The sequence below is a fragment of the Lichenostomus cassidix genome, chromosome 12 (assembly GCF_008360975.1).
Source record: "Lichenostomus cassidix isolate B80296 chromosome 12, HeHo_3.0, whole genome shotgun sequence".
Classification (NCBI taxonomy): Eukaryota; Metazoa; Chordata; class Aves; order Passeriformes; family Meliphagidae; genus Lichenostomus; species Lichenostomus cassidix.
The window spans coordinates 8,113,894-9,068,297 of record NC_139493.1 but is presented as its reverse complement, the minus strand read 5'-3'; the positions used below and the strand labels follow the sequence as shown (position 1 = coordinate 9,068,297).

General features: G+C 46.9%; 49 protein-coding genes and 7 long non-coding RNA genes across 123 annotated transcripts; 34 read left to right on the top strand and 22 right to left on the bottom strand.

Annotated features, from left to right (window-relative positions):
• Positions 1–2,315: 2,315 nt before the first annotated feature.
• On the bottom strand, positions 2,316–5,711 carry LOC146431655 (uncharacterized). Its single transcript, XR_014854716.1, has 4 exons — positions 5,572–5,711; positions 5,440–5,495; positions 3,564–3,651; positions 2,316–2,490 (listed from the first exon to the last, which is right to left on the bottom strand). It is a non-coding gene; the product is annotated as an uncharacterized LOC146431655 (long non-coding RNA).
• Positions 5,653–9,800, top strand: CCDC51 (coiled-coil domain containing 51). 4 transcript variants are annotated; one of them, XM_085072547.1, is made up of 6 exons: positions 5,711–5,728; positions 6,623–6,711; positions 7,024–7,253; positions 7,376–7,722; positions 8,038–8,202; positions 8,943–9,800. In XM_085072547.1, exons 4-6 carry the CDS (start codon positions 7,405–7,407, stop codon positions 9,717–9,719), a joined length of 1,260 nt encoding a protein of 419 aa, XP_084928673.1. In that variant the 5' UTR covers positions 5,711–5,728; positions 6,623–6,711; positions 7,024–7,253; positions 7,376–7,404; the 3' UTR covers positions 9,720–9,800. The 4 variants fall into 4 exon arrangements, with proteins under 4 accessions (XP_084928674.1, XP_084928673.1, XP_084928671.1 ...); XM_085072545.1 differs by lacking the exon at positions 5,711–5,728 and adding an exon at positions 5,748–5,943; XM_085072548.1 differs by lacking the exons at positions 5,711–5,728; positions 6,623–6,711 and adding an exon at positions 5,653–5,684.
• A 7,477-nt stretch (positions 9,801–17,277) lies between these two features.
• Positions 17,278–95,004, top strand: PLXNB1 (plexin B1). 2 transcript variants are annotated; one of them, XM_085072533.1, is made up of 38 exons: positions 17,278–17,356; positions 38,889–39,160; positions 55,435–56,578; positions 61,040–61,222; positions 61,642–61,770; positions 63,557–63,657; positions 64,313–64,445; positions 65,147–65,303; positions 68,124–68,232; positions 68,328–68,436; positions 69,022–69,885; positions 70,006–70,131; positions 71,226–71,348; positions 72,297–72,390; positions 72,642–72,808; positions 73,829–73,980; positions 75,849–75,954; positions 77,396–77,532; positions 78,146–78,322; positions 78,509–78,677; positions 79,786–80,028; positions 81,280–81,456; positions 81,793–81,941; positions 82,324–82,424; positions 83,192–83,409; positions 83,590–83,768; positions 84,222–84,288; positions 84,849–84,995; positions 85,465–85,642; positions 86,496–86,599; positions 87,256–87,340; positions 88,045–88,211; positions 88,554–88,714; positions 88,956–89,103; positions 89,809–89,873; positions 89,956–90,031; positions 90,392–90,466; positions 91,003–95,004. In XM_085072533.1, the coding sequence occupies exons 3-38, from the start codon at positions 55,445–55,447 to the stop codon at positions 91,105–91,107; spliced, it is 6,615 nt and encodes a 2,204-aa protein (XP_084928659.1). In that variant the 5' UTR covers positions 17,278–17,356; positions 38,889–39,160; positions 55,435–55,444; the 3' UTR covers positions 91,108–95,004. The 2 variants fall into 2 exon arrangements, with proteins under 2 accessions (XP_084928659.1, XP_084928660.1); XM_085072534.1 differs by having other exon boundaries at positions 17,283–17,356; positions 38,889–38,950.
• LOC146431652 (uncharacterized) lies at positions 93,897–103,338 on the bottom strand. Its single transcript, XR_014854715.1, has 2 exons — positions 103,222–103,338; positions 93,897–100,056 (listed from the first exon to the last, which is right to left on the bottom strand). It is a non-coding gene; the product is annotated as an uncharacterized LOC146431652 (long non-coding RNA).
• On the top strand, positions 99,326–108,290 carry LOC146431651 (serine/threonine-protein kinase SRPK-like). Of its 2 annotated transcripts, XM_085072542.1 has the most exons (9): positions 99,326–99,373; positions 99,861–99,948; positions 101,041–101,477; positions 103,337–103,499; positions 104,682–104,767; positions 105,214–105,321; positions 105,765–105,834; positions 105,918–106,010; positions 107,224–107,411. In XM_085072542.1, the coding sequence occupies exons 3-9, from the start codon at positions 101,418–101,420 to the stop codon at positions 107,409–107,411; spliced, it is 768 nt and encodes a 255-aa protein (XP_084928668.1). In that variant the 5' UTR covers positions 99,326–99,373; positions 99,861–99,948; positions 101,041–101,417. The 2 variants fall into 2 exon arrangements, with proteins under 2 accessions (XP_084928668.1, XP_084928667.1); XM_085072541.1 differs by lacking the exons at positions 99,326–99,373; positions 99,861–99,948; positions 101,041–101,477; ... (1 more) ...; positions 104,682–104,767; positions 105,214–105,321 and having other exon boundaries at positions 105,761–105,834; positions 107,224–108,290.
• On the top strand, positions 108,258–173,412 carry SETD5 (SET domain containing 5). 2 transcript variants are annotated; one of them, XM_085072536.1, is made up of 24 exons: positions 108,432–108,571; positions 134,261–134,435; positions 138,240–138,345; positions 139,225–139,436; positions 139,757–139,815; positions 140,218–140,405; positions 141,443–141,481; positions 143,007–143,249; positions 147,575–147,723; positions 148,036–148,153; positions 148,582–148,691; positions 148,978–149,224; positions 149,415–149,495; positions 151,843–152,106; positions 152,944–153,264; positions 153,769–154,011; positions 157,337–157,466; positions 158,670–158,923; positions 161,274–161,330; positions 162,756–163,223; positions 164,917–165,203; positions 167,896–168,029; positions 170,851–170,924; positions 171,110–173,412. In XM_085072536.1, the coding sequence occupies exons 2-24, from the start codon at positions 134,365–134,367 to the stop codon at positions 171,707–171,709; spliced, it is 4,455 nt and encodes a 1,484-aa protein (XP_084928662.1). In that variant the 5' UTR covers positions 108,432–108,571; positions 134,261–134,364; the 3' UTR covers positions 171,710–173,412. The 2 variants fall into 2 exon arrangements, with proteins under 2 accessions (XP_084928661.1, XP_084928662.1); XM_085072535.1 differs by lacking the exons at positions 134,261–134,435; positions 167,896–168,029; positions 170,851–170,924; positions 171,110–173,412 and having other exon boundaries at positions 108,258–108,571; positions 162,756–164,996.
• A 1,176-nt stretch (positions 173,413–174,588) lies between these two features.
• On the bottom strand, positions 174,589–186,932 carry LHFPL4 (LHFPL tetraspan subfamily member 4). Its single transcript, XM_085072543.1, is given in 6 exon segments — positions 174,589–176,008; positions 176,011–176,153; positions 176,188–176,247; positions 176,668–176,688; positions 176,873–177,109; positions 186,357–186,932. Coding segments are annotated over 6 exon segments (1,035 nt in total). The 5' UTR covers positions 186,763–186,932; the 3' UTR covers positions 174,589–175,840.
• A 1,313-nt stretch (positions 186,933–188,245) lies between these two features.
• On the top strand, positions 188,246–219,796 carry MTMR14 (myotubularin related protein 14). Of its 3 annotated transcripts, XM_085072537.1 has the most exons (20): positions 188,246–188,482; positions 188,574–188,719; positions 192,981–193,089; positions 194,102–194,177; positions 194,902–194,962; positions 195,491–195,613; positions 196,148–196,221; positions 198,978–199,048; positions 199,630–199,704; positions 202,071–202,137; positions 203,162–203,247; positions 203,480–203,556; positions 203,800–203,836; positions 205,291–205,361; positions 205,994–206,043; positions 206,259–206,397; positions 209,120–209,296; positions 216,042–216,197; positions 218,716–218,810; positions 219,432–219,796. In XM_085072537.1, exons 1-20 carry the CDS (start codon positions 188,261–188,263, stop codon positions 219,515–219,517), a joined length of 1,998 nt encoding a protein of 665 aa, XP_084928663.1. In that variant the 5' UTR covers positions 188,246–188,260; the 3' UTR covers positions 219,518–219,796. The 3 variants fall into 3 exon arrangements, with proteins under 3 accessions (XP_084928663.1, XP_084928665.1, XP_084928666.1); XM_085072539.1 differs by lacking the exon at positions 218,716–218,810; XM_085072540.1 differs by lacking the exons at positions 216,042–216,197; positions 218,716–218,810.
• On the bottom strand, positions 199,698–205,317 carry LOC146431648 (uncharacterized). The gene is made up of 3 exons (XR_014854714.1): positions 204,959–205,317; positions 200,018–200,155; positions 199,698–199,935 (listed from the first exon to the last, which is right to left on the bottom strand). It is a non-coding gene; the product is annotated as an uncharacterized LOC146431648 (long non-coding RNA).
• Positions 219,797–219,928: 132 nt separating the features above from the next.
• On the top strand, positions 219,929–227,118 carry CPNE9 (copine family member 9). Of its 5 annotated transcripts, none has more exons than XR_014854712.1 (20): positions 219,929–220,295; positions 221,824–221,864; positions 221,949–221,995; positions 222,198–222,301; positions 222,486–222,525; positions 223,150–223,226; positions 223,441–223,504; positions 223,618–223,721; positions 223,802–223,906; positions 224,270–224,311; positions 224,421–224,496; positions 224,567–224,620; positions 224,734–224,795; positions 225,065–225,111; positions 225,191–225,372; positions 225,566–225,693; positions 225,809–225,911; positions 225,988–226,045; positions 226,181–226,267; positions 226,384–226,514. XR_014854712.1 is itself a non-coding variant. In XM_085072518.1 (20 exons), the coding sequence occupies exons 1-20, from the start codon at positions 220,219–220,221 to the stop codon at positions 226,430–226,432; spliced, it is 1,599 nt and encodes a 532-aa protein (XP_084928644.1). In that variant the 5' UTR covers positions 219,929–220,218; the 3' UTR covers positions 226,433–227,118. The 5 variants fall into 5 exon arrangements, 4 of the variants coding, with proteins under 4 accessions (XP_084928644.1, XP_084928645.1, XP_084928643.1 ...); XM_085072518.1 differs by having other exon boundaries at positions 226,129–226,267; positions 226,384–227,118; XM_085072517.1 differs by having other exon boundaries at positions 219,935–220,295; positions 226,194–226,267; positions 226,384–227,118.
• Positions 227,119–227,614: 496 nt separating this feature from the next.
• BRPF1 (bromodomain and PHD finger containing 1) lies at positions 227,615–239,717 on the top strand. Of its 7 annotated transcripts, none has more exons than XM_085072497.1 (13): positions 227,615–228,427; positions 229,314–230,273; positions 232,533–232,689; positions 233,790–233,921; positions 234,262–234,408; positions 235,368–235,680; positions 236,154–236,465; positions 237,418–237,705; positions 237,795–237,942; positions 238,490–238,626; positions 238,718–238,836; positions 238,934–239,088; positions 239,153–239,717. In XM_085072497.1, exons 1-13 carry the CDS (start codon positions 227,832–227,834, stop codon positions 239,355–239,357), a joined length of 3,669 nt encoding a protein of 1,222 aa, XP_084928623.1. In that variant the 5' UTR covers positions 227,615–227,831; the 3' UTR covers positions 239,358–239,717. The 7 variants fall into 7 exon arrangements, with proteins under 7 accessions (XP_084928623.1, XP_084928627.1, XP_084928624.1 ...); XM_085072501.1 differs by having other exon boundaries at positions 227,616–228,427; positions 234,262–234,390; XM_085072498.1 differs by having other exon boundaries at positions 227,616–228,427; positions 234,262–234,390; positions 236,151–236,465.
• A 158-nt stretch (positions 239,718–239,875) lies between these two features.
• Positions 239,876–241,854, top strand: OGG1 (8-oxoguanine DNA glycosylase). 2 transcript variants are annotated; one of them, XM_085072525.1, is made up of 7 exons: positions 239,881–240,195; positions 240,277–240,560; positions 240,636–240,815; positions 240,900–241,078; positions 241,151–241,292; positions 241,377–241,426; positions 241,501–241,854. In XM_085072525.1, the coding sequence occupies exons 1-7, from the start codon at positions 240,086–240,088 to the stop codon at positions 241,549–241,551; spliced, it is 996 nt and encodes a 331-aa protein (XP_084928651.1). In that variant the 5' UTR covers positions 239,881–240,085; the 3' UTR covers positions 241,552–241,854. The 2 variants fall into 2 exon arrangements, with proteins under 2 accessions (XP_084928653.1, XP_084928651.1); XM_085072527.1 differs by having other exon boundaries at positions 239,876–240,195; positions 241,377–241,854.
• CAMK1 (calcium/calmodulin dependent protein kinase I) lies at positions 241,801–245,476 on the bottom strand. The gene is made up of 12 exons (XM_085072524.1): positions 245,378–245,476; positions 244,840–244,953; positions 243,977–244,108; positions 243,679–243,753; positions 243,472–243,610; positions 243,251–243,377; positions 243,081–243,156; positions 242,874–242,986; positions 242,686–242,764; positions 242,501–242,588; positions 242,287–242,413; positions 241,801–242,209 (listed from the first exon to the last, which is right to left on the bottom strand). Exons 2-12 carry the CDS (start codon positions 244,923–244,925, stop codon positions 242,154–242,156), a joined length of 1,098 nt encoding a protein of 365 aa, XP_084928650.1. The 5' UTR covers positions 244,926–244,953; positions 245,378–245,476; the 3' UTR covers positions 241,801–242,153.
• Positions 245,477–245,815: 339 nt separating this feature from the next.
• Positions 245,816–248,987, bottom strand: TADA3 (transcriptional adaptor 3). Its single transcript, XM_085072521.1, has 8 exons — positions 248,360–248,987; positions 247,984–248,234; positions 247,720–247,825; positions 247,374–247,515; positions 247,119–247,222; positions 246,908–247,017; positions 246,589–246,774; positions 245,816–246,513 (listed from the first exon to the last, which is right to left on the bottom strand). The coding sequence occupies exons 1-8, from the start codon at positions 248,564–248,566 to the stop codon at positions 246,321–246,323; spliced, it is 1,299 nt and encodes a 432-aa protein (XP_084928647.1). The 5' UTR covers positions 248,567–248,987; the 3' UTR covers positions 245,816–246,320.
• A 141-nt stretch (positions 248,988–249,128) lies between these two features.
• Positions 249,129–251,155, top strand: ARPC4 (actin related protein 2/3 complex subunit 4). Its single transcript, XM_085072532.1, has 6 exons — positions 249,129–249,289; positions 249,476–249,594; positions 249,927–250,038; positions 250,112–250,207; positions 250,347–250,517; positions 250,941–251,155. Exons 1-6 carry the CDS (start codon positions 249,287–249,289, stop codon positions 250,944–250,946), a joined length of 507 nt encoding a protein of 168 aa, XP_084928658.1. The 5' UTR covers positions 249,129–249,286; the 3' UTR covers positions 250,947–251,155.
• A 148-nt stretch (positions 251,156–251,303) lies between these two features.
• TTLL3 (tubulin tyrosine ligase like 3) lies at positions 251,304–255,728 on the top strand. Its single transcript, XM_085072507.1, has 11 exons — positions 251,304–251,936; positions 252,020–252,123; positions 252,249–252,566; positions 252,700–252,828; positions 252,900–253,014; positions 253,112–253,219; positions 253,481–253,649; positions 253,725–253,873; positions 253,949–254,195; positions 254,274–254,709; positions 254,784–255,728. The coding sequence occupies exons 1-11, from the start codon at positions 251,708–251,710 to the stop codon at positions 255,720–255,722; spliced, it is 2,943 nt and encodes a 980-aa protein (XP_084928633.1). The 5' UTR covers positions 251,304–251,707; the 3' UTR covers positions 255,723–255,728.
• A 291-nt stretch (positions 255,729–256,019) lies between these two features.
• RPUSD3 (RNA pseudouridine synthase D3) lies at positions 256,020–258,388 on the bottom strand. 3 transcript variants are annotated; one of them, XM_085072528.1, is made up of 9 exons: positions 258,291–258,388; positions 257,885–258,090; positions 257,302–257,346; positions 257,120–257,216; positions 256,923–257,030; positions 256,770–256,854; positions 256,574–256,700; positions 256,350–256,489; positions 256,020–256,268 (listed from the first exon to the last, which is right to left on the bottom strand). In XM_085072528.1, exons 1-9 carry the CDS (start codon positions 258,299–258,301, stop codon positions 256,098–256,100), a joined length of 990 nt encoding a protein of 329 aa, XP_084928654.1. In that variant the 5' UTR covers positions 258,302–258,388; the 3' UTR covers positions 256,020–256,097. The 3 variants fall into 3 exon arrangements, with proteins under 3 accessions (XP_084928654.1, XP_084928655.1, XP_084928656.1); XM_085072529.1 differs by lacking the exon at positions 258,291–258,388 and adding an exon at positions 257,423–257,490 and having other exon boundaries at positions 257,885–257,988; XM_085072530.1 differs by lacking the exon at positions 258,291–258,388 and adding an exon at positions 257,423–257,490 and having other exon boundaries at positions 257,915–257,988.
• Positions 258,046–259,182, top strand: JAGN1 (jagunal vesicle mediated transporter 1). Its single transcript, XM_085072531.1, has 3 exons — positions 258,046–258,090; positions 258,291–258,388; positions 258,472–259,182. Exons 2-3 carry the CDS (start codon positions 258,300–258,302, stop codon positions 258,932–258,934), a joined length of 552 nt encoding a protein of 183 aa, XP_084928657.1. The 5' UTR covers positions 258,046–258,090; positions 258,291–258,299; the 3' UTR covers positions 258,935–259,182.
• A 103-nt stretch (positions 259,183–259,285) lies between these two features.
• On the top strand, positions 259,286–263,717 carry IL17RE (interleukin 17 receptor E). The gene is made up of 16 exons (XM_085072510.1): positions 259,286–259,406; positions 259,487–259,502; positions 259,968–260,123; positions 260,209–260,315; positions 260,390–260,513; positions 260,585–260,724; positions 260,806–260,874; positions 260,975–261,041; positions 261,123–261,310; positions 261,476–261,523; positions 261,627–261,672; positions 261,790–261,938; positions 262,010–262,078; positions 262,156–262,207; positions 262,283–262,384; positions 262,591–263,717. Exons 1-16 carry the CDS (start codon positions 259,305–259,307, stop codon positions 263,196–263,198), a joined length of 2,043 nt encoding a protein of 680 aa, XP_084928636.1. The 5' UTR covers positions 259,286–259,304; the 3' UTR covers positions 263,199–263,717.
• On the top strand, positions 263,225–268,483 carry IL17RC (interleukin 17 receptor C). 2 transcript variants are annotated; one of them, XM_085072508.1, is made up of 17 exons: positions 263,225–264,252; positions 264,326–264,347; positions 264,431–264,807; positions 264,989–265,100; positions 265,168–265,212; positions 265,371–265,510; positions 265,703–265,765; positions 265,914–265,968; positions 266,067–266,251; positions 266,341–266,391; positions 266,475–266,520; positions 266,638–266,750; positions 266,830–266,898; positions 266,980–267,037; positions 267,170–267,265; positions 267,346–267,384; positions 267,853–268,483. In XM_085072508.1, exons 1-17 carry the CDS (start codon positions 263,578–263,580, stop codon positions 268,458–268,460), a joined length of 2,754 nt encoding a protein of 917 aa, XP_084928634.1. In that variant the 5' UTR covers positions 263,225–263,577; the 3' UTR covers positions 268,461–268,483. The 2 variants fall into 2 exon arrangements, with proteins under 2 accessions (XP_084928634.1, XP_084928635.1); XM_085072509.1 differs by having other exon boundaries at positions 263,227–264,252; positions 265,706–265,765.
• A 690-nt stretch (positions 268,484–269,173) lies between these two features.
• CRELD1 (CRELD disulfide isomerase 1) lies at positions 269,174–272,371 on the top strand. Of its 2 annotated transcripts, none has more exons than XM_085072523.1 (10): positions 269,174–269,391; positions 269,828–269,910; positions 269,989–270,099; positions 270,179–270,270; positions 270,374–270,550; positions 270,640–270,735; positions 270,825–270,908; positions 271,022–271,117; positions 271,200–271,343; positions 271,841–272,371. In XM_085072523.1, the coding sequence occupies exons 1-10, from the start codon at positions 269,203–269,205 to the stop codon at positions 271,843–271,845; spliced, it is 1,077 nt and encodes a 358-aa protein (XP_084928649.1). In that variant the 5' UTR covers positions 269,174–269,202; the 3' UTR covers positions 271,846–272,371. The 2 variants fall into 2 exon arrangements, with proteins under 2 accessions (XP_084928649.1, XP_084928648.1); XM_085072522.1 differs by having other exon boundaries at positions 271,454–272,371.
• A 79-nt stretch (positions 272,372–272,450) lies between these two features.
• PRRT3 (proline rich transmembrane protein 3) lies at positions 272,451–277,054 on the bottom strand. 2 transcript variants are annotated; one of them, XM_085072506.1, is made up of 4 exons: positions 276,978–277,054; positions 275,047–276,158; positions 274,820–274,960; positions 272,451–274,381 (listed from the first exon to the last, which is right to left on the bottom strand). In XM_085072506.1, exons 2-4 carry the CDS (start codon positions 276,137–276,139, stop codon positions 272,601–272,603), a joined length of 3,015 nt encoding a protein of 1,004 aa, XP_084928632.1. In that variant the 5' UTR covers positions 276,140–276,158; positions 276,978–277,054; the 3' UTR covers positions 272,451–272,600. The 2 variants fall into 2 exon arrangements, with proteins under 2 accessions (XP_084928632.1, XP_084928631.1); XM_085072505.1 differs by lacking the exon at positions 276,978–277,054 and having other exon boundaries at positions 275,047–276,689.
• An 87-nt stretch (positions 277,055–277,141) lies between these two features.
• On the top strand, positions 277,142–283,048 carry LOC146431633 (uncharacterized). Its single transcript, XR_014854713.1, has 2 exons — positions 277,142–278,831; positions 282,475–283,048. It is a non-coding gene; the product is annotated as an uncharacterized LOC146431633 (long non-coding RNA).
• Positions 279,760–302,706, bottom strand: IHO1 (interactor of HORMAD1 1). 5 transcript variants are annotated; one of them, XM_085072515.1, is made up of 8 exons: positions 302,610–302,706; positions 301,934–302,093; positions 294,374–294,533; positions 292,861–293,018; positions 290,987–291,035; positions 290,249–290,336; positions 282,866–282,969; positions 279,760–282,095 (listed from the first exon to the last, which is right to left on the bottom strand). In XM_085072515.1, the coding sequence occupies exons 2-8, from the start codon at positions 301,987–301,989 to the stop codon at positions 280,776–280,778; spliced, it is 1,935 nt and encodes a 644-aa protein (XP_084928641.1). In that variant the 5' UTR covers positions 301,990–302,093; positions 302,610–302,706; the 3' UTR covers positions 279,760–280,775. The 5 variants fall into 5 exon arrangements, with proteins under 5 accessions (XP_084928641.1, XP_084928642.1, XP_084928637.1 ...); XM_085072516.1 differs by having other exon boundaries at positions 302,666–302,698; XM_085072511.1 differs by having other exon boundaries at positions 302,507–302,644.
• A 3,992-nt stretch (positions 302,707–306,698) lies between these two features.
• KLHDC8B (kelch domain containing 8B) lies at positions 306,699–311,288 on the bottom strand. Of its 3 annotated transcripts, none has more exons than XM_085072494.1 (6): positions 311,154–311,288; positions 309,344–309,813; positions 308,615–308,779; positions 308,195–308,419; positions 307,834–307,947; positions 306,699–307,043 (listed from the first exon to the last, which is right to left on the bottom strand). In XM_085072494.1, exons 2-6 carry the CDS (start codon positions 309,714–309,716, stop codon positions 306,847–306,849), a joined length of 1,074 nt encoding a protein of 357 aa, XP_084928620.1. In that variant the 5' UTR covers positions 309,717–309,813; positions 311,154–311,288; the 3' UTR covers positions 306,699–306,846. The 3 variants fall into 3 exon arrangements, with proteins under 3 accessions (XP_084928620.1, XP_084928619.1, XP_084928621.1); XM_085072493.1 differs by lacking the exon at positions 311,154–311,288 and adding an exon at positions 310,541–310,935; XM_085072495.1 differs by lacking the exon at positions 311,154–311,288 and adding an exon at positions 310,541–310,935 and having other exon boundaries at positions 307,846–307,947.
• Positions 311,077–315,260, bottom strand: LOC146431630 (uncharacterized). Its single transcript, XM_085072491.1, has 5 exons — positions 315,009–315,260; positions 314,549–314,934; positions 313,781–313,941; positions 313,245–313,377; positions 311,077–311,785 (listed from the first exon to the last, which is right to left on the bottom strand). The coding sequence occupies exons 1-5, from the start codon at positions 315,160–315,162 to the stop codon at positions 311,579–311,581; spliced, it is 1,041 nt and encodes a 346-aa protein (XP_084928617.1). The 5' UTR covers positions 315,163–315,260; the 3' UTR covers positions 311,077–311,578.
• A 76-nt stretch (positions 315,261–315,336) lies between these two features.
• On the top strand, positions 315,337–325,561 carry CCDC71 (coiled-coil domain containing 71). The gene is made up of 2 exons (XM_085072492.1): positions 315,337–315,463; positions 317,868–325,561. The coding sequence occupies exon 2, from the start codon at positions 317,929–317,931 to the stop codon at positions 319,114–319,116; it is 1,188 nt and encodes a 395-aa protein (XP_084928618.1). The 5' UTR covers positions 315,337–315,463; positions 317,868–317,928; the 3' UTR covers positions 319,117–325,561.
• A 2,124-nt stretch (positions 325,562–327,685) lies between these two features.
• LOC146431628 (laminin subunit beta-2-like) lies at positions 327,686–341,903 on the top strand. Of its 4 annotated transcripts, none has more exons than XM_085072473.1 (36): positions 327,686–327,815; positions 328,215–329,223; positions 329,983–330,032; positions 330,509–330,684; positions 330,789–330,912; positions 331,015–331,088; positions 331,230–331,418; positions 331,497–331,560; positions 331,635–331,840; positions 331,929–332,049; positions 332,245–332,433; positions 332,558–332,737; positions 333,135–333,247; positions 333,368–333,447; positions 333,692–333,848; positions 334,044–334,196; positions 334,297–334,455; positions 334,532–334,653; positions 334,769–334,889; positions 335,367–335,553; positions 335,714–335,857; positions 336,290–336,521; positions 336,944–337,107; positions 337,195–337,419; positions 337,811–338,025; positions 338,111–338,207; positions 338,664–339,042; positions 339,125–339,309; positions 339,381–339,610; positions 339,693–339,896; positions 340,199–340,343; positions 340,429–340,640; positions 340,729–340,866; positions 341,078–341,254; positions 341,343–341,499; positions 341,644–341,903. In XM_085072473.1, the coding sequence occupies exons 3-36, from the start codon at positions 330,002–330,004 to the stop codon at positions 341,775–341,777; spliced, it is 5,484 nt and encodes a 1,827-aa protein (XP_084928599.1). In that variant the 5' UTR covers positions 327,686–327,815; positions 328,215–329,223; positions 329,983–330,001; the 3' UTR covers positions 341,778–341,903. The 4 variants fall into 4 exon arrangements, with proteins under 4 accessions (XP_084928599.1, XP_084928598.1, XP_084928597.1 ...); XM_085072472.1 differs by having other exon boundaries at positions 340,184–340,343; positions 340,429–340,636; positions 340,725–340,866; XM_085072471.1 differs by having other exon boundaries at positions 340,184–340,343.
• A 105-nt stretch (positions 341,904–342,008) lies between these two features.
• LAMB2 (laminin subunit beta 2) lies at positions 342,009–352,331 on the top strand. The gene is made up of 33 exons (XM_085072470.1): positions 342,009–342,281; positions 342,452–342,615; positions 342,707–342,842; positions 343,033–343,106; positions 343,184–343,372; positions 343,448–343,511; positions 344,396–344,598; positions 344,688–344,808; positions 345,111–345,299; positions 345,369–345,548; positions 345,625–345,737; positions 345,825–345,904; positions 345,982–346,117; positions 346,287–346,442; positions 346,550–346,677; positions 346,759–346,876; positions 346,991–347,183; positions 347,258–347,401; positions 347,508–347,739; positions 347,815–347,978; positions 348,059–348,280; positions 348,837–349,051; positions 349,141–349,237; positions 349,306–349,678; positions 349,750–349,934; positions 350,009–350,250; positions 350,318–350,521; positions 350,614–350,758; positions 351,057–351,264; positions 351,344–351,485; positions 351,575–351,751; positions 351,828–351,987; positions 352,069–352,331. The coding sequence occupies exons 1-33, from the start codon at positions 342,224–342,226 to the stop codon at positions 352,203–352,205; spliced, it is 5,349 nt and encodes a 1,782-aa protein (XP_084928596.1). The 5' UTR covers positions 342,009–342,223; the 3' UTR covers positions 352,206–352,331.
• A 357-nt stretch (positions 352,332–352,688) lies between these two features.
• On the top strand, positions 352,689–374,173 carry USP19 (ubiquitin specific peptidase 19). 10 transcript variants are annotated; one of them, XM_085072482.1, is made up of 28 exons: positions 352,689–352,801; positions 356,793–356,892; positions 357,048–357,292; positions 359,071–359,127; positions 360,217–360,345; positions 360,895–361,028; positions 361,341–361,748; positions 362,067–362,334; positions 362,464–362,620; positions 362,722–362,793; positions 363,303–363,418; positions 363,777–363,955; positions 364,242–364,443; positions 364,529–364,662; positions 364,844–365,002; positions 365,083–365,193; positions 365,350–365,460; positions 365,616–365,717; positions 365,931–366,071; positions 366,253–366,371; positions 366,597–366,734; positions 366,824–367,188; positions 367,858–367,968; positions 368,514–368,730; positions 369,050–369,202; positions 369,339–369,502; positions 369,583–369,761; positions 371,623–372,748. In XM_085072482.1, the coding sequence occupies exons 3-28, from the start codon at positions 357,184–357,186 to the stop codon at positions 371,854–371,856; spliced, it is 4,269 nt and encodes a 1,422-aa protein (XP_084928608.1). In that variant the 5' UTR covers positions 352,689–352,801; positions 356,793–356,892; positions 357,048–357,183; the 3' UTR covers positions 371,857–372,748. The 10 variants fall into 10 exon arrangements, with proteins under 10 accessions (XP_084928608.1, XP_084928606.1, XP_084928607.1 ...); XM_085072480.1 differs by having other exon boundaries at positions 363,747–363,955; XM_085072481.1 differs by having other exon boundaries at positions 363,741–363,955; positions 371,641–372,748.
• A 777-nt stretch (positions 374,174–374,950) lies between these two features.
• Positions 374,951–380,616, top strand: SLC6A8 (solute carrier family 6 member 8). Of its 3 annotated transcripts, none has more exons than XM_085072487.1 (14): positions 374,952–375,255; positions 375,525–375,743; positions 376,095–376,226; positions 376,766–377,039; positions 377,116–377,248; positions 377,494–377,628; positions 377,716–377,819; positions 377,902–378,026; positions 378,112–378,224; positions 378,304–378,441; positions 378,737–378,839; positions 378,914–379,014; positions 379,228–379,398; positions 380,106–380,616. In XM_085072487.1, the coding sequence occupies exons 1-14, from the start codon at positions 375,153–375,155 to the stop codon at positions 380,235–380,237; spliced, it is 1,983 nt and encodes a 660-aa protein (XP_084928613.1). In that variant the 5' UTR covers positions 374,952–375,152; the 3' UTR covers positions 380,238–380,616. The 3 variants fall into 3 exon arrangements, with proteins under 3 accessions (XP_084928615.1, XP_084928613.1, XP_084928614.1); XM_085072488.1 differs by having other exon boundaries at positions 374,953–375,255; positions 375,621–375,743; XM_085072489.1 differs by lacking the exon at positions 378,304–378,441 and having other exon boundaries at positions 374,951–375,255.
• A 149-nt stretch (positions 380,617–380,765) lies between these two features.
• On the top strand, positions 380,766–383,348 carry LOC146431624 (epidermal differentiation-specific protein-like). The gene is made up of 2 exons (XM_085072490.1): positions 380,766–381,910; positions 382,079–383,348. Exons 1-2 carry the CDS (start codon positions 381,598–381,600, stop codon positions 383,155–383,157), a joined length of 1,392 nt encoding a protein of 463 aa, XP_084928616.1. The 5' UTR covers positions 380,766–381,597; the 3' UTR covers positions 383,158–383,348.
• Positions 383,349–384,212: 864 nt separating this feature from the next.
• Positions 384,213–390,487, top strand: QARS1 (glutaminyl-tRNA synthetase 1). The gene is made up of 24 exons (XM_085072469.1): positions 384,213–384,382; positions 384,774–384,921; positions 385,006–385,115; positions 385,221–385,296; positions 385,560–385,624; positions 385,839–385,892; positions 386,080–386,137; positions 386,243–386,314; positions 386,484–386,569; positions 386,786–386,872; positions 386,975–387,074; positions 387,194–387,272; positions 387,394–387,502; positions 387,584–387,714; positions 387,841–387,933; positions 388,069–388,206; positions 388,281–388,368; positions 388,448–388,591; positions 388,663–388,767; positions 389,148–389,240; positions 389,514–389,641; positions 389,833–389,899; positions 390,074–390,199; positions 390,296–390,487. Exons 1-24 carry the CDS (start codon positions 384,236–384,238, stop codon positions 390,344–390,346), a joined length of 2,355 nt encoding a protein of 784 aa, XP_084928595.1. The 5' UTR covers positions 384,213–384,235; the 3' UTR covers positions 390,347–390,487.
• Positions 390,488–391,555: 1,068 nt separating this feature from the next.
• Positions 391,556–414,352, top strand: QRICH1 (glutamine rich 1). 4 transcript variants are annotated; one of them, XM_085072452.1, is made up of 11 exons: positions 391,586–391,701; positions 392,665–392,725; positions 396,207–396,536; positions 404,827–405,843; positions 408,130–408,307; positions 408,898–409,052; positions 409,824–409,938; positions 411,266–411,374; positions 411,721–411,872; positions 412,563–412,653; positions 413,425–414,352. In XM_085072452.1, exons 3-11 carry the CDS (start codon positions 396,228–396,230, stop codon positions 413,615–413,617), a joined length of 2,319 nt encoding a protein of 772 aa, XP_084928578.1. In that variant the 5' UTR covers positions 391,586–391,701; positions 392,665–392,725; positions 396,207–396,227; the 3' UTR covers positions 413,618–414,352. The 4 variants fall into 4 exon arrangements, 3 of the variants coding, with proteins under 3 accessions (XP_084928580.1, XP_084928578.1, XP_084928579.1); XM_085072453.1 differs by having other exon boundaries at positions 391,610–391,630; XM_085072454.1 differs by lacking the exon at positions 392,665–392,725 and having other exon boundaries at positions 391,556–391,701.
• LOC146431621 (uncharacterized) lies at positions 413,716–419,955 on the bottom strand. The gene is made up of 2 exons (XR_014854710.1): positions 419,486–419,955; positions 413,716–418,667 (listed from the first exon to the last, which is right to left on the bottom strand). It is a non-coding gene; the product is annotated as an uncharacterized LOC146431621 (long non-coding RNA).
• A 2-nt stretch (positions 419,956–419,957) lies between these two features.
• Positions 419,958–431,510, top strand: IMPDH2 (inosine monophosphate dehydrogenase 2). Of its 2 annotated transcripts, XM_085072460.1 has the most exons (15): positions 419,958–420,118; positions 420,213–420,261; positions 420,368–420,469; positions 420,694–420,768; positions 421,225–421,431; positions 423,491–423,578; positions 424,147–424,346; positions 425,418–425,508; positions 426,188–426,283; positions 427,596–427,667; positions 429,847–429,990; positions 430,168–430,312; positions 430,398–430,541; positions 430,915–430,998; positions 431,251–431,510. In XM_085072460.1, exons 1-15 carry the CDS (start codon positions 420,021–420,023, stop codon positions 431,270–431,272), a joined length of 1,617 nt encoding a protein of 538 aa, XP_084928586.1. In that variant the 5' UTR covers positions 419,958–420,020; the 3' UTR covers positions 431,273–431,510. The 2 variants fall into 2 exon arrangements, with proteins under 2 accessions (XP_084928586.1, XP_084928587.1); XM_085072461.1 differs by lacking the exon at positions 427,596–427,667.
• Positions 431,511–432,597: 1,087 nt separating this feature from the next.
• On the bottom strand, positions 432,598–434,136 carry NDUFAF3 (NADH:ubiquinone oxidoreductase complex assembly factor 3). The gene is made up of 5 exons (XM_085072466.1): positions 433,916–434,136; positions 433,604–433,796; positions 433,451–433,517; positions 433,215–433,315; positions 432,598–433,084 (listed from the first exon to the last, which is right to left on the bottom strand). The coding sequence occupies exons 1-5, from the start codon at positions 433,972–433,974 to the stop codon at positions 432,992–432,994; spliced, it is 513 nt and encodes a 170-aa protein (XP_084928592.1). The 5' UTR covers positions 433,975–434,136; the 3' UTR covers positions 432,598–432,991.
• A 230-nt stretch (positions 434,137–434,366) lies between these two features.
• Positions 434,367–441,360, top strand: DALRD3 (DALR anticodon binding domain containing 3). Of its 4 annotated transcripts, XM_085072458.1 has the most exons (13): positions 435,389–437,684; positions 437,772–438,061; positions 438,147–438,418; positions 438,658–438,716; positions 438,814–438,936; positions 439,058–439,128; positions 439,232–439,290; positions 439,620–439,702; positions 439,804–439,927; positions 440,016–440,074; positions 440,181–440,294; positions 440,514–440,582; positions 440,782–441,360. In XM_085072458.1, exons 1-13 carry the CDS (start codon positions 437,514–437,516, stop codon positions 440,899–440,901), a joined length of 1,614 nt encoding a protein of 537 aa, XP_084928584.1. In that variant the 5' UTR covers positions 435,389–437,513; the 3' UTR covers positions 440,902–441,360. The 4 variants fall into 4 exon arrangements, with proteins under 4 accessions (XP_084928582.1, XP_084928583.1, XP_084928585.1 ...); XM_085072456.1 differs by lacking the exon at positions 435,389–437,684 and adding an exon at positions 434,367–435,189 and having other exon boundaries at positions 437,772–438,418; XM_085072457.1 differs by lacking the exons at positions 435,389–437,684; positions 439,620–439,702; positions 439,804–439,927; ... (2 more) ...; positions 440,514–440,582; positions 440,782–441,360 and adding exons at positions 434,367–435,189; positions 439,405–439,613 and having other exon boundaries at positions 437,772–438,418.
• Positions 441,231–446,206, bottom strand: WDR6 (WD repeat domain 6). 2 transcript variants are annotated; one of them, XM_085072451.1, is made up of 6 exons: positions 446,094–446,206; positions 443,593–446,020; positions 443,220–443,315; positions 442,909–443,025; positions 442,604–442,722; positions 441,231–442,522 (listed from the first exon to the last, which is right to left on the bottom strand). In XM_085072451.1, exons 1-6 carry the CDS (start codon positions 446,158–446,160, stop codon positions 442,032–442,034), a joined length of 3,318 nt encoding a protein of 1,105 aa, XP_084928577.1. In that variant the 5' UTR covers positions 446,161–446,206; the 3' UTR covers positions 441,231–442,031. The 2 variants fall into 2 exon arrangements, with proteins under 2 accessions (XP_084928577.1, XP_084928576.1); XM_085072450.1 differs by having other exon boundaries at positions 441,231–442,722.
• A 78-nt stretch (positions 446,207–446,284) lies between these two features.
• P4HTM (prolyl 4-hydroxylase, transmembrane) lies at positions 446,285–463,598 on the bottom strand. The gene is made up of 9 exons (XM_085072464.1): positions 463,320–463,598; positions 463,161–463,242; positions 454,085–454,275; positions 452,959–453,055; positions 450,753–450,915; positions 448,954–449,139; positions 448,495–448,585; positions 447,914–448,037; positions 446,285–446,628 (listed from the first exon to the last, which is right to left on the bottom strand). Exons 1-9 carry the CDS (start codon positions 463,566–463,568, stop codon positions 446,399–446,401), a joined length of 1,413 nt encoding a protein of 470 aa, XP_084928590.1. The 5' UTR covers positions 463,569–463,598; the 3' UTR covers positions 446,285–446,398.
• LOC146431616 (secreted frizzled-related protein 5-like) lies at positions 455,167–461,259 on the top strand. The gene is made up of 4 exons (XM_085072468.1): positions 455,167–456,764; positions 457,549–457,721; positions 458,639–458,725; positions 459,362–461,259. The coding sequence occupies exons 1-4, from the start codon at positions 456,439–456,441 to the stop codon at positions 459,694–459,696; spliced, it is 921 nt and encodes a 306-aa protein (XP_084928594.1). The 5' UTR covers positions 455,167–456,438; the 3' UTR covers positions 459,697–461,259.
• A 3,415-nt stretch (positions 463,599–467,013) lies between the features above and the next one.
• ARIH2 (ariadne RBR E3 ubiquitin protein ligase 2) lies at positions 467,014–499,944 on the bottom strand. Of its 2 annotated transcripts, none has more exons than XM_085072462.1 (15): positions 499,809–499,944; positions 495,776–496,123; positions 483,101–483,168; positions 481,380–481,443; positions 476,527–476,674; positions 475,900–476,021; positions 474,914–475,023; positions 473,970–474,087; positions 472,425–472,475; positions 472,302–472,323; positions 470,584–470,735; positions 469,370–469,513; positions 468,955–469,023; positions 467,970–468,053; positions 467,014–467,499 (listed from the first exon to the last, which is right to left on the bottom strand). In XM_085072462.1, the coding sequence occupies exons 2-15, from the start codon at positions 496,022–496,024 to the stop codon at positions 467,428–467,430; spliced, it is 1,473 nt and encodes a 490-aa protein (XP_084928588.1). In that variant the 5' UTR covers positions 496,025–496,123; positions 499,809–499,944; the 3' UTR covers positions 467,014–467,427. The 2 variants fall into 2 exon arrangements, with proteins under 2 accessions (XP_084928588.1, XP_084928589.1); XM_085072463.1 differs by lacking the exon at positions 499,809–499,944 and adding an exon at positions 499,426–499,444.
• Positions 499,945–500,207: 263 nt separating this feature from the next.
• Positions 500,208–510,512, top strand: SLC25A20 (solute carrier family 25 member 20). Its single transcript, XM_085072465.1, has 9 exons — positions 500,208–500,332; positions 500,979–501,071; positions 503,016–503,143; positions 505,316–505,406; positions 506,346–506,463; positions 507,630–507,702; positions 508,329–508,438; positions 509,741–509,865; positions 510,372–510,512. Exons 1-9 carry the CDS (start codon positions 500,228–500,230, stop codon positions 510,432–510,434), a joined length of 906 nt encoding a protein of 301 aa, XP_084928591.1. The 5' UTR covers positions 500,208–500,227; the 3' UTR covers positions 510,435–510,512.
• A 23,336-nt stretch (positions 510,513–533,848) lies between these two features.
• Positions 533,849–594,428, top strand: PRKAR2A (protein kinase cAMP-dependent type II regulatory subunit alpha). Its single transcript, XM_085072446.1, has 11 exons — positions 533,849–534,293; positions 557,896–557,931; positions 574,279–574,331; positions 575,923–576,006; positions 577,120–577,226; positions 581,158–581,311; positions 584,507–584,608; positions 586,418–586,492; positions 588,917–588,982; positions 589,649–589,787; positions 590,319–594,428. Exons 1-11 carry the CDS (start codon positions 534,044–534,046, stop codon positions 590,450–590,452), a joined length of 1,200 nt encoding a protein of 399 aa, XP_084928572.1. The 5' UTR covers positions 533,849–534,043; the 3' UTR covers positions 590,453–594,428.
• Positions 594,429–595,846: 1,418 nt separating this feature from the next.
• RPP14 (ribonuclease P/MRP subunit p14) lies at positions 595,847–598,461 on the top strand. The gene is made up of 5 exons (XM_085072449.1): positions 595,847–595,977; positions 596,067–596,151; positions 596,959–597,035; positions 597,636–597,714; positions 598,327–598,461. Exons 1-5 carry the CDS (start codon positions 595,907–595,909, stop codon positions 598,381–598,383), a joined length of 369 nt encoding a protein of 122 aa, XP_084928575.1. The 5' UTR covers positions 595,847–595,906; the 3' UTR covers positions 598,384–598,461.
• HTD2 (hydroxyacyl-thioester dehydratase type 2) lies at positions 598,406–599,116 on the top strand. The gene has a single exon (XM_085072448.1). The coding sequence runs from the start codon at positions 598,406–598,408 to the stop codon at positions 598,928–598,930; it is 525 nt and encodes a 174-aa protein (XP_084928574.1). The 3' UTR covers positions 598,931–599,116.
• Positions 599,117–601,326: 2,210 nt separating this feature from the next.
• On the top strand, positions 601,327–634,820 carry PXK (PX domain containing serine/threonine kinase like). Of its 9 annotated transcripts, none has more exons than XR_014854708.1 (20): positions 601,328–601,562; positions 609,881–609,931; positions 610,593–610,640; positions 614,793–614,979; positions 616,856–616,933; positions 617,103–617,176; positions 618,024–618,098; positions 618,919–619,023; positions 619,182–619,283; positions 619,951–620,112; positions 621,385–621,502; positions 621,952–622,030; positions 624,162–624,210; positions 624,966–625,043; positions 625,454–625,540; positions 626,130–626,199; positions 627,087–627,146; positions 630,456–630,490; positions 630,761–630,842; positions 633,767–633,805. XR_014854708.1 is itself a non-coding variant. In XM_085072441.1 (19 exons), exons 1-18 carry the CDS (start codon positions 601,461–601,463, stop codon positions 630,814–630,816), a joined length of 1,581 nt encoding a protein of 526 aa, XP_084928567.1. In that variant the 5' UTR covers positions 601,327–601,460; the 3' UTR covers positions 630,817–630,842; positions 633,767–633,904. The 9 variants fall into 9 exon arrangements, 7 of the variants coding, with proteins under 7 accessions (XP_084928567.1, XP_084928570.1, XP_084928569.1 ...); XR_014854707.1 differs by having other exon boundaries at positions 627,084–627,146; XM_085072441.1 differs by lacking the exon at positions 630,456–630,490 and having other exon boundaries at positions 601,327–601,562; positions 633,767–633,904.
• Positions 634,625–639,464, bottom strand: PDHB (pyruvate dehydrogenase E1 subunit beta). Its single transcript, XM_085072447.1, has 9 exons — positions 639,281–639,464; positions 639,008–639,115; positions 638,874–638,936; positions 638,754–638,789; positions 638,377–638,662; positions 637,563–637,673; positions 636,855–636,946; positions 636,412–636,553; positions 634,625–636,099 (listed from the first exon to the last, which is right to left on the bottom strand). The coding sequence occupies exons 1-9, from the start codon at positions 639,416–639,418 to the stop codon at positions 635,954–635,956; spliced, it is 1,122 nt and encodes a 373-aa protein (XP_084928573.1). The 5' UTR covers positions 639,419–639,464; the 3' UTR covers positions 634,625–635,953.
• Positions 639,465–639,942: 478 nt separating this feature from the next.
• On the top strand, positions 639,943–647,478 carry KCTD6 (potassium channel tetramerization domain containing 6). 2 transcript variants are annotated; one of them, XM_085072437.1, is made up of 3 exons: positions 639,943–639,961; positions 644,778–644,886; positions 646,078–647,478. In XM_085072437.1, the coding sequence occupies exons 2-3, from the start codon at positions 644,860–644,862 to the stop codon at positions 646,762–646,764; spliced, it is 714 nt and encodes a 237-aa protein (XP_084928563.1). In that variant the 5' UTR covers positions 639,943–639,961; positions 644,778–644,859; the 3' UTR covers positions 646,765–647,478. The 2 variants fall into 2 exon arrangements, with proteins under 2 accessions (XP_084928563.1, XP_084928562.1); XM_085072436.1 differs by lacking the exon at positions 639,943–639,961 and adding an exon at positions 640,201–644,205.
• A 948-nt stretch (positions 647,479–648,426) lies between these two features.
• On the bottom strand, positions 648,427–665,675 carry ACOX2 (acyl-CoA oxidase 2). 2 transcript variants are annotated; one of them, XM_085072435.1, is made up of 15 exons: positions 665,503–665,675; positions 664,560–664,844; positions 663,234–663,396; positions 660,438–660,589; positions 660,069–660,176; positions 659,234–659,353; positions 658,642–658,757; positions 658,072–658,244; positions 657,338–657,500; positions 656,496–656,686; positions 655,178–655,339; positions 654,112–654,217; positions 651,934–652,151; positions 650,049–650,178; positions 648,427–649,164 (listed from the first exon to the last, which is right to left on the bottom strand). In XM_085072435.1, the coding sequence occupies exons 2-15, from the start codon at positions 664,717–664,719 to the stop codon at positions 649,102–649,104; spliced, it is 2,025 nt and encodes a 674-aa protein (XP_084928561.1). In that variant the 5' UTR covers positions 664,720–664,844; positions 665,503–665,675; the 3' UTR covers positions 648,427–649,101. The 2 variants fall into 2 exon arrangements, with proteins under 2 accessions (XP_084928561.1, XP_084928560.1); XM_085072434.1 differs by having other exon boundaries at positions 664,560–664,785; positions 665,503–665,621.
• Positions 665,676–668,483: 2,808 nt separating this feature from the next.
• Positions 668,484–697,151, bottom strand: FAM107A (family with sequence similarity 107 member A). Of its 2 annotated transcripts, XM_085072431.1 has the most exons (5): positions 696,851–697,151; positions 685,865–685,928; positions 676,297–676,471; positions 673,021–673,177; positions 668,484–671,834 (listed from the first exon to the last, which is right to left on the bottom strand). In XM_085072431.1, the coding sequence occupies exons 1-5, from the start codon at positions 696,872–696,874 to the stop codon at positions 671,727–671,729; spliced, it is 528 nt and encodes a 175-aa protein (XP_084928557.1). In that variant the 5' UTR covers positions 696,875–697,151; the 3' UTR covers positions 668,484–671,726. The 2 variants fall into 2 exon arrangements, with proteins under 2 accessions (XP_084928557.1, XP_084928558.1); XM_085072432.1 differs by lacking the exons at positions 685,865–685,928; positions 696,851–697,151 and adding an exon at positions 684,492–685,050.
• Positions 671,831–716,058, top strand: LOC146431603 (uncharacterized). The gene is made up of 3 exons (XR_014854706.1): positions 671,831–672,204; positions 706,591–706,673; positions 715,728–716,058. It is a non-coding gene; the product is annotated as an uncharacterized LOC146431603 (long non-coding RNA).
• FAM3D (FAM3 metabolism regulating signaling molecule D) lies at positions 699,701–708,178 on the bottom strand. Of its 4 annotated transcripts, XM_085072429.1 has the most exons (11): positions 708,050–708,178; positions 704,986–705,042; positions 704,192–704,255; positions 703,341–703,448; positions 703,006–703,026; positions 702,397–702,520; positions 702,092–702,150; positions 701,668–701,718; positions 700,592–700,676; positions 700,323–700,449; positions 699,701–700,123 (listed from the first exon to the last, which is right to left on the bottom strand). In XM_085072429.1, exons 3-11 carry the CDS (start codon positions 704,202–704,204, stop codon positions 700,034–700,036), a joined length of 678 nt encoding a protein of 225 aa, XP_084928555.1. In that variant the 5' UTR covers positions 704,205–704,255; positions 704,986–705,042; positions 708,050–708,178; the 3' UTR covers positions 699,701–700,033. The 4 variants fall into 4 exon arrangements, with proteins under 4 accessions (XP_084928555.1, XP_084928554.1, XP_084928556.1 ...); XM_085072428.1 differs by lacking the exon at positions 704,986–705,042 and having other exon boundaries at positions 708,050–708,165; XM_085072430.1 differs by lacking the exons at positions 703,006–703,026; positions 704,986–705,042 and having other exon boundaries at positions 708,050–708,165.
• A 10,256-nt stretch (positions 716,059–726,314) lies between the features above and the next one.
• CFAP20DC (CFAP20 domain containing) lies at positions 726,315–789,522 on the bottom strand. Its single transcript, XM_085072426.1, has 19 exons — positions 789,186–789,522; positions 788,576–788,792; positions 785,236–785,323; positions 783,386–783,475; positions 782,799–782,892; positions 780,811–780,883; positions 771,260–771,374; positions 769,240–769,396; positions 766,008–766,136; positions 760,479–760,615; positions 759,167–759,341; positions 758,509–758,655; positions 754,855–755,186; positions 752,700–753,110; positions 748,386–748,592; positions 743,013–743,074; positions 732,020–732,102; positions 728,149–728,163; positions 726,315–726,684 (listed from the first exon to the last, which is right to left on the bottom strand). Exons 3-19 carry the CDS (start codon positions 785,254–785,256, stop codon positions 726,578–726,580), a joined length of 2,355 nt encoding a protein of 784 aa, XP_084928552.1. The 5' UTR covers positions 785,257–785,323; positions 788,576–788,792; positions 789,186–789,522; the 3' UTR covers positions 726,315–726,577.
• A 1,708-nt stretch (positions 789,523–791,230) lies between these two features.
• Positions 791,231–954,197, top strand: LOC146431600 (uncharacterized). The gene is made up of 6 exons (XM_085072424.1): positions 791,231–791,269; positions 822,218–822,291; positions 856,400–856,473; positions 930,151–930,308; positions 952,746–952,843; positions 953,992–954,197. The coding sequence occupies exons 2-6, from the start codon at positions 822,226–822,228 to the stop codon at positions 954,076–954,078; spliced, it is 483 nt and encodes a 160-aa protein (XP_084928550.1). The 5' UTR covers positions 791,231–791,269; positions 822,218–822,225; the 3' UTR covers positions 954,079–954,197.
• LOC146431601 (uncharacterized) lies at positions 819,656–821,637 on the bottom strand. The gene is made up of 3 exons (XR_014854629.1): positions 821,220–821,637; positions 820,589–820,661; positions 819,656–819,743 (listed from the first exon to the last, which is right to left on the bottom strand). It is a non-coding gene; the product is annotated as an uncharacterized LOC146431601 (long non-coding RNA).
• Positions 954,198–954,404: the final 207 nt, after the last annotated feature.

Here is a 954,404-nt window from a genome sequence, read left to right as displayed (position 1 = left end):
TCAGTGGATTTACCTTCAAAGAATATTTGTGTCTATTTTGCTGCTATTTTAATTGACATCCCTTTCCTACTGCCTTTTGGACTTTGTTATTTCTGTACACTTCAGACTGTGACACTTTTATGTATATCTGTGATTTAGGAGTTATATTGTCTTTGCATTAGTTTAACATTGAGCTGGAGCTGCAGTAAGGAATGAAATGCCATTTATTACATAGTGTTATGTAAAAAGATACAGTCAAAGTGTTCCTTTGTTCAGCTTCATTTCCACAGCCTAATATTAAACAGGAGGACTCTTGGCCAGGAGGCCAGTTCAGTGCCTACATTAAAGTTAAGCCTATTGAGAACAGCTTTCCCACTGCAGTGATCTGTCACTTTGCCATTTGGTCTCCTTCCCTCTTGTCTTGCTTGTTGGCTGAAATGCTTTTTGCATATTGTCTCATGCTGTGGAGCACACATCTCTGTTCACTGTCCTCCCCTCAGACCACCTCAAGTCAGCTTGGCTGGGATCAGCAACCTCATTCATTTCATTCAGTAATTCCTTGGGCAAACAATTCCTTATTGATACACTGCCAAAGTTTTACTTCTCTCATATTTTGGAGCCTGTTGTCTCCCTGTTCCTCTTCCTCCTCATTTAAACCATGCTCCCAGGTTACCTACTTGGACACCAGTGGAAATGAGGATGGAGATGGGCGATGTGAGTAAGGATGTTCCACCATCAGTGTGTGACTGAGGAAAGTGAAGTAAAGCCAGCTTGTGATCTCACTCGGAGCACACTCTAGTTGTGCTTCGTGTGTTGGAAATCTGCCCCAAGAGGTACCAGTGGTCGCTTGTGTTGCTTTCACTGTTCCCAGATCCAGTCCCTGTTCCGTATCCATGGCGGCTTTGTCCTACACCTCTGTGTGAATTGTCTCAATGTCACCAACGGTTGATTCATGGAGAGCAGCAGGGGTGTGATCAGCTGTGAGCTGAGGCTGCTACTCGGGGTACAAGCTCCGTGGCTGGTGCTGTGTCAGCTCAGGGCCGCTGGCCCACGGCTCGGCTCCTCGGGGCTCAGCCGCAGGCGGAGTGCCAATGCAATCCCGGCGCTCGGGCTGCGGCGCGGCGGGAACCGGCCGGCGGGAGACCTGCGCATGCGCAGAGCGGCAGCACCGGGCCCTGCCCCGCCATTCCCGCGGCCGCCGCACGGGGGCGGCAGAGCCCGGGGCAGGGCGGGACTCCGTGTGCGCCACGCCCCATCCCCGCCCCGTACCGGTCCCGGTCCCGCTCTCGCCCCGCGGCAGGGGCGCCGCCGGCGGCCCTCGGCACCTCGGCACGGGCTGACGGCACGGAAAGGCCTGCCCCGCCCGCTCCCAGGCGTCCAGGGCACCTGCCCTTCCCGCCCTGCTGAAACGGAGCCTTGCGTTTCAGGAGGAAGGAGGTAACGCCCCTAGCCCTCTAAAAATGTCTCTTTTTAACAAGCGCACCCTCCTAGTAGCACGCTGTGCACTGACAGCCAACACCTGCGGTCTCTTCCTTAGGAGCCCAGGCTGTACGAGACCAGATCTCCCGTGTTTCCCCCTCTCCACCCCTCCTGCCCACTGCAGCCCAAGTGCCTCACTGTGCACAGAATCCATTCCCTCCCTGTAGCCATCAGCTGCCCTCCTTGACAGCAGGAGCAGAGTCTATTACTCTGCAGCAATAAACCCTTTGCATAAATGCTTTTCCCTGTAACTCCTACCTTGGGAACACCATATTCCTACCCTCAAGTCTCCATAATCAGTGTGCAATCACTCCCATTCATTTCAAGAATTAAGTTACAGTCTAAAAACGACTGTTCCCCTCTCCTCTCCACCCCAAAGGCATTCCATGAGTGTGTAGGAGCTGTGATGTCAATATGTAGTTCAGGAAAACGTGTAGTGAATTTGTATGTTCAGGAAGTGGGACTATAGGGCACAGCAATGTTCTTAAATAGGAACACAGAAAGGGATGTTGTTTTGGAGAGTGGCTGACCCCAAGGCACTGGTGATGGAAATATAATTCAACTTCTCTTTAGCAAAAAACTTGCAGCTCTTAGGAGAGCACACATTGCTATAGCCACATCTCAGAAAACTGCAGCTAAACCTAAGGCTCCAGATTAAAATTCTGCAGATTTTAACACTCAGGCCCTGACTCCATTGTCAAAAGGGAGCAGAAGCTGAAATTTATTCTCACAAATGGCCATCAAACCAGCAAATGCACTCCAGCTGCACAAGGGCACACATGGTCTTCAGTAAAGTTTCATTTCCAGTATAAAACAATAAAACCATTTTTAAACAAAACCTACAGGTAAAGAGAAAATCACATCTTAACAAAAAGGATTTATTCTGACTAAACAAAATGTACAATGTTTCCCAAATGACAGAGTGTTTTCAAGACTCTCTGAAGTCTGCAGGTCCATTGAGTAGCTTGGTCACTTCTTACCCTGCAGTTTGATCAAGTTACTTTTTGCCAGACTTCTTTATTCCACCACTGGCTGCCAGAAGAAACAACAGAGCTGGTTAGATGACTGTGACAGAGCTCAGCTACAAATTCAGGTCCTCCTAAAGCTGAATCCCCCCACTAGACAGTCTGTACAGCCCAGGTCCCTACTGGTGAATTGTTTCTGCGTGTGTGACTGCATGACATGGTTTTGCTCTCACATACTTTACTCTGAACAGTGACTTATTGAAGTTTAGAAACTAAATTTCTCCTGGAACCAAATATACGCTCTATGAATCTAATACAGAACTAAATATTCCAACAGTTACTTTGTTCCTCCACTGTTAATTTCTCATACAGCAGGAGTACAGTCCAGTCAAATAAAGTGTGAAGTTTAACAGTCTTCACAGAATGGAAAAGTGGTTAGTAACATTAATGGGCCACAGGGTCAGAAACACCTGATGGGAGCAGGCAGGGTACACCCCTGAACATTGCCAGCTGGATCATGGCAAATGCTGGAGGAGCAGAAGGTGAGTGCAGACTCACATCAACACTCTCCAGCTGTCACTGAGACAGAGACTGGGCTCCATGGGCCACCAAGACACACCCTCTCAACTCACTTCAGTGACATCACGTGTTTTACAGTCACTCAGGCAAAGGGTTTCACATCACACTGGTTTCCAGTCACTTTGGTTTTTTTTCCCTTGCCAAGAATCTCCTGCTCTTGAACAAATTCATCCTCTCAGAGACAAGCAGTGGATTTGTTAAACTTGGAGCACTGTGGCAAAGCCTGCATGTAATACAACTGGAAAGAAAAGACTGGTGTGCTAAAAAAAGAGTAGAAATGTCCCTGCACATCCCACGGGAATAGGTCAGCTAGCCAGACACAGTGTTTTGCCTGTTGAACCAGAATCTCCATAATTTGGGGATAAAATTGCACAGAAAAGAAAGAAAAAAGGAAAAAAATAGCCTCTATTTGTTCCATATCATCTGTACTTGCCATCAACTCACTCATCTTTGTCAAATAACCCAGAGGCACCTGCGTTTTTATGTTTGTCAAGCAAAAACATTAAATTTTTGAAGCCTGCAAGACCTCCATTTTTCCTTTCAGAATGACACTTCACTTACCCAGGGGCCCTTTTCCAGCAGCTTTTGCTTTCATCTCCTCAAGTTTCTTTTGCTCCTCCTTCTGTTTTTGTTTGAACGCCAGATCCGTCTAAAGGAACGAACAGCAGCATTTGTTAACATCTCTTCGACAGAAAAATTCAAAAACAACTGAGAAGCAACGAGAAACAAATGTAATGTTCCAGCAGCAACAACCACTAGACTGGACTGAGGCAGGATGGCTGAATAATGCTAAATATGAAAACCATTGCAAAACTCTCACCAAGGTTTTTGCTGTACCACAGCGTAGTGACTAATTTCACACCTCTATGTTTGGTCTTTCTGGAATTATTTCCCATGTTGTAATCCCATTTTGAGATTATGATTTCTCTGACTGAGAGATGTTTGCACTAACACCATTCACTAACTAACACACCAGCAGTGACACATGGAGCCCAGCACACAGGCACTAAAAAAGTGTTTAGATTATAAAGAATGTAAATAAAATAAGATTGCTTTTACCTATAAAAAAACGTTAATTTAAAAAAAATTCTCCCATGTATATGTAATCTTTCTGGGTTTAATAAATATGTATTAATTCCAAGAAATCTAATGAGACTGCTGGCAAATTGCAGAGGCAATGCAGCTACTGAGCATCCCTTCTGGGACAGCCTCTGGAATCCAGGGCAGGTCAGACATACTCTGTCCCTTAGATAAACATTCTTCACAGACTGAAGGCTGAAAAGGACCACAGATTTTTAACTTGGCACTCAGGACTTTGGGGTAACTGAACTGAGGACCGTGACAACTGAGATTCTACAGATTCTCCACCAATCCAGCCCTTGGCTCATCTTTTTAACTGCAAAGCTTTCCTCTTGTTTCAGTTAAAGCTTCCCTTGGTACAGTGTAACCATATTACTTCCTCTACCTCTCCCTCACAGAAGAGAATATTCTGTTTTTCTCCCCAGGCTTTCCTGTAGGCTAATGAGTCTGCCCTAGTAAATCAACCCCTCCCACTTATCCACTTCTGTGGGGTTTTTTTTTGCAATGCGTTGCCCCCAAGTATTCATAGTATTGCAGGGCTGAGAGGAAAAGAAATACTACATGATTGGACATACAAATGTTTATAACTTGGATTCTTGTGAGCACTTATCAGTTCTACCATTTCTCTAACAATAAAACTTATTTAGAAAGCTGGTTTGGGGTTTTTTTTCATTTTTCAAAGAGACATTTGCCCTTTTCCAAAAAGTGGCACCTCATCCATCATCCACTATTCTCAGAAACAGCAGCTGACACCCACACTTAAATGCAAGGGTTCAGAATATCTCTAACGTGCAATTCACTAGTGCTTAATTTATCCAAACTACACGATAACCCCGGGGTTTGTGCCTGTCCCAGGCTCCTGGCACCCACTAATTGATCGACCTCAGATGGCAGCCTGATGCTTTGGCAAGGGCGCTCCAAGCCTCTCAGTCAGCCAGCACCGCTGCATCCACCAGGAACATGGGCGGGATGTCAGCATGGAACCAGAGAACGGTTTGTGCTGGAAGGGAGCTTGAAGATCACTTCATTCTAAACCCCTGCAATGGGCAGGGACACGTTGCTAGACCTGCTAGCTCCAAGTCCCGTCCAGCCTGGCCTTGGACGCTCCCAGGGATGGGGCATGCAGAGCTTCCCCAGGCAGCCTGTGCCAGGGCCTCACCACCTCCGCAAGCAAGAATTTCTTCTTAATACCCAATCTAAACCGCCTCTCTTTGACCTTGAGCCCATTCCCCCCTGTCCTGCCGCTGACTGCTCCTGTAAATGCCAGCAGGATCCCCGCGGGCATTAGCCAGCCCCGCCGGCAGCCTCCCGGCCCGGCCCGAGCCCCGCCGCCCCCCGGGCTCTCCCGCCGCCCCACCTCATCCAGGTCCTTCGTCTGCTTCTTCGGCTGCTTCAGCGGCTTCTTCTTGCCGCCTGCAAAGACAGAGGGGACAGTGAGTGCCGGGCGGGGCCGGGCGGGCAGCCCCAGCGGCCCCGGGCCCGGCCTTACCCTCCCGGCCCGACATGGCTCCGCTCGCTCCGCCCGCCGCTCCCGCCGCTTCCGCCGCCGCTTCCGCCGCCCGCGCTTCCGCCGCCGGGCCGGGGCAGGGCAGGGCAGGGCAGGTACGGGGCGCGGCGGGGCCGGGGGGGAGCGGCGGCTCGGCCGGGTGGGTGGAAGGGCGCTCCGGGCAGGGAAAGGGTCGTTGGTGTGGAAGGGGATGCGGTGCGCGGTGCTCGCGTTTGGCCGCGGCCGGAGCTGCGCCAGGCGGGACCGGGGCAAGGAGCGCTACTCGCCGCCGGCTGCGTGTGCTTTGGGAGTGTGTTTGGCGGTGACTGCGGGCACAGGAAACGTTTCTGGCCAGGGAAGCAAGAGAGGAACCAGGCACGTCATCTCAGATTAAGCTTTCACAACTTTCTTGTGTCCTCTGAGCTCAGACTGAGATCACGTTCTTCACAGTCAGTGACTGTCTGCATAGAAAAGCTTCTTAAAACCTCAACGTTCTCTCTTTTTTTCTGTACTCCTGTAGCCCGAATATTTGGTTGAACTCTTCAGGTAGTAATGCAGTTAAGAGAGGGGAATTTTGCAGTCTGGAACAGGTAAAACTGAGCTGCTGTTGATGTGGCCTGCAATGAGGAGTAGGAATTCAATACTGTTAACAGTAGATGTGAGAGTGATGATGGAAGCAGAGAGAACTTCCTTCATTTCCATGTTCTTGTGGGTTTGATCTTCCATATTATGCATACAAAACAGCTGCTAAGATTTTCATAATGCCACTTATTATTATTTGTTATTATTATGTGTTATTATTAGTTGTTAGAAATAGCGTACAGGGAATGAACCTGTGGTGTTCAGAATTTTTTCAGCTGGTGCAATCTTTTTTTTGCCTGTATTAGCCACCTAAAATTAACAAGGAAAGCTCTTTTAAAATAATTAAAAATACTATGCAGCATCTATCAGGTTTTCTCAATAATTCATGTTTCCATATTGTATTTGTCAGAACCTAATATAGTCATACTCAAATTTCATATAAAACCTTTCTGAAAAGTTTTCCCGTTTCCAGTTTTTAGAGGAACGTGCCTCAGTAGAACATTAAGATCATATTTAACATCACTAGACAATAAACCATAACTAGTAGCCTGCTTCTGCAGGGTAAGCAAGAATCTTAAGCTCATTTTAAAATGCAGCCGTGTGTGTTAGAACGCTGTGCATTCACTGCCTGAGAATTTTCTATTCTTGTGTCTCTTCCTGATTTATTTGTATTGTAGGCAGTCTCATGGGAATACTTGTGTTCAGTTCAGCACTTCTGGGTTTTCCCTCTGTCCTTTGTGGTTTTGTCTTTGCATCCTTCAATACTTTCTGTATCTGTGCAGTGTAAGATAAAGGGAATGATCAAGCCACATTTCTTTTCTTATCAAGGTTTTGTCCCCTCTGTGCCTTCTCTCCTTTTCTGTTCTTTTGCAGAATTGTGAGTACCTGTGACACAAACCACACTGAGCAGTCACTGCTGTGCTGAAGCACTAAATTTCTCTGAAGTTACTGCTGCTGTCACTGGATCTGCACATGATCGCTGTTCACGCCGTGGGTGAATTAGTAATCAAGAAGCATGAAGCATGGTGGGAGTACTTCCTAACAGAAAATCAGGAATCTGTGGCACAACTGCACTTTGCTGAAAATTGTGGAAAGTTCTCTGGGTAAGCAGTGGTGTAAAACTAGCAATGGTTTAGCCACTGTTGAACTGATTGATTTTGGCACACATGTAGTTGAAGAGCTATGAATTAGCCATACTTCAATAACTTCTTCTTCTTCCTTGTAGCACTTTTATTTAGTGATTACATTCAAGACATGGGGCCTATGAAATATAAATCAAGTGTGTCCTCCGTGTCCTGTGGTCTGCAGTATCACCATTCACTGATGAAGTGGAGTCCAAAAGTGAATTTACACGTGGTGAGGACTTACTGCCCATCAGGGCCCAAGAGGCCCGAAGCCAAGTCTGCCCTGGAAATGGCCATGGGTCTCCTTCATAGGATCACGGAATCAGGGACTGCTATGGGGAAAAACTCCCTCCAAAAAGTGTCTGCAACATGCAGGAATTGGTGGGACAGATACGAAGAATTTGTTGGAATTAATGAAGTTCGAGAAGCTCAGGGAAAAGTTACAGAGGTAAACATGGAGATAATGTGGAATTTTAAAAATCATGTGTTAAGCTGTATGAAGCATGAGCACTGGCTGTGAGGCAGAAAAGATTCTCCAAGGAGAATTAGGTCTTTTTTTTGCTTTGGCTGTCTGTGCAGGTACTGTGAATGTGTTCTGGGCTATGCATGTAGTAAATAGAGCTTATCACTTGGATTGAAACAGAGTGTGGTTTGTTTTGTTGGGTTTTTTTTCCTTCCCCTCCACCAAAAAAAAAAAATGTATCATTCGTAATTTATGTCTGTATGGTAATAAGTCTCTAAAATAAATGCTCTTTCTTCTCAGGCAGAAAATGTCTTTATGATAGCTCGAGGGATAGTGCGAGAGGCTCGTGAAAATGTAGAAGCCCAACAGATTAAGCTGAAGGAAATTCGGGATCGCTTAGACAGGGTCTCTCGGGATGACACCCAGTATTTAGAACTGGCTACTCTGGAACACAGGTTGCTGCAGGTAATTTGTTGGTACTTAAGCATTGGCAAATACATTGCAAATGTATGTCTTTTGTTTCCTTCACTGGTGATTGTGTTTGTAGATGCAGTTCAGTTCTGAAGTAAGTGATCAGACTTAATTTCTTAGGATAGTTGTTTTAGTTAGTTATTACCAATGGTTTGATCTCCAGTGCAAATTGTGTATGTTAATGCTAAAGTAGGGTAGTAAATTTGGAGAATAAAACTGAAGATAATAAGCCCGGAAAATTAATTGTTCTAGTGGTGATCTGTATGTGAATAGTCAAGAAAAAGCTGCCATTCCATGAATTAATCCTCCATGGGATGAGAGAAACTCTGCTCTGGTTAATCCATGGAAATTCTCTCAGCTCCCTTCTGCTGGTGTCTGGAGAAGTAAGCAGGACTGAAACAGTGAACATTATGGGGAGTGAAAGACCTTGCTCACTCATACCCGTTTTCTGTCATCTCGTGGAAGATTCTCATGGACAGGATCTTCAGCTGTGATTCCTGACAACCTTCTCCATTTCCCAGTTTTGACTTAAACTGATGTCTCATTGACTTAAGTAGGTTTAATAAAGAAAATCCCACATTCAAGGGAATTTCTGAAACAGAGCTAGTAGATGTTCCCAATTTCCATTCCTTCATCGGCACTAGGGTTTTGGGGTTTGGAGGATTTTTTTCCTTTAGTATAGATTGTATAGCTTCATATAATACCTTCTCCTTTCATCACTGTATTTCTTGCAGGAAGAGAAGAGGTACCGAGCTGCATATTTAAATGCAGAAGAATCTGAGAGAGAAAAATTCTCTCTTTTCTCTGCAGCTGTCAGGGAAAGCCACGAGAAAGAGCGCACAAGAGCTGAAAAAACGAAGAACTGGTCTATTATTGGCTCTGTGCTGGGAGCCATTATAGGTGTTCTTGGTTCCACCTATGTCAATCGAGTAAGGCTGCAAGAATTGAAAGTCTTGGTGCTTGAAGCACAGAAGGGCCCAATAAATTTACAAGAAGCCATCAAAGAGCAGGCCTCCAACCATTACTCGCAGCAGAAAGATCTCAGTGATGTCATAGAAGACCTAAAAAAAGTGCTGCAAACAACAGCATCACGGGGAGTGAAAGAAGGGGCTTTGTTACCTAGAGAAACCAGGAATGACTCCATAAAAATAGATTCTCTTTTAATGCCTTTAAATGAACAGCTAAACTACATTAAACAAGTCAGCTCATGTCTAGGGAGTTTACAACAGCAGTTTAACAGTCTGCAGGAAAGTATCACACAGGTGCTGTCTGAGCTGCAGAGTGTCAAACTCGCCATCCACTCCAGACCTTCTGAAAGAGTCATGCCAAGGCCTTCAGGGGAGGGCAAAGGCCAGGCTGCTGCTGTGAGAGATGTGATTTTGGAATTGTGTGATACTGAGCGGAGACTGGAAACGCAAATCAAGAGAAGTTCTATTTACAGCACTGCATTGACGTGTGCTATGTTTGCCATTACTCTGCCTGTACTCTATATCATACTGAAAGGGAACTGATCCCTAATTAATTGCCACAGCTCACTAGATTAATAAAGGTAAACTTGCACTCTTAGTACCTGGAGTACAAGTCGACATAAAGCTGCCTTAGTGTTTCTCATTATGCCTTCTCCTGTATATTTGGAAAACTTGCAAAGCCTTAGTCCATTAATGCTGTAGGCTCCATGTCAAATTTCTGTCACACTGTGCTTTTTAGCAAGCAAAGGACTTGCCAGTTTGATCTGTTTCACTCTTAATGTCTTGTATATCGAGACAAGCACCCAAAATGCCCTCTTGGCCCCAAATCCATGAGGCCCAAAATGGCCCCCAGCAGACCCCAAGTTGTACTCCGGGTTGCTCCCAGTGCCCCACATCACCCCACAGTGGTCCCAGTTGTCCCCATCAGGCTCTAACCCACCCCACTGCACCCCAATTCACATCCCCAGTGGCCCTAGTAGCCCAGGACAGGCCTGGTAGTGTAATCAAATACATCCCCTGGGTACCCTGACCCACAGATCCCCTTAGCCACCCCCAAGCCACTCCCTGCAGCCCCCAGCCACCTCCCAGACCCTACAAGGTTCTGGGGTTCAGACACATTCATTGCTGGGACAGAGATGATCTGGGGCCTGATCCATGGAATGATGATGTCCCTCCAATTACACTGTTCCCCTCTCCCCCAAGTGCAGGTACAAGAAGGAGTCTTCTTCCAGTTGCACAGTGCCAGAACTGAGCTGAGGTGACCCCCCCAAGTCCTGTGTGTACCCCTCCAGAGCCATCAGTGTCCCCTCATTGCTTCCTTTTGCTTCCTTGCTCCCTGCCAGGACACCATGTCATTCTATTACACCTTCACTGCCCTGCACTATGGCCACTGCTGGACTGAGTGACAGTTCCTCAGGATGGACATGGTATGCCAGACATGATATACAGTGATTTTCACTCTGGAGCTGGATTTGTGATTTCCTGTTCAAATTATTCCTTTGCTCTGTCATTGATCTAATTGCTTCATGTAGAATCTTCTGTTTGTTCATGCACAAAACATTAGGCGTCATTTTACGAAACAGGCCAGATGAGGAATTCAAAATACATTGAAGGTGCACATGGTAACCTCTTCGAGGATGGTTTGTCATGAAGTATCCAAAAGCATTTCTGAAACTTCAGGTCTTTGCTGCTGTTAGCTCCCTGTCCTTCAAGGCTTACAGGCAGGGAAAGAGAAAAGAGGTTCAGATACAGAGCTGTATGAAGTATGATGATGTTTATTCTGACAACATAAGCCAATTATGCTTTCTCTGCAGACTCCTTAACCTGTCATTCTTGAGGTATTTTGTGGTTTTAGTAATCATCTATGGAGCAATCACTTTCTTATCCTTACTAGTATCTCATTGGAACTTTCTCCAGGTTTGGGGGTTTTTTTTCTAATTTTGTCTTGTCTAGAAATTGAAATGCTGCCCTACAGCAGGTGCTTTTAAGCCAGTACATTAGCAGTAATAAACACAAACTACTCCAAACTAATATTTGGAAAGAAGTGAAAGGTCCAGCTGCCTGTTTTCCCTGGAAGGATGAAAATTGGCTGATTGAGGCAAAACGCTTGTCTGAACAGCTAAACACCAGTATCTGTGTGGCCTCACACAAGGTTTCTGGTATGGCTCAGATAAGAAACTGTTTTCTCCCTGTGATGGCAGCAGATATGCAAATCCAATGTGGAGCTCCTGCTTCACAAGAAGTTCTGTGGGACCTTTGCAGACAAAAGGTGCTCACTTCATGCTGTAATGCCTTTGTGTAAGCAACTTGGAATGAATCCTGTCTGGTACACACTCTGCTGTGGTGGGACTTTTTCCTGTTTTAAGAGAGTTTGAGATTTTGATCATAAGCTCCTAAGACTGCAAGATCTTTGGGACAGGGCACCCACTTGGTTTGTTATCACTGGGTGCTAATGACAGAATAAGCAGTGTTAGGAATGATCTTTGGTGATTCACTACCTGTAAAAGAGATGAAGGGTGCCAAAGGTGGCTTTGAGAAGTGCACTGCTGATTTATACATTGATTATTTGCAGTGTGAAGTGAGTAACAAGCATTTGTCAGGGAAGCAATTTGATCTGCTGGCTTGAGAACTGAGATAAAAATTCCCATACACTTAGCTGTGTCAAGAAGTGGGCATACAGATCAATAGGATTTTTAAAATCTATAGTATTTCATTTTACCATTTCACAAATATTTTTACAAGTTGTATTTCTTGCAGGAGATTGATGAAAATCAGAGATAAATGTGTAGTTAAAGGGAAAGTACTAATACAATGGTTTTGTTTGTAATTTGCCACACTAGTCACTGAGAATTTTATTCTGGCTTGGGGTTTGGGTTTTCTTCTCTTCAATTTAACTATATAAAGTTGGCCTCCCTTACAATGTAACTGGCTGAATTTGTTATTTGATATCACTGAACATATGGATTATATATAGATCAGCATGGTTTTTAAATGCTGAAGGTTAGGCAGCTAATCTTGAAAGTCGGGGCAGCACTTACTGAATTGTGCTTTGTGGCATCAAAAATGAGTAGAGGTCTGAGGTTAAACTTGTATGTAATAAATGAGAATATGAAACCAATGGCTGTTTATTGCTCTAAAGAGATCTGCTTTTTACCCATTTAAAGAGAGTATTATGATAGTCTGTAGTTTTGACTCTATGTAGAGTTACAGGAGGAAAACATCAGTCAAGGACTGTATGAGCAGTCAATGAATAGTAGCAAACAAATCTGTGATAAATGATTGTTTGAAATACACAACCTGACATTTGAGAAGATATGGAAGGTGTGAAATGTATCAAGATGAAAATAACTGACCTCATCCTTTGTAGGGAGTTTTGAAGACTTGGGAACAGATTCTGTGTGCAGCTGGCACAGCTCCGTGTTAGAAGTGATTACCATGGCTTGCTTAGTTCTGCTCTTCCTTGCTAAATCCTCCTATGTGAAGTGACAGCAGAATAATTTCAATTAGGAAAAAACCCTTGTAATTAACTGTGACTATATAATAATTAGGAGAGAAGATTTGTGTATTCCCTCAATCCTGGATTAATCATCTCTCCATTGTGGCAGCAATCTAAATGTGTCGTTTGGCACTGCACTGTATGTGCAGCCCAAAGCCAGAAGGTGTGGCTGCAGCAGTGGTAGCTGTACCTGAGCTGGCTGAAGGCAATGTCCAGGAAGATGCTATAACATGGACTTCATGTATAATCTGTTTAGTACTTTGTGCTAAACCTTTGTCATGGTAACACAGGCAGCAAATACACGAGTTTAAACAAAACCGGCACAGCCGTACAGGGGTGTTTACCTGGACACTCACCTCAGTTCAGGTACATTTGCAGCAGTGATTTACACAAGCACATGACACCCCAGCGCATGTTTCCTGATGATTCAGACAGGTCTAAGTGAATACTTTGTTGCCTGTGCTCTTCAGGTCTATTCTAGTTTTAAAAAGACAGGCATTCTGGTGTTCTATTGCATACCTTTGGGTTATTAAAAGGATTTATAATAGATGGTTGAGTTTCACTTTTGGAATGAGGTGTCTCAGCAGATGCTTTTTTCAGTGAGTGAGTTCTGCTTGTTAAGGCCTTTTGAGACTTGAATCCTTGCTCTTTCTGTGAGCAAAGACCCCTCTGGGCAGTATGGCTCAGCCAGCCTGGTGTCCCTAGTGTCTGTGCAAGCAGGATGGTGGTTGCAATATCATGTACAGGTCTAGTGAGGCCAGGGACTGGCCTGGGTACTGTGTATAGGTCAGAGGAAGCCAGTGCTCCTTCAGATTAATTCCTCTGTCTGACCAGACACAGAAGCTGAGTTAGAAAGAGAATCTGGTAAGAGCAACAGGAAACCCTTTGATAGACATTAAGCATAGAAAAATGGGTGGCAGTGGCCTGAGCTTGGCCCATGCTAAGCTATTTTGAGTTCTTGCTGCTCCTTGAGAAACCACCAGTAACTCAAAAGCAAACAGCTTGTGGCTATGGAAATAACTTTGAATGAGGTCACTGCAGACTTCTAACAGTAGGTGCATTCTGAAGAGAAAAGTTGCCATTCCTTCCACTCATGAGAGAACTAGAAAACGTTGCTTAAGAAGACAGTACAAAAGCAGTCAGATGTAGTGTCACAGGATGTATATTTATTTATGCTTGAGTTTTGAATGTTCCAACATTCTAGGATCCTGGTTGAAAGTTGCAGGTGCTTCTTTGTGTTTGCTTGTTTGGAAAATACAGTTCCTTTCACATCATACCTTCTAAAAACAAATACATCCCTCTTTGTGAGCACAGAAGTGGTAGACATGTCCTGTTTACCTCAGAAACAGGGCTGAGATCTGCAGTAGAAGTGAGGTTTGTGAGGTAGGAAAAGAGAGACAATGCTGGATTTGTCCATAATATATTTAGAGCCATACTTTATTGCCAGATTTTTGCAAATCTGTGTGACCTTCCACATAAAACACAGAGAAGTGAGATTTCTGGTGCTTGACAATTGGATAATATTAGAAGGTCTGAGCTTAAATACAGCAGCAAAGCTCCAAGATAAAGGGATTGCCACAAGCATCCCAAGCTTGTTTTGCTGTGTTCTGCAGGGAGAAAAGCAAACCTATGCAAATAGGTGTGTGCTCAGAGCCTCTTGCTCTACCCCTGCAGGTTCTGGGGTGCTGGGTACTTTTTGCATTCAAACTTAGATCCTCAAACATCAACAGACTGCTACCAGCAGAGCTGTAGGTGCCCAAATGGACACAACAAAGACCTTAATGCTGTTTATAAAAGTACTGACAAACTAAAAGCTTGAAAGGAATGGAATCAGATATGAAGTAGGGTAGATGTAGTTAAACTTCTGTTGGTCCCTGAATTACTGCTCTAAATACACTTTATTCCCAGAAGCTATAGACAGTACTCACATATCCCTCGTGACTTTCTTAACCCGTCTCATCCCTGGCTTGGGGGAGAGGAAGAGTAAGAAGGAAATCAAAAGGAGCATAAGCAGCTGCTAGCCTTGTGATTATCATAATAGTTACATAAGAAACTTAGCTAACCTGCTTAGAACCAGACATTAACAAGGGTTTTTACAGAAAAGGATCCTTAAGGGATTTAAATATACTAAAAACAGCACAAGAAACCAAACCTTATGAACAAATGGAAATCAAAAATTGTTTAAATTTGTCACTCAATATGTTTTTTCTTAGTGTGACACCATTTTCAGCAGCGTAATATTTGAGAATTAGCTTTTTCTCTAGGGTTTGATTGGTTTGAGTTTTTCCTAAGAACTGCAAAATTTTTTTGCAGACTGATAAAACTCCCTCCCAGAAAGGGAAATGGTTGATCCCACAGTGGTTTTATAATACCCTTGTCATTCAGGAGGGCTGTAAGAGGGGTGGGAGTGGGGCACTATAACATCTCTTAAGTGCATAGAAGCACTTCTTGCCCTGCTCCCAAGGCAGGCCCTGCAGCCTGTTCCCTGCACCAACCCTGCCATAGGACAGAAGGAAAAGCTTCTCTTTTCAAACATGCTCTCATGGGGTTTTTTGCTGTTTTTTAAGTGAAGCTTGCAGATGTTTTTTACCAGACAGAAGGGGCTGCAGGTTGGGACTGGCTCTGGAGGAAAGGCTCAAAGGAGATTAGTGTTTTGAGTCAGGAATGGGCTGGAGCAAAGAAAAGTTAGGATTTTTTTTTTTAATGCTCTTAGTCACCAGAACTGGATTTTGGTGGATGCAGTTTGAGTGCAGTTAAAATGCCTCTGATTAGAGAGATGATAATTCATTGAGCTCTAAGCTGAAGAGCGATTCAGTGGGTGGGGTGTGGTAACAGAATGGCTTTTTCTCTGTGGGGAGAAGAACAAGTGAGGCATCTCCTCATGGGCTCTGCATACAGCAGGCCCCAAGGACTCTTCAGCAAAATGAAGGGCCAAGGAGCAAAGGTCCAGAGAGGCACCCAGTAGCTGCCTCTGAAATAATCCTTCCTTTGGGAGACTGTGGTCATGCTGCCAGACCCTGGGGACTGTTCAGCATCTCTAAACTTTCAGACATATTTTTTCCTTCATAAAATTTTGGGGCTGGGGGTGGGAGTATGAGAGACTGATGTATTGTAACAAAGACAGTAAATGTTTAATGACACTTCTGGACATGGGATTTGTACCAACTATGTCCCTCTGAAATGTCAGAAATGCACGTGGGAGGAAAGCCTGATTCAGACTTTCAGAGCAGCTTTATGTCTTCAGTGGAGATCTTCATTTGAAGCCAAAAAGGCAAAGTGATGGGCACCCCTGGCATAAGGCAAATTCTGTACTTTGCACAAGCCAGGCCAGTGCACTCTTCCTCAGAGTTTGCTTTTACCTACACTCCTGCATCACTTCTTCATGTCCTCAGAGATGTTTTCTTTTCTCCACATAGAATTTGTGGCTGGATGCTTAAGGCATAACTCCATCTTTTTTTCTGGGATTGCCAAACATCTGGCAGTCAGCTCAGCAGGCGAACGACCAGTACTTACAGTCAGTCACTGCATGTATAGCGAGTCAGTTGTTAGACTAACTGTATATTCACTGATCAACAACACAGCAGAACACAGCACATCTGGAGAACACAGAAGTTACAGTGTGAGCAAGAAAAAAGGGAGCATTAATTCTGTCCCTCTGTAGAGCTGTTACTGACAGAACTTACCCCTATTTCAGAGAGAGAATTTTATGCAGTCAGCTCCCAGTGGCAAGAAATGCCTTTGTCTCTTACACAGAGCACCAGCCTCAGCTCTGCTCATAACTGGAGCTTCCAGCTTCACAGGAACAAAAATCACAAAACCAGCAGTCAGTTTATATTACACATATCACTTCAGGCACTTCTGCTTTATGGTGCTTTTGTCTCCACCGACTTTCAGCCGGAATGGTATGTTCTTCGCTGTTTTGCAACTGCAGATAACTCTGCTTTTGTCACATTCTCCAATCTCGCTGGTGTGCTGTTCCCACACGGGCTGCAAAGGGAGCTGGGCTGTGCCTCAGCCTCCGGAGCTGGGAGTGTGCAGGAGACGAGCTGGGCTTGCTGACAGGTTCCGTCCCCTGTGCCCTGCAGCTCCCACTCATTCGCGCCCCTTGGCTGAGTACAAAGGCTTGTCGAGCCTGACTGCAAAGTTACATCGCTACAAACGCGGAGACAAGAGAAATGCTGCGATTTCTTCCAAAGCACACAGCTTTAAGCCCAGCTCTCACCAGCGGCGCCGCGGGCACCTCTGGCGCAGCGCTGTGCCCTCGGGCCGGCCGGCAGCGGCCACTGGTTTTGGCGGCAAGGTGCAGAACAGCCGCTCTGGCCGGGCCTGGCCCGGTAAAGGCCGAGGCTCGTTGTCCCGGGCGACAGACGCCCCTGGCCCGCTGCCGCCCCTCAGGGCTGCGATCCCGGGCACGGCCCGGGCGGGGGGGAGCTGGCCACGCCTCTTGCCTGCGCCAGCCAATGGGGTCTCGCCGCCGGCAGCGCGCCTGGGGGGGTGCAGCCGGATCCTGCGGGGCGGGGCTGCCTTGGGGGCGGGGCCTCGGGGGAGCGAATGGCTGCTATTGGATGAGGGCGGCCGGGGGGCGGGGCGGCCGGCGGGGAGCGGGGCGGGGCGGGCGCTCCGCGGCTCGGTACGGGCAGCGCTCGGCGGCGGCGGGAGCGGAGCGGGGCGGCTGCCGCGGCAGGTGAGGGGCGGCGAGCACCGGGGCCGCGGGGAGCAGTGCGGGGGCTGCTGCCGCCGCCGCGCCCAGCCCGGGGCGGGGGAGCGCTGCCGGGGGTCAGCGGCCGGCGGCAGGTGCCGCCCGGGGGCCGCGCTTTGTCTCCGCGTGGGGGGATGGGCGCGGCCCCTCCGGAGCGGCGGCGCCTCCCGGGCGGGACGAGGGGGCTCCGGTGGGCTGGGAAACCCCCCGCCCCTAGCCGGCCCCGCGGCGGGCTCTGCGGGAAGGAGGGCGGGGGTCGCCGCGGCTCCGCGCCCCGGAGGAGCGGGAGGAGCGGGCGGCGGGGCCGGCGAGGAGCTCCGCCGGCGGTGGTATTGCCGAGCTGCGGAGGGTGGTGGGACCGGGCGAGCCCCCCGCGACCTGGGCAGGGCTCCGTGGGAGGTGGCACCGGGCTGAGGGTCGGGCAGCCCGTGCGGCCGCGCTGGGAGGGCTGCCCGGCCCTCGCCCCGCGCCTCGGAGCGCACTGCCTGGGTAATTGCTGTTAGTCTGCAGACCTCCTTTTCCACCTTGAACACGTTCCTTTTGAAAGAGTTTGCGGCAAGTGTTTGGACCCCTCTGAGCAGGTGTGTCTTCTGTTCCAGGAGTTGCAATTTGAGATCTTTCTTTTCTTAAATCTAAACTTTCTGTGACTGCTGCTTTATCTCAGGGCAGCAGTCTGGAACAGGAGCAGTCCTGGGAGAGTATCTGGAGTGCTGCTGTAATTACAAAGAGGAAGGGGCAACAACCCTGAGTGTTGTAAAACAGCGGGGTCAGTATTTTACTTAAACAAGTGCTCTATTCTGTGCGAGGCTGAATGTGAGCTGCTCATTTGTGACCTTACTTTTTGAACGGGGATCACAGAAGTGTTCTGCCCTGTGTATGAAAAGCAGAAATCGATGACTTATATTAATGATGTGTTTGTGTGACGTCAGGGAGCTAAGCCAGTGATGGAAGCATTCACCCCAATTCAGGGGGAAGCTGATGCACTGAGCTGTTGTGCTACGTGGTTTTGCATTCTAATAGGGAAATTGGTGTTTCCCCTTGTTACAAATGGGGCGTGGAATTTCGCAGATTTTAACAGGGTCACTTTGAGAAGCCAGGAATGCCTAGAAGAATCACAGGAGAAGAAAGCAAACAAATTATGAACAGAGCAGACTCTGGCGGGGAAGATGACTTGTCAGGAGTCTGGTGCTGAGCGGACTGTTTCCATGCTCATCCATACCTGTGTGCAGCTGAACTGGAATCTGCAAGCCAGGGACTTGCCCTGAATTGAGATTTGGCTAGAAAGCATTTGCCATAGCATGGTCATATATGGAATTTTCTCTTTAAATTTCTTCCAACATGTGAAAAGAGTTAGGTCAGTAATACGATTAACAATATTTAATAAGATTAAAATCACCAGCATAACTCTCTTGAGAAAGGTGGGTGCAGACTGTCAGCAGTTGACACTTTTAATCTCTACTTTCTCCCATATGAGTGCTGTAAAGAGTTCAGGCTCCAAGACTCTGCTTGCTTTTCAGAACAGAAAAATTCTGCCCTCGCCTGCTGACAGCTCAGGTATTGCCTTACCTTTCATGTCCACCAGCAGCATCATATTCCCAGTGGGGCCACGGGATGTTCCCATATAAGGGCAGAGGGAATAGCTGACAGAGGGCTGTAATGAGTGTGTGGAGCCATTCCCTTCAGTGCCAGTCTTTGTGTGAAGCGGGGCTGTTGCTGGAGTGTTGCTGCTGTTGGCACGCTTGGGCTTTCCTGGCAATGCCAGCAGAGCCTGCAAGGACTGAACGAGTCTGAAAAGTATCTGTTGCTGCCCAAGGTGGCCCCGTGAGCCTGGAGGGAGGCTGCCTGCCAAATTAAGCGGTGCCAGTTGTATGTTGGGTGTGCTCTGAAGGAAAAAGCACCCACCCAGGTTGCCTGTGTGGGGTGTGTGCTATCCAGCACTGTCTGAAAGAAGACAAAAGTAATTGCATTTGCTGTCTTTCACTATTGCTGTTTGCTTTCTGGAGCGTTCCTTTAGCCAGCAGTGATGGGTACAGGGAAGCTTGGTATCTTTTTCAGCAGAAGTTTTAGTGTTAGCTGGAGAGGGAGAATAACAGACAAGAAGTTCAGAAGAAGATGAAGCAGCCACTCTTCAGAAATGCTTGAGATTTTTTTCTGGTAAAAGCTTTATTGCTGGATTGGGTAGATTGACATTATTTCTCTTCTGTCATCTTCTCTGTCTCAGTCCTCCTTGCTGCCTGTCAAAGCAAACTCACAAGGACTTCAGTTTCTTCTCCTCACTGACAGCCTCTCCATCTGTTCTGTTTTTGTTTGTAGCTGTTTTTTTTTTCCCTGAAACTTCAAATTGTCTGTTGTAGCCAAGTTCTGAGCTGAACCCTCCCAATCTTGCATAAGGGCATCTTGGAGGAAGATGATAGGACTTTGATTCCTCCCAGCTTACAGGCTGTGCAGGATGGTAGCAGTCAGAGGAGGCATGAGCCTGCCTGCTTTCTTGTAAGAATTAGCCCTCTAGATACAAGCTAGTTTCAGGAAGCAGGGCTTGGACTGGTGCCCTTTTTGCTCACCTGGATCTTCAGTGAAACATCTTTGTGCTCTGCATGCTGGGATCTGGTGTGTTCTACTGACTCTCCTTTGCATTCCCTATAATCTGTTAAAGCCCTGGATTTGATTTGCATTTATTTGTGGTCCTTCTGAGTATCTGATTGCAGGATTACTGTATCTGAAAGGATTCATCTTCTGCTGTTCATCAAAACCACAGGAGGGCTGCTTTTGCCTTTATGGGAATGTGCCAGCTGGTCTTTCATTGTGCTGGTATCATTTTCCCAGTCCTATTATTGGAGGCGTCTTTGATGACCTGATGGTTGTGATGATGTCTTTAGAGAAGATTCATATTGATCGTTATTTGAGCTTTGTCTGGTTTCGTCTCAGTGCCGGAAGACAATTCCTATAAATTCTTGCATGTGTTTTTCAGAAACAAGTGTCTGAGGCAGCAGGAGCATGTGCACAGTCTCGTGACATGATACCACTGCTCCAGAAGGCAGAGTAGATCTTAATTTAACTGGGAAACGGTAAACTCACGTGTTGCACAGTCTTTACTCCAGCACAGTGGGGAAAGCCAAAGGACCTTTCCCAGTGGCACATATTGAGTCTAGAGGACTCTCTAAAAACAGTGTGGAGGGGGTTTTGCTACCTGCATATTTCTCTGGAACCATGAAGAATCAGCCTGCGTGCTGTGGTTTGCTCCAGTGGTAACTGAGATGCTCCCCTGTTTAATAAGCTGGCCAGGGTTGTAGTTGCTGGAGCTCAGACTTGCTAAGCTGCAAAGGTGCAAAAACACGAAGGAGGATGTTCCGACCTGTACCGACATGCAGCCCTGACTAATGGAAGAACCACAGTGCTTTGGTGTGAGCTCTTTAAGGCTCTGCCTCTGCTCCCCAACTGCTTAAGTAATAAATGCGGAGGACTTGTTTTCACTACTAATAATTTTTTTCCAGCCAAGTAGTAACTAAGACATCTGAGCTATTTTGAGGTTCCAGGAAACAATGTAGGTCTTCTTTTTGTTAACTAGAAGTAAGTACTGCCTCCCAATGCTTGTGAGGGAAAGAAAAAAGAAGAAACAAATGGTTTCAGTTTAGGTGGGTTTTTTTTGTTGTTGTTTTGGTTTGTTTTTTGTTTTGTTATTGAATCAATTTTTAAATGGTTTCTAATATCTTGAATTTCATTTTAGAATTTCACTTTCAAAGTCTGCCTGCCAATCTCAAGAAGGGAAAGAAAGGGAAAGTGAAGTAAAAAAGAACTTTGTGTTAGCATGATCTGATTTTAGATGTTGATCAAAATGTGAAGGGAATCTTCAAATGAAACATATCCTAAGGAAATGTCCAGATGCCAGACTTTCATTTCATGTGAACTTCAGTGATTTGCTTGCAGTATAAAAACTGCAAGTACTGTGAGGATTACTCCTGTCCCTGATAAACGTGTGAGAATTTGCTTTGCTTTTGGCCTTGAAGTTTAACTGTGGAACAGCCTGGAACTGTAGTTTCCCCAGCCACTGCTCTGCACCAGTGCTGCTGCTCTCAAAATTCTTGCAACTTCATAGCTACTCCCTTTAGGAAATGATAATTTGTTTCCTTTCTTGAAGTATCTGAACTCTGTAATTTTATCTTGCTACTTGTATCTATTCCTGGTCTATCTCCTGTGGGAAGTCTCTCGTCCCTCTGTCACAGGCTGCAAGCGGGTTGATCTTTGCTCCCGGTGGTGGTTTAGCTAGGCTGGTTCTGTGTTGGGGACTGGAGCTTAGGAATTGTCACCACTTGCTCCAGATACCCACACAGAATCTGTGGTGAGCCATTGGGATACACAGCTGTAAGGTATTGACTGAATGGATTGCTGCTGCTTTGTATCTGCAGGTGCAGACAATTTCAAGTCATCACCATTCTCCTTCTCTTTGCACTTTTCCTTAATTCTGAAATTAAAGGCAGTGCTTCTGGGTTTCATTGAAAAAAATTGTGTGTCAGCTTATCTCGGCATAATGTGGTATTGAGCTGCAATGATGGGGTTCATCCTGCTGCAGAAGTTATTCAGAGGAGAATGCAGTCCTTCTTGTGTCCTACCCTTCCCTGCAGCTCTGCTGTGGCAGGAGAGTAGTTGTGCCTGGAACTGTGCAGGTGGAGGAAGCTGATTGTGTTCAAGTATTTATCTATGCTGATGAAACTTGTTTTCTGACTAAATTGCATGTCATTCTATAAATAGAATGGATATGTTTGACATCTTACCCTGTTATAATAATTCTGAAAATTACTACATAGAAGTAGTGCTTTCAGCTGAGGGTTTCTGCCCATGTATGTTATTTCAAAGTGATTTTTGTTTCAATCTCTGCTCTTTTAGCTTTCTCTGCTTTTTTACTGCACCATTTCACAATTTGTTTGAGTGGCTTCCCTGCTTTTTGTGCGGAGTTACATGAAGAACTGGAGTGCCACCTGTCTCCCCACTCTGACCCTGACTCCTGAAGATGGTGTGCTCTTGAAATCCCTCCTTGCCTACAAGTGCCCTTGCGTTCATCCTCCTGTGTGAGATGCTGCAGAATTTTTGGGTTCTCTAGTCTACATAAAGAAATGCCAACCTCTGTGAACAACTGGCCAAGCAAATGGTTGAGAAAATGCTCCTGGCACTGCCTGTTGAGTGCTCTGCTCAGCTGGAGGTCCTTCAGACAACAAAAATTTAAAGCAGAGGAACCATGGCTTCAGAGATGGTCCTGCCAGAGCAGGCTTTGTCAGAAATAATGTCCTCACTGAAGCTGGTGTAGGGTTTTGGACAGCTTGGAGTTAGTTAATGGCCCCAAAGCAACTCTCTCTTTGACATTTTCAGCTTTGATCCCAAGATATTTTTGCATCAAACCTTCTTAAAATGCTGGAGAGAGTAGTTGTGTTAGTGAATTACAAAATTATCATATGTGAGAGCATTTTGGTAACACATGTGATGAGCATTTTGATCATCTGTTTGCTGTCTTCCAGTCATAAGCAAGCTCTTCTCACCTGTCTTCTACTGTCTCCTGCCTTTAGTGTAGCCAAAACGTGTATATGCTGGAGATCTCTAGTGCAAAAGCAGTTCCTGGACTTTTGAGTCCCACTGACATCAGTATTTTGATCTTTATTTGCTTCCTGCTTGACTTCTTCTGTACAGATTGCAGTCCATTACTGAGTGATTCTACCCAAGAGAATGGTAAAGCTGGTGTGCAACTGAATTAATTGCATGAGCTCTCTGTGTGCCACTGTGGGAAATGGAGAAGTACTACCAGGGGCTCTGTTTATTTGCCAGATCTTTTTAGCATTTTGATAGAAATTGACAAAATGAGGCTGCAGAAAGGTTGAAATACCTAGGGAGACTAAAGCATTTGTGAATATATATTCTGATCCTTAGGTGAAACATATTTTGAATTGCACTTCATATCAATCTGAAACTTGAGAGAGATTTAAGACAAAGATTGCAAGGGCTATTTGCTATTTGTCCAGCGTGGCAGTGCAGCTTTCTTATGGCTATGATGGAGAGGTATGGTTCCCTTGTGTGACTGTGACTTCTGGGGCACTGCTGTGGCTGTAATGGGTAACACTGACTTGTACTGTTTATTTCCTCCTTTGATCTAAACTTTTTTCCATTCTTTTTGGGATTTGTAACCAGAAACTGTTCTCCAGATGTGCGACAGCCAACAGAGGTGCATGTGCAATTACAGAATGGCTCTGGGTGATTGCTACCAGCTTGTCCTCTTGGCAGCATAGGCAAAATTTGAATTGGCAGGAAGGCAGAGCAGCCCCTGAGGCACTGCCATCCCTGAGTGATTCGATGGGCTGAGCTCCTTGGCCACAGTAACAGGCAGTTGGAGTGTCTGACAGAGAGCTGGAGTGTCTGCTTGTGCTCTGTGCTCAGCACTGCTGACATGATGGAGAGCTAAAGGAAAAGGAGTGGTGGTGTACAGCAGCTGCCATACAAATGTTGCTCTTGCTCTCTGTACTGCCCAGAGGGCAGGTACCTGTGAGGTTACCTCCCCTAGCAGCACAGATGGGCAGTAGGGACTGTGTGTGCTGGCAGTGTGGCCATATGAGCAGCTGCACAGGACCAGATGAAAGAGCCATTTAGCCTGTTTTGCTTTCTCTGGGCTTGGGACAGTCAAGTCTCTGTCCTCACAGTGCCCAAGTCACCATGGCCCCTTCCTTCTCCACACTGAATTGGTCTGCAGGGGAGGTGAAAGCCTGTGTCAGTAGCCTCAGTAACAAGCTCAGCAGAGTACCACAGATCTAAAGGCTTCTGACGATCATGCTTTCTTGCTAATTATATTTTGAAGTTATTCCTGTATGTTGCAGTGGCAGTACTGTTCTGGTTACTTGAACTTTGTAAATGCATTTTCTGTGCATAGAGCACAGGCAGCCCCCTGCCATCAATGGTCTTGCAAGTAGTTGCTCTCTTTCATTGTGGGTCTGATGCCTGTCTGTACAGGGTGGTGGCATCATGAACCTTTCCTTAATGACCTATGTTGATAATGGCCACTGTTCACAATGCTTAACTAGGCTTCACCACTGTGTAGAGCTATCTCTCTTGAACTCCATGAATAAAGGTTGTGAAGAGCAGAAAGAGTAAGCAAGCTAGTGGATATAGCACAGACCAGTGTTATTTTGGAACTGACCATCCAAATACATCTACAGCCTGCCACCATCACAGACCTGCTGTAGCAGAGCTCTTGCCATGGATCTGTGAATGCCAAACTTGTTCACTACAGACAAATAACATCTGAAGAGTGTTTACCCTCCAGTGGATGACAGGGATGGTATCCTGCTGGGAGGAACTTGTATGCTGGTGCTGCTCACACAGTCCCAAGAAATGTGAGCATTACTGGTCAAGTACTTTCGCAGTTCAATGTTCTTTTGCTGATCAAAGGTTTGTGTCTGTGCCGAGTGCAGGTGTTGAGCATCCACGTGCAAGCCCCAGGATGCTGCTGCACTGACCAAAGCTGTTACAGGAGAATGACCTGCACTCACAGTTCCGAGGTTTCATCCTTTTCCTGAATGTTTGAAAGCCATTGGGCTATGCATCTGTTTCCCTTCCTCCCAGTGCTGCCAGCACAGTGTGATCCTAACGGGTGCTACAGTGACAATTACAGTCTCTGTGTTCTCTGCAGGCTGCCAGAGCCTGTTGAGTCATCAAAACACAAATGACACCTGGCTGTTCAGCTCTAGGATTGTAATCTGCATCCCCAAGTACACCATGTAGGAAGTACCAGAAGGCACGAGGTCCCAATGATGGAACTTTGCCCAAAACACAATGTGTTTATTTTAAGCAGGTAGAAATTATATGTATGCAGTGATTCACAAGGCAAATGGTCTCAACCAATATAAACACATGGGGCATCCTTGTTATTCCACTCAGTAATGAAAAATACAACTCAAAAACCTCTTTTCTTTATAGAGAAAGAATAAAACTTTTTGTGCTTATGAAACTTACCTCTGCTGTGAACTGTCTTCTGTGTTGCTGCTTCACAGACTGAAATAGAACTGTTAGTTGACAAAATAGCACTGATGTCTGTGCCACTCAGTGACCTGTAGGAAGGCTTGTGTTTGTCTTCAGGCTGCTTTTCTGTGAATGCTCTGAGACATCTTGTCGCTTTGGCATGTTTTGGACAGAAAGGTGAACAGCTCAAGTGGAGGAAGGAGAGTTGATCTTTTGAGAGCTGCAAGAAAAGGTATTGCAGGACTTTTCTTCTAAGGGAGCAAAACACTCCCTTTTAAATGAAGACTCTGTTTATATGTGATAATTCTCTTTGGTTTTTTTGTGGGATGAAAAGGTCACTTTGTGTCTATCTAAGCTATGAAAAAAAAAATCAATGGTGTAATCAATTTCTAAAGTAGATTTAGTCAAAATGACTACTGTGGTGTGGCTTGGGCTATGATGTGTGAAGGTGTCCCAAAAAGCTGCTAGAAAAGTCAATCCAGGGCATTGCTGGAAATAAACATACAGAAATTGTAGGGGAATTTTCTGTCCCATTCACTATGTCCACAGGGTGTTTTTTTTCCCCTTGCCCAGTCCCAGCATGGCTTCCTCCTGGTGTTCCTACTGAAAGAATGGATCGCTGCGAGCAGATCAACAAAAGCAGTCATGCAGTTCACTTGAGCGGTCATGCATAAATATGAGCAGACTTTCTGCTGTTAAAACTGATGGGTAGCCTTCCTGACAGTAGTTTTCCATAGGCTACTTGTTCCTGCTACTTAGAGCTGTCTTGGTGATCTTGTCCCTGACAGACAGCCAGGTATTGGTGTTCCTGGGTAGCTGGGCTGGGGGGTTCACAATGGGAAGTCAACTTCTTGCTTTGAAAATGCCAAGGTAAGGATTGGTAAAAGCCACATGCAGAGCCCTTCCAGCTGTCACACTGACCTGCACCCAAACCTGGCCTGTGCTCCTGCCTGCACAGAAAGCATAAACTCTCTGCCTTGTGCTCTTTGCAAATTTAGATGTGCATTTAAGGAATAACACAAAATGAGAAGTGCCACGCAATGGAAATCTGGCTGGAGATGGAGGTTCAGTGGGCCTCCTGCTAGAACAGAAGTAGAGGAAGGTCCTTGAGATATGGAGTGCCTGGTTAACATCTACAAGGTATTAATGCTTTTCATGCAGTCATGTTGAATAAGTCAGGTCTTTGGGGAGGTTTGAGATGGGTAGTTATAGCTTTTGATGTATACTTCGGAGGATATACACCTCTGAAGAGTTGGGTTTTGTTAATAGTAAGAAAGTGCTGCTGGAAAGAAACACTGCAGCAGGTGACTGTTCATGTAATGTGTTTCTTGGATGTTTGACTTGGAGTCATACAATGGTATGAATAATTGATCTGTGCCAACATCAACAGCATACCTCATAATTATTTAATTAAAAAAAAAGGCTGATGCTTCTGAAATCATGGGTTATTGGGTACATTTCAGAAAGTGATATTCCTAGCTGGTGACTTCAGCAAGCATCAGTAGTGAACTCTGCTGTTCAGTAGTTCATCAGTATTCTGAAAATAAGTCTAAAGCCACTGCTAATGTTGATTCAGTAGAGCCTTGCTGAGGACAAACTCAAAACCACGGCTGGAAATGAGAGGAATGTTGGGATTTTCTTGCTTAAATATCCTGAATAGTATGTAAGTCTTTGGCAGAATGGGGGAGGTAATGAAGTTTTCCTTAGAGCTCTTGGAGAAAAGATTATATGGTGATTAAGAAAGATGCAAGCTCCTTACACTCAGTACCATCAGATAATTGACTGTTAGTGAACTGATATGATCTTTGCAGCCTGATTTCTGTAGCTCCTCCGTTGTGCTGTAAAACGGGTCCAGTGAAATGACACCATCTGATATAGGTAAGTTTGGACTTCTGTGTGCCAGAGATGCTGCTTTTCACTGAATGTGCCTCACCAAAGCAGTGACTCTGAAGAAGGTGGAAGGGGGAGAGGACAATCAAATTTATATTTAAAAAAAGTTATACGCTCTTCAAGGACTCAAGAAAGGATGCCTTGTACTGAGACACTGACACTGGCAATCTGTTGATTGCCAAAAAAGCTATTGAGAGGTGACTTGGTTAAAACATGTGCATAATTGACTCTGAGGAGCTCCTCTTTAATCCAGCAGAGAAGGAATTAGTGGCTCAAGGCAGAAGGCAAACAAATAAGAAATTAGTCTGGCCTTGCTGCCAGAAAGAATGATGGAGCCATTGTAGCAAACTACTAGCAGAGTAGTGAACTTATGTTTTGACCTCCAAAGGCCTTTAGTCTAGATGCCATAAACCACTACATTTCACAGAACCACTTAATGGGCTTTGTGGAGGTGTGAGTGGATAAAATGGAACAGTGCCTGTGTGTTAGGCAGGAAATCAGAGCGGCTATACCTTAAATTATGTGACTCTGACTAGTCCTGGTGCAATTGATTTCTGGTTTTCTGTGCTTTGGAAATAACCCCAAGACCAATTCAGTCATGTTCTTCATTCCCATTTGTTCTTTTCCTTCCAAACTTTGTTTATGTCTAGATGTTTTATGCACCATAAGTGGTACATCCGGGATATAAAGAATCTTGCTCATGACAGGAGTGTCAGCTTGAGGTTTGTACTTCAAATATCTCCTGAAAATGAAATCTTCTTTATATTTCTTTTTTATATTTCTTACAAATATCAGTGTAATGGTGAAATAAATATTGTATCTCACCTGTCTTGCAGTACTTATTTTATTGATTAGACTTTCCAGGAGAGTAGGCTTTTATTAAACATTTAGTTTGTAAACCCAAGTACGCTAAAAGAATTGTGTTAAATTCCAATTGCATTTAAGTAATTCAGTTTCGTAATCTTCTCTTGCATTCAATGTGAAAATTCTATACAAGAAGTAAATCTGATGAATGTTTTAATTTAGACTATGATTGTTTCAGAATAACTTGTGACTGTTTACAGGCTGAAAACTAAAGAGTTTAAGGCTGGGAAATCATTGAGCTCATTTAGTCTGATGCTGTGTAAAGCAAGGCAGTGGCCTTTCCTGAATTTAAGATAAACATTCAAGTTGAGACTGAATGTTAACAAAGAGAAGAGTTGCCAGTGATGGAGAGCTTGCCCTGCTAAATACATTTTAAAACACCTTTGAGAAAAGAAGCTTGAAAAACAGACCTTGGTCTGCTCTGGCCAGAAATACGCAATTAGCAAATTATTAACCTTGTTGTGAATGGTTTAAGTAACGTGGTACTTGTTCTGTTTCACTTCTGATTGACTATATAATAGCCACCATCAGCAGTCTCTGCTGTGTGCTGGATTGCAAAATCTGCTAATTAACACATTAGTTTCATATTGCTGCTGCCAATGTTTGCATTGAAGAGCCTTGCTTTTTTTGGCCATATGGATGGGTGGGAATATCAAGATCGTGTTATGGCTCTGTGCTCATTCATGTGTGATGCTTTGTGCTCTGTTTTTCCCAAGACATCTAATCAGGATTGGGGCTGAGCAGTGCCTTTTTGGAGAATCTTTAACTGAAAGGTCAAAATAAGCACAAGGCCCAGAGACAAGTCTTGCTGTCACTCTTCCCAGCTGCCCCCCCGCCCTCCTTTGTGTGTGTCTCTCTCCATGTATACATATGTAGGAGTCCTTCACCCAGCACATTCATCTGTGATTTCTTTCTTGAGACCCAGGGCTTTTAAGTGCCACTCAGGGTCTTTCCAAACAGAACACAGCTCTGCCAGCTGGATCTCCCTCAGGCTGGGGGGATGATTTGTGGTTTGGGAGCTCCAGGCACTCACCTGCTGGTGGGTCTGCTGGCTTTGCACCATTGCTGTGCACTGTCAGCTGCCTGGCATCTTTGTGTCTCAATTAACCACGTGTAGGTAGACCAGGATTTACCCTAAAGGCAGAATTCACTTGTGGACTGGGATCTGGTGGCTCTTCAAGGGAGCGGGAAGGAAAATGTGCCTTACAGTGGTCTCAAAGTGAGGGTCTCAAATGATGCCATGGAAGCTGAAGACTTGGATTTGCAGTTCACATCTGGTCTGACATAGGTAAATTTGTTCACACTTACCCTGTGCTACCTCCTATCCATGCACCGAAAGCGTTACCAGGAAACTCCCTGTGGGAGATCATAACCATCAGGAGGGGGAGATGGTAAAATCTGAGTATTTATTCCAGCTCTCAGAGTGCATCTGAGGAAGATGCTTTTGTTTTAGTGAATGAGAGATTTTTATAGTATTGATGGGCTTGTGCCTTATTAAGAGCATTTGAGGCAGTCAGCTCTTTTGCTTTTACTGTCACTGTTTCAACCCTGCTTCATTTCTCCTTTCCCTTACTCCCCAAGTGCAGCTGAAAATGAGGTACTGAAGCAGCCCATCTAGTTTTTTGCATGCAATCTAGCAAATGTTAGTGCTGGAAACTGGGCCCTTGCTGCTGTTTGTCTGGTAACATTACCCTCTGTTGTTTCCTTGTGCTGCTTTTGAAAAATGCTGGTTTGATTTCTGTGAGAGATGTGGTTGGCCCATAAATGGCCCCAACCCACCTAATAATTCTTCTCTAAAATCTTTCATCAGTTCTTTTCTGTTATATAGTTTAAAAAGAAAAAAAATCCAAATGCCTTCCTTTAACCCTGGAAACAGCAGTTGTCTTGTTCTGCTGAGCTGAGTGCTGCTCATAATGATCGCTGCTGTTCCCTTTGTCTTCGTTTATTTTAGAGTTAAGTTATAAGCTGTTTAAGACTGGGCTTTTTTTGTTCTGTATTTTTGCAGGATCTTTTACACAGATCTTCTAAACACTAAAATAAATGCTCTTAAAGGCAAAAGTACCATCTGTATCAGGGCAAGATGGTCATTGCTCTAAAAATGAAGTTTAGTGATTTTATCCTGATAAAACATTTTGGCAAACAGATGCTTGCACAGAGGAATGCCTAGATCAGGGCTGGACTTATGGCCATCTTCTGTCTTTATGTTGGATTGCCCTTTGTCAGCTAGATGCCTTATGATCCCACCTTCTCCCTCAGTCCCTCTTTTGACAGTAGCTGTTCTGCTCAGCAGGGGCTCCCTGGCTGTGTTTGCTTTAGCTAGGGAGGTGTTTGCCTTCACTGCAGAATTCCAGTTTCCAGCTGCCGGGAAACCTGGTGTGCTCGTGTTGATTTATTAGGGCACAGTGCACCTCAGGAATGCCTTTGCTAAGGAGCTGGGAGTGATGGAGGGGATCCTGCCCAATGTGGTGCGAAGCCTTCTTGTTTCTCTTTACAGAAATACCAAGCAGGAATTCCCCAAAGCAAGGTAGGGAAAATAGCTCACTCGGCTGACTACTTCGCAGAGTGTCAAAGTAAAACTCAGTTCGGTTTCCCTGGCATAGAATTAAGGGGTGAATGATAGCTGCAATTTTAAGTGAGTTTTTGTGGGAGATGATACTGTGAATTGCCCTAGAGGATTTGTATGGGTTTGGTTGGTGTTAAGAGCTGGCATTCCTGAGACACTGACTATGGCTTTTTTCTGGGACTTGGCTTTGGGCTATCTAAATATTTTGCACTTGGAAGAAGCAAGTTTCAACCTCTTTGGATTTGCAAACTTCTAAACGTTTTATGATACAGATATGACAATGGATTTGGTTTCTTAATTACTTTTGGAGGCAGCAAAATCTATGGACTACAAGTTTAAAAACCACTGATGTGAGTGTGTGTTCCTGTAGCGAGTGCAGCAGAACACCTTCACCCCTCTATTGTGTTGCAGCCATCTGATGTGCACCCCTTTTCTTTTGTCTTGCATGCACACACAAATACATGTTTCAGGACTTTTCCTTTCGCTTGAGATTTTGGAGGCTGTTGCCCTAGGCAATCTGAAACAAACACTGAGGAAAATGTTTGATGTTTGTACAGGGTAGGGTGGTCAGCTGGTCAGTTTGTGTTGATCAAGTATTTGGTAGTTGCAGAGTAGGGTGTGTTTATGGGGCATTAGTGCTGAGAAGGAATTTCCTTTCCTGGCTGAGGTAGAAAGACTGTCCACGTACAGCTTTATTCCTTTGCTTTAGCATTCCTTGAGGTTGTTTCCCTATTTTACAAATGCATCTTTTGAGAACTGCCAGGAAAATGTCTCTCTCAAATGGAAATGGAAATTTCTGAGCTCACAGGAATGAAAACCTTTGGGTCTGTGCTCACTGAGTGAAAAGAGGATTACCAACCAGCCATTCTCCAGTGTGCAAAGCAGTGGAGCAAAGTCTGCAGAGGCTCTCTGAAAGTTATTGGCTTTCCCAAGGAAGGGTGCTTGTGAATAGAATTGAATAAGGTTGCTTGCGTCCTTTTTGGCTTTCCTGCTGCAACTACAGAAAGCAGTGAAACTTGGAACTCAGTAGATGCTTGAATAAAATGGGATTTTTTTTTTTTTTTTTTTTAAAGCAGATGCCTTGTGAACAGGTCTAGAGCCAGCGTTCCTGCATTACTGTAAGAGAATTAATGAGTTTCTGACTTTATTTAAGCCTGTAAAAAGGAGGCAATGCTGATTTTTCCAGAACTGGTTGAAGGGTTCAGAAATGAGGATGGTGTGCTGGAGCAGATGCAGATGGCTTATTTTCACTGGGGACTATTAAACCTGCCAAAGTGTAAACTGCATCTTAACAGGAGGATGTGAGACAAGGCCTGCACATCTCTTCCTCCTAATTACTACAGCTCAGCTGCTGCTGTCTCTTATGCTTACACATCTGAAAGGTGACAATGACAATGTCTTGAATGGTGAAAGCAATAGCAAGAAGGGTCCTTTTTTTTTTTTTTTTTCCAGCTGTAGTCAGGAACAAAGACGATATTCAACCAATAGTCAAAAATATCCCTATGAAAAATCTTTCTCCCAGAAACTGCATCTAGTATTCCAGAAGACAATCAGAATTTTGGTAGATCTTGATGGCTTTTTTCCTAAGTGACTACAGGTAAAGCAGCAGCCAACTTTCTCCTCTTTCCCATGCTGAGAGCCTCAGGATTGTTCACCACAGCAGTGGGACGTCCATTTTTGCTGTCCCTGCAGTTCTGCACTGGGTTGCAGCTGTACACATAATCTTTTCCAAGAAGTTGGAAAGTTCTTCTCACCTGTTCTGGCAAAAATCTCCTGTCACATTTTCACAGCAGTTACTTTAGATGCCAAAACCCAGACTGTCAGATCCTCATCACTCGTGGCACGTGAAAGATGAGGTTTGTATGACTTCCTCTTAGAGGAGCAGGTACTTCAGTGGGAAAGGATGGTGCTGTGGTTGTGATTGCATTGCAGTGGCACAGCAAGAGTGGAGGCAGTGGCAGCTCCCAATTGGACTGCAGATGATAGTTTTGGATTTGGTGTTTCTCTCTGAAAATCTGTTTTAGGTCATGGCAGTCTTGCTGGTTAGCTATAAATGTGTTCAATCTCCCCTCACCCATCTGTTTCACTGTATCACTGTAAATCTGGTTTAAGAAACTACTTTGTGGATGTTTCTCGTCCTGCCTCCCCACCTGTTCTGCTCAGCTGAGGAGAACATGCTGCTGGGGCAGGATGGGCTCTGATCAGACACTGCATGGGCTGATGGGGCTTCTCTCCTCTGGGGAGCAACAACACAGTAGAAAAAAAGGCAAAGCAGTGCTAAAAACCAGAGATTTCTTTTAGCTGAGAGGAGAATGTCCTTCTTCAGAGCCAGTTCACAAATAGGGAATAAAAGTTGAAGCAAGGGGATGCCTGTCCATTTGTATCAGCCTGGGAAATGGTGGATTTCTCTCCTGAGGCCTTTGCCTCAGGCATCTTGCCAAAAGGCATCTAGTCTCTATTCACTTCAAACACATACAGTTCCTAAGCCAAAAATGTGCAGAAAGCTCATGAACTGTGATCAGCTGAAGGCCAGACAACATGACCTGATGCCTTGTAAAAATCAATGAATTGAAGAGCTGTGACTTCTGGATGCTTTGGAAGTATGAGAAACACCTGCTGTGCAATGTGAACCTAAAGAGCATCACAGGATAATCAGCTCAAACATGGATCTAACCTGTATTTATGGTAGGAAAGTATCCTGGAATCTGTGTCGAAAGAATTAGAATTTGCATAAGTGAAGTGTTTTGGCAAACGCAAGCAATTACTTTCTTCATGGACCCTGTGTATGTGCTTTCTTTCTTCAGAGCACAAGGAATTCAAGACAAATTTTACTTTGGAGCTAAAAGGCATGTTTTTAGCAAAGGCAGTGCAAGCAGAGTTGGGACAGACTCCAGGTCTTTGGTGTTCCTGAAGAAACACAAACAACTGCAGAGAAGGGTATAGCTCAGATCCTTTTGCCAGCGTGCTTAGCAGGCAGCCCTGTACCAGATCTGTTCAGGCTTCGACAAGTGACCTCTGTCACTGAACGGGAACATAAAGAGCCTCAGTGAGCTTTGGCTGAACTAGGCTTTTGCCTGTCTGCTCCAGAGAGAGAGGAACCTCAGTGTTCCCTTCCCTCCCTCCCTCAGTGTGTCTGTGAAAATACTAACTTGATTTAGCTGCCAAAAAAAGACATTTGAAAAGTATACATTGCTCTCCTGTGTCCCAACTTCTGTAAAATATGGGTTATGGTTGGTTCCTGTATATGGCGCTCAGTAATTTTACAGAAGAGAAAACGGCACCGCTGCAACTATCCACACAACACTTAATACAGTGAGGTCTTAGTCAGTGCTAGGACTCCAGAGTGCTATTCTGGGCATTATGAACCCGATTATGTTACACATAGAGCTCAGATGGCTCAGAGCCACGCTCAGGATATTAACTGTTTCTATTAAGCTTTGCATTTAGAGATCCTTCTGGCAGAGGAGGACAATGCTGGATGAGCTGGCATTCCCACAGCGGAACAGTGTGATTGAGTATGGTTAGGGAGTGTTTTGTATTTCATTTGCACAAGGGGTAGCCCGAGTTCCAGAGCTTGCTAACTTGTGGATGCTCAGTGTAATAATCTCGTCAATGTACTAGTTTTGTAGCTGCAGGTGCTGTGGAGGAGGCACTTACTGATGTAGATGTACAGGAGTGCACTTACAGTGCTAGTGTAAGGAGAAACCTTACAGTGCTATAAATGTATCATAAGGGGAAATCCGTATGTGGTGTGTCATCTGGCCAGAGAATATGATAAAGTGGCATTGACTGTGATTACTTGTGATTCTTGACAGCCTGTGTCCCTGAAAGAGTGTTTTTATGTCTTGGTTTAGTTTGTGATGAAGGTGGCTTTAGAAATAGTGAAGGTCCTTCCGTTTCTCCTAAAAAAAAAAAAAAAAGGTTCTTTTTCTCTTCATGATCCTGTTTTGTGCTGTTCCAGATTTTGTAAAAACAAACACCCTGAAAGCCCAAATAACAACAATAAAAGAAACCCTTTGTGGATTGCCTCGGTGACCCAAACAAAGTTGATGGGTTTCTCACTGTTTGAATACACATTGTCTGCCAGGTGGGAACTGTGTAGCTCTTCCTTCCCTCATCACCCTGCAAGTGCAGGAAGAGATAAGAAGAATTTCTTTAATCCTGCCCTCACACTGTCTGAATTTGAAACACACTATGGGCAGACAGGTGTGCTGAAATTGGAGCCTAAATGGCTGCCTTGGGAGGGAAAGGGGGGCAGAGAGTATGGCTGTTAGAGATACGAGGCACTGGGATAGTGTTAGTGGGAGATGAGGAGTGCTGGGCATGGTAGCTCATGCTGTTGGGAAAGCAACCTCTCATCCTGCCCTTAAGGTAGTGAGACTTTGCCTTTACTGGGCTTAGGGTTAAACCTCTTCCCAGTAAAACTGCAGTTTGCAGCTCCTTCCTCTGTACTGGAAGAGATGCAACTATTCAGCAGGAACACTACTACTGTAGCTACTGTGCAGTGAACTTACTCTTTACAGGAGAAAAATGAGTGGATGGAGGTATCCCATGTGCCACTGTTCAGTTCATGCTTAGGCTGGTGGACAGGGGTTGAGTTTGTGTGTGTTTTACTGATAACTATCCCCTTCCTCAGAAAGCAAACAGATAACATCTTGACCTTGCAAAGGCCTGGACATCTTTACCTTTCAAAGGCATTGCTCTCCAAATGTGGGTCTGTAGTGCAGGAAACGCACGTGATGACCTTGGTGTTCCTGTGCCTTCTCAGCAACATTTTTTGTCTTGGATGTCAGTGACCCTGAGATCTGGACATTTCCCTCTGTCGTTTTGTGTTAAAAATGAGGAACAAACTGTACTGTGTGGAAGCAGTTTGTATGATGGAACCCATCAAAATAAACTTGAGGGGATGGTGTTGGTGGTGGTTGAAAGAGCTTGGCTGAGACCTGGTAATTGGACTGGATATAGTGAGAAGGAGAGCCAGGAAGGGACTGAATGGAAATCAGTCCCCAAAATAAATATTGCATGAGTGGGGCATGAAGAGATAAAGACTCTCCTTCAAATCAGATTCTGTGCCTGAGCCTTCCTCCAGAATTTCCTGCAATTTAGACAAATGACCAACTTCAGATTTTAAGTGGTGTTTGTGCTGAACACTTGCAGGCATGCGTTCCCATCCAGCTGCTGAGCAGAAATGCTTGTTCTTCAGTCTTCCTGGGAGCTGCTTTGCGCTTTTTTGTGGCAGCAGCTTTTGCATTAGGAGCCCCACCGCCCCCCAGGATGGCTTTTTCTGTGAAAGAAGCCAGCGCAGCCAGGCAGACATTATCCCCTTGCCGGAAGGAGGGACCCGGGCTCCCTGGGGAGGAGGGACGGGCAGCGAGTGATTCATTGCAGCTGGCTGCAGTTTGGCCTCCTCTCTCTCTTTGCCCTGGGTGCCAGGGAGTGACAGCTTGTGGGCAGCAGGCCAAGCTCTGAAAAGAGGAGTGTGTGAGGCCTTTAGCTTTCTCATGCTTTATCAAGCTGCAAAGAATAGCTCGATATTCAGCCAGCATTGGTGCAGGTCAGGGGAATGGAAATGCGAACTTAACTCCTGACATGCTGGCTGATGGCTGACTGCAGGCTCTGCGCCCAGGAGGGAGGCTTTGTACCGCAGCACGCAGGGCAAAAGGGAGGAAAAGTGCCTTGGTGCTGTTGTAAAGATAACTTTTTGTTCAGTGGGCAGCCTCTGGGACTTGCTGGGGAGTGGAAAGATGAAAAGAGGGCTTTCCTCTTGCGGCTTGCTTTCTGTGTGCTGGTGGAGGATGGAAACACTGGAAGGTAGAGCTGCCGGAGCGACGAGCGTCCTGGGAAAGTGAGAGGGACTGTGGTGGACGAGTGGCAGGTCTGTCCCTTCGGTGCTGGCACAGCACTGGGGGCTGTGCTGCCGTCCCCGTCAGTGCAGGGAGCAGCGTGGGGCCATTCCCGGGATGTCCCCCTGTGCTGAGGGCTGCCAGCCTGTGCTGAGGGCTGCCCGCCGGCGCGCAGGGAGTTAAGCGCCTCATCGCCCGGGGGTGAGCCTACTTCGGGGTGTTGAGCTCCATTCCCACGGCTTTTCCTTTCTGAGGGCTGGGGGAGGGATCGCCTGGAACAAGCAAAATGCCTGGAGGCTGGAAAACAGCACCCCGGCCCCTCTGGCCTTGTGTTGGTCTGGGAGGGATCTGCGCTTCACGGCAGGCTGGGCAGGGGCTGCCAGCCAAGGCCGGGGTCTGTCGCTGCCGAGCAAGAGCCTGGGTTATTTCTCTTCTTTAGGCAAAGAGAGGTGGCTTTGCAGGCAGTAGAATGCCTGCCTAGAGGCTGAAATAACTGAATTCTCAGCTGGAAGCTCATAAAGTAGAAATGAAGCTGTAGAAGTCCCATGGGCAGATCACAGCACAGGTTAACACACAGGCTTTGTGGCTGAGGGAGAGCAGCAGCGTTGGGTTCCCTACAGGACACGCAAGTTTCTCAAAGGCATAAGGGAGCAGAGTCCTTCCTTCCCGGTGCTGACTATATTCTCCTCCTGTATCCCTTTGAGCTGCTGAGTTGAGGTGTTTGAAGCCCTGAGGAGAAAAAGGGCAGGTGAAAGTCTGAGGGGTCGGGTAAGGGAGTTAGCGGGTGCTTGGAGCACAGCCTGCAGCTGCCTGCGAGCCTAAGTCCCACTCTCTCTCCATCAGCAGTGCAGGGGCCTGGGAGAGCAAGAGAGCTCTGCAACATCCCAGTTTGCTATGGCGCTGAGTGTATCTCTGTGTGAGGTACTAATCCCAGCCAGCACCAATCTCCCACCAGAGGGAGAAGGGAGTTTGTGTACCTGTTCAGCCCCTAGAAAGACTAAAGTCCCCTCTGAGGTCTAAGGTGAGCAGTCTGTATTCTCAACAGCTTCTGAATTCAAGGCAAGGTGAACTGATGTGAGCGAATGGAACCCAGTAGCAGCATAAAGGAGAGATGATCCATGGGCTCGGAGTGCAGTTACACTTTGATTCTGTTGGGCTCTATTTGCCCTGTACTGAGCAGGTTATGCCAAAAGCATGGCAAAGGTGTGGTTAGAGATTGGATTTTTGTTTGTGCATTGGGTGTCTGTCCTTGCATCTGCCCCAGATCATCTTTGCAAAGAGTGAAGTACTGTGATCCTCCCACTTGCTGTGCTGGCTGCTGTGGCAGGAGGATCTGGAGCAGAGAGGGTTTGGGAAGCAGTATTGCCTGTGTGGGCAGCAGCTCTTTGTAGCCTGGGTTAGCACCCAGATACAAACCTGAGTGATGAAACATCAGTGTGCAGATATTCTGCAAATATCAGACTCATGGTGGATCTTGTTGATCATTAAATGCCAAAATCCTAATAAAGACTGATAGGCAGGAGCCCTTGTTTGCTTTTCTGCACCCAGGAACCGAATGGTTGCCGAGCTCTGCTGTCCAGTGTTCTGCAGCTCTTAGCTCTATCTATTTACTCACCCAGCACTGGGAAAAATGGCTGGAGTGGGAGCTGGGGTCCCAGGCTGATCTGAGCCCTGTGCAAGGCAGACCTGCAGTGGATGCACAAAGAGAAACTCTCACTGGCTGCAAGGTAGCTTGGGACCCAGATGCAGTGAAGGCACCAGCGAGAGCTGGCTCCTCTTCAGGGACAGGGGGTGTGTTCCCATTGTGCCTGTTCTGGTTTGCTCCTGTCAAGCCTCTTCTCATTATTCTCGCCTTGAGCTGTCTCAGGCCCGAAGGCAAAGTGCTGCAGGAAGCTCTGTGGGCTTTCCCTTGAGAGACATGGGGTCCTTGGAGAGTGGCTGTTCAAGGGAAGCTCTGCAGTGCTGAATTGAGGCTGTTTCAGGCTGCACAGCTCTGAGCTAATCTCTCAGAGGCAGAGACATTACTCACCAATCAGGAATGTGTCTGTATTTTTCCTAATGAGAACAAAACATTTTATCCCTGTTCATTAGCAGAGGGTTAGCGTGTACAGTTGCTATGCCAACAGACTCCTCTCCTCTGCAGACACACTGGGGGTGTCCTCCATGCCATGGTTAGCAGGGTGAACAGGAAGGCTGGTTCTGGCAAGAAAAAGATCCCATTGTTTTCCCAGGGCTGCCTGGACTTTGTGCAGCTGGCCAGACCATGCCTTCTCTGGGGAAAGGAACCACAGCGGGAGTCAAGTGCAACAGATTTAATTTATTGGAAAAATAGTCTTTGCATTTCATGCTCTGTTGTTTTTTCCAGCTTGAGGCACACTCTTCAATAAGAGAAATGAAGGTGTCTCAACGTTCCCAAGAGTCCAGATGGTAAGCAAAATGTGCCAGGAGTCAGCACTGGGATGCCCATGGACTGCTGCTGCCCGCTGGGCTCCTCCGTGTTCCTGATCATCTCCGTGTGTGTGGCCACTGTCATGCTGGGCAGCCTCTGGATGCTGCTGCGTGACGAACCCACCTGACCAACTGTACCACCTGTGATTAGTTGGACGAGTTCTCCGGGCACGTGGTCTGCTGGAAAGAGTGAGTGGCTGTATGTGGAATGTTCGCTTGTTCCCTTTGCAAAGGGAACACTCCTTTTATGCAGGGAAATCCTATGAAAGATGAAGGACATCTATTCAACAGAAGCTCTGTTCTGTAGAGTTCTGCTAATCTACTCCAAAGGTTGCCTATTTGCTTGTCATTTTTGTCTTTGTCACCCCAACTTTCTTGAGGGAGAGATTGGAATTGTGGGTTGCAGTGCTACCAAAATCAGGCCACTGTACACCTTTTGTGAGAGTCTTCTTGGCACCTCTGGTGCTGCAGTTGAAATACAAAAGCTAACATTTAAACTTTGAATTTTCTGTAGAAGGGAATTAGTATAACCTACAGACAGAAACAAACAAAAAAACGCAAAACAAAACTGTGAGTTTCTCATGGTGATCTATAAGTAGGAATGGGCCAGTGAGTGTTGCCAAATCTGAAGACAGACTCCTGGAGCAGGAGTGACGTTCATCTCTGTCTGTCAATCACCATGGAGTGTGATGAGCTGCTTTGTGCTGGCTGAGCTCTGTTGTGTTGACAGCTATAGACCCTTGAAGAAATGTCTCCCTGAAACTGAGTTCTTTCAGGCTGCTTCCTGTTAAACAGGATAGTTACAACTCCTCTGTAAGTTTACCTGGCGAAGCACTCTGTAGGTGAATACATGGAATTTGAATATGGGAATTTGAATATCAAATGTAGGGTGGTACACCTGAGATCCTAGACTGAATGAGCTGCTGGAGATCTTCTGGCTGGGTAGTGAAACCCTGGCACCTGGATACTAGGAGTTGATGTAGATGAGTCACTGACTTTTGTGCTGGAGAGATGAGTATCTTATTAGAGCACTGGGAGTACAGGAGCCCTTCATCAGAAGGATGTCTGCTTGTTGGACTTGCAGCTCTAGCAGCAAGAGTGATCAGCAGAAATAAAAACAATTAACAAAACCAGACAGCAACCCCCAACCCCCCAGACTTCTCTGGGTATGCAGTCTGTGTGGTTTCAGTTTGGTAGTAGACCTGGATTGAACTCTTAGATAATAAAGAGTAAGTTTTCAGAAAACATCTTTCAATCTGGAGCATCCAAGAATAAATCCTGAATACATATAACAAATGTACAAAGATTGGTGGGTCTAGTTGCCTCAGTTGTGCATTCCTCTGGGTGGCTCCAGTAAAACCACTAAATCAAAGCTGTTTGAAATAGGGAATGAGAAAGTACTTAAGATGACTTGAATTCAGGCCAGTCTCTACTGGATCCTTGCTTTCAGGGTACATAAAAAATAAAAGATCGTAAGGAGGCCAGAGTGCTGTATGTTGTATTCTTTGAAACATTGAGCTGATTCTGTCCAGATCCTATTGGAAAAGTGCTCCAGTAGAAGTGCACTAGAGGACATACTTTTTAGTACCTTTAAGTGTGAAAGATCATGTCTGAACAAACTAACTTCTGAAATGTGAGTTACGGTTATTATCTCAGTCGCGCTTGACTTCATTCCTGTGCAGCCGGAGTAGCAACTTGGTGTTACCTAGGAGAGTGTTACTTGTTCTGTCCTCTTCCCTCCCCTCCTTTTTAAGCATTTCAGGGGCTGTTTTTCTGCCCTGATTTCTGTGCACCACCACTTTTTAAGAGTAAAGAGAAACACACAACTGCAATGCTGTGTGCAAGGCAATCCTTCAGGAGAAACGTTCACCTTTGCCTCTGAAAGCACCTCAGGTGCCCATAGAACCTTGGGAGAGGGGTTCTTCCTTTTTATCAGGACCAGTTATGGGCTATTTGTGGGGTGAGGTGTTCCTTCTAACCCTTGAAGTATGGTTCAAAACCTTAAATTTTGGGGTAGGTTTATATTTTTAAGAAGCTGTTAGCACTGAGTATTGTAACATTAGGTAATATATTGTTCTGTTGGGTTTTAATGACCGTCCTTCTCTTTTTAAATTCCTGTTATGCTTCTACATCTCTGCATCTTTAAAAAACTCTTATTTGACTCTTAATAGTAAAACTGGCAAAGGACAGAGTAAAGCCAGGAAAGTTATTTCAGCCTGACAGGAAAGTTTAGGTTGCTTAGTCAGCTAAGCGTGTATTATTAACAGAGTCCTACATCTCATAAAGAATGTGGGAAGCAATTAGGATTACTGCATTTGTGGAAGAAATCACTCAGGATTTTCAGGGAGTCATGATACAAACAGTCTCCAAACCCAGATATTCTTATATGACTCTGTAGGGGAACAATATTGTTCTGTGTAGCATCAGGAAATCTCTAAATACTGTGCTCATACTTGAGGAAAAAACTGATGGATTGACGTGTTCATAGAGAACATATGACAGAATAAAGCTCTGGCACACCATCTTGTGAGGGATCTACCCTTCATCAGGGCAGGCTAATTCAAATATAAGATAATTTGTATTTTCAAAGAACTAACAGGGAGAGAAAGTTTTTTTTTAAAATACACCCTGCTCTGGAGGAAGAAGGGTGCAGCTGAATGCTGTGGCTTGAAAGTAAACTTGCTTTTGAGCAAATTCAGTTTAAGGAGTTAGGCTGAATATTTTGACAGAGAACTGCCTGACTGGCAATTCACTATAAAAGTAGGGAATCCCTGCTGTATTTGATAACCATCACACTAGTTCATCCAGCTCTTATGGAAATTGAGTTTTCTACAGCTTTAGGAAAACCACTGCTATCTTAAGAGAGGTGTCTTCAGTTTTTAGAAATGGAACAGCAGCAACAGTGAACAGAAGTGAGTGTTCCCTTCCATAAAAAGAGCAACCAAATAAACTGGGATTCTTTTACCTGAAAAGCAATAAATGACAGTTGTCTTCAACTCCTGAATAGCATGGAAAGTTTAGAGGAGGAGCAACCTTTTTTTTCCTTTTCCATTACAAGTATGAATAGGTATTGCATGGAGCCAACATGTAGTAAGCTTAAAACCAAATAACAGCTTAGTCCTTGATGTGTGCAGTTAACCTGGGAAGATTCTTGCCACAGGATATTGTGAATGCCAAACATCTGTGTGTATGTGAGGACACGAGGCATGTCTATAGAAGAAGGAGTTATTGAAGGTTACTAAATTAATAAAAACCACCTCTATCCCAAGAAGTCCCTGAGCTGCTCATTGCTGAAGCCTGGTAGAGTATTCAGGGAGGTAAAGTGCTACTATGTGCTTGCTTCAGTCTTATGTTTCAGGCCAGAGCTAGACAAGTGCAGCGTGGTTTGTCAGTGTGGGGCAGGAGGGGGGATGCAAATAAAACTGGTAAAAAAAAGAGACTGGCACAGCTGGTGTTCTAGGTTGGTTCTGTGCTGCTTGTGATGTACAGCATGCACCTCTTGCTTGCTGAAGGCACTGCCTGTGGGCTGCTGGAGTCTGCAGAGTGTTCACTTGAATTTGATGAGAGGCGGACAGTGTATTTCTGGAAACTACACAGGTAGGAAGGGTGTTGTGAGGATGAATATTGTAAGCAAAGAAGCTGACTTTCCCCTTTTCTCTGTGGCAAATGCTGTTCCTGCTATTATGGGATGGTAGGTTTTACTGAGATACAGAGACTGCCTTACTGCTGATAGCCTAAATCTATCCGTGTTCATTTCCCTCCTTCAAAAGAGTGTTTCTTGCTTCATAATGGATTGTAACCTAATTTGAGCTAAAATGGGTGATAAGCCGATGCATGAACAGTACAACCTCTGTTCCAAAGCCTTTTCAAACTAAAAATGTCATGGCCTACGTGAGGTTCATACTCTTCAGAAGTACTCAAAACACTGGTCCTATTTTAGGTCCTGTCTAAACATTTAAAAATAACTCAAAAACAGGGCTCGCTTCTAGATGCTTCACCCTTGAAAATCTGTTCTTGCACTTGGTTTTAGATGCTTGCCCAAACGTGCAGAGGGCATAGTACAGAATGGTCCTAGTTGTTCCTTTGAACTTTTAATTTTAGAAGGAAGAGATGTCAGGCTATCTGTTGTTTTGTCCCTAGAGACATGGTCTCTGCTCTTAGGCAGTATCCTTTTGAGTTTTGGGGGTTTTTTAAAACTTTTTGTTGACTAACTTTGCTGCTGTGGTCCCTGGGGAGCAGCTCTGCAAAGCTGACCTGTAGCAGAACTATGGTGATGTGTATTCTTGGAGGCAGGCTCTTATGACTGAAAACTGAGTTGGTGTATTTTGGGAAACTGTAGCTCCTCTCCAAGGATACAGAGACAGTCTTGTCTGCCTATCATGTTCTGTAGTGAAAGTTACTTTCGTGGAGTGGCTGAGAAGTCACGTGCTGAGATTACAGCTGTGGGGAGTACAGACAGGCCTGGGGCTGAGGGACAATCCAGGTGGAGTATTTACAGGATTAGGACAGGGGTCACCTCGGGGGAGATTGGCACCAGGTGGAGAGGACTGAAGTTCCCTTCCTGTTGTTCGTTTCCCTGTCATCTTGATGTGTTGCACCTATTTAGTCAACTCTTTGATGCAGGAAGAAGCTTCTATCCCAAACTAGGTCTCATCATTGCAGAGTAGCAATGGGCTTAGTTGCTACCCCTTTTACAGAGTATCTTTCCTGTTTTGTTCTCAGTTTCTCAGTTATTTTCATCAGTAGCTTGGCTCAAGCAATGACTCTCTCTCAGCTTGTTCCTGTGCATGCTGGACTTCTCTGCCATTCTCCAGATAGTCTGTTCAGATTAGATTTAGTTTGAACCCATCTTTAGCTGGTATGATCTTTTCTATTCCTAGCTGATCCATGATTTTAACTAGTGTATTTCCCACTAAGCCCTGAGAAGATTTAAATTAAAACTTTTTCATGAGGCTAAATTTGTGTCAGCCCCACCGTGACCTCCTGGGTTGACATTAGGTGGCTGATTGCTCAGTTTGGTCTATGTATAAGTCTTAAAAGTGCTGTCTGAGCCACACTTTTGTGGGGTTTTGATTAGTTATCTATGTGTGGCAGAGTAAACAGTTTTCTTTTCCAGAAGAAGGCACAGTCCCTGCCATGTGTATGGAGTGCACAGCTGAAAATGACAGAGGAAGGGTGCCTGGAACTGGGATAGTCTGCAAACAGAGCTGTGCTGACCACAGGCTGTGGTTTATCCTTCCAGCACAGATGTGCATATTTTCCCCTTGTTTCCTTACCAGCCCCTCTGTTCTGTGTAGCTGTTCCTTCCTTCAGAGGAGCAGCCACTCAGCTGTAGAACTCAATGCTATTCCTAACAAACTACTGTAAATCTGGTTTTCCTGTCTCCTGGGCACTTTTTTGCCCAGGGGTGACCAAGGCAAGGTAGCATTCTCTTGAAATGCTGACAGCCAGTTATACTGGCTGAAATTCCTGCTCATAGCAGTTTGCATTTCAGATTGGCACTGCAGACCTGTTTAGTGCATCTCTGCAGCCCTAGGGTGAAGGTCTGGGCTTCCCTGAAAGGGGAAGGGATGAGCCAGTCAGTCCTGCTTAGCCAGTGGCTGTCAGACTGTGCAGGTGGGAGGGTAGCAAACTAGATGAGTAGCAGTCTCAACCAAAAAATCTTTAAAATCATGGCTCTCATGAGCAGGGAGCTGGTTCTGAACTTTGGTGCTTCTAGGACAGTTCTAAAGAAGCTTTCTCAGCCCTGAACCAGGAGCTCAAATATTTTGCCAGAAAAAGTTAGGATCTCAATAACCTGAGTGAACAGAAACTTGTGTTTGTAAAGCCACTTGAAGATATAAAACTTCTTATTGCAAATTGTCTTTTTGTAGAAGTCCTTGTTCTGGATAAGACATGACTAGATGTCTGCCTGTTAACAAAGTAACTGGAGAACTCTTGCTCCACATTATTTGTTTCTCCAAATCTCGAAGTGGCCCAGCTTCTGCTTCCTTTGCCCTTAATTTTCCCGTTGCTTGTTTTCACTCCTCTAGGCTGTGGACCCACTGTGGTATGAATGGAGAGCATTGCCTGGTGGCCTGTGCACAGCAATAGTTCTCTCACCCCTATCTATATGCAATCTGGTGCTCTGAATTTTATCCTTGAAACAAGAACTTCCAAGTGTGGATAATGTCTGGCATGGAGGGCTGTGATTGTAGGATAGAAGAATAAGGCTGTATGGCTGCTACCAGCCTGTGGCTCCTCAGTCATGTGCACCTTGAATGCCTTTCATGGATGGTTCCTGGGCCACCTTTCCATATTGGGCTCCTTCTGAAAGCACTGCATATCCAGCCTACATGGGACATTCCTTGTTCAGAGCTGTCAAAACTGGTGTGAAGTTGATCCTGGCTCTCAGGTCTGCACCCAGCCTGTTCAGGCTTCTGCAGTAGCTCAGTGGGAGCTGTTGTGTTTTAAATGTGTTATGTAGGTGCAAGGCTTCCCAAGCTTGGGAAGGTCCCCAGGCTTTTTGAACAGCATGGTGTGTTATCTGTTACTGGCTTTATGAAAGCCTTGGCATTGGCTTCCTGAGGTGGAAGAAAATGTCTGGTCACCTCAATTTGGATCATTATCTAACAGAGCTGTGTAACCTAATTGCCAAACTATTGAGCCTAGTAGTTCACAGCTGATGACTGAGAACCTTCCAGGCTGAGACACTAATTCATGGAAGATTAATTGATGAAAGCGTCATTTCTGATAATGCTTTAACATGACTTGAGTAATACAAGGTAGAATACACCTCATCTTGGTTTGAAGGCAAACCACAAGCAGATTGTGGTAGTGATGTGGAGTTCTGTTGATTCTGCTGTCTCTTCTGGGTGGGAGGGGATAGGTGCTACTCATGTGGCTGCATTGCATTAAATGTATTTGCATGTTACTGCCTGTGTTCATGGCTATAGCCAGAACTGCTGACTCTTTTGGAGTGAGAGGGGAAGACTGTCAAACTGCTGTCAGGCTGTATGGCTCTCCAGAACATTACTGGAGAGGGCAGAAAAGTGAATTTTATTTGAAATGAAGGAAAACTCCAAGAATAATTCCCTCCTGTCCATACAAGGCATATTAGTTCTTTATAGATCTATTGTGGTACTAATTCTAAGGGGTGTCAAGGAAATTTCTTTAATAGAAGAGACTACCCTGCCCTGCTCAGTGTCTGCAGAGCAAAAGGATTTATTCAAGGCAGGCTACAGTGTTTAACATTCCTTATTTGCATCTTGACAACTGGATGGTGGAGCTCGGGATGTGGTCCTTGTGTGTCTGCCTGTGGTCTGCACCACTGCTGGCATGAACTTCTGTGGCTGGGCTCTGTTCTCCCTTCCACTGTGCAAACCTGCAGGGCTGATGCCGGCGTGGCAACCATGGAGTTTCCTCTTGGAGTGGAAGTATAGGACTGGTGCTTTTTTACAGGAGTTTCATAGGACGTTTGAAGCTTTTCTCTTCTCTTGTTGGGTTACTCCAAGGCCAGACTGGATGCAAAAGAACTTGCCTTGGGGGTATGGCCTTTGCCTCTGGGACATGAGAGCTTGGTTAGGGGTCACAGTGCTGTCCTCTGGGAAGCATGTGCTTGTTGCAGAGGTCTCCTCTCTCTCCCTTCTGCAGGGCATCCTGCCAAGGAAAATAGACTCTAAGGCAGAAGCTGTTGTGTGCTGTCCTGGCTGTTTCTGGATGAAGCAGTTGGGCATTCTGCTTTATTGAAATTGGCATAAAACAGCTATGGCAGAGCAGGATTCTGGCTTTTGTAGCCTGTGGAGCCAAAGCTGAGAACAGGAGGATCCTGGCTGAGGCTGGGAGAGGTGCCCCTAATGACAGGGAGGGCAGTGCGGTTGGGAAGGTGTGCCTTGTTTGAGGTGGAGGCCGGTAAAATATGAATCACATCTGTTTGAAGTAGTGATGAAATCCCAGATGAAGGTTTTCTGTAATACCTGGCCAAACAGTCTGGCGTGCTCCAACTTTCCTTTCTCCCTGGTTAGAACTGATGGTCCTGACCTACTTTTAGCAGTCGTGGTTCTGCTGAGCGCTGCCCAAGGCTTGGCTGTTCCAACGGCACACACGGATCTGCTGTGTTCACTCTGAGTGAGGCGTTTCCATCAAATGCTTGGCAGACAGGGATGAGCTGTTCCTGAAAGAGGGACTGTGGGTGCACTAAACTCAGATCTGCCACTTCTGTGTTCTGTGGCTCTGGCCCTGGGTTTGCTTTCCCATGGTGTGCATTAACTTTTGTGTTGCGCTGTCAGGATTCAGTTAGATGGTATCTAAATGTTAACATGAGAGATGCTGCCTTTAGAAACAGCCAGGGAGGTTAGGCTTCCAGCCTTCTAAATATGTGATTAGGCAGGGCTGGAGTTACATTCTTAATATTTAAAAATAAATAAAGTCTATAAATGTACCATAAAATACACGTTTAAATAGAATATCATCCTGGGGCAAATTGCAAAGCTCTGTGTAGCTCAGTGTCCTGCCTTTGACAAGATCCAGAAGCAGATGCTTAATGAGGACTGTAAGAAACAGGGCATGTATAATGTGGTGGGTTTGTTTTGGGTTTTTTTTCATTCTCCCCCCCACCCCATTTGCCTCCCAGCTTATGGACATCATCACTTTAGGGCCCTGCTTGGCCAGGACTCGTGTCTCATCATCCCATCTTGACTATATCTATTCTCCGTTAATTTATATAATCCCTCTTCTAACTTGTTTATGTTTCTAGTCTCCATGGCATCCTACAGCAGTGAGCTCTACAACTTAATTATGCATTTTAAATGTTATTTGAAATATTTTTCATCCAGTGACAATATCCCTGAGCTGACTTAGGGAAGTTGTCTGTAACTTTGATGAGTGCTTTCTTTCTGCATTGTAAAATATGGTAGTCGATAACTCCTTGTTTTTCATCTTGACACTGTCATGTTTCATATCTCTTGACCTTTCCATATCTCTCTCCTGGTTTTTTTCTTTGTCCATCCAAAGTCCTACTCTGCTCAATCTCTCCTTATATGGAAGCTGCTCCATGCTCTTGGTCATCTTTATTGTCTCCTTTTGTCATTGTCTCCTTTTTCAGATGTGGGAATCAGAACTGCCTTCAGCATTCAACAACATAATGGCGATATGTGTTTTCTTTCCCATTTTCTCCAAAGGCTGTATTTGGCTTTTTGCTTGATACTCAATACTGAACTAACCTATGAAGTTTTCAAAGTTTTTCTGAGTGATAACAGCTAGCTTTGATCCTCTTATGTTTATGTACTTAAAATATTTTTTGTTTGGTTTGGTATTTAATGACATCTAAGATGTTGTGTAGTTACATTAAAGTGCATTTGTTTTTTCACTTTTTACAGTCTTCTCTGAATTTGACTCTGATTAATAATGTTTTTTTTATAATAAAATTTGCCACGTCTAGACGTACTCATCTTCTTAGATCTTATGAGAATGTATTGAACAGTGCAGATTGCAGAATAAATTCTTGGCAGATCTCACTGATAACCCTCATCTGACAGGGAAACACTTGATTGCCTGTCTTTTAACTACTTATTAAATCATGATAGGGACTGTGACTTTAATTCCACAATAGCTTAACTTTTTTTCAAGAGCCTTAGCTGACAGTTCTTTTAAAATCAGTTTAGTCAATATTAACCAGATTTAAAACTGTCTTGGATCTCAGTTAAACAGAAATGGGAAATCTGCACTTGGAATTTCCTGGGTACTGCAGGGGTTTCTCTCTGCTCCAAGTATTCATCTATATTTTGGGCAGCAATTGCATTCTAGAACTCATGCAAGCAAATTTGTTTTTATGTGGAGTGATGGGCTTAGATTTATGTAGATTATCATAGAAACAGAGAATTTGCTCAGCAGAGCCAGTTGGATAGGGAACTTCAGTGAGCCCTGCTTTCCTAGCAGGGTTTTATTACAGCTGTAAACCTGTCTAGGCTCTTTGGATATACTCTGAGAGAATGGGATATTATTTTCCTAACTATTTTTTTTTCTCCTAACTGAAAGAATATTTAAGTCACTGATGTTATTTGTCCACATGCAAACATAACGTGATGTGGCAGCTGGAAGATCAAGTGGTTCTTGGGTGGATAAATGGAGGGCTGGTGAGTTGGGGAAAATAACATTTGCTCTGAGTGCAGTGTCAGAAAGCTAAAGGAGTGGCCTGTCCAGGTCAGGTGCTGTCAAAAGGGAATGCTTATCCAGGTCAGGTAGCTAAAAAAAGTAAGATGTTGGCAAATTAGGATGAGCTCAGAGAGCTATTAGAAAAATTAAGTATTTCTGACTGAAGAAGCTCAGACCACTTAATGTATCCATCCAAAGGATTACATGTGCCTGCAACCTGTGATTTGGGAAAGCTCAAAGCTGGCAGGATGTGTAAGGGAAGGATTGCATTATGCTTCTCTGCCCTTCGTCTACTTCTTAGGCATCTATTATTGTCTGCTGGAGCTAGGGTTTCTGTGTAGGTGGACCTCTGTCAGAGTTAGAATAGCTGTCTTTATCTTCCTGCCCAAGGAGGATTAAGAAGGAGGATTAGTTTTCAAACTGTTCATGCAAAAAGTGACTAGAAGCTTCTTTGACTTGGAAGATTTTGTGACAAGCAAAGTTAGACAATATGACAAGGCATTTTACTTGGAGTAAAGAACATGCAGGCATCAGCTGGTTGGGTTGAGGTGGTAGTTTCTGTAATTTAGGAGCCCTAGGAAAAAATTCTGATTTCACTAGGCAACTTTAGTCAGGAGTTTGTGGGCTAGAAGGGATGGTTAGTGATGTTCTGTGGTTTGATTACACAGGAAGTTGGAACAGATCCTAAAGGACTCTAATCTTCAAATGTGTAACACTGGCAGAATGTTATCTTTTGGTTGTGTTAAGATGCTGAGAAACTAACAGCTGGCTTGATTTCCCCCTTTAAAAATGCACATGCAACATGGTCTTGAGTTCACACTCTTGGTCTTGAGTTAGTGTTTGAGAGGATGGTAAAGCGAGGATGGTAAAGTGAAAAAGTCAACCCTTAATTTGCAATGACAGTATATATGCAGAAAGCTTCTTCAACAGTCAGCATCTTGTGGTTACTTTATATTCCTTGTAAATGTTTGTGTAGTTGGTCTTGGTTTGTAAAAAGTTTGCTATTTAACATTTTATTTATCATTAACACTTCATTAACCTGTAGTACTGGAAGCTTAGTGTTTATAACACATTTACATCAGTGCAAGGGTAAAGTTTGGTTGTGCTAGAGCTGTTTAGAGGAAGTACCTGTCTCCTACCATCAGTTAATTCTGGGATGGCTGAGACTAATATTTAGGTAGAGATGTAGAAGCACTTTCTGCAGTTTTTCCAAAGAGCAATATGCAAGCGTTATTGAAGTATCACAAAGCTGACAATATTTTGTGCAACATTCTTTTAGTATAATTTAACCCCCATCCAGAAAAGTACCTTGTAATGTTCAGCAATAACTATCAAGGGTTTAGAAAACATAATTTTCCCAAGTGTTTATCTAAGAATGCTGTTAATTCTGTAGTACAGAATTTCTGCCACCTTCCCTTGCCATTTCAGATTGATATTTTGTCTTTAAAGGTTTGGTGTTGGAGTTTAAGTTATTTTGACCTCAGCTTTGGTGTTATTCACATCTGGTATAACAGAGCTTCCTTGTCTGTGGCAGTCCTGCTCTGACAGGATGGCTTGGACTTGAGATTCTCTTTGGGGTCAATTTTACTTGGAAAACAGAGGGTTGTGTTCATCTCCGCCAGAACTGCTTGCTGCAAGTGTTCTTAAACAACGGAGCAGGGATCTGGCCTGGTAGTAGTAAATAAGACTCAAAAAAAGCTTTATTTATTTAATGGGATTGTCATCTTTCACAGCAGAAAACAGCAAGTCTCTGTTGAGCATATGAAGCTTAGAAGGGGGCTATAATTCACGGCTTTTGTGCAGAAAACATAGCAGTGGTCGTCTTCCTGCTGCTGAGCCATTTGAATGTGCTGGAGCACAAGGGTCGTCGTGCAGCTGGAAGAATGGTGCTTTTAATTTTTAAATCTTTTAGTGCTCACACTGCGGGTTGGCTCTGCAAATGATACAGTGGAAATCGCAGGTGCAAATTTCAGGAGCCTAATTTTTTTTCCAAGGCTAATTCTGCCTGGTTTGGTGGTGAGTATGAAATCTAACCTAGAATTTGGAACATTAACTGACCTCTCTATGTTTGGAGGCTAGAATGTGGTATTAGGGAAATAATCTGTGAGGATTGGAATAATCTCTATGTGTTGATACACTGCTAAAATGTGCCCAAATGAGTTCTGGGTTTGTTTCTTTAATAAATAAGTAAAGTCGCTCACAGTGATACATGAGGTCAGAGAGGTAAAAATAGTGCTACAGAAAACACCGTCTTACTTCAAATTTCAAGTAACAAAATAGTGCCATTGCTTCAGTGGTACTGGTTGTTGTTATGTGGATGTGATATAAATATTCTGTGGCAGAATTGACTAATCCTCTAGCCCTTCTGTTGTGATCCAGATTAAATAAATGAAACTCAGCAGTGTCATTTGGATATTAATATTTTACAGTGAGTTAGAGGCAATGTTCAGCGTATTGTCTGGAGCATTTTCCTATTTAATGGGAATTCATAAAAAAAATGGAATATTTTAAAAGAATCTTTAAACCTTGGCAATTGCATTCAGAATTAATTAAAGGCTACACACTTTTAGTGCAATCTGTCTGCAACAGCTGTGTTATACACTAGCAATGAGCACAGGAAGCAGAACGGTTCAGTAAATCCATAAAGAGCTCCGTAGTGTAGCCTGTCATGAAACCATCAGATTTAAATGTAGGTTATCCTCCTCCTTCCTGTCCTCCCGGAGAGGTTGTGATGGGCTTAACTGAAAGGCAAGCACAAAAAAAGGCAGTGATGCCTGTGCTAGAGAAACAACTTGGAAAATGGAATCAAAAGACACTGCTGGCTTTTATTCCCCTCTATTTTCATGTAGGGTGCAAAGCCTTCTAGCTACTGATAGCTACACAGTCCTGCTCATTTTTAATGTATGTTTGCTCACCTAACAATAAATTCAAGTTCATTTGTTAATGGGTCTTTAGCAAAGAGCAACAAAGAACACTATATTCAATGTTTATCCATTGTGTTGGGTGATTAGAACCAGCTTGTAGAACATGCTGTACTACCGTTTTGTTTTGTTTTCTCTGTTCTCACAGAGTCATGAGGACCAGACAGTAGTTTTTTACCTGGATCACCTCTAAGGACTAGCCCATAACAAAGTGACTTCCAGGGGGAAGAAAGAAAAGTGGCTACATGTCAGAGCGTTGACCCCACAGCAAAATCTGGTTTTGATTATGGTCTGCTGGAATGAAGGACTAGTTGATTTTCCAACCTCTTTTCAGTACAGGTGCTCCAATAGGTAAAATGCTTTCAGTGAAACATTAGGGGTAGTTTCAAAGACAGATCTATGAGCTTGTAACAAGATCCATGCTGCTGGAGTAGTGTCATTTGCTGGGCTTTGAGTTGAAATACTGGTTAGTTCTGCCCTGGTGGTTGCCAGTGGGGCTCTGTGGGGAACAGAGCAGAGTCATGCAGCTTGTAGGCACAACCTCTAGCCAGAAAGCCACTGTTTCAGAATCCATAAATCCTGGAGACACATGCTGATTTTACTGTGTGAGTGCTGGCAGAGGAAGGTTACATTAGCTCAAAAGAAGATTACAGATTCCTCAGAGTGGTGTAGTGTAATGACGTCTTGTGATCCTCAGCTGCTTCCAGATCAAAGATTCTCTTCTCCGTGTCATTGTGACTGTTCACAACATAGTCAAGTTCCTGCTGTTGGATGGCCATGAGCCTATTGTTTTGTTTGCAGACATTTGAAGCTTTGAAACTGAGGAGTCTCCAGACAGTTGCACAACAAGCCATCGTGACATCTGCACGATGGCAGTGTGGAGGTATAGAGACAGTTGTGTGGTTAAGGAGTTCCTTAAATCAAGTTCTCTCCAGTAGAAATGGTGAGAATGCATTAAAATAACTCACGTGTTGGAGTTGGAGCAAGATCATTTCTGCTGACGTGAACCTGAGGGGATAGAGTCAAGTTAGATCTCCTTCCTTCAGTCTGTATCTGCTTGCTGGCTTTTCCAAGGTAACATCTCACACATGATGAGGGTTTCTCTCAGGTGCCACAACGCACTCCCTCACCACCCTGGAAAAGAAACTCCTAGGGTAGTTCAGGGCTGTTTGCCAGTCTGGGTGAAGCAGAGTGTGTTCATAGCTTTGAAGCAGAAAGCACTAAGTGTCCATTATCAGGGCAAACAAAAGCCCCAGAGTGCACGTAGCCTAAACACAGCTCTGGTCCGGTGTGAATCAGCGGCTGTGTGCTCTGGGGGAAAGCTGCCAGCCCAGAGCCAGCATTCCTGCGCCTGGGTATATCCTGACAGTGCTGCCTACTTACCTACAAGAGCCGTGTGAAGTGGAGCTTTTCCAGAGCTTCACAAAGCCTATATTTAATAAAGTGTTGTTTTTATAATACCTTCCATCCGCTGGATTTCACAAGTAAACTAATCCTCTCAACTGGTCTTTTGGTAGGGCAAAGATGCTGGTTTTACTGACAAAGGAGCCAGAAAACAGACTTCTGTGGAGTTTTTTTTGCAATAGCAGGGGAGTGGAAGATGGATCTAGAGTCCTACAGCTATTGGTCTCAGCATTGCTACAGTGTTTTCTGCACATTGTGTGCTGGGTGTTGTATAGAATGAGTCTAAGACACAGTTTGTGGGTTGAGAAGTTTGTGACCTAAATTGGTTAAGTCCTGCAGTTAATGCTGGAGTAGTTTACTCTTGAAATGCTGCAGATCTTTTTTTACCTCTATGTTTTAAGCACCTCTGAGCTAAAAGGAGTTCAAGCCTACCAGGAAGACCCAAGAGGGCTGATGCCCTAGGAGGGAAGTGATGATAGTTTTCTTAACTTTAACTTACAAAATTAATATCACCCCTGAGGAGCTGACTTGCCTAAATGAGCACAGCAGATTACAGGCCAGTTCTGGAGGAGATATTGTACTCATCAGCTCTTTGGAGCCTCTGACCCAGCTTGGCAGCTGTGTATCTCTATGCAGCTTTGATACCCTGTCTGCAAGAGGGAGGGAGGGAGGGGAGGAAGGAAATAGATTCACAGCTGCATCACCACCTACTTCTCAATTTAAATGAGGTGGTACTCATAGTAAATTATTGAGTACTTGCATCTGCTTCCCTTTCTCCATGGGGAAAGTATTAATCTAAACATTGCAGGTACTTATTACCACATTTCCACCATGCTGTGGGGTTCCCCATGTTGTCCAGAGCAGTTGTTCTCATCCATGGCATGGCTTGGGTGGATCACAGTAGATTTCAAAAGGAGTTGATCTAAATATCCCCTGGAGAGGAGCTGAACAGGTCTGATTGTTCCCTGGGTCTACCCAACATTCACCCCACCTGGACTTGCACTTTGAGACATGGAACAGAGAAGGAATGGAGCATTGTCCACAATCAGGCATGTTTAAATCACCTTTCACAGTAATGGGAGAGGTGCTGTGGAGAGATGAGTGCCAGGAAGAGACTACTACCCCAGAGAGTGTAGTAACAGGTGAGCAGGTAAAGGTGGTCTCCCCTTCCCCTGGACATGCTGTGTAACTGCCCAGGGAGATGGAGGCCACAGGGACTGGCTTAGCAGGGCTGGAGGCAGATTGGTAGCCCCAGGAGGTAGGCTGTGAGCTGCTGTGACTGATGGTCAAAAGGCTTTATCCTGGCACCCAGTTTCTGCTTGGGTGAGTGATGCTCAGTGGCAGAGATAGCATGGGAAGGTTTTTTCTGAAGTGTGAGTGGAACAGCCTTAGACCCACTGTTGAGGCTGTTGATAGCCGTAAGTGCTAACAAAGAGAGGGTTTAATTACGATATCTAGATCAAATACAGAGCTAAGGGCTTATTAGTTTGCTCTGAATTGGATCTCAGCTACAGTTTATTTAAACAATGGTCCTGTAGGTTGTGTTTGTCTTGGACAGTGGTTTGTTTTACTGTGGTGTTGCTCATTAATAGTGTATGCAGTGTGCTGGCTCCTATGGAAATGTGGTCCTGTCCTGGAGAACTTCCAATATAGCATCAAAGCTCAGTTGTGCAGGAGTCAAGTTAAATGAGCATCTTTCTGATGTTGTAAGAGTAGTGACCAGCTTCCATGTTGCATTACTTGCAGTGTTGCAGCTTCTCCTGAGGATGCTGTGCTGGTCATTTTTGTGTGGAGATGACTGAGTTAAATCTCTGATACTCCTGTAGACCTCTTACTATGGGTGTTTCTGCAAATGCCCTGGGCTGGCTCTTCATATTTAGCTGTTTTCTATCGTTATTCATGGGGTTTTTTGCCCACCTCTCATAATGAGAGTGGTATTGAAGAATTTTGAATGTTAATATTTACTCCTGATTCCAAGGAGTTATAACAGCCTTTCCTCTCTTGCAGAGTGTTTACCATGCCTCTGGGAACGTTCTTCCTTCCTGTTCTCTGTTTCTTGGGAGCAGCAATTCCACGGGGACTGCAGTATGTCACATTCTCACACAACGCTACAAAATTCCTCCACCTGTCCATGGACTTGGAATCTGGGACCATTTACTTGGGGGCCACCAACTTTCTCTTTCAGCTGACATCTGACCTGCTGTTGGAAAACATGGTTCAGACTGGACCAGTTCTGGACAGTAAGGATTGCCTCCCCCCAGTCTCAAAGCTGGAGTGCCCTCAGGCACACCACACTGACAATCACAACAAGCTGCTGCTGGTGAATGCTGTGCAGAAGGAGCTCATCGTGTGTGGCAGCGTCCACCAGGGAATCTGTGAGAAGAGGAGCCTGGCATCCATTGACCATGTCCTCTTCCGGCCAGAGAGCCCTGGTGACACTCAGTACGTTGCTGCCAATGATCCCAATATCACCACTGTGGGACTCATTGCCTACTCAAAGGATGAGGTGCCCTTGCTATTTGTGGGACGAGGGTACACTAGCCGAGGAGTGGGAGGAGGGATTCCTCCCATCACGACCCGAAATCTCAGGGCCCACGGAGGGGATGTTCAAGCAACAGACTCTCACTCCATTTTCTCTTATGAAGAAACAGCAAAACTGGCTGTGGGCCGGCTGTCAGAGTACAACCACCACTTCATTAAATCCTTCACTTACCGCTCCAGTGTCTATTTCCTCTTCTACCGGCGGGACCTCAAATCCCAATCGCGTGAGTACAAGACCTACATCTCGCGCATCTGCCTGGATGACTCCCACTATTACTCGTATGTGGAGCTACCTCTGCTCTGCCAGAGCAAGACCAACACATACAGCCTCCTGCAAGCAGCCTATGTCACCCAGCCGGGAAAGGAACTGGCCCAGGGGCAGCTGGACACCGAGGGGGAAGTGCTGTTTGCAGCCTTCTCTGCCTGGCAGACTTCTTCTGGGAAATTGAGCGAGGAGTCTGCACTCTGTGTCTATGCAATGGAGGAGGTGGATCGCCTGACCAACTGGACTAGGGATGTTTGCTACATGAGAGATGGGAAGTCGGAAGAAGGGACAGAAGTGGCGTATATTGAATATGATGTCAGTTCCAACTGTGTCCAGCTGCCAGCGGTAAGTGGCTTTGCACTTTTGAGCAGTCTGCAGTGTGTTCTTGTGTTGCTCTGTATTCCTGAAGTTATCCTGCTTACACAGATGGTTGTTGAAATATGGGTTAAAAGCCTTTTGGGCTCAGTCTGTTGTGTCCCACATGGGCAGGATTCCTTGCAGAGGGAGAGGAACTGTGTGGCAGTGGGAAGAGCATCTGGTGTGACCTAGCCCTGAGGCCTGTCTTGTGGCAATACAAGGCAAGAGTACTGGAGCTGCAGTTCAATCATTCTTTATCTGTGTCATCTCCTGGTCTGCATGTGTACATGCATCTGTGTGTTGGGAAAGGAATTAAGGGTGTGCTGGGTCCCTGTTGCTTATGGTGCATCTCAAAACAGCTTCCTGCAAGGGCACCCCGGAACAAAAAGGAACATTAGGAAAACCAATTGTCAACAGAGAGATCTTCAAAACCCACCTGGATGTGTTCCTGTGTAACAGGATTTAAGTGACCCTGCCTTGGCAGAGGGGTTGAACTAAATGATCTCCAGAGGTCCCTTCCAACCTTTAAAATTTTGTGAGAATTCTAATTTCCTATAGACTGCTTTAGGCCTGCAGAATTTTGGGCACGAGAAGGACCTTTTCCTGAGCCAGCTCTTTTTCTCCAGAGCTGTAAGAGGTGATAATCCTTTGAGTTCAGTGACAAAGGCATGATGGGATGTTGCAGGATAAAAATGTGACCTAAAGTGGCTGTGACCCTGAATGCTCACCGTCTGGCAGCCACACTGGCTGCAAAATCAGGGACAGTGATACAAATGCAGGGCAGCAGTCTCTCCTGGATGCAGTGTCCTGGCATGAGGCTCAGTGGCTGTAAGCAGCCTGTTTGCACCAAGGGCATTGCTGGCCCTTAGCAGAGCAGCATCTTATCTTGTGTCCCCTCTACAGAACAGGCTGTCCAGATAATTTCCTCTTCTCAGCCTGGTGCTGCAAAGAGCAAAGTGGTACCACAGAGCTTTGGAAGTTTCTGGGGTTGGGTGTGTGGTTCAAAACCAGTCTTAAATGTATGGTTTTCCTTTCAACAGCTAAAGCTGACTGTAGACAAAGGAAGGGTAAAGAGTGGACTTGGAGCAGAATGAATGTAAGGTCAGGAGGAGTATGTAGGAGTTGGGAAGCAAGAGACTGCCCAGCTTGATGTCCTGCTTTCACTGTATTTCTTAGCCATGCCCCATGTGTCCTTTGCAAGGCCGCATGGAAGGACTTGTCACAAGTGATTTTTATGGCAGCTTAAGGGAGTTAAATATCAAATAGGTATGAACAGGTTAGAAAAATCCTTCATTCAAAAATATGTAAAGTATCCTTGTACCATTTGATCCAATGGAGAAGTGGGTGCAGAGGATGGGAGAAAAAGGCAGTCTTTGCCCTGTGATTCCTAGGTGATTCCTGGTACATGATCCCAGGGCCCCAGCTGGATGGTTTGGCTTGAGTGGGCTGACCAAAGTATGGCATCTTATTAACGTGTGTCCAATGATATGTAAATGTCCTAACAAATCTGATCCTTGACCATTCAGCACGTGGTAGCGGTTGTCATTCAAATTGTATCTAACATCCTGTAAGGGTCTGTGCCAATTCCAGCTTGCTCCAGTCAGGGCTGTGTGGAAGCAGCTGTCAATGGAAATTTTATGCAGGAACAGTTTTAACTTGTTTCCAATGGTGGCAGCTTGTGCTGGATGTAAGGATAATGCTAATTAATTTTACATTTTTCTGCCTCCAAACCAACTAGTGCGTAAGGTATGCCCTTTTCTTTAGTTAGCTCTGCCCCCGGGTTTCAGCCAGTCAAGGGAGGCTAAGACTGAGTTTTACAGTTCAATACAATCTCTTCAGCTGGGGGTAAAAAACCCACCTTGTTTTTATAAAAATTAAAGACCCAGTTCATTTGTTTAGTTTGCTGGAGATTCATTAGTCATGAGACGCTGTTTAGTGGCTTGACAAATTGGAAGTGTGAAACATGTTTCTGCAAGGTTTGGGAAGGCTGCATGTCCTCTGTGGGTGTAGTTTTCATGTCCTTTTGTTTTTAGTCCTCTTCATGCATAGATATAGCTTGTCCTGTTATTGTTTCCTACCTGTACAGGTAGGACACACACACACACCAGAATTCACATCAGCAGCTGCTGCATTTCATTAAGACACTGGATGATCCCTCGAGTGCATTTTCTGCAACACTGCCAAGATGTTATTCAATGCAAGCAATTCAAACAGCTTCTATGTAAATTTATATAAGTACTTTATACAGACAGCCCCTGTGAGGCCACGGCTGGGCTGTGCCAGTGCTGGGAGAGCTTGCATAGTGCCGTTGGTTATAAATGTGGTGTGGGAAATGACTTGCCCTTGGCATCACAACTAGGCAACAGCAGTACTGAGCACAATTGTGGTACAAATATTTCTGACTTGTATGTGGACTTTCTTTAAGTAGTCTTTGAAAAAACAGCCAGTAGTGAGGTTGTTAGGCTCCAAAATTTGTATGAATGTATACGAAGGTTGCAAAACATAGCTAGAATCCCATTCAGAATAAGCACTTTGGAGCATGGAAATTTGGCAGTGGCCTGCTTCCTAATAAATCTTATAGGATCTGAACAACTGGAGAAATAGAAATCTTTAAGTTACAAGAGGATGACTGGAAGAAGCTTAAAAATCAAATGTAAGAAAAACAAATGTGTCACTAAAAATTAATGATAGCTTAGAGTATGGTAAAAACTATCAATCATTAAAAGCTATAACCTCCTCAGACTTTAAGTCAGAGTCTTACACCAAATGTGCAGAAAAATCATTTAATTAGTATTTGAAAGGAAAACAATAAAGCGTTAGACTGAAAGCAGTGCTAGTCTAACTGGCATGGTTTGTTACATAGAACTGCTGTGTCAGACCTTGCTTCCCTGCCAAGATAACAATGCATTTGAGAAGGGAACAGAGCTGAACAGGTTAAAGATATTTTACTGTGGGATTTTCATAAACCTTATCAAAAGCTGCTGATTGCTTCTAGTTTCTCCAGGAAGCAGTCAAGTATTTAACAACCAAGCAAAACCACCACTACCACCACAAACACAAAAAAAACCACCCAAACAGAGAAATGGGAGGAGAGAGGAGAAAGGGCCAGGTTTTCCACGGGATCAGTGAGAGGAGATAAGCAGATGCCTCAGGAATGCCACGTTGTGCTGTTATCACAGATCTCTGACGGGGGCAGCTCCGTTGCCTGGTGCCGGATGGTACCACACAGTCTGTGCTGCCAAATGCAAAGCCACGGACATCAGACAGAAGGAATACGTAACCCAGCTCACAAGGAGTCAAAATTGAACCATGTTGCCTGAGGCAAGAGAGGGAGCCAGAGTCAGTATGAACTGCATGGTTAATTCACTGCTCCACACACAGCTTTGTCGAAGTAATTAGTAAGCGGCTGCAGAGGAGAGTGAAAACATTATCCATAAGGGATTTCATGAGAAAAATCTTGAATTTAAACAAGCCACCTTGTTTGAAGACAAGTCACTGATTCATTAAAAAATGGTGTTTTATATAATAATTGTAGTGTGAACAATTCTGCATTCAGTCTCCAAAAGGGTACTGTAAAATTGAAATGGACATGGAACAAGGCATCAAGAAAGAGATAAAGCAACAGAGAAACTATCCTAGACAAGAGTGAGTTTGTTACTTAGGAAAAAGATGAATCATAATGGGATATCTTTTCTTTACACATAACAAATAGTAAATAAGTTGGCACATTGCATTGTCCCTCTTTAGGAGGCAGTAAGTGAAGGATTGGTAAGACTGGGAGGGAACTAACTGGAACAGAAGGATGACTGTTTCTGCACAGTGCAGTGGAGTTAATGTTCAGAAGTCTCACAAGACTCGGAAGGACTGATGCAGTGTGCAACGATGACTCTTGTATGTGCTCTTTGATTCTGTAGTTAATAAGCTCTTTGGAGCAGGTTGTGTCCCAGCCCGTGTTTATGTATGTCCTGATTCTTTGGGATTCTGTTTCAGGCTTAGAATTTAACTTGTAGGTGGTATAGCAAAACCATGCAAATTGCTTGAGGTGGTTGTTACCAGGTGGCTTTTCACTAGAAACAGAAATTCTCATCTTTTTGTTTTGCTCAGAAAAATACAATAAATCTTCCCCAAAGCAGTATCATGGCAGTGTGTAACCATGAATGTTTTTTGGAGAATTTGAGAGAGTTTCAATGCATTTCATTACTGCTGCTGAATGGACTGGCTGAAATATCTGTAGGATTCTGTGAGGGTACAAACAGCCAACCTACCTAAACTAATTATTAAAATATGGGTAGTTTTGCTCTCAGTAATAAAAGCTTAGAGGGGTTAAAGCTGAATTCACTACTGGTGAATTTAGGTAGAAGGGGATGGTGGGAAGTGTTAAATGTGCTAATGTTCCTTGTATCCATTTTTTTGGTACTGATTTCCCTCTTCCTTCCACCTTGCAAAAAGGACACCCTGTATGCCTACCCCTGCGGCTCTGACCACACTCCCAGCCCTATGGCCAGCCGGGTACCCTTGGAAGCAGCCCCACTCCTGGAGAAAACCGAGGCCCGTCTGACAGCTGTGGCAGTGAATGTGGAAGATGGCCACACCATTGCCTTTCTGGGAGACAGCAGAGGGAGGCTGCACAAGGTATGATCTGCATGCAGCAAAGAGGGTAGAACTAACCAGGGATGCTCAAGTAGAAGGGGTGGGGGAAAGGCAGTTTCTCTTTCTCCTTGGGAATTTGGGTTCCTACTAAAGATCGTTACTATTAGTTGATCTCTTCTCACACTGTACTGACTGTGGAGAATGTGGATGCCGCAAACATGGTCACATTGCCTTTGGTTACATCTGCACTGAGCCAGCAGCAGACCTGGTGCATCCTCTGTGGCTTCCACAGGTATTTCTGGGCACGTGCTTCATGTGGCTGAAGTCACTGCATGGAGGTTCTGGTGAGAGGTTAAAATCCTTGCACACAGCAGTGGTTCTAGCTTGTTCCTGTTGCAGGACAGGTGCCCCCAGCTCCTGTGGTGGTGCTTTGCCTGCTCACAACTGTGACTTTCTTGCAGGTGTACTTGGGAGCCCAGGGAGATGCACACACCTATGCTTCAGTATCTATCCAGGCAAACAGCATGGTGAGCAGAGACCTGCTGTTCGACCAGTTACAGGAGCATCTCTTTGTCATGACCCAGTCAATGGTAAGAGCAATACAATCCCTTCCACAGAGGAGCTGGAAGCACCAGAGGTCCAGAAAAACTGCTGATGGGAGCAGGGGAGGCAGGGAAACTGCACCTGGCTAAGCCTGTGCTGGGCAGCAGCTGCCTGCCAGTCTGCTTACAGGAATGGGGACTGGCCTTCTCCAAAAGCTGGAGGAAGGGTGGAGAAAGCCTTGTTATCCTAATCCATGGCTTGTTTGCGTGTGCATTTTCTGAAGTCTGTCAGGCTGTATCAGCAGTGATGGAGGAATGTGAACTGCAGGCTGTAAAGGGCTGCTCTCTGGCATGAAGACAAGGGACCACAAATTCCTGGGTTCCGCTGTGTTGAGCAGGAGCTGTTTGGACAACAGTTTGCATCTCCATTTGAGCAGAAGAAAGCCTCTGGGTTCACATGTGACCCATCTTGGTTTTGCAGGAGATTAAAAAGAGAAAAGGGAGAGTTTGTGTAATTAAAGCGTAGCACTTCTGGTTTTAATCAGTTAAAAGATCAAGCTGTTCTGTAACCTACAAAAAGCAGAAATGTGTGGGAAATGTCTTCAGATAGCAGAGGTGTTCTCTGACCAGGGATATAACAGTCTTGCAGATGAAATCAAGCTATTGAAGGAGCCATATAAAGCACCTTTCTTCTCCTGATTTTTGCAATTCTGTTTGTGCCTAGAGACAGTTGGAGGAGAGGAGTCATAGCAATGCCTCAGGCTTTTGGGGTATTGGTGTCTGCTGAATAGGAAATCCAGCTATGGATACTTTATTTGAGAGGATTTGTATACCACCACTCATATCAGCTCCTTGAGCTGGAAAGAAAACGATCCTCCTAGCAAAGGAAAAACAGACCTTGAGTTACTCTGAAGGAAAGAGCAAACAAAAAATGAGAGCATGCTGGAAAGCTACTGCTTCCCTTCACTCCCCCAGTGCACTTTGAGATACTTGCAAAATTTGTAACACTTCAAAGTAGAGTTCAAATCTGTGAGTGGAAGAAGATTAGGGAAATCTGAAATATATCCTAACCAGTAATGGTTCTGTCAATTAAAAGATGCAAATTGCATCATGTACTTAGCAAAAGTAATAGGTCTGGGATTAGAAGTTGGTATTTCAAAGTAGCTGACAGTAGTAGCTGAAGTGTAGTAGCGGATTAAAGAGGGCAAGAGGCTGAAATCAGCAAGGATGGTAAGTTAAAGCAGAAGAATTTTGCAAGTAAAATTTACCCGTAGATGGCAGAAAGTTTTTGTTCATCACTGATCAAAGCTTCCTGGTCTACTTTCAGTCAAAATTATAGTTTTGCCAGGTAGAGCTGGGCAATAGTGCAGATGGATTCAGAGGCCTCAGCTATAGTTGCTGTCTCCAGCTTCAGTCACCTGCATGACAGGAAAGATGATTTCACATGATAGAGTCCAGAAAAGCAAAAGAGTGGATGATATTCAGTATGCTATTCTGTAATTCACTTTGTTAAAATGCAATTTTATGACTAAATTAAGTCTCCTTGAAAAATATGTCACAGAATAACCAAATAGGAATACAGTTTGCTTGCCTCATTGCCTCTGTACAGCCTGATCTTTAGATGTCCTTCACTAATATGTGAAATGGCCATTCAGATGGGCTCTGGAAACTTGTTTCTTTTTCCCTTTGTTTTTATGGGAAGATAAATTGAGGATCAAGAAGTTTTGATGAGCATGCAGATGATGGGACTTGCTAGTTAGGCATAAGAAGCCAATGACCTGGGAGCTATGTTGTGTGTGCTGTGTCTTCCACTTTTCATTTCTTTCTCTGACAGGTGGTAAAGGTTCCCTTAATGGAATGTTCCCTGTACATGGACTGTGAGTCCTGTCTGGCACTGAAGGATCCCTACTGTGGCTGGTGTGTCCTTCAGGGAAGGTAAGATAGATCCCTGTTCACCTGTAAGGATTTTGGAGAGAGAGCCTAGGAATTGTCTCTGCTTACTGTCTTCCTTATATCTGTGTCTGGACTTAGTTTATTTTAAGTTCCTTTATGCCATATTTGCTCTAACTTACCATTCCTCTATCTGTCTCCCTAAAACACTGCCAGCAATAGCAATTGCACACAGGGACATCTTTCCATTGCTTTTTGGGTCTTTGTCACCACTCATGATTCTCCTGTCCAGTGGACTTCAGCCTGGTTTTAGGCTGGCTTCAGCTCAAACTACCTCATTTCAAGTGCAGAGAAACTGCTTTGTCTCATCTTCTGGTGTATTATTTAGCACCCTTTCACTTCTTGCTTCCGTGCTGATGTTGCTTAACGATACATGGTTGACTCCAGTGTGTGTTTGCCTGCTGGCTCTGCTTCCCTGTAGAAAGTCACAGGACCCTTGAAGCTCAAGAAGTGGCTACCATCTATAATTTCGCAACAGTTCATCCTATTATTGAAGGTGGTGGGAGGCTGGGACTTCAGTGGCTTGTGTAGCAGCTTCCCCAGGACTCTGGCAAGGCTTGAGACAGCCAGTGTCTGCTTGGAATCCAAACACACAGTGCTGCACAGATCTCTGACAGGGCTTCTTGCTGTCTCCCTGCAGGTGCAGCCGTCGCTCTGAGTGCTTGCGGTCCAGGTTGAGTGAGCAGTGGCTCTGGAGCTTTAACTCCACACAACAGTGTCTGTCTGTCCAGTCACTAACTCCAGCCAATATCAGCAGAGAGGAAAAGAGAAATGTGAGTGGTGGTGATCCTCTGATGGTGCTCAAGCTTGTAGAAAGCCCTCTGCAAACTGAGGAGTCATAAGTCTTTCTGTTGCTTTCAGTGGGGTGTTGAAACACCGAACCTTCAGGCACATTTTTTGCGTCACATGAGGGACTTATCTCCGGGTACAACCAAGCTGTTAATTCAATTGTTTGGTTGTTTCTTTGTTTTCCCTAAAACTAAATCTCCTTGTCTGCTGAGGGTTATTGCGTATTCTGGAGTATGTGATGACTGCTTGGATGGAGACCATCCTTATTTTAGTATCTGTGAGATGCCCATGTCTGTGCTTTCAGTGTTTCTGTCACTTGCTGTCAGGAAGACCTGAAAGGAAAGGAGTTGCCCAAAATTACAGCTCCCTGTCTGGCATGTGAGAGCTGGCAGAAAAGCTAAGAAGGTGCTAGAGTGATTTGAAGTCTGTCATTGTGTCAGGAAGTGGCAGGAACCTGTCTTTTGCTGGAGGCTTGGGCAAAGGGGGAAGTTGTCAGTTGCTGGAGGGATGCCAAGTTCAGTTCAGGAATGGCAAGAGATGATTAATGTCAGTCCTAGGAGACATTATAGGAAAATGAGTGTTCATGTAGATAACTACTTTATGGGGTTCTTCCTTTGAAAAAAACAGAACCAAAAATTCGATTAAATGAGGGCAAATTATTTACTGGATATTATCGAACTGGCAGATATTCTTGGCCATCTCGGACTTACCTTCTCTGCGCGAGGAAGAATTTTACTCGTGTTATTTTGAAGATTACGAAAGCCCAGCAGTTCTGACAGAGTCAGGAATCATGTGTCCTTCTCCAGATCCCAGCCAAGCACCAGCTTTGCCAACAGGAACAGGTTAGTGAAATGCTTTAAATGGAGCATGATAGCTCTGATAACATTGCTGGAAGAAAGTGTGTTGTAGGTCGTTGTATTGCCAGGATTAACAGCCATGAATGTATGTGGACTGTCAGCAGGTGTTCATTTCATTCCTCCTAATATCTGTTTGCTTTCTACTTGTGTCACACACATCCTGTGCTATTTTGGGCTGTTGCCAAATTCCAGTGCCAAATTCTGATAGTTGGAAAGGAGATCCTGTTTGAAGGGTTGTATGCAAATCTGAATGTGATCTGAAATGCAATCTAGAGGGGTGGCTGGTTTGGCAGCTTTGTCATAAATCTGGAGAGAGAATTCTCTTTAATATTGCTTTATTATTAAAACCAAACAAAATGCAAACCTTCTCAAAATTCACGTAGTGGAGGAGGAAGAACAGGTAAGGAAAGGCAAGAAGAGATCCATGGTCCTTAAAGATAGAAATAAATCTGAAATGTGGCATAACCTCAAAAAATACACAGTCAGCCTGTGAACAATAGCTGGCTGAGTATTGCTGATTAGACACTCTAAAGAACCTGGAAAGTTCTTGATTTATTTTCTTTGCATTGGATTTTACCCAGCCTGTCAGTGTGAGCTCTGATGAGCTGATCTCTTCAAAGAGCTTGTTCATCTGCAGCAAAAAGCAGGTGCCAGTTGGAACACATTCCACACGATTCACCTAAATGGTTGAACAGATTTTTCTGTATATGTATGCAGCTGGCTAATATGACTGAAGCAATCTCCATGGACATAACATGACACCAGAACCCAGCTATCAATCTCAAACTCCTTCATTTTCAATATTATTTGCAGTATTGTAATATCTGGCTTTCACACTGCTTTAGTCTGGAACAAACCCACCAGGCCTCCATTCAGTGTGGTCAGGCAAAGAGAGAAAAGGGCTTCATGCACTGCTACTGCAAGCAGAGTGGGCAGGATTGGCTTCTCTGTTTAGTTGTGTGGGCCTGAATTTAAGCACAGCTGTGAAAAATCAGTATAAATAAAGCCACAGTGTAGTTCTCATTATTCCAAGCTTCAGATATTCTTATCAACTCCTTTGTAAGTTAGCCTTTCTTTTATTCCAAGATGCCTTACCTGCATTCCTTTCATATTGTCTCTGAGGCTTATCATGTGGCTCCTGTTCTGTAGCCTACACTTGCTCATGGTTTCTGTCTGTTTGATCTATTTGTGTTGTCCTTCCGCTTCCGCAGTGCTTCTCCCACTCAATGAATTATGGCCACGCATTCCTAGAACAGAGATTTTCTGTGTTAACTGTGCCAACTTTTTCTTCATGTTCTCTTGCTCCTCAGACTTCCTCTCTCCTTCACTCTATTGCTATTCTTTCTCTGTGTGGCTTCTGTACTCTAAGATGAATTTGAAGCTGGTATCATATATTGTTTTCCAAATGAGATCTCATTAGGGCCTTAGATACCAGCACTTTCCTATCCCTACTTTCAATACTTTTCCCAGCTCACTGCAATATTTGCCTTTTTCCAGCTTTGTTCTAAAGGTTGCATACTAGCTCATCCATCACATGTAGCTCTTGAGCTCCAAATTGGTAGCACCAACCCTTGCTCTCAATTTGCCATGGCTCGACCTCATCTTCTGTACTGTCAAACAGCATCATTGGCAGTCATGGGAAATAATGGCCTTTTTGGAGAAAGGAGTATTTATAAATATGGTGTCATAACCCTGAAATCCTGGGAGGTGTTAGCCCTTCCACCACTGCCAAATGCAATAACCTCTATGACAGTGATAGGAGTTGGCAGTGCTGCAGTGACTCCAGCCTCCAGTTGCATAGAATATACCCTTATTTTGCACTCATCCTGGGTTTCACTACACCCCCCATCTCTGTTTTGTTAGCATACTGCTTCCCTTGCCATCCTATCAGGAACCCAGCTTAGGCCTGACTGATTCTTCACATCTTAATTGTTTTGTTGTGGCTAGAGATTGCTTGCAACAGGAGCTCTGAAATCTCTTTCTGAGAGGAACAGTGCACGAGGTTCTTGTTACTTATTTTTATAGCAAACTATCTTAGAGAAATAGCAGCTCCTGGGGTTGAGCAGAGAATGCAGTATGTTCCCATTATTTGGAAAACTAATAACCAACTCTAAGGCTGGAGACATTTGTCTGGGCCAAGATTAATTATCTGATACAGTACTGTCATATGCAAAATATCTCCTTCAGGCTGATGCTATCAGCTCCAGTAAGTTTTGACCATCTCTGCAGCTATTTGGTCTGCAGAAAACAGTGAGAGTCTCTTCCCAAAGAGAACAGGGCTATCCTGAGGCTTGTAGTTGGCATGAGACCTGGATCTTAAAGCAGATAAACCTTCAGTCGTTGCAAGTGAGATTACAAGTCTTAAAAACCTCTTCCCTGACTCACTTCTTAGTCTGGTCATAGAACAAATCTCTCAAGGTGAAGGCAGTATGTGATGGGCATGTCAGTTCTGAAGGTTTCATTTTCCTTTGAATGACAAAAGAAGACAATCAGCTTGGAGCCTCAATGTTACATCTTCCTCTAATACAGAGATGGCAGTGGAATTACAGAGATAAAGATGGACAGATCTTCAGACTAGGCTTCTTTCCCATGGGTTGGCAAGAGCTGTCACAAACTACTCCTGACAAACTTGTCCAACCTGTTTTGAGTGTCCATAGGATAATCCAGTGATTGAGGTGCTAAAAGCATGGAAGGGAAGCTGTCTCAGTGTTTGACAGTGTCTATCCTAAAGCATGCTGTGTCTCCTAACAGTATGGCAAACTTGTAGGGGCTCCATTTCTAAGAAATTTTTATTTTCATTTTCAGATCATGTCACCATAAAGCTCGTAGTGCGTTTCCATGACATCTTCATTGCTTCTGTGGACTTCTCTTTCTATGACTGTGCTGCAGTGGCCCTGCTGTGGAAATCGGCACCGTGAGCACCTGCTTTTTCTCTTCTGTAGTTTTAGGGAGGGTGGCTGTCCCTTTCTGGGTTGTCCTGTCTTAGCAGCTGCTTTTCTGTCCTTCCAGGTGCCAGAAGTGTGTGAGCAGTCTCTGGGGATGTAACTGGTGCATCCAACAGCACCTCTGCACCCACAAAGCAGCCTGTGAGGAAGGAACCATTATCTACAATGAAAGGGTGAGTCTCTTGCTCAGACCTAGTCCTGTGTGCTCCAACAGCCTCAGTGAGTCAGATGTCTTCTCAGGTAAAATAGCAGCTGTCAGTCACATCAAGCAAGGAGGGGAGCTGTTGGAGCAAAGAAGAGCTCACCTTAGAGCAACATGATGCTCTGCATCCCTGATACTACAGATTTCTGGGAAAGTGGTGTCAGATAAAGCAGATCACCCTTGCCCTGGGGCTATGCAGCCAGTGTTGTCAAAGTGAGGGACTACAGCAAGCTGGCAGGGAGGTGGAACAGATGCCCAGTTTTTGGCTGCCACAGGTGGCCCTGCATTTTTGTGGAGTATGAACACTAGCAGACCTCCCTCTGAGAGGAGGCCAGTGCAGGCATCCGTGGGAAGAGGGAGTGTTGCTGGATCTTCTGCACTGTGAACATTCCCCAATCCCATCCCAAAAGATGGCATAAGATGTAGCTCTCATTAAAATCCAGAGGGTGAAACAGCCTCTTGTCTATGGGAAGTGATATGGAGTGTTTTTCTGCTTGGGTTTTACTCTGTTTCATTTCTTTCCCTCTTCTCACCCCACCATGTTGTTTTTCTCTAGGCCCAGATCCCAACCTCAAGTGTGTATCCCTCTTCAGCTGCTCCCCTCACCAAGTCCTCCACCACAGCCCCCACCATGGCCACAAAACCTGTCACCACCCCTGTGCACGTGGGCCCGAGCACTGTGCCCCACACGGAGCCCATCCACGTCACGCCCTCCGCAGCCTTGGAGACGACGACGGAGCCCACGCAGACCCTCAGCTACACCTACCTGACCCTCTCCACCGAAGCTGCCTCTCTCCAGGCTGCCACAGAGTCCCCGCTGCCACCACCAGCAGACAAACCTGCTGTCACTGTGCCAGAGACAACTTCTCCCGCTGCATCTGTCCTCTCCAGCACGTCTAAAAACACGGATCACGCAGCCTTGCCCACTGAAGGGCCAGCCACAGCCCAGGAGCCCCAGCACACAGAGCCACCCACCACCCTCGGGGGTAGCCCTCTGCACACATCTGCAGTGGCAGCAGTAACACCTTCCCCTCATGTCACCAGTTTCAAGTGGTCTCCAAGTCCCTTTCCTACCACAGAGGCACTGACATCAGCCATCCCATCTCCCCAGACCCCCAGCCAGGTGCCAGAGAGCCCTGTTGCCTCTGATGACTCTCCTGGATTGCCAGGAACTGAACTCTCTGTTTCAGAGCTCCCAACATCAGCTCCCCCGCAGTGGCTGCTGGAGGAAGGCACAGAGCTCCAGGACACAGAGGACTGGATGGATTTGCTGCAGGCCGAGAATGACACATCTCTTTTCTCTGCTTCTACTCTTCTGTCGGGTGATGGCGATTCTTCAGAGAGGGATGTCCCTGACTTTCCCAGAATCCTTCACCCTGACCTCGATTATCAGTATGATGCCCCTGAGTTTTGGGAGGAGGTAAGTTACTGGGCTTTGGAATTCACAGTCTAAGGCTGTAACTCTTTGAAGTTTTCTTACAGATTGCCTGTTTAGTATTTCAGCACACAGGAGAGATTGTGTCCTGTGCGTTTTTTTCAGAGTGAAGAGCCTAGCTGGGGTCCAAATGCATGTCCCTGTGTGCAGGGAATCCAAGGATCTTCGCTGTTTCCAGTCAACGTGGCGAGGAAGATAACCCTGCTGGGAAAGAACTTCCACCTCTATCAGGTAGTCAGCTCAATGCCATCACCATCAAGAAATTGCATTAGTGCAGGACACTGTTTAGGCAACCTGGCCACTGGACTGCTAAAAATATGTGTAAGATACAGTTGTGACTCTGCCTAGGTTTCTCCTAGAGGAATAACCTATGTTATTAACTTACGCATAAAGAATTCCATAACTGGATTTATCAGTGTGTAGGAGGTCACCCAGAGAAAGGGAGAGTACAGATGTGTACCAACCTGCTGGAGAAGATCTGCATGTATTTGGATTAAATTGCACCTGTGCTGCACTGCAGATGGTAGTTCTTGGAATAACTTTCTGCTGAATCCATCCGGTTTGTTTGTGTCTCCATAAACTAAAGACAAGTCATCTGTTCCCTTTCCTTTCTTGCATGTTTGTGTTAATGTGGCTATTCCTGCCATACCTGAAACTTCTACAGAGGGGAAAACCACCCTTGCCAGCTGTTTCTTGGGTGTGCCTCTGATAAAAATTCTCTTTGCTTCTCAAGCCAGAAGATGATTTAGTAACCTTTTACAAAAAAACAACTCGGAACATGTACCCACAGTCTAATTGCTACTTTATACATTAAACCTGACATACTGCACTGCTCAGAGGAGCAGAGCTGGTTCCAGAGAGATGCATATCTAGCTTTTTTACAGGAAGTATCTAAGCAATTCAGTGGAAGGTTTACAGGAAAAAGACAGGGAGGAGAAATACGCACTTACTGTTTTTGACATGCTCTACCCTAATCTGTTTGCTCTATTCTTCATCTTCAAGCTAGTGTTCCACAGGGATGTACAGGTATAACTTCACAGTCCCACTGTTTTTTTAAAATTTTTCCTTCTATGCTAAATTCTCCCCATAGTGACACACATGCTCCCTTCTAGGTGTTCTGTTTTGTGTTGGTTTGCCTTTCATACATGGAGATAGTCACAGTATAGAGAGCCCTTGAATATTGCATAGAGTTGGCATAATGAGGGGAATGAGAGGAGCACACTGCTGTCTTGGTGAAAGGTACTGAACTGTAGAGGCAGGAGGATACCTGTGCAGCCAGGAGCTCTGTGTCACTGAGAAATGGTGCCATGTGTCTCCTCATGCAGGACCAGCAGTGGGACTATGAGTGTGTCCTGAATTTGGAGGGTAGGACAGTGGTGATGGAAGCTTATGTGGAAGGAGAAGAAACAAACAAGTCCCTCTGTTATATCACCTGCCAGATGAACCAGGTGAGTGCTGGGATTACTGTGCCATTTCACAGTTCACACAGGTGCTGGTTTTACTCAGCAAAAGAGTAAGATGGAAGGCAAGTTCTGGGGAAAAGAGCATATTTTGCAAAAGTACTTGTAGAATATTTAGTACTCTGGGCTCCTCAGCTGTGATACTGCTGCCTGCCAGTACTGGTACCTTCAGCTTAGGAAGATTGTGCAGTCTCAGCCATATGACCTGTTGCTGCACTGGCTGTTGCAGGGGATGGTGCTGTCTCTGAACTGGCCACCACTCCTGCTTTAGCTTGAGGCACTGTTGTTTGTCATTCTCTGCATCATGACTTCTGATGGTTGTTCTTTTATGGGAAGAAAAATGCTGTTAGTACTGATTTTGTTCTTCGTGATAGAAGCAAGCTGTGGATTGTAAGATTAACAGGGAAAATTAAAACAGACATATACAGTTCTGGATGATGTGTGAATTTTACTTAAGGCAAGATTTGCAAGCAGAAATGTTATTTTTAGTTCACAATTTCATAGTTAAGAGAGAAGAACAACAAGAGGCTCTTGTGCACATGAGCCCTGCATACCAATTGTGATCCTACATCTTCAGCTCTACTGAAATTACATAAATGCCAGCTTGAGCAGCTTTCTGAGCAGGTGGCTTGTAGACAGGAATTGGCCACTTAGGAATGCAGTTAGGAGGTTAGACAAATATTGTTGTGAGCACATACTTGGTTTTCAGTGTTCATCTTAGTGAACCAAAACCTGCTACTGTTTCCAGAGCAGAATTGTGAGGACAAGCCTGTGCTGCCACTGCCCCAGCTAACATTGCCTTGTCTGCATGCGTGGAAGCTCCATGTAGGCTCTATGTACCATGTACTATGCAGGATGGATGCTGATGCTTTTTGCCTATTCAGCTGGTTTGGTTTTGCCTCTGTTAAGTCCTCTTGATGATCTTTGTCTTTGCAGTACAGTTACACAGCACCTCAACTCGAATTCAACGCTGTGGTGTTTGTGCAGAGGCGACGACACCTTCGAGTGGACAGTGCTGCAGATCTTCATGGTAGGAGTGCAACACCTTCCCAGCAAAAACACAGCAGATGAGGTGGAGAGGAATTGAGAAATCCTTAAATCAAGCTTTTTGTACCTGTGGTAGTTCTTTTACAAGAAAGCTAAGGAAAACAGAGCTTCACTTCTGTTGCTTGTCATGGGGGCAGGAGGAGGAGTGGGGTCTGTAAAAGATGCCAGGTTGCTGGGTAATGCTGTGCCATATGGGAATGTTTGCAGATGGCTCTGAACGTTTCTCCTTTGCAGTGACTTTTTACAACTGCTCTGTGGGACACACTGATTGTAGCCGCTGCCAAACAGCTGACTCAAAGTACAACTGTGTGTGGTGTGGAGGTGACAATCCCAGCTGTATCTTCAGGGGCTCTTGCAAGGAAGAAATTGAAGACCTGTGTCCAGCACCTCTCATTCACTCTGTGAGTAATTTGCTCACTGGTGTGCTGCACCCGGGGCAAGGAGGGCTCCGTTCTGCAGTGGAAATCAAAGGGCTGTGAACTCAGAGTGCAAACAGTGCAGCTCAATTTATTGACCTTCTGAAGAGGAAGTTCAATTGCAGTTCCTCAGTGTTGTGAGGATTCTAGACTTGTGCTGGGCTTTCACTCTGCTGATAAAGAACAGTGGGGAACAATTAATTTGTATCTCAGCTGAAACTGGCACAACAGAATCATTCAGGAGCTGGGAAAGGGTCCACAGGAAGGATCCTCCAACTGTCTCGAGCCAGACCCTGAAACAGGTTGTCCCAACTAAGCCTGGGGCACAAGAGGGCAAAACCTAATGATAACAGCACATCAACAATGGGAAAGGCATGACAGGTTACTGGAATTAATTAATTTTGTCTGTTTATTTTAAATGTTTCTTGCTAACTGCCACATGACAAGTGTCTGTAGCCATGTGTCCCTTTTGCTGTCAGCTTGTCCTCCCTCCAGTGGCACACAACATCCATGTGCTGCATCTTGTCTTAGTTTACCTTGGATGCTGCTCAGGGACAGAGCTTTGACGTTTGTGCAGCATGCAATTCATTGTTGTCCTGATGCTGAGGGGGGAATGGTGCTTGCTGCTTCAATACTAGTAACATGTATTGGCTTGTGCATTCCCACTCCTCAGCAGAAATGCCCTGTGGAGTGGTCAGCATGTTGATGGGAAGGCAAAGCAGGGCAGTCTTTGCCTTCTGAGTGGATTGTCACCTCTGGGTGGGGACTGCTGGCAGCAGCCAGGTACAGGAAAGAAGGCTCCAACTGTGATGTTATTTATGGCCTTTCTTGTGATGAGGCTGCAACATGGGACTAGTCCAAGCCAGTAAAAGGAGTAAATAGCAGTGACCTGAGCAGGCAGAGTTTGCACCAGGGCAGTTGAAGGGCCCTGTGCTGTAGATCAGTCACCAGACTGTGGAGGTCTGAGATACTGTGACATTTACACATGCGCGGATGTCTTTGCAGGTGTATCCCCTGTCTGGACCAGTGGAAGGTGGCACTAGAATCACCATCACTGGCTCAAACCTCGGGCAGAAACATCAAGACATTGCAGAAACTGTCACTGTTGCAGGAATTCCCTGTGCCGTAGATGCTCAAGAGTATGAGATCTCTAGCAGGTAGAGTATCTGTGAAACCTCCTCCCAGAGGCAGGCGCTGGCTTTTCCCTTGGCTGCTGACCCAGCCTGAGATGTCTTTGCCTTTGCTGTAGCAGGTGTGGAGCCCTGCCCATTCCCCAGGGAGTGCCCTGAGTAAGGTCACTGTGTGAGTAGTTGCTCAGGCAGTGACCCTAGAGAGAGATAAGGTTGTGTACAAGGCAACAGCCAAACAGTGATGCTGTATTCCAACCACGCTGCCCAGACAGAGCCCACAGCCAGGTCAGGGAGTTGTGGGCTCAGAACCCTGCAGTTTCACAGGCGTCTCTCTCAGCCACAGGGTGATTTCAATAAAGCAAAAGACATGGCTTGTGCGAGTGTCACTGATAGGGAAATAGCCTGACCATGTTAACACAAGGTGAGGATGGGAACGTGTGGTTGGAGGCACACCTCTAGACTGTCAGTCTTCACTTGCTAGCAAGACTTCCATCCCAGGAACAAACTTAAAGAAAAGACCCTCTCAACCAGGGACAGATGAGGGAGTCCTGATGGGCCCAAAGCCACTCTTCTGGTGGCCGGGAGTGCCTGAGAGGTCACAAAATGCTTGTAAAAGTAGTGGCAAGGAGAAGGATGAGAAGTAGAAAGACCTGTCTTGCTGAATCCAGCTCATATAGAGTGAGTGATAGAGAACTGTGCAGCTGGTGTGTCTGGCCAGGGCAGAACAAACTAACAAAGCAGTAGTTAGATGTGAAGAGGTATGAATGGGGTATTTGCTAGGAAGCAAAGAGAAAGGGATATTTGTGTAGTTGGCCTGTGGCAGGGCAGGTAGGTGGGAGCTTTGGACAAGGGAGGTAGAGGAGCCAAGCAACCAGCAGGAGAAGAGGACAGCAATTGTGAGTAACCTCTTATCAGAGCTATCACAAATGTGTTTTTCCATTCCATGGTAGAAGTAGTTGTAGCACCCTTCCCTCTGGGAGCCAGGTAAGATCCTGCTGGGAATGGCTTGCTGTGTTGAGCAGTGTTGTCCTGTCTGTGCAATTTGTTTGTCTGGATCCATCTGCTTTCTGTTTTCATCCTAGAATTAGAGCATAATCTTTCTGGGGTTAGGACAGTCTGTGTTCTATATCTGTAAATCACCTGGCATCACAGGGTCTTGGCTTGGACTGCACTGCCTGAGCTCAAATTCCTGAGCCTCTTTAGTTGAGGGGATATAGCTGTGAACCTGGAACCCGCTCCTGAGCAAGGCCCAGACAACATTAATCTCCTGCTGTGCAGGAAGGCTGGGAAGTCTCCTGCAGAGTAGCTTTTCTTTTCGCAAATCAGTGCTGTAATATGGGATTGCTTGCTCTGTTTTAAGAACTATTTGACTTTTCAGCTTGTCAGCATCTCCCATATCAAATTATGTCTGGAAAAAGGGCTGGGAAAAATGATTGGTGCAGATCAGGGGATCTGGCTGGTTGCAAAGCCCACTGGCTGAAGACCAGTGACAGCTAAACCCACGGTCTTGAGTCTTCTCCTTCATCAGACTCAGCACTAATGTGTGGATTGACCACTGCTGGCTTGAGGTCCCTCCAGATGTGACTGATTTTGATCAGCTCTGGACAACAGAAGAGTTCTTGGACTCTGTGCATCTGTGACACAGTGGGCTTCATCCTGTCTGTCCTGGAAAGAATAATCTTAGGATGGGCCTGTTTGGAACTGGTCCCTGCTTTTTTCTGCTGCACCTAACCCAGCTTTTAGAAGCGTTTCTCGATGTTTGGTTGTATATTCCAAGCATGAGATAAGTCTGGAAGAAGGGAGCTCTGGTTGCTAGATGTTTTTAGGACATGCTGTGATGGATGCAGCTCTCCTGCTCTCCTCTGGTGTGACTCTGCTCTTGGATTGTCCTACAGCATCGTGTGCGTCACTGGTGGGAGCTGGACAGAGAGGTTTGGGCATATCGTGGTGGAAGTGCCTGGAGGAGGCCGTGGAGTTTCTGGGCATGTTTTCACCTATCAGGTAACATAACTTTAATATCTCCCCTGTTTTCCCCATACCTCTGCTAAATAGTTGTTTATTGCATGAACTTACAGGACTCTGCCAGGCACTTGCTGCTGGTATTTTTATGTTATTTTTCTGCTGTTTGTGTTGTGTGGTGTGGTGGGATTTTTTTTGTTTGGTTTTGTTTTGTTCCACCCTCATCCCTCTTTAGATTATAAGAACAGTTGTACTGGGTGATACTAAAGATCCTGTAGTCTAGGGATTTTATTTCTTTTTTTGATAATGGTAATTGCTAAATATTTAAAGATAACCTGTATTTTTCCTGTATGTTTCCAATTTGAAGATTTTTTTTGTTGATGGCTTAGCATCCTACTAAGACTTCTGACTTTCCTTTTGTTAATATGCAAATTGCTGTTTGAACACACTTTTAGCTTCTGACCTTCAGCAGCTGGTGGCAGTAAGTCCAAAATTCCTGTGCATTGTGTGGAGAAATGTTTCCTATCATTTTTAAACATGTTTCTGATAACTTTTTGATATCTTAAACCCAGCAACTAGGAAATAATATTTAAGTAATTTTTAAATGCAATTGCTACTTTTTCTTCCTTTCTGTGCAATTTAAAAGTTATGTATCTAGATGCATGTCTCCCTCTCCCATGGCAAGGGAAAAGAGATCCTGGAAAGTCTTAAGCTTTTCCATTTTTGGCTCTGTAGAACCATTTTATATACTAGACTATGCTTGTTGCTCCTCTATTGGTTATCACCAGGATACTATTTAGAGACTAACAACTGTGTGCATGTTGTTTGCTTTTTTTCCTATAGTCTCCCTCCTTCTTCACACTTCCTGAATCTTGCTTTTTGTTGTCAGCAGTGACTTACTTGTGTCACTCTGCCTAGTTTCTCTAAATTTTGCTGCAACTCCTCAGTGGTACTAAGGCTTTTTGTTAATCTGGATAATGTATCAAATTTCATTTCCCCTTTCCAGGTCATCTACAAGTACATTTAACAGCACAGGTCTCAACACAAATTCTTAGGGCTCCCTGCTGGTAATCTCCTCATCTGCTAGTCAAACAGGCAATTTACTTGCTACCTTGTTTTTCCTAACCTGATTTATTAATCCAATTACTGCTCTGAACAATCCCTTTGAACTGTTAATCCTAGGGTTTGTGTGTGAGGCTCACAGGTTTGCTGTTTGCAGCATCCATCTGCCTTTAGCAGTCTGTGGAAAGGTCCTCAATTCCTGGCTCTCACTGGTGTGATTGATCCCTCCTCTGCTCCCTAAGGTAGCTGCTACAGCATAGCTGAGGCCTGCCTGTGCTTTGGATCTGTAGCTTCTATTTGCAGAGCACTGGAGGTCACTGAACATATTCTGCTGTTTTCTTTCCTTGTCTTGTCTTTTGAGGTCCTTATCACTCACTTCCCTTCTTTCTCTCTTTTTTTTTTTTTTAACTCACTCTTCTAGAACCCAGAGCTGAAATCCATTGTTCCAACTCAAGGCCCCAAAGCAGGAGGAACCTGCCTTACCCTTCTGGGCTCGAAGCTACTGACTGGGCATCCCAATGAGATCAGTGTCCTACTTGGAGACCTCCCTTGTCAAATGTAAGATCAAAACCTGCCAATGTACTGGCTGTGCACTGCCCTGAGTCCTGCACAGAGCCTCCCAGGGTGTGATGCTGCCTGGAGCAGCTGGTGCTCTGCTCTCCTCTGTGTTCCAGACCATCCTCCCCTTGAGGGTCATGGCAACAACCTCAACCATCTTAAATTTCTGCCCAGCTTCCCTGGATGTGAGCAGTGCTGCACACCTCTGTTCTGCTTGTCTCTTGACAGGGCTGTAACCTATCCTGACACTTTGCTGTTGCTAATGGGGAGCTGCAGTTGGCTCCTGCAGCCTAATCCCAAGAGCTGCTTGTTCTCTTGCACTCTGGGACATGTACACCTGCCTCACCTCACTGCTGGTGAGAAGGTGCACATGTAGCATGTGTCCAGTCCCTTCAGTCTGGACACTGACTGCACCTGCTTTTTGTCCATGTGCTGCTCCTGACAACTGCCCAGCAATTATTGCTTGCACAGATAAGGCACAAGAGCTTTCAGCACGAAATTTAGGAAAATAGCAGAAGAGGTTTGCAGACTCTGCAAAGAGAAAGGCACAGTACTATAAAATCTGTCTCTGCAGTAGCTGTGTTAATCCCTTGTTCTCTCTTGTCTCTCCAAGCCTCTCTGAGATGACAGAGGATCAGTTGGCATGCCAGACAAGTCCCAGCAATGTGTCCACAGAACTCCCAGTCACCATCAAATATGGGGACCAAGAGCGGAGATTGGAAGGATCCTTCTTCAGATATACTTTGGATCCCAACATCACTTTTGCAGAGCCACCTAAAAGCTTCCTCAGGTAGAAAGAATGAGTGTCCCTTCCCCAGGGCTATGTGCTGGGGCTGCAACACCAATGGCATCTCTGAGTGGCACTTTGGGGTAAAGCCAGTCTTGTAGGAACCAGCATAAACAGAAGTGTGGGAGCATGGGCAAAATGGACCTAATGAATTACAGGTGGGTCAGATCAGCTACTTTTGTCTTTCAGTGGCGGGAGAGTGCTCAGAGTTCATGGGTACAACTTGGATGTCGTACAGAAACCAAAGATCCGAGTTACAGTTTCTCCATCTGAACGCCGGCGCCGAGGAGTGGGGCGATGGCGCAGGATCATCCCAGACTCTGAGTGTCCTGAGGATTCTCTGTGCAGCATCCAGCAGGTAGCACAGCACTCAGTGGGGATGTGAGTGCACAAGGGTGGATGTTCCACCTCTGAAGAGGTGGACTTTCTGTCCCTAGGGCTTTTTTCCTCCCACCACTTGCTGTTATCTGCTTGGAATGTACCAACCGTCTCAGTCCGTGAAAATATTCTCTGCCAGACTGAGTGGTTAATTACTTCCACGAACATTTCCATGGGCTGGGTCTGCCTCTGCCTAGAGGTGTGCAGGACTGTGATGTGGGACAGAAATAGTAAGGCAGCAGTGTGGAGATAAAGGAAGCTACATCTGAGCTAGAGAGCTTGTGTGGCTCTGCGTGTCTGTGCTTCAGATTCTTCCTTTTGCCTAGTTCAGTCCATCCCCATAGTCCCTGGGATCTCTCTGACTCTGAGATACGAATCTAGGCAGTAAAATTACCAGTGCCACAACCATTTTCTGCTCTCCTGCTGCCAGTCTGCTGAGATGGGTCATTACATAGGTATTGATGTGGTCACCAAGGTCACAGAGCATGCAGCAGAATTTGCAGAGGTAGAGAGTGGTTTGGCAGCCCAAGTACAAGAAGGATTTCTTGCATTATTAGTACAAATGGTGAAGAGCTTCCTGTACATAAATGTGCTCCTGATGCGCATGCATCAACAATAGCTGGTTTTATCAATGTTCTTAGGAAAGATTTGTGGCTGTAGGGCAGAAAAAAAATACTGTAGTACTTTCAGCAAATGTATAAAACATATCCAACCAGGCATGGGAGCACTTTGACAGAAGCATTCAGACTGGGAAAACAGCCTTGCATTGAAGGGCCTTGGTATTATTCTCTCAGAGCAGGGAAATCTAAAGCTGGTCTCTCTCCAGAATTTGCTGCCAGGGGAATGTCAGAGCTGATTCCCACTGCTGAGACCTTCCAACAAAACCAGTGCTATGAAAGCTTTCCTTTAGAAGAACACGGGGAATTCCTCAGATCTTGGATTTTTCCCCTCTACAGTTAAGCAAAGTTCTTCTGGCATTTCTCCAGAGGAGAAGAATGCAGACTGGCCCCAGATTGCCCGGGATGGGAAGCTGCAAGAGAAGCACTGGTGTTTCACTACTGACACTTTTTCTGGCCTTTTCCTCTTAGTTTGAAGAACCATGTCTTGTTAACTCCTCCTACCTGATCCTGTGCAAAACTCCAGCCATTAACCTGCTGTTGAGGAGTGTCCGTATCAAACTGGAATTTATTCTGGATAATCTGAGCTTTGATTTCAACTCACTGCATCCCATGCCCTTCTCTTACGAAGTTAACCCCATCCTAAAACCATTGAATGCTGAGGACCCTGCCAAACCATATCGTCACAAGCCAGGAAGCGTCATCTCTGTGGAGGTGAGACAAAAACCAGCTGGAATTAATGTACCTTGTATGAAATTATCAGTTGGTGATATGCAATATCCAAGGTTTTTAAAGCATTTGACAGGTTACAACCTGCCACAGCACATCTGCTTTGGCCTGTGAGAAATGGTACATAAGAGGAGAGAAAAGAGTGCATCAAAAAAGCCTCTTGAGTCCATCAATCATTGTTAAGGGCTTCATAGGGCTTGTGGAAACTTCTGTGGTTTGGTTTCTGGTTTTGTTTTTAATCCTAATAAACTATTTGTATATGAGATATTAGTACTAAATTATCCCCACATCCTATTCTCAGCTGCTGGCTCTTGAATAACTACTTCAGTTTCCTCTAGAAGTAACTTAGGAGTAAAAGAATCCTGCCAGTAGGGAAGACCTGTTACAAAGTGAAGACAGGAAAATCACTTAAAGATTATACAGGAGAGCACAGTGGCTGATAATTTCACTGTACATGCAAGAAAAAGAATCTCTGAACTATTTATTTTGTATGGAAAGATACTTTTCAGTCCAGTACTCCTAAAGAAAATAATGACTGCAACTGTAGGTGCAGATTCTCCACATGCTCTCTTTTTGCATATAAGTAAAAACTGTGAAGATGTAAGAGCCTAGAAATGTCTAGAACACTGCCACTGGGGTTGAATGCATCTTGAAGAAGTAGGGCAGTTTGAGAAGATTGGAAGAGAACTTTAAAAGACAAGGAGGTTGATCTGCCAGCCTGTCGGGATACCCTGACAGAGCTCTGGGCTTAGAAAGCATTAAAGCATAAAAATGTAATTAACATCAGTCAGCATGGTTTTATTAAAAAAAGAAAAAGTCTTAATCCCCCAAAATTAGAGCAGGTAAGAGAAACAGCACAGATATGTTACACCTTTGAAAGGCATTGATTGACTCACCTGAGTGCGCAGGTTAACTGACATGAGACTACCTTTTTAAATATACCGAGTGAAGAGCTGAGCTTAACTGTGCTGTGGCTGGAGAGCCTTAAGAGGACAGGCTATTTATAGCTGTACTTATGCAGTGTGCTACAGGTCCTAAAGCTAAATCTAAATCATATGCAACTGAATTTTTTAGCTTACAAAATTAACTCCTGCAGCCAATTCAGATGTGAGCTGAATCAGAGAAGAAAAAAGGCTGCTTTCATCCCATGGTATTGGTCTCGTCCATCTTCTCTGAAGCCACGGTAATACACAGTTGTTTTTCCCTGATCTCTTGTGCTCTCCAAATCTATTTCAGGGGGAAAATCTAGATCTGGCTATTTCCAAGGATGAAGTTATGGCTATGATTGGAGAAGGAATCTGTGTGGTGAAGACACTAACAAGGAATCACCTGTACTGCGAGCCCCCCTCAGAGCAGCCGGCTCCGCGGCACCGCACCAAGCGGGAGGGCACAGACCTGCTCCCAGAGTTCACGGTAGGCAATTGGCAGCACTGCCAGAAATCCTGTCATTTCTTGAAGCACAAGCAAGAAGTGGGAGTGGGATGTGAAGTGAGGAAAGGTAGAAGCCCTGCTGAGGGATGACAGAAGTAACAGGGGTGGTGAGGAGCTGCTCTTTTTCACAACTCTATTCTTAAAGGCTAAAGTTGCCTGAAAGTATAGCCTACGTATAGCTGGGTTCATTGTGCTGTGGGACAGCTCTGCTGGGGAGCTGTGTGCCCCCTGTGCCCATTCTGGAGAAGCTCTGTGGCTTTGTATTTCATTCTTGCACAAAGGAATGGAATCATTGTGGCAAATGCTTTCTTCTTACAGGTACAGATGGGAAACCTGAACTTCCTCCTGGGCCGAGTGCAGTATGACACTGAAAGCCAGCTCACCTTCCCGCTGGAGGCACAGATTGGTTTGGGTGTTGGTGCATCTTTTGTGGCACTGATAGTTCTGGTCATCGTCTTCATATACAGGTAAACAGCTCCAGCATTGTGTGAGGCCTTTAAGTTTCTCACAATGTTTTTCAGTGGATGTGACCAAGCCTGTACCTCTTGGGCCTAAACAAGGTCACAGTTTTCTTTATTTTGTGCCAAGTCCTGAGTCCCTGGTGATGTTGGATGTGGGAGACATGTTGCATTGCTAGTCACAGCCTGCACTGTAATTCATTCAGAACCTAATGGGTGCTCCAAGACACACATCTAGTTTATGGAACACTGTTTGCTATCCTGCAAAGATGATGCTTTGTAGAAATTGCCTCAACACCAACCGTCCTGGAGTCTTTGGCAGCAACACAACAGTTGGCAAGGACAGTCCCTGGGTTAGTGCCACCAGGAACAATTCTGCTTCTTATTGCAGGAGGAAGAGCAAACAGGCTCTGAGGGATTACAAGAAAGTTCAAATCCAGCTGGAAAATCTGGAAACAAGTGTTCGGGACAGATGCAAAAAGGAATTCACAGGTCAGTCACTGAGCTCCTGTGTCCTTGCAGCTTCAGAGAAGCTTGGAGAACCACCCTCATTCCTACCTCTCTTCCCTTTCCTGTGTAGTTGTCTGCATAGCTTAGAGCAGGCAATAATTTATCCTGTGCCAGTTCATAGAAACATAGAGCCAAATTGTTCCTTTTTAAATTCTTAAATTCAGAGCACAGTGATCTATACAGACCTCCCTCATTCTCCACTTCATCCTCCAGACTCCGATGAAGAACTAAAGTCAAGACAGCACACTTGGAGAGATCTTAAGGACAACTATAGCCCAGTCTTTGTGTAGGGCAAGTTGAATTGCAGACCATGTTCTGGGCTTGCAAACCTTGTACTTAAGCTCTTTACACCTGTGGGAGAGCTGGGGCTCTGAAACTTTGCAGGTGACTGCAACTGTAATCTCCAACCAATATGTGAAGGAGTGAGGAGCAGGAGGTCTCTAGTACTCTATCTTTGCTGTAGGTAATACCTTTAACCACAGATGTGTGCTGAACAGTGGCTTCCTCTTTATAAAATTGGAAACCAGCTCCTGATTGGAACTTTCCTGATGATGTTTCTCCTGCTGCCTAGTCTAGTTTTAAATGTTCTAGTAATGAGACCCCAATATGCCTCCTCCTGACAGGAAACATCCTTCTTCTTTCTCCGTCCCATCTCTCTGGCCCTGGTTCCTGCACTCACCTCATGCTTTATACCATCAGTTGAGATCATGTCAATTGTGTCATCCTCATGGCCATTTTCCTTTCCTCAGACCTGATGACTGAGATGATGGACCTCACAAGTGACCTTGTGGGCACAGGGATCCCCTTCCTGGACTACAAGTCCTACGCAGAACGCATTTTCTTCCCGGGCCACCGTGAGTCACCACTGCAAAGAGACCTGGACATCCCTGAGTGCCGAAGGCAAACAGTGGAGCAGGGCTTGGTCCAGCTCTCCAACCTGCTCAACAGCAAGCTATTCCTCACCAAGGTAATGTCTCTCTCTCTGCTAGCAGCCTGCTGTGGGGCCAGAGTCATGACATTGGCAGCAGGAAGTGGACAGGTTCATTCTTCAACAGCTCCCTGCAGCACCACTTCTTCCAAGAGCCAGCAGCTGTGAGTGCCTTGTTTTCAGCAGATTCACACACTGCCTTATCTCTCTCCCCACTAGTTCATCCATACTCTGGAGATCCAGCGCACTTTTTCTCCAAGAGACCGGGCCTATGTGGCATCACTGCTCACAGTGTCACTGCATGGGAAGCTGGAGTACTTCACTGACATCCTCAAAACACTCCTGAATGACCTTGTGGAGCAGTATGTGGCCAAGAACCCCAAGCTGATGCTGCGGAGGTGAGTGAGCCAGCCATGGTCCTACTAGCAGTTACGTGAGGGGACAAAGCCTTTCTGTCCCACTGGCAAGCTCTGAAAGGCTCTGCCACGGCTTCTAATCCCACTTTGCTGTTTAGAAGCCCCTGGGTTCATAGTCATGCCATGTTTGGAAGCTAAACTGAGATATGTTTAGATCCCCAATAGCCTCCTATCTGGTCCATCCTTCTGATCTGAACAAATTTCCCTTGTTTGAGACCTACCAGAGGCTTTCCACTGTTCCCTGCTTCTTGTCTCTCCACTTCTGTAATTTGGTGCCTCCTTCAGGCTGACAAGTGCTTGCTGGTTTTGAAAGGATTTTTTTTTCCTCTCTCTTCATTCTGTATCATGGTTTAGTGTGCTTTTTGTGACCTTTACTTCCAAATCTCCCCCTGTTCTGCACCACAGTCCTGTGACCAACCTGATGCTCTCTTTCAGGACAGAAACAGTGGTAGAGAAGCTGTTAACCAACTGGATGTCCATCTGCCTGTATGCGTTCGTGCGGGTGAGCTCTTTTTCCCATTATGGCATAGAGGGACCAAAAGGGGAGACAAGCACAGCTTTGCTTTGTGCCTCACTCACAGCTGAAATAGTGCCAGGGTCTGTATTTCAGGGTGAGGAATGAGAGCTGAGCTGCTTACTGGGAACAGGGATGCTTAAATCAGCATTAATACGACTTGTTGTGTCCAGGATGTGTCAATGGGTCATGGAGGGTTCAGTATAGCTCCTTTATCTTAAAACACACTTGGCCACAGGCTGGTTTGTGCATGGGAGGACAGATGCTGCTCTAATTCCTTTTCTGGAGAGCTGGGGGGGCAAGGAGTGTCTCAGATTAGTGACACAGAGGCAGAGTAATGCCTTGGTCATGTGCATCTCTCTGGTAGATGGACAGTGCACTTTTCCTGTGCATGGAGCAGGAGCTGTTGGCACAGGCTGTCTTTGCCTACTGTGTCTGAGCTGCTGTATCCTCAGTCCTACTCCCCCTCTACTTGCTGTCCATGTTTCCAAGCCTGGGGCTCTGCTGGGAGGAGCAAGCTGAATTTCTCTCCTTCCTTTCCATGCCAGGATTCTGTCGGGGAGCCCCTTTACATGCTGTTTCGAGGAATCAAGCACCAGGTGGACAAAGGGCCAGTTGACTGGGTGACAGGGAAAGCCAAATACACCCTGAATGACAACCGCCTTCTGAGAGAGGACCTGGAGTACCGCACTCTGGTAAGCACCAAATCTTCTTTCCTCTCTGGTATGACAGGGCTGAATCTCTGCTCCCATTACCAAGGCAGAAGTGCAGCATCCTGCCACTGTCTCCTGGGAGCCAGGTTTGTTCCAGCAGCAGAAGTCCGTAAATGATGAAGAGCTCTGCTAAATCAGGCGCTTTTGCCCCAGGCTGATAGGAGCCTTCACCACAGTCATCTGGTGTACGTGCTGTGCTGTGTCTAGAAAAAGGAGATGATGTTGCTGATGGCACATGGAAGCTCCTCCCTAATGCTGTTGAACTGGCTTCCAGCTCTTGACACAAGGCTAAGAACACAACACTGAGGTGTTTAACATCTGTGATGTTTTCTTTTCTGAATCTCCCAGTGAAAGGACTAGCTGTTAATTTGCCTGAATGCCAACCATAAAAGGTGTAAATGTGTCAGATGTAATCTTATCAGCTGAGTAGCTGTGACCTTTTCTTCCCCAGACCTTAAATGCTTTGACACAAGCAGGAGTTGGTGCAGGAGGGGCAGAAGACTCACAAGGGATTTCTGCGAAAGTGCTGGACTGTGACACCATAACGCAGGTGAAGGAGAAAATCCTAGATCAGATCTATAAAGGGACACCCTACTGTCACCGGCCAGACCCAGACACCCTGGACCTCGGTGAGCAGAACTCTTTGGTGACAAAACTCAGTGAGGAAGTGAAGGAATGGTGGTTTGCTATCTGTGCACAACACCCTGGCATATGTGATGTTTGTCATTCTCTGCTGAGTGTGCAGAATCACTGGCCAAGGATCTCGTACTCTGGCTGGACACAACAGGGAAGAGGCTGTAACAGAAAGAGGCAGGGGTGGGAAAGAAGTGGTTGGGTTCAGCCCCTTTCATTTAATGGTGTTCTTTGCCAGACTCAGCAATGGCTTGGGCAAGGGGATACAGAAAAAAATACAGAAAATGTGTAGGATGGGAGGAGGATTTGAGTGCAAAGATCCTGTGGACATAGACTGGCTTGTTTGGGCAGTGCTGTCCATGGCAACCTCTCAGTAATACGTGTCAGGGAGGATTTTGCCCATGGTGGTTAATGAATGGTAGAACTTACATTGGGAGAGAAAACACTCAGTTTTCCATCTTCTTAATTCGTTGGCTGTTGATGAATAGTGGTGACATTTAGAGAAGAGAAGGTACTGAATGAAGAAATTGTACCTGATAAGAACTATGGTTGCATATTTGTGGTTTGAACTATTGGCTTGAAAAGTCAGTCTGAGAGAATTTGTAGTAACATGACAGGTGGAACCTGGGAGGCCATGAGACCAGCTGTCCCTGTGCTCAGGGGGGTCTGTCCTGTGACTGCAGGACTCAGCATCACACAGGCCCTTGCTCAGGTTATGCTGTCTGTGAAATAGCACAGGTAAAGGTTGACAAGGACCAGAGGGTGTGTAATGAGATCAGCCAGGTTGAAGGCGATGATACCTCAAATTAACAGTTAATCCTTTCATTTTCTGTGTTTCAATGGCTGTAGAGTGGAGATCAGGGCTGGCAGGTCATCTGATACTGTCTGATGAGGATGTGACGTCTGTTGTTCAAGGAACTTGGAAACGTCTGAACACTCTTCAGCATTACAAGGTCAGAACTCAGTCTGCCATTGCCTTGTCTCACCTCTCATCCTTCTACACACTGTCATGCTGTTTGTGGCTCTGGCTCCTGGTGGATCACTGTCAAAAGGTTGGACCTTTCTTGCAGCAGCATATTCAAATGAAGTCAGTGCTGTGGCTGCAGTCTGACTTCAGCAAGCACAGCCCTGTCCTTATCCCATACCTGAGATGGGGACACATCTAGGGCTTGGGAGGACAGGCACAAGTTCATACTGCAGTGAAGGTGATGTGCTGCATCTGTTCCTGTTCCAGGCCAGATCAGTTAGCAGATGATGACGCACTGGGCTGCCAAGTACCTTCTAAGAATGGAAAGGGGATTTTTTTAATTACGTTGCACCACTGTGTCATATCTTGCACCAATATGTCAGTACCTTGCTGCAACATGTTCTAGATGTGAATTACCTCAGTCCCTGAGTATTATCTTCACTGCACTTTGTACATCAGTCTTTTAATTGGTACAGATAAGATTTTCTCACCCTCAGCAAAGACAGTGATGGTGCCCAAAAAATCCCTGTTTCTGTCTGTATTTCTAGTGATGGTACAACCTGTTTTGGTCTACAAGCACTTGCCTGTTGTGCTGATGAGAAACATGCCATTTGTTTTGAATGTTGTTTTGCTTGTGTGCAGGTGCCTGATGGAGCAACAGTAGCACTGGTCCCACGCCTGACCAAGCACATCCCTAGGGAGAATCAGGATTACATCCCAGGAGAAAGTGAGTTTGAACTCTTGCTCTCATAAAATTACTTTAGAGCACTTGCCAGTTAGTGGGACAAGTCTCCTGCCATAGCCCCAGCTTTTTGCTGATACAGAAGGCTGACACATGCTTTGGACCCTCATAGGATTGTCAGGAAATGTGAAAGCTTGGTCAGGTGAGGTCAGAGAAAAGCAAGAGTGTGAGAGGAGAGGAAAGCTGGGCTGGGTGTGAAAATGCAGAACAAGAACGGTTGTCTGACTCTAGGGCCAAGTGCCATCTGCAGCTTGCAGAAATGTTAATACCCTCAGGTGCTGAGCATGGCCTGAAGGGGATGATGGAATGCCAGGCAGTTTCCTTACTGCCTGATAGAGTGAACAGCTCCATGGATACTTCTGCAGCATGAGGGACAATAGCCACAGGCTGCAGCTCAAGAGATTCTAATTGGATATGGGAAAAAAACCTCTTCAACAAAAGAGTGGCACAACCCTGAAACAGACCACTGGGGTGGTGGGGAATCTCTGTCTGGGGAAGTTTCCAAGACTTTAAAAGTTTTGGGTGGACAAAGGCTGTACTGCTGGCAAGGGTTGTACTGTGCAGAAGGTTGGATAGAGGCCTCCAGAGATTCCTTCCCATACTGGGAAATCTTGCTTCCTTGGGGTTTTCATGGCCAAGGTCTACTGTGGGAGAGCTGACACTCATCTGTAAACAACTGTTTGGTTTAGAAACACCAATGCTGGAGGATGCAGATGAAGGTGGGATCAAACTTTGGCACCTGGTAAAACCAACAGAAGAGCCAGAGCTTCCCAAGCATCGGCGTGGGAGCTTAAGAGATCGGGAGCGAGCCAAGGCAATCCCGGAGATCTATCTGACACGTCTGCTCTCAATGAAGGTGAGAAGAAGCACAGATTGTGTTGTGTTTGGGATCTTGCCTTCTTTCATATCCCCTGGCAGATTGCAGGGGTGTGTGTGAAGAGGAAGCCCTTTATCTGCAATGGCTTTGAGTACATTTGAGTCTCCTCTGTATTTTGCTTTGTTCATGACCTTCTCCCTGGCCTCTTCCACAAACCACATGGGCCTCCTTTCTCCTTTGCTGCTATTCCCTTCAGTGGGAGTGAAGTACCCTTGGACGGGTGAGGGGCTGTCACTGAGCAGAAGAGAGTGACCTCTCATCTGTGAGGCTGAGGCTCTCTCCTCTGCCTATGCTGACTCTGTCCTGCTTGATTTTCCACAGGGCACTCTGCAGAAGTTTGTGGATGACTTGTTCCAGGTGATCCTCAGTACCAACCGCCCTGTCCCTCTGGCAGTCAAATACTTCTTTGACCTGTTGGATGAACAGGCCCTACACTATGGGATTGCAGACCCCGAGACCATCCATATCTGGAAGACAAACAGGTAGGGTGTTCCTGAGGGCCCTGGAGGAGGCACTGCTGACTTGCTTAGAGCTTGCTAAGTGACAGCCACCTCTGCCTACTGAGGAGGAGCAAAATGCAAGTGCAGGGCAGCAGAGTGTGGGGTGAAGAGCTGGTTTTGCTGGGAGGGCAAAGCAGAGAGATGCAGTAACATGTAGCATATCTTCTGGTGCTGTAGCTTCTACCTTTGCTGATGCCCTGTTGCACTTCTGTCCTCCCTACAGCCTCCCCCTGCGGTTCTGGATCAACATCATCAAGAACCCCCAGTTTGTTTTTGATGTGCAGACGTCAGATAACGTGGACGCTGTGCTGCTGGTCATTGCACAGACCTTCATGGACTCCTGTACAATAGCTGACCACAAGTTAGGGCGGGTGAGTACAGAGGGAGAAGGGAGAATGGCTGGCAGAGAGTTGAGCAGTGCTGCCCCAGAAAGGCAATAATGTTTACACAGTACCATGGGGACAGCAGGCCAGGCTCACCCTTGCTTCCATATGCCACTGGAGACTAATGGGGACTCCTGGATCTAGAGAAGGGAGAATCTGGTTTTGTTTAGCAACAAGACGTTGTTGAGGAATGCTCTTTATTTATAGCTTGCAGCTGCTTGGGAGACAGAGCTAAACTCTAGCTGGCTGTGGGAGACAGTGGGAGTCACAGGATGCAGCTTGGGATGTTCAGGCTCGCCATTAAAAAGACTTTCCATCACCACTAGTTGCCCTGTGCTGAGGGTGGAACAGTCCTGCACAGGTCACCAGAGGTGGGATGGGTGGATCTCTGGAGCACGTCAGGCATCAGCTGTGCAAAGCCATAGCCAATGTCATCTCATACTGGTGATCAGCTCCAAGGGGAAGGCTGGACTAGGGATCCCAGGGATCTCTTCATCAACACATCTCAGGGTGCTTCAGATGGCATTACTAGACAAGAGCCTGCTGTTTGAAGTGCCTCTCCAGGCAGAGGACAAAAAATTCCTGATCCTGAATAAATGACAGAAAATAGCAGTGATGGTGTTACCTGCTGAGGTTAAGCTACAGCATGATGAAAGAGCTTTTCATAACCAATTCTGGTTTTGGATGTTCAAGGACTCTCCAATCAATAAGCTGCTTTATGCCCGGGACATTCCTCGCTACAAGCAGATGGTGGAAAGGTAAGTGATGGATGTGAGGAGTTGTAGTTTCAGCAGTGAGGAGGAGGGACCATGCACTAATTGCCTGTGTATCCCTGTCTAGGTACTACGCAGACATTCGTCAGACCATCTCTGCCAGTGACCAGGAGATGAACTCTGCCCTGGCTGAGCTATCACGGGTAAGTAAAAGTATTTCAGAAGTCACCTGGCCACTCCCCTGTGTATCCAGGAGAGAGTTATTAATGCAAAGATGAGATATTCCAGCTGAGTGTGCAGTTCTGCTCAGACACTGAGTGTGCCCAGTGGTTGCCCTGCACCAAAGGCAGGGTGAGGGTCTCCCCAGCCAGCACAGAAGAGAAGAGAGCAGTGAAAGATTCAGGGCAAAGAATATTTTTTCCTTTGCTAGGAACTGCTAGTGAATTCCCCTTCCTGTTGCTTCGTGTAATGGGCACATTTCCTAATGAGTTGAGAGGACACAGAATTTGGCACAAATTGTTAGGTGTCTCATGGTTTTGTCTAATTTTCTCTCTTATAAACAGAATTACTCAGGTGACCTCAATTCCCTGGTGGCTCTACATGAATTGTACAAATACATCAATAAGTACTATGACCAGGTGAGTGTGTGTTTCCAGCAGGTATGAATATGCCTTCCTCCTTCTATCAACCAAACAAAAAAACTACAGAAATTAACAATTAAGAGCAGCCAGACTATTCCAACACTGTGTATTGTTTCATTGGCATGCATAACTCATGTCATGAGTTTGCTTTATTCTTACCAAAGAACAAGGGCGGAAATCAGCAAAAAGAACTTATCTCTAACTTGGAGGCTGTTGGGATTTCATGTACACTTCTTTTTTACTCCAATATCCAAATACTCAAAAAAGAAATGCAGTTAGTTCAGATTAATTTGCTTAAAGACTTAATCTTCAGGTGAGAAGTTTAACATTCTTTTTGCCCTATGAGGTCTGTAAGTTACTACAATGAATCTAGAATACTTCTTTTGTGATTAATTTGAGATTAATTACTACATACCCACTCTAGACTAGAGCATGCTGAATTCCAGCTTGATGTTCTGCATGGGGCATGGAGTTGAACTGGTTGGGAGTTGTGTGCTGGAGAGAGGCTGCCAGTGAGCTCTGTCTTGTTGCAGATCATTACTGCCTTGGAAGAAGACCCAACGGCACAGAAGATGCAGCTTGGATATAGACTGCAACAGATTGCAGCAGCTGTGGAGAATAAAGTCACAGATTTGTGACAGGCACAGACAGACTGCTCTCCCCTGGCTGAATGGGGACAGTGCTCATCCTAGTTGATAAACAGGGTGTCCTGCTGCCGTTGGAACCAGACTCCCCAAGGAACCTGCAGGTGACATGAGCAAGGGGATGGCCAAGGCAGTAAAAAGTACAAGCGTCCTTGCATCTCAGAGAATATTTTTTTACAGGTTTTTTTCTTTCTAAAAGCAAAATCAAACAAACAAAAAAAAAGAAAAAGGACAGACGTTGGTTTTTCCCTGGCAGACTGCTGAGGGGCCACACAGGTCCTTCCTACAGATGTTATGTGAATGTGCCAAGTTTCCAAGCCACGTTGTTGAAGAGCCAGGTGACAACACTGAACACTGCGTCTGTGGAGTCTTCAGCCTTGCACAGATGCCCTTGCCAGTGCTGGGACACTTCCTGCTGCAGCCACTCACTTCCTTGGTGATCAGGAAGCTTTTCCTGGTTTGACTGCTGGGGTAACTTCTGTCCCCAGCTAGCAAGCACCCCTGAGAAACTCCTTGCAGCAACATCCCTGCTGGTTCCAGATGCTGGATGTAGAAAGGAGAGTGTCTGATGGTGGAGGTCTCTTGCTCCCCAGTGCTCTGGTCTCTGACAGCTCTGCGTGGCACCTGCTTGGCTGGAATGTGCTCACCAGCACGGGTGCTTGCCCAGAGGCCCACTGTAAATGAACAGCACCCCCTCACCCTTTCCCTCAGGACAAATTCAGTGTGTGAGAGTCACTGCCTGGCTCGCCTCAGTCTCCACTGACACAGTTCGGATCTGTCTTCCTGGTTCCTTGTGGTCAGAGGTTGCCCTGCTCTTTGGAAAAGCACAACAAATGCCTTGTGCCACTTCCCCTTCCTCCAGTGTCCAGCTGTTCTGCTGCTCTGAACTGGACTTGTAAATACCCTCAGAAAGTTAATGTATTTAAATGCTAAAGGAGAATGTTTAACTTTGTGGCTTTGAGACAAAGCTTTTCTTGGAGAAGTATCTCTGTGCACTTCTACTGACAAACGTCTGTCAGCACTGGAGCAGTTTTCTCCACTGCTTTGTCTGCAGGGATAACTCGTAGGTGTCTCTGTTGTCGTACCAGCAGCTCGCCTTTCCCCGCGGCTCAGTCCCAGGCTCTGTGTGCTCTTCTCTTAGGCTTGCCTTACACCTAACCCTCAGCTCCACTGCTCACACTCTCCTGCTGTGGCACATAGAAGGGTTATTTGGTGAGCTGTGAACTCAGAGGAGCTGTGAAGCACAACCGTGATGTTCCCAAGGAGGGTCAGGTGTCCTGCAAAGAGGAATGATTTGTACATGGAGGAGAGGCTGGAGTAGGCACAAGCACAGTTAGTTGGCAGCTGTCACAGGGCAGCTCCTCACTGCTTCCTCCTTAGTTCCTCCACGTTGTGAACAGTCCTGTGCTCTTCTAGGAGCCAATTCCTATTTATAAGGGTGCCCTACTTGTTCTCTTCCCCCCCGCTGCTAATACCACACTGATGTCCTGTGTGCCTGGGGCAGGTGGACAGGCCTGACTCCTCTTTCACTGCTTTGAGGAGGTGATTGTGTGGGCCAGGAGGTAGCAGAGCTAGAACAGGGCAGGATCACATCCCTACCTCTCTTTACGTTGCATATAGCAGTAATTCTAGGCCTGCTCCATCAGCCCCGTGGCTTTGTGCAAGTGCTGTGCAGTTGCAAAATTGTTCTTGGAGCAATGTAACAACAGGCTAATGCTAGCCTTTTTTCCTACAAAGCCAGGAACCTGTGACCCTTTCTCAGCAGTATTCCCAGGTACATGGTGTGCCCAGAGTATGAGCAACATCCCTGTGCCACCTTCTGCTCCTGTCCTGCTGTATGGAGCAGCAGGGTGGCTGGCTGGCTGCTGCCAGGCAAAAATGGGGCTGCAGAGTTTGCCTCTTTCCCCAGCTGAGGACCAGTTAGGGTCTCACTCCTGCCTGACCACCCATTTCCACAAAACTTATGGGAACTTAGCATCTCTGAAACCTCTGTATTGACTAAATCTGATTAAACTGGTTCCCCCAAAAAGCTGGGTGGAAGAAAGGACTGCTGGATGGGAAAAAGCCAGTACAATGCATAGTAAGGCCCATTCCTTTAGGGGCTGCAGGAGGATATTTCTTGATTTGAGGCAGGTGCAGGTGTAGTGGTGGAGTAGTGCTGTCCCCTTGTATGTTGGTGGATGAACTTTCTGCCCTGGGAAATAAGGCCTAGTTTGTAGCCTCCCCAACTTGCTGACTGTCTGCCAGAAGCCACAGGCTCTCTGCTGGATTTCTGGCTCTGAAGACTGGCAATGTCTGCCCCTATTTTTGCAGAATTGGCTCTGCACTTTCCCAAAACAGGGTGGCTTGAGGCTTAATTCTCCTTCCACCTCACACTGGTATCTGCACCCTCCTTGCTTCTCAGTAGTGTTCCTGGATGTTGGAAATTATCTGCTTTCTCCGAGTGTATCTGTGAAAGTCTGCTTTTATTAGAGCAATAATCAAGACTTAAAAATAGAGCTAAACATAGGTGATTGACATATTTAACATCTTCAGCTTGTCCTTGCGTGGCTGGACAGGACACACTGCCTAGTGCAGGTGCAGTAAGAATGGTAATCTGGTAGTGCCCAGCTCCTCCCATCTGCCTGTCCTTGGTGTTCTAGATACCAGCATCCTTCTCCCTGTGGACACTCACTGAAGGCCCTCGCTGGGATCAACTTGGATGTTCAGGCATGGCCCCTCTTCTGTCCGTCCATGCCCCTCTCCTGTGGCAAAATCCGTTACTACGACAGGGTTCTGTTGCATTTAAATTTGCACAAAACAGGTTTTATTATGAAATTCCCTACTGCAGGGAAAACTTATTTATTTATTCCTCGCAATCCTTCCAAGTTTTTTCCAGTCTCTGCCTGATTCCACGACCAGCTGGACATTCCTTCTGAAGGACTGAGAATGCTGTCTGGATGTTCCTGTTTGCTTTCAGGTAGCAAGTTCTGTGGGCACCAGCAGAGAGAGCCCTGCCACCGCGGCCAGTCCCCTCCTGCGGGACACAGGCACAGCGAGGGGATGGCGCTGCTCCAGTGGGACTCCCAGCACCGTGGTGTTCCTGAGTGGCAGCACCCAGCTTTATTTAGTGCTGCGGTCAGAGGGAGGGATTTGCTTCTGCCGTGGTCTGGGTGAAAGGCTGAGAACTGATCAGTATTAAGATAAATCTCCGTTAGTGTGTTTGAATGTCTCTCCCGATGGCACAAGGAAGCACAGCTGGTGCCCATGTGATGTAGATGTGAGAGCTCTTGCTTTCATCTGTCTGGTGGCAAATTTAGGCTGTACCTGAAAGCTTTTTTTTTTTTTCCCCATAAAAAGGATGGCTAAATTTTTTTATGAAAATAGAGGGTTCTTGGATGCTGCTGCCTCGGTGGAATGCCGTTTCTTTTTCAGGGTGTGCTCTGGTTGCAGCAAGATGCTGCTGCTTTTTTTTTTTTTTTTTTTTGTGTGTGCCTTTCTTGTGGGGATGATTATTTTGGTTTCCAGAACACCCAGGGCATTTGCTCTTGTAGTCTTTTTCCTGGTCCTCTGTCCTGGTGACTCTGCCCTCTCCCAGCCTTGTGACTTGGTGTCTGTGTGTCTGTTATGGTATGGCCTGACCTGCATTTATGCCCTGCCACACCTTAGGTTCTGCTCAGAGCACCCGAGGTACTGTCTTTCTCAAATTGGAATTAATAATTAATATAAAAAGCTTGAAAAAAAAATCTGAATTTTGTTACATAGTGTAATAACTGTTTGTAGATACTGTTCTGAGATGTAGGAATCTATTGGTGATATAAGAGGTTTTGTCTGTAAATAATCAGTTTAGAGTCCAAATGATTTTAATAAAGAGAATTCTTACACAATAATTCAATAAATTTTAATATACAACCTCTGTGTCATGCTTGTATTGCAGGATGATGCAATTACCCAGAATGTATTTGCCTCTTTTTCCTCCTAAATGGAAACTGTGTACTCTTAAGCACCAGGACCTGTAAGCTGTGTGAGGAGTGTGAAGCTTTTCCCTCCTCCCTAGGCTGTGTTTCTTCACAATAACCCTATGCCACCTACCACCTGCATCCCTCTGTTGTTTCCAGAGCTCAAATACCATCCCTGACCACGGGAGGAGGCAGTCTCCCTCCACAGACACTCATGTTGGGCTGGCACTGCATGGCAGTTCTAGTTGTGGTTTCTCACTGTGAGTAAGGGCTGCTGAAGGTACAGTTTATGTTGGTCACTGTTAGTCCACCAGTGTGCGGCAGAAGCCAGTGTTCCTAAATTATCAAAACAGCTTAATTCTTACATGAATTGTACAGTTCTTCCCAGACAGCTGGCTCCTGGCCCATCTATCCTCTTTTCTTCCCTCCCCTTCCTTTACTAGTAGAGTTTTGTATCGTCTGCTTCTCCCCCTCTTTTAGTCCCTCCTCTCTGTACTCTGTGTGTTCTTGTTGCCCTTTTAGGGGTCACAAACCGCTTGTTCCCCCCGTGCTGCCCTGCAGGGCTCAGCACCCAGCCTGGCGCAGCCTCTGCCCCCTCCCTCGGTATTTTTAGTGCAGGGAAGGCAGGTGAGAGCAGAGGGGCACAGGCAGGGGGAGAACCGCTCTGGGAGGCCCTGGCCTGGGTTTGGCAGCCTGGAGCTGCAGCAGAGCTACTGCAGGCAGGGTTAACCCTTCACTGCAGGGCTGGGGCTCTGTCTCTGCAGCCTCAGCCAGGAAATCCGAGCTGTGCGAGCCCAGGGCCCCAGCGAGGGGGAGGCCAGGCCATGCCCAGCTCCGGTGCAAGGCTGCAGCATGTGGCAGTGGGGGAAAAAAAATGTGATTCTTACTGTGTGTGGCCTTTTCTCTCCCCAGTGTTGCATGGTGCTGGGATGCTTGGGTCCCCCCAGGGCTGTGGGGAGGATGCTGCTGTGCTTGTTCTCCAAGAGAAAGGAACAGGGGAAGCATGGGCTCTGTGGCCACCAGGACCATGCTGTGATGGTGTTCAATTGTGTGCAGGCACTGCTGAAGAGGCTGAGGTGCCTCAGGTCCAGCAGTGTGACACATGGGTGGGTCTGGGGATGGGGATGGCTCTGCCACGCAGAAGATGGTGCTTCCCCTGGGAGCAGGGGGAAGAGTCAGGCAGCCCCATGGTTTCTGGGTCTGGGGATGGCAGAGCAGAGGGGGAGGACTTTTCTGTTTCCATCTCAGTAGAGCTGTGAATTTCCCGCTATAAATAGTTGCTGTGGAGACTGTGAATCTACTGCAGGCTGACAGGCCTCCTGCCAGGGAGGCAGGGAGAGGCCAGCAGTAAAGTGAATCCACCGCAGCTGTCTGAGGTCTCCTGCTCTCCCAAAGCCAAGGTTGTTCCCAGAAGTGGTGCTGTGATCTGATACCCTGCCCCGCTCCTCACCACGTCCATGCAGCGATGCAGAAGTTTGGTGGGCTGAAGGAACACCCCTCCTGGGGCAGTGCAGACTAAAAGCAGAGCAGGACCAGCTGGTATCTCACTTTGGGGAGCTCCAGGGCAAGCCAGATGACAAAGGGAGTGGTGTGTCCTGCCTGTGAGCTGCTGCATGGTGAGTCTGAGCAGGGCCCTGGGATCAGAGCCCCACTGGGGCTGCTTGTATGCTGCATGCTGTGACTTGCAGGGATGCTGTGCTCAGCAAGGGCTTGTAGGTCTGTGGTGGTGCAGATTCTGAAAGTGTGTATTGCTCTGGTGAATTCTGCCACTCCAAAGGTCCAGGTGTCATAAGGCATGACTGGTGTTGGGCAGCTCCATGCACTGTTCCATGCAGGTTGGGTGGAGGAGTCCAGGTCAGATGTGAAGCATCACTCCTTGTCTGAGGCTCTCACAAACCAGGCAGGAGCAGTTCTTGGGCTGAAGTTCTCTGAGCTAGTCCAGACCTGCAGCAATTCGGTGGGTTCTGCACAAAATAGTTGGAATGACAAAAGCAAAATAAGTTGTATTTAATGTAAAGGTGTCAAGCAATGAAGGATTAAAAGCACCAATTGTCCTTTATTGCAAAGCTCAGAAAAGTACATTTCACTTTCCTGTACCAAGTTGCATAGCAACACTCTTCATCTTTTGCCAGTGCTCCCATCCAGAGAGAGTGGATGGAGGTAAATCTCTCATGCCTAAGGATGGACTTGTCTTGCATCTGCAGCAACAAGGCCACCAGGGCCCAGTGAAGTGCCCAAAATCTCCATCTAGGGCTAGGACAAGTCTTACACTCTGGGTCTGCATCTGGGTCTTATTTTCTCACTGAAGTCTCTACTCATCAGAACACTCCACCAAGGGAAGATGCTGTTGAACTCCCATCTCCACACAGTCATGAGTTTTCCTTTGGCAGGTGAGTGGTGAGCCACATCATTAAATCTTTCTTGCTTCTGTCCAGCTCTCAGCTTAGCCCCTGCTGTCTTCATGATGTGAGTGAAGAAGGCTCAGGCAGATGCTTGTGATGCAGGAGTGTGTAAGGGTACTGATAAGCCCAGTCTGTGCACAAATAAGGAAAATTTTGATTTCAGCTCTGTTTCGTAGGTAAGATGTCAGCGAATATTTGCTGTAAAGAGTGGCCATGCAGACATGCAGCATCCTGGAGGTTTATACTTAAAAGAGACTGATTCTGAACAGTGTAAATGAAAGAGTTAGAGGTGTAGAAATGTGAGGAGAGGGAGGCTTTTTGGGCTCTTTTCAGACTTCTGTGCAGGCTTGGGTGAACAGAGTAACGTCAGCTCTGGCACTTTGGGTTTTCCCTGACAAAAGGTAAGTCTTGAGCCCAGTCTGACCCTTAACTAGAACAGTGCTGGGAGCTCACTGGATGCCCAAAAGCAGGCTGTGCCTCTGGCTGCTGCACTGGAAGAGGAGTATCAGCACTTGGAAAGAAACTTTAATGTTTTGAGGAAGTCAGTCCTCTGTCTCAGCACCTGAAGATGCTACTGTTCTAGATGGTACTGTCACATGGCTCCCATTGCGACCAGCACCGCCAGCCCTCTGTAATTATTTCTGAATATCTTCTAGTTCAGATGAGTTCTTAGCTTTAGTGACCTGATTTGGAGGATTTAAAGGTCAATATTTCTATCTGTGCTAATGGTCTATGGGCATTACTACCACCTGTTTTGAGTTCTGACAGTGTGTGTTAGCCTGAAGCTTCAGCCATACAGCAAGTGACATTTCCAAATTATGAAAGGTTGGGTTGGGAATGCCCAGATATGGTGGCTTGAATCTGTATTTCATTAGCAACAAGGGCTCTGGGCTGCTATTTCAGGTGACCAGTACTGAAGCCAGTCCTACATCAGTGCTGCAGCACGGGAGGGCAGCAGTTGGATCAGTCTGTCTGTGCTGTCTTGGTGTTTGTACCTTGGGCTGTCATGGTAACAAACCCCAGGAGCAGCCCCTTGCCAGGATGTCCTGTGGCCTTGCTGGGATGTCACAGGACAGTCAGTGATAAACCCGTGCTTCTGCCCCAGGGCTGGGCTCTGGGCAGAGGAGCAGCATTGCAGTGTTTAGAATGCAAGGTCTGCTTCACACCCCTCTGGAACAGGAGCCTCCTTCTGCCAGCCAAAGCCCAAATTCCCTCCTCAGCCAGGATAGGGATAGGGAGGGGTGCTTTCCCTGGTTGTGGGAGGGGATCCCAGAGACCCTGCTAAGCCCATGAAAATACACACTAGGACACCTGAGACCCCCACCTGGCCCTGGCCTGGGACCAGCCTGCCAGCTTTCCTCTTCTGAAATCTTAAAATAATCCCTGTCTCCTTGAAGTGCCAAAAGTGTTTGTAGCAGCCTGACTGCAGTGGCTGCTGAAAAAAACGGGAAGGAAGGGGGTGAGGGCACAGCAGAGGTATGGCCACCCTGAAGCTCTCCAGCTCTCTTTAAAGGGGTAAAGTGCTGAAGATCACACCGCCCGTGTCCCACACCTTGGTGTCCCACTGCCTCCATCCCCTCGTGCCAGGATTTGCCGTGCTGCAGGGCCATGGAGGAGCAGATGCAGCAGGAGATGCTGTCAGCCCAGCACACAGGTCAGTCCTTGGGCGTGAGGCTCCACAGATGAGATCATGCCAGGCTCTTCCCAGGCTAGAGGAGACCACTGGGACCCATCAGGCTGTCCTCAGCTGCTCCTTCAGTCTAAGAGCATTTAGAGATGCCACTAATATCTCTTGGTGATGGTCCCCACAGGAGGCCACCACCCCATGCAGGAGGGAGAGGTGTTCAACACGCGATACCAAGTGCTGCATGAGCTGGGCTGCGGTGCCTTTGCCACTGTCTGGCTGTGCCAGGACATGAGGTGAGGGGCTGAGTGCCATTCAGGGAGGTGGGAAGGGGTGGCTGATGTCCTGGGCACAGCTGGCCCCTCTCACAGAAGCAGCAGAGCACAGCCTGGGAGCATGTCAGGCATCCCTGAGCACAGGGAAAACCTGGCTGTGAGATCAGTGGAGTGCTACGAGCAGAACTGGTCCCCAGAAATCAAAGAACGTAAACAAGGTGGGATCAGATCTTGCTCTGCATTTTCTTTTCCCATTTAGACCCTGCAGTATCCATGCTCTGCCTTTTTTTTCTCCAGTCCCTTGCTGGTCCCTGGGGCAGCTGTGCTGCCAGATGCCAGTGGGAGGGATGCCCATAGGCCTGGCGTGCTGCAGGGTGAGGCCAAGGCTGCCTGCAGAAGGGCAGCACCCTCCCTGGGGAGCCCAGGACTGGCTGGCTGGAAGAAGGGGAATTGCTGCTGGTCAGGGTCACTGACATTTCTTGGCTGACAGCTGTGGTTCATTTCCCAGAAGGAAGAAACAGGTAGCTGTGAAGGTCCTGAAAAGCAAGGAAGGCTTTGCTGAGACTGCCCAGGATGAGGTTGCTTTCCTCCACTGTGTAAGTATATTTTGTGAGTCTATGCTTTGCTCCAAGGGATGGCCACTGAGTTCAGGTTTGAGTATCAGCCTCATCATCCCCTCTCCCTCCAGGTCTCAGTCCAAGGAGCTAGGTGGGGAACAGGAAAAAAACCACAGGTTAGGGAATTCATAGAAATCACCCTGTCTCAGCACTGACCTCTGAAACAGACACCTTCTCCTTCCTCCATCATACTGGGACATGTCAGCTGTGTCCCACTAGCCCTGCCAGCCTATTTCTTTTAGCTGAGACTGAAATCCAGCAAATAGAAGGAACCTGCAGAATGGGAAGGTGGATAATCAACAGAAGAAGGTGGTAATATTCTCAAGCAGGGAGCATGTCTGCAGTACCTGCTTCATTCACAGAGGAATGAAGCAGGTTGTGATAGAGCAATGTCAGAGGACATTGCTCTACCACAACACTGATACAAAAGCAAAAGGAAATACCTGCAATAGAAAAAAATAGGATGTAGCAAAAATACAATAAACACCTGAAGTCACAAAGCTTCTTCCTCCCTCTGCTAATGGAGGTGGTAATTAGGTGCCTGTATCTGGGTCGCACCAAGTTGCCTTTGAAGGTAGCTTGAACTGCTAGTTCTAGAAAGCTCGTGGTCACAATTCTTCAAGTTTGCTCAAATACAAAGTTACATCAGCTTCAGATGAGTAAAAGCCATTAAATTTTGCATTTTAAATTACTCTGTGGCCTTTCTCCAACATGTTTGAGAAATAGTTAGTTCACACCTATAAATCTGCAGGCCCTGTCTAAAGGGACATGAGCCAGATGCAGTGATGCAAGAGGAAGTACCAAGTGGCACTAATTTTATGTAATCAGAGGGCTGCTTTTCTGCACATCAGCACAACCCTGTGTACAGACTGAGCCTTACCCCTGATTTATTATTAATTCTCTCTGAGAGACACGCCTGCCCATTCAGCAGTATACAGCTGGTTCCCAGGGCTGTCACAAAGTGCCAACCCCCGGAAGAGAAAGTCTGTCAGACAGGATAAAACAGGTGCAAGGTGTTCTTGTCCATATATATGTCTCTAATGGCAGCTTTCTTGGAATCCTCTCCCTCAGGTGAGCTGCATGAAGAAGAAGGACCAGGCAGGAGAAAACATTGTCTGCTTGTTAGATGATTTCAGAATGATTGGAGACAACGGTTTCCATATCCTTCTGTGGAGAGTGCTTTTCTGGGCCTGCAAAGCTTGCCTTGGAGAGCCACAGGATGGTGTAAAGCTGAGTGCTGTGCTGCCATGAGGAGGGTGAGCAGGGCTGTAGCTGGGCCAGGGCACATGCAGGTGGCTGGAGGGAGAGGCCAGATTAGGAGGTATTTGGTTGCTCTGGTGAAAAGCAAAGGGTTGGTGGTAATACCCTTTCCATGTTAGTGAATTCCTGACTCTTTCCCACATGTGTGCCTCGTATTTGAGGCGCTGGGTCCTTCCCTGCGATGTCTGATGGCAAACTACACAGCCCAAGGACTGCCTCTGCCTTTTGTGAAAAAGTCTTTGCAGCAGGTGAGAACTTAGCTGGAACTGGGCAAGGGCACCAAAGGGCTGTTGGCTGGGGGACATGCCACAGTCTTCCTTGGGTGTTACTGCCTAAGCCTACAGCCTTCTCAGGTTTGGGAAGGAGTCAGGGCCATGAAGTGCCAACAGCCTGCAGAGAAGTGCCAACAGCCTGCAGATGTATACCAGCAAGTCAGGGCTGGCATTTCTGTTCCCATCATCTCAGCAATCATTGAGTTCTCCAGCAGCTCTGCTGCTTGTAGGAGTTGGAGGGGACAAACAGCCTGCTATAGTTCTGCTTCTTGTGGGCAAACCGCGTTATCTCTGCCCTCATACTGCCCTGAGAAGTCCCCTCTGGCAGCAATGCCAGACTGCTGGCATTTGCCTTGGCATCCAGCTGTGGGTAGCCCTGTCAGCTCCAGCAGCTTTCTGCATGGTACCAGTAAAGGCTGCTTAAGGTCTCCCTCCCATCTTTACAGGAATTTCTAAATTGCTTATTTGGTCAGCTGGTTCTCTTCCCATGTTGAGGTTTTTCTATGCAGAGCCCACTTTTCCTTCACCCCCTGTAAGGATGTGGTGTGCCAATTGAAAAGATAGTGAAAACTGAGTTTCTAAAGTGCTGGCTGTGCTTAAGGAATAGGAAACCTGAATGAGACCTCAGAATAGTTAAAACTACTTTTTGCCTCTTGTGCTAACATTAATCAGGAGTCTGTAAACTTGCCAAGATGAAGATTTGCTACCCTGATTCCTGTGCCCTTCTAGGGACACTAAGAAAATTGCTTCCTCCTTCATCCTATTTTCTGTAATAGCCTCTCCTTTCTCTAAAGAAGTTCCACTAACACCTGAGTAAATTGCACAAAAATGTAGTGGCATTATCTCTGCGCCCCACTTCACACTCAGGCTTTTGCTTGATCCATTATCTCCTTTAATTGTAAAATCTCAGACCTGTGTTCCCCCTTCAGATCAGCACTGGGGCAGTATTTACTTCTGATTCATTCCAGTTCAGTTATTTAAATCTTTCCCCGCGTTTCACAGTTACCATTTAAGGTTGATATTTCCCTGGGGCTGGTGTTCATCCCAGAATAGAATTTGATAATACAGAGAATATTTACCAATCCTTTATGACTGATCAGAGTGTTTAAAAAACAAGCCTTACTCTCCCCATAGCCTTTTCTGTTATTGATTTCTGATAGTGACTGTTCATCTCTGGTAGGTGTTGTTTATCTCTCCCCTGTGACAGGCCAGGCTCCCCCTGCTGCACCACAAGCTGTTCTTTCCCTACATGGCTCTCCTGCAGGGCCCTGAAATCCTCTCTGTGCACTCACTCATGGTCTCTCCTCCCTCCTGTCCGGGTTATGCTGTGTCTTCCTTCCTTGTATGATGGGACACCCTCCCATACCATGTCACTGTCATTCAAATGGAAGTTATAATCAGTGGGAAGGCGCAGTTGTCCCAAGACACAACAGCCATACAAAAAAGAATGTTTTTTCAGGAGAAAGTTCAGCTTTGTAATTGTAATGCCTTCTCATAGCCCCATCCTCTTCCCACCTCCCTGGCCTTGCCTGTCTGTGCTGACAATCTGTGGATTGTCATGCTGCCTTTTGCTGTGTGTCACCCCAAACAGCCCTTTCCTCACTGGGCTCTCTAGGCCCCCACTCACTCCTGGGGCTCTGCTGCCCAGTGGGGTGATGGAACCCTTCGTGCTGCTCCCACAGGCCACTCCAACAGGAAACCATTTATTGCTGATAGTTACCATCAGTGCCCAGAATGTCCATGACTTGTGCCTGGCCACTCTGGCAGCTGCTGGGGCAGGGGAGGTGGTGGGGACCGTCTCAGGGCTGCTGTGACAGTGCTGCCTCCTTGCCCAGGTGCTGGCAGGGCTGCACTTCCTGCACCAGCGCTGCCGCATCATCCACGCGGACATCAAACCAGAGAACATCCTGCTGTATGGACACAGCAAAAGGCTCCAAAGGCTTATCATGGATACACTCAACTGCAACCAGGGAACAGAAGGGAGGCTAAAGGGAGCAGGTGAGCACTCCAGGGCTTTTTTAACAAGAAAACTGACTTAGGTGTTTATTGGCAGGAGGGAAAAAACAGAGGCAGCAGGTACGGATACCTTAGGAAAGGTTCACATCTCCTGAAATAGCCAGTATAGAACATTACAGCCAGCTGATGCTGCTGAAAGACATCCTTTCTCTGCTTAACACAACTGCCATGCTGGGCTCAAGGCACCTACTGAAATGTGGTCCGGCAGGTGGGTTTGTATGAAGGATAACTATAAGTCACAGATATCTGTTAACAGCCCCATCATGACCTCAAAGCTCACTCTCAAGGCTTTATGTCGAGAACAGTTGCCTGTGTCTAGTGTTTTCAGTTACTGAAAGGTTTACCTACAAAATTACTTGATCAGAAAGCTGTACAACACTCCTGCTCTTTATTTCTCGTGTTTCTGAGGTTTGTGGGAGACTTGTATGTACTGCTAATCTTCAAGGCCTTTTGAGACATAATTTATTTACACAGAATGGTGTGAATATTGAATAAGATGTAGGGCTGGAGAGTTTCTCAAGAGATTAGCTCATCTCCCAGCAATGAGACCTTTCATATTATCCTTGCACTGTGTTCTCCTGTGAGCATTTCTCCCATGACACTGCTGTTTTGTCTCTCAAACTCTGGAGCAATCAGGGAATGCTAAATTAGTGACCAAGCCTTTTGCTCAGAGCAGAAAACCACAATATTAAGCATAGGCTGACAGGTCACTGTAAAGCACCAAACCAGGAATTACCCTTTTCTGGGATCACATGAAAGTGTAACCTTCACGTTGCTTGCCAAGCAGGCTGTGTCCAAGGTCTGTGACTGGCAAGGTTGCTGAAGAGGAATTACAGATGTTTTGGTTCTGACTGCTGCTCTCCTCTGGGCCCACAATAATTTAACCTTGGTACTAGAGGAACCTTGCAGCAGGACAGGAGCACATGGTCACACCATTCCACTCTGAGTTACTGTTCTCCCAAACATTCTCTTAGTTTTTACTGGATACCAGATCTTCTTTTGTGTTCCTTCAAAAAACAGGTGGCATTTGATTCACGATAAAAAGTATTTAGGACCTTTTAGACTGAGAAGCATTAAAGGAAGGCAGATATCCCTCTGCTGTGGCAAGCAGGCTATACCTGCTTGTTTAGAAAGATCTGATTTCTCTTTGTCCTTTCCATCTAGGAGGTGATCTTGGAAATCAATTGGAAGAATCGGATTTAATGAGCATAGAAGTGAAAATTGCAGATCTAGGAAGCGCTTGCTGGACAGTGAGTCTGCTCCAAGTCTCAATCCCATGACAATGTGGGATGCTGTGTGCTTCTTTTCATCCCACGCCGTGTGTCTGTCCCTTTACAGCTGAACAGCTATTGCATTGTGCTGAAGGGATGCCAATATTGGGGGGTGTTATGTTCAGCACTCTCAGCTCCGAGCTGTGCACTGTCTTCCTGAGACACTGTCAGCTTTGGACATTTCTCCAGCTTGCAGTTAGTCCCTACAATTAGAAACTCAAAACCATGTTCAGTGTGAAATGGTGGGAGGCAGATTCCCCCTGGTGCCAGTGGGGCCAGGAAGGCACTCGCCGTGCCCTGCGCAGAGCTGAGAACAGACAGTGTCGTGTCCCCAACGTCCCCTTGCTCCATGAGTAGCTTGAGACCACCAGTGTTGCTGTGATGGTTTAGGGACACCAGCCACAGGAAGCTTGTTTCTGTTCCAGTACAAGCCTTTTTCTAAGGAGATCCAGACCCAGCCATATCGTGCCCTGGAAGTGCTTCTCGGATTGGACTACAGCACTCCTGCAGATATCTGGAGTACAGCCTGCCTGGTAGGACTGGGGACAATGCTGTGTGTGCAGGGCAGGTGACAGACCTGCCTGGCCAGGGCAGCAAGTCCTCAGCATACACCTATCCATGTAAAGAAAGCTTCCTTGCTGAGAAGGTGAGAGGGGCTGTCGGCATTTGTTCATTTTAGGGCAAAACTCTGCTAAATTAGGAGTGGTAAAGTCCATTCCTAATTTAGTTTAAGCTCTAAGGCAATTCACACTCCATGTAGGTTAGCTCACAGGCTTGCCTGAATCAGACACATGCTGCTTTTCATCCTGATGGAGCTAAAGGTGCTGTTTCACTGCAGTACAGATCAAGCCAATGTGCATAGTTCCACATTTTAGGATCAGTTCTGTGTGACAGCAAGGGAAATTGGTACTATCAGTTACTGGAGAAGAAAAACTCCATGACAATCAGTGAATTAACAGTGCTATTCCATTTCTAGGCATTTGAAATGGCAACTGGGGAGTGTCTGTTTGATCCTAAACCTGGGAAATACTTTTCCAGAGATGATGGTAGGACTCTACCAGTTTTATTCATCTCACTGACAGAAGTGTCTCAGTCTGTATCTAAATTTGTCTTCCCTCCCTCCATCTAGATCATGTTGCTTGTATTATTGAACTCCTGGGAAGAATTCCTCCTCAAATTGTTTTCTCATGGAACAAGTCAACAAAATTTTTCAGCAGGCCAGGTAAGAACTGACATAAGGAAGTTTATTTTAAAAATCACTGCAGATCCCTGAGACACTCCTACTCAGCTCATGCTGAACTCCCCCAAAAGTTACATTACACAATGCAGGCTACAAGCAGGGATGAACACAAATGGAAATTTTATAAAGAGCAGTAACACTCCCTGCCCTGCCTATCTTTGCAATCCATGAACATTCCAGGGATGAATGCAAAATCCTGAAAAACAGTCATACAAACACCCAACAGAAAAACCATTTCCATTCTTTCTCCTTTGGATTTGGAGAGAATGGAAATACAGACAGGAAACAGCTCCATGCCAGGAAGGCTGAAGAGTGTGTAACAGGCTGGATTTCACCCTTTCACTGGCAGAGAACAATGATGACCAGGAATGGGACACTCATATCCTTCCAATGTGGCTCCACACAATCTTCTGACCCAACTGTAATATCTCTTCTATTCTGCCCAGTTCCTTTCCCTTTGACTCATGAGTCCTAAAACCCTTGTCTTTGACCACAAGGCATCACATGACTCCATCCTTCTGTAATTTGGCCTATCATCCTTCTCTGCTCTCATGCTCACCAGCCTACCCCACAGCAAAATCAGTGCTCACTGGTCCCATGCTGGAATTCAGCAAGCACCTCCCTGCACATCCACATGCTTTACTCACTTATTTCTTCTACGGTGCTCAAAAGAAACGAGTCAAAACTAGTTCTGCATTCACTCTCCCTACGAACCAACCCGGCCTGACCACACATGCCTAACTTGAATCACTGCATTTACACCATGCGCTCCCAGGATGAGGGCTGCACTCCTGCTGGGCCCCACGGAGCTGGCTGGCACAAAACAAACTCAACCTGAGCGTCTTGCGAGCTCTGACACCGAAATAGCACGATGCATCCAGGTGCCTGTGGGCAGGCACAGGGAACAAGCAGCAATGGCTGTGGCATGGTTATTCTGGGAACACTGTGCACTCTTGGCACGTTCTCAGCTAAGAAAAGTACTCATGAACAGAAAGACTTAAAACACTAGCTTGGAAATGTAGTTCCTGAGAAACACCCAAACCTGCAAGGGGCAGCACGGGTGGAGCTCACAGACATAATTCCAAGGCAAAAGCAGGGATCTCTCAGGATGCTCTGGGTTAATTCTGAGGCAAGGCGCGGCAGTCTCAGCCGCGCAGGTGTGACTGAGGCGCTGTGCCCATGCTGTCTCTGCCAGGCGCGCTCCTGCGGCTCTCCCGCCTCTCCCCCCGCACCCTCCCCGGCATCCTGGCGGACCGACACGGCTGGACCCCGCGGCAGGCGGCCGCCTTCGCCGCCTTCCTGCTGCCCGCGCTGCACTACGCGCCCGAGCGCCGCGCCAGCGCCGCGCAGAGCTTGCGGCACGCCTGGATCGCCGCGCCGTGACCGGAGCCCGCTGTCCCCGCGCCGCGGGACCGCCGCAGCGGCCGCACCGCCCTCCCGCGGGGGCGGCAGGGCCGGGCCGGCTGCCCGCCGCAACTCCCGGTGCGCCGCCTCTGCAGTGCTCGCCGTGATCCCGCGGCTCCCTCCGCGCCCGGGCTCCACTCCCTTCCTCCCGCGTCCCTGCGGCGCTGCGGCCCGCACGCATCGCTCACTGCGAGCAGCCCCAGACGCGGTACGCGGGCACCGGAACCGGGAGGAGCCGTTCGGCCGAGCGCGGGCACCGACCGCCGCGGGGCCCCTCCTGCCCGGCTCGGCCGTCCCTCCGCCTCGCTGCCCCACGGCCTTTGTTCGGGGCTGCAGGCACGGGCCCGGCCCGCTGTGGGCGCGGTGCCCCGCCGGCCCGGCCCGAGGAGGGGCGCTCTCAGCGCCGGGCGCCGCCGCGGGACCCCGGCCCAGCCCCCTCCCCCCAACCCCGCGCGCGCGGACGTGCCGCGCGGCAGGCTCCGCGCGCGCGCCGCCGCGCATGCGCCCTCCGCTGCCCTCCGCCCAGGCCTCCCGGCCGCCCTCCGCACCGCCCCTTCGTTCTGCCACGTGTCCCGACGCGGGAGTCGCCCCGCGCCGAGCGATCGCGCCCCGCCGGCCCCGCCCCTCGGCACGTAGCGCGGCTCGCCCGGCGGGCGCTGCCGCAGCCCGCCCGCCCAGCACCGCGTCGACGCTGCCGGCGGCCGCCCTCCTCCGCCCCGCGCCGACTGACGGCGCCGGCCGCCAATGGGGCGCCGCGACCGTGGGGCGCGCGGCGGGGCGGGCGCGTGACGCCCAATGAGGCGGCAGAAGGGGCGGGGCCGCGGGGCGAGGTCGCCAATGGCGAGGGCGGGAGGGCGGGGCGGTGGCGGCGGCGGGCGCCCCGGCGGGGCGGGACGCGGCGCCGTGGCAGCCAACGGGGAGCGGGGTGGGCGTGCCCGGGGCGCCCCTGGCGCCGGCGCCGGGGATCCCCGTGCACCCAGTGCCGTTTCCGCCCGGCCCGGGGAGAAGCCGCCGCCGCCGCCGGGGGAGGGGCCGCCGCTGCCGCGGCCGAGCGCTCGCTCTCGCCGGCTGCCCGGGACACGCCGTGGCGCCGAGCCGGGCCTGGTGCCGCGCAGGGGCCCGGGGAACGGGCCGGCCAGGTATGCGCGGGCGGGCGGGAACCTGTCGTACCGGGCGGCGGGAGGGAACGCTGGGGCGGGCGGCGGGGCGGGCGGCCGGGGGGGGCTCCAGGCGCGGCCCGCGGCCCGACGCTGTGCTCTGCGCTGCCTCGGGAGCCCGGTCGGCAGTGCCCCGCCGTGCCCCCGGAGGCCCGGCCCGAGCTGACCCGGCCCGGCGCGGTGCGCGGGCATCATGGCGGGCCCGGCGGTGCGCGGGCTCGGGACGCTGGCGGCCGGTGCGGGGCCGGGGTTAGGGCTAGAGTGGCCGTAGGGCTTTGTCGGTGAAGGGAAGCGCCGGGGAAGCCCCGCTGCAGCCCGGCCTTCTGCGCGCCCCCGTGTCCCCGCATTGTCCCGAGGGGCCTCGGGGGTCGTTGTCCGGTTCAGGGCAGCCTCCGGGCCGCGGCAGCCCGCCCCGAACCGCCGGCCCCTCCAGGCCTCGGGGGAGGCGGTGTTTGACCTGCATTTTCTGCTTTCTCATGGTGCCCGTGCGGCGCCTTCCCCCGTAACCCCCGCTCCCGGCGCCGGCGGCTGCAGCGCCGATCCTCCCGCATTTCCTCGCCCGTCACCGCGGCCACCGCCGCCACGGGGTGGGGGGGTTCCCCGCCGCCCCGCCTGCGCCCCGGCCCCGCTCCGACCCCCGACGGCACCGGCAAGGTCACTGTCGCCCGGCGGCTCGTCCTTGGGTGCCGGTGACCGGAGTTCACCGCCGGGCCCGGTGGGGAAGCGGCGCCGGGCAGTGTCTCGTCGTCCCGCGGAGAGGGAGAGAGGCGAGGCCGCGTGTGGCCCTGTGGAAGCGGGGAAATGGGTGTAGCAGCGCGGGGGGGTTCGCAGCCCCTTCCCGGCCGTGTCCTCGTGTTCCTCTGATCCCAGCTGAGATCCTGGGTGTGCTTTTGCGGGGGAAGGGGGTGTCCTGCCGGGCTGGAGAGGACACGGGGTGCTGCAGGGCTCCTGTGGCTGCTGCGGGCTCGGGCCATGATGTAATGAGAGCGTTGGGGGTACGGTGGGGGCGAATCCCTCTCCTTGGGTGAGGGAAGAACTTGATGTTGGTATCTGATGTTGTGCTGGTACATTATGGATTTCAGGCGGTTGCCCCCACCCTGACTGGGTGTTGCTGCCAGAATCTAAATCCAAAAAAGGAATTTATTATTTTTTCAATAATCAGAGATTCCTCTTTCCACTTGTATAGGAAATACTAGGATTTCTTTTTTTTCTGCTTCTTGTGGTTGACCCAGGAAGTCATCTTGTTGCCAGCCTTCTGGGGTTTTTTTGCTGTAGAGGTGCAGGGAGGAGGGTGTTGCTGTGCTCTGGATCCTGTGGGTAAGCGTTGAAGGCAGTGACAGCAGCTGCTGTTGGCTCTGGAGCTCTGGTTGCTATGAGAGAAGCTTCACTAGACTTGGCTGCTATCTCCAGGGAAGGACAGCAGAGCAGCCTCCATTAGTGTGGTGGTGGAGGGATGGCTGGCTCACGTTCAGCAAAGGGCTTTACTTTCCAGGCTGTTTCCACAGGCCTAAAGCAGGAGCAGGGGTATGTTTCGGTCCTGTGGGACAAAAACGTTCAAGGTGGGTTTCATGACTGTTCTCGAGTTAATGGAATTGCATTAAAGTGTGGGCTAGAAACCCTGAGTTACCCTTTCCTCATATTTTAGTTTGTGTGAAAAGTAGGGCAGCGAGAATTGATATGATCTTCCTGTGAAGTGAAGGCTGCAGTTGTGTCTCTTTTGAACTCCAGTCTCCTTCCCAGCCAGTAACAGAGCCAGATGCTTTTCTTATTGTTTGTATGTCTCCTTCCTCCCCTTCCAGCGCCTGGGCCCCACTTGCCTTATTGACTGGAATTTCTGCTGTGTGCAGTGGGTGTGTGCAGCAGACACCAGCCTGCTAGTGCTGAGGAGGGATTTTCCATTCACAGACCAGGGAACAGTCAAAATAAAGGCCCGGCTCAACTTTGGGACTGGAAACAGAAAGTGGGGAGAGGACTTTCCCTCTGCTGCAGAGTGCAGTTTATTCTCTGAGCTTCTTACGTGCTTGTATGTCAAAATGTATAGGAAATGTTGCTCTGCTGTGGAATAGGGAGGTGAAACTCCTGTGAATAATGGGAAAGATTTCTCCCTTTCGGTTGACTCAGATGCTTAAAGGAACAGTTTGCAGGAGGCCATTTTTGACATGACTCTGTATTGTGGAATCTGCCAGCTCCCATCCACACTCTGTCTGCCTGACTGCAATAGCTTCCTTTTTTTTTTTTTTTCTTTTAAAGGAAGAATGAGTGCCTTTCTTATCTGCTTAACTAACCATTTGGCACTGGCCGCTGTCTGTATGATATTGTGTTGTCGAGTTGGAGCTATCAGCATATTCCAGTTCGTTTGTTAGAGATGAAACTGTTAGTTGAGGTATGCAGCCTGGGAATACATTAGCATTAGAAAACACTGCCATCTTTGTAAACTAACACCTATCATGGGGAGCCCCTTGCCCTGGCCTGGGTTACCCAACTCAGCATTACTATGAGCTCGAAGCAAAAAATTCCAGGACCAGAATAATGTGAGAGAGATTAAAATATGCCCTTAAATCCGCTTGACTGGCAGCAATCACGTGGTAGATGCCAAACTCTGAGTAGCTTTTATATATGAGGATCTGTAGCACCCAAACTGCCTCACAAGGTGGGGTAAGCAACTTTTAGCCCCCCTAACACACATCAGTCTCTGGGACTAGAGGTGTCATCTGCTGCCTAACCTGGAGTGATATGACACCAGTACTGAACTCTGGATTTTGTGAGTATGAAAACTAGCTCCTTGGTTTAATGAAATACAGAAAGTGATTTTCATGGCCCCTTAGTCTTTGTTTACAGTCTCTCTGTAGGTTGTTTACAGTCTCTCTGTATGTTATAATGGGGAATTGGTCCATTGCCTCACATTCTGTTGGATAACTGGCAGTGCTTTGACAAGGCCCTGGCTCTTCGTTTTACTGTCATATCCCAAGTGACCTGAAAGTAATATTCCTTAGCTAATGTTGTGTGAGATTTCCCCACTGCAAGGTGGGGTGATGAAATCCCATGTACATTTAAATCACTTTTTAGAAAGTGTCTCAGTTACAGTGAGAACTTATTTTAAAACTATTAGGTCAAAGTTGAAAAAACATAGGGAGGAGATGGTGTTGAACTGGAATCTCAGAGCATGCAAAAATTTATGCTCTTTTTTTCTGGGTGAAAAAAGAAACCCAACCAGCAATCATTGATTTAAATTTTCCAAATGTTCCTTGAAGTAAAAAAAAACATTTTTAATTCAAACTTCCAGGTGCAAAGTGTGCAAGGGAGAGCTAAATGTGTGATGTCCCAGCCATGTAATTTATTCGTCTGTCCAGACTATGCTTTTTTCCATTTTGGATGATCAGACTTTTACAAACTTGTGTTGAATGATGTGATGAGATAAAAATGTTTCTATCTATTCTGGCAATACTAAAACAAACATAATGACTGTTCAGAGGTTTGAAAATTCAAAAATCATTGTTCTCATGACATTATTGCTGTATTACAAAAGCACATTTGTGTTTTTACTCTGGTGCTGCTTGTGTGTGTAACTCTGAAATTCTGCCAATGAAATGCTGTGTTGTGTGCAGTGTATGAGAAAGATTGCAATAGGCAAAGTGTTCTTTATGTGTACAAGATGTAGTAGCAGTGCTTGAGTTGAAAGCGTTAAATATGTGCTTAAATGTATAGCATGTGAGCTGTTAAGTCTCAGTTGCCCCAATGAAACTTAAGCTTCTGTTTGATTTTAAAATAAAGATTTTGTTGTGTTTTACTTGTCTATTTAGTTTTTTTTTCCCTTCATCCAAATTAAAAGAAAAATAGCTATGGATATTACAGCTGTTACAGATTCTACAAGCAGTCTTTGGCTCCCATGACTGACTTGTGGCAAGAGTTAGTGCACAGTAAGTTTGCACTTGCATTGTTAGGGACGGGTTTGTACAAATCTGGCTTAACCTAAACCTTTTGCTTATTTTGATCATGGAAAAAGCCCCAGACCATAATGCAGCAAGAGTTCAGCATTTTGAAACTGTGGGAGCTGAGATTTTTTTTTCCACTTTTTCCTTTTAATTCCTTATTGAAGTTGCTGGGGGGTTCTTGGGATTTTTTTTTTTCCTCCACAGGATTTGCTATTTTGGTGGCAATTTTCCAGTATTCCTGTAGCAAATCAGCCGAGCTGTGGCCCCTGTCCCTGCTGAGCAGGGAGAATGTGCAGTGCTCCAGGCCTCCCCGCTGAGCTCACGCAGGGGTGGGACTTGCTAAGCTGCTGAAATCGCAGCTAATGCCCACTGAGCATGCTGAGAAACAGTTTTTAAACTGCTCCTAGTTTAAATTTTTTTTCTTCTATAATTAGCAAAGATGCTCTTTGTCTCGAAGGATGATCTGTGGGACAAATCAGGAGGTTCTGGTTCATCGTCCCCCTTCCCCCCCGCCCGAGCCAGTGGTGAAGTAGTATTTTCCTGTAACAAAAATAGCTAAAGGGATTTTTCCCTCACTTCAACCGATGAGTCTGAACTTGAAAAGCTGTAGCCCAAAAAAAGAAATCTTCAGTGAATAATAGCCTTAACGTTGGTTTTTGTTGCCACAAGTCCTATAGGAGCACCAGTATGGTTGTTTAAATTATAAATCTGCATCATTCTGATCCTTAAATCCAATTTAAATGCTGAAACAAGTAGAACAAACAAGTTATATTTTAAATAATATATTTGAGAAAGAAAATCTTTCTTGGTGAGTTTTATTTTCTTCCTGCCAAACATGCACAAACCCCAATTATTTTAATGAGCAACATGGGAAATATTCAGCAAAGTGTACTGATGTGCTCAGACTCAAAGGTGGAAAAATGTGGGAGGATTTGTCAGCAGTTTGAGTGGCAAGCTTTTAGTGAGAGGGAGAAGTAATTTCTTTTGTGGTCAGGAATCTAATAGTCCCACGTTCACAAAACACGAAGAAAAAAGGGGGAATGAAGAGAGAGGAACGTAGAACAGTGGCATTGAGAAATTGTCAGGAATTTGACTTTTAGAGTGAAGTTCAGAAATGATCTGCTGTTTATGCTAAAGTGTAATCCTTATAAACTTGATAACGTAGACAGGTCTTGCATTCCTCCCTGAGGGTCACAGAAGGGCTAAGTTTAGCAAAGGGGAGGTATCCCAAACACTCAGATCTGTCTAGTTTTTAAGGCAGCAAACTTTTCTGGTTTTCATCCTGTTGTAAACAAACCTAGTTTGGTTTTTTTCACTCACAAGCAGCCTTTTGAGGCAGAATGTGAGTTAGTTTTAAAACCAAAATGCTCTAAAATATTTCAAAGTAATTTCATAGTAGAAAGGTCACAGTGCTTTTGATGTGTTCACATTTAGAGCATGATTACAATTGCAATCATACACATTGACAAGAAGATATTGTCTGGATTTGGTAGCTGCTCATTTAGTGACTCAGGCCTATTCCTGTTGTCCTCACAGAACTCATACCAGGGTTTTCTTCTCCAGCCTTGTTGATTTACAGGACAAAATGTTTTCAGTGACTGTGCCAGAAACCCAGAAAACAGTTTGAAGTTCTGATACTGAAAAGAATCCTCTTGACTTTAAAGCAAGCGGTTTTGCAAGTTGTTGATAGGGAAGGTGTGTGAGACTCTGCCACCAAACTTTTTAACAGAGCACATGCCTGCTGCTACTGATTCAGCAAAGGAAAAAAAAGTCAGGATGCAGCTTGGAGTTTTAGTTCATTGGCATCAGATAATGTGGTCTCTTGGTTTTGCATGACTTTGAATCATGGAAAAGTGGCAGAGAATTTTTGAGGATTGTGCTGATGGTCATATTTGGATAAGGAAGCCCATGTAAGACAGTGTTGCTCAGACTGTAGGACAGAAAGTTGCTTCTTGCTTACAGGAGCTGGTGGAAGGATCCCAGGAAGACCGAAATTTCTCATCACAGCTTCAGGTAGTGCAGAGAATAGGAACAGAGGCATATTTTGCAGTGTGGTCAGGTTTCCCAGTGCTGCCTCTGCCCAAATTACGTCTTTCTGGGAATGCTTTAAGTCAGACTCTAGGACTGGAACCCCTGCAGGATGCTGGTGTGGAAACTGCTGCCAAGGAGCAGCTCTCAGATGTTTTTATGGGAGAGAGTGAGGAGGTGAGAACATATCCTTGCTTGTAGGCAGGAAGGAATACACTGGGAAAAGTTTGAGAACCAGTGATTTGGGAAACTGAAGTGCCCTGGGGGTTCAACATGGAGCCCTTAAAATAGCATGTCTCAACCTGAGCTGCACTATCAATTTATAGATACTTGGAAGAGTACACAAGCCTTTTGCATTTGTGTGGCCTTTAACTAAAGATACTAAAATTATTTCCTGTGTTTCAGTGTCATTGAATTGGAATAACTTAAAATGCTACAAGAATGCTTTCAGTAATGTGGCTGTAGATTAACTTCGCCACAGCAAAGATCTGGAAGCTTCCTGTATAAATACAGCTAAAGTGAACCTTTGAAGAACAGACTGCTTGATCAAGTTAAGTAGGCTCTGCTTGACTGTAGAGGAGACTGACTTGCTGGTTCAAAGTTCTCTTGCAGTTTCATGAACTTCAAGGATGTTGGGGTTCAAGATGGCCTGGAAGTTAAGAGGAACAAGGATACTTGTAGGGTGAAAGTCAGGTTCTGAGTTTGCCACAAGCTCGCTTTGTTGTGCAGTTCTTCTAATTTCCACCTCAGGGTTTGCTCGTATATGGAAATCTGTGTGTTAAACTGGAATGGGTGTTGTGACGCACTGTATCTTCCTTGTACAGCTTGGTGCAGGTTTTTGGTGAACAAAGGCAGTTCAAGCAGACAGCCCTCTTCTTCCCAACATCACTTTTGCCTCTGTTCTGGCCCATGCTTGTCCCAGTAGTGAACGATTCAGGAAGACTACCATTCGGAAAACAAGTGCATTTCGTTTTTGAACAGAAGAGTTTTCTGCTGGCTTCTGCCTGAACTGCTCGACTGTGGGGTCAGGTTAGCACCAGTGCAGGGAGGGATGGGGAGGCTGCACTGAAGCTGTGCCAGCTGAAGTCAGCTTGAAACTATTGCAGAACTGCACCCTGCGAGCGAGGTTACTCCGGGTGAAGTTACACGAGACAGCTGAGCATATCCAACTGCTCTGCTGCTGAATGGGGGAAGTTTTGTTCCCCTTTGCTCTTTCACCCAACGGGGAGTTCTGCCTTTTCTGTTTGCCAGCTCTGGTTCCTGCCGGATTCCTTTTCTGAACTCCTTCAGCTTGCTAACCCAGCAGAAAGCTATGTTTGGGTTATTTTATGTTTTGGGTTTTGCTGGATTATTTTTTTGCCAAGATAGTGAACTGAATTGGCTCACTGAGAGATTTGTCAGGCATCCAGAACCCTCACAAAATAAATAGGGGAGAGCATATGGGTGGAAGTGCAGAGGATGTGGTGGGGACCGGAGAAGGGGAACAGAGTCTCTGCCTTTCAGTGCCGCACCCAGCGTGGCCAGCTCTGGCTGTCCCCTGGAACTTCACACTCTTCTGAAAGGAGAGTGAGCCACCGTCCAGTGTGTGCTGACAAATCTGTGCCATTCTGTGAGTTTGTGCCTTTACTCACTGTGTGCAGAGTGAGTGCTTTCTTTAGACAAACCTTTAGTTCCCCGCTTGAAAATTGATGGTATAGTCTTGCCTTCATCTGCTCTCGTTTGTTTGAGAAGCTGGTCAAATGTGAGTTTTAATGTAGGCTTGATCTGTCACGGTGGAGAGGTGTTACAGCCTTAGCATGGTGCTTAACTGTTTCGAAACAGCAAATTCTTGTAGGTGTACTTCCTCAGAAAGTCAATATAGCTAGAAAGCTGGAGTGATGGCTCATTTTGGAAGATGGCAAAAAGTTAGTATAGAAATATTACTAATCTGTGTAAGTAAATGCACTACACAATGCTTCTTATCCTTTTTTTTTTAAACCTAGCAATGAGAAAGTCTTTGCTTTGCATTTACTTGTCAGTTATGGCTTATTAAATACCAAGGTGGCAGAAAATTATGAACTGTCAAATGTATTAAAAAAAAATCATGGCATGAATTCCATGTAACTGCACTGAAAATATATATAGTATGACTGGAACAACACAAAAATGTAATTCAGCCAAGGCCAGTTGCAGCAGAAACTTCAATCCTATTTCTTCAATATGGAAAACTTGGTTATAGCAAATTTGAAATAAAGCAATAGTCTGTGCACTGCAGATCCTGCTGTGTGCTATTCTGTCTGCTCACTGCAAGCTGAGGCTTTGTTTCATACCTAGCAAGACTACTTGGTCTAATAGAACTTGAGACAGCATTTTGGCTATTTGTGTTTGAATAAAGGTATTTAAATGTTAACATGTCATGGCATCTCCAAACACGTATTGCTGTGCAAAAAAAAATCATGATGGGTGTGAGCAGTAAGTATGTCTCATAAGCAAGAAATCTCATGTGTTATTTAATGAAAACCTTTGCAAATAGCCCTAAATCAATCACTTTGCCATAAGGGCACTAAGCGAAGTGTATGTGCTGTCCTATCCTCCTAGCCGGCAGTGGTTGTTCTGACTTTGCAGTGTGGCAGCTGAAAGCCCAGGTGAGCACTGGGGTGACGTGTAGGGAGAGTTCTGGGGACTCCATCTGAACACTTGTGTCTACTACCCGCCTGTGCCCCAGGATAAGGACTCAGGGTTGGAGCACATCCTTTATCTGTGGCAGTGGCTGGGCAGGAGGTTGGAAAGTTTTGCTAAGATGATGCGTTTTGGAGTATGCCATCCCAAATCTGTCTCTTTAGATACGTGACTTATCAGTAGGAAGATCTCTGCTGAGGTTAAAACTGTGACTTGTGAGATATGCAGAGGAAACACCTTAATGCTGCCATGCAGTGGTCCTGTTTGAAGGGGCTGTTCTTGCATGCTCAGCCTGAGGTGGGAGGCACTTGGATGCTCAAGTCCTGGGCTGTTGCCATTCCTTCACACCTATGGAAATCACCATTTGTGCTGCTAAAAGAGTGGTGCCTGTAACCTTTCCAGTTTAGCTCCTGAAACACTTGGAGCATGGTGTGGGTCAGTCCAAGTCAAGAAGCTGAGCACAAAAATGTTTGCATCTGACAACACAGGTTTGATCTGTGGTGGATTCTCTCTGGCCACTGCAGGTTCAAAGTATCCTTTATGAAATGTTCAGGTACAGAATTTGCAAGAAGATGAAAAATTCACAAACTGGGAGAAGACTTGCCCCACAAGCTGCCAGGGAACAACATAAGAGTTGAAATTGATGTGTCACAGTTCCTGTTTCCTGCTCCTGCATTTCTAAGTCTTACATATATGCACACAGCAGCAATAAATTAATAAAGAATAAAGCACTAGCATGTTCTAGAAGTGAGACTATGCATTGAAAGCTGCAGTCATTAGTCAGGCCTCTCTTGGGTGCAGCTTGGGACTGTCAGCTTGAAACTGGTCAGCAGAAATTCACTGAATCACACATGGAAAGAGGATCTCAGGGAGAATGAAATGGGATGTCCAAATGTTGATGTAAGTTCTGAGTTTTTTTGCAAAACTGTATGAAAGTGTAACCAGGATCCTCTTAGTGAAAACCCTTGCTTGAAAAATCTTTTTTTTTTTTTTAACAGTGTCACACAGCAGAGATGGATGGGGAGCAGGCTGTTCTTGTAAGCAAAGTTTGTAGCTTTCTGTTGCTCTTTCAGTGTCAGAGTTTAAGCGTCATTCCTTTTTCTGAGTAATAGTGAAGCAGTCTGTTCCCATGAGAGTCATTGTGCTGGGGCAATACTTGCAACGAATTCTAAAATTTTCAGTTTTACATGAAGAGAAGGTTGTGAAGGAGGAAATAAGTGGCCTTGGCACATATTTTAAAAATTCCGGAAACTTTTTTCTGAAGGGGTTGAAGAGAGATGGTTGTTACTGAAATGGTACATGAGTATAAAATGTAAAAAATTCTCTCAAACAATGGGACTTTCTATGGAATTCTGTTAGTACTACAGAGATATAATTTAGCTTAGGTTAAAATCTCTCCAGTTAAAGTGGTCATTGCTGATTTTTGGAGTCTGCCACTTCTCACCCAGGGGGGTCCTTAGCCTTTACTGACCAGGAATGAAACATGTCAAATGGCTACAGTGACTCAGTTTTTTTTCAGGTGCTTTTTATCCCCTGAAAGTTCAAGATTAAATGCTGTCAAGACAATGTGTCCCCACTCCTGTTCAGCATAGAGCTAGATTTAGCCCTGGTTTTCATGTCTAGAAAACACTGTATGTGACATCTCAGGAGTGGTATTCTGATTTTACTGATAAAAAAATAAGGCACAAAAAAGGAATTGGCTCACATAGGACATCTTACAGGCAGTGTGGAGGTACAATATGTTTGGTTTGGGGGCTTTTTGGCTTCTGGTCTAGTGGTACAAATTGCAGTTTTAGGTAGCTCTCTCACCCACGCCAGTCCTCACCTCTGCCCACATGTCCATATTCTGTAGTGTTGTGTTCCTCCTCTATATATCTTCAGTTTCTCTCAATAAAGCTGTCAGTGGTTTTAATATTGCTGTTAGTAGGTGTGGTGGGAAGTGCATTATGTAGTGGATACAGGTGAAAACATCTGTATGAGTTGATGATGGGGAAACATGGTTGTATGAGTTGATGATGGGGAAACATGGTAGTATGAGCCAGGGTGTTTTTCCTGCCTGTTTTCACTAGCTTTGTAATCCTGCAAGGTAGTTTGGGTTATGAACAATGCTGCTGCTGATTTGTAGCCATCAAGACTGATAGGCTATGTAAAGGGGCCTTCAGAGTACTTTGGCAAACTGTGTTTGGATGTCTAGTGCCCACAAAATCTATCTGCATTATTCAGGAAGATAATTCCTGTCTGTGCTGTTTTCCTCCTGTGTTGAGATCATTCTCCTATCCAACTGTTACCCAGCTGAGGTCTCGATAATTCTCAGTTTTTCCATAATGACAAAATCAAATTAGCCCTATGATGAGTGGTGCATGTGAAATTCCTTTCGGTTAAAACAGATTGCCCTGAATATTTTCTGGCTGTTTTTTTTTCTTGTGAGAATTCAGCATTTTGTGTTTGAAAGAGAAAGGAGAAAAGATGCAGATGAGGAAATGTTGTTGTTTAAGGTACAGGGAGGAACACGTAGCTTGTTTCTAGAACATAATCTGTCCAGCTGTGACTTAGTCATCTTCAGTCTTATATAAAACGCGTCCAATCTAAATAGTTGAGCATCTCCCTCCTGAATGCGGCAAACCTTTTATGCTTATGTGAAGATGTGAAGCTGTAACAGGCACAAGCCATCATCTTAGGAGTACCTTCATACTTGTGAACCTGCAGCATCCATCATACTGTCAAGCCTCATTTACTCATGTGATGGGATTTTTTTTTTTATTTTATTCTGTTCCACATTTTTTTCAAGCTTAAAGAGATTCCTTGCTGTTGGCAGGGAATACAGCACTAATAATTCCAGACAGGAGAGCAGAGAACGTAACGTGAGAACAAGGGTGACTCTTGAATCAGACTGAAGGTTTTGTTCATCTCCGACAGGGCCAAAAATTGATGTTTGAGGAAGAATGTAAGGTGAAGAGATCACAGGATCTTGGCTAACATCTCTAATTTCAGTGCAGTAGTTCATGCTGTTACATTACATGCAGCCCTGCTCTTAGTCACTTGGATTTCACATAGCTCTTCTTCAAGGAAAGGGGGATAACTTGACTATTATGACATGCTTTTATATGGATAAATGTATTTCCACATAAGTCCTTTGTTTATATAATTATGGAGGTTTTGGAGGGGTGGGGGAGATTTTTGTAAGTGACAAGCAGAAACTTGTAAGCTTTGTAGGAGCTGGCATGTGTGAGTTTAGATATAGTCTGTGCTACTTACGAGATGATGGACAGGCTTGTTTAGGTAGTCAAGGAAACTGATGCTGTGAGTGTGTTGTTAAATAAATGTATTAGTAAAGAGAAGTGCTGATAAATCTTACCACTGTGGACATGGAAAATAATATTTAAAATTCTATCAATACATTTGCCACTAATACACATTTCATGAAACTGGAGAAGCTGGCACTTCCAGTCACATATATATGCAGGGGAAGAAAGTCTCCTTAGGAGAGGTACTTAGAGCTGAGCTTCACTTGGGTAGTTGGAAACATTCTTCAAAGGATTCTGAGAAAGTGTTTGATGTAGTTTTAGTTCTCAAAAAAAAGTTTTACACTTTTTTTCATAAGAACTACAAATACACTGTGCTCACTGTGAAGACTTAATGGCTTGGATTGTTGCTGCTTGGGGACCTCTAGGCTGCAATGCATTGCATGATTTTTGTGGCAAATCCATATACTGTTTTTCAGGCTGTGCTTGACAAACATGGCCTAGCTTGCTTGTAAGTTGCAATTCCAAGTGTAAAAATGACTAGGTGAGATTTTCCAGTCTTTGTTAGGTGGAAAGCCAGATCACAGAAGGTTATTTTTGGCCTTAAATTACATAGTTACGCAAAGACTTAGTGGCCGTGGAGAAGAAGTGAGCAATGCCCTGAGCAACTGATCCAAGTTGGCCTCTGCTCTGGGGGGAGGAAATCCAGTGTTTCAGTAGTTTAACCTTCAGTGGTCCCTTCAAATCTGGATTATTCAGTGGTTGAATGCAAGTTAGATTAGATGTAGGAGGTGTGGGGGAACATGCCTGTTTTAGGTGGAGAGGGCAGGTGATAGGAGAAGGAAGGCTGTGCTCTGATACTGGAAATGTTGTACTGGACAAATTGCGTTAACAATGGAGATGTGAAATATCAGACTGTATCTTGGCAAGGACACACCTAGCTTTATAGACAGTTGTGAGATTAAATCACATTTTAATTTACTGCTCTTTAGATTCTTTTTATCTGGATAGCATAAAATATATGATGATTCTTCATCAGAGAGATGCTAGTGGGATGATAAAGTATGTTTGGGGGTCTCTGAATTGTTTTGCCACATTTCAACAAAAGATGTGAATCCATCCAGTTGCAAGGTGATGCATTTGTTAGCACAACTGCAAACCCACGTATAAATTGTAAAACAGCATTTTGGAAAGCAGTAGCTCACAGGGCTTTAAGGTCTTTACAGCTTGTTGCCTTTACATTGTACTTGGGCTGTTACTTTATTTTAAAGGGTTAATGTAATTCTTGGGCATATTGAGGAGGAGAAAAAAAAAGTGGGGGAAAGGAATGTGAAGCAAAATAAGTAATCTTATAAACACAGCAATGTTGAGACTGATACTGGAATTGAATTTTGGTTTCCATGCTTCAAGAAGAATGCCAGTGTATTTGGAGAGAATTCAAAGGACAGCTGCAGAAATGATCCAGGGACTGGAAAGTAAGCCTCATGATGTGAGGTTTAAAGGAGCTCAACTTACTCAGCTTATTGAAAAGACAATTGAGAGAGGACTTGATCTTTCTCTAAAAGTACTTGTGAGATTCGCTGACAAAGGCATAGTAATACCAACTGAGGTTAGACAAATTCAATTTTGAAGTACAGTTTCGTAGTGATGATAGTAATTAAACATTGGAATTGTTTACAGGCAAGGGGAAAAGAACAAACATTCATCTTAGTATTTTATGATAGTCCCAACTTATTTCTTTCTGGAGAAAATGTATTGTGATTTTTTAATTTTTCTAATATGATGATAATACTCCTTTCCTCACACTGAAGTTTAAGAATCTTTGAAGATTTTTGTGCCATGATCAGTTGGTACATGAACTTGCAGTCACAGCCAAGATCATGAAATGAAGATGAATTTAGACGAGAAACAGTTAAGCTGATGCTAGAATACTGCCTTGCATAACACACATAAGATGTGAAGGGAACTCTGAAATTTAATGCTTTGTGGCTTGCATCATTGGAACGCAGCTCTTTCCCATACTGTGTTGCTTCAGATGTTTAAGATATGGTTAAGTCTTTCTGAAAGCCCCTACAGAGAAGCCCTGATGTAACTGTGTACACTCACTGTATTCAGATGAGCGTTCCTGAATTCCGGTTGACCACAGCAGAAGTATGTAAATCTTTTTCATAGTTTTTTAGAAACAGCATGAAAAAAATTGCATAACAATATGATTACCATTCCTCTGACAGTAAGCACAAGCTCTCCTGGTAGGTTTCATTCTTAAATGAATGTAGGATATTCTCCATCTCTCAAGTTAACTGGACTTACTCAGGAAGTTTATTTGTATTTGAAACAATATTAAATAATTGTCAGAAGTGGTGTTTTGATGGCAGTTGTTTGCTGGTTTTCATGCCATCCAAGTGAGAGTACTTTAGCAATTTTACTTGTCCTTCACTCTGTAAATTCACCTGGGGAATTGAGTGACTCAGTTTGTTAATGGCCCCAGATCATGCTTCTACTTTTTATTTGCAGTTGTGCATTCCACCACTCCCTTGATGGCTGCCAAGTTTCTATATTTCCATAGATTACCTCGTTCCAGATGCCTTTGCAGACATGCAGAGCTCTTAAATTCCCTTCTGGTAGCTCTCAAAATCTGCTGCTTTGTGCAGGTGGAGCTCTCCTGGTCGGTCCTGCCTGAGTGCATGCTTGTCCTTGTGTGTGCAGAGGAGGACGTGGAGCTTACCTGAGCTGCTCTTTTCTCCTGCGTGGCTGCATTCCTGCTTCTCCTCTCCTCCTCCTCCTCCAGGTCCAGTCAGGGAGGAGCCCCATTGCTGTCACCTCTGCAGCTGTGCAGTAAGAAAGTGCTTCTATGTCCTATGGAAGAAAAGGCAGATGAACATTCTCTATCAGTTCGTCACATAAATTGCGCTGTTTCTGAGGTGGGAAAGAGGTTGTTTGGCAGCTGCAAGTTTCCTTGCTTAGGGCTAGAGGGATAGCAAACTGCAGGAACGTGTTGGGGCACTACACAGTGCAAAGCAAAGACCTCCAGCTTCGAGATCGAGTGCAGCAACCCCTGCTACTCACCTTGTCCAGACAGCCCTGTCTGCCTTAACCTGCAGGAGCAGCTCACAGGAAGTGCTGCACACAAAAGAGGTTGTGAAGGCTTAGTTTAGGAGTAGAGAAATCTCCCTCTTCCTTGCCTTCCCTCTTGGCTATGTCATTGTCTCCCTCTCCACAGCATCACGAGGCTGTTGGAGACAACCTGCTGGAGGAGGGCTGTCAGTCTGCTCAGCGTGAGCAACTTCTTGCATTTCAGCCTCTTTGTTTCATCATGTGGTTGTACATACATGTGCTTAGTTGCATTTATGATAATCACGAAAAATGTCCTGAATGTATATTACTCTGCTCATAATTCAACATTCAAAAAAGATGGAGGTAGCAGATAGCATTACACAGATGTGTTACAGAACCACTCACTCAGCATCGCTTTCGTGTGAGCTCTACATGAGCACTCTTGGCCAACTGTTTGATGTCAATGCTTCTGTGTTACCACCCACAGGCAGTTAAGGTGGTTGATGATGTGCTGTGCACTTCTCAAAGGAAGAAATTACTAATTTATGTGCAAGTCATCAGAAATAAATCAGGTTTAAGTGATTTTTGTCTTTTTTCAGTCACTGGTTGCAGGTGTTTTACTGACAATTTCTGGTCATCTGAATTTACTTTGAAAATGTGTTCAACGGAATTAACTTATTTTTATATTGTTAATAAAAAAATGGGCTATTCAAAAAAGTGATCGTGGCTTTCAGCACTGCCTTGCCAAGCTTTGCATTTCTTGCCAGCAGTTAGGAAGTAGATATTTGGGAGTTTCCTGAATAGGCATTACACCTTCCTCTCTGTGATTGTAAGAGCAAGTCTGTGATTATATTGTTTTACAAAAAACTCACCGAAATAACTTATAAAAATTTATGTTCTTTACAGCTTATTGGGCCAATATATTTTTGGCTGCTGTCTTATTCTGTAAATCTTACTACTGGGTGAAAATCCACTGTACATGGAAGATCCAACCTGCAGGGCTGGGGCATGCCATGGTGCCATGTCAGTAACACCTGCATTTTGGGATCAGTGCATATCTTACCAGTGCCAAAATACCGCATAATGTGAGATGCAACTAATCCAGAAAAGTGAAACACAATAAAGAACATCTCTTGGACATTGTTTAACATTATGGAGTGGCTGGAAACCCCAGAAGGGGAGCTAGGGCTTTTTGGCTGATGCTGCCTTTGAGCCTCATGATTGCTCCCCACCACTGCCCTACTGATTCAGTGGATCTAACAGGTTTTATGCTAGGAAAGCCCATCTGCCAGAAACGTGTGAATTCTCTAGGGATCCCAGGACCATCTTAGATGACCAAGAGTGCAGCTGGGCACCGGTGCCTGGGCAAGTGCTACTGTTGATGATGTCTCCTAGAAAGATGTCCCTGAGAAGGGGATGTGGTGGGACAGTACAGCAGGCTGAGCTTTGAAACCTGTCACAACGCTGGAATATTGCCAAAATCCTGGAAAATTCAGTGGATTTTAATGCATAGCATTGATAATGTAGCTCAGTAATGGATCCAGCTCTCGCCATGCGCAGTGCAGGTTGCAGGTGTTTTTGTCACCTGGCTTCTCACTCGAGGCACATCGGTGTTTGTGGAACATGGCGCCAAGAGCGTTACACAAGCCTGGAGTAACTTCCTTACAATGCTGAGAAAAATGTATTTGCATGATCTCGAACCCAGGTGCGAGGCTGCAAAACTTGCCACTCACAAACCACAGAGGCCAGGCTGGAGCTGGGAGGGCACTGGTGATGTTTTGGGCAGGGGGGAAAGGGTCACAACGAGTCCTGTAATGGAAAGCAGGGCTGAACCTCCGCGTGGGAGCTGCGGTTCCATAATTGCCACACTGTGTGATGTTGCCATGGCTGCCCGGGCAGTCCCTGCGTGGTTTCCTGATGTGTGAGAGCAGGCCGAGGCTGCCGGCGAGCACAGAGCTGCCCTACGTGTTTGGGGAGCTCAGGCGTGCGCTGGCAAGCCGCGGCGAGGGGAGGATCCCTGTGTGGGAGACTGCAGCCTTTGAGCTCAGTCTCTTCCCCATTTCTTCCCTCCCAAAAGATCAGAGGACGAGCTGTGATTTTTGCAGGACTTTAAAACACCGGTTTTTTTACTTCTTCCTCTCCATTGTCAAGTCCTTCCTTGTGCCTTAGGCCGGGGTCTTGCTAGGAGCGAGGCTGCAGTGTGAAATGGAGGATCCTGGGGGCACCAAGGAAGGCCTGGGGGGGCTTGCCGGGCCCGGGGGAGTCTGGCATGTTTTGATCCGAGAGCCTTTGGCTGCGTTGCCATCTGCATAGCCTGTGAATAGTTTTCTCTGGCACAGACCTTGTTCCTCAGTGTTGCATCATCTCTGGGAGAAAGGCCAGGTCCGGAGCCCCAGCACAAAGGCTTTCTGAAGCCGATGAAGCTTGTTCTGTGTGCGGAGCATCTCTCTCCTTCCTGTCGTCCTTTCCATGGGATTCCTGAAGCGGCCTCCGTCCGAGAGCCCCTTCGTCAACAGCTGCTCCATCTCCGTCGCTTCCTGCACACCTGGCTGATGCAACGTCTGCCTTGGAAGCGCTGCTGGAGCTCCTCTGGAGCTGGGTTGTTTGCCCTGGCGGGGAGTGGCCGGGCAGGCAGCCTTTGTCACGTGGAAACCTTAAATAGATGCATAAAGGACGTACAGCGAGACCTGGAGGCACAGGCAGAGAGTATTTAGTGGGATTATGCAGAAATCTTTTTTCCGATACTAGGACTGGAGGTTGCGGTCCTGCTGCTGGCAACTTGTTAGTGGTTAGCCTTCCACTAGTTGTAAGTTCGGGATGCTCCTCTGTGCCAGTAAATTCTGCTGATTCCCCTTCTATATTCAGCGACTTCCCGTGACTCTGGACTGTCTGAATTCTCATGGGAACTGTAATTCTCTGGCTTTGGATTTGATCCTAGTTATTGCCCTTTATTGCTGAGTTTCCCTCTGACCTTGCATGTGGTACAGGCTTTTCTCTCTGAAATACCTTTAAAATGCAATTTCAAGGTCTAAAGGTTTTTGGTTTTTTTTCTTTTTGTGGGGGGTTGTCTGACAAGCTTTTAAATTTAAAGTTTGTCTACTTAGGGAAGTTTAATAGTTGCACAGATAAAACCATTCATGTGAATAGTATTACATCCACAGGCAACAAAGTATAGAACAGGGAAGCACTTTGGTCTGCTAAGATTAAACCAATGTTATTTACATTATTTAAATTAATCTTGAGTCTTACTTTATCCATAGCCATTTTCTGGTGTAGGCAGGTCTCTTGAATCTGAAAACACAGGTTATATATGGACCAGATGTGGCGGACTGAGCAGTAGTGTTTCCAATATTGCTTTTCCTAGTTGTTAGCCCCATTGTAGAAATGTACTGCCCCTAGAACAGTGTCTAAAAGGGAATATGTATTTTACCTGTTTCGGCTTTTAGTCCAGTGTTCTTGGCATCAGCTGCAATTGATGAGACATGGCAACGTTTCCTTCCTGCCACCTGTTTTGGCAAAGACTTAGAGGAGACAGTCGCAGCAGTAACATCAGCTGCCACAGCTGGATTCACTGGAGGTTGGTTGTCAAGCTCTTAATCTCAGAGTATCTGTTCTGAACCTTTTTGTTTGCATTTTTGTGACATACAGACATTTGACTGTTCTCCTTCACCTCATGGGAAAAGAGAGCAGCAACCTCACAGTATAGGACTAGCATAGCAATTAGGATGTGTTCCCTGTGCTGCAGAATAGTTTTGCCCCATGACTGTCACAAAATCAAAAGTTTGTGGAACTGAAAGAGAAAAGGGATGTTTTTCCTCTTTCCTGTTTCGTGTACTTTAGTAATTTTTGTATCTTCAACTGTGGTGCCTTATGTGTAATCCTTTTTTTCTCTTGTATTGCTATATATTTTTCAGAAAATAGTACAAAACAGTATTTGCAAAAATAAAATATAATAAATATAATAAAATATAACCAAAAAGTACAATTTTAAATGCTTCAGTGTTTGAAGAATTTGTCACCTTCACCACCAACTTGTAATGCTGTGAGATTGAGCCACTGTAAAGCAACGTTTTTAGTGTAGAAAGAGGTTCTTTTTGAGTCTGTGAGATTTTTCTTATTTTCTCTACTGTTTCTATTATTCTTTAAATTTTATTTGATGATTTCAAATTTTCATACTGATGTGAGGTTTTCTTGAAGACTTCCTCTGTTTATGACCCTTAAAGTTATGAGGACTTTATTATTAAATTCTTGGCTGGGACATCCTTTTCCCATTACATTGTTATTCCTTTAAAACATCGTCTGTGTCACCTGCTCAGCAGACTGTGTGTGCAGACCATGCAAATGCTGCCAGGTCCCTTCTCATCAGCATGGGGTGCAGGCAAAATTCCCTGGTGTGTGCCTGCCACCTCTACATAAACATACCTCAGAATAATTTGGTCTGCCATAGATCACTGCTAGTCTGTAATTTGCTTCTGCTTTCTAACATGGCATGTTTGTGGAATTATCTTTATGTATGACTCTTCAACCAATTTAAAATCAATGGAAATTAAACTTTCCAGTAAGGTTCTGTGATGCAGATTGAATGTTTTAAGAAAAAGTCCAAACCCTTGTCTGATATCTCCCCCTATGGAGTGTATTGGACTGTCAAGAATGTGGTTGAATTGTCCAGGAGAAGGTATTTCCGGAGGCAAAGTCTTACCTGCCCTTTTTTATCTCTTATTAAATTTCTCTTCTATTTATTAGCATTGTATCTGAAATCTTTAGTGATTTCAAAAGAAAAAGCACAGGATTTTGGTTTGTTCTGCATAATGTCTTGACTGTTGAAGCAGCAGCAAAGTTTTGAGGTTATTCTTTTTGCTTTTCAAAGTAATTTCTGCAGTCTTGGGTCGGTTGCTGAGATTACTTGACTATGCATTTTGTGATTTCTCTGCTAGATAGTTTAATTTCTCTCATTTGCTCCCTGTCATCGTTTGTAGTTCCTTAGGGTGTAGTTCACAGATGAGTTTAACTAAAATACATGTTTTCTTCATCAGATAAAATGATGGAATCCTGTGGATGGACGTGGTGAAAATTGCCTTAAAATGGCTAAAACCTAGTTTAATTTTTTTCTTAAATTTATTTCGTTTTATCTGTTTCCGAATTTTATCAAAATCAGTTTAACTTGTACCTCAGTTTTAAACATGGCTTACATAGCCTTCACTGAACAGCTTTATCGTGCTGATTTTAGCTAAGCAGGTATATTCATAAACACGTTGAGGTAGTTTGTAGTGCTTTCATAGAGCACTTCAAGAATAATGGGAATTGCTAATATGGTTTCATATCTTGTATGGAACAACATGCCTGATACATAGGCCCGTGGATACCGAAAGTGTTTGAAATCACCCATATCCTAAAAGCAGCAGTCTTGCCATTCCCTGATCCTTGACTCCAGCTCTTGTGAGTCTGGTGAGCAGGAACAGGTCTCACTGGGTTGTCGCTTTTTGACATTTTACAATTTTAAAATGCTGTCGTTCTTGTCAGTGCTTTGTCAAGGTTCTCTAGATCTCAGAGAGTAAAATGAACTCTGAACCAAAGGTGTACGTATAAGCTCTTTTGTTTGCATATAGTTGCCTACGTATAAACCAGGGGGCAGTTTTAAGAATGGCCTAAGATAAATCTTTAACCATTGCACTATACTTGTCAATAATTTGGTTATCATGGTGTGCATAGCTAGTAACAAATACCAGTGTTGCCTGTTACTTTGATCCTTTCCATTGTAGGCTAGGACTGAGTTCTCCCAGACCCCATGGCATAGATGGATTGCTGTCTCGCTTTGTCAGCCCTCTGGCAGATGATATATGGATCAAATGATAATAGTGAATACTTATGTCAATATTTCATTCTTTAAAACGGGCACAGTTGTTTCCTTGCTTCTTAGTGAACCCAGCTTGTTTTCAGATCAGAGCTAAGCATTTATATTGGTAGACTGAGGCACAGTTCAAGTACTTTTAGCAATCTGTTTCAGAATAAGTATGGAGCTAAATGATTTAAGAATTTCTCTGTTCTGCCCCTGTGTCTGTGTGGATGTCCTCATAGAACACGTCTGAAATTCAGGGAATTTGATGCATTTTTTTGAGCTAATTGTTAAACACAAAAAACCTTGATCTAGTTTTGTTTGCACTAAAGGTGCTTTCCTTTCTGTGAGGAACTGACCTTGACATGAGGTTTGTGGGTGTACAGGCAGTGCTTGATTGGACTCAGGTGGACTGTGCTCATATTTGAGTAGCAGTGGCTGATGAGAGGACTTTTTCTGCATGGTAATGGAAGCTCTACATGTTTATGTTAGATGTCCCATAGATTTTGGTTATTCTGAAATTTCCAGGGGGAAAGATGAATGAAGAAGATCTGAGATGCTAAGATGCTCCACATGCCAAGTGGTTTGCCACTGGTGCAGATGACAATGTAAGTATGAACTCATCGGACCTTGCTGTCTGTGTTCCAGGTGAGGCTGGTGGAGAGGATGCCAAGAAAAGCTGCATGGCAGAGCTGCTATTACCAGTTTTCCACCAGCTCTGGACTGGCCTGTGGCAGTATGAGGTGCAGGAGAAAAAAGTGCTTTGAATTTGATATGACTGGTGATGGCGTGGGAGCTTAAAGAGGTGCAACTCTTTAATACAGGGAGCTCATCCTATGTAGGTGACTTAGAGGCTCATTGCTGAGCATCGAGAAGATGATGGTGGTTGTTGTTTAGACACTCGTAATCATGGGTTATCAAAAGTCTGGAATCTGTTTCCACTTGGGGACTTCAGTAACTGGAGTTGGGAAAGGTAGGGGAAGTGTTTGTCTGTCCTTTGCTATCTGCAAATGAGAAGTGGTCACCATCAGTATACATGGAGGTCATTTCCCCATTCTCTTTGCTCTGGCTCACACATTGAAGTTTTGTATAATCATAAAAAGCTTTTGTCAGTTTGTTCATGATATGTTTGTACCAGTGTTACCTTTTTATCTTTCTTGGCAATTCATTAGACACTGGATGCACAGTGGTAAAGTATTTCAGGCTCTCTGTGGACAGACTCAGAGCTGTGCACTGACCCTGCAGAGGAACAGGATGAATCTCAGTCCTCCCTCTGTTTGGTAACTGCTTTGCCCTTGAGTCTGTGACCATGAGAGGGTGCAGGGGATCTGTTCTGTCCCCTCTTGAGATTGTACAGCATCGCCTGAGCAGCACCAAATGGTGATGGAGTCTCAATTTAGGTAGCACATGCAGTCTGTGAGGCTGTGCCCAGGGTTTTTTGTCTGGGGGTGAATTTTTCATGATGCTCACAAATACTTTGTAGTGTGTCACCAAGTGTTGCATACCATGGGTGCCTGGGGGTGTCTGTATGACTGAGACACGAGTGAAAACAGGAACAACCACATCTTGAAGGAGGAAGCTCTAGTGAGCTCTTTGACTCACTACGCTTGATTGTCCCTGTTAGTACAGATTTTTAACACCACAAGTAATAAAGAGAGTATCCAGCAGTAAATTTTCTGCATCTGCTTTATTTGTATGTGGATGGCAGTGGCTGTGGAAGTGAACCAATGCAGCGCTGCAGCCATTGCCTCCTAAAGAGAGTTCCAAAAATTAAATTCACTGTTACAGCAGAAGGTGTTGCTTAACCTTCACTTGGCCACCTTAGATTTATTACAGTCCTTTCTGTCAATACAGGATGTTACCTGAAATAACTGAAGAGAATATATTCACAGTTTAGCTAAGGCAGCTGCTTACAGTGGGTTAGTCCCTTTGCGTGTGACCTGCGCTGAGTGAGAGCAGAGGATCCCAGCTGCAGTGGCTGTGTGGGTGGTTGCTCCTCTGGGCTGTTCTGATGATGTTGGGGAAGACCAGGTATCTTTATACTGGTATGACTGGTTAAGGAGGCAGGTGTGTAGGCGCCAAATGTGGGGGGAAAAATATCTTTAATGCTGCATTTTCAAAACCAGCTAAGTATTATCTATCTGTTAGGCCATCAAAATTCCCATTTCCATTTGATTTCAAGAATTGGGTTGTAAGGGAGATGGGTTTGTGCTGTGGTCTAAAGCTCATCAGACTTGAATTAAGACTTTGGATTTTATAAAACTTATTCCAGTGGCAGCAGACAGAACTGGGTGTGACTTTTTTTTTTTTCTTTTTTTTTTTTTTCTTTTTTTTCCTGTACAGCTGTATTTTCGGGAGGAGAGGTAGGAAGGATCGTGGGGAATTAATATACAAGAAATTGGCCGGTTTGATAGATTAATATTTAGATCTCAACCCCAGCATTTTCTGTCAGGCTGATGTTTTGCATGTTAGCAGGCCAAGTTTCATGAAGACCAGACTGTAATGTAGCCTGAAGGTGATGAGGTCTTGGACAGCACTTGAAGTTGGTCTCAGCAATTCATTTTGAATTGTCACATTGTCACAGTTGAAAGTACACATAAAATAGCAGTACCAAACAGTAAAATCTGAGCATGAGGGATGGTTGGGCAAGTATTGCTGGGTCAACACAAAAGTGGCTGAACTGGAATTTGCCTTGTTTAACCTTTCAGTTTGGTATTTCATGTTTCCCCAGTAATCTCCTTCCCAAAAATGGGAATTATCAGACCCTTTCAGTGCAGCAGCATTTGTACGGTGTTGATAGAAAGAGGGTTTCCCACGAGAAGTGACTGAAAACTTGTCCCAGTTACTGCTGAACTGACCAGGTATCCTGTGACTCTATAGTCTAGAAGCTGCACCTGAAATCCTCCAGTTCTGCTGAGTCACAGGCAGGCGGGAGGCTGGAATTTGTCCTGATGAAATGCCGGTCTGCTGCCAGCTGGGTATGGTCATGGCAAAGGCAAGAGATAGATAGAGGGAAAAACATCTAAACAAGTGTTTAGAAAGATTACTGGGTGTGGGGGGAGGAAGAGTCCGTGTCCATTAAAAGGAAAGGGTACTTCAGACACTGAGAAACTTTATTTTAACCTTGTGCTAGAGTTTTACATGACTCGGTGAAGCAGGGATTGATGTCTGTAGCTTTTAGCTGTACTTTAGCAGCAGTTTGTCTCATCTCGTGTCAGTGTAGAAATCTCAACTCTTGTCACAAGCATGTGAAAGGGTAAATAAGACACTTCCAAAAGGTCCTTTTATTTTTCTTTTGATTTTTTTTTTTCCAGAAAACACACTCAAGGACACAGGCTGTCTTGGGTTAGTACTGCTTGTGAGCTTAGTCCTGCCTGTTTCCTTTTTCATCTCCCACCTCCCTGTGAGACCATTGCTTTCGGGCATAACAGGGAATTGCCACAGACCACTTAAAAATCTTCATGTGCTACTTTTGTAATTCACTGTATACCTGTCATACTGTCAGAAAGATTTCTCACAGGGATGTATGCTGAAGAAGGAGAGTATTTCCTTGTGCCGAGAGAAGTGGCCTGCCTTTTAAGACAGGAAAAGCTAATATAGCATGTAGCATTTAAACTGACTTTCACTGGTCTTCATCTGCCCTTACAGTGAGTGTGTGTTTTTGTGTTTCTGGGGGCTTTGTGTGTTAAACAATGGCTGGACTGTGGTGTCCAAAGGCAGTTCCCTGTGAGAAATTCACTACCCACAGGAAAACTTGGCTCACAGCCTCTCTGTAGCCCAGGAGGGTTTGCTGGCAGAGCCCCGAGATGCCGGGGAGCATGTGACAGCAGGCTGGCTTGTCTGCGCTGCCGGAGCCAGGGAAAGGCTGTGGAAAGTATTCAAGGCTGCCCTTAAAGTTTAATGTGCAGAGAGGGTGGTGAAGTTGTCACCATTTTTCTTTGGTTTTGGAGCTACCTTTGCTGCGTGCAGAAATGCAGCCTCTCTGTCTGTTTTGACGGGGAGGGGGATGTTTTCTCGAGCTGCGTAGAATAATAGCTCCTTTATACTCATCTGTGTTATTGAGGTTATTTACATAACGAGGAGCTGATCCCGTTTCACCTCCGGCCGCCATCCGACCCTTGGAAGTCTGCGTTTCTGGGCGATTTCTCTCACGGCCGTAGCAGAGCGCTGTGGTCAGCAGGGAAGGTGGAGCCCGGGCTTCCCCAGCCCGGCCGGCGGCTGCGCCCCGGTGCCGCCGTGACTCACCCTGCTCCCGCACACAGCCCATGCTCCCGCCGTGTTCCCAGCGCCCGGACGTGGCTCTGCCCTGGGGAGGTGTCAGGGCTTGCTGAGCCATCAGTGCAGAGTCCAGGATGAGCCTCGTTGCCGAGGCGAGCCATCAGAGGTGTGAGAGCAGCTGCTCTGCTGGTCACACTCACCTGTGCTGTGGGCCCAGCGAATGCACATACAGACTGATCTCCAGGGAGAGGTCTTAGCTCGGTCCACCCTGGCTTTGTCTTGTTGTCCTCACAGATGGGGTTTTGCCTGCAGGGTGTTTGGGGAAAGAGTTAGGAAATGCTGGTGGAGGGCTGTGGGTGATAGGTGACAGCTGCTGCTTATATGCAGAAGGAGCTAATAGATTACTTATCTGATAATTAGCCCTCAGTTTACTTGGGGGAGGGGGGAGCTATCATTATCAGCTTTAAGGCAAAGCAGCTCATTGCATGTCAGTCCAACACTGTAAAAAAACTCCAAGGCCCCCCACCAAACTACTACCATCTACCTCTTCCCTGCCCCCACGTATGAAGACAAAGTAAAAATGATGTGGCATGTCACTGATGGAAATCTATTTCTGCTTTTCTTTGCTGTGAAAGCCTTCTTTAGGGGCATACAGGGAGACCTCATCCCATAACAGAGATGCAATGCTTTGTTTCTACCCTGGTAGGTTTCCCCATGTCCGTGACGTGTTGGCCGAGGCTCTGCGGCTCCTCTCCGCCCTCGGAGCGGCCAGTCGCTGCCCTCTGGACTCCGTGATCCCCGACGGGCGTCATGAGCATTGCAATCCCTCTGGGAGTCACCACACCAGATACGTCCTACTCCGACATGGCTGCAGGATCGGAGTGAGTGTTACCCCACGGATGAGGAGAAAGGAGAACGGGAGGGTGCCAGAGGGCTGACCTGGAGTGGGGCTGTAGGATTGGTGCCGATGCTTTCTCCACTCGGGAGAAAAGGGCTGCTGGTCTGCTGGCTGTGCGAGAGATGGGTGTTAACAAATGCAGTGTTATGGAAATTGGTAAGTGTGACAGAGAATATGGAGAAAAGGAGAATTCCAACAGTATGAGGCACTCAACCATGGGTTTTATATCCGCTTGACTAGTAAGTCTATGCTCAAGTACAGGCAGTCGTGTGTTTGCTGTACCCAGGCTTGACGTTGGCAAGGTACAAGCCAGCTCCTTTTCCAACAGCTGTAATGTGAGGGATCAGTGTGCTGAACCTTCCTTTCAGTAGAGCCTACTAGCTCAGACTTGGTACCAGTCTCGTATGACTGATTTGTGGACACCTTTGGAGCGTGACAGAGATGTGAGACAGCATCAGCCTGTGTAGGCACCTTTATTTTGTTCCTGCCCCTGAGCAGGCTCCAAGGAGCGTACCTCAGAGAGCATCCTTCAGAGTCCCCACCACAGGACCATGTGCAGAGCTCTCACTGCTGCTGTATCTCTGAGGCCTGTTGGAGGGGACTCACCATTTCTTTTGAAAGACTCTGCTTCTGCAGAGTCAGGACCATTTCAAAATTGGGAAATACTGCATTGTGATCTCTTCTTAAAACCCTTGTTAGAATGATGTCAGCTCAGATGAGACTATGTTTTTATTGGGGACGAGAGTGAGGGCTGAAGTTATTTCTCTGTGCTTCTACCTCCTGCTTGCCTGCATCCGTCTTTGAAACATGGGCTGTAGTATCTCTTTACAAAAATTTACAAATGACATTTTGGAGATAGATTTCTCCCATGTATTATTTAAAGGTACCTACTGTGCAAATATCTGTATGTCAGATGGATCAGTGTAAAACAGAAATTGCTCCAGACTCCATTAATTTTGAACTGTAAGAGCAGTGGGCTAAGGTATGAATCATTGTTTTTCCCTTCCATCTCACCCTGATTTGACTATGCATAGAGTTTGACTACACAGTCGCACTCTCTGCAAGACTGCTAATGCTCTTTTTTGTCTGTCTTGGCACTGGCCCCATTCTAGGCATTCTTCTTTGTGATGCTTCATTCCATCCTAAAGCCCACATTTTTACATGTTGTTTTTAAATGGGGAATCAGAATCTACTAAGTCACTCATCTGCAGTGGTTACATGATCCTTCACTTTTCAAGATCTAGCATTCAGTATTGCTTGTCACCCTGCTTCTCCCACAGCAGCACTTTGAAGACTCAACATGCAGGAATTTTAAACTGTTTATGACAGGAGGAAGAGTGCTAAATAGTTTGCTCATGTACTTTGCTTTCAGAGCTGAGCATGGTAGGGACAAGAGCCAGATGTATCTGCGCATGTGTCCCTTGTAGTGTTTAAATATCAAAAAGACTGACTGTAAACCTTCTGCAAAGCATTTTCTTTCTCCCTTGTAAGAAATTTGTAGGTCCAACTTGAGGCTAGGCTGGAGTGCTTTGAAAAAAGGCTTTTGAAGACTTCTGAATTGGTTTCTCTGCCTGTTTTCTAAAAATTGTCAATGCCAGGACTTTATTCTCCAGACTTTGCATCGATGCACTGTTACTGCTGAAGTGTCCTTCGTGGGTCTGTTCAAAGTTAAGGCTATCCTTCACTTTGCCTTTGAAACTCTCTGGTTTGATGCATGAAGTCTGGGGTACCTGAGCTTTGTACCTCTTATAAGGGATTGATTTCCAAGATGTGCATCACAAAGGCAGTGGGGAAGGTAAAAGGAAAACTACCTGATCCTCTTTACAGGCTGAGCTTTAGCATCTTCCCCGGCCCCTGGTGCAGAGAGGGGGTGAAAATGGTGTAGGGTGTTGCTGTTCATCTGAGAGTGACAGGGAGGCTGCAGAGTAGTTCTGCTGTGTTAGTCTGACTGCATATTGGAGGTAGTGGAGTATCCTTGGCGTGCTGCTGCTGAGGAAGCATGGGCCCCAGCGTTGTTGCCCCTGGACACCGTTGCACCAACAATCCTGAAGTTTTATTGCTAATGCTTGCGGCAGTATTGCTGGTATTCCAGACTGACTGTGGTTAGGAATGTGGGTGACTTGGACAGAGGACATATCTGCTGCTTAGACTGTTTAGGCTCTTTACTTTCCAATACTGTTTTTGAAAATATGATTGAACCTGAGTGGATTTAACACTGTACCAATATGGAAGTCCTAAAGGAATGTTGCAAAGGCTGGATTATGTGGCACGCTCTACATGGTACCTTTTATTAAGAAATATATCCTTTGAGAGAAATCACTACCTATATTTCCTGCTTCTGACAGTTTAGCTGGCTGTAGTCACATTGAAAACCAGCAGAATTTATCATGTCATGCACCTAAATCCTGAGCTACAGAAGTGTTGTTTGCATAAGTGTAAGGTCTTCTACTTTCTGCAGTTCTTTGTACAATAAATTATTGCTCCTTTATGTTGCAAAGACAGATCCACCTTACTCCAGAATAAGCCAGAAGCTCAGAGCTTGGTGCCTTGGAGAACAGATGAGGTTGAGTGGCAGGGTGGAGCAAACTTCAGTGCAGCAGAGATTTCAAGAGCTAATAGGAAGTCCAAAGGGCAAGGGGTTACTGTTCTTGGGTGGTGCCTAAGCATGCCCCACGCGTGATTGCTGGCCATTGTTTGATGGTGCCTGATTCATGCTGACCATGTAGGACCCACTGAGAATCTTGTGAGATCTCACCAGAGCAGCAAAGCTCCAAGGTAAAGTTTTCCTTTTCTGTATTTTTCTTCCCTGCTTGCTCAGCTCCATGCTATGATTTTGATGAAGATTTCATCTGCAGACGTGATTCAGTAATATTCCGCTGTATCCTGATGCAGGCCCTACTTCTGACCTGTGAAGAGGTTATCTGACTTGTATCTTCTGCTTGTAACAGAAGACAGCGTGTTTCCTTGCTGATGTTCTGTCTGTAGCCTCATTATCTAATATCCCCTGCATTGAATTGCAGCTGTCCCTTCTCTGAGTAGGATTTCTGCAGCTTTCTGCTGAGGATACACCTTTGATTTTTAGCTGTTTTTTTTCACCACCCTGTGGTGGAAGAGTGCATTGTACCTCAGTAGCAGATTTCCTGTTCTGCTCATTGCAGGTTGCTGTATAGAAAGCACAGGGTGAATCTGATCTGTCTGTGGCCACTGTCTGTCCAGGTCATGGATTTTGTTGCCTCTTTGTAACAGGAATATCCAATTCCTGGTAGTAGTTGCTGTCGGGATAGCTGCAGGTTTCATGCAGGCTTTATCACAGGACGTTGGACTCAGTAACAATTGGTATCTGAGGGAGAGAGAAACAAGCGCAGGTGCAGGAAAGCTGCTTAGCTGCAGTTGAAATAAGCTGTTGCAGAGATAAAATGGCAGTACTGTTCAGTGGCTTTGAGATTAGGCTAGCTGGGTTCAAATGCGAATGCTGAACTAGACCCAATTTCCTCAACAATAAGGAAACTGAGCTTCTTACATGCTAATTATCTTTTTAACTTCTCAGATTGAGACCCAGTTCAATGAGTTATATAGGGTGGCCCTTACTCAGTTCCTTCCTTCTGAAAGCAGGTTCATCCTGTACAGCTTCTGCACACATGATGCTTGGTGAAACACATAACACCACCTCGATTTAATGAAATTTCTTTGTTTTGAGCTCATGTGTTCAATAGGAAAGAGCAGTGAAATACTGGCATTAAAAAAATGATGTTGTATTGATGGGTTTTACTTCTGGCCCTTTCTGCAGCCCAGAGTCTGTGGAAGCTAGTCCAGCTGTCAGTGAGAAGAATGTGTACTCCAGCCACGGCTATGGGGCCACCCAGAAACACAGCTATCGCGGGCTGCCTTACGCAGTGAGTACTCTCTCTGCAGTGAATCAGCTCTTTACTGTCTACTTTTACTCTTTTCTCCTTGTTCCATAGTTCTTTGCCTGTTAAGTCTTAGGAGTTTTGGCTTATTTATTAGGGAACACTAAGTCAGAGCTGAGTTCTGCCATACATTTTTCATTTCTGTGTTTATTGTTTGTGAAGTCTTGCATACTCTACAGCAAGCTTTATTAGCGTTCTAGGTGATAGATTTTTAACTGAATGAAGTATATGAATGAAGTGTGACTATATATGAATATATAATATTTTCCTGGTGGTAATTTTATGCCCCATTTGGTTTATTGTGCACTATTTATACTTGTTTCAGCAGCTCAGATTTTCATAGTGGTAACTTAAAACAACGAGAATCAAGGAGCGGTCAGGAAGAGTGGGAGCATAGCTTGAAGCTGTGGGATGAACAGGGTGTCATGAAATCACTGAGGTTGGAAGGGGCCTCTTGAAATCACTTAATCCAACCTCCCTGTTCAAACTGGCTCTGCTTGAGCAGGTTGCCCAAGACCATGTCCAGTTGAGTTTTGAATATCTCAACAGACAGAAACTCCACAACATCTCAGGGCAGGTGGTTCCACTGTTTAAACACTGATGTCATCTCAGATTATTAGCAGTACAACAGCTAATGTTGAAAGAGCCTGGTTGTTTTCATAGGTTTTGAGTTTAATTCACTGGTGCTGAAGGAAATAATTTACATGTTTCAGAGCTATTACTGTACCTTCTTGGTAGGCTGAGGAATTCAGGCTATTGTTTTACACCAGTTAAATATTAACCTGGGAACTGTGGATTTGGGACTTCAGTTTCTAGGCATCGTATCTTCATGTTAAAAGTAGTACTGCAAATACTCGTTTTCAGGATCATAACTATGGAGCCCCTCCTCCTCCAACGCCGCCAGCCTCTCCTCCTGTCCAGACCATTATACCTCGTGCAGAACTGAATGGCCTGCACTCGCCTGATGAGGAGAACTCCGGGGATAGTGAGAGCTCCTCAGAAGGAGAATCAATTCCCACTTGGTGCCACTGCAGTGTCTCCCAAGATGGTTTCCTCCTCAAGTGTGAAAAGTGCAGGTAAGCTTTGGTGCAGTGCAGATCAGGGCTGCTGCTTGTGTTGACTGCTCATACTGAACCATGTCACCTTTGGGCTGTGGGAAAGACTTCCTTTTGCTAACTGGAGCATTCTTTCCAGTGCTTTACCCACTATTGACCCTCCTCCTTTGCGTTGTCAGCCTGACAAGTGTTGGTGGCACCAGGAGTGGAGATGAGGATGTTAAATCGATGTTCTTATCATCCTGGGCCCCACTGAGGGCACGCATCTTGTGACATCCTGTTGAATTTCAAGTGACTTTACTCCTACAAACCAGCTTCAATTGTGCATTCTCCTTTGGCAGAGGAATGAGCAGGGGGAAGGTGATCAGACTCCGCCGCCGGAAGCAGGACAACGTGTCAGGTGAGTTTCAGGTTGTAATTCTGATAATGGTGACTTTTGTTTTCTTTCTTCAAGACCTTTGTCTTTTGGATTCTGTAATCATCTAACTGTGATCACTGCCTGCTAATGTTCTTTGCCTCCCAACCACTGGGATTTTCTCCTCTCCTTGTGCTTCACCTCAGTTAGCTCTTGGGAAAATCAGATTATCTTGTGAACAGAAAAGGAAAATTTTCATCAGTGCCATTCTATGACATATCAGAAGTTTGGGACACCTGTTCCCAGTTCGGGTGGGAAAACAAAGGTGGTATAGTTCTGTCAAGGAAGGGTTATGCAGGGGCAGCAAGTTGTCTTGATGAAAATGAAAGTGTAAGCTGTGTTCTCAGGGATGAGAAGCTGTTGCTAATGAAGCACTTGTCTCCCTAGGCGGGGACAGCAGTGCCACTGAGAGCTGGGATGAAGAACTCTCTCCCTCCACAGTGCTGTACACGGCCACGCAGCACACGCCGACCAGCATCACGCTGACCGTCAACCGCGTCCGCAGGAGCAAACCCAAGAAGAGGAAGAGGAGCACAGAAAAGGCTCGCACTGCTCCAAAGGCCAAAAAGATCAAGGTATGTGGAGTGAGACAGGGCTGCTGCAGTTCCTACCAAATGCTGTGCAGTGTTGTTACGAGCAGGTTGACAATCTGGCAGTAGACAAGAAACTTTTGTCCTGTCAGGAATTGCTCTTTCTGGTGTAATAATGGGACGCCTTGTATTTGTGACCTGCTCGAGTACGTGGCTGTTGGTTTAAAAATTACCTTGCTAGAACTCCACCCTTATTTCCCAATGCTGTCCATTCATGCTCAGAGCTTGGACTCAATTACGTATTTTTTCCTTTTGCTGTATTAGGATTTGGGAAAATAGCTTTTGGAGTCTGTCTCTTTGTGGCAAAGGGTCAGTCTGTGAATGGAATGAAAAATGAAGGGAGCATGGTATTTTTTAGCAGGCTTTGTTGAGGAATTTGGGCTGCAGAGCTCCTTGGCACTGTTCTTCGGGGACAGAGATAGTGCCTGTGTGGAAAACTATGTAGGTAGTGATGAACATTTGTTGAGGGATGACTTTACTGTCTTGTTTGTGAGGGTTTGGGGACTGAAATAATTTTGAATTGCTTATACTGGAATGCAAGTGTGTGAGCAGCTGGTTCTTTCCCATCATTTGCCAGCTTTACCATGATTTTCCACAGGTTAGGTTTCCCTTGAAGTTCTTCTGGTAGGTACTAATTAAATAAAACACTGTGGGCAGGAGCTGTGTGAGGTCTGGAGGGGTTTTTTGTTGTGAACCAGCTTGATTCTGTTGCTGGACCTTCCTTGTATCAAAGCAAGTGGGGTTAGTCAGGATGGTTTTGGTTTTGATCTTGACATTTTTCCTAAGTGTCAGGCAGGCTTTTTTAGTTCAGAAATCCTGGCCATCAAGTTTTTCAGCAGTTTCCACTGGATTTGCATTGCAGTGTCTCTTTTTGTTCAGGTCCATTATTTCTTGTGTAGGTTTTCCTGTAATTCTTGCTATCTTTTATTAAGGATTGGAGTAAGATTTAGTGTTGTTCTGGGATTCTAATTCTGTGGAAATTTACAATACTTTGTTTTTTTCTCTCCTTGTTTGGGGGACAGGCATTTCGAGAGGGCTCACGAAAGTCTCTGAGGATGAAGGTGAGTAGAAGTGACAACTTTCTTATGATAATGGTGGGGGTTTTTTCCCTTTATTTTGTCTCTTTTTGTTTGCCTGGGGAATTTCTGATCGTGGGACCAGCCTTGTAATAAATTCAAACCTTACAGTGTACTACAAGGAGGCCTATTCAAAAGGGTATCACAGGAATTGCCCCTTGAACCTTCCATTTGCTTCTGATAGCTTCCATTAAGATAATGCAATCCAGTTCCGAGAGGTGATTGATTCATGGCACTTGGGAGTGAGGTGTTTGATGTAAGGGATGTAGAACTGGTTGTGGCTGCTCTTCTATGAGGGCAGTTATTGTCTGATTGCATCAAAGCTATTTCAATCTTGGACATCAAAGTAGTTCACAAGTTTAATGTTGGGAGTCCCTAGTAGCTCTGCTGTGTTTCTCTCCACATCCTCATACTAAGGACAATATATTTATCTCTGACTTCCTGTAATAGTGGTAGGTGTTGCCTTTGAATAGGAAGGTGATTTGACAAAAAAGTAGACTTGAACTGTGAGCTAAATGTCTTTCTAGAAACACAAGGGGTGCCTTAAGGTTTGCTCAGTTCCACCTGATCCACGTCCTGTAGCTAGCAGTGGCTTCTATCACATGGGTGAGAGGAGAGAGGACAATCCTGTGGTGTGTCTATGCACCATCTCCATAGTATGCAAGTGCCTTGAGAGGGTAAAAATGCATGAAAACTCTTACTGTTTTTGATATATATGATTAAAATAATGATTGCTCTTCACTTGGCCTTGTCACTAAGACCTCAGTGTCATATGTGTCTCAGTGCTTTCTGAAGCTGGTTGACTTACTGAGCTCTGTAATGTTTGTTGAACTACTTCAACTGCTGTCAAGTAAAGAATGAAGCTTAAGTATTTTTCTTTCTACCAGCTTCTGTTTTCCCCTCCTTTACAAGACAGTCTAAACGGATTACCTGATTTTGCCCTCTCTTCTTTACTCTGCTTAGGACTTGCAGTTTAACCCTCTGAGTATTAGCTTACGCTCTACATTCAGTTTCTTGAAACTCTGGTGACCATTTAGCTAGAAAGTTCAGGACTATTTTTGGATCAGTCACTGCAAAGATTGAGGAAGCAGTCAGCATCATCTAGCATTATGTTGGATGTGAGTGGGTTGACTGTAGGACAAGCCTACATGAGATTTATTTGCCTCTGTGTGTTCTGTGCCTTTGCTTTTTTAATGTACGTAATTCTTTTTCCAAAGTGGTTTACATTTTTTTTCTGGCCATGTACTAGCCTAATTTTTTTTATGTAGCAGTGCCAAGTATCAGCTTTCTAGAGGTCCTAGTTCTGCACAGAAATCTCAGTAGATTCTTAAGGACACTGTTGTACAATGTTCAGGAGGATGCAGATGCTGAAAAATGTGTCCTTACAACCAGCACTTACAGAGCTTGTAACAGATTTGCTCTTTTTTTGTAGCATATTCATGTGCTTGGAGCACTGTGGATAGGTTTTCCTGCTGTGTACTATCCATTCACTCTTTGCTGTTTGGTGCAGAATTCCCCTTCTGAAGCACATGCCTTGGATGAAAACACAGCTGAAGGGTGGGAGAATCGGATACGCCTCTGGACAGACCAGTACGAGGAAGCCTTCACAAACCAGTACAGTGCTGATGTGCAGAACTTGCTGGAACGTCATCTAAACTCTAATAAAGACTATGTGGGCAAAACTGCTATGCTGGACACAATCAACAAAACAGAGCTGGCCTGCAATAATACTGTTATTGGGTCCCAGATGCAGGTAAGAACAAGCAAGACTGAGGTGGAGTAGGTAAGGGCATGGGTGAACAGTATCGTAGCTCAGACCAGCAGGTACAGGTTTGATACACACTGAATCAGAAATGATGCCTGTACAGAGAGAGATTCACAAATACTTGCATTAGACCAAATGCTAAGATGGGGATGTTTTGCACAGTTCTGTGATGTGGTTAGCAAGTATTTTACCATAAATACTTTGGTCACTGAACAACTTGAGGCAGAACCAGATCTGTCACTTGCTGGAGATAGGAAATGTCTTGCTTTCCACCTGAGTTTTCCAGTCCCCTTCATTTATTTATTTTTTTATTTCTTGACTCGTGGAAGGCTATTTTAAAGAACCTTTCAACATTATTTCAGCGTCTTGGATTATTTGGACTCTGGTAACTTTCAAATACTGCACAGCTACAACTGATTTTAGGAAACTGATCTCTCCCTAACTTTCCAGTGATGTGCAGTGGTTGGTGTCTTGCCGTCTTTATGGAATGCATGTAAACAAGGAGAAACAAGAAACCAGTGTGTTTGTGTGGTTTATGTCCTCCCCACGCTTAGCTGTTGTTTCATCTGATCTGTGCTTTATTGAACAGAGCACAGCATTCCTACACAGTTTAGGCTTTCCTGGGGCTTCCTTGTCCAGAAGAATGGAGATAGGTGCATCTGAAAGGGGGGGCTCTGAAAGAGAAGTGGAGCACCTCTTCTGTAGGAAGGGAGCAAAGTCAGAAACCTGAATATCACGTATATGTTTGTGCTTGAATCATTCTTGTTTATATCAACTGACTCGGTGAAGTTCACATGCTCCCTCCCACCTTTCCCTCTGCTTTCATGCAGGTGAAGCACTTCAGGCAGAGCACAGATATTGCCAGTAAGGGAGAGTGCAGAAAGAGGACTTTGGACCAAACTTTCTTCCATTCTTGCCTCTGGTTCTGCAATAAATAAGATTTCTTTGAGGGGGTTGGGAAGAAACTCTTCTTGATGGTTATGTGAGTAGCCTTTCTAAAGAGAGCAGCTGAGGAAATACAGAGAAGAAAAAGTTCTACTTCTCTAGAAATCTTAATATTTTTTGAGACTAAATGTAACCAATTCTGTCTGCCTCACATGGGTTTTAGTAAAAGTCCTGAAATAAGTAAAAAAACACATGCTGTTTCTGGATATGTGTATAGCAGGACACAAGACTGTAAAAGATATCATATATAAATGTGCTTGTTCTTGTCATGCTCTCTCAGCCTCTCCCTTCCCAGTACAGACATAGGTTTTCCCATAGGAAAATGTGGCCAGCATTTCAAATCAGAAAACTCCAAATGTTACACATCCCAAAGAAGCAAAAAGGTAGAAATTTGCAAAACTTCATTGTGAGCTGCAGTTACTCTGAACAAGCTGTTGGTAGGTACTTTACATTGCACATGCTGGGAAGGTATCAGGGGACTTCATGGTTACATAGTTCCTCTTGGACATGGAGGAGAGACCAGGTGGCTCTGCTGCGTTGCTGCTTGTCAGCTCCTATGTCCTGTAGTCTCTGCTCAGGAGGTGGCTGTGGAGTGTTGTGAGGAGAGCACCTGCACAGGTGTGGAGCACGTGCTGTCACGTGCTGCATTCTATTTTTGTTTCACTCATTTGTCTCATTTTGCTGAGTTCTCAGGCAAACTGAGAAGGCTTGTTGGTTTGCATCAGTTGTCTTTTAACTAGGTATCATTATTGAACATAAAAATAGCTTTTCTGTGAGATAAGGGAAAATAGGTACTTTGAGCTAGAAAAGAATCAGGAGGCTGTGTCAATATGCAGTTGGCAGCTGTGTATAGAAGTATTGTCACTGCTCTCTTTGACCATGAAGATTCTGGAGAGAGGAGAAAGGAATAAAAATAATGTTTTATATGCCCTGCATACTCTTAACAACTGAGAGAGTTGTTGGACTTAGGTCAACAATGGTGCAAGTATATACTTTAAAAAAAAAAAGAAAAAAAGATTGACATGTGACCTAAAAGCATTCTCAAACCAGGGAGAGTAGGGAAAGATGGGTTAAGAGTTATACGTGGAGAATGTGGGATTTTGGTCATTGGAATATTTTGGATAAGACAAGAGGAAGTGGTCTCAAGTTGCACCAGGGCAGGTTTACAATACATTTTAGTAATTTTTCTTTTACCAGAAGGGTTATCAAACTGGCTGCCCAGGGAAATGGTGCAGTTACCATTCCTGGAAGTATTTTAAAGACTTTTGGATGTGGCACTGAGAGATATGGGTTAGTGATGGACTAGACAGTGGTGGGTTAACCGTTGAACTCGATCTTAGAGGGCTTTTCGTACCTAAATGATGCTGTGATTTTATGATAAATGAGTTCTCAGCTGTCCTACCAATGCAAAGGGAGAGTTGTGAAAATATGAAGCTGTTTAGTGTTATGAATAAAATCATCTTAGTCCTGGCTACTGCCAGTTGCTTGACAAACTGAAAGCTGTGAATCACTTTCCTGATTGTTGTTGCCAAACCAAACCCAGGGTTAGTATTTGCCCTTTGTTGCCTCTGATAATTGCTGACTTGAGCTCAAACCCCTGATTGATTTCACATTTTGAAGTGAAGAGCGAAAGGGCCTTTATAAAATAAAGCCACTGAGTATTATGCAGATGTTGCTCTGCAAACATATCAGAACAGTTTTGGCTGATTAGCAGTCAGCAGTCCCTAGCCTATGACATGAATAAAATCATTTGTTCTTTTCACACATGAAAGCATGGCAGCTAATCCTCTTCGTATTTCTAAATTCAGAGAATGAAGACAAGCTGAGCTATGTCTTACCAGAAGAGCTATGAGATCATTCCTGTTTCACCAAACTCAGATAAATAAGTTTTACAGATGCAGAGCTTCTCTTTTCTGTATGGACTTTCTCCTCCTCTCACCACCTCACCTTATCCCACCTATGTTCCCCAAGCTGTTTTCTGGCATGAGGTGAAGAGTAATACAAGTCAGTCATGGGGCAAAGGTGAGAGTGAAGGCTGCCAGACATTAACTTGCATCTCTGAAAGATACGATCTCATTGATACTCTTAGTATTGATAGAGTAGTAGAACAGTGTAGTTTGGGAGGAACCACTGAAGGTCATCTAGTCCAGTCCTTGTGCATAGGGCCAGCTTAGGTGAGAAAGTATAACAAATGAGCCTGGGTTCCCAGTTCTGACTGCTGCTGTAAGACATTAACTTTATTTTCATTAGGTTAAAACGTTGTGTGTTCTGTCATTGTCTAGGCTGAGCCCCTTCTTAAACTTATTTTTATCCATTTCAGCTGAGTGCTCAGTAGCTGTTTCTAATGAGAGTCTTCTCAGGAAAAGTTGGGAACTTGCTTTTAGTAAAATTTTGGGGTTTACTCCTACTTTAGATCCATGATTGTCATTATTAAGTCAGAACACTTTTGCCTCAGTTCACTTTGGAAAACTGTCAAAAGTGGGTCTTTATAAGCAGTGAATAGAATGCTTAGGATGGAACAGGCACAGCAGCACTGGTGGTGAGGCAGCCAGTCATCTTCACATAATCTTTACTTGCAGAGAGGTTCAATTTGTTAAGGAGGAAAAGTACTTTTTTTAAAATTGAATAAGTCTTTCCTATGCCCTAGTGCTTTTAATATCCCTTCCATTATTCCATAAAATATGTCATATTTGGATGTCTGTGCTTAAAGAATGTTGTGGTTTCATACTGTCGAGACACATTGTTGTGAAAATCCATTGTAATAGAGCTGTAGATTTTAACATGAAGATGTTTCCACAAGCTGTCACTACTTTGTTAAAAATTTATTTCCTCATGTTAGAAAAGAAACTAGAAATCAACAGCACTGGCTGAGCAGAGAGATGTAGAGAAGTTTCTGGATGGAGATGGAAATTGCCAGCTTAAGCCTTTGGCCTGTTAGCTAGAACTTACCATCCTCTGCAGAAGGAAAAGCTTGCATTTTTTCCTCTGAATGTGTGACAACCCACAATTTAGGGAAGATCTGAATTATTCTGGCTGTGAAAATGGCCATAATTGCAGAGCAACTCCCAGTTACTAGCAAGTGACAGGTCTGGTTATGCGTCCTAGCTGCTAGACTGAAATACTCAGTCTGATAGATTTGTCAGGCTATTGTTGAAGGAAAGGAATAAATACTGTTTGCTTTTGATAAATATTATTAAGGTTACTGGCCATTACTAAATTGTTACAGAATGAACAATCTATTCACCTGGCAGAGTTTCTGTGTGTTACTATTAGATTATTTTTTTTTCTTTTTAGGTAGGTAAAATATTCTTCATGAGTTAGAGGCCTTTGGTTCAAATTCTCTTCTTTTGCTCTGGTTTTTGTTACAGCTGCAGCTGGGAAGGGTGACTCGGGTTCAGAAGCACCGGAAGATCCTGAGGGCAGCAAGAGACTTGGCACTAGATACCCTTATAATTGAGTATCGAGGGAAGGTTATGTTACGACAGCAATTCGAGGTCAATGGGCATTTCTTCAAAAAGTAAGAGTACTATGAAATGATTGCTGTGAGAGCATCGTGGCACAGAGACTGGTGTCTCTGTAGGATAATGCTCACTTACAGGGCCCTGTCAGCTGTGCCGCCCATAGAAATATGAAATCAGATATATCACCTCAGCTTGATGCTCTGCTGATGGACCAAACCCTCTGAAATAGAACTCTTAAATTGATGGAAGTGCATAAGCCCCCAGAGCAATAGTGCTGATGGAAGTGCTGCTTCCAGTGAAGTGAGGGATACCTGTTAACAACAGTGCTGTGGGTATTTTGAGATTGAGATGTTCTGTTGCTTCTCCAGGCCATATCCCTTTGTGCTGTTCTACTCCAAGTTCAATGGTGTTGAGATGTGTGTCGATGCCCGCACCTTTGGTAATGATGCCAGGTTCATCAGGCGCTCTTGCACTCCAAATGCAGAGGTAAATGCTGTCTTCGTCATCACTGTAATTGCAAATGCATGTTTTACATAGGCTTAGTGCTCTTCCTGACTTAAAATGCACTAAATGGGGTAAATTCTCTGTGTCGCTTGCTTGTTTGATGGTTTATACTTGGAATATGAGAAAGTTTGGGAACATGAGGGGTTCTTTTTTGAAAGAGAAATTTTTTTTTTATATATATGTCTTTCCTCTGGCTGCATAATGATACTTAGGGTAAACAGGTAGTAGTAGATGTAAGTGGAAAAGCACCGGATGAGAAAAGAGCAGTGAAGCAGGCTTTTCCCTGTGGAGAATTTGGGATAATTATTCATGGAGTAGATAAGAGCTACTTCGCAGAAGAAGGCTTCCCTTTTGAAAGCAGGAAATGCAACCTGTGGTGACATCAGTTTCTTTCTACTTTGTTTAACAAGGTTCGTCATGTGATTGCTGATGGGATGATCCACCTGTGCATCTATGCTGTTGCCACCATTGCCAAGGACACAGAGGTTACCATCGCCTTTGACTATGAGTACAACATCTGGTGAGTCCTTCACCTCGCCCAGGAGCTCTCCACTGCCCTCCTGGACTGGACATCTTCCTCCAGCCCTTTCCTCGCATTCTACATATTGCTCCGTTTTCTACTGAATTGCATTTCCCGGCTATTCTGTCCAGTTCTGCTGGCATGTTCTACAATAGAGGCCATAAGGTAGCCTGCTGTCCCTTGCTTTGGCACGTGGTGAGATGTTTAGTAGGAGATGCATTGAATGTCTCTGTGCAAGGGTTGAGAAATGAAGAGTGACATGAATTATGTTTGTGTTTTGGAGCAGCAATTATAAAGTGGACTGTGCGTGTCACAAGGGGAACCGGAATTGCCCTGTGCAGAAACGTAGCCCAAATGCTGCAGAACACCTACCTCCACCTGTTTTAGGCACACTGATTGGGGCAGAAACACGCCGGCGAAAGGCCCGTCGAAAGGAGCTAGAAATGGAACAGCAGAGCATTGCATCCGATGAGAACAGCGGTCAGCAAACTGAGGAAGTTCCTGAGGGACCTGCAGCAGTCAGCGACAATGAGGTAAAACCTTTGGCCCCTTGGTACATATGTTACAATTCAGTGCTGCAGGAGTCTGATCCAATAGCATTGGAATGTGAAGAGCAGAAACAGTGGGAAGCCTTTTTTTGAACCTTTAGCACCTTAAATTACCATAGAAATCTTGATAACTTTACAACAGTACTGGGTTACTAAATCTGGGTTTCTCTCTCAGGTGCCAGAGAAGGAGGAGAAACAAGAAGGGGAGAAAGAGGAGCCTGTAGATGAACAGGGAGCCTTGGTCCACAGCCGACGGGCAAGTACCTCTCTCTGTCTGGGTATCATCTCCCTTAGGATTTGCTTCAGTCAGTGACCAACAGGTCCAGTTGGTCATTTCACTTGTTTGAACACAAATACCAACATACAGTGATCTACAGTAATTTGATTAACAGCAGCACAAAAAAAAGAGTAAAAAATCACCCAGGCTGACTCCACATCACACGATTTATATTAGGGTGCTGCAGATTAGGAGATACACGATAGATTTGTTTCCTTATTGAAAGGTTTAACTGTTACTTTCAGGGCTGTTCTATAGTCTAAAACACACCATTAACAAAACTGTCCGCACCGGATTCCAAAAAGGTAATTGCACCTTTGTTCCTGCTGCCCTTCCTTATTGCCAGTACAAGAATTTATTGCACTATATAGAACTATAGCATAGTTTGAGTTGGAAGGGACTTTCAAAGGTCACCTAGTCCTACCCCCCTTGCAATGTGCAGAGATATCTTCAACTCAATCATACCATGAACCAGAACCTGATTTTTCTTAAAACTTGATCATTTTTGCTGGGTTAGATTTGTCAACAGGTGTTTGTTCTGTGTATGGTTTCATAAACATGTTACCATGTGGGGAAAAGGGTAGGATCAAGTTGCAAAATTTAGTAAGAGAAGTAGACCACCAACAGTACTATTGGCACATATTTAGGAAATCTTTGTGCTCCCAAATGACTGTTGTCTTAAACAGTCTTCTTGATCAGAATATATCTTAGAGCTCTGGGATCTTGGATAACACAGTCCTTTTTCAGCCTTCATCTGTACTCAGTAGAGCTGGTGTTTTTTTTCTTGTGCTGTTTATGGCTCTTGGGATTGCTGCCTGGATTAGAATGTTCTATGCATGTGAATGGAGCTGTTCTGGCTCTTAATTCATTAATTTAAATAAACAAGAAAAAAATCCAAACAAAAATGCAAATACACAATTAAAACAATCAACCGACCAGAAACCCAAGGAAGAAACCCAGAAAAATTGCTCTTATCCTTTTACCAGCCAACAAATGTATTGGAGATAGGAATTCCCTGTTCTTCTTTGCTCACCAATATCATAATAACCTGTCTTCTAATCAGAGACATGAATCTTCCAAGTGTAAATTTCCTGAGAATGCTTTAAATGTTAAGATAGTGCAGTAACTTGCAGAGCCAAGGGCCATCCAGTGGAGAGGTCCTTGGATTATCTCATGGATTTTTTTAGAATAGATCAGATAGAGCAGTCAGTTTCCATTGAAATTTGAATGAGAGCAGTCATCCATCAGATTGGCCTTAAAGCTTGGAGGGAAGATTTTATTTTAATGCAGGAAGGCCGATCTCTTTTTGGGACAGAATAGCTCAGTAAGTCTGAGTGAAGTGTTAGTTTCCCATGAGCCTGTAAGCCCTTTTCCTGTAGGTTGCACCAGTTAATCTGCTTTAATGCGATTCAGTTTTCTATACTTGGCACCAGGTAAATACCCATATCTTTAGTTTTCCCAGTCTCTCTTTGTGTGTGTGTGTGTGTGTGTGTAGTAGTTTTTACAAGAAAACTTTGAAGGCCAGGCTGTGTGCTACAAAACACTTTCTCTTCCATGACAAGTCTCAGAAGACACTTGACCCCACTTCTTAAAACCCACTTGATTCTTGCCAGTCACTGCAACATTATTGTACTGGGCTTTTTACATACATAATTACCAATTAGTTTTGACACAGCCAGGTGATAAGATTTCCTGTCCTTTCTGTTTACCTAATAAATGAACTTGTTTTGGCTCTCTGTTCTCTCATGTTCTGTTTTCTTATCCACTCTGTAAGCTGCTTAGACCAAAGCTTTTATTTTTGAGCTGGGTCATCTCCTGACATTCTTCCTGGGAAAGGAATGAATCTGGAACATTTTAATCAGTTTGTGTGGTGTATTACACTTGCTGCAAATTACTGAATCACTTTTGTTGCCCCTGGCTTCTGTTTGGTTCTAACATTTGGTCATTAGCAAGTAGCTCTGTTTGTTTCCAAGTCATCTCTTCACTCTGCTTATGCTTTCTTACAGTTTTTAATTCTTCAAAATTATGCATTTCCTTGGGGCTGTTTTATAAATATAACTCAGTAGTATCTAAGTGGTCCTATTTAAGAACAAAGTTGAGTTCTTCTACTTGTGCTACAAACACATGATTATGTTGTTGTTATTCTGGGAAATTTGCCATGTTGAAAAATGCAAATAACTGATAAGAACTGCTTCTCTCTGTCCTCTGTCTGGCTTTTGTCATTGCTGTTTGGCAGTTGCTCTCCTTGTGCTGCTTCCCATATCTGTTCTTGCCTTCTTTATGTGCACAATCCACCATGCTTACTTCATTTACCTTTGTGTTGCAGTCCCGGGAAGACAGGAAGGTAGAAGCCATCATGCACATGTTTGAGAACTTGGAAAAGAGAAAGAGGAGACGAGAGCAACCATCAGACCGAAACAGCACTGATGCTGAAGTCAGCGTCAATTCTGAAGCTCCTGAACTGGAAGAAGTAAAAACAGAGACTCCTGAAACTGAAGATGGAAGTTCAGCACTAAGTGCTCCTCCTCCTGCTGTTTCTAACAGTACCAGCACTACTGGGGTGAACACACGACGGTCTTCACAAGTAGCGGTAAGACGAAGATAGAACTGTTTGTTGCCTTGTATGAAGCTCAGGTGCAGCCATATCTATCATAAGATCGTTGAGGTGGGGAGGAGTTTCGTGGGCTCTCTAGTCCATTCTGAGTCAGGTAGGGACAGCTTTGAAGCTAGACCAGGTTGGCCAGGGTTTTACCCAGTCTTGTCTTGAAAACCTCCAGGGATGGAAATTGCACCTCTTACAATTCACGACTGTTAGGCTGAAAAAAGTTTGTCGTATATCCAGTCTGAACTTCTCATTTCAGTGTATGTCCACTGATGCACCACTGCATCTTCTTAGTGGCTTCAGGCTGTTTGTAGGAAGAGTACTGTTACATCCCACTCAGTCCTCTCTGGACTGAACAAGCCCAGCTCCTTATCCAGGTGAACACCTTTGGTACTGATGTGAACTTAAGTTGGATGCATAATTGCAGTGATGGAAAGTTCTTTTCTTTTTGTTTGGGTTTTTTTTTGACCCAGTCTACTTTGGATGCATGTGTTCCCATTTTATGGCAGGGCCCAGACACTTGCCTGGAATGCTCCATGTCAGCTCAGGTCAGGAAAAAGAGCAGTTACCTTGAGACAAGCAGCAAGTTTCCTATTGCTGCTTTCTACCTAAAGACCCATGTTCTGTCCTTTAAGAACGCAGAAGACAAAACGATAATGTGCCAGTGTTGAAGGGTCCCCAAGGCCATCTTATGAACCAACACAGAGTCCAACAAGATTTTGAGAGTCAGGTAGTGTCAATAAATACATCTCAATTCTTGATCCTGTATGCAGAGAAAAGGAATACTCTTAGAGGTGCTTGGACTGATGACATTTTATTTTGTAGGATGCTGTCCCCGAAAAAACAGTGACTAAGCCAGCTCCAGCAAAACCCTCCAGGCCGCGACCAAAAAGTCGCTTCTCTCGATACCGGACCAGTTCAGCACAAAGACTGAGAAGGCAGAAACAAGCCAGTTCCCAGCAAGCTGAACTTGCACAGGCTGTCCCAGAGGAAGGAAGCACTGCCAGCTTGGTAACCACAACAGATGCCAGCAATGTGGAAGGGCCAGGAGAAGGCAAACAGTCGACAGGATCTGACCCGACTGCTGTCCTGGCTACAGGATCCCAGTCTAATCGAGCTGCAGTAAAGTACCCCAAAACAAAAAAGGTAAATATGATCAAGTGCTGAAAGTTGGGATGGCAGGCTGGGGGTATTCATTTAGGATGCAGCAAACAGGTTAACTCTCAGCTTAGAACTGAAGACCAAGAAGGAGTGTGACTGCAACTGTCATGTCCAAGCTTGGATAAACTTGGAGTAAAAGGAGGAAGGAGGAAAAATTGTAGAAGCTAGCAGGCAGCTGCCACATACTGGACATAAATTAGCTATTAATACATTTAGTTCTGTGTCTAGAAACTAGTTATGAACAAGGTGATCAAGTTTTTGGAGAACCTTCTAATAAGGTGAATGGAGCATAAAATCGAGCTACTTCTGTAACACTGGGCTGTGTCTCCGACAGGTGAGAATTGTGTTTGACACAGGAAGTCCTTCCTCTTGAGAAGGAGGGAGGTTTTGTGGCTGACCTTAGCACTGCTTCCCCATACACCATTGTGCCATATGGCCTTTCTTCATCAGCTGTGCTGGTTGCACTGATGTGTGTGTTTCCTCCTTTAGTACCTTGTTACCGAATGGCTGAACGACAAGGCAGAAAAGCAGGAGTGTCCTATTGAGTGTCCTCTGCGCATTACCACAGACCCAACAGTTTTGGCAACTACCCTAAATATGTTGCCAGGTCTTGTGCACTCCCCGCTGATTTGTACCACACCTAAACACTACATTCGCTTTGGTTCACCTTTCAACCCTGAGAGGCGTCGAAGGCCCTTTCTGTTGGATGGCATTTACAGCTCCTGTAAGAAGGTATGTTTGTTTATGTCTTAACTTCACACCAGGTGTACTCATCTTACTGGCCCTCTTGTAAAGTTGTTGTGTCCTTTTGGAGTTTATTTCCATGTATTCCTGCTGAGCTAGTGTGTTGATGCAGGGTCCAGGCTATGACTGCTGACCTCTTTGCCAGAGTTCAGTTTCCATCCTTGCCTTTTGCCACGGTAGAACAACTGTTCTGTGACTGCTCTTTTAGAAGCACGTACTTTCAGATCAGCAGTGGCTGTTTCATTATCCAGCATACACAATTCTCAAAGAGTGTTGAGTGCTTCCCTTAGAAAGTTTTATGTTACTACTACACAATCAGAAGATGGTTGTGGGGTTGTGGGCATTGTGGGGATAGGACAGTGTTGCAGAGGACCTCAAGAATCCAGTGCCTCAGTTAAGATCCGTTGTCTTTGGAGAGCCTTTGTGGTTTAAAAGCTTTTGAGTTTGCCTGTTCACAAGAACAAGTCCACAGCTCTTTGTTTGGGATCACAAACTGCCTATCTACAACAGATACATGCAGAAAGCCTGAACCAGGCCCAGCTAAGGATTTAGTTCCTTCACAGATGACCAGTAAATGCCAGTATTTACCCATCTGCAGGGAAACAGCAGCCAGGGTAGTTTGCTCAGTCAGATTTGTATCAGAATCTATCTTCCCTGTTGCCTGTTGGTTTTGCTCAGAGACTTTTCCAGTTCCTATGTGATTACCTGAGAACAATTATATAGAAATCCTTTCTGCTCTCCCTGTCTTGGTGGCTTTCAGGTACCATGTGTGGTTTCTTTGCCTTCCTTTGTTTGAGGGTGTTTTTCCAGAGAGAATCTTTGGACTTCACTGTTTCCACCTTCCACCAATTTGTTGTCATGTCCTAACAGTCTCTTGAGTATTTCCTTCATAGGTAAAGCTCTCCATGGTTCATATATAGATGTATGACAAAACCTTGTCTGTTTCTGTGTGCCTGGGCAACCTCCTCATGCATCTGTAAACTGAGAACTGCAAGGTTTGAGCTTCTTTTGAACCTTAAGAGCAGCTTTGAGCCTCAAGGTAGAGAGAAGCATCCAGAGTGGAGCTGGCAGAGTTATTTGGAGTTCTGTGCTCAGTGCAGTTGCCATACAACTGGCTAGCAAGTTCACAGTGGAGATAAAACTATTGTCGTGGAACAAGTCTTCCAATCTGTTACAACACTTAACTCTTCTCTAGTCAGATGATAATTCTCACTGCTGCAGAGGGAGTGGACCAGTCTCACTATGGATGGCTTCCATTTAGTCCACACCTTCCTTGAAGCTGTGTCCAAAACTGGATGTTGTGTTGCAGTTGGGACATTTTCAAGACAGAAAAGTTGCTCTGTGTCTTCTAACCTGTACCCATTTGTGCATCCCAGTATGACTGAGTTTTCTTTGACAGGTTGATTTAAACTCATGATTTAGCATGTTTGTTGGAACAACCCATTAGTTTTCTAGCCTGTAATTGTAGAAGTGATTGTTTCTAGCTTTTTATGGTACTTTGTTCTAGCCTGTGCTAAGCTGTGTCCTGGTATTCCCTATCCATTTCCCAATTCTTGTTTCTTAATCTGAAAACTTAAATACACTGCCTATTCTATTAAATAGTTTAAAAAGTACTAAAAGTTTCTGTGTCCAGAACAGATGTTACAGAAATAATTTGTTAGATTTCTACTTTTTGAATGTAAATAATTGCTAACTGTTCTAGAGAGAGGTTTCATCCATTTCACAAGAGATCCCTGGCTTTTTCTTGGAAAATGCTTTTTAGCATTTGGTGGCTTTATGACTTAACAGTCTGGAGATGTAAAAGTTTGCTTCTCATGTTCAGGAATGTTTAGAAAACTCACAGGGAATGCCTCCTTTTCAGCCAGCCGAGGTCTAGAAGTGGTCCAGAACTTGATGATATGCTCTCTCAAGACCTGATCAGTGTCTTGTCTACTTTTGACTACTCAGCCAAGGAGGTTGATTTATAAAGGCTGTTGAAATAGATCACATATTTTCTTGGATTGTCAGCAGGCCTCATCCTTAAACTACTGAGAACTGTGCCAAAAAACTCAGCTGATGATGTCAGTTTGCATCCAAAGCAGTGTCTGAAGCTCGCAAGGAAACTGAACTGTAACCTGCTCTCACGTTAATCACACACTGTGCAGTGACTTGGCTGTCAGATCAGATGCCACGTTTGAGGTAGAGGTGCTCCAGACTGGCTGGCACTTCTCACTTTTCCTGGCGGCCACAGTGGAATCCCTTGAGTTACATTTGAACAGAGAAGAAGCATCTGCTGTACAGTAGTGAAGGCCATCAAAATAGATCCTGTCACCTGCTCTTCATCCTCGCATTGAAGTTTGCACTTTGAGGATTGTGGCCACTGAGTTTGTGATGTGCTTTCACAGTAGCTTTGAGGAATCATAAGACACACGTGTGTATCCATAATAGGATACACATTGTTGGCATGCAGATGAACTGTGGATTGCTGAAAGGTAAAAGTACAATTTTGAACCTCTCTAGGACAAGAAGAGTCTGGTAAAGTGAGTCCCCTGGGTATACTACACAGATGAAAATTACTGTTTGCTTTTTTTCAGCAGTTTGCTGTCATCCCACTGGATCACCTGAGTGGTTTCCCTTATATTGTGGCAGTTATTTTTATAGTAAATTAAGCAAAGGTTCCTGCCTGCCATTAGGAGTCAGTTTGTATCAAGATACAGCACTAGCACACCCACTGCAGCAGCTGATTTGCTGAGGCTTCAGTTCATTTTGCTCCTGTGAGATGTGAAACATTCTTAATTGTCCATGTTCGGAAGACCACTGTGACTTACCTTTTCTGTTAGTAGCTGAAGAAAAGATTTGCCTTTATTATTCTTTTCTTGGTTTACCCTTCTTGAAAACTGCTGCTTGCATTTTAATCAGATTTTTTTTTTTGCTCATATTTGCTCTCTTGGGCAGGAAACAGCTTTTTTGCAAAAATCAGTGTTGTGGATAGTTCATCATATTTGTGTCCCTTTTCTATTAAATTGTGATTGCGTTTAACAGTTTTAGGTGCCACTGTTCTGCATTTTTATAATTTGCTCTTTGCTTATTATGTCTGTGTTACTGCTGAGGACTGCTGCTCCCAGAGCCCATGTCAGGAAGGGCACAGCCCCAGCACAGTAGGTGGTGTGCTCAGTGCTGACAGCCGTGTTCTAACGTGCTCCGAGCGAGGTAACTCTGGGCTTCTGAGCAGCCTCCCTGCTCCACACAAGTGTAGGAGTTGGAGTGCATCCTGCAGGATGGCAGAGAAAGTACCTGAGGAGTTTCACATTTATGTAGTCTCGTTTGTTTTCAGCGCTGGATCAAACAAGCCTTGGAAGAGGGGATGACTCAGACCTCACCAGCTCCGCAAGAGAACAGAGCCCAGTGTCTATACCAAAGCAATGAGAACAGCAGCTCCTCCAGCATCTGCAAAGATGACACAGGTGAGTGTTAAGCACCATCAGGGCAGCATGGGCACTGCAGTCAAGACTGGGGAAGGTGCTGAGTAGCAAAGGCACAGCTGCACAAGTGACATGTCCATGTGTCCTGCTTGCCTGATGGCACAGCTTTAGGGTAGGTGAGAATGTTGATTTGCTGTTCATTCAGATTTCTGCAGACCTATTCTAGCTTGAGCATCTGTAAAATTTCTCAGTATTTTCATGTGAAAAGATAATCACTTAACATTGCATCATCAGCCTCAGAGCTCTGGGATCTCTTGTACAATGGAAGGGAGGGGGGGAGAGGGAGGAGAGCCCAGTATCATCTCTTTTCAGCAAGATGCTGTTAGAAGGACAGCTAAATACCTGATGACTGTAGGAAGATGTAGCAAAGTCTTACAGGCACATGTGTAAGACTAACAAACAGATGACTAAGTCTCAAGAATGGAGAAGCTAAAATCTGAGTAAAGCAGCAGAATGGTTAAATATTTTGTCTGAATTTACAGAGAAAGAGAGTGAAGATCAGCCCAGTCAGGGATGAGTTTTCCCAGGATGACAGACAGGAAGCCAGACATCACACAGATAATACAAATTCAATTATTGAAAAGTTAGATGAATAGCAAAAGAAACAGAATGCCAGAACCAATAAATGTAAGTCTCAAGCAAGACCTGACCTGTAGAATTTACTGGTGGGTTGTTTTGTTTTTCTACACTAAGCATTGAAAAAGGGTATTATTTTGAAGAGAGGTAGGCCTGAGGGAAAGGCTTTAATCCTTTGTGGAAGTGGAAATGTGCTTTGGCTGTATTGATGTAGTTTATAGGGAACTATTACGTTCAGGTAATGATAACTGAGCTGTCTCTGGTTTGTTTGTAAGAATAACAGTGACATGTCCTTTGACCTCTCTCCTCTGCTCTCCTCTTTTTAACCTTTCTTCCTTTCCCATGGCTCCCTCTTGTGCTTGCTTCTAGTGAAATATTTGTTTTCCTTGTTCACTGCATATTCCTGATTATGTCTTGTTCTGTTACCAGTATCTAGACGTTGATATAGAAGTAATTCAGAGGTACTTCATTTTTAGGAGTCTTTTGTAGTTGCATTGAAGACTCCTGGACTTCATTTGGGCTGGGAGTAGGGGGAAGGACATAACCCATGGTTTGCTCATGGTTACTGTTAATGGTTGAGCCATGTCCTCAGTTCAGTTTGTGTTTCAGACTTGCTGAGTCCCCTGAAGAAATGGAAGTCTCGCTACTTGATGGAGCAGAACGTTAAGAAGTTGCTGCGGCCGCTGTCCCCTGTCACCCCCCCACCTGCCGTCCCTTCGGTCCCTGGCTCAGCGAGCCCACAGCTGGCCACGCCCTGCTCATCGCTGCCCGGGGAGGAGGAGACTCGCAATGGTTATGGCATCATGTTCTCACCCATCCCCTCTCTGGCTGCCAGTCGCTGCAATACTCCACTACAGTTCGAGGTAAATCTGCCCGGGACTGGAGTGCTAAAAAGAAAGGAACGGGAATATTTGCAGCAGAGGTGGCACTAGGGACACCTTCCTTTTTGAGTATGTATTCCTGAGCAGCATCACAGTCTCAGCCTCAAGAGCACTGCTGTCTTTCTCTTCTACATCACTTCTGGCCAAATCTCTTGCTTTGTGAAATGTCAAACCTTGCTACAGCCCAACCTCCCCTCACTTTGTGGCTACCAGTAGCATTAGTTTTATCTTTTTTTTTGCTTCTGCAGAGTAGCTCCTAAATTCTCAGGTTTTTTAGTGATCTTTAACCATCTTCTCCATTTCACATCTCTGTGCCAATGTGATTTCCAATCCCTGCCTCTTCAAAAGAATACAAGTGTTCCACTTCTCAGAGGCTGTAAGACATCCTTGGCTCCTCTTTCCCCAAACAACTTTCAGTAACTCCAAGTATGGTAACAATAGTTCACATCATCTTCGACTATATTCTTTGGTTTTCTTTACATGGACTGGGTAGAAGGAAATTGCCTTAATACCTTTGATTTCTTGATAGCTTCCTTCTGCAAAATTTGGCAGAATTGATGAGCAGGCTGTGTAGGTGTTTTCCATTGCTCTAAACTCTGTGGGATAGTTACCAGCATTCATCCAGTCAGGACCTTCCACTCTGTGCCTTTTAATAGGGATCATGCTGTTCGCAGGTTTGGTTTTATTTTCTAGTGTAGCATTTTTTCATTAAAAAAACCTCATGAAAGTCTTCAGTCTAGCTGCTCATACTCTGCTAGTTAGAACCATTAAATAAAATGGTGCAGTGGTGGACTGCTCCACACAAGGACTATTTTGTAGGAATCCCACATCTGTTCAGCAACAGGGCCAACATTCCTTTGTGGTGTTTTTAGCTTAATGTGCTTTGATTAGTTTGTTTGGGAGCCCTTTCTTGTAAGCTGTTTGAGAGGCAGCTCTGTAGAGGTTAGCAGGGAAGATTGTGGAGCATTGAGAGAGATGAAAGACTGTTTCAGACAGAAAGAGCCTAACTGGAAACAATCCTTACCCTTGCAGTGGTTGAACTGGCAGATAAGGGCTGTGTTGCCATGAACCTCCAGAGTCTAACCATTCCTTTCCTGTCCCACCTGAGTGTTAATTAGCCTTGATTTCACTGGGTATCTATAACTGGTTTTTTTACCTTTTTTTCTCTCCTGAAAAGAATCTTAACTCAATGGACCACAGTTTTAACAAGTGAATGCATGCCCCCAAGTATAAAACTGTGGCATTCTGGGGAGAGCAACAGAAAAATTCTTCAATCAGTTCACAAGCTTCCTCAAGCAAGTGGAAGTTGTGACTTGCCATCTTGTTTTGCTGGGAAATACATTTTTGGAAGGCTTTTAAGAAACTTCCTTCTTGAATGATTTCCTAGCTGCTCTCTATAAAACTTGTATCACAAGCTTCTGAAGCTCTGGTTGTCAGGTTTTTGCACACTGAGGTTTTTCAGACTCAGTTTTGTGATCTTTTTAGAGTGGAAATAAATTAGAGGATGCTTGGCTCCTCCATATTCATGAGAGTGACCAGAAACATGACATGCCTCTGTTTTTCCTGTGGAGTTTGTCAGAACTTTTTGTTAAGAAATTTCTGATATTCCTCAGTTTTCTGAGGTTTTCTGCTTTGCAGAAAACAGTGACTCCTGCTATATTTCTCTGGTAGCAACATAGCTCTGGGAATCCTGCCTCTCTGATTCTGTTTTAGGCTTGCTCAGTAGCATGGAAAGGGGAGTGCTTGGGAAGAGCCCTTAACCATGCTGTCACACACATACACTGCCTTCACTGATAGGTGCTCAGATGGTACAACATTTCATAAAGCTGGCTGCTCACACCTTTTCTCTTGGCTTGAGCTGGAAAGGTGGCCCACAGTGGATTGGAGGAGACATGTTTGTTTGTTTTATAGTACGTGTCTGTGAGAGGTCATCTTAGTGTTTGGGGGATCTTAGGTTACTTCCTGGGCTAAACCAAGCTTTTCTTTCTCTCCTATGTTTTCAGACTAAATCCGTAATTGTCCTTCTCTATATTTCATGGTGCAAAGTCTGTCTGACAGCATCAGAAATATAAAGAGTTAGCTGCTGCTTTTCTTAACATTCACATGCTCTGTTTTGGGTACTAAGTTGCATCATGAGATGCAGTAACTCAGTCCTATCTCTGCTTCCAGGAAGCTTTAGAATCCACCAACCATGTTGCTGTCTAGGCTGGGGCCAGTTCCTGAGACAGTTGTTTAGAACAGCCATTGCTAACCTGTTTGCTATTTTGTACATTGTAATTTCCCTCTTGACTTTTGAAGTAGACGAATAACTAGATGCTTTTCCCTCCTCTAGAACGTATCCTCCCCCGAGAGCTCCCCTGCGCATAGACCCGAGTCCATGTCACCTGAGGTAGTTATGGCACCTGAGCTGGGAGTGTGTGTGCTGTGTGTGTGCTGGGAGGGGAGGGAGCAGTGTGCAGGCACTAAGGGGAATAAGGGTGGAGCTTTAGTCACAGTAAGGCTGAGGAGAGTTTTCAGGGTTATCACAACAAAGCAAACCAGTTGAACGCTGGAATTTATGATTCGCTTGTTGACCCTAGTGGGAAGCAGGCAAGTGCAAAGGCTTGGTATGTCTCAGCTGCTGAGGTGCAGGCAAGAGATTTGAGGACCATGGAAATAATATCACCAATATCAGATCCAGCCCAGCAGATGAGTGGTCTGTGAAATTTACTTGATAGTGACCAAATGACTGCTGGGGAAGGGAAAGCATTCAACACTAGTTTTGACTTATGAGCACACAGTGGTACACCTGACTTGCTCTCTTCAGCCTTGACTTACCACCTGCTCACTTGCAGACTGAAAATGTTGAGGAGATGCCAAAAAGTAGTATTTTGCTTACCCACTGACCTGTTGTAAAAGATGAGATGAACTGCCTTGCTCAGTGACTGTTTCGTAGTAGAAAATACTTGGATTATTTGAAGCCATAATACAGTACGAGAAATGTTCTCAGAGACAGCAGGAGGGCAGAGCTGGTGCCTGGTGCTGCTGTGTTTTTCCTTCTGCACTGTAGTCCTGCAAAGAGGATGAAATCTTGTCAGTTATACTCATTGTCTGAGATCCTGACATATTAATGTGGTGAAGGAGATGATTATTCTGCTGCCCTTGAGGGTTTTTGGCACTTCAAGTAGATAAATGAATATACTGTTGTATCACTGCCTAGTGCTCCAGAAACTCTGACAAGCACAAAGATGATGCCATTGTGGTTTTGTTGGAAATTGTAAAATGTAGAAATACAGTAAAAATTAAATGAATGTACTATTGTTAGAGATTTCCAATGCTCACAATAAGTGAAAACAAATGGCTTAGAGGTCCTGGGTATTTTATTGTTAGGAAGTTAGTAGTGGCTGACTTGGGACAGGCAAGAACTTGGCTAATAAAACAGTGAAAGGACAGCAGATCTTTTCTGTTCTCTCCTGGCTACTGCTGTGTGTTAGCATCAACTTGGGGACGTATGAGGCAATTGAAAATGCTGGGTTTAATTCATTAACTGCCTGGGGATAGTACTGAGCCTTATCCTCTTGCTGCAGAAAGACTGCTGAAGGGGAGAGAGGGCATCCCATGTTGGGCAGCTGAACTGATCATTGTTTAGTCTCAGTCATTCCCCTGTGGAATGAACAGAACAGGAAAAAACCAAAGGGGTAATCAGAAGGGAACAGGGAAGCAGGAAAGCTAGCATTGTACAGAGGATTTTCTGACTTAAATTTCTCTCCCTACCCTTGCCTGACTCTTTTCCTGACTTCCCACCCCCCTCCTATATCCTTCTTGGATTTTCCAGGTCTGCCTCCGATCCGACCCAGATTTGAAGGGTGGGTACCTGGATTCCAGTGCAAATACCTGCCAGGAACGGCCATCGCTGCTCAGTTTTGGATCCTCTGATGTGGCTCCACAATCCTCCATAAACTCTACTTCAGAGATGAACTTCCCAGGGAAAAGTGGGGAAGCACAGATGCTGCTACGAAGCTCTGATCAGGCTTTTCGGACAGAGTTTAATTTAATGTATGCCTTCTCCCCATTGAACGCTATGCCACGCGTGGATGGGTTGTTACGGGGATCTCCTCCTTTGGGAGAGAGGAAGCCAATGAATTCAGAAGCAGGATGCTGCAGTTCTCCTGCCGAAGGGTATTTCAGCAGACATGAGTCAGGGCTGCTCAAAGAGACAGTGCATGGATCCATGTCTCCCTGCGGCGAGAGGGCTTGTGAAGGCCCCAGAGCTGCTCCCCAGAATCCGCCACAAAGGAAGAAGGCAAGTATTCCTGTAAAAAAACTGTTGGATTGTCATGATGTTTACAGTTTCCATTCAGGTTCCTGCAAAGACTTAGAGGGAGAATGAAGAGAGTCTGGGTGAGTTATCCAGGCATCCAACACCTGGGTGAAAACAGTTGTTGAAAGAGAGAGCTACCCTTTAGATTTTGATGTGAGAAGTGGAAGAAAAACACCACAGTGAAAATACCTCTTCTGGGATCACAGAAGAGAGACCAGGATGCTGGCAGCTTTCATCAATGATTGGTAAACTGAGACAAGACCCAGAGCAATAACATAGTGCAGCTGTACAGCTGGTGGAGGTGTTACATATCAGGATGAAAAGGGTCCTTACTAGGAAAGAGAGTCTAATGTTTCAAAAGAAAACATAGGCTGTTTATTAGAACATATTAGAACATTTCCATAATATTGCAGGGAAAGTAAGATGAAGGTTATTTAAATTTTGGCTATTTGAAACTGAAAACGCAGGAATAACAAAAGCAAATACATATTGGATTCTTACAGCAGGCAGTGACCCTCATGGGACTAAAACTGAGGGAGAATGTTACATCATGGTCATGATGTGATAAAACTGGTACTCGTGGGACAAATATCCGTGCCTTTTCCTGTGCTTGGATTTCTTTTTTATGGCAAGTGTAGTAACTCAGATCACTTGTATATGGGTCCAGCTGGATGGAGTATCTTATTTCCATTTCTGGGGTCTCTTGATTTTTTTTCTTTTGGTTTTTCTTTTAAAATTGCACTTATCTTAAAACCTTCATATGTTGAGTTACTTTTGGAAATACCCTGTTCAATATTTTAAAAATTGAAAAGCCTTCTGTATGGGCATTGAGTCATAGCTGATAAATACTTCAGTAGAGCTGCCTTCTGTGAGTCCTTTATGGCTCCGTGCCTCTTAATAACTCTGAGGGAAGGCACACTGAAAGGTAAATGCTCAGCTGGAAATATTTGTGTCTTTTCAGTTCTGCTGACCTTGTATTACGAGGCTGCTTTATTTTTGGTTGGTGTCTTTGACAAATCTGAGGCTGCTTTGCCCAAAACACATTCTGCCTTTGCTATAAGGAGTTTGTTTTAGTGGTAGTGCTGGAGGTTTGCAATAGCAAAATAAATTTAAAAAATAGTTTCTGTAGCAGGAATCTGCTCTAAGCAAGTTAAAATTCTGTGCAAGGTTTCACCAAGCTTTTAGTATTAATGTGGCTGAACTAGTATAGATGAAGTGGGCGCTGAAGACACCAGTTCTGTGAAGAAGACTCTTATTACCTGTTTTAGGGATGTACTGATACTGAAAAAAAATTACTTAATGTCATGATCCAGAGAGAGTGTTTGGAGGGTTTTGAGAGGAGGGAGGAGGGTATAGAGGCTTGATGCTTGAATATGCAAGCATGTCCTGAAGTAATGTGAAAATCCAGGTGGTTAGAGAAGCAAATGAGCTGGATGTTTCTGCTGTAGTATTGGTCATAAAAAGTAAAAGGTGGGTGATCATAGCAGTTTGAATTTGCACCGCTTTAGCTCTTTTCTGGAGTTCCTGCAGATCCAGAAAGAGTTGATAACCCAAATATGCCTTTTCAAGTTTTACCTGCAGACCCAGAAGATTCTTTAGATGGTGCATGAGCCTGTTCCTCCCCCTGTCCTAGTGCTCTGTGTTCCCTGACTCAGGGCTGTATTTTCTCCCCCAGGTCTCGCTCCTGGAGTACCGCAAGCGGAAACAGGAGGCCAAGGAGGGCGGCGATTCCGGGCGCGGCGCAGGGACCCCAACCCGGCAGGGCAGCGGCGGCTCCGGGACTGACGCCGACGGGAACAGCCTGTCGGGCTCTGCAGCACGAACTCCGTCCTCCCCACAAAGTGGCTTCTCCCCTTCTCATCCCTCCCTGCCTCACGTAGAGGACATCAGCCCACCAGACTCTAGGGGCTGTAGTTCCTCATCATCGCTCAGTAAATCCCAGGAGAGCATCAGCAGTAGGTGGTGAGTGTTATCCTTCCAAGCAAGCCTGAGAGTGCTCCACAGGGAAGGACCAAACTCCCCAGGGGGCATTTCCATAACAATATGTGCAGTGAGATGAATTCATTTGGGTCTCTTGGTATTGTTCTCTTTTATAATTGCTAAACAACTGTGAAGGATACCAGCACTCTTCTCAGACTGTCTTTTATTCTTGATCTAGATATCAAAAATTTGTTTTGAAAGATACAAAATTAAGCAGTTGTTTTTCTACCAGTTCCCTTTTGAGGTTGTAAGGTCTTGCTCAGGCAATGAAAATCTAATCCAGGTCTTTTTTTGCTGAACCTTCATTCTTTTTGGACATGAGCGATACTAAGTCCACTCCTGTTCTGAAGGAAAGTTGACGACCCTCTGGAATTTTGCATTTGAGAAGCAACAGCTCCAGCTTTGCTAATGTTCCAGACTGTGGTCAGTGGCTTGCCTATGGCATGGACAAACAACCTTTATCATTGTTACCGTGAGAAAGTTTGATAAGGGGAAGGGCTAGTCTTCAAAAACATTTGAACCTGGTCCAAAACATGAAGTAGTGCACTGGATTGCAGTGTGGGGCATTATAGTGCCAGTGATGGCTGGGAGGTTCTGCTGGCTGGAGCTGTGTAGGGTACTGGCTCTGCTGCTCTTCAGTCAGGTTCTGGTCATGCACACCACCAGCACAGAGGCACACACAGACACACACCCCCCTTTCCTGATGCTGATCTCCACATACATGGTTGGGTGACTGCTTGGGTAATGGCAGGGGGGTGACATGGGGAGAGATGCAAAGCAGGGCCAAGGGCAGTGAGAAGTATGAAATTTGTGCTGAAAGCACTTGGGTGAATTTGGAGGAGTAATCAGATCTGTTTCCTTCTTTTTTCCATCACTTTTCAAGCAGAGTTTAATATAAACAGTTTGTCTTTTACCTCTCTGACAGTTTTCTGTCTACCAGATGACCTTCTGCCAGATACTGGGACTGGCCACAGCTGAGGCAGTCTGCTAATGATTAGTTTAGCATCATTATTTTATTTTCAGATATTCTATAAAAGTGGTAATAGCCCATGTCGTTGTCCTCCTGTGCTACTTCCTTTTGCCTGTAAAAGAGAAAGAAAAAAAAACACCAGGTGAATGAACTAAAACTAGTTCAGGGTGAGGTGTCAGTGTGGCATCCTTGCTTTAGTACAACGTTTTATGTTCTCTGAGCTTCATCTGCTGCTCCCTCAGCAGGTGCTGCTCTGGCTTTAGTTTCCCACATGGTTTCAGGAGTAAGTATTGTGTGGGAATAAAGATCCTATTGTTATGGGACACTGGATATAAAGTTGAAACCATGCTGGTACATTTTGAAATGCGATCAAGCAGATTTGCTGCCTTTAAAATTCTTGGGTTTCTGTGTTTTAATGGGCAAGGCTGACAAACATACAGTCACCTTCTACTTTTAAAAAATGTATTAGAACCTGAATGTTACTGAGCTAAAGTGACCCAGTTTCATCTTTAACTCTGTGTGCTTACATGTCAGATACACTTCCAGACATCCACAATAATATTAGGAGGAGAAGAAATTGGTGGGAACTAAAATTCTGTGCTGTAATTTGTAGAGTTTTCCAAATTCTTGCTGAATTCTGCAATAATTGACAGTAGCTTTTGTTTAAAAAAAAAGGGTCTATTTCAGTTGCCAAGATAAAGCCATCACAATGTAAATAGATGTGCTGCAGCCCAGTAAACCCAGCCTTGCAGAAAACAAGTCTCCAAGCAAACAAAACAGTGAAAAAAATGTAATGTAAAGCAGAGTTTTCCATATATTGTAAAAAATTAAATGCAGAAATCAGTTAATATGCTGTTAAGCTGCGTGCTTGCACAGTATGCAGTGCATTTAACATAATCAAAATTCAGGCATTTTAAAGGCACAAATTCTTCAGTGTCCATGGTAAAGGCATTGTAAATCCCTGGTCATGGTGATGCTTAAACATGGTGTAGGTTAAAACACATATTTCCAAAGAGATTTGGATGGTCCTGTGCATGGTAGACTGAATGTTGACCCAGGGGTCTGGAGTTTGTCTGTGGACCTGTTTTTCTTCTACAGTTTGGCATTAGGAGAGCCACTTCATCTCTTTTTCACCCTTAGACACAACATTTATAAATGGAACAATATCTAGCACTAATCTTGAATTGAGAGTTTTCACACTACAAAATAAACAGGACAAAGTGGCATTAGTGGGCAAAATGGCCCAGCTAGCTCTGCTCAGGAATGTTGCAGTATCCAACTGTATTGTCTTGGCACTGTATTATCATGAAGGTATTGAGTTTGCTTCTGCTTAGTTTGAAACTGAATTAGTTTGAATGAAAGTAATTATGCAAAATAAGTGCAACTAATCTTAAGCCAATACCAGGATTTTCAAAATGCTGTTGACTCTCAAAACAGTTTTTCTGTAACCAGGTGATTTGCTGAACTGAATGCTTATACCATGTTTTTGATTAAAGATTTGGTGTTCTGGGGGCAGCGGTGCCATGATAGCCAGAGAGCAGCAGTCTGAAATCACACTGGAGGTTTTTTACATGGCAAAAGCAGTTCAGAAGTTTATTCCTCATCTGTCTAAAGAGCTGGTGGTCTCTGACTCCCTGTGCATTGGTCACATTGCTCTCAGCTGTGTCCCAGCAATCCTCAGCTGTTCCTGGGGTTTTGTTGCAGGATGGTCCCCACGTCAGTGGAGAGGCTCCGGGAGGGCCGGGGGATGCTGGAGAAGGTGCTGCGGAGCGGTGCAAAGGTGTCCCAGAGACACGAATCCTCCCCTACCCGGGACAGTGCTCTCGAGAGAGATGCAGGTAGGATCATAAAACTTGGAGACATTTGGTTGGTGGGAAATGATGTGCTCGGATAACTTTGCCAGCTTGTCTGGGAAGTTGGTTAGTTGTACCTTCATCTTTAGCATTATCAAACCTGCCTTCTGCAAACCATACTTTATTGTTATTCAGATACTGCTTGAGCCTGTATCCCTCTTCCATAAGAGCTGGAAGACCTCTAGATTTTTCCAAGGATTGAATTCAAGACTTCCTGCACCTTGACTCTGCTTCTTTATCCTAGGACAGATGGGTTAGCACCTCCTAGTCTCTGAAAGTGCTGTCATTTAATGCTCATTGGCTGAACATTCAGACAAGTTTATTACCTTGTTTCTGAGCATTTTAGGACAAGTATGTATTTCCTTCATTCCAAATCAGACTTTTCCCCAATTGCAGTAAGGTGTGTTTGAGACCAGCTTTGGATATTGACTTCTCATTCGGAGTTCTCCTGGTTTTGTACACCTAAGCACATTTTTTCAGTGCTTTTTCTTCATCTAGTCTTGAGAGGGATCATCTTCCCTATCAAATATGTCACAGTTTTATGATACCCCAGTGGGAGTCTTTTCCATGTCTTTTCCATACCAGTGGAAGTGGCTTTCTTGGTTATTTTTTAGAAGGGTAAGCAAAATCCAGGCTCTTGGAACAGGTCTTTGCCCACTGTAACCTGTAGAGTTCTGAAGAGCTCTGGCTCTTCAGTTTCACCCAAGAATTAGGATGGAGTTAAACTTTCATCTGCAGCGATAAATTGTTTCTTGTTACATAAACCCCATCCCATTCTGAGTTGTGAAAACCTAATGCTGCAGCTGACAAAAGTCATCTTGTCTCCTTCATCCTAGCACAGCAAAGTACGTTTTTTCTTCTTTTGCTTGCTCTGGCAATTTCAGCAGCTTGTTTAGATTCTTGTTTAGATTCTTTGAGCCACCTCCCCTCCCCCAGTTGCTGCTCTGCTTCTTAGTGAAACAAATGGGTGGCTGAGTCCCTGCTGTTCCTGGTAGCACCTGGAGGAGTTGTGAAGATGCACATGTTCACTTGATGCTGTAACAGATAATATTAACAGGAACTAAAAAATCCCAAAGTTGGAGGGTTTGCTGATGAGGCATATAGCAATGAAGTGGAATTTGTGTGCATTGCACGCTTCTGAGAACTGCAGCTGCTCTCAGCAAAACCTGTCACTTCATATATGCTTGAGGTTAACACAGGCCAGTACAGCCAAGAGAAGCAGTTATTCATGTCCTTCCCTTGTGCAGGTATTGAGAATGGGAGAGGGAAATGTTGGCTCTAGCTTTTAAGTTTACATAAAGCAAATTCAGGAAGGTCATAGTTTATTTACCCTTTGTAATTTAGTCTTTCAGTAGTCTTTAACTTGTCAAGGTTTTTTTCTGAGAACAGGCACTGCCAGTAAACTGTGCAGCCCTACTGGTGTGCTCAGCCTTTTAAGAGACAGTTTTCTTCCAGTATGTTTAAATTTCTTCTCATTCTCATACTCGACTTGTGTTAATCACAACAATCTCTTGGATTGTACAGTCTCTTCTGTGTGTGACTGTTTAACAAAACATGCCCCGAACTTGTGAATTTTGCCATTCTGCAGTACTTGGAATGTCACCAAACAGCCACTTGCTGCATCGATCTCATTTCAGAAATTGAAGGTGGCACAGGACATGTGCTGGAATCTTCACATCCCAGTGTCTGTGCAGGCCTGTGCCCTGAGGGAATTTCTGAGCCTCAAGAGCAGACAAGAGCTCCTGTGCCCTGAGGGAATTTTTGAGCCTCAAAAGCAGACAAGAGCTCCATCCAGATCGCTGTTAGCTAAGCTAGCACTGTGGTGTAGCACAGAGAGGACAATGGCAGCAGAACCATGGGCACTGCTGGCACTGATGCTTGTGCCAGTGGAGCTGGGGCAAAGCCAGACTTGTCTGGCAGAAGTACAGAGCAGACTGAGGCAGCGTGTCCTGTTTCATGACTGAGACACATCTGTCATATAAATTTGATACTAATACCAACACTGTTTCACCAAGGCATTTCAAATGTGGCTGCTGAGAATCCCTGAGATGCTGCAGATAAACAGCTCTGTCTCATTCGTCTGCAGCAGAACTCTGATGTGAAATCTCCTAGTCCCAGCTCCCTCCTGAAGAAAGCAAGATCACCAGCCATGGTTGTAGGGGTAGCAGCTGAAACACACAATTGGCACAGTGGCTGGGTCACTGCAGTAAGTACTTCTTGCCTGCCCCAGGTCAGGTTCAGTGATATGGTAGGACAAGAAGCTCTCCCACCTTTGAAGTGCTAGAAAGGCTTACTCTGTCAGGAAGCATTTTATATTTCTTGGTCTCTCACTTATCTGAGGTGGATCAGTATGTGCTGTGCTGCCAGTGCCCTTCAAACCTCAAAGCATTTTCATCATCTTGTCCTGTTAAAAAAAACAGGCATTTCTGAGGTCTAAGAGTATCTCTGTAGCAACTCAAGTTGTCTTGTAAACCGTAGTCCCCAAAATGGCAGCACGGGATGTCTGTCTTTGGAAGCATCTGGATCTGCCTATGAGAAAAACTGGCCAGAGATAAACCAGACCACACTGGTGTGAGGGGAGCAGTCATTCTTACATGTGTGTCTATTTACATATGTTAAGGTTTCCCAGTTCTCTTTTGCTGGGTTTCTTCAGCTTCTGAAATGCTGATGGCTGGGGATGCTGCTCTGGTCTCAGCTGGCGCTGGATGCAGAACACAAGGACTGGACTGCACGGTGTCATTTGAGAGGGAGCTGCTGTGGCCTCGGTCTGGGGGGTAAAGTTTAACAACTTGCCTGTACATTGCAGATGCAGCAGAAGGAGACACTCCAGAAGCCCACAAAGGACCGGCAGTTTACAGTCCTTCTCGATACAGCTACCAGGTAAATGCTTTCATATCTTACTGCTCATTCTGAAATAAAGCTTTTATAAGGAGATAAGGGGGGAAACAGGGCTTGGCTGCCATTGTTCCCAGTGCTGCACTAAGCACCTTGGGATGAGAAGGAGGCAGGAAACAGAGAAGTCAGCCTGACATGCCTTTTCCTTTTTTTCCCCATGCCTTGTTCAGCTGCTGCAGTCTGACAGTCCCCAGGCAGAATCACAGACCCTGCTCCAGCAGAGCTCCTCCCCGTACAGAGGGCATCTCGCGCCGTCTCCTGGATACAGCTACCGAGCAGCAGCACAGAGGACAGGACACAGCCTCTCCCATGGTTCCTCGGAAACATCCCTCTCCTCCACCTCATATTCCAGCCCTGCCCACTCGGTCTCCACAGACTCCTCTGCCCTGTTTGCAGGGAATTCGGGGTATTTCAGCAGCCAGCAGCACTCTGGCAGTGTCAGCAGCAGCCTCCTGAGGAAGAGCTGCCCAGCGGCTGCCAGCCCAGCACAGCAGACAGCTGTGGACTCTCTCTCGTCCGAGTCAAGCTCGCAGCCCTGCACAGGCGTGTCAGGCTCTTCCTCTGCTCCCCAAAGTGCTCGGTCACTACAGTCAGACTTGCGGACTATCAGCCTGCCGAACTCTGGGCAGTCTGTTCTCTACCAGAGCTCCCGGGGCGCAGTGATTTCCAATGCACAACACTATCCACACCGTGGGGGAAGCAATGTCCATCAGTACAGACTGCAGCAGCTTCAAGGTTCTGGAGTAAAGACTCAAACAGGACTTTCCTAGGGCTGCCTGGACTTCAGGAAGACAAAACTGCCCATAGCTCCTTCCAGTCACCTCTGGAAGTGGCTCCTGGGCCAGTGTTGGGAGCTTGCACCTGATGCTGGGGTGCCAGGGGTCAGAGGCTAAGGTCTGAAATGCACGGGTGAGATTTGTGAGCAGTATTGGCCTCTGGCCTGGTAGGAGAACACAGATTTCTCTGAGGCAGAGACTGTAGCAAAGCAGTTCCCTGACGTGTGGGTACATTGCAAAAACAAAAACAAACAAAAAAGGAAAAAAAAAAAGGGAAAAAAAAAAGCAAATGGTTCAAGTGCAATGACTGTGGCGCAGCCTCTGTCTCTGGTCCGTGCCCATGGCTACAGTCACTCATGCAGCACGGACACAGTTCTGAATTCAAAAGCAGTTTAAAGGAAACGTTGGGGGAAGTTAACTCCAATCTCTTTATAGGTCAGGTTCTCAGTGCGTTCTGGGGAGGGCTTTAATCCGTTACGATCATTCCAGTCACAAGCAGACGAGCGCACAGGGCTGCCTTTGGGCCTGGGTCACCACTGCTGCCGCCGGAGCTTTTTCCAGGACAACAGTCTCCGCAAATGCAAACAGCACGGGAGGGGGTTGGGGCGTGTGCCTGTGGCTGCAGAGAATCCGGGGTGCGCTGTCGTGTGCTGCTTCATTGCAGGTCTGTCGCGAATGAGTGTTTTAAGGTCGCCTAAGGAATCTGTGAACAGGAGCACGGCTGGGGCCGTGCTGCCACGTGCTGCCGTGCCGGGGGCTCTCTGGCTGCTGGTGCGCAACGCACAGGGGATGGCTGGGGGCCTGATCAGTCAAGTGATGCTGTGGCACACGGGGGGCTGCAGGCAGAGGAGTGGGGGGGCTGCGAGGGGCTGTGGTGGATGGGCACCCCGGTCTGTGCCGAGCCAGAGGCTCTCCAGGCAGTGCCATGTGGGGTGTTCCCCAGCCGCCGTTACCCGCCGAGCGTGGCAGGAGAGCCAGCCCAGACACAGTGCTCTGTCTGTTCAATTCCATACGATTGCCAGCTTCTTTCTCACTTGTTTACTGTAATATCGGGCGTGTTTTTATTTATCTAATTTTATATTCAGTTATAACCATAGTAGGTTAGCTAATATATGACAGGTGTCATCCCTGGTGCTGCAGTGGAACTTCTCCTTTCTCTTGGATAACATAATGCTGTGAGTCTGTCTCCCCTCTCCTTGCAGATGCACAGTCTTCTTCCTCTTTTTTTAGGACTGTTACAGATTTCTCTAATTCACAATTGAAATCAGGTGTTTGTTCAGCCTAGGGGAGACTTTTAAAATATTGAAACAAAGAGTAACTTTCTCACACTGTCTGGCTGTGAGCTTGTTGGGATGGAACTTGTCACCCCGCAGTTGGGTGTCTGTATACTGTATAAATTAGGTGTAAACTTCACTTGGCTTAGCCCTGGAGGTGCAGCCTCCCCTTTCGTGCTCTGAGCAGCACGGGGCAGGCGGGCTCTGCCCTGCCAGGTGGCGGGAGGGGCCAGGGGGGCCCTGCCCAGAGGCTCCAGCACCTTCGGGCGCAGCAGGGGGGCAGGAGGGAGGGACCCTGGAAAGCTCTAGGAAAGGTGGGGGCTGTAGCTTCTTACTCTAGTGGAGTTTTTACACCATGCTGTAACATTTGAACTTTCACAAGAGATGTAATAATTTTGATAATAAAAATACTTAACTTGAAAACTGGTATTGGTGGATTTCTTAACCACCTTGAGCGCTGGTGCGCAGGACATGGGACAAGGGGGTGGCGGCATGTCTGTCTCTCTTCCCTGTCCCCTGCAGGGTAAGCAAGTCCTTGCAGGAGCAGCCGTGCAGACCTCCCTTCTGCCTTCTGCCAGGTGAAGCCAGGGGCTATTGTTCCTGAGGAAATTCCCCAAGCCTCTGGCTGGAGTTCTGAGGTTTTTGGCTGTGTCCCTGCTGCTCTTCTTGCTCAAGCTGATTTGGGGAGGAGATGGATGTAGAGAATGTCCCCTGCACTATTGCACCTCCTTTAAAACTTGGTTTCTGGTGTGCTGGTATCCAGGGTTTTCATATTGCTTGCCTTTTCCCTAGTAAGCTTGAGATGGGCTGAGCCTGGAGTGGAGCCTGCCAGACGTGCCTGCAAGTGCTGGTCTGGTGCAAGTCTGGTGCCCGTGGCTTCTGGTGTTGGACTGCCCTCACCGTGAGAATGTTCCCCCTGACACTTTGTGGCACAGCGTCTGTTATGCTCATTCTGTCCTTTTGTGTCTCCCAAAAGAGTGGCTCCATCTCCACTACTCCTTCCCTGAAAACAACTGTGGGTAGCACCAATCCCACCGTTCTGAGCCTCTTCTGCCTGTGTGGGGCTCACCGGCGCTGTGAGCATGTCTATCCCGCACTGGGGGAGCCAGAGCTGCCCGTGCTGCCCTCGTACAGCCTGGAATGCTCTCCCCACTCCTCCACCAGAGCATGCTGCTAGACTGACCGGCCATTAAGTTGTTTTTTTCCATCAAGACACTGGAATTTGATGAATTTCAGAAGGCTTCTGTCGGCCTGTGTTAGTGAGCTGACAGACCACTGTCGTTGTGCACTGTGCACAGGCAGAAGGGATGGGCTCAAAACCTGCTAGGGGCGGATGGGATCCCTGCCCCACCCCCTGCCTTGCCATGAAGTGGGACAGACCCTTTCCCTGTGGACTTGCTCTGGCCAGAGCCCATCTTTGTGTGCCAGCCCATGCGGGTGGAGGCTCAGCCCCAGAGGCTGTAGGGTGGGCTCCTCGCCCTCCCTTCCCCACCAGCTCAGACACCCACAGGGGGTTCTTTGGCCTCCTTGCAGACCACCTCCTCTGGCAACGGCCAGGAAAAACCCATCCCAACCCTCCCCACACCACAGTGCTCCGAGTTCATCTGGTTTGAATTATATTTTTCAATAAGGTTTTGTGAAACACTGTATCAAACTTTGTACTAAAATACAGATATATTACAGCTACTGTATTCCTTTCTCCACTGATTTTCTTGGTTTGTTTTTCCAATTCAGCTGGCAATAGCACTCGCGAGCTGGCAAGACCCGGGCGCTGCCAAGCGTAGTGGGTTCCTGTTGACCTCATTCTAGGGGCAGCTGTCGGAGGGATCGGGGCACCGCTGGGCTCGTGGCTGGCAGAGGGCACTGGCAGGAGGGCTGGCACCCACTCCATCCCGGGTGACTTTGGCTCCCAGATGGCGTTTCGGCACAGCTCCATCCCCCACCGCCACCCCGCAGGGCCTCAGGGCACCACTTACCTGCTCCAGCTAGCCCCTGGTGCCCAGTGAGGCACTGGTTCCTGCAGAGCCCTTCACTGCCATTCCCCAGCAGCCTCCACGCTCCTTGGCCCCCATCCCGGTCCCACTCTGCTCCCTGCTCCCACTTGCCCAGCTCCCTGGCCTTGCCCAGTGCCTGGGTCCAGCCCTACCAGGGCTCCCACAAGCCCCTGGGGACCCTGCCCTGGGCCCTGCGAGGAGCCCCAGCTGCTCGCACTGAGACACGGCCAGTGCTCAGGACGTTATTGCATTGCAAGGGCTGTGGTAGCCCAAGCCCCCAGGGCCGGGGGAAGCCCACACACACACGCTGGTCTGGCCAGCAGAGCCACAGCCGGGCTGCAGCCGCCCATGCCAGGGTGTTGGCTCTCGGGCACTGTGTGTGGGCCTTGGAGGCTGCCGGACTCAGCACTGCCCCGGGCAGCTGCCACCGGCTCCCTGCACGCCATGACCGCGGGCCAGCGAGGTACAGCCAGGAGGCCGGGTGGGTACAGAAGTGCTCAGGTACCCCCACCATGCCGTGTGGCAGGGAAAGCCTTGCTGTCACCAGTGGAGATAAAGCACCGTATGGGGATGGGGAGGGAAGGCTTTTGGCAACAGCCCGCGGCCGGCTCGGGGAGGGGTCTGGCGGGAGGGGTTCCTCCTGTGCCCGCCTGGGCGTTTTGCATGTGCAGCTGCTCCCACTTACCAGGGCTTACATTCAGCGGCGGCGCGAGTCGGGTGTCCTACGGCCAGCAGCAGCGAGGCCCCTGCGGTCCCCGTGCCGGGGGGACCGAGCAGCAGCCTGCGGCCCGGGCCATGCACCAGGAAACACCATGTCCTGGGCTGGACTACCGGGGCGGGGGGCGAGGGGGCGCGAGTCACTTTACCCTGTTTAGAGAATATGAATTTACATGTAAAAGTAGGGGTTGGGCCCCATCCTGGCCACCGGGTCCCCTGGCCGTGGAGACAGGATCACGGAGCTGTACAAAATGGGAGTGGGGAGGAGTCCGGGACCCGGAGCAGCCGGCACGGGGCGTCACTGGGTACGCGTTCGGGTGGGAGGCAGCAGGTCAGGAGTTCTGGGGATGTAGAAATCTGTTAAAAACTCCAAGACTGTTTTTTCCTTGAAACAAAACCGCAGCTGGATGCTGTTCTTGAACGAAGCGGGTTTGAGGCATCCTCCCCCGGCGGCGGCCCGCGGGCAGCGGTGGGTACGGAGCTGGCAGGGTGCGTGGGATGGTGGTGCCGGCGTGGACATGGAGGTGGCCGTGGATGCGGTGGGCGGCTGGCGCATCCCTGGCATGGGCGCTGGGGCCCGGAGGGCGGCGTGGGACGCTGCATGACCGCTGGCAGCAGATGAAGGGCAGGACAGGGAGGGAGCGCCCAGGCTGCCGGCCATGGGAAGAGGGTCCTGCTGCGTATGGTCGGCCTTATATCCTCTGCGGGGAAAGCACAGCAGGTTGGGGATGGTCTTGGGCAGGTCTTACTGTGCCATCGTGCCACTAGCATGTGCCGGGCACATGCCTGTCCCCATTCCTGCCACCCCTCTGTCTCTGCTGCCTCCCTTCCCTGTTGCCCCCAGCCCTGCTGCCTGCACAGCCAGGGTCCCTCCATCCCACCCCATCCCGTGCCACACAGACACCCAGCACAGTCACATCTAGAGACACCATAGAGGGACAGGGGACAGGATAGTGACACTCAAGACTTACCGCAGTGCCAACAAAATCTGTGGAAACAGAAGAGAGAGAGATCAGCCAGGGCAGAGGCTCAGCAGCTCCTTCCCACCCTGCCCAGCCTGCCTTGCTCTGTAGGTGGCAGTTAAGCCCATGGTACCTTTGCCAGGCTGCCAGAGGGGCCAAGCCCCTCAGCAGCCCCCCACGCAAGATCCCCCCCAGTAGCATGGCACTCACCTTTGCTCTCTGTCTTGAGCTCCTCGTGCAGCAGGTCATTCTGCCGGTTGCCAAGAACAAAGGCCAGGAAGGAAAGGATGAGGGCGTTGAGGATACCGATGATGGCAAGAATATAAGCCCAGCGTACGGAGCAGTCGCCCAGGGAGTACTTCCCTGTCTTCTCCCCGCACATGTCCCGTATGGTCTCTGCATCCCAGCCATCAGGAAAGATCATGCAGCCCAGCACCAGGCAGAGCGCTGCAAGGGGGAGAGGAGGGGGAAGCATCAGAGGAGACATGGAGTGGCAGTGCTGGGTGCTGAGCCCCCCAGTCAGTACATGAGTGCAGCCTATGCCTGGCAGGGAGCCCGCTTTTGGCCTCAAGACAGCTGGGCAACATGGCAGGTGACAGCCACCACTGCCTCAGTAGCCCCAGGGACTGCATGTCTGGCTGCCTCAAACCTGGCCCACGCACAAATAGGGACTTCAGGCTCTTGGTTTCTAGCAGCATCAGCCACAGGATCGATGGTTGTGCATGGGCTTTCCTCATCACCGCAAGCTCCCTGCATGTGGGCAGGAGCTACCAGTGCACTGTGGGCAGGGATGCTGTCTGTGGAGAGGACTGCCATCCCCACGAGTCCCCACACCCGACCACCACACAGCCTGCAAGCACCACTCCCAGAGGGGTCACCTTCCCAGCACACCTCCACCCAGCACACTCCGTGCTGAGCAAAGAGACATCAGGGAACACAGGGACGGAAAAGCCAAGACAGAGCCTGTGACTGTCAAGGTAAGGAGGTGACTTTTTTCTGACTACAGCAAGTACAAAAGCTCCTCACCCCACATCAGCTGGAAAGGCTAAAAATAGTAATGATGTTGGCTGCGGTGCCCTGCAGGTACTTTTGCACCGAGTTAAGGAAGAACCAAGGGGCTTGTGCCCACACCATAAGAAGTTACCTCCCCATCCCTTACAGCAAACACCCTGCAGGCAGGCAGATGGCGGTTTGGCATGAGCTTTCTGGGTGCTGGCATGTGTTTTGAACTGCTCTCGGTGAGGAAGGGAAATCCCAGGAGGGAGGGAAATGCCTGCGGAGCATCATACCAGGAATTGGTACAGCCCTTGCATCCCAAAGAGCTGTGCCCAGGAAAGGACAGGGACACCAAGGGACACTGGCACATGTCACCCACCAGTTGCTGCCTGGTCTCTCTCCTCCACCTGCACTGAAAACCTCCTGGGTAAAACTGTCTTTGTCGACAGTGGCAAGCCCTGCATGCTGCTTTACTCTCATGCACAGCCCTGGTGCCATCCCAGCATCGCATGGCTGCACAGAGCCAAGCTGGCATCTCCAGCACATCATCACCAGGGACTCCCAGCCAAGCACAGCATGTCTGGGGGAGCTCCCTGCCCACTGGGACTGGGCCAACCCAAAACCATCCCTTTGCAAGGAAACACAATCAGTACCAATGCCATGCACTGCATGGTAAATGCTGAGGAGCAGCCTGGCCTGCTGCTGACCTGGGCACTGTGGAACAGGATGGCATTAATTCAGCTCAGGGCCTGAATTAAAGGGGAGCAGGTGCAGCAGACCTGTGCCAGGCACTGTGCCTGTGAAAGCAGAGATGCTAAGAGGATTTTAGGATCCACTGAGCTCCCAGTGCAGTGCAGCTGTGAAACAAGCTAAGGTGCTCTGTGGCAATCCCCAGCAAGGGGGTGCATTTACCCCCACAGCACTGGAATGACCCAGCCTGGAAATGGGCACAACTGTAAGGGATCTGCTGAAATCACAGAGGAGAAGAAAAGAACCACAGGTGTGCAGTGAGGCTGGGGGGAAGCACAGCAAGCAGCAGCTCCAGCTGCCTGGGAGGGCATCAGAGCTCAGCAACAGCCGCTCTGGGCCCAAAGGAGAACAGGGCTGTGCCCAGGGTGGTAGCAGGCAAATATGACTTAAAAAAACAGGCACTGATTTTACCTGCACCAGCAAGGGCTTGGGCAGGCTCCCAGCTTTTGTGCATAGCCCTCGGTCAGTCATTCACAGGAGCAGAACAGCAACCCCTGTTCTGTCCTTGGATTCTGCAGGCATTGGCATGTCCTCTGCATTTCTGAGCTATTATTTGGGGTCCAGGTGGGTCCAGCTGCCCAGGTAAAGCAGGAGTCTGCCAAGAGCTCACCACTCTGAAAACACCACAGGTGTGAGGGTCTCCCAGGACATCTGCAGCTCCCAAACATGAGAGGACAGGCAGTGATGCATGAAGCAGTGGATTAACGTGCTGGAGAGCCACGGCACTCATGGAGGACAGGAGAGACAGGGTTTAAGGCAAAAGCAGAGCGGCTCAAAAAGGTACAGGAGCCACTGGTGCAGTGGGCCGTCACAGCACAGTCACAGGCGAGAGGCAGTGATGGCCACTGCCAGGACGCTGCCTGGCCCCAGCCCGTATCTGCTTGCCCTGATCCCTCTAGTCACCTTGTGCCTGCTCTGTACTGCACCAGGGCAAAGGGAGTCTGTGCCCTGACCCCCTGAGCAGCTGCAGGATCTCTGCCCAAGCCCTCACAGCCCATTTGATAGAATTAAACAACAAATTTACAACTGGGCAGAGGCACGTGCCAAAGTCACCACATGTACCCAAATGCCTCTGCCCGAGGGTGACTGGCTCCCTCCCAAAAGCCCCTCATTTCTCCACAACTCCCTAGGAAGTGGCTGAGATGGTGCTGTGCTATTAAGGCAGGTTCTCCCCTGGTGAAGAGCAGCTCAGCACTCTCCTCTTCCCATCTGTCCTACGTGTTCCCAGCAGCAAGCTGAGTCCTCTGCTCTGTCACAAGCAATTCCCTTTCCTGCACATCCCCAGGCCGCCCGATGTCCTGGAAACACCTTCCCGTGCCTGCAGCAAGGAGTGACTTTGAAAAGCAGTGCAAGAACAAGGAGGGGATCCCCACACAGTCCACAGGCCTCAGCACTGCCCTCTCCAAAAGGGCTGAGGGATGTGGGGTCGGGGTTCTGCCTGCTCATCCCTCTGCCCACAGCACCGTTCCACCAGCACTTGCCTCCAAATGCCCCAAGACCCCTTGCAGACCTGCAGGAAAACCTTGGGTTTTGTTTAAAGCAAAATGCCTTGCAACCACAAGAAAAACACCAGGTGATGACTCCTATGAAGAGCCACTATTAAAGAGGAAAAAATAGCCCAACTCCCATCCATTTTGCTTTTAATTCCCGTTCTTCTGAGAGGGTGGTGCCAGTCCTCACTGTCAGTGGCACCAAGGATGGCTGGCTGGTCCGTCACATCCCACAGCTGCCATCCTTCTCCTAGGCCCTGGGCTCCAACTCCCTCTTCTAGAGTTTTTCCAGTTGTAAAGACAGCTTTGAAAGCAAGCATTTCAGTGATCACCAGGACAGGATGTAAGCAGAGGGAGGATGATCCTGCTGGGGCTGGAGCTGTGGCCCCAGGAAAGCTGGCATTTCTTGGCTTGGTTTTACAGCTGGTTCATGGCTTCCCACTCCTCAGTGCTCCCTTGTCAAGGTCCTTTAGAAACAACATGGGCATCTCAAGGGCTTTTGATATCCTCACAAAAGAAATTAATCAAAGGGAATGCAATGTTATGACTCAGGCTGCAACACTGGAGCGAGATTTTAGTAAAAAGAGAAGAGGAAGCTCTTCCTGGCAGGATAACATCTCCTGGTACAAGGTGCATTTAGCTAATTTGGGTTGTCTCAGTAACCCCCATGTTTGCTGAGTACCACTGCCACTGTCCCATGCAGTTGTGCCTGCAGGATTAAAATCTGATTTTTTTAATCATTGTTTCTGTCTAGTTTAGTCTGCAGGTGTGGGTGAAGACTGGCTGTTACTGCTTCTGCCTGCCATGGATGGAAGGAGCTCAGGACATGCCCTGCAGCTGAGACGTGGCCCCCTCCAGAGCATCACACCACCACAGAACACACAAACAGGAAGATGTGGGGTAATGTAGGGAAAACCAGCAACCACTGGGTCCCAAAGGGGCTTGTTACACCTGACATGGGGACAGCGTGCCCAAAAACCCCAGGAAACAGGGGCTGGTCTGTGATACTAGGGTCTGGAGTGGCTGCTTCTCACTAGAAAACCTCCTGAGAGCTGAGCACCGAAAGGAAAGGGGAAAAACACACACAAAAAAAAAACCAAAAAAAAAACGCTAAAAGCTGAAATCCCTAAAAAAAGCTGAAATCCCTCAAAAATAAATGAACACTAAGGGCAGTGTGCTCAGGACGGTGAGCACTGGCCATTTACACAGACACGAGCTCCCTTACGGCATTTTGCTCCACAGGCTGTTCCTGTGCCAAAAAACCAGCAGGATTCAGAATAGAGTTATGAGTTTGTATGAATCAGAACTGACAGTTACTTTATCTGGAACAACAGTTAAGGGATGTAAGCTCCAGGACACGAGCGGCTCCGAGACGCCCGGCTCAGCCCCTCCCCGCGAGTACACAGGCACATTAACAGCCGCGACGGGAGGGCTGCGCTGCCGCGCAAACCCCGCGGCTGCTGCTGCTGCGGAGCACTCAGCGCGGCACGGATGTAAGGGATGGGCTGCAGCCCGGCACCTGCTCCCGTTGCAAGACCTGAGTGGTAGGGCAAGAAAAGGGGAATCTTCAGGAAGGATTTTTTGGGGGCCCAGAAGACAGTAATTCAGCAAATGATGAGGTTTTTTGCAGTGATGTTATTTTTGCTGCAAGGTCAGCACAGGTGGAAGTGGTTCATATATGGGCAATATTTCTCCCTTTGACAGAGAAAGGGCTTGAGGATACACTGCAGAGTCACAGGATAGTTAGGGCTGGAAGGGACCCCTGGAGATCATTTAGTCCAAATCTCCTGCCAAGGAAGGGTCACCTAGAGCAGGTGGATACAGGAACATGCCCAGGTGGATTTTGAATGACTCCAGAGATGGAGACTCCATGACCTCCTTGGGCAGTCTAATGCCCAGCAGCTGTCCCAGTTACACTTGAGCCGGTTTGGAGCAATGGTATCTGCCTCATACTTTTTCATTAAGAATTTCAATTAATGACTTTTATATCCATTAAAACAATTTTTTGAAACCTCAAACTCTCAGAGAGGAGTTGGCTCTCCAGCAAGCCCCAGTCAGGAAGATGATCCTGTCCTGATGTGGCTCAGCAGAGCTACTACATTGCTGCCAGAACCAGGGAGGGTTTTGGGACTGTGGCACTCATTTGGGCCAGACCCTGCTCTCCCTTGGGCTGAGGCCACACCACCACACAGCTCCACCATGCTCAGCCCAGCAGCTGGCAACAATTCCCTCACTACTTCTTTCCATGGAGGTGCCAAAACCATGCCATGCAAGGAGTCCCCTCAGAGGGTGGCAAACACAGCTGAGGTGCAGAAGATGAAGCCCCTGCTCTGGGATTTGCCTCTGCTACCAGGCCTCGGAAGGGCCCATCCAATAGGTGAGTGTACCTCTGAAGGGAGTCTCCCAAAGGAGAAAAGGGCTCAGATGGATATGCATTAACACATTCTCCATCAGGCAAAATGCCTGAACGTGGCACAATCAACACCAAAATGCTTTTCATAAGGACAAACCCCAGGCCTAACGCCAAGAGCACAGCCCCAGGTGGGAAGGCATCCCATGTGTCTTGTGTACCTAAGGGAAGGAGTGTGGAGGTCTCACCACATTGACTGCTGGACGTGAAGCACAGGGAAACACCTTAAAAATTAGCCACTCAATTTCTCCATGCAAGCAGGATGGTGTGCTCAGCTGGCTGCTTCTTTTCACCCTCAACAGAGTGTAAGTACAAAACCAAAGACCCTCTGGAAACAGAAACCTGGACCCACTCAGGGAGGCACGTGGATGCAGTGTCACACAGAGGTGGCTGGGCTGTCTTGCACAGGCATTAATGCTGAGCACCAGGAAAACTTTTTTCAAATCTTTGAGTTAACTCACAGGGTGACTGTGTCTCATGCTACAGCAGAGCATTGGGGAATCAGAGGAAATGCTCAGGCTCCTGAGCAGGCTGGTGGTGGTGTATTCCTATGCTCTGATTTCCTTTAGATGAATCCCAAGGGAGAATACCCTCACAGCCCATTTCTCTTTAAAAAAGCATCATCCCATGGAACTTTCTGAAGGTGGTCCTCCACTAATTTGGAGTACTGGGGTGGCATCAGGTGCTGTCAGTCATATAGTTGTTGACGTGCTCATGTTAAGGGCCTATTGCTGGTTTTATAACAGAAGGATTTAGCAAAATCTCCAGTTTTGCGTTACTGGGATTTTGAACAGGGCAGATGGCCACGTTTCTATTTGTGATAAAGCAGAGTCTTTCCTCTTAATTAGATCCAGTTTCCTCCTAGGGGGGCAGTGGCTTTTGAGCTGGAGCTTTCTGTCAAGCTCTAATTAAACCCTATCTTGATTGCTGTCCACTAATTAGACATCGATGATATAAAGTTGTTTTTTTGGTTTTTTTTGTTTTTTTGGGTTTTTTTTTGTTTTTTTGGGTTTTTTGAAAGAGATCCTGAATTCCTCATCCTCCTCCCCCATATTCCTGCACTTGATTTTTCTCCTCTGAAGAACCTATCCATGCCTAAATCAGCAGCCCTTTACTCTGCACCGCCCATCCCACAGGGATGGGGTGGGGACACCTCTGCCCCATCTCTCTGCCCATCACCTGGCTCACCTGCCTTTCACCAGTGAGACCAAGAGACTTTGGGCATCACAGTTGCTTCTGCTGTCATCATGCTTCAGCTAAAACTTCACTGAGGCAGGAGGAATGTCCTTTCCTTTTCTGCTCCTCCAAGGTCTCTGCTTTGGCACAACCCTCTAACCTCCCAGGCAGGTGAATCTCTGAATTTTGCCATCATGATCTGCCAGAGTCTGCATCAGGCTGTGTCCCTGCCCTACCCATGAGACCTGGCCTGTGGTATTCTCTCCATAGGTCATGAAATCTCCTTCTCCATGCACAAGGTAACACATCCACCTGTGGCTGCCTCTGATGTGCCCAGGGAAGCTCAGCCTTGCCCAACCCCTTCCAGACAAGACACTCTCTTGCTGGGACACACCACACCAGCTCTGCATCCAGGCCCTCTCTGACGTGAACACCAGCCTGTCCCGTAGGACAGCAGCTCTCTCATGCTGTCCTGTCTCAGGGCAGGGTGGAGGGCTAGTCTCTATTAATGCTGCCTTGGACTTTCCCCAACAGAGAAGCCAGGGAGCCATGCTGCTCTGGGAGAGCTCCAGCCAACCTGGGCTGGCTGGGGCCAGAAGAGCAAGTCCATAGTCCCACTGAGCTGAGCACTTAGGGTTCTTACAAGTGCAGTTGTGAGCAACACGTGTAACCACAAGGTGCAAAGTGTGAGCAAGGACAAGCCCTGAAGCAAGGTGAGGGGTACCCAGAGATGCCAGCAGCAAAGTGCTGTCATGGCCACCCAAACCTGAGCCAGGACAGGACGGGAGGCACTGGGGAGGAGGCCCAGGGCTGCCTCCAGTGCAGTGCCCTCTGCACTGTGCAGTAGCAGCAGCCGGGCGCTCCAAACCACTTGATTAAGCTGCTGACAATCAGTAGGATTTGAGCTTGCTTTAAACTGATAAATCTTCAGGACAGGGAAAATTAAAGATGAGGGAATTTCCTGATAAGCCAAGGCAGCTCCAGGTCTGGCTGTGGTCCTGATCTGGGTGAAAGCAGGGCAGGCTTTCCAGCCCAAGCCAGCTGCAAGGGAAAGACCTGGGCTAGCTGAAAGGTCCTCACACAGAGGGGCTGTATCCTTCTACATCAAGGACTGAGGACCTTCTCACAGACAGGACAAATGAAGTCCATTCATTGGGAATAAGGGGCACTCTGGGTCCTTCCAGTGGAAGCTCTAGGTCTATTCACATTTAGTATGCAGTGGAGAGTAAGAGTGTTTGTCCACACCTGGTAAAACTGGGCAGAGAAGGAAGTGAAGGGTCTTGCTACCTGGGGAAGTTCAACATTAGCTCTCAGGATCTTTCTCCCAAAAGGACAGACCCTGTGTGAGGACACCTTGGAGGTCTGTGCATAGAGGGATACTTGGGATCCTTATCAATATAGGCATCAGGTCCCCTTCTGGGGAAAGGTTTGGGTTATTGTACAGTGTCACTTTGAGGAGTGAGTCTGTGAGGGTCTTGGGGTACATCCACAGTAGGGTTTCATTTGTGGAGGGAGCTAAGGAGGATCTACAGACAGGGTCACTTTTGGGGGTTTAATTACTCTGCTTGAGTGGTCATGTCTGAGGTGACATCAAGGTAAATGTATGGTGTGCCTCTGTGGGAAACACTGGAGAGAGCTGGGAAAGGCCTGTCCTCACAGCCCTTTCATGATGCAGGAAGGAGGGGTCCTGGGTACAATAAGTCTTTAAGGGGGAGCTGAAGGGTACTTTTACAGGGATGGGGTATCCATGCATGGGCTTCTTTTAGTGGTGGGGTCCCTCTGGGGGCTGAGAGTTCCCCTAAAATGAGTATCTACTGGGGACATGCTTGCTAAGGGATGTGCCTGGGGCTGGGCTGACAGGGAGGCTAGTCCCTAATGTGGAGTGTGCCAGGGTGTCTGGATCTCGGGGGGACTGGTCCAGTGTGTCCTAGGCTATCTTGCACTTGGTCCTTGACTCTGTGCAACAGTCCCTATTGTAAGGTGTCCTAACACCAGTTCTTGACTGGGGTGTACTGGGGTGCCCCGAGGTGGGTCCCTAGCCCAGAATGTCCTGAGGTGCTCCAGACTGTCCAGGTGTCCCAGAGTCGGTGCCTGTTCTGGAGTTGCCTGAGGTGGGTCCCTGATCCAGCTTTCCTGCTATGTCCCAGAGAGCCATAAGACTCCCTGGGTTCAGACCCTGCCTGGGGAATCCCATGTTCCAGTGCCCAGAAAGGGTGCCCTTCCTGGTGCCAGTACCTGGTCTGGATGTCCCAGGAAGTCCTGGAGTGTCCTGAGGACATTTCTTGGCTGGGAAGACCCATGGACCTACAGTGCTTGTACCCTGTCCAGCTTCCTTGAGTAATCCTGATGTTCCCTGAGGCCAGCCTCTGCCAGAGGCAGACCCAGGTGCCAGTGCCTCGAGCCAGCACCTGTTTCTGGTGCTCTGTCAGCACTAGTGCCAGGCCTGCTCGTCCCAGGAAGTCCTGGGATGTCCTAGGGCCAGCTCCTGGCTGGGATGCCCTATGGATACCCAGTACCTGTACCCAGCCCAGCTTTCTTGTGCGGGCTTGGTGTTTCTTGTAACCAGGGAGTACCTGAGAGCCCTGGGCACCAGTGTCCCGAACTGGTGCCCATTCCTACTAATCTGTCAGCACTAGCACCTGGCCTGGGTGTCCCAAGAAGCTGTGGGGCTGGATCCTGGAACCACGGCCCTGCAGTGCTTGGACTCAGCCCAGCTTCCTTGGGCAACCCTGGTGTTCCCTGTAGCCAGGCACCCTACTACCACTGCCGGGGGCTCCCGGGGTGCCGCTCGCCCAGCGCTGGCCACATTCCCCCCACCCATCCCCCGCCGCCAGGCCCGGGGCAGGCCGGTGTTCCCGGTGTCGGTGTGTACCTGCCAGCAGCTGCATCCAGGCGCAGATCTTGTAGACGGTGGCGGTGTTGCAGAAGAAGAACAGGGCGAAGCAGGTGATGCAGCCCAGCGTCAGCACCATGGAGAGCAGCACGAAGAACGCGGCCGCCTGAAAGGCGCCCGACGGGATGGTGCTGAAGTCGGTGAAGGAGCCGCGGCACGACAGCTCCCGGCCCGCCAGCCCGCTGCCCACGCAGTAGTGGAACAGCCCGAAGTACCCGGGCTTGGGCGTGTTAACGCTGTCGCCCACCCAGTAGGGCTGGATGAAGACCACCACGTTGATGATGGCGAAGCAGATGGTGAAGATGGCCCAGAGCACGCCGATGGCGCGGGAGTTCCGCACGTAGTTGTCATGGTACAGCTTGGAGGCTTCCTGCGAGGGCAGCATCCTGCCGGCCGCCGCTGCCGGAGGGCGGGAGGGGCCGGGGCGGCGGGGAGCCCGGCCGGGGTCGGCGGGGCCGGGGGGGGCCGCGGCCTAAGAGCGCCCGCGGGCTGCCGGGCCCTGCGACACCCGCGCCGCCATCTTGGCTGCCGCCTCTGCGCCCCGCGCGCTCCCGCCGCGCGCGCACGGCCGCGCGCCCCCCCGCCACTGCGGAGCGGAGCCGAGCCGGGCTCGAGCCCAGCCGAGCCGAGCCGAGCCGAGTCCAGCCCAGCCCAGCCCAGCCCAGCCCAGCCCAGCCAGAGCGCAGCCGAGCCCGAGCCGAACCGAGACCCGCCGAGCCCACCGAGCGCACCCCTCGGGGATCGGGCCGCTCCGCTGCCTCCGGCTGCGCTCGCCTCGGGCTCGGCCGGGCTCATCTCAGTTCGGTTCGGGTCCACTTGGCTTGGCTCGGTTCGGGTCGCGTGGCCCACGACTCTCCCCCGCTCCGGCAGGACCGTTTCCCGGACCGACCCCGCCTGGGGCAGCCCCTGGGCATGGCTCGGGTCAGTGCTGGAAGGTCCCCTGAGCGGGTGCCTTTGGTCGGAGCGTGCCCGCAGTGAGAGCGTCCATCCTCCCGCACCCTACGCGGGTTGCCGGCGTAGCCCCCCGATGGGCAGACCTTTCCCACCCTCTTGGTGGGGACAGAGCAAGTACCTTGCCGCCACGGTGGCTGTGCCCGCTCTGGGACAGCAGGACTCGACCCGCAACCTCTAACAGAGCGAGGCCAGGTACACGGCTGTGCCAGGTCAGGTGTGGTGACAGGGCTGGGGTACACAGTGTGTGCGAGGCTGGGTGTGGTGGGTGACTGGGCTGGAGTACACGGCTATGCCAGTAGTGTCACACAGCCGTCAGCACTTGTATGCCGGCGAGTGCCCTTGCGAAATCCTGCCACCGCCCCGTCAGCCTCACACTGGTCCCAAACCTAGCAGAGACAAGACCATCCCGGGCCAGTCTCATACTCAGGCACCGAAATGCAGCGCGTTAGCTGCAGCTGAACTCGGCTGTCATTAAACGTTTGGGAAGACTCACAGCTCATTTGCAAATTAGACAAATGCGGATGAAAAACGCAGTGTTCCCCTGCCAGAGCCAAGGAGCCGTGTGCCTCCGGCTGGGACAGCCCAAGCCGGCTCCGTGACACCGCCGGGGCACACGAGCCACTGCCACTCCCAGCCGTGTTCCGGGCAGCGATACCGCTCACCCCGCGGCTCCACTGCCACGGGCTCAGTGCGTGCGACCGCACCCCGGGAGGAGCTTCTTTAATTAAAGCCCGCCTCGGGGTTCTTTCTTTAGAGCAGCGCCCTGGGCACACCGACCAGCGCCACGGTCGGACCCACTCGGCGGGGCCTGACAGAGGCCTCTGCGGGTCTTTGCTGCGTCTCTCTGCGGGTCTACACTGGGTCCGGACCGGAGCGCGGTACCGCCAGACCGAGGCACGGCACCCCGGGGCGGAGCGCGGCGCGCCCCGATGACGCCTGGAGCGGGCGGAAGGGGCGCGTCGCGGGCGGGCGGAAGCGATGGGCGGGACGATGGGCCCGAGAAGGCGGTGAGCGGCGCGGGCATGGCGGCGGCGGCGGCCCGCGGCTGCCCCCCGGCGGGCTCCGGGGACCGCGCCCTGGCCGAGCTGCTGCTGGAGTTCTCCCGGACACAGTACCGCGCCAAGGACGGCGGCGGCGCCGCCGCTGCCAAGGTGAGGCCACCGGGGCTCGGGGCCACCGGGGACCGGGGGGTGCAGGGAGCGGGGACCGGCGCGGCGGGCACTGAGCGGTAGCTCTGCGCAGGTGGAGCGGATCGAGCGGCGGTGCCTGGAGCTCTTCGGCCGCGATTATCGCTACAGCGTGATCCCCAACGTGCACGGCGAGGTCTGCGCCCACTACCCGCGGCACATCGTCCTCCTGGAGCGCGACGCCGCCGCCGGACGTGACTCGTAAGGCCCCCGGTTCCCGTGTCCCGTGCCGTGCAGCTGACGCCCGGCGGAGTTGTTGTGATCGCGGGGAGCTTCCGCGCCTGCCGCTGCCGCTCTGGGGCTCCCGCCCGCCGGGGAAAGCCCTGCGGGCTGCGCTGCGCTAATTATAGCCGGCGGTGTCAGCCGCTCCCGGGACTCCCTCGCTGCCTGCCGGGGCTGCCGAGCTCCCGTGGGGCTCCTTCCAGGGCTCTCGGGCCGCCTTGGTGAAAGCTGCCAGGCTGAGCCTGTTACTCAAGGGGTGTGAAGGAAACGGGGGTGCTCCGGGGCAGGGCCCGCTCCGCTGCATGTGGCCCTGGAGTAAACCTGAGCAGTGTTGGTTCCTGGTGATTGCTGTGCTGTAGCTCGCCCCAAGGCTCAAGTTTGGGAGCTCTCCCTGTCTTGATGAAGTGCGTGTGGTCTTGCTGTAAGGCCTCTGATGTGGGAAATTTTAATCTGTCAAGTGTCTCAGGGCAGGGGGTGTGATAGGAGCTAGGCAGATGAGGCAGTCTAGGCAGGTGTTTCTGTCATTCCAGACGAGGTTCCAGGCTATTTCCTCTGTCCAGGTCAGTGGGTACTGACGTTTAGTGAGCTAATGGAAATGCTTGTTCAGTTTGGTGCACATCAGAGCCAACACATCTCTGGACTTTGACCCACAAGCTCAGGATCACGTTGGTCTCACTCCTGGCTAAGCATGAGCTGCTCCTTCCAGCTCCAACCACAGCCTCTCATTTTTATTTTTTCTTTCAACAAAACATAATGCAGTTTTGCAGTCTTGAGTGTGTGTCCATGACAAGAGTAATGTGTTCAGAAGGAGGGTCAACAAGTCCTTCTCACATGTCCAGCTGTTTTGCCTGAGGAAGGGAAGCCATCAGCTGCCGTGCTGGCACGTGGGCTGGGTGCTATAGGAGGGGGTCTTTGGAAACCAGCCACAACTGACTGTCAGGTGGGAGAATTTCTGCCTAACAGTTGGACAAGATTAGAAAAAATTAAACCCCTTGCTGCAAAAAACAGGAAACTGAAGTCTGAAGCTGTAAATGTAACTAGGGGAAGCTTTAGGGAAGAGAAACCGAATGCTTCTGCTTTTCCTGCTCTTGCAGGAGGAAAGGACGCTTAATTTTTTTAAGTATTCAAAACAAGAGTACTTACATTCGGTGCTCCATTTTTTTTTTCTATGACCTTTGTCACAAGCCAGAAGTGGCAATTAACTGTAATAATACTGATTGTTCCCAAGTTTTGATTTACTGTACCAGAGAGTCCCAAAAACAGACTACACTTCATCATTGCTCTCCTGATTTCAGGGTGATGATTTTCGTAAAAGCTGCCAAGTGATTTTTAGACAAATTGAGGTTTTAGTTTAATCATTTTACTCCTATGGAGTAATTATGAAATAGAGACTGCTGCACCTCTTGTGTTACAGAGAGCAAGAACCTCTTCCTAGTGAGCAGAACACTCCCTCTAGGACTGAGTCTCTTTGCCTGCCTCTCATGGAACCACAGAATGGACCTTAAAGATCATCCAGTTCTGATTCCCACTGCCATGGGCAGGGTCAACTTCCACTAGACCAGGATGCTGAGGCCCCCATCCAACCTGGCCTTGAACACTTCTGTTTTTGTCTTTGTAATGTTTTTAATCAGCTGGGAAGAACTTGAAGCTTCACACCTCTGAGAATACTGAGGTGCTTTGGAAGCAGTTTTCATATGTGCAAACTCTGTGCTTTACCATCATTGTGCCAGTACAGCTGCTTCTGGAGCCATGTGGGGAAACAGCAAAAAATGGGTATTTTTAACCCAAATTGGTTCACTCTGTGGCTAGGCAGCTAGGGGAAGAAAGGATGTTGCTTGATCAAAGTTTGCTAACAGTACTCTGAAATCCAGGCAGGTGGAGGAGGAATTCCATATTTCGAACCTTTTTCTTTATATTTTACTTCCACTTATGCTGCATTTAATCACTAGTTCCTATAAAAGCATTACACCTGTTTTTCAGAGTAGCTTTACCCCTTACTACAGGAGTCTCAATACAACTGTGTTTGTTTACCCTGTTCACCTCTAGCTCGTGTTCATCTCTTGCTTTACTGAGGGTGGTTATTGAGATGAGAAGATTTGAGAGCCTTATTTGTAGCACAGCCATGACTGATGGCAGAGCAGGTCTCTCTGTTGTGTGTACAGGCTTCCCAAGGAACAGGCATGGTGTGCCTGGGAGAGGAGCTTATCCTTCCATGTCCCCAGTGGGGTGCTGGGCTTCCTGCTCACTCCATGTTCTGGGTTCCTGCCAAGCTGCTCTGTCTCATTCCCAAGTGCTGCAGAAACCTCTCCAGGGAAGTGCAGTGACTGAAACCTGTTGTCTTGTCTCAGCTCCCAGAGAGGTGCTTCTCTTACAGTTTCTGATTTTTCAGGGATTTTATTTTTGCAGAATCCCATCTTCTGGGCTTGGAAGCCGTGCCACAGAGCTATTTTGGTAACACCATATTTAAATTCTTGTTTCCCTCTGTGTTTGCTTTTGCAAAGGAAACATAAAGGGAACTGGAGCAGAATGCAGGATATATCTCTTAATTGCGTGCATTCATTTAAAAACAGCCCACAACTAAATCTGTGCATCAGAATCTCTGGGTTTCAAAATAGTTTGGTGTTGGGAATTATACACAAAGGCATCTCTTCCCACACTGCTCACGTTTTCCTGTGTTTCCAATTAGCACCCTCATGTTCACTGCATTTAAAGAAAATCAGCTTGGGTTCTTGTTCTTTAAATTCTGGTATGTGTCAAAAGTCTTTGGTACTGGACAGCAGAAAGTTGTGTATGCAGGAAAACATGAAAAAACTTTTAAACCACCATGAATTCTGAGAACCAAATCTTTCTTAAAAAAAAAAAAAGTAGGATTTGAAAGTCTTGTTTTCTGTTTCCCTGCTTCCACTGGCACCACTTTGTATATTATTTTCCATAAACAGATCCATTTCAATAATAGAATAATTTTTTTAATCCTTCCCGGAATGGCAGCTGCTGGTACATTGCTCCACACTCTCACTGGTTCTGAAGTTTAGCAACTTTCTTTAACTTCCATTGTAAAGATATTAATTTGTTCTTAGGCCAGTGTTATCCTTCGCCTTTGAGTTCTTGTCTTCCTCCATTGTTCTCTCCTTCTCCCTGATGCACATATTGCTGTGCATCTGCTCATCTTCGTCTGCTCTTCCCATCATACCCTGGTGGTTTCACTTGCAGCATAGGCTGGCCCTTGGCCATCCCACTCATCTTCCTGTGCCTTTTCAGGCAGGGGTGGGTCACTAGAATCAGATGTTTTATCTCAACTGAGAGCTTGTGCTCTGCACAGTAATGCTGGTACTTCTACATCTCCCTAGGGAATTTCCCATTATCATATTTTTCCCCTTTTTCAGATATACCATGCTGACAATGTATTAGCATCCAGAGATCAGGCAGTTCATCTGGCTCTTCTACCATGCTGCAGTATTGGAAAGGGCTAACTGGAAGTTCTTTTTAGTCATCTCCAGGTGCATGGCCATGTAGTTTTGTATGTCCAGACTTCACCTGGTTTCTAATATATCAGTCTGGATGCTTCTCCAATTCCTTGTGTCAACTCTAGTCCTCTCTGCATTGATGGTTCCTTCTGAAGGTGTGTGTAGTTCAGAAGTCAGTTTGGATTCCTATCAAATGTAGACTGGTACTTGTACAAACTGGAGCAATTTTAGTTTGTTTCCAGAATATCTACCAGCATAAAACACAATTCTATTTTAACTTCAACAAGAAAACCAAACAAACTGTAGTTATGCAGATGCAGCTGACACTAATCTAAGTACCCTGCTCAACCCACTAGCTGATTTACAGTTGTTTGATTACCTGGCAACTCAAATGTTAGTGGTTCATGGAGTATTCAAGATTTGATTTTCTATTATATTTCCTTTTTTCTTGCAAAACTATCACTCTGATAATGAATTCACTGTGATGGTAGTGCTGAGCTGCTTTTTGATGGAAATATGATGGGGAGGAAAGTAGAACATGTATTTTTGTAGCCACTGGCTGTTATTCCCTAGTAATCCACATGTTAGTCTGTAGCAGACCCTACTGTGTTGTACAGCAGCAGAAACAATTCTCAAAGAGGTGTTTTGATGCTTACTAACTTCAGAGCTGGCTTCTAGAGAAAGGGATGGGGATTGCAGCCCAGGGGGTGTGTGGCAGATTTGCTGAAAGACATGAGAAGATGCTCTGTGTACTGACGTGAATCTCTGCCCACCAGGTTTGAGAGCCCTGTGCAGGTTGGCAAACTGCAGGACCTCATCAACCGCAGTAAGATGGCCAGGTGTAGAGGACGCTTTGTTTGCCCAGTCATTCTGTACAAGGGAAAGGTAAAGCTGCATGAGTTACCTGACTTTTTGAGAAAATGACCTTTCTCCCTGCCATTTGAACTGTGCAGTCACATCTTCACTTGTCATTTTCCAAGTGCTGTAAAAATCTGTGCATAGGTACAAGCAGGTAGCATTTGCTGTCTAGGCTACATAAGTTGTCTGTGGGAGCTTCAGGCTATTCTCCCCCACCAAATCATAAGCCTTGCACCAAAGAGCTAACTTTTTTTTTTCTTCCTATGTATGTCCCTTTTGAAGTGCTAAAGATATTTGGTGTTTCAGAGGGGAAAGATAATTATTGTCCCTGTTTGCCCCTTACTCTTCCCAGCAGTGAGTTCCCTTTGAATAACTTTTCTCTCTCCAGAGAAGTTTCCTTTGTCTGTCCCCTGGGGAGGCAAGATTGCATAAATGGTCTTATGAATGTGTGGGCTTGTCTGCAAGAGGATCTGTAAGAAAGTGAAATTAGATTCATTTTTATCTGAATTACTTAAACTGTGTTGAAGCCCTGTAGGAATAGTCTCATTTAGAATTTAAGTAGCTTAATTCAGTTTTCTTAGTTGAATTTAGGAACACTGTATGAATAGCAAAATCATACCTGTGACAGTTTTAATCTAGCTTAACTGAAGCTGTTGTGGGCTGCATCTGCTGACCTTTTTCTGCAGGAGTGAACTGCCCAGAGTTGTCTTAGGACCATCCATAATCTCATCCAGAGGAATGTGGAAATAAGGCTCAAGCAGGGTATTAACAGAGCATGTGTTGTTAACTTGGCAGGAACTGACTGTATAAGTGCATTGGAAAACTGGAGATGAAAATGTGATTTTAAAACTAGCTACAGATAAAGGCACTTGGGATTTTGCTGTGTTTGGAGAACTCAATCTGGACCAGGGTTGCAGGGCAGACTGCTGAGAGGTGATAGCTGTAGGGACCAACCCTTTCTATGTAACCTGACAGCAAATAGGCCTGATAAGAAAAAACTTCTGGAGCCTATGTGATTAATAAAAAAATCTTCCTCCAGCATATTTGCAGATCAGCAACACTGGCTGGCTGGGGAGAGCTCTATGGGCGCACTGGCTACAACTATATCTTCTCAGGTGAGTGAGGAGCCATTTGTCACAGTCTGCCTGGTAAGGCTGGTTAGTGCTGGGACACACCTACACTTGAGGCCAAGCTCTTCCCACGACCAGTGAGAGCTCTAGCATGGGCTGCTTGTATCAGGCTCGACATAACAGAGCAAAGACTGAAACCTCATGTCCCATTTCCAAGCACTGTACTATGGGACAGTGCCACAGCTCGTAAGAATCAGTGACCAAAGAACTTGAGGCTGAAGAGTGAGTTACAGGAAACATGTAGGCAAATAAAGGCATCCCAGAGGATTCAGGGTACTGATTCTCAAACATCGGGGAGGGGAATAATGGAAGAAAGATGGTTAGAACTTGCCGTTGCCTGGCTAATCATTGGGAATCAAATCCTGCTCATGGTGAGATATACTGGACTCCAGGGAAAGCTCTTTAGGGCGGTAGTGGGTGTCTGTAGTGTGGGAGCTGAAGCTTGGCTTAACAAGCACTGCATACCGCTTTTGGGGTGTCCTTTGGCTGTCAGTAATAGGTTTGACCTGCTCAGGTACTTTGCAATGGTAAGGAAAGGGTGGGCTACATTAGAAAACTAGCTTTTCCGGAAGAGGAAGTCCTTTACTGAGAGCATTTAGGTGTGAAGAAAAGTCACCAAACCATGACCTTTGTGTTTATGTACATATCTTTTCAGACTGGGGATTGAGTTGGTTTACACAAGCTTCAGTTCTTAATGCCTTTCTTGCAGGAGGTTCTGATGATGCTTGGGCAGATGCAGAAGACATTTCTGAGGAAGACTCTGCACTTAGGTTTGTACACATCACTGGGGTGAGGGAAAAGGAGTTTGGACATAAGCTGACTGGCTCAGGCACTCAGTTCTGCTCTTTCCTAGTCTGGGGTTTGGACACAGGCTTGAGATGCATCACCAGGCTCAGGGTCTTACTTTCCTTGCTGAACCCAGTGTAGCTGAAGCCTGCTAATCTATTGCTGGAGGGAAAGGCTGGAGGCAGGAATATGTGCAGCCATTTATAAAGGTGTTTGAAGGGCATGGATATGTTTACTTCATCAAAAGTACATCTCCAAGCTGCAGAAATTGTGTTGTGTCTAATGTGTGTGTTGCAGAATGGGGTGGGATGTGGGAAGGGACTATAAGCACAAAGTTAGCAGTGTCAGTTCTTTGCAGAGTCTGACTCAGACCTGTGGAGACAAGGCTCATGCTGTGCTGCTTATGGGTGGGAGCAGTTCAGGGAAGAACTGTGGCGGTATTGTGCAAAGAATCAGACTCAACATGGTCAGTCTTCCATGCTCATCTTTCTTTGCCTCATTCTGTCTTGCAGAAATGCAGATTCCCAGCTGTTTGACAAGGTCAGAGGGCACGACATCAAGCTGCTTCGATACCTCTCTGTCCGATATATCTGTGACCTGATGGTGGAAAACAAGAAGGTGAAATTTGGCTTGAAGTGAGTCTGGGTTCATTTGTTTTTGTGCAGGGTTTGGTTTGCAGCTAGTGTAGCCCCATTACATGTGAATTGCTGTCAAGCATGCACTCAGCATCCTGGGAGCAGTCTCTGGAAGAGTTCTACAGCAGGATAGGTTAATTGATGCTGTAAAGAGAACCTCAAGGTTTTAGGCCACAGAAAGCTATATCAATGGCCAACATAGCTGCTTTCATCTGTCTTCTGCAGTCTGAGTGGGTTTTTCTCTATGGAGCTTATAGTAATGAGACAGTCATCCTTTCAGAAGGGGGAGAGCAAAGGAGCCCTCTGCTTGTGTATAGGAGCAAAGAGAGATGTTTCTTCTACTTATTTGAGGGAAAAGCTTTAGTGATTTTAGGCTGTACCTGTTTATTTGGATGTGTCAAGTTAAGTTTTGCCCCTGCTCACTACTGAGTCAAATCATAGTGCAGGGAGATGCAACAGGTAGTTTTTTGGGTGGTGGCGTCTGTGTGAAAAACACTCTGCTAATATCTGCTGTTCTCCTCTTGTCCTGTGCAGTGTGACGTCTTCTGAGAAGGTGGACAAAGCTCAACGTTACGCTGATTTCACGCTTCTCTCCATCCCATATCCAGGTACAGGAATGATGTCCAGAGGGACTCCCAAGGGACAGGTGACAATCCGTTTCTGGGAACTGGGAAATAACTCTGTGTGTGTGTGTATGTAAATCACTGTGACTTGCTGTATGTTTCCTATGCTCCCTCTGGAGAGAAGCTCTTTTAAACTGAGAACAGTGCAATGAACCTGGATGCTGTGGCAGTGTGAGTCAGCATTAGGCATTCTTTGAGGTGGCAAAATAATTTCACAGCAGTCCTTATTAATTCAAGCACAGAGGAAAAGTCCCAGAGGCGGAGCTGGTTAAGGTGGCCTTTGACATCTCTGCAACTCCAAACTACTACTTGATGCAAAATACACATCTTGTTCTGTGTTATGTAAAAACCTAATTCTTAAGGGTAATTTCTAGTCTAGTGTTCCAGAGCTCCACTGTAAGAAATCCTCAGTGCTTGCAGAACAGTTCACCTGAGCCTGCAGTGTATGACAGAGGCAGCCCATTGCAGCCCGTCTCCCTGGCTATATCCATCCCTGTGCCTAGCAACCGCTGCTGGGTCACTTGCACTCTTACAGATGAACTGAATATTCCTGCCTGCCTGCTGATGTCAGGCTTGGCGACAGGATCAGATGCAAGGCTGCTGTGCTTGAGGTCTGTCCACAGACTCTTCTTTCTCCCTTGTGCACAAAGAAAGGGAGAGGGAAAAAAACCCAAACCCCAGCAAAACTGTTGTGGACAATCCAGACCCAGACTTTTCCTTGATTGCTAGTTGTTGCCCTTAAACAGTTTTTAAAGATGTATTTCCTTTTATACAGAAATTAGTGACAATTCAGAGAAGCTATGTTAAGATTTCTATTGAGTTTTCCATGGAGGTTGCCACAGTGTATAGAAATAAGAGTATTACTGGTTTCTGTAGTACATAGTGCAGATATATCTTGCTGCTGCACAAATCACCAGACTTGGAACATGAGAGAACCTGTACACAGGTCTTCTATTGGGCTGTAAGGAATGAAGAAGTGATTCTATAGAGTTAAATCTGCAGGGTTATTTCTGTATGGCGATCTGCATATGGTAAGCAGTATTCAGTGATGGTCCTTTCTCTTCTGCCCTTTGGGACAGCTGCTTTCTTTCAGCAGCTCTTCACTGCCACACTAGAGGTAAACCTTATAAAACTGGAAATACTCCCTGCAGATGTTGCCTGATTTCAGCAGTGCTGGTCCATGGGGGAATGTTGTCATTCTGTTAAATCTAAGGCATACACATCTAAGGATCGGCAACCCCTCTAGTGACTGGCCAAATGCCGTGATATATTCTTATTGATGTTTCCCGGGTTGCATTAAAAGAATTTCTGTTTTATAATTTGTCTCTGAAGTTATTCTGAGATCCTGTCGCCTTAGGTGAGCGAGGCAGTGTCCAAACAGAGTTACAGAATTGTTTGGGTTGGAAAAGACCTTTAAATTCATCGAGTCCAGTCATTAACTCAGCACTCACCAGTCCCCCACTAAACCATGTCCCCAAGTGCCACATCCACCTGCCTTTTAAATACCTCCAGGGCTGGTGACTCCGCTTCTTGCCAAGGGTGCACTTGATCCTCTCATCCAGAGCATCAGTGAAGATATTAAACAGGTCTGGCCCCAATACTGAACCCTGGGTAGCACCAGTGGTGGCCAGACACCAACTGGATTTAACTCCATTCATCACCACTCTTTGGGCTCAGCCATGCAGACAGATTTTACCAGACAAAGAGTAAGAACTGTCTGGAGTGAAATATTTGAGTTAAAATGGGGTATCTGTAGCAACTTTTGGTGTTTGTGGATGCCAACACTTATGCCATAATTCCCCATTATTAGCATGAAGTCATTGTGTAATTGGAGTTAAATCTCAGCTGACAGGTTATGTCCTGACTGCATATTTGAGGATTAGTCCTATCCTTGGACAAAGATTATTTTCCTGTCTTTTTTGCCATTGTGACTTGCAGGGTGGGAATCTCTATCTGTGTTCTGTGCCTGGCACAGGGGTGTCTGTGTGGTGTGGGCACTGTGGCCCTGCTGAGGTGTACACAGCACGTTGGGAGAGGTGTTTTGTGTAGCCTGCAGGCAGCCGCAGTGCTAATGGTGCTGCTCAGCTGTGACTAAGTGACTGCGGCTTGCAGCAGAGACTTCAAATAGTTGTTTGAGGAGAGCCAAGCCAAAGGACACACTTCAGGAAGGGAGGGCTTGGGGGAATGCTTGGAAGTGGTTATGTACCCCCTTCCTTTAGATGGGGTAAATCCTGTGTTTGAAAGAGAATACTTAAATGTGAGAGAAATGATAGCCACCTCTGACAGAGCCCTTTCTTGTTACCTGCAGCAGATGCCCTGTGAAAATTGGCTTTCCCCAGGGCTCTGCCAACACTTTTTGGTAGTTCCTTCTCACTCAGCATGTCAAGCTGATGCCTTAGATCTGTGCAAAAGTCTATGGCCCTGAAAAACATAGCTCCTTGGTGAAACCTCTTGTTGGGAAAAAAAATGAAATCAGTCCCTCAAGCTCCCCGTTTGCTGTGTTTGGAATTTGCCCTTTGCTGTTTGAGTGTCTTTACTGCTAAGTGCCCTGGGCTGTTGTTGCTGGAGGCTGTACTGCACACTGTACTGAGGATTAGTGCTCTTCTCTTCCTACAGGCAGCAGTTTTGATTGGTTTGGATTTCTGGAGCCTGGGGCTGCCAGTACTTCCAGTCCCACAGGGTACTTGACTTGTTAGATACCAGTTAGCTGAATCGTTGTTCATTATCTCTTTTTCTTGCAGGCTGTGAATTTTTTAAGGACTACAAAGACCGGGATTATACAGCTGAAGGTCTCATATTTAACTGGAAACAGGTACATGGATGTTACAAAATGGAGAGCTGTGTGTTTTACTGGGTTTGAGTCTTGCCTCCCAGTTCCTCCGTGATGGTGTATATGTCATGTGCCTATTTCTGATCACGAGGAGGAAATCAACAGGACAAGCAAAACAGATAGAGCATGTATTAAATTATTAATTGTAAAATTCATATGTAGAATAAATGAATCACTATTCTGAAGTCTAGGGTGCTTGACCTCTCATGGAAGATACGGGTTGCTCCCAGTTTTGAATTCTGATCTCACTGATAGCTTCTGTTCTCAGTTCTTTCTTCATATTCTGTCTTCTGCTGAGGGAGATGGTTGAGTGGGGCAGCCCTGCAGAAATTCAGAGACTAATATGCCCAACATTGACTGTGGGAGCACATAAAAGCTCCTCTTGTCCATTAGTCCTTCCAAGAGTCTGAGTTAATTCTTCAGGTTTTTGCATCCAAAGATGCTTTGCTGAAATGTTTTCTTCTAATGCACCATTTGGCATTTGTTGTCTTTTTTTTTTCTGGAATTAATGCCCTTCAAAGTCATGACTTTTCTCTGACCTGCTGTGTTTGGGTTTTTTACAGGACTATGTAGATGCTCCATTAAATATCCCAGTCTCTCTGACCCAATCTTTGAATATTGATTGGAGCGAGTACCAGGTGAGCAAAGTGGATGTCTCTGTGGGAGGTCAGAGATGTATTCAGGAAGGATCAGGAAAAATTTGAAATCTGACTTGCTTCTGTTGCCGTAATCTGGCTCACTTCATACCGTCCCAGTGGGGGTGAGGCTGCTTGACTGTTCAGAACAGTAGTGGAAATCCTGTACCCAAAAGTTCCATGGCTTGCTGTGCCCCGAGGCAGCTGTCTTTAAAGTCAAATCTTTTTCCATAGCTTTGGAAAATTTGCAATCCATTAGGGAGATAGGTTGCTAACAAAGGTAAGGAGCAAGACAGGAAACAGAAAGCAGTATTACCTGTTCTTAGTCTCAACTCGACATGTGCCTGCCCTGGGCAGACTTCCTTGGCTGTGGGGAGTCTTGAGATAGGCCAACCTTCTCCTCTGTGAGCAGAGCCAAGGGACTGGGCACCTTCTTCATAGGTGTGTAAGGTGCCTTCCTATGGGAGAGAAGTAGAGAATCATAACTGACCATGCAGGTCTCCACTCCTTATTACTCTGACAGCATGGCAAATGGTAATTGAACTCTTCTGTTTGCTCAAGCTTCAAAGTTTACCTTTGTTCACACCAGGGAGTATCACCTTATGCTACTGATTAGTGTGCTCCATTTCACACATCTATGGATCTACCAGGTTTTGTGGGGATTGACTGTGCTGGAGCATGTCAAGTCACTGTGCTCTGTGGCTGGAAGCACCACAGAACCAGCAGAGCTCCCTGTGCTGGGCCAGTGTTTGTTGTCAGTGATATGAATACTGTTTTAAGTGCCAGCATAAGCAGAACCACAGAAAAGTTGAAGCAGAACTAATAGAACTACAGCTTGTATAGGGTAAAAACCTCTCCACTAGGATACTGAGCAGCCAGTATTTTAAAAAGGATATTAAAAATTGAAGAGGGTGTAATAAATAGATGCAGAAATTATTTGAGGACTGGAACACATGCTTCACTCAAAGCTGAAGTTCTCAGTCTGTTTAGCTAATCACTAAGGTGATGGAGGGTTGACTTGATTAATGTGTAAGTACATTTGTAGGGAGAAAATACTAATTCTAAAGCACTCTTCAATCTGGGGAAGAAGAGCTGCACAGGAAGGAATATCTGCATCTGAAATCAGTCCTTCAGATAAGGAAAAGCAGTCTTGCATGTTATTTTTGAGGATAATCTGCTGGAACATGATGCCAAAGGAGTAACGAGCTGTCACCCCTATTTGAGATGCTTCTCTGGGCAAAGATGTTGCCAAGTGCAAGCTTCAGGCTGTACTTGGGGCAACTGAAGAAAACTTTCTCATTTGTGGTATAGAGAGATCAAACTGGATAATTAGATTATGCCCTCTGAAATAAGCAGAAGATGGATTGAACCGGGCAGATAAAAGATTTTGTAATTATGTGTTTTTCTGCTGCAGGCTGACTGTGTTCCCCATTTCTCTACTCTTTTGTGGCTGTGCAGGCTTCACAGCAGAGCAATATGTTCTTTGTCTGACACTAGTCTTCAGTGTGGTTGCACACAGATGTGCACACGTACAGGCACTCAGTGAGGGTTCTGTTGCTGGTGGTCACATGTCACTTACACAACTAATGCTTCTGCATGAAATGTGTCCCACTCTTTGCTTTTTCCTTGCCAGTGCTATCCTGTTTTCCTTGAGCTAGTTTTGCTTCTGATCAAACCACTGAAATTTCCTGCACCTTCTTGTGACACTGTGATCAAGTGACAAGCTTGGTCTTGTTCTGAAGTTTTTCACCTGTATGTGTTGTTGTGTTGTGTGAGAGTTCTCTGAGTTCAGAGCCCTTCTGTAGTTCGGCTGCTACTTGGGGGTTACTGCAGAAGTCCAGTGCCTGTCTGGAGCAGTGGGTGAGGGTGAGCCCTCTGTCAACAGCCTTCTGGGGACATTTTCAAGGATCACAGAGTTTTGAGCAAAGTGCTTGGGTTGTGGGAACAGGCTGCTGGCCTTGGCCTGCACATCTCATCGTGCTGCTGGCGTTGCACACACGGCTGGAACGTGGCTCAGCCACTTGGTAAAGTGCACATGTGCAGAACTGGGTCAGTGCTCTGCAGGTGTTTGCTGCCTCTCTGAGCATGGGCTGCTTCGAGCTGTGGGGCTGCAGGCAAGCAGGTCCTGCACCAGCTGGGAAGAGAGTAGAGATGGCCTTTTACTGTTTTATTTGCCTACCTGGTATCTTGTTCCAGAGTGTCTTTTTGCAGAGGGTGGGGGGATTGATGCAAAGGGGAAGTCTGTTGCTTTGAGAAACGGCCACGTGGTTATTTCTGCTTTCCTGCTGTTCTGGATAGAGCAGCTCTGGACTGCAGAGCAACCTTTTGCTGTGGGCAGACCCTTACCATCAGCATTTCTCTTTCTGCAGAGCTGGGACCTCGTACAACAGACACAGAACTACCTGAAGCTGCTGATCTCCATTATCAATAGTGATGGTAAGGCAAACTCCTTGCTCCCAGTGGTGTAACTGGAGCAGGCACTGTCCCTGGAACAGCAGCTGATGGTATTAGTGCCACTGTGGATCAACTCCCAAAACAGAAGTCACTTTATAGAGAGCTTTACTTCTCTCCTTTCAAAACAGGGTGATGGTCCTACCATCTCAGAACCCTCCTCATCTCAGCTCCCCTCTTAGAGAGGGACTTGCTGATTCCTTGAAAACCGTTTCTTCCTGAACATGAAGGGATATCTGAAAACTTAACCTATTGTTTTACTACTTTAAACCTGAAGAGAAGAAACATTTGTTTCTTTGCTTGTTGACTCTTGCTCTTGTTTTGCTGGTTACCTGTATTTTGTCCCCCCAGTGCAGGATCTCATTTGGTGCCTGTTTAAGAGCCCCTTCCACCCCCTTTCATGACAGACACCCCAACTCTTCGAAGAGTGTCTGTTGCCCTGTGTGCCATCCCATTGCCCCTGGGCACAGTGACTTTCTACCTAGCACTGATGGATGCAGCCATGGCTGGCTCTGACAGCATGGCCAACTACACTCTCCTGCAGTAGCTGTGTTGGGACACACTGCAGGTTTTCTGGAAGTTGTAGGCGTTGTGCTTTGTGTATACCTCTGCTCAATGTGCAGCAGGAAGGTTAGTGAGACTGAAAAAATGTTCAGTTAGAGCTGGTTTCTCACCAATGTAGGAATAGATTGTATTAGTGGGTTGCAGATGGGTAGGTGTATGTCCTGAGTAGTAAAATGATGTTCATACCTAATGACTCTGTGTCTGAGCAGCTGTCAGGACCAGGAGAGCACATCAGCTGGTGCTGCTGACAACTCAGGACAGTCTGAGCAATTTGTTGGCTGCTGTATTCAAGACAGAATGTTCTGGCTGAGCTCTGAGCTCTGCTCTTGAGCCTGGGCTGTGGGGACAGAGAGTAGCTTGTCTCTACAGATTTGCCACAAAGAAGTCATTGCTCTCATTGGAACATCCTTTTCTTCCTTCTCCTTCCTACCCCTGCCTGGAACAGATGACAGCGGGCTCCTGGTGCACTGTATATCCGGCTGGGATCGAACGCCTCTCTTTATCTCCTTATTGCGCCTCTCCTTATGGGCTGTGAGTACCTGGCTGACCTCCTCTGTTCCTGGGGGTGATTGCTTGGAGGGTGAGTGATTGTCACCAGGAAGTGATAGTGCAGCCATTAATGTTCCTAATGTTCATTCAGACCTGCTATCACAGGCAGGTAGAGGAAGCTGGGCACCCTGAATCACCATGACAGTTTTGAGCAGATCATGAATTCCCAAGTCCCCAGGGCTGCAGCCTGAAGGCTGTCTCATTTGCTTTGCAGGATGGGCTGATCCACACGTCCCTGGAGCCATCTGAGATTCTCTATCTGACAGTGGCCTATGACTGGTTTCTCTTTGGGTAGGCCTGATAAGTTTTACTTGCATGTGCATCCCTCTGCAGCAGGGGAGAAGCCTTGAGGGGTCATTTTTGATGTTTGTTCACAGCCAAAGGTGGATGTTTGAGCAGCTCCCAGTGAACTGGGACAAGAAGGGCAGATGCCTTTTTTTTCACCTGAGGGCTCAGGCATCTGTTTATTCTTGACAGCTTGTACTCCTCTACTAATTCTGGTGTGTGACTGAGCTTCCTTTGTTCTCTTTCCAGGCACATGTTAGTCGATCGACTCAGTAAAGGAGAAGAGGTGAGTGTTGGGTCTGGGGCAGTGGCTGAGCACTGCTTTGTCCTCTCAGGATACTTGTTTATGGTGGCAGCATTCACTGTCTGCTCCTGGTAATATCAGTGGTGTGGCTGGGCTCTAAAACAATTGTTCAGGTGCTGGAAATACAAGGTAAGAGCCTTACCCCGTTACTTTGGGATGCGTAAGTTGTGGGGTTGCTTCTCTCTCAGGCTATGGTTTTGTTGGGGATGTCACTCCTGCCAGTTTCCTTGCTGTGCCATTAGTGTTCAGGGCCCACATCCAAGGGTGCTAGGACTTGCTGTTCAGCTCAGCAGTGAGAAGGATGGGAGCTTGAAAATGAAGCTGGATAGTATTGTGTGCTTGTCCTGAGTGCCAGCCCTCCTGCCTGGGTGCTGCAGCTGCATGTGGCTTGCATGTCATCACAGGCTCATGGAGCAGCTTGTGCTGATTCCAGTGTGTGAATTTGGCGGGGTGTGTCTGTGGCTGCAGAGATGGGTCTGGGATGCACTTTAAATTAGTGGAACTAATTCTCTTCAAAATCTTTCACTGTTTAACAGCAAAAAAAGATTGCTCTGACTACAGTTGCAGAATAGTGCAGTATTATTTCTGAATACAAAAGAGGTGGGGAGTGTGTCTAACCCTGTTGCTATTCCCCTGCTCCTCAAACTCTCACCTTGCTAGGGAATCGCCAGCCCTCAAATAGCAGAGGCAGGACCCTGGCCTGTTTTCCACCTTTCAGGGGTACAGAATCCCTGTGTTAGTATCATTCCTCCTATTCATTCCTTTCCTGGAGTTCTGCCGGCTCAAGCCTGGGAGCTCTGCTCTGGTGCCTGCTGTGTCACGGGTGGAGTCAGTAGCTGCAGCAGGAGATATAGGGTACCTGGCTGCCTCTGGCACTCCCTGCTCCCTTCTTCTCCCAGGAGGAGGACAAAGCTCTGCATGGATGGGTGGGGTGGCAGAGGCAAAGTGGGGGGAATGATGCAGAGCAGACTGGGGCATGGCAGGGCATGAGCTTGGGGCCACAAATGCTGCAGGTACCTCGTGCTTCCAGATGTAGTAGAGGTCTGCTGCCGAGGTGGAGCATGTGGCTCTAACCCTGCAAGTCCTGCTGGGTTTGCTGCTTACCTAGGTGTGTAAGCAGCTGCTGTCGTCTCTGTTTCTTTCTGCACCAATGGCATCAGTACCTGCCGTGGGCCTGCAGCATGTGTGGAGGGCATTGATAAGGAGATTTGTTGTTCCCCTTCCTTTCTGGGCCTTCCTGTGGCAGGGAGCAGAGGGGCAGTTTAACAGGGAAGAGAAGGCCCAGGATGGGATGGTGGCAGCCCGTGGCACATTGGAGGCTGGTAGCTGCAGATTTTTTGGTATCTCCTTCCTGCCATCACCTCCTCACCAAGATAAGAGGCTGCGTGGAGCCTCGGGTTCATTCCTGAACCACTCTTCTCTTTCCCTTTGCTCAGATTTTCTTTTTCTGCTTCAATTTTCTGAAGCACATCACCTCTGAGGAGTTCTCTGCTCTGAAGTCACAGAGGTAAGGAGCCTGCGCTTGCTGCTGCATGGGCTACAGAACCAGGGAGCTTGTTAGTGCTTCTTCTTTGGGGAGATGGAAGCCCTGGTGTCCTGGCCCAGTTTTCTTTAATTTATTCTGCACTCTGAAGGCTGCAAAACGGGGCCGAGGCTTGTGAGGTGCCACGTTGTGCTCTGAAAAACTGTCCATGCTGAAATGTGCTCTGTGCTTAATGACTGTCCGTGGCTGCTTTAGCACGGGTGAACCCAGAGATGTGTGCTCTGGCTCAAGCAGGCTGCACAGCAAGCTCCATTAGGCACTGGTGGGGACAGAAAGGTGGCTCTTTTTTAACAGACTGCCCAGCATAATACCTTTCTTATTTCAGGAGGGACAGAAAGAAACAAAGCCCATCCTGGATGCTCTGTATAAGCACATTATGTGCAGTGTTGCTTGATGCCATCTTCTCAAAGCACAGGGGGTTTGGGTTGGGACTGTTAGGAGTCACACAGTGCACACTGGCCTATCTCCTCCCCTCTGCCCCTGTGTAGCTAATTCCCTGCTGCTCTGATCTGCTGTGTGCAACAGAGACCTGGCTGTGGCCAGCTGCCACACATCCCTGAAGTGTGCCTGAGGTAACTTTGTCTTTCCTTCCCCAGAAGGAAGAGTTTGCCACCTGGCTTCACCCTGGAAGAGATCTGCATGCTCAGTGAGTGCTGCTGCCAAGCATTAGTGCCCCTGGGTGCTGGTAATGGTTCATTGCTTGTGGGCTTGGGTTCCCAGCTTCAGGATGGTCCCAAATGGGTGTGCTGCCTTTGGGGCCTCACAAGAACACAGGGGCACAGGGAAGTGTATTGCTTGAAGGGAGAGAAAATGAGTGAGACCAAGCTGGTCTTCAGGGTAGCTCTGTTTTCTTTTCTCTAGAGCAGAAAGACCGAGGCAGCACCACAAGCCTGAGCAGTGACTTCTCCCTGGGGATGGAAAGTTCCCCTGGAGCAGCTGGGAGCTTTACCTATGAAGCAGTGGAGCTGATGCCAGCAGGAGCACAGGCTCAAGCAGCATGGTGAGGAGATAACCACTCGGCAGGCTGAACAAAAGGGGCAGGCTCTGAGCCTGGTAGAAAGAATATTTCTGAAGTGTCTTGCCCTCCAGGTCTGTTCTCTGTAGCATGGATTCCTTACAGTGGGGGGAGGAATTTGGCTGTCATAAGCTTTGCTGCAACTTGTACTACAGAGCTTCTGCACCAAAAATTGGAGGCCACCCAATGTTAAAAGGCTGTCAGGCTTCTGTAGGTGTGCTCCTAAGTTTGTTCATAGATGAGAGTAAAGCAGTTTTGTTTCATTTTAACCAGTTTCACTGTTAAGTTTCATCCACAAAGGATTTCATTACTTTTAAAAGACGGTTCCAAACTACCAGAAAAATTACATTTGACAGCAGCCTCCCTAGGGAAAAGTGGAGATGGTTTAGCTGCCCTAAAATGAAGCTTAATCAGAGTTTATGGAAGACAACATACATGGGGAGTGTCTGCAGGAAGTGGGAGGTGAGCTGGGTGGCCAAGAATCCCCTCTAAATTTTAGCCCCTCTACCAGTATGAGGTGTGTGAGGTGAAAGCAGGTTCCTGCCTGCAACACTGCTTAGAGACACTTTGAGGGGAGAATACAGAATTTTCAGTACTGCCTCTTGATAGAGGGTTACATAGGACTTGCCTGGGGATGCAGGTGGCTGTCTGGAAGTGGGGAAGGTGTCTGGCAGCTGCTGCTCTGGGACAGGTATTGTACTTGCTTGTGGAGTTTCTGGTGCTGTTTGGGGATTTCAGAGCCTTGCTGTAGGGTTGCCCCTCTCAGTTTAATTTTTCTCTCCTCTCCCTCAGCACATGTGAAGACGCTATTTTATATTGCAATTATTTTAAATTAAATCTGGGTTGTGCTGGAGGCATTGGAAGTCCTCTGGGACTGAGCTTGCAGCCACGCTAGTGGCAGTAGCCTTTCTAAAGCACATTGTATATTCAGTTTAAAGTGCTGAGGAGGGGAAGGAGAATATTCCTGCAGAATCACAAAATGGAGATGGAGAGTCCCAAACTATTTGCCAAGTGAGGAACACAGAGTCCTCTAACACACAGAAGCTATCTCTCCACATCAAAGTGACTACAGCAAGTAGAGAACAACTTTTCCACTTGCAAGGCTGCAAGGTAGCGAACTGGAAGCATTTATGTTGCTGTGAGTGCTCAGGACATACAGACTTGATTCTGCTGCACAGAACCTGTGTGTGATTTTCACAAGATGTGAAGTGACCAGAGCATGCTGGAAGAGATCAGCTGCATTCATGTGGATGAGGGCTCGATTTTGTGATGTGTTTTCTAACTGGTTTGCTTTTTTTCTGTGGGAGACATCAGGCTGTGTTGAGTCTAGCAGCTACTCCACAGGGATGGTTTGGGCCGTGCCTGGAGGGTATGAGCTTGATTAAGGGGAAGGTTGCAGGCCTTGCCCTGAGTGCTTAGTGAGAGGACTGGTCACGGGTGTTTTCTGCAGGCTGTTGTGGTTCTGTAGTCTGGAGAATACATAGGGCTTGCTACAAGCTGGATGAACTGGTCTGTGCATAGCATGAGTAGGGAGAGGAGGGCATGTACTTTATGTTGCCCTGAAAATAGGTGGGCTCATGGTCTTTGTGGAGGGAGAGGCATTTGATTTTTAGCTATTCAAACCTTTTTCTGCAGGCTGTTCTTGGAGATGTTGGCAGATATGATAACATGAGATGAATAATGCTCAAGAGAGGCTGTGGTGTGATGTTTGAGGGTGGACACCCTTCAAGAAATGAAGAGAGGATATCGCGCTTTCCACTATACAATGAGCCTGTCTTTAGCTGCATTTGCTGACAGTGCTTGAGATCTTAAAGCTGAGATGCCCTTCCATATTTTAGGAAGAACATCTTTTTTCGTTGAGTTTGTTTGCTTCAGAACTTTTCTTTTTTACTTTTGTACATAAGGAGGCCTTTGTCCAATTCACTGTGGCTTTGGAAGAGGCTCTTGATACTCTTTCAGGGAAAAAACAAAACCAAATAACTGACATAAGAAATTCTTCTGAACATGGAGCAGAAGTGATGTGAATAAGTCCCAAATTTGTGCTTGTTTAGAATGTAGTTGGATGGTACTGTGGGCTAAGGCCTGATGCAGCAATGGACAGTGAATCATGACTGAGTCTGAATGTGCTGGTTAGGAAAGAAGCCAGAGCAGTTTGGGCTGTCAGTATAGACAGAGAGAGAACTGAAGCGTACCTGCATCTGGAGTGACTGTGAACTGTAAGCACGTGGTCAGAAGTGTGGTCAGTGGTGCCCAAAGGGAATTGCTGAAAGGGAAAATAACACTGGTGGTGTGTCCCTGTTGCCCCCGGTGCGCATGAACGCCCACCTGGGCTGATACAAGTGGTGGAGTTGGAGCAGATTGAAATGGTCTTTCCCCGCTGGGAGGCCCCTTGCTCGAGGCATTTTTGCTGCTAGACTAAACAAAGCAATCACTCTGTGTGTGTGGGCTGATGCATTCTCCCGTCTCTGATTTCCAGGTCACGTGGATGGTGATCTATAAAAGAATGGGCTAAGATGGGCTGAGCTCAGTGTACCCCCCTTGCTGAGCAGTTACCCGTGACTCATGGTTCCTTGGGAGGGAGGAAGGCGGGTTCAATGGGAACAAGAGCTTGTAGCTGCTGGGGTAAAATCCATCCTGTGGTGGAAAGGCTTCTGAGCTTGAGTGCACAGAAAAGTCAGCTTTTTCACTTATGTCCTCCATCCCACAGGAGAAAGAGCTGTGCATCGTCGCCACAAGCTGTGCTCTGGAGTAGGGCACAGCAGTCTGAAGACAGGCTGCCTTCTACAGGGATGGTTGAAGTCAAGTCCTCCAGCTCCTCTTCATCAACCCATTCTGATAACTTCCTGAGGATTGGAAGCAGCCCACTAGAAGTGCCCAGATCCAGGTGAGATGGGACAGAGCAGAGCATTTCTCAGCAAAATGAGTGTCTGGTAAAGGCAGTGCAGGGCTGCATTTGTGTAGCTCTGGGAACACTGGAGCACCTGTGTTTGTATCTGCAGAAGAACCTCTGGAGGCCTGTTCCTCTTTAGTCTGACCTTGTCTGAAGTGCTGGCCATTAAACACAGACACTCCTGCCTCAGCCCCTAGAGGAGCGAGGAACTGTGCTGATAACACAGTCTGTTCTGCCTGTCCTCAGCGCATGCCTCAACTCTGAGCTCTGGCATCTCTGCATCCTGCATGTTTGCAGCTCACAGCACTTTCTCTGTCTAACGCATCCACCGGGGTTTGATATGGCTGTGGTGTTTGGGGAAGGAAGCTTTTCAAACTAAGCAGACTTTACTCTGCATCTATCCTGTCTCCCTTTTCACCTGCTGACCCTCCTGATGACGCAGGTTGGAAAAAGCTGGGTGCTGGTGGCAAGCAGAGGTAGGAATCTGCTGGGAGCAAGCTGCGAGTGCTGTGCTGGCGTGAAGGATTCTGCCTGGAAGGCTGTGTGTTCCTGCTGGGGAATGGGGACCCTGGACCTGAGCCTAAGCTCACACCATAACAAAGGCACCCTTCTGGAGTCTGACACTGCAATAGGACAGAGTTGAGCAGTGAGCTGGGCTAGGGAAGAAAGAGCAGATCCTGTGGAGAGCAAACACCATGTGTTTAGGGCAACATGGAATAAAGAGGCTGTGAGATAAGAGGTTGCTGTTAACAGCATCAAATGGTTGTGTAGTCTCTGCAGGTTTTCCGATGAGTCTTTTTCTAGTGTTTCTGAAACAGCCACCAGCCAAATCTGAGTACTCTCTCATCATATGGAAAATAAAATGATAAACAAGTAAAGCATTGAAAATTTATAAGACTTTCTTAACAAGTTTCTCTCAATTCCAGAGAAAAACCCCAGTGTCTTGACAGTTTTCGTAAATGATGCTAACTGTTCTCCCCAGGGAAAGACATCAATAGCAGGGCTTTGAGTTGTTGCTGAGGCCCACCTCTGCATTCTCTGTAAGATGAAAAGAATCTCCCAAGAAGAGAAGAACACACTGGAAGGAAAACAACTTGTCTTGGGAGCTGCTTTGTTCACAACAGTGGTGCCACAATTCCTGTGTGTGGTCCCATGCCATTCCCAAGGCCTGACAGGCTGTTCAGTGCTTGCTGGTAGCAAGCTTGCAGCAGTGCTCAGGAAGAAGCAGTTTGTAATGCTTCAGCTAGACTGCTCTGCAAGAGCAAAGAGGAGAAATAAAAGTAGGCAGAAGAGCACCATAGCAAGGGTTAGGGTTGCCTTATCAGACGCTGACGTGTTGCAGTTTCTGGGTTCTGAGCATGGTATGTTTTCTCCAGAAAGAGGTTTTGTCTTTCCACTTGGCTTTGGTCTCCCTGCTTCGACTGTATGAATTTGTCTGGTGGATATCACAGTACCTTCAGCTACCGTTTTCTACCCCAAAGGAAACAGTGAGTCCCATTTTGAGTGGAGGACTATATCTGTGAGGGAAGGAAGAGATAAATTCTGTCTCTTCACGGCCTGAAAAATTGTGCTACTAAGATGGAAAAACAGGAGCACAGAGACTGATCAGGATGCCAAAAATACCTTTATCCCTGCAGTGCTGCTGGCGGGTCAACACCCAAGGCTCTTGAGATGAAGAAACCACTGTACTTGACTTCCTAATCCTCTGTTTGTGTGGCCATAGCAACAAAACACTTTCCTCAACTGCTGCTGCAGTGGTCATAATGGTTGCTTGTAAAATGCCAGCAGGTATCCTTCAGGTAGTTCAGGTCAACAGCCCAGTGCAGGTGCTGGCAGGCAGGGGAGCTCTGGAGGGAACAGGAGGGCAAGTCAGCAGAAGACACAGGCAGAGCCTGGGAGGGAAACTGGGCTGTCCTAAGAGAAAGGGATGCAAATGCCCAGTCAGACATTGGGAGCCAAGTCCCTTTCCTGGCCAGGCAATATCAACAGGCTGCTGCTGTCACATTACCAGCCCATCTTGTGATCTAGAGGTCCTGGCTACCTGTAAATCCCAGGATGGTTCTTGTTAGGCAAAACAGTACAAAGGCAATTCCTATCAGTCTTTCTAGCTTATTCCAATGTGGTGATAAGATCACATCTGTGGAGGACAAACACACAGGAAAATACCACATAGACTATTTCCAGAGCAGGACAAAGGTACTGCTTGTTCTACAGAGAGCTCTGAGTATGTCAGTCAATGTGCCTCAAATTGAACCCCCTGCATGTGAGGGGGTTGCAGTTTGCAAACCTTTTCCTGTGTTTGCATTTGACACTAGCAGTCTAAGCGTCCCATGACACTGCAGAAAAATTCTGTATCTGTGTCAGGGATTTAGCATGTGTGTCCATAGCACTAATGTGGATTAGCATCTGGATAATCTTTGGATGAATGTGCTTTTGCTAAGTCAATTAAACAAAACCCAAAGTACTGTGATCTAGAGAGTTGAGGTCTGGAGGAGTTAAATAGCAGAGGATGTGCTTTGACCAGCAGTTGCAGAGAACTCCTTTACTTAAGAGCTGCAGATGGCTCATCTGTGGGTCTGGAGAGAGTTCAGTGAGAGCAGAGCGGGACAGAGAAGGTGCTGCCCCTTGGTTTTGGGTGTTTTGTGGGTAGTGAGAAGACTGTGTGTGCTGTGTGTCTTGTTCATTTACAGCCACCTCGCTTAGGAGGTTTATCTGTGATGTGACAACTTGGGGTAGTGACCACAACAGGAGAGGAATTGTTTACAGGAATGTTTTCTGGAATTATTGCACGACCATGCCACGAAATGGGCTTGCTGGCTGGCACATGACTGTGCTGTAATCTGAAATGGTGCTCACAGAGAACGGACTGCTCGGGCACTGTCCCAGGCTGTAGATAACTGCCTGGGATTCAGCCAGGGCTCCCAGTTCTTGGCAGAGTGCCATACTCCTTGCCAACATTTCCCACGCAAAGGTGGGAAGGGCTGCCCTTTATTCCAGGTTGCCACAATCTGCCTGTACATACCAGAACCTACTTAATGCTTCGGTTTGAAGCACAGAGCATATGCTGGCAAATGAGCTGCTTCCCAAATAGTCCTAGGTGTGTGGAAATACGTCAGGTGAGTGGGGACAGCACAGGGCAGGATGGGAGCCTAGCTGTTGGCACTTGACGCTCATCTCAGTTACATATTAAGAAAAGGAATGATCCCTGACTGTTGCTCTCCCTCCGGTATTGGCTCTTCGCTGGCAGGCAAGTGAGTGTCCATGTGCTCTGAAATACTCTGTCTTGTGCAGCATGTTGCATGGGAAGCACTGACCTAATTAAAAGGAACCATTCCAGGCTAGGAGCTGCCAGTTTATGGCCTGCGAGAGGTCCCTTCTTGTGTGAAGGAACAGCTTGCAGCTCATCTCTGTTTTGCTAATCTAATTTAGTTAATCTTGCACTTTTGAGGGAGTTTCTTCCCACTCGTGGACCTGAAGAGGTGGGTGTGTGAAGCTCACTTTGATTCTTTTTCTGTCTGCCATTAGATGTCTGTGGCAGAGAGAGCGACTTGCAGACTGGCTGTATCTCATCTCCTCTAACCATGTCAGCTTTCCTATCATTGTCCAGCTGCTTCCCAAGGCTCCATGCTGTCCTTACTGCTAGCCAGCCTCTGCCATGGCTGTCATGTATTGCAGGCATGCTGTTCTTGAAGACTTGGGAACTGGTTCTGGTGTCCCAGCAGCTCCAGCTTGCTCCAAGGGCCTTACTGAAGCTCTTCTGGAGCCTCTGCAGCAAGACTTTACAAAGGAGCATTCAGGGTAGAAATTACAGGAAGACTTTCACTGCTAGCATTGACTGGATTGCATTGGGGTGCAGTTGTCCCAGACATCTGGTCTTGCTCTCAGGCCAAGCTGTACTTTTAAGAAGCTCTACTGCCGCTGCAGTGCAAACACAAAATTTCCTATGCTGTGTCTTCCCAGGCTTGGCCCCTGCTGTCTCTTGAGGCTATTCAAGGTGCATGTTGATTGTGACACTTCCTCAGGACCTCCCTTAAGAAGACTTTGGGGATAGAGGGAAAGGTCTGCCATGATATCTTAGCTCTGCTGGCCAGGCTCAGACCTCTGGGCCAGGAAAGAAATTACCTAGACTCATTTCAGAGTCAATCAGTTTATTCAATTAATCGACAAGTGTTTGTTCTGCTGTCTGGAGGCAAGACACAGAATTGACTGCCTTGAACTCCTAGACCCCAGTGTTGTTGGATTATATAAAGCTTTAGTAAGCTCACACAGCTACTTTATAGGATTGAGGACCCCAGGAAGGGCTGGAGGACTAGAGAGTCAATGAATCAGTCTTGTGGGAGATACAGTGTTTCATCAGCCTGTCCATGGCAGGATTCAAGGGAGTGTTTGATCCACCTCCAAGAGGTGGTGTAAGATCAGTCTGGTCTTACCTGACAACCATGGAAGGTGACCAGCAGCTGGAAGCTGAGGCCACATTCCCAAAGCAGAAAACAATTTCCTGTTCACCTTCTTTAGCACAGACTTATCTGACTGGTGTAGTTGATGATGTTGGGCAGAGGGACATTTTTTCTGTCTCTTGTGCCTTGCATCATGGCTTGCCATGTGGGCAGAGTCTCCTGGGCAGGAGACTAGATACTACTCTGCCTTTGCAAGAGGTGCAGAACTCTGCTCAGTTCTTTTCACCTTCACCTGCAGATCCTACTGTACCCCAGGCCCTCCCCTGCCATTCAGACCTGCCTCTCCAAAACCTTTGTTTCTGTCTGGCCACAAACTTGTGCTCTGTTCAGTAACTCACTACTTTTTGTAGCAGAATCCTGTCTCTGCTTACTTTCAGCCCAAGTCCATTGCCTATAGATCTCTTTACTCCTTTATCTCAATTGCTTGTCACCGTGTGTGATGCTGCTGTTTTTCCTGCCTGGCTGTGCTGTGTTCCCAGGGAGGTGACATCTTCCTCTTCACTATATACTGAAGCAGTATTCCTCCATGCTTCTCCCTGGCATCCTGCAGTGTTCCCACTGTGCTTCCAGCGTGGCACTGTGCTCTGGGCCCAAACACTCTGCCTGCTCTCCTTCATACTGACTTCCTCCACTTCGTCTTCCGAAAGCATGGAGAGAAGTAGACGTCACAGAACAGCTGCTCTGCTTCTCTTACAAATTCCTTGCTTTCTAGGGAAGGTTATCCCTATCTGATCTGCTGAAGGTCTTTCTAACAGTATATGCTGCACTTCTGCTTTCAGTGAAGTGTCCTCACTCTTAGTTTGGCATTACATGCCCCAGGAAAAGCACCATTTTGCAAGACAGGGTTCTCCCAATACTCAGACCCTCACTCCCCAGTTCACTGAGCAGCCAAAGAACAAGATCTGTGTGAGACAGCTGAAGTCCTGCTCTTTGTAATTCCTGCTGTGATGCCCTTTCAGCACCTGAGCTGCCAGACAGGGGTATTACCCCCAAACTGCAGCTGAGATGGGAAGCTGATATACAGGGAGCTGTGTGACTCCCCTTCTGTGCTTGCACAGCCAGTTCAGGACCGTGTTTCACACTCCTCAAACTCGGCTGTATTGATCAGGCTAATTAAATGGCAGGCCTCGAATTAGATCGAAATTGCAAATAGGTTTCCTGCTGTGCATCTCTTCCCACCCTTGCCTTCCAGTCTTGCTCAGGTCCTTCTTGCTGTGGGAGATCCTGTCTTTCTGGCTGTTCTCCTGGTCCCTTGGGGAGCAGCTGCAGTGCGCCACTGCTATTATTAGCTGTGAAGACAGCGTGCAAGTACCTGGCCCAGCAGAGCTGGAGCTGGAGCACTGCTCTCTGCCCAGCAGAGCTCAGATAAATTATCCAGAAGATCTTGGTAGTGTGTAATTGAGCAGCTCTGCCACAGGCTGTGCTTCCAGCTATGTACGCTCTGCTGTGCAGCAAGGCACAGTAATTGCTTGCTCCCTTGGAAGCCAAGAGCTCTGGGTTTGTCTCAAGTGATTGCGCCCTCTTCTCTGAGATTTTGGAGGGACTCCTCAGATTCACTTACCATGTTTCATGCTTCTTTCTTTCCTGGTGGGAGGTTGCATACATCAAACAATTATCCTTCCTTGGCTATTTAGCCTGTCCTGAAGATGTTTTGTCACCTGATTTGTGGCACAGCCTTTTTCTGTAACACAGAAATGAAAAGATATTCAGGTGCTGAGAGTAGGTGTCTTGGGTACACATCAGGCATTGGCTCTGTTCAGGTCTGGTGGTAATAGCTCAGGAGTGATCTGCTTTCTAACTGCTGCCAGGAAAATGATCTCCAAGTCTTTCCCAGCACTAACCAAGTCATAGCCTTGATTTGCCCTGCTGCCCTGGGATGTGCTAACAGCTACAACAAGCAACAGGGTGTGGTGTCCCTTGTACAGCACAACTTCCACATCTGTGAAGGATTCAGGGCAGGATCTGCTGTTTCATGTCACTAATGGGTTTCTCAGTTCTGCATGGCCATCTGCTTCATGCTGGCTCTCTCCTGTTCAGCTCCTGGTGTGCTCCTGCTGCTTTGTTGGCCTCAGCCAGCTTGGCTCTCCCTTCGCTTTCAAAGGAAAGGCTTGGTCTGGGGCCCAGCCAGAGCTGCATGTTGCACCCTGGTCCCTGAGTGTCAACAGTGCTGGCACAGGCGCTGCTGGCTGTCCGCCCGGCAGGTCTCTGGCACCAGCGCCAGCGAAAGGCATGTGGCTGAATGATCTGACTGATCGCGCCGTCTCCCTCTCTCTCTGCCCCAGATCGGCGGACCATTCTCTGCCCGGATCTTCCGTTTCCACAGACTTTGGCAGCTGGCAGATGGTGACAGGGTGTGGCAGTATTCGGGAGCAGGCAATCCTGAACGCAGACGCCTCTCCCTCTTGCAGCTTCCCGGATGAGTTCTCTAGCACTTGCCTGTAAGTGTCTCAAATGCAGGATCTCTCCTTGGGTCTCTTGGCTGGCTGCAAGCACTGCAACTTTATCACTCTGGCACTTTCAGAGAAGCCTGGGAGCCCATAACAAACTGTTCCATCTTCTCTTCCTTGATGTTTTCTATCCACAAACTCAGTCTCTGAGCACTCTTTGCTTATGCTGAACACGGAAAGAAAACGGCACTTTCTCTGCCTAATGATGGGGGAGCTTTCTGTAGGAAGAAGAGGTTTTTTTCTCTTCCCCGAAGATGCCGAATTTGGGTATAATTGAGTTCAGTTCAGGATTTGTGCTTGTCAGGACAGGACTGGTAACCCAGATTTTCTTGCTTTTGGATTTTGCTCACCTACATCTCCCCACTGGGGTCAGCTCCTTGCTGGAGTAAGAGAAGGACTTTCCTTCTGTAACCCAAATTTTGTCTGGCCTTGTGTAGCATCATTTGCAGGTGCTGTGGCTGGCCAGTGTAGAGCCGCAGAGACTCTGCGTCGTGCCACGTCCTGCCATGTGAAATGGCTGGGAGGCAAATGTTTCTCCCCAAATAGAAATCCACCTCTGGAAGCATGAAAGACTGGAGATGCACTTTAATTGCTGTTAGAGGAGAACCTTGGCTTGTGCCTTCAGGCTGCAAACTCTCCATCAAGAAACTGAAATGGCAGATCAGGGGCTGCTGCTAGCAAGCAGTGCAAGAGCTGTGCTGCCAGATGCTCGGTCCCTTACTGAGATCTGAGTACGTGCTTTGGAGGCAGAGGGCAAGCAACATGAAAACCCATGTCTCCTGTGAGACAGGCTGCCTGCCCTGGCTCTCTGTCTCGTGTGGCTGCATGCTGTGCTGCTGAACAGAGCAGAGCAGCTGCCCTCAAGTTACAGTGAAGCTACAAGATCCCTGAATTGACAGAACAAAAAATTGCAAGAGATGTCGGACATGGCTTGGCTGGCATTTGCTCTCCTTTCCTGAGGACACACTGAGCTGCTCCTGCAGCAGTTTGGCGATGGGTGAGGGAGAAGGGACTAAAGGATGGGCATCTGAATAGTGACTGCTTTACTGTGTCCTGAGCGTGGCTGTGCTTGGTCACTGCTGATCACCAGTGAGTTGTAGCTGTCCTTGGAGTTGGATCCAACGTCAGAATAGGGAATTCAGTAGAGGAACATGAATCAAAGTTGATAGGCCTTAGGCTTATGAGGTTTGGAGAGTGACTGCTTGGGGCAGTGGATTTAAAAGGAGGAGAACAGTGGTGTTGCTTTCTCCTGTGGGTGCTCTGTCCTGTTTAGCTATTCACTAAAGCTTTGGGTTACTTGGGGGCTGGGGACTGCTCAACTGAAGGTGCTGGGACCAGGCACTGTGTTGAAAAGATGAAGAGTTCCCAGGGGTGTTGTGTTGAGCTTAATCCAGAGCCTCCACCCTCTCTCTGCTCTGTATCAGCCCTGTTTGCTCAGGACTCCATTGTGGTTTTATCCCAGTTTTTCGCAGCCCGACACAGTGAGATTTTTTTTCTTTTAATTCCATTTAAGTTCCCACTTTGCATCTTCACTGGCAGCAGCTCGATGAAGGTATGCTTTTCACAGCCTACTTCTTGTGCTTGTGTGGGGCTTGTCAGGGCTTACTTCGAGCTGGGGCTTTGACAGCCTCCTCTCATCCCGCACCCCAAGCTGCAGGCGAGCGGGCAGGCTGTAGGAAGTGTAGCGGGGCAGAGTGCCGTGGATTTGGCAAGGAAGCGCGACCTGCCTCCGCGGTGAACTGTTCAGGGTGAAGTGCTGCAGCCAGGCTGCAGGGCTTGGTGTGGAGCAGTGGCTGGCTGCTTGACCCTGTGTCTTGGAGTGTCTCACTCCATGAAACAAACCCAAAAACCCAAATACAAAATCTACCCTGCAAAGAGGTGTGAGAGCCACAAGACACAGGACCTAACTGCTGCACACCCTCGCTTACCTCTGCGCGTGACATCTGAGATCGTTGTACTTGGGTGCAAGTAAGTCCTGCCTTCACGGAGCTTATTTTAAATGCTAGCAGGTTTGCGAGTTCCATGTCCTAATTAGGTTGCCAAAAAGCATCTCTAATGTGTTTAGATATGTTGTTGCCTTTTTTTGCCCCCTGGCTTCTCTTTATTATCAGACACAGTAAACAGCGGCCTGGTTGGCTGCCTCGGCATCGCTTGCTGTTTATAGGCCTCCCACCATATCCTCTTGCTGCTGTTTCCGGACCGAAGCTGTTGGCTGTGGGTGGTTAACACTTCCATTCAGATGAGCTGCGCCAATTTATAGCCAGCCCAGGCGCTGGAAGATAAAAGGGAATTTTTTATGGGGAGGGTTCGCGCTGTGCCCTTGGAGTGACCTTTGAGGAATGTCTTAATCTCTCTGGGAACCACTGGCATATCGCAGAGGCACCACGCAAGGATCATTTTAGGCTGGAGAGCTTGGAACAGCTGCCTCTGAGCCCCAGTCTTGCTTTCCCCTGCTCCCTCAGCTGAAGTCTCACCTTCCCTCTGCTGTTTTCCCCCTGCCCCTAACCAGGTGTGTGGATCAGCAGGAGAGGAGAGCAGGTCCCATGGGAAGTCATGCCCTACTCTGTTCCTGTTTGCCAAGAGCAGACATGCTGGGGAGCAGAAGTAAAGCACTGCTCAGCTCTCTTCTTCCTATGGCAGGAGTGTTCCTTGGGGCTTTTGTCACCTTGTCTGCTCCCTCTCATTGCCCCGTCCACAGAGCTGTCTGTGCTGGCACAAGCATGTAAGGCTGGGGCTGGTGGAAGTGAGGGATGGTTGCAGAGAGGTTGGAAGCAACTGTCCGGGCACAGCACATGTGGACAGGCTCCATCTGGGAACACAGTGTGAGGAGGGGAAGGGAACTGGTGCAGAGGCTGACGTCAGCACCCACTTGGCCAAAGCACCACTTTGTTTATGAACTGCAGCCATGTGAGCACCATGGTGGTGGGAGAACCAGGGGACAGTGGGGTGTGTGAAGGAGGAAACCCCGTGGGGAGCAGGAGCTTGAAGCTGCAAGTGGCTCCGTGGGTTGGGTTGGATGAGGAGGCAGTGGCACCAGCTGCCACCAGCTTTGTGGACAGAGGCTTTTAGGGCTGGCACTGCCTCTGCCACTGCAGCCCGTTGAGCACCACAGACTTGCTGGCGCTATGGACAGAGCCCCGGCCCTGCTGCCAGCCATGTCAGGAGTGAGAGCTGGGATGTGGAGAGCGATGGCTACAGTCACTGACCTCCCTTTCTCTCTCCTAGACTGGTGTCGGCGAGTGACCGTGAGTCCCGTCTGGAAGAAGTGCGCACTGCCTTTCTGGCAAGCTACAGCCGGACCATCGGCCTAAAGGCCGTGCCCCCCAGCCCCTCAGGAGCCATCGGTGGCCTCCTCGAGCAGTTTGCGCGGGGTGTGGGACTGAGAGGCAGCAGCACCCTCTGAACACAGCGTTCCGAGACCACTGCCTGGAAAACTGGGGCTGGCACGTCCCCCAGCAGAGTCCTGGGACCCTCTTCTCGGTGCAGGCACCTGCTGCACCCAGTGCCCGCCGCCGGCACCCCCTGCCTGGGGCTGGGGGGTGCGGGGTCCTCGGCGAGTCTCTGCAGTAAATGACCCGAGCTGTGCCCTCTCCTGCCTCCTCTCTGGGCTGCGGGCGGGGGCAGCGGGGCCAGGCGGGGGATGGTGCGGGGGCGTCGCGCTGTCGGGGGCGCCGCTCACTATAAATAGCCCGGCCCACGCTCCGCGAGCGTCGGCACCGAAATAACACCGAGCCGAGCGCGGGAGGAAGCCCCAGGCGGGGCGGGGTCGGGGCTGAACCCCCTCTGCTCCTGACTGCGAATCGCGGGCGGGAGGTCCCGGTGGAGCCGAGCCCCAGGAGCTGAACGCCCTGGTGCCTGGGTTGGTGCCCCCGCTGCCGGCAAGGAAGGGCCATCGTGCTCAAGATGTGCTGAGCCCTGCCTGGGCCGTGCCCGTGCCGTACCCGCCCCCGGGCGCGCCTCCTCGGCGGCGCGGGAGGAGGCGGCGCGGAGCTTCGGCGGCGCCCGGGCGGGGATGGCGGCTCCGGGAGCGCTGGAGCCGGCGGCCGGCAGCGTGCCGGGTACCAAGGTGGAGCTCACCGTGTCCTGCCGGTGAGCCGGGAGCCGGGCGGGGGAGCGGGAGGGCGGTGGCTAGTCCGTGGACACGGGTGGGTGCGAAACGCACCGGGATGCGCTGCGGAGCTGCTCGCTGAGTCCCGCTGCCCACCGCTCAGCTCCTGGGCAGGGGCTTGTGAGCTACGCGTTCTCCTCGCTCCCCGGGTAGGTCTCGGTGCCAGGGCGTGTGCCCAGCGCCCCTCTACCCTGCTACCCCCCGTCCCGTCCCCTTCACGAGGTCCCATGGGATGGTGGCACCGGGCACGGCTGCGTGAAGCGACCCGATGCCCTCACCCGGGGGTCGGGAGCGGGACGGTCACTTGTGGGGCGATGCTTCTGGGACGTAAATGATGCCGGCGAGGCGCGGGGTGCCGGCGCTGGCTGCGAGCGGCTACCCGGGTCTGCCTATCTCTGCCCGGCTCGGCGAGCTCGGTGCAAGGCAACGGAACCGGGAGCGCGGCAGCGTTGGCGATGGCGGGACGGGGGCTGCAGGAGAGGGGCTGCTCGGTGCCCCGGCTCCTGCTTAGGGTCCCCTGGGCAAGCGGCGGCTGCTGAGCCGATCTGCCGGCGGCTAAATATAGCCCGTCGGAGGCACCGCTGCCCGCGGCCGGGGGTCCCGCTCGCAGGGATAGGCAGTAGCGTCCTACTGGGCGGCAGTGTCCCCGTGCCGTTGGCATGAAGCACCCCGACCGGGGTGGCCACCTCCAGCACATCCCTGAGCTATGCAAACTCTGGGCCGGGCCGGGGGCTGCCGTGCCTTCTCCCCGCGGCTGAGCCCTATCACCCGCCGCCAGCTTCCCGGACAGCAGGCAGATGGGCCACGGGACCGCGGGACCGGGCAGCTCCAGGCGGGGACCGGGGGTCGCACCTGGAGACAGCCCAGGGCAGGGCCAGCCTTCGGCTTCGCAGCCCCAGGACTCAGCCCAGTGCAGGGTGGGGTCTCTCCCCTGCGCTCAGAAGCCAAGGGAGCTGGCTGAGCCCCGCAGCCTCCGGCCGTGCCCCAGCCCACCCTGTGCTGCCACCCCGGGGGTGCGGGAAGTATCCCAGCAGAGCCGGTCGCAGCCCCCGGCACTTTCCGGTGTCACACCGCGCACAGGACGACGATCAATCGCTCCGCCGGTAGCTGTGTCGGGGGCTGCCCACTGGCTTCTCAGCCCCTGCTCCAAGTGTCTCCTTTCTTCTCACTTCTGCACCCCGCCATTAGCCAAGCTCCTGCTGCCGGGGCGCGGCGGGCACTCAGCCGGCGCCGGCGGCACCGGGGAAGGTTTCATCCTGTAAATGGGTTCCCTGTCATGTTCAATCATCGTCAGCGCTGGAGACGCTGCTCTCCGCTCGTCCTGCTGCCCCACCGAACCTTGCAGAGGGAGCCAGCTTGTCTCCCTGGAGTGCCGGTGCTCTTAGCCACGGGTGTCAGCACGGCCTTCTGGCATGGTGCTGACCCGTGATCAGGAGGATGGACATGGGGACCCGTTGCGGGGCCAGGTGGGTGGTGCTCAGGGTGGCTCACGCCTGGCTCTTCCTCCAGGAACCTGCTGGACATGGACACCTTCTCCAAGTCTGACCCAGGTGGGTGACAGAGCCAGGCAGGGGGCACGGCGTGGCGCAGGCACGGCACGGTGCGGCAGCCTGGCTCTGCTCCTCTCTCCGCAGTGGTGGTCCTCTTTGTGCAGGTCTCGGGGAGCAGCGAGTGGAAGGAGGTGAGCGTGGCCCCCTCTCCTGGCTAATCCCCGGCTGGGTTAAACGGGCCCATATGGCCACCCGTCCACGCTAATGATCCCTCCCCGTCCACGGTAATGATCCGGCCCCGCCAGCAGCGCTAATCCCCCACCGGGATTAGCGCCGAGGCAGCTGCGATGGGGACGGGTCCTGGGGGGGCCACCCTCACCCCTCTCCCTGCAGTTCGGACGCACCGAAGTGATTGACAACACCCTGAACCCCGACTTTGTCCGCAAGTTTGTTCTCGACTACTACTTCGAGGAGAAGCAAAACCTCCGCTTTGATGTGTGAGTAGGGTGGCCAGGGAAGGGCTTGGCCCCACTGAGGGTGGAACAAAGCACCGAGTCAGTAATAAATAAGGATAATAAATAAGGATACAATGTCGAATAGCCCGGATGGGGGTGGTAAGCGGGGCTGTGTGCTGGAGCATCTCTGCAGGCACTGGCTCAGGGGTCTGCTTTCCTACACCAGCTACAACGTGGACTCCAAGAGCTGCTCCGCTTTAAAGCAGGTGAGCACAGCCTGTGCCGGGGGGACGAGCAGTGATGCCCCGCTGTGACGCCATGCTGGGACACCCCGAGGCTGTGCCCTGTGTGGGTGCTCTTGGGGGGTACAAGTGCCCCCTCAGAGGGCTCTAACCTGCTCTTCATCTCTCTATGCCCCATGGGGACTGGCAGAAGGTAGGTGCCTGCCACACACCAGCCCCTGCTCTGCCCTGGGAATCCAGCCCTCATGGGAGTTCCTGGTGGGGCAGGATGGGGCTAGGACACACCATGGGGGTGGCTTTTGATGGGCAGGATAGATGTAGGGTGGTCTAAGGGGTCCAGGACAGGTCAGGGCATCTAGGGCAGTTGGGGGGGAGGACACAGAATGGGTCCAGGGCTGTGGGCTGACCCTGGGGGAACAGAGTGAGTGTAAGGCACATGGAGCAGGCATCTGAAGTAGTCCTGGGGATGCATAATGGGTCCTGGGCTGTGAGATGGCTCTTGGGTCACAGTCTAGGTTCAGGACACTTGGGGTTGCCTAGAGTCAAGTTGGTGGCAGGTCCCATGGGTGCATTGGGAGAGAAAGGGGTGGGTATGGATGGTGGGGCAACAACCCTCCAGGGTCTCACAGCGCTTTGTTTGGGGCACAGGACTTCCTGGGACAGGCATTCGTGGCACTGGGGGAGGTGATTGGGTCCCAACGGGGACGCCTGGAGAGACCCCTCACGTGAGTCACACCCTGTGGTAAGGTGAGGTGGGGGGGTCCCACACTGTGTTTCCATTACCTGCTCCACTGGACCCCTCCCTGCATGTCCTGTGCTGGGGACTCTGGTCACACTGCCAAGCACCAGCTGTGGGACAGAAGCCCCAACTTTGACCCCACCTCTTGCCCCTGAACTGTCCTCCCTGTCCCCAAGCTGACTGTGTGCCTCCGATCCTAGGGGTGTCCCAGGGAAGCGGTGTGGGACCATCCTGCTGCTGGCTGAGGAGCTGAGCAACTGCCGGGTGAGTGCCAGCGTACCACCTGCAGTGAGGAGAGGGCTGCATGGTCCTTCAGCACAGCAGCTGCTGGTGCCAGGCGTGAGAAGGTGGCTGGCAGTGACAGTCCCTGTCCCCAGGACATCGTCACGATGCAGCTGTGCGCCAACAAGCTGGACAAGAAGGACTTCTTTGGAAAATCCGACCCTTTCCTTGTCTTCTATCGCAGCAACGAGGATGGCACGTGAGCACAGGGACCCAGTGGGGCAGGCAGGGCGCCAACATCACCTTATGGCGTGGCCCAACCCTGTCCTGTCCCCTCAGCTTTACTATCTGCCATAAGACAGAGGTGGTGAAGAACACACTCAACCCGGTGTGGCAGCCCTTCACCATCCCCGTGCGCGCCCTCTGCAATGGCGACTACGACCGGTACAGGAATGGGGATGGGGACAGGGATGGGGCAGCCATGGGGCCAGAGCAGGGTATGAGCAGTTCTTTGTGGGCTTGGCCCCACAGTGGCAGGCAGCTCAGAACTGGGCCCTGATGGGCTTTTTTTCGCTTTTGCAACCCAAATTACATAAAGGCATCCCCCTCCTTTCCAGGGCCCCTACCGTGACCCAAATTTCCCGTTTCCCTCCCGGCTGAGCCGCAGGCTGGGCAGGCAGGGTGGCTCAGCTGGCAGCTGGTGGGCAGGGTGCTCGCTGCTGGTTGGGCTGTGTGGCTGGGTGTCCCCAAATCAGGGGCTATGCCAGCCTAGCTGGCGGCTCATCCACTGTGCGCTTTTGCTTTCAGGACAGTGAAGATAGATGTGTATGACTGGGATCGGGACGGGAGGTGAGGCTGTGCCTGTGGTGTGGTAAAGGACATCAGGGTGCTGCTGAAGCTTCCCAGAGCACCTCTCACCCAGGTGCCTGGCCATGCTGAGCCTGTGTTCCTCCTGCAGCCATGATTTCATCGGGGAATTTGCCACCAGCTACCGGGAGCTCTCTCGAGCACAGAGTCAGTTCACAGTGTATGAGGTAGGGTGGTGGGTCAGGGTGAGGACAGGGTGCACTCCGTGCTGGGACCAACTCAGTCCTGTGCCTGCAGGTGCTGAATCCCAGGAAGAAATGCAAGAAGAAGAAATATGTGAATTCCGGCACCGTGAGTGGGGCTGGGGAATTCCTGGGCCCTCTGCCTTGCAGGGGTTGATGCTGCTCCACCTGCTGTGCCTGCCAGGTTAGGAGGGCTTCAGATCTGATCCCCTGTGCCCACAGGTGACACTGCTCTCCTTCTCTGTTGAGTCTGAGTTCACCTTCGTTGACTACATACGGGGCGGGTGAGTGGGGGGCCAGGAGTCCCCCGGCTCCTTGAGATCCCCCATGGCTGAGGGTCTCGGGGTGAGGACAGTGGTAATGGCAAAGGGGTGATGAGGGGGCAGTGGGGCTACGAATTAGATGCAATATGGTGACACGGGGCTGTGGGGTGCTGGCTGGGGAAGAGGGCCCCAGGCAATGGGTCTGGGCAGGGAAACACTGGCACTGTGGGGCTGGAAGATGGTATCCCTCTGCCATGGGGCCGGCAGCCTCCCTCGCTCTCCCCCTAAAGGACGCAGCTGAATTTCACTGTTGCCATCGACTTCACGGCCTCCAATGGTGAGTGCACCTGGTGTCTTGGGGGCCCCCGTCACCGTGGGGCTGGCATGGGGTGGGTGCGACGGGCACTGTGCTGCAGGGTTGCCATCACAGCCCACCTCGCTGCACTACGCGAGCCCCTACCAGCTGAGCGCCTACGCCCTGGCACTGAAGGCAGTGGGGGAGATCATCCAGGACTACGACAGTGACAAGCTCTTCCCTGCCTACGGCTTTGGTGCCAAAGTCCCACCTGACGGCAAGATCTCCCACCAGTTTCCTCTGGTGCGCCCTCCCTGCGGGCAGGGCTGAGGGTGAACCTGGACCTCCTGGCTGTGGGGCAGAGCTGGCCTTGGGGTGCCCACAGTGGCTTGGCAGGGAGGGGAAGCACCCTGGCCACATCCTGCCACAGCATCCTGCAGCCTGGGGGACACCAGGAGCTGTGGTCCCCCTCCAAGCACCCATCTCTGTCTCCCAGAACAACAATGTGGAGAACCCCAGCTGTGCCGGCATTGAAGGCGTGCTGGAGTCTTACCTACAGAGCCTGCGCACTGTCCAGCTCTACGGTCCTACCAACTTTGCTCCCGTCATCAACCAGGTGGCTGGGTGAGCACTGGGGCATTCTCCCCTTTGCCATCCCCAAATGCCATCTGTCCCACAGCAGGGCTGACTGCCTCATACCAGTGGGGTGCTTGAGGGACCCCATCCCTTTTCCCCATAGGACAGCTGCCCAGGTGACGGATGGCTCACAATACCATGTCCTTCTCATCATCACTGATGGTGTCATCTCCGACATGCTGCAGACCAAGGAAGCCATTGTAACAGTGAGTGCACCCTCGTTGCTCTGAGTCCACACCACATGGGCACTACAATGGCTGACACTCTGCCTCTGCTCCACAGGCTTCCTCCCTGCCCATGTCCATCATCATTGTGGGAGTAGGTCCAGCTGAGTTTGAGGGTGAGTTGGGACTCGGGGGCGACAACCAGGGAAGAGGGATGGAAACATCGTCTCTGCCTCTGGGATGCCAAAGGCATCCAAAGGGCTGGTGTTTCCATCCCTGGTGTTCACCCCACCGAGGCTTGGTGACACCAGCTGTCACCCGCAGCCATGGAGGAGCTGGATGGTGACGAGGTACGGTTGTCTTCCCGGGGACGGTATGCCGAGAGGGACATTGTACAGGTAACTCTGGCATTGAATCTAGACCCACCATGGGTGAGAGATGCTCCATCCTCCTTGCTGACCCCCACAGCAAGAGAATTGCTTCCAACTGGACTGCACATTTCTTGCCCTCAAAGTTTGTGCCATTTCGGGATTACGTGGATGACTCGGGCAACCAGGTGCTGAGCATGGCCCGCCTGGCCAAGGACGTGTTGGCTGAGATTCCTGAGCAGCTGCTCTCCTACATGAAGACCCGTGACATCAAGCCTCGCCGGGCAGATCCCGAGTAGCTCTTCTGTGAGCCATGGGACTGGCTGGTGGGGCAAGGATATGTCACCTTTCTTCTGCTGGTGGCTAGGGTTTAACCATGGAGATGTAGCCCCATTAAGGAGATAATCAGCTGTTATGGTTGGTGAAAAGAGGGCTGGGACCTGCTTCTGGCAGTGAGACCACAGGGCTGGATATCCTCGGCTGCCCCTTCCTCCTGCCCGATGTCCAGCAGCAAGGCGGGACTGTCCCTCGGCCGTGGCAGCGCGGGCAGGGCCAGCGCCTGGGGGGACACTGTGTGTGTGTGTGTCCCGGGAGGGCAGCCTGGCGTCTGCCCCAGGGGAAGGCTGACCCTGAGTGCCTGCCAGAGGTCTCAGCCCTGCTGCACATTGGGGCAGCGGCCTCGCCCTGCTCCTGCCTGCGCCCCATTCCTGCCTGCACCCCGCTCCTGCCTGTGCCCCCTCCTCCGGCTCTGCTGACTCGGGCTGGCCGCTCTGCCCCATGCGCTGCCCCACGGCCGGGGCTCCCGCCGCCTGAGCGTGCCGGGACGGAGGGCAAGAGGGTCTCTACCACGTTACCGATTGTAAATAAACTGCTCAACCGGGTCTGCTGCCGTGCTGGGGTGGGGGAACGGGGAGACCAAGGGGGACGGGAGGACCAGGTGGGGCGGGGGAGGCCAGGGGGCCGAAGGTACCGGGGGGCGTGTAGCCGGGCCGGGGGAACCGGCAGGACCTTGGGGATGGGGGTGACCTGCGGGATCGAGTGGTCCAGAGGGACCGGGAACACCGAAGGGGTGAGGGGGGCGAGGGGGGCGAGGGGGGCCGGGTTGGGGCGGGGCCGGGCGGTGGCAGCGGGGTTTGTGATTCGCGGTGGCAGATTCGCCACCACCATCGCGGCGCGACCCGGCCCGGCCCCGCCGCTCCCACGTGGCCTCCCCGCCCCGCCGTCCCCGCCGCCGCCGCCGCCTTCCGCGTCCCCTACGTCCTCGCTGCCGCCGCCGCCGCCACCCGGTGCCGCTGCCCGGCGGTGCCGTGGCGAAAGTGCGGTTGCTAAGGGCGGCGCGGCGCTTTACCCAGCGGCCGCCCCGCGCCAGGCGCCGCCGCAGCTCCATTGTTGGGGCCGGCCCGGGCCCGCCGCCGCCGCCGCTGCCGCCGCCCATGGAGCCGCCCGCCCGCTGAGCGCGGCCCCGCGCCGGGGAGCGCCGCCGCAGGGAGGGAGCGGGCAGCGGGGTACCAGGGCAGGGCGGCCGGGGCCCGGGGAGGGGGCGGCGGGGCGGGGGGCCCGGCCCGGCCCGGCCTCGGCTCCCCGCGGCCCCGCCATGGGCGTAGACTTCGACGTGAAGACCTTCTGCCACAACCTGCGGGCCACGAAGCCGCCCTACGAGTGCCCGGTAGGCACCTGCCGCAAGATCTACAAGAGCTACAGCGGGATCGAGTACCACCTGTACCACTATGACCACGACAACCCGCCCCCGCCCCAGCACACCCCCCTGCGCAAGCACAAGAAGAAGGGGCGCCAGGCCCGCGCCGCCAACAAGCAGTCACCCAGCCCCTCCGAGACCTCCCAGTCGCCTGGCCGAGAGGTGATGACCTACGCCCAGGCCCAGCGCATGGTGGAGGTGGACCTGCATGGCCGCGTCCACCGCATCAGCATCTTCGATAATCTCGACGTGGTGTCCGAGGACGAGGATGTTCCCGAGGAGGTGCCCGAGAATGGGAGCAATAAGGAGAACACGGAGACGCAGAGCGTCCCGCCCAAATCTGGGAAGCACAAGAACAAGGAGAAGCGCAAGGACTCCAACCACCATCATCACAACGCATCGGCCAGCACTACCCCCAAGCTGCCCGAGGTGGTGTACCGAGAGCTTGAGCAGGACACCCCTGACGCCCCACCTCGTCCCACCTCGTACTACAGGTATTGTCCATGGTTGGGTGCGAGGAGACTCCCAGGCTCATGCCCTGGGTCTGGAGGCAGAATTGGCCCCACTCTATTCTAGTGGCTTGCCTGTGGCTCCTGGAAATGGCCTCTGTCTGCCTTTCCCAGGTCTCACAGATCTGGCTGTCCCATGGCTTCAGGCTTCTGGGGCTCTGCCTGGTGTCACATCACAGTTCTGAGGGGTCTGTGCATCTGTGGAGCTCTGACTTACTGCTTAGGCCATTGCCCACAGTTTGATTGCTGTGCTCTTTCCTTGCAGGAGCAGCATGTACAATCATAACAAAACCCAAATGTGTCCTTTTGTCTCTCGTTCTGCTTTTTGGAGCTATGCTGGGATAGTTTCAGAGCCCTTCAGCACCAAAGTGTACCTGTAGGATCTGTCTGTTTGTGGGCATAATTCTTAATTGTTGTCCTATGGTACTCTGTGAGAGATTTGGTGAGTGCAGTGGCCCCAGTTAATACCTCAGACAGGAGTTAACACAGCCTCCTCACCCAAATTAATGAAACATGATGGCTCCATGCATGGATATCATGTCTTGGTCATGAGGCTGCTGCCTCCAGAACACTGGCAGTTTCTGGGTGGCACATGCAGCCCATTCCTTGCAATGATGAGTCTCCAAGGCCTGACCTTGCTCCTTAGATTAGTGTTGTTTTGTCTCCAAGCCGCTGCTGTGCCGCTGCACTACTCAGGGTGCAGCAGCATCTCCCGCTTCTGGACATTCCTGCCTTGTCCCTATTTCTTTGTTTTGACTTGTGGCTCAGCATGAGCATTTGGACATTCCCTCAGCCACAGAGAAATCCTGAGGTTGGGGCTTAGCAGCTCCAGCTGTGAGCATGCCCTCACTTTCCCATGCTATCCTTCCAGATACATCGAGAAGTCAGCAGAGGAGCTGGATGAGGAGGTGGAGTATGACATGGATGAGGAGGATTACATCTGGCTGGACATCATGAACGAGAGGCGGAAGAACGAAGGCGTGAGTCCTATTCCCCAGGAGATCTTCGAGTACCTGATGGATCGGCTAGAGAAGGAGTCCTACTTCGAGAGCCACAACAAGGGGGACCCAAACGCCTTGGTGGATGAGGATGCCGTCTGCTGCATCTGCAACGATGGGGAGTGTCAGAACAGCAATGTCATCCTCTTCTGCGACATGTGCAACCTGGCTGTGCACCAGGAGTGCTATGGGGTGCCCTACATCCCTGAGGGACAGTGGCTCTGCAGACGGTGCTTGCAGTCACCGTCGCGTGCTGTGGACTGCGCCCTCTGCCCAAACAAGGGGGGGGCCTTCAAGCAGACAGATGATGGGCGCTGGGCACACGTGGTCTGTGCCCTCTGGATCCCAGAGGTGTGCTTTGCCAACACTGTCTTCCTGGAGCCCATTGACAGCATCGAGCACATCCCGCCCGCCCGTTGGAAGCTGACCTGTTATATTTGCAAGCAGCGCGGCTCTGGGGCTTGCATCCAGTGTCACAAAGCCAACTGCTACACCGCCTTCCATGTCACCTGTGCCCAGCAGGCCGGGCTGTACATGAAGATGGAGCCTGTCCGGGAGACGGGTGCCAACGGTACCTCCTTCAGTGTGCGCAAAACCGCCTACTGCGACATCCACACACCGCCAGGCTCCGTGCGCAGGCTTCCCGCCCTGTCCCACAGCGAGGGGGAAGAGGAGGATGAGGAGGAAGAGGAGGAGGGGAAAGGCTGGAGTTCTGAGAAAGTCAAAAAAGCAAAGGCCAAGTCTAGGATCAAGATGAAGAAGGCACGGAAGATCCTGGCAGAGAAACGAGCCGCAGCACCCGTGGTTTCTGTGCCCTGCATCCCCCCCCACAGGTACAACCTGCCACCCTCCCTGGACTGGGGAGAAATTTCTCCTTTTCTCTGTGCCTTGTGTCCTGCTTTCCATGTTGGCATTATCCTATTCCTCTCCTTAGCTGTTTGCACAGGTATTTCTCACTTTGTTGTCACAGAGGGCTATGGTGATTTCCTCTAGGAGTCCTGCAGAGAGGCAGAGCCACACGCTGCCCCACAAAGGTGTCTGGGTCCTCGGCAGGGCATGAAATGGCTGCTGTAGTTTAACAGCAGAGAATGAACTTGGCCGAATGCGTCAGGAAGCAGCTGGAGGTTCCCAGCACTCCTTTCCTGTTGTGCTGACCTCAGGCACTGGAGTAAACGAGGCGGGGAGGAGGGAACTACTCTCCTTTCTGCTGAGGTCTGTTTTCTCTTGAGGCTGTGTAAGGCTAAAGACAGAAGTGTGGGATCAATTCAGGCCTGGGAAATGGGCTAATCCTGGGGCTTATTTTGGCTCTGGAGCAGAGAGGTCTGGGGTTGGGATCCCTGTGCTCCGCTGAGCAGAGCTCATCCATCCCAGCAGCCACGTACTTCTTGCTAGGCTTCCTTAGTGTTCTGTGCCAGGCACAGCAGCAGCTGCTCCTTCTCGGCACTGCCTGTTGGAATGGGGCCGGGTGGTGGCGGGTGCTGAAAGCTGCCTGTGAGGAGCTGTGGCTGGAGAGCATCAGGACTCCTGCCTGCCAAGGAACACGGCAGTCCTAAGGCTGGCTCGCCAGCACGAGGCCTTGCCAGGGATTGTGTTTCTGTCACGTTCCAAACCTGTGGTTTCATGGGAAGGTGCAAACACTCTAGTTACAGGTGCAACTGCTTTGTGTCTTGCTCTTGTTAGATTGTTGGGCTGGCATGCAAATCCGAAAACAAGAGCATCTAAGAGCCTTGCCAGAATTTGTCAGTGTAATGTGTAACTCTGGGTGTCCTCAGCAGCGTGTAAAAGCACATAAGGGCATCCTAGGATGTTTTTGGATAACATTGTCACCCCGCAGCAGGTGACACTCAGTTGAAGCACAGGTTGGGCATGGGAGTGTTTGCTTTTGTGCTGGTGAGCCATCAATCCTGAGCTGCTGAGTTCTTCTCCTCCCTATGGCAAAGAGCTGTGCTGGGGCTGGGACCATAGGACACTGTCAAGACCCTCAGACCCTTAAGACTACCTCTTGTGCAGTTGGAAGGGAGCACATGGAAGCCATGGGCTGTGCTCGCTGGACAGTGTTCTGGTCACTTGGGGAGGCAGATCTCTTCCACAAGGCTGCTGGCTTTTTGCCACAGTCTGTGTCCCAACCTTATGTTTTTGCTCAGTCGGGGCTTGCTCCATAGCCAGAGCCTCTTTTCTTATGTGTGGACACATTGGCAGGCAGTTGGTAGGGTCTTGCTGCTATCATGCTCACAGTGAAACCCACACTGAGCTAGAAGCTGTTAACCTCTCCCCAGGCCTTCCTGTTGGGATTAATTATTTTTCAAGGGCTGTTGCCAGAATGCCAGATGTCTTCCTGTGGGACTTGTGCTTGGCCAGTGATGGCACATGAGGCCGTTGTCCCCAGCCTCTTCAGCTGAGGCTGATGCAGGTTGGGTCATCCCCGGGGAAGAGCTGTCCCTGGGAGTTGGGGAGGTGTTGAGGGTTCGTCCCTCCAGCTCTCCACTAGCAGGGCATTTCTGCCCAACTCTGCTAAATGAGGCTGTCCCAGTCCTCCAGACTGTCTGCTGTTGTAGGAAGTAAGAAATCCCTTTTGTGGGATTTTTGGGCTGTTTAGGATAGTCTTGGGTGGGACCTCTGTTGTACTCATGCCTCCTGCTCCCTCCTTGTGCTTTGCCAGGGCTTGAGTTTCTCTGGTAACATTTAGCCAGACCTTCTGTCACAGCAAGTGGCCCTCAGCCAGGTAAATAATGGTTTTGGTGTAGCAGCACTGTAACACTTGTGGTCTCAAGGACCGTGGGAGCTGTTAAAGGTCCAGCCCCTAGTGTGGCTGTCTTGTACTCCAACCTGCCCCAGGCTTTGCCTAAAAGTTGACAGGAAGTAAAAAGGAAAAGTCTGTTATGGATAGGCAATGCTGCACGTTTCCTGGCATCCCCTGTCATCCCTACCCTGTGTGACTTGGTGTTACAGAAAGTCCTGCCAGAGAAAAGGGTGTTCTCTGCCTGAGGAGCTTCTCAGGTGGCCTTGCTGCTACATGTCCCTAGCCAGGACTTCTCCTACAGCAGCCAGGCTTGTCTTGTTGATGGACTCTGTGGTTCCTCTCCTTTCCTCAGGCTCAGTAAGATTACAAACCGTTTAACCATCCAGAGGAAAAGCCAGTTCATGCAGAGGCTGCACAGCTACTGGACTCTGAAGAGACAGTCCCGCAATGGTGTCCCCCTGCTCCGTCGCCTCCAGACACACTTGCAGTCACAGAGAAACTGCGACCAGGTACGAGCTGCTTGTTGGGGGGCTGCAGGGAACCCTGGCTGTGTGCATGCTTCCTGCGCCTTTGGAGCTGTGGGCTCAGAGCCTTTGCTGCATGCAATGCCTGCAGGTGCAGAGTGGGGGTCAGGGGTATGAGCTGTCAGATGAGGAAAGGGCAGTCCCAGCTGCTTTTGCTGCTTCACCTACTCCTCCGCTCTCAGTGTTCAGAGAATTGCCAGGCAGCGACACCACTGGCAGCCTGCCACAAGAAGGGAATCCTGCCCTCTCAGGCTTCCACGCTGAAGGTAGTTCCTTTCTTGTGCCTTTATTTAGCCAGTGGTGATGGCAAACCTGTCAGAAATGGCTCTAGTATGAGGCCACTGTGTCAGGCAGTGTTGAGAGAGATAGCCGAGAATCTCCAGAAACAGTCTTAGAAGGAATCTCGCTTCCAGTTTCTGATACTGCTCCAGGAGTGCTCCCTCTGGGTGTTGCTTTCAGCCTGCAGTCTGCCCCAGCCCACAGTCAGTACTTCACAGATGTGAAATCTCTGGTGCCAGAGAGGAAGATTTTTCTTCTGGCTCCCTGTCTGAGCTCTAAATCTTTCTTTCTGAGCCCTTTGATGACTGACTGGGCAGGGTTTTCTCCTGCCTTTGGCCGCTCTTATTTATTTCTCCTGGAGAAGAGTTGAGACTGCTTCTGCTCAGGTTTGGCTATGGCAGGATAAAAGTTGTCATTTTTTTGGTGCTCCAGAAATGAAAACAACCAGAGCTGTGTTCCCTTTTTGTCCTGTTGCACTTTGCCAGAGCTGTGAGCAGCAGCACAGACCTCTTGGGCAGCTGCAGGCAGTCGGTCATGTTAGGAAGAGTATTTCCAGAGGCTCAGGATGTCCACTTCCTGACATCCTAAGGGCTTCGTGATCAAGGGCCAGGTATTTAGCCCTGGCCAGAGGTCAGACTGGTCCTGAATCACCTGTTAGGTTAAAAGAAGGGAGCTGTGACCTTTGCTGGACCAGCAGGTCAGGCATGCTGGTTCCCTTTGCCAAGGATGAGCCCCAGCATAGAGTCAGGAAGGTGGAATATGGGAGCACATCTTCTATCAGCTCATGGTCTCTGATATTCCCACAGAGAGACACTGAGGATAAGAACTGGGCCCTGAAGGAGCAGCTGAAGTCATGGCAGCGCCTGCGCCATGACCTCGAGCGTGCGCGCTTGCTGGTGGAGCTGATACGCAAGCGGGAGAAGCTCAAGAGAGAGACGGTAATAATTGCCCCTCCTTGGGGAGCCGCTGGGGTGGGCATCAGCAGGGGCTCCTTAGAGTGCTGTAGGTGTGCCAGGGTCCCCTCAGCTGTGCTGCACCCTGCTCCAATGGCTCCAAGCAAAGGTGGCTGCTCTGCAGGGCACAGATGGGACACACAGGTGCTGGAGCCGGTGTTACACCTCTGCTCCCCAGAAACAGGGGTGAGGGGCAGTCACTGCCCCTTGGCAAGGAGAGGAGAGGGGCTGCTATCCTGCAGGGCTGCACTGCTGCTCCCTGGGGATAGTCCCCACTGCCTGGCTGGCGCCGATGGCTCAGCCCCGCTCTGTTCCTTTGTTTTAGATCAAAGTGCAGCAGGTGGCACTGGAAATGCAGCTGACCCCCTTCCTCATCCTCCTCCGCAAGACGCTTGAGCAGCTGCAGGAGAAAGACACGGGCAACATCTTCAGCGAGCCTGTCCCTCTGTCTGAGGTAACAGAAATCTACGAAGTAAGAATCCCCTCCCCCCAGATTTCTACTTCACTCAAACTTGTCCCTTGCTCGTGCCAAGGGCTGCCCAAGGTGTGCTCTGGTCCAGAAGATCCCTGAGCAGCCTGGTGCTGACTCACGCATCCCAGCACCCCTCACTCACCCAAGGGGGATGTTCAGCAATGCCCCTCCTGGATGAGCCAAATGCAGAACAGCTGAGCTGGTGACAGCTGGGAGCAAAACACTTGGCTCTTCTGCGTGTGTTACTGGTGACACCCCAGAGTCTGTTAGCAGTTGGGGATTTCCACTGGGAAAGGCAAAATGCTAGCCCTTAGCAGTTGGCAAGCTCTTACCTGTCCTCTTGAGAAGGCCTCTGCTAGGTGACTGACTGAGAACAGCACAGAGATGGATTTGACCCTCAGACTATCACTGCTGTGGGCAGGGCAGATAATTCCTGAGACTGTCACTGAGTCCCTGCCTGGGAACATGGGGAAAGTCCACATGGTCTCTGCAAGGTGCTGGCAGCAGGTCAGCATAGAGGCATCTTAGCAGACCTGGGGAGGAAAACTGCAGCATCCCACCTGTAGCCAGTGCTGCCACCTGGATGGCTCTGTTTTACCTTTCTGCACTCACCCTCTCCCCTGGGACTGCACTTGCTCCGTCTCCAGGGAATAGCATGTAGCATACTGGATCCCAGCTGCCCGCAGGCAGGAGTTGAGGACAGGATGCTGGTGTGTGTGCTGGAGCCGTAAAAACGCTTTGGAGTGCGTATCCGCTCTAACAGGTTGAGCACAGCACATGGGCTTCCTAGTCCGGAGGCGTTGCTGTTCCTCAAGCTGCAAAAGCAGACGGCATTCCCCGATGTGCATTTGGGCAGAGCACAGGGAGCGATACCTGATTGCTCTAACAACTGTTTTCTTGGAGCAGGTACTGCTAACTGTGGCTCCTGGGCTCTTAGCTCTGGCTCTTTACTTATGCAGGTCCCAGACTACCTGGATCACATCAAGAAGCCGATGGATTTTCAGACAATGAAACAAAATCTGGAGGCCTATCGCTATCTGAATTTCGACGACTTTGAGGAGGATTTCAACCTGATTATTAACAACTGTTTGAAATACAATGCCAAAGACACAATCTTCTACCGGGCAGCCATCCGTCTCCGGGAGCAGGGAGGTGCTGTGCTCCGGCAGGCTCGCCGGCAGGCAGAGAAGATGGGCATTGACTTCGAGACAGGCATGCACTTCCCCCACTGTGTAACGGTGGAAGAGGCTCAGATCCAAGACACTGAGGATGGTGGGTACTTGTCCCCTGTCCTGGGGTACGAGGGCTACTCAGAGGTAAAGCCCGGGCAGAGTCAAGGCACCCAAGAATCTGAGCTGCCTTTTCTAGGAGGTTAAGTTGAATGCTGGGCTGTGTGTCCCCACTCCCCAGAGCTGGTGGTTTTGCTAGCCAGGTACCTATCAGCCCCATTAGGTTGGTTCTAGGCAGTAGTTTGTCTGTGTGTCCTTTCTTTCCTATTGTGTCCTTGTTCCAGACAATGTGAACCCTAGTATTCTCCACACTTGCTGATCAGCCTGCTTTCCCACAGGGCTCCTTCTCCTAGTCTTTTAGGGTAACTTCCCTAAAAGGTTCACAGGTGTTTGGTGCCATGTCAGCTCCTTCTCCCTTGCAGGGAACCTGGATTGCCTAATGCCCTTTCAGATAGAGGAGCTCCAATGAGTTCCCGATTTCTTTCATCCATCTGCTCCTCTTTGTTTTCCCAGAAGATGTGCGGCTGCTGCTCTCGGAGAATCAGAAGCACCTGCCCTTGGAGGAGCAGCTAAAGATCCTGGCGGAGCGGCTGGATGAGGTCAACGCTGGCAAGCAGAGCATAGGACGGTCCCGTCGGGCCAAGATGATCAAGAAGGAGATGACAGTCCTTCGGCGGAAGCTCGCGCACCCACGGGACCTGGGCCGGGATGGGCTGGAGCGGCACAGCTCCTCTGCCAGGGGAGTCTTGCAGTCCCACAACCCCTGCGAGAAGGACCTGCAGACAGACAGCGCTGCAGAGGAGAGCAGCAGCCAGGAGACTGGCAAAGGTAATGCTCCTGCCAGAGCTGCCAGTCCAGGGAGCTGCCTGTGGACAGGCCTGGCTGGGGAGAGGCTGTCCTGACAGATGCCTCCCGAGGCAGAAGGGCTGTGTGGGCAGATCCTCACACACACCTTGCTCTTCACTCTTCTGTGGGAACGTGGCTGGTGGCCTCTTGTAGGACAGTCTCTTATCCTTCGTTCCCCTGCAGGGACTCCTTGTTTCCTGTAGTGCCTCCCTTAGGGGTGGGTGCAGAGTAAGTTGTCTGTGCCTCCCTAGGCTCCCTCCCACCTTGCTCACTGGATAGTTTGTAGTGAGCTGTGCCAGCAAAGCAGGGGGGATTGGCAGATGAAGGAGGCCATGGCCTGTGTCTGGAACAGCCACAGCCTGGTGTGTTTGCCCCTGGGGAGGGTTGGCAGGTCGCTGGTGTTCACAGCTGCACTCAGCACTCGCCTGGTGAACTCATCTTGTCAGTCGAGGAACTGCATGTTGTTCCAGAGACTGACAGTTCCAGCTGTGTGATGTGGGACATGAGGTGGAATGTTTCCTCCTGCCAGGCCCTGCCAGTTTGGCCATGTTGCCTGGTTTCTCTAGGGGCATTATGGTGCAGGCTGCCTTCAGTGTCCCTTCCTGCCTGAGGGCATGGGAGGGAGTTGCAACAGCACTGACTGCCTAGCTCCAAATGCTCTCCCAGGGCTGAGTCGAACACAGGCCAGCTGCCAGCAACCTGGATGCAGATTCTGAGCTGGACTCTGTGGGGAGCACAGCAAAAGCTGTGTTGGTGGGGGTTTGCCACCTCTGCATCCCAGTCCTGTCCCCTAATCACTGGGAAAAGCAGGTTCTTCTGCAGTCAGGGAGGATCTTCTGAGATAACATTCCCAAGAAATGAGGTTGTGTCTTGACACCACTGCCATGCGGTCCCTGCCATCAGCATTGCAGCTGACACCTTCTCCCTTTTCCAGGTCTGGGTCCCAATTCTTCTTCTACCCCAGCACATGAAGTTGGCAGGAGGACCTCTGTGCTCTTCTCCAAGAAGAACCCTAAAACTGCAGGCCCTCCAAAACGTCCAGGACGCCCTCCAAAGAATCGAGACAGCCAGATCACTCCTGGGCATGGGAACAGCCCCATTGGGCCACCCCAGCTGCCAATAATGGGGTCCTCCCAGAGGCAGAGGAAGCGAGGGCGAAGCCCGCGCCCCAGCTCCAGCTCGGACAGTGACAGTGACAAGTCCACGGAGGATGCTACCATGGGTGGGTGTAGCTGGGCAGCCGTGAGCCTGCTGGCAGTGCATGGCAGGTTCTGGTGCAGTGGTAATGCTCTTTGTTGGGGTGTTTTTCAGACCTGCCAGCCAACGGTTTCAGCAGCGGGAACCAGCCCGTGAAGAAGAGCTTCCTGGTGTACCGCAACGACTGCAATCTTCCCCGGAGCAGCTCTGACTCGGAGTCCAGCAGCAGCAGCAGCAGCAGCGCTGCCTCAGACCGCACCAGGTACTGTCCTTGGCCCAGCTCTGATGACAGTGGTGCCACCCAGGGTGGCAGTGGGTGGCTTTCAGCCTTGAGTTGCTGGACCCCATTTGGTGGTTCCTGTCTCGTTCATCCTCCTGCAGCCCAGCTGTTAATCCCTAGAAATCTGCAAGGTTTGGGCCTTTTTTAATGTAAAACTTAAAGGTGCAAGTGTGCAGCAAGGGGCTAGCAGGGAGCATGAACTGCTGCCAAGCTTCTCTTGGCACAGCAGCTGCTCTGTCATCCACCCTTCCAGCAGCCAGCACCAGCAGATTCTTGCCTGGGCCTCTAATTTGGATCAGGGCAAAACTTCTGGATCCTCCCAGGTGAAACTGGGTGAAGGACTGGCTGGCACCCTGGCAGAAGCACCATCCCACCTTTCTGTCTGGTACCCCTGCCAAGTCCTTCCCAGTGCCGAGGCCAGCAACTGGAGGCCACAAGCCCTGGTGTCCCAGCAGCTGGGCCCTCTGGAAAGCAGTTTCCGGAAGCTTAACATGACTCCCACTAATGGCTCTGCTCCCTGTCTCTGCAGCACAACACCCTCCAAGCAGGGCAGAGGGAAACCCTCCTTCTCCCGAGTGAACTTCCCAGAGGACAGCAGTGAGGACACATCAGGGACAGAGAATGAGTCCTACTCCGTGGGCACAGGGCGAGGCGTGGGGCACGGCAGTAAGTACTGTGGCTGTGCAGCCATGTTCCAGGCTAGCACTTCACCTGGGGGGACACAGCTGACTCCCCTCTCCCCTCTCCTTCTGTACAGTGGTGCGTAAGGGCATGGGGCGCGGTGCAGGGTGGCTGTCTGAGGATGAGGATTCCTCCCTGGATGCCCTGGACCTGGTGTGGGCCAAGTGCCGGGGGTACCCCTCCTACCCAGCGTTGGTGAGTACTGCCCATCATCGGGGCATACCTCCCCTCCCTGCAGACTGGCTCTTGGGGTCCCTGTTCTCCTCTCACCCCTTGCCTGCTCTTTTGGCAGATCATTGACCCCAAGATGCCGCGGGAAGGCATGTTCCACCATGGCGTCCCCATCCCTGTGCCCCCCTTGGAGGTGCTGAAGCTGGGGGAGCAGATGACTCAGGAAGCACGCGAGCACCTCTACCTTGTCCTCTTCTTCGACAACAAGCGCACTTGGTAAGGCCAGGGTGCTGAGGGCTTTGGGGGGGGTGTCCGGAGACGATTGTAACCCTCAAACGAGGTGGCCCCCTGCTCTCCGCAGGCAGTGGTTGCCCCGGACGAAGCTGGTGCCTCTGGGGGTGAACCAGGACCTGGACAAGGAGAAGATGCTGGAGGGCCGCAAGTCCAACATACGCAAGTCGGTGCAGATTGCCTACCACCGCGCCATGCAGCACCGCAACAAGGTGCAGGGCGAGCAGAGCAGTGACTCCAGCGAGAGCGACTGAGCCGGCGCCCGCCGGCCGCTCCCCCGCCGAATCTCAGGGCAAACGGGGCTCGGGGACCCCTCCCCCGCCGTGCAGCTGGCCTGCACCCACGGGGGGATGGGGGACCGGGAGGGGTGGGGCCGGCCCCCCGTGCCCCCTCCACTCTCCTATTCCCGGTGCCCGCTCCCCCCAGCCCGCCGCTCCCCGGGATGCTGTTCTGGCCGCCGCCATGCCCCAGGGCGGCCCCCTGCGCCCCTCACCCCCGTGCTGCCCCCACCCCCGGGCCCAGCCCCTGGCCGGCCCCGCGCTCGGACGTTGTTTGTATTTATTTTGAAGGAAGAAAAATCTATTGATTCTTAGAAAATAAACCTCCGCTGCGGAGCCGCGGCCGCTGCGGGCGGGGAGGGAGCGGGAGCGGGAGCGGGAGCGGGAGCGGGAGCGGGAGCGGGAGCGGGAGCGGGAGCGGGAGCGGGAGCGGGGCGGACACGTGCGGCGGCGCCGCCAGCCGCGCTTCCGGCTGCGGGCGGAAGCGGGCGCGGGGAGCGGCGGGCGCTCCGCCCACGGGTCTTCTCCATGGTGGGAAGCGGCGGGGCCGGGCGCGGCGGTGCGGGACCGGGAGCACGGGCGGGGGGGCTGCGGAGAGGTGCGGGGCCGGACCGGGGCTGTGGGGCAGCCTGGTGCGCAGCGGCGGTCGGTGCCTGACCCCGCCGCCCCCGCCGTCAGGGGGGCACAGTGGCTCCCCGACCCCCATGAAGCTGCGGGACGCCCCGTCCGCCTGCCCGTCCCTATGGCGCTGCCTGCCGTGCCCGCCGGCCGAGCTGCGCCTGGACCTGGTGCTCTCCTCGGGACAGAGCTTCCGGTGAGCTAGCCGGGGGGTCCCGGCGTCCCCCGGTCCAGCCCGGCGCGTCCGGGCCGGTGCCGACTGCCCCGTGTGCGGCAGGTGGTGGGAGAGCAGCCCGGGGGCCTGGACGGGTGTGCTGGGGGGGCGCGTCTGGACACTGCGGCAGGACGGGGACCAGCTCTGGTACACAGTGTACGGCCAGGAGGATGAGCTCGAGGAGGAGGAGAGGGATGGGTGTCCCGCCAAAACAGCCAAGCTGGACGGCGCAGAGACGGATCGGATCCTGCGCGACTACTTCCAGCTGGACGTGGGGCTATCGGCCCTGTACCGTACCTGGGGGGCGGCCGACCCCCTGTTCCGCAAGGTGGCCAGTGAATTCCCAGGTGAGGTGGCCCCGCGGAGCTACACGGCATGGCCATAGCACCTGCCCGGCGCCCCTCACCGCATCCCGTCTGCAGGGGTGCGGGTGCTGCGGCAAGACCCCGTCGAGTGCCTCTTGTCCTTCATCTGCACCTCCAACAACCACATATCCCGCATCACTGCCATGATCGAGCGCCTCTGCCAGGCCTTCGGCCGCCGCCTCTGCTGCCTCGACGCGCGGCCCTTCCACGCCTTCCCATCCCTCTCAGCACTCACAGGTCCACCATCTCCCCGCTGCTGCCGCTGTAATCTTGCTGCAGCCTCGCCTATGCCCACTCACGTCCCTCCGCTGTGCCCCCCAGGCGCTGATGCCGAGGCCCGGCTGCGGGCGCTGGGCTTTGGGTACCGGGCCAAGTTTGTCAGCGGCAGTGCGCGGGCCATCGCCGAGGGGCTCGGCGCCGAGGGGCTGTGCCAGCTCCGCACCGCGCCCTATGCCGAGGCCAGGAGGGTGCTGTGTGCCCTGCCTGGTGTAGGTGCCAAGGTGGGTGCCAGGACAGGGGTGGGACGGGGAGTGAAGACCGGCATTGGGAGCTAACGGTGCTGCTGGTGACAGGTGGCCGACTGCGTCTGCCTGCTGTCCCTGGACAAGGCAGAGGCGGTGCCGGTGGACACGCACGTCTGGCACATCGCGCGGCAGCGCTACGGTGTGGCACTGGGCGGCAAGAGCCTGACCCCCCGAGCCTACCAGGAGATTGGTGAGGGCAAGGCTGGGCCCTGACGTGGGACCCTCAGGGATGATGGCAGTGTCCCCCACACTGGTGTTCACCCTCTCTCTGCAGGCGACTTCTTCCGGGGGCTGTGGGGCCCTCGTGCCGGCTGGGCACAGGCAGTGAGTACCCCCCTTCCTGGCACTCTTGCCCCCCACCCCAGCCATGCCCACCCCATCATCTCTCCCCACCCCAGGTCCTGTTCTGTGCTGACCTCCGCAAGGGCCAGAAGCCAGCCGACAGCTAGCATCAGGCCTGGGAGAACTGAGGCTGGAACAGCTGTGGGAATGGGGCCCCTCTAGGGACACCCCAGGAGGAACAGTGACTTGACTGGGACACAGCACCTGCTGCCAGCCTAGGCTGGAGGGGAGTGGGCAGCTGCCTGCCCCCTGCCTCTGTGTGCATGGGGGAAGCTGCTGCCCTGGGCAGTGAGGTTGGGGGGTGGGGGGGTCAGGGCTGTGTCCAGCTCCCTCAGTGCAGAGCTGAGCCAAGCACCTTTGGCCTCTTGCCTTTATTACAAGCAATAAAATAGAAACATCCATTTGGAAAATTGTCCTTGAACATGCTGGGGTTGGGGGTGTGGGATGGTGCCAGGCAAGGCGTGGAGGGAGGGAAGGGGTGTGGGAAGGGGCCCAGGACACAGCCCCAAGCTGTGGGGTGCTCCTGCCCCGATGGAGAACTCTGCTATAAGCCTGCAGTGGGGACAGCCCCACATACCCAGGACAAGCAGAGCAGGGTGCCTCCACACTGTTGCCCCTGCTCCTGCACTGCGGAGCCCCCCATCCCACATGGTGCCCATGGGGACTGGACCCCCCTGGGCCCCTTGGATGCAGCTACGTGGGGCCATGCTCAGTCTGGTGGGAGACGCTGAGCTCTGCTTGTGGGTGGGTGCCCACAGTCTGACCCTGTGGGGAGGAGCAGGGTGAGATCGTGGTGGCAGCCCCGAGGGGTGGGGGATGGAGATAGGGGGTTCAGGGCTCACCATTGCTGGTCCCCCCGACCAGCCGCTCGCCAGGGCTGCTGGGAGTCATCTGCCCAGGGACATCCTGGCTGGTTCCCAGCTGCAGCTTTCTCATGTGTCTCACCACCGCCGTGGCGTTGAAAGCTTGCTAATGACCCCACAGCATCCGTCAGCTGGTACAGGGTGCCTGAGGGGCTGCTGCACCCCCTAACACCCCCCAGCACCTCACACTCACCTTCCACTTGCTCTTTGCGAAGTTCTTCTTGATCTGCTCACTCACTGACTGGTGGATGTTCTTGTCCAAGGCTGTGTCCCCAGCAATCCTGAAGCAAGACAGGGGTCAGCAGGGGACCCCCTACCCCATGGCTAGTGTGGGGTGAACTGGACAGGGGAGCAGACAGCAGCCAGTCTACACCTTACCAGGGATGTTGTAGGGCTTGCTCACAGGTGAAGCGCTTGCTGGGGTCCTTTTCCATCAGGTGCTGGATAAAATCCTTAGCTGGGACAGGGCACAGAGCAGCTCTGAGTGCCTGTGGCCACCACTCCTCTAGGTACTGTGAAGCTGCATCAGGCTCACACCACCCACTGCTGTGGTGGCCCCAGCTCACCTGAGTCAGAGATATCGTCCCAGTAGGGTGAGTCGAACTCGTACTCAGCCCGCAGGATCTGCTCGAAGAGCTTGGCATCGTTCTCATCATAGAAAGGGGGGTAACCACAGAGCCTGGGGAGGCAGTGGGGAGGGGGACACTGGTCCCAGGCAGTGCCAAGGGGCCAGGCCACCTGGAAGGGAAGGGAGTGGGAGGGGGGATACATACAGGATATAGGCAATGACTCCGATGGACCAGCAATCCACTGCCTTGCTGTAGGGCTTCTGTGCCAGCACCTCAGGGGCTGGGGGGGATGGCAGGGGTGAGAGGGAGCCCCAACCTGTGGGGGGACCCCAACCCCACACCTAGGGTGGTGGCAGCCCAGGGCAGGCGCTCACCCACATAGCCAGGGGTGCCACAGGCTGTGGACATGACACTGCCACAGCCCTCGATCTTCGACAGCCCAAAGTCGCTGATCATGATCTTGGAGTCCTCGTCCATGCTGTAATAGAGCAGGTTCTCGGGCTGCAAGGAGAGGAGGGTACAGGGAGGGGTGACACTGGGATCTCCTCCTGCCACCACCATGACAGTGCTGTGTGTGTTCCCCTCAACTGCTCACCTTCAGGTCACGGTGGACGATGCCCATGTCATGCAGGTATTTGACAGCATCGAGGATCTGCCGGATCAGGGCGCTGGCGTCCCGCTCGGTGTAGAAGCCCTTCTCCACAATGCGGTCAAAGAGCTCTCCCCCCGAGACCCTGCAGGGATGGGCAGCACCTGTCAGCATGGCCCCCCAGCCCCTCTGGAGCCCCCCAGTGTCACTCACAGCTGCATGATGAGGTAGAGGTGAGTGCCACTCTCGTAGATGTCATCCAAGGCCACAATATTGGGGTGCTTGATCCTGCGGGGGGAGGCACAAAGGGATGAGAGGGCACCCGGCTGCCCCCACCCCAGCCCCCGTGGGACAGGGAGCAGCCAGGCTCCATGCCGCGGGGCATCACGCGCCACTGGCTATTTTGGGCACTGGCAATAACATGCGGCAGTGGGTGCTGGCAGTGGGGGGCTGTGCTGGATGTAGGGGGCACAGAGAGGGACCCCCACCCTGGCGCTGGGACAGCCCCTACTTGTGGAGGACGGCAATCTCGTTCTCGATGCTGGTCTCCTTTCCCTCCAGTGCCTTCTTGGCGATGCACTTGATAGCCACGAGCTTCCGTGTCGCCTTCTCCTCCGCCAGGACCACCTCGGAGAAGGCCCCCCTGGTGGGGGGTGAGGGGTGAGCGGGGCAGGGGGGCCACCAGCCGGAGCCGCCAATGCCGCCATGCCATGATTGTCATGGCGACAGGCAGAAAGTCTAGCTATTTATAGGAGAAAAGCAAGCAGGAGCCGCCCGCTGGGATGGCCGGACATGGACCCTGCCAGCGATAGGATGCCTGGCACCCTCCACCCTCCTGGTGTGGCTGCACCATCCCCGTATCAGACAGGATAAGGCTGTGGTGTTGCCAGGGTCGAGTTATGCTGGGGCTGAGCCCCCATGTGGGCTGCAGCAGCTTTGTGCTGTGCCATCCCGTGGCACCCAGGGTCACACAAAGGCTGAGGCACCTGTCAAGAGCCAGCCAGAGCTGTTGGCAGTGCCCAGGTGGGGAAGTGACAGGAGTGACAAGCAGCGTGTTCTCGCCGCGCTGTGCCCTAAGCCTTGACGTAATTAACCTGCTAATCCAGCCTAAGAGCCTTAACGGTGCCATGGGCACTGCCAGGAGCCCCTCTGCCACCCAGGGGACCACCCTCAGGTACCCTCAGCACAGCACAGAGAACCAGCCAGCACCAGAGTGAGGTGGGACCTGTGCCCCACATGTCCCCTCATATGCCAGTCCCACCTTGGGCCAGGATTTGAGTTGGTTCCACACAGCAGGTTGGGCAAAGCCTGAGGGGCCAGACCCATCACCGCGAGTGGGTTGTCACTGGTGTGTCACCCCAGTCTGCAACTCACGTGCCCAGGACGTCTCGGAAATCATAGATCCGCTGAATATCCTCAGTCCTCTTCTTCCAGCTGGGCCCATCCTGCCCCAGCGGCATGGTGCCCTGTGGGGCCACCCACTCCCACCTGTGCACGAGTGGGGACAGGTTGTCAGCGTGCTGGGATGGCATAGGGACACGAGGGTGATAGGGTGCTACGGGGAGGTGGTTGTCATCCTGGGGTGATGGGAACAAGCTGTGTCGACGCAGGAGTTTTGGCGCAGGTTGCCCCACTGGGGAAACATGCTGGGACCCTCCCCATGCCCGCCCATGGGGCGGGTGCGGGGCGGGCAGGCAGCGGGAGGGCCCCAGACACACGCGTGGGTGCACGGGGGGGTCCCCACCGCCATTCCCCACGCCCGCCAGCTGGCACAACCGCGCCAGGCGGGAAAAGCATGGGAGCAGAGCTGCGTGGCGCGGGTGATGCGCAGCTCCGCCGCCGCTACTCGGTGTCACGCGTGGGCACGGTCTCCGCGCGTGGGCACGCCGCCCCCGCCCCGCCCCGCCCTTACCGACGGCCCCGGCCCCGGGCCCCGCGGCGGAGCAGCGGCGACTCCTCCCGGCGCGGCGCCGCCGGACAGCGCTGACGTCACGGTGAGGGGCGGGCGCGCGCGCGGCCGCCGCCAATGGGAGGGGGCGGTTTGGCCGCGGTGGGAAGGGGGGGACACGCGTGACCGCGGGGGCGCGTGGACACGCGGGAAAGGCGCGGGGAGGGCGACAGGCTCGGCGCCACAACACCCCCACACTCCCCCCCGTGAGTCTGTTGTGGGGATGCGAGGTCATTCCTTGGGCAGACACGAGTGGGGGACACGCGTGGGGCTGCAGGACAGACCCAGCCCCGCCATTCCTCAGACCCACTCCCCAGACTGAGCGCAGCACCAGCAGGACCCACCCCACAGCCGAGCAGGGCTGTCTCCTATGGCATCCCCGACTGTCACCACACCATCACCTGCACACGGCTGCCTTTATTGCCCGTGCTCGTGGCAATAGAAACCACCGGTACATGGAGAGCTCGGCCACCTGCCCACCGGGCCCCCCACCCCTCCAGCCTCTTCCCCTCCCCAGTGTTCCCCGTCCACCCGTGGGGGCTGGCAGCTCCCCGTGCCCCACATCACAAAGAGGGACAGGGGACTGTGGGAACTGCACCATCACAGCTGCCTCATCTGGCCCCTGCAGTGACCTGGCTGATGTCACCCAGGGGAACATGGGACTGGAAGCCACCAGCTGCGGTTCATGGGAGAGACCTCCACAACTCCACGGGGTGTCCAACTTGGGTCAGTGACAACCTCACACAGGGAGGGGACAGCAGCTGGGCTCCTTCATCCAAGTGGGGAGGCTGAGCAGGCCCAGAGCGTGGGGGAGGCTGTGCTAGTTCCTTCCCATGCTGGCAAGGCTCAGGCAGGGCAGCCCCCTGCGGATGAGGTCCACACAGAGTGGGGGGTCCTTTGCTCCCTGCTACCCATCCAGCAGCTTAAGGATGCTCTCCCGCTCCTTCAGGGTCTTCCAGGCCTGGTCCTTCTCCTTTTTGGTGGGTGTGCGCTTCTTCTGCCGGGCAGCCATGATCTTTCGGAATGCATCCATCACCTCGTTGTCAGCCATGCGGACACGCTGCCGCAGCTCCTGACGGTGCAGCTCCTCCTTGGCCAGCCTGGGAGGCACAGGGGGGTGTCAGGCCCTGCTGGGCAGCCCTTGCCCGCACCCATCCCTTCCCGCTCGCTCTCACCGCAGCAGCTCATGCTTCTTGGTGCGGTTGTGTGCGCTGAGCGCCTTCAGCTCTGCCTGCCTCTTGCGCAGCTCAGCCAACACCTCATCCTCCGAGTCCTCGGCTGGACGGTCCTCGGACTCCAGCAGGCCCTGGGCCACCAGCTCCTCCTTGATCCTCCCCTCCAGTGACTTGGTATGGGGGACACTGCGGGGGCGGAGAGTGGCTGCTGCCCACCACACGCCCTTTGCTCCCTGCGACTCACAGGGGCAGCGAGCCAGCAGCACGCTTGGTGCACCCACGGGTAGTGCTGAGCTCCAGGCCCGCCTCAGCTGCTCACCTGAAGGGCTTGTTCTGGCTGCGGGGAGATGTGCCGGCACCGTCGGCTCCCGAGTCCTTGCCAGTGATCTCAGGGATGGGGGAGTCCTCAACAGGGGAGATGATGTTCTCCTAGCAAAGGGAGCATGAGGGAACAGTCACAGTGCTGCATATTGGCAGTGATGCCTCACAGTGCCAGGCCATCATGGCATGGCCCTGTCGGAGCCCCTCACCTCCACAAGGGCCTGCAGGAGACGCTGTGTCAGGGGACCAAAGGGACACCCGTCCTCTGGCTGCTCGTGCTGGGCTTCTGACTTCTTCAGGAGGGCATCAACGTCTGGGAGGAAGAGTGAAAGGGAAAATAACAACCCCCAAAGGCACAGAGGTGAGCAATGAGGCAGGGCAGCCTCAGCCCTTCATGGACTTGACTCCACTGGGCAAAGCACTCTGAGCCCCTCTGGGCACAGGCAGGGGTGGGATGGTGGCACCTTTAGTGTCCAGCTCAGTCAGTGGCCCCAGGACACCTTTCTTTTTGTCAGCAGCAGCTGCTGCCCGGGCTCCATCCTTCTGCTCCTCCAGCAGGTCCTCTTGGGCCCAGCGCTGGGAGTAATGCTTTCCCAGCGGTGGAATCTGCAAGAGCAAGGCTCAGCATAGCTCTTGGAGCTTCTGCCTTACCTCCCACCCCCCAGTGCAAGGCTCAGCATAGCTCTTGGAGCTTCTGCCTTACCTCCCACCCCCCAGTGCCACGGCAGCATCCCAGGCAGGAATGCTCACGGTGAGGTGCCAGAGGAGATGGGGAGGGAGGGCAGAGGAAGGGGCTCAAGAGCATTTCACCTTGTAATGCTCAGCCTCATCCTCTGGCGGCTTGAGCAGCTCCTCCAGGACTCTGACCTCCTCGTTGGTGAGATCAGCACAGTACGGCTCCACTGATGCCCAGAACCTGCAAGGATGGATGAACTGTGAAGGAGAGTACTTGGGAGTTGACACACATCCCCTTTCTCCCTATGGCACCTCTTCTCTTGGGCTAGGGGCAGCCCTTGTGTCAAGTGCTCCAAGGAAGGAGAAAGATGATCCCAATGCCCCCCAACACCCACATACCTGTTTGGAGCATCATTTTTGGGGATGCGGGGAACATCAATAGGATCATCCTGGAACTCGTATTCCTGGATCTTGGGCTGCAGGTTCTTGGACTTGGGCCGTCCGGGCCCAGGCCCAGTCCCATGGCCCCCTTTGCCCTCCAGCTTCTGCTTCTTGGGCTTCCCATGTTTGACAGATGGGCCCACATCGTGGTCCTTGCTCAGCTTCAGGAACCGCCGGTCGCCCTTCTTATCCTGCCAGTCCGTCAGGATCTGGAAGAGAGTGATGCCCCATAAGATGCTGTGCCCAGCACTGGCCAGGGGCAGACCAGAGGCAGCCCCTCGGTGGGAAGGAGCCCGACAGAGAGCCTGTCCCTGACCCAGCGTGGTCCCAGCACCTGCGTCTCGGCCTCCAGGACACGAAGGCGGCGGCTGGCAGAGGACAGCAGCGTCTCCAGCTCCAGCTGCAGCGTGTCCAACTCCTCGATGCCGATACCATCGTCCTCCGAGCGGGCCAGCACGGCCGTGTACCGGGGGCACACCTTCACGTGGTCCACCGACTTGAAGTCATGGAACTGCAGCGGGCAGTCCTTCAGCTCGCTCATGGCGGTGGCACCGGGCACTGAGGGGGCTCTCGGGGACCGACGGGCGCACGGGGGAGCCGGGAGGGGAGGGAGTGGAGCGGGTGGCTACGGAGGGTCGGGAGGCATCAGGACTCTCTGGAACCCGGGCTGGGGGATCACCGGGGCGCTGAGGGGAACCGGGAGGGATCACGGAGCGCTGAGAGAAACGTGGGGAGAATCGCCTGGACGCTGAGGGAACAAGGCGGGGGAGATCACCGGGCCGCCGAGGAAGCCGGTGGCGGGATCACCGAGGGGAACCGGAGGGAGGTCAGCGGGGAGCTGCGGGGAGCCGGGGGGGATCACGGGTCGCTGCGGGGACGAGGCGGGGCAGCCCCGGGACGCAGCGGAGGCCGCGGGGCCGGGCCTGGGCCGCGCGCCCCTTCCGGCCCCACGGGCGCCCCGCCCCGCGCTCCCCATTGGCCGCGCCGCGCCCCGCGCCGCCGCTCATTGGCCCGGCCCGCGCTCCATCTCCCTTCCCTAATATGGAAGCGCTGACAGGCGCGTACCAAGCGCGGCAGTGCGTGGGGGGAGCCGCGCTAAGTCTCGCCGCCGCCACCCCGCTCCGTGCCGCGGGGGGGCCGAGCAGCTGGGCGGGAGCCTCCCGCCGCCCCCCCTCCCTCCCGCCGCAGTGGGAGGTGCCGCGTATCCCGGAAGAGGTGATCAGCCACTTCCGCCTGCCGGGACCGGAGCGCCGCCGCCACCATGGTAGGGCGGGGGGTGCCCGGTGAGGGGCGGTGGCAGCGGGGAGGATGGGGAGGGTCGGAACCGGGGCAGGCGGAGTGAGCGGGGCCGGGGGAGGCTGCGGGCTGCAGGTTGGGGGGTGAGGCAGGGGGCGAGACCCGAGCCCCGGGCTCCGGTCGGGGGTCTGACGCCGCCGCCGTGTCCCCGCAGACTGCCACGCTGCGCCCGTACCTGAACGCGGTGCGCGCCACGCTGCAGGCCGCGCTGTGCCTGGAGAACTTCTCCTCACAGGTGGTGGAGCGGCACAACAAGCCCGAGGTGGAAGTCAGGTACGGGGGCGGGAGGGGACACCGGGGGAGCCCTGCGGAGCCCTGGCTATTCACCCGCGAGCCGCTGGCCCGTTCCTGCCGTGCGCTGGGCACCCCCAGCCCCTAGGCACGGGGCTGGTGCCGGCAGGGAGCAGCCGGGGAACTGTGGGGAGGAGGAAGGGGATCTAGCTTGGTACCGAGGGAGTGTCTGCCCTGAGGAGGAACACCTCCAGGAGGTGGGAGCATCCTGTAGCAAAGCCCCCACATCCCCGTGATCCCTGCCGCTCCTCTTCCCTATTTCCCACCAGTAGATGCTTCCCTCTGAGTCACTTCTGCCCTTTCTCTGCTCACAGGAGCAGCAAAGAGCTGCTGTTGCAGCCGGTGATCATCAGCAGGAACGAGAAGGAGAAGGTCCTTATCGAGGGTTCCATTAACTCTGTCCGTGTCAGCATTGCGGTGAAGCAGGTGAGGGGGGGTTTGGGGAGGGGGCTGGCAGCTCAGCCTGTGAGGAAGCCTCACTTCCCTTTTCTCTCTCCAGGCTGATGAGATCGAGAAGATCTTGTGCCACAAATTCATGCGCTTTATGATGATGAGGGCTGAGAACTTCTTTATCCTGCGCAGGAAGCCCGTGGAGGTGAGGTGACAGGGAGGGGACAAAGCAACTCCTGGCTCTGCTCCTGGCCCTGGGGGGATGTCCAGTGCAGAGCTGGGATGTGAGATTGCATTGCCAGCAGTTTGGGTGCTAAAGCCTAGGGCTCTTCTTTCTTGCCCAGGGCTATGACATCAGCTTCTTGATCACAAACTTCCACACGGAGCAGATGTACAAGCACAAGCTGGTGGACTTTGTCATCCACTTCATGGAAGAGATTGACAAGGAAATCAGTGAGATGAAACTCTCTGTCAACGCCAGGGCCCGCATCGTGGCAGAGGAGTTCCTTAAGAATGTGAGACTCTGAAATGGGAGGAGGCATGTCTCTGATTTTGGGAGTGGGGTGTGGGGCTCAAAGCCAGTGTGGTCTGGTCACTCAAAGCTGTTAGTGAGGACAGAGTGACATCCTTCCCAAGTAATCTCTTGGGGACAGGGGGGAGAGGGTGCCAAAGTTGCTTGTACCCCCAGAAGTGCCAGTTGCATGAAGTGCCAGCTTTTGAGACCCCCAGAGCAGTGGCAGCAGCAGCCTTGAGGGACAAGACCCTTTTGGTGGGTGCTGAGATGGATATGCAGTGCCTAGGGGAGGCAGTGGGAGAAGTTGATCATGCATATCTGTGAGCAGTGGCCACCCTCAGCCTCTGTCCTGGGTGCCAGGAGGGTGGTGAGGGCTCTCGAAGTGCCACAAGCAGGGACTAACAGCCGTATGTTTTCTCTCCAGTTTTAGGCCGTGGTGCAGGACCCCGTGGCTCCCCCGTGCTTGTGCCCGCCGGGCACTGTGCCTGTGCCTGCTCCCGTTCCTCGAGGACCGCCGGGCGGGGCCGGGCCCTGCCTGCCCCTCTCTGGGCTGGGCGGGAGCAGCCCCTGCTTGCGGCAGCGCGGCCCCGGCTGCTGCCCCTGTCTCGTCTTGTTTTTTAAACGGTCTCGTTTGCTGTATCTGCTGCCTCTGTCTCCTCCCTCCCGCCACTCTGCGCCGCATGGGGAGGATGGAGGGGTGGGGGCAGTGTGGCCCTAGGGGGCAGATCATGGAATGGGAACTGGAGGGGCACAGTGTGCCAACGGCAAACAGTGGGGTCAGCCCTGATGGTGTGTGAGGGGCCATGGGGGTGTCAGGAGAGTATGAAAGGACTTGAATTGAATCCCCCCAAGGGGAATTGGGGTGTGGGGCACAAAAGGATTTCAGGCAGGTTGTGAGATTCACCTGTGAGATTTGAGTGGGGAATGGCAGACTGTGGGCATAGGGCCTGTTTGTCCCCCTTCAGAGCAGTGGAGCCGCTGGGGTGGCTGGAGCTGGGGCTGTGACATCACAGCAGTGCTGGGGTTAGGGGAGCCACATCCTGCATTCTTTTTATCAGTAGCACTGGGGTTTAGGGGCCATGTCCTGCACTGGACTCCTACTTCAGTCCCCAGCAATACAAGGGAATAGCACAACCTGCTTGGCACAGAGGAGGAAGAGCCACCCACAGTTCCCCTCACCCTCAGGCTACCATGAGACAATGTAACACAGAGAGCAGCACTGCAGGCACACAGCCCCTGAGCCAGGGACAGCGCTTGAGCAGGGTACACCCCAGCCACCCCATGGCCCAGCAGGCTGGGGATAAGGGCACAGTGGGGCATCCTGGGACAGTGCAGTGCAGGTGGGACACTGGCATGAGGCTCAGCAAGTCAGAGACTGCCCTTTCAAGGCCTCGAAGCTTGGTCAGGCAGAGGCAGGCAGGTCAGTGCTTTCTACCTCTCCCTGCCTGCCCTGTGGGACTGCGGATGTGGGAACAGTGGGCTCAGAAAGGGCTGTCCTCACAGGGCACTCAGCAGCGACCACCATCAGCCACCACGTTGGCTGCCAGCGCTCACTTGACCTTGAGCTGCTCAGGAAGGCCAAGATGCATGTGAAGACAGCTATTAAGGTGATGGAGGGACCTGATTTCACACCCCCCAAGTGCCATACGCTTGCATTGCCTGCCTTTCTGGCTCAGTAAAGCTGAGCCAGAGAAACCAGGACAGGGGCAGGCTGAGCCTGGTTTCTGCACAGGAGAAGAAGATCTTCATGGTGCAAGGCCCCTACCCCACCATCCGCCGCATGCTGCAAGCACGGGGCTGGGTGGAGAAGAAGCTCCCCAGCAGGGGCAGGCAGATGGAGCAGCATCGTGGTGGCCAAAACAAGCAGCAGCTGGAGCCAGGGACAAGTAATGGTGGTGGTTGGCAGGGGAAGGCACTGCTGAACCCACGTGGCTGGGCAGAGCCTTTTCTGGGGACCACAGACCCCTTGCGATACGCATGGCCACCTGCTGAGGAGGAGGAGGAGGAAGAGCAGTGTGATGAGGACCCCAGTGACATCCATGACCTCATGGTTAGCTGAGAGGGCTGGGGCTGAACTCTGCCTCTGCCCCCAGCACCCTTCCCCTGGGACCCCGTGGTGCAGGCACAGCCTGGGACAGGGGATGGGGGAACTGTGTCCCACCTTGGCTCCCTCCCTCTGCCAGTCCCACCTGGTGCAGGACCAGCGGCCAAACTTCATCTGGACCAGGGTCCTTGAGCCCGCTGACCGTAAGTTGCTGCAGCAGGATCAAGTGGTGAACCACTATCCACGGGTGGATGCATTTGCCACCAAGGTGGGCAGCCGGAGCCCTTGGGGAAGAGGACGTGGGGAAGAGTAGGGACTGACAACCTCCTCTCTAAACAGGAGGGGCTGTGCCTCAGCCTACAAAACCTGCCATGGATTGAACAAGCTGACCCTAACACCTTCTTCCCCCGGTGCTACCGGCTGGCGACCACGGACGACCAAGAAGCTTTCATTGGTGAGCTGGAGGCTGTTGCCCTCCTATCCCTCCTTTTGCTCCCACTCCTTTGATGTCCTGTGCAGGACTGGCTGGGGATGATGCCTCCCTCTTGCAGAGGATTTCCGCCTGACAGCAGCACGCAGCCTGCTGAAACTGGCCCTGGAGGAGGCTGGGGACAGGCTGATGGGGACTACGCAAGTCCCAAACTTTGCCAAGGGGGCAGGTGAGTACATGGAGCTGGGCCTGGGCTGATGGCAGGAAGTTCAGAGTCAGGGACACATCTGAGGGCTGAGCTTGGAGGCACAGCCTCTGCTCATGGCTGTGGCCTAGGATCCTCCACTCCCTCCTACTAGCCCACCTCATGGGTGCTCTACTCCCCACCCCATTCCCATGCACCCAAAGCCACCCATACCACAGGGAGGCTCTGTGCTTTGGCCCTATGGCTAGCATAGGAGTCACGTCTCTCACCCCACACATTCCACAGCACGGCCAGGCTTCCCCCTGTACCATGATCTGGTGGAAGATGCCCTGGAGGTCTGTAAGCAGCACCTGGGTGTTCTGCAGCACCACGACATAGACAGGAACACCCCGTCCCCCTGCAGCACATGCATCGACTGGGACCGCTTCCTGCGGGACTACTACCGTGTGGCACAGTGAGTGCTGACTGGGATGGGGGCATGGGGGCCACCATGGCAGGGCTGATGCTGAGGCCCCCTTCCCTTCCACAGTGAGGGGGCAGGGCTGGTGCTGACCGGGCAGCAGCAGAAACAGTGCCAGGACCTGCTGCAGCTCCTGGCAGAGCAGCTGCCTCAGCTTGGCATGGAGGGGAAGCTCAACATCTGGATCCTCAAGCCTGGTACCGAATCCCAAGGCAGGGGTAAGGCAGGGGGAAGCAGGGAGCACACAGAACCTCCCCACTTAGGAGGGGTCCCACCATCACTGTGTTTCCCAGGTATTACCTGCATAACGCGGCTGGAGGAGGTGCTGCAGCTGGCACGGGGCTACACAGCACCTGTGGCACGGGTGGGTAGGTGGGTGGTGCAGAAGTACGTGGAGCAGCTGTTGACCATCTTCGGCACCAAATTCGACATCCGGCAATGGTTTGTGGTGACTGACTGGAAGCCCCTGACTGTCTGGTTCTACCAAGACTGCTACCTGCGCTTCTGCTCCCGGCCCTTCTCCCTGCGTCACCTGGAGCGGTGAGTGCCACCCACCCTGGCACCCCACACCCCAGCACCCTGGCACCCCCTGACCCAGCCCTGCTCTCCCTGCCCCAGCGCTAGGCACCTCTGCAACGTCTCTGTCCAGAAGTGGTACAAGACATCACCAAAGCAAGACCCCCGTGTGCCCCATGACAAGATCTGGTCCAACAAGCAGTTCCAGGAATACCTGGCACAGCTGGGGCAGGCGGATGCTTGGCACCAGGTGTTGGTGCCCGGCATGAAGGCGGCGATCCTGAACGCCCTGCGCAGTGCCCAGGACCAGGTGGGCTTCCGCAAGGGCAGCTTTGAGCTCTATGGGGCCGACTTTCTTGTTGGGGAGGACTGCCAGCCCTGGCTGCTGGAGATCAACTCCTGCCCCACCATGAGTCCCTCCTCGGCGGTGACCCGACAGCTCTGTGCCAACGTCCAGCGGGACACGCTGCGCCTTGTGCTTGACCGCAAGGACGACCCCACCTGTTCCATTGGAGCGTTTGAGCTCATCTACAAGGAGGTAGGCCTGGGAGATGGGGGGCAGACACCCCCCAGGCACCCCGACCCCCCACCCCCTTATGTGTCTCCCTGCAGGCAGCTGTGCCCAAGCCTCTGTCAACAAGTGTGAAGCTGATGGTCAAAGGCCATGCCCTGAAGAAGCCCCGGTCAGCACAGCACCGAGTCCAGAATCAGGCCTCTACTGCTGCACCCAATGCCCATCAGCATCCTGTGTTGCCACAAGCCACAGCTACCACAGTACCCAAGCGAGCACAGTATCAATTCCTCACCACTGTGCCCATTGCCCCCAAGCTCCCTGCGACCCCAGCGGCCAGAGCCATCCACGTACCGAAGCAAGCACAGCATCGATTCCCCATCACTGTGCCCAGAGCCCCCAAGCTCCCCATGTCACCAGGGGGCAGAACCACCCAGGTGACTCAGAGAGCACAGCATCGATCTCCTACCACTGTGCCCAGTGCCTCCAAGATGCCTGTGTCCCCAGGGGGCAGAGCTACCCAGGTGCCCCGGCCCAGAGCAACAAGGAAGCTGCGCTCTCTGGAGCAACGGATCAACTGCTCTTCCATCAGCTCTGACCCCCCAACACCGCCAAAGCCTCAGGCCTCCTCTGCTGGGAGCCAGGAGCTGCCATGCCTTGATTGCCTGCCCAGGCAGCCCCAGGCTGCACAGTCCCGGATCAATAGCTGTCCCCTGGATTGGGTGCCTGTGCCACCACCCCGAGGAAGCCCCAGCAACCCCTGGCTAACCCAGGGCTGTGCCCACTCCCCTCCTGCCAAGCCCCGGCGACAACCTCTATCTGCACAGAGCACCAGGACCCCGTGCCTGGAGCAGAAGCACACGACAGCTCCCAACAGGATGCAGAAGACCTGGTACACTGAAATGTCCCCAGAAGTGGACCCACCTGTCCTTGCTGAGCCAACACTGCAGTACCTGGCTGCCTCTCAGCCCAAAGAGGTCCCACTGCTCTGCCGTGGTACCCACCTCCTCCCTCATGCACGCTTTAAAACAATTATGTGATAAGGAGCCTAGCTTGGACCTTCTGTGTGTGAGAACTATGGGGAGGGCTAGGACTGCCCCTGAAATGGGGCTGCAGATGGGAAATGGGGCTGCTGGGGCAGAGAGCATGCAGGAAAAGCCACCTCCACTCCTACCAGACAGAGCTGTGGTGGGTGATGACACTGCTGCATCCTAGCTCTTGGAACCAGGGCAGGTACAGGGTGCTGGCAGGTCTGGTGCCCCCAGCAATGCCAGAGGGACAACCAGGGCAAATGTATCCTGTGTGTGCCAAGAAAAGAACTAGGTGCTGAGCCACCCTGGCAGCAGGGGTGGATTTTAATGGGGTGTCAGAGAGCAGAAAGGTGGAGTGGGTGTTCCCCTGCAGCACTAGGGTTTCTAGTGCTCAGGCAGCCCCAGGCAGCGCAGAGTGTGCAGGAAGTGAGGTGGTAGTGGGGCACAGAGGGGGCCCTCGGGCAGCACCAGCTCCTGCAGGTGGATGTGGAGGGGGAGGCGATGGAGCTGCCGTGGAGAAAGCTCCAGTCGGGACAGCAACTCCTCATCCAGCACCTGCAATGTGGGTAGGCAGCTCAGTGGGATCACTGAGGGCTGTGCTGAATGCCCCACCCGGCATCCACACTGGCCACGTACCTGTGTGCGGGTCGGGGCGGTCTCGGGGCTCAGAAGGAAGGGCGCCCCCAGCACCCTGCCCACACGGGAAGAGTGCTCGTGGTCACCCAGGGCTGGGCACAGCAGTAACGTCAGGTGCACCTGGAGCTGTTCTGGGAACGCTGGAGAGGAACAGCAGGAAGGTGAGATTGCAGGGGTCAGGAAGCACACCTGGGGTGGTGGAGGTGTTGTGGGGCCACTCTCACCTGTCCTCGGCTGGAGCTGGACAAGGGCACAGCCTCCCATGGCACCCAGCACCCGGTAGCATGTCAGGGTGCTCTTCACATCCTTCCTGGCCAGACTGCGGCGTCCTGGGGCTGGCACCGGCACCACCTGCAGAGCACAGCCCTTAGCACTCCCTGGGATACCCCCCATGCCCACAGCCTGCTGGCACCCCCTTACCATGGCTCTGTCCCCCTGCTGCTGCCAGCACAGCCCAGTGCGGACCTCACCCTCTGCCTCTGCTGGAACTCCCACAGTGACGGCACTGCAGAGAAAGGTGGTGAGGAGGGGACAGGACCCCCATGCCAGCATGGCAGGGTCACAAGGACTCACCGGTATGTGGCAGGGTACTGGCCTCTCCGGCGAGCATTGGTGAAGAACTGCTGGAGTTTCTTAGTGGTGTGGTAGCAGCCAGACAGGAGAGCAAGGCCAGAACACTCCCTGTGGGACATGACTGCTCTGAGCCCTGGATGGGAAAATGCACCCCGTGCTCCACTCCAGGACCTCCAGCCTGGAATCTCCTATCATACCTGGCAGGAGCCTTCACCACATGGAGCTCAGCAGGGAGGCCCAGGCGTCGTCTCAGTGCTGGCAGCAGTGCATCCAGGCTCAGGTCCCCAGGAGGTCCTGGGGAGATGTTGGCTAGTCAGCACGTATTGAGCCCCCCACATAGGTGGCCTCAGCAGACCTCCTCTTCTTGTCCCATACTCACCCAGGATGGGCAGACCTGGGGGCTTGCTCAGTGCCAGTAGGGGTCCTGGTGAGGAAAAGTGTAGTCAGGATGTGTCCCACTCACTGTCTTCCTTGCCCCCGTCCTCCCCTGTCACAGGTACCTTCCCGGTGCACCACGGAGCCCTGCAACAGCTCCAGCGTCTCCTCGGGGCCCAGCGGCCGCCTCCACCTGCAGGGGATGGAGAGGGCAGGGGGGCATGGGTAGGACTCCCCCTGCCACCTATCCTGCACCCCACCCTGCGTGTCCACAAATCTCACCCACCTCTGTCCGCACTCCTCTCCACGCGTGTCCACACACCCTCTCGAGCTTCCCCAGCGCTTCTGCGCTCACAGATCTGCAACCCGCCCCCGTATCCCCAATTCTACACACACCCCATCACCCCTCTGTACCCACGCGTGTTTGTCCCCCATGGGCTACCGCCAGCCCCCAAGCGTGTGCATCTCCACACCCAGCCCCTGCACACCCACGGGCGTGCACCCCATGTACACACGCCCGGCACACGCACCCTCTGGACACACGCACTCCACACACACACATCCCCCACATGTATACAAACACGCACCCCCCGCGCGCGCCTCCGCGCCCCGCTGACCGCGCGGCGCGCGCTCCCGGTCCCGCGCGCGCCAGCCCGCGAGCGGCGGCGGTAGCACTCCCGGTCCCCGCCATGGCGGCACCGCCGCGCCTGCGCCGAGCGGCCCCCCCGGCATCCGGAGCCGGCGGCCGCGGCCATAGAGCAGCGGAAGCGCGGGCAGAGGGTCCCGCCCGCAGGTGCGGCACGGCGGGGAGCGGCGGGCAGGGGGTGTCACCCGCGGGGGGGTCACCGGAGGGATGTCCCGGAGGGCCGGGCGGTCACGGGGAGGGAGCCCCGGGGCTGTCACTGTGAGAGGGAGGCCCGGGGAGCTGGTGCTGGGGCTGCGCTGGGGAGGCGGGCAGGGAGAGCGGCCCCGCCTGACGCTGTGCCTCCCCAGGACAGCACCATGGCCTCTCGCGGGGGTCCCCGCGCCGCCGGCACCGATGGCAGCGACTTCCAGCACCGGGAGCGCGTGGCCTCGCACTACCAGATGAGGTAGGTGTCCCCTTCCCCGGGACTCCGCGGGGGGGACACGCGACCCCCAGCAGGCCCTGATGGTCCCACACTTCTCTCCCCAGCGTGACCCTCAAGTCGGAGATCAAGAAGCTGATCTACACGCATGTGGTCATCTGGCTGCTGCTGCTGGCCCAGATGTGCGTGGGGCACCTCAAGCTGCTGCCCCACGACCAGGTGGCCATGCCCTACCAGTGGGAGTACCCCTACCTGCTCAGCATCCTGCCCTCCCTCCTGGGCCTTTTGTCCTTCCCCCGCAACAACATCAGCTACCTGGTACTCTCCATGATCAGCACCGGCCTGTTCTCCGTGGCTCCTCTCATCTACGGGGCCATGGAGATGTTCCCCATGGCTCAGCAGCTCTACCGCCACGGCAAAGCTTACCGCTTCATCTTCGGCTTCTCGGCCGTCTCTGTCATGTACCTGGTGGTGGTGGTGGCCGCACAGGTGCATGGCTGGCAACTCTACTACAGCAAGAAGCTGCTGGACTCCTGGTTCACTAGCACGCAGGAGAAGAAGAAGAAATGAGCGGGGATGGGTGGGCTCCGTGAGGTGCTGAAGCTCTGCAGTTCAGTCCTGTGGGGCGGCGCTGGCGCAGCTCCGGTGGGTGGGAGATCCCCGGGGACCACGGAGTGGGTGTCTGAGCCACACCACGGCCCCGGGCTCGCATGCAAAGGGGAGGACTCCCGAGGGCTGGGGCCGTGGAGGGTCCTTGGGGTGCGTGCCCCTTCCTCCGCGTGTTGCTCTATGGAAATAAAGCACCGTCCGCGCTCCCACGCGTGTCTGCGCCGCAGGAAGCACCGCCTGGCAGCACGGGGGGGTGGCGGGGCTGCACGTGCCGGTGGAGGAATGCGGCGGGGCCGGGGCGGGGCGGGGCGGGGAGCGGCGGCGCTCGGCCATGGGGCGCCCGGTGCTGCTCGCCGCTGCCGCCGCGCTGCTGCTGTTGCCGCCGCTCGGGACCGGGGTCGATGTGACCCGCCTCCGGGTCTCCGCCAACTTCGTGAGCGCCGGGGAAGGGAGGTGGCGGGGGAAGGTGGGAGGCGGGCGGCGCCGCGCTCACTCCCGTCTCTTTGCTTGCAGGAGTGCCGGGCCACCGGTGAGTAGCGGCGGGGCAGGGCTGCCAGCGCGGGGCTGCCCCTGCCCAGTGATACCGGCTACAGGGTGCGGGATGGTGGGGCTTCCCCCGCCCGCGGCTTCTGGGTCCTGGAAGATGGGGGGACTCCCGGTTTCCGGGACACCGGGCTCCCCGCTTCCGAGGACTCCCGATCCCCGGGACTTCCTGGCCCCCGGGGCTCCCCGCTTCCAAAGACTCCGGATCCCCGGCGCTCCCCTTTTCGGAGGACTCCTGGTCCCCGGGGATTCCCGGTTCCGAGGAGTCCGAATCACGGAGGCTGGTTTGCCAGCACTCCGGATCCCCAGAGCACCTCCCTTCCGAGTATACCTCCGCGGCACTCCTCCTTCCTGGGGCTATCCCCTTTCTAAGCACTCCCAGTCTCCGGGGCTCCTGCTGCCTGCGGGACCCCCGGCGCACGGCCGTCCCCCTTCTGCTCTCCCTCTCCAGCCGATAGGACGCTTAGCCGCCCCCGCTGCCGCCGCCCGTCCCGTCCCGGGCCGCCGCTGGAGCCGCCCGCCCTGTCGCTGAGCCGTGCCCGGCTGTGCCTGCCCGCGCAGCTCTGCCAGCCCTGCCTGCGGGTGCGCCTGGCCCTCCCCACCGCAGGTATGGGCGGGGGTGGCGAGGCCGGGCATCCCCGCGGCGGGGGACACACACGCCCGTGTCAGCACCCCACGCCGGTTTCTCGCAGAGCTCAGCGGTGTCCGGGGGCTGCAGCTTACCTTCCTGGAGCTGGGCTCCAACCGGGCTGGCTGGCTGCAGGTCTGGCAGCGACGCCGCACGCTGGGCAGCTCAACGGTGAGTCTAGGGCGGGCGGTGGAGCCCGGGGACACCAAGGTCCGGAGCACCAACTAAGCCCCTGTTCCCCGCAGTGGCAGGTGCAGTTCGATTGCTTCCCGGCAGAGAGCGGGCGGCAAGTCCTCGTCTCCCTCCGCACCATCCCAGACCGGGGCTTGGCCCTAAGCCGCAGCGGTCTGGTCATCGCTGAGCCACCCGGTGAGACTGGAGGGGTCGGGGGTTGTCCTCGGGGGACGCTGGTGCCAGCTGACCCCCTGCCTGTTCTTTAGGGCCTGTCTTCACCCATACGTGGGTCCCTGAGGTGCGGGCCATTGAGGTGTGGGTGCCCGAGGGTCCTGCCCTCATGGTGCGGCTGTGCCACCAGCTGGCCCTGGAGTGTGAGGAGCTGCCCCGGCCCTTCCACCGGCAGGTAACGGCTCTGCCCGCTGACACTCCAATCCCAGACTGAGGGACACATTCCCTGCCAGCTGATGTTTCCTCCATGCTGCAGGTGCTGGTGCCAGGAGGCCACCACATCTCACTGCCCTACGAGTTCCTGGTGCCCTGCCTTTGCATTGAGGTGGATTGTCCCCCACTACAGTTGCCAGAGCCCCTCTCCCTGCCCTCATAGGAGGGGTGGGGGCATATCCTGCCCTGACCATCCTGCTCTGCCCCTCCAGGCCTCCTACTCCCACCATGACAGCCCACGGAGAAAGCGCTGCCCCTTCCGTGACCGGCCAGATGCCTGTGAGTGCCTTCAGGGAGGAGAGCTGCGGCCCAGGGTTGTCCCTTGGTGTCTCCCCACCCCACTGATGTGGTGTCCCACAGATGGTCCTGAGCTGTGGTCCTCGGTGCACTTTCATGACTACAGCACCAGCAGCAAGGATCAGATGGCAATGGTGCTGAGTGCCAGCTGCCCTCTGCACCCACGGGCCACCCTGTGCTGGAGGGAGGCAGAGGATGAGGCTGCACCCTGCCATGACATCCCCAATTCCACAGCCAGTGAGGATGAGCAGGTGAGGGCTCCCAATCTCGAAGTGTCACAGGATGTGGGACCGTGCCCCTGACTGGGTCATCCGCTGGATCTCAGGGTCCCTATACGGCAGTGGGTGGGTACTGGGGTGCCTGTGGGCTGTGTGGGTCAAGAATGGTGACAATGACACACTCTCCATTTGTTCCAGGTGTACATACTGGACAAGGTGGATGTGCATCCACAGCTCTGCTTCCGAGTAAGCCCCACTGGGTGGGTGGGCACCACCTGGGAAGGGGCTGTGGGGCTGTGGTGGGTGATGGCAGCTCACCCTGCCCTTTGCTGATTCCTCCTTCCCTCAGTTCTCCTACAAGAACAGCAGCCATGTGGAGTGTCCCCACCAGCCAGGTGAGCCCCATGGGCAGGAGGCAGTCCTGGGCTAAGCACAGACCTGCCCTGAGGTCCCTTGCACCTCTCACCCTATTGGGCATCCTGCAACCTCCCCTTTCTCTCTGGTGGCTGCAGAGACTGCCTGGAGTGTCTCAGTGACTGTATGGGGGCTTCAGCTACGCCTCCACCTCACCTCCCGCATCCCTGCGGCCTTCAGTGCAGCCCTGTGCCAGCGCCGGGGTGGGCAGTGTGAGCCTGAGGCCCCACTCTACACTGTCACACAGGTAAGTGGTGCGGGGCTGGGGGGGGCATGGTGGGGACTGACCCACACTGATCCTGCCCTTGTGCGTTGCAGCTGGAGGGCTCTGCCCCAGGGGAGCTGGCGCTGCTGCTGCCGATGCAGGTCCTGGGCAGCTGTGTGCTGGTAAGGTGACCCCTGTGGTGGCATCTGTGCCGTGAGGGACCCAACATGGTTCCCCTCTCACCCAGCCCCTTCTCCAGGTGTGGCGCTCGGACGTGCATTTTGCTCGGAAGCAGCTGCTCTGTCCTGATGGTGAGAGGGGGTCTTGGAGGGGACTCAAGGGGTGGTGGAAATGAGCAGACATCACACTTACTGCCCCTTTCCCAGTCTCCCGCAGGCACTTTGGGCTGCTGGGGCTGGTACTGGCACTAGGACTGGTGGTGGCTGTGCTGCTCCTCAACTGCCGTGGTGCCTGGAGGCCAGACAATGGTGAGGAGCACCTGGGGGGTTGCAGGAGGGAGGGCAGCAGCCGTGGTGGTTGTGGGGCTGGAGTGCCAGAGGGTGTGAATTCCTGGGCTGCTGGGGGTCCCAGGGCAGTGGATGGCAGATGCCATTGGATGCCAGACAGGGTGTCCCTTGGGGATGCCAGTGGGACACGGAGCTGAGCTGTCACTGCTCTCCCCTCCATCCTGCAGGTGTCCCTGGTGGGCGGCCTGTGCTGCTGCTGTACTCGCCAGACTCAGAGGAGCACCTGGGGCTGGTGTGTGCCCTAGCGGAGCGTCTGCGCGCAGGGCTGGGCTGCGACGTGCGCCTGGACCTGTGGGAAGCGGGTGGCTTGGGACAGGCGGGCGCCCTGCCCTGGCTCTACGCCCAGCGGAGCCGCGTGGGCCGCCAGCGTGGCACCGTCCTCCTCCTCTGGAGCCGGGGCAGTGCTCGGCTCTTTCATCGGTGGCAGGTCGGGATGGCTGACGGGACGCCCGGGGATGCCCACGACATCTTTGGAGCAGCCATGGCTTGCCTGCATGGGGAGCTGGGGGCGGCGGGCCGCGGCGGCGGGTGGGTCCTGGCCTACTTCAGCCGGCTCTGCAGCCTCCGCGATGTCCCCCGGCCCCTGCGGCCCCTGCCCACCTATCGCCTGCCCCGGCAGCTGCCCAGTCTGCTGGGTGCCTTGCGGGGCAGTCCCCCGGCCCCTCGCCGCTGCCGCCGGGGCAGGGCAGGAGGGCTCCTGCATCGGCTGCTGGAGGTGGGGGCTGGGGAGGGCAGTACCCCGCCCCGGCCCCCCGGGGCAGCTGCTGGCACCTGAGTGCCCAGGCTGCGGCTGAGCTGGGCATGGCTGCGGGGGCTCAGGGCTGGGCACAGCCCCTGGTGAAAGCATGGGCTCTACCAGGGAGAGGCAGGGCTCAAGGGAGCGTGTGCTCACTGCGGTGGCAGGAGGGCTACCCAAGGGTGCCCCGGGCAGGGGCCGCGGGGTTCTAAGCAGGACTGGCTTCAGTCACGGAGCGTGCTGCAGGGGCCGGAGCGAGCATCCAGCCGGTCATCTGTGGCCAGGAGTGGAGATGCTGTCCCTAGCAGGGGCAGCTTTATTCCCATACAGGGACCTGCTCCAGAGGAGACCACATAGAAGCCCCTTTGGACGCCACAGCCAAGCGAGGGGTTGAGGTGGTGCAGGAAGAAGCTGAGAAATGGGGAAGCTCCCTGCCCTGCGCCGGCACAGGTGGCTAGAGGGGCAGGTGCTGGGCACAGCCTGTCCCTGCTCTTTGCCCCGACATTGCCAGCAGGACTTGGTCTGGGGTGGAAGCAATAAAGGCGTCATTTCACCCTGCCTGTTGTCTGTGTGGTGTACTAAGGGGGCTTTGTTGGTGTCCCGGAGGAGTGGAGGCTGCCCAGTGCCCCTCTGCAGCATGGAGGGGCAGGAGGACGCACCCGGCTGGGCACAGCCTGCACCGGCACGGCCGCCACACCATGTCCCACAGCCGCTGCGGCTGCCTGGGGCCAGCCTGGCCCCGTGCCCGTGCCATGGAGCCAACTCGTCCCTGTGGGGCCCCAAGCCCTCCCAGGGGTGCCGGGGCACGGAGCCCTCCGTGGTCGGTGCGGGAACGGGAGGCCCCACCCCAGGGCGGTTGCTGACGCCACGCAAGGACCCGGGTGTCCGGGATCGGAGCAGGAAGCGGGAGCCGGCGGCGGCGGTGGGGCCCGTGGAGCCAGGAGAGGGCCTGTCGGGGAGTAGCCAGCGTGGGGCCGGGGCACCCCGAGGCCCCGGCCCCACCATGCACGCACTGGGGCAGCTCCTGCTGGTGCTGGTGCTGGGGTTGGCGGGCGGGCGTGGGGACCCCCGCGACACCCTGGCCTGCTCCCAGGTGGGTTGGTGTCACCAGCGCACGGGCGTCGGGCACCTGGCACCACCAGCGGCCTCACCCCTGCCTCCCCCAGGGCCTCACCTGCCGCCTCTTGGGTAAGTGCCGTCACCATGCCATGGCCCCCACCCCAACCAGGGCATGGGGACCCACCCCCACGCTGCCCTCTCTGTCCCCCCAGACACCGATGTGCTGTGCGGGACAGAGCCCCCGGGGCCCAGGCACGGGCTGGCCTTGACTCGTCTGCGGCTGGAGCCAACGCTGCGCTGCACCGAGCCCATGGCCTGTGTGCCCTGCCTGGAGGCTCGCGTGCGCCTGGCCTTGCTACCTGCCACCAGCACTGCCACCGAGCCCCTCCGCTCTGCGCTGCCAAGCACCCCTGGGACAGAGGACAGTGGTGATGGGGGACAGTGGTCACCGGTGACTGGGGCCACCACCTCATCCCAGCCCAATGTCACTGGGCTGCTGCTGCTCTCTGGGCACACGTATGCCTCATCCCGCTGTGTGGCTGTGGAGGTCTGGGCACCCTTGGGCCCCTCGCTGCGTGGCCGAGGTGTGGTACGTAGATGCAGGCACCGGGAATGGGTGTCCCAACACTGCCAGTCCCTGGGCACTGGGGATGTGGGCGCTGGCACCAGTGCATCTCTGTGGCACGGGGGTCCTGTTCCTGTGCCCCAGGCAGGTGGGTGCTGGCGGTGCCAGCGCCTCACCGCAGTGGGGTGGTGGTTTTCCTGCCCAGGGCTGGGTGATCTTCCGGTGCTTCGAGGCGCCGCTGGGCTCCGAGCTCCACGTCACGGCATACACGAATTCACGGGGCCGGCAGAGGCTGAGGCAGCAGCAGCGCGTGCCAGGTGAGCCCCAGCAGATCCCCTGCAGTGGCCCCAGCCCCCGCTGCCCGCTGACTCTCTGTCCCCACAGACTGTTCGTGGCCTGCGGCAAAGGCTGCTGTCCCCCAGTGCCAAGGTAGGTGTGAGCGTCACCCCACCTTGTTTTGCATCCCCTGGGGAGGGGTGGGCAGTGGGTACCAGGGGCGAGAGTGACCCTGGTGGTGCCATGCCCTGTGCCATGGTGCTGGGTGGGCAGCTCCAGGAGCTGGGTGACCTGAGCTGCCTCTGATGCAGTGCCCAGGCTGCAGGTCTCCCGGGGGCAGAAGGATGTGGTTGTGGAGGTGCAAGGGGCTGCAGCGGGGCACAGCTACACACTTCGGCTCTACCAAAACCATAGCCATGGCACCAGTGGGCCAGGGCGTGCAGTGACCCTGGTGAGTATGACCCCCTTCCCTGAGCCCCTGCCCTGTGTGTTCTCCAGTTGCTGCCCCCCTCCCCTATTCCCGAGAAGCCATGTCTGTATTATAGGCAGTGTGCTGGGAGAGGGTCCCCTGGGAGCAGGTCCCCTGGGTGACCCTGCTGGGGGACGATTTGCCACGGGGTGACCCACATCTGGTTGCTGGTAGCAGAGCAGTCCCATGAACTACGTCCTGCCCGCTGATGAGGTGCTGCCCTGCCTCTGCCTGCAGGTGGGCATCCAATGGAGCACTGCAGGGGTGGCAGGATGCCACTAAAATGGGGCTCCCAGCTCCATGTTTCTCCCTCTGGCATTGCAAGGGGCACAATTGGGTCACGGTCACAGCATGGATATTTTTTTGTCTCTCTCCCCACTCACAGGTCTGGTTGGAAACCCAGGACCCACTGCGAGCCACCCTGTGCCCCTTCTCTCATGGTACCTTCACTCTGGGGCTGGGCTCTAGGAGGCTGGGACACACGGGGACCTGAGGGGACACCACACTGGGTGACACCCCTGTCCTGCTGCTGCTGCAGATGCTGATGCCTGGGAGCGACTGTGGGCGCAGAGCCGGCTGGTCCTGCACACTGAGGGAGAGGTGCTGACGTGCTCCCTCTCAGCTCCCTGCGACCTCCTGGCTGAGCTGGTGCCCTGCTGGCAGCCAGTGCCCTCTGGGCCCTGCCAACCCCTCCCTGGCCTGCGTCAGCCCACCAGGGGGCAGGTGAGTGGGGGTCAGTGGGATTCCGTGGGGCACTGGGGGCTTTGGGAAGGCTGGTGGTGTCAGTTACGGAGCATACCATCCACTCACAGGGACCCCAGGAGTTTGGGCGGCTGCGGCCACACCCCAACCTCTGCGTGCAGGTAGGACACCACTCTGCCCCACAGCTGTCCCATGGGCAGCCCCACATGACTTCCAGGCACTGCTAACCCACTTTCTGGGGCAGGTGTGGAGCAGTGGGCAGGTCCGGCTGACCCAGTGCCTGTGGCACCGTGAGTACTGCTGGGATGGGAAGGCAGGGGCAGCCTGTGGGTTCAGCTAGGGGGAAGCCCTCCTTGGCCACCCCTTGCCACATCCCCAGCCCCCTGCTACATCCCCAGGAGTGCCAGGAGTGCTATCTGGCCACCGTGATGATCTCCTGCTGCTGGAGCATGGGGGGAATGCCTCACTGTGTGCCGTGGAGCAGGATGCCTGTACGCCCCTCGCCAGCTTCACTAACACGGTAAAGGGGCACTGGCGGTGCAGGGACCCCTGTTTCCAGCACTGATGTCACTGCTGCCTGACCCTCTGTGCCATTGCAGGGAGCAGGGCACCCTGGGCTGCTGGAGCAGGATCTGCAGCGGGACGTGGCAGCAGGGCAGTGCTTGCAGGTGGGCATCCAGAGTGTGGGCAGCCAGTGGGCAGTGGGTAGAGACTGGGCAGTGTCTGACATGTCCCTGTGTCCCCCACAGCTATGGCACCCTGAGAACAGCACTGGGGTTGTGCTCTGGGCCTGTTCCCTGCACAAGTGTGAGTGTTGACAGCCACAGTGGGGGAGAGGAGAGAGAATGGAGGGCTGAGGGAGGGATCCCACCTGTGGAGCCACTGGAGATCCTTGCTGGGTACTGGGGGCCCTCGGTGGATGCAGATCCTGCCCTGCAGACCTGCGTACCCACTGGGCACTAGTGTGGATGGGGGTGCTGCTGGGAGCCACCTGTCTCCTACTGCTGCTCTTGCTGAAGAAGGAGGACTTGAAAGGTGAGTGGTGTACTTCTGGGGGCTGTGCCAGGCCTGGGACCCCTTCTGGAACCCCACCTTACTGCCTCTCTTCCCCACAGGATGGCTGAAGTCCCTGAGGGCTGGCTACAGCTCCAAGGGTGAGTGTGGGCTGAGCCTGGGGCCTGGGAGGGAGTGGGAAATTTATGCCTGTCCCAGAGGGGACAGAGGACCCAGCAAGGTGGGGTCCCCCACCAGGACTGGTTCATGTTTATCTGCCCCACAGGGTGGGTAGGGGTGTAGGGAAACAGAGAAGAGGGTGAGAACCCTGTGAGGAGTGGGAGGGGGCAGATTGCAACCTGCCTCCCACCATGGCTGTCCCCTAGGGTGGGTAAAGGGGTTGGCAAGGGGACTGGGGAACTGACAAGGGGATGGGTCCCCCATCAGTGGTGGTCTCAGCTGCTTCCCATTGTGGCTGTTTTCAGCTTGGGTGTGGGGAGTGCTGCAGCAGTTGGGGGACAGAGGCAGGGGATGGTCTCCCCCCATTGTGGGTGCTCCTAGCATGCTTCTCACCATAGACTGGGTACAGGGTGCCTAGTGGGATCCTGACACTGATGGTCCCCCCTCAGGTCCTCTGCAAGGTCGGCAGGCACTACTTGTGCATGCGGCAGAGCCGGTGGCAGAGCGGGCGGCGTGTGCCTTGATGGCAGCTCTGCACTCGCTGGGGCTGAAGGTGGTGGCAGCGCCAGGGGGTGGCAGTGGGGTAGCAGCTCTGGGGCCACTGCCCTGGCTGCATGCCCAGCACCACCGGGCACTGCGTGACAGTGACACCATCATCCTCCTCCTCTCTCGGGCGGCTGTGGCTGCTGCACGCCAGTGGGACACCAGGGCCAGGGCTGTGCCAGGGCCGGGGGCCGCTGAAAGCAGCCTCGGGCCCCAGCACAACCCTGGTCCTGATGATGTCCCCACTGTGGCACCCTGCGAGGTGTTTGCGGCGGCTCTGTCCTGTGCCATGCCAGCGCTGGCAGTGGGCAACGGGCACTACGTGGTGGCCCGGCTGGAGGCCTTGGTGCCAGCAGTACCCCCAGCACTGCAGGCAGCCCCTGCCTTTGCGCTGCCCAGCGAGATGGAGGGGTTCTTGCAGGCACTGGCAGGCCCATCTCAGCGGCGGGGCCGGTGGCTGGAGCCATACGTGGCGGCGGTGGCCGAGGGTCTGCGGCGGGCAGTGGGGGAATAAAGGGGTGACAATGCTTTTGCTCAGTGTGAGTCCAGCTCTGAGTCCAGTGGGGACTGGGATGGGTTGGAAAGGGGTGATGGGGTGGACTCAGATGGCATGGAGAGGAGTGATGGGGAGGTATGGGGGGATAGGGACAGGAAGGGGGCTGGGCTGTTTGGGACGTGAAGAGGAAGGGAGTTGGTTTGGTTGGAGGGTGGATGGGGAACTCAACCAGTTTGGGGTGGTGATAGGGAACTGGAGCAGCTCACTGGGGGATGAGTAGCAACTGGTACAGTTTGGGCGAAAGTGTGAGAAGAAATTGGACCAGTTTAGGGTGAGATGAGGGGGAACTGGGCAAATTTGGGTACAATGAGAGAGAACTGGGCCGTTTTGGGGGGCAAGGAGGAACTGGACCAGTTTGTCTGGGGGGGGGGGGCAGAGAAAGGGCAAGGTGAACCGGATTGGTTTGGCTGGGGTGGGAGGGGGGCTGAAGGCTCTGCCCAGGCCAGGCTGGAGCCGGGCCCGTGCGTTCCGGGCAGCCGGCCCCGCTCCGTGCGGGATCACCGGCCGCGGCCCATCCGCACCGGCCCAGCCAGGTGCCTTTGCCCGCGGCCCCTTTAAGGCGCGGGTGGGCGGGCTCAGCGGGCGCCGCGGATTGGCTGGGAGCGGGGGGCCGGCGGCGGCCGCGCGCGGCCATTGGCGGGGGCGGCGGGCGCTGAGTCAGCGGGCGCGGCCCACGTGGTGCGGGCGGGGCGGGCGGACGATGGGGCCGCTGCCGCTGCCGCTGCTGCCGCGGCCGTCCCGGCGCACGGGGCCCGGGCTGGGGGCTGCCCTCCTGGGGGCCGCCCTCCTCGGGGGTGTCCTGCTAGCGGCTCACGCCGACCCCGATCCCCACCGGGACGGGGCCGAGCCGTGCCGAGCCTGCCGCGGCCTCGCCGACAGCTTCAGCAGGGTGCGGGACGGGGGGACACACGGGGGGTAATGGGACCGAGGGGTGTAGGGTGACACAGCCCCTGCTGGGGGGTAACCGGGAGCGAGGGGACACTGACAGGGGGGGACCCACGGGTGGCAACATGGGGGACACGGCCTGGAGGTGACAGTGAGCAGGGATGAAGGGAGTCCTGGGTGGAGGGATGTAGCTGGGGGACCCAGAGGCATCACAGGCCGGGGCAGTAAGGGTGGTGACAGGGCCCGGTAGAGGGGTGGCTTGAGTGGGACATTGGTGAGATGGAGGCACTCCCACAGCATTCCCAGGGGCACAATGACTGGGCTCTGGGGTGGGGAGAGGGTGGCAGGTTCTTGGCAGTGATGTGTCTGGTGGGATCCTATGGGGAGAGGGGCTATCGGGGGTCCTATGCCTGCACTGCCACCCCCCACGATGCACCTAGGGCCTCGAGCGGACAGAGCATGAGGGCTTTGGTGGGGGTAACACAGCCTGGGAGGAGGAGAAGCTGTCCAAGTACCAGCACAGGTAAGTGATTCCAAGGAGGGGCTGGAGGAACCCAGCTGACCCAGAAGACACATCCCACACTGGCCCATGTCCCTGCAGCGAGACCCGTCTGCTGGAGGTGCTGGAGGGTGTCTGTGCCCCCTCGGACTTCACCTGCCACCAGCTGCTGGAGCGGAGTGAGGAGCATGTGGAGCAGTGGTGGTTCCATGAGTGAGTCTAGGGAGAGGAACATGGTGGGAATGGGGATGGGGATGGCAGGGGGCTGAGTGCTGTGTCTCCCCCTCCTCAGGCGGCAGCAGCACCCCGACTTCTTCCAATGGCTGTGCATAGACAGGCTGATGCTCTGCTGTCCGCCTGGCACCTACGGCCCAGACTGCCGGCGTGAGTAGCTGTGTGATGAGTGGGGAGCTGGCAGGGCTGGAGGGGTCCCCCTGGCTGCCGCCCCCTGCCCCGGCTGCCAGCCGGCTGGTCTCTCCCTGTGCAGCCTGTGCCGGTGGGCCCCGGCAGCCCTGCAGTGGCAACGGGCGATGCGATGGTGATGGCACGCGCCGCGGCACCGGCCTCTGCGTCTGCAGCCCGGGCTACGGCGGCCCCTTCTGCGCTGAGTGTGGTGATGGCTACTACGAGGCCTCACGGAACAAGAGCCACCTCGTGTGTGCTGGTAGGTGGGCGTCCCCCCAGTGCTGGCCAGGCACTGGGTGCAGGCAGCTCCTCCCTGCCTGTGCCCACACCTGCCCTCCCTGCCTGTAGAATGCTACCAGGCATGCGGGCGATGCACGGGGCCCGAGGACTCCAGCTGCCTTCGCTGCAAGAGGGGCTGGGTGCTGCATGAGCACCGCTGCATTGGTGAGTTAGTGCCATGGGTGAGCTCGGGGCTGTGAGGGCTGTGTCCCTAGAGCCAAGGCTCAGTGGGGCCATCCCCACCTCTCCTGCAGACATCGATGAGTGTGGCACGGAGATGGCACATTGCCGAGCCAACCAGTACTGCGTCAACACGGAGGGCTCCTATGAGTGCCGAGGTAAGAGGGAGGTGATGGGTTTTCATGCAGGTGGCTCTTCCCTACTTGAGGCCAACCCTGTCTGGGCAGAGAAGGAGCTCTGGCAGCAACCCTGGCTCCTCTCCTGCTGGCAGACTGCTCCACGGCTTGCATCGGCTGCATGGGCGCCGGGCCGGCTCGCTGCAAGAAATGCAACAAGGGCTACTGGAGGGATGGAGCTAAGTGTCTGGGTGAGTGCCTCCTGTGGGCTGGGGGCCCATTCTGGTCACTCCCCACTGCCCAAGCCCTGCCTGAGCACTGCCTTCTCCCCAGATGTGGATGAGTGTGCCAGTGCTGAGGAGCCAGTGTGCACAGGGGTGCAGGAGGTGTGTGAGAACACAGAGGGCAGCTACCGCTGTGTCTGCGCCCCAGGCCACATCCGCCGAGACGGGCAGTGCGTTGAGGACAAGCCCCCTGGTATGGCCTAATGCAATGCAGGGGGACATGGGCATTGGGCAAAGGGTGTGGGACACACTGGGGGGCTCTTGCTTCTCAGCTGTGCCCTCCCATGAGTGCTGTCCATGCAGATGCCCCAGAGAAGGGCTTCTTTGACGACGTGACCGATGATGAGGTGGTGGTGCTGCAGCAGATGTTCTTTGGTGTGATGATCTGTGCCCTTGCCACACTGGCTGCCAAGGGCGACATGGTCTTCACCGCCATCTTCATCGGTGCTGTGGCCGCCATGGCCGGCTACTGGCTCTCTGACCGCAGTGACCGTGTCCTCGATGGCTTCATGAAGGGCAGATAGCTCTGGGGCTGCTGGGCGCAAGCGGAGGGGCAGGCTCAGCTTGGGGTGCGGGGCCTCCCCCAAGCAGGGCTGGCTGCCAAGGCTGCATCCTGCACACAATGCTGTGCCCTGCATGCGTCCCCCAGCCTCCCCTTAGCGTAAGGTCTCGTTTTTGCTGTCCCTGCAGAATGAGCCAGGAGTACCTGATCCCAGGGGCTCCCACACAGCCCGCTGTGGCTGGAGGGGTGATGCCAGGCAGTGCAGCACCATGTTGGGGGGCACAGCATGCTGCTCCCAGCTCCTTGTGCTCTGGAGGAGAGGCCTGGCATCATGACAGGTGAGGGGGTGGCAGGGCAGGTGAGGGGGTGATCTTGCTATCTGCCCCCAGGCTGGGGCTCCTGGCCCTGTAGGACTCCCCTCCCATGAGGTCTTTCCTTTTGGGGGGAGTGGGGGGCTGGGTCCCCCCATGCCCTGAGCTGTGGGGCTGGGAGCGCTGCCCCCCCATCCCACCCCTCATCCCCACATCCCTGGGCAGAGCCCATCTCCCCTCCCAGGCTGGGAGGCTGGGGCCCCCTTGCCGCTGGCAGGGTGCTGTGCCGGCAGGGGGGCCCTGCTGGATGCATGAGTGTGGCCGTTGCATTTGTCTGTGGTTTGTCCGTCAGGGTGTGCCCATCTGTCTGTGTGTCCATATCTCAGGAAATAAAGCTCTGCACACCCAGCTTGGCTGCTCAGGGCGGGAAGTGCTGGGAATTGGGGGTGCTGCTGCCCACCATCGCCTTCACATGCCAACAGGACCGTTTCCTCCCAGCATAAACTCTTTATTTCTCTCGTTTGGCACAAATAGAGCCGGCCCCTGCCCGGCCCTGCAGAGGTGCAGGATCAGACCCCCGCACCCTCACACTGGTCTCATCATCCTCCTGCGCCCCCAGTCTCTGCCTGTCCCGGGCTCAGAGCTCAATGGTGTCGCTGGAGAGGCTGCGGGAGTCCACTGCCTTGCCAAGGGCTGGGAAGGCGCGGGGACCCTCGCGCTCCCAGCCGGGGGCTCCGGCGGGCACCAGGAGAGGGGCCCGGCTGGGTGCCTCGTCCAGGGGCAGGCTGTCGGGGGAAGACAGCCCATGACGCCAGGGATTCCAGCTGATCTTCAGTGAGCTGCTCTCCAGTGAGCTGGCTGAGGCAGTGACGGTGACAGTGATGGTGCCAGGGGGCTGGCGGGGGCAGGGCAGCTCCGTGAGCGAGCTGCACCGCACCATGCGCCCCAAGCTGGGGGTCTTGTCGGGGGCTGGGGAGCCGTGCAGTGAGGAGCCGGAGCCGCGGCGGGGCCGGCCGAAGAGGCCGTCGTGCAGGAGGTGGCGGCGGCAGAGCGCCTGGTCGATGCTGCGGCGCAGGTCGATGGGGGACGGCGGGCGGAAGATGAGCTCTCCTAGCGAGGGGGATGAGCCCTGCTCAAAGGCGGCGCAGGAGCGGGCGGCCAACATGTTGGGACACTTGGGGCTGAGCCCCGGCATCCCGGCGCCAGCTGCCCAGGCCTCGTTGCTGTCCTTCAGAGCTCGCAGGGGCAGCTGCTCCGCCGGGTTGCGGATGAGGCTCTTGGAGATGTCATTGGCGGGTGTCCGCTCCACACCTGTGCCACCGGTGCTGCCACCGGCCCAGTCGTAGCAGTTGTTGGGGTATTCGGGTGCTTCAGCTTTGCGGCCGGCGCAGAAGTACCGCAGTGCCTTGGCCCAGCAGGAGTGGCCGGCGGGGCTCCGGCGGCGGCACCGGCAGCACACAGGCTCGGCGGCGGCCGCCAGCAGCGCCAGGGCCGTGCCCAGCTCGCCGATCCGCAGCCAGAGCTGTGCCGCCCAGCCGGGCCGGGAGAAGCGCCAGGGGGGCCCCAGGACCCCTCGCAGCCACACGGCGCTGTAGAGCTGCAGCCCGCAGACCGGCAGCCCCGCCACCGCTGCCGCCAGAAGCGCCCGCGCCCCCGGCTGCGGCCCCGGCCCCGGCCCCTCGCAGGGAGCCCGCAGCACCCGCCAGCACCCCCAGAGCCCCCCCGCCAGCAGCAGAGCCCCCGCCGCGCAGCCCAGCGCCTGCAGCCCCAGCGCGGCGGTGAGGCCCAGCCGAGGCGGCAGCAGGTCGGCGGCCCCCATCACCGCGCTCTGCAGGGCAGCCACAGCCCCCAGCGCCGGCAGCCCCCGCAGCCGGGCCGGCAGCAGCTGGAGCTGGGCCAGGCGCTGCAGCCGCTGGAGCAGAAGGGCAAAGGCGGCGAGCAGCAGGGGCAAAGGGGCTGTGCTGAGCAGCAGCAGGGCCGGGGAGGGCAGGCGGCCCCGTGCCCCGTAGGGATCCAGCAGCAGGAAGGTTGCCCGCAGCAGGCAGGCGGCCAGCAGCAGCCCGTGAGCCCCCACAACGTGGGGCAGGTGTGGGGGCCGCAGGATGGCTGTCCCCGCCAGCCCGGCCAGGCAGCCCAGCGCCAGCAGCAGGAAGACGGCAGCCAACCCATAAACATGGGCCTCCCAGGAGAAGCCCAGTTGGTGCTGCAGCTCGGTCCAGCGCAGCCCGGTCCCGTTGGCCCCCGGCGCCGGGGGGGCACGGCTGGGCTGTGGTGAGGATGGATCTCGGGGGGCACGGCTGGGCTGCGGCTGCGGTGAGGATGGATCTCGAGGGGCTGGCTGAGGCGTCATCCCTGCCCGTCGCCACGTGGCCGAGGGGGTCGCAGTGCTGAGGGCTGGGGTCCGTGTCCCTGACGTGTCTGCAGATAGGAAGGACGGGACGGTCAGTGGGGAGTGGGGGCTTGGTTGCACCCGGTCCCCATCTGCACCCCACACTGGGATGCATCATCTGTGGCACCCCAGCACTGCAGCGGGGGATACCCTGTGCTGGCTGGGGCTATGCCCACTAGTACCTCCTAGGGTTCTCTGTCAGATCGCCCAGTGCAGGGGGTGGCACATCCCCGGTCACATCCCCCACCCCCCTGGGGAAGCCCCCACCCACCGAGCATTTAGCACTAATCCCTGCGGGCAGGAGTAGATTAGGGCCGTTGTCAGGTGCAATCCTGATTGAAGGTGTCACTGTGTCCCAGCTGGTCAGCCCAAGATAGCTGCCATCGTCCCAGCCAGCCCCGACGCCCCAGGGATGGACTCCCACAGCATCTGCAGAACGGATGGGCTTGGACACAGCTCTACATCACCTGAGTGCCTTGTCCTGAGTGTCCCTGTGGTGGGATGTGCCGTTGGCTGTGGGGTTGTCTTTGTGGCATTTGGGACACTCACAGGCCCCACAGCACCCCGGACCTGCTGCGGGGAGCCGACGTCCTCCTCGGGCAGCAACCCTGCGAGAGAGGGCAGAGCAGGGTGCCTACCCCTGTGGGAACTTGGTCCCCGCCAAAGGGTCCCCCCGCACTGTGCTGGCTCCTACCTGTCCTGGGTGTGCCGGGGGTGGCTGTGCTGGAGGCGGGAGGTGGTGCAGGGCTGGTGCTGGGGATGGGCCCTGGGGCAGGCTGGGCTCCCCGCTGCCCTGTCATCCCAGGGTCTGTGCGAGGGGCTACATCCCCAGGGCTGGTGGTGGCATGGCTGAGTGGGGCCCTTCGGGTGCTGCGCTGGTGGGACAGGAACACTCGAGTCCAGGGCTCAGCCAACCCCCAGGACGGGGCTGTGTGTGACAGCTGCTGGGCAGAGCTGGGCAGAGCTGGGGAGGGACTGGGGGGCCCTCCCGTGTCCCCCCAGCTGCCCACCATCTGCACTGAGCCAGGGCTGGCATGGGGACCCCAGGATGGCCCCATGCCTGTGGGATTGGAGACAGGGACAGTGCCCAGTGGGACTGACTGGCTGCTGGCTGGAGTGAGCTGTGCATCCTGAGGGAGGACCAGGGCCTCTTCTGTCGCTGGCTGTCCTCCTGTGTGGGCATCTGCTGTCAGCATCCGTGCCGCCAGCATGGGGTTCAGGGCAATGGTGGAAACAGTTGGCTGGGGGCTGGGGGTGCCGACTGTCTTGGAGACACTCTGCCTGGACAGGGACAGGCCCTGCCCTGCCCAGGGTGGTCCTGGTGAGTCTGCCCCTCTGTCCATGGGCATCTCAAGGCCCGGTGTCCCCAGTGCAGAGCCGTGGGGCAGGGAGCTGTCCTGGCCTTCAGTCTCGTGTCCTTGCCAGGCAACGAGCGACTCCTCTGTCACGGCCGGGACTGTGCTGCCATCTCTCCAGACCTTGGTATCAGTGCCTGTTGTAGTGGTTTCCATCTCCAGGGGTGCCCTGGTGCCATCCCCTGCCTGCAGCGGTGGGGACCAGTGCACGGGGTTGTTGACACCCCAGCGCTCGCTCCTTGGGGCTCCGGCACCGCTTGGCTCCCCCGATGCCTCCCAGGTGGGGGATGGACCTGGCCACTGCTGTCCCCAGGCAGGGCTGTGCAAGGGGTCCCCACCCAAGGACAGCCCTGCCGGCAGCATGCCCTGGGCCTTGGCAGGGACCCCAGTGGCCAGGAGCATCCCCCAGGTGACGAGCTGTGCTGCAGCCATGGTGAGTACCCAGTCGGCCCTGTGGGGATGGAGGTCTGATGAGCCAGGATCCAAAGCAGCTGCCCACGGGATTCGCACAACTGGCTGTGGGGCTGCGGTGCCCTTGGCCACCCACTGCCCAGGGAGAGAGACAGTAGCTTGGCTGTCCCTTCCCGGGTAGCCCTGGGCTCTGTTGCCAGCTGTCCCCGTCGCCGGTGGACCCATGCCCAGTCTTCCCTTTCCCAGTGTCCCCCAGTGCTCCCCATTCCGGTGTCTCCGGTGTGGGTGGTCCTTGGTGCTTAGTGGTCCTGACCCCCAGCATCCACGGTGTCCCTTTCCTAGTGCTTCATCCCAAATATCCCCCTCTCGGTGCTCAATCCCCGTGTCCCTGCCGGTGTCTCCTCCCCGGTTCTCCATCCCCAGTGTCCTCTCCGCATGTCCCCGCCGGCGGCGGCCCCGCTCCGCCGCGCACCGTTCACCTTGGCGCGTCCCGGCCGCATTCCGGCGGGGATGCCCGGCCAGGTGCCCCGCGCTGCCGCCGCACACACGGCTCAGACCCGCCGGGCCGGGAACGGGGCCGAGACCGCCAGGGTGCTGCGACGGCGGCCCCGCGGTGCGGTGCTGGGAACCGGCGGGGCTGCACTGCTGGGTCGGGCCGCGGCCGGTGGGGGACCAGAGCGAGGACGGTGCGGCCGCCGCATCCCGCCGACCCCGCCCGCAGCGCGCCGGGCCGGCTCCGCCGCTAGGTACCCGGTGCGCGGTGCGCGGGCCGCGGTGCTGCCAGCCCCCTCCCGCCGCCCGCCGCAGCACTGGCAGCCCCAATGCCGGTGCCCCGGGGGCCGCAGCCCCCCGCGCTGACCTGCCGGTGCCGGTGCCGGTGCGGGCGGGCCGGGCTCTGCGGCGGAGCGGGCGGCGGCGGCGGCGGCGGCAGCCGGTCACGCGCCGCCCCGAGCCGCGGGCACCCGCGCGGGAGCCCGCCCGCACCGGGAGGGGGGGCGCGGGGCACGGCCGGGGCTGCCGCGCCGGGACGGGACCCGCGGGGCCGGGCACGGGGGCGGGCGGGTCCGTGGGGCTCAGCTGGGGTGGACTCCCGGGCACAGGTCCCCCGTGGCGCGGATCCTCCGGGACGTGGGTTCTGGAGGGGCACCAGAGCAGGTCCCCGCGGGGCAGGACACAGCGGGACGGCGGAGGGGGGATGCTGCCCGCGGGGCGGGCAGGGTTGCCCGGAGCGGGCAGCGCGGTGCCACCGGGCTGTGGCCGAGACTGGTCCCGCGGCCGCCAGGGGGTAGACGGGGGGAGGAGGCTGTCGGACCCACTAACAGGGTCCTGGGAGAAGGTCTGGGGGGGCCCTGCCGCCCATCTGCCCCACACATGTCTCCCAACCGCCCTCCATGGGCATGCAGCGCCCCGGCAGCCGCTGGGCGGTGGGACCCTGCCAAGGTTCAGGTAATTAGTTAATCCGCTTAATTGTCCGGCTGGAAAACTGCCTGCCCTACCAGGGCATTGGCACGGCCACGGTGCCACAAAGTCACACCAGCTCAGGGGTCTGTCCTGCACGGTGACACCTGCACTCCAGCTCCTCCTTGCCTGCACCTCAAGAGTGCCTGAGCCGCCGAAGCCTTGGCAAAGTCCTGCCATCACCATCACTCTTCTCTCACCAGTCTGGCAGGGACATGTGGTACCTCACGTCCCCATGACAGTGCCGGCGTGGGAGCAGCACACAGTGCCCACTCCTGCTCCCTGCCGCCTCTCCATTCCTGGGGCATTGTGTTCACCACCAGCCCACGGGGCATTTCTGGTCTCCAGTCCATTCCTCTGTGGGGTCAGGAGGCTGTGGCATCAGCTGAGCGCAGGGTCCAGGAATTTAGGCAATGCTGGCACACCGGGCCCCAGAAAGCAGCCAGGGCAGGCAGCTAGTCTGGGGATTAGTGCTGGGGAGGCCACACAGGGGGAAAGTGGAGGTGACCCTGCACTGCACCAGGCACTGCCAGCACTGGGCACCACCACAGCGGGTGGTTTCACCCTGAGGATGGTGCAGCCACAGTGCTGCATGTGCAGTGGGACTGTGGGAAGGGAGCTAGCTGTGCCCTATATTCCATAGTCATTAGAGCACCTTTAGCACATGGCAGGGGCACAGCAGCCACCTCCACATCCTCAATACTGTCAGAGGTTTCCTCCTCTCTGCCAAGTGACTCATTGGCAGATGAAAAGCTGAGGCCCCTGCTCTGTGCTGCTGCAGTGGCCGCCTGCCTGCTGCCTGCACAGCCAGGGATGCTGGGTGGAGGATGCAACCAGTTCTCTCACACCCCTGTGCCCATGGCCGCCTGGGTGTCACAGGCTTTTGATCACTGTTCACCCCCTTTCTCCCAAGAAAGCTCCAAAACTCCAGTTTCAGACTTTCAGAGAAAAGGCCCCAATTAAATGCCCTCAGAAAGCCTGGAGCCCAACTGTGCTTTTTTTTCTGACCACTGTGTGTGTTTTATTGTTCTGCCCTGTGCCCTCTGTGGCCCTCCTTGGCTGTGCTGCAGGAGGAACCACTCTGGCACCTTCCCTGAGTGAAGAGTGGGACAAGACCCCCACAAACACTGTTAGTGGGAGCTCCATGGAGGCAAAGGCCAGGAGAAACCACACGTACTTGGGGCATGGCTGATCCAGCAAGGAGTACGGGATGGGAGACAGGACCAGCTCCGCTGGGGTGCAAGCAGAGTGTCTGGTAAGTCTGTTGCCATGCAGCATGCGTGCTTCCATTTTTGTCCAGCAAGGCTGGGAGGGGAGCTGCCATTGTCACAGCCATATTGGGACAAAAGCTCTTGTTGGCAGCTAAAACCCTGGAGGAGACCCTGAGTGGGAGCAGGCAGGGGGGCTGTGGGGGCCAGGATGACACCTTGAGGCTTCATCCCATTCACCAGGGAAGTTGTCCTACACAGGGGAGGCATTGCTGGCTGCTGTTGCTGTTACACCTCCATCTCCAGGGATTTTGTTTTGCACTGTGTTCCACTGTGTGTGCATGTGGCAGGGAGCTGCAGGGGTCTCCAGGACAGCCCTGCACTGCACTCCAAGGCACTGATGCTCCATCTTGGGGTGCTTGAGGAACCAATCTCTGTTCTGCTTCTGCACAGGGGCTTGCAGCAGACACCTCCAGAGGTCCCTCCAAGCTCAGCCATGTGCTGCTGAGCTCCCTGCATGCAGGCCAGGGGATACACAGAGACCTGCACCCAATCCTCGTCAGTCCCAAAACGCAGGGGGTGGCGAGTCCACAGAACAGATTTAGCCCAGTGAAGGCTGTTCTGGGACTGCTGGGGAGGTGGGTACACGAGGGCAGTGTGAAATGAACAACCATTGCTGCTGGCAGCCATCACCCAGCCCCTTCTCTGACAGGGGGTCCCAAGGCTCTGGGGGCTCCCCATACCTGCTCCCCCTCCCCTCCCTGCTCTTTGCTAATTAACATCACTGGACCAGTGTTAAACTGGAAGGGTGAAGGTTTCCTTCTTTAAAGACCAGGGAGGAGCTAAAAATGGAATTCTCCCAATTCCACAGTCCGGGGGAGTTAAACAGCTAAAGAACAGCTGCCTGTCCTTCTGCTGCAAAAGGACACTGTCTCTCCCAAAAAACCAACATGGAGACACTGGTCTTTGGTGAAGATAAGTTTATTAAAGCCAGAAAAAAGGGATTCCAGCCATTTCCCTTGGGATGACAAAGCTGGATAACTTGGATTTGTGGCAATACGGTTTTGTCAACACCAAAATGCTTTTTTGCTGGTAACATTTAAGATTAAAAATCAAACATGACACAAATGCCCAAAGCAGTGGGAGCTGCCCACAGTCACAGCTGGGTACACTGGAAAGAGTTGCTCTGTGGGAACTGGGACTGTCCAACATCTCATCTTCTGGATCTGCCTGTCATATCTTTTGTCTCTGAGAACCACTCCCCTTGAAAAGGTTATGTTGGAGAATTCCTTAATCAGCCAAGAGATACGAGAGACAAATAAAGTAGAAAAAAAATAATATCCTGGAATCTCTGAAACCAAGGAATTTCAGCTTATAAGGAGAAGAGATACAATAGTGGATGAACCTGAGATGCTGGGATTTGGTTTTCCTCAGTTAAAGCTGTCCCTGTCCAAAGTTCACAAACAACTCCTGAGACAATTCTGAACATTATTGAAATCAACCAGAACAGCACTACTCTACTCAAAACCTGAACTTTTACACAACAAACCAGCAGAGATATTACGAGTGAGATACAGAGTGAAGCCTCTGACCACAGAGATAGCATTTTATCGATCTAGCTTGAAGAGTTTCCAGTAGATCTCAGTGCCAAGTCTGACTGAGCTGCCTGCCTGTGTTCTGCCAGCCTTCTCCTCCCTGAGAATGCCAGGTACTTCTCTGCTGTGTAAATACTATGGTAACTGGAGCCCATGGCATCTCTGCTAGGAGCAGGAAAGTAAAGTAATACAGATCTCCTCAGCTTTTCAAGTGAGGGGAGAGCCCTGCTCAGACCCCACACAGTCCCTTACAATATCTTAAACTGGTCAATAGCACTTTCAAGCATCCATGTCTGAGTCTTGCCTCTGACTAAGCAGGTAACACACCTGGAGGAATAAACTGCAACTGAAATGGACAAACCTGCACTAAGGGCTCTGAACACGAAACAAACCCCTTCAATCGGAAGAATCACAATCAAAGAGTAAAGTGCAACAGGCTGTGTTCTGCTGAGCCAGCGGATTGACAGGATGTGGTTTCTTGGAGCTTGCAGGGCTTTGGAGGCTGAAGCAGCTCATTTGCTCTGCACCTGTTGTGCTGCACAGGGATAGTACATTCTCCTCGGGAGAGGAATCCAAGAGATATGTTTTTACATTGGAAACATTCACTGTTTTTTTAATTTCAAGACTTCTCTTTTTTCTGCTTGCAAGTTGTTGCAGGCTTTTATTAGAGTGCATCACTGGGGGGAAATTCTTTGTATGCCCCAGCTGAGCACTGCTGAGGATCTGCTGATGGGGAGCTGCAAAAACCGGGTCAGAGTTTTCTGAATTGAGGTCAACCAAGTATCTGGGAAGGTAATTTTTTCTGGAGCTTTCCAACTCAATCCCATTTGCCTTCCTCTGCTTCAGCCCACTGCCAGCACATCCAGAATGTTCACCTTTCCTCTTAGTGGAGTATGTTTTCTTTCTCCCTATTGCTTTTTTCCAGGGGATCCTTCCTGGACTCTGTTTTGTTTTGTTCCCTAAAACTGCTTTCTCCACCTCTTGGTCTGTGGACCAGTTGCTGTGTCTTTGTCCAGGTGTAGCTTTCTGTGCAGAATAGTGGTAAACTTGAGGCTGCTGCTGTGCTGGTGTCAGGGGTTCAAACCCTCGAGTTCCTCTCCTGAATGCTTTCCTCAGTGGGGTTGGTAGACCCTGTACTTCCAGTGGTGCAGGACAGTGTTTCTTCTGACTGCTCCCCAAAAAGTGTCTGCCAGCCCAGCACATGCAAGGATGGGCAGCACAGCTCTGTGTCTCCAAGCTGTATTTCCCCTCCTGCAAAGAGGTGTTTGCTCTGCCCCAGGCTGCTGTAGCAATGGCACTGGCTTTGTCTCCTGAGGTTGGGTTTAGGTCACTCTTAGATGTGCCCTCTGCAGTGACCTGGTTCCTTCCAGGGGAGTCTCCGTATTGCTGCCCCACTGTCATATGGGGGAAATGAGACCAGCCTGAGCAGCTGTAAACCTCCCTGCTGGGGCAGCATGGCCACTGCAGGTGCTCCTCACCCAGCACACAGCGCTGGCACAGCCCAGGAGAGGTCTGGAAAGATTTATCTGTCGTGTGAGGGGGCAGGCCGACACTAGACACAGAAGTGTGCTGCTCAGCTGAGGTGTTACGGACCTGCAGGAAGCCAAGTTCTTTACATGCTTTCAGGAACTGGTCATTCAGCTGGGCTGGCAATGACTCCAGAGCCTCCTTCAGCAGCTGGATACTGGATTTCATATCCAAAATCTCCACATCTTTCTGGGCAAGCAGAAAGCAGAGCAGAAGCAGTAAACAACACAGAGAAAGGCACAATAGTAAGAAAGTTTTAGGTACCATGTGTCAGTTTGGTCTTGACCCAAAGATTAGCAATTTGTATCTCCCTATGTTATACATATCCTCAAACTGTCCCACAAAAGTGAGAGGTTTGGGACTGGAGCATCCCCCTAACCCACTGTGTGCCCCTCTCCTAGGAGCACTTCTCCCATGCTGGCATGACACATCCTTGCCAAAAGCAATTCCTGCAGCAGGGCCTTTGGAGAAACCAGACCTATTCATGAGGTCTCTGACAGTTCATTCTCGTGTCTCTGACACCCACTTGTTTTCTTTTCACCTTTTTTTTAATCTTCCTGGGAAACAGCTGGCTGAAGGAACAAGGTGGTGCTCTTCTGAGAAGTGCTCTAGCTTCACAGGCATGCACTGCACCACTCCCTCCAGCAAAGGCGTGTGTAAGGTGAGGAAACAGAGAGTGCTCCATCATGGCCTGCCACAACAAGGCACTGTTGGCCTCTTCTCTTACTGACCAGGGCTTCATCAGAGCTTACAGCACTGTTATCCAGCGCTTGGGTAAGCCTCTGTCATATCTGGCCTAGAATTAGCATATTAATATGTCTTTCCTCTTTCATTATAACAGGAGCAGTCTGCTTTATAACCCACCATTCGAAGGCAGTTTAATATTCAGTTAGTATTTTGAAGAAGCGGGAGAAATTCAGAATGAGGATTCAGAATAAAAGATTAATTTCTGCACTTACGGCTGCAAGTCTCCTCTCCATCTCCAGCAGTGCCTGCTCCATTTGGCTTTTATCTGTCAAAGCTTTCAGCACCAAGCTGCACTGACTTTGAAAAGCATCTTCCACTAAATGGAGAAATCAATAAAAACCACATTTGGTCTTTCATTTGTAAATGTGAATAAAGTACTATCAGTGCTATTGTAACTTCCTGCATGGCTTGGCATGAATCACCACATGATTCTCCCGCTGTGATCTCCCCAAACCCCAAGCGATGAACAATGGGGGGGATATTTAATGCAAGGCACTTGACATTTATAAGATGCTGCACATAGGCCAAACCTCATTTACTGCACTCTGTTAACGTGGCAGCTAGAGAAGAAAGGCAGTGCAAAACTGCAGAATTTTGTAGGATCAGTGCAGGGAAAGCTGAGGCTTGGTTGTCTGACAGGTGCACAGCAGGCATGGCCAAGGCAGGGGGACCCCACTATAACAGCCAATCCCCCCCAGTATAACCAACACTCTCCTGCAACCAGATGATGGTAAACGGGGCTTGAACAGGACAGAGGTGTGAGAGGTTAATGGCTAAGAAGTGCAACCAGAGAAACTGTGTAAGAAATACACAGGAGGCTGAAAACCGAAGGAAAACTGCTGGAAGAAATAGAGGTAAATGATGAAGGAATGTGCAAAGAATTTGAATTTTTATATGTTGGTCATGGGAAGAGATGTGGTCAGAAACCACCTGAACCAGGCAGCTGTGCCCAGCACTTGGTAGTGGGGTCCCAGCAGTGTTCTGTGGAGGCACAGGCTCCCTGGGAGGGTTTTAAATTGGAGCAAGTTGCTCTTGGCTTCAGTCAGTCTTGTTGAAAAACTGGTAACTCCCCAGGGATTTGTGTTGTGTGATTGGAAAAGAATATAACTCCCCCCCATACAACTTCAATTACTCTTATAGGAACCACTGCTGTGCCTAATACGCTACAGGGTGGAAACACAGTTTGCAGAGTGTGTGGAGATGAAAAATCTTTAGCAATCTTGTGGAAGCCTCCTTTAAAATCAAAAATTAGGACAGAGGGAAAGAGCTGAGAAAAAAACAGAGAGAAAGAGCTAAACATGTCTGGTCTTTTCTGTGAAGGGTGCAGGAAGGTGTGTACAGATGGTGTGGAATGTTGGCTGGTTGGCATAAAACAGGATCCAAAACACTCTTGCTAAAGTAAAGCACTGCCAAACCAATAGGCCAAGATAACTGAAACCCTGGAGTGCTGGAGCAGCACTGCATTCCTGAGAAAAATCAGAATAAAGCCTACATTTCAACAAGTGCCTACAAGAGCTCTGCATTTAATTAATCTTCTTTTGCTACAAGTCCAAAGTGTTTGATGGACTTTGGTGTCAGAGGAGCTGAGAGCCCACCTGAAGCTGTTCCTACTCACCAGTGTTTATCTCAGCTCCCTAGTGAGCACCTCTTGCCCCACAGTGCTGTGCTCACAGGCTGCAGAGCTGCAGGGCACTTGGGATCCCTTCTCCTCCTGCTCAGCTATTTTCATTAAGCTTTCAGGGACTTAATTATCTCAGTGAGCTGTGCCCTTCTGTCAAATTGTAGGTGGAATTGGTTAAAGAGCTGAAAACTATTAGGGAGAGGCAGGCAGAAGGTGATTGTACAGGCTTTGCTTTTGTGAAAAAACAGGGACATTTAAAAAATTTGGGAAGGAAGAAAGGATAAAAATCGGAGCAATTATGGGCTTAGTAATTTGTTCTCATATGGTGCAAGGTTTTAGAACAGGCTTTGAGGAGAAATGTACTCAAAGATATGGAGGGAAATGGAATAAGATGGAACAAGATTTTATAAAAGGTGGATTGTGATGTAATGCATGGAGACAAGACAGGTGACTTCTTTGACAAAGACAGCACAGTGGCCTTTCTGTAGATTCACACAAAGCTTTTCAGTGGAAGTTGTAATGTAATATATATTTAAAAAAAAGAAAAAAAAGAAAAAATAAGGGGAAACTTTAAAAAAGAGCCTCAACTAAAGGGGAAACATCAGCTCTTGAGCGGGATGGTATGAGGGAACAAGGCAGCTCTGAAAAGTTCTCATCAAGGCCTTCACATGAGCCAAACATGTTTAAAATCTGCTGTAGTCACCTGGGTGCAAAAGCCAAAGGGCATTCAGTTCATTAGCAAGTGACACAAGGATGCAAATACCAGCATTATAGGCTACAGGTGAGACAGGGCAGTGTGGTGTGTGGTGGTTGTGCAGCAGCTCTGGCTGACAGAACTGCTGTGCACCCCAGGATGTCTGGAAGTCCACACCTTCCCAGCTGTCTGTGTGCAAGGAAAGAAAGAGATTGAACTGAGACATGGGCAGAGAAAAGCTACAAGTTAATTAAGTGCTTACATGGTAATATCCTCTTATGAAAGGGGATTGAAAGTGTTTGTTTCATTCAGCCACGCAAAGCAGAGGTATGGGTTGGTACAGGGCTGGTGGTGCTGCTCAGGGGTGGACATAGGGAATGGCAACTCCTGGCACCAGTGCCCAGTTGTGTTTTTAACTTTGCCTCCTCTGAAGGAGCCCTGTGCACTGTGCATGGCTGTCATTTGGGAGAAGGAACCCCGCAGTTGACTCATCCATGCATCTTCCACACACACACATTAAATTAAAACCATCTCCCAGACTTGGGCTCATGGGGAATTTCTTCATTATTTCAGGATGCACATCACCACATGGCTTTGCCTTGTTCTCTGTAGAAGCTTGGCTGATTCCTGAGGATTATCTGCACATATTTCGAACAATATGCTGCTGCAGACAATTTGGTTGTTGTTTTTAATCTTTTAGTGTTTTGCTCTGACAGATTTAGACTGTTTTAGAAGCCTGGAAAGCTATGACTTGCAGAATGGGTTTGGAATGGGGGAGTGAGTGTTTGAGTGGGCCTTTTGGACTTTTCATCTCCCTGGTTAGACACAATGGCTACCTGCAATCTGAGAGCAGGTTTTTGGGGAGCCTGCCAACCTACAAAGAGAAGAAAAGCAGCAGTGACTAAAGGAAGAAACTCCTTTCATGTCACTTCATCACCCTCCATCTCTACATAGAGAAGATAGAGGAAGGGCAGCATCCACAAGCTTACCTCAGCTTGCTGCTTTTCCCCATAAGCTTAATTTTAGCTCAGAATTATTTTTAAAACTTTCTGGTTTCCCTAGTCTGTCTGTTCTTCTTCAACATAGTATCCTCAGTCTAAAAATAGTCCTGCATCCACTGGGCTTGTGATCTGCACATACGTTTGACTCAGCACAGCATGCTGCAGGCAAGCAACCAGCAGCCAGCCTTTTGAATACGTTTCATTTGTACGTGTAGGAGTATTCTGCAGAAAAAACCTCAGTACAGAGGAGGGGCACTCTCCTTCCTTCCCTGCTTTCATTCCCAGAGGAGTGTTCAGACTTGTCAAACACTAACAAACAAAGTAAAAATAAGTGTTAATAGAGACTTTAAAAAAATAGGTGTTGAGATGGTCAAACGGGATCAGATCAAGGACTCTGTTAAGTCAAGTCTCGTCTTTGAATATGATCAAGAAAGACTGCTACAGAGATTTTCTTCAAATAAATCCTGCAGCAGATAGTTATTGAATAACTTGATCATAGACAGAAAATCTTTACTCAGTTAATGGGTGACTTATGCACAGACTTGTTCCTTTCTTGAGGTAATATAAACAAGGCAGTTTTTTACAAACTGAAACATTGCTGTATTTTGATTTGCTGTAGCCTTGTCTTTGGATGCCACTGGTTTACAATAATAATATTTCAAATATGAAGTCTGGCATGACATAAAAGGCTGAAGAACCTCGGGGTAGGGCTGCAACCCTGTGCTGCAGAGAGTTCCCTGCAAATCAGCCTGTACCCAGGTGCAGCTGCACTCCTGGCAGCTGAAAACTACTGCCTGAGCAGTCAAGGGAGGGAGCGCCAGCCTCCCAGCCTAGGAATATTAAACAGCAACTGCTTCTGATGTATATCTATCATCATCTATGCAGCTCACCCTGAGATTGGCACTAACAGCATAGAGGCTTTAAATAACACCTTGGAAAGGGTTATTTATTTTAAATAACACTTTGGAAAGGGGTTGGTTGCCCCACGCCCAGATTCAGTAGGGGAAATTGGAGGTGCTATAAACCTGGTGAGACACAAACAGAGAAGATAGCTCTGGAGCTCAGCAGAGCCCCACGTGTTCTCTCTGGGCAGCCAGAGAGCTGTGCCAGAGGGTGAGACAGTTGGGCTGTCATGGCTGCATCCTGTTCAGGTATATTCCAAGCAGTTAACTGGCAGGTTTGTGCTGGCTTAACCTGGGTCCTGTTCCACAAGACATCAGACAGCACCTGCATCGGGGCACTGTGGGATGAGCTGCCCCTGATCTCACCCTGTGCTACAGCACACAGTGCTCCAAGCCCTGAACCATGACAATGAGGGCTTTCAGTATCTACTGGAACATCCACACTTCCTCTCACCATCCATGCTGAGGTGTTTCGGAGTCTGGTTAAGTGCCTCACCTCAACAGCTTTGTCAGTCACTGCATGGCTAGTTAGCAGCTACATGGAAAAGAACTTTTTAAATCAGTTTCAAACCTTTTGACTTTTCAATTCATACAGGATAAAAGGGAGTCTGAAGTGGGTGTCCCAGTCTGGACCATATTGTTCAAAGTAAACAAGCTCAAATCCCACCATTTTAAGCCCAGCAATTCCCCCTGGAAACTTTGCTGACAACTGCTGGGCCTGGGGAGTCTGGAAGTAAGTCATGCTTGAAAACTGCCCACCAGGCACTGGATCTTGTCAGAGAACTGCACCACCTCATACCTCTGTAAGTGACATTGCACATTACTTTGTCACCCTTGCTGGCAGTGCATCAGAGGATTGTCTGTGGCACGCTGGCTGGGAGGATGCTGCTCATATGTGCTGCAGCCAAGGTGTTGTAGAGGATTCAGCTGCTAGGGAGCTGTCACAGCTGGAACTACCAGATACCAGAACAGCAAAGCAGTGCAGAGAGGGCTGAGTGGTGAAAATTGGGATTTGAATTTAAAAAATGGAAAACTTTTATAGAAGTGTGGGTATATAAATTAAAATGGGAAAAATATGAAAAGGAACGAGCTACAGGAGTGGAAACCAGAAGGAAAGAGCAAATGATGAGTGGGCAAGTCAACAAAAGAAACTGTATATAAGGTGGAAGAACTGAGGCCAAAGGGACTTCCTGCCGCTTTACATCCCTGTGCATCACACACCGAGGTATGACCAAGGCACAGAGCACCTGTGCCTCTGTGGAAGGTGCTCAGCCAAACCTTGTCTCATCTCCAGTGCTAGGCACAGCTCTATTCACTATGTGCAAGCACATATGGACAAACAGTCAAAAGAGAACATTTTTAAAAATCTTCTTGCACAGAGCATGCCAGCCCAATAGCATTTGGAAACGCTTTGGAAATATATTTTGAAAAATATTTTCTGTTTTGTTCTCGCCCGGTGGCTATGCAGGCTATGCCAAATGTGCTTGCTACCCACTGCTAAAAATGCAGTCTGTGATACTCCTTATAAGCTTTTAATGAAGACAGACTTGATTTCAAGTTCCACCTTCCTTTGCATTTCAGAACTGTTGGAATGTCCTGGTGCACTAGCTCTCTTCATCTTCTGCATTCCTCTCCTACCAGTGCAATCTTCTACTGCCAATGATTTAACATGTCTCTGCCATGTCACCCACATCCCAAGGTACTGTATCATCACTCACTGGCATTCAGAACTTTATTAGCTCTGAATTTAGCTCTTTATCACCTGAGTTTTGGAATTTTATGTCAGTTTTTCAAGGGAATTGCCTCTTTTCAAGGCACTAGCGTAGGTATCTAATTAGTGGGAACCTAATTATCCATCACTGTGATATCAGTCAAATGACAGTGTTTATCTGCAATTAACCAGTGACAGATGAACCTCCCAGAAATATAAAAAGAACAACATTGTGCAGCATGTGATGATTTTCATTATATATTCAACATTCTGCAGCATGATGCATTACAGAAAGTGCCAATTTTTCTTTTCAATTGCTTTGAAAATCTAGCAGCATGCACCTCTGGGAGGTTTCTCATTTCATTCAAGGCACATTCATTTTAAATGGATATGGAGAGGAAACAGGACAGCTGAGTAAATGGTATGGAATGAAGAGGGGGAGTCATGAACAATAGATTTGATTTTCAGTGCCATGACAACAATTTCTGTGCATGGGGTATGCGAAATTAGGCAAAGTCCTGCTGCAGAGTGGACAAGTTGAGGCACTGAAGTAATTAGGAGATGGGAAAATGTGCAATAGGGAACTTGCTGTGCTGGCCAAAGCAGACAGACTCTTGCTTACATTAGGGTCCCACCAAGAGCACTTGCCAAGCACAGCCAAGGAGCATTCTTAGTACAACAAGATTGGTATTTCAAATGTACAGACTATCATGGCCTCCTGCAGAATGCATCAGACTCCACTCTTTTTGCCTGAGAGGGCTGTGTTGAGTTAAAGGGTGTCTGTCAAAGATGTGCTTTGTGGCAGCCACATTTTGCCACACAGTGAAAATTATTGTGCTTTTGTGAAGGTCTGCTGCCTTCATCTTGCAAGGTACAACTCACTTCACATTTCTTATATATATTGAAAACGGCCTCTTGTTTTTGCACAGAACAGAACAAGCTCTGAGCAGTCCTGACAGGGTGTTGATAAAGCATCACACCAGCATTAAAAATTAATGTACTCTCAAAGGCTCAGATCTAAGCTAAATTAGAAACAATTTCTTGAAGCATTTTCTCTCAGTAAAGATTTTTGTGATTAGCCACTTCAGAGACAGAGTTGTTCAAAAGTATTTTACATTATTAGCTTTTCTGGAGATCACCTTTTTATCATGGCAATAGTATGCTTCACTATGCGATTCTCATTCAAGAAATGAGCAGTACTAGCTTTGCTCACATCCAAAACATAATCACTTCAGGCACAGAGGAGCAATGGAAGACTTCAAACTAACACATGAAAATCTGAGAAAGCCCTGAAAACTGAAACTGGATACTCAGGATATAAATAGCTAAGTTATTTTTACTGTGTGTTCCATTAGTGCTCCAAATAGTCTAAAAATCATCATACTCCAGGCAAAACACAAAATCAGAAGTGTGTTTATCTATTTGAGCACAGTGTCTAACCATGCATCACCTAAGTGTAAAAGAGCAGAGAAAGGGAGAAAATGAGAGAGTAGGAACAGAAAAACTGACGAGTCCATACCATGGATTAGTCTTATTTTCTCTCCTCAGGGAGAGCAGCTGTGAGTGGCATGACTTGCCCAGTTCACACCAGCCTGGAAACAACACGCTGACATTTGGCAGTTTGACTGTGCCCTCTGCTGTTAACAGGAACACAGGAAGGACTTACATGTCTTGGAAAGGGTTTCTAGGTAAACCAAAATGGATTTGTGCTTGGAATCACACGTTTCTTCAAACTTCTCAAAGCATGCTTGCAGCTGCAAAAACAAAGGCAAATGGGAAAATTAAAACATTGCCTTTTCTTTGTTTGCAAAATCACAGCCTCAGATGCCACAGAACAATGACTGCAACTCATGGAATGGAACAGCCTGGAAATGGTTGTTTATTTGTCACTTGAAACAATTTGTCCAGCTGTTGGTTGCAGCCCCAAAGGAGATGTGGAATGGCTCAAAAGACTCATGAAATCTGAACAGATTTCAAAAAAGAGATACTTATCTGTAAAATAGGACTAATAATAACTAATAAAATTAATTGTGGAAGTGTTGGGGAAGAGACCTTCACCTTCAGACCACATTAACTAATCCTGAGAGTAGACTGCTTTCTTTGGGCAGAAGGAAAAAATAATTGATATTTGCAGACAGCCACTACAGTTTGGTTTTGCTCCAGAGACCCAGAAAAATTCCTCTGCTAGCTCTGAGGCAAGTCCCTAAAGACCTTGACCCTAAGACCAGAAAGGCAATGGTACATGCAAAAACCATTACAATTGTTGGTTTAAAGTGTTTGAGTGCTTAAGATACACAATGTAATATTTTAGATATCTGCATAGTAAAGGAGAGAAAGTGAACACAATGTTCTCTAGTATTTCTAACTCTTCATTATTTTACATTCTGAATTTGAAGTGACTTACCTCTTGAAGTCGGTCTTTGATGCTGGAAATAAAGGAGCTTAGGACTTCACTAAAATGGAAAAAAACCAACAAGTATGAACCAGAAATGTAATTTACTGAAGTGTACAAAAATTGAAAAGATCACTGTAAAAATGAGACAGGAAACACTGCAAGGCACAGTGTAGTGTGTAATGTAAGCACGGAAACATGATTACTTCAGTGGGTATAACCCTTTGAAGTCACTTCAGTTGTTTCAGGAAAACATGGACTCTGCAATGTAAAGTAAGAAAACAATACTTATACACACATGCCCACATATGCCATCTACATGAAGTTATGGGTCTTTTACTCTCAAATTTTTGGCCTCTCTCTCAAATTTTTAGTTGGCATTTGCACAACTGTCCATTAGCTGCAGGGGTGTGATCACGGCGTTATCTGCTCTGGAAGGACCCAGCCTGTGCGGTGACGTGCCAGTTGCCGCGATACATGGGTATTGTGTTTGGACTAAAATAACTGTGGGAAAAACACGGGAAAAGCTTCAGCATCAACAAAGCCCAAGCCAGGAAGAACAAATACTGCAAATCCTTTTCTCCTGAGATTATGCCTGTGGTTTCTGTTATCCGTCCTTTTAAGTTGAGCCAACCTATCAGGAAGCAGACTATATTCACGATTAACCTGCCACGCCAAAATGCACGGGTGGTTGCTAAGCAAAGTGATAACCTTTTCCTCTCTGAAGATTTGGGTCATTTAAAGTCAATCATTTGAGTGATCTAAATTGCAACAGCCAAAAATAATGCAGAGGCCAGTTAGATTCTAGTTATGAGAATTAGGCAGTGCTTCTAAATTCTCTCTAGTCTTATGGAAAGGAAGATACTAATTTTCTTAGTCAAACTTGCGGGGGATACAAATTGAAAAATTATACACTTATCTTTGCAAAGATAATATAGCTATTTCTATAAACAGGCTTCTAATCTGGAAGCAAGTCTGGAGTGTAGGAAGGAGCATAATCCATTCAAAGAAAAAAAAAAGCATAATTATGAGTGATGCCTAAACATTTAAAATTGCTTTTTCATTTCATTACAAAAATCCTCCTCTAATAGGCAATAGAGAATCAAATTTTGCCTTATCAGAAGCGTAGTGCCCATTGAAAAGCTAAGAGAGATACATAGCCTGATTTGATCAAAGGCTTTTAATAAAAACACACATCACTTTGGATGTTACATTACAAAATGTACAGTGCTAAGAATTATTTATAAGTGTGCTGGGAGTTTGCCATATTTAATTTTTGAGCTTCAAATCACTGGCTTGTTCCGTAAAGTCCTTCAGGACCTGCAGGTATGTGTAATTCTCGACATCTGACAAAGAGCGGATGCAAATTACATTAGCAAGTAACACTTGTCTGTTACAAAAAAAGATACATAAAAATCTTGTATAGAAATAAAATTCTAGGGACATGTGCAGGTTCATAAAGATGCAATCTGCATGCAAGTATGTTTGGCAATCCCCCCATCTGGCCCAAGTGTGAAGGCGATCCTCAGAGTCCCTTTTATCAGTCCCCACATAGCCTACAACATTTTGAGAAATAAGGGTTTTCACAGAGAATCAATCCAGAAAAAAGAGACAATGCTGATTAGATAAAGAAGGACAAAGGTAAATTCAGGTTAGAATTTTGATGTTCCATGGGGCTTATGGCTGAGTGTGTTATATAAATTGCAAATAAATCCTATTCTCTTACCTTGTGACTCTTTCCAATTAGAAATTATTTAAAACCGGAAAAGATACTTTTCTTGGAGAATTATGCAGCCATGTCACGTATGATTTGTAAGAGGGGAAAAAGCAGCTGCAGGAGTGATAACCACCAGCATGGAAAGAATTTCCAATTGATGTCTACATACCGGTCATATTTGTCCTTTATTTTGTTCTTATTCACTTCAAAATTTTCCAAGACACTTTTCGCTCTTCCTGCACCAAAAGTAAGTGAACCTTTTTCTCTTATTTCTTCATCAAATAACTGTGGTTTTGTCTGGTATTTGGTAAAAATACTGGGCTCACTCTGTGACACAAACAAAAGAAAAATGTTGAAGTACAAAAATAATCAGAACATTAATTAGAAGAAACCATTTGTTTATCCAGTGCTTTGCAGACAGAGATCACAGTGATTTGACATGACAGATTAGATTGGACGAGGAGATTAAGAATTTCATGAGATTATGCCTCATTTAGTGTGCCTAGTTAGATCAACTCCCTGTGAGATCCAGCCCAAATTCCTCCAGACTCAGGCTTTTCTCTCATCTTGAGAATTTTCAGTTTGCTACAATCATAAGGTGTGGGGATTTTTTTCCCTTCTGTTTTCAAAACAGAGACTATAAATGAATTCCAGTATTTCTGGAGTTGTGGAAAAGTTCAAGTTGTCAGTAGAACCTCCCTGTACAGGAATCTAAAAAAAAAAAATCCTATTGAATTTCCTGGTGGATGACATAATTTTGCTGCCAACTAGCAACATCAACAGACTGTAGATGAGTTTATCACATGCTTCAATACACATTTTAGGACAAGAAATTTAATATTAATATGAAGGCTTCATTCTACAAAATTTCCAGACACTGTGTGACCAAAATGGAAATGCGCTTCCTTAAAACATAAGAAAGTGCAAATTCTGTTCATTTTGTTTCATTGCAAAGAGTGAATTTCCTATTTTGTGTCTGATGAAAACTGCTCCTAGGCAAAACGCAGAGGACAGCAGATAGCATCTGGAACTGAAGGACAGCCTGGGGCCTCCAAGCTGGCATCACTGCTCTTTCCTAATCTTTGCTCCAAGTGTGTTTATTCAGATCTGGTGTTCTCTGTTAGCAGTGCTGGAACTATTTTAGTGAAGGCTGGTAACATCAGAAACCATGAACTGTAGGAGAAATATTTTGTGCATAGAAACTCTGCATCCCAATCCAAAATCATACAAGCATCTGCCATAATAACAATGCAGCAAGGTCATTGTCAGTGCAGGGAAGCAAACACCAAGTAGCTCTGTCATCCTTGCAAAAAGCTAAGGAAGTGAAACACAACATTTTTGAAAGAAGAATAGATGTAATATTCTACCTTGGCTAGGCAGGTGGTCTAAAGACATTAGCTTGAGAAAAATTTCATATTATTTTAGTAATTTTAAAAATGTGATTGAAGAAAATGATACCTATCTCAACAATAATTTATAGTAATCTGTTATAAATACCAGGTTTTCATCTGACCAGGCTGCTACTTTGTCTTGTCACAGTACATATGTGTATGTAGCAAGAGGACAACTTGATTTCAGAAGTTACCGACATTTGCAAATGTTACCACCTGATTTCAGCATTTTCCATTAACTTTGAATGGTGGCTGTGTGCCTGCACAGGGCTGACTGAGAGTAAGACTCACATCCTGGGAATTCTGCTGTCCCGGCTGTGTGCCCAGCTCCAGCAGTGCTGCTGCCGACTGCACATTCTCCGGGCAGAACTGGGAGCCGAAGAGCAGCTGAGAATCACTCAGACTTGAGTAGTCACTGGCAGCGCTGCTCCTCATGGAAAACTTATTAGGCCTGAAATGGTGCAGAGAAGGATGTGAATGAGTCTGGAGCAATTAAAAAGCCAAACAGAATTCACTACATGGCCCGCTGGAACTGCTTGATCATGGCCCACCCCAACATGTTAATTTTTGCTCTCTGCTTGGAAGGTGCTGTTCCAATAATGGCATAATGTTGAATTCTAAAATAAACCAGCTGGGTTATCTTAAACTGCCACATCCGCACAAACACAGTGTGGTAGTTTTGCATTCTCCTTACAGGGGTGAAGGTGTTCCTCCAGCATGTCCTGCAGACAGAAGATCAAACCCAAGACTGGGCATCTAACACAGCTCATCCTACCTGCCTTGTCAATCAGTCTTAGTTAAAGAGACTTTAGGCTCCTAGCAAGTGCTGATTCTCTCCCTTTCAGCTACTCTAGATAATATTTTCTGTTGTAACTCAGGTGTTGCTTTGATTAGTGGAAAGGCAGTTCCAACAGAATAAAACTTTATGACTAATAGTTGACATTTCTTGGGCATTTATTCTGCAGATGCTTTAAGTCTGACACACTGGAACAACAAATAAATAGAGGTAGCATATGGTTGGATGAACTGATCTGAATTTTTAGAAATATTTCAAACTTATTAACATGCTACTCAAAAGTGCTCTTCTTTCCCTTGAGCATTACCCAAATGAATCTTTTCCAGATACCCTTGATTTTGTGCTATGTTGCTCTGATTCTACTCCTCTTCAGAGACACTGTTATCTCTTGCTTTATGTACTAGGCTCATGGCACAGAACCAGCCTCCCTCAGATGAGGGTTTCCCTGTACAGCTGCACTGCTTCTCATTGTGTTGGGGGCTGGCTTCAACATTTTTGTTAGCAAAAATACATACAAAAGATTTTTTTCATTTTTCACGAAGAATCGTAGAATGGTTTGGGTTAGAAGGGACCTTAAAGATCACCTAGTTCCAACCTTCTTGCCATGGGCAGGGACACATTCTACTATACCAGGTTACTCAAAGTCCCATCCCTCCTGGCCTTGAACATTTTCAGGCATAGGGCATCCACAGCTTCTCTAGGCAACCTGTGCCAGTGCCTCATCACCCTCACAGGAAAGAATTTTTTCATAACATCCAATCCAAATCTACACTTTTCAGTCTAAATTATTGCTATTCCTTTGCCCCACATCCACAAGGTCTGGCAGAGTGCTTAGAATTAGGACCAAACACAAAAAAAGCTGGGACTGGTTTATGTTCTTGGGGGTTTTTTTGAGCTACCAAGATCAAGATGTGTTGCTGCCTTTGGAGCTGGGAACTAGAGACCAAAATTAATGAAAATAATTAATGAAAATTTTACGCAAGATTTTTTACCGTATCAAATGATAAAAGTAAGGGAGAAGGAACAGGAGAATGATTCATGTGTATAACAAGAGATGATCACCCCAAAATTTATTAGCAGTGACGTGTTTGGTTAATCCCTAGTTTTGGAAGGAGCCCAAACATCATAGACACAACAGGGAAGGGATTTAGCAGCAGCACTTGAACTGCTCGGTCTCCATTATATAGTGGTGTCACTGACAATATCATATTAATACTTTTGGCTTTAAGCTCACTGAGTACACTGAGCTGCAAGCAAAAATAGATGAGGTATGGGTTTCTGGATTCTCAAAAAGCCTGATAAGTCTGTCTGAATTCAAAACTTCTGCCTTAATCCCTCTCTGGACCCAAATCTGCTAAGAAAGAAATCTGAATACAATTTTTACTCTCGCAGTTTCTTGTTTCCATCTCAGCTAAGCTTTGTGAAAAAAACAAAACTTCTTAATCTACAGCCAGTGTGTGGGGGAGACATGTGAGCTCATGAGCTGCCATGACCCCACACAAGCAGAGCCCCTGCCTACAATGTGAGTAGCACACCTCCTGCACCAGTTTTCTAAATCCTCCTGTCTTCCAGACAAAAAAAGAGCTCCCTCTTAGTTTGAGGAAGGGTTTTTATAATCTTTAGGTGCTTTACTGTCTTGACAAACCCCTTTTGAAACTGTCCAGTACAATCAGTGAATGTCACACCGCACAACATGCTCATTTTCTCAGATCCTTCATGTTATTTAATACCTGAAGAACAAGATTCTTATAACAAAGATTTTATGAGGAGTATTGAGCTGAGAGGACTTTATGAGCCAATTGGCTTCCCAGGCTTACTCTGCACTACAACCAAAGGCAGCTGTTGGCTGCTCTGGAGCCCAATTTTTCTGTCTTAAGTCCACCACCTGAGCAGTTGGTTTAGGAATGATGGCACTTCTGCAAATTAGAGAGCGAGGTGATTTCTCTTTTGAATACACTCATTCCCTTGAGTGATGGATTTCTTTCTCCTTTGCTTAACACTGCTGGCAATTAATTTACTAACATGACCATCTGGGCAAGCCATCAGCCTGGCCATGCTTGGCCCAGGCCTGTCCCTGATGGAGAGATCAGACAACCCTGATCAGGTCTGGGATCAGATCTGTGATCAGGCAACCCCAGCTCTTCTAACCACCTGACCATTCCCTTCAGAATGCCTGAGATGCAGGGATGCATGCTCTGTCCTAAATATAAACCCTTCCCCACAAACAGTGAGGAAACATCCCAGGTATGCAATCCCAGTTAACAGTTCCTCCTCAGTGATGCAATAGTTTACCTCAGGAGAACTTTTAGCTTTGTGCTAACATTAGCCATTCCCCAAATTGTCTGTGTGTTGCTGCCCATAACATTTCTTTGGTACTGCCACTAGCATATGCATCCAAAGCAAAACCAGCTTTAGATATGTAAAACAAGTTCTTGACAGCTCAAAAAGTGGTAAATCATCCTCTGCTGACTGTTGGTATGATTTCATTTTCCCACCTAACTTGATGCAAGGTGTTGTAATATTAGCAGCTCCAACCCTTTCTTGTGATATGAGCATGATCTAAAAAATCTTCAGCATTCTGTATATCTGGGGGTCAGCTAGATCTTCACAGTCTCTGTTTCCCTGTTGTCAGTTGGAATTCCCCCTTTATGAGCGGAGTTGGAACTTTTGGGAACTTCTTTCATTTTTCTAATTTTCTGATTTCCACTCCAAATATTTTAGCACAACCACATGCAAACTTTCATCTTTCACTCAAAGGTTCTGCCTTGCCTCAAAACAAACATGGTATGTGATAAATACCCTCTTCTTGTGTTTCCTAGATGTTCTAGGGACATTGACAAACTAAAACTTCATGATTATAAATTGCTGTAGGCTTTATCGATATTTTTTTAAAACTGGTATTTGTACTCTGTTTTTTGGATCTGTCCTTATATGCCAACACCAAGGTTTAAGAGTCATTTGAAAAAGCAAACTGAGACTTCTACAATTTGCAACATAACATTTATCTGCAGTGCTGCTATAAGTGATTTTCTCTGGTTCTGTCATCTCCACTGAATCTGTGCCAACATCCCTCTTCTTCCCAAGCACTGTGGGTGAAGCTCACTTATGCCATTCTGACACATTTCTTCAAAGTGCAGTAAAGCCTCTTTCCTAAAGAAGAGATCTTTTCCCCCTAGTAGCAGTGTCTTGAGTAGGATCAGTGCCATAAAGTCTCTCTCCTCCTGGTTTCCCTCCAGAAAATCTCACAGCTCTTTCTGCCCCTCCTCATTTAGGGACCAAGGCTGAATCACAACAAATCCAACTGAAATTCTGGGAGCTGCCATTCACCTGCTCTTCCTCCTGGCTTTAGACTGTATCTGTAGGAACTGTCTCTAGCTCTGCTATGCTGCTCTCGTCCTCACTATTAGCTGCCTGCCAATGTGCCCAGCAAATGAGAAAGGATCAGCCTTGGCTTTGGGTGCAGAGGAGCTGGAGGAGTTTAAATCAAGGAGTTTTAGCTGCTATTGCAGCCTCCAGCCATTTGCCACTGGAAACAGACACAGCAGACAATTATTCTTCTGCTTCCTATCCCCTGGAATGGCATGACCTGCTTGCTGTGAATAATTTGCACCACATCCTAGAAGGTATTTTTCTACAGATTCTGGCACTGGCCCATATGCATTAACCATGACAAAATCCTTCTCAGTTATACAGCTCAAACACTGCCTCCAGTTTCCAGATTTCAGGTTCAAAGTGCTTCTGGTCTTATTTTAATTTCTCAAGGTCATTTTTACTTTCTATGAGTTTATTAATTATTCATTTAGCTGTGACTCAATACTGCCCAGACATTCCTTACCTTGGAATCTATGTTAGCCCTTTGTGCTGAGCTGGTTGCCAGTTACAACAGTGCCTTTTTCTTAAGAGAAGATTGGGATTTCTGCAGAGCAGCCCTGTTTGCTCCCACAAAATGCATCCTCAACTGTATTAAAAGTTAGACATATGGAGAGAGGGATTTTTTTTGCCATCCCCCTCTCCAGCCTGAAGCCATCTTCCAGCCTGCACTTATAGCCCTGGTTTCTCATTCCTCTGGGGCTCTGGAATTTTACAGCTGCTTTCCCAGTCTTTGTCCTGGCTGTCTCCTTCATTTTCTGCTTATTTTAGGACCTTAATGCAACTTCAAAATATGTGACTTTGTGATGTGGGATGGAATTTCATGGGATAATGGATTGAATGAGGTTGTTAAACTTGGAAGTTATTCTCAACAGCAGAAATAAACCATAGAGAGTAGTGGCCCAGGTAGGCCTTAACTTCCAAGCATCTCTTTTAAATTCCTTTTTAATATTTTCATAATTTCTTGGCCTTACACACTCTCTGTCAGGCTTTCTGCTTCTGATGTCTTTCGAAGTTGGTATAAGTGTAACTTTTATGCATTTAGAAAGTTACTTCTTTTCTCACGGAACAAGAAATTTCTTATAACTTCAATTTCAAATCTAAGTAATCAAATCTAAATAATCTTTGTGTCTCAGGCAAGCATTTAACCCTTTTTGCTGTACAGTTTAATTAATTTTTTTAATGAGCTTTATTATTACTATTACAGTGCCTTTTTTAAAATTAACAGTAGTGGATTTTTTGGCTTCTGCTGCTCCTATAGAGATGCTGACTCCAGTTCCCTACTGCCACTCTCATGGTAGCACTACAAGAGTAAATAGCCTGAACATGCTCAGCTCAGGGCCGAGACAAAAATATGTCTCTTCCCCTGCAAGCTCCCTAGCTGAGGCAGGTATTGATGGTGTCTGAAAATGTACTTTAAGCACCACAGCCCTGTGATGCTTATCCCCTCAATCAAAGACTGATTGAAAACTGCTTTTGTGGCTGCTGTTCTTGCATCCTCTGTGATCTCCCTCTGCCAGCTCTCCTGGCTGGGCAGGCAGCAGCACTGCTCTAATGTGGCACTTTCTCTAATGATGGCTGGCATTTCAATCCACTAAAATGGTGTCCTTTATCAATACACTTCAATTGAGCCTAAGCTTTCCCAGTACAGCTGTCATCTGACCCCCTCCCACTCTCTAAAATAACTGGCACCCTGATGTTATTGTCCAACCAAATAACCTTCCCTCTGCTACATTTCTAGTATCACTATTATGTCAATATTAATACATAAAACCAGGTGGAACAGGGACTTTTGTTCCCCACACCCTATTTCTCAGGCTGTTAGGGCTGCAGAGAAGCATTTGTGTGTCTGACAAATAACAAATAAAACCAGGAGCAGTTTTGGGCTTGTGCAGAGCTGTGGCCATGAGGGCAATGCATCACTGGAGCTTTGCATTTCCTGGGGACCTGGTGGCAGCTGCTCTCAGAAGTAACACCCTGACTCAAACTTGCAAAGTGAGTGAGTCATACTCTGCCTAGATTATACGCTGATTTTATGTTTCATTTTTAAAGCTCCCTGAAAGAGTATTCTGGGGATTAAACAGCATACCCTGCTGTGGGAAAGGTTTCTAGTAATAGAAGTGAGCAAGGGAAAAGTAATCAACACCTTTTTCCCCTATTTCAAAAACACGCATACATTCACATGCTCCTGAAAAAGCATGGGGGGGAAAAAAAAGTGGGAAACTTCTCTTTCTTTTAGAAAAAGTTAAGTCCCCAGAAAATTTTTTTCCCCTTCTTACCTCCTCCAAAAACCCAGACTCATTTCCAGTAATGTTTTACGCCCTATTTGACCATTTTGAACACACTTGCAAAAAATGAGGAATGCTGAGGAGTGGGTGTTAAAATCTTGACTCTGTTTCCTTCCTGCATTAATAAATGAGTTAAAAGGGAAGACATTGTAGGTGATAGGCTACTTTGGAGAGGGAAGGAATTCAAGTGATCCCTTTCCAAACAGGCACCTGAACTTTTTCACTCATTTCCTTCTCTATGGCATAACTCCACAGAATTATTTATATATTTTAAAACCATATCTTGTATATCTTGTATGTAATAGGAAAATGTAATTATATATTTTATATATAATATTATGTCTTTTTAATATATTCTTTAAATTTCTCCTCCTCAGTCTCTGACCAGAAAGAAAGTCACAGGTTCTTCTAAGTAGTTGAGAAGAAACTTACTTAAAACTAACAAACCCCAAAAAACCGAACAAATTAAATCTGTATTTACCAAGAAGACAACAGAGTTAAGTAATGCACAATTATAAAGACAAAACTATGACAGATATAAACACATTTTCCCCTGAATTGGCTCCCCTTTGCCCCCGCATCTGTGAAAAATTCAATTAATTTATATGGATATGACAAGCATTTTTATAATGGGCAAGAAAATGACTATTATATTTTCATTATCATCCATCATTGTCGTAACATCTGGCCAAAGAGATACTATGACTAAAACTGTGAATTTGAACAAGTTAGTTATGAAAGTGGGTTATTTAACTAACAGAGGCTCAAAGCACCGAATTCGTCAATTAGCTTGGCCAAAGTCAAACAGGGGATATATCCCACTGCCTTTTTTAGCCATGGGATACAAAGGATGCTCTGAAGTACAAAATGCAGCTTGTCTTACATATTTGCCCTCCAGATGTTTACATCTGAATATTTGTTGTTTCACTGTAAATTGTAGATGTGGGAATTTCTAGCTGCTCTTTGGCTTCTGCTGGGAAAAAAACAAGCCATGCGTATAAATGCAGGATATGGAATAATTTTTGAGTTACATAATGTGCAATAATATTTCACATCACGATTCATTCTGTCTACCCTCTGCACAGGCAAGAGGAACACTTAACTTATCTAATGAGATGAGGACAGGTCACGGGACTTCCCCAAATACACCCTAAATGGACGAGGGAACAGCTTCTGGACAACGCTGATTTTTAGATTCCCAGCAATGATGGATCCATGGCAGTGCCTGGCAGGCTGGGGCCAGAAACAGGATCCACGGGGAAGCTAATGAATTCCCATTAGATTTCTGTAACTAGCCACAGATCGGTTCTGGACATGTTTCACCTCACTGCCATCACCCCTGCCAAGTGTTTGGTTTCACACCTCGTCTCCTCTCCATCTCCCCCCAGCCATGCTCACCCGAGGGCTGTTGGCGTGCTCAGCATCTCCTTGATGTTCCAGACGTTGAAGTTCATGTTGTTCTCAGGGCTGACACCCCAGCATGGAGCCCCCGGCCCACACCATGGCCCCGGCGCTCATGGCCTCTCCCCGCCCGGAGTAGCCATGGTGCCACAGTGCCCTGCAGAGAGGAGGGAGATGGAGGAAAGTGACCAGCCCCACTCAGGGCAGCGTCCACCTGTGTCCTGTGGCTGTGGGGACAGCCCAGGAGGACACAGCTCTGCAGGCCCAGGGCAGGCCTGGCCTGGGGCCCTCCACAGGCCTGGGATGCAGCTGACCACCACGCCTGCCCACCTTGTGGGCTCTGAGGGGCCTCAGTGCCCTGGGGCAGTCCCTGTGTTTCACCCCAGGGCTGGGGGCTCCTGGATCTCACCTCAGGGCTGGGGGACCCTGAGGATCCTTGGGCTCACCCCAGGCTGAGGGTGCCTAGATTGCACTCTGAGGTTTGAGAGGCCTGGGGGTCCTGTGAGGGTCTCATCCCAGGGCTGAGGGTTCCCAAATTTTGCCTCAAGGCAGAAGGCCTCTGGATCTTACCCCAAGGCTTGAGATGCCTCAAGGCCCTATGGGGGTCCTTGGGGCTCCCCCAGGACTGAGCATCCCTGGATCCTTCCCCAGTGCTGAGGGTCCTGGTGGTCACCTCAGGGCTGAGGGTCCCTGGATCTCACCCTGAGGCTGGGGGTCTCTGGATCTCACGCTGTGGCCATGGACCCAGGATCAGCCCCAGCTCCAGTCGCTCCACAAGCCAGCCCTTGCCCCTTTCCTGGAAGCATAGACCCAGGCACAGGGGGTCATCACGGGACACTGGGAAGTAGAGAAAGCTGAAAGTTGAAAGCTTGGAACCTGGCACACTGAGGGTAGCTCCCATGAGAGCATGGCAGCCCGAGTGTCCATTTCCTTCATGTCCAGAGGTTGTGTGGTCTCTCGGGTAAATACCTCTGGCTGAAATGCAGATGGATTTAATTTTGACCATCAGAAGCATGACAAAAAATAACCATCATCTAAACATTCCCCAGAGAAACATTCTCAAATATGGTTTTAGTGCATTTTTTTTCCTTGTGGTTCCGGTATCCCCCACATTTAGGAATGCAAAACAGGCAAGCTTGCTTGTCTATTTTTTCCTCCTTTAATTCAAACTATTTTGATATGAGTTAAAATGCTTGGTTCCTGGCTCTGAAGATACTCCATAAGCACTAAACCACTGTAGAAATAAGTGTGACATAAATTAATGGATAGACCAGGGGAATTACTAACATTCCCCTTTATTCTCTTACGCCTTTAGTATTAAAGGCAGCCTGGAGCTCAGGGATGTCAAAATAATGGCTTTCTTGATGTATATATCTGGTTTCCTAGTCAAACCCCATAGCAATAAAGCTTTCACTTTAGAAAAAAAATCTGGCCTTTTACCCATAAAAAACTTACTGGAGTGACTTCACCGCATTGTTTTTGCTTGACATTGCAGCAGTAGAGCTGGTTTAAATATCTTGGATTAATCAAGGCAGCTTGATACCTCCCAGCTAAGTGAGAAGACTCTGATGGGTTGATTTTCTAGGACTGGAGAAGGGAATTGCAGCTTGGACTGTGTTTCTACTTGAGGGATGGAGTAGTGGCCGGGCTGTCCAAGGCAGCCGTGGGCTGAAAGGCAAACCTTCCTCCAGAGAGCCAAGCTGACGGAAATGTTGATGTTTACTGTGCTTGTTGAGTAAATAAAAGCCTTGTTCTGCTCCTGAGCTGCCCACAGCTCTGTTTTACAGGCCGTTGCATGGCACTGCTGCCAAGACCCTTGCTGTGCTGTCCTATATGGCCCTGCATCATAAACAGTGATTTTCCACCATTTTATTGCTCACAATTGGAAAGTTGGCCCAGATGTCCCTGCAGAAGAGACTGTAGAGTCCTGTACCCATTTACAGTACATCCATTGCCATTAGAAAAGGAATTGCCGGTGCTTTGTGCACTGACGATAAGGCTCAACATGTTATTTTAGGTACTTTGAAAAAGCTATTCCTATTTCTGATGTGGCTGGAGCCTTCTGGTGTGAGCGTCTAGCGAGTTTGTGGAATATGATAAATGAGATTTTTGTATTTCCATCTATCCTGACAACTGAAAGAAATTTCTATACGGAAACACATTTTTTTAATTATAGGTCTGACAGCTACCTCCATTTCCATCTCCCCCGTCCATAACATGCTCTGGGGAGATTAACCACGTTGCCAGGCACTGGCTCATAGCTCTCCTTATATCTGAAATAACAGTCTGTGCTTCCAGCATTAGGGAGGGTGGCCAGATACTTGTAGTCTTTCCTTTGGTAAAAATTAGCAAAAGCTTCCAGGAGATAGATAGCAATATACTTGGTACATCCCTCAATTTTTTTTATCTGCATAGCACATTTCATTAGAAACTCACAGGAGCTCTTCAGTTAATAACGTCTCAGTCTCCAAAAGTGGTCAGGACCCTCATCTCTCCATACCTGAGATGTCCTTGGACATCTTCCTGGTAACGTTTCTCCCCTCATTTGAATGAGATTCTGGTTCTGTGTTCAAAAGCAGAGATAGAAAAGAATGAGAAATCCCCACTTACTGAGAGGTCACAGATTTCTGTTCCCCTCAGGGGGAGGAGCCAAGCCAAAAGGCACTGTGGTGGGTCAGTGTGCAGGGAAAGTGTATGCAGGAGCCAAAGTACCGCTGAGAAAGGGGCAAACCCCTTTGGGGCAGGGATCATCAGCCTCACTACTGGAAACACCACAAGAGTAAGGGGCTCCCAAGCTGCAGCTTCCCCCTCCAGCATTCTCTGGCTCTTGCAGCCACCACTGCCTTGAATTTGGAAAAGCAGCCTTGGGCATCCCATCAGCAGCAGGGAGCTTGTGAAGTTGGCACACAGGGATGTCAATTTGCTAGTGACTCAGCATCTTGATTTATCCCATTCATGCAATGCTCCTGCGGGAAAAGCTTATTAATCAGGCCTGTGTTTCCAATGCAGCTCCATGATTTAGGGTCCCCCATGACTAAAGTTTTAGCAGAAGTGGAATTCTTACAAGCCTTGGTGGCTTCTGGAAAGAGCTGTCAGGGTGGGGAGAGGTACCAAAGTGGCAGTGAGGGCTCTGTCACCTTCCGGGACCCCGAGAAGGATAAGCCCACCAGGGCTGAGCACAGGTCAGGGAGTGCTGTGAAATACTCATAGAAGGCTGGAGCACATTGTGCTCAGAGGAGGTGTCCCTCTGTCCAGCCCCCCACCATAGCAAAAGCCACTGACCTCCTCCCCGACTGCCAGCGCATCCTCCTGGCTCTAATTTGGGGCTCACTGTTGATGCTGGCTCTGGCACAATGGTGGTTTCTATGGCAACTCCAGAGGCAGATGCAGGGATGCTTCCAGCAGAGGTACCACCAGCCAGGTATCCCAAGTTGTTCCTCCATCACAGACAAACAGCCATGCAGCACACCAGGACAGACCCTGCAGTCACTGTGCCAGGTGGGCACTGGAGGCAATGGAGCAGCAAAATGAAAATGTCTTGTGAATGCTCTTTTATTAATAATTTCCAACTTTTCCCATGCTGTGATGCGCTGGGAGATGGCACAGCCTGCCACAGCAGTGTGCCGGATGTTGCTGCACTCTAATGGGATTCAGCCTCTTGTCTCTAGGGCCCTCCAGCCCACCCGAGGATCAAGCTGGCTGTGCTCCCTGAAAGGTCAAGCATCTATACTTGATATTTACCTGGACTTGTGAGATCTTTCTAAAGTACCAATGAAAGATTGAATCCCTCACCTGCTCTCTGCTTTGGGTGTGGGACTCTGTGTGGAGCCAAGAGTAGCAAGGCTCAGGTGAGCCCATAGCACTGGGTAATTCAAGTGTCACCACTCCTTGATCTTGCAGTGCACCCCTAAACATCTCCTACAGACACCACCAGTATGGAGCTTACCTTCCCTTCCTGGTTGCCACTAAGGAGGATGGCAATGCTCCTGCCTAGGGAAGCTGGACACAGTTGGACACAGGTCTCCCACACACCAGCCACGGTCCATCCTTTGAGATGGGGCTGTGGTGCTGGATGGGGCCCAGGAGCCCTGACATTAGGCATCTCTTGATTCTTCTCAGCATCCTGGCAGCCCTCACCATTCCCTGCCTCTCTCACACCCTGACCTCCTCCAAAAAGTCCTTCTCTTGCTGCTGCCTTCCCCCCCTGCAGCCTCTTCACCCATAGGAGGCCAAGCAGGAACAAGGTTGTGCCAAGGCAGAGCAGCCACTACTCAGCTCCCACTCTCCAAATAGGGGCTGGATCCCTACATCACATGGCTCCACTCACCCTGGCAGTGGGGAGAACAAGAATCCAGCCTGCCCCACAGCATGGGCTCACTGAACTCTGACTTGGGAGGGGTTTTCCTGACAGGCTGCAGCATGTCTCTGCCTGCGGTAGGATAACCAGAGACGACATGACTCCAGTGGGATAAAATTCCACGTGTTTCATTTATTTGAGTTGCTACGTCACCTCCCAGGCACTGAGCTACAGGGCACCTCTGTGCTACATGAGACATCGACTGGGTCTACGACGACACAGCACTCACTGCTACACACACGGCACGGACACGCCGCGGCACAGATGGGGCCGGACAGGGCAGTGAGGCCAGCGACAGTCCTGCCATTGCTGCTCCCTCCATGCTGCTGGCCATGGCCATCCCACCAGGCAGGAGTTTGCCCTGGGCTCCATTGCCACAGCGCTGCAGGAGCTGGAAGGATTTCCCAAAACTGCAGCTGCTCTGGTGCCTGGCATCATTGGACAGAGGCTTCCTGGAGCCAGGTCACCCTGGGTGAACACATGGGTGCTCACACACCCTGTCCCCGTCTTCAGGCACTTAGTGCTTGGCCAGGGCTGGTGCACGGGGTCCCACTCAGGGCACATCACGCAGACACAGAGCCTCGACGGCGCCGCTGGGGCCCTGGGCCACCCCGCCGATGACGAAGAGCAAGCTGGGTGCCAGGCAGCTAGAGCAGGAACAGCGGCCAGTGGGCATGGGGGGCAGCGGCTCCCACTTTTTCTGAGAGAGGCTGAACCCTTCCACTGAGTCCAGTGGGCAGGACTGGTTCCCTGTGGAAGACAGAACGGCATCAGCCCTTGTGCAGCTCCCCCCGCCACCCCAGGCTCTGCCTTTCCCCCTCCACATCCCTTTGATGCCTAAACAGGAGCTCTGGGCTGCACGGGCTCTGAGATCCCAGAGGCAATTAGTTGGGGCACAAGAGGATTAGCAAAGTCCCCTCAGGGAGGGCTGCTGGCATTAATGCTGCACTGCTGGCTCTGCCTCCCCAGCCCCTCTTCACCCTCCCCCCCTCCCCATGCCAGCACCCTGCAGCGATAAAGGAGGGCAGCTCCAGCTGCAGCAGGACTCAGGAGCAATGCCACACTGCAGGGATGCAGCCAGCACCATTCCCCTAGTGATTCCCTAGTGATCTTAGGGGTCTGGCAGCCCTCACTGCAGGGCTGGGGATGCTGTGGCTGGCACCAGGCTCCCCAGGCAGCGCTTCCTGCTGCATCCGTTCTGCTGAGTGACAGCACTAACCTTTCCCCAGCTCTCTCGGGAGAGGGATGCATCATTGCAGCCCTGCACACAGGGGCTGAGCCACCACGGGCTTTGTGAGCCCAGCACGCTGCACATGAGCTGGGAAAAGCCTGGTTGGGGGGTGAAAGGGGCCAGGGGCACAGTGGGGCAGCCTGTGGGACAGGGCAGTAGGTGCCCCCCAGCACTTGTGAGGGCACAGAGACACATTGCTGCAGACAGTGTTGCAGTACCCCCTGGCTTTGCACAGCCAGTCTCGCTACTGTCATGCAGATCACTGATGTACCACAAAGAATGGGGATGTGAACGCGGCCATACGCCTACCCCCAGCATTACCGAGGCCACCCACAGCCACCACTCTTCCTCCCAGGTATCCAGCCACGAAGTCGGCTCTCTTCTCCTTCATACGGATGGTGCGGTTTGGCTTTCTCCACACACCTGGGTATGACAAGGAGTGAGAATCATCTGCTGGGATTCCTCTCTACACACTGAGGCCAGGACACCCCCAGGTTAATCACTCCCTGGCACCAGGGAGCACAGGGCAGGATTCACCATGGGTGCAAGGAGCTGATGTTCAGAGCCCAGATAATCATGTCTCTCAGGCACAGACAATTCTCACCAACCCACGGAGTAATCCTAGACTCATGGAAGACACTCCCACCCCACCCAAGGACATGCAGCTCACCCTGAGCAGGATCAAACATCTCCACGGTGTTGACAAAGTGGGGACGGGAATAGAAGTTGTGGGGCCCTGGCTGCTGCAGCCCACCCAGGCTGAAGACAACTCCGTCAGCCATGGCGCAGGCGGCGAAGGCACGGCGGCTGGGCACGCTGGGGTAGCGTGTCCAGCTCCTTGTCTCCACGTCAAAAGCCTCGAAGGCGGTGACAGGCAGTTTGCCTTGCCGACCCCCTGTGCACAGAGATGTTGTGACTGTCAGTGCCCTGAGCTGCCGTTATTGGTGTGCTCAGCAAGCAGCACGGGGCCCACTGGCTGCAGTGCTGGGCAGCATGGAGCCACCCTGGGGTGCACCAGGTCTGGCCTGGCAACAGCAGAAGGAGAGGGCAGGGGCACAGGGGATGCTTGGTTTGCCCCAACAGCACCTACCCAGGACGAAGATCTTGTTGCCCTGTAGGAAGGCAGAGGCCCCATAGCATGGTGTGGGCATGGAGGGCAGAGGCTGCCAGTGGTCCTTTGCTGGCTCATAGACTCGGACCAGTGCCTGGGGAGAAGTGTCCGCACCCATTCCCCCCAGCGCATAGACAGCCCCATCTGCAAAAGAGGCAGCAGTGAGGCAGGCAGATCTGTGGGCAGTGCTGAAGGGATGGGAGTCCCCCTGTGCCCTCCAGGGCAGGCAGCACAGGCATTGCTGATCCCTACAGCCAGGCACTGCTCCAGGTCAGTCGGGGGACAATAAGTGCAGCCAGACCTGAGCCTGGCAATGCCCTGACCACACTGGGACCCTCTTGCCCCCCTCTCCATCCTATCCATCAGGCACAGAGAAGAGCACAAGGCCATCCTCTCTAATTATTCTCGGCAGTACCATCTCCCTGGAGACACCATGGCAACACAGCCATACTGCCAAATCCTGCTCCTGCTTCCAGTGCAGCCGACACCCCTGCCCGCTCCCACCACTGTCCTGACATCTCCTTGCCCTGCCCACCGCGCTGCAGCCTGGTCTGTGCCACAGCATCCCTGTCCAGGGAGCAGACATGGGCACAAACCCTGGTACTAGAGAGGGACCAACCCTGGCTCCTGGCATGCTGTGCTGTGCCAAGACTCCAAGCATGCTCAGCAAACTTTGGGCAGGAGTCACAATATGTTCTTATCCCTCACCTCTCTGCACAGCTGAGATGCCCATGGAGGGCTGAGCCAGTGCCGCTTTCTTCTCCCACTTGCCCTCGTCCACGTGGTAGACCTCAACGGAAGCGAGAGGGCTCTGTGTGGCATCCACGCCGCCCACCACCAAGATCTGCTTGCCCAGGGCGAGGGCAGCAGCGCCAGCCCGTGGCGTGGGCAGCGGTGGGAGTGTGGTCCAGCGCTGGGCTGTGAGGTCGAGCACCTCGGCAGTTCCCAGGGCTCTCCCGCCGCCCCCGCAGCCGCCCAGCACGAAGAGCTGCCCGTCGCGGTGCGCGGCGCTGCAGTACACGCGCCGCGTGGGCATGGCGGGGAAGGTGGCCCACGCGAAGGCGCCCGCGCCCGCCGCCATGGGCCAGTTCAGCCGCCCCGGGGGTCCCCGGGCTCTGGCCCTGCCGTGCCGCCCATCCGGCCCGGCTCGGCACTGGTCCGGCTTTGCCCACGGCCTCCTGCGGGGAGAGCATCCGAGTCAGCGCCCAGGCACCCACTGCTCCCCCAGCTCCAGCTAGCCAGTTCCCCTCGGCGGTGCGACAGCTCCTGCTCCGCGGCGCTCTCCACTGCACCCGGGGCTGCCTGCCTACCCCCTCCGGGCTCCCGATTGCACCCCGCGGCTCCCTGTCTGCCCCCTCCGTGCTCCCACTCCCTGGGGCTCTCTGCCCGCACCTACCGGTGCTCCTGCTCCCCCAGGTTCCCGCACCCCTGGCTCCCACTACCCGGTGCTGCTGGTACACAGCCCGCACGCACTGGGACTCCCGCGCGCCCGGGGCTCTCAACCCTCATCCCCCGGGTCTGTACCCTCAGAGGCTTCCCGTTCACAGCCCGGACCCCGCCAGGTTCCTGCCCTCGGCGCACCGTCCTCAACCCCGACGCTACCCTCACTCCTGCCTGCAGCCCGCAACCCCCGGGTCTCCGGCGCACTGCCCCGCAGCCCGCATCCACAGGGCTCCCGCCCGCAGCCCGCAGCCTGCAGCCACCGGCGTCCTCCGGGCTCCCGCTGCAACGCCCGCACCCCCGGCGCTTCCCGGGCTCCCGCTGCACCGCCCGCACCCCCAGTGCTCCCCGGACTCCCGCCCGCAACCCGGACGGCTGCTCCGCCGTGCCCGGACTGCCCGTCCCCCGCCGCGCCGCCGCCGGGAACGGGACAGGTGCAGGGACCGGGACCAGGACTGCGCTCACCTCTCCGCCCGTTCCGCCGCTGTCCCCGCCGCTCCGCGCCGCCGCCCGCCCCAGGCCCGCCCGCTGCCGGTGGGGGCGGCGCCGCGTCTGCCCCGGCCCCCCCGCCATGCCTCTCTCCCCTCTGCCAGGCCCTCCCGGTGCCACCGGCCAGCAGTGCACCTGCCGCATTCACCTCACCGGGAAGGAGCCACCGCAGGAAGAGGGGCTGGAGAGACACTGTGCTCCCTTGCTTCATGCTGCCGGTGCCAGAGCCACACAGTGCTGGGCTCATGAAGTCGAGAACCCACCTACCTACTCTGGAGAGGACCCCTGTCCTGTCACTATTGCAAGGACAGAACATGAGCTCAGCCCTACTCTGAGCACGACCGCGCTAGGGTCTCTCAGCAGCGTCAGGAAAGGTGCACATAGGTCTTAAACCCTCCACCAACACTTTTGTCCCCACTTGGCTGAGCCAGGCAAATGAACACGCTGGGAAAGGCGCTTCCCACCCACCAGCACACGCAGAGCCAAGGGCAGGCAGGAAACTCACACAGAAATGAGCTAAAAAGGTTTGCTTTAAAAACAGGCTGAAGTGACAAGGCATCCTCCAAGAACACCATGCCACAAATGGCACCTGGGGATGCTGCTGATAACACTGTACTCATCCTGGCACCTGCTCCACACCAGCCATCGCTGCGGAAGCGGAAAGGGAGATACAAACACTGTGACGCTGCCTGCATCACAGCATGGTGGAAGGGACCTTCCTGGGGACAGCAGGGGGACAGTGAGCCCCAGCCCTCACGCAGAAGTGGGCACCATGGGCAACGCTGCCAAGGAATGGAAAACCATTTCCACCAGGAATTCCATCACACAAGCTCCCAGGACACTTGCGCATGGAGGCTCCTGTTTGCGCATGGAGGCTCCTGATAGGACTGAACGCCCACATTGCACATTGGAGAGGTAACAGCTTGAAGCAGGAGCTGGCCTGAGACTTTGCCTGCATGCAGCAGGAAGCAGGGGCTGTCCCAGTCTTGAGCCCCTCAGCCCCACGAAGTGGTATCACTGTCCATCCCACTGCTGGCTTGAGGTGTCCTTCTCCATGCAGGCCAGGTAGCGGTCGTAGTTCTCCTCGCACCTCCTCACACAGTGCAGGAAATAGTCCTCATCAGCGATAGCCTCCAGGAGATTGGCTTGTACCAGGCAAATGTCGTACAGCTCTGAGGTGGGCACACTCCTGGGACTGCTGCTGCCCCGCTCCGAGAACACCTGCAGGGAGAGCAGCGCCTGGCAGCAGCACACACACCCTGTAGGGCACCCTGCCCTCCCCTCAGCCAGGTGCCTCCATGCTGGCTGCGTGCTGGGGGCAGAGGGCAGGGTGATCCTATGTCCACTCCAGCAGCAGAAGGAGAAATTTCTCCAGATTACCCCCTCTCACAATATGCCTTTGACTCTGAACCAACATGCCACACATGTGGCTGGTGCTCCCTTAAGGAAACAGGCCACACCATGCAGCTGGAAGAAAATGGCTCTGTGGAGCAGTTGACTCCAGGCAAACCTCTGACAAGAGCTCTTCCTTTAGCTGCCGCAGGAGGGAATAGGGACTTCACCTTCTAATCTTCTGCTTAAGGCCACCTGGCAATCTGTTTCATTCCCAGCACTGCTCTGTCACCATCACTAACATGGGGACAGCCCTGCAGAGCTGGTGACGCAAGAGGAGGGGAAAATGGCATTCAACCTACTGATCCTGGCTGCAGGACAGCAAGGTCCCAGCAGTGAGGATGAGCCTTGCTGGGAAGATGCTTGGCTGCTGCCCAGACTCCCACAAGGTCTGCTGCTACCATAATTGGTTCCTACCTATGCGATCTAGTGTGGGAGCAGCCCTGGGGCTGGCTGCATGGCTGCCATGAGATCAGCAGAGCAGCCTGATCGACCAGCTATGCAGGCTACCAATGCCAAAGGAGGAACTCCTTGATCAGACAAATAACTTGAGGCTGAAATGCAGCAAGTGGAGCTCTGTGAGCCACGCTCCAGCTGCTGCAGATCTGCACGCAGCAGCCATTGCAGTAGCTCCACTCAACCAGACATGGCCACAGACCAGAGACTATTTCTGACAGGTCTGTCCAGGAAATGACAACTCCTGCCACCAGCTACAAATTCACAAGCTGAGAGAGCTTGTATGGAAGGGAATATCCAATGAGCATTCCATCCCTTGCCATTCCCGGGCTGCCTGGAAAACACTGCAGACAATTCACTGGCTGCCATGTTTTCCCCCCTGCACTGTCTCCACATGGATGAAACAGGCAGGGGTTGAGGCTCACTTGTGGACCTGCAGCTCTTGTTTGAGCATTGATAGCTGTCCAATGACCAGGCACAGCTCTGTCTGCATAAACATTGTTTCCCAGGTGTGCTCCCCACAAATACTGCCCTTTCATTCAGATGGTGACAGGGCTGGCAGCCCGGATATCAGCATCACTCCTGCCAGGCGCAGGGCTGACTCAATGGGCAGCAGAGGCAGCCAGCACCTGCTGTGCTTTGCTGATAGCTGATCTCACCCACCCTGTGCATCACTGCCACCAACACCGGTGGCACAGGACGCAGTGACACCAGGTCTATGCCTTGCCCTTGCTTTGCAGCCTCATGCAAAGGGGACAAAACATGCCTGATGCTCACCAGGGACAGCCCTGAGTGCAGGCTGCTGGTGCCAGAGGGGCCTTCAGCTGCCTACCTGCGGGTGAACAATGGTGTCTGCATCGTCCAGCCGGATGTTGTCATCAATGAAGATGTGGTGAATGTCAGGATCGTGGGGGTCTATCCACAGGGGCTTCCCACCCTGGGAAGAGAACTGATTTCTGGCCCACCTGAAACAGTAAGTGGGAGAAGGAACAGTCAGGGGAGGGAGAGGGTGATAGCTCCTAGGTAATGGCAGACTGTATTGCAGGCCCAGGGCACCCTCTGAGCCAGAGAAGCAGGATGGAGAACATCCTGTCCTGCTGCCCACGGCCTCCTCGGAAAGAGGCATTTTAAATCAAGGTGGCAAATCAGGGGGTCTTTGGAGAAAAGCAGGACATACACCAGGGGATGGGGACCTCAGGAAAGGTGTGAGAGTCCCATCAGGCTGCCCACAGGCAAAATGGGGAGCACCAAAGTAATGGGGACCCCAACAACATAAAGACTTCAAAACTAGGAGCTATCCTAGAAACTCAGAGAATCACATGAAAGAAAATAATGCCCAATCCACTTCCTCAGTGCCCTGTTTCTCACCAGTCAAAGTGGTCTTGGAAGCCTCCAATTCCCTCAAAGGAGCTGAAGTAATTGTAAAGCTTTCTTTTGTCTTCCCGGGTGGCAAGACGTTCTGCTCCCCGTGTCAGCACCACCTCTCTCTTGCTGCAGCGTATCTGGCCAGAGGTGAGGTCCACAGGGAGCTGAAAGACCACAGAAAACAGGGGAGGAAAGGTTTCCAAAGCAGACAGGTTGTTTCATGCACTGGCAGAGACACCAAGCAGCAGGGTGGAGACTCCCCACCACGGCAGTGTGGGAGGATGGTGCTGGGGAGATGACAGGAGTAGGTATGGAACACATCCAAACAAAAATCATCCCCTCCCCAGGGATGGAAAGGAACGACCCTCTAGCTGCACATTGCCCCCGTTTCAATTTCTGCTACCCGTAAATACTCCAAGGAATAACTGAAGCATCTTCTAATGCTCATTCCCAGTGCTCCTGCCCGGTGTACTGCCAGTGGGAGGAGAGTGCAGCTGCGATCGGCTCTGGGCCAGCGAGCCCTGCTCTGCTGCAGCAGCCCCTCCTCAGGAGAAGGCATGCTCTGTCCAACCCAGGATACCCCAAGAGGAGACCATTCCACATATCATCTGCACACACCTGCTCCCCCACAGCTAACAGCTTCATCCTGACAACCCGCTGCTTTTAAAAGCAGTCTGGCCAAGCAGTTGGAGAGCAGGCTGACGGGGGTGGTTCCGTGGGACCACCCGGCCGCTCTTCCCCATCACGAGGGACCCTCAGGGCGCCACTCACCACCACGTCCCGCAGGGCGGGGAACTGGGGGTGCTGCCCTTCCAGAGCGCTGCTGACGGCCTGCAGGGCGCGGGACAGGTCGGTGCCGAAGGTCCTGAAGACAACGGCGAATGTTCTGCCGTCCCGGTGCAGCGTGTCCAGGAGGCGGAAGAAGGAGGGCAGGATCAGGTGGTAGCTTTTGCCGGGCTCCCCCGGCACCGACAAGGAGTCCTGCGGCCGGCCGGGCCACTCCAGCAGCCGCAGGTGGCGGGCGTGGAGGTCGCGGAAGCGCCGGCCCGGGCCGGCCTCGGTGAAGGCGGGATCCCGGCCGTGGCGGCTGTAGTAGCTGAGGGCGCCGGGGCACGGGGGGCGCAGGGACGGGAGGTCGTTCACCCACTCCCACTCGCCTAGAAGAGAGGAAGGTGCTCAGCCCCCGCCACGGCCACACCGGGTGCCCCGCAGCCCCGGCCCCGGCGCTCACCGGCGGCCCCGGCGCGGCCCCAGGTGACGGTGCTGAGAAAGCTGTTGAGCGCCGCCCGCGGGCCCTGCCCCGTCACCGTGTCCGCCACCACCACCGTGTTGTTGAGGTCCACGTGCAGCACCAGGCGCCGCCGCCGCCCGGCCCCGCCGCTCATCGCCCCGACACGGACACCGGCCCCGTTACCTGGTGACGGCGCCGCTTCCGCCCGCGCCGCTTCCGCCGGCGGCGCCCCCTGCCGGCCCGGGGACGGCCCGCGCCGCCGCTGCCATGGACACGGCGGGGCGCGGCCGGGGCGGGGCGCGGGGAGTGACCGAATGCGCTCCGGCTGTGGGCGTGACCGCGGCCCGCGGAAAGGGGCCGGAAGCGGAAGCGGGCGGTGGTTCCGGCGCCCCGCGGGCGGCCATGTTGGAGCGGCGGGTGCGGCGCAGCGGCAGGCGCGGGTCTGGCGGCGGCCGGTAGGTTGGGGCCGGCGGGCCCGGGCCCCGCGCCGGCTCCCGGGCGAGGGCGCTGCCGAGCCGCCCGCTGGGGCAGCCTCCGGGCGCTGGAGGCGGAGCCGCGGCACTGAGGGCTCCGCCCCGGTCCCCGCCCCCCCGGTCCCGGGAGCCGGCGCGGGCCGAGCGCGGGGGCCGCACCCCCTGTCTGCACCAATCACCTCCCCTAGCCCTGCAGGGAGGGGCCGCCCCGGGGTCCCTCCGGCCGGCGGGCCGAGCCTTGGGGAGGGTGCAGCGGGAGCGAGGGACGGACGCTCGGGAAGGGGCATCGTCTGCGCCGAGGGGCGGGCCAAAAGGAGAGGCTGAGCGGGGGCTGGCGGCCCCACCGAGCTCTCCTTGGGACTGCGCACCGGCCCCCAGCTCCACAGGCTGCCCCAGCCCCGCGTCTCGGTCCTGCCGGCAGCCACTTCCACCTGCGGTGCACCCGGAGAGCTCTTCCCGTGCTCGGACAGCCGGGCCTCTAAGCCCGTGCTAGCATCGCCCTTCCGGTGCTGTGCTTGCACCGTGCCAGGAGTGCTGTGTTCCCGTAGCCCCCCGGCCCCCCACTAGTGTGTCCCGTGAGGGAACCTCCTGTCGGGAGGATAGACTGTCCGGGGGTGTGTCTGCTCGTGGCTGGCTTTCCTCCAACACAGCTGGCACTGCATCAAACAGGACCGAGCAGATGGATGTTGGGAAGTCCTGTTCCCATGAGATGTCACAGCCAGAATACCCCTTCAGGTGTCCCAGCTGCTCCTGGGCTTGCTGCAGCCTGAGGATGATCCATTTTGCAGCCTGTTGAGCACATCTCACTTGTGCTTCTTTGTTGGTCTCTGCCTCGCTACCAGATCAAAATGAACGTTACACCTTCTCTGACTTCCCTGTGCCTGGCACTGCTTGGTCACTTTGGAGGTGGTGACTTTCACCACTGGCTGGGGCTCTGTGGGATCACTTCCCTGCCTGCCTCCCCTCCTCTGTGGGAGATCCCCCGCCTGCCACTGAACAACTGCATTATCCTCCTCCAAATCCCTCTTCGGCCATGACGTCTGCAGAGCACTTGACTGAGATTAGTCTGTCATGTGGAGGTTCTTACTCTGCCACTGACCTGTGCTTTCCCTTCTGTGGCTGCTTTTGCCTTGTGTCTCTTCCCTGCTTGTGCAGCTGGCGGCAGCACAGGCTCTGCTCCAGTGCTGTGGTGAAACCAGAGTCTTGGGGGGAACACGGGACACGAGTAGTTCCTTGCTTTATCTGCTCAGGCACTAACTTCTCCATCACAGCTTTCTTGCCTGTTCACTACCCTCTCCAAAAGTGTCTCTGACACCTCCTTCATTTCCCTGAAAAGGGTTTTTAACTGAATCCTCATTATTTTTTTGGGAGGTATCAAGCTAAAGATTTTATGCCTTGTCTGTGCAGCATCCAGCTGCGGAGCTGTGAGGCCACCAGGATCAGAGTTCTCCCGGATGCATCCTAAAGTCCTGCCTGGACTGCCCTTCAAGTCCTGCCTGGACTACCCTTCAGTGCTGATTTTTTTTTTTGAAAGCAATAATTGGTGCTTTTATTCTGGGCAGGCAGCTGCGCAGTGCCCTGAGCATGATCCCAGTGTTGTCCCTCAGGCCTTTGTACACTTGGCCCTAGTGATGTGTGTTTCCTTCATACCGCCCTGCTTGAATTTCCTGCTTCCTCCTCACTTGGCAGCCAGTGCCCTTGGATCAACACCAGTTTGCTGTGACAGCAAGTTGTGGACCATTGTTCAAACAAGGGAACAGCAAGGAGCAGTGCTGCCTTGCCACAGCATTCAGCATCAATGGAGCACAACTGGAACAGCCTCCAGCCCTGCTGCCAGGTCTCCAGGAGGAAGCTGCAGCTTTGGCAGGGACTCAGAATCAATTTTTGAGCAGCATCAGTTGAGAAGCTGAGAAATTGAAGGTGACACTGGGAGGAAGTTGAAATGCTCAGGCTTCTTAGTGTTGAGATGGCTTGATGGTGCTGCTCTCAATGTGTGCACAGGAAGAGGGTTTAATGAGGGGTTGCTTTATCCAAGGAAAATGAGATCTGGTTACCGAAAGCTGGGGTGGGTCGAATTCAAACTGGAAATGAGCTGCAGATTTTGCTGAGTTAATCATTGGAATCCTTCATCTTGGGGTGGATTGGATGGGATTTCTTGAAATCTTTGTTTAGGTTGGAGGATATTTTTGTGAGAGATGTTTTAGTTTTATTTCAGAGATAAGTCAGTGACAGGATTTTCTTGATGCTTCTATCTTGGGTTGAGCCCAGAATCTGACCCAGTGTTTGTGACCAGCCACGCCTTGGGCTTAATGGTTTCAGGTCCCATCTTAAAAACTTCGGATAATTTCAGTTGCTGTAAGCTAACTATCTTCTTTCTCCTTTTGAGGTGTCAAGGGTTGTTTTTCCAGTAATTTGGACCTTTTTGAAGCACCTGCTTGCCTAATGCAATGAATATTGCAGTGAACAATGAGGAAGAAAAAGCTGTCCATTCCTGGTCGAGAATTTCCTCTGCAGGACAGAAAGTGCTGGAGGAAGCCCTCCGAGTCTTCAACCCGATGTCCAAGGACCTTTCAGACACAGAGACCCAGCTGGTGGCCTTCATCCAGGGCCTGAAGGAGGAGGGCTACCAGCCCACAATTCTGAGGAGTAAGGATGTGTACGGGTACAGCTCATGCACAGCAGACACACCAAGTCATACGAAAGAAAACACGCAGCACAACTGTGCCAGCACCACTGAGTCCACTCAGAGTCCGGCCAGCAACTCAGTGGCCAAAGTGTCCCCTTCACCCACCAGCGTTCCAGTGAGCTCTTTGAAAGTCTCTGCTCAGCCAGTCTCCAAAGGGGATTCCACAAATCTCCTCTTGAGCTCCTTGAAGCAGACAGGATCCAGCACATCCAAGGCGTCAGCAGTGGGCTTCCCCACAAGCATGTATCCTGATGTGTATCCAGCCATGAGACTGTCGGTGGTTCTGGAAGCCCTGGTGCCACTGAAAACAACAACGTCCTGTTTGGAGTCCAAGTACACACAAGGGCGTCTTGGGATCTCGCCCTCAGACCTTAAGCTCCTCAAGACTTCAAGTCCACCGAGGCAGTTTTCTTCAGGCAAGAGCACTAAAATAACCGAAGGCAAGGGATACAAGCGTTCCATCAAGAAAGCACCAGATTCTGCCACCCGCACTTTAAACCTTATGAAGGGACCAAAGGGTGGAGTGCTGCAGGAGAGCAACGCCTGCAAAGCCTCGGGAGTTCTCAATGGGAGAGTCACAGGTGGCTCGTCCCAGGGCTGCACCACAGCAGCTCAACCCAGGACCTTGAAAATCAGAGATAAAGAAGCTCTGGTGGGAAAAACAGAGTGGAAGGACAGCAGCACTTACCGGGAGAGCACTGGGCAGAAGAAAAGAAGAGCTACAGAGGCAAGAGAAGCACCACAGAAGAAGAAAGCAAATACCATTCCTGTCCGAAAGAAAACTCGACAGGCTCAGAGCACTTTGAACCTGCTGAAATTCCGGACCATCAAGGTGGGCAACTCTTCCTCTGATGATGAAGTGAGGAGGAGAGCACAGAAGATTCTTAGGGTCAACCTGTCCCCTGTGATCCGAATTCAGCCCTTGTCCCATTCTCACAGTGTCCCCTGAGTTTCTTCACTTTGTCACTTTTTTTTGTAAGTAAGTAAATACAAGCCTGGCACCAGAGCGCAGAGAGGTTTAAGAGTGACTCTGTGTCTCTGGTGCCAATATGCTGACTAACCTGCAGACAGAGCAGCCCACTCTCATGCTGTTCCTGCTTGTCTGCCACTACTGTGCAGAACTGGCTGCAGAAATCCAAACCTCTGTTTGGGAGCGCGGGACGGTGACTCCAGCCATCATCGAGCCAAGCAGGCCAGAGGGCTCACTTCCTGCCACACTCCTCTAAACGTGGCAGGCTGTGCTCTCGTACTGGGGAGAACACGGGACTTTCTCATGACATTGATGCACTGTGATATTGCTCTTTTTCAAGCTGTACATTTACTGGTTTTATTTTGATCAAATTTTATAACTTTATTATCTATATATCTATATACCCATATATGTGCATATGGCCCAGGATCTGTGGGAAGATGCACTTCCTCCATCCCTCTGGGATTGGGTTTGATAGCTTTTGTTCCTCTTTCCCTTCAGCTAGTCTTTTGTTGAAAGGTGCCAGGATTCCTTTGTGGTTCAGTGTTGTGACAGTCTGTCCTGGGCTCCCTTGAGCAGCTTGGAGGCAGAAGCATTGTAGCCATTTGTTTGTCTCCAGAATGCCAAACAACTGGGAGAATTACCAGCTGGTAGTTTTAATCCTGTTTTCGGTATTACCTCTGCATAACAGTGGGGGAGAGTCACAGGGGCTGCAAGTCTGTCTGACGTCTCTAGGTGCCTCCTCCCTTCATGGGTAGCAGAAATTCTGAACTCATGGTAGGGATTTGCCTCCGAAGAGGATTCATCCTCAGCACCCAGCATTACTCTGCTCTCCTATAGGTGCAGCTATGGATCATGAACTGTGACTGTTAGAGCTGAAAGGCTGGAATTGTTAACAGGAATTGTGTAGTGTCCTGCACACCACGTAACTGCTTTGCTGTTGCTGGGTGTTTCAGGAGCAGATTCCAGGTGCCGGTAGAGATACTGTTGGTTTTGGCCGGAGTTAAACCATGACAGAGACACAGGCTGTGTTTGAATGTATTAGCTACATCCTGCCAGTCCCAGAGCTCAGTGGGATATTTGAGCCTGAGTTAAAGCAGAAAAGCAAAAGATTTGGGAGGACATATACCAGCACTTAAACACAGTTGCTTTATATGATTTGTGGGGGTGAAGCAGTGGGAGAGGAGATGGGCACCATATTGTGGCGGATGGCAGCATTGCTGTGCCATCAGAGATGTTGTGAGAAGGTATGTGGCAGGTGTGAAAGCTCTGTGTGCAAGGAGTGCGGGCTGTGCTGTCCCCAGGAGGCACTGTGGAACCACTGCAGACGGCTGCTGTCACCTCCCTGCACTGGGGGCATGCCGTCGGATGGGAACATGGATCTGCACTCCACAGGGACAGATCTACAAATCCCAGGAGAAACACCTTGTTGGAGCAGTTAGTGCTGCTGCTGTCACCTGGAAAGGGCAACCTGGTGTCTCGGGGAAAAAAAAGCGGCATTGGGCTTGGCATGGCTCTGTATGCCACTCTATGCTCAGATCTCTGCAGCAGTGAGCCTGTAATCCACTTGTTCTCTCACCAGCTCAAAATACCAGTTGTCTGACCTAGTAAACTCTGTGGACATTGGCTGAAGGAATGAGCTCCCCAGGGAAGTCCCAGCTCCTCACGTTTAAGCCCACCCTGAGCACCTGGTTGGATTTCAGTGGTTTGTAAAAGGGGTCAGTGTCTGATCCCCAGCACAGATAGGAAGACTGGTATGGAGAGAAGAGGAGGTTCATGACAGGGTGAGAGTTGAGCTTTCTGTGTTCTCTCACCCACACAGAGCAGGGTGGAGGCTCTCCTTCACTGAGCAACCTGGTCTAGTGGAAGGTGTCCATGCCCATGGCAGGGTGGTTGGAACAAGGTGATCATTAAGGTCCCTTCCAATCCAAACCATTCTGTGATTTTATGATTCAGGGGATGATTGCAAGCCGTGAACCCCACACTTGGATTCTGAGTTGCTGTCAGAGATCATAACTTGCAATGGTTGAGACTGACCTGTGAATGCCGCTGCTTGGCTGCAGAGAAGGAGGAAATACTTTCTTCTGCTTCTGTGTTTTAAAATGCCCTGGCAGAAAGTTCCCTGTCCTGACCTGATGCTGGATGAACAGGGGCTCTCCATCACTGTCAACTGGCCAAAAATTGCTTTGTTCCTTTTGTTCCCACTCCTTCAGACCTTTCTCATTCCCACGCTCTCAAATGCCAGGTCTTGAAGTCCTGCACTGGTGTTTCTCTTTTGGGCTGTTTCCCGAGGAGGGCTCTGAACTCCAGCCTGTAGTATTGCTGTCAGGCTACTCAGCAGCTTCCCCTGTTCCCAGACCCTTATAAGGGCACTGAGAGCTGTCTCTGGAGCCTCCTCATGCAGCGCAGACATCCCAGCTGAGCACTTGGCCTCCGCTGGGAAAAACAACGTGCATCAACAAGACTGAATCCAGGTCGAGGTTGCTTTTCCTCCAGCCTGAGCAGGAAGCTGAGCACCTGAGGCCAGCTTACCAGGCCACATCCCTCCTCCTCACTGTGTGTCTTTCCCCAGCCTGGACACTGCTGCCTGCCTCCCCACTCTTTTCTGTCACCTCGTGTCTTTCACAGCTTTGCCAGGCAAGGACTTGACTTATACTGTTGCTTAACATATCCAGCACAGCATCCAGCCTTAGTGCTGCCATGCCTTTCTCAGCACTGACCTGAGTTCTGACAGTTTGCCCTGTGTCCTTCCTAGGCCACCAGCAAAAAGTGGTCTGCTCCGCAGGGAGAGACAAGCTTTGGGAATACCTTTGTGTCACTGAGACTCCTGCCTGAGAAGTGAGCACTCCATAGCTGTGTGCTCAGGCATCTGCCCATCACCAGGCCCATCTGTCAGCTCTCCTGCACATCTCTTAACAGACCACAGGACCCTAAGCTGGACCTTCATTCTCTGCCCTCCTGATATCTCTACTTCCCCTTGCAGGTGCTTTGGGAACTTGACTGAAAGAGTTGCAGGTTGTTATTCATAGAGGGGCTTTACAGCCCTGTGCCAATGCCAGCAACTGCTGCCCATCAGCCAGTGCTGGTAGAGGGGGTGCCTCAGTCTGGTGGGGATGGCTCCACTGTCCTTTGACTCACGCCCAGGTGTGGATGTTCCTGGTATGCTGGGCCTGTAACACTGATGTGCAGGAGGCTGCAGAGGGGTTCTGTGTGGATGCTGCTCTCAGGTGTTTAGGGAAGATAAAGGGTTTGATCAAACCAGAGCTACCTAAGACCTGATCTAACCAAGATCTCCTCCCTTCCATCCTGTGTTATTCTGTGACAGAGGAGCAACACTTGCCTTCCAGGGATCTCTACAGTATTAACTGGCAGGGCCCATGGAAATGCATTGCCCAGAGCGCTGTGGTCTCTGCTGAGCATGTGGTATGCACCTTGTTCAGACCTGTTTCTGTATTAGTCACTTTGAATTCATCCAAGTGCCTAACCTGGCCTGTGTTGTTCTGGGCACTGTGACAGCTGAGAGCTTTGGAGACTCTCTTAGGAATGCTTTTAATGCATGGATATGTGTCACTGTCACTTCTAGAAACGATTCAGCCAGCGGTCAAAGGGCTGTTCTTCCAACTGATTTTTTGGAAATAGTTCCTCCTTTTATTCAGCTGCCAAGAAGCAGTTTATGCTTCTCCTCCACTAGACAAGGTCCTTGAGCTTCCTGCATGCTTCAGATGTCCGTCAGCAAGGTCCATGGGGAGAGTAGCTTGTCCGGCAGGCAGCTGAAGGGGAAGCTGACATCAGATACTAGTTGAAATCATGATGTTAATTGGTAGAAATGTTTTGAAGCTCGTATCCACTGTGATCAGATTTCACCATCTGCCACTGCTTATAGTTATAGAAGTTTCTCCTCAGCTCTTCTCTGCAAGCCATGTAGCGTGTTGCTGCTGCTGCTTCTAAACTATTTGCATCCCCCCACCCCGAGCCAGCTGCTGTAGCAATCCTTGTACAGAATTTCTTAAGCACTTTTTTGCAAAATAAGAAGGGATGATTTTGTTATTCCGACTTGGCAGTCCACTAGTGGTATTTCAGTGCGTGGAAGAAGTGTGCTCACCTCACTGGGCTGCTCTCAGACGAGTTCATACTAACAGGTCTGGGATGAGTGGGCTGAGACATCCCCATTGCCTGGTGCTTCCTTGCATGGAGTTCAGTCAAGTTGCCAGCTAAGAACATGGCGGAGAAATTGGGAGCACAGGTGGATGATACTGTGCATGTGGCTCAATGGTCCTGCTCCACAGCTGCCCTTTTTCTGCAGCCTGTCCTCCAGGTCCCCCTTGTACACCAGCAGCACTTCACCCCAGCTCCAGCTGTGGCAGGAGGGGCTGGGAGGCTTTGGGTTTTGGAATGGAGCACAGACTTTGTGCCCTTTTAATTGTGGCTTGTGCTGTGTTCATGGCCAGACCTTGCCAGCATGTGGGGGGTGCAGCCACCCCAACTGTTCTTCCCTGTCAGATCCAAGTTCCCTGCCCTGTCTGGGAGCTGGGCCTTTGGCCATGGCTCAAGGGATGCATGGGTATGGAGAGCAGGTTTGTCTCTCAGCTCCAGCTGGGCAGTGTGACTTTAGCTGGGCAGCTTTCCAGGCAGGAAGGCAGGTTTAATTGAGACGATCCTAGTTTTAGCCGTGGGTCGGTGCTGAGCTGTGGAGCACCAGCTGCTCAGCCAGGCTGTTGGTTTGTGTGGAAGTGACAGTTTCTTTTTCAGTCTTCAAAATGGCACTGGCCTGTTTGCTCCTGTGATCAGTGGGAATGGCCTTCTAGGAGCTGAGGTGGCCCACAGAGAGGACAGCTGGTCTGGTATACCTGGCACCTTCCTGATGGTGAAGCAGCCTTCAGCTTTGCCAGCTGGGTGAGCTGGCACCGCCTGTGGAGAGGGCAGCAGGGCAGGTTGCTCCTGAGCCTTCACATTCGGAACTCTGCTAGAGAGCACCATGCTAGGGTTTCCTTCTTGCAGCCTGTTCTGCCTGGAGCTGGATGCTGTTAGGAAGGTGCCAGGTGCCTTGTCGGAATCTTGTCCCAGAAGACATTAGAGCCAGCCCTTGTCACTAGGTCATCCCTGAGTGTTGAATGAAGCCTGTCTGTAGGTGTGACACTGCTGGAACTCACAGGTTGGCCAGCAGCTGCCTCCAAAGCCGTGGTGCTGAGGCCAGACCCCTTCCTTTACTTAGGAACACTTAGGAAGTCTGGTGAAGAAGCGAGAAGCTGGGAGTAGGGAAAGCTAAAGATGCCAGCAGTGCTTGGGCAGCCAGCAGCCTGCAGCTTCTGTGTCTGCTGCGGGAGATGTGCAAACAGGAGTCAAGGCTGTGGTGTTCTGCAGCACTATCTTCCCTCCATCCCTGCCTGGCCATAGAGCCTCCCCTGCCCTGCCTGGCAGCACTACACGGGCACTGGTGCTGCAGGTGAGGGGGGCTCTTTTTGGAGCAGGCACCCCCACATCCATGGTTTCCATCCTTCATCAATCACACAGTCTGGCCCTGCTCAAGTGGCATCGGAAATATCCCAGGGAGTCCCTTAAAGGCCTTATTATCGTCTGGGACTCTCTCCTTGTTGTCTTAATTAGCCCTTTCTGTTCCTGTGTTCTGTGGCTACAGGCAGCCCCTGTGAGTGTCTGGTGATTCCCACAGACAGAGTCAGGCACATGGTGCTGTTTTAAAAGAGAAGGTGCTGCAAAGCTATCCCCAGAAATACCTCCCCTCCTGCCCCTGCTCCACGCTGCCCAGACCTGGGTCAGGACAAAACAAGTGTTGATGTTCGTTCATGAAAGGGAAGGCACTGTGTGATGCCATCTCTCCTCCTGGGTCATGGTGCAGCACTCCTGAGGAGTAGCATTTCCTGAGCAGAGGCACAGCAGCCGCTCCGAGGGACACAGGGGCTCTGGGTGGGCACTGCCCAGTCCCTCACTCTACTCTCTGCCAACCAGCATCTCCAAGAGAGCTGTCTTCACGCCACAGCATGACCGACCTTCTCCGGCTGGGACCGGCGCCACAGGCTCCACTGTGGCATTCCCTGGTGTTTGGGCATCCCAAGCAATGGCTGGGGAGCAGCAACTGCAGCCCGCAGGAGGGCGAGTAACAAACTTTGTATGATGATTTTACAAATGATCATCTTGTTCTTGAGTGAACTTTTTACCGTTTCATTTGTTTGTGTAGGATGTTTCTGAAATTCTAATAATATTTAATGTTAATATGAAGCTGGGCCATTCCACACTCAATGTATATTTTGGAATGGCATTGCTTAGTGAAAAGACCATTAGTATTATTCTTCTCTTTGGAGGGAATAGGACAAAAACCAGACTGTCTTTTTTTCTTAAATGAAGTGAACTTTTTGTTATGAAGTCCTAGCAGGTGTCCAGCCCTTCAGTAAAATGGTGCTCAGAACCACCCACTGTGTCCAGTTTTTCTTTGGACCGTGACAGACTGCTCCTCCCTGAGCTTGTTCTCCCAGCCCTGTGTCAGCTCCATGGAATGGTATCTCCCATATGCCCAGTTGCTGCATGCTGCATGGGGCATGCTCAGCTGCAAACCACATCCCCAGCTCTTCTCCCCAGTTCTCCCAGGGATATTTGACGTTACTCAGACTCTGTCCCGGGTTAATGATAAGACTCTCTCTCCTCCGAGAGCAAAGGGCCCCGACACCTCCTCCCCCACCCACAACAGAACCTCTCAGATGAAAGTGAAGAAAAAACTATTTATTTAACAAAACCACGCAGAGTGCCCTACAAGGCACAGGGGAAGGGGAAAAACAAGGTGAAAGGCAGTTATTCAACCTGATTAAAAAGTCCTTTTCTCAGACGCAGTCCCTCTCCTCCTCGCCCCCCACCCGGGGCCGGGTGGAGCTCCCTGGAGAGCTCTGCTGTCCTCTGGCCCTCCTGGGTCTCCGGGTGGCAAAGCAGATCGAAGAGAAGGGGTCCAAACGAGGAAAAAGAAGAAGAATGGAAAAAACGGGAACAGAGCTCACTCCGACCCCCGTCCAGCACGCAGTCTCTGCCGGGCGACGAATCCTCCCCCGGAGCGAGGCTTGGGGAAAATGTTTTCAAAACAACCCGCGTTTCTCTCTGCGGCTGGGTGCAGTTAAAGAGACAGGACCACACATTTTTTTTTTCTTTCTTGGGCATATAAGCCAACGATAGGGGATAAAGGATTATCATATCATCAATCCAAGACAGACTGCATTAGGGATTGCCTAGTTTGGGGTGGGAAACACTCCGGATGTGTGCCACTGGTGCCTAGCTGGGATAAATCCACATTCCTGGTTGGTTCCTAGAAACATGCTGGGTTGGCACTGTGCTGGCAGGTGCTCTGCGAGCCCCAGCCTCCCTGCCCACTCTACAGCCTCTCTGGATCTGCCTACTGCAGCCAGGACCCTCTGGCCGGCTAATTCAACAGAAGCACCATTGTTCCCCAGTTTGCGATCTGGATCCGGTTTGTGCCGCAGGGCTGTCAGTGCACTGACCCAGCACTAATGGTGGTGGGACCGTGGCCTTGGGCAGACGGCAGCTCCGGTGCCGTGCTGGAGCTCCTTCCTCGAGAAGGGAAGTGGTTAAGCAGTTCCCCGTTCACTAAGGATGTTCAGGGAAGTGTTGACTGCCTGCTGCGCACACTGAAGTCAGTCCAAGCAGGGCTGGCCAGGCATGAGAGGCTGCCCCAGGAGCTCAGGGGCTCTGCCGAGGGGGGGGGGGGCCTCTGCACTGCTGCAAGAGTGCCCTGATGGCTGCTGAAAGGTGCTGGGGGAGCCAGGTTGTGGGTGCCCGAGGGAGCTGGGGATGCTCGACAGCGTTGAAACGCTGGTGATGGAGGGCAGAGCTGCAGGCAGATCTCTGGCCAGTGGAGCTCCCCCCGGACAGGCCATCTACCCGGGCAGAGCCGGGTCACCCCCACGCTCTTCAGCTCTGAGGCAGACGAGGGGATTGCAGCTTGGCGTGGGAAGTCACGGCAGCCTTGAGGGAGGTGCCTGGACATGGGCTAGGACGCCTCTCTCGTCTCTCACATCCCGCTGAGGATCCCTCCCTCCCACTTTCACTTCGCTTTTCAAGGCCAGAGATCCTGTTACAGTTGCCTTTATCAGGCCTCTTTGGATCTCTTCAGAGGAGATAAGGTTTGCTTGGCAGGATTTCTTGACATAGACACGGCTGGCCAGTGCTAATGGCTCTTTGTCAGCTCATCTCCTGCCAGCTCTCCCAGCTGAGGGGGTGGTGATGGTGTCTGACCACCAGCCTGCTCTGCTGGAGCCTCAGCGGGGGCCACCCTTCCAGGCTTCCAAGTGCCTTGCATGGCTATCGGGCACTGTCCACAGCATCTCTTGTCCCGCTAAGGTGCATGGGACCAGCCTGGCTGTCTCAGGGTGTCCCTGGGGGCATGGGTTTTGGCATCGCTATGCAGAGAGCTGCTTCTTTGTCTGCCCATGACCTTGCTTGGCGGCGGGCAGCCAGAGCATGGCCTTGGCGTGGAGAGCACATGGCTCCTCTTCCTTCCTTCGGCCTCGGCTAATAAAAGGCACTATCCCTGTGTGACAGTGAGGTCTCTGTGGAACCTGGCCCTGGTGCACAGCCGTGCTCCCCGCAGGGCTCCAGGGCTGCCGGCTCAGCACCCAGCCCAGCCACTCCAAAGGATCCCAGGCAGCCCCGACCAGCACAGGGTGAGTGGGGCATGGTGGTGCCCACAGTGCCAGCATTGGGCATGAACAGGATCCATCTGGCATGGGTGCCTGGGGAGTGCGGTGCAGGGCTCCTGGTACTGCTGCTGGAGATGTGCCCTGAAGAGGCACAGACGGGCCCGTGCAGTGCAGGGCGAGTCCCAGCCAGGCTGCCTGTCTTAGCAGCTCCACGTGCTGCACACCGGGCACAGCAGCCCAGTGGGAATGCTGTACCGTCTCCCGGCTAGCCTAGGCACAGGACACTACTCTGTCACACGTGGGCCACCGCCAGCGTGTACCTGCTTTTGCCTCACCTTGGCTAAAGCTCGATGCGGGCAGGTCCCTCCCCTCGCCTGGCACGGCTGCCGGAGGAGGAGACAGGCACTGGCCGCCCTCCTCCAGGAACAGCAGCTGAGCCCAGCCCGAGCCTAGCCCGAGCCCAGCGGGCCCCCGACTCTGCAGCCCACTCGGGCCACCAGCCACCTGCCCAGCACCCCAGGCTCCCACGGGCACAGGTAGGAGCCGCTGTACCGGAGGGGAGACCCTGGGCACGGCGCAGCTCTGGGGCATGGCACAGCCCTCGGCATACGGTACAGCCCCATGGCACGGGCTGGGTGCTGGCAACTGGTATGAGGCAGCATACAAGGAAGGGGCTGCGGGGTCCCTTGGCAGTGATAGGCTGGGTACCCCACGCCTGCCATGCGCTTTCCCGGGGCTGACGTGTGCCGGACTTTGCCCAAGGAGCTGTGGCAGTAGGGAGGGACAGGTACCTTGGGAGGGACGCTCCCATCCGGCAGCATCGTGGCTGCGCCCGGAGAGTTCCTGGTGGAGCAGATGCCCTGCACGGCTCCACCCTGCAGTGTAGACGCACAGGTGCCTTCGCCATGGGACATCCCCAGGTGGGGCAAAGCACGGTGCAGTGACCCCTGCGCAGCTGCGCCCGCCGGTTCCTGGAGCATCAGGCACCCATCCCGTCCCCCACGCCTCACTGCCGGTGGCACCCGGCACGTTCCTGCCGCGCCGTGCCGGGAGCCCAGGGAACGCGGTGCCTCTGGCTCGCCAGCCCACGAGGCGCCCTTTTGTTTGCCGGCGGGGCCCACCGTGCCGCCCGGGGGCTGGGGCGTGCCCGGGCTGCCGACGCCTGGCCGGCCTGGCCTCCGCGGGCGGGCGGGCGGCGGGGGCCTCCAGGCAGAAGGAATCGGCAGTGACATTCCCGTAGCCTGGAGACCGCCGTCCCTTTCAGCGGGCAGCCCATTTGAATAAGAATCGTGCACGGGGAAGGGGGGCCACCAGCCGCCATCCCATCGCTGCCCTTGCCCCAGCTCATTTCTGCGCGCCCAGCCCAAGGGCAGCGGGTCCCACGCCGCCCTGGCCCCTGGCCTTGGTCCCGCCGGACGCCGCAGGACGCCAGGTACCGGGGGTTCGCGGGGCTCGGGGACCCTCGTGCCAGCACGTGGCTCTTCACCACGTTGCCCACCGCCCTGGCGTGGCTTCGAGCGGGGCGGGTGCCAGGACAGAGTCGCGGCTCCCCCCGCCGCCCCGAGCGCCCCTGCCCTGGGCTGGCTCCGTGTGGGGACAGGAGAGATGTGTTTGGGCAGAGCCGGGACCAGGCTTTGATCCAGCACTTGCGAGGCTGGGAGCGGGAAGTACCGGCAGAGAAGGAAACACAAAAGGCAGCTCCAACCTAAATTTAACAGCGGGACCCCGGCCAGAGTCAGGGACGCCCTCGCCCAGCCGGCTCCGGCGTTCCTGGCTCCCCTCCCAGGCTGGCCCTGGCCCGGTGCTGGTACCCCCCAGGGACACTAGTGACACTCAAAAAGATCCATTCTAAGCCAGGCAGGATGGGGCATGGCACAGCTCGTGCCAGGTCGGGGGGAGGGGAGTGGGATGGGGGGACATAGCATGGCTGTGTGCCTGGGCGTGTGCGTGACAGTCCCTCAGGGCTGCTCAGGTGGGCACTGGCTATCATCCCGGAGGACTTTGAGACCCAACTGCCCCATCTGACCCAGATTCCTAGTGTTGTCCCCGGGAAGCACCTACATGCCAGTGTGGGAGGGTACACCCTGGACTGCACGGTCGTGCTAGAGCCCGGAGAGGAGAGGCATCAGCCGCCCTTCACCCCGTGCCATACCCTGCGCCCTGCCGCAGTGCAGTCTCCGTGTTCCACCAGGCAGATCCCGCGGCTGCCCATGGACCTCCTGGCACTTGCTCTCCTCCTGGGTAAGCGCTGGTCTCGGGGGCACCCTGTGCACCCACGCTGCTGGGAGTTGTGGTGGTTCAGGGATCCCAGTCCGGGTGGAGGGTGCTGGGCAGTGGAGGTGGTGGCAATGGCGATGCTTCCTGGCTGGCAGCAGCCGTGGCCTGACTGCCACAAAACACAGCACGGAGTCCGGGCTGCACTAAGCCCTGTCGGGATTAGCAAGCGCCTGACCTGGCTCCTGACTCCCCCCGGCACTGCTCGGCACCCTGGGGCTTCCCGGGCCCCCAGGAGCACGGGCAGCCCAGCCCCCCACTCACCCCGCTCCCTGCCCTGGTCACGAGGCCATGGTGCTGCTGCCAGCACCTTTCCGGATCATGGAGCTTCGTGCTGCATCAGTGGGTCAGGATGCAGGGATGGGACGGGATGGGACGGCTGGGGGTGGGGTGGGTACGTGGGGGAGCACAGCCCCCAGCCCATGCCCTCATGCTCTCTGCAGTGGGGGGACTGGAGGCAGGGGGCTGGCAGGAGCCTGACCTGAGCCACGGCTGCGCCCGCGGCAGCTGCTACCCAGCCACTGGGAACCTGCTGGTGGGACGAGCCACCCGCCTGAGTGCCACCTCTACCTGCGGGCTGGACGGGCCCCAGGAGTACTGCATTGTCAGCCACCTCCAGGTGAGCCCACCCAGCCCCAGAATGGCTCCAGCATAAATCCACAGAGCCAGGCACTGGTACAGCCTCCAGTCACCCATTCCTGATGGTGCCACTCCCTGGCACAGGACTCCGAGAAATGCTTCACCTGTGACTCACGTGACCCATCCCTGCCTGAGAGCCACCGCATCGAGAACGTCATCTACCTGAGCAGCCCCCATGACCAACGGACCTGGTGGCAGTCAGAGAATGGTGAGGTCAGGGTGACAGTGGGGTTGCCCCATGCAAATGCTGTGGGGCTGCTTGGGCCATGGGGTCTTCCCTGGCCTCAATCATCACCTCTCTGTCTCCTAGGTGTGGAACATGTCAGCATCCGCCTGGACCTGGAGGGCGAGTTCCACTTCACCCACCTCATCATGAAGTTTAAAGTGGGTCCTGGCACATGGATGCCTGGGATGGGACGGGACAGGACGGGATGGGATGGGATGGGATGGGATGGGATGGGATGGGATGGGATGGGTCTGGGGGGGCTGTAGGTCTGGCCTCCATCCCAGCTGGGTGTTCTGCAGACCTTCCGCCCTGCGGCCATGCTGGTGGAACGCTCAGCTGACTTCGGGCGCACCTGGAAGGTGTATCGCTACTTTGCCTACAACTGCTCCAAGCTCTTCCCTGGAATCCCCACCCAGCCCTTGGGGCTCGTGGATGAGGTGCTGTGTGACCAGCGCTACTCTGAGATCGAGCCTTCCAGCCATGGGGAGGTGCGTGGGGATAGGGCGATGCTGAGCAGGGCCAGGGGTCAGGGTGGAAGGGGATCACCCATCCCTTCCTTCTCACAGGTCATCTTCAAGGTGCTGGACCCCTCCATCCCCGTGGCAGATCCCTACAGCCCAGACATCCAGGGTACGTGGCCAGGGGTGTCAGGGACACGGGGCTGGCTGGCATCAGGGCAGGTGCTGATAGTGACACGTCCCCAGACCTGCTGCGTGTCACCAACCTGCGGGTGAACCTCACCAAGCTGCACACGCTGGGGGACAACCTGCTGGACTCTCGGCGGGAGGTGCTGCACAAGTACTACTATGCTGTGGAGGAACTGGTTCTGCGTGGGAGTTGCTTCTGTCACGGCCACGCTGCCCACTGTGCCCCAGCACCGGCTGCCCCAACACCCTCTGTCCCTGGCATGGTGAGGCACACACACACACACACACACACCAGCATGGTATGGTGCCCTGTGGGACCCAGCAGCCACGCTGAGCTGGGTGGTCTCACAGATCCATGGGCGCTGTGTCTGCGAGCACCACACGCAGGGGCTGAACTGTGAGCGCTGCGAGGACTTCTACCAAGACCTGCCCTGGCGCCCGGCCGAGGGCTCCAGCACCAATGCCTGTCGCCGTGAGTGCCTGGGCTGTCAGGCTGTGCTGTGCCAGTGGTTTTGGGGTGCTGCAGGCTGTACTTTGGAGAGGTTTGGGGTTGTGGTGCTGCATATCAGTGAGGGGAGTCCAGGCAGGGGAGGTTTGGCACTGGGGGTGCTGCCTGCGAGGTGTGGGCTGTGGTGCTGCATGTTGTGCTTTGGTGCTGTCCCTGCAGGCTGTGACTGCAACGAGCACTCACAGCGGTGCCACTTTGACATGGCTGTGTTCCTGGCCACGGGGAACACCAGTGGGGGCGTGTGTGATGACTGCCAGCACAACACCATGGGGCGCCACTGCCACCTCTGCAAGCCCTTCTACTACCGGCACCCTCGCTCCGACATCCGCTCCCCCACTGCCTGCGCTCGTGAGTGTCCTGGGACCCCAGCCCTATGGGTTTTCCCAGCCCTATGGCTCCCGGGGCCACCAGCCCCAGCCCCATGGCTCCTGATGCCAGCAGCCAGAACTCCTCATGGTCTCTCTCTTGGCAGCGTGTGATTGTGACCCGGCAGGCTCGCTGGATGGAGGTGCCTGCGACGGGCACACGGATGTGGCGCTGGGCATGATTGCGGGGCAGTGCCGCTGCAAGGAGAACGTGGCCGGTCCCCGCTGTGACCGCTGCCGGCATGGTGCCTACGGCCTCAGCCATGGCGACCCACAGGGCTGCCAGCGTGAGCTGGGACCCAGGGATGGCATGGGGGGAGGGATGGGGATGGGGGGATGATGAAATGTTAGGTATGAAGGGATGAAGTTGGAGGGATGGGGAATGAAGGGATGGTGATGGAAGAATGGGGATGGGATGGATGAGGATGGAGGGATGGAGGTGGAGCTATGGTGATGGAACAATGAGGATGGAAAGATCTGGGGCAGAGATGGAAGGATGTAGGATGGAGGGATGTGGCATAGTTGTATGGGAATGGATGGAGGGATGGTGATGAAGGGATGGTGATGAAGGGATGGGGAAAGAAGGGATGAAATCAAATGGATATGGGATGGGGAAGGAGGGCCATGAAGCGTTAGGGCTGTGGTCCCACTGGCACCCCCTTACATGTGCATGTACGGGGGCAGCGTGCAGGTGTGACCCACGGGGTACAGTGGCAGGCAGCTCCCCATGTGACCCCATCAGTGGGGACTGCTACTGCAAACGCTTCGTGGCTGGGCGCTCCTGCAGCCAGTGCGTGGTGAGTGCCCCAGCCTGCCCCACACTATGGCTGTAGCCCTGACTTTCCCCAACCCCATGGGCAACCCCCCAGGGCTGGCTTGGCCCCACACCTGCCCTACATGTCTCCTCCTCACTGCAGCCTGAGTTCTGGGGTCTGAGCTACGACTTGGGGGGCTGCCGGCCCTGCGCCTGTGACTTCGGGGGAGCCTACAACAACCGGTGGGGCCCAGCACAGCATCTGGAGGGGCATGGGGTGGGGGTGAGAGTGGGGATAGGGCTGGGGGTCACACGTGGGGGGAGGGAGGTATGGGGACAAAGCTGGGGAGATATGGGGTCTGGGATAGAGGGAAAAAAAGAGGGATCTCCATCCTCAGAGATGGAGGGATGGGGACAGAGATGGAAGTAGAGGTGGATGAAGACACAGACAGAAAGACAGATGAAGGGACAGGATGGTCACCCCCAGGTGCTCCATGGAGGATGGGGCATGTCCCTGCCGTCCCCACATCATGGGGCGGCAGTGTGACCAGGTACAACCCGGCTTCTTCTGTGCCCCGCTCGACTACTACACCTATGAGGCTGAGCAGGCCACCGGCCATGGCCACAGCCACCCCGAGCTTCCAGTGAGTCTCATTGGGGTTCCCTGTGCTTGTGCATGGCTGTCACTGTGCACCATGCTCCATGCATAGCTGTCATCGTGCTCTATGCATGGCTGTCACCCTGTCCTGCATGTGGCTGTCACCATGCCCTGTGCATGGCTGTCCTTGTGCAAGGCTGTCCCTGTGCATGGCCACTGTCCCCTGACCCCATCCCTGCAGGGTGCCATTCGGGCAGAGGTGCCCCAGGACTGCCTGGAGTATGACACCAGGGAGCAGGGGGGGCGGAAGGGACGCTCACGGCATCAGCACAGCCCCCCCCGTGCCCCCCAGCCCCGTGTCCCCTCGCGCCGCAGCCGCCAGCAGCCCCCCAAGGTGAGCCCTGGGGAGGTGGGAGAGGGCACAGTGAAGCACTGCAGGGCAAAGGTGGCCAGAAGGCAGAGCTGGGGCCAAGCTGTGCCGGTGCCCTGTCCAGCTGGATGTGGAGGAGGTTGTGCGGGACGGTGCTGGGCGCATGGTGACGTGGACGGGCTCGGGGTTCGCCCGGGTGCGGGATGGGGCTGGCCTGACCTTCCGTGTGGACAACGTGCCCTACCCCATGGACTACGAGCTGCTGCTGCGCTATGAGCCTGAGGTGAGCATAGCCACAGCCATGGCCATGGTGTGGATGGCACGGCACAGTCCTGACACTGCTTTGTCTGTCACCACAGTCAGCCGAGGACTGGGAGGCCGTGGTCAGTGTGAGCTCCCAGGTGCTGCCCACCAGCTCTCGCTGTGGGAACCTGCTGCCCTCCGAGCAGATGTACCGCGAGAGTCTGCCCCACAGCCAGAGGTGCAATGGGATGGTCTGGGGATGGGTACAAGGAAGGTGGTTGGGTCCTGCTGCCATCCTTTCCCTGTCTCCATGGCCCTGCTGTGCCCATGTCCCAACACCTGACTCTGTCCAGGTATGTGCTGCTGTCCCGGCCCTTCTGCTTTGAGCCCAGCACCCCTTATGAGGTAACCATGCGGCTTCAGCGGGCTGGTGTCACCCAGCGCCACCCTGGTGCTTTCATCCTCATTGACTCGGTGAGAGGAGTTCCACTGTGCCTTGTGCCTGGGGCTTGGTAGTGGTTGGGTGATCAGCAGGGATGGAGAACCACAGGTTGGAGTGGGCAGTGATCCTCTCTGGGGATGTATGTGGGGTAGGGATGAGGATGAGATGGGATGAGAGAAGATGGGATGAGGATGGGAATGGGATGGAGATGGGAACCAGGAAGGAGAAGTAGATATTGATGGGGAAGGAGATATCAATGAGACTGAGGACTTGGGGTTGGTATAGGAATGTCAATGTGGAAAGGGATAAGGAAGCTTCTGGGGATGGCAATTTATATGGGAATATCAGTGGGGTTGGGGATTTCAGTGGAGCTGGGGCTGTTGATGGAGCTGTGGTAGTTGACCCCAGAAGCACTGGGACTGTCCTGGAGCACATGGATCCAGCCTAGTGGTAGGCCCCACAGTGGAGACTGGCTATGCGCCCCAGCCCCATCTCTTCCCTTCCCCCAGTTGGTGCTCCTGCCGCGGGTGTCGGAGTTGCCGGGCTTCCATGGGGCAGAGGCAGCGGCGCGCCAGGAGGAGCTGGAGCGGTACCAGTGCCTGGAGGTGTTTCGCATGGCCCCCCCTCATCCCCTGGCCGAGGCCTGTGCCCGCCTGGTCTGCAGTGTCTCAGCCCTGATGCACGGCGGGGCACTGCGTGAGTGGGGAGCCTATGGGAATGGGACTGACGAGTGGGCAGGGGAGCAGTGACAGGGCGGTGTGGGCAGGTGAGGGGAGCAGTGACAGGGTGGTGTGGGCAGGTGGGGGGCAGGTGTGGACAGAGCAGCACTGGCCCCACACTGGTCCTTCTCCCACAGCCTGCCAGTGCGACCCACAGGGCTCCCGCAGCAGTGAGTGCCAGGTACAGGGCGGGCAGTGTGAGTGCAAGCCACATGTGATCGGCCGACGCTGCGACCGCTGCGCCCCAGGCAGCTATGGCTTCGGGCCCCTGGGATGCAGTCGTGAGTAGTGGGATCTGCATCTGCCAGGAATCACTGTCTCTCCTGTCTCTCTGTCTGCCCAGCCATTAGCATCCTCTTCGCTGCCCTGTTCACTTGTCTGTCTGTCTATTTGTCTGTGCATCTGCCCATCTCAGCCCTGCTGTCCTGCATCCCATGGGTTCAGTCTCAGTTATCCATCCATCCATCCATCCATCCATCCATCCATCCATCCATTCATCCACCTGAGCCCCCTGTGAGCACTATGCTGCCTTACACTCACTCATCTGTCTGTCCATCCATTTTCTTGTGGATCTGTGTGTCCACATGAGCTGTTCTGTGCCACAGCTCATGGAGTAAGCATGTTCTGGGTGCTGGTCCCCTGCCTGTCTGTCTGTCTCTCCATCCCTGTGTCCCTGCAACTATGTGCCTGACCTGAGTTGTGCCACCCTGCAGCCTGTGCCTGCTCCCCGGAGGGCTCCGTGTCCCAGCTGTGTGGTGCGGTGAGTGGGCAGTGTCGGTGCCAGCCTGGCACTGTGGGCCGGCAGTGTGACCAGTGCCAGCCTGGCCACTGGGGCTTCCCTGCCTGCCGGCCCTGCCAGTGCAATGGGCACGCCGAGGAGTGCGACCCCCGGACAGGCACCTGCCTGCACTGCCGTGACCACACGGACGGACGGCACTGCGAGAGGTGGGCCAGGTCCAAGGGGAGGAGACGGCATGGCACGGCGTGGTGGGGCATGGCGTGGTGTAGGATGGGATAGATACAATGGGGTAGGATAGGATGAGATATGATGGTATGGGATATGTTGGAATGGTGGGATGGCATGGATATGATGGGATGGGGAAGAATAGGATGGAATGGCATGGTGTGGGCTGGGATAGATGTAATTGGAAGGGATAGGATTCATGGGATGGGACGGTGGGATGGGATGGGATGGGATGGGATGGGATGGGATGGGATGGGGATGGGATGAGACTGAGGTTGAGATGGAATGGGATGGATACAATGGATGAGACATGATGGTATGGGATACAATGGAATGAGATGGGATGGTGAGATGGTATGTGATGGATGGAATGGACGCATTAGGTCCCCCCTTGTCCTTTCAGGTGCCAGGATGGTTACTATGGGAATCCTGTGCTGGGCTCAGGACAGCAGTGCCGGCCCTGCCCCTGCCCTGGCTACCCTGGCACACGGCATTACCACGGGAGCGCCTGTCATGCTGACGAGGAGACACACCATATCATCTGCCTCTGCGCCCCTGGATACGCGGGTGAGGGGAGGAGCGGGCACCATGCAGCAGGGACCCCCCAGCGCTGGGGCTGTGGGACCCCAGCAACTACAGACCCCATCTCTGCAGGGCCCCGCTGTGACCGCTGCTCTCCTGGTTACTTTGGGTCTCCGGAGATGGAGGGTGGGGTGTGCCGGCCCTGCCAGTGCAACAACAACATCGACACCAGTGACCCAGAGGGCTGTGACCCCCGCACGGGGCAGTGCCTGCGCTGCCTGTACCACACCGCCGGGCCACACTGTGCCCAGTGCCAGCCTGGTTACTACGGCAATGCCCTGCAGCGCAGCTGCCGGCGTGAGCGGGGCAGGGGGCTCTGCAGGGCTGGGGCTGCATGGGGGTTGGGGATGAGGGCGTTGGAGTGATGCAAGGGCTCAAGGTAGGGGTGAGGCACTTGGCTATGGTTGGGTGTGGGGCAATTTGGGTTGGGTTGGGCAGAATTTTGGAGTGTTGGGGGGCTTGGAGCTGGGAGGTCAGGAGCAGATGAAGTTTGGGGCTGTTAGAAGGGGTATGGGGCTCTGCCTGGGTTGGGGGAGAGAGATTGGGGTTGGTGGATGTGTTGGGATCAGGGGTGTTGGGGCTGTGCATGGGTCTGGGGCCAGGCAGATTTGGGGTGCTGGGGCCAGCAGGGCACTGCCTGGGCAGGGGGTGTGGGCTGAGCCCCACATGGCTACCCACCCTCCTGCAGGCTGCAGCTGTGACCCACGGGGTACACTGGCCTCCCACTGCACCAATGGCACCTGTGGCTGTGACCGTGCCACAGGAGCCTGTGCCTGCCGGCCCAATGTTGTGGGCAAGAGCTGTGATCGCTGTGCACCCCACTTCTGGAGCCTGGGGGGGCCGAGGGGCTGTGAGCCCTGTGGCTGCCACCCCACACACGCCCTGCACCCTGCCTGTGACACAGTGAGTCCCCTGGCACCCTGGTATGGCTCCACTGCCCTCCTGGGGCCCAGTGAGCTGCACAGTGAGCATGGCACTGTCGCTGCAGGTGACAGGACAGTGCCAGTGCCGGCCTGGCTTCGGGGGCCGCGTCTGTTCCCAGTGCCAGGAGCACCACTGGGGAGACCCTGAGCAGGAATGCCGAGGTGGGGGCATATCCCAGGGGCTGGGGGTGCAGGGGCTCTGGGGACATCGGGTGTGGGGGGACTCTGGCTGCATGGTGAGACTCTAGGGACATGGTGGACCCTGGGGACGTGGTGGGAGACTCTGAACATGGGACACTAAGGAGACAGTGGGACACTGGGGACACAAGGGACCCAGGAGATCTTGGGAACATGGAATGCTGCAGGCATGGAGGACCTTGGGAACACGGTGGGATGCTGGGCACGTGGTGGAACCCTGAGGACATGATGCATCTCTGGGGACATCCAGCACTCAGGGGACCCAGAGTACTTGGTGGAACTGTGGGGACATAGGAGATCCTGGGGATAGGCTGGATTCTGGAGACATGGGAATATGGTGGGATGCTGGGGACATGGTGGCAGTTTGGGGGCATGGGGGTCCGTGGAAAGGCTGGGATACACTGCCAACTGTCTCTGCAGCCTGTGAGTGTGAGCCGCTGGGTGCTGAGAGCCCACAGTGCGAGCAGGACAACGGGCAGTGCCGGTGCCGGCTGGGATTCGGGGGGCTGCGCTGTGATCGTTGCCAGCGGGGCTACCAGGAGCCCTTCCCCCACTGCTCACCCTGCCACCCTTGTTTTGGGCGCTGGGACCTGACCTTGAGCAGCCTGCAGGACGGGCTGCGGCGCCTTGGGGCACAGGTGCAGGCACTGAGGGAGGGGGGGTCCACATTCCCACTGAGCCCCCGTCGCCTGCGGGAGCTGGAGGAGGTTCTGGGGCGCATGGAACAGCTGCTGGGAGAGGGGGGCAACCCCGGTGGTCCCCTCCTCGATGGACTGCCCAGGCAGCTGGATGGCACCAGGCAAGTGTGCAGATAGGGCTGGGGTGGAGGTACCCCCTTCTTGTCCCCAAAAAAAGTTTGAAGCCCCCCTCCCTTCCCAAAGGATAGAGCTGGACAACTTCTGGAAGCACCTCCAAGAACTGGAGCAAAATCTAGATCAGCTGGCACAGGCAGATGTGCAGCACCATGACCGGCTAGCTGGGCTGAGCCGCGAGCTGGGAGGTCTCAACCAAACCACCTCCCACCTTCAAATGCTCCTTGGCACTGTAGCGGCAGCTGGATTCAGCGGTAAGAGCATCCAGCAAGGTTTGGGTTTGGTGGCAACTATCCTGTCTGAACTCTGACACCCGCACCTGCAGAGTCTTACCGCAGCATCCTGGCATCGGTGGAGGCCGCGCGGCAGGCAGAGGTGGTGGCCAATGGCACAGCTGGCGAGCTGAGTAGGGCACAGATTACCCGGCAGGCGGCCGAGCGGGTGCTACGGCAGCGGGGCAATACTTTCCGCCGTGCCGCAGCTGCAGCCCGGAAATCCTTGCGGGAGGCACAGAAACGGGTGATGGGACTCAACATTGCCAGGATCAATGAGAAGGTGAGAGCAGGACTGGCAGTGGTGGAACAGGGGTCACCCCCAAGGTAGTGTTGAGCTATTTCCACCATTGGCATCATCACAGATTTGCGGGGCACCCGGAGACCGGAGCTGCAAGCACGCGACTTGCGGAGGAGCCTTGTGCCGGGACAGCGCGGGGACACGGCATTGCGGTGGCACGGGGTGTGCAGGGGCACTGCCTATCTCAGCTCGAGCCCTGAGCAGTGCCCATAACGCCTCGCAGCAGCTGGAGGTGGCATTAGGGCAGCTGGGTGTTGTGGCACAGAAGGTAGGGGTGGTTGCTCCATGGCACTTTCTGGAGTCCACTTGTGTCCCCTTTGCATGTCCTGTTTGTTCACTTTCCATACCCCCAAGCATGTCAACTCTGTATGTCTCTCTTATGCCCCTTCAGAGATGTCCCTTGTGCCACCTGTGTGCCTCCTTGTGCTACTGCTATACCCTCTGTCCCTTTGCACCCTCGTTGCATGCTCCTTTGCAGGCCCTCATCTTATCCCCTCATACACCCTGTTCACCCCGAATGCCCCCTCCCGGGGCTGCCCTGTGCCCCCCACTCAGCCAGGTGCCCCCCAGATGCAGGAGGTGCAGGAGCTGGCACGGGGGGCACGGAGCTGGGCAGAGGAGGCTCTGGGGCGCTCGCAGGCTGCTCGCAGCCGTGCGGAGAAGGCAACGGCCCAGCTTCGGGACTTCATCCGCCGAATCAAGGCCTTCCTGGCAGGTAGTGCCAGCACTGGGTGGGCACGTGGGCATGGCAGGACTCAGCAAGCCCACCCTGAGCCCACCTTGCTCCTCTGTCCCCGCAGAGGAGGGAGCTGACCCGGGCAGCATCGAGCTGGTGGCCCGGCAGGTGCTGAACATCTCCCTGCCCAGCAGCCCCAGACAGATCCAGGAGCTGATGTGGGAGATGCAGGAGAGCATCGGCCAGCTGGAGGGAGTGGACGCAATTCTCAACAGCACAGCAGAGGGGCTGGCTATGGCACGGGAGCTACTGGCACAGGGACAGGAGGCCAGGCAAGTGGTGGGGGCATGCCAGGACAGGCAGGGAATAGGGTCAGTCCCCCAGCACTGGCAGGGGCTGGAGCTGCCTGTGCTGCCGCAGGGAGCGAGCAGAAGGCATAAGGGATGAACTGGCGGGGACGCAGCAAGCACTGGAGGTGGCGCAGACACAGGCGAAGACAGCAGGGAGCACCCTGCGGAAAGCCAGGGATGCCATCCGGGTGGCTGAGAACAGAACCAAGGAGGTGAGGGGCATGAGCTGGTGCTGCTGGGAGTAATGGGATCAGTGCTGTGGAGAGCAAGACTGATGCCTTGGGCACATCGTGGGTAGGGAGGCTGGTGCTGGGGAAATGTGGATGGCACAGGGCAGGTGCCATGCATTTGCCAGGGCAGTGGGGCTGGCACCATGGGCACAGTGGTTGCTGTGCCTGCTGAGCCAGTGTCCATGCCTGCCAGGCGGAGCGCAGGCTGCAGGTGCTGGACAGGAAGGAGTCGCAGGTGCAGCGGCGGCTATGGGAGCTGGCACAGCGCATTGCTGCCCTGCAGGAGCATGGCCAAGACGCTCGCCACATGGCCCAGCAAGCCAAGGATGGGGCACAGCGTGCCACCACCACCTCGGGGATGCTTAGCCAGGTGAGCTCCATCCCTGCCTGGGTATGCATGGCACCAAGCAGGTACTGGGTGCTGGGGGTACTCAGCCTCACCATGTCCTTGTCACCAGGACTTGGCACAGGTGACACAGCGTTATGTGGTGCTGAAGAACCGGGTGGGCGCGCTGGACCGGGTGTCTGGTGGGGCCCTACAGCGTGTGTCACAGCTGACAGCAGAGGCCCAAGACCTCCTGAATAAGGCCAGCAGCAGCAAGAGGAAGCTGGAAGGTGAGGGGGAATACACAGTGCGGTGCATTCCCTGCCATCTCCCCATACTCCCTGTGTCCCCCTGGGCCTGTCCCACCGGGTGTCCCGAGGGTGATACAGGACATGGTGAGAGGCTGCACTGTGACCACGTTCACCGTCGTGCAGACCTGGAGCAGCGCTTTGGGGCCAATGAACGGGCCATGGCGGCAAAGGTGACACGACTGCAGGCTTTGGAGCAGCGGGTCACCGGGCTGTTGGAGGAGATCCGGGAGAGGGCCAACGCTTATGCCACCTGCTAGGGACCATTGGCGGAGCCGAGGGCCGCTCCAGCCCCGCCGCCCCGCAGGTCCCCGAGCCCGGGGATCCCGTCCACTCTGCAGGTGCCTTTACTGCGGGCGCGCCTGCAAATAAAGTCCTGAACTGTGTGTGCCTGTGTCCGATGCTTTCTTCTCCCCCCTCCGCCTCCTCCTGCCTCCTCCCGCCTGTCCCGGCCGGCCCGCTCCCCCGCTCCAGCCGGGATCCGCCCCGCGCTTTCCGCGCAGCCCCGAGCGCTGCGCCTGCCGCCCAGTTCGGAGGGGCCGAGAGGGACCGGGACGGGGCTGGTGACGGGACTGGGAACGGGAACGAGAAGGGGAACCCGTGTGTCAGGACGGGACGAGACGGGACCGGCGGGCACCTGCCGCGCGCCCCCTTTGCGCGCCCTTTGCGCCCCTTTCCGTCCCGTCTCGCCCCGTCGCGCCCCGCGATGCGGAGCCCGGCGAAGCGGAGCCCTGCCGCCCTCCTGCTGCTGCCGCTGCTGGCCGGTGAGTCCGCGCCCCCCGCCGCAGCGGGGCCGGTGGGAGCCAGGGTCCGGCCCGGCCCCGCCGCCCTGTTTCCGGGCGGCCGCGGAAGGGGCCCCGGGCTCGGCGGGGGGAGCCCCGGCCCCGGCCCCCCCCGTGCCCCGCGGCGCCCTCAGCCGTGCGCCGCTCCGCAGGGCTTGGGGTGGCCCTGGCCCCCGATTCCCCCCAGGGCTGTGCCCGCGGCAGCTGCTACCCGGCCACCGGGGACTTGCTGGTGGGGCGAGCAGACCGCCTAAGTGCCACCTCCACCTGCGGGCTGCGCCGGCCCCAGCCCTACTGCATCGTCAGCCACCTCCAGGTGAGTTGGACGGGGCCCAGGGAGACGAGACGAGCATGAGGGGCACGGGACAGGGTAGAAGACGCACATCACTGAGCCTCCCAACTCGCAGGAGGAGAAAAAGTGCTTCATCTGCGACTCGCGGCGGCCCTACGATGCCCGCACCAACACCAAAAGCCACCGCATCGAGAACGTGGTCACCAGCTTTGCCCCCCGTCCCAAGAAAGCCTGGTGGCAGTCGGAGAATGGTGAGCAGTGGGTGGGGTGGTGGGGCATCCTGTCCTGTCCCGGGGGGCTCTCCTTCCCTTCCTCCCACACTGAGGAAGTGTGACTCAGCCTGTGGATGTTGCCACACCCCTGGACCACTGTCCGGTGGCTGGAACGAGCCCCCGGGACCTGCGAGTGGGTGCTTCCACTCGTCACATTTGTCATCTCCAGGTGTGGAGCATGTCAGCATCCAGCTGGACCTGGAGGCTGAGTTCCACTTCACCCACCTCATCATGACCTTCAAGGTGGGTCCCAGCATGTGAGTTCCTGGGCTGGGCCGGGACTGTGGGGCTGGCCCCTGTTCCACCTGGGTGTCTTGCAGACCTTCCGCCCCGCGGCCATGCTGGTGGAACGCTCGGCTGACTTTGGACACACCTGGAAGGTGTATCGCTACTTTGCCTACGACTGCGCTGCCTCTTTTCCCCACGTCCCCCATGGGGCCCCACGCCGCATTGACGATGTCGTCTGCGAGTCCCGCTACTCTGACATCGAGCCCTCCACTGAGGGGGAGGTGAGGCCCCGGTAGTGTCCCGGGAGGATCAGGGGACCCCCTGCACTACTCTCATCACCTTGCTGTCCCTCCCAGGTCATCTACCGGGTGCTGGACCCTGCCATCCCCATCCGGGACCCCTACAGCCCTGCCATCCAAAGTGAGTTGCCAGCCCTCCGGGCTCCTGCTTGGCTGCTCTATTTTGAGTGTAGCTATTTTGGCTGCTCTTTTCCTTCTCTGGGCCCTACACTGGGGTCAGGGCCTGATCCAGCTGGCGGAGTCTTGGGCCACTCCTGCACCCTGCCCTGAGAGCAGCTAAATGTCAGGCTGCATTGGGTTAAATAGAGGGGAATGGCTGTGCCACAGCTGAGCCCAACACCAGCTGTGGTTCAAGATGGTGAATCAGGCTGGGCACAGGACACAGTGGGTTAATTTTAGGCTAAATTTAGACTGGGAACAGGAGGGGAGGAATCTTCAGGGCAGGGCTGCTGGGAAGCTGCAGTTCTGGGGAAGCCATCCTGCTCCTAGGGCCTCCAGGCTGTGCCCACCAGGCACAGCCATCTCCTGGGTACAGCCCCCAGTAGTGAGTGCCCCAAGACATGTAAAGGTGCCACACCAAGGGTGTTGTTCTGCACTGGTGGGATCCCAGCTTGCCTCTGCTGTGGGGGTGCAGAGCCCAGCCCACACGCAGCCAGAGTGTGCACAGCCACGTGTGCGGGAGCTGAACCCCCACAGCCACATACAGCCCTGCCTGGCCACGTGCAACCACGTGCCTGTGAGCCAAACTATGCACAGTTCTGGGCCAATACTGTGTGATGTAGAAAACTACAACAGCCTGATAGTGTGCAGCCCTGCACGGACATCCCATGCCATGCACGGCCCATCCCAGCCATGCCTGGCAGAGCAGAGCCATGCCCAGCTCCTCTGAACCACGTACAGCGTCCAATGCCACGCACAGCCCATCTCAGCTGTGCCTGGCAGAGATGTGCTGTGCATAGACATGCCCAGCCACCCTGTGCCAACATGGGTCTCTCCCTGTCCTAGACCTACTGCGTGTCACCAACCTACGTGTGAACCTCACCAAGCTGCACACGCTGGGGGACAACCTGCTGGACTCTCGGCAGGAGATCAGGGAGAAGTACTACTACGCACTCTACGAGCTGGTGATGCGCGGGAACTGCTTCTGCTATGGGCATGCTTCTGAGTGTGCCCCACTCAGTGGGGCCCCCGCCACCACCGATGGCATGGTAGGGCGAGCCAGCCCCCTGTGCCCTGGCATAACTGGGTAGCTGTGCTGCCTAGTCCTGCAGCCTCTCTCACCGTGGTATCCTGGCAGGTGCACGGGCGCTGTGTCTGCAAGCACCACACGCAGGGGCTGAACTGTGAGCGCTGCGAGGACTTCTACCAAGACCTGCCCTGGCGCCCAGCCGAGGGCTCCAGCACCAATGCCTGTCGCCGTGAGTGCCTCTGCTGTCACCAGCTCCTGGCACAGTGATGCTGGTGCCAGAGTTGTCAGGCTGTGCTGTGCCAGTGGTTTTGGGGTGCTGCACAGTGGGATGTCGTTGGGTGGTGACTGGCGTCTTGCAGGCTGACTGGGGGTGTTTGGGGTGCTGCGGGCTGTAGGCTGGGGAGATTTGGGGTTGTGGTGCTGCTAATCCGAGTGAGGGGAGTCCAGGCAGGGAAGGTTTGGCACTGGGGGTGCTGCCTGCGAGGTGTGGGCTGTGGTGCTGCATGTTGTGCTTTGGTGCTGTCCCTGCAGGCTGTGACTGCAACGAGCACTCACGGCGGTGCCACTTTGACATGGCTGTGTTCCTGGCCACGGGGAACACCAGTGGGGCTGTGTGTGATGACTGCCAGCACAACACCATGGGACGTCGCTGTCACCTCTGCAAGCCCTTCTATTACAAGGACCCCACCAAGGACCTGCGGGACCCTGCAGTGTGCCAAGGTCAGTGTGGGACAGGCTGTACAGGGTGGTGCTTTGGTGGTCAGGTGCTAACCCTGCCTGTGTCCTCAGCCTGCGACTGTGACCCCGAGGGTTCTCTGGATGGTGGGCTGTGTGACAGTGCTGATGACCCAGCGAGGGGCCTGATTGCGGGACAGTGCCGCTGCAAGGAGCACGTGGCTGGTCCCCGCTGCGACCGCTGCAAACCCGGCTTCTTCGGCCTCAGCACTGACAACCCACAGGGCTGCCGGCGTAGGTACCAGGGTGGCACCCACTGGGGTCAGGTGTGGGGTTTGGCATTGCTGGAAACCACTGGCTCTCTGTGCAGGGTGCCAATGTGACCCCCGTGGCACAGTGGCTGATGGCAGCCGGTGTGACCCTGTCAGCGGGGAGTGTTTCTGCAAGCGGCTGGTGACCGGGCGCAGCTGCAACCAGTGCCTGGTGAGTGGGGCTGTGCCAGGGCCCATGCACAGTGCTCAGGACTATAGCACACAGCCAACTGCTCTCTAACACCCTTGCCCTCTGCAGCCTGAACACTGGGGATTGAGCCACGACCTCCCAGGCTGCCGGCCCTGTGACTGTGATGTGGGAGGTGCTCGCAACAACCTGTGAGTCTTTTTGGGGATGCAGAGGGCAAGGGGCATCCCTGCTGGCATCAGGGCTGATGGTGCTGCTGGGGTGCCAGGTGTGCCATGGGAACAGGGCAGTGCCAGTGCCGCAGCCACGTGATAGGACGGCAGTGTGAACAGGTGGAGCCTGGTTTCTTCCGCATCAACCTGGATCATTACACTTACGAGGCTGAGGATGCACGGCTGCATCAGGTAAGGAATGAAGGTGTCCCTGGGGAGCACATCAGGCAGAGCAGTTGGTGTCCCTTTGCAGGGTCCCCAAACTGGCAGGCAGTGGTCTGCCTCGCTACCCAGCGCAGAGCAGTGCCTGCTCGCCAAGGCAACTTTTAGGGTCTCATCTCACACCACCTGTTTGCACCAGGGCTCAGTGGTGGAGCGTGAGCCCCCCTCAGACCGTCCAGCTTCCTGGACAGGGACAGGCTTTGCCCGCATGTTGGAAGGCAGCTGGGTGGAGTTTCATGTGAGTGACGTGCCTTTCTCCACCGAGTATGATGTGGTCATCCGCTATGAGCCCCAGGTGAGCACCAGATGGTGAAGCCAGCAGTGTGATGTATTGCCAGATTGGGAGGTAGTGGTGGGGAGTTCCAGTGAGGCTTTTTGACACTGCCTCTCCTCTGCTGGCAGCACCCGGAGGCCTGGCAGGAGGTGGGTCTGAAGGTGCTGCGTCCCAGCCCTGTCTCTGCCAGCAGCCCTTGTGGAAACACCATCCCTGCAGATGACCAGCTCTCCACCAGCCTCCCCTCCGGTGCCAGGTAAGGGCGTTGGTAGGGTTGGGCTGTGCTGGGGCTCACTGGAGGCACGTGGCTGCCCTTGATCTGCTTTGCCCCATCCAGGTATGTGGTGCTGTCCCAGCCCATCTGTCTGGAGCAGGGTATCTCCTACACCCTCCGCCTGGAGCTGGGCTGTGCTGCTGGTCGGCAGGATCCCACTGCCAGTGTGCTCATCGATTCGGTGAGGGACAGATGGGCAGTGGAATGGGGGACAGCAAGGCTTATGGGGATAGGATGCAGCCATAGGGAACATGGGGAGAGAGGGACATGACATCCCACTGACTTTGCTCCTCAGCTGGTGCTTCTGCCCCGTTACTCCTCACTGGAGATGTTCATTGCGGGTGACCGCAGCTCCATGGAGCGCCGGGAGACCTTTGAGCGGTACCGCTGTGCCCAGCCCTTCTACACACCTGGGCCCTCACCTGTGGCTGAGCCCTGCTCCAAGCTCCTGCACAGTCTCTCGGCCATCCTGCATGACGGGGCGCTGCGTGAGTACAGCCCCACACCCTGTCCCACACCCTGTCCCATAGCAGCTGACACTGACCCCACTCTCTGCCTGCAGCCTGCCTCTGCGATCCCCAGGGCTCTCTCAGTGCTGAGTGCCAGCCCCAGGGTGGGCAGTGCCAGTGCAAACCCAATGTCATGGGACGGCGCTGTGACCGCTGTTCCCCAGGAACCTTCGGCTTTGGGCCCGGCGGGTGCCGACGTGAGTGCCAGCGGGAGAGGAGCCTGGGCATTTGAGGGCTGGGGATGTGGGGAAGGAATGCTCTCTGCAGCCTGGGAGTAAACACAGTGCATGCTGTGCTTTCCAGCATGCCAGTGCAGCCGTGAGGGTTCAGTGAGCACCATCTGCGACAGCAGCACAGGGCAGTGCCCCTGCCGTGAAGGTGCCCATGGCCCACGCTGTGACCGCTGCCAGCCCGGCCACTGGGGCTTCCCCGTCTGCCGGCCCTGCCAGTGCAATGGGCATGCTGAGAACTGCGACCCTCGGACAGGCAGCTGCCTGCGCTGCCGTGACCACACAGACGGCGAGAGGTGCCAGAGGTAGGTGGAGTATGCGCCGAGACTGGGGCAGGGTGCTGCCAGCAGCCCCAGCTCCTGCTGACCTCCTGCCTGCAGGTGTGCAGCTGGACACTTTGGGAACCCAGCGCTGGGCTCCGGGCAGCACTGCCGGCCTTGCCCCTGTCCTGAGGGGCCCAGCACCCCCCGCCACTTCGCTGCCTCCTGCTACCAAGACAGCCGCTCCCAACAGGTTGTCTGCCACTGCAGCCCTGGGTACACAGGTGGGTACCTGCTGCAGCACACTCACTGCCCCTCTGGGGTGCCCTGTCCCCAGGCACTGCCCAGCACTCTGTGTCAGCAGGTCCCCGCTGTGATGAGTGTGCTCCTGGGTATTATGGGGACCCTCTGCAGGGTGGGCAATGCCTGCCCTGCCAGTGCCATGATAACATCGATGTGACGGACCCGGAGGCGTGTGACCGGCGCACAGGGCAGTGCCTGCGCTGCCTCTACAACACGGCGGGACCCCACTGTGCTGAGTGCCAGCCTGGCTTCTATGGAGATGCCACACGACACAGCTGCAGGCGTGAGTACCCACTGCCATGCCAAGACAGACTTGCCTCCAGGGCCCAATAAGTCCTTGGGGAACTTGTGCACCCATGGCTGTTCATGCACAGTGCTGTGGAGTCCTTGAAGCCCTGTCCTGGAACAGGATTGTCTCCTCTGCCCAGGCCCAGCAGGCCACCAGGCCCAACTGTGGCCCAGTTCCTGTCCCCATGTCCAACTTACTCCATCCCATCTACATCTTATTCCCATGCCCATTCCTGTCCCCATTGCCATCCCATCCCCACTGCCATCCATCTGTCCCCATCCTGTCCTTATTCCAGCTCTGTCCTGACCCTGGTCCCATCTCTATCCCATCCGCACCAGTGGTCCTCGTGCTGCTCCCATTCCACCTCCATCCAGTCCCCGCCCCATGCTTGCCTACTCTCTGTCTCCATCCTGCCTCCACCCTCATCCATCATCATCCCACTCCTGCTCTGTCCCCATCAGAACTTCCATCTCATCTCCATCCCAATCTCATCCTCGTCCCTGCCCTCATTCCCTCATCTGTCTCTCTGCTCAGTGCCTGTTGGTTCCAGGTTGCTCCTGCAACCCCCTGGGCACTGATGCCAGCACCTGTGGGCCCCAGCAGTGCCACTGCGACAGGCACAGCGGGCAGTGCCACTGCCTGCCTCATGTGGAGGGCCAGAGCTGTGACCGCTGCAGCCCCAACTTCTGGAACTTGGCCAGCGGGCAGGGCTGCCAGCCTTGTGCCTGCCACCCCCAGCACTCCCTAACACCCACCTGCAACCAGGTGAGACACGACAGGGACAGGGACAGGGATGGGATGGGGCTGGGGGTGTGCTGCAGCAGTGCCAGCCTTGGCCATGCCATGTCTGTCAGTTCACAGGGCAGTGCTCCTGCCGGCCAGGCTTTGGGGGCCGGACTTGCACTGACTGCCAGGAGCACCACTGGGGCAACCCACAGCAGCAGTGCCGAGGTGAGAGCTGGTACCAGCGGGGGGACCACAGTGGGCCCCATGGTGCCCTGACACCACTCTCCCTGCAGCCTGCGACTGCGACCCCCGTGGCATAGCCAGCGCCCAGTGCCACCGCAGCAGCGGCCACTGCGACTGCCGGCCTGGCATCTCTGGAGTCCGTTGTGACCAGTGTGCCCGGGGCTTTGCTGGTACCTTCCCTGCCTGCCAGCCCTGCCACCCTTGCTTCGGGGACTGGGACCGTGTGGTGCAGGACCTGGCTGCCCGCACCCGGGCGCTTGCACAGCGGGCCAGCCTCCTGCAGCACACCGGGGCTGCTGGCGCCTTCGAGGGCACCTTCTGGCAGCTGGAGGAGAACTTGGCCACCGTGCGTGACGTGGTGGCCACCCGCAATGCCACTGCTGCTACTGCTGCCCACTTGACACACGCCACAGAGGGGCTGCGGTGAGTATCCGGCACAGGGCATGGCTCCTGGGGTAGCCCTGGGGATGGCTTTTCACCCCCTTCCCTTGCAGGCGGCAGATTGAGGAGGCGACTGAGAGGCTGACACGGGTGGAAGGGGAGCTGACGGCTGCTCAGGATGCCAACTTCAATGCCAGCCATGTGCTGAACGCTGTGGACCGGGGTGCTCGCGTCCTCAACCAGAGCCTGCAGGACTTGGAACAGCGGCTGCATGTCCTCAAGACGTCCAATTTCCTTGGTGAGCTACACCAGAGCCAAGGCAGGGTGCTCAGGCCATGGCCAGGTGTCTGACAGTGCCCCTGCCACCCCCAGGTGCCTATGACAGTATTCGCCAGTTTTATGGGGAGTCACGGGAGGCCGAGCGCCAGGCAGAGGCCTCCACCCGTGCCATGCCCAGCCCTGTCAGCGTCTCAGCAGCCACCCGTCACCGCACTGAGCAGCTCCTTGCCAGCCAGCGGGATGAGTTCAATCGCCACAACGCAGCCAGCCGGCGGGCACTGATGGACCTGGCGGCAAGGGCACAGGCTCTGAGCCTGCACCCACTCAATGAGCAGGTGGGAGGTAGGGAGGGGACTGGGGGAGTGGCACCCGGAGCCGCCCTGATCCCGTGCTGCCTTGCAGGTCTGCGGTGCGGTGGGTGATGTGCCCTGTGCTGAGAGCCCTTGTGGGGGTGCCGGGTGCCGGGATGAGGATGGGGCACGACGCTGTGGTGGTCTGAGCTGTGGTGGAGCCGTGTCCAAGGCTGACAGTGCACTGGACCGGGCACGCCATGCCCAGGAGGAGCTGCGTCAGGCTGCTAGTGACATGGCCCAGCTCTCCCACAAGGTGTGTGGCACATGGGTGCTGGTGGGATCAGGTGGCACAGCCATGCTCTGCAGTCTTTGGGGCTGGCACTGAGGGTCTCCGCCCATGCTCAGGTGGCAGAGGCCAAGGGGAAGGCAGATGAGGCCCGGTTGCGAGCGCAGGCAGCCCTGGACAAGGCGAACCAGACCAGGGCCCGTGTGGAGAGCTCCAACAAGGAGCTGAGGGAGCTAATCAGCCAAGTCAAGGCCTTCCTGAGCCGTGAGTGCCGGCATGCCGGGAGGGCTGGCCACCCCTGCCCAGTGCTTTGTGGCTCTGCACCTGCACCACACTGCACTGACCCTGCGCTGTGTCACACTGCATGGTCCCCACACTGTATGTGGGCTGTGCCACCCCTGCCCCACGCTGTCGCACGGTCCCTGCCCTGCCCCAACCATCCTGTGCCCTCCAACCATCTCTGGACCCCTGCCCTGTCCCGTGTTCCCCTATGTCCCTTGGTCTGCCTGTCCCCTCCACCCTGGCATGCTGTAGGGAACACACTGACTACTTCCACCCACAGAGGAGGGGGCTGATCCCGAGAGCATCGAGGTGGTAGCCAGCCGGGTGCTGGAGCTGTCACTCCCTGCTGCACCGGACCAGATCCACCGCCTGGCCGAGGAGATCAAGACGCGGGTGCGCAGCCTGGCCAGCGTGGATGCCATCCTGGAGCAGACGGCCGGGGATGTGCGTCAGGCTGGGCAGCTGCTGCAGGATGCCCAGCGGGCCAGGTGGGTCCAGGGACATGAAGACACAGTCTCTCCAGGGGTCTCCAGCCCAGGCTGTGCTGAGATTGCTGTCTGGCCACAGGTCACGGGCAGAGGGAGTGCGAGGCACAGCCGAAGCAGTGCGGCAGGCGCTGGAGGAGGCACGGCAAGCCCAGGGCATGGCTGAGCAGGCACTGCAGCAAGCTGCCAGTGACATCCAGCACAGTGAGAGAGCCCTCGGCACGGTAAGAGCCCCATCCCTATGACCATGGGACCCCATGCCCACCACGTGGTCAGTGCAATCACACCAAACCCCCATGCCACTGATCCCCAGATGCAGACCCAGACAGGAAGCGCAGAGCAGCACCTGGCAGGTGCCATGGAGCAGATTGGGCTCCTGGACAGGCAGACTGATGCCCTGAAGGTGAAACGTGCCAACAACAGCCTGGCAGCCACACGTGCCCAGGAGGCAGCCAGCGCTGCGCGGGACAGAGCCGATGAGGCCAAGCAGGTGGGTGATCAGGGGGCACCGGTGGGGCAGCAGGGGCCCACCGAGGATCCCACTGCCCAGCCCCACTGCCCAACAGGTGCTTGACGGGCCGCTTCGGGACCGGTACCGGACAGCACAGGAGCTGGTGGAGCACCGGGCGCAGGGCGCGCAGCAGGCAGGCAGCCGGGCGCAGCAGTTGCGGGAAGAGGCCGCAGGGCTGCTGCAGGACGCCCAGGACAAGCTGCAGCGGCTGCGAGGTGAAGCCCGGAGGGGGGCTGGGGTGGTGGCGGGGGCAGTGGTGGGGGGCCAGGCTGACTCATGTTCCCCTGTCCCTGCAGTGCTGGAGGAGGAGTACGAGCGGAATGAGCGGGTGCTGGACGCCAAAGCAGCCCAGCTGGGCGGGCTGGAGGCCAGAATGAGGGAGGTACTGGCCACCATCAACCAGCAAGTCCAAATCTACAACACCTGCCAGTGATCCCCGGAGGGGCCTGGACCCCCCCGGGGCACCCAGCCTCCTCCCGCCCAGCCTCCGCCTGCCCCCGCAGCGATGGGCGGGGTGGGGGCTGCAGGGTACCCTCGTGTGAATAAAGTTACAGAGCAAGACCGCCTCACCTCCGCCCCGTGAAGCGGGCCCGTGTCTGCCCCGGGGGCCCACAGCAGCTTCCCCCAGGGCGGGAGCTGCCCGCCTCCGGGTGTGGGGCACTTCGGGGCTTGGGGTCGGGCGGTGCGGTCGGGAACCGGCAGCGGGGCTCGGGGGCACAGCAGACCCGGAAGCCCCATAGAGCAGCCCGGCACTGCCACGGATCCAGCCCGGGAGCGCCACGGGGCAGACCCACCCGGGACCCCCGGGGACAGAGCGCGACCCCCAGCCTGCCCGCGCTCCCGTTGCCACGGGAACGCGCCGGCACCACCCCCGGCCCGCGTCACGTGGTGCCTCACCCCCTCCATTCCGCGTCACGTGGGCGCGCCCGGCGGCTCCCGGAAGTGCGTCACGGCCTCGGGCCTGTCTCCGTTGTCGGCCCGCTCGGAACTTCGGCGCGGCACAAACAGACCGGAGCGGCGGGCGGGGCCGTGAGTGCGGGGCGGGCCGGGCCGGCCGGGCCGGGGCGGCGGCGGGGCCCGGGGACGGCGAGCGGCGCCCCGGGCAGCGCGGGGTGAGGGCCGCGGTGGCGGGCAGGGCCCAGGGGCGGCGGGAGGCCGGGATGCGGCCCGCGGGCGCGGGGGCCGGGGTAGCGGAGAGCGAGGCGGGCGGCGGATGGCGGCGGCCTGTGACGGGCCTGAGTGGAAAGAGGATGCGGGGCGGCAGGAGGTGGGGCGGCGGGGGCTGGGAGCGGAGCTGGGCAGGACGGGCCGAGCGCGGCAGCCCCGGGCAGGAGCCGGCGCGGTGACCTCGTGCTCTGCCCGGCGGGGCGGTTCATACGAACACCGTTCACACAAACACCGCTCACAGTCGCTTTCCCCTCTCCCGCTGCCTGCGGCCGGGCAGCAGCGCCCGCTAGGCCAGGAGCCGCCGGCTGCTCTCTGGACGCTCTCAGCACTGTCCCTGCCCACGGCCGGCCGGCCGGTTGGAACTAGATGATCTTCAAGGTCTCCTTCCAGCACAAACCGTTCTATGATTCAGTAATCGTCCCCAGAATGGGGAGCTGGGCCTGCCGGGCTCCTCACTCAGCTCAGGGCTCACTGATGTCACGATGCGCTGGGGGCACGGTGATTTCCACGTGGGTTGGAAACATTTTGTGTGACAGTGCTGGGTTGAGTAGCTGCCCCAGAGGGCTCTGTGCTTGCGCTGGCTCCACCCGTGTGTCAGGCATGCCCAAAAACTGAAGTAAAAGGCAGGCTTGAGCTTTGGGATTTCTGATCCCTCAGGGGAACAAGAAACTGAAGATGACAAATGTATTTGTGTGCACGTGGGACGTGTTTCTGTTGGTTGTATTTAGGACATGGAGGATCCAAAAGTCCCTGGAAAGATGACACTGTTGGGATAGCCAACCTCCTCTGCAGCTACCCCTGTAAAGGCCTTTGGGCACTGGTGGGGAGAGCAGTGGGCGGGAATCAGGGAGCTTCTCCTGGCAAGTGCTAAACCTGCCCCAGACATGGGGTGCAAATTGAGTCTCTTTGAGCACCTTCTGCTGTCCTTCCCAAGTGTTTAAACCCAACACCCACCTAGTCTGGTGCTGCTGCAGGGAGGGGTGGCCCTTCTCCTTGGCCTCTTGCTCCCTTCCCTCTGGCCAGTCAAAATGTTTGCAGTCTCAGCATGAGCTGGATTGGGAAACTGCTCTGGGTTAAGACAAACTTGGGAGAAAGCCCCAGCTGGCATCTGGAACTGGTACACATCACAGCACAAAGGCAGGGAGAGCAGAGAACAGAGGGGCACCTCTGCTCCCAGCAGCAGCATAGCCAGGCTTCCCTGCCTCAGGGGATTGAGTAAGGTTTTGTAGGAGTGCCCAACTCATCAGGTGCTTCCCAGAGGTTCACCTGGCATCCAGCCAGGACGGCCTTTCGCCATCTCTCCCCTGCAGTGACTCCTACCGTGCCAACAGTAGTAGTGCCAAAACCTGTGTCCCTGTGCACCCAGGGGCTGAACATGCTGCCTGGATATGTGTTTCCTGGTGGCAGGAAGTCAGAAAGTTTCCCATTTGCCTGTTTGAATCCCTGAATAACCTGTGCTTTGCCTGCACTCCTCCAAAACCCTGAGGTGCCTGCAGCAGCCTCAGGCTGGCATCAGTCTGGCAGCTGGAATGGGCAGAGCTCCAGCCCCCTTGGTTCCTGCCTGCCATGAGGAATAACTGTCGGCAGAGCACCCGAGGGAGTTGAGCCCTCAGTGAGGCATGAGAGCAGCAGGCTTCTCCTGGAGGAGTGACAAGCAGGCACGCAACCCTGTCTCTCTTCCTCATCCCTTCTTGGGCAGAGGCCTGTCCTTTCTCAGCCCTCCAGGACATTTCTCAGAGCGTGCTTTCACCGTGCCCAGCAATTACCCTTTGGAGGTGCAGGAAGGAGGTAATGGAGCCTCGCCTGGCCCTGCACGAAGCAGTTGCTGCTTCTTGTATCCCATTCCTCCTGGGGTTTTCACCCAAGAGGCAAAAGAAGTACACGAAAAAATGCATTCCCATGTTTGCTGAGCTCGGGTTAGCTTCTTCAACACCAGGAAGCATCTGTAGCTGACCTGTTTGGGTGTCGGTGGGGGCTGGAGCTGCGTGACACCATGCAGCTGGCATCAGAGGCCTAACCTGGCGAATAACAGCCGCATTCCCTGCTGTGGGGCCCTTCCCATTCCCTCTGGAGACAGAAGTGCTTCTACATCCTGGAAAGGCCCAGTGTGTGTAGCAGCATGGGGATGACACTGCTGCCCTCCCACGCTCTTTCAAGTTCTTTGGGGCTGATGCTGGACCCTGTTCAGCATCCTGGTGTCTCGGTCACTTTGGGCCCCTCCAGTGTGTGTGGCAGGAGCTGTCTGTGCCAGTCGAGCTGGATTTGGCTTTTCACTTGGCTGCAGTGGCTCTTGGTTGTGAGGGTGGGTTAGCCTGAAGAGAAGTGGTTTGGATGCAGCGCCTGTCATAGGGTTGGCTTTGCCAGAGCTGAAGGCAGGATCAGGCTGTTTTGCTCTCTGGGGTCCCTCTCTGTGGCTACAGCCCCTCATTTGTGGCTATTTGTTGCCCTGAACGTTTCTAGAACACAAATGCCCTGGCAACATGGTGGAGGGGGGGCACCACAGGGCTGCCAGTGTCCTCCCTCTGACCGAGTGCCTCCCTTGGAGGTGCCTCCTGCCACTGGCTGTGCCCACGCAGAGTATGGGGTCTGTGGTACATGGGTGAAGGCAGAACAGGGTGTTCCAGAGGGCACAGCTTGCCTCCCACTGAGGGAGAGGCTCAGTAGAGCTGGGCTAGGCCAAGATGCTGTTGGGCTCGGCTCTGTGTCCTCAGATGGGAGCTGGGCCATGGGATGTGTGTGAATCAGTGCACGGGGAGCTGCAGAAGGCAGCTGGCACCCGGGGGTGGGCAGGATCCCTGCAGCTGGGCCTGTTTCCCTGCTGCAAACCCCTGCAGGCTGGTGAGCACTGCCAGGGTCAGGGTGTGCAGCCAGGGCAGCAAGGGAGGAAACCTTCCCAGGTCTCTGCTCTCACTGCCTCCACAGAGACACCTCCAATGGGACTGTGTTGCTGTTGAACCGCTAGCGGAGTGAAAAACCAGGTAGAGTCTCAGGTGGCACAAATCTGAATTTATTATTTAATATTAGAGCTTATATAGACTTTCAGAGGTCGTCTGGCTTGGGCCAATTCAAAACCTCCCCTTAGGCCGATTGGCCAAGCTTGAACTGCCTATCTTTCCAGAGACCATTTCAATAACATCAAAACTTTATCTTTATTTATAAAAACACAGAAAGAAGAAGAGAAAATTCCCATGGGAAAGAGTCTGTGCTGCCACAGGACTGTTTCCAATGGGTTGTTTCGTCTCTCCTCTCTCAAAGCTCTGAACACCACAGGGTGACACTGATGAGTGCAACAGACCAGCCCCTGGGTCAGCAGCTCCCAAACGCTGGAGGGGAGCTGGCTTTGTAGGGAGGGCATGTCTCAGAGGGCAGGGGTGAGCAATTTACGTGCCCTGCTCAGCCCACTCTCTTCCTGGGGCACGAAGAGCAGAGGTGTCCTGTTTCCAGGCCAGGCCCCGCTGACGCTGTCTGTAAACTGTCTGGGAGATAAATATTCAAGGTGCAGTCATGCTGGTTAAGCTCCCGGCTAGTGGGCAAAGGGGGAGGAACTCTCCTTTTGCCAGGGAGCTCTGCTCTCGTCTGTCATGGGAGATGCCTGTCCCAGGCCTGCTTCCTTCTTAGGGTGTTACTGGCTCCTATTCTGGCCCTGTTACATAGGGCACTGTTTGACTGAAATAGCTGTGGCTCCAAGCTGTGTGACAGGCTCCCCCAGTTGACTCTGGAGGCTCAGTTTTGCAGATCCAGGCCTCTTTGTTTCCTTGCCCTCATCTGTGCCTCCAGGTGCTGTTAGCACCAGCGGCTGCTCTGGGCCAGTGTTGCTATAGTGGGAGCCATGAGCATGACACTTGCTTTCCAGGTTTTTAATGCGTGCCACATACTGAAGACCCCCGGTTGTATGCTGGGAGCTCTGACAAGCCCATGCTTTTGGCAGTAAGCATTGTAGCAACTGTGATGAGGTAGGTTTCCTCACTGAGTGCTGCGTGGGGCTTCCCATAAACACCACGGTGAAGGTCATGTAAGGGCGCTGGCCCTGGGGCAAAGAGTGGAACCTGATGCTGTTGGGCCTTCTCCACCTGCTCCTCCTGCCATGCTTGCTCTTTCCTCTCTTTAGGCCACTACTTCCTTGCCAGAGAGTTTGACCACAGAGAGTCGCCAAGATAGCTGGGCCAGGAAGAAAACGTCGCACCCCTGACCCAGACTCCATTACTGACCCCGGCGGGCCGTTTGTGTCCTCCAAACGGCTGAAAATGTCCAGCAGCACGAATGTCCCTGGCCAGAGGAGAGTGTCTCGGGGCTTGGATGATGCCGCCAACAAGAAGAAGCAGAAGGATCGAGCCAATCAGGAAAGCAAGGAAGGTGAGAGCCCCTCAGCAGCGCTGTGGTGAGCAGGCCTGTGGTGTCTCAGCCCTGCAGCCTGGGAGCCTCACAGCCATCTGCTGCAGGATTAGCAGATTTGACTAATCGCTTCCTGCAGCTTATGGTAACCCGTGTGATGTGGGATCTTCTTTGACACAGTGTCCTCCCTGGACCTGTAACCTCCTTCCTTTGGGCACTGCTTAGCCCCAGCAATGTTAGGAAGGTTGGGCCTGTGGCCTTTTTAGCTAAAGTCTAGAGCTGGCCTTGATGACTGTTTCTAGACTCTGATTTTGACTGGATGTGATCCATCCCAATCCAGCAGGAGTGGAACTGAAACGTGTGGATGCTCTTATAGCTAGAGGCAGCGCTGCAACTTTCCCTTATGTTTGTTGAGGCCAGATGTTGTGAAGCAGTGACTGGGTGTGCAAGGCCTGCGGGTGGGGCTGCTGCTTTAGCTTCTGAGTCAGGGCAGGGTGTGGCTCAGGTGAAATAGTTAATGTAGAGTAATTTCTTCTGTAACTACCATGTATCCTTAGACAAAAATGATGCTTCAGGTGCAGGGAATGCCTGCAGGCAGGATGCCAGTAAGAGTTTCTGTGGCTCTGGAAAGCTGTTTGATTTCTGTGCCTCCTCTGTTATGATTGTTCTAACCTCAAAATCACAGGGTGTTTTATAGGCCAAGGTAATCGAGTGCTTTGCGAGGTCTGTGCCAGGGCGGCCGGGCGCAGTCCCCGATACGAAGTCCCATGGTACAGAGCACCGCATTGCGCTTTCTCTCGCATGGCAGGAGTGCACCTCTGGTAGGGCCTGACTCTGCATCCTCTGACGTGGGGGACTCCTTGGGGGTGGTTGTGCTGCCCCTGTCCCCTCTGCAAGAGGGGCTGTAGATCCTCCAGGCAGTGTCACTGCCATGCTTCTCACACTACCAGCCCCACTGGCACCTTTGCATCAGTGGCTGTACTGGTCATTAGAGGTTTTCTGCTGGTTTGTAGCCAGACAAGGGAGGCAGTGACAGCCCTCTCCCTGTTCTGGAGCAGAGACCACAGTTTCTGTTGCCACTATTTCTCTGCTCCAGGAGAAGGTGCTGTCGCTTTGAGTCCCTTGCCTGGCAGAGCTCACTGTCCTGTAGGGGTAGCGCAGGCCTGGAGACACTTATGGCTATTGGAGGTAATTTTCTGGGGAGCAGGGATTAGGTGTCAGGTCAGTTTGGTTTCCCACCCTGATCTGGAAGGAAGTTTCAGAAGTGGATGTTGGCAGCTTGTGCCAGAATGGAAATGTTAAAGTGCAGGTGGGCCACGTGTTTCTCCGGTCACGGCAGAATTGGTTTGAGCACGACCAAACACCAGGTTCTTTCAGTCAGATCAAGACAGGACTTCTCTATATGGCTGGGGGCTGGGACCTGGTGTGCCGAGCTGGGTCACACAGCTGAGCCTGGATATCACAAGCTTCTCAATGAGATGTGCCTCAAAAAAGCACTGCCTACATGGTGCTGTGTTGTTGTGTTGCTCCCACTGTGGTATTGATTAGACTGGGATCTGGTGGTATGGCCCAGAGCAGCTGTCCTGGGGCTGACTTGCAGTGGTGCTGCAGGCAGGCCTCTGGGAAAGGAGAAGTGTGAGAAAGCAGAGAAGGGAGATGAGCAACACATGCAGGACAAAGGGCCTGGACACATTTAGGGTAGGAGGTGAAGTGTGAAGTTTTGGGCATCAGTGTTCTGGCCTATGTTGTGAGGTGACAGAATGACAGACCTGCCTGCGCTCTGCTTCTCTGCCCACCAGTGTCTCGCCCTGAGCTCGAGCAGGCTGAGACTGCCCAGGAGAAGGACTCAGAGGAGGGTAAGTTGAGGTGTGCGCCAGCTGTCAGTGCATGGCCATGGAGTGCCCTTGCCAAGGGATCTGAAGCTCTCACCTTGTTGTTGTCCCATGCTCTGGCATTGAGCAGAGCTAACCTGAGCACTCCCTTGCCTCAGTGTTTATCTTAACAGGATGTGGCCTTCCCAAGGGTGGAGAAAGGTGCACATGGCTGGGAAGGGCTGTCTGCGAGGAAGAGGCCCTGGGCATGTGACAGGCTGCTTGCAACTCAGGTGTCATGGTGCCACTGGGACACCTCACTGCTGACACCTGCTCTGCTTCTTTCTGGGCAGGACATCATGCTGGGCTGGGAAGATCCCAAGCTATCTCACCTTGTCGGCAGCACTGCCTGGTTTCTGTCCCAGCCCAGGCCTGCTTTGAGGGCAGAATATGACATTCTCATGCCCCAGGGGTAGAACAAACCAGAGTGAAATCAAGATGATTGAATCACATTTTTGCCTTGAAGACTTCAGGGCACCACAGGGCCACACCTGGAGCCTGGCAGGCACACAGTGGAAGTTCTGCCTGCAACAGAGTATCACCGCTGCACTCTTTTCTCCCCAGTTGCAGCATACTTCCCTGGCTGGCCTGTCTGTCCATGTTTCAGCCGTGTTAGCCATGCTTACCTGGCAGGAGTACAGTGCTTTGGTGGTTGCAGCTGGGCTGCTTGGTTTGCATATGCAAAGGGGAAGTGGCAATTTCTGATTGTGGTCAGAGTCCACTTAAATCCCCGAGAGTAATTCTGTGGCTTCCTCGTTCCTTGGGAAAGCAGTAATTGCTTTGTCGTTGGCAGGAGCCACCCCTTCTTCCCAGCTGCCACTGCTGCTTGTGGCAATGCCAAGAGCAGCGCTGATCTCTCTGGTTCCCACTGGGATTCATCTGCCCTGCTGCAACATGTGCTCTTTTTTATGGCCTATCTGATGAGGGCAGGTCCCATTTAATTGTCATGATCTGTGTTCCCTGCACTGACCTCTTTAACTGTGTGTGTGTTCAGGCTCGTGTTCCCCAGCCAAGGAGTGGGCACTTCAGGCTCATTCCCTAGCAAGTGGGTGACACTTCCCTCCCTTTTCCTAGAGCTGCTGCTGGACTGGAAGCAGAATTCCGATGAGATCATCATAAAGTTGAACTTGGGCAGTGGAGCTCTGAAGGTGGAGGATGTAGATGCTGCTTTCACTGACACAGACTGTGTGCTCAAACTACCAGGTATGGAAATGGAGCAACTGCTGCAGGCATTTCTCTGTTGGGACTTGGCACAGCTCTGGGCCAAGCACGGGGTTGATGCAGGCAGGCATCAAACTTTTCCTGCAGAGGCAATGCCCTGCTGTCAGCTGGCACAGCCTCGGGCAGCAGACAGGGCTGATAGGAGAGCAATGTAGAGCTGGGGAGGGCAGGAGCTGGCCTCTGTGCCAAGTGAACGAGTGCCCACTGTCGCGCCAGTGCGTCTCTATCCCCTGCTTGCTGGGATGGCTGAGTCAGTCCTGGGTATCCTTTGGAAAAGTGACTGTGCCCCTGAGAGCAGGGAGGCCCAGGGCCTTCCCTCTGGGAAGGAGGCCAGCCAGATGTACAAAGCAAATTCAGGGAAGCTGGCTGGAGCCCTGCAAGGCTCCTGGGGTATGGTGGCAGCCTGCCTGCAGCCTTCTTGGCTCTGAATGAGTGCTTCCTTCATCCTGAGGGCAGGTGAAAGGGGGCTGTGGGTTAGGTGACAGCTGCCTGGAGCACTGCCTGAGGTAGTGGTTCCCCTCTGCTTTACAGACGGGCGCCAGTGGAGCTGTCAATTCTATGAGGAGATCGAGGGCTCCTGCAGCAAGATCCAGTGCAAGAAGGGCAACTTTCTACAGCTTGTGCTTCAGAAGAAGATCCCACTCCATAACTGGTCTTCACTTCTGGTGAGGAGGGAATGATCTGCTTTTTAAGGGAGCTCATGGAGGCCCAGGGAGCTGGGGTGAGCTCTGAGCTTCCTGCTGTTGAGCTGCCTAGGAAGCAATGTGGGGCACATCCTGCATCCACGTGCTGCATGAGCCATCTGCTACTGTCCCAGGGAGTCGTACCACTGTTTCTGCCTGCCATGCATCTCCAGGTTCTGGAGTAGAGACCTGGTGCAGTCTGGGAAGGGGGAATGAAGGTGAGGGGCTGATGAAGAGCCTGAAAGATGCTGCTACCTGAATACATTTCCAACTGTGCTGCATGGTTTTTTACAGAAAAAAAAGAAAGACGGATCCAAAGAACTGTCCAAAGGGGCCACATGCTGGGAGAATGGGAAAGAGAAGGCTGCTTCTGCAGAGTTGACCCCTGAGGAGCCGAGGACTGAAGGCACAGAGCTACCAAGATCCCGGCGGGAGCCATCCAACCCCAAGCGTGCTCCAGGAAGAAGCGAGGCCCTGGGAGGGAAAAGCCCAGCCAGCCCAGGGACACAGAGTGGCCCCAGCGCCAAGCGGGCAGTATACCTCAAAGTGGCTCCCGCTGAAGAGGAGCCGAATGCCAGAGTCACCGGGAACACAGAGCCCAGCAAAGGGCACAGTGGGAGGGCTGGCAGCCGCCGCAACGGCAGAGCCAGCCAGGTCGATGCGCCCGCGGCCCTTGCAGACCTCGCACTGCCGCTGGAGAAGGTACCTGGGGACCTGGCTGGACAGGGTACCCCTGTTTCCTCTGCCCCTGTGCAGGGGATGCAGGACCCATCCCTGCCAATGAGGTGGGCTCCAGGATGCTGAGGGCTCACAGGAGGACCTGTGGTGGAGGAGAGGGTGAAGTGAGCACCCTGCAGTGCTGGGCTGTGGTGTTAATGGGGGTGAGCTAGGCATAGGATGTGCAGGGACGTGGGTTTTGTGGAGCTGTGCCTGACTGGCTGGCAGGAGCCACAGTGGGTGGGCAAGGGCAGCTCAGGGGTGACAGTGTCTGTGTTTCACTGTGTCCTTCTGTATTGAAAGGCTGTGGTTTTGGCCAAGGAGACTGTTCCAGTGGAGATGCCACCTCTTGCGGCTACCACAGAGGTGTTCCCCCACCGTGTTGCCACCTGTGTTGAGAAGAGAGTCCTGCAACCAGGCAGCCCTGCTGAGGCCTTGCGGAGCCGGGATTGCCCGCCTGTCCTGGGAGAGAGCTCTAAGGCCATCCCAGTGGCCACCCCTCCCATGGGCAGAGACGGTGAGAAGAGGGACTGGTCCAAGGATGACGTGGCTCTGGAAGCAGCAGCTGATGGTGAGTGGCCGGAGCCCATGGGGTGAGTCTATTCAGGAAGGTCCATCTGCTCAGGACCTTTCCTGGGTCAGCTTGCAGCCTCAGCATGCAAGGAAGATAACCTCTCTCTCCATGGCTTTCCTTGCTCAGAGCCAGAGCCTTTTGTAAGCCTGACCTTTGTCAAGAATGACTCATACGAGAAGGGCAATGATCTGGTGGTGGTGCATGTCTATGTGAAGGAGATCCACAAGGAGACATCCAAGGTGTTGTTCCGGGAACAAGACTTCACACTAGTGTTCCAGACGAGGTACAAGTTTTCCTCGGGATGATGCCAGGCTGCTGCAGAGCTCCTGATTGCAGCTGGGCTACTTGTTTGTTCACCTCTGCTCACTCCCAGTTTCTCTGCAGTGATACAAACTTCCTTCGTCTTCATCCTGGTTGTGGGCCCCACACGGTGTTCCGGTGGCAGGTGAAGCTCAGGTATGAGTCTTGTCCTTCTAACTCACACCAGGGCAAGGGAGGTGAGAGTGCAGAGCTGGAGCAGGAGCCAGTCCCAGCTGGTGGTTCTGTGCAGGGAATGCTCATTTCTGCATCTGGAGGTTTCACTTAGATCGTGCTGCACTAGTGCCCTGAGCCTGGTCTACCTTAACTATGTGCTGGCTTGCAGGGGAGGAAATTCCAGTATCTTCTTGCCTGCATTTCCCCTCAGCCTGTTCTAGAGCTCTTGGGGACAGAACCAGACCAGCCTGTGTGCCCTTTGGGTGGGATGTGCAGCAGGAGGGAGCCAAGCAGAATGGATCTGTCAGGAAAGGGGCCATCAGTGTGGCCTGACTCGAGGGTTTCCACCCTGCTTTGCCAGGGCTGCCTCAGGATTAGTGCTAGCAGGGTCCCTACTGCCTGGAGGCCATGGCTCAGCCTTGCAAAGGCTTTGGCATGTCTGAGGCTGCTGTGAGGTCTGGGGCATCTCTGACTTGCTGCATGCCTTGCAGGAACCTTATTGAGCCGGACCAGTGCACATACAACTTCACAGTATCTCGCATCGATGTCTGCCTGAAGAAACGCCAGAGCCAGCGCTGGGGGGGGCTGGAGGCTCCAGCCACACGAGGTCTGCACCCTGCTTTCTTGTCCTGCCTGCCTGCTGCACCCCAGAGGGGCACGGGCCCTCCTTACCACTGGCAGCTGCCGGTTGGTGCCAGATCCTCCAGCATGGGATTGTGGGGAAGGAGAGGGACTGAGTGGGTGCAGGTGGGAGGGATGTGAGGCAGGGTGTGAGCCAAGTGATAGGGGAAGGGCGCTGCTGTTCCCCTTGCTCATGGGGAAGAGGGCTAGGAGAGAGCCTGTGTGCAAGTGTGGACGGAGCAGTTCAGCCCCGCTGTGGGCAGCGCGTGGTGCTGCTAACCACAGGCCCACCCTTCCCCCTTTTTAAGGTGCAGTGGGTGGTGCAAAGGTTGCCATGCCTACAGGCCCTACCCCTCTGGATAAGAACCCTCCTGGCAGTAACCAGCACCCCCTGTCCAGCAAGGAAGAGGCCCGAACCAGTGACAAAGAGAAGCCGCGTGTGGAAGATGGGGCTCTGGATGGCGTGGCAGCCCGTACAGCCCCAGAGCACGTGGCAGTGAAGCAAGAGCCACACATTCCTTCGGTGAGTGTGGCCACACTGGATCTGACCTGGATAGGGGAAATAGGGACACCTCCTCAGTGCCTGTCTCTGGGGACTTGCAGAGTATTCCTGGAGGAGGAGGCGGTGCCCCTCAATCATAGTTGGCAGGATTTGGGGCAGCCGTTGGCCTGTCTGTCCCAGTCTGAATGGGAGATGGTGTGATGGCTCCAGCTCTCTCTGAGGGGTTTCTTGGGCTTTTGAGTTCCTCTGGTGTTCCCAGAGCGACCCTCTGAGCACAGCACCCTCACACCTGCCTCTGCTTTGGCAGCCCAAACCGACATGTATGGTGCCACCGATGACACACAGCCCAGTGAGTGCCGAGAGCGTGGAGGATGATGAGGACGAGGATGAGAAGAAGAAGGTCTGCATGCCCGGCTTCACAGGGCTGGTGAATTTGGGCAATACCTGCTTCATGAACAGTGTCATCCAGTCCCTGTCCAACACCCGGGAACTGCGTGACTACTTCCATGGTGAGCCCACACTGGGATCCCAGCAGAGCTTGGCCACTCTGATGGTGCAGCCAGCAGCCACCCTGAGCTCCTGCATTTCTTACAGATCGGTCCTTTGAGTCAGAAATCAACTACAACAACCCACTGGGGACAGGGGGACGCCTGGCCATTGGCTTTGCCATGCTGCTCAGAGCACTGTGGAAGGGCACACACCATGCCTTCCAGCCGTCTAAACTGAAGGTAGGGCCCCTGGCACTGGTGCTCAGCAGGAGCTGCTGTGGGTCCCCAGCATTTCTCTGTGGGCATGTGGCTGCCCTGCAAGTGCCACACACTGTGGGTGTGTGCAGACAGGGTTTGTGCATGGGGCAGGCATTGTTGCTAGGGATCTCTTGGCCAGCCCTGACTACAGTGCTCCCCACAGGCAATTGTGGCCAGCAAGGCCAGCCAGTTCACTGGCTATGCCCAGCATGATGCTCAGGAGTTCATGGCCTTCCTGCTTGATGGCCTGCATGAGGACCTCAACCGCATCCAGAATAAGCCCTACACAGAGACTGTTGACTCAGATGGGAGGCCTGATGAGGTGAGGGCATTCCTCCCCCAAAGTCACTTGGAGAGCAGCGTGGGTGGTTTAGTGAGGTGCTAAGCCCTTTCTTCCTGCAGGTGGTAGCTGAGGAGGCTTGGCAACGACACAAGATGAGGAACGACTCATTCATAGTAGACCTCTTCCAGGGCCAGTACAAATCCAAGCTTGTGTGCCCAGTGTGCTCCAAGGTAGGGCAGCCCCGGAAGTTCTGTCCCTGTCCTGGCTGTGCAGAAGCAGGCTGCTGACCTTCAGAGAGCACAGGTCAAGGCTGGATCTTGGGTCCACTGGATCTGCTGCTCAGCCACAAGCACTTTCCACAACTGAGTGTGCTTTTGTATCTGCAGGTGTCTATTACATTTGACCCCTTCCTGTACCTCCCTGTGCCCCTCCCACAGAAGCAAAAGGTGCTGACTGTCTATTACTTTGCAAAGGAGCCACACAAGAAACCCATCAAGGTAAAGGATATCTTCTACACTGGGGAGGGAGCCTGAGAAGGCTCCTGGAGGTGCCCCAGGCTGTTGATCATGTGCCAACAGGCTAAGCCCTGTGTTAAGTAAGGGCCTGCATGCCTTAGTGTGGTGTGACTAATGCGGTACTTTCTCGGTGCCAGTTCCTCGTGAGTATCAGCAAGGAGAACTCCAGTGCCATGGAGGTACTTGACTCAGTGGCCCACAGCGTGCGCGTGAAACCAGAGAACCTGCGCCTGGCAGAGGTGAGAGTGCTGGGCAGATCCCTTCTCTGGAGGGTTGGGCCACTGCAGTAGGGCCTGGGATGTCCATCTTTCCCTTGTGAGGTGTGAGCTGAGTGCAGCATCCTTGAGCTGCTGCTCTTCCCACAGCCCACTGTGAGGCTGAGGTCTGTGTCTCTGAGGAGAGGATGTGTGGGGCAGCCCTCACACGGCCATGCTCCACTGCTTTCCTGGCAGGTGATCAAGAATCACTTCCACCGCATGTTCCTGCCGTCCCACTCACTAGACACGGTCTCGCCGACAGACCTGCTGCTCTGCTTTGAGGTGCTATCCCCAGAGCTGGCCAAGGAGCGTGTGGTGGAGCTTCAGGTCCAGCAGGTAAGAAGGTATATTGGGACTACTGGGAGGGATGCAGGAAGGCTAAGCTGTAAGGGGGACTGAGCAGGAGGGGTGGAGCTCCACACAAGGGCTATTAGCTACAGCAAGCACTGATGCCCACCGAGGCTGTGTTGTCCTGCCCAGGTGCCCTTCCCTGTCCAATGGGTCTTTTTTCCTGCAGCGTCCGCAGGTGCCTAGTGGCCCTGTGGCCAAGTGTGCGGCCTGCCAAAAGAAGCAGCTGCCGGAGGATGAGAAGCTCAAGCGCTGCACGAGGTGCTATCGAGTCGGTTACTGCAATGTGTGAGTTGGCTTGATGCCTGGCAGGGAGGGAGGGTCTCCTGCTGTGAAGGGCTGGATGGGAGAGCTCTGCCTGCTGGGAGAAGTTGGCATGTATCTGCCCTTTGGGATGCAGCCAGTTGAACTCCTGGTGCTCTCCTTGTCCCCAGGGCACTCGACTGGCCCTGCACTGCTCCTTCCCAAGCTGTTTAAGGATGCTGTGTTCAGCAGGGGCTGTATGTGTTACAGGGCATGTCAGAAAACACACTGGCCAGACCACAAGGCGTCGTGCCGCCCCGAGAACATTGGATTCCCCTTCCTCATCAGCGTGCCTGAGTCCCGCCTCACCTACGCCCGCCTGGCCCAGCTGCTGGAGGGCTATGCAAGGTGAGAGTCCAGGGAAGGAGGGCCCTTCTATCCTGGAGCTGAGCTCAGCCCAGTGTCTGGCCAGCTCTAACTCCCACTTCTGTGCCCAGGTACTCAGTCAGCGTGTTCCAGCCTCCATTCCAGCTGGGCCGGATGTCACCGGAGCAGGGCCTGCAGCCTCTGCACTCAGACAAGCTGGAGCCCCTGGCCAAGAGCAGCTGTGCAGCAGCCACCTCCACCCCCGAGCTGGGGGATGGGGACAGGGCATCCAGCCTCCTGCAGGAGCCCCCACTCTCGCCAGCTGTGCCTGAGCTGCACCCAGAGATGGGGGATACTACTACTGTCCGGAGCAAGGTCCTGACAGCCAGGAGTTCCCTGCTGAGCTTGGATTCGGGGTTCTCTGAGCACATGGAGTCACAGGGTGACAGCTGTTGTGAGAAGGAGCCGTCCTATGAGAGAGCCCTCAAGCCAGAAGGTAAGAGGTGCTGTAGTGCTAGCTGTGTCTGTGCCAGGAGCTCGGGCAGTTCTGCCTCCTTGGGGTGACCTCCCACCACAGCATCTCTTCTCCCTTTGTGAGCTTGGTCCAGAGACTCTTGGGAACACAGATGAGGCCCTGGGAGCTTTGTTTTGGCAGTGCTGCCTCACCTGAAATGCCTACCTACCCACGCTGTGCCTTGCCCTGGCAAGGCCCAGGGTGTAGAACAGAGACCTGATGAGGAGAGAGGCTGGAGTGCTGTGTTCCTGTGGGAGGGGTGGGAATGCAGGGGCTGGCAGAAGCCTTGAGTCCCGTGGGAGCAGGACAGAGCTGGTGCAGGCTGAGCCCCTGGGGGCTATGAGCAAAGCACTTCCCTTGCTCTGACTCAGCTGCATGGGACCAGCCTCTCGCGCTCGGCTGCCTGGCTGTCACGTTTCCAGACACTCGTCTCAGGATGGCAGCAATGTGCAGTGAAGGGGCAAGGCAGGCAGAGGAGCACAGCTTGCCAGGGGCAGGCGCCTGCTAAAAATAGTCAAGGACACGGGGCACGTGGTTGTGTCCCTTCAAGGCCGTAGCATGTGAGGTGGGGGTGGGGGCGCTGCAAATTCTTGGCCCCTACGCAGGGCAGACAGGCAGTGCCACCACAGATCTGTCCCTGCCTGTTCACAGCTGCCATCCCTGGGTACCAACACACTCCAGACTCACTGAGTGCCCGCGCCACACAGTTCTACATCACTAAGATCGACGCTGCCAACCGAGAGCACAAGCTGGAAGATAAAGGTGAGCCAGAGCCCTGTAAAGTGCCACCTTAATCCCTTACAGCCTCTGGCAGGGTAGTGAATCTGCCTGGCCAGGATGCCAGAGCCTGCCTGGCACGAGGTGAACCCAGGTGTGATGGTGGCTCACACTGGACACTAAAAGCTGCATCTGATGGGAGGGAGGGACTCTGCTGCACAGAGCCTCTGCGTAGAAGCTCATTTTGGGCATGACATTCCTGCTCTCCTCAGCAAATAGGCCAATTCCTTCCAACCTCGTGTATTCTCAGAGGGTCTGTGATCTCTGGGTCACGTCTTTGTTTGAATGGGATGCCCACACCCAGTGCGGGTTGTGTGGGTGCTACTGAGGAGAGGGTTGTGCCAGTGTTGCGCCCTGCAGGCTGAGGGGATCTGCTGCCCCAGCATGGTGAACCTGGCCAGGGGACACCTGTCCCTTTCTGGCTGCACTGTGTGATCTCTGTATCTAACTGGGATGGGCAAGATTGCTCCAGCAAGGCGGCCTGGTCCAGCCTGGTGGGGTACATGTGTGAGGTCTGTCCCCCTTTGCAGGTGACACACCCCTGGATCTGACAGATGACTGCTCCCTTGCCCTGGTGTGGAAGAACAATGAGCGCCTCAAGGAATTCGTGTTGGTAGAATCCAAGGAGTTGGAGTGTGTGGAGGACCCAGGCTCAGCCAGCGAAGCAGCCCGGGCTGGCCACTTCACCCTAGAGCAGTGCCTCAATCTCTTCACCAAGCCTGAAGTCCTGGCCCCAGAGGAAGCGTGGTGAGGAAGGCGGCAGGGTGGGTTCCAGCCCACGGGCCCAGGCAGCAGCGGGAGTTTCCCAGGAGCTGCCTGGGCCTGCACGCTGTTTCTACTGGCAGCCAGGAATGATGGGCTGGCCTTTGCTGTGCACTGGGAAGGGCTAAGCTAGCAGGGAGCAAAGCTAGTTCTCTGCAGGACTATGCTGCCCTGCCCTTGGCAGAGGAGGCTGAGCCCTCCCACATCCCCTCTGCCAGCTCTGCATGTGGGGACCCTGAGGCTGAGCTGGGCTGCAAGGACTGAGACTGTCCCCATGCCAGTAACGAGCACACTCTTCCTCCAGGTACTGCCCCAAGTGCAAGCAGCACCGTGAGGCTTCCAAGCAGCTGATGCTGTGGCGGCTGCCCAACGTCCTCATCATCCAGCTCAAGCGCTTCTCGTTCCGTAGCTTTATTTGGAGGGACAAGATCAATGACATGGTGGACTTTCCTGTCCGGTGAGAGCCTTGGGGACAATGTGCCTGGGTTGGCACTGCCTGGGCTGGCACTGCCTGGGCTGGCACTGTTGTGCTGACCTGCAGCCCAGCCTGCGTAACACTGATCGCCCTTGACGATCACTGTGTCTCTCCACAGGAGCCTGGACCTGAGCAAGTTCTGCATTGGTCGAAAGGGTGAGCAGCAGCTGCCTATGTATGACCTGTACGCTGTGATTAACCACTATGGAGGCATGATTGGAGGGCACTACACAGCGTACGCCCGCCTGCCCAACGACAAGAACAGCCAGCGCAGTGACGTGGGTGAGGATCTGCCACCCTCACCACCCCCCTGCCCCTGCATCTGTGACTTGTCTGCTTGCTTAACCCTTGCCCTTTCTCAGGCTGGCGGCTCTTCGACGACAGCACAGTCACCACTGTGGATGAGAGCCAGGTGGTGACCAGATACGCATATGTCCTCTTCTACCGCCGGAGGAACTCTCCCGTGGAGAGACCCCTGCCAGGGCATCCCTCAGACCACCGCACCGAGCGCACCCCCTCTGCTGAAGCTGCCGCCAGCCAGGTGAGCGCTTGCGTCCATTTCGGCACTATTGGAGCCATAGAGTCTTGAAATGTGCTCAGGTGCCTACATGCAGAGCCCTGCTCGTCTTTGCCTGCACCCACAGAGCCTGGCACATCTGTGGTGCAGTGCCTGCACCCCTTTGATACCAAGGAGCTTGTGCTGGCTGGGCATTGGAGCCTGGCTTGCCATGTTCTCACTGTGAGCTTGGGACAGTCCCTGTCCTGAGGGTTCACAGGAGAGCTGGTTTTTGTCATCAGTCTGGGAGTGCTGGTGGGAGAGCACTGAAAGAGGAAGAAGGGGCCCAGCCTCGACAGGGTCTGCACTGGAGGAGGGTTGTGAGTGGTGCAGTAGGATCTGGTTGTGCCAGGGAGCAGTGAGAACTTGCCCTCTGGAGCTGCCTTCGAGGCAGGGTGGGGGACACTTTTCTGCTGGGGCCCAGCTGAGGGCCAAGCCAAGTGCAAAAAAGGCAAATGCCAGTGCTGAGCCAGAGGCCTGGCAGCCTTCACAGGGTGATGTAGAGAAACCTGCCAGAGTGAGCTCTGTTACTGGGTGGCCTGGGAGGGAGGGACGGATTGGGGGTGGGCCAGGCAGCAGGGTGCGTTCGGCATGCAGTGGTAGGAAATGGTTGCACTGATCTTCGTGTGAAAGTCAGACAGGAAGGCTGAGGCTGCGGCACAGTGCGGTGCCCACCTGGTTAGTCCCCCTGCATCGTTGTGTTGCAGACTTTCCCGCCGTGCTCAGCACCTCTGCGGCCCCACAGGGTCTGAGGGACAATGCTCAGCTCATCTCAAGCATGACTGCACGTGTGTGCCCCAAGGGGCCCTTCTGGCCTGGCCTCCCTGCCCCTCTGGCTCATGCTGCCCTTGGCCCTGTGCTGGTTAGGCATCCCAGCTCTGTTCTCTTGCCTGGAGACAGGAGCTGTCTGTCTCTGAGGCCAGGGGGGCTATCTGACATGTTGGTGTCTGCCTACCTGGGCTGTTCCTGTCCTGGGGGAGGCCGTGTGTGTTCTGGAGCAGCTCCACTCACTGGGGGCAGCCTGGGCAACGAGAAAGCTGCACTGCTTTTCACACACTGGTGGTGAGAACCTCAGGGGGCCGAGCTGGCACTGACTGTGCCCCATGGCACTGGGGTTCATCGGGTTGCTCTATGCAACTGGGGCTCATTGGACCCCTGGCAGCACCAGTTCCCCTGCAGCAATGGGATGCATTGGATCCCAGTGGGGCTCAGCAGGTCCCCAAGCACCCTGGACCACCTGCACCTTCCCTGGCACTGGGTGCCCTCCAGATACCTGCGCCCTGACTGGCTGCTCTGCATGATCACCGTCATGAAGGGCCAAGCTGTGATTGGCTGCCTGCGAATAATCCTTCTGGAAGCTGGGCTACAGTTGGTTGTCAGAGCATTCCTGCCCACCAAAGCAGAGCTGTGACTGGCTATACTGGCACTGCGCCTCTTGCTCCTGCTGCTCCAGCTGGCTCTGGATCGGCTGTCGTCTGAAAGATCCTGTTGGGATCACAGAAGCTGGGCTGTGATTGGCTGCTGCCTGCTCCCTTGCCGCCTGGACCCACCAATGCAAGTGGATCTGCTCCGTCGGGATCCAGCTGCCGGCTTCACTCCCTGCAGTCCTATGAAGACCCTGCCCAGCAGCTGCCCACGCTCCCTCCCACAGAGCCACGCACCAGAGCCCCACACACCGGACACCCTGAAGAGCCGCGGGGGCGGGCGCGACCGCGACGGTGCTGCATGGGGAGGCGGGCTGGCTGGGCACGGGGCTGGGCTTGCAGGCAGCCACCTGCCCCGGGGGATGGCGAGGGGTGTTGCCCGTTGTGTTCTCCAAGTGCTGACGCAGGTTTCCACATCGCAGGCTTCTCTGATCTGGCAGGAACTGGAGGCTGAAGAACAAGAGCTGCAGCTTGAGACGCCCCAAAGGCCTGCAAGAAACTCCTGGAGGCCCCGTGGCCAGAAGCGGAGTCCAGGCACCCCCCAGCATCCAGATGAAGGCTGCGTCAGATACTTTGTCCTGGCCACCACGGCCGCAATTGTGGCTCTCTTCCTGAATGTCTTCTACCCGCTCATTTACCAGCCCCGCTGGAGATAGGCACAGGCACGTGGCCAGCTGTGGTAGCAGGGCCGCCAGGGCACGCGCCGTCCTAGGACGCTATGAGACGAAGACATCGGGCAGCAGGACAGAAAAAGCCGGGAAGGACTCGCCAAGGGAAGCATGGGGCTGTCGGCTCCTGCCTGTCTGCTCTGGCATCTCCTGTGCCAGCTGGCAGGTCTGTGTGGCCAGCCTGCTGCCTTGCCAAGGCGTGGCCCAGAACCAGGAGCTGCTTTGCCCTTCCTTGCTGCCCACTGAGAGTGGGGCAGATCTCATGGCGACCTGCTGCTCAAGAAGAGATGTTGCTGTTGCAGTGCAGCTGGGACCTGAGAGCCCCACGGGCACATCAACCATCTCTGCTTGGCTCCCAAGAAGGAAGTGGAGACCTGTCGGGAGGTTGCACCAAGGGCAAGATGCCCTGACCTGGGCCCTGGCTGGCCGTCTCTCTCAGCTGTGCTGCTGCAGGAGCCTTCAGCTCCCCTAGGGCTGGCGTGACCCATGGTCCTTGGCCAGCCCAGTCTGTCCTGCCAGCCTCCTGCTGAGCATCCTGGTGCCAGCTGCCTGGTGCCAGCTGCACTGGGAGTTGTGTGTGCTGCCACTCCTGTGCTGGGGCTGGACAGGCTTGTCACCAAGGGCTTTTGTGCTTCCCTGCTTAGCCCCAGACAGCTGCTGGGGAGCCTGGCAATACAGACTGGGGTGCCCACGATGAGCACTCATCTCTGTGGGCCACTGCCTTCCACCAGTCCATGGGGCTATGTGCTGGCAGGATCTGGGGAAGTTGGTGCAGCACCTCATTTGTGAGGGTACCAGCTGCCCATGCTGTGGGACAGGCATGGGGCCAGGCAGCACAGGTATGACCTTGGTGAATTAATAAAGCCAGGTTTTCCAAAGAGATGCAGCATTCCTTTCTGCATGCTGGGACTCCCACACAGAGGCGAGGACTCCACACTGGGGTCACCTGAGGCCACTCTGTGACCCAGCTGGCACCAGGACCAGCCCTTGGGCTTTGCTGGGTGCCTGGTGCACGCTTTGTGGCAGCAGGCTCAGGGAGAGCTTTGCCTGCCCATGCCGTGGGGCACAGGCTGGGCTCGAGTCCCAGCTGTGGAGTGGTAGCCTCGCGGGACACGTGCAGGGCCTGGGGAGCCCAGCAGGGCCAGGAGCAGGCAGTCCCCTGGGGCTGGGGCACAGGCTTTAGCTCCAACGGTGTCTGACATTGAGACGTGTTGCCCTTGGCTGAGCGTGGCTCAGACAGCTCTGGCGTATTTGGGTGTGAGAGGTGACTTCAGAGCCCTGTGACTTTTCCTTCTCTGCTGCTGTTCTGCTGGCACTGCCCTCAGCTGGCTCGGGAGGGATGCTTGGCAGTGAAGGGGTTCGTCTGCATTTTTGGCTGAGGCTTGAGCTGGACTCCCCCTACCTCTGTCCCACTCCCCTCCTCCACGTGCTGGGGTTTACTCTCCTCCCAAGCAGGTTTCCAGCAGGGGAGCCCGGCAGGGCTGTGCCGTAGTCATGAGGTGCCTGTCCTGGAACAGTCGCCTCATTGTCTACAGCCCTGGGTCTCAGCAGCTTCCCCCACTCACCCACAGCACGGGCCTCGTGGGGCTGAGTCAGTGCCCGGCGCCGGTGGGCTGACCTCTGCTCCAGCTGGTGCTGGCACTGGCGCCCCAGGGTTGGGGCCCACAGGCTGCTGCCTGCACCTGCCTGCCCTCAGTGGCGGTGGGTGGCCGGCAGCGAGGCCCGACAAGGTGCTCTCAGCCCTGGAAATCCCCTCTGGCCCTGCACTGTTCCTCAGACCTCTGGCAGGCGCTGGCAGCCTGCCCGTGGCCCGTTGCTGCCGCCCGTGCTGGGGTGCAGGGTGCTGCTCCGACTGGCACTGGCTGAGTGAATCTGCAGCAGGAGTGTGCTGTGGCCTGGCTCTCCTGCTGGGCCGGAGGGGCTGCTTCCTTCTGCCCTGCCTGGGGGTTTGCTGCCAGCTTCTGCTTTCTAAACCCAGGGGCTGCACATGCTGCATGTGGTGTCCCTACCCTGAGGGGCTGTGTCCCCCCAGGCACTCCTCCAGCCCCCTGGGAGCAGGGAGGGAGATGGGTGGGCAGGGTGCAAGTCTCCCTCTCATGCCCACCTTCTGCTTGCAGGGACTGCCCCCGGTGCCGTTTGGATCTGGCCTGGCCCCCGAAGGAGCCCCGCCGCTGGCTGCGGAAGGCCTCCCCGAGCGTTTCGCCAGCCCCGCCGAGCGCCCAGCCCCCTCCTACAGCAGCATGGAAGAAGTCGACTAGGGTGTTGTGGGGGCCCTGGCCTGGGGGTGTGGGCCAGGCCAAGCACTGGGGGGGTGGGGGGATGGGGGGGATCGGGGTTTGTCCTGCGCTCATTAAACTCTCTGAACTCCACTTGCCTCTGCTGCCTGCTATCCCTTGGGACCCTCTGGTCCCTGGTGAGCCAGGGCACCATATCCCTAGTGTGCTGGTGGGACCCTCTGGTCCCTGGTGCCCCAGGTGCCCCCATGCTCCCGTGTTCCCTGGTGTGCCTTGGTGCTTGCTGTCCCCTAATATCCTTCAGGAACCAGTGTTTCTTGGTGCCGCTGCTGGGTGCACTCTACAGCGGCGGGGGGACAGTGTCTCCTGGTACCTGCTGCCCCTCTATGTGCTCTGCTGCTGGCTGCACCCTGTTGTCCGGTGTCCCCTGGTGCAAATCCTGCCGCTGTAGTGCCTCGTGTCTTCTCCGGTGCCCTGGTGCTGGCGTGGCGAGACGTGCAAGTCCCGGAGCTCTAGTGCCTGGTGTGTGCTGAAGTGCTTCGTCCCCTGCTGCTGTCTTGTTGCCTGCTGTTCCTAGCGCCCCGTTCCCCAGTGTCCCCGGGTGCGCCCTACTGCCTGGTGTCCCTCGTGCCCGGTATTCCCCGTTGCTACGCCGACCCCGCTGTCCGTCGTGCTCAGACTCCCGCCGGGTGTGCCTTGTCCCCCGTGCCCCCCGCCTCGCCCCGGGGCCCGTGCCAGTGCGTTGGGACTGCAAGTCCCGTCAAGCCGCGGGCGGGTGGCGCGGCCAATGGGGCTCGGGGGGCGGTGCGGCCGGTCGCTGCCTCCGCCGCCGCCCGGTGCCGCGGCGCAGAGAGCCCCGGAGCGGCCGCGCGGCGCCGGCCCCGCAGCCCGGCTCTGAGCCGCCCGCCCGGCCCGGCCCGCCCCGCCGCGCCCCGCCGCCCTCAATGAGGTTCTTCCGACTCACCTTCAAGTGCTTCGTGGATTGCTTCTGAGCCCCCCTCGGCCACGGAGCCGCCCCCGACCCGCCTCCGCTCCCCGGCCCCCCGCGACATGCCCCCCGTCCCCAGCGACACGGCCTCCCCGCAGCCGCCCGACGCCCCGCGACGCGACACCGCCGCCACAGCCGCGGTCGCCGCTGCCCCTGCGGGCTCCGGTAAGCGGGGAGCGCCGGGAAGGGGTGAGCTTGGGGAGGGGGAGAGGGGTGCCCACGGCCACGCGCGACCGCGGCGCGCCCCCTCCCGCCGCCGCGGGGTGAGTCACCGCTCTGCATTGTGACGTCACGCGCCGGCCTGACATCTGACGTCACGCCCCTACGCGCGAAGAGGGGCACGCGGGGGGGGAGGTGCTTCCCCCCGCCCCCCCGCGCCCCCACGGGCGCGCGTGACGGCGGCGTGGGCATTCCCCCTCCCCCCGTCTCGGCAGAGGGCCCCGGCGGGGTGGAGGGTGCAGAGCCCCCCACGGTGGGCAAGGAGCGAACAGTGACGGCACCACTGGTGCGACCCCCTGGTCCCCCCAAAGAGGCCGTCCCCGAACGGGAGACATGGACCCGGCAGATGGATTTCATCATGTCCTGCGTGGGCTTCGCCGTGGGGCTGGGCAACGTCTGGCGCTTCCCCTACCTGTGCTACAAGAACGGCGGAGGTGAGCCCCGTGCTCGCCCCATGCCGCGGGGTTGCACCCCGCGGCGCGGGGGGCACCCCCTTCCCGCCCCAGAATGTGTGCCTGGGGGTCACCCCACGCTGGGGCAGCTCGCCCTGCGCCTTCGAGAGGCTCGTGGGCCGCCCCGCGGGGGTCTGGAGTCACCCACGGGGCGGGGGTCCATGGGAGCCCCCCACCACCTGCCCGTGCTGACCTACATCGCGGCGAGGGGAGGGCGCGGAGGCGCCTTCGCCATTCGCTGCGTCCGGGCGGGCGGTGCGGGGAAGGGGGGGAGCAAAAGGGGGGGCCGGGGGGACGGCGGCGGCTGAGCCGGCCCCCTGCCCCCGGCCCCAGGCGTCTTCCTCATCCCCTACCTGCTCATCGTCTTCGTGGGTGGCATCCCCATCTTCTTCTTGGAGGTGGCTCTGGGGCAGTTCATGAAGCAGGGGGGCATCGGCGCCTGGAACATCGCCCCCCTCTTCAAGGGTAACGCCGCACCCTGCCCGCGCCCTGCCTGCACCCTTCCCGCGGCCCCTGCACCCTGCCCAGGGCCCCCGGCACCCTGCCTGCACCCTGACTGTGCCTCGGCTGCCCGCAGCCTGCTGGGGCCGGCAGCAGCCTGCCCACGCCCTGCCTGCTCCCCTGCACCTTGCCCGTGTCCCACTGCTGCCCTGTGCCCCGGCCAAGGGTGGCAGCTGCCTGCACCTGTGCCCCATGGTGCCTCATGCTGCGCTGCCTGCCTTGCCTGCCCCTGTGGCTCCCTGCCTGCATGCTGCTGGATCCCCAGTTCAGCAGTATCCTGCCGGCTCTCCCTGGTCCTGTGCCATGCTGCCAGCTGTCCCCACCCTGTCCTGTCCTGCCTGGGGCTGCCAGCTTCCCCGTCCCATTCCCACCAGCTCACCCCTGTCCTGTCCCTGTCAGTTCTCCTCTGTCCTCCCCCATCCCTACAGCACCCCACGTCCCACTCCATGCTGGGTGTGAGGTGCCCACAGGTGCCTGTGCGCTCTGATCTCCCCGTGCCACAGGTTTAGGCCTGGCCTCTATGGTGATCGTCTTCTTCTGCAACTCCTACTACATCATGATCCTGGTGTGGGGGCTCTTTTACCTGGTGCACTCACTGACCGACACCCTGCCCTGGGCCACCTGTGGCCACTCCTGGAACACGGAGCAGTGCACGGAGCTCTTCAACCCGGACCTGTGCCACAATGTCAGCACTAATGCCACTGCCAGCACTTGGACCTCCAACTTCAGCTGCGCCGACATGACCAACAAGCGCTCGCCTGTCATTGAGTTTTGGGAGTGAGTGTGGGAACCAGGAGGGTGTCGCCTGGCGCTGGGGGTGTCATGCTGGTGCTCAGCACAGCCCCCTCTGCAGGAACAAGGTGCTGCGTCTCTCTGGGGGCCTCAGCGAGCCAGGGGAGATGAACTGGCATATGATCCTCTGCTTGGTCACCACCTGGGTCGTTGTCTACTTCTGCATCTGGAAGGGTGTCAAGTCGACTGGAAAGGTAATGCTGGCAGGGGGAACATGCGTCAGGGCCACTGGCATGAGGGAATGGCACTGCAACACACAGCACTGCTGGCTTCTGCCCTCCTGTGCCACAGCCTACAGGGGTAGGAGGCCCGTGTCCCACATCAGGAGGTGCTACCAGCTGCTGGGGACATTCCCAAGCTCTGGTCCTGCTGGGACATTTGTGGCACATGACAGAGAGCCATGGCCTGGGGGGTCTCATGGCCACCCACTGCTCTTCAGATTGTCTACTTCACGGCACTCTTCCCGTATGTGGTCCTCATCCTGCTCCTGGTCCACGGGGTAACACTGCCTGGCGCACTGGGCGGCATCATCTACTACCTGAAACCTGACTGGTCCAAGCTGGTTGAAGCACAGGTGAGGGCAGTGGGGAGGGCAGCAGGGAGTTGGCTGCTGGACACTCCCCTGTCACCCTCATCAGCCCCTGACACCCTCGCACCCCAGGTCTGGATTGATGCCGGCACCCAGGTTTTCTTCTCCTATGCCATTGGGCTGGGCGCCCTGACTGCACTGGGCAGCTACAACCGCTTCCACAACAACTGCTACAGGTAGAGCTGTGCCAGCTGCAGGCAGGCACCCTGGTGTGTCCCCCAGTGCCCCCTGGCACCTCCTGACACGCTCCGCCCACAGGGATGCCTACATCCTGGCTGTGATCAACAGCTGCACCAGCTTCTTTGCCGGCTTCGTTGTCTTCTCCGTGCTTGGCTTCATGGCCTCTGAGCAAAGTGTGGACATCTCCGTGGTGGCCGAGTCTGGTGAGTGATGTGCGGTGCGTGCCAACTGGCACTCTGTCCTCTGTGTCACTCCTTGAGTGGCACCTCTCACCCCACTGTCCCACAGGTCCTGGGCTGGCTTTCATCGCCTACCCCAAAGCTGTGACGCTGATGCCCTTGTCTCCGCTGTGGGCCACGCTCTTCTTCATCATGCTCCTCGTGCTGGGGCTGGACAGCCAGGTGCTGTGACAAGCAGGGAAATGGGGAAGAGGCGGAGGATGGGTGGCACGTCCCCACTGAGCCCTGCTTTGTGCCACAGTTTGTCGGTGTGGAGGGTTTCATCACGGGCATCCTGGACCTGTTCCCCCAGCCGGGGGCTGGCTCGCTGCGCCGTGAGCTCACCGCTGCGCTCTGCTGCGTCGTCTGTTGCCTCATTGACCTCTCCATGGTCACGCAGGTGGGGGACGCAGCAGGGACACTGCCAGCCAGCCCCACACTGGGCACCTGTGCCTGTTGCTGAGGCATCACCTCCCGTGAGGTCCTGCCATGGGGTGGGAGCTCCCTGGGGCTGCTGCCCCCGTGTCAGTGGAGCTGCCCGTGGTGTAGGGGTGCTGTGGGAGGAGGGTGCCCATGGTATGCAGGGTGTCCTTGCCAGGTGGGGTACTTGGTGCTGGCAAGGCTATGACAATGCCGGTGTGGAGGTGTGCAGGGCAGCCAGCACAATGCTGGTGACACCGGCACCTTCCTGGCAGGGCGGCATGTACGTGTTCCAGCTCTTTGACAACTACTCGGCCAGTGGGATCACGCTGCTGTGGCAGGCTTTCTGGGAGTGCGTGGTCATTGCCTGGGTCTATGGTGAGGCCAGGGGGACATGATGGGGGGACACAAGGGGGACACTAGTGCCCCGGTTGACGCCCTCCTCCCTGCAGGTGCTGACCGCTTCATGGACGATGTGGCCCGTATGATCGGCTACCGGCCCCTGCCCGTCATGAAGTGGTGCTGGGCTGTGGTGACACCGCTGGTCTGCGTGGTGAGCAAGGCCATCGTGCGTGGGGACACGCGTGGGGCCACCGCCCCGAGCTGTGCCACGGGCACTGAGCGCCCCCCGGCGGCCGCTATAAGCACACGCATGTCGCGACCGTGGGGCGGTGTGCGCGTCGTGGGTTTCGGGGGTGACACGCGTCGGGGGTGGGGACCGCCAGCTCCCTGCCCCGCGGGCCCTCACCCCTCTCTCTCCACCCAGGGCATCTTTGTGTTCCACGTGGTGAACTACAAGCCGCTGACATACAATAAGACGTATGTGTATCCGTGGTGGGGGGAAGCCATCGGCTGGGTCCTGGCACTCTCCTCCATGCTCTGCATCCCCTGCACCGTTATCTACAAGCTCCTGAGCTGCAAAGGCTCCTTTCGTGAGGTGAGGGCAGTGCAGCGGGGTCACTCCTGCCTCTGTCCCCACCCCATTCTCAGCCATCCCTGTCCTCTGTCCTGTCCCCAGCCTAGTCCCATTCAAATCCCACCATCCACATTGCCATCTCAGTCCCATCCACAGCCAGATCCCATCCCTATCTTCATCACAGTCTCATTCCCATCCAAGTCCCGTCCCTGTCCCCATCACTGTCTCATTCCCAGCTTTACCTGAATCCCACTGATGCTTGCATTACTGTCTCAGTTCTATCCCTATCCCTATCGCAGCCAAATCCTATGCATGTCCCCATCATTGCAATCCCCATCCCTCTCTCAATCCCACTGAATTCCTTTGCCATCCTAGGTTCACCCCCGCCCAAGTCCCATTACTGTCCTCATTGGTCACACTCCCGTCAGATTCCCATCCCCACTGCTGTCTCACTCCCAGCCTCACCCAAACCCAATCCTTGCTGACATCACTGTCTTAATCCTGTCAGTGTCTCAGTCCCATCCCTGTCCCCATGCAATCTCTGTCCCTTTCTCAATCCCATTTCAATCCCTTCCCTGTCCCAGTCTCACCTCCACCCCCATCCAAATCCTGCCCGTTTCCCCACCTCAGTCCTATCCCTGTGCATTGGGGGGAATTCACCAAGCTGGGTCCAGGCAGTGCCAGTGCTGCTGTCCCCAGATTCTGACACCCAGATGGTGTCCCCACAGCGCTGGCAGCTCCTGACCACTCCAATCTGGGGCCAACACCACCTAGAGTACCTGACGCCCGAGGCAGAAGCCAAGCTGCTGGCCCCAGAGCCCCCCAAGGAGAAGGCGACGCTCTTCGAGACTGTGATCTGAGCGTGGGGAGGGTCGCGCTGCTCCCGCCCGCCATAGCAATAATGCCAGCACCGCCTCCCACCCATGCTGCCCCATGCCCCCCATGCCGCCCCGGCCGCCGGCCTCGCTGCAGGGGGGTGAACACAGCGAGGTGGGGGGTGCTGGGGGCCGCGGAGCCAGGGCGGCCACAGGGCGCGGGAAGGGTCCCCAGCACGGGGGAGCGTGGCGGTCCGGGGGGCTGGCAGGGAGGCCGCAGGCCGGGGGAGCGAGTGGGACAGCCCTTCCCTGGCCCCTGCCCGCGGCCCCCACAGCCCCCCACTCACTAACTGCTTCCCGTAGCGTTTGTCTGGTGTAACCCCAACCGCCCCGACATCTGGCAATAAACTGGGAGACCCTGGCAGCCCTGGCACTGCAGGCAGGGGAAGTGGGGCAGTGGCAGCAGACAACTGAGGGGCAAGGTGTGGGGTTGCGCTGGCTTTTGGGGGACAGATGTTTGAAGGGGATAGGGTTCAGGAATTCAGGTATGCCTGGGTTCCTCCCTTGGGGTGACTTGTGGGGGGATAGGCTGCTGGAGCAGTGGGGTCTCCATCTTTCACCACATGATGTCGGTGCCCGCAGGCTATACCAAATCCATGTGGGACTGTGGCACCCCATGCAGCCAAGTCTGGTCCTGCTTATCAGCCCCAAGGGGCAGATTTGAGCCCAGAGGCTTTGGGGGTCCTGACTGTCCCCAAGGGGTGGGTCAGGATCCAGCTGTACCCCACTGGGAGCTTTTCATATCAGCTTTGTGGTTCCCCGCTCCATGCACTGTGCCATGGAAAAGCCCTGGGCTGGGGAGGGCTGTGTGGACAAATGGATGAGGCAGCACCTGGGCATGTAGCCAGAAGAAGTTAAAGGCTTAACCTGCCCCAGAACCCTTGAGCTGCCTGAGCCCTGTCACAGCAGGGTGCCAGCTGGGGAGTGCACGTGCCCTGTGCCCCACACCAGTGGCTCCTGGGGAGGCTAGCTCCAGCTTGTGCCATGGGAACCTGCATGGAGCCCGGAGGAAACCACCAGCATGCTGTGCTTGGACTGGCTGCCTTCCAGTGCCTTGGCTTGATGTCAGCATCCTGCTGTGCCCAGCATCCCCCTTCCAGCAGTGCCTTGGCCACCCCAGGTGTGTGGCTGTCCTGCCCATGAAGGGTCAAGGGAAAGAACTGTCCCTGTCTGCCCCAGCCATCCTTGGGCATAGGGCTGGGGCAGTGGAACCATGCCAGATGTTCATGTCCAGTTGCTGGGATCACCAGGATTCCAGAGGCTCTTGTTTTGGGGCACCGGCTTGCCCCACCACGATACCCTCTCACCCTAGTGGGGTGAGCAAGCAGTTCCTGCCCCACCGGCAATGCACACTGTAATTAGCGCGGGCAGGGCGGAAGCATCACTGATAATTGATGGTGACTCCTTAGCGCTGGAGCCTCACATGCCTGGGGCACGGCCGGACTTTCCGGCAGGGCTGGTCTGCGGGACCAGCTGGCATCCCCGTGTGTTGACCGCCGTGCGGGGCCTGGCTGGCTCCCCGACACCAAAGCGGGGACAGGGTTGGGCACAAGGTGTGGGGGCGAGCACTGTCATCGCCTTCGCTTCATGCTGCAGCACGCCCTGGTCCCGCCATCCCTTCCTAAAAGGCACAGCTGCGGGGTGTCGCCGGCACAGACGGTGAGAGCACGGGGACCAGGCGGAGGTGGGCAACGGAGAGTCAGAGGACAAGGGTTAAAGGGGTGCCGGGGTTTCCCTTTGCTGGCTGGGCTTTCTGCACGGGTCTCCTGTAGCAGCCGCATAGAGGGAGCACAGGAGAGAGCGCGATCGGCGTTGTGCCCTCGCAGGGGCAGGCGCCCGCAGCACCATGAACCGGATCACGGTGTATGAGCGTGCCGACTTTGAGGGGCTGAGCCGGGAGTTCACCTGCGATGTGCCTGACCTGCATGAGTTGGATTTTGGGAACTGCATTGCCTCCCTGAAGGTGGAGGGGCAGCCATGGATTGCCTACACAGACCCCAAATACGAGGGGGAGCCGTATGCCTTCGAGGAGGGCGAGTACCCCTCTGTGGACCGACCCAACAGCTTCTCGGCACTGCGCCTCGTGCACCATGACCTGGGGGACCCCCAGATCACCCTCTACGAGCACCCCAATTTCCAAGGCGCCTGCAAGGTGGTGACAGAGGAGACCAACTTAGCGTATGGGTACTTCAACGACCGGGTGGCTTCCCACGTGGTGCAGCGAGGCGTCTGGCTGCTCTACCAGCACCCCGGCCGGGGTGGCTGGCACTGCCTGGCATGGCCCGGAGAGCGCCTCGCTGACTACAAACTGGAGCTGAACTTTCAGTCTCGGCTGTCGCACCTGCGCCCGCTACGTCCCGGGCGGCCCCTGGTCTCAGCACGTCTCCTTTGGGAGCAGAAGCGGGTGGAGGAGGAGCGGGAGGTGCTGGTGGATGAGATTGAGGGGGTGAACGAGACGGAGTCGGAGCAGGCACTGGCGGCCAGCAGCAGCCGGGAGTACGGCACCACGCTCTGGCAGAGCTTCCACTTCAGCAATGCCACCAGCCTCAAAGCTGGGCTCTCCTTCACGCTGACCGTGGAAGCCTCCAACATCTTCACAGTGCAGAAAGGGCATAGCGAAACCAGCACTCGCAGGCAGCGTGTGGAGGTGCAGCTGCCGGCGAAGATTCCCCCGCGCACAGCGCTCAGCATCCAAGTCCTGCGGAAGGAGGTGACTCTCTCCGTCCCGGTCCTGCTCACCATCACCCAGAACGAGAACGTTCGTACGGAGATGGGCGAGTACCGCAGCGTGTCGGGTACCAATATCAGTGCCCGCTATAGCTTGAAGCCACTGCCAGCCACGGGCAAGGAGCAGGCAGCCACCAAGGGGGCAGACGCTGTGCCTGGCACCAGCACGGAGCAATAACTCTGTGCCAGTGCCAAGCAATGGCTGTCCCCTCCGTGGTGTGGGACTCACTGGGACACCAGCATTGACTCCAGCACCCACCCATGGAGGAGCCAGGACCTGCCTTGTCTGGTTGTGTCCGGTGGCTCTGGCTGGCAGGACCTGCTGGTGCCTCCTCCCACCCGGTATTTCCAATAAACCCCCTTCCCCAACCACTCGAGTCTGCTGCTGTTCGGGCTGAGGTGCAAATAAGATGGGTGGGACACTGAGCTAGGGGGGCACTGGGCTAGCAGGAGACACCAGGCTGGGGGGGACATCGGCCTGGCGGGAGACTCCCGGGTTGAGGGAGGAAACGTGGGGTTGTGGAGGACACTGGGCTGTGGGGGGGACATCGGCCTGGGGGGGCACCGGGCCGGAAGAGCCAGAGAATACCGGGGTGGGGGAGCTGGTGGGGCACAGGCGAGAGCTGGGGACACCAGACTGGACAAGACATCGGACGAGGGGAACAGGAGGACACTGGGCTGGGGCAGCCAAGGTTCCACCGGTCTGGAGAAGCCTGTGGACACCGGGATTAGGGGGTACGGGAGGAGGGAGGCACGGGAGGAGCGAAGCGGACTGTCACTGGGCTGGCGGGGCCAAGGGAGTACGCACGATCCGGGGGAGCAGGAGACGCCGGGCCCTCCTGGTCCCGCATAAACCGGGCTGGGGCCACCACCGCGACCCACCCCCGCCGGTTGGACATGTGCGTCCCCACGGGCCCGTCGCAGGGCCCGTGCCCGAGGCTCTTGGGGCAGGGTGACCACACCGGAGGCGCGGGCAGCGGCCGGGGGGCTCTGAGCGCCGGGACAGGGGCTGCCGGGGCGGGATCTGACACTCGCTCCGCCCCTCGGCCCGCCTCCAGACACGCCCCCCACGTGGCCGCCGCCGCTGCCGGTCTCTTTAAATGATGCAACCGCCCGCGTGCAGAGCCCGCCTTCCGCGTGCCCATTGGCCCGGCCGGCGCCGGTCCCCTCTTTCCATTGGCCGAGGCGGACCGTTCTCACTGTCGATTGGCTGGGCACGGCCCCGCCCCCGGGAAGGCTGTGGCGGAGGCGGCAGCATGGCGGCGGCGGCGACAGCGATGGCGGCGGAGGAGGCGGAGGAGGCGCTGGGGCTGTTCACCGGCATCGGCCTCAGCGAGGCCAAAGCACGCGAGACACTGCGCAACGGGGCGCTCAGCGCGCTGCTGCGTCGGGCCGTACTGCAGGTGTGTCCGCCGCGGGCCCGCACCCTGGTCCCCGGTCCTCGATCCCCAGTACCCCGACACCCCGGTGTCACCTCGGGACCCGGCCACCCTGGGAACTCGCTACCCCGACACCCCGGTACCTGGTACACTGGTACCCGGTGTTACCCCCGGGACCGGTACCGCGGTCTCTGGTGTCACGCCGGTACATGGGCAGCGCAGTCTCGATGTCATCTCCGCGACCCCAGCCTTCCCGGGACCCGCCCCCCCCACCCAGCTTCGCCTCCTCCCGACCCCGCCGAGCGGCCTCGGCCCTTGGCACTCCCCTGCCCGGCCCCGCTCCGGTCCCCGGTGCCGCCGGTTCGCCGGGGCTCGGGCCCTGGTCCTGCTCTGACGCTCCCCGGGGCGGCGGCAGGCTCGGAGCGCGCTGGGCCCGGCGCTGGACAAAGCTACTGGGACGCTTCTGTACAACACGGCCGCCCGCCTCAAGGACCCGAAGCACCTCGGCTTCCTCGTCGACTACATCGCTCGTAGGGAGATCCTCACCGACCTGCAGCTCAGCGGTACCGTATGGCCCCGGCCACCAACCCCCCACCCGCCGGCCAAGACCCCGGGGGCCCCGCTCTTCATCCCTGCTCTGTCCACAGCTGCCCTGGAGTACGTGAGGAGCCACCCTCTGGAGCCCCTGGATGTGGCAGACTTTGAGCGGGCCTGCGGTGTGGGGATCTGCATCACCCCCGAGCAGATCGAGGAAGCGGTGAGTGGGGCTGTGACCCCGTGGAGACAGCAAAGGGGACATGGGCTGGCTCCTGCCATACTCCCGCCTGCCTGGCTCACTGCGGTGTCCCTGTCTTGCTCCCAGGTGGAGGCTGTGATCAGCAAGCACCGAGCAGAGCTGCTGGCAGAGCGCTACCACTTCAACATGGGGCTGCTGATGGGTGAGTGGGGATGCTGGGGCTGCCCCTGGCTGGCACTGGTGGCTGTCACGCCCCTGTGCCTGACTGCCAGTGCCACTGCCTGCTCCCCCCTCTTTGCCATGGGGAGACATCTTCCTGCCAGACTCCCTGTGGGGGCAGGGCCATAGTGCCCAGCAACGGGGACAGCCCTGGGGCAAAGGCTGTGGTGTTCTGCATCAGCGACCTTGGCTGAAGCTCCCCTGGGCTGGGCCCTGCCCCTTGCCCACGGGGTGCCCTGTCTGCAGGGGAAGCACGGAACCGGCTGCGGTGGGCGGACGGGAAGACCATCAAGAACGAGGTGGACCTGCAGGTGGGTGCAAGGGCACTGGGTCAGGTGCTGCTGTGGTCCCCTGGGGGTGCTGTGACTGGTGTGGGACCTGCCAGCCTTTACCCTGGAGGGCCCAGGGACAGCCTGCCCCAGCTAGGTGCAGGCAGGGCGAGGAGAGTGACAGCTGGACCGGACATCTCCAGGCCTTAGAGCACTGGGAGCCTTTTTAACTCCTGACTGTGTCACTCTTCTCCAGGTGCTGCATTTGCTTGGGCCAAAGACAGAAGCTGACCTGGAAAAGAAACCAAAGGTGAGGAAGAAGGGGAGACCGGAGACTTGGATGGTATTTTCCTGCAAAGTGTCCAGACAGGATCCCAAATAGCTGAGCTGCCGCCATGGGCATGGGTGTGAGGGAGCACTGGGGACAGCAGGCTGGGCCAGGAGGGGAAGGTATGTGCTGCAGCTGAGCACTCAGCATGTTGTGTTGGTCTCTGCAGGCAGCAAAGGCCCGGCTGGCCCCGGCGGAGAAGCAGAAGGTGGCTGTGGTAGAGAATGGTAAGAGACTGTCCTCTTCCCCAGCCCTTTAATTCCTGCTGGGACCTGCTTTTGAACTGGGCCCTGGGAGCTGCAGTCAGGGAGCTCAGCCCCATCTCTCTGCAGGTGACATGGGCACAGAGACACAGTCGCTGCTGGAGCAGCTGCGGGGAGAAGCCCTGAAGTTCCACAAGCCGGGTGAGTGCAAGGAGCCACTGCCATGTGTGGGGCCACGCCACCGACTCTGTGCCCAGTCCCAGCTCTCTGTGCTGCAGAGGACTGGACAGGTCCTGTGTCCTTCCCCACGGGCTGCTGGGCTTGGCATGGCTAGGGCAGTGCTGCAGCCCTGAGCATCCTTTGCCTACAGGAGAGAACTACAAGACTGAGGGCTACGTGGTGACGCCCAACACTATGGCCCTGCTGAAGCAGCACCTGGCAATCACGGGTGGGCAGGTGAGGCCATGTCCCCCAGCCTAGTGGTTTCCTGTGAGGGTGACACAGGTGGGGTGGGTGGGAAACACACAGCTCACAGGGGGCACAGCCAGAGGCAACACCCACATGGCATGAGGTGCTCTGCAGGATTGCCAGGGGCTCATGTCAGTGCCACTGCTGTCAGGGAAGGTATGAGTCTCCTGCTGAAGGACAGAGGTGTCCCTTTTCCCCCTGCAGGTACGGACACGGTTCCCTCCTGAGCCTAATGGGATATTGCACATTGGCCATGCCAAGGCAATCAACTTCAACTTCGGCTATGCCAAGGTAAAGAGCACCAAGCTGCCCTGGCCCCTGCCTTCCCCTGCTGCTTGGCTGCTGGCCTGTGGTCCCTCAGGGAGCAACTGCTCACTGTCTCCTTGTCCTCAGGCCAATGGTGGCGTGTGCTTCCTGCGCTATGATGACACCAACCCCGAGAAAGAGGAGGAGAAGTACTTCACAGCCATCCGGGAGATGGTGGAGTGGCTGGGTATGACTCAGGATGGGAGAGCAGGATCAAACCAGGTGTCAGGGACACCCCTGCATACAGGTCTTGTTGCTGGCCTTTTGGGGTTCCTCCAACCTGTTCTATTTCACCCATCCCCACAGGCTACCAGCCCTATGCAGTGACACATGCATCGGATTACTTCGACCAGCTCTACACCTGGGCCCTGGAGCTCATCCGCAGGTGAATATGCAGGGCAGTAGGAAAGTGCTGGGATGGTGTTGACGTCCTGTGCCGTGGCCGAGGCTCCCCCTTGCTCAGGGGATGGGCACTCATGTCTGGTGATGGCATTTCCCCTCTGTAGGGGTCAGGCGTACGTCTGCCATCAGAGGGTCGAGGAGATCAAGGGTCACAACCCACCGCCCTCGCCATGGCGGGACCGGCCTGTGGAGGAGTCACTCCTGCTCTTTGAGGTACTCCTGGCTGGGACAGGTGCTGCATGCCTGTGGGGTCTGGATGCGTGGCTCAGCTGACATCTTCCCCCATCTCCACAGGACATGCGAAAGGGCAAGTTTGGGGAGGGGGAAGCCACGCTGAGGATGAAGCTGGTGATGGAGGATGGGAAGATGGATCCTGTTGCCTACCGCGTCAAGTTCACTCCACACCACCGCACTGGGGACAAATGGTAGGGAGGGCCTGCCGTGTCCTGGCACATGTGGTGGGGGTGGGTGTGGATTTCCTGGGAATGGGGAGGTGTAGGGAGTGGAGCAGCACTGTGCTCTGCCCCAGGCTGACTGTGCCTGCCCTGCAGGTGCATCTACCCCACGTATGACTACACCCACTGCCTCTGCGACTCCATTGAGCACATCACACACTCCCTCTGCACCAAGGAGTTCCAGGCCAGGTGATCACCATGCACAGCATGTCCCAGGGCTGAGCTAGACCTGGGAGCAGCTGGCTGCATCCTGCTGGCCCCAGAGTGCTGGGGCACAGTGTGTCCATGCGGCTGAGCCAGGCTCTGCCTGTAACTCCCCTGCAGGCGCTCCTCCTACTTCTGGCTGTGCAATGCGCTGGATGTTTACTGCCCCGTGCAGTGGGAATATGGGCGCCTGAACCTGCTCTACACCGTCGTCTCCAAGAGAAAGATCATCCGGTTGGTGGAGACAGGTGCTGTGAGGTAGGAGCAGGGCCGGCAGCCAGGATGGGGCTCACCCAGGGCATGCATGGTTGTCCACACCAGTGTTTTCTCAGGGACTGGGATGACCCACGGCTCTTCACACTGACAGCCCTGCGCCGGCGAGGCTTCCCCCCTGAGGCCATCAACAACTTTTGTGCACGGGTAGGCATCTCAGATAGGATGGGACAGGGCAGGTGGATGCATCCCCTAGCCAGCATGGTGACGGGAGGCTGTCCCTCAGGTTGGTGTGACAGTGGCCCAAGCGACAATGGAGCCACATCTGCTGGAGGCGTGTGCACGGGACGTGCTGAACGAGCAAGCTCCCCGTGCCATGGCTGTCCTGGAGCCCCTCAAGGTCACCATCACCAACTTCCCTGCCCCAAAGGTGAGACTGCCATGGCCTGTGATGGGAGTTGGGTTCCTTGAGATCAGCATTCACACCATCTTTCTCCCCAGGCACTGGAGGTCCTTGTGCCCAACTTTCCAGCCGATGAGAGCCGTGGTTTTCACAAAGTGCCCTTCCACCAGACCATCTACATCGAGGAGACGGATTTCAGGGAGGTGAGCCAGGCTCACTGGACCATACTGCCCTCACTCCTGGAGTTACAGCTTGTGCAGCGGGAGCCTGGCAGCACTGGAAGTGGTGTTCGTGCTGCCCACAGAGATCCCAGGCAGGTGTTGAGCACCTGGTTGTGACTCCCAAATGTGTCAGCAGTTCTGATGGTCACTGGGCAAATGTTGTCCTTAGCCTGGCCAGGACATGTCGAACCAATGGTGCCCAACACAGCCTGTCCGTGGGAGCACCCATAGCAACATGGGAGTTCAAACAGCCCTGGGATCACTCATCCCTGGGATGGCAGGAGTGGGGACAGAGAGGCATGCTGGAGGGGGGACCTGCTGCCCATGCTGGACCCCTTGTGCAGCTGTGAACTCTCTTACAGGAGGCAGACAAGGGCTACAAGCGCCTGGCCCCCAGGCAGCCAGTGGGGCTGCGCCACGCTGGCTACGTCATCACTGTCCAGAATGTCATCAAGGTGCGTGGCTGTGGGCACTGGTGACATGAGGTTGGGCTGTGGAATGTCAGGACATGGACATGCCCCAGCAGGGAAGGGCAGCGATGGTCATCTCATGCTGGGCACTCTGGGCACAGTGAGGGCCCATGCTGTCTGTGTGGCTGCTCTCTGCCAGCCCTGTGCCTCACAGCAGAGAACAATGTGTCCCCAGGTTGAAAGTTGGGGTTCAGCCTGGGGCATGCCATATTGGATGGAGCTGCTGCCTGACAGCTTAGCTCATCTCCTCTCCATCAGGACGTCAGTGGGCGTGTCATTGAGCTGGAAGTGACCTGCACCAAGTCGGATGTGGCAGAAAAGCCCAAAGCTTTCATCCACTGGGTATCGGAGCCGCTGGCATGTGAAGTGCGGCTCTACGAGCGGCTGTGAGTACCTGGCTGCCAACAGAGGCCTGCACAAGGTCAGCAGTGCTGGACCAGCAGCATAGCTGTACACCACCAGGCCCTGCTGGGGTCTGCCTGGCCCTTTGGTGGGAAAAACGATGCTCTGGGGTCCCACGAGTGGCACCATGTCCCCTCATCTGGCTGCTTTGGGACAAAACTCTGTCTCATGGCAGGTTTTTGCATAAAAATCCTGAGGATCCATCGGAGGTGCCTGGTGGCTTTCTGAGTGACCTCAACCCTGTGAGTAGTGGCAGCTGCTAGGGTTATAGGCCCAGGGGGAAAGTGGGGATCTCCTGCACCCAGTCCTGAGGCACCCACTTCCACATACACCCTACCCCTCTGTCTCTGGGGGGAGCGGGGCTGTTGAGAGGACAGAAGGGTCAGGGTGCTGGCTGAGCTGTCTCCCCCTGCCAGGACTCCCTGCGTGTGGTGCACAACGCCCTGGTCGACAGCTCTGTCCACTCTGCCCGACCCTTTGACAAGTTCCAGTTTGAGCGCCTGGGCTACTTCTCTGTGGATCCCGACAGTGAGGCGGGGAAGGTGAGCCCTGGTACAGGAGCAGTGGGGCAGCCCCCCACTTGTGCAGCATCTCCTGCCTGCCATGGGGCTCTGAGCAGACCCTCTGTTTCTCCCCAGATGGTGTTCAACCGGACGGTGACGCTGAAGGAGGATCCTGGCAAGGCCTGAGGGACCCGCTGCTGCTACACCACTGGTGTTGCTTCCTCGGGGGTCCTTGCACACCCCCAGTGCCACCGTGCCTTGGTGCAGCCCCCTGGGGTGCCCCACAGCATCGCCTCAATAAACAGAGATCGCAGCCCTGTCTCCCCACTTTCACTGCCAATTATTGCTCCCCTGCTCAGTCTTGGGATGCTGGGGTGAGGGTGGTCTCCTGTTTGTCCCCCGATGAGCCTTGGGTTGGCGGGGTGTGTGCGTGGGGCGTCTCCCTTGTTCTGGGGGCACTGCTCCTATCCTATGTGTAGCACTGGTGTGACCCCATGGGAGCTGCAGCTCCCCCAGCCAGCACCATAAGGTGGGACTGGGGACAAGGGTATTGGGGTGGAATGGGGAAGTAGGGTGGAGGCAAGACAGGTGGGTTCCGTGGAAGTGCAGGGGGGTGCAGGCAGGGCAAGCAGGGCACAGGGGGTGCACACAGGGTGCAGGCAGGGTGTGCACACTGTGTACAAACACCGCCCGAGCGCCCTCCCCCCTTAAGGTGGACTCGAGCGGGGTGGTGCCTGCTCGGCCCCGGGCTGGGCATCAGGAGGGTGTACCCGCGGAACTGGCGTGCACTCCGTGCCCTGAGCCCCACGCCCGTGCCCCTGGGCCTGAAGTATGTGGGAGGAGACCCTGCCCAGCCCCATGGGCCACCTTAAGCGGGGCTGGGGCTGGCGAGGCCGCGCCGAGCACATGGGCACGTTAAAGCAGCCCCGGCACGGTCCCACGGCGCGGGGCACCCTCCGCCTCCATGGCGGCACTTCGCCCCGCGGTGCCGCCCGGAGCAGGGGCAGGGCGCAGCCCCGCCGGTACAGGCCGCGTAGGCCTCAGCACCTTTCCCGGGGAGCCCCTGCACCGGGGTCTGGCCCCCCACGGGCGCGACGCCGAGTCTCCCCGGCTGCTGCGTGGGGATCGGGACTGGGCTGCGCCCGCATGCCGCAAAGAAATGGGGCGGCCGCGTGGAGCCCCTCGGCCAGCGTCGCCGAACGGCCAGGCGGTGCTCGTGGCGTCCCGGGTACCCCGACTGCCCGGGCTCTGTCCCCGTGCCCACGTGTCCCCACCGGGTCCTGCGCGTTCCCGCGGCCGCGCGCCCCCCCGCCTAGGGCGCCCCCCAGCGGCCGCGCGCTCCCTGCACCCCGCCGTGGACAGGCCCCTTTAAGGCGCGGGGCGGGCCTAGGGGCTGAGCTCTCGCGGGGCTTGGGGGCCGCGCTCTCGCGAGGCTGAGGCAGCGCTCCGATTGGCTGCGGGGGGTTGAATGTAAGATGGCGCCCAGGGAGCTGTGAGGGGAAAAGACTCGGGGCCGAGGCGGCGGCGGCGACGGGGCCGGGGTGAGGCGGGGCCGGGTCACGCCGCGGCGCAGCCGGGCCGGCGGGCCGGGGTAGTGCGCGGCGGCGGCGGGGCCGGGTGGGGCCTCCCTTCGGGCGCGGGAGGAGGCGGTGGCGGTTCCGGGGGCGGCGCGGGCCCGGCGGGGAGGGGGAGGGGGCGGCCCCGCCTGCCGCGCGCGCGCGCGCGCTTTCCTGGCCCGCGCGGGCGCGCACCCCGCTCTTCCCCCCGTGCACCGGGCGCGTCCCCGTCGCCCCCCCCACCCAGGGAGCGAGGGACCAGAAGGCGCGGCCTGTGCTCGGCCCTCGGCGGTCCCGTCCTCGCGGAGCCCCCGACATGGCTCCTGCCGGGGGGGCGGGGGAGGCGGTGTCGCGGCGCCGCCCGCGGGCCCGGCCCGGCCGCCCCGCCGGGAAACAAAGGCGGCGGGAGCGGCTGGGGTAGTGCCGGTTCCTCGCGGGCGGGGGAAGCCCCGTGGGCTTCGCGTTCCCACTCGGGCAGGACAGAGGCTGAGCTGCAGCCGACGGCCTCAGGGCCTAAATACGGAGCTTCGCCACCTCTTGGCTGGGTGGCCGAGCGGCCCGAGCGTTCCCGGCTGTCCCTCGGGGCAGTACCGGGAACACCTGAGGCGGGGGTGGGGGGGGCTCTGGATACGGTCACTGCTGCTGCTGCCTTGTTCTAAGTTCTATCTGCCAGTAACTTCGGTGTTACCGACCGTGCCGCGCCTGTCGCCGCACGGCGCTCTGTGACAGGTGTGCTCACAGTGGTTCCCAGTAACACCAGGCTGAGGGATACGATGGTTAGAAATTGGGCATCTTGCAATTCCTCAGTAGGAGCTGCTAGCTGCGTGGATGATCATATCTTTGTTTCCTGATACTTTTTCTTAATGGAATACATATTAAAAATAAAATGGCTTAATAAAGAAAGAGGAACTGGGGATGGAAAGGGCTTCTTTGTTCTGTCTTCTCCAGAACGTTACAAGTCTAAGAGCTCAGGACAAGAGCAGCAGAAATACATGCAACATGGTGACTGGTGAGTCCAGATTGTCCACATGCTGCAAGTTGTGTGTGTGTTTTCAGTAACCTCGGTCTAAGTTTTATCAACTAACCGTATGTGCTCATAATCTTCAAAGAATTTCTTGAACTTACTTCCTGAAAAAGATGCAGTTATGCTGCACAGAGAGGTGTTACCTTCCTTTATTGGAGAAACTTATTGCCTGGATGCCCTCTTTTATTTTAAAATGCAGTATTAAAAACATGGAGCTGAGATCCAGTAAGGGTGGGTGTTAGCAGTTTCCAGTGCGTGTCTGTGGGATAAATGGAATGCACAAATTAGTGTGTTTTAATAACTAACAGTAAAAGTGACTGCAGCAGCAGGCTGCATATGTTACCCTACAAAAGCCTGTTGAATGCACACTAGAGCCTTACAGATGTTTTCCATCATAAATGCAGGTTGGTTTAGTTTTAATAAGCAAAATTTCTGAGAGTGCGGCATTACTTTCCTGAATCTTCCTGCAGACCTGGTACCTCCCCTGCTGCATAGGGTCTCGTGAAGTGCAGTTTTGAGTAGTTCAATGCTTTTAATTAAATAATCCCAAGCAGCCTTAAAATTGACATGAGTGACTCATGAAGACACTGTTACCTACAGGGTTTGTAACTGCAGCTGTTGAGAAAACCCAAGGAAGATATTGCTGCTCTTCTGGGGCAAGAACAGGTGCCTCGTGGCGTGACTGGGCTCAGGCTCATGCCTGGGAGTTGGGATACTGCCGGGGCTCAGATTAGTGGCTTTCAGTATAGTAGCTTAAAGAAAATGTAAAGGAACTTTTTTTTCCCATGGTAGAAGAAAGGAAAGTTATTTCTTCTGACAGCTTGTGAGAGAGGAAGATTGACTAGTAAGGGGAGACTGGCCTAGTGGGCTCTTGATTTTGATGCTAACAAGAACTAATTAAAATGGACCAGCTTAGCAGGGTCAAGGATTTGCATTTAAGAAATTATTGCTTGCTTTGATCTGCTTCCTGGTGGTCAGAAGAGGTCGGTGATGATTTGGTGGTGGACCTCTGCTGCTTATGCTTCTGGGTTTCTTGTGGCTTCCGGTCTCTTGTGCAGGAGGGTGATGTACCTGTGAGCAGCTTGTGAAAGAAGGGTTGGAGTTTCAAAAGTAGAAGTGAGGGCTATCAGCTGCCGTTGGAAACAGTGGCCCTGCTGACCTCCCCACTCTCTCCTTTGACAAGATTACCAGAAGTAATTACAACGTAATTACTGAGTTGTTACAACGTAATAAAAACCAGTGCAGGAGCAGGAAGGGAGAACCTGGGACAGGTGAGCCTGTCCAATTCAGCAGCAGCTGACTGCCAAAGAACATCTGTGCCACTTGTGTCTGGGATCCTGCTGTCAAAGAGCATCTGTGGCATTCGTGTCTAGGATCCCAGCATGGCATCCTTGAGGCTTATGCCTCAGAAGAGTCTTCCCTCTCAAAGCTGTATCTGCTAGTGCGCCTAAGGGTGGACATGGAAAATGATGATGCTCTTCTGAAGGCCTCACTGTAATATTGAAGTCAAATACTTGTGAGTGCCAAGTAGAAGATTGGGACAAGTTAATTGTTAAAATCTGTTTTCCAATCTCAGAGTATATAACGAAGTATCATCCAGTTAGATACAAAACACGTTTGAGTGTGCCTGGTGTAGGTCTTATCTGAGTCCCTGTGGATACATTAACATCTTTACTCTCCCTTAATTTCACGTTGGGCATACGGTCACCTGGGAGAGGCTTAGTAATGAGTGCTATAGAGGTGTAGAGTACTCTTGAGTGGCTCCTGGAGGAGTGAGTAGTCTTACTGGCTCTATCCTCTGGAGCTGGTGTGAAAATGTCAGATTGGTGTCTGAAAGGCAGAATGTTTTTTCTCTCCAGATGTGGGCTCTACAGGGGTTTCTGTATGCTGATATTTACAGACCTGTTGGCTTTGCTGTGTGAACACCATTATCTGGTGTTTTTTACTACACATTGCTGCATATTTTAAGAATATCTTCTGTATCATTTAGCAGCAAATGTATCTTAATGACTTCAGAAACCGTAGACAGAGCACAAGTTGCCTCATGTACGTTCCGCTTACCTTTGATATTCGTTTTCTCCTGTGAGCCTGGTCCAATGCACTAGCCATGAACCTCCATGTAAACAAAAGCTGTGTGTTTGGACTGCTGTAATGTATCAGTGAGGAGGGGTTTGCTTCAGTTCTCCCAGGTTTTGGTGATAACTGGGGCTGGACTTGTGCAGTGTGCTTGAGTGCCAGTGAAAGCCTAGCGTTAGCTCCCATTTTCACACAGGCAGGCTTTGGCAGTCTTCTGCTCAACCGCATATCCCTGTCTCAGTTCTACTTTGTTAAATCATGGTAAAAGGATACATAAAGTTCTGGTTTTGTACCTGTCCTCTTTAGAGCTACAGTCATGATGTACATAGTGATGTCTGTCTGTTTTTCCTCCTTTATGCAGCTTGATCTAGTAGTGCTGAATCACCTCTTTTAGTCCTAATCTTGGGTTGTTTCATATCCTTTCACAATTGTCTCAGTATCTTTTGGTGTTATAGCTCAAATGTATTTTTTCTTTATCAAGGCTAATTAGTGCCTTAGAAACAACCAGTATACTCACTGCAAAAACAATTTGTGGGTTTAAACAAGATAAGAATGCTGTCAGAGTATACCCTAGAGCTGTCTGATGTTCTCAGGTGGAGTCATCTTTGGTGGTGGTGGTGGTTTTTCTTTGCTTTCACTTCCTCCCTGATCATCTGACTTCTTTTTCTCTTTCTTTTGTCTTTACACATGGCATGTTTCACGTTAACCTCTTCCTGTATTAAAAGGAGATCAAGAGTTCATGCTGCTGTTGCCTTTGTCATTTCCAGAGCTCTGCTTCTCCTTGTGTGTAGCTCCCTGTTTGAGGAAGTCTCTTGATTCCAGCACTCTCCTTTTGCTTGCTGTGTTCAAATCGATAAGGCTGTCCTAGTCCTAATAGCAATGGGCTGAATGCTGCATCTGTTGCTCTTCCGTTGTGCTTCCCATTAGCTGCCTAGAATAGAACTGCACGGCCTAATAGAACACACTGCTCAGTTCTCCACCTCTGCGGCTGCAAAGCAGGGCCGCAGATATTGATTTCTGAGCTTCTCTCGCTAACCATGCATGCTGCAAACAAATGGAACGTATGACTGGATTCATCTGGTACAGGACTTGCCTGGTCTGGGTGAAGTACAGAGCTAGGAGAGTTTACATGGCAGTGGGCTCTGGGAGTAGTTCCACAGTCACACCTGGGTATCATTCAGACTCCCCTGAGCTGCCAAGGATTAATCTGAGAAATGTGTAGTAGCACATGATGCCTTATAAAACTAAAGCATCTGTCTTGGGCATCTGGTTGTGCATGTTTGCCAGTTTTCATACAGTACTTGGTATGAGGAATTAGTTACTGGAGTTAAGAATATCCTTGCATCAAGGGAGTGCTGTAGTTAAGATTTTTACTTTCTCTTTCCTTAAGGAACCCTGAGGACCTTGCAATATGAATAATTCTCTGGAGAACACCATTTCCTTTGAAGAGTACATCCGTGTGAAGGCACGAACGATCCCCCAGCACAGGATGAAGGAGTTTCTGGACTCCCTTGCTTCCAAGGGGCCAGAAGCTCTGCAAGAGTTTCAGCAGACGGCCACCACCACAATGGTGTATCAGCAGGGTGGCAACTGCATTTACACGGACAGCACAGAGGTGGCTGGGTCTTTGCTTGAACTTGCTTGTCCTGTGACAACCAGTATCCAGCAGCAAACTCAGCCAGAGCAGCAGATACAGGTTCAGCAACCCCAGCAAGTCCAGGTAAGCGTCTAAAATAATCTCTAAATGTATATATGACTTGCTAACTGATGGAGTAGTGTTCAGAACTGCTGTCTAACCTTAAACCTCAGACAAATACTTAAGAGGAAGGGCCAATTAACTTTATGTAGGGTAGCAATATTTCCCTTTCATTTAAGGAATTTGGTAGTGAATTGGCTCTCTTGACTGTGCCTCCCTCAAGCCCTGCTGTAGGAGGAGCCGCATGCATAGCAATAGAGTGGTGTCACCTATTGGAGAAATGGTTTACAGTTCTGGCATGTACACAGCTCTCGAAGCCTTGTGCTCTGAAGCTGCTATAAATACCACCCCCCTCTGCCTGTCTGACTATCTGGTTGTTCATGGTGGCTGTGGGATCAAACTTGCCTTCAGGATTTTTTTTTTTTTACTGAAATCAATAATCTTTAAGTAGTCCTTGAACGTTCTAAAAGTTGTTGTTCTTGAACTGGCTTTTAGGTGAGGGAGAAATGCAAGAGAGTCAACTTAGGATATGAACCAGAGAAGATATATTTCAGGAACGGATTTCTAAAGGATGCATGTGCATCAAGGTAGATTATCCATTTGCACAGTGGAAGTTGTCTTTTTTTGGTTTTTTAAGTAGATATTACATTAGGCATTTTATTAAGTAAGCAAATCCAGTATCAGAGGGAAAAAACAAACCAATTTTATAACTTAACTACTTTTGTTGTCAGACACATTTTGTAATTTGAAGAGTTCATAGGTGGAAAGGCATTTAGTAAGGTTTTTCTATTATATGTCTCCAAACAGCTGAACTCTGCCTATAGCTGTAATTCTGAAACACTTGAGATAGGAGTCTTTCTGCCTTCTGTAGCAGAATGTAAAGCTGCAAGCTCTCTTTTGTTACAATAAATGAGGGTATGGAGTCACAAATGACTGGAGATAAGGTAGTGTGAACTGGCTGCAGTGCACTAGACTTGTGCCTACAGCTCACTTGTGTGCTTTTATCCTACAGCAAAGACAAACTTACCTCCTTCACTGGCAACTCGTCTCCAATTACTCTCTATTGAGTAAATGAATGCTTAACTGGGACTTCTGTAACCTGTTGCCCTACAGTAACTTGTGTTGAAAGGCTTTTGAAGAACAAAAGCATCAAGCCTTGCAGGCATGACTTGGATCTCTGCATGAGGCTATTAAAACTGATCAAGAGTGGGTTTGGCTTTGCCAGCTAGGATGTTTTCTGGGAGAAGTTTTGTTTTTCAGTAGAAAAGCTAGGAGGGTTGGCTTTTGAGTGCCTCAGCCTTGAAGATGTGGAAGACCCCCAAACCAATTGTAGAAGTCAAAAGGAATTTATTTTTTTTTCCCTCTCATTGTTTCCTCCTGCTGCCTCCTTTCAGAACTACTCCATGTTCAGGCTTGATCCTTGCAAGTCTTAGTAACAGAGATAGGGAGGGAGGTCATATATCATATGCTCCAGAGAAAAATAACCTGACCTTCTTGAAAATAAGCACAGAGTTGCTGCCAGAGACCTGTTCCTGATTTTTGAACTGAATGACCTGCACCCTGAATGTGAAAAATTTCTCATAAAAGCCAAGATTTCAGCAACTTTCCTAAAGAATGTTGCCTACTCTCTTCTCCTTGTTTTTGATGTGCCTCTGCTTTTAGATACCTGCTTTCTCATTTGTCCAGATCATAATTAGTGTTTGTGTTGCCTACCCTGCTGCTCACTTTAGGGTGCTATAACCCCCCAGAACGTGTAGGTGGCACATTTGGTGTTAGATATGGCTGCAGCTTTTGTGTATCAGCAATGCACCTGGACTCAGGTGTATTTGAGCAGCTAGCTCAGAATTGTCTTAAAGTTTTTCTGCAAGAATAGGGTGGAGAAGAATGTCTCTGCCACTTTGTAAGAGTGTTTTTCTGTCTTTCAAGATTTCTTATTGAGGCATGATTTATATTAAGCCCATGATTTAGTGTTCACTTATCTCTGTACTGTCACTGTGGCAGCAGTGGCAGAGCACAGCTTCTGAATAAAGCTGGATTTTGTTGTGACTCCGGGGGGTGACAGCGTTCCACCATAGCAGTGCACTCCGTCCAGCTGGCTCTCTGTGCTAGAATACTGCTTGTTTTGTATTATGATGAATTTTGGTCATCTGCCGAAGCCTCTTAGCTTTTGATTAAACTTGTGTCATCCCGGTACTTGACTTGGTAATCTGTTTAGTTCTTGCTAATCCAATTGCAAATCGGTGGAAGACCCTTTGAATGACCATGCTTATGTCTGGCAGTGTGACAGTGCTGCTGAAGGTGACTAATAATATGACCAGTCAGATGACCTCATGGTTGCAAGTGCTGCTGATGATCTTACGATCATAGAGAAAGACAGTACTCAGGTTTCATCCTGGATTTTACTTGCTTTGAACAACTAAAGACAGAGTGTGAGTGCTTGCTGCTTTTTTTTCTGGTAAAATAAATTTTCTCTTTGAAGAAGTTGCTGCGTTAAGGTTTTCTTGCCTAAAAGGTTCAACAAAGTATTGTCAAGTGTTTATATTACAGGATGAGTGGATGCAACTGTTGGATTATGTACGCTAGTCATTGCTACAGTTCAAGTGCCCTGGAGTTCCTTCCACGCCCAATATGACAGGGGTATCATTAGTGACCTTAAGAAGGAGTTTAGTATGTCAAGTTGTCATACCCTGTGCTGCATCAGGGAGTGCCTGGGAAGGTCTGTGTTTTGCTCCAGTCAAATAAGAGTTTTATCAGCTCTGCTTTTGGTGAGGTTGCTGCTCATTGGTCCTCTGCATTGAGGCCATCAAATTGATGATTCCAGTGAGAAGAGGTGAGAAGCTGGCTTGCTTCCCGAATACTTTTGCAGAGGTCAGTGAACCTCTCGTGCCTCTTCCAAAAAGAAGATTTAACTGAAAGAATGTCAGAGGGTAGGAAGTGTCTTTGTTTAGGATGTGTGTGGAGAAGATCCTCATATTCATCTTTTTATGAACAGTCTGATGTCTAGGTGGCAAGATTTTCTTGGGTGGGGCTTGAAGGGAGGATGGTACAGGTGAGCAAGATGACAGAACTATGTGGGGAATGGTTAAATGCTTGTGTAAAATATCTTTCAGTGAATACTTGTGCCCTTCTAATTGCTCACTTCCTTATGTGTTTACTGTTCAGTCTGTTCTGTGACTTCAGACTGTTATAGGAGGCTGGACATTAATAATGACACAAGGCAGGGAAAGATGTCGTTAAATAGCTCAGAAAAAAGTCTTTGGCTCTGCACAGAGTGCATCTTTGCTTCTGTTGGATGTACCTTCCTCTTCCCTCTGTATTGAAATTTAGCTTGAAGGTAGAGTTCCTATTTGCTTACATTTGAAAAACATGCCAGTACGATTTTAGTGTAGCAGCAGGTATTAATTAGCATTTGCTAGGGCTGAGTGGGACAGTTCAAAGGGTGATTATAGGCAAGAGTGGTATTTCTGAGGTAGCATCTACTTGTATATGGAAGTAGGCTTTTGTTGGAGAGGTAGGCTGTTTTTCATTGGTTCATGTGTTTTAGCTGTCTTAGACCTAAATCCTGCCCCAGTGTACAACTTTACAGCATAAACTTGATATTGTAACTGTTCAAACACACCCAGGCCTAATTTCGTTGGCAGAACTCTCTCTCTGTGGTTGATGAATGAGTGGGGGAAAAACCTGGAGTGAGAATCTGTCTGGCAGTTGTTCTGTAAAGCTGACTTGTACCCTTCCCGTAGACCTTGTTTACTCAGATAGCAAAGAACTTCCTGTAAAGTTGTTAAATAACAAGTTCTAACATTTCCTGCTACTTCAGTGATCAGTCTTTTCACTTGCTCTTCCCTTACACTTTTCATATCTATTTTGTACTTGGATGTGCACTTTCTGGTGTAACTTTAGAAGGAACTCTTTGTTACAGTGTTAGTGCTAGTGTTTGTTACAGTTTTTAGTGCTAGATTTGCTTTAGTTTAGGACTCGTTGAGGGAACTGTGTTTTAAGTCTTCTGTCCTTAAATTGCGCTAAAAAACCTGAGATTGCTTTTCTTATGCTCTCACTAACTTTTTTGCCAAGTAGTTGACTTTGTGTGGGAAGTTTGAGATGCATGCATGTTACTTCTGGGAGCATTTGGAGCATACTTCCCTCAGCAAATTGGCCACCTGCCCCTCTTTACCTCTTGTAGGTTTGGAGCTAGTCATTTGGGGTTCCCTCCAGACAAAACTAAGCTGTAAGATGCACTCTTGTTTCTCAGTGTTTGTCAAAGTTGGCTGGGAGGCAAGACTAGGACTAAGTTTGAAGTAGTCTTCTGGAAGGTATAGTGTGGACGTTAGTACATCTTCAGTCTTGCTTTGGAGGTCTGCTCTTTGTATGTACTACTACTTGCTAGTGTAAACACAACCTCAGAAATTAAGATCTCTTTGTGAAAAGAGGCATTTAAGAGCCTGTCAGGTGCTCTAGGACAAGCTAGATATCAGAAAATCCATGCAGGAAAGAGTTGGTATGTGTGCTTATTTAGAGTTAGGTATTAGGAAATATTACGTAATCCAGTCAGTCCACAGATGAAAGAATTAACAAGCAAAGAAAATCTCAGCTGTTTCAGAACTGCAGTTCTGAAACAACTGAGTCTGATTCCTTTTTGGGCAGAGAATCTGTGCAGGGCAGACATGTTATGACTCCTACTTGAAAGTTTGTCTATCAACCATTAGGAAAAAAGTTTGGCAACCAACCTTCAGCTGTTCTCATGCTCATGGGGTTACTTATTTACTCTTCGCATGTGCTCACTTCAGGACAGAATGAAGCACAGGTTTTGGGCTTAATGTGACAGAAGATTTCTGTTAAGGGAATTTAGTTCTGCCCTACTATTATGATACAGGGTTGATTTCTGACACTTGATTTTCTAGTCAGCTGGTACTTGATCCAACTTTCAGCTACTTTATGGTGAAAAGGTGTTTCTCTGTGTCATGGTAGCCTGTTGGGAGGTGATTCTTTCATGCTGTTGGATCCAGACTTTTGGCAATAAGTGGTATTTCTGTACTGGTAACTTGGCATGTTCCTTTCTTTCATCAGTAACCCAGGAATTCCCAGCATAACATGTTTTTACTTTAATCTTCAACATAAAGTGAAGATTTAAAGTCCTTCCTGTCGGTCTTGGCCTGTAAATTTAAAACATTCCTCTTTGTACAGAGTCTTTTAAAAAGTCATCTGCTGCTGATGGTTAGTGTAATTCTTTGTCTAACTTGCTGTCTGAGCAAAAAAAAAGGACAATAAGGTCAGTATAAGAAGCCTCTGGTCTCACTGGGTTAAAACCTGTAAATCTGAAGTGAATGCTTATAGCATTTCTGGGTACAACCTGCTTGAAAATAGGGAGAAATCTACAGTAAGATACAGTTTAAAATGGATGTGTAATTTGCAGGGGATGCATGCCTAATGTGTGGTAGGTAGAGCTCCAATAACCTTTTAAATAGGACCAGTGTCTAGTCAGAAGCATGCTGTCTGCAGTTTGCAGCATGGAGGGCTTCAAGTGATTCTGGAATTTGACTTCCTTTAGTTTGGGTCTTGACTCATTCTTTGGGTGTTAACAATAACAGGGTGGACTCTAAAGCAGTAGCAAGACGTCTCGGTTGTAGGAGTTAGACTTTAGTCCTAGGGGAGTTTTGAAGGGCCTCAGGGCATGACTGCCCATCTGCTGAAAGTGGTGGAAGTTTCCCTGACTTTCAGACACTGTAGGCTCAGGCTCTGAAATGGTTAATGATTTAAAGCTGTGCCGAGGGAGCTTTAGAGTGGACATTAGGAAACCAAAAGAGTGGTCCAACAGTGCAACACGTTTCTGAGAGGTGGTTGGTGCCCCAAGGCTGTCGTTGTTTAAGAAGCATTTAGACAGTGCCGTTAATGACATACTGTATCTTATGGTCATCCCTGAAGTGGTCAGGCAGTTGGACTAGATGATCAGTGTAGGTCCCTTAGAACTGAAACAATCTGTTTACAAGAGCAGAAGGGAGCAAATGCTGTCATGTTGCATTTGGTCTTAGACCATGCCTCTCGTTGACAATGCCTTTCTTAAACCAGTTCCATTACCTTTCTAATTACGCTTATCTGATAAAATTGTTTTAGCACAGGAGGACACTTTGAAATCTTCTTGCTAGCCAAATAAAGTCTTTCCATTAGATATGTTACAGTACTAACAGGAACTGTAATGTAAAATTTTGTATGGAAAGAGGGTGGGGGTATTTTTAAGGTGGTCTAACTTGTGCAAATTCTGAAAACACTTCAGAAGTACAGGACTAATGATGTGTTTACGTCTTTCCATCATTTTGAATCCTAGCCGATAAAGTAAATGTTTCTTTTGTAAAACAGAAAATATCAGTGCAATAAAACATTTAATTTGTTCAGTCTTTGGCCTTTGCCTTGCAGCTAATCTTTTGAACAAGAACTTAAATTAATGGTAAGGACTATATTAGTGATTTTTAAAGTGAAATATTTTGGAGAATACTTGTCCTAGGGATGTGATTGCAACTGGCTTTCTTAAATTGAACCCTTCCCTGGGATTCTTGTTTGGGCCTGTTTGTCTACGGCAGTACTCATGCTCCAGGGCAGTACAATATCAAATAATACCGAGGAAACATCCCCATAGGTGAGTTAATCTTTTTCAGTTGACTACCTGATCAAATCACTCATTGATGCAGCTTTTTAAACTGTCATGCTGACATAAGGTCACATGCTTCTTGTTACCTTGCAGGAAATTTTTATAGAGTCACCACGTCATCTGGATTACGGTATACTGCAGAGAGTTCCCAGAAGGAACTATACCCTATTCTTCCTGGAAATAAATTAATACTTAACAGGAGATGACTTAGAAAACTGGCCTGCCAGTGGGGCATTTTGCTACCCATTTGCTACCCTTAACAACTCTTGATTGGCTGTAAATAGGTTCTTCACATTTTTCAAGAGTTCTTAGCAGCAATGTTGGGAAGGGAGATTTTGTGCACAGCAGGCTTGCATGGTAGTTGTTTTTGCAGGCTGGCTAGTGTGCTGTCTCTTTGCAAATGCTGCATTAGTCTGACTGGCTCCAGGAAGTGAGATAGAAAAAGGTGAGAGAACATGAGTAGCAGGACTTTTAGTTTTGCAACTAAGTAACTCCGTGTTGGCTTCAGAGAGAGGTGTTGAGTAATTAATTCTCTCCCTTAAGATAAAGTGTTAATGAAGCCTGGAGAAACAGATGGTCATGGGAACCTGGAGTATCACTTCTAGGACAAGGCAAATGTAACAAGTTGTCTGTGTGAATGTGAGGAACAAAGTGGAGAAGAGTCTGGACCAGAGATGTGAAGCTATTGAGACCTCAAATTTGTGCTGGGGGCTACCTCTGGCTTTCAGTGTGCTGCTGGACTGCTGCTAGATATTTTGGCAGACCTTGGACAAATGAGTGTTAATGTGACAGGGTGTGATTTTTTTTAATTCCACCCCCCCCCCAAAATAAAAGGAACTGGTTTGGAATCAAGTCAACATATTTTGACTGTGTTCTTCAGCATTGTCTAAGTGCATGAGCTAGAAAATACAACTGAGTAGTTTGCACAATAAATGGTGTTAAATTGAATAAGTAAATAATGAAAAAAAAAGGTTGGTTTTGTCATTGCCAAAGAAATTCTTCTAGAGTTTAAAAAGCATATGCTGCAGTGTAGGCCCTTAATGCATGACAAAGATTGAGGTTGAACTTGCCACATTCTCTGTTGACACCTGCTTGTGTAGTGTTACTATTAATGATAGGTTTCAATGTAATATTCCCATGCTTTATGAGGGAAGAGCCAAGTGCTGGTTTCGACTTACCCGTATTTCTTATTGCCTGTCACCAGCAAGTGGTCCTGTGGCTGTCTTGGGACTGGGGTGGGCAGCAGTAAAACAATCTTTAGAGCATGGTAAGAAAGAGACAAGCTCCTGTGATTGTAATGTGCATGACCTTTAAAGTCTTGCTATTGCAAGGCCTATGCTAAAATAACATTTTAGCAATGCAAATAGCTTTAAAGACTCTATTGGCTTGAGCCCATAGAGCTTTGAGGGTGGAGATGTAGCTCACATGCTGTTCTCTCTGTTCTGAGAAGTGTGATCATGTCCAATGCTGAGCAAACACATCTACCATATCGCCATTATCAACCAGGCACTTCTAGAATAACTTGGTTTCATTTTTCAGAAGTCTTTACTAATGGGTTAATATATGGAATCATAAAAGTGAGCATAAAAGACCTGGAGCATAGATCTTGAGTGACAGACCATATCTGTTGAATCACTGCTGATCTCTAACTGCTATGGCTTGGTGTCGTTGCAGGTTCAGGTCCAGGTCCAGCAGTCACCGCAGCAGGTCTCCGCCCAGCAGCTCTCTCCACAGCTCTCTGTCCATCAGGCTTCGGAGCAGCCAATACAAGTCCAAGTGCAGATCCAAGGCCAGACACAGCAGCAGGCATCCCAGACAATACAGAGTCAGTCTCTTCAGAGCCCCAGCCCATCGCAGCTGCAGGCAGCTCAGATCCAAGTGCAGCATGTGCAGACTGCCCAACAGATCCAGGCTGCAGAGCTACAGGAGGAACACATACAGCACCAGCAGATTCAGGCCCAGCTTGTGGCCGGACAGGCCATTACTGGTGGCCAGCAGATACAGATTCAAACAGTTGGGGCACTGTCACCTCCACCTTCTCAACAAGGCTCCCCACGAGAGGGAGAGAGGCGGATCAGCTCTGCGAGTGTTCTTCAGCCAGTGAAGAAACGTAAAGTGGATATGCCTATTACTGTATCATATGCTATTTCAGGGCAGCCAGTTGCCACAGTGCTGGCCATTCCTCAGGGCCAGCAGCAAAGTTATGTCTCTTTAAGGCCAGACTTGTTAACAGTGGACAGTGCCCACCTGTACAGTGCCACTGGGACCATTACTAGCCCCACTGGAGAGACTTGGACCATCCCTGTTTACTCTGCTCAACCACGTGGTGACCTTCAGCAGCAAAACATAACCCACATTGCCATCCCTCAGGAGGCCTACAACGCCGTCCACGTCAGTGGCTCGCCCACAACACTGGCTACCGTGAAGCTGGAAGATGACAAGGATAAGATGGTGGGAAGTACTTCAGTAGTGAAGAACTCTCACGAGGAAGTGGTGCAGACTCTTGCTAATTCGATCTTTCCAGCACAGTTTATGAATGGCAACATCCACATTCCAGTGGCAGTGCAGGCTGTGGCAGGGACATACCAGAATACGGCACAGACAGTGCATATATGGGACCCGCAGCAGCAACAGCAGCAGCCCACACCCCAAGAGCAGGGGCAGCAGCAGCAGCTACAAGTCACTTGCTCGGTAAGTTAAAACTGCTTCTTGGTCTCAGTTTGTGATTAACAACTTAAAAATGTTGTGGAGAGGGAGCATGCCAACAGACAGGTGGTGTCTGGGAAGCAGAGATGAATCTGTCCCAGAATCCTGAATGTGACATAGGGCACTTGACTCCTGATGGGTATAAGACTATTATGTGGTAATGTTGGTACATAGTTATAGGATTCAGAACTTAAGAAAAGAAAGTACAGTCTTGATCTTAGTGTTAAAAATTAATAGATACGTGCTAATTGCCAGATTCTTCATAGCAGGTATTCTGAGGTCTGCAGTGTTCCTCAGCTATGCCAGGGGTTGCAGTGGACAGGCAGGGATAATTGCAGCCAAGTGAGGCATGCTAATATGTACTAGTCACCCATTTATCGTGTTACGTTGCACATGGAGCCCACAGCAGATCCAGTGTCTGGGTAAAGTACTTGCATCTGACTAGTTGTGAGCAAACTTCCTGGATCAAGTGCACCTTAGGGTACATAAGGTGTTTAGGGGCATAAGCCCCTAAATACATAGGCAATTCCAGGAGAGATGTTCTCTCTCTCTCTAAGAGGGTGATAAAGCTATTAGAGGCGAACATCAAACTTCTGGGAGTTGTCCCTCTCAGAACTGTAAAACTGAGAAGGAATTTGCCTGCCTGCCGTGTGTTGTCTTCTAGCACTATGCTTCTGGGGGATCTGGATAAGTTGCAGTTATTTTGGTCTGTTTATGAAAAATGTAAGTTTCTTAACAAGCATCTGCCAGTTCAGCAGATTTATTCCAGACTGTGTCCAGTCTTCACGCTGGAGAAGGAGTCTGTGTGGTCAGGGCAGAAGATTGCCCCTTGGGGCTGATGAAGGGAGTTTGCTTCAGAAAGCTTTCAACTCTCTGGAGAGTAATGTGGCAGCACTCTGGAGGAGACCAGAAGCTCAATCCTGGTTCCTACAAAGACAAGGTGGCAGTTCACCCTTGGACTCTTTAAGGGAGAAAGAGGCTTTGCTTCACAACTCTGTCACCATCTGCCTGGATTAAAGCTGGGCCTTTTCAGTCAGTCTCTCTGCAGCTATGCTATGTGCTGCAGCTGCAGGGGCTGATAAGCTAAAAGCTAATAAGAGCTGATGCGAAGAGTGAAAAACCAACCAGAGGCAGTTGGAAGGCTCCAGTCTGAGACTCCTGCAGACTTTGCCTCTTAGGCTGTTGGTTTTTTATACTAAGTAAGGTACCGGTATTAAAAGTCTCTATGCTGTTTTTGGTGTGGTCTCTAGTACTGTCAGGGCAACTTTTGCTAATATTGACACTTAGCAGTATCAAAGGAAAAGCTGCTTTCTGGAGTAGCTCTTAGGGAGGAGAAAGCAAAACTGTTTTTGTATAAGAATTGCTATTTCTGTAACATTCGGGGTGCCCAGTGAGAATTTGACTAAGGTCTGTAAAGCCGTTAATTGACGTAGCCATGAGACTCTGTGGTATGGAATTGAGAAATTGTAGTGAAGAATGCAGAGTGAGTGCAGCTGGAGGGCTTGCTTCTGGTTTTAGATTGGTGCCATTGGTTGTCTGACAAAGAAGTTTCAGTTTGAGGTTATAATTCTTGGTGACCTAAGATTCTGCTGCACAGTTAACTTACAGAGGGTGTGGAGATGCCTTAGGTCTATAATAAGTCATACAGCCACTCTTCACACAGTAGTAGCTAGTGCTCCGTATCAGTATTTTATATTTTGAGAACATTGCATTGAAACGGATGTTTTGATGCTGTGTTCATCTTACTGCTTTATACCTCTTACAAGTGAATTAATCTTATGCATTGTTGACGATAAGAACAGAGTGCATTTATTCTGTGTGCTTGTTACGTACTGCATAAAGAAGAGAGCCTGGATAGGGAGAGATGCCAGTGGGGTATGGCATGTGATTGTACCCAGGACCTTCCTCAGGGCAGTTCTGGGTGTGGAGCAGCAGTAGTTAGTATAGCTGGTGGCCCCTTCCTATTTGGGGGCTGGTGGTCTCTGCTCTTGGTGGGCTGCTCTTGTAGCGAGATGGACATCAGTGGTGGTTCAGAGCGACAAGCGAGCTGAAGACTGATCTGCCCATTCAAACTGAAAGAGTTCTTAGAGTGTAGAATACTCTTTTGTGAGCTGCAATTCAGGTTGGACAGCAGAAGTTGCGTTCCTTGGATTAATTTCTTGTTAAGAGTGTTGCAGAAGGCCGATATCCTGGGGGCACTGGGATTCTTGTTTTTTTTCCAGCTGTTGCATATGGAAGTGTGGATATAAAATGAAGTGTTTTCTTTTATAGGCTCAAACTGTTCAGGTTGCTGAAGTTGAACCACAGCCGCAGCCACAGACTTCACCTGAACTTCTACTTCCAAACTCTCTGAAGCCAGAAGAAGGTCTTGAAGTGTGGAAAAGCTGGGCACAGACCAAGAATGCAGAGCTGGAAAAAGAAGCCCAAAACAGACTAGCACCTATTGGAAGTAAGTGTCATGACAACATAGCCTTTGTTTCCTTTCAAGTAGGATTAGGAATGACGAAAATGTTAGGTGTTTACTCCTCTGGAAAACACTTTTGTTGAATCAGTGGTTGTTTCCAAATTTAAACTTTAGTTTACTCTGCAGTACTAATTATTGCGTACTGCCACAGGACTTACATTAGCTCTGGGCTGAACCCCCTTGAGCACCTGGGTGAATAGCAATAGAAAAGGGCACTGCATGACTGTGGTGCATGGACAAACTGTCTGGCCAATCTGGTAGACCAGTCATGGAGTTACTGTTTTCCTGTTGCTGCAGGGCAGCATTTCATTATGGACATGGTAAAAGAAGACAATAGTCACACATTTGGCAGGGCAGAGGATCTTCCTATCAAACTCTTGCCTGTTTTATCTTTTAGTACATCTGACATCCTAAGATCTTGTTTTGTTTCACCTTGCTTTACTATACTGGGACAATGAGGTAGTACTGGACCTGCCAGATAGATAGAATGGCAAAGCCAGAGATGTGGGAAATCTTTCCTGAAATATTGGGAAATAATATGGCTTTAATAATATAGCTTTGTTTTGTTTTTCCAGGGCGTCAGCTGCTGAGGTTCCAGGAAGATCTCATCTCTTCAGCTGTGGCTGAGCTGAATTATGGTCTGTGCTTAATGACACGAGAAGCTCGAAATGGTGATGGTGAACCCTATGATCCAGATGTGCTCTACTATATCTTCCTGTGTATTCAGAAGGTAGGATGGGACAGCTTTATGTGCTGCAGAACTGTCCATGTTATCAGCATGTGTAGAGGGGGACTCTTGGTTAAAAAACAGAGACTGTGGCTTCTATTAAGCTTCCCAACAATTTTATATGAAAATAGTCCCTCTGCTTAAAAAAGCCCAAAAGCATCAGATGACTTGTCTTTAGTGTGCAGCAATGCTTTTGTCTACAAGTTAAGTTTCTGATGAATTGTTAATAACCGAGTTCAGTATCATGGTGAAAATAATAAATCCATTTAGCTTTTTTGGCGCAGGGAGAAGGGTTCGATGATATTTGAAGACGTTGGCAATGTCAAAATTTAAATCTAGTTGAAGCTTTAACAGGCAAGAACTTAGCTTTATGTGGTGTGGGAAGTATGAGCTTTCTGGAAGAGCTGTAGGAATAGCAAACTCTGACACGCAAATTGAACATCCTTGTTGTTAACTTGAAAAAGTAGTGTCCGTAAGTCATGTGAAATAACTTGAAGTGAACACACCTGAAATAAACGCTGAAATCTAATCAGTAGAACATTTAAGATGGTTTTTCTTTTTTCCATCTTGGCATTCCCATGATAGTAACTCAGATTACCTACCCTGTACTGGCCTTGGTGCAAGAATATTCCCTCTCCCAAGTAAAACATTTCAGTCTTTAGTTCTATACTGTAACATGCTTGACTGACTGAGTATGTGGGCCCTCAGATAAGGTCTGCTCTGAGGAACACACTCGCTCCCACTGTACTGGCCTGTGTTGTGAATCTTTTACAGTATCTTTTTGAAAATGGCCGAGTTGATGACATCTTCTCAGATCTCTACTACATTCGGTTCACTGAATGGCTGCATGAAGTTCTTAAGGACATACAGCCCCGTGTTTCACCTCTTGGTAAGAGCTTTTGTTTAAGAACTTTATAACTGTACAGAGCTTGGAATGTTTAAACTGAAACTACAGCACGAGTGTAGTCTGAATAGAAACCCTTTTGAAGTATTTAATGTCCCTAGGACAGCTCATGCTGGTCAGGGAGAAAAATGTTTCATCTTCAGTGAATGCTGGGGTTACTGCACTTGTCAGGCTCTAACCCTGACTGTTACTGAGCATTATTTGTCTGTCACTTGTCGCCCATCAGAAGGCACATTGTTGGGACTTTGTAGTGCCATGGGATTGGCTTACTTGGCAGCCAGCTGATCCTTGATTTGAATCAAGTTTCCTCATCTGAAGTGGTGATACATCTTGCCTCAAATATGTATTGTTTCTTTGGGAGACAATACAGCACTGTCATAGTGCTGTGTAGCCAGATGGATACTGTCTGCAGGACCAACTGAGTGTCAAAGGAAAAAAACGAGTGATTAAAGCTTCCAGTGCTGCAATCAGTTGCAGCTCAACCTCATGTTTAGGAGATAATGGTAACAGGGATGGGGTGAGCAGTTCCAGAAGAGACAGATTTTGGCAGGGAACTGTATGAGAACTGAATTAAGAACTGCATTTTCAGAGCATTGAAACCTAGTTTCTCTTTGCTTCGTTCCCTTTGATATATTTGGACATCAGTGAAGAAGTTATTGCTTGTGTTCAGAGAAGTAGCTGATGTTACAGGCTAGGTGGTTAAGTAGCACTGTGAGTTTTGGAATCCTTTTGTTTTCACTTAGGCTGTTTGATCAGTGCTTTGCCATTCCACAAGCCCCGGAGTTCATACTGCTGTCTGTTTTCCTGTTTATCTGTGTATTTGGGGTGTAGTATTTTTCTTCTACACAATGGGGGGAAAAAAATCTGCGAATCAAAGGATTACTCATGTGTCCAAATACATCACTTGGCACTGTGTGCTGACTAAAGCTGTGCACAGGGCCAAGAACTGATTTGTTACGCTGGCCTGCCTGCTTCACATGTTATTGGATTAAGAGCATCTGCATTGGAGCCGAGCCATTAATTAAAGCTGTTTAAGTGCATATTTTTTTCTTGGTGGTCTGGGATGTAGAGGCATGTTGCAGAAGGATACTCTCCACAGCTGTGGGTTGACAGATATATACAAGTGTTTCCTAATTGTACCTGCTATTTAAAAAGTTATTTGCAGAGCACTGAATCTTGACATCAGTGAAAATCTCCTTTTCCTCCTTCTGTTAAGATCTGTGTGCTCTCCAGTACTTAGAAACTGTAAAATGTTGCCTGTCTTCATGCTGTGTCTGTCCCCTGGCATGATGCTGACTTCTGATTATTGCAGGTTACATCCTCTCCAGTCATGTAACAGAAGAGATGCTGTGGGAGTGTAAGCAGCTTGGAGCTCATTCCCCTTCCACCTTGCTCACCACACTGATGTTTTTTAATACAAAGTAAGTACTTAGGTCTTTGGGAATCTTGGGTAATAAAAGAACTTCAGATACCTTGACAGGATTGGTGTGAAGTTGCTGCACAGGGTTAGGGCAAAATCAAGAGTTTCAAATGGTTGTACACAGAGCCCTCTTGCAGCCCCGTCAGATAAAGAAGATACAGTATAACAAGGAAGTGAGATAGCAGAGGGCAGACTGAACCTCTGTGCTTTGCTGCTGGAACAGTCTTTAGCCCAGTGGCTGGTTTGAGCTTCAGCCTGCTCCTGAAGACTAAAGAGAACTACCTTGCTGTTGTGATTGTGTCCTTTGCTTGCCTCTGAACGTCCTGTGTTCTGTTCTTGCTGCTCAGATACTTCCTTTTGAAAACAGTAGACCAGCACATGAAGCTGGCCTTCTCCAAGGTGCTGAGGCAGACCAAGAAGAACCCTTCTAATCCCAAGGATAAAAGCACGAGTATCCGCTATATGAAGGCTCCAGGCATGCACCAGACAGGACAGAAAGGTAGTGTCTAGCAGGTTTCTTTGGGAATATTTTAATTGCTTGGGCTTGAAGAAGTGGATGAACCTGGAGATATTTGCAGGTAGGGAATTCAGGGCTCTGCCAGTTACCTGCAGCCTGGCAGTATGTGTTTCCATGCATTCTATCCAAGAGAGCATAGCACCTTCTAATCATAAGCCTGGGGACATACCTTACCTGAGGCATGTGGGACTCATCAAGAACTAAGGATAATTTTTTTGTTACTTTTGTTTTTTTTTATGGGCAAAGAGGCTATTGGGTGTAAGTGCTTATGAAGAGATGGAGAAAATTCTTTGGGAGGGCTTCTCTTACCTTCATTCATGTGAACCCATACAGAATCCCTATGTAAGTACAATCTGTCCTCTTAAAAGCACAGGATGCACCTGAGGCTTTGCAGTCTCAGTAGTGATATTTCCCTCATTTTGTGCATTGGTAGAGGAGACGTGGAAGGAAGGAATATGGATGGGTTGTGATCTTCCACAGCCTTGGGGTAAAGCAAGCTCTGCATAATGCTTTAAGCATTTATAGCCAGGTGCCTCTGCCCTGGAACAGCTGTATGTCTCTTGGCTCTTGTATGGTGACAAGGTGCTGCAGAGTGTTGAGGCTCTATGGTACTGCTTGGTGTGCTGTGCTTACACAGAGTGGCTGACAGACTTCTGGGGGGCTGGTTTGTAGTTACAGATGACATGTATGCAGAGCAGACTGAGAATCCAGAGAACCCCCTGAGGTGTCCGATAAAGCTGTATGACTTCTACCTCTTCAAATGGTGAGAGCTCTCGTCTGTGTGTATGGTGCTTGTCTTCTGTGACTGGGGAGCTCTACCCTGTGCCTGGCCTAGTTTTCAGCGCTGTGTGATACTGCTGGCATAGTTTCTATGTTTGCCTAAATTTACTGAAATGGAGAGGGGTGTTGGTGTGGGAGGGTGGGATTAATTCTGATGGCATGTAAATTGAACTTTTGGGGTATTTAAAAGAGACAAATCCTGATTTGTGAATTGGCTGCTCCTAGCAAATATCCAAATATAAGATTGTGTTGGTATGAACTTGATTGTGAGTTGCAAGTCATCTAGAAGCATACACTACTGGAGATGGAATTAGGGTCCAATTGAAACCAGCTTCTGAACAAAAATAAGGACTTGTTATGGAGATTGGAAGGGTGCCTCAAAAGACTAATTTCTAAATTATGATGATTTTGATGATTAATGTAATGGTTCCTCTGCACAGATGGATCTGCAGGTAGCCTGAATGTGAAAATACCCCATCCTTGCTTCACTCTGAAAGACCCCTAAAGCCATGTGTGTTATGCTTACCAGTGTGAAATAAAAACTATTTTCTCGTAGTCTTCACCATGGCTTTTTAACCTAGCAAGTCCTAAGACTCTGGGACAAATGTTGCCCTTAGATGTATCTCCCTACCTTCACGTCTCATCAGCCAGATGTTCACTGTCAGGATTTGTAAAGCCTGGGATGAGGACAGTGGTGGTCTCTCTCTTCTAGGACATTTTGTTAGTCTGGTTATTTCTGATTTTCCTCACACAGCCCCCAGAGTGTGAAAGGCCGGAATGACACATTTTACTTGACACCGGAGCCAGTGGTGGCTCCCAACAGCCCTATCTGGTATTCCATCCAGCCGATCAGCAGAGAGCAGATGGAGCAGATGCTCACCCGGATCCTGGTGATACGAGAGATTCAGGAAGCTCTTGCCGTGGCTAATGCCAGCACCATGCACTAAGGCATCCTTTGTGGCTCAGATGGGGTGGGGCCGGGTGATGGGGGAGGGACAAGCAAAGAGAAATTGTACAGACTTTTACACTAAAGGAGATGCCTAAGTTTTTGGTTTTTTATTGGTGTAGTTATGAAGCCCTTTTAGGCTTCTTCTCTTTAAAAGAATCTAAAGGAAAACCTACCCATTGTGTATCCTACCCAACACACCAAACTGTTGGAACCATTGGAGGCTGCATATCCCCTGCGAGCTGGGAGCTGTGGAAAGCTGCTGGTTGACTCTGGTTTTTTTTATGATGTAGAAAACATGAACTACAGGATTGGCCTGGTTGGCTGGGGCCTCTGTCTCCTTGGAGCACGTGCAGCCTAGAGGGCACAGAATGATGGATGGACCTGCTCAGCCAGTGGAGGAGAGGCAGGCATCTTCTTTTCTTGTGCTTGGACGTTAATTTGCTGTTATCTTGGAAGAAAGAGGAGAGAGTGAACTGCAATTATGATTTATACAAAAAAACAAACCAACAATTTCTATTCAGACCTTTAAGTGACATTTTTAGATGTTAAAAGTACAAACTTTACCACACTCTTCTTTTTTGGCCTAACATTGAGGCCTTAAACCTTGAGGCTTCTGTGCCTGATGAAATTCTTGTAACATACACTTGTGTATCATATAAAGATACCACCCTGTTTCTCTTATGTATTCTTACTCTAGTTGTTTATTAAGAATGACGAGCACGTCTTTTCAACATGCCATTGAACAATGTGTCTTTATTTGGGGAAGAGTGAGCTGTGAGGGTGGGGGGTCATTATACAAAGATCAGTATGCAAACTGGTTGTTTTCATCCCTGTTCATGCTTTCCAGCTCAACTCTGCTGGATTTCTTTCACCCCTACAACTTACGAAGGTAGAAGGGCATAAACTTCTGTTGAAGGACCTGAATGCTTGCTGATGGAAGCTCAGTGCCAGGCTAGGAACATGGGATCTGTGAGACCAGATCAGACTGTCTTAATGTTCTGTGGCTTTACCCCTAGGCAAATCCCCCTCTGTTCACCTTTTCAAATGCATCACACCAACGGCATGATGGAGGGGTAGTGGAGGGAAAAGGCCTTCCAGGAGCAGCATAGTGCTTACTCCTGCCATTTAACAGCCTTTTCACAGTTTTTAACACAGCTGTGTAGCTTTGGCATTGTTCATGATCATAATCCCCAGCCCTGTAGCCTTGCCTTGCTGCATCTTAAATGGTTGCTGTATTTTATATCATTAACAAATAGTCCGCTCTTTTGAAGCCAGCAGGTAGCCAACTGTGCTTGAAATGGGAGATCACTTGCCAGGCTTGTTATTTGTGCCACCAGCTTCTTGGATGCAGAGAAATGACTCTGCTTCTTGAACTTGTCTTCCCTGCTTCTCCACCACATGTCCCTTCCCTGTTCCAAAATACACAGATAAATATTTAAATATATATTACAGTAAAAGAACTTAAACTTGTGTACAGGCAAGCAACTTTCCTGAAGCCTCTGTTGTCCAGCACCTGTCTGTATTGAGAAAGAAGGTCTGCTCTCTCTGTTGGTTGTGCAGAGTGTAAATTGATGAGAGTAGCCATAATGTTTCCTGTCCTTGTGCTCGTGAGCAGTGTTGAGGTGTACAGCTTAGAGAGACTTCCCAAGCTCCTGATGCTTCTTATTGACATTGGTGTTCCCAAGGAAGCAGGTGTGCTTGAGTTAGTTGTCAGTATGACCAGTTTGTTCCCTCTATAGGACTCTGTGCTCAAATAAGTAAGTGCAGAGAGGTGAAGTAGCAATGCACTGTTGTTTTGTTTTAGACTCTTAGCTCAGTGTCTACCCTCAGAACTAGGCCAGTTGAAAACAGCCTGGGATCTGTGCCCAGATCCCACTGGGTGAGCTGGGAAGATGGTGCCCAGGGGGGTATAGTGCTAGTAGCAGGTACTGTCACCCCCATTTGTCTGCTGGGAGCCAGCAGTTGCCCCTGGTAGGGTGGCTGTTGGGATCACCACTACTGCTTCAGCTGTCAGAAGCCTCTAATCCCTTCATCATATCTTATGTGAATGGACCGGAATGACTTGAATGTCCATCCTTGGCCCTTTTTGAGGACACAGTTAGGGGCAGACTTCTGCTGCTTCAAGCAGTCGTATGTGTCTGCTGCACAGGGTGTCTTAACAGGCATGCACAGAGTGGCTTTCCCTTTTGGGCAGTTTGTCCCATCAGCAGAGCAGAGTTGCAAAGTCTGCTGCCTTGTCTGTCTCCATCAGAAATACAGTGGATATTAAAAAATCTATCAGATACCCACCATACCAGTTGTTTATTGGGTGGCCTTGAGAGCCACCTCTTACACTAAAAATTGACAGAAGTTGCAATAACTTGACAGAATTTTAGGGCAGTTGCAGGTTAGGGGCAAACAGGAACTTCAGCTGAGCTTTCTGGGGAAACAGAATTCCATGTTACCTTAAAATTCTGGATTGTGCACTTTCCTTACTACCCTTAACTGCAACATGATCTCAAGTCTTTGTAGGGGAAAAGCTCTCCTTAATCTTGGATTATACTGGTTAAGAACAGGAAAACTTGGCACATGGTGAGCTGTGGAGATCTCCTGATGATTGGTTTTGTCCTGATGGACTGGAGTGTTTCCATTCCTTTCTCATTGTCTGCATGTACATAGGAGAGGATCTGCTGATGCAGAAGTGGACTGCTGTACTGTTCTGTACTGTCTTATCAGAATGTCCACTGTGTTAACTTCATTCCCTATTTTTAGAGACAATCGATATACTGTGACTTAAGGATTATTTTCCTGGACCTGGCTTCTAGTCTGTCTCTCTGGAGCTAGTTTAAAAGGTACAGTATTTCTAGAATATAAATACTATGTTCTTTGATAGTGAAGAACATGATCTCTTCCCTTGTAGGGGCTCATAGGAAGACGTGCACAGAGTAGCACAGAAGAGGGCCGTGGCTTAGGGTTGCTATCCAAGTTCTGGGAAATGTTCCCAGTCAAACATGTAAAATAGCTTTTTAACACTTTCCTATAACCAGCTTGACTGCTGCTTCAAGGGCATTCCCCCTCAGCTCCGAGAGTGCCAAACTGCTTGTACTGCTCTTGTACGTGTGTATATATTGACAGGAACTCTCCGTGCCCTATGCCTTGTATGAGACAGGCTGAAAATGCATTGATCTCTAAATAAATAGAGCTGAGAGGTCAGGCTAGAGACCGTGTGTTGATTTGAACTGTGCCCATCTTGTCACTGTGGTATGAAAGGAACCATAGAAAGCAGAGACTGACTGACTGTTGTAAAGCACCTCACATTCTGACATGAGACTCCTGTATTGTCCAAGCTCTTGACACTTAACAGTGTTGCTTTCTTTAGGAAACTTGTAGCCTCTTACACGTGTCTGCAGCACCATTAGATTCTCATTTGCTTTCAAGCGGTAAAGCATTTCTTCTTAAGTGGTAACGGCTGAAGCAGTGGAGAGCAGACTAGAGACTGGTTCTTCACTCCTGTCTAGAGCAGTGAGTCAAGGGAATGGTCTAAGTAACTTCACAGGGTTCTCATCTGTTGGCTGCCTCACCCCTAGAGGTCTGGACTTCGGATGAGTCACAAGGTCTGCAGTAGACAATACTAAAAGACTTAATGTGATCTCTAAATAAGAATCCTCTTCTTCACTGTTGCTGCTATGGCAGAAATTAAGACAGTCTTGCTCTCAATCTGCATCAGGGCTACTGTCTGCCTTGGCATGCATAGAAGGGATGAGACCTCAGAACCTCCTATGCTGTTATAAGAGCAGATCCAGAAATGGTAGAAAAGAGCCCCTTGAGTGTACAGTGGGTGGAGGATTGCTAGTACTGTAGTTGCTCATTGTCTTGCTGGACTGAGTGCTGCTGGACACTGAATGGCTGTGCAGCTACCCAGCCAAACCCCATTCTTACGTAATAGTGACTGACTTGGAATTAGTGCTTGGACTCCTAAATCACTGTTATAGTGGGATATCGACTGTCTTCCACCCTATATGGGGCTTTTCTCCCCATCTTATTGCTGGAGCTGCTCCTCTCAAATATTACAGGGAATGCACCTTATCCTGATGATTCAGCCTCTTCTGTTTCGCTGGTGCCAACGCTTAGGAAAGAGCCCTTCTCCGCTTGAGCCTCTTCCTACCTTAAGGAACATCTCAATTCTTCCAGAAGTCTTGCTGACATGCTGCCCCCAAATCTCTGAAGTGATTGCTGTGTCCCTACTTGTCGGTTCCCTTTGCTGCGTGGCTGAAGCTCTGCTCTCAGCACTGCAGTCACGTTCCCTGTAACCTTGTGCATGGCAGCCACGTTTGCCTGCTTCTTCCTTCTCATTGGACCTCATCAGAATGGGAAGGCAGATTAAACCCACTTACAGCAGCAATAAACCATGTCTAGAACTCGAGGGAACTGCAGGAGAGAATGAGGTGGAGGGGATGTCTTAGAAAGGCAGGGTCCAGTTGCAGCCCAGAGCCTCGCTTGATAATGAGTGTGCAGCCTATATGCAAAATACATCTTGTCTGTCCCTCCTGTGTTGACCCAGGTCTAAACAGCACATGTGATTGGCATCCTGCAAAGTGACCTTCAGAACTCTCCAGTAGCTTTGCCCCGTGAGTAACTCACACTACAAATCATTTTAAAGAGATGCACTCAACTATTTTTTTAATTTAATTTTACTCTTATATTCTCTGCTCTTTGTAATCTGCTTGGAAATAAAATGTTTTTCCCTGCATCCTTTGTTGTAGTTTGTTTGAGAATCATTAAACTTTGTCTGATGTTTCTGTTGGAACAGACGCCAACGTGCCTGTTTACTGCTGTGCCTGTGCTGTAGCACAACAGCTCAGATTCGTGTGTGCCTCCCAGGTAGCCTCAGCAAACCTTTGTTAGCCTGTTCTTTTTTAAAATAAGGGGAGAGTGACCTGTTACACTGATCTTGGTCTGGCATCATGCCTCCTGTTCTGCTGATCCTGTGACAGGTAATGCTGAGTGGAGAGTGCGTGTCCTTGGCAGGCGGCGCTTTCTGATCTCTTCACATTTCTTGTGTCCTACACCTGGGTAACATGAGTAACACATTTCTTGAAGCTGCTTTATGATCTTTGGACAAGGATTTGACCTACCGCAGCAGGGCAGTTGTAGGCACAGGAGCACTGTTCTATAGTCCCAGAACTAGTTAGTGTTCAACAGAGGGTTGCCTTGGACAGCCTGTTACGGGGAGAAGGTGAGAAGGGGCGTGGTTGTCTCATGCCCCTGGTGCTCTGAGGCTGGATCTGGAAATGTCACAACGAGCAAACCAAGAGGCAGAAGTTGTTCTGTAACCTGCAGTATAAGAACTTTTCCTGATGCCCAAATGGAGCTGCAGGTATGGGAACATCTCTTCCTGGAAAAAGCGAACTGCTATGTCCTGCAAGGCTCCTCTGAGGCAGATCTGTGTGTGCCTGTTCCGGTCCTTCAGGCACAGCCTTCCCTCCTCCTATTGCTCTACTCCAAAATCCTCCCTCCAGCCCCCTTCTGTGGCACGGGCATGAAGGTGCACCACTGCAATCCCCAGTGTGCAGAGCCATCCTCTTCACCCTGCTTGTTTGTACAGCCTGGCCTGGTGGCTATGGCAAGAGGGGGCAAACGCCTAGCTGGGATCACCTTGGATCCTCTCTGGTGGGACTGCTGCCTCAGCACCATTCCCTCTCTCCTTTGTGCCTTTCATTCCCCTGGAGGTGTGAGACTTTCCTCACTCCTGCTTCTTGACTTTCGTCCTTCTTGCAGCTCCCTTTGACTTACAACGTTGCTTTGGATTCTGCTGGTTTGTCCCAGCTTTCCATCCACCACCACCCCAGCCCAAGCCCATTATTGTGTTCTGGAGCTGTGGGAGTACGTAATGTTGGACTTGGCTGCCAACACGCAATGTCTGTGTGCATCACCACATCACCAGTAGCTGGGCTTTTCTAGGTGGTGTTCTAGCAGGTGTCACGCTGTAGTGTTGTCACATTCTGGTGTCAGCCGAGGCAGGGACCGGTGGCACACAGGGCTGTACTGTGCTGTGCTGGAGTTCAGCTCTCTCCTGTTGCCTCCTGCTACACGGACCCGGCTGCTCTGCCTGAGCACAGACCAGCCGCGGTGACCCGATGTCACTGGGCTGAACACGGACGGGCTCGGTGCTGAGAAGCCGCTCAAGAGGCGGCGGCTGAGGGCGACACCCGGGCCCGGTGTGTCCCTTGTACCACTTGGGACAGCGCGGGGCCAGAGCCGGGGCTGTGCTGCGCTCTGGGGCCCTCCGCAGCGCCAGGGGGCGCTATCGGCACCGGCCCCTCCCGGAGCCGCTCTGCCCGGGGCGGGCACAGCGGGTCCCTCCCGGCGGCCGTCGGGGCGCGCGTGCGCTCGGTGTGGCGGGGCGGGCACGCGGCGGGGCCATGGCGGACTACCTGATCAGCGGCGGCACCGGCTACGTGCCCGACGACGGGCTGACGGCGCAGCAGCTCTTCAGCTGCGGCGATGGGCTTACCTACAAGTGAGTGCGGCCGGCACGGGGGTGAGACCGGGACCGGGGCTTGGGGCGCGGGGCCGCTGCAGTCGCTGACGCCTCTCCCCTCGTTACCCCGTAGCGATTTCCTCATCCTCCCGGGGTACATCGACTTCACGGCGGACCAGGTGGTGAGTGGCCGGGGTGGGGGAGCGAGCCGGGGCCCGGGCCGGGGGTTGCGCGGTGCCTGTGCCGGTGCCGCCCCTCACCCGCCGCCGCCGCGTGCCTCCCCGCCAGGACCTGACCTCGGCGCTGACCAAGAGGATCACCCTGAAGACCCCGCTGGTCTCCTCGCCCATGGACACAGTCACCGAGGCCAGCATGGCCATCGCCATGGCGGTGAGTGCGGCCCGCGGGGGGCGAGTCCCTTGTGCCACCCTCACCGGGGTGGCGAGGCAGGAAACGCTGCCTGAGGCACCCGCGTGTCTGCCCTGGGGTTCCCGCAGCCCCCCGGGGCCAGGCCGGGCCCGGCGGCTCCATCGTTACTTGCCGCGCTGCTGCACCCGGCCGGTGCAGCGCCGGGCCGTGTCCGCAGTGACTCACGGCTCCCTTTGTGTCCCTAGCTGACCGGGGGAATCGGGTTCATCCACCACAACTGCACCCCGGAGTTCCAGGCCAACGAAGTGCGGAAGGTGAAGGTGAGTGGCTGGAACGGCAGCGCCAAACGGTGCTGGCACAGGGTGCTCCGCAGAGGTGGACAGCGGGTTGGCCTTGCTGAATGAGCTGTGTGAGGAGACTGCTGACGTGTGCCCGGTCTTGGTGTTTCAGAGCTGTAGTGCTGCCAGGATTTGCCGGCACAACCTTCTTGTTGTGTGCCAGGCGCTGTCTATGGGCAGCCTGGGACTTGAGTCCTCCTGGTGTGGGAATATTCCCCATCATTTCAGGAAGGAGGTTAGCCTGGACACTCTTGGATTTTAACATTATTTGGGTGAGCTTTGTTGCTGTTTTGAGAATCATCCTGTTGGTGAGCATGCGGCCAGAGTGGGTGGTTGCAGACCCATGTGAGTGGCTGCAGTAACCCCTGGGCACATGCCCTGCTCCTGGCTGGCCTGGCGGTGCCACTCAGCCTGGCTTCTGCATCTGCTTCCTTTCAGAAATACGAGCAAGGATTCATCACAGACCCCGTGGTGCTGAGCCCCAACGACCGGGTGCGAGATGTGTTTGAAGCAAAAGCTCGTCACGGATTTTGTGGGATTCCTATCACGGACAATGGGAAGATGGGGGGCAAGCTGGTTGGGATCATCTCGTCCAGAGATATTGATTTCTTGAAAGAGTCAGAGCATGACCTGCCCCTCGGTGAGGTGAGAAGGGCTTGTGAGCACCTCATGGGTGTGAGTGCTGTGTTAGGAAGCCGTGTGGCTTGTGATAAGGAGAAGGGTGAGGGTGATGCTAGTGGGAGGAAGCAGCTCCAGTTTAGGTTTGCAGATCTGTCTCTGAGTGTATTTCCAGGGGAGAGTGTCTTGCTCATTTGCACTCTCAGAGCGACTCCTGCAGTGCAGGCCATGCAGTTTATGTGAGTCATGGGGGTTATTTTTCAGTGCCGTAGAAACTCTTCCCTCCTTCAGTAATTAATTACTGGAGTGCCTGGCTGCTGCTGTGGTCCCACATGCTGGCACTGCCAACTCCATAGCAGCTGTGCTCTGCCCAACAAACCCTCCAAGTGCTGAGCTTCCTTTTCTGGGCTGCCTTGCCCTGTGTGCCTCATTTGGGTTACTTGCTCTTTCAAATAATTCCCTGAACTTGCAGTCTGGCAGTTTGGCCTTCATAATGCTTTGCTGTCAGACTCCCCTCGTGCAGGAGAATGTTCTCTGTGATTCCTGTTACACAAGCTGTGTAACGTGAGATCCACGGTTCTGTCAGGTTACACCAGCAGTGCCTCTTGGCCGCGCTTTGCTCTTGACTCACAAATATTTTTAGCTCTTGCTGACCAAACTTGGTGTCACATGCTGATCCCTGTTTGGTTTGAAATCTGCTACAAATACCCGATATGAGAACCTTAAACCAGGAGTAGGTTATAAAAGTGCACATGGCCCTTTGAAGCAATGCTGCCCATTCAGAGGAGCCAGTATGAATCTCCCCTCATCCTTTACGTGGATCATTCAGCACTGCAGAGCAGGAAATTTGCTGTCAGTGTCTGGTGCTTGTCCCTGTCACCAGGCAAGGCCAGGGGAACGAATGGTTTCCTCAGTCTTCTCTCCACTTGCAGTCCAGCAGTCATCTTGCTGAGCCATTCATTGCTATCCACTTAAACACGTGGGTCTCCTGTAGCATGGAAAGCACATGGATCCCACGGGCTTAGGAAGTGTTAGGATATGTCTGTGATTCCTCAGGCTTCTCCTGAGATGTGGGTTCTGTCACAGACAGCATTTTGGGTAGATGCAAGCATGGTCAGCCTCTTTCCTGATGCAAAAGGTCTATTATCATGGTGTAAATAACTAAAATGTTCCCTTTTCTTTGTGTGTGACTGGTCTACCTTCCTGAAGGGTTAGAGAATGTTCCCTTTTAGCTTTTCTTTCTTTCACTTTTCTCTCAAATAACTTTCATGGGGACCTGATGATCACAGAATGCTGTGGTTGGAAAGTACCTTGGAGGTGTCTTGTCAAGCCACCTGCTTGAGGCATGTTCAGCTGGGGGAGGTTTTGTGGGGCTGTGTCTGAATCTCCAAAGATGGAGATTTCATTATCTCTCTGGGCTGCTCTCCCAGTGTGAGACCACTGTTGTGGTGAAAGCTTTTTCCGGTATACCAGGTCAGATGTTCCCCCATTCCCCAGTGTCCAGTACTGCCCTTTGCTTTCCACTGTGTTTTGATGTTTGTCAGAGTGAGTGTGGGTGAGCGTATTTGGATTGATGCAACTCCTTTGCCCCACTGACCTTACCAGCAGCAGCAGTGGGTTATTGTGGGCAGAGCCATTCCAGGGCCTGTGCACTTGGGATGCTGCCTGAAAACAAGATTAGGGGCAGCATTTCTGCCAGAACAGCACGAGACTGTGAAGGTGTCTCCAGCCTTTATTGCTTGTGCTCCATTAAAAGGGAGGATTGTTTGTGTGACATCTCAAATAAGGGTCATCTGAGAGTTGTCTGTTGTTTCTTGGTGCATTCACTTGGCTTCCTGAGGCTTTCTGCCACCTCCTGTTTTCAGTGCTCTAACGGGCTTGGGGCCTGATGCCACTGCTCTCATGGGGACAGCACACTGGAGGCTGTTCCTCTGTGTTTCTGGAGGTGTTTTGCTGTGCTGTCGGCTCCTTTGTGGAGCACTCCTGCATGGCTGCTGCAGAGCATTTCACGTGGGCAGGGGGGTTTGGTATTTTCAGATCAGTGTGAGGGAGTTCTTGTGACTTTTTATCTTCTCCCACCCACTAGATTATGACAAAGCGGGAGGATCTTGTTGTGGCCCCAGCTGGTGTAATGTTGAAAGAAGCAAATGAAATTCTGCAAAGAAGTAAAAAAGGTACCTGCGGCCATCTGTGGCACGAGGGAGAGCTGTGGAAGCACTGGGCTGGGGCAGCAGTAGGTGAATGTGGGCACACGGTCCCTGTGAGGGTGAAGTGTGGGAGGGGACAGTGAGGAGCCGTTTGCCAGGGTACAGAGTTCACATGCCTTCATCTCAAATGTGTTTGGAGCTAAAGAGATTCTTGGCAGCCCAGCGTTTGGCTGTCCAGCCACATGTCTTTGATTTTTCTCTCCTGGCCTTCACATTTCAGCACTCACTTCAGCTCTCTTACGGTTTAGTAGTTTGACTTTTAATAGGGTGATGTGGGTCTAATTATTAAAAAATACACACTTTTTGTATGGTTCATGTGAAAATACTGAGTCCTTCAGTCCTGCAAACCCCTTTTTCTGTTTCTCGAGCCAGGGCTGCTGGCATCCATGGCCAAGCAAGATTTGGTAACACACCTCTGAGTCTCCATCTTGTAGCAGTTTCTGCTTGCCCAATGCTCCTGGTCTGTCATACTGCTCTGAGCTAACGTCTATCTCCTGCAGAAATCTGCAGTGATGTTCTTTGTATCTGTTTCCAGGCAAGCTGCCAATTGTTAATGAAGATGACGAGCTGGTGGCTATCATTGCCCGCACTGATCTCAAGAAGAACAGGGACTACCCTCTGGCTTCTAAGGACTCCAAGAAGCAGCTGCTCTGTGGTGCTGCTATTGGGACGCACGAGGATGACAAGTACCGGCTGGACCTGCTGGTGCAAGCTGGCGTGGATGCTGTTGTGCTGGTGAGCACCCACTGGACACCCGTGGGCACTGTGTCAGCCTGGGGCACTGGGGGGTGAGTCCCCAGGCTGGATGCACCTCTCTGACAATGTGGCAGCAGCGTGCCACTCACTGTCTTTGTCACAGGCCTTTCTGTGTTAGAATACACTAGTTTGTTGACCTCTCAGTCCCATTCAGGTTGGGAATTCTCAAATAGAATGGATTTCTCTTGCCTGAGATTTATATGATGTTGAGGGAGTTTGTAGGGTGCATTGAAGCCCTGAAGGGTGAGAAGACAAATATTGTCAGTTAATACAGAATCTTCTACAAATGCCTCTTGCACTCTCCCACCAGCCTCTCTGATGTTCTTGGCAAGTTTTGAATATTTGGTTTCTTCCAGTTTCCCTTCAGCCCTTTGGTGTTTGTTACTGTGTTATTCTCTTACTGATGTTCAGGAGTGGTGGACCCAGAACTGTTCTGCTGATCTCCCTTTTTGGGCTATAAACTTTTGGGCACAGTCATCACTGCCTGTATTTGCACAAGGCATTCTCATTGATTGTGATTCTGTGAGTCCGCTGTGCTCTGAGGGCACTGCTGAGCAGTGGGAAATGTTTAACAGACAGGGTTTGACTGGGTCACGGAGATTGACAGTGCCTGAGTGCTTGGTGCTCAACATCTGGTATTTAAGCTGCTCTGCTGCACAGTGATTAGGTGCTCTCCTGGGTTTCACAAGGAATATTCTCCATTTCACCTGTAGTTTGAGTCAGGGCTGACAGTGTCCTGCTGGTAGAGCCAGATGGTTCTTATCCACAGCCAGATGTTCTACTTGTTGCCTCCTGCAGAAGCCACAGGATTAAACATGAAGAATGTTACTGAAGTCTTTACAATAAACTCCCTTCTACAGGGAAGGTACATTCCTGTCTTGGCAGCAGCTTCTCCTCTGGTTCTATGTCCAATTTGGGGAGTCATTTCACCCACTTACTCAGCTTAGCAGAGACCCCAGCAAGCAGAGTGAAGATCTGAGGCTTTTCGGAAGCTGTGTTTGCAATCTTCTGCAGAAATTCTGGTTGAAATTGGTTTTCTTTCTGTTGCAGGATTCCTCTCAGGGGAACTCCATTTTCCAGATCAATATGATAAAATATATTAAGGAGAAATATCCCAACCTACAAGTTATTGGAGGAAATGGTAGGCATGTGTTGAAGACTCTTGTCTTTAAATGACGTTTGTTTCTTAGACATAGAGGGAGGTGCAGGGAAGTGAATGGAACGGTCATCTTGGTAAATGTCTGTGAACTTAAAATGGTTTCCTCTGGCTTGTGGAATGGAGCAAGACCACTGCAGACACAGAGCAGTACCTTACTGTTGCAGATACTTGGAAACCTTTGTTCTGCAGCACAGCTTGCTACAGTCCTCTGTAGCATGTTACACATTAGCTTATTTTACACACCAGTTTAAAATTTTGTATAATAATGAATATTGCTTGATGTGTAAATCTAATGTCAATTTTCCCTACCTCTTGACAGCAGTGTCCAGTGGTCCTTGTTTTACCTCATGCTGCTGTTACCCTGTACTCTGCCCTCCCTACCTGCTGTGGCCTAGAGAGTGCTTGGGACCGTGCTATGACCTCTGCTGCCTCAGCCCTTAGGTGGAAGTGTGTTGCAGGGTAGCCTAAAGGGCCAGTGTCACTTCACCCACTGGGGACAGCTGGGGCAGAAACTCACTGCTGCTCTCAGATAGGCCTGGCTCTGGCACAGGCTGTTGCCCTGGGTAGGGGGTATTGGCAGCCGTGGGGGAAGCACCAGGGCAGAGCAGTGTTGTGTGCAAATGTGCTTGTCTGTTTTCAAACCGATTTCTGCTCCCCACAGTGGTGACTGCGGCTCAGGCCAAGAACCTCATTGACGCGGGGGTCGATGCCCTGAGGGTCGGGATGGGCAGTGGCTCCATCTGCATCACACAGGAAGGTGAGAGAGATCAGCCACCTCCTAAATAGGTTGAAGACACCTGTTCAGTAGAACTTCCCTGCTGAAAAGCAGCATGGCTGGGATGGAATGGAATTCTCGTGTTTTGAGGGCAGTGTCCAGCAGCAACCGTCTTTCACCCCCTTTGTCCAGGGCGCCCAACCTTTGGGGTGGCAGCAGCAGCAAAGGCATTTCCCAGTACTGACCGAGACTGAGTAGAGCCGGTGTGGCAGATGTGGCTTTGACCAAGAGGAGCTGCTGGCTTGGTGTGGGATGGGACTGCAGGCAGCTCTGCAGGGAGAGGGGCTTACTGGATCCCCAGTGCTGATGGGTGAAGAGCACCAGGCTGTCGGTGCTCCCTTCCCTCTGGCAGCAGTGTGCGTGATGCTTGAATAATACTGGTCTTCTGGACTTGATGCCTTTGCAGTTTCCAGGCTGAAATGGGATTTCTTGCTGTTGTCTCTGCAGTTAGACAGAGGTCGTGTGTGGCAGAGGCTGTGTCACCCTTAGCTAAAAGGCAAGAGGGGCATCCCCAGGGCTTGAAGAAAGGCTGTCTTGAGGACAGACTCAGTCCTCGTGTGTTGAACCTCAGGTGGGGTGAAGAGAAGTGGTGCAGTGAGGTGCTGCATTCCACGAGCACAGCCCCTCTCTGCTTTGCTCCTTGGTCTGTGCCACAGGAGGCAGCAAGTGAGCAGCTGCTGGCTGAAGGTGCTGCATTAGCTCTGCCCTTTCCAGCATGGAGCCTATGAGCAGCCCTGGACCTGTGCTGTGTTCGTGCTTTGCCCGGCTGCGGGGGATTCCCAGTCAGGGCAGTCTGTTTCAGGTCATCTGTCTAGGGAAGGGGTGGTGATCTTGGGCTGACACTTCCATAGCCAGAGCAGAGGCAGGACCTGAGGCAAAGGCATACTCTATTTTGCAGAGAGGTGAATGTCCAGGGTATTCCTCCAGCTGCCCCAGGAGCTGGGGTTGGCTGCTGGTTTTGGTGAAGGAGCAGAGCAGAGGTAGAATATGGTGCTTCACAGGAGATGTGGTTGCAAAACTCTTGCCCACAGCTCCTATTATGGGCAAGAACTCTGGTTTTTTGAGGTAGGGGTCACTTCTCTGGGTGGCTGCTGAGGTAGGGTGAGCATGCGCTGTGCACAGCCAGATCTGGCTGCCTTGGATCTGGCCTCTGGCTTGGCTTGGGCTAGGAAGGGTCTGCAAAGTCAGCTCTGTCCCACACCGTATGCTCTGCCCAGTAGCAGGTCATTTCTGGGGTCCTTTGTTCTGCTGCTGTTCTTCTGTCTCTAAAATGTGTGTGTTTGTTTTTGTTTAGCCGCTCCAAAGATCCCTCCAGACCTAAAGTCCCACAGCCCCAAATGCCCTTCTACTGTCACGGGCACCTATAGTAAGTCACTTGCCCTGTTCCCAACCCTAATTATGTGTCTTGAAGCAGGACCCTGATTTGGCTGCACATGGCCCTACTGCTTGTTTGAGAATAATTTAGTTGTAGATGCACTTGGGGTTTTGTGGCTTTGGATACTGGTTTTGAATCTGAAATGAAATCTGAGAAGCCTTTCTAATTTCCTAAAGCAGAATCTGAACTGTCCAAGCTGAGGGAACTCAGGCCTGTCCTCTCTCCATTCCAAAATCCATTTGGAAGCCTGGCTGGGCTTTCTGACTGCACCTTCTGGATCCCTAGCCAGGCATGCTCCTGCTGATCTAGTGCTGGGAGGTGATCCCTGAGCAGTCCTCGATCGTGCTCAAAATATAGTCCTAGTTGTGGGGAAGTTGTGAACTGGCCAAGCTTCCCATGGAACTGGCTCCCCTGGGTAATGGAGGGACTGCAGTGCACACAGCCACCTTGGCAGCTGCGTTCCATCTTTCCCCACCAAGTCCTGTGGAAAGAAGGGGTTTTTGCCTGCCCAGCACAGGGGTGCAGCATTCTCTGCTCTGATGCTACTGGATCAAGCAGCAGCTGCAAGCCAAGCCTTAGGCTTTGTCCTTTCTCCTAGTTCTGACACCTCAAAGGGGGAGGTTTCTTTTGCAGATCCCGGAAGGTTTTCTCTAGCAGATGATTTCTTAGGGCCACCCTTTGCCAGTACAATAAAAGGGACAAACCTTCACCCTGACCGTGTGATGTGTGTGTGTGCTCAGAACCCTGCTTGGGAAGCCTGCGCTCCGGGGCTGTGGCACTGGGCACTGGGACAGTCAGAGCGGCGCAATGCTCCCGGGGCCCTGAGCCAAGCTGTACCTTAAAGGGCTGGTCTCTGTGGTTGTGCTTGAGAGGCTTCTGCAGGCCCTGCACGGTCTATGGCACAATCCCATAGACCCTGGACTCAAAACCCTCCAGAAATAGGTGTTTCTCTCTGCAGAGCTCTTCCCTGGCAGCGTTTTGCAGCTGCAGTGTGGCCTTCAGCAATGCAGAACTGAGTGAGACCATCTCTTTAAGGGCATTGATGATAAAGCTGGCAGCCTCTCCCTGGCTGGCTGAGCCTGAGCTGAATGCTGGGGTCTGATTAAATTCAGTTCTTCCACAATCTCAGCCTAGAGTCTGGCTTCCCTCCCTCAGCAGCTGCTGCTGAGTGCTGGGAGCAGAGAAACTGCAGCCTCCTGGCCCCAGCAGGCCTCTGCCAGGGACATGCTGCCAGCACTGCTGCCATGCAGGCTGAACCACACCTGGAGTTCACGCTCCAAAGTACTAATCCTGCATGGCCTTAATCTTACCCAATGTATGGGACTAACCATGACTGGAGAAAAGGCTTCCAGTTAATTGTGGGGAAGGGAAGTCTCCCTGAGAGAAGCTTATCTCAGTGTTCTTGCATGCTTGTGGCTGACAAACGTGTTACAAGACATGCCTTGTGCTGGTTTTCCTCACATAATGGAAGCCTCTTAACTGCTACCGACTGGGAAGAACAAGTAAATCCAAAGCTAATAACTCCCTCCCCATGGGGCAGCTAAACTTGATGGAATCCTTGCTGCGTTGCAGGGCAGGAACATAAATTATTATCAAACCATTCTGCCTGTTTCCTTTTCCACTGCTGCATGTGTGTTTGTGTGTGTATGCAGACCTGTATGTATAGATATATCTGTATCTATACCATATACAGGCATACAAGCTCTCTCCCGGCCAGCTGCCTTTCCATTCAAGAGGCACATCGTACAGCTGCTGGGTACATGGAGAAGGGGTCTGGCAGCTCTAGGAGAGAGCAAGCAGTGGGACATGGCTACATGCCAGGGATGCTCTGGAGAGGAGCTTTTGGAGTTTGCTTTATTTCCTTCCCATGCTCCCCACATGTCTGCCGTGCACCAGGATGAACCACGAGTCTTGTCTGATCCCAGGCATCCGATCAAAGACCCCACTCCCGAGGTCACTCACAGCTTTTTGGAGCCAAGGGCTGTGAGGATGTCCCAGCAGGCATCTCCCAGGCATCTGCTTCTCTTGCAATTCAGCCTAGGGAAGGAGCATCCAGGGATTTGTGTGTTCTGAGTGCTGGAGCATGTGTGTGCTGGAAGCCTGAAAGGGCCTGCTGGGATGGGGAGTTGCTGCTGCGTGGAGCTGACCGTGTGTGTGCTCTGTCCCGCAGTGCTGGCGTGTGGCCGTCCCCAGGCCACCGCGGTGTACAAGGTGTCTGAGTACGCCAGGAGGTTCGGTGTCCCCGTGATCGCCGACGGAGGGATCCAGACAGTTGGGCACATCGCCAAGGCGCTGGCACTTGGAGCCTCCACAGGTGAGCACTATTGTAGGGAGTCTCCTGGGAAGTGTTTCCGTGTGGCATCATGCTGGGTATGAAGGCATTTACCTGCAGGTGGCTGTGGGCACGGGGGATGCAGCCAGTGCTGTGCCCAGGGACCCTGAGGAATTTTACTGCCACTGACGTGCTGTTCCTGGTGATCTCTTGTACCAGTGATGATGGGCTCTCTCCTGGCTGCCACCACGGAGGCCCCAGGAGAGTACTTCTTCTCAGATGGCATCAGGCTGAAGAAATACCGTGGCATGGGCTCCCTAGATGCCATGGACAAGAACTTGGGCAGCCAGAATCGGTATTTCAGGTCAGAGATGGTGCTTTGGGGCAGCAGATCAAGCTTTTGGGGTTTCTCTGCTTCACAAACATCGTTGATTTGTGCTTTCATGCAGTGAGACAGACAAAATCAAAGTGGCCCAGGGGGTCTCCGGTGCAGTGCAAGACAAGGGCTCTATCCATAAATTCATTCCATACTTAATTGCTGGGATCCAGCATTCCTGCCAGGATATTGGTGCCAAGAGCCTGACCCAAGTCCGGTGAGTGCTTCCCCACGCCTGTACTCTGGTTAGGTCATGGTGCTGCCTTCTGGAGTCCATGGGCAGTTGTACTCAAGCTGTGATGCGTTCTGGATAATTTGTAGCTCTCTTCCCTGATCTCCAGTGGGACTGCATCATGGATCTACCAACCCAAGGAAGCAAGAGTGTGGTCTCCTGGGGCATATTAACTGGCTGGGCTCAGAATGTTTGGGTTAGGTTACCCAGCCTAGTTCTTGGGAGCACAGCAAAGACCATTCTGGTCACAGCTGGAGGAAACAGTGACCCTTGTCCCAGCTGCTCCAGCTGAGCATGTGCCGGAGCATGGTCTTCCCTGGACTCTGCCTGGCATGTGACAAGTGTCCTTCCCCCTCAGAGCCATGATGTACTCTGGAGAGCTGAAATTTGAGAAGAGGACGACATCTGCCCAGGTGGAAGGAGGGGTGCACGGCCTCCACTCGTAAGTTCTTCTGGCAGTGTCTTTGTCACCTCAGGGTCAGGAACAGCCCCCCTGTGCCTCAGCTGCCATGCCTTTGGCTTGGTGTGCTGCTGGCTTGCCCTGGCACCGCCTAGGCAGGCTGAGCTGCAGCCTGTCAGGGTGCTGAGGCTGTTCCCCTTCGTGGCTGTCAGGAACCATTTCTTACTGTGCCTTTGTCCCTGCCCTGGTGAGGTGGGTCAGTAAAGGGACTCCCTGGTGCTGCTTCCCTGACAGGTATGAGAAGCGCCTCTTCTGAAGGAGATCCGTCTGTGTCTGTCCTTGTGCCACTCAGCCCTGCGCCGCTCAGCGCTGCAGCTGCTCTTGCTGCAGAAGTGCCATTATTTTGGGCTGCCTGGAGCTCCTGCTGTCCCTTGGCTGCTTTCTGACCACCCGTGGGGCCCACCTTCCACCTGGGAGCTGTGATCCTGGGCTGGAGCCTTGTACTTGTTGGCCATGTTTTACAATAAAAGAAAGAAAAGATGTGCCATTGGTGTCAGCCCAGAGCCCCTCTTCCTTCTTTACCTCCCGTGCTCTCCTTGGCTCTGTCCTTTGCTTCCCACACCCTCAGGAGCAGCTGATAATCCTGGAAGGGACTGTGTTCATGTGAAGAACAACAGGGGAGAGCCCAGAGACCGGGGTGAGTGGGTAACACAGTGTGGCTTCTTTAAAAACCCTTGCTGAGAGCCGAAAACAAGGGCTGCCAAACCCAGCTGTGGCAGCAGCCAGGATGCTGCAGGACCCCATTCCTGGTCCAGCTGCTGCATTCTCCTTACTGTAAACTTCTTGTAGTTGCCACACCTCCAGGCCCAGTGGCTGAACCCCCTTGGGCCCAGGCTCCAGAGAGCAATTATTTGCCAGAAGGTGGGCAATGCACTGGGAGGGGCACATGTTTATAAAGGAGCTGGTCTGCATTTCTGCAGGCCCAAGCAGCACAAACCTCCCAGGTCTGGCAGGTTACCCGTGTTTGCAGTGCCAGGAGACAGAAGTATTTTACACCTCACATCACTCCTGCTGAAGAGAGTGTTTACCATCAGTGGTTTGGGGGTGTCAGATCATATTTATATACTAAAACCAAAACCTTGAACTGGTGTCATGTGTCAGTGTCACACACTCATTAACACATTAAGCAGAGCTGCCCCTACCCTAATCTTGCAGCTGCATCCCCTGCCTTCACCTGCCGAGGTGGCAGAGTTGAGGGCATGAGGCTTCCAATAGGTACATGTAACCCCCTTCCCCAGGGGTGACATCCCTAACCATGAACCAGTGGGGCACAGGACAGTGACTTCTCCAAGTCCCCTGCTGGAGCAGAGGCTCCAAGGAGAGGCTGTGCAGCACCCTTGGAGCAACTGCAGCCTGAGGCTGCCCAAGGGACATGGGTACTGGGGTGGTACAAAACCCCACAGAAGAGCCCAAGCCAGGTCAGCACCAGCTGGGACACACCAGTTGCTGGTGCTGGCTGTGCTCAGGGAGCTGCTGGCACATGGCACCCCAGCACCACACATGCTGCCCAGTGCCCAGGGTGAGCACATGCCCCGTCAATGTGTTACAGCCTCACCGTGTTGTGCATTAACCACCATACAGTTTCTAGTACTTTCCATTTACATGTATTTTCCTCGTGGAGCCCCACATGTGCCTGGGGGTGTACAGCTCACCCCACCAGCCGCCACCCTGCCTTGAGGTGAGGCTTCTTGCTGCCAAGGTGTGGGGCATGACCTTGGCTGGGCTGTAGGAACAATGCTGCCAGCAAAGCCTTGTGCTGTGCCCCACAGTCCCCAGCACTGGGCAGGGAGGCTGAGAAGCTGGGGACTGTAGGGCAGAGCTAAGCCCATGTATCTCACAGCCCTCCTGTGTGCAGAGCCCAGCCAGCAGCTCCACAGTTCAGTCTGGAGCGTTTCTCAGTTGGGAGCAGTGATCCTCGGGGCCTTCAGGCAGGCAGGGGAAGAACCACTCAGCCCATAGGCATGGCAGGCAGTGCCTACATTTTGTAGGTGCCCCGCGGAGGGATGAGCCCAGCAGCCACCATGCGCCTTTCATTCATTAGGAAGTTGAAAGTTGCACATGCATTCGCCTGTGAATTGAAAAGGGAGTGAGTGAAGCTCCAGCCCTCAGGAAGGAGACTCAGCCCTTCCCCTCAAGGTGCACGATCCCCTCCCTCCCTCCCCTTCAGTGGGGTGTTGCATGTGCTCACCCCTCCTTACCGTGTCCTGCACCTCCACAGCAATCCCGCACTCCCGCATCCGCTTCAGCGTGTCGGGGTGGAGCCGCTCCACTCTGTCCCCTGTGCCCAGCACCAGGATCTCTGTAACCAGGGCACGAGAAAGGTGGCAGGGCGGCACTCGGGCTGCCTCGGCCTGGACCTGCCCTTCCTGCAGGGACCAGCCGCCCCGACAGCAGCCCGAAGCGGGACAGCCCACGACCCTCCCGCCCCACGTACCTATTTGGGGCTCCAGCAGCCGGAACAGCGACAGGCTCTCGTGCGAGATGTCCCGGTGGGAGCCAACCTGCGGGGACACGGCGCGCGTTGAGCGGGGCTGCCCCCGGTGCGTGGTGGGCACCGGCAGCCTCCGCGCCGCCGCCAGGCACTCACGTTCCACTGGAGGATGCTGCGGGGCAGGACGGCGCAGGGCCCCACCACCACGTCTCCGCTGATGGTGAAGCCGCGGGTGCTGTAGCCCTCAATGAACATGATGTTGGGGGACTCCGGCTCTAGCAGCATCACCCGCGTCCGCTGGTACATCTCATCATCCCCCGGCGTGAGCCGGTGACCGCGGCACGGCGCCCTGCGGGGACACGGAGCAGCTGCGACATGTGGGGCCCACGGACACCCCCCGGAGACCCCACGGCGCCCCACAGGCACCGCTCCCGGTCGCAGGGCAGCCGCGGTGCCGCTTGCCGGTACCTGCCCGCCGCTCGCCCCACCGCCGGCACGAGCCGCCGCAGCGCCGCTACCGCCGCCATGGCCGCGACACCGCCGGAACCGCCGGGCGGCCCCGCCCCCGCCGCTACCTCCCCCCAGCGGCCGGGGCCGGGACAGCGCCACCGGGGGAGCAGGGTCGAGCCGGGGCTCCCGGGGATCCCCTGGGGTCCCTCCGCCCGCGGGTCCTGAGGGGCGGGAGGGCAGTGACAATCAAACACCCGCCGCCCCCGGGCCTGGGCGCGCTCCGACCTGCAGCGCCCGGGTGGGCGCCGGAGCGAAACCGAAAGCGGCGGCGGCGGGGCGGGAGCGGGGCGCGGGGCGTCCCGCTGGAGTCTCCCCTACCCCGCCGCCGGCAGGGGCTGCGGACCGGCCTGGGCTGCTGTGCCGAAGGCTGCTGGGCCGGAGGTGAGAGGGGAGCGGGCGGCTCCCCGGGCGGGAGGGAACAGGACCGGGACTCGGCTGCGCTCCTGGCCCGGCCCCGCCGATGCCCCGGGGCTGCCCTAGGCTCGGCACGGCGCCCCGGTTCCCCGTGTGCCCCACTGCGGGCGGCTGCTGCTAGTCGGGGCTGAAACCCCGAGCCGCCGCCGGGACCTCCCGCTGCACGCTGCCCCTCGTCCTGCCATGCTCGGTGAGGCCAGTGGTACTGCGGGCTCAGAGGCGCCCTGGAGCGGGGGACCCACGTCCCCCACCTGTCACCCACCCGGGGCCAGCCGGAGCCTGACACTGCGGGGGCCACCGGCAAGCTCCCCGGCAGTGGCGGCGGGGCATTGCCCGCCACCGTGCCGTGCCGGAGGCATCGGGAATTCCCACAGCCGGCAGCCTCTCTCAGCGCGGGGTCCCAGGGATCCCCGGGCGACACCGCGTGAGCTTCGCGTGGGGCCGGCGGGGTTCCCCACGCGGTTTCAGTTCCCCCCACGGCGGTGCCGAGGGCTCCTCGCCGGGGCTGGGGGCGCTGGCAGCGACGAGGCCGGGCCGGGCTGCCTCTGGGCGCAGGTGCCGGGGCAGGTGCCCTCCCTCGGGGACGGCTCGTGTTTCCGGGCCCCGTCGGGGACTGATGGGCTGGCACCAGTTGCTCCAGCCCCACCGGGGCTTTGTTCGGAGCCGTTTCCTTTTGGCTCGGCCGTGCCGCCCTCCCCTTGGCACCCGGCCCACGGCGCGGGGGGAGCCGGCAGCACAACCCCGGTCTCTGCCGGCACCCCCGGCCACAACGGCCCGGCGGCGGCTCCCTCGCATCACCTCCGCCCTGGTCCCCGCCGGTAAGTCGCCCTCTCCCCTCATGGCCCACCGGCTGCTCCAGGGTCGGGGTGGCATGGCCGTGGCGCCCGTGCCCATCCCTCTGTGGCGCCAGCGCGGGCAACGGAATCCCAAAAGCAGCTGTCCCCGCTGTGCCCAGCTGCCGTGGGGTTTCGTTACCCGCGCTCCCGCCCCTGCCTCGCCCCATACGCCCCCCACCCCTGCCCACCACCCTGTGCTGGGCAAGAGCCGCGTTTCCCATTCCAACCCCTCCCGGGGCTGGGGCAGCGGCTGAGGCCACACTGGGAGAAAGGGGGTGTCGGGATGGGGGATCTCCGGTTCCCAGCCTCGTGGCTCAGCCCCTGCACCGGGCTGGGGGCTCTTCTGTTTCTTCTGCCCCTAACAGCTAAAAATAGCAGCTGGCTTCCTGGGAGAGCATGGGGAGCATGGCTGCTTGGCCACAGGGTGGATGTGGTCACCTGCACCAGCGTGCGATACTGGCGAACTTCCTGCCCATGCCGGCTCTCCCTGGCCGCCGCGGCACCCCACCTGCAGGGGCGGGCAGGATCCAACCCCTGGAGAGAGACGGCTTTGGAATGACACGATCACTCCCGCTGAGCGGGCAGCCAGAGAGCCATCGGGGATGTCGTGTCTGTCCAAAGCTCTTTCGGCGCCTCCGAGAGCCCTCCCCAGGTCGCTTCGCTGCCAGGGCCCACGTGGGTGGCCTGTGGGGACGCTCTGGGGATGTGGACGGATCCAGCCTAGGCACACCTTGAGTGGTGACAGAAGGTCCAGCACATCCCCCTAGCTGGGCACGGGTCCTGGGCAGCTCCTGCCCTGCGGACAGTCAGCAGTTGGTCTGGTGTGAGCAGCGATTCTCAGATCACCTCTTGGCTGTGGGTGGTGCAGGGAGCACCCCACCATGGCACGGCTGGGGGATGTGTCCCTACTCCTGCCCTGGGGCTGCAGATTCTCACTGGCTGTGGGCTGCAGTCCTGGGGCTCCAGAGCTGCCTGCGTAGCCCCAAGACAAGTTGTTCCGTTCCTGGAAGAGCCCACGCAGCAGGATCTGCCCTCGTCCTGCTCCCCCCTCCTTTTCCCCCATGCACACAAGCCCTGGAGGAACCGGTTTGGGCCCTGCGGGCAGAGCTTCCCCCCCTCCCTCCCCGGCCTCACGGGGAGGGCAGGAAGGGCAGGGTAGAGAGGGAGGTCCCCAGCTCCTCGGGATGTGTGCTGTGGCGGCGTTTGGCGCTTCTTGGATTCCTGCTCCCTGTCAACCAGGCTTGGTGCCACGGGGCTGGGGCAGTGCTGGGCCCTTGCCGTGTCCCCAGTTCAGCAGCCCTCAGCACTCTTGTTGGGAGCTGGGCAGCAGCTTGAGCCCTTGGTCACATCTGTGCTCGAACAACCGCTGTGGAGCAGCTTGGCTCTGCAGATGTAATCAAGACCACGATGGCGTGATCTAATCGCTTCCACTTCCTTCTTCCTGGGGCTGATAAGCAGGACACTGCTCATGTGCTGGATGGGAGAGCAGCCCACCGGGGCAGGCTTGGAGGGCACTGCATGGCGTGCACCCACAGCTGCTCATCGCTGTGCCACACACAGCCCATGCCAGGGCCCACGAGTGCTGCTGGTGCTCCTCAGCCATTGTGTCCGAGCCTGGCCAAGCCCTGGGGCTCATGACGGACAGGTTGGACTGGACAGCCGGGTCTGCCAGTGACACCATGCCCACAGCTGGGGTCTGCCTCACACCTTCCCACCCATCCAAACCTCCCTTCCCACCACTGTCCAGGCTGCTGGACCTGCTCCCAGAGCCCCAGGTCCCCAGTGACCCAGGGTCAGCTGGGTCATGTTCTGGGTGGGCCGTGCCCGCAGCCGGGCTGCATCCCCTGCTCTGGCAGCCCGTTCCGGCCCGGGCCTGGATGACCCCAGCATGGCCCCTGGCTCCTGCTCCCTCTCACTTCCCGAGGGTTTCAGGTATGAGCTCCCCAGTGCTGGAGAGAAGCAGACAGCACTCACTCCTGTGCACCTCAGGGTGACACCATGGCCCTGCTGGGGTGAGGCTGAGCGGGACTGAGACCCTGCCGGGCCATTCGGGGTGCCTGGGTGCAGCATCCGCCATGCTCCTGGCCTGACACACCGATCATGGCGGCGCCCGCTGCCCGCCACACCCAACATGGCGGCCCCGCGCCCTCTCCCCCAAGATGGCCGCTCTGCCCGGCCAACCTGCCCGTGACCAAGATGGCCGCCCAGGAGCGCCTCGCCCAACATGGCGGCCAGCGGCGGGAACGGGGAGGGCGAGGCTCTGATGTCACTTCCGGCGCGGCAGCGGAAGTGGCGGCCGGGCTCCCATGGAGACGGGCGAGGGCCGCCCGGGGGTGGCGGCGACGCTGCAGGCGCTGAACGGGGCGCTGGGCCGGCCCGCTGCGCTCTGGGTGAAGGAGAGCGGCGCCCGCAACCTGCGCCACCGGGATTTCCTGGCGCCGCGGGCCGCGCTGAGCGCCGCCTTTCCCGGCGGGCAGGTAGGCTACGGCGGAGCGGGCAGGCCTCGGTGGAGAGCGGGGATTTGCGGGGAGTGTCTGATGGAAGCCCTCACGTTCCGCCTGCAGGTGCCCCCCGAGGCCGTGTCGGCGGTGCCGTCGCTGCGGGGCCCGGCAGTGCTGCCGCTGCAGGTTTGCCGGCAGACTCCGGCGGGACTGGCGGTGCAGGTGCGGCGCCCTGAGGCCTTCCGGCGTCTGCTGGGACCTCTGCCCGGCCCGGACCCTTCCGTGGCGGCGGCGCGGACGGGCTGTGTGGTGCTGCACTGCCCGGCCCTGCGCGGCCCCGCTGCCCTGCGGCCCCGCCACCTCCGCTCCGTGCTGCTGGCCGACCATCTGGCCCAGCTGCTGCGCGCCCAAGGGTGAGTGTGCCTCCGTGCTGTCCTGCTCCCGGCCCCGCGCCACAGCGCCCGCCGCTCCCAGCGCCTACATCGCTCTCTCTCGCAGGGTGGGCGTCTGCCTGGTACCTGCCCTCAACCAGGAGAGGAGATGGGAGGTCCTGCGGCAGCTCCGCATCGACTGGCCCTCCGGCTCCGGTGGCTCGTCCCTCCCTGACGCCGTCTCGGCCTTGAAGGCAGCGCTGGGCCGGTGCCCCTGTGCCACAGCCTGTGAGCAGGGACCGGGCACAGCCGAGGGTGTCATCTTTAAGGTGCACCTGAAGAGCTTCGTGGAGCAGCAGGGCTTGGTGGGCTACGATCCCAATCTAGATGTGCTTCTTGGTGAGCCTCACATGTACGGCAGCTGAGGTGTGGCAGTGGGGGGTGAATGGGTGTAAACAGGCCTGTTTCCTTTTTATTTCAGTTGTTTCTTAACAAAAATAAGGGGGGGTTGGACACACAGGTATTGCTTTCCCCTCTTATTCCCCTTCAGTATGGTTTGAGCCTGGGGCAGATCTGATGGTGTGGGATTTCAGGGCGTGGAGAGCCCCGTGTCCACTGTATGTCACTTTTTCTTGCAGTGACAGAGGGGACGCTGCAGTCCCTGGCTGAGCTGCAGGAAGCTGTTCTGCAGTGCCCAGTGAGTGACCCCATGGCACTGCCCACCTCTCACTTCCCAAGTGTCCTTCCTTTGTGCCAGGAAATGGGATTGAGTTCTCTGTTGTGCTCTGCTGCAGGCCGAAGGCCAGAGCAGTTGCTGCAGCATCGTGCATGTGGTGAACTGTGAGGAGGAATTCCAGCAGCAGCAGCTGGATGTGCTCTGGAGGATTTTGGATGCAGGAGCCCACACAGCTTTGCAGGTGAGCAACCTCTGACCCTCCTCAGTGTGGCCCCCAGCATCCATCCTTGACTCAGGACTAGGTTTGGAACAGGGCTGGATTTCACTCAGCTCCCAGCCTCAGCCTCTCCTCTGCCTTTCAGAAGCACCTTGTCTGTGGGCCAGTGAAGGTGACCAACCCCTCATCAGCCATTGGGGCAGACCAGTACTTCCAGTAAGTTGGTGTGCAAGGCACCTGCTGCTCTCTCTCCTGCCAAGGCTCCCCATAGGCCAGCTCAGCCCACAGTGGTGTCTCTGAGTGTCTGTGTTTCTCCCAGGCTTCGAAAGCGCCAGATGTATGAAGCCTCCGTGATAAAGTATGGGGAGCTTGCACAAGGTGAGTGGCTCTGGGGCTACATGCATGGATGCTGTTCCATCCCTTTCCACTGCTCCCATGAGTCCACAGCCAGTGGGGACTGCCCCCCTGCAGGGTGTTCCTTCTGCCCTCCAGGGCTGAGCCAGGTGCTGCCCTTGTTTGGGGAGGCATCTGAACATCCAGGGCACAGGCATAGAGCAACTCCTTCTGATGGCAGCCAGGGCCGGCGGTGTGGTCTGGAGCTCCTGCTGGAGTACCTGGCGTGGCAGGGCTGTCCTGCCTGGGTGCTGGGGGTGTCAGTACATGGGAATGGAGCAAGCTGTGCATGATGGCACTTACATTCTCCACAGATGAGGCCTGGACAGAGGTGATTGATACCCTGACAGTGGCTGCCATCAGGTTTGAAATGCTGAGCACTGCTCACCGGAGTCAGGTAGGACAGCAGCTTCCATAGAGCCAGGGCTGGCAGGCTATGGGAACAGCTGAGTGGATCTGTGCTCAGCAGCCTGGACTGTGACTCCTCCCTGCCATCAGATCACCCTGGACCTGGAGAACAACAGCATCTCCACAAAGGGAACAAAGAGTGGTGCCTTTGTGATGTACAACTGTGCCCGTCTGGCCACACTCTTTGACACCTTCCAGCGAGCTGTGGAGCAGGGTGAGCAACAGCTTCCCCACCCTCCTCTGACAGCCACTCCTGGAGCTACAGGGGCTTCTTTGGGCACAGTAGTCTCTCTGCTTTCCAGGCATGTACCCACCTCTGCCACCAGTGTCTGAACTCAACTTCTCCTGCCTCCGAGAAGAGGTGAGTGCTGAGAGGAGGAATGGGGGGATCTGTGCACCCACAGCTCTGGTGATGGATGCTACTGGCCCAAGAGGCTCTTACACTGAAACAGGTAATCCCTTCACAGGGCGAATGGCTCCTGCTCTTCAACTATCTCCTGCCCTTCCCTGAAGTCCTGCAGCAGGCAGCACAGCTGCCCCCACCCTCCAAGGGGATCCGGATCACTGCCAACACAGAGACAGTAAGTGCCACATGCCATAGCACCCATGGGTGCTGCTTCAGCAGTCCCAGCCCAGGGCAAAGCTCCATACCAGCAGGTGCTGCCCACCAGTGAGCAACACAGCTGGTGCTGACAGAATAGACTGCTACGCCCCTGGGGCTGTTCTGCTGTGCTTGGGGTGGGTAAGGGCCCAAGACCAGCCAGAATTTACTGTGCCATCAGAATGTCTCTGCCTGGCAGGTGTGCAAGTTTCTGATCCAGCTCAGCATGGATTTCAGCTCCTACTACAACCGGGTGCACGTCCTGGGGGTGAGTTGGAAGTTGCCTCGTGGCCCTGCCATCCTTTTGGGGCTGCACTGCACTTCTGGGGCAGCCCTGTGTGGAATGGTGGCAGTGTGATGTCTCCTGCCTCAGCCTCCAAGGGTGCAGAGGCAACAGTGGCTGTAGGGCCCGCCTGTTGAGGGGCAGTCTGGCCACCAAACCCAACTTGCTGCCTTTCTTCCTGCAGGAACCATTCCCTCACCTCTTTGACCAGATGTTTGCCCGCCTCCGGCTACTGGGAGCAGTAAGGGATGTGTTCCACAGTGCACTGGCAACTCTGCACCTCCCTCCTCTGAGCCAGATCTGAGCCACCCCTGAAGAACTGTGCCAAGGTTTGACAGTCACTTGTACACCACCCTGTGTGTGGGAGAACTGGGCATTGTTCTCCTGACATGGCCAGGGGCTGCCCCAGCACCAGGCAGGGCACAATTCAGCCCTACATAGGTGCTTCCCCTCCCATGGCTCGTGGTGTTTGGGGCTTGGTCCCCCTGCGGCTGTGTCCAGTGTGGGATGTGGGTGCCCCTCCACATCCACACCAGCAGAAGGGAAAAGGTCTCCTGTGGCACCCCAGAAGCTGGGCTGGGAGTACTGGGGAGGTGGCACCAGGGACCAGTCACCACAAAGCCAGACACCAACTTCACTTCCCTCAAAATTGTTTATTGAAGGTTGCTCCGTGCTGGCAGGGAGCTCCTGAGGCTCCAGGCTCCTCTTGGGCTCTGAGCCAGGCCCCAGTACTGGGGTCCAATACACTTGTTGCTGGACAAACGCTCTTGTGTGTCTGACCTCAAGGTTGGTTGTTCTTCTTTTGCTCTGATTGTCCTGGATCCTGCTGCTGCACAGGAACAGCCACTTGGCCTGAGAGCGGGAGGCATTTTTGGGCAGCCATCCCTCACCCCACAGGGTGCTGCTGTGGAGGATCAGTGTCCCTGTGCATTTCAGCACCATCCTCAGCACTGCAGGGTCAGGGCTGTCACACAGAGCTCTGTCCGAGGGCAGACAAGGGAATGCCTCCTGCAGCCCGCCATGTGTCACACCTGGGCCTGACCCTTCCTGGGCCCCTGCTGCTCTCAAGCTACGAGGGCCAGGCTGTGTCTTCGGTGCCCTCCCAAGTAAGGTTCCTCTCTGAGACCAGGGCTGGAAAGACCAGACACAGGTCCTTCACAGCTTGGGAAGAAGGAGCTTCTCCTGGGCAGGGGAGACTGACAACCCCACTTCTTTACTCCCTGGGGAGCCACGTGGGGTCACATCTGCCTTCTTCCTTGACACCACCAGTCTTGAGCTATGCTGCCCCTAAAGGAGCCAAGCATGCCTGTCCCCTCAGGATAGCACACATCAGTGTGCAGGCTGCAGGCAGGGACCACAGTGATGGGCAGAGCCCAAGTGCAGGGTGCCCTCCTAATGCAGGCAGGGACCAGGATGTGTCACACAGCTGCCACATTACTGGGAAGCCTCTTGTGGAGGGGGGTTGGAGGGGGCTGTACCGCACAGCATCTCCAGGCCCTGCCCACAGAGCACGCAGTAGTATCGCAGCTCACCCCCAGCCTCCACCACCTCCCAGCAGTCCAGCTCAGCCAGGTCAGGCACATGGAAGAAGGTGGTGCTGAGGGGGACCAGCTCGCCCTGGTGGTGGTTCCACAGCGTCAGGCGCTGGTCCACTGAGGCAGAGAGCAGCAGATCTGGTCGCAGCACTCGGATCCCTGTCACGTGTGCAGCATGGGCACAGGGCCTGGACACCCGCTCCAGGACCTGCAGGCAGGTCCCCGCTGCAGCCTCACCCCTGCCCGGGGCCACCTCCAGCCGGCAGACATGGATGGAGCCATCATCGCTGCCACTGGCCACCAGGTACTGTCCCTCAGGTGTCTCACGGATGTGGAGGCTGTTCACGCCGCAGCTGTGGGCCATGACAGTGACCAGTGGGGCGTCCAGAGCTGGGAAAACAGGCTTAGTCAGGAGACCAATGCTCACCTTGGTTGGAGGGAGCAGGGGAGCAGCTGGCAAGCGGCACCCACCTAGGGGCTGCATCCCTCCCTCTGCTTGGTGCAGGGCATCTGCTGCATCCACGATGGTGCCAGTGATGTCCCAGAAGGCAACGCTGCCGTCGGTGGCTGCACTGCACAGGAGGTGCCTCCTAGAGGGAGGTGTAGAGGGAGTCTCTGGCTGCAGCCCTGAGCATCCCCACTGAGATCCGCAGAAGCGGCAGAACAGCCCCCATGGGCTGATTGCTCCCTTCCCTCTGCCTGCTGAGCTGCCATCCCTGGGAGGATAAACATTTCTCCCAGAGCAAATCAGTTGCAGCCCAGCATTAGGGGCTCACCTCTCCCCTCCTGCCTGTGTGTGCAGGAATGCCTCCACCTTCAGCACACAGCGCTGATGGTGAAATGACTCTGCCACCAGCACCAACTTCCGAGAAGCCTCCAGCAGCCCAAAGATCCTGTGACGGAGCAGAGGGCAGTTGGCTGTGGGAAAATAAGAGCTCCTGGCACCACTGCCCCGTTTCCCTCCACACACTGTGCTATGCCCCACTCAGAGCAGGCCACATCCATGGCTGCAGCCTCCTGTGTGGAGCTTGCTCTGTGGCCATCACCAGCTCCATTCTCCCTGTCAGGCCCCATGATGGCTCCTCACCGGACCGATCCATCGCTGCAGGCAGCAGCCAGGAACTTCCAGGGTGTTGGCAGCTGCTTGCTGCTGGTTCCAGGCACAACTGATAGGGACATGTACCTAGAGCAAAGACAAGACACTAATACCTCTGTGGCCCCAGGGAGGTGGGCGGCCCAGGAGAGCAGCCCTGAGCCTTTCCCTAACCTCAAAAGGCCCTTGAGGCCCACAGGGCACTGTACACCAAGAATCACACATGAAACCACACCAGTCCTGTCTGCCTCTGCTGAGCCAGCAGCTGGCACAGAGCAGGTATTCCAGTGGAGGCTCACGCAGTTTCCAGCACCCTCCCACACTGTGGCCACTACTAACCCTGCCTCGGGTAGTCCCTGAGCATCACCTCGTCTCTGGGTCCATCTTGACAAGCTTGTGCCTGTTCTTCTTCCGCTCCCAATGCTCGTCCAGCCGGTGGGAGGCCACATGGATGACTTGGCAGGCCACAGCACTCTCGGACGCTATGTCCCCAGTGCACAGCAGCCGGTAGCACTCAATCTGCGCCCGGCCGCCTGCAGAGAAGAGCAGGGCAGACAAGCCCTCATCACCAAAGCCCTCATCTCCAGGTCCCATGGCGAATGCCAGCGTCCTCACACTGGAAATGTGGTCACTGAGGCGGGCAAGGGGCACAGCTTCCCAAGAGTGCTCACTGAGCACCAGGACGCAGGCCGTGGTGTCCTCGCTGCCGGTGACAAACACGTTAAGGGTGGCATGGCCAGGCACATCCACAGCCCCCAGACGCCGCACACAGGTGATCTCCCGCCCGTGCAGGGATGCCAGCAGCACCTGCTGCTCGCAGGGCTTGCCCTTGCGGTGGTACAGCATCACATCGCCAGACTTGATAAAGGCGAACACCTCGGCAGAGGGGCTGCTGCAGTAGCTCCAGGAGCGATGCCCACCCCCACAGGGGATGCAGTGGAGGTTCTCGCTGGTCCTGCTGCTCCACACCACAAAGTTGTCAGCGTGAAAGCCCAGCACAAGCAGGTCCCCGTCTGGGGTGAAGCGCAGCTCCTCAATCCACTGCAGCCCTTTGCAGGGCCTGTGCTTCCACAGGACCTCCAGCTGCTGGTCCCGCAGGCGGAGCTGGCGGTACACACCGTCCCGGCCAGTGCTGTAAATGAATCCCCTGTGGATGGTCACGGAGGTAACCCCTGTCTTCCCGTGGAGTCCATAAAGCACTGACAGTGGGGACTCAAGAGGAAGAGCCCCTTTGTGCGACAAGCAAGGGAGCTCCAACTCACTGCTGGAGTCCTCAACAACCAGATCAGTGCCACCATTGGCGAGGCTGGTGCTTTCTGCAGCCCATCCCGAGGAGCTGCTGCAAGGGAAAAGGAGGACGGAGCCCCGGCGGTCTCCGCAGACCAGGAGCTCTTCCTGGGGCAGGAAGGTGGCACAGGTATGCCAACGCTGCTTGCAGGGGGGCAGCAGGTACCGACCCATGAGCTGCACCCAGGGTGTCTGCCCGGGGCGGTGTGTGACATCGAGCCAGAGCATCTCGCCGTCGGGTCCGGAGGCCAGAAGAGCAGCAGAGGTGGCAGGGGGCAGCCCGGGGCGGGGGGCCCAGCTCAGCCCGTGCACGGCCCCCTCGAACAGCCTGAGCTTAGCGGCGGCCCCGGGGTGGCTTAGGGCGAAAAGAAGGAGGCGCCCGTCGCCGCTGGCCAGGGCGCAGAGCGCTTCGTCCCCGCCGGGTAGCGGGGCGGCTGCCAGTACGGCGCGGGGCCCGCCGGCTGCGGGGGGCAGCACCGGCGCCCAGCGCCCCTGAGCCGCCTCGAACGCCGCCAGCCCGCCCGCTTCGCCCAGCACCAGCACCCGCCGCGGCCCCGCCAGCAGCACGGCCCTCGGCCGCTCCGGAGCCCCCAGCGCTGCAACCGCCGGGGCTGCCTCCGGGTCCACACGCAGGGGTCGCCAGAGCCGGACTCCGCCGTCGTCGCCGCCCGTGGCCAGGTAGCCGCCGGCGGGGCGCAGAGCCAGGGCGCGCAGGGCCCCTCGGTGTCCACGTCGCGCCTGCCGCACGCCGCCACCGCCGCCCCACTCCAGGCAGGCGCCGTCCTCTCCGGCGCTGACCGGGAGCGGACCCCGCAGCACCACGGCGGCCACTCGCGCCCCATGCCCGTAGCACACCAGCAGGCAAGCGCCGGCCCCGGCCCCAGCCCCGTCCCCGCCGCCCAACTCACCCACGGCCCAGAGCCGCACGCTGCGGTCCTCGGATGCGGAGGCGAGCAGTCCCCGCGAAGCCGCGTAGCGGAGCGCCAGCACCGCGCCCCGGTGCCCGCGCAGCTGCCGTTGCGGGGCCTTGGCCGCCGCCGCCCTCCACATCACCACGGTGCCCGTCGCCGTGCCGGCCGCCAGCGCTAGCCGCTCCCAGCCCGCTCCCGCCAGCACGGCGCACCGTAGCGCCCCGGCCCCGCCACAGCTCGCCCGCCGCAGCCAGCGCCCCCCACTCCGCCACTCGTAGAGCGCCACGGTCCCGCCGCCCAGCGCCAGCGCCAGCCGCCCACCCGTCGCCCACCGCACCTCCCACACCCGCGTCCCGAGCTCCCGCGCGACCCCGCCGCCGCACGCCGCCAGCCGCGGCCCGCCGTCCTTTCCGCCGCGCCGCACCGCCAGCACGGCCAGCCAGCGCCCACCAAAGACCGCTACTCGCGCCACCGGCCCGGGGCCCGGCTCGGCCCGCAGTCCCTGCACGCTGGCCTCCCTCAGCACACTCCGCCGGCCGGCCGCCGCCGCTGGCCCGCTGCCGCTGAGCCGGAACGCCACCACCTCCGGGCCCGTACCTGCGGGACACCACGTCAGCCGCCGCCGCTGATCCCGCCGCCCGCCCCACCCCGTCCCGCTCCCGGCGCTCACCCGCCAACAGCGTGTCCCCCACGAACTCCAGCGCCGTCACCGGCGCCACCAGCGCCACCGACTCCATGTTGGCGGCACTCCTCACCGTCGCTGCCCCCAGCGCTCATTGGCCGAGCCCCGCGTGCCACCGCCCCGCCCGCTGCCTATTGGTCAGCCCCGCCGCCCCGCCCCCCGAGCACGCGGAGGCCCTGCCCATCTCTTACGCTTTATTGGCGCGCGACGCGGCCCCGCCGCGCACGTGGCCCGCGGCCCCGCCCCTCCGCCCAGCGCGGGAAAAGGTCACGTGCGCGGGGCAGCACCCCGCACTACAGCTCCAGGTGCACCCCGCTGTAGCCCTTGTCCACTGTCCACTCGCCCGGGGCTCCGGCCCCGGCACCCGCCTCAGCCCCCGCGAAGCGCTCCATCTCCTGCTGGAACTGCTGCTGCCGCCGGCGGTTGGGGTCCACATTGATCCAGTTGTTGGCGATCCACTTGGTGCCTTGGGTGACCAGGCAGCCCCCGTGCAGGGCGAAGTCGTCCAGCTCCCCCACCCAGCCTGCGGAGCAGAGACCTGTTAGGTGGTGGCAAGGAGGGCAGGCACAGCAGAGGCCACACATGGACACATGGCCAGCAAATGCCAACGCCATGTCTCCAGCCCGCAGTACCTGCTTGGAGTTGAGCTCAGATACATCTTACAGAGTTCTCCTGGCATCCCTCTCCATCTTAGTGACATCTCACTCTAGCGCCTACAAGGAGTTCATCAGGGCAAGCTCCCTGAGTGCAAAATGCTCACTGCCTCCACGTCTCCTCTCAGCACAAGTGGCTCTCACAATCCACATCACAGCCACTGTTTTTCAAAAAAAGAAAGGGTGGCATGGAAGAGATCGGTGCTGCCACTAGATCTCCCCACCCCCACTCTTGCGGTGCTGCCACCAGAGGCTTGCAACCATTTCAGAGATTGCATTTCAGCAGTTCTAAATGACCCGTTTACAAAGATCCTATCATTTTTTCTGTGGCAGGCTTGCATCAACAGCCACTTTCCATTTAGGACCAAATTGCTCATAAAAACACAACAGGGCTCTCCTCACAGGAGAGCAATGGTCTTGATACTATCGCCCAACAGCGCAAACACTGGTCTTGTGACCTCCTCTGTGATTTCCTAGAGATGGAAACATAGGCTGCTCTCAGGAGACCTGGGATGCAACACTCCTTCCTCCTACCACAGCTCGAAATCTGCCATGGAAAACCTCTGGAGCCATACTCACCAGCAGCCGGGAAGATTCATGTCAATCCCCAGCCTGTCAGGGAAAACTGCACTGCGCTTCGTGACAAAAACAGCCCCAAGGAAACATCATGGGGTTGTGGCTCAGCTACAAAGCAGGCATTGGCCCCAAGCATGGCATGGGGTGGCCCATGTGTCCCTGTGGTGCAGAGCTGATGGCCGTGCCTTTGTCTACCTCTCCTCCCCAACCCTTTGGGCAACACCACATCAGTGACACATTTTGAATTGCAGACCAAGTTTCAGCAGGAGTTTCAGCTTGCACAGCGGGATCGGAGGCAGCTGGCGATGGCGAGTGCAGCCAAGGTCTTTGTTTGCTAGCTAGTCCTGTCCCCCAAAGGCATCAGGAGCCACTGACCTACTGCCTGTAAACAAAGGCCTTTCAAAGTCAGGAAGCTCCTACCCAGCTGGTGACAAGAAGTCTCTACAGTTCCCACTAGCAGGCAGCTACCACCCCTTTTTTGGCTGTTCTTTGAGCTCCCAGTTGAAGCAAGGAGATGATGGCTGTCACCTCCTGCAGTCCTACCCCTCCCAAGAACCCAGTTTTGAAACGAGCCTGTACCTTCTCCGTCTGACAGGTAGTTGTACCAGAAGACAGCCGTGCCTTGCTGAGGTTTCACTCGCAAATTGCCCTTGTCGCAGTTTTTCCGAGTATCTCGCAGGTCAATGTCGTTCTGGATCAAAGACTGGAGAGAAACCACAGGCAAGATGTCACAAACAGGACTGGAACAAGGCACACACACTGGGCTGCCCCTGCCTCGTAGCCTTGCCTGTGTATCCCACAGGATGGCTTAAGGTTGATGCAGGGGCTTTCATAAAATCATATTTCATAAAATACCTGGAGCAGCCAGTTTTAAGCCCCTGGAGGTTCATAATCTGTTTCTGAGCAGCTGCCCATTCCTTAACACATTGCCTAACACCTCACACCTCTGAGCAGGGAGATCTGAGCTATCAAAGCGCTGTGCCTCTTCCCTTGGCCTTAGAGGAACAGGGAAGTGGAACACAGCTTTCCCATGCTCTAGCTATGAATGCTAATGCCCACCAACCTCACGCACCAGATCCCTTCTGCAGCCACAGTGAAAAAAGACATTCAAAGAGGGACTCTGAATCCCCAGGGGTAACATGTAGGCAAAGTTCATTTACCATCTCTTCGTAGGTCCTGTTATCAGCGATAGGAAAGACTGTTTCACCTCCCCCAGTCACATTGTTCAGGTAGAACAGCACGGTCACATACCTGCAAGACAGAGGCTGTCAGGAGACACACCAGGAACACGAGGAGATGCACAGGGACTGAGATGCACAAGACATCACATGGCACATGATTTACCCCATCAGCTTTTCTCCAAGAGTAACACAAGGATGACAAAGTACACTCTCACCAAGAGCAGTGAGTGCACTTGTAGGCTCTGCTAGGCATGGCCCACCCACTCTGCCTTCCTTGTGTGGACCCACAGGATTTGTCCACCTCCCCTTTTAAAACCCCTTCATGCCACTGGTGTCCCGAGCTGGTTTGTGAGCCCACAATCCAAGCAGCACTGAACCGTACATGTGGTGAGATGGCTCTCCACACCCCTTGTGTAATGGGTTCAGGGCAGAGCTTACCGGCAGGATGTCTCAAAGGGAGCGCTTTCATTAGCAACAAGCTTCGTGTGGCTGCAGGCAGTCTCAGGGAACACGGGGCCACTGTCCATGTGGGCGTGGTAGTGCCCTCCTTGGTCGTACCGCACAACCTGCAGGGGCTCGCTGTGCTCCACGATCTCAGGGGGCAAGCGAGTCAGGCGCATTACCCTGGGGAAGAACAGAGCAGGTGAGTGGAAAGCACCTTCACCCTGGTTGGCAACTATTCCCAAGCAGTGAATAAATCCAGAGAAAGAGAACCCCCTTCCCCAACAGACCGGAGAGACGGATGGGCTGCAGCAAGCATGCCAAGAGATAACCAGATCCTTACAGATCTGTTGGACCATCAGCATTGGCTCAGAAAGCCCTCATCAAGGTTAATGAAAAATCAAAACAAAACCGAAGGAAGCATCTCCAGCAGAACTGCTCTCAGGAAGACTTTGCTTGCTCAGCAAGATCCCTTCTGTGCATGTCCCTGGAGCCTTCATGTGCCATCTCATCACTTCTCTGGACTCCTGCACACCACCTACAGACCTTGGGGACAGTTAGCAAAGCACAGGGCCCCTGCTGAGAGTGAATGAGAGACTAGCTCTAGGAATAGTCTTGTCACCTAACTCACCTTTCCCTGTTGCCTTTTCAGCAGCCTCCCCCAGGGCAGAGAGGCACTGGAAGTGATCAAGGAGACTGGAGCCCTCCTGCTCTGGGATTTTTCCACTGCTACATCTGAGATCATCCCCAAGGCAAGCAGGTACGTCTTGAGACCTGCCAAAGAACACTCAGAGCTCTGAGAATCCAGACTGGTGAAGCCCTCGGGGCAGGTGCAAGGAGAACGTGGCACCCAGGCAGGATGGCAAAACCCCTGCAGGCGCTGCATGGTCCCAGGGAGGGCTAACAGCCTCCTTCAGTGCTGTGTCTTCACATCCTCCTAACAGCAGCCAACTGGAGAGCGTACAAGCGGAATGCCGATGATTGTGTGTGCTGGCTAGTTGGCACGGAGAAGGTGGCAGCCCCAGTCTGCTCTAATCAAGGCAATATGCAACCCCATTTTCCCACTGGGATGCACTAAAGAAAAGGAGTGGCCAACAGCTGTTCTTCAGGCCTCAGGACAGATTTTACCCACCCATGTTCTGGGTGAGGACCAGCAACACAAGAACAAACGAGTCTCCAGCCAATTATCTGAAACTCACCACAACTACACGATTTGGGCTTCATGCTGGGCTTCAGCTCTTCCCAGTACCAAATCTGAGATGAAGGGAAGGGTAAGAGGTTCTCCCATCTGCCATGAGCTGCCCTACAATATGTGTGCTTGGAGGATTAAACTAACTTGGCTTATTTAAGGTGAAGTTGTGCTTTTTAAAAAGTCAGCTCTGAACAGCTAAGGCAGATTTCACTGAAATGCATGAGTAACTAAAGCAAATGACAGTAACTACTGGCACCCAGACAGCATTGGAAACAGGCAGTTTCTCACAGTAAGCTCAGTTACTAATTAGAATGAATGATTTCATATACTGCCAAATCTTCCTGGTTTTATAGGGCTGTTCCCAAAAGTGAATGGAGATGCTGAAAGGTTTGATTTTTTTTTCCCTTTCCACAGGACAATACAAATTCTTGTTCTAATGAAAACCTCTTCTCCCCATTTTTTCTCTGCGTTCATTGCTCTTTATACTCCATAGACTTTTCACACAATTAGGAAGTGTGAATATTAGTGAGTTTGCCACTGCCTCTCCCAGCACACAGGTGATGCCTACCCAAACCCAACCTCCCCTCAGCTGCCTGGCCCTTACCTTTGCCGAATGGCTCTCATGACCTGGTGTGCCCCCTCGCCCTGGTACAGCCAGGTGTGCTGGCTGTTGCGCACCAAGTCACTCATCTTCACTTTCTGGCTTCCCATGTACTTGTGGAAATCACGGATATTCAACTGCTTGAACTCCTCCAAACTCAGCACACCTATGGGAACAGAGGAAAAACCATCTGACTCTGGTGCAGGTAACAGTTCTTGTGTCCTGTACTGGGAGAAACACCAGCTGAGGGCACTGCAGAAACTGCCTTCTTCACACACCCCAGTCAGGGTCCACTGTGTCCATCACAGGCTGCACCCCTTCTGCCCATGATCATGGGCTCCAGCAATGCTCTTGCCTGCAGCAGAGGACACACACAGCAACCTGCCAAAGTGAACTGTGCAGGGTCAGAACTGGTACAGGCAAAATACTATTTTAAACTTTAAAAAGTTCCTGAAACACGCAAATCAATCCATCAAAAGAGAAACAGCCACTACAGTTCTGATACACACAAAGAAGTCTGTGCCACTCAGTGTCTTGAGGCTTGTTACTTAGCTATTTAAATTGACATGTTTAAGAGCAGAATGGGACACCTCAGACCACATTTTCTACACAACCTTGCAGGGCAATTAAGAAAAAGCCAAACCCAAAACAAGTAGTACATGCTCCTGCATGTGTAACTGCAAAACACGAATGAGGAATACATGACAGTAAGGTCTTGTGTAAGTAAAAATAACCAAAAAGCAAGAGGTATAAAGCAGTTTCTCCTAGAAAAGGTACTTTTTGTTTGCACTCAACTGGAATCAGCAAGGAATGCAGTCTTGCCTTTACCAGCTTCAGGAAAATCCTTACATTTGTTGTTTCTCCTCTGGAGAAGAGAAGCCCTGCATAGGTCCCAGACACCAATGTGCAGCGTGGTGCCCTGGGCTGCCCAGCACACACCATGGGCTGGGAGAGGAGCTCACTCAGGCAGCAAACCCAGCATTGCTGGGTGCCAGCTCTGCTCCCTGGGCACCAGCACCCCCTGGAAGGAGGAGGGACCAGCCACCAGGGTCAGTCAGGGACAGTTCCTCAGGTGCCAGTGTCATGACCAAATGATCGACTGTTATTATTCCCAGTGTCTCTCTGTCCCCACTTCCCCTTACTCCCCACAGTCTTTGATGACGCAGTGTCACATCCAGGTTGTGACCTGGTCTCTCCGTGTCATGTACCAATCTAACAACAGAGGGAAGCAGCACTCTGGAAGCAAGGTCCTGCCAAGAGCCCTTTAACAGGACCTTTCATTTGTTAATGTCCAGAATGGTGGAAAAGCCACTGAGGACTCAGTCATACCCCTGCCAAGAATGCCACCAGCCTGGAGGAGAGTGGCACAGGGTGCCCTCCGGATATTTATGCATTCACACTGCTACTGCTTCAACTCCAAAGCAGCTCCTCCAGGGCAGCTCTCAATGCCAGGTCATTGGAAGAGAGTGTGCAGAGCCTGTGCATTCACTTAATTTGATTAGGAAATGGAGTGTTGCTTAATTGAGGTCACTCTAATTAGAGCAGCAGAGGTTAGAGTGTATGTCCGGACCAGCGGGAGCCGTTGGGAGACCAGGGCCAGGAGGGGCAGAAGTGGCCTCATGGAGCACAGAGAGGTTGCAATGGCAGACAGGGGGGTCAGCGCCAAAGGCTGACCAACAAGATCACCCCCACCTCCACCTATTCCACTCTCCCCTGACAGTGACACCTGGCCTGCTGCAAAAGTCCCTGAAAACAGGGTGGGGTGTGGAAGGTGTGTCTGAATATCTGCATCCCAGGTAACAAGAGCTCTGTAGACAGAACCTGAGTGATTTCTCAGACCAGGGGAGCAGAAGCACAGCCCAAAGATCCTCTTACAGCACGGCACGAACCAAGGCAGGTCTAACAGGCAGAGGGAGTGCAGAGTTGTGGTCTGGTCCTGCTCCAGCAAGTTCCAAGCCCAGGCAGTGGGACCAGTTACCCGCTAGAGTGGTGATGCAGGGGCAGCACCCAGGGGCAGGAGTGCTGCAGTAAGAGGGTTACACTGTATTTACTTTCCTGAGAAGGTGTCTAGGGCAGTGTTATGTCCCTTTGAAGAATTCAGATAGAGAAGCAGGCCTGGGCAGGGACATGGCTTGTGCTCTCCCCCACATGGTTGTGCAAGATGTCCAAGTTGCTGAGGGTGAAGGGATTCCCATGGAGCTGCTCTTACCATTCCCATCAGGATCAGCTTTGACCGCTGTGTACATCTCCCGGATGTTTTCGGGGGTCATCCACCTGCCGTTCCCAAGTCGGGTGTGGGTCAACACCTGAAATTCATAAATGGATCAACAACAGGCACTGGTTTCTTGCACTTCTGAGACCCTACAGATTCACTGCATGAGGCCTGACAGGATCTCCTCCACAGCATGTCAGACAGACAGGCATCAGCACATCTCTGCAGAAAGATGATTCAGTGAGAATCATCCGGTAGCCACACACAGAGTGTGGCTGATGGGTGCTGTTGTTTCCAGTTTAGGTCATGGCAAATGACCGCTGGGACTTGGTTAACCAGCCCTGAGGTGGAAAAAGCACAGCTCTTTCTCTTGAAGGGAAAGTAAAGCTATTGATGATATAAGTGAATGCTTTTAATTGTCCCAGGTAAGGACTTGGAAAAAAATTCTTCCCTTCAACATGTACAGAGAGATGCAGAAGCCTGAAGAGCTCTCAGCAGCCTCTGACCTTCAGAGAAAGGAGCCTTGCACTGTGCTTTCACTGGCACAGCTTCCCATACTCCACAGCACTGGTGGCACACAGGGTGGTTCAGACTCCCAGCTTCACCTCAAATGGGAGCCTGAGGAGGGACACACTTGAATTGCCAGAAACTGCCCTGATGCATCCTGCCATACAAGGCAAGGGTGATGAAGAGCTGTGGACAAGGTGCTCATTATCCCCCTTGGCTCGTCAACAGGGGTGGCTTTGCTGGGGCTTGTGAATTCACACAGCAAGTTGCCCACAGGCTGCACGAAGCAGGGCCTATGTGACAAACACACTTCCCAGGACACACAGCAAGAGGCAACCCACAGCACAGGAACTTTTTATCCAGCATATTCAAAACACACATGTCCTGCTGAGGACTGTTGCTGCCTCCCAAAAGCATGACAAGTGCTGCACGTCGCCCCAGAAACTTCCATGCTGAAGGCCAGCACAAGTCTTGAGACATAAAATTAAGCAAATTGTGATTGGTATATCCCTGGGTCTGGCCCCACCCAAGCACATGAGTAACCACGAGAGCATCTGAGGAGGGGAAGTGCCACAGGGTTCCCAGCAAACCTCCCCTGGTCTGTCCTGCACTCTACCTCTTTGAGCTGCAGCTGCCCATCCTGATTGTGATCCAGCAGATTGAAAATGTCCATCTGGCTGATTTCTATCATTTCCATGGCTTCCTCATAGTCCTCCGTTGGTAGGATCTGGCTCTTCTGCAGCCCCTTCAGCTTTGCCAGATGGACAATGAGCTTGCATTCCTCCTCTGTCAGGAAGTCAGGAATTTCTGCAGCAAAAGTGTGAGCAGCAACAGAGACTGAGGAACTGTTACAGTGGGATCCTATGCTGGTGGTAGGACACTCAGGAAAAAAACCAAAAGAGGTGGGGGGAAATTTAGGTACTGTCTAAGTTTGGGCCATTCAAAAACATCCATTCTTCTACCAGAACGGCTCTCAAAGAGCATACACCACACACCTGAGCTGCTGGAGGCAGGTATTTTTATAGCAGCAGTTCCTAAATGTTTGGATCCCGGGGTCAAGCCCTTAAACTCTCTCACAGATACCACAATGGACAAAGGAGTGAACAAACATGTGCATATCACTGCGTATTACCATTTCAAAGGTGCCATGTGGATCACAGTCTGGGAACTGCTGCTTTACAGGAAGTGAGGCCAAAAATCTTTACAGTGGGCAGTGGTGATGGCCAGGGTTTCAGGCTTCCTTGCTCTCATGTGGAGAGGATGGCACATTACACATAACCATATCCCTTTGAGGGGCGCATGGCACAGTGCTCTACTATGAAACTCAAACAGAAAGGAGAAAAATTTTAACTTATTCCCACTCATTCTCTTGATCCTCCACTAAAAATGGTCTTCAAATGCAGTATTAAAGAAGAAGATACCAGATACCGCACATGGAGGATGCCAGGCTCCATATCCAGGTATCTCTAGCTTTCCTTTGCAGCACAAACCCAATAGCAATGAGGCAATTGCATGATTCCAAGAAAATTTAAATGCAGAGAAATCCCCAGATGAGCAGGAGGCTAGGAGATTTCTAGCTGCATGGTACACTGGGCACGCACTTGGAAACCAGTGGCAAGGTGCCATTCCAGAGCAGTTAAGACTCTCTGGACTCTCCAGAGCAGTTAAGACTCTCACCCCTGGACCCTGCGGATCCCCCTGGCTGGTGTCTGTCACAGCTATGGCGACCTTGTTACCAGCTGCTGAGACTTTTGAAAAGGGAAAGAAAAACCACCAGTGCAGGACAGGTTAAGTGTTCCTGGACCCAAGGTCCTGCTCTCCAAATTGCAACTCCCTAGAGATCCTGCAGGTATGTGCCAAGGACACACTATAGATCATCTACAGCAGCAATCCTCAAACGGGGGGGGAAAATTAATTACTTCCATGACCTGAAATCAACCCTATCGGCTAAAGCTGTCAATAAGCAGTTGGCTTCCTGCTAAGCACAGACCAGAACCAGCCCTGTAGAAAATGAGCTGTTCCTGGTAAGCCCCAGGAACACAATGCAGCCAGCTGTATCTGCAACACCCTCCAAGGAAACAATTTCCGCCACAGGCAGCGCAGGGTCCTTGTGCCAGAGGATGCTTCAGAGCTGGAGCTTCCACTGACCAGTTTGAACCTCGTGGCTCAGCACCAGGTCCAAATGAACCGTGTACACTGGCAACCAATGCCCCCAGTATTTCCAGCTCCCCAAACTGGGCTACAATAATGATGGCTTATGGAATCTTAATTACATGCTGGAGGAAGGACATTTCCACTCTTCAGTGGTACGAATGGGATTTTGGAATGAAGTAGGAATTCTGTTAACTGGAAGGCATGCTGTCATGCAAGGTGCAAGGTGAGGGGGTTTCCAGCTGAGTGCTGCCAATCCTGTCTGCAAATAACCTGGCCCCACAGCTGCAAATTAGCTCCTCTCTGCCCTCAGCTCTCATAAACGGTTAACTTCTGGCTGTGAGACCATCCTATCTCCCTGCCTGCTCAACAATAGATCCAGCTAAACAAATGCCTCCTAATTGACTTTGAGCAACACTTGATTGCTTTTACAAAAAACAAAAGAGAGGAAAACATTGGGGTTTATGAAATAATGACTAATCCTGGAGCAAGAGAAAGGGGATGGGTTGGAGCACTGGTGTCAAACAGAGATTCAATCTTGGCTGAAAGAGCCCCAAGACACATGGGCCAAGTCATTCATCCCTCCCCAACTGCCCTCATTTCCACACCTGCTGATCTAAGCCAAACCCCTGCTAAAATACAAACAATCGGGGCCGCTGGCAAATGAAAATTGGAGCATTGTCTTCCCCATGAGGGCTCTGAAAGGGCCGCACTTAATGAGGATGGATTGACAAAGAGGTGGCTCGTAGGCTATAAAAGGCATCCCACAGTCAGGAGCAGCTCAGTCTGGGGTGTGCTGTTGGTTCACTCGCTCCAAGCATGGTCATGTCCCCCTGCAGGCACCCCTCGAGGCTGGGTGGCCCGTGGCTGCTGGGTCTCCTGGCACGCCTGCTTCTCTGGGGCTCTCCAGGCTCCTGGGCAAGCTACCTGAGGAGATCCTCCAGCTGCATGCCCATCCCACACCGCATGGCCTTGTGCTACGACATCGGCTACTCCGAGATGAGGATTCCCAACCTGCTGGAGCATGAGACCATGACAGAAGTCATCCAGCAGTCTTCCAGCTGGCTGCCCTTGCTGGCTAGGGAGTGCCACCCAGACGCTAGGATTTTCCTCTGCTCCCTCTTTGCACCGATCTGCTTGGACAGGTAAGACATTTTTATGAGTTATTTCAGCTTTAAAGCTAACTTCCCCCAGAAGCACAACTGCATGTGTCTCCCGAGAGAAAATGCATTCAATATTATCCGTGCAGTCCCCAGGAAGCAGTGCTGCTGCTCTCGGCAAGGGACAATTGGATTACCCAGCAGGGAACATCCCTCTGAAAGCGAAACATGAGCATTTCATATGACAGGAGCAGAAATATGTTCCCTCCTTGGGATTTTTCTGCTCTCTCGCCCCAGGCACTGCTGCCACATCCGCGGGCCACCCCCTCATACACTCCAGCAGCTGCTGGCACACACTAGTTTCACCTCCCACCTCCTGTGCAGTCCTTCACCCCCACTCCCACCCCAAACACTGAGGGTTTCTCAGTTTCCCAACTATTTCCCAACAATTCCAGCAGCAGAAAGAAATCCCCAGTTTTGAGGTGCAGTTCACAAAGTACACAGCTGCTAAGTAAATTTGGTGTGTCATCAGGCACCTCTAAAGATAAGCAGTCTTTGCACAACTAGAGAAGATCCCTAAGGGTGTGAAGGGCATCTGGCAGCTGCCTCTATACAACAGCCTCATCCCTCCTGTCCTCAGAAATCCCTTCCTTACTTCCTTGACATGAATGCTCAAAAAAAAAAAAAAAAAAAAAAAAAAAAAATCAAAGATCCCCAAACTACCTGCTAACACTACCACACAGCCCTGTGCAGAAGCAGTGGTGCCAGGGCTTGACCCTCAGCCTCCTGCCAGGCACACAGAGGTGCTGAATGCCCATCCCCTCCCCAGGCTCATCTACCCCTGCCGCAGCCTCTGCGAATCTGTCAAGAGAAGCTGTGCGCCCGTCATGGCTTGTTACGGCTACCCCTGGCCCGAAATCCTGAACTGCAACAAGTTCCCTGCAGATCACGAACTGTGCATTGCAGCAGTCTCCATGGATGAAAATTCCTCAAGCAGGAGAAGTAAGAGGTTTTTTCTTCATGTATTTTCCCATATGTAATGCTGAAGGCTCAAAAGGGTGATTCTATGACTTGTTTCTACTCTGCATATTTCTGGTTTTAAGCTGTATTAAAAAAAAATAGAAATTCTAGTTTTGTTCTGTCTGGGAACTGTGTCTAGAAAATTAGCATAACATTGACTGTGGCTTGTTCCTCTCTCTGCTGTATTCATTAGCTCCCTGGGTGCCATCAGACCCCGCAGGGCTTGGGGCAGGGGGAAAGAAAGGCTGTAAAGCCTCTGGCCCAGGCACAGTGGGAGAGCTCATGAAGTGCAGACTCTCAGCAGTGAGATGTGCTTCCAGTGGAGCTACGGAGCTGCAGCCCTGATCTTTCAGCTGTGTGTCTAGGGCTTAAAAACATGCAAAAAGAAATGTTTTGAAAGCCTTCTCTTTAAACATTAGAAACATCATGAGGGATGTAAGCCTCTGCAGAAATGAGTTACACTGGAAAAAAGTCTGTCTGAAGGACTAAATTAACACCCAAATACTGATGAACACTGGGGGAGATTCAAGAGCAGTTAAGGGGAGAAAAGATATTTCAACATCATTTCAGCATCACTGGATGGAGTCTGGCCATACCACTGGTTTTGCTGCTTCTTCTAAATTAGGACATCTTCAAGAAGCATCTTCACTGCTGCTTTAACATGCAGCAACACACACAAGCCTGAGCAAAGCACAACAAATGGTGCCTGCCCCAGTCACAGGAAGGAGAGTTTAACATTTCCCACCCTGCCAGTCTGAGGTATCTCTCCAAGGCCTGGGTAGCTCAGGAAGAAGCATCACTATGAAACATCAAGCCACCACTCACAGGCACAAAATTTCATTGTGCCTTTTCCAGGGAAGCTTGATAAGGGTGTTATAACCTTATTTCTGTTGCAGCAGTGCCCCGAGCCAGCTGCAAGGACTGCGAGCTTGAGGAGTCCAGCACTGCCAGGGAGATCCTGGAAAGCCTCTGTGCCAATGATTTTGGTGAGTACCCTCCTTTTCCTCTCGATTGCTGCCATTCCCTCCAGCAGCCAAGCAGTGGCATGGACAGAAAATGGCTTTGCCATAACATATTGATTTGGAGAAACTGCAGCTTTTACAGCAGATCCCATTTTTGCCACTCTTATGAGGGAAATCGATTGAGAAGGTTTTTTCTCCCAAGTAACAAAGACAAGAGGAAATGGCTTCAAGTTGCAATGGAGAAGTTCAGATTGGGGAATAGGAAAAATTTCTTCACCAAAAGCATTATCAAGCACTGGAACAGGCTGCCCAGGGAAGGGGTTGAGTCACCATCCTGGAAGGTATTTGAAAGAGATGTAGATGTGGCACTTGAGGACATGGTTTAGTGGCAAACTGGGCAGTGCTGGATCAGTGGTTAAACTTGATCTTTGATGTATTTTCCAACCTAAATAATTCTGTGATTCTAAGAACAGTGTTCAGTACCAGAAACTAACCTCAAAAGAGAACTTTTACAAGTTCACTGCAATTACAAGGGCTTGGACAGATACCTCCCCACATTACACAGACAGCAGAGAAGCCTTGGGCTGGCTCTATGTGCTTAAGTAAGTGAGAGCTATGAAGAATAAACAGAACTCACAGCTCTTTTTCCAACCCCTGCAGCAGTGAAAATCCGAATCCTGAGGAAGAACACGACCACCACCATCTCGGACTTTGACCTGGATGCCTCCAAGGTGGAGGTCCTGAAGCATGGCCCACTCCTCAGAACTGAAATCCCTGCCAAGCTCCAGCAGTGGCTAGACATAGATGCCACCTGTGCCCACAACATCATGCGAGGCACTCACGCAGGGGTCTTTGTTGTAAGTGGTGAAGTACAGAGTGACAAAGTGGTGGTGAACAAGGCTTATGCCTGGCAGAAGAGGAACAGGAACCTGCACCAGGCGGTGCGGAGGTGGAAACATCACCGCTGCCCTGAACAGGCAGGACGGAAGGTCTGAAAAATCCCAATTCCAGCAATAAGAAACTGCTCCCTTCCCTATGGCTAGAAAACTCCTTTCCCTGGCAGGTGGTGTTTTGGAGATGTACAGTCATATTTCTAGATGATTCAAAGCAGTCATAGTGCACAGATAGGGCTTCACTACAGATCCCTGTTTTACCAAGACAGAGCTTAAGGATGCAGGTTTAACATGTTACTCTTGTAAGGCTCTGCAGATCCAGGACGTGCAATGTTCAGCTTTGTGTAGGATCCAACATCACAACAAAAGCAAACCATGCAGGTGAGAACAAACTAGAAGAAACCTTTAATAACAGCTCCTTCTAGTTCTCATTATCAGATACGTTATTTGACCCTGAGACATTGATGCTGTCCAAGTGCCTTCTTGCTTTTTGTCCACAGATTACATGAATGTCTCCCTGACTGTTAAGTGATACTTTTTATGTCATGAAGAAAATACTTTACTGCTGAACAGTCTGAGGTAAATTAAAGGGGAGAGGAGCCCACCTCAGCAATGCCCAGCCTCTAAAAAACTGCATGCTGAACTCTGCTCGAGTCAGGCTGGCCCTTCAGTTTCCTGTGCTGAGAGCTGATGAGCATCTGCACAGGTAAAAGGAAACAGCCATTCTCAAGCAGGAAAGGTACAAAGCAGATAGCTGAGGGTTTCTGTGTAATAGGGAAAACCATTTTTCAACATCAGAAATTCAGTGTGGATCAGAAGATTCTGGTAACTCGGGATATCACAAGAACCTTGAGAAAAAGCAGAGCATGAGTGAGACATCAGCTGTTCAAAGCTCTGCTTTGGTGTGAACAGCAGCTTTACTTGGGACTGGGAGGTGAGTCCCAGCCCCAGCACAGTAGGATATTGCAGTTCTGATATGGGAGCAGGGGAGAAACCTTCCACAGCTGCCTGGCTTTCCAACTGCACATAAGGAAGATAGAAAATATGGGAAAACTCAGCCTCACCAAGCTCTCTGCAGCTCACTCTCTCGCCCAGGAAGTGTCACTCCCTGCAGGGGTACACACTGTGCTCCAGACCACAGAGAGGAAAACAGCAAATTCCCAAATGAGGAAACAAGACCGATTTCTACCGCCTAACAAAGCACTATCCATGGGAAGTTTTCTATATTGGCTTAAACGTGGGGCTGAAATTAAAAAAAAAAAAAAAAAAACCAAGAGGAAAAAACAGCCTTTGGGAGGAATGCTTTCTGCCTTGTTGGTGATGCCTGCAGTGCTGGCCGTTCAGAGACACCCGGTCTGCTGGAGACACATTGCCTCCCTGTGCTCACAAGGCACACCAACAACCCACGCTGTGGGCTCCTCCTCACTCTGGTGTGGGCTGAAACGAGCACTCAGACACACACACTGCAATTCAGCTGCGCCCTGACATTTGTGCAGTGATTACTTCTCTTCCCCGAGGCTCAGAAGAAAAACACAGTGAAATTTACTATTTTTATTCCTCCCCGCTGTCTCGTCTTAGAAACTGCTGCCCAATCCACAGAATCTGCTGTCAGGTGGTCCCTGCAATGGCAGTATCTTCTGAACAGACTGCATTTAGAAAACACAACAGAACACATAAAAGCTCTGAAGGTTGAAAAGGCTTTGTCTGATTTGTTTTCCATTAGTAGGGCTATTTGATTACTAGTGTTTCCCAACTGGAAACTGCACAGATGGTCTGACTTACAAGCTTTAGAAATCATGCTTTGTAGCCAGAGGGGGGGAAAAATAGGGCAGGGATTTTTTCACAGCTTCATAAAATACGCTTGGGTTCCATGCAGATGTGACTTACCCACATTTTAAAAACAAACCTAAAGTTCCCCTAAGGTGCCCAGCCCATGCCCTGAAGCCCAGAGAACACATTCAATCATTCATGAGTGTCTGCTGCTGTGGTCCCACTGCAGCCTGCTCTGCTGAAAGCAAAGATGACAGACCGGGCACTGTTTCCTTAAATTGGCTCTCGTATGCTGCAGCACTTTGTGTTAACTCCCCAGAAACTCAAGAGTCTTTGCTAAGGATTTCCATGTTTACCAAACATAACCAAATTAAATACATACTTCCACTAATTTAAGCAACAGAGATGCAATACATTAGTTTTTTTTAAACCAGTTGAATCAGATTGGTACTGCTTGCATAGGCAGAGAAGTCTCTGGAAGTCTTTTAAAGTCAGAGCTGGCTCCTGGCAGGTTCATCCAGGAGATAAGAATTGTCTTGCAACTCACAGTTTCTAAATAAGGGACTCCTTATCAAGGGACAAAGGAGAGCAGACTCATAGCATCTCAAATGGTGAATGTCTGTCACTGTCTGTGATGGCATCCTCACGGAGCAAAGCTTCCCTCAAAACCAATGGAGGTGCTGGAACAAGAAGCTAAAAACTGTGGGATTACTGCTGCCAGGACAAACCTGCCTTCAGCACCTTTCTTGCAGGCGAGGACCAACTGTTTCACTTCAGTGGTACTAGAAAGGCAGGGAAGGAGGAAACAGTTTTCCTGAGTGAAAACCAGAGCAATTGCCTCAGACCATGATTCTGGTAATGACATCAGTTTTGTGATACTGTGGGGTTATCAGTTCCAGGTTGGTGTGTCTGTTTAGTGAATGGCAGACAGAAATCCACCAAGAAATGAATGGTGAGGTTTTCAGTGTATATGATCTATTTGGAATCAGAAAAATCCCTCCATTTGTATTATTGAGAAAGCATCTGAAAAATTCTCTTCGCTGTCAATTCAGAGACAACAGATTTTCTCTTACTTTGCAGCAGTAGGAATTTTGTAATGATTGCTCTCCCCACAATTTTCTTAGCATATTGTCAGTAGATTTCCAGAACACAGAGTTCAATCAGTGAGACTTTACCAGTGACAGCAAAACATCACTGAAAGGTAAAGAATATTTTAAAATATCTGAAAAGCAGATGTTGTGTGGTTGTCTATCAGAGCAGCCAAAAATAAACATAAATCTAGAACAGGACACAAAATGGTGGAACACGTCAAATCTATCAATTTTCCTGTTACTCATCTCCTCAGCGCTAAAGCACCAACACTAAATTGCTTTTTCATAATTTATTAACGGAAGTTTGGGTATCTCTTGTCCTTTCCTTATACTGAGCAGCTTCTTCAAGGTTCTCGCCAGTGATCTGCTGTCTATTCCTGGTATTTTACAGTGAATCTGAAAATCCCGGAAAGGTTAATCTTCCAAATTCTTCAAAGTGGGCCATCCAGAACAAGCAACCTCTGCGAATTTTGCATCAAAATACCTTAAACGATACCACACTGTTTTTAGCGCAGCCCCAAGGAGCAGCAGCACAGGGAGGTGATGCCAACACACGGGAAATCATTTTCCCCCGAGTGGGTGTAAGCCAGCGGCGGGTGTCAGACAGACACGCACACACCGCCCGGCTCCGCCGGCAGGGCGGAATCCCCCCGCTAGCGGCGTGCCCGGCCCGGCAGCAGCTGCCCCGGCGGGGCCGGTACTCACCGAACAGCAGCGGCTTGAGGCTCAGCGTGCGCACGGCGTGGGCCCTGCCGGGCACCAGCTCCACCCGCTGCGTGTGGCCCACCTGCGGGGAGACCAGCGGTCAGCGCTCAGCCGTCAGCGCTCAGCAGCCCCGGCCCCGACCCCCGGTGGCGGCCTTGCCTTGATGCCCTCGAGGCGCGGGAGGGCGCGGGCGGGCGGCGGCGGCGGCGGCGGGGGGGTGGCGGGCGGCCCGCCGGGCTCGCCGGCGCTGAGGTGCACGAAGAGCAGCAGCCCCAGGACGTTGAGCACGTAGAGGTGCGCGAAGACCATGAGGACGAGGAAGTAGGGGCGGGAGCAGACGGGCCGCGGGCGGCCCCCCGGCGGGCCGGGCAGCGGGGGGCCCTCGGCCCGCGCCTCCGCCGCCGCCATCGCCCCGGCCCGCCCGGCCCGCGTCACCACGGCAACGGCCCGGCGGGCGCTGCGTCACCGCGGGGCGGGGACAGCGGGCGGGGACAGCGACACGGGTACCCCCGCCCCTCCCCAGCCCGCCGCTAAGAAGAGCCGGGACACGGCCGAAGTTAGAAAGTCACAATTTATTTCAAATAAACCACGGGCACGCCTCTGGCAACCGTCTCCCGGGCGGTTTCCGCCGCCCCTGCCCCTCTCCGGTGCCTGCGAAGAAAAGCGAGGGGTGGGAGCAGTGCTGTGCCCTCCCGCACACCTCAGCGCTGTCCCCCAACCCCAACCAGAGCGGGGCCGAGAAAGGAATTCCCAGAACAAGTGCCTCATTTAAAAATAAAGTTCTATTTTTCACCTGCTTAAAAAGTCTAAAATTTAGAGTGCAAGACTATAGTACAGAAACCTCCTGCTGCCCGGTCTGCAGGCGGGCACAGCGACTTCGCTGCGCAGGGCAGCAGTCATGCAGTTTATGGTGTCAGTAGAAAACGTTTTGTTACAGTCTGGGAAGCCTGAGGACGAATAGAGATGAGGCAGCCAATGCACTAACACAAGCGAAGCCCAAATAAAAGAGTACCGGATGCAAGGATGGAGAGGTGTCAGGCTGGCGCAGGAGCTGGAAACAAGTGCAAAAAAGAAAAAAGAGAGCAAACATTCCACATCTGTAGCAATAATGCATCAAAGGGAAACTTGTACCTCAGAATTAACAGCTCCTGAGCCACTTTTTATTCACCTACATCCATGTAGCCTTGCTGACTCAAAGAGGGCCATGTACTTATTAGAGGGGGAAAAAATGGCCTTTTCTTTTGGTTGTGAGAACCCCCATTTCCTTCCTGTCACCTGCCCCCTAAGCAGTGTCATTCACCTTACACACACAGCCAGCAGCCTATGCCCTGCATGTTTTGTCTTGAAGTCTATGATTTTCTGTACAACACCAATACAGAAGTGGTCCTGCCTTGGGCTCCAAAAGCAAGTCCTGTTGTTTTACCAGTGTGTAGCAATAGCATCTGTGGGTGCAACCCAGGACTTTCACCACTTTCAGAAAGAATGTTTTGTTTTGTTTAAAAATAAATGGAACAGTTGACAAAGCTCTAGTTTTAGAAAATTTGAAAGAATTAGTGGGTGCACTGTGCAATCCTTGTTACTGTTCCTCAGCCAAGCATCTCAGCAGCCTGTTCAGTAAATCTGGCCACAGCTATATGGTCTGGCTTGTCTACAAACAAGGATTCATAGCAAAACATTTTGTGGGGGCATAGAAGAGGGAGGGAGGGAGGCTGGGAAGGAGTGAGACAAAACCTCATTCTCATTTAGCTCAAAACTGGACAATTATGTAACAGAAGTGAAAATTCTTTGGGATTAGGAGGTTTCACATACCTCTTTGCACATACCTGATCTGCAAAGAGATTAGGTGTTAAGATAGTTATGTTTAGACAATAAAAACACCAGCTTTTATCCTAATCAGTAATTGGCAAATTGCGTTTTTTAAAGAACAGTTTAAGCATTAGTTCTACTCACTGCAAACTGCTGGGTCTCAGCAAACCTTCCCCCCTCCACTATCCCTTCCCATGGAAGCAGCATGGCAAGACTTGGACAATCATTTGGGAAGGGGAGAGGAGGAGAGACTGATCTCTAGGATATATCATGAGGAGGGCACAAAGAAGCTGCTTCTGGGTGCAGAGTAAGGAGTGAAGAAAAGAGAGTGGCTGGAGCAAGGTCACATTTATCCCTGTGGCTCCATCCTCGAGGGGAGGCAGAACAGGACAGAGCAGGAACACAAGGAGCCATGGCTATGGAGATCTCTTGCACAGCAAGCAGCGCTGCTCCCAGAAACCACAGGCTCATTCTCTGCCCTGCTCCCTGGCTCCAGCCATCTCTCCACAAGCCTGCCCTACCCTCAGCTGCTTCTGCTGTAACACTCACTCCATGGCCAGCAGCTCCTCGCAGTACATTCTCCTGTTCCCTGAGGATAGATCCCACACCAGGGACAGAAGTGAGGAAGGAAAAGGCCTCTCAGTTTGAAATTTTCTGCTGTATACAACAAGCATGGCCACAGGATTAGCTCCCATGACAGCTACTCCTTGTTTAAACTAGTGCATCAGTCTTGATAAAAGCTATGAGCCCAATTACACTTGCTGCAAATACCTGGGTCACATATCTCAGGTACATGAAAGAGGCTCCAACAGCAGAGTTAGCTTACTCTGACATGCAGGAATTTAGCACTTTTTCCCCCTCCAGTTTAATCTTTATCAAGTGACATTGCATAAGAACAATACAGGGATGCATCAAAGGCAACGCTTCCAAATATAGCATGGAAGAGAATCCCATGAGTTCCCCACAGAGGTGAAAATTTCCTCAGATCAGACTCCAGCTGCACCTTTACTGGCTACAAACAACAAGCTCCTGGTGCAGGTGACACAGATATCTGTGAAATCCTAACATGTGGCCTGCTTCCTGTAGCAAACAGGCAAGAATCAGCATTTAAGTAACCTTTTTCATGTTAACCTCTACTAAGATGAACTAGGTTTTCATATTTTTATTTTAGTGTATATTTTACATTAGAAAAGAGAATGTTAATAAAAAAGCTCCACATGCTCCTAACAATCAATTTTCTGATAAGTTCCCACCAGTATCAATACTAATATACAAATAAATTAATTTTTCTACTTAATTTTCTGCCTGGCTTGGTGCAGGCTCTGCATAAGCAGTGCACCTGTATTCAAGTGCCCGTCCGCATTGCCAACACGTGCCAGGGAGTGTGTTGTACATAATCTTTCCTCCTCATAATGTAGTGGTGTTTAGTCTCACTTTGATGAATGAGATCAAATTTTCTCAGCCACGCTACCCAGCAGGCACAAATAATCTTTATCAGGCTGCATGGCACTGTTATAACATGGATTCTTTCACTCTGCAAAAGCCCCAAGCCTTGATTAACAACTGTATGCTACTACTCCCTCATCACTCACTTTGGCAATACAACATCCTCCCCACAAAAACAAGTAAAGCAAAAATCTACATGGAAGACCTAAAATTCATCAAATGCAGAATCTGATTTCTCTCAATTTCTCTCAAACTCAAGGCATATCCCCCAATGTTAACCTGGTCTGTCCCCTGCAATTCCTCTGTTTGCTTTTGTTTGTGTAGCTGGATTTTGCACAGCTGATTTACAAGAAAAAGAGATGTCACATATGATTATACTGAATCACAGCCACTGCTGGTACTGTCAGGCCAGACACAGCAGCAGCCACCCTTAACACCAGCCACTCTCCTCATGCAATGCCAATGCTGCAATGCCCTGGTTAAAGGAGCATTGGAAAATCTAGCTGAGATATTTTGTAACCTCCTTCAGTGACTAGGAGGATTTTTGGGTCAGAGGAAGGGAGAGGGAGAGGGGGAAAAGCCCATTAAATTTACAAGCAGATTAAGGAAAAACACTCCACTGCCAATTTATTTTTAAAAAGGGTTGTGTGTTATTCTAAGGTTTGTCTGTATAATTGTACAACCGTTGAAAATTACATAAACTGTAATGATCTAATACTATTAACAGCCATTCAGAAAAAAACTCCCTCCCCTTCTGAAACCATCAAGGGCAGGAGGGAAATGGCCCAGGTAATATGCCAATCTGAGCTCTGGCCTCTAGCCTGGCAGAAACAGAAACAGAAAGATAAGAGAACAAACTGGACTAAGAGGTGGTATTTGCATGTGTCTGACTTGCAAGGGGAGGGGTGGCTTTGTCCTTGGCCGTGTTCTCCCAGAGGCAGTGCCTGCTTATCCCAGTGAAGCTGCCATCACTTCACTCGCTGCTCTCACCCCTGCACTGTCACTTCCTCCTCTCTTATGTGTCATGGAAGTCTTTCAGCAGGGTCCTCCGTCTCTGCTCTGCTATGTGCATCTGATTCTCTAAGTCCTGGTAAAAGAGAAGGTAAAAATTGTTAGCACCAACTCCCTGGAGAAGACCTGATTTTCCTTAGGGAGACACTAAACTCTAGCCTGAGAAGCACCAACCATCACACACTTCACACACACTCTGGATTACAAGATCCCAGACTCTCTTCCTTTTTACATGGCCTCCCTCTGCAGTTACCTGGCTCCTGCTCTATCTAAAATGAACACTTAAAGAACACGCTTTTCCAGAGGGCTGCATGCAGTCTCCTTCAGAGTTCTGTGGGATCTGTTTCATTTCGCAGGAATCTCTCCAGCCCTCCCTCCTCTCCCACAAGGCAGCGAGCACTCTGCTTCTATAACTTCTGCTGGCTAAAGGTGGTTTCTGAATCTAGTTTCTCAGAGCCTTCACTTGACTGCCTTAGTGTTCCTGCAGAAGTGCTAAGCCCAACAAACAAAATCTGGCCAACAAGCTCAAGCAAGCAGAATACGCACCCCTCTGTCATAGCTGTCTGCTCGCTCCACCTTCCATGAGAGATTTTCAATTTCAGCTTCCAGCTGGGCCTGCTGGTATTCAAACTGCAAAGAGCAAAATTAGAGACAGCAACAAGAAACTAGTTTAGTGGAGCAGTTTTATACCACACATTACACTTGAAGAGCAGACAAATGTGTTCTGCTGACAGCAATGCTGGCAGAGCAGGTTTGTGTCTCCTCCTAATCCACCTTCACCTAGATGGCATCACTCTTCTGGGAGTTTCTTGTGAAAGCATTCCACAACCTGCATCATTCAAAATTAACCCAGTCAGCCTAAAAACACTGCAAGTGACAAATATCTCCTAACTCAGCTCATTTTGCCATAAACAAGTTACAAAATGCTCTCATAAGCAGCTCTGCAGGCAGAGTGGAGGGATTGTTTACCACTGCTGGGGGGAGAGCAGCAACTTGTTCCACTGGCACAGTCAGATCCACAGCCTTAGAGAACACATGATGCCATGAAGAAAGGTTCTGTAACAGGTTTTACTGGACCTCTTCACTGAATTCAAGGTTATTTTTGTACTTGTTCAGCCCATGAGATGCACCAAGCCAAAAAGGAACTTACAGCAGGAATAAAAAGCAAAGCTACACCCTAATCCAAGGCTGGAAAAGCTCTCCTCCAGTAGCTCCTCACATGAAATATGGCCCACAGCATTGTGATAAATCTTACCAAGGAATAAATGCACATTTCCAGCCTCAAAACATTCTGGATAAATGGCTTGTTAGTGAAAGTGCAGTGAAGTCCCCTGGGAAAATAATGTAATGCATCAGAGGACAGAGCTGCTGGTCAACTTGAAGAGGGAAGGTGCAAACCCACTTATTTATCCTGTCCTTACCTCAAACTCAAGACTAATATGTCAGATGCTGCCCAGCTCTGGAATTCAGCCCATCATGCTGCCAGATATACCCCAAAAAGTTATCAGCAAAAAAGAGCAGAACATCTTACCAGCTTCTTTCTGGGACCAGACTCCATGTAGTAGGCATATGGATATGTGTACTGCAGGGTGTAACGACACTGTCAAGGAGTGGGTGAAAGAGAGAGAGAAAAGGACAAGAGTCTCAGTCTTGAAGTCAGCACAGTCACATTTATGTGATCACTACAGGCTAAGAAGCCTGACATAGACAACTGGACACTTCATGGTGGAATTTCCTTCACTTTCCTTGGGAAACTTGTGCAGCTCTGTATATTGTGGAATATAACTTCAAAGAGGTCACTTACAGATGATTTTTGGTTAGTTCATGTCCTAGACCAGAGGTACACATAACCACAACTCTTAAATTTCCTTTCTTATTCAGTGTTATGAATTTAGCGTTCTGGTATGTATTCTCTTCTCTGTGCCAAACAAGACACAATTACCCACCTTTGCAAGTAGTTTTGCAGCATTTTGTAGGTATTGCCAGTCTATCCATGTTCCCAAGTTGTTCATAACTCTTTCTTGGATTTTCTCCTGGATTCGTTGGTACGTCTGTGCCTCCAGCTGTAAGCTTTTATTGTGATTCTCCCACTGCAAGGGGTGGGGAGACAGGGAAAGAAAAAAATAGCATGAGAACAGAGTACTACTGCTGTAAAAGCACAAGCTCTAGCAAGCAGAAATTGGAGTGGGGCAGGAGTCCAGCAAGGAAAGACATGCTGTGGGAAAGAATGGCAAGGCAGCACCTCCAGTAGCAAGTGGCGGAGGCTGTAGACAACAGACTGACAGCAGCAAGAGCCAGGGACAAACCCAGCTCCTCCGAGTGGGAATGCCCTCTGGTCACACAGTGACCTTTTGTCTAACAAGAGGGAAAGTCATGGTGATTCCTCTACTTAAAGGATTTCTATAGGAAGGTCAAGAGTTTAAATTAACATTTGACATGGGCTTGGCGAGCTCCAACATCAATGTGCACATTGTACACATGGCTATTTCCCAAAGCCTGTTGGTCTGGAGAGCTAGGAATGAAGACATTTATTTTACAACAGGACTTGGCTCATGCTGTGAAGAATAAACTAATTTTGATGGGGAAACTGAAATGCAGCAGTATTTAACCTCTACCACATTCTCTTCTAGAGATGCTGCTGTAAAGTTGCTCTTGCATGGCCAGGTGCATGGAGCCTGCTGTGTGGACAGAGATGCTCTGACCCCAACTTTTAAAAATGTGATTACATGAAATTTTAGTAAAACTTTGCTACAGCCAATGGAGCTTTGAACAAGGCAGAGTTTATTTAGTTTTTGCCTGTATAAAGACATACTTCAAGGAACTGAAGTTCCCCAGTCCTGAAAGGAAATTATTGGAGCAATATCTATCTACTGCAGCAGCACTCAGCCTGCAGGTACATGGTACAGTGGCACACAGGTTATGCTGATTTTCTCTAGCACAAGGGAATATAGGAGTGAATACGATTTGCTTTGGGTATGATAACACTGGTTTGGATGGGACTTGCAGGGCAGGATTTTGAGTGAAAAACAACAGGGCCTGTAAATTTTGCACATATTCTCTTTGGGCAGTTTCTTGCACGGAGATTGCTGGCAATGACCTTTGCACCAGGCAGGGAGCATTAAAAGGCTACAGCAGCTCTGGCCAAGGAGATGTCTCCTACCCTCTCAAAATAGAACAAGTACTTCTTAAGGGCCTCCCTGGCCTGTGCTTGCTGACTCTGGTTTACAATATCAGGATTCTCTTTGTACCGACTGCATTCGTAGTACTCGCTGCCGTGAGTCTTCCAGTCTCCCAGACACATCCAGCAGAAGTCTGCAGAAAACAGCAAAAAACCCACTGTGATGCACAGAGAAAAACCTCTGAGAAAGAAAATCTTCAGGAGACAGAGCCCATCTGTTTTCAGATATTTCTGCTAAGCCAAGAAACACACACGTTTTATATCATCTTGCAAAACAGAACTCAACAGTGAGCCAAAAATACCAGCCTGTCTTGAAGATTTTAATTGCACAGCCTCTCACTCAGCTATGGAAAGTAAATCCTTAAGTTCTGCATCCTTACAAACAAAGACCACTGGGCAGAGCTGCACTTGCACCCTGCACATACTGTCACTCTGGGTTAGAGAAGAAGCTGCAAGTCTCTTTTGTGAGTTTCACACTCCCCACCACTGGCACACTGCCCCATGCAAACCTCTGCCTGAATAAAACACAAACAATCAGATCCAAAAATGAACTGAGTCATGCAAAAGAAAGTTTGCCCTCAGTTCTCTCCAGAAGGGAACTACCCAGGTAATGTCAGATGTCAGTGGTTTATGACACTTCAAGTTAGGAGCAGCTGAAATAGGAAGAAAGCAGAGTAAAGAGAGCAATAGCAAAAATAGCAAAACATGACAATTTTGTGATTTCAGAGCAAGGCTGCGAGTGTTCTGCTGAGAAGGAAAAAAGATGGAGATAAATTTGCTACAGTAAGAGTCTCTTCTGTGTCACTTATGGTAACAAGACTGAAATCTGTATTTCCAGAGTTCACCGGCCTTCTTGAGTGCTAAGTCACCATGGTACCTTGGCACTTGCCTGCTCCCCCTTGTCACAGAGCTCCATCAAAGCACGTCCAGTGCTGCCGAGAACCCCAAAGCAAAGGAAATGAGAGAGGACAGTCATCTTTAATCATCTTCCCAATAAGGTTCTGATATTACATTAGTTTCTAGTGGTACACATAACTCAGAGGGCTGAATACAACTATCTCACTCCAAGGCAACAGAAATTAATTCTGCCATGAAAAGATAAGTGCAAGAACAGGCTGTCATTTTGTAGGGCCACACAATGGGCCAAAGATACTCAGGCTGCTAATTGCACAGGGGTGTACTGAGAAGTCCAACAGCTGCTGTTACACATAACAATTCACAGCTCCTGCAGTCTCATTTGGGTTGAAGCTCATTATTTCCATCACTAAGCAGAAGGACTTAATCTGATCTGAGTAAATGGCTACATTTGACAGTATTTTCAGCTGATTACAAATACAATTACGTGGAAAGTTCTCCTGTGAGATGGATTCCACTGTCAATATTCTGGAGACTTCTCTATCCAATGGACATGTCAGGGGGCAGGAGCCAAACCAGCACTGAATCAGAACCCAGCTGAGATCACAGCCAGTGTGGAAAAAAAGCTATCACACAGAAGTCTGCAATTAATATCCTGTTCAGCTTTTACTAGGGGAAAATATTTCAGCCAATGTTCCCAATTTATCTTCATATCACAAAATCCCCCCAAAAAACAACAAAAAAAACCAAAACAAAAAAACATTAAAAAAAAAAAAAAAAAAGAGAGAAGGGACCAGCAGCATTAACAAGCATTGCAGAGAAAACAGCTTCCAAATCCAACTTACCATGCTTGCATTTGGAACATTGCTGAAAAAGAAGAGAGAAGAGGCACTTGGTTAGCAGAAAGTGTGGGAAAAAAATTCCACTCAGAACAAGGGAGGGTTTGACGTGTTCAGGGAATTACTCACCATGTGATTGCAGCCTCCATTCTTTTCAATACAGATATTGCACTTGGGACACTGAGGAAACAGAAGCAATTGTTAGATCCAATTCTACCACCTTCTGAAGAATGACAGCACTTGTGTAATTATTCCTCTCTGCCTTTTTTTCTTTAAAATATGCATTCACGAATGAGACATATTCTCAAACGAGAATTATTAGCATTTATACTCAGCTTCCCACCAGCTCCTGACAGCTCCATTTAAAAGAAGGCAGAAAGGCAAAGCCAGGAAGTTACACTGCAGCACTGGACTGTTTGTTCACGAAAACAAATTTTCCGTTGTTACTCCTTGTAGAACTGAAGGTCTTGCTGAGTTACCACTTTGCAGTTACTTAGGCACAGGGACACAATTAGTTCATTTGTGACAGTCTATCACAGATACTTTGACTACAGGTAATTGTCACTATATTCTTCCTTCAGCAGCCACTAACAAATGACAACTAAGCTACCTGCAGAGACTCTGCCTAACCACAGGGAGAGCTGCACACAGATACCCTGGAGTGTCCAGATATATTTTTTGGGTTGCACAGGTACAAAAGAGAAAATGAGTTTTGCTACTTTTTATAAATTTTCATGTCAGACAAAATGTATGCCAGGGCAATGCTCAATAAAACCAAATCTTATTTCTACAAAGAAGCATAGCAGAAACAATGCCATCACATGCTGACACCTTCTCCAGAGAAGGAAGGGAACTGGAAATCTCTGGTCTACTCAACTCAATACAACTGAACTGTCTAACACAACTGAAACTTCCAGCTAATTAGCACTGTCACTATTGCAATTGGCAATGGTAGCTCAAATGTAGCTAAGAACTGTTTTGAAGTCAGGCCACCAAATGCCCAAAAGACATTGAAAGTTCCAATCTCAGACTTCTACTTTAGAGGATAAAGATAGTGTATTTATAACTTTTAAAGACAATTCTATAGGTAAGCTAGCCTTCACAATATATACTATTTCTTTGTCCTGAGTCTAACTCTATCAGATGTATTCCAATGCCTAATTTACAGACTTCACTGTTTTGCAGTCCTTGCCAAATCGAGACTTTATCTCACTCACCCTCCAGTTCACAGCACTCCACAAAGTTGTTCAGGCTTAAACACCACTGGTGCCTTATTTGGTACTGACTTCACACTTATGACACCCTCTCCTCCCATTTTAATACATGTCCACTGATCATTTCAAAGTAGCCACAATTTTTTTGCCTGTGGGAGGACAGCACACCTGGCTGTCAAAGACATTCACACCAGGTCTGGAATAAGACCACCAGGTCCCTACTGCAGGAGGGCAGCTGAGCTTCCCACACAAAGCATTCCCAAGGCATTCAGTTGAGTTATATCACAGCCATAGGGACATAATTAGTTCACATATGACAGTAGCTTCTGACAGAAGTTTCTTGACAGTCCTAGGGAGCTGTGAGAATTTGCAGTGAAAAAGCAGAACACAATGCTCTGTGTGTATGGCTTTTTAGGCAGGGCTAGAGGACAAGAAATAACATGCAGGTGCCTGTCCTTACATCTTTAGTGTGAGCACTGATGTAGTTGGCTGTTTCAGAGTCATCTGCACACTTGGTGAGCCATTTCCGAATGGTAGCACAGTCCGTGGGCGCATGGTACATCTGCCGACACTTAAAGCTTAATAGGGTGGAGAAAAAAAGAAAAAGATATATCAATTTCCACGGAAATGACTCAAGGATTGAGGTTTTCCTGACCAAAACTGGGGGGCCCAGTAAGGGATGCAAATGTTCTTGTGTATTATTAAAGTGCAAAGACCAAGACTGAACTCCAACTCTCCCTCTTCTTGTGTAAAAGCCTGAGTCAGGATGAAAGTCAACCCAGGTCTGACAAATCACATGTCTGAGGGCTGACATGTCCCTTCCTAGAGCCCTCCTATCTCTCCTCTCCTCTACCATCACTGCAGAATTCTGGGGCAGACCAGTCACTTACAAGTAGCCTCACTCCAGTGGCAAACATCAGGCACTTGCACTAGCATGACATGACAGCCCCAGGTGAACAAGGGCCATTTGCATGGAGATACCAGAAAGCTGGGTCTCTGAACTGGAAGCCTAATGTTTTTAATAAACTTAAAAACTCAATACCAGCAGACAGCAAGGAGGATTCCATGTTTACTACCAGAACCTGTATCAGTCACTATGTAGGAAAATTTTTAACCTAGCCAAAATGTGAGAGTGGTAGATTTGTAACCCCTTGATTAGTCAAGCTCCACATTCTCTGCTTGTCAGAACACCCAAGTTCCCAGGAGTTTGGGGAGCAAGAGGACGTCTGACCACCTGCAGAAGTCAGATCACAAGTGTCCAATTACTCAAGCTCACTCAAGTTACAAACAACTCTAGCAAAACATTTCAGATCCTTCTACACACCAAAACTGTTGGCAAGCAAAAGGAGTGGCTCTGAGGACAGCACACACTCCCTGTGATCTGTAACCTTCTCTGTTTCTTACCAGAAGACCTCATTGCAACGATTGCACTGCACTCGCCGGGCTTTTGGCTCTTGTACCTGTATGACCATAGGGCAATCTGCACCAGGACATAGCTGCAGCTGGTAATGGCTCTGTGGACACACCAAGAGAGTAAGTTCAGCAGTGGGTGCAGAAGAGCATTATCTGTTCAACTTTAACAGCTCCTATCCTCAAAAACATACAAGGCAGTTATTTCTTATTAAAAAAAAATTGGAAGCGTCACCAGGTCTTGGGTATCAGAGCAGATCCTCCCTTTCCTAATATGGAAGAGGTTTGTTAGTTACTTATGGCTTCTTTAGAACAGGGAATTCAAATGGAGGGTTACAAACTAAGCACACCAAACAAGACCCCACAACACCATTTGTGCCCTTTCCCCATCTTCTCCTTATGTCCCAGAAGCTATTCAGCTGCTCTCCTGAGGTGGCCATTCCTTCCAAAAGGGTCTCTTATTGAGAAGAGGTGATACTGCTCTCTCATACTCCTGTGCTGCTTTTTGAGTGTTCCCCATCTGTTCCCAGTTACCAGAATACTCCTGCGTATTTAACCTTAACAACTGCTGCTTTTAATTTCAAAAAAGCTCACATAAAATGTAATTGAGCAAGCCAATTCAGCTGGACTACCCTACGTTGAGGCACCTATTTTTCTGAACCTAAAAATATTTATGTAAGAACAAGAAGGACTCGAATAATCAGATTGAAGTTTTGAAATTCTCAGCTGCAACACTGAGAATTCTGAAGCACCAGCCAAGGAGTTACTGGATGACCTTACAGCAGAATTTACTTTGGCAACCTGCTAGAGGATTTTGTCAGTGAGGCTGTCCTACAGGAGAAGCCACATAATGTCTATTGAGGACAATTTTGCTGCAGCTACTGCAGTTCTAATCAAAAATGCAAGACACTTCAAACAAAATTCCTGCAAGTCATTGGTGATTTGACCCAGGGTATTTTAAAACTGAAAAAAAACACTACCTCTACATAGTCCCTGAAGAGGTAGCGCCTGTATTTGTCTTTCAGCTCTTCACTAGGCAGCAATGGAAACACAAAATCTTCTGGTGTCCGGAGTAGACAGTCCTGAGCCATGCAGGACACCCCTGAGAAGAGAAAGCAACGTTTTAGCACACTGTAGTTTATACTAAGGGGTGAATGCACAGAGAGCATTCAACATAGTTTCCTCAGTGCCATCTGTTGTTGTGGCAGGAGGGACACAACTGTGAAAAAAATCAGGGCTGCTGAAAAGCTGAAGCCCAACTGTCTTCACCAAAGAAAACAGGGCACATGAGTATGCAGGACCAGTGAGTGCTTCAACAAGGTCAGATACTTAAATTAGAAAATTGCATGTTACTGCCATGCTAGCATAAAAGACAGGCTAGGAAAAGCCCAAAGCAACTCTGGCAACTACTGGCTTCTCCCCAACACAAAGGGAACAGATGTTTGCATCCACAAGTACTCCAGGGGAATTGCAACAGTACATCATCACAGATGCAAATTCAATTCAACAGATTTGCAGTTTCTAACTTGTTACAGTCATGCTCTTGACTCATCAGAATGGCCAGTGGGGCAAATACAGACCCAGCACCACATCCACCTTGAACTCACCGACTCCAACACCATCCTTGACGAGCACTGTACAGTGCTGCTCCCAGCAGCTGCGACAGAACTGGTGCTGACAAGCCAGAGAGAGCAAGTTCTCCTTCCGGACAAACTGCATGCACACTGCGCAGTGGTGGGAGGAATGTACCATTGCCTGGGAGAGAGACAAATCAGCAGTACAGTGAAGGCATCCCAGCTCTCCCAGAGTGTTTTCAGCCCATACACAGACACTTTCATCACCCTCACTATGACAGTGGTCCCTGAGGAGCTCCAGGCAGGTTCCTAGGCAGCTGGTGTGCTGAGGTGCTGCACACCTGAACCGTCAGTCCTTCTCAAGAACCTCTTTAATCTTACAGAGCACAACAGCTTGACAGTCACTGAACAATTTCTGCCTCTTCTCTAGTGCTGCCCAGAACTCACCTTTACTTTTCTGGTTCTTACTCTCACCCTGTTTGAAAAACGTCATAGTGTTGTTCCTTCCCTGGATTTACTGATATTCTTTGTTAGCTGGGCCAGACTATCTCCACATGCTCTGCAGAGCAGCTGTCACTGCAAACAGACTTAGCAATGCCCTTTTACTGGACAGTAATTTTGGGTAATGGGAGATGCAACTGAAGGTGCAGCGTGTGGAGTGTTTATACAGAGAGAAAAGGGAATTCACAAACTATCACCTCCCATCTCTTATATTCTGCCTATGCTACATTTGGCAAAACAGGCATCACCCCTTCAGCTGAAAAGGATTAAGAAGGTTTGTTTCAAATCAGGTATAACTGCTATTGCTTCACCAAACCACTGCAAGTAGTCTGGTTTCCCCCTACGTAGTGCAGAGCTGATCCCCAGGCAACATATCCAGCCTTTGGCACATCTTCGTTCACCCCTGGGACCTGCAGAACTAGGTCTAGCCCAGCATCATCAAAACCAAGGCTCAACAAAGCTGTCAGCAGGAGTTTATGTTCCAGTTTCTCCTTTCACAGAGAAGTCATATAATCACTTTTCATCCACTTTGCTACTCGTGGAGAAGCTGGTGTGAGCCTGCCCTAGGTTTCCATGCTGATCTCTGCATGCTGGAGATGTGGAGCAGCAGCAGCAGCACCACAGCAGCTGCATGATCGACAGAGCTTGATTCATGGCATGGCCACATGAAAGAGGAATAATGCAAATTTGTTCTAAGTGGCCTCACTTACAGACCAGAACAAAATTCACTGAGTCTGCAATTGCACTGATTGCCTGGATCAGCTGCTCAACCTGAACAACACACAGGCTACCTTAAATGCTTGCAAGTGGCCTCTCTGAGCTCACCACTACAGCTTCTCCCTTGGGCTCAGTCCCTCTACAGACACTCACTATAAGCATCTGTCCCCAAAAATATCATCATTCTGCATTACAAGCCGAAGCACAGAGCAGATTGCCCTAGCACACACAGACTGCTATGAATTGCCTACCAAAGCAAGTTTAAAATAACCTTTTAACCATAACATCTTTCTTCCTAAAATAAAACCACCATTCGTAGGAGATTGGAGAAATGATTAATGGTTCAAAACAACTAAAGTGTGTGTTTGGGTGGGGACAGGACAAGTTCTGCGACAGTGGGGTGGGTCACTGCTCCACATCCCACCCACTGGAACCTGGAGCCTCTGGTCCAGCCCCAAAGTGGGGAACCACTGGAACACTAAAGGCCCCACCTGTGGGGAGAGATCAGAACAGATAAAGGGCTGTGGTGAGGGTATGCAGTCCTGATGAGTCCCACTGCCTTGGACGTTACAGCAGCTAAGACTGCACTGGATCTATTGATCTCTCTTTCTCTTCTTTTTTCTGTTTTCTCCTAACTTCCTTTTCTTGAAATTTGAATGGATTAGAGTTTGCTAAGTCAGTGCCTTGCCTTTAATTGGATGTTGCTTTAATATTTGCCAAGTTCTTTATGGTCTATACTTTGTAAGTAAAAGTTTGCTATTCAACATCCTGAGAAGTTTGTTGTCTTCTCCTGCACTCTGTCCAGGGGTATCAAAGTACCTAAGTCCCTTTCAAACACTTGTTGGGCGAGCTCAGGGCATAACAATTTTTCAGGTGGAGTGAGCAGGGTATCCTTGAGGCCAGTGAGGGGCTACTTCTACTGGGATAACAGACAGAGTGCTGGACAAAGAAGAGCTGTTATTCAGCTGAAGCCAAGTTTTCTAGCAGAGAGATCATAGTAATTCAGGAAAAGCCTGATCTGAACTGCTACCTGCAGCTAGACTTGCTAAAAGTTTATAAAGCTTGTCCAACTTTGAATGGACAGAGCTGGGCTGGTGAAAATTGGCATTCTCTGGCTGCTGTTGTGGAAAAAATGAAATATTTGGCAAAAAAGAAAAAAAAATGGTAAGGGTAAATCCATACTCTTCACACTTTTAGGAGCTGCTTTAATAGCTGCTCAAAGAGATAAGCACAGAGCTAAGCAACGAAGTAAGGTGGTGAATGTGTCTTTGCCTGAATTGCCTAAAATATTGCAAGCAACCTTGGAGGCAGAACACAGTGCCCAGCAGAAAACACATAATGAGTTAAATGCTGAAAAGAGAGTAACAGAAAACTTGCATATTTGACTAAATGAATCCCTAGCAAGAGAGACAGAATTACATTTGCAGATTGCCTGCTTTGAGGGGGAGGATTTGGAGAATGAGGTGGGGCTTTCCAGCCTCACTAAAGAGATGGACCTTGCTGACATGATGTTACCTGTCTTTATCCTTGGGAGGAGCTTGATACAGCAAAGCCAGACCCCCAGCCTCTCCCAAAACTCTGCCCATTCATAAAGACTGATGCTGTTTATGAGGGAGTGAGGAGGTGGCACCCACTGTAACAACCAAACAAGTGCCCTATTCTGCAACTGAGCTGGCTCAGCTGCAAGAAAAACACAGCAGGCATGCAAAGGAAGCTGAAACAGTATATGTGGAGGATTTCACTGATGGGGGGAGATAGGATGAAGCTTTTGGAGGAGGAAGCACAAGGAACCTGGGGTCCCAGAGTGTCCTAAATAATGCATAATGGCAGGGAGTCCTGGTCTCTGGCCCAAAGGGCAACCTACTGGGCAGGAGGTTTAGACCCCTTGGAGAGGAGAGAACTCATCTCTATCTCCACTCCAACGTTGGGTAATCTCACCAAGAGTGTGCACAAGGCTGCTTGCCTCCAATTTATACATGAGAGGGGTCTTACAACCTGTCAGTCTTCTCCCATGCTGTTGTTTGCTGAGCTGGAGAGAATGAACTCTCTGATTAAAGGACTACCTGACTCACTGAAGCTTTAGGCAACTCAATTGCTTAGAGCTGCTCGTGGGGATGGACCACAGGCAGGACCTGGTTTTACGTGGGGGCAGTTGGCAACCTATGGCAGACAGGTAGGATTTGTTGCAAAGAGTCAGACTGCTGTACAAAGGGCACAGGGAACACATGGGTAGGCACAGATGCCCATGGCAGAGAACACAAAATTAACAGCAGATGGAGAGTTCTTTGTCTTTAAAACCAGTCCAAGATGGACTCAGTTTTCTTTTCTGTCTCATCTTACAGGTATTTCATGAGAAGATGATGTGGCCATGAGAAGATGAAGTGGCAACAGGATTGAAGAGTTACACTGTTCTTCACTGCATTGATTATTTGCATGCATTTTGTCTCAGTAGTTTTGTGATGTTTATATTTGTAATGTTTTGTCTCAGTTTTGCAGTATGTATGGTTTGCCTCGAGCATTTGCCACATTGGGTGAAAAAGATTCCTGTACCACTTCCTACCCCCTCAGAAAAAAATATAAAATTACTGTAAATTTAAGTTGTGACAGTGTTTGGTGCAAACACAAGACCCTGACTGAAATGATGTGCCAGTGGTCTTCACCTTGCCTGCCAAGGAGGCTGGAATGGCCCATAGCAGGGGTAATACTTAAGTGACAGCTGATACAAGACTCAGATAAGTCTTGAAATACATGGACTAATTTGCAGGTATGTCAAATAACAAAGATAATTTTTTTGTGGACTTTAGGCAGATAATTTGAGCCCATGAAGCTGACTCCTGTCAGCTTAGCTTTTTCACTATCTGCTAGTTACAAGGCAGCTTAGATGCCAAATCAGGCCTTTAAAACCTCCTCTCCCCCACAACCCAGAGTGCTTCCCAGATGTAGTATATTATCACTCAAAATGTGACACATGGCAATGTGTTCCTAGGGTAATTCTGCATTGTACCAAGACACCTACTGTGAATGAAATTTATAAACATGCAATAGGAAGCTTTTATTCAAAGTGGGGGAGGGGGTGGGGAAGGGGAAGTATCTGGAAGTATCTGAAGATCTGTGTAGCCCTGGCTACAAAACACAAGTTGTTGGTTCAAATATCAGCACTGACTGACTCAGCAGCAACACAACTCACTGGGAGATTTAGCTTAAGCATCCATGAGCTGAGCAGTGCAAACAGTCATTTCAGGTAAAAGAAAAGATAATTTTTTTTTAAATTTTGTTCCAGACACAGACAAGCTCTGTTCACTCTGTGCAGCCAGAACTTCCTTTCAGTGTCTTTTACAGAGAACAGAATTGGAAGAGGCAGCCAAGCCCATGCACTCTGCTCCTTCCATTGTGTGCCATCACTCATGCCAAAAACTTATCCTAATCTTCTTGAAGAAAGTAATTCTTGAACACTACCTGCAAGCCAACAGTAAAGCTGCTATTTAAATATTAGTGACCCCTGGAATGCATTCTCATTTCAGAAGTAAACCCAGCAATGAATTAGGGTGTCAGACCTGAGTTTGCAAAGGGTTAACATGGGACAGGCTATGCTATTAGTAATGCAATCCCCCATGAGGGGGGTCAGAGGTGTCTGCCAAGGGAACAGACGGGATAGTTCGCATACTTACATGTTTGGATGAGGCGGGCTGAACTCGTGCTTCCACTAGCAATTGGGCAGCATTAGACTTGTGCCTGAAAAGGCAATTGAAGAATGATCAAATCAATTTCTGAGTACATTTTGTATTGTTAAATTGATCCTTCTCACCTGAATAAACAGTTGGCTCTGTGCAAATGGTAGGGTAGGTTTCAGCAAGGAAAGTGAAAATATGTCCTGTGCGAGGCTCTTTCATACAGAGCTGAGCTCCCATCAAAAGAACCTCATGAGAGTTTCTTCAGAAACAGAAATAATACTTCTCCTGGTAATGGATTAACATTTCCCTTATATTTCTTGAGTATTGTTGTACAACTATCTCCCTCCCATGAAAAAATTATTTTTAAGCTAAGATTTTCCATCCACAGTCCTAGAGCAGTCCTAAGCCACTGACCACAATAACACACACCAGCGAGGCTCTTGTCTGTCTCCTATCCCTCTGTAAAATCAAGCTGTCCTGGTTAAGTCTCACTTTAACTCCAGACTATTGTCTAGTTAAGCATTTACTTTGTGACAGATTATCACCCTTTAGGCATATAAAGCTGTCTATCAGCAGCCATAGAATTAAACACATTTTGCTGTTTATGATTTCCTTTGCAGAGGAATATTTATATCTCAATGAATTCACAAATAGCAGCATCACTGTTGTGGCCTTATTGTAAGTTCTCCCTCCTCACCATTACTTCTCAGTTGTTCTAGTAAGCTTTCATTTGATGTCATTTTGTACCAACAGAGAAGTTTGAAGACTAAATCAACTGGAGAACAACTTGCAAAGTCATTGCTTTAAATCTTTCCCCAAATTTGCTCTTGTCTGGGTCTCTTCAGTTAACCTGCAGGATCACCCTGAGCTGCTATGCAGGAATCTCATGCTCCTTGAACCCCAGAGAAAAGCTTTCACAGGATAGATGGTAACCAAGGAGGCAACAGCATCTATACACAAGACACATTTTCCATACATTCTCTGGATGAAGTTGCTGGCTACAGGGCCAAAAATGTCAGGGCAGAATGAGTCAAGCTGATATGCTCTCTATTTTCAGACAATGTTCAGTTCTGAGCCAGTATTTTGTGGAGGGGCTGCCAGCCAGCAGTGCCTCCCAATGCACTTCCCGCATATGTTTGGGCAGAGTCTGACCCTCTTTTTGAAATCAGTTGGAGGGCTTTGTTACAGTGACACTGACCAAACAAGGGAGCTGCAGTGCTCACTTCTCTCACATCATCTTCTCCTGCTCTCCAAATGCTGCTCAGCTTGGGAAAAAAACATCACTTATGTCAAAAGGAACAAAAACTTCAATGCAATTGTACTACTAAAGACTACATCAGTATAGGGTCAGTGCTCCTTTATGATTTATGGCTCTTATGTTCAAAGCAGAACATATGTTAACTTTATGTCTGTTAAATATAGATGCAGCACTCTCAATGTGTTATTTCAAAATTTAAGATAAATCTACAGGGTTCCTAGCATAACAGTTAATTCCTAACAGTTACCATTACTACCCTCTCCCTGTTTACAAATTTCTTACAGGCAGTGCAGTCTCAACAAACTGGTAGCTTTCCTCTGCTCCCTGAAATGGACTCCATGTCCTGCTTTCAGGTCCAAAGACACATGCCAAAAACATACCTATGGAGCACACAGAGCATTTCTGCAAAGCCAGGGGAGAAAGCACTGAGTACAGAACAAGTAAGACTATTTATACTTACCTTTCCAAAATCTCTGAGATTTGCCAGTGGAAACTAACTAATACTAGCTTTGCAACAGCATGTGATACCTAGGTGGAAAATAAAAGAAAAAGAAAGGTCAATCTTAGCACATTTTGAAGCCACGCCTCTGCTTAGGACTATGATTTTCATATAAAAGTTGTACAAACTCAGTACAATATCCCAGTGATAATCAATTCACATTAAATTGCTAGACATGATGCTTACAGCCAGGACATCTGCAATATAAAAGCTGGAACAAAGTATGGATGTACCAAAAACTAACTCACATTGTTACAACAGGACAGAGAGGAAGAAATCAAGAATTCACTGGATTATCTTAACTGTGCATGGAAGCCCCACATCCACTCCTGACTGTCATCACCACTCTGGAGGCCCAGAGCAGACTGGGATCAGGGTCCTCACTAAATGTGCAAAGTAGAAACCTCAGGGTAGACAGATACCACTTACCGAAGTGAAGCAGCAACAGGCTGCAAACACAGGCAAACTGTGACAGCAAAGGGTATGGGAAAAGCACAAAACATTTTCCCGGCCCTTTACTGTGGAGAAGAAAGTTACATGCTGGAGTGGAAGAGGAAGACAGAAAACTACTGTGACAGGGCCTGTCTCCATGCAAAACTGCTTGCACTATGTGGACTCTTGGCAAACACTAGCAAAATCCATGCTAGCCTGAGCACCACCAGAATACTGCAACATGACATTTAAAGTCATTGCGACAAGGGTACAAACAAACAAGTTCTGCTTCATTTTATGTATTAGCTTGTTTCAGAAGAACACAGACTTCTCTGCTTGCACAAAAAGATTTCTACACACATCTGCTGAGCTGATGGACCTTCAACCTGGTTCTCGACTCCTTCAAGTCCTAGAGTTCAAAGCAGGTGTCCTGCAAACAACACACCTTTTCCAGGAGAATTCAGAGGGCTGACACCTGTCTCCTCACTCCTGTCTGTGCTAGGAAGCATCTGGGCAAGTTCAGAGTCCGCACATTCTGCATTCAAACACCCTCTGAGGCTACAGGGCTCTGCCTCCTGCACTCCAAGACAAGCTATCATCAAGGCACCTCTCTACTCTGCTCACAGAAAACAGCTCCTGTTCTAGCTGCAGAAAGAGTTGCTTTTTTTTTTCCTAGAGAAGCTGTCAGTCCCAATCACGAGCTGAAATGCCATAAGCCTTCTTGAATCCTGCTACAGGTGAATCACAGGATCTGATGTAATACAGACACACAGCAACACCAAAACAATCTGGAAGGAGAAACAAGTAATGGTCACAAAAACAGTCGGGCTCTGCGCACCTAGGAGCAGCATATTCATTACTTTCTAAATCAATCCTGTGGAAGAGGTGCAGTTTCACCAACACAACCGACCTATTGCTGCCACATGATACTGCCCTGGTCCTGCACTGGCATTTTTCAGTGCTGGATGGTTGGGTCAGCGAATTAAACCAGTGCAGCACCAACAGAAAAAGCAGATGTGGTGTTTAATTGACTCTTACCCATCTCTACATTCTGATGTACCCACTTTGCTGACCACTAAGAAATCCCAGTAATAAAAGAGCAATCTTCCATATACAAATAAGCCTTTTTCTAGGAGAACCAAAGCATTAGCTCATGCTGTGCAATATCTGGCATGTCACCTTCCTCAACTTTACCAGCGATGTGATGTGACCCTTTGAAAACAAAGGCTGCCAGGCAGCGTTGCCCTCCCTCCCGGCACAGAAGCCTGTGATTAGATGGAGCGTGGCACACAGGGCTGCTGCTGCCAACACCACAGTCTGCATGGATGAAGTGCCACTGCCAGCCTGGGATGGGCTGTTATCTTAAGCCCCTAGCCTGGCAAACCCAGACAGACACCTCTGACTTGTTTGTACAAGGAAAACATCTGCATTTGAATCTGTAAAACAAACAAGCATCAGGAATGTGGTCTCTACAAGACTGGCTTCCTACAAATGCAAACCACATGCTAATGAATCATTCTCTAACAGTAACAAAACTATTTCTCAGTAGCAGCAAGGAAGAACTACCATCCTGACAGAAGAAAAACTACTGGACTTAAATGGGAAGTTGATCTCTAACACAGGAAAATGAATTGAAAAATTTTCAGTCAGATTTTTAGAGCCTGAGACATAGCATTTATTGCAGCATCATGATTCCATGAAGTTACTTGCTCCCTGAGGAGGACTCAAATATATTCAAGACAGAAGATGTATGGAAAGACAAATACCAGCACACATTTCTGAAATCTAAAGAACTATCCTAACAGAAACAAATACTTTTGAGCCAAATTATATGCAGGCAAAATGGAGAATTAATGCTCTAGAAAGATGCCAGACTAAGAGATCTAGAAGAATAACAAAGCTTCTATGACTGTTCCTATTTAACTCCCACTGCAAGCACTGATGGGATCAGCTGCAGTGCTAATTTTAGTACTTTCATTATAACAGCCCACAAGAACATAACATTTTCAATTCATAAAGCCTCATTCATGACATGAGACCACTTTCATAAAAGCTCTGAAGCAGAAAGATTTTTGATACTACCTGATCGGAGCACATGTGATCTTGCAAAACAGAAATCCCAGAGTCAGACAGGAGCACATGTGATCTTGCAAAACAGAAATCCCAGAGTCAGACAGCTGCAGCAACATACCCTCAGTCTCCTTGCCATGGAAGTACCAGTTCTTACATATTAGATAGATAACATTCAAACTGTAAGAAAGAAGGATGTGAGACAAGCAAACAACTGATGATGCTGTGGCTGTGCCTGCTGAGTGAAGTCTCACCATGTGCTATGCCCTGCTCACCAGCAGCAAGGCTGGGAATTCAGAAGACAAATGTGAATGCCATCAGAGGCCAACAGTACTGAGGAGATTCCGGAAAACACGCATGAGAAGAAAAACAAATGTTTAACAAAAGCCTGCTTCTATTGATTAGCAGCGCTCCCCAGCCTCTCTTCAATGCCTGCACACTCACAATGACTGAATGATTGTACCAAGTCAGCCAGCTCTTCCACAACAACACCCCAGAATAGCTGAAGTATTTCTTTGTAAGCAGGAGCAAAAACATGCTTAGCACAGAAAAATACTGTTGCAATCAGAAGTACCTATGTACTTATGTACAGATGTCCACATGTACATAATTCATTAACTTACAGTACTGAAGAAGCAATGTACAGAAGCTGATATTGCTGGCACACTGTCCCATAAAATGTTTCCTGGACAGTCACAAGTTTCACACAATGAAAGATCTCAAACCTATAAAACACTTCAGAAAGAGCACTGATTCAGTCCCCTATCAGCGCAGGCACAAGAATCTCAGGAACAGTAATGCTTTGCCTCAGACGTGAAACACATTAAAACAAAAAGGCCTCTGATAAATTGCCTGCTTTGTTTAAACTTTCCCATTCTCATTTCAGAATCTAAGAACCAAAAAAGGCAGTAACACAGCCCACTTGGTGTCTTGCTGGAAGCAGCTCCTTTCAGTGAAATACTTTTACAGACCCTGCTGCAGAGGGGAATGCATATTCTGTATGTTGCACTTCTGTTTCAGTATTTGCCTGCAACCCATCAATTGTGACAATGCTTCTACATAGCCTGATGTCTCCAGAACCCCTCTATACAGGATTGCATTTATTTAAGTTTAGAAGCTGAAACCAATAGCCAGCTAATTTTTTTTCTTTTCCTCATTCTCATTTCCCCATCATGAGCTTAAAACTTTAATACCAAACATCAGCTCAGTCCTGATCCTGAAACCTGAACCTGAAAAATTTCTGACTGAAGACCAGGCTTCTTTCTTCATGATGTGGCAGAAGAGCTCGACAGAATCTCAACCAATCCGCAATTTCTAGCTTTATTTTAAAACAGGAATTTTATGTGCCTCTTCCAAACATCCACCAGTTTAACGCCCACTTATGGAGGGCTACTGATTGCCAGGAATGGGCATCAGATGTTGATCTGTGCACTGGAAAAGGGGCGCAGTGCCTATGACCAGAGCAAGGGTGCCACAAGGAAGCTGCTCTGCAAAAGGAAAAGACTCTACAGGAGTTGTAAAAAATGTCTGAAGTAATGGCATTACATCAAACACAAATCTATCCGTTTTCTGGAAGAGTGCACAGTATTTTCTTCATTATTATTTCTGTCTCCATTTATCTGCTAGCTTCTTTACTCCCAAAGATAAGCAAAATTCTCACACTTTTGAAGTGTGAAATAGAGTCTGGCACTCTTTAGGACAAGACAATATCAAAAGAATTTGCAAAGAATCTCTGCAGGTACCTTGCTGTGTTCAGAGGGCTCTAAAACAACTGTCTCAACTTGCTTCCTTAGATAAGGCAAGGTGTTGGAAAGCTGAAGTTTCATCTCCTTACAGCAGAAAATCTTTTCAACCATTCCACTTTGACAGTTGCTAATTCAGACAGAAATGTTTCCTAAAAGCTAAAAAACCACCATCTTTTGTAGAGTTTATATTCTACAGAAAATGCTCATGCATATTTATATTGCATGCATATCTCATGAGTTCCTTTCACTATTCTCAAAGGGATGGCCTATTTTTTGGAGGTGTATTTCAATCCTCATTTTTGCAGAGATATGGTATCAGGAATTTAAAACAATGATCATCATGTGATTCTCAAAGAGATTCAATTCAGAACGAGTTGGAGATGATAGAATCTGGTTGGAACTGACATCCCATGGCTTTGCACCAAGCTGACAATTCCTGTTAGATCATGGTTGCACTGAAATGTCTGCCCAAGAAGAACACAAATCTGGCATAAAGAAATGTAACTTCCATTTCTTTTATTTTACCTAATCAAAGGTTTTTATACAAATAGATTTAAGCAAATAGGATTAATCTTGAGAAGCATTTGTTTTAATCCACAAATAGTTTTTGTTAGTTCTACAATGAAAGGATGAACTTCAAAAGACACCAGCTTGTGTGTTGCATCAAACCCTCTGAAAACACACTAAAATTCTTTACAACGGTAAAGGCACATGGAGCAAAAGCCTCTGAAATTGCTTCTGTTGGTGAGAAACTATGGCAAAACAGAGACTGAGCTGAGCTGGCAGTAGAGTAACACCTTAGAAAGAAACCATAATGTGTATTGAGTAATTCCACTGAAGAAAAAACCCCTTCAGACATGCTTTACTTCAGGATACTGAGGTCAAGAAAGTGACCCACAAATGGAAAATATTCCATTTTATAATTGTGCTCCTTTTAGAAAGTAGATCTGAATCCCTCCATGCCCCATTGGAAAAATTATGTGACTGCCCTGTTTTTACTGAAGGATTTCTCAGAAAACTGCAGAAATATTGGGAATTAAGAAAGGGCAACCAAAAGCTTTTTTTGGACCACATTTTATCCTTTGCTTTGATCTTCCTCTTTTAAGCAGACTTCCCAAATATAATCTTAGTAGAAAACTCAGGAGGTTGCAGGAGCTTGAGATATGATTCACATCACCTGCCATAAACACCCCAAGGGTTCAAAGTCTTGTAGCAAAGCCCTTCATTTCTGTTACAGGTTTCTGAGCACAGGAAGGTTGTTTTAAAAATTGAACTCAAATTAACTTCATCTGACAGGAAAAACAGACAATCTTACAATAAAATCATATATACTGCATTTATTTTTTCCTGTGTTCAGTCAAATTTTTTTAAAAAGTGAGAAAAAGCCCTCCACCTTTAGATTTCACACAGAGGATTGGTTATGATTTGTCTGACATTTCAGACCCTCTTCTGATTACAGGCCACAGGCTGCAGCAGGGAGAGAAATGCTATTTAAGAAACTGTGGCTGCACTCAATACCATAGAAAGGTTTTGACAAACAGCACTACATGAGCTCTGCTTCATCACAGGGTTTTAATCTGTACCCTGTCACTCACCTTCTGGCATGCAGAGACCTGGTGTCAGTCTGCAAGATTAGAAGCATATTTAGGAGGCAGAGTGCAGTTTGGGAATGACAAACACTGCTGGTGTTATACCACGGTTGTGAAGCTGTCAGTGCATAACCTACTTGGCCACATACTGAAGAAAGGGGATCTAGGGTTAAATTCTAGCTCCTTCTCCACATTTACACATCGCTTTAATCCATCCGCTCTCCTACACAGGACAGCAACAATTTCAGCTGCAGCTGCCAACAAACAGGATCAGTAGGACTCAGCTAGGAAATCTCAACAGACGTATTTCTCAAGCTGTTAGGCTATTCTTCCTGAGGAAATTCAGAAATAAATATTAAAAGAACAGAAACATTTAAGCAAGCTGGTATGCCAGAAGGCATTATTACAAAACAGCTATGAGATCCCTTCTTTGAAAGATTTAGAGCGAAAGAAATGCAGCAAAAAAGCTGTAAGACAGTGCATGGATATAAGATTGACATGAGACTCCCCAGCTGTCCTCCCTGCAGTTATTCTTTCCAAAGTAACACAGTATGAGAGCACCAGTGCCCAGCACACACTGCACTGTGCTCTGAATGCTGCCAACACCCAGCAACACACCCCACTGCAAGCCTCTGCTGAGGTGCTCTCCCAGCAAAACACAGGAGAAGTGGACAATTCCTTCTGGTTGACAGAGGATGATTCGGAAGGTGCACAGGGAAGAAGCGAAGGTCAGGTAATAACCTGAATCCACACAATCGTGACCAGTGGCTCAGAACACTGGGCAGCCAACCCGAACTGGGAGCACTGGTGTGTGCATACAGCCACAGCAGAGCAGGGCTTAGGTAACTTTGCAGTGATTAATCCCTGCTCAGTCCCAAATAACATAGCCCTTCACAACCCCAGCTCTAAGGGGTTTTTCTTTGTTATACGAAGATGAAGAGGAGGAACATCTGCTTTGCAAAACTGCTTCACAGAGCACAACACAGCTCGTTTCTGCTGCACCATCCTTAACAGGCACAGCACAAATTTGGCGAAGTGCTCAGCTGCTTCATGCTGCTCCTGTGATCGTGATGTCCAGCTGTAAGCTTGCAACATGAAACAGTTACTGAGAGATTGTTTTGGCATTTTTAATGACTTGTGTCTTGCCTCTACCTCCCACCAAGATCACACTCATCAACAGCTGCGAACAGATTTTTTTGCTCATTGCAGAGTCATACTGGCTGTAAGATACACTTAAGGTGTGAATCACAAAGAAATGTGTGGGCTATAATCACCCTCCACATTTGTGGCTCATTTTTCCAGTCAAGTGGAGAATTTCAGCAGTCCTGGGCAACAAGTAACAAAACTGTTTTCTCTCCTCAAAGGACTCCTCGGAGTTGTAACAAGGTTGCAAGGTCTAGGCTCTCCAGCCAGCTCTCTTACCATGCTGACCGAAAATCTACAAAAACTTAATACATTTTTAAAAAACGAGAAGACTTTTATGAGCCAAAACAAAACATACTGAAGACACAGTTACAGTGAAGATACAGACACACTCCTGTTCTCTTGATACTACAGAAGTACAGGCATTGTGAATCTGTAGGCAGCAATGCAACTTTTACATAGCAGAACTTCAAGGATCTTTCTGCTTGGAAAAAAAAAGTGGATAAAGAACAAAGGTATGTCTCAAACGTGAGTGTTCCTAAGGGTTAATGCTTCAGACTGGACGTCCCACATAATGTTGGCTTGGTATTAAAACACAGAAGAGAGTACAGATATAACCCCTGACTAATCTAGGGGTTTAAGGGTACTTTGAAACAGTGCGTTATCTTTGCCAAACAGCACCACACGGGTTCTGTGAAAAAGACAAATTTGCCTATCAGGTTCTACCATTTATAATAAATTATATTTAAATATTTATTGCTTACTAATACTTACCAATGTTGGTGCTTATGGACTTTAACTTTGAACATAAATTTTTGAAACCCTGTTCTTATGAACATGCATTTTAATATTTCAAGGGGCTTTAATCCCTCTCCTGCACCCGAGGTACTCAGGCACAGCGAGGCTTTAATCCTGCCATTTTACATTGCATAAAGTTCCATGAAGTCATTACAGCATTGAAAGGATGACTCTGCAGCACTGCAGGTTGGTTTGGATAAGCAGCACCCCACAGCACACTCTGGGCCATGGTTTGAACAGCGATACAGCAAGGCACACACACCCCAGGGCCTGATGTGTGGCTCTTTACAGACACTTTGTGATCGCAGGGAACAGGCTCCTTCGGGAAAGGCTGCTCACACAGGCTGCCAGTCCCCACGCACATGACCCTGGGTCTGCTGGAGATGGTATTTGCAAAGGAGCACTGCCAGCACTCACCAAGCAGCTCTACAAACTAACTGCTCTGTGTCAGCGCAATTTGAGTGTGTGGAGCAGTCTCAGAGGGCTGTGTTTTCATGAGCAAATACTAATCTCGTCCCGTGAAAAGATGCAACATCAGTATGGTGAGTGAGAATATATGAAAAAATGGTTTATCTCTGAAAGATCAGTAGTGAAAACATGGATTAACAGATTCAGAATTGTGTCATGATATCAAATACTTTTTCCATCCACCAAGATTTACTCTTCAAGGGACGGGGCTAAAAAAACCACATCACAAGCTGTTATTTCAGGAAGCACAGGAAGTAAGCTTTTTGCTCTCTGATAAATATTAGCATATTACTCAAATTAGTGAAGTGAAAATTATAAGTTCTTTAGTCTTACAATTCCTTTGGTTTTAGTAGAAAGACGTCAGTACCAATTGCCTGTAAAACAACATGACTATCTTCCCCTGCTAGCTTGTATGTGCAGAAATATCACAACTTCCTCATGACTGACACTCAGCTAAGACCTAAAGTCGAGCTAAATTTTTTTCCATAAATTCTAATTACAATTGTTTCATCTACTGGTTTATAACACTAGAAAAATCCACCTCCTCACTGAAACAGGGAAACTATCGCCAGTTATTTGAAACATTACAGATATTTCAGATATGTATGGAGACCCTCAGCAGAGCCAGGAAGCCTCATTCACAAACAAAAACAGTATGACATCATCACACACTTAATTGCTTGCCAGTGACAGGGTCAACTTTGTTTGTACAACTGCTGAATATCACACTGTTTGCATGTACTGATAAGCCACTCTAGGACCCACAACCACTCAATGACAACTGACAGAGTTATCTCAAAAGCAAACTTACTACTATACCATTTTAATTCATTATTTTTGAAAGATACTGTATCTTATAATTATAGCTGTTTCATATAAAGAACTACTGTGAATTCCTTTGCTGGTCTGCAGGCAATACAGGCCACTCTGCTTTCCAGAGCATTGTCCTTCACAAGTGTTGACTGTGGTCAAGTAACCTTTTGAGGAATTAAAATTACCTACTTCAATTCACAGGCCTTTTGGTCAGAGAACCACAGTTTTGGGTATTAATTTGAGATTTTCTTCTGGTATGTTTCAACCGAGACTGTCCTAGTTTTTGTCAGGGTATTAACTGAACCTTCCTCAGATCTTCATATTAACAACACTAACCAAGGAGCAAAGATTTACTCTTCCTTGAAAACCAGTGAACTCACAGTTCTAAATAAAACCAAAATTAAGGAGAAACTTTCAGAGTAACACTAAGTCACTCTAGTTTCTGTATGGTTCTGGAATAACCACTACTGTGGTTGCAGGCCTGTCACACAGCACAGCTGATTTAATCTACTGCTGCCTTGTTTGCACTAATTTTTCTATTCAGAATTCCTCACCTAACAAAAAGCAAGTCAGAAGAATTCGTGGTAGATGTTTCCTGTGATAGTAAGAAATACATGGACATACATCTACCTACATGCAGGGTCTCATGCTTTCATCAGACTTCATGTTTTAACTGAATTTTGTCTCTAATTGGGGTAAAGAAAGCACAATCATTTTGTTGAAGAGAGCTTCTCTTTCAATGTTGCATGCAAACTTTTCAACATATGCAGGGTGTTCACACCTGACCTGAAGTTAACCAGCCAATGCAAGGTTTGCTTAGTTCTCTGCCTTCAGCAGGAATGAGAACAAGGTCAGCTGTGACTCATGGGGAATGCAAACAGCCCAGAAGGTGTCCAAAGACCACCCTTTACCACAACACTTTAAAAAAATAGGCATTTAACAAATTTAACAATCAGTCTGAAATAGCTGAGCAAAACAGTTTGAAAAACAAACATTGAGGTTCATGAGGAGAGCAAATGAAATACTATCTATTTAAACTGTTATTAGCCAATATCATCACAGATTGCAAATATGAAGATGTGTAGCTCTGAAATCCTGTTTCTGGTCTTTCAGGTGTGTAGACAATATGTCACAGAGAAAAAACACACTCAATACACACGTGTGTGTGTGTCCCCCAGTTTAACCTTCAGCAAGTGAATCACCTAATGACAACAGACAGTGGCAGAACATTCCAACACAGCTTTGAGCCTATTTATTGCATTTTTTTAAATTTGCTTTAGGGAATTGTATTAATATATTAATTTCTTGTGATTGTAAATCACTCAGATACCAAGTCATCCATTGCCTTCAATGTTGTACCTCCTGCAGTCTTTAATTTACCTTCAGCTTTTCCTGTTGGGGCAACCACTCTGCCTTAAATATGAGCTAATGCTGAAAAAGCACCACATAATCAGTATCTATCATAAGGTAAAGGAGATTAAATCAACAACATTAACCAGATGCTTCAAAAGAACAATCATCACTATTCAAGGAAACCCAAGACATTGTGAAAGGTTGTTTTGAAAAGAAAAAGCAGTTCTTAGAGATCAAAAGAAGTTAATATAATTCTTAGAAAAGTCTATCCCTGCTTACTCATATCCATTAAGTCCATAAAAAATAATGATGATAAATAGTTCAACATGCTCTATTCCATTTCCTTCTCTATGTTTGCTAATTCAATACTAACTCTTTCTATTCAATTTTCTCTCAGAAAACAAACAAAATCACAAACTTCCTTCGGGTAGAGAGGGGAAGGAAGACAAGGTTGTTGAAATATTGTAAGAAAGTATGCCAGGAAACAAAAAGCAAACGCTGCAGATACACAACAGATATCCAAGAAAAGTGCAACTGTTGCATTACTGTTGCTGTAGAACAGAGTTAATGTGGCACTTCGGGGGCTAAAGCCTGAGGGTGTGGCTTAAAAGATCACAGGTTTTCAAACCGCTACTCAAACGCAATTTCATCTTCCCAAGCACAAACCAAAATGTGTAGAGCTTCATTTTAAAAGTAAATATGCAGACATATTCCTGATATAAAAGGAATCTAAAATTTCTCTCTGTGGGTCCTATTTGGGATGAGATTTGAGCTAGCAGGTTGGTATTGTCTGGTCAACCATAATATTTGCTCAATGAGACCTTCAGAACTCCTGAAAATTTTATTTTAACTCTGGAAGCCTAATTTTAAAGGCTAAAATGATTGCTTTCTGTAATTTAATTCAGGAGAACAATATGGCAGGGGTCACCTTTTCAATGTTCCATTTGAAGGCAAACAATAAGGCACAGAAAAGCTGTTCTAAATCTTAATTGCTAAGAACCAAGAGCAACTGGCAGCTGGATCTGAAGTGCTGACCAACTATTCTCATTTGTACTTTCCTGGTGCCTCCTGCCTCTGACAATCTGTAGGGAACTGCAGGCATTCAGAACCCAGAATGCACATTTTGAAGTCATTACAGAGACAAGCTTAACAGCAAGAAAAAGTAAAACTTCATTTTCTGAGGTGGTAAATGCTGGGAACAAGCACAACAGATAGCAAAATCATCAAATTATGGGTGCCCTTTAAAGCCTGTTTAGGGTTCATAGTCCTCGGGCTTTATGGTTATACTGTTTCTACAGGGCATTGATGTGCAAATAAAGATCAAGAGATCCCCCTAATTTTTAAAATTAGGTTTGATTCAGACAGAATGAATTGGAATTAAAACCTACCCAACATATTTTTTTTTTACATCCTGCAGTCATCACCTGTCCTGCTTTTAGGGGCTGTTCCAGAGAAGAGCAAGCACTAGAAGACTTGTTCCAAAGTAGATGCAGCAGCAATTTCAACCCAGTGTCCACATCTAGAGCTTAGAAAACTCTGTTTTCCTCTGGTTTGCTCCTCTTTTGACTGACACTACAGTAATCGATTACAAAAAGAGAGAGAAAACTTCACAAAAGCCTTATTGAGCATAATACCATGGAGCTGACTCAGTGTGACTTTTCTGTGATGAATTAAGTCATACTTGCCCCAAGAGGTGGCAAGTTCATTGTACTTGAATTGCTGTCACTGCAACAGTAGGGTTAATACCTGGCATGACAGCTGAAGTGTCTTTGAAAGTCCATGATTATTCTCTCAAAATCAATCAAGAAAAGTGGTTTTGTTAGAATTACAGAGTTTTAGCATGTCTTCCTATTTGTCAGTTATTTTCTCAAACACAGGTGTACCTAACTGCATCATTTATGGTTTGATTTGTTTCTTTTCTAAATATCCTCTTTGCATTGTGTTAATGCAAAGAGTTATAACTCAGGAATTTTTGTAATGAAGCTCAGCTCTGTAAAAAAAAAATGTCAACATCCAACGAGGAAGATTTTTCAGGCCCCAGAACCCGTATGTAACAACTGCAAACCTTTGAGTCAGTTTTGAACAAGGGACCTTCAATAATGCTCCTCCAACCCCCCGTAACAGCAACATTGCCACAGCTTTAATTACAAACTGTATTCTCAGCGTTTGCCTGTTCAACCACAGACTTGTTTTACAGCTGTGTTAATGCAGAAACCTTTCCTCACCTTTAACGTGGCAGCCAAGCTGGCCATGTGTTCATTCAGAGTGCTCTCCGACTCCTTGTAAGTCAAGCAGGTGAACTGATATTCCTCTGGATCAAAGGCATCTGCTCCCTGCTGCTCCACGTCGTTAGCTACCCCATCATAATAATCCTCAATATCCCCAGGATCCTCATCCTCTTCCTCCTCCTCGCAATTAGGGTCATAATCCTCTTCATTGCTGTCAGAGCCCTGGCTGTTCATGTCCACGGACATCTTAATGCCCTGCCAAACTGCAGACCAGGAAAGCAAGCGCAGCTTCTTTTTTTTCCTCCAAACTTTATCGTTCTTTTGATTTCATCTGAGCTCTGTCTCCTAAGGGAGGAAAAACAGTTTTTTCTGTGCCTAAGAAATTGTAAGAGGCGCCACGTCAACATCAAACAGGTGATCAAACAGCTGGGAATGGACCGACCCAACGGCCCAGTAAAGAGGACTCTGCTGTGCATGTCCCTGGTTTGGGATCAGTTTTGACTCTTGCACCTGCAAAGCCAAGGCTGCTCTGACAGGAAAGGTCCAAATCCTTGGAGATTGGGTTATTACACTGTATCCTAGCCCCCAGTGCGGGCCCTGAGATTTCTGACATTGGGAAACTGGCTGCATAACCTTCACTACAGATCTTTTGAGAGATAAAACCAAATTTATGGCAAAGCTTTTTATCAACAGCCTGAACTGCTGCAGAACAGCATCCTATCCACTTAATTAACACGAAAAACACAAAAAATTTAACTATAACCACAGTACCTAGAAAGGCAACCTGTGATATTCTGTACAAATCCATATTGCTTCAGAACCACTGACATTAAATGGGACTTCAGAAAATAAAACAAGCAAACAGATCTCTCATATACACACAGTTTAACAGTCTTCAATACCACCTCAAAACAAATGGTGAAACTAGTTCATCCCTTTAAATTGGTTCTACTGGATGTGATGTGACTTGGGCCTTATAACTGAAGGGGAAAATAAAATTAATTCTCTCATTTTATTGCCTTCTGAATATACACTTATTACCCTCTGAATGTAGAAATTTATGTTCAGGTGTTGACAGCTGCTATTGAATAAGAATCAAAACAACTAACTCTTTTTAAAAGATTTTCACTTGTTTTGGAAAATTAATATATCTGATACTTATCTGAACTATAAACCTTCTGCTTGTGCAACTAAACCATAAGAATTTGAGCTCTAAAATGCTTAGCAGTAAAGCACGAATCAACCTTGAATTACAGTCATCTCATATTTAGCAATAAGTTTCTATTTAACCAAATTATTCAGTTTAGAGAGAATATATTAAATACAAAAGAATTAAAACAATACTGTAACCAATTTTTACATATAAAAATACATTAAAATCAAAGCTCTACTTTCCATAAGCAGAATGTATTTGGTTCCTTACACACATTCCCATTTTACATTACTATGCTGTCAGCTCTGCTACTCAAATATATTCCTTCAGTACTGCAATTTGTAGCTGCTGGGGAAACCGTAATCAAGCTTTGAGAATCCTGACTTTAACATACAGGAAATCTCAACCACAAATTTTCATTATTTTTCCTCAACTCATTTGTTTTCTGTTTCCAGTCACCTGACCAGGCAACAGAGAGTAACCAGGAAGAGATGTGATGTACAATTAATTTGAGGGCCTTCAGTGATTTCAGGAGATACAAACCTCCAGAGAGGTTGAAGACTAGCAGCTAATTATATTACCCCCTGAATTCTGGTCTTCATTCCCTTCAATTGCCTCTTGATTCCTTAGCTATCCATAGCATACACAGCACACAAATAATTTACAGCACTGCTTTCCACAGGACTTCAGGGGAACAGACACAGTCTCTCCACGTTGGAAGGAGACAGATGTGAAATCTGATTTGGCAGACACAAGGCAAACCCTCGTCCCTCCTCCCTCTATTCTTCCTATAGTCTGGGCTTAATCTGCATTGACACTGAGCTCTTGCATAAAAGAAGTAATGGATCTTTACCTGCTAAAACTTCTATTAAAATAATAACTTATTTGAGACTCTAAACCCACTGTGGACTATTGACTGCCCAGCTTTGTTCAGCCACCTCAGAGCACCACAAAGCCTGAGCAAGTTTCTCAGGTCAGGGAACTTCTCAAACTCACTCAGATCATCCCACACTCTAGAGAGAGAAAAAACCCCACAAAAACAGGGTCCTCTGCTATTCCACCACATGGCAAGTCACACCCAAGCAGTGAGGTGTCTGTAGATACCCAGGTAGAGTAATGGCCTGCCCAGTACCTCCCAGTTACACACCAGTCACTGGGGAGGGGTCAGAGGAGTGCAGAGATGTCTCTCTGCCACCAGCACAGTTTTGTGAACAGAGGAACTGTTTGCACAGGCAAATGGACATGGATTTATCAAGCAGAAAGCAGTCTGCAGGACTGGGTGACTTCTGTGACTCCTGTCCCAACACTCCAGGAAGGAGCTCACTTCCAGCATAACTGAACATTACACAGACACAAGAGAAGGGAGAGGAAGGCTAAGGAACATGCTCTGTGGACAAGGCAAAGGAAGGTACTTGGAAAACCAGAAAAAACTCACCTCACACCTATGCTCGGCCCAATGCCCAAATAAACTCTCTGAATACAAAGATAAGACACAGCTAATACCTTATGGCACTAATTTTTAAGATAATAAAGGTGTTACGCTCAAAAGATAGGGTCAAAAAGGATTATTTAGATTAAATAATTACCATAACTCCGAAGACCAAATTACAAATTTTTAAATCATACTTAGATCACTTTCCTACCCAAGGAAGGATGAGGTCCTTCCTTACCCCCTTTATCCAAGATACTCCTGTATCTTCACTAAAACTGATACAATTTAGACCCCTCTCTTGTTCCAGCCCCTCGCAGAACTCCGAACTACCCCAGCCCTCTGCTACCACCTCCAACAGTGATGCCCTTTCCCTGACTCTTGCTTTGCAACATAATTCTTAACAAGGTCTTTTGAAACAAAATGCCTTCCATCATGCCACCACCAATGGCATTATGTGATCCCACCTCAATCCTTGTCCCACTACATCACTCTTTTCTTATTTCTTGCCTTCTGTGCCTACCCTTGTGGGATTCCTCTAGTAACTCTTTTGGAGGAGACTCCTCCAATTGGAGGATGCTCCTCCCCTTTATCTGTTGATACTTCACAACCATTCCATACGTTTTTTTCTTCTTTCACCTCCTTATTTATCTGCAACAGAGGAAGTGTAACTCAAGTCTGCCTCCTGAACTCCTTATCCCTGTAACCTTTAGAAAGGTTAACACTCTCCCTTCTCCCTGAAACCATCCCCAGCCTCATCTCCACGCTGGTCATCAATGCTAATTGCATCTTCATCTGTGTCACTCAAACCCATAATTTGTGGATCACCCCAGCTGCCATATGCAGTGCACACCTCACTGTTCCTTCTCCACTGTTTTTTAGGTAAGATTTTTTTCATCCAAGACAGAGAAACCAGAAGATCCCCCTATCGTTTTCACCACAGATGACTGTGCAGGGACTTTACACTATCACGGCTGTCTTGTCCTTCCCAACTCTCCTGATCCATTTAATTCCTGCCCTTTCTAACCTATCGCCGCTTTTAACGAGTTGTTTTACGATACCTACATATCCCACGGCACCCCTGGGCTCGGGCAGCGCGGCACCCAGCCCATTTAAATCACCTCGGGTCCACTCCTTTGGAATGGTCCGAGACCAGCCCTGCTTGTCCCGCACAGCGAGAGCGGCGCAGAGCTGCGGAGGGCAGCGCGGGAACACCGCGGGAGAGAAGCCGTGCGGGGAAAGCCCGAGCGGCGGCGGGGCGAGGAGGGGCCCCGCTCGGCCGCCTGGAGCCCGAGAGCTGCCGGGCTGCGGCTTCTCCCGGGGCGGAGCGCCAAGCTCAGCACCGGGCACGGAGAAGCGGCCCCGCCTCCCGCCGGGCTCGCCCCAGCCCCAGCACGGCCCCGCCGGGACCCCCGGCACGGCACGGCCCGGCCCGGCCCCGCACTTACCGGGCGGGCAGCGGGAGCGGCGCTCCGGGCTCCTCCTGCGCGCCGGAACAGCCGGGCCCGGTGCGTCACCTCCGCCGGGCGGGGCGGGGCCGGGCCGGGCCACGGCGCCGGGGCGGGGGGGAGCGCCTGAACCACTGCGGATGTGCGGGGGGAAGCGGCTCCGCGCCCTCAGGAGCGGCCCCCGGGCCGGGCTCGGCCGGTGACAGCGCTCGGTGGCCGTGCGCGGTGGCAGCGCCGGGAGCAGCTCCTCGCACCGCCGCGGCCTCGGCCCGCCCCGCTCCCGCCTCCCGGCGTGCCCCGCACTGGGGTAAAGGTCGCGGCGCGGAGGGGGTGCCATTGGCTCGGCGGAGACGCAGCGCCCCGACCCCGGTCCCCGTCCCGCTCCCTTATCCCGCTCCTCACCCGCCGCCGCCGCCGCCATGGCGAAGCAGCAGCAGCCCATCAGCCCCTTTAAGAACTTCTTCGCAGGCGGCTTCGGGGGCGTGTGCCTGGTGTTCGTGGGACACCCGCTGGACACCATCAAGGTGAGGCGGCGCGGGGCGCCCAGGGACGAGGGCGGCGGTGGGTGCTCGGTGCGGTCCGGGGCAGCGGGAGGTGGACTACAGCTCCCGGCAGGCAACGCGCGGGAGCGGTGCTGGTCCCGGTGGCACTATGACAGAACTACAGCTCCCGGCGGGCATTGCGCGGGAGGCGGGGCTTCTGGCACGCTCCGCGGGAGGCTGGGTGGCTGCACTGTCGTATGGCGCCCCCTGGCGGCGCGGCGGCCGGGCGTCTCGCAGTCCCGGTCTGTAGTGAAAAACCGGGAAAAGAGCGCCGGTGTTCCCCGTGCTGGGAGGAGCTGGGAGCTGGGATGCTCCCAACGCCCGTGTTGCGGCGGGACTCCGCGCCCCTGGGCCAGGAGGAGGCCAGGAGTGATCCTGTGGGGACACAACTCAGCGCCCAGAGGGAGCTGGGGTTGTCATCCCAGCAATTAATTAGTTAAATACGTTAACTACTCATTACATTAAAATTCAACCTTTTCTCTTCTGCAACGGCCTAAAATGATGTCAATATTTCTATCAATATATTCAAGTCCAGTCACGAAATATACTCCATAATAGCTAGAATTTGTCAATCAAACTTTAGATTGTAATATTTAATAAAATAATATTTTCCTTTCCCTCTTACTAGGTCAGATTGCAAACCCAGCCTAAGCCACAGCCTGGCCAGAGCCCACTCTATTCTGGGACCTTTGACTGCTTCAGAAAGACTCTTGTTAGAGAGGTACTGTGACACCTGCCAAAAATATCAGTTGTTTCTGTACGTCGCAGGAACGGAATCATGTGCCCCCAGAGACCATGCAACTCCTGAGTTATCAGTTAAATTGTTTCTAATTGATATTTTCAAGCAGATTACAAAGCTTGGGAGATACGTAGCATCCATGTGCTCCAGGTACATGTCTCTTTGTTTTGCTAAGTAATGTTTTTGGTTCAAAATAGCATGATATTAATGTCTGAAGTTATAGACTGGAGTGAATGTTGGCAGTTGTTTTTTGGCCTTGTTGTATTTGGTGAAATCTTGCTGGTATTCAGAGTCATCTCTGGAAATCCTAAAATAGGCAATCACTTTTGTTGATATAAGCAGTATTTTTACTTTCTTCTATAAGGTGTTATGCCACCTACGAGAAGACAGAGAGTCATTAAGTAATAGATTTTTTTCTCTTTTTGAGAGCAGAGTGTCAATTATAGTAGTTTTGTTCAGCTTTCTCTAGAGGGTGGACAGTGCTTTTCACTCCTGAATCATCATTGTCATGTTGTCAAGCTAGTCTGTTTTGTTTTTAGAAAGGCACACAGCCTTGATTTAAAGGCTTTAAGAGACAAAGAGTCCACTTTTCTGCTTTTTAAGTTTTCTTAGCAGTTATTTACCATTTGGAGGCAACAGCTATAAAGCCCAACTGTTTATCTGCTCGCCTGAAGTCTCATTTCTAAGGAGATCCTTAGGTAACTGCCTTTTAAATGAAAGATCTGCCTCATATCTGAAATCTACTTCCATTGTGGTATTAACAGGTTGTTATATAACCAAAACAAATCTTGTTTCCCTGGTCTCTCCCACAAAGGACTGGAATGCTGTGCCAGCTCTGAATCCCTGGCAGTTTTTAACACCCCTGCTGCAGCACGGACGTCAGAGCTGAGCCATAATAATAGCCTTGTGATGGGAAGTTCAAAAGCTGTGCTGCTTCTCTACTCCTACTCAATACTCATCCGTTTCTGTAAGGAAAACTGTCAAACCTTTCTGCCAAGGCTTTTTGCTTCCCATTGCTCAATGGGAGGTTGAGCAGCAGTGACTGATCTCTGTCAGCCAGGTGCAGTTTCATGGCAGAGCCACTTGTGCCTGTAAGCCTTCAGCATGTACTGGGATGCACTGGTTTGTTGGGACAGGGGAAGAAAGGGGTTCACAGACTGGCAAATATTTAATTTATGTATCTAGCATTTATCTAGGAAGATAACTCTCCTTTTTATTAGGAAAATTTCAGTTTAAAGGCAAGAGAAATTAAATAAATGGAACTGCTGGGGTCTGCATTAGAATTTTTTCATATGTATACTCTATGAAGGGAAACATCAGGAATGTGTAAAACAATGGGAAGGTAATGTTGTGTGGTGAAAAAGTTTTGACTTGGGGTAGGAAAGAAAGAAAATAATTTGCTTTTGAACTTGTTCCAGAGTGAATTCATGTGGAGAGTGAAGGAACTTCAGGTTGCTCTCCCTGGCTCTCCCTTTAGTTAAAGAGTGAATTCAATTCAGTATTCTTAGGTTCAGTGTCAGGATTTTACACTGCTTCATTTGATAAGTTACCAATAAAACACAGGTGAATTTTGTGTGTAGCTGAGAGTGTTCTCTCTTGACATAATCTATTAAAGTTCTTATTCAGGTGGCTTTTAACTTCAGTTCCTTGTACTTGAGATGTATGTGCAGGGTGATGGGTATTGTTAAGGAAGGGCATCAGTGGTGCCAGTGTTTCTCAGGAAGGATAACTTTCCTCTGCAGCAGTCCCTGAGCCTCAGCTAAACATGCATAACTGCAAATCAACAATAGACCCTGTTATTCCTCTGATCAATTTGACTGTTAGATGGATCCTATCCCGGATTGTTGCCTTTCTCTTCTCAACAAGTTGGAATGTGTGCAAAGTTTATTCCAAACCAAGTAATTCCTGTGATAATGTTTCTTGCAGGGGGTCCGAGGCTTATATAGAGGAATGGCAGCTCCCATCCTTGGAGTGACACCCATGTATGCTGTGTGCTTCTTTGGATTTAGCTTGGGAAAAAGACTCCAGCAGAGAAAACCTGATGATGTTTTGACGTGAGTTCCTGGTTAATCAGACGGTTGGGAAAGGCATCCTGAGGCTGTTGCTGTATTGTCACACGTTGAGTTGTGGTGTAAATTTATGTCTTCTCCTAGGTTATAAATGTAGTTCTGAAAAATAAAACACTCATGTTTTATTGCTTCTGGAAGCGTGGGACTGATAGCACAGGCTAAAAAGAGACATTGTGTGGGCAGGTGCGATGCAATTCCCTTTCTACGCAAGAAGGAGCCATTAAGGAACAATTCCGGTTTAGATGAGTACAGTGAGAGTTATATAATGATTGCCTGCCAACAGTCTTGCTATTAACAGAAACTATGGGAGCAATAAATTCATGGTCAAGCAGTCTTGACAACATTCACAGCCCTGATTCTCTTTTTGCTGTTAGTTATGAGTCTTCCTGTGTCCCTCATTAGGATATGAAAACAGCCATAAAAATGTTTTATTGTTATTTCTGAAAAGAGGTGTTTATGAGCAGGCCTCCTCTCAGGCATGTCAGACCTTCAGGAACAGCAATAGGAAGCTGAGAAAACTTGGTGTGAATTTCTACAAGCCAACCTATGCATGAAGAAAGCCCCCCACCCATAAAGTACTCCTGTAATGGGTCTGCCGAGCTGTGATTTACAGCTCTACAAGGACTGGGCTGTAGCTTAGCAACATTTTATCCCATTATTTGTGTGCTAGGTAGTAGCTCTGTCAGAAGGCAGGAGCCCATTGTGTAGAGCCAGCCGTGGTGGGGTGGTTTGGTTTCTGTTGGAGCCTTGCCTGCACAGGGCTGGTGTGAGCACACCTGGCTCTGCAGCACGAGCCACTGCCAACACAGAGGAGTTCCCTCTGCTCCCATTGCTCAGAGGGAAGCAGTGCTGAGGTGCTGGGGAACTAATCAATTACCCTTTTTTACCATGGCAGTGTCCTCATTCGGGCAAGGCTGAAGGGAAAGGCCAGGGGAACTGCAGGGACTGAACAACAAATGCGCCATGAGCTTATTCCCAGCAGCCTGCTCACCTCAGTGCCTTGTGTTTTATACATGTGGTACCAACAGGAAGTTTTGAGGAGCAAGCTGGAGAAGGACAGCATAGTTTTTTGAGTCTTTATATAGAATTCCTCTCAAGCAGAGCAGTGGAAAAGAACAAATAGTTTGTGTACTGTCACTGTGCCCAGCTGTGCTGTTCTGTGGTGCAGACCTGACACAGTGAAGGTACAGTGTGCTTGGGACATGAGACCCAAAAATAAAGGTCAGACTCCTAGTGCTGTGATTATGGGTCTAGAGGCAGGCAGGATGGCTGTGGTTCCCCATGCTGACTGTGAAGGGAAGTTGTGGAAGGAAGAAGATGGAGAGAAACCTGTCCTGCCTTTTCTGGGGCTGAATAATCTCAAGTTGTGCTAAAAACCTCAAAGCTTTGTTTGAGCAGGAGGTGCATGTGGAGTGGCGAGGGAGGTCTGAATGGTCTGGAAGATGTATTGGGAATTTTAGCAGAGAAAGGTGTAAGAATTGGAATAGAATGCCACCTCTTGGGCAAGTGGAGAGAAGCGGGAGGTGTGGAATTGGATTAAATTGAGACGTTAGGTCTTCTTACTAGGGAATGTAGCAGGAGGCTGGATGTAAAGATAATTTTGTGATGGAGAAACTGAGCTTGTTTAAGGGATTTTTGTCATGGAGACTTTGCCACCTGAAAGCAGGTGAAGAATGTGTGGGATAATGGCAGGTTGGTAGGACAGATTCAGCTATGGCAGAGACTGAAGGAGTGAGGGAGTGAGAGGTTATGGAAAGGAGGCTCCTGTCTGCACAAGCAGGAATATGTCTGGAATCTGGGGTCACTGAGAAGAGTATGGGAGACTGGAGGAGGAAGAGACTCTTAGGAATGAAAATGACTGGGGAATGCTATGGCAAAAAATGCAAGTAGCAGGAATATTAGCAAATAGAATGGATATGAGGAGCCGAGTTGTGGTTGCTGTGGGAACCAGTGCTTTGAGTCCTAGAGACCTTAAATGTTTAGGTCTAATTAAGCATTGATGAGGCACTTCTGCACTGATCAAAAGCAGCGGATGCATTTCAAGTTCCACTGCCATGTTCATGTGGAACAGTATAATTTAGTGATGCAGGGGTCTTTCTGCCCTTTGTTTCCTGTGTGCTGTGTTGTGTTAGGGTCTTTTCTGTTTCCTTGGGGCAGATATCCTCAGCTGTTTGCTGCTGGCATGTTGTCAGGAGTGTTCACAACAGTAATCATGGCTCCAGGAGAGAGAATCAAGTGCCTTTTACAGGTAAGGCATTGGATGGTGGTGATGGGAATTTAATTTTAGGGGTCTTGTCTTTCCATAGCAGGAATTTCTTTGGTAAGTACATTTACTCTGTTCTGGTTTTTGACAGGACAGAGAAAACTGTAATTTTAAGCATTTGTGTCATGAAGAAGCATTAAAAAAACTCTCCATGGCAGTATAAGTACACACAGCATTCATTGCTCTATTCATTTTACAGAGCACAATCCTTATGCTATGTGTATGAGGCATCCATGGATGCCTAATTCCACTTCAAAGTACAGAAAAGTCAATTTTTTCTGAATGAAACTTTTTCTAAGAAAAAGTGCAAACCTGCTAGATCATGAGACTCTGGTGTAAAGAAGTTCTCTTAGCTTGACAGTTCCCTGTGCATAGCTAAGGAATGCATTTCAAAACACTGTTCTGACATTTGGGTGGCTGTTAGCTCTGCACCTCCTCCGGGGTTTTTAAAGTATTGTTGGAAAATGTAAACCTGAACAAATGAAATGCCATCTTTAGCAGGTGTGGGAAGCTTTGCTTCTTTCAGACTGTGTTGAACTCTGTTAATAGGGCAATGGGTGGTCACATGTTAAATCTGACAGACAGGATATTATCATGGGAGCTTTTATACACATACAAATGGTTTGAATTTCAGTGAACTATTTGAAGACTTTTTGTCAGTGTGGAATTACCTAACTGGCTCGAGTAGTTTCAAGCTTACACTGCAGAAAAATGAGGGAGAATCTCTCCTCTGCATGGAACAGTAACCACAGCCTCAGCTTCAATGTGAGAGCTGCTTGAGGAAGTGAGGCAGAGCTTCCCCAAGCAGGAGCATGTGCTCCTTCCTCTCTGGAAACACACCCGTGCCTTTCTAACCCTTGGCTGAATGATTGTGCATTGATCAGAAACCTTCACTAGTCAGAAACTCTCACTTTAATCCTGCAGATCCAGGCAGCTACAGGTGAAACCAAGTACAGTGGCTCCCTGGACTGTGCCAAGCAGCTGTACCGTGAGGCTGGGATCCGGGGCGTGTACAGGGGGACAGTGCTGACCCTCATGAGAGGTAAGGGATGGGGCTGTCCCAGTCCCTGCTGCAGGGGGACTGCAGGATGAGAAGCCTGACACAATATGGGAGATCTCACTGTCCCTTTAGCCAATTGGAGGGGCTGTGTCACCCTTTCTTCTTTTTTTTTTTTTTTTGCAGTTTGCAGAGCTACTCCAGTGCCTCAAAGGGCCTGAGAAATAAACATGAGATTCTCAGTGAGGAAGAGATTAGATGACAAGGATCAGAGGGATATAGGAAGTAATTAAGAGCTGAGAAGGCAAGAGGAATGAGAGACTTCAGGAGAGGAGCAGAGAGAACAAAGAGAAGAGAAAAATGCAGAAGTGGGCTTTTTTAAAAATTATTTTCTTCTTTTTATTTTTCTTTTTTTTCTCCTTGAGAGAGGATTGTGCCTGTCTGTAACTGTTGCTATATAATACTGGCTCCTTTAAAATATGTGGTGGCAGCAGTTATGCTTTCTACCCTTTTGAGTGTGGGTTATTTTGGACTGGGATGTCATGACCCCTCTCTCAAATACAACAACAACAAAGCAATTGTGCCAAACCCAGAATCCTTTACGTATTTCAGCAATTCCCCTTTGAAAAGCTGAAATATCTGTATTTTGTTACTTAAGTATAGGAACTTGTTCTATCCTCTGCTTCTCACACAAGTGTGGCAGCCTGCAGTATAACTCTGGCAGTGCCCCTAGATAGGGGCTGTTTCTCCAGTTTAGATATTGGTTAAGAATAGGCTGCAGGAGCAGCTTAAAAACCAACAAAACAAGACCCATCAACTGCAGAAAAAATCCCCAAATATAATCATTAGAACTAATAGTGTGCAAAATTCATGAAGTTCCTGTGCTGCTGTGATATGCTGTGCAGTAATTAGGACAGTTTAGAGCTGTCTCGTCATTAGTGTAATGGCCAGCAGGCAGGTTACAGTCTGGTTTAAAAGGCTGCTGACAGAAAAATTATTTTCCCAGTTCTTGCCTTTAGCACCTGCCCTCCATGGGAAAGTTCAGTCTCCTCTGTCTAGGGCAGCAGAAGATTTTTATGTTGTTTGTAGAGGAGGTTCAGGAAAGGAATCTGGATGTACTTAGTGGTGTTGCTGGGCTGGCATGGGGCTGCTGTGCCTCTGGGCTTCCTTTGGTTTCCCACTCCTCACAGCCTTTGTTGTTTACCCACCAGACGTCCCGGCCAGCGGAATGTACTTCATGACGTACGAGTGGCTGAAGAACATTCTGACCCCTGAGGGAAAGAGGTCAGTGAAATCTCACAGTCATCACTTTCTGGGCTTCCCAGACTCTGCTGATTAATCTCCCCGGTTACAAAGAAATTTAGAGCGGTATCATCAGAACAAATTTTAAAAAATTTTAAGAGTTACTTGTCTTGTGAGTTGAGCTGTTTTAGTCTGGGATTAACTGACAACTAAAATTATATTCTGAGTTTCTCTCAGATTCTAGTTTGGATCTTATTAGCCAAGTAAGGAATACTTAAATTTTGTGCACACACTTCGCTTTCAGCCCTGTGTGTGCACAAAATGCTGGGGGGCTTTGCTGGATTTTTCTGCAGGGGTTTGGTTGGTTTATTATTATTTTTTTTCCCCAGAGCATGCGTGCGCTGCTGAATAAAAAGATTTAAACCTTTAGAGTGGAGTTGATCCATCTTGGAAAGGTTGCTCAGATACTGCACTCTGTCTGCAGCATCGTGCTGCCTTCTGGCTGCCAGCCAGGCTGTCTTTTTGATTGTCACCTTAGTCAAAACAATGAATTTGACTTCTTTTTTTTTTTGTGGGGGGGGTTTGGTGGGTTTTTGTTGTTGTTGGTTTTCTGTTTGTTTTTTAAAATTTTACTTTCTTTTCCTGCCACTCCACTCTGATCCTGCCAGTGTGAGTGACCTCAGTGTGCCTAGGATCCTCTTTGCTGGGGGCCTGGCTGGGATCTTTAACTGGGTAGTTGCCATTCCACCAGACGTGCTGAAATCCCGTTTCCAGACTGGTGAGTTGCATTCCAGTGTGTCACACTCAGTGTTTGCTCCTGGGAATGGGTGGGCAGTGATGGAATATTCCTTCTGGGAGGTAGCATGTCTTGAGTGCTACTTTAGACAAGTGCTTGAAAAACCCAAGGCTGTTCCTAGCGTTTTATTTGGTTTCCTCACAATTTTTTTGCAAATCAGGCTGCACTGCTCTGTTTCTGCCTCCCTGATAATATAATGAACCTGATTTAAAGTACCTGATTTGAAACCTAAACATAGAACTCGTAATAAAAGAATTATTATAGCTGATTTATTACAAATGTAATTCTTTGAGAGGTTTTGTTAGTTCACTTCCAACACAGTTGTATAAATTGTAGCCTAGGCTATCTGCAGTTTATAGTAACAGGGCATGACTTGCTGAGAGCATTGCTTTTGGACTGCTCTTAATGTCTTTGGCCTAATTACAGGGAGGATGGCCTCAGGCCTTGTGCTTCAGCAGAGTTTGACAGGTTTATTGTTGGTTTCTCTGCAAGTCCTGTCAATGAGTATTTTTGTTAAGGCTCCCCATCATCTTTGTGAACTCAGCTCTCCACTAGACAGCCACCATTTCTCTTGAGTCACAAATCATGATAATTAGTGCAGGAAATCTCATTTATTTTTCTCTGAGCAATGGGTGCTGTGTTTTTTTGTACCATACCAAGGGCTAAGAGGGAAACACATCACAGCTTTGATCTTGTTCCACTGAGGCAGTCCCCAGTGCTGTTGTGTGGTTGATGTGGGTTCATGGTGGTTCTGTTTAACTGTGCTGGGCTGTGGATTACCTCTTCAGAGAGCTGTCAGTGTCAGGAGAAGGAAGAAACTATTTTTTGAGTAGAATAGCTCTTTAAAAACACCTCAGTAAATATGTGTAACATCAGCACTAGAACATCCTGTGCTTTTCATTTGAAGTCTGTTGATGTTCTTGGCTGGGGTGTGTGATAGGATCATTTTCTTACTAACCAGCTTCATCAGTTTTTATATCTGACATTCCTATCACCCAAGTGCAGCTCTTGGGAGAGCTGTGATCAGCAGTGCAAATAACAGCTCAGACTTCCAACCCTGACGGAAGTTATTCTCCTTTCTTCCCTGGCTGCAATGACTCGATGATGTAAATTCTTTGGTGATGCAGAGCACCTAACTTCTGTTCTCTGAGCCTTTACTGAGCTGTCTTTTGTTTGCTATAGCAATGTGAACCTGTTGAAAATCCTGAGTTGTGACATATGGCACATCCTTCAGCCCTTGTCACTGCCACACATCTTGGCTAATGTGCTGTGCATGCCTTTCAGCTCCTGCAGGAAAATACCCAAACGGCTTTAGAGATGTGCTGAGGGAGCTCATCAGAGAGGAAGGAGTCTCATCTCTGTACAAGGGGTTCACAGCTGTGATGATCAGAGCCTTTCCTGCTAACGCGGTGAGTATGTTGTGATTCTGATGGGTTTTGGGGACACAGCCACTCTCAGTGAGTGTTTGCAGTCTGGACAGGACATGACTGCTTGTTTACTCTTGTACCATTTCAGTGAGATTCTTGTCACTGCTGGTCCTTTTGGCTGTTGGTGTCCAGGTTTTAAAAATGTACTTTAATCTAGGAGCAACAAGTAAATCTTTCTTCAAAGCTTTGCATGAAAACTCTTTGTTGACTTTCTCTGATAGTTTTTCTCTACCAGTTGTACATCCACCTGTAGAAGATGGAATAAGTTTGGACTCACTTCCCTTTCAATAAATAATGAGCCTAACAGAGCCAAAGTTCTACCTTTATGTGGCGGGATATAGCAGAATTCTTGCTTCTAGTTCAAGACCTTTTTTGTCCTCTTCCTCTTTCCATATAAGCCACTTTAGGTGTTCATAGTGCTGCAATTCAAAAGCCTTGTTTGTAATAGATTTGTAAAATCCCTATTTGTTCTGTGTTGTCTTTTCCAGGCATGTTTTCTTGGTTTTGAAATTGCTATGAAGTTTCTTAACTGGATTGCACCTGGTCTATGAAGACTAGAAAGTCTGGAAATGAGAGAGAAGGAAGAGAGTGCAAGTCTGCCTCAAAGGAATAAATGAATGATCACTTAATGTTTCAGGAATGATTGTTTGCCTAATACCTTTTTGCCTTCCTCACATTCTTTAGGTGGTGCTATGTGCCAGCCAGAAATGCAAGCTGTAGCTCTGACACAGAGTTGGTGAGGAGTTAGGAGTGACAAACCTTCTGAGCCAACCATGGCAGTAATGCTGCTAACAGACAGCTGTCACTGTCACACATGCTACCTTAAGTACTTCCTTGTGGAAGCAGGGGACACATCTTAAAATGTAATTCTTATTTACTGAAGAAACATGTAGCTATTAATGCCGAAAAGCTTCCTTAAAATAATTATTTGGCAGCATCTACTTAACTCTCAGGGTATAAGTCAGCAGCTGCACATGCTCGTGTCTGCAAGCAACGTCAGACCATGTTCTCATCTCCTGTAGTTTTTCAGTTGTGGCTGTTTCTGTGTTAACACTGGTTTTAATCTGTGCATGTACAGCAGCAAGCAGAGCTCAGCAGGGGAGGCCAGAGCTATGTTTCAGTGAGTTGAGGGGCGTTGCAGGTACCATATCAGGTCTTGCACACTGATCTTTTCTGTGGAACTAGGACACAAAATGCATTATGCTTAACATTTGTACTGAGCTTTACTGAGGGAGCCAGTGGGGAAATGTGTTTGATTAACCTGAACTTTTCTCTGAAATCCCTTTCTGTCCCACTGATGAGAGCCCAAATGTGATTTCAAAAGTACAGCACAGCTCGTAGCAATCTGAGATGTATTTGATTCATCAAATACTGTGTCCAGGGATTCAATCCCTGACATTGACGTGAGAAAATTTTAACAGCACTTCCAATAACTGAATTTCTCTCACAAAGGGGGGATATATGAAGGGGACACTGGCTTTGCAGTCTTGTCTAACTTTATTCTTGCTCCTGTTCCTTGGTTTTCTCTTACTATTATTAAATGTAATCACATTTTCATTTGAGTAATGACTAATACTAAGAAGGAAAAAGCAACTTTTAATTTCTTTTGGTTTTAATGCAGTGTTATTTGAATTCAATAAAACTAGCTGCTGCTTGGCTAGAATGTCTGCCTTGGTTCATTTAATTTTTGCATGATCATGCATGCTTAGTTTTGCAAAAGTTTTCCAATTCTTAATTCCGAGATTGATTGGGAGATAAGTTTTGCTGTGCTATCCCTTGTCTTCTAGCATTTGGATTTCTGACATAAGCTGTGGAAAGGAATATTCTGCACTTGCCATGTTTGTCATACAAGTCCTGTTAGGTGCTGCACTGTGGATGCAAAATTTTAACTATAAAGCAACACACTAAATATCAATAACACATCTTGGAACAAATAACACATACTTTGTGGAAAGTATTGGCATGGTCTATCAACTTGTACCATGAGGACACAGCCTTCACCTTTGCTTTCCACAGGCCAGGGCAGCCTGAAAACTTCCCCCTCAGTGCTGCTGAGAAGCCTTGAATCCCATTTCCCTTCCCAATTCTTTGGGAAGACCAGAAGGGATCCACCTCCCCCAGAGTCCACCTCTTGTGTTTTACAGGGCAGGAGGGGTGAAAGCAATGGGGATGGCCCCTGGTGTGGGAAAATCCCAGTCACCTGGAGCTGCCTCTGCATTCCTGATGCTGTCATATCCACCTTCCCCGTTCCTCAGTGCTCAGGAGTGGCGCTTGGAGAAGTGATTAAGGGATATGAACCTCTCAAATGGTTTTAAACACTGTTCTGGGTTTACTGAGAATAAATCCCAGCTGGTTTTAAGCAGATCAGGTCTGCTTTGATGGCTCTGTGCTGCCTCACCACCAATGCTGCCCTGTGCTGGCCGCTCTGATCTCTGTGCTGTGGCTGTAGTACCTAGAAGCAACTTCCAGCTTTAAGAATTGTTATAAAGCTGGATATTTCTTTCTGTTTATGTGCTCCAGAAATGCTGACACTTCTTGGGAGGGACAGAAGTGCATATTCTTTCATAAAATTCCAGACAGTGATGCTTAAAGCTGCCCATTCCAGCTGCCCTGTCAACTGCATCCTGTTGAGCTCCTAACCTCCCAGAAAGCTGGGAAGAGCTGAAGCAGAGGAAGGCTGAGATCCTCAAGGCTTGGTGATGTGCTGTGCACTATGGTTAGTGCTCCCTCCCATCCCAGTCCTAACAATCCAAAGTGTTGCAGACTGAATAACATACAATTTGTCAAGACCAAATCAGTAACCATTACCAAACTAGTAATGCCTTGGATTGAGCTGATGGATTTGAGAGCACAGCTCCTGCATTTGAGCAGCAAGAAGCCCTCTCATTCTGTGTGCTGGGCTCTGGCTTGCTTCCCAGCATTTTACCTTGGCTCTGCTGTCACCAGCTGAGCCTCACCAATCTGTGGTCTTGAGCAGTACTTGCTCTGGAAGACTGAAATACTCCCTTCATTTTCTACTACTTCAGTTGTTACTGATAACTGTAGACTCTCTTCCTTCTGCCAAAGTATCCCTTTTAATACTTTTTTCTTAAACATTTCAGATCCTGACTTATCCTAATTATATTCTATATTCTCCCCATTCCGAGGTTTTTGCAGAGCTTTGTATTTTGCATGATAACATTCTGTTTAGCATGGTTGATTTCATTCGGTGCTTTTAGCTAAGTAAAATACAGCATAAGACAATCAGGGATGAGGGGCTGCTTTCCAACAGCAGTGGCAGGAGAAGAAGAGCTTTGCAAAGGCTCATCAGACACATCTGCTTGCTTATTCAAAAACTGAAACCCAGGCACCCTGGAAATATTTAAAAAGCTGCTCATGTCTCTAAAGATTCTGCCATACAAAATTTGCCAATTCCTTGCCTCTAATGTGTGCAGCCTCAGAAAGAGGGAAGGATTTTAACACAGGCATAGTTTCCTATACCCTGAGGACTCTTTTGCTTTCAGAGGCCCAGATTTGCATTCAAATGTTATTTTCTAATTGCCCAGGTTCTTGTGGGAATTCAGGCAGCATATCTGCAGTTTAAGGGCACACAGCAGCAGCTGGCACACTGATGCCAGCAAGTGATACCAATGATATTTGTCTTTATGCTCCTTGTGCTGATAACATCTGGGTTTGGTATACCAAAATCAGCACAGAGTGCCCCAAGACTCTTGTGCTGCATATCCCCTTGGCCTGCTTTGATGCAAGTGATTTTTCCAGTGGTGATTCAAGGTGTCTGGAAGCATTCCAGAAGTAATCCATGATAGACAAACCTTCTGTGCTTGCATTTCTCTGCCCATTGTGTGCAAGTAGCTTTTGTGCACACTCAGCATTGCTGTAGTGACAGAAAGGTCCTTGGAACACCCCTGACAAGTCACTCTTGATCAAATTTGTATAATTAAAGGAAGCTGTCTGTGGGAGGCACATAGAGTACAGACTGTCCAACTTGGAAAAGGACGTTGCAAGGTAGATCTTACAAATAGTGATCAATGTCAAGAGGGTGCAGTTACTTGTATTTCTCATGGGACAAGACATACAGTGAGGACATCAAGCAATATTTAAACAGAATGCCAAAAAAAATCACAGAAGATCAGGTCATCAAGATCTACTGAAAACTGATAGGTCTGCAAAGCCTTGGCACAGGGTGTTCCTGAATTGCTGGTTGATGGGAAGGCACAACGAGTGTTTTATTTCTTGTGTTATTTCTGTAAGCATCTGCTGCTGGACACTGTTGGGCAGAGAAAGAGACAGGCCTCAAATCTGGTCTTCTCAGTTTGGCTGGTGTTCTTACAAAATTATGGGCAAACCCTGACTAGCTCTGTGGGCTCTGCACAGAGGAGGGTGGGCTGGCCATGTACCTTCAAATAACAACACACACTAGGACAGAGTACCACCTATAGCTTTGCATGTGCCCAATTGGCCTGTAATGGTTCAGGTTTCCATTTCTACATTGTTCTTATTATCTGCTGCCTCTTGGGTAAGAGGACTCCTATGTCAATAGCCTGCTTGTGCAGGGGAGACACCAGCCTTGTGCACAGCCTGAGCAAAGTAGCTTTCACCCCCACACTGTTCACAGGATGACAGAGGAGTTGAAGCTGGAAGGCATCTCTGGACACACTCCAGTCCAGCCCTGCTCAAAGCAGGGCCCACTGGGACAGGTTGCCCAGGACTGTGTCCAGTTGGGTTCTTAATATCTCCAAGGACAGAAACTTCACAGCCTTTTGGGATAACCAGTTCCAGTGCGCAATCACCTTCACAGAAAACCAAGTTCTCTCATGTCTATGTAGAATTTAATGTATTTCGGTGTCACTACGTCCCACTGAGAAGAGGGATTTCGTCTCCATCTTCCAAATCTTCTCCCATCAGGAATCCATACACATCGGTAAGATCCTCATGAAGCCTTCTCCAGGCTGAACAATTCCATCTCTCCTGGTCTCCTCGTATTGCAAATGCTCCAGTCCCTTCACCATCACTGGACTGCTCCAGTGAGGCAATGCCTCTCCTATACCAGGGAGCCCAGAACTGGACCCTGCACTCCAGGTGTGGCCTCACCAGTGCTGAGAGCAGGGAATGTTCTTCTCCCCAGGTCTGGTGGCAATGCTCTTCCTGAAGCAGCCCAGCAGGCTGGCACCCTTCTTTGCCACAGGGGCATATTGGTGGCCCATGTTCTCCTCATGACATTCCCTTTCCAGCTACAATGTGTGACCACACCTCTGGCTTGTCCAGGCCATGGGCTGAAATGCCTGCTGAGTCAGTGGCATGAAGCCATGCCCACTGTGGCACTGTGACAGTGGCACTGGGTGTGCTCTGCACTGAAGGCACTGCCCAACTATCCTGGCTGAAAATAGATCCGTCTGCCCTGGCAGCTGCATCCTGGGGACTTTTGCTCCTGACTCAGATGATGGCAGGGAGATGCCTGCCTTGCAGCTGGGGGCTTCCCAGGAGGGTGGGTGTAGGGATTGCTGGGATTCCTGCCTCCTCTCTCTCTCCAGGATGCCTTTTAGCTGATGGGATCACGGGTGGTTGTGTTAATCACAACGTCAGGCTCTAGATGTGGCTCTGCCTGACCCCATTTTACACCACACTTTGTCTTTCTGCCCTGCAGACCCTACCCTGAGAAAGCTGTCCAGAGAAGAGGAGGAACAGGCTCCCTGATGCTTGAAATGGAAAACCATTTCTAATTTAGGGAGATTTGTGTATAAAACTGAGGACATTTTCCATTACCTCAATGTGTTAGAATAGTCCTGCAAGTGTATCTCAAACCTGGTAAAAATGTAAACGTTAAATACACATTGGATGGGATTTTTACTAACATCTGTCTCTGAATTCAGACCATTTAATTTAAGTTCAGACAGTTCAGTTTAAGCCCAGACAGATCTGTTTCAGCAGTTTATGATGCACAGGTTGTCCCCAGGCTCACTTGAAGCATGGCCATAAAGATCAGTATCAAAGTTTCAGCTTTGGGCCACAGATAAGCTCCACTTCCCTTTGCAGGTGACAGTTTGAGTGTCGATTTGCTGAAGGACACAGTGCTGTTGCTAACCCTTGGCACGGAGGGTGGAAGCCTGAGATGTTTATCCGTGCAATGAGCTGACTTCCCTTCTTCATTGGAGACCTGAGCTCACGCTTCTCCCTCAACACTGCTGAGCTCTGGGCCTCAGAGAAGTTGCACACAAGCTCTGGACACTAAAGCAAATGCTGAGCCGCCTGGATATGGATTCCCCAGGGCTGAAAGCATATCCCAGCAGCGACATTTCTCCTTGGTACTATTTCCTAATACTGTTTCCTAATAGTTATTTATTACTGTCAGCTGCTGGCTCCTTCCTCTCTCCACTCCTGCTATCAAAAAATTCTGAACTGTGATTTAGCTTTGCATGTTTGTCCTGGAGACCAAAGGCAAGGAAATCAATTCTCTGTCCCTTCCCATCTTTAATCCCTACACAGATTTCAGCAGAACCAGCTGAAATGCTGAAAAGGTGTAAAATTACAGCGAGTCCTTCTCCTCCTGGGGCTAAGCCCATGTGATTCAGAAAAGATCCTGAATGCCTGCATAGACAAATCCTAAAAAAATACTTCCCTCTGAAACATAATCCTCCCGCTCATCCCCCGCCCCTCCCTGCCCGCTCACCCTTGACTCCCTATCACTCACTGCCAGGCAATTATCTGCTTCGTTTACTGCCTCCTGGCCGGAGCCAAAGTTCAGGATCTGGCAGTTGATGGCAGGAGATCACTCGGCGGAGGGAACTCGCTGTTCTCCCAGCCATTTCCCACCGGAGCAGGCGTGCTCAGCTCCTGCGGGGGGGTGAGCCCTGCCTCCCGCCGCTGAGCTTCTCCCGGCAAGGAGCCTGCAGCAGGGTCTGCTCTGCTCTGCCAGCATCCTGCCGGGTCTGCTGCTGCCGAGACGGGAATGTGTGCGGGCAGAGCCCTGTCACATTCCGGTCTCTGTCCTCCCCACTGCCCATCCGCTCCCGGGGGAAGGAGCTGTCTGTCCCAAATCCCCCCTGCACGCCTCCATGCAGCGAAAGCTTCATCGGGACAGCAAAGCTCTGTTTCCCCTGGGCTGGGAGGCACTCGGTGTGCTTCTGTGCCTGCCAGGGATCATGGATGAGGCACGGTGACATGGCACTGAATGTCTGTCCCTCCCGACATGAGCAATTCCTTGTGATGTGGAAGAATTCTTTTAGGTGCTGATGACAAATCGTTGGGGGTTTCCCCATTTTCTTCCCCATGGGTCCAGCTCAGAGGATGAAGCATCCACATGCCATTTTCCCCAAAAGCACAGACTGTTCCTGGCATTTCTCTTATTAACGCTCACAAAATGCAGTGTGCAGCTGTCCTGCTCTCCAGTGTGGGCATGTCCAGAGATGCCAGAGCTGCCTGCTGATTTGGGAAAGCAGCCCTTCCCAGGAAAGCAGCCCTTCCCATGGACGGGTCTGTGCTGGCCTCTCCCCTCTCCCCCTGCATCATTCCAAGCTCCCATTCTGGGCACAGGGTGGGTGAGAATGTCTGTAGAGAACTGTCCCGAAGGGAACTGGGTTGTGAAGCACGGCTCCTCCGCCTCACTCCTTCAGCAAACAGAATTTCATACAGCTAAGGTTACTCTTTCTGGAGAAGACAAAAGCAGGCTGTGTCACTAAGAATGAGGTTTGGGCTCCAGACTGAGGCTCTCAGCCCAAAGCTCTGTCTGCAGTGAGAAGAGCAGGGGGCACAAAGCACCCAGCTGTACCTGCCCAGGATGCTGCCCCCAGCTCTGCCATCCACAGCCAAGGACTGGGATTTACTGGAATGGAGTCTGTATCCACACCCAGAGCTCTAGACTCGGTTTTCTATACAATCACCTTCCAGACACCTTCTTGTCTTTGGCCTCTCTGGTATCCCATGGCAGTGAGTGGCACTGTTTAATTATGTGCTGCTTTGTTTCAGATTGGCTGAATGATTTCACTGATGTCACTGAAGTCATGTGAGAAATAATAACAAATTGTTCCCCTTCATCTTTTCTGAAATAGTTTTTAACTTTCTGGGCATTTCTCCTTTGGGTTTCTTTCCAAGTTGATGTCTTTTTTAACCTATCCTTACATAATGCCTTTCCTCCTATTGTGTATTTCTTCTACATACCAATTTTTAATGAAAAGATAATAGTTTCTATCAGCCATATTGATATTTTCTATTCCATTCTCTATTATTTTCCTCTGGGCACTGGCACATCTGGTTAATAAAATGGGTATTGATTTCTAAATATGCTTAGAAGTTTCTTTATTGAGTAGCTGGCTGATAATCTGTCTTCTATACGTTCTTCTATAATTAAATTTGACTGATATGGAATAACCCCTCAACTTTTACCATATTCACAGAGCATTCATTGCTGAAGGTGGTGTACACATTGGGAAAGGATGGGGGGTTTAATTTAATCCATGTAGCTTAGCAACATTAACACCATCAATAAACAAGCACTGTTTTTCTAAACAAAAGGCCTTTCTGCCTCCTGATTCTGTTGCTGGTGATGGGAAAACTGACAGTGCCCAGCCTGCTGCATTTAGGGAGTCTCCTTCTTGCTTTGTGTCCCTTTTATACACACTTCAGCTCACCTGCTAAAGCTTTGCTCAGAATAATGGTAAGCTCTTGAAGTGAGGTGTCCATGGAAGAGGTTCATCTTGATTTTCATGTCTAGTTTCACTTGCTGACAGAGCTGCTAATCAAGTTAGCCACATGGCTGTTTTACGTTCCCTGAAATGTGATTGCTAGGAACCTTGAAATCTGTTAAATGTTTGCCCACAAGTATTTTCTGAAGTAAGATCTTTGGCAATTATGTGTCACTTCTGACATTTTGTATGATTCAGCTTCTAAGAAAATGATCTTTCCAATATCACTGGTTTCCTGGGATGTATATGTTCAGAAATGTGAGGGCAAACTGCAGTGCCAACCCCACCTGGGTGAGCTGGTGATGAAAACAGGAAATTCAGCTTTGCTATGTACATAGATGATTTCAAAGAGACATGAAGAATAACTCTGAGATTCACAAACTCTTAGATCCATGGAACATTTGGCTGAAGTGTTGTCACCCAGTGACCCACTTTGTCTGCATCATTTAATGATGGAGAGGACGAGCAGGAAATTCCCTGGAGGGGACTCTGCCCACAAGCTCTGCCTCAGCCTTTCAGAGCCTTTCAGAGCCTTTCAGAGCCTTTTCTGTGTCAAATGTCAGAAATATCTCTTGGTGATGTGTCTGCAGGTCCTTCCTCCATGGGTCTGACCTGGCCCCTGCCCCAGCTCTGCACAGCCAGCATGTTCAAACCCACATCACAGATTGCAGCTCCTGTGGGAGAGATGTGACCCCCTCGGCATTCAGCAGCAATATTTGGCTCTGGCAGGACGTGGCACTTCCTAAGAGTCCATAAAAGGCTACAAGTGAACAAGGCCGTGACATATTCTGGGGGAAAAAGACTCATTTTCACATGTAAGCTTGTTGCACACAGGATGCCAACTCAATTTCCATTTTCATAAGAGATCAGATTTTCTTGTCATATGCCATGAAGTTCCAATTAAATTAATTCTAAATATACCTTTAAAAATAACCTGATTTTAAGAATTTATTTACTATTTAATTTTTTACTTATTCTTGATTACTCTTATTTTTTTCTCTAGGACCTTCTTTGCCCTAAATATTGCTTAAGCAACTTGTCTTCATAAAAATAAATAAATAAATAGGTTTCCATTTACTGAAAGCATGGAGCAGTCATCCTTAATTTCTCTAACTTCTTCCAGTGACTGCAGTATTCATTTCCAAAAGAATGTTCCCTGAGACTTCATCTGGCAAACAAATCCTGCTTCTAAGGTTTGGTCATGATTTTCCTCCTGTTCCAGTAGCTCTTGCCTAATCGGTTTGAATATGAATTTAGAGATGAATGAGAAATCTGTTATTCTATATATGTCAGAGGTAAAGTATAATCTCATTTCCCTGAGGGCAGTTCGTCTCAGCAGTCTGGGAGCCTGAATTGCTGATACAGTGAGTGCCTGCCTCCTCCTCTATTTTACCTTCTTTATTGGGTCTTTTCCTGTAAAAATATATACTGCTCAGAATTCCAACAAGAGTTTGACCTTTCCCAAAGTACTGGCCTAGTTTAAAGTGTATTTTAAACTATTGGCTTTTGACTGTGAGCAGAATCTGAATTCTGTGATAGGGATAACTGGGCAAGCAACTGTGTCCTTTAACATGAGATACCATCACTTCCTATTCTTACACACAGCTTCAGTCTGAAGGCCACAGGTAGAGTGCAAGTCTTCCCTTTGCTCGAGCTGCAGAAAGCAGCAGCTGGAGCAGACCTTCCATGTCTGGCCCTTGATCAGATGCTTTCCTGAATTAGGTTAAGAGATTTTCAGTTTTGTCATTTTTGCCTTCATTGTTTATATCTTTGATTTTCAAGTATTCGGTGTAGAGGTAACTAAAAATTATTTTGGGTGTTTTTAAAGCTTCTGATGCACTGCTTTGGATGGGGTGGGGTCTGAGGAGGTCTGCAGCAGACAAGGAGGACCATGGGAATGGCAGGATGCTGAGCAGCAGAGCCCAGAGCAGCTCCCTGTGCATCCCTGCTGCCCCCAGACAGACCCTGCTCATGGCCAGGCTCTCCGTTCCAGCTTGTCTGCAGCAGGATACACTCCCAATGTAGGCACCCAGCACTGACCCCTGTTTCCATTCCATTTTATCCTTTCCATTTTATTGTACCTCATCTTTCCTGGACTCATCATGCCTGTTTTTTTCCACCATGGGAATAGCCTCTTCCCTGTTAAACCAACCTTGCTACAGCTTTCCTTCTAAGCACCAGCATTGCCACTGTGCAACCTTCAGACTCACTAACTCCCAAGAAATCCTCCCATATAACCTTTTGTTTATTCCCCACATAGTCAAATCCTGTGTTTTAGCTGCACTTTTGCTGCTGCAATAACTTTTTCTGTTATTTTGTTCTTTTTCCCCCCTTCACTTTGCACCCCTATTGAGTCCCTCATTTGCCATGGCTTTTTTCAGCAGCTTCTCCCTCTGGATTAGTCTTTGTGTGTCTGAGACTTGGATTTTGATCCCAAGCTACTGGAATACATTTTCCCCTTGTTTAAAGCCTCTCTGTAGGTAAAAACAGTTTTGCAAATTGAAATAAGATTTAAATCAGCTTTTTTTTCTGTAGCAGATTTCCCCCTTTTGAGCAATGCTTTGATTTTCACAGTATATCTTCTGAAGTTCAGCAGCAAGGTCTTGAGAGAATAGCAGCCTATTGCTTCTGTGATAAACTATTATCTTTTTTATAATTTAATAACCCTGCCACTAAGTGGAAAACTTCTCTCAATCTCTGTGTCTGTTACATAGCCTGGGAAGCAGCAATAACATTTACTCTGTCAGCTCTTAGGACAGCTCAGAATAAACAACTTTGCAATTAAAGTGTTTATATATTAGACCCTCCTCCCTCCTTCCTCATTTCAGACAATTTCATCAATCAACTGTCTTCTCATTGACTGTTTTCCTGTAGCTCTCTGGCAGGGCTCACTCAAGCCTGGGATGTTTCTCCTTGGTCTGGTTGAATACCATCCCTCCCCATCAGGATCCTGGAGCACCTCCCGTGCTGCCTTGGCCTGGGGTTGGGTGGGTTAACTCATCCTTCTCTGCCCCTTACAGTCCTTTCATGTCTTTGCTGATATGGTTTCATTTCAGCCCAAGGCCAACCACGATTTCAAGCTTGAAACACCCTTTTCAATGAGACATTTCCAGTTTTCAGGATTCTTTGGCAGCAAAGCTTTCATAACCCTGTGCTGGCCTTTAAAGGTGTTGGTAGGCTTAGAGCATAAATGAAGTGAGTTTACCTTGAGACACAAAGCTAAACGGACAATAACCAGCAAAAACAGCTAAATAAAAAAAAAGTCTATTTCTGAGCCAAGACCCCTTTTGATGCTGCATCCTCAAATCTAGTAACTGCCTAAGGGTGTTTTCAGATAAAGAGAAATCAGCCAGCTATTGAGGAGGACAGCAAGGCAAGCTGGGCTGTCAAACGTGCAAGGAAAACCAAGAGCAAGCACTGTGCTTCCAGCTCTGACCAGATTTTGGTACTTGCATTGCTGCTTGCAATGGCTGCCTTCCTTCACATGGGAAACTGCTCAGAGGGAAAACCTTGTCAAATGGAAAATGCAAAGTGATGGGGGCAGAATCATTCCTGGTACGCTCTGGGCTGCACTAGGCTGTCAGAAAAAGCTCCATTTCCTTTATCTCAAAGGGTTGAAATTCTCTGAGGCAGGGAGGAGATTGAGGGAGACAGGCCTTAATTATATTCTTCTTTCTCGTATGATTAAATATGAACAAAAGAACTACTGCACTGCATATCCCCTGCACTGAGATCCTGCTGCAAACACAGAGGCACAGCCAAACTTTGGCAGCAATCTTCTAATTTCATCAACAAGCCTGTGTTCTGCATGTCAAAGTTTGCTCAGGATGACAAGAGAAATAAACTCTACAAAATCCGAAGAAGACAGAGCTCAGCCAGACAGGGGGCTTGATTAATAATTCAAAATAATACTTTGAACACTAAATGGTCTTTCATGTTCCTCTAAGCCATAGTATAAATCTAGGCTGAATCTTTTCCAACAGGTTTGTGTTAGCTGTGACTCAGAAAAAACAGTCCCCTTTAAAGAGGTGTGAAGAGAGAGAGGAAACAGGTTTTTTTCCTCTGCATGTTGCCTACAGTTTCTTGCTGACTGCAGGTTAACCTCAAGGAGCTGACATTGCTGATGTGTGTTTGAAAGGGAACCCCCACACACCACTGCAGATGACGTGGAGCATTAGTGTGGGGACTGAGAGGCTCTGAGGTGACATCAGAACCTGAAATGTGTGGGTTTGGGGTGCACTCTTGGCTGTCATTTTTCATTTTCTCAGTGTGCTGAAGCAAAAAAAGGTCTTTCTCAAGGAAGTTTGATTTTAAGTGTAAGTGAAACGTGGCAGATGAATCCCTTAACAGAAGGGACCATGTGGCACCATGCTGGTCTTTGTGCCCCAAACTCCCTTTGCAGATGTTTCTGGAGAGCCCTGCCCAGCTGTGGTGGGGAGTTGTGGAAAAAACACTGACACATCTGTTCAATATGGTGTCAAAATGCTGTCAGAATTCTGGGGACAATGCTGTCAGAACGAATGATGACAGCCCTGAGTGAAGACGGGTTGTAAAGGATGTTGATGGAAAAGACAAGAAATGTGTTTGATGCAGGAGAGGAGAAGAAGGACTGAGAAGTTCATAGAAAAGCAGAGTGGTGGAAACAATGATCCAGGAAAGTGGCAGAGTTTATTCTGGACAAGGGTGAAACATGACTGCATGAAAAAGGAGCCAGAAAAAGAGCAGGAGTTGTTGAGCCACAGAAAATGGGGGGGAATGGATATGTGATTCAGCTGGGAAAGGGTAAGGAAAGGTTGGATCTTTCCTAGATGTGAAAGGAAAATGTGACTCCCAAGGCTACTGATGCAATTACCAGAGTGACTGAGAAAAAACCAACAAGAGGTCAGGGGAAGCAGCATCCTTTCAAGGCTAAATGATGCAAAACCGCACATTCTGAGAAACATTTCCCACAGTTCAGGAATCCTTTGTAAACACAATTAACCGTAACTCTGATTGTGAGAAGAAAGACAGCTAATGTTGTGTGGAAAATGCACACAGAATGGCTCAGAGAGAGTAAGGCTAATGTCAGAAATATAAGGATATAGCAAGTAGTAGGGTGTAGCTGCAAGTACAGGCAATGTCTGCTTAAAGCCAGGTATGTTAACACCATTGAGACACAGCTCTGCAGCATATGGAAATATTTCCTGAGGCAAGAAGTAACACCAGACTCCCTGGAGCAGGCTCTGGTGTTCTGCAAGAATTAGTGTAAGGCTTAAAAAAAAAAAAAGCAAAGCACTGCTAACACAAAAAATCAGGACAACAGAGGCTTGTGTTCCAGAGATGGTGTTTATTCAAGGGCTAATTACAGTAGGCAAGAGGCTTCTTAATACAACAGCATAAAGGGAGAAAAGATTCCTATAGGAACGGACAAACTACAAGGAATTTACCTGTCTTGTGCAAATTCGTCTGTCCTTTATTGTCTTCCAGCTTCTCAAACGGCTCTCCAAGCACTGTGGATAGCTGATGTCCATGCACTGAATTTTGGACCCCCTCATCTTACTGGCAGTTACACAGAGGGCTCCAGTGAAGTCCACAGAAGGTGTTTGGTGCAGATATCCAAGAACACTCTTGTGACAAAGGGCCTGTGGGCTCTTCAGAATGTGCCAGTGCTTTCCTGTGGGCTGGGGCTGGTGGCTGGAGTACCTGCAGACACATAAGAGGGAGGCTCTGTGCTCACAGCATTAACACAGGCATTTGCCTATGTAAATAGGTCTTTAATCTGCTGCCTATGTGGTGCTGAGTACTGGATGTGACACAGGGAAAAGCAGCCCTGGACTACCCTAAAATCAATGTGGAAGCTCACCTCCATTTACAGACGGATTGTGTAACAAGAGGCAATGACTTCTGATGTTGTGCTATGTTTGCAGGTCCTGATCATACAAACCAAGGATAGTGGCCCCAGCATTTGCTCCCTCCAGCAAAACCCCTCCCACTGACATTGGCTTTCCTGCCATCCATCTTATGTTAACACACTAGATGGCAACGGGAAGCTCCTTTTGACTGTAGCCTCATCTCACTGCGTGAAGGACCACACACGTGTCACCCTCTCCTGGCGCAGACCCTGCTGTGTGCGCAGGGTCCTTCACCACCAGGCCATGAACCTCTGGGCTCCCATGCTCCCGGAGGCCAGAGCTGTCCTGCTTTTCAGGGGGCAGCTGCTTTGAGTCGATTTGATCCGCCGGCATTGCCCGCCCGATGTCGCCGAGGCAACAAGATCCCCAAGGATGTGGGATGTGTTGCCATAGCAACACGATGCTCTTGGCTCCTGCCTCCTTCCATTGACGCCACGGAGGGAAAATCTGGGGCTGCTGGAAGCACCGAGTCCTACCGGGGATGAAAACTTGGGGTGGCCAAAGGGTCGTGGCAAAGACAGACATAAACACCTTTTTGTAACCCTAATTGTAAGCAGTTGCAGTTAAAGGCTTTGGCTGCTGCTGCAGCAGCTTTGCCAATGTCTGCATTAATGCACTGCTCTGAATGAAATAATTTCTGTCACATTCCTTTATTACTCATGATCACATGTTTTGCTTTATAGTTAAATTATGAATAATCTAAGCAGGATACATCTTAATGATGCTGTCATTCTTATTCTGGATGTATTGATTCAGCAGGTTCTTTCAACACAGACTCTCTGACAGTTAATGTAATGAGCATTTTTAAATAACAGAACACTGAGAGGAGAAAGAGGGAAAATATGTGACTGTCCATAGAAACTGATGACTGCTCCTTTTCCAGAAATGGTGGAAAGTACTGATTCACTCTCCTTTGACCTTCACAAGAGAAGTTCAAGGCTGTTCTAGCTCTTTTTCAGCAGGTTTCCTGCTGTTCCAAGGCAAAGATATATTATTTTCACACTAGTAACTTCCATCAGCCAGTGAGGACAGGACCCTGCTATGTCAGGTATCACCAATCCAAGAGAGAGCTCACCTGGAGGAAAGGCTGGAAAGGCATGAATCATAAAACACTGCCAAGAAATGATGGAGTCCACGAGCCTCTTGAATACACAGAGTCCACCATGGACAGAAGCTGTGCCTGCTGTGCATCCTTGAACCAGTTGTCTTGTCCTGAAGCTGCAGCACAAATATTAGGACCACATATCTTGTTAGGCTTTCATAACATAATTTATTTGGAATAACTACATGTATGAACAGATAACAATGGAAATTATCCAAGTATGAATGTACAGGGAGTTTTCAGAGTAGAGAAGGACTTCACATCAGTCTAGGAGCAGGCATATTGTGGCTGTGACTCTGGCACAGCCCCTGTGTCCACACTCCAACAGAAGCACTTCAGACTGACTGAAGGAGCAAGAGGAAGTACATTGAAGGCAGAGCTGCTCACAGAGCAAAGTGTACAGTAAATGACATGATTTATTGCTCCCTGCCATTGTTCAAGATTTTGCAAAAGCAGAACAACAAATCCTTTTGTAAAAACTTGGGGTTTCTACAGTTCTTAATGACATTTTAAGAATAAAGACACTTCTTTATTAAGTAGCTTTCAGTGATAAAATGGGGTGTAAAAAAGAGAATTCTATCATTGAAAAGACTCTTCTTTAATTAAAGATATTTAGAATAATGCCTGACTACAAAGTACAATACTTCATAAAATCTCTATTGAATATTCATTGGTTCACAACTGCTTGTATGCTCTGAGGAAGGAGATAGAGATTGAAAATATTTTACAGGTATTTACAAGAAAACTTTAAAACAGTATAATATTTTTTCACAGCAAAGCATTGAAAGGGTTCCTGGAGCTATTCAGAACATAGACATGCATGGATGCGTCTGATATCTCTGTTAGGAGTAGGGAGATTGGTGTGTTTGCACCATCGGTCTCACCTACATGCTGACCTGGTATGATCAATAAGAACTCTTAATAATTACACAAGGAAAATATCTTTAAAGATTTACAGATTAATATTTCCAGCGTGGCTGTGAGGAATCCAAAGATCTTCCTGTATGGACACTAGATGTCAATGGAGAGACACTTCAAAGCAACTGCAACAAAAGGTAGTGCTGCTGCATTCTCTAAAACCAGATTCTTCTTTTCCTCTTTTTCTAATGCAACTCTCCTAGGCTGATAGCCTTGGGAATTAAAGTCAAAAACCCCCTCAGGAGTGGCACTGTACACGGAACACCCATTCAATTAGCTTCCTATGTAGACATGATTTAAGTCATAGTTGAAGGCAGCAAGCATTTTTTAGCTCTACAAACCAATTTTTTTTTTTTTTGCTGAGATTGGCAAAGAGGGGTCTGGATGTGGTGAGGTGGCCTTGTAATCCTCTGCCTTGGCTGATAAGACCACCCGTTTCCCTGCATGAAGACATCCAAGATGCAGTCAGACATCAAATACTTTTATAAAACTTGAAAACCTAAACTGAATTGGAAAACCAGCCTAGAAGTGAGAAATTTCATGTCCCCATTAGCCTCCCCTGTGATACAGAATCCTCTAACAACATTTTTATAATGTATACCAAAGCACAGAATGTGAAGAATGACAGAAAAATACAGAAAAATAAGAACTGCTTATTGATTTTGTCTAAAAACTGGTTAACTGATCTTCATGCTTTGCTATGAGTTTAATTAAAACAAGTGCTAACAGCTGTAAAAAAGCCCATAAACGGGTTTTTGGAGGGAAATAAAACAATTTACAGATTTGGTGGATAAAGCTCATCTTTACTGTTGCAATTTACATTTAATACTGCAATTTTAGCAGTTTCTAACTTGGAATTAGTTAACACGCTATGCTGAGCTGTAAAATGAACCCCTCATTGTAGTATTGCCCCATGTTTCTGTACAGCACTTCTGTGCCTGGGATGGATCTGTGAGCACCAAAGGGCAGGACACCAACACTGGGAACAGTGAAATGTGTCAATGGCTTCTTGTGGACACCATAAAACAGGACCAAAGAGCAAGGACACCGTGGCTCCTGTCTCAGGAGGGATCAGGGGCTGCAAGAGGAGGGAGCGATTGAGGCTCAATCTGGAAGGAGGCTCAAGGTGCCCTCCCAGGGTAGATAAGCAAGATGGGGTGAGGGATAGATTGTGAATATAGGGTAACCTCAGGGGTGAAGGTTTGGGAAGGGCAATTGTTATTTGACAAGCATCCAGGAAGATACATGGCAAATGGGCAAATGTCAAGTGTGAGAAGTGCTTAATAACATTCAGTGGACAAAGGTGACAACAGAAAATGTGGAAACAGGCACTGTAGCAAAGTGACTGGGCAATACATGTCTGGGTAGTGGCAGGCTGGGACCCAGTATAGGAATGCTGATAACCTGAACTGAGTCAGGTGGAAATGTGAGAAGATGGGGAGGAGACAAGTTTGTACATACAGCAAAAGATTTGCAATCCAAGGCTCAAGGAAGAAATAAATTTCAGAGCTCTTTCCATTACAAACCTCTTAACATCAATAAACTTGTGCTTGAACAGGCTCTGCTAGAAAGCAATTGATACTTTGGATTCAGTTTTGTCTTTGAACAACTCAAAAGGAAGTTAATTTTCTTTCTTCTCTTAAAACAAAACAATCTGAAAACTTTCTACCTTTATCAGTAGCAATGTCTGTGTACTGTAATGCCAACACGACCATCCAGTAGGATCAGTGAGTGACTGCCTACAATGGGACACATACAGAGGTCTGTTCCCACCAGCTCCCTCTGCCCAGAATTCATACCAACCTCTGTGGAGAAGCTCTTCATGCAACGTTTTCAGTGCTGGGGACAGAAACTAAAGTACAACCAAAATGGGTACAGCTTCCACTTTGTATGCCAGAGAACCACGTGCTTAGCTAAGTCCTTATTTGAATATCCCCTGTTTACACAGCAGTGTTGTTGCTTAGGGCTTCTCTGACGTGGGAACCATAAACTCTACATCTGCTACGTAGTTTTGCTCAGGGTGGTTTAAACAACATGGTCATCCCACACGTCTTATGTCACAGATACTACTTTTATCTCGATTCAAACACGTGCTATTTGACATCACAAGTATGACATGACAGTCAGAGGTATTTCTTTTTACACCTAGGTAACACCTAGGTCAAATGATTTATGAAATCAGGTATTTGAAAGTTGCTGTTTTCTACTGCCTGAGAAATTGTAATTGTTACCAACAGAATGAGTGCTTTCTCTGTTCATAAACTAAATTATGTGAATGAAAATCTGGACATTTATTCAGCTCTTTCTCCCAACTCAATACCTGGAGGTTTAACAACAAATGCAGCAAAGTATCTTTCCAAGAGTTATCCAATATATTTCTGCTGGACTAAGGGTTGAGTCAAGGAAACATATTTCAGCCGACACAAATATTTATATATATTTATTCAAAAGATTGACTTTTTTTCTCCTGTCTTTGTACTATTGATAGACAGTCCCATATTATTTATTGAGATATACAGTACACAAGCTACTCTCTCTAAAGGCTAACAAAAGTACATACTAAATCTTGCTTACTGTCACAAGCAAACCAACTGGTTAGAGCCAGTTTGGTTTCTGAGGTTGAGCATTTTCTAAGAATGAAACCAAAGAAAGTTTGGTTACTGAGGTTGAGCATTTTCTAAGAATGAAACCAAAGAGAGGCAGGGGAAGAAGTTTCATCTTGCACACTGTGTTGAAGGATCTCTGCATCCTGGTAGTTAAACCCAGGATCACTCTGTCATTTATTACTATGGCTTCTGATAAAATGAAAACTCAGAAAGCTTGTGCACATTATGCACAAAGCTATATGATGTTTATGAACATTTACAGTGACAGGAGCAAGCAGTGGGTAGAAAAATGTTTGAATGTTAAACATAGAAAACTTAAAATGCAAAACTCAGCATGTTTTTTACAATGACGGTGGTCAGCCACTGGAGAAGCAGAGCAAAGGAAGTGGGAATTTTTTCATCTCTTTATATCTTAAAATGAAGAATGGATACATTCAGTTCATAATAATGTGGCATCCAAAGAAAACTAAGGAAAAATGTTAGAGAACAAATGAGAGAGAATAATTTTTTCCTGCCTAAAACCAGGGTGAGCCCACATTTTGGGATGTGGAGACCAGAATTGCACACAGTGCTCATGAAAAGCACAGAGAAGTTAACAGCTACATAAAGTAGCATTTAATGTGACCCTTGGGAAAAAGCAGCTGTTTTTAGAGGAGAGACTGGTAGGACTGTGAGACCTTAATTTTGAGAGGGCTGAAACAAGGTAAAATCAAGGTTTACAAAATCACAAAGTAGCAAATGAAACACCAGCAGAAACGTAATTTGCAAAATCCTGCCATACCAGGAGTAGGGGCATTTGGTAAATCTGGGCAGAGTGCTCCAGAACTGAGAAAAAAGAAGTGCTGCTTTATCTAACAGGTATTTAACTCCTGGAACTTGCTGCTGTGACAAACCTTGGTTGCTGGCTTCAGCACCAGGGGGATGTGGAAAACGTGAGGCTGGGTTCACTAATACCTGTCATCTGAATATTTAGTGTTTTCTTGCATGATCCTTGTATGGAATTTGAAGGCAAGTGTAATTAATCCAAGATGTACATATGTTTATATAGTGTCTGAGCTCTGGCTGGTGCTGACAGGTTTATGAGAAGTGAATTATTACTTGTTATAAAAGGATTTATTTTACTTTTTAAGGAGCCAGTCGGGAGGTTTAATCTGATTATTTTTCCCCAGTGCAAGACTACACAGACTATTTTGCTTTTTCTGCTGGCAGCTTTGCTGCTCCTGCCTGAGCAGGACAAGCACTGGAGCTCCACAATAGTTTCACTAATGACACATCAAAGTCACATAGATCTGGGTAGGACAGGCAGAATAAAGAGAAGAGACCTCAACATTTGGGAGCACAGACACGTGGTAAATACAGGAATAGCTTTCAGCCACTAAGAAATTATTAGGAGAATTATATACTGAAATACATATATTTTGATAGGAATACTGTGGGGGCCAGCTTCATCAGCTACACAAGTCTTATCTAACTCCATACTGGGTGCTGAACATGCCAGGAAGCCAGAGGAAAGAAATTGCATTGGTCATGCTGCCTGAATTAAAAACGTTATTATAAAAAGGATCAAATTAAGGCTGCAAGTGCATTTTCTAATTTATTTCCTACCATTCTTTTAATGTGAATGCTTATTATAGTAATAATTTAAAAAGTTATGCAAATTCAGGCAGAAAGAAAGCTTATGATGAGCTCTATGTATGCACAGCAGGCACTATAACAATTAACTTGATCGCTGACAAGCTTCTTGCATATTTGTGCCATCAATTCTGATGTTCACCAAAAAAAAAGGTATATAAAGAAACAGGATAAACTGTGGCGTAAATCAACTTGAAAATGTACTTCATGTGACCTTGGATGCTTTTGATTTTGTCTGTTGACCTTCAGGAAGAGGATAAACAGAGCTCTGCTCTTTACTTTCCTCTGAAGCTGATTAGTTGTGTGTGGACATATAAATATCAGAAGGCCAATACAATGTAGCCCTTCAGAGACTTAACAATATTTACTGGTAACACATTTTTTCCAAAAAAAATAACACAGACACAAATGAGAGAAAATTATCAAGAAATGTTAAAAGCTAATACAAGAGCCAAGTAATGCCCAAAGCAGGCAATTGTCAGGTGGCCGGCTGTTGTGCAAAAAAATGGGAAAGAAAAATCAGTATATTTCCTTGGAATGAGACTCTCCCTTTCTTCCTCTGAAACTACTCGCCAGTGCTTTTTACTGGTATTTTGTTTCTCCATTTTTACAGAATTTTTAAAATTTTATTTTTACCTCTTCACCACCAGCAATATCTTCAGTGCCCAACTAGCAAAGGAAAGATCTCATAAGAAATATTAATTTTGTGGGGGAATAACTACAGTTTTCTCATTGATCAAAACCTTTTCTCTGTACCAGTTCTGTCAGTTGCTAAAGTATATATAGTGAGCAGTGAAATGTGCTCTTGTAATGTTCGAGACCATCAGACAGATAATAATGGCAGGGGTGACAAATGAAAAATTAGTAACAATTATCTTTTGAAAAATGCAATAGAGCAACTGTTGCTCCTGATGTAGAAAAGAATAAATAAAGAGCAAAACAAATAAATAAAGAGAAAAACAAATAAATAAAGAGAAACAGCTTCATACAAGATCTTTGGATAAACTGATGAGATGTGGCAAATCTACTTTCCGTGCTTTTAAAAAAATTTGTTCATGTTGTATGGATGCACAGTGTAATCTCACTGCACATGAAAATATGGGTGCTGTTTTACAAAGAACACCTTTATGTGCCATGAGATTTGCAACTGGCCTCCCTGGCTGAGAACAGCCAGTTGAAGCACTGGATGTGGTGCTCTGGGATCCACTGCTGTGCCCTGCATGCAGCAGTGATGAACAGGCTGCCTTTATCTGGGAGTGCAGTGAGAACCATCTGGATCAGCGAGGGGACTCTTTGGCACACGAGCAAACGAAACCAAAACACACAGCACACTGCCTCAGCCAAATCTGGGCTTCTAAGTGAAATTTCATATTTTGAGTATGATTTGATTTCTGCTCTTTTATTGTTGAAACAAAAGAAGAACTAAATAAAAATATTTACACAGATAACATGCAGCGGCGTCACTAAGCCAACATCCGTATTCCCCTTGAGTCATGTTTGCACAGGACTATTTTCTCCCAAGATGAGCTTCCCAGCAACGTCAAACCTTAAGGGCCGATGGCTCCACTCCATGCAGCCCCTGGGCATCTGCCAAACCTCCCTTGTAGACACACATAACAGGTTTTGTACAATGAACAGAAGCAAAAACCTAAATAAAGCACGTTTAACAACAGATGAAGGGGTATCTCCAAAGCTCACACATATTAGCAATCATGAGGGTGATGAGGCACTGGCACAGGTTGTGCAGAGATGGGATGCCCCATGCCTGGAAGTGTTCAAGGCCAGGTTGGGTGGAGCAACCTGGTCTTGTGGAAGGTGTTCCTGCCCATGGCAGAGGGGCTGGAACTAGGTGGTCTTTAGGGTTCCTTCCAACCCAAATCATTCTATGATTCTGTGTTTCATCTTTTTAAAATTCCTTATCTTTAATGCTTTATTGTTATCAGATCAGTATTGCTGCCCCTCTTTCACAGACTATGTCATGGGTCTATTCAACGTTTACCAAAAGGTGTGAAGACCTGCACACTACTTCTCTTGCACTCACTTAAGAATTGTTCTTTAATCATGTAATTCTGACAAGAACTTGAGGGTCATAGGTCCTAAATCTAACTGCAACCAAGAATGGGATGGAAGTTCCATTGTTTGCAACCAAGGTCAAAACCACCCAGTTCTCCTGCTCCTGGGGGAGCTTTGAAACACCCTTGCATGCTCTGTGAGGAAAGAGAACCTCTGTCCTTGGCAGTGGGGAGGCCACACCTTGAGTCCTGTGTCTGGCTCTGGGCCCTGCAGGTCAGGAAGGACATTGAGGGGCTGCAGTGAGTCCAGAGAAGGGAACAGAGCTGGGGAAGGGTCTGGAGCACCAGTCTAATGAGGAGCTGGGGGTGTTTAGCCTAGGGAAAAGGAGGCTCAGGGGGATCTCTCTACCAGGGTACCTGAAAGGAGGGTGTAACCAGGTGGGGCTCGGTCTCTTTTCCCACGCAATCGGCAATGGGACAAGAGGACATGGCCTTGCAAGGCGAGGTTTAGGTTGGACATTAGGGTGAATTCCTTCACAGAAAGGGTGATTCGATATTGGAGCGAGGAGGTGGTGGAGTCACCATCCCTGCACGTGTTTAAGGGAAGACTAGACTTGTCATGGTCTAGACACGATGGTGTTTGGTCACAGACTGGACTCAGTGATCTCAGGGCTCTTTTCCAATCTAGTGGTTCTGTGATTCTGAGAAGACAGGAGTGCTCGGAGTCACTGATGTGAAACCAGAGAAAAATAAAACGGCAGCAGCGACGGCCAGGGCCTGCCTGACCTTCAGCCCTCCTCACAGCCCGCCGCCAGCTTCGGCCCAGAGGTTTCCCAACACGGCAAACCCAGCCCGACGCACCGCGACCGGCGTTTAACGGCTCCGGCGGGCGCAGAACCGCGGGCGCCCATCAGTTTCCCAAAGAGCCGAACCACCGACGCCCGCACCCGGCCAACATCCCGCCTCCCGCCGTGCCCGCCCGCTCCCCGTGCCGGTTCCCGTGCCCGTTCCCGATCCTCGCTCCCGCCCCGGCCCGCCGCGCCCCGCCGTGACGCACGCGCCCCCCCCGCCCCGCGCACGCGCGCCCGCTGCCCCGCGCCCGCTCCCGCGCCCGCTCCGCGCCTGCGCCGCGGGGCCGCTCCCGCCCCGTCCCGTCCCTCCCCTCCGCGCCCCGCGGCTCGTGTGACCGGAGCGGCGGGAGTCGGTCCGCGCCTGCCGGGGAGGCCCCGAGCCCGCACCGACACCGCAACCGCCGGCCGCGGACGCGGGGAGGGACGGAGGGAGGGAGGGAAGCGAGGCGGCCTCCCGGGTGTCCGGCACCATGAGCATCGAAATCCCGCCGGGCCTCACCGAGCTGCTGCAGGGCTACACGGTGGAGGTGCTGCGGCACCGGCCGTCCGACCTGCTGGGCTTCGCCGCCGACTACTTCGCCCGCCTGCGGGATGCCCGCGACCAGGAGGCGGGCGGCGGCCGCAGGGTGGTCAGCTTCGATGGGGAGCCCATGCAGACCGAGTCCAACGGCGACGAGGAGCCCGACCGCGGCGACGACGACTCCGACTCCGACTTCGAGCGTAAGTGCCGGCGCTGCCCCGAGGAGGCGGCGGGAGCGCGGGGTCCTGCCGGGGGATGCAGCCCCGGGCCGCCGGCCGCCTCCGCGCCGTGCCCGGTGCCGCTGCCCGGCGGGCAGAGCGGGCGGCAGGAGGGATTGAATGGGGGAGAGGCTCCGCCGGCTCCCGCCGTGCCGCCGCTCCCGCCCCGCGGGCTCCCCAAGGGCTGCCGGCCGTGCCCCGGGAGCCCCGGATCGCCCCGGATCGCCCCGCCGCTCCGGCCAGAGCTCCGTGCCGGGGCTGTCCGGCCCTGCCCAGGGCGGCCGGAGTGCCCCGGGGTCTGACCGGGTATCGCCGGGCAGCGAGCGCGCTGCCAAGCATGTGATAGGGAAGATCATGTGTTATTGTGCAACCCCTTCTGTACTTATCTTTACATTTCTGTCTTTAAATCGTCGTGGACGAGCGTGGTTGGTTTTTTTTCACTGGAACTGGGGTGGTTTATTGCCGCTGTGTGTGTTCAGAGTGATTATTATAAAGCAGTGAAATAACTTTCGTTATTTAGCAACATATTAAAATTCAAAGGCACCTGTATGTTGCTGTTTATACTGCCAGTCTCCGAGATAGACAAGATAGTTAACCTGAGCTGGACAATGAAATGCCACTGGTGATACTTCAGTTTTTGTTCTGTCAGAATTGTACTCTGTGTGTTGGGCTGTGCAGAGTGTTTGTAGTGTGGGCTGTAATTGAGCCTCAGTGTGTGAAGTTATTTAAAATGCCTGTGAATGGTGGTACTTGGCACACCCAGAATTCTGGACCTGAAATCACTGAATACTCTCTCATTATTAGAAAATAGCTTAGAGGGGAGGGAAAGGTGGGAAAACGCATGCTTTCCCTGAACTTTCAGTGCCCTCGTTTGAAGGTCTTGTGCCCTTGACCTATAACGTAAAGGTTTCTGACTTTATTGATAGAGGATCCTGTTTTAGACCAATTACTGGATGTCACCTTGTGGATGAAGTGTGTTCTTAACATCCACTCCCTGGTTAACAGTTTTAGAGAAATCAGAAGAAATTAAGCTGTGGAACAATTAATTGTTTTTATTAAGGAAGCATTGAGACACCAGCTGTCTTTGCAGCTCTTTTAGGCTGGGAACTTGACAGAGTAAAACACATCTTTAGCTGTTGAAAATAGACAGGATAAACAGGACATGGAATATGCCAGAGGACAAGAGTGAAATGTACAGCCAGAATGAATTAAAAACCAGTTTGCAATCAGTGTCTGGATTTGGATGTTTATTTTTTCTTATGTGAGAGAAATTCTGTTTAGGGCATGAAGAAGAAAAGATGAAAGCTGAAGGGTAAAGATATGGACATTGGTGGTGACTGAATTGAAGTTAAGGGGATTTTCAAGTGTGAGCACAGATTTATGGAAATTATAAGTGATTTTTTGTCCTGCAACCAAGTCAGCAGTATTTTCAAACATCTCTAAATATGAATAGAGTTTCTTGCAGAATGCATTTTAAAATTAGACTCCAGGTTGGAAAAATTTCAGTAGATAGTTGGATGTAATTTTTAAAAAGGTGCAGTATCTTTGTATTTAATATTTTCCATAAAAAAACCAAAACAAAATGGGAACCCAAACCATGAAAAAAACCCCAAAAATACCCCCAACCAATAATACAACCAAACCCCAATTAACAAAACCAAACAAAAAACTCCACCAGAATTTCTAATGTCTTTCAGTGCAATTTTGCTATTCTGTGATCAGTTTACCTAGATTTAGGGTTGGAAATAATCATCTTCAGGGAAGTACGTGTAAAATTTTCCTGGTGAATGTTGCAACTGCAGCTGGAAGGATCCTCTGAATTTAAATGTTTCCAAATAAAAATGTAAAAATTTGATGGTGGCACACAGCTTTTCAAATGCAGCTTTACACGGTGAGGCTGTCCAAAGCAGAAGGGTGGTTCCTTTGCTTCAAGTTTCTGCTTATCATCTTTCTATCTTAGTCAGAGAGAAAATTAAATTAACAAGGCTGGGCACTGTCACTTGTTGTAGTGGAGCGCTTTAGGCAAGTGCCACTGTCAGTAATGCTGTCTTGCTTCTTATCTGAAAACCGTGCTGGTCCCTCCTTGTGGTTTCCCAAGAACAGTGCCATGTTCTCTGTAACAGCAGGTGAGGGACAGGCAAATGGTTCTTCCTTACATTGTTTAACAGTGTGGGTGACAGTCAGCCATGGCTATGTATGTGTGAATTAGGTTTCTGTTGTAACTGTTGTCTCTGTCAATGAGAAAATCTCAAGTTCTGGTATCTCTGATGACTGTCATAGGTAGGACAATACTTGTGCCTCGTTGTGGAAGACCAGATCCTGGGTGCTTAGATGTGCTTAGCATTTAAAGGGCATTTGGAGATAGAGAACATGTACAGTGAGAGTCAGATAATCTCATTGAACAGATCCAAGTCCTGTTTGTTAAGATTGCAGTTTTTCATCTTGGACAAGTTAGGAAAGACTTCAGTGAATTTCACTGTGCTTTCCTAGGTCATGCTTTGTTACCTTTGCGTTGCTGTGACAGGTCAAATGGATGTTTTTAAACATGTTTCCATGTCTGTTTTTAAATATAAAGATGAAATGGAATTGTTTCTGTAAATGATTATGTTAAGGAAACAAAGCTAGTTTTAAATACTTACCCTTAGTGGATATGTTGGAAGTGGGAAAGGTCTGCACAAAGTGCTTGTCTTCATGGGTGTCCTTCTGGCCCAGTATTAAATTTGTGTATGTCACTAGGCTGCATCTGCATACTCAGCCTGAGAGAGCATTTTAGATAAGTTATGTGGGTTTTTTGTATGCTCTGAGTGCATATGGTAATAGAAGCAAGAAGTCAGAAGGAGGTCTTGGCCTTTAGTGTAAACCATGTGGCAAATGTCATCATGTAGTCATAGTGATGCCAGTGGTTCCTTTTCTGCCGCAGTGACACCCCTTCCATGTGGTAAAAGTCACTGAAGCTAGCTAGGCTACAAAACAGACTTTTATTCTCTTGTGATGCATAAGAAATTATTTCCAGGTTTGTTTCCTGTCTGACCCTCCTGGAGTTTCATCCTTCATTTTAACTGTTTTTGTACATGTGATCAAAGGACATGAGGATGTGGCTGTTCAGCAGAGTGCATTGTAAGGCATGTATGGAAATAAAAGGATTATAGTCCTGATGGGGGAACCTCCAGAAACATTTATCTGCTGGGCTGTGGCAGAGAATTTAGGAGATATACAGCTTTCCTCAGAGCCTTTATTTGATTGGTATAACTGCAAAATTGAGAAGTTGGCAGGGTTGGGAAAGGTGCAGAGCAAGAGCTTCAAAATGGCTGAGAACATAACCAAGGATGGATATGTATTCTTAAAGTGTGTCCTTGACCATGACACTTGTACTTTTAGCAAGGAGGCTCTGAATGGATGTGTTAAGACTGTGAAATCAATGCCACAGAAATGGTCTGTTCCCTGTTTGAGTCGTGGCTTTGGGAAATCTCCTGTTAAGGAGCACACCTGAAGGAAGGCAGAGGCTCTGCTTCCCTGTTCCTTGAGGCACTTGCACAAAGGTGCCAAGTGCTGCACCATTAACTTGCGGTTTTGTCTTGTTTGTAACAATAAAACCACCTGTATGTGTTCTTGGAGTCATTAGATATAACTAACATGAAACTAAAATATTTTTTGGATTATACTAACTTGAATAACTCAGGTGTTTCAGCTAATTACAAGTATTTTAGTGTAAATCAATTTTTTCTTTCCCAGGATTTTGCCTTGATATTAAAGGAAAGCTTAATGTGCTTTCCAGCTGCTTCTTGAGCAAAAGAGAACCATTCTTAGGATTTTGCTTTTGAAATAATCCTCCTCAGCATGCTCTCTTGTTCTGAAGGGAAATGATGCATAGGAATCTAGATGGACAGGTGAAAAGATTCTTTAGCTCTGCACTGAGCTTGTCAATTAAAATTCAAGGATTTGCTAAATGTCATCTTTAAAACATCAGTAGAATATCTGAGCAGAAGGGAGTAGAAAAATGCTTTTCTACATCGTTAGATTTTAAATGTGATAGAGCATAAAAGTTCAGTTTGTCTATGAAATAGTTCACTTTTTAATTAACAGAAACACTTAAACCTGTTTTAGGTTGCTTATCTTCTTATTCTTAAGCATCATTTGCTTATGCTTTCTTATTCTGATGTCTTGTGGAATTCCTCATGAATTACTGTGTTGTATCCATCACAAAGCATTTATGATCTGCCTACATCAGTTCACAGGTCAGGCACAACTCCTTGATGTTTCCCTGAAATAATTAAATGAAACTTATTGGATGATAGGAGTTGGATGATGTTAAGAATTTTGCAGTATAGCATAAGAAGAATAGTGGTCCTTTTGAAAAATACTCTTCAGGTTTTCAGATGTAATTCAGATTAATGGGATATGGCACATGTTGCTGTGAGATACCATCAGCTTTAAAATGAAAGTTCTTTGAACTTTTTACTAGTGCTTTTGCCTACCAACTTCGTCTATAACTGTTAATTAACTGGGAATAAAGCACAGTAGCTCTCTCCTCAAATGTGAAATAGAAATTCAGTCTAAAGAGTAGCTACTGTATTTAAAATGTGGGTAGCACAGTGAGCACTCTCATAATCTGATAATTACCAGTTCTGCATACCTTTTTGTTTTTTTAATAGTAGTTACAACAAAGGTGTTTTGTGTGCTACTTAAGTAGTCTCTGGATTTTTAGGGAGGTGGAGGAAAAAAGCTATAGATTGGTGCTGGGTTAATTGTTGGACTCAATGATCTTAAAGGTCTTTTCCACCTTAAACAATTCTATGATCTGACTGTATTAAACCTTTGAATTTAGTACACAAAGAAAAGAAATGCACATTCTTGCTTTATGATTTAAAAGGTGTGTTCAAGCAAGCCTAGTGACCTGAAGGTATAGAAGCTTAAGAGTTTTACTTATTCTTTGATGTCCATCAGAGACATGAAATCAATTATAAAGCAAAGTATTAGTGATGCATCTATGTTTTAAGAGGAACATATTTCTGCATTTAATTCTCTGATTTTATTAATTCTTGACAGGATAGTATCTTGACATATTTAACATTAAAAATATGAAGTGAAAGACTACTGTTGTGCAGCTGCTATACTTGCCTCTGTCTTTGCTTTTACAGAGGCAGCTCTCCATGACTTAAATCTGAAGGATTAAGTAGAGTAACTGCTGTTAGTACTAATGGAACTTCACTCCCTATATTTATCTTGTTCTCACAGGGGAATTTTGAAGATAAACTAAATATTAAGAAATACTGATTTTATTTCTCTTTAGTTGCTTGGACAGAACACGTAATTTTTTAATTTTTTTTTTCCTGGAAGCCTTTTTGCTTCTGTATTTGTTTATCACAATAAAATCGCTTTTCAGCGTTTGTTCTTAAGGTTGCTATTACTCTATTACAAGGTTAGACTAGGAATTTTTTCAACTAAGTAATGTAGTTCTAAGGAAGCCACCCACCAATTGTAGCTCAGTGGGGCTTGAAGGAATGTTTAATCAGTAATCCTCTGTACAAAGGAAAGTTAATCAGAATGTGTGTGTAATACATCCTTACCTGAGGTAGTAAAAGAGCTAAAAGTAAGGAGTAAAGGGATAAAAGGTGCTGACTGGCTGAGAAACAGAATTATAGATGGGTTTACTGAAATTCAGATATCCCTTAATATTGCTAAATGTATATTGGTTTACATCAGGAAGGAGCAACTTATGTATAGTCTGTTGCATACTACTAACTTTTCACATAACTCCTAAGGTTGTTATTTTCTGAAAGAGCTTTTGATACTTGCTATAACTTTGCAGATAAATTCTTTACTGTTTCTACTCTGTTGGTATCCTGCTCTTACGCCATGGACTAGCCTGTAAAAGAGCATAACTAACTATGAAGAAAGTGGATAACTAGCCATTATAAATAATTTCTGAGTTCTTAAAAGCCTGTCTTTCCATGTTGAAGAGGTTTATTGTAAGAAAAATTGTGTGAAACTTCTGAAATTGTATTTTTCTAGCTGGTTCTAAAATAAGGCTAAAGAAAAATATTGTATATCAGTACTAGATATTGTACTGAACATTAGCTTCTATTTAACTTTGCTATTTTTTGTCCATTTAATAAACCAATATTAGAATGCTGAGACAATCCTGTCAGTGTTCCCCTCGTGCTGATACTGAAGTTTTCTTGTACCCTCTTACCTAAAATAGAACAATGGAGATCTCGGGGAAGACGAGGAGACAGCAGAGAACAAGCTCACTTCAAGCTATTCACCAGTCAGTCATTAAAAAGCGTTAATGTCTGACAGAGCAGTTGCTCATTATTCAAATGAAGACTGGAAATGTAGCCAAGATGAGCTATGAATGTTTCCCACTGGCTTCAGTAATGTTTTCAGCTTCACGAATGATCATTCATACTTTCTTATGAACGGAGAGGGAGACAGTAATAAATGTAACTCACGTACTAGTTCTTCTTTCAGAGGGATATTATTCCTTCCTCTGTAATGGTCCTTTAGATTCCTTTAGTTATGCTTCTTTGTGTTCCATGCCTGTCTTTACATCAGTGGTTCTTTGGTATGTAACAATTGTTTGGTGGTTTTGGATACATCAAGATTCTTGGGTTTACATAGCTTTAATTTTTTTCCATGAGGTACTGTTAGTTCCAGAGCAAATGGTGTGTACTCTTCTGCAATCTGCAGTTTTAATGTCTTTATACATCAATGTAATACGAAACAGGCAAGGGAAATAATAAATATTAAAAACACTGATTAGAAAAATAACTGGTGGGAGGAATTTGGGAAATCTGAGTGTGGACAAAATGCTGATGTATAAAAGACTTGCACCAAAATAGTAATACTAGTAAAGGTTGTGTGCTTATGAGATTCTTTAATGCAAAAGCATATTTTTCTTTTAAAAATATGGAAGTGAAAGAGGGATGATTGGGTGGAAACTCCAGAAATCCGTTGTGCAGAAGGAGCAGCTGTTCGGTGGTCAGTGGTGTTTTCCCTGTGAGAATTGCTGAGATGATGGCAGTGTTCTCTGTGTGCTGTAGTGGGAAGGATACTTAGGAGATTTAAAAGAAAGCAGCCTCTCTTACACTGCTAGATTTGGCCTCTGTTTCATAAATATACAATAAGTCATGTATTATAAAGGCCAGCATTGTATTAGTAGCAGTTCTGTTGCTAGTCCTTTCCATACGGGGGCATTTCTGGGCATTTCTTTCCTGTAGGGAAATGGCAGATGATTGAGAGTGGCAGTTCTCTGTGCACAGACGTGGAAATTCCCCTTAGGGGAAAAAACATCTTTAGGAACAGCCTCTCTTCAAGGCATGAGGGAGGGACTTGCAGGTATTCCTTCTGTAGCATTGCTTTTATTGTCATTTAAAACCAACAGCAACCTTGGGGTTTATTTAGTGAGAAATGTTAAGGCACTCTCTGTTCTCTCCCTTTATTTCCTGGTGGCTTGCAGAACAGCTTTGCTTCTGTTCAGAAATGGTCTCTAGGCTGCAGGGGCTGGCATGATGTCAGCTTTTGGTGTGAGGTCATCTTACAGGAGTCTGGAACCCTGTGCTCCTTTTTGGGTGTTAGTGCAGTCCAGACCAAGATGGTCTGGTCAGGGGCCTGACCAGCTGAACTGAGCAAATTGTCACAAAATCTCTCTCTAAACTGTTGTGTGAAGAAGTATTAGGATTGCAAATTGGAGGGAAAGTGCATGTTCTCCCATCAGTTCCTGTTCTGTCCTTCTGGATCTGAGTGGTCTTGTTGCAGAACATTGTAAAGACATGTGGAGTTTATGTGGGGAACAAAACGTGGTTTTTGGATGAGGGTTGAGAAACTGCTCTGTAGTTTTCCTCTGTATTTTTGAGTCAACTGTAGTGCCAATTTCCTCATTCTTGGTGATTGCATATTGACAAACTGCTATAAAGCAGGATGTCACAATGGCTCTTCATTTCCATTTTGGTTCTTCCTCCCTTGGGACAACATATTGTTTTCTGCTTCCTATTGGGAAAACTGTATTCCATAGAAGACATTTAAAAAAAAGAAAAACACAAATATTTTTGTGGTTTTTTCCTGGTGAGGCTCCAGTAAACACTTATTTCTGTGGCAACACTTGTGCTAATTATGATCGTTCAGGAAGAATTGCTTCCTCAAGGACATCTATAGTGCAAGGGGCTGGTCAGTCTCAGCTTGTCATGGGTATGGGGGGTACTCCTCTCTGAAAGATACCTGCTGTGCAGCCCTGTAATGAAAAGTCACAGATTGAGTTACCTTTTTTAAAAATATTTTTGGTTTTTTCCAACAGTAATTGTTCAGAAGCAGTTTTTAAACATTTGCTGTTATCAATGTTGTTGATTAAAATTTGTAAGTATTTGTAACACTCAAAGGTTTATCAGGTTACTAAATTATGAAAGATGGCTCATTAAAATAGATTAACATTTAGTCTTCTGTCTTTCACACCTTTGGGGAAGGGTGGGGGAAAGATTCCATGTGTCTTTTTGTTCTAAAATGCTAAAAATTAATGCTATTCAGAGTGGTGATGTTCAGAGACCAATTTCTGTATTGTATAGAAGTTAAACATCACCAGATATGTTTTTAATTCTAACCTTGAGGTGGTGAAACGTTATGAAAAAAACCCATAAACTTGACTTGTATTTTTTTTATGAGCGTCTCTTATATCCCTGTGAAGAAATTTTAATTTCTTGCTGCTGGAAACATTTAATTATTACGTGCATGACCAATTTTTTCACAGCACTGAAATAATGTAACTTTGTGTGATGTGTGCTGGTTTTGCTAGTGGTTTTAGCTTTTCATAGCTTTTACATGCAGCCACTTAGCTTTTCATAGCTGGAAGATCTGCAGTGTGTACATTTGTTGTGAAGCACTGTGTGACTCGGGGGAGTTGTATATGAGAAGTTCTGCTTCAAAAATTCAGTTCATCTGGAAGCTGAACCATGCAGCACTTGCCACCTGCTGCAGCTCAGTTTGGTCAAGGAATTTTTTTTTATTTTTACATCCAAATCTTGTCAGAATGGATGTTATTTGTCCAAGCCTCTTGCAGGGACTTTGGACATCCATGAGCAGGTTTGGCATGGTGCTTAGGAACCTGGCTCAGTGGTGGATGTAGTTTGGACTCAATCAATGGTCTTAAAGGTCTTTTCCAACCTAAATACTCTATAAAAGAGGATTTTCCCCAGCCTGAGTAAAACGTGCTGGTATTTTTTACTATTATCCCTTCTTAGGAAACAGAACATATGTCTGTCTTCACCCTTCCTTTTTCCCAAAAATCTTCTTCCTGTGAAAGTGCACAGGATGCAATTACTGGAAGTGTGTGTGGGGGGCTGTCTTGTCAAAATACGTTTTCACGTGGAGATGATCCTTTTTACAGCTGTATGTTTTAAGTAACTGTTGAATGTTGATTTAATGTTGTTGGAAGTGTAAATCTGAAGGAAGAAAAAAGATAAAATACATTAATTTGAGATGCGGTACAGAACTTAGTTTTGTTTGTAATTTGGTTGTATATTGCAGCCTAAAGATTGACCAGATTAAGAGTTTAAACTGCTTTAAATTTTAAAACACATGTATTTATAATCCACTCAAATTTATTTATACTTTATTTACTAAAAGGAGCTGTAACCAAATTATATCTCAATGAAGCATGGTTCAGTTGTGACTTATTGATGGATATATTGTACAGGCAATGAAGTAGTACTTTATGTGGTACACTTGTAGTATCACAGAATTGCTGGAGATGTTACAGAGGCTTCTGTAGAATCCCTGATACTCCTCTGTATGTTCTCCCTGATGAGTTAGTGCCACCCCTCAATCCCCTGGTTGTCACCCTCCTGCAGAGGTCAGGCTGTGCTGGTGGCTGCAGAGGTGTGGAAGGACTGGGAGCAATTCACATTTTGTTGTCACCAGTAAAGCACCAGACAAGAAAATGATCATGAATTGTAGGGTCAGTTGTGCTCATATGGAGGATCCTGCACCTTAGAGATGAGGCAAAGCAAGGCAGAAAACCTGGTGTCCAGTGCTGTGACTTTGAAGGTCCCACTACAGCATAAAATACTGTAAATCCAGTGTACCTCTTCTGTCACTGCTGTAGATAAATCCCTGTATAGGAAGGTCACAAATTGTGGGTTGGTGTGAGGGTTTTGGTGTGTTGGTTTTTGTTTTGCCTTTTTTTTTTTAAGCAGGAAAGCAAATATCTTCATTTGTAAGTGTATGTAGAACTTTTTATAAACAACTGATCAATGTTTTCTGGTTTGGGTTATTAAAATATTTGGTGTGATATATGGTAAAATTTTTTCTGCAATTTTTTAAACATATCACATATGGGAATACTAGTTCTTTAAATAATTTAAAAAAAATATTTCACAGATCAACAACATGTTGTCAGTCTTTTTTAAGCACTTAATAAAAACCCCCTGAAACTGTAAAAATCAAAATCAGACTTTGAGGAGAATCGAGCCAACTTTTTAAATGGTTGGTTTTTTGAGAAAGACTGGTTTGAGAAAGGTAATTTACAAACTGTTCAGGCAAGAATGAGTATTCAGTGGTGATTACATGTGCAGGATAGAGTGCTAAATCCTAGAAAGCAGTGACGTGGTGGTTGCTGATCAGCTGATAATAGGTGCCTTTTGTGGCGCTGGCTAAGCTGGCTGATACTCCTGCAGTTTGTCCAGGATGTGGATGCTCCTCCACTTTCATGGGGCATTATCAGAATAAGAACTAGTGTGGTATATTGCAGTGGTGTCAACATTAAACATTTTTAAAAATGCCCAAGAAAGTGTTCAGTTTGCAATTATGAAGAGTGTGCCCTTGCTAAGAACCTGTAGAAGCCCAGGCTATTTCTCAGCCTTGCTCTTCCTACTTTTCCTTTTCCCCTTTAAAAAAACCAGTCAAATTAATCCCAATAGCCCAAAATCTGTGCAGTGGCTGTGTCGGATTTTATAGTTACCTACCAGGAAAAAGGCAGTCTGAAACTAGAGTCCCTTGATGCATCTACCTGCAGATGACTTTTACTTCTATTTGCCTTCTGGCCATTGGAACTTGAATTGGAAGCAAAGCATGAATTTTAATGAGGTGTTGAGGATCTTTATGGAATTACAGAATGGTTGAGTTTGGAAGGGGCCTCTGGAGTTTGTCTTGCTTGACCCCTTTTGTGAAGCTGGACTGTCTAGAGTGGTTCTTTAGGTCCATGTCCAGAGGGCTTTTAAGTATCCCAAAGGGTAGAGACTGCAGAACCTCTCTGGGCAATTTATGCCAGTGCATGGTCACCCTCACAGTAAAGCAGTGTTTCATCGTGTTCAGGTGGATCCTTTCTGTGTCCAAGTTTGTGTCCATTGGTTCTTGTCCTGTCTCTGGGTGCTGGTGAGGAGAAACTGCCTCCTTGTCCTTCAGTGCCCTTCAGGTATTGATAAGAGCTCCTCTGAGCCTTACCTTCTTTAGGCTACCAGTCCCAGCTCTTGCAGCCTGTCCTCACACAAGAGATGCTCCAGTCCCCTCGTTGTCTTTGTGGCCCTTTGCTGGACTCTTGAGAGAGTCTCTTCTTGAGTCTCTTGTTCTGGGAAGCCTGAGACTGGTCATGGAGCTCCTCTAGGTGTGGCCTTACCCGGGCTGAGTAGAAGGGAAGGACTGCCTCACTCGACATGGCAATGTTGCATCAAAAACTGTCCAGAATACCCTGGAACCAGCATGCCTTGCTTAGCACATACGAATGTGCTTATGCCCTGAGTTAAATGTGGATGTGTGAGATTAAGCTCTGAATCAGCTTGAAGTGACACTTGATTGAAATTCCTTGTGCTCTTTTATTCAGATCAAATCAGATGACAGCACAACCTATTGCAGTTTTGTCTTATGTAAAAACACACTATGTTTTATCATTCAAATCAGTAATGTCAGCAGGAATTGGTAATGAAATGTGAAGTGACCCAGGCAAGGAACTGTGAGCTTTTATGTGCCTCCTTTAGCTGTAGGATGCTATTGTTAAATTCTGCCTAGATACCTATAATTACACAATCCTGAACTCAGGTTGACCTCGCAGGTACAGCTGTGTAACGTGCCTGCTGGGTGTATGCAACACCAGGCCCTCTCCATGTTGCTGGTTGTTTCTTCTGAGCTTCAAATCTCCTGTTCCATATTTTTCTTCTAAATTGCTCTTTTACAGAAGTAGTTCAGTTATAGTTGTTTCATACTGTCTGTCACATGAGATACACCTGACTGTGAGAGTGACTCCAGTCTTGTTTTGTCTGAGACTGAACAGCTAAGAGGCGAAAGGAAAAGCTTCTTATGCTGCATCTTATCTGTAACTGCCCACGTTAACTTCTTCCTTTCTGTTCTCGTCCAAACTTCAGCAGACCAGCTGCACATCACTGTGTCATGAAAAAGCCTAAGACCAGCCCTTTCTTCCTTGGCATTGACACAGATTGGAAGTGCTGCTGCTGTCACTGGTCAGCGATAGGCTTATTGTGTGCTCAGGTTTGGGACTGAAACCTTGCTCTGCCCTCTCAGTTTTTTACCCTTCCATCATAATGTGTTCTGAAATGGGGGCAGATGTGCAAGTACAGGCTTGAGACTGAGCAGTGTGTATGCCCTGAACACAAACAATTGCGTCTTCCTCTTCTGTGTAATTCCCTTATCTGTGCTGGGAGCTGCACTGAAGCTAAGAGGATCCAGTAATCCAATTAGTCTATCAGAAGAGGGCACTGGAGTTAGAACAGTTAGTTCATGATGACTCTGTTCTGGTGTCGCTTTTACTTGTGTAATTATTTTCGTGGCAGCATAACTATGTGCCTTAATGAGCTGTGGTCTTGAATTTTGGTTTAATTTGTGTTTGTTACGATACAGTGGCAAAGGTGGTGGATGATAAATTCCTCAAGAAAATGTGCATTTAATGAAAAGCAAGTTTTGCTGTTCTTAGAGTTCCTGTGTAATTTTTACATACTGATTAGACTGAAATTTCTTGCAACATATCTAAGATTGGTTTGTCAGTGTAATAACCAGTTGTTTGTACTGGACAGAACTTTGGTTTGTGTCTATATGCACATACACACACACAGTTTTCTCTCTCACTGAGAGAGACTGAGACTTCTCAGTGAGATTGCTGCTCACTGCCCCGTTTGTCAGAAACTTCCAGCAGAGTACAAGCAGAAAATATGCAGATGACTGGGAAAATGTGATTTTGTGTTACCATGGTTTGGCAAGAATTTGAAGCAAATGATAATGCTGTTGACTCAGGGTTGGGGTGTTTTTATTCCAAGAAAAGGTAGTGATATTGTTCATTCTAGAATAATTTGTCTAAAATTGTAGGGAAAGTGTCTTAATTCACTGAGTGCACCTGTTAATTGAATTTTTATTCAGGTGCTCTTACATCCTTAGCAGCACTTGGGTTTTAGATTTTTATAAATGCTTTGAGCTGCATGACACCATTTTGGTTGCCCTGAAGTTCAGTTGTCTTTTTCCCCTTTTGTGTACAAGTTAGATTTGCTTAAGTATCTGTCATAGTGAAAGATGTGAGCATTCAATTGTGTAAATTTGTTGTCTCTCTTTGAAAATTATGCCTGAATATGAGCCATATTTTGCTTATAATAGTTTAGGGTGCTCGTAAATTATATTAGTAATGGATATGATAGTCAATATTTGATTTCTCAAGATAGCTTTTATATCCTGATACCGCATTATTTAAAGACACTATCAGCCTCAGTAGGACTTTATACTGAGCCTGCCAAGCAGCTGCCAAGTGCAGATAGCCAACATTTACATTCAGTGTTGTGTGATGGTAGCTGTGACATGATTCCAATTAAAAGCTTGGTCTGCACACTGCAGATGTCTTCTGAATATTAATGTGCACTACAGACAGAGCAGATGGAATCTCTCTAAAATACAATGCAGTGAATGTAAAATTAAGGTTGTGTTTCTGGTGAAAACTAATAGGCAGTCAAAAATTTTCTTTTTTTTGTTTTTCATTTTTAACCCACAAGGATATCTGTGCATCATCCATCATCATTTTTCTTTACATATAGGAGGAAATCAACTCTTCATTATGCATTCAGATAAAAATACAGCATTATGCTGTATTGAAGTTTTCTCAAATGCCAGATGTACCTAGAAAAATATTAGGAGCACATGCAACATTTGCTGTGACTGAAAATATGCCTCTGCCTAGAGGACAGATAATAGTTGAAATGTAGGATGTCTTTGAGCTATTTGAGGAGTTGCTTATTGGAAAAGGCTCTATGGAAGTGTATATACATGTGTGTATTTAGCTGGGATTTGGTGATCTGTGTGGTGTATTAGGAAAAGTCCATCATGCACAGGAGGGGTAGAACGAAACTGGGGAATGTAGAGAGTGACAAGAACATCAGTGGTGCACTGCAAGCCCAAAATTAACTGTCAGAAGAGAGCAGCAATCCAGCTGGGGGGAAAGTGTGTGGATTAGTTACTGAAGTATTTACCTTGGCAGTCCACGGGATGTGGAATAAAGTCTTGGTGGTTGGAATAGGTTAAAGGACTTAAAACCACACAGGGTAAGTTTGGTATTGAAAGCAAAAGTAGAAGAGCTTCTGTAGGACTGGGAATTGTAACTCTCCTCTTTGCAGCTGCATTTGTCTTTTCCTCTAGGGCAGAATGGAGGTGTGTGAGTGGAGTGTGCAGTGGGAAGAAGTTACAGAAAAGGCAGTGACAGAGGTGTGAAATACATGGATCCAGTGCACTGCTACACTTGTGCCATTACCATGGCTGTGACATGCTTGTGTTCCACTCTTTTCAAACTTAATTTTATAACTGCTTTTACCTGAGGCTGGGTAAACCCTAAAGCCAGTGCCAGTGGTAGCATTTTCCACTTCATTCCTGTTCCTTGATGAAGATTTCCCGCCAGAGCTGCATTTGGATTATTTTTGTCTGTTGTAGTTATATTTCCTGGCTAATATTCCCCTCAAAGTTACTGGCCAAGCTGTTAAGAAAAAGTTCCTTACTTCATTGACGGTGTGTATTTGATACATGCCTACTTTCAAATAAGTTGACTGTATGCTGTTCCTGAGGATAATATTAATTTGGTAAGATTGTTTTAAGAATCTAGCCCACATTGGGCTGAGAGCAGAGTTGCCTCTTTGAGGCAACTGGGGTTTGGGAGAGGGCAGCAGTGTCAGGGTGAGAAAGGGCTGTGTCTTGGACCTTGCTGAAGCTGGTTTTGCTGGTGATGTCCCAGAATGCAGGTGGGACCAGCTATGTCCCTTAGGGAGGAGTTTAGGAATTGGCTGGTGAATGAACTCCTGTAGTGAGATACCTCCAGTGGGTTGTTGCTGTCATTAGTTTTTACAATGTTTAATGCATTCAGATGTTCACAATAATGACAGGGCTTTTAATTAGGCTTCTGAAAACGGAAAAACAAGTCCCCTTGACTGATTCCAGTGGCAGATCACAATTGATTGAGACTGTTCTTTTTGGAGCAATGACTTAGGTTCCTTGTGCTTAGCAGTGGCTCTGTGCCATGATAGAATGCACATTTATTAATAGTGAAATGTATAAAAAATTGTCTCAGGTTTGTTGTGGGGTTTTTTGTTTGTTTTTTTGTTTTTTGTAGCTGATTCACACTGCATTCACCTGTGTACAATTTATTATTTTGTGGAAAGAGATTTATGCAAGAGGCGCAGTTGGAAATAATAAAAATAGACTAATGTGCTAGATATAGTTAAATGACGTTTTTATGACTCATTTAGGAATTATCTCCAGGATTTCCAAGTATGTTTGGTGGAACTCAACTTTCCAAATAGTAAGAAAGAGGTTTAAGTGTTGTTAGTTTGTAACATGGAGCAATGGCTTGGCACCTTACAGCTAGTGAAAAGATAAAAATCTGGTCAAAAGTCTTTGCGGTTTGATGTTTTAAAGGGTATGAGGATGTGAAATTAAGTCTTAGAAATCAAAACCATAGGAAAAAACCAGCTGAAATACAGAAAATGTTGCTTCAAAAGAACTGTGTTTCTCAGAGTTATATGTTGCTTTAAACAGCACTTCTAAAGTTTCTAGTAAAAAGATTTTACACAAAATTTGTCTTCATTAAATTTGAAAAATCATAAGTACCAATTCTCCTGTCTAATCCATGTCTGATCTCTGGTGGGACAGGTAAAGAAAGGTAAAGTTTTAAAGCAGGACTTGTAACATAGAAAGGAAGTCAAAAGACTTGGAAAATGGGGAGGCTCTCTGTTCTCTGCCACTCCATCATGGGGGTGAGTTTCCCATACTTCTTACTGACTGGGAAATGCCTCGTGGTTTCAAGATAAGATGCCACTATCTTTTTCACTAATGAAGCATTTATTTTAGGTAGGGAAACTTGGAGTTATTTCTCCTTGATGTGATGCTTTTGTTTCTCTATAGTCTCAATTTCATCTTTGACCCTTTCTGGCTTTTGCATTGTCAGACAATCCCTGTGAAAGTCACATTCAAGTATATTCAAGATCTTTGCTTTTTATCATCTACTTAATGTTGGGTTTGTTAGCTTAACTTTTCTGGTATTACTAATGTGGCTCCTTAGCTTCCCTCTCTCTCAAATGCCTTCCTCTCTAAGCCTGCTCCTAAAGCCCAAGAAATTTCCATTTTTCACTTGCTTTGCTGTACCCTCCAGTGTCTTGCCTGTTCTGTCAACGCTTTGAAGATTTGTCAGCTGCTTCTTAACTCTCCTGGTTCTTTGCAGCATCCTTCCTTCTCTATGCAGTGTATAGATTTGTCTTTCTAATACTTGAAAACGTTCCCAAGTCTTTAATTTCAGCCCCTGACAATCTCTGTTGTAATATCAGCATACGGTTTTATCTTTAATCACTGTGAAATGTGTCCTTTTAGCTGAGATTGTACCTCAGCACAGGGAGTTTTTCTAATTTCGTGTCTGTAAAGCAAGTGCATGCCTTGTTGCTATCTCTTTGATCTTCGTAATATAGATTACACTCATAAAAAATCAACACCAAAAAAAAAAAAAAGTGCTGTGTTTGGCTTGATCTGAGACATGTCAGCAAGAAATAAGAGTGGGCTGTGTGGGTCATGCCATTGCAATGTCAGATAATGTGAAGTGCTGCTTGATAGGTATTTGTTCTCCTGCACTTAGGCTTCAGTCAGGCTGCATTAACTCCTGAATTCTGAGAGCAGGGTTATTGTCCTTTTTTTAAAGTGAGAATTAATAACTGCTGAGAAACGTAATAAAAATAGTGCCATGCATAATGGTTTGGATTCAGTTGTGGAAAGAGAATATTGAAATAGTGATATATTGGAAAAAAGTATCTTTGATTTAAAAACAAATGAATCTCTTAAGGTCTTAGTCAAGAAGTGCCATCATAACCAGAGATTCACCCAGAGTCCATTCAGTTAGTTAAGCAATGATTTCTTTCTTGAATTTATCCACTGTTTAAAGTCTGCCCATTCCAGAGTGCATATTCATTTTTCTTCTGTATTTAAAAACAAAAAAAAGAGCCAACCCAAAATAGCACAACAGCTTTAACTTCATAAACATCTTTCTTTCACTGACTCAACTTTTCCCTTCAGAAGTTATTACATTCTTTCTATAAGAGGGGTTCTAAAAAACTTGGAAAGCAAGGGTCAGAAACTCTTCTAAAATGAAGCTTCCAGACAGTGTTTCTCCATTTTGTGTCAGAAATTCTTAAATCCAAATTTAAAAAAATCAATTAAATTTGAGACCAGGATGTGTTGCGACTTTGTTTTTATGTTTTATTCTCTTGGTATTGATGACAGCTGCTTTTCAACACTGAGAAATTACAAGTTGTCTATGCCTCTATTATTTTTACTGCAGCAGGGAGGAAAACGATGTTTAATAACAATGTAATTTTGTTATTGTCTTCCAACTTAATAGATGTAAAAGTGTGTTACAGAAAAGCAAAGACTGTGTATACCCAATCTTGGATCATGGTTTCCATTTTTCTGCCTTTTTATTTTTTTAATGTTCTATGCTCCTTCTGTTTGTTCTCTGAAAACTCACTTTTTCCCTCGTGTTCCCTGACCTTTTGTCTTCCTCCAAATGTCTGGCATGCTTCAGCTGACACCATCAGGGTCTCTCCTGCCTGTCTCTAACCGGGTTCTGAGTTTCCATCCTCCCCGGGGGGGAGGGTTGGGGCAGAGGAACAGAAGGAAAAATAAAAGGGTGTCTGTAAAACCCTCATCTGCTTCTGTCTGTTTTGCTTTTCTGAGAGAAACCTTGAGGTGAACTGTTGTGTTGCAGAGCTGCCTCTGAAAAAATCACAGTAGTTTGTAGCCCCACCTATGCTCCCACCTTATAAAGCAGAGATGTGGAAGGGGTACGTGAGAATTTGCCACTGTCCAGCAAGGACACCCTGATGGAAATAATGGATACACAACTATTATATTAGTAACAGCCACAGGGAACTCTGTTGTTTTACTTGTTGAAAAAAAAGTAATCACATCACTTCAGATTGGTATTCATGGAAGTACAGTTGCGTATCTGATGTTGAAAGTTTTTCTTTTCTGCTCTAGCATTACATTTTAATTGCCAGGAATCTTAAAAAGCTGATACTGGAATCTATACGTTTTCTCAGAGTTGTGATGGTTCCTATTTATGTAAGTCCATTAACATCTTGGTGTGTAGAAAAACAGTTTGACAGCTGTAGTCTGGCACTTCCTTATCGTAACTTGATATAACATTCCATAGAGACAGTCATGCCTCAGATTTATACTCCACTCTGCTTCTGGTATTTCAGCTTTAATCGTTTATAGTGTCAACTCACGTGTTGTTTGGATAATCTTAATTGACTTTTTAAATTAGAGCAGTTAACATTCTGTTTCTCTTTTTGTTTCTCTTCACATAGGATGATTTTTTGCCATGATTCGATGGGAAAATACTCTGTAAATCACTGATTTGTGTGACTTTGTTTTAATAAAGCTGTTATTTTGTGCCCCATGATCTTTGACCTCTGAGTACTATACTGAGTTTATGCTGCCTACTATGAGCTTTGTTCCATCTTGCATCAGGAATCTTCCAAAAAATTGTTGATTAGAATTTACACACAAGATCTGTATTAAATATTCATGTGCACAACAGCTTAACTTAGTATGCTGCTATATATTGTATTCAGAATCACAAACAGTCATGTGGGGATGTTTTTACCCTAGTTGTAATTAGGAAATGTTCACAGATCCTAGTAAGAAGAGAAGTTTTCCAGGTATCCAGTGCAGAGCAGTAACACCTAATACTCTACTGTGATGCCTGGAATGCCAGTCCTTTGTTTGTCCCTGATTTTTTTTTTTTTTTCCTGTGACCGTGAATTGATCTTTTGAGTTTTATTTGTCTTTTTCTGTAAGAATTTAATGTTTTTAGGATGTGTAAGAAGTGGTAGCAGTAGCTGGGAGAGTGATGGTTCTGTTCATTTCAGGCTTGTGAGTAGTGTAGAGAAACAGCTTTCCCTGTTATGGTAGTAGTGTACATCTAAAAAAGCCTGATGATGTTTTTTTACCAGTCACTTTTCAAAGTCACTGACAGAGAAGGGAGCCCACGCACTCTAGGAAAGCATGCTTTGAGGTCTGATTGTAAAGAGTGGTTTTACTGTCACTTGTTTGGCTTAAATACTGTAGTTGTTGGTTTGGTTTGAAAACAGAAAGAAAGGTAATACCTATGTCCATTTTTCACCTGTGGGACTTTACACCTGCTTGTAACTATGGTCAGAACTTGAGTAAGTTAAGCATAGTGAGATGCAATCAAGCATCGGATATTTCAAAGTAAATCTCAGTGCCAAAGCAAACTGAAGGATATTGGAGAAATTCCTGTTTCATCACTTATGGAAACTATTTAAAAAAAATTAAAAAATCCCAGTCTCTGATTTACATCCCCAGTTTTTCAAGTGAGAAAACCCAATGAATTGGAGCCACTAATTGCATGGCACTACTGCCGTTTGATGTAAGGTACATTTTTGAATTTCAGTAATGGAATGTACAGTATTGATCTGCTTATGCAATTTATTCAAATATTTATTATTAAATAAATGTAATAACATACATTTACTTTGAGGAAGAAAGGTTTTTCCATCTGAAGCAGCCTGTTATGTGTTCCTATCTAGTGCTTACTTCAGTCTGTGCTTTAGCACAGTATGGAGAACACATACAGCTTGAGCAGACATCCTTGATTTTTCTTGAACAGCAGAGTAGAATCATTGTCCTGAGTCAGTTCTGGCAAAACTGTGGAATGCACAGCTTGATCTGCCTTTCCACTGCCAGAATCACTTACCTTTGGCTGCCAGAGAGGAAATTGGGCCATTTTGCTCTCTTCTGGTACAATGGTTTAATTTACCTCAGTTTTTGTTGTGTTTACCCAATTACTGTGTCTTGGTTCCCATGAGCCAAGTAAAAGCAGGAGCTGTGCCAAAGGTATGAGACATTTTGAACTTGAATATTGCTGCACCTGAGGCTTTGACATGATGGAGAGTTTACAATGCAATCATCTCACAGCAAAATCTTTTAATCTCATTATAGTTTCTGCAATTAACATATAATAACATTCATGTCATCACTAGAGACATAGCCTATTGTTCAAACTGAGCTGTGTCCCATTGGTGTGCGGGGAGTCTTAACTGGAGGTTAAAAAAAAAAATTGTTTCCTGTTTCAAAGCAGCAATTTAGTCTTGTTTTTGTAGATCCCAAGTCACTGAGTGGTACCAGGTTGGTGTGCTGGATTCACTGGGTTCTTGTCACAGTGTAGGCAGAGTTGTTTGTGCTCTGCTGCTTTAAATTAGGTGCCCTTTGGTGCTCAGTGTAGGATATAGGCTGTGTTAACAGTAAATGTATTATTCCCTTCTGCCCCATCTAATTTTTTGGAATCTGTCCACAGACCAATGTAGGTGTATGTGAGACCTTCAGGAATTGTTTCTGTTAGCAGTGCTCAGTGCCAAGCTTTCCTCCATGTACTTCTAGTGTCAAAACACAGGGATGCCATAGGAGTGGCTGTACTGACTGTGCAATCCTGAAAATAGTCATAAGCAAAGAGAGTTTTTCGTTGGTAAGCCAGGAGGAAAAAAATCCCACTAACCTTCTCTACTAGGAAATGTCAGATTTTATCTCTTTAGCATAAAAATAGTCATCTGACAACATATAAAAGTGAATCTGGAAATTTATACATGTTAAAACTGTCACTGGTGTAAGAGATGCAAACTATCATTTTAATCTTAAAAGCTTTGTGGAGGCAGAATAATAGTACTCTTTTAACTGCCCTTAAAAGGTTATGTGTTTTTCTCATTTTTGACTCTGGAAAACTTGATGCAGTTTTGATGACACTGAGCCCTTCTGTGGGATAAAATAATCAAGATTCTAAAACAAGCCATAGTCATTGAAAAGTGGATTTTTTTTCTATGTAACCCAAAGTACGTCAGAGTATATTAATTCTGTAGTATATTAATTTTGTTCAAAGACGTGAAAATGTTATTCTTTAACATGAGTAAGAAATGGGTGTAGAAGTCCAAGGTGGAGAAGAAGTTCTCTGTGTGCAAGATAGAGCCTGAAGTAATGTATTTATTTGCTAACGGTGTTGTTTAAAAGTATCTGAATCCATACACGAGATTAGTTAAACATTTACTTAAAACTATTATGACCTTGATAAGGTGCTTGTACAGCAAACTTACGAAATTATGTTTTGAATTTTGTATTTTCTTTTGTAATCTCTTTGTAGTGGAAACGGAACTAATTAGTTTTGGTCCTCTCATTCTTTGACACCTGAGAACTGGCAGGCATTTCACTGTGTCTCTGGATAAAAGTAATGAGTTTTCCTGTTTCTTCAGATCCAAATTTGCCAATTTTGACTAATTAGTGAAAATAGATATGAGAGTGAATATACTGTTGCAGGGCAAATTACTGTCCAGAGCAGTTTTGTGTTGCCACTGGTGACCAGAGGCAGACCCATGAGGAAAAGTTAAAAGCAGGGCAAAATGTATGAACACTTTCAGTTCAGGAAGTTGCACGAATTTGCCTAATAAACATGAATGGATCAGTATTCCTAATGCCTGTTTTCCCTTAAGGTGAGATAAACTTCTCACATCCATGGCAAGTGAGATACATCCTGCCCTTATTTGCAGGAAGGGTTGCTGCTGTCAACATTTGCTTAAAGGTTTGAAGATAGAGTTGCTTGAATTCTCAGGTTTATTATTCAGTGTTTTTGAACATCTTCAAGCTTGATGTATGCAACACTGCGTCAGTGTTATTTTTATAAGGATTATGTCATATTGTAGAAGTTTAGATCTAAATCTAAACTGTAAAATTCAGAATAATCTTACTTTTAATCCTGAGCTTCTTTTGAGGTTGAGCATTGTTTCCCTGTTAATAGATTTGGCTGAAAACTCTAGGGAATTAGCCTGGTTATTCTTTTCCCCCAACCTCTTCTAATTTCCTGTATTGTTACAGTAAAATACACAATAATTTTGATCTTATTTTGCTGGTATTATTCTCAGTTCTATGTTTTCATATAGATATAGGGTGGTTGTAAATCCTCCAAAGAACCTGAATTCTTGTGTCTTTGCTCAGAGAGTGTCATTATCTGTGTTGTGGTGGTGCTGAGATACTCAAAAATTTCTAATAAATTATGGGGGTCATTGGGATTTTAGTAGCACATGTTTAATAAATCTGGCTCTGTGATGCATGTGCTTTGATGGTGTATAAAGGCTCCTCTAATTCTTAAATATTTAAAGAATGGAATAGAAAGGTTACGAGTTGTATCAGGAAAAACAGAATTACCTGTTGAAGGGAAGTGGGAAAGCATGAAGCACTCTGAATAAAATAGAGTTGGTTGTTAGAGGTGAAGGAGAGCAGAGTGCTTTGATTTTGTTCTGGGTGAAGCATTACAGGTTGATTTATTATTTATTTTTTGTTTTGTGACTGAAGCAGCTCTCAAAGACGGTACCTTGGTTACTGTGAAAGGGACAAAGGTGCTGTTTGCTGAAGGTTGGCTGAATGTCAAAATGTGTGTGAGTAGTGGAAGTCAGGCAGCTCATCCCAGTCTAAAGTTCAAGTACCTTGTGTAGCTACAGCATGACCAGAGAAGGAATGGATCCTCCATTCTCAGACTCTTCCAATTTCAACATGTGCCCTTGTGGGAGGCAGCCTTGGTCAGGGATGGATGACTGGAGTTATTGTGGAAGCAATGCCTTGGCAGTTCCACTGCTGGTGCTGTGTGGAGCATAGAATGGGTTGGCAAGAAGTTCTTTGGCTTTTGATCCACGTTAAGTAGGTACAGCTGACCTAAATTGCTGGAATGCTTTGCAATAATGCTAAGTAAATGAGGCTGGGAATTGATGATAGGTTAGGATTGGATAGTCCGTGTGGAGGTCTGTTTTTCAAGAATTAGGTAAAGAAAACCAAAAACCAAACCAACCCATCCATCTTAGCATGTAATGGTCTTCAGTAATATGACATTTGATTTTGAATAAACACTTAACTGGCTGGCAAGTAAATAGATTAAAGCCTTATACTGAAGTTTATTTTAAAGAGATCTGTATGAGGTTTGTGTACTAAAAGTATGTAATGATTATTGAATTAATTCATTATACTTTGTAATAATAAATACAAATGTGTAATTTTGATTTATTTTTCTTTTTTTTTCCAGCTCCAGTTGTTAACAGATACAACAGAAGAGTATCAGGTATGGTTTCTTTTTAAGAGTTTAAAGCATCTGAAATAGTTTTGAAATGTGTATCTGGCTAAAGGAATTACATTTAAAATGACCTTACTCCTATTGCCTTATCTTGCATTATTTTTATTTGGAATAATGAGAATTGTTTCTTAATTCACTGTAGATGCCAATGAGCAACACATTTGGAGTAGTTAGAAAACAGAAATTTGGGGGGGTGCTCCCTTTTTGTATTGTTTTAGTCCCTTGCTTGTGCAACTGATATTTAAAGTTGTTGAATTAGTGGCTGTTCGCTTGTTCTAGAGACACAGATTATACTTTTAAAAAATTTGTTTGTTTTCTATCTCAACTGATATGAAATGCTGTAATGAGAAACTGTTATGCCAAAAAAATTCCTTTAGAAGTTGATTTTGAAGAGTAGCACATGAACAAAATGTTACATGTAGATGAGAAGGTATTGCATTGTTTTTTCATTTGAAGTGCAATGTGAATTGCTTTACATGTGGTCCTTTTTTTTTTTTTCTTCAAATATTTTACTAACATTTTGCTGGTCTAGAAAGTTCTGATATGACAAATATCTTCATGAAAATGCCAATGTATTCAGTGTTTTCTCCCTAGTTTTGAGTTCAAGTCTACTCAGTTTGTAATTTGTGGAGATGATCTGACAGGTTCTTGGGTATGTTAGTTATGGTGGGGCATTGTTGATAATATATATATGTGTGGTAGATAAATAAATGTAAGATAAGTACATGTTTATGTGCAAAATGTCCTTATAGTCATGCAGTTCAGTTGCTTTACTACTGGTTGCTTGGATATGATTAAGGGTATGCTTGTGTATTTATGCCACTACAAACAAATAACCGAGTATAATGAGAATTTCATAACTCTTAAAAATTGACAGTGCTGGTAGTTTTGAGATATGATTACATGAGAAATCTAGGCAGGACAAAATTGTATCTTGAATGATGGAGTTTGATACTCTGATAGAAAATAGTGGAAGTCATATATTATAGAGTATCTTAATCTGGAGAGGACCAAGACACTTCAATTTCTCTGCTAATTAAACTAATCCATCCTGGAACCTGCTGATGGAGAAAAATCTTACAAATGAGGAGTGAATACATCACAGTTTTAAATTTAAATAAAAGCTGAATTATTCCCGAAGTTAAAAAATTGAATCTTAGTCAGAAGGCATTTGCAATCTTTTTGACTTTGTAACACTGAAATGCAGTGGTGGTGGTCATACAGTACTGAGCTTCTCTTAGTTAAAAATCAGGTTCTGTCATTTAGGAGGTCTAAAGGTTAATGTGAACAACTAAAAGGCAAATGTAAAATTGAATTTCTAACTTGTGCAATTAGATTAAGGAGGACTGTTTAGTTGCTTAATAATGCTGCTGCTTCAGGAGGAGGTAGAATAATTCAGAGTTTACAGTTCATATTAGAATTGTCATGGAGACAAACAATAATAGAATATGTGTATATTACTACTGTGTGTTAAATACTTTCCACAATGAAAAAAATCTCCAATTTCTCTCTGTATACACTGCACAGGTCACGATCAGCGTGGGATTTGTTAAAATGCAAAGGCGATGCAAACAGCATCCATGTGTGTATAAAGAGATGCAGTTTTCCTTCTCTTGGCAGGAAGAGTAGAGAAACTGCTGGTTTGGGGTGAGGGGAGTTGTTTCGTGGGGTGGTTTTTTGCACTCCATACCTGCTGTGTCTGTCAGGACCCACACAGGAATGAGACTGGCTGGGCTCTGCTGGGTTGCTGAGTTCAGCCTCCTGCCACCACAGGCAACCACATTTTACAGTCCCTTGCATAAAATGAGTGACTGATTTTCTGGTTTTGGTGCTCTGAATTTCGTTTGACTTGCATGTTAGATTCATTAGGTTTTAAGCAAGTTTGCATTCTGCAATTTTTGTAAGACAGCTTTAGTCTTCACAAACCAACAAATAACAACAAACACCAAGCCAATGTTGCCTTATGGATTACTAAGTGTTTCTGGATTTAACTAATAAAGTAAAGCAGAACAAACCATGGAGAAGAAAAGCTGGCACATAACTCTTTTTTGTAATTGCATTTAGTGTATTCTTTTCTGGTCTTCTCTTCAGAGGAGCTTTCTGCTAGTCCATGTTTGAACCTTGTCAGCCCAATCAGTATTTCTGTGTTTCCAGTGCAGTGTGTATTTGTAAGGGGAATGAAGAGGAGACCTCATTTGCTTGCTGCTATCAACATTCACATGCACAAAATTGTAGATTTACAGAGAAGAATTTAAAAGCTAACATCGGATGTATTGAAGAAAAAGTCAAGCAAGAATTGTTCTTTTTAAGTATTTGGCTGCCTAGGGAATTACAGCATTGTCCTCATTTTTTACTAGGTCAAAAATAAAAAACATAATTTTAATTAAAGGAAAAGTTGATAAAGTAATAGTCTACATTTTACATACAGTTTAAGATGGGCTAATAATTATTCTGGTAAACCATTCAACTAGAGATATATTCTTGGGGGCTAATGTGTTCATTATGCTCTCTTACACATGGCAGTTAGAGAATATCTTTTAAGTTGCTTTATTAATTTATTAATATTAAACTTGGAGTGTTTTCTACTGGTCAGTTGTGATTAGTTGCTTATAGATAACAGGATGATCATGATTCCCTTGGTGCACTGTTGCAAATTCTAGAAATACATAAACCAACAGAATAAATCCATTCTAATAATTACTAAGTTTTCATTTAGGTGTTCATTTCTAGTTATGAAACATCTTAACTGTTTTGGCAAATACTGCCAATGTAGTAAATATTTAGCTGTGATTCTTTAGGACTTACTCCAAATGGACTGTGCAGGAGGGTCGTCCTGCAAGAGGAGGACTTATCTAATGTTCATGTAATTATTTATAGAAGTGCAGAGTGGTAGTGTTCTCATGAAGAGAAACATCCTTTTGCACAGAATGCTTGGAGAGAGAAGTGAGAGGTTATGTTCTCCTAGAAATTAATCTAGTGACTAGCTGTCTGATGTGTGGCACGTTTGGCCATGTTGAGATCTATGGTGTGCACACAGTCAGGCAGCTCTAATTTGTACCTGAGCTGGTGGCTGACTTGGATTGAATAGCCTGAAACCCTTATAGATTCCTTCCTCCCAAGAATTGGACTGGGTTGAAATTCATACTTGCTTCATTACAATCCTTGATCTTCCTCCAAGCACAGGGGCTCCTGACAGACTTAATTATGTTAGTCACTTCATTTTCTGTTATGAAAGGCTGCAGAGAGTGCCAGTATCTCTGCCCTGGGTTGGGGACTGACTACACGATGCAGGGAGGTGGCAGAAATCAATGATAGCTCCTTTCTCAACTATATCAAAGCTGTTTCCAAACTAGAGGAAGAGAGCATTGATATTTGTCCCACTCTAACAACTGGTATGTAACATTGAGGAGAATTTGGCTCCTGGCAGGATATGAATGAAAAGTTAATTGTGTTTTTGGAATGAAGAGTGTGACGCCCACTACAGTCTCACTTGTGCATAGTTTCTCCTCTTTTAGTTTTAGCATATTTCAGAAAAGTTAATTTTTTTGATAGATTTCTATATTGCCATTTCTAGACACCTTTGATTCATTCTAGAGAACACCCACTCTCCAGCAGACTTGCTGATTTCTTCCTGGGATAGGAAAATCTGTCAAAATGACACCCGTACCATACACGTGTCACAGAAGGGTTTCATCTTTTTTTCTCCAATTATTTCTGTTTATCTGAGTGACCTGGTATAATATATCTCCTTTGCATATGCCTGTACTCCCTCGTGAGCCTTCCTTTGGCCTCAGTGGGATGAGATTACAGTGTTCATGTTCAACAAATAAGCAGAAAAATTGATCTATATAATCTAAGGAAGCAATATACGATAGTTATTTCCTTAATAGTAACATGACTGTCAGGATCTGTACCTGTTTTCATGTTAATATTAAGAAAAATCAAATGAGAAAGACTTGCTTCAGTTGGTCCCTTTGGTGGGGCAGCTTTGAGCAGAGACTCAGGGGAGTGAGAAGGATCAAATCTGCTGCTCCCTGAGCTGTGTGCTGATCCCTTCCCTAAGATGGGGTTGCTGAATAATGGTTTCATGTGTAGAGGTTAATTTTGTTTGTATGTTACTGAATCCTGTTTTCCTGTGTATAACAAATTAGCATTGTGTGGGACAATGACAGTTGCCAATTGTCAGTGTCCCCAGCAGATGCTGGGGTCAGAATCAGTGCTTTCGATTCCTCTTGTTCCTCTTGTCTCTAGCAATCTGATGTGACATTACAGTTTTGTGTCGAGGAGTTTCGGTGGGGTTTTTTTTTTCTTTTCTTTTCTTTCTTTCTTTCTTTTTTTTTTTTTTAATTTGAGTAATTTTGTGTTTTGAATAATGTGTAAATCAGTATTCTGTGACAGTTTCTGGCTTTTTCTTTCCTCATCACATAAGTTTCCATAAGAGGCCTTGACTGTTGGTTCTTCCAATTCACTGGTTCTTGTCTAGTATGACAATGGTGGGGACTCTTTACCTTGAGCTCTTCATTAGTCTGGCTCCTGCCAAAGATGAGCAATCATCTCATAATGTACATATGTTGCTGAAATCTGATACTCCTCTGTGCTTTCTAGTGAGATAGAGCATTTTCTTCACACCCTGGCAAGTTGAGATGTCAGGATATGATAATATTACACATAGTAAATTCCTTTTAGTAGCTTTTAGCCTTTTAAAATGACAGCTTTAACAAAAATCATTTTCTAATAAAGCTTTTCTATTAATTATTGCCACACAGCATGTTAGTACTTGGTAAAGAACTGTTTTGGGACCCTGTTAAATTAGGACATCTAAATAGTAGCAATAAAGCAAGAGGCAATACTTCTCTTGGGAGGTTGTTTTGAGTATTCTCTTTCGCAGAATACTGTCTGCTACTTCAGTGATAAAACTCTCATCATTTGAAATCATCAAGGGAGAAAGTAAGTGATGACTGACTTTCTCTGTGCTGTTCTCTTTGCTGTGTATTTATCTGATTATCAGAGGTTCACTTTAAAATCATGACCTGGTTTCTTCTCTTGAAGCTATTTAATGAATTTCTGTATCGATTATTCACCGTCTTATAAAACTGATGGCATAATAACTTCTGCTGAAAGACTGTCAGGCAGGTGAGAAATGATAAGAGACTTTCAGGTTCAAAAATTCACTTTTTTTCACATGACGCAAACAGTTTTCCCGTATCAACAACCTGAAGCTTCTATGGTTTTTTGCTAGCCCTAATGATTGCAAAACTGATATCATAACTAGAGTGAAAATAATTCATTTTAAAAAATGTTGATATGAGCAAAAGCCAAGCGTGTAGGATGACAGATGAAAGTGGTGATAAATTGTGTGGGTGCTCTCCTGTAAGAAAGTGTCTGAATCATTATTCGTTAAACAAAAAAAGCTTGTTTTCTCTGTTTGCAATATTGGGACTTATTTAAAAATTCCTGGCATGTGATTGACGTTCAGTGAATAATAAAAAGATTATTTTTGGAAATTAATAGTCATGACTTCACAATTACTTGGATTTCACAGTGTTGTGAACAATTCTGCAGATTTTTTTTTAATGTCATAAAGAGAAATACAACACTGTGAGCATCCTGACTTAAAATTTAAGTCAGTTCAATGCCTGGTCAGAAGAAATCTGATCCCGTCTGCTTAATGCACATAGGTGTTACAGTGGAGTAGAATTAATTAATTTTTCATCTTTTAAAATTTATTCTTTCAATAGTTCATGCTTAGAGTGTTACATAAAAATTAGAAGTTATTTGTCCAAAGTTAAATGTTTCAACTGAAATTAGCCCTTATTAATTGGGACTACATTTTTAAGCAATTAATGCAGTGTGGATTAGTTTTTCAAAAGTATTCAGGTAGCAGAACGTGCAAGTGGTTAACTTCCATTAATTGTTTTACATTAAAGATCTTTAAAAAGCCTACATAAATGCTGGTCCGTATCTTTACATATATAAATAATTTTGAAAATATCACCCTTCAGCTGATTGTTTCAATAAAATTTAATTTTCTTTTTGATAGGTTGGAATTTAATTTTTCTCTTTTGTGTGATAAAGAAGAGAATTGCTTTTTTTTTTTCTTTTGGTTTAAGCTCATGCTGGTTTTTAACGTGGGAATTAAAGCGCAAATGAAAATATTCCTACATGGTTTGTTGCACAAGAGAGGAAAGCAGACACACCAGAGGAAATCTCAAAATGCCTGTCATAATACAGGCTAAAAAGGCAGTTTTATACTTGGTGCAAAACATGGTGCTGTGATGTATCTGTTGTGACCCTCAGAGTTGGATATTATTTGCATTTTTCTTGTGAATATATAAGGCTGCACTTCATCTCTATTTTAATATAACAAAATCATAGATGTTGTTACGCTCCTATATTGATTAATATACTCATGCAAGTTTAGGTTGCTGTAACTTCTGTGTATATGTGAAATGTAGAACAGAAAAGTTTGAACAGACCTGTTTTAAATACAAAAGGAGGTACTTTAATCAATGTGTACTTTAATCTGGCGTTAAAAAGGACTGAGTAAAGTTTCTGAGTCTGTGTGTGCCCCAAAATAACAGTAAACTTTCTAAGAATATTAAAACCCTCACTACAGGGAATATAATGGCAACAAGAAAACTCTCTACAGGAGATACTAAAGCAATCTCAGGAACTTCTGTGAGCACTTTTATAGAGCTCTCATTTGAAGAGAGACTTGAATCAGGACCTGACTTTGAGAGATGGCCTTGTGTGTGTGTGTACTTGGCTGCCTGAAGCACTTACCTGATTTGGTGTGTTTTTCCTGTGTCTCCAAAATTTGGGAGAGGAAAGAGCATAATCTTAAGTTCCCTCATCTTCTCTAATGGAAAAACACAAAACTGGTCGTAAGTAAAGCACACAAGTTCCACCTGATGAAGTTCTACCCAATATTAGCCTTTGCCAGACCACTTCAACTGTGTATTTCCTGCAAAGACAGTCCATTTCTTCACTGAAACACTCAAGTCCAGAGTTGGCTCATCCTGGAACTGAATGAGTTGCATCAAGTGCAAGAGTTACACCTTCCCCATGGCTGGTGCTCACCAGGGCATTGGAATTGCTCAGCAGCTGCACAGGAATGGTGTGAGCTGCCAGGTTTTTCTTCAAATGGCTGAACAGTAACTTCCCACATTTCCTGCTTTTCCTGTGTGCCAGGAAAGGAAGCAGTAGTTTCCAACCACAGGGAGCTGGGGGCTTTCACATCATTCCTCTGCACGTAATCCTTATGTGTCAAGCCATGATAATTTTTTATTGTTCCCTGTTGCTACAGGTAAATAGCTGTTAGTTGTTCTATTCAGGGTAATGTGTTTTTTAATATATTTGGACATTTTCTAGAGATCTGTAAAAATCATATCTAGGTTGCTGAACCATTGATTTCAGAAGTGCCTTCTAACACTTCAGCATCCTTTGCTTCTCTGTCACGACAGATGTCAGAAAGATGCAGGTAATGTTCATTACTAAACAAAATTTTAGGCCAAAAAGTGCTTCACTGCACTTCTCTCACAATGATGGAGGTTCTTTAAAATATTATTTGCCTTATTGCAGGTTTAACAATTCATATGGCAGAATTGCAAGTGTAACACCAAAAAAATGTCTTGATCTGTAAACTGAAAGAAAAATTCTTATTTCTAGACAAGAAAAACACTTTTCCTGTTTTATTTCTCAGCTAAATTCTCTCTTCTATGTACAGTTTGCAACTAAAAGCCTGTAAACTGCATGCCTTTTTTGGGGGAAGGTATATATTTGAACCATTTCTTGGAACTTGAGCTGTTCTGATGTAAACTGAATGTAAAATGAACATTCTCTGTGCTGTTTTTAACTCTAAGTATCACTGTTTCAGGCACATAAACATTATTGGTGCTCAATTTCTGGTTTTATCTGCCTTGCTTACGTAACACATTCAGAAATGTGTTAAGATTTATGTGATGGGCTAAACCAGAAGATCATTAAAGCAGAAGGCTCACTTCTACAATTGTGAATCTGGGTGCTCTGAAATAGTAGTAGCATCATGTTTTCCAGGAGACCTTTTTTATGGATGACTATCTCATCGGTAAGGCTCTCTTAGAAGGCTTGAACAAGGTCAGCAGCATGTTTATCCATTTCAGTCTTCTGATTTCTTAACTTGCAAAGAATAAAGCTTGCTCCATTTGAATTTACCAGGCTTCACCACATGGAATAATGAGTATCTCCAAAATACCCTGCTGCCATTTTAGATTTCTATTTAAATGTAGTAAAGGGAATTAGAAACAGAAGTAGCAAATTGTAAATTACTGTTTATTGGAAAGGCAGTATTCTGGGTTTGGTTGTTACTGTGTCAGAGCTGTGAACTCCTGTGATCATCCCCATGGAAAACTTGTTTTTGTTAGTCCTCTACCATGATGGAAGTATTTTTGTTGTTTTAATTTTCATGCAGACTCACCTTTTACTGCAAGTCCCAGAGCACACATGTGTCTGATGGGATGCTGGGCTCTCTCCTTGTGAATTGAGACATGGAAGCCCAAAGTGCAGGAACTCCAGTTGTGGCTTAGTTAGTAGGTGATTCTGTGAAACCAGGCAATATTGTCCCTCGGCTCCTCCAGGTGTACAGGAGGGAGTGTACTTGCAGAGTGCTGTTTTATCACCAGAGTGCCTTCATCATAAGTCCTCTGGAAATTGCAAGTTTTCAAATTATCAAAAATTACAGTTAAAAAACTATACAAAAAGTCTAGGAATTACAGCTGCATGCATTTATTGTTATTCTCCTGCAGCACCTGGCTTCAGTGAGGTGAGACAGTATGACCCTTCAGTGTGTGAGCATGCAGGGTGGAAGGATAAGCTGAAACATTTGCCATAACTCATACATTAAGGGCATTAAATAAAAGTTGTGCCTTGATATAATTAAATAGGCAACTACATGAAGCAAATACGGTGCTAGACAGCTGTTGGTTTAATTAAAAAAAAAAAGGAAATAAAAAGGCAAATATGTTGATCTGGTTATGCCAAAGAGGTAGGAGAAGTGCTTGGGAGAATTCTGTCTTCAGCCCTGCATTGGCACAAGTTTTTTGTTTTAATTGCTCCTGAGTAGGAGGAGGATTTAAATAAAGATGTACAGGCTGAGGATTGTCTTCTGAAGTTTTGTTGCAGGTCAGTAAGACCCCTAACAGTTTGCCTCGTAATTTGATAGGGAATGTCTTTCCCTAACAGATCTCTGGGATGGATTCCCAGGGTGCTGTGGAGCCTTTGCTCTGTGGTTTGTGTGATGTTGTGTTCCTAAGTTAACCTGGGGGTGGTTTTCATGCCAGATCCTGCAGGTTGCAGAAGGAGTTAAGCAAAACAAAACAAAAAACCAACAAAGCCTACCTAGGTATAATAATTAAGTAGGAATACATTGTATCATGTTAAAAGTGCTTTATGCTTGTCTTTAAAATCTAGTTGAAGCAGTATTGTCTGCATATAATGCTTTCATTATGTGTGTGTAAAGATAGGAATCTAAAAGAGACTGTGATTATTTACTTTCCGTTTATTATTCTAGTTCTTTCATCATGAAAGTTCTCGTTTGCCCCTAGGGAAGTGTAATTTTAAATACTTTGCCAAATCTTCCTGTGGTAGGAAAAAGATATTTTAATGACTGTTCTGCTGTAAGGCATTGTCTCAGTTGTTTTACTGTACATCTGATGATGGAGCCTTTTAAAGAAACACTTAAAACCAGATTTTTATTAATCTGTATGAATGTAATAAGAATATTTGAAAACTGTGTTATTCAGAATATATAAAACAAATGTACATATGGAAATAGTTGTTAACCAATTGTCTTATTTTTAAATGTCATAATTATGTTGCCTGTACTTACACATTTTGGGAAAAAAGGTGTCTGTGCATGTAAAGTTGGATTTCCTGCAAAGAAAAAAAACCTGATTATCATAAAGGGTGGCATTTATAATTGATTGTGCAGTCTGTTCTGAACTTGTTACTAGTATGAAGTAGGAGTGTGTGACAATGGTGTTACAGTTTTCTCATAAGCCATTGTCACCGGAACTGTTGCATTTCTCTTTTGATGGAAAGAGAGCAAGCTGGAGAAGTCTGATTTAGATGATGTTATTGGAAAGTACATAATCATGGTTATCAAGGTTTCTAAAGGCAAGGTTAGCAAGCACTGTAACACGTCATGCACTTCTCGTTTATCCAGCTGTGAACTAGAGTGGAGTCCCTCCAAGCTCTGCCTGGCACCTCAGTGTTGCTACTCTATTAAAGTAATGGGCCTTGAAGAGCATAGTTAATGTCCATATCAGAGATTGGCATTTTCAAGTTGAGTCTGGGCTGTAAGCAAGGCTTTGGGTAGAGCCAGGTGAGCAGTTCAATCTGTCGTGCAGGAGAGGCAGTAGTGGCTTTTTGCAGAGCTGGGTGAAGCAGTGCAGAGTTTTAGGTGTTACAGACTTCATCAGTCTCATAGGGTTCTTTGCCTGACAAAGAGATCTGTGCAGCTTTGCACCTTGAGCAGGCTTTGGAACCAAGTGTGGAGTGTGCCTGAGCCTGTAATCCTGGCTGGACAGGGCTGGTTTGGCACAGCCATACTGAGTGCCTTTGTGTCTTTGTAGTTAATCTGTAACACAGAAGAACTCTGCCTCTGATGAGCCAACTAGATTTTGTTTTCATTTCCTTCTAATTTTAAATGACATTCAAAGCTGTTTCAAGAAGTGAAAATCCATTCTTTTCCTTTTCTCCTGAAATGAATTATTTCTAAATATTTCTCCACTGAAAAAAATCTTACGCTTGATTTGACATACATGACCATGCAAGTGGTTGCATGTTTGAATATTGTGCTTTGGTATTTGACAGAGGTTTGTGGAGGTGTTGTTTGCTCAAGTCCTGGTCATTGTAAATCATGTCTCAGTTATGCCTCTATGAGAATTAAGTCAGGAGGTGGTACTGCCGTGGGCTATCCTGTGTTTGGAGATTGCCATGTGGCACATAAAGTGAAAGACCAGACTTTCATGACCCAAGATCTGAATTTTGGGCTGATGCAACAACATTGGTTTTAACAAAAAATCTAGATGTCATTTCAGTCTGTTCTCATTTGTGAATTGAAAGCTGAAACAGCTGATTTTCCTGCACATGTTAACTTCTTCGGGTTTCAGTGTTGCTTTTCTTTCCAACTGTCATAAATGTGAAAATGGTTCAGGTGGTGCAAATGGGTGCAGGTTCTGTTTCCCACTTGCTGGATCGAGGTATGAATCTGTCGTCTGCTTTGACATGGTGAGATCTTTCACTTGAGAAACAAAGTGCAATTTCTAAACCAAAAAGTTCTGAGCTAACCAGCAACAGAAGTGAGAGGAAACTTGAAGTTGTTTCCCCAGTGTGGAAAATCACATTTAGCTGTGCCAGCAAAGACCTATGTATAAGTGCTGTTCAAGCTTCCTAATTCATCTGACTGCATCGTTTTAAAGTGCAACTCAGCTGTCAGAGGGAATGACAAGCCACTGGAAGTGGTCACCTTTCCAGCTGGCATAGTGCTCTCAGAAGAGGCTATGCATCTGTCTCTTGAGAGCCAGACTTACAAAATGTTTGAAGCTTTGACAAACTCAAATGCAAAGAACCCTGCCTTGAACACAGTTTAAGATTACTCATCTGAATAAATAACTGGAAGAGTGGTTCTACATGTACTGCTCTGGGTGGATTTTTATTAATGGGACTGATAGGACCAATTGGAAGTGATGCATCCTCATAAGTAAGGAAGAGTGAATTGGATGAACTGAACTCTTCAGTACAGGAGGTAGCATCCAAAATTGAAAAGAGAGTGTGACAAGGCATCTATTTGCTACTTGTTTCAATAGCAACAGAAATATTAATAATGCATTCACCTTACATGAAATACAGAACTTTAATTTCCTTATTTTATGTGTGTCTGAAGGTCTTCAGGCCTCAGCCTCTTGGCTGCTATTTTGAAAAAAAACAGTGATCTCTCAGGGACAGGGATGGTGTGCATTTCTCTTAGAGGCTGTATTTGCTTGCCAGAGCTAATTGCTCAACTGTTATTTGCATACAGATTTGCATAGAGTGCAAGGACTTTGATCTTAACAAAACACATATTTTACGGAACAATATTATCTTGAGGGCGATTAAAACTTACATAAACAAAGGTGATGTTTGTACTGGCAAACTCGTCTTGCTCCTTCTCATTCTCTCCCCACCCCTTGCTTCCCCCTCACCCATCCACTGCTGATGTCACTGCTGCAGCTACAAAGATCTTGGTTGCTTTCAGATGCTGTCACCTGCATAATAAAGCAGTGATGGAGCTGTATCATTTCTGAGCCTTCAGAAGTGTTAGCAGATGTTCTTGAAAGCCAAAGAAGGTGCAGCATGAGAGAAAGCTAAACTCACTGTAGAAACTGCAGAAGCTAAGAGAGACTAAATGTAGACATGTAGATGGTAGGATAAAAGCCTGAATTTCTTTTTATCTCAAAGCTTCATAAAATTGAAAAGTTTATGTTCCAAAGCTATTTGAGCTATGTATGGGTGGATTTGGAAGGAAGCTTGGTCTGCATGGTGTGAGTTGATAGAGCTGTAGATGTGTCACCCTGGTGTGTAACTTCAGCTGATGGATTTGTGCTCAGCACTTGCTCAAGGGCAGAGTTGTGCTGAAAATCTCACCTAGGCAAGGTGTGATTTCAGAAGTCACTTCAAATTATATGAAGATACTGGTGAGCTTTACGTTGCACATTAAGAAAACTTCTTCCCCAGGAGGGTGGTGGAGCAGGTTAGCAGAGATGTGCAATCTTCGCCCTGGGAGGTTTCCAATCTAGCATTCCAGATAGCTCTCCTTGGAGGGGTAGGTTGGGCTGAATGACCTTCAAGGAGAGATCCCTTCCAACTGCCATCTCAATGGGTCTGAAGAACAACACTTTTCTTCAGGAAAATCTTGTGAGAATAAGCTTGCCTCCGGGTGTCTGTTTTGTTGGGACACTGAAATAGTTAATATGTGAATTCAGTCACATATCAAATAAAGGGTCAAGGATGTTTTGACTCTATCAAGATGAAAGATCAAATGTTTTTTCATTGGGATTGGCTAATGCACAAAAGAATAACCTTCAGGAGTTCTGAAATTCCCTAGATTTCTGTCAGGGATTGGCAGAGTTTAGGGTAGTTATGGCAGTCCTTTACAGTCAGAAGAATAACGAAGCAGCACAGGTAGCAGGAAACATTCTGAAGGTAACACTGACACACAGGCATTGGCAGGTCATATGTTGAACAGTACAGACCTCCACAAGTGATTTACCAATTCAAAATAATAAAAAGAAAAACCGGCCATATTGCAACATAAAACATGGGATGGATTTGATGTAATGTTTGCTTTTTCTTAGCATTAGTCATGCTTTAAAGTATTTGGAAAATGCTGTTGGTTGTTATGAGTAGGCTAGAAAGCTTTCTGTTGGATTTCCAGCATATCACAATATTAATTTAAGCTTGAGATCAGAAATAATAATTTTGTCTCTCTCCTTTTTTAACCATCCCACAACAGATATGTTACATTAAATGTTAGAGCTCTGCCTGCAAGTAAATAGAGTCCTGTCAATCAGAGCTGTCCAAAGTTGAAGTCAAAACGTCTGCCCTACTTTTCTCCATGGAAAAAGAAATCCTAGCAGGAGGTCAAAGAATGGAGAGTATAATGGGAAGGCACTGTGTGTGACAGCATGGGAAGAAGTGGTATTTTTGACATATTTTTGATGTAGTTCTGTGGTGCCCATTCATGGGCATTACAGAAGTGATTTCCATGTGTAAGGAAAGGGCACTAAGTCCTAGTCTGTATCCTTGGTGGGCTTCAGGAGCTATTTCCACCCTTACTGGGTAAGATGAAATAGGGAAAACCTATGTGTACAAACCTTAACCGAAGCCCTTTCTTACTGAAGTTATAGACAATTGTGTTGCTTTGATTAATGCATGTTTTAAGATAAGGTTTTGCTCTGATGCTCTAGTTTTAGCTGTAGCACTAAAACTTGTTTTCCCAAGGAAATCTTGAAGAGAATTTTCTGAATTACAAAGCATTTTTTAGCAATAGCTTCCCTGTAGCTGAAGTGGGAACAAAATCAAATTTGTAGCTTAACATTAAAATCTGAATGATAGAATTATGTATTTTGAAGTACAGTGATCTCTGAATTCATAGATACATGTCTTGAACGTCTTTATACATCAGGTACTTTCAGAAACATACAGAAGTGCATTTATAATGTGTAGTATTGTGCTTTATAGAGAATTGGACTCCAGTTACTCATAAGAGACACTGGTTGTAAAAAATACAGAGAGTTTATTATCTCCAGTTTCACCATACTGTTTAAACCAAGGTGCCTTTCTTCTTAGTAACTGTTCCTTATTAGAAAATCCAAAGCTTTCACAATAGACTTTGATCTTTACTGTAAAATGGAAGGAGGAGGAAAGCTTTCACACCAAAATGCTAATAATGTTCTCTTTGTTAGTGCCTTTGTATTGCATATTAAGTGGATCAGCCTATCAGTTCAAGTTCTGCAGCTTTGTAAGCATCCACCTTCCCATAATCCAGTCATCTCTGGACTCTGGCATGGACTATACTTTTTTTCAGCTGGGGAAGAATGCAGTTTATCTTTAGTGAAGTATCTGTCCTAAGTGTGGGTGGCTCTGTTAAACTAAAAGCATGTGTGTGGTAGGTGCACTGTCAATACACTGTTTCTGTATTGTTAAATGGGTTTATTGTATGAGCAGTAATTACTCTCCAAATTCCTGATGCCTAATGATTATACAATTGGGTTTTTACACTGTGGTGTGGTAAGTGGAATGCTTGTTGCTGTATTCGAGTCTCCTCAGTCTGTCCAGGAAAAAAAGGAATTAAAATCCAATTTCCTAGGAAAGACTTGTGTCTTGTAGGTAGGGAGGAAAAAAACCAAACCCAAATAAAAAACCAAGACACAAAAAAGCAGATCTTTCCTAGTAAATTATGATAAAGTTTTGCATTTTTATAGTCCTGTTGGGTGCACGATGACAGGGTCAGTAGGCCTGTGTGCATTTTCAAATTGTTTACAAGTTGCTGAATTTTAGACTTTCTGGATTTTTTTTTTAAATCTGCTTTTTTTCATTTATACTTTCTCAGTCCATTCAGTGGTTAGATGTCATTGCAGTGAGCCTCTGGGCATTCTGCCAAGTCTTCAGTATTGTCAGGATGCTGGATAAAGTACAAAGGAAAATGCTTGTCTACGTTTCCTTGTAAAATTTTATAAGTAATGTATAACCTCAGAAGTGAGATCATCCTTATTAAAGTAAGAGCACAGTTAGATGAAAACAGGACTGACTGTCATTTTCCCTGACTATCTGTACAGGTGGTTAGAATGTGCAGATCACTTCAACATACAAGAACTGTAAATATCTATGAAATAAGAAGAAAAACTAAGCTAGAACTGTTGGCTTTTGGCAGCCAAAGTGTCTGTGTTTAGTATTGTAAAACTGTGGAGTAGTGTAAATGTTGAGATAGCTGAAGATAAGCCTTTTCTGAAGAATTAAAACTGAACAAAAACAGTTTAAAATTTCAGCAGCTCTGCATTATTATTGCCCATCTTCCATTTGGTCCTGTAGTTTGGCAGAGCCATGTCCCAGTGCACTCTAGTGTGTGGTTTTCCACAGCTGTTCTCATCCTTTTTAAAAAAATGACTTTGTGTAATTTTTAGAGTTGGTTTTACATCACCAATTGACATAATTTTGGTTAAAACATAGTAAGATATAGGAAAATGTGTGGAACGGGACTAAATATTATTTTGTCATAGACTATGGTGAAGCTGATTGCTCATTTCCGTGCACGTGATTTCTCTGTATCAAAAAACCTCCCGAAATGTAGATACTCACTTGCAAATCAGAATTGAGGTGGAGCAAGTGCCTCATCCCTCCTTGTGCTCCTTTTCTTTCAGTGTGTTTTGCCTGTACATTGCACTGCAAAGAACAAAGCAGTGTAGCTGCAGTGTTTCTGCCCTGCATTTTAGAGAAGATGCCTGTAAATGAGTCTGAATGGAGATTGTTATGCTTTGATACCAGTTGAAAGGAAATCTGTGTCTGTGCTTCAGAGTACTTGCTAGGCAAGATTATTTCATGTTGTAAGTTGCAGATTTTTTACATGAGAGTCTGAGGACAGCCATGCTGTGCCTGCTCATAGAACAGACAGGATTTAAGCCTCTGACACTATAATGACAAAATCAAAAGTGATTTTGTTTTTCCTGTAGGAAAATAGGAGAAAGGTATTTAAACTGATTTGTTTGCTGTGCTCACGTAATTACTTCTTTTTACTAATTTCTCTCTTTTTCTTCCAAGTTTGTGCTGAAGCTTTCAATCCAGATGAAGAGGAAGAAGATACAGAACAAAGGGTAAGAGTGAGGGAATCACTCCATGCATGATTCTCTCTACAGCTTGACAGGCAGATGTACATTGCCTTTTCTTACCACTTGTGCTTTTCATGCTGAGCATGGTGTGGTGACATTGGCAAAGTGATACTGCTTGGAAATTAAGACCCACTTTGTCTCATGGATTTTTTTTTAGTCACTACAGCTTTAATACAATTTTACTTCAAAGTACTCAAGAGCTGTACTTAAGTCTAACATCTTTAAAATTTTGGCTATTTTCCTTCCTTAATTATCTTAAAGGCTTGTTGAAGCAATTCCTAGATCATTGATGCTGTTGAGAAGAATTAGTTAAGTTTTACCACAGCTGTTTCTTCATGGGTGCTTAAAATTCCTTACATGCTTTTTACTGTCTTTCTTGTCAGAGCAGTTCTGCTTGAGTAGGAGAAATGCTTGGTTGAAATATTTTAAGTCTGTGGCCACCTGTTTTTTCTCTTGTTCTTGAAAGTTGGGAATTTCTAGGAATTGCAAATCCAGATACTGTAATTGTATCTTTAGAGATGGTTTTGTGTGAGCAAATTTTTTAGCCTGGTTGGTAAGAATTAGTGTTTTCTCCCTGGACTTCTGGTGTTCCTTTCCAGATTCCATTGCAAGGATGCTTAACACTTCTGCAATGAAAATCTAAGTCTAATTTAATTTCTCTCTAAAAGGAAGAGATTCTTCATACATATACTTAATACATAATTTTATATGGTATAAAAAGAAAAAAAATGCTGTGTGTCTGGTTATCCAAATGTTTGTAAACTTGGACATACTTATTCCATGAAAACTCTTACTTTTCTTGACTGCTGATTCAGTATTCTGTTTTCTTTTAAAACAAGGATCTGAGACCTGCTTAACTTTGGACAATAACATTTTAGAAATGCCTACTGATATAACTGGTTTTTGGAATCCTTGTTATTCCAGAAATTAGAAGTGTTAATGTGGTGAATGTCAGGTAATTTTTTAAAATATATTTTCATAATTAGCCGCTAACAGCACATATATAAAGATTTTTATGATACAGAGAGTATTGATTCCTTCAACCTAATGAGATTTATATTTCCATTTATAAATGGAAAGAAGTAACAAAATATCTCAAACAACAAATCTTTTTAAAAAGTAATTTTGTTAGAAAAAAATACACTTCTTCCATAACTTCATATTGGGTGGGCTGAGTCTCATATATGTTATAAATTGCCTGTTTGCCAACAGTAGTTATACTGGAACTAATATAGCCAGAGTTTAGGCAGAAAACTTCACTTCTTCCTGTTTCATATGGTCAAGCTTTGAATTTGTCTGTGGCTGTGTTAGAAGGGAAGGGAATGAAATGGAAAAGGCATCTTCTTTTTTGTCTTTCTTGACTGTTATTTTTCACATGTTAATTGTCAGCATAATATTTTTCTTATGTGTCTTTCAGTCTTGCATTGTATGTTTAACTATAAATAGTTTATGTCAACAGTGAAAAAGGACTGTATACTTTTGACACTTAAATTGTTCTGCTTTTTCATGCTGAAGGTTTAGTCTGTAATCATATTTCTTTGTTGTCATGACTGTTCTGTTCCTCTTTGTTTTAAAGGTTGTTCATCCAAAAACTGATGAACAGCGATGCAGACTGCAGGAAGCATGTAAAGATATCCTGCTCTTCAAAAACCTAGATCAGGTAATAGCATTTTATGGAAATCTTAAATGGAGTTAATTTTTTGTATATACAGTTAATATGATCTAGAAGTCCAGACACAGTTTTTAAAGACAAGAAAATAGGATTCTATTGAAAAGATAAGGCATATTTTCAATGTAGTGGTGCCTAGAGATGCTGCAATGATAATTCCCAACTTCAGGAGCACAGTAAATATTTCAAGTGTATCAGCAGCATGAAGACTGGCTTGCGTGTTCGTGCAGTGTATTTTTAGAAACTCAGCTGTGATCTACATCTTCAACTTTGAACATCTGGTCATTGAAAATGCAGTGAAAGTATATTGTTAATGGGCTTGGGAATTGCAAAGATGGTAAGGCAGGTCAGCATTGAGGCAAAGCATTTATATGGTGTCATCTTTCTTGGCTTTCACAGCATCCCTGGCTGTGCTGCCTGCAAGAAAAGGAAGTTTAGTTGTGCTCATCAGGGAAATCCAGCTGGAGCATGCTGGGCAGACCAGCATGATTCCATTTTCTGTGTGGGCTCCACATCTGTATCTGTCCTGTCTCATCTAGCTAGAGGGGCTAGAACTGCAGCTTCTCTAAGACACAGACTATCTAGGGAAATAAGTCTATGCAGAGTCTTGTTCAGTACAGCCCTAATCATGACTGGGGCACTTAGATGATGACAGTATAGATAATTTGCTAATAGATCACAGTGCAATATCTAGACATACATAGGATGAAACACCTGTGCTCTTGATATGAATTGATGTGTGTCCATTGCAGTGAGGCTGTGTCAGATTATACCAAACGTGTGAGTGTGCTTTGGCACTGAAATGGTTTGTGAAAATTGGGCCATTTGGACATAAATTTGAGGTAATGGCTGTTCTGTGCTAGAAGTCTGGTTGTCTGCATTATTGAACATATTAATAAGCTGGAAGGGTGTGAGGAGCTAGTGGAAATCAACATGTTATATTAGTATTACTTGTATTTTTGTACAGTAAAACCTAGAAAAGTGTGGTGCATGTTGCAGTTCACTATCCAGACCAAGTGAAATGAACTCACCCTTGTCCAGCAGTAATGCTAAGGTGTATTTTCTGATAGTTGGGTTTTTTCCCCCTTCCTGTTCATTTTCTAGGAGCAGCTGTCTCAGGTCCTTGATGCCATGTTTGAGAGGAAGGTGAAACCTCAGGAGCATGTGATTGACCAAGGTGATGATGGAGATAACTTCTATGTCGTTGAGCGGTAAGCAGCTGTGCCTGTGAAATGTAGAGGATGTTTCTTTTCAGCTTCTTAGAAATGGCAGAGAATGTTTACTGCAGGACAGTTTCTGAAGGAAAATAGTTTGTTCTGTGTAGTTTTTGTGCCCATCAGCATAAGCATGGGTTAAAATCAGCCATATTATATGTGTCTCTAGACCAGGTTATATTTTTTTCTGAAGGAAGGAGTACAAAAAGCAGAAAAAGTAGCCCTGTGGTAGGGGAATGGAGAAGAAATTATTTTTAGGAAGGAGAATATAGGAAATAAAAGTCCGTGATAGTGGCTACCATGGAACAACCTGGACTTTATCCAATTAGTTTTGATGACTGGCTTTAGAGTTGGGGTTGCTCTGCCTCTGTGGGTCATGGTTTGTATTCGCAGAGTTTAAGGTGCCATTTCTCAACTTCTTTCATCAAGCAAATTCACATCATCATTTTGGGGATCGTGTATATGTGCAACATGCATATAATAGATACATGTATACATGACACTTCGAGTATCTTTTGCCCTTTTGGAAAAAAACTGTTACTGTGAGTAACTATATCGAAAGAGTAATTAAGAACACAGATTTACCACCTCCTGCAAAACTGTAGTATTAAGCAGAATATTACTGAGTGATTTATAAATGTCTATTGGAACTTGATCTTAGCAAACTGCTTTTTTGATGTACTGTTACCTTGCTTATCACTGAAATAATGACACCATTAATATTGTATGAAATGCTTTCAAAGCAATTCTTCAAGACAGGTTGTTGCCTTTTGAATTGTTACTGTGTTTAAGGGATTTGCAAAAGAATTTCTAGGTCTAGAAATTGTTTGTTTGAAATGATTCTTGTTAATTTTAAGGACATTCCCTTTCTGTTTAGTGAAATTACAGAACATAAGGCTGCCTCAAATATATTCCAACCATATGCTTGTTTTGCTGTCCTCTACCATATCAACCCATTAGCCTAAACTGGTGCCCCATTTCTACACTCTGTTTTATCTTCCTCAACTGCTCTCCCTCAATCTAACCCCATGTCTTTGGCTAGGCTGGGTAAGTTCCTCCTCTTGCCACAATCACCTGAGAGATCAGCTGTTAGAGATAAGAGTGAGGTACTGCAGATCAGAACTCAGGGAGCCAGAGCCACCAGCTCTGCAAAGATGAGATCCATGCAGAGCAGTGCTTCCTAATCTTGAGGAAACTTAACAGTCAGTTTGGGAGCCTCTCAGAAATGTTAGATACCATCAGCCTATCTTGATGTGTTTCTGTGCAAGGCTCTTACCCTGTTGGTCATTAAAAGCTCTCTGCTATGCTTTTTTACCTAAAATGAAGAAGTGAAATGGAACCTTATCTTAGATATTCACGTAAATGCTTTTATGGTCTCTGTTCTACAGATGTAATGTTATTCCACAACAGGTTTTTTCTGTCAAGAGATAGTTGTGTTGGAAGTTTTCCGGATTTTAGGTTTTTGTTTTGTTTTATTCCCAAGTTAATAGTATGTGGCAGAAAGGTTGTGCAGTGAATGAAATTAAACTTGGTGGTGTCTAGTGACACAAAGCAGCCTTTGCTGTGAACAGTAACTCAGCTGCTACTCTTTTGTTGGCTATTTGGTTATTAGAAATAATTTCTGCAGTTAGGAATTTTTACTCCTCTCTTCCTTTCCAGTCTTGCTCCACCTCCCCACCCTCTTATTTTTTCATGCAAAAGAATAGCAGAATACTGGTCTATATGGAAAACCACAATATTTCCACTTGTTTGCAAGTGCAAATTCAGAGGACTCTGGTTCTTCCATCAGTAGGAATGGCTTGTTAGTCCAATTAATGCCTAAATCTCCCTGAAGATAAGTTTCTTTCTGTCTAAATGAACAGTCACTTTGTGTTCTGGCATAGGCCTTTTTCCCCCCCTCAAAGTCTTCTACTTGCACTACTTCCTCATGAGTGCTCGTGTCTGAGTGTCTTTTACCATGCACAGAGGGGCAGCAGCAGGGCAGGTGCAAGCTGAGGATGCAGCAGGTGTTCAGTGCCCTCTGCATGGAGGGGAGAGCTCAGAGGGATGTGTTGCATGGCTGAACATGGGATGCTCATCGCTGCTGATGAGGCACCTGCTGGGTCTGTGCTGATTGAGCAGTCATCACTCAGGAGGGGCAGCATTGGCCTCTGCTGCCTCTTGGAACAGACTGATCCACAGTCTTGCTGAGCTGCCCTCTTCTGCTTTTTTGCCTTTTTTTTGCCTGAGGGTTTTATATTTTTTCATGTCAGTACTTTTCACTTGAGTCCTTGGGCTCGTAACGATTACCATCTCAACAATTACACTTCGGTCTGTTTTTATTCTTATCTTGCAGGGCTTTAGCTCATGGACTCTCACAGTTCAACAACAGTTTTCTCAATAAAGCTGAGCCAAGGTCACCCAGTGTTGCCTCACCAGTTTAGTCCTTGGGTCAAAGACAGCTGAATGCTTGGCTGAAGGTTATGTGCCTATAGTTATTTGGAAATAAATGGCACTAGTAAGTGACTTTCAGGCTGAAGGACAAGAAAAAGTTGTTGTTTTGCTTAAGGTGTTCACATCTGACTCTTCCAGATCAAAAAAACAACTCTGAAGATTGTTGCCTCTGGTGCCTCTCAGAAAATCATTAAATAGATAAGAGTTAGCGATACTTTCCATCAACACTAATCCTTTTCTAGTTTACTTTTAGTATGTAGCTGGTTTCTTACTCTCCTAGGTGTGAGTAAGCAGTAGAGTATAAGAGGTGTTTGGTAAGATTGTTACACAGTCTTGTCTGCCTCCTTTTCTCATCTAGTACCATTTCTGGTCATTCCTTTTCTTTTTTTCTTATGTGCCTAGTGATGCTCTGGGATATAATACCATTTCTTCTGACAAAGATCTAAACTCATCAGGAAAATTATATGTGTATTCAGCTGCTTAAAGCCAGGGAGGTGTTCCCTACCTGCTTTTCTCCTGGGCATGATACATTTTGTGAAGTGTCTTAGGCCAGTGGGTAGTCCCTGAACAATCTCTGTTGCCATAGCTAAGAATTAATCAAGCCTGCTCAAACTGTATTTTTAAATTATTCTTTGAAGCCCCAAGCATGGCAGTTCTGAAGGTGTTACAGACACTTGTTTGACTTTTAAAGGGCTACCTTTCTGTGCACAGCCTTTTTTTCCATAGGCAGTTCTTGTGGTGCAGTTTGATGCGGATTTGTGTCTTGACTTCTGACTTGGTATACTTGTACCTGCATCTTCATCAGAGTAATCTTTTGATTTGTTGTAAATTCCGGAATACTGTTCTCTTAACTTCATTATAGTGCAGTAAGTGTGCTTCATGGAGAACAGGGTGAGGGAGGCCTTTCCAATTTTAAGAGGTTGCAGCTTGGTCTGAACAAAGTGCAAGGAGATTGCTGGTGGCTGGACATTTCCTCTTGATCATTAAGAGATCTCATCTGATGTCAATATGTTTAGAGCATCTTGGGGTTATGCTATACACATACCCTGAAGCTGGAGTTGAGACAAACCCATAGTAGCAGGTGAGCAGTTGAGTGTGCCCCAAAGGTCCTGCAGCAATGCTGTCACTGTGAAAATGGGTAGAGATGGATCTGAGTCACTCTGAAGAGGCCTCACTGGATAACATACATGCTGTGAAATGTTGCTGTTAAAGACGATGAAACTACTTCTCACCCTGGCCAGAACATCAATGTCAAAATACTGTGCAGAGGAAACCAAGTGGATCCTGGCCATATCTCTTAGGAGAGAAATGTTTTGAGACGATTATTGTGAAAATAGTGTAGATAGAAGCAACCGAGAATCAGGCAGTTGGAAAGCTCAAGAAGTTCCATCTCACACAGCAATAAAAGGACTATTTGTGTAACAGCAAAAAGCAGCTTTCGAGATTTGTACTGGAATGTTGTCTAATAAAAAGTGTTTATTCTGTTGTTTTCCAGAGGATTGTACGATATTGTTGTAGCAAAAGACAACCAGTCTCGCTGCGTGGGCCGCTACGATAATCATGGCAGTTTTGGGGAGCTGGCATTGATGTACAACACTCCTAGAGCTGCCACCATTGTTGCCACAACAGAAGGAGCCCTTTGGGGACTGGTAAGGAAAGAAAGTTGCTTTCATATGCGTAATATTTTAAGCAGTAACTCACTTTGTCCAGAGCTTCTCCTGGTATGGCTCCTCTCCTCAGAGTTATTTTATCAGGATCTATTACCTCATCTCCTGGTATAATAGATCCATTGTGCAGATCTTTTTGGCTGACTTTCTAGAACAACTTGTCTGTAAAAACTGTATCACTAGTTCTATCTGTCCCTTTATAGTTTAGCATTTACTGTAATTGTGGCTTTTGGGAGGGGATGAGAAAGCCCTCCTGGTTTTGCTTTCATCCTGCAGAGGACAGGGGAGGCATTAATGCACTTTTTTTTTTGGGAGGGGGAAACAATATCTAGACGTTCTTTATTTTCAACTCACCTTCCTACCATTTTGTCTCCTTTAAGGGAATGGGAAGGTGTTAAATATCATCTTGAGGATGTTAGTAATTTGAAGAGGTCAGAAAACCGCCCAGAGCTTTGTTCTCCTTCACAATAAACTGTCGTGATGTTTCTGGTCCCTTTCTGTTACCTTGGAAGAGGTTCTCGGGTCAGCATGACCGATGAGATACCAAGCTAAAGGATGGTGTTGCTTTGTCTCTAGCCAGCAGTGCTGAATGTAAAGCTGTAGCCATTAGTTTCCTTTTTTAGTTCTTTTCTCTGCACTATTTGGATGGGGTTATTTTCCCAGCGCTCTCTTACTCATCATGAGGGTTCGCATTAATGAGTGGATTGTGTGATCAAGGGAGCCTTTGAAGGCACAAGTGTTGTGTGCTGTCTGTGTGCCCCGAGCTCCTCGGCAACTATCGCTGGGGGTTGGCCGTGTGTTGTGACCTTGATTGTAGGACTGATAAGCTGCTACACATGGCTGTTTATGCAACCTCAGTGCTCCCTGGGAGATCTGACTTCCCTTTTCTTTGTGAGCTGGAAGAAAAGAGTTTGGTAAATCAACCAGGGAGTAATGTCAGAATCTCATTTCTGGAAGAAGACAGAACAAAGCTGCTAGCTACAAACTGAGCTCATTCATAAAAGGAAGAAAATGAGAAGATGATTCTTTGTTCCAGTTTGCCTTTGAAAAGAACTGCACGAATTGGGTTAATTTTGGATTTAGTTTTTCTGTGATTATGTTCCATTAATGAGCAAGGTGTAGATGGAACAGGGACTTCTTGCTAGTCATCTGTCTTCTGAACATTTTATTAACTAAGGCTGCATTTTCCTCTCAAACTTCAGTTATTTCTTGCAGTTACTCTGTTTTTTGTCACGTTTTATTGTACTATTTTGTCCCTGACGTAATTTAAACATATTTTTATTAGTCTGCAGAAAGGCACTGCTAAAGCTCTTTGGTTATCTGCCGTTTGGGAAATGTGGATTACTCCTGCTGCATTGCAGGCTTAGGCCAACAGGAATCTGGAAGGCTCAGGCACAAAGCAGTTATCACAGTGGGGCCCTTCTGGAGCAGGGAAATGTCCTCAGCCTTTGCTGCTGAATGTGTTTGGGGGGAAACCTCATGATCACACACGCTGCCTTCACAGCTCTGCCTTTTTTCTCAAATACTGCTGCTTCTCCTCCCTCAGCGATACTCTCAAGCAGGCGACTGCTGATTTTTTTATGCTTTTGTGATTCCCCCACTGTTTCTGTGCCTTTCTGCTTCTCCAAACATGAAAATTTGAAGCGACTTTAACTGCTGAAGAATTCCTTTAATAGCAGAGAAATCCCTTATGTTTTACCATCTCTTGTTCTCCTTTGGATAACAGTAGTACCACCCTGCCTTTCATCTTCCTCATCCTTCAACTTTAATGTTCCACTAGTATCACCTCTGTTAGTCCTTGTTTCAGATTACAAGCATTTGCAGCCTGCATCCCTTAAAAATGTCCACTTAATTTAAAATACCTCTTCCTCTCAAAATGTTGCTGCTTAGGTATCAGCTGATGGTTTTGGCAACCAGAGGAACGGATGGCTGCCAGCACTTGGGATGTTTCTAATAGTGGCTTTTTTTTTGGTGTTATTTCCCTAACCAAATTTCTGCTCCTTTTGATGTTTACACTCACGGGCCCCACCTGTGCCAGGCAAACTGCAGCTCTGGCTCTGTGGGCGATTCAGCGGCGATCCAAGCGGGACAAACGCTAAGAGAAACGCCCGGTGGGCAGCTGCCCTTCCCTTTCGGCTGGCAGTGCCGCTCGGTGTCGGCTCTCCCGGGGCTCTCGCTCGGTGTTTGGGCTCTCCCGAGGCTGTCAGCTCGGTGTTTGGGCTCTCCCGAGGCTGTCGCTCGGTGTTTGGGCTCTCCCGAGGCTGTCAGCTCGGTGTTTGGGCTCTCCCGGGGCTCTCTCTCGGTGTTTCGGCTCTCCCGAGGCTCTCTCTCGGTGTTTCGGCTCTCGCTCGGTGTTTGGGCTCTCCCGAGGCTCTCGCTCGGTGTTTGGGCTCTCCCGGCCGGTGCGATGCGGTGCGGCAATGGAGATGCTCCCGCTGGCCGCGGCGGTGCCGGGCCCGCAGCGCCGCCCTGTGGCCGCGGGGCGCAGCGCGGGCGCGGCGGGGCTGGCAGGAGGATTTTGCCCCAAATTTAGTTTTCGCACACACCGAGCTGGTTTTGCTTACGGAACACGCGGACAGCGGGCAGTTAGGAAGTGGTCCTTCCAGAAGCTGGCTCTTGGATCTGAGAAGAGATCACCTGAGAAGGTGGAGTGAGCAAGAGTGCTGATGTTTGATATTCTGTTCCTGACCTGTCTCAGACCAGTATAAGTCTCCACTTTCTGAAATCTGTGACTCAAGTAGAGAAGAATCCCATTCAGGCTTAGTTCTGCAGTTGCCTTAACAAGTGCTAGAAATCTGAGTTTTCACTGGCTTCAGCAGGTAGAGCAAGACTTCTTCATTGAATGCAAAAGCATGAAAAATATATCAATAAATATGCAAACAAAACCCCCAAACTCAACCCGGAAAAACAGTATAAGATAGAATAAAAATTGAATTTCCAAATGGTTATCTGAGAAGGATCAGGTCTTAGAGCTCCCTGTTTTTCAATTTGTTATTGCCAGAAGTGCTCTCCCAGGAGCTGTTGCAGTCACTGTTGTGGTGGATATGGTATCACTTTAGCAGCTGGCTTCTCAACCCCAGCATTTGCTGTAAATACTTGTTCATGTTTGTCAGTTCTTTAAACAGGGAGCATTTCAGTGAAGAGGAGTAATGTATTTCTCTGTGCTGTTTCTTGCAGGATCGAGTGACGTTCAGAAGAATTATACTGAAAAACAACGCAAAGAAGAGGAAGACGTATGAATTATTTATCGAGTCTGTGCCCCTTCTTAAATCCTTGGAGGTAAAATGTCTCAGAGACATCTACATCAAATTCTTGCATTAGCGGTAGCTCTAGTCAGTGTTCCTGCTATATCAGAAATCTGTCATTTTTGCTTAGAATGAAATATTAAGTGCTGCTTTGGTATCATATTTACTACCCACCTTAATCTGCCTTTGTTGAAATGGTTTGGGTTTATTTTCCCCAGATCCTTTATTCACAGTAAGTGTTTTGCTGATTTTTATCTCAGCCTGATTTTTTTCAAGGTTCTTTACCCAAAAAAAACCCCCACAAAACAAAAAATCACTTATATCGGGGAAGAGGTATCAAAGTGCAGATTGGAACTTAGGGCTGTGGTTTCCTTTGAGGGTGTGATACTGAAGGATACAGTCACTGGGGTATTTGGCCTTTATCAGCCAAGAATGGTTTCAAATTTGAGACATAGGTGTGGGCTGTAGTAGGTCTTGCTTTAAGCTTAACTGATATTCAGGAGTTAAACTGCTGAAGGGAAGCAGTGCTACCTGGGGACACAGTGACAGGTGTCCTGTTGGGGTATGTGATGCCTGACTTTAGGAGCAACATGTAAATTGTCACTTCTGTTGATTCACCCTGTATTGTCAGAGGGCTTTTGGAACTGGCCAGCCTGCTTTGGCATTAGTATGTGCCTGTCTTAGCCTTAAACCATAATTTAACTTTGCTTTGTTTTCTCATCATTAAAAAAAAAATCTTTTACAGCATTAATGTTTACTGTTTGAACTCTTAATCCCTATGGTAGAAGATTAAAAAATGGCAAAGTATTTGCCACAACAACCTCTACTGTGTATTGTTTTGGACATGTGTTATAGCTGTGGAAGGGGTAAATTACACAACACCTTCTCTCTCAGTGCCTGGTTTAAACTGGTTCCATCAATGTGACTTTTTTTGAGCACAGAAATGACTCAAATATTTAAAGATACAGAAAAATAACTCATTAGCACTGGAAGGCTTTTCGCATGACACATTGCAGTTGAATCACGCATGGACCAGAATTTGATTTCTCAAACATAGGCAAGATGAAGGTGCATTTGGGGAATGAATGGATTGATTACAACTGAATCATCTGCTGAATTTTAACTGTAGGATTTTCTTCCTTTCTTGGTATGATTTTTGCACTGCTCTGAAGCAATGAAATTATTTTGTGGGGTTCTAAATGGGTGGTGGGGAAACAGTGGAGATAATTCTTATTTCTCCCTTCCTGTTTGTGAAGACTCAGGCATGTTTCCTGGCATGCCAGGTGGTGCCTCCTGCCCTTGTCTGCTGGGCATCCCACTGCAGGGTCTCACAGCTCACAGCCCTTGTCCTTGGCATGTCACCTTCCTCTTCACTCTAGGAATAAGTTCTTGGACACAATACCCCCCCCCCACATGCTCAGGTATATAGTGATTAAAATATTTTTAAAATGTGTTGCTGGTATTTTTCATTAAAATTTGTTCTTAGGAAGTTAGTAACATTTTTTTCTGAGTGTTTTCTTCAAATTTCAACAGAATCTCAGAGGAAGTGATTTTTTCCTCCTCCCCTTTGCTCTAAACCAGCCAAATCGGATACATTTTTTAACTGGGGAGGTAAGAAAAGCACAGGGATGGGACACTAGGCAATCTTATTTCCCTGTTGATTATGGTTGTCTTGAGACCTGTGTTGCAGTACTATGACCATGTCTTTTTGGGGCTGTATTTATAAATTCTGTGTTTGTGCGTCCAGTGAATGATTGTTTCAGGAGGGGTCATAGAGATTCAGGAGAGTTCATAGAGATGACCTATAAATGATGATTATTTTTAATTTTCCTCTTTGTTCCAGGCATCAGAGCGAATGAAGATAGTGGATGTTATAGGAGAGAAGGTGTATCAAGATGGGGAACGTATCATTTCTCAGGTACTTGAAATCTAAACTTCTCTTTATCATTCTCCTTTCTTTGCTTCTTTTTTTCTGTTTGGAATTGACTTACAGAATTCTCTTACTTGGACCAACTTGGCACTTATTCTTTTAATACTTCAAATTTGTTTAACCTCTTCTTGAGTGTTTGGGGAATGGATAGTCTGTATTTTGCTGCAAATTTATTCTATTGCTTTGGCTTCCGGGTATTTCATCTCTCATCTATGTTTTATAAATCATCTTTGCAAGGATTCGAGATGAGCGTGCCTTCAGAAGCTGAAATTAAATGTCTCTCTATGTAGTTTTCCATGAAAGCCCCCAGCTAGACTTCTAGGCCCCTATGACCAAATTATACGAGTCACTAGCTCTAAGAAACCATCAGGGTTAATTGGAGCCACTGTTTCTCCTTGTGCTTTCCTGAGGTATTTTAGTGGGCTGGTCTGGCTTCAGTTGACATCCTTTGGTGGTTGATGAATGTTTTGTCTGCTGTAGTGGATCAAGGCCAGGGTGGTGGAACACGAAGCTGGATGAACTCAAGCTAAAACTGTGTGATTTTTTTTTTTTTTTTGGCTGTGACACAAATAACTTTTTGAAACACTGTTACTGTCAAAACACTGGATTTTGCATCAAGTTTATCTGTGGGTTGCTGTGTTGTAGAAGTGCTCAAGTTCAAGTAGAAGTTAACGCAAGAAAGGCTTACCTGAATTTATGGGTTTTTGGTTACAACGTTGTTCTTGTTTATAGATGGAATATAGCTCCTTGATAGTGTCTTGAATAATTGATCTTAATTACCTTGAATGTCAGATAACTGAATATAGGAAACCAGCTTGCTGATAACTGTCTTCAGTTATACTTCACTCCAAAAATACCCTCAATTTTGTAAGTTGAAACTTTTGTTGGGTAAGGCCCTGAGAAAACTGAACTCTCAGCAAAATCAGAGCATATGAATCAGTCTCAAAACTGGGAATTCATACCATTAGCGATCCAATTACACAGTTGGTTTTAATCTTTTGTAATAACTGCATTAAGGACGAAGATGTAATTATCCCTGAAAGAAGGATTAATAGTTTGGATAGGTCTGGGTGATGGTAGTACTCTGCTTGAGATGATGAAATTCTCTGCTTGGAAAAGATGTGATAACTCTTGCATTATAGCAGTTGCATCAATATCAGGAACCCCTTTTCTCTTGTGAGTAATTTCACATTTTAATTACCTTTCTGGAGTTTGACCCTTCAGTTAAGGGCAGTAGGCTTAAAGCACTTAAAAATTGTTAGTAGTGTTATGAGGATGTCTCTCACTCAGTTTGTTTCCATTCTTTTTAAGAATAAAGTACTCTTCCAGCAGCTTCTCTTTTCAGAAGTTAGCATAGAGCATTAGTTCATGCTGTGATGGATGGCAGTGGTGAATGAAAAGTTCGCACTGGATGGCTTACAACCATCCCTAGGAAAATTAGCTAAAGGTCTAATTTCTTCTGTAACTCCGTATTTAAATCTTACGTCATCTCCCAGCCCATGTTTCATACTCAAGTTACAACCATTTCTCTCCATCCTTCCCATCACATTCACCATCTCTTTGACCACTTGATGTAATGTCAGATTTCTCTCTCTCCTCACATTGTTTCAGGTTTTTTTGTGGAGCTGCTCGCATTCCCTTATCAGTTCCTTTTCCAGCCTTTGTCTTCCTGAAGCCTGTAGTCCCTTTGCTTTTGGTTTGTTGCAGGAGGCATATGCCAGATCTCCACTTGGACTTCCAGCCCTATGCCAGGCCCCTAGGGCCAAATACAGAGAGGGAAGTCCTCTCTGTCACAGATAAAACTTTAACACTATAAAGTGCTGCTGAAGCTCTCCAGAGCAGATGTAAACTGGGATGGCTTGAAGATTTGAAACATGATGACATTGAGAGAGATGTGAAAAATGTTCTAGAACCTCTCACAGGGTGACAGAATTGTTGAGCTTAGAAGGGACCTCTGGAAGTCACCTTGTCCAACCTCTCTGCTCAAGCAGGGTCACAGAGACTTCAATGGAACCTTCTTCCTGCTGAAAGAAATACAATTGCTAAATCCCCACTTTATTAAAATTTGCTTCTGAAAATTATAGGTCCTGCTTAATTTCACTAATTTTTGCCTGCTTCCATCAGGATCAGAAGTTTTGCATTTAAGTGATTTTGCTATATATCATTATTCTTCTTTGTGTTTCCCTTTCTTCCTGCCCTCTCACTGAATGATGTGCTCTGATAGCTCCTTCTCTGTCGGCTCCTCTGGTGTATTACCCAACCAGCCACCTTTTAATGTTAAGAATCTGAGTGTTTGTCAATTCTAGCAGATTTCTGCAGAAGAACTAGTTCAAAGTGAATGCATTAATACCATTTATACATACTTCCATAGTCAAGTAAAAAATAATTTATTTTACCTTTTCTTCTTCACAGGGTGATAAAGCAGACTGTTTTTACATTGTAGAATCTGGAGAAGTAAAAATCTTGATTAAAAGCAAGGTGAGTTCAAATGAAGTGATTAGGCTTTGTATTAATCAATCCCTGATTTTACTGATTAATACAAGGGATGTGAAAAAACCCACCCTGAGTTATTCTACTATATTTTATGATGTTGATCATCATTATTCATGTGATGTAGGTTGTAAACTCCCATACCTGTTCTGAAGCAGCCAGAAATCACTGTACTAAAGTGCAAAGGTCTTCTGCTTCTCTCTGCTGCTCTGCACACTAACCTGATACACTCTCCCTGGTCTTAAGAGTGGAGATGAAACTTTTCTTCCATGATTACAGAAGACTGCGCATTATAAAATGTGGGGTCTGTTATCTCTAGTGACATACTAGATGTTGGCATTTGAATAGATCTCTGTACAGCCAGGGAAACAGCATGTGGTGCATGATAAAGCCTGTGTTAGGCTACGTAACAGCAGTTCCCAAAGCTGTAGCAGTAAATACCTGCCAGTCTCAAAACCTGTGGGCTGGCACATACTTTTCTTACAAAACTTCCAATTGAACATGGTATTGAGGTGTTCCACCATGACTTGGGAGTCACTAGGTTAGAGGCCCAAAACCAGTGAGCTATTGTACATGTGTAAAGTATCTGGGATTAACTGTAGCCTTGTACAAGGCAGAACTGTGTGCAAATAATGAAACTGCACTCTTTGACAGACTATGACGAGTAAAGAAGCTAATCAAGAAGTGGAGATTGCCCGGTGTCACAGAGGGCAGTATTTTGGAGAGCTTGCACTTGTTACCAACAAACCCAGAGCAGCCTCTGCCTATGCTGTTGGGGAGGTCAAATGTTTAGGTAAGCAGATGGTCTGTGTTTCCAGTCATCCACTTCTGTTCTTTGCTTGTCTCATGGACTGTGCCTGTGTGAGCAGCCATTCAAAACCCAGCAGTCTTTTGGTAACTGGCAGTCAGATTCCAGAAGCCAGGAGCATGGGCTGGAGTGGAGCTCCAAGTGGAAGTTGGAGAAGCATTGCTACTTCCTCATGGCATATTCTCTGTTTTCTGTGTGTGTGGCCTGTACTCTCTGGCATCAGCTTCTTGTCTACAAGTTGTCACACATAGCCTCCAGGTCATCTTTTAATGCCACACAATGGGGTGTATTTGGCCTCTGTATTTATCCTTGAGATCAGGTGTGTATTTCATTAATCTTGTTTCTCCAAATAACAGGACAGAGAGAAATCAGAAACATGATTTGTGTTTCTATGGGTTCTGTTGAAGCCTCAGCCCTGAGTGGGTTGAACTGGAGGTCTGTGTTCTGAGTTCAAAAACCTGAACTGTATTTGGTATCCTTTATGACAAACTTGTTTTCACCTCTGTTCCATTACAGTCATGGATGTGCAAGCATTTGAGAGGTTGCTTGGACCCTGCATGGACATTATGAAGAGGAATATAACACATTACGAGGAGCAACTGGTGGCAATGTTTGGCTCTAGCATGGACCTGATGGATCCAGGGAATTAGGCACAGGGTACCTCAATGCCTTCTTAGTTCAAGACACAGAAAAGCCTCCTATCAGCAACACAACTCACAAGGACAACGGACACTATGGAACAGTTACTGCTGCTGTTTTCTTGGGCATTTTAGAAACCATAAACAAGTCTCAGCACAGATGGATTGCTCACTCCCTGCCTCCACTTTGCTGCTGATACTTCATTATTAGACCTAGATTAAAGATGATTCTAACCCTATGTTCACTTACTTGGTTCAGAATGGCGTCTGTCCAACAGTTCAAGTGCCTGATACGAAACCCAAAGTGTGCAAGATACAGAAGCCTCCTTCCTTCTGGGTGTTACTGTTGGGATAAATTGTCCCTCAGATTCTGTAGTGGGAGGCTGCCTGTTCTGCAGAGGCAGCCTGTCGAATACAAGCCTTTTATGGGCTGATTACCTTCATCTGATGCTTTCCTTACACAATGTCAAATTCGCTTTTAATTGTGGCATCTGGGTTTGATGTTAAAATATCAATGGAGCCAGTGAATAAGATGGCACTGAAGTTTTGGTCCACCTGCTGAAAGCAGCAGGTAATATAGAGAGCTCTTTAAACCAAGTAAACTGAGCTGGGAACATGGGAGAGTCTGCTTAGCAACCAGATGCAGAAAATGTATTTTATGTGTTTTCTGAGCAGCAAAGAAAATTGGTTTACTCTATGCTGTCCAACAAAGTGCAGTGGTTCAGATCAAATGGCCTGAAGGTGTCATAATTGTGATCTCCCCAAATTTGCTCCTTGTTCCTGACACTGAGTACATTTTATGGTGGTGAGATCACAATATATTACCTTCTCTTGCTTACAAAATTCCTTTATACTGCTACATTTCCCAGGGTGCAGTTGTTGACTGGGTCAGTTTTAAAGCTTTTTAAGGAGGTGAATGTTTTGTAATTTAAATGAAGACTACTTCTGTACTTGTTTACAGGAGCTTCCCCCAGTCCTAACATTTCACAGTATTTTAACTTCATTAGACACTTGGATGCTTCCAAATACCATGTTGATTTGCTAAACTTTTCAAAAGTTGGCAACATTTGACTTTGTAAAGCAAATGTCTTTGCTAACTACGCAGTTGGTGTGTTTGAGGAGTCTTTTTGGTTTAGGTGATAACTAAGCTAATGATGTTTATCTAAAATACCTGTTAAATTTGCAGCATTTATTAGGTAGATTCTGTTTCTATAGCTTTAAGGACCTTAATTGGCATATGGCTGAGATTTTATCAGAGTATTATCTAAATGAGAATCAGACCATAAGAGGGACATTTTTATGGTGTACAAACAGAATATATATATATTAAGTCATTGAATTTGGAGGTAATAAATCTAGTGACCCTTTGAATTTGCATTCTTCCACAGCTCATGCAAAACATACTGGTGTTTTATGGGGTTATAAAATTTTAATTGTGAATACTAGTGTAACAGAACCTGCTCTTTTTATTCATGGCCATGTGAGCAAGAATGAAAGGATGCTAATCTTGAATTCCTGCTTTTAGTTATCACAGTGGACATTTCTCTAAGGCACGAGATGCTTAGCAGCAACTCAGAGTTGATTTCTGGACACTTTTTTCCCCCTAAATGGATGAGCTCCTCCCATTTCCTGCAATATGAGTAAGATGGAAAGTTGATAAATCTGAATGGCTGTTGTCCAGTTACTGTAATTGCAGTCATATTTTTATATAATGCAAATGATTTGTAATGGACACCACTGAACTTGGTGTTTCCATATTATTAAAGTCCTGGTTGTGATGTCTAGTGGCTGTTCTAACTGCATGTATTTTAGAACAGTGAATTTCCCTTGCTTTCCTGGGCTGTTCCTTTGTCATACAGCCAAAGAAGCAGCAGGTACTTTTCACTCATGCTTCCAAGGTTTAACACCAAAGACAAAAATAATTGTTTTCATCACAGAATTTAAAGAACCAAACAAAACCCAAATGAACCAAAAAGAAAAAAACCCCACTCATCAGCTCCTTGCAGTGACAGCAGATACAACTTTAAGATACTTTGGGCTCCATGACAAAGAGTGTTTCTGAAGCCAGCTTGTGACTGTCCTGTAAACCAAACATTAACTGGTCTCTGAACCAGCCTGAGTTTCTGTGCTGCCTAAACTGTCATGTGAACTAAAGAGAAACTTGCTGTGAATAATCACCAGCTGGCCTCTGTTGCTCCCAGGCAGAATATCCTCTCCTTTATCCAGAGGAGCCTGGCAGGTTGGGCTGCCTTACAGATGGATTCTGGTTCTTAATGCCTTTGGTTTTGTGCAGGACAGGACTGTAACCCCAGCACAGGGAAACACAGGCAGTTAGTTGTTCTGAAGCTTAACCGAAAACCAGCCAAGGCTGATGTCAGATTCTTGAGATATTTCTGCCTGGAAGGCAGGATTTGATGGTTTCTAAAAGTCAGAGGAAAAGATGAGAATATCAAATCAAAAGATTGGGATCTCATGTGAAAAAGAACAAGCTTTTGAAGTGTTACCTTTCTCTGGGCTCCCTGGAGCAATGGCATAGTGGGCAATGTGCTGGCATCCAGGGTCCATGCAGCATCATTCTGTTGAGTAGAGAGGCAGATGACCTTGAGCTGAAAGAGAATGAGCTGCTAAGAAGGCTCATCCACTTAAGAGCTATAATGTGCAATGTGCCTGATTAGTTTGGTCTGGTTTAACCAACCTGTTTGTAGTTTTGGAGCATGAAGGTAGTGAAAGAAGCTTTAATAAGATACTTAATATTGCCAGAAATCTGGTTGGAGCACCAGCAGTGAGCAAAATTGGGCTGTGTGCTAGTGCTGATACTGAATCCAGGGAGCGAGTACAGTTTGTGACCATCTGCCCCATCCCTGTATCTCAGCTCATTCCTTTGCACTCTGTTCATTGCAGCTGTTGCAGAGAATAAGCCCAGGTGTTTTGTTACCACTCAGTGTTCAGTAAGTCTGCCATGGAGTCTCTGAAATTGGCACTAGAGAGAGATTTAGTTTTTAATAAAAGAGCTCAGCAGCAAAGTGGGCACAGAGGATCATGTCTTCGAAGCTTAGAGGAAGACAAATCTCCTGTTTGTGATTCCCTGCTTGTGATTGTTGTGAAGTCAGTGAGAGGAGCTTTCAGTGGTTAAATATTCTGGCACTTGGTATTTCAAATGTCACAGCACAGGTTTGAAAACGTAAAAGAACAAAAAAGGGCAGAAATGCTCTCTTTTTAGAAACAAAAGTGCAAAACTTAAGACTTTAAAGTAAAACTTTAAAAACGAAGTGCAATTTTGCACAGAGGGCAAAAAACCCCCAAAACCCTTTGAATGTCACTTCCATTCTTTCCTTTCTGTTGGCTGAAAGCAGATCTTGTTCTTGACATGTATTTGTAAACTAGTCTTGCCAAAATACAAACACATTGGGTTTTTCACTTCAGATAATTTTTGTTGTTACGGTCATTGCTGATCATTTTAACCTTTTTCAAACCATAAATTTTGTTTCAAGAGGCCTTCCCTGTGGATTTCCTCCTGGCACTCTGCAGCACTACACTGCTATTTCAAGAGGCAAGAGAAAGTCACCTCACAGGAGACACTCAACGCAGCTTAGCTGACTGGAGCTAATAATGCGCTACTAATTTTCCTCTGTGGGGCAGGAGGGGAATTAACTTCTGCATAAAGTTGCTACCTCAAGGCTCCAAGTGCTTTTAAAGGTCTTTCACTTGGGAGAATTTAATAAGACAGTTCTTAAAATCAGTCTGTTCTTTTGAGTTAAATGTTTTTTTTAATTGATTCATTGAGGGACCCTTATTTTAATTCACTTTACTTTTACTACTTGATTCTCAAAGGATGAACAGCTGCGAAGTTTGATTCTTGCACTGTAGTGTCGAACATGAAAGAAAAATATCTGCCATATAAACATGGTTTTAACAAGTTAAACCACTCTGGGGTTCAGCTTCACTTTGGTTAATAAAAAACTGACCTGTTGTGTCCAGCCTTCCTGTACAGTCCTGTGTGTGCTCGTTATTGACTTGCTGCAGCTGACACAACGCCCAGCCTTACAGCAGCTCCCGGGATACACTTGGAATGCCTGAGTTCCTGTTGCCAGAGCCTCACGGAGAGCAGCACTTGCCCTCCTGCAATAACCAAAGGAGGTTTTATGTAGCACCTGACTTCCAAGTTGTGCTGCTTGGTGATGAAATTTTACTATCTTAAAAGTAATACCAATTTCTGTAGGTATTGTTGGTTCCAATAAAACTGTCTGCTCTGATAAGTCTGCCAAATTATCATAGAACTGATTTATTGAACTGGTTCTCAGTTCCCGGGAGAAACACAGTATTCCTGAGTATCTCGTTAGCCTACACTTACAACTACTGAATTTTATGTGGTAAACTGCCTTTTATTTAACCTAACTAACCATCTGAAAATACCTTCAGTACACGTGAAATTGTATTTGCTTTTGCTGAAGTTTTCTTTCTGAATGTTTGGTGGTTTATGTACCATTTTAAAGTCAGCCCAGGAGCAGAGTTCAGGTGGGTTGTGGTGCCAAGCATGAGAAAGCTCTGCAGTAATCCAGGACCTTTGCACAGCATGAGCAGTGTGACGGTGCAGCACATGGTGTCCTGTGAGTTGTGCCTTGACTCGAGCATGTCATGTACACTGGGCTACTGCAGTGTTACCCTGCTGGGATCGATGCTAGTTCCTGGACAAACCTCTTGGTAAAAGAAGGAAGATTCCGTGAAGTTCTTTTGCTGAGGATAACGTTTAATTATTTCAGCAGAGCAAACGTACTTCCATCATTCTGTTTCTATGATAATGGTACATTTCATGCCCATCCTTAGATCAGGTACAAGATACACTAAAATGGTATTAATTTATCTTAATTAGCCGTTGCCTGGTGCGGTGCAGAGACAGGTTCCAGTCTCGTTCTGTGCACTTCTCAACTCTGAGCTGCGTGACCTTGGCTAAGCCGAGGCACTGTTTGTAACCTGGTGCCAGACAGCACCTTCACCACGAGCTGCCCCGGGACCAGCACACTCGTTTGGAGCAGAAGCGAAGGAGCATCTCTGCGAGCCCGTCACCAACAGCGTGTTTGCGGTGCAGCGTTCAGTGTTTGCCTTTGGGAAGCTGAAAGCTTGCGTGCAGCACTTGGAAACACCATCTGTTCCCGCCGAGGCCCACAGATTCGTCTCAGCCCCCAGCACTGCTCTCGCCTTGCTCCGCGCTCGGGGCCGCGCTCGGGGCCGCGCTCGGGGCCGCGCTCGGGGCCGCGCTCGGGGCCGCGCTCGGGGCCGCGCTCGGGGCCGCGCTCGGGGCGTTCCCTGCCGGGGACACCTGGCTCGGGGCGGTCGCGCGCAGAGAGTGCCGCGCGGTTGCCATGGCGACACGGACCCCGCGCGGCCGCCGTAGATGGGGGGCGGTGCCGCGCCGGCATTGGCTGGGCGGGGGCGCGCGGCGGCGCGCGCGGCCCGGCGGGGCGGGGAATGGCGGCGGCCGAGTTCGAGCGGCGCGTGCTGCGGCGCGCGGCCGAGCACCACTATCTGCGCGTGCGCCTGTGAGCGACACCCCTGTCCCCCCCGGCCCGACCCGCCACCCCCGAGACCCCGACAGACCCTCCTGAACCCTCTGTGCTCCTTCCCGCAGGGAGCTGCCCGACGGCGGGGCCCGGCCGAACGCCGCGCAGTTCAAGCAGCTGGTGGTGACTGCGCTGAGGGAGCTGCACGGAGAGGTGCGATCGGGAATGGGGTCTGTTCGGCTGGCTCCGGGCTGGGCAGGGGGAGCCTTGCGGGAGCGGGAGCTTGTCCCCCGAACAGCCGCTCTGGCTGCAGAGCAGTGTCCGAGCGAGGGGAGAGGGGCCGAAGGAGGAGCCGAAGGAGGAGCCGGCGAGGCTGGGTAAATGTATCGGGTTTGACCCTCTGGTACCCCCCGGTTACCTGCTCGCCAGCCCACTTTCTCACTTGCCCTAGTGAAGCTGTGCGGTTCGGTTCAGTGTCCGTAGTCAAGTGGTTTCAGCCATCCTTGGCTGTGTTCAGGGCCGGGCTGGACGGGGCTTGGAGCAGTCTGGTTTGGTGGAAGGTGTCTCTGACCATGACAGCGGGGCTAGAACTGGATGAACTTTAACATCCCTTCCAGCTCAAACCGTTCTTTGATACCTCTTTTTAGAATTTGTGGTATTGATGCTTTTGCTGTAAGAGGCTTTAAAAAGAGAACGGTGGGAAGGGAACAGCTTTGTGGATGGGAAAGTCCTGGAGTACCGTTCTTGCTCTCTTTATTCCTGGGTGACTTTAAGCAGGTCGCGTCACCTCTGTGTCTGCATTTCTCCAGCTGTAGTGTGGAAATAAAAGCGGCTTCTAAAGAACTCTGAGAGGAAAGATGCTGTTTAAAGTCCAGTGATGTTGTAGCTGTAGCACCTGTGAGAGATTTGAGCGTAACTATAACACTTTTAATGGTGTCACATTCTGGGTTTGAAATCAGTTGCTTATAAACCATTATAAGAGCATAGGATGGTACTTAATAAATAACTTTTTTTTCATAGGTTGGAGCAGCTTTGCCTGTTGATGTTTTAACATATGAGGAAAAAACTCTGTCTGCTATATTAAGAGTTATTAGCAGGTAAGGTGCAGTTAGTATGTGCTTCCATGCCATCAAAGTATTTTTCGTAAGAAAACAGAACTCTTAAGCTAAGAATGGTCTTTGAGGAATTAAGCCTAACTTGCAGATATTTGCATAGGGCATGCAGAAAATAATTACTTAGTCTTGGTAACTTTGTGCATCATTATGTTATTATTCCTGCTTTAAACCAGAATGGTTTTAATGATTTTAAGACAGGAACTAAGCACTGTTGAAGTAGTGACTTTAAATCTCTTTCTATAGTACAGATGAGAATGGTTACTGTAAATGGTGAAGGCAACTGCAGGTGATGTAGGTGAAGAAGGAGCTTAAATGCACCAGAGAGAACAAGAACAGGGCTGGTAAAGTGAACTTGAGTTACAGTACATACCTCTGTGTCAAAGACAAGAGACTGCAGCCACTGCAATAATCCTTCAAGACATAGTTTTGCTACTAGAACTCTTTGGTGAAATTACCTGCTGTTAAACTCCGTTAAGGTTTTATTACTCTTTGCATAATGTGTTTTTTATTGGAGATGTTTATGCTGCAGGCAAACAGGAAACTCCAAATTTTATTAATATATTTTGTCTTCATTTTACTTAGTGGTCTTGTCAAGCTGTGGAGTGCTCTAACCCTGCTGGGCTTCTATCAGAACAGGAGGTGTGCCTTCCGTGTGCTGCAGGTAAAACCCTGTGGGGCTGGGTGCATTCCCCCAGATTGTCAGCTCTGGCTCTAAGCTTGGCTGGCTGTCTGAGCCTGCTGTCTTTTCATAGAAAGATGGCCTAGATGTAAAAATGCCCTGGTTTGGGAGTGAAGTGCTTTTCAGTGCAGGTGTGTGGGCCTGTTTTTGAGCAGTTCTCATCTTAAAATGAATCCTGTACAATGTGACAGGAGTGGCTGTCTCATTACTTACTTTATGGTTTCAGTCTAGTGACAAGTCCTGATGTCATTAGTACATCCGCAAGAAAATAATTTCTGGTAAGTGTTGTTCATGACCCACATCTTGGTCCACTTCTTACCTTTTTAATGATCACTGTCATGCATTTTAACAATGCATGTATGAACATGCACTTCAACAGTTTATTTTTTTCCAGAGGATGCTGCTTAATAAAATGAGTTCTGAGAATTCTTTGTTTCTCAAGCCACGGCTAGACAAAAATCTGCTTGGGCATAACTCTAGGTTTTTAATCTTTCAGGTAGAAGGAAAATGCAAGTATTTTCAGCTTTGAGTGCACTTGATAGGTTTTTTAAGGCTTTAGTTGGTTTTTGTTTGTTTTTTCTTTCCCCAAACTAGACATCTCCATTTCTACTTGCGTTATCTGGCAACAGTAGAGAATTAGTCTTGGACTGAATGCGGTTTTTGGTTTGGCTGCATGAAGAAGTTCCTGGAAATGTTGCAGCTCTTCAGGCATGGAATTTCTGGAGGGATTTTCCAGCAAAGAGCCTTGACAAAGCTAACGTTTATCAACTCACTCCTTGGACACCCTGTACTTCAGAATTTACACATAAAGGTTGGAGACAAAGCTGAACTTAACAAGGCTTTTACACAGAATGATGTAGTTACTTTTTCTTATTTAACAGGTGACACAAATCCTTTGCATTTAAATGAAGAGTTTGCAAAGAAGTCTAGGTTTGGGAGAACTGTTGTCCATGGAGTTCTGATCAATGGACTTATTTCTGCAGTTCTGGGTACCAAAATGCCTGGTCAAGGATGTATATTTCTTTCCCAAGAGATCCGGTTTCCAGCTCCTTTGTATGTTGGTGAAGAAGTTACAGCTGCAGCAGAAGTGAAACGACTGAAGGGTTCTATTGCACACATTGCTGTATCATGTCAGGTCAGAGAAAGTGGAAAAACTGTTATGGAAGGCATGGTGAAAGTCATGGTGCCAGAGAGTTAGTGTTCATCATGTGCTACTTCAGTATAAAGGCCAGAATCAATGCATACTTGGTTTTGACTCTGTCTTTTTATGTGACATAATTTAACCCAGTAAATTTGCAGCAAAAAACTTTCAAAATGTTTGAACAACAGTGCACAAACTTATCCTTGCTAGAACTGCATTAAACTTAGAGCTTTTCTTTTTTTTCACTGTGATGGGTTTCGCTGCCAAGGTGAAACCAACAGAACTAGGCACTTGCTGTAGCAAAGTGGCACATTTAGACAAGCCTTTGTGCTGCCACAGAGGGAAGTTTGGACTGGTGGGGCTCATGTTGAGGCTGTTCTTTCTGGTAAAGTCACAGTGCACACCAGCAAAGTTCAGTTAAAACTTGTTCCTTCTGTACAAAGCAGCTGTATTGCCAACAAGCGTCAGGGGAGGGGACAATGCTGTGTTTAACAAGCGGAACAGAAGTGGAGGTACTGACACAGGTGTACTGCGAGATGTGTTGTAATCTCCATGGCAGCTCCAGCTGGTGTTTCACCTGCAACCAGAAGCAGAGTGAAGGAGACTTTTAAAAAAATATTTTGTCTTGACTTGTACTTACTTTATTTTTGCTCCTGAGGGCAAGACAAGCAAGGACAGATGATTTGAGTACTGAGTATTTGGCTTCTCTCTCCTTGCTTGGCTGTGTGAACATGTATTTCCCTTTGTCCACTGAAAGTACATTCGTAAAGTAGACTTTTTACAAGTTCATTAGTAAATCATCTGGGTTGAATTATTTTAGTGGTGGCATGAGATTATTATACCATAACATCTTTAGGAATGATTGAGGCTATCAGGAGTAAGGCCTTCAATGGGTGGCTCATAAAACTTTCTGGCAAAGAGTCTGTTATCCCCGCATGTTCTCTGCAGCAGAAATGTGTTCAAATTTATTTTTTGACTGCAAATAGCCTCAGCAGTTGTCTCCTATGAAAAGAGAGTTTCTCCTCAACCTGTGATGAAAACTACTGGTAAAACAGCTGCAATGCCTGAGTGTGCTTCACTCAGGTGTTAGTCACACTGGAGTAGAGGGAGGGGAAATGTTTCAGGTGTTTGACTCCATGCCTTCTCTTTCCAAAGCTTGGAGTTTGGCCTGTTTGCAACGTGGAGGCAGTAATTAGGAAGAGGTTTTCTTATCTCTTGTTTGTAGGAGCTGCTTCACTTCCCGTTTCCTTCTGCTTCGGGTCACTGCCTGTCACTGGCTTTTGCTGGAAAAAGCACTTTGTCAAAGCAAGCCTGCTCCTTACCCTGCTCCTTGTTCACATGCCTCTCCAGGTGGGAATTTGTCTTATTAACAAAATGAACCAGAGCTATGCTTGACCTGGATAACTGCAGGAATAGTAGTTGGGGAAATTCCAGCCTGGCTGCTGAGCCACAGCAACACAGCCCATTTTCCTCTCAACATGAAGCTGCAAGACAGAGAGATCAGGCTGTTTATGACACCTGCTCCAGGTGTGTGACAAACTCCAACTCTGCAGTCTTACAACATCTTAAGTGAGAGTAATTCCTGTGTATGGTGTAAAAAGAGGAAATGCAGACAGGTGTCCAGCTTCTGGATTGCCAAGCACTAAGGAGTACTAAAATAGAAAGTTTCTTATGCTGCTGCGATCAAAGTCATGTCATGGAATACAATTGTTAACAGCTTTAAATCTGTGTTTTAAAAAACCAAAAACTAAAACCCCACCAAAAATCAGCTCCAAACCCTAAAATCTAGACATTTAGTAGAATGCATGGGATATGCTGATTATATTATTAACTACACAAAACACCCCAAAAGGTAAAGAGCAGCAAGCGCACCAGCCCTTTTCAGTTTCCTGGTCTCTCTGAGAGGACCAGCGGTCTGCCGGGGCTGATCCCGCCGGGGCTGATCCCTCCGGGCTTGATCCCGCCGGGGCTGATCCCTCCGGGCTTGATCCCGCCGGGGCTGCAGCTGCTGCCGCCGCTGTCGGTGCCACCGGGAGCACCGGGCGCGGAAGGCTTGGGCGGCAGGGCGACTCTCCTGCGCTCATGGCTTCCCCTCCAGCTCCTTCCCCCGCTATTGCCCGCGGGGACGAACCTCCCCGTGTCCCCATCCCCGCCGTGTGTCCCTCTCCCGGCCATGTGTCCCCATCCCGGCCGTGTGTTCCCATCCCGGCCGTGTGTCCCCATCCCGGCCGTGTGTCCCCCTCCCTCCGTGTGTCCCCATCCCGGCCGTGTGTCCCCATCCCTCTGTGTGTCCCCATCCCTCTGTGTGTCCCCATCCCGGCCGTGTCCCCATCCCGGCCGTGTGTCCCCCTCCCGCCGTGTGTCCCCATCCCGCCGTGTGTCCCCATCCCGCCGTGTCCCCTCTCCCGGGGCGGGACCCTCACGGAGCGCGGAGCGGCGCCCCCTGGCGGCGGTGTTGGCAGCGGCGGGCGGCGGCGCTAAGGCCCCGCGGCGGCGGTGGCGCTGCCGTGTTGACAGCGGCGGCCGCGCCGGGAGCTGCCCCGGGAAGCGGGTTGGCGGCGCCGGTTCTCCCGCTCCCAGCTCCGCTATGGCCTTCATGGAGAAGCCGCCGGCCGGCAAGGTGCTGCTGGACGACACGGTGCCGCTGACAGCGCAGATCGAGGCGAGCCAGAGCCTGCATTCGCACACGGTGAGCGGGGCAGGCCGGGCCGCGGGGGCAGGCGGGAGCGGCCGGGGCGGGGGGAGGGAACGGAGGGAACCGGTAACGGAGGGCGCCGGGGGGTGCCCGGGGTCCGGGAGGCCGGTCCGGGGCACGGGGGGAATGGGGCTAGGCGGGGGCCTGCGCTGAGCCCGCGGCGGCGGGGCCGGGGGTGGCGGCGGGCGGGGGTGCGCGGGGCAGTGCGGGGTGGGCTGGGGGCGAGGGGAGCGGTGCGGGAGGCAGCGGGGCCGCGACCCTGCAGCGCGGCTTGCGGCTCCCCGGAGCCCCTCGGTGGGATGCGGCGGTGCCGCCGCAGCCTGGAGCCGAGGGTCGTTGGGCTCCTTCGGCCCCGCTCTGTCCGCGGGGTCCCGGGGCAGCCGGCTACACCCCCGAGAGGCACCGCCGGGGGTCTGCGGGGGCGGCCGGTGCGGGTTCGCTCTGCCTCGCGTCCGCCCCGAGCGAGGCCCTGCGAGTGTAATTCCTGCTTGCCTCGGGTGCTGCAGCCTTTGGAGCAGAGATGGGCTCTGGCTGCCGCGTTTCGGTGGCAGTGATGAAGTTACACGTGAATGGGCTGCATTTGCCGCCGGGTGCTGCGTGTGTCCTGTGCAGCTGCAGAGACCCCGCACCCCCAGCCCCGCTTGGTTGTGACACTCGGCAGAGCAAACCCTGCCGTGACTTGGGTGTCACAGATTAATTCTTCTGGGATGCCTAGGACACATGCACGCTGCTTCCATAAGAAAGGTCTTTGAGCACGCCAGTAATAATCTAAATTTCATAATGTCCCGTTTGCAGTTATTTTCCACTTTAAAAACTGGGTTTCCTTATGGTATGAGCAAGCAGTAGTGTGAATCAGAGAGCTGGCTGTCATTCCTGATTCCTGCTTTAGCTGAGAACAGGGCTGCTGGAGGGGAGGCCAGAGGTACCTCAGCAGAAGGTATGCTAGTGGGAAGCATGCTTTAAATGGAGAGGGGGTTTCTTTCCTTCTGTCCCTTACACAGCTCTGATTCTGCATTGTGGATCTCTTCCTGGTTTTTTTTATGCATACCCTTAACTTGAATGACAGTCACTTTAGGTTCGCCACCGGGTATACAACTAATTCACAGATTGTCTTATAAACATTTTCTCTCAATAATTCACGCCTAATTCACACCTATTTTTTTTTTTGTGTGTGTGTGAGGAACTCACATTTGCTAATGTTTCAGTCTTTTTCTGAACAGAAGTTACCAATGAGCAATTGTCTAGAAGATCTCATCAGCCTAACAGGCTATGGCTCTCAATTGTTGCAACTCCTCTTCTTTTAAGTAAGACTAAAGAGGTTTATTTCATGTCAAGTGTGGTACTTTTTACCTGTTTCTAAAGCTGAGAGGTGGGTGTGCCAAGTCCTGTGAGAAGTTGTGTAACTCCTAATACTCCCCAGTTAGCAGACCAGATTAAGTTTCGTTGGTAACTTGTTTCCAACATGCCTTATTATGTTTTTTTTTTTTTGTTACTGCAAATAACAATAGCTTTTTGTCTAGTTTCCTTTGGTTTGCATGATTCTGGTTAGAAAAGAAAAAGTCACAAAATTCTTTTAGAATGATCACTTGGAAGTACTTTTTCAATCCAGACTCCTTGTGTGCTGTCTGAGGGAGTGTGATAGCGAATGTTGCTCCCCTCATCTTTCATCTCTGTATTCTGTTACTAACGGGTGTGCAGAAAAAAGATTCTCCACTGTTTTGTTCTGATCTTTTGTTAATAACAGAACGCTGGAGCACTGTGCCTTTTGATTTAAAATCTGTCTCTAAGATCCATCTATTAGTAACTGTTTGTTTTACTGCAGAAGCCCTGTTGATAGCTGAAAGATGGTTTGAAGTGTGTGTAGCACAGATGGTTTATATAGAGCCAGTGTGGGATAACAAAATACAGGAAGCCATTAACAGAAGACTTGGTTTCTTATTTGATGTAAGTGGACTATTCTGTCATTTTGGATACTTCATCTTATGGCCCTGGTGTCTGAATAGTTTATTTATTGGTGGGTGATGCTGTCCCTGATTTGAACTTTCCTGATTCAAAATAAGCTGCAGAAATAAATCCTTGTGTCTTAAGATGTGTGTAAATGAAGCCCCTCTAAAAATAAGGGTTGAAGTGTTTATGTGGGGTTTTAAGACTGTATTTTACTTTGTTAAATCATAGATAGAAGAAAGTAGGTTGTCATTAACTGAATGCTTTTTAGGTTTGTTCCTCATCCCACCTCAAAGTGATATCTTTAAAGGATGTAGATCTATAAAATCCTTTATCCCAAACTAATGTTTGGAGAACTAGGTCTGCACATGCAAGGCCTGTTCTAAAGAAAAGGCAGCCACGAATAAAATTTCTGTTCTTTTGTCAGCAGTATGTATTAAGATTTTATAATGCTGTTTAGTGTTGCAAGAGTTGTTTTAAACTTGAATTTGTATTTTTCTCCTGTAGATCATAGCTTCTAAAAGCACTGAAATGAAGATGGTTTAGGCTGAGTTTAGGTGCGACTTTAACATGACAACTGAACTAGTTATGTAAACCTCCTGTTGGTGCTGAAAATAGCCTGTTTTCTGAAAAACCAGCTAAGGAAAAGGTGAAGAATTTCAGGAAAAGCTCTGTAGACATGGGAAAGTATCACACAGAAGAACAAAGCTTGTGGCAGATTAATAGTTTACTTGTGTATTGTTCTAAGCTGTTTCTGTCAATTTAAATTTAGTGCAACAGGGTGGGTAAGTGTAAACTTCATAGCATTGAATCAAGGGCTGTACTTGGCAGAGGCTGAGTTTCTGTTTCCTGAGGCTGAAGGAGAAACTGAAAAATCAAAACCAAAACCAAACCCTGAAACGATTACATTCTTACCTGAATTCTCCAGAAACCAAAGAAGGGACAAAGCTAGTATTGAAAATGTACTTTTGAGGATTTGCACTTTTTGCTTAGTAAGAGTAAGTCAACCCCACCCCTCCTTCTCCAAATGGGGTTTTTAGATTGTGAGGGAACCAACTGCAAAAGATCTCTGATAGGCTCACAGGCTCTGCATGTTTCGTTTTCCAGTCAGAAGAGCTCAGTTCTTACTGGAGTTAGTACATCTGAGCTGGGACATAATCTTCATGTTTTTGTGCTGCAACAAAGAAATTGTTCAGTGAGGTTTTCTTTCTGTGTATTTATTTCCAGTCATAATTGGAAGATGAAAATGATGCCTTTCTGTGTTTGCAAAAGTTGTTTCCCTGGTTAAATGTGTTGCAAGCAGCCCGAGTTTTGTTGGAATGTGCACTTTCCGTACAATTAATTTTATAGTGTGGTGTTTATGGAGTCCTTTTCATTTTGAAAGCCAAAAAAGTACATATTGCAGATGCATTCCAATGGCACCTCTCTTAATACATTTGAAATTACAAGAGCAAGCCCTGTCAGCTTCATTTTGTCTCCTGCTTTATGCTTCTGTCACTAGCACTGCGTCAGAGAGAGAGTAACTGTGTAACTTCCAGGGGTGTGTTGGGCACATTTCCATAGCCATGAGTCAGTCCCTTGGTAGGTCTGTGTACCAACCCTTCAGCAGAAAATGAAGTTGTTATGTTGCCATTGCATTCCTTGACTTCAATAGGAGCAGAATTACATCCAATATATTAAGCCATTTGCAAGTGTCTCATCTTGATGCCAAATGTTGTGTTCTGACAACAGAGGCAATTTCAGCACTAAAGCTTTAATAAATTTTGGCTGTTGGACTTGCTTTGTATTGCAGTATTTCATCTGTGTGTTCACTACTTAAAAGTGGTTTTCTTTCTAAGCCTTAAAATAGGATGCTATTTTCTTTCACGATAATCTAGACATATTCCTTATTAAGAACTGTACATCTGTACCTGCAAGTCTTTTCAGCAGTAAAACTACTGGTAAGTTGTACATGTTCTTCTGAACATTTCTTGATTCTTTTCTGAAGTGATTTTCATTTTTCATGTGTTTCATATTTTGAAATTGAAGTAGTGAAACAGCCAGTTTTGCTACAGTACATTGTTGTCTTAAAGGCATTTGGAAATGAACAGCTGAAATAAATCCCTCTCCTAACATACTTTCAGAGTTTTTAGTTTTCCTTAAGCAATGATGAATGTTGACACTCATAGCTTTTAGATTAGAAAAACGTTGAAAAAGCATTTATATTTTTCCTATATTGCTCTGAATAGAAAAATGGAGCCATATGTTTCCAGAACTGTAGGATTTAGTTTAAAAGCTTGTAAAGGACTTTCCACATCTTCTTTATAAGGAATTCAGTCTTTGCAAGGTTGCATTCACTGTGGACAAAAACAAACATGAAGTTACTTTTAGACGTGGCTTTACACAGGGAGTTATTAGAGTTCATTTGTTTGAGGTTCCAGAAATGCAGTTCCTCCACTGGACTTAGTCAGTAAGCTTGGCTACCTCCCACCTTCCCTCCAGCCTGAGCTCACAAAAGATGTCTCTTTCATCACACCTAATTTTAAATATTATAAACTTACAGTTTCCACTGGTGGGCTTAGTGAATTAATATTGCATTTGTAGCTCCTGTGAAAATTGTAGTCAAAATATTAGTTTCCATATCATACTTTAGTAAACCCTAATTAGAATATTTTTGTTGGCTACTGAGTATTTCCTGGAAAATACTGAGTAATTTGCCTTTCTGGTGAAGGCCACGGTGATGCAGAGCACTGAAAATCTGTGATTTCTCATCTGTCTCCAAAGCTTTTTATGTTCACTAAGTTTTATTACATGTAAATATGTGTCCTATTTTTTCCCTGCAGTTGTCCTACTTCATAACTTTCACTTATTGAATGGCTGACTCACTACTACAGCAGTGATACAGTGTGTGAATGGTGCAACACAGACACACACACCTGCATTGTTTAAAAAAGTAGGGAAACACCAGCCACTGCTGCTGCTCTTACCTCAGATGGGCTTAATGGCAGGTTGTGCAATAGCAAATGAATACTGTGCCCTGTAACAGAGAGGTCTCTGAGGCTGAGCAGCTTTCCTGATCTTGTTGCTGCTTTTCACATGGGAGATTTTCTAAATAAACATTTAAAAGAGCTTCTTACTAGAAATTGTTCCAATCCAGCCTACTTAAGCAAGGATTGTATTCATGCTTAATTAGGCTTTCCTCTCTTTAATGCTTATAAAATAAAGCCCTTTCAAACTTTTAGTTGATGTGACCTGAAGGTGACCTGGATCTTTATAATGGCTGGCTTTTCAAGCCTGTTGGATTAAACAGATGTAAAGCAGAAATCTGTGGAAAAACAGACTGACTATCCTGAGCTGGAAATTTAGAGACTATTTGCTGGGGGAAACAGAATGTATTACTCAATATTGTTGAGACTCTACATTTTATTATAAGAAGCTCCTAACTCACCACTTTTTTTTTTCCTATTTTGTCTCTGCAAAAGCCTTCTTTCCTGTTTGCTTCCTGTTTCAAAAACTAGGAATGGTGATAAAGAGCAATTGTTAAACATTTGGAGTGCTTAGCTGTGCAATTTTCACCCAGGAATGCTAACAAAATTTTGCTGAGCAGCATCTGCTGATGCTAATGTTTTAATAAATGCTGGTATACCATGGACTAATCTTGGTGAATTCTGGGAAAAAAATACCTAAATCTTGGCTCTGTGTGAAAATGGGTAAGTTCAGGACAACATTAATCCCACGCAGTGAGTGTGAAACTGTTACTGGCAAAAGACTGGAGAAATGCAGTGTGGTTGTCACAGATCCATGTGGCTATTTGGAAAATACTCCTTTTCAGAAACTCTATCCAGAACTCTGTAGTGCTAGGAAGATTTTTAGGAAATGGCAGTATGCAACTGGGGTCATACAGCTTTCCCTGCTCCTGACCTCCTCTTCCCAGCACCAGTTTCCTCTTTTTTTGACTAATGGGAGCAGCCAGGAAATGATCCCATAGGTAAAACTGCTTTTCTTGCCATCTTTAAAAATGTATTTTGAACTGCTGCAGGAATATCAAAGTTGTGTCATCAGCTGGCTTGGCAGTACTGAGAGAAAGAGCAATGGATGTACAAACCTTACCTGTGTGGAGGGACCCAGGGAGGTTATTTTGGGAGTGGTTTTGTGGCCTGTCTTGTTGGAGACTCCTGCTGACAATGACCTTGCTGCCTGTGGGCAAAATCAGAGCGGGAGGTTGGCTCTCTTCTGCAAGCTGAGACCTTTCTTTCCCAACCAGCAGCTGTTAGGGCTCCTTTGAAGTTATTTGGTAAACTGAGTCATAGGAAAGATTCTGAGCTATTCATGTAGGAGTGAAAGATGCCATGGGAATTTCTGCACGAGACCTCCCCGAGCCTGGTTGTTGATGCCTAAAATTGTTGGCAGGAGTGAACTCTGGTAATTACTAGTCTTTTCTGAAGGCATTTCCACTCCCTTTTTGTACGTTAGATGATGCAGCTAAACAGAAATGATCCTGAGTGTGCCTCTCTATTTTCCTTGCACTTTCATTTATTTCCTGTGGGCACAGTCTCAGTCCCTCTATCAGGCTGTCTCAGAAGAAGATTGTTGTAATTCAAAGGTTTTTTTCCTAACCAAAACAGAATTTGGCAGAGTAATAAAGACTTTTGTGCATTTAGACTTGAAGAGTTGAAAGCTCTTCTCTGGTCCTATGGGAAGCATATATCAGTGGTGCTAATTATAATCCCACAAGCTTGTTGCCACACGGAGGCAATAGGAAGTATCAACTTCTCACTAGAACTCAGCATACTGTGGTCTGCTGATTATGTGTAGCCATGGCAGATACTGGGAATGGGACTGTATTTCTTATCCTGCCTTTTCTACTACTGCTGTTCTTTGACTTTCAATCTCGTTACCAGCTTTTGGGGGAAAAAGCCCTCAACCAACCCAGAAGATCATTTAGGCTTTTTCAGTAGTTATATTGACAGGGTAGTGCTGAGTTGGACAATAATTCATTACAGTCAGTACTGATGGAGAGAGTGTGGTGGGGGCTTACCTTTTCCATACAGACAGAATTAATGACCACACCTGGAGAGTGTTTGCTCTTCTCTTTCCAGTTGCTAACCCTGTGACATAAAAAAGGGACTTGATTAGTGCATTAGGGCACCAAAGCAGATATTGATGGGATGGGAAAATGTTCAGGTAAGTGTGGCGGAAAATAGTTGTGGCCCAAATATGTTTTTTAAAAAATATAATCTTACTGTGAGAATGAACTCTGAGCCCCAAGTCGTTTATCACGAGGCTCTCCAGAAGAGCTGTGTTGACCAGGGTGGTTGTGTGCAATAAGATGCTTTGATGGTTGTTTAATGACTTTGTGTTCTGCCTGTCCTGGAGCGTTTTCTTGGGGCACAATAGAAAATGATAATCACTGGATAAAGAACAAGTGCTCCAAGGGATTGAGCAATAATTCTGCTTCTTTCAAAACCCTAGAAAAGATGAATGACTGCACGTGGTGAATCATCACTGGCGTGGTTTTCAGAGAAACAGCCAATGTTCCTTTGAGACTTGATGAATAAGCAGTTGCTGCAATTTTTTGTCTGTGTGTGAAGTAGCCTCTTCCTACTTCCCAAAATGCAGCAACGGTCACCATGTTTGTGATGAATATGGGTTTCCAGGTGTCCTTTTAATTGATTTCTGTCACACAGTTTCCAAACATAATTACACTGGTTGAATTGAAGTGAGCTTTGTGGATATATGTTGCTATTTGTGAAGATTTAGGCTTCTTGTTTTGCAGGAAAATTCTATAATTATTATTTCAAATGGGTATGAAGAGAGAATATGGAGGGAGCATGTCAGGTTGACTTTCTGAAAATAGGTGCTTTAATTCTAGTATGAAAGTTATGTGTTTTGGTTTGTGACATCTTGGATTTCTATTATTTCCAACTAAGCACTTTCCAAAGCTTTTTTGGTAACCTTTATAGTACAAAAATAATGAGAGATTGTGGAGCTGTGGGTATTCACTGGCATTTTACTCTGTTATGGTGGTGGCATTAATTCCTGGGGGTACTTGTTAGATATTGGAGGTGAGGACAGAGAGGTTTCCTCAGCCGTGTTGGGTAGAGATGTGTGTTGAGTATGTGTTTGCTGGCTTTTTCTGTAGCTAAACTAAACTGCTCAAGTGCTCCACAGGTGTGCAAGCTCCTGGACCTCTCCTTGTCTTCTACACTTGGAGAGCAGAGTGAGACAACTGTTAGGGATGGCTGTGAGCAAACCCAGCTCTGACCTTCCCCAAGGTGCTGGATCTGAATTTTCTGGGGTTGAATGTTTGTTGTCGTATTTAAAGAAGTACCTAATAACTTTCTCCAGCTCATTAGTTCTCATTTCTAATGACTTTTTCCTTTTATTAGGAATACATAATCCGTGTCCAGAGAGGAGTTTCAACAGAAAACAGTTGGCAGGTAATTTCTTTAACTGTGTTTCATGTAACCAGGATTCTTTTTTTAGGAAGAGTTTGAAAATTTTCTCTTCCTAGGTTTTAAAATTTGATCTGGAAAGAGAAATGTTGATTTGGAACTGAGAACATGAAGTACTTAAATTCTTTTGGTCAAAATTAAGAGAAAAACAGTATTGCTGCCAGCTACAGAATGCATGTTGTCTGCTGCTATTCTGAATATTCCAGGAAAAATGCCTGTCATGTGTTTCTACTGTGTGTTGGTACAACCATCATTTTAAAATCTCAAATGCCAGTTTGCCTTTCTCAGTGCTAAAATCACAGCTCTGCTGACACGAGACCAATGAAACCAAGAAGTAGTACTGAAGATGACTGTGAAAAGCTGTTGCACCTAAAATGGCAAAAATGCCTTGATTGCAGACAACTTTGCTCACAAATACTGTTTTAAGATAGTTTTTAGAATGTATTTTCTGTCTGATTGGGTTATGATTAATAACTTTTTTGCTCTCTGGCAATGTGACATAAATCCAGCAGTTATGCATTTGTACAAAAATTGTTAAAAGAAGAAGATAATAAATGGGAATTACTTTTCGCTGATGGGATTTTGAGAAGTAAAATGCTAATGGGAAAAGTAATATGCTTCCTGAACTTTGTCTTTTATTTTACAGATTGTGAGGCGATATAGTGATTTTGACTTACTGAATAACAGTCTGCAGGTAACTTTCACTCTTCATATATAAATAAAAATGTCATTAGAAGGATATATTCAAAATGTCTTGTGATATCTTTATATATTGTGGTGAAGAAAAAATAAGAATTCACATAGCTGTAAAGAGAAACTGTGACTGCAAATGTAACTTGAATGTGTACCTTTTCACCCTTTTCTCTCATAAAACTTGAATTTTAGCATCAACAGGATCAATTTATATAGAAACGGAAGAAATTGGCAGATACTGAATCTTTCCCTTTAGTCCAGTGACTTGTTCCGGTTTTATGTGTTTTTATTTGTTCCTCCTTTGATTTGGAGAAAGCCAAGGCACATACCAACCTTATAAATTCAGCACTGAAGTGCTATGTGTCTCATTATTTATATTCGTCTAAAAGCACTACCAGATGCTGCTTCTCATGTGATGGTTTTCTGTGTCATTGAGGAGTGTTCCTTGGTCAGACACTGGACTTACTGTGTGTTTTCTTCTGCTTTTTAGGACAATTATTTCTTTTTAGTTTGTGTGGGAAAAAGCAGGGTATGTGAGTGTGTTTGGGAACAGGGGAGAAGCAGCAGTGATTAACATCTACAGGAGACAAACTCATTACATGAGATTTCCATACCGGGCAAACAAGATAAAAAGTGAATTATGTGACTTTAAAATTTTTCCCGTGTTAAGTGTTGCATGAATTCAAGAGCTTAATACTGCTTCCACTTATTCCCTCCTCCCCAAATCAAATCAACTATCTGCTTGAGGAGCCTTGGTGAGCAAAACCCTGTAAGGGTGTTAATTTTTGTGCTCTGGTGGCCCATGGTAACTGCTTCCTGTGCTGCAGGTGGGTGGGGGGAGATCAGTCATAATTCAACAGATGCAGCATGGTTGCCTTGAGGAATTACTCTGTTAAATGTGCAGTAACACGTAGGAACTTTTATCATGACCTAGAAACCTTCTCTGTGAAGGTTTTTTTTATTGCTGAATAAATGCAATACAGAGGTGTCTCCTGCTCCAGAGACATCCAAGATTTAAAATTAGACAAAAACCCATGGGAACACAAGGAGTTGAGATGGTACTAGGCATCAGAGTACCTTGGGGTCATTGTGGTCTTAACCATAATTTTGATAGAGATCACAGAGAAAGAATTTTATGAACACTTAAAGAAGAAGGAAGAGTTCACTTTGCAGCCATCTATAACAAGCTCCTCCTAACCATGAGGGAATAGAATGTGTTAAGGCATGAAAAGGCTTGTTGCCTTCTCATTTACCTTTCAAATGAGGCAGCTTTAGTAGAGAAGGCAATGGACCTTTAAGACTTAAAATCCAGAAATGACAGGTACTGCAAAGTTAGGCCTAGGTGGAAAGTCTATAAAGTGAAGGTAAATAGGTTATGTATGATTGAGTTCAGAAATAAAAGGCCTTTGTATCTGAGATAGAAGTGAATCATAAAAGTGAAGGGTCTAGGAAATTATCTGACAGCAACTTGCAGAGTGGGACAAAGTGGAAATTTGAAACAAGAGAGACTAGGATCCAGGACAAAAATGTCAGCTGCTTGTATGAATGGAAAACATGAAAAAGAATTATCAAAATACACCTCTAACTTTAATGGGAAGATATGAGAAGATGGCTAAATTAGCAGGCCATGTGCTTTAGCAGTTGGTCTCCTCCAATGGCTCTTTTCTCTCACTGTTCCAGTGTTTTTTATAAATTACTCTTTGTGATGCTGGAGCTGAAGTTTCCTCATCCATTAAGACAATGCAACACTCCTTAGATGTTTCCATCCAAAACTCTAAACAACAATGTTCCATCACAATATTCAGGTCCCATGACGTTTTTAAACTCTTTAAACTCTCATCTTGTGTATATTGAAATTAGAATAAACAAACAGAACTCCAAACAAAGCAACCCTCCCAAAACAAGGACCAATAAGAAGATACCAAACCCTAATCTTCCTCCTTCAAAGCTAAAAATCTGCTGGAAAAACTGCTGGAGCTTCTTTTGGATGTAAACCCCCAAGTTCTCCAAGTTCTGGTGGCTTACTTGATGTCTCTGTATATTCGTGTGGTTGTATTTGAGCACAGCTGCAGCTGAGTTGGAATGCAAATTTTCTGTTGTTAATCTAGTGTGTAATAACAGTAAGGATTGAGAATTTCAAAATTGTCTAGGCTAGGGAATGCAGTCCTTCCAAATACCTTGGAAAATAATGAGAGGTGTATACCTGTGACCCTGATCTGTATCAGAAAGTTTCAAGACAGACTCCCTGAACTCTCAATTGTACTGGATTGAAAAGCTTCTTCCAGTTGGTTCTGCATTTCTTCCCCTTTACTTATTTGACAGAGATCAGTGGAGATCATTGGCTGCTCCTCTACATTGTCAAGTGAAGTGCTGGTACTGGAAGTACTGGAATTCACAGCAAGATATCTGGCTTTTGTGAAGCATTTTATTGCAGCTTTTGAACAGACATTCCTAAGCGGGCTGTGGTTTGAAGATAAGAATGTTAATTCCCAGGTTCTTCCGTGGCGAAGCCCATCCTGGCTCCAGCGGTGAGCTGGGGCCACTGACAAGTAGTGTCTGAAAGCTTTTGAGGTCTTTGCAAGGTCAGCCTCTCAGTGAGGTGTTCTTCTGTGGTGGAGTGTTCTTGCTGTGCTGTACTGTGTGTTTTGGCAGATTGCTACAAAAACCTGGGCCTGAATGTTACTTTCTGCTGAAAAATAGCAGAAGTCTGATTTATAAGTTTTAAAACAAACAATAGTGGTTTGAAAACATGTGAATTAGAGTCAGTTTCTCTCTTATGGTAGCTAGCTCTCAGGTTAAGAAGGTAAAGGTGATTGTGATTTGACATGCTTTTTAAGTGATTAATACCAGAAAAGGATTTAGTTTTTGTTTAGAAACTCAGTTTTGAATTGAAGTAAGAGTGGTCTGCCAAAGGAGAGTTCTGTTTGCATCTAGTGTTAAAACTAATTTGGTGAATTACTAGCTGTAAGTGATATATGGTTGCTTTTGGGTTTATTCCTGGTTTTTATTAACTGCTTCTGTAATTCAGACATAGTTATAGTTTTTTTTCAGTCCATAATTTGCAGTCAGAAAACATGAAGAAGAAGTGCTAAAGTTAGCAGGGGACAGCTCCTGTGTTCAAATGAAGGAGATAGAAAGGAAGGGGAATGCTACTTTCTGCCCCAGTTTGTTGAACTAATCCATTACCTTTTCCACTAGTTAAAATGAAAGTTGTTCAAACACCAAAAGTCCCTGTCTTCTCCCCAGTGAACTGTTTGCTTTAGAAATGAGGTTATTGCATCTGGTGTAATTGATTCCTGCAACACACAATTCTTAAAGATAACTCCCATGGAGATTCAGCTTACCCAAGGCAGGTGCTTTGATCTGCAGGACAACGATGTGTTAACAACACAAAAATGTATTCTGGCAATTCACATGACGTAATTGAATATAAACACTGAAGATGATCTCTTTGATCTGACTTGCACAAGGCTTCAAATTTCTGTGCATTTTTTTCATTGTCCTATTTTGAAGGATTTCTCTGATTTTTTTTTCACAAGTTTTGGATCTATCAGTATAAAACAATTACTGTACATCCCCTGGTAGATTGCAGCTATTTCTGGATTGAAAGATGTATAGATGTTTTAAAAATGTACAGGAACAAGTTCAGAAGATAAAATGGAAAAGCTGCACCATATTTGAAATTACAGAAGGGGTTTTACATTACCTACAAATACATTGAGGCAGAGGAAAGTTACTAATCTGCACTTGATGAAATAAGAAAGTATAAATCTTACCCAGAAAAAATGGTAAGGTGTGAATTGTTTTCATGCTGTGGCAGAGGTAGATCATGGAAAGAATCTGGCTGAAAATTGTAGCCATTTAGTATCTGAAAGTATCGTGTAGTGATTTTAAATGTATGACTCACTAGCAAAAATTTGTCTCCTTGTATTTTCAGTGATGTTCCACTTACTAATCTCTTCCCAGTGGGATGTGAGCTATCATCTGACTCTGATAATGGTGCTTAGGAAAAATATAAAAGCTTATACATACACCGTACAAGAAGAGTTATCCTGTAGTTAGCTTGCTGCTGAGAGTCTTTTACGTTCTGGGTTGCTAGTTGGCATTGAGGCATTTTGGGAGCAAGGTTAGTAATTTTTCCTTTCTTTTTAAGATCTCAACTCTAAGTCTACCTCTTCCTCCAAAAAAATTGATTGGAAATATGGAGCGTGAATTCATTGCTGAAAGACAGAAGGGACTCCAGGCCTATCTGGATGTAATTACTACCCATCACATACTGTCTAACTGTGAACTGGTAAAGAAATTCTTGGACCCAAACAGCTATTCTGTAAACTATACTGGTAAGTAGGAAATACGAAACTGTGTTACAATTTGACATCAGCATGTGCTGTGTGTCTTCTGTGAACGCTGGCCAGGATCTACATTGAAGCATGGGGGGAACAACTTTCAAAATTGTCATACTGTGCATGTGATTATTTATGATAATTCTTCTCCAGCTCTGTGCATGGATCCTGCTGGGATTGTCAAATCTAAATATTTGAATTATTTCACAGAGGAGTGAAGAGGGTCAAGATCTGTGTAAGCAGAACTTGGAGGAGGGGGGTTGGTGAGACTGACATCTACTTTTTCCCGGTTCATAATAAATGAAAAGAGCTGATGTTGGGAAATCATTTGTCAGAGTGTAAGGTGGAGTTAAGTTTGTCAGCCTTGTGTTCTGTTAAAACAGCCCATCTGAACACTGAATCTTTCAATAATTGTGGTTATCTGGTCCAGCTCCTATCCTTGCTGTGGGATTTGAGACTTCTAGAGCTAATTGTTTAAGCTAGGTTGAGTACTTTTTCAAGGCTAGAATAAGCCAGACACCCTCTTCCCACAAATACTGGAAAGTCACTGCATTCCTTAGAATGATATCTCAGTGATCAGTTTCGTCTTTACTGTTTCTTCTTTGAATTTGTCTTAATTCAGCTTTAGCCATTGGATATCATTAAATATTTGTCTTACAGACTGAAAAAACTTCCTCTTAGTGATGAAACCCACTCCACAAATTTAGTTCATAGGCAAACTAACTCTTTGCAAAATGCAAAGCTTGTTTTCTTAAAAGCAGAGCCTACTGAAGCAGGAACTCACTGCTTCCTTTTCACTTGTCTTTTTTTCTCTCCCTTTACGTAACATTCTTGCATCTTCAGCTTCAAAGTACAAAGAACATTTCCTGGATATTTCTGATAAGCTGTGCAGGAGTTGTAAATTACTAGTAACTCTTTAAGGATGCAGTTTGTCTGGCTAATGCTGAGCAAACAATATAAATTCTCAAGGAGATGTTTTGACTTCTGTGTTAATTCTGACCACTTTCATCAAGATTGATTTTCCTGCAAGTTGCTGGGAAGATGGTGATACACATGTCATTGCCTATGGTCTGTGGAGACATCCATTTGCCATTTCTTAAATACTGAAGCAGTGAGATGATATTCATTATACTTTTTTTTGTAGCATATTTCTAAAGAAAGAAGATACAATGCAGAGAGATCAGCTGTGGTTCCATGCCAAGATAAGCCATATTAGAGAAAATTCCTTGTTGGCATGATTCCCTTTCTCCCCCCCACTTCTCATTGAGATTTCCCCTCAAGTCACTTCATGAATAAGCCAGTTGTGTTCTCAGCTGTGGGAGAATTCACCAACCAGATGGGTATCCTCCCCCTGGGCCCCCAAAATGTATGAAGGCTCATGATAGCTGGCATAATAGGGCATAGAAAAGGGCATAATAACACATAGCGAAACAGAACAAATTAGTTGATATAAACTACACATAGTAATAGCAACACAGATGCACATTAAAGAGATAAAAGGACATTTTCAGGTATAGCAGAAACATTTGATGTTCTAATGTTGTGTACACCTAGTGTGGGAAATCTGAGCTCTGATTTAGAATTGGAAATGTAGATCCAGTACAGATGGAATGGAGATTGGTAAGCTAAATTTTCCAAGCAGTGCTTTCTCTGTTTTCTCTCTGGATTTGAGTTATCAGGTTAAAAATGCAAATGCTCTCTAAACTGTGTTTTTATCTCATTTCCTTTTGAAGTGATTTTGCTGACTTTTAGTCTGAATTTCTTCTGGCATTGAACCTTGCTTTATATGTGGATAATTACATTATATAGTGTCTTAAAAACATTTTAATTTTTTCTTCTTTTTCCCCCTCTTTGTCTCCTTTTTTCTCTCCAGAAATTGCCTTACAGCATGTGTCAATGTTCTTCCGATCAGAGCCAAAGTGGGAAGTAGTAGAACCATTAAAAGATATAGGTAAGAAGGGCATGTGTGCATGAAAACCTGATTTTTTTCCCAACTATATGAGTTGTCCTCAGATTCCAATACTGTCTTTGCCTACAGACCTTGTCCTGCCTGTAAGCTGTGTGATTTAGCAGTGTTTAATTAAAGCTGCTGCTGACTTTTTTCTTTACTTTCTTTGTAGGTTGGCGAATACGTAAGAAATATTTCTTAATGAAAATTAAGAATCAACCAAAGGAACGACTAGTGTTAAGCTGGGTATCTATGCTTTCATTTCATACTTAAATCTTTCTCAATTTCACCCTGAGTTTGATTTTGACTACCATGTGTGAGTGATAGGGAGAGAGATTGAAGAGCTCAGGCTTCGAGAGAGCTTTGGAAGCCCTTAGGTAGATGTGTGGTGTGGGAACTTCTTGTGTTTTTTTCCTCTGGTGCCAAATCCAGTTTGCAAGTTTCTGTGCCTGGTCATTTGCTCCTAAAACCTGCACCTCAGGATTCTTTAGTTGTAATGATGTGGCTGTTGACCATAATACAAATTTGCTCACTGAAAATAATGAGATGATCCTTTTTAAAGTCATGGGTTTTCCTGCTCGGATCTTTAGTTGTACTGACAAACTAATAGGTGAGAGGGACGTGAATTACTCCTTTAACAACAATTGCTTTTGCTCCTGTGCTGAAATGTGTTGCCCTGTTAATTGTATGAGCACAGCTGTTTGTGAGACTTCACTGGAGAGTGGAGGTCACTAAAGCCTGTGGGAGGAGGGAAGTTTTTCTTGCTGCAGAGGAAGAAGGTGCCTTATCAGTTCCCAGTGTACACAGTCCCCCAGTTTGGGGTTGGCAAAGTTCATTCAGTGGTAGTAATGCATGTCAGATCCAGGGGAGGAAAGAGGCAGTAATACTTATTTATGGTCAGACTGTTTGTATTGTAAAACCATGGCCTTATTCAGCCTCTTCAGGTTTCATTCTTTATGTGTAATTTCCTTGCTTGCTCTTCAAAATATGCCCTCAAACATCTGTCCTAATTTGCCAGGATAGAACATAGATCACATTTCTGTATGGAATGCAACATGTATTATGATGCCATTCTTTTCCTGTTTATTTCCAGGCTGATCTTGGCCCTGATAAATACTTGTCTGACAGAGACTTACAGTATGCTGTGAAACTTCTTTCTTCCTGTTCTGTGAGTATTAACTGAAGATTTTTAAATTGTGCCAGCACAAAAGTGTGTGTCAGGGACTGATCTTGGCAAAGCCCATGTAGCCTAGTTGACTTAGTTTGTAATTTTAGAGTAGCTTCCATTTAAAGGTTTGCAAACCTTTTAATTACAGTTCCCATATAATATGAGGTAACATGTTCTCAGCACAAATAATAATCCTGCAGGATTATTACAGGAGATTCAGTGTTGTGGTTAATTTGATTTCTTTTCTTCTTATGCAGTACTGTGAGATCATGAGCTTTTATTTCATCTCCTCAACACCTTTAGGCTGTTAGGATAGTGCTGTTTAGGTGTAATTGCTAACCTATGAGCTGGGATATTCTCAGGCAGCAGTAGATGGGGCAGTGGAATGAGTATCATTATTTTTTCAGTTCTTTGGACTTAAGGCAAGAGTATCTTAGTATAGTTGCAATGGAGGCTGTACAATTTAAGCTGCTGTGAAATACGATGTTATAAATCCAGTAGGCGTCTCTGCCTAAAAAACTGGCATTTGACCCCAAAAGGAGTCTCTCTTTAGGGATGTTAAGCCTATGAGGGAGTGGCTGAAATGGAAATTTTTTGGTTTTAATTTATGTGTTAATTGAATTATGTCTTTGTGAAGTTTTCTTTGCATTTACTCCAGGCTAAGACTGAATAACTTGAGTTATTCAATGTCACTGACAGAATCCAATTTACTACTTTAAATATGCAATTCAGGCTGTACTTTTCTTACTTGTGAATTGAGCACAAATGAATTAAAAAAATTTGTCATCTAAAATTTACCTACAGTTTCTTCTTTTGGTAGCATCCTTATATTTACAAAATCACTTTTGCCACTGCCAATGAATCATCAGCGCTGGTTATTAGACCGTTCAGTGAAAAAGGGACACTAAAGGACCTTATTTATAAGGTAAGATTTTCCCCTTACCCCCAGCTTGAATGGCAGAATGTTTGCTGGAATGACCATAGATGTGTTTTATGAAAGTGTTTGCCATCAATTGCTAAGTGAACTAAGACAAATACTGACTTTTCTGGACGTGATACTTGATACGTGTGTTTCTTTTAAAGGCAAAGCCAAAAGACCCATTCCTGAAGAAGTATTGCAATCCTAAAAAAATTCAAGGTCTTGAACTTCAGCAAATAAAAACATATGGAAGGCAAATATTGGAGGTACTTTTTTTTTCATTATTTACCAGCTTTTTTCTTTTTTTTGGAGGCAAACTGGTTTAATTGCAAAAAGTAGACAAACTTTTGAGCACACAAGCTTTATTTCAGCAGCAGACTTCAAAGCTATATGTAAATTGATATAAGCTGCTGAGTTGAATTTAGATATATATGTGTGAGACCATTTATGACCCAAAAAAGAGAAAATGCAGTTTTAAATGGGAGAGGTGTGTGGAGCTTAAATGGGAGAGAGGTGATAATATAGTCTGTTCTGTAGGGAAAGGTTCCTTGTGTAAAAAGAGAAAGAAGCAACTCATAGCCTGCAGAACATGTGCTGTAAATTCATAGTCATTACTGTGTTTTAATTCTGGTTTTTTTCCTCAAATGTAGAATATTAAATTTTAGTTTCCAGATCTCTTTTGGAGGTGTCCATAAGCCTGTTTTGAGGATCAGCATCAAGTGTTTGTTTTGTGAGAAGTGTTACCAGTGAAATGGGAATGAATAGTCAGCCAAAGAGGATGTAGATAGAAGATCAAGTTGAGTGAACATTCCAAATGGGAGCCTCATTTATTAAGTGTCTGCTTTAGCATTGAAGCATTTAAGCTGATGATCTTACCATTTTGAGATCATCAGAGCATTTTGTGACAGTGCTTCTCTACTGGATTTTTTTCAGGTATTAAAGTTCTTGCACGAGAAAGGATTTCCTTATGGCCATCTTCACTCTGCCAATGTGATGTTGGATGGGGATACCTGCAAGTTACTGGATCTAGAAAATTCCTTGTTGGGACTTCCATCATTTTATCGATCATACTTTTCACAATTTCGGAAAATTAATGTAAGATTCAGACAAGGAATTCATCTGACTCTTACACATCTCTTTATTCCCAACCTTTGTGGAGAGCTGACTAGAATGAAAAAACATCTCTCACAACCCTTTTCTTAATGTGAGCTTTTCTCCATCAAATCTCTTTTCTGCTTCCTCTAAATCACTGTCTGGCTGCACAGCAGTTCTGTTGCAGCACATTGGAGTGAGGCTGAGGCCAAAGGTAAGCAGGTAGAGGGGTAGTGCAGCTGAGGGTTTTTGTGACAACAGTGCCAGCACAAATAGAGGTAAAGTGCAGTTGTTTTAAGATCTCTTTCCACCCTGGTCTGTATTTCATAGGAATGTGCACATTGTCTGCCACACTTTTTCACTTGTATGTCTGTACAGCGAGCACAACTAATTGCTTGAGCTTAGCTGGGAGCAGCCTTGTCTTTGGTGGATACTGTGAAAATTGATCAGATGCTTGCAGATCTCTAGCTATTCAAAGGTGATTTTTTTTATTTGTTTGAGGGGTGTCTGGTGACTGCAAAGCAAAATATTTATCTTACTGCAAAAAAGATGAAAACAAATTTGCCCTGTTGCAGCAACATCTTGCCCTGCCTTTAGGCTCTCATTGAAATAAATTCCATGCAGCATCACGAGATAGCTGCTTGCTGACCTTGCTAAACAAGTTCTACTGTGTTGTCAAAGAAACGATCAAAAGTTCATGGTTAGTCCAAATCTGTTAGTGCCATCAAAGCCTCTTCCAGTAAGAGAAGCCTTTTCTGTTTAAACATGATTCAGAAATCTTGGAAATATGCTGTCTGGGAGCTTAGCATGTATGTACAGCTTGCACAAACCTAAGGAGGAGCAAAAGAGGCTGCCCTAGGTCTGTTTGGTATGCATTTTTTCTGTGTTTTTATCTACTTCCCTGTAAAGTGACAGCTGGTCATATTACGAATCTCATTCTTTGCTGTTTGACTTAGCTAGGAAAATGTGCTTGGTTGGGATTTCTGTTGATGTGTGGATCTCTAAACTGCTGTGTGAAGAGTTTACTATTTCACACATTTTTACAGAACTTGACCACGCTGCTCTCCCATTTGTACCATCACTTACAGAAGACAACAGGAGCTGCTTTAGCTTGTTACATGAAGATTTCATCTGAGCTACAGTTATGCAGGGAAATGGTTGTGGTTAGAAACTGCCTAAACGGTTCCTCTTTTCTATCTTCATGTGCAAGATCACTGGGTTAACCAGTTGTGAAGAACTAACAAGTTGTGGTTTTATATTTTTGTTCCCCCACAGACTTTAGAGGGTGTTGATGTTCATTGCTTTGGACACTTACTGTATGAAATGACCTACGGAAGACCCCCAGACACGATTCCTGTGGAGAGCTTCCCCCCTGCTCCATCAGTGTTTGTTGGTTAGTATGCAGTGCAGAACATCTCAGTCACGCCTGCCTGGGTATGCTTTTAGACTTTACCTGAGCTGAAGTGCTGTGAAATAGCAGCCTGAGATCTTTGCATCCTGTGACCGGAAAGAATTAGTAATTTGGTCAAATGGGAAATGTGTTCTTCATGAAATGTATGTAGTGTAAGAATAAAACTTTTTTTTTTTTTTTAACTGAGTGATAAAGCTGTGTTTAGCAAGTAATGAGATGCCTGGATTCCCTTGCCTCATGTCTAACATTCTTGAAAAGCTTCTATGTGTAATAGTAATGCTATAATAAAAACCACATGGCACAGAGCTTCATCACTGCTTGGTTGATGCAATACTTAAGGGAGCATCACACAGCAGTGCCAGACGTTCATTCTAAATAATTTGCTATCCTGCTGTGCAAAAATGTGTTCATTAGTATTCTTTCTTTGGTAGTGTCAGTGTTGGAGTCCATTCTGACTTGTGAGGCTCTGAAGAATGGGATGCCAACTGTCTCACGGCTCTTACAGATGCCGTAAGTCCTGTTTGACTTGTTTTATACTCCTGGCAGTGTTTTTAATTATTTTAGGAGGAAGAAACTTTCTGCTCTTGTTCCTCTTAAGAAAGGATTGCTCCTCGTTCTCAGGGATGTGTCCCAAATGAAGGTTGATAGGATTTATAGAACCCATCCTTTTTTATTATATGCATTTAACATTTCTTAGTCTCATGGTCTGTTGGAGTTGTTATGTATGCACTTTATTTAGCGTGATTTAAATTAATCCAGCCATTAAAGTAATGCAAGTATGATTAAGATCATGTACAGATTGATTTAAAGGATTTAGAAAAGAAGTAGTTTTGCATGTCTCTTTCAGACCTACTTCAGTAGATTTTGCTATCAGTTTACTTAGGACTGGTGAAATAGATCTCTTTCTTTGCTCAGCAGTGACATTTAGATCTGCTCTGGGTATGAAAAGTAGTGAGGAAGTTCTCTCTGGTTCCTTGCAGGGCAGGCTTAGGGATTCTCTGAAACACAGACAGAATAAATTTCCTGACAGGCTGGCCTCCCAGTATGCAGTGAAGGGCTGAGGGCAGCCATGGGCAAGGCCAGGGTGAAGAAAGGGAGCACTGGTGTGTCACTGAGTGGGGACCACACCTGTCTGCAGTGCCACCCTGCCTGCAGTTAGGACACAGCATTCCAGGGAAATTGCTGTCCCCCATGCTGGGACATGTCACCAGCAGGCTGAGCATGGAACCACAGTTCTGGTGAGAGAGGTTCTTTTATTATTTCTTATTGTGAGATGCTGTAGTTGGGACCTCCTAAATGGCAGATTGTCCATACCTAAATCTGGGTCTGACCTCACAGCACAGATTGCAGTGCATTTAGGGCCTGCTCTGAGGTTCAGATTTCCTGGCTGGGAAGAGTCACTGCACCCTTCAATTCCTTCTTTTCCTCCCCTCCTCTGCTTTTAAAGGAGGTGGGAGGTAGAGAGAATAATGTAAGCAGTGAGGAAATACTATAGGAAAATGCTGTGAATACAGAAATATAGAGGTCTTTAAAGATGTTGAATAAACAATCTATGCCCAGCTGCATTTGATATGTAAGCTAACTCATTCTCTTCATACCAATACTCTTTACAAAAGTGTTCTACATAGATATGCAGTGCAATTAATGTAATTTAAAGCCATTAATATAATTTAGATGTCTATTTATTATAACCATAAGAACATACAATCTGAAAGGGTCAGAAAGTCCTGTAAACAAGGATGAACTTTCATGGGTTTTTGGAAGTATTTTAAAATTTGCTTTGTTTCTGAATTTTTCATTGGATACTCTCCTTAATTAACTTGATTCTAGACATGAATTTGTTTTTTATAGTATAAGCTTGTGATAATGTTTCACAGTGAACAGCAGCAAAAGATCTCAGTAATATTTATCTTGGAGCCAGGATTGAGGTCTCCCTGTGACAATTTTCTAGTATGTTCTCCAGGACAAAGTATCTCGAAATGGACTGACCAGTTTATTTTCAGACTACCATTGCCCTCTAGTGTCGTTGTTTTGCATGGAAAAGGATTAATCATTTTTGCTGTTTCTGCTGGTACCACAGAGGGGAGAGCAAAAATATGACAATATTTGCTTTAGTTGCTGTTTCTAGAGGACAGGCAAGAATGCAGATATTTAAAATGTTAAGTTCGCTTGATCTTTCACATGTTCCTTGTTAATTCTAAACAATAGTTGTGCTAAGAGAATGCTTTTTAACAAAAGCAATGATTTTGTTTAAGTGAAATTTAAAACAAAGTCCCTGGAAAGTTTTTGTAATTAAAGAATCCATATACTTTTAAGGAAAAATATTCTTTTTTGGCGGGAACCCATCCCTGCCTTTGATAATTGTACTTGTTCTATCAACTTGCAAAATATCTCACACCAACTAACTTTCTCTGCCATAAGTAGTGGCTACATTCTGTGGGTTGGATGCTGCTAATTTTACAGCAGTGCTTAGGAAATAAAAAGCAGGATATAGAAACCTGTGGCCAAGGGTTGAGGACAGAGAAGCAAAAGGAGAAAGGGGGGGTTAAGAACAGTCCCGATAATGTTCTTGCTCAGGTTCTGCCTGTCTCTTGGGAATAATATTCCTCTTTTTTCCTTTTTTTTTAATATCCACTCACAGATTATTCAGTGACGTCCTGCTAACAAACTCTGAGAAACCACAGTTTAAGGTAGAGTTGAACACTGGTTTGCTGATGTTTGTGGAAGTGCTAGGATGTGGGTAGCTACACATTAATTGACAGAGGGGGTAGAGGAGACCTGCCTTTATTTGCCCCTATGGCTACTGCCATCTGTGTTTGGATTCTTTTGCCAAATTGTACCTGAGAACATTGTGTCAGCCCTTAGCAGGGGCCACAATGTGACCTGGGAGTGTTCAAGAGTAGCTGCTGGAGTCCATTTGTGTAACTGGGGGTGATGCTCTGTCTGAGCAGAGGCTGTGAGTTGTGTGGGTCCCTTGCAGTGAGAGGAAACACATTGCAAAGACCTGGGGAAGATGGTTTTGCTGCGTGAGACCATCAACACCTTGCTGCCAGCTCCACACTGGGCATTTCAGGAACCACATCTGGTCCCACAGGGGAGCTGCCTCAGGGCACTTCTCCTGGAGAACATGTGCCCTGTGTCTTGTGTTGTCAGCCTGATGGCAATTTGGGGATGTGACTGGAGTCTCAGAGTAGTTACCTGTCCCTGCCTTTAGAGTATCCTTTCCAGGGTTTGATGTTTCTGTGTCCCTGCTGATCTGTAGCTAGATTTGGAGTAGAAAAACATGCATCTGGAGTCTCCTTTTCTGGTTCACTAAAGGAATAGTGTCACATCTTGGGGTTTTAGATGAACAGTGTGATCAGATGAGTGGTGAGTTTTGAGCAGTGAAGTTGTGTTTTCCTTTATCACATTTTATGCTATGATTTTGTTCCCCATTCTGTGTTAGATTCCTACTAAGCTAAAAGAGGCACTGAAAATCTCCAAGGAATGCATAGAAAAGCGATTAACAGAAGAACAGAAATTGGTAATGTCTGCATTTCTTTATTTCCTACAGACATTTCATTTCCTCTTATCACTTTTACAAGCAGAAAGTGAGTTTTTACTCAAAAGTGATTTTAAGTAATAAAGGCTTTCACCAACAGATTTGCTTTCCCAAGAATGTAGTATGAGGAGTTGTAGAACAGCTGTTGACTGTATGGCATTTCACTATTTTAAGTGGTGCAGCTTCACAGGCAGTGGCTCCCAAGTTAAAGATTCTTTTAACTGCAGTATGAGTCTCCATCCTCTACTAGGAGCAGTAAAGATAAAAACTAAAAATGAAAAAAGAAATCCAAACATGCAAAATTACTACCATGTTTCATTGTAGCCCAAACATGTTTTCAAACATTTAAGATCTTAATATGGTCTTTTTCTATTTTTTCCTTAATTTTGAAGATTCACCAGCACAGAAGGCTGACAAGAGCTCAATCTCATCATGGCTCTGAAGAAGAAAAAAAGAAAAGGAAGATCTTGGCACGGAAAGTAAGCAATCTTTAAATAGGTTTCTCACACAGAAAAAGATGTGTATCTTTTTGTAATGTTTGCCATGCACAGATTTAGTCATAGGTACATGGCTCTGTTCTTTTCTGTGTTTTTCTGCACTACTTCCTGATTGTTTTCACTTCTTTAGCTAAGGAATGGATTTACTAAAAAGTTTAAAAAGCTGCAGTGGTAGCTGACTTGCATATTGGTGTAACCTGTTTGAGGCTGCTGTATGAAAGCAGTGTTGGTTCACAGCTCACACACAGGTGAGCTGCTCTGCTCTGTCCTGCTCCCTGGCAAGGTGTTGGAGCCTGTTTGACTCTGCTCCTGCAGCACTGTCTGCATTGCTCTTCCCTTCTGGGGTGTCAGAGGGTGTTCAGATGGTGCCTGCCTGGAGCTATTTGAGCACAGAACAGCCATGCTGCTCTTGTGACCAGCGTGTGCTGGGTATGGGGAGAGGGATGCTGAGCATTAAAAAGCCTTGTGTGATACAGTGGATGGCTGTTACAAATCTGTGTGTCAGTTCAGTCCTTGTCATAGGAAGTGATTATTCATTCTCATCTTCTATTTTCTCTGCTCCCTTTTAAAGAAGTCAAAACGCTCTGCCAATGAGAGTGGGGAAGAACACTCAGCCAAATACAGCAACTCAAATAACTCAGGTAACTACAGAGAGAGGAATTTGCTTCTACACAGCTATGCCAATTTTTTGTTGTTCCTGTCTTTTTCTGTCTGAAAAAATACAGGATTACCATCACTTTATGTATTAATATTGGACTACCAAAGCCTGATACTACTGCTTTGGGTATTTAATAATAGATTAATTGAGGGCTTAAAGGTATTGTCTATGATATATTTTCAGCTGCCTAATTTAAAGTAATATCTTCTCTCTTTGGTGCCCCATTTCTCAAAAAAAAATATCAGTCTCTTCATTCTGTTTGATATTTGAGTTGAATAACAGCAACATCCATTACTTGGGCCATTAAATAATGCAGTCTTCAGGGACACTCTCTGTGGTGATTTGTGTTACATAGTAAGGTGTTAAGATGGATGAGAAAATTATCTGTTTAATTGCTGCTTCAGTGCCAACAGAGCATTTGACTGGTCTTCATTTAGTTAAAAGGCATGGTTGGTACTATGGCACAGATTAACAGAGCTGGTTTGCTTTGCTAGAATATGTCCAAAAGCAGCTTGTTGTGGAATACAGCAACTGACTGGAAACCATCTCTTTGGAGAGATGAGGTGCCTCCTTGCAGTGGCACAACTCTTAAGAACAGAATTTGGATGCTGAAATCCAACAGCCCAAGCAACAGAAATGTTTCCCATTGAGGAATATTGAGTGCACTTCCCATGTGTTTGGAGCTTCTCTGATATTCTGTACTGCAAAGCCACTGCTGCTGTGAATGGGAATCTTTCCCAAGATGTCAGTGGAAGCAGGATTGGATCTTCAGTCAATAAAGCTGGCCTGTTTCCAGCAATCTGTCTTGTTGGGCTGTGTTGAACTGCAATGTCACAGCTGTAGTTACTTGACTGTTGTTTTATTTAGCAGGCTCTGGGGCAAGTTCCCCTTTAACGTCTCCATCATCTCCCACTCCGCCCTCCACAGCAGGTAAGTTCAAGAATCATTTCAGTGTTTGTCTTTTTTATATATTTTTTTTTATTCTACCCCACAGTGGCAGGTGTTATTCCCAAGGATGATTAAGAGATCATGGTTTTCAAGGATGGAACACGGAGATGACAGTTACCTTGTGGGAGCCTGAGTGTGGGCATGTGCTCTCTTTTGAGGGTCATAGAGAACCTTTTTATAGTTTTCTTTTTCATTCAATAACCTTTTTTGAGATATACATGATATGATTTACCCAGGGTGTATGTACTTCCTTTGAAGTCTGTATTACTCCACATCTCTACTTTCCAGGAATTTCTTGGTCTTCATGTTGCACTATGCGTTTTCTCTGGTGTTAATGGTCTGTTGACTCTGAAATACTGCTTGTTTCGATGAACTAATTGTTCATCCCTTGTTTCTTTGTATTGTCTCTTTATTCCTGTACTGCTGTGATGTATTTTCAGGAATTTTGGGTGTGACAAATTCTGTGTCTTAAGCTTCATAATCTCCCCATTTCTGCTACAGCCCATTGATAACCCAGTAGAGTTGGTAGAAACAAGTCTAGAAACAAGACTGATTTGGGTTAAAAATAACATCTTCATTATTTTTGGCCGGTTCTATTTTTCAGTTTGCTGGGTGGCTGTGCAGAGAGTTTTGCTAGTGTTTAGGAGAGAGGTGGGAAGTGGTGAAGGATCTGCTTGAGTGGGCAATAGAAATACTCAGGAAGTTTAATTACAAATCTGAGTATTGAGCAGTAGTGGATGTGCATCAGGCTGAAAGGCTGGAAGAGGAGCACTAGCAAATATTGATAACAAAAGATGTTAACAGAATGCATTTCTAGGGGAGAATCAGCCCATGGCATTGCAGTTTTTAATGATGACTCTTGCTGTAGGATTTCTAGTCCCAGGAACTTTCTACATGGCACAACTCATTAACCAAAGCAATGCAATCAAATTTGTGTTTGCTATGGATAGTCTTTCAAAGGACGCTGCAGTCTGTGTGATGTAATTCAAATCAGTCATGCTGAAATTCAAATTAGTAATTTCTCCTTCAAGCTGAGGGCATGAGAAGTGTGTATTGTAGGAACTAACTTCTCCCAGTTAGCCTAAGCAAGATAATGACTGTTATTGTGTTGCACAGTAAGAGTGCTGTTCTCTGGATGCACTGACTGTGAGCTGGAGGGTTTGTTGCCAGTTCTGTGAGCTTTAATAAGGAAGTAGCTGACATGTGCCTCCAAAATGGACAGATGCTTAGAAAGCATTTTTCTTTCCAATAAAACTACCTTTTAGTTATGCTTTGACTTGGACCTGTTGGAACTTGGTTGAAAGCTTTCTCAAATTTTAAGCATGGGATGCAGGTTTACGTGCAGATGTGAATCAAAATAGCTCAGGTTTGTGCTCAAAACTTGTCTCAGTTCAAACCATATTGTCACAGTGTGTTTGTTGGTCATCTTGCTGCCAGTGTGCTCCTGATGACTTGTGATGATCAGCACTGTCTGACGTGGTGCTTGTGGTCCTACCTGTCCTCACATTGGGAAGTGTGTTAGTGAGCCGATGGCTTGGATGCTGTCCATGAGGTGTAAAGCCAAGTGTCACATTTTCAGGAATGCTTTTGTGAGTAGAATTCATAGAAGAAACTTCAGGTATTAGTTCTAAGAGAAAACTAGTTTGCTGGTTTTCTTCACCAACAATGTTGTAGTTTTAGCTGTTCTAAGAAAATATGCTGTTACTGCCTAGAGGAAAGACACACTGGCCCCATGGTAGGACTTTATTTGTGATGAGTGATGCATCTGTAGCTTGCATTTCTCTCTTCTGGTTTCCTTGTACTTACTAGGGATATTTACCTCTAAACCAAAATTGCTCGTGGGTGTCAGTGTGGTGAGATGATTTTCAAAAAGGCATTGAGGCTTTCAGTCTGTCTGGCTTGGTTGTGGTTGTGTTGGACCTGGGGCATCTTAAAGCATTCTGCTGATACAATACCATGGCAAAATTAAGGCTGATGTGGAAAAGTATCCCCAAGAGAAGCTCTTGCTCTCATCTTGGCCTGTAACTAGTCAGATACAGAGTGTATGTGTGTGAAGAGTCAGAGACACTGACCAAAGGGGAATGGGCTCCAGGCTGACAAGCCCTGAGGAAGGAACCTTGTTCAGTGGCTTTCTCACATGTTGAGAGGTGCTTTTTCTATGAACAAAGGCCTTGTGAGGCTTGGCTTGCAGCAGAGTGCTTGGGAAAGTCCATGGAAAACAGGCTTAAGGAATAAAATGATGGCTGGCTTCCAGTGTCTGATGGCAGCTGCAGCTAGGACTGAGAGCATGGCCTGCTCTGAGGGGAAAGGTGCCTTCTGGAAACATTGGCTCTCATGGGCTGTTCTCACTGGTGAGAATGTTTTGGGCTGGTGGTGTTGCAGGTACTTGGCTAAATAACATATTTGAAATACATTGTTAGATCATGCAAGTGTTTCTAATGTAACATCCTGTGTTTCTGACATTCCTCCGTGAAGCTGTGGTTCTTTTTTTCCTCCACAATTCTTTGCTTCCATGAAAATCTGTTTATTTTCTTTGTGGCTGTGAGCAGTGGCTAGGATCAGAAGGGATGCAGAACACTGTGGTACGGGTTATTTAAAATTTCAGTGAGTATTTTCTAAATCAAATAAGCCCATAAAATACAGCAAGACCTCTATCAACAGAGAAAAATTTGGAGGGTGTCACTTTTGCTTCTCTGGGCTTTTCAGCAGGAATAGTGAAAGAGTTGTACTTAACGATCTTCTTCTGTGCCAGTTGTTCTGAATCCTTCAGTATGACATATGTTTCATTGGCACCCATATGGTGCATCTTTCCTGGCCCTCACCTTTCTGTGAAACAGTTGGAATGCTTTAGGAAGTGCTTTTCCTGAGTGTCTCTGACCCATAAGTGTGAATACAGGTGTTAATGCAGCAGGAAGTGTTTCTTGAACTGAATGGATCTCATCTTCTGTGGCTAATCTTCCTGCAGATTTCTTATTAAATCTCTCTAAATGCACTTTAATCCTGTAAATCTTGAATTATGGCATGTGCAACTGAAAGCATGTGTGTTGTATTTGTTGATCAAGTATAATAATGCTTAGAGCATGAAAAATTGTGGTTCATTGTTCAGAATTGGACAAAGTATTGTAAATGTAATATGAAACAGTCAATCCACTGTCCTCATATTTGTCAGTGAGTAAGAATGTATTGCTTTTTGTACTAACTTTTCAGCTAACAGTATCTGTTTTTCTTACTTTGACACGAGAACTGGATGATTAACTTGTGTCCTCTCTCTTTCTCTGCTGTCTTCAATAGAGCATGCATCATTTTGAACGTGAATTTTCGGAAAAGTAAGCTAATGCTGATTTATCTCTTTAAAGATGCTCTGTTTCTGAATGGGAAAGTTGGATGCAAATCTTGAAGTTGCTTAGTATTGGGAGGGAATAGAAGAAAAAAAATCTGAACGTTGTTACAGATTATTTTAATGAAATACAGCATCTTTAAAAACTACCACTAAAATTATTTTCTTTGTTCGCATCCCATTCTCAGCTAAGTTTTTAATGCTGTTTGCACAATTTCTGTCACTTTAAATTCATAATTAAGTTTTTGTTTCAATTCAGGCATCAAGTTTACAGCATCTGATTTACTTCCTATTCCTTTTAACACACTCTTTTAACAAAAATGTCCCTGTAAAAATCCTTGGTAAGTTCTTGTTTGAGTGTTTTATTCTTACAACTGCATGAATGAATAAAATGTGTGTTTGCAGGCAACATCTTCCAACATATGTATTGGAAGGGCCTAGTGATAGCTGAGCCCTTGTCTCAAATGTTTTTTTCTAGCAAATGCAGGAAAATATTTCACTGTAGGGCAGAACAATTTAATCTGGAGATGTAACTGTATATGAATAGATGTGTGTGAACTAAGATTTCTTTTGCACCACTTGTGTGAAGAAGGGAAGGACAGCCCGGTTTTGATTGTGTAACTGAAATGAATGGATTTGAAGATTTTTGAATCATTAACAGGTTCAATATGTAATGCTCATAGCTAGTCAGATACCATTCTGAACCCTGTGGGTATTTATGTCTTAAGGCAGAGCTCAAGTGTAAGGGTATCATTCTCTGTTATCAGTTTCCCAAAAGTTTTAACTACATGATGTCAGCAGCTCAATTTCCACAATAATAGGTCCTGAGGAATTTAACAATTTTCCATGAAGAAAGGTGATCTCTGCCCTTGCTTCCCTGTCCTTTCTACTCCTGTAAAATAGCCAGACCAAAATTTGAAGATAAGACAGGGAATATTGGCCTAATATTCAGCGATCCAAGCATTTTGTGCCTTTTTTGCTCCCCATGTGTCAAACGTGTGCCTCCCTATACTGAATGTTTTACCATTGTGTTTGTATTCCCTGGCCACTGCTTTTGTGGTTGTTCTCTATTGCATCTTGTACAACTACTTGCACTGTCTCTTTCAGCCTCACCTTGCCATTCCAGACAAAAATCTTTGTTCTCTGCAGTTCTTCCATCTCTTTGAAGCCATTTCTTTTATGATTAGCTGCTCTTGGTGCTTTTACAGCAGTTCGCCTGATCTGTTTGGGGCCAGGTTGGTGCACCAGTCCTAGAGTGTCCTGCTCTGACCACTTTAACCACTAAATGGCTACTTGGACTGTTCCTGGTCTTGTTCTTCCTTTAGCCAAGTGCCAAGTTTCCCTTTCCTGGCTGTCCATCCACAAGAGAAACAGGACTCTAATGCACAGAATGTTTTTTCAGTATTTCTAATAGTAAATTGACATACATCTTTGGCAAGTGTAAAAAGCAGATTTGGGTAAGTTGGAAGGCCCTAGTGTGCAATTTATTTCAGTTTGTGCTGCCATTGTGTAATGTTTTGGTTACTTCAGAAAGCAATTTATCTACATGCAACTGGCAGGTTAAATTGCTTCAGTTGATCACTGGTATTTCTATTAGGACTTGAGTATTTCCTCTCGAAGAGAAGAAAGTGAAGATGAGCTCAATATGTACTTCCATGCTTTGTTTTCACAGAAGGCTTTCATGCCAATGAGAATTTGTCCTGATGAGCTGAAAGTGATACAATCACAGCATATATTAATGTACACTGGCAAAATTGGCTGCTTTGTGTGAATACTCTGCATTTTGAGCTTGCTCCCATATGGGAAAAGTCTCTCTTCAAAGACTGGTACAAATAGAAAATGAGGGAGTTTTAAATTACATCTTTCATCTAGTATAACTGCTTGTTTTAATAACAGCAGTTATGTTTTTACTGTTACTTGTTAGTCTGAAAACAATTGTTGGGGAGGAGTTCAGAGAGAAATGGAGCACAGAGAACTTTTGTCTGCTGTTTTTGCTGTAGTTGAGCCTTATCCTTCATCAAATCCCTTTTGAGTCTGAGTGGCATGATGTTGCTTAGTTGCTTGGTATTTGCTCACTTCTAGCAAGCAGTTCTACTTCAGGAACCACAACTACTTGGTTGCCTTAATGTTGTTTTACCTTGTCCAGTATCACAGTTCTTGCCACTTACCAGTATATTCCTCTCTGTAGGTTAGAGCTACTGGAAGCAACTGCTAATAGGTGCCATTTGTCTCTCTAGTCTTCCTGTGGAATAACTCATGATCTAGATGATGGAGTTGAAATACAGTGCTGAATAATTCCAAGATATTAATCACTATGGCCCTACTCCTTCCAGAATATGAGACAAGATAGGTCCATCATTATTTCACTTGGGTAGCAGTGGTGGTGCAGTGTGCAGCAGCAGAGCTGCACAAGATCAGGGTGCTTGGCAGAGTGCCTGGATCTGAACTGCCAGGAAACACCTCCATGCAGGCCCTCGCTGCTGGACCAGCTGCATGCTCCACTGTGGGCTCTGGCTTCCCAGGGAGTCAGGATATGGAGGCTGAGGCAGGATGGGAAGCACAAAGTGGATGTGGCTGGTGTAGACAGCAAGGGACAGAGGACAAAGCTGGCTGGTGGGAACAGGAGAGGCAGGAGGGAGGTGTGTGTGTGACAGTGTTGTGATTCGTTCAGTCTGTCAAAACAACCATTTGTTACAACATGTTTGGTGAAAGTCAAACAGGACTGTGGAAGTGTAAACACTTCCAGAAAACTCTATCTGCAGTTAGTACTTTAAAAATGAAGCATAATCTGACCGAGCAAAATGGTCATCACAAATACAACAGTGATGTGGTACTTCATAAGAATGTGAAGTGAGTTATGTACGAACAAGTAGTAGAATTTGCTTCCAGTCCTTGTTACTGTTTGTGTCCCAAAGAGCAAACTGCCTCACCAGGGACAAACAGGAGAAGCTGAAGCTGGGAAGTCCTGTTAAGTGATCTCTATTTTCCTTGGTGCAAGATCACATATGAATCATGTTTTGCATCTCAGTACTGAAGCCCTTCAGGCTTCATTTCAGAGGTGTCTCAGATGACACGACTCACCTGCAGATAGAGGCATTTGATCACTTTGGCATTTTCCATCTGTTCTGTTCTTCACACTCCACTGGCATTCAAGGGATGACATGACTGGTGCAGGACTGACCAAGTCCAGCCAAGCAGCCTCAGTCCTCTGTGGCAGAACATCCGTGGCATAATCAAACTCCATCTTCTCTCCCCAACTCCACAGGAGCATCGTCCATACCCCCAGCGCCGCCCCCGCCGCCCCTGCCACCAGCAGCTCCTCCCCCGAGCACAGAGGTGCCGACGCCGCGGCCCGATGTCAGCGCAAGCCGAGGAGCCTTGCTCAGCTCCATTCAAAACTTTCAGAAAGGAACTCTGAAGAAAACACAGACGTGCGACTACAGTGCTCCCCGGATCAGCTGAGGCCACCGGTCACTCCAGGATTCAATTCCCTCTCCCCCTCCTGTGCTGACCCTCCTGACCAGCAACTGACCCACCAGCAGAGCTGCAGCTCCGTTCTCCCCGGTTTCAGCTTTCCTGGAGTAGCAGCACTGCCCTGCCTGAATTGCTTTGCCATGCTGGGATAAGTACTCTGCTCTTGGCTGCTTCTTCTGTGTTCTCTAGCTACAGTTTCAGGGGTACAGCAACTTCTACATAGCTGAAGTCAAAAAATCTGAAAATAGGAATGACCATGATGATGGTGAACTAATTCATTTTTGCCTTGCTCCATTCCACCCTTATTTTCAAATTACAGGAACTTAGTTTTAGTTTGGTCAGTTTTTCAACTCTTTTCATGCACTTGTAACTCATCTTAATTCTTGCTGCATGAAGTCAACAAGTTTGTTTTACTTAATCCAACTCTTAAAGCATACTGCACAGGTGAGGGAACTGGAGAATTAAATCTTATTCCCATCATATTTGCTGGTGGAGTTAAAATGCTGTCTCATTAAGCTTGTTTAAATGGACATCCTACCTGCAACTCAAGGGGAAAGTGTTTTTAAATGAGGAGGAAGCAGTTGAAGTGGGAGGTAATAGGGCACTGGGATGTTATTGTTGATTTAGTTAAATGCAAAGTTACTTCAAGTTAATTCTACCGTTTAAACTTTATTGAAAGATCCTTTTTGATTTAAAACCTTAAACAAATTGCACTTTAAAGGATTATAGATAATCCATTTTTTAAAATTCAAGTACATCAGTGTTTGTTACTATGCAGAGAATGTCTGTACAAAGTTTCATGTAACCTGTGATATTCAGTCATTTTTATTAAAATGTTAATGGAATTCCTTCAGCAGCGTGTGGTGGGTATGTTCAGCTGGGACTGCACCTCCAAGCCAAGCTTCTCAAGAATCGAGCAGCACCTCTGCTAAAGGAAATACCCTGGAAGGTATTCCTGGCCCTTCAGAAATAGGACCAAAGCTCAGAGGTATCTCCCTGCCCCTGTTCACCTGATATGCAGAGCAGGCCCTGCTGCACAGGCTCCTCAAGGCAGCTTTCCCTCTATACCAGAAGCTGCTGAGGGAAGCCTGGCAGAGCTCCCTGAGATGCAGCATCTCCAAAAGGTCACTGTGCTTCCCAGCTCTTCACACACAATCCACACACCTGCTGCTTACATTCAAGCTCAGAAGAACTGAATAAAGTAATTCATTTTGCACTGCAAGAAGTATAGTTGCAGTGTGCTATTGTCAGCCCAGGCAAGGAATTAAAAAAGAAACCACAAACAAATTGAACAATAAAAGCAAAGCATCTGGGCACATATTTTTTATCACTGTTCTGTGGCAGCTAGTAAAGAAAAATTAGGTACTGTTTCCATCACATAGTGGGAAGGATCAGGATCTTTATTTCAGCTCTTGTGCGGAAGCCTTTCTTCATGTGCGGATTGCTCTTCATACCAGACACAGCCACCACCTCTTAACCCAGCCCATGGGCTGCCACAGCCTCTGCTCAGAGCTGCACTGAACTGCTGCACTGACAGGCTGGGCTTCACCTGATCATTCCTGTTTTGTGGAATCCTAGGAATCACAGGCTCCTACACCCGTACAGCATTCAGGGTCTGCTCTTGCTCTCTGCAGCTCTGCACTCAATTACTGCTACAGCACGTTCAACAAAGCTCCTCTGGGACTTACAAGCCAAGCAAAAACGGAGGGTTTTTTCCTCACTCTGAATTTGGAACAGGATTTCTCCACAAGCAGTAGCATTAACCCAACTGTACTGTTGAACAAACAAGCATTACCACATTGCTGCATATATGAAGTGTGGCTTGGGGGGGGTAACCCACAGAAGTATTTTAAGAGATCGCTATACTTTCCCCACTGTACAAAAGTTCATGGAGCTTATACAACAAAAATTATGCATACAACGTGCCCAACACCAATGATGCTTTGTAAAGCAGGACTTTAAAACGTGTATTTACAACTTATATATTCAAAGTTTTTTTCACTGCAAATATTATATCCTTCACTTGAGGTATGCAGTTATCCTCTAAGATTTTTGCATAAGGCATGGGGACATCGGCACCGGTGACACGCACAGCTGGAGCATCCAAGTAGTTAAAGGCAGGTCCTGAAACAGAAGATGGTGTCAGCTTCCCAAGTACTATGGTTTTGTCTCAAATTTTTCAATCTTACTCTATTTAAACAATTTTGTTCTGTAGCTCTAGTACTCCAGACTGCTGTTCTGGGTTGTTTGTGTTCATGCACTCTGGGGTTTGTGCACCCACCCTGTGAAAACCTCTACAGCAAGACAGCTCCAGCTCCTCTGATGCAACCTCTAACTCTGCCTTTGCCTGGCTTCATCAAGAATAATCAGGATTCAGAGTACAGAACAAGATCAATGTACTGTGGAATGAGATCAATGTATTGTGAAACTCAGTACCTTCCATGATCCTGGCACAGATTTCAGCTCCTACTCCAAACTGGGGCCAACCTCCTTCTACAGACACCAGGTGATTTGTCTTGACCACGCTGGCTTCCACCGTTTCGATATCTATCGGTCGAATGGTTCGCAGGTTTATAACCTGGGGGAGAAGGGAGGGTGTAAGCCTTGGGGTGATCTGAGCCTGTCAGTCACCACTGTTTGGGTACAGAGCCCTTCAGCACTTCCAGCTGTTCTGACTTAATAAAGTCAGAACAGCTGGAAATCAAGACTTAATAAAATCTCTAACTCAGAAACATGAAAGGCACATGCTGTTAAGGCACTTACAGCAAGTGCCTTTCCACTTACTTGTAGCTGATACACTGAAGTGTTGCAGAACCTGAACAAGAAGGTTTACCCCCCCCACTTCAAGGGAACAGAAAAGCAACCCAAACCCCACTCACCTCACACTCTACACCTTCTTTAGAAAGTACAGCAGCTGCTTCCAAGCAATGGCCAACAGGTCTTGAGTGTGCCACTAATGTAACATGAGTTCCTACAACAGAAACAAGTGTTAGAAAAAAACTCTTTAAATATAAAGCTTTTTTCTAGACCTCCTTTCAAGGTAGCACTAGGATTCACTTGCAAATTTAAGTTCCTTACGTTTATCTAAAATACTGAGCTCAGCCACAGTATGAAGTGAGGAAGGACTATGGTAAAAGACACAAACGTTACCCTTCAATCCAGGGAACTGAAGATATTTTTAAATAGTCTTCAGACTATCCTTTACAAACATTCATGCAATTCAGCAATAAATGATGAACAAGGGGGCTAAAACACTACAGTGTCCTCTTTTTGGATTTTTGACAAAAATTACATACTTAGGTGAGGAAAAAACTGTTTCAGCCATCACCAGTCCAATCTCTGTACTATGGAACAAATCCTTTATGAAATCCTTTGGAAGGGCATAGTTTTATCTGAGATATGGATTATCAGGTGATGTAAGGGCAGCAGAACACAAAACCATACTACTGGATAAAGGAATATTTAAAGACCTGACATTTGAAATACGTTTTTGTGCCCTGTGATAGCAATACCCTGAATAGCTAAGACGTTAAGGCAAGTCCCCAAGCATGTCAATAAATAAGAAAACAAATGTAATGTCACCTTACCTTGCCTTTCTACTTTAGCTTTCCCAATGGGAATAAGAAACTCCTTTGACTGTGCCTGTTCAGACATTTCAAATGGAACACCATACAGTAATTCGTTTTCCAGCATCACAACTAGGAGGAAACATACTTGGATTAATGTGTACATCTGCAGGCACAGGCCTGCACTGACCACCAACAGTCCTGCAGCAGCTCAAGACACTAAACCCATCCAAGCAACACGGGAATGAGGACTATTTTTGCAGAAGCAATTTATAAAAATGTAAATCTAAGTCTTTACTTCAATAATAAATTATTAAAAAAATTCTCTACCACTACTTTGAAATGAGGTCAGGTATTTTACTTTTAGAATATGATAGCACAATCTTTAGTTTTAGAAGGGTCTCATTTTTTATTACTGTTTGTGAAAAATAAAGACAAAGTTTACCCTCCTCTTAATTAATGACATTCTGAATTTATAATTTGAATCTCATGATCTGTAGAAATGAGTTACATAGGCACTATAAATGCAGGAACTCCTCTTAACTCATCTTCATTCTTTTTAACCCCTTTATGACACATTTATAAATGCTTCCAGGTTCCCTGGTTGGTACCAAACTACCACTAAAGCTGTGTACCCAGCAACAGCACGAAATCAGTCTACTGTTATGGCACGGGACTGTTACGGAAAGCATACATCCCTCTGTGTTTTTTACTACCCTGAAAGTGCAGTAAAGCAACCTTGAGTGCTTTTTAGCGTTTAACAATCTTCATGAGGAAAATGGACATTGCTTAGGATGGAGTGTGCCAGGCATTGCCACAGCCTGCCTGTGCTCACCTGGGTTATCATCCCGGATCGATGCTTTCAGCAGCCCTTTGGCATCTTCTGAGCTCCAGGGACTGACGACTTTGAGGCCGGGGCAGTGCCCGTACCAGGCTGCAAAGCACTGGGAGTGCTGGGCAGCCACTCCAGCTGACGCTCCGTTGGGACCTCGGAACACGATGGGAACAGGGATGGCTCCCGCAGACATGTAACAGGTTTTGGCAGCAGAGTTGATAACCTGATCGATCGCTTGCATGGAGAAGTTGAATGTCATGAATTCACACACTGGTCTCAACCCTGCCTGTTAAATGTATTGAAATACATTAATGCGTTATTACAGAAAAACAGTTCAATTTTTAAAACCAGAAGTAGAGCAAAGCAAACGGACAAACCATAGCAGCACCGACAGCAATTCCTGCGAAGCCCATCTGAAAGAGAAGGAAACCGAGGGATTAAGGACCAGGGAGCAGCTGATGGAGGGATCACAAGGGTAGGCGACAGGGCAGCCTCACCTCGGATATCGGGGTGTCGATTATCCTTTTGTCCCCGTACTTCTTCCAGAGCCCCCTGGAGATCTGCAGGCCAGGAGAACGGAGTCAGGGCGCGGCTAAGGCCCTTTCCTGGGCCTCCAACGGCTCCCACGTACCTTGTAGGCGCCATCGTACTGTGCCACCTCCTCGCCCAGCAGGAAGACGCGCTCGTCCCGCTCCAGCTCCTCATCCAGCGCCTGGTTCAGCGCGTCCCGCACCGTCACCTGCGAGACAGCGGCAGGCGGGCTGGGCAGGGGCACGACCGCTCTCCCCACACGGCGGGAGTGACCTCAGCCTGAGGGCAAAGTCACCTCACCGCCCGCCCGCCCCGCGCCGGACCCTTCCCTGAGGGGAGCGAGCCCCTCTCCGGGGGCAGCCCTCAGCGCTACCTGTATGGCGGCGGGCGCGGAGAGGCGGAGGCCCCTGCGCTGCTGGAGGCGCTGGAGCGGCGTTGCGGCGCTGCGGCCGTGCGGGGTGAGGCGGGCGCGCAGCGCCAGGTGCCGCAGAGCCGCCGCAGCCGCCGCCATCTTGCCCGTGTCCTCTCGCCCTGCGGCCGCCCGGCCCCGCCTCCCCTCTCTCGCGAGAACGCCCGCGGCGCGCGGGGGGCGGTGGGAAGCGCGCGGCCTTTTCGCGCCACTTCCGGCACCGGGGCCGCGCGGGAACCCTCGCGGGGCCGCGCGTGGCGCGCGCCCCAACGCCCTGCCCGCCGCCCCGGCCGGGCGCGCGCAGCGCCGCGAGAACGCGCCCGCACCGCCGGGCGGCCATAAGGGCGGCGGGAACGCGCGTGCCGGCAGCGCCCGCCCGCCCCGCCCCGTCACCGGCCGCCGGGGCGGAGCTCGCCAGGACACTCCCCGCGCCGTCCCCGCCCGCGCCGGCGGCTCCGCTCCGGGCTCGGGCACAGTCCCCGCCGCTGCCGCCGCTGCTGCCGGGCTCCGCCTCAGCGCCAGAGCTGCGCCCGTGAGTACCGGGCCGGGCGCGGGGCTGAGCGGCGGGGCTGCCCGGCTGGGGCGGCGGGGCTGCCCGGCTGGGGCTGCGGGGCGGTGCGGGGCCGAGGCGCGGTGCGGAGCGCGGTACGCGGGACGGGCGCGGAGCGGGGAGCGGGGAGCGGGGCAGGGCCGGGCTGTGGGGCTGTGCCGGGCCGGGCACGGGGAGCGGCTCCCCTGTTCGGGTGCGGATGGCACAGGTGGTCCCGTCGGGCTGCAGCAGGGCGCGGCGGGGATGCCCGGCTGGGATGCCCGGCGGTGATCTCCGGGCGGGGAGCCTCTGCGACCTGCGGGCTTTGCCATGAACGGGGAGGGGAGATGGTGCTGCTGCCCCACGGGGAAGGGAGGCAGAACTGGCACTCTGTTTCGGGGTGGGGGTGAGGCCGTGGGCTCTCGGGTCACTTGCGAGGAGAGAGGCAAAACGGGTTAATTTCCAGCATCTTTGCTGAATCACTGCGATCCGGTGGAGAGTTCTTTTACCGCTGGTTCCTGTGGCATGGAAACGGGCGCTTCCCGCCTCCTGCTGAAGCCCTGAGCCCCTCTCTGGGCTTTCAGGGGGGTTTCTGCCCCATCTTGCTGTGGCTCCTTGGTCCATGTTTGTGCTGGGATGCTTCTGACACCTGCCCGCTGCCAAAATGTTCAGAGATGTGTTTCCTCACAGGAAAAACACCGGTTAATGTCACTGAAGTAAAATACATGGATAAAACCTAATCATTATCACAGGACCTGCAAACCTGGGTGTCCTGGCTTGCTTCAGCAGGACCAGGTTGGGTATGAGTCTTTCTTTGGGTCTCTGAGAGGAGAGCCAAAGTTGTGCTGGGTTATGGGCTCTTCCAACAAGAAGCAATTTAAATAAAGGTTTGGAATCTGGACTTAAAACAGGATGTCATAGAGCTCCTCGGGGGAGGGAAGGAAACTTCAGGAGCTTGGAATTTATAGCGAAGCAATTAACCATAAAGGAGTGAAAATGCTGAGTGGCTGTTGTGAGCGTTTTTCCGTCCTGCCTGAGGTAAAGGCTGAGTATTAGTAAAAAAACAACTCAAGAAAAGCAAGAACGAAGTTAACTTTTAATAAACTGCCTTAGTCATTATAAACTTGCCTTGTGTAGAAGGCAGTAGGTGCTTTCTTTATTGAAGCTGGTCTGAATTGTCAGAAGATCTGGTAACTGGTTGTTTGGAGAATGCTCCTCCTCACTCTGGTTAGGGTAGCACAGAGCTGGAGCTCAGGGGTTGCTCTGCAGACTGTCAGCTTGCTGTAGTTTGGTGGAGAACAGTCAGCACTGGTGCTGCTCAGTGTTCATCAGTTCAGGTGAGTCACCAATAATTTACAGTAAGAACTTGCCTTTTAAATGTTCTGGGAGAGTTTGTCCCTGCACAGCGTAACTGTGCTGGTGGATGGAGTTTCTTCTGTTGTGAGATCTAAGTGTGAGAGGCTGGGAGCACACAAAGGGAGTGAGTAGCTGAAATGCCAAGTGTATGTTGGAGTCTTTGCTCGCTCTTTTTCATTTTCCAGTTAGCATTGCCAGAATTTCTTCCACCTCTCTATTGACTTAGAAATCAAAGGTAACTCTTGAGGTTAAACAGCCCATGCTATAATAGATACCAAACTGCCCATGAAAGACTATTGCCGTGAGTGAATCCCTTAATTCTTTTGTTGGAAAACTAGATGAGGAACATTCAGAGCAAATCAGGTGGTCTGTGCCTCTTGACTTAGAACTGGTAGGTGTATTTCTGTTCCTCTTTTGAGTAACTGCGTGTTACACCAGTGTTGGGTTCCCTCCAGGGGTGGTGGGTAGCCTGTAGTCCCAGCAGTGCAAATGCCCTGGCCTGAGCCTCCTGTGTCTGTGTGTGTCTCTGTGTGTGTCTGTGTGTTCACAGATGCAGACGTTCATCTGACTCTTAATTGCTCTCTTTGAATTTCAGCTTGCAAACTGGTTTGCAGCTCTGTTCTGGGAGAAGCCCTGCTGAAGTTAGTGGCGCTACCTGTTGCAGCAGTGCTGCTGATAAACAGCTTTGTAATCCTCTGAGTCATAACATATGAAATAAGAGTGAGCATTTATAAATGCAGGTATCCAGTTTGGTGTGTCGAGCATAAAGTGATGACTTGAGTGCTTTTCTTGTTTCTCATTGTGCCCTTCCAGTTCTGGCTGCGTGGGGCTGTGGCAGGAGCCCCAGTGACCTTGTCACTGCTGTGTGTCTTCTCCCTGCACGCAGAGCAGCATCACGACAGCAGGACTGTGGTTTGACACCAACCGTGCACTTCTGCTCCCACCAGAGAGGGACATCCTGTTTGGCTAAACTGTGTCAGCAGTTTGTCTGACTGAATTTCACTTTGAATATTTTTATGGTTGTCAAAGGTAGGCTGCCTCGGGATATGGCTGCTTGTCAGCTGTTATTTGCTGTCTGGACAGGAGTAGCCCATTGGTGAGGCTGTCCCTGTGTGCAGTCCATTGGTGTGTGACACAAGGACAGAGCTGGCTTGAGGCTGCCTGTGCTGGGGGATGGATGGAGTGTCTGCCCACCCCCTCTGATGATCACTGTATTCCATTCAGGAAAATTTAAAGCATCGTTAAAAGGGCACATGTCACGAAGAGTATCTGTCCTCAGCCTTGCTGTGATGTGGTTGCTGAGTCCTTAGCTCAGGTTGTACCCAAGCTAAGCTACTTTCACCTGTGAAATTCAGAGCTCCCAGGCCGATCAGGGAAGCAGCAGAGAGTTAGGGTCACACTTGGGCATTTTAGGATGGCTTCCTGGTATCATCCCTTCGTGTGGCACATCTTGGTCCAGCACTGGTTTGCCAGGGAGGTCTGTGTGTGCCTCGTGGTTCTGGGTCCTTACACAGAGGTCACTGAGATTTCTCCATGCCCTTTCTATATTGAGGGCTGGGTTTGTTTCAGATAATTGCTCTCGTAAATTATTCACTCCAGTGTTACACAGCAGTGCTGTGATCAAAGATTAATTCATGCCTTTGCACAGGCTTGCAGTGTCATCTCTTTCTTTCCCTGAGGAAGTTTTGATTCATCTGTAGTGGACTTACATGCTGACCCAAAAAACATCATATTCACCAGTTAAAGTAACACTGATGGACATCTCTCTCTGTCTTGGAAATGTTCTGGATATGTAATTCGAGTTAATTTTATTAAGACTGCAGATTTCTTCTGTCATGATTACTCGTGAGGTTTCTGGCTGGCTGCATCATCTCACTTTCAAGTGATTATCAGAAACCTGTACCAGTCTCATAAGGTTTTAATGCATCTGCATGTTATCCTGGTCTTGTACTTGATCAGAATTAACACCTTTAAGTGCTGGAATTTAAAAGGTTGGTCTATTGTTAAAAGTTTACAAGCTGTACTTGAGTGACAATTCAAAAAAAGAAAACCAGCCCTGATAGAATTCACTTCTTGATTTGTGAGCAGTTAAAAAATATAATTACAGAGGTTGGCAAAAGAGCTGGTGTTCCAGGTTTATCTGCTGTCGGGGGGTGTGCTTTAATGTACTCTCTGTCTCTAATTTGTAAAAACAGGATCCTGGTATGGCTTGTTCTGTATCTTAGCTGTCTGTTGTCTGACCTCACTATTTTCATACACTGATTTTGTTCTTTTTAATCCACCTGAGATGCAGCTGGGGCTGTGCTGTGCTGCTGGGCACACTGTTGTACCCAGGCTGTGGATTTGGGCAAGGCAGCAGAGCATGGAGGGGTGGGATGTGCTGCTGTGTTCTGTGCTGAATGAAACCAACCTCATTTCCTAGGAATGAGAAGGGCACGTTATCTTTTTTTGTTTGGGAATTAACTGTGAACCTTCAGTTGTTTTGGAATGTGGGACTCTGTCTTGGCTAAATCTTTGTGCTGCCTTTAGCTGGGTGGCTGCGTGTTGAAGTTTGTTAGTAAAGAGGATGGGACCAGAAGTCTTGGGAACTGTGTGGTCTTTTAAGATGTAAAAATAAACAAAGCTGAGAAGCTCTACCCTACTTAAAACAGGCTGACCTAAATTTTCAGCAATTCTAGCAGAGAGGCAGGCTCTGGGTAGGGATAAAGGCTTACTGATGACTGTGCTTTTCTTGTGCTTCCATTGCTTGACATGGTTGACAGGCCACCTTTGGCAAATCAACACTGGTGTCTGAGGTCATTCACTTCCCCCCTCCCCGAGTTGCACAACGCGGCTGTGGATTTGCCTTGTGCTTGTGTGGACAGTCCCCTTGTTATGCAAGTCAACAGTTCAGCATCTTCTGGGAAGTCACAGCATGAATCTCTTCTCAAATTGCTTTTGTTGGAGTGTGTTGACAACATGTTAGATGTCCTCTGGCTTGTCCCTACAGAAACTGCTTTTGAGAGTAAGTGTCTGGGGGAAGTCCATTCATACTCTTTGTCTGTAGATTGATGTTCTTGCTATCAGTTGCAGTTCTCCACTACTGAATTATTAATTCTGCAGTGAGAGTTTTTTTCTTCTTACTGTTCATTGACTTTCATGCTTGATTTAGTCTTCTGAGTAGTTTGAAACTGGAGCATGGGAATGTTGACGAATATAAACCATCACGTGTGACCTCAGTGGTGGCTAAATAAACTTTTTAATTGGCAAAATGACATCTGTCTTTCAAAGTACTCGTGGTTTCCCAGGTGAAAGGTTGTTTGTGAATCTGTATTACCCTCAGAGGCACTTCATTACTCAAGAAAACTGGGATGTTCAGGCAGCTGCTGTGTGCTCTAGGGGCAGTCCTGCGGGTAGAATGATGGGAGAAGGTGGGAAAAGTGGGTTTGCAGATTCTCCTGCTGATGTGACTTTGTAGCTGAATGCTCTCCTGGCAGACAGCCTGCCTTTGATTGGAAAGCATTCCCCTCGGTGTTCTTGTAGGTACTGATGCTCTGCCATGTTTTGTTCTGTGTTTGTGTGTGCTTTTTTCTGCAGGGAGATAAGAGGAGGCGAATCTCGTATCCTTTCAGCAGCCTTCTGTTAAACTTGGAATACCACAGTTCAAGCACTTGAACAGATGGATAATGGAGACTGGGGATATATGGTGAGTGTGTGCTGTGCACTACAACTGGGCTTCTGAGGTCTGGCAGCAAGAAACCTTCCAGATCTGCCTTGTGTAGATCCAGAGCTTCAGTCATGAGAGAAGGAGAACTATGCTTGTTAAAACAGCTTTACAACAGCTTACTCACCTTCCCTGAAGTGCTGCACCTCCTGTGCAGTTTGTGGGGAGTGCCCAGGTTCATGTTTCCTAGAGTCAGTCAGCCAGGACTGAACTGATGCTTTGGAGCTCACTGTTACTGTTTTCCTAACACAAAGGCTGAAAATAGTTTGTGCTTTCTGCTTATAATTTTAAAGACTTAGTCATTTTATTTATAGAGAAAAGTATTTTTCCTTGTAAACCTTGTCTCAAACTAGACAAGCACATCTTATTTTTTTCCCCTTCTCATTCTGCTGCCATACATATGTCTCTTTTCTCTGGCTGGCCGCAGTCCTGGTTGTTAGAGTTGGTGGCCAGATGGGATTTATGTTCCTTTCTCTCTTGCTTCCCCGTGTGCTATCTGGAATCTGATGCAGATTGGTTTGTGCTCTGCCCCCCCTCTTCTATGCAGCATGCTAATTTGTTAATAAATATTTCTTTGTAGAGTTAAAAGCTGAAAGTTCTTTTTTAAACTTGTGTGTTTTAATGAAGCCTCTGAACCGAAGCATGGATTTTGATTGTGAGCTCTTGGTCCTATGTTTAAACTTGCATTGTCTTCCTCTTTCGAGGGAGAAAAAGAGGCTTAAAATTTGTTTGGCTGATTTTTTTCTTTCCTTTTTTTGTTTTGGTTTTAGTTTTGTTCTAGAATGAGAGACAGATTGTGAAAGTAAGGAACATTGCTGGGCCTCATTCAGACTAACTTGTTCTTCAGGAAATGTCTCTGTTCTCATTTCCCCATCTGTAGAATAGGAAAACACTTGCTGCCCAAATGCAAAACTTGCTCCTGTGGCAGTAGCTCAGTTGTTAAGATTTCTGGAAATGTGCGTTCTGCATGCTAAGTATCATCCTGTCTGGTTGCCAGTTGTGCCTCGTTGCTAGGTGGCTTGGATTTGTTCAGGTTTGAACAGCCCTCAGAGGCGTTGAACGGGAGAAGTGTGATTCTCTCCAGTTTTCCAGCAGTGCTTGCCGTATGTGACAGGGAGGTGATCGAATCTTCTTGTTGGGGCTTGATAAACTCTGCAATTTCTCTCTTTCTAGATGACTGATCCAGTCACGCTAAATGTGGGTGGACACATGTATACGACCTCCCTCACAACTCTAACGAGATATCCTGACTCAATGCTCGGGGCCATGTTCAGGGGAGACTTCCCCACTGCCAGGGACTCTCAGGGCAATTACTTTATTGACAGAGATGGACCACTTTTCCGTTATGTTCTTAACTTTTTAAGGACCTCAGAACTCACTTTGCCACTGGACTTCAAGGAGTTTGACCTGCTCCGGAAGGAAGCGGACTTCTATCAGATTGAACCCTTAATTCAGTGTCTTAATGACCCCAAGCCGCTGTATCCTGTGGATACCTTTGAGGAGGTGGTGGAGCTGTCCAGCACCAGGAAGCTTTCCAAGTACTCCAACCCGGTGGCTGTGATCATCACGCAGCTCACCATCACGACGAAAGTCCATGCACTACTGGAAGGCATTTCAAACCACTTCACCAAGTGGAATAAGCACATGATGGACACCAGGGACTGCCAGGTGTCCTTCACCTTTGGGCCGTGCGATTACCACCAGGAAGTGTCGCTCCGAGTGCACCTCATGGAGTACATCACAAAGCAAGGCTTCACGATCAGGAACACCAGGGTCCATCACATGAGCGAGCGTGCCAACGAAAACACAGTGGAGCACAACTGGACTTTCTGTAGACTGGCACGGAAAACAGATGACTGATTCTGACTCCGCAGGAGCCACTTCAGTGATTAGCAACTTAATTGGACAGTAAACCCAAGAGAGTCTGGATTTTGACTAAGCAACAATGTGGGCTTTTTTTATACGACTATTTATTGTTTATCAGTGAGGACTGGAGGAGTTTCATTCTCTAGCAGCTCTGTTCTTTTGTCCAGTTCAGAAAAAAAACCGTGCATGTGCCTGTTCAGTCAAGACACCTTTCTGTTTGAAAGAGGGAGTCCGAAGAATTAGTACAATAGGGTATTTTGTGTCATTAACACAATTCTCTGACTCGACTCAAAGTGCTAAAATTACCTCTGTTTAAATGGTTTCTAATCCATCTAATGCTATGACACTGGGAGCAAGAAACAAAAAAGATTTTAAAATGCAGTTAGGGAGAAGCTGCTATTGTGTAGACTAATTTAGTTTCTAAATCAATAAACAGTATTGTAATATTCTAGAAAAACAAATCCCACCCTTTAAAAGTACTTGATAAGTACAGTTTCTTACAGTTATGACAACTGTTTCTTTCTATGCATATAAATCAAGCAACCAAATATTATCTGTAGCCATGGAAATATGATTAGAAATATTTATATTGGATTCCAAATGCAAAATGTCCCTGTGGTAGAATTCATATTTTTAATGCCTGGTGCAATATTATTCCCAAGTGTAATGCCTGCCAGCAAGAAGCTAATAAAAATGTGAAATACAAAATACTGTTCTGTATTTTCTTTTTGTCTTTTAGAACTCTCATACTTGAAAAATCCAAACCAACCAAATACAAAAGCCCCACCAAAATCCTGGTTTTTTGTGCTGCAGAATAGTTTGGGTACTCTGGTAGGGCCCTGTTTTCTTCCATTAATGATGTAATTTGTTCCTTTTTATGTTAATCAGTTGATTCAAATGTCATTATAGACAAAGCTTGTGTTCTGAAAACTGCTTTAGATTGACAGAAAGATGGCAAATATTTGTACTGGCTAAAGGAGTAGGGATGGAGGGAAAACAGAGCCTAAATACTTGGAGCTGCTATGAGCGTTGCCTGGTTTGTCAGCACTTTATCTAGTGACTTTATATATATGTATAATATATATATAATTTTAGCTGCAGAATTTTCTGGTGATGTTCAAGTCAAGGCACTCAAGTTCTGTGGCTATACTCAATTTCATACAGACATTTCCACTTATCCTGGTCCCTTTGTCATTGTTATAAATAGAATTTCTGGTTATGCTCTAACTTGATTGCAGCTGGGAGTAAGGGAGTTGGTATCTATTTTGTGGAGAGGATCCTGTTCTCTCATGAAGTTCTTGTCCCAAGTAGATGGGAGCTTTCCATCCCATCTCTGACTCTAAAGGCCTGTCTCAGGGGGTATTTCTCTGTCATATTTTGTCTCTTCCTGTTCATACATTGCAGGTTTTGCAATAAGAGGCAGCAGTGAGAGCTTTAGCCTTCCTGTCAGGGGAGGGAAGAGAAGCACAACTGATGAAGCTCAGGAAAAGTTGTTTCTTTCTTGCAAGATATGGTAAGAAATATCCGTGTTAACTGGCATTGAATTATAATCACAAGATGTTCTTTGCAACACTTCATTTACTAGCAAATGAATGACTGGCCTGGATCAGCCTGCCCTTTCCATAATTAGGAAGTATAATAATTAGAGAAGCAGTATTCCAAATAATACACTTTATTGGAACCCAAGATTTATAGAAAGACAGTATGACCAGCCCTATTAATGGGAAGGTAAATTCTGCAGACTGGAGCTGGCATTAGCTTTGTCTGCATCTTCATTAGGCAGGAATATTCCAGTACTGAGCAAATCAAGAGCTATTTTAATTGTCAAAACAGATGTACTCTCTAATATACTTTCTGATCAAAGAGAACAACTTGTTCCTAAAAACCAAGGATCATAATTTCACCTTGGATTGTTTAGTAAAGTTGATTTTTTGGGGTTTTTTTTAAGGCACTGTGTAGTTACAACACACTGAGAGAGGGTTCATAGTGTGGTGGTGGTTTTTTTTTTCTTCCCCTAATCATCATATAGTGGATTTAGAAAAAGAGCAAGAAAGCCAAATGAGAGAGTTTTGATGCTCTCAAGGCACTCCGGGATGGAAAACAGTGAACCCTGGACCATTCCTGATGAGATGGTGTCACAGCAGTGGGTACCACTTGGCACTGTTGGCGTCTGTCTAATTGCAAATGGCTGGCTGAGAATCTTTCATACTTGTTGTAACTGCAAGTAAGCAACTGATTATTAATTCTGATTAGTCATTACTGATGCTTCATAAATGTACTGCTGCACAAAGAACAGGAGGAAATGTGTGCCCTTCACTTGGAACACAGTCTTCATAATTTTGATAGTGTGTTGTGCAGAAGTGGCTTCAAATACCTCTCGTAGGCTGGGCTCATCTGTTCAGAAAGAGAATGTGGAAGGGAATTAATGGCAATTAAGAAGGGAGAGGCTATAATTTTTTCTTAAAAACAATCTCTGAAATACAGAAAGCTAGACTATTAAAAAAACCAACCAACAAACCACCAGCTACTTCAACTATGTGCAAGATCTCTTTCCCTATAATATGTGCTGTCCTTCATAACCAGCACGCAACACTCATCCCAAAGGGGACAGCATACTGTTTAACTTCAGAAAATATGCTTGGACTTGATTGTTTGCTGAAGGCAAATTTTGTGTTCAGCTATAGGATTTCAAAGGGATGCTGATTATCACAGTAAAAATCTCACTCAAGGCCAAATGAGTTTTCAAACAGAGCAATACATATTTACATCACACGGAATTTTACATTTCTGCACAGTATGCATAAATTAAGAAGAGAAAGCAAATGCTAAAGACCATGATGGATCAAATTGCCTTGTCTAACACTTACAGTCTTTCTGGTTAAACGTATTATTAAAAAAACCAAGTTTTGCCCCAGTGAAAGTATCAGTGTATAGAAAATACCCCGCATTTAATGCTGTTTCATAATATGTAAATAGACTTTTATTTTAGCTTATTCTCTACAATGCTGCTTCAGTGACACAAGTTTATAAACGAAAGCCATGTGGGTGGCACATGAAAGTCCAGCTCTCTGGTACAAGCTCTAGTCCTACTCTGTAACCCATTTTTAGTTTAAATGTTTGAGCTAAGACTATGGGTGGATGACTGAAGCAGCTCTCGTTGTTCCAAGTGAGTTACAAGGAATTAAAAGCTCCTGACTTATCTGTATTGCTTTTATTAGAAGAAAAGCAGTTTCTGCTGTGGCTGCTGTGGAAGTTGGCCAGCAGAAATCGATCCCTACCTGGTTGGTGGGTGACTTCTGAGCCCATTCGTAGAGCCGCTGGTAAACCTGCCCATCGTAGCTGCCAAGTGCTGAGTTCAGGCTCTTGTCTGTGAAGTCAAAAGCATCCACCAGTGGTACAGCATCCTTCCTATGGAGCACAGGAGTGACATTCCTGTTACTGAGAGAGTACTGCTTGGCAAGATGGGAAAATAAATCAAAGATAAACTTGGAAGTCAGTTGCCCAGGTTTCTCAGTCTGGAAAGCTTGTGCCTATTTTCCTTCTTGTCTTTACTGGGAGTAAAATCCTCCTTCTTTTGATTTCTCAGAGGCATCTCTAGGTGACCCTGCCTTGGCAAGGAAATTGGACTAGATGATCTCCAGAGGTCCCTTTCAACCCTAAAAATGTTGAGATTTTGTGGTCTACTAATGCCCGGAGTTGTCTACACTGTTGAGTGGGTGTTTGCAGGGTCTTGTAATCACCTGGGCTCTGTCTCTAATTCAGGACACAATCTCATATCAGATGTTTTTTCACCAGTCTCGGCCAGTTTGTTCTTTTGATTTTTGTCTTTTTTTGTTTTGTTTTTCTTATGCTGTATGTGTCTTACACAACAGAATAAGGTTCCTCCCGGATTGATGTGAAGTTGCTTTGCTGATCTCCAACCTTCATCTACCTTTCACTATCTCTATTACCTCCTCACAAGGTGTTGTGGTCTTCTATTCTCTTCATGTCTGTAGGAGCAAAACAACCCTGACCCACTCAAAGGGCCCATCTGGTCCAGGGGCCAGTCTGACTGTGGAGAGCTGGAGCACAGGCAGCATCTCCTAAGCAGGAAATGGTTCTTTTTCTTCATCCTCCCATCATCCTGGGTGTAGGAAGTTGTGCTGGCTGTACCTCACACCTGAGGTACCAGGATGCAAAGTGGTTTGCTCAAATGTTGGCATTTGCATCTTCAAGTTCCTTTTGGGGAAGGACTGTTTGAGGGCTTGGGAAAGGCTGGGTTTTTGCTACAGACCAGGAAGTGTTTGTATCCTTTTCTACTAATTGTAAATATTTAAATACTACATTCTTGAATCCTGTTAACAAGGCATGAACTAACACAGAAGTTGCAATTAATTCCAAAGACAACAATATGTTAGGCTTTTGAAAATGTTATGTTAAGCTTATCACTTAACTCAGATTCTGCTATCAGTTCTGAAAAGCCTTGCTGTTTGGCTCAGCTGTGTTCAGCCCTTGCTTATGGTGTGTTCTTGTTTCTCTCTAGGTGGCTTAAGTCGAATTTTACATACAGTAGCAAGTCCTGCACTGTAAGTTAGCATGTTCTAAACAATCAGCACTGAGTAGTGAAAGCTGAACCCTTTGTCAAAAAGCCTCTGTGAGTGTTGTGGTAAGTGAAAACCTTAACATAACTCAGAATTCACAGAGTTAGTGATAGATGGTGATGAGCAGATGCATCTGAAGTAGCTGTAGGCAGGATTGTTTGGGTACCAGTTGCAGCTCAGCCATGGCAACAGAGTAGGCTGTATTAGCTGTGACTTAAGCAGATTTTGTAATGTGTGATGGGTTGCTGTGGCTGCCTCCTGCCAGTGTGCTCTGACTACATATTTTCCTGCTTTCACTCTACTGCAAATGGTAGAAAATGTTCATGACTTCATTTATAATTTAAGATTTCATGTTACAGAACTTTAAATATTGCAGAGGAGCTGGACACTTGGGTCTGTTTTACCATGAAAACAAGCTCTGAGTAAATGTTTCAATCAATTTCTAGTGCTGCCAGGCAATGAAAATAAAAACTGAATGAGATAAATTGACTGTGGAGATGTTGCCATAGGTACAGCAGCACCCTTTTATATCTATCACAGGCACAAACTGCATAGCTGTGTGTGTCCAGCCAGAGCAGCTCACCGAATGACAGCCAGAAGGTCCAGGTAGGATGCTGTGACCATGTCCATTTGAGCTGCAGATGTGTATCCATCATGCAAGAAGGCTCCTGTATTCGAGAAGATACCGTGTAGTGCAAAGAGGTCACAGAGATGTTTCATAATCTTCTGGATGCCAGCCTTGGTCTCGAGTTTTTCCACAGTTTCTGCAAAGTTTTTCACTGCAATGTAGTGGCAGTGAGCCTGGAAAACAAATGCAATCAACAGTGAATGCACCTCAAAACACTTTTAGTAGGCCAAGTGACTCAAATGTTCTTGCAAAGAATATAAAACCTTTTCATTTCCCTGGCACTTCTCCAGTCTGTATCCTTTGTTTGCTGGGTGACCAGGCCTTTTGCATTCATGGCTCACAGCGAGAGCAGAAGACAGAATGTGTAAACAGTCAACACTGTGGTATTTGTAAACTCCAGAAAACTGCTTCAGAAATTATGATAGTACTTATTCTAAATGCATCTGATGAATATCCCAAAGAGTTTGTGTGAAGGAAACACATTGGAATCTGCTTGTGTTGACTGCTAGTAAGTGAAGGTTGGTTGTACATCAACAGGAGAAAACTTCTGTTGAAGACCTTTGGCTCATGGTTCTTTGGGATCAGTGTGTACAAGGCTTCAGCCATGGAAACACCATGGTCACAGAACAACCAAATTTACTTCCCACCTTTGTGGTTTTAAACTGGTAATTTCTGGGTCAGACACCAGTAGAGTCTCTGACCCAGAAATGACAGAAATATTAGCTGAGGTCCAGAGCAGATGAATTAGGCCCCACCTGTCTGGGGGGTGACTCTTGCTATGCTGACACTGCTGTGGGTGATTGGTGGTGCTGGGATATGTGTGGGTTCACTCCCACTACACAGTTCCCCTCCAGCTGTGGGTGTAAGCATGGCACACCTGCACTGCAGCCCTTCCTGCTGGCACAGTGAAGCAGCAGTAGTGGAGGCCAGTGTGGACTCCAGAACCTGCCTGAGAAGTGGAGTGGCTACTCAACAGTTAACCTGTGTGGAGTCTGCCCAGTGTCTAAGACACTCAGCTGAGAGCTGGCAGGCAGCAGTTAGAGTTGCCATGCCAGATGTGTGGGTGAGTCTCCAGGGAAGGTGTGGATAAGAAATAAATACAGAATAGCCCCAAGAAGGCACCAGTATATCAAAATTTTAAGGTTATTGGGCAAACTCAAGGGCTTTGGGTGACCTTTCTGTCCCTGAAATATTTAAGAAACTCTGGGGGCCTGGATCCCATTTTCTGTAGAGTCTAGCAGCACCACTGACAATAGCACAGCCAGCCCTTTGCATATATTAGGCTCTTTAGAAATAGTTAATGACATTACATTAAGTCATGGATCTGTTTCAAAATCTTCTTTTCCTCATCAAAGGAAGGAAGGAAGGAAGGAAGACCTTCACCATAACTGTAGAAGAATTGCACTTAATTGCATATTAAACATTTTTTTGGTTTTTGGAGATACAGAACTATCAACGGGTTTAATTTTCATTAATATTTAGGGCTTTTCTCCCCTCTTGCATTCTTTTCTGCTTAATTCTGTACTAACTCACCCTTGTTTTGGGGAACAAATGCTGCTGCTTCAATGCTACTTAAGCTGAAAGCATCTCTTATTAATTTGATTTTTTCTTTCAGCAGTAGTTAACATTGCCCTTATCACTGGTTTTCATTCTTTTCCCTGCAGTTCATTGGGAGTGCGGCAGATGGAAGAAATACCAGGCATGTTTCACCCTTTGCTGTGACTCCACCAGCTTTCAGTGGAGTGGCTTTGGGAAGACTCTTCTGGGAGCCAGAAACACTGGATTCTTACAAGAAGGTAAGTGTTGGCTGGAGATGGTGGGTTTTTGTTGCAGGATATGGGAGCTCTGATTCTGTCAGTAGTGGCAGCATAACTTTGAATTCATTTTTTCTCCCCTTTATTTCTCCTAGTCTTTTTTCTACCTGGCCTATTCAGACAGCAAATTTTTCAGATCACTAATTGCTTCTTACTACAACTTTTCCACCATGCAGACCACAGTGATGGCCTCTGTGATATCTCTTAGATGCCAGCAGGAAACAGTACACAGCACAGAGACTTTAAACTAATCATGCCATTTCTGTTGCATATTGTATCATAAAGACAAACATCAGATAAGCAGATAAATTTCACTAACCTTTGCAGCCTGCACCAGCTGCACTGTGCACTGGTTCCATGCATCGTGCTTTTTGACTCCAGATTGAATCAAGTCCTGTAGTTTTGCTGCTGTGCTGCTTATGAGCCTGGAAAATTGAAAAAGCATAAAGTATATTGTATATGAATGAATGTAGCATCCCACATGCATGAATTTGCACTTGGGAGTCATGTGTGACTGAATGGCAAACTGGCATTTCTGACATCTAGAGGTATCTATACTTAGTATGAGTGAACTTAGTTTATGTAAAATCTAGGTACAAATTGAGAGAAGAACCCAGACCACTCTGGTACTGAAGGATTTTGCCTTCTCAGCTTCCAGGGTAGTTTACCAGGGGTTTGGCTGAGCTTTTCTGGGGTTGTGTGTGTGTGTAAGGAGAGTTTGCAAAACAGACAGTAATACTGGACTGCTGTTAAATTATGCTTCTCCTTTTCTACACAGGGATTCAAATCCTGTTCCTGTTGATACTGAAGCTTTTGGAAAAGTGGCTGTTTCAATGACAGTAGACCTGTCTGTTTACCTGGTTTTCAGAGGTGACAGCTATACAGCCCATAACTGTGTAAATAATTCTCAGACCACTCATGGTACCATTTTTATTTGTGTTGAGTTGCTGAATGTGTAGTTGAAAGGCTACAGACATAATGAGAGTCTCTGTGCTTGCTGTGGTGTAAACTGGAAACAAACATCACTTTCTCAGGTATGTGAAATTTTAACATTCTATACAGAATTGCTCAGGATCCAATAAAGATTTTACTGGATGGCAACTCAGTGTTGTGGTCTGGGATTTACTTTAATAGTGCCACCAACTCTATGGAATGTAGCTGTTTGGTAGCACATGGCTTAAAAACTTATGAGTGTAAAAGCTTCATACTGAACATCTGACATGGTTGTTAATCCTGTGTAGCATTCCTTTTCTCTTTCAAGAACAGATGGTGCCAATCCTTGTGTAACTTACATTATTCTACCTCCCTTTAAAGCAAGGAAGAAGCTGAGATTGACGTTTCTGATGTCAAAGAGAGAAATCCTGTCTCCCGTCCTCTGTACTGACCTGACTGCCACGTGTTGATAGGCCTCAGTGTAAATATCTGGACTGAGAAAATCCAACTTGTTCTTGGCTGGACACTTCCCGGGTTTCACTGCAGCCAGATAAGTGACAGATGGTGGCAAGGTCTGGCCAGTACTGACTGCCATGAAGCACTTAATCAGGAACCTGGGAAGACGGTAACAGTCAGAGCAGGGTATGGTGGTGATCTCCTCACAGCAAACAGTCATGCAAAAGGTAAAGTGGGCTCAGGTGAGGAGCAGCAAGGTGTGACCCATCCTGTCAGTGGCCCAGAAAGGACTTGAACAAGTAATGCCCTTTTTTGTTTGGCACGTTACTCGCAATAACCTGATCTGTGATGGGTCTCAGGGGTAGCCTGTCTGCCTGTTTCATACTACAGCAATTCACAATGATAATTTTTTCAGCAGAAACTTGCTGTGGCTATTAGCAGTCTCAGCAGTGTGGTGATTAGATACATTATCAACTTTGCAACCTGAGTCTCAATGCTCTGGACCTTTAATGGTGATTTGGTCTTACCCTCTGTGATCCCCAACATACTACGTTAATACATGAGAACCTTTCTTGGTGAGGGTGTACAAGGAGCATTCCCCACTCCCTTAGATTTTTGGTACTTCTGCTATGGACTAGACTGACCAGGTCTAGAATTAAAAGGGTACAGCATTTCTCTTGACCTTGCTGTTGATCTTGCAAGAAGCAGTAATGAGTGCAAAAATGTCTGCATGGCAGCACAGAGCTATGTGGTCACTCTGACCCTGGGAAGTGCACTGTTTTTCTCCTTCTAGTAAAAACATACATAATTAAAAGTTCAAGCAGCTGTAGTTTCTTTCTCCTGTATTTCATCTACTCTGGATAATCATCAGTCTGTGTGTTTGGAGGAAAGTGATGTTCTTGGAGCATGACTCATCCACTTTCATTATCCAACAACTTTGCTTTCCCTGAATCAACCTCACTTTACCAATACTGTTACACTGTACCATTGTTATATTGGTTGCTAAAAAAATAAACCACAAAACTCTCACAGCAATACCTTTGCTACAATATGAGGCAAAGAGGGAAATGAGGTTATGCAGAGCAGCACCTGCATATGGCCCCAAACCAAAAATAGAAGAGATAATCCAGTTCCCACACACTTCCATGCCTGTTAGATTGAAGACATGAATAGTTTATGTCCTGAGCTGTATTTTTAGAAGGTGCTGTGAGAAAGGAGTAGCTGGTTTTACTGGTTTTGGAGAAGAAGTGGTAGAGACTGAATAAATGAACTGAATAAATGCAGGCTTTTAGATGAACACATTTGAATTGTTACCTGGCAGTTTGCAACAGCAAAATGGTGTTTTCACCTTCATAAATACAAGAGGCAAGTATTTTGGTATACAAGGAAGGAAGTCCACTCAGCAGGGAGTAACCATGACCCCCACAGGCCCGCAGACAGATCTCCACTCCTGCAGTACAGTGCTGAGTGATCACGGCTTTAAAACCTGAAGACAATGCATGGAGCTGTTAACAAAAGAGAGAAAAAGGCAAAGTGTTACTGATGGAATCCTCAGAGTAAGTTCCTTTATTAAATTTTGTGCAATTTCTGGGCATGAAATCCCTGTCAGGTCCTCCTTTGCATGGTGGTAGCACCGAGTTCCCTGAGCCTGGCCTTTGGTATGTGCCCGGGATGCTGCACATGCTCCTGCTGGGCACACTGTGGTCAGCTTATGCATTTTTTGGTTTCTCTCAGCCAGTTCTGGCTTAGGCCACCTTTGTTCAGAGTGTGTTTTCATTTCAAGCACCCAATTGCAAAATATTCTGTTCTGTCTAAAAAGTCACGTTTTTGGTTTTGGCTCAGAAGTGGGTATGTTTGCGTATTGTAGATGAAGTTGTGTAATAACACATTGTGCCACCAGCTACTTGGAACGAGGTTTTTAGCCAATGGGCAAGCTTTTCAAGGACTTTTCACTCTGCAATAGTTCCCAAAACAAAATCTTCAGGGCGGTAGAGTGAATGCTGTTGCTGACTGGTTGTGGACCTGGGACACGTCATTTGAACTCTTAGTGCTTCCTTTTTCTCCAGTTCTTTAGTGGTGAGAGGAATGCTTGTCCAGTTTGCTAATACTTTAACATTTAGAGATGAGGTGTATGAGCTAATCCTGCTGCATCTCACCTCTGGCAGCATGTCAAAGTTCTTCCTCTGGATCTCTCTGTATCCCCTGTTGAATAGCTCCTGCAGGTAGCCGTTGGTGAAATGAAAGGCATAGGCTGCTGCCAACTGGGGCAGCAGTTTCTCTTGCTGAGTCTGGTAGTCAAGGATTTTTGCTTCTTGTTCCCTGTTGGAAGACAGCTGATGAAACAGGGGAAGTGTGGACATGGGCATAAGTACTGTTACATTACCTGCTGCAGAATGAAAATGGCATTTTTCGTTACCAAGCAGCAGTGTGTGAACAGGACTGAGCTGATGGTATGGCAGCAAATCTGCCCAGCTTGCTGAGCTATTGGAGAAACAAACCCAGAAAAGCCTAACAGTGTTAGAAGGTGTTTTAATGTTGCATCCACTAGTAGGATGCTATGGAATGAGAATTCAGCAACTTGTTCACTTTGTCTGGATTCTGCTGAGTTATGGAATTATAGGGGAAGGCCAGTTATAAAAAAATAAGTTGCCTGTGTGAGCCACTGACCTATTCAAAGTATGAAACTTATCTTGGAAAGAACTGTAAACATTCTCTTGTACTTTGACTGAAGCTCGTTAATGTAAATAATGGGGAAGCGTGTTTATCATGCCCTGTCTGGGCCAGGAAATCAGCCAGTGATGGGCTGAAAGATAAGATGAACAGAAGAAATACACACTGGGGTGGGGAACACAGTGTACAGTCCCCTTCCCAGTGGGATCCATGGCATTACCCAGGCTTTAACTTGGACTGCCGGCGAACCACGGAGTATCGGATGGCGATGGTACAAGCCTTCATTAGGGGTGTCAGAACCTCGTCTGAAATGAGGGAAATGCGCACTGTCGTCATTGTGAAATAATTAATCTGCTGTGACCCCTGTCTTACATAGGTGCCATCTGGTCGAACCTAGAGTAGAAAGAAGCTGTCAGATGCTGCCTTCTTCAGTACTGCTGTGGTTGTGTAATCATTGTGCACAGAATAAATGGGCACAAAAATCCTTCACTGAATGCAAGCAATGCTTTTAACGTATGATGGGTGAAAGATATCCATTTGAAAAGACAAACTCCTACTGTTTCTGGCAGAGGTAGGTTCTGCCTGCCCCATGATCCCCAGCCTCTGAATGTGGAATTCTTGGCACTGACTTTCATTTAGGATTCAGGTACCTTCTGCCCTTGATAAAACCTCCGAGACTTGCCGACACTCAAAGCAAGATTTTTGTCCCAAATTTAGACAGGTCTCTGTTGTCTCTCTGGCTGTGGAAGGAGGGTCTGACGGTGAGTCTGTGATGTGAGCCCACACATACCTCACAAAACTTGCTCAGCATGTTCTCCCTGGGGATGCGCACATTCTTCAGCAGGAGGTAGCCATTGTCAATGTGCTCAAAATTCATTTTGGGACCAATGTCTCCTGCAGTTACACCTGCAGCAGGAGAAAACATAGCCTGCTTACTTCTACTTGAACTTTTTGCTCCCCATTTTGTGTGAGGATGGGGACCTCAAAAGAAGGGCATGGTCAGCTCTGCTTCTTCCCTGGCATGGGTGATCTTGTCTGAGGGGTGAAACAGGCATTTGAATGCCTTGTGGCAGTTTGTTTCCATGATCTATTGACAGATGGGCCTGTGTTGGCTGGGGTCAGAACTGAGGTGTTAATGCAGAGGTGCTCAGAGCAGCCCAGGCCTCTGGTTATGACAAGGGCTTGGTGTGGATATGGCTGAGGATATGTTAAATTCCCCTTCACATCAAAAGGTTGGGGTTAATGATAACTACATCTTGGGTATTTGTCTTGGTTTGGTTTTGGCAATTATAACTCCCCCTGGGTCCAGTGTTTTAGAAAACACTTAAAGGCAAAATAAGCAGAGCAGCTACACAAGTGCTGCAGTGTCTGGGGTTGTTTACCTGGGCAGAGTGAGTGGTCCTGAAGGCTGCGTATCTGCACAATGAAGGGATGGATGCCATAGCACTTCCCATGGATGTACAGCTGAGCAAAGACCACTGTGTGAGTTGCTGATCTTCCCACTGTGAGAAGAAAAACAGCCCCATTCCTTTAAGACAAGGTACAGCACAAACACTTCCACAGTTAACAGAGGTCAGTACTAATTATGTGTTGGGTCTAAGGTATGGATCAGTACATGAGTGAGCCACAGGTGCTGGAAACCTAAACCAGACTGCTCCTAGCTCTCAGAAGCTGCATCATCATTCTGCCTCTACTGCTGCCCATGAGGCTTGGATTAAGAGTTTTGTATCAGAATATGAGAAAAAAAAGCAGTTAAAGCTCATGTAGTGCTGAGAGAGTGGGAGGTGCTGTGGCTGTTGCAGTGACTCCAGCTATTTTCTGTGAAATACTTTCCTGAAGGGAGCCAAGAATTCCACACTTGAATCCTTTATGCTGAGACTGTATGATGACTTGAATCCTTTATGCTGATGACCTCCCTGCCGTTTTTGGTTGTCTGAGTATTATTTACGAAGAAGAGAAGATTTATTCCTGCAGAACTAAGAGCTTCCCTGAGTGATGTTTTTAAGCCTGCAACCCAAGGGATTTTTGTAGATGATGGTGGCTCCCTTGTGGCCTTTGAACTTGGACAATCCCCTTTCCCTTACTTGCTTATCAATGCATCTCTTACTGAAGTCCTTGGCTAGCACCTGGGCCCTCAAACATAGAGCTTAAGCAGGGCAGATAGAGTAAATGAAGGAGGCAAAGGAGGAAAACCAAAATATTTTGTATTGTACTTACTGTCTCCAGGCCACCACTTCATGGCAGAGATCTTTGGTGTGTTCAGTATGAACTCCTGAGTAGCAGTATCAAAGACTGCTGTTGTTTCCAAACCCTGAAGATAAGTGCCTTTAAAAAAAGCAATTAAAAATATATCTATCTATGCATCTATGTCCTGTTGTATCACAGGGATGGAGAATGTGAAGGATCCCTGGAGACTGGTGTGGGTATTATCAGGGTTTTGTGGTTTACCCTTCTGACGAGAACCATGTATGACAACCCAACCACCCCCATCCCAGTCAAGGATGGATAGTTTGGACTCAAATTCCCATGAGAATTTGGGCTGCAGCCTTGTGTCCTACAGGAATGCTGTTTTCCCTGCAGCCTTACCGTGTCCCAGTTCAGTCTGGGCGTAGCTCCCAATGAGCTTGTGCTGGGTGGCGAGAGGAATCCACTTGGCAATCTGTTTGTCAGAGCCCAGCACTGAAATACTTCTCATGAAGACGCGGTGAAGGAGGAATGCAACGTCTCCTGACAGTGCCCTGCAGAGAGGGCACAAGGGGTGTTTTTAAGGGGATGAAGTTCCAGGCATGTGATGAATGAGGCAGTGGCACTGCAGTGGTCACCAGACAGTACCACCTGCTGCCTTTTGATTTCTGCCTTGTCATACCTTGCCCAGCACCCAGCATCAGCACAGTGTTGCAGGAATAGTGCCCTTCCAAGCTGCTTTTGTTTCTTCTTTCATAACAGAGTTTGCTTATGTGTTGCTTGCTCATTATTTCACTTGCTCTTGGAGGAATTATCTGTTCTGAGTAGCAGATGCTGAGCTAAAAGCACAGCCCAGCTCCAAAGCTCCTGAGGCTCTGTGAGCATTTTGTATTTTTGTTTTACTTCACAGGATTTTTTCCCCCTGATTATTTAAGTCAGATTTTGAGGCTGAACTAAAAAGAAAAAAAAAAACCAAACCACCACCCTACTTGAAAAACCCCAAACCCTGGCAATTCACCGTGGGGCACATTAGACTGAATTACACATATGGGTATCTGGGACCTGGATTTCCTGAACCTTCCCATTCCTATTCTGGGGAAATACCTTGGTATTCTTGGTTTGTTGCTGTAGTTCTCACTGTGTGTTTGCAGTCCATTGCTGTCAGTAAACAATACTGGGGTTCGTGGAGATTTGGATTTGTCCTGAATTAAGATGTTATTTTCTTGTGGAAAAATTCAAATACATCCAAGTAATCCCTGGTTTATTATCTGGTCAGGTCCTTCACCATCACCACCTGCATACGTCCTAAAAGCACTATTCCAGAAGCTGTATATGGGAACTTGGGTACAGTGATTTCCATGGTGCAAATGTGAAATTTTTTTTTTAACTTTTTTTGTGTGTGAGAAATAATAAGAAAACATGAGGAATATGACTGTATCCCTCTTCCTGGGATTCTTCAGAACATGGTTGAATCACCTCAGATACAGGTACTTGTACAAGTAAATGGCTGTGCTGTTTTCAGTAGCTGAGTGGCTGTTAGCACGTTGCTTTATTGCAGTGCTCTAAAGAGCATCCCCTTTCACACACATACCTTTTATTGTTACCAAATGACTCTGACCTTTCTTTTATACTGGCCCTGAGAGAGAATTAATCATGCTGAAACAGTGTGGGGGGGAAATATGAACAAAGAAGTTAAAGGGAAATTGCTTTGATTAACAGAAAATGACTTAATGAATCCTTGGCAGCCTGGCCAGAAATAACATTCCTTTAGCTGCTATTTGAAAAGGTGGATTTTAAATTGTGTGAGTGATTCACTGTGCCTGGCAGTGGGAGCACCAGGATTCTGTCATAAGAGCTTGGTGCTCACCTGGAGCTTCATCAGGCAAGAGCTGCCCTTCCAGACAGCTCTGCTCCTAATCCAGCAAATAGGACAACACAGGGCTGGCCCTGTGTCAGCCTTTGGCATCAGGGGGCCTGATAAAAGCACACCTGGGTGGTAGAAAGGGTGGGATTTTTTTTGTTCTGAGGGAGCAGTGGAGAGCTGCCTTTTTAATGGGAATATAATGATTAGGTCCAAGAGCTCTTGATGGCACATTTCCCCCTTCATTAGTTCCACTCGCTGTAGGCGGTGAAGAGTTCAGCATAAAAAATTATCATCTTTCATATGATGGGGACAAGTTTTTAGCAGGGCCTGTTGCCATAGGGCAAGTGGTTATGGTTTTAGACTAAAAGAAGGTGGATTTAGACTAGATATAATGAAGAACTCATTTTCAATGAGCATGGTGAAACAGTGGCACAGGTTGCCTGGAGAGCTGGTGGATGTCCCCTCCCGGCAAACATTCCAGGTCAGGCTGAACGGGGCTCCGAGCAACCTGATCTAGTTGAAGATGTCCTTGCTCACTGCAGAAGGCTGGACTAGATGACCTTTAAATGTCCCTTCCAACCCAAACTGTGCTATGACTCTATGAAATGCCAAAAAGTGGCTCTGAGTGTCAGCAGTGCTGTGTAAGGGACTTGCATTGCCCTTCTAGTGACACTTCTGAATTTGCACCTTCCTGCTGAGTATGTGACCCCACCACAGGGACACATACTGTGCCCTGGGCAACAGCCAGCCAGGAACTGATTTAGCAAAGGGGGAAAGGAGGGGCAAGCAATTGCAATGTGGAGCTCAAGCCAAAGAAAACCTTCAAAAAAAGGATTATGACAATATTTTATTCCCTTTTGCCTACAAATTAAGGTGAGTTTTTTCTTTCTTTCTTTTTTTTCCTGCCCTTTAATAAAATACGGGTTTTCTAGATACACAAAATGTCACCTTTAGTTTATCTAGAAGTCAGTAATGTAACTGAAAGAGCACCACTTCCAATTCTGGTTATACATTTAAAAATGTCTGAGGGTTGGAATGAGAGCTGCAGCACAAGTAAGGAGGTTGTTGAAGTGGAAATACCATGTTGTGACTGTGAACTGCTATGATCTATCACGCTGTACCCATGTGCTGCTCTCTTAGAAGTTCCCTGTCGTGTACCACCATTCTCCCTTTTCCCAAGTGTGATGCTAAAGTAAAAACCTGCAGCATGTTTTTATCCAAACCTATTCTGTCAGCTATTGGCCTTTCTCAGCCTTTGCTAAAGCTGATTCTTGTTGGCATACAAAGCTTTTAACAAACAATTAGTTGTACATTAAAAAAAAAATAGAAATCACCTGTAAATGTATTTATATTCAGGTCCATTTTCAGTCCATCCCAAATCATGCATCTTTTTCTGAAGATGAACAGCCTTCCTGACTGCTGCTTCGTACCTCTCATTCTGGGTCTGGAAATACTGATTTTCTCTGCTAAATACAGGGTCAGATTCGATAGCTTCCACTGCAAAGCAACACAGAAGAGTTGGTTCTCCTGGGGCTGAGGAAGTGCAGCAATGCCTCAAGCCATGCTCGGGAAGAGCAGGCAGGATTGGACTCATGGATACTGATGTTGTGACTTTTAGGATGCCTCCAGGGAGGTTTTATTTTGCCAGTTCTGGCTCCCACAGCTGTCACACCTAACTGAAAAGCAGTGTTTGGGGAAGCAGCAGGGGAACTGACTGGGCCAGAGAGGGGTCTGTTGAGTGGAAATGGTGACCCTGCAGGTTAAGGCACTGTCCCTGGTCAGGGTGGGCAAGGTGACTTTTGGCAGAAGATGCCAAGGATCCCTCTGCCTCCAATTGCTGTGTTGGCAGCAAGGGCTGTGGTGAGCTGCATTTTGCCCAGGCTGTGGTTAGCTGGATTTTGCCCTAAGGTGGCTTATGGCCAGAGCCTGCTGAGTGTCTTGCTCAGGACACTACCAGCCCACTGCCCTGTGAAACAACTCAGAGTCACTATTTTCTGTGTCTGTCTGAACACTACCCTTGTCCATTGTGCCTTAAAACCTTGAGTCTCTTCATGTGGAAGGTTATACTGAACTCCAGTGGCACTGTGAAGAGGGTGATCCCAGTGGCTGTGCTGTTTTCCTTTGGTAAGTGTGTAATATGGATGCAGTTACTGAGACAACAAGGTTTTTGCCTGTTCCTTCTGAGCACACAGTCATTTTTTGGCACACCCATCATGAGTGAGAGCAGCTCAGCCTCGCTGAGCCAACCCACGCAAGAAATTCCCCACCTGGATGAGCCCGATGAGCCAAGAAGGGAAGCTGGCTGTGGTTCACACGTGATGTGCACCTCTGCACAGCAGCACCAGCCCCCACATGCATTCTGCCTGCACAGGGATGCTCGACCCTCAGTTCTTGTATTCCAGTTTAACCAGTCTTGCCAGAGACATGGGATGGGAGCGGGGAGGAGGAAAAGCTTCAGACAGCAGGAGTGGCTGCGGAGGAGTCGTATTGATTTACACGAAGAGAAGACTCCAGCTCCACACTCCCACTTTTTTAACAGATGGGTGATAAGCAAATGCCTGGGAGCACAAACCCCACCATGCTGCAAAGGAGGAGCAGAGCAGCAGGAAACAGGCATGGCCTGTGCCAGCCCCCACCAGAGCCTACTAAGGGTCACTCACCCACTGCCCTCCGTATCCGTGTCTGCTCCACGCCGCCGTCCAGCAGGGCCGTGAGCTTCTCCACGCAGAAGGAGGCTGTTTGCCTCTCGCTGGCGAGGTCGGGGTTCACGTTGGCAAGCACAGAGCCCTGCGAGTACTTGCTGGTCTCCAGCAGAGCCATCCTGGAAGCTGTGCTGCTCTGGGAAGGGATGGGGCTCCTCTGGCACTGGCACCTGTCAGTGGATGCCTGATGGAGGTGTTGGCACAGCGAGGAGTGGCTTTGGTAGGTTGGCCAAGGTGTTGTATCTGCACAGGGGTTGCGTGAATATTTAGGCACTATCTTGTCATTGCAACAGACAGTGGAGATTTATGGCACCTTAATGAACTCAAACTGCAGGTTTTATGACATATTTTAAAACATAAAATACTTTTCTTTTCCTGGTTTGTCCCAAATACTCTGTGATAAGTTAGTGCTGAAATATGTCACAACTCCTTGTTAATGTTTAAGGGAGTTTCTGGCCCAGGGCTCACAGGCACTGATGGCTTTGCCTGTGCTGCCTCTGTCCTTGGGACTCAGCTTTCTATTAATTCCTAACCCCATGTTAGCGAGACTTGTTGCAGGACACCAGTGTGTGGAAAATAAATCAGATATTTCCCCTGAAGAAGCTGCTGCCTTCCCAAACATTACATTACTTCAAGAAACACAAACTCTGGAAACCATTGCAAATGTGTTATTAATTCCTGCTTTTTCTGACATTCAGGCCTTTAATGCCAGGTGCCTTCCTGGAGAGAGGAAAGCCTCGGGGCAGCGCGGCGAGCCCTCAGGGCTGGGGCAGCCCGGCACTGCCCTTGAGCCCTCACAGCAGCGCGGGGCTCGGCGCCGGCAACGCCTCGGCCTCAGCTTCCTCTTCCGTGAGGAAAATGCTTTTCCTTTCGCTCCCTGCAGACGCAGCCCCCCACATACCTCGTCTCAGGCGTGCTCCGTGGAGCCGTCCGGCTGCTGCCTGCCTGCTGGGCCGCGGCCCCCGAGCCCTGTGCGGGGACCTTGTCCCCAAGGCCGCTGCCGGCCGCGGGTGTTCCTGCGAGCGCTGACCTCTGCAGGCAGGAAAATCCCACAGCGCCCAGCGCTCGGCGCTGCAAAACAGGGCTGTTCTGAGCCCTCTTCGGGCAGCTGGCGCATTGGAGATCGCACTTCCAGCTCCGTCATCGAAGTGACACCCTGCCCTTCTCCCGGTGTTTTTAATTTTAGTTTGTTGTTTTCGCAGCCCGCTCCGGGTGGAGAGCAGCACCCGCCGGGCTGGCGCTGCTCCTTGCCTGGGGGTTTGAGGCGCTCAGGGTTTCCCCAGCTGTGTCACGGCACTGCCCTTAGCCCTTCCCGCGGGTCGGGCTGCGGGTCTGGGATGTGCTGTGCCGGGGCCGGAGGGAGCCTGGCACGGGGGATGTGCTGCCCTCAGCCCCGGCGGTCTGAGCTGTCCCTGCTGCTGCCCGGTGGGCAGGAGATGGGAGCTCATCCCCCTCATACCCCTCATCCTGGCTGCAGTAGGATGAGCCTGACGGGAGGGGAATCCATTCTCCATCCAGGAGAGGATGCCGGCTGCCCACAGCTCACCGGTGGATTTGTGCTGCCGCTGCAGACCCACGCTGGAAACTGCTTTGGCAGGGAAGGAGAAGGCTTACAGAAGGCTTGCTTTAGCATGGGAAGTGAAGCAAAATCGGGTTTGGGTAACGATAATTTTAAGCCCGGAGCTGAGCTTGCTGAGCCAAGCCCAGCAGCTACGAGGAGCTGCAGTCACTGAGAGCAGCCGACTGCAATCAGTGAGTGTCTCGCAGGCAGGGGATGGTGTGTTAGGGATCACCCTGGTGGATTAAAGATGCCGTGTCGCTCTGTCACACTCCCAGAGCGACAGGGTGTCCGAGGGATGTGCTGTGGGAGGTCCATACTGCACAGCATCGCATCGCACAGCGACTCGGGGTCACGAGTTCTTGGGAGGCAGCGCATCCTTCTGAAGTGCTCCATGGGACTTCTCCATTTGCACTTATATTTTCCTCTGCTGGAGTCAGAAGTGCTTGGCCTTGTGCTTCTTGAGTGCTGTTTGCACTTCAGTGAGCAGGTCTGGCTCTCCCAAAGGAAGGGTGAGGGATGACAGGTTGGAAAAAGCCTGTTCTTGAATCTCTCTGCAACCTGATGTTCATTCAGGCTTATATTTGGACAGGCTCAGGTGCTGCCTGCATAGGTCATTGACAGTCCATGCTAGTGAGGTCTGAGCTGGAGATCCACCAGAGCTGCATACCCAGCAGTGTCTCACACACTTCAGCTCCTAGTGCCTGTGAGTGCCCAGAGATCTCAGGGGCTGTGATGACAGCCAACAAAATCCACAAGAGCACCTGGTCGTGATGTGCTGGAACACACCCTCACTATTATGTTGCTGAGAATTTTGCATCTTTCCCTGTTTTCATTAGGCTGGACCTCACCAGTATCATGGCCGATTCAAGGTTTCGTATAATGCTTTCATCAACACAAAACTGTTCAGTCAGTGGCAGTTTTAGACAATTTTCTAAATGAAATGATCTAAATACGGAGAAATACTTAGAATGGGCAGAGGCAAAGTCCCAAGAAGGGGTGTTCAGGTAGGGCCAATCTGAGGGTACCCAATAACTTGAAGAAAAGCAGAACTTGCCATTTCTGAGGCAATAATAAGGAGTAAATCAGGCAGTAAAATGTAAGTGTTCCTTGACAGGAAATTCCTCTGCAGCAAATTATCCAGGAGCACTTCAGGAGTGAGTACATAGGAGAAGAGATCTCAGCATGACCTGGATAAAGAGCAAAGCTGGTATTGAAAACTCTGTCAGTAAGAGAAATTCCAGGCAAAGGAGCAGTTTGAGCATAGCTAAAAGGTTTTTATCTTTAAAGAGCAGAAGTGATTCGTTCTTACTCTCTTCCACAGAAGAGGAACTGTCACAATGAACAACTACCATTGGCATCCATGCATGGAAGGAGGTGTGTGATCACTGCAAGGAGTTTTGGTGCACAGCCCATCAAAACCTCACTGCTCGGGGCTGGGAAAGGTTGATAAAGCATTTTTCAAAGTCCTGCATGAGTGGCCTGGCCTCATGTCTCACCAAAGGCCCAGAGAACATGTGTCTCTTTGAAAGGTTTATGCCAGGAAATGAAATACACAACCTGCCATGGCAGGGTAGCAAGGGAGCTATTATTATAGGCATCAAAGAGGTTGGAAGATGTTTTGGAAACCTGACCCGAAGAACAGGTTTAGGGAATGAGATCTCACCCCCAGTGAGGAGCTGGATGGTCACACTAGTGCCACAGGGTGTGGAGGGTCAGGCACACCATGTACCTCACAGTGTGGCAACCCCAGCAAATACCTGGTGCCAGAGAAATGCACCCCTGCCTTATTCTGAGTGGGATGCTGGCATCTGTGCTGATAAGGATGTTGCTAATGAAACAGCAGAGTCCTTTTCATGTGCTTTGCTGCATTCAGTTTTAGTCCTGGCTCTCAAGGACCATGGTGTGTGTGACCTGTACGTGTGAAGCATCATCTCTTTTTCTTATCTGTTAAATCTGTTGTCTTTGGTTGCTGCCAAAGCAACTTTAAAAATTTTTAAAAATAATGAATTCGGCTCACTAGAGTGAGGATTACCTGTCAGTTCAAAAATGAGTTTTTAAATTAAATCCAAGGATGTGTTTCCTTGGCTTTGTGTGGGTCTTACCCGGCCAGGCAGGTGGGTATCCACAGTCAGTTAGAAATCAGATTGGAAGTTTCAGTGCACAAAGCCTGATTCACAATTTGTGTGCCCTTACACTTTCATCAAATTGAGATGATGTCTGGGGATAAGCACTGGATGCAGTGTTGGGTGCAGATGATGAGTAGAGCTTGTTGGTGAGCAAATTAACACAACATTAACAAAGCAATTGGTGTCAGACTTCACTGGTTTTTATGTTTATTCAGTTTATTTGGCTGTTGTCTGTTTGTATCCTTGGAGCTCTTTCAGTTCTTTGTGGAAAAGAGCAAAATATACAATCACCATTTAGTTAATTTCTTTAGAAGTATCCACATTGAACAGTGAGTTAATTCAGTAGAGGTGCATGACATATTGTTTTATATAAATGTATAAACACCAACACAGAATACAGACTATATATCACAGAAGCAACATACACAGTGCAAAAAATTGTCTTCCATCAATACTCTGATAATCTGTATCTTCTGGATACTTTTATTCAGGAATGTGCTTTAGGGGCATAAGGAAAAAATTAATATAAAAGAAATAGAGACACAAAGATACCCCAAAATCTTCCTGGTGATGCCTACACTGATTTTTTTAGGGTGCCACCTCCTCACTGCTGTGCCATGAAGCTCAAAAGCATTGGTGAAAGTTGTACAGGCTCCATGTCTGAGCCCACCGGGGGTTACCAGTTCAGAGGGGTGAGAAGAGCTGTGCTGGAAAATGCTGTGATGTTGAAGCCAATACATGGACAGTAAAAGCAGCATTTCCCATGTGCCATCTCCGAGGGCTGGAGCCTGGAGCTCTGGTCAGGGTTGAAGCTCTGTGTACCCTGCTGTGTGCCCTGGGATGCTGCCTGTGCTGCCTGCCTCTGCTGGCGGGTCCCATCTCACAGCTCGTGGGGTCCTCATGGGCAGCTGGGTCAGGGCTTTCTGCTATCTTTCTGGAAGGATTTCTTGTGACTCTACTAGCCCAGCCTGAGTTAGGACAGTAGGGCCTGGCCTTCCCTTTTCCTTTGCGACACCTGCTGGAAATGACCCAGAGCCCCCTTAGCCACCATGGGCCATGCTGTGTGCAGCTCCACTCTGTGCTTGGTGGACACCACATCAAAGGGACACAGCTGGATTTATTTTTTCCCTCCAGATAATATTTGAATACTTCAGAAGAGCAGCAAAATCCTTTCAGCCTCTCACTGCTGACCTTACTGGATGGCTCCCACCCAAGGACTTGCATAAATGCCCCTGTCCCAGCCCGGGTGAGCTGATAACACTGATTTCACTGGTGCATATGGAGCGACAGATTGCCTCTCCTGGAGTGCATTTCCATCTGTGGCAAAATTACAAATTAATTTGCTGAATTTTTTTGAGCTCTTTGATCAAGGTTACTTGATCTGTGCCATAACTCCTCACAAAACCTCAGCACAGTAATTCTGGCTTGTTACTTGCACTGATGTTATCTATGGAGTATCATGCAGCATTCTTTACAGCTTTATACAAGCATCCTTAGCAACACCTTTTTATCTTTGGAAAAATTTGGCTTTTTTTTCCCTATGACAAAATAATGGATGCTGCTTCTTCCTTATGATTTTAATCATAACCTGTATAAAAAGCTTCACCTTCACCAAAAGTTGGAAAGGATATAATAGATCCTTTCAAATCTTGTTTGACCCATAGTGACAATGTGCACTGGATTTCTGAAATAAAATAATGTTTAGAATAAACATATGAGAAAAGGCCTTAAAAACTACAGCAGAGACAGTGCCATGAGATGGGGTGCTCAAGGACTGAAGCTGAGTTAAGGGCTTTTATAGTCCGGTCTGTCACAAAAGCTCCATACCTGTATCACTGCTCTTGACATGTGATGTGGCTCAGGTGTTTTACTCAAGCTGCCAGGTCAAGCAACAGCCCTCTGAAATGAAACATCCCACTGGACCAGGGAGACTAGAGAATGGGTTAGTAACTTTTTTATAAATATGTATAAATGCCCAGTTTCCCTTAAGTTACATACAGATCCACCAAAGATGTGGATAATAAATGTTGATTAACCAGATATTACCTTCCCAGCTGATGAGGTCCACTGAGGCCATTCAAGAGCTAGTGTCCAAAGGCAGTTGGTGAGTTATGCTGTTCAGGCTTTGTATCAGGGTTGTTGTGACAAGCAAGAAGCTGAGATACTCCTGAAAACACATTTTTTGCTCTAGATGTGGATATCTCAGGGCACAGGTGCCCCATAAGTGTGACAGGCTCTGGCTATACATGGTGCAAAAGCACCATCCACCTCAGCTTGGCTATGCCAGCAGCAAGAAGAATTATAGCTCTGCAAAGTGGCAACTGCAATGAGGCGTCTCTGACCTCTGGAAAAGGGGATGAAAAGTGCTGACAAGTAGTTTTGTATCAGGACCTACATGCCCCAGAGCCCCTGGTGCCTACAGGTACCAACTGCATGCAGGGTGATTAACAGGACAGCGTGGCACGGGTGGGACATGATCACATCACCCCCTCTCCATCACATTTCTTGTGGGTCCCTATGACAGCACATGCCCACTGCTGGGTGAGGGGATGAAGTTCAGTAGTGCAGGGGCAAGAAGCAGTTTCTCTGTCTGCTGCATCCAACAGGGATCTGCTGCATCCAACAGGGATCTGCTGCCTACTCACTGCACGCTTCCTTGGACACCCATGCTGGGAACACCCAGCCTTTGCTTTCTGCTCAGAGCATTTGCTTTCCACATGGGGCCTTGATGGAACAGTCCAATGCATTTTCTGCCTGGGCATGGAACTGCCTAAAAAGCCACTTTCAAACAGGGTTGAAATGCAATTGTGAAGCATAGCTGCACCTGCCTGTGCTGCACTGGTAAGGGCACACAGAGGTTGGTTTTTCTGATAGTACAGGTGTGCTGCTGGGGGACACAGCCTCAGCCAGCCTTCACAGGCACACTGGTGCAAAGCCAGTGACCCTTGAGAAAGCCATTATGGTCACCTGGGCTGTTCTCAGTAATACACAGATTGTCCCTTTTAGTTATCAGGTTTCTAGGAGGCACTACAGAGCTGCAGCTGCCCTCTTGTCCCCTTGTGCCTGGCAAACCTGCCTCCAGGAAGAAGCAGGAGTCCCCCAAGCTGTTCCTACACAGACTTGGCTGTTTTAAATATTCACTGTGTCTCTACAGTTAACCAAGAGTTAGCTGGTGGTTAGTGTGCACCCACAGTCTGGGGGGAAAATAACACCATTCCCTCTGCATCCACTTGTGTGAGTACTTTGGTGAATACCGCACTTTTTCCACAGGGATTCCCTCCTGGTCTGGGAAAACCTTTCCTGTGCCTTCTACTGGAGCAAGTGTTAATAACAGCAAGTAGCCCCGATGATGTGGCTGGGAATGTCCACCATGTACAGAGATTTCAGTGGGGGTGTTGGCGCTGGCCTTGGTAGGATCCCGTTGGCTTTTGGCAGAAGCTATGCTGCTTTCTCATTCCCTATCACCGTTGATGTTCTTCTCAGGTTTTCCTTGACTTTAATGAATTCTGGTGCATGGTCTTCCTGCTTCTCCTGCTCTTTCTCCAGCTGTAAGAAAGAAGTCATTGTGCACATGAAAGGACAAAAGGGCATCAGCTATGTTAAAACAGGAGGCTTCATTATTTGTGAGTCCAGTTATTATTGCCCAAAGTTGAATGAGTGTGTAGTGCACATATGTCTCTCTATTTTTACAAGCTATCACATCAGACCCACGCTCACCCTTAGTCTCCTTTTCTGTCCTGATGAAACAATAATTTATTTTTTTCCTCCAGGGAGGAACATCTCCATCAGGAAAGCAGGGGAGGGCTTCACTTCAGACCTGGCATGGGAGAAGGAGGAGAAGGTTTGAATCTTTCCCACCAAAGGAGGCTTGTGAGCCTGGGAAAATCTCTCAGCATTAGATATTGTCTAATGTGGGGTAAGTCATTGTACTGGTTTACTTTTATATGTGAAGTCTTTATGGATCTTCCCTTAACCACCTTGTTTCATATTCCTTGTTCTCTAAGAGTGCCAGGCTTTGATTTTCAAGTGATCTCAGCTTGATGGATATTGTTGTTATGTTGTTAATTAAACAAACTGGTTTCACCCATTTGCAGTGCAAATACTGGCAAGTAGGAGAGGGAATGACTTTATTTGTGGTGGTGACTTTATGACTTATGACTTTCTTTAGTGGTGATGAGCCTGCTCACTGCTCGCACTTGTTTGGGTAGGAGGGCAGGCAGAGTATCCAGGGCATGGCTGTGCTGCTGATAAGTGCACAGTGCATATCGCTTTCCCCAGGCTGAATTTGGACATGGTACATGCCAGGAAAATTTCCCAAAAGTTTGGGTGAGATTGCAGCAATGTTCCTTAGAGCACTTCTGCAGCCTCTCACCCCACACTACAGGGTTCTGAGCCCTCCTGTTGTGGGCGCTGCAACAGCCCCCATGCTTTTTAGGGTGTTTTGAACTGGAAAAAAAAAACACCTCAAGGACACTGTGTGGAACCCAGAGGAGACCCAGGGCCATTGGTGTTTAGTGGGGGTCCTGGGTGAAGTGGTACAAATATGGTGGGTCCCAGGTGAGGATGAGAGATCCTCAGCTGCATGGGCCATCAGTGGAGGAGGTACTGTGCTCCTGTTTTATGGAGGGGTAGCAATGCTATACCTTGGGTTGAGCCTCAGCCTGCCCATCTCCCCTGTGCCATGTGTCAGGTGGTTAGGATAACTTGGGGATGGCTGAAAGCTCAGCTCTACCTGATCCAGCCTCTGGTGCCTCTTTAATAGCTCTTTTTCAAAAGGAGACTGCAATTTCTTTGCCTCTTCCTCTTCTTTCTTCTGTTTGATGAGCAGGTCTCGCCGTCGGTGCTCAAGCACCCGCTGCAGCTCTGGCTTGCTGTCCACACCCAAACCTCTGTGGATAAAAAGCAGATAAATGAGGGCCAGAGCACCTACACCCTGAAGTGTAACCACTGCCAGCCTGGCAACTCCAAAACTTCTCTTGGTCCAAAATGGAAATGTAGGAGACCTGATCTGCAAACCAGCCCTGATCCACAAATCCATCCACAAGGTTGGAGGGTGTTTGATGGTACTTTGGGCTGCCTGCTTGGAGTGGGCACAAATTGCTGTTCATATATGGCACAAGTGGCGCTGGAAGTTCTGCTGATCCCATTGCACCGGGGCACCACAGCTTTCTGAGTTGGGTGTGGAAATGGGACCTTCCGTAGGCTCCTGCTCTTACTGGTTATAATGGTGTCAGGTGAAGATTGAGCGGCGTCGATAACATTTGCAATAATGACGATTTTTTTCCCACCAGCAGGGGTAGTCATTGGGCTGCAGTAATTGTCCTGGCAGCTCCTTCCCTCCCCGCGCTTCCCATCTGAACCTTTGAAGCTTTGTTTCATCTGAAGTTTTTTTTCTGAGCTGGGGGCTGGCGATCACCCTGCTGACATGGATAGTTTGGATCAAGAGGCCAAAATGAAATGTCCTTTTCTCATGGAAGCTGGAGGGTTTGCTGATGGTGCAGATGCCCGACTCCCCTTTGGCCACCTGAAGCATTTCAGGTGAATCCCAGTTCTGTGAGGGGTGGGATCACAGGAAAGGAGATACAGCAGGGCCACGCAGGCGAGGCATAAATGTGTGGTAAAGAGATGGAAGGCGTTCCCTGAACAAATTTCAGAAACCTCACACTTTGGATGTTGCCGTACCTTAAGTACTTATGGCAGTAGTTATGGGTGATGTTTGGTGTTTCTGTGGGCGCAGGCTGTGCTGAGAGAGGATGTGACCTCCCCATGCCTGTGCTAAGGGCTTGCCCAGGGCACAGGGGTTTGGGGAGTGCTGTTAATGCAAAGCTCCTCCTCAGCACCAGGAGGTCTCTGTTGACCAAAGGTTGGTTGCTTTTGGAAAAGGTTGTTTGAAAGCAGAGGCATCAAACCCTGTGGGCTATGGATTTTTTGGCAGGGTAGCAGGTGCTGAGGTGGTACCTCACATCGTGAGAAGCTGAACTGCCAGGCAGGAGATGGGAACACTCTCCAGATGCAGCAAACCTCTGCACTGTCACAGCACAGCTGGGTCCCAATGCTTGCATCCTTCCAATCCTTCCTATTGTAATTTTTTTTTTTTTTTTTTTTTTGCTTTATGACAGGACAATGTCCACAGCAACATCAGTGAAGGCAGTCATAGCCTCATCCCCAGAGCTTTCATGATGGTTTTTGAAGGCAGGAACAACTTGGATGCTGCAAAATTACTTTTCCCAAGGTTTGAGAGAAGGAAAACCTGCCTTGGCTTGCTGGAGACACAGCTTGCAATGTTGCCAGTGGATTTGGTACTGTTCTTTGATTTAATCAGCCTGTGTTGTTAGCGCCCAGAGGTGTTGGCTCAGATAAGGATTGTGTTACACAAGCTGCTGATTTGAGTTGCTTCTCCCTGCTGCTTGAGGGGAAAAAACCAACCAAAGCAGAAACAGGAGCAAGTCATAGATCCTTCTCTCTCCCCTTCTCCCTTCTCTCCCTCTATGGTAACATTTAGCAGGAAGCAAAACTGGTGGATTTGAGAGTGACAAGAAACCAGCAATAATGCATTACTTTTTGGAGTAGGGTTTGTTTCATGTATTTGCTGAAAAACACTTGGGAGGTCAGAGCCAAAAAAGGTTTAAACTGGTGCTTGAGAGGGGCCACATGAGTAGGTGGTGCAGGATGGCTGTGGTGGAGCTGCCTCCTGCCAGTACCTGGGGGCACACGTGGATGTAACACAGTGGTAGGCATGGAACTGGAACACAAAGAGAGGATGTACTTTGTGTTTGCCAGTGTGAAGTCCAGCTCTGATGCTACGGGGTCTGCACCTCCTCTGCTGCCATTCCTCCCTGCTGCTTCCATTGCAGGGATTTCTTGTTTCTTCGCTCCAGCATGGTTGGACTGGAATAATGTTCTGTGAGATCAAAGCCAGTGCTGGTGGGTGACCCTTTAAACTGAGCAGTATCATGAATGAGGAGATGGTCACTCTCAAGCCAGAGACTTTAAAAAATATCTGGCTGGTATAGTTACATCTGCCTTGATGCCAGAGAAAGGTCCCTGTAATTCTTCTGATTCTGGGAAAATCGAATCAAACCTAAGACCAGCCAATGCCAGTATTGATTAATGCATCCTGCTGGCAGGCTTGATTGTTCACTGAATTAATATACGTGTCTGGTTCTTGTGATGACTGCAGTCCTTTAGAACAGAGGCTATGCTCCTTTTAATTAGGCAGCCAAAGAGCTATTGTGTCAGGGTACTTCAGGGTGTTCAGAAAATGTCAATATAAAGCCAGCAGATTTCTTGCTGTGCTTAAAAGCCTCTGAGCAGAATATGATTTTATTGCACTGATGTTCAGATAGTTGCTGCAAAGGAATGATGTAGTTGTAGGTTCTTGATCATTGGTGGGATTTTCCTGATATTGTATCTGTACCCCCAAAGAGTTAAATTGGGGGTATGAATTCTAATATGAATTAAGTAATTAAGTAACATGAATTCTAGTCTGTCTTTATCCATGTGATATTTAGGGAGTCAGTGAGTAACCCTGTACAGATGATGTCACCTCAGTGCTACATCAGCTTTCAATGGCTGCATCCAGCCTGTGCCTCTTCCTGCCTCTGGGTTGACCTTCAAGTGCATGGGAATGCTGTACATTGTTGGGGACTTGGCAAATCAGTGATGGAGACAGAAAAACCAGAAAACCTCCAAGGGACACCAAAAAGGGGCTGTGGTGATGCCTTGCATCTTCCAGTGCTTGTGACTCTAAAAAGTGCCAGGCAATGCTTTAGCATGCCAGAGCAGGGGCTTTTTGTTCTACTTTTCTTTTAAAAGAAACTGTCACATCAGAGAAAAGATGAAAGGATACAGAAAAAGAGGAAAGGATACTGTGTTTGTTTGCAAATGAGGGGATTTAACGTGCCCTTCCAGCTTGCAGTCTGTCACTGGCACCTGTCCTCAGCTCCTGAGCTCTGACCGCTCAGCACCTCTTAGACTGCTGCAATGGCAGGTTGTGACCTCCTCTTACCTTTTGTGGTTCATCAGCAGCTCCCTGTGCAGCTCTTGATGGCTCTTCGAGGCTTTTACAGGATTTAGGAGCTTTTTAGGTTTGATGAGGTCTGGGTTTCCATCTATATAGTCTGGGTGAGTCAGGATATTCCCACCATCTGGTCGCTCCCGCTGTATTTCCGTGTACATCGATGCTGGAAGAAAAGAGGTATTTGCATGAGAAGTCTCACCCTGCTTGGTGTGAGACCCCTGGGCACGACAGAGGAGAAGAGCTGGTGCTTGTTCTGGCTGCTCGACACCCGTGTCAGTGTCTGAATGCCTGTGCCTTCATGTGCCAGTGTGGGTTTTTTAGAAGTTATAAAAAAATACTCCCTTTGCGTTGTTGATGAGACACATATTAATTAGATCACTTAAGTTACTTGCCAGCCACTCGCTTCAGCGGCTGCAGAATTTAGTGCCAAGGATTAATTAATGCAAGATAGATCTAACTAAAACTGGAAGCAGCTATGGATGTGGACTGTGTTGAGCTGCAGCTTTGGGTGTGTTGGAGGAGGCTGTTGGTCCCATAGCACAAGGGGATGCTGTGGGATTTACGGAGCTTCTGAAACACTGGCCAGAGGAAGTCCTGCTATATCTGAAATGTCTTGTCAAGGAAAGATTTTGCTGATATCCTGCTGACCTATTCATCAGGATTGAGTCCAGTGCCAAGAAAAGCATCCTACGCCCATGCAGTCTGTGATCATGCTGCAATAATTTGTATGTTCTGGGTGTAAGAACAAGAGCCCACTGTTTTGGAAGGGATGGCAGCTTGGATTTCAGGCAAACCACAGGGCATGTTCACTGCTGGTGTTTTCTAAGTCCTTTACATTTTCTCTTTACAAAAACTCCTATACAAAGTGAGTGCAAAGCACAAGTTTTAAGACAAACTGCATGTGGTGGGCTGCGTCTTTAAAAGAGGAACACAGTAGGTCTGCCTCCAGTTATTCAGAGTATGGTCTAATCAGGGGCTCAGAAAGAGCAATTTATTCCTGACTATTCACTTGAACAATTTGGAAGTTTACCAGTAAGAACAAAAAAAGTCCCAGGAAAAGGGTGTAGGCAGCTTCATGTCTTTAAGTGTCTCATTATTACAGTATTTTTTGAGGCCTAGTGTGAAGTTATATGGGTTGATGGAGAGGGAAGAAAAACAGTTGTGCAGTAATGTTACCTCTTTCTCTTATTACAATCTCATGTATAAAAGGAATAAAACCTTTTCAAAAGAGAAATCAATAAAAAAAGGCAAGAGAAAGCAGGCTAGGTCATTCTTTCATAGTCAGTAAGCACTTAAAAATGTGAAGTGGATTGCAATCAAACAGAATTGTGTAAGGAATAATACTGCTGAAGAAAAGATTCAATATCAAACAACTTCTCATTGAATGTTAATATGGCCAGTGCCCTACTGCTTTGGGAATAAAGGAAAACAAATCAGAGCCCATTACAGGAGTGTAATTGGGGTGAATAGTTCGGTACATATTTAAAGGGCACTTGGAAGCTGGAACCAGTGCTTTTTTTGTATCACATTATTTTCCTCTAGGATCACACATCAGTGCTGGCAGAAGGGAAGGTGGCGTGGTTTGATGTTTGGTGGCAAGTGCCAGGCTGGCTCAAACCCTTGCAGGGCTGGACTCTCCAGGCTGAAACTGGAAGCTCAGCCTTGCCTTCCAGAGAGATGCAGGGACTGAAGAACAGCCAAGGGTTAAGGCAGTGCAATTTCATGGCTAATTTTTGTTAGATGAAAGCCAGGCTTTGAACAATGAGAAAACATATCAGATTTTCACTGGGGTAAAATTGCTTCATTTTTTTCTTGTACTTTTTTTTTTTCCCACAGAAGAGGCAGAGAAAAGACAAGTAAGGAAGGAAGGTACAAAAGCAAAGGTTTGTTTTGGCATGAATGAAATGGTTGAACTCCTATTTTAAATAGCAAAGCCATGTTTTCAAACAAAAAGGTCTCTCCATGGAGAAACTTCAATAAAATGCCAGGTGTTTTTAGTGAAAACACTGTTTTGGAAAGCTATATTAATAGACTATGCTCAATGTCACTGTGTCATCCCACTGCCCTTTCCGGCTCTTCCTGTGCTGTTTTTTAGTCCAGAGCTGCCTCCAGTGACACAGATGCTCACACTTGCTTGTGTGCTGGTACCAAATCCTCATGCATGTCTGGAGAAGGGCTGAGACATGTTCATCTTGGACTTGTCGATCTTAAATCCACCTGATGTGCTCTGCTAGGGGATAATGCAGCAAGCAGTGAGCATGGAAGGATTATGCAGCCAACCAAGCCTGAAGGACCAGCCTGGGTGTGTAGATGGCTGAGACTCAAGTGGCTTTGGTATTTTTCTCTGGACCAATTAGCTTGGGTCCTGTTGCTAAGCTGTGCTAGCTCCTGGGGCACTGGTGCAGCACTGTTACTTATTAAATACTGTTTTCCCCTGCCTCCACCATGTATGGTTTTCCTTTTGCAGCTCAGAAGTGGAAGTCCCTTCTGCCCTAGCCCAAGACCCAGATCCTGGGAGATTTGCTTGGGCAGGCTTCCCTCACATCCCAGTAGGTCTAACACCCAGCAGTGCATACCCATGGGATGGCGTCATCCAGCCCTTCAGTCTGGGCTTGTGGTGTTCCCCAGACACCCAGGATGATCAGGGAAGGGCCCCCTTCTGTCTTGTGCGGCATTTTGAGGTAGCACCGTGGTGAGCCTGGAGATTTTGGATGGGCTAATGTGGTTATTTGAGACTGCAGCAACCTAATGTTGCATGACTGAGGCTTGCAAAGAAGCAGCAATTTATCAACCTATTTACTGAAGGCAGATGGGGAACCTTTTCCCTTAAACTAGTAGAAATTAAGAAAAAAACCTGGGAAGGAGGGAGTGGGAGGAACTGAAATGGACTGGAAGCTTTTCTGGCCAGGTTCTGTTAAACCAGCATGTGAAAGTCTTCACAAGGAGTGCAATTTGACTGAATAAACTGCGGGGGCCAGGACACAGCAGGTACCTCTGTGCTTGGTTTTCATTGCACTAGATGTACCGAGACACCCACCTGGAGGGTTTGGCGTCCTGTGGGTGTCTGTACTGCTGCCCTGGGGACAAAGTCAAAGCCCTCACTGGGACTGGATGGAGCCTTGAACCTCTCTACAAAAATAGCATTTTAACCTCCAGAAGCCCTCAGCCTGGAACAGTTCAAGGAATGCCTTCATTTGCTCTGAGAAAAAAAAGAAGAATGAGAATATAAAAATACTGGTGTGTCTGGAACACATAGGGTTATGCTTGGGGAGAGGATGGCATTCTTTCTCCTGCAGATTGGCAAGTAGGACCGGGTGCAAAATGCTTGTTGGAGAGTAGATCTATCATCTTCAAGACCTGATGTAATTCATGTCTGTGTAAGGGAGACAGAGTGCTATCAGGCTGCTTGTTGTCATTATTTATGGTGCTAGAGGTGTAAATCAAGCCAGGTCTCTGCAGTGGATTTACAGCAGGATGTCTGTTTTTGCATGATTCAGCCGTAGATCAATGAACAAGGCTCTGCTCTGGCACCTTCCTGACCACCATCATAAATCAGCAAAAGGTGTTGGACATTTTTATATTGTTCTTGGCAAGATATAAACAAAAAAATACATGTGGATGCTAATACCCTCTGCTGTACTGAGGAAGACAGCATGACCTTTTAAATAGGTCTGCTTTGGAGTGTTGCTTATAAAAAGTAGCTCTGTTTGCTTCAACACACTCAGGTTTTTGCTTGCTTTTAGGTATTTTCCCTTTCCTCATTTCTAGAAGCTTAAGGCTTTCTAGGGAAGGTGTATTTCCAGCTGCTTTTCTGTTAGTAAAAAGCAAGACTGCCAGGATGAGAATGCCAGGGTCCCTGGCAGATACTTGGATTTCACACATGGAGTTATCTCCTCTCTCAAGTGTACTGTGAAATGAGCTTCCAGTCTCTATTAGTTTTCCAGGAGACCACACAGGGAATTTTCATCATCTTTAAGGTGGCCCAGAGACCAGCCACCCTCCTGCCCCAGGGTGGGGGACTGGCTAGAGGAGAAAAATGATATTTTAATATCTTGGTGTGTTTTAACCTAAAATAAAGCCCAAATTCCTGCTCAGACAGCCTGGAAATACTTATAAGTCCCCCAGTTTCTGGGGGAGTTGCAATAAAATCATCACTCTGCAATCCTGGGACAAATTGTTTCTACTTCTAATTATGTTCAGCTGCAATCCTTTTGGGAAACAGGACATCAGGCAGCTTTGGTGCACCACTAAATGCCTTTGAAAGCATGAATGTTGCAAATATATATTAAATATGCTCTACTAGGAGTGTAAAACAGGGTGTGCTGCCTGAGGTGCTGAGTGGCTTTTGTGCAGCACCCCAGAACAAGGAGAAAGGTTTTAGCCTGCTCCTGGAGAGGAGGAGGGAGAAGAGGAGAGAGATGAGGTGAAGGATTGGCTCATGCCAAGGACAGGCATTGGACACGAGGATTTAGCCATGGAGCTGGGCTATGCTTCCTTTGGCTGCTGCTGCTTTTTGGTTTTCCCTCACAAGGAGGAGATGCCCTTCACAGAGCATTTATTTAGGATTAAGCAACTTGTCTCTCAGTGGTGAATTGCCCTGTGAGCCCCTTTGCATTGGGACTGTGCACTGCTGCTGGCAGCCTGCTCTACTGTCCTGTCGGGATGGAAATAATCCCCAGGAATGTTAAGGGGATTAACAGTCCTGGAAAGAGCAGGTAACCTGAGGGGTGCTGCTCTGCTTACAGCTGCCTACATGGCTACAGCTGTTCTTTACAAGGGGAAAAACTAAACAGGTTGGAAATGAAGTTAATCCATAGCTGTTGGGTTTAGAAAGCTCTAGGGTGGAGGTCTGGACTCCTGCCCAGCACCTGTCAACCTGCACCTGTACAGGAGAATGGAGGGTGCAGCAGCTGCTTTTTGCAGGTTTTCATGTGAGATGCTTGACTTGTGTTCTGCCAAGGTCTCCTTGACATCCTGCCCCTTGTGATATCTCGTCTTTCCCCTGCACATCCTTCAGCCCTTTTCCATGCCGCTTGCATCCTTAAACTGCAAAGCTTCTGCAGCACAGGTCAGTGTTCAACTTGAGCTGAAATCTGGAATGCAAACGTAGTTCACAGTGTTTTATTTCTGCTGTCTGTGTCATCTGAGAACTGATTTTCCAACTAGAGCATCTCAGGAGAGATTTGTCAATAGGGCCAGATGATAACCAAACTGCTCTTGTTAAAAATATTGTATTGGCATCCCTTTCTGGGCAGATAATGGGCCTTTGTGAAATGCCACACATGTAAAAACAGTCAGAAGGCATTATTTTGGGACTGGAATCTGTACTCAGAGGACATTGCTGTCTGTAAGCCTGTGAGACCCTGTTACTTGGTAGAAGGGATAGGCAAAAACCTCAGCACATCCAGGACCAGAGCCCTGGATGTGGATTTGTAAAACCACTGGCCCAAGAGACCATATCCTGGGCAGAAATGTTCACTTAAAGCTGTGGTTACAGGGAAGAACCTCTGGTTTTCTGGATGCCCAGGATTTATTAATGAATGTGTCTTTTTTAAGGAGCCACAAGATTAATGAAGGGCTGCTGAAAGCAGCTGGTCATACACGTCCTGCAAGTCAGGCGGCTGCAAAACCAACACGTCAGTGTGGGCCAGCAGAGTGAGTTTAAAGCTATTTACACAAGCAACGTGAGCCTGGGAAATGATGTGAGTTTCTGACACTTTTAACTGCAATTATGGTGAAGAAACTTTCCCTTTTCTGGGCTATAGACCCCAATAGCATCCATTCCCTGAGGAGCCCTCCTTTCCTTGGGGTGAGGGTGTTATCCCTCACACCCCTCTTGGGAAGGCTGCAAAAGTTTCCATGTGCAGGTGGAAGTGTATGGGATCTTTAAACTGGCCTCTGTTGTTTTTAAGGACTGGCACACTTTTAGCTGTTAACCAGAAGCTAACTTTTAAAAAAAAATTTAAGGTATGAACTTTCTGTCAGTGCATTTCCAGTGTCTGAAGTGGAGCTGGAGTTTGGCTCTACAGCTTTTCTTGTGAGAAAGGAATGGCAGAAAAGGTCATGCTGTATGTTAAGTCCTATGAAAAAATTAAGCTGAAAGTTTGTCTTTGGTTTTGTATTTTTCAATTGATGGCACTTGCTAATTTGCATGATTTTTCTAGTGTTGATTAACTGTATTTTAGAAATACAGAGCAGCTGGGGTCGGCAAAATGGGAAAGAATTGCATGTCAGTCTCTGAAAGCCCCAAAATTTTGTGTGATGACAGCAGCTTTCAGGCATGCACCTGCATTGTGGAGGATTTTCTGCCAGGAGGACAAGAGGTTTGACCTCAAAGTCAGGCACTTGCTTTAGGGATCCCCTTTCTGCATGCTCGATGGGTTCAGGGCAGAGTGAGGCACCCCGGTGCCACCTTTGGTGAGTCAGATGTGGGCAATCACCCCAGTAATTCATGTGTGTTGCAGTTACAACAACCTGGAACAAAATGCCTGTAATTCACATTAGCCTAAGGACTGCTGTGGCTTACTGCCCTAGTGATGGATGATGATGACGCAAATAATGATAATGATAATAATAATGATAATAATAATAATCTGAGCACAAAGACTGGCAGATGCTAAACATTACCCTCTCTGGGTGAGATGGCATCAGCTCTATCCTCACCATGATTTTCCTCTCCTCTGGTTCCAGCTGTGCCAGCAGCTTGGGAGCACCTCATACCGATGGACCTGGCACGCTCCCCCGTGCTTGTCACCAGGCGACCGTACCACTGATAAATGATATGTGTGCTCTGGGAAGGAGGCAAAGAGCCTTTGTCTGCTTTTAATCTATAGTTTTAAATAATTAAGCAAGGCTAATTCTGGTATTTATAATGCAATAGGGCGACTGTAACTCGATGTGGCTGCTGTGGGAAGCAGTTCCCAGCTATCAAGTGGCTGCCTCAGGGCATCAGGCACTCACACCCTGAGTCCCCTTGCCTTCACTCAGCCTTGACAGTCAGAAATTAACTCCACGGGGTCACAAGGTCAGAAAGGCAGAGAAAACACTAATGGAAATGTAAAACAGGGCCGGGGGACACATCCCGGCAGCTCTCATCACTGTTGCCACGTGTCACTACTGTTCTTACCTCTACCTCTCTGCTGGGCACATGCTGGGGATGGAGCTGCTCACCTTTACAGCCAGTGCTTCCCTCCAGTACAGCCTGAGCTCCTCTCCAGTACCGCCAGTGCTGTCTCACCTGTATAACCAGTCTCCCCAGTTTGTCCAGTGCCCCCAGTCCTGCTCACCCTTGCTGAGCCCTGTGCCAGCACTGCAGCCCCCAGGGCTGGGTCCCCCATTTGCACCAGCACTGCACATGGCTGGGCTGCTCACACATCACCACCTGACATCGCCCCGAAGGTAAAGGACTCTGGATGTCACCATGGTCACCCACTGAGCTTTGCGTTCATGCACATGGATTTGGAACAGAGAAATCACACCAGGTTTGAGGCTTGCTGAGCTGTCTGGCATGTAGAAGTTACCGTCTGGAAATGCTTGTACTGTCAGGCAGCAGCAAGTGCCTCTCTGCTAGCAGGCAGGACTGGGTGTCCTGGTTAATAATTTCATTTAACTACCTTGGACTGTGGTAAGCAAAGATAGCAAGGCTGGGATCTTAGTCTGTCAGCAATCACCAAGATGTCCCATGCCTTCTACAAGCAGCACGTGGAGCACTGGTTTAGTTTTGTTAGACAGTGGCAGATGCTTAGCAGTCCTTCTTGACAATCATAAACTTACTTTTAATACCTCACCAAATATTTGTTCTGTGCATTTGCCAGCCAATGACAGAGATGCACATCAATCAGTAATGAATGCCTGAAGTTAGTTCAAAGGTATTTTGTTAAATGCAGAGAAAATCGTCCCGTGTTGATTTGTAGGGATTGCATTAGCCCCCTGTCCAGCCCAATGCCTCTCCAAGAAGAAGGTTTGAATTGCAGGATGGATTTTCTAAGGGAATCTCTTGCGGGGTATGGAAAGGCAGAAGCACAAGGGCAACTTCTCAACCAGCTACTGAAGTATTAAAGTAACATGACATCCCAAACAAAATTCAGAGTCCCAAGTCACCGGCGTACGCAGTGCAGAGCAATCCCATCCCCACAGAAGGGAGCAGCAGACAAGCAGGGATCCCCGGGGCAGTCCTGGCTTACCTGATTTCCGCAGCGAGGCCCTGGGGAGCCCGGCGGGCAGGTGCTGCCCTGTGCCCCACGACATGGGGCTGTCGGGCTGAGGCTGCGCTGCTGCCTGGCTGCGCTCGCTCCCGGTGACTTTTGGCCGGTCCAACGAGGCTGCCTGCCTCCTGCCAGGTGTCTGCAGTGGCAGCAGGGACGGAAGGTCACGTGGAGGTGGCTGCTGCACCGGCGCTCCCTCCTTGGTGCTCTTGCCACCCCACAAGGACCTCACTGAGGGCAGCAGCTCAGCCGGCAGCAGCCGGTGGCCTTGCTGGCTCCTCAGCGCTGGTCCCAAAGATCCCTCTGCCGCCCCGAAAACTTGTTCCCTGTGCTCTTTGTTGCCGGATGATGTTTTCCCAGGATAGATGAACAGGCTAATCTCTTTTTCTCCCCAGAGCAAACAGCTCTGTGCGTGTCCAGGCACCCGAGCTGCCTGTTCGGCACAGTCACTGCTGCTGGCAGAGAGGCCGTGTCCCTGCTCCGCAGAGGACGATTTCTCCTCAACGTGCCTTAACCACGCTCCTGGAGAAATCAGATCGCCCCAGAGGAAGCCGCACGCCCACTCTCTTTAGCAACCACTGCAACAGCCAAGCCGGCACCAGGGCAACCGCTCGAGCTATCGTGATTATTCCCTGGCATGTTGCAACACCCTGTCATCCACCAACTGCTGCACCCCAGGGGTGAGGGCTGCGACAGGGACAAGCAGTCCCTGCACGGGGTCACGGCTGTCCTGGTGGCATCAGGACTTGTGTGATGCCGCAGCATTGCTGCCCGAGGTCTTCTGCTGCTCAGATGCAGACCCTGCCTGCACTGGGCTTCTTGTCACCATTGTCACTGTGGCTGGAGGTACCATGTTGGCTGTCCCTAAATTGCCACAGACTGGGAAGCCAGAGGCTTCAAATCTGGGGGAGGAGAAAGCGTTGAACCAGCAACTCCTTTTGGCTCTTTGATGGACGCTGTGATCCAGTTCTGCCCAGGCTGCCCAGTGCCAGTCTGCAGATGTCCAGTGTTCCAGTCCCAGGAGGGTCAGGGATGGAGCAAAACCATTTCCACCCAGAGGAAGGGGATAAGTCACCCACTAATGCCTACATGCAAGGGTGCACGGTCTGGACCATGTCCTGGTCCCTTGAAGGACTGGAGAAAGAGGCCAGGTTGTCATGGACATGGGAGTGCTCTTTCACTTATTTTCACCTTTTCACAATTTGCACCTCTCCACGCCCCAGCATTTTCCCCCATTCCAGCCATGTTTCCCAGCTGAGGGCTCAGCAGCACCAGGTGTGAGCAGAAGCCCCAGTCCCTCCCAGTTCGCCTCCAAAACTCTTCGTGGGGCAACACGGGCTGCTGGCACTCACCTGAACTGCCACTCCCTGGCTTCTTGCTTCCATTTGGACCCTTGGATTGAAGGGAATATTCTTTCTGGAAGAAAAGACAAGAGAGAAATGGGAAAAGACTGTCCATTGCTCTATTACAGGAGATGAAACATAGAAGCAATTGCCAGTCCTTTGCTACTAGAGATGAAAAAATTATTATTTTTTACCTCCTGTCCAGGAGCTGTTCAATTTAATTGACATGAGGCCTCAGATGAGGAGAGGAGAGGAGAGGCAGGCTGGTCCTCATTCCAATGTGTGTGGTGTGTGTCCATGTGCTTGTGAGCGTGGTCAGCCCGACCTGTCCAGCTGTGGGTTATTCATGGGCAGGATTTGGAAGACCCCACATAGCTTTCGCCCCTCAGCCAAGGCTGTGGCAAAGGAGAGGCTCTTAAGTGGGGAGGTTGTGCAGCTTTTCTGCACAAACTGTGACCTCACAACCCATGTATGCCCCACAGGCTTTCTGTGGCTCAGCAGACTTCCCTCATATCACCCATTATCCCATGGCCTGGCTGCTTATTGCACACCAAAAATACCATTTGGCTCAATTTTGAATGGAAAAAGAAATGGATGCACATCTGTGCTACTCCCCTTGGGTCACCTTTGAATGGGTTTCAGGTCTGTGAGTTCACTGGAGATGTGTCAAAGGGGCAAAAAAGCATTAATCTAAATCCCAAGTATGTGTAGTTATGGGTGATGGATGTAGGAATGGAAAAGGGCAGTGATCCATTAACACCTGTTTATGACTGAGTAAAATAAATCAGAAAAAGGCCATCTAGATTTTCTGGATATATTTCTGATGCACCCAGCTGCCTGATCAGCTGCACATCTGGGGTCCTCTGCTGCAGAGGAGAGGAGGAAGTGGGCTTGTGGGGTGCTGTCCTGAACCAAGGCACTATTCATGGCAAAGCTCTTTTTCTGGGAGCTCCTTGCAGAACAGTTTCTTTGCCATCTAAATTAGTAAGCAACCTGCCCCTGGGTTCCTGTGTCTTTGAGATTAACAAAAAGCCTTTGTGTTGCCCCTGTAGCTCCCTGAAGGTTACTTTGTGAGTGTGGTTGATTGCTGGGTGAGATTTATCTTGAGTGGCTCCTGCAGACAAGGCATTCATTGCGTCATTCACCAGCTGCCCACGTGTGTCTTAGGAAGTGGCTTCATGTCCCAGGAGACATGGGGAGCTCATCCAGCATCACCCATTGTGTCCCCTGCACACAGCATGGCCCTGTGTTGTGGTGAATGCTGCAGGGGTTTGCAGGGGGTGGTTTTCTTGGAGGTATCACCCCAGAGGAGTGAGACCAGGGTGTCCCCAAATCAGGAGCTAGCAGAAGACCCAGGCAGTTCTGGCATGGCTCTGGCATGGCTCTGGGGCAGCTCTCTGACATGTGAGGCCACAGAAGGCTCATCCCTTGGGACTTTGGCTCTGCTGTGATGGGGGAATGGCGTGGTTTTCTCATTCAATGTGCACATAAAGAGAAAACAATGCTGTACTGAATGTGCACCTGGAGTGTCACTGGTGGGTGGCTGTATGGTTATTAATGAATGTTGGGAACAGCAAAAAGGTTCTGTAAGAGCCAACAACTGGGTCCTTCTTACCAGGGCTGTACATTAGATGGGCTTTTAGCTGCTGAGCTACTGTGCTAGTGATGTTGGCTGCTGGCTTTAGCCAGTTGCTGTGGTACCAAGAGCTTTCTTGTGTGGACATGTCTCCTGTGTATTAAAAAACCCCAGAAATGTCAAGTGAGTTCCCTACATCAACACTGGCTCTCCCTGGATGTGCAATGCCTCCTGCTGACGAGAGTGCAGTGACAGTGAGATAACGCTGTGTGCCTGCTGAGGAGCCTGGGTGCAGCTGTGAGTGACAGAGCAGACAGCTCTGCCTGTCTGGATCTTTATTGAATCTCCACTCTCAGCTCAGTGCTGGGAGTGCAGCATCACTGCCAGTCACGTCAGGCTCCCAGTCTTCAGGCAAAACTTTACTCTGTTGAAGTCACCTGGGGCTGGACTTAAAGGCAGGCATTCACCTCCCGCTGTAGGATGGTCCTGGAGGCTGGTTAAACATTTGCTCTGCTGGGTTAATGCTTGATGTGGACTGCTTGTGGTGGTGGGGCATGGCTGTGCAGCCCAACTTTCCCTCCCACCCTGTGGCCCCAGCTCCCAGCACAAACTCCATGCAATCCCAGTACAATACCACAAATCATGCTGGTTGCACTGTGGTGGTGACCTTGGTGGTGGCAAAGGCAAAGGCAGGGGATATGTAGGCTGGCCAGAGCCATGCAGTGTCCATGGTGCTGTGTCACCTCTGTGGAACAGGTTGGCTGGTAACACACTCCTGCTAATCTCCACTTTTGCCATTAGTGTGTTTGCAGAGCAGGACGGCTTTTCCTCGCACCTCCCCAGCTCACAGGGGCAGTTAATGATTGCCCAGGTGATGGAGACTTTTGCCTGCTCCCTACGGGACAAAGCAGGTTTGGCACTCTGTCCCCAGCCAGCTGAGCAGGGGGACAGGTATTAAAGGAGTCAGAGGGCTTAATTTGTCACAGTGAGGGCTCAGAAGGGGAGATTGTGTTGCAGTAAATGGGCAGAAAATGCCTGCTATTTCCCAAACCCTCCTATTTCCACGTGAAAATCCTTTCTGTGTGCAGTATGATTGCATCTTGCCAGGAGTAAGAAGCAATAAAATGTAGTATCAGACAGTAACACTGTGCCCCTCTGCAGCTGAGCAGTACAGTGCTGGAGACATTGCTGATGGGAGCAGGTACCACTTCCAACCTGCAGGCAAGCTCCTCCTGCCTGGGATCCCCATCCTGCTTTGACCATGTCAGTGAGGACAGCCAGCCCTTGAGCTGGAATTAGCCTGCTGATTAAGTGGGTTAAATCCCACAAAACAACACAAAGTATAAATAGCAAGTAGTTCCATGCTTTACATGTGCTGTTCTATGTTACTCCCAAACATCCTGGCCATCACTATGTCCTGGTAGGACTGTTCCTGGCCTTGATTTAGATGCACAGCAAAGAGCTCCTACAGCAAATGTCTGGAGGCAGTATCACAGGCATGGGCTGCTTTGAACCACCAGCTCTACCCACCGTCCTCCTCCCTGGCTCCCTGATTAGGGGGTACAATGCTCCTACTGGAGTTTAAAGCCAGCCACCTTGTGTAAACCATTAATCAGTGTTATTTGTCCCACGTGTGGGTGCTATAATATTTATTTACAGCACAACTGACAATAATTTTGGACTATATTTGTGCTCTGATGAAAGCAGGGAAAAGAGCCATCAGCATGATCAGAGCACGAGCTGTGGAAATGGTGATGAGAATGGCTTCAGGCAGGTTCAGATCAATACAGGTGGCAGCCATTAAGGTGCAGTATCAGAGCATCTGTATTGCACTGTAGCCAAAGTCTGAGCTAATGAATTAGGTAAGAAATTGCTGCAATCAGATCAGGGTGATAAAGAGGTATAAAAGAAGGCAAAATGCCACCCAGGCTGATGTGGCTCTCCCACAGATCTGGTTTGGGAGGGAGACACCACTGGCAGGGTTAGAAGTTGCTCAACGTACTTAGGAGTAGATGGACCCAGGGAAAGACACTTTGTCCCTAAGGTGCTGTAGCAGCTGCTGACATTGGTGTTCAATGAATGAACCTATCCTTTGATTAAAATAGTCTTATTGCTTAACCCAGAGGCTTTGAAAGGAGTTGTCATGACCTGGAACAAGGTTCATTGATGGCTGGCAGATCGAAGCCAGCATTTGTGTGCGTGATGAAGCCACAAAACATATGATTTAGAGGTTAGCTAAATTGTACTCTACCATTACTTTAGATTAGCCCCAAATACCCTCTTGCTGTTCCCAGTGCTCTGTATGAAAACATCTCCTATATGCCCCTGGATGCTGAGCTGTTGCCCAAATCTCCTGTGTTGTTGCTGAATTCTGGTCTATCTGTGCTCATTTGCAGAAGCTAGGACAGATTCAGAGACTTCAATGAAATCATCCACTGGAAGGAATTTTGGAGGATTAGTAAGACTTTTTCCCATCTGTGATGTCAATGCACAAAAATCTGTCAGCTCGATTGTTTTGCTGCAAAGTCCTGCCATGTGAGATGTTGAGGCTTATTTGATCCAGCAAGCTGGGGCACATGTTTGCTGGGATGACATTGTGTTCTAGGTAAGGAGAAACACAGAGAAAATCAGCAGCACAACCCAATTCCTCATACTGCTGCTAATTCTCTGATGGCGTTGACCAAAGAAAGTGCTGCAGTTTGGATGAATTTCCAAAATTTCTTGAGGGCTAGGAAAGGCAGTATAACACCCTGCTCCCTTTGGAGGTGGCAGACTGGTGGAGGTCTGCCTTCGTGGTGGTCGTAATGTAGCTGCTCTCGGGGTTGTTGTGAGAAACTGCATGTTCCTATCTCTTGCAGAGGCAGAGAGCAATGCCGGCTTCGGGAGGGTTACTCCCCGACAGGGAGCTTGACTGTGCACATTCCTCTGCTCCCAGCTCATTATGGGACACTCTTGTATTGGCAGGTTTTGCAATCGGGACTGGCAGGCACCCAGGAGTCGGTGTCCAGGCACATCGCAGCATTCCTGAGCCAGCAGCTCTGAAATCTGCTGCCACGGCACTGCCCTTGTCATGGGAAGGGTCTGGGCAGGGTCTCTTAACCACCACAGCATGCAGTGTTTCCCTCAGCCCAGCCCCATCGCTGCCTGTCCTGGCTGCTGGCTGTGTCCTGCCCTCCCTGCACACCTGCCCGGGGGGAGCTGGCTTTGCAAGCAAAGCTGTGAGCTTGTATTACTCCTGGTCTCTGGCCACAACCATAGCTGATTTCACTATCATATTGCAAAGGACTCTAAGAAATACCCAGTTATTGGTGTAACATTTCATTACTGGTCTTTTGACCTCTACAAATCTGCAGCCTTTCTTGGACTGAAGTGAGCTGAGGGCGGATGCAAGTGGCCACTCTCATGAGAGCAACCAGTAACCTCAAGGATTTTTTTTGACCACAGCAATTTGTAAATTTAGGCTTACAGAAGGGGATCAGGCTCTTGGTCTGGCTGTAGGGTCAGGCTGACACTCCTGCAGCTCCTGTGCCAATCTCTGGGAGCACCAGCCAGGTGGCCACTTTGCTGCCTAGTCGAGTAGAAAATTGTAAATGCTTCAAATAGTGTTTGGTGTTATTTTATTCATAAAGAAAACACAATTTGACACAGATGAGTGCCGTGCTGACCCCTGCCTGTCTTTGTCACCCATGCCATTCCCCCTCCCAAATCCCTATGGCCCCAGAAGGCAAGCACAACCCTCCTGTGGCTGTGAAAGCTGGCAAATCGAGTCCCATTTCACTGACTGTCACGAAAAAAGGACAAAACCCCCTAACTAAAGCAGGGAGGCAGCAGCATGGGGATGGAGGCTTGCTGGAGCTGCCAGCCCCAGGGCAGGGAGCCCCGTGGAGCTTCCCACCATGGCTGAGCAAATGCTGCTCTCCGGCTGCTCCCAGCGCACGGCTGGGGAGGTGGAATGCGACACACCAGACCTCAGCAGAAAATTTCCTGCAGATTAATGAGAGCAATCAGTGGCAGGGCTCAGCCCCACGGCAGCCGGTGCACAAGGCTCATTTGTCAGCATTCAAGCTGACTGTGAAGCCTGACATCCCACTGAGTAGGGCGTGGGGAGGCTCTTGGCACAAAGGGGGGCAGTGCATCCATCCATGGGCACCACACCGATGGACTTGCTGTTCTCCCTTGCTCCTAAGGAAATCCTTGCCTGCAGTTCAGTGCTTTTTAATCTGGTCCCTTGCAGAGCACACAACACCTCTGCATACCAGGGCAAAACCAAATTGTAGCCCTGCTCACTGTTGGAAATTCCTGTATCGCCCACCTCATTGTTGTCAGTAGCAGTTAAGTTGTTGCTATGGTTAAACCATTTTTCACCTGTCTCAGGAGCTTATTCTTGCCCTGTGCTGGAGGTGTGATACCACTGCTGATATGAAAGACTGCTCCACTATTTTTGGGGATGCTGCTGATTGCACAGGAAGAGCATCAGTCACTGGCACAAAAGGGCTCCAGCAGCTTTGGAGTGAATTGTTGTCATGCTGCAGAGAGACCATTAAGACACTCTAAAGTGCCTTGAAGAATGTTGTTTTGCGAAAAGTGAGGCTTATGACACATGATTAATAGGGACAGTGTTTATTTCTGGCACAGTGTCATGCTGTCCTAGTGCTGCCAGGCTGCAGTGGCATCATCACTCCATTTCACAGCTAGGGACCATATGTTAGAGGCCAAGGACAGGGCTGCCATCAGAAATTTGCTCTCCTGACACCATCTTATTGGGCTCTTTACCTGCCCAGGGTCACTAGAATTGGTCCTTACCTTGGAAAAATGGGTTTTGTGGAAAGCAAGGACAGAAATGCCCCATCAGCCCCAGGCACTGCTGGCAGCAAACTGTCAAAGCAGAGCAGGGTGGTCTGATCCCTGCAGGCAGCATGTGCCAGGTGGGTCCTGTGCAGAGGAGACCCCAAAGGAAGGGGCCAAAAGGGAGGAGGTTTGGCTGTTGTCTGGGATGAGATGCCACCTGCCAGGTGCAAATGGCACCAGGGGTTGCAAATGGAGGAGGCAGTGAAGGAAGAGTTAAAGCATCCCTGTTAATGCAGGGTTCAGGAGGAGGCAGCAGATGCCACTTAAGCAAGCCCCCCCCAGGAGCAGAGTGAAGCAGCGAAGCCTTTAATTACGTTAATCCATTTTTATTTGAGGACTGCTGAGCCATCCCAGAGGCAGCAGCTGCATCATTTCCCATGCATTGTTGTTCTTGGTCTCCCCATGAGCACATTGTGCACCTCCCTTCAGTCTGAGCCATGACTCCCTTGCGACCCCAGTGCTGCAGACAGCATTGGCCAGTTCTGGATAACCTCTGCCCTTGCTCTGGAGGGGCTGGCAGCACACTCCTCTGAGTCCTGCCTGGCACCCTCACCCATGGATCAAACCCTTGTGCCACAGCTTGTCATGGCAGAGTTTCAACCTAGGCTAGCTGTGTCCAAGTTGGTTCCCTGTCTCACTGAGCCCATTTGAACTCACTCAGGTCTAAAACATCAGCCTGTCTGAAGGCAGGGAGTGAGTTATGTTAGGTGTTGGGGCTGGTTTACTGGTGCTGTCTGGGTACTTGGGATGGAGAAATAAGAAATAAAGCGGTGTTCTCATTCTAGAAGCTAGAGCAGCCCCCCTGTAATGAGTTTGGCTTCTGAGGACTGGAATGCTACAACACTTCATTCCCTTTAAAAGCTACAAAAGCCCAGAGCAGTGTCTACTTAGAATCCCTGTGTGTTATCACCTGTGGGCCTTTAAAGGGTTGAAAAAGAGGAAAGGCAGGATAATGTCACCTTAGAGGGCTTCTGTGGAGGTTTTAGGACTAGCTCTGGCCCAGCTCTCCCACTCTGGACTGTGCTATGTCAGACAGATGAGAGGACTTAGAGATAGTTGCAGTCTTGTGATTCAGAGTTGTTATTTTCTGTGTGTGTGTTATTTTTGCCCAGAAAAGGGCTTTTTATCAATAATGTCCCCACTCTTGAGGCACTTTGTGACTTTTACTGGTGTGCCTCTGCAGCTCTCATCCCTGCTCCTCTAAGCAAGGCTTGTGGCAGGCAGCACATGCAAACCCTTCTTCCCAAGCAGTGCAATGCTCCAGGACACTGAAATGTTGTGGTTCCTGGTTGCCATCTAGTTTTTGGATTTGCTCCTGGGGCCAGTGTCACCAAACAGCTGTTGGCATTCTGTGACTGTTGGTGGGACTTGTTCTGCTTGGGGGCTTTGGCACCTGCAGCCCCTCTTGCTGAGAATAGAGCAGCCCTGGAGCCCTGGCTGGTGAGGGGGAATGGCTGGGGCTATAGTGTCTGAACAGGCAGGGTCCCTGGGAGGGATCTTGTGCTGCTCAGGCACACAGAAGTTTTCAAAGAGCTGGCAGGGACACTGGCTACTGACTGTCTGAAATATTTGTCAGGGAGAGCCAGGAAAACCCCAATGTGCCTGCTGCCCTGTGGAGCCTGATGGGGCAGAGGTGTCCCAGCTCACTGCCTTGGAGTAATGTTCCCTCCCACATGAGAGGGGCTGCTGGACCATGGAGCTTCTCTGGGATGTCACAAGGTGCTGTTTTTTTCTGTCGCACAGGCTAAAACACCTCTCTGGCCAGACTGTGGGGATCCCTCAGTAGCGGGGCAAATCACACTTGTGGGGGAATCCAGCAGCTCCCAGAAATGTCTGCCCCATCCTGCTCAGATGGAGGAGTTTTAAAGGATGTTCTCAAAGCCCTGTTTTCAGCATGGGGAGCCAGGTACTGTGGTTTGCCTGAACAAGCAGAACCTCTCTCCCTGGCACTGGCGTGCTGCCTCTTGTTGTTCTAAACCAGCCACAGAGCAAAGCTCCCTGCTCAGCAGCAGGGCTAATCCAGGCTCATCTGACATTAGTGTAAACTGACACTCTTGGGAATTTGGGGACAGAGAACTTTCCCTGGGGAAACAGCCACTATGCAAACTCTGCTTTGAGAAATGGTGGAGAAAAGCAATGGAGAGGTGCAGGTGCCTTGGAACAGCCTCCTCCACTGCCAGGGGGTCTGGAGCATCTGCCCTGGCACCCTGGGAATCTGTTGCTGGCAAGGCTGCGCTTGCAGAGTATTTGAAGGGTCTTTGCTGAGGTTAGAGGGATGGCAGCCACACCAGCTGGGCTGAAGCCCTGCAGAGCAGAGGCATCGGCAGGGAATCATCACCAGCTCATCAGGGAATCAGCACCAGCTTGGCAGCATCCATGAACCAGCCCCCCACTAAAGTCCTTGCCTTCCCTTCTAGAGAAAGGTACCCCAGCAAGGGTCTGTGTCTTGCTGGAGCCCTGCTGTTGGCTTGGGCCCATGGAACACTGCTGATACCAGAACAGGTTTTTTGGGACTAGATGCAGCCTTTAAAAGTACAAATGTCCTTGGAGCCATGCTGGCAGCCTTTCCGGTCCCTTTTGTTGTGGAGCTGGGGATTGCCTAGCACTCTACAATCCACTACTGTAATCCCCTTGGAGTGCTGTTCTGCTCTAAGCTTTAAAGGGGTGCAGCTGAGACTGCTAATGCAGGCAGTGCTGCTGAGGGGTGCTGAGCCTGCTCCGTGCTCCCTGCGGGTTCTCTCTGGGCTGCTGCTGATGGATGGGTTCAGGCCTGGCAGGTTCCTGTGCCCTGAGCTCTGCTGGTTCTGCAAGGGCTGGGGGAAGGGGAGCTTTCCTGCCTGTCACCTGAACTCATCCTGCTCCTCAGGAGGGCTGATTTCTGCTGTTCATGCCCACCCTGGAAAGGCAGCAGAAAGAGCTGTCTTGTTTTCATCTCCCATCAGCATCAGCCTAAGGGTAAAGCACTGACCCAGGAGCTGATAGTCAGACATCCCTGCTTGGTGCCAACTGGGCAGTGGCACAGGCTTTTGTCAACCCAGGCAACATTTGGGAGGCTGAAATGGGAATGACATCTCTGACCTTTTGGTACCCATGAAAGTAAAACTGTCTCAGCTTTTAGGAGCTGCCAGGAAGCTGGAGAGCCCGAGCTCCCGGTGTGTTTCAAAGCCAGGCCATTCAGTGCTGGGCTGCGGTGGGATCGTGGTGTTTCAGAGAGAGGGAACAGTGGGGAAAGCTGTCCAAAAGCAGTCTGGTCTGGTGGTCAGGAGGCTGCCATGGGCTGCTTTGTATGCAGCAGGGCTTAACCGGGTGGCGCTGAGCCAAGCCTGACCTAACCAGCTTATTTCCCTGCTTCCAGTAATGCCGCTACAAATGCGCCGGGGCCTGAAGGTCATGGCCACGTGAGCAGGGGCCTGGGGATTAGCTGTGGGCAGAGCATGGCTCCTCCTGGGTGTGTTGTAGCCCTGAGCCACGGAAACAACCATGGCTCCTGTGTGTGCTGGAGCCAGTGTGGCATTGGTACCTGGGATGGGTGTTGGGGCAGCATGGGGCTGGCTGGGAGCAGCACCTCCTGTATCTGGCACTTCTCAGAAGTGCAGAAAAATAGATAAGTGTTTGCTAGTCCCACTTCAGATCTGATTTGCCTTCTGGGTGTTGGTCACACTGGCCAGTGGGTTGCTTTTATGCATGTTTGCCCTGTAAGAGTGTCTAGCTCTGGTTGTGGAAGAAAGTCCAGCATGTTTGCAAAATTCTGAAGGCACTTGATTTGGAGGTGCCCATACCTCTGAAGGCCACAATCATGCTCAGCTGAGCATGAAGGGTCCCTCCTGTGCCAAAGGGTCACTGCTGTCCCCATTCCAGTAAAAGTTACTGCCCTAGTGCGGTGCACAAGTATGTTTCTCTTAGAGCTGGGAGATGAGCTCTGGAAGCCTGATTCCAGATCAGGGCATTGCAACTGAGCAGTGATGATGCATCTCTAAGCACTGATGTCATCAGCCATGGAAGCAAAATGACATCCAGCAGCATCCTCAGCACAACCATCTCTAGCTGCCTCTGCAGAGCTGTGACTCCATAAAGCTGTTTCCATTTGGAGCTGTTTGCTCTCCCCAGGGGATTTGGAAGAGGGGGATACATGTTGGTGCTGTGGGACCTGGCCCAGCTCCTCCCTGTCCTGAGCTGGAGCTGGCACCAATTCCCAGGCCAAGAAATACTCAGAGTTTGCTCTGCACTGCATCTACAGGAGACATTCCAGAGGCTGCTGGACGCATTTGAAACAAACCTGACATTTCTCCCGAGAAAGGCAAACTTCGTCTGTCCTAATTCAATGCTCTGATCCCTTCCTTGCTGTCCTGAAAGCCCCGGCAGGCCCTGAAGCTGAGCCCATTAGATGGAATTACTTAATCCGGCCCTGATGAGTGGCACCCACACCCAGAGCAGGTCCCTTCCCTCTAATCCCTCACTGCCATCAGCCGCCTTAGCACGCGTGGGGCCAAACAAGCACCACGTGAGCAGATGGTGCCTTCTCCATCCCATCCCACCCCACCACCACAGCCTGAGCAAAACCACCCCGTTACCTTTTTCCCATGAGACGCCCCCATGGTCGGATGTGTTGGCTGTGCTCCACTCTCCGGGCTGTGGGACCGGCCGGCTGTCTGTGGTCACAGCCCCGTTACTCCAGAGGGGACAGGCGGCCGTGCTGCTCCCAGCCCCTCGGCGGCTGCTGCGGGGAGACGTGGGTGAAATCCAGCCCGTCTGTGGCGGGGTCGGGTGGGAAAGCTTGCTTTTCCTCCCTTCTTCCAGCACGTGGAGAACTCATTTTCTTCATGCACCTAACGGCTGGCTCGCACCCAGGCTCTGCCCGGGCACAAAGGCAGCTTTCATGCTGTGGATGCCCGGTTTCTAAGCCGGGATCCGTATTTTGAGAGGCTGTGGAAGATTACAGTAATTGCACTTGACAGGGCAAGATGTCACAGGATGCAGATTCGCCCAGCTGCGGCCCGGCACCGCAGGTCCTTGCCTGTGGCATCTTTCCTAGATACTCCTTTGGTTCTCTGCTGAAATGAACCCCCAAAAAAAAAGGACGATTATCCCTCTGCTGCCCGTCTGCATCCTGGCTCTTGGCTCCTGTTGCAGCACTGGATTTTGCAAACTTTGCTCCTGCAAACAGCCCAGGCTGCCTGTTTGCTGCTGCAGCATTGGTGCTCACTGTGACCCCAGGTGAGCCCAGGTTACCTGAAGCTGCATCCTGGGAGTCTGGACAGGTCAGGCTTGCGTTTGGTGAAGACTCTGGGGGATGCAGCACAGTGAAAATCAGCCAGGTAGGTGCCTGTCCCTGCAGTAACACAGTTTTCAAAATGCCAAGGCACTGGAAAACCTCATTTGGAGATTGCTGTCCCTGCACGCGCTGTCCTTTTCAGATCCTTTTAAGAAATTAGCAAGTTCAATTTGACTCATGAATCCATATTTATACCCTTCCTCCCAGTGTCTGGATATTTAAAAAACTCTGATTTATTTATCAGGACACAGTGACTTTGGTAGAAATGACTCTTCAAAACACTGGCTGCTACTGAAAGTCCCTGCACAGGAGTTGCACTTTTAGCTCTCCCTATTTCTTGAAAACAGTGATGTACCTTAGTAACTGCTCTGTGACAGATTCAGAGCTAGTTTTAACTGCATGCTGAAACATAAATTTCCTGTATTTGGCTTTAAACCAGATTTCTAGTGTGCATTGCGAAGGGGCAGGAAGAGTTTCTTGTGGCTGAAAGGGGCTGGTTGTTTTCGGGGCTGTAGTTGATGCTGTGCTCTGGTTTACCCCATGGAGCCACTTTTACAGCTCTTGGGCTGTTTTCAGTTTGTTTATGAGTGAATCTAGATCCTTTGAGGGGGCTTAAAATAGTTGGCATATTTATGCTGGCAGCTCGGCAGGGCTGTGTGATGTGAGGGCTGTTGTGTCTGCTCGTTGTGTTATTTCTCACTGCTGCCACGGTAGGGATGATTCAGCGCTTGGGATTAACCACTGTTGTTGCAGGAGATTTAGGGATCGATTTATGGCAGAGGTTTCCCTCAGTGCCATCAGGTGTGTGCTAAGAACGTGGGAGGATAAGCTGGGATAAAATACTACACCTCTTCAGGGATTCCTCTGTGATGGCTGTTTTGAGGTTTTATTTCAGCTTTCTCTTTGGAAGGTCTTACAGGTGTTACACAATTTATGTAGGGATTCTTCCTTGTTTAGGGAAAACCAATTGATTGGTGGTGTTGCGTTTTGGATCCAGGGATTTATCCTTCAAGTGGCCAGCACAGAACAGGCTGTGTCCTTTCCTGGCCTTACCCTGCCAATGCTCCTCACTTCGACTCCCCTGGGGTGACCTGAGGGCTCGGATAACCCTGTGAACTGCCTGTTAGGAGCCGTGCAGGGGCTGTTGGAGGCTGAGAAGGCTGTGTGGGGCTGTCTGTTATCCCACACAGCTCCAAGTGCTCCAGCAGAAACACTCCATCCTCACGTTCTGCAAAACTGCTGGTCTGCTTCAGAGAATGGGGAAAAAGCAGATACAATCATCGGAAATTAAAGTCTGTACATGATGCAAATTCATCCCTGTCCCTGATGACAGATAAGCCCGGCTGTCAGCCACACAGCTCATCTGATCCCAGCAGTTCTGGCACTCAGGGAGGGCTTGGGAACAGACGGTGCTTGGCTGATGCATCCAGACGGGAGCAGGGGGCAGATGCTCCCCAGGACCTCCTTGGGGTTGGGCAGCAGCATAGGAACCACGCTAGGAGGGCTGTGGGGCTTTCCTGCCCTGCCTGTGGGCAGGGATATTCCCTCTCCCGGTGGTGTCAGCTGGCCCCAGGCTGGGCTGCAGCTCCTGGTGTGTGGCTGAACCCAGTGGGTGCCAGCCTGGGTGCATTGCGTCCTCCAGAGCCATGCTGGCTCCAGCTCTGCTGGTAAAAGGCTCCCACCTATTGGTTGTGCTGCACAACTTCAGCTGCCCAAGAAACCTGCACTTCCATCCATCCATCCATCTATCCATCCCTCTCTGAGAGCAAAGCCAGGTTGGCACATCTGTGGCGTTGTCCTGACCTTTGATGGGGGTGTGTCACAGAGGATTTAGCTTGGATTTAACCCAGGAATGATACTTTGGTCTGCAAATATTAACCTACATTGCTGAATGCAATCCCTGTGGACTTCTGGCCTTACTGTGGCTGTAGGAGACTGTAGGGCATTGGCAAGAGCTCCAGGGGGAAACCACCCAAGTCTGAGCATCCCCAGGGATGAGTTTACCCTGTGCCATGTGGGCAAGGGGAGCATCTGTGTGCAGGGCTGTGGGATGGGTGATGGTGATGCTCCACTGGTGGCAGAGCACCTGGCATGCTCTGCCTCTGGGGGAAAGCATGGATTATACTTGAAACTGGAAGTGAGAAAGTAGTATTTTATAATTAGAAATGTTATTTAAGAAATTTACAAAACCTTCTACAAAGTTTTTAGTTTAAAGACAGTAAAATAAAATACCCCAAAGTGACCCGTAGATGAGTATGGCTTGCCTGCAACCTAGCCACATGTTTGCTCAGGCTCTGCAGGCACTTGTGCAGCTCTCCTCCAAGCCCTGCACAGTCCCTGCTGTGAAACAGCAGTTCCTGTGAGCAGCTGCTGCTGCTGGTCTCTGTGACCTAGCAGTGGAGAAGCTGGGATCCCCACAATGGAGCTGGTGTCTCTGTGTGACAGGTGGAGGCTGCCCTCCGTGGCAGGCTGGACCTTGATGCTAATCCATCTTCCTGGGGGCACAGCCCTCCATCTCTAGCAGCTCAGGCCAGCCCTCATATTTATTTGTCTCCTGATTATTTTGGATGTGCTGCAGGAAAAAAAAGAGAGAGAAAAGATGAATGAGGCGGTTGGCACAATGCAAGTTTGCAATGTGGCAAAAGTTGCTGCTCGGTTTGACATGGGGTTAATGCCCTTATCTTCTGCAGACAGGCAGGGGAGATGTAGCTCAGGAGGTGCCATGGAGAGGATGGAGCCTGCAGAGCTTGTGGCAGGGGAAGGCCATGTACCTTTTCAAAGGGGCTCTTGTTCATCAGCCCTTTTGCTCCCAAGAAGACCCAGTTGTCCCGGAAGCGCAGCTTGCCTACGTGGCTGCTGCCCAGCTCTGTGAAATATGCCCGTACTTTGTCATTCATCCTGAAAGAGGGTAAGAAAGTGTCAGTGTGGTGCCAGCTGGGTGTCCCCTCTTTTACCCTCTCTGCTGGTGGCAGCAGCATGTCCAGCTCCCCCAGCAGCATGTTTTTGGGGAGCCTGGAGTTGCTCCCGTGGGCAAACTCACTTTGTGGCAGCATCATCATAGCTGGCTGTCAGCACGAGAGTGCCATGCTTGATCTCTTGGAGGAAGGTTTGCAGCTTGGTAATGTCTGGGAGAGAAGAGCATGAGGGAGAGAAAGAGGGATTTAGCAGGTACTTCTGTGTGGTAGCTGGGGGAGCCTCCTCTGGGAAATGACTGACTGTGCTGTGCTAGCCAGGATTTGGGGCTGTGGGCATGGGGATGGGTGTGCTCCCAAATGATGCATTTCCCATCCTGTGTTCCCACCTGGCCTCTCCTGCAGTGCCCAGGACTGATGTCCTCGTGTTGGTACACCTGCAGGGGGGAATTGCTCCGAAACTTTGCTTGCTAACTGTGACATACAGTTGTGTGAATTTACTTCCCAACATAAGAAATTAACCTGCTTGGCCGCAGAGCTGCCTTCCCTGCCATCATACCTCCGGCTGTATTGGGGGAATTATTCCTCATCCCGCATCTGTGGCATGCTTGAATCCAATGCCCCATCTAGTGGCACATGAGCTGACTGCTGCCTTTTTCCCACAGAGCATCTCTCTCATGAACTCGGCTGGAAACCTCATTATGTTGGTGATTCTCCCAAAAACTCCAGAGTTTCCAAGAATAGGTTGAAAAACCAAGGACCATAAAGGGTGATTCAGGGGGCCACGTCTTCCTGAGCTCCTTCATTTATCCTGCTGTATAAGTCAGGGAAATGAGCTACTGCTCAGCCACCAGCAGCATTCAAAAACTGAATTACAGGTTGCAAAGTATAAGGATTAGTGTAACTACCTGATCTCAGAAAGTACCTTTCTCAAGTCTTAGGTGCCTTGGTTTATTCGGGTTAGTGAAATTATGTTTTTCAGGATACTATACTCATGTAAAAGGAGTGAGAAGCCCTTCTTGGATGTGGAAGCATTGTGAGGACTTCAGGCTTGGTGGCCTCAGGGAAAGCTGGGCTTTTGCCATCCAGGGTGGCAATTGTAGTCAAAGTCCACTATACTTTAAATACACAACAGAGAAGCAACTGAAGCAGCCAGCAGTGCTGGTGTGAGCACTGGCTGGAAGGACCAAGGAGCACAACTTACCTCCAGAGTACATATCGAATGCATCAGTTTTGAGCAGCTGCCCAGTTGTTCCTGAAAAGTTAAAATTGAAAACAGAGCACAGTGAGTTTGCACTAGGGTGGCTCTAGGCTTGGCCTGGCCATGAGCCAGGGGTTCCTTTCAGAATGCTTTGCTCTTCCCTTGGGGTGTTTTATCTGCTGTGATGTTGACTGTGTTGCTTGGAGGAGTTGGTGGAGCTGGTTGTGCATGACTCAAGTGGGTTTGCTCCCTTCTCACTGGCAGTGCTTGCAGCCATAACTGTGGCTGTGGTCCCCATGCAACACAGATGCATGTGCTTTTGGCTCAGCCACAGTGCCTGGGAGTGGTTTCCAGAAGCCTGTGCTCTCCTGGGGAAGGAAGGAGCCCTGGCTGTGGGGAGAAGGGGCTCAGGGCCTGCCCGACTCACCATTCACCAGTGCAATGTTCAGGCCTCTGCCAATGTTGTTTTTCACACTGCTCATGAGGCTGGAAAGGAAACCAGAGAGCACCAGTGAGTGCAGGGATGCCCTGGAGATGCTGATGCCAGTGATGGTGGGGCAAAGTGGCTCCAGACAGCAAAACAGCCAAAAGTGATAGCAAGGAAATCTATTTAAAGTTTTCTTAACCACAAATACGCTGTGATGGCCATTGATGTGCTCTGCAGAGGCCAAACTTGCCCTTTGGAAGGTCAGGCCAGCCACAAGTGCCCTGTCCCTGCCAAGTGGTGCTTACACCAAGTCTTCGAAGCAGATCGAGGGTCCCACCACGTTTGCAGCACCACTGATGATCTTGAAGGCAAAATAATTCTGGGGGCAGCTCTTCTGGTTCCCACACTTGTGCCGGGGCAGCCTCTCACCTGCGAGGGAGAAGTGGAGCTGCAAGCCATGGCTTTGGCCCCTTGAGGGGACACTGGCCATGTCCCTGAGGGGCTGAGCAGGGCTGGCACCAGGGTACAGTGGCCTACAAAGGCGGAAACACCCAGACCAGCTTTGTGCATGAAGGAGGTTTGTCCTGAGTCTGGGACCAGCTTCTTGTTTGAGGTTTGCAGTGCCAAGGCCAGGTGCTGCTCCAGGTGTGACACAGGGGTGTGTGCTAGGAGCTTTTGGAGCTGGTGTCCAAGGCACTCTCCCTGGGGCTTTTCTGCCTAGAGTTTCCCCATTCTTGGCCAAGGCAGGGACCCACCAAAGACTCCATTGTTGTGTGCAACAGCGAAACATCCCATGTTTGGGACAGTGGGATTTTTGCCTTAGGGAAGGAGCTCTTGAAGGCAGCTGTCACGCTTCTACCATCCCCCTGAACCCTGGAGTGGAGCTGTGTGATGAAGTTGAGAGTGATACTCACTCCTGGGCTTGTTCGTGGCACCTGTGGGTATTAAGCAGGAGGATTAGACACCCTGGAGAGCTGCTGGCTCTTCCCCAAGCCAGAAACAGCTGTTCAGGCACCAGCTCTCCAAAACTGCTTCCCGTGGCTGCAGTCACCCCTGGAGCCACCCTCCCCGGTGCAGCTTCCCACCACACTGTCCCTCCCTGCCCTGGTGGTCAAATCTGCTGGCTAAAGCATTGGCCAGACTACAATTACAGTGGTCAGGGCACCTATACCCAGCTCTGGGGGCTGGCTTGCAATGGAACCTCTCATACCCTCCCTCCAAATCCCTCTGGAGCCTGTTGGTGCCTCACCGAGCCAGCTCCGCAGGCTGATGGCTTTCCAGCTGTGGTGGAAGTATGTCTGCATGACAAACCAGGTGCCCAGCAGGGTGATGAGCAGCAGCACAAACCGGATCACACCTGCAGGGCGCGGGAGAGGAGCTGGGTGAGAGCAGCAGCTGTGGCATGGGACAGGCAGCAGAGCATCCCTCTGGTTTCTTGGGATTTGGTCTGTGTGTCCCAAGGTTACCAGGCATAGGGTGACAGCTTAGGCTGTCCCAAGGCATAGTGCCTGCATGGTGTGGGAAGGCAGCTACCACACCCTCCAAATGGATTCTGATCTCTTAATTAATGTCTCTAGAGTATGTGGTGATGCTCAGATGGGCATTATGGCTCTACTGGGAGGCACTATTCATATTTCTCTCTATGTTAAAGTAAATCTGATAATTACTCAGAAAGCTATGTAAATCCAAATACTTCTTATGTTTCCAGTGCTGGGAAGGCTGTTATCCCCCAATTAGTCACTAGCTACAGCCAAGCAGCTGCTGATACAACTGTGATTGGCATTTGGCTTTAAAGCAGCGCTCATCAGAGCAAAACGTTCCCGTCCTGCATGGAAAGAGAGTAGAAAAATGTACTTTTATTGCAGCTGAATGGCCCTTATGGAACCAGGAATGTCTCAATAGCCATCTCTTCCCAGTCACAGAAGATTTCACTGGGAAAAATACAATGGGCTGAAATCTACACAAATCTTGCAAAAACCCATGTCCCTGGCAGGGGAAGGGCAGGGTGGCTGGGCTTGGAAAGCGTCATGTAAATGAGAAGGAGGCATAAAGAATTGTAGAAAAATAGACAAAGAAAAGTGAATATGGGTCTCTCCTTACCTGTTACCCGCATGGTGGAGGGCAGAGAGAGCACAGCCAGGGGGGCTGACAGTCACAGGTCACCCTGAGGAAAGAAGGCAATGCCTTAAAGAGTGCCTGTAACCCACCAAAGCCAGGCAGATTCTAGAGGAGAAGATAATTGCTAAGTTTAGTAATATTTGCAATAGCAAGGACGTCATCAAAGATGTACAAATTCCTATCAGGCACATGTGCTTGGTTCCACCCTGATTAAGTAGTGGAGCAGGCTGCACTGACCGAGCTCGCTTCCTTCTGGAGCCTCAGAACCCTTCCTTGCATCTGCTGCCCTGTGTGCTCCTGTTTCATGTCTTGTTCTCGGGAATGGACCAGGCTTTTCTATTCTGATGATAGCAATGAGGTGGACACTTTCAACCCCAGCTTTGATGCATTTCGTTCTGTGATGATGCAAAATAGATTTTAAGTATTATGGGCTACAAAAACAAGCTGTAATCTGGCCTTGCTCAATCAGGGGAATCTCTGGGAACAAACTTCCTTAAAGTCCAAAGGAGAAGAGAGGGGCAGCACCACTATGCTGAGCAGAGCAGCCAACTTTGTGGACACCTGACTTAAACCCAGAAATATTTCCACTTGGCGTAATCCTGGAGTCTTCACCCTGTGGACAGGGTGTGGTTGTAATTTGGAGCATGAACTATTTCCTACCCAGCAGAGTCCATCTGCTGCCCTCTCTCCCACTGACACCCTGACCACTGACACCCTGACCAACGGCACTGCCACCCCAGGCACTGGGCTCCCCCAGGGACTGGGACCACTCCTACCTTTGAAATTCCAGGCTGCAGTCTGCTGAACCTCTGTCCTGAAACCACACTGGAGTCCTATGGTGAATTGTGACTTGTGAGATGCGTGCTCAGAGTTAACTAAAGCAGCCCTTTAGTAATGTTTGACAGAAAAACTGTAAAAGAGCTGTGCTGAGAGCTGCTTTTCCTGTTTCAAGGGCAAATAAGGAGCAACGAGTTATAGCTGGGCTGGGCTGAATGTTGATTTCAGGCTGCTGCGTCATGAGGAAGGAGAGAAGAACTTTTCCTCCTGCCCAGCCCTGCTCTGGTTCCCCTGCCAGGGCTCACTGTGGCCATGGAGCAGCCTTGGACCCTCAGTGCCCTGAGGAGATGCTCCCCTTGGATTCTCCTACACCCAGGGGTGGGTTGCAGCATCACTGTGTAGGGTTTTTAGGCAGCCCTGCAGCAACAATTCAGCTGCAGTTTTTGGGTCCTGGCACTGCTCCCCACTAGACCCCTTGGCTGTGCCCACACCTGCTGTGCCACTGTGGCAAGGAGGGTCTGCCAAAGATGCTCCAGCACGGAGCTACCAGCTTCCCATGGGAGACTGGCCCATCTGCATTTTACAGGAAGCCTCGGGAGGTATTTGTATCCCCACCCCGTGGTTTTGATATCAGAGTATCAGCTGAGCACACTGGCTTCCCAGCAGCATCTCCCTTCTCTCTGCAGCTATTCCTCCCAGAGGAAGGCTGGCTGTGAGCAGGGATCTGTCCCTGTGGGAGGTGGCAGGGGGTCTGTGATGCCTGAAGTCCTTCCCCACACCGCCTTGTCCTGACCTAGCCCAGCCCCCAGCACCATATCTCTGAAATGGATTTTAAAACTTGTGTCGGAGCTGGCATGAACAAGCCCATTTCACTGAGCTGGTGTAAGAGATAACAGATCAGAAAAAGGACACTTTAAATGTTTTGGAGGACAAACCTTGCCTGTAGCTGGATCTGGAGGGGCAGCACCAGCCTGTTCCCTTTTGCTGCTTTCAGCATTAAGTTTTTAAACACGGGGACCCCCTCCCACTTCTGGCTCTCCCTGCCCAGTGCTTGATCTGATCATGGGGTCAGAAAATGGGGGCAGTTCTCACAATCCCCCTCAGCAATCCACAAAGACTTCAAAATTGGTATTGGTTTGCTTTGGCAGCTTGTCTTCCCCCCAGGAGCCACGAGCAGAGCCTGGAGCTGGTGAGGATTCAGACCTGGGCTGTGGTTTGAACACAGTGAGTGGAACAAAACTACACTGGATTTGCAAAACCCTCCCTGTTTGCTCCCCAGAGCCACAGTGAACATTGGCCTCTCTGGGGCCTTTTGCCCAGTCCTTCCCTTCATCAAAGTTGTGTTTTTTCTTTGCATATATTGATTTCATCACAGAGGAAGAGAAATGGAAAAACAGGCCAATAAAAGCCAGTGTTTTAGGGAAGTAATGCATTTATTTGGGCTATTTATCTTCACCCTAATCCCAGATAAAATTTCTTGGATGAAGTCCCTGAGTGGTGAAGTTTCTGGAACCTGACTGCACTAAAAGAGGGTAGCCTTGTCCTGGGATTTCTATTATATTATTTTTTAATTGTTTGCATTGATAATTTTTTTTTCTTTCTAGGGTTGTGCCAGAATAAAATGCACCTGTGCTCTGGTATCTGTGAGAGAGCTGCTGGCAGGAGAGGGAGAAAAGAAGGAATTGTGGTAGGTGTTAAACAGAGTTATTTGTCTAATAAACCTAAAACTTGCTTGCTTAAAAAACATTCCAGGAACAAGAAAGTTCTTGGACAAACATTGCTAAAGAGGCTCATTTTGTAAAGCAAAAGCTCCACCCAAGGCTGCTCTGGCCTGAAGTGCCGCTTGGCGGAGCTGAGTTACTGCTGCTGGGAAGAGCAGACAGATCCCTGACCTCCCAGGGGGGTTTTCCAGGATGTACCAGGTGAATGTTCCTGCTCTCCCTCAGTGCTGCAGGAAAACTTTACTTCTCTTCCCCATGAACTTCTGCCTTTTTTTTTTTTTTTTTCTGCTTTTGACCCCCACATGTCCATCTCCCTCCCAACAGATCCTTGACTGAACAAAATAATTTTGGTAGCAGTGCGAGAATGCTGCTCCAAAAAAAGGGTGACTGCCAGCTGTCACCCCTGCCCACACGCACTGAGTCACCCCTCCAAAAGCCAGGGTTTTCCTGTAAAAATGAATGCAGGGGTGCAGAGCAGGCACTGGTGTGGGGTGGGTGCACATCCACCCCTGTGGTCAGGCTTTATCACCACGGGAGAATGGAGGATGCTACAGTGCCATTTTCAGTCTCAAAAGGAAAAAATCTGACTGAGCTTTGCTGAGTTGCTCAGCAGGATGGTGCTGTTTGCCAGGGGGCTTATGAATTCCTCTGCTTATGAAAATGCTTGGCCCACTGCTTCATCCACCAAATGGCTGGAGAGAGCATCTTATGGCAAAACTGGCCCTGGCACAAGCCCACAGTTTTCCAGGGTGTTGACCAGTGTTTGCTGCTTTCTACCAGAAACCACTTGGTACCTTGTGTCCTCCTACCCTTCCATCTAGTCTGGTTTCTCAAAACTCCATCTAGTCTGGTTTCTCAAAACCCCAGATAATGCCATCAGTCTTTTAAAGGAAGGAATTCCATCCCTATTGGCACTGTGTGGGCAGCAAACCTGGCCCCTACACCATCTCCTTCAGCCGTGCAAGAGGAAAGAGATGGTATCCTGACCAGCAACTTGACCTTGGACAAGCCCCACACTCTGCACAGTGAACACCCAACAAATTCATCCATAGCCATGGCCCCCACACCACAGAGCTGATTCCACCACGTTTCAGATCCCCGTTAACACAGAGAGTTCATTATTTCTGACCGCGGCACCAGCACACCTGCACCCCACAGAAAGGATGCCAGGCATGGGGCTTCCACTTCACCTCCAGCCTACAAGAAGGAAGAACAACTAAAACCTTCCCCACGCAACCCTCTAACCTGCCACAAGTCAGAAGAAAAGCACTACAGGAGTGCATTATTTAGCCGTGCTCTGTAAAACGCGTTTCCCCGGTCGGAATGGGCCAAGCCCACGTACCGCTCAGTGTCCTGGCCGGGCTGTCCCTCTCGGCGGGCTGTGCGGGAGCTCGGGCATCCCGGGAAGCTGGGGCTCCATGTGCTCGGCGGCTGCCCAGCCCTCTCTGTGACTCATGGCACCTCCCCAAGCCTTATCTCCCTGCCCGCTGCGGGCTGGGCACAGCCCACGGGGTACAGCGGCCGCAGCTCTCCCGCGGGAGCGAGAAAACATTCATTCCTGCGGCCGTGAGCTCATGCATCTCCTTTGGAGGTTTTCTTCGCTTTGGCCCTCGCCTTTTTGGCATGTCAGAAGTGAATAACCTCTCCCAGGGTGGGCACCAGCCTGTCTCTCTGCTCTTTTACCCAAGCACATTGGGCTGATGGGGGTGTTGCAATGGGAACGGGTGGGCATGAAGCCAGCACTGGTGTTCCCCAAACTGGGGTAAAACCAGAATAACCTGATCGGTCAGGATTTCCCCCCAGTGGAGCTGCACGTGTGTGGGTTGGCTCTGAGTCCTGCTTCATTGCCTCTCATTTACAGGAAGCAGGAGGTTCCTTTATCAAATAAGCATTTATTTATCCTGCAACAGTCCTGAACTCTAAAGGAGTTCTGAGTTAACCACATAGATTTAGGCTGTTTTCTTTTTAATCATTTATTGTTTTTATTATTATGGTTCTGAAGGAAGAAAACACTCCTGCAGTTAGCATTAAGAGCTCTCTGTATTTTCCAAGGTTGAACCTCATTTACCTGGCAGCTGAGAACAAAGTGTTCCCATTCCTTCTTCCCTTTTTCTTTTCCATTCTTATCACTGAGAAGAACCAAACAGCTTCTCTTGGAGCTTTTAAAGCAATTTTCATCCAAGAACCAGTGGAGAAGACGTGGGGCTGGCAGCAGCAGCGCTGCCTTTGGGACTGCAGATTGCACAGGGCTGGAGCAGAGCCCCTGCGGGACCAATGCTGCTTCCTGATAATTAGTTTAATACCTGAGGGTGATCTCTGTATGAAGCTGTGCAGTGAGCTTTTCTTTGCTTCCCCCCAGCTCTGGTCCCCAGTGCTGGGCAAGGGGTGCAGGGGATACTGAACGCTGGGGGAAATCAGAGCCTCTGAACCAAACCCTTCCAGACAGGGAGCAGAAAAGCAAACACATGCCTGGGCTCAGCATTGGGATAATTATTGCCCTTGGAAGGAAATTTTAGCTGTGGTGAGAGTCTGAGTTTAAACAGCTCAGTCTAAATCAAAAACCTTCTCCCTCTCTGGGGAAATATCCTTCCTATTAGTTTGTTTAGCTGCTGGCAATAACCGGCTCAGCTCAATAACAAAGTGCCCCAAGCCCTGGAGTGCCACAGCTCTCGTCCCTGCTGTGTCCCCCTGCTTCCTGTCCCTGCAGGATCTGGCCAACGGCATGGGGATTGTAGCACCCTGGGGGAGGTCTGTTCCATGATGAATTTTTTCTCCTGCTTCAAGGGGGCTGAGCCTGCCAAGTCCTCTATGGAGATGGAGGCATTGCTGCTGCTTGCAGAGGAATGAGCAAAAACCATCAGCAGGGCCAGGAGCCTCCAACAAGGAAATCTTGTGTGAGATGCTTCTGCTCTCTGGAACTGAACATTTCATCCAAGATGTTTCCCTGAAACTCCAGGAGAGGATGGGGAACTGTGGGTTTTCTCATGGAACGTGACAGTGAGGAGAGCCCTTATGTCCCATCTCTGCATCCTGTGGTAGCCCAGGTTTTGCCCATCCCCTGTGGCACACAGCAGAATGGGGCTTTTAAATCCTGCCTAACATTAGTGAATGTGTCAAGTGCTGGAAATGGGGCATCAGCTTGGTCTTGGCTCAGCAAATAATTAACTGGTGCAGTGCAATGGAATGGCATCAAGTCTCATTTGGAGGCTACCCCAGAGGGTTCTTCATGATATAGAAAATGAGGAATTAAGAAAAAAATAATATATGTGATATCAAAAGCTGCCAGACTGAAGAATGAATAATCTGTGGTGCAAACTCACTGCACTGCAGTGAGCACTGTGGTAGGATCAGCAGGAGTGAGCTGGTAGGTGAGGAACTGCTCTCCTCCTCCCTCCCTGTGTCAACCCTGGGTGCATGGATCCTCAGCAGGTGGTGGGGAGCACTGGGACACTGGTGCCAAGGAAGTGGCTGCAGGACTGTCCCTCCCAGGATATGAAAGTTCAGCACTGGGAGGTGGCTCCCTGCGAAGATCCCTTGTTGGGCTCTGCAGTGCCCAGCACATGGTGCTTTCCAGGAGTGTGTTCAGTGGGACAAACTCAGGACAAATTCTCTCGGGAAAGGTTTGGCCACTGATAAGTACTGTGGGTGTATGATTTCAGTTGCTTCTAGGAAACTCCTGCAGATGTTAAGTGTAGCACCTCTGAAAGGAAACAACCTGTAACTTCTGTGTTTGTCTTCTGTTAAACACTACCTGTGCTTCCCGCACGCCACGTGGGAGAGGTGAACGAGGACAAGGGTTTTCCCTGCAGTCCACACCTCCCACCTGCGCTGTCACGGGGGATTATTCACCCTCCCCTAAACCATCCTGCTCCTGTGCACACCTCTCCACTCCCACTTTTGCACAAGTCAGTAATCAGCTCTGTTTCACTGGCCAAAGAGTGAATCATTCCAGCAAACTGATGACACATCCCCAAAGGTTTCACGGGTGGCTGAGCATCCGGGTGAGATGCCGGCACGGTTACCTTGTGCCGGATGGGGAAGAATTGCGTGAGAACGAAGTTTTACAGGAAGGATGATATAACGACATGGGACAGAAAGGCAGTTCCGCCGGGGAGGCAGGTGTGTTTGGGCCGGAGGGTGGATCGTGGCTGATCCCCCGGCAGCGCGGTGTTCCGGCTATTGGCGGTGCTGTTGGCTAGCGCATCCTGCGCCCGCCGAGCCCCGCGCACAGCCCACCGCCGGCTCTGCTGCCGGGCGACAGAAATAAACAAGGCAAATCATAGCCGCTTTTACTATTAAACGAGAAATTAGCTCGTGCAGAGCTAAGCCCCTGGTCTGTGGGTCTAGCACAGCCAATCTGCTTTTATTGTTTTGCAGGACTCCTCTGCAGCCGAACAATGACAAATACCAGGAATTAGCGCAGCGTAATTACGCCGTATTAGCTGAATTCACAGTATAGACACAGATCATAAACAGCCATTGATTATTCCTAATTTCACATTTTTACCATTCTGAATTGCAGCAATTATGCCTGTCCGAGGGAATTAGCTTCTCATTCAACCCTGTAGGTTCCCAGTCACTGCCCTTCCTTCCAGAGACTCTTTTATTGCTGAAAAAAGACATTCAACACAAATTCCTCCCTACTTCTAAAAAAAAAAAAAAGAAGAAAAAAAAAATAAAGAAAAAAAAGCACAAAAAAGCAAAAAAGCCCTTCCCTTTCCTCACTCCTCAGTCCCTGAATCCCTCTGATGCTGCAGCCCAAATGTCGATCCTTTGGCTGCCAGCTGCCTCAAGATGCAGGTGGGTGCTTGGTGTGTTCTGTAACCCGTGAACCACAGCTCATTTCACCCTGGCATGTTGCAGGGGCATCAGCAGCCCTGGCTCTTGGTGCAGGTATAGCAAAGATGCCTATGGGAATAGGGCCTGGGCAGCACCAAGGCTCAGCATCCATCTCCTTTTACCAGCTGGTCAATGCAAGCAGTGCTCCTGTTTAAACATCGTCTCTGTTTTGAAAATGGTTGCAGGCCAGGACATGATTTCCAAAAGGTAATTTGCACCTCCAGTGAAATCGTGCTGGGGGGCTCTGCCTCCAGCTGGGTAACGCCTGCACCCTTCCCAGACAAGATCTGTGAGAGAGGCTGGTAGTCCTTAGCATTTTTGTGCTACAGACCGCAACCAGTGTTAAAAAAAATGGATGTAGATATAAATTATTAATATTTGCATGGGAAATTTCTAACCCTATTAGTATCATATCATTAAATTTGTTTCTTGCGCACAGGCAGTGATTTCATTACGAAGGGTAGCAGAGCGTAATGCCAGCTCTGCAGTGCTGGTTCGGTCAATTAATGGGGAGAGGGGAAAGAATCCACTGTTTATCGACAGCAGGGCCTTTGGGACTTTTCCTTTTGCTTTGCCCCTAGTATCCACTGAGGGATGGTGGATGACTGCCACCCAGCACAGGCTGCACTCACAGATGTGCTGGGGTGTTAAGCTGGAGCTCAGCCTGGAGGAAAGGAGACTCAGGGAGATCCTTACTGCTCTCTACAACTCCCTGGAAGGAGGTTGGAGCCAGGTGGGGGTTGGTTTCTTCTCCCAAATAATGAGTGACAGGATGAGAGGAAGTGGACTCAAGCTGCACCAGGTGAGTTTTAGATTGGATATTAGGAACAATTTCTTCACCAAAAGGGTTGTCAAGCGCTGGAACAGGCTGCCCAGGGAAGTGGATGTGTCACCATCCCTGGAGGGATTTGAAAGACATGGAGATGTGGCTCTTGGGTCATGGTTTAGTGGTGAACTGGGCAGTGCTGGAGGAACAGTTGGACCCGATGACCTTAGAGGTTTTTTCCAACCTAAATAACCCTATGATTATAGAGTTCTATAAAGGGATGAGGGTCCGAAAAGCTTCTGGTCCAAAGCACTTCCCACTGCTGGCATCGGACGGGGAGTTATTTATTCCAGGCAGTGGCTGTGACCATCGAGCAGCAGCAGCAGTTTTTTATTGCATCCATTCTAGGACACTGAAGAAAGATTATGCATGCTTGCACCATGCCAGCTTTTTATTAGATTGCAGGCAGGGGTTAAACTGATCCTTGTCAGCACAAATATAATGCCCAGGGTGATGGGAGCAGCATAAATTGAGGACAAGAGGTGGCCGCTTTTACCGCTGCTCTCAAGAATGCTCTGCTGTTTTACTGCATCGTTTGCTCTTTAATTGGGACATTTCCCTCTGGCCAGGGGATGTCTTTCCTTTTTGGCCAGTGAGGTGCAATAAATAAATGGGCTGAGACACAGACTGTGAGGGGAGGTGAAGTGCAGAGGGCAGATGAGTGACTGCACCAAAGCCCTTTGAATCTCCTCGGTTTGCCACAGTGGCACCTCTTCTGGTAGCTCTTTCCCAAGCTGGGGACACAGGCTGAGGCTGTCCTGTGGTGGCAGGGGTCTGCAGTAGTACAACCCACACAAGTGATTCATATATTTGCCACCTCCATTTTTTCCAGACTACTCACATCATGAGGTGACAGACCTGGGTGCTGGGTCAGTGGGGTGTTTGTTTGTGGCCAGTTCTGATATGTCTGTGTCACTGAAAAGCAAATATTCAAAGGAGCACAGGACAGTCCTGCACACAGGGCTGGCTAGACCTGCTGGTTGGTGACAGCAGGGCAGGATATGGGGGTCTGGCATATGGCCACACCAGCTTGGGGCTGCAGGGCATTTGGGGGGTAAATAATGTCCTCATTCAGCTGTCCTGTTATTATTTACCCACTGCAGTAGATTAAATTAAATAGGTGTCTTCCACACCCTCTCCCTACCCTCCTTGTGCTGGCAGTAGAGGAAATCCTGCTTTTGTGCTGCTAATGGACCTCACAGATCCAGTAAAACATTACAGTGCAGACAAAATGTCTCTTTAAAAGTGCAATAGAAATTCAAACTCTCCACTGAGAACAAAGCCAGTGGGGCTTTTTGCATCTCCTGTTTTTATTGTATTCTGTAACATTTGTAAAGTAGATCACTTTTATCGAGGGAGTCTATCTCCTCTCCCAAGCTGTAATTCCTAGACTTCTTAAAGAATATTTCTGCTCACAAAGGAAATAAAAGATAGAAATATGATGCTCTCTGACATTTGAACACACTACTGAGAATCTGAATTAAAAGGAAAAAACTCAGAAAGTATCATTTATACAGCAATCAACTTTAAAAAGTCACCATCTGCTAAGAGTTACCACCCGGTGTAGCTGTGTCTTTATTGCCAGACAGAGAATAGGAAATAACTCAGGGAACTCTGCTGCACCTGCTGGGTTTTTCCTGGCGCTGTGCACACTCCGAGCCGCGGTGGCTGGGGAGCTGCAGGGTGCCTATTGCAACTCTCCTTCTACTCCAGCTCACTACAGAATATAAATCTGAATGCAGGTGCCATTAGCAGGGACGATTTGGGGTTGTTCAAGTTATAGCTTAGTATCAGCTTTTCAAAAAGTCTAAAGGGCAAGAGAAATGACCACAGCTGGAATGAGAGACCTGGATGGGGGTTATATTTAGAAATCTGACTTTTTTCCTTGCTTGCTGCTCACCTCCTTGCTGTCCCCCACCCCAGTGACATTTTCTGGTTTCTCAAAGCCCTTTCTAGTTTTGTCTTCCTATTTCATCATAATTGATGATAACATTACCAAATTCTTTGTCCTGTGCAACCTGTCTCGTGCTCGCCTTGCAGTTTTTTGCCTCATTTTGGTCTTCCACTGCTCATAGTCTCCTAGAAAGGTTGTGAACTTTTTGATATAAAATTTTTATGTCTTTCTCCAAGACCACTCTGTGTTCAGGTGATTCTTAGCACAGTTTAATCCTCTGTGCTGCCTCTGCCCTCTGTGCTGAGTGACACTGCTCAGTGTCACTCACTCTGTCTTGGTAATTGTGATGGTTTCCCTCTGACCTCTTCATGCAAAAGACTCAACTGTGGCAACACAATTGCATGCACCACTTCAAGTCTTTGGTTTTTTTTGAAGGAACTGGGAACTGAGCTAAATTCGTTAGGCACATCAGATGAAAAAGCATGGAAAGACTTGTGCAAGTTATTTCTGCGTTGCCTGCCTTGAGTTTTGTACAACAGCACCAAGTGCTTGGAAGCTGCCATGGCTTTTCCCCACCATGTTTGCCATCACTGTGCAACATCTATCACAGTCTGCTTGGTCCAGATGCTGGGAAACAAGGCACAAGAAATGAATTAAGAAAAAAAGTGTCCTTGCAAGTTTCCCTTGTGTCTGTGCCATCACTAAGCTCCATCACTGCCAGGACTGCTGAGGGGCATCATAATTTTTTCAGCTGATGCACCAACACATACCATGGCAGGCAATTGCATTCCTTTCCCCTTTTAGGACTTTTAAGCCTCTCATCTCCATCCCTCAGGAGGCCACTGTGTCCTGTCTCCTTTCCAAGGTCTTGTCCTGTTGCTGAGCCTGAGTAAGGGATTATAGAAAGTCATGTTACTTTGTGCCTGGTGGGGAAAAATGCTTTTGTCCTCACCCTCAGTTATCCATTCCTGTGTGTGTTTGTAGCTTTGTGCTGGGATTTGGGAATGAGAGTGCCTGCAGTCCTTGTTGACTTGCTTTAAGGGTTTTAATTGCATTTAATCACAAAGGTCTAATTAAAGTTTGGCGGCTTTATTTGAGGGCAGTTAATAGATAAATTAGTTAAATTAATTGTGGTTTTTTGTATACAGAGATACCCTTGGTTTGGCAGAAGGTCAGCCAGCACATGCTCTGGTAACAAATATTTCCAGCCTGGCCTGTGAGTCTGGAGTGCCCAAACCACCAGGGCTTGATGGTCAGTGTTGCAGGATGTGGGGCTGTGAGTGTCTTCTTATGGCTTTCTATCACCATTCACCATCACTCATAAAACTTCATTTGTTGCAAAATTAAATAACTCTTTAAAAGCTGGATAGAAATCTGGTGTGAAGCACAAAAACAAACTGTACAGGGGAAATTGCCAAATGCCAAGATGGTCTGTTCAAGGTTAAGTTTTAAATCTTTAAGCTTCTTTTAGGTGGAGGATAAACCTCAGGAAGATTCAGAATGCAGTGTGACACTGCCTTGAAGGACACCAAATAACATCTCTATTTTCCCCTGTAAATTGGCTGCCTTGGGAACCCACACTACCATTTCATTGGTGACCTGCCTTGGATTTATCACCAGGAAAAATCAACATGCACTGAATTGTCTATAATCCTTCCTCAGATGGAGGGGCTTGAACGAGCTGGGATTTTGTTGCTTTGTTGAGATGAAATGTAATTACCTTATGGGCTTTGCATGGTGTGTTAAATTCTGCCAGTATTAAAGAGTGATACAAGCTATAGAACTGTGCTGGTTGCTGAAGATTTATGGAATAAAAGGTATAATTTCACACTTCACTGCATTTTATTTGAAGTTGGATGTTGACGTGCTTTTCAGTTGTTTAGATGTGTTTATTTAGCCTTTGCTCTTGGCTGAGACGAGTAGGCTGAGGGATTTGATGAGCAAGAGGCTGGAGTTGGCTTCCTCATTTTCCAAAGGAGATGCCTGAGAGAGCATGAAGCCCCATGCTGGATCCCTGACCCAGTGTCCCTTATGGTGACAATGCACCAACAGCTCAAGCATTATGGCTTTAGAGGGTGAAAAGTCTTTCTGTCTGCTATGTTTCAGTAGTTTGTGTTTTCCTTTGCTGTACACAAGATGATGTTCAGCAGTGCCACTGCTCAAAGCCAGTTTGGTCCCAGAGTGAATGGCTGATGCTACCAAAGGAAATGGTAAAATTTGCAAATGTGCAAATTCCTCCAGAGTTCTTCAAGCTAGACTGGCCAAACCTGAGGGGCATTTGGGAAACATGTCACAGAGATTCTGTCATGACTGCGTGAGTGTGTGATGCTCTTCTCACATCAATAAATAGCACTTCTAGATCACCCAAAAACTCACTGCTGGTGAGAGCCCTTACAGCTGGTGTCCTGTGTTTGACTCAAGAGAATTGATAACAGAACCAATGGCTCCCTTTAATGAACACACACACACTGTATAGCTGGGCTGAGCTGGGTGAAATCTCCCTGCACTTCTGTCTGTACTTCTGTGGAAACTGAGTGGCTTTAGTGTCCATCAACTTCTTCCCAGGTCAGCATGGTGACCAGTTCATTTTTAGGAATGATTCCACATGCCATCTGATACCACTGGCTAACTGCCTGAAAAACTCTGTAAAGAAATTTGTTCATGCAGCTCCATAAGAAGAATCCATCTGTTTTTTCCCCTCTTTTGTTCCAACCTGCAACAGTCACTGAGGAGCCATCCAGGAGCTGCATGGGAAAGTAGTGCAGTTCATGAGGTGAAGAGTCAGGCTGCAGGCAAGAGTCAGGGCCTTTGGGCTCTCAGAGGTCCCTCTCCACAGCTCTGCCATCCTGGAAAGGGGAAAGGTTAATCCAGACTGAAGACACTGATATTTCTCCAGCACATGAAACCCAAGCCCCTTATGCTGTCTGTGCTGTGGTGAGCTGCTGGTCTGAGCACCTCAGCAATTCTTTCCCAAATAACAGAAATTTGCAGGCTGTCCAGCTGGTGGTCAATAGCTGCTGCCCTGGCACACCAGGGATGTGCTCTGGGGATACCCTGCTTGCCCCGAGGCTGCTGGACACACAACAGGAGCAGCACTGGTTTCACACCAGACCTGGGGCTCCTCAGCACCTTTGTCCTTTGAGTGACTCTCCCAGATCCTGTGCTAAGCCACTCTTCCAGGAGGAGCACCTATTTCAAGAAAGACTGCTTTTGGACAGGATTGACTAAAAATAGTCCAGATCCAAGCAGTTGTTGGTGAGCTTCCAGCGTGCCTCAGCTGTAAAGCTCCAGCATGAGGGAATCGTTCCTGGAAGAGCCATCTCATCATGCAGCGCTGGAGGAGAGTTACAGGAAAGAGCCACCCTTTTCCTGGCTCTGTGTCCACAGGTTTAGGTGACAGTAAGCAGCTTCCTGGCCCTGCAAAAGCCTTTGTAGGGCGTTTGGGGCTTTCTGCTGCCATCTGTCAGCTGCCACCAGGCCACCAACACCTCTCTGGTGCTGCACATGTGGCCAAGCAGCTCCCAGAGCAGCCCAGGGCTCTCCCACCTGCACACACCCCCAGCTGTAGAGACACACATCTGAGAGACTTTCTCCTGGTAGCAACTACTGGATCTGCTTTAGAAGTCCCTGAGTGTATCCAGCACTGAGTTAAACTGAACTGAAGCTGCTTTAGAGTCAGGGGAAGGGCTTCTGCAGAACAGGCACTGCAGCCATGGTGAGCCCTGTGCCTCTGTACTCCCTCATTAGGGTGTTTGCTGTCTTGTTACAGGTAATAAATGACTATTATTAATATAATTCTCATTTTTTTCCCTACTAATTCCCTGAACTCATCAGCCTTTTCTGGTAATAAAACACCTCCCTTGTGCCCTGTTTCACCTGCTTTAATATTACTTCATGGGAGTTGTTATCTCCTAGAAAACATTGCAGTGCCCTGGAAAATGGTGGGGTAGAGCTCTGTGGGGTATGTACACACACAGCTCACAGACCCCTCCCAGCCAAACCAAGCACAATGTGCTGATGCTGTGCTTCACAGCAGCAGCTTGATTTTAACTATTTAATAAGGGCTCACAACTGCTTTTTTAGAGAGCCTGCATCTATAATTATTTTCTTCATGAAGTAATTTTGGTTTCACAGGTAAACACCAATCTCAGCAATTTCCACTTTTAATATACAATCTGATTTAGGACTAAACATCCTCTGCCTACTAAATAGGTATTTATTACTACCAAGCCTGCCTGACACCCTTCCTCAACACCCAGGTTTTTTTCCCCCCTATACAATAATTATGGTTCTGGGGGGAAAAAAAAGTTACAACACATGCCTGAGGGGGGCCTGAGCACTTTAACAAGGTTTAATTACAACTTTAGCAGTGTGGGTGAGGCATACAGGTAAACAAGTCATAAATCAGCTCATAAAAGGAGCAAAATAACCCCCTTCCACCCACACTAACTGCAGATTGCACTGAACAAATGGTGTCCTGGGTTGCTATTTGGGATACATAGGAGGTTTGCAGATATGGGTGCCATCAGGCTGGTTACAGCCACAAGTGTCCCCAAGTGCTGGGTGTCACCTCCTGTCCCCCCAGGACTGACTGACCCTTGTGGGGATGGGGTGCTCCTGCTCCCTCATCCCACACAAGGTTGGGGGTTTTCCCATGAGCTTTTCCCACCAGGATCAAGGGGCTCCTGTCTGCTTGGCCATGGGCTATTCCACTGCAAACAGCATTACCTCTCCAGCTCGGTCTCCCTGTGGAAGCAGTGATGGTCTGCAACACCTGGATTGGTTTTTCAGGAGGATCTTTGGGCATTTCCATGGCGATGTGGTAGCAGGTGGCACCCTGCCCACGGGAGGGATTGGCATCAGAGGCTCATCCAGAACCACTGTGGTCAATAAACCGTGAGTTAAGAAGGATTTGCACAGCAGTGTGTGAGAGCTCTGAGGAGCTGCTCGAGTGTGCTCAGTGATCCAGCTACAAAAATGTGCCAATGTGCTTGATAAAAGACTTTAACTGCTTTAAAATATAGTTATGGGCTATTGCATAAAGGAGAAACAGTATCTTAACTATTCACAGGCATTGAATGTGCTTTGCTTTATCATGTGTTACAGTGATTTATGCAAGATATAAAAAACAATTGTCAAAAATGTGGAAGAAAAATTCAAAGCCAAAAGCCACAGCCATTTGTTCTGATAACATCTGGTAATGTGTTAATGCAGGGGAAGAGAAACATCAGTGCTGAAAATGGAGAGGGGGACCATTCAGCAAACTGAACTCTTCATTGGGAAAAAAAATTCCACAAAATAATAATTATCCATTAGCTTTAAAACAATCTACAATTTGATAGCTGTTTTCCTAGCATATCACAAGTTTTTCCAGGGGAAAAGAATATATCATTAAGTGAATTTGTGTTTCTTATGCTCATTATTTTCATTATTGGGTCAAAATAAAACCTTGCTGAAGATAGAAAAAAAAAAGGTGCCTTAAAAGAATAAAGGGTTATAATTCAGTCAAGGTTTCATAAAGGCACTGCACACCCACTGCAGTGGAAAATGAGCCTTGAGACTGAATTAGTGCCTGAAGATTTTGAGCAGAATCCTTCATTGTTACAGGGCCTTGCCACTTCATATTTATGTGGTTTATAAGGTGTCACATAGGTGTACATTTTAATCTCCTGGCACTGAGTTTATTGTTAAGAGGGCTGCAGAGCTGGAGGTGTCAGAGGACCAGCAAGGGACAGCAAACTCATGAATTAACACCCTTATCCTTATTTCACTGGGTGGCTCTGCATGCACCACAGCTCTTCAGGCAGGGCCCTACAAATGTCTGTGGCCAAGGTTTTCTGGGCTCTGGGATGCACATGGATGGGGTGTGAGCCAGCAGAGCCCGAGGAGGGGAGCAGCACATCCCAGGCAGTGGGGCTGGGGCAGCAGCTCCCCTGGGCCACCAGCCACACCGGGGCTGGGTGCAGCTCCCTGCCACAAGCAGCAGCAGCAGTGCTGTGGCTCAGCACCAGGACTCTGACTGGGATTTAGTGCCACAACTCCAGCTGTAAATTTGGCTGCAGATATCTCATTCCCATTTAAACAGTGCCTCATTAACCTGTAACAGTGGCAAAGTGTTCCCACGATTACCTTCAATGTGATGAGTGCACAAAGTAATATCAGGCCCCCTGTTTAACTTGGAGGAAGGTGTAAATACCTTAAATACCTTCTCTGTGGGTGTGTATGGCTCTCAGGTGGCTCGGGGTGGGACGTGGCAGCAGGAGATGGGAGGATGGATCCATGTGAGCTGACCTCAGCTATCTCAGCATCTGCCATGGGTTGGTTTGCTCACAGGCTGAATGTTCAGACATCAGTGAAAGATAAGTCCTCAGAGCACCTTACAGACTGATCAGCCATTTCCTTCTATTGGCACAGGAGGGTTTCTAGATCATATTAGATGAGGTGTAAAGCTCAGCAAGTGATCAGGGCACTGTGCTGTATCAGTGCACCATGAGCTGCCAGGCCCTCACCACCCCAGCTCTGCTGCCATGGCAGACACCACGGGCAGGATGAAGCTGTTTCACCCAGAGATGGAGGATTCTCCATGTTTTGCACTGGGTTGAGTGTAGAATCCCAGCCTTGCTCTAAGTGTGCACAGGGGAAGGGTCTCTTGCTCATAAGAAACACATCCCTCTGAATAACCTCTGTCACTGCTGCCCAGGACACAATGGGCTCATATCTGGGGTCTCACAGCAAGGCCAGTGTTTAGCTCTGACCCCTTTGGTATCACCCCAGAGAAGGCAGCACTGGGACTGGGCACCCTGGACCCTTGATGCACTGGGGACTGTGTGGCACTGCAGAGGAGCAGCAGCTTGCTGAGGATGGCAGGAGCCCCTCGTGGGTTTCCAGACTCTCCCACATGGCCCCTGTCCATCCCTGTTCTCCTCTGCTCAACCCCAGCAGTGTGATGGGTATGTCCCATGCCCCATGCCCCTGCACACAGTTGGAATGACTCAATTTTACCCTACTAACATTTCAGAGCATTGACACAATGGTATTCCTCCTCTCAAGCCCCAGTGAGAAAACTGGGCCTAATGTAGAGGAAATTCTTGCATGGGATGTTTCCTGAGCTTTGTGTATTCATTAGAAAATTACTCAGTGCAGTAATAAATGCATCCAGAGCTTTGATATTTTGCACATCAGGTGGTAAAACAGTAGCTGTGAATAGATTGCCTGTATGAAGGTTTCTGCCTTGAGTGCTGCAGCAGCAGATGGCCTAATAAATATGCAGTGCTCTAAAACAACGTCAGTAATTTCTGTGACCTCAGGTTTTTTGGTCTCCCATGCAGATAAAATGCACAATCATCCAATAATAAACTTTTTCATTGAAAAACCCTCTAAGCAGTGTAATGTAAACATATTTTGAAGTACACTAGCAGTTTGTACTGGGATCCTAGCTGGGTTTCTCTATGAAAAGTATTTTACCGTGGCTCTGTGGGTCAGGGCAGAGGACTCACTATTAATATAGCCTGAACCTCTTCTCTGGAAATGCCAGGGGAGAATACCTGTGAGGAGTGGGATGAGGACTCAGTGTCAGTACCCAGGAGCACTCCAGCCACACTGCAAAAGTAAAATTACTTTCTATTTAATGGCTCTTGATAGCATTTTTCTTCTGCTGTTTTGTAACCATGTATCTTTCAAACCTGTCTGTTCTTCAAAACTCCTGGTGAAAGAACATGGTAACAAATTAAAACCCTGAGATGTGCTGAAGATGCCCCAGCTGCAGGGATGGATCACCAAATGCTCTGGCTTTAGCAGAATGTTCTGCCCCCCAGCAGCCCATGCTGGACCACCGTGCCTGATGGCCAGGAGCCAACAGCAGCTGTTCAGGTGTTGACATCTCCTTTCTCTTCCAGTGCTGAGGGATTTCTGTGCAGGGATCTTGAAGGACACCAGTGCAGGGGCTGTGTGAGCAGAGCATCCTATCTGGGCCACATTTTGACAGAACTAGAACAACAGCCTTTATTACAAACATCATTCTGTTGCCCTTAGAACAAGAAAAAGGTGAAACTGCTGGGGAGCTGAGCTCAGCTGGGCCACCTGGTGTTTGCATTGGCCTTGTACTCACCTCCAAAAAAGTCTCTCAGCTCCTCAGCATCCCCAGCCTGAATCCACTCTCATCTGCCATGCAGACTGGATGGCACAAACTTGGAAAGGGATTAAAAGCATCACAAGACTGTTGATTCACCACTGATTTACCACAGGAACCTTCATAATCATTCTTGCCATGTAGTTTAATGCCCACAGATAATTTGTCCACTTGAAAACTGTCAAACTTGGAAACAGAACTGCTTTTAGAGTGGTGTGATGAGATCAAAACCCTGCTCAGGTCTTTGCTTCCTGGGCTGCTGCCTGAGAGCCCTTGGGAGCTCATGGCTGTTCCTGGGTTTCATCCAGGACTTTTGCATTTGCACTGGTGCCTGCAGCAGGATCCCCAAACATCACAGTCAGAAGTGCCTGCACAGCTGCTAATGAGCAAGTTAAACACCAAATAAGAAGACATGACAAATGTTGTTACACTTGCATATTCCCATGGGTATGGTGAAGCCAAGCTTTTAGTTTATCAGGGAACTCAATTTAAATAGTTTTTTTCAAGGTGCCAAAAAAGGTGGCAGATAAGGTTGCCAAGTTTCTATAGTAACCATGAGAAAAGCAGTGATTATCAGCAATAACACATAGGAATGACTGGATTGTCTTTTCCTTTTGCATGTAGCCCATTGCTTAAAAAAATTAAGCCCTTTTCTGAAAAAAAGAAATACCATGGAAAACAATTTGAATATGAAATGCATTATGCAAAATTACTTTCAAGGATTTTCCAGCCTGTGTATCCTTGCCACTTGACTCAGTGTTTAGAGGATGTGCCTCTGAACAGAATGCTTTATGGCTGAAGAATATGTGAATAATAAAGCATGACTTTTCATATTTTCTCACCCAGTAACCACGGCAGCAGAGGAGAAAAATCAATATTGATTTCTTACTGTAAGCTCCTCAGGACAGAGTGTGTTCTTTGTTTGGCATAATGAGGCTCAGAGGTACAGACAACACTTGGGTACAGCACTGCAGGGTTATGAAGTCCTAGAGCTGCTTGGAGGAGTCCATGTGGGTTATCAAGGTACCAAGCTGTCAGTGCACCTCAGTGCTGCTGCTCTCCACAGACATGGAACCCTGTAATTTGGCTGGACTTTGGAGAAAACCCTGGCAGATGGAACTAAGACAAAAAGAATAAGAAATGGGGAGAATCATTCCAGCAACATAGAAACACGCTGCTCTGGGCTGTGGTTTAAAGCAGTAAAAAGTATTTTAAAGATTTCTTTTTCCTTCTGAATTATCTGAAAGCTGGTTGACTGTGTTTTTTTAGCAAGAGGAAACAAAGCAGAGATGTCAGTCACATCTCACATGTGTAAGGAACATAGAAAGGCCTGAGAGACCAATTGATTGCCTTGTGATCTGCTGACTCCAGCAGCTCTACCAAGCTAACTTCAATTCCTCTATTTTTAATGCAGATCCAAGAAACATTAATGTAGCCTCACTAAAATTTCCTGCATTTCAAAAGTTCTGTTTCCAAAAATCATAACTGATGCTAGGTTTGTAGAAATAAATCCCTGCAGTTTCATTAACCTGAAACTTTCTACCCAAACACAGGTCTTTTTACCTGTTGGAAAGTAAGCTCCAGTGAGAACTGTGTGATTCCTGTGGGCTCAAACATTGCACAGGACTGCTAAGAGCAAGTCTCTGTGTTCCTCATCACTTGCCATAACTGCTGGCTTTGACAAACTGGCTCAACAAAAAGCCTGCTGCGTGTCAGCAGTGCTTCAGTTCGAGGTTCACAGGATGATGATTAAGAAAAACATTGTGAGCAAAACTCAGAGCCCTTGTGAGCCTCTTGTGCTGCTCAAGCCAGAGGTGTTGCTCACAGCACCACAGCAATCAATCCCCACGGATGCTGAAGACATAAAGCTGCTAACCAGAACACAAAGGGCAAGGATCCCAAACTGCTGATTTTGAAGAGCAGGTTACAACTGCTTACCTATAAAATATTACTGTGCTAATGACAAGCAAACAGATCGTGTTTGTACTTGACTATGAGCTGGGAACAACAGACTCACCCTGAACCTGCTGTCTCTACTCACCTGAGTCCTTATCTCATTAAAGGTGGGGATAAGAGCGTGGAGCCTCCAAGGAGTCCCTTTTGCCCAGGCTTTGGATGCCTGCTGGTGCACTTCTGTACGTGACAGGTTAGTGACTGCCTGCTGTGAGGCCAGGACAAGCACATCCACCCAGACAGGTGCTGGCAGACAATCCCTCTGACACCAATCTGCAGCCAGGATTTAGTTGGGTTCTTTTCTCCCAAGAGAGTGGGAGGAAAAAGCATCTCATTTTTAGTGGTATCTCAAATGCACCAGAGACCCAGTCTGGACTCACAGTGGTGCCCTAAGACACCCAACCTCTCCTCTGAGACGTGGATATGAAAAGAAAATTAATAACTGTTTTAAATACTCTTGCCACAGACAGAAGCAGTGTGGTCCTGATCCCTAATGATGCTAAAGTTAGATATGCACTAGCATGTACAAGCAAGCATCTGATTTTTGAAAGTCAAAATTATGATTTCACTGAACTTTTAAACTGATTATGGCATTAGCAAGAACAGGTACAAATCTTTCTGGCTAAGGCAGGGTAAGTAAATTTTCTTGGTGCAGTATCTGTCTTCCTGTGGATTTCAGTGCTACTCTTCCTTGAATCAATTTGTGATGATATGTTTGTACCTGCCCCAGAGCCAAATACACAATCTGATCTTTTGCCAAGCCACTATTAACAACTGCATTTTCAATTGATTCTAGGATATTCATTAACTGGGATCTACAATTACATATAATTTACAGGCATATAATTTTAAATCACTTGCAGTGAGCTTACTAAGCTCACTTTATGACATTCAAATACATTATTCTTTAAAATTCACTGAGTAGTCAGCTTGAAAATAATTACAGTGGGATAGCACTAGATATAATCTAGTAGAAACTTAGAACAAGAATCACCAGAAATGCCTATAGATCAATTTTGCCATGTGACTTTCACATTCCCTTTAGCTGTCTCCAGGAAAATGTTATGTACTGAGCTGGTGGACTCCAAAGCTGTTGCACTGACCCAACTCCATTACAACACAACTCCTTTGATTCTCATGCCATGCTCTCCTACTCAACATCTTTTCTCTCATACCCAGCAGCTGATGCTTTAATGATTTCTTTACCCTCTAGACAAGTGTCCTGCTGGGTGGGGGATGCTCTTGGCAAGCAGCACTGAACTTGCTCTGGGGCTGGGAATGTCAGGCACAGCTCGGAGCCAAGTCACAGCCAGAAACATCAGGGTCAGGTTAATTAACTGGATTTAGAGCAAAGTACAGTATGCAGTATCCATGCTCAGTTATAAATCCATGAATAAATAAAACAAATAAAATACATGCACAGTATTTGATTAGTTTCCTATAATGTTTTCATTTTCAAATGCTACATATGATCTGTTTATTATCTGTAGCTTTTCTCCATGATCAGTAGAGGTATTTTACATACCATAAACCCAAAATGCACAGTGAGGCAGCTAATCTAAAATTCTAAGTTGGAACTTTAGGACCCTCACTGAAAACTGCACTGAAACCCAATACAGATGGGTTAAATGAATTGCATTATTTTATTGCAAGGTGTAATGGAGAAACTCATACAAACATGTTCCACCTGCTCTCTGAGCACAGCTTGCTGTGTGAATGACATACACACCTCCTTGCCTTACCTGAAACCAGGCTCCAGTTTCTGAGTGTTGGACCAATCCCTCACAGCTCTTCAGCACTGTGTTTACAGCAGTAAAGCTGACAGTAGCTGAAACCCTCAGTGTTTCACACCAATTAAAAGCACACAGTAAGCAAGCAATGTTTTTCTTTTTTTATTTGAGTAAAACCACAATTTACAGATAAACACCACCAACTTTCTTAATTCAGCTTCATTTGTTTTCATATGTAAGCTGTGAATATTGGAAATAAATTAGACTAACAAATAACTGTCTTAGACACAAGGAACTTTTATGCTATGTGATTTTCCACTGCATTGCAACAATACAAAGCTATAAAAATAGCAAAAGACACTGTTTGCCACATATATTAATTTGGTTACAAAACTTATTGTTTAAGTTTTAAGTTACATAATAAATTATATGGCTGAGTCAGATTTTGCAAGATGTTAGAAGACACTGTGAATACAAAATTGTATCTTCTGATGTTCTGACTATGCCAATTTGTAGTATTCCCCAGATTTTGGGTCAAAGTAACAGTTCAGACATGGATGATACAAAAGAGTCAAAACTTCCTCATCTTCTTCAGCACTGAGGAGATCTTCATCGGTGTGAAGTGGAAAAAGTAAGAAAAAATCACTCTTATTCCCTCAAACAATAACATGGAAGTATCTGTCAGATGTGAGATTTTTTCTTTCAAGAGTATAACCTTCTGACTTCTGAATTGTTGCCTTCAAGATAACAGCAATGCACATTTTTATTGTATTTCTGAAGACTTCTATTTAACTGAGGTGAACTGAGGTCAGCTGAAGTTTGCTTAACAACTGGACTTTTCAAAGTCTGATGGAGCAGTTCACCAAAATTACCTTTACTAATGGTGGATCAGAGTATTCATGAGTGGTATTTTCTTCAATAACCTTCTTAATAACAATAACCTTCTGAATAACTGGAAAAAAGACAGTCAGTGCATACTTAAGGCCTGTAAGAATGAAAGAATTTGAATGTCTGGTATCCAATATGTCACCTAAATATCCAGGACAGGTAAATCTGTACAAAAGAACTTTCAGTATCAGAGAGGAAAAAAGATTCTTCCACACAATAAAATTTTTAAATCTAGCTTGTCTAAAGTTATATAAAATGCAAGAAAGTTTTCAGGTAACAGAACTGAATCTTTAGTCTAAAATACACTGATAAAGCCCTACAGGCTTTTCTTACAGATGCTTTCTATATTGTAGCTTCTTTTCTGAACCTGTCTATCTTTCATATGAGCTAAATCAAAGTCATATGATCTATAGCTTTTTGACAGGAAATAATTCACAGCTGAATGCAATTCGTATCTTGAATTTCATCATAAATGCTCATCCCATTCTCAGCCTGCTAATACCAACTGAGTGCTTTGTATGCCTTAACATTTCCTGGTAAGTAATGGCCTGTTATGCAAACAGCAATGGTTTCACAGTGCTCTGGGTCTATTTACAGCCAGGATCACACAGTGAAATATAGGTTACATTATCTGGGGACCAGAAAGTAGGTTGGTGCATTTGATACATACAGAAGTGTGCATTTCATCCTTTTAGAAGAGATTTCATTTTTGTTTCCTCAGTAGCATGTAACAAATACCATCAGAAAGGAACTGTCTTTTACTGTAACCAAAGATAAGAAGGTAAAGCCAAATTGTTTCCCTCCCTGCTGTGGGTGCTTCGTCAGGCCTAGGAAGCTAAATGAGGTTAACTGGAATATTCTGTTTGGACAGCTCTTGGGAAAAGTTATGCAGTGCAGAGAGAAGGTGAATAACTGAATGTCTTTTTCTCCACTTCAGATCACAATACACAAGCAAATGGTGTTCATGCCTCATTCCCTCACACAGCCTAGCAATTTCACCTGAAACCATGCTGTTATTTCCACTGCATTCTTCCTTTTATTATTTTGCTTTTCAGTGCCTATTCTTTGCTTCAAAATTATTCTCTTTTCTCTCCTAAACTTAAGTCTCCCCTCCCTCTTTACCTTGGAACTGGCCACTCAATACACTCCAGGGCTTGAGGTAGGAATAAGAAATTCTTCAGACTCATCAGGGGTATACCTCTTTCCCTGTGTGCCTTGAATTCAGACTGAATCAGAATTATATTGCATCCAGGACTAGCTGGATTTATACCTTTGTATGAATAATTCCCTGCATGTATTTTCATGTGACCAAAAGGAGAACTTAGATTTCTAGACCTCTTTTTTTTTTTTTTTTTTAAGTCAGGCTTCTTTCTTTTAGCATCTCACAAGACCTCTGAATGCATTATAAGGCATTTCTAGGAGTTGCAACAAATTTCCCGTGGCAGCATGGAGTATTCAGTTCTGAGCAGACAGATGAAAACCTCACTGCTATTCTTCCTAAATAGAATTACTACTTAAATGAAGTGATATTCTTCTAAAAGACTCCAATAAGGTGTAATGGCTGTGTTAGAAAGTGTCTTTTTTGTTTCAAGTGATACATTCTGTGCAACCTGATCATATATAGGAATGAAGTGCCCATGGCCAAATTAACTGATAAACAGGTCACTTTCAAAGAAAATTTCCATAGCTGTTCATGCTGCCACCACCCACACTTTTGGGGTTTGAAGCTACTCAGAATTGCAGGAAAAGACCTCTTGGCAGTTTAATTTGCATCTCATGGTGAAAGCAAAATCAAAGGTTTTGTTCTTAAATCACAGAAGAATTAAATGGTATTTTAAGGTGAGAAAATGGCTTGATTTTAAATGAAAACTGAGGTCTGTGGTATACATTACAGAGGGATGAGTATTTTTTTTGTTTAGCTGAAAGAAGACTGAAGGTAGCTAGTACCTGTAAATACCTGTTATATTAAATGAAATGCTGCCCCACTGAAATCAGGGGAGCTATTGTTTTTCTGGAAAAAGACTTGATCAAGATGTCTAAACCCAGATAACAAAGGACAGGGCAGGCCTGTGGCAGCTTTTTCTGAACACTGAAATGAATAAAAATTACTGCTGTTATTTAGATTATGTCAACAGTGTTTATGTAGTTACCACAGTCTGGAGTACTAAAATAAATAGTTTCCCTTTTCACAGAAATATACTTTTACCATATTCTAGGGTTTTTAGTATTAGAAAACATCTCGCAGCAAATCTCACTATAAGATGCACAGATCATATTCTGATGCTGATGGAAGTCAAGTGCACTGAGCAGCTGTCAGATGGGTGCTGGAAAGGACACTGCTGATATTTTGATATTTTCTCCAGTGTGATCCTTGAACACTGAACTACAGTGCTCAAATCTGTGCTGTAATTATGTACTGCAGGGTTACCATAGGACTACTGTCAGCAGCTGTAGCCCAAGAAAGAAGAATGTGTGGTTCCTAGAGTCTTTGAAACCTTATCCCTTGGTCTTAAAACCAAGATACCATAAAGTAAATTCCAGAGAATTTGTGGCTCTGCCACTGTCACTTACTGTGGAGACTTTCTTGTCATGTCAAGATAAATTGTCTATCCCTCAGAACTATCAATGCCCAATAAGGGAAAATCAATGGAAATTTATCATATTTATGAGTCTAAATTTTCCCCTTATTGTATTGTGAAACTTGTTGAATAGAAGACTACTTCTCCTTGCATCTCACCATTTAACTAATGGATGGTGCAACTGTTAAGAAAGGAACTACAGACTGCAATGCTTTCTTAGAAAGGAATCACCTTTTCCCCCAAAGCTATGCCTCAACTTAATGATGTTTTTTAAATGTAAGAATTAACAATTCTTTATTAATTTAATAATGCTATACTATTTTTCTTTAAGGATACTTCTAGATAAAATTCATATCTTGAATACATTATTACTCATTGCAGATTTTCAGTATTGATAATGGACTTTTGTAATCCTGTGATACTTGGAACACTGGAAAACTACACAGACAGAGAAAACAACCTTGGGACAATTCCAACATGAGAATTAAGTAATTTTCTAATGTGATATTAAAAACTCCAAAAAAGGTGAGGGTGAGTAGGGCAGCAGAATTTTCTGGAATGGATTTGAGGATTCAGTTTGTTGTTCAGATCTGGTATGTAGCTGACAGTAATGAACTTTTCTTTTGTCACACAAATAACTGACCTCAAGTGAAGTGATGAAGGAAAAAAAAGTTTTTCCCAAAGTCCTCGAGATATATCACAGGACACAATTTATTTAGCACCTCTTTCAAAAATGATACTCCAAACCATCTAGTTGCCATGGTCCATCAGGATTTTTAAAAAATAAGGTATCTAAGAAAAATACCCAGATACTAGTGTTTGATGGGGATGATCTAATCTGACAGGCCTTTATCACACAGCACTGCAGCTTCTCTGCTACTTTCACAGAGAGGGATTGTCCAGTAGGTCAGAAAAAATCCAAACTGTCCTGTCAGGGGAGGGAAGGTCAAGGAATGGCTTTGCCGCTCTCTCTTATTTCTTGGAGAAAAGATCTCTTCATTGGGTTTTTTTGAGTATCTGGAGATAGAAAAGTTTCTGCATGAAGTTATCAAAATTACAAACATCCTACATATACATGAATCAGAATTTGACTGAGTGAAGGTACGAAAATAAAAGGCTGAAATAAAAAGCTACGGTATACAGACAAATTTCTCTTCTCCAAATGTGCAATCACAGGTACATGATGTAAAATATTTCAGCTTAAAGCAAAATGAGTTTAGGAACAATTCACAAAAGAGTTTGGAAATTCTAGTGTGAATAAGAGGAGAAATAAAAATTCCAAAATATACTTATTTTTTAAAAGCTTTTTAAAGATAATAACACAGTTTTTAAAATTTACAAAATTATAGGTTTACTGCAACAAGCCTTGGATTTCATAATACTAACATAAAAAATTCTCTGGGATCTTTCATGAATTTTTATCCAATATGCCCATAGCTCAAGGATTAGTGTCCAATTCTCTTTGGCTTATTTAAGACCCTTAACACAACATATTACTTGATTCTTTAAAGCAAGGTCCCTTCCTGACAGAAAAATTGTATTTTGCTGTCACAAACAATTACAAATCTACGTCTATGAAAATATTCCCAATTTGAGGGACATAATTTATTTCAGACAGTAAATCACTGATACATCTTTACTGCTTGGACAGCCAAAATACAGGGGTCAGATTTATGAGTGCTCCCAATGAATTCCTGAGTCTTGAAGAAAAATGCAAATGTCTCCCCTGGAAGTGTCCAAGGCCAGGTTGGACAGGGCTTTGAGCAGCCTGGTTGAGTGGGAGGTGTCCCTGTCCATGGCAGTGGGGTTGGGACTGGACTCCAAGGTCCCTTTCAGCCCAAACCATTCTGTGATGCTCTATGAGGATGACTCAACCCTGTTTCCTTAGATAGCTGATGAGAAAAAAGGGCATTTGAGGAAAACAAGGTATTTTCTTTATTCTGTTGACTTTCCAGTTTCAGTTCAGTTCTTTGCCATTCTCTAAGCAAACACCATCAATAAGCAAAAGCCTGTAAGTCTGGTGACAACAGTCCTCAGGAAATCACACTAAGGTTTCATTTAAAGCTAAATATGCAATTTTTCTTCGTAAGAGAAGTATCTCTTATGCAAGTATAATCGTGCCTCTGAATAAGAATGTTTAGTCTTTGTGTTCTTTCTTAGGAAGGTTTGCCATCCCTATTAGCATTAATTCCTTATTTTTAACAAATAAGATGAATTTTTTATGAGTTAATCTGTATAGAGCCAGAACATTAGGAAACTGCAACTGCATGTTATTCTTCTAGCAGAGGCAAATAAAAGTGCATAGAAAACTCTGCTACCTTGAGCTGAGAATAATTAACAAGGGAACTTGAAACCAAAAAGTAGTAGGATGGAAAAAGGATGAGAAGGAAGTACCAGCACTACAGAAAGAACATTTAGAAATGTCTTTCTACCCAGGATCTTTTAATTATCTTCATAAATGTCCACCTTCAGTACTCTGTTCTGTTGAAGATTTAGTGAGCTCTTCCAGTTGTTGGCTTCCAGGAATGATGGGGGGACTGAACACATTTAACCAGTCCCTGAAAAATACAAACCAAAATATCATTCATAAAAGCACAGTTTGTGTTCCTGTTCGTTCTAATTGTTTTGATTATTTAAAAAAAAAATCAAAAGAAATTGCAGGTCATCAAGTGTTCTGAAACAAAATCAAGTTGGATTTTATTATTATAAAAATAAACTTAACAGTTAATGTAATTATAAATGTTAAGGCTTCCTTTCTTAGCCTTTTCACCTGTTCTGTTCACATTAAAATCTGTGGTTTAAGTCAGGTTTGCTTTTCAGATTTCAGCTGGTGTGGCTCCCTCAGCACAGCACAGGGTGTACAGGAGGTGTGATCCATAACCCACAGAGTTATCCTCTGAAAGCCTACTCATGAGAGTCTTTTTCTGAGAAATAAAGGCTTGGAATCAGAAACATGTGGAAGTCAATTTGATTAAAAATCCTTACCCCCTCTAAGGAAAAAGGCTCAAAGACAATCACAAGACGTGTTTGGTTTGGTTACCACTGACTTGGCAGTGCTCTGAGCCCATAAAATAGGGTGACACAGAATTCCCTGTCTGGATGGGTGGTGACTTGGAGCTGAGTTTGGACATGAAATGGATGCCACTAACAATTTTCTGAAAAGGAAACATTTGATTAAGTCTGGATGTTGTTGCTGATATGGGGGAAACAACACTGTTAGGCAAATACATTATAAAGAATTCTTTATATCCATTTCTTATTCTTATAAAATGTTGTATGTTATAAATAAAATTTGTTATTGAACATAACATGATTCTATCTACTGGCAAGACTATGTAGAGGACTCTTATCACAGGTGTCATGCATCTGTTTTACTTCTGTAAAGAAAAATATTTTGATGAGATATTTATCATAGAGGAGAGAGTACTTTCTTCCCCTATTCATGGACAAATTATGTCTCTCCTGGACAGTACTGTGATAACTTCTAAAAATTATTTTCATGCTATCATACATTCATGCAAAGTCCAACGTTCCTTTCACGTACCCCACTTTATGAAACACTGTCTTTGGTTGTTACAGCTCAGGGAAAGGAAAACAGAACAGTTGTTTTTATTGTTATTGTTGTCACTGTTTTTCATTGCGAACTGCAAAGCAGTGACAAAGTCACTCATATTATACTATCAGTCAGAGAAAGATAGCCCTGTAAGGACACATATAAGTCACAAAGTTAAGACATTCCTTGTGCAGGTGACCATGTCTTGTAATTCTTTTCCCATATGAAATTAATCTCTGCACACTGTGCATAGCTGATCTTTCCTTAAGTTCCCATCTTTCCTCTCCAGCAGTAAGGAGCTGTAACATATTAAAGCTTCCATATCTTCATTAAATAGACTAAGTAACTGCAAATCAACACTTGAACACAGAATTGAGGGACATCAATGAATCAGCTCATTTTGATAGAACCAGATCCATCCTTTTTGACCAACCTACACTGCAAGGCAAGAAGTATGGAAGGGGGATAAATTCCCGTATATTTGCTTCATGCTGATTGGAGCAGTGCAGTTCAAAAGAGTAAATGAAGTTTGGTTTGGGGTTGATTAAACTTATGTCTGTCTGTTCCAGCCAGTGGCTGTTCCAGCAGCTGGCACAAAAGCATTATGCCTGTGAACTTGTGCTAGAGGTCAGGAAGATCTGCCAGAGCTCTAGAGGTAACTTCAACATACATGGCTTTGTCTAAAAGGGATAGATTTTTCCAAAGCTTGGCAGATTTCTACACACTCCTGACTGTAATTGTCTCAACTAGATTGTCCAACACCAAGGAAACAGGTAATACACTTCTATTTTCTGAAAAGTGTTCATGATCTCAAGTACAAGTTGCTTCTGTCAGAGAAATCTGGCAAGGCTCAGTCATCTGGTACAATTGCTAAAATATGCTGATTGCTTTTTTTTTTTGTTGGTTTTACTACTACTTCTGGACTTGTTATTGATTCCACATCATCTCCTGCTGGCATGTGTGCATAATCTGGGTTGAATCTGGGGACAATCACCTATCTGTTTGCAGTCAAAATGGAAAAAACTAATTTTCCGCCTCAGGAAACAGAACTGTTGGGGTAGAAATCCAGCAAGTAGTGTAACAGATTTAAAGGAAGAGATATTGAATTTTCCATCATGTCAAAATGTAAAAAACATACTTTAGAATTTTCTTACACCATCATATTATTTTCACATATTTGGCCAACTTCCCAGCCAATCCTTCTCCTCTTCTGCTGTTCAGCTAATGCCAGTGGGAGTTTGTACAACCAAAGCCACATAGCCAAATGCTTGCCTTGACTTTTCATTATTAGCTGTCATTGCTCACCATATCTGCATTCCCTGAGTGCAGCCAAAGGCTCTTTGTTTACACCAAAGCTTCAGAAGATTTTAGGAATACCAGCTAAATGCATGTTGATACCTGGTAGCATGGTAGAACATATTTTCCATTCCTGTCCCTTGCATGTGTGGTTTGATGTGCCTCAAAATCAGCCACCAAACCCACCAGAATCTGACAATGCTCATGGGATGTGGTCTGATGGCAGAAAGCAGCAGCACATGCCTGATTCTGCAGAGTCACCCTGAAAAATGTCTTAGACCTTGACAAAAGGTCAAGGCCCAAAATGGAGACCACTGGCAATATTCTGAGAAATACAGACTGTGCCCTGTGTTCCTGTTTATTGTGGTTTTATTCTGAGTAAATAAAGAACATATTTTTTGAGAACTTATTAAAGAAGCTAGCTTATCTCATTAAAACAGAAAAACTAATCACACACTCTGACTAATTAAAGACACTCTATTTATGCTATCAATGCCTCCAGCTGTAATCAATACAATCAATGTGCAATAAACTATCTAGAGCTTCCTGATAACAGTGTGGAATGCCAAATATTGCCTTTTGACATTGTGAGCTGCATTGCAGGAAGGCTCAGAATAGGTTCCACATACACTCATCAGTAGCATGCACCTTTAGTGCTTGCACTGAAATTCTTTGTTGTTCTGACAGATATTCTTCATACCAAAATACAATACAAAGGTTATATAATCTTGTTATATTTTTCTTAAAAAAGATTACTCTAAAAATTCGTGAAAAATACCTTTAGATAATAATGGTCATACAGTGAAATATCACACAACAGCTGAACTGTGATGGAAAGCAAAAGAATCTTTTGGACTTATGAAGATAATTTTATGACAGTATGCTAAATTTTGCAGAAAAAAGGCCTCCATCAGCAAAGTCTGTTGAGAAAATTAGTGATGCTTTATTAAGTAGCACTTATCAGTGACAATGTATTAAAATTATTACCATCAACAGAAATCATTAGAATCAGAAGTTTTTAATTTAAATCTTAATGAACACCTTTGATACTTTGATTTTTTTACAGATAGTTTTGCAGGCAGGGAGACTGAGAAAATGCCAAATCACTTAGTATAAAGATTTTTAATATTGCTCTGAATTGAGATAACATACTTTATTGCATTTCTTTTGGATCACAATTAATTTGTATTACTTAAATCTGTGGGATCATTTAATTCACTTTATTAGCAAAATTGAAATGTTTAAAAGTTTTAGTATGGTTTTGTCCAACAGTCTATACCAAAATTAAAGGGAATATTTGTTCAGCCTTGTAGTATGCTTTAAAAGTGCAAAGCAAGGGCTCCATTATACCAAACCAGGGAATGAAAGATCAGCATCAGTTTGGTATCATTAAGAACACATCAGATTAAGCACCTGAGGGGTACAATCACTAAAAACACAAAAGTGGTATTTAACTGCATCTACTCATTGAATTTTTATGAACTTGAGAGGAGAACAGACTCGTGCCTGAGTGAAGCAAGAGGAGCACATTTGCTGAACTGTTTTTTTAAGTGGATTATTTGACTAACTGTGAAGGGACAGAAAGTGTCAACGTATGAATCAAGAGGGTAAAAATATTGTAACCAAAATAGGAGCAATTCTTGACATCTTGCGCAGCTATCAACCTAAATCTCAGTGCACACTTCCTTTGTATTAGAAATATTTAGTTCCACATGAAGCAAATCCTGCTGCAAATGCTCCAAGTGTGTAAGTGTGTAACTTACCACAGTGCACTGAATGCAGAGTGCCAGCTCACATCTAAAGTATGGTTCAGTTCTGCTGAAATAAAGACCTATTTTTTCTCTTGTTTTTAATTTTAATTATATCTATTTAAGAAAGTTTAGTAGAGACTATCTCAGTTCTTAGATAAATTAATAAATATTCACCTGGCTTTGTAAGATTCCTCACCTATTCCCTGATACATGATTTTTGGAGCATGAATTACTGGCTTAGAATCCTCTAGATTAAAAGATCTGAATGTTCAATTATTTCCATATCTGGTCAGCTTCAGGCATATGTGTAACTTCATTAACTTAAGCCAAATTACCTACACACACCTATTTTGTTTCTGCTTTGTCATATATTAATGTTGTGTGCATAATGGGACATTTGGGCTTATTTTTTAATAGAAGTATCTTCACAGAAATAAACTCTTCAATAATAGCTTCAGTAGTGAATGAAGGAAATTTGTAGGCTATTAATAATGAGATTTGTTTGATTTACGTACAAAATACAAATATTATTTGAAAATATGTTGAAACTAAGTTCAGGTCCTGGCATTACATATGACTGTAATAATTATGAAATCACCTGAGCTTTATTTTGCCCATTATTGTATCTAAATTACTTTAAACAATTCAATTTCTTGAATTACATATCAATTTGAAGAATTACAAATCTTGAAAATGTGTAAGTTTTTACATAAAATGTCATAAACTAGGACAAATTCAGTATTAATATATACATCAATAACTGTTCAGTGCTACTCAGTTCCAGGTGGAGAAACCAGCATTTTTTAAATGAAAAACTGAGTGAGTTCACAGAAGCAGAAGAAGATATACTACCAAAAGAATACAGAGTATACTTATACATAAAAACCAAGGAGTTTTGAATGCATATTTTAACAAAAATCTTGAAAAATAACATAAATATATATTTTCATATGACTTTGTATGAATTGAAAGTTCTATTTTGAAAAGTATTTAAGGGCAATCTGGCAATACATTGATGATTTAAAAAAAAAAAGAAAGCCATGAGCTACATTGTGTTTTTCTCCTGGAGTGCTACTGTAGTTTCAAGATATCATTAAATCAGCACAAACCAACACTTATCATTTCCTGCACATTTTTCACAGTGAGCTGCATTCTGACTATGAGTAATCTGTTAATCTGTTCTTTGCCTCACAATCCGTCAAAATGACAGATTCATTCCATCCCTAATACATAATATCTTCATTTACTGTATACTTTACTGGAACTTTCTTTTTTTCCTAGCACTAAGATTGAGAAAATCACAAGCATATTTAGAAAATGCCTTTTCCCTTCCTCCAAACCACTTCAGCAAGTCCATTTTGCCAAGCACTGCACTTCTAATGGAGGCAGGGACCTCCTTAAAAGCTAAATAATTTAATTATCCATGAGTTAGTTAGTAACTAAACATGAGATCATAAAAAGTACAAGTGCAACTGTGCAGGGAACACTTGAATCTGCGCTTGAAGTCTTAAATCACTAAATGAGCTGTCTTAGGGGTGTTAGATTGGATTCAAGGATAACAAAGGAGATGTGAATTCTACTTATTAAACAAGATATTTAGGTAATGTTAGGTGCTGGCTTGTGGGAGGACCAAAGCAACCTGTCATCTACAAATGCTGGAGATGCCCTGGAAAAAGCCACACTGGTAAAGAGCCATAGCAACAGTTCAGCTGAGTATGGAAGGAGAGATTGCAACAGTCTGGGAACAAGATGAGGGCTCATCCTTTCCATCTGACATATCAGAGAGGTAAAGTCTTTTACTGCCATCTTTACATATAAGCAAGGCCAGACAACTTTGTTTGAATGGCCCAGGAATATACAGAAAAAGTGTGCAACCAATAAAATTATTCTCAGTAAGTCCTGAAGCAAAAAAAAACCAAACACAAAAACCCAACCAAAACCAAACAAACAAACAAACAAACAAACAAACCCACAGAAAAAAAAAGTAAAAAAAAAGACATAGACTACCTTATATTAACATAGATGTAACACGTTTGAATTATTTGCCCTGTTTTTTATTCAGACCCTTATTGCACATGCTGTCATATTTCCATGTTCTCAGATTCCCATACAAGGGAAAGCCATTTCTGGATTATTTTAACAGGCTTTTATGTGTTAGTCACTTGGATCTACACAACCTTTCTGCAGCTAAGCTTTTTACCATCATGATTAAAAAATGTAACCTGTTCAATTAGATGGTTCCTGTGCCATTTGCTTCTTTTGTCATGTTCTTTTTCATGCCCATTATTGCCTGACAAATGCAGCAGAACTTTGCTAATTCAGATTAACGACTGGGAGATCTACTGCAAATTACTCTATTTTGTGGGTAAGTAACTGAACAAGTAAAATAAAAACCAAAGTACATTTTGTGATAACATGGTTGTTTTTCACTTACTTTGACAACTGTTGTGTAATTTTATACTACTTCATGGTATAATATTGTCTGTTTTGCAGAAGTAATGGTATTGTATGACCTTGATCTGGTAATAAATCATAAGAATAAATATGTTCCTTCCTTGAAAACCTCAGTCTTCAAATGTGTTTCTTAACTAAGTTATTTTGCCATTCAAACCTTTGCTTGGAAATGCAGGAGACGAAGACCTCTTGTGCCTGAATTTCACACCCTGCACGAGGGAGAGGTTCTGGTGTAGTGCAAATAAATGTTATAGCTACAATCCTTCTTTATTGCACCATTTCGTAGGTGAGTCTAATTTTACAGAATCTCTCAATGGTACAATAACACATGCACCAGCTATTGAAATGTTTAGTTTTCATCCGGGATGGATGAGAGTACTTGAATGGTAGTCTCAAAGCTAAAGATACTTTTAATATTGGAGAGTTTACAGCTGATGTGTTTTTATGCTGGAATCAGTGATATTATGCAAATTATGCAAATTTCAGGTGCCATGATAATGGCAATATATATGGTAACAATAGGTTCTAAAAAAAGACTTCTCTAGAAGAAAATTTCAAAGAAAGAGAAAAAAAAAAATTATTTCCTAAAACCAACAGAGTGGTCAGAATGCACAGAAAGAGGTGTTCATTATATTTACATATAATTTATATTTATAAATAACATACCATAATTTTACCTGTAATCAAATTTGAATATAATTTAAAAATGCCTTTAGTTAATGGTATATGTTTTTGCATTTCATGATTAATATCTGAAGTGCTGTGCATGCATATCATTAAAAAAATAAGAAAATACCATTGTTTGATAAAGTAGAAACTGAGGATTTGGTTCTGCTTTTTTTTCCTTAAGGCAAGATCAACAATTTTTTAAAAAAAGTTATTGTCTGTCCTCCTCGAACATGCCACTCTCCACATCAATGAAGCATTCTGTGGTGACAAATCTCAAATCTATAACATTTACCAAAAAAGGGATGAAATGTTATTTGCTTTTCTTTGGGTCGATTTTGTTGTTTAGTTTTTTGGGTTTTTTTTGGATTGTAGAGGAAAGAATAATGATGACATCCCAATCAGTCTAACATAAAAAATGCAGGTTACAATGACAAGACAACCTGCTTTAGTCAGCTCATACCAAGCCCATGTGAAGGAGGTCACTTTCTCTCAGTCATTTGTCAGAGGCTGCTCCCTTATCAGCCAAGTTTAGATAAAAGAAACTGGAAAAAGAAACATCTGGGTAAAAACTAATTGAAAGTTTGGCTCTGCACATTTGGCATGAAATTATTTAAGTAAAATACACTTCTCATGAAAGGATACTCAATTAAATGCTGAAATATTTGTTCCCTGCTTTGGTGCAGTTCCTGGGGAACAACAGTTTGAAGAAGAGGAACACATTTTATTTGGTAGTTTGGGAAGAGTTGAGTAGGATGCCAAGACAGGATCTAGTGAGGCAATGTTTAGAAAGATAGGGTTTTTCTAATAAGTTGAAATCTTTCTCTAAGGCAGAAAAATCAGCTTTTATCAGGAATAAATATTCTGGAGAGATTCTGTAGAATTTTATAAAAATCTATTCATAAATTAGGTTCAAGTGATGTTTATCAGAGAACAGCTCTGCATTTTGCAGTTCAGTACGGCTGAAATTCTAGAGCACTTACTGTCTTTCAGCATTTCCTTAAGTAAAACTTCCAAACTTTCTATGACACACAAATAATTTGGAGGACAAAATCTGACTGAGCAAATGCTGGATGGACAGCAAATTGTAGTCCTTGCACTGGAGGAAGAAGCAAGATAGTTCCAGCTTCCTATTTGGAGAGAAGAAAGCAACTCCCGAGTTGTGCCAGGACCACAGAGCACATCAGTCAGTGGGAATTGCACTGCCAGGGCTGGAACATCATCTCACTCCTCTGGCTCTGCAGCCTCTGCCCTCAGCTGTCTCCTCTCATTAACTGGTTCTGCACCTTGCAGAGCACACAAAGTGGGTGATTTTTATGGCAGGAGCAATATTCTTGGCAGACTTACGACCTTTACCCAGTGGAACCAATGGACAATGAGTCGAGCTGAGTCTTCTTATTGACTGAATTTCCATTATCTTCACAGGGATTCTTTCCTGGCTTGTCCTTTTATCTTATTAGAACCAACATTTACGGGACAATAGCTTCCACATTGGTCTCTTCATTTCCCAGAAAATATCACTGCTACACTTTTAAAAATTACTCAAGGCCTGGTTTTTAGCACTCTTTACAACAAACTATTTGTTCATTCAGTAAATGCACCACGGAATGGTCTTCACACCATAGAATTTACACCCACACACCTAAAGGGGCTATATAAATTTTTTAAATATTCTATGTGTTTCCTACAGAGCTACAGTAGGATTACAAAGTTTTAGACATTTTCTAGTTGCTTATACAGGATTTGTTAAAAGTGTCTTTAAAAAAAATTTAGGAATTAAATTATAGAATTACCACTAATTTTATTTCCTTCTTATTTAAGTACCCATCCTCTGTGAAAAACATTACAGAGTTTTCCATTATAAAGGAAAGGTAACGATGTGAATAATGGTATTCAAGTCACATCCTCTCCAGTTTATATCATGATGCAAACTGACCTCATAATTTTGTCATCTTCTGTATTTACAGCCCCATAATGCTTTTCTGGCAGTTCACAAGGGCTACTGAATTTATGATGCACTTGCAAGTCAGGTATTTTATGAATACCACCTGCATTTCTCGAAAATGATTTTTAGAGAAATTTAAGTCTACTGTGTGTACTGGATTAAAATAGCATAAGAACTAAGTAATAAATTATACTATTTTGTTTTAAATTTTATTATATGGAAATACAAGTTTTCATTGTTGATCATATTAACTTGATATGATGAAACACTTTATTTTTACAGATAATGGTATTTATTTGTTTTTTCAGTATATAAAATGTACCAAGCACCAAATTGCTTTAGCACATGCATAAAAATTACTTAATAAAACTGGACTTAGCCAATGTATGGGCAAAAAGAAGACAAATAATGCAGCTTGCTTTAAAATATAAGCAATTCTAATGTCATCAGAACTATAAAATCAATTCTGGAATAGAGTCCAAAGTTCTGTTTCAAGGTACCTCCTGTTGTACCCTGTGGACTACAGTAAATTGTCTCTGTCCACTTCATCCATTCAAGAACTCCTAAGGAGATGGTTCCTTTGACAACCATCACCCCAGGGAGAGAGGTCTTCTAGACAAACATAAGTACCTTGATTTACATGGAGAAGGGAACAGGAATCCAGGATTTCACTATAACTCCAGTAATGTATTGTGTGCACTAGGAAACATATGGCTGTGTTGTTGCAATAACTGATGCATCTGGGTGAACTTGCACAGAAAGTTTCATATTGTTCACTTCATAAAATCCAATCAGAAGATTTTGAATCCATAAAAATATGGATGGCAAGTGAGACAAGTGGCTGAAAACATCTGTGTGAGAAGAAACACATATTATTCTGCACAACTGACTGGCATGAAACATTTCAGACTGCTGGCAAAATATAAAGAAGTTGTCTCTGAAATGTCCTCTCCTCCTACCCCTGCCCCACAACACACATACATCATCCAGTTAAAACTTGGACAAGCAAAATCCACATTAATGACACCAAGTGAAATTGAAATAGGACTGCTTCTAAAAATTAGTACACCTCTTGTTCAGGCAGTTAAAAAATTGACAAAGTGATGTTAGGGTTTCACAGGTACAAGGCAGGTCTGAAACTGGACAATTAATCTTGATTGTCTCAATAGTCTCAATTTGATTCATTTTCCCTAGCCACCTTTTCCCCTTGTCATCTCACCTTACATTAAAGTCACAGGGATTTTGTTGCTGATTCCAAACAAAACAGATCAAGCTAAAAACCTGACAGACAAAACACACTGTAGACAGGATCCCTTTGCACTATCCCACAGTGTTGTAACCCCCTCTCCTAACTGGGCTATCTATTGAAAAAAAACCCCTTTCCTAATAAGCAACATTAAAATCTTTTGGAACAAATTGATTCCCTGACACCTACAGTCACATACAGAATTCTAATTCTAAGCCTTCAAAGCAGAGAGGAAGAGAGGGAGAAAGAAATAGATGAGAGTGTATGTATGTGAGATGAGGACGATTTGCTGAATCACACATCAAAGCAGATGCAGGAGCAAGGCCTGTGTCAGATACTTTAAATACACAGTGGTACATCCAAAACATGCAGAATTCAGTTCTGTGTTCCCGGACAGCTCAGACATACTGTAGACAATGACTAAAATGAGCAATAAAGCCCTCTGAGAGGAGGTTGCAATTGAAAAGGGATTGAAGATTAAATCAAAGAGTGTCACATTTAATATTCAGAACACTCTAACTGAATCCTTACTGCCTGGGCTATAAATGGAATCTTACCGTAGGCTGGAATGAGAAAGTGGGCTCATTTCTTTCTGATAGTGATGCTGTTGACTGACAGGCTATGGAAAACAAAAAATAATAGATTGTTTAGAAGTATTTCAGAGATCTGGTATAAGCATATACATTTTCCGCTTCTGATATTAGAATTTTACAGTCTTTTTTCTTATCTGTTAAATTAAAAATGGATATTGAGGTCCTAACTGTGCAAAAGCACAACTTTAAAGATGATTCTTGTCTGGGTGGAAATACATATGAATTAAGGAGTTGATCACAGAGTCATTTCTCTACTGCCTGTCAGAGTGTTGGGACAGTCAGGAAACTTCAGAGATGGAGGGTGGTGAAGTCTTGTCTGACAGAAGAGTCTGGATTGAACATGTATAGGATGCACGGTGAAGGAACTCTTAAGATCTGTACAGAAGCAACTATTAAAGAGTAGAAAAAACCAAGGGAGAGCTAAGAGGGCTGGCAGACCAGGTAATTTTCCACAGTCTTCAAATCTTACTTACCCATTGTAAATACAGGCCCCAGAAGTTTCAAATTATATTTGGTTAAAGATATTAAAAAATTATTTGCGAGAAAGATTAATATTCATAAACTGATGTAAAAATTCAAGTATTCTAAAATCCATAAATACATTTGCTCCCAGAATATATGTAGTTGTCCCAGAAGAGACTCCCCCTGCTATTATCACACACCTCAAAACCAGTTCTAAACAAATCACTGAAGGAAATGCAAAAGAAGTGAAAATGCAAACATACATTAACAATGCTTGTACAATTTAGTACATGAAATGCTAAAATAATGTGTTATGAAAGGAGGGGTTTTTTTTTACAAAAATCAATATAGAAATGAGTATGTTCTCATGGTTTCAGAAAATAGGAAGGGATGCTGTAAAATATATGTTCAGGATGAATGACATCCTAATTACTACCAAATATGACTCACTGCCTGGTGGTAGATAGTGCAATTCCCAGATGATAGCTAGTGGAAGATTGAGGACAAGACAGAGAGTGAATTAGTCAGTCTATGAACCAGAATATCTGTCTAAATAATTTTTAGTCTCATTTCATAGTAAAGAATACTCTGCCTCAGTTTTGCAATTTGACTTGATGTGAACAGATCCCTCCAGGGGTTGTCAAACTGAGCTCACAGTTGGAATAATTCTGGGTTTAAATAACACTCCCCTTGTCTGTCATACTTCAGTTCTGCCAGACCATTTTTGTGTTAAGTGGCTTTCTTTTCTGAAAACTCATAAAGGAGGCCAGAAGACCTTCCACAAATTAGGTATGAACCTGGAAATACTCTTTCAAATATTTTTCAGATCAAGATTTATGTGATTGAATTTTTATTTAAGAAATTGCTTGCAGAACAAGTAAGCTTTCTTCCCTCTGAGTATTTCTTACTCAAAAGACACATTTTAGTGGTGGGCATGAGTTGGATTCTGCAAATGCAGCATTATACCATTATTATACCACTACAAGCTTCCAGGATGTATCAGTGAACAATCTAGGAGAATCTTCCTCCTCCCCTGCATTTCTGACTTTGTATTTCTGAGAAACAGGGACCATATGCAGTAAGATATCCTGAATTCTCTCATAGATGATCTTTCTCCAGATTGCTTGTGTTGTATCTGAATTGGTATCTGAAGTGTGGAAACAACTATCCAAGAAGCTGAATGAGCCAATTCTCTGACAGGGCAAGAAAGTCTTACAGGATCTCTAGAATAAAGGAAGGCATTTAAGCAGAAATGTTTTGTAAGCTTTGCAAATTTTCTTGGATAACATGTATATGTGTGGGTATAAACTTCACATTAAACTCTGCAATATATAGAACTGTGCCTTTCATAGTGTTGCAAAGCTAGCATGGATTTTCATAGGCCTTAAGATTTAAGAAAACATTCAGGTAAGACATGGCCAATAAAATATTTTAAAATATATAGCTCTACCTACATATATTTTTGAGTTAAAACTGTGCCCTACACACATTTTACAAGGGTGTACAATTCTCCTTCAAAGTAAACCCATTTAAAAGTAGAAGTTTTTCATATTTATAACTGATAGCTATGCTGGGTAGTGTATAATATTCAAAGTGATTTTATTCATTTTTGACTGTCATAGTTTACAGCAGCTGCTAAACCACTTACATTTCAGCATTTTCTCCTGACAGCATATATTCGGTTCATGGTAAACCATCATTGAATATAAAACCACAGTTTTAGTATATCTGTTTTATAGTTTTTTAAGGACATCTGATCTAACTGCAGTAATATGATTGATCAATGTGCCTTTACATTCAAAAGGGTTTCTCAGATTCATTAAAGTCAGTAACACAACACTTTTCAATGACTCTGGAAATCAGGCTAAAAATGGTAAGCGATGAAAAAAATTAAACTCACTTAGAATGTGGTTTACATATAAAATATTACTTTGATACATAAATTCACTATCTAACATGATTATACCCTACCCTGCCGTGCAAAACATCAAAGGTATTTCAAAATTAAAGATACACAAAAAGCTGCCTTCTGGTGGTGCTGTTGCCATAGATTCCAACTAAAGGACACAAATGTATAAAATGAAGAAAAATGTGGAAGAAAATACTCCTTATTTATCTTTGAAAAACATAAGAGAAAGCAATTGATACTACTGATTTAAAGAATCAGAAGGATATAACCTGGAAACACATGTAAGCATGAAAGTTTAATCATGACAAGAATTTCAAGCTGTTCTTAATTTCTCAAATTCCAATGTGTGAATTATTTCCATTTCTTTTCTATACACTGCAGTGCTCAAATCATTTGCCTGTGCAACTGGAAGATGGCTACAGATATATATCTATATGTATCTCTCTCTATAAACTTTTCTGCAGTTTGTACATCTGATTTTGAAAGGATTGAGCATTTGAAAATTCTCTTGACTCAACTCAAATGATGGTGGTACTAAAGATCAGGGACATAAAAACAAATCTGATTTTATTCTACACACATACAATATGAGGAATAAACATAAATATAAGAAATACTTCTTTATAAAAACTGGAAGCTGAAGAAATGATTAGTTTGCTAGTATTGAGGGATGAAGGGATTGAGGGCAGCCCTGTGGAAAAGGACTTGGGAGTTCGGTGGATGAAAAGCTGGACATGACCTGTCAGACCAGAATGCCAGTTGTATGCTGGGCTGCATCCAAAGGAGGTGTTGGCAGCAGGTTGAGGGAGAGAATTCTGCCCCTTTACCCTTGTCAGACCTCACCTGGGGTCCTGTGCCCAGCTCTGGGGTCCTCAGCACAGGAAAGACCTGATGGAGTGGGTCTGGGGTGGGGTTGCAAAAATTATCAGAGGGATGGAAGACTTCTCCTATGGAGACAGAATTTGGGTTTTCAGCATGGAGAAGAGAAGGCTCTGGGAAGGTCTTATTGCAGCCATTCAGTACCTAAAGGAGGCTTTACAAGAAAGATGGGGACAGAGTTTTTAGCAGGGCCTGTTATGACATGACAAAGGGAAAGTTTTAAACTAAAAGAGGGTAGATTTAGACCAGATGTAAGAAAGAATTTTTTTACAATGAGGGTGGTGAGGCACTGGAACAGGTTGTCCAGAGAAGCTTTGACTGCCCATCCCTGCAAGTGTTCAAGGCCAGGTTGGATGGGGACCTGAGCAACCTGGCCTAGTGGAAGGTGGCCTTGCCCAGTGGTAGGAGGGATGGATTAGATGACCTTTAAAGGTCCCTTTCAAACCAGACCATTCTATAATTCTATGATTTTAGGTCTTACAGAAAAGAACCCATGACTGGTCTGTTTCATTTCAGCTAACTATTTGAATAATGGCACAGCATTTCTACTCTCAAGTCCTCTGAAACATTGCCTTTTACACCTGAATCATGTAGAGAAAGATGGCCATAAAGAACTACACTAAATTGCAATCCATATTACTAACCTATTAGATCAAACCACTTTTTTTAGATTGAAGCTACAGAAGTTGATCAAGGCGGTAAGATCAAAGAATTGTCTTTGCAATCACATTGTGCTTCACTGAATACTGCAGCAGTAAATTTTACTTTAAAAGTTCATTTTGTTTTAGTCATGTAGTTTGCATTACCCAAACCTGACGTGTCTAAATATTCTTATCAATTCCCTCATAATTAAACTACTAAAAAATAAATGAGACTGCTATTCTCTATATTTAATTGAGCTCCATTTTTCTGGTCTTGCAGATTTGTACCACATTTGAGCCTATTTAGTGAGTACGGAGAAAACATATTGGAAATATCATTAAATAAACAAAATGTGTAATGGAGACGTGTCTCAAATAGTTAATACCAACTAATGCTTCTCTGATGTCCTGCAAAATATTAGGCTGTAAACCAAGTTCTTATTTGTACAATTACCCACTTATCAATACATCTCTTCTCATCTGGAACCATTTAACAGAGTACTCCAAAGTTCCAGCACTGCGTTGAGCATTCGCTATGGAAGGCTGCTGCTCCAGACCTCTCTTCTGGGCCCTTGAAGGTAATTTGCACCTAACATTTTAGAGCATTTACTCTGCAATCGTTTCTATTTGGGGCAACACAGCTGTGTTTACTTTTCTAACGTTGGATCTGCCTCCAAGTTGTGCTGTGTGCTTTACTTAAGCCACCTTCATTGTTTATTATTGCTTCAACTGTAATAAAGTAACAGCTATATCGCTGATATATAAATGGAGTGTGAGGTTATCTAGTTTTACAGCAGCTCCTGAAATACCTTTATATAGTTCCTGAAATGTTATTCTGTGCTTTCATATATTCAATACTTTTTGGTGGACTGCAACAAATAGTCTGCTTCTTACAGCAGTGCTGTCACATAGTGCAGCTGTGTGTGATTTTGTACCATTTTGTACCAGGACAAATAATGATCCAAGGTGTAAAATACATAATGATCACATACTAAGTGCTCAGAACTGCTGCAGCTTTTTGCTGCTTTCTCCTGCTTCAGTTCTTTAAACATTTAGCTTTTCAGTAATGAGACTTTATCATTGTAAGAAGCAATTATTTTCTATTGCTCACACTGTAATGCAGCTGCTGACTGGTATATCTGGGATTCATTCATTTTGGAACTATTTTTAAGTACCATATCACACACCTGCAGGTTGTCAGCCACTATTGTGACAAACTGTACAGCCTACATGATTACTCAGGACTCTAGGAAGGAATATATATAATAGATTTGCTCTTTATCCATGGTGGTACTAGAGAACCTGCTGGAAGTGCATGTGTCTTGGTTACATGTTTTACCTGATAAGTTCTAAGAGCCTTTGGTAATGATATCTTAAATTTCAACGCTACTCAAACAAAATTTAATATTCAAGACCCCTGAGAAAATACTGTGGGTTTAGACTTACTGGTGGTAAACAGGAACTCCTGGTTTCTGTATCATTATCTCTGCTTGTACTTATGCTGACAGGGCAGCTATTGATCTGTGACACGCTCAGCCCATGGGAGATCCCAGCATCCCATAATTCTTCATTTTGTTGTCTCTTCATGCTGGCCAGCATCTGTAGTTCAGATGAGCTCAGTATATTTGACTGGTACTTTTTCCTGTCATACTCCTGTGAAATAAAATGGAAAAGTCAACAATATAGACAAGCTCACAGAACAGAACAGATGAATGAAACCCACAGAGACCTTGGAGAATCTCTCAGAGAATCTTCAAGAAGCTACAATACTGAAAGAGAAACAAAATATTTACTAGAAAAAAACTATTGAACAGATTTCTGTTCAGCTATGAAGATCAAGCATATTTACTCATAATTACAGGAAGGAAGAACACCACAAATGCTGTAATGAACTGCAGTTTTGATCCAGGGTGTTTGGTGAAGTTGCTGTTCCACTGCAATTAAAAACAGAAGATAAAAGCAGGCTTTAAGAAGTTCAAAAATCCATCAGCTATTAAATGCAAATCTTGAATTAAACCCAATCCCATAGTTATCACAGTATCATCAACACCATCAGCATAACATTCAGTTATTGGTCAAGCACAGCACAAAATTTCTCTGGAAAGCCACGTCAACAGTAAATTTCAAAAATTATTCTGGGAATTTGCTAGTGCATGCATTTTCAAGTAAACATCAATGTATTTTCACTTTTCTTCAAATCCACTGGTTGAATTTTTAATGTAACCCTAATTGTTATATCAAAATTGATCCACAGGCCAAAAGCTTCCAACACATATTAACCATTTTGCAGCTGGTATTTAAGTTTCACACAAAACCTCAAGATAAGATAAAGTCACGCAACCTGATGTTGGCATCATCTTTGTTTAAAGAACTCCTTTAAGAAAAGATTTCCCTTTTTTAAAGGGTCCACATGGATTGCTCTTTCACAAGGGAACAGGTCTAATACTTGAGGCTCCAGTTTTGGTTCTAAATGGAACTACAAAGTTTCTCTGCTTTGATCAGTGGGCTTCGAGACAGTATGTAACAGTATCCCAAAGAGGGACAGGCTTTGATTCTAGAGAAGAGAACGGAGCTTTTAGACCAAGAGTGTATAATGTTCCTGGCAGAAGGGAAGATCTCTCAGTCTGTTTTGCTGTGAGACAGGTCCAGGTAACTGAAGACCTCAAGGACACACAGAAGTCAGCAGTACAAGTGATACGAACACTGACAGCTTTTCCTGCTATGAAATGCAGAGTGTAGTGTTTTAGTGTGTCTTCTAGGGGTACAAAGGTCACCTTACCACCAGAATTCATACTGAAATTATGATTACAACTCCTTGCTTTCTTCCCATGTACAAGAAGATGACAGAAGATACAAGGTATCAGATGACAGAAGCAGTTTGCACAGCTACCATTCCTTTTTTACCTCTGGCTTAAAAGGACCAAGCTTCATTCCTGAATATTGTGATTACCACTACCATTTTTAATCCTAAAATAACAGATGTTACCTCTAGACTCTTTCTGAATGCCTGTTACTAGCTCAGTGACTGTTAGTCATTCGTTCACCTCACCTAAAGCTTGCCTTGCCATGCCTGGGGAGCCTGCTTTGCTCAGATGGATCAGTATTCCACCAGATCTGCAGCTGCGGTGACTCTTATTGATCTTATTGAACATGCTGATTTCCTGTTAATTTTCCTATATATAAACCTTCTGCAGTTATTTGATTATTGTAAGAGAAGCTTTGGCTTATCTTTCTTCCCTCATGTAATTGGCACACAGTCATTAAACAGACAGCATGAACTGGTGCGCTGCAGAATAAAAGCACTAACTGTTGAAAGATTTTTTTTCCCATTCTCTTTTTAATAAAAGCAAAAAATTGCCCAAACTTGCTTGCCTTTTCCTTTAAATCTATGAAGAAAGATGCATAGATTTTGGGAATTATTACAGCATTATTCTAAACATCTGCTGTTCCCCCACCCCCTCTCCAGCTTATTTCAAATTGTCATTCTGTTTTCTTTTCCTGTAATGGTCTCACTCTGAAAATACCATACTCAGGAAGGAGAAGAGATGCTAAGACCATTTTCTGTGTTAAACATCCCCTAAAATAAACTAATGAAGGGGAAATAGTTTGGACTATTTATTCTTCAGCTTCAGATGGCTACTACCAAAAAATCTCTTCACAAATTTTATATTGTCTTTGTTGATTTTCAAAGAGAGAATTTGAAAACCGGATTTGAAATTAACTTTGTAATTTAGGAAAATATTCTGATGTAAGAAGTAATTTTGCAATACCCATAAATTTGTCTAAAATTAATATTTCATTTAGTAATTAAAAGCTTATCTTGTCTAATTGCATATCCTTCCCTTACAATAAAGTATTTTTATTAAGCATTTAAAACTTTTGCTAGATTGACAAAACCTGTTGTTTAAAAGATTTTTTTTCATATATAATGACATTTGCATTCTTCTAGGTTCAAATGATTTATTCAGAATTGTTTGAATGTAGTTATACGTGTGGAAAACTTTAATTACCAGCTATCTACATGCTTGCAATATTACCCAGAGGGCTATACTTCTTTCTTAATTAAAAATATTTGAACTTAATAATAGAGAACTCTATTAAAACATGAATAAAACATTGCAAGAAACCAGGTCCTTAAAGCATATTAAGCAGCTGGCAAATCAATTGCAGGAAGAGTTGGTTAAGCATTTTTTTTCTTTACTAGTCCTCTGTATGAGCACAAAAAGAAGTGTCAAAGATCTCTAAGGAAGGGCTTCTGGAAAATTTTAAAACTTGATCAAGTATAAGACCTAAATCTGCCAGATAATTTATTCTTATGTTCTGTAGCAATAAAACAACTTCTGTAGCTAATGAGTTTTTATACATTAATAATAGGATTTATTATTGAAAAAAATTACTTACAAGCAACAAATCACATGTGCAATACGTTTACAGCTACAAGTGCAGTATGCTAATAACATTATTGTCTAAATTAGTAATCAACTATTGCAAGCCACCAAGAGAGTCTGCATTTAGCTGTGTTCTACAGGACAAAGTTGGTGACTGCATTAAACACCGATAATATCTTTCAGGAAAGTAATAAATGTATAATTTCATTTATTATGGACAAATAGATTACAGTTATGATAAGTAATAAACATGCTTGAGTTTTAAGTGGAACAATTTTCTAAAACTTGAAAAGATCAGGAAACAAGGAATACATTTAATCACAAAGATATATGTAATTGCTGGAAAACAGAAAAGTTAAATTCCTAAAGATGATACTAGGAGGGAAAGGGAATGCAAAATATAAACAAATTTTACCATACACATTCACTGTGTATTAACATCCCTAAAAAAACAGAATCAGATTATCAGTATCAGCTGGGGCTTTTCCCATCACTGAAAATTACAGAAACATTATCTTCTTTCCAAGTAGAAATGAGCCCATGCATTGCTTTCTTCCACATTTTCTACATCACTAGTGGCAATTCTAATGTCTTTTCCAGATCATAAATACATAGAACATATGCTGCTATTTGTAGGATTTTCTCTGCTTTTTAATGTTTTTTCTTTTCATAGTCTTTAAAATCACCAGCCAGTGATAATTCTCATTATCATAAAATCTCAGCACTGTTTCTGATTTTCACTTGCACTGTTGTACTTCATCCTCCTTCCTCCCCCCAATCTACTTTCATCCCAAAGGAAACCAGTCTCCACAACCTTCATGGAAAAGGATGTTCTGTTTTTATCAGGAAAAGTGAAGGGCCTTTACCAATCTGATAAGCTACTTGCAGAATACAGGAAGAAATTTCCAGACCCCCCAGTCTGAGACACAACCTCACAGCACCGTGAGACACATAAACCCTTGGGACTAAGTACCATAAAATTCCTTGACCTGTAAGAGAGACAGCTGCAAGGGAATATGATACACAGTCATCAAGAAGGAAGTGGCACAGGTAAGAATATTAATTAAAAAAAAAAAAAGATTATGCATTGCTTTTTATAATAAACAGAAGAATAAGAAAGCAGAAGGAATGATACAATGCATTCAAAACAAAAAAATGAAGACTGTGATTTCTATTTGGAGTATTATTTTGTGTGCCACAAAACCCTACAAAATCAACTTTCAACAGACTGAGCACAGTAAATGCTTTTATAATGAAGCCAAAATATATCTGAATGAAAGATGTACTATTAATCACTTCATGCAAATGGGTATATCTCATACAGCTTCTCTACACAATCTAGTAATTTAATTTCAAAGTAAAAATCACTTACACAAGTCTGTGCCATCAGACTTGAATTTTCTTTTGAGACTTTCTTGAGAGATGTTTTACTGACAGATCTTTCTAATTGATCTGAAACTCCTTCATATCTATCAGTTTCTTCAGATACATTTCTAATTACTCTAAAGGATTTAGATTTAATTTGAATTGGAGAAAGAGAAAGGATTGGTTTTAAACTTCTCTGAAAGCTAATAGATTCTGGTTTTCTCATGGTCGAACTCTGTGGTTTTGGTAACTCGGTCTCTTCGAAGTTGTGTTTGCTGTGTTCCTTATTCTTCCAGTATTCATTTCTCTGTGACATCTTATTTAATGGGATCTCTTTAAAAACTGCTGAATCAGACGTTCTTTGTCTACTGTGGCTGCCCTCAATGCTCTCAGTACTCTGGATGAGTTCACTGTTATCCTAAATTTAGGAAACAAAGCAAGAGTGGTTGGTTCCCTCTCATCATCACACAATTCAGTTTTACATAACCTTAACACTTCAAAATCTCTCTTTAATCTCTGCTTTCTGTTTCTAAATTTACAAGGATTCTGAAAAACAGCTGCTTTTTGTGGCAAATATACTGACTATACCATAAACATATTCTTACATCTCAAGGTGATTACGCTTTTCAAAATGTCAGGAAAAATTTTGAATGCTGGTGACCTCCCAGACCTGTGTCTTACCTGATAATCATAATTTCAATGGAATTTATTACAACTGTAAACCAGAACTAAGCAAAGAATCCATGACAATGATGTCTTTCCTCTGAATTATTAATATTACACATTTTCACATTGCATCTTCAACTTAAATGTAGAAGAAATAACTCCTGCTGAGATCACTTTGCTCTGCTCTGGTAATCATATGGTACTGAATATCATATTCATTACCATTTGAATACAATTTAAGAATTTTAGAGGCTAGTTTATTAACCTTTTATCCATGCTTCTAACAAAGTCTCTGCAAAATATCCCATGAATCAAGTGTATGATGCTCACTCATACACCATCTCAACAACAATCAGCAGGACTGAGCAGATGGAAAGAGAAATAATGGGGAAGTGCATTTAGTGTTTGTCTCAATATTCTTATTCTCAAGGAAGAAAGGATGAGAGGAGCCTCATCTTCATCTCCTCATGCTCCTCCTCTGCCATATGTTCCCACACAGGATGTAAGGCAGTATCACCTGCAGTGTGCCTCTCACAGCTGAGGTGCAATCCTGCTGCACATGAAAGTGATCCAAGATTGCTACTGACTTCACTGAGTCCAGGAATACACACCACAAAATGTACATTCAAAAAGATAACCCCTCTGTTTTATTAATGGTACACATTTTGGAAATTTACAGTTTCATTCCCTCAGTTATTTTGTAGAACAGTTAAATTCAGTCAATCTTGCTATTATGCAACTCAGTTACATATTATTTCTCTGCTATGAGCTACAGATTCAAACGCTAAGAAACAGATTTTATAATTAAAAGTGAAATATACTAGAATTTTAGAAAGGTAGGAACTTTAGCAGCTACTGTAATGACAATGAAATTATTGCATGCATTGACATTACAGCAAATTTCTATATAGTATCAGATGATACTAGATAGATATACTAAAAAATGTTTCTTTTCTTTCATTAATTTAATTGCTGAAAGATTTCCACATTGCAAAAGAATTAAAGTTGGTGATGCTCAGACAGGATATAAAGCAGAAATACCAACAATCAAGTGACATTCAAAAGCTGGAGTTTTGTAATTCACTTTCAGCAGTGTCAATGAGCAAAACCAGTCTCCATTTACAGTTTTAAAAGGCACAATGAAGTCTTATTTACTGAACTCATAAGCAACCATAAAGGATTTGGATCTCACTCAAATCTACAGTGCAGGCTTTCCTAAAATATTTTTTGTAGTAATGCTGCACAGTTCTGGCACCTCTCTGTTAGCACAGGGACTGGCAGAGTTGGGTTTCTTTTGTCAACTTGTTACATAGGGTACACCTGCACTGAGTCCTGTATCCAGTCATACACAGCAACCTGACAAAGACAAATCTACCCCTAGGTATTTGGGGAAAAGATGATTTATCCTCTCTGTCTGGCTTGAAGACAGAATCTCATCCTACGAGTTTTAGGATAAAGACTACTTTATCAAGAGTTACATGTACAAAGTGGCCTACCTCCTCGCTGCTGTCAGTTCCTTCAAAGCTATCTTCAGTTTCGGTTTTCTCTTGCTCGCCGTTACTGTCTGGCTCCAAATCCAAAGGGAAAACACAACTTTCTGGTGACATATTTGGAGACCTTCCATGAGGAGCTGATCGAGGTCTTGATGAAAATGTGAAAACCTCTCTATTGTTCCTGTGCTGATCAGCTGTTTCCCTGCTGTGATGTTCAACAGAGGCATTCTGGGCTGAGGGTAAATTACGGCAGGGTGAACCTCCAGTAGCTCCGAAGTGCTCCTCCCTATTCAACTGAATTCTCTCAGTGAACCTCTGTGGAGACACCCCTTTATCTGAAACATACAATTTCAATGCCAAACATGTAAATTGTGAGCTACTCTGATCGTTCTCATTTTCTCAGAAAGTTGTAGAGCGAAGTAAGTTTTTCTAGTACAGAAACGTTTTGCTAATCAGAGAAGAATAAGAGTGATGAGGACACAACAAAAATGATCAGGCTGCTTTCAAAGTGCAGCAAGGTTAATCAAAACATTTCTAATCACAGCTCAAAAAGTATACAGGCTTTGGTACGTGACATGCAAGCCTGCAATTTGCAAACCTGAAACTATTTAGCTGTCAAGATTTGAAACCTGCAACTGAATTTTATTCTAGGAAAACATAATTTTATTAAATATGGCCATTGATCTTTTTCTATAGGCATTTTTTGTGTCTGACATTTTAAAAATAATCACACATTGGTGGAAAGTTCGTAATATTGCAATCTGCTCCTTCTTTATTGCTGAAATCCCACACTTTTACATTCAGAACTTATGTTTTAAATCTCAAACTACTGTTCTGGTAAAAAAGTGTGACATGAAAAATGTATAAAGATATCTGTTTCACCAAGTTCCCCTGAATACAGCCACAACTAATCTGACAATTTTAAAACAAACAATAAACTACAGAAATGGATTTAAAGATTGAGTGCACCAGATACACATGAAAAGACCATTTTTATATTTTTATTGTTAACTTATATTTTACTGTTTGGAATCTTGATATAGAAAAAAATGTCAATTTGATTGATTAAACCCAATCTCAAATAGCATCTAAGAAAAGGAGAATTGCTCAAGTATGCAATACTCCCTTATCTTCATTAAAGGTAGTGTGGTGTGGATTATTCACTAGATATTGAAACCTTCCAGCTCCATAAAACAAAGTTCCCATCAACCATATTAAAAAAACCTCAATAAAAAAATACTAAAAACGTAATAATAAAGTAGCATTGCAATAATAAAATGCCTGCCATCACAGAAGACAGTAAGTTTAGTGCGGTATTCTGTGCTTTACTGTGATATTTTAGTTTTAGTTTTGTTAGAATTACCACTTCAGGCACATTCAGCAGCTTGGGTGGGTGGGAGGAAGTCTGAATCACCATAAATGAAGGCAAAATACTGTTAGTATTCAGAAGGTCTCTTCCCCATCATGAAATTAGATTTGACATGTCTCATGCTGCCTTCATGGTTTACAAATATGCACTAATAGCTCAGACCACTGTAAAGAGCCCCCTAGGGTATGGTTATGCACTTAATGTACAACCAACTTCAGGAGAATTCACTAATTCTTATGCACAAAGGACTGGGAATGAGTAGAGAGGAGTGGCTTAATTTTCTGGTCTACTGATTTAGTAACAACCCACTTCCCACATCACAGTCTCACCTGTTCTGTTCTCATTCTAGAATAACTTCCAATGCAATTGTTGCTGTTTAATTCACAGAGAGCAGTACAGATACAATTTTGTAATGAATTCTGAAGGAAACAAGGTGATGAATCACTTGCTTTTTAAGATTTTAAGTCAATTTGGAACGAAGTATCAAAACATGGAAAAGAAATTTTAAGTGACAGTTTTGTTAAGGGTTTAGAGAATGTTAGGCAATTAGAGCCTTGAACCCCTGACTTCTATTCCTGGCTCTGCCTCAGATATCCAAAAATTCCTTACACTTTAGTCACAAATGTAATGTCTTGCGCAGACCAGGAGTTCAGAAATATAAAGCTCTACTTTAAAATACTTAGTATCTATGTAAATTAGCCTGAATATTCTGCCTTTTTAGTCTAAGCCTCCCTTGTAAAGATCTACATTCATTTCCAGAGTTGCTGAAGAAACATACCTGAGTTAGGAATAAGTCAAACCCAAATATTCATTTGCATAGCACAGTACTTATTCTTAATGAAATATGCAGGGAGAAGACTGCATATTACAGACAGAAAAGTCTGTAAGCCTTGAAGATGACACTTTATGCTGGTTCCAGAGTTCAGCAACTTCTGTAACCAATAGCCAGTGTAGCACTATTTTAATAGTGCATGAGTGAAAGATACAGGGAGTTTTGGACCACACAAAATGCCATTACCTCTCCAACTAAAACTACACTAGAATTTCTTTTTAACTCATAATTTCCATGTCAACTGTAATAAATAATTTGGAGTACATTCTTAGCAAAATATGCAAACTACTATGTAATCACAACATTGCAGCAAACGACATAAATGCAAGAATGATCACCTTAACATCTAATTAGCTCTTCTACACAGTCAGACTTATGCTAAAGCTTCTAATTGCAGCCTAACATTTTAATGAAGGTTTCAGCAGTGAATAACTAAGATTGGCACAAACAATGTTCACTCATTTTATTTCTTCTCTCAGGTCCCACTTTGGAAGAAGTCTAGAACAGAGCCTAGAAGAGGCCCTGGTGTTCTAGATGAAGAGCAAGTTAACACAGTGATTCCTGCCCCAGAGTTCTCAAAATCCAGGGAAATAGGAAGGAACTAAAAATTCTCCTGAAGAATTCTCTATTTGCCTGAACATCTCAATTCTCTTTCAGTCAAATTACGAAACCCATAACAGCAATTATGGATTACTGACACTGCCATAGTATACAAAAATTTCCAAACATCCCCTGAATGGAAATCACTCACAATATGAAGGAAAATCTCGTTGGTTAATTTTGAGCACATTTGAGCAGTCCAACCACTTTTCAAATTGATGGCTACACCTTTTTATAGAAGGTAGCACTACTTTTTCATAGAGACAAGGGCTACTTCTGCCACAATAATGCACTTCCCAGACACATGCAAAGCAAGTTGATTGACACTGTATGACAAAAAAAATCCACACCTTTTGACAGACAGGTGTGAAAGGGAAAAATCCCAAAATGTAAGCTGTCTTTCTGTGAATAAGAAAAGAAATAATTCACCACTGAACTTTATAAACAAAACATCCTCCCCCTCCCCTTGATATTAAATTGGTACTGTAGTTAATATTCTAAACTCTTATGTGGGACAAGTAAAATTTCTTGTACATTTCATATTTGGAGTCTTCAGTGTTAAATTTATTAGGGATTTAAAGAATAAATTATTTTTAGTACTTTTCCTTTAATCATAAGAGCATGGAATTTTCCTTTTTTATATTCATTCACTGCTCTGGTACTCTGCTTAATCCTGCAAATCTTTATCAATGCTCAAAAGCAATTTTGTTGCAGGGTGCTTGATTTCCATAATCCCCCACAACACAGACATTTATTTTTTATGTGAACTGCTTTTGGGTCCTTTGAAATTTACAACAGATAGTCCCTCACACCACACAGAACTGAAATGTAAAATAACACAAAACGAGAACCATACCACTGGTTATCTCCCATGTGGGTTCAGCTGAATTTTTTAGAGATAATCTTCTATGACTGTTCTTGTCTGGTGATGGTACTTGTAGTGAGGTGAGCTGAAAATCTGCTCCTCTACTCACAGATGTTTTCTGAATCTGAATTTCAGGGTCTGGAATGCAATGCAGAAATGAAATGCTTGTGAAGACTCATATTGGGTGCATGTGGAGCACTGTACTGGGATACAAATATCTTCCAAACAGCACGGGAATCTTGCAGGGCAGCAGAACATGGCAGCCACATGGAAGTAAAAAGAAGGGCAAACCATAGTAATGATAAAAAACAGGCTTGCAAAAGTCTGCAAAACAGTCAAGAACCACTGCAGCAGCTCAGTTATTTTCACAGCATGAGGAAAGAGGAGCATGTGTATAAATTGTGGCTACTGCCAGCAGGTGCTGATCCCTGGCTCAACATTCACAATACAAATAGCTGCAGAGAGAATGAGCATTTATTCACCCCCATATAGGAGAATAAATCATGATTTAATGAATTTGTCTTCAGTAATTAATTAAGTAGATAAAGGATTAGAAAAACAAAGAATTAAGTCTTAGATCCAAAAGCATAATCATGCAAAAATTTTAGCAGTTTGAGAACTCTACATATAATTTGCTTTATGCTCTTACCATTTTGACATACATTTGCAGTTGTTTGGAGAGTATTGCTTTTGCCTCCTTGATCTAAAATACTACTGCAAGGCAAGAGTGATAGCTTCAATCTCTCAATATCTGGCATGGGTTCAGTTGGCATTCCTGAATTTTGAAGTTGGCATGATGTTTTGCTACCTGAGGTCTTTGTTACCTTGAAAGACATTATTTCTTAATGAAAGACAAAAATGTAACAGCTTTCAAAATGCTCAAAGGTAAACACACATTTTGAATTACACGTCTTTTTTAAAATACAAAATTCTAAATAATTTTTAACTATCTTTTCAAGAAACTTCATTGTAGGCTCTATTCAGTGTGCTATCTTCAATCTTTACAGCCAAATAACAGGCAGGTTTTTTATTCACTGAGTGAATGGAACAAGACAAAGAAAAAAAATTCACTAGCAGAATAAAAAACCTAAAACTTGTAGTTATTCTAGACCTCTGGAGTCTTTTCTTCTTTGCAGAAAGGAGTATCATTTTACATCTTGACTTTCAACTGACTTCCTACACAACAGTCTACTTCCTTTGGCTGTATCATTTTTCTTGGTGTTAAACTGAGAACTGTAGTCCTGATCAGATTTCAAAAACCTGCATATTCGTTGCTGGCAGACTGGGACCAGGTGTTTTCCCTGGCATTGTAAGTGACAGCATCACATGAGCTATTGTAAGGCATCAGAGCACACTGAAATGTAATTTCTGCTCTTCATTATAGCTCTTACAGTAGGGAAAAATATTTACACACACACACATGGAAATTTCAGCAGTCTAAAACAAAAAATGCAGAAAAATAAGAATGATAAGAAATCACAGAGTAATTTCAGTAGAAAGAGGCATCTTTAGGTTTGATGCTGAAATTAGATCAGCCTGTTTGAATCAAGTTTTGTCATCTTTAGAAGTTTTGAAATCCCCCAATCTCTCCATGACCCTGTTGCAGTACTGAAACTCTTCACTGCTACATTCAGGCAGGGCCTCCCTGCAATCAGGGCTCGCGGCTCTTGGCCTTTCAGGGCACCTCTTAGAAGAGGCCTGGCTTCTCTACAGCCCTGCATTCATTAGATTCCCCCTTAGCCTTCTCTCCTGTGGGATCAACAAACTGGCCCTGTGCTGGAGCCACCCAAGATTTTTCCTTGCCCTCTACTGGATGTTACAGGATCTCGCACTGGAGGTCCATGACCTCCCACAGTTCTCTGGAAACAGCCTCTGAAATAAACCTTTAGTGTAACTCCTCTTTGTCAATCTCTTCCTTTGCAAAAGTGCCAACAGTGCTGCTGGAATTTAGCCCTTTTTACCTTTCCAGATACCTTTGTATTGGCTCTTCTGTTTGAAGATGGAGGTGGCCCAAGGATCTTTGACCCAAATGCAATATGTGATACATGTTGAGTTTTACTGCTCCACACCTTGCCTTGGCCTCTATTAACCAAGCTACCTAAGTTAAGAAAAGTAATAGTTAAAAAAAATTACAATACTTAGAAACAATAAAAAGTAGTATTTTTTTTAAATCAATGAAAAGAACTATGAATACTAAACATATATAAAAATTATGCTGCTTTAAAGTGCAATTCCTAGAAATATAGGAATAGCAAATGCACATTTTATGAAAGTGTGTCAACATATCAGCAAGAAACGTTTGGTCTATTATAGAGACATATTTCTAATCTTCTTGCTTTGGAGATTTATTTAAAAGTGGGTTATTTATAAACAAAAAAAAAAATTGGTTTGCAGGATTTCTTTAGAACTTCAATGAAAACCTAACTTCTGACAGGAAGAAAAAAGAACTCTAATTAATAAATAACGGAATAAATAAATAATAACACAAAAAACCTGAGGCAAGACTGTCAAGGTATCAGTCACATTATTTCCGTGTAGCTTGCTTTTTGAAATTATTGAATCTACTGTATTACCTGGCTGAGCCCTAATATTGCAAACACACTATTGCTGCTAAAATGTTCTACCCTTTTCACTATTTCTTTTTTTTTTACTGGTTAAACTGTAGATTTATTTTTGTAAGTCTTTTAAAGCACAGAAATTGCCAAACAGTCTTCAAGACAAACAAAAAGTAAACATGGAATGCAGGTGAATGTTCTGAAAAAATTAAAAAGGAAGGACAGTAAAATGGTTACACATTAATTTCACCAACAGGGTTGCAGAGCTTCATGTACTATCTATTTTCCTCTTTTATAATTCTCCAAGACCGTCAGTGAATCCTCCTTTTCAGAGCTGACAAAAATGGTATCTTCACATTAATTTATATTTAATACTTACAATGTCCAAAGATATTTTCTTGCTACAACTTCAGTGTTAAATTGCTATCTCACTTTGGAGATTTGACACCTTCATAAAGCAATAAAGTAGAAACAAAGCATTTTGTCCATTCCCCTAAGCATTTTTCATAACTTTATTTCAGGATCAGCTTTATTTACAGTGTCATCAAGGAAATGAAAAACAGATCATGCATTAGACACCAATATCATAATTTACTGTACTAATAAGCACAGAAGATGCTACTTGCTGCCATTACCTGCCTCCCTTTTTCCTGATGTGACATTTGGTTGCTGCTAACAGCTGCCATTTCATAAGATCAGATGACCTGTCTTGGTTTAACATCAATTTCTTTTTGCTGGCTACCTTGGGATGTTGTTAGCTCCAATTAGAAAAGCTGATTTGCATTAAAATCTCTCTTAATGACCACATTAATTGACTGCAATTAATTACCTACATCTACACATAACAGTGTGTTGATAACATAATGAAATAATATGTATAATTAAAAGTGGATGATACTAAAAATAATTTGGGCTTTTGATTATCAAATAAACAAAAAGTTTAGTGGATTAAAAGAACATTTTCCAATTAAAATGTACTTAAACATACCAAAACTTCCAACTTTCAGTAGGCCAACTTCTTAAATTTGAAAACCATGTCTGGAGAAACACATGCTACGTTCAGAAAATGGGATTAAAAAAAAGATTAAGCCTTAAACTGAAGACATTTCATCTTCATGCAGGTGAGGGATGTTATTATTAATTACTTTACTATATATTCCTAAGGGCTATATATCTTTGTAGTCCAGATGGTAAAACCTGAGTCTTGTTTTAAGTGAACATTAATTTCTTCTGCTTAGATGCATCATTCACACTATTTTACTCATTTAAATTTTACACTCACTCATATTTTGACAATCCAGCCAAGAAGTATTTATTTTTGAATATAGTCACTGAGAAATTGGATCACAGAGTTTCCTCTGCTATTTCAAAGGCAAATTTATAATCCATCTTTACAACAGAATTTTGGCTTGACTACTTGTAGGGCAATAATACTCTAACAGTATTATTTTCCCTTATAAAAATGGTAGTTGCTAGCAAAATAAAAAAGCTGAATGATATATATGAAGGGTCTTACTCTAAGCAAAAATTCAAGCCCCCTACTATTCATTTCAGTTGCTGTAGGACAAAGATTGCCTTTGCTAATGAGGTATATTGAGAGAGAGCACCAGCATTGGCCACTTAGTGCAGATGATGAAATCTTTATGAGTTGTTTTTTCATATTCTGGGAAAAGAAGAAGATATGAAGTGTACAAAGTATTTTCAAGAAACTCTGGATATTATCAAGGTTGTTCTCAAAGTTTATTTTTCTTTGGAGCTTCATGAGATGGTATAGTCTTAACCTTAACCAGCAGTTATCATTCTCTGTAACCTTGTTCCTTAGGTCAATACTTGGCACCTGGATTTCCAGAGCATTGTAACAGAAATGGTGGAAACGATTATTCACTGAATTCAAATACTAAAGATGAGAATCCTCAAGGCTGACAAAGTCCTAAACCCAGTGGAATAAAAATCTATCTTCCTTACCTACAGCACCACTTCTAACATTGGCTACAGCGATGAAGATGTGTAGGAAATGGGTTCTTTATCTAATTTGCTTTCTCAGATCACTTTGAAACTACTTCAGTCCTACTTCTTTCCCCAAAGATGTTCTACCACCCTGTTGTAGTATGATCATATGACTCAGAAGAAGGGGAAAATGACATACTTCAGGAAGACATTGCAACTATTTTATGGGTTAAACCAAAGCTTTAGCTTTGTGTCTTCTTCAGAAGCCAACAATAATGGAACAAAAGAACAAAGGAAAGAGGGTGCCTAAAGAGAGAGATTTCACCTGCATGTTTTCCTAAGTTCTAGCAATAAGAAGTGTATGCACTTCTCCAGATTAAGCTAAAAATAACAGTTAAACCAACATTTTAAGAAGAGTGAAATTATCAGTTCTCCATGAAGGACATGAATCAGAGCACTTCATTTTAAAATTCATTATAACTCTCATTTTTAAGAAGTGCTTGCACATATTCCAGGATGTTTACTGTTGCAAATGGATTCACAGAATAATTTTTTTTTTTAAGAAGGGGTACAGATCAATTATGTGTACATGCAACTGAATTTACAAACCCAGTAATATCCTGGGCATAAGGAAATAACATTTTTGGTATGTTTAGAATTCTAATCAATGAAATGTAGTGACATACTAGTGAAAAATATTGGGTTTTTTTCTACATCGATTTATTTCCTCATTGGAATCTTAGCTGATGTCTTCAAAACACAAAAAACTGATTAAACCCCCCTGATCTTCTTCATCTACAAAGAAACTTGTCAATAGCTGAAAATTTTATTTCATTCTTTTTATGAATTTCACAGAACATGGTTCTGTGAAAACCACTACTGCTTATGAATAATTTTGCAACAGCAGATTTCCAATAATGAACATAAATAACCTATGTCTCTCTCTACTGCTGTTCTTTAATAATGATCTGTCTCTTAACAAAATTGCTTTGAAGAGATAATCAGTATTTTGAATCAAGACAATAAGGGCTGTAAATATATTTGCCTTAGTAAAATTCTGCTGTTGACTCTACTGCAGGTAGGAAGCAATACACAGTTTTAAAGCAAACAGCAGCTTCAGTAAAAAGCTCTCAGTTGTCTGACCCAAGTCTATTTAAGCAATTCCACATCTTGGCATTTGTATCTGCAATTCAGTTTCTGCTGATTCTTGGCTTAAAGATCTTATTCAAACAGACATGCCAACTTAAACATAACAACACATGAAGTGCTAGTCTAGAACAGGCCAATAATCTCCCCAACATTCCGTTTCAAAGGCCAAATCCAAGTGCTTCAGAAATAGAACAAGATAATTCAGTACGGATTTTTGGAATCATCTGCCTTCAACACAGTACTTAGAGTATGGCTGGAAAACCTTGGAAGTATAAGATTAAATTTTCTCTTCACATTTTTACTGCTGCTATATACAACATTGCCATTACCCATACAAATTGCCAACTGATTTTGGAATGATACCAATTTTTTGCCAGCTTCTTTTAGCAGTAGATTCCATATTTTAACCATAGTCTGTGTAACATGGCATTTTCTGAGTTTTTAATTTTCAACTGCATCACATCAAATCATATCTTGTTTTTGTGCCATGAGATAAGAAAAGCAGGTTTTATTGAACTTCCTTTGTACCACTGGTTACTTCATAAATGTCCTTATATCAATTTTTTATGTTTTCAGCGTATCTCATGTGAGAGTTTTTCATTCATGCTGCTTCTCCCTGAACGATTTCTTGGTCTGTACGTTATTTTCTGAGATGGTTTAACTGATAATGTATAAAGTATTTCAGATAATAATGCAAAAATGATTTAAAGGTTTGATACCTTTTTTCATTTCATATGAATTTGAATTTCCTGCTACTTAGTTTTTAAAAACATATTAAAATCTGAAAATTCTACAGGGCTGTATCTATGGTGATGATAACCTTCCTTCTCTGAGTCATTTAATTTTGATATTTTAAAGCTTAACTGTAGTTATCATTCCTCCCCAATGTACAATCCTCTGCATTTAGCAAAACTAGATTTTACATGATATCATGTTACACATTTATCTTGTACAGTGGTCCCTAGACCATAACTTTTCAACACAGTGGCCATAAGATATAAAACCAGTAAACTGAAAATCTTGCTTTGAAAACTATAATGTTTCCTGCATGTTACCTGCTCTGTTTTTCAGGAAAAAGTAAATATGGGATTGCCCATCTCACAACCTCAAAACTCTCTGAAGTCCCACTCTTTATTAAACTAGTATCTGTATCATAACAGAATTTTGCTCCCCTGTTATTAATTTCTCTGTTGAGATTATTCATAACTATAAAACAATACAGAGACTAGAACAAAAAACTTTTGAAGTCTCCTGCTGTTAGCCTTCAGCTGTAACAATAATTTTTAATTTAATCCTCTCTTTGCATTCTCTTAGCTTTTATCCAAGGCAATAGCTTGTATTGTAGCACACAACTGCCCAGCTTCTTAAATAAATCTCTTCTAAGCAATGGTGCCAAAGTCTAAATTATATGGTTTATTATTTTTTAGCTTGCAGAAACATTCAAATAACTCCAAGATACCAGTAAGACAAGATTTTCCTTTTCAGAGTATAAGCTGAGGACACTGCATGGTCATATTTCCAGAAGAGTTTCATTGATGTGAACATACTTCAAAAAGAAGTGTAACAACGTCACTGTAAAATGCTTCAGTGTACATTCATATGACATCTCAAATATCGTTACAAATCTCATGCTTGAATTAGAATTATTCAGGCTGCACACAGATCTCAAACTATAGAGCTGACATGTGTCTATGTGCTTGTGGCACTACAGCTGTGCAGGAGTTGTCATGTTTCATTTTAAGACACTGGAACTCTCAACATGGACATTTACAAAACAATCAATTGTTTGTACACATACTGTATAGATTGTATTCACAGTATTTCAATACAACAGAATACCTGTTTCTCGTGCTGTATTTCCCCCACATTTTATTTCTGGCTTGTGAATTTTAGTTAGATTCAGCAATTGTGTAACTTGTGGAACATCAGAATTGAGCTGGCAGGTTTGAGGAATAACAACACATGTACCTAGAATCAAAACACATGGGCTTTACTTCACTCATGACACGATGGAATTAAATTTGACTTACATTATTTGGTAGATTACATATACTTTAGTCCATATGGCTATAAAAATTGAATCGATTATGGTAATTTGAAAAAATTGCTGCAAATGGTCACTTTTTATTGTAAATTTTAAAATTATATTGTGTATATTTTTAGGTCAAAAATTTTGAATACAGTTAAAGAAATATATACTAATGGCTGGAATAGCCATAGAAAATCAGCTTCTTTAATTTGGCAAGTGAACAAGCAAAAAAATCACAAAATACATTTTGTTAATTTTTATTACATGTCAGCTTTAATTCTAACACAGATATAGTGATTTTAATTTAAAATGAACAGTTAAATATGGTATTTTTATCAGTGGGACTTAAGTAGCAAAGAAGTCCCATATATGCAAATAAAGAATTTTACAAGCTTTAATTCCAAACTTTGGACACCATTACCCTTTCATGATAAACTAAAAAGCTGTCAACCTATGTATTGTTGTGACACCAGATACTAGTAGAATGTGAGGTGATTATCTCTGCTTTCCCTTTGATAATCAGTATAAACTGAGTTCATGAAAGCTGCTCTCTACAAAGAAAGGAATCCATGTCAGAACCATTCCTGATGTGACAATGCAAAATCATTTCAAATTTTAGAAGACTTGAATATAATGAAAGTTAATGAACATTAACCTATTTCCCAAAGATAAGAAGAGGAAAACATAACCCGAAACCCAAACACAAATAATGGATCAAGTATTGAGATTCGAATAAAAAAATTCAAGAGTCCCATGTTGTATTCCAGTAATAGACATATTTTTTCAACCATTTTTTTTTGCCAAGCCAGTACATTATTTATCACTGTTGGACAATACTTAGTGATAAAACCCCATATATAACTTCTGGATCACTATGGAAACAAGAAACTAGGTATAGCTTAAGCTTGTATGCCTCAGTATCATGGGGCAGAAAAGATGAATTATTTCCTCTTCTATCTCAATGATCTCATACAGAAATGATTTCTTAGTATAAGTGGTTTCTCCTTTGCATTTCTTATAATTTTAAAAATTCAAAACATATTGTATACTTGCTACTTGAAAAGAGAGCACACTCATTGCACTTTGAAATCATTACTTCCACCACACTAAGGAGGTTGAAGCAAAGAACTTGACCCTTGTCCTGGTTTCTGCTTTAAGAAAGCTTTAATTTTCTTCCCAGTAGCTGGTAGAGTGCTGTGTTTTGGATTTGGGATGAGAACAGTGCTGATAACATTTTGATGTGTTAGTTGTTGTTCAGTTTTCCAAGCTGCCCTGTCTGAAACTTAATTAATAATAACAAAAAACCTTACTATTGTTTTTCTGTAATTGGTTATGAAGTATAGAAACATTTTAATTCAGCCAAACCTTCAGCTGGAATGAAAATTTAAGGTGAGTCTAGAGAGCAAGTTTGGAGGAGCAGCTGAGGAAACTCGGGTTGTTCAGCCTGGAGAAAAGGAGGCTGAAGGGAGACCCTGGAGAGGTGAGTGTCAGTGTCTCCTCCCAGGTTACAAGCAGCAACACAAGAGGAAATGGCTGCAAGTCGTGCCAGAGGAGGTTTAGATCAGATACTTGTAGAAACAATTTCTTCATAAAGGGGTTGTCACGCACTGGAACAGGGAAGCAGTGGAGTCACCATTCCTGGCAGTATTAAAAGCCATGTGGATGTGGTTCTTAGGGTTAGTGGTGGCCTTGGCAGTGCTGGGTTAACAGTTGGACTCAATGACCTTAAAGGTCTTTTCCAACCTAAACAATTCCATGATTCTATGAATTGCCTAGATAAGGAAATTCATAAGCATACTGAAAGTACTGATGCCCACCAGCTGTGTAATAATCATAGAATTGATAATGAAGTAATTAAAAGTGTAATATTTTACTATGCATACAGTTTATTAAAGCTGTCGACTCATTATGTTAACTACATTTTAGAATTTTGGAACTCATTTAGAATATCTAAGCACATTTCAGAAACTGTTTAGAATGGAAGGGAGAAAACAATGCACCAATGGAATTAAATTAAATGAATGCCAGTGAGAGCTCTAACTGCACATTCCTGCTGAGAATTTACCATATTCTCTCCGAAGACATATTTTAATTAATTTTTTTTTCCCAATCTTACCAACAAAAAATCAGAGGAGTAATCACAAGGTTTGCTTGCTCTCCCCAACTGGTTTAGTGTTTCCAAATTGAAGATACATTTTGTTACACTTACAATACTGCTAATGATCACTCCATCTGAAACCAGTCTTTTTTTCAGGTAAATTCCTTAAAAGCCACAAAATGAAAATTTCAATGAAACTGAAGCTGAGCTATTCCTAGGGTGCCTTTAAAATAAGAAAGTGCCAGCTGTGCTTTTGAAATTTCTCCTCTATTACTGCAAATACCAGTGAGAAATGAAGCTCTATCCCTTGGAAAATGATGATTCAGGAATATGATGTGAGTCTGGAGACTGGTGAACTTTGACCAATATACTGATCTATTACAAAAAAACTTCTAATTTTTCAGATCACCACCAATATAATTTTCCCAATAAACAAGGACACATTAGGATAAATGGACATAAGATCTGAGGTGTTTATGATAGTTTCATAGCTCTGTTGCATAAAATGTTTTGATACAATTTAGCCTGGATTATTTTAAAAAGAAATCTTTCATCAGCTGCTAATGTCCAAAATTAAGAAAACAAACAGCAAATGTTGCTGCTTTAAGTATTTCTCTTTTCTTTCAGATACTCTGTTCTTGACCAAAACCTCATTTCTATCAGTGTAAGACAGTCTTATTAAAACAAGATCTCTACTTGGTAAATCTTGCCAGAATTTCTTCAAGAAAATACTTCTAAGAAATTCAGCGTTTAAAACACACAAGTACACGTGTATTTAATTAGTTGCCTTAAGTCCAGCACTAGCAAACTTAATATGCTGTACTATCACTTTAATTTTCATGAAATCATGTAATCTTTCCAATTGCCAATCTGACGAATAAGAAGCTTTTGATTTTGTAATACGAACAGTTTATGATTAAGGCTACATAGTAATTAAAACACACCATCTCCCTCAGCTGTATCTTGAGGCTTGGATTTTAAAGTGAAGATCTTTCTTAGCTTACAGTTAGCTGAAACAATAATTCCATCCAAAGACCGGAACACAGCTCCTCTGAATATTCCACTGGTGAATGCTACCAAGTCAATGCACATATTGCACCACTAGAAAAAAGAAACAATACTCATTAGTAAACCCCAGGAGCTGAGGATAACACACCTTCTATACAAATAAACACAATGGCCTTGAGGAGAAATGCAGCAATTTGAAATTCATTCAATTTGCAATCTATTGGTAGTATATTTGATATGACTACTCATGTGTAAAATCTAGCTGACCAATGGTTGAAGTTTTAAGGGAGAAGAATACTAAAACATAATGATTCTACATGCCTCATTTCCTTATAAAGTCAAGGTAGAAACTTAGCTTTTAATTGCCAAATACCAAATATTTTTTGGAAAAAAATTAGGTGCATACATTACCATTCAGCTCTTAAATCTGAAATTTTGGAAGGAAAGCAATACTTGTTTTGAAGACACCAAGCAATGGACTGAAAAATTCAGTATTTAATTATAACTGAAATTTCAAGCGCTGAGGTTGAAAAATATAATAATTTGTAAGAATAAAATACAGAAAGCTAGCATGTGAAAATGCAAACTATGTCCTTCTGATGGAACAAACGACTTATTATATCCTGATTCACAACCCATCATGCTGATAATAATGATTAGCTTGTGTATACAGTGTAAGTTGAACTATCAGAGTCATGTAAAAGATCTATCTAATCACTAAAAGCAGCATGCTCCCTCCTTTAAGCAAAAGCAATGATAAAAAGGCAGATAACCATTTAAGGGAGACAGATATGTATTCAGATGCACTAAGAAATACAGATCTACTCTTTAAGGTTGGTCAAGCATTAAGGTTATTAAAATATTTTGTCATTATAACTGATCAGAGCATTTAGACAGATCTCTGATTCATGCTTTATTATCTAAATTAAAATACATAACTGAAGTTCATCTTCGGGTTGAATTTAACTTGGTGTACATTAATGCACATTTTAATCCTGCAATACTTTACTAGTCTGACACCAACTAATTGAAATTACACTGAAGAAAAATAATTTAAATTTAGTGGATTTTGAATTAACAGCAACTTCAGGGGTATGGTCTGATACATAGTCATTAAAAAAATCCAACCACTTCTTCCCACAAAGCAGAAAAGTCCTCAGTCTTTAGTTATCACAGCTGCTTTCACCTAACTTATCTCAAAAAAAGTTACAACTTCAGAGGTTTTTCTAAAATACTCTATATCTCATGTTTAACCCTTAACTCACAGCTGCTTTGTATACTGTTATCTAGTTCTTGTGGTGCCAATGTGTATTTTAAAATAATTGAATTAAATATTCTCATATCAAATTTATTTTCTAAAGCAGCATTTGAGAGTCCAGTCCTTACATGGTTATATGGCAACCATCAGGCTTTGCATCCTGTCAGCTATTACCATATATTGTGGCTGGGCATGGGAGAGGGGAACAAGAAGATAATGGTTATTGCTTTACTTCCATCAGTTTGACATACAGATTGTTTTAGATATGCCAGAATGTGGAAGAACCTGAAGAATGTAAAAGCAGCCATCAGCTACAGTCTATCTGCAGCTGCAGTGTATTTCATCAAATGTCACTAGAGGAGAAGGGACATGTGAGCAGGAGCACTATCACAAAGAAGTATCAGAGACAGAGGATTTTATAGAGGCTGGATCAACAGGAGAGATGAAGAAACATCACAAACAGAAATAATTTTGGAAAATGGGAATTAATTCCTAATATAAGAAGAAGGATAGAAGAGGTGAAGCATTAAATATTTCTGCTGCCATCTGGTAAAGGGGACATACACAAGTATTTTGAATCAGTAGGGGCTGAGTTCCAAACCAAACAGCAATTTCAAAAAGTCTGTAATATACAAGAAACATTTCTGATTAGAAAACATGCTCAACCCCAGTCCAAGGAATATTCCCAAGGTACTTACTATTTTGCGCTTGATCATAAACAGAGGAATTTTTGCATGCAGAGGGGTTACAGACAACTCCTTGTGGACCGTTGACAAATACAATCTTCTTTTAATATTGCCTAAATCAGTTATCCTATAAAAGAAAAGGCAGGAGAGAATGGAACAGATCTTTGTCAATTCAATAATCCAGTATCTTTGGGAAATCACAAAAAAACTATTAATGTGCAGAACTTTTATGTCAGTGATAGCAAATATGGAATTTAAAAATTACTTCTTTTACAAGATGAGTAATGAGATTTCTTTCTCCAATTCAAACCTGGTGGCTATATCCCTGCATATATAAAATCACTTTACATGCTAATTTTATTTCAACAGTCTACACTCTTTGCTAGATTTCCACAGCCTTTACGACTATGAAAGAATTCAATTTGTATGAACTGAGAAGCCAGTAGCCTTTAATAATCACACATGCTTTGGCCCCTTAAGCTTGTGCTATCTTGGGGCCTGCTAACTAGAAAAACATTATTTGCTTTCTTTCCCTAAAAATGCCTCTGTCACTTCATATAGATTCTTTTCAGCTTGAAGGTAAACACAATACATTGTCTGTCTGTTTTACTTCATGAGGACATATCTTCAAGTGTGAATTATAATACAGGAGTTTATTGCTCACTATTCAGGTCATCTCCCAATGACACCAAGGACACTAAATTTCAACGTTTCTAGTAAATTCAGACCACAGCCATGGTCACAAAAAAAAAATAGGTTTCCTATAAACTGATGAAGCGGGTCATTTTTATGTTGTTTCCTTTGAGTCTTGTGAACAGCTGTACTGGTTTTGTCTGGAATGCAGTTAAATTTCTTCAGAGTAGCTTGGAGAGTGGAAGCAGTGTTGGTAACTCAGGGATGTTTCCATGGCTGCTGGGCAGTGCTTACACAGAGCTGAGGCCTCTTCTGCTCCTCAGCTCACCCCACCAGCCAGGAGGCTGGGGATGCACAAGGAGCTGGGAGGGGACACAGTCAGGACATCTCATCCCAACCGACCCAAGGGATGTTTCAGACAATACAGTGCCATGCTCAGCAGTAAGAACTGTGGGGAAGGAGAAGGGATGGGGGAAGTTCAGAATTATGCAGTCTTCCCACATAGCCATCACACAGGACAAAGCCCTGAGCTCCTGCAGATGGCAGAACAACTGCAGGCCCAAGGGAAGGACCTGATGCCTTGTTTAGATTCACATGCACAGCTTCTGCTCTCCCTATTAAACTGCCTTTATCCAGCACACGAGTTTTGTGCTTCTACCATTGTGTATTCTCTTCCCTGCCCCACTGCAGGAGGAGTGAGAGTGGCTGCTGGGGCTCAGCTGCACCCTGGAGTTAAACCACAACAACAGCACAACCTTGACATTCCCCAGCAGTCCTACCTGAACGCTCCAGAGCACAGACTTTACTTTAAGGGCTGCAATCTGGGACAATATACTTAACGTATGGGGAAACAATGATTAATTTACCTATTATTTTTGAACAAGCCTATTTCTGACAGATGAGTACTTCTCTGTAATTAGCAGCCCCTCTGAGAAGATGACAAATAATTATAATAGACAACTTTTTGTCACTACTTAGTGCTGCTAAAAGTAGTTACTCATAATCATTCAATGCTGGGTTTTGCTTAAAAATAGTGAGACTGCACCATAGATTATTTTTTTATTTTTATTTATTACTGAAGCCACATTTTCATTAGCTAAAGACTATTTGTACCTTAACTAATGAAAAGTCATCACCCAAAATTTGCAGAAAAACATCCTAAAACATTCACAGGTTTCCTTAGGTCAGCTTAGGAGGGCATTAACTCTAGGGCAAATTACATACTTTAGCTATTTTTGGCAATTTGAGAGTTTAACCAAGGACAGTATAAAATATACTGCAATGATGTAAATATCAAAAGATTCTACCAGGTCAGGCAATAAAAATACATAAACACCTTCTTGTTCCCCCACAGTCATTAAGGCTATCACCCAAAGCAAACTGTTCATTAGCTTTCCAGAACTTGCTGATTGTTTCCTCTCTTTTGCACATAACCTGATCTTTAATCTATTCATCCTCACAACATGGGTGGGCAAATAAAAAAAAATTGGAAGATTACACTATTTGCTTAATTTTGAAAGACTGCCAGTTCCTCTTATAAATCAATGCACTTGAAAAGCAGAAATTTCACTACTGTGCCGAGGAAAAAACATAACCTCCCTATTGGTATTGTTTGATATGAGAGATTCCAGGATGAGCTGCACTTATATTTATGAATGGACAAATTATACCAAGTCTTTGAAAAGTGATTTCATCAGAAGACCCCCAGGTGTCTTACAGCAATAGTATCTGGGCTTGATCTTACTTCTGAAAAAATTTAAGCAAGATATGAAATAGTTCCCTTAATATCACCAGCAATTTAGCCACATAGCCAAGCCTTTGTCTCAGATCAAGGCTTAGCTTCACCCATCACTTTGCTTTGCATATAGTCTTTGGTGGAAAACCTACGGATGAATTTTCAGAAACTCTTCAGTCTAGATCTTGGATGTTCAGAAGTGCCAAGAAATTGATGCACCAAAGAACTCCAAAGTATTGGAGCTTGAAGCTCCCTGGATTTCCTGGTTATGTGTAGAACTGAGTAATTCTGCTGATGAACCAGGCGGTTGCAGTAACCTGAGTGCTGAAAAACAAGAATACAATCCCTGCTGAACCTCAAACTGCATAATTCTCAACAGAGAATGTTGCTTTAAATGGTGCTATAAGAGAGCAGTAGGAGCCTAGAATTAAGTCATGCATATCTCCAAACAACTGGCAATAAACACGTAAGTTCACTTCATAATATCAGTTCAATATGTTTAAATTTTATTATTTATTTCTTGTATGACTAGGTTTATCTCTCTCCCTCATGAAAAAAATAGGTACTCAGTTATAGAAAGGCCATTGGTAAATGTACAGCTCAGTTATGTTCCAAAATTCCAAAGGAACACATTTTTTTAGATAAAAATACATACATTTATATCATTTATATACATTTATATCAGACTGTGTCATATAAGTCTAAAGTAAGACTGTTTTTATGATGATAGATGTGCCATAAGGAAGGAGTAAACCTTAGATACACAGATATAATCACTCCTAAAGAAGTGTAATTTATTTCAGTAAATACGTTTAAAACAATAAAAATATTTATATTCCACAGGCAAAAGAACGTGAAACATTTGAACAGATAAATTTGAAGAAAGATGACCTTAAAATTCTGTAAAATAATTTATTTCCCAGGAGAAGAAAGATAATTATTGAAGAATAACTTTCAAACTTTTCTGTCATATTGCTTATTGGAAAATAAAAATAAAGCAAGGGTCTGAAGAAACTCTTTTCTGAAATAATTCAGACAATGGGAGTTAGAACATTAGAGCTCTCAGCTGAAAAATGACTGAAGAGTGCTTCTGGTGAAACTCAACTCTTTTTTCCTGTTACACAAAAGCAAAACCTACGTTAAACCTACAGTGGCAAGCAACATCTGCAGCACACATCTTGATTTTTAAAGACGCATTAAGAAAATCTATATGGGAGTTAATGTATTTTTATTATGTCTGTACTTGAGTATTTATATCTAAGGGTCAGACATGTGATAGAAAAGTAATGAGACCATGTTGAGAAAAATGAGGTAGTCAACAAGAAAATCAACCTCATTTATAACAATATTCCTGTGATCAGCAGGTGCATAACTCTTCCAGCTATGGTCATTAACTGCATTCATTTCACACTTAACATCTACATTTGCAAACCATTTGAAAGTAAAATTACCTTCCAATTCAATTTTCAATTTTATTTTACATCTTCAACTTTGATTGACTATTCTCCTCACAATGGTAACTATAGTGAGATTGCAAGCAAATGGTAGCAACTACCCAAGAGTACAGATCAACTCATCTGCTCAGATTACCTATTCACTTTGCTTCTGTATGAATAAAAATTTATAACCATTTGTTAGTGTTCAATTCAAGGCTAAAAATGAACTTAGAAAAAATGACACTCAACTGTTGAAGGGATGCTTCATTTGTCAGGTTCACTTGGTCTTCAAATGAAAGTGTTTTTATAAATGACTTAACCTGGAGGTTTACCAAACATGAAAGCAGGTTTTTCATCAATGTTGCTAAGCTAAGAGCAACTCCCAGGCAATGTAATACTAGCAGAAATCTCTTTGCATCCTGGTCAAAATCCAGAGAGAATTCTCTGCTAATGCTTCACTATTAGTACATCAATATACTAGTACTTAACAATTGTAGTGCCATTTTCTCCATAAAAAGCATGTGCTTCCTAAACATTAGACAGTAACATCGTCATCACCATCATCTCCCTTTTAGAGACAAAAACAGGGGAATAACAACTGTCAGCTGATTTGCCATGCTTTCAGATTCTCAAGTTTCTTTGGGAGCACCCTGTACTTCAGATACATTTTATTTTATGCACTACTTGTAAATTGGTCTTGTAGGAGATAATATGTTACTGAAGTGGCTGCCTGATCACCTGAAATCCAGAGCACTGTATCATACCCTCACAGAACAGATGCAGTTATATTAAAAAGTAATTCAAATCCCTACGAAAGAAGAGATCTGCAAGACTGATATGCCACCCAGACCTAGAGAATAAGTTGTGTTCTCTATTAGAATTTCCTGTTGATAGTGTTTTTACTGGAGAGCATTAAAAAAAACCCTACAAAATGCCCTTAACCAGTATCCATACACAGGCAGTAATACAGGTGGCAGGAACAAAACAAACAACATTAAATCTGGTTGTTAGAATAAAAAAAATTTTAAAATATGAGAAGTTATGAAGAACTGCTGAATCCTGATCTCTCCCTACAAGATACTGACACATTTGCAAGCAATTCTTGAAATAAAAAAATGACCTGGTATTTTCACTGACCAAGAATAACCTACTATGAAAGTTTAATTACTCTTACAACTCCACATTTCAAAAGTTATTCTGGAAATGCTCACTAATACTGATGTATTTTAGAAACTTCTATCAATATATTAATATCTTTAGTTTAGAAATAAGCTTATCTTTCTCTTTTTTTCAAGTATTTAGTAAATTCCATTTTAAGGCACAGTGCTTTGTTCCTCTGAAGCATGGCTAACTTTGCCAAATAATTTAGAAAACAGTAATTCTGGAAAATAGTTTTCAATTTTTCAGTACAAAGAATTCTAGTGTGTATTAATGTGTAGAAAATTTAGTGCTTATTCATTTTCCAGAATCTAAACAAGCTACCTCTATAATGCTGTTATTTATGCCTCCAACAAGTTATGTTGGCTTTTTTTAAATAAAGTTTATTGGCTGTTATTTTTTCCACTTTGTTATTCTTTCCATGAATTTTCTGTTCTAAAGAGACAATCCATCCCTTCATCCATCCTTTTCAGATGAAGGAAAGGAGATGTGTGCACCTGCTAATGTAACAGGTGTTGGTTCTCTTAAGTACAGCCATATTTCTCATATTCAAACAATTTATTCTAATTACTAAGAACCACTATGAAGCCTGCCCTTTAAAAAGACAAAATTAACATTCTTGCTAACAGAATTTACTTTACTTGGCATATGAAAATCCTGATGAACAAACCCTACCAACCAGATATAAACAGGATTCAGTTTACTCCATGTTACTTACATTAATCCACCAACCAAAATACACATAATTAGTGCTTTTCTTCCATCTAATGTTCTATAAGATATGATGACTGTGAGAGTTATTAAATTTTTTTACTTTCAAACACACGAGGTAAAATCTGCATTGTAAATTATGGAATATAACATACCCTAATACTTCTAAGAATGGTTCTGTATTTCACTGCTGCTTCACAAAGAAATCATGGGACATGTCTCATGCTACTAAACACCAGAATTACAAATAATCTCTCAGGTTAATCTACTCAATAAAGTTTACCTTCAGTCTCTATCTAAAATCTTCCAATAATTTCAGATATACATGATAGAATCAGCACCTATGTCCTGCTTTGAATTTTAAGAGGTTGGTCTAAATTTTGCAAGACTAACCAAGATGCATATTGTTCAGCATCTCAAAACATGCTGGGTGTTTAGGTTAACATGAATAATTTATGATACTTCTGTCAGCAAAGCTAAAATGATGACTGATTATGATAGCATCTAATTCACATAAATTCAAACTGTTGTGGTATCTATGAATAAATTAACTATGCCTGTAAAACCTACTATGTTGTGGTTATTAAAAATCTCAAAGCAATAAACTCATATTTATAGAAACAACTGTTTGAAAACAGGAAATATGGTACCAAAATATATATTCTACTGTACTGTTAACAAACTCTGTAATAAGATTTTCTATCAACAAGCACAACTATTTCAGGAATACAGAGATTTTAACCCCCTTTTCCCTACAGATTCCACTATACATAACTAGCTTCAACAGAAAACTTCTTAAACCTTATCAGGTGTGTTCCAGAGTTTGAAACTCTCGCAGAGTTTGCATTAATTCAGAATATAAGAAAAGCTGATGCCTTCTGAAGGCTAGTGAGACTAGAGAATAGTGAGACAGTAACTAAGCAAACCTGTTGATACACACTTTGCCAGCTGAGCAAAGGTTGAAACATCAGGAAGAATTAAGAAATTAAGAGACACAGGTACCATTAGAGTGAATGAGCAATCGTGCTGCAATCCTCAGCACATTCAGGCTGGAAAGATGGTCCATAAGGTACTGAGTGATTCTAGAAGTGGCAGCACAGCAGAGCCCATGGCACATTAATACTGAGCATCAAATCTGGGCTTTGGAGCAGGATCAGTGACTATCATATTTCAGTACATAACCAGAAATTGAGCATCTCTTTCTTGTTCTTATGTCAGAGCAGTCTACTCTTTTTATTTTTATTTTTTATAGGCTATGGTACAAAGTCTCTTTCCTTACATCAACAGCTCTACTCATTTGCTGTAAAACTTACTGTAACAAGGTGTACTAATTTCATGTGATACGCAACACTGAGAAAAACCATATCAGAAACAAAGTATGACCATGACTGGCATTACAGTTCTTTAAGAAAAAATGTTTGAGTGCTTGTGAAAATGCCAAGCAGAAGTACTACCACCCACATGTCCATATATTGGGAATCAAAGCAAAAATGACAACACAAGCCAAATGCTGTTTTCTTTTACATGAAAATATTTTTAAAAACATTGAGTCACCTTTGCTTTTTCAGAAAAGTAGCAAAATCCATAATACCGAAGATTTAACTGACTACTGCATTTACAGCAGACAGCTATATTCAGCATTACTAATAGCTTTGCTATTATTTGCTGCAAAGAAGCTGCATAAATTACATGCCCTCTACCTTAGTTGTGATTTTATTATGCTTCATCAGATTTTTCATCTGCAATCTATTTTACACATTTTTATGCAGATCAATACATTGATTGTTAACGTGGTGGTATTCATCTAATCATGCCATGTAAAAAAAGTATCTAAAATTCTACTTAGATTTCATCCAAAGGAAAGATAATGCAGCTAATATAGACAGTAGTTTGCACATTTCAGTATTTATGACAGGAATCTCGCATGACTGGTTGATAGCAGCAAGTCAGAAGGTTTAGCTCAGCTGATGCCAGCAGTGATGGATGGCCTTGAAGAAATTCTTGTTTGCTGACCAGATCAATCACTGAGCAGAATGCAAAATAGGATGAGGCTCAAACTAAATTCCTATTTCCATCTCTCTGCAGAATGGGAGAGCAAGAAATGTAACATAAAGTATCATGCCCAGCTATTACAAAACTTGTCAGTGTTTTTTACATAAAGTAAATGACATGGCTTGGCATGCTATCAATTTTCACTTGAAGCTGCTCAAAGATTCAGCACTAAGTAGTTAGGTTGTGTAAGAAACCATCTTTGAACATTAAACTTCAGGAGGCAACAACACAATCAACATTCTGTCTGCAAACAAGCAAGAGATTTCTTTCAAAACATCTGAAATGAACTGAGTGGCAGTCACATGAAGCAAGAAGGACTTGTCTTTATTATTTACTGGATTATCTTAAGTCTGCTAGGATAAAATAACGCATTGTCTATCCTACAAGTCTTGAAAGACTTTATGATTAAATCAGTAAGTTATAGTTGATTTCAAATACAAAACTTTGTATTAAAACTATTTTTAAAGAAGTTTTATTAACTTTTTCATATAGTTGCACTAAGTGGGGAACAACTGAGATTGTACTTTTAAGACATAAACACCTTCATTCAAAGTAGCTGAAGCTACAAAGGAAATATATAGTTAATATGGTTTATATTATATACATTATATAGCAATATAGTATATGTTACATAAAATATATATATAGCAAATACAAAATACATGTATTTAAATCTATACAAGTACATAAGAATATTATAAGAACTTATGTTTGCTTTTATAAGAGGAACATAGTAATAATGGGTACAGGAAGTAGAGAGAAAGATGAAGAAAATGTAAAGTCTAAATATAAGCTGGAAAGAAAAAGGGCAAATAAGGGTGGGAGAGGTGATAGAAATTTTTTTTATTAAAAAAAAAAGGAAGCAATGAGAAAAATAAAATTAGTAGAAGTGGAAAAGAGGTTCTTGTTAAGAAGGTGGCAAGTACCCAAGAGAATCAAACTCAACATGACGCTACAGGAAAAATCTGAATTCCTGCATCTGTCATTAAGTCTCTGCCCCTGCCGACAGCATGCCCAGGAGAAGCAAATATTGCTTTTGGTTTCATACTTGGTATTTGGTCTCTGTTTACTACATGACATATCCTGTTTGTTTTGTCCCTTTACATGCAAACTTACCAAAAGACAAAAATAAAATCCTTCTTTGACTTTACACAGTCTAGGTGCATATCATTAAACCCATATTTTCTTGTATATTATCTTTCTTCTAATGGTCTAATATTTCTTTTGTTAATCCAAGTCTCAGATATTCTACTGGCTACAAGCCTGAGTGAGTTGTGCTGGTTATATATAAACAGATGGTGTCACTAGAGGAGAAATGATGTCCAAAGCCTGACAATTGCCCACGTTTAAAACTCTATAAAATAATTTCACACCTAACTAATAAAAAACTCTGTGTATCTCTTTCGTTACAGTGTGGAAATAATTACACCAATCAAGCATTTGTTATTCCAGCTTTTTAGCATTTGTTTGGTCATGTTTTTCTCCCCCAGTTATTAGAATATGTATTTTTGCCCTGGACCAAAGGACCCTCTCTTATGACTTATTCATAAATCTCTTACGAATTTTCAGGCAGTTCTCATGCGACAGTATTTTCATGTATTTGATAAATTTGCGTCCCATTTCTTCAGATTTTTCACCATCTTCATTCTTTTAGAGTTTGTTCTGTCTTCAAAGGAATGTCAGTATTTAAAACATCCAAGAAATAATGATCTCATTAGCTTAATTACTTTTTATTGGCTTGACAAGTCACCATGCTTTAATGCAAAATATGCCACCACAATTAATGACTGCAATCAAGAATTCACTTTAAGTATTCAAGAAAATTTTATGCATCTTACAGTAACTCGGTGGAGAAGTCTTCTCCCAATGGCACAAAAATCTGAAGTGTCAGAAATTGCTGGATCAGTCCCACTAGAAACAGGAAAAAAAATTAAATATATGTGCTGTGCGCATGCAGATGTATGTTTCACTGTCCAGCATTTCAATTTTGTACCACACTGCTATGCTCCTGCAACACTATTTCCCAAGGTTCACACAACATATGAACACGGGAAAAACCTGAAGAAATCCAATTCAAACTGCAATAAAAGCGTTGCTTTAAAAGTCCCATCTGTGGCTTCAGTGGAATTCTCATGAAAGCAAAAAGAACCTTTTTTTTTAGCTTACAATTTTTGTGTTCCAAGAGCATGAAGACAAAAAATATCCCTTAAGAATTATAAACAAAGTAATACTTTCTTATCAAGATTACCTTATATTAAACTTTCACTCATGTTGGTGACAATGTACACCTTGTTAAACAACTTCAAAAAACTCGTGGGTAAAAATGCAATTCAGATTATGACAACACTGCTCAGTGGAGTCTTCTGATTTTTAGAACAATAGCAAAGGAACTTGACTGAGGGAACAAACAAAAAAATTCAGGTAGCTCCCTATCAAGGGAAAACAGTACAAAACTGTCTGAATTGAACCATATGTTGTTTTCTTAGATATTCCATCAGGGAGGATACAGGCTGCTTTCCATTGACTTCACAAGACTCAACAACAATATTGGCTCCTCTTCTAAAGAATGACAAATCAGATCTTTCTTCTTTTCAGCGCCAAATGACACCTTAAAACTTCAAATTACATTTGCATATATAGTATCTTTTATTTTATATGGTATCTTTTATTTTGGAAGAGTATACAAAGTTACAGTGCAACTGGGAGATGGTATACTTAATAAATTAAATACTTGAGGTACATACACCTCTAGAGAGGAAGAGACCAAGACAGAAGGAAACAGAATGGTAACAGATGGAAATCTAACTGCAGTACTGCAGCACCAGCTAAAGTAAATTTAACTATTTTTAGCAGTGATTACCCACAACAATAATTCTTAATCCTCATTTTAATGTTTAGCAACAGTAAGCAATTTTTAAAAATTGTTTACAGTTATTTGCTATAGTAGTTCATTGTACCATTGACAAAAAATTAGTTTGATTTCTCAAAAATATGCATTGGATTAATATTTATTTTAATGAAGATAATAACCAATTTCTTTTATGGAAATCAGATTAATCTTCAAGGCCTTACTGCATGACCAGCCCAAGCAATTTTTTTTAAAATTGAAAAAAACTTATTGTATACCGTGCATGAGAAATATACTAGAAGATTCCCATTCCATTTGTTAAAAATCAGCATCTGAATTTTTCTTCAAAAGCAAGCAGATAATTCTAAAGCAGCTCAATTCACTCCTAGAAGCCTTATAAGGTACAACACTCTGTCATGGAGTTTAAGGCATATGGTGATTGCTGTATTGCAGACTGCTTGGATTATAGTTTATTGTGGTGCAATAGACAACCTGGGAAAACACTCCTTTCTACCCTTAAATACTGATCACATAAACACAGCTGAAATTTGGGTATAACTTGTACTGCTAGTGCTTATTTGATACACAAAAGTAAAAACTCTTTAAAATTTAAAATGAAAAAGGGGACAGGAACCTATTTCACATTAATTAATGCCAGTAGAATTACTGACATTGGTAAGTGCTGAATGGAGTCAGAGGGTATTTATCAGACACTGCTCTGTAGCAGGGTCAGGTACAGAAGTGAACCTGGCAGCACCAGCACAACATGTAAGATCTTCCCTACAGCACCTACTCTAATATGGCATTTCTGTAAGTTTTACTTATTTGTAACTGACTTGCTAAAAAGTTAATGAAATACAACACTTTTCGTATTCTGAATTATGGCTGAACTAAGGAAGAAAAACGTAAGTTTTACATTCCAATATGACTAATGAAATAATCAGAACAACATCACCAACATTTAATTCTTTGACTCACAAGTTTGTCTAGATTCCTTTGGTAGTTTCATTTTGTTGGTTAGACTGTTTCCTTGAAGTACAAAAACAAAGCCTTTTAGCTCTTTGTCATATGCCTACAAAAAGGAAAAACAAATAAACATAACCATCCTGACAGAATTCTCCTCCTGACAACCAACCATGCTACTAACATGCAAAGCTGTTTTTTTTTTAATCAGAAAATGCAGATGGCACTGCAAGTATGACTGGTTCAAATTTGATGGCAACAATACAATCCATACAAATATGTCCTTTACTTGTGTGTTTTATGAACAAATAATGCTGACAAACAGGACTCATAACTCAGTGAGAAAAGCTCAATTCATAAGTTACTGGAGTACCAAAATTACTTTCTAAATATTTAAAACTGTAAAATTACACTGTGACCAACTCAGTCTGCACGGAGGCATATAGAACTAATTTAAGTAGTCATTTAGTCTGTCATAATGACAGAACTGCAAGTGACAACTCCACTGTCAGGTCAAAGCCCTCATTACCTTCTAATTTTAAGCGTCATTCACATTTTTCTGGTTTATACTCTAGGTTTTATAGATTTCTTAAAAAACTTACTTTTGATATAGCTGATGGATTGCCAAAAATCTTCCATTTTGCTCCTGGGTTTTTGCCTTGAGCACTGAATATTTCAACAAACTGGCCACCCTGTGATAAAATGGTTTAAGGATACATCATCCAACCAAATGCTCAGCACCAAATTATCAATGGTCAAGATGAGAACATAAGAGGCCCTCTCTGTATCATGCTGTTACCACAGTCACTATTGCTGAGCAGTCAGATAGCAGAATATCAATAACAGCTTCTAGTCTACTATAACGTATCAATTCATGTAGTCAATACTTGGCTTTACTAGAGGATCAAAAGATAAAATTGAGGGAATACCATGGAGTATTTAAAATTGTTTTATTTCTAATGTCATTATCTAAAAAGCAATATTATGTAAATATTCTAAAACCATGCAGGAGATTACTAATTTATATTAGGATACAATTTATTTCTACAATTCACCAAATGAAGTGAATTTTAAAACACATTGCTAAAAAATAAAAGGTGTTGCAGATTGGATGTTTTGTCTGATTTCCAATCGAAATGAAATTTACACCCTTTGTCTACTTATGTGAATGACTCTGCCTAAATATTTCCCAGTAACTTTTCCACTAGTTACCAAATTCCAGCCCAATTTGACCAAACAAAAATTTACTGTCTTTTCTGTGCCAACTTAAGTGTCCTGGTAGTAGATCTGCTCCAGCCAGTATCACCATGAAAAGGTAAGGGCTGCAACCTTTGTGAGGCATCAGAGAATTTTTACTGGAAAAAGATTATTATGGATGTCCCTGTCAGAAAACTCCTGCCACAGGGCATGTGCCCAATTAGACATTAAGGAATCTATACACAGGCTCTTGGGGAGGTTGGCTTTATCCCTTCTGCTTGGGGAATTATTTGCTTCTATACTTTTCCCATTTGATGCTGTGTTCTTTGTGACATCTGATGTACTCAGCCTGCAGTTTGCTAAGCATTTTTCAGCAGCATGGTTGACCTAATCAATCATTACAACTCTGCCATTCCCTTCTCATTTCTAGCTGCCTGCACTCCTCAATTCTCTTTATGCTCAGCTACCCAAGCAATTGCACGCAAGTCAGAATGAGCAAGAGGGGCAAGCAGAAGAAATGCTCGTCAGATTAGTTTTTCAGAGAACATCAACTCTGTGCTGTATGTGAATTAGGTATTTTCCTCTGCCCACATATACCTGGCAGCTCCAGCCACATGGCTGATCCCAGTGACTGGCCTTAGTAATATCTAAGGAGATTTAGAATTGCATTCCATAAACTGCATCCAAAATATTTTTTAAACTTTTAATGGATGATCAGAAATACCACTTTTGGGTACAGAAGTAGCACATCTGGGACCAGCAGGGAAAGAGTAGTTAAGGGGGGAGTATTCTCTTGGAATGGGAGTAGTGCAGAGAAAGGGAGGCAAAGTCTGGTGAAAAGGGAGGCCAGGAAAGAGTAAAAGGGATAATGAAATTCCAAATGATGTGACTGCTGCTGTCACAACCTTGTACTGCACCAAGAGAATAAACTGACTCGTTTTTCTGACTACACCTTAGGAGCTGGGACTCCTTCCATGACTGTGTGGAAGCAGATGTGCCTTCCCTGGCCCACAAGGGTAAAGAACAAAAGTTCTTTACTTTTTAGAATGGGCAAACCCATGTTGGTGCCCATTCTAGACCTCACAGCATCAACAGCTACCCACTACTTCATAATTCTTCTGTAGAAATACTGAATAATGAAACACTCCAAAACACTCCTGCAGCTGGACTTTTTGCCTCTCAGAATAAGATATTTTAATTAGGCTCTCTCAGAGGAAATGAAAATGGGTAAAATATAACATTATTTCTGTTTTACCTGATAGTGATTTTTGAACATTTTTCCAGCTTTAATAAGCAGAAAGTAATTTTAGCTTCTCAATCAGTAAAGACACTTGCAAGCTATGCTGAAAAACAAACAAACAACTTTAGATAGGATTTAATGTAAAAAATATCCTATAATGACACTCCAGCCATATATTAAAATATGTAAATACTATTATAAAATACATTTCTGAGTATAAATGTGCATTAACTGCATCAGAGTGCTAGTGAAAAAGAATTAAGACCAAAATAATATTAATATTGACAGTGTCCTGGAAAATCTTCTCTCTGTGCATCAAGTACTCAGGGCTGTCTTTTCTTATATTCCAAGTAAAACTAGTAATTTTACTTCAGTTCTTATTTTTAATCAATGAAGACTTTGTCATTCTTTAAAAGTGCTTAAAATTCATCTTCAATACATATTTTTTATTATTCTTTGTTATCAAGTGCCCACTGGGAAACATTAGAATCCATTAAAGAAGAGCTTAACATTCAATATAGAAAAAAAGAAACATGGAACAGCTGCAATAGAAACCTCTCCATCTAGAGGTATTTGGCAGAGACTTCTGAGCCAAGTTATCTTCTTTCACATTCAGCATTCTTCTTTGAGGATGATTACTGTGAGACTCAAACCAAGCACTGCAGTTATTTAAGGGCTGCTCAAGTCACTGTGAATTAGGAGATGTCAGCAGTTATAGAATCAGAACAGTGGAAAGGGAAGGGACTGATACTGGAAGCCTCCCACACTCCTCTTTGATCAGGCTGAGTGTCTGCGAGCTCACCTGCAGTCAACAGAAAGTGAAGAGACCCTGAACATAAAAGGAAGTTGTCACTCTCCACAGACAGGGAGAATCAGCCACAGGAGACAACAAGCACCTTCTCTGAGAACTGAAAGTGCTCCTCAACTCACAGAAAAATCTTATCATGAGGCTCTGCCTTGCTTTTATTTGATATACTTTGCTCTGTTCCTGTTCAGCTCAGTCAGAAACAACTTAAGAATTAAATTCTTTGTAATTACTGAATATTCCTAAATTACTATTATATTATTTGTATTACTGGATATACTGGACACTGCAACTAGTTTCTTAACAAATAGAAACAATATGCTGACCAGGTGATTACTAATACTGTTTCTCATAATGAACAGTTCAGCTCTCACCACCAGAAAGTAACAAAGTTTAAAAAAAGTTATAAAAATATATATGACTGCAAGTGAACTAGAAATTCAGAGATAATATGCATGAGTTAATGAAGAATTAATCCATTTAAAGGATTAGAGCAGCGCACTATTTGAAAAAGTAAATAATCATTCATTTATGAAAACATGATGAAATCTACTGATATTTATCCACAATTATTTTAATCAGCAACAATTAAATCTTAAAATTGGCTATAAATAAAAATGGAAAACCAATCAGATATTATAAAGTTATCCCATGCTGTCGCCAGAAATATTAGTTCATTTTAAACTTTTTGTTTATAAGGAAAATGAAATTTAGGAACCACAGCATTTGTAGCAGGCCTATCAAAACTTGTAATTAGTATTTTGATCAAATTTAACGAACACTGTCACTGCACTTCTAAAACACCAGCTGCTTTATTCTATGTTTTAGACCATTTTTATACAATTTTTTGGCATACCTGTTGGCATAATTAAAAAAAATACATTACTAGTTATATTGAACTACTTAATTATGAACTAGACATTTTAGAAATACCTTTTAAAGAATGCACTTCTAAAGCAAGTGTATTATTTCTTCCTCCTCTCTCTGTATTCACTTAACAGAAAGATCATTTATTTCTGAAATCTCTGTTCACTGTTCTGTCTGCAGCCCTCTCTCTGTTGTTATCTACAGCCTCCAAACAAGACAGAACTACTCGAAATTGCATGATTCATGTCTTAGTGAGAAGTAGTGGCACCATGAAACTAATCTCAGTGACCTACAGTTTTGATTCCCTTTGCCAGAGCAAAACCTGAAGGACCTGAAGTGAATGAGAGGCAGGAGCCAAGCCCTCCTGCAGGACATATTTATGATGAGTGGATCCCTGTAACTCACACTTTGAGACACTTGTCATTCCAGGACTGAGGATTTCACCATCACCCAGTTTTTATTTATTATTAAGTGACGGAGATGCAAAGGAAAACACTGCTTTTTCCCTGGGGCAAAGCACTTTCACTTACTTTTGCTTTAAAAATCAGTACCAGATTTGCCCAACATCATGCACCTAGCACAGCCCTCACACGTTTTGTAGTTCTGTTATGCCTTATTACATCTCAGGGAAAAATAGTAGGACTAAATAAATGTGAGGAATTCTGATCTAAGACTCACTGTATAAATGTTTTAAGTTCTAAGACTCAAAAGAGTTAACTCATCTCTTTCAGGGACTACTACTAATATTCTGGCTTAAAATTTGTCATCAATGCAGTTGTTTTAAACCACAGGGGAAAGTGAGGTTATTTGCAAATTTGCAGAAAATGTTTTATGCAGACTTAGAAAACTGATGACTGTTGTAGGTACCAAATTCATAATCAGGTGGCTCTTCCTAACTTCAGGGAAAGGTAAATTAGACCCAAACTTTACAAACATTTGTGTTTGGACAAGCCATTCACACTACAAAGCTGACCACGGTAAACACCTCTGTGAAATTAGTGAAGTGTCAGCTTGTTTTTCATAAAGGCAGAAAAAATACTGCAAGTGACATTGTAATACATCTTTGCTCACAGATTGCTTAATTATAACTTACCAAATTTCATTATTACAAATGAAGACTAGAAATTACTTTTGCTATTAAGATTGGTAGCTACTAAAAACATTAAGTGAATGACATATTTGTCATGTAATTACTGAGGCAATGTTAAAGAGTGCTTTCATTATGCATCAAGTATTATTGTCTTCTATTATAGCAAGCTATGCTTAGAAGAGAGAAGGGTCTGGAAAATTGATAGTTGCAGCATTTTCCCCCCTTTCATCTTTCTTCTTCCCAGTCTCTCCAGAAATTATAAAAATCAAGACTACTTAAAATCCAGAGGGACTATTTAAAAAAAAATCAACAGCAATTTGAAATACAAGTCCTCAATTTTTTGCATAGTTATCAAATAAATAGGTATTTTATGATATCTTTGTAGAATGCCATAAAATAGTAGTTTTCTCATTTTTCAGTCACAGATGAAACTTATTTTTTTATTGCCCTGAACCATGTATTTTAGCATGTCTGTCCAAATGTAAATTCAGGCTTAAAGTGTCAGTCAATGACAAACAATCAAGAATGCAATTTATAAAGTTAAGCAACAATGACAGATATTTATCTTTGAATAGGTTCCTATCAGGATTTACCTTGTAATGCCTTGGTTTGTACAATGACTTTGATCATTAGTTTCACCATGTTTCTTACATTGATAATAAAGTAGCAGTGTCCAAAGCGCCCCTTATTCCTTTCATTCACACAAGCCACTGAGGACTCTGCAAAAATATCTTCATCCTATGACAGATTCCTATGTATATTTCAATAATATTTGGTGTTTACATAGCCCCAGGATTCCAACAATTGATCCTCTGAAAGTGACAAGGAAAAAGAGTATTTCACAAACAGCAAATGCAAACAGACCACACTTTCTTAATCTAATTGGTACTAAGCACTGTTCTAAATCTAGGAGAGGCAGGGAGGGCCAGGCTCACACAGACCTCAAACCCTTCATAGTTATGGTTAGCCCCTTGTCTTAACAGGCACTATTTAAGTAAATATATGAATACATGTTCCTGGTCAATATCCCAGCATTGAAAAAGCTGTATTTATATAAGATTTTTTATCCCAAAGCACAAACTGTGAAGCAAAAGAAAGTGAATCTGCACATACTACTAATTTGCATTGAAAAACGACACGAATGCACTATTTCTGGCAGGGCACACAGGCTCAGCCCCAGGACTGTTCACACATATAACTCACCGTCACGGGCCCAAAGCCAGCGCTGATTTACGGCGCAGGGACACGCCAGGGAGAGCAGTTCATCACCGATGAAGGGTTTTAGTATCTCCCAGACAAATGAATCCCACATATTAAATATTTAAAGCCGAGTTTGTAACACCGCTATATATTTTCTCAAAACACAAGTTAGCATAATAAATGGGCAGGAAGACCATTAATAAGCTACAGCAAGACTACCGGCGCTCCAACGCGCGAAGCGGCGCAGCCTTCACGCACAACGAGGGAGAAAAATAACTTAAAACCGAGACTTTCGCATTATAAAAGCGCATTATATGACGGCAAAGCGCTTTGACACAAGATCCACGATCACCTGCCGCCCGGCTTCCCTGCGGAGCTACAGCGGCACGGCCGCGGTGCCCCCGCCAGAGCCGGGAGCGGGAGCGGGGTCGGGGTCGTGATCGAGAGCGGGGTCGGGATCAGGATTGGGAGCGGGGTCGGGATCGGGATTAGGGTCAGGGTCAGGGTGGCGGTAGAGGCCGCCGAGCCCGCGGAGCTCCGTCCCGCCGGGGCTCACCTTCGGGAGCGCGGCGGGGCCGTTGAAGATGGCGCTTAGGGGCGGGGCGGGGTGGCCCTCAGGCCGGTGGCAGCTCGGGGCACCGCGGCGGCCCTCAGGAGGGCCAGGGTGCCGGGGTACGGTGGGGTGAGCTGCCCGCGGTCCCCGGCCCCGCACGGAGTCACTGACACCCGGCCGGGGCTGTGGCAGAGCCTCAGCTGACCCCTCACAGGTGCCCCAAGCGTGTGAAATTGGCGCCGTGTCACCCAGGGCCCGTGCAGGTGCCTCAAGTGCAAATGTCGCTGACATCTCAGCTCATGAAATACACTAGCCATTTGTCCTTTAAGGCTTCATTCTCTAAGGTGTTTTATTTAGTTTCGTGCTGTCTTTTTTTTTTTTTTTTTTTTTTTTTTGAGGGATGAAGGATGAGCTACAGAAGCCACATCAAAGTCCTTGGTTTTTACTGAATTACAATGGCCTCGTAGGGCTGGCATTTTTCCCTACGAGAAGGAAGCGAGAAGGACAGCCCCATTAGTTTAACATCACTGGCAAGTACAAGCAAACACCTCCCGACAGCTTCAAAAACCCCTAGGAACAAGGTTTTGGGGAACCAATTTGATCTGGGGCATTTTAATGAGATATTAGTCAAAGAAGGTCTTCCCTTGAAGTGACTGCTTTTTTGATCACAGCATTTCTTCATGAAACTTTGTAGCCTTTTCACAGAAAAGTACTGGAATACCATTTTCTTCCTCAAAGTGTGTCTTAATGTTTCTACGAAGAGCAATTATTAAGAACCTTGTAACCCATCACGGCATAATGAAATGCATGAACTGGAAGGGCTGAGCCACCAGTGGGACCTGCTGTGCTCAGCCCATCATCGCTCTGCTCATCTTCACTTTTCCATCCTGATTTTGCTGAGGAAGGGAATGAGTTAAATCAATTTTAGGATGTATTTAGCTTTCTCATTTTACCTTAGGATTTTCAAAGAAATCCAGTGTAGTTTTATCATACACTGGATTACACTGATTAGAGTTCTTGGGTATTGGAGATAAGGAAAACAATAAAACTAAAGCAGAGCTACAGGTTATTAAATAAAAACAGTTAATAGAATAAGGACAGAAGAGAGATGATGATAGCAAAAGAAAGGTTAAAAAACTATTGTGGAGTTCTGTAGCCAACAGAAGCTACACAGTTCATTACATATGGTTTAACCTGAAGTCATCTTGAAATTAATTACACATAACACTGTATCTAAATACCCCGCATCCTTTGTGACAGCAGTTGTTCTAAGGCCTGAGTAGTTTAGAAATTCCAGTTAAAAATTGAGAGTCAGGCTGAAGAACCTAAAGTTGTAATGGTATATGAAGCAGCCATCTGTGAGTGTAAAGTGTAAGGAGCTACCTGCCTGCTTGAGGCAAAACTGGGCTGCCCAAGTCCCCTTTGCCAGCTGCCACAGGAAACTGGTTTTAGACATACTGTGAGGGGAATTTATTTTTTGTCTTTTTTCAGGTTTTACAGAAAAAACTCCATATTTGTGACTCAAAAATTGCAGGTAATGTAAGACTAACAAGGAACCTTATGTCATTAAATTTGGTCCATGCATAGCCTGAGCACATCGTATGTCTATGGTCTGCTTTGGAATTATGGTGATGTGGGAAACACTGTAAAACTAATGATGAGACAATCAAGGTTCTTGGGTAAATATGGTAAAATTGAGAATTGGTTCACAACCTATTTTCCAAAGCCCCACAAAGGTTTCATCAACAGAGATTCCATAAGAATCCTTGTTTGAGGATTGTGGGTAGTTATGACAAAACAGAGTTGGGCCAATTTCGGCGGTGTGTACTTCCAAGAGACTTTCACCAAGTTTCCTCTCACTGATATGTAGTCCTGATGCTCTAACGTGGAAGGGGACGCCAGGAGGGTCATAGTCAAAGGGTCTATTAAGGGGATAGACACAGCTGCAGCAGGGATGGGAAAGCTGTGGAAGCATTCCTTCTGCATCTGTCTATTCTTTACACCACACTGGACAGTGGTGAGTTGAAGGCAAAGAATTCCACAATCACCAGACTAATTCTGTTGACAAAGCATGAAAAAAATCATAGTCTTTCTGTAAAACAAATGTGTTGCACCATTTCAGAGGCATGAATCCTCGTACAGTAATACTTGAAACTGGAAAATTGGCTGCTTATGTCTTGTCAGGCTTTACAGGAATATACCCATGTGACCAACTGGCCACTTTTCAATTCAGAGCAGGAATTTAAACCCTTAAAATAATGAAGATGTATTTAATGCAGATGCCTAACTAGTTAGGCAGCATTCATGGATGTAGAAAGACAACCAGCACAGGGCTAACAAGATTATTAATTTGTTGCTCTTTTTTTTGCTTTGTTTGGTTTAATTTGAGGCAATTGGAATCTGTTTACAGAAAAAATAAATGTGGTAACATCTGAAGAAAGACAGTGAAGTTCTTTAACTGTAAGATCCATCAGCTTTATGCAGTGTATATGCTAATGCCCTTCATTCCTTCAGGATAGTTCATTAAAGCTATGTAATAATAATAGGAAAAATGAAAACCTGCCATGGTTTGCTTTAGTATTGGAGAAACCTGGGCTTAAGTTTGGCAAGTTATGTTAGAGTGAAAAACATTTTCTTTGCACCTGCTTTTGTGCTTTTCAGGAGTTACAGACTTCAAACACCCCAAACTATGCCATCTATTGGTTGTTTCATTTCAGCTTTGCAGTTAAGAAGGAGATTTTGTCTAATGCCTTTTATAGTTTGGTCATGCTTCTTTGATTCAGAGAATTTTTGAATAGGATTAAAGAAAAACAGCCTCTGGATGACTGGTGGAAACTTTAAATAGCATAACCACTCTCCTCTGTCCAGTAAATCCATTAAATGATAAACTATTGATTTTTATAACACAATTAAGGTGCCAATGATTTCTTAAGAAATCGTTGTACATTTTTCTGTATTATGCACTCAGCACATTATCTATTGTAAATCGGAGGAGAGTGTTCTCAGTCTGGAATGAAACCATCTTCATGCTGTTCTCAGTGAAACCACCTCCACACCAGTCCAGTGCTGCAGCTGCAGAGTTTTTCCTCTGAAATGTACCAATGCCCTTTATCCCCCTGATTATGATGTGTATATACAAAAAAGTTAACCACTGAAATTTACTATTATTGGGACATTCTTTAAGCAAATATAGTACCTAAAAAGTTTTAGTAACTTGCACTGGCAAGAATAAAAACTGGAATTTCACCAGCAACCTCATGATTTGGCATTAAAATAGATGGCTATCTGGACTCACAGGAATTTCTTCATCTCTCCATCACACAGTTTGTACAATGAACAAGAATGCCGTAGAGTATTTCCCTTGAAGCAGCATGAAGTATCAGAAAGCAAGATATTGCTTGCGATGGGTCAAAATGCGCTCTTCTATTCTGACATATCTTGTGTTCTTTTGTGCTGAGACAGGATAAACAGAGCCTTTATTTGTTCTGATAACTGTGGGGCTTTTTTCCTTTCTTTCCACTTTTGATTTTATATTTACTGGCAAGATAGAAAAAGAAGTCAATATATAGTTTGATGTTGCTCATCCAACTTGTCAGATTTTTTTTTTGTGTTTTGATACTGTTTTTTCATTCAATTATTGTTCACATTGTTAGGGTTTAAGGTTTCTCACAGTATGCACTGCATATCAATGGTTCTGTTGTCTTATTTTTTAAATTAATCTTTTTAAAATAATTTTTTTTCAGAAATACAAGTACTTTGAAATAAAACTGTTTGCACATTTGGAATACAAATAAACCTACAAACACAAACAAAAATTTTGAGAAACAAAGAGCATCTGCAGTTTTCAATGAATTCCTTTGGACTGAGTCACTGGATTCCATGCAGCATTCTTCATTTTCGGTCTTACAAAATTGTTCACCAAAAAATGTCTTCACAAAGACAAATATCATGCATATTTGTGCCCTGACTTCTTCCTGTCTAACAACCTCAACTTCTTCTCTCTCTCGTGACTCCCTTAAAACAACCCTACTTGTTTTTCTTCTAGAATATTTTCGCATTTCTACATCCCTGGTCATTTATCTTGTATCTTGATCATTTTCTGTTTTCCTAAAACTCTTCCTGCAGTGCAGAGTTCCCAGATGTCCAAAGTTCTTTCTTGTGCCTTTTCTGCTCAGCAGCCAGAAAAGAAAGTCTGTGCTGTGGTGTGTTCAGCAGTAGCTGTGCTGGGTGGACAGCCAGGGAGTGCCTGTCAGCCTAGCTGCTGCCAAAGGAAATGAGTAGTGACTTTATATCTTCCCACCTTTCACTAATGGCAGCATCAATAACATCTGTTCTTCACTCTGCTGTTGATTCTCATAAATCTTTCAGGAGCTTAATATCTTAGGATATTCCATATGAAGTTGGACTAAAAAGTGTCACCAATTTTGAGAAGAAGATTCGGAGTACTTGACCTAATGTCTTACATTTCTATGTAATCGGTGTATTCTGGAAGTTGACTGTCTATGGTCTATTGTTCATATCTTTGATCTGAAATGTAAGTCAATATTTTCTGTGTTATGACTGAGTAGTTGTTTGTCATAACCTCCAATGCTGGTAGAGGTTAAAGCTGTGTTCCTCTTTCAGACACAGTCAGCTTTCATTTTCTGTTGTAAGCAGACTGAAAAGGACGGCAGCCATGCCTTAGATAATTTCTTACTAGATTTGTTTTAAACAAGTTAAAACTAATGTTTCCGTATATTTCTGAGAGGCAGCTGACAAATTCTTCTGTCATGAGGGGAGCATGAACAAATTTAAACCTACCAAAATGAACGTGATATTCCTTGTACACATTTATATGTTCACTTGCAAAGACTTTGTAGTAGGCAATCTGACATAAATACATTGCTCCCTTCCAAAGCATGAATTCTGTATGACTTTAACTGATTCCTCTTAAAGGATAAAACTTGAATTACTCTAACTTTCATTTAAAATTAATGAACCGAGTTCTGGGGGTTGCCTGTGGAGCAGAAGCCACCCTCACAGAGGATAGCTGGTGGAGTGGTACATTTATTTACTTCTTAGCAGTATATATTGCTAAGGTGAAAGCACACAATGCTTTGGTGTTCACTGATGATCTGAGCTTTCACAGAACTCTGCTAATGTAGTTTGAATGCTTTCATCATTAGGTCTTATGAATAAAGCCAGATGCATAGTAACTGTAGACTAGTAGGCTTTAGGCAGTTGCTAAAATAGAAAAGGTTTTTCAATCTTCAATTTCGGTTGTGTTACCGCCAGCTTTTGTAGAAGTTTGGGATACAAATCAAACTGTCATAGTTCAGGAGTTCTGCACACCAGTGTCATCATGATGATGTGAAACTTTGTGTTTATTGGTTCAGTTTTTCATGAATGTCATGAAGCTGGGAGATCACATTTTTGCCTTGTCCCTTCCCTTACAAAACTTTCTGTTCTTTTTGGTGCTCACTGATAAAGGTGCAACTTTCTACCACAGGCTACTACAGAATATGGTGCACCTTGGTACGACATGAATCTAAAGACAGGGAAGATGGGGAAGTTCTGTGCCCCTGGGTAGCTGCTAAGATAAATAGGGATACTCAGGTCCAAGTGATGATGGAATTTAGTTCAGCCCAGGAGGTGCAAACATTGGCACTGATGTCACATTAGCCACTAATAGAGGTTTGGGTTATAAGCACTGAAGGTGAACTGTGCTGGATGAAATATACAGCACCTGGCACTTCTGCAAAGTCTTTCAGCAACTTGTCCTTTTGGCCACTGCTCAGTGCTGATTTGATGGAATACATTGAGGATAAATCCATAGGGACATCGTTGATAAGATAACTCATTTTCTATATAGGAAAATGCAATTGGACTCCTCTAGCTGGACTGTAGTTGTGTATGTGATCTGGCATCTTCCAAGGAAATTAGGGATAATTCTCATCAGAAAGAAAGTTGCAAAGCAAGTAAAGAATCATGTGAAGGTTTGAGAACTACAGGAGACACTGGAAAATTTTAGTTGAAGCACTAAGTTACAGTACAATTGTTAAGGACAGATCTTCTGACAAATATTTTTGGTACTTTTGTTGGTTCATTTTCCCAAAGAGGAGATGTATATGTGTGAAATATACAGATGAAAGAACTCTGAATAGAAGCAGCCTGTCAGCTAGGAAGAAGTGGATGAACTTAAGGCCTGGAGTAGTCAAAATCAGATGGAATTCACTGCTGTGTGGTGCAAGGTCATGCATTTGGAGACTAATAAGTTGCAAGCTTGTGTATGCAAAATGACTGAGGAAGCAAAAGAAGTGCTGAAACTAAAGAGCAGGGTTGGCAAAAAGACAAATGAGTATAAAGCAATCATAAATACAATTTAATTTGGAAACTAGAAGGACAGTTTTAGTTGTCGATGAAGTAAAATTCTGGAACGGTTTTCCCATGAGAGGTGTAGGGGCAAACAAAATTAAATTAAGAGAGGGGAGATTTAGATAAGATGTTAGGAAGATGTTCTTTACTCCGAGGATGGTGAGACACTGGAACAGGTTGCCCAGAGAAACTGGGGATTACCCATCCCTGGAAATGTTCAAGACCAGGTTGGATGGAGACCTGAGCAACCTGATCCAGCGGAAGGTATCCCAGCTCCCAAGGCAGGAGACTTGAAACAAGATGATTTTAAAGATCCTTCCAACCCAAACCATTCTATGATTCTGTGATACCAAGTTTTGCTTATTCCTCAAAGCTTATATGTATCTTCTACTGCTAATTATTTATTTAATATAAGTAAAACCATCTAAACAACTTTTTTTCACAAAGGCATCCTGAGACATGCAGTGACAAGTTTGTGGGACATCTGTTTGGTCTGAGGAGGTGTTGGATATTTGAGAGTAATTGATTAATGGATTCACAGTGGTTCTTGTAGTTGTGCCACCACTGCAAAATGAGAGTGAAGGAACAAAAAATGCTTTGCATCTGTCAAGGCCAGCATGCCAATGTGCAGAGATCACAGCAGGGAAAACAGGACTAGCCAGTACAAAATGCTTCTTTGCTCTTGTACCCTTTTCAAAGATTCTTTTCACGTTTCAGTCCCGTGCAAAGAGTCAGACCCTCATTTGTGGCTGCATGTGAAGGTGACATAAAGGCCATCTTTTATGCCACAAGTACCCTGAAGCCATCCAACTTCTGCTGCAATTCCTGGGGAAAGCTTACCTCCCTCATTTCTCTGCCAGTGTCTGTAGAGGCTGTGCTGACAGCTTGGGGCTGCAGCATATTTGGGGTGCTTTGGAAATGTCCCATTTCTGCCAGTGTCTGTAGAGGCTGTGCTGACAGCTTGGGGCTGCAGCATATTTGGGGTGCTTTGGAAATGTCCCATTTCTTGCCAGGGAGTGGCTAATGGGCTTTAGGGCTGCTTGAAGCCATTAGAACAACGAATGGCAGCTGGCAGCAAAGTGGGATCAGGCTCAGTGGGGGAGAGGGGGTTTTTGTATAGCCTTGGATGGATTGAGAGGAGAATGAATCCTCTATCTCCTGTGGTTTCTGTGTGAAGTCCTGCAAATCCTGTCAGCATTTTCCCCTAAGGATGGGTAGGAATGCTTTGGCGGAATATTCTGAGGTTCAGCCAACAAAGTCAATTGTCTTTCAGGCCATCTTTTGGTTGTGTGGGGCCATTGGCACTAAGCTGAAATGTGAAAGAGATCCCTATATTGAGCTACAGAAATGAGGCATTTCGTGCTGGCTTTTCCTGCTGTGATCCCTATGCTCTGGCAGTCCAGCCATGGCAGATGCATGGCATTTTTGTTCCCTCATTCTCACTCTGTGGCTGTGATATCCACTACATCAGACACTGACCATCTATTATGCACTCTCTCAAATCCACTCAGTTCTGTCTCTCAGTAAATGTGCTGCACAGATTCTGGCTTCTTGGAGATTTTTTTGTTTCTTGGTATGTAAATTTATATTCAGGATATCTAGCTTTTCATTGTTTAAATTACTGACAATTAATCTAAACCACAATGTTACATGCCACTTTTCTTCATGTCTGTGGTACATGTTTTATGTTCCATGGTGTCCTCTGCAATCTGCTCATGGTGGCTTTATCAGAGGTCTGTGACCTTCAGGATGTGCAGGGGCAGATCCTTCACACTCTGGTCCACAACAGAGAAGGATTTAAAGTAAATGGGAATTTGTGAGGCTCTGCCTATTCTGTGTGTCACTGGCTCCCGATTTGCTTACTGTATTTCCAAAATTACAAATACGAATTACAAGCTACATCACCATTTCAATATATGCTCCTGCTATTTTCCTAGAGCTTGTGCCATAATTATATTCATGATATATAGGTGTTTATCTTCTAGAGTCCAAAACAACTAATTTGCTTCCTATTCATACATGATAATGATTTTAAACAAACAAGCAAGCAAGCAAGCAAACAAACTAACAAACTTATCTTCATTTCTAAGTATTATTTCCATTTTTGAATCTTGGAGAGATAACAGCTAGATGCAGTGAAAATTTTGTACTTAAAAAAACCCCACATAGTCCACCTTTAGAGGATTGTTGCCATCGCTTGTTTTGCAGATGTATGCTGATGATTTGTAGATGCCTCAGTTTTCATGGCTGCTACATCTGACTGGGTATCAGTACATGAATTATACATTTTGTGTAGTGGTGATGTATTAATTTCACACTAGAATCTGTAAAGATATTGTATTTACAGATAAAGCATAATTTCTCACACTTCCAGAAATGAACATTAATTCTTTTCATTTCAGAAAGAATCTGAAAGGACTTGTTACATTTCATAAGAGGAAATATAAATCTGGCTCCTATTTTGAGAATGTCCATTAACATACCAGTATAGTTTTACAATTTCTTTTTCATGATTCTATATTAATATCGAACTTTGCAATGTGAACTTTTTCTCTACAGAAATATGGGATATATTTACTTAAGGAAACCCTGTCCCAGAGCTCTCCACCGGTGCACATCATCCCTTTTGACTGGGTTCTTCCGGGTGAAAATAATTGCATAACTGAAAAATATTTGGATATTTTATAATTTGTCTCAAGTTGAGGATGAACTGTGATTCATCTTGTTTGAGGAGAAGCTTTATAAGAAGGATGCATTTACGTAAATATACCATTGCCATTTTACTGCATCTCGCTAGGTTTTTCCTTTTCTTAGACAAAGAGATGAAGTGACAAAAGTGATTTACATGTTAAATAGCATCCCATGATAGCACATGACACATTCCTGACACATGAATCATTCCTTATAAGCCATTTATCATATAATCTGAGTGTATGACTAAGTACTGGTCAAATGGATTCCCCAGTTCTCTGCATCTTTAAATCCTTGAGATTTTGATTTCTGCTTTTAGGCAGCTCTGCTCTCCTGTGTAATAAGTAGTGCTGCATTGCCCCGTTTAGCTAGTATGGCTAATCAACCATTAACGAGAGTGATTTTACATTATTTTGGTAGAGTAGAAGCTTTGAGTTTGATTTATATTAATTTTTTGGGCATAAAATTCCCAATGTGTGCTCTCTGAACAGCTCCCAGAAGTCTCTGAATCTCCACCTTGATTGCAAATCTAAAAATATTAATTTTAGTAAAATTGAAAGTAGCCAAATGTTCAGAATGGACCTGTTGATTTGCTGTTTATTACTTTCTAGTTTGAACAATCCATTTAGGGATCAGAACAGCAGTGATACCTTATGATTTAAGTGGTCAGTGACCCTCAGTGGATATCCAGTAAAGGATTCCTGAAGTGAGCAAGTTGCAATGATCTAGACAAAAGACTGATTTTTTTTTTTTTTTGTAAACTGGTGACCATGGTAATAAGGATTGGTTTGTCAAAGAAAAGAGTTTGTGCTCATGGCCAAATTTATTTGTTAAAATATCTCCCTTGCAAACAGGTAAATTCATCTCTGTGCTGGCTAGTTGTGATACTCCATTGCAGAAAGAATCCCATAGTGTGTGCTTCTTTGGATGGTAGACTAAGCCCGTTAGACCTTTATACTTTTTCTTTGGCTAATTTGCCCAGCAAATTTCATTATCAAATACACATTGCAGTAATACCTCCTGGAAACTATTACCTCCTTGTCGCTTGTTGACACATTTATAAGTGCATAAAGACCTTTCAGTAAGTCAGAATCTTTTCAGGGAAATGGAATTTACTTAATATGATGGTTATACGAGCATGGAGATAGAGAGCTCCATGTATTAATCAGTTCATTGCTGCTGTTGCTTCAAAGATAATTAATCTGTCAGATGGATGTTTTCTACTCATGAAATCAAATGCTCCCTTTTTTATTTTTATTTTTTTCCTCTGAGGTATCTGTCCCTAATATAAACATAGATAGCATTTTCTACAATACTTGACAAGAAAACCTTCATTTTGTTCACGCATGTGTGGTATATAACTTATTAGATATTTGCACTTGCTTTTAGGTTTAATGAAATCATACACCTTAAACTTCATTTCCCTCAGCAAAAAGTTTAAGATAAAGGTCTGTTCTACCTACATCTCTTACAAAGATGTTGCACTTTTTGCAGAAAGCTCTTTCAAATACGGAACAACTTTCTTGGCCATGCTGATTTTAATGTACTTCTATGTGTCTTTCCGCACCAGAAAAGCCGTCCACATGGATTTCCAGAAGCTCTAGTGGTAATTCTATAGTTAAAGTCTACACTGGAGTTTAAATGAAGACTTCAGCATTTATCTTAAACAGAAAATGCAGTAAATCTTCAAGGGTGATAATTTATCTGAATACCCACTAAAATGAATCCATCATTTTTGGGAATTAACATGAAATGAAAATGGATTTTTAATAAAATTTAGTGCCTAGTTTCAGACTTTTTGCCAGGCAGACTACTCTGAACTTTTCAAGCTGCATAAAGTTAATGAATTTTTACTTCCTGGATAAATTTGAATTTTTGTTTACAATAAATTATGATTTTCCACCTGCTGAAAGATGATTTGTACTTGTGCTTGTTGAAGTGTAAAGACGTCGAAGATATTATTCTGTAATATCCTCTTCTATAAAGAAGCTCCATCTTTCCTTATGACTGGTGATTTTACTGCTCTTGTTGGTATTAAAATAGGAGGTGGCTCTCAGCTGGTGTTCTGGAGAAGGAAGAGTCTACATGAGAAGTGGTAATTGGAAGACAGGTGAAGAAGGCATGGCTGTCCCTTAAATATAAGGGAAAAAAGTCCAGATAAAAGTAGTTTGTCTTTTGTGGACATGTGGTGTGGAGACCCTGGAAAAGTCAAGTAAAGCTTCTCTAGAGAAGAGGGATACTGCTGAAAAAGAACTGAATAATAACCTGCTAATTGAGTAGGTGTTAAATACAGGACAGAAAAGATATTTCTTCTCATATTTTCGTGATTCTAGTGGCATAGAGATAGAGTGATCTGCTGGAGGTCTCTGTCACAGTAATAAAAACTGGTCCCCATCAGAAAAGGGAGTGGCTGAGTGAAGACATGCAGGTACAGAAGGTTAAGGAAATGAACCTTATGTCTGCTATTAAGGATTTCCATTTTCACTGGATTCACATTTTCCATAACAATGAGATATTTTGTAAACCATTATCTATATATGTGTTTAACTTGTGTAAATACAAAATCACCTATATGAACTGAAACAAAAAGAAACTACCTTTTTATGCCAACTAATTTTCTCTGATCATGTACTTTAAAAACACCTATGACCTACAGCATATTTAATATTCAATAGCATTCTAATACTCACTGGCATTAATGATTCTATCACTACTCTGTGTAAAATAATGTTAGGGTTCTTGTTTAATTTATATTAATAACACTAATTGTACTAGTATAAATGTATATATTAAAATGATTCATGACTCTATGCTGAGATGAGTAGGTTTTTGTTGGATTAAGTTAAAAAGGGCTATAGAATTAATTTCATTGGAGTCAGGTCATGGCACTGTCATCATAAAACTGCTTAAGAAAACTAATTGCTGGATGATACCTAAGTGAAGTTATGAACAGTTTTGAGGGAAATAGTGTCCTGGAAATCTCACTGAGGATCCAAAGTAATTACAGAAAATAAGCCCTGTGAAAGGACAATGCCTCTGATGGTGGCCAAAGCTTTGTTCACATTTTAGACTGATAAAGTACATGTGGATGAATCCAGTCCCCCCAGCTCAGGAATGCTGTTGCATTTCTCTATTGGCTTTTCATTCTTCCCTGCTTAATGCACTGTCCCTGTGGGGGAGTCTTGCCTCGACACATCTTGACTTTTAGTCATGAGAGCTGTTTTATGTAGCTAAAAATCTGGTTCCAGAGATCATTTATTCAACTGGCTTGGCTCACCAGCCAGTCTTCCCTTCTTGAGTATTTAAGAAGACTTGATAGCTTTTGATGGGAAGAGGAGGGAGTCTGACATAACTGGCAGCTTTGCTGGCTGTGTATGATAGGAATGGCAATTGCCTGTGTCTGTGCCAGTCCTCCCTGTCATCGGCTCTTTGGTCACTGCACTCTTGTGGCACTTTGTGGGCACTTAGTCAAACAGAACTTTGAGCAATTACTCAAATAAAGAACGCAAATGTTCTCTATAATTCAGGATCTAGTCTTGCTCCCATAACTATCAGTGGGAAATTTCCTAGTGAAAGGAATATAGCTGATTGTATGTGAAACATTTCCTGTACTCTGGAAATATTGAGCTTTATTGAGAAGTATTTTCATAAATCCTGGCTGCATTTCTTCTATTAATTTCTAATTGTAGAAAATAGATATTTTTGCTTCACTTAGTCCAAAGAAAAGTGAGGATATGGAGAAATATTCCAAAACACACTTTCCATCACCTTCATTTACCACTAATAGGGCTTTGTAATGGGTTGTAATTTTACATTTTTATTCAATGTGTTTTTATCTATCTTTTAAAAAATCCTAAGTGAATACATAAATCAATCAGATCCTGTAATCCATTCATGTGCGACTTCTATGTTCAGTGAAAGTCTGTGGCAAAATTGAATCACTTTATCCAAAATTCAATCCTATATTAGATATTAGTAATTCCAGAATGTTTTACTCCCCTAAATTGTCCTCTTAGGTGTTTGCCATTCTCACTCTTTTTGTGGTGTCACCAAAATATGCCACTCCAAAGTTCCATATTTGAAAAGAATAGATGACATAAAATGTGTAAAGGATTGTTTCTGTCAGTCATTATTTTTGCAGATTGGGTTGTCTGTAATGGTTTGCAGAAGAACTTCATTATTTGTCTCCTAAAATTCTGCTTTTTGGACAACCCCACACAGAATCTCCTTTTTCTCACATATGTGATAATTTTCAGATTGCTTTATGAGCAATCATCCTGCCTGCTCCATTGCCTCTGATCCTCAAGTTGTTCCAAGCCTTTCTCTCTGAAAGATGGAAAGCTGAAGTGCCTACAAGGAAGTCATAGGGCAGGAAGTCTTATCAGATCTTGCCAGGGCAGGCTAATTCTCATAACAAAAACTTTGCATTTTGCATGTTGGCTAATTGACATATGGTACAGCTGCAGAGCTGTGGGGTCTACCTGCCTGTCAGGGAAAAGAAGAGGAGAGCAGCTGACACCTCTGGAGCTTTATTTAAGCTGTCCACACATGCTGACAGGCAGCAGTGACATATGCTTTTTTCCTGTCAAAATTCAGGCTTAGCTCTACAATCATAATACTAAAAAAATATCTATTATACATTCAGGTTCTGGATGCCAATTCTATGATTCAGTGTGGTGAATGCAAGGTGAAGATCAATAGGAGTTTGGCTTTTGTTTATTATCATTTCTGCAGGAGAAAATGATTTATTTAAATGTCAGAAACTCAAATTCTGCCTCCACAGATAATTTACGTGTGTCTTTAGAGATGAAAAATGGAACCAAACTACATGTCCTCTTTGCTCTACTAGAAATTGATGAAATTAAATTGCAAAATAGCCCTCATCACCAGCAGAGAAATTATTAATAACTGGTTAGGCTGAGAGCAGAGATGTGATTGGATGGCAAGGAGTTCAGATTTTGTTCTCAGGCTCCAGAGTTAATATTAATTCATTAGGGTTGCATATTTTTACTGAAATTTGGGAGTTCTGACACTGCTAACGGTTTAAATAGTTTTTTACTCATTACTACTGTAATTTTAATATACTTTCATTAATTGAATTGCTAAATGCAATGGTACTAATTCCTCATGACACCTGTTCTGCAGAAACTGAAATTAAAGTTAACATCAGAAAAGTGTGAGTAGGTTTAATTCTTAAAGTGCCAGCCATAGAAATAGGGATAGATGGGGCTGAAATAAGGGGGTGTAGAGCTGGAACTAAAGGACAGTAACACAAGATGACATTCTTGGCTGCTGTGGGGAGGCAAATAGTTCTGGCTGAAGACTTTCAAAAAGGGCATAAAGTTATTCTTGCTGCCCAGACCTCGGTGCTTGTTCCACCAGGCTGCTGCTGGCACTCCCAGGCAGCTAAGAAAATCTTACTGCGCTGAAACCTTTCCTGTCTTTCTCTAGTCACAAGATCTGTGGTTAAAATGCAGAGACAAAAATTCTTACTGTGTTTTCTCTTATTTATTAACTGGGGTGGCCTTCTAGGTAACTTTCCATGCCCTGTGGTAGCTGTAATCAGGACACATTGCAGCAGGACAGGCTGTTGTAGTACTGCTTTTTTAATAATAATAATTTTTGTGATTATGAATGACAATGAATTCATAGTAATGCAACTACTTTTGTGAGCCTGCACAACCTAGCCAGTGCTCTGAGCAGAAACTGAATTGCTGCATGATGATCATTCATCCTGCTTTGGTGTCCCCCACAGGGACAGTCAACAGTGTGCTTGCAATCCAGCACGTGTTCTGAGTGGCCTACCATACCTTCTGGAGAGAGTTTCTATAGAAGAGAGGCATTAATCAGCTCATTCACAGTTTTTGACATTAAACTTTCCCATTTTGTTTTTCCACGCTAACCTAGATAGCTGCTTAGCTGCTTCAGTACAGCATCCAGGAGGCTCTTTGTGGAGTACTTTTGTACTATGGGGTGTTGAGGAATACATTCTATGCAGGTAGCTCGGTGTGCAGCTGCAGTTTGAGCTCTGGGTGTTGGGAGCCTCAGGCAAGAGGATGGGAACTGTGACTGGACACTCAGAGACAGGACAGGAGCCCATTACCCCAGACGTTTTTATGCTTAGACTGTAAGAGTACAAAACCCTTGGCTTCCTTTGTTTGGGGTCCCTCCTTGGAGGCACCCAGCTGGAGCTCAAGCTGTTATTCTGTTGCTGCACAGTGATTAAATTATTTTAAAGACTGAGATATCTGAGGCTCTGCTATGGGAAACCTTGGGTCAAGCAGTAAAGGAGAACTTGTCTGACTGTGTGAGTGTGGGGTGGTTGCTCTGAAGGGGCCTCAGTCCCAGCTCAGGTGGCATGAATGTGGCTGCCAGAGTTGCTCCTGGACTGCCAGACAGGGAAGTTTCCTTCACGGTGGTTGGCCACCTGTCAGTCAAAGCATATATTGATTCAAGCCCTTCCAGTGCTCAGTGATCTACCTGCCAGTCTCTCATAGACAAAGTTGTAGATGCATGCAAGAAAACTTGAACTTAGCTCTTGAGACATGGCTCTGATGATTTTTAATTTCATGCCTGATTCACAGAGCAAAAAGCAAACTGTTTTGGCTGAAAATCACTTCCATGTCTGCTCTCTGTGCAAGGTCAGAGTGTTTTTCCATCTCACGTGTGCATTTACATCTCTCAGATTGAGAATGTCAGAATTGGGGAATATGTAGGAAATGTTGGTTGACATTGATTCAGATGGTGATACAATTCCAGCCCTTTGGTTTGCCTCACACATGACCACCTATGCAGCATAAAACAATGATAGCCTGAAGAAGTGGACTTGAAATAACTCAAATGGAGAGAGAAGATAAAGGAATGTGTGTGAGATACAGAATATAAGAAGTACTTTTCTTGTGGTGAAATATAAGTGCTGTGTTGACTACAATTAAACTAGCACATACACACATGCATACTATATTTATCTATGTTTGTATATGCATGTGTCTATATATAGCAATAGAAGGAGAAAAATAGTGTGGAGCTTGCAAGTGAGTAAATAGATGGATGCATGGATTTTAGCTTGGGTTTTAGGAAAGTACAGAGCACACATGTTAACAGACAACTTGGAAAATCTAGATGGAGAGATACTGGATAGTATAGGCAAGATTCTATTTCCTTAATACAAACTTCCTTCTGGCCAGTATTACTGTGCCCCTGCATACTTAATATTACTTATAAAAATTGTGATTTTAGTTATTTTCTGGCTATTTCTCTGTTCTCTTCCCTCTTTGGAATTTGGCAGAAGGTGCACATACAGAAACAGTCTGTGTCCCTGGAGACTGTGCATTTCAGCCAAAACTCCATGTTTTGCAAAGTCAGCCTTAGCAATGAGCTCCTCAGCCAAGCCCTTTTGCCTTTTTTAGGTTAACCCTACACCATGATCACCCAGCTCTCTTTCTCAGTCAGCTGTTTCACTCATTGGTGCTACAGGGAAATAGACCCTTCTCTGCTCCTGGCACTACTCTGCTTTGGGCAGCTCGCGGTAATGTAGTGGTATTTGGATATTTGTCAATAGCAACAAATATTGGAGAGGAGTTAAAAGTAGCAATGGTACTCAACTCTAAAATCTCCCTTTACTGTCATTAAGATGTAACTATGGTAACTTTTTGCTCCAGTGCCTTCGTCTGGGTGATAAAGATAGACAAATTTTGGGCACCTCAATCCTTCCATTTTAGGGATGATTTGCAGAGTCCAATGCAGAACCACTGCATCATTAAAAAAATCATTGAGAGGGTGTTCTGGTTTTGCATCAGCAGAGGGCTTTCAGGCTGGAACATTCAAGCTTGTCACTCTAGCTTCTAGAGCTGCTGCTGATTGATCCCTGTACCATTTCTCCCTGCAGTTTCTGATTCACTTTTTAGTTACAGAGGAATTTTTATTAAAGGCGGTTTTTCTTGCTGAGGAGTTTTTATTAAAGGTTGTTTTTCTTGCCCCCTCTAAAGGAAAGTCCTTCCAAAGACAGAATTGTTGGCACATATGAATTGTCTAATGCTGAACTGATAGATGAGCTGTCATCAGGGTACAAACCTGTGACTGTTAGAACAAAGGTTGGCAAATTCAAATGGGAAATAAAGTCCATTTTTTTAACAACAAGGGAAATTAATAATTGAAACAACTCACCTATGGATCCAGTCAGGAGCAGATGTCTTCCTAAAAGCTGTGCCCCAGTTCAACAAGATGTTATTGAGCTTCGTGCAGGAATCCACTGGTGAAATTCTCTGGGTTACGTTTGGCAGAAGTCAAGAGCAGAGGATCCAATGGTATCTGCTGAATCAATAAAGCAAAACCAAACTGCCTCTGAAGGAGCAGCAAACAGCTTTTCTTTGTAGATCAGGCGTCAAAACAGGGAGATGTAGCATTTGACAAGGGTGCTGTATATGGTAATTAAATTGCTTCTATGCTTATTTACAACTTTCTGCTTCCTCTTCTCAACTGCATTTTTCATCCAGTGTTTTCTTTCTTTCTTTTCTCTCTTCTTTTATCACTTTCTATTCCAAAGCCTTCAAATTGGAGCTGAACTTTTGAACCATACATGGAGTTTGTTTATCTTTAATCACCAACACACAGTGTAGTGCTCCACCACACGACAATTTTAGAGTAGACATCCCAAAATTGCAACATAAGGAGGGAATGGAAAACCTTTAGGATTAAAATGGTTTAAAATGTCTCAGAAAAAGAAATTATGGCAACAAATCATTAAGATTTAGCTCTTTTACTGGTGGCAGCCAAGGGCATGTGGTAGAAATTGCAGCATTTGTATCAAAGGAAGGTGGGCTGAGTTTGAATTGCTGGCAGCAGTTCAGGTAAATTTCAGCTCGTGAGTGAGGTCCTCTCTTCCCGCAGGGAATGGAAACTGTTACCTTCTGCTGGAGCCTTGGCTTCTACTGACCAAAATGCAGTTCAGCCTGCACAAGCTCAGACTAATGCAGGTGCTCAAGCATTTTGTTATTTTCTGGTGTGAACTCTTTGGGGGTCTCTGCAGGTCATCCTGCCATGAGCTTTATGCATTGTCAGTGTGTGTTTTCTCCTGCTTGTTTGTATTCATTCTTCTGTTGTCTCATGTGACAAACCAGTCCGTAAGCTTCTCACAGCAGGTACTGTCCTTCTTTTCTGTCTTTTTAATATACAGGATTTGTAATACTTAACTGTGAGTTCTAAGTGTTATGATGGTAATTACAATAACACTTCAGTTACTTTGGCAGTGATCAACTGTGCCAGGCTATTGATACCAAGTTAACCATATTTGCATTCTGTATCTTTCAAACAGCAAGCTAGCCTGAAATTTCCCTGTCTGAAAATAATTTATTGGCATTATTGGCAATTTATTTTTAATTAAATGTGATAATTTCTTCCAGTCACTCTAAAGACTTCAGACTGCCCAGTTATAAACCTTGCTGCTTTATTTTTCTGTATATTATAATTATTTATGAGATATTATTTATAATAGCATTTTTTTTTAATGGCAAGCAGAGCACCATAGATCCCACTTTATTATACAGCCCTTGTATGGGAAGGTTCCACTGGCATGGGAAGGTGCATAGTTCTCAGATGGAAACAGCCAGTGCTGTCAGCTAATCTGAGGCAATTACAAGTGACTTCTGTCCTTGAGTCTATCTCCATATTCCTCCCATACTGTCCCATTTACTGCACCTGCCTTCCCCCATCAAGGCACCAGTAACACATTCCTTAGCCATCTTAAGAGGAATTACCAGCTTGTCTGTCAGCAGCACTCACATTCTTGTAGGATTTACCTCTGGTCAGCTGGACCATTGCTAAGCACCATTTTGCCTTCCTACGTTTAAAGTCTGAGATGTTAAACACTGCTTCAGGGATAAATTCTTTTTCCATACTACCTAAGAGTACTTGGAAATTTTAGGAGCCTTTGTTTGTCTCCTAATGCTCTGATAGCATCATCTCTCCCACTTGTATGCTCACGACACACATAATGGAAATGTCAGTGCTTACCAAGCAGCTCCACAAGACTTGCCTCAAAGCTGGTGCTGATCATGATTCAGCAAAGTCCTGGAGGTACCTAACTCTGACACAGGTACAGGCCTGAGAGTCATTACCCTCGAGATGCAGTTGGTGGGTGTAAGTGCTTTCTAAATGAAGTGTTCTTGGTATGGATGAGCGAGAGTCTTATAATTTGGACAATGGCCAGGACCCAGAGACCAGGGAGCCAGAAGAGTTTGCCTCCAACATCTGTTTCCAGTGTGTCTACCTAACTCTCAATTTATCAACCCTTCATACTGTCAAGTGAAAAAAATGCATAAAATAATTGGATTATATATTAAGACTCTTGAGAGAGTTGCTTATTGACCTTCTTCTATTCCAGTGAACTTAGCTGTGAAAAATTGGGTAAAAAGCAGGGCCTTGCTGAAAACGAGATATTACATCTGAGCAGTGCACTCTTGGATAAGCAGAAATTACTGTGTAAATAACAAAATGTGAAGAAATAAGATCCAAATTGAAGTGTGGAAATTGTGGGCTGTAGAAGTGATTGCTTTTCTAAATACTTTTAAATGCATATTTGCACTCTGAGTTTCACTATAAATTGTAATGAAGTGCCTTTAAGTTCAGATGTTAACAGGGCCAAATGTTATGTGGGGAGAAAAAAAAAACCCTTCTTCCAAGGGTTTGTCTTCCAAAAAACCCCAAACTTCCAAGTGAAAATAACTGTGTTTTACCTCCTTAAAAAGAGCAGGATTGGTTCTGAATATCGCAGTATTCTGCTGTCTGTTTCTTGTGCTAAGCATTTGCTTTAACCTTCTGGACCTTCCTTGTCATTCATGCTTGATATAAACTAAAGCTACACAAAAAATAGTGGATTTTAAAAATCTCATACATTCTGTCTGTAATTATCCTGGTGGCATGGTGTGACCTGCTGATTCAATTCTTATTGAGATGAATATGAGCTGTTAGTAGACCAAGGTTCAGTGAATACATTAAATCTTGAGGCCTCAATCAATTACCTGCTTCCTCATGGCAGTGTCTAGGATATCTGCAAAATCAGAAGTATCAGAGATGATTAGAAATTACCTCCTTCGATGTTAAATGTCTCTGAAAAGTTGAGTATCAATTTTAGATGCACTTTTCCTGGTGGCTTTCTAAGTTTGTCTTGTTTTTCGCTATTACAAGAGAAAGCAGGATGTTGTGCTGTTTTCCATTGCACATTGTCAGTGTGCTAAGGAGGGACTGGCTAAGATGTGACACTGATCCAGCCTGCTTTGGTGGCTGTACTGGGTTACTAACACACAGCAGCCTTGTCCAAATAGGAGCAGAATTCCTCTTTTCTTTCCTACCAGAATCTGCTTTGCAAGTGGGGCCTGGGATGAGGGTGAGGAAGCTGTCACTTCTCAGCAAGCAGCTTCAGAATAGAGAGATAGAAAAGGAAGAGCAGTCACTTTAGTCTAAATTTAAAAGGCAAAACATTAACCTTCCTACAGAATTGGTCAAGTGGCTCTTTTGCTGTTTCCTCTCACAGCTGTCTGACCCAATGGTAGGATGGGTTTTCTTAGTGTGCCAATAGGTTCCCACCATGTACATGGCAATGACCATCATGATTGATCCCATTAGGGAGCAGAGGGGCACACAGTAACCTATGAGTGGTTCTCCTTGTATTTTCCTTGTCTTGTTTCAGTCATTTGACTCATTTTTTCACATCAGCTTCTTCCTGTGTACTTTTCTGTATGTGTATAGTACATGAAGTCTTTCTCACTCACACCCACTTTTCCTTCTTTCCTGGTGGGAGCTGTTCTGCTAATGATACAATCAGGGAATACTGTGGAAAGACAAAGGGTGAAATTTGCATCATCTGCCAAGCCTGTTAAACTCTAAATGTTCCATTTCATTAAATCTGTATGGCTGTGCTGGAAGAGCAAAGGATTATTCCCATACCCAGGGACCTACTCACCTCCTAGTAAGGTCTTTAGTTGGCATATACTGGGAAATTTCTAGTGCTAATGTGGATGCCAACCTACAAATGCACATGGAGGTAGACCAGTTGGACTGAGAGTTGTGGGTTTTGCTTGTGAGTTTGTGCATTTTGTTAACCGGAGTGTGTAATTATATCTAATTATTTGGGCAATTCACTAATTCTTTCATGTTAGAACAAGTGCCAAGGGTCCTTTTATTTTGTGCTCTCACTAAACTTAGCAGATTTTTATGTCTTGTAGATTTTAAAAGAAAGGTCATACAAGTCTATTGCTATATTGTGAAGACCATACTATTGTAACAGGACAAGTGTCTTGTCTGGGATCACTTGGCAGAATTGGGAACAGAACTTGCCTTCTGCCTTTCAGCATGATGCTCCATCCATCACTAACTCTGAAAGACCAGTGAGCTGGATAGATGAGGCCTGAATTCCTGCTTCTCAAGCTCATATCTCAGTGCAGCTTCTCCTAATCCAATGGGAATTTGATAAACAGTCAAATAATTATCTGCTTCTATAAGAAAAAATAAAAATGTGTGCAATAAGATGGGAGAAGCTACTTTTACAAGCAATGCTTTCATTAGAAATATTTACATTTTGGAAGTGACTTCTTGTTCAGTTTTCAGTGTATAATTTATAAAAATGCAACTAAACTGCCATTCCTCAGGAAAACATTTTATCTGGCTGTACTATGCTAATATGATCAGTCATATGCTGTACATCTCTTCTCCTTCTCTTCCTACATATAAATTATTCAGAACTATTATAGCTAAAACTGTGAGTAGATGATTTTATTTTTCTCTTCTGAAATGCTAGAAAGGATTTGGTTTAAAATGAAAGGGATGACATCCTGGTGAGGTACTGGGAAAGCAGGAATCAATTGTGACTGGCAGGCTTACTCCTGGAGAAATGGAAAAAATGGTTAAAAAGATCTCTTTTAGTTAAAAATATTAGCAGACAATATAAAATATTTATGACTACACAGCTTAGTCTTTAGAACTTCATATCAAATATAACAATAGGCACATCAAAGTTTATGGAACCATTTCCTAAAATAACTCTGTCTCAACTCCCTTACATAAGCTGCTGCTAATTTGAATTTGTAGGAGAAATTTAACCTCTTCCAATAACCCAAAAACTTAGGTCTTTTCACCTGAAAACACATGATTTAATCTTCTGTAATCAAGGGATTAATGATTTCTCTTGCATACAAATAAATAATTCGGTGAAATCACAATCTGTAAGTTCCTCAGATCCACAGTCTTTGTGACTTAACTACGTTGAACTGCACTTCCCAGGAGCACCTGGGCTCAGGAGCAGATATCAACCAAACGCCTGCAGGTGTTTTGTGATTGCAGAAGAGGTGGGCTCTTGTGTCTCGGGGTGAAATTTGAAGCTCTTGGTGGTGATTTGGGGTTGTAAAAGACTGCCTTGTGCAAGCTTTCTCCTTTGTTCCAGAGCAACACAAGGTTAAGGTAGGTTTAGCCTTTTATTTGTGTTTTCTTCTAAACAATCTCTAGCAGGCTTTGCCATCTTTTACATGGAAAACCAGTCCTTTTCTTTGAAACAAGTTGAATTTGTGCCCCTTGTAGCCCCTATATAGAGTTTGCTTTCTGGGGTTCTTTGCCCACTGGAAGAATAGAGCTCTACAGAGCTATGGGCCATTTTGTCTTGATTCAACTGCATAGTCTAGACTGCAAAGCATGTAATTTTTTTTGTTCTGGTGATCCTGAGGAAGTACAGTAACTATAGAATGCTTCTTTTTTGTCCTGAGGTGCAAGCTTTGTCCTTGATGAGGGGTTATATGCTCTTAATGTGATCCGCAGGGGTGTGGCCAGTGGTGATATTCCCAAATCTTACTCTAAATACCATGTACTTCGTGTTTTCTAGATAAATGATCTCTAAGGTCCCTTTCAACCCAAACCATTCAATAATTCTATGACGAGGTTTTGTGCTTTATGCCAACTGGATTATAGGAAATGGTGGTGATACAGTCACAGAGAAATGAGACTGGGATGTTGTTTTGTAGTGCTGATTTGAAGGACTGAGTTAGCATTTATCAAGCCAGCAAGGAGCAGCCTATGAACTTTAGGAAGGGTGTTCAAAAAAATCTGGTGGCTCAGGTTGGCACTCTGTGACACAGTAGGATGCTGTCCTAACTGGTGATGGACCTGGTCATAAAATTTGTGTTAGGATTCAGTACAGCCTGAGCTTCAGAGCTGCTTCACTTTCATGTGAATCCATATTTTTGTGACCACATGGGACACTTGCAGAATCATGCATAGGTGCAACTTTCGATTTATTTTTGTTTTTTCTCTTAAAAGTCTGAATTCAAATATTTTAATCTTTGTCTCATTTTTGTATGCACTTATGCTGAAAACAGAAGTGCTGTTTCTAGCAAAAATCACAAGTTTTTACAAAGTTGTATCTGCAAGAAGTTTCTTCCTGTTATTTTGTTTAGTGCAAAGAAAGAAATTAATTCTGTGGTGACATATAATTTGTCCTCATTAGCAGGAAACAGAATTTATATGACTCAAAAAGCTATTTGTTAGTCTAACACACCAGCCTAAAATTTTAGCCACCACTGATTGTGCATTGTTGACTTGACAGCAGAAGCAACCATAACTTAGACTTAATGAATGCTTTCATGCAGTATGCACAGTCCTCTAAGAGTCCTTATTTCATACTATTTAATGCTGTGCTGAACAGTTGAGTTTGATAAAGGCTGAAACAGTTAGAATTATGCTTTCATTTGAATTTTAATTTTTAAAGGAGGAAGGCAGATGGTATTGTTTTACAGAGAGAATAGCCCAGCATGTCCTGCCATACTAAAAGTCTCTTTGAGCCCATCTGATACTGGTCTCTGAGTTCTTTTCTCTGCTGGTTTCCTTAGCTTACACATTGCCTTCAAATTGCATATATTAGTTTCCTATCAGAATAACTTGCAGGCATGGAAATCAGCCATGTCCTGTGAAGGTCACTGAAAAATTCATTCCCAAATAGGCAGCTTTTCTATAGCATTGATGCTCTTCTTGGTGCCAAAGCCTTAACTCTACAAATGGACATGAGTTCAAAGGCAAATGCTAATTCAAAGCAGCAGCACGCCTTTGGAAGTACAGCCTCCTTGTCTAGTATCCAGGAACAAATTATATTTAAATCATTCCCACTCTAGGCTGATAACTTGTCTGACCAAAACTTAAAGCATTCCTAAGGCCATTATCCAAATCCTCCTTAAACACTGACAGGCTTTGGGGCTTCAAACACCTCTCTTGGAAACCTGTCCCAGTGTTTGACCACCCTCTTGGCAAAGAAACAAGCACGCTCACAAGTAAAATGGAATGATCTAATAATTTCCTTTTTCTTTGACAACCTTCCCTTTTTTTTCCCGCATGGCATCTGCCAGTAAGGCTCCTTGCTTCAGAGTCTGTAATGGATACCAGTCTGCCTCTTATAGATCTTCTCTCCAGAGTTCCTTTAGCCTTCATAACAAGATGCCATCTGACTCTTCCCACCTGTGGTTTCCTGGCTCAAACATCTGTTTTAAAAGCTGCTGTAATCTCAGTACAGATTTGCCTCGAAAGAGACAAAACTCCTCTCTCATAAATCTTTCCTGATGCTTCCACATCCTTGCTTTTCCCCAAAAGCTTAGACAGCAATATCTGTTATTTGCTCAGCTCAGCCTCCTAGATTAAAGTTCAAAGCTTTTGATGTTGGCACAAATCGGTTTAAATGGTATGATTTAAAAAAACTGAATGAAACAAAACACCCCAAAAACCCCTTAAAAATCATCAAGATAAAGGTGCTTTGTTTCATGTTTGGTGAATTCCATGCAAGTAGATTGAAAGGGAGATAAGACCCTAGATCTGATTCAAGTGTTGGCTACCATCATTGGCTTTGCAGCCAGAAGGTGGGGATTGAAAGTCTTGTTCCTTGCAATACTAGGAAAGGTGATAAAGAATCAATTATTTGAAACTGAAGTCCCATTTCGCAACTTACTGGGAAGAGCTGATGGACAGCCAGATGTGGACCTTGCTATGTTGTGGGAAGTAGAGAGGGAGCAGGCCAGTAACTAATTCTGTCATGACTGACAGTGGAAGTGGGTGAGTGAGTGAGATCTAGGAAAAGAAGGCTGGAGCCTAGAGAAAAGCCTTCTGCTGTCAAGACCAATTCATACACTGCAGTGTATATTGCTGGGAGGTTCTTGGTGATCTTAAGGAGTAGATTAGAGAGTGATGGATATGCCTAAACAGTATTTGTTTTCTAGCTGCTAGAAGGTTTCTCATAATGCTTAACTCTTCCTTGGTGTGGAACTACAAGGCAGTGTGTCTCATTTTGGAGCTTCTAAGGGTGCAAATAGTTATGACAGAGGGCACAAAACCAAGGACTTGGGCTGCAGTTAACCCAGAAAAAATACTAGGGCAGGAGAAGAGAGACGAGTTGAAGTATTATACCCAGGTTTCTTCCACTGTTAACTCCATCAGTCCTGCTGGTGCTCGCATAGAGGAGCCAACCAATTTCAGTACAATAAAGTAACAACCAGCAGAAGAAAAAGTATTAAGGACTCAACTTTTTTTTTTTTTCTTCTTTGTAACTGCTACTAAATACTGTGAGCATTCTTGATGTGAAGGTTTTGCCCCTCAGGAATTTTTCTGAGTTGCCTTGCTGTTGAAATCTTGGTAATATGGGTGATAGCTCTCTTCAAGGTGATGTGAGATTTTTTTAAATGTTCAACTTGTTCCTGAAACACAAATGGTCTGAAAGGTAAATGTGTCTGTGCCAGCATTTCCAATGCACACCTTGATTTATGCTTCAACTGCTGACTCCTGTGGGAGATGTTAAAGTGGAGAGAGAGCCTCCTATACTTTGGAAGAGCTGGCCTTCTTTCTTTCCTGCTCCCCAGAAAGAAACTTCACTGAAAAACCTAACAAACGCATAATCCATCTCCAAATCCAAAAGTATGCCAGTCCTGTAAAAAAGTGTTAAATTATGTGTAACAGTGCCACCTGCTGAATCCCAGTCTAACACCTTTCTTCTCAAAGGGAATGTGAGTCTTAATGAAATGGAGTTGGTTTTGATTAAGGCACAAGCACACACCCTGCCTGTTTCTCATGTAGAATGCAGGGTGCAACATGGTTTAAAATATTTAATTAAATATTCATCTTTGGAGCATAATATTGGTTTCATTAAGTGTATCGTAATGCAAAGCCCTTGGAAATTATACCAAGAATGGGTTTGTCTGCTGTTAAATTGGCCTGATGCATTTTTCACTATTAGTTCTGAGATGTAAAAAAAAAAAAAATTTGAATTGCAGTGCTAGTAGTAACATGTCTAGAAGATGCCAGTTTTCTCAAGTTGCAGACAAAGAGAGATTCCCTGCTGAATTTCTAAATTTAGAAATATTTGATTCTACCAAGAACACTGTCAAATGAGTCTAAACTGACTGAGACAGGCAGTCATTTTGTGGAAGTGAGTGAATGCCTTCACTGCATTCAGCAGTTTGATAGAACAGCCCCCATGCTGTCTAAAACCACTTAACTTTTTTGAAGCCATTATAGGCTGAATTCTGCCCACCTTATTAATAATTAATATGACTTTAAATGTTCCTGTTTGTTTTAATGGGATGCTGATGCAGGACGGTGCTGTTGTGAGTCTGTGTAGCTGAAATGAGCTCCTGCTCCCAGGGAACATCCTGGGTTATGTTTGAGTAACCTCAATGACAGCATCCAGGTTAGGCTGGTAGATACAGTCCTGTACTACTTGCATGTTCTCAGTCTGGTTTTTGCATCATATTGCATGTGGAAAGACCTTTCTGTTGAGTTTAAATCCCATACATTGGTTTGCCTTAACCCTTTTGTGCCTAATGCAGTGTTCCCTGAAGGGGCTGGTTTGTTTGATGACCATCCTGCTCAGGTGATCATCCTTTGCTTACAGGCACAGTAGCAAATGCCAAGACCAGTGTCCACTCTGGTCACAAGTACAGCTCTGACATCTTGGGGAACTAAATCCAATGTGTAAAACTGTAACATACTGTGTACTTCTGGCATTAGCTGGCAGGAAATGTTATGCCAAAGAGCTTGCTGTGATGCTGTCTTAATTGGAAAAGTAGCAGAGAACATAATGTGGTGGACCAGATTCATGTAAAAGCATCTAGCAGTAAAATGCAGGATGCCTCCCCTTTTCCACACGCCTATGTCAGTCTGAAGAACAACAAGAAAAAAAAAATAAAAGGCTCTCAGCACATGGCAAATACAGCTTTGTTTAATTAGAAAATTAAACCTGCATATTTTGGGCATCAAATTCAGAAATGTGGACTTTATCTGTCTGTCATAGGTAAAATGCACAGGTATTTTTCTTCTTGCTGCCCTGGGCTCTGACATTAGGGCTGTGAGTGTATAAATATAGAGAGATGTGTTTTTGTGTTTCCATTTCCAGTGTAAGCTCTGTGGTATTGGCCTCAGTGCTTCTAAGCAAGGAAAAAGGGATGTTAACAGCCATGTAAATGAAACTGGACACATGCTTAACAAAATGCGACAGCAAAGTAAAGCCACTGACTTTGTTCCATCAAAAGATACAAATTTCCCATCCTCCAGCGTAACACTCAAAGTGCCAGCGTTCTCAGAGCTGTTTTCACTCTGTGATGTGCTCTAACAGTCAATTTGTTTAAAGGGAAAAAAGGATGGCATTGCAAATGCTGCAGCATGAAATTCTAGCAGATATCCTACTGCTGGAGTCAGACTTCCAAAAAACAGCCATTCATACTGGCTCTGGATGGCAGCAGTGGCACAGATCAGAGAACCTGTTTTCTTCCATCAAGGAGTGTAGACAGAGAGGGAAGCACTCTTGTATTTTGTCACCTGTGCTCAATACCTGTGTGCTGAAATATCTGATAAAAGCTTCAGAGGCATCTTGAGAACCGTGTACCATGAAATAGATACTGCTGGCTTCAGCTTGGGCTCAGCTCAAAACCCTAGGTGAGCACAAAGGATTTCTATATATTTGTTATAATAAAGATGGTCTCTAGCAGCTCTGCATTCACAGCTGCAAGGAAACCATAAGCTTCTGTGAGTTTAATAGTCACACTGGCATGTTAAACTACTTTTTTAAACCCCGACTGATTCTAGTGAGTTCCTCAACCAAACCTTTTACCTGAATATCTCCCAAAAGGAGCTCTGGAGTCTGTACTGAGCAGTAACTGTTAATCAAACTGCTGAAGGCAATACAAGAATCATTACTTACCTAAAGAATGTGGCAACACAGTTTCTGAACCCTTTTTCAACCTGATTGAGAGTTGGCAAATAAAACTGAGTAGCAGCTTAACACAGAATCCTCCAGATTTAATTGTAAGGAGAAGATTTTTCCAAGGGTACACTTTGGTCATTAACCATTGGCAGCTTCTGCCTGTTTGCTGTCAGTGAGGATGAGGAATCATAGAATGGTTTAAGTTGAGAAATGCCATGAAGATCTTTTAGTTCCAAGCCCCTGCCATGGGCAGGCACATCTTGCACTAGACCAGCTTGCTCAAAGCCCCATCTAGCTTGCCGGGCATGGGACATCCACAGATTCTCTGGGCAACCTGTGCCAGGGCCTTGGAGGGAGCTGCTCCCTTGACAGGAGAAATGAGTGTTGAGAAGGTCTTGGATAAAGCCTGAGGAGTAACAAGCCAAAGGCCCAGGTGACCTTGTTTCTGAGATACAAATAAAACCACACTCTGGGAGAAAGGTGAACACAAACATTTGGTAAGATATCCATGCTGTGAGGTAGTAGAGCTAAAGAAACTATTTACAATGGAAAAACCTGTCCTTATCCTGTGAACAAAAGCATTGAGGTTTTGCTGTTGCTTGGTAATTTCCATTGGAAGCAGGAAGAGCAAACCTCTCCTGTCTGATGCATTTGAAATGTGTGTGGTAAAGAATGAATGACTGGAATCTAATCTTACAGTAGTGCTGATGTGAGTCCAAATGCACAGGGCTCAGTGGGAGAAGAAAAACCCCTTAGAAATGATTTCAAATCTCTTCTCTGGGCACACTTTTCTTGGGAACACTTATGAAAGAAGCAAATGCTGTGCTTCTCAGAGTAAAAAGTTGAAATTCTTCCCTTTTTGCTGCTGAACATTTCCTTCTTCTGTCAGCTAAGTCATCAGGTGTTGGGTTTTAAATTTACCCTGTCTCCTGGGAGGAAAAAATATCCATGTTTTACAGAGAGGACTTACCTCTTTGATAGATTTACTTTAAAAAGGAATGAGGGAGAGACTTGCAACAGATTTGAAAAGTTAAAAATAGCCATGGACAGGATGTAGGTGATGTCAGTTATGCAGCTTTTCTTAATACAAGTACAGAGCTGAGAGGGATAAGATGGCCCAGGAACAAGATGCTGTAGAGGTGATCATGAAGCTGAGTGTGTTTTCAAGCCTCACCATTTGTTGAGCTATTTGACCTCTGTCTTGACCTTGAGTACTTTGTCTGCAAAGCTGATATCAGGTTTGGAATTGGACAGTATTTTATGCACTTGGAAGGTGTGTGTGGTGAAAACAGAACTTACAGTGACAAAGACTTTGGACTTGAAAATCTGTCAGCTTTTATTGAAAGGATTTTTTTTTAATGGGGAAAATTAAATGGAATTTTTTGTGGTTGTGAATATTTCTCTTACAATTAGAAAAATCTAATCTTTAAGCAAATTGACAAGAAAATCAGTGGAAAATTATTATTACCACAATGTGGAGAAAAATCCTCTATTCTGTCAAAAGCAATCACTGCTCATTTTGATTTTGTTTAGATTCGTTGCACAAGAATATGGAACAGAGGTCCCAGCTGAGCCCATGACCCCTAGGATGGAGTGCTGGGGATGTGTGTGCTGGAAGGCTGTTCCACACTGGCATCATCAGGAGCTGCCCCAGGAATAGTCTTTTTCTGCTGTGCAGGTCTAGAGGGGCACAGAGTTGTTCAACAGCCAAATACTTCAGAGGAACAGCTCAGCATGTTGTTTTTGCCTTGAAGGAGAGAATAGGTTTGATGAACCTGGAGTGTTTTTCTGCTCTTTCTTGTGTAATTTTTAGCCTGGGGCTTCAGATACAGATGTAGATAGGGCTGAAATTTTCTGTTGGTTTGTTGTACTCATGCTAACAGTTTCTGGGATTTTCATAACTGGGAGGGAAGCTTTCTAAAGGCACCAGCAGTCCTGCCTGTGAGTTATTCTTGGCTTTTTGGACGTGACTGTGATTTGTATTTGTTCTGTTTACAACCTATGGGGGTACAAAACAGCAGCCACAGGGATGTGCTGATCATTCACCTTTCTGATCTTTTGTCAAAATAGATTTAGTGAGAGGAGTGGGGTGTGAGGAGGACATTAGGAGTCTTCCAGCAGGTCAGTGTCAAAGAGGAGAGAGACCATTGTTAAAGTCCTCTATCACAGTCTGTGCAAAAGGGAGAAAGAACAGCCTACCAAGTAACTGTCATGCTAGACCTCAAGAGATGAGCTCTGAGACTGCAAAATTCTCTTACTGAATTGATAAAATAGTAAATGAAAGGGGAAGCAAAATTTTATTGAAATTAACATGAAGTCCCTTTAATCATCAAGCTTAATTCTCAGTAGAAAAGGACTCCAAAATTGATTTAAGATCTCTGTACAACCATACTCTCTAATGTGAAACAGAGATTCGAGTAAATGAATGATTTGCTTAAAAAATTCTGACTAATCTTGAGAACATTAAAATTAATATAAATGTGTGATCTCAAGTTCTATCCATTTTTGGATCCCATTTCAGTAAGTGCATATAATTTGGAATGGGACCTAAGCCATTTTGTGTGTAAGTGTACAGGGAATGCATTCCAGTACCTTTAATCAGAATGTCAAAGGGAGATCAGCTTTGCTGTTTCACACACGGTATGGGAATATCATCTGAGATGAACTGGAATGGAAAGAAAACATACTATAGAGTGGAAATGCAACAATTTCTTTGAGGGTATGAGATAATTTAAGCTGCTGTTTCCATGAGGGAAACAACGCATGTAAGGTTGTGAGAGCTTCTGGCCATATGTGTTCATGTTGTAACACCTAAGTATTTCCTACATGTCTGAAGTTCTATCAAGGAACTCCAGGGTCCACTGGGATAAGAGAGGCCATCTCCCTATATTTTTGGCTTTGGGGGGGAATGTCTTCTACCTTCCTACCTCCAATGAGCAGCTCTTTGGACTATTCATTGCCTCAGCTAAGGAATTTTGAGAAAGGCAATATGAGCCATAAACTTGAGTGCTATATAGCATTCAAAGTTCAATTTATTTTATATTCTGTGAGAAAAAGTGAATTAATTGTTCAGTTTAGAGATGACATAATATTTCCTGCTGAACCTGAAGTTTAATCTGCTATGTGTACTTAGTAAGAGACAGTCATCATAGGGTTAAAGGTGACATGAGGGCATGGTATCATCTTAAATATTAAGTAAGTTTTGTATAACAGAGATCATTACCTCTCACAGATGCCTGCACTGTCAACTCAGTGCTTTTAATTAGACTGAAATATTTAGCCTTTAGAAAAACCAGATGTGTGTCACAGGCAGAGAAGTAAGAATATGCCTCCAACCTGTGCCTGCAGCACCCATGAACACATGGGTGCTCTGATGCTTTAGGGCTGGAGGTGGAGAAATCTGAAGAACTCAAGTACATCTGCTCAACTGGGAGGAAAATAGATTCTTCATTAACTCTGGGAGATGATCAAACCCTGAAATGGAAGAGCTGATTATAATAATTTTTCAAAAGTTGAGCTGAGTACTGAGGAAAATAAAGGGCTGCTCTTCCTTGCTGTGCTTTGTGGCTAAAGGGCCTGCCCAGAGGCATTCCTGGATTTGCTCCTTCTCTTCCCTTCTATTTCCAGGCTGAGTAATGGCTTCAAACCTTGTTCTTCAGTAAGACCTCTGGTGTTTTATGATGTCAGCAATGGTGACTTTATTGCTTCCCTGGATGCTGGAGTTGTACTGGTCCTGCCGTGGCTTCTTCTCTCTGCCTGCATCCTGCCAGGATTCTGAGACCAGAATCTGGTTACCTAGGAACTCATATGTCACACCATGCAGATTTCCTGTAGCTGAGAGTCTCCTGTGTATTTCTGTGCTTTGGGAGGTAGATGAAAAGCATGGTGAATAAAGCAGGAAGTGCTTCTTTTCACAGAATTAACTGTTTCTCTTTGCATTTGTACTGATTTTGTGAACAACATACATACTAACATAAACTGCTGTCAGCTGAAGTGAAATCACTTACTGCAGCTTGTAAGGGATTTTACATATCCTTCTGCAAGCCTAAGAATTAGACATCTGCTAGGATGAACATTAGAGAAAGTGATGCTAAATACTAAATTGCAGAATTTGGGGAAAGCCTGGAAGATGATGCTGGGGGCTTCTGAATTCTGAGGTTGCTCTGACTCACAGGAGCAGAGAAGGCATTTAAAATTGTTGTTGTCTCTTCATTTGTCCAGGCTGCCAGATGTGGACAGGTTCCATTGAAGAAGAGGAGTGTTTGTCACAGACTTTCCAGTGGACTCATGCAGTGGTGAGTGAATATGCTGTACTTTTGTTGTTGCCAACAACCTGGGGGAATGGAATGTCCTTTCTTTGTTGCACAGACACAGCAGAGTTGTTGCAATGCCAGCTTCCCCATAATACCCAGTGACCAATTATATTGCTGCTAAACCAAGCTACAGTAAAATCTGTGTCACGCTTAAATTGCTGTAACAAAAATGTGCGGTCAACTGTATCAGAAACCTTTGCTAGATCAATAAATAAGGCTTCATAAATGTGGACAATATCCAGAGAAATCATAGTATCATTCCCAATGCATACAGCTATACTGCAGTAGTTAGTCTGAGCATGGTCCTGCATCCAGAATGAACAGCAGTTGCTTAACTGGTGTATAAATCTGCTGTGAACACATGGCTGTGTGGGTGACTCTTAAATGAAGAATGACCAGGGTAGATGTGACCTTTTGTGTAATTTTGTGAACCTTGAGGATAACTGCTTGTCATGTAGCTTCTTTCTGATTCACTCTGAGGGTAGAATTTGTGCTTTTATGACTGATCAGATGCAGTGTGACTGTCACATATGAAGCATACATGGGCAGCAGCTGCCTCTGTTTGTCAGGACCAATGCACCCATGCCAGACCAGCAAGATTTTCCCAGTGTTGTTTGTTTTCTGAATTGTTACTTCCTGCCTCACAAGTTAGTTCCACTTCAGATGGTTTTGACTCACTTTTATTGTAGAGATTAAAGTTAAATAATATTATGCTGGTGTTGGCTGGGGTAGGGTTAATTTTCTTCCCAGTGACTGTGGAGTTGTGCTTTGGATTTGTGCTGAACACGGGTGATGATGACAACAGAGGTGTTTTTGTTACTGCTGAGCAGAGCTTACACAGAGCCAAGGCCTTTTTCTGCTTTCCATACTGCCGCACTGACAAGGAAGTTGGGGGTGCATGGGAGGCTGGGAGGAGACACAGCTGGCACAGGTGACCCCAGGTGTCCACAGGGATATTCCAGACCTCATGACATCCTGCTCAATGTATAGAGTGGGGGAAGAAGGAGGAAGGGGGGGACATTAGGAGTGTTGATGTTTGTCTTCCCAAGTCACTGGTACGCATGATGGGGCCCTGTGAAGAACTGAATTAATTCCTTGTTTTGCTTTGCATGTGTACATGGTTTTTGCTCTCCCTATTAAACTGTCTTTATATTAACCCATGAGTTTTCCAATTTTACCCTTCCAGTTCTCTCCTAGTTCTACTGTTGGGAAAGTGAGTGGCTGCATGGTGCTTGGCTGGTTGGGTGCTGGTTGGGGTTAAACCACGACAAAATCACTTGAAGTCATGCTGAATTGTTTATCAGACATGTTTATAACCCTGTTTTCACGATGCTTTTTCATTGCTGGGTAGCTTTTGAGGGAGGGAGGGTTTAGTGATCAGTAATTATTATGAAGAAATTAGAAGTGATGTGTACGAGTTGCAATTCTGACTTTGTAAAATCAGCTGTAAGTGCCAGACTAAGATGGAGTTCCGCTGCATGTAATGACAGTTGCATCTCCCCCCCGATTTTGTGAAGTCTGGGCTCTGCTGAAGGGATCTCTTGCAGTGTTTTCTGTATTTGTGAACTTGCAGCAGTGTATTCCCTCCCTTTCCTCATGCCTGTGCCTGACTCACATTGCACAGGCATTTGTCACAAGTGCAGTTATGATGTGAATCTTCTCCATCAAGGTCTATGGATGTGTGTATCCTGGTCTAATACTTTTGTTGGCCTGAATGACACGTGCTGTTTAGTGAGCTGGGGATTCTGGAACTCCCCATTCTGACTGTTGTATCCTCCTCAGGGTGTGCAAGTTCCTGGTCATTGCATACCTGATATAAACTGCAGCTCTCTGGGCATTGTCGAACAACAAGGGGTATAAGCAAATTCCACAAAATACAAATGTGATGTTATGTGAATTTTACACCATCTGCCTTTTATTGCTGACACTTTCTACCTAATCAAATGTGTTTGGATCTGGGGCAAACAGCATCTCTCCTGGTGTATTCTAGCTCCAGAACACGGAGCAAAGGACAGGCAGAGTCAAGACCAACAGCTGGAGCTGAGATTGTGCATGTGATATTTAACCTCCAAATGAGTGGCAAGGGCTGGGGTATATGGTGACAGAAAATGGGTGAGTGGTAAATCCAGTAAATAGATTTAGTATATATGTGGAAAATGTTTGTATGGGTGATTTAGCACTACAGTTACCCAAATTTGTCCTGGCCAGGGGCTTGCCACTGAAGCAATTAATTGAATGAGATGGGCATGGTAACATGGATCCTTGCTGTTCTAAGCTAGGGCTGTGTATGTACATGTGACAAATAAATTGCTGGTGACTGGCAGGGATTCTAGTAAAAGGTGGCATGCCCCCCAGCCAGAGGCAGGCTTTGGAGGCAATTAATCAAATGAGTTGGGCAAAGATATGTGACACCTGTCGCAGATAGCACTGCAAATACACATGCAATTAATGATCTTGATGAAAGGAAGAAGAGATAATTTAAAGTAAGGTGTTCTCTAAAAAGCTAGAAACTCTTAGTAGAAAAATTCTGCATTAGCTACAAAGGAGTTCCAGCATTTTCAAAGCATCTGGTTTCCAGGTAATTCAGTGTATGCACATATGAAAAAGGAAACACAAAGAATTTTCAGTATCCTAAAATTCCCTTCTCTTGAAAGCTGCTTGCACAATGTGCATGCATGTGTTCAAGTATTGTAGCTCAACTGCCAAGTTTAACATAAAGATAGCAGAAATTCCCAAACATTGTAGAGTGCTCTTATAAACATTTTTGCATCAGGTACTAGATAATGTAACCTAAGAATTTGCAAATGTACTTTGCTGTATTGATAGCAGGTATTCAAGAGCTTTTTAGGTCATGACACCATTTTACTATCAAAAGGAATATTGATCTAACCATAGTCTTCACCAAATTTATGCTGTATTGTACCTTTCCATGGCAAGCATTAATTTCTAATGGTGATCTTGAGATTTAAAGAAAAAAAAAAAGGTAGCAATAATGTTTTGTTTTTTTTTTTTCCCCAGAGATTTAGCTCTTTTTTTCTTCTTGTTCCTTCTTGCTTTCTGCCCTTTTCCTGCAGAAAATCACTCTTATTCCACCCTGAAACTACTTTTCCATCATAAGAATATCCTTGAGTCACTATTGATTAACCAAAAGTCTTCCAATGCAAACAATTAAGTATGGAGGCTGAGGATGTGTTGAGTTTTGCCTACATATCCTAACACAAGGTCAGGACTCTTCTTTTAGGAGTTTCACATAAAGATGATGACCCTCATACAAAACATTGACAGTCTTCAGTTGTTACATTTGTCTGCTTCTGTTTCACACTGGTAAACTAGTCTGTCCCTCTTGTATAACTTTGTTCTGCAGTGGATGCATCATTTGGGTTTTGATCCTACCTATCAAAATGAGTTATTTGGGAATGATGTCCTTAGGTTTCTCTTCTACTGCTGTAGCATCACAGGCACTGCTCACCAATGAAAGTATCCCTGATGCAAACTTCTGGACATTTCCTTTGCTCTTCTTTTGTAGCTGGATTTTGTGTGAATTGTACAGAGCTATTTTCTGAAATATCCCTGCCTTGCTGAAATGGACAGGAATTGGTACTTAGCCTTTGTTGACCCAAGTTTAACATGTCATCAATTATCTAAAGAAGCATTTAAGATATTTTTTTCCAGACTTGTCATGGCAACTCATGGACTTTTAAGCTAACATTATCTTTTTGCTTTATCTTAAATGATGGGCAAACTGGTTGACAAGCACAATGGGAGATGATCTTTAGTATGTACATTAACAGCTTGCCATTTCAGAGAACTCCTTTTAGTTGAATTGAGTGGCACTTTTGTTCTCTTTGCAGTTTCATTTCCACAGCAGGGAGAATTTAAGAAAAGGAAGAGCAGGACCCTGCAGATGACAGTCTGATCAGTTAATTTCAACAGCAACTGAAAAGGAATCTTTTCAACTCCTCATAAGCTTCTGTCCATTACTTGCAGGGTCCCAAAGAAAGAAAGAGAGCACGAGAGCAGGGTACCCTGAGGCCCCCACCACTCCCACAAGGTCAAACTCGTTACCTGTTCTATTGCCACTTCTAAACTGTGCCTGTCAAGAAAAGATGAACAGAGATCTGTTAATTTTTTTTCTCCCCACCCTAAGTGAAACATAAAAGCAACAGTAGGAAAGTCTTAAGAAGAAACAGAATGATGATACAGAGATTTTTTTGCAGAGAAGAGAAACAGCCTGTATTTAATGTTCACAGACATAGAAATTATTTGCAGGCTGGTTATCAATCCTTCCAGTAGCCTGCTGGAACCTGGAGATACGAGGTAGCTGCTGGAGTTGTCAGTGCTTTGAGTTAAAGAAGAATGAATGCATTACTGTCAAATGAGCTTTCTTTATTTTTATTTTTTTAACCCTGCTTTATTATTCATGTGCATGCAAAACAAGAGGACAACTGGATGGGAATGAGAAATTAACTTAAAAAAATCTGGCTGAAACCTTAGTCAATAGAGCAGGGTTGTCTTTTTCCAGAGAACAACTTGAAGAGAAGATTCAGATTGGGATCACATTTCACATTTCTTGTAAGTTCCTCAGCAGGCCTGTTCCATACGTCTTTCAATATGCAGGTGTTAATTAAATCAGTTTAATTCCATTCATTGCATCTTTATCGGAATTGGTCCAATATACTCTAATAACACTCAACCTGCTAATTGTTTCCCAGTGAAAATAGAGATGGGTCAGCCTGAACCTAGAGGACTTTATTATTGATTACCTGGAAGTTAGATTGATGGTCTTTGCTTAGTTCTTAATGAATTAATCTGCATTAGTGATGAGGAAAAGTAGAAATAGTTTTGATTTTGGTGCTACTGAAGCTGGGGACATGTCTTAAATTTCACAAACCAGCAATGGATAAATGAGAAGTCTCCAGCTCAGTAGAGTTCACCACAGGCTTCAGAATACTAATTTTCTTCTTTGTTTTGCTTTTGCTTAGAATGGAACCTGAGTCTACAAGCACTTTTCTTTTTCTTTCATCTCTAACCCTAAAATGGCTCAATATCAGTTTTGCCCTAAAGGACAACTCAAAGCTGGAATTTGGGCTTCCCCCTTGTAAGCCATATTTGAGTTTGCTGTAAATCCACTTGACTACTTGGTTGGCACTGAGGTAGGATTTTTGTATCAACTTAATGTGCCCTGATAGAAAATGACATAAATAAAATGGAGTTCTCAGAGGAGTACCTTTAGGGCCAAAAATATTCCCCCTAAAATTTAGAAAACCCCTAATTTGACAATGCTGGTTTTTTTCCTTTAAAAAGGGACAATTCTTCTCAGCTTGTGCAATTCTGTACCAGTAATTATAAGTACTAATCTTAAAAGACATATAATGGAGTGGACATATATGTGCACATGCACACATACATATCTGTACGCACAAACAGCTAGATTTTGAATTTAGCTTTTAGAGATTTATTAAAGTGACATGTGGTGTTGCCTCCTGCTTTATAGGAGCCCTTGGTTAAAAAGATATGAGGGTAGTGATTGTAAAACCATCATGTTACAAACACTAGTTAATGCTTCTGTCAGTCAGTTCTCTCTGGTGTGCAGTAGTCTCACATCAGAAGGCATTAATCTTACACTGGCTGATAGACAGAAATGCAGCATTGCTCTTCTGTTAAATCAAAACCTACCTAGTCCTTTGCAGAAATGCGTTCCACCCCTGCCAGTAAGAGGCTCTGCTCTTTTGGCAACATGCTGTGCTCTTGCCTTCTCGTAAAAGATTCTGCCTTTTCACTAATGTACATAAATCTTTGGCTTTCAACACTGGAAAACAGTGCGGGTCACTCTAGCACCTATCAGGACCCCAAATCTCCTATAGTAGTCCCCCAAACCAAAAGGACTGTTGGAAATCTAGCTGTACTAAATAGTAAAAAACAACATTAAAAGCCAGAATTTCGTGCTGAAAGTCCAGTTCTATTCTCTCCCCTTCGCTGTCTTTGTCCACAGCCTCTGTGAGCTCACAGCTCTGCTTCGGTCTCCAGGGAAGTCTCATCCCTTGTGTCTGTTTATATATGTCAAGATACATGAGTATGTCTATGCATGCCTATATCTTCTTGTATGTTCTAGCTCTTGTCTTTAGAACATTTTTTACATTCTTTTTGCAACACGTTCTGAGGAGGTTTCTTTGGGCTGCTTATTATCAATCTTGGTTGCTTCCAAAGCTTCTCACTGCCAGATCCTCGTTGTTTGGTTTCCAGTTTTTGTTTGTCTTTGTTCTCTGGACTGCTTTCACTGTGGATTCTTTAGCATGTTTGCTATTGGGCTTTTATCTTCTTGAAATGTCAAACCCACTGCATCATGTACTTTCTATTTGGTGAGGCCTTTGAAGAGGGGGGTGGTATTTATTCTGTTTACAAGGTATCTTGTACAAAGGGTTACCAGCTTGATAGGCCTCTTAGCAGCATTATGTCCCCTGTGATATTTAGTGTTAAAGTATCATTGTGTAAGTCATTGGCTTGCAAGTTACCTTTTTGTCTTAAAATTTTAAAAAGTTTTTTTGTGTTGTTTTTCCAGGATTTATGAAGGCTTTGGCCAACTGTGGATGCACAGGCAGGAAGTAAGCTGAGTTGCTTCCTCCATAGTGCTGTTGTGCCCTATCTATTAATTGGGTCCCATACAAAGAGAGATTGCAACACAATTTACTTTTCCCTTTTTCCAGATTGAACCCATCTATTGCTGATCACTGACCTTAGGTGTAGCACTGAGCTTGTTTCCTGTCTATGAATTGTGCCATCATTGCTATACTTATTAATCTTTATATACTAGTGTTGTATAGTAGGGTCTGAAAAGCATTCCTGGACCTTGTATTTCCAGTACCTTGTATTTCTAGCTTCAGTCCCCACAGCTTTTCATTGCTGTGCTCACAAAAGTTTTGCTGAGCATGACCTCCCCTTTAAAAGTCTTCTTGGACCATTTGCTACCCAGCCTTTCTGAACAGTCTTCTGTTCTCTGCCTTATCACTGATCTTAGGATCTTTGCCTGTGCTACAGCTCTGTAGTTTTCTAGTTTGGCCCTTAATTCTGTTTTAAGCACGGATGCGATGTAAGCTTTCCTCAAATGCTTAGCCCTATTGAAAAATAATTGCAGTTTTCTAGGGCGGTGTACAAACCAGTGCTGTTGAGAATAGTGATATTACAAAGGCTTTGAGCTATATAATGCTATGGATTTTTTTTCAGAGAAGTTCTTTTCACTGAGGGTCCCACCCCAAGCTGAGTTTTCTGCAGTTCAGTGCGAGAGAAGAGCTTGCAGTTCTGTGAAATTCAGAGGGATTTGAGCTACTGCTGGTTTTGAAAGAGAAAGTACCAAAAAGGGGTGCAATAGAAACCCTAAAGCACATAAAACCGCTTCCACAGTGTTTGGTGGATTTTTGGTTTTTGTTTTTTTTTTTAATCTCTCCTTGCTTTACAGTTCTGGATACAGAATATCCTTTGTGAATTCCCTTGGACTGAATTCTTTTTTGACTGCTCTGATACTACCCTCAGTTGCAAAAATAAGATATGTTGCCCCACTAGTAGATGCATATTTTGTTCCTGTGCGGTTTTGTCTTCCTCCCTGCTGTTCATGAGCATTAAAGGAGTAAGTTTTTAACTCTTGCAGTACTAATTAAGTCTCCTGATCAGCTTTTTAAGAACTATACCCCTTCTCAAGGACAGTCCTGCCTCTGGGCAGACTCATATTGATGCTTCTGTGTTTGGACTGTTTTAAATCCTTGCACTTTTCAGAATTATCTGAGCCATCTCTTGGTATCCTGGGGAAGCAAAAATCCCCCACAAACTGTTTGTATTGCCCTTGCACATTTGGCATATGCCTTGTTGCTTTAGATTTCCTGGATGAGAAGTGTTCCAGTAGCTGAAAACCATGGAAAAGTAGTATTTTAAGCCTTCTGTGGAAGTCTGATGTGTGAATGTGGAGCAGGAGAATATTGAGAAAATTCTTTATTAAATTCTAACCAAATGTTAAGTATCCCTCATATTGATTTGATGCCGTTGGTGCTCTCTTTTCCTGCTGTGTTCTCTTGCTTCTTGTCCTCAGAGAGGTGGAATTTATCACCTTGCAGGCAGATGGGGCATTTGGCAGAAGCAGGATCCAGATGTAAAGCTTTGGAAAGTTCCCAATAGCAGCATCTGGGCTTGGCTCTGGCTTACTGCCTGAATTTTTTGTGAACTCAGAACAGCTGGCCGTGGAACTGCCTCTGGGGTTATCTCAGGGGTGGTTGCTACAGATCTGGCTGTGAAATCATATTCTCCTGACATACCTCTCCACTCGGAGGAGATGTACCCATACGTTCACATACAGAAATCTTTTTGTAGCTCAAACTTCAAATGTACTGTATAAAATATGAGCATGTATCTTTTTGTACCCACAAGATGAGTAATCTGGAAACTGCATGAGGAATAAGCTTGTCTGTGTGTAGATCCATGTCAATGCATTTCTGTGTCTGTGAATATGGATAATTGTTAGCAGATTCTGTCCTCCTCTGACTGCTTTGACTCCAAGTCCATGGGTATATGCCAGCAGAGTATTTGGCTAAATATCTTTTCATTTCATGTAGCAGCAGAACACTGTGGGTTTTGGGCATGTTGCCTTCTGTCCATTTTACTTAAAACACAGCCTTGCGCAGTTGAATCGTGTTGCCTTCATTATGTGAGACTTAGTTCTGTGCACAGGTCTGATAAAGACTAATTTTTCAGGCTTAAATGGCTCCTAATTCAGTGTCAGACCCTCTTTGCAATGGGGATATTCACTACTAGATAGATTTCAGTGCAGTCAAAAGAAAACAAATGTGCAATGAGTCAGTATTTTATAATGTTCGCCACAGCTGTCTATATTGAGAATGGAATGTCTTCTATTTATGGTAAATCATTAATTAGAATGCACTTGAAACATTGGGTTGAAAATACATATGTCATGTATGCAGATAGATTTCAAATGTTTATCCCTCTATGTGTATTGGGGAATATATTTATAATTAAATGTTCAGACTTGTGAATTTTGGTGCTTCAGTATACAAAAAAAAAAAAAATCTATTTTTTGACATATATGGCCTTTTTTTATAGAATTGTCATAAACACTTATGTAGAATGAGTTCCATTGGATTGACTATTTATTAACATGTAAGAAAGAAAGGCTTGTTGAATTTGACTATTTCGATGCATATCTTTACTTGCATCCATGCTGTTTTTATATGTACTTACATGGAAAAGTAGAAGAATGGGATAAGTTTAGGGTGAAAATTGTTTGAAAACGGTAAATTTTTACCACTGATTTCTACTAAGTCATTGACAAGTGTTTTTCATTGTTATCTCTACTGAAAGTTTACTTAAGACTGGTAGTGCAGGTTCCCTGCCATCATCTCCTTTCCACAGCTCAGCTGTTAGCACAGAATTTTCGCAACTGGGGGAGCACATCTGTTCTTCTCTCTCCTTTTAACATTGAAGATGCTGCTCTCACCAACTCTCAGTGTTCTGGGGGAGTGTGGTGGGGAAAGTCAGAGGCATCAGACAGCACTGGAGATGTACCTTGTGCATGACCTCTGCCAGTCAGGTCAGGTTAGCAATTGCTGCATTACACACAGCAAGCACTGATTCCCCTGTTGTGACTTTCTCTCTTCGTAATTACTGAGATCCATCTCTTTCCATTACCTAATATTGAAAGTGCAGTACGCATGGAAAGGTATTTCTATCATGTGGAACAGAGATAATGGGGGAATCATAAAGGAGAACAGTATTTTCTCTACTTCAGACTACTTTTCTGCAATTTTTATATTCCTGTAGGTATAAAAAACTTACAGTATTTACTCTTTTAATTTTAGAGCTTTAGCAGGTGGTAGGGGAAGACAGGATGATATAAGGCATTTTACTTCTCATGATGCAGTTTGGGGCCATACTATGTTCACTGCTCTCCAGTTTCTATGACATGATTTACTCCCACAGAATTACTGTCCCTGAAAGGGTGATTGCTGCACTGATATACCTAAACCTACAACTGCTTGCTTTGGTTTAGGACAGGTGCTGAGTAGTAAGTCCTGCTGTTGTGCTAATCACCAATAACTTCCTAAAATCAGTTGGTAGTTTGGAAAATATGTTAAAATTTTAAAACCAGTAGTCTTACCTGCATGTCTAAGTAGACTTGGCTCATCAGATATAAGGTCTAAGAAGTACAGAGCAGAAATTGCTTGAATAAATTTAAAAGCCAAAGTACTACCAGGACCTGCTTGGCTTCTCACTCCCTATTGCAGGAAAAGTGGGTTTTCTGGAACCCTCTTGTAATGCTCTCTGGGGGAAATAGTAGAAGCTATAGCAAAACCTTCTGCCTCTCAAGCTCAAGCAGTGAATCTGTTAGCGAGCATGAGGTGTGAGCTGCTATCAGATAGATCAGTGACTACAATGGAGTTTAAGCTAAAAAGAATAATTTTCATATTATAATGCCATTTAGTCTGTCACTTGCAATCTGCCTTTTAAGAGCAGTTCTAGGTCACTGACTTGCTCTTAACTTACAATTTCAGAATGACCATGGAATTTTGCACAAAACCTTCTTGAATAAGACAAGACGTCTTTTCATTTTCCTGGCTACAGCAGGAACATATGATTATTACAAAGATATTAAGAAAATGATAGGAAAAAAAGTCTTCTTTCTCTCAGAGAGTGTAGTAGTGCTTTTAAGAGGAACTTTTCCCTTTAACAGTCATTTAGTTTTGGTCTACTCTGAATAATAGAAATTCACTTTTCCAGTGTCCCAAATGACAGGAAAAACTGTTTAATCAGCAATATATCTTCGATATTGCATTTAGCAAATAAAAGTGTGGTGGACTTTAAATATAAATAAAACCCATCCCCTGGATCTTCTTTTAACTACAAACCTTCAAAGAAATTATATTTTTACTCCCAGCAAATTTCCTAGGAGAAAAAAATGACAAGAGTAATCTATTTTTTTCACAGCTGGTCGGTTGGCCAGAGTTTCTCATCAAGGAGTACATGCTGTTTGCTCCCCAGATGGACAGGCTGGATGAGTAACAAATCCACAGAGCCTGGGACACAAGGTAGAAATTATACTGCCTGTGCTTTTAATCTTGCACAGCTCTGCTCGTTGGTAATTGCAGGTGGCCCATATCCAAATGAGACTCCATTGGGACAATGTCCTATATCTTGTCAAAATGAGTCCCATTAAACCCTCAAGTGGAATTAGGCCAAAATATTTAAATAATTATGGGAAACTTATTTTTAAAAAGTTGAAGCCATATAATAGTGACAATTAGACATTTAAGCACCACCAACTCTAACTGCAATTTTAGTTTCTTCTGCTTGGTCCATTTTGTCTGTCTGGCTCTGTGCTACAATGAGAGGTACTGAGTAAAAAATACATGAGAATCTGACTATGATTACTGTTTGTCTCTTGTTCTGGGGTGTCTGTATAGTGCTGGAGCAGAAGTGTTTGAACAGTGCCTGGTGAATTCCCCTGAGGCTTGGACAAGAAATGCTGGCTGTACACTAGCAACACAGATATTTGGGTAACATCTTGCTCATCTTGCTTTCCCTTTAATTTAAGGCATGTTTGCTGCTGTCCTCATTCTGCCCGGGGTACTCCTACTTTTATCAGTCAAAATGCATGGAGATTTAGGAGCCTTTTTTTGAGATTCTTATTAGAAAGTCTGAATTACAAAGTGATTCCATACATAAGCCCTGAACTGTTTCCTTGGGGACACCAACCTCCCCCTCTCCTCCTACAGTCTAGATGTTGAAGACCTGCATTTTCATCTTCCTGTGCTTTTGAGATGCCATACCAGAGAAGAAACATCTCAAAGGTATACTAAAATGCTATTGGGCATGTTTGAAAGTGGTATGTCTAATTTCTAAAGAAAGCCTCGAGGCAAAATGCTTCTCACTCACTCTGATGTAATCCTGCCGACTCGTAAATCATTATACTTTTAATCTAGGCATGTAAACAGCAGAATCCAGACTCATTAGTGTAAGACTTGGAGGGCTGCTGTCAGGGATGTCATAGTAACTGGAGTTCTGTGCTTTCCCCACCATTTCATGGGAGCTGTGGGGCTGGAGCAGGGCAGAGGCCAGTCCAATCTGGTGCTCTTCTCCTCTGGGGATACTGCTGGGAGAGGTCTGGTCTTTCAACACAGCTCAGTGTACCTATTGAAAGCTCTCTGTTGCTCCCTCTTTTTAAATCTCACATCTGCAAATCAGGCTGGTGTGTAAACTGGTGCTGTGTGGATTAGAACTTCAAGTTGTTGTAGGTGAAACCTCCTCAGACCTCTTTGTTTATGCTCTCCCTCTCTGGCTTGTCTGGCCCTGATGTGTGTGTAGGGAGGATGTGTGGACACAGGTCAGAAAAGGTCAGATTTGGAAAAAATGTAATCAAATTAATTAATTTAGTTTTTAAGTCTTCTACTGAATGGGGATAGTGTGACATTTCCCTGTTTTATCAGGCATCTGGAAATCTCTCGGTATGGATACCCCCTGGGCTCATGCAATATCCTTGAGACACTACTGGAACCAGAAGGAATCTCTCTGCATTGCCTTTTATTGCCTCTCATAATGAGCAAAGCTGAATTCCTGCTATGACATACTTCAGGATCCTGTGTCCACTCCTGTCCTCTTTGCTCTTTCTAGCTATCTTGTAGAATTAAGCAAGCTAAGGTGGATACAACCCTTTTTTCCTGTAAATAATGGGCCATTGGCAGCATTGCTTGGTGATATATCTCAGCATGTATTTTGATAGAGCAGTTACAGAGTACGTAAGGCCTGGGCCATAAGACTGCAATCTGTCTTGGAACAGTTTTGCTGATAGTTCCACAGCAGATGCCTGCGTGGGTTGATTTCTTGTAAGCCCTGTAGACTACTTTATCTTCAGCAACCTCCTCAAACCTCAAGGTAATTTAGATAAAGCATTTGTGCCCTTGCTCAACTTCATGGTCAATATTTAACTGCTTTGCTATTATAAAGATACCTTGCTAACGAGCACATGCTGTACACCGTCTGCTGGAGTGCACATTTGTTGGTAATTTTTTTCCTCCATAGGAAAGTAACATAAGACTGTATGCAAACAACAGCACCAGTAAGCAGCATGTTTATATCACTGTGGGCAGAAAGGCTAAATCTGAATATGCTACAGATAAAAAATATAGTGTAATTCTTGTGTAGCTGAAAAAGTAGTGAAAGGTGGTTTGATTTTTCTTTTTCTATGTGTTGTTTGCCTTTTTTTGTTTTTTTTTTTTTCCCCTGTACTTTGGTGGGAGACAAGAAAAATATTCCTAAACAAGTCATATTTCCTGAAATAATACACTCTCTGCAGCAGAGGCATAACACCTTTGAGTAAACTTTCATTCTGGAAAATAGTTGTTTAAGATTAACAGTTTTTTGGTTGGTTTATGTCTGTTCTGTCCTGGCTTTGGCAGCAGCAAGTGTAAATGCTATTATTCCTCTGGAGTCTAGAATGACAAGGCCAGTGTGGAGTTCTGGAAAGCCAGGTGACTCTGCTGTACTGCTGGTTTATCAGAAGAAAACTGAGAGCTAAGAATTTGGACAGTAACAATTCAAACTCCTTTATGCTGTAAGGAGGAGATGACAAGAAGCCAAAGAAAGATTCCTGAAAGGACAGGTTTGTTACTGACCTCAGTGAGCTCAGAGTAAAATATGTTCCAAAACAGGTAGACTGCTATTTTTGCTGTCATTCTTCTGAGCAGAGGAAAAGCTCAGCTGAAGCATGGAGAACTGTTTGATGAACACTACGGCAGCTCAGTGTTCCCCTTGCACGTGCATGAATGGCTTTAGGAGTCTGTCTTTCTGCCTGCCATTTAAAAAAAAAAAACAACCCAAAAAACAACAACAACAAAAACATGTCTTTGGCCATTCTATTCTTTCAGGCCAGTTTTGAGCAGTGGTTTCTTATGGCTGTTCCAGCAGCCCTGAAAGCAGATCCCCTCTCAGCATTACCCAGTAGTCATCTCCTAAAGGAAACTGCAACAGTTTTCAGAGCCTTGAATAGGATGTGACTCATGGGTATGTGGCACCTACCCCACAGACACCCTGAGCCTGCAGCATGTCAGCATTTTCCCATTGCTCAGAACCACGTGCCAGCAAGTGCCCAGAGAGATTTCTTCTTCCACCGGGTCATTTCTTTTGTCATCCTGGGCTGCAGTAATCGGGTCAGACCAGGCTGAACTTTGCGCATTTGCGTGAGAGAGAGGAATCTTTACTGCATTGTTTCAGTAGTATTTCAGAGTTGATTTAATTAGCCCATTTCGTTTTTAGCTCATGCAGGAAGCATTCTTTTTTCTTACTCACTTGGCCAGAAACATCATGGGCAGTTTTATGGGCTTGCTACAAAAAATATCTGAGCAGCAGCCTTGAACATTCTATGATAGCAGGGTCTGTGGCACTTCTGTGTGGCTACACCTGCCAAGACAGCCGTCTGTTTCCCAGGAGAGTTGGGGTCAGACATTGCCCCCACCCCACAGTGAGCAAATAGGGGTTTTAATGTGAGCATATTTAGGCTGAGGTGTAAAACAAGGTAACAAGCTGTTCATGTGTTGGTTGTAGCATATTCCAAAAGTGTGAGAAAAAGAATTGCAGCTTAATTCATTGGGATACATCTGGTGGGGATAGTGAATAGCAGAGAATTGTTGCTGGTGTGTAATCAGCCACACTAGATGCCAAATGCTGGTAAAGATTCAAGCAAAATGAGATGGAATCTAGAGCTGCATCTTGGATCTCATGGCAAACCTGTAGCCTGATCCAGAATTCAATGCCCAACTTCTTTTGGCTTCAAGACCATTGGAATCTGAAGGCTGGAAATTAACGGAATATTTACCAAAGCTGACCTTCAGTTTTCCATCAAAAATGTAGTATTAGGGAATTAGGAAACTGAGGAGAAGATGAATCATGAAGTGCAACACTTAGCACCTTGGCCTCAGCAAAAGCATTTTAAATCTGTGCATGAATACACATGGAAATATACATTGGACTCATCTCCAAGACAGGAAAACAATCGTAATGGCAACTTCTTTATGTAAGTGCTGCTATTCATTGGACAGTGGTGCATTTTATCATAAGCAAATCTCCTTTGCTCTTCTAAGAGAGTTTTAGCAAGAAAGAGATATTGCTTCAGCTGTCAAAAAGCTATAGGAAGAACAATTTCAGGACATGTTGGACTCCTTAAACACAATGCTTTTCTTTGCAGCTCAGTCTCTCCTGAGCTTAAGTTTATACTTTTCTTTCAAGAGCCTCGGCTTCCTTGAAGGCTTGTTCCACCTGAGGAGAGATGTCCCTGTCTTACTTAGTGTCAGCTTTGATTCAGAAGGTAATACTGCATGGATCCAGGAATCTGTGGCCTTTCCCACCAGTTGGCCATCTATCATTTCATTACAGTAAGGTTACCAAATTGATGTGTCCTGGCTAATTCTTCCAAAGCAGCTGTAGAGCTGTCCAGTATCTCACCAGGCAGCGGTGCACGCTGTCTCAATTGATAATACTCTGTGATAGTATTAGCAGATGGCAGAACATGACCTACCTGTGAAATCTGACCCACAGGGATCTTCTATCAGTGCCTGTTTTCTCAGGGAATTTCTTGAGAGGTCCTCTTATCTTTCTTGTCCAGCATTGCAACTGTGTTTAATATTTCATAGAAATAAAGGAAAGTATTTCACTGCTGGAATCCAGCCTTGTAACTGCTAGTGACTAGCTAAGATATGAAGATTTGCTATTAATATTAATTCCTACGATTTCTTCAAATGAGGCTGTAATGAAATTTGATATATAATTTTTTTAAGTAGCGGCACAGGAGCTATTTTAGATGTAACAACTGCAGTATCTCTGCTTCTTATATTTTTCATTAATCTTGATGTGCTTAATTAGTTGCTGTTCCTCAGTGGAAATGTTTGACTAGAGTAGAATGAGACTAATGAAATCTCTCGGGTTACTGCTGCTGAAAAGGACTAAGTGTTAGAAGGACATCAAGCCTGGCTAAATACAGTGTTTGTTCATAGGTTAGCCCTACGTGGCAATGTTTCATATGTAAAAAAATAAAAATGCTTGAAGGCAAAAGTACAGAGTAACACGGTTTCATAATTTTCTGGTGTCCCATTCCACAGGAAGTGGTTATTTAATTGTGACCCTTAGTTTATAGGCTAAGTATAGTGAACCTGTATGCAGACTGGAAGTCTCTGCATAAAAACAGCTAATGGGCAAGTTAATCTCTGTTGTGAAAGCCCAACATGGAGCTTTGCGAATACCAGCATACCAAGACCAAAATGTGTAAGTCCCAACCCTAGGATAGGCAAAATAGGCTACAGTTTTGAAATTAGAAACAAAAAAGATAGAATTATGCTTGAGACATAACTCCATAACTGGGTAAAGTCTAAACTCTGAGGAAAAAAAATCTGTTGCCAGCAGTGAGATCACCCACATTGGCATTGGAATTTGAACTAGGTCCTTATGTTTCCCTACTTTTGCCTGAGAACAGTATTTAAAATTTTTAATTTGCTTGTTCGGAAGTCTGCATCCATGGTTTTCTTTATGTTTAGCCAGAGTATGGCAGTTATCATGGTACAGTATAAGGGCTTACACTGAATATTTGCTTATTTGAGACCAGATTCAACCTCTCTGCTCATTGTTTGGAAGCAAGAAATAGCATTTATCTTCTCCCCAGCACTCGGCATTAGTGGTCACTATTGCAGAACTCCTTCCATGCTGTGATAACAGTATAACAGATAGTATCATCTGTATATCTTCAGAAGAATAGGAAATAATGAGCCAGATTCGCTTCTGTTCCGGTTCCATTGAAGTTGGAGAAATTATATCAGCAGGAAGTTTGGCCTCCTGCATGTTAATTGAGCTCTTTTCAGTTCAGTGCTTTGTCTTAGTTTAATTTTTAAATTATAGCCATAAATTGTGCCTAACAATGCTATATCAAGATCCGCACTACTGCCAAGTGCAGCTTTTCAGACCCAGTTCTTTCTGCTGCAGTGCTGTTGTGAGGCACCCTTGGACTGTTTTTGAATAAAACACACCATTTTCAACCAGCACAGTTACCTGCTACCTCTCTGCTCCACGATTCAGTGCCTGATGAGACTTGTACCTCTTAAATTAAGAGTAATGTGGCAGAAGAACTGAGAGCATATGCCTGCCTAAGGAGACCCAGGACTTGTCACAGTGTGAAGACTATGTGTCCTCAAGCAGGTGTCTTCAAGTGAGATTCATTGCCACGAGGGACCTGGTAACAGATGCGAAGAGGCTTTGGTTTGGATTGGTTTCTCCAGAGATGGCTGCCAGCCTGGGCTGATCTGTCTGTCTTAGTCTGTTTTCCTTCTCTCACATGCAAGGAAAACAGCTGGGAAGGAAAAAGGGAGGTGGCATTGCTAGAGGCTCCCAGGTACGGAGCAGCTGCTGTGAGATGTTGGCAGTAATGGGGGAAAAGTGGCTGTCTGAATTAGATGTGAACTTTGGTGCCTAATGTTCAACCTAATGCTTATGAAATTCTCCACAATTCCTGGACTAATAAGCCTCATTTCTTTTGTGTATGTGTGTGTGTTTGAGAAAGTGTCTGTTTATCTAATTTATCTGGTTTTAATTTTACCTAACTTTATCTAATCAATCTTACATTACTGTATTCTCTGTTTGAAAGTGATCTGTCTTCTACTAGATTGCTCACTGTTTTTACTGTATGTACAGCCTGAAAGCTAAATAGATGATATCAGAGGAATTGTTTTTTAGGTTTGTAATAATTCATGAGCATTGCCTACAAAGCAGATTTTGGATGGTCTTCAGGGGTAAACACGTTAAAGCCAGGTACTTGTAAACTCTTTTACAACATATTAGCATAATAACATCCTGTAAAATCAGCATCTTCATAATCTAAGAACGTCTAATGTTGGTCCATTAACTGCCTTCCTCTTTGGCTCAAACTGTCAGTGGTCTCCATATCCAGACAACATTTAATGTTATAGCTGAGGAATTTCCTGCTGTTTTACAGAAGTGAGCAAGTGTAAATAATGTACTAGGGGTTTTGATTCTTTTCCTTTAAAAATACATTAGGCCTCATGTCAGTGGGAAATCACCTTGAGAAAAGTTCCTATATGCCAAAACCTAATAGAATTACATCTTGAAACCCTTAATTTTGTCATTAGCAATTGTTATTTCCTCTTACACCAAGTAATTACGTAGTACATGAGAAAAATATAATTCTTCCTTCATTTATTTATGGAAGTATCAAGGGTTACATTTGGAAATGCTATTATGGTACACATCTGTGTCTAGTCAAATTAGGAAGGTTTTAATGATACCTCAAGAATTAGAAAAGCAATTGCTTAACTAAACTGAGGGAATTCCTACAAATGAAGGCATTATGTTTATACAAGATTTGTTTTATCTGTGAATTGTTGCATAATTAGTTACATTATGCAGAAAAAATTAGATATCCTTATTTCCAAATCTTTGTCAGCATGCTGTCATCAAGCTACAACTCTAGAGCATCAAGCTCTAACTGCTTCTTGTTGAATATCATAATTACTGTTTTGTAGGTAATGTCAAGCTCTGGAAATGTGTAAAATTACTGTCCTGAGAGATTCTAAAAGTTTAAAAGGTGCATGTGTTAAAAAGTCCAGACAAAGTATTCATTTAAAATAGAGAGTTATTAAGACTTCACTTTCCTATTCTGTAGTTTTGATTACTGATACATAAACCATGCTATGGATAACATGGAGGGAGCAATCTGGCAGTTCCTAACTGCCTCTTTTTTTTTTTTTTTTGTCTTGGTACAAGCTTACCTTGCTGGCTTTGTTATATGGAAATACAATCATTCAATCATTACCTTATGAAGAGATGTTAGTTTCCCATATGGCTCATTTCCCTGGACCTGGCAATTGGTATTGCATTCTAAGGATATAATCACATTTATTAAGAAGGGTGAAGTGAGGGTTTCAGAAGGTCTTACTGTCTTTTTCAATGGTGGCTTTTCCCTGCCTTTGCCAGCCATGCTAAAAGAGAAGACAACCACAGTTCATAAAACCTCCTGTTGTAGAGTTCATTTTCATGACAGAACTATTGTTCAGAAGAAGCTAAGGCAAAATTTCTTCTTTCCAAAGCTGTAAACTGTGGAATATTAGGAAATCAACCATCCAAATAAACTCACTCAAAACCATCAAGAAGTCAGTATTTCCATGGGAGTCTCCTGGGTTTGAGATCTGCTGCTGCAATTGGGAGCTAATCCAGGGCTTTGATAATGAAATAAAAATGGTGTACACATGTGAATCCATATTTTGGCTCTTTAAACTGTCTTCCATCTCAAAGACAGCAGGGAGATGCTAGAGGGTTTTGGATTTGGGTTTTTCTGATACCTATGTGCACTTTTTGGAAAAATGTTCTATTTCTACTTCAAAGAGAGCAAAACTGTCCTCAGAATTTGTGATGTGAGAGTCCAGGAAATATGATTGCTGGGCAGAGAGTTGACCTGCAGAAATGGCTGCTCAGTCTTGTGAGCTGGTGCTTTTCTAGTATGTTGACATTAGTGAATGTCTGGGTTCTTGGCAATGTAGAGTCTTTGCCTTTAAGTAAATGCATTTGAGAATAGATTAGTTTGCAAGCACTTGAATTGATTTAATATGTGTTTACTCTTCAGATATTCACTGTGGCTGTTTACCTCTGCAAGATAAATATTTAAAATTGCATTTGAACCTCACATTAACATTTATGTTTGTGTCATTATAGTTTCCTTTTGTGAATGAGATTTACCTATCAGTCTTAAAGCTGTAATAAGAATGAGTCTATTTTTGTAATTTTCAGCTTCTCACGATAATCTGCCATAGGGTTGAATTAATTTTGTGGTATGTTTACTGCTCATTCATCATCAGTCACAGCAATGAAGCAGTCATCAGGGGAGAAAAGCATTGGTGTTTTGCGAACAGTGCCAGGATGACAAGCCTTGCAGTGAAAATCCACCTACAGCACAGTGCAGCCACCTATTTCTAGGCAGTGAACACATATCAGGGAACAGAACGAAGGGTCTCCAGGGCCAAAATCATGACAGCTGAACAAGAAACTGGATACAGGCATTTATTTCATTCTGCAGCTTGTCACTAGAAGGGAAAGGACCCAGGTTATGGCCATGGTTTTCAGTCTCCAGTAATTCATTTGCTAGGAGCAGAGTGCAGAATTTTTGTTTCTCCCATGGCTGCCCAAGTAGTGGCTTTGTTGTGGCTCTTACATGTACCAGGTTTGTGTCAGTGACTTAGGAGTGAATGGGGTTCCTTTGCTGTCTCTGTGTTTGTTGATACCTGAAAATAGTGTCAGTGACTAAAGTAGTAAAACAGCTTTTTCTAGGAGGGGAGTATCCTCCAGTTGCCTTTTTTGCAACTTTGCTTTATGTTCAGGAGTCTGAGAGGAACTGGGACACTGCAGAGTTTACTTTGTTCCAAGTTCTCTCTTAGTGAAGAAATCGGAAATTCCCTTGTGTCCAAACTGGATTTTTCCTTTCTCCATTCTCTAAGGACTGATATGAATTCCTATTTTGTTGGACTTTGGAGTTTGTGGTAAAATGCTTAAATAAAAATTTGGATTTCTTTACTTCGTGGAGAGTTTTCACAAATGTTTCATAACTTTTCCACTGCATAGGCAGTTAATAGTATCATTGTGAAAATTTTAGATTTTGCAGTTCATGTAGTGCTAAATGATATCAAGTGAGCAGCACGATTGTGCAATGGCATGTGTTTCATTATTGTGAGCTGTGTGTTTACAGAAATACTGTACCAAAAGTCACCAAGGTATGCAGTCAAAGCCCTTCTGGTTTTGTAAAGGATAAAGGCTTTCATCTTTCTTCCTAATTTCCCATTTAATACTGGAAAATTATTTAATGGGTAACTGCAAATATGTTTTTCCCTCCCCTAAGAATTAAGAATTTAATAATGTAGCTGAAAAAATCTGAGTGTATAAAGAAGCAAATTCCAGATAGAACACATTACATGGCAGGCAGTGTCCTGGTGTGGCTGGAAATCAATGCAGGATGTGGTCAACTTCCAAATATTCCTTATTTGGGTTTGTACACTTTGATACACAAGCTAAATCCTATTCTATGTTTTCTCCAGCACAGAGCACATCTCTGGTACCTTGTAAAAGATAGTGAGCAGTGATGGCAGAGATTTAATTGCAAAGTACTTTTTGTGTTGAGCTTTGTATCACCTGTGTGATACAATCTAAATATGCTGTTGTTCCTCTTCACAACGTGGATCAAACACTGTACCATGAGGAAGGATGGATAATTGGTGCTGCTTCCTGGGAGATAGAAGATGGTTTAAGGCTGGACTTTTGGCATCAAAGAGATCACTTATATAATAAGGTTTTATTTTTTTTTTTTTTCTGAAAGGCTATGGAAATGATACACCTTGATCAAAAAGCTGATTGCCCACAGATCTTTTAGGCAGAAGATAAGCCCTCATTTTGCTGTATGTTTCCTCTTTCATAAGAAAACATTAGCTATTCAGAACAGTAGATAAAGATACATTTACAAGAAGAGATACTGTTTGACCAAGAAATATGATCTTGTTCTTTATTTCGGAGTGTGATGAAGCTCTTGGATGTGGCACTGACTGCAGGACAACTGACATTCTTCCCCTTGCTGCTGCTGCTGAGGGAAGGGGCTGCCTGTACCTGGAGGAACTTGTCAGTGTAGTTGGGTTTGGAAGGATTGGGATGTGGCTGTCAGGAGTATGCTCATTGTCCTACCCACAGTATGCAGATGTCCCAGGTGACCGTTACTAAGAAAGGGGACTGGAGTTAGTCCATTAAGTCTGTGCATATAAATCCTAACAACTGACATCAAGACATTATTCTGTAAAGTATCTGCAACTAGGTGACAATCAAGTCCAGGATGAGAGCAATGACATGATTAAAGTTAAGCATGTGCTTATGATATTACTGTGAGCAAAGCCAGAGCTGAATGCTGCTGCACTGCTTTCCTGGGTTTGAACTAGAGTAAATAAACAGCAGATGAAGTGTCAGCCACATTCCTCTTCTGGGATTTTAGTGGGTCATTAAATCCTACTTGTCCATGCTGTCCTGCTTTATACGTACAATTGTACTGGTAAGGAAGGAAAAAACAAAGCTGTAAAAAGAGTTTTTACCTCCTGTAACTGGTTTGCCTACTAGCTCAGGATGATGTTTCAGTGTAGATTGATGTTTTGGTGACATTTGAAGAATGATGGGTAAAGTTTTGCAACCACAGAACTGGCCAGGAGCACTCTTGTCTTCCATTGATAAGGAATAGGCCTGGTCAGATCAAAATTAATTGCAGTAGGTAGAAGTGCAGCGAACATTACTATATCCATAACATCTGCAGAGTAGTGGGTGTTGTGGCTCACAAATTCTGCATTATATTTAGTCCTCAATTTCTTGAAAAACTTAAGAAAAATCAGTAAAAAACACCAATGTCTTGCAATAGATAAGCACTGAATTTTAATTCTCTACTGAGAATATTCATCAAAACTTTCTATTAGCCAAGTACTTTGTAAAACAATTTAAAAATAAAATATTGTTTTACTTCCCAGGTATATAACATTTTGACTGTCTCCAAAACATGTTCAGAAGAGGTTACTAAGTCTGGACTTAACTGTATTTATATTCTTTGTTCACCTGTCCTGAAGCAAAATGTGCATAAAAATTAATTTTAGAATAATACTATAATATTCATAGAGTTGCTGTAGGAACTTTGAATAGTACAAACTCTGCACTCTCTAGTTGCAGAATAAAAATAAACTTCATGCAGAATATAAAAGTAACTTTGAATATTGACTTTAGCTACAAAGACCTGAAATGTAATAATATGGGTGGCTGTTGTAAAAATGAATATAAAATCTAGCCCAATTATTCAGATATACAGCACTGAAGAGTCTGGTTAAAGGGCTAAGAGAACAAATGGTAAAATTTATCTTGGCGTGTACCAACATAACATTAAAGATGATATCTGTGTCAAGTGGAGAAAGGCACTGACAAGTAAAATATTTTTGTGGCAGTGTGTATTGGAAAATAATGTCAAATTAGACTGTATTTTGACTCCACTGGTAATACATTTTATACTTTCTAGACCTTTGATTCCCAGCTGATATACCAGGTTCAGTGAGATGCTCCTACTACTGACTTTTCAACAAATACAATTCTGCTAAAATTCACATTTAATGCAATACAAACATGCATTTATTACTATTAATTCTTAAAACAGTGTATAGATAATATGAAAAAAGATTATTCTGGGTGAAATGAGAGAAATCACACAGACAAGGCTGAAATGGTTGTTACTTTATATCACAAGATTTATTGTACAGTTCTCAACTCAGTGTATGTTAAACAAAATTAGTATTAGTGAATCAGTGGTGGCAGGCAAATGTGGCATAATTATGCACTGCAAAGGGTAGCACAGTCCTTTGTTACTTACGCATTTAAGTCATTAATAATAAAAGTCATACACTGAGATGTGGGTGCTGAAAGTACTTTAGGAAATTATAGAACATAATTACATCTCTCCTTTTTTTCCTGCCTGATTTGAATGTTCTATTAGTTTTAGCTCTTTACAGACCCTAAATATTCACAGTGCTTTAATCCTTAGCCAGCTCTCATAAACTACAGTGGTCTAGATCCTCCATTCATGACTAGAGCAAGTTCATGGATTTTCAGCATCTTCCCTATCCTGCAGGACTGTGTTGCTTTGTACCTGTTGAGTAGCTGCCAGAATATAAGACTTGCCATTGAGCTGGACCTGGAAAAAATATTGAACTTTGTGGGTTTTGTCATTTCTATGGAGTCTGTGGTAGAAGTGACTATATGGGAAATGTTAATACTCTGGGGAAGATACCACAGGGCAAGAATTTGTCATTTTGCATTTTCATTCCTGAGCTGGAGATAGCAGAAGGTGACCCAGAGGGCTGCCTGGGGGAAGGTGTCCCTTGATGTAAGTCAACATGACAGACTGAGGTTACTCAAGCATACTCTGTTTCCTGCCCTGTAATTTTTTGTTGGATTGTGTCCTTGCAGGGCAGGTAACAGCCTTCCATGGTGGCACAGGCACCTCTGCTTTTCTTAGCTAGGTGACCATCCAGCAGGGAGAGGTTTTGAACTGTAGAGAGGGGAAGGGACTCTCAGCTGTGTGGGAGAAGAAGGTATGATGCAGAGGGGAGACTGAGTGAAGGGTGGATGTGTAAGCATGGTGACTGCCAGCTGTGCAAGGGGTGACCTGTGAGAGCAATGCTGCTGTGCCCTCAGTGCTTTATTGGGGAGGCAGAACTGGTAAACAAATGTCCTGTTAATGTATTTGACAGCTGAACCTAGATGTAGATAGGGAGTGAGGAGATGAATGTAACACCCACGTTGTGCTAAACAGTAACAAAACATATTACAGTGACATACTATAAAATACTTGGATGAGATAGTGATTACATAAAGTAATGACACCCAATAGGTATGTCCTGAGTTGATGTGTGACCCTTCAGGGTGGTTACCACAGGGCCAGGTCAGCATGAGCAATGTTTGAAGAGAGGGAAGTTGCTGATCTGCTTGAGCAAATGCTCTTTGGGGTTCACTGGAAGGCCAGAGTGACTTCTGACTGAAGGGCAGTGTCCTTACCTTAGTGAAGCCAGTGGCAAAATTTGCATTTTCCCAGGTGTCTCTCTAGATGTCAACCAGAAAAAAGAACAGGCTTTAGTTCTCTGCTGGAGCCACGAGTTATTTTGTGAAGAATATCTGGCATTGATGCTATCTTCCTCCACCTGACATGCACTTAGTCTGCAGCCTGCTAGAGAGAAGCTGCTTCAGGTGCTGTGCAATGTTCAGCCAGTTTCAGGCTGGTGATGTGGAGCATAAGAACCCAAGAAGTTTTGATTTTTGGCTGAGTATTCCTGGCACATCCCTTTCATCCTGCTCACTCACAGTTGCACAACTGCAATGTGGCCTTAAGAGTAATGCAGTGAGGGACAGTTGCTGTGTGAGAAAACCAGTAACACTAAGACCCACATGCTTTTATTTCAATTTTAATATACTTAAAATTTCAGTAAAGACTTGTTCAAAATAACAACCTAAGACTCAATTTCATGTAGCTCTTCTCCTTGGCTCCATGAACTTTTCAGTCTGAACAGCTTTGTCCAGTATGCGAAGCAATTGCCTTTTCTTTTGAGATCTGCTTTAAGCAGGGTTTATTTTGTACCAATTTAACATTTCCTTACTGATTAGTTGACACAGTTTTATTAACTTACATTGAATGGGTTTTAAATGCAAATTGAATGGTTTAGCAAAATTACCAAACAATCAAATTATATCAGAATTAGGCCAGATAAATGAGAACAGTAAATGGATGGAAGATCATCACCTGTACAATAATAAATTAACAGAGCATCAAACCCCACTTTGATTGTTGTATAACAATTAGATAAAGGCAGTTTATTGTTCAGGTAAAACCATTAGCTTGTGCCAAAATGTTTCTGTATGCTCTCCAATATAGTATGTGAATTGCTAGCATAGGGAGCTGAGGACAGCACATGAATCTGTCAGGATACAAATATGTGATAAAAAGTTAATTAATGCACAGAGAGATTATTTGCTATTTCCCTGCTGTCATGTTTGAAACAGGTTAATTTTCCAGGAGCTCCCAACTAGAGCAGAGCAAAGAGTCTTCAAAGCTTTAAACTGACCTTGGGAACTGGTACAAAATCCTACATGTCTAGGCCTTGATCCTGCTTTCATGTCTCTTTTTATTTGGATTACTGTCCAAGTATAGAGGTCACTTGAATCTACAGGTCCCTTGTGACTGTGAGGATTGGAACTAATATATCCCATCACAGGGCATAATTAGACATGAAAGGCTAATTTAGCTGTGTGGAGGTTAGTCTAGGTTAACCAATGTGGTTTAGGGAATACTCAGCATAATGGGTGGATGCTAATGTCAAATAACATTTTTCAGATAACTTTAACACTGAAAAGTAATAATAAAGTTTAACTGGTTGGTAGTTTTAAGCAAGAACACTGTAACTGTAGTGAGAAATATATACTGTGTGATGTGGTCCCTCTGTGCAGAGAGATAAAGCAATACAGGTATTGACTAGAGCCTGCAGACAAATGGAAATAGTGGTGCAACAATTTTCATTTGAAAATAAGATATTGGAAGTATCCAAAAAGACCACAATCTGCACTGAAGAAAAGGCCTCTTACTTTCTAGCCAGAGATAATGTAATAGAATGCTTTGAAGTACTATTAAAATGAATAAATAAAAAAATCCTAAAGGGCCAGCATAGCTGGAAGCTATTTTTACCGATTGGGATGTCCATTGGATGGACTGCATAGGCTGAGGATTAGCACTGTTGTGACCTATTACAGTGATGGGACATAATGTTTGCATGTTTATATAAATATACCTATATGCAGATTTTTACCATATCGTGCTAGAAGGAAAGATGTTTAGAACTCTGGAATTACTCTGGAAAGCCAAAGTGTCCAAAAGTTTAAAAGGCACTTGATCTGAGAACTTGTTGATGCCTAATACCTGAATCACCAGACTGTAAAAAGAGTCCTCTCAGTAAGCTTTGGAGTTCAGAAAACTGGGGCACTACTGATCTATTTTCAGACATAACAGGAGATACAGCAAGGACTGCTATAAGAAAGCATAATGATGAGATTAATATTTTGCCACATTTTACTTAATTTTAAAATACAGTATAATAAAAGCTGCTCCCTGTGAAAGAAGAATGCAAATTGAGTTTGGAGTGCATTAGCACACTGCTTTGCATACTGGGGGACTATATAATTTATATGAATTGAATTCACCCAAAGAATTTTTTGAATGTACATAGGAATTGAACTATAGCACAGCCCAATTAAATTGAAACCTAGGAGGTCAGTAACTGTGTTGGAAGATTACATTACCCTTCACTAAACCTCAAAGACCAAAACAAAGAAACTCTTCCAAAGATATGCTGGTCAGAGGGATAAAGTGCTTAGCAAGGCATCCAATGTGCAAGTTTGAGATTAGCAGGTCTTTATCTTTGTCTGAAATTATTTCATAAAGGGAATCCCAGCCCAGAGTTAGAGTTGGAAGTGCTGTGTGCCAGCCTGGGGGCAGGATCCTCATCAGCTGTGGTCCTTATCTGTGCTCTGCTGGTGTTGGCCAAGTCCAGAGGTCATCCTGCCCCTTGGAATTTAAAGATTCCATTTAAATTGGGCTTAATCTTTTGCTGCTGTAGATCCAGCTGTATAAATTATTTAAAAGGCAGAAAGCTTTTCCTCAGTAATTAATGACAGGTTTGTTAGCTACCGTAACAGCCCGAGGCTTCACTTTCCTTGCGTAGTTCTCTAACTGTCTCATGATTACCTAATATAACAACCAGCCTCTATGGCATTATAAAATTATAATCGATGGTTTGTACCAGCAGCACTTGAAGGGGTGATACAGCACTAGTGCTGGATGTATTTACTGTCACAGAGAAAATAGCCTGGGGATGAGAGAGAAGCTGCCTGTTGAATTTTCACTGCTCAGGAAATGTTGTGAGTTACTAAGTTCATCGAGGCTAACCAATTTTATGTCCAGTATTACTCAGTGTTTCACCACACCTGAGAGATCAGAGATAGTTCGAGTAGACAGAACACCCAGGTGGTAGTGGTAATAATAAAGACTCCTACACAAAAGCCTTTCACCTTCTTTCTTCCATTGTCTGCTTGGCAAGGGAATACTGTTCTGCTAAGTGCCCCGTGGATGTTCCTGCAGAGGACTTGCTGTCCTCCTAAATCATCATAATACCAGAGGTCAGATCCTTAACCGAAGCCTTCTCCTCCATCAGGTGTTAGAGAGTCTCTCTTGCAGGGTCTAATCGAAGAATCTCAGGTTTCTGAAGTGTTAGAGAAATGCAGTTCATCTGTCAAAGCTCAGCGGTGAAAGTCATGCTGCAGCAGCCCACGTGTCTTTGAAAGTTGAACAGGTATTTGGTGTTTTAACACCTTGGTCTTAGTTGGCTTTTTGATTGCAGCTAAACTGGAGCCTGTTCCCTAGAGCTTTAAGCTGCTGCTCTCCACAGTCTCTGGCAATACCAAAGTGATGCCCAGACTTCCAGGAGCCTGGAATTAACAGCTTTTTGCTCATTTCAAAAGAAATGATAATGAATTCTTGCATTTTAATAACTTACTTTGAGTAGTGAAAAAAAATCAAAGTTCTTTTGTGCTTGTGTCCAAGCATACCATGATAGAGGGAGCAGAAGGGCAATTTGTGGCTATGTACTCTTGCAGGTTTTTTTAACTGTTTGTACTGAAGGGCTAAATACTACAATTATCTCAGTGCTTTCTGGGAATCCTAAGGCAGGGTAGGAGCTGTCATCCATGGAGTTCTAAGATGGAGTATCAAGAAAGGAAAAGAAGGGGAATGGGGCTGGCATCTCTGAAAGTTAATATAAAAAGATCAGCCTGATCTGACATCAGTGAATTGTGTGGAGGGTTTTTTTTTTCCTGTACTGTTGCTCCTCATCCCATGTTGCACAGGAAGCTTTGGAAGGAAACTGGGTTGGGCTTTGCCAAGATACTGCATTGTGTGGTGACAGAATCACACTTTCTGCTGGTCTTGTGAAGCCCTTGGTGATGATTTTACATTTGAAAGGAAAAAAGAAAAAAATCTGCCAAGATCTCTTCTATAAATAGATCCTTTAGGCTGAATATTTTTTCATTTTCTCACTGGCAGTAGAGAGGTATCCAATCTTATGAATGTTTGTAAATGTTTCATAAATGTGAAAAGCAAGAGAAAGTTGAAAGTGAATCGCAGTGTTAATACTGTGATTCTGCAGTGTGCCATGAACGTGTTTTAAGTGTCTTTTCCTACACGGTTGTAAAATTCAGGTTTAGAGGTCTGTTTGTGGAGACTACCAAAGCTGTCATGTAGTTTTCCACTGTATGTGGAGGTCTGATGTGTCAGTTCATTGCAAAGACACTGGAGGTTTAAAAATGTATGGAATCCATAAAATGCTATGATCTGTTGGTCACAATGGCAAAAGTTACCATTTTGGCAGCCTGCTCTGTGACCCCTGAGGCACTGAGGAATGGGGGTAGCTGCACATTGCTTCATGCCATTAAGTGAATTAGAGACAAGGTTTGAAAAGGTGAAAATCCTGAGCCTCAGGAGCCTTTGCCATCTGCATTTTCCTCCTGCCCCTGCTGCGTGCTGGGATGCAGGTACAGAGGCACGGCCAGTAGCCTGACCTTCCTTTGCTCACAGGCTCTGGAAATGAATGTGAATGACTCAGTGTCTGTCTGAGAGAATGAATCCCACTCCCATGGTTTCAGCTGGAAGTTATGCTTTTAAAAACTTGATGGCCCTTAAAGAGCAACTCTTTTCACATTTAAATTTTGCCACCCCATGCATCTTACTTTCAGGATGATTCAGGCTGCTTCAAGAGTAAATGAGGGGTGCGTGAGAACAAGCCATAAGAATTATGTTATCCTGATCTTTTGCTCCTGACAACCTTGGTGATGTGCAGTGAAATATAAAGGCTTTCGAGCATAATTCACTGTTAGACGTTAAAGAGAAAAAGTTCAGCTATTCATAAATTAATATTAAATCTGTTTTCTGCAGCCACTGTAAGGCTGGTGATGACTCACTTGCCTGTACTTAGTAAAGAGCAATGCTCTCTAAAGAATCACATCCCATCGTTTCTGCTGACAGCTATTAAGAAAAATATTTAAAATACCTCTTAAAATTGTATATGTAATTCTTGGTGAAGTGACATTACATTCTTTTCATTCAGTCATCACCCTGTGCTAGGTCTGGAGTTTGTGACACACTAATTAGCTCTGATTTAGCACAACCATTATTTTTGGAGCTAATGGTTAGCGAACGTTGTCTAATATTATTACATAACCATTAATATGACTAAGGTAAAAAATGAGTTAAGTAAAAATGGGAGGAAAGTTAACATGGCAGTTTGGAAATACAAATAGGATTTTGAGTTTCCCAGCACTAAGTCAAATAAAACATCTGCACCATCAATCTTTAGAAAATAAAGCATGAAGATGGACAATTTCTGATGTATTAAGAGGTTCAGTTAAGGGTGAAATTTGTTCCTTTGCAGGCAGACAGCTCCAGCTTTGTGCGTGATGCATGCTTCCTATTGCCCTAGTCCTGGGTATTATGTAGCATGTAAGAGGAAATTTTTTCTGAAGAGTTTGAGCCCTGAAAGACAAAGCTTTCAGGGAAGGGAGGATCTGTCCTGCCTCCCCTGAGTGGGTCTGTCGTGCACTCTTCTGTCTTGGGACAGCTCAAACAGTACTGGCTATCAAACAAACAGTTTCTCCAGCCTCCAGACTGGTGTGGAGAGGTGCTGCTGAGTCCTGCCAGGGCTCCTGGGTGAAATAGGCCGTTTGAACTCATGACTTTGCTTTTCTTTTTTCTTTTGCTGCTCTGTGCTCCTGAAAGCTGCCATGAGAGCATGTGATTTCTGCCCCTTCTGCCTGCCTGCCTCCTGGGATTGGAGCAAGGAGAGGCAGAGGGTGACAATTTCTGGCTATGGACACTGGATAACTACGGGCAGAAATGCCTGTAGAGGGCAGAAGAAAAGGTCCTTACAGGGAGCCAAAAGACTGGTGCCGGGCAGGTAGGGAGTGGAGAAAATGCTGCAGCCAAAATTGATACATAAAAGTTGAGTCAAGATCCCCCAAACTGGTTTTCTCTTTTTTCTTTATATGCAGTGAATTGTCTGAAACCTGAAGGCAGGACATGGAAAGTTGTCTCTTTCCTATGTCCCTCACCTATACAGGCTGCAACTTAAAGAGCAGAAGAAATCAGCCAACCTGAGCCAAATACCCCCTGCCCCTCTCAGATCACCACAGCGAAGTAGGACAGCATGGAATAAACGGGGCACTCCCACCAGAAAGGTCCAATAATGCTTTGGGGAAAAACAGATTTAAAATGTTCTTTTAGTAATAAGTTTTGGGGATTGCTTTGTTCTGTACTTATGAGGGATATTTTGCCTGCAGGGAAGCTCTTTGCTTGTTTGAGTTCATCTAAGAAGATTAAGCTCCAAAAGTTCATGACTAAAAAGCTCATCTGTGTTCATCTGTATTCCTCACCTTGAACACGTAATCTGATGAGTGGTTTTGGTATAAATAGAGATGGGTTTTGACTTGGCTGAACTAAGCTCAAGACTTATCTCCAGCTAGCAGGAGGTGGCAACACTGCTGGGATGGTGTGTTTGTCAGCAGGAGTTGTAAATTGTTTGTGTGCCAGCACACTGACATTCTGTAGTGTTTGTCTCTCCAGTCTATGCAGAGGAGGAGAACAATGCTGGTATAACAGGATCTGCTGCAGGAAAATCTTTGGTGTGTACACTGACAGTTCAGTTCAAGAAGATGGCAAAGGGATTTCTGAGAGCTGCTGCCTCACATGCCTGATGGCAGCTCCCTGTCCCACTGTTCTTGTGCTGTCTGGGCATGGAACAGGGGATAACAGTTATTTGCAAGGAGACACCTGCACTTGCTGGCTGGGCAGTGCATTCTGGGGTGTGCCTTGGCAGGAGGCTGCAGGATTGTCCCTGTGGGTTGTCAGTTCAGTCCTGTTCCCGCAGTGCATTGCTCCTGATGCAGGGGGGAAGCAGGCAGTGGGTTAATCCAGGCTGTATCTCTACCACTGCCTGCTCAAGCTGCTTTATTTTCCCCATGGAATCTCTTATTCCTGGTCACTGAATGCTCTGTTACCTTTCCCTATACCTGCCTTTTGAAGACTTGCAAAAATGAGCAAAGGGAGGGAGAGAGGAAATACTTCTGAGATCTCACTGTACCACCACGCAGGTTCTTCACTATGCAATGGCACAAACCTGAAAACCTGTGAGGCACAATTAACTGTGTTTAAAAAGTTACCCTACATCAATTCCTAAAGGCTCTATGATCCAAAAGGAATACGTGCGTTTTGGGTTCCAGCAGTGATCTAATTTTCTGTGTAAATATTCAAACAGGTTTGTTACAAAAATTATATCTCTAAAAATACTGGTAAGATTTTGATTACCATGGAGCTTTACAAGGGATTTTGAGTTAACCACCCAAACTAATTAAGTGAAATTATCCTAATTTGTTTATTATGTTAATGATCTGAATTAATTTATAGTAATTTAGCATGTATTACTAAAGATTTATTATGTTTCCCACCAAATGACTTAAGAGCTATAAATCCCATGGTTAACTGTAATTAGTAGAGACATATTTATCGAAAGGGATAATTACATCTGATAAAAGTTCTTCAGTTAGGCTTAATTAAAACAGATTATTCCCCCATAAATGAAAAGTAAATATGGTAATTACTGGATAGATATTCATTGCAGAAGTGACTATCTCAGCATTTTAATTTTCTAAAGGGGTTGGCAACTCAACTAAATAACTGATTGTTTCTCAATAAAATGTAATTAACAATCCCTAGGAAAAGGATATTTTTATAGGAATAAACATTTTGCCAGCTAATGACTAAAGAGTAGACACTAGTCAGAAAATTCAACCATTAAGTTTTTTTTTTTTTTTAAGTGGACTGTTGCTACTTTGAACTAATGAAGAGCATGCTAGGAAAATTATATTTTCTTACAATAAGACTGCTCCCAGTTTATCTAATTAGCAGGACTGAGGAAAAAAAGCCCAATTTTTCCTGTTGATAATATGGACTATAGTTTCTTTGGCATACACCAAATTTGCAGTGGTTTCTGATGCTAGCAATTTATTTAATACATATCACTGCACATGAGGAGATGAGATTGTAAATCTGTTTTCTTATAATTTATTAGTACACTGTGTTAAAAGCACTTTCTGCTGGGCTGTCTCTTGTAAATCAGATTCAAAAGAGGGGTCAGAGCTGAGAGTAGCAAAAATGTAAACATACCCAGATCCTTTTCTTGGCTGAAAATACTTATTAAAATACTTGGAGAATAAGTGGGCTCTAACTCCTTGATTCACAGTTGCCTGGGTATAAATGAGTGGAAAGAGACATTTAAACTCAGATCATTGCCACAAAATGTGACTTGCTACTGAAGAATTAGGACAGTGTTTTGGCTGGAGGAAGGGATGGTTTTTCCCTGTAGTACTTAAATTTTCCAATGTTATTAACATGCTATATGAATTGGCTGCAATTTGGCGTGTCAGTGAGAGCTACTGCTTTGTCTCCAGGGATTTGTAATTGTGGTGATACACAATGAGGGATATAAAATTTTGGGACCGTGTATATGAAGCACTTCCAATTGTTGTAGCTTGCAAAAGGTTTTGTGGATGTGAATAGGTGGGCAAGCTCAGGCAGCTGACAACTGTGTCTGCCCAAGTCCTCTGGGAGCACACTCCAAGGTCTAGCAGGGAAGTGTCCCAGGAAAATGCTGATGAGCAGAGTGGCTGGGGAGGAGTTGGGGTTCACTGGGGTGCAAAACTATGGCATGAAAACTCATTTCAGGTGTATTTTGTTCATGTGTCCAGAAGGAACTGGTGGCATTTTGGTGAAGAGTGTGTATGCTAAGAAATGAGATTTTGGTGGTGTGACGCACACAATTTGTAAATTTAGAGGCAGTTCTCTCAATAACTCATATTAAAACAGGGACAGAAACTTAGAATATGTCAGAGCTCTCTTTCACAGGTGGCTGTAGTCCTCTCTCCCCCTGCAGGCATTGCCAAGCCCACAATGGGGGCTTCAGACCTGTGATGTAGCAGGAGCCTCATCCCAATGCAGCATCCCCATATACTCTTCCCCACAGTAATCAAACGAAACATTTCACTTGGCATTGCACAGCCACATTGCATCAAGAAAAACTTTTCAACCTGTGGTTCCAAAGAAGCATTTCTCATGAAAAGGTGTGACCTGAATTTCAAGGTTAAACAAAAAAAAAAGAAAAAAAGAAAAGAAAATTAAATAATCCATATAGTGAAGCCAGGATTATTTTCTTTTTGTCAAATGAAATGCTCTGGATCAATCCAAAATGAATTTTGCAGAAATCCCTCAACAAGTATTTCAGCTTGGGCAAGACAAGTCCCTTCCATCTCCTTAACATGTTTTTCATTGATCACTTTCCCACAGACAGCACAGGGTGAAAGTCAAGACTGGGGTCAAAAGGTGTACCTTGAAGTCCTGGGAAGGAAGGGAACAAACAGGTTATGCTCATTTACTGAATGGAGGTGATTTCTACAGCTGCTATTTAAGAACAGATTTTGCTCTTTGCAAAACAATCCCTGTGCACAGGAGGAGGGTAAAAATCTTTGAAATCTCAGAACAAACAAAGGTTTTTTTCCATTTTTAAATGAAATGTACTGAGTCAAAATATTAAATTAGACAAATATGCAGTATTCTTTGCAAATATAATTGCACAGACCATGCATTTATTTGCTTTTTAGACAACTCATGATGTAGATACCTGTAACAATTTGACATATAGCAGATAGTCAGAGATAAACTTAATTAATGGTAAAAGATTTAGAAATATGTAATCCAAACTGAGTTAAAACGCCAGCATACATTCATTATTAATTATTAATTGCCACTTGAGTTAGGAACATTTCAGCAAGTTTATGTAATATAGCAAGACTTGTATAGCTTGAAAACCCTGAAAATGCAAATGGAAAGGTTTGTGCTTCTGCTTTTGCAGCTAGAAGAGAGTAAAACGAATCAGTTTATCTGGACTGCTCCACATTTTTCCTAACTGGGAAAGACATTAGAGAAGTTATTTAAGGGGATATTTTTCAGGTAATATATCTTGGTTTTGCTATGGATTGCAGACCATTGCAAGGAAGTCAGGACCTTTTGAAAAGCTGATTTTGAAGTTCCCTTTAGTGAATTGAGTTAGGGCACTCAAAATAGTGCTAAAATTCCAGTGCTGTTGGGAAAGGCTGTGATATGAATCTCAAGACTGAGCTAGTCTTGTGTATTTTAGGTTTGCTATGCAATTTGATCATCGTCCTTAGAGATCATCAAGATTAGCAGCTTTTCCAGCAGGTATGCACTGTACCACTGCTCCTCCAGTGACATCTGTCCCAGTCCTTAGGGCTCAGTAGACTTTGTTCTATGTTATTTGACTCCCTGCTCACGTAAGAAAGAGTCACTCTGGAAGTGATTTGTACCAGGTGAAGGAAAAACCACAAACTGAAGACACCAAAGCTGACTGTGTCTCTCAAACAAACATGGTGATACAATACAAAACAGAGCCTGGGTTGAGACTGAAAGAGGCTGTACAATGGCAGGTGTGATTTCTTCAGAGCGAAGAGAGAGTTGGTGCATATTGTGGGAAGCAGCTGAAGAACCTGATTGTCGTAATTCAATGTTGGTGGATTCTTGAAGTTTAATTTGGACTAGACCATAGAAGAATCTCGTTCCCTTTAAATTGCAAGGAAGAATTTGTACCATCATTTTGACAGGCTGTTTCCATGTTTTCTCTGCTGTGTGACCTGGGTGATAAACACATACCAATGAATTTTTTTTTTCAAAGTCAGAAGAATTTTATTTATCATTTTCCCATACTGCATGGCAAGGACAAGACTTTTCAGAATGATGATTTGGAGATAATCAATATGTGTGTATAGACATACTTGTATTTCCTCTTCAAAACTTTCCTTTCTGTACTCTGAGTTTCATCTGCCACTTTATCACCCCATTGTTTCATGTGCAAGATACTCAGAACCCAAATTGTCTATGAGGTATCTGGACCAGTTTTGTATATTCAGTGAGATTTTTTGCTTGAGGATTCCCATCAATTTTCCTGTCACCTGTGAATGCAGTGAGACGATCCCATGGGACAGATGGTTCCTTCCTGTGCTGGTTTGCTGCCTCTGACCCTATTAGTAGGCTCAGAAATATCACCATGCCTTATCCCAGGACACCCAAAGCTCTTGAAGAGCTTTTCATGAGGAATATGACCCATATTTGGGTCAGCTTTTCTGAAGTGGAAGTAAAATAGTTCACCTAGGTCATTCCTCCTTTTTATTCATGAGGCAAGATTTCTTTCAATAGGCATGTTGGAGCATTCTCACAGTATTGTATTTATTTAAGTGCCTGCTAATTCTTTTCTTTGTTGCAGTTTTAGCCAGCCAGTCAGATTTAATGGACCTAGGTCTTTCTGTCTTCTGAAAAGCCTGTTAAAAATTGCTGTCATTTTTTTCATTTCTTCCTGTCTTTAATACTGAGCTGAACATAAGCGATAGGGCACATGCCACAGTAAGTGCTTTGGCAATTTCATATCCAGGACTATGCTGGTGCTGGTAACTTGTTACTAGTAATTTTATTCATTTATTCTGAAACTTCACTTACTGACATTTCAGTTTGACACAATTTCTCAGACATATTTCCTGTGCAGAAAAGGAAAAAAAACCCCCTGACAAAACCCCACAAAAACCCACTCTGATATCAGAACATCCTTAATCTCTTCCATCAAGAAAGATGATGCAAAGAATGCAGTTATGGCTGGATTTTTCTCTCTTCTATTTTTTTATTTTTGCAATGGTTTTATCTTCTTTCAGTTCTTTCTTTAATAGCTCAATTTCTTATCAGCCCTGCAGATTCTTTGGTGGGATTCCTTTTTGAATTGTGGATTGAAAAAATTTTTGCTATTTCCTTCTCATGTCTTTGGCATGTTGTTTTTGTTTGTTTGATGTATCTTTGCCTGATTTCTTAAACTTCCTATCTCATGTGTCTGAGTTGAACTTTTAAACAAAGACCTCCTATTAACCCTTTTTCTTTTTTTTTTTATCCTATTTTACCACATCACCAATATATTTGATCTTTTTGAAAGAATAAGTAGCAAGCATTTCTTCTGAACCTCTCCTATGGTTTATTAAATAGTTCCCATGCCACCCATAAAAGCCTTGCCCTTTTATCTGCAGTTTCCTAGTTTCATAATAATAATATTTAGGCAGCTCTTGTTTTCAGAGTTAAGCATTAATGTAGCTCTAATCTTCCTTATGGCATCACTCAGTTACTTTGTAAAGAATATTGCTGCTGAGCCTCCTATGCACTTTGACCATTTCAGCTCAGAGGAATTTTCCAGAATAAATACTTCCAGTGCAAGTATTTTCTCCATTACATGTTGCTCGTTTGCTCTGTCTGATCTCACATCTGGAACAAGCAGGTTTTCTGGAGTCTCCAGCATCCTGTCCCCTTTTAGGTTTAGTTTTGCCTCCTGGACTTCCCTCCTGCCACTCTTTGGTCTTACTGATACCCCAGCTGGCCATCACTACCAGCTCTCCTTCAAGAGTCTGCTGATGTTTCCACACCCAACTGCAGGATGTATTTATTTATCACTTATGTATAGAGTGCTTCTATCACTAACCTTTCACCAAAAAGTAGGGAATGCATTTGAAATATGTCTTGGAGAGGAGAGACAAAGGTGTACTGGCTGCTTCTTGTGTGGAGAAATCTGGGAGGTGTTAGGAATAGTGTTTTCTTTAGAATTCTATTTAAAAACACACAAAGCTTGGGCTTTTATCTAAGAAAAGGAAAGAAAGCTCCTCTTTTCCTGAGCAACCCTACTTGTAAATGAAAAGAGCTTACCCTAATCCCTGCAGCAAGTGGTGATGAAAACCAAGAAATCCAACAAGAAAGGCCTTTTTCTGCAGCAGCACAAGAATCCTTGGGCCACTTAATTATTCCTTTCTTCAGCAGCTTAAATTACAAAATCTCTTGAATATTCTTGACCTATAGTGGAAGAATATGATTACTCATCCTCAGTATTACATTTCCTTATGGAATGCCCCATCCTCCAACACCAAAAGGGTCATTGTAAGAGACTTAATAGTGCCTGAAGGTTTAATAACCTCCGAGGGGAAAAACAGCTTGAAGACAATGATTGTTAAAAGCCAGAGCATTTTCTTTGACATATTACTCCAGGCAAGACTGAACTATGGCTGTTATTGAATTACTACTATATAGGAAGTAGAAGTGAATTGATCTTGTGAGTTTATTTTTCAGAAAATGTTTTAATTTCAGCGTGCGTGTTCCTTTCTGTTTGGTACAAAGAAAAGCTTTCTGAAACTTTCTTGGAAGTGTAAGTTAAAATACCATTTTAGAAATTGAGGGGATGTTGGAACTTTTGTGATGTGTAATATATCGTAATATGGCATGCACAATATTGTCTTACAAAATGTCCTACTCCTTTTAATTAGGATTTTTAAATTTTTTAACTTCTCTGTGAGATCAGGACTGATTTAATTTTGGGATAACAAAAACCTAAGACTATCCAGACATGCCTGATCATGTAAATATTTCTCTCCTTTCAAGGCAGTGCTTTGTGTTTGTGAGGTTGTTCTTTGCACACTTCATAAACTCTGGTAGCACCAAGTTTGAGTGATGACTTTTGAACAGAGTCTTTTGGGCTGTAAAGCCAAATATGTGGGATTTTCTGTCGTTTAGGTTTTTTGGTAGTGGCTGTGGAAGCCGTGGGATTGCCTCAGACTGTGTGCTGAACCTCGTAAGTCACTTCCAGCAACCTTGGTCTCATTCAAGTTACACTAACCTGGCTTCAGGACAGAAATCAATCTAAATGCAAATCTGATTTCTTTAAGCTGTGTTACCTTCATTAATTTCCTTTTTTCCCTTGCTTTTGCACACACAACTGCTCCTTTGCACACATGCAGACAACAGTCTAGTACATGCAGCTAAAGTATGAGCCAATCAATCTCTGTGCCTGGAGGAAAATAGAGAGATTGTTTATTTCCATACATAATTACTCCTTATTAAAGGAGCAACAGAACTTTTGACAGGACAAATTATTTTCTTGCGTAAGTAATAAGAGAAAATGACAGGCACACATAGGGAATGAATGGGAACACAGCACAAACTCCTTAGTGAAGAGGATAGGTAGTTTTTGTGGGATTTTTTTCTTTTTTTTTTTTTTTTTTTTACTTCCGAGATATAGGTGATAGTGCCAATGTTCAAGGGATAGAAAAGGGATCTAGCATAAGCCCCTATAAGCAAGAAAACTCTTCCATGTCTTGGTAATAATACCATGGGGAAAGCCTGCAAACCAAAATGAACAGAACAATCAGTTAATAGCCCCTCTAGCCTGGAATATCCTGGAAAGCTAAGGGACATTCAAGTCTCTGGCTGATAGAACTGAGATGCTCCAAGCTGAACAGGATCAAAGACTCAGTGTACATATTCATGGGAGTAGAAAATCCTACTGTAAAGAGGTAATGCTTTTTCTGGAAGGACAGGAGCTGAAATACTGAGTGGCTGAATACAGGGAAACACCTTCACTGCTCAACAGCTGTGAGCAGAGGGAGGAGGCTCTGTGTCTTTACCAAAACCTGAACAGCAGAGCTAGGAGCTGAGCAATGCATTCCTGTATTAAGGCTGTGCCTACTGAGCCATTCCCCACCTCTGACCCAGAGATCCAGTGGTGCCAGCCTGTTTTCAGTGTGAGAAAATGACTAACCAAACTCTGCAGAAATTGCAGCTAGATGAATGAGGACTTGAAAGAATGAACCACTTTCCCCCTCATTTTTCTAAGAACTGAGAGGACTGAAAATGTCAGTTTTGCTAAGTTGATTTAAGAGAAATCTTGAATTCTCTGTCTGACAAATAAGGAGCAAACCGAGATAAAGTCAGAGAGCAGGTAGGGAATGCATAACAGAATGCGTTACAGAAATGCAGGAACAAACAGTGATTTACTGAGGGCTGTTACAACAAAGTGACTTACCAATTCATAAATTCACAGTAAGCCTGCTTTTGTATTATCTCTGCTATCGCCAGTCCTTAGGACTGATAAGGCACAGCACAAGTAATCTCCAGTCCTTTCAGTCTCTGTCACCTGAGTTGCAGAGTTCCCTTCTTTATGCTCATGCTTCACTTTTCCCATTCTGCAGATGTTTTCTGCCTTTCTGTCCACCCTTGCAGCACTGAGCTGAGCACAGGAGAAACAGGAAAGACCTGTAAGCTGCTCCTGCAGCTCAGTGTAGCCCCCAGCCCCTCTTTCCTCACTCGATGGCACTGGCTGAGGGCAGCACCATGTACACAGCTGGGGGAAAGGCACATTTGCCCTCCAGCTCATGCTGAAAGAGAAGTGCTGCCAAGACAATGCCAGAGGCTGCCCTCTGATTTTACCTGTCAGGCCTTGCAAGCACTCCTGGACGACAAAGTGCAGTGTGAATTTCCTTTGCTGTTTCACACAAAATCAATTTTTTAAAGCAGACCAATTACAGGAATGTTTACAGCATTTCTCCACTGCAGCAAACATTAAACATTTAACAGCTCTCCTCATGAGCCAGGCTGGAATCCAGTCCTGTACATGCTGGGAGAGGTCACTGACACATGCCAAAATGGTCCTTCAGGGATGAGTGCAGAGCAAGCAGTGGGAATGCAACTGGCTGCAAGTCTTGCCAGGAGCTACAGCCTGCTGAGCAAGGGAGCCTTGGCATCCCATGGACAGGACTCCCTGAGGATGCACAGGAGAGTGCAAAAATTCATGAAGAACCCAAGCCATGTTTTGGCTTCTTCCATACTCTCTGCCTGGGATGACCTGTGGAGAGAGGCATGGTCACTTGCTTAACACAATAAAATAGCAAGCAGCCTGCCATTGTGTGAATGGTCTTGTGCTCTCCTGTTGTGTGGCTGGGAATGAATTTGTGATGTGCTGAGGACTTCTGTATCTTTTTTTTATGTGTTGGTCATGACAGAGAGTGGCTGTAGCAAGGGGCTTAAAAGCAAAGTGTATGTGCTGCATTATCTTGTGGAAAGGGAAGCAATGCTGCTCAGTGTCCCTGTGACTGGCTGGAACTGGATAGAAGCTGAAACCATCCAGCACCTATGACATCTTAGACCTTTCTTGGGTAAAGTTTAGCACCTGAATGCTGAGTCACCTGAGCAGGGAATGAATTAGGGCCAAAGGAATGAAAGTCACATCTGCTTTGCTGTCCCTGGTGTCACCATGAATCTGCAGGCTAATTTATCTTCAAGCTTGTTAACCAGCTTGGAGAATACTCACAGTGCAGCTGTACTGACCCAGGGCCAAGGAGAAGAGGGGCTGGGTAGGTGCTGTGTGCAGGCAGCCCCTGCTCGACTCTGGGCTGCTGCAGCTCTGCAGCGCTGCTTGGCTGGATGCAGGCTGAGGACTCAGGCTGAGCTGGAGACAGTGATGCTGGGGCAAAGATCTGAGTCAGAGCTCTCCAAGGTATTTAGCTGATTCCCCTTGAATATCAGGAGGGAGGCTACATCTGGGAAGAATCATTACTGAAGCACAGTTTGGCTGTTTCTTGATGGCAACCCCAAATCTGAGGGATGAGCGTAGGACAGTGCTCAGCCCCTACTTATGTTAAGTGTTACACTGCTCTGGTTTCACAGACACTGAAATAATTGCAGAAATTATAAATCGACCCTTTTATAACATCAAGCCTATTTATACTGTGCCAAGACAAGTCTTTCTCTTAAATTCTTGTGCTGCTTTTGAGTAAGATGAATCTTTCCTGCTGTTTGTATGAGACGGCAAAAGCAAACACATCATCACCTTTAATTCAGAACAGACAGATTTAGTCATAGCTGAATTTTACACTGGTGCAATTTTATAAATTTCCATCCAGTTACTGAAGATTTGTACCAGCTGAAATGGAAAAATGCCTGCTTGATGTGTAGATTAACGCTTGGGAGCAAGGAGCACAGAAATGTGAAGCAAAAGCTGTTCCATGGGAAAGGAATAGAAATGAGAAATAAGAAGAATTATCCTGCTTTAACCTAATGTTGTTAATCTATATTGCCCATTATAATCTCGAGTGTCCTGCTTAGTGAAGTATGCAATCTGTAGTGCTGGTTCCTGCACAAGCAGTGTATCTAATATAAAGGACTGGCTCAACATCCATCATAATAATTACTGTGTCATAATTTTCTACCCTTCCTACCTCTGTTGCAAAGAGATAGAAGAGGCCTTTCAAGTGTTTGAGAATTTTTGCTAAAAAATTCTCATTTCTTTTTTTAATATGGAAATCTGTATTTCTGCCCTATTTATTTTGCAGGTTTGACCTGAAATAATGAAATATACTTCACTGGGGGATGTAGAAACTTAATTTGAATATCTGAAACCGTGTCTATTTAATTTAATATCTGAATTTGCTCTGCTGCACTGAGTGGGAGCACTAGGCATATTAGAGGCTTCATTTGAAAAATGCTTCCCCCAAAAATCCTTAATTTGATGATCCACATGTTCAGATACTGCTTGACTCTAAAGCTATATCTGAGGAGGTTACACATGATCATTGCAGTTCAGAGTAGTTAAAATTTGGTCTCCCTTTAAGTGTTTTGTATCAAAGGAGGTGAAGCAATGAGCACTCCTCTATCTGTGAGACAGCACCACTCAAAGCTGGTGTTTGGGCCCAAACTCATTCATATGTGCTTGCACCACCTTCTTGGCTTGATATTTTAGTTAATTCTTATAGCTGTGGAATAGAGCTTGGAGGTGTGAATTGCATGAAACCAGCCTGATCAACATGCCCAGGACTGCAGCTGCACCGAGCAGGTGCCTGGCTGAGCGGGAAGGGCTGTGCTGCAGCTCCTGCCAAGCACATCCACCCTCATCCCATTGCAGCCAGGCATGAGGTGCTGTGTGGGCAGCACAAGGGCTGGACAGGGCTGTCCCTGTTCCTGCAGGGGTAGCTGATGCCCAGGGCTCTCTGCACTGGACCCTCAGTGCATTCATTGGCGCTTTGTTGTGTGTTTTTCTACAGCAGCCCCAAGGCACGTTTTTGATGTCACTGATAAGTGACACTAGTGATGAGTGATGCTTTGCTCTGGTTTCTCAATGGTGTAGGGGCATCATCACAATTAAGGAGTGTTGTTACAGGAAAGACACTGCAGAATGCAAACCAATGATTTGTGTCTGTGTTTGGGATGCCTTGGTGAAGCCCAGAACCAGCTGGTGGGACCTGAACCAGGACACAGGACAGTGCATTCAAAGATCCTAAACAGGATCAAAATTGAGTAATGCCTTTTGGAGATTAAAAAGGCTTGCACTTTTACTTTAGTGCTCTAGTAAGGGAAGTCCACACAGAGGCTTTTATTACAGAAAAATATAATTCCATCACTGAAAAGTAATAAAGATTTCTTTGTAAATGTACCATAGCAAGTGTTACTGAAGAAAATACAGTCTCAGTTCCACAAAGGGATCCACTTGACAGGAAATGTAATTGGGATCAGGACCTGAAGTGACCTGTTCTATACTCTAGTTGTGTGGTTGGTTTTGTTTATACATTTTGGCTTTATTTTTAATTATAGAAACATTTTCTGCCTCTAGGTGTTTTTAAAATTGCATCTTTTTGATGTGTGGTTGCAGAAAAAACAAAGAATAGCTTTGGACTCTGCTTAAGAAACATATCTAACGTGCTCAGCTGTTGAAAGAGAACAAAATAGTGGGGAGTGATGCAAGCACCAAATCTTTCCATTAAGTCTATGCAGTTTACTGATAATTTCTTTGGTTTAAAAAATTGGCCTCTTTTGCTTGTTGTGCACCTTTTTTTTTTCTTGTGCTGTTATGTGCAAGAGCTGTGAAAACTATGCCTGTGTCCCCACCTTTACACGTGTGAGTTGTGTTACCAAGAGCTGAATAGAGGCTGGGCACAGTTTCCTTTTTCTCTTAATTCTGTAAGTGTTGTGATTGCACATGGACCATGTGCCTGCCCAGGCAGAATTCTGTCACTGCACAAAGTGTGCTTTCTGCAAAACACATAAAAATAGTATTCTCTATTTCTCTCAGCTACACTAACCTTAACAAGTCAAAAAAAAAAAAAATCAAACAGGAATGTGATGTTAACTTGATGACATCTCTCTTAAAGATATAAAAACTGATAAGCTTGGATATGAGCCCTGAACAGCCCACTGTGGGATGAGCTGCCATCTCCCAGTAGAACCTGGGAGAGGTTTTTCTACCACAGAGGAAAATTCAGCAGCCTCTGTATCAAACATTGAGCTCAGCTGCAGCTGTCATTAAGACTAAATTTTTGTACATCTGAATATTGAAAACCTTTTAAACTCACCTAATATTATTCTATTACTGGAACAAATCTAACAGTAAATTGGAAAAAAAAATAGGTACCTTCTAAAAAATATGCCTTTCCCATCCATTTTCAGCTTCAGCATTATGTAAAGATGACAGTTATCAGCTATGTAGAAGAGCAGCTATATTAAATGTTAAATAACCTTTAACAGCACCAAATATTTAATCATAAAAATTAAATTGACAGTGGTGTGGTTCACCTAGTATCCCCTCGAAAGCCTGACAGCATCATTTCTCATATATATTGATAAGTACAAGACATCCATAAAATTGTAGGCTCTGTAGCTGCCTATTTATGAGAGGCTATCTAAAACTCATTCATTGCAGGTAATATCAGTAAGTCAATTCAGCTTAGTCTGATAGCTCATAACTTTTCAGACTGTTGTATTTACTGAGCCATGGACTATCCTTTCTTCAAGTGTACTTGAGAAAATGACTTGTACTATAAGACTATTTCTTCTCAAAGTATAATTAAGTGCTTTAAAATGAACTCCAAAACTGCAAATTCAAAACAGTATTAGACTTGGGTAATAATATAAAAAATATTGCTTTAATAATGCTTTGAAAATTGCACGGAGTATTGGCAGTATTTTTCTATCTGTAGTAACCCACCCAGAAAATCATCAGTGGGATCTTGGCACCAGGCTTGGTGCATGTTTCACAGCGTGGCAGAAGTCCCTGTAACAGAGCTAATAAAGCTCCATTGATAAATGGAAGATATTCCTCAGAAGGTGACGTACATGATTGTGGGTGGAGAATCAGCTTTACAGGGAGCAGCAGCAGGGACAGAACACTCCATTTGGTGGATGTGAAAATGCCTGGCCAAATTCAGACCCCCCAGGCAGTCAGAGCTAGTCTGTTGATGGTGTTGACTGCCTGTATCAGCTGCTGACTTTTAGGGTTTGTTGTAGAGTTTGGTCCTAGTCCTGCCAAAGTAGAATTAGAATGTTTTCTAGAGCAATCCCTTACTGTGGGAAACTCTCATTTCATGTCTGATGTTCTGTCAGCACAGCAGAGACATACACAATAGAAATTCACAAGTAAAACTGTCCTGTAAATGTTCTGGTGGTGCTTTATTGAAATTGACTTGGACAGATTGTTTTTGTTTGCAATTAGGGAATGGGATTAAAAGCCCGTAGAAAAACTCCAATTGACTTTAATAATCTTTTCACTGAGGATAAGAGCTATGTATAGAATTTACTTGTATATAAACAGAATTGACAGGAGACTTGTAAATATTAGCAATTATTAAAGTGGGTCAAATAAAATAAAAAATGCCAAGAACTGAAGCTTGAAAGGCAGAATTTGGGCAATGATGTTCCTAGCTGGGGGTCCTTCCCTTTGTTCTCCTCTATTGCTTTTTCCCCTTGTTCACCTGAATTTTCTAGTACTGTCAGGGGCTGAAGGTGAAACTAGAGAGAGGCTTTATTTCCGTTTCTGTTTGCAGTGGTCAGAATTGCTCAGCAATCACTGCTGTCCATAATTCAAGCAGTGAATTGCTGTTTTGGAGGACTTCAGGGTGGAGAATTGTGTTACCAAGCTGTTTCATTATTTTTAAATTTCTGTTTTACTGCTTTCTGGCTTCTGCTGTTTAGACAGAATTAGGTTTTAGTGCTGAAAACATTTCTCCTGGAGGCTGAGCTGCAAAGGAGAAGCTGCCTGCCCCTGCTCCATGTGCAGGGAGAGGGGAAGCCTCCAGCTATGGGGGGCCAGGCTCTTTTGGGCTGTGTGAGTGAGTTGCAGAATTTGTGTCACTGGTGTCCCTGACAACTGAAGGGCTGCTGAATTCCCTGCTCCCAAGAGACTGAGAGCTGTGGCTGGGGACAAAAGCTCTTTACAAACATGGGAAAAGTAGCAGGAGGTAGGCTGGTGGAATAGAGAGAGAGGGAGGGTGAAGAATGTCAGAGAGAATACTTGTGCTGATTCTGCCCAGAGCAGGAAGGGTGTGCAGTCTGGAAGAGGGGTACTAGTCTGTCCAGGAAATTTTAATTAATTCAGATGTGAGAGCAGCAATCAGAAGATGGAGGAGAGCTTTTAGCCATGTAACCACAGCCTCGCAGTCTCCCTCAGATATGTGTTGGTTTGTGCAGGAATGACTCACTTATCTTGCAAAAAAAGAGGATTTGGAGTGTGGATGGGTTTTCAGGTTTTTTATTTTTGTACCTGGCATACAAATACCAGTAGCGAACTTGTTATCTGAGAACAAAAATATTTACAGCAGCACATCAACCTTGGCTGGCTTGCTATCTCTGGAGCCACAGCCTCACCCACCTCGCAGAACCAGCCTCTGACAGATAAACCCCAGCAGTGGCTGAACTGCAAGAGATCAGTGATGGGTGTTCAGATGTAAGGCCTCTGTCAGCCTGATAAGTACCAGGGCTGAATGGTGTCATCATCTGCCTCATCCCATAAAATTCTAGCAGGAGCAATTGCCACCTCAACAAGCAGGGGAAAGAAAACAGATGTCCTGGTCTTGAAATTTAGAGGAAGGCAGACAAATACATGAAATTTGGATGCTCAGATGTAAATGGGGGCTGTGACAGCCTGGACCAGAGCAGGTATAAGGTGTTATGTACATTGATTCCTCACTGGAACTGGTCAAAGGGGAATATCAGGCTTTCTGCTGAGAAAGTTCAATGTGAATTGGCTTCAAGTGGGGTAAATTTCCCAAAGACATCTAATTTTTTTCTGGCCATCACACCATGGGCTGTCACAGGATCCCACAGCTGGAGCTGGAGGCCCCATGGGTGTCCCTTTGCCCAGACAGGTTACTGCTCCTGTGACTGCCTGAGGGACTTGCTGCTGCCCTGTGGTACAGGAACCCACAGGCAGAACCTGTGCTGTGGAACCCAAGAGGAGAAGGGGATTCCCACATTTGATACTTTTTTTTTTCTTAATTGGGTACAAAATTGTGATTTCTGAAATTTTTCACTGCACCACTGCCTTCATTTGGAGTTTGAGTGATGGCATAATGTAACTGTATATGATAACTGTATAACAAATTTGAGTTCTCATATCATGCTCATCATGATCCCAAAATACTTTACTGAAGAAAAAGGCTCAATCCCCATTTTTTAGATGTAGAAATGATGACAGATGAATCGATTTAACCTGCAGATAAATCGATTTAGTGAGACTGAGCTAAAAATGGTCACAGTCCCAACATCTCTGCAAACTTGAAAGCACAATACGACAGAGGAGCAAGAGCCAGGTCTTTGCCTAACACGTCCACCAAACACTTGATGTTTGTCTTTCTCTGGGGCAGGGATGTCACTTGCTGACACTGCTGGTAGCACACAGGTATCTCTCAGGGCTCTGCACTGAATCTGCAGCAGCTTGTCCTGGGTGTTGCTGTACAACAGCTTCCTCTCCTCAGAGTTTGATGGCTCTTGTGCTTTGTACACAGATTTTATCTTTCAGAGCAAACTGTCTTTCGGGTTGCAGGTGCCCTGTGTGCTGTGTGGCTGGTGAGTGGCCAGCTCTCTGACAGCAGTGTGGAGCTCAGCCAGGGCATGCTGCTGATGCTGCTGCCTGAGTGCAAAGTGTTTGGGGATCTCTCCTGGCCACAGGGGTTGAGCTCTTGTTTATATCTTCTGAAAGGCAGTAGCCGTGGCAGCACCAACCTGCTTAGTGCTGCTTGGTCAGGGTGAGCTCAGGCAGACCTGTGTCATCCAAACTGTCCCACTGAGACCTGTCTTCATTTCCATGTACAGAACAACCTTTTTCTGTTAACAGGTCAGTGACAGTGAGAGACACTTGGATTCAAAATTACTGAGTTTAGGAAAAAATACTGCTGTTGACAACTGCAGCTATGTTAGAATGAGAATGGGTAGCAGGAATGTGCTTGGTTCAGGGAGGGCTTCTCCAGGGAGAGGATGTTGAAGCTCCAGCTTGTAGCTGGTCTGACAGGTGAACTTAACCCCAATATGTTGTGTTTTGTGTAAACACCCAAACTTTGGGAAGTCAAAATATCTGCAACAGTGCTGTGCATGAGGTGAACTATTTCCACATCCTGGAACCAATTTTTTAATTTGAGTCCTTCTGCATAGTTAACCTTGGTGCTGTTACTGCTTCTGCAGCATGCATGTTCCAAACAGTAATAGGATTAATTGTTTTCTAAGCTGGTAGCACATCTCTTAACATATGCAGTATTCAGAAGGCAGGCAATAAATAACTAAAAGAAGCCTATGGAGCAGTGGCTCCCGCTGAGGATTTTACTGAGCACATAGAGAAATTGATTCTGTTAAACTTTGCTTGCTGAAGTGGAAAGTTAAAGAAGAGAGAAAAAATGCTAAGAAATAGAGTAGTGCACAGGACTGTCATCTTCGTTTTAGGATTCTCTCCATAAAATATGCACATCAGAGGCTTGGAAAGGCTGCCCAAAGAAAAGGAGTTTTGGTACAATGTCTCAGGGGCAGAGGGAACCACAGCACTTGACATGCTCTTTAAGAGGCTGAGGGAAATGCTTTAAAAAAGAATTGCTGTCTGTTCCAGATTCTGGTTCAAGGTCCATGTGCAGTCTTTTCTCAGTTAACACTTCTGATGAAATCAGCAGGATGCCAAATGGAAAATGAAATGTCTGCAGGCTGTGAAATTTGGCCCTCACTAGACTGAGGCACTGATCTGGAGACTGGCAGCACTTGGGCAGATGGTTGTCCCCACAGACACCTCATCATCTCCAGCAGAGCCCTGGCAGTGTCTGGGAAAATCCCCTGACTTTTCACACAGGAGAATGAATGAGAGGACCAGAATGGTCCTTAATGGCCTGAAAATCAATTAATCAAAGGTCTAATCTTTCAGTTACTTCTTTCCAAGGGTGCTCTTTTCTCCTTTTTTAATGAGAGCTGCTATAAACAGATTTTTATCCAATATGTAGTTCATGCTCTTTGTGTGCCTCTTGACTCTCTAAAGGGGAGACCTCCACAAGGCATGAGCTTCAATGCATTGTGTGTGTGCCAGAATCATGGCTGGACATTTGCAGGTGCATTTTAAGGATGTATACCAAATTAATCTCAACCCAAGCCATCCTAAATAGAGAGAAATATGTTGTTGTTTATTTTTTTCTTACTGTGTTTTTAAAGTGGGCAATAATAGCAGTCATTCACAGCTATGATATGTTCCTGGAGCTTTCAGAAGGGCTTTTTTACTAAAATGAAAAGCAGTGAAATGGAAGATCCCCTGCTGCAAACATGTGCATAATTTGCTGTGCTCAAATGGGCTGATCCCCTTGATTTCCTGGGCCCTGTTCCCAGCTCTGGGATGGAAGGAGCACCCTTTAAAGGTTCTCCTTTCTGCCTCTTCCCTGACATATTGTCTTGCAGTTAGTGTGGTTAATTTGTAGTTTATCAGATGAGGGATAGGAACAATCGCACAATCAGCTGAGTTGGAAGACACTCACCAGAATTGAGTCCAACTCCTGGCCCTGCATAGCACCATCCCCAAGAATCCCCCCATGTGTCTGGGAGCATTGTCCAAATGCTTCTTGAACTCTGTCAGGCTGTGACCACTTCCCTGGAGAGCTGTTCCAGTGCTTGATCACCCTCTGGGTGAAGAACCTTTTTCTCTTGTCTAACCTAAACTTCCCCTGACACAACTTCAGGCCATTCCCTCGTGTCCTGACGTTCTTGTGAGCTGGCTACTCAGGCTCCAGTCTAGTTCACCCCTTCTCTGCTGATGGCTGGGTGCCCTCCATCAGTCCATGTCCCTGCAAACCTGTCCCCATGGCTGGCTGCAGACAGACCTGTGCCCTCTGCACGCTGGCTGCTTAGGAGACTGCTCCTGCCTGGGAGCCACTGGCATGGTGCTGTGCCAGGGAAAAGGGCTCTGCTGAGCATGGCCCAAGCACAGCAGCATGTTCATGGCTTCCAGGCCCAAAGAGATCCACATCCAGCCAGCACAGGCAGGGGAGCATTGTCTGCCTGCACCTATCCATGTAGGCTAGACCCTTAATCTCCCTGTGTCTCAGTTCTGTCAAAGGGGTCTAATAGCCCACTGCATCATGGAGGTAGTATGGGATAAAAACCTATTAATCATTGCACAGTGCTGAGACAGATGGGTTTCATTCCCTGAAGAAGTACATATACAGACCATGATCATCTAAAGCTAACCTCAACACATTGCTACCTGTGATTTGCATAAACTGGTCCCTGAAATCACAGTTGGATGGTGCTATAGGAGAGTTTCTGGGCTATTAAGTATTTAATTTGGCTGATACAATTCAGTCATGAAATGATCTGCTCTCCTGAAGTGGCAAGATTGGAGGTTTTGGTGTGTAATACAGGAACAGGAAGGGTTACTGTTAAAAATAAATGGGGTCTCTGAGGGGAGAGGTGTCTGGAAGGTCTCCTAAATTCAAAAAGCTTTGGCTACTTTAATCTAAGATCTGGCTAATTTCTAGGAAAATCCTCCCCTTACTACAGAACATACTCAAAAATTGTGTCTCACATTATAAAGGAAGAGATTTATCTTGGAAAGGTATTAAAAGCTTCTGTTCCACAGTTGTCATCTGGGAAGATACAGTATTGATTGACCCTGGAGTTGGGTTTGATAGGTTGCATTGGTGATTACAGTATTGATTTGTTTCACATGCTGTGTTTGCTCTGTGCACAGCTCTCTTGCAGCAAGAATTAGTCCGACTTGCCACTTGCTGCATGTTTTTCAAGAGAGAAATCCGGCAGAATTCATTTTTCACCAGACAGTCTCACAGAGTAATTAACTGAAAGGAGGCTGGTGAGAATTCCTGAATTACCCAGGGAACACAGCAGTCAGTTTTTTTCAAGCATGTGTAAATAAAGAAATTTGCATTCTCCAAATATTTAAAGCAAATACTGTGTTTGAAGGGAAATGTGTAATTTTAAAAAGCGCAGAAATATAATAACAGCTGCAAGCAGTTTCTGAGACTGGCTGCCACAGCTAAGGCAGAAAGGAAATCTGAAGAGTAGCTGCTGAGCTGCCCCTTGGAACACTGTGAGGGAGGAAGAGGAGGTTGACTGGAGCTTCCCATGTCAATTCACACCCTGGTCTGAGATTTGCAAGTGGCTGGTCTTGCCTTGTCTTGATCTGCCTTTATCAGCATGATTGCCTGGAGCCTGAAGAGCTTATGTTCAATGCAGGGATGTGTAAAGGAGTTGGTCTAAAACCAAAGTCATTCTTTTCAAGTTGTGAAATACATTTGAGTTGCACTTTGAATGCACAATCCAAGTTAAGGCTCCACTGCTGGAAGGTGAGTGCCATGAAGATGATCACAGGGCTTGAGCACTGCTCCTGTGGAGACAGTCTGAGAGGGTTGGGAGTGTTCAGCATGGAGGAGGGAACGCTTCAGGGAGACATTATAGCACCTTCCAAAACCTAAAAGGGCTACAAGAGAGCTGGAGAGGGACTTTTAAAAAAGATACAGAGTAATAGGGCAAGGGGTAATGACTTTAGAGGATTTGGATTAGATATTAGGAAGACTTCATTGTGAGGGTGATGAGGCTGGAACAGGTTGCCCAGGAAAGTTGTGGATGCCCCATCCCTGGAAGTGCTCAAGACCAGGTTGGATGGGAGATCCTTGAGCAACCTGGTCTAGTGAATAGCATCCCTGCCCATGGCAGGGAGTTGGAACTGGATGATCTTTAAAAATCCCTTCTAACCCAAACCATTCTATGACTTTATGATGATTCTGTGAAGGTCCTGAACCTTGCCTGGAGGTCACAGGAGCTGTTTCTGTAATGACCATTTATGTCCCTGATGGGGTGACTGCTGTCCCATGATCAGGGCGAGGCCTGTGTCACTAAATGATGTCATAGGCTTCTGAGGAAGAGAAGGTTTGCACATGAATTTTAAATGCATGATCTTAGTCATCCCATCTGGTATGATACTAATTAAAAAAGTGAGACATTTCTAGGCCTACATGTGTAATTTGGGAAGAAATAAATGCACGCAAAGAGTGAGGCAGTGTCGCATGGTGTTGCTGTTGCACTGAACCAAATTTTCATTGGTACAGGATACCATAATTAATTGCTATGCTAATTGTTATACTCCAGAGCACATCTAGAGTCCTTGGGTTTTTTTCCCACTGGTAGAACTAATGGTGAAAATGACTTATCTTCACTTGCTTGACTTTTTCCTGCTTGGAAATAATTAAGAAAGACAAAGAAATGAGAACCTCAGAGGTGAAAGTCTCACTTTGAACAATGTAATGTAGAAAGAGGTAAAGAAAGTAGTAAAAGCAAGTGTTGCTTTTCAGTGCTTAAAGCATATGGTGTGTGCATGTGTATGTAGGGATAATCTGGAGAGCTGGAAGGCATTAAAAATGCCTAAAGTTTAGCAAAATGACGAAAAAACCCCCTCAATTTTAAAGCACTTTCTCCCCTTTAACAGCTGGCAAGATGAATGGGACCAGATAATAATTTAGTTTTTAACTTTCATCACAAATATTTCTGTGGGGAAAACCCCTAAATTCAAACGATTGCACCTTTTGTGCAGGGATTAGTCTTAAATTTAACATATAATTTATAATTATCAATCCATTGCAATGTAATTTTTTGACTTTGGTGTTCAAAGTATAATGCTTTCTGTGAATTTTTAAAGGAGTCATACTATAAATTCATAATGAAAATTGTTAACATCAATAAAGGGCCACTTCTGTCTCTGTTCTGGTAATTCCAGTTAAAGCAGACTGGGATTAAGGAGTCCCCTAATGCTGAAGGTGTTGCCAGAGGGTCATGAGCAATTTGCTTCTGTGCCAGAAGGATCTGTACATGCTGGGAAATGGAACACATTAGTGTTGTCTAGTTTTTCCTTTGGAAATTTCTATTTTTTTTTTAAACCAAATATTCAACATTTTGCTGAAAAGCAAAACTGAGAATAGATGTCTGAAATCTGGAGGTGTTTGTCTGCAAAGATTCAGTGTTCTCAGATCAGCTGGGGGAAAAAAAAATACAACAAACAAAACCCCCAGAGTTGTGATTGGATACCTGAGAAAAATGAAGACAAATACATTAAAGAAGGAGGAGCCATCAGTGAGAATTTGAATGTCAAATCCTCCTACTTCCTGAAAGAAAACTTCTTGCTGAATGTCCTGAAATGCAGTGTGGCTGAGACAGACAGCAGTGTCTCACTGCAGGGAGCTCAGCATTTGAGTGAGGGCTGTCCTGGTGTCCAGTGGGGATGTGGATGTAGGTCATGTCAGTTCTTCCATAGAGATTCTGTATTTCCCAGTGTCCATTAAAGAATCCTGCTCCCAAGATACAAATGTTTCCAGTGCAGGAGGTGTCTGTCTTCCTATACAGACTGGTAGACATTGCTTCCCTGTAGCAAATTTGTATAGAAGGATGGAAATGGCTTATTTTGCAGCATGGCCTTTGGGCACCTCAGTGCATCTCTGCTCTCAATATATTGACCATGTACACAGTTAGGTGTTCAGTCCCCCAGCTGCCAGGGCAAATGCCCAGTTTTTGGGCAGACACAGGTATTGCATCTCACTATCCATGACAATATGCCTCATAAGAGAGAGCTTTTATTGTTCTGAGAAAGGAACTGTATTTTAATGAAGGTCACCCCTATGCAAGGTGAAACTGCTGTGCAGCATCTCTCCAACCCAGAAATCAATCCATATTGCTGCTTTCCGGGGCATCGGCAACTTTGGCTTGAAATTCATTCTCCAGATTTTTCAACCAGGCTTTCCTGATCATTATAATACATGGGTATCTGCTGTGTCATGGCTGCATGATCATTAAATGGGGGGAAAAAACGCTACTACGCACATGTTGACAAGCAATTTATTCATTGCAAAATGGTGAAGCATTGAGTATCCATTCCGTGTCAGTTGGAGGGCACTGTGCTATATTTGTTGCCATCATCATTATAAAGGTTACAAATGATCTACCTGGAGCTCAGCATATATCTTCTAGGAGGAAGTGTCAATGCAAAGATAATGGGGGTGAATTTAGAGTACAGCTTTAGGTACGCTTGCTGCTTTGCTCTGTAAGTCAATAGGTGTTGGTTGAAAACTGTACAAAAAGAAAGTAGTGGAAGCAAAGTCTGTTTCAGTAATCTCTCTTTGAGCATTTTTGTTTGGAGGCTGTTTGTTTGCCCTGCCCGATGCTGACAGCAGCTAAGTACAGTAAAAATGATTTTTAATTTTTTTTTTTCTTTCTTTTTTTCTTTGTTCAAGAATTTTTTTTGGTCCAAATCTTCTTTTGTGTTGTTATGAGGAAGTACATGGAAGGAATAATCAGGAGACCAGATGGCATTTTCAATAGTAGGCCTATTCAGATGTTTTCAAATCTCTAATTGGTCATTGGTTTTAAATGTTAATATTCTTCACTAGTAAATCATTTCTATTCTCTTTTTTTTTTTTATGTTTGCAAAGAATTATGAAAAAATTAGACATATTACTAAGAATGGTACCAGAAAAATCAGCATTCAAGCAACGGTGCTGAGTAGTGGCTGTGAGCTCCAGCAAATGTGAATAGGATGATTGTCATTCAAACTGATTAACAAGTGACAGGCTGAAAAGAAATGCAGGGTTGTGTTTTGTGTTGTTATAAACTGGCAAAACTATGGGTGAAAGTATGCTGATTAACACCAGCAGAGAATGCAGTTTGATATCTGTCATCATACCCTTGCTTCACATGGCATTGCTTGCCTGGAGGAGAATCCATCCAGAGCATTCCCTGCAGCACAGCACAAGGGAACTTGTGCAAAAGGGTTTGGGTCAAAATGAGTCCATCTGAACTTTCAAAAGACATGCATGGTGTTAGATGATAGATGAAATGCTGTGATGTTTCACTCACTGAACATGCTGAGGTCAGTAGGAAGGCACAGTGAAATGCAGTCAGGATGCATTCCTGAGAGGTGCTCCCTAAGTGTGTTACCTGGTCATAGGTTATGTGCTGGCAGCCATCTGGTTCACCCTCGTATAAAATATTAAAGGTATTGGAGGAGGAGGTGGTGCCACAGAGCAGGGCACTGGCCTTGCTGAGAGACAACTTTTCTGCTGGACAGAAAGTGGCAAACATGAAGCTGTGCTCCACCGGGAAGATAAAAGTGAGGAAGAGAAAAAAGCAAACCAAAGGGTGGCAAGGGAAATCAGGCTGACATTTGAATATGGTGAGAAATACTTGCAGTACCTTTGAGAGGGATGGTAGGTGCTGACATTGCCCTACACAGAGCAGGTTAGTGGAATAGCATTAACACAGCTCTGAGGAGATGCAACAGATGCAGGGCTAAGTTACAGTTTACAGCTGAGGAAAAGTGAAGGAGGGGAAGACCAGGCAGGAGTTTATCAAACTTTCCATTCCAGGGCTCTGTCTTTGAGTTTGATATGTGTGTCCATCACTGAGGCCTCTGACTGCTGGCTATTCCAGACATGTTTGGACAGTAAGGTCCTCAGTGGACTTCAGGAAAGCTTAGGCACTTGGTAGGGGTACAAGAGGGTAGTGCTTAGGATGGACTCTCTTGGAGGGGTGTAAGTGGTGGATATGTAGTAAAGGAGAGATTGCCATTGAGGATGTGCTGCCTGCACAGCAAGGAAAGAAAGGCTTTGTGAGCACTTGCATTTTTCAGCTTCTTTTCTTCAGCAAGAAACCTTGTCTTGTGCTGGCCAGAGCAACCTCCAGTCAGTCACTGCAAGGGTGTATGGAGCACTTTGGTGTCCAGGTTGAACATTTCTACACATTTAAATGTTACTGAGTATGTGAGTCCACAATATAGTTGCCTTAAAGAAGCAGAAATATGTTGTATGCTCTTGTTAAAGCAGCTTGTTCAGAGACATTTGGATCCACAGGGGTTCTTTGCACTTTTCATGATGCAGTTGACAAAATAAGATCAAGCTATACTAAGAAACAGCATCAACTCTGAAAAAAACATCATCACTATATGTGAAGCACAGATGGTGCTTTTGGTACTTGGTATTATAGCTGTTTTTAAGTTTATTGGAGAAAAATATGGATTTTTAAATCTTACACCTGCATGCTGAGAGGAAGCATATGTAGAGACTCACTGAATCCCTTGGTGTATTCTGAGTGGATCGTTACATACTTGAAGATGGAGTTTTCTGTTCTTCCTCACCATGAGCAGTATTTAATTCTGCAATGGTTCTGCTGAAGCCAGAGTTAGGCACAGCAGAGGATGAAAAGTACGTATGATTTCTGTCCTGTGTTAGCGGTGTGGTTGCAAAGATTGAAAAGCATGTACAGGTTTTTTCTTTCTTGTGCCCTATGCATATCCTTGTGCATGCATAGGCAAACCTGTACCCAAATGTGCATGACTGTATTTGATGCATTTTTTTTGTACAGAGGTATCAGTGGGGTAAACAGAGCAGCTTACAGGAATTAGATCAGAAAGACTCCTAAGAACAGCTTCTTTGCAAGAGTAGCAGATCAAAGCTTGCTGGATGTTTAAATACAACTTCATGCAAATATCAGGGAGTTACTGTCCCATCACTGCCTCTGTGCCTCCTGTTGGTATTTTCCATGCTGCTGAGCCAGGCTGGTACCTTACTTCATTTTCTGCAATCATGGCATGTATGTTTTCCTTTGATATTTATTCCTAGAGAAGCTGTGCCCCCAGTTTGTTGCTGGTCCTCTCAGACGCTTCTGGAATTATAATGTTGGATTTCTTTTCATCCTTTTAGTTGTATTTTTTTGTTTCCGTGTTTCTTCCAAACTGGTGCTTTCTAGTTGTACTCTGTCCTCCAAAAGTTAGACCTTCTTAGGCAGGGCCTCACTTTTTGCATGCAGAGAGGTGTGTATTTTTGCATGGTAACTTAGATGTGAAATCATCCCTTGGTCCAAAAGGCCGAATGGGTCTGTACACATAACTTCATCAGGGTACTCTCTTTCTACACTTACCAGACTTCCTCTCAGATGCTCGGATAGCTAAGTTAACACAGAGCTGAGCTCAGCTCCCTGATCTACCAAAAGCTTCTTGGGACTCTCTCTGACTTTGCTCCCAGCTGGAGAATAAGTCACTTCTCCAACTCCTCGGAGTGTTATAAGAATAAACTCACTGAATCTTGTGCTCCCATGTTGGGGAGAGCCTCATGAGCACAGTCATACAGGCTGGTTGCTCACTGGAGTCCTGTTTGCATGGAAACTTCTCTTCCTTGATGTTCTTTCTGAAATCATGCCAGAGTCTATGAAGTAAATGGTTCTCTCTTACAGCTGCTCTTCCTCAGCCTTGCTTGCAATGTGAAAGGTGCATTTTGGAAACTTGATTTTATCTACATTAAGGAAAAAGTTCTTATTCTGAGGCACAGCCAATACTCTGGCTCCACCTACTACCAAGATAATGCAAGAGAATGGAAGAATCTCCTTTCACCATTAAGTACCTGCTCCTTGTGAGATGTGCAGTTTTCAGTTTCCCTTTTCAAGAATGCAGTGGGAAGCCAAAGCAGATTTTTCTTTTCAAGTTTTTACCTGTTTTGTGAGCTTTTAGATGTCTTTTTGACAACATGATCTAAAGGGCAGAGATATCAAATAGTAGCTCTTCCTCCATGCTAGAATGTCACATTCTTTCCTCCTTGGGCTGTGTGATCTGCAAGCAGGGTGTTTGCAGAGTGAGTGTCAAGTCAAGGTTAAAACAGGATTATTTATTCCTTTTTCCAACTCAGGATCAAAGTACAGTGTGCATTGTATGGAAATCACATTTGAAACAGCTGAGTTCAATTACCTTCTCAAATAATTGTCAGAAATGCAGCTGCTTTTGAGATGGAGGGTAATACTTACAGTAAAAGCTGACCTTGGACATACACCCGTGGCCCTCTGATTTCAATGCATGGCTCTTCAGGAAGAATGTAAATCCTGCTGAGGGTCAAATCCAAGCTGCTGAGTAGCAGCATCAGTCAGTCATGGGCCAGATACTGCCAGCTAATCAGACAACCTGCCACTGGGATCTAGGAAAAAAGGACTTGTGCCAAGCATGTCTGAGTGTAGTTTGCTACTGTATTGTGGCTTGTATGTGCTGGCCAGGATATATCCTGAAGGTATGGCAGTTCAGCTCTGCTTATTCCCATACCCAAGCTCCTTGTGATGGCAGTGAATGTTTTCAAACATTGGGTGGCTTTGGCTGTGGTGCTGACATTGAGGGGAGCAGGCCTGCGGGATCCCTGCTAGCACTGCTACAGAGGCATTGCTGGTGCCTCTGAGTTTATATCTCAGTTCCAGAATTGCACTTCTCTATTTGTTCCTGCCAATGACAACTTTTAAACTTCCCTGATGCCAGTTCCAAGTGGGTGGAGAGGTGGCAAAAGAAGCTGCTTTGATTTAAGTGAGTGAGGGGGCAGTGCTACTCTGTCTGCCTGATTATTTATCTCCCTAGTTACACACAGCACTTGCTTTCTCTGGAGTGATTCAAGCATATCATAACCTCTTGCTTTAGCTCTTTTATCATGCTGGTTTGCTGCTACAGTTTAGTCAGAAATCTGTCTTGGCCTCTGCAGAGGAGAGGATGTCATCTCATTTTATTGTGCTTTGATGTGCCTCCCCCATGTTTTTTTAAGTTTCCCGTTTTTCAAGTGGAAGGTTCTAAGAACTTGACTGGATGCTTTTGGGCTGGGCAGAATAGGCTCTGTCAGTAGCAAAAGCCTCCCACCATGTCATGTGGAGATAAATGGGTGTGAGGACAGGTGCTCAGCAAGGCTTGCTGCATCCTGGAGAGGACTGTCTCTAGGAATGCGAATCTGCTCATGGATCCTCAGAGAGGTTTTAACCAAAACACCCTGGATTTCAGCAGGAACATAGCAGAATCCTGTTTTTTCTCCAGTCTCCTGCTATGCAATGGGTGCATTCACACATACAAATGCTAGAAGTGATGTATGTGAGATCTGAACTCAGATTCTGGACCAGTGGGAGTCCTGGAGTCAGTTGCAACTGAATTTTGTGTTTATACAGTGAAGTCCATTTACTTCTCTCCTTCTCAGGTACATTTCCCTACCTGATAGCTCTTGTTGCTCTCCAAAACAATTTGCCATGTGTAGGAGATTGCCTCACTACCTCCTGACTATGTTTGGAATTGCCTGAAGGAAGGGGGGATGCAGTATCTGCTGGAAGGTCCTTTAGGACATGATGCCTGATAAGAATGTACAAGATAAAACAAAGAACATGTGGGCTAGGCTGTGGTTGAATTTTTAGGAATAAGTCAAGGGCATAAAGAGGGGAGGATCCCCTAAGTGTCTAGCCAAGAGGAGTTTGGGAAGCATTTGTGTGTGTGTGGAGAGGGACAACCAGCAGAAGCTGTAAGTGCTCCTATGGTGTGACAATTCTAGGGAAAATGTACCCATGGGTAGGGGTTTCACTACAGCTCCTGAGCTGAGGGCTGAGAAGAGTTGTTTTCTCTCTCTTTGTGCATCTCAAACTTTAGGGAGAAGAATTGATTTAATTTCATCCCATCTGATCCTGATTAATGAAAAGTCATTTCTGCTAGTTGTAGGCAGAAAAAATAATCTTTGACTATTTTGTAACTTTGCAGATATATGTAGGTATGTGGCTGGAAGTTCTATAATTCTAGAAATTATGACAAGGCATCCATAAAGATGAGGCTGAAACCCTATGCAGCAGCATTGTAGCTTAAAGGAGTGTTATTTAATACCTATTAATGGAACTGCTGAAGCATAAATACTCTCAGCTCAAACAGATTTTGTTAACTCCTTTGTGCTGACAGTTTTGGAGTGGGATGGCAGATGATTCACCACTGTCTGGCAGGGTGGTTTTCCCTCCATTCTTGCACTGAATGGAGGGAGAGAGCCAGACTGACAGGAGGAGGAGGAGGAATTGCAGGAATTCATGGACAGGCTGGAGCCTTTTACAGGCTAAGTCCTGGTATCCCTGGGGCTGCAGAGAAACTGCACTTGTGGCTATGATTGCAGCACAGATCTTCCCAGAACAGTCTTTTTCACCATATTTAGTAGGGAAGGACTGCAGCCTTCCTGTGAGGGATGCTGGGGGTGTGGGCACTGCCTTGGTATTGCTACCCCTGTGGCAGAGGGAGCAGAGCAGGGCTACTACCCCTGTGCATACAGAGGCTGAATTTGTCCTGCTTGATGGCCAGCCTTCAACAGGGCACTCCTGGGCTTTTCAAGGAGATTCTGGAGAGAGAGGTACCATCAAGGGGTGTTCCTGTATGGTCAAGATCAGGACTATTTCTTGGGGTTCCTGAGTCTTAGGTATTTTGAAGATCATAGAGCTAACAGCTTGATCAGCTGTCTCAGTTAAGTCTTTCTGAAGTCCTTTTATTCTAGTTTCATTGTTTACTCAAGGGTTCAAAGATCTGGAGTACAGCTCCTGCACAGCATGGGACTGGCATATAAATAACTACTATTTAAAAGGAAGAACAATGCATATTGGATAATTTGCATGCAAATTTTTAAGTAGTTATGGGACAAAAGGATATCTTTTCATGTCATCCTTTGAAACACAAGATTAAAAGAAATATATAAGTTGAATTTCCTTGACAATAACATGATTCCAGAAGTTAAGACCTAAAGAACAATTGTTAACATGAAATCGATAATAAATGAGAGTGAGAAATTTTATAATCCATTTGCTTCTGGGTCATGCCTACACAAGGAAAGTAGTCAAATTGTTCTGGAGACTGATTTAATTAAAATTGGTACAAAATCCCTGTGTGGACTCTAAGAAGGGTTAGGTTTGCATTGTGCTGTGGAATGTGATTCTTAGTGTGTATAGACAGGGCACAGATTGCTAATTATAATTAAGTGATGAAGCTGCACCAGATCAGGTTTCTGCCATGCAGTATTGATACCCAAGCTCATAAGGTATGCACCAAAATCTGTGCTCTGTCCTCTGCTGCCAAACCAGCCACTTGAATGTAAGAGTCACACTTCAATGATCTTTAAGAATCACTGAAATAAAAACAGTGACAAAGAGCAGCTAAAATATGTTCACCATGGAGTTAGGGCTTGCTGTAGGACCAGACCTTCAGCTTTGTCAGTGGCAGCTCAGCAGAATTTGCACATCACACTGCAGCCAAATAGGAGCTTTGTTTATCTCTCACGTCTGTTCATTCAGGCTTTTAATTAGTTACCTGCTCTCCTCGTGGTGAGGAGCTGGTGCCTGGTGTTACTCAGGTTCTTATTCGAGTGTTCATGTTTATGCACATGCATTCTTTTTATATTGTATTTCAAGCAGTCACAAGTCATAATAAGGAATTAAATGTCATGAAAAGAAGAAATGTGACTCATTGATCAAGATATGCTGTCCCACCAGGCTATCCTGGCTGTGGGTCTGAACCCCAGACAGGTGAGGACATGTCCCGTTATACTGAAAAACAAGTATTCAGCAAAGCCTCAATACACAGAAGCACTCAGCAATTTCTTACCTGCTCCCTCACTGCAGTAGTGCTGCAGCTGGGTCTGCCATCATTCCACACCCATGGCAGAGGACAGGGCAGGACTGAAGAGTCACAAACAAATTTAAAATTTATCTTGATATAATCAAGGAATATATTTTTAACTGGAGACGTGAGACAAAGATAAGGAACAAGCAAGACACAATCTATTTCCTCCTTTAAACTTGTCCCACACAAGGGAGCAGATCTTCCCACAGTGTAAATCAGCACAGCTCCACTGACTGGAGAGAACAGTTGTAATTTATCCTGCTTGAAGGTCTGCACAGAAAGTGCTTGAAGTTTCATGCAATTCATTGGAGACTTGTGACATTGAGAGCAGGCGTCTGACTCCACTGTCCTCTGGAGCGAGTGGCAGCACAGGCAACTTATAATTACAAACACTTGATAAATCTCCTTCAGAGAAATGGAGAAGCTTGGTAAGATGTTTGAGTCAGTGCTGGCTGATTTCACTTCTTGTGAGAAAGCTGTATTGCTATGATTTCAATCTCAGCACAAAGGCACCATGCAGCACCACTGTGGAAGAGGATCTGGGGGTTCAGCCAAGCATTCAAGTATTTTCAAGGATCATCTCTACCTTGTGGAGATAAGTGGGTTCCTTTCCACAGAGCTCAAAAGCCCGGGGGAAACAAAAGGAACCTATTTCAAGCCATTTTTTTTGTGAAAACAATGCCTCTCCACAACACCTGACACTTTATGCAGCTGGTAAATACCATTCCCTTTCAGCTACCTAATCTTTTTTTATGCGTATTTGGCCACCTACACCTGACCACCGAATTTCCACTCTGTTTGCCTCTGCTGACATTTATATAACAAAGAGCTTCTAACTGTTCATTTATCAACACAAGAAAGTTGAGCACAGGAGGAGACAAATATGATGGGCACCATATAGCAGCACTCAGAGCTGTGCTTCTACCTGTGTATCCAGACTCTGTAATAGTTATGTTGTGCCATTGCTCAGAAAAAAAATGCTGCCAGCTGCTTGGAATGATTTAACTCTTTTGCTCCTGGGAAAAAAGTGGATGCTGTTATATACTAACTCCTTTCTCTGCTGGATGTCTCATCACTGTTAAAGATTTCATAATACTGTGATATAAAGGAAACACAGAGCTTTGGTCAGCATCTTTCCTGTCAGGCATATCTAGGGATCACTTGCATTTTCCTGTAATTAACAATCAGTGGGCACAGGAATGGAGCAAACGGTCTCTTCTTTCTCATCTTTCTACCTCCAGTCCATGGGTAGGGATTTCTGAACAGGAACAGGAGAGAGGAAGAGGAGAAGGTCCTGCCTGCAAAGCTCAGCATGTGACTAGAGCTTTGTGGACTTTCGCTGTTCATCCTTTTCCTCTCCAGAGTCTGAGTTTCCCAGGCAGCAGCTGTGTGTATGCTCATCCTGCTGGTTGGTGTGCTCCACTGGGAATGGCACTTTTCTGCTGATGGGCCCATGTGAAGTCTTGCATTAGCAGTCACACAGATCTGGTCCTCCAGTGCACCTGAGAGTCACATTGTGGAAAAGTGCCATAGTAATTTCTCACTTGATGTCTGGTAGCACTGGAATGTGGCTTCTGGTTGGAGTTCCTGCCTTTGTTACCTTCAAGTAGCTAAAGAATTTAAGGTATTTGAACAAAGGCTGCCTGAGAGCCAGCTAATGCTGAAGGATTCAGTCTTGACTTCAATATCTACAGAATCATAGGGTCTTTCTGAGTTTGTTAATCTGAAAATTACCTTACCTTTTTCGCTTGTGATGGAGAGCAAGGCTTTATAATGATGCATCCATGCCTAGTTAGAGCTGATGTTTATTAAAGATGAATATAATTTGGCTAAAAGGTTGTTAGTGCAAAATGCATAAGAAAAAATATTTTACTGCAAACAATAACAAGGTCCCTGAACTGTCTTGAACTGTGCAATTGAGATTCTCAAGTACTGTCAATCATCCCTGCATAAGGCTGAGCTGCTGACATTTGTTTAATTACAATATATTTAGGAAATGGAGCAACATTCTTAATTGGTTGTGTATGCTTGCATTACATCTTTTGTACAATATCTTTATTCAATTTGAATAATTTTTCATTAAAATGATGAGAAAGTTATTTATTTTGCAGCAATTGGACACAGAGGTTGCACTGTGCTTCTGCCTTACATAGTATTATGAAGGGTTTTCTGCTCACCTTTTTGTAGTGAAATTTTTTTTTGAGAAAAAGCCATCTTTCTGGGAAGAGAAGATCTGCAGAAATACCCTGAAATTGTGGTTCAGCTAAGATAATGCATTTCAGTAACCTCAAGACTTCCCTCACTGTAGCAAATCAACTTATCAAGGTGCTGATGTTTGAAGGTTGTGTTAGGATTTCCTGTATTGTTTTCAGGGTGTTTTTCTGGTTATCCAAGATTAAAAATTTAGCAGACTTGCCCAGCTGCGAGTTAGTGAAGTATGAAGTTTTTCTGAAGCTTTTTTACAAGCTGAGGTGTACTAAAAAATCTGTCTAGTTTCTCTGTGCTCCTGAAGCAGGAGCATGGAACAGAGGAAACCCTGGCTTGATCTGGACTTTTTGGAGAATTCCAGTTTTGTAAGGGTGTGGCAGAATTTCTCAGGTATGACAAGAAAGTGAGACAGGTGTAAATGAAGTAATTTCAGCATTGTTGGAGTCATTGATCATCCTGCAAACCCCATGCTGTTGAAAACTGCAAACCCTCAGGAAGGATGTGGAACAGGATGTGGAATCTGCTGGTGAGTGAGTGGCAGAGTGTGGCTGTGCCTCTGCAGCAATCAAAGATCAGAACAAGCAGTGAAAGCTAATCCATAAGATGATTCATGCGATAAGAACTTATCAGGATGATGAAGTATGTGAGGTCTGTGTGGTCTGTTGCAATTAATGCTCTCTGAATAAGCACAGCAGGTTCTGGGTGTTGGTATTCACACTGTGCTCCATGGCACACGTGTGTCAGAGCTACTGGCAGCCTGGAGAATTCAGCAATAATCAATAACTTCCAATTGGTTGGCCCTAAGCCTTAGCACTTGGTGAGCCAGAATGCCTTCTAAATAATTCAAAGGGTTTGAAAACAGGCATAATATAACCATGAGATTTGTTCTTCAGGATCATGTGGTTGTTATATATCTGGATAGTTTATCAGGCTGTGGACACTGGATTTTACATACTTGTACCACCCTTCACACTCCCTACTGGGAAGTCTTGCACATTTTCACACATTTGCTATCAGACTGGAAGGAACAAACCCAAGGCCCTTTCAGGCAGACCACTGAGATACTATAATTTGAAATTGTGGCTCAGAGCAGGGAAAAGGCAAAGAGTTTTGCAGTAAAACACTGATTCTGCAGAGAATTCTAAAAGCAGGGTTTGGAAACTGCAGCAGCTAAGAGGATTTTTTTCCAAACAGCAATAAAGTCCTTGGAGTATCTGTGTAACTTTTGTGAGGAAAATCTGTCCCTGAAAGCTGCTGCAGTTGTCTTTGAATGAGTTATTGTCTCTTAGCAAGCTTTAGGGTGTTGTTGAGATCTTTCCTTGCAAGGCTGGAGGGATGAAGACGAGTTTTAAAGATTGCACTGCAATCATCCTTATGAGACCTGGCACTGGGGAACAGGAGGGCAGTGACAGGCAGTGTTTTCTGGGTTCAGAGCTGTTGTCCTTGTTTCCTATAATTTTCAACATAATGAGCATCTTAGTGTCAGCTAAGTTTTAAAAAGAGATGCTCTATTAAAAACAAATAGTCGCTGCCAGCAGGGATGCAAACTGGGACTACTAAAAGATGATCTGATGAGGATAGTTAACTGCAAATAGGATGTGGATTTCACTCTAATAGTTTATCAACAGGAGCTTTCTGAAAAGCTCTTAAGTGTGCTGCCAAATCCAGCTTCCAAAGCAAGGAAAGTAATGTAAGTCCAGTGTTGTTAATGTCAGTGGTTTCTAGTTAATTATATGCTGCCTGAACAAAATCACTAGCAAATACAAAGCGTTGTTTAAACCTTGCTTTGTGTCTCTGTTTTCAGATGCTCCTTTTTTATAAAAATCTTTTCCTTCTCAAAGACCTTAAGCTCTTGTAACAGATTATATGGAATGCATTATTCTCTTCATACATACAGAAGATACTTCTGCTGTTAAAGGAAAAATATAATTTCAAAAGTGTATATGTGTACCTGGGTTTGTACTTCCTGAAAGAAGAGAAAAACCTATAAGGAAAACAATAATTGCTTATGTTGCTCAAGCAATTATTTTGTCTGCCTTCTATTTTATTTTGAACTCCCATTTAAGCAGCCCTGTAAGTCTTCTAGCACTGATATCTACTCTTTGGTCATAATGTTTCCCTGCTGCCTAGTTAAAGTAAGGAGAAAAGAAGCCTCGTGTTCCGTATGTTTATTGAGGGAATTTTTTGTGTGTGCAGTTCACATAAAATTGCATCCATTTGGCTCAGGATCCACAGTGTAATTCCATTAACAAAGAGCGCTCTACCTTTTGTGTGTGCTGTTATCCTTAAAGCCCATTCCTGTCATTGTGTCTCCCATAAAAATAGAAGTTTTGCAGGTGATTTAGTTCAGTTCATTTCTAGCTCTATTCTATTTTCTTTCTTTGTAGACCAAATAACTTTTCAGAAAATATTCGATAGAATCATTTTCATTTTTCCATTCAAGATAAAACTTGTACTGGAAGTAAAATGCATTTATTTGGTCAAAATTTTCACTTATATAAAGCATGAAGTTGAGGGTTTTTTCTGCTTTATTTCACTCTGTTCCTCCCTCCCCCTTTGAGGGCTGAGATACTCTTTTCTGTAAAGTGTGAAGGACACATGTGGCATTGTGTGCCATTTGTGCACAGCACCGATGGCTGCCTGTGCATCTGGGGTGCATAAAGCTCTTTATTTAGCCTGAAATTGTGTATTCTTCCAAAAGACGGACAAACTATCACCTAGCTCAAAATTTCTAAGACAGGAGCACAGTTTTCTAAGTTCCTCAGTTCCTCAGAAGAATAGTTCTTCAGTTCCTCAGAAGAATAGTTCTTCTAAAGCCAGTGGCCACTGCTCCTGGCTGAGCTTGTTGAGTTTAATGTGGCACTGAGTTGTTTCACAAGGACATCCTTGAGGAAGCCCTCTAGAATTTGGGATATCTAGAAATTACATATTCAGGGTAAATCATTCCTCCTTGGCAGATAAACCCCAGCAAGACTCCTACAAGGGCACTCGACAGAACTGTTGAGGTTTAACAAATGGGACTGAATTCTCCAATTCAGTGCCTTGACCAGAGATCCCAGAGCAAGGCAAACTTGTTTGCCCTCTGGTTTGCAAAAAGCCTGTCAGTGGCAAGGCTGTTTATTGCCTGATGTACTGGCAAAAGTGGTCTTATGGCTTCCATATCCTTTCCAGCCATCTGCCTACAGCCCTCTGGCATCTCTCGGATGGCACAGGCCATCTTTTCTTCTTGTGCTTCCCCCAGTACCTCACATGGTGAAGTCTTAGGCCATGGAAGAACAAGAGTCATATCCATCATAGCAATAAACTACCCCACTGGGCCTGCCTCTTCGTGCCTTCCAGCATAAAACTTGTGGGTTTTTAAGAAGCAAGGAGAAAACTGGAGGGAAACGAAGGGAGATTAAAAAAAAATTTTACTGCCCTGAAGTGTGGGCTGAGAATCCGCCTGAAATGTGAGAATATATGCGTGGAAGCACACACAGACATCGAAATGAGACTCTTTAGTGTGATGAGAGCAGCTCAGCAGCCCTCATGCACTGTACATACACTTGTTTTTTTGTGTGAAACTGGAATTGAGTGGCTGCTTTTTCCCCTCCAAGTTAAACAGACTGCTGGGCTTGTGCTTCACTGCTGGTCCGGGAAGGTCATGAGAGACTTTCTTCATCCTTTCCATGTGCTGCTGTATTACTCACTCTGGCATGGTGGAGAGAGTACCCCTTTTTAGAAACTGCATCACTGGACATTTGCTAAGGCATATTGCCAGATTTAATAATTGATGGGCAGGAGAAGATCCTGAGTCCCTGTCTTCTGACCTCATGGAACATTGAAATATAGCAAATAACAATGCACACATGACCCCATGGAGGTGATTAGTGCAATTTTCCATTTTCTCCCTCCCTCTCCCCCTCTTCCTCTTTTTCTAACCTTTCCATATCCATTTTTTGTCTTCAGGCTGTTTGTGCATCTCTTCACCTGGCTTTGAAAGTGTATAACCTCAGTTTTAGGACATATTTGTATTTCTAGGTACAAAATTAAGATACTGCTAAGTGCCATCATAGATAATGATATAATAGCAGATCCCTTTGTCTGAAATGTGCTTTTAGGTATTACCTTGGTCAGTAATTTAATTGAATTGGATAGTGACAACACACTGACATTGTTAAGGTTAATGACCCAATGATTTACAAGACAAGGCACATTTACCGGCAAATGGATTTTAGTAATTGTTCTACTGAACAATGAGAATAACAATTCGTACATTGATCCACAAAGTCCTACAGCAAAGCCTCTGTTCTTACTTTGCCAGTGCCCCTGTCCACAGATTCAGTGTTGCTCAGGGAATGTTTTCTCGGCCCTGCTGTATTTGACTGCATTGCACTGGATATCCAATTATTTCCTTTAATGTGATCCCCAGCTTTTGCTGTCTGTGTGGCAAGAATGGGACAAGGTGACCTGTCCTGGCAGGGCAGTGTTTGTCTTGGCTGGGTTGGTGTAAGAGTTTCTCTAGTCGGTGGTTACATATCTTTGATGCATGCTTAATGTCTGTTTCAGTAGATTTGGATTGCTCTGTTTTCTCTGCCAAAACACTGTGGAAGGCCATGCCAAATGGGGTAGGAGAAATCTGGTTTAATCAGAGCTATGATCTGTATTAAATAACTCTGTAATCTTATGCAACACAAACCAAAAGCATCTGCTCTCCTTGAACTTCTGCTTAGAGTAGCTCAAAATACTTTGTGTTAATTCTTTTTTACTTAAATTGCAGATTTCTTTTTCTTCCTCTTGCTCTTATTTAATTTTTTTTCTTTTTTTTTTTTTTTTTTTTTTACATTTTGGCTTCCTTCTTTGAAACCCACAACCAATTCATTAATTTTGCTTAAATATTATGACAAGAGTGACTTTACTGGAGCCTGAAATTTTGGGAATGTTCAAGATCAACTGGAAAAGGTCACAAGAAACCTTCAGCCAGAGGCTTTAAGTTCCTTGATATAAATTGTCTGTATTGCTAGTTAAAGATGATGATTGTAAGAGATGGTGTTTAATATCTTTATCAATTAATTATTACAGGAAAATGACGTATTTAATCATCATTGATCTTTTGTAAGGCTCCATCACTGGCATTAGCTGAAACACAGAACAGAAGTGTTTATTGAACATGGTTGTCTTTCTTACAGTGTTATTGACAATGTTATCGTTTCCATAGTGGTAATGGACCAGTAGCTGTTGGTTAGATACTCTTTGTTACAACACAGTTTATAAACTTCATTTTATTGTCCTTAGTTTTATTGACCATTGATTTCTTCAGTTGTCCTTTTGCTTCCCTTATTAATTTTGTGTCATTCCTGGCTTCTAGTGTGTCGCTGCCAACTTTCTCTCTTTTGCATTTGACATTTATTGGCATTTTTCCCATTTAGAACTACTTTCACTCCCCCATCATGCCACAATGAGATTGTTCAAGGTATTATTGCAATTATCAGCCCTGTATTATTCATTGCTCTCCATGTGATAAACCTGGAGAAGTAAAGTTGCAAGACTTCTGATCTTCAGCACAATATTCAGTAGTGCTTGGGTCTCAGGCCTCTCTCTGTTGGGCCTTAGCCATTTTTTGAAACAAATAAGTACCTCTGGTTCTATCATCAATAGTAAAAGGAGAAAATAAAGAAGTAAATGTCACTTTGAAATTATCCTGTGATAGTGTGAACTAAATGGAAATAACTGGATTCTTTTAGAGAAGAATGTGCTACATATAGTAATCCAGTACAATGACAGTGGTGCTTTGTTGGTGAGTTTTTTGACATGTCTATAGGTTATTTATTTTTCTCAGTGGGCCCACAGCCTGCAGCTCAGGAGATGGGAAGGTTGCAAAGGTTGGATGGGGATTATTTCCTTGGTTTGCTAAACTGCTGTCTGTAATTTCAAACAGATCACAGAGACCTTTAGAGGTACCCAAAGGAGTGGGAAAAATGCCACAGTGGAAAATACATTCTCTCCCCTGTCAAACTGATACTTTTGGGTTTAGTCCTTAGTAAAAGAAAGAAATAAATAGTAGGGAAGAACCAGCTGTAGATATTAAGAGAGTAATAGAGAGATGAATAAGGACTTTGGCGTTTTAAAGAACCAGTCATAGATAGGTCAATGAAGACTGAAAAAAAAAATAAGACCTTGAAAGTGTTTTTACAAACTAGAAAAGGAAATGACACAAAAATAATCTTAACAGAATAAACAGTGAAAATAGAAATTGGAAGGATATATTAACCTGTATGTCAAGCGTTTGGCTTCCTTTGCAATAAGAAGCTTCACTGTAAGTAAAATTACAGATTTCTTCATTTTCTGTGGCACAGGCTTTTGCAGGTGAAATATTCAATGAAATCATCTATAACTTTTCTGATTGCATTTTAAACATTTATGTTGCTAGCCTCTATAACTAATAAACCTGAGACTTTAAATGGAGCATGGCTTATTAAATCATATATTTTCCATCAGTCTCATCAGTGAAGGGGTATGCATAATATTAACATCGAATGGGACCCAACCAGCATTGCATTCAGTTTTGTGCTGAACCCCAGCCCTTCTGCCTTGATGGATGGTTATTTGGGATTTCCTGTCTCCAGTTGTCTTCATACAGCATTTATATGGTCATTAGTTTCCACTCTTGTTTTTCCAACAGTCTTACTGGAAACCATGGATTAAAGGCCTTATACAGAGGTGCAAACAATAAGTTGTACATATGGTCATTGTCATAATTACCTGCCCAAACTATTATTAAAGGATGTGTTACCATCTGAACCTTAGATTGAAGGGTATGGTGAGTGTTTTACAAAGCCTGGCTGCCAACCTAAAACAAAACAATTGAGAAAAAATCGTTTCCTAAAGGAAACAATGAAAGGTATATAATTTCATAGAAATTTTCATAATTGATGGGAATTAAATACTTTAAGGAGCACAATCAGGAATAAGTGCACAGATTCTTTTCAATTCAAAGTCTTCATAGTAGTTATCAGATCACTATAAGCAAATATTTGTCTTCACAGAATTGCAGGGAAATGAAAGCTGGGCTAAGTGTTATGGCAACAATGTAAAGGAGGAACTTAATCAATGATGTTCATATGTTTGAATCTGGGTTGTTTACATTTCCATATTTCAGTATATTTAAATGTAAAGTTTGGCATAGCATAGAAGGTAAAGCAAATTCAACTTGATCCTAGGTCTGTGCTGTGAGCAATCCTGCTGGTTTGTAGTTGTCCACCCTGGAGAGACAAAGAAATTCACCCCTCTTCTTCCTCTGAATTTCTGCATAAAAACTTTAGCCAATATGGACTGTCTTGTGAAGATTTGATGCAAAATCATGCACAACATCATGTTTTTGCTCAAATTATATTCATGTTCCTTCTAGGTTCCATGACAGTGTGTTGCTTTTCTCCTCCCTGGAGCACTGGTGTCAGAGAACACCACACAAACCCAGGGATTGTTTTTAGCAGGTAGGATGTGGCAGATATGAGGCATTTGGATCTACATTTCTTTATGGACTTAGTAAAAATTGTCAGGAAGGATGAAGTAACAAGGTCTCAACACAGCCTGAGCAGGGCTGCATCAGGGGCTACTGGTTAAATAGGAAAGTAGAATATCTGTGTAGAAGGCAACTGCAGGCAATAGCATCAGAACAGGGAAATGACTGAGGAACATGCAGATGGAGAACAAAGGTCTGGTCAGCAGAGACTTCAGAGAGGGTGATTTCAGGGGAATTTGTGTTTGGTTTGGATAAGAAGAGGAGGAAGATAAGGTCAAATCTGAGAGAGAGCACTGAGGCAGTCCCTGAAGGAGAAAGCAGAAAGGTTAGAGAGCAACATCACCATTGGCTTTCCTTAGCAGGAAATGATGTGCCTATGGGATAAATGATGCAGTGGCACTGTAGGAAGGGTGGAATGTGAGGAAAGAAATGGTGTTGACATCTTTTGCCTTTTTGCTTTGCAGGAATTGGTCAGCAAGAACAGGTGAGCTGCATGCCGTGCGTGGGCTGCAGCTTTGCTGCTGGCAGTCTGTTGAACAAAATGTTGTTGCTGTTAATGCAGCTGCGTGTGCTGGTAGGAAACAGGCTGGAGGAGGATGCAGAGCAGCTAGGGCAGGTTTTGTGGACATGGCACTGCACTCAGGAGTGCAGGAGCAGGCCTGGATTTTATGCAAGTCTTACAAAACCTGACTGCAATGGTGGGGTTGCAGCTGATGCTGTTCCTGGAGTCTGCTGAGTCCTTCCTTCACAGACAGACCAGCTTAATTCATCCTGCTTGATAATTTTCGCTCTGTGCTCCAATAATCAGTTCACTGCTTCCATTGCTGCTTTCCTGGTCTTGTCAGCAAGCAGTGCAAATCAAGAGGTCTGCACTAGGTCGATTTTTGAATTAGTGAGTTTGAAAAATGTTTTCATTTGAGAAGACATGCTGCCTCATTGGGCTTGATTTAGCAGGAAAACATTATAGTGACAATGCTGGATTGAACTTTAGTTATCAACACTTTCAGCCTGCATTGGTCTAAGTAATTGTCCTGTTTATACCCTGACAGGTTAAAATAATGTATTCTAGAATTAGAGTGCTTCTACAGAAGATGAAAAGCAGCCTAAGAGGGTTATCAACTGTTACTATCTGTGACAAGCAGTGTGAACTAGATGTATGGATAAATTGCTACTGCTCCAGAGGTTATTCCTATTATCAGGAGACATATAAGAACCCCTAATAAGGCATTAATACAGTACAGCTACTAAAAAAGCTCATCTGTCGTACCCAAGCTCTGAACTGATGGCATATTCCAGTGTTTTCCTGATGCTGCACTGCCATGTGGTGATAGACCTTTAAATAAAACAAAAACCTTACTAGGCTTTTGGAAAGTCAGGAGACTGAGGATTTAAAAGCTAATCTTGAAGAAAATAAATAAATAAACATATTTATCTGAGATCTAAACACTATTAGGAATGATGCTTCTGGATTCCTCTTTACTCAGAACCAAATAATGTTGTGCAGATGGGATCTTGGCAAAGTAGGTAACTGCTGATAAAATTTTCTGTCCAGAGAAAAGAGGTTTTTTATTTTTTAAGTAAGTGTTCTTGGAATCATATAAAGCAAACATTTAAATATGAATTTTTAAGTTTCTATTCCATCTGGAAGGTGGTACTGAATTACTGAGAAATGGAACTCAATGGAACTTTAAGGAATTGAGCAGCTGCTGTGGGCTTGGTGCAAGTGGGCTTTGGACTCTTCATGTCATTCAGTGGGTTACTTAACTTGTGTCAATGCAGTTTGCTGGGAAATTTTTAGGATGGGTTGGCTTGCTCATATATTAGTTCATCCATAAAGGAAATAGGGTAGAAATGTCTTTAGCAGCTGAAACTCCATGCTTCTCTGGAGTCATGTATGTGCAGAAAAATGGGAAATTTTTGTGTTATTTTCTAGGAGAAGCCATGTAGGACTTTATTTACCTTACTTGTGCTTGTTCCCCAACATCATAGGCATCATTTTCAGCAGTGCTCAATGGGAGCAAGCAAACAAGATGGGAGTGTGCATTTTCCATACCAAATGTAATGATGGAAGTTAAATATTGATGGGCTAATTTCAGATGGGAGTTGTGTGTGATGATAATCAGAGGGCTAAAGCTGAAGGAAAGATTGCTGCAGGCTGCTTGGTTCTTCCAGAGGGAACTGGGATTGAGAAGTGAAAAGCCCTGCCAAATAGAAGAGGGCAGTGCCATGTTAACAGCAGAAAAACAACCTGGGAACTTCATGATGGCTTATAACAGGAAGAGAGTGACTGGAGGTTTGAGAAGGAAAGGGGAAAGAGGAGATTATATAAAGGCAAGAACAACTATGGCTCATAAACAAAAGGGAAAACAGTCCTAAAATGGGGAATAACGCTGAATAGCCATATGAGTAGAAAGTATAGAACTGCCCCTTTCAGGAGCAGTGCTGTAGCTTTATCCAGTTGCTGAACCAGTCCCTTAACATAAGGAAAAAATCTCCACATCAACTCATATACTCATCTCCCAGAAGAGAAAACCTATTTAGTTTGATTATTGCTGGAGTCCTACTTTGCAGTAATTAGAATAAAAAGCTCTTTCCCTGCTGCAAACTGTCTGTTTTTCTGATACCCTTTACAACAAGGGAACCTTATAAATGTAATTGTGTGATTATTTTGACATCTTTGCAAATGGCTGTAGGTGAGGTCCTGGGGAAGACAGGGGGCTTGGACAGAAGCAGAGCTGATGCACCTGTTTCCCAGTGCATGAGATAGTCTTAAACTGCAGAAGAATGAAAATGGTAAATGGTGAAAATAACATCAGTAGGTATCATAATTCTATTTTCTTTCTTCGTTCCTTCTTTTAAACTTGAAATAAAAATGTAGAAGAGAGTAAAATCTTTGCTTTAGGGAGGAAGGGTCATTGTTGGCCAGGGCTGCTCGGCACCTTTGCCTCCTCTGGGAAGCTGAGCAGTGAAAAATACCTGGAAAGCTGAGAGTGCAGGGGGTTTGACCTCACATTCACTAGGACAGTGATGTGTGCTCAGGCCACAGTGGTTAGAGGGGCACCTTCCCCTTCAAATCAGAACCTCCACACTGAAGAGATCAACCTGCAAAGACCAGGAGTAAAGAGGGAAACCACACCAATGTGCTCACACACTGATCTGGGAGCTGGCAAAGGTGGGATGTGTTTACCAAGGCTTACAGAAAACGTGTTCATTCTATGTGCGCATTTTTAATATGTGGCTTGGATTGTAACATTTTGCAATGCAAGACTTGGCCTTGTTTGTTACATACTGCCAATATGGGCCTACTTAAGTATGTTTTCTGGCAAGCACAAAAAACTTGGGTCAGGTATCAGGATCAGTGTTGATTTTAAATGGCTGTCATGGGGAACCAGGTTCTGAAGAGGGGAAGGAGAGTGTATAGGTCAGCTACACCCTGCATCCTTTGGACACTGCTTGTTGTTAGCCTAGTGTTTATTTATGAGGAGACCAGCATTTCTAGGAGGCACAGGTTATAAATATTTAGCATTGTCAGTGGAGACGGAAAATATTGTTGAAACAATGTCTTCATTTGTCAGAGGAAAAACAGGGACTAATTTTTTTGAGAGAGATCATAGTTAACTTCTCTCTGTGAACTGTTTCTCTAAAGATTTTGGACAGACGGATGCTCACGGAGCCAGAGGACTGGATGCCAATTGAGAGGAACATGCATCCATTCATAAAGCCAGGGAAATAATTCTGTCAGGCAGGATATAGGTACACAAATTAAGCAGGCATCAAAATTATATCTTCTCAACAGCAACTCACTCTCAAAAACAGACTATGGACAGCAATAGCTAAAGATCTCAGCAGGCTGTAATTTAACTCTGACAGACAGCTACAGTAGTAGTCACCTGCTAATAATAATGACAGGCAGATTTGCCCTACTGCCCTTCAAATTCCCTTCTGTGCTGTCACTGGAAAATTTCAGCCTGCAATTCCTCTGCACAGAAACCTCCCACAGAATCCCTGAACCATCGATAAGAAGACTGGGAAATGGCTGCAGGGCTCTGCCATGTGGAAGGGGCTTCTTGGCCCACAAAAAATCACCCTATTTCAAAGTAAATGTCAAGACGGACTCTTTGGCATGAAGTCTGCAATTGCCAAAATAAATTTTCGTGCAGGGAAGAGCTATAATGTAAATAATCCAGAGAGATGAAGGCAGGGGATGGGAGGCAGTGGTGAACACACAGTTACACTCGCTTTGCAGCAAATCCAGAAGAATGCTGCTCTTTGCCCCCAGCCTGGTGCCTTCCTTGGTGTCCACCCAGGGGTGTCACACTGCACCCCTGAGCTACTGAGCCTTCTGCTTTGCTCTGAGGATTCTCACAGCCTCTACAATCAAAATCATTGTCTTGTTGCCAAAGGAAATGGGATTGGACTTAAAAGCATAATAAGTGAAAAATATTCCTCAAAATATTTTGAAGTCAAAAGCTTGATATTGAGAATATTAAAATTTGTGATCTTAAGTATTTACTTTCTTTCCAAATTCTGAGTTTCACACTGGAAGATGAAAAATCTGTGCTCAAAAATGATTTTGTACTTAGTATTCCCAGCCATGGTTTTTGTCTTTTGACATTTGGAAGTAAAGTTGAAAGTTGCTGATGAAAATGTAAGTTATTGCCCTCTAACTTTTGACAGCATTTTCCACAGACCTTGCTATGCCTAAACTATTTTCTACGCAGCCCATTCTTCGAAATTCAGTCACTTTTGCTTTTACTTCATACACATGTATGAGTCTATGTCTGGCCTTTGGTAAAATAAGAATAAGACCTATTCCCAGCTTAAATCTTTCTAAATTCCAAATTTCTTACTAAGCTTCTACTGCTGCTGAATTTAATCTACTGTGAATTATCAGAGTTCAGCTCCTACTATAAAGTAGGTTTGACCTCTGGCTGTGTAGTTTTCTTTATTAATATTTTCAAGTGTTTGTTCATGGACATTTTATTTTCCAAAAATTCATGATGGCTGGATCAGGATCTCTCACCTTATAAGAATTGGCTGCTGGCAATTGAAAGGACAGAACACGATATAAAGTTAAATTAAACAGGTTTCATTTTAAATCTTTTCTTTTTTTTAACTTCCTGGAAAACACTGGAGCTGTACGGAGTATTGGAAACAGGTGGGAAGTTTGTGTTCTTGAGTTGTCCCTTAAAAACCTCTGCTGAATTAAGTAAGAGGTAAGGATAGGGTTAGGTCTAGGGTTAGGGTTGAGAAATGTAAAGGGCTTGGAGCTGCAGGAGCACTGGCGCTGCAAAGGGCCTGCCAAGGCAAACGCGGCAAGGCCCCAACCTTGCTGCTCCACACCTTTCTGATCTGGACCCGCCACAGGGGTGAGCACCTCAGCCCAGGGCCGAGCTGCCATCAGGGGCCAGGGTCAGGCTGGAAAGATCTAAAGAGCCTGGAGCTGCAGGCACAGTGGGGCTGGAAAGGGCCTGCCAGGGCCATCGTGGCAGGGCCTTAACATTGCTGCTCCTGCCTCTTTCTGAGCTGGGAAACCCAGGTAGTGTGTTGGGGTAATTATCTAGGGTTAGGGTTACGCCTAGGGTTAGGGTTGAGAAATCTAAAGGGCCTGGAGCTGCAGGAGCACTGGTGCTGCAAAGGGCCTGCCAAGGCAAATGTGGCAAGGTGCCGAGCTTGCTGCTCCACACCTTTCTGATGTGGAACCCCCACAGGGGTGAGCACCTTGGCCCCAGCCACAAGCTGCCCTGTGTTCTGGGTTCTGTGCTTGTGTTTCTGAGAGCTGTGGAGCCTACAGGTTTATGGATACTGGCACTTGACTCGCTATTACTAGGGTGTCCTTCATGGCAGGCTGCTGTCAATGTCTGAGATTTTCCTGTCTCAGAACCTGTTTTAATGGTACTTCCTTGGCCTGCTGGGAGTGGCCGGCCAGTTGGGCTTTACTTAAAGTGAGGCTTTATGCACCTTCTGTGCCCCAGTGCCGCCCCGATGCCTAGCTGAGGTGTCCCTCTTGGACTCTGGGCTTGGCTCAGGTGGTCCCCTTTTCCCTGACTTGCCAATCCGCCAGCAGTCCCACCTTAGGAGCAGCACACGAAGGCCCTGCAGCTTTTAGGGCAGAGTATGAGGTCAGCACATTGTTACAGCCTAGGAGCCTGCATGGAGTTCCTGTCCTGACCCTGATGCAATGCTAGGAGGTGGGAGCTCTACATGTGTTTTTCTAGCTCTCTTCCTTCTCTTCTTTTGTCTTCCTCCGTGCCTCTCTTTCTTTTCCTACTTCTCTGTGCCTGGAACTTTTGGGTAAAGTAGCACTGCTGTTTTGTAACTTTTAACAAGTACAGTAAATGACAAATGATATCCCTTGAGGTTTATTCATTCCTCTTCTCATATACCACCATTTAACTTGATTGATTTCAGCACAGTTGCCAGCTCCTGGAAATGCTCCCCAACTGATTCCTCAAGGGAAACAGCCACCCTGTAGGATTTTTTTAGGGCCACAGTTCAGAAACAGTCTGCGTCACTAGGGCTTCAGGCGCAGGTTAAGTAGGCAGTTGCCTGAGGTGGAGACCTGCCTTTGAAACAAAATAAGAACCAAGTGGTGGCTGTTGCTGGCCTGACATTAATGCTCTGCTGTGTTTCTGTGTCTGTCCCTCCCTGCCTTCTCCCTTCTTGGTGAGTGCAGATCCCCCCTCCTGCAGCCCCTTCCTCAGCTGCTTTCTTACTCCATCTCCTCTGTAGCAGAACCATCCCTTTGAGGATGATTTCTAATGGTGCAACTGTGGCAACACAGAGAATAGGGAATGATGGAGCAAGAATTGGATTTTCCATGGGAAGGTGTAGAATGGGACTATTCATATAGCAGTTTTCCACCAAGACCAGGTCTCATTAGGCTCCCACACATGATGCCTACTGCTGTCCTGCAGGAAGTCCTCCCAGCTTGCCATTCCCCCAGTTTCTGAGAAGTAGCACAGGTCCCACTGCACCCCTGGAACTGCCTCTGGTTTAAGATGATGGTGATAAAATTGCCTGCAGGTTGCATAAAAAAAGGTTGTTTGATAGGATCCCTTTTGTAGCTGCAATGTCCTGGACCATAATAGGAAAATGTTTTATGGACACTGGTGATGTGGGTTGTGTGGCTGGAGGATGGGAATGGTGCTTTTTTAAGAGGGGTGAACCTTGGACTTCCATCTTTTTATAGAGTTCTGTGCTGCTTTGAAAAAAGCCCTTGCATCTTCAATGGGATACAAAAAGCAAATGTGATTTTTTTATCTTAGGGTTGTATTCTTCTGTAGACCCTCTGTGATTTCTTGTTCTGCCACTCTTCAACCCCAGTGTTTACAGTATTTCTGCAACTGAGCGTGTTCAGGGAAGGATCTGGAGGGTTAGAGGGGTAATGTTTGCTTTGGAAGAAACATGTATTTTCCAAATAAGTTTCTCTCCCTCATTTTAAGACTTCTAAACAATTATTTTCTTTCACACATACCCACCCACACACCCTCCACTCCCTGTAGCATTTCTGCTTGAATTTATTTTCTGTGAAAAAGAGAGAGACTTTTCAGGTCTAAGAATATTGCCTTGGAAATTGGTACATTTGCCGTTAGGAGTAAAGAGATTATTGTGACTTTTCAATCCCACATTCTGGGGGGAAATTCTGTCCTTTGCAGAGATGGAGCTGCTATGGCTCATTGTGCCACCACCCCCTTCTGTAGGAAGCCTTCAGCTTCTGGAACTCATCCAGCCCAACCTTTGAAGCTTGGATTTGAGGAGAAGATCCCAGCATGAGGCTGATGCCTGTCTCCAGACAGATTTCAGCCCCTACTCTCTGCAGTAATAAGAGTTTCCCTGGTGCACTGTGGGTCTGAGTGCAGGAAATCTTCCAACAGAAATGCCACAACCATCTCCCCCTTCCCTGCCTTTCCAAACGTAAGTTCTTGCACTAAGAGGGAAGAAATTTAAGAAGAGAGAGAGGAAACCACAAGACAGATTCCTAACAGGTTTCTCATCAGATAACCAAGCTGCAGTGAGGTCTTTTTTATGAAAGCTGGAAAACACATTGAAAATACTTTATTAAGCATCACCCCAGCTATTACCTGCGTATGCAGGGATTGACATGGTGAGAGTTTGCCAGGAAGTGACTCTTCTTCACCATGTCTCACCCTGTATTCCTGAGAAGCAGCAGGCTACTGGATAATCCAAGAATTTTAAAGATTGTTGGGATGTTCTAAAAGCTTTGAAAAGCTGTGCAAATGAGCAATGCCCTTCCATGCCCTCCTAAGAGCATATCATATAAAATATATATATAAAATCTCATAATGTGTAAAATTGTATTGAATTAATGTAAACTGTGATCATTGTTCCAATGTTTGTTCTTTAAAAGATGTTCATAGAACAATTAAAAATAACTTGTGCCCTAAAAAATTTCACTTGCCCTGTTAGTAGACTGAGTCTTATTTCACAGCAGAGAATAGAAAAAGGCATCAAAGTTTGCGTTGGAAATAAGATTCCTTTTTTAAATTACAAGTCTAATTAATAATTGAAACACCTTAAAGGAGGACATGGCAGATTTTCCACCAGTGGGTTGTTTAAATCAATAGGGGATGTCTCCTAAAGACTCACAAAGTGAAATTCCAGTCCTTGTTCTGCTAGAAAGCAAATCAGAGAAAAAGAATTAAGTATCTCTTTTGTCCTTGATCCTCTATAAGGTCTACAAACATCTGCTTCTTCAATCTGCATAAATTTGCAGAACTGTGAAAACTTTTTGTAAAACAAAATATTGTGAAATATTATAATTCTGTATAACCCAAAGTTCCCAGAGTTTTAATAGCATTTTTCTTTAGTTCCCTGCATCTTCCCTACTTATGTATATTTTCCCCTTACACAAAATTCTTTTTACAACTAAGTCTTTTATATTGTTCTTTTGTGCCCTTTCTACACTGTAATCATTTCTTCATCATCATTCTCTCGTTGCTATGTGATGTTCCTCTTCCCATGTGTTTTTCTTTGCTGGAGCTGTTAGCATCATTTTAACTCTTCATTTTCTGCACTTGCCAGTGCTTTTTCAGTAAATATATATCAGAGAAAATAGACTGGAATTTCTGAAATACCAAAAAGCATTCGTTGGCAAATACTGAATGAATCGCAATTTCACTTCGAGCTGCAAAGAACAACTGAGCTCACAGGAGCAATTTAATTTGGTTTAACTTAGTCACCTCTTCCTGAACTAGCACCATTGCTCTCAGATGGCTACAGTGCTCTGCTCCATCAGAATTAGAGAAGGAATTACTTGGGTCAGCTTAGACAAGGCTGGTGATGGCATACTGACAGCAGGGCTTTGACTTTGCATTTCAGAATTCACTCTGTGAAACACATTCAGCAAAATATGATGATATCTGAAGCTTGTTACTTGGAAAAGCCAATGAAGTGGTAATTTTTCAGCTGCATGGCTTGATCTGTGAGTTGCAACTGGGTTAAACCCCTTATTCCTGAGAAAGTTTCTGAGAAACTCAATTTGAATTTTCTGATCATTGAAGAATTTGCAAGGGAAGCAGCCCTAGCAGGCTAGGGGTCTAGCAGGCTGCAGCTGTAGGGTGCTCACAGCCAGGACCTTTCCTGCACAGTCCTCAGCATGTCTGGGATCTCTATTTCCTGCAGGGAGTGAGGGACTTGCATCATGTCCCTTGCCAATCACACTGCAGCTGTCCAGCCATAGCTGATTTAACAGCCACAATGTACATTGAGTAGCTTGCATGTATTCCTTCCCTATTTGTCTCCCTGGGAGAGCCTCATTTTTTTTCCACACCAGCTGGGAGCATGGAGCAGGCCAGACTTGCTCTCAGCTCTGTGCTTGTCCTCTTCCTTGTCTGGAGAAGGATGCCACCCTCATTGGGAGGGTGCCTCAGTTTTAGCCCTCTGCTCCACACTCCTGAATACTCTCAAAAGCTCTACCTGGCACAGACCAGGTAGAGCTCTAGTACAAAATCAAACCCGCAGTCAGAGGAGCCTGTAAAGGAATATAACTCATAATGCTGGGGCTACTCAAGAGATAGTTGAATTTCTAGAGGAAAGATCAAAAGTGAGCATCAGCCTATGCATCTCTGAAAGCCTGCTCATCATGTGTCCTTTTTTCGGTAGATTTCCCAGCTCAGAAAACTCTCCTGAGCCGCAGCTGTGACAAACTGCCTGTCCTTAAGAGCATCCTCCAAACTTCCACCGTATCAGCTTCACACTAATTGCTTTACTGATGCCCACTTAGGCTAATGAATGCTAAATATTGCAAAGCAGTCCTGGTGCACTGGGAGGATTGGTTTGAGAAACTGTGCCTTGGAAACTGAGTGCAGCATCCACCTGCCTTGCCTGCAGGAACAGAGCACCAGCTGTGCTCAGGAGGTATCTGAGGCTTCTTGTGTCCTGCCAAGGCACTGGAGAATTTTAGAAACCCTAAAACACTTGTGACATTACACTCCATTGGAAACACAGCCTAGAAAAGGCAGTGCTGAGGACGTGAAGAAAGTGCAGCACTCAGGACAACCCCAAAGGGACCTGCACTGACCAGCAACCCTGTGACCCATCTGGCAATAAGGGAACAAATGGTCTGTGATGCTGAGAGACATTTTATCAGCTAATTATCAGCTGCTTATTTATCAGCTCTGTTTGGGGAAGGGCAGATCACACCCCACTCACCTATGGCAAATATTTTATTGTTACAAACAGCCCTCTGCTCAGCTCCTGCTGGGTCAGGAGGGGCTCTATTCAGAGTAATAGCTCTTTCATTTAGCTGTTTAAAAGGGGACCTAAGCTCTTCTAACAGCATGGGTCATCCCTATTCAAACAGCACCTCTTTGACTTGCTAGTCCTTTTTTAACTCTCCCCCTGCAGGGCGTCCTTTCTCTTGGAGTCTTTTTTCCTAGTTTGCTTTTTCCATAGCTTGCTTTTTATATGTGGGAGAGCAGCCTAGCAGATGCTGTTTTATGACTGGCTGTGGTCTGTCTCTTCAGCTGGTGAGTACTGCTGAGCTTCATTCTTACTGTTACAGGGAGTCAGTGCAAGCTTTGAGCAGTTGCTTTTGCTTGGAAAACAGAGAATACTGTGTTACTTTCACAAGCATAAGCACACTTCAGTGTTCCTCTGTAATTCCACCATCTTGCAGCCTGTCTTCTGTGTGCACAGACTGCATGTTCCTTACTGTAGTGGGTGACCTCGGACCCGCGTGTCTGCTTCTGATAATGTACCTTCACTTTGCCTGCTTAGTGTGAATTACCTGCGAATAACTGACCTGGCAGCTGCTTGGTGGTGAAAGTGCCTGTTGTTGCAGGACTCCTTCAGCAAACTCTGACAGCACCAGAGCTGCAGCACAAATGATTCCACTGCCACTGAATTTCTTCCTGCAAGTAAAATGTATGAATGCTCTGTGTTCTGCATTGTGCTGGTCTGTTAAAGTAGCTGTAGAAGTGTTCTTTGGCTTTGCCCATCTCTAAGTCCATTCTTTCTATGCATCCATTCACAGACAGGCGTCTGAAAGTGCTGGATAAACTTGCAGGTCAGGCCATATGTTCCAGACAAATGCTTCTTGCTCACCCTACAAAGGTCACAGTAGTTCTGAGCACTTCTGAACAGCCTAATCAATGTACACATGAGCCTGTATGGGAAGCTTATTTCATTTAATTGATGAGCAGGTTGTGGGAGTCACATGTGGCTCTTACTGTTATTTCTTTTGTAAGTTAATTTTCTTTGATCAAAAAATGATTTTAAATTTCAGGTTCCTGGAAATGTTTGTTTGCAGTAATTTCCCTCAAATACGTATTTTCCCAGCCACAATTATATTTCTTTTGTTTGGAAACATTGCTGGAAGTGGGGATGTGAACACTGAGATAGAGCAGGGCAGCATGGAGAGATGGGTGAGGCTAACAGAGGGTCCCAGTGTACGGTCACAGCTAATGTACCAGAACAGGTCAAATTAGGCCTCCTTCTCCGTGTTTAAATACAACTTGCAATATTTCCCCACCATTTTAAGGCATTATTAGCACTTGCTGTATAAAGAATTAAACAAGCGCACTCCATTTATCCACGTTGATGATTCAGTGCAAACTCCTGCCTTCCCATTAATATCCACTAACCTCATTCAGTGATAAAACTTGATTTAGTCTCCAAATTACCTCAGCACAAAATTTCTTGGAGCAGCAATGCCTAATAGTTCAGGGCTACGTGAGCTGTTGTGATAGCCAAATAACAGTGGCAGCATCCTTTTTTGAGACTCGGCGGAAAAAAGAATCAATCCTGAACATAAAGAGAGACACAAATAAATTGCTAAACAGTATAATCCAATGATACCATACATCTCAGAAATGAGTGCCTCAAAAATCAATAAAAACTGAAAAGGGAAGGATTGTAGTTGTCCAGATGCAGGTATGTCAAAGAAGTTGCAGCTGAAGGTGCCAGCAAGGCGAGTTCCAGGCTCTGGGAATAGGAGGGAGATTGGCTCTGGAAAAAAAGGGGGGAAACACTGCCAGGGCATAGTACAGCAAGGAAAAGGTGATACTTTCTGCACTGGAGGGGGTTGTGGACAGAATAGGAGAGGGAATTAAGTTCTCTGGGACTTGGGGGGCACCATCGATTTTGTAATTGGATGTCCTTCTTCCCCTTGGATGCAGAGGTGGGAACAGTGCAGTTTGCTCTGCATTTGCTCGGTGCCTGGGCTCTTGTCTGGGCTTTGCTTGGGTGGCAGGGTGAGGTTGGGTTTGGGGCATCTCTAGCTACAAAAATTCATGTTGCTGTGCCTAGGCTTCATTTGTAGGGCTGTGGATCCTTTGGCCCCAGATATACTCCTTGGACATCCCTGTGCCTGTGCTGGAGCTGGTGTGGGGCTGGTGCTCAGTGTGAGCTTTAGATGACGTGGATGACGCTGGAGGTCACTGCTTTGTGGGCTGCTTGTGAAAGGCCTGGCTTTCCTGTCTTGTACAATGCACTGATCCAGCTTCCCTAAGACAAGCTAATATAATGTGGATTTTGTTTTTCTCCCTTAATTATTCTTCCCTGGACTTTCATGTGGGCTGGTGGGTGCAGGCTTTGGTGCTATGACTGCTAAGTGGTAGGCATTCAGGGATCTATCAGACTTTAATTTTTGTTCTGGTTTTGCATTTTTAAAAAAAACACCCTTAAATTCCCATTCTTTCTACAGAGCAGGAGCAGATCCAAGCTGTGCTCCTTGCTGGCTCAGATCTGTTTTCTATCCTGCATGCTCCTCTTATTGCTCCCTTTGGAGTGAGCTGGCAGCAGATCAAGCGTGGCCTGTCCTCTTGGTTTGCAGCAGCCTGCTGTCTCCAAAGGTTTGTGAGAACAGTGGGGCCCTTGCCTCACTCTGGTAGCCATTCCTCCATGAATCCTATTAGAGCTGCACGTGTTTTAAAAGAATCATGGAGAAAAAGAGGATAAGAAAAAGGGAGTAAAAGGCAGAAATAAGCAGAAAAAGAAAGGCAAGGTGGACACATGCCAGTCACCTGGCAGGGGAAGGAAGAAGCAAATAATCCAGGGAGTGACTTCGACAGTCTGAGCCCAGTGATTCTGCTGAATTGAGTCTGCTGTCTCCCAAATGGCATAATTTAAAATCATTTGCTGCCGTTTTAGGCAAGAATTATTAAATGAATATTAATCAGTCATTAAATTCTGTGAAACTGCTTCTTCATTCTGGGCTGAATGAGGCCATTTAGCTGAGGTGTATTCAGCATGTTAATGTCTCTGTGAGCAGGCTCCTTCCCCCAGAGCCAGCGCTGCTCTCAGCCCTGGTAATGGTGGCAGTTTCTGGCACCAGGTGGGTGCCTCTGGGGCTGGACATTGGCTGTTTTCTCAATTCCTATAAGCAATGAATGGCTGAATGAAATATCAGCCCAGTCTCAACTCCAAGTCTATCCCTACCTGCACTGAAACTACTACATTCCCTTCTAGTTAGGAAGGTTTGACTGAAATATTTTCCTTCTTCCCTTTCCATATGCCCCAATCCAGTGTATATCTCACCTTGCTTCTGGTGCATTCAGTTCCCAGTCTTGGTTCCTGTGGCAGGGAAAAAACCTTTCCTAGCTCCTGAGACATCAGAATTTGAGATATTGAGGGGGGAAACTGCAGACATCTTAATGGTGGCTGTATTTTTGCTGCCAAGACCCCAAAGCCATTGATCATGAAGGAGCCAATGTTAACAGTTTGGAAAATAATCCCTTTAGAAGAAGAACATCTCTCTGACATGACCTATGCCCTCTGCCTTTGATCCATCCGGCACCATGTCTGCTCTCTCCATTTGTAGGAGGCAGGAGGTCACTTGTGAATGGCACAGGGTGGGCAGTGCTGGCTGTGATCCCACATTGACAGGCTGCCCACCTAAAGCCCTCTGAACTCTCCCTTTGCAGCTTCTGGTGATTTCTTGGCCCTGGAGAAACATGAGAGGCCTCAGCTATTTAGAGGATAGCATTGATTGACAACTAAATTCATCACCCTTCCAGAGCTGCTGCAGTCCTTTAATTTTTATTTATTTATTTATTTATTTATTTATTTTTGTGTATAACATCTCCTTTTCCCATTTATAACAGCAAAGTTGGGGGAAAAGGGAAACCTCAGATGAATTCTTCCAACCCTCATTCTTTCTCCAGGCTCTGGCAATTGTGGATAAGCAGCAAATACTAAAATCCAGTGAGATGTGCAGATTTATAACAAAATGTAGAAGAACCTGATTGGACAGTTCATTGCAGAACTCACCCAGTGCTCACTGGTTATCTCAGAATGTGTCTGTTGGTGGTTTCGGGTGGCTTGGGTTTTTTATTGCTCTTTTCTAATAAGTGGGAGAAGGAACAAGGCTCAAAACTTTCTAGTATGTGTCAAATGCATATGTGTGCATGTGAATTTTATCTAAGGGTAGAGTGGTGAGTTTTCATGAGCCTAATATCCCTGCCTCTCCAGGAATCTCTAAGTGTTTTGCATGGAGAACCCTTACCCTTGTAATTGTCTGCAGGTTATAAAAGGCAGAATGCTTATAGTATTTTTTTAAACTAAAGAAGTCTCTTTTAGGTATGTCACTCAGTTTTTTCCTTAACAGCCCTTGTTTTTAATGATACATAGAGTGAATAAACCAGAAGGAAATCACTGAGCCCATGCAGGCAAAAAAATTAACACATTCTCTTGCTCTCAGGTCTAAAAAATAATGAATCATTAAATCTTGAAGTCACATTGACATTACCAAATGGGTTTGAAATCAGCTTGGACCTAAGAAGCTATAGAAAACCTGCCAAGTGGCAAACGGATACTGATGGTGATGTAAGAAATTGGAAACATCTATTAAACAGGTGCAGCTTTCCATTTCCTACAAGTTATTGGTTGGAGCAGTGCAGTGCTTCCCCTGCCTGGCACCTGCTTCAGGGGGAATGGCCATAGGCAAAACTTACTTAACTAGAAACATCACAATCAGTAAAAGCACCATGGTTTCCATTGCTCCTGTTTTTTTGACCTTTATTTTGTTGCAGCAGCAGAAGGCATCAATTCACTTTCTGGGTGGGGAAAGTGATACAGGTAGCAGCTTTAAATGTTGAACCTAATGACAATGCACAGCTTCCTTCAGCTTGGACCAAGTGCTGTGTGGTGCAGCACTGGGCACTGACCAAACCTGTGGTCAGCACATGGGCAGAGCAGACATTGTTTTGTATGGTGCTTTCCAGCCAGGAACAGGGAACGGGTTATTTTCAATTTTGTCCTTGCTCTTGTCAAATTGCCTTTGTTGAAGCTCAGCCTCTGATACAGGGCTGCCTTATTCATTGGAGGGCATGCTCCAAGCCAAGGGAGGACTGTCATGTCTGTGTCTTCCCTGCAGATGAGGTGGAGTTGTTACCTGGCTTCAGGGTCCCTGTACTCTGGTGTGGTTTTTGCCTGTTGCTGTTCAGTGCCATTGTGTGCAGTTCTCTGGGGCCCTTCAGCTGTGCAAGTGTCCTGTGAGCAGCTTCAAGGACAGGTGGACTCAGTGCCTGCCAAGCAGCTATCTCTGTGTGGTTGTTCTGCTCCATGGTGTAGTTTTAAGAAAAACAGCTGAAATCCTTCAGCTGGGTGATGCATTTGTGTGAAATTCTGTGCATCACTTCAGTCAGCAAAGCAGAACTGTGCTGGGGCTGGATGTGTTGCGGGACAACTTCATTGATGTGCTTTCTGTGCTCCATCCCCTGGGATGGTCTGCCCAGGTGTGAGCTCCTCCAGTGAGCACATTAAACGTGCTGCTCTGCTGCCTGCAGCTATTATGGCCTTCTTGTGGCAGCCAACAGCTCTTCATGTGAGATAGTCTAGTCTGACCTTCTCTTTTTGGAAGCTGATTGCCAGGTTAGTTGTCCTTTTCTACCCATTTAAGAGGGTAATGTGAGAAATGAAAACTGACAGCGCATTTTAAGTGCAAGCCCTGACAGAAATTGGGTATCCACACATCTTTGTGGAACAGTTCCAGCTCGGAGCAGAAAGAGGAGCATTGCCATAATACTGACCTGGCTCTCGGGCTTTGCTTCTCAGAAGGAAATATACTGCATCAGAAAGTTAAGTCAGCAAAGCTTCTTATGACCCAAATTCTACAGGGAAAACCTGAGGCAAATGATTGCTGGGAAATGAGGTTCATCAAAGGCAGAGAAATACAATATTCTCTGTAAGAAAACCTATGTATAATATAATAGAGGAAACGTTTTGCTGATTCTGATCCCTGGGCAGCAGAACATTAGCTGCCAGGCTCCAGCTCATGTGCTCCTGCTGTGCTGGAAGAATGTTCCCTTGAGTAAAGCAATAAATGATCCCTTTTCAGATGAGAGTGCTGTCGGCCATATCCTGCTGGATCCTGGAATCCAGGTGCTGAAGTGTGTTGAAAAGCATTAAAAATACATGAAATACTCTCCTTTATATAATCTTTTTCTCCACATAACTCCAATAGCTGTTGCAGAGATGCCATGTGATACTAAATCTGCTAAGAAGTAGGAGAGGGTACATGTGTGTAACTTTTTTCTTTTTGGAATTTAAAATTGACTCCAACTGCAAAATGGATTGACTAGGAAAACATATGAGCAATAACCTCATAACTTATGAGGGTATAATATGTGCTCATAAGGTTTTAGGAAACATCTCTTGCTGAACAGTCTTTGCTGAAGGCTGCCAGAACTTCTTTCCACTGATCTAGATATGACTTAATTTATTTTCTTCCCTGACCTCTGCTGGCTGCCAATCCAAAAATTGATCACTGTTTTCCTTTCTTTTTCACCGTGCTAGTTTGGCCTGGAGTGGAGTTAATTTTCTTCATAGCAGCTGGTATGGGGCTGTGCTTTGCATTAGTGCTGGAAGCAGTATTGGTAACCCAGGGAGGTTTTTGTTATTGCTGGACAGACCTTACACAGACCCAAGGCCTTTTCTGCTCCTCACCCCACCTTTAGGAGGTTGAGGAGTCAGTGGCTGGGGTTAAACCATGACAGGCACTAAGGCAACATCAGACATGATATTGCATCCTATTTAAGCCATTTCAATACCATGTGTTGTACTTGCCCTAATTGTTTTGTGCTCATCAGTAGACTTGGCCGATGGCATTTTTCCCATCTGGTCCAACCTGTGACTTCAGATTTTTCTTCTTGCCCTTTTGTTGTGCCAGAGGACAGAAACAGGTGAATTATGGACTATGAGCTGTAGATACATGCACTTTTGGGGAAATTTAAAGACATTAACATTCTTTCCATGAAAACTCCCCACACTTTTAAAATGAAAGTCAGGTGCTTTTCTTTAGGAAAGCACATGGCATTTTAGCACATCCTAAAATATTTTTCATTTTGGTGAAATGATGTTGTTCAGAGAAATTGTGTTTTTCTCATGTAAAACTCTTTCTCTTGATAATGCCACCCATTGAGTTAGTGCAGTATTTGACTGACCACTGTGTTTTCTGAGGACATTCCCTTGAACTCCTTTTTTACCTTTGCTTATGCTGTACTAAGAGACACAGGAGGGTGAAGGGCAGAAGTATTTATCAGGTTTTTCTTTATAACTTTGCAAGATTTATTGATTTCATACAAAAGTAGGCTTTGATAATTATCTTTCTAAAGCAATTGAATTTGCTTTATTCCAGCTTGGGAATATGGTTTAAATTTAGTCATCTTTCTCATATCATGCACTGTGTGTCTTCTGGTGCATGCTTTCAAGTTTTAAAGTTTGATTTATTGTAATTTATTACCTAGAAGGTGTTCTTAAATTACTGCTTCAATAATATAATCTACTAAAAACTCTGTGGTTTTATCACATCATACCTGTATTTGACAGCAAATTGATCTGACAGTATTATTACATGTTTTTGACAGGCTTATTTGAGATCCTTAACTCCCAGTTCCCTCTTTGTTTCATTACAGTAACATCACTGGCATAGCCTTGTGATCAATTATCCACTTACGAAGACCCAAATGTCTGCCAGTTTGGTTTCCAGAGAGGTATTCAGTTCAACATCTGTTAAATATGTTGATTTTTTCACAGTTTAAAAGAAGATTTCCTGCCCTGTTCTTGCTGGTGAGTGTCACAGCAATGCTCTGACAGACTTTTGCTGGGACTCACCCTCTGGGCAGTTCTGGTGGCAGTGGAACCCTGAAAAGGGCACAGAGGTATCTTCTCATGCCAAAATATTACTTTTTTTAATGGAAAGTGCAGAAAGGGCCACTTGCCCAGTTTGCTTTCATTTAGTTCTGACTAGACTCGGTTTGGGAAAAGGACTTGGTCCTCCCCTTGTGAACTGGGCACCATGGTGTGGCTGATGTCCCTGGAGGAAGGGGTTGACTTTCGTGGCAGCTGGATCTCTCTGTCCTCAGAGCAAGGAGCACCTCCAGCCATCTGCCAAGGTGCCCACGTCACATTATCTGCCTGGCTAAGCTGGGGTTTGGTGTCTCCCCTGCCTCTTGGGCTGCTCCCTGTCTGCCTTCTGCCCAGCACACGTTGAGGTAGGAGCTTGGATTAAAAACTGAAAAATCTGGGATGTTTCCTTTGGTGAAGCACACGTGTGGCTTCAGATACAAGCTCTGCCCTGTTGCTGTCAGGGCTTATGCCAGGCTGAAACACCTTGTGGTGTTGTCTCTCCACATGGATTACACAGGCAGGACTTTGTTGGCAAGGATGTGCTTGTTGTTATTAATAATTCATTTTTAGGGTATGAAAAATGTAAATTTTTCCGAAATAGGTATTTGGGAAAAAAGATAATAAGCTATTTTATCACTCCTAGGTAGTCTCAGGGGCTATATAACTATTTTGATAGTTGAACTTTTCTCCTGGTGTTTTTGCCTATGTCATTAATTTGCACAGATAGCTTGTGTACAGGGTTATGCTCTTGTCCCTGATTCTCACATTGCTGGATCATTATTATACACTTTTAATGTAATAAGGAAAAATCTTTCAGCCATAAAAGAAAAAAATCTTATGAAGTGAGTTGCCTTCCAGTGAGAAACATGCTGTTGGCAACATATTTAATGTAGCACCTGGAGAGTTTGATAATCACTGTGTGTCTGTGATATTAGCATTCACATTGCTTATGGCAGTTGGATCAACAACAGGGAGAAAACTATCTTTTCTCAGACTAAAAGTTTAAAAACTTAGAGTTTTACTTAAAACAATCAAGTTGGGACCCTCTTGTTATGTTGCAGTATTCTATGAGTTTTTTGAGCTCCATGTTGTCCTTTTAGCTCCTGAAGCAGCATGTGTGACATGTTGTATTTTGAGTTACACTACACAGATAAGTATGGCAAATGGCCAGGTGGATTAACAAATGGAGGAGCAGACCTTCTAGAACAGGAGTGCAACCAGTGTATTCTTTGAAGAGGAGAAACCTGCTTTAACAAAAATGGATGCTTCTCTACTGATGCAGTCTTAGCACAGCTCTTGGCTGTGAAGTCATCTAGAGATCAGCTGTATCCAGAGTAACTTTGCTGCTTTATAAAATGAAGATTTGACCTAAGAAGCATGGCATGTTTTTTGTACCAGCTGTACCAGCCCTACTGTGTTGAATTGGGTTAGGTTGGTCCGTTTTCTTCCTAGTGGCCAGTATGGAGTCAGGTTTTGGATTTGTGCTGGGAGCAGTGGTGATAACTCAGGGGTGTTTGCTGGGCAGTGCTTACACAGAGCTGAGGCCTTTGCTGCTCCTCTCCTCACCCCACCAGCGAGAAGGCTGTGAGTGTACAGGGAGCTGGGAGGGGACACGGCTGGGACAGCTGATCCCAACCAACCCAAGGGATGTTCCAGGCCACATGGCATCATGTTCAGCTTATCGAGCTGGGGGGTGTGAGGTTCAGAGCAATGGTGTTTGTTGTCTTCCATAATCATATTCCATGTTGGAGCCCTGCTTTCCTGGGGATGGATGAACACCTGTCTGACCATGCAAAGTGGGTGATGAATGCCTTGTTTTACTTTGCTCTTGTGCAGTTTTTGTTTGACCCATTAAATGGTCTTTATTTCAACGTAAGAATTTTCTTTTAACTTTCTGATTCTCCCCCTGTCCCACTAAGGAGGCGTGAGCGAGCAGCTCTGTGAGGCTGAGCTCCTGGAAGGTGTTAAATCGTGATACCTGTTAATGTGGAAGAATAAACACATTTTATTTGAGTTTGAAACTAGAATCCAGCTTCACATCCTAAAGGGTGCTTCCATCAGTTCGCATTAGCCAGCAGAGCCTGACTTGAAGGTTAGTGTGAAGATGGTGGTGAGCACCACACACCCAACAACTTGCTATAATGACATGTGACTTCAGCTTGTGCTTCTCTTTAGGCGATGACTAATGAGTCTTTGTCTCACAAAAGACATTAAAATACAATTACATTATGTTAGATCAGCTCTCACAACTGCTAAATTGCAGAGTGGTACACAGTGGATTTTCTGCAGTGGATTCCAATCAAACTCCTCCTGACACAAATGTATGTGAGAATTCACTGTGTGGACAGAAATGTATGCACTTCTGTATTTTACAAGGCAGATTTTTCTTATATTTTTACAGGTTTTTCTAGCTCTGGTAAAGTCTCTAATGAAATTCCAGTCCAGTAGTTGACTCATTAAGGTTTCTCTCAATCCATCACTGTAAAACTGATTATCAAGATGTTGTCTTTTGGTGTTATCAATCTTGAGTGACTTTTTTGGAGATTGATGCACATCCGTTCTTATGACTGGCTGAGATGATATCTGCTATTTATCTTGATCTCCTTTTATTTAGTGTTTTAACTTAGAAGGTTATACTGCCTTTTTTGATTGAATTTTAATGATGAGGTCTTGACTACAAGACAGACCTTCCACAGCTTTCAGACACATTTTACAAAATAGTGTCCTCAGGCTTTCCTTGCTGACACATTTCCAGATTGTCTTTCTCATGCAGCCCCAGAGGGGGTTTGCTCCACTCTGTGGATCTACTCAGGCGGATGTGCTGCAGCAGTACAGCCAGCTTTAAAGAAAATTGGGGATAGGGAATTACTCCACAGTATAAAACAATTATTTGCCAGCTTTCCTGCGGCTGTCAATGGGTCTGCAAGGGGCAAATTCAAGTTAAAAGGAAAGTAGAAGAAGCAAGACATGGTTCTGTCAGCAATATAATTGTAAATAGACCAACATGTTAGTGAAATGCCAGGTCAGTTGAGGCCAGTAAAGTCATGCTCTGGTTAAGCACAGACAAAATCAGGCAAAAAAAGTGAGGAGAAAGAGAAATAAGGGAGGAAAAAAAAGCTTTGGAATGGAAATGGCAGCAGCATCACACTCCAGTGATGGGATAGTTTGGGGCACAGCTGAAGCCAGACCCATTGGGGAATGTTTTTGAGGATGGTCTCTGAAAACCTTTTGAGAGGCAGGACAAAAAACCTGGAATTAAGGGATGGAAGTGCCTTGTCCCTTAGTGTATTCTTCACCATGAATATCTGACCTGTTGCACATCCCTTTCAAGTTCATTCATTTTAAGACCTATACCTCTTGTATTTGAGAGGACTGTAATCCAGTCTCTGTTACAGGACTTAAGGACAGTTTTCTAATTGGAATAATTAAAACTTTAAATTTACCATTTACCTTTTTTTTTTTTTTTCTTTCCTTCCCAGCAGTACCTTGCTCTTGAGTAGCTTTTGTTAAGGTTGCTGCTGTGGATCCCAGTCCTGGGATAAAGCTGCCAGTCTCTTTCAGGAGAAACATACTGATGCAATCCTGGACTTCATGCTGGCTGCCTAGTTCCTGCTAGCATGAGGTCTGATAACTGCCTTTGGTGCAGGGGAGCTGTGTCTAGCATGTAGCAATCTTGGGAGGTGATATTTTTTGTCTGCATCATTTAGTCTCTTGCTGGGTGTTCCTGTTCATCCCCAGGGAGTCAAACTACTCCACAGAGTGCTTGGGAAGTGCTCACTGCTTGTTGGTGCTGCAGGACACCATGAGAGTTGCATCTTCCTAAGTGGACCCTTCTGCATTTATACAGGCTCATGGCAGAGCTCTTAAAATGGGCAGAAAATGAGGTGTGTTTAGGTCAGTATTTGCCAAGCACTTAAAGCATGTACCCATATTTGCCCCCTGCCCCCCCTCTGGACACAGCTACACGAGCAGTCATTTGTATCTTGCTTTCATGGTGCTGCATTCAGATCTTCTGCCTGTTCCCAGCTGCACTTCATATCCAACAGGGATTGTAAATCAGATGATGCATTTTAATGTAGTATAATAGATTTCTAGTGAAGAAAGAGCTTTCTTCTCTGTGCCTCCACAGTGGAGCTATTTGCATTTTTTCACCGTGTCTGCATGTGCGCCAGTAGTTCTGGAGATTAGCCTTAATCTCTGATTGAAAGCAAAGCAAAGTGACATTAGCTTGTAAAATGGATTCTGTGAGAGAGATACATTTAATGATTTTATTTTTTTTCCCCTTAGTAGTCAAAGGTAAACTGCTGCTAGCAATGTTATTGGACCCAGGTTTCTTTTTTTTTCCCTTCCCTCTTAAAGGCTTTACCATTCAAAGACATGAAGTTTTAAGAGCTTTTGGATCTAATTCACAGATGGTGCATAGTTCCCAAGTGCATACTTTATGATAAGGAATCAGTTGTTTCTTTGAAAGTATTTTCTCAATAAGCAGGTTCAATTGATTCTCCGTGGCTGCTGCCTGAGCTGAGAAACTACTTCTTGTTAGACACGAGGAAGAAGAAAACACGTAATATAGAAGCTGGGTCCTTTGTGACATTTGTTTGTCCAGAGACAGTTAGGTTCTTGGAAGCCTCATATCTTGCCAGGTCACACAATTGTGTAGATGTTTTGTGTGATTCATAAAGTTCTAAATGTGTATTTAGCTCTCAAAACAAGAATCATATGATTTCTCCTACTTTTTTTTCTTTCATTTGTGTGGGTAGATGTACAGTACCTTGCCCTCTGTTAGTCTCCCCCTTGGGGACAACTCCATCAGGCCCCTGGGACAAACTCCAATTGTGCTGTAATGTTTACTTCCAGAACATCAAACCCAAACTCTGTATCACACAAACTGTGCCTGTGATGGTCATCCCTGCAGGGCAGCTGGAGCACTAGATCTCAGCTCCTGGTTTTGCAGTGCTGTGAGAGCAGGAATAGACCTGATGGGTCAGAGGGATCCCTTGCCAAGTGCAGATGTGCTCCCAAGCAGCCCCTCCGTGGGCAGGCAGTCACTCTGCAAGCTACCACAAAATGTTAATTCCAGTGGAAGTTATTTTTTTGCATAACTCTGCTGAGGAAATAAAGCTCAAGGCAATGTTTAATCTGTCAAATACTTACTGGAGGACTAGTAGTTTGTGTTTGTCATACACTGCAAGTGCCCAGCGACTGGGAAAATGCATTACTTGAGCAGAGGTGGGGAGGGGATGTTGTCACCAGGGCCTGTCCACTTCTGCTGTGTGTTACCAAAGCCCTAAAAGGGAGCGTTTTCAGGTTCTAGTGTAAGTGAAAGGCCCCAGGAAATTGTCTTGGCAGCAGGATTATCACTGGCCAGCCAGGAACTCCTCCTTGGAATTTATTGGCAGTGCCTGGTCCCAAGATGCAGCTCAGCCATAAAGCTACTGGAGCAATTTGAGGAAAACCGGTTTTAGTTGCCTGATGATACTGACCCCATAGTTAGGTTAATGCTTTTTGTGGCTGGAGTTGGTAGGACCATGCTGTATTTTTGTACCCAGTGCTGGTCTTTCAGGGATGCAGGGTCCAGTTCTGTTGACACCTGCAGCTCAGACTGCAGTATACCCTGCTACAGTGGCATTATCATCTTACTCTGCTCTCCATATCTTGCTTTTCCAGACATTGTTCAGAGGGCAGCTGTTCTCCTTGGCTTGCAATAATGCTCAGAACATGAGGAAATTCTACCTTAATGTTTTGCAGCTAGTCTGCTATCTGTATTTTATAATTTCCTTTTTTTACTGTTGCCTACTTCCAAATGTCATTTGAAACAGCCTTTAGTGCCTCTTTCCATAGCCTATCCTTACAAAGATCTCCCATTAAATTTTGTGTCAGTTCAAGAGGAGGAAGGAACGTGGCCTTACCTTAGCCATGTGCTTATAGCACATTAACATTTGTTAAGTGCCTGCTGCAGTTCACCTCCTTGGCCAACCTGTGTTTCCCTTGGCTCTCTAGTTACTTAAATGAGTGTGGTTTGAGGACCTTGTGCTGCCCCGTGTTGGCTACTGTCATGGTGAATTACACTGGCTGCTTGTGCACTCCCAATGACAGCCTCTGACAGCCGTCCTGGAGGTACCATTTGTCAGAGGCTGTGGTGATGCGTCTCAGGAAAGGACCTGGCTCTTGACAGAACAATTGCCTCTGTCTCTTCCTCTGGCACAAATGCTTTAGAGCCCCAGAGCTGTCCATAGCAGACTGTGGCAGTGCCAGTTCCTGCCTGCTTTTGGGGATGTCTTCACTGGAGTAAACATTTTTTCATAGCATTCCTCATAAGTCCTCTTCAGTGTTTTAGGGGAAAGTCACATTTTTAAAGTTCTTTGAACGATGAGTACACTACTTTTATTATATTACCCCACTGTTGCCTTCCTTCCTGCCTTCCACCCCCCCTTTTCTTTTCTTCTCCTTTTATCCCCTTCTTTAAATTCACTCTGTTTAAAGAAGTTCAGAAAAATTTATATCAGCTGTTTAATATTGCTTACAAGCTGACAGCATTAGAAAGCTCCTTCCCTCTACTCACCCCAATACTTTCAGGAGCCCCTGCACCCATGTTACCTCTGTGCTGCAGCATAGGTGATCCAGCTTCCATGCGCACAGTCTCAGCTTCTTCTTGCTCAGTCTGTGGGTGCAGCAGATATTATGGTTTATTAGACACGATTATGTGCAGAGAAACTTCAAGTGTTCCAGCTTTCCCTAGACTTGCAGTTTTGGGAGCATTCTTGAAACTTCCCATGAGGGTCTGTTTGATCTTGAAGGAGAGAGATGAATGCTGTTCGTCTGGGTTTACTTCCCCTAACGAATGGTTCATTGATCCATGCTGGAAACAGTCAGCCTTGTTGACTACAGGGAGCAGAGTACAGATGGGAGCTGTGTTTCCTTCTCTCTGTAAGCCGAATGGCATTGATTGCCTTAGAACCAATGCATTTTCATTAGCCTCATTTTATTTCTCAGATTTTTGCCATTCACAGTTGTTTATGAAAGGAAGAAATTAATGGCCCTTGCTAAATAGTGCAGGGAAGAACTGGGGAAGCTTCCCAGGGCTTTGGTCTGATCCTTACTTTCTTGCATTATATCCTTGGGCTTTTGCATGGATTGTTCCTGTGGGAAGCTTGGGGACTGCTGATGTCCATCACAGAACCTGACTGCAGGACTCCCCCGCTTCCTCTGTGTCACCTCTGCTCCTGTGTGTGCTGGAGGTGGGGAAGGCCTTCAGGGGACAGAAATACATGAATTGTCCCCTTTCAGGCATAGTGCAGACAGGGATGTGTGGACTGTTGACATGAGTGATCCCAGAGAGGATCCCAAGGCAGTGCTGCTCTTTCCTGCAATGCCCAAAGCTGCAAGGCTGAGATCAAAGCTCTGCTCCCAGCTAGAGTGGAGAGGCTGCCGGGTCCTGGCTTGTCCTGCATGGAGCTCTGTATTGTCTGAAGGGGCAGGAGACCCTCAAGTTGCAGAGAAAGCAGGGGCTGGCCAGGGTCTGTGTATGGGGTGTTTAATATCAAAGCCTGCCAGTGTTCCAGGGTACCAGTGGTTGTGCATGTCCAAGTCCTGTCTCAGACCCCGACTCTGGTCAGGGTCTTGTGAGGACTGAAAGCTGGAGAAAGCAAAACAGACCCAACAAGGAAATGCTTGTGTCCATGGGCTGGGAGCAGGAGACCTGTCTGTCTGCTGCACGCTGTGCTGACATGTGACTGCTGGAGAGCATGTGAGCCCTTGGTCCTACACCATGGGAATCCCTGCTTGCCTCAGTTTCTTTCCTATTGCATTTTACTCACCATCTGTCCACAGCAGCTTTCCTCAGCAGCCCTTCAGCCTCCCACCTCTTGCACTCCACAGCCCCCGAGGGAAGCCAGCACCTCGTATGGCACCCAGGGCATGGGGCTGCTTCCATGGCAGGGTGTGATGTCAGTGACCTTTGCTTGGATCTATCCCCTCTGCCTTCCGGCTTTGCAGCCAAGAAGAGGCTTAAAACCAGAAAACAAAACAAATCTGTCAGAAAACCTGGTATTTGTGTTGTTCCCCTGCAGGCAGAGTTCCATAGCAGGCAGCTGGGTAGCAGCGGTCGCTTTGGAGAGCTGGATAGAGGCTGTTTCTCTTGCAGGGGTCTGGATTTTATAATGTACTTCTTATTCTGCAGGTTTGCTAGTCTAGATATATTTACTACATGGTTTCTTGGCTAATTATTTCTAGCATGGCACTGATTGAGCTGTTAATAAAGTGTGAAGGTGCCTCACAGGCACTTTTTGAGTCTTAAAGAAATGATCTACATCTAAATTGCAAATAGTAAAACTTCCTTACCCACCAATATTAAGGTGATAGCATCTCCACTATTGTAAAATTAATCAAACTTCTCTTGGTGACAGAAATGTTAATTTAAATTTTTCGTCACAATTACAGAGAGAGTTATTGCAGCCTCTGACTTGTAATTAATTTCTCTTTCTTTTCATCACTGTGTTACAGCCCTTTGTAATAGTGATAAATGGAGTATCTACCTGACCTTTTTTTTTTCTTACATAATATAAATTGCTTTTAGGTTTAAATAAAAATACTTCTGGTTAATCAGTGCTTTTCCATAAACAGGAGGATAGAAGAGAATAGCTTGGGGTTGTCTCAAAAAAGCAACCCTGCAGTTAAGATGATATGCAGCAACAGATCAGGAGTAGTAGGGACCAAATACAATACTAGACACTCTCCCCCTGTTATGTGTTGTCCCAGTGGAACAACATGTGCAGGAAACAGACAATGAGGAGAGATTTGCTACTGCTGAGGAAGGATTGAAAATCAGATTGGCAGAGGATAGTGGTGCATCAAACCACTGGGGTGAGCAAGAACTGGGAGAGATTGAGGGATAATTGTCACAAGAAGAAAATTAATGGGTCAATCAGTCAAATGTTTTAGATATGTCAGCACCAGGAATAAAGAGGAGGAACTTGAGGTCTTGTGTGTAATCAGTGTTATAATTTAAAAGCTATAGCAGAGGCTTGGTAGAAGATGGCCATGGAGAGAATCCTGATAGAAGAGTTACAGCTTATTCAGGGAGGACTTGGCTGTGGGAGGGTGGCTGATACTCACACTGAAGTCGTGTTGTGTCTGCTGCAAGGCTCCTGGTGTGGGTTTTTGAAACAGGCATTCTATCAGAGACCGTCGGCTGTGGATAACCAGAGAGGTGGGGAGAATGAGGCTGCTGCTGAGCACCTGGCAGATCAGTTCCCTGGCAGGATTGTGGGCACAATGAGAAGCTGAAGGAGAGCTGTAGAGAGCCTTGCAGGGCAGGTGGGCATTGTTGTGGGGAGAGATAGGGAAAATGGACTTGCTTAATGTGAGGTAATGGGAATCAGAGCAGGATGAGGTGGTAGCTTTGAAACTCTGCAAATGACTGCAGCAAGAGAGAAAGTAAGTGAACTATTCCCAGATTCTGGTGTGGCTTGGGAAAGGGAGGTTGACTGTTCAAATGGATTTGTTTAAAGCTAATCCAGGGATATGGTAAACTGTTTTAGTAAAATCACCTGGGTATCATATGTCACAAGTCACAAGGCTCTGTGTCCAGCAGTTGATAGCCTGTAATTAGGGATTAATGCTATCTCATCTGAATTACTCTACGACATCCAGTGATCTGTGTTACAGGGGAGAATAGAATAAATTATGACAGTACTGCCTCAGGCTATACAACCTCATGGATCAGTAAATATCAAATTTTGTGTATATCTTTGTTAGAGCATCCACGTTTTTTGATGCTTGTTTGAAACGTATTTCCTTCATGGTTGAGTTTCCCACCTGTAAAATTCGTGTGCCTGTGTTGTGGTCTTTGGGTTTCACCCAGGAAAGTCTCCTGTTAGAGGCATTTGGCCACCAACCAATTTCCCAGGCAAACTACATTTTTCACTCAAATGTAGTTAATGACCCAAACAAAATGAAATGCTTGTTACGGGTTGATTTAAACAATGTGGTCTAATGACAATGTTCTCTCCTTTCTGCCCACTCTCAATTACAATTCCACTTTATTTCAACTAGGCAAAAAGAAAACGAGCTTTTTAAACAAGGCTCAGGAACGTGTCTGTTGGCTGGAGGGAAGTGTGGGGGGGGACCATTTAGCTGGAGATTTTCCTTTGAAATTTCCTGACAAAAATTAATTAGAAGAATCATGTAATTACAATAAATGTGTCTCATTGGTCCCTAGTGGCTGGTTTCTAAACACTGAAGGATTATTTAGGCATTCGTGACAGCGACAAAAAGTAACAAATAAATGTAATGGGTTCTTTTTATATACAATAAAAATGACATAGAGTAGCTGCATGTTTTACTAATTTTGCTACAGGATGCTAAGGAGGTGGGTATGGTTGTGCAGTTAGTTTAATTATTGCTGTGGATGCAGAAGTTGGACTTGTACTTTCAAGGGCTGAGATGCTGACTGGTGTTCCAGCTGGTGTCTCACAAGATATTTGGGAAGAGGGGTACCCCAGAACCCACAAATATGGCTATCTCCACTTGCTATGTGTCCCAAATTGCAAGTTCCTCCCATGAGATGGGAGGTGTAAATATTCCCTGCGACTGAAGCTGAGCTCAGTGGCTTTTGTGGGATGTGATGACTTGATTTTCATCCTGCTTCTGATAAACTCTCTGTTACTGGTGAAAATGGGTAAATCCTTCCTGGGGCACTTCCACCCCAGAGCTCAGCGAGGCAGGAGTGGTGTACCTGTGGAGTTGGAAAATACTGGGGTGAATCCACCTCCACTGCTTCTCTCTTCTTGTTACAAGGCTTGCATCTGCAGAAACCTGAGAACTGTGATGTGATTTAGCCTCATAAATGTCTTGAGTTCAGGTCTTTTCACTTATTCCTGTTTCACTGTGTTTCCAGGGTAAGTGAAGCTTGAAGGGAAAATCTCATTAATATATCATGCAAGTTGAATTAAACCAGTTATATACATAAGGTGGACATGTGCCATTTTAATACACACCCTCCCCTTCTAAATTATGTTGCTTACAAGGCAGAAGTCTCTCTAGCATCTTTGTCCTGTCTTATCCTGCTGAATGTCTACAGCTTTGTCAGATAAGTATGTGATTTTCTTCTGGCTTGGATTCATCAAGGTGATGCTTGAGCTATGTGGAAAGACTTGTGATCTGGACGTGCCTCTTCTTTTTGTTTTCTACAGAAGAAGAATCTCTATAGCAAAGCTGGCCTGGCTTTGGGATGTTGGTTAGGTGAGGTGAATTACACCCTTTGACTATGTTTGGATCTTAAATGTCGTGCATAAGAGCCATTGGTGGAGACATCTGAACACTGTAAATCTTTGTGCTGAGTGTACCAACCATAAAGAGGAGTGATCTTCAAATGACATCATCAACACAAAGGGCACTAGGAGAAGTTCCAATTTATGACACAGTAAATCATCAAGCAGTCTAGTAATGAACATTGAGCCTGGACAGTTTTGCAAAGTGAGTTCCCATATAAAATGGTATTGTGCATTGAAATGTGGGCTCCAAACCTGCTTAGCTAGTACCACTTAAGCTGCTTTAGTGAGACCATTTTGGATTTCCACAGTCGACCAATCTTCCCAAATTGCTCAGTGTCTAATGTAATCCCAGATGTATTTACCATACTTCATTGTATTTATAGAGGTGACTAGGCCATGAAGACATGGCTTATTTCCAGGGACAAGAAGTCCGGGTTCTTCAGTGTATTTTCCTCTAAAAGCAATGCTGTGGCGCTCTCGGAGTGTGCGGTGAACACATTTGTCTTTGCTCAGTGACGATGGTTGATCATTAGCAAAATGTATTTCAGTATTTATGGTTACAGGCGTATTGACCTTAATGCTCCACACAGCAGTGATGGGATCACAGCCAGCCACCATGGGGGGGAGGTGCCTTCTCCCTGGGCACAGCTCTGCCTGAGCAGAGAAAATGCCTCCGAGGCATGGCAGCTGTGAAGGGCAGTATATGAGAGGAGCAAGTCTTCGATTCAAGTATGATAAACTGGCTGCTGCAGCCTTGTTCCTTTTTCTCTCCACTGGTTCTTGCCCTCACTTAGCACACAGGCACTGTTAAACCATATGCTCCTCTGGGGTTTTATGTAGAGCTGCCCTGCGGTAAAGGGATTACACTAATCAGTACCAGTGTGAAGATGTGGCCCATGGACATATCTGCTGGTGATGCTGCCAGAACCTGTTCTTGAGAGATGTTCTGCTCCAGCAGAACTGTAGCTTTGTCATGTCACTACAGCTGGATGTACATTTGCATTGCGTATTCCTTTATTCTCGGAAGTGCCTAAAGTCAGGTTACGTTTGCAAGACAAATATATGATGTCCTGAAGCATAATTTATATTTTGCTGTAGGTTTAGTGGGATTCCTGGCAGCCAGAGGGTCTGATCAAAGCCAGGCAAAAGGCATGCTTTTCTGTTGAGCAACATGACAGTCTTGTGACATAATGAATTACACACAGCTGGTTTTTCTCTGGCTTAGGAATTTTGTTTCATTATTACTGTATCTGTGCGATTTCTTAATATTCTTGAATCTGGACTCTGCTTACAGGCATATCGGATTATTCATATGCTAGAGTGAAATATGAGATGGAGAGGAGCAAAGAATGAGCTTTATTTGTGGATAACTGCATATGTAATGGTGTATAACGACTCAGGAGCAGCTACTTAGATGCAATGTCTCTTCTGCTTTCTCATTCATCACAAAGCCAAAGTGTAGGGATCATTTGTAAGCTTCCCCTCCCAGCACTGCTTCTTCTTCACCTTAGAAAGTTCTTTCTAAGCTAACAGCCTTTTACACAGTTGACAGTGGTAATTAAATAAAATAGACTTCAAGGGGATGACTGACATGCCTTGTGTTCAGCTGCATAGTGTTAATAAGGCTGGGCCTTTGGGATTGGATCTACAACCTCCACAGGAGTTTGTGGGACATGCTGAACTCCTACTGACTTCAGAAGAAATTGAAAAGGCATTTAGTATAGGAAAGGGCTGGGGGGAGTGCTTTTCCTGGCATATTCTGGCATGAAATGGAGGCTCTTGGAAGGGAAATCTCAGAGGACAGGAGTACCAGTACTTACTCCCCGCGCCAGCCAGGGACACAGGAGTAAGAGGTATACACTGGACACATTTAAGATCTCACTCTATGCCTCAATTGCCAGTTTTTTTACATGTGAGGCTGGGTTACTCTTAAGTAGAATATTAGTCTTATAGAAAAAAGGCTGAGCTGAAAGTCTCACTTACCTATGGTGAAATAGGCATGTATGATGATATGAAATGTTTTGTCAGTAAGTGTAAGTTGGTCTATTTTGTTAGAATATTAGTAATGATCACTTCTGACTCTTCTTCTTAATGAAGACCATAAGGAGCAATGACTTAACTCTTTGGGTGCTTCCATTGGTCAATCACATTCCCTAATTGTATGCCCAGTTGTATTAAGAGTCGATTTCCAATTGCCAATGCCCTTGAATTTTTTAAGTGTTATTTTGTTGCTGCAATTGTATCTTGCTTTACCTTAATGTTTTACTGCATCTTCACCAACAGTGATGAGAAATTCCTTTTTGCATTTTGTTAGTGTTTCTGTCCATCTCCAGTGAAATATATCTTAATAAAATACTGTGCCATTTACTACCAAATCCAGTGTTTCTATAGGTTTCCTTTTACGTACTAGGGAATGCCCAGCTTGGCTGTGTAGGGGTGGAGCACTTGATTCTTCTCGCTGTTATGCGCTCAGTCTGCATCAGATTTTTCTGGAGAGCAGTGTTGTGATTTAATTGCTGGTCTGCAGTTCCATGAATTACGTCCAGGGAATTGTTCAAGATGGATGATAACACAAATGAGTTACTTGGGCTAACTCAAGCTACTCTCTTGAGCACACTGGATCAATTTCCTAATGGATCAAAGTGGGCGTATTTTGGAAAAATGCTGGTACATGTGTATGTACACTCCCATGCTGCATCATGCAGACAAAACCAATCCCAAATTTTGTTTTGTTTTAGTCTGTTCACGTTTCATCCATATTTGAGACTTTTGAAATTGAATGAAGCACTGGAGATTGCGCTAAAAGGAGTCACCTGGGACTGGGGAGCGAGTGCTCTAAATATTCACTTCCTATCTCTTCAGTGTTGTGACATTTCAGTTGTAGGGACAGGGAATACTGGTGAAACAGAGTCCATAGGTTGAATTGCAACTTTTTCTGCCCTCCAGCCGGGTGATAACACCAAGCAATGGAAATGCATGCATTTAGATATCTGGATATTTACCCTAAGCCTTTCTTCTTTAGGATCCTTTGCCGCCACTCGATTCATCAAGCTGGAGAAAAGTCATAGCATGAATCCATAGTTTGCTATCAAATTAAACTAAAGCAAAACCTCTCCTTATTGAATAATTTAGCAATTTTTTCATACCTTTACTAAGTGCATCTTGCTTGCATAAGTTCAAACATGCAGCTGAGACCTGTGGACACTCTGACAAGTGGAGATGGAACAGAGACAAAACGTATGAAGGGACATTGGTTTTACACGTTTGTCCATTGAAGTGCACAAGAATCTGGTAGGTTTTTTATGTGCCAAAGAAATGTAAAAGGTTGTTATTATGGCGCATTTGTTAAACATAAATTAATAATTTTAATTTTTTTCTGGCTTTTGGTACTGCATTGTCTCAATTTTTTGTGGTTTTTTTGAATATGCATAACTTCCTGAATTAATGTGAAGGTGTTTTTGTTTCCAATACTGGGATTATGTTTTTGCCAGTTGAAAGAGTGGCTTAATAATGAGTGTGATATAAAGTTAAAATAATTTATTTTTGTGGCCAAAACCTGCAGTCTTATGTGTAAAGTGTTTTGTGAGAATGAGTGTGGGTCTTAGTCAAGTACGCTGCTCCTCTGTCCAGGGTTGGGTTGTTGTGCAGGCCCCTCACTCACTACTTGACATCAAAGAGAGGATAAGCCATAAAAGGATAACCGGTTTCTGGCTATTTTGGGAAGAAAGCTCTTAAAGTCTATTCCTCTCAAGAGCCATGTATCAAAGGATGTTGATGAAGTTGCTGGTGAAGGCTTTCTAGTCTTTTAGCGTAATCATTGAAATGGGGGATACAAAGGAGGTGACATATCAGGGGCACTTATGTTTCAAGTGAAGTCTAGGGATGGATGAGTGTCCTCGGCTGATTTCTGTGCAACTTTAGGAGTGTTGAGTGAAGCTGGCTTACACGTTTGATATAGCATGCTACTCTTTCTTCCTTATTATTATTTTGCATAACTAGTTTAGTTGACAGCAGACTGGTTTTGCTCCTTTGATCTCTGCTCGGTTTGACTGTATTTTCAATAACTACTTAGTATAAAAATAAAATGTGCAGGCCGCATCAAATAAACTAATTAAAGATTAGAATGAAAGAGTGTCAAAATCCGAGACCTCGCTGAGGCAGATTAGTCACTGCATGTGAGACACAATCGAATAACTAATGGGTTGCTGTAGTAACGGGGGAATCGATACCCCTTGGCTGGTCGGGGAGTTGACAGTAATTTCTGCTGGGTCATAGATTCTGGAAAATGAAGTGCCACCTACTACAGCACAAGTAATCTCCGTGGACTTTTTGACAACAGAGCATCCTACAAAGTTTATATCAAAGAAAATATTAATCTCTCAAGCCTGCTTGTTTACCTCTGGAGGGCTTATCTGATATTGTTACAGCCACAGACAATTAAGTTTAGCCTCCTCTGTGGGCTCTTGATGGTTTAGCTCTAGAAACAAGCCTTCCGTTTTGCTTCCTCAGTGATGGGTTTTTAGGACATGCCACTGCCAGGATGCTGGACTGTGGGAAGGGGAACATGGAAGAGTCCAATATGCTGTGCCCAAACAGCTCCTCTTACCTGAGGAAAACACCTACTGAAGTCAAGAGAAGTTCAGCATGAGTGGAGAGGAAGAAGTACACTTGGGTACTGAGGTGAAAAAGGTGGTTTGTTACTGAGCTGTAAAGCCAGGCTTGCTGTAGGCTGCATGTATTTGTGCCTTGGAACCCAGAATTTCCAAGATCTTTCCTTGTTTTCTCTGAGTTGATTGCAAACCCTCTGGGATGGGATCACTCTTATGGGTCTGAGCAGCACCTATAGCCATGTCAGCTGTGTATCTTGACTGCTGAAGGGTGGCAAAAAGGGACTTTTGCTGGGACAGGCAGAACAGCTGTCCATCCAAGAGTGGGAATTACAACTACCCAGTGCAGAGACTTGAGAATGAAACCAGCAAGCAGAGAGGACTCCGGCAGGCATTTCCCAGCTGCAGGCAGGGAGAGAGAGCCCTGTGAAGCACAAGGAGTTAAGGTTAGCCAAAAAGCTACAGGGGGCTAATAAGTCCTTCTTCCAAACATTTAGAGGGATGCTAGTGCTGGAGAGAAAGTAGGCCACTCCCTAATGAGGGTTGTGGTGGTGTTAATTACATCTGGAAATGGCCTGAGATACTGAACCCCTGAAATTCATCTTCAGCAGAAAACGATCAGGAAAATAAGCTCAGGCAATTAGGAAATGGGGGGAAAACTGTGTAAAAATAGCCTGGATAATTAGGAGAAGATAAGGTACCATCTGAGTGCTGGCAAACAGTGCAAAAAGAGGCTCCTGCCTTTGCTGAGCTGTCTGCTACCCTGATCTCACTGGTGTGGGGCCAGGAGCACTTGCTGGCACAGAGCATGAGCAGGAGGTTCTCAGGTCCAGTGCTGCCTGTGCTGATGTCTCAGCTGGGTGAGGACTGATGGGTGGCAGGGACGCCTCTCATCCCTCATACCTCACTCCTGGCAGTGCCGCTGCCATCCCTGTGCTCCCAAATCCGTGGGAAATTGGCTATGCCAGAGCTGGGCTGTGGGTGCAGGAGGGGCATTGCCAGAGAGCAGGTACAGCTGCAGGGTCAGCGGGGAGCAAACGCAGCTCTGACCCTTGCAGGTGGGCTGTGTTGTGGAAAGGCAGAGCTTTGTTCTCTCACTGCAGCCTCCTGAGGGTGCCTGTGTCCTGCTCTGCACAGGGTGGGAATAGGGAGCTGCTTCCCTTGAGCTGCTCCGCAGTTTGTAGGACCAGTGTGTGGTGGGGAAAAGCCCAGCTCTAACTCTGATATTCAGCCATAGCTCTGCAGCTGCTGCTGGCATTCGTGCTGGTTAGTACATAATGTCGGTGAATAATAATACCTGACCCAGTAGAACAAGAACTCTTTTATCAAACACATTTAAAGAAAAATGACAGTCTGTGTAGCATGTAATGGAATGGATGATAAATCACAAAATGGGGAAAAACAATTGTTACTCCTGCTGGTACGAGTTCCTGTTCAGAAGGTCCATAAGTTATGTTTTTGAAGACATAAATTTAATGAAGTTCTCTGAAAATGCTGACCAGAAGTCAATATACAACTCAGTCCCAAGAAGTTTCCTAATACCTTTGTTTGTTTTAGGCAACAGACCTGTTCATGTGTATCCCTGCTATTAAGTGTTGGGATATGATGTCATGATGAAATTACAATATGGAGCTCAACTAAAACGGCATTATCAGAAATGTCACCCCCTAACAAATTAGCAGTTGTGATGTTTGCCCTCTGGTTACAAAACCTTGTTCCTTTTGTCTTTTGGTATAACTTATAATAACAAAGCCTGTGATGTAAATGTCTTCAGGGTATGTTTCCAGTAGTGAAGTGTGAAACGTGTTTCAGTGGGGATATGGGGGGTGGAAGCAGATTTTTTTAAAATTCAAGACAAAGGATTTTTTGCCTTGGGCGTTCCAGCTACAGCTGCTGTTGATACCCACATATCTGATTATGTAACCCACAATCTTTAAAATGGACAAACAAAACAAAAAATCCCCCCCAGAAATGTAGTTACTAATTTCTCTGGAGATTGATTTATGATGGAGAGGTTGCAGATTTCAAATGAGTGAGGTGCTGTTTGTATTTACAGGTTTAGAGCCTGGGGATCAAGCAAGAAAATGGAATGAGATTCAGAGCTTTTTTTTTTTAAGCTGAAAATAGATATTCACAGGTCTAACTCCAAAGCCAGTGCAAAGACCTCCATTGGGTCCTATGTTTTTCCTTCAACAATGCATAGGAAGAATTGCAAATTTTAAAAGAAATTTAGAAAATAACCCCAGGCCTCAAATCCATGGCTAATCCCAGCTCTGCTTGTGTTGTAGCAGGTCAAGGGGGAGTTCCTGTCTCTGGCTCACCAAGGGAGGCAGATTTCTGAGATGCTGTACCCAAACCTCTACCTCTGCAAGCAGGACATGCAGCATCTCACTGAAAAGTCCGCCTGGCTCCAGCTCTCTTGCCCTTGTTGGGCTGCTCTGTGCAGGTAGGAGAAGATCCTGATGGGAACTTCTCCCTGTCCTTTGCCAGTGGCATTGTTCCCAAAGGAGTCAGTAAAGGGTCAGGAGCCAGCCTGGGTGTGCAGGGCTTTGGGCAAGAGCTGCTTCCGGGGAGTTGCAGTGCATGCAGGACATGAGAGGGCATGAACCCTGGATATCCAGGGGCAGATGAGAAAAAGAGATGGTGGGTTTGGTCAGCATGATGAGCTGTGATCAGCACATGCATGAGTTGGTGTGGATGGCTGTGCAAGGCCTCTGTGTGCAGTGGGCTGGGGCTGGGTTTCTCTGCCAGGGGGTTTTGTTTGACCAAGCCAGTACATTCATGGTTAATAATCTTTGCCATTGCCCTTCCTGGGAATCAAAGAATGAGCCAACTTGTGCTCCTCAGGAGCAGTACCTGCCTTCTTTTCAAGAAAGGAAACAGAAACAGAGACAGTCTTCTGTTAGATATAACTAAGCGTTGCTTTTTATTTTTAAGATGCCACAGAGAAAACTTAGGGTGTAGAAGCTTAATCTATAATGGTGACACTTCACTTATCCAAGCAACTGGGAAGTGCTTAAATAGTGAAGCCTGTGGCTTAATTGTTTACCTGTGGCTTAACTGGGTGTAATTTTACTGAAGAGTCTGTTTATTTTCCTATGGAGAGGCTTTGAGATGCCTCTAAATGAAAATGTTGCTGGTATCTACCTGTATGCCCCTTGACTTCAGTAGTACAGAGCTCATTTAAACCTGTAGAAACCTGTAAAAAACGTTTTCTCTGGTGTAGTCAGTCTGTGTTTTCCTCTGGTTCTGAAGCTGGGAATATGTACTGGGAGGTGAGCAAACCCCTCCCATATTTCTGCACACATTGCCCTGCTCACACCCGGCACAGGAGCTGTTGCTGATGCTGTGCTGGGGAAGAGAGGCTCCCTAGAAGGGAGAGAAAACATTGGAACCCCCTAGAGCTGTCTCTGCAGTGACCCACAGTGGCACCTTTCATCTGAGCCCCAAGGTCTTAGAGCAAGACTCTAGGTGGGCTTAGGGAGTCTCATGCTCTTCTCTTGTTTGTTGTGATTCCACATAGTTTTCATCCTCTGCAAATTCAATGCTGGAATTTTTTTCTGTCCCAGAGCTGAGAAGGATCCTTTTTGCAGGATTAGATATTCAAAGTAATTCTTGTGTTAGTGTGTCTGTGGGTATTTGCTGTTTATATTCCAGGCACACATCCCTGGTGAATAGAGGTAGACCAGGGGCTCTACCTTGGCCACTCATCCTTATTTAGATGCCCCTTTTGACTTCAGTGTGTTATTCCTGCATGCCTAAGAATAGTTTTCCTGCGTGAGAGGTTAGAGGATTGAATACCAGGGCTTTCAATTTGCATATCCTGGTTAGAGGCTAAACCGTCGCTTGCATCTCAGTGTGTGGAAAATCTCTTCCTACTGTTCTGCCAATGTAGGAAAAGATTTTTATCTTGAATATCTATTTAATTCAAACCAAATGTGCTCAGATATATTCTGGCCAGGTTTTCAATTCAGAAAGCTGATTTTTCTTCACATTCCCCCTCCTCCACACAGAGGGTCATACCAGGAACCTCTTTTTGAATATATGTAGGCAATTTCCTTGTAGTGGTTGGACCTCCAAGCTTCATTGGAGTTCTACAACAACAGAAGCTTTATATCATTGGTTTTTCACCCCAAAATGCTTAGTTTCTATTAACAACCTTACAAAAGGGCAGTGTATTACTATGTGGTGATCCCAATGATAAATGAAGCACATTATATGTGAAGTAAAGGCTCTATTTATCCTTGCTCTTTTTTTTTTTTTCCAAAGTCCCAGCAGGTTTAATGTAAGTAGCGTTCGATGACCTTCATAACAAATCAAGACTAAGCCTCAGTGCATTCTCACAAAGGTGGACAGCATTGCAGACATTTTTTTAATTGAAATAACAATAACAGCAATGAACTCTGTTAGTATTATTTGATAATGCAAAAAAAGTTAATGTTCACTGAAAGCCAGGTGCCAGCACTGTTTGATTGTTTACCAACACAGTCATAAAGAAACAGAGTTATTAAAGGATCTGAAATCACTCAGTAATTCAGCTGCTGACGTTGATGGATGGAACTTGGCTGTTCCTCTTTGCTAAAGCTGCTGACTGGATAAATGTTTTATTCATGAAGCCCAGGGCAGGAAGGGATGCCAAAGGTTTAAGAATATTTTAAGAAACTCTTTGAGATGTCAAGCAAGTTAGCAGGTGTTGTTAAGCAAAGGAGCTGAAGTACTACATTTAAACATAACTGAGCTCTCAACATATACAACAACAATACATCAAAACCCAGGATGCGATTCTTGTCTCGAGCAGTATATGGAATGATGAGTTGGGAATACAAGTCCTTTTATTTCCTGCACCTTTGTACCTTCAGTCATCTCACAGCCTTGTCTCTTTGAGCATTGTTATACCAAAGGGGATTTTCACATATCATGCTGTGAATTTAGGCTTGGAAACAAATAAATATTTAGATACTGAACCCTACAAGGTCACATATTTATATCAAAGACAAAATAAATTACATTATGACAATATTAGTGGAAATTGCAGCCAGGAACAAACAATTTGGATCAGAATAAGTGGACTCTGACTGACTGCTCAGTGGGAGAAGTTGTTCCAAATGCTAGTTATTGAATGAGGCTATTATCAAAATACAGAGTAATGAGGAGTTTCCCTTTATCCTCATCACCCTGCACCTGCCTTCTCTTTGTCCAAGGGCAATGTCTGCCAGAGGCAAGTCTAGAACTCCTCACCTGTTTGGTGGAGCTTTGCAGCAATGAAGGACTGGCTTGTGATTTTAATGATTCTTTCAAATGCCTTGATTTTGTTCTACAAGAATTCAGATCTGGATCCATTGTTGAATTTTGTAAAAAAAAAAAATATTTTAATTGAAAGATGTGTTTTGCATGAAGAATTTTAATGAAGAGATCCTTAGCCTCACAATCTCCTGCATGGGCAAGTGTTTGAATATTTAATAATCAATATTAATAACTTCTTTTAAGCTGCTGCAGTCTCGTAAGAGCAGAACGGATGAGCTCTTGATGGAACTGAACTGTCAGTCCGAACACTGTGACATTAGGAAATAGCTCCATTTCCAAGTCTAGCTGTGTGAAATGTCCTTCCTTGCCAAGGGAGCAGCAAAGTATAGTTTAAATGTGCCTTATTATGACATCTCATGAGTATAAAAATTGGGAAGGGTATTAAAAATGAATAATTAAAACTGGAGACTGATAGATAATGGCAAATAAAAATCAGGTAAGTACTGCACTCTCACTGCCCTTTTGATTTGCAGAGATTCAGTGCTGAAGACCAAAAGCATATTTCTCATGGGCCCCAGCTAAAATTCAAATCCAATAGAGTGACAGTGAAAAATACTGTCAAAAAAAAGCTGTCAAGTTGTATCAAAATAAGTCACTGTATTACCTCCCTTTATCTGTCAAAGGCATTGATTATTTTCAATAGAGGAGCCCTATGACAGTTGTTGAAACTGAAAAATCCCATGTTGAAACGTTTTGGTTGACACATGTCACTATTTCCAAAACAGATAAGTCAAATATGTTATTTCTGACTCTCTGTAGGAGCAAGTGTGTTTATGTAGTATTTTATGAAAGATAAATAATGCAGAAAGAAGGGAACATCCATTAGCACTACATTTTCTCAGCTATTTGTATCAGTGGGTTTTTTGTTCCATCTTTCAAAAATGTTCTTTGCATAAAATCATGTGTTCCTTTGGTGGCTGTGATACATTGCAGGGATTTGCTAAGATACCCTGAAGTAATTCAGATAATCAGTGAACCATATTGGTGCTATTCTTGATCGCAGCTGTCAGTTTACTGTTGACTACGCTGAACTTCTGTTTTCCACCAGCCACACGTCCGTAGCAGTGATTCAGACATTAATGTCCTGCCAAATGCACACGGACAAACAGAGAAGGGCGAAATAAGGACTGCATCTGGGACTTGCTGCCAGTTTCTGGAGTGAGTCAGGGGCCCAGCCTCTTCCTGAGCTCTTTCTGTGCTTGTCAGTTTTCCTGTGGTGGATTTGGACAGCCCTGGTTTACAGGTGTTGGTTTTGCAATCCTGCAGGGCATCTTCACCAGAAAGGAAAGTCTGTTTTCCAGCTCAACTTTTATGTTTAGAAATAGGAGCCTCTTTCCAGCTGAAACCTTAGAAAATGGAGAATGTTTCCAGTATGGTCCCTTGAGAGTAGGCTGTTGAGTGGCAGAGCCATTGTGACTTGCTAGCACTATTAAGAGGGTGAGAACTGGCTGAAGCAGCAGGAGCAGCCAGAGACAGGCTAATACCCTTGTAGACAGTCTTTATTATTCATTAGCACATATTGTACTTCCTCCTAAATATAATTCAGGCTACACTTGTATCACACATTAAGATAACACTAAATCTTTCTGTAATTTGAAGGAAATACTACTCCCAGCTGTTGTTGCAGAAGTGAACTAAACAAAATCCGAAGAGGTGCTAAAGGAACAACCATAAAACTCCAACTGCAGTTGGCACATGTCTCCTTTGGTGCTGTTTATCACAGAAGTGGTTGGAAGTGAGCCTCTACGTTTGTAAGCATGATGATTTTGTGCTCCTGGCATCTCACACCTTGGGAATTACTCTGTCAAAATGAAACAAGCTCCCCTCAGGTACTAGAGCACTTCGCTGCTTGTGGGGGAGTGGGGTGACTGATGAACTGAGCAATCAAGTTCCTGGAGCAGCTTGTCATGAGCGACCCAACAGTCCAATAATTTGACTGCTGGTGAAAATGAGGTACACAGGGACTGGGTGCCTAATTCTGTCTCAATGTAACAGAAGTGAGGCCCTAAACCCCTGTGATGAGCCAGCCTGTGCAGCGCGGCTCTGCCTACGCCAAATCAGCCTGAATGAAGGCCAGCATTTAAACAGCTTCTCTGTTGCAAGCCTGTCCTAAGGCTGTAAGCTCTTGTCATTTTGGTTAGCATTTCTACAGCATTTAGTGGGATAAGGTCCTTACCCATGTGGCTGCTCGGCAACTGTCAAGACGAATTACTATTAATGGTAACAATAATAAAAATAAACATGTGTAAATAGGGATAGCGACAGGCTCAGAGTTCTGACAGACCTGGAAAGCTTTGATCTTGCGTTGGTAGAGATCAGGATGTGCTGCCTCCCCACATGACAGGCTTGGATGGAGGAAAGAAAAAAGAGCTATGAACATCGTCTGTAAATTGTGCCTCCATTGTCCTCCTTGGACTCCCTCCCCCATTAGTTCTGATGATTTACTAAGAGTGTATGTCTAAGTAACAGCAGAAAACCAGCTCAGAAATTAACCCCAGCAAACTTACAATCTCACACCTGACCCCAAAAGTGCACCGTGCTGGTCACATGACTGGTAATGGATGGCTTTGTGTAAAGCAGAGGAGAAATGCACCATTGAAAGGGAAACAGGGACTTAGCTGCTGAGGAGTGAGAGCTGTGAAAAAACCAATGTGGGGTTCTGACAGTGTATTGTGTTCAGAAGACAGAGAGGCAGAGTGAGGAAAAAGAAAAACAAAAGGGGTGTCTCTGTACATATGGCCAAAAAGGAATTGCAGCATAAGCCAGAAATGCCAGTGTGTGGAAGGGCTGCCTGTCGGGGAGGGAAGCACCAGCCTTTGGGGACTGGCCCTGGCCAAAAGCCTCCTGGATAAAGGGAAAGTACTGCAGGAGTTTGGGAGAGTGTCTGTCCAGCAGCAGGTGCCACCCTTCATCTGTGGGAAGGAACTGAGGACAGGGAAGGAGCCTGATTTATAGGCAAGTGGCAGACTGTGATTTTTGTCTAAGTGCAGATTTGGTTTCTGAGCAAATCAAATTTATGCTTCGTTCAGACAATTTTGCTAATAAGCCGATGACTCAGAGCTTGCAGCAGATGGGATTCTTTAGCTGAGGTAGAAACTATTGCTTTTGTCCTAAAAAGAAAGTTGCTGTTTTTCCTTTCTAGAAAACTTATCCCTGGAAAATGTGATGACATTTTTTTTTTCCAGCAGAAACACAGCTTTTTCAAATAACACCCAGCTATGCTCTTGGACTCTTAGATAAGATACAGAAGTTCTCATTAGAAAAAAGTAACTTGTGACAACTTAGTATGTCATATGCTGGGAAATTTTTTTAAAAAAATCAATTCCTGTAATTAATAATATCCCAGAAGCCATTGCCAACAACCACAGCTCTAAGTGGTGATTTGTGGTGAGCTCTCCAGCTGTCTGAACAGCAAGATGCCTCCTGCAGGAGGCTGCTGCCAAGAACTTGGGAATATTTCTCTAGGAGGAAGAGGTGTATATATTTACTTCCATGTTTTTGGTCACTGGCTTGATACCCAAGTGGAGACCAGTGACAAATGGAATTCCTTGGAGGTCAGTATATGGACCACTGCTATTTAATATTCTTGTTGGCTCTACCTCTCCTAAAAGGCAGGCTGAGAGAGCTGGTGTTGTTCAGCCTGGAGAAGAGAAGGTTTTGGGAAGATTTTATAGCACCTTCCAGTACCCAAAGGGGCTCTGATACAATGGAGAGGGACTTCTTACAAGGATGTGTAGTGATAGGACAAGAGGAAGGTGAGCTAAACTGAGAGTAGGTTTATATTAGACATTGGGGAGTTCTTTACTGTGAGAGTGGCAAGGCATTGGCACAGATTGCTCAGAGAAAGTGTGCATGCCCATCCCTGGAAGTGTTCAAGACCAGACCAGATAGGTGAAAGGTGTCCCTGCCCATGGCATAGTCCCATCACCTAGTTTGGAACTAGGTGCTCTTTAAGCTCCCTTCCAACCCAAACCGTTCTATGGTGAAATCCTTGGGAAGGGACATCCATCTAGATGAGAAACTACTGAAGATTCCCTTCAAGTCTCTTCTTCCCCCTGTAGATGTTCAGAAACTTGATTCCCTCTAAAGTAATTCAGCTTTTTTTTTTTTTTTACAGATAAGCAAAGCATCCACTCTATAGAAAGTTTCTGATGGATGGCAGTGAGCATGAATATATCATTATAAAAAGACATTCTGAATTCAAAAACCTTATGTGGTCTGAATTTCACTGAGAGGGGTATTTCTTTTTACAGGCTATAGAAGTGTGTGGTACATAGGGTGGTGAAACCTTTACTGACATTGTTTTGTTTAAAATCCCTTTGAAGACTGTCATGTTCACCTTTCTTGAAAATTGTGTTACAGCAGCCAGGGGAGGAGGGTTTGTTTGGCTTGGTGATGTGCATGTGAATGCATACTGGGAAGTAACAGAGGCCACTTTGCTACTTCCCTCTTTGTAGACTTCCAGTGCAGGTGCAGAAAGTTGAGGTTTGAGCTTTGAAAATGCTTTAAAAATAAATTAGGCTTTTATTTATGTTATGATAAATATTTTCTTTGAAAATCATGTCTCTGTGGAGAGCTTCAGTAATTACATGTACAGACATTTGGATGGCAGGCACCCCTTGAGCCTGTACTTAGTATTTTATGATAATTTGAAAAAGACAGTAAGTAGCAAATTGCTGAAATTTGATGCTCCAAAACTTAATCAAATCTAAATGTGACTAAGAATTTCCTTTGAATTTACCAGAGCTTTATTAATCAAAATACTGATAATAAAATGCAATGTGAGTAAAAGGATGTTACTATTAATTGGATGGAACGGTTGACTGTCTAATGGGGTGAGCTTCAAAACAAAAAAATATCTCAAATAGCTCAATGGAAAACATCTGCTGAGGTCTGAGCAGTGATCAGGAAAGCATAAATATGAAATGGCATGACATTAATTTCTTGAATAGAGGACAACACTGAAAATATGACAGTGCTGTTCTAGAGATGGTGATGTGGCCTCACCTTGAGAAGCGTGTTTGGTTTGGTTACCCTAATTAAAAAATGATAGAGCAGGAAATAGAAGAGGTTCAGTGAAGGGCAACAAACCTAATCAGAAGCATAGAAAATACTTTAGAGGGAAGATTTGCATGCAGCAGAGACTGCAAAGGTTAGGTCTGTTTATTTTAGGGAGAACAATACATGGGAAGTGCCATTGAGAGACAGGCTGTGATGGATATAAATAAAACACCAATACATTTTCCTCTTTTGGATAAGAAAGAGAAACATAAAATTAAATTTGAAGTCAATGCATTGAACAGCTTTAATAGGAAGCACTTTTAACCTAAGTTTTAATTAGCCTCTGGGACTCATTGCCACAAGGTAGGATATTGAGACTGACAGATTGGCATCGTTTGTATGATTAGCAATATCATCTGCAGTTGGGTGGGATGCAGACTCATCCTTTGCACTTTGGGCCATATGCTAAACACAGCTTATCCCTCAGGCCTACTGGGGTACAATTCTCCTTTATGAGATTTTACAGGGCCTTTTGAAGCAGCTGGCACAGGTTGGTCTCTAGGCTGTTGCTTCACTCCAGAACTTTGAATTTTCTGTTAGGGACAAGGATTGTGTAATAATTCCTGGATAAAACAAAATAACTGCAGAAGTTTAGATTATTGTGATTTCCCATCACCCTGCCTTTTTGGACTTCCCTGTGAGCTGACTGTGAGTACATCAGCTTGGAGGAGAGGTTTTGGCTTCCTGTAGAAGGTGTCCATTTGCTCATTCTGGATAGATTTATTTTGCTTTCTTTGTCCTCTTAATAGCTTGCATCCCTTACAGTCTTTAATTATTGCATGTTTTGGACTTTTTCACTCCAAACCAGCTGCCATCAATAAACTGGTCCAGTAATTATTTCTCTGGCTTCAGAAAATGGCTATCATGAAGTCAGAGGCAGTAGGAACAGGTGGGCTGCAGAATGCCTGTTTGATTTGGTAAACAGCATTAAAAAATTGGCACTTTGACTTTGTTCCTGTAACAGACCAGTTCTACAGCTTTTGTTAATCACATGCTGCATGTTTTCCAATGTCGCAGCATACATTCTTTGCTATTGCAGGAAATTCATTGCTTTTTTTGGTTTTCTTTTGAAAATGTAGAAAGTTAAAAACACACATGAAATATCCACAGGATGGAAATCCTTCAAATGTACGTTGGGGTTTGGTTGGGGAGAGCCCTTTGGGAAAAGGGGAGGGTACAGATGGATGGACAAAGTGAGAGCAGGCTGTGCCTGGGGTACAGCGCCGGCACAGATGCTCTGCTCTGTGCACTTCCTACTCTGTGCCCAAAAATTGTGCTCTGAGGCACTTTAGGCTAAACTGTCCTACAAGCATAATGTAGAGCTGGTAACTTGGCATGCAGGAGTCCTGTGTCTGCTCTTGGCTCTGCTCAGGCCTCCTGGGTGAGCTTAGGGAAGTCACTGCAGCAGCCTCAGTTCTCTCCAGAATGGGTACTGTGAACCTCCAGTCCCATAAAAGGGCTTTGTGAGCTGCTGGGGAGCAGTGGCACTAAATTTGGGGAGAGCTGGTTCCTGCTGCTCCCGAGGATGGGGCTGTGCATGGGGCCAGGCTGGGGTACAGTCACCCCCCACGAACCCCCAGTGCTGTGGGCTGCAGGCTTCCCTGCCCCTCATGGCATCATAATGCAGCTTCAGTACCAAATAACACATCTGGGTTTCTCTGTTCATCTGTTGTTCCTGTAGTCTCAGATTTCATCCCATGTTCCTTTCAACAGTCACTGACATTTGGAAGTGCTGTTTTCCAGTCAAGCTCTCTGTAATGAGGTTCTGCAGGAAGGGCTTTGTGAGACAGCTGATACTGAGGGGCTCAGATGAGGCTATGGCTAATGAGAGAAACAGTCCTGTCCCTAAAAAAAGATCTAGAGGACTTCAGTTCCCATACTATCCTCTCCACATTGCCTGGAGAGCAAACTTCATCCCTTTGGGAGAGGAGGCAGCAGCTGCTCCTCCTGAGAGCACTGTGCAAAACTCATTCTCCACTGCAGGTCACAAAGAAGCAAGTAAATAGATTCCTCTATTATTCTCCCCCAGGAGTGGCTGAAAAGTGGTGACAGTGGATTTGTTCCTCCTCCACTGCTTAACATCAGGGCACATATGTGGGGACCCTGTGCCGTGAAGGATAAGGAAGGGGGAAAAATCTCTTGGGGGGTTGTCCCTGCCCCACAGATGAGAGATTTGCTTCTTCCTAGGACAGAAATTATAGCTCTAGCTCTTCCTAGAACAGCAGTATGGTGATCATCTCAAGGGCAAGCTGGATGACAAAAGTGGGCTAATACCAGCTTTGTATGAAACCTGGTGGATTTTAAGCAGAAGAGAGCAGTGTCCCTGCACACACTGACATCTAAAGACCCTGTTGTTCTGCTTCCCATGCTAGCAGTGCAGCTGTTAAAGCTCTGGAACATTTTTGGACAAAGAGCACAATGTTCCTGTGAGACTTTAAAAATGAATTAACAGAACATTGATTTAACTTACTGGGTTTTTGCAATGCCTTTATTTCCAGGCAGTAAAAGTCTACTTGCCAGTTGTCCAGCTAGAAGCCAGTATCTATTAAAACCTGCCCCAGGCAGTTTGTGGAGGGCCTTAGTTAATTAAGATATGCATTATCATCTCTGCTTTGAGCTGCTTGGGAGAGAATGTAAAAAGCACAACTAGACAACTGTCTTTTCCTCCTGTTTTGAGACTCATTCTTGATCCCACTGTGATTGCCAGCAGCAGACAAGGAACAGAGCCAGAAGAGTGAAAATTAATAGTGGTGGCATCTGAAATCTCCATCCGTGAGCTTAAAAGCATGCTTGCTTTAGATTGGGCCTTTATTTGCAGGGGGCAACAGCTCATTCCCATAGTCTGAGTGCTGGAAAATTTAAAAATAGAGTGTGAAGACCCCTGCTGCCATTCTGCACAAGGCTTCAGACAGCACGTGGACTTCTTTGTGATCAAAAGGGACATGTCCTGTTTTCTATGTAACTGTGTCTATTCAGGCATATACATTCTACAAAGTGGCCCTGTTCTTAATAGTCAAGGGTAAAATGGTATCCTGAGGAGTTTCTTCTCAAGTATTAAGGGTGTTTAGTTCTTGACATACAGTTTTAGAGAATGAGAGAGCAGCAGTGCTTGGTTCTTAGTCTCCCTCTTCCCCTTTGGCTCTTCCCCTTTCTTCCTTCTCTCTCAGGCACTCTGGTTCCTTCCCTCTGGCTGACTTGCACTAGGGAACAAGCCATCCTTGTCCTTCCCAAGAGGACTTTCCCTGTCTGCACACCTTTCATGCTGCCTGCCCAAAGCAACAGAGTGCCTAGGAAAGCCCCAGTGTGCATGTTTTACATTCTTCATGATGCAAAAGTGATTGGGAGCCACCTGGCCTGGGAATACAGCAAGCTCCAAGCTTCAGCACATCAAGTGTACTCTTTTCTTTGGAGATGAGTGTATCAGGAAAGATTGCCTTGGATTTGGGCACATGGTTCCAGTAAGATGCTCACTACCTCTTACCTAGACCATCAAAACTTGTCTGGTTTCTTCAGTCTGCTGTGGTTGAGTTGTGTTTGACCTAAAAAGAGGTGAGGGAGGGCTCTGAAGGCAGTCAGCAGCTTCCAGAGCCAACTATTCCCCAGGGAGGAAGGAAAGCTCCTAAGCCCTAGATAAAATGCTCATCACTTAGACAAATGCGCCGAGATCTTCAAATCCTCCCTAGAAATAGGGGATTGCAATATTAAACATAATTATGAAATGTCTATAGAGCTGCAGCTACAGATGGAGCTTTACGAGTGGTTTGAAGTAATGCTGCACCAGCATCAATTATCCCCAGCAACTGCACAAAGATATTTTTAGGGTGATATTTTCATTTTACAGCAGCACTTGGTCACTTGCAGCCACCAGCCAGGTGCCACCTTGCCATTTGCACTCCAAGCATGCAGTGATCTCTCAGCAAAGCATGGCCTGTTCTGTCCTCTTACCTCAATAATCAACAGCTCAGATGAACATTCTCCCCTATCTTGGCACCTCTGCTGTCAAAATTGCTGTGAATGAGGGAGCCTGCCTCTCTTTTCCTGCAGCTGTGAATATTAGCTACAGAGTAGCACTAAATCTTGTTTAAGCTACAGTAATTCCACCCAGTGATGAATGTCACTACCTGAATAATTTGGGTAATTTCCTGCAGCTCTAGTGTACTAGCAGAGAAATGAATGTTAATTTACTGCTAATTTAGTATACTAACCCTTAATTAGCAATGAGCAAGCTCTGAAATATTTGATTCTGAAAGCTCATCAAACTTTTACCAGAAAAAAAAATTCTCCCCTCCCAGCTGAACTCTTCACTCTATTTGAGGTTATTAGCAAAATGCTATGGGTGTGCCGTTCATTACCTCTCACTAGGATATATGTAGCTGGGAACACCCCCATTTTCCACTCTTGCTGCAGAAATCCATTAAGAAGATTCTTGCTCTTATGCAATATATTCAGCTGTTGTAGGGTATTGCAGTGTGCAGAGATGCTGTAGCTTTACTGACAGGCAGGATTAATCATAGAATCATTTAGGTTGGAAAAGACCTTTAAGATCATTGAGTCCAACTGTAAGCCTTACACTAATTGCACAGATTATCAATGACTGGTGTCTAAAGAGGTGAGAGAAGGGCTGAGTGTGTCTAATGGGCTGGGCTGCTGCTGCACAGGCAGCACATGGCTGTGTGGAAAAGCTGGATGTGACATGACAAGATCATCTCCCACTTTCCTCTCTGGGCAGTTTTGCTCTTTTTCAGTCCGGTCTGGTGTATTCTACTCAATAGTTGTATTGATTTTAATTTGACTCTTTTTGTGTAATAAATTGCAGAATAAGGCACAGAACAGAGGCCTGTGTGAGCAGAGAAGGGCATTACAAGCAGCCCTGCCTGTGAATGGAGAGTGTGTGCTCAGGGATGAGTGGTGATGGAAAGTGGTGGGGCAGGAGGAGAAGGGACTCTGGGGAAATGGAGGGCTGGGGAAAGGAAATGAAAGAAAGATGTGTGTGTCAGCTGAACTGCTGAAGCCAAGCCAAGCACTAAGCTGGGCAATGGGCCAGTACATGACTTATCCGTGCCTCTGTGTCGGTACTGGAGTATTTTTGCAGAAGAAGACCAAATTGTCAGGTGAATTTTCATATTGTGGGAGATGAAGTCAAGCAAAGCCCCATAATGCTGGGCTGCTCTGCTAATTGTCCAGTAGCAATTTACTCTTCTGTGCAGCATTATTCAGGTGTCATCTGGCCCAAAAGCTCAGTTATGAGTGGAAGAGCTTTCAGTGGTGAAGAAGGTCTCTGTGTGCCTTTCCTGTCCCCAGAAAAGGTGGAGATAACTCAGAGTGGAGAGAGGGTGGGAACTGCTCATGGTGTGTCTTATGCACTGACTGGGGACAGTTTAACCAGCACCCATCAGTGCAACTTGATTTCCTACAGCAAAAAACGAACTTTTCTGTTTCAATCTATGCAGATGTATCCTTCCTAAGTGCACTCTGGGTGTGGGCTGCTTTGATATTTCTGCCAGGGATCCCAGGATTTACCTGACATCTGTCAGTCCCCCTTGTTTTTCTTTCCCTTCTGCCTCTTAAGCTCCTTTTCTGGCTTCCCATTGGTCACCTGGTTGAGTGACAGGTACTGAATTGTGACTGCTAGGGATTATCAAAAATGTCCCCTGTAATACAGGATTCACTGAACAGCTTCAGACACATCTTTCAAAAAGTGAATGGGAAGGTTTTCTTCTGGAAATGGCCAATGCTGGATATTCAGAGAAGTGGCCACGGTAGATAAGCTCCAGTGTGTCTGCTTGGGGGTTGAGGTTGCTGTGAGGTTGGGTGGGTGCAAATTGAAGCCTGTCCAGCTCTTCCAGGACTGCTGCAGCTCCAGATGGGCCAAGGACACCATGTAGTAGTACAGTGTTTCACAGCCTTGCCCCACTGCCAGTGCATTGGTAGCCCCTGGCAGCACACAGCCCCTGCCCTCCATCCATAATGCCATGTTCCAGGTTCTCCCCACTGCCATGAGACCAGCTCCAGCTTAGAGAGGTTCCTCGAGAGGATGTCACAGTCAGACAAGTGTAGCAGAGCTGTGCTAAGAAAGGAGTCTTTTCTAAGGTGAGTGAAGCAGTTGTATGACAAGCTGATTTAAAATATAGACCAACCCTCTACTGGCCATTTCCTTCTTCCCTTCTCTCCATTTCCCACTGTGTCTGTTGTCCCTCCTCAGGTCTCACCAAATTTCTCTGCAGCTGATGAGCAATGCAACAGAAGCTCCAACACTTTTTTCCTTATGTAAATGCCCCTATTCAATGTCAGAAGACACATGTCACCAAACCTGACACCACTACCTGGACGACTCTTGCTCTCAGTCCTACAAGGAAGTGCATGTTCAGGGGCTGAGACATACATGAATTTATGCAAATTCTACCTCTCCCTCACAGCAGCTCTCACCACTGCCTTTGCAGTTCCTGTAGCTGCCTGGCAGGGTAAGCACCCAAATGCCTGGTGTAATCCATCAGCATGGCAGGCAGGCTGCAGCACACCTCTTCCATTTCATTTTTCTGAGATGTTCTCTGTTTTTAGGAGATCAGCATTGCTCCATTAGTTGCTCCTCTCCTCCTGCCAGGAGGAGTGGGGAACTGTTGTATTTGCACATTAGGAAAAACAGATGAAAAATGGCTGTGTGTGCCTTCCATTCAGCTTTCTCTTTACAACTTTTTGAAGATTTGTTGAGCACTTCCTCCACAGAATATAGTTTTCTCAAGGAAAATTTTGTCATTGCTAAATGAGCCATTCCACAAAACAGAGAAATGTTGCTAGGCTGTGATCTTCTCCTGCCCCTCTAGGCAAAAAATGACTGTGATGTTAATATACAGGTAGAGGGATACTTTCTCCACCCCATTTTGTGCTGCTGACCCTGTTGCAGAACAAAAGCCATCTCTGTGTGCCTCTTCTTGGGCAGGGCAGATTCCACCCAGCTATTCTTTACATGGGCTGAGCTGGGAGAACTCCTTGCTCCCTCTTGTCTTGTTAGAGGCATGCAAGAGCAGAATCTGACATCAAAATTAGCACTTAAAATACATTATTTAAAGAAGTATGCACTTCCATATTTATGTGATGGGTGTTTTACTACTGGAACACTTTAATAAGGTCATGCATATTATCTTTTTTTTTTTATCTGCAGTGTTTTATTTAGACTCAAAGGCTGAGGCTCACCTAACCTGATGTAGATGTGTTTATCTTAGTTTGGACACATGTAGTTTCTACTACAGTCAGTGAAAGGAAACTGGTACTTTGGACATGTCATTTATCATCCAAAAAATAGACGTGTAAGAGAGGTGAAATGGAATGAATCCTAAACACACCTTTTTCTCTCCATTGGTCACTAAAGGTGATTTTGCATTCTGGGCCTCGATGGGTTAAGCCTGCAGTAAGGTGAGTAATATCCCACAGCAGAGTCCTCTGTAGAACTCCAGGAAAGGGCTCTGGTGAACTGAGGAAGAGAAAACTTGAGTTCAATATGTGGAAACTCTTGTGTGTGTGTTTTCTTAGTTGCTGTTTCATGTAACAGATAACCTTAGGATCTGTTTTTCCACAGCCAAAGAGGGATCACTAGTCAGGTTTATAGAGTGAGAATTGCTAGCCCTGGAAACAGTGATTAAAGTAATATTTAGAGCACGAGTTGGATAATCTGTGGGCTGGGAGAAAGTCTAATGCAGTGTTGTGGTCAGAAGTTACAGAGCAGATAATTGTGTGCAAGGACTCAGGAAGATGCTGTTGCCCTAATATCTGTCACTGGGTGCAACTACATCCTGAGCTTGAAAAGCATGATAAGAACTGGAATAGCCTCAGAGGACCAGGAGGAAGCTCATGGCCTGTTTTCATTCCCATTTAATTGAGAAAGTCTGGAAGATCACAGCCCTAGTAATGAAAACTCACTCACCATCTGTAAGTTCTTGTACAGGGAACAAGGGCTTGCCAAATTGCCCTTGTTACAGCAGAAGGGAAGGCCAGCGGTGGGTGGAGTATGGAACTGCACAGATCAGTGGTGGAAAGGAGCAGGGCTTTCAGTAGGAGCTCCTGGTACAGCACACCCTGATGACACTGACTTCTGATTCACTGCCAGTTTTATAATCAGGATGGGGTGTTTTTCTAAAAGAGCTGCTGTAGTTCAAAGAGGGATTAATTCAGGCAAGTTTGTGCTGTGCAGTAGGTCAATATAGCTGATCACAACAGACTCTATGGGAAAAAAGACTTTGTCTCCATAAATCATGGCTGTGGTTTTGTCCAAATGGTTTGGAAGCAGGCTCTTGTTTACTAATCTGTAAAGTCTTTAAGCAGAAATTTAAATTTTCTTTCTGGAAGCTCTTTAAAATTGATTCCCACAGTAAGCCCAGCTTCAGGAAATCCAGGACAATGCCAGTTAATTAATTAAGGCGATTAACAAGTAAACTGGTGCTTCCTTTGACTGTGGGCGAGCAGTTGGCATTTTAGCAAACTTTTCCTCATAATAATAGTAATACTTCTTGGGGCTGTCACACTGTCCTCCCCCACCTCCACCCTTTCCCAATTATAATTCTCTTCTTTTGATCTTGGAAATGTTTTTTTATTTTTTTTTTTAATCTAAAATATGCTGCTAAGAGATGACATTTTGTGAAATGTTCATTTTAATTATACAGGGATGGTTATCACTGCAGGGATGTTGGCACTGGCTTTCGATGCAAAATCCTTCTTTTCTGCTGATTATATCGAGAAAGCTCTGTGAGCCTTAGGCACCTGAAAATTGTAATGCATCATTGTTCACTACTGAGAGCGGCAGGGAACAGAAATTAAAGCTGAAGTGGGAGGGCAATGTGGTGGCATCTAAATCAGCAGTCCATGAGGACAGTGGGGAGGCTGGCATGCAGCTGTGCTGCTCCCTCCTGCTCCAGTGCATGTCCCTCCTGCTTTGTTGGCTGCTAACAGTGAGGGAGGAGTGGAGTTGTGAAGGTTTTCCAGCTGGAGGAGCACGGACACTACCCAGTGGAATAAGTGCCAGAGCTCCTGGCTATCCGTGGCTGTTGTGGCTGGCCAGGCCCTCGGTCTGGGATCCACCAATGCCTTGGGGTGTAGGATCAGGTCCCCAGAGAGCTGCAGTGCACAGCCCTGTGCCCCAGGTGTGTGTGAGGATGGCAGGGCTCCATCCCCTGCCTGGTGCTGTCACCAGCCCCACTGACACCCCAGCAGAGACTTGCCTTGCCAGGAACAGGCTGGCACAGAGCAGGTGCTGGGTGATGGAGTTACTCTCTGATAGAGTTTCCTCTTCAAAAGGCTCACTTGTGACAGTGGTGTTTACTCTGGGCCAAGCTGCTCCCTCCTGCATATCTAATACTTCTTGAGGAGTTTATCTGTCTCAGTGGGACTGCCTGAACAGCAACGTGCTCCTTGATACAGACAGGGGTGGTGCAAGCTAAGGACACAGTAGTAGCACCCCTCAGCTTGCTGCTTTCATGAGGAGATATGAAGAACCTTTAACAACTGAGGCTGGAGCTGTTTTTCATGTACCATACCCAGGGCAGACATGTGAGACCTGCCCTGGGAGCCAGGCAGGCAGCTGTGGCTTTCACCCATCCCACTGCATGCAAAACATGAACTGTGGTCACTCCCTGGGTTTAAATTTGTCCTGGGGTCCCCACATTAGCATCCCTGCTTCAGTGCACAGCCTGTTTGATGAATCCCACAGCCATAAGGGGTTCTCCTTACACACACTGCAATGTGAGCTCACAGGGAACTGAGACCTGAACTTTATGCTGAACAAACATGTGACTAATGGCTAGGTCCTTCCCTAAGGACCTTACATTAAATACATTCCTCTTCAGATTATTAAAACTTCTGGTTTGCTGCTCTAGGTGAAGATAGAGCTGAGTAAATAGCAGATGTTTTGGATCTGTAGTAAAAATGAAAAATTGGGTAGGTGGAATGAGCAGCCATAGTTTTAGTGGCCAAAAATAAATATTCCGTACTCTGAAAAGGTACTTAGTCTAGTTCTAGGGCTTTAATTTTTAAAACTGTCCTGTCATTTAAAAACCTAGCTCAATATTTAATTTTAAAATGGCATTTTAAAAATTAATGGTGCTGACAGTTTGTTTCCTTTTTGGGGCTAGACAAAAGGGAAGAAAGTGACAGAAACAACTCATTACAAGTCTTTTTTGTCCTTTCATTTCTGCTCTTCAAGAAATTTCGTATTCAGAAAAATTAATAGATCTCCACTGGAATAATAACATAAAATGAGGCCTGACTGTCTAATGCCACCCCACTGTTTTACTACCGTGGAAAAGAAATAATGAATTTCATTCATAAATGTAAAAAGTAAATGTAAGTGCTTGGGATAAGCCACTGCTGTTGCATCAAGCAGCACAGGCAAACTCAGCTATTAACTGAGATAAAGCTGCACTAAAGGAAGGGATCATTAGAAGATTGGCTGCGACTCCTTCATTATTAATGAAAACTAGTTCTAAGTGTTAAAAGACTCCGAAAATCATTACAAATTGAAGCATGTGTCTCTTGGAGAAGAAAGCTCACAACTGAAAAGGTAACTTTAAAACCTTTTTGTCTTAACACAAAACCCTCTCAATTTGTTGTGCAATAGGGTGTTTTGCCTGATTGATACATTAGGGTGGTAGGGAGGTGGGCAGTGGGAGCTGCCATCACACCACAGCTCCAGCTGGGCTCGTGGGTTTGCAAAGAGGTCCAGGATGGCAGAGTGCAGATCCACAGGCTGGAGTGTGAAGGGCAGTGGGGAGGATGCTGCTGCCCTGAGCAGGGGATTACAGGATCCTTTTATGCTCTCAGGGCAGCATAAGGGGCTTGTGTGGGAAGAAGAGCTGGTGCAGTTCAGGGCCTCATCCCAAAGCCCATGGTGTCAGTGGGAGCTGCAGAAGAAGGGCAGAGCTGCCTGACAGCTACTGCCACTCTGGTTTGTTATAAAATTGAAAAGAACTAATAGCTAACTACCTGGAAAACTAATTAACCTATTGTAGCACAAATCCTGGCTTTACTGTTAATCTCATTCAAGGATTCCTTCTGTCCTGGTTTGGCCTGGAGCTTAACACTGGGAGCAGCATGAGCTGGAAGTGTTCAGCACCTTTGAGAAAAAGACCACATGCAGGTAGCGTGCATTAAGGGATGCTGGAAAATAATCCCCTGGCACATTAGCTCATGGATGTGTGTGTTGGCAGAGATCAAGCCAGCGGTTCATGCTGAGCGTCTGAATTCACAACAAAACCCAAGTTCTGTAAAATAATGCTGGCTTTTTTAAATCCATAATTATTTTCTGCTTTCAGGCGCTTACGTAGGTATTGATCTGATCAATGCGAGTAACTTTTTGGACAAACAGGCTTCTTAAAATGCCTTAAAAGCTTCATTATTAGGATAATGGAACCAAAGTTAAAAACAAATCAAACAATGCATGTGTAAAAGGTTTCCCCCAGACAGCTTGAAAATAAATTGAAAACAAATTCAATTAAAATAACAATCAACCTTTTTGTTCCTTCAGTGGTATGATTTCTCTGAGGCAGGTACACAATGATAAGAGATTTCTTTGAAATGCCTGAGATAGCACACCCGTAGGCAGAGCTATGACAGATCAAAGCAGTATTTGTGCTAAAGAACAGCCTGCTACTATTAAGTTTCTACTTTAAGGGCTGAAATATTTTTTTTTTCTTACTTTTTTTTCCTTTTCAGTCCCAGATGCTTTTGCATCTGTTACTGTTCTTTCCTTGTGGCTTTTACTTCACTAAGCCAGGCCCTAGATCTTGACCTAAAGGAAATGTCTTGTCAAAATTTCTTTTTACATGTAGCATTGTACTTTCCATGTTCTGTATGACCGGAAGTTTTCTTTTTCTCTGCTTATTTTGATAGCCTTGGCCTGAGGTTTTTTTTTGTGCCGTTGATCCTTTACACCCCAGCTGTAATGGAAGGGGGGCTGTGCTTGGAGCAATGTGGGCAGTGGTGTGGTCACAGGCTGGGCTGCACAGCAGGGACTGACCCTGCCTGGCCCAGGAGTGGTGTGGCAGCAGTGCCAGCAGCACTGGGGCACTGAAAACAGGCTGCCAGCTCCTGTCACAGTCCCCTGGAGGAGGTTTTGCTGTTGCAAATAGAATTACAACTGGGCTGAGGTTTTTCCTTCTCTGTTATTTGGCATCATGCTTGTGACCCCACATCTGTAGCATTGTGTGCAAAGGTAAAAGTAATGAAGGCAGCTACTGATGAGCTGTTTTTTTGCAAATGATTGAGCTGTATTTGCTCATAGCATTAAGGACATCCAGTTAGTTACTGTTTTGTATGTGCTACAAAGCACCTTGGCCTTGCAGCCATTCTGGAAAAGGCACATTTTCTGTTTTAACCAAGACCTGGCACTGCAAGAATCATCCTTGTATTATCCATTGATTAGGTGCCCCTTGGGGTTGCCTGTGTAGTGTGTTCTTGTAAAATAGGAGCCTCTCATCCAGGCTGGTGATGCTTTGGGTAAATTACAGTGCTATCTACGGGGAGCACATGATGCTGTTTGCAGGAGAAACTTGCTGGTTTTGTTCACGCTTTTTGTTGCAAATTTTTTTTATGGCTACTCATCTCTGCCAAAGTACCTTTTAGTTTTGAAGCTGATGGGCTTTCTGTTTTGAAGATGCACTAAAATGAGGTATGAAATACCCCTCTATTATCCAGTGTGTGTTGGGACATCATGTTTCCAGTGCTGTAACTGGAATGGGTTTAGATTTGTACTCTGCACTGGATGAGTGTTCAGTGCCCTGTTTTGTCAGTAGGCAAGTAAGGACCTCTTACATTCTTTCAGCAGAAGCAAACAGAGGATTAGATGGATTGAGGGCCATATTTTCATCTCCTTGCTCCTGCAGAAATATAGCCTGCTCCAAGAGCACTGTGTCAGACACTGCAGGAACGTGCTACTTGGGGCAGGTTGGATGCTAAGGCAGAGCTCTGTAGTTTCATGAAAGCCAAGCAAGGAGTTGGTGTTGCAGCAGTGATTTCAGCTAGCATTTTTACTTCTTCAAGAATGGGGTTTCACATGGTAGTTCCTCCAGTGGCCAGGTTTGGAGCTACCTCTTGTTTGGCTTGAATGGCAGTGTCACATAAGTTGTGATCCAAGGAAGAACCTGTCTTGTTCTGAATGCAAAGTGTATTCCTTGTTATTCCAGGCACAGTCACTTCCACAATCACAGATTGTCTTTTGAGTCATCAGAATTAATTTTTATGCCCACTAATTACTGCCATATCTGTTCCTTGGAAACCATGGGCAGTGAAGGTGCAATTCATGGGCGTTGAACTAGTACAGTTTATATTGAGATAAGTTAATATCTGGAAGAATATTTGATTTTAAATAGCTGAAGAGGTCTTGCAAGGTTGCTTGCTACTTTGGAAAATAATATGGTTGCAGTTACTATTCTGCAACTTTGCTGCTTCTTTCCTCTTCACTACATGATCCAATCAAACTGCAAATCAGCTGGTACCATTTGTATTCTACACCAGCTCTATGTTTTACTAGTTTTATTCAGGACTTCCAATAAAATGGGATTTTTAAGATAATTTTGGATGGTGTTTCCTTTCTGTCAGCTCTTGTCAGCAGGCCTGCCAGAATAAAAATATGAATTTGAGCTGGTGATGGATTTAGAACTGTGCTTGGTTATATCAAAGAAGAGCCAGAATATGGCACTAGCAGGGGTATAAAAAAGGTCACTGTGCTGAATTTTGAAAGCAGCCAAATCAGCAGGGTATTCTAAGGTGGGAGTACCAGAATAAGTTCTGGTAATAGGAAGATCTTCGTAATTAAACTGGTTGCACTGGGTGAGAATCCAATGTATATATTATATGGGTAAGATACATGGTGGGAATATCTGCTGGGGTATCTGTTTCATGGGAGCAAGGCAAAGGGAAGTAAGACAGGAAGTGGGTTTATTCATCTTTTAAATGATTTTTCCTAAGACTTTATTTCCACACCTTCTGGAACATTATAGAACTTTCAGTGATCATCAAGCCTTGCTTTTTGAACACACAGAAAACAGGTTTATATGAAATTGATGGAAGCACTTGTGATTAAGAGATAAACCCAGGCAAGCCAACTCTTAACAGTCTTCTCTTTGGTTAACCCAAATCCTTGGACAAGTTTGAAAGCTGGATCTGAACCTAAATTTCACAATAACCTTTTACTTTTTCAAGTGGCTGAGCCAATATTCCAGGTCCTGCAAGCACTGGCTTTGAATATCACAGCTTGACCCCATCTACCATGATGGAAAAGAATCAGTTTATCTTTTCACAGACTGTAGTCATTCCTGGGTGAAATGGCTGGAAGTTCTTTTTAGCAGCATAAAGCACAATTTTACGTGGAGAGCAAATGATTTCAAAGCCTTCTCTGAAAGTAATTAACAGAAACAGGGTGTAAACACTGGCTTCTGTGCACTCTGAAGTAAACAAAATAAGAATTTATGCTATTGACCTTGTTAAGTAACTAACATTTTTCCTCCTCTGCATTAGCTTTTGCTTTCTCCCCCAGTTCAACCCCCCCTGAGCCTGAGGCCGCTTGCTACACCAAAATGTTCAATCCCACATTTGAATAAGCTGAATAAATCCAGCCATACTGCTAAACATATGGTAAGTAATAGCATCATTAACAATAGCATAGTGCACATTTGACAACTGAAGGGATTTGGCTGCTTTGTGCCAGAGGAGTGACAGCAGAGGAGCAGTCCTGGCTGCTCCTGCCATCCTGTCCTGTCCCTCCCTCTGCCCCTGCCTTGACCTGCTTGAAAATTTGAAAGGCTGCCCATCTTCTTACCAGTGACTTGGGTTTTTACCTTACACTGTCAGCTCTTCAAGGCTCCATTTCACCTTTAAATGTTGCTGTTTATTCTGAGCAGGTGGGAAAGAGAGTGGGGAGAGGAACAAATAAATGCCCTGAGCATGTGGTCAGGGCAATTGCTCCAGGGTGTGCCTTGGTCCTGACTGTCCATCCATGGCTGAGCACTTCTTGTGGCATTTAAATGGACTGTGATACAACAGGGATGCTGGAAAGTCCAGCTACCGCTGCATGGTCAGGAGCCTTCTGCACCTCAAAGGGCAGCTGACACTGGCCAATGTCACTCCCTGTCACCCTGGGGCCTCAGCTGCAGGGTGCCTTGTGCTTTTGTTTCAGAAATGGTTTTATTTTATACCTCCATGTTGTTGCTGGCCTGGTGCATCATGAAAACATCCACAGCCGTATAAAACTTTTCCCTTTTTGATAGCCAGCTTTGCAAATTCTTTTAGACTCCTACCCCTGGAAACAGCAGATGGCTTCTGACCAAAAAGTCACTCCATCAGTATAATGCTTACTGCTAGGGGATAAGACTGCTGCTTTACTATGCATCCTGGATGCATAAACCCAGTTCACTTCATCATCTCGGAGCTCCCTTCACTTGCCACCTGTTACCCTGCTCCTGTGGATCTGTGTGTTCCCAGATTCTCTCTGTTTCCTGGTGGTGTGCTGGGCAGTGCTCAGTGCTCACCTGCAGCCTGACCTGGCTTAAGGTGAGCAGCAGAGGCTTCTGCAAGTGCTTCCTGCTGCAAGAGGTTCTCCCCAAAAATTTGTCTGGCAATACTCATATTGCAAACTTCTGAATTTAAAAGCATCCATTGAGTGTTACAGATCGGTTACCAGGTCACACAGTCCCTCTGTTTTGGTACTGTTCTCAACCTCTGCTGGCTGCTGGGTTAATCAAAACACCTCCATAAATTACAGTCTTTTGCTTCCTTATTTTCAGTACAACCTTTTTTGCATAAATGAACATCACCTTTCAGCATTTGCAATCCCTATGTTGGTGCTTTCTGTTAATGAAAAAGGACCCTGAAGTGAATTGACTATAAGGTGATGATATGTTAAAAAGTGAAAACCAAGCCAGAAAGACAGTTCCTGTATTTTGCACTGGCAGAGCTCTTAGAAATGCAGGAAGGGAATAAAGCACAATAAAAAGAGAAGTTAAATGCAAATGTCTTTTTTTTTTACTTGAATCATTGAATATGCTCTGAATAATAATCAAGACCAGGACTTTTTTTTTTTTTAATAAGAGGTTTTAAACGGATTGTTTCAATGCAAAGCCATGTTATGTTGCAGGGGAAAGACACCATCTTATTCATCTAACTTACACTTGCTTCTGAAGGAGTATGAGTGTGTAGG

Coding starts and splice junctions, on each gene's coding strand:
- CCDC51 (XM_085072548.1), top strand. CDS start 7,405: ATGGGGCCTATGAAATATAAATCAAGTGTGTCCTCCGTGTCCTGTGGT. Junction 7,723..8,037: donor CTCAGGGAAAAGTTACAGAG/GTAAACATGGAG, acceptor CTTTCTTCTCAG/GCAGAAAATGTCTTTATGAT. Junction 8,203..8,942: donor TGGAACACAGGTTGCTGCAG/GTAATTTGTTGG, acceptor TATTTCTTGCAG/GAAGAGAAGAGGTACCGAGC.
- PLXNB1 (XM_085072533.1), top strand. CDS start 55,445: ATGCCTCTGGGAACGTTCTTCCTTCCTGTTCTCTGTTTCTTGGGAGCA. Junction 81,942..82,323: donor GTCATCGTCTTCATATACAG/GTAAACAGCTCC, acceptor TTCTTATTGCAG/GAGGAAGAGCAAACAGGCTC. Junction 82,425..83,191: donor ATGCAAAAAGGAATTCACAG/GTCAGTCACTGA, acceptor TCCTTTCCTCAG/ACCTGATGACTGAGATGATG.
- LOC146431651 (XM_085072541.1), top strand. Junction 106,011..107,223: donor AAAATTTTTCAGCAGGCCAG/GTAAGAACTGAC, acceptor TGTCTCTGCCAG/GCGCGCTCCTGCGGCTCTCC.
- SETD5 (XM_085072536.1), top strand. CDS start 134,365: ATGAGCATTGCAATCCCTCTGGGAGTCACCACACCAGATACGTCCTAC. Junction 143,250..147,574: donor TTATTGGGTCCCAGATGCAG/GTAAGAACAAGC, acceptor TTTTTGTTACAG/CTGCAGCTGGGAAGGGTGAC. Junction 147,724..148,035: donor AATGGGCATTTCTTCAAAAA/GTAAGAGTACTA, acceptor TTGCTTCTCCAG/GCCATATCCCTTTGTGCTGT.
- MTMR14 (XM_085072537.1), top strand. CDS start 188,261: ATGACGCCTGGAGCGGGCGGAAGGGGCGCGTCGCGGGCGGGCGGAAGC. Junction 202,138..203,161: donor CTCCATTATCAATAGTGATG/GTAAGGCAAACT, acceptor TGCCTGGAACAG/ATGACAGCGGGCTCCTGGTG. Junction 205,362..205,993: donor TCTGCTCTGAAGTCACAGAG/GTAAGGAGCCTG, acceptor TTCCTTCCCCAG/AAGGAAGAGTTTGCCACCTG.
- CPNE9 (XM_085072517.1), top strand. CDS start 220,219: ATGGCGGCTCCGGGAGCGCTGGAGCCGGCGGCCGGCAGCGTGCCGGGT. Junction 223,505..223,617: donor AGGAGCTGAGCAACTGCCGG/GTGAGTGCCAGC, acceptor CCCTGTCCCCAG/GACATCGTCACGATGCAGCT. Junction 225,112..225,190: donor CGACTTCACGGCCTCCAATG/GTGAGTGCACCT, acceptor ACTGTGCTGCAG/GGTTGCCATCACAGCCCACC.
- BRPF1 (XM_085072496.1), top strand. CDS start 227,832: ATGGGCGTAGACTTCGACGTGAAGACCTTCTGCCACAACCTGCGGGCC. Junction 230,274..232,532: donor CCCTGCATCCCCCCCCACAG/GTACAACCTGCC, acceptor TCCTTTCCTCAG/GCTCAGTAAGATTACAAACC. Junction 239,089..239,152: donor TTCGACAACAAGCGCACTTG/GTAAGGCCAGGG, acceptor CCCTCAAACGAG/GTGGCCCCCTGCTCTCCGCA.
- OGG1 (XM_085072527.1), top strand. CDS start 240,086: ATGAAGCTGCGGGACGCCCCGTCCGCCTGCCCGTCCCTATGGCGCTGC. Junction 240,561..240,635: donor GGTGGCCAGTGAATTCCCAG/GTGAGGTGGCCC, acceptor TCCCGTCTGCAG/GGGTGCGGGTGCTGCGGCAA. Junction 240,816..240,899: donor ATCCCTCTCAGCACTCACAG/GTCCACCATCTC, acceptor TGTGCCCCCCAG/GCGCTGATGCCGAGGCCCGG.
- CAMK1 (XM_085072524.1), bottom strand. CDS start 244,925: ATGCCGCTGGGGCAGGATGGGCCCAGCTGGAAGAAGAGGACTGAGGAT. Junction 243,754..243,976: donor GAGATTGCCGTCCTCCACAA/GTAGGGGCTGTC, acceptor CTCCCCCCGCAG/GATCAAGCACCCCAATATTG. Junction 243,157..243,250: donor TGGCACCCCTGGCTATGTGG/GTGAGCGCCTGC, acceptor CATCCCCCCCAG/CCCCTGAGGTGCTGGCACAG.
- TADA3 (XM_085072521.1), bottom strand. CDS start 248,566: ATGAGCGAGCTGAAGGACTGCCCGCTGCAGTTCCATGACTTCAAGTCG. Junction 247,223..247,373: donor GACTGAGCTGGACACTAAAG/GTGCCACCATCC, acceptor TCTTCCTCCCAG/ACGTTGATGCCCTCCTGAAG. Junction 246,775..246,907: donor AGCCAGAACAAGCCCTTCAG/GTGAGCAGCTGA, acceptor CCGCCCCCGCAG/TGTCCCCCATACCAAGTCAC.
- ARPC4 (XM_085072532.1), top strand. Junction 249,595..249,926: donor AAGCCCGAGGTGGAAGTCAG/GTACGGGGGCGG, acceptor CTCTGCTCACAG/GAGCAGCAAAGAGCTGCTGT. Junction 250,039..250,111: donor TCAGCATTGCGGTGAAGCAG/GTGAGGGGGGGT, acceptor TTCTCTCTCCAG/GCTGATGAGATCGAGAAGAT.
- TTLL3 (XM_085072507.1), top strand. CDS start 251,708: ATGAGACAATGTAACACAGAGAGCAGCACTGCAGGCACACAGCCCCTG. Junction 252,567..252,699: donor GTGACATCCATGACCTCATG/GTTAGCTGAGAG, acceptor TCCCTCTGCCAG/TCCCACCTGGTGCAGGACCA. Junction 254,710..254,783: donor TTGAGCTCATCTACAAGGAG/GTAGGCCTGGGA, acceptor GTCTCCCTGCAG/GCAGCTGTGCCCAAGCCTCT.
- JAGN1 (XM_085072531.1), top strand. CDS start 258,300: ATGGCCTCTCGCGGGGGTCCCCGCGCCGCCGGCACCGATGGCAGCGAC. Junction 258,389..258,471: donor GCCTCGCACTACCAGATGAG/GTAGGTGTCCCC, acceptor TTCTCTCCCCAG/CGTGACCCTCAAGTCGGAGA.
- RPUSD3 (XM_085072528.1), bottom strand. Junction 257,217..257,301: donor CCCAGGTCTGCCCATCCTGG/GTGAGTATGGGA, acceptor ACATCTCCCCAG/GACCTCCTGGGGACCTGAGC. Junction 257,031..257,119: donor GTGGTGAAGGCTCCTGCCAG/GTATGATAGGAG, acceptor CATGTCCCACAG/GGAGTGTTCTGGCCTTGCTC.
- IL17RE (XM_085072510.1), top strand. CDS start 259,305: ATGGGGCGCCCGGTGCTGCTCGCCGCTGCCGCCGCGCTGCTGCTGTTG. Junction 260,514..260,584: donor GGTCATCGCTGAGCCACCCG/GTGAGACTGGAG, acceptor CCTGTTCTTTAG/GGCCTGTCTTCACCCATACG. Junction 261,311..261,475: donor CAGCCAGTGAGGATGAGCAG/GTGAGGGCTCCC, acceptor CATTTGTTCCAG/GTGTACATACTGGACAAGGT.
- IL17RC (XM_085072508.1), top strand. CDS start 263,578: ATGGGGAAGCTCCCTGCCCTGCGCCGGCACAGGTGGCTAGAGGGGCAG. Junction 265,511..265,702: donor CAGGGCGTGCAGTGACCCTG/GTGAGTATGACC, acceptor GGTTGCTGGTAG/CAGAGCAGTCCCATGAACTA. Junction 267,038..267,169: donor GGCCTGTTCCCTGCACAAGT/GTGAGTGTTGAC, acceptor CCTGCCCTGCAG/ACCTGCGTACCCACTGGGCA.
- CRELD1 (XM_085072522.1), top strand. CDS start 269,203: ATGGGGCCGCTGCCGCTGCCGCTGCTGCCGCGGCCGTCCCGGCGCACG. Junction 269,392..269,827: donor TCGCCGACAGCTTCAGCAGG/GTGCGGGACGGG, acceptor CGATGCACCTAG/GGCCTCGAGCGGACAGAGCA. Junction 269,911..269,988: donor CTGTCCAAGTACCAGCACAG/GTAAGTGATTCC, acceptor ATGTCCCTGCAG/CGAGACCCGTCTGCTGGAGG.
- PRRT3 (XM_085072505.1), bottom strand. CDS start 276,535: ATGGAGAACCGGGGAGGAGACACCGGCAGGGACACGGGGATTGAGCAC. Junction 274,961..275,046: donor CCCCGGCACACCCAGGACAG/GTAGGAGCCAGC, acceptor CCTCTCTCGCAG/GGTTGCTGCCCGAGGAGGAC. Junction 274,382..274,819: donor ACTCAGGACAAGGCACTCAG/GTGATGTAGAGC, acceptor TCCTATCTGCAG/ACACGTCAGGGACACGGACC.
- IHO1 (XM_085072515.1), bottom strand. CDS start 301,989: ATGAACTTCAACGTCTGGAACATCAAGGAGATGCTGAGCACGCCAACA. Junction 291,036..292,860: donor ATAAAGGACAAATATGACCG/GTATGTAGACAT, acceptor TTTCCATTTTAG/TGAAGTCCTAAGCTCCTTTA. Junction 282,096..282,865: donor TGGAGAGGAGACTTGCAGCC/GTAAGTGCAGAA, acceptor CTGCTTGCCCAG/AAAGATGTGGAGATTTTGGA.
- KLHDC8B (XM_085072494.1), bottom strand. CDS start 309,716: ATGGCGGCGGGCGCGGGCGCCTTCGCGTGGGCCACCTTCCCCGCCATG. Junction 308,780..309,343: donor CATCTCAGCTGTGCAGAGAG/GTGAGGGATAAG, acceptor CCTCTTTTGCAG/ATGGGGCTGTCTATGCGCTG. Junction 307,948..308,194: donor GATGTTTGATCCTGCTCAGG/GTGAGCTGCATG, acceptor TGTCATACCCAG/GTGTGTGGAGAAAGCCAAAC.
- LOC146431630 (XM_085072491.1), bottom strand. CDS start 315,162: ATGAGCGGCGGGGCCGGGCGGCGGCGGCGCCTGGTGCTGCACGTGGAC. Junction 313,378..313,780: donor TTCCAAGACCACTTTGACTG/GTGAGAAACAGG, acceptor TTACTGTTTCAG/GTGGGCCAGAAATCAGTTCT. Junction 311,786..313,244: donor ACACCATTGTTCACCCGCAG/GTAGGCAGCTGA, acceptor CTCTCCCTGCAG/GTGTTCTCGGAGCGGGGCAG.
- CCDC71 (XM_085072492.1), top strand. CDS start 317,929: ATGAATATTGCAGTGAACAATGAGGAAGAAAAAGCTGTCCATTCCTGG.
- LOC146431628 (XM_085072472.1), top strand. CDS start 330,002: ATGGACCTCCTGGCACTTGCTCTCCTCCTGG. Junction 330,685..330,788: donor GCATTGTCAGCCACCTCCAG/GTGAGCCCACCC, acceptor TCCCTGGCACAG/GACTCCGAGAAATGCTTCAC. Junction 338,026..338,110: donor TGCACCCTGCCTGTGACACA/GTGAGTCCCCTG, acceptor CTGTCGCTGCAG/GTGACAGGACAGTGCCAGTG.
- LAMB2 (XM_085072470.1), top strand. CDS start 342,224: ATGCGGAGCCCGGCGAAGCGGAGCCCTGCCGCCCTCCTGCTGCTGCCG. Junction 344,809..345,110: donor CAGCACCAATGCCTGTCGCC/GTGAGTGCCTCT, acceptor CTGTCCCTGCAG/GCTGTGACTGCAACGAGCAC. Junction 348,281..348,836: donor CACACGACACAGCTGCAGGC/GTGAGTACCCAC, acceptor TGTTGGTTCCAG/GTTGCTCCTGCAACCCCCTG.
- USP19 (XM_085072476.1), top strand. CDS start 357,184: ATGTCCAGCAGCACGAATGTCCCTGGCCAGAGGAGAGTGTCTCGGGGC. Junction 361,749..362,066: donor TCGCACTGCCGCTGGAGAAG/GTACCTGGGGAC, acceptor CTGTATTGAAAG/GCTGTGGTTTTGGCCAAGGA. Junction 365,718..365,930: donor AGAACCTGCGCCTGGCAGAG/GTGAGAGTGCTG, acceptor CTTTCCTGGCAG/GTGATCAAGAATCACTTCCA.
- SLC6A8 (XM_085072487.1), top strand. CDS start 375,153: ATGCCCCCCGTCCCCAGCGACACGGCCTCCCCGCAGCCGCCCGACGCC. Junction 375,256..375,524: donor CGCTGCCCCTGCGGGCTCCG/GTAAGCGGGGAG, acceptor CCGTCTCGGCAG/AGGGCCCCGGCGGGGTGGAG. Junction 375,744..376,094: donor GTGCTACAAGAACGGCGGAG/GTGAGCCCCGTG, acceptor CCCCGGCCCCAG/GCGTCTTCCTCATCCCCTAC.
- LOC146431624 (XM_085072490.1), top strand. CDS start 381,598: ATGCACACTGTAATTAGCGCGGGCAGGGCGGAAGCATCACTGATAATT. Junction 381,911..382,078: donor GGGGTGTCGCCGGCACAGAC/GGTGAGAGCACG, acceptor GTGCCCTCGCAG/GGGCAGGCGCCCGCAGCACC.
- QARS1 (XM_085072469.1), top strand. CDS start 384,236: ATGGCGGCGGCGGCGACAGCGATGGCGGCGGAGGAGGCGGAGGAGGCG. Junction 387,934..388,068: donor ACCAAGGAGTTCCAGGCCAG/GTGATCACCATG, acceptor ACTCCCCTGCAG/GCGCTCCTCCTACTTCTGGC. Junction 388,768..389,147: donor AGGAGACGGATTTCAGGGAG/GTGAGCCAGGCT, acceptor ACTCTCTTACAG/GAGGCAGACAAGGGCTACAA.
- QRICH1 (XM_085072454.1), top strand. CDS start 396,228: ATGAATAATTCTCTGGAGAACACCATTTCCTTTGAAGAGTACATCCGT. Junction 411,375..411,720: donor CTGATGTTTTTTAATACAAA/GTAAGTACTTAG, acceptor CTTGCTGCTCAG/ATACTTCCTTTTGAAAACAG. Junction 411,873..412,562: donor GCACCAGACAGGACAGAAAG/GTAGTGTCTAGC, acceptor GCTGGTTTGTAG/TTACAGATGACATGTATGCA.
- IMPDH2 (XM_085072460.1), top strand. CDS start 420,021: ATGGCGGACTACCTGATCAGCGGCGGCACCGGCTACGTGCCCGACGAC. Junction 420,262..420,367: donor ACTTCACGGCGGACCAGGTG/GTGAGTGGCCGG, acceptor CCTCCCCGCCAG/GACCTGACCTCGGCGCTGAC. Junction 430,313..430,397: donor AGCCAGAATCGGTATTTCAG/GTCAGAGATGGT, acceptor GCTTTCATGCAG/TGAGACAGACAAAATCAAAG.
- NDUFAF3 (XM_085072466.1), bottom strand. CDS start 433,974: ATGGCGGCGGTAGCGGCGCTGCGGCGGCTCGTGCCGGCGGTGGGGCGA. Junction 433,518..433,603: donor GCAGCATCCTCCAGTGGAAC/GTGAGTGCCTGG, acceptor GTGTCCCCGCAG/GTTGGCTCCCACCGGGACAT. Junction 433,085..433,214: donor CTGTGGAGGTGCAGGACACG/GTAAGGAGGGGT, acceptor TTCAATTCACAG/GCGAATGCATGTGCAACTTT.
- DALRD3 (XM_085072456.1), top strand. CDS start 434,555: ATGCTCGGTGAGGCCAGTGGTACTGCGGGCTCAGAGGCGCCCTGGAGC. Junction 438,937..439,057: donor GAGCCCACACAGCTTTGCAG/GTGAGCAACCTC, acceptor TCTGCCTTTCAG/AAGCACCTTGTCTGTGGGCC. Junction 439,291..439,619: donor GTATGGGGAGCTTGCACAAG/GTGAGTGGCTCT, acceptor CATTCTCCACAG/ATGAGGCCTGGACAGAGGTG.
- WDR6 (XM_085072450.1), bottom strand. CDS start 446,160: ATGGAGTCGGTGGCGCTGGTGGCGCCGGTGACGGCGCTGGAGTTCGTG. Junction 446,021..446,093: donor GGGGGACACGCTGTTGGCGG/GTGAGCGCCGGG, acceptor GGTGTCCCGCAG/GTACGGGCCCGGAGGTGGTG. Junction 442,723..442,908: donor ACACAGGCAGGAGGGGAGAG/GTGAGCCCCTAA, acceptor ACCTCCCTCTAG/GAGGCACCTCCTGTGCAGTG.
- LOC146431616 (XM_085072468.1), top strand. CDS start 456,439: ATGGTCATGTCCCCCTGCAGGCACCCCTCGAGGCTGGGTGGCCCGTGG. Junction 456,765..457,548: donor GCACCGATCTGCTTGGACAG/GTAAGACATTTT, acceptor TCCCCTCCCCAG/GCTCATCTACCCCTGCCGCA. Junction 457,722..458,638: donor AAATTCCTCAAGCAGGAGAA/GTAAGAGGTTTT, acceptor CTGTTGCAGCAG/TGCCCCGAGCCAGCTGCAAG.
- P4HTM (XM_085072464.1), bottom strand. CDS start 463,568: ATGGCGGCGGCGGAGGCGCGGGCCGAGGGCCCCCCGCTGCCCGGCCCG. Junction 450,916..452,958: donor AGCTGATCCTGATGGGAATG/GTAAGAGCAGCT, acceptor CTGTTCCCATAG/GTGTGCTGAGTTTGGAGGAG. Junction 449,140..450,752: donor ATGAGAGCCATTCGGCAAAG/GTAAGGGCCAGG, acceptor GTTCTTCCCCAG/GGTAATGCGCCTGACTCGCT.
- ARIH2 (XM_085072462.1), bottom strand. CDS start 496,024: ATGTCCGTGGACATGAACAGCCAGGGCTCTGACAGCAATGAAGAGGAT. Junction 474,088..474,913: donor CGTTGCAATGAGGTCTTCTG/GTAAGAAACAGA, acceptor CACCCTATTAAG/CTTTAAGTGTCGGCAGATGT. Junction 469,024..469,369: donor CTGCAAAACTACTTGCAAAG/GTGGGTAATTGT, acceptor ACTCCTTGACAG/TGTCGTTACACCCTGCAGTA.
- SLC25A20 (XM_085072465.1), top strand. CDS start 500,228: ATGGCGAAGCAGCAGCAGCCCATCAGCCCCTTTAAGAACTTCTTCGCA. Junction 500,333..500,978: donor ACCCGCTGGACACCATCAAG/GTGAGGCGGCGC, acceptor CCCTCTTACTAG/GTCAGATTGCAAACCCAGCC. Junction 507,703..508,328: donor CTGACCCCTGAGGGAAAGAG/GTCAGTGAAATC, acceptor TGATCCTGCCAG/TGTGAGTGACCTCAGTGTGC.
- PRKAR2A (XM_085072446.1), top strand. CDS start 534,044: ATGAGCATCGAAATCCCGCCGGGCCTCACCGAGCTGCTGCAGGGCTAC. Junction 576,007..577,119: donor TCTTCAAAAACCTAGATCAG/GTAATAGCATTT, acceptor TTCATTTTCTAG/GAGCAGCTGTCTCAGGTCCT. Junction 586,493..588,916: donor GGGAACGTATCATTTCTCAG/GTACTTGAAATC, acceptor TCTTCTTCACAG/GGTGATAAAGCAGACTGTTT.
- RPP14 (XM_085072449.1), top strand. CDS start 595,907: ATGGCGGCGGCCGAGTTCGAGCGGCGCGTGCTGCGGCGCGCGGCCGAG. Junction 595,978..596,066: donor CACTATCTGCGCGTGCGCCT/GTGAGCGACACC, acceptor TCCTTCCCGCAG/GGAGCTGCCCGACGGCGGGG. Junction 597,715..598,326: donor GTGCCTTCCGTGTGCTGCAG/GTAAAACCCTGT, acceptor TCCCCAAACTAG/ACATCTCCATTTCTACTTGC.
- HTD2 (XM_085072448.1), top strand. CDS start 598,406: ATGAAGAAGTTCCTGGAAATGTTGCAGCTCTTCAGGCATGGAATTTCT.
- PXK (XM_085072438.1), top strand. CDS start 601,461: ATGGCCTTCATGGAGAAGCCGCCGGCCGGCAAGGTGCTGCTGGACGAC. Junction 617,177..618,023: donor AACGACTAGTGTTAAGCTGG/GTATCTATGCTT, acceptor GTTTATTTCCAG/GCTGATCTTGGCCCTGATAA. Junction 627,147..633,766: donor CACTCCGCCCTCCACAGCAG/GTAAGTTCAAGA, acceptor CCAACTCCACAG/GAGCATCGTCCATACCCCCA.
- PDHB (XM_085072447.1), bottom strand. CDS start 639,418: ATGGCGGCGGCTGCGGCGGCTCTGCGGCACCTGGCGCTGCGCGCCCGC. Junction 637,674..638,376: donor GATCCGGGATGATAACCCAG/GTGAGCACAGGC, acceptor GTTTCCTCCTAG/TTGTGATGCTGGAAAACGAA. Junction 636,554..636,854: donor AAGAAGGTGTAGAGTGTGAG/GTGAGTGGGGTT, acceptor CTTCTCCCCCAG/GTTATAAACCTGCGAACCAT.
- KCTD6 (XM_085072437.1), top strand. CDS start 644,860: ATGGATAATGGAGACTGGGGATATATG. Junction 644,887..646,077: donor ATGGAGACTGGGGATATATG/GTGAGTGTGTGC, acceptor CTCTCTTTCTAG/ATGACTGATCCAGTCACGCT.
- ACOX2 (XM_085072435.1), bottom strand. CDS start 664,719: ATGGCTCTGCTGGAGACCAGCAAGTACTCGCAGGGCTCTGTGCTTGCC. Junction 652,152..654,111: donor AGCTGGTGCAGGCTGCAAAG/GTTAGTGAAATT, acceptor TTTGTTTTCCAG/GCTCACTGCCACTACATTGC. Junction 650,179..651,933: donor GACCTTCTGGCTGTCATTCG/GTGAGCTGCTCT, acceptor TGTGCTCCATAG/GAAGGATGCTGTACCACTGG.
- FAM107A (XM_085072431.1), bottom strand. CDS start 696,874: ATGGGGGCGTCTCATGGGAAAAAG. Junction 685,929..696,850: donor GGGCGTCTCATGGGAAAAAG/GTAACGGGGTGG, acceptor CTTTTCTTCCAG/AAAGAATATTCCCTTCAATC. Junction 676,472..685,864: donor GCCAGGGAGTGGCAGTTCAG/GTGAGTGCCAGC, acceptor CTTTTCTTCCAG/CATCGATGTACACGGAAATA.
- FAM3D (XM_085072427.1), bottom strand. CDS start 702,881: ATGTTTCGCTGTTGCACACAACAATGGAGTCTTTGGTGGGTCCCTGCC. Junction 700,450..700,591: donor TATGATGATGCTGCCACAAA/GTGAGTTTGCCC, acceptor ACCCTCTTTCAG/GATGAATGACAAAGTACGGG. Junction 700,124..700,322: donor ACAAGAGCCCCTTTGAAAAG/GTACATGGCCTT, acceptor TTTTTCCTGCAG/CACATCCAAAATAATCAGGA.
- CFAP20DC (XM_085072426.1), bottom strand. CDS start 785,256: ATGTTCAAAAATCACTATCAG. Junction 766,137..769,239: donor AGATACAGCTGAGGGAGATG/GTGTGTTTTAAT, acceptor TTTTGATTCTAG/GTACATGTGTTGTTATTCCT. Junction 755,187..758,508: donor CACATGGGAGATAACCAGTG/GTATGGTTCTCG, acceptor TGTATGTTTCAG/ATAAAGGGGTGTCTCCACAG.
- LOC146431600 (XM_085072424.1), top strand. CDS start 822,226: ATGTGGACAGGTTCCATTGAAGAAGAGGAGTGTTTGTCACAGACTTTC. Junction 930,309..952,745: donor TGTTGGGCTGCTCTGTGCAG/GTAGGAGAAGAT, acceptor TTTCTCCCCCAG/TTCAACCCCCCCTGAGCCTG. Junction 952,844..953,991: donor GCCATACTGCTAAACATATG/GTAAGTAATAGC, acceptor CCTTATTTTCAG/TACAACCTTTTTTGCATAAA.